The sequence below is a fragment of the Vidua chalybeata genome, chromosome 3, assembly GCF_026979565.1.
Source record: "Vidua chalybeata isolate OUT-0048 chromosome 3, bVidCha1 merged haplotype, whole genome shotgun sequence".
In the NCBI taxonomy this organism is placed as follows: Eukaryota; Metazoa; Chordata; class Aves; order Passeriformes; family Viduidae; genus Vidua; species Vidua chalybeata.
The window spans coordinates 92,680,284-93,832,001 of NC_071532.1; the positions used below are offsets into that span (position 1 = coordinate 92,680,284).

The following is a 1,151,718-nucleotide window of genomic DNA, read 5'->3' on the forward strand; positions in this document are numbered from 1 at the left end:
TTGAATGTTTCACAATAAGAATGTATTGAAAATTTTGTCTAGAAGAACATCACCCATGGAAGAGTCCCCTTGTTCTTTTCACTGAGGAGAATCAAAGACATAATTATCTTAAGTGACTGAATTGTATACATATCTTCTGGTGCCAGTTTAAGCTTGACCTGTATTGTAAAAAGTAAAATTAATGTTGCAAGTGCCATCCAGTGTCTGTGATTAACCATAATTTGCATTCTTTATTGAAAGTCGATAGTCTGCATGCTATCAGCTGTGAAATTGTGCAATAAGCAATAATTAATGAAGAAGAGTAAATAGAACTAGTTAGGCGTGATTGGAGTAGTGAGTAGCGAAGGTGACTTTTAAAGTTTTATTAGCACAAAGCAGGAAAAACAAAATACAGCCACGTGACTTATGGTTCAGTGAATAAAGAGTGGAGGTTTGTAAAAGTCTACTAAAGTCACACTATTGATAGAACAAGAGTATCACTACTAAAGCAAGATTATTCACTAAATGTACAGGACCAAGGGCTTGAAAGCCGAAAGGACCATCTTTGAATATCTATCTGACTGCAGTTCACTACCTTTACTGATGGGACATTTGTTCTCAGAGGCTTGTTGGATTGCTTGGAGTTTGGGGTTTTTTTTGCAGAGGATTGACAAGTGTGAAAATGAAAGTTTACTGTAAGTTTGTAGGTTTTTGAAACTTGCCATTTCATATGGGAACCCCTGGCAGGAATTTGTCTTTTCACTGTTTGCAAGTCTATTATATGCATTCAAAATGAGATTGTTGCAGATGTGTACAGCACCACAGCACAGCTACCTCCCTAAGCAAACTTAAAAACTTAGTTTCCCTTTGGATATTACAAATTAATTTTGTGTGGCAATAGCTCAAACACAGATTATATATTCTATTATGTTTGTCAAACATAGGGTGAAGCTTCACTTGTTACAGAATCTTCATTTGCCCTCAGGTTTGAGGACTTCTTCTGATGGTGGTATTGGCTTGGGTTTAGCAAGTTGACCAGGCTTAATTTCAGGCATTTTTTCACCATGTCTGTACACACTTACAGTGACATCCACTGTTTCCCCACCATACTTGTTCTTGACATGGATGCTGTATTTGCCTGAATCTTCTGAAGTCACCCCCTTGATGGTTAAACTGGCATATTTCCCTTGTTCCAGCGAAAACGCATAGTGCTCATCAATTTCAAAGGCCTTGTCATTCTTGAACCAAACCACTTCAGGGTCAGGATTTCCAAATACAGTACAGGTCAGATTCAGTGTCTGAGGGAGATAAACAGAAGTAATTTTGAGATCAATAGGATTTGTTTAACCTCTGTATTGTTTTTAGGCATTTTTTATTCTTAGCTAATTAAACTAAGACATGGTATCATGTTCTTGAAGACTAAAAAGTAGAGTCCCTAATATTTCTTTTTCCCTTCAGACTTTCCGCCATCTCACCAGTAACTGTGATACAGTAACAGCCTCAGGGTTTCAGTGTCTGAAGATGGTAAGTTGGACTGTCATTGCAGTCCTGCCTGCAGGAGACTCCTGACAAACCATTAGTCTGACATGAGGTTCAGGCAATGATAGTTTTAAAAACATCCTTGAAGCTTCCCTGTACACAGTAGGGAGGAGAACTGAGCAAATCTTTTCTGACCAAGGCCTCCTGAGGTTATTGCTTGAGATGATTAAAAAAAAAAAAACTTAAAATAGAATACATAACATGAATCACTGGACTTTGATTCCAGGTGTGGCTGACTGAAAAAGTGGAAATATTTTATGGAGAATAAATAATACATAAATACTGGTAAAGTGCTCTCAAAATCATAGAATGGTTTGGGTTAAAAGGGACCCTAAAGATTATCTTCTTGCCATCCCTCTGCCATGGGGAGGGACATCTTCCACAGGCAGGGACACCTTCCACTAGACTAGGTTGCTCACAGTCCTGTCCAACCTGGCCATGTGTTACATGCATGTGAAGCACATTCAGAAAATAGCTGATATTATGTAATGGACCATCCTGGCAGCTTAGCATTTCTCAATGGCTGAACTGAGATTTAAGGAGCTTGTAAAATTTTCATGAGCATTCTTCCAAATTTTTTATAGATGTACTGTTGAACCCCATTTTGACCACCCTCTAAGAGTGTGTGTGTAAACTTCATGTATTTAGGTACAGTGATCACAGAAAAAAATGAAAGAAGCATCTGAAAAGTTGCATTGCTTAGTCCGTATTTTGTTTACCTTTGCTGAAAACTCACTCTGCACAAAATTTGGCCCTAGATAAAATCACCTTAAGAATTTATCATATGCAGCATTGTGTTAGGAAAGAAAATAAAAAAGAAAACAGGAAAAAAATAAAACAAAGAAAAACCCTACTGTCAACAACCCTAAACTGACAATTTCTACCAGAATTCTTCATTATATTCCCTCCACATTCCCCTTCAGGTTTCACCAAATCCTGATCCAGAGGGAGCTGAGAAAGTCCATCTGCGTTCACACATGCACATTTTTGAGGAAAGTTTTTCTTGATTGATGATGACTGAATAGGTGTGATATAACTCAGAGTAAAAATAAAACAGGAAGAAATTTTTTGGTGATCAAAAGCAGCATGTGTTCAAAAATACAAGTGGTCTTGCACAATTAATGCATCCAAAGTCAGAATGCTGAAGGAAGATTTATATACTATGGGTGCAATCTAGTGGCAAGCTGAGTCTGTGGGTATTCCTGAAGTGATATTGTGTAGGAGGCAAAGTTAACTAATAGCATATAGGAACTAGACTTACTATAAAATATATAAAGGAATGCTGATGCAAACACAAAAATAAAATTTTGGGAAAATAACTTGTGTGTATTAGTGTGAGTTTTATTCTTTCTGTCCTTTTTGTAACATAGGCAACATTTAATTACTATTGCTTTCAAAAGTGATGTCATTTAAGAAAAATTAATAATTAAATTATAATAATTAATCAAGTCTTAGTAAGTTAATATTAAAAACTTAGCAGATATATTCCACAGTCATTTTAGATAATTTGGGTCTGTTCTACTTATGAAATTATAGATGTGAACTAAAAATAAAATTATTCTTCTTCTCCTTTCAGTTTCTATGAAACCATTTGCATTCCCTCACCCTTTGACATCAAAGCAAACCTCTCACTGCTCAGCAAGACAAAAGCTGTCCTTACCTTCCCATCCATTATAGTAACGACATCAGGCAAACCACCAATGACTTTACCACGATCTAGGAGTTAAAGAAAAATATGGTGACCATATGAAGTATGAAGTTCAGACCTCAAAATTACTAATTTCTTAATGATTTTGGAGTCATGACTCACAGCTTTTTTTTTTTTTTTGCCTTTAAAAAAACCCACAATTTTTGTGATATTTTGGGAGGTGTTTAATGTGTTGCATAATCCCTTTAGATTTTTTTGACTGAGATTGTGCCACAGCATTCTAAATTGATACAAATAACAACTGCTGAGCTTGACAGTTTATGTTTTGGGCCCAGAGCAAAGTAAGGACGGTGCTTTTAGCAACTTGGTGGTATCCAAAATCTAAAGAAAAATTTGTTCTGCCGTGGACTTTGTGGGCAGAAACATCATGTCATCACCAGGGAATTTATATCATTGCCAGTCCTCATACAGTCCCTAACTGTAACGAGCTTCCCCACAGTCTGGGTCTCAGCACGCAGTGCAGAACAGGCAGCAGCTGGCAATTTTTTACTTAATAGATAGATCCGAATATTTGGTATTCTCAGCAGCTTTCAGAGTCAACACCTCTTTGTATGACACACAATTCACACCTCACCAAATCTCTGCAGACACAAGAAGATACAGTGGAGGCTTGCAAAATATGTGAAGTGTTTAGTGTGTTTCCATTGCAATTAAAGACAACTGAATCCACAAATTACTATTGTTATTGCAACATTTTGTGCTAACAGAGGATTTCTGTAGCCACAGAATTCAGTAAGTTATGGCACTATATCATGATGAATGCTTTAAAAAGAACACTAGATCACATTGTAAAACACCTATGATAAAATGTAAAATAAACTTACTCTTCTCAGCAAAAGCAGCTGCCCTAAAGTTGTTGAGAAAGAAAGAGAAACATATAATGTTATTGATGAAATTAATAATAAAATATATTTTGACACTGCTGACACTGTTGTTATGGCATTAAAATACAAAAGATGCAGCACTTACTTGAGTCGCTGGTACTCTTCATATGCCTCATCAAAAGCTGTAACAAAACAATTGAGAGGGTTATTTTCCATGAACATGACTTGCACTGGGGCTCAATAAACATTTAAACACATAGCCATGTTTAAAGCTCTTTTAAAACTTGTACAGAGTCACACAGTAGCACAATGAGAAACCATGCAGCTGGTGCTGAAAACAGATACAAGACTAAAAAGATAATAACAGTTATAAAACTTACTTATCACTGGTTCTGATCAAAGACTATCTGTTTTTACTGTAATTCCTCTATTTCCAATAAAATCTGCATAATCTATGAAAAGGCACATTACAAATCTGATCTTATAAGTATACCTTGCCCAGAGAGATCAAGCGTGCGTTTGTAGGATTCCTTGCCACCAAAGATTTCAAATGTGTAGTTCCCCTTATCCTTTTCAGTGGGTTCACTTATCTGCAACCAGGCAACATCTTCTCCACCTCCAATCTTCATCTTTTCACCAGAAGAAATCTTAGATTCCCTGGGAAAAAAAAAATATTCATAGAGATGAGTTTGAACATTCTTTTCCTGTATGTTGTCCAGAGGAAATCATCTATAAAAGTCACAAATGATAACATAGTATTCCTAAGCTATAGATAGATTGCAACTAATGGGCTCATTTTTCCGGAATACTCTTTGCTTCCAGGAGGGAATATGAAACACTTTGAAAATATTAACTTGAGTTTTTATTTCTAAGATTCATTTGTTCACCCTTTTCTCATTCTCCTTCCCTCCTCACACAGAGCTATGCTTACATCTTTATGCACATGCATGATTCTGTGTGAAAATGCTTAGGGTTCTATGCACTTCATGCACAGTAAAATATAATACATAGGGGTTGTAAATTATAGGCAAATCACTTTTTTTGATGAAGGAAAGATATCTTTTGCATTTCATTAACTTCAAAAATCAATTAACGAAAAGTTACTCTTGCATCAAGTTAAAGTACATTTTTGTTTAAAAAAAAAAAAAAAACAAGGAAAATGTCTTAACTGTAGATAAGTAATAAAAACTCTTTAAAATGACATTAGCTTGACTTATCATCACTCCTAGTTAAGAATAAAAGAAATGCTCTGCAGATTCAGATCAGGTGGTCTTCTGGTCCACAAGTCTGTCCCGAACAGAGAAAATAGAAGAAGCTATTTAATGAGAGCATATAAACCAGACCATTTTCAGTGCCTCAAAGAGGGCACTGAAGAGAGAAAGCTTTCTTCTTTCGCTCATTAACTACAGAAATACTTCTTTCCGTTCTTCATCCCCAAGCATCTTTAGATGGATTTTTTTAGAAATTAAGTCAGTTTTAGCTTTTTCTTGATCACTCATTTTATTTGACTAGACAGAGCTGATTTGACTTCATAGCTAGAATTATTTTGATGGTGAAAAAGTATTTTTACCATTTTCCTTTCTTTAAGACAGCTTCATTGAGTTCAGCCTACCAAATTAGATTTCTGGATAGAAATGGCTGTATATTAGAAAATATTGCATATAATGTTTCCCACTGTGCCCTGAATAGATGATGAATACTAGGTCTAGAACTTGTATTTTATTTCATGCTATGCAAGACAGTGGATAATTAAATGCTAGCTAGAAATTTACATGGTGGGGAAAAAAATAAAAACATGGGTTGTGTAGCATTTCAATTTTTCCAGGAAAAAAAAAATTGCTATAACTCCATTTAAAGGAGATGGGAAGCTGGGAGAGGTTGGTCAGTTAGTTGGTTGGTTTTGGTCTTTCTTTTAACAGCTCTGATTATTGTCCTTGTATTCATATAGGAATTGAAATTTTATTCATTCAGAATCTCTGTTCTATGATCTTCAAGGCAATCAAAGTGTAAGACATTATAAAATCTGAAATATTCAGGGGGTTCTATATGTAAATGTAAATATAAATATAAATATGCATACTGATATTCCCATATTATCCATGTAGCATTCTTTACTTTTATACTTCTATGAATTGGATGGTAGAATAGACTGTCACTTTTAAAACTCAAGCAGATACAATAGAAGACAAACAGTCTTGTGTTGAATAAGATAACACAATACAGTAGATTCCTTTTTTCTGTCTGTTACAGCCCTCCTGAGTGTGTTGTATGAGCCTTCTAATATTTCTTTTACCTTATGTACTTTCTATGTTAAAAGAGAATATATTGTTCTGGAAAGAGAAATTCATTAATGTGTTCCAATTTTTAAATGAATGCCACGGAATAGTAAATATTAAATTGTAAAGACAGCATTTTTTCTCAAGTAAAACTGAAACAATATTCTCATCTACCTGTGGCACCAGCTGACTTTCATTTCTTCATTGTAGTATTTCAAAAAACACTGGAGCCTTATTCCTTCTTCAGTGCAAAGAATCTTCAGGGGAGAGGCTGACTTACCTAGATTAAATAGAGCACATGTGGATCAAATAGGAGAGATAGTGGAATGAACAGGAAATGGAGCAGTGGATTATTTGTACTGTCTGGACAAAAGAAAATTCAAGACCTGGGTCATGATTCTCAAGTATCACAGAGACAATTGTCATAGCTCTCAGGGAACATTTGCTGATTTATATCAGGCGAAAGTTCAGTATAAGTTTGTGACATTATTGTCATATACAAGCATCATGACTGGCAAGATCCATTGTGAAATAATAATCTAATCATATAATTGCCATTAAAGAGTTGTATAATGATTCTATTTGCATAAAAATTTTATTCTTTTGCAAACCCTCTTCTTTAAATGGAAAGAACAGCTTCTCACTGGGAACAGAACCTCCTTCTCTCTATATCAACATTCATTTACTAATGGCAAGTAGGAAGAAAATTATTGCTGCAATAATTTCACAGAAACTAAACCAAACAAGCCAGGTGGAATAATACTTTGTTCCCTTTTAATAGTGACAATTAGCAAGGTCAACTGCCTGTTCAGAAAATTAATAATGTCCATAATAACATAACATTGAGACTCTCAGAGATTTCCCACTTAAAATAAAAGTTTTATGTCTCAGCCTCTTGTGACTTCAAAATAAAAAATGACATGAAAATTCAAGACAGCATTTACTTACCACTCATTCCACTCAATGCCAGAATTATATCATCATAAACTGCACAGAGAAAGGAAAGAAAAAAAAGGAAGACAATGTACCATCAAAATTCAATCAGAATATAGCTTTTTTATGTTCACTTTAATTAAAGCAATATGGGAAATCTTCATATCCTTAAGCAAAGAAAACCATTAAAATTGCAACAGGTGTACAAGACAAATTGGAAACTGTCTGTGTACAGCATATGAATTCTGTGCTATGTCACTCAATATCTCAGCCTTTTGTGGAGTCAGCTGTCTGGTGCCAAATCTTTGTCTCTCTCCCTTAGGCTAGCAGAAAGAAATAAAGTCATTAAAACTGAATAGTTCACATTCAAAGGAGAGTGCAGGTGAAAAAGAAATTATCTCATTCTTGGTGAAAACAGTTTCACCTTCTAGCTGTAGGGTGGCATTTGACAGAAGTGAAGTCCTTTAACAGCAAGTGAAATAAAGCAGGTATCATATCAAGCTTTTGAAATATCACAGAGCTGATGGGTTTGTAGCAGGAGAGAACCCCAGAGACAAGGGCACAAGAGTGAGGGACCCTTTCATAGCAGAAGAATCATATTCAGTGACACCGTGTAAGATAAAAAGAAAAACAACCACCATAGTCTAAAGAATGCATAGTCAAGTCTGAAGGATGCTTATTCAACATTGATTAATTTTCATGAAAACGGAAGACAGAGAAATGCATGAAGTTCAGAAAATACTACTTATAAATTTGTTCTGTATTGATCTATTTATGCACATTTTTGTCTCAGCTAAAAATATTATGATACAGTTCCATAATTCTTTGCAATCTCCAGTATGCTTCTACTCATACCTTGACATAAAGACATTAATTGCTTATTATATCTATATCTTACATTACAGATGTCTGAGAAGGTAGGGTTGTGTTAACCATACTGTCCAAATGAGGCTGTTCAGGGTTTTATTTGTTTGTTTGTTTGGGTTTTTTTTTGTTTTGTTTTGTTTTTTGGGGTTTTTTGTATGTTTTTTTTTTTTTTTTCTGAGAGAATAATGGGCAGAATTTATGCAAAAGAAAAATGTCCGGGAGACTAGCAATTGATAATACAGCCTTCTGCAATAAACCACAGCTTAAGAATTCAGCCTGGTACTCTTCCTCTTGTTACAGATACTTCCTCCATCTGCTGAAAAGGAATGTTAAGATTTTTGTTAAACTGAATTAATTTTTTAACATGTCTTTCTCCATCTACTGGCAAAAAATATTCATTATTTGGGACAAATGTCTACATGCAGTTGAGATGAATCTAGATTCACTTTGGCCTGTTTGGTGTGATCTAAGCAAATATTTCCAGGGAAGCACTCTTCACCAAAGTTAAGTAAAATTCACTCATGTTGGCAACAGATCAGTGTTTGTTGTGCATTAAGATTGCAGAATATTCTGAGTTGGAAAGGACCTACAAGAATCATGAAGCCCAAGTCTTAAGTGAATAGCCCATACAAGGATCAAACCCAGCACCTTGGCACTGTTAGCACTATGCTTTAACCAACTGAGCTCATCTCAGGGTCAAAGTAAACAAACATTTTTTACATGAAAAATATTAAATGTAAATAGAATTGCTGTATCTCATTGTGATGTCTGATATAATATAAAACCTTTTCTAAATGTCTATCATATGTCTATTTTAGTTTATATTCTCTTATTTGCATTTGACTTCATTTGAATGTCAGTGGATACTGAGCTTGAAGTAACCTGCCCCACAGAACATGCAGTCTTCCCTGCTCCTGCTAGACTTCTCTTTTTATCCTTTATGTTTCAAGGCTAACTCCACCATTTAGGAGAGCCATTGTTTGGTATAATAGTGCAGTTTTCATGGGTTTGCTGGTTGACATTTTCAAAGCCTCCTGGAGCCACAGAATTAGATACTGTGAATTCTCTAAACAGGCATTTCACTGTACATTTCAAGCACAACACTGTTTGCCATACCTGAAGTATAGTCAGTGGAAGCCCTGACCATATGAGGGAAACCTACAGAACCTTTTACTTACTCCAGTGGTCAGGATACACATACACAAATCCACAGACTAAGGGAATGATATCTGTGTATATATCAAAGGACAGGAAGGGAGGAGGTAATTAATGAGAATGCATTGCAAAGTGTGGGACCTGAGCATGACATAAATGGTATGGAATAAGGGACAGAAATTGTACTGGTTTTGGCTGGAATAGAGTTAATTTTCTTCATAGCAGCTTTACTATGCTGTGTTTTGGATTTGTGACTAAACCAGTGTTGGTAACACAGGGAGGTTTTATCTATTCCTGAGCAGTGCTTGTACAATGTGAAAATCTTTTTCTTCTCCTCAGACTGCCTCACCAAGAGGAGGCTGGGGACGCACAAGAAGTTGGGAGGTGACACAGCCAAGACAATTGACCCCAACTGACCCAAAAGACATTTAACACCATGTGATATCATACCCAGTATATAAAGCTCAAGGAAGAAGGAGGAAGTGAGGAGCACTTTGAAGTGATGGTATTTGTCACTATTTGAAGTGATGGTGTTTGTCTTCCCAAGTCAGTGTTACATGTGATGAAACCCAGCTTTACTAGAGATGGCTGAACACCTACCTGCCCATGCGAAACAGTGAATTAATTCTTTGTTTTGCTTTGCTTGTATACACAGCTTTTGCTCTACCTATTAAATCATCTTTAGCTCAACCCAGGATTTTTTCACTTTTCCCCTTCCAATTTTCTCCCCCATCTCACTGAACGAGAGTGAGCAAGTGGCTGTGTGGGGCTGAGATGCCAGCTGATGCTAACCCACAGAACAGTTTTATGATTTAGAATCAAAAGCACTCTTGGTCCCCACTGAGAGTCCCACATGAACATAGCACTTTGTTGCTTTAGGTTTTTTTGTAGATATTAAAGCTTAACAAACCTGAGAGAGAGTGTTCTATAAAATGGAGTGTCTATCTGGTTAGAAACATATTTCATCTCCTGCCTGTCAAAATGCTAGAGATTAATCACAACAATGTGCAGTGTCACCCCTCCTAAAGTGCTGATCTGCAGTTCAGCAGATAAGAGAAATTAAATTCAAAGAATGCTAAAAATATATGCAAATTTGCCATTTGCAACGATATATCTTTAACACCTCTGGAGAACATGTGGAGATCATTATTCCACCACAGTAGATTGAATGTTACCTTTTCCTGATAATTCAAGAGAAGATACATCATGACCTCTATCATCTGATAGTGTTGCCTTATAAACTCCTTCATCTTTGCGAGACAGCTGCAAGGAAAACACAAGATGTTTACTGACAAACTTGATAGTACTACATAGTACTAGATTTGCTCAACTTCTGCACAATTTTCTAAATAAAACAACATACATTGTACTGTCTTCTGGATAAATAACCTTACCAGAGAGGAGATGGACACTATGAATGGCTGGTTCATGCTTTTTTTATGGAGATACATTTAGTTCTTAAGCCTAAAACCTATTCTGATTTCAGTTCAATTTCCTCTAGAAACCATGAGGTTTTTTTTTTTTCTTGTTCCAAAAAGACAGGATTGATCTTGGTCAGTAGAAATTACAAGCACTGGAGTAAGATGTAACAAGGCATAACTGCAACCGACACAAACTTTAGAAATCTAATTTTTCTTCAACAAAAATGATTATTTTTTGAATTATGTAAATCATAACAGCAAATCTATATCCTGTAACATCAGCTCCTTCATGCTGCTTGCATTCAAGCAGCAACTGTAGTCAAATTATATCTATTCTAAATAAATAATTAATTCATTACCCTTGGAGAGTTTATATTCTGAAATCTATCACAGTGATATTGCATTAAAGGCAGTAGGGATTTTTGGGTTTTGTGGGTTTGTTTTCATTTCTTTTAAAACCTGAAGGAAAATATACAAAAATTTATATATAGATTGGAGATGACTTAATGTTTAGACTTATACAAATCCAGAAGCACATAAACCATAGCAGAAATATAATAAAATTTAATTACTAGTAACAAGAGCAATCCAAGACAAGCAGAAACCACCCTCCCCAAAAAAAGTCTACTCCAGAAAAATGAAGCTGGTAAGTCAGTATCCTCTTTCAAGGGAAATGAAGGAAGGAAATTAGAAGAATATGAAGCCAATAAATAAACAATTTAGATGTAATGCACATTACTGAAAGCATAAAATCTCATTCTGGGAGATTTTGTCACTTCACAAAGGCAGCAACTTTGTAAGTTAAGGTTTCAGATAGAAGTTGGGTTATCCTGTTTGCATAAAGATAAATCTTAAGAAGCCATAAACTTCAAACTTATTCATTTTAGGCAATAAAACTGAAACACTGTTAAAAAATAGGTGATTGAACAAGTTGAAAAATTAAGGAGTAATAATAAAGAATGAGATACAGGTCACCCAAGGACTCTGAAGCAACTTAAGCATGAACGCTGAGCTGATTAAAAAACCAAATACTTTTTGCTAGCAATAGTTATTCACCAGCTAATTGAAGAGCAGAAAATATGTTTTTTCTTACAACTGTTCACAAAAATCAGGTAGCTGGCTTGCTGCTTTGTCTGGCAAATCTATAGTCTGTCAAGCAGAAGCTGTCATTTGTAACCGGCAGGCGATACAGTCAGTACCTTGGGAATACTGAGGTGACATTCTCCTTTCTGCAGATCAGGCAGCTCCTCAACATCAACCCCAGAACCATCCTTATACCACTTAAAATCAGTCTCCTTCTTTGTGTTTGCAACCTGTACAACGGAAAAGGCACATAAGCCTGGCTATGTCCGGAGGAAATGTATTGCACTGTGAGAAGTCACACAGGTACTTTCAACATATGAAACCATTTTTTTATAACACATGTTAAATAAAGCTAAGTGAAAAACCAATTTCAACCAAGTCCTGCTAAGCAAATCTTAGTCCTACAGTGTTTTTGTAGCACAGTATACAGGTTACAACTTCAGAGCCCTGTAAAATCCTTAAAGAAAATCCTGGCAATCTCTTCCCTTAAATCATTTTGCACCCTTGCTCTGTGCTTTTAGAGTGTCTAGAGATAGCTGTGGAAGAAGTATCTTTCAAATTAGAGCTTCTGAACTCTCCTTTATCTTTTTGTGTTTGCCCTGTGACTCCAGAGAGTTGTAACACAGAACTTAGGCCCTATCTTAGTCTTTGGCCAATTTGGAGATTTATCGCAGCTACCTAAGCAATGTCTCTCCCATGGATAAGCTGCAGCAAGCAACTGAAATCACTATTCTGAAAGCATCCGAGACTTCAAAATTGTGAGCCACACCAAAAATCCTTTTTTATTTTACCTTCTATATTGAGTCCTATGGGACATACAAAGACCTGAGGAATCCTACAAATTGCAGTCTCTTCCAACAAAAAAGGCGCTCAATACCATAGTGCATATGCTGTTTGAAAGCAAGAATTTTGCTGTAGTAGCAGCAATTCATTGAAACAACACCTAAATAGACTACAGCTGTACCTGAAGTACTGTTCTAATTTTGATATAAAAACTGTATATTGGTTACACTTGAAGTATTGCTGGATAAATTACCTCCACCTGTGAATTCAAAGAAGCTAAAAGTGCAGCTCTTTTTAGAAACCCCTTATTTTTTTATCCTCACTTTCATAAACACTATGGTTTATTTGACATCACTATCTCCATACCCTTCTAAAAGTCATAAAAGTGCAATGGTATTTTGATGTGTAGCCTGAATTCTCAGTCCTTGTGGCTTTGGTAGGAAGACAGAGCTGGCAAGATATTTCTCAGTCCCTAGGCAGTTGCTTTAAAAAGGCTCCTTAAGGAAAAGGCAAAAAATGGAGCAAATGGCTAGAGGGCAGCCAGGAACTTAATACAGATCTGCAATAATTTTCAAGTGGCTTGCTTGGAGGAAAAAACATGCACCAATTTCTAACCCTTTTACATTAGAGAAGTCATTCCATAGATGAACAGCTCTATGAAAGCTCTCCATAGAGGTGACAAATAAGAGGGTCTTCTATACTGATTCCTAGACATCTCTATCAAACATGCTCAAATTAATCACATCTATTCTTGCTTAATAACCAGCATGGTTGCTATGGATCTCTGACAGTATTTGAGATCACCACCTGGCCCAAAGCAATGACTTGCTGAAGAAAAGTGAGCAACATTTTACATTTACCAGTAACTACAAAGTGGCTGTTCCTGTAGTCCTATGACATGAGTGGCAATTTTATTTGAACAAAGCCTGAAGGAACAAGACTTTAATGCTTTTCAACAATTTTTCATCAAAGACTGTTAGCACTCAATCTGACAATAAATAGACTGAGTTTCAGACACATGCAATTTGCAGTGCTGAAGTTATTTCATGTTGGCATTTACTATGAAATGTTACATTTTTCACTGTTTAGCCACACACCAAAAATCTTGCTTTTAACAGACACAGTACAAATAAGGGCCAAAGCTGTGCAAGAGCAAGTAGCTTCTGAGTGTTCTGAAATTTAGAATTACTGGAAGCAAAATGACAGTAGTTGCTAGCATATGAAGAAAAATAAAGATAAAACAAAAAGCAAAAAGCAAACATCATCAAATTTTCATTCAAATGGACAACCATGTTCCACTGACATTGAGGGGCTACAATACCAAGAACATGGTCATCAGTCCCAGCTAATTCATAATTAAATATTAAGTCAATCAAAACTCAGTCAGGTCCAATCATGTAGAAAATAAGGGATATGTGAGGTAATATTTTATATACTCTTTTATAACACAATCCATATTTCCACATAATTTCTGATATGGGCCTGGATCATACAGTCCGTCCTTTGCCCTACACAAGCTTCCACTTGATGTGATTTCCTAGTTTCCCTGTGCCATGCAATGGCCTTTAAAAAAGTCAAGGTAAAGTACCCTCTCTTACAGATACTTCCTTCACATTATCCCAGGCTCTTAAAAGAGGCAAAAACTCCCTTGACAATTTTTTTTTGCAGAGGTGCAGTAAACAGAGCCTGGAAGAGACCTGGGTCAAGTATTATGATATGGCCTTAGATGGCAGGGATTATTCCTTGATTGCTTTTATTACCACAGAAATAGCACGAAGTGGCCACACTTCTAACTTGTTTGTCAGGTATGTGGAGTTTGAAGGACAAACCCAGGCTTTGTTTTTCAAACTCTTTCTATGTATAAATACAAGTTAAACAGACATAAACAACAGTTCCATGTGAACCTAACGGCCAGTCACATACTAACAGTAACAAACATTATAAGGTCAATAGCATAGTAAAAATGATGAGTGTGCAAGCAGCCCACATCCTAGATTTCATTTACATAAAGTGTTCTGACCTTGTGAACAAAAAACACACTGGTGAAAAGCAAATAATCAGATGCTCAGCCTTTCACAGCTTCAGTGCTATAAACAGGCTTTACAGTCAATGAAAGAAGGATAATTTCAGATTAATTTGTAGAGAATTAACAGTAGCATAACTGGTTCAGTGACATTTAATTCCCCATGTGAATGAAAGGATAAGCAGGGTTCCTGCCTGAGGCACATGCATGTGGAGATTATAAAGTATTCCAGCAAAGGTACTGTGTTAACTAATGTTGAGCCCTAAACTGTGAGCACATGGAATGGCAGCTTCAGCACCAGGTCAGGTCTGCTAGGAATAATTTGAGGTTAAAGGTGTCCTCGTTAATGAGCAGAAAAAAAAATCCCACAAATGTGCATGTAAATTGCTCATAAAGAATGATTCAAGTTAGTCTAATTATAAGCCAAAAGTTTTTCAAAAGAAGAGGAGAAAATTAATACAAAATAGTCCATATTAGAGGAAAAGAGAATGAAGAGGAGTTTGCTGCCTGAATTCAATGTACTTAGTTTTTCAGACCTCTAATTAGTCACTCTAGAAGAGCAAAACAAATGAAAATTTATCTGTTCAGAAAGGCATTTAAAGATGTTAACAGCAGAAGTTACACTGAAATCAATATACATTATCATTACTTAAGATTCAAAAGTCATTAGCCAGAAATAATTTAAAAATCATGTTTTATAATCTTAATTCTCGAAGTCTTTGTAGCACATTTGATTACAGTTGATTAAATAAGAAGACATTTTGTTAGAGAAATCAGAAAATAATAAAGAAAGATTTTGAACTCTGGCTTTTTTTAGCTATTTTTAAGGAAGAAGAAAAGGAATACATCTTAAGGGATGTATATTTCATGCAAATTATTCTTATGGCTCACAATTTTTATAAAGAATTGGACCACCTCATTATACATTTAGAAATTTCCTATAACATTTTTTTCTTTCATTAACACTACTGCTGAAAAATTTTAAGTCAGAAATTTTCATATTCAAATTTTCCAAATAATAAATAGTTTTCATATGAAACTTTGGTTTTTAAAGGTATCTAAGTATTTTTTCACATTTTTCTACTTCAATTCTTCATCAACATATTCTAAAAAATAAATTCAGTATATTTCCTTACCTTACAAGAAAGTAAAACTTCACATTCCTCTGTAACATTCCAATACAAAAACTCTGAGAAGTGAGGACCTAAGAAACAAAATAATCATAAAGCAATGTTGTAGAATGAAGAGTATCAGAAAAATCCAGTGAAAGAAAGAAAAAGGATGACAATTTCAACATCCTTACACAAGAACAAGAGGGAACTCCTGAACTACCCATGCACTAGATGGAAAATCCTGCAAGTTTTTATCATAGTTACCCAGTGTCTACATTACAGCTTAGAAACCTGACTCTTATCTCTGAATCTGTATGAATTGGATAATGTTCCAAAATAGAAAATGGTGAGAGAAATTATTTTATTGAATATCTTTGTGCCAAATTACCAACTAAGCAGAGGAAAGAAACAAAGTAGCTACAAAGAAGAGTACAAATAATGTATTTAATGTAAAAACAACAAACTCATGACAAACATTTTTTGCCCAAATAATGTAAAATCTAAAAATGTGTTAAATATTACAGGCAGAACAGAAAATATTCCTTTTCCCCATGAAGGTCCCACTCTTGCCAAGAAATACATCCTGATGAAAATTTGCTGACATACATAGCCTTTTTAAAATTATTTTTTTTTACTTATCTCAATAAATGTACGTGTCTTTGTGTTGGCAGGATCAGGGGCCTTAATTCTGATACCTAAACCTGGGAAGTTGCAAAGTCCAAGACTTTAACTTAAATCATGGAGTGTTGAAATATTTTGTCAGTTTATGCTGTAAGTGGTATAATTTCTTTCCTAAATCATTTTTAAACAGCCTTCAAAAAGAAAAAAATAGAATTACGTTACTTCTGTACAGAATCTTACCTGAACTATTTAGGAAAAAAAGTTTTTAATAATTATTGTTAGTTTCATCCTGAAAGCCATCTGCTTACAAGTGAAAATTACAAACTAGAACTCAAGGTCAGTTTTTTAAGGATTTCACAGGGATAGAATTCTGAATTAGGTATCCAATAGTAATTTTCTCATTCAGCTGCAAGCAATGTTGATAATGAGCATATAACAAACTCTACAAATGCATAGCAACTATGCAACAAATATACATTTAGTTCCTGGAATTTTGCCTCAATAGAAACCATAGGGCCAAGCTTTTAATCTTCCTTATCTGGCACTACTTGTCTTGTCCATCTACTCTTCTGTCAATTATATTGAACAGACAACTTGAATGCTTAAAACTAAATGCACTTAAATGTTTTGTTGGAACGGAGCCTACAGCAGGCACACTTCTCATGAATATTGAGCAAAGGAAACCTTTTGTGAGAACTCCTTTTTTCTCTTTTAGTGAAGGTTCTGTCACAAATTGACAAAGTTGGAAAATAAGATCCACCAAGGTTTCAAGTGTCTCCTAAGACTGAACAATATCTTCTAATAAAGAAAGGAAGCTGTAAGTGTTTAGCATTCACCAGGGATGAATCATTAGCTGTAAACTGGGCCTGAAGTCACCAATCTGCTCTGTCTTACCTTGTTTTCTGAGATATTCCTTTCGTTGGAGTTCAGACTCAGCCAATACTCCCTTGAATGCTAAATTTTAGAAGAGGTGAATGAAAAATGAGTTAGTCACAAAATTACTCAAAATTGAATAATTGAAGTTTACTTCTTCATCAGAGTCAAAGTTTCAATATTTCAATATCTCAATGTTTCAGTGAACATACCATCTCCAATGAGAACTAATGAGGACTGGTTTTTGGCCTTTCCATCCTGAATCTGTACTGTGTAGGTACCTTCATTGTCAATTGTGAATTTTTCCATCACCATTTCTATAATGCCACTTGAACGGTCACAATTTATTTTATGCCTCTGAAATAAACAAATAAGTACTTCAGTATACTGTAAATTACTTATTATTCCTATTGAATAAATTATGAGTTATATTCCTTCCCCCACAGTCAAGCTTTTTCATGTCCTTTTAATTGTAAATTAAGGGAAGAAAATGTTGTTTTATTTACTGTTGTGCAATAAGATCCCAGTGATGACAGAAACCTCTGTGTGCAGCTGCATTTGGAATCCTCAAGTCATCATAATATATCTGGTTTGTATTTGAAAAAATTGTTTATGGCACTGTGCATATTTGAAGAGCCTAACAGCCAGCCTTTAGCTGCATTACAGCTTCCAGTTCAACAAGGGCGTTTGCTAGGCAGAAGGACTATTCCTTGCAGAGTCCAGAAACAACTGGAAATATTAAATGTGGATCTTCAAATAAATTCATCATACCAAATCCAAAAAGTCATCCCTACTAAATATTTGAGACATATATAGTAGTCAATGGTGGTTCTTATTTTCTCATAAGAAAAGTATAATGATTTTCTCATTTAATGCTAGGTGTAATTTTCAAAGAGCACTTTAAGCAAACGACCATGAGAAAAGTAACTTGTGCAAATCCCACAGAGTTTCTGGGACCCAAAAGGGATTGACCAAGTCCAGCAAAAGAGAGATGTAATTCTTTCAGGATATATAGTTACCCACATAAGTGTTTGCTGAATACACAAAACACCAAATATTGACTTGAATTCAAAGTTAAATATGCTTTTCACTGTTTGTGTCCTTTATGTGTTTGCTTTTTATTAAATATTTCAGAAAGATAAATTATTGTCAAGAATCATCATGGAAACAGAAAATTACAAGCTAGTATTGGACAGTCTTTGCAGAGTATGTGTTTTGAATTTTCAGGTACTGTTATAAATATAACCATGTTTTACTAAAATAATCTTTTATTCAGTGAGTTACAACTATGAGGACAATGTGCCCCACTAACACTGATGTTTTTTGAATCTCAACTAACAAATTCCTAAAGCTAAGTAAAAATAACCCATAGAAGTTTCTTGGTGAATACTTTCAGGTAAACGATGTGGCCAAGGATATTACACACTAACTTCCAGTCACAATTGCATAGAACAGTAAATGTCACCATCTAGGAGTTATATACAGTGAATTACTATAGACCCTGTTACTTTTAAATTTACTATACATATTTTTAAAAGTAGACATGATGTCTTATAAATAGAATGCCTTGATAAACCTGTTTGTTGATCTCCAAAAGTAAAGAATGGTACTAAAGTAACAGATAGATAAAGTTTAAGGAAGGAGAAAAAGAAGAAACATTAAAAAAGCTAGTAAAAATGCCACTTATTAAGCTCTCTAGAGTCTTATTGAAATGGAAGAACCTCTAAGTTCCAAAAGTAGTAGGAATGACCCCACAGATATATCTGCTTTAGCTTTGAGGGACACCTCTTGGCCAGCCTGAAAAACAGACTCACTGTTGTATGGATAACAAGTCTGGAAGAACAGTGTCGCACAGTCAAGATATTTAGCATTCAGTACTGACATTTTCAAATTTATAAATATTTTAAGTCTTAATGGGGTAATGGAAGAATGAAGAAAAAGAAAAGATGTGGAATTGACAAAGCAGCCGGCTAACAGATTGATCGGGATAATAATGTTTTAAGGGATATGCATGTTAATTTGGAGACACAATTTCCCATATAGAGTGCAAAGAAAGATGCAATGTCAAAGAATAAGACAAGATAAAATTAATTGAGAAATTAAGTAGAAAATCTACTTGTGTAAGACTTCATTTGTAAGAGTTAAGGTGATAGGTGAGGAAGGTTAAAAAGAGCATTAATAAGCTTACCTAAACTATCAAAAAGTGAAAATTTCAATGTGCAAAAGTCATATTCTTGCTTACAGCCTCTTCCCCTGAGAGGTCAAGGACTACACTGGCATTTACTTCAAGAGTTCCCAGGGAGAACATTAAATTAAATTTTGCCAGAAGCAGAAAAGTTTTTTTAAAAAAATGCAAGAGGTATGTTTTAATCTGATTCTTTATAACACTTTAAAAAAAATCTAGTTTTATTCAACAAAATATTAAAATATTAAAATTAAATCTGAGTAAGTGGGACTCAGTTCATTCCATTTTAAGCTTATTTCGAAATCTTACCAAAAACACTCCCTGTTAGGACCTAGCAGGAAAAATTAATCACTTCAGCCAATGTCATGAATCAGGCCACAATTCACCAGCATAATGGTCTATTGAACATGTTCAGTGACTGTAGCCCAGTCTCCAGACAGGTTTTAGAGTGCAATTAGGCTTCTAAGTATTGCCATTATGCAGCAAGATGAAGTTCAATGATTTTATGGGCATCATAAATATTAGGCTTTTATGTGACTTTCCACAAAAATATCATCTGTCTCCAAACATAAATGTCACCTGTGGGTTACTAATTAAAGAGGTGAAATAATGCAGCTGCATTTCAAGACTCTTTCTGATGTCAACACTTCCAAAGCGTATGTGAACTAAAAATAGCTCATTCTGTTCCATGAACATTGCCAAGACAAAGTATTGTCATTTCAATACATCCTAGGCACGAATATTCAGGTTTTCAGTGCTATGGTTTGTTACTTCTTAAAGAAAGAAAAACAGGGAATTATTTTACTCAGAAATACTTCTACTTGTCAATATGTAATTAAAATAAATGCTCTTTGCTTTTCTATGGTATAAAAATGCTGATAAAGCTTTTCTGACCCAAACCAAGATTTGCATTCTCAAGAATAAACTGAATCCTTCAAACAGCTGCACAGGAGATGAACTCTTCACAGGAAAATATTTCCAGTGCTGTGCTTATGTCCTGTAGATGAACCATACTCTTGCCCTGCAAAGGCATGACCTTGCTTTCTTATCAGCCCAATTTTTTTTATGCCCCTTTATATGAAAGGTCTTCCTAGAGCTGTAAAAATGTGGGAAGCTGGTGGCCTATCTTTTTATCTCTGTGTAGCTGTTCAATGCACAGTTTTTAATCCAAAACTAAGGAAACAAAATAGAAAGTGCTACCATATAAAAATTTTAAGTCTATGAACACTGCTGCACTGTCAAATGCCTCCCACATTATGCATAAAACTATTAATATCAGCCTCAGAGAGTCTTTGGGAACAGCATGTTGTTGGTTTGGAATCCAAAACTGAAGCATCCATTTTCTTGAGCTATTTTTCTAAAATATTTGCTCTTAACACTGGTCTGTGTGTAAATTCTCCTTCTGAATAGACAGAGTCCAACTCTTTTCCCAGTATGAATAGGTTCACACTGCAACAGGGATTCTATACTGAAAAAAAAAATATTTGAGTTACAGATTGGCCTTCTTTTCAGGTATTATAACACCTTAATAACATGGTATTAAGAATCTATAGGATCCGGGGAACTACAGGACCACCAGCCTGACTTCAGTGCCAGGGAATATAAAGAAGTACATGCATCTTGAGAGACACCAACATGCACAGGACAACCAGGGGATAAGGCCCAGCCAGCACAGGCTTGTGAAAGGCAAGTTCTGCTTTAATGACCTGATAAACTTCAGTGACAAGGTGACCCATTTAGTGCATGAAGGAAGGGCTGTGGATTTTGTCTACTGGGAAGCCTTTGACACTGTTTCCCACAGCATTCTCCTGGACAAACTGGTTGCTCATAGCTTGGATACATGCACTAGCTCCTGGCTAGATGGCCAGGGGCAAAATAATAGTGAATGGAGTTAAATCCAGTTGGTAGATATCACAAATTATGTTCTCCAGGGCTCAGCAGTGGGGTCAGTCCTGTTTAATATTGTTTAATAATGATCTAGAGGAAAGGATAAAGTTGGGTGGGAGTGTTGATCTGCTGGAGGGTCTGGAGACCCTCCGCAGACTTTCTGCTGGAGAGGAAGACTCTGCAGAGACATCTCGACAAGTTCGATGGCTCAAGGCCAATTGCATGAGGTTCAACAAAGCCAAGTGCCAGGTCCCGCCCTTGGGTCAAAACAAGGCTTCGGGAGGAGTTGCTGGAAAGTGGCCCAGTGGGAAAGGACCTGGAGGTGCCAGTCGACAGCTGGTTGAGCATGAGCCATCAGCATGTGCCCAGGAGGTCAAGAAAGCCAATGGCATCCTGGCCTGTATCAGCAACAGTGTGGCCAGCAGCACCAGAGCAGTAATTGTACTCAGCACTGGTGACGCCACCTCTCAAATCCTGTGTTCAGTTCTGGACTCATCACTACAAGATAGACATTGAGGTGCTGGAGTGTGTTCAGAGGACAACGGAGCTGGTGAAGGGTTGGGAGCACAAGTCCTGTGAGAAGCATTTGGGGGAGGTGGGGTTGTTTAGCCTGGAGAAACAGAGGTTCAGGGGGGACCATTAGTGCTCTCTACAACTGCCTGAAGGAGGTTGTAGCCAGGTTGGGATCAGATTCTTCTCCCAAGTAACAAGCAAGAGGACAAGAAGAAATGGCCTCAAGTTACATCAAGGGAGTTTAGATTGGATATTAGGAAAAATTTCTTCACTAAAAGGGTAGTCAAGCACTGGACCAGGCTGCCCAGGGAAGTGGTTGAGTCACCATCATTGGAGGTATTTAAAAGACAAATAGATGTGGCACGTAGGGACATGGTTTAGTGGTGGACTTGGCAGTGTCATGTTAACTGTTGGATTCCATGATCTTAAAGGTCTTTTCCAACTTAAACAACTCTATGATTCTATGATAACAATAGAAACCTGCAGGTTTCTTAAACAAAATCACTTACGTATTACATATCACAGTACTTATTATATACTTACATCACTGTTTTCGACTTCTTTATCATTAATGACAAATCTGAAAGTAGAATCTGGAGATAAGCTTTCAGCCTGAATCCAGAAACGAACTTCTCCTTTATCAAGAACCTCATAAGCTAATTCTGATTTCAGTGGTATTGCTACAAAAAGAAAATAATCAAAAATCAATAGTTCATGAAACCTTGTGAGAAATAGGAATATCATAGCAAAATACTAGCAATTCCCTATTATTTATGGATTTTTGGGTATCAAATAAATTATACACAGGTAAAAGTCTTCTGACGCAGTCTTTGGCTGATTTTTAAATCAATTTCCCAAAGGGAGAAGAGAATTTACACCTTACTGTTTGTACATTGTGTAAGGATTTCACTAGTAACAATTTATAATGTATTGTCAAAGTTAAACTTCAGAGATATTTAGGAACAATTATTTTATTTGATGTCAACTAATATTCTTCTAAACAAACTAAAAGATAAGGAAGCAAGGTGTTCCATGCTAAATGAAGCTGCCATGAAAAATGAAGTTACTATTGTCTCAGGAAGAATCATTTTGGAACTCCAGTCATTAGTATGTAATTATATTACTTCTAGAAGTGTCTAATAGATTCAGATCTTCAACTTACTTGGATTCTTTATTTCATAGCTTAATGCCATCAAACGTTCAAACTCTGAAAATAAGAAAAATGTTCGTGTTTTAATTTATTCTGAAAAATAAAGATAGCAAATGGGTGTTGATGAAAATAAATATCAGCATCAGCAAAGTCATCTCCTTAAAGCTTGTATATGAATTCACAACTCTTAAAAAAATGACTGAAAAAAAAGATTTAGGAAACTTAAATTCTGATAAATGGATTCAGCAAATGTTCTTATTGCATGCATTTTAGTACACATTCTCTCATGCAAGGGAATCTAAACAAAGGCAATATAAAAGAAATATGGTAAACAATGGCTTCTAAGCAGTGCATAAAGTTCCTTTATCCCCAGACTTTCTTTCTCAGACTGTTCCTGAAAATTTTGTTTTACTGTGGCAGGAAACAAGATTGAGTGCAGGTTAGTCTGAAAACAGTACAGAAAGTTCTAGTTAATGCACCAAATCCTCATGAAGGCCGTATGAGAGTCTCGAATTTAGTTTTTTAGATTTTCATACAAATCCTATTTATCATAGTCATTACCAATAAAGATTTGGAAAATGAACATTACTGCCAATTCCAAATTTACAGATAATGTAAAGACCAGAGAAAATTAGCATGGATTTATGACATGATAGAGGATTTAGCACAATTACAGGAGAATTTATAGCATTTGAGAGAGTAAATGGGCAGTGAAATGATGCTTTTCAGTGTTAAGATGAAAACTCTGATACTTGTGCAGAGATCCAGTATAAATAAAATTGTAATTTTCAGTGATATATGATCAGGAAAGACGTAGGGGAAGAATGGAATGGGAAACACCTTCAGTGCTTTATAAAAAAAAAAATTCAAAGTTAGAGCAGATGATGACAAGCTCTACAGAAAGATTTCAGAGCGATACTACAAAACTTAGCTAAAGGGCAGTTCTCATGATAAGGGCTCAGAAATCTTCCATGTCCTGGAGAACTCTTTTTTTCCCTCCTGAACATGGATTTCTTCTCAACACCTACTTGGAAAGGGTGGTTTGACATGTTTCTCACTGTGATTCCTTAAACAGATTAGTAGGTTGAGAAGCAGAGGGATTTTAATACTTGAGGAACTGGGCAGAGCAATTACAGCCAAGAACTGGGAAAGCACCAAAGTAATTTTTATTTTACGCAAAACAGCACACTCTCCTCTTTGTTTTTTATGTCAGCATTTCTCAATGATAGAAAAAAGTGAGACTGAAGCAAATTAATTTTGAATCCAATGGAAAAAAAATAGCTACAATGAAATAAAGCAAAACTAATATATGTAAGCCAAATGATAACTTGACCCAATATATTTAGGCCTTGTTACAGCATCATTGTTTTTCTCACTAATTTCCTGCATCTTGGTTATGAGAAACTGCATCTAGAGTCTCAAGCACAACTGAAAGTGTAAGGGAAATTTACAAACATCATTACAATCCCAGCATAATGAAAACAATTCTAATTTGCCATATTTTTTATCTTTATCTAGAAAATGTTGCCTGAAGTTATCCCAGCTTTCCTTATGGTAATCAGAAAAATGAGCAATCACACAAAGCCTGTTGTGGGTTCTTTTTTGTTTTTCTTTAATGCATAGGAAATAATCTGAGAGTTGTAGGGTTCTATTCTGTTTTTCCTTAGGTAATTTTTAGTGCCCAATTTTTAGTTGAGGTGATACAGTGAAGAAAGATTTGAAATTGTAAGGCCCTTACCTTGATCATCCATAATGAAGCTGGAGGAAATCCCATCTGTGTCACTAACTGAGATAGAGTAAGTTCCCAAGTCTGATTTATCAGGATTTTTGAAGTACAGCTTAGAACTAAAATCACCAATTAAAAAGAATATAATTAGCTGCATATCACATTTTTAACACGACTTACTGATTTCCTTTAGTAGATTGGCATGACTTACTGATTTCCTTCTGTTTCAATCTTAAACTTATGAGAATCATCAATCTCCTCATAAGATTTACCCCATGCAAAATGAGATGCGTCTGTTGCTTCTTTGCACTCAAAAGCCAGGTAAATATTACCCTCATCATCCACACCTGAATAGATTTCTTTTGTTCCTGCAAAATAGGAATCAACTCAAATGTGAAGACTGCATTTTTCTGTCAAGGTGCAATTCATAAATTGCTAAAGCCCATGTCTATTTTGTCCTAAAATATGCTGATTTTATTAGCAGGTCTATGTCATGTGCTGACTCAACATCACATGCTTGTAAGTTTCTTACTCTACATGCAAGAATTTAATGATTATACTAATAAATGCTTATTGAGAAACAATGAATAAGATAGAACTGAATATGAGAAGACATGGATGTTTAAACAAACAAATTTTATTATCATTCCTGAAGCTTTAATAAATGTGTTTCACAACAAGTAGCACCTTTGTTAGAATAAAAACCAGAATAACTGATTATCAAATAACTCCAGTAATAAATAAAGAAAAATATTATAATCACTGTATCTGTATCCACATGATGTTTTCTTTAAGGCTAACAGATTCTTAATTCTTTAAATACTTATATGTGATATAGCAAATTATGTTAATTAAACTCAATTGCAACAATTTTAGTATTTAAGAAACAGAGGAGATTAAACAGTTCATTTTACCTGGCCGTTCCTCAACAAGCACTGGTTCAGATATTTCAGATGACTTGCCTACCCCAGCATCATTCACTGCACGAACTTTGAAAACATAGGTATGACCCTCATGTAAGCCAGTGACCTTAAACAAGATAAAGGGCAAAGCCAATTTAAAAAACAATCTAAACTATTTTTGTTTACTCATATGAAGATATTAGCAGAAGCTGAAGGTCAAATACATGTATTTTTTATACTCAATCAGAACTTCTAGCAGTTTTATATTAATATTAATTAATGAAAATGTTACCTTAAAATAGCGCTTTGAAGTAGGTTTTTCATTAGCAGTGATCCAGTCTTCTGTATCTACTTCTTTATAGTCCACTAAATACCCAGTAATAGGGCTTTTGCCTTCATACACAGGAGCTTTCCACAGAAGAACTAGTGATGTATTTCTAACTTCACATATCATGAGATCATAGGCAGGACCTAAAATATTTCAAATATTGGAAATTCACTTCAATATAATGAAGTTTTGCAAGCTGTTCCTCTAGAGGCTGAAATGTACCTCTATAATTTTGACTGTATCTACTTCCAAAAATCTCATCCTTTACAATACACCTCGTATATGTGGTATTTAGGTCATTTCCCCCTCATGGCTCTGTACAGCAATACCTGCCTTATACAGTGAGTGACATTAGTATTCTGAAGCATACTTGCTTAGGTAGATCTCAGTAGCTTTATTTTAAGGTTAAGCTAATCATGTGGAAAATCCATGCAGTTTAAGATTTTCCAACAAGAAAGAGAGGCTTCTTGTCTATTATTTAACCCACCAGCCTCACATCAAAGTTGCTTCACTGAGCCTGATTCAGGTTCATAATTTAACATGAGGTTTTTTATCTTTTCATTAGTATACATGAGCCATGATCTTTCAAAGTAATCCAAAATCCAGTGGCACCAAGGGACTTTGGATCAGGCTTCTTGCTCCCTGACAAAAGAATTTTTATTGTGAACTGGATAGCTGCAGCTGAGAGGAACTTCTCAGGATTAATGATATCTGTTAGGAGAAATATTTAAACCAAAAATATCCTGATATTCTACAAATAAGTGAGAGTTTATGTTTGCAACTACCAGGTTATGTTCTTCCTACTATACTTTCCTTCTCTTTCACTAACTGTTGAAGTGCCATTCAACCTAACTTATAGCAATCATTTTTTTACTATACTCTTGATATTTATTTACACTAGTAAATAAATATAAATGTAAAGGCATAATTATATAAGTTTCCTACCATGGCCAAACACCCATGACAGAATACTCATATTCAGTCAAATCATATTGCTTGCTTCTTGTGCTTTAGATGTAGAAAGCTGAAGACTTAAGGATTAATTTGAGACTTAAGGATTTCCTCAGTTTTCAAGATATTCATTTTCCCTACAACACATCTTACCATTTAAAATAATCATTAAAAAAAAAGGAGTGGAAAGCCTTATAAATAAATCTAATTGCCATTCCAGCCTACATGTTGTTAACCAATGATGAATGAACATAAAATTTGTAAAGGATGATACTCAGCAAATACACTGAGGGAAACAAAAAAAAAATTAGAAGTTTTTCTCCAAAGTGGATAAACAAATTTCAAAAAAGAAACCTATTAAATACCTGTTGCAGACCTTATAAGGATAAAGATTAGATTTGTCGTGGAAAGAATGCTATTTTCAAGGAACCTAAAGCCTTCCCTCAGGGCTCTTTAAAAATTCCAATCTGAATGTCCATATATCCACAGATAATTAAAAATACACTGTGAAATGGACCTGATAGAAATCTAGACATTACAAGGAAAAGTGTAATGAAGGATGTTCTGTTCAGAGGAGTCTGAGACCCCAGACATTTCTTTTTATTTAAAGCAATGTAAGATAATCCATTAACAATCATTGCTATCACAGAGAAACTCACAGAGACACCTAAAACTAAAGTTTTGTGGGAGGATGAAATAATTATGGACTCTGGGCAAAGAATCCATCACTTATGCTGGAAATCCTGCAAAAGGTTTTGGCCTTTCTAAGGAAACCTTCCTTCTATTTCAAAAGGTGGAAGAATATTTTGTTGACACTTGGGAGCATATTGCAGACACATTACACTAGTCCTCAGTACCTTTAGTAAGTCTGGGAAGAGGGTCAGGCTCTTTCTCCCAGTCTTAAATCTCAACTATTTCTTTTCATTATTGCTAAACCATTGTTTAAAAATGTATTTTAAAAAGGCTTGTGAAGTATTTAACAGGTCCAGAGATCTGAGGTTTTTTGCAGGGTGGGCAATGTTCTTTGCATGTAGTGGGTTTTTTTAAGCAGGAGGAAAGCAATACTGTCTATTCAACTCATATCATAAAGAGAATAACATAATCAGCCAAACACTAAAAAGGTCAGATTGTTCATTATGGTAATTTCACTCTCTCCATTTCCTGAAAACACATTTTATTTCTTTATCTGTCATTTAAAATGAAGGATAATTTTCACTTCTTTGCACATTATGTAATTTCGATGATGTTTTGAAAAAATTGTAGTGAGTATAAATTCTAGAGAATTTCTTTAAGAATAATAATTGTTCAGATGATGATGCATTTACTCTAAATATTACAAGATTATAAGAAAATGTTATTAAAGTTAAGGTCAGAGGAGTAAACGTTTTGTTATTGACAGCTTTGTCGTGTCAAATCCATATGATAAGACTTTTGAACTCTGATGAATTTAGCTAGAAAACATAAAGACAAACAGCTTTTCAGCTAAAAATATGGGCATTTAAAGGAACTAACTTGGAATTTAATAGTGTAATTTTTGTTTTAGAGGGCAAAAAGAGGGGGATTTGTAAGCAGGCAAATGACTTGCAGAAGGTAGAGTTATAGTTGCTCTACTAGCATTGAAAAAATACTTATTTGGAGTAGTGTCTCCACTTTGGGCGCTGCCACTACTACTGTGGGTTTGTTAGCACATTTGTTCTAACACCTGGCTAATAATAATCTCTCAGGTAGCACCTAGGTACAATCTAGGGGAAACACACATACATGGGCACACTGAGAGTAGAAGACTAGCTGTGCCACTTGTCTCTACATCAAGAAAAAGACCCTTCTTATATGTTATTTATGACCAAAAGCTAATGTAGTTTTGGACTCTGAAACTCCAGGAATACTCTTAATAGACTGCATTTATGGTGCAGAGATATTGTACAGGTGGTGGGTGTGATGCGGAGCTTGTAGGGCTTCAAGAGGCGATAGAGATACAAACATAGACTAAAGGCTCAACATTCTTTGGAGCTGGTGAGAGTAGTGAAAGAAAGGGACACTCAACAAGCTAAGTAAAGGTCATCTATTTCCTAAGAAATAGATGTCATCATTGGAGGTAGGGCGGTAGCTTTTAACAGATCTCAGAAGCAAGGGCAAACTCAACAGGAGCTATGGAAAAAATTATGTAAAAGACATCCTGCAGATTTTGGCTGGAACTCCGTGGCTGTGTTCTAAGGACTTTGGGATTCATTAAGAGCTAATATGCTTACCAGGTTCTGGCATAGTCCAGGCTTTACACTTAAAATGCTCGCTGGGATCTGAAGGTTGACCTATTCCAACCAGATTTGCAGCAGCGACTTTGAATTCATAGAAGGCATCTTCAATCAAATCCTTTACCTTTTTCATTTGAGAAAACAATTCAATATATCAAAAGCCATGATTTATATTCATTTAATAAATACTTGGATATAAACATTCATTAATTGATTATCAGGCCTTACTTCCATGCTGAAGGGTCTAAGAGTCTTTACTCTTAAACCAAACACACTGCAGAGCTTTATATTATATGTCCATGTTTCAGTCACATAATCCTAGGAATAACAGCACTCATATACTGGCATGAAAAGTTGTAAGAGTTTAGAGCAAAGGTTCAAGGAGCCCAATCAATGAATGACCACTATCAGATACTTACGTGTGAGTGTTCTAAAATGAAATACTTTCTTGTGTTGTTTGTGAATGGCTGTTCATAAGCCATTCACTTAAGCAACAATTAAAATTGTGTTTTGCTTAAAAAGGTCACAAAGGATTGACCTAGGAAGAAAAGTAAATTATAGGAAAATAAAAGAAAAAACAATCCAATTAGTTCCACAATATGCTGATATAATTCCAGGCAAGAGCCTCTCAGCAGTATTTTGTGGCTTGTATGAATCTTTCTCTTAATATTGCTTACCATTACAAAGTGAGAAAGTAAGCACTGGTAATGGGATGAGCAGAATCCATAATAATCCTCTCCAAACATCCCTGGTAAATGAACTCAGATTTATCTAATGAGCCCATCCCCACACCAGCACCTCAGATTTTGAGATCAAAGTAAAGGACTAGAAGGCATGAATGTCTTGAAACCCAGAACACCTCATGGCAGCAGCCCTCTTCCACCTTTCTTCTTCCAGAACACCTAAATACAAAAAACCAAGTCTTCTACACCTGATTCCTCTGAATAATTTTCCCACAGTTATATTTAATCATATGTCTCAAGAGAGACAGCTAAGAGTGGTACTCCTAGTGGAAATACCAAACAGTTTTAGATTTTCATGAATAAATAGTTGCCTTTGAGAATGTGAGATAAAAAAGGATTTTGGTGTGATTTTTTAATAATAAAAAAACGTGATGGTAACAAACATATCAGGTAGTATCAAATTCAAGACCAAAGCAAACAAGTTGACACAGAAAAGCCAGGCACTAAAATAATTTAGACATAATTTCCTGAAGACAAGGAGCTACATAGTGTGACCTACAAGACAGAAAAACAGATCAGCCTGTGAAAATGATTTTGAAATCCCAGGTTATTAAGAGAAAGAATATTTGTGGGGTTCCCATAGAATTATTTGATCAGAGAAGGTTAAACCTTCAGTGATTTCCCAGTGCTGTACTGAACATCTCGGGCATTCTCTGTTTGCAGTATGTCATAAAATATTCTGTGCTACTAAAAGCTGTCTTGGTTTTGTTTACCATCAGTATTTCAGATTCTAGCCATTCAAACTAATGTATGAGGATGCACCTTTAGGCACAAATACAGTTACTAGCAGGACTGACACTTAAATACCTAGTTAAATTCTCAATGGTAAGCCCTAATTTACATTACTTATTTGTTTACAAATGCATTAAAAATATATATTGAAAACATTGCTTAGTATTGCCCTTTCATGCTTATCCTACCTGCCCTTTTTTATTTCTCACCACCCATGGTCCATCTGCTATGTCAGAGATGCCAGTCATAGAATGCAGGCACGCACGCATGCAGGCAGAGTATTGCTGCCTGCCTTCTGTGCATGAAACATTCTTCCTCAGCTCATCTGCATCATTATCTTCTACTTCACTGTCAAATACCTGCAAGACTTAGTTCTCTCCTAAGGTTTACAGGAAATTTGCTGACTTAAGAAATAAAATTGTAAGTATTTGTGAGTAAAATCTGATTGTTTAACTTAATTTAAAAAGCATCACATTGATTACTTGCTATATGCTACCTCCCTAAATTTTCTTCATGGAAGTTCACACCCAAATTTTCCTATTTTAAGAAACATTTCATAAATTGCAAGTGCAACCAGAAGTAATTTATTTCAAAACTGTACTCTGTAAAGGCAGTGACGAGACATAATGCTGAGTTCATTAATAAACATGCTTTTCCAGCTGAAGGCAGATTTTGAGAGTAAGAACAGAGACACTTAGATTTTTTTCCAACCCATCTCCATTTCATTTGCAAGTCCTCAGTTCTACAGAGAGCAGCTTCCATCCTTTCTCTGTATGTTGTTTTAGATGTGGTGATGTATACAGTGGTGATGTATACAGTGATCATTAACGAAAATAACTTGGGGAACTTTTTATAGCTCATTCCTCTTATTCCTTGTGAAAAATGTGCTTCACACTTTTCCCTCCAAAATTTACTTATCTCAATGGTCTTATTCGTATTAGAATTTCACAGTAGAGGATGGCACTGATCTTTTAGCCCAGGTGTAACATTGCTGCACTCCGAATGGAAGTGCCTAGTTTTGTTGAAGTATTTAAAGAATTTCTCTGTTAAAAAAATCTGGAGGAATTTTCAAATTCAAATCAACTGCAAAAACATAATGAGCAAAAAATACTAACCGTATAAATCGTCCGGGTAATAAGGGAAGAATTGACTTCATGCCAGTTTTGATGGTTAGCTTCCCGTTTATCCATATAATAACCAAGGATTGGTGAACCTCCACTGTACGTTGGTGCTTTCCAACCAAGGGTCATTGAATGCCCATCACAGTTCAGAAGAGTGATACCATGAGGATAGGAAGGACAAGCTACAAAGAAATATGAAACCTGAGAGTTAGGACAGAGTCTAAAACACTGCAGTGTAGAAGTTGCTTAGCATGTTTGATAATGCTTCTGTTTTCTGCAGCATACTGCTCTCAGCTGCACAATGAGAGCAAAGTGGTTGTAAAGTTGCTAAGCAACATTCATTTTATCACCAGATATAAACATGCCTAGCGTTTTGCCCTCTCAGAAGGTAGCAAGGAAGAGTAGATGATTGCAGGGAAATAGTAATGTCAGCATCCCCAAACCAAAAATTATGCTAAAATATTTAAATGGGTCAGAAGACCTCTTCCTAGGAAGAAAAAAATAAGCTGCTCAAATACTTATGGAATACAGTAAAAATCATCCAATAAAACAAGAAAAAATATTATAAACTTGAATGAAATTAAGTCATGTGACTGACTGATCTGTGCTCACCACATTTTTCCTGTACTGTCCTGATATTATATGCTTTATTCAGACTGTGACTGCTTTTTGACCCAGAAAGAGCAGAAGATATTTAGACTTTCAGACTATGTTGAGGCAGAAAAGTAATGTCCTCCATGAGGTTCCTTGCATGGGTTTACTCCCTTCTGTAGCAAAAGCAGAATTGTCACCAAGGCACCTTCCTAAGGATGAAGAAAACCCTTTTTCTGAACTTTTTAATCCCCTCCTACTGGCAAGCACCCCTTGTAGCAAGCAGTTTTGCATTTGTCATCCATACCTGAAAGTCTGTCCAAAGATATGCCTTTCTTGGCACTGGAGTGCTTCAATCAGTACAGCTAAACACCTGTCCCTAAAGCTGATCTGATACTTACAGTTGAATTACCAGGATAACTTTAGAGAATGTAACTTACCTCATTCAGAAGAGAATACATTAGCAAAGACCTTAGTACAGTCCCTGATCTTGTAGCTGTACTAGTGATCACCATGAAAACCAATAGTAATCGGCAGAACTGCCCTTTAATACTTTTTTTTTCAGATATGGTGCTATACTCAGAGGTCACAAAATGTGGCCTTTGTGTTTACTGCCACTTCTTGATAAATAAGAATGCCAGTAGCAAATTCTTGTAAATAATCTTAAAGTAATACTACAGAAAGATTCTGGTCACACTAATGCTAGGTCATCTATAAATAGTCCTGCTAAATTCCTGTAGAGGCTACAAAAATGGATAAAAGCTGTCCACATCCCATAAGTGTGTGTAAGATCCACATGCTCTGTGTTTGATGATGTACCCCATGCAACCCTCATCTCCAAAACACACAGTGACAAATAAGGTGCAAGTGCATTTACAACATTGTGGTGATAGATGTGCAAGTGTCCATGCACCACCTACCCATATGAGACACACTTCCTCCTAAAAAAAGTCAAATAGAGTAACTTTGTCAGTAACATATTTACAAATTTACTTTCTATTGACTACACTGAATTATAAATCTTTTAGAGGATTATTTCTCACAAATATGTCTACTGGTGTTCTCCAAGAGGTGGAGGGCACTCTGCTGGGGAAAACATGTCCTATTTAAAATTTTTTACTATGGAACTGACACTGTCCCTTAATTCAAATTGAACCACTGTTCTCCCTGACCTGCAACCGCAGAGACAGAATCCGGCCGAAGGGCAACATGGAAGCCGTGACCAACCTGACCAACCTGAAAGGCATCAAGTGGGTGAATCATTGATTGATGACTCGGATGTAGACAATGCGAGTGATCACTCTGATGAGTCCTCCATGAATGGACACTGAACATTGTTCATTTTTCTTTTCCTTTTTCTTTTTTTTAAACTGAGAAGGGTGAGATGTCGCCCTGATTTTTAAGAGTTTTCTAAAGCCTTCTGAGTTTACATCCTTGTAGAGAACTTTCTCATACAACTTTCTGTAAACAACTTATTGTTTTGCATTCTTTCATAGAAGTGGAGAAATTTGATGTACAGCTAGTTTGTCCAGTGTCGTTGGAGAGGTGGTGCATTCACCCTCCAATCCACTGGCACCTTTTGAGAACTATAAATGATTGGAGTCAGAGGAAATAAATTAGTCTCTTCATCGTGACCATAGCTGTGGTGCGTCGTTTTTCCTTGTGTCATCTGGTGACAAACCACAATAGCCCAGATCTGTGTATTCTTTGTTGTAAATACTTATTCAACCCTTCACTCAACTTGTACCATTCCCACTGAAGGCTGCATGACTGACCTTACACAGAAATTTTGTTTGTGGGACAACAGAGGGGATTTTCTGATTGGATCAGTTACGCAGCAATAAAGCTTACTGAAACTCTTATAAATGGAGCAGATGTCATGCTAAAATGTTTTGCACCACTCCAAGCCACTCAAAAACTAATTGTCTAGCTTATTCAGTATTTAAATTTCTTTGATACAGCCTAGGAGCAAAAGGCAACCTGTCATTAAAGTGCATCTTACCCAATATTTCTAACAGTCATTATAAATAACTTCTTTTATGAAATGTCTTTTCTCTAGAATAGTCACATGTCAGAGAATAGACATCATTAAACAGATGTGCATGACGGCTTCAAGGTATACTATTATAGTAAATGAGACCAAAAGAGGTGATTACTGAAGATATGTCACTCATTTGGGAAAGAAGCTGAGTTGCACAGAATCACACTTACTAAGGGCTGCCTGCACTGTTACAGCCTCCGACTCCTGCGAGTTTTCACTCAATCCCACAGCATTTGCAGCTTTCACACGGAAGACATATTGCTCTCCAGTTTCCAAACCGTGAACAACAAACCTGGGTTTAAAAAGATAACATCACATATAAGTGTATATTTTACAGGACTCATTCTATGTGGTAACATGAAATTGTGTATCAATTAAAAAACTCAACTTCATGAGTGCTTCACAAAGGAAAATATTTCCAAGAGGGAAACTGCAATAAAAGGCATGATGTAATACAATATAACTGTAGCAAAAATGGCAGTACTCATTAGATTGTTAGTACTGATCTAGCAGGTGAAGTCAGATAAAATATAATATATTCCCTCTGAACTTTGTATTGCTAAATTCTAATCTATTCTGGGAAGAAACTGTATTTTTCACTGTAGTTTTATATTCATTGTCAAAAATAGTTTTCAGTTGTGATCTGAGTTTCTTACTGTACTAAATAAAATACTCAGAGCTATCCTATTGTAATATATGTTCACATATGAAGAAATGAAATGCTTTTTCTTATTTTTGTGCTTTCTCAACCCCCTTCGACCAAGAATTAGTCTCTTTTTTTTTTTTAATCAAATTTCTTGACTACTTGAAAATCGGACTCATCAGAATACAAAGTCACTCAGTAAATGACTGACATAATACACTAAACAAGATAATGTGCTTGTTATAGAAAATACAAACTAAATATCTAATCTTTGCATTTGGTGATTGATTCCAATAAAAATAAATATGATTTTTCAGAGAGAAAATTGCTTGAAGAATCTTATAATGAAGTTTGATATCTTCAGGAGGGAGTAAGAAATCATCAAAAATTGAAACAGTGCTAATGTCATGACAAAGGAATAGAAACAGGGTCTACTGTTCTTTATCCAGAGATGTAACAGATCAGGGAGCTCTGATGTTTCTGGAATGGGACACTTGGCTTTCCTGCACAATAGTATCAGCTGCCAAAGCACTTTTGCCACTATATTTATAGCAGGAATGGCTGACCTTTTGCTCTGTTATTCATGGACTATCATAAACCTTTAGAATTCCCTCTCCTTTCTCATACTCTTCCTCATCAGGTCTGTTTACCCCACAACATGTACTTAAAACAGGCATATGTTGCACTTACTCATGTCCAAGACACTCAGAATCATGTCTCTAGAATCTGCATTTAAAACTCAAAGTCATGGAATAGAAAAATATATGAAAAAAAAAAAAAAGTGAGGAGAATTGCCCTGCAATTTGGAAATCTTGGCTCTGAGAGTCTGCAGACTGTTTTTCTTTACATTCATTCAACATTCTCCTTCAATTGTAATCCTATGGCTTAGCACATAAATTGTCCTAAAAATATCCTGCAGTTTTTAAACTTCCCAAAAATACAGGAATATTATCAATACCTGTTATATTTAATAGGTTTATGGTTACTAGGTTCCCAGCGATTTGATCCCACCACTGAATACTCAATGTAGTAGCCATATAAATCCTCTTCATGTTTTGGCTTATCCCATTGAACTACAACTGATGTTTTTGTATTCCTTGTGGCCACCACCTGACCAGGTGCAGAAGGTAAAACTAAGAAAAAGAGATAAAACACATACGTATTAAAAAATACATAAAAATAAAAGTAATTTGAACTAGATTAAACATTGCATAATTTGATAATATTTGATCACTACAGCTATAACTACTCCTTCCATGTTGATATTGTTATATGATATGTATTTTAATATATTTCTTTACGTCTGGATATCTATATATATGTGTGTATGCAAATTTATTTTTCTATTTTTTTTCTCAGAATGCTCTGTGATACTTCTTACCTATATGATTATATACAGGTTTTATGATAGTCAATTATAGAAGCACATATTTTCAAATAGGAGTGTGGATAAAAGCATAGAGATATGAAAATCTTCACACTCTAATTTCTCTCTCAAATAAGAGGTTGAAGGATAGCTTATGTTCCTGTAGCATTACTGTGTCAGTAAAAATGCACATAAACTACAGAGATGTGATATCATGAGGTTTAAGAACCTCATGATAGCCTAATGACAGCCCCAATTCCAAAAATATGAGCTTTTCAGATCAACTTTAAGCATATATTTGAATGCCAAAACTTTATCTAAAAGCAGCAAAATGAATGTCATAGAAGCATAGGAACACTGGTTGGAAGGGATCTCTGGGGATCATCTAGTCCTTCCACCCTGTCACTGAGAGTGGGACCATCACCAACACTAAACTAGTGTGTCAGTCACGGATCTGTACAAGTCTTGGAACCTTCTGACAATGAAGATTTCACAGCTTACCTGCACAACCTTTTCCAGCACTGCACTCTTGCACCTTTCTCATTAAAAGACTGTCCAGAATTAACTTACTAAGCTACAATTTTTGGCTCTTGCCTCTATTTGTCATTTGACAATGCTGAGAAGTTTGACACCATCATCTTTGTAAGTCTTCAAACTAAATAAGCACCTCTCTTCATAGGTCACAATCTCTAATCCCCTGGTCATCTTGTTGCCATACAGAGGACCTCTCCACTTTACAACCATCCCTCTTGACTAAGGAAGCCAGAACTGGGAAACAGCACTCCGGGACCAATCTCAACACCACCAAGAAAAAAGAAGATAAAGCTCTCTACAGTCTGTTGACTACAGTTCTTCCAGTGTACCATAGTATGCAGTTTATTTTACATGCAAAGAAAGTTCGTTGTCAGTTTACACCGATCTGAGCAGATGAATGTGGATAAATAGAACCAGAAATATTGAGATCCAAATGGAAAAAAAAATCTTAGTAAGAATCAGCACACAGTCTGTACACTATAAAATATCTATCTGAGATTTCACAGTTCAAGAAACAAAAGCAATGTCTCAGCTTAACACAACAGGTTAAGAGAGGCACTCAGTACTCGCCCTTTGAAGGTATTTTAGTTTCCTCAGATTGGTATTGCAAAGAACTGCAAGCAGCATGAAACAAAAGAAAGGCAGCATGTTTTCCAGATAGTCTTTCAATATTAAAATAAAAATTAATACTTACATACTGCTATAATTTATGCTATAGATTTGTAAGATCAAATTCAATCTGTCTGATAAATGAACCTACATTTAGGCTTTTATACGTGTCTACAAGCACATATTCTTGAGCTGCCACTGTAGTCAAAGAGCTGGGGCTTAACTCAGTTACACAAATGTGGAAACACAGGGCACCGGGAATGTTTCTCTGTCTACTCTGGGGTGTCCTGACCCCCAGGGGAGCACTGACTTTAACCTTCATTCATGGAGAAAACTTCCAAAGCCTGAAGGTAAACTAGAAACTACAAATTGTAGAGATTGTAGATAGTAGTGCAGTATGTCACATGAGTGAGAAATTTAGGTTTTAAGATTTTTAGTATGCTATAGATGGGTTCAACATGGAGGATATAAAGTGTTGTCTTGAGTTCCTTTCTTCTTTCTTCTTCTTCCTCTTTCTTCTTGGGTTTAAGTAGTATCTTGTAATTAGGTAGAAAAATCCTCATTGCGGGTCTCTAGAGGTCAGTTATGTTAGAAAGGAAAATAATTTAGGTATCACTTCTTAATTAAGTAGCTTAGTTTTTGATTAAACTAAAAAAGCCTTGTAACAAGAGATTGCTAGCCATTTTTTTTGCTGTTTTTCCTGCACGCAGAGTCTAGTGCAGACAGTGTACTGAAGTTTTAATAAGATAACAATAAACAAAAACCAAAGACCAAAAAAAGTCCAATGTGTCTCTCGTTCCTAACACAGAACTGCTCCAAGAGGGTCTCCCCTGCCAGGGGAGCCCCAGAAAGTTGCCTAACTTGGGGCCCACAAACTCACAACAAATAAAATAATTTAGGGCCATTTCAGACCATCTGTCACTTCTTCATGGAGCTGTCAGATATGACTCAGGAGATAATACCTACAGTCCTCTGAAATGGCAAACTAAAAGCATTTCAAGAGGATGTCACTGTGGCCAGTTAAAGTGAGCCTTCCATCAGTGCTTGGTAGGGTGCTGAAAATTATTAATCTCACCCCAAAACAGACACTCTATAGCTGGGTGACATGGGGCAACTTGTGACATCAGCCAATTTATATTCCAGGCTCCAATTGCCACAGTCAGAGCAGAAGCACCTAGTGCACCTGTAGATACCATACCTGTGTATGGAAACACCTAAATTTAGATTTTAACCTCAAACTGAATACTTCTTTATCAGTCAATTAAATTGCATCACTTTCAGTGTCATTTAGGATGGCCTAGGATACCCCAGCCATTCTTTAGTTTCTGCTCATAAGGTACCAATAATCACTGTGTAAGGATTGCCATCCCCATGAAGGTTTCCCAGGCACCCTTAAGAATATCAAATGACACTAAGTGCAGGCAACTAAAACGAGTAGTGTTTCTGCTATATTTTAGTTCAGGTGGCAAACTCTGTCTCTGAAAATACTCCTGAAGTTTCTCTTTAAAACAGATTCTTCTACATTGTGCTTGATTTAAAGCTGTGAGTTATGCAGAAGGTGTTGCGTTAACCCCTAAGGGATAGCTTATTTTCTGTACTAAGTGCAATAAATACAGTGTTTTTCTTCCCTACCTTGGGGAATGTTGAATGGTTTTAACAATTTATATGCATTAATGAGACAACAAATCAAGAATATATGAAAGCGAAAGATGCTTTTCTTTGTCACATAGTTACAGACCAAGCTGAAAGTATGGAATGTATTTTTAACTATGGTATATCAGATACTGTAAATATTTTCTATATTACCAGAAAGCATACTAGTAGGATATGTGCACTTAAGGTGACAGTTATCAATACATCAAGCTGTTATGTGTGGCTTGTGTAAAACTGCAAAAACAAAACAAATATTTCAAAAACAAGATGAATAACCACTCCCTAAATTTTCATTTGTGTTTTTGAATGTGGCCCTAACATAAACATTTAATTTTCATTTGGAAAATCACCACTGAATATGTAGTTGTATTTTTCCCTGAAGTCTACTCATCTGTATGACAGAGGAATAGTGCACTAGCAGTAATTTGCAGCTCAGAATACTAAGAAAGAAATGAATGGTTACCTTATCTAGCTGAAACTGTAGGGAATTAGGTAGTATATAATTACCTGAGGCAGAAAATATAATTATTGAATTTAGTGATTAACCTATTTTTTGATGTCTCATTAATAGAACACTGAAGAATGAAAAACTAAAAATAGTTATACTGATTATTGTTTTCAGTAGCAAGGCTTGTGATCACTAGGAAAATTCAAGAAAGTCTCTAAAATTTAGCATCATTGTCTTTTTTAAATCCTTCACAGAATTGAACACAAATAAAGTCTACTACTACTATTGTAGTTATACTAATCTAATGAGAGTTCTCTAGTTCCAGTTTGTAAAATATCTATTGTTTTTAATATTAATGTCTTAAAATTAATACCTTACCAGTAGTGTCTTGTGGTTGAATAGGTTCTGTGATTTCAGATGGATCGCTGATGCCATTTTTGTTTGCTGACAACACTCGGAAAACATATGGTTTTCCTTCTGCAAGGTCAAACACTGCATAGCGAGGAGATTTTACTGCAACCTGTGCATTGACTCTTTGCCAGCTTCCACTGCCAACCATGGACTACAAAAAACAACAAAAAAAGCCATGAATAATTTCTGTGAACTGTCAAAAAGTGAACATATTGCTGTATTGCATCCTGTCATGAATTTATTTAGGAGCTATGAGAGAAGGGTCACTCTCAAATGCCTGACTTAAACATATGCAAATTCTCATTGCTGGTGCATTCCATTACTCTACAAAAAGGTCTGAGTCACTTACTGTCTCCTTGCCTGTCTCGACTTCAATGCATGCACACTTGTACATACAGCCAGCCTTCTTTTAGGGCTGTGACTGTCATCTGTGATTGGCCCCAAGGAATTACTTTCATGTCCTGCAAAACTCACATGAGCACCCAAAGTTTTGGAGTCAAGAAAACAAGCCCTAATCCAAATTCTGCAGAAAGGTAGGGAGGGAAATGTTGCTTTACTCACAACTTTATTTATTCTGTTGAGTAAGGTCATGTCCCCTAAAAGTATTTATCAAATAAAGTAATTACTTTTGTGTATTCTCAATGCAGCAGCTGAGCTTATAATCACCAAAACTGCACATGGAAGAGAGCCAGAAAATCAGTACTCCGAGAGAAATCTGCTGTCCATTAGATTTCCCACATAAACTGTTTATTCTAACCAAAAATTAGACACGGAATCTTTCAGAAATTTCAAAATTTTCAAAAACCCAAGTGCCTAATAAACAGATTGAAGAAAATTTCCTTGGTTCATAGATAGGTGCATAGAGTTTATATGTTTATAAAATTTTGGAACAGAAATTCAGGGAACAATCTGATAGACTGTGAATTTCTTAGAGGAGGAACAGTGTTTCATGGGTGCTTGGAAAATACCCTGTATATAATGATACCTACAATAGGCAAATAATAATAATGTAAACAGGTTGAGTCATATATCAATCACGTCTCATAGGTACTGAACCACCTAGTGTTCTCAACAGAAAAAAAGAAAAATAACATCAATTTTCTTCATAATAAAAAGCTGTAAAATATGAAATAAATATTATTTTGCCATATATTTTGCTTTACACCATGAAAAACATTAATTTCTTCTTTTCACAAAGAATCAGCATCACATTTTATTCTGCAGTTTGATTTGATTTATCTGTTAAAAAAGTATTTCAAGAGAACATAGAAAACTCATTTCCGTATTGTGTCTCTTGAAGGCTTTACAAATACATATTTATTCTTCAGGATTGAATCTTCTTTATTTGAAATAAAATAATTAGAAACTGTTGTAAATTAACAGATGACAGTGGAAAGCAAAAAGCAAACATTCACCTATGAACTGACTAAGCTGTTCCTATACATCAGTTATTTATGCAAAAAGATTTTAAATTCAGGTATTAATTAGTACAATGAACCTCTTTTGTCTAATAATAGCATTTTAGTCCTCATTCTTACTTTCCTTCAGTAAGTCTGGTGTTTAATTGAGATTTTTTTTTTTCATCGTTGTCACTGCTGTGTACTGTTTCTGGAGCTATAAAAATTTATTTGTATAAAACAAGCAGATAATATATATTTTCCAATTCATTCTTAGAATTAAATTCAGCTAAACAAGTGTAAGTGTCCACTCAATGGAAATCTACCTCTGAGCTTTTTATCTGGGCTATTTCTGCATATTCTGGAACTAATAAGGTGTTTCCATGACAAGAGGTGGTTCAAAATCCTTACATCGATATTCTTGAAATTTATAGATAAGCAAAGACATATGTAAGTGGGAATAAATGCAAGAAAGGCATTATATTTTATTGCATAGAAAGAAAAACTAGATATTTATTTCTAAGAAAATTTTTATTACTTCTTTTGAATCCGTAAGGCAGAGTGGGAGAATGGTCATGCTTGCTGGAAAATTTAACCAGTGAGTGGTGTTCACTTTACATCAATTTGTTCAACATCCAGCAAGTAATGGATGATGAAGAGCGTAGAAATGGCCGACGGAATTCTTTTGAAGTGGAGGGGGTTTTTGTGTGTCTGAGAGGGAAAAGACAAGCTGGGGGTCTGCAAAAAGAGGAGTGGCATGAACAAGACGGCTGGGAAATGAACTGTGGAGGAATGTGCAGAATTTTAGATGTGTGAAGAAAAAAACTTGCATAGTAAGGGCCTGAGAAAAGGCTGTTACAATATTCATGGTGCAAATTGAATGTGTGGCAGTTTTATTAAGAGGTTTAGTGTTTGTGGATTGGTAAGAGGGTGCATGTGCTAGAGGCATAATTCATAAAAACTAAGTATAGCTTGACCTGTAAGTGTTTTAGAGGTCAGGTATGAGGCCCATTTTACCTACTAGAAAAACTTTGTAACAAGTTGCTCTAATCCAATATAATTTGGAAGCATGGCTCAGGGACAGATTTATCTAAATTTTATTCACTTATGTGGATGAAGAACAAACCTCTCCTACTGTGAACACTGAAGTCTCCTTTCAATGCAAAGAGAAGAGGAAGGCAGCCATGGAGAGCACCAGTCTCAGTGAACCTGAGACAGGCATCTGCCTCTTTGCTGACCTTACAGGGGATAAATTGGAAATGTCAGTGTACAGTAGATGCTGCAAAAAGTGAGGATCAAATTATGAGTTACTGTTTATTCCTTGTTCTACCACAGAACTAACAGAAACTTCCCTTTTTTGTAGAGAGACTGAAAACTTAGAATCATGCCTGTAGGACAGTGAAAACTATAGATGTTTCTTATTTTTTTTTTTCACTGCTAAATGTTCCCATTTAGACAGCAGTAAGCAAATAGCATAAGGGGAATCCTTTTCTCTGGGCCTTGAATTTCAATGCTCATTAAAACTTATAGTAAGACATTTGATTATCCATGCTTCTCTAATATCCCACTTCCAAATCCTGCAAGACCACAGAAAGTGTTAGTTTTATTGCTCATTCTGCAGTTCTGAAAAGGGCTTGAGTGTAACTGAACACAGCAATGAAGCACCTTTCAATAGAACACCACTATACAGTGCAGTACCTTCTCAATGAAATATGTCAGTGGCTCCCTGCCACGGGGAACAGGTGGATCCCAGCTGAGTACAACATATGTTTTGCTGATTTCTGAAGCATGTACATTGGTGGGAGGGCCTGGAATCTGAACATCCCCTGTAAGATTAATAAATGTAGCAAGTGTTAAACAGCAGATTAACTCCTGGGTCAGCATTCATGCTACAGCTCATCTTTCTGATTCAACTTTCCCACCCTGCACTGCAATGCTCAGCTATTAGGGGCAGTGATATCATCTGTACAGTTCACCTGATCACTTCAATTAAATTTTGATAAATAAAACTTCAGTATTAATAGCTAGTTACTTACTCTTTCAGTAAAGGTTAAATGTTCTCCCTGAAACTCTCTGCATTTGTCAGACTTTTTCCTTTGATCATGTTTGAATTACTCCAATCTGCTAGTAAAAAGCCTCCTCACTATATGCAAACACTTTTTGATCAAAGACAGAAGTTTAAAGAGTTATTATGAGAAATTAGAATTTTAAAAAATAGCTAAAAGGGAAGTACAATCAGAAAAGAAGCTTTAAAACAAAGGGGAAAGCAGGTAAAGGAGCAGAACCTGTTAGCAATATATCCTGTAACATGATGGTATTATCAGCTGTATAGTCAGAAGCACTTCTAAAATCTAGGAATCAGAGATATAAAAATATGTCACCAGTCCTCTCATGGCTCCACCACGTAGTGTGTCCTAATCAAATCCCTCTCCCCACTCTACTGAGTTACCAGCAGTGTTAGAGACAACCTGCCTACCCTGGGCCAGGTAGGAAGAATTCAGCTCAGCCTTTCATGGTCCTGCTCACTGACTGCAACATGAGAAAAATCTGGTTCTGCTATCCAAGGAATTACAGTGGGGCAAAACAGCATTAGATGGGAGAGTGACCTGTGATGGACCTATGATGGACCTCTGCACAGGCACAGCTACACAACCCTGAAGAAGCTTCGACTTGGTAGTAGGTCAGAAATTGCAACTCAGCAGATACCTAAAAATTTTATCTTTATGGTTTGTGATAGAAAAAGAAAAAATCTTTGTTCTGTGAAGGTAAATTTTTCCACTTCTCAGGCTAAGAGCATATATCCTCTAAATGTGTGTCTTTAAAAAAGAGAAAAATATTTCAGTAATAATCTCTAAATCATGGCAATGATATTTTAAATGATTATCTGTAGAATGTTTTAAATGTTTATCTGTAGAATAAACCAGACCCAAAATATACACTGATATTATTTTATCATATATATTTGCCAAATCAAAACCAAACCTTTTTTAAAGCAAACTGACATATCCAATGAAAAATTATTTCTCACAATGCTTTCTATATTTGATTTCCTACAAATGTAATTTTTTCTTTCAGAAAGGCACATGAATCAGCTGAGTTTAAGATGAAATTGAAGACCTATAGTCAAGAAAATTACAATAATCCTTCACAGCATTAAGAAAAAAGGCTTCCAAGTGATTTCAGGTAACAAAATTTCAACATGTTTTCTTTCATTCTTGAAAAAAAAAAGCGTCCATACTTTGGGATGATATAACATGGTGATAAAGAATCATTGCCAGAATGGCTCATCAGCCTGCACTAAAAAGGAAAACCATTTGTGATCTGTGAGGTTGTTCTTTCAGAAACAGTCTTCAATCTTGCAAATGAAAGTAGAGATCTACATAAAGAGTGATATTTGAATATTCATCCTCTATTAAATATGCACATTCATGTGACAGAAATCCAAATATCATTATTTATGACTGTTCCAGAGTGGCCATTTACTGGACCTGATCATTCTAAGGCAATCCTGAGAGCAGAAGAATGATCTATGAAGCCAAACAAGACAATTACAATCTGATATTGGGGTGTGCCTCTGATCCTGTAATACCCGTATCAATTTATTTAGATTACTATTACAAAAATAGAGAAACTTTCTCTGACTTGTCCATGCACTGGGAAAGCCATTTAATGTCTGATTCTCCTTCAAACTACATTTTTTCTCAGGTGATTTCTCTTTTACTATGTTATTTTTGGAGTTACAACTTTATAACTTTTGTGGAAGAGAGCAGACAGACTTTTGTTTTTTTTTTTTTAATTTTGAGCCATTATAGTTAACAATTTTAACAGTTCAAGTGTAAAGAAGGTCATTATTCAAGTATAAAAACCCAATCATTCCATAGAGAAACAACCAAAACCTAGAAAAAAATCAAACTTTATCTCAAAATTTGTCAGGGATCTCTCCAGTTCTCCTGAGGAAAAACATTAGTCTATAACCTTAGTCTATAACCTTAACCTTAAGAATAACCTCAATTCAGGTCAATTCAACCTCAATATGTCTACCTAAATTCAGGTAGACTTATTAAAGAATTGAGATGGATTGTGTAAGTTTTTATGAGAATGGCAATAACTTGCTCAGATAGTCAAAATCAGTCTAAAATAACTATTCTTAGCTCCCAGAAAGCTAGAAAGAGGGGAAATACGGGCAATCAAATGCCCAATCAAATGGGCAATTAAATGTTCAGCCATTTCAGTCAGCTTAGCACTAGTAAAAGCAAAAGGGTAAGAAAATGCTGTCAACATATAAAAGTTTTGCTGTTGAGAGTGTGATGATCCCCATCCTTTACACCTCACTGTTCACTTGTGTTCGCTCAACCTCGCAAGTCATGTGTCTTTATTTCTTAATGGATTTCTTTTCAAGTTATGTTTCTAATTATGATGCAAAATTCCTGGAGTTTAAGCAGATGGACTGAAATTGCAGAAATGCTACATACCTTCAAGGTCATCCTTACTGATCACAATCTTTCGCCCTCCATCCACATGAACAGCTGTTAATCAAAATATTCAATTAGTTTGTCAAACTAGTTCAATATATTTGCAAATCTTGCAAATTATTGCTTGCCACGTGTTCAAAAGCCTGTATACCTCTGTTTCTATAATGTTGTTTTTAAATCTTTCCCCAGATAGAGTCAACTTGAAATCATATACTGGTTTATTCACTTTCATAGGAAAACAGGGCATGATAAGACAGTGCTATTCAAAGATGTGCTAAAAAGCAAGAGTCATAGTTTCAGTAGATGGATTTGATTTTGAGGCATTAGTAATCAATTGTACCACAAACTGTACTTTTGTTATAGGAATTAATCATAAAGCATACACACATACATAAAACACATTTAGAGGAAATTGCATATTCAGCTCAGATCTCACAGGCAACACTGGGGCAGTGCTTTAAGGTATTCATGATTACTTGAATTCCCCTCTGACCAAAAGGAAGACATGAAACAGAAGGTGTGCAAGTACATACATGATATACAGAATCTGCACAGGGGTTTAGGACAAGGCTAAATCAATAAAACTACTCCCCAGAGCAAGCTGGCTTACTCTGTTCATGGAGAAGCTCTCATAACACTACTTTGCAGTCTGTAGTGAGATATTCAATCAAAGGAAGAAATAAACTCTTCTCCTTAGGTTAACTGGGCAAACAGAATCTTAAAAAAAAAAAAAAATTAAAGCCTTGAATAGCCTACTTTGTGTTCTCTCCAGGTCAACAGGGTCAAGTGCTGCAACTGGTTCCGAGGCTCGCGAAGGCCGGCTAATGCCAGCACTGTTCACTGCTCTGACACGGAATACGTAAGACCGTCCCTCTTGAAGACCAGTCACAGGATACTTGCAGACTTTTACAGGAGCATCATTGCACTGGACCCAGTTTTCCAGACCTACTTCACATCTTGGAATAGCAGAAGACAGCATTTGTCAGTATCATCTCACAATAAATATGCCGCATGCTACCCACACCAGGTCAGAACCACAGAAGTCACCTTTGCTAGGCTGAGGAGCTAAACCATACATCTCATTAATGAAAGTCACACACTTTATACACTCTTCTCTGGTCAGAGATCCAATTCCCACTCTGTTCATATTTTTTTCATAATGCAAAGTCATTTTTCTTCCATGGTTTTTGGCCTTTTCAAATCTATCTGCTTCCCTTCTGTTTGGTTGTCTTCCTTGCCATGTAAAGAATAAATTATTCACTTTCATTTTTAATATTCATCTCCACAGAACATGATGAATTTGCAAGATTCGCCTAATCATTTTCATTTCTTCTTTGTCATATTTTCATGTAAAATTCTTTGTGCCTTTCCCTCCCAAAATGACTGGGCCACAGAGTGTAGGAGTCATCAAGAAGAAGAGTGATGTCCTCATACTGACTGCTTTGTGTATACATATATAGTTTGTGTCCTACTACTATAAAATTCTGTGTAGAAGATTCTCTTTTGCCCTGACTGTACCAGAAAAAAAGTCGTGTCATGATCAAGGGCTCCTTGGCACTGCAGTGACAAAAGCAACATGTCAAATAGCATATCTGACTAGATTATACACAATACAGGTGAAATACTCCTATAATCTATGTACTGCATAAATTGGATATAGATGGTAGAGTCCCCAGGTCCCAAGTTAATTTCCTCATACTGACTACTATTCATAAACCTCTATTTTTTCAGTTTTTCCCAGACAGTTATCATTGAATTAGACCAAATGACAGCAATGAGCTGCAAATGTTGCTTTTAAGTGCAGAGCACTATACATTATGAAATCATTTCAGTAAGGCTTTGCTGACTGACAGTTTCAGACACTAAGGATAAGATGATCTGCTCTGGCTACAAGGAGCAAGCATTTACTTCAGTGGGAGAGCAAAACATACAAAACAGTCCTTGGATCCTCTGCTTGCCAGCTGCCTGCACTGATCTGAAACCCCAGCAAAGTGCAAAGCTCATTGAAGGACAGAGGCCTGCCAATCTGATTTAAACTGCCAACTCCCAGGAGTCCAGGCCTTGAGCTCCTGTTGCACTACATTCAAGAAAGAAATAAAAAGATAATGTAATAACTCCTAGGTTTCAGCTTTTGCAGTAGAGAGATTAAAGAGACTAAATCTAATTCAAGATGCCCATGGATTCTAACTTTTATAAATTAAATACTGTCAGGGCTCATTCTCTGATGTGCCCACATCCATACTATTGAACATTTTAAGTGCATGATAAAATGTGTCTGCCTGCAAATATTACTTGGAATGGCCTCCAGCCCCTGCTAATTCCCAGACTGTGCCCAGAATTGCCTGTGAAAGTACTAAATCATCTGGGCCAAAAGTTTTCCAGGGAACAATCTCATAATTTAACACAATGTGTAACTGAGTTCCAGTGCCAAGTGTCTGTAAACATATATCCAAAGAACACACACATTGAAAGGATATAATGGTATTTTTTTCTCTTCAGTATATACATATTTCTGGCAATTAACAAAATTAAATAAATGATAATGTTTACATACTTGTCAACAAAATATCCAATAACAGGGCTCTCACTGGTTGTATTCGGTGGTTTCCAGGTTACAATAACATAGTCTCTGTTAGCATCATGGCATTTAACATCCATTGGTGCCCCTGGTGCTCCCGCGATCAATGCATCAGCATCTGGACCACAAATTAAAATAAATTGGTTTTGACCCCGACTCCTCTGATATACATCAAAAAGTCAAAGGGAATACTTTCAGTTCATTGTGCTACTTGTTTATATGAATGGAAGCCCAAACATTTTATGACGTACTAATTCACTGCAATAATGATTCAGGACCATAATGTCTATATTTTTATACAAACAAAGTGTTCAAGGATATTTTTGAGAACAGAAAGGCTTTTTAGGAACCAAACACGTCTTATTTTTTATGAGAATTAAAAGCTTAACCCACCCATGGGTTTTTGATGCTCTGTCACACTGAAAGCTGTGACTCAGTGTGTTACCAATCAGACCAAGGTACTCAATAAAAAACATGCAGATCAGGAAAAAAAATCTCTTAAAGAATGAAAAATTTGGAAACTCATGGAACATTTGTAATGCTATGTTTTATTTATAATCCTAAATACCATCTTTAAGATACCCTTTGTGGCTTCATTTTGACAGATATTAACAAGTCTGGACCCACAACTTCTAATGAAATCTCTTAACAAGTTCTCTCCCTTCAAAGGAAGATTTCCATAACAAAAAAAAAAAAAGCAAAACACCCTATAGAGAGTCTAAATTTATAGAATCTAATCCAAATCAGTTGTGAAGTAGTTTGTGTTCAGTATCAAGAGAATGGCCAACAGACAACACTAGAGACTCCAGAGGACATAGCACAAGGCCAGGGTCCTGGCCATGCAAAGGCATCAAATATAGTATAAAATGGACAAGAGAGATGCCTACAATTTACCCATCACTACAACAAAAACTTCTAAGAAAGCTTTTGTATATTAGTGGGAGTTTTTCACCTGAATAATGTCTTTCTTGGAATGTAAGAGATAACTTTAGCAAATTGTTTCTAAGGAGATCAGGATGCCAGAGTGGCTTATTCAAGATATACTTCAAAGCTGATGAAGCCCTTACACCAGTCCTGTGAGGAAGTTGAATTTCAAACCTCTGAAAAAGACATTCACTCCCTCTACCCCACACAAACTGTCTGGATGACACTCCCACAAGGCACATATGTTCCAATATGTTTCCAAGAAGAACAAGGTTTAAAATTAATGCAGCTACAGTGGCCTCAGTGGGGCTGTTCCAGTTTGCCCACATCAAGGATGTTGTCCAATGTATTTAAGAGAGTGAAAGAACTGCTTAACCAGAAATATTTTTATCTCTCAATTAAAAAAATATAAAATTGAGTACTAAGTTCTGCTCACAGGTACATGTAGAAGTTCATTTTTACTTCACTGACAGCTGTGCAAGGAAATGTGATGAAAAGTTCAGACCTTTATTCTATGTTAATGCATTTATCTCCTTTATCTATGTCTCTTGTGAAAACTGTATTTCTTCAGTTAGTTTCTTACTTTGTTTCTTTTCTCTGTTTAATGACATGACTATGACTGGTATAGTGGTATAGTGGGAATATTTCTTTTGCTTTTTCCTGCATGTATCCCTAAGAGCAGGCACAAGGTACAAGAATGCCCAACAAGGCTCATTCCAAGTCCAATCTCTAAAGCCAAAACCATTACAGTGAGAACTGATTGTATGCAAAGATGCTTATTTCCTACCAGGAAAGGAGATGAAAAAGAAAGAAAGAAGTTGTTTGTTCATAAGTATGGTTTTTCGGGTTCTCCAGGAAACAAAATGTCCTCAGAAGCATGCTCCTCTTGAAGCTCCCTATTCATGTAAGATGACTTGTTTTTAGTACAGACTACTATATACAAATCAAATGACTATGAAATTCCACAGGGCTAAATTTCTTTCATACTTCAATTACTACATGGGATTTTTTCATAAAACTAAACTGTATAATTTTTTTTTTAATTTCTCCTCAAGAACCAGATTAAAAGTTTACCTCTTACAAATAGGTATGCACTGCATTCACTGATTCCACCTCTTGAAACCATGCGCAGGGTGTATAAACCTTCATCATCTTTGTTCAGATGAGTAAAGGACAGAGCTGCCTGGCCTTCTCCAAAATACAGCTTTGTCCACTTGGAGTCCTTTAGCAGCACATCTGGAAGAGAAGACCCATCAGACATGTTACTGTGCTACTAGAACAATCTGCATCCTAGTGCAGTTCTCTGCTAACCAGGGACACAGACTAATATTTATGCCAGTTTTATTTGGAATGATAGTGCTTTGGATGCTATAAAAACTCTACAGAGAGTAAGTTGCAGCTCTCTAAAATTATTCGATCAGTGAATTTTAAAGAATATGAGGTCTGGTAATACACTATGCAGTATTAGCCACAAAATTCCTATCACTATTCTTTTTAATTCACTGAGAGACAAAAATGTTACTCACATTTAGAAATATTGACATGAAAACCTGCCATACCCTATAATGAATGCAGGGTGGGACCTTATTTCATTTTTAATAAGTTTTGCTTCCTGTTCAGGTCAAATGTCAGCTTATTCAATTTTTTCTTCCAAATTTAAAAAAATAGATTTCAGTTTAATCTGAAAACTGATATAAATATACACCAAACTTAAATCTTCAAGGCATGCCTGTTGAACATTGAATTGAATTAAATTAAATTTAAACCTCTCAAAGGTGAGAGGTGGTGACCCAAGATTAATGCACATTAATCTGATTGCCCAGTGAAACCAAAGCAAAAGAGTGAACAGGATGTTTTATGCTAGGCAAAGGGCTTTCTCATATCATCCTTTTAAATAACTGATTGGATGATTTTTGATTTTTAACTCCCTAAGGCCAATCATAGACAAATTTATTGTAATCAATGCAGCAGAACTGTATTTAAAAGATCTGAATATCTATGAATGTTCATTATTCTACTGCTTAAATAGATTTTGTAGCTGACACTCAAACATTTGCAAAGGAATCAGTGTTCTCACCTACCAGCTGAGTTTCATAAGTAGGTAGAAAACATGACACACGTTCCGATAATAAAGCATGTGGCAGACACGCACTACTAAAATCTTACAGCAGTAAATTGCATAATCAGCTAAGCATGTAGTAGTTTTATGAGACGTACACAAACTAAATTCAATCACATTCCTTCCCATGAGATCCCTAGTCATGTGATCCTTACCTAGAAAACCTGACTGTCCCCCTTCTGTCATGCCTGCCACAATGGTACTCAGACTTTGTGTAGAGAGACATGATGTACTTTAAATTAAATCAGAAAATATCTTCACTTAGAAACTTTGACCAATGCATGAGCCCTGTAGAAAATCCTAAGCATAAAAAAATTGTTTAACCAGCATCTCTGAAAAACTGGTCACTTATTTAGACTCAAAGTTTCAGTGAATTGGTAGCCGCCATAGTTTGAATATATAGAAATTGTAGGCAAGCCTGTAATGCTAATAAGGCCAGAATCACCCATTTCCATTCTTTATGTGTACCTGATAGCAGAAATTGAGGGGGCACTTGTGTTTGGTAAGAGCAGAAAAACTTCTCTTCCCCACACAAGGCCAAAGACCCACCAGAAATTAAGAGAGGTCTGCTTTTTTTTTAATGCAATCTGGATTAACAACTTTGTAGGCAAGATAATTAGAATAAAGTTTAGACATATTTAAAACATATTTAAAAGTTCTAATAGAACAAGTATTCCTAAACCTGCTGCCATAATAATATCACAATTACAAGATCTCACTGTTTAAAGTTAATTCACATGTTGTGTTCTGTTATTTTCCCCAGAATTTACTTGCAGAAGACTAATCCTCAGAAGCAGTGTGTCTCAAACCTCACATGCTGTTTATAATATATAAGATAATTTTCCTAATACATGACTCTGATTAAAATTCATACAAAGAGTGGAGAACTACTACATACTGAAATTTATTTTCATCATGTATTTTTTGTTCTGCTGAAATTTTATCTAGATTCTTCACTCCATGATTTTTCCTTCTGAAGTCAATTATTTTATTCTAGATTACAGTATAAATGGCTGTGGAATGCTGGCACATAGCACTTTATAGTGTTTATATTACATTACAGATCAATAACAGAAAATTCTTATTATTAGCTGAAGTCATGTCCAGATTAGATATACATTCCTGAAGCATTATTTTGATTTTGTTCTTTCAGCATCTTGAATGGTTCTTTCAGTATCCTAAATTGTTCTAAGTGGGCCATGAATAACAGCCATCATATTCATGTTTGTGAAATCCCAAATCAATTCAGAGGATTTCACTGAGCTGACTTATATGCCCCTAGGAGTCTACTAAATACCCTCAGTAAGGCTCACTAGTGTGAAGCCTATTTATACTAGATGAACACATACTTCTCCTGAGTATAACTATTAGAAGTAGATCGTACATATGATTTATGTATGTAACTCAGGGCTTTAGTTGCTCTTATTTGATTAACACAAACTGAAAAAATTTAGAAAGGGTACTGTTGGAATGCATGAAATAGAAGCCTCTCTCAGTCCCTCAGAGAGAAAGGAATGCAAGGATTGAATTGGAACCTTTAGAGAGTGTAAGTTTTAGTTTTAAGTAAGTAGAAATATATCTAAAGTGCCTCTTAAGAGACTGTTAGCTAGTAAGAAGCACTAAAGCCTAGTTTAAAGTTCAGTAGTGTTACCTTTCACAAAATTAACTTAGCTCCAGACATAATAAAAACATAGCAGCACATTGCTTGCATTTCTAGATAGAACAGATAGAACTATTGGCGTGAGCAGATAGAGCTATATGCGTAGATTTTGTGTAAGAACTGACACTACTTTCGCACATTAGAATTAAGCTCAGGTAGGTGTAGGAAGAATGCTTTGGAATCATGTTTTTATCTGATTGGATGATTTATTAATAAAATCCCCCTGTATTGGGGTGCAAAGGAGGTGGTAGTAACTTCTGCTAGCTACTTCTGCTGCTTCTGCTGCTTTTGCTTGGAACATCAGGATTCTATGCCAGAAAGCTTTTATCACGGACTAATACTCTCAACTCTACACCTTCGAGGCTGATTTATTCATGCAACAAACAGCTTTACAACAACCAGCAACTTCTTCTGTCTCTTCAAAGACACAAGACCCACTCATAGTTCGACCGAGTACAGTCTTAATGCAAGAGTAGAATTAAATATTATCTCATGATGTTGGACAAATTATTAACTTCTCATTGTTTATATTTATGCATTGCCTCCAGCTCTCAAGGGACTCAACACATGGAACTGTAGCACATAACATGGGTTCATAGTGCATGAATTCCTGCTGTGTTTGGGAAAACGTTCTGCCAGTTAATGTACCTGTATACCGCTTGTGGAAATATTGTGATCCACATACTTGTAATGAAGGGAAAATCCAAGCTTGTTTGTAACATCCTATTTCACGTAACATAAGTAGAATAATGGGATGAACACCTATCTGGCTCCCTAGCAAAAACTTGGCTTAAAACAGACCAAGTTTTCATCTCAGGTTTTCACAAATAAAGTCTTATTAAGTTAAATAAGGGGAGAAACAAAAAGCAAAGAATTGTTATATATCAAGAAGGAATTATCTCATCATTATGAAAGAACAAAGAGAAAGGGTCATGAGCTTTATTTCATAGGGCAACAAAATGTCATGTCCAATGAAAAGTGGAACAATACTGTGCATTCCTTGAAAATTAGAAATTCTTCTTAGCTACAGTTTCAAATTTAGAATTTGAGAGGTTTGGCACCTTGAGAAACTGTGTCCAATAAGTGACAAGGTAAAGGTACCCTTGAAAATGATGGTTCATCTGATAGTGAAGTGAGAGATTATTTTTAGTTTTTAAAAATCCTGAAGTACATAGCAAAATTCCTGTATGCTTCAGTGGGGACACAATCTGAATTAAAGGATCAGCCTTAGATTTTAGGTTATTCACCAAACAGAAAAAGCCATTTTTATTATCTCATATTTTTTACTTCAATGACATCTAATAGTTCATCACAAGGAAGTATCCACAATGATAGAGAAATAGGAAGGAAAAATTAAGTAGTAGTTTGTTCCCTGAAGAATAAGATGTGAATGTATGTAAAACTATGATCTACATGAAACAAATGGCATAACAAGCAGTAATGAAACAATTCTTTTTCTGATTTTTGTAATCTTGAATTTTCTTGACTGCCTTATTAATCTTACTGTCGTTTCTTAATTTATTCATCACATTTTGTCCCCTATGGAAATTTCTCCCAATTTTTTGGGGATGAGTCCAAACATCAGTCTTGGAAGTCCACCATTCTCAAATTTGGTCCCCTTGGGGAAAGGTCTAACCATTCAAAAATAACTAAGGCTTTCCTTAAATCCTCAGGTAGAATAATTACTTTAGAAACCTACACAGATTGTGGTTGGTGAAAAGTGATGGAATAAATATCTACAACAGGCTGCTATCCTAAGCTCTAAGTAGCTAGTTTTATGTTTCAAAACCCTTCTTTGCTGCAGTGAAAAAACACTACTCATGTAGGGTTTGTGTACCATTCATCCCAGTATATGATCAATTTAGTGATGTTATTTTGAGTGCTTCATTGTAAGACTGCTTCACCTGGCATAACATAGGTTTTCACAGACAAAAGAGGCAAGGTAAGAAACCTACTACCATGGCACATAAACAGCAGAGCAAACATATGTGTATCAGGCTTGGCTTCTATAAATATTGCCTAACTATACATTGATGTGATTTTAATATAAAATTCACAATAAATGCTGGAGCAAGATTAAAGTAGAGAGCCATACCTCAGTACTTCAAACTTTAATTTACTGCCCTGTGAATACCCTTCACCTCAGTGGTCACAGTATTCAACTATGAGTCATTGTGAAATCTAAGAACTGGCTTTGGATCTCTTCCAAGTAAATGTTCTATCTATTGTACTATCACAATATGATGTTACCTCCTGCTGCTATTACTGTGTGCTCAAGAAAATGTTGACCAAGTCACTTAATTGAGAGTGCAGGACTATAAATTCTAACTAGAGATATTTTTTTTCTCTATTCCAAATTTAATTCTGAGAATATGATGCTCTAAACCTGACCTGTATCCTCAATGTCTCCTCCAGCATTTTCCAGGTAGATTCTACTCAATGTAATAACTTACCATCTCTATACCATTCAGCACGAGGTCGTAGTCTTTTCAACTCTGGAGTGATCAACATAGAACACTTCAAGGTCAGTGTTTCACCTTCAGTTGCAAAAGTGACTCCAAACTTCTCCAGAAACTGGACATCAATGTGGGTGAAGCAAACGTCATATGACAGAGGCACTATGCATAAGAAAATGAAAGCGTTCTTGAGTACAAGTAAATTGTACTTGGCACAGATTAGTGTCTGATCTGAGTAGGAGATGGAGTTTTCTGTTATATTGTATGCTGATCTAGAAATTCAACTGGGAAAGCAAGAGCATCTGGACAGCTCCTACTGTAACTCAGTGCTTAGAAATCAAAATCAGAAGAAGCAAGTTGTGTCCAGTTTTCTTGTCTGTAAAACATTGCCCTGACAAGAGGATGTAAATTATCTAAGCAAATAGAAAAAAAAGGCTTACAGTGGAAGGGCATTACTGCAGCTGGATGAGGCTCTTCATCCTCTCTGAACCCTATGAACAAACATACAAGAAACATTCAATGACATGAGCATTATATTTATTTATTATTTTAAATATGAAGTAGGACTTACTTCGCACAATCACAGCACAATTAGTTGATGCCTGACCATGGACATTTGTTGCAACTGCTGAATAGGTTGCAGAATCATCAAAGTCAGCTCTGAAAAGGGGAAGGAGAAAAACAGATGTCTCTTTAGGCAAATAAAAATTCTCTTAGTGATTGATATGACAAGCCAAACTATGTCAACCATAAGGAAAATGTATAAAGCTCTTTACTGGTAGGGAAAATCTAGAAAGCTCTTTGCTGTCCATACAGTGCAAGACATCCATGAAAGACAATCAGAAAGCTGCTACTGTTTTTAACTGCAGTTTTATCACAGCTTAGTGTGCAGGCTTCATTAACTTGAGCAAACTGGAAATGACCTTTAGAGAATGATCAAAAGAAGATAGCTGGACAATGCCAGTCTGGCTATTCCCCTTCCGTATGTAACCTTCTTTAATCCATTTTGCCTTTCTGCCATATTTTAGAAGAGAGACATAGAATAAAATTACATGTCATTCTTGCTAAAATTGTGCCTTCTATGGGTATTCCCAGCTGACAGACACTGGTATTTTTGCCTCTCTTATATCTCAATCCAGGAAAATTACAAAAAATCAGGAACGTGGATCAAAATTGTTTAGGTGCAGACATAGTTTGGTTTGTTATATTTTTTAGTGAGAAAAATATTCATTATGCAAGGACAGTATAAACAAATATAAAGCAAAAAACAGTTACTCGGTGCAAAACACTGATAGTGTCTCACTTAATACATCCTTCCTTGAAGTTCCATGAGCACATATGTGATATAGCTACAAACGTTGATGCACCAGTTCTTTTCTTATTTAAAACTAAGTCCATCAGGAACAGTTTATTTAGTATTAAATTTAATGGAGGCCACCCAAAAATTTTCAGTTATGACATACAATATTGTGAATGCATCCATTTAGTTTCCTCTCAGAAGAGCAAATTTGTGTCTTCTTGGCAACTGCCAAGTGATGAAACTCTGATTCCACCTGTCCTCTAAGAGGTCATATATCCCAGATGTGGGAGAAGGAATATGTAAGGGTGTTTTATGGAAATTGCATAACAGGATGACAATTTTGGAGTATGTAGCAGCTGTCACAGATGCATCAGACACCTATTTTTCACTTCTTGCATATATTCTGGACAGTGCCATATCATAAAAATGATACTATCTGTACTGGGATGGCTAAAAAAGGACAAGTTGATGAAAGCCCCGTTAAATTGCAATTTATCTCTCTAAATTTACAGGTCTAACAGCTCCTCCTGGAGGCAACCCTACCACCACATATTTCACAAAATCAAGAAATCAATTACAAAGTCTATCATAAAATTAATTATCAAAGATGTAAGGGTAAGTCCTAAGACTAGACTACAGTCTTAACCAAAAAGCCTGCAGCTGGGTAGGAAACCCTAGTACAGTCTGAACAGGCACAGTGAGACTGAAAAACAATGTAAAAGAATTGAAATTGCAGAATTGATAAGGTTGGAAAAGACCTCTAAAATCATCAAGTCCAATTGTCAACCCAGCACTACCACTATGCTAAACCATTAAACCATGACTTCATGATCCAGAGCTCCAGGATTTTTTAAAACTTCCAGGAATGGTGATTCAACCACTTCCTTGGGCAGCCTGGTCCAATGCTTGACAACCCTTCCAGTGAAGAAATCTTTCCTAATATCTAAACTAAACCTCCCCTGGTGCAGTTAAAGCTATTTTCTCCTGTCTTGTCACTTGTTACCTGGGAGAAGAGCCTGGCCCCACCTGGCTACAACCTCCTTTGAGGCAGTTGTAGGAGCAATAAGGTCCCCTCTGAGCCTCTTTTTCTGCAGGCTAAACACCCCCACTTCCCTCAGCTGCTCCTCACAGGACTTGTGTCCACATCCTTCACCAGCTCCATTGCCCTCCTCTGGACATTCTGCAGCCCCTCAATGTCTTTCTTACAGCAAGGGGCCCAGAACAGGACACTGGACTCCAGGTGTGGCTTCAGCAGTGTCGACTACAGAGGGACAATCCCTGCCCTGCTCCTGCTGGCCACACTATTGCTGATACAGGCCAGGATGCCATTGGCCACCTGGGCACATGCTGGCTCACGTTCAGCTGCTGTCAACCAGCAACCCCAGCTCCTTTTCCGCTGGGCAGCTTTCCAGACAGCCTGTGCCCAACTTGTAGCCCTGCCTGAGGTTGTTTTCATCCAAGGGCAGGATTCATTTTGCCTTGTTGAACCTCACACAGTTGGCCTCAGCCCATTGATCCAGACTGTCCAGATCCCTCTGCAGACCATTCCTACCTTCCAACAGATAAGCAGTCCCACCCAACTTGGTGATATCTGCAGACTGACTGAGGCTGCACCCATTCCCCTCATCCATGTCACTGACAACAATATCAAACAGTTCTTGCTCCAGCATCGAGCACTGGAGATCACCACTTGTGACTGGCCACTAGCCGGATGTAATCTCATTCATCACCATTCTCTGGGCTGTATGTTATTTAACAGTTTGTTTTCATGAAGTATTTTAAGGAAATTACAATACCTGTTCCCAGAGCTATATAAAGCTTAACTGATTCTGGACTTGTTTGAGAGATGTCAGACTTGACAACACTTCTTTACAATGAATTTTTAAAAGCAGGACATTTTTCTTTTACTATCCCAGTTTCACACTGTTTAACACTTGTGTAATAAAATGCCAAAAGGCGATATAAGGCTGCAGTACAGGACAATTTCCTAAGGCATGTTATGCCTCTACACAGAAATGTGCATAGTTCATGCATTCATCACAGTCTGGTACAGTACCATACCATAACAAGTTAACAACAAATGAAGAAGCTCAAAAATTTCTTACAAGGGGCATTGCAGAATTAACTCTTCTGAAGTTTTAAGGCATTTTTGTCACTCTGCTATATCCCTAATTTAAGAATCTATATATAGAATATATAGTAAATAGTGTAAATATACTATGTAGTATATTTAATAACATTTAATAAATTAAACAGCATTCATCCCCAGAAACGGGATCTTGATTGCCCTAATGTCAATGCTTTAGAACACCTCTTGCCAAGCTTTGGTGTGCTCCAGCTCACCAAAAGGATTCCCACACACAGCTCAGGAAATAGTAAGGGACCTTTTCCTGAAAGGTCCAGAAAGCAGTCTGGATGTCTGGCAGCCCTCTCCTGAAGGGTGAGAAAATTAGTCTATCTCACACCAGGAGGTCACTGTGGTAGAACATGTCTATAATTTGCTGTGTCAGGCAGAGCCCAGGAGGGCATTTCCTAGGCACTGGTGGCAGGTATATGCCACAGTGTGCCCTGCAGTCCTTGTCCCCAGATACCTGCCCTATAAAGCCTTCCTGTCCTTCAAGCCACAGCCCAACCCACATTCTGCCAAAGACCTAAAGAGGTGCACAGTGTCTTCCTACCACCTGCATGCCCAGGTTCCTCCTGGATGAGCTAGACCTTCCCAAAGGATGGTGCACACTTACCCCTGGCAGGACATTGCTGGGAGAGCCATCCTGTGTCTGCTGATCAGGCCTGATCCCTCCCTGGCCTGGACATGATTTAGACAGCACACAGCACCCAGCTCATAAATGAGTGATGAACATTACACCAGCACTGCTGCACTAGGCCATTTCCTCACATAAACAAAGCATTACTTCAGGCTGCTTCACTTCTCTCAAATTCAACTTAATTGCTCTCTAACATTTTGCTGTTCCTATAGAGTGTTGACAACAAAGATAAAAAAAATCAGCATTGCTTGACTGAGGTTAACTCCAATTAAATCTCACTTTAAACCAGTCATCATCTGCTCACAGTGTTTACTTCATTTTCCTGTAGAACACCAGATAAAATTGTTAAATAGGAACCAATATCTGTAAGAATTACACAGGATTTAGGGTCTAAACAGAGATTTACTGTTAAAAAACAGTTGGCCTAAAAGTAATACAGAAAATAAAGAAACATGTATTGTGGACTAATTTGGGGTCCCAAACTGTGCAAAACCACTCAAAGTGTTGGAAATTTAAAGGTGTAAGAACTGCAAAGTTGTCTCCTGAAAGTGAAGAAGTATAATGGCAGGTACCTGATTAACTTTTCAAATGAATATATCTGTGCTCATCTCTATCCCCTCCCCATAGTTTTGCTCTCCTAAGAAACAGCAAAATACATCTTTTGATGAGCTCTTTCTGTCTGCAATGGTGTCCAATGGTAATGGTGTCCAATGGTAGAGAAAACAGAATATTATCTTAAATGTCTCTAGAACAAACAGGAGATTCACAAAAGGATCATATCTTTAGCCAAAAGAAGCTCAAAATCTGAAAGCAAATATTTCACAGAAGTTAGTGACAGTTATAATTAATTTTCTCAGGAAGAGCATAAGAAGTAACTAACCAAATAGCTGACCACATTCTTACAGCATCCTTTGTTTTTTATGAAGAGAAATGAGGCTCTTACAGTTATTATGAACACACAATTCCACAGGCCAGGCACTTCTTATTTAAGAGGTCATAACAACTCTACCCATTTTCTGTAGCTTACTGCTTTGAAAGCAATTTATATGTCTTTGCTATGATCACTCCTTTGACTCTCCAGAAGAGAAATAAGTCATCTTAGACAGCCTAGTACTCTCTGACACCCCTTTAAATCTTATATTAGAAATGTCAGGTTTTGGTGGCTAGGAGCTAGACAGCACTTTTGTTTCATATTCACTATGAAGAAAGTTGGATAGGATGGCAAGTTACATAAGGTTCTGACTTTTCTTTTGTGCCAGATAATGCTCAGATGGAGGATTATCCTGGATTTCCTTGTGTGCTAAAAAAATCTTAGACTTTCTAAATTGCACGGTAAAGTGCACTGAGTCAAGACCAACTAGAAACTACATTTGAACTACCCAGGAGGCAAGGTGTGGTCTAACAGTTATTCTTGTTTTATGATGGAGAATGTGTTTTTCAGCCTTTACAAAGGCCAGATAAAATATGCATAGAGCATAGATAGCATAAAATGTGAGTGCAGAACTGTATCTGTCCCAAGGTACTAATACTTTTCTGCAAATATTAAACTGCTCCAAATCCACATGAGGTTCTGAAGTGCTAACACTTGTGTGGGGAATATTCCCCAGCCTGATACATCTATTTAAAATGCATATATTCATCCAACTGACTAGTGTACATTAAAACACAGGAGTTAAGAGTGAAATAGCATCTCTGCCTGAATTAGAACACAATTCAGTGCATGTAAAGAACACGAGGCAGTACATAGTAAATTACACAGTTAAAAATTACTCCTTTGAATTCAAATGACAATATTTTCAGTGTTATGTGACATCAAATTGTGGAAATAGGATTGCCTTCTCCTGCCCTCATTCTCCAGTCAGAATGAATCTGACTGATTCTTTTTGTTTGGCTGGATTTCATTTTTAGGGAAAAGGGACCTCTGTTATCAGGTGGCCATTTCCTCAAGCCCCCAGCTACAGCAGCTTATAGAAGACAGTGACTGACACGTCAGAAGATCACAGATTTGGGGGCTGTTGTTTGCCTTTCAGCAAGGAAAGGAGAGCAGTACACCATCTTGCTGCCTGTACAGCCACTGATGCTGCATACTTGCAAAACCCAGGGAGCTGCAGTCTATCACCCACCCACCTCGCACAGCTCAAAGGCTCTGCGGGCTACGCCGGAGGATTGCCTTTGTCTCAACACCTCTGCTCTGCTCTGCTTCCACCTCCAGCGGAGAAAGGGCACGCCTCGCTCTCTAGCTCTCCAGATTAAATCATCTCAAGCCTTTTGTGCCTAATCAAACTAAAATAGCACTCTACTGACCGCACAGGGTCATTTGTTAAATGAGAATAGCTAGAAGAGAAGGTTCATTCAATTTTTAAGCTTTCCTTTTTGAAGCGGTGCAGGCGGAGCTGCGGGCTGGCGCGCCAGAGCAGAGCTGGCTCTGCCTGCTGCCAGCAGGAGTTACACTGCACTCTGCTGGCTCTGCCGCACGCCTCTGCTGATGCAGCTGCAAACCTTCTCCTCTGCCATGACATGCACTGCTTCGGCTCGGACTTTGTTAAACAGGAAAGGGAGAGGGCCCTAAGAAAAGAAAAAATGCTGTCAAACCTTGAGCCCTATAGATGAATCTATGTGGCCACACCACACTGACAGTCCCCTGGAATGTCAAATGTCCTTCCCTGCTCCTACCAGCCAGCTCAGCTCACCCTCCCGCTCACTGAGGGGTGGGAGTCAGGAATACCCCCAGGGAGGAGCATCCTACTGTCTCCTCTACACACCAGCCAATGTAGCTGGGCATATAACACAGTCAATCACAGCGGAATAAAACCAAGTGATCCATTTAATAAGTGTTCAGAGTAAACAAAGAAACAAAAACTCTGTTGCTAAACAAGTATTAGCAACCAAGAAGTTAAAAATGTTACAACTGTTAATTACTGAGGTAATCACTAAGATAGAAAATATTTTTCAGCTATTTCATAAAGCAACGGCCTCATCTTGACTACCACTGATACAGAAATCTTTGCTTGTACTATGTGCCTATGCATAGTTAAATTATGTGAGATAAAAAAACCACATTTTAAACAAACCCACACATTCTCAGACATGTATGACTTATTTGAACTACCAAGAGCTTTCCCTCCAAGGATTCCTCACAGTCTCCTCCTAATAACCTATGAGATGTGAGTTGAATGATGGGATGAACCACCAGTGCATATCACTTCTGCAATCATTATGAGATCTGCAAAGAACTGAATTAAACTCCAAACTCTTTTTCATTACTGCTCAAGGGAGATCTTGAGATCAAACTCCCATTTGAAGAAGTTTAAAAGGAGCAAAAAAGAGGACACTGTATGATCACGATAGCACTGAATGCACACAGAAAATGTGGTAATTGAGAACATTGCATCATAAAAAATATGAGACAGAGAAATTAAAATTATCTGGTTACTGTATAGGCTTATGGGTTCTGGAGAACAGCAAACAGTGGAGGATGAAATTGTGTCCAGTTACTACTTTAAGACAACAAGGTGACAGTAAGGTTTCGGTGCCTCAAGAATGTTTCCACTGGGATCAGGGAATACTCACAGGAATAAATATCACACTTGCATCAGAAGGAAAAAGTTCACTCCCTGGGCTTCGCTGAAGTGCTAGAAAAGTAGCCAAGAAATTCCAAGGCCGTTCTGAGCGGCTGTGGATAAGATTACATTCAGCTCAGCACTTTAGCATGAACAGCTGAGAAGAACACAGAAGTGGATAGGAAGAAACTCCTGATGGCTCCACCTCCCAGAAAAACAAATTATTCATAAAATACAAAATGCAAGTGCACAAAGATATTAGTGGAAGATACAGAATTAATCGATACGTTTGTATAAAAGAATTAATAATGACATGTATTTTAACCATTATCTATACATCTATTTCTTTTAATACAAGATACAATTAATTATGTGCTAACAAAATGGTCTTCCACTTCCTGCATGTCCATTTTCTGTGTTTTTAGGATAGAAAATATAGCTGATGATCAAGTTTTGAAATAAAATGGATTACCACTAAAGAAAAAAAAAATAGAAATTTTAATGCAATAAACTCAATAAATCTTAACCATCCCCCAGAATTATTTTAAATGTAGATGGGAAATTTGTGGAAGAGCAGCAAGGAATCTTTAGGCGGCAAAAAGACCACACTGCCAGACAGAATGAAAGAGAAATGGAGCAGGAATCTCTGAAGATGGCAGCTTGGCTGAATGTGAGGGAGTCTGCATGAGTATATACAGGTCTGGGACTAGGAGACAGGGGGTGGGGAAACCTGAGTGGGTGCCAATAAATGACTCTGTGGTATGTCTGAACTTGCCTGAAATACAGTTGGGTCTGAACACTCCCAAAGCTGGTTGTGCCTACATGACTGATAACCAGCAGAGAAAAGAGAGAAAAATCACCAAGGGGATGGAAGCCATTACTGCCCTTCAGCCTGATTGTTACAGGCACTCAGAAAGCAGCATCAGCACTGATTCTTATTTCTTCTAAAAGCTATTTACTCCCAAAATGTCACAAGGGGACCTACATACTACATAACTGGCATCTGGACTCACCAAGCAGTTCCTCAGGAGGGATAACCAAAGGAAATAAACAGTCACAGTCACTCACCATCGGGAAGTGACCAAAGTTTCATCTCCTGACTGGCACTCACACATATCCAGACAAAGGAGAGGGTTTTCCATTTCTCTGCTAAAAGGGAGAGGAGTGCAAAAGGACAAGCTGTTTTTGTATTTTAACCTCCTGTTATTGTCTTCAAAAGTAATCTTGGCAGGAAGAAACACTGGTATGAACAGATTCCATGGGTACAGAGAGCAGTTAGCAAGCATGCCCTGGGGGTAGAAGACTGAGTGCCTTTGAAGCATCTTAGGAAGCAACAACCTGGTGATTCTTGCTCCCAGGTTCTGTACAGGGATGTGTTTCTGCCATCCTGAGCTATGATAGGGTTGACAGTTGGGCTGAACTTGGCTGCAGGATGACAAAGGCAAGCAGTCCGTCCCAAAGGCGGAAGGAATGATGCACTTATTTTCTGTACTAATGCCACAAGGCTGTGCTCAGGGCTGCTTCCACTGCTGACAGATGGAGACAGAGCAGAAGATTAAATGTTTGGCCAGCCAAGTGTTAGCGACAAATATTCCAGCTGTTTCAGCACAGTTGATGCTCATATTCTGGAGAAATTAAAAGAAGAGGTTTCTGTCTTTGCTCTAGATATTAATTTTCTATTTAAATATTGCAGTAATTTCTTCATTTTTATTTGGGTTTTTATATATTTAAAAAAAAAGCATACACTAAGTCACATGTAACATTTCAATTGTTTTGGAAAGAATGGGATTAGTTTATGGGAAGCTGTTATACCCAAGCATGTTCTATATCACAAAGTTAAAATTTTGAAAAAAATAAAAATAATTAAATTAAAACCTTTTAAAAAAGTAATTTACACTTCCTTACTTTCTGGAAGAAAAAAAAAAAAAAAAAACGAGATGAAAAAGTAAGCAGGACCCAGCATACAGTAAAACAAATACAGCTGTGTATCCCTGCCCTGCCCAGCTATAATTTTGTTTACCTAAAAGAGCTTCATCATGACAAGAACATATAATTTTCCACTTCAAATGGTGAGAAGATATAATTCTAATAAAAAAGGAACTACCATTTTTTCAGCTACTTGCCTCTTCTTTTTATATCTCGTAGATTGCTGAGGTTAATGAATACAAATATCTAATTTATAATTTCATTTTCACAATCTAATATTCAGGTACTCAGTGAACCTTCTCCAGCCTAAAAGTGAGTATCATCAGAAAAGTGTGCTGAATTTAATAATTCTCTTTCAGCCTTTGTGTGAATTTTAAATTTTATTTGATATAAAATACTTTGTTTAGAGTATAAAAAACCTGTTTTATTCCCCAGAAAGATTTACCTGTTTATATGTAACACATGTACTCCATATTTGCTTTCAATTCTATACTTTGTTGGATCACTTGCAGGAGAAATCAATTCCTCATTTTTGTACCTGACAATCAAGAAAAAAATAAAACCCATAAATATCAGCAACTATTAATTCGCCTGGTAGATCTTTGGTTCAAGATATCATTTACTATCATCTGAACTCTCTCTACTTGCACAGAGTATTTTATAGTAAGTATGGATAGACACAAATTGGCCCATGAAGGTAAATCAGGACCATTATAGCAGCAAGGAAGTGGAAAGAGAAGATGCACACTCAATCTAGAAGACGAGGAAAAGAAGTAAAGAGAAGATGGCATGGGGCTTGAACTTTCAAATCCACTAACCCTGACACAAGATGGGAAGCAAACTTTATCATGTGCCACACTAAAACACTTCAGCACAATAAGGGGAGCAGCAGCAGAATTATGCCTCATGTTAGGTCTTTACAGTCCAGCCTGAGGCTTTCATATATACAGGACAGCACCTGTCCAGAGAGGAGAGCAGCTGAAAGGACCTTCATGTCCTCCTCAATGACCACAGATACAGCCCATGACAACAGTGGTGCTGTGCACATTTATCCAGGCTTAGAAAGTAGCCTGTGAGTTCTGTGTATTTTGCCACTTGCTACTTTGTGTTCAGGAAACTCAGTGGCCAGAAAGACTGGAATGCCTTCCACTGTCTGCCTTCTGAAATGCTTGAGTTTGTTTCTCACATTGCATGGGGCCACTCAGCAAGTTTTCCTCCCACTCCTTCCACTGCAGTATCAACTGCTACGATCCAGCACGTCTAGGAGGATTATAAAGGGGATTTAACAAAGCCATTATATACATGACACTTATCAGTTATGGCATAACTTTCAAATGAAAAAAGCTTAACAACATTTTTAGAGGGCTAGGAAAGGCAAGTCTCTTACCATTGTACAACAGGCATTGGAAATCCTTGTACAGTAAAGCAAAGGCTCACTGACATCTTTTCCCAGACCGTGTGAGACCTCAGGCGCACTAGAATTTCAGGGGCTCGACTTATCCTTTCTTCAATGATATGTCTTTCCAGAGCCATATTTTCTTCTACCTATTAAACATGCGAAAAGAAAAGAAGCATCTGGCACCAGACTCAAATAAGGTAGGAGATCTAACCTTAAATTCACAAAAAAGATACTTAATCACTACTCATATTTGAAGAGCAGGCTAAATTTCAGTACATCTTGTAATTATTTTTTGCATAGGAGCAAAAAGATTCAGCAGGTACCATTCTTTGCACAGCAAGTCTATCCAGATGTTCTCGAGCACGGTGCCTGGCTGTGTGAATCTCTTTTTCCAAAGCAGATAGCTCGCTGGCAAAACGGATTCTTTTCTCATCACTTACATGAGACTTTTGCTCATGACTCCTATGGGACAAGAAAAAAAAATCAGGTAACCACCACAAGGCTTTAAGTTTGTCACTCAAGTACATCAGGGAACCAAGGGCTCTGAAACCATATCAGTAGGATGTAAAATTTAGGTTAGGAATCATTCTTAGCATATATCTGCATATCCTGAGCATGTGAAATCACATGAATTTTCTTCATATTCTTTCCCCCTGTATTTGTTGGGCCATATCTCTAAGTCTTGAATTCTGCCATGGTCACATTGACATGGTTCCCCACAGTCCCCTGGTAATCGCAATCAAGAACATGCCTAGCCTCCTTCTGGCCCCTGATTTTCCTTCCCATGGACACAAGAAGGCAGAGGAGTGAAGGGAAGTTCTCTGCCTGTTCACAATCTTTTAAAAGTTGTGCCTAGCTTACATAGTACCCTTAGTTTTAGAAGCTTTAGAACCTGGGAGCCCTTGTAGCTCCATGGGCTGTTTCACCTGACCTCGCCTGAAAGATATGGACCAAGGAGTTCACAAGGATTTGATGAACAGTTGCATGCAAAAGAAGCTGTCCCTTGACAAGGATGAGGAGGAAGTATTATAGAAGCTACCAGGAAAAATAGAAAGTTTTGAAAAAGTTGTGAATTATTCCCTGAAAACCTAACTCCACAGATTTTTCAGAATTCCTAAAAACACCCCAATTTGTAAATGTTTTTAGGAGGAACTAGCTCAGTTTCCTTCATTCATGCTGATTCAGTATACAGCCTATGCTACTTTTTTACTTCTCAGGACAAAAAAAGGGTACTGAATATCAGATATTTCTAACATATCTGTCAATATAGTCAACATATGGCAAGACTCTGAAAGCATAACCCAAATAAGAAAAGTTCCATGAAATTCAGTGAATCAAGATATTATTTGTCTGATACTTTAAAAAAATTATTTGTACCTATCATCCAATGTACTTTAAATACCAGCCACGTCTTGCCATTTTTTATATTGCTGAATTTTAAAACAGTTTTAAAACCTAAATTAAACTATATAAAATCATTTAGTTTTGCTAGAGATTTCTGTTCTGAGGTTATATATTTCAAACCAATCCAAGTACCAGAACCATATGGATGTGTGTGATTTGCACAACATATTTTCTACACAAGCTAGGATTCCTTCTTGTAATATAAATCCTCCATGTCTTTGGTGCAGTAACTGTAGAGCAAAGCAGAGCAGAAACAGTGAAATTCACTGAGGGGAATATTGTCATCAGCATGGTTACTCTGGGACATCTTATCAAGGCAGTAACTGAGACATAAGAGTAAACCCTTTTGATATTCAGGAAAGAATTTAAAGCATTTAAATTGATCCAAATTAGAAATTTAGGAATAGTGGAGTTCAAAATGAGTTTTGGGTAACCAGATGGATTCTAATTTATTTTTGGTTTAAAGCTGTTTTCAAGGGTCAGAGTGGGAACCAGGGGAACAACTCTGGGTTGAAATATGAGACTGAAAGTGACACTCAGTCATTTAGTGTTCCAGCCAAAATAGATTAGTGAAGAACAGTGACAGAGAAGCCTCCAATCTTGTCAACTCAGAAAAGATCCCTGGCAAAAGAGCTGGGACCAGAGCCACTACACAGGTCAGAGTGGACCAACAGAGCTTTACCTTTTCCTGGATTCCTGCATTGCTTCATGTGCCAAGGTGCGTGCCCTCCTGGCACAGAGTCTACATGTGGTTTTGCCCAAGCCAGATGATTCATAATAAGCAGCCTGCCTGGAAGCAGCCCTTCAAATATAAAAGAGATTGTTATAACCCAGCAATTCAGGTAAAACATGAACTCACAAGCATCGAAGAAATTACATTGAGCTGAATGAGCAGAACACCATGACTGAGCACTGCTCAGTGAGAAACCTTTGTATCTTCACTGACTGCACTAAGTGCTGATTGTCACTTGTCCTTCAAGGGCTTTATGTCCATCATCTGTCAATGAGGTCATTAGGCATTTTTATTTCATTCTATTAAATGTATATTTACTTCAGTCTTCAATCTTTCAGGTGTGATGATAGCATTTCAGTGAACCCCAAGGGTACCAGACTGTCTAATACACAAATCATAATACATACAATACATAGCATTGTCTGTTTTGAAATGTTCCTGCTTTTCTATATTTCACAGGTCTTTTTGCAACTGTCCTCTTTCATAAGGGAAACTGGACCAGCTAGACAGCTAGGCAGGCATGTTAATTACCAAGTAGGGAGAACAGTGATTCTGAAGCAACCACAATACAAAGTTTAAGGCTTTGAGATACAAAGGATGTGTATTTTCTGGCTAAAACCCTGAGATTTCGAATGAGAAGCATTAAGCTTTCATTTAAGTTTAAAAAGGAAATTGAATCACAAAAACTATAATTAGTTATAGCCAACTTCAGGAGAAGGAATATCATCATGTCATACAGAAGAATGGATAAAAAGTTGCTTCTATGACTTACAATAAATTTCATGGCAATTTTTCTTAAATCAGAGTTTCAATTTTAGCCTACAAGGAAGAATTTTCAATTTAGAGGTACCAAACAGGACAGATCCTAAGCTAAAAGGCCTATGTAGGCATCTTGGAATGTTGCTAGGAGGTTTAGCCATGATGGTGGGAGACTACAGACAAGGAGCATGCCAATGGAAGGAAGTAAACTATCATTCTGTATAAATCACATTTTTGGGGGGTGGAGGGAAAGGTAAGTATCTTGATTCTAAGAACTGACTACCCAAAACAGAGACCTGCTTATGCTCAAATACACGGCACTTACTTTCTTGCTGCATATTCCTCAAGTACATATCTTGTCTGAATGTTGCGATAGGACTGATCAAAGTGCTTGTGTCTCTTCTGGTAAAATGGCACTGCTATTGAAGACATATTTCCTCTGTGACAACCAGTAATTCCTGCAGAGAGTGAAGGTAGCCATATATTTAGCCATGCACACATTTAGCCATATATTTCAGACTCTTTGGTTTGATATTTTCTGATATGTAGACATGTATGTGAATATGTCCAAGGTATAAAATCACACCAATTTGTGACAAATAGAGCCATCAGTCACACACGTGGGTACCTCAGGCTGTATCTTAGCAGTTGTGCAGTGTGAGCTACAGAATCATAGATGATGGTGTAAAAGATATTTCACTGGATCATTTTTCTCCTTCTTTGCAGATATCATTTAACGCCTCCAGAGAAATTCCCAGGGATGGAAATTTGACAGGTTTTTGGCCACTGTTAGACATTTCAGCTCCCTGCTCTTCAAACCTTTCACTTTTTCCACTTTGGCAATTTATGCTCACTATGTTTTGTTCAATTCACCATGACAACAAATAGACAGTATTTGCTCACTTTTGTAGTAGCCTGTTGAAGATTTTCTTTACTTTTCTTTCCTGCTCTCTTGTTTAAACCCATCAAAGCTGGCCCATGCAATCTTCCCTCGTGGGTTATTTTTTCTGCACTATAAATCATTCTGGTTTCCTTCTTGTGGACTTTCTCCAAAGCATGGCACAGTTTTTGATCAATATTTGGATATTTGATTCAATATTCCTAGAAGCAGTGTGGGGAACAAGAGCACATTTCCCACTGAGTTAGAGTTAAGCAGATTACCAACCACATAATTAAAAGAACATGGAGGTGCCTACATCCCTTTGTGCTCATTAGAAATGTGATGACAACTTCTTGCAAAAGTGGGAAATATCACAAGCCATGTTGTGAGTAGGTGCCAGCTTGTGTAACTGCAGTCTCAGTGGGGTATGGGGTTCTCTACTCCTGGGCTGTTAGTCCCAAACACTGTGGAGGGATCCCAACTGAACAGCCAAAACCTCCCCCACAAGGTACCTACACTTCAGTGAAAACAGAAGCAAGCTTCCAGTATAAGTCTATAAAGCAGATGAAGATTTATTCAGGTAAATTGCTGCAGTAACATCCAATACCCTACTAAAAGCTGAGGGGAGTGTCCCTGTTGTTATGCTCCCTGTAGGGTGCAGGCTGTCAGCCCCATGCCAGCACCCAGGGCACAGGCTGAGGCATGGCCTGGGATCCACCTCAGGGCACCACGGCAAGTGAAGCAGCACCAGCTCACCCAGGGAACACATTAAGTGTGTGTCAGGGTCCTGAGGACAGCAATGGATCTGACTATCCCAGCCCAGCCTCCTCCAGAGTTCCTCCTACCCTGCCCACAGCCCAGGATCCTATGTCAGTCGCCGGGGCCATCAGTTTCTGCCCTAGAAATGACAGCAGAACCAATCTCCAGCTCCCCACAGCCTGGCCCTGCCTGGATGTAGACCATGCAAGAAGAACCTGCCTCAGACCAACACCAGGAGTCCTAATTTGTAACAAAAAGTCACATAAATAAGCAGCTTCATGACGTATATCAGATGAAAGCTCAAAGGGATTTGAAAAGAAATCTTATGAGCTCATTTAGATAAAACATTTAACAAGTTAAAATGACAGTTAATATACACCATAGTTCCAGCATATAGTATTTGTCACAAAAAGGTAAAAGGTATTCATTGGTTAAGTAGAGTAAAAAACTGTAACTGTGTCTGATTATTACTTGCAGATAGTCAAAGGCAGCGTCAGATGCTCCCAAATTATGCTGTTCTTATATCAGCTACTTTTACTTTTCCAAGAAAAAGTAAGGAACAAACAGTAGGTATATTTAATAGAACTCACATCTTATTTTAAAATGTTCAGAGATCTAAAGAGACTTTTGCAATTTATCACCTCATAGCTGCAGCTTCTGCATAACTTAGAGTTACCTTTTCAGCTCTTTTTCAAGATATGAGAATGACAAGTCACAGGTTCAGTAATGAGAGCTTTAGGCAAAGCACAAGACTGCAAAACAAAAATTAATCAGGTTTACAACATTACTATGGGGCATTAAAGAAATATATCACCACATTTATAGAGAAATAAGAAACTTAGCATGACCCAAGTTATTTCAGCACCTCACAAAGATGCTGGCTCAGTAAGATGACCTCATACAATGCTGAGCTGACATGGACCCCTCACCTATTAACCCATCATATGACACAATGTCTTGGTTACACGAGCAGAGTTGCACAGACCCACAAGCAGCCTTGGCTTCTCCTAGTTTTGATATCTGTACATCATGTGACTCTACATCTGCAGACATTGAACACTGGTTTTCTTCCTGCTGTCTAACTGTGTGACTATTGTGTATATGACACTGGATTCCACATTAGTTCATATGTTAACTGGACAATTAATGGTATGATTTTCCCTTTTTTCTATTTTTAATTAGCCTTTTTGCCTAAATGAATGTTCAAAAGACAAACACAGATTAGCTCACTCCACTATAAAGCACTACTCATGTTCACATGTGACCAAGTTAAATAGTTCTGTGAATTTATCAACATGCAATGTAAATGTTGCTACATATATAATTCACACTGAGATCCACTTTATAAGGATTGCAGAGTAATGCTCATTTATCTGGATAGATCAGTCTAAGTTATTTTCATTTTTGAGAGAGAAGAAAACACGACTGTCATTTACAGTCCAACCTTTTTCACTAAATGTAAAACTTACATTTTAATTAGTGTATTTTTTTCTATTTTTCAGCACCCAGGAGTCCTCAGATTTTGGTTCATATATTTTTCACGTTTACCCAAACACCTTCAGTATATAAACAAGGGTAGCCATCCACTCATGTCCTTCATACAAGCAATAAACAGAGTTTTTTAGCAGCCAGACTCACTTTGCCTTCTGTTAACACAGAGGGGAGCTGCCTGGCAACAATAATCATCAGTTAATTACAACATTTGCAGAGTATGTATTTAATACTTAATAGTGCTGCAAAGACAAGTATCAGAAAAGCAAAATCCAAGACCCACTGTCAAAACAGCATATAGGGTATTGAGCTCCTGATAAAAGAAGTTTCTACTGTATTCCTAAGAACAGTATGTTGACTGTTTTACATGTTTTCCACTGATACACATTTATATGAGATTTTTGAAATTTATTCTAATATTTAGACAAGCTACCACTAAGACAGAGAACATGATATGCTGATGACAGCTTAACCCCAGTGAATTTATTGGTTTAGATGAACCAAAAATTTATTAATGGCAGTGTCTGGAGACCTAGATATATTGGCAAATGAATTGGTAGAACTGACTATCACTAAAAGTGAGATGAAGGAAGTGGTCTGGCAGAGAAATTGGGGGAAAAAATTCCAGTGGAAAATTGAGAGCCCAATAACAACAACAACAAAAAAGTAAAAGTCTAGAGAAAGACAAATTAATTATCTGAATGATTATAACAAATTAAAAAGCAAATCTCAAGTCTTATTTACCAAGTTCTACTGCAAGAATTTTGGAGGTATTGCTGAAATACATGGCCTGCATGTCATAAACAATCCTTGAGTTACACCCATGCACATCCTATTAACAACCATGGATTTCAAGAAAAAGACCTAGAATTACAGGAAAAAGATGATCCTAAAACATTTGGTGTCTCATCTGACCTTTACACTGTTAGTGCAATGTAGCATCAATGTACTCCTTTCTTTATATTATTATTATTATTCCCATTTGTTTCTATGACTGTAAATGCTGGGGACATCAAAGGACATAAAGTGCACTAACCTATGTGCTGTATAAACCACTCAGAAGATTATTAAACACAAAGAAAAATATTACCTCAGCCAAAATATCCTTAAGGATTAATGACATCAACCACAGGTGAATTAGACTATTCAAGTCAGTTTACATAAACATACATTTCTTCATGTTTTGTAGCATGTATGTAACAAGCCTTTTACTTGACCGTGAGTGAAAGGCTGAGCTCCCAGGTCAGGATATGTATGCATAGTTTTGTGACACAGTAATACTGATCTGAATAGAAAGCCATAATCTAGGACCACGTGACAAGGGGCCACATTCTTGAGCAGAGAAGCCAAGGGTCTGATATAAACAATGTTTGTCTGATAAGTGAGTTAATTTAAGATTTAAAGGACAAGCAGTAAATTGTAGCATGATCATTTACACTGCCTCAGAGAGCAGGCACACAACCAACTAAATTGATGGATGGCTTGACAAATGCCATGGTAAGAAGAACATGGCTGCACTCACCATAGATAGACAACTTGCATTCCCAGGTTCAGAAGGCTCGTGTCACAAGCAATGCACTGTACAGCATGTATTTTCTCAGCCTGACCTGCCAGTGCTATACCATGCAACATGCACTTCTGTGCTCAACTCTGTTCCTGGCCATCTGCTGAAGTGCCAAAAATTATTCACAAGTTCTTGCCTGTCCTCACGTAGTCAGAAATTTCTTTGACGCTTTGCACTGATTTGGGGGCTTGTCCTTTTTTTCCCATGACTTCGACATTTTTTTCTGTACCTGTCTCTTGTTCTGCTAGATGTTCTCCACATTGTTCAAAGTTAAATGTTTTCAGGAAGCTGCCAACTTATACTTTTATGGTGCATAAAAGCCCTTGATATTTAACTGATAAAATATATTTAAATCCATATCACCTACGTACTATAATGAAAGATAGAAAAAAAAAAAAAACCCACCTTCTATTAATTGCTCCTAATGACCAGTATAAAAAATTACCATATTGTCTCAAAAAAGATGTGATCCTTTCCAGATGGTTATATCCATGCTGTAGAGATTGTAGACTTAATAAAATATTATCATTTTCTCCCATAAACTGAATTTGGTGGAAATCTTGTAGAACCATCATGAGCCATTATGCAGCTCTAGACACTTTAGTCTAAACAGAATAGTTGGTAGAGGATCTGGTTAATTCATCTCCATTTTGATAAGAAATTAATTTGATAAAAAACTGATTTGACAAAATTTATAATATGTCTCTCCAGTCTTTTTTCTCTGTACACATGTGTATATTTAGATCTTCCACAGAAAATTATGTTTTGTGAATGAAAAAACCTACTCAAATATACTGTAATTTTAAGATGTTTCAGATCTTCCTTTGAAGATCTTGTTCAGTCTGCATAAGAATTCAGATTTAGCTTTTTCAACAATAGAACAAAAATAAACATCATTTTAAAAAATCATATGGAATTCTCACTTGCTTACTCTGCTTAATTCCAGACATCACTCAATGAGCTTGAACACTTTTTGTGTTCAAGGTGTTTATGTTCAAGCTGTTTGTGTTCAAGTTGTTTTTCTTTTTGATTTCTTTAGCTACATCATATTTGGTCTTATGTTTTACTAATCTCACTGCCTTTTCATGGAAATAGTATTTTCCTCAATTCACCATCTGGTTTTAAACAGATTCAAATAATCCCCTGAAATGCATGCACTACTTTTGTTATTAAACATAATAATAAAAAAAAATAGTTATCTCCTCCATTTCTACTTATCTGAATACCCAACAAAGTAACATTTTCAAGCAGCTGACAGTATCAGCTATCACAGATGTCTATCATTGTTATTAATTTCATGTTTTGAATGAGTAGACTTTCAACATTTCCCATCATCAAATGATACTGTTTTCAATGACATACATGTAGATTCAGCAGTTTAGTGCAATTATTTAGCTATAGCACGTCTATAATTAGGCAGATTGAACACCTTGACTTTGTAATAGTCCCTGAATGGCTTGCTTCACATTCTAGCCAGGACAGTTAGTGTGGAGGTAATTTGAAATATATAATGGGTGGTCATTATCCACAACCCTTGATAGGGACCTTTTCTCTGTGGAGGTGAGCAGCAGGCAGAGTCATGGGTACCCTCCCCTCCAGCAAGGTAATTGTTGTGAAGGGAAGCACCAGATCCTGTATTTTAGTGAGTCTATAAAATAATGTAATTTTGCATTTTCTGTGACTTTCATGAAGGAAAGGAGTAGAAGCTTCCAAACTGAATTTCTTTCCATATCTCTAATAGAAACTGCACAGTATATATCCCAGATAGGGTATTAATGTGGATGTTACCTTGTGAATTCATGATCATGCAAGACTGGCAATTAAATGAGGCTAAATTTGTCCACATTGACTTGGATCCTTGCCACCCTAACATTCCAAATGTAAAGAGTTCAAACACGTTCTGATAAAGTTTGAAGACTTCCCTTCACTTGGCAAGTGTATTATATACCTTCAACTGGACAGCTAAGAACATTGGACAGTGAGATGATAAAAATCATATCCCAACATTCATTATGGTACTTTTATTGGCTCATAGGCATTATCAACACACAGGCATAATTTCAAGAGCATGAACTTAATTTCCTAAGACTCTATCAGTGGTATTTAGCTGGAATTTTCATGTGGCCCAGAACACATCACTTAGTTTACAGCAATACTGAACCAGAAACACATCTTCTGGAAACATGTACATGAAAGCATGGTAGACACGAAATAAAAGATTTTTTTTTTTTTTTTTTTTTTTTTTTTTGCCTACCTACATCCTGTTCTTCAGCAGGCCAAATAGTTTTGCCAGCTATTACGGGATTTTATGCTTAATTATTTACACCCAGACTTCAGAAAAAATCATACAGTATAAGCACACAAGAAAGGGGCATTGCCAATATTTGTGCAATTGGAAAAGCATATATATGAATAGAGCTACGGATTTCTGCAATGTACTTCTTTATATGCGGAAAGAAACAGAGGGAATGTAATACACAATAAAATCAAGGTGACTATGGACAGAACAAAACAATCTTACTTCATTTTTTTTGTTTTGCTTTTCATGAATCAATTTGTGTCCTACTTATCGCTTGTTTTCCCTGAGGAAAGTAATTTTTTTTTACAGGAAAGCACCCAACCTCCTCCTACAAGCACTCTCATTTGTTCTGTGCAAGAAATACATGGATAGAAAATTGACTTACCTAGGGATATAGAAAAATTGTAAAGCAGAGAGGAAGACCAGCCTTTCCCAGCTTAGTAAACACTGCCTAAGGAAAACAAATAATTCTCCTCTCTAAAGGCTACTGCCCCTTCACTCCTATTTAAGGGCAGATGCAGTGCTATATTTAGAACTAACCAAGTGATTCTCCCAAAACTGGGGTCAGCCTAATATGCAATAAGGGAGTGACATAAAGGCAAAAGAAAAGCATTAGCCTATGTGGAGTTTAATACTGAATTTTAATAAAAGACAAACCTCATTCCTTAAAAAAGCAGTTGCTTATGTTAAAAGTGGAGTTTCTTTCCCCAGCAACACCAAGCACATGGGAAGCAATTGAATGCCTGAAAACAGTTTAAATTTTTTATTTAGAAAGGTTTGAAGTTTTAAAATAATCAGTAACTTATAAGACCAGCGAGGAGACATAAGTTTGAGAATATTATTAGTGGAGACATGAGATCCCCTTGGTGCTTCGGGCTGTAAAATGAGCGTCTCTATTGCTTCTTTAAGAGCTCTCTGGATGTGAGAATGTCTGCAACATATGAAGGCATACCAACAGTATAAAACCCATATTATTTCCATCTCTATTACATCACCAGTCAATCTGAGAGATATTTTTCTATGTCTTGTAGGTAAATTAGGAAGAATTTAATATGCATAGAGACATAAGAATGCAGAGGAAAAAATACAGCCAAAGCAGCCAGCTCTGTGAGACCTTGGTGGTCCCTGATGGCTCCCGATTATTACCAACTAAAATGGATGCTTTCTGCCTGTAAGGCTCTAAGGTTTCTGTCCAGAAGCTACAAGGCATCACTGTGGTGCTCTGACATGTCCAGATGGCAGGGGGTAGCAGCACTGGCTCTGCAGAGCTGGTAGACTTGGGATCAGTTACTCTGCCCCATTCTGGTGGTAGACAGCCACACAGGGATTGCATCCATATGGGGGAAGGGAAGGAAGACTGGGACGTCTCACAAGGATTTGTGAAAGGCATGAATAATTAATCACCTTCCTCTTATTCTGTCTGGAAATAGGACAACATGCCTGGGAAAACCTGGCTATATGGCAGACCTAATCACACCTCATGACTTAGCCCACAATGACTCAAATAATCAGTGAGTCAGCAACATACAAACAGTATTCATTGATCTTAAAATTATTTGAAAATAAAAAGTTCTATTTTCAATATACTTATACAGAAATCCAGTCATTGTCAAAGTGACTAAATGACAATCTCTTCCACTGCCTGGTATGTGACACTTGGATGCACAAACAATATTATTTTTAAGTCATATATTCTTCTTATATATACATGTAGGGAACCAGAGCAAGAGGTGGAAAAGCCTTTAAATCACTGATTCTTATCCCATCTGCAGTGTTCATCCAAGTTTCCTAAATAGCTCTGGTGAGGATCTTTCTTACTTTTTTACCATCTAGGGCTACTATTTGCTTGAAACAGACTTCTCCCTTTCTCCCATTGATCTTGAATTATAACTCAGTCTGACAGAATTAGATCTACAGAGACAGACAGAGTGGAATGACTGCATGTGCCCTGAATGTAGATGTTGCTTCAGAAGCAGCTGTCAAAGTAATTAGCATGTAATAATCCAGAGCAAACCCACTTTACTTACCCAGCTCCATCTCTTCTCTCCTATTGAATTTTCCTGTGGGAGGTAAAAGGTCATTTTTCAGGGAAACGTTAAAGTTCTCACTACGCTCTGCTTTTCATTTCTCATTCTATATTTATTATCTCTACAGAAATGGAGGCATTTACAGCCTACTCTGTCTGCCTTTACACTTGAGCACTCTTCTATTTTAAGTTTTCTTCAGGGTGTGGCTGGATGACAAAAATATGGAAGCGCATCCTAATGACTGTGGGGAAAATGCCAAAGGCAAGAACAAGCTATGCAGGAGGGCCAGTCCCAGGCTGTGTCCAGGAAAGACAATAAATAAATTCTTCTCTTCATACACAATACAAAATAAGATAGAAGGGGAAACTGCAATATTGTGTTATTCACTGCTAGTGAAATTTAGGCAGCAGAGCCCAAAAAATTATCCAGCATTTAAACTATGAAATAATTTTCTATGATATTATTATAATAATTTAATATGAAATTATATATTCCTACTTCCCCCCTAAAACAGAAGGTGCCTTCTCCTGATCCTTCTACTTCCCAAACAGATCTTCCCTAAGAACTTTTCTAAAGCAGAGATTTAACAGGGTATCAAAAGGATTACTCAAGCATTGTAAACTTAGCATGTGCTAAAATCCTTCTGTGAATTTGGAATTTTAGAATTACTTCTTTATCTTCTGCCAGTCCCTTGATGTGGGTTGCTTAACTGATACAGGCCTAAGTCTCAACTACTCCAGCAAAGGGAAGAACTGAAATGGAGCTCAGGAAAAAGAGGTGTTAGCATTTTAGCCATTGGATTAAACACCAAAACAGTAATGAAATTAAATGTAACAGTGTTAAAAGAGGTATGTTTTTAGCCTATAAGGGTGTCTTAATAGTGGCCTTGTGCTTTTATCTTTCTCCAGTTCCAAGAAAGCCTAATGCATCTTCGTATGGCAGCTTCTGAAGCCCAGGTTTGTTAATATGTTAACTACTGATTTCTTCAAATGCTTGTTGCATATTCATAGCTTCATATAAATTAAAAGACAGGTAACTAGCAATGAGGTTCCTCATCTCTGCAGCAGTCCTATTATTCACTCAGCCCTGTGGTGAGGTTTCTAAAGCCATGCTAGAACAATAGATACTGTGCACTGGTGATCTTAGAGCAGTCTCTCTTCACAGTTACCCAAGTCCCAGCATCTCCCTTGGTATTACAAATGAAAGACAAAACAGTGCATGCAAAGTCAACCACATAAAAAATAAATCATGTTCTTTCCTCTGTTGGTGCCTTTGGTCAGAAATTCAGGATTATGACTTATGGGCTCCACACACAAACCCAATAGAATGTGTCTCATTCAGAGGAGAATACCACCACCTGAAAGACTGAACTCAAAACAAGTTTTGGAGGAACTGTACCTGCTCATGAAGATGAGGGAGCAAGAGAGCAGTAACAGATGCACTTGACTGCTGACAGCACTGTAAATATGCAGTGGAGCACAAATTCCCAAGGGAAATACACCTTACTGCTTCTTTTAAGTGGGGAGAGAACAAACCCATACTGACTTCTAAGAAACCTAAGCACTTATCTCTCTACCTCCTCTTTTCTTTTCTGCTTATTTTCTTGTTTCTCTTGGTGCATTTCCCTTATTCTACTAGAACTTCCTGATTTTCTTTTTCAATGCCCAACTTGCAAGTATTTTAAGGCTGGCTTCATACAGCTGAAAATTGTCAAAACCTTTAACTACCCTTCCAAGAAATTAGACTATGCTGTGTGGAGATGAGACCAAAGAGTCCACTAATTTGGAGGAGGAGGAAAATATACTTCCAACTAAGGGAAGGGTGTACAACTCCCAGGAGAGAGGACAATGGCGGCTGAAGGAAAACAAAATAACAACAAAACCCCTGCATTAGATGCAAGATGTTTTAAAGAGCCAGACAAGGATTTTCAATCAGCAATTCTTCTGAGCTAGACTGAACTGAATCCAAAATATAAAACAATTTTGCATAAGTCTTTGAACAAACACTAAAATACCTGAGCATACAAAATGTTGGTAATTTTTCCCTGCAACATAAGGCAAAATTAATCTCTTAGTAAGTATCTTCATTTCTATCTAAGACAAACACAGCACAGAGCTACAATTCACTGAGTTGCAGCAAATCAATTATTTTTTAAGATACCTAAACAATAATGTGTCCCCCTGCTGTCCAAGAAGCCACTTTAAAGCCCATCAGAGTCAGTGCTAAGGTTTTATTGACTCAGGAAAGCTCAGATTCATATCCTTCTTGATTTAATATCTGCTCAGTGGCAGCTCTTCATTTACCTTTACAATGACACCTGTACAAAGACAAGGACTATAAAGACGTCTGTCTTACCCTGGTATATTTATTCCAGTTTCACACAAGACACTTGGCAGGTACCTGCTGCTGCAACAGTTACCTTTATCAACTAACCCCAGTATCATCAGCAGCACATTAAATCGAGAGAGAACCACGGGCTGTAAGAAGGCAGAGAAGGGACTAACACTGCAGTGGTCTGGTCCAGAGGTTTCACCATACTTGGAAATGAAGGCAAGGCAGCTGCCTTCCAAAATCCACCATTAAGCAGCACCATTCAAAGCCTGTTTTAATGTCCTCAAGCTTCAGTAGCTGGCAGCTGTGGGGTTACTTCTCGTAACAGCATTTACATTCAGGATTCATATCAGAAAAGCACAGACAACTGAGGCACAGAATCAGAGAATGTTTGAGGTAGGAAGGGACCTCTGAAGGTCATCTCATCCAGCCCATTTCTCCAACAAGGCTACTTGGGGCTGGTTGTCCAAGACCACATCCAGATTTTGAATATTTCCATAGATGAAGACTTGTGGTGGTTTTGGCTGTGGTAGAATTATTTTTCTTCCCAGTGGCTGATATAGAGCTGTGATTTGGATGTTTTTCTGAACATAGGGTTGATAATAAATGTTTTTGTTATTGCTGAGCAGGGCTTACACAGAGCCAAGGCCTTTTCTGCTTTTCATGCATCAGCTGTCATGCTGATGAGGGAGCTGGGGGTGCATGAGAGGTTGGGAGGAGACACGGCCAGGACAGGTGACCCAAATTGACCAAAGGGATATTCCAGACTGTATGACATCATGTTCAGTATATACAATGGAGGGAAGAAGGGAGAAGGAGGGGACATTTGGAGTGATGATTCTTGTCTTACCAAGTAACTGCTGTGTGTGATGAGGCCCTGCTGTCCTGGAGATGGCTGAACAGCTGCCTGCCCTTGGGAAGCAGTAAATTCCTTGGTTTGCTGTGCTTGTGTGTGCAGCTTTTGCTTTTCCCGGTAAAGTGTCTTTATCTCAACCCAGAAGTATGTTTACCCTTCCAATTCTCTCCCTGATCCTGCTGGTGGGAGTGAGCAAGCAGCTGTGTGGGGTTTGGCTGCTGGCTGGGGTTAGACCATGACAAGAATACAAAACCTCTCTGGGCAACCAGGGCCAGCTCTTGGGTGCTCTCACAGTAGGGAAAAAAACAAAAACCAAAAAACAGTTTTCTAATGTTCATAACCTCTGTGTTTGAGTTTGTGTCTCTGACTGGAACTGCCTCTGATTCTGTCTCCTTCTCCTCTTGGGCTGGCAGAAGTTAAAGGTCACTGGTGAAGGCACAGGCATGACACCCTCCAGGTTCACAAGCACCCACACATTTGCTGTCTGGTTGCCTACTCTCTGTCTGTCAGTGCTTGCTGCAAACAGATGCACACTCTCATGATGGCTGATGTTGCAGGCACCCCACAACCATGGGTGCCCCCAGATAGCTATATGTAGAGTATAAGGGCACCTAAACCCCCCAGGCTGACACCAATAGCTGGCAGCCAGTCCCCCCAGTAATTGGCAGTCAGTCCATGCAGTACTCACACACATGGATGAAGAGTGAGATAGTTAAGAAAAGTTTGAATGAAGACAGGACAGACTGTGGTGATCAGGCACAGTGCTCATTCAGATAGGCGTATTTTATATGCAATCAGCCCCTTTCACAGCCCTTTCTGGGTGATACTATCTTTGTTCCTCTGACTTCTTCCCCTAAACATTTCTTCATCATTTTATGCAGGTCTACCAATCCTCACACCTCTGGTCCAGCACTCAGGATCTTCGCTTACCCCATCTCAACATCTCCAGGTAAAATCTTCTCACGCTCCATATATCCTCACACAAATAATGTGGAAATGATCTGCTCCTGCTTCACATGGGAAAAGGAGAAGAAAAGGAATACATACAGATCACATGACTGTGCCTGCGTTGTGAGTCCAACTTGAGAGCTGACATGAAAACCTCGAATGGTATCAAGTTCAGTCATATCCTTCTGTTCAAGGTCAATGAACTTTTTATGGCATATCCAACAGTTCATGTCACTAAAAGCACATAGTTGTCATGTGATGTCCCATGCCACACAATATACTGCCTGACATATATGATCATTACTGTACTTTAGAATAATGAACTTTTACTGTATTCCTGGAAGCAGGTAACTCTCACTATAAAAATTATATGTTTTTAATTAATAACTAAATTACTTACACCCACAACAGCTCCAAGGAATGGAGATCTGACAAGATTTCACTGTAAATGGGCAAGAACTATTGCAAAGGCAGATCGGGAACAATTTTCTTAAGGAGCTATATCAGCTGGATCCCTTAATTCCTCTTCCTCACTATTGCTGGATATCTTTGATTCTGTAGTTGCTATAAGCAAAAAGAATGAGTTTACCATAGGTAGATATAACAAGTGTGCTAAGACTGATAGTCTCAGGCAGACTCCAAATTTACACTGTTTTGATAGATTTTCATATTTTTAGTAAGAACCAAGAAAGAAACCACTGTTTAGGAGTGGTTAATGGACCACACTGATTCTTCTCCAACTGCTCAGTAGTAGCTTCTCCAGGTCTTCAAGAGCAATGCCATAGTCCATAAAAAACAAAGCAGGACTTCATTATGTCTTCATACTGAAGAGATCTACTTGATTATTCCATCCCTGCAACTACTGTTTCTGTCCATGGTGCATATAATGGTGCTTCAGGTCAAGCTACCTTTGGAGATCACCAGTTCTCTCCATTGCTGCTGCTGCTCCTCCTGTACAGTGTGAGTATTCCTAATGGGGAGGTTTTGCTAAACTCTTTGTCAATGCCATTTCACTGATTATTTAATCTTCGCACTCTTTGCCAATCAGTTGTCACTAAATCAGTCATCCACTAGTGTCCTTGACTCATTTGACACAAGGACTCATTTCATTTCAAAGGGTGCTTTTACCCAAATAAAAACTGTAGGATTCGCCACACAAACACTGTTCACATTAAAACAAAACTTAGAAAAGTTATTCTTAATTTGTTCTCTTTTTTTCATCATTCATCCAGACTAGGTCTTGTTTCACATAATGACCTGCTGAGTATTCCTCTGCAACTGTATTTTAATCACAAGGTAATATTTACATCACTGATTGAAGAGCTTGCAGATATAAGTACATATATTTTGAATTCTACCTCACTGCTATCTGAATAAAACAATTTTTCTATTATTCTTAACTTTAATCTGAGATAGCTATGTGCTCCAGATACACAGATAGCTTGAGATGGCAGTAAAATTTTTGCACTACCTGTCTCTTTTACTCTGATTTTCTACTGCAATTAGGCAGCATTAGATACCACCAGCATCTGGTATCTACTGTAACATATCCTAAAAAAATGGTAGGCAGATTCAGAGAGCTGCAAGACCAAAGCAGGCTTTCATCCAGCTTAATAAATATCTTGAGGCTTACGTCATATCAGAACGGCACAGAATGTAAAGCTCTGAATGCTTAGGACAGCTGTCCTCCTTCCCTGCCTCGGTGGCCTTTCTGATTACACTTGTACCCAATCCCATCCACTGGCAGTGTTTCCCAAGTGACACAAATACTGCAGCAGCACAGGAGACGATAAAATCTTGAGCTGAGTGTAGTCGTCAAGATGTCTGGGTATTTATGACAGGACAACAACAGCAACATCACAACATCACAGAAACCATTGAGGTTGCCTAGAACCCCAATGAGTTCCGTACGTGATAGATCATTCTTCTTTACCTGACAAAGGAACTCAAATAAGCTGCCTGAAATTTCCAGTGCATAGGAACTCTTGACTGGAAACATATAGTTTGAGGCCAGAGTGTCATAGTCATCACTGTCTTATTTATACCTCAGAGTATATTCAGTTGTGTTGGCTACTTTTGTGCAGTGACACCACGGATTGATAAAACATATGGTTAAAACATCAGCTGGCTGAAGTACTTGTACTATAAAAGGAAATAGGTGTTAATTTGGATGTATCCAGGAATTAATCCTTACTTATTGCTCACGCTTTTCTCCAACTCTTAATTATGTTTACCGTATGTAGAAAAATGTGCCTTTTTTTTTCTAAAATTTTAATTTGCTTAGCATTACCTTCCACACAGTAGTCTTTTGCTGGCTTCTCAGATTCAAAAAATACAGTATTTTCTTCCTCTGAAGGTGCTCACATACTAACCCTCAAATTTCACGTTCCCCCTGCTATTTCATTGCAATTGCTAGACAGAATACTGGTTTCAGACTGTATTCTGTCATTGCAGCCTACTAGCACAAAGAAGTCAGGACTTCTGTGAACATGGTAGCAAAAAACCAAATAATTAAAACAAGTTTGGGGTTTAGATGTTTATATAATTGTAATTTTCCAGATGTACAAAAAAGGAGAATGATTCTTTGAAGATATTGCAAACAGGCAATGAAGTAACAAGGAAATTGGAACTATGTGTGACATAATAGTGGACAGTCACCTGGAGATGAGAGACAGACACAGTTCATGGTATACACTAGCAGTGGAAGAAATAGTTTGCAGTGATACCTTGCCAGTACTGTCCCTTTGTGTCTTTCTCCAACTTTTTATTGTATTTAGTGTAAAAGAATTGTGCTGTTTTTTCTAGAGTTGAAATTTATCTATCATTACCTTCCATGCAGTAATTCATATCAGAGAAGCAGTATGAACTTGCCAGCAGTGAGTCTTTCTGGCCAAGAAGGCCAATAATATCCTGGGGTGTATTAGGAAGAGCATTGCCAGCAGGTCACAGGAGGCGATCTTTCCCCTGTGCCCCTGTGAGGCCATGTCTGGAGTGCTGTGTCCAGTTCTCAGGACAAGAGAACCATGCAGGCCCTGGAGCAGGTCCAGCAGAGGGCTATGAAAATGATTAAGTGTCTGGAACATCTTGTACAAGGAAAGGGTGAGGGAGCTGGGCCTGTTCAGCCCTGAAAAGAGATGACTGAGATAGCTACAGGTATCTGAAGGGAGGGTGTCAGAGGATGTTTCCAGGCTCTGGTCAGTGGTGCCCAGCAATAGGACAAGAGGCAGAAACTAATGCACAGGAAGTTCCACATGAACATAGGATGAACTCCTTAATTGTGCAGGTGACTGAGCACTGGAACAGACTGCCCGGAGAGGTTGTGGAGTCTTCTTCACCGGAGATATTCAAGAACCATTTGGGCACAATCCTGTGCCATGTGCTCTAGGATGGCCCTGCTTGAGCAGGGAGTTTGGACCACAGGATCTACTGTGGTCCCTTCCACATGACCCATTCTCTGATTCTGTGATTCTGTTACAAAAAAAAATAATATTCCAGAAAGAGGAAGTGTGTAGGAAAAGGAATCTTACCAAAAGGACACCTTAGGATTATGATCTTTTCAGAAGTTTTCTGGGAAATTATAATTAAGCAATCTGCATTGGATTCCTAAAATGTAATATAAAAGTTTTCACTTGAGCTTTAGCTTTGTGTCTATAAAAGGACAAATATCCCTTGTAGATGTTTTATTTCCTGCTTAATCCTAGGTAGAATTAGTATAAAGACGTAAAGAGTATAAAGCTGATTGTGATAGCTGCTGGTGAAGACTGCTGGAGAGCTTGGAAGATTGTGTCTTTGCAGGAATCATGAAAGAAGCCAGTAAATAGAGGCCTGTGTAAGAGAAGGTAAGAGCTCTATTCTGGACTTGGTGAGTTCAGATGGACAATAAAATATGATGGCTGGTTTTCTGTGCACTTTTGATCAATAACACACTTTAAACTCACGTATGATACCTATGGAACAGAAATACTGCCTTCATTTTCAGCTGGAAAAAAAAATATAGCACTGAAAAGAGAACAGACGACTATATGTAATCTGTCTAATAGCAGAAAGGAATGTATGTGCAGTGTTACTCCCTTTCTAATGGAAGTATGACAGGAATTTCCTCATGTGTCACATACCCTGGCAAACAATTGTGCCTCATGACAACCACAGAGAAATAGTCCACTAAAGCTCAATCCTCAGGTAATATAGAGAAGTTGTCTCAACAGTTTGACTTCTGATTTGCTGTGCGCTTTATTCATTATTATTGTTTGCTATCCCACCTCCTCCCACCTCCCCATACCTCCCTTAATAATTCCCAAGAAGAAAGAAAAGGGAGATTTCCACATGTCCCATCATTAGTGCCAGCTCAGAGGATGAGACAATGACTAGGAAGACAATGCCACTATCTCTCACCACTCAGACACATGACAAGCAGGGTAACACATAACTTACCAACATAACTAATAATGACATCCATTAGTCTTCTGATGGGTCTCTCTACAGCCAGTCGAACTTCCTGCTGATAGAACTCACAGGCACTTGGAAACTGATGGGTTAATCCTGGTCATGAAAACAGCCCTCCACATACAGCCCTTCTGAATTCACAGCTGCAGAGGTGCTATATTCCTCCCCTAGAGCACCTAACCTAAGTTAAGGTCAGAGGATGTATACTGCTCTGGGCAGCAGCACAACACATACATTTGCTTTGCTGGTTTAATCTTTCCTAGGGACCTGCTATTTGCTGTTGACGGGGCAAGGACACCAAATGTACCTCTAGGCCCGGTATAATAAAGTCATTCTTATGTTAAGAGAAAACTTATGAAATATGCACAAGGGATGTTAAGGAGGAAATGGTCAAAAAGTTGATCTGTATTCCAGAAGCTAATGAACATTTGCTTGATTAATGTAATGTGTTGAAAGAAAAGAATAGAGAACAGCAGCCAAGTAAGGAGGAAAGATAAATCATTGTGTATGACAGAGATCTGAAGAGGAACCAAGTATGATGATATCTTTCTAGACAGATACACTATAGCTAAAGATCAACACCAAAGATCAATAACTTCCTCCAGGAAATAATTGAAATAGCAGCTATCCAAATACAGCTGCCTGTAAAAGATGTTTAAAATGAATAATATCCAGAATCACATCCGGTTTCTTTAAAACATTCAAGGAAGTTTCATGACTTGATAATTCTGGCCACCATTTACAAGACTACCAACTAGTATTTAATTTACCATATCTGGAATTATGTGCATTATTAAAATTTGCATACATAAGTGTTTACACTGACATACCATGGTGATGATTAAGGGATTAGAGCAACTGATATGCAAGGAGAGGATGAGAAATCTTGTCTGCTTATCGTGGAGAACAGAAATGTCAGGGGATTTTATGTATGTGTATAAATACCTAAAGGGAGGGTGAAAAGAAAACAGAGCCAGGGTCTTTCTAGTGATGCTCAGGAATGTGATAAACTGTAGATTGGCCTTGGGGGACTGAGATGTGGCCAAGAGCAGGGCAGGAGGAGGCCCTTATTAACTCCAAAGTTACATTTGGGAAGGAAAGTGGGTGAAAGTCTCCTCCACACCTCTGACTTTTCTTCAAACACATTTCATTGTGTTGGCCATCAGTGAAACTACTTTGATCAGGAAATGCCTACTGCCTTCCTTTTACCACACAATGTAGCATTTGGTGATTAAGAAATTCAAAATAACAAGAAAGGTTTCCATGATACAGTATTTGTCTTCAGACAACTGGTCCATTCAGATGCTGAATTTTATTTTAAAGCTTCATTTAACTTCTGCAATATATTATGACTCACGAACTCCAGTTTCAAATAGGCAAGTTTCAGTGATTTCAATATTGCAAATTATTTAAACTTTACGCTGCAATATAATGATAAATATCAAACTTCATATTAAATATCATATATATATTATATGAAATATTAGCTTATGTTCAACAGATGTGGATACTGAATTGCTAGCAAAGGCTTCTCAGGTCCAAGGAGGATTTTCAGGCCACAATGAAGGTGCATTTACACTGTTTATGAGTTCTTAGGAAATGCTTCTGTCTTCCCTTTTACATTGGGAAAGCGCAGGACAGCAGATCAGCCATGGCTGGAGGGCCCAGCCCATACCATGTAGTTTGAGGAACAGATGAGAGGACAGCCACGAGCCAGGAGAGTGTCTGGATGTGAGGCTGCTCCCACCAGCCTTGTAGCTGTTATTGCTAGTGGCTCACCAAGCCTGAGACCGAGGTCAGAATGAAGGAAGCATTAGACCATTTTCCAAAGGTCTCCTCAGAGACAGCCTGACCTCTGAGCTGGAGACAGCCACAGCCCTGGGCCATGCAGCTCGAGGTTTAGCACTCTGCCCTGCATCTGCCCATCCCCTCATCCCTGTGATGGTTAGGGGAGCCTGGGGCTCTGCTCCTCTGCTGCAACTCCTCCTCTTTGGTATTGACTTCCACATGGAATAAAAAGGGACTGAATTTTCCCTCTCCAAATGGCTATTTTTCACGCTGTGGCCAATCTCTCTAAAATTTGAATATTAAATATCAAATGGAAATAGCTTACCTAGGAGACCACCTAGGATGTGGCACTTAATAAAGGTGACAGAAGAACCTTCATTTATCATTAGTATCAGTTCAAGGACTTTTGCTGAACCTCAGAAATCAGAGTGAAAAAGCCATTTGCTATCTAGTCTAGAGTGATATATACATATATATTTTATATATATATATATATATATATATATATTTGTGATTCAAAGTTTCTCTCAAAAAATAAGATCTATTTCGTAAAAATCCAATCAGCATTCACCTCTGTCAGACCTTCGTGCCTTTCCTGGGGAGGGCAGGCCAGACTCAGCTAGGTCAATTTTTGCTCAGTGTAATGGGACTTACAGGACCATTCCAGCAGTTGTAACTTCAGCACTGTGCTTCAGATATTTATTCTGAAAGTAATTTTTTTTCCAGGATCATTTATTTTGGAAACTATTTTAGTCCCTACAAGCTGAGAAAAAAAAAAAAAAAATTGGAGCTTCTCCAGGATTTGCACAGAGATAAATTTGCACAAAGATCTTTCCCACTCTCCACATGACCCCTGAGACAGCATAAAACTAACCTAGGCTAACAAAATATGGAAATGTAAATGTGTTGTTAAAAGGATGCCATTTATAAAAGTTAAAGAACAAAAGAAAGAGGCTGAAAACCATTTAAAATTATACAAAAAATAGTATGTCAGCAATAATAAAAGGAGAAAATATTGGTCAACCACTATTTTATACTAAAACACACTCATATATTGTCTTTGAAAACTCTTCATCCTTTATAAATAGCAAACCAAAGAGACAGATTTTCAAGGCATGGAAAGCTACTTCACTTGTGTTTTCCACACACACACTAAATTTAAAAAGAAAAAAAATAGGCCAAGGAAAAATAACTAAGACAAGGAGATGTTCAAGGTCAAGAGTCAAAGTATGAAAAGGCTTCTTTGTCAAACATGGTCTTTTTATTTTAGCCAGATTCTCATTTATCTTCTGATATTTCTGCCCTGGGAATTTAATTCATAGTTTTTAAATAACCCCACTAAGCAGCTTAATAAAAATAATCAGCCTGTCCTTTATAAAATAATTTTTCTTGCAAAATAACTTTGTTACACAAATGCAGGAGTACCCAATCTCCATCCTTTATGATGCTTTCTGAAGATACAGATAGCACAGAAACACTTCAGAAAGTGTTTTTATTTGGGTTCATCTTAAATTGAAAGACTACTAGCTATATTACAGAGAATGTCTACCAAACAGCTAATTCTGTAAAATACATTTGCCAGAGAAAACAGCATTGTCCTTACCAGATAGGTTAGCTATTTCCTTCTTTCTTTTTCTTTTTATTTTTAAAAAGCAAAATATCAGACAGCTGTGGCCACATATTTTATCTAGCTACTCATCTTACTCCCTTGGGCTACTCTGAATAACTTAACTGCAATTGAAATCCAAATTTGGCTTGCTAAATTCATTTGACAGATGAACTAGAAAAATGCCATTTGTAAAAGTAACATGGAGATAGACATAAAACCTTTTTTCATTTATTAAGACATTTTCTTTTCCTAATAAATATATATAACAAACAGGTCCTGTCTGAACATGGTTACCTTTGTAACATCTGGCATATAAGCACTTCTGTCAAGACAAAATACAGATTTTAAATGTTTGGCTCTGACAGACCTTTTAGTGTGGCTGGAATTTTTTCTAACTTCAAGTTTACCTGAGAAGCCTCTTAACTTATGGATAACTTCACAGAGTAATACTCACATCCTCGTGTCACTTACCAATGACTTCAGCATACTCAGTGAAATAATACAGCCATTCCATTAATAAAATAAATGCAGGGGTACAGAGAAGAAATTTATTTCTCTTTTTTCCTTTCCTTTCCTTTCCTTTCCTTTCCTTTCCTTTCCTTTCCTTTCCTTTCCTTTCCTTTCCTTTCCTTTCCTTTCCTTTCCTTTCCTTTCCTTTCCTTTCCTTTCCTTTCCTTTCCTTTCCTTTCCTTTCCTTTCCTTTCCTTTCCTTTCCTTTCCTTTCCTTTCCTTTCCTTTCCTTTCCTTTCCTTTCCTTTCCTTTCCTTTCCTTTCCTTTCCTTTCCTTTCCTTTCCTTTCCTCTTTCCTTTCCTTTCCTTCCTTTCCTTTCCTTTCCTTTCCTTTCCTTTCCTTTCCTTTCCTTTCCTTTCCTTTTTCCTTTCCTTTCCTTTCCTTTCCTTTCCTTTCCTTTCCTTTCCTTTCTCCTTTCCTTTCCTTTCCTTTCCTTTCCTTTCCTTTCCTTTCCTTTCCTTTCCTTTCCTTTCCTTTCCTTTCCTTTCCTTTCCTTTCCTTTCCTTTCCTTTCCTTTCCTTTCCTTTCCTTTCCTTTCCTTTCCTTTCCTTTCCTTTCCTTTCCTTTCCTTTCCTTTCCTTTTCCCCCCATGATTAGGGTATGCCTCCATTATGTCATGAAAATCCTTTGGCACAAAATGCAAAGTAGCATTGTCTTTGTAGAGAGAAAGTAAAAAAATGATAGTAGGGCCAGAATGAGCAAATAATTTTTTCATTTGTGATCATTAAGCTTTGTAAGGAATTTTTGTATCAGCTCCTTTTTCTGCTTTTCATTTCTCAACAGCACAAATAAAGTTGCCCTTGCTGCTGCTCAGTAGAAGCCACTAGATGGGGCCCCAAGGCAAGAAATTCTCAGCTCACAACACCAGGTTCATTCTGAGACACTGCATTTCCAGGGGAGAATTATTATAATAAGGGCAAAAGTCAGATATATCAGAACCCCAAGTGTGTTTCAGAGTTCAAGCTGAATTTGTAATTTGGTTCAGAAGGATACTTAAATTCTAGTAGAATTTCCTATACCAGAAGGATAGCACAGACCCTCTACCATACAAATTCTACCTAATCCTTAAACCCACCATTCTTAAAAAGGGAGGGCGGGGGGAAGGTCCTTGTATTTCACCAATAAAATTCAGAAGATTTTTCACATAACTGGATCTGACTACATAGAATTATGGCTACACCTACTCACAGGGGAGGACAAGCACAAAATCACCTGTAACAAGTAGCACCATGTGTTTCCTCCCTGTTGGTCCGGACAACTGCAATGCCACCATCCCTTAGGAAAATATGTTTCCAACAAGCTACAGTTCCCAGAGACGTTTCAGCTCTATCTTGGTCTGCTGGGAGCTCAGCCTCTCACAAAAATGCATCAGCTTCCCTGCTCAGATTCTGCTTCACAGATCTACAGAAAATGTTGATCTTCGCATACTTAGTGAAAAAAGGTGTCACGAAAAAGCCTCTGCACTTCAGACCCAGAGACATAACCACTGATCCAAGACATTATTGTGATTTTATTCACTTTAATGCACAACTGTTTTGCATTTAATCCATTCAAAGTTGATTCTCATCTGACAATTTACCACCTTGTATGCAACTGTCCTATAACGTGAGTGCAGACTGCTATTATATAGCTTATCCCCACCTATAGTTGTAGCTGAACCCTTTACCATGGACTGTCTTTACTGTCAGTGGAGAAAGCCTCTCCACAAATGCAATTCATCCCATTCCAAAGTAAAATTTGTCCTCCCAGGGTAAGTAGTTCAGACATAGGTGCCAAAGTGGCAGAGGTATTAGAGGCGTGCAAAACCAGCCCCTGCATCTACTTCTCAGAGGAGACGTTGTTCTTAGCCTTGTGTTTAACAGCACATGCAGTAAGAACATGAGCTTTTCTCTCAGATTCATCAGATTTGCAAAGTAATTTTATTTTTATATATCATCACTGCACAGCAGCAAGTGCAGTGATGGGTACCAGCACCCTGCTCAGTGAAGACAACCTAGACTTGTTCATGCCAAAATGGATAACATCCAAGCCGAGGCTGGCTGAGTTGTTATCCTGTTTATGTCTGCCTGGATCAGACCCTGGAGTGGCAGCCTTCTCTAAAGGCAGCTCCTGAAGGTAGAACACACTGGCTACTCATCAAGCTTCACTGTCAGACAGATCACCACCTCTAACATTAAAAAGAAAAGAAGGGTAATCGTACTGGGTGACTCCCTTCTCAGGGGAACAGAGGGCCCCGTATGTCGACTGGACCCATCCCATAGGGAAGCCTGTTGCCTTCCTGGGGACTGGGTACAGGATATTACTGAGAGACTTCCTGGGCTGATTCGGCCCTCTGATTATTACCCACTGCTGATACTCCAGGCTGGCAGTGATGAGATTGAAAAGAGGAGCATCAGGGCACTTAAAAGGGACTTTAGGGCACTGGCTCAAGTGGTTGATGGGGCAAGAGCACAGGTAGCGTTCTGCTCAGTCCCCTTGGGTGGCAGAGACAAACAACGGAAGGAATCAGAGAGCCTACATTATCAACAAGTGGTTCAAGGATTGGTGTCATCAGCAGAATTTTGGTTCTTTGATCATGGGGCAACATTTTCAGCAGCTGGCCTGTTGGAACCAGATGGGCTCCATCTCTCTGTTAAGGGCAGAAGGATTTTAGCTCCTGAACTCACAGAACTCATTGAGAGAGCTTTAAACTAGGTTTGAAGGGGGAAAGGGATGCAGCTGGGCTGTCTGGAAGCAGGCCCAAGGGTGATAAGCCTGAGTTAGGGGTGAAATCAGCAGCCCAGCTGAGGTGCATGTACACTAATGCACGCAGCATGGGTAACAAACAGGCAGAGCTAGAGGCCATGGTGCATCAGCAGAACTATGATGTAATTGCCATCATGGAAACGTGGTGGGATGACTCACATAGCTGGAGTGCTGCACTGGATGACTACAAGCTCTTCAGAAGAGACAGAAAAGGGAGAAGAGGTGGAGGGGTGGCCCTTTATATTAAGGAGGCTTTGAACGTCATAGGTATTGAAACTAATGACAAGGAAATTGAATGCCTATGGGTAAGAATTAGGGGGAAGGACAACAAGGCTGACGTCCTACTGGTAGTCTGTTATCATCCACCCAACCAGGAAGAAGAGGTGGACAACTTATTCTACAAGCAGCTGAAGAATGTTTCAGGATCATCAACCCTTGTCCTTGTATGCGATTTTAACCTACCAGACAGCTGCTGGGAACTTAATACAGTGGAAAAGAGGAAGTCCAGGAAGTTCTTAGAGTGTGTGGAGGACAATTTTTTGTTGCAGCTGGTGAGTGAGCCCACCAGGGGAGGGACTATGTTAGACCTGTTATTTGAAAACAGAGATGGGCTGGTGGGAGATGAGGTGGTTCGAGGCCACTTGGGGCATAATGATCAAGCAATTATAGAGTTCTCGATATTTGGTGAAATCAGGAAGAACATCAGTAAGACTTTTACATTGGACTTCTGGAAGTCAGACTTTGGCCTATTTAGGAGACTTATTCAGAGACTTCCTTGGGAAGCAGCCCTTAGAAACAAAGGACTCCAGGAAAGGTAGGCATGCTTCAAAACAGAGATCTTGAGGGCGCAAGAACAGACTGTCCCTGTGTGCCAAAAGATGAGTCAATGAGGCAAACATCCAGCCTGGATGGGCAATGAGGTTTTGAAAGAACTAAGGAATAAAAAGAGGATGTATCATCTTTGGGAGGAGGGTCAGGTCTCTCAGGAAGTATTTAAGGGGGTTGCTAGGGCATGTAGGAAAAAAATTAGAGAGGCCAAAGCTCAGTTCGAAATTAATTTGGCAACCTTTGTAAAGGATAATAAAAAATGTTTTTACAAATATATTAATGGTAAAAGGAAGGGTAAGACTAACCTTTGTTCTCTACTGGATGCAAGAGGGAACTTAGTGACTGCAGATGAGGAGAAGGCAGAAGTGCTTAATGCCTTCTTTGACTCAGTCTTTGGTGGGAAGATGGCTTGTCCTCAGGACAACTGTCCTCCTACGCTGGTAGATGGTGTTAGGGAGCAGAATGGTCCCCCTGTTATTCAGGAGAAGGCAGTCAGAGAACTGCTGAGCTGCTTGGATGTTCATAAATCCGTGGGACCAGATGGGATCCATCCCCAGGGTGGTGAGGGAGCTGGCAGATGAGCTTGTGAAGCCACTCTCCATCATTTACCAACAGTCTTAACTCACTGGCGAGGTTCCAGATGACTGCAAGTTGGCCAATGTGATGCTCATTCATAAAAAAGGGTGGGAAGGAAGATCCTAGTAATTATAGACCAGTCAGCCTGACCTCACTACCCAGCAAGGCAATGGAAGAGTTTATATTGAGTGTCACCACACAGCATTTACAGGATGGCCAGGGTATCAGACCCAGCCAGCATGGGTTTACGAAGGGTAGGTCATGTCTGACCAACCTGATCTCCTTTTATGACCAGGTGACCTGCCTGGTGGATGCAGGAAAGACTGTGGATGTTGTCTATTTGGACTTCAGCAAGACCACAGCGCACTCCTGGAAAAGCTGGCAGCCCACGGCTTGGACAGGAGCAGTCTTTCCTGGATTCAGAACTGGCTGGATGGCCTGGCCCAGAGAGTGGTGGTGAACTGTGCTGCATCCAGCTGGTGGCCTGACACCAGTGGTGTCCCTCAGGGGTCTGTGCTGGGGCCTGTTCGGTTCAATATTTTCATTGATGACATGGATAGAGGGTATTGAGTCCTTCATCAGTAAATTTGCAGACAACACTAAGCTGGGAGCCTGTGTCAATCTGTTGGAAGGTAGGAGGGCTCTACAGAGAAACCTGGAATGATTGGATGGATGGGCAGAGTCCAATAAGATGACGTTTAACAAGTCCAATGCCCTGTCCTGCATTTTGGCCACAATAAGCCCCTGCAATGCTATAGGTTGGGGATTGTGAGGCTGGACAGTGCCCAAGTGGAAAGGCACCTGGAGGTACTGCTCGACAGCCGGCTGAACGTGAGCCAGCAGCGTGCCCTGGTGGCCAAGAAGGCCAGTGGCATCCTGGCCTGTATCAGAAATAGTGTGGCCAGCAGGAGCAGGAAGGTCATTCTTCCCCTGTACTCAGCACTGGTGAGGCTGCACCTTGAGTGCTGTGTCCAGTTCGGTGTCCCTCAGTTTGGGAAGGACACTGACATGCTTGAGCGCATCCAGAGGAGGGCAACAAGGCTGGTGAGGAGCTTGAAACACAAACCCTATGAGGAACGGCTGAGGGAGCTGGGGTTGTTTGGCCTGGAGAAAATGAGACTCAGGGGTGACCTTATCACTCTCTACAACTTCCTGAAAGGTGGTGGTATTCAGGTGGGGGTTGGTCTCTTTCTCCAGGCAGCAACTGACAGAATGAGAGGACACAGCCTTAAGCTGCGTCAAGGGAAATATAGGTTGGATGTTAAGAAAAAGTTTTTTACCAAAAGGGTGATAAAGTAGTGGAATGGTCTGCTTGGGGAGGTAGTGGAGTCAGAATCCCCGGATGTGGTTCTAAAGACTGGATGTGGTACTTGGTGCCATGGTTTAGTTGAAGTCTTCGAGCATAATTTGGACTTGATGATCTTGAAGGTCTCTTCCAACCTAGTCATTCTATGATTCTGTGGTTCTGTGAAGCTAACAGGAGGTTCCCAGGCATGATAATTCAGTCATCAATATTGTAACAGTATTTAAATTCCTCTCTTTTGGACTATAAGTCTGGGTGCTTTCCCAGACAATTCCTCAGTACAGGCAGGATTCAGCCTGAGCAAAGTATCATTGCCCATGGTGCTTTGGAGGCAGTCCTCCTGTACTACTAGGTAAGATAACTTCATAGTGCAGTATAAAGTAGTTCTAGGGATGCCAGTAGTTCTAGGGATCAACCATGACAGACATAACCCTGTTCATTTTAAGAGTATATACATATATAGATATATGAGTGTGTATATATATATATATATGTATGTATGTATGTATGTATGTATGTATGTATGTATGTATCTACATCTATCTATCTGATAATACCAGAATCTGGTAGACTTAAAAATGGAGCAGTTGCTGAGAATGAAAACTGCTAAACAATATTAGAGTGAGGGCAGGGGAGAGACAAGTACCACAGGAGCAGTATGGAGGTGAAGCAGCTTGGGCAGGGTCACCAACCCTCTTGAAAGTCTGTAACTGTAGCAGGGGAGAACAGCATACCATAAGAAATCTGACAAATTTCAATTGAAGAAATGGAATCATTAAAGTGTAAATTCAGGGTTTAACTGGAGTAAAGAAACTAAAACAGACAAGACTTGTCTATGTTCACAAATAGGCTGGCTCAGGAGAAGGAACATGAGGTCCAGATAAAATTGAATATTTGCAGTGACCAAAATAGGAAAGTGCTTCTGAACAGGCAGGCTTAGAAGAGCCACTCATTCCTGATGGCAACTAAGCCTTCTTCAGGAGCTGCACAGAGCAGGTCCACACTGAAGAATGCTATCTCTCTGCTTTACAGAGCTTTCAAAACAGACTCTCCTCCTATCCACTAATATAAGGAAGGGGGAAGGAGATCTATTACTTCATCCTCATGTATGTGGCAGCTTTTCTTTGCTGCCTCCTACACTTCATCTGCCACTGCTTTAAGTCTGCCCACTCTCCCCCTTTCACATGGTTCTTGTATGGCTCTGTGTCAGATATTCCTTCGTCACCTGCATGCCTCGTTTTACCAAGGTCATTTTCTCACATGCCATCATCAATTGTTCTTCTCATATCCTTTTCATGAAATATTTAATCAATCAATCAATCATTTTCCATGTTTGTTATCCTCTTCAAGGGCTTTTCATTGTCCAAGTTACTTTCCTCCTGTGCTTTATTACACTTCAGTCTGCTGAGCTTTCTCCAAAGTTCAGCATGAGATTACAAGTGTGTGGGTGAGCCCATAAGCTCTCAGACTGTGTTCTCAAGATAATTAGAAGCATATATTGTTAGAAACATGGCATCTTTGTTCAATTAATATTGAAATTACATACTAGTACTGTATGGCCTAAAGACACTTCTAGAACTTACAAAATACAGAGTAATGCATTTCAGGCATTGAGATTTTTAGTAATATACTAATATAAAAATAAGGAGGTGTTGAAACTTTAGGTAGATTAATCGGAATATTACTACCTTAACAATTTTTTCATAGTATCCAGACTGAATATTTCTAGCAGAAGAGTAAGCAAAAATTAATCTGATTTCTTTCTGTATTTCCTAAACAAACAAAGAGATCAACCATGATAGTGCTCTTTTACATAATGAAAGACTTTCCATGTTCCCCACTCAGAGTTTCCTCTCCTAAATCAAACACAGCCAGTGCTCAGAAACTTTTTTCATTTCCCAAATCTCATCTTGCTTCCCTCTGAACTCCCTCCGCTGAATCCACATTTCCAGTCAAGGACAATGCCTGAAAGTAGGTGCAATATTTCAGCCCGTCTCACCTATGCAATTAATCCTCATTTTACAAATAATGCTCCTGTTCAGACTTTTAGCTAAATGGCAGATTTCTCCTTGGTATATAACAGACTCACATGGTAACCAATATCCTTTGCTTTCCCTCACTATCCTGAGGGACTTGGGATTCTGTCACCTGGACAGCCGCACCCTATCTCCATTCCATATTTAATCTCACATCCACAAGAGAAGCATTTAATGTCATTCATTACTTTTGCTTAAGGTGTGAAGGGAATGTCTTTCTTTTTCACTCCACTTAGGAATAGCCCACAACTTTCTTGCTGTACTGCAGACCCCTTGCTTTTTGCATGTCTGCAAGACTTCATCCCCAGAAAAAGATGCATACTGAGACACTTTGTGAGATAAAGCACTTCTGGAGAGCAAACTCCTCCTTGTTCTCATGAAGCTCATTTTTATTGCTAGCAGCGGCATATGGGAGAAAAAGACACACTCAGCCTCCCTGTGGGTGACACAGACTGTAAGATCTGTGGAGGAAGCAGGAGGAAACTGATACATTTGTTACTACAAGGCAGGGAGCAACATGACACAGACCAAATGGCTAAACCAGGCATAGCGTCCAGGACCTTGTCCAGAAAGAAGAGATGAAATAGACTATATGGCATTAAAAAATAAATTTTAAAAAACCCAAACCCAGAACAAAACAAAAGCTCCCTAAAGCTTATTTCAAGCATCACATTGCCTAAACAGTCTGGGAATGGGATGGAAAGAAAACCAGCCTTTCATTAAGTCCAGGAGATTAATAACTTTGAAATTTAGTTTTCATTCCTGAGACCACCAGAACAAAAACTTTCAGAGGAATAAGATGTTCAGATCAACAGCCTGAGCTCACTCTGGGCATCTGAAAAGCCAAACAGGGTATATGAGTTACTTGCTGCCCACCTGAAACGTCATGTACCACATAAAGCAGTCTCAGGTGAGTCTCCCTGAAAACCCCATAGCTCAGTCATAGCCTGAGTTATGAAAAGCAAGATCTGCATCTACCAAAATATTCACACCATTTTTTACTGTTCTGGATATACTACACTTCCTAGTTATGAGATTTCACATCTTCTTGTTGCTGCACCTTCCAGTTCTACATTTTACTATTTGCATTCTTTGTGCGACCTCCCTTTGACAGCATAGCAGTCAGCTTCTACAACACTGTCCTGCAATTCCCTACACATTTTCAAAGCTTCTTTTCTTCTGAAAGAGGAAAAAAACATAAAGCTAAGGCATTTCATTCTGTTCTAACCTGTTGGAGCAAAGTTATCAAGAAAATACAAGTTTTTAATATATCTACAAGTCATTAAATGAGATTTTCTCCCTGTGATATTTCTCTTTCTGTGCTTGTCTGCAAATATGGCACCAGTGTGGCACAGACATATGCTTAGTTTCCACATGGAATAATCTCACTGAATCCCACAGGTGAAATTCAATTTAATTACAGGAAAAAAAGACCTGTCTCAATTGTCTCACCTGGGTACAGCATTTCAGCAGTAAGACTATGCTGGCACAAACTGTTAAGCTAAACACAAGCATCTGCTGACACAGCAGCTATTCTACTTAAGGTTCAAGGATATTTTATATGTATTTAGGAAGAAAGATAATGCATGCATATGGTAGTATACAATACTCTTTAAGCATTGGTAAAGCAATCCAAATGCAGAAAAAAAACCTCTCAGTGTTACACAGAATAATGACTTTGATGGATTGGGTAAGGTTTTAAAGACATAAAGTATTTTATGTAAGATGCAGTGACTCCTCTGAACAGCGGAGGACATTTAGTTACTGCAACTTGTCACTTGAATGGTATCCAGAGAGAACAGTGGGACCAGTGAGGAAACTCAGCCTGGGGATAGGCAAGAGAGAAAGGTTCTTTTGTGTGGCAGCAGAGGCAGAATCCCAAATGCTCATTTTCACACACAGACAAAGAAGGAAGGGCAACATTTATCTCTTCTGTTTTTTCTAATTTTTTTCAGGGTCTGCAGCACAAAATCCCTCCTAGGCAAGCTGTCAACAAGGAGGAAGCATCCTGTGTGCAGGGGCCCAGCCTGGCAGATTAGCAGTATTGCTCACCGCAAACCTGACGCAGCAAGAGAAGCTGCTGTGAGAGGACACAGCAGAGGAGAGCTCTGAGAGCTGTGGAAGAAAATAACAGATACAGCTGCCACTCTAATCATTGCACCAAGTTTCCAATGATGTCCTCATTTTGCCATGCCAGTGACCCAATGTGGGATGCTAGAGGAACTCACAGCAGTCAGTGGAGAAGATGGTAGGAATTACAGCTGAAGGAAAACTAGCATAGCAAAGCTCAATATAAGCTTAATCCTGCATACCACACTGTCTTGCTGTTGCATTTTGACTTCACTTGTTAAGCAAGACATGCACTGCAGCAACTGGGCTTCTCTGCTGAGAGGAATGCAAACTCTAGATCAGAGGGATGACAAGAGACACCATTGCCTGCAGTGACTGTGGCCCACAGCTGAGCAAGAATCAATCATGTTGGTTTTTATTCCAGATCTTGGAGCTCTTGAGCCTTTTGCATTAAAACTTTGCTGCATAAACAACTGAGAGAGGGACCAGACTCTGAATCTGTCTGCAGCAAACAGCATGGTCCAGCACAATTTTATACCCTGTCTCTCATGCCCTAAATCTCTCAACATCATCTTACTGTCATAAAAAGAGGATGAGATGCTCTTCAGTATGAAGGGTTTAGGACAATGTGATTTTAAACTTCTTCAAGTACAAAAAGCACTAGGAGATATGTTAGTGACAATACTATTAAGAAACTGTATGGCAGAACAAGTGCCACAGATTTTAAAGAAAGAGAGGTAGTATCACATTGAAAACAGTCTTTTTAGGCAGCACATACAAGGTATGAATGTGCACAGTAAATCCCAGTGAACCAGAGTACTTCCGTTCCAAATACAGACAAGATTTGTGACAAAGCCAGTATTGTGCTCACTGCACCACCCCACCCCACCCCCCCCCCCCCCCGCCCTGTAAATATATTAATCACTGTGATGATCTTAAGGGTATTTTCCAATCTTAATGATTCCATGAAACTAAATCATCATCATCAGATTTTTTCCAGGCACACAAAACTTACTCATCTCCACTGCATCACAGAATGAGTCCACATGCCCTGGGAACATAAATGCCTCCTTGGGCACAATTGAAAATGTACAAAACAGTCATACAGCTCCACATTTACATTCTCTCCAAGCTCACCAACTAGGCCTAGCACATTAACGATCTCTCATTCAGACAGACCTCTCAGAACCTCCTTTTGGGGTCAGGAACTGCACAAAATGCAGGGAGATTAATCCTGTGTATCAGAGGCAATTGTCAGTGCTTTATTGTATATGAGGGAAGAACAGCTTCATCCCTTTTCTCTGCCCAGGGAAATGTGAACTCTTACCATCACATCCTGTTGATGCAACCAGCAGTCTAGAAGTGTTTCTAAATGCCTTTCTCAGTCTTTTCTGAGCTGCATATGGCATGGAATAATGAAACATCTGATGGCCTGTATGAGGGAAATAACTCCATAGTCAATTTTGGAGAGTGGACACTGGAGTTAGGTATTAGTGACTCCTTCAGGATTTTTAAAAAATAATCTCAAGTATTGGCATATCCAAGCATTTTGGTGACTTAAACTAAGATTTTGCTCATACCATCTTTCATAGTTAGCTCTGCCATAAAGACTCCCTAACTGAACTGCCCCTTACCCTGGCAGAAAAATTGTCTCATTAGTGATCACAATCAATCACACAAACAGAGAAACTTTCTGTCAGTCTAACTCACTCCATCTATAACAGGCCATTCCCACAATCAGCTGACATATATGTGAAGGCCCTAACGCTTCACAGATGTCCGTGTTACCTCTGCATAAACCATGAGTCTGGGCAAGTTACCCAGCCATAGGGGTAGGAAGCATCAGAGTGCTCCTAGGAAGAGCACCACCATCCAGTATGGGCTTAAATAAGGGTTGTGAATTTGCCATGAAGAAATGTAGGAGAGATGAAGGTGATGGGGAGGGATTGAGGCTGTCAGGGGTTCACGGTACCGCAGGGAGCTGCAGCCTTCAGCAGAACTGGGTACTCTAGGCATGACTATAAAAACTGATCTGCTTCAAATGTAGCTCAGAGAGTGAAAACAGTGTGGAGCCATTAGGCCTGGCACCAGAAATAGGATGTAAATAGGATGTAGAGCTGTAACAAGGACCATGAGTGTCTGTTTTCCTGTGCAGGTGAACAAGCCCAAATGCTGCTGCTTCTACAACCTGCTCCCTCTCCCTGCCCACTCCCCTCAGCCTCCCCTGCCCACTGCTGCTGTGGTGGGGACAGCTGGGAGCAGCCCTCTAGGCAGTTAAATGAATCCATGAGGAAGCAGAACCGGGAAGAGCAGACCCCAGCTCCCAGCCCCTCTCCATGCTCATCACAGGCTGCTGGAGAGATGGAGCCAGGGCTATCTGACAACCCACTTCAGCTCTGGATTTAAACACATTGGATAGACTGGAGGTAGAGACAGGACAGGTTTCATGCCCTCCACCCACTCAATTTCCAACTGACTGAATGTTACTCCAACAGTGTTTTTAGATTTGTATTAACCCTGCAATGGATAATGCTCAATGCTGTTTTGCCCAGACATCCAAAATTACAAGCTCTTTCAAATTTTCAAAAGGTGAAAACCAAAGCATTTTCATTTTTTAAGCATTTACAGCTTTTCCTCCATATTCTGATCTGAAATTACGGCGTGTTTTCTTGTTTCAAGGAGGTGCAATAGGTAACAGCATGCCAAACATGTGACCCAGGGGAGGTATTTGAACAGGAGCTGAGCACAGCTCTCAAACAGACTATAAACCTTTCATCCCTCATTCTCAAGCCTCTGCTTTGTTTATGCCAAGTAGAATTTACTAGAGTAGCAGTTAGTAATGCTAGTGAAGGAAACTGCAGGCTGGGTGTGAGAACAGGCCTTATGTCAGAGCACAGTTCTTATCTTCCCTCAATGCTTATGCTCAAGTCATGTCTCATCTGTTGTGAGAGATCATTATCCTCCTGCCTGTCCTAGCACCTCTGCACTGCTACTATCACTTCATTATTTGTCATCCAACCCACCAGCTTGCATGTTTGTGCAAATTTCATCTGTCTTTTTGCTTTACTATCACCTGCTTCATTTAGGTTTATATGCCACCTACTAGCAATAAGGCAATAGTTCTGTTTCCTCCCATGTGAGAAACTGAAATCTTATGGTTAATGGCTTAAACATTTTTTATAAGGACTTTGCCCATTATGGCAAAATTGTATAAAGAAGCTGTGACCACCAAAGTCTGCTCCCTACCTGAATATGCCTCCTGACTGGAACTGGACTGTGAGTCAAACCACCTAACTTGAGAGAAGGGTGGTACTGCTGTCGAATTATCTTCTATCTAAGGAGAATGTATCCACAAGGAAAGCCAAACCCAGCAGCTGTCCTGAAAATCAGCTCTGGCTGGGCTCAGGGTGAGGGAGGCCATAGCCCACAGATTCATTTGGTGAGGCCAGGTTTGCACACACTTTCCCTAGGCCAAGGTGGGAGAAGAATTTTTGGTTGTGTGGTGTAACCCCATGTCAGATGGAATACTCACCCTCCCTTACACAAACTGGCTCAGTTGTAAAACCCCTCCACCCCAGGAAGGCCACATCCACATGTGAGAGGCAGCTGAGGAGGGATCATAAACCATCAAAGACCCCCAAAGCACCCCCAGACTCATTCCTGAGGCCTTGTACCAGAGGACTGCACATGATGCAAAGTGATGCAACCAATCCAGAGTCTATGGCAAGAGACAGTGTAAAACATCTCTGCCAGAGGAAGTACTTGGATGTTCCCAGCTAGCCTGAATACATATTAACCCTTTGAACTCTGTTTTGTGGGAACCTCACCACCAAGAAGACCACAAGAGGATCAATGGGATGCTGCTGGGATCCACAGAGTGGTGAGTTTTCCACCTAACCTATCTCTCCGTCACTCTTTTGCTCCCCCCATGCCTTTCCTATTTTTTTCTCTCTCCCTCCCTCTTTCTCCCTCCCTCACGCTTACTGTTAAATAAAATCCGTACTATTGACTTTCAGCATACAGTCTCTTCTGCACCTTAATTTGGGCAGAGGCATCTCTGTAACAATAACCAGATCTCAACATCCCATGGTAAGTAACTTACCTCTGGAAATACTTGATTTTTTTAACAGAGAAACATTCATAAAAAGACTCAAAATATTGTTTATCTTGAGATATTTTTGACTGATTTTTTCTCCTCTTTTTCCCAGTTCTGTTCCACTGATGCTTGCAATGGTCAGATAGATAACCTAATTTAAAATACTGCCACTAGTATCCAAATTCTGTCTTACATATATCTTTGAACTAGGTTAAAAAACAGTGTTCACAATCCCAGTGGTCTCTTGAAGCTTTTTAGGCTAGATATCAAACCCTGCTATCATCATCATATTTCAACTAGTGATTGTAACCATGGGATATTTTATTTTAAATTATTGTGGAGTATATGCAGTCACTGTCACCTAGGAGATGTTGAATGAGTAGGAGTTTAGCCACAGATGATTTTGAAAAGTCATATTTTCCAGCGTGAATCAGATGATCCTTTCTTTAGCTGAAAGGTGTCCCTGTGACTAGTGAAAAATAAAAATTTGATATAATCTCTTCTGAAAATACAGCTGATAACAACTGTGATCACATCTGGCATTTTAAGGAGTAGTAAAAGGAGTTGTGTATGAGCAGAAAAGAGACGAACAGTGAAAGATGGAGAAGTAGCATAAAGGCTAAGGAAATTACTGAAATCCCACTTACTTAACAACAGATGAAGTAAAATTTATGTTTCCGATATATATTTATGTAAAGTATTACCATGAGTGCTGAGCTCATAAACCCACCAGTGAAAGAAAAGAAAGAAAGAAAAGTGCAAAAACCAGAAAGAAAGTCATCTACCTAGATACAAACTCTTGAAAGTGATGGGAGGCATCCTTTAAAACAGGGGAAATTATAAGTTTTAAACAGGTCATATGAAAAGTATCTTGCTTTTCTAAACAGAATAAAAAGGTGGAGGAAAAAACAGAGCCTGTAAGCTTAGCTGTGTGCATCAACACAAATATTGGCCTGCAGACAAAGCTTTGTCTACTGCCCCTTAATCAAAGGAGCTGTCCTAGAGTTTTCTTAGATCAAACAGAGAAACAAACAAACAAACTATATGGGGAGAGAGAAAACAATAAGGTGTCTGTTTCTTTCTTGAAATTTACTAGGGCAACCACCGTTTTTACTGTGGTCACAGGCCTTTTCTATTTACAAATTCAAAGGCCAGTGCTAAACTTTAAAAGATGCTTGTGCCAGGCTCTGTTTCCAATTACCTGTACTGTGTGGTTTCCCAAATGGGGTTTCTGCTGAAACTGTAATCAGTCTAAAGCAAGTCATATCCACAAATGGCAGCTTGGATTAACAGGCTATGCTCCACGTCCCCAGCAGCCCCATCCTGTCTACAGGAAAACATTGTCTTTGCTATCATAAGAGCTCAGCTAAACTTAGATACATTTGTCTTCAATTCAGATGAAGGCCAGCTACTGAGGAGAAAATTGGCAAACAGATATGAGGGGAAACTATTAACAAGTATGCTTTCTGTAGCACCTCTTTTTGAGCTTGCCCTCTTTTCAAACTGCTTGCAGTGGTGAATGCAAGAGGCTACACAGGATGCTTGAGCACCTAGAAGACACAATTTGCTCTGTTTACTGAACCCCAGTATCTGTAAAGTATTTCCAGCACAGAGACTTGCAAGTCTCCAGTTTTGAAAGGAAGCTATATGCAGAAGGACTGCTGGAAGCAGCTCTTTCCATAAGCAGGTTGTGCCCTTGAAATGAAGCAAAGCTCTCCTGCTAGCTAGTTTGGATGAAGACAGAGTTACCACACTGCCAAAAGGAACTGCTCAGTGTTTCTTCATACTTTGTTTTGAAATTTTTAACCAGACACATTGTGGCAATCACCAGCAGCTGGCAGAGGCAAGAATTGATTGTTCAGTGAACTACACCACCAGAAATATTTAAAATGTCTTTAATGGGGACAGCTAGTATATTTTAGATATCCTCACAACCTTAGATCCTGACAACAGCACATGGAATGACACTGGCAAAAGTGTCCCAGAAACAGTTTTTCACAAAGCACAGATCAGCACTGCTCTCTTGACTTCGTGACTGGCGGCCAGTCACCAGTGGTGTCAGGGATCTGTTTTGGGACCAGTTCTGTTCAATATTTTTATTGATGACATGGATAGAGGGTATTGAGTCCTTCATCAGTAAATTTGCAGACAACACTAAGCTGGGAGTGTGTGTTGATGTGTTGGAAGGTAGGAGGGCTCTGCAGAGAGACCTGGAATGGTTGGATGGATGGGCAGAGTCTAATAAGATGAAGTTTAATAAGTCCAAGTGCCCTGTCCTGCATTTTGACCACAATAACCCCCTGCAGTGTTATAGGCTGGGGATGGTGTGGCTGAACAGTGCCCAGGCAGAAAGGCACCTGGGGGTACTGCTCAACAGCCGGCTGAACGTGAGCCAGCAGCGTGCCCTGGTGGCCAAGAAGGCCAGTGGCACCCTGGCCTGTATCAGGAATAGTGTGGCCAGCAGGAGCAGGAAGGTCATTCTTCCCCTATACTCAGCACTGGTGAGGCTGCACCTTGAGTGCTGTGTCCAGTTCTGTGTCCCTCAGTTTGGGAAGGACACTGAGATGCTTGAGCGCATCGAGAGGGCAACGAGGCTGGTGAGGAGCTTGGAACAGAAGCTCCTGCAACTGATAGAACAAGAGGACACAGTCTCAAGCTGCGTCAAGGGAAATATAGGTTAGATATCAGGAAAAAGTTCTTCACTGAAAGGGTGATAAAGTACTGGAATTGTCTGCCGGGGAGATGGTGGAGCCACCATCCCTGGATATGTTTAAAAAAAGACTGGACGTGGCACTTGGTGCCATGGTTTAGTTGAGGTGTCAGGAACAGGTTGGACTCGATGATCTTGAAGGTCTCTTCCAACCTTGTGATTCTGTGATTCTGTGTATCCAGATTTGCAGCCCTTGACAAGACCTATGAAATCTAATGAAAACACAACCCTTTCCAGGGAATGTGTTTGGTTGGTTCTTTTCTCCCTTGTATTAGGGATTTATTACATTTCTTCCTTTTTTTTTTTTTTTTTTTTCCCTTTTCTGACAGAATTCTAAATTCTCTGAAGTTTACAAAAAGAAGCACTTCAACACTGTAATGAGCTTTTACCCTTTAGGATTTGGGAAGAGAAAAAAAGGAAAGTCTTATCTGTTTTAATTCACGTAAAGGACTCTAATGGCCTTCCAGTACTTTTGATATAACTTTTGAGAGTTAAGATAAAAACATAATCTCACCTGAAATCTTAAAAAATTGAAGTGAAAAAATTGAAAATTGATTTGTAACCTTAATTATGGGCAGATGGCAAGGCACTGAACATTATTTCAGATAAAGTCTTTCAAAAAAGACTGTGAGGAAGAACATGACACTTCTCTCAAGACTACATGTCCTTCCTGATATAAAATACAGGGGCAAGAGATGAAGGTGGAGGAATAGGCACAGCAGAGGTATTACCATTTCCAATCTGTTTGTGTTTTTACTCACCTGGTTCCTCCACTGCAGGTATCTGTGCATCTACAGAAAGGCAAGCATCCCACTGCCTTTTCAGAGCCCAGGAATGATGCTACAAAAGCCCACAAATAGGGACAAAAGTAGGAACAGTTCCACTCCTTTTTTATACTGGTCAGGTTCACAGGAAGAAAATATTCTGTTCACATGGAGTAAAATGTTGCAACAGTAAAATGCACTCCACAATATTAGCCAATATTCCCAAAGTCCTTTACCGATGAAAAAAAACACAAATATATTTCCAATACCTAATGGGTTGAACTACCTTTCTCTCCCTCCCTACCCCCACTTTTCTCTTTGGAGAGAACTGAAGCTTTAACAGCTTTTCCCCAGTAATACATGGAATTTTATAGCAGAGCCAGAAATAAAACTAGGTCTTCTTGATATCTCTACTTCCTAATGCAAGAGCAGCAGGAACTAATCATTCATTGTCCATAGAATTGTCTTTTTTAAACTATGTGCAAGCATATATGAGTCAACATTAACAGGGAACTGTTTTCCTAGGTAATCTGCACCTGTGATTTCTTCTCGCTAAGAATGTTTCACTCAAGTCCCTTTTTGCTCCCATGTTCTCTCCCCACCTGCTGCCATCCGCCACAGCACAGCAGTGCAGAGAGTCCCTGTGCAGCACTGAGGAAGATGAACTGCTGCAGTCACTCAACTGGCTCCTCTGCCTTTTTAGTGCTCCCAGAGAGCTGCAAGAGTTCAAAGAAAGTGAACCTATTTCCTGAATCCCTTCACATTTAACCTGTGCATGAGGAAGCCTTGGGTCTGATGAGGAGACCTACACTCCAGCTGTTTACACAAATACAGTAGCAGCATCAAGGATAGCCGCTGCAAATCCTTGGTTTTTTACTGCCCCTTCAAAAATAACTTTTACAAGTTCTTTTTTACCACATATAAGCTGAGTTTTTTTCTTGGCTCTTGGGAATGAAGGGCAACCTTGTAATTTGAGTAAGAGGAAGCCCGGAAGTGTGCTCTCCCCAGAGACCTACAAAGGAGTAACAACTGAGCCGCTGTGACTCTCTTGTTTTTGGGAGAGGAAATATACAGCTTTGCTCCCTTGTGCAGGCACTGAGTCAGGCAGTCTGGTCGGGAAAGCAGTGCGAGCTGGAACAAATTCTGTTCCCCATGGCCTCCCAGTTGTTGCTTACAAGAGAGTATGAGGTGAGCAGAGACTTCATCTTCTACCCTTCTACATGTTATAAGCATATGTAGTGATAGGTACTCTGACACACACCTGTACACAACAACCTGCTCATAAAGTCTGATGTAGCAATGACAGCAGGTATGACGAGTTAAATGACAGGCTGGGCTCTTTCCCATTAGTGTGTCAGCTAGCTGAGTAAGAGCCAGCATGGGCTTTTTATGGACCGGGCTTGTCAAACATTCTATATGCACCACCATCATACCTTTATACTCCAACTCTGTCAAAGGCAAACCAGACTTGGACACAGACAGAATCTACATTTAAATAACACTGGATTAATTGAAAAAGCACTTAAGAAGGAGATATTAAGGAGGCTAATTAATTAGGGTGTTTCTCTCAATTTTTCTTTCAGTAAGTATTTTGAAATACACCATTTGCTTTAGAATAGGGTGATAGAGTACTGCACCTCCAAGGTGTATTAATGAATCACACAATCAGACTCACCATTTGCTTTCAGTAGATACACAGGAGCAGAGAACTTTAGTAAGAATGTAAAGCAAAGAGGTTCATCTTCTTTTAATTAGCCCATGGAAGTTCTCACACCATGCTGCTCCAAACCCAGAAACTCTCTCATGCACCTGCATGATTTTGCATTTTTCTAATAGTTTAAAATGTATTTTTAAGAAGACTCTCTGCCTGTCTAGGACTTCATTATGATCTAAAAAGAGACTGGCAATGATGGAAAAACTTTATTTGTGTTAGTTGCATTCCCTAAAGTTATTTTTAATCTCAGGTTTTATTTCTCTAGTTCTAATAAAGATTCTGCATTTTTCTTTAGCTAGAAAAACATAGGAGAGACAAATGATCCATCGAGGAGGATTGCGGCAGAGATGATAGATCTGCTTACCTGTGCAGAATAGAAAAAAAATTCCTACAAATTTTCTACTGTCAAACTCTGCAGTGATTTTTCACATGTGCAATGAACTGCAAATCAGCGGGTCAGGGAACAGAATTGGATGAGACATGGAGATGGGGATTGTGATGACACAGTATTCCATCATTTCATCTGTAATGTACTAACAAGTTGTCAGTAAATTAGTCCCTGATCACTGAGATAATGGTATCTAAATGGTGTGGGAATTAAATTTATTCTGCCAGTTTGTGCTCTTACTTTACTCTTTACTCAAAGACCTCCTAGCTGGTTGATACTTTAATCCTGCAGTTCCTTTTTCCTGTAGCTGCAGTTCTGAGGTGACTTAAAGCTCAGCTCAGCTTAACAAAAGGTGCTGAACTCTTGCCTTAAGTTTGCATAGTGACTAATTTAATTGCTCACAACTTTCTCTTTAGGAAGTGAACAGCTCATGGTTCCATTTTGCCAAAAAGCAGATGCATTAAGTCTTCCACACTTCATCTAAAAATTTAGGGCTGTATTAAGGGAAAAAATTATCAGGCTATGGAAGGAAAGTTTGCCTCCTGAGGAAAGGAGTTTCAGTGATTTACAATAGGTAATATTTCCAAATTTCCAAATTCACAGACTCCCTGTGTTACCTATTGAAATGTTTGAGTAGAGAGACAAATACGTACAACCTCTAAAGGGAAAAAAAAAAAGATAATGAGAAAGGTAAAAAAAAAGACTGCATAACAAAAGAAAAAAAAATATAAAAAAACAGGCAAAAAAATTAAAAAAAAAAAAGGAGGATAAAAAGTCATCCCCTTCAAGACTCTCCATGTATAAGCTGCTCAGCAGGGAATTTGAGAACTGGCACTGCCAGCACAGGGAGCACAGCAATGAAGGGCATGGCCCAGGACAGCCAGGTGTGTATCATTTTCTCTCTCCTTCCCAAGGACTCCACATCAGGACAGCTGTCCTTCACAGGATGCTCATTCAGCTCCTTCTGGTCACTGTTCACTGCCAGTGACCTGCCAGGCAGGTGTCACTGCTGTCAGGTACTGACATGCTCCTCTCCCTCTGCCTTAGCTTGCTCACCAGCAGCTGCTCCAGTTGGGATTTAGGAGACACAAATCCTCTTCACATTCACTTTAAGAAGAAGCCTGCAGGTACTGCCACATTTATTGCTTCCTGACCTTCTTTTAGCCACATGCTGTTATTTAGCCTAGGAGTTCCTTCCTCTCTTGACAGCTGCCTAGACAATGCAATCCTGAAACAGGAATGGGGTTTGTTTCTAGGCATAGTCCCAGCACTAACAGCTACTCAAGTTTCCTTTGTCCCCACCCATGATAGGTACATCTGTCCATAGGCTGTAAACTCATGCTTGATGACATGTTGTTCACTTGATAATTACTCAGTATGACATGGGAGTTCACAGCTATGTGTGATTTCCCTGTTTGCATAATCTAGCAACTGAAGATTTGTATTTCCAGCAAGACTTCTCTGCCTTCAGGGGAATAAAGACCAACACCATCTGCTTGCAGATGTTTTTATACAAAAACTTACTGTGAATTTTGAATATACAGACACAAGCGATGCATTATACCTGGAAATAGGTAACAACAGGGAATTTTGTGTGCCCAGATTGAGAGGTCTTTGAAACCCAAATCTTTTGTGCTACAATTGTTTGGTTTCCCATTTCAGAACTGGAAAATTAACCATGGCACAAGTTATTGGACCAAATCACATAATTTATCAGACTACACCTGAAGCTTGAGCCTCGGGCCTAAGCATCCCAAGAGATGCAGGTGCAAAATGTTCAGTGAATCAAGTAGGAGTATAGGCTTGAGATAAACTTCATTGCCATGAAACTTCCCAGTGTGTAGTTCACACACAGAGAAAAATTAAGAGTTAAAAATTTACATTCTTGTGAAGGAAAAAAAAAACAACCCAAAACCCAAAGCACATTCAAGTGACTGACTGCTTGAGTCTTATTCAATCAGAGCTTTTCTTTTTGTTTTCCAAAGGAAGTCCCCAGTGATTTTATAACAGACTCAAAACTCTGGGGCTGAATGGAAAAAAAACCCTGGTAATCTAAGCTGTTTGGTTGAGCTAGTCCAGATTTACCTTGGTTTAATCAGCAGCAGAATTTATCCCTTCTTAAGAAAATATAAGAAAGCCTGCATATTGCAACAGGTAAGGAAATAAGAGAAATTACAGCAAGTCCAATCCCATGTAGTCTATGAATACTGAAGTTTTCAAACAGGTCATATGGCCTCATGTCAAGCAAAATATGTGATGAGAAAATAAGAAAGAGACAAAGTAGGGAATTTAAATTGTATTTGATTCTGCTTTTACTTATGCTGCTGTAAATCTACACCAGCCAAAAATCTTGACATGTGGGACATAATACAGGAGAGTATCCTGGAAAAACCTACATGTAACTTCAATAAAAGAATAATGCACTTTAACATACTGACAACAAAAAAGAAAAAAAGGGAAATAAAAGTTAAGTGGAGTATATGCTAATCTGCATTTAAGAAAATGCTTATACTGCAGAATATTTTAAGTTCCAAACACCCAGGGCACTGTAAAATGAAAATTTTCTTTTTTTTTTTTTTTGGCTTAGTCTTAGAAACATTTCCTAAATATTTACCTGTCTGATAATTTGCATATTTTTGTCTTTGCTTTATAAGAAAAAATAAAATACCATTTACTGATTGGATAGATAACAAACAAAAAACAACAATTACCCAGAAATCCCTAATGGGGAGCATAAGCTTTTTTTAAAGTATTTATTTCATTACAACATAAATTGGGAGTACATAAAAAGCTTTGCCTATATATGCTTCAAAAATGAAACTATTAATACATCAGTTACACATATAATTCACCTGAACTGTGAACAGTGTCTAAAGAATTTGCATTAATCTGTTGAAAGTGGCAGCATCGACATTGTTATTTCATGATTTCACAGATTTGTCAAGGGTTTATCCACTAAGACTTGAAAACAAAGCAAGAGACTCCTGCAAAAGGTAGCTTATTAAACACCGTGGTGGTTTGAGAAGCACTGCAGGTGTAAAATGGTAATAAGTAGCAATATAACTGGTAAAAACCTAACCTGTTCAAGAAATAGTTGAAAAAAACCTGGCCCTATAGTCATAACTGTCTCAAGTACCAACTGTGGTTTCCCTTCCCTGCTAGTTGTTTCAATTGGATATACAGTAGGTACTTTTGAATCTGAATTAATCTCTTCCGTCCTATCCCTCACTCCCATTTCTTTCCTTTCAGTAATTCATGAAAGTTAGTCTCCAAAAAAGCATGCTGTTGCAGTTTAACCCCAGCCAGCAGCTCAGCCCCACACAGCCCACACTCCACACCCCACACTCACTCCTCCCAGTGATTTGGGGGAAGAGAATCAGAAGGGGGAAAGTGAGAAAACTCATGGCTTGAAATAAAGACAGTTTAATAACCAAAGCAAAAGCAGCACCTGCAAGCAAAGCAGAACAAGGAATTCATACACTGCTTCCCATGGGCAGGTAGGTGATCAGCCATCCCCAGGGAAGCACATAGAGGTGACTTAGGAAGACAAACTTCATCACTCCAAATGTCCTCCCTTCCTTCTTCTTCCCCCAACTTTATATGCTGAGCATGACAACAAATGGTCTGCAATATCCCTGTCGTCAGTTGGGGTCAGCTGTCCCAGATGTGCCCCCTCCAAAGCCCTTGTGCACCACCAGCCTCCTCGCTGGTGGGGTGGGGTGAGGAGCAGAAAAAGCCTGGGCTCTGTGTGAGCACTGCTCAGCAACAATGAAAGCATCTCTATTATAATCACTGTTTTCAGCACAAATCCAGAACTCAGCCCCATACCAGCTACTGTGAAGAAAATTAACTTGACCTCAGCCAAAACCAGCACTCCTGCTGATTCCTATTACCAGTGGGTTCATTCCAGCAGCTCTCAACATTCAGTAGGCCAAACCAAATGAAAAGTGTGTCATCACATACACTGAGCACACAATTTCACTGAGCTTGTGTATCAGCCTCTGCTTTTAGTAGCAGCAATACAAAGTCAGAATAGTTCCAGCAACGTAGTAAATGCATGGAACAAACTACATTATCTCAGAGTAGGAGCTGAGGCAGGAAAGAAGTAAAAACATACTTTGCTACAATACTACTCAGACTCATACTATTGGAAATAGCCAAACAGAGCTGTTCTGCTAAACCAGTGCCAATCCAGTTTGCAAAATAACAGCAGAAAAAAAGACAAATTAATAAAATGTTTTTTACTATGACTGTTCAACAGTACTACTGTTTCCCCTTCTTGTATTTTCTTAAGTTTCTCAGGAGCAATGCTACTGGAAAAAACAAAAAAGCCCAAAGATAGGATTCTGTCTAGGTCTGGATTAATTCCAGCAGAAAACACTACATATCAGTCCAGACACTAAGCACCAACACCACTGTTAAGCTTTGTGATAATGAAAGTTAACAGATTTATGGAGCAGTCAATGGAATACATGATGTAAATCAGGAAAAGCAATAGCCACTCATGAATAGTGGTATCTGGGATACAGCACTCTGAGAGCAACTCAAACAGCACAGGAGAGGTATGGCTTTCATGTGAGTAATTTATTCTTTTATCATTTTAAATTTTACCAGGTATTTATTTACAAAGAAACTTTCTGTGGATAGAATTTACATCAGCAACTGCACATTTTTAGCCATTACTAGAGTATGACTAACATCCTCCCCATGTTGTTTAACAGTGCCAGTTTTGATCAAACAGGATTATTCTTTTGCGAATTACTTTTTTGACTTAGTTTCAAGTGTAAACAGAATCTGTACACATGCTTTTGCTGCAATTAAGATTTCTATTTTACAGAACCAGTTAGTAGATAGAAACAGTAAAGTTTCATTTGTTAATAGCATTTCTTTATTGAAATCGGGATTTAGTTTGAGGTTCTATGAAGGCTTTAGGCATTTCATTGTTAGGTACTGTAATGCCTCTTTATGGAAGTGGCACCCCTGAGAAGAACCCAAATTACCTGTTTGGCTGCCCAGTACAGTGCATGGACGAGCTCACTTCAGACTGGTAACCCAAAACACAGAGCCTGTTTGCAAAAGCTTTCCAAAGAAAACATGTCTGATTGTAGCAATTTGTACTAAATCTATGTTGAATAGAGGTGGGGCCTGCAAGCTACTCAGAACTCAATGTACAGGAGCCTATGTGTGTAAGCTTATGGAGGATTTGCATGAAGCTCACCCCTCAGGAAGAGCCGCAGGAGGTGGTCCCAATGTACCTCTCTTGAACAGCCATCGAGATTTGAGAACACACGCACACACACACACACACACGAACTGCAAGGCCCCAGTTCAGTCCTTACTCAGCTTATGGGAATTCAAATTCTCTTATGGGAATAATCCTAAATTCTCTAGCAGATGACCTTGAAAACAGGAGTAGTCTAGGAAGGAAAAATTACTCCTTGAAAAATTAGGGCAACTATCTCCTGCATGTCCCATTAAAATGGGAGGGCTGTAAGATTCAGGGGGAAGAAAGAGAGCAGGGCAGACAGACTGTGTCTCTCTCGCTAGTCTCAGATCACTCAGTGAGGAGGACTACATTCATGACTACCTTGACTAGCCCCAATAGTTCCTTTAGCCCACTGACAACCAAAGAGAGGGAGATGTGGACTGAATGCTTGCAGGCTAAGAAAGCACACATAGGTCTCCATGTTCCTATGTAAATATGGTACACTTCAGGCTACTCTAGAGAAAATGGCTGTTTTAAAAGCAAAACACATGCAAACACAACTTGAGGGTGGCCTGGCCTTTTGTTTGTACCTAAATTAAACCCTATTACATCAGTGGTTTCTGGATATCCCACTTGGTAGGTAGATGTGGAACTGCTCTGAGCAGTTCCAAATGGGTGGAAGGGAACTGCTCAGCAGCTCCCCAATTCAAAGACACAGTTGTTGATAGATTTAAGTAAAACTGTAGGGTTCTGGAATGACAATTTCAGTCTTTAAATGCCTGAAGACTACCTAAATTATGGTTTTAGTACCCAAGTTTGGGGGCAGGAAGGGGGCTTCTTTGTGAAGATAGAACTGGGGGAGAAAACAATTCTCAGCAAACATGCCTCAGGCCTACCAGGGAGGAAACAGAGGCCACAGAGTAGGAAATCTGGCTAGAAACATGCCTCTGTTGTTAATCATCAGGCTGTGACTACGCAGTGTGCAAAGGAAACAGGTTTGATAGACAGCTACTAATGAAGCCCAGACTCTCCCCACTGACACTGTATAAACAATGAAAGCAGGTAAGCACTTGGTTCAACTTTTTTAAAATATAGGAGCTAGCAAAAACACAAACCACTGCAGGTTTTTCAAGCACTTATTACTGTAGAAATGTATTTCTTCATAGTGTACAGCAATAAATATTGGAAGAAAGGATATGGTTCATTCTATTCCTAAAGTTTGTGGATTATTGTCACATCTTAAACCATGGAAGCTTCTCAAAATTCATTTAGAAGCATTTTCATGGCATTAGCAGAATGAAAATGCTTAATTAACAGGAATGCAAAACCTGGCTTGATACCTCACTACACTGTAGTATAAGAACTATACTATGTAAGTCTTTGAACTATGAAATTGCCTTGTATTGCAAGATAAAACAGATGTTTCCTTGTGTTCCTGGTGATGCTACTATTTCAAAATCTGGCCTAGCACTTACATCTCTAGTTTAAGTATGCACCTAAGCCTTGACTTACACAGCTTGAAATACTTTCTACAGTTAACATAAAAATTATGCTGAAAGCAAACATGTAATTTTTCTTTCCTACTCAAGCTACAATACGGTAATTTAATCTAGAGTCAATATTTCCAAGGATTCTCATCTGAGAATTAAATCAAATATTCTGTGAAGGATGTTAAATTCCACTGTACCAACCTATAATGAGGCTAAGATAAATGTCACACTCCACAGGCCTACAGCTCCTGCCTGGCTGATGCTTTAATTAGCTCACTAGGGAACAGGCTCACTTGGCTAAGAACTTCTAGGACTGGGCCACTGTTTTCTACAGAATGACTAACCAGATCAGCTGCATTAAAATCCTGTGCAACAACAACGAGAAGAGAAAAATAACCCCAAACAGTAAAGAGAAGAAAAGAAGCATCTATGAAGTTCACTATTCTCTTTTGTACAGATGGTATCTCGTAGGACAGAGCCTGCTGCCTTCCTTTGGAACTAGCAATTATGTGTAAGAATGCTAAAGTCTTGTTTAACAAAAACATCTTAATAATACATAAAAAGATTTGCTTTTTTTGATGCAAGATCCCTATGTCTTTCTAAAATATGAATCTATACTAGAACTTTGAGCATAAACAATTCTCTTCCATAGTCCATGTGAGTTCCATGCTGAAAATACAGCAATGTACCAGCAAAAACACAGGTTCTTTTTTCAGAAAAGGTTTCTCAGTGATTTAACATAAAGCTAAAACATTTGCCTTGCCTACTGATTTTTTTTAAAAAATAAAATGTATAAAATAAACACATGTGCCCTTTTCAATATAGTCTGTCTGTGCAGACATTGCATGTTTTCCAGCTCTGAGTAACATGACAAAAAGTGTGCTCCAACTTTCCACAGGCAGGAAGTTTTGTATGGTTTTGCCTCTTTTGGATGCTGCCCCACAAACAGCACTCTTGGGCAGTTTAGAATCACAATGACAGCGTACACCATCAGCACGTACTGCAATTAACAAGGACTTATTGATTACAGCAATCATTAGTTCAAAATAAATAAAGCAGTCTCTCAATCAAAAGACAGAGAAGTAACATCATGCTAGTGCACAATATAATCAATATGTGTAGCACATTCCTATTTTCCATGTCCCCTTTTGATGGTCTTGCAAATAAGTGGGAAAGGCCTTTTGCCACAGGTTGGTTTAGGTTAACCTTCCTTGACCTGCAGTTAATTAAAGAGCATATAAAGTACAAACTTTTTCCCCAGCTCTAGTGCCATACATGGTCATGTCAATTGGTTGCAATCTGAACAGCTTCAGTTCATTTTTAATTCAAAATCTCTGATCAAGAAAGGTAATAAAAGAGTGTGTTTTCATAGAAAAAAACATTGCCTTTTTCAATTAAAGAATATATCTACATTTCATATCTACCATAAAATGCCACATTTTAGAAAGGTAACTTGACTTTTTTTTTTCTTTTCCTTTGCATTCCAAGTAAAACATGTGGCTCACATTTGTGTTACTTAAAACATTAAGTTTGGTATCTGTTAAATCATCTGTGGTTGAAATTCCTGGGACTAATACAGTGCCACAGCTTCCTTAAACCATCAATTGCACCAGAAATGAAAGGCTGTGATGGAGATGTTCTTCCTATACTTTTTAAACACAGGAAATAGTTGGTTTAACATGAAAACAAATGCAGCTAAACTATGTTGCCAGCAATGTTTATCCCTCAGTATCATCCCAGAGGGGAAAAAAACAACAAATAAGAGAAGTCTCCAGCCCAGATTGCAACTACGTCTAAACACACAACCAACACTAACATCCCATTATGAGACTGTTGTCAAGAATATTTTGGAAATCCAGGTTTAAAAATATTTTTCTCAGATTGGGGATTGGCACAAACATAATCCAGAGATTATCCTTTATAGCAGCTTTTACTTTTGCGTGCTTGGCTTTTCACACAAAGCTCAGCAAACATGAGAAGAGTTACAACTGAGATAAAACCAGCTCAACATCTTGAGAGCAGAGAGGCAGAAAGGGGAAGTCCCTTTTCTCTGCACACAGAACAGAAAGGGTCTCCTCTGTAGATGGGAGTTTGTGGATCTGTGACCCAACTTCCCTCTCAGGAAGCCAGAGCCAGGCTGGCCACCTTACAGTGGGAGGGAGCCCTCCTGGTCCCCGGTTTTGTCCAGCCTCTCAGGCAGGGTAAGTACAAAGGGTAGGAGGACACCCTTGGCATCCAAGGGAGCTTTAAGAAGCTCCCCATCAAAGGTGCCCTTGAGCCCACCATCTGCTTCCACCTCACCGTCCTGGGCTAGGCTGAAGCGAAGGGTGCCGGTCCGGTTGACGCAGTAGATGGTGTTGCCCAAGGGGGCACAGCGGAAGGGCTGGATGGGGCCACCGCTGGGCCGCAGGCTGGCGCACTGGCTCCAGCACTTGGCCACTGTGTTGTACCGGAAAACTTCAACGCCGCCGCTCGTCCCGCCACCTGGGCCCTGCTCCCCACCACGGCCACTGCTCACATCAAAGCGGTAGATGAAGCTCTTGAAGGCCACCATGTCAGCAGAGCGCCGACGGCTGCTGTTGTAAGGACACTCCTGCCACTCGTCACGCTTGGGGTCATATTTGAGCAGGCGGTAGAAGAGGGAGCCTCCTGACACATAGATCTCCCCGTTGCAAGTGGTGGCCTCGTGAGCCACAGCAAAGGCACCCTTGGGCAGAGGTGCCACAGGGCTCCAGCGGTCGGCCCGCGGGTCATACCTTTCCACAGTGAAGAGGCACTCACCCCCCACAGCATAGAGGTAACCATCCAGGGCCAGCAGCTTGAGCTGCGAGCGGGGCTGAGCCAGCGGCCGCACCTGGCTCCAGGTGTCAGTCAGGGGGTTGTAGCAGAAGACCTTGTCAGAAAGGCGGGCCCTGGGTTCACTGCCCAGCGGCCCCGTCACAATGCCCCCTGCAAGGAAGAGGTAGTTGTGGAGGACACACATGGCACAGCCCTTGGCATTGGCCTCCTCGGGCAGGCGTGTCAGCACCCTCCACTCACCGGTGCTCTCCTGGTAGTAGTGAATGAGGGAGCCACTCTCCTCCAGTGACACCACGGAGGAGGGACTCTGTGGCCGACTGCTCTCGCGGCTCTGTGGCCGGCTGCCACCACCCGGCCGCTCGAAGGCATCGCTGACCTCGGCCACCAGCAAGCAGGGCCGGCCGGAATCCATGCGCTGCTGCAGGATGAGGTCCCGCTCAGCGCCACTGAGGCGGCCGTAAACGCTGGGCTCCCGCAGCACCTCCAGGTAATGGTCGCTCATGAAGCGATAGGCAGCCTCCCGCAGCTCTGCCAACCGCTGCTTCTTGGCCAGGCAGAGGAGCTGGTAGCAGTTTCCGAGGCAGAGCTGGGCGCGCATGGCCTCGGCGGCACAGTGCAGGGCACAGGGCATCTGCAGGACGCGGGCACCGCTCACCACCTCAGCCAGGTTGTCGTGCCGCACCTCGCCCATGCGGGCCGTGTACACGTAGTCGATGAGCAGCCGCAGCGCACCGTAGCTCACTCCCTTCACCCGCAGGACGTCCCGTGAGGCGCGGGCACGAAAGTAGTCACTCTTGGCCGCCAGCACCGACTTGTGCGCCCGAATACGGCGGCCCGACACCTCGATCACTAGGTCGGGCTCCTCCGACGGCCGGTCCCGTGGCCCCACCACCTCCTCATCCTCCTCCTCCGGCTGGCAGGCGGCGTTGTTGATCTCCCACTGGTTCTGCACCACTCGGCCGCCGGCCGCGGGCGGCTGCGGCTCGGCAGCGGCGGCGCTGAAGCAGAGGGAGGAGCTGAAGCCGCAGGGGGCGGCCGGCGTGGGTGGCGGCGGCGGGGGGGGAGCGCCGTTCGCGGCCCCGCTCTCCTCCTCCTCCGGGGCCGCGCCGCTGCCCTCCATGGAGCCGCGCTACCTGCGCCGGCGCCGCGCCTGGTCCGTGCAGAGCGCTGCCGGCCGCCGCGGCGCGGCCATCACCTGCGGGACAGACCCAACAGCGCTCAGCATCCGCGCCTTCCTCCGCTCCCCCGCGGCTTCTTTCCCCCCCCCGCCTCCCAGGATTAGTATTCGGGGCCGCCGCTCTCGCAGGCGGGGCCGTCTCTGGTTTCCGGGGCTAAACCGCCGCTTCTCCTTTCCTTGGGGGATCCACCCTGCGGCTCGGCCGCCTCCCGCGGCTAACTGCGCTAGCTCAGTCCCTGAAAACCTCAGCTCTTTTGGTGGGACGTGGGATTGCCCCGTCTGAACAGCCTGAAAAGCAATTCTGGTTTTCCCGTTGCTCTGCAGAAATTTTAAGCAATCTGCAGGCACTGCAATCCTTTTCAAGACAACTGGTCCCTACACTGCACTGGGTGATGAGCGGCAGATACTTAGTAGTAACGGCAGATACTTAGGAGTACTATCATGATGTATTCACCTTGTGCAACTGTTTCAGTGGAAGGCTGAGGCTGCAGTCTATTCTGGAAGGCAATTCCCCACTAGCCAAATTTGACTTTGGATGACCTTCAAGAAGTTCTCTTCATATCAACGTTCCTCATATGCATTCCCCCTGTTTAAAACAAAAATATTATTTTTAAAATCGATAGGTTATCTGTTTAGTTAGAAGTCTGGGAGCATTAAAGTTATGTCTCCTTTAATAATATATCTAGAATATCTTAAAGAGACTGTAAGTATGCTAATAATCCTGAGTGTTTACAAAACACATGAAAGTATTTTTTCTGTACTTGGGACAAAAGCAATCTCACCATTTGTGTAGCAGCATATGTAGCCGTAAAGCATTAGCAAGGTGTTAATCAGACTTCATAAAGATTGCTTCATGTCTTTATTCAAAGATTCTGTTAAATAAAAGTAGAGGCAAGGAAAAAAAATCACAATAGATAATTAGAACATGAAGTGTCTTGTGGGAAAAGGCAGGATACAGGGAGGGCATAGCTGTAAGTAGGTTAGTCCCTGTCAGCACTATCACCACCCAGCTGTACCTTCATTTCACAAGTATAGTTTTTAGAATTTAATGAAGTGCCATTTCTTTGCCTCATGTTTGCTTATGAATTTCTCAGACTTGGAACCAAGCATCAAAACTTGGTTTAAGTTTTGATGAGTGACACATAAAAATTGTCTGAATGTACTTAACATAATTTAATAAGTATCTGCAGCCCTGATTCTATTTTTAAGGAGGTTATTAATTTCCATTAAAATCCCCTTTGTCAGTTTTTTCACAGTCCTCAAGGAACACTCATTTCTATGTAAAATATGCATTGTGGCTTCCTTTTCACAGACATGATTCATTTACCCTGTTAAATTAGCATTAGGGAGATCTAACTTTTTAATATTTTTTTTTTTTTACTGAAAGCATAATTGGTAAATGACATTGTCTGGAAATCCCTGACACAGACAGGAAATCTAGAAGCCCATACTTGCAATGCAAACTTTACTTAAATGGTAATATCAGTCGTCCCACATAGTGATTTATTTTGTGCACTTGCTCAGTAAGGGGCTTTCTACTACATTTGATCACATTCAGTTAGACTGAATCAATGCTAAGGCTTGATTTTTGGGTATTGGAGACCTTCAGATCACAACAACAGCATTTTAAAACTTATTAGAATTAGCAGATCTCACCAAGTTTGTATTCCTCATCTGAATGTTTAAAAATCTGGGACTTAGGAACTTTCTATGACTGTATGAACTTTGGCTAGCTTTAGTGGCAGTCTTCCTGCTGTCCAAACCCAAACACTGTAGGTCAAGCTTTACTGAGTTTTCTCAGTAATGTCTTAACTAGACAAAAAGATTTGCAGTGATCTGTGTACACTCAGTGTGTCTATAGAAAGTGTACTGGGCAGCATCCCTGTTGATGTGATTATGTTTTTCATCAAGTCTTAACAGTACACAGAGCAACTACTGCAACTAAGAATACTCTGGCCATTCCTGACACACCTCACTTCTACCACTTCTCCTAACTTCTACTTATGTATCTCCCCTACAAGAAGGATTGAGTACCTTTACATAGTTTCAAGCTCTTGGTCATGGCTTGATTTTGCAAATGAAACTATAAAGGAAGAATGAAAGAGAATGCTACCAAAAATTAGAAGTATGGGTGATTAAATGTGAAAAGTCAAAACCAGTAACTCTAATACCAGCAATATCTCTCTTCGGTGAAATGTATTTCTTCCATTATATCCCAAAGGAAAATCACCATTTAGAATATTCAGAGTACTTCAAACAATAACCGGAAAAACTTATCTTTTCAACTTTCTTAGCTAATGGGAAAAGAAAAAAAAAGGGTGATATTCTCCTCAAGCACAGTAATCATACCTTTTCCCATATTCAAATATCTGCTTGGTTTAGAAGTTTGGTTTGACATATTTGAAATGTTATTGAGAAAGAAGCTTATAACAAACGTCTGTGTTAACTCACTACAATTCCCCTGAGGAATTGCAAGGATAAGGAGGGACTGATGGCATTGCTTGCTAATGGGAAACAGCAGAATTCTGAAGAAAATTATCCTCTGGTATATCCAAAGCTAATTACCAAGGATATGCTGAATTTCATGCTGAGCATGAGAAGGACTTGAAGTACCACATACAATTAAGGCAACAAGGAATTATATGGGGAAGCTGAAGACTTAGAAAAGCTGAAAGAGAGTTTGGAGGATTTTGCCAATGACAGCAATGACCATGACAGCAATCCCAGCACCTCTGTCTAGTTGAAAACAAAATACAAGAATTACACAAAGATGAAGCTGAAAAAACAATTCAGAGAAGTAGTGGAACCTTGCCACAATTGTGCAACACGACTGATCTGAGTGAAAAGGTCATGGATTTAGTATGAAACAGAAAGATGCTGAAAGGGCCTGATGGAAATACAATACTGAACTCCTCCTCTGTTCTTTTCTTACCTACAGTGATCAAAGAGTTGTACTGCTGTTCTTGCAACACAGAATATTCAAGAAGTACAGAATTGCAGAAGATACTTGATAGCTGTGATTATTCAGAAGAATTTGACCACCCGACGATCTCATTTGGCTTAAAATAAACTTGGTTTTAACATTTTTTCAAAACTCACAGACAGGATAGGTACTGGGAAAGGAAGCAATCTATTGAGAGTACATGGTACCTATGGATTGAGGTCACCTTTTATACTGGGGACTTTTAAGTCAGAAGCTGAATTACTTGGTCTGAAAATGTTTTCATTATCATGGGTTTGGTCTAGGGATGATGTAATGCTAATGGACAGAGGAGCTGCCAACAAACATGAACTGTATTTACAGACTTGGCAATGACACACACAATACCCTGAATGTGTGGCCCCAACCTCAAATGCTGTGAGACACTGCTCAAGTAACAGCACAGATAAGAAAGCACAGTTTTTCTGACAGAGAAACTGTAATAAAGAGCTGCAGGTAAAGTTTCCTGGCATTGCATTCATTTGGCAGTCCTTCTGATAAAATCCAATTAAATGCTTGTATTGAATTGTTCTCTCTTCGTTTTTCTTGTGCAGTGCCAATAGCCTTTGATCCAAACCACCTCCTCCAGCAAGACCCACTTTCTCCGGGGAATATGTGCATGTGGGAGGAACCGGGTTACTTCTCTCCAGTTCACAAATGGAAACAGCTCTGACTCAGTCACGTGGTAAATAAAAGCAGTGCTTTCCCTACCATAAGCAACTCTACATAAACAGGCTATCCTCTCCAGCAAACTTACCAGTTCAGAAATGACAGAACACCATTCTGCTTCACCTAGTCCATAAAAAATGCTTTTATAAAAACTTGGACTGCCAAATTTTTACTTCAATAGAGAAGTCCCTTGGGATAGGGGTGTAATCTGATTGAGATGATTAAGGCTCTGTATACTGTCTAAAGAGGCAGGATCATCAAAAGAGAAATAACATCCCTTATATTTATTTTAAAAACTAAACAATGACTTGAAAGTAGAACTGGTCAGGGTGAAGTCTAGGCAGTGTCAAGTGTAGAGTGGTTTGTATACTTATAAAAATAGTCTGCAACACTCCTGGTCACTGAGTAGATATGTGAAATTTGGAGGAAAAAATGTTCTCTTTGTACATAGGGAAAATATTTGGAGCATAAAGATGACGTTTCTCTGAAAGGTCCTGCACTGTTGGATCTCATTACAAATTTAAACTCTCAATCTTAACCACTTTATTAACCTCCTATTTTTAAGAAAAGAGTACAATTGTCTTTCAATGTGCCACCTCAAGAAAAACAGCATAAAGAATAACTTTTTTCTCTCCCTCTTTTAAAGTTAGGTATGTTACAATCCTAGTGTCTTGCCCTGAGCCTCTGGATATATGGCTTTTATAGTATTGCCTTCACACTCGTGTGGATGCAAATTTTGACCTCTCAAGGTGCTCTAATTTTTTGACAATATGTAATAGAGGTATGAATTGGTCTTTATCTCATAACTACAACATTTTCATACAACCACAAAGAAAAATAAACATTTAAGAATTGCAGCTTATGACTACAGACCACACAAAAACCATGTGGAGAGCAATTTCTCGTCAGAAATTCAGGGGGAGAAATGGCTGTGTATGTTTGGGCAGGGAGGAAGAGAGAGAGGAAATAAGTCATAATAAAAATATTATCAAAAGCTTGATTAAATTGATAGTATAGCTAACAAATCTAAACCAAAAATATACAAGTTCTAAACAGACATCACGACCGGAGAAAAGGTTTCCTAACAGTGATATCCATAGAGGCAGACATTCTCTAAAAAGGAAACTATCTTTCTGAGTTCCTTCCAGTTTAGATTCTTCTGAAATAGTTAGGGAGGAGTAGTGCCTCTCAGGAGTTCTCATAACAAAAAGGAAATAACACTCCTACAAAAGCAAAGATTAAGTGCAAGTTCTCTCCAATATCCCTCAGAGTAAAGAAAGTCTGACAAAAGAACCACTCAGAAACAAATTTGAGTGATTACAATACCTTTGGGAAAAACTCCAGGGCTGATGTGGTGTCTTTATCATTAATGCACTACAGGTCAAGAGATAAGTATGGCATGACAACACTATACTGAATGTAACAAAACGTTTAATGCAGAATTGCTGCTAATTCTACACAGCTACACTTCTAAATATGAGAGCATGCGGTCACGTCTGTGATAAACTGAAGTTTGGTTGCTTCTATCATATCTAGGGACAGCTACGTTAAGTTGACAGCAGTACCAAACATACCAGCGTGGTGCTACAGATGAAAGGATGAATGCAGTCCTTCAATGTGTGTACTGGGAAATACAGAGTACCCACAGGGAAAACGTTCCCTTTCCTCTACAGCATTAGTATGTTTTCAATGGAACATGGTGGTTGAATGGATGGAAGCATGTACACTCAAGGCTTTACATTTTGGAAGTAGCATTTAAAAATCTGTGAAGACAAAGAAGAGTACCAAAATATTTCAGAGACATAAACAAACCACTTTAGTGAGAGACTCAGAACAGCACTTTGAAACCAGACAAAGGCTTACTCTGTCTCCACGCTGCACACCAGCTCCCAAGCAAAAAGGTGATACCTAGCCTAGGAACCCTCTAACAGACACATGGCTTTGGAGAAAAGGTGGCTTGTGCTAGTAGCCTGGAGAACTAGTACAGCAAGCCTTAGTCACCCTGAAAAAGGCAGAGCTGACACTTCTTCAGGGCTTGGTATGTTTGCTCTGTGACTTGATGACTGTGCACAAGTGTAGGCACATGAAAATTCTGTATGCTGAAGGCTTTCTTAGGCTGGTGAAGAAACCCTAAGCAAACCAAGTGTAAGTGAAAACAAAGCAAAAGATTTGTGCTGCTGAGGGAAAAAAAAAAAAAGACTGTTAGAGAATATTGTGGTTAATTAAAGTTTATCATAATTGATAGGGAGAGGGAAGGATGGGCTCAAGGAATTCTATAGAATGAAACCCAAAAAGTGCATTCAGCTTAGAAGGATCCTGAGTGAGAAAACTGTCAGGGTATAAATATTCAAAGACAAAGAAGTATCCCATGGAGAAATACACATTTTTATCCTACCACACACTTCTGTCAATACTGGATTATGGTTCATGTAGGACGCAGGATCTTCATGGACATTTCATGTGACATGGGAAGATCCTTTTTGTAATGTGATGAAAGGGATCTTGAGTATATGCCTTGCTGGAAGGCAGCTGGGAAGCAAGGGTAAATAAAATTAGACAGGAGCAGACTAGTTGATCTAGAAATCCTTTCTGACCTTAAATTCTGGAAATTGCCATACACAAGGAGTACTGACTTGAAGCAAAGCATCAGCTTGTGATGATTAAAAGCCTCATTTAAGCATTAGTGTGTAATGTAATGCAATGTGGTAATGTTGACTGCAGAAATGCTTTTCATTATTAAACTGTCAACAAATTGCAAACATATTCAAAGTCTCTACAAACACTTTGGCAGTGTTGGTACTAACAAAGGAGGAAGAGAATATCCACTGAGAAACCAAGTCAAGCAAACAAGCAAATTAGTTTAGACAGATTTTTGAAAATGGAAGTAGAGTCAGCCTTGGTTCTGCATTCCAGAACAGCACTTGATCTCCATAAATGTACTACACTCTGCCAACACACCTGCTCTGTACTGCATTTAATACAGAAGATGGGGTAACTTTTGGAGGAAATTAAATTCTTGCTCTAAGATAAAACTGGATTTTGCTTTTATATCATTATAGAAAGGACATAGAGATTGAAGAGCCCAAAGCACCATAAATCTGCCAAAATATGTCACCATTGTGCTTGAGAAAGACCGAACGTGAGAGGTAACAACAGATTCCAAAGGGAAGCAAACAGTCCCATTATTCTGAGACTTATACCTAGGAAAAGAAAGTAGAAGAATAGGCAATAATGAAAATGCTTTTTTCCCCCAGACAAACTCTAGATCTGGTACTTAAGAGAAAAAAAAAAGCCCCACTTTTAGCAACTGAACAGTTTCACTGGTTTATTGACAAATTAAGTAAGTGATGCTAAGAAAGGCAGAAGTCCTTTAGACACGGAATGAATGGCACCCTTCTCATTTTTGGAGCTCATATATAGTTTCTTTGTCCAGATACTTCTTCAAAATTAAGGTTTACAGTCATTCTAGCTGCAAATAAAAATTATATTACAGGCAGTTTGACTTCAAGAAAATTTCCAGGTTCCTGCAGACATTGTCTCTACACAAACTTTGGACTAGATTCAAATACAGAGAGACCTGCCACAGTGCTAAACATGGCAAAGGCTGACTTTGAGGGCAGGTTTATCTGGCAGCTGGCAATGTAGCAAAGATGTAAGAGCTAAGCCAGCCAGATCAGATAGCAGAGCAAAGCCTCCAGCATGACAGCCCTAATCTGAAAGAAGGAAAGGAATCAGCTTGCTATGGCAGAAATGCTGCTGGTACACTTTGCTGTTGGTCCTATAACTGTGACCTACTAGGTTACTCACAGAAGTTTGACTTCTTTTATTTTTTTTTCAATAAAATCAGGCCAAGGTGGATATACGTTGGGCCATATTCCCACACAGAATTAATCTGTGGGTGGGATGCACCTCCCAGTTTTCCTGCAAGAGAGACCGATGCTGTGTGTCTGAGCTGTACAGCACTGCTGATCTACCTGTAACCAGCTCCTGGAATGGAAACTGGAATATACACAGGTTCTGTACACATAGGCATGGGTGGGTACAATTAGATCCCAAATGATTTGGATCCTCAAAAATCAGCGCATGAGAGCTACCAAGGGCTAGCCAGTAGAAAAATACCAAAGACCATGGTGATGAAGTGCTTAGCTTGTGCAATCAGGGGACTTTAGTTCTTGCTTTGGGCGCCTCAGCCCAGAATCCTCTACAAAATATACCTAAATTACTTTAAAAGGTAGCAGTATTGACTTTTGCTGCTATGTTCTGTACAATGATTAGAGCTCTGACCAAGCCCCACGGGAAACTTGTCACTATCCCTTCCTTTGCCTGACAATACTGAAACCCCCAAATATCAACCAAGTGCCCAAACATCAAGTCTATGAAAGAAGGCTTACTCTCCTTCAGACTAAAGCAGTTATTACTTTTCAGAGAAACAATAAAAAATGGTTTTGAGGGTGAGGAAGAAGAATCCTGAGTTCTGCTCCCTGCCAAAAATGAAGTTTCTGTACTTCTTTCCATAGCCTTTAGTGGGTCAGGGCTCAGCTATATTGCCTGGAGATCTAAGCCATTCTGACTTGTGCTAGGATTGAAAAACACTTGCGCTGATCTCAAAGCAGAAACGCATGCTGCAGTCATAGGTACTTTTGAGGTAAGCCTTCACTATCAGGAGTACCTGTAGGCTGTCAGCCCAGATTTCACCAAACAATGGGAATGCTTTTAGCAGCAGTGATGCAGCTGAGGGCTTAACGAAGTATGAAATGACTTTATGTAATCATTGGAACTAAACAGGAAAAGAAGAGAAAGTTGAGTGTAATACATGCTGTTTACATTAGCAGAAGCTAACACTTGCTGACCATTCTGAGACAGAAATAAAATAGGTTTCTATTAAAATACTCTTTTTTTCATGGGCTGACGCTTTCTACCTTGGATGCATAGCATTTTTTACTATAATGTGAATTTCATATGCTCAGCCTGAGTGTTCAGGCAAAGGTTTTCTGGCACTAATTTCTCTGACTAAGCTCAACTTCTACAGCAAGAATTTAGAGCAGGCAATTCAGTATCTCCCACTATGTTTTTTTTTCCATTGAACAAGGCAGACAGGTATCTAAATTAAAGGGACAGAAAAGATTGCCTGGTTATCTAATCTTATTCCTGCAAGAACAGGCCAAAGAATTTCACTCCTCTACCAAGACAGTAACTTCTGGATTAATTAGGTCAAAACATTGCTCTGTTCAGATCATTCACCTCACGTCCATTTGGTTTCTCTGTTTTAGCCAAAGGCCTTGATGGAAAAGCAGGTGTCAAATAGATCATCCTGAATACCTTGAAGAAATGTACATACTGCTTTTCACTTTGGAATTCTCTTTCCCCAAAATGATCCTTGGTCTTTCTGAAGAGCCATACAGACCAGCAACACAACCATGAAGGGTGATTGTGGTCACAGGACTGTCCCATCTGCTTTTGGACTTTTTGACACAGAGTAGAAGTAAAGACTGTAGTATGTCTGACTAATCCATGACTCAAACTTCTCATTTTCAAGTGCTACAGAATAAAGGGTTGCTAATGCATACAGTTAAATATACAGCATGTTCAACAGTCATAGTTCTATCCTTGCATTTATTAGTTTGCAATCTGGACAGAGGTGTACAGCCAGGAGCCGGAATAAGAAGTAAGACTTTTACATCAGAATGCTGAACACAGAGAAATGTTTGGTTTTATGGCTATGATTTGGGAGCTGTGAGAAGAAGCTTAGATTCAGGGATCCTAGTTTGTGGTTCTGACCATTTAGAGATTTTGATGTTTCAGTTAGAAGTCTAAACTTCGGTTGCTTCTGACTAGAAAGATTTTAGATACACATCAGCAACATCTCAAAGCAGATACTGAGGCTTTTCAGCCACTGTCATGTGAAAAGATGCCTGATTTTGGGAGTACAATCCAAGTATCTATTTCCCATAAGGCTGCAAAATGTCTTGGCAGAAATACTGTCCAGGTATAGGACTAACAGATTCTTCCAACTCTCTTGCCTGTCTCAAAGGTCATTCACAGAGAATGAGTGGTATAGACCTCATCCTGAACAACAAGAAGCAGCATCAGTGAATTTTATCACATGAATGCAAATGAACAGTCTTTGCCCTCGTTTTCCTAAGATCAAAATTTAAAACTTCTTGGGACACATGGCACTGACAAACTCCAAAGCTCACACTACAGTGCACTCAAATGACATTTACTTTTGTTGTTTCTACATCTACTGTGGAAACCAAACTTCAAAACTCAATCATCAGTTGCTGTTGAAGAAGTGTGTTTGTGTACTGCTCACTTCCATGGCTTTGAAGAGAATTAGGCTTGTGATAGTAGCCTGTAACAAGAAACTGCCACCTAAGTTTCACAGAGAATTTTGATACAGCCAGAGTCTGACATCACCTTAAATCCCAACCCCACTGCAGTCAAGGAAACTTTCCATTAACTTCATGAGCATCTGGATTTCCTACACTGTTCTACTGGGTCTACATGGCAATGTTTTGGCAGTGGGAGGGCTGCAGGGGTGGCTTCTGTGAGAAGCTGCTAAAAGCTTCCCTATGTCTGACAGAGCCAGTGCTAGCCAGCTCTAGGACAGACCCTCCAGTGGCCAAGGCAGAGCCCATCAGTGATGGTGGCAGTGCCTCTGGGATCATAGAGTTAAGAAGAGGAAAAAGTTACTGTGCAAGAGCAAACTGAGAGAAGACAGGAATGAGAATATGTGAAAGAAACAGATCTGCAGGCTCCAAGGTCAGTGCAGAAGGAGAGGGAGGAGGTGCACAATGCGCTGGAGCTGAGATTTCCCTGCAGCCCATGGTGAGGCAGCTCTGCCCCTACAGCCCATGGAGGTTAATGGTGGAGAAGAAATCCACCTGCAGCCTGTGGAGGATCCCACACTGGAACAGGTGGATGCTGTGGATGCCATTGCCCTGTGGGAAGCTCACACTGGAGCAGATTTGCTGGCAGAACTTGTGACCCCCACAGAGGGCCCATGCTGGAGCAGTCTGTTCCTGAAGGACTGTACCAAATGGGAGGGACTCATGCTGAAGCAGTTTGTGAAGAACAGCAGTCCATGGGAAGGACTTATGCTGGAGAATTTTATGGAGAGCCTTCACCCATGGGAGAGACCCCTTGCTGGAGCAGGGGAAGATTGTGAGGAAGAAGGAGCAGCAGAGACAATGTGATGAACTGACCACAATGCCCAGTCTCTCTACCCCTAAACCACAGCGGAAGGGGGAAAGGTAAAGAATTCAAGTGTATAGTCAAGCCTGGGAAAAAGAGAAGTATGGTGGGAAGATGTTTTTAAAATCTGGGTTTATTTCCCATTATCCTACTCTGATTTCCCTAAGTCGACTCTGTTTTGCTTTTAACAGTAACTGGTGAGTGATAGCTCACTGTGCTTATCTTGACCCGTGAGACTTTACACTTTATTTTCTCTCCCCTGTCCAGCTGAGGAGTAATAGAGCAGCTTTAGTAGGCACGTGGCATCCAGCCAAGGTTAATCCACCACAACTGTACAGACAAATGTAAACAGTAGCTTTTTTTTTTAAATTAAAGCAATGCAGTGAGTTGCAGTAAAAAGAAAGATGAAAAAAGCTACAGGATAAGAGAAAAACTCTCCCAAGAACGGATTTGTCTTTGACTGACGGAATCAGAACATTTGTTTCACATGCCACTCCCACAGCAAAGGGCTGACTTTTAGTTCTTACTGTCTAACACCTAAAATATGGGTTGCAGAAATAATAGTTCATTTCCAGAGCTTAGGGCCTGTTTTTTCAATCTACTTACAAGAAAGGGGGAAAGAGAAAAAAGCAGAACTGCTTTCAAGAAGAAAAAAACAAAAGTATTGTAGAACTCTGACAGGTTGATAGTTTCAAATGATTCACAAGTCCAGGAGCCTGCCAGCATTTAGAGATCCAAAGCTGAGATGCAAAACTTATCTAGCTCCCTAAGTACTCCTGGAGGAGTCAGTGTCCAGAAAAACAACTAAGAGCTTGTGCTAATCTATGAATGCATAAATGTAAAATAACTTCAATTAATGCAAATTATGTTGTGACAGACAACGTAACAGCATGGAAGCTGCTTGACCAACATATGTTGATTTGTATAGAAAGATTGTGGTTTCTGGCACGCTTCCAAGTGAGTTAAAAAAGGCTGTCAATCTGTCTGTTTCAGCCAGAGGCACAGCAATGGCAGCTTGTGAAAATCACACCTGAAAAGCATTTATGTGACACATCTTTCTTCTCTCCCTGACACACGGTGCAAGATCTGTAGAACCACTGGATTTTTTCTCGTGCTTGTTTTTCATTAAATAAACTGACTTAACCAATCATGAATCCTGCTATCCCCGCTGATGAGCTATAAGAAAGAAACTGGGAACTACCAAATGTATAGCGCAGAATAAAAACACCCAACCAGCATTTTTTTGCATTAACACTCAATCAACCACATACAATACTGACCCAGTCTTGTAATCCTTCTGAAGCCAAAACTGCCAGTTAGCATCCAAGGAGCATTTTATGATGAAGAAAAGGGTGCAGCATTGCCAAACAATTGGTCCTGATCCTGCAGAGAGTTACACACAGATTTAAACACTCTGTTCACAGGACTAGCCCTACTTGTAATGCCAACATCTGCAGTGTAAACTGAGTGCTTGCTTAATTAAGTGCAGGAGGAAGGCAAAATCTCTGTCCATTTACTGTGTCCATTTACATGGTGAAGAGTTCTGGCCCAGGGAATTGGGCAGGAATATACAGCCCAGGCTAGGGAAAGAGCAGGGTCCCTTCCTGCTCAATGAGAGCTTGGTCACACATCAGGTTAAACTTGTTGTCAAATCCTGAACTGCTATAAAGTAATTCTTCTTCAATGAAAGGAACTAATCATGCCTGCTCACTGACATAACAACTCTGAGACCAAACATGAAGCAGAAACAATAGATTATGACAGTTTCACTGCAAAAATAAAACACCAAGAGTAAAAATGTCATGTCCTGAGAAGGCTAATGAGATATAATACAATGAAAATGAGCTTGTTTTTTAAATGGGTATTTTCAAAGACGTGAAGTGGCATAAAATGACTTCTCTGCTTCTGTTCAGAGGCAAGAAACAGACTCCCAACCGCAAATGCTGTGTACTGTCAGTAAGGATAAACAGAAAAATCCCTGCAAAATCCACAAATGATCCCACCAAGGAAAAAAAAGGTATTAAAAAAAAGTTTAATTCTACCTTGAAAGAAATTGCAGGATTTCCTTTCATGTTTTATTATACCCTTCTTTAGCAGTCAGCTGCCACTAATATCCTCTTGCAACAGGATACTACAGGATGCTGAAACCCCTGGTAAGTAGGATCTGGATGCAGTCATCTCACCACATTGTCATCTCTATGGTAACCTAGGCCAGCCCTAAATACTATAATCCTGCTTTACTATAGTAAAGCCAGTTAATGACTTTAATTGAATGTTCCTGCCAAATAATGGTGCTCTAATATTTACTGACATTTCAAGTCTGTCCATCTCTTTGGACTATTTGTTATATTGAAAAGTGATGCAAACACAGCATTTGTAAAAGAAAGGAAGCCTTTTGACATTATCAAGGTGCAGTCCTGCAAACTTCAGCTTCTGAGTTGCACCACTGACTTCAGTGGCTCCACTGCCAGAAGCAAGTCCTCTGCAGAGCACAGAGGAGCCGGGGCAGGCATGGGACCAGTCCTTGGCTCTTGGCAGGTTCTCATCAGACAGTGCCATTAGCAGTGGATGACCAGAGCATCCCACTGGCATGCACTGGATGTCCTAATTAAAGAGTGAATAAATGCTGTGTGATGGGCCCTGGGAAGAGGAGAACGCAGAACAAGCAGGATGGGCCAAACAATTAAACAAGGGAGGAAATACTGCTTTGTCAATACTACTGACAATTTAATTATTATTTTCCACTAATATCCCACTTAATTCCTTTTTGGGAGACAGATGGCTAAGTCCCTGGAAAACAGAGAAGCCCTTTTGCTTCTCAGATCATACAGAAAGGTTGTTCTATTTTATTCCTATTTTATTTTTTTATTGTCCTACTTTTTTCCCTAGCTTTTTGCTCCAGTTTTCTATTATTTGGTTTAATTGCTGTGGGAAAGCTTTACAAAATGTTATTGTTTCTAGAGGGTTTTATTTTTTCCTGATGGGTGAAAAAAGTTGGCTATAGGATTTAATACTATCGTTTTCTGTGTTACGTGTAAGTTTGGGTTCAGAAGTCTGCTTTTTGTTGCTTTAAATCACCAGACATAAAAATCTACCTCCTGAAATTCGGTATAAGTTTTTTTGAAGCATCTGCCACCCTGCCAAATCCTGCGTGCTTATGTTCACCCAGGGCTTGCGCGTGCTTTTAGTAAGATAGGGTAGCACGCCATGAAGAATTTATAGCGGAAAGCAATCTCCTGCTGTTACACATCCCTAAACGTTAGAGAGTCATTTAGATTTTGAACAGGTCAGCAGGATAAAAAAAAAAATATATATAATAAAATAAAATACGCAGGCATCAGGGTTGGCTCCTCTGCGACATACGGAGAAGGGATATGGAGATATGCCCGGCCTCCCCGCTGCCCAGAGAAGGTGGATTAAGGGGGCCAGAGGAAAGAGAAAAGAAACACGATTAAACCTGACAGTGCTCCAGCAGCCCCTCTCACACACACGCGGCTACCGTGGCTGCACGTCGCGGTCCTTACTGCAGATATCGGCAGATACCGGCACCAGTCCTGCCCGGAGGCTCCGCGACCCCGGCCCCGCTCCCGTCCCGCTGCCTCCCGCTCACCTCTCGGCGGCGGCCGATGAGCCCCGCGCAGCTCGGGGGCAGCTCCCGCAGCGCAGCGGCCCCGGCGCCTCGCCCCGGCAGCGGGAGCGGGAAGGCGGCTGCGAGCGGCGCCGCGATGCCAGGCGAGGCAAATGGCTGAAGCGCAGGGGCCGGGCTGGCGGAGGGGCCGGGCGGGCGCGGGGCCGCGCTCAGCCCCTTTGTTCGCCTGGCAGGCGGAGGGAGGAGCGGGCACGGACCTGTTGCTGCTGGCGGCGGCTGCCGGCGAGGGGCAGCGGCCGAGCCGGGAACGCCGCGGGCTGCCCGCGCCGCCCCGCGGGGCTGAGGCGGGGCGGGCGGCGGAGTGGCCCCACCTGCCCGCGCTGAGGAGAAACTCCCCCCGTGTGGCGCCGGGTGGGGAGCGCCGGGTCCTCCCTCACCTCCGGGCGGGGCCGGGAGCCGTGCCGGGGGTACGCGGGGCGGCGGCGCCGCCGCTCCCCTGCGTCAGGCAGGGCCGGGGGCTTTGCCGCAGGAGCTGCAGCGCAGCGCCCCGGCTGGAGCCCCGAGGGCCCGCGGCCCCCGGCACCGCCCGCCCGCCGGCACCGCCCGCTCGCTGCGGGAGGCGGCGGGGAGGCTGCCCGGACGGAGCCTCTGGGTTATTCAGGTGCCCGCCGGCGCAGAAACAACGCCGTGGAGGCCAGTTGCAAATGGCACCATGGTCCCATTTTCTCCTGCGCTTCAAAGCTGAGACTCTCATCAGGATTCCCAGAATTAGACCCGCTTTTCAGTTTTAGAAAACAATTCACGTTATGTTATTTGGACTCTGGGTCTGCTCCCGACACAGGCAGTGGTACCTAACCTAATTCAAGTCCCATCGCAGGCTGCAGTTTGATTTCTGCCAAGACAGCAGACAGGCTGCCCTAATTCCTGACCCATTTCTGGTGCTGGGATATATTGTATTTTCTTTGTAGCATATAGTTTTCCTATGATACTGCTGCCTCAAAACACTATTAATCTGCAGGTTTTCTCTTTTTCCCTTTCCACGGACTCCAGGGACCTGTCAGACTGGTTCCCCTACAGTGCCCACTGAGTGGCTCCTGGGCTTGGGAGACACTCCTGAGCAGACTTGAAAAGCAGCTACCAGTTCCTGTCTCAAATTAACCTGACAATTAATTGCTTCTGTGCTGGTAGTGTGGCCATTGCAGCTGTATGTTCTTCCAGCATCATGGTTGTGATGGCTAAGCATGGTTGGGTATCTTCTTCTTCATTTTGTCCCATTGCTTCTACTTTTTGACATCAGTTGTGCTAAAAACTCTCATGTGTTGACTTAGCACTTAATAAACTAAAGTACTTGTAAGCAGTGCTGGATAACTATAACCACTTGAAACCCTTGGCTCCAGTCATGTTGTGCTCTGACTTCAGAGCAGCTTTTAACCAGCAGGCGGGTGTTCAAGCAGAGGTCACGTCTCATCTTGACTGAGAGAGGCAGCGCTCTTCTGGGAGCTATAAAATAGATAAGCAATAATCATAAAGTGTCACCAGGGTTTTAGAAGAGACAGTAACCACAACATGTGGCTTTAGCATAATTGTAAATTTGTCACTGTCCCCTGATTTGGTTCCATTACAAGGTTAGAATGTAAGTTGTGTACATGGTTTTATTCTTGGCTAGCTGGAAGAAATTTCCATGTGATACAGTAGATCCATTAAAACCTGCCAGAAATAACTCTTCTCTCTGACATTAGGAATTAATATTCTTGCTGTTTCATGCTACTTTAAATACTATATAATTCAAGATGACACTAAAATTAGACAACTGATACAGGTATGGGAAATTATTTTCACTTTTAAAATCTCTGTTCTATTTCTCTGTGGAGTATTGTCTCTCCTTAAGGTGCCTGACTTCTCTTCATACTGATGAGAGTTATGTGGCTGTGGCAGCAGTATAATATCTGAGATCATATCATTCCGACTCATGCTTTCTGAATACATAACGATTTTAACCACTACTGGATTTTCTTAGCTTCTCTTCAGGTTTAATTGCCACATCACATTCCAGTATGAGTGCACTCTGAGTTATAGTTTGTGGAGACCATTTGAAAACCTGTAGTAGGTAGGAAGTAGCATATTGTGTTTTTATGGGCCCTGTGGATAGAGCCAGCAGAAGACCTTTACAAAATCCAATTCCATGGAGATCCTAGCCTGAGAAGTCAGGTAGCACTTGGCTGTTGCAGACTTCATCCTCTGCCCTCACTGAACGTTGCCAGAAGCAGATCAGCTAAAATGACCTTTATGAAAGTTCAGCTTTGGGCAGCAATTTCCTTACTTTGTAACTCAGTCTACTTTCTTCCCACCACGTTTCTTTAGAGTTCCCCATGCTCCTTTGTCATTAAACCCATTAGTGAAAACAAATATAAAGGAGTTGCTGACCTCTTAGCATAAATTTGCAAAATACTGCTGCTCTGTGGATCATAGGCCAGGACACTTGCCATGGAGAATAAGGCTGCTCATAAATTAGCCTCACAGTTTCTCATAGAACTGAAGGTGATGAAAAAAAACTGGGACACGCACTGTGGAAATCATCTCAGTTTTAGTCGCTTGATTTCCCTACTTAACCTGAGTTCCCAAGGCTCCATTTATAATTAATGTACACTAATAACTATGTCTGAAGGGCAATTTTTTCTCACCTATCTTTGACATCTTATCTTAGGATGAGGTGAATCACCCTTTGGTATTTCTTATTTTTCTCCATTACCTGTAAAGTCAGACTGGTACAGCTGTAGACAATTTTTAAATGCGTGATTTACATGAGATGAATCATTGTCCCAGTGTAGAAAAGACCTTATCCTAAGAAATCAGACCTTATCCTAAGACCTTATCCTAAGAAATCAGGTATCATACAGTACACCAAACTGCTATGTAGTTTGGTGCCTGAAATTCATTTCTGTAGCCCAGCTGATGTGACAAATATTCAAGGGGACTGATAGATTATTGTAATGCTGCTACTGGCCATCAAGACTTGCTGCCATCCTCTGTTCTGCAAGGGGCAGTTAGCCTGGGGCAGCAACAGTAGAGCGCTGAGTAGAGGCAGGAAGGGAAGCATTTGCTGTGCTCTGCCCCAGAAACCTCAGGTGGCCCCTGCTCAGTCACATACAGCAGACTTTCTTCTGGACATGCAGCCCATGCTCTGTGTCTCTCACGTACCAGCAGTGGTGCTCAGTAATTAAAAGGAAATACAGTTTGGAACAAAATAATTTTATCAGGTGTTTCTCTGGTTAAAAAGAAGAACAATCCAAATGAAGAAATAGTAATGGGTAGTTTTTTTGTCTCACATACCTCTTTAATCCTCATCAGGCAAAATGAAGTATTCCTTCTAGAAGGCATAATGCTGCAATGTCTCCAGTGCAGAAATAGACAATAGTGCTGAATGCCTTTCTCATGACAGGGTCACCAAACAGCATCCTGATCTAGAGCACATCTGCTCAGAGCTTATCAGGGCCATGCTCTTCCAGAGCAAGGTAATATATTTATTTTCTTTCTCCCACTGCATTGCTACCACTCCCGGCTTGTAGGCTATCTTGCAGGACTGGGTTATCATGGTAGCTGGAGCAAATGCACAGCTCCTCAGCCAAAATTAGCCAGTAGGTCACATAAAAAATTAATCATCCCAGTCTCAGGAGGTTGATTCTTGGCAGAACTTATCATTTAAGGAGTTTAGGAATAATTTAACCAAATAATTATTTTATCCAGATGAAATATTCACTCCACATCCTATGAATCAAGAAGCGTTAAGCCTTCCTAGGTAATAGGCTCAGAGTGTAGCTCACAGCATATGCAGGCTAGCTTCTGTAAGTAAGCAAAGTAGAATCCTGCAGGTAGTGTACCCATGGCAGCATGGGACTGCATATGGGTCCATGCTCAATTATTTACCTAGCTAATTAGGTGGGCTTTGCAGCCTTTGATCACTGAGTCCATCACAATGTGGGCACATGTCCCGCACATTAGGCAGGACTGGTATGTCTGCACAGACTTGCCACCAGTGCCTTTGCACATGCAAAACTGCTGGTAGGCTATTTTTAGGTTTCTGAGTTTGTTTTGTTGGTTTTGGGGTTTTTTTTTTGTGATTTGGATTGGCACGAGGATGTATTGAAAAAATAAATGTTACAGCATCAAAATTCTGGAACAGATAATAGTTGAAACTTGCTGAAATTCCTTCTGTGAATAGATTACTGGAGTGACAGATACTTAGTGGTAGTAGCTAATGTCTGTGTTCCCTACAGTGCCCAGGCTAGAAGCCAACATGTAAAACCAAAACAAAACAAATAGAAAAGAAAACCTGACTTCTTTTGCTCATCCTATGAACAGCTGAACACTCCCACGTGAAATGCTTCTTGGTGTTGTAATGCCACAGACTCAAGGATTGGTTTGATGGTATTGCTGGAACAGACCAAATAATTTTTGTATTTCTGCTGAGCAAAGATGCCTAAAATACATTCTTTATATCTGGAATACAAAACCTATACATGCTGTATACATGTTACAAATGATAAGTTGTATACATCTGATGCAGGGCCAAACTGATCTGCCTGTATTATTTTTCACACATTCCTGTAATATGCCCAGATGGTAGAATTGGAAGAAAAGTGCTGGTTGCACCATGAGGGTTATCAGCTTGTAGCAGATAGAGGCTTACAGTTGTAAGGAAAAATAAATCATAAATATTTCTTCAGTGCTGGTTTGCATGCTTCTGTGCACCAGAGACAAATGAATATTGGTTTTAATTTAAGAAAAAGCAAAAAAAAAAAAAAAAAGCATAAAAAAAAGGCCTTATTACCACAGACTTCTGCCACCCAAAAGAGTGTTCTGAATAGGTAGGGCAGTTTTTAATGAGGTTGAAAGCATCTGATAAGGTTAAAAGATGGGGAATACACAATATTTACTTAGATGAACAATTGAGAAAATGTGCATATCATTGTTAATTTGCTAAAAATAAAACCCAAGAGAATGTGAAAAAAAAAAAAGCCTACCCTTGCTCTTTACATTGCTGAATTTATCCAGTCATTTCTTCCGAGCCATAATCAGCCACAGATTGTTCCCATCACCTGTCTCATCTACATGTGTAGAGCAAAATACCTCTACCTGTGAGCAAAATACCTCATTATCTGTACATTTCTCCCCAAATGCCGTATAGAATGTTATCATGTATTGGCATAGGCTATAACCAGCTTTGCTCCCCTGAAAGGGAACGACTGGCACATGGATCACACCTGATACGGCCTCATGGTGTGTGTCTGTAACCTCTGCAGTGCTCTGCACTTCAGCAGTGCAGATGCAGCTTAAGTTAACTGATGGTGTCAGTTGCTTGTGATCAGGATTAAAAGCATCACAGGCCGCTCTGAGCAACATTGAAGAAGAGTGGTTGCTCTTACAAATCTTGGGGGTAATCCTCCTTAATAAAGCATGCAGTCTGTGCTACCCAACTCTACAGAAGAAAAGAATCTCCTTAGAAAGGGAACACTGAAAAGCATTTAGTTAGTGTAGTCTGGCAGGCGTGTTCTGCAATTTGAAATGCACACAGAGCAAACCAGAAAAGCCCACAGGAAACCATTTAAACAATTTGATTTGGAAGGCGCGAGCTAATGCAGTTTTTGTACCCGCATTAAAGGTGATCCTGATGCTCAAGTTGAAACCCACAGAGTTTCTCTCCAATGTGGAATAAGAGAACGGAAAAATGAAACTTCTGTAGCTCTGTAGCTAAGTTTTTTGAATTTAAAACCATTCTTGTTATCTGCATTTGGGCATTTAAGATACATAGGTTTCAGTGGAAATCAGGTACTTCAGTGCTTTGAGAAAACTCTGCTGGAGGCTCAGCTCAGCCTTTTGATGTCAGAATACTCCTGTAACTGTATTTCCAGTAAATTCTTACAATTTTATCTCCCCCAAGGTGTGTCATTTTAATCCTAGGTGTTCTGGCTCCTCTTGTAGGCTGGGACACACACTAATGATAATTATCATTGGAGTATAACAATATGTACAAGAGTAGAACTTGCAGTTCTGCTGTCAAGGCCTGTTTTGCTGGAGGAAAAAAATCCCTTTGAACACCTTTGAAGGTCATGCTGTGAAAGACTTAACTGCTTTATAGTGTGGTTTATGGAGCTTGGCCAAAGCACTTGAAGCGCTTTTGGTCATATATCGGCATTGTTGCATTTCAAATGGAGTTACACAGTAAATCTTAATTTGCTAGGAAATTATCTGATCCTTTTGACTGAAGTTGTTTCAGTGTTGCTTTGTTGACTCCTTGTTTTAGGAGGAAAAAAGCGTTTTTTTGCAATTTGGTAGCTGGGCTGGGCATGTCTTTAAATAAAATGCTATTAATCAAGTAAGCACAATTGCAAAACAGCAGCAACTAATTACGAAAAATCTTGAGCTAGATTTCTCAAACTGAATAGCAGATAGATCTGGCAGTGTGCATGCTGCATTTGTGAGGAAACAGGATGTAGATTCTACATACAGCTATAAAGCCCCTAAATCTTAAAAAGCATAGGAAGTAGACCAAGAATTTTGAGCTGTGGCATGGTGCAAGCAGCTGATGAACTATCCCAGATTAACAGTGGCACTCTTCATACCAGCTTGGTACCTGTATGGTACATGTCAAGTCTATGCTAGTAGGTATTTCTGTCTCCTGACAGGTCCCAAGTTCCAGACTTTTAGGCAACCATCCCACAGAAAGAAGGTTGTATGGATACATGCAAGACTGCATCAGTATCAAGAAACGAGAGGCAGAAAGCCTATTCTGCAAATGTCACCACACAATTTACATCAACATAGTTAATCAGTTCCTAAAATGTAGCAGGTAAGTGGCTTTGCCAGTGCTGTCTGACAGGAGCAGCCCAGGCCAGGCTCAACCCCAGCCAGTCAGCTACTACCTGTGATCACAGCTCAGTGCTCCAGTTGCTGCCCTAGTCCTGGCCACTTTACTCACACAGACATTTTCCACCACCACATATACAGGACACCTGCAAGGAAGAGATTGTTTAAAGGACTAATCATGGGCTTGGAGAGCAGCAATGGCTTTAATCTGTGTGCTTTTACAGACTCATCATATAGCTTCAAGTCAGGCAAATGCTTTTCAAATTATTTTCTTCCTAGCTACAGATACAAATCTGCCTTCTTAACAGGACTATTATTATGTGAAGTATTATTACTATGAAGCTATGTAAAGCAATCTAAAAATACTGTTATCAGCTCCATGGTGTCACTCATTGCAATACAAACTAGTTCATCCAGAACTCTCCATTACAGCTGCACCTTTCAAATGACTGATATTCACCTGCAAATGCATTTTACAAAAACCAATTTGTCTATATGCAGTTAGAAAATTAAACAGGACAGAAGAGAGAGGACCAGTGAAGTTTAAGTACTGAACCACAGTTCAAGAAACCCTTCTCAATATTCAGGCCTCTCTCAAAGAGGCAGTAAGCAATTTTAGCCCTCAGATTGTCATCATAGATAATGAACTGTAAATTCCCATTGGGACAGAATCTGTTTCCAGGTGTGCACAGGTATCCTGCGCTCATATGATTTGATGTTTTTCAGAACCATGCACTAAAGAGATGTATACAGCCAGGAGCAAAAAGGCAGCTTTCCTAGCAACCAACGAATTCTCAGTAAATCCTCTTGTTTGTTTATGCTAGCACAGGTACACTCGAAAAGGCTATTGCTGAGTCTGTATTTAAACGCAATCGTGGGATTATGTATGCATCCTTTAGGGGAGATTAATTAGAAAGAATTGCCTGTTAGCAACTGAAAATTAATTTCCTCTCTTAAAGCCTTTGCTCTGCAATACTCATTTTCAAAATTAATGCTTCTCATTTTTATGCAGCATGCATGCTGCCCAAGTGCTTATGTTTATTCCACACAGCATAGTAGAAATTCTACTGCTTAGACACTATTTGTGTCTATTGATACAGTAATCCAACCTTATAATAAATGACTGCATAATTTTTAGAAACTGCATTTGCTGGCATTTAAATTGCAGAAATGTAAAACTAAAAAAATTTCATCTTTGTCATCCTAACCACTTATCCTGTTTTCTCTTGCATGAGTCCACATTATTCATTAATGCATGACCCAAATTCTAACCTTCTAGTTAAAATGACAAGATGTTCTTCTGAAGTTAATTTTTATCATATCTTTTATTCAACATTTTTCTCAATTTATACTTTGAACATAAATACACAAGTTTTATGGCTCATGTTACAAAAGACACTACTATGTGTTAGAAAACATATATAGAATATATCGTAGTGGTTACATTTGCTCCCCTTTTTTCCTATTATTTTCATAACTTCTATTAATCTAGAAAAGCAGTATCAGAAAGCAAAATCCAACCTCTGAGCAGCACAGTCTACAACAGCTATAAGGACTATTTGTCAGCTGTAAGAGAAACTTTGGTTCCTGCCTGTTTTTATAGTAACATAATACCAGAAAGTTGCATGTCAAAAAGGAACATTGCCCCTTGTGCTCAGTTAGTTACTAAAATCTAGTTTATGACAATATGTATTTTTAAAGACAGAGATACAGCTTCTCTTTTGCTTTACAGCTTAGTAAGATAAATAGATAGGTATTTTCAAATTAGGGGAATTGACTGAGAGACCCATTCTTTTCTTACTGAAGTCACTGGCAAAACTCCAACGTACTTTCAGAAGAGCAGATTTGTACTTTATTCTATTGATTTGGTCTGTATATAGAACAAAGAAAAGAAAATTACATTTCAACTGACACGATAAATGTCTCTTTACAACTCTCAAGAATTACTGCTAGGGGATCCTGTAATGCATGGATTTCCAGTTAAGTGTGTGGTGGACTTTACTTACTGCTCCTAGTGATGATCAAGATCCATCAGGGAGTAGATGAGATTCTCCAGTCCTGATGGCAGGGACGTAGAATACCATGCCCAAGGAGCATGCGAAATAAAACCTGTGGTCTTTTTGCTGCAGCAGAGCCAAGGGATACTAGATTATATATGCTTTATACACAGAAGAATCTCTTAATTTGCTTTTCAGCATACATACATTAAACTGTACAATGTAGTACTTCCACACAGTGGGCAAAGAGCAGCTCCCAGGGCCATAGCTATGGAAGAGTATAGAAAATGAAACTGGCCTTGATCTCTCAAGCCAGGGGAGCCTAAGCAGTAGGTCAGGGAGGAAAAGAAGAAAAGTTTGGGAAAATGTTGCCAGCTGCCTGGCTTAGAGGCACTCTGCTTTTTTCCTTTTTTTTTTTTTTTTTTTTTTCCCCTACCAGGACTCAAGCCAACACTAAGCCTGTGCCAACACTGACAATACCCAACTGAAGTTGCAAGACACATAGCAAAAGACATGGAAGAAAAGCACAAAACAGTAATGAAGATCCTAAGCCTACAATACCACCTATAACACGTATCCTTTGTGACTCATTGAAATCCATGCTATTATGGCTCAATGGAGGATGTAGGCAAAGCCTCTGAAATCAGGATGCATACCAGATTCTGAAATGCCTATTTTGGTGCCATTTAGCAGGCAAAGACTGCCTTCACCAGCATTCCCTTTGTCCCCCTCACTGGTGTCAGGCATCAGGGAAGACCTGATGTTAGTCCAGTGCTCTGTCAAACTTGCTCAGCCAGCCTACACACCGATTTTGGGGTCACTTTGATAGAGGTTTGCTTTTTAAAGCAGACAAGACTGAAAATTTTAGACGTACACAGATCTGTTGCAAAGTTAAAAAAATAAATTTCAACATCATTTAAAAACCCCAACCCTACTACTGTATCCAACAAAAATACTTCAGTCTCTAGTACTGTTTGCCTTGAAATGGCACATGCTGGGAAACACTGCACTTATGGTTGATAGTGATTTAAACTAGGCAAATTGAAAAAAAACAATGGAATCAAGGCTTTGAATTAGAAGTAGCAAAAACCATTTCAGGGCAAATCACCCTCTTACCAGGATAATAATGGTACAAAGTAGCCAGAAGTTTTATTTGAGTCTAGTCAATGCATATATCTGACAAACGTTCTACTTCAGATGGCATTTTACTGAAATGATGGACAGTATTAGAGTTCTTCACAAAACTGAAATTTAGTCATTCTAATTTCTCTGTATTTCAGTCTACTGATGAGGGAAAAGAATGTTCCCTGCAACTCTATTCAACAAGTTACCTGCATTAAACAGATTTTGCCTGAAGGATGTGCCTCATCACCATTTCTGGCAATGTCTTTATGGTCTGAAGCCTTTGTCTTGTATTTCACATGTGCAGAGATTAGTGCAACAGGCAATTTCAGTACAAATGCTAAATTCAAAGTTTCCTTTGGAAATACATACATTCATGAATAAAACATTGATCAGGTCCCTACTTAGAATTCATCCCTTTTACAGTACCAAAGTGACAACTTGCCTATCTAAGGGAACGAAGCTGTGCACCCCACTTTCCCAATACCAATTTAGAGGGCCATGCTTTGCTGAAACTGGGTGAAAAGAAGTGCTTGCTACTCAGGTATGACCATATCTCTGCTGTTGCTGTTGCACTGTGACATTATTTGATAGATGCTTGCCTGGGGACACAGCACAACTCAGCTAATGTAGGACTTATATTGATTACCTGTACTTCCTATAGATATTCCTGTATTAGTATACATATCTTCCCAATTAATGACTTAATTAATAACTTCATTATTAATTTACTGGCTGTGCATGCCTCCTTAAAAATGTTACAATCCATGTTTAGCTTTGATACTGAGTTGAAGAGGGAGGATGTTAGCAACGCTACAATGCACAGCTGTCCTGTATCTGTATTTTCTATTTGCCCAAAGCCATTGCATCCTTGCAACTTTCTGTATAACAAAAACAAGTTGCATACACATCACACCAAGACAATGTGCTTTTTGTACTGCAACATTTCTAATAATACTGAGCATTAGAAATTAGAATTTAAAAAAATCTATGTTCTATGCTGAAATAAACAAGTACTGATTAATTAATTTAGCCAGTTTTGTTCCAACCAAACTCTGGTATGTGGAATGAAGTTTCAAGCTATTATAATTCTTGTCAAATTAATACTAGCTCACATTAGACTACTTATTATTTAAAAATATTTGTTAATTTGTTAAAATCTACTCTTCCATGCCAAAATCTACTCTTCTTTCCAAAATATGTCACTTTGAAAAAAGTAGGAACAACTGATTCATGCAAGCAGAAACCAGCATGAGACATGGCATGTCTTCCTTGCCTTCCCTAAGTGCTATAGAACATAATTAAGATATTTATAAATGTGAGTATAAATAAGGTAAGAGATTCTAAAACCATTTTAAAGTCCCTAACATTCCTTTTTTTTCTAAGTATCAAAGACAGCACCAATAGTTAAACATTTTCCAATACTCTAACACTGCAGAATGTTCTAAGTATGTGAAGACTGTCTTGCACCCTTAATCATGTGATCCAAGCCTACTGAAATTGCTCCCAGGTGTATAAAGCCTATCTGCTTGGGTCCTAAGCTGGCATTAGCCACAAAAGGATATCACATTTTTTTAATAGCAAAAACAATCTTGCATTTAGTTCAGTTAGATATTTAATAGTGGAATTTGCCAGACCATCACTGAAGACACTAGTTCATCTTGTCGCTGCTGCTTGGTCTTCTTGTTCACTCTTCTGTGTCCTTGGCCACCAGAAATTACTAATACTGAACTTGCTTTCATTTTCTTAGATTTCTGTCTTCTACTTTTAAATGAGATATTTTGATCCTTCAGAAGCTCATAAATGTTACTGTCCTCTGGTCTGTGTTCTAGGGAACTTGATCCATGAGACAAAGTAAGGGATCCAGAAGATGAAGACAAGTCACTTCTTTGTGCAATGGACCCTGCTGAATCCCCCAGCCAAACTGCAGTGTCCTGGGTGTTACTAAGGGAAGAGCCTGGTCTTTCACTGTGCAGAATGTTCTTTTGGTCATCGTCCTTAGGTTCTGAGCCAGGAGGGAGGCTGTTTCTCAATTTGTTTCTGTTCTTTTTGTTTATAGATGTAGCTGTTACAAGAAACTTGACTGGGCTATTGTGTGCATGGTATGACACCATTCCTCTTCCTGGAGCCAAAAGAAAAGACACAATTAAAGAACATTATTTCTCAGACCACAGTGTTCTACCATAATTAGTTCATGAAATTTGCTCAGAATAGCGTAACTCTTAATGCCCTATTATATGCATCCAGTCTTTTGCCTTGTGTGGACACTATTTACAGAAAAAAAAAAGTACAAAAATAATGTTCTACCACAAGTGCTTTAGCACTAACAAATCAGCTGAAATATGGCATATGAACTTTAGATTATGTACTTTTGTGCTCTGTTCTCACTATGGCATGAGCACAGAAATACTGCTGACTTTTTAGCCAGCATTAACACAAACGTTGATGCTGGCTAAAACAACAACAACAACAACACTGCATTTTCTCCAGTAATCCCCACATATTTTGTGTACCCCAAATCAATCCTGTTCTACCTCTGTACCTCTCCAGAGAAGTATAAGAACATCTGTTTCATTGCAACAGACCCATCCACACTGTAGAACAGGAACTAAAACTCATCCTTCTGGTTGTCTAGTTACCATTATAGATTCATAAGGAACTGACTGAACAATCATTTTTTCTTTTTTTTTTTAAGTATTTAATCAGTGGGATATTGGTGGTAAAAGGAAGATTTACACAGTGCAAATCATTAGAATGTATGAAAAACAACTTGCACATGGCCAAATTGAGAAGCTGTAACAGTATCAATACATATGCCTTTTACAGCAAAAAAAAAGGGAGAAAAAAATGGAATTCTACCAAGTAAGCTACATTACTAAAAAGAGCTAGGCAAGCAAGGGGAAAAGCCCACAAATCTTATAAATCACTACATCCATCCCTAACTCCCAAATGCATTTCACATTCTAAGAAAACATATTCTACTTTTACAGGAAGTACATTCATATAAAGATGAATTATCGTTATTGGAAACATAATGGGGAAAAGCTATAGTTTTTGAATTCAAAATACAGTTACCAAAGTTATCAAACAACTGAGACAAAACTAGACAAGTATCTGGATAAAATCTTGATCCTAGATAAATGCAAGAATACATGACATAAACCAAAATAATAAAAACAGAAAATGGAAGAATGAGAGATTTTTTTGATTCTGCATATATGCATATTCTTGTAATTGTATTTATTTTCACCTAAGATAGGTTCCAGATATTTACAAAGCATTTATCTTGTGTCATACCAGATTATTGCTGCGTATTTTGCTGAACACAGAGGATTTAATTTTCATTTTGTGAAGTTACATAAGCTTTTTTTTTCCCCTGGAGGAAGCTGCAAACAGCTTGCCTCATAAAATCTGCCAGCTTCCCTCTGCAACACAGAAGCTTGAGCAGAACTCTGAATCCAAAACACTGGGGAAAAGCCCCTATTAAACACACTTTTAAAACCTTGCTTCTAATAGTAGCTTAAACATTTGTAGTGTAGCAGCATTCGTGTGTTTGTATTTCAAACGGTGTAATATGAAAGTAACTCATAAATACATCTCTCCAGAATCCAAAAACCTTGATCACTTTTTAAAAAATGAAATATATACCCTCATATATTCCAAGTCTCCATTTTGGGGGAAAAGGGAACACAACCAATTTATTAAAAAACCAGTTAGACAACATGCTCATTTTTAAGTATCTGTGTCTCTAAACCTAATGTATCTATTTTCCCTAAATCTGGAAATAAGACTGTCTACATTCTCTTCTCATCCCCATATATTTGGCTGTACTCCAACAGGATTAATGCCTATTTGTTAAAGAAAAACAGTTGTCCCATCTCAAACAACTGAAACAAAACTAGACAAGTATCTAGATAATATTGTAAAGCTCGGAAAGAACAACAAGTATAATTTCATCACACAGCTCTAACTTTTGTCTCAACAATACATATAATTTGGCAGGTTCACTCAAGTTACTGGCAGAAGTGACATCTTCAGTACTCGACATGTTTGAGAAATTTCACTCACCAGTTACTTTGGGAATCCCCTGCAAGCGTGGCACTGGTAACGCTACTATAATACCCAGGTTTGTTCCAACCAGCAGTAACCCATGGCACACCAGGAGGCTGGTCACAGAGACACGCTGCTGCCCTGTGGAGGTTGGCAAGTGCTCCGTTACTGAACAGTGATGACCTTTGTCTAGATCAAAGCAACTTCAGGCAAACACAATCAGCTGTACAATCTCAATTCAGCAAAGCACTCATTGTAAGGCAAATATTTTGCTGGATTATGGAATTACACTTTACATACATGACAATTATTGAACTTCTGAAACATTCTACCCTAAATCTCTGAACTACAGCATCTAAAGGTAAACACAGACAGTCTCTACAAACATGCTTTTATGAATAGGCTATGTTTGTATATTGCCAGTAATAAAACTGAAAAGCATTTCAGTTCACAATACTCAAAACCACTCTATACTCAAGACTCAAGCCTGCTCATGATTACTTTTTTCTCCTAGTTTTTAATCTGTGAAACTCTATCAGAAGTGCTGTGTCCACCTAAGTTTGGGTCCCCACATACAAGAATGGCATTGGCATATTGGAAGAAGTCCAACCAAGATGATCAGGGGACTGGAGATATTAAAGGAAGTGCTGTCTGCACCTACGTGATGGAAGGATGCACAGAAGACAGACAGACTCTGTCCACATGTGTGCAGTGATATGGTAAGATACAACATGCTCAAATTTAGAGTATGGGAAAATTGTATTCTATGCAGGGAGAAGCTGCATCACTATAAAGGTGGTCAAAAACTGCAATGAGTTGCTCAGAGATGTGGTGGAATCTCCATCCTATCCAGAAGTATTAAAGTTTTGGCTGGACAACCAGGTCTAATCAGGCCTTCTTCATGAAGGATGAACAAGACAGCCTCCAGAGTAATTTCCAATCAAAATTACTCTATGATTCTATGGTTTTCTACAACGCCATTTAGAGGATTGCTATTTTTCTAGTGAAAACTAAGTAATTTTTGCTTGCAATGCTGACTAAAAATATGTTTGATTCCATTTAAATGGATTTTCAAAATGGCCTTGGCAAACTTCAGAAAAAATGAAACTATGATCTGCCCAAACTTTTGCCCAAGTCTATGGGGAGGAGCATTTAAACTCTGCTCAAATCTCAAAGAATTTCAAGTTCAAAACATACACTTTCTTAGGTTTGTTGTTAACTCTACATGTAAGAGAGCAGTCATTCCATCTTCATCATAGCTCTCAAACTGTGAATCACTTCATCATTAGGTCGAGAATTTGAATTCCACATTTGATTTAACTTGAGTAAACCCTCATGTTCAATACTTTGGAGAAGGATCTTAATTATGGTGTTTAATGAATGCATTTTCTGTCTTGTCCCTTGAAGCTGAGCTAATTGGCGTCCAAGAATATATGAATTACAGACTCACTGGGAAAGCAGGGAAGGAGCAGCTTGACAGTCACCCAAAGCATTTGACTGGAAAACAGGAGGCAGGCCACAAGTCTTTCCTCACAGAACTTTACAAAACCAAGTATTAACCCAGCAATTGTGTGTTTTAAGAAATTCACACAGGGTCAGATCTGGAATCCAAGGTCTGTCTACCATCCTAAAAGCACATCCTTAAACACCCTAAAGGCATAATGATTGGGTCATCCTTAAACACCCTAAAGGCATAATGATTGGGTCATCCTGATCAGGTGTAACAAGGACAAGTTTAAAAGGCTCCATCGACTTGTGCAGACCTTCAGACATTGCTACACTGAGTTCCATGAACTATACATGTTTATGCTGGTAGGATGCATCATCCCTCCTCAGCTAAATGAGCAAGGATAGTCTATGTTGTACACAAATTACAAATCTTTTGACTCTTTTTTGCCTTTTCAATGGGTTTATTGTTTAGTTGAGTTTGGTGTTAGGGTTTTTTTTTTTTTGTTTTGGCTTTTTTGAGATATTAATGGGATTAATTAGTTTCCAAAACAAAGCACACAAAGGCACTCCTTCAGCACAAAAGAAGTTCCAAAATAATGCCCAAATACCTCTGTGTTCTGGAATTTTCAAAAATCAGTATTTGAATTCTGAATGGATTTAGAGCTCGGGCTTACTCAATTTATTTATGACATCCAAGTCCTCTCCTATCACTTGTACTACAGGAAGTGCAAGCTAAGGTACAAGCTTAGCTTAACTTAGAGCTTGTTTTACAAACTACACAAATACTTGAATACAATTTTTTAACTTTTAATATTATCAAAAGCTCCAAGTGCACTGTTGCCTCTCAATCCCCTGCAGAAGCAAGATGCTCCTATTTTTAGAACTTTAGTGCTTTTTAAGCATTTAAAAGATAACATTATATTCATGATTTCACACTCCAAACCTGAAGCAACTTTTAGACAGTGATTTTTACCTGGCAAATACGTATTACTGTTTCCATACGTAAAACCAGCAAATTATCAGCCAGCATCTTAGATTCTTAAACACTGAGCACAACCTAAAGCATGAAACAGCTACAGAGAGGTCAAAACAAAAATTGCTTGCTGTGAAATCTTGAAAAAGCAGGAAACATCAGCATCTGAGAAGATACTTTAAATAACATAAAACAACTAAATATATATATAGATTTAAAAATACTAATTTAAAATAATAATTTATCTGCTAGCCAAGGTTTGAAATCATATTTATCTTTGTTATTTTCTGACTTTTTGTTTTGATATATTTCAAATTCAGAGGGAAATAGTCAATCCAATTCCCCAGAATGTATTATGCAATAAGCAGACAAATTAATAAGAAGGGAAAATGATAAACATATTCCAAAAGCAATAAAATACTCATCTTTAAATAGCAACTTTTAGATCACACTGTCCCAATGAGGAAAAAACTGTTAAAACCTGTAAAATAATCTGACCAAGATCTTGACTTTACAAGAACTGAAACCAATAATTAAGTGTATGGTCTGCTCTGTGTTCACCCTTCTCAGGTCTCCATTACAACAACCACCAGAGCTGGATAAATCCTCACAGATCTGAATTCAACCCCAATTAGGTGCAAGGACATTGCTCCATATCCTCTTACATGGTCATGCTGCTCCTACAATGTAAAAAACCAGCCCACTGTACAGATCTGCTGGGCTGACCTGAAGTTTTCTCATCTTTTTATCATTTCCCAACAGTAATCATAAAGCAACTGCATTTCATAGTCTGGCACCTGGTGGGGTTGGAAAAAAGCAAGCTGTAAAGCCTCATAGTAGAGTTATTTTTTGTAGAGAGGAAATTGCACTTTTTTTCTTTTGCTTCTGCCATCTGTTTCCAGGAAACACACATGCCATTAGAGGATATGTGGATATAAACAGAATATGTCAAGTTAAGCAGAAATCATCTCTTTGTTAAATAAGTAACCTGTCATTATCCATACGATCAATGAAATATCAAGGTCACTGTAATTACAGTAGTCTCTTTAAAAGGGCAAATTCCTTTAGAGCTGAGGGCAAAAACATGTTTAAGGATGTTCTTTAATAGAATAGTGACTGTGACTATGAAAAAACATATGTCTGTTCACGTACAGTATGATTTTTTTTGGTGTGAGCTGTGACAAAGGCTGGTGAAAAACTAACTTTCTTCATCCTTCACCTACAGATCACAAAATTTAAGCATAAACTTGCTCTACAAATGACATATGTTGCACTAGTGAAGTGTGAGTATTTGTCTTCAAATGTTAATAGATTTCTCTGCTATTCAGTATGCCCTCTGTTAAGATACCAGAGCTGTGCTTGGGCTCCTTAAAAGCGTTCCAGCTGTACTGTGAATCCACAGTGAACCAGACAGTGAAATAAACAGTTAGCTGGATCTGTAACAATGATTATGTTCTTCCTCTCAACCATTCTCTTCCTTTCTCACATGGCATTTGGTCTTTCATTACAGAACACAATCTTGTTATACATTATTAAGAAATATTTTTGATGATATATGAAGTAAAGGTAGTGCAGACCAGTCTAGGCTAAATGTCTATCCCACAGTCACCTCTGTGATCTTGGTTTCATTTCCAGTCCTGCATTCCTACACACAAACTTTCCATAGCTCCAGAAAGTGAGAGCCCTCCGATCTCCAACACTCAGAGAAGTAGACTGCCACAGATTTAAAATTACCTCCAGCAGGTAAAAGAATCTGCCAGACACAGTCTGTTTTTTTTGCATTACTAAATTTCACCAAATCATAAAGACAATGGCCTTCTGTGCCATTTCTCTCCCCTGTGATTCTGTCCTTCACCAGACAGAGAGCTGTGATATTTAAAACTGTTTTCTCCTAAGAACAAAACTGGGGAAATTTACTGCTATGAGAATTCATTCTTAATTTTATGAGACCCTCCTACTCTGCTTAGTTACTGTAGTTATATTTTAAGTACTGTAACTCACAGTAATCATTCCTAACAGTGACAGTAAATTTTTCTTTTACTTGTACAGTATAACAACAAAAAAAAATTCATTAAATTAATGAAGCAACATTCCTCTTATTTATATTTTTTTTAAGTGAAGACATCTCTAGGTAGTCTATCGGGACAGTAATACATCTTGTTACTTCTAAAATCCTGGGAAAAGAAGCCCAGCTTCTTCAAAGTTATACAGAGAAATTGCCTTTTTATATCTCTCTTCTTAAGACTCTTAGCAATACTTTTACACAAATTTCTTCTCTCATTTCAACACCACTTGAACTTTTACTCATCTGTTATTTCTGCATATTAAGGGACTTCTGTTGAATTTCAGAAAGCTAACAGAGCTGTTTCCTTTAAAACTAAACATCATCAAAATCTTTCATGAAGGCAAATACATATATTGTAAATATACACCTATTTCACCATGTTGTAATTCAGTTTCGCTTGTTCCCCTTGTTTATCTTAATATATACTATACAGAACTTGATTCTTTAGCTCCTTTTAATTCTGACACTGCTGTTTTATTATGTAAACCTCCTACTGCTCTGTCTTTTAGTTTTCATTGTTGCAGCATTTTTGAGATCATACAAACAGGCCTGAGAGCTGCTGCTAAATAATTGAAATTCAGTTCATTTTTAGAAAGGAGTCTCCCTTTGAACATTTGCTATAATAATGTCCTACTCCCGAAATAGACTTCCATTTCCATTCACTGGTGTGCTTTCTGTGAAGACACTGAGAAAAAAAAAAAAAAAAAGGTACAAAAATGGATAGGAATGACACCAAAGAGCTATAATTAGCTAAAACTCTTTTACAAAAATAATGGTATACTATATCGGCAGTTTTATTGCCATGGCAATGAACACAAAGCTAAATTTTTGAATATTTTTACATGCAGAAAATATGTATAAGGGAGGTCTTACTTCCCTTTTTCCCCCTGCTATGAACAGCAGAACATAGTAAAAGGTAATCTTTTTACAACTGGTCTTGATTTCTTTGCACAGTTCTGATGAATTCAATCAAGTGATCTATTTAAAGGCAGGTGATTTGCTGCTGTTCAGTGTTGGAGCTATGGTGAAACACCACATGTAAAAAGCAACCTGTCTAGAACATGACAAACAGACAAAATTTATAATGGAGTTTTATTGTAAAGCTAATTTCGTCAGAAAGAAAACATGGTAAGAAGACAGATACTGAAAAGGTGAAACATTTTTGATGTAAGATTTTTACCTAACTCCTGTGAGAATGTAAATATAATCTCAGTGTGGGAAGAACTGGCTTCAGCTAGAAAAACTAAGCAATAAAGCTGGCACACACATTGCCCATAAAAACTGCAGAAGCTTGTCTACTCCAGTCTACAAACAGGGAGAGACAGAAAGAATGGTTGTCCACTCATGGATACCTCATGCTCAGCCATACCAGTACTACTTTTCTGTCTCTGTCCTCCCAGCACAGCCCCAGCTCCCACCTGGTGTGCTTGCTGATTCTGAGGTCCTTGTCATCCACTTGCTAAACTGATACAAGGCATTTCAACTGCCTATTGAACAGCTTCTGTCTTAAAATACGTAAAGAGTTTTAATTTTTAAAATTTTATCCTAACAACCACAGGTTAGATTTAAAACTAATCATTCACCAAATTAGAGCTCCAGTCAGCAAAACACTGAACACACTCCAAAATGGCAGCAAGTGAATAATTCAGAGTTCCCTGGATCTACTGCAAGTGTTTTTTTTGGTCCAGATCCCAGGCAAAATGATTCCATCATGTACTTGATTCTAAGGTTCCAAAAGCAAATGCTAATCTCTGCAAAGTAAATACAATTTCATGACAGATTACATTAACCAACTGTTTCACAGTCACACAAAAAATATGACCAAAGAGAAGAGTCCACCTGCTTATCTAATTACACTGATAACCTCTAAGGAGAAGAGCTGTTACCCAACCAGCTCACTGCACACATTGTTCACCAGGGCAGGAGATGGACTGTGACTTACTAAAGCAAATAGTCAGCAGACACTTACCAGACTCAAAGTCTGAGATGAACCTTCTGATTCTGGCCTAATTGAGAACAACACTGGAGAGCAACAGTGATAAAAAAAAAATGTTACCATGTAATGCAATTCAACTACCTGGCAACATATTGTGAACAGGTGTGGCAATGTTAACATCCTGGAGGTGTTTCAGTGTCTCTGTGTGGAACAGTCGAAGAGTAGATCCAGATGTGAAGGCAATCCAGACTCCCACTCCAGCCACAGCCATGTGAGAAATTACCATCCCTTCCTCTTGATGGGCTTCAAAATGGTTCTGCAAGAAAAACAAGGGCTCTGTGGGGAAATGCAAGTCAAGGATATCACTCAACATTTCTTACCAACTTTTCAGTGTAAGTACCGTATCTTCATCCTCTTTGACACGGACAAAGCTTCTTCTGCCTTGCTCAGGATGTGTTCTTATAGCCGTGTATGATGTGTTAATTTCCCTGGGACTTTTTTTGGAAATACATCATCATCAGTATAGAAGGATTCTCAGCTCTTGAGCCAGGGTTCCACCTAACAACAGAGTAACTCAGATTTTCTGTTTTTTAAAAATATTGCATGATAGGGGCTGGCAAGCCCAAAACAGCTCAGACTTAAAAGGATTTCATATTTCTTTATTTATACTCCTTTGGGAAAACTGCTGCAGCTGTACTTTTATCTACAGCAGAACTCCTATTTCAAAAATAAAAAAATACTTTTATTTTGTTCTGCTGGGGGTCTTTTCATAGCAAGAATAACAGAATGTAATAAAAAGTCATATTTAGAAAGCAGAGTGTTTAAGAATATAAACACACAATTATTTGCTCAATTACACACATAACTATGTCAGCCTTAATACTGCAGTTTGGTTTTTGATGCTTCTGAATTTCACAAGTATTAGCCATATTGTTTTTCTGTCCTTCAAAGAATTGATGCTTCTCATTATAAAAGCCAAAATCCTCTTTCTAAATATAAGTAACATAACACTTTGAAGGTAGACCTTTTTCCAGTTACAACCTGGCTCCAGAAAGGCAGAAACCTCTCTTCTGTATGTCTCTATTAAGATGTGAGATAAAGCTGTAGTAAAGTTTCTTAATCATTAACAAAAAGGAGGGATTGTTTTCATCCCAGTTTGATCCTGTGAGAAGACTGTCTGTGAAGTTGAACACAGCCTTTTATTGTTGTGCCAGCTATTACCAGAGAGAGAGTCTGATAAACACAAAACTTACTCAGCTAAATTAATGACAAACTGTTCCTTGGATAAAAATCTCTCATTGAGGGGTGTGGAAGTAGTAAGTTCTCTAATATTCAATTAAAGTATTCTTTATTACATTTGTAGATAAAATGCAGAAGTGCCTCCTCCTTCCTTGTGAAATACACTTAAATTTTCCAGGTGTTACAAGTTACATTTTGGCTTTTTATTCATTAAAATCTAAATATAATAGGGTTATAGATATATTGTCCAAATTTTCCATCAAAATTCAACTAACAGGCTAAGATCAGAGACAAAGAACAAAAAATTTAGGATTTTGACAAAGAATAACTTTTGCTGTTATGTTAACTAAGCATTTAAGGTTTTTCATACTTTCTTACTGCATAAATTATTATTTTCACTGAGGAATTTGCTGTTTAAAGAGAATGGGAATTATTTTTTGTGTTTTTCATTTGTTAATATTATTTCCCAAATGTTCAGTTTTTAGTAAATGAACAGAATTTTCTCTTCAGCTGTCAGGCAGTGGTTCAGTTATTGAGCATTACTGTATTACCTTTTGATTCTTTGAAAAATAACACTGCAGAACCTAAGGTAAGCAACTCTGGCAGGCACATTCATATTCACTGTTTTCCTCAAGTAACCAGTATTCATTCATTACAAAATGATATACACAATTTGAAAATTGTAAGATTTATTCAACAGAAGAATTTATCCATAAAAAGCACCTTTCAAAGTCAAAAACAGCCCTTATGACTAGATTTGCTGATATTCTCATCATGCATGTTCCATTGCAAAGAAGATTCTAAACTACTTACTTTGTTTATGGACTCATACATCCCTACACTGGTGACTAATTTGCTTTTGAGAACTTCTAGGGTATAGACCATGGATGCTAAAGCAAACCTGACCAGCAACTTGCACTCTTTGAAATTAGAAGAAAAATGAAGATTGTAAAAAAAGAATTTTCTCTGGAGTGATCCAACCACAGCTGACAACTACGTTGGTGCCACTGAAAACAACTTACACATGCATTTTTGTCACATTCCATTTTTACTAGCCAACTCATTATACTCCCACTTAAGTCTGTCCTGCCATTTGTACAGCTGTCTGCTGGAACACACAGACCCACTTGAAGTAAAACTGTATACTGCAAACATGACAAGACCTGTAGAAAGAACTATTCTCATTGAAAGGGTCTTCTAAAATGGAGCAAGAACATATCCCAGAGCTGCACCTTCTTATGCATAAATTTTTGCATAAAGGATAGCTTTGACATATGTTTCAATTACACGTTCATCTGAAATTTCTAATTTTCTTTTCTTTTTATTACAAGAAAGACAGATACAAAGGAACAAAGATGTCTTATTCCTTTTGTTATCAAAAGAATTGAATTAATTTTCCTTTTTCTCTTTCTGTTTTCATACCTACATTCTTCTTGCCTGGCTTTTCCTCCTCAGGTTCTCCCATTCTAACTACAGCAGCACAGGAGCTGCAGAAGGCACTGTGGACACCACAGCCCAATGCAGCTCACCAGTGTTCCAGCAGTGTGGGACACAGCAGAGCCTTCCTTTTGAGGGAGTGCTCACTTACACCAAACAGCTGCACCAAGAGATGAACCACAATTTCTTCAGCTTCAGGTGAAGAGGCTAATGGGTGCCATTACCTTCAACATCAAACAAATGTCTTTCACTGCTTTAAAGGAATTACAACACTTGGGCAACACACATTAATGTATAGGGATTTCCATAGTTTTGTTTACTCAGCTGAACATTTCAGCGTAACCCCTGTATAGATAGCAAAGTTTTAAAAACAAGACAAAACAGACTAGGATAGAATGTCACTCAATCAGTGACTTTATTCTATTAAATACTCTGGCACTTTTTGAAGTTTTGAAACAAGCACAAGCCTTTGCAGAGTACAAGGAGCCCCAGGCCCAGAGTCAATTATCAGATGTAGGTCTGTACCCAACAGCAATACAACTGTCAGATCTAGGGTCAAAACTAAGTGACAAATTTCTTCTTCACAGAAAGAGGATCAGAGTATGTAATAAATATATAACAGCAATTGATGCATTTCTCATGTGTGCCCTGCCAAGGATCTTGAGGCATTGTGCCAGTTTGGGGCATTGTGCCAATAAAATACATTACCTAAAACATTTTATTACAGTAACATATTATTAGAACAAGTGAATTGAGAGTCTTACCCATATCAGAGAGGGGAGAAAAGCAGAAGTGAGTAATATCCAAATCCAATACACACAATGCCAACCTGCTCATTTACTAAAAATTATTAAAGAAAGAAAAAATCTCAAATAAAAATTTTAGCAAAGCAAGGAGACATGGAATGAGATTATCTTCAAGGATAACATACTTTGCACTTAGCAAATGCACAGTCAGTTAAATATGAGATACCAGTGAAGCAAAGAGTGCCTCACAAGGACAAGTTTAAAAAATAGACTTGAATATGCTCATGGACTTGCACAAACGTGGCCTTAAAATCTTGCCAGATGCCTTTACAGATAATGTACTTGATGCAGAGCACATAGTATGTGTTATGTGTGCATGACACTAGCAATGAAATAGCAAGCAGCTGCATTGCAGTATACATGGAGTATCTCCACATTAAGTATATGGAGATATAAAGGAGTTCAGTAAAGAGGGAAGAGAAACAGGTGAGTCCTGTGCAACACCTGGATTCCTGCTGATGGAGCTAAGATCACGTTTATGCAAAAGATCTTGAGTCAAATCATGACAACTAACTTTCAACAAGAGAGAGCAAAGAGGGAAAGCAAACATTTTGTTGCTGCTGCTTCCCCTCATAGCAAAGATTCAGCTCTTCACAGTAAGGAAGAGGCAGCTCAGATGTTAAAATATTTGATATACACGGAGTTTAAATTGCTTCATGTATTGTATAATATTGAAACAATATTGTCAGTGAACCTGGGAAGGACAACATAGCAGATCACTTTTAGAAACATAAACCCAGGAAATTATCAAAACAAGTCAGATCACTAAGTAGGCAGCAACACTGAAAACATTAGTGACCTGTTTAATCTGGTGAGATGATGAGAAAAAGCTCAGTATGCCTTAATACCCATAAAGAAGCAACAGAAAATCATTGCTCATTCGCAATTCTATGAGGAAAAATGACACACTATGCCATGGATATTTGTGTGAAATTAAAAAGATGACCCTCAGCCACATATACAGAAAATCATCATGTTCTTGAACAAAATTATTTATATTGAAAAAACATTACTCAACCCATATGCACCATTTCTTATATGTTGCTTGCTGCAGCACTTATTGTGTGTGCAATAGACCTATAATAACCTGAGCTCTGAATACAACAGATGGCTTAGTTGAGAAATTAGAAGAAACCTCCTGTGATGCTTTTGTAGGAAAATCTGTAGTAACAGCTGAAAAATGAAACTGCCATGTCTGAGAGATATTGGTAGAGTACTTGTTATTTTATGTCTCCAAACTTCTGTTTTCAATACTGCAGTCCATGACATTTTACTGTATTATGACAGAGTAAGCTTTAAACATTCTTTAATCCTCAAAGTTTGTTTAACTCTGTGTTTGTTCTCCTTTGCCAAAACAGCCCAGCATAGCCCAACTGCAGCCATACCACCAGACTTAGGGAGAGCTTTGTTACAGAATTAGGCCAGACTTGCCAAACCTATTTAGAGAGATCTGGCTGTACGTATCCAGCCTCACACAGGAACAACCTGGCTGTGATTTCTCACTATTTTCCTAGAGAAGTTTTCTTACTGTTTTCTGAGAGATTTTACCAAAGTCTGTAGAATAGCAACCATGTGTCCCAGAGGCTGTAAAACTAACAAAAGTCCATTACAAGCACCTATCCAAATCAATAATCCAAAAATCTTTCCCTAATCATACCATTCAAAATACTAACAAAACAAGCCTTAAAGAAAAGCAAAGTAAAAGAATATACGACCCAAGCATCTTATTCGATGAAACAAATCTCTCAGAAAACACAGAAAAGACAGAGGAAATTAGGATGTTAGCTATTTCTCTGCAAACCCATGACAGTGACTCACAGAATCAATTGTACCAAACAGACAATTGTTGGGAGAAAACATGATCATCAAAGAAAAAAATGCAGCAACAAAGCACACAAAGAAGGAGGCTGTGAGCTCATCATGACTCCTGTTTGAAAAAACTTCATGGCTGTAAACATCATGCAATTCAGTGACACTCTATTGTAGGTTGAAGGAGAGGTTGAACTCCTGATGCTTCATCAACTCTTAACTTTGGACTACTCAGATGTTCTTTTGGTGAAAGCTGTAATTTTGACAGAAATAAGGGCTTAACATTTTCTGGAAAATGTAGTCACAAATGTGAGTTTGAACACTCTTCTCTCATTCTGAGAAAGCCAGCTTTTGTGTGACTATTCATCAGAAACTGCTCTTATGGAAATAAATTTTTTGTAGTCCACCAAGAAGCAAAACTCTGAAAAATTATATTATGAAATTATCACAAGGTACAAGTAACATCTAACTATATAGAAGCAATTTCTTAGTTAAATCTTCTTCAGTAATTAACATAAAAATCCTATAGGCACCTACTTCTCTGCTGCCTTACCTCATGTTTAATTTTTAAGAAAATCTCTTGCCCCAAATACTCTATAATTTCCAAGCACCTTATGGAAACCAGTGGGTAAATGGCAGCAAGGTTTGATGAGACATCAGCAGAGAACACAACAGCAGAATTACAAACTAAGGGAGTGAGATTTAAAAGAACTGAGACCACATTCAATAAAAAGCTCCCTGAATCATGATGCTTCTTAAACACATTTTCATCTTTAAAATTTCACCCCTTATACCCAGAAGCATAATGTGAGCAATGCTTTTAAAAGCTCTTACCTCTATGGAATGCGTCACAGTGCTGATTATAAAAATTTGCCCACCACATGCAGCCCAAATGGTCTCCTCCATCACAAGCAGACTTCTAACAGGCAGAACCCCCAATTTAACTATCTTCTGAGGTTCCGTGTTCCATGTCCCATCTTCAATAAAAAAAGAAGAAAGGTTATACACAACCAAATGGTGATCGTTGCTTTAAAACAGTTCTGAAAAGTCCACTGCTTAAATTTCTGCAACTTGCTACTTCCAGCTACCCTGGTTTGTGTATGATTACTTTTAGCTTCCAGGGTAAATTTGTAAGGCTAAAACAACATTAAGGAGAAAACCCAAACCTAAGTACTCATATAACTTTCAACAGAGTAAATTTTATCTAGATTAAATGATAAATCAGGAATACTACATTGCTGTTATGATACAACTGCTTTCCTTTCCAGAGGAAATACAGCCAGAAACCCATGGCTGACACAATTGTCTCCAACTCAGAAGGAGCTCACAGCCAACTTATTTCAAGATGAATCAATTTCTAACTAGGACAGAATCATCCTTCATGTGCAAAGTCATCAGGAAGATTTTTACTGTAGGCTCTAATGAGTGCAGATCACTCTTTAAGAGCATTTTGATGAAATGGACCTTTCTGCTACTAGATGTTTCAATTAAGACGGAAATTAAAAGCAAAAAAAAGAAGAAATTAAAACTTGGTCTTGTGCCATATCTTCACTTTTCTTACTTTTTCCTCTAATTATAAAACCCACAGTGTTTTCTTTGGACTGCATTTAGCAGATCTAAATTAAATTATGCATGTGTATGTGGCACAATCAGTTATTGAGAGAGGTTCGGGTAAGAACAGCATGCTTCCACTTACTGCTATGGTCAATCTCAATTGCCATCTCTTTGAAACAAGGACTAGCAGATTATTTATCCCCAGATTTAAGAACCAGCAACATAGGTTTCTTGAAACAGTTGTGGCTTTCTCTTTTATACATACAAATGGACATGTTAAGTACATCAATAATAATTTTAATGTTTTCATATTAGTTTATATATTGTAAGTGCTCACTGAATATAGTCTCAAGGATGACATTTCTATACATTATGATTTATTAATAATATAAAAATCTGTTAAAAGTAACTGGGTTTTACACTGAGATAAAATATTTCAAAAAGCATCATTTCTTCATTGAAAAGCGTTCTTCCTGCACAAGCTGCAGAAAAGTTTGTCTACTTTTCTGACACTGGTTTCAACTCAGTAACCACTTAAATTTTGATTGATGAGACCAAAGTAAACACATCTTTGGACAAGCACTTAAGTACAATTTTTTCTTTTTCCTCCTGAAAACAAGTGCATCTTCTATTATTTGCTTAAGGAACGGGGTCACAAAATTTCCTGCTTCACCAATCACAGTAGCAACAACAATAATGAGAAGCCTCAGGTCTGGAGAACTTCTCAAAATTTCTGTCATCTGTGTGATACAACCTTCACTGAGTCATTCTCAGGATGTGGCTCTCTTCTGAAAGCATCTTTGTAGAATTGACATTTAGTTTCAGGCTGTCAAAATAATTTTCATTATTTTAGTTTGCAGTGAGAGGAGTGCTTCCAGTTATTAGCCTGCAAACTCTCCCTGTAATGTCAGAGTCACTCTGTGTTCTCTATGACTCATATGTACTATTAGTAATAAACAAACTTCTGGAAAAGTTTCCATTCTTCAGCAACCACATTACCCACAAATTAAATTATAAACTGGAGGCTGCCCATACTCTATGATTGCTGTAACCACTGCAGGCAGTGCAGAGCCTTCAGAGAGTGAAGCTGCACACGTGCGTGTCACAATTTTCACTGTGCAAGGGACGCTGACTGCAGACATTTAACAATCTCTACACAGCACCATTCTCAGGGATAAACCCAGCATAATTCTGGTACAATCTTCCTGTTTTTTCTGAAGGATAAGGACTGTGAGTTTGGGCAAGAAACAGATATGCTGAGCAAAAAGCTATCTTTTCTAGTTGTATTTTCACACTGAAAAAACTATTAATATAAAACAAAAGTTCACAGAACTTGAAAAGTCTTTCTCTTAAATACATTCAAGCTATACATTAATTTATATATAAAGCATAGCTGATACTGAAACAACAGGAAAATAAGGTTTTCAGGATCTCTGTGGACTCATTTACAATTCGCTGAAATTAAATTTCAAACATCTAATGTGTTTCTTTTTTTTTTTTAAATCTGGACCTTTATGTCCTGAAGTTCCATGTAACTCCTCAGATGACTAAGCATTAAGCAAAATTTATAATTTTGATCAATGAAAGAAGGCGATTTCAACACTATCAATGTTATAAATACCATCTGAATAATGAATATCGTATTCAACATATATGCCTTAAAAAACTCAGTTCTCACAAAACCATTTTCTGTTGGGGTGTGTGTGTTAACACAGTACTTGACAATCCAGTTAGGAGTTCTGTAGGATTGGACATATGAAGAAGGTGAGATAGAAGTCTCATGTCTTTCGTGTTATCACAATTTCTTGAAAAAAAACCCCTGAAATCTCACTTGATGCATCAGTCCAGGAAAAATCCAAAGCTATCACTCTACCTTATGACCCTAGTCATGTGATAAGGCTATTCTCTGGTGCTTTTTTATTTCCTCCTGCAAACACTGATGTCTTCTAGATCAGACAGTATCTAAGACAGATGAGGGGAAAAAAGGGTAGGGGGACACTCTCCAGTCTAGTCCAAGGATATGTCAGCTGTGTTCTGGACCCTGCCTCAGTGAATGATTCCTTAATTATACAAAAGTGGAATGGCACCGGGACGACAAATGAAGCCCTGTGCATCTCTCTCCTTTTATTTTGTGGCAGCCAGGGAAATCTCTTGAGAGTGGAAAGCATGGGTAAAAATCCACTCAAGCAAGGCAAGGGATTAAGCCTGATAATCCAACATACTTCTGTAAATGCTTTAACCACAGGCTGGCTAAGAGTAAGATCATGACTTCATTTTGCTGACCAAGAAATTTATCACCCATCTCCAAAATTAATCAGCAAGTCTATGTCTAGCTCAAAAGTGGTTTAACACCATCAAAAGCACGCTTTGAAAAAAATATAATATTCTTCCTGCTTCTCTCTCCAGATCTCAGCAGACCCTGTTCAATACCTGCACAGACTTCATGTTTGACACTGGCTATTTCATGTTATCTGTCTGATTCAATGTCCATTGCTTCTAAAATCTAAGGGAAAAGAAGCATTATCTCTATCCAACTTGTGTAAACACCTGCAGATTCAAGACATGCTTATCTAAGTAGTTTCACCAACTGGCACTACCCAGGTATTTAAAATTATTCCCAGCACTTGCAAAAAAGATAAGGAATAGCTTTGTTTGATGCCATAAAATTCTTTGCTAGTTGCTGACTAAAGTAAGTTTATTTTTTCCTGGCAAAAGAGAAAAGAAGGAAGAAAGAGAAGTCAAGATAAAACTTCTGCCAACAGAATCTCAAGGCATATCTCATGAGGATATGAATTGCAGGTACAGATGTTTGCAGGAAAGAGGTGTGTCTACAAAATCCGAGAACAGGGTCAAAGATAGAAATGAATCCAGGGGCTTCCAGAAATTAGATGTCATATATTTATGTTGTATATAAGATGTTTGATATTTGCATATTAGATAAGTATTTAAAAAAATAGAAGACAGATAATATACTAATAGATCTGTGTTATGTCACTGTGTCATGCCAATATTTTTAATACTCTTTGTAACTTATATTTCTCCAGAAGATACATGCTCTAGTTTATACACCAGTGTTGAACAGTATCTTGCAATGCATGTGTCATTTAGCTGCATCAAAGTAAGGTCTCTCATGCTTATAAAATATTTCTAAGACTTCAGTGTAAAAGGACATTATATTTCCATTAGTGCATTTTGTTATTAGTCTTGTGATTTTTATGAATTTGAAAAATTAGTTATCTTCCTATCTGATTAAATTTGAGTGACTAGAAGAAGTTTTAAAACAATATCCATTTTATAGGAAAAGTTTTAAAACAATGTTCATTTTATCCTTCTGTGGTTTGTTTCTACAAAACTCAATGAGGAAAAGTAAAATTATTTTACAATAATTTATAAGAATAGGCTTCCTATGATTAATTTATAAATATTTTAAATATTTAGTACTTTTAAAAACTGTAGTTAGTTGGTGCACTCAGGTCTTCATATGAGATAACCTATTAACATATAGTTTATTTCCTCAGAAAGTCTTTTCAAAGTTTGTAGTAGTCTTCCCTTCCTTTATGCTTTCAGTCAAGCTGAACTGAGCAAGCTCTTTTGTTGACAGCTTCCTCTCTTGCTTAGCAGCACTACTGATGATTTCAACAGAGCTGCCAACACAGCCCTGGGAACAGCAGTTCTTGGTTAATTAGTGCAGTGGAGCACAAACATTTTTTCCATCACATGGTACATAACCCAGCACTGTGGAGGAGTAAAATGGTACCTACAGAAGTCAAAAGTTTACCACATTCCTGATCACTTGGAAATAAGACGAGACACTCAGGCCTGCTCTTCTAAACAACATGTAACTAGGAGTGTCCTATACTGTGCATGCATACTCATTTTTTTCTCCCACATGCATCAAATTCTTCAAGCTAAATAGCTGACAGAGGTCTTCCTACAGTTATGCAGGGGGTGGTGCTGAGGTCCTGGCATAAGAGATATACAAATAAGACTGAAAGCATTGTCAACATATTTCTGGTGATGAGTATTATCTGGCAATGCATAGCCAACAGTATTTTATCTCTGTTTCAGTATCACTACTCTAGTCCTCTCCCTAACAGCTTAATACCACTGCTTATTTTTCATAGCAATACCTCTCACAACATCTACCTAAAGTGGCAATCACATGCCAGAAATCCACTCTTCAGACAAGCTACAGCAATACATGGATCCACTCAAGCTCTGACTTTGACATCAGTGTTTTATGTTCCACATATTCTTCCTTTCCTCAGTGTGTCAGAGAACACAAGGGTCTTACCAAATCCATCAAGGTACCTCACCAGTCAACTAACTTGCTACTCCTTCACTGTTATAACTGTTTCCCTTACTCTTGTATTTCCTTTCAGTTTTTGTCATTTTCTTCTATATTAATCCTCTGAAAATGCTCCATTGCTTAGTGTCACAAAGCCTCTTTGGACAAGTAAGTCATCAAAACTTCTGACCAACTTCAGAGTTCCTTAAGTTCTTACCAGTGAAGTCTCTTCTGTTCTGTGCATGGCCAAAAATGACCCAGCTACTATTTCATAGGACCAAACTCTTACTGTATTACTAAAATATTAATTCTTCTACTTTCTGCCACAATAATTCTAAGTTTTTATTTTCTTTTTCCTGTTTCTCTCCTGTACTCTTTACAGGACTTTATGAAAAGGAAATGTATATCAATGTCTAGAAGAAAGGAAGCTGGAACTGACTACAGTATGTCAGGAACAATACACCTATATTATATAAAGATTGTGATTTCCCTTTCCTAAGATACTTTTGTGAATGGAAGTCAAACACGCGCTGACCTTTTTTGCTATTACATCACTCAGAAAACACATCTGCTGGGCTGTCTGCAATCATCACAAAGGGGTTTTGTTATGTTTTTTAAACAAAGACAATACAACACACTTTTCCATTAACCTCTTCTAAGCATGTTTTGCATGGAAATATTAACTCAGCCTGAGGCAAACACTAAAGGCAGAATTTTCAGAATGATAACTGTGCAAAAGAGAAATTTTGCAATCTGCACCACTCCCCTTCCTATATAGAATCTCATTTAATTCACTAGCTGTCCCACAGTTCCCAAAACAAGTCTTCTCACACACATAAAATTAACTATTAGTGAGGATAATTATCAGGGGTACTGTTTTTACAATTAACATATTAGATGACCTGCACCCCAGTGTTCTGTGATATTTTCACAAATCACCATGTTAGCTCACATTTAAGAGCCAAGTAGATTTTATTACTTTTTCAACACTTTGCTTTCAGTATGTGTTCAAATATTTTTAAGTACTTAAAAATACATAAAATACCAAAAAGTACTGAAGCACTTTTTACCTCATATGTGAAAGTACATGAGGTGTCTCACTAAAATATGACTACCCTCCAGAAAGGAAGTTGTGCACCTCCTACTCTCCCATTAACATGGCATTTGCTCTTTGGTTTACTGTAAGACTTCTCAGTTTCCATTTTTTACTACTTCAAAACAAGATTTTCTGCAGCCGGAGCACTCTGGATGCTGTTTATCTGACATAGTTCTCTAGTGAAGAAAGTCAGATGTTGGTAAACAAATATCATGGATATTTATATGCACTGACCCCTCTGAGAACAACTGGAGAAATTAGAGCTATTTGGGTCCTGCAAACCAAATGACACAAATCGTGAGTCTCTGACTACACAAAGTAAGGCATTGAGCTACAGTGACTGAACTGATCCACACAGTTTCTGCCCAGGGAAGAAGACAAAAGGATCTCAACTCTATCACAGACTTGTGAGACAGATTTTCATCCTAGAAGAAAGGTTATCTTTTCTCACTCATGGAATCCTGTAACAACCATGTTTCCTGTGCATCTCACAGCATTTGTCCTTCTCAGGCTTCAAATCAAGATGTAATGCATAGATATATTTCACATTCACTTTTAAATCCTTACCTAATCTCCTTTATGATGATAGACCAAAACCCAAGCTGAAGTGGCTGAAAAGTAACCTCCTCTGCAGAACAGAAGGCAACCCTGATGAACTACACAAAGCTCCTCAGAGGGTGGATTCCTTTGTTTGGTAAATAGGTCAGTGCTTATAAAAACACCCCTCCAGGGCTGACTGCCCCACATAACCTCAGCAGCCATAAGGAAGATGGATGCTAATATGGCAGCAGCTGAATCACACAACTTCCATGGTACATGGAGAACTGAAATAAGCCACACTGAGCAAAAAATGAGAGGGACAAGATTAACTGACAAGAGTCAGAGAAATACCATTATTTCCCATATCAAAGTTCCACTGACTATGACTCAGACTTTGACAGGCTCTATGAACATCTCACTGCCCAAACCCAGTGTCTTCAGAAGAAAACAAGCAGGGGATGCTACGATCCTGGTAAATGCAACAACCTCCATCTCATAACCAGACTGTAATGCAGTCTGGTTAACAGCTCTGCCCCATCTTTAACATTCTCTGTAGTTATGCAACCCATTAATCCTTTCTTAGCTATACTGCCAAGGATAGTTGTCAGTTGTGTTTTTTAAGTGGTCTTTTCTGGAAGAAGTTGAGTGATAGTAATTGCAGTCTTAAAATAGCTTAAATACGCCAACACCTTTCAGAGAAGATGACAGATTCACTTTAATACCCCTCCCAGGTATGTAGAGAAACTGAAATACCAAAAATATTATGAATCTAGGATCAAGACCTCTCTCCTGTGCCTCAAAAGCAAAGAAAAAAAATGCTATTCAGTGGTTAAAAAAAAAAAAAAAGTTTTAAGGGGAACTAAAATCTAATGCCTGGCTTCGGATCAGAGACAACAGCTCAACAGGAAACATACTGGGTTGAAGACAACAACTGGACAAAGGAAATCTCTTTCCCAACACTTTTTACCCAGATCCTTTGCTGCTTGGGGAAAAAAAAAAGCATCCTGTACCTTTCCCAAATAAAGTCTATGATCTAACAGTGGATGTATAATTTGTCCCAAGATTACAGATACTGAGTTTGGTTCCTCAATTAGAGACTGGTAGGATTTAGTAGCCAACGTACAGTGCCACACAAATGCAGCTGAACTGTTCACAGGGCCCACCTCATTAGAGAAGCATGACAACCATCATTACTGCAGCTTACAAACAAGGCAGATCTCTGCAGGCTCTGTATTTTGCAAGGTTAGGAGTCTCTTTGCTAACATTTCACTTAAAACATTAAGGTTTCAAACCTTGAGCAAAGTCACACTGATTTTGAACTGAATCACTGGATATATATGCAATACTGCAGGTAAGTTAGTGAGATGTACTGGAAGCACCTCAATCAGCTCTGGAAAAGACAGTTGTGGTTCAGAAAAAGTGCCTGGGATTCTCCTTTATTCAAATTATTTTAGCCAATTATTTAGCTAGATATAAAACAGCCAACTGTGATACTAATAGAAAAAGGAGGCCTGCCATAAAATACATGAACTGCACACACAGGAAAGACATTCCTATGACATTTTTACTGTACATTCCATCTGTACAGTAAAAATGGGACTGTCATTTTAAATGAGAAATACAGAAATCTCTACCAATAGGGGATTTCTCTGTTTCATAAACACCAGTACTTGATAGTTGAGAGAAATAAGCACTGTGCTGTGTAAAATACTGTGTAATGCTGTTAGCACATAAATTTCTGGATTCTTGCAACACTGAAGACTTCAGGGTTTAAGGGGGGAAATCAATTGTCATATGCATGTATGCTGAAAGTGGGCACAGTATCAAAGTTCATACTATCCTTCAAAAAGAGACAACAAGTCTCTTTAGATGTACCGGAAAGAGTAGTAATCCTAGTTCAGCAGTTTTACAAAGAATTTTCAGAAAATACATTAGTGGAAAATTGCTTCTGCCAAAATACACTGACATGTGAGTTCCTCAGGATGCCATCAAATCATATCACTATGCAGCATTACCTTCTGCTTTTGTGTAGATTGAGATGTTTCCATTTACCAAGCCAGCAAACAAGTACTGAGACCTATATGTTAAGCTCATAACAGTTGATTTTTCAGGAGTGAAGAAGTGTTGAAGTCGAATTTTCTTTGAGCCTTGGCAACTTTTGTAAATAGAAATGCTATAAAAAGAAACAAGAAGAAACAGACCTGTGAAATTATGCTTTACATAGTTCTTGCTAGAATATGCAAAAGGGAAGTTTAAAATAAAATATGGGGAAAGGAGGATTTTCTCCTTCAATTCTTGACACCCCAGAATGTCTGCGCAGACAACTTGCAATTACTTAACACTGACATATGACAACACATTCATATTATCTTGTCTGCAGAAACAGTTATTCGAAAAAGAGGCATAATAAAAATTCTGCTCAAAGTCCTTATTATGAGTCTACCTAAAACTTTAATTAGTTAAAAAAATATATATTATGTGGAGAACTAGGGAGAAGAAAAGAAAAACTCACTACCAGACATCACTTACACTTAAAATTTCCACAATTCCTATTGATTATTACAATGGGTACGATAAGAATATTGTTAAATCTGGAATTAAATCACTGATTTCTAGAAATGGCATTTTCCTTGGAAAATTTTGTTTTCTTTCATTTATACTGGTTACAAACACCTTCAAAAATAACATGTAGTTTATGACCTCACTAACTATAACAAGATCTGTTTGACAACTGATCTATAAGTTTAGAATATGTAGCCTCGTTCTTCAGCACAAATCAAGGGATGGCTCAGTAGGCCATCAGTTCAAAGACAGCAAAGTAATTAATGTCAATAGTAAACAACAAAATTTTTTTTCATGTGACAAATCCTGCATAATATGACAGGGCAGAAAATTAGTGCATTCCTCTTTGCCATTCTGAAAACTGTCTAATAACTGAAGATTACCTTGTATTGTTACAAAAGTAGTATTTATATTTTTCAGATATGATGAACTAATCCTCTTTCATCAAAAAGATGCCCTGCTTTAATTTCAAATATCACACAGTGTTATTTTAAATAATGTAGAGTGCATTTTACCCTTGATTTAAGTGGAGATGATACCTTGAGATCACTAGCATAACACTTGGATACTTTTTTAAAAAGTAAACATTTTCTTGGAAATATCTCACACAGTTTTGCTATAGAACAGCAAACTTAATCAATAAATTATACACATTACACCAAAACCAAGAATCACCTTCCTTCTTCCATGCCAAGGCAAATAGTAGGCACATTAGAAGTTTTTGCAAGAACACTTTCAGAGTCTGGAGCTTTGTTTTGCTCTTTCAGCTTCTCCTCCTCTGGTATGTAGACCATGCAGAGAATCCGTGATTCCACATTGAAGCACTCAATAACCTTGGGGCTGGAGCTTTGAAATGAGACTATTGCAATCTGGCCCATCTGATTAGTACAACTGCCAATCTGAAATGAAAAAAGTAAAATTAAAAAAAAAGACACAACAAACCGTGACTGATGCCTGTCTCCAGGAAGGTCAACATGTACCAGAAGGAATGATTGGAATTTTAACTGAAGACTGCATCTCAAGTTATATGTGCCAATATGAATTTTCTTGCATTAAGACATAAGAGAATAATTCAGCACAAATACAAGATATATAAAAACATTATACATACAAACTTGAATTATACACTCAAAAAATATTGTGTTTTTAAAGCAGGAATAATATTATGGCCTATTCTGATATCTGACTCAAATGTACATACGTTACATAATGTAATTACTGTAAGTATCTGTGCAACATGCTATTTTAATAACTGGTGTTCTAATTGTCTCAGGCTCTTTTAAAACAGGTAATACGGCTGAGGCCTGTCCTTTGCACAGTAACAGGTCTACAAAGAAATGCTCTGTCCCAAAAGAAAGAGTCTTCTAAACTTGCTGAAAAGAAACCTAAATTTCTCCCTGATCCAGAACTAAGTATCATGAACATGTCCAAAAACTTGCACAATTTAGGGATCAGGGAGAAGTAAAAAAATCTACCCAAGCACAGTACATGTTTTTGTATAGTAACTCTTTCTGTTTATACGAAATAAAATAGGAAAGAGAAAAAGAATATTTTATAGCAGCAGAAAGATTTCATTTGCATGTTTTTGCAATTACTGTTTACAAATGGCAAAGACAAAAGGAAATTTTATGGGTCACCTTGAAAAACACCACTAAGGAAAGCTATTTCTAACTTTTAATGTGCAAGGGTTCCCTTAAAATTTCAGTATTGTAGTAACTAGAAAAGTTCCTGGAATCATTAGCTTGCCTTTTTTTTTTTTTTTTTTAAGAACAGCCTCTATCCACCTCATTTTTTTCTGCTGGAATATCTACATATCTGGGGTCATAGCAACATGTACAGTAAGTTTTTTCCTATGCAGATTTAAACAGATTATTTTTGGCTAAAGCATTCTTGAACCATGAAAACAGACAGTGTAAGCTCATATGGGTTTTTAGCACCAATTGTTACAAATTAGCACGTAACTCCCTTCTGAATGTGCTCAGCACTTTGGAATTCGTTCTGTGCTGCACAAATTAAACACACTTAACTGACACCCTACAGAGACCAGCAAGATCACATGGACAAATTAGTAGCTAATCTTTTATTTTTAAACAAATAAACAAAGAGAAAAAAACAACCCAACATTTCTTTCATACCTACACATTGTCGAGTCACAAAAAGCAGTGGAAAGAAACAGGAGACAACCACTTTCAGATTTTACTTTGGGTAAAGATTACACTTACCCAAAGAAAACCATGTTCCACAGCACAGGAATTTGACTCTGTTTCTCCAGCAAGGTATGGTTCAGGATTATAAGCAGCACATTCAATCTTCAAAGAGAGAAAAAGAGAGCCATTAGCACTTTAAAAAAATATGCCTGTTTATGTCTATTTTAGTTCGTAATTAACTAAAGCATTTAAGGATATCAAAGAATCTCATAAGGCAAGGAGTCAGTTTGCTTCACCCAGCTTTCCCTGGGCAGGGTCAGCTGAACAGATATTGTTCCTGACACATTCCTTATCTACCCCTACAGACCTTCATGGCCAAAGACGACAAATTCTATTTTGCTGATCTGCTCAAATGCTTTGTGACTTTTATTAAGCTTTTTCATGTCCCCAAACTGACACTATCCCTGATGGAATCATTAGCCTGTTACCTCTCATCTCAGACACCAGGTACTTACTTCTCTTTCTTTGCAGTGTCCTTTTACATGTAAGGCTGATATATGTCAAGACCCTGCCTGAGACACCTCTTCATTAGGCTAAATGAACATTATTACATATAAATTTTTTTAAACAATTACTTTTTCAAATTTTTGTTTTTAAATTTATTATTGCCACTTTTTCAAGTGACATCCCTCCAGCAGATGTATCAGCCTCATGTGTATATTTGAGAGTGCAGAGTTTTCTCGCCCAAACGCACTATTCTAGCAGAGCTGGTAGCAGCACTACACCATGGTCACCTCTTCAGAAGCCTGTTTCTACACATCTCATTCATACTGCTCTTTGTAACAATATTGCATTCCTAAGCAATCCTTACCTTGCTGGTCTATTAAAAATTACTTTAACAGACCAACTAAACCACCGCTTCAATCTGCATTTATGAAACTCCTAATTTCTCCCTGAGCATACCATGTGTCTGTCCTGCTGACTCTTATCCTTTTTATTTTTCTTTCCCCCCGCAAATTATTTCTCCAGGTGCCTTGGTCATTTTGAATGCTAATGCTATCATTCTTCAGACTTAAACTCCCTTCCAATCTCATGTCATCATGTTACTGTCAGTATATTAATAGCAATACTCATGACTTTATCATGCAGGCCATTTAAAAAAAAAAAACCTGAAAGCAGCACCAGACTCAAGATCTATATTTAAAGTCCATCCCAACTCCGAAGATGAATAAAGCATCAAGGATCTGAAAAAAAACATTTTTATAACCAGTCATGGATTTCTAATTTCCCTAATATCCATGGCAGATTGCTAAAGCTTATGTAAACACTTCAAAATATATAAAAGCAATTCATAACTGTGTAGAGAATAGAAAGTTTTCTAATGAGGTGTCATACTACATTTTTACACAAGATTCTCTAGAATTCAAACTAATGTTCACATTTTGGACATAACGTCCTTGTGATCATATTGTAGTACCAGTGAAAACTCAGTTAGTATTAACTTAGACTACTCAGTTAGTATTAACTCCCCACAGTCTAGCAACATCACCTCCCAACAGTGAACAATTAAAAACAAACAAACAAAAAAATCAAAACAAAATCAAAACAAAACAAAAAAAACACAAAACAAGTTGGCAAAATTTAAGAGTTCTAAATTCCAAGTTGACTTAATTTTCCAAAGTGCAAAGAATTTTTTACAGTCTCCTTGAAGTCAGCAGGCATTACAAAGTGATTTGCCTTAGTAGAAAAAACACTATTCAGCAAAGCAATTCACTATATACAGATAAAAATTTGAAATCAATAGATGAAAAAAAGAGAAAGAAAAAAGAGTTTCCATGCCTGTCTTAGCATGTCTCATTTAACAGATGCTGAAGCTATCTACTTGTACTGATTTACAGTAGATGTGACAATGAAATAAATCACTGGTGAAAAATAAGACAGTCTGCATGTTGGATATTTCCCAGGCTCCTTGTTACACCTTGTGTCACTTTGCATCTTAGTCAAAAGTGATGTTTTTTCCATAGTTAACCCTGGTAGTTTAGCTCTCAGTCTTGACAGAAACCTGCCCTGATGGCTCCCTACACCACTGGGTAGGCTGAGCAGCACGCAGAGAGCCAGCGAACAGGATTAGCCACGCAGAGGTTCTCTTCCCACCCTGAGCTGCGGCCTGAGAGCCAAACTGCAGCTGAGGCTGCAGTAATACTTAAGTCATATTTTCTAGTAATATCAAGGATTTGGAAGAACCAGGAATGACACCTGGGCTCACACCCACATTACTTTAGGAGCTGCAAAACTGGCAAAGTTAGCCCAGGGCTGAGGCCAATATTTTCATTTTGCATTCCTGTGACTCTTCTGGACCTTTATGGTCTTAAACCAAGGTAGCCACTCAAGAGAACTAGCAGATGTGAACTAATAGATATATTTACAATACGGTATTCTTTAGAAATTATATCACACAAGAAAACCTAATTGTAATCTCATATCAAAATTCCATTCACCTTAAACTCCTGTTGCTTGGCCATCATCACTGGCATGTGTCTAACAAGGAGAGGATGTTTTTCCTTTTTGATTTGATTCCCATCATCTTCTATGCAGAACCAACCTAACAGGTTATCCTCTGCTGTAATGGAAAGAACAAACATGAAACACTCCACAAACCTCTCACTAAATAATCATTTCCACCCTTCCACAGGAATAGAAAAGAATTCTGTCAGGACGAGTCAATACAGATCAGGCTGTTCTTATGCCATAGATGCATAAATGACAACATAAAACTATGAGCAAAAATTCCATTGAGTAGATTACATGCATACTGATAATGCAAAGAAAGAACATCTTATATTAGCAAAATGTTAAGGGTAGTCTCTTAACGATCTTGTAAATTGAATATTGAAAGAGGAAAAGACACATCAAACCTCTCCTCAAGACTCTAGGAAATCTGTTGAACAGCATTTCTCTGCCTTTTTAAGAAACATCACTACCAACTGCCAGTTATCATAATTATAAGGATCCTCATCCTGGAATGATGGAAACATCCATTCTCTCTTCTTTTTTGTGACTTTGCTTGTCTTCTGTGAGACATCACAAAAGTACTCTATTTTGACCATGTGCTGGTGAAACTTGCTTTCAAGAAAGTTAATGTTTCTCAACTTAGGCATTAAAAAGTCCAAGTATCTTTGGAAACCTATCCCTTTGTGCAAACACAAGAAACTAATAACATCACAGGACAGCATATTTTTTATTGCTCTGACTTGGAGACTATTTGTGTTGATTTAGATGCAACAATTAGTCATGAATACCAGACTTCATAAAAATACTGTTGAAAATATATTCCTTCATAATGATTGCCCTGTTTTATCTATAATGCTAATACTTTGTAGTGATACACAATCACTACTGTTTACTCTATTGCAATTTTAAACATCTACAGACAATTTTCACCAAAAAAGGAAAATCATTCTCCAAAACATAAAAATAAATATATTACACTGTACATCGAGAGCTATTTTAACTTGTTAGGAAATTTGAGTAACTAGGAATTACCAAGGGCCAGTTTAGCCATTTGTAAATTGTTGATCCAAGACTGTTTGATGGCAGGGGTAAATGTATTGAACACAGCTGTAAAGAAAGTTGGCCGCCCAGACCTGCAGTACAGGAAGAAAAAAAAAGCCACTATAAATGCGTTGGGTATGAATACAGCCATGGCTAAGAATGTTGAGCAAGATGAAATTTCATTACTTTCTAATACTTAGACAAAGACTCGGCTCTGATTTAAGTGTGCAGGCTATGACACACCATATGTCCATCTTCCTATACTTTACATGAAATATTATGAGAGGAGCTGGTGAAGGAATACAACAGTGACTGTTCCCTATTAGCTGTCACTGCCATGGTTCCTCTCTTGCTTCTTGCATCCAGAACGCTGGGCTGAGGAACAGGAGAAAAGCTACAGTGCTGCTCTGGAACATTAAAGCTGCCAGAATTATGGTGTAAGAGCAAAACTCAGGGGCTTACTATGGAGACAGAAGGGAGGGAAGAGCTACAGATTCCCAAATCCGCACTCGTACATATATACATAAACCAATTTAGAAAGTTTTGTAATCAAGATTTCTACTGACTTGTCCTGTTTTCCTGGGAGTTGCAGCTGAATTCTACAGCGATCTGCTGCTCTGATTTCATCTTCTTTTTTCAAAATCAGTTTTTGTAAACCTGAAGTCCAGTCATGGGCTACAGATGGGTTTAAGTTCTGAAAAATTAAAAAAAAACAAGATTCAACACCAGCCTACCAGCCCGTTGCATACAGGATAATAAGGTGATTCCTGCATATAGGAAACAATGACACATGGCCTTCAATTAGACCACATTTCCATCATGGATAATTTAGCCATAACTGTAAACAGAGTTTAGAAATATCTGTGTTTCTAATAAACATATTGGAAAACATTTTCTAATATATTTCATCTGAACATTTAATCTCACATTGCTCAGTTTGATGATGCATAAATGGCATTTCCAAGTGTTTGTCAAATTAAAACATGTAAATTTTTATTGAGTGTATGCACAAGCCTTTTACTTTATTCCAGCATCACAAATTCTGCTACTAAAATCTTTTGAAAACATCGAAAAATCATATGGAAAATATGCTTTTGTTCAAATCTTTGAGTCAAAATGTTTACGGAGCCATCATGAAAGATGTGTTGACTAAATGTGTTCAAGCTGCTGAAACAATAACTGCAAGGTGAGTGTTCTGTTGCAGAGACTAAAAGCTGACTGTATAAAGCATGAAGACTAACAAGTACACAGAAGTATACACACTTTCCACCATCAGAATTCTATGACAACTTGTTTTTCAAATATCAAGAAGCCAACTTCATTCCTCAACCAAATTCTTGTAATGATCTTACACACATCTACCCTGAAACAATGACTGAATTTTAAGTTTTCAAAGTGCAGCTAGCTCTGACTGTCAGTGCAGGTAGAAAGGTTTTTAATATGGTGATGGGTGAATGTCTTATGGTATATCTGTGCTATACATATTCCCAATTATGCAGATGAAATTCACCTTCTAATATTTGTGCTTTTGGAAAAAGCACTCTTTCCATAAACTTCATTCAGAGTACGTATTTTCACAAAATGCTATGTTTTATTTAACACCTTCACTCTGAAGCTAAAATATGTCAAGAGAAACTCAGCTTTCATATATTCATAAATATACACACATTTGCAACCTGAGGTGGCAGGTAGGAGTTAAAAACTACATGTAACCATGTATGAAATGTATAAAACAAACATGCAAAAAAATAATTGTCATGCAAAAAAGTCTCAAGACTTCATTTGGTGTTAAGTACAATATTTGTTTGCCAGAATATAAGCTAAATCAAAGAGATGTGAACAAAGCTAAAGCAAAATAGTTCCAAAATTCTTCTGAAAATCCTTTTATATTTTTGTGATTTATACTCGGTTTTAAATACAGTTTCCCCCAAAAAGCCAGGATTATAAGCTTGGATGGGGATCAAGAGCTTCCTCCAAACAACCATCCTCCTACTACCATGTCTAACTGCAAGAATCCAATTTCTTAACATCAAAATGTAATTCTGTTTCCATATAAGCTTATCAGCTACTGAACAAACAAAGACACATGTAGTACCCACCTACACTTAAAAACCATAAAGAAAAGCAAGATTAAAAGGACAGCTGTAATCTATTTATAACACCTAACAGTTAAAAGTAAATGCTGTTAACTAGAGGTAATACTAGAGGTAAAAATTATCCCACTTTTTCCAGAGAGAACTAAAGAATGCTTTGCACAAACCCTAGGGAGAGGCAATTATACAACTTTACAAGAACAGACTTGAAAAATAAATCCAGCTTTGTTTATTACCTGATAGTTTCCTTTAAGGCTGCTTATTAATTGGCTAATTTGACCAAGTACATTCAAGTCATGTAAAAGGTTCTGAAGATCATGGTACAGTTGCCCTGGCCCCATATAGAGCTTGTCTGAAATGAATAAAACCATAAGGTTATACATAACAAAAATACGCAATTTTCAGTTGAACAAGGAAAGCATCACAAAGACAATATAAACATATATTACATCCTAAAATCAGAGTGCTTTATTTCTTTGCACGTACAGGCGTTACCATTGGCTTTTACATCATCTTATTGCATTTTTAGCTACAAACAAGGTTCAAGTTGTTCATCTAGTTATTATGGAGAGCACTATCTGCAGTTTTAATATCCCACACTAGAATTGTAACAAATATCAAAGCTTCACCTGTCCCAAAATCTCTTGCTGCCATGGAAGTTTTGTTTAGTACCAAACATCAGACTTGCTGTAACACATTAATGCAAATATTTCCTGGAGGTTGTTTTTGGTTACATGACAAGCAAAAACATTTATCTGTAGCTTTTCCTATGATGGTTTAAAATTCAAAATTTGCTTTATTGATCGTGAGACAGTTCTGGATCATATATCTATATCCTAACTCTAACACAAGCCTGCAATTTCACTGAATCACTTGAAATTCTACTGCAATCATGCTTAAATCAGAAAAGGATCTGTTCTAAAATCAGCAGCAAATCTGAATAGCAGCAGAAATATTTTATGCTAATAATCAACAAGTAAAAGGGCTTATAAAGGAACAATAACTCAGAAAAACACACTGATTACTAGGATAAGGTGTCCATTTAAATGCATAAAGCTTGCAAACCCCTGCTAATATCCTCTGACTACCATGATGCTAGGAGTGGAATGGTTATGTAATTCCTTCGGAAACAACACTCACTGTCCCATAAAAAAACCCACCCTGACTCATACAGAGTCAGCATGTTTCCCTCTGGCTGAATGACAGGAACAGGACTGGATTATCATGCTAGGAAACTCCTGAAGATTCTTTAGCTCACACAGTGTAGTATCCAAACTAGGGATCCTTCATCCCTAGCACAGGGAAGCCAGTCTGTGGGCAGCAAACGCCCCTGGATCAGAAGGATTTCACTGCTGTGTTGGCAAGAACAGGATCTGAATACAGTGCTGGCCACTGGCTCTGCAGACAGCTGAGGAGCACGGGCACGAGCTGTGCCACCTGCTCTGGCTGCAGGGCAGAGGGTGCTGGGCACAGCTCAGCTACCACACACACCGCTGGTGCCTCTGCTCCCCCCAGCCTGTTGCAGGGCCAGGGTACAAAACTCAAACCAAACACAAAGCTGTCCAAGTAGCCTAAGTCAGAATAAATATGAAAAATAAGCATGCATGAAACAATGCTACTTAAATCATTAGTATTTTTTTAGTTAGGTATCAAAATAACTATTTTCTAAAGACATTTTCCTGTTTGGAGGCATCATACAAATAGAGGCCATCACAATGTGTTTCTTTAATGCAATTCATTATATTAAGCTGGAAGTCTGCCTTAAATCCTGAAAAGCATAACATTTCAAGGCTCAAAGAAAATATTAATGGCTACTTTATTTCTGAGTTCTCCATTTCACTGCAGGAAAATGCAACATAAACCTAAAATATTACACATTGCCATAAAATTCCAAATTATTATCTGGCCCTTAAATCTTCTGGTAAATTGGATCAATGAAATTATTTCTGTGCATTGCACTTGAGCACCAGACAGGGAATGACTGCCCTTTACTACTGTTTACCCATCCAGATAATAGATGTGATTATTATCCTCTTCTTTGCCTGCTCTGAATGCTAATTAAAAAAACAATCTAGCCTTTCTTGCCCTGAAAACCAGATTAGTCAGTAAGAAAAGATAATTACATTTATTGTACACCATGAAAAGAAACAACTCCAAAGCAGATCTAAGAAAAAGAATTTGGAAATTATGGTCAGTTGAGTATGTTTGCAGTTGTTTCAAAAAAAAAAAAATTAAACACTTTTCTTGAACTGCAGACTCCATACTTTCATTAAGCTGCATTTTCACTTTCTTCAACCCAAATACTTGAAAAATCTCTCTTCTCTCCTTGTATCTATCTTCTGATAGCTTACATCTTTTTTCTTGCTAACATCCACAATAACTGTAATTTGTTAAGTACCAGAATCACTAGTTCCTAGATGCATCAAATTGTTGATTTTTATGGGGTTACTTGCAAAGAAAGGCGCAGATCAGTATCAACAGGCAATCTGGTGAAATCTAGCTAAAAGCCATGACAGTGTGTCTGGCACTGTGAACAACACGAATTACATCATTCTTGCTCCAAGTTTCTCTAACGAAAAGATAACTTCCGCAAAAAAAAAAAAAAAATTTACACTGAACAGAAATAATTGTTTGATTAGTTGAGTTTTTGGCAGAAGTCCAGTCACCTGTCATTTACAAACTCCACTACTAAACAAACCAAACAGCTGCAGTGAAAAAATTACTTCAAGTCTTTTTGAAATTTAGCTTTGTGGGTTTGAACCAAGAGAAAACTTAGAACAATCAGGCTGTGAAAAGCTGAGTCTGTGAGGCTTCACTTGTATAGGACAGATATTTTCACCCAAGCAAATTACATTATTCTTAAATTATAAAAGCCAGGGTCACACTTTGTAGCTTGATAAAGACAGTTAGCAGACATTTTGTTCATTATTGTTTGGAGAACAGATATTAATGCAACATATAACAAGCAGCATCCAGGCAAGTCCTAGATGCTGCAGGACTTTATGCCATAGTCTTCAACTGAGGCCATAAAGCAAGCTTTAATTTCCTACACAGATGGGCTTGCCCTGGGCAGTACATACATATCCACCATGCCTGATAATCCTCTTCTTGAAACTTCAAATAATCTTACAAGTGTCTTTGTTCCAGCCTTGGAAATAAGGCATAAATCTTGAATTTCATTCAGTAATTGTCACCTAAGTCTCTTTTCTCTGCATAATGCATATTTTATAAGCTATTAATAAGTCAAGATAAAAAGGATGCAATATGAATGTCAAAGCAAATAAACTAACCTGGCATCTGAAAGGCTGTCACATAGAAAAACCAAATAAAAGTAATTTTAGGCTCATTCATTAAAAGATCACATTCTTAATACAGGAAAGCAAGCGCAAAATCAAAATAGTAAATAATTAATGAGAGCCTGCTTCCATTCTCTGATGTTCTAGAAAAGAGAAGCGGCCAAGTTAAGTATACATTTTAATAGTCAAGGATTATAGGCACCACTATTATCAGCCTTTCAGCGAGGTCCCTAATGGGCACAAACTGACACAGAAAAAATACGGCTTCAGAAATCAACAATTACGTAGATTCATCAGAAGCAAGTTCTCCAAAAAGTGATCACTTGGATTGCATCTGGATAATAGCTGCAAGTTATAGAAACTTTATCTCTGAACTGGGTCCTGCAAGGGCTACTCACAGTGTCCTTTAAAATAGAACTGGCTTCTTAGGAGTTAACCAAACACTGGCTACCAGCTGATCCTGAGAATTGTCTGATGGAGGGTTTTTCTTGAGTGGAGGAGGTGGGGGACAACACTACTCTGTTCATCAGATGTTTCTCAGTTCACAGCCACAGACTGGCTGCTTCAGCCCACACATGTTCCCTGACCATTCAACTGCTGGCTATTTTGGTGGGTGTTCACTCCTTTTATCCATAGAGAGTGCACTGAAAAACTCTTGGCTTCACTCCAAAGCAGATACATGGTCGGTTTCTTTCGTACTATGAAATGTTTCACAAATGATAAAGACATTTCCTTCTCTTTCCAAGCCACTCTTGCTAATTATCAAGCTCTCAAACAACTTATTTCTCCTATGGGGAAAAAAGCCCTTAATGGTTTTAGAGAAGGATCTCCCCTGCTCTACACATTCTACATGCTACAGAGTGTGCCTGGGCAGGAGGGAAGGCAGTATGCTGTAACCAATAACCACATATGTGGCTTCAAAGGCAACTTTTTTGCATTCCACCTACAGATCAAGGGTGAAATCTTGGCCACATGTAATCTAGCAAGAATCTTTTTCACCAACTCCTTTGTTGCTAAGATTTTGCCAGAGGAATTTGTGCCTCCCTGCAACAGGCAAGTTTACTGCCAACAACCAGTAATTCTTGCAAGATACCCAATTCCTTGCTCAGCATTAAAATTAAATACACTCAAGGTTAAAAAAGAAAACATAACCACAGCTTGGTTTAGAGGGAAGAAAGGAGGTTAAAGTTTAAATTGATTTTGCTGCTATGTAAAACTGGGGAGAAGATTTGCTTTTTATAACAATTTCTTCTTAGACCAAGATACATTTGAGTATAATACAAAACATTTACTTTACCTGCTTGTTTCCCAGTTATTATTCTCAGCACCACAGCTTCAAATTCATCAATTTTGCCTGGTATTAAGCAATTTTTATAATTGAAACAGAAGCAATTCTTGGTGATTTATACCCAGGCATTTTCAAAGCCTGCAGGAAATTCCCTGGGTGTGGTTAAAGTCAGTTTAACTTGGTTCAGGCAAAAGTAGAATTGGGAAGGCTGTGAATAAATATACACATGCTAGAGAAGTGTCCATGTGCTAGTGCCTGGGCAGAGGGGAGGATTCCCACCTCTGGCAGAGGGCTGCAATGCTGGGGATCAGCCACAGCTCTCTCCCTGCACAACAGCAGGGAGAATAGGTGCTGGTACAGCAGCTGCTCCCTTGGGACTGTCGTTCATCCGGTTTCCCTAAATTTTTAATTTCCGTGGCCACTTCAAGCATATTGGTTATCATAATCCTGAACTGATCACACCCTATTCTTCCTTTCTAAGAATTACAAAGGGACACATTTATTTTCTATGGTGATTTGTTACCTGTAAATATTTTCTACAAGCTCTTGCTGTGTGTTCTGATTCCCATTTATGAATTACTATTCTATCACAGATTTATACTGCTAAAGACAGAGTAGATGCAATCACCCATAATTTGAACATCTATTGCTGGGCAAGCAAACATAATGGCTCAGCTGGTCCCATCCCATACTAAACTCCTGTTTATTCCCAATTAGAAGGATTTTCTTCAAGTAATACTCTTATATAAATCCAAATGCCACACAAATAAAATAAAAGCCTCAGTCAATATACTTCCAATATTGCAACTATTTTTGCAAACATTTCTGTATTGTCCATCATGTTGAAATAAAATACTGTTTATAATAGACAGACTGATGGGTGTCTCTTTTACTCCAAAGTAACTAATATAGACAACATCTGCCTTGAGTATAATCATAGTAATGACCTTTTCTCCACATAGTTCAGAACCACAGTACATCAATATAAATTGCTTTTGGAAAAGCTACATTGAAATGAAGTGAAAACCACTGCATCATGAAAATTCAAGGTCCTTATAAAGATTACTTTGCTTCTGAGAGACACATAGCCCTGAAGTCAGGGTAGTGTTGCACAGAATGGAAGATCATGAATGCCCAAATGCAAAAAAAAAAACAAAACCCACAACTGAATCTGAGAAAGGCTCTTTTCCTGACTACCATTCCAGTGTTACTGAGGGGTAACACAAAATTAATGATACGCTTGAAGAACATGCCAGATCTGAAGACCACTCTGAAAGGTTGATATAGCCCAAATTTGACTTGCCATTTGCAATCTGGCCTTCCAAGCTGAGCACATTTGTATTGCTTCCTCCCACTGAGCCATCTGTGTGCATCCAGGCAGCACACTGAAACGTCAAATGTTATAAAAGGAAGAGATTTGGGAAAGTTTCAATCCTCATATAGAGCATAAAAATCACCTGGGATGGGGGAAGAAGTTACATATGTGGGAGGTAACTTTAAAAGCTGATGTGTCTGAGAAAGGCATATCAAACTGGTACTTCTATAGGATCACACACTTGGAACAAATAATAAAAAAACAGGCCCTTACACAACATTTAAACTATATTTAAACCTGAGAAGCTTGCACAGTCTTCTGGAAAGCAAAGTATCATGATACTAGATGAATTCTTGATCAGTTCATAATAAACCAGACAGATATCGTGAGACTGTTAACCTATTAATGTTAAACTATGGTGATGCAGCAGTAATATTTAAATATTTAAAACCATTTAAGTGTAGACAGAACTATTCAATTCTTTGAATTTGGCTTTGATTGTCCTAGAAAAGTTATGTTGATTTTTTTTCCTGAAGTAATAATAGGCAGACAGCATCCCACTGCTTAATTCATAATGCGCACCATTAAGAAAGGACAAGAATGAAGACTGTGAAACACAATGTTGTATCTAAAGTAAAATAGTTTCCTGTACACTGAAGACCTTGATAATTAATACAATGAAGCAAAACCAGAAACTATTAATAAGGCCCAAGATTCAATCACTGCAGTTGAGGAATTCTTCCCCTATACTTGGTCCTAAATCCTGTTCCTATAGATACACTGGTATGCAAAACACACGATTGCTTTATAGCTGCTCAGTGGAAGAGAACTTATCAAAGTGAGAAACAACATTCTCCTTTCACAGGTCTATTGGAACTACTTTTCTCAGTACAAACAGAAAAGGAAATCTTTATGTGCCATTTTATATGCAAGCTACCTATTTCAGCAACAAATAAACAGAGTTGGCAAAAAGATTGTGAATCTTGAAAATACCAGAAACACTAATTCATTTACCAGTTCATACCGATGTTATGTAAAATATTATTTCCTTTTCCTTTGCAAACTCGCTTGTCCCAGAACACCTAGCTTTCACTAGAAGGCTGGTGATGAAGGCCCCCTTCTGTACTAAAACTTTATCTTGCACAGAATGGGACAAATCCAAGCACCTTATACACCAGAGGCACATCCGTACCTCTGACATACATCATCCTCAGAAATTCTGTATGAGTGTTAAAGCCAGTAACAAAGCAGATAAGATTTTTAGATGATGAACTACCAACTTCCTGCATGCTGTGTTATGCAAGCAAAGTCCCTGACAGCACCCACATCACCACCCTCCTCATATTTGTGTCTTCACTTGCTCACTTATGCTGTTTCTGTTTCTACAGATGCATCAGAGAAGTACGTGGCAGGTTCAGTTTTCTTGTTTCTCCTTTATGAGAGTTTTTGAACAGCCAATTGGAATTTGACTAAAATAGTGATTAAATAAAAGTTGTCCAAAATCCTGGCTTATGACCTAAACAAGTCCACGGGTTAATTTAAAGTTCATCACAGGAAAGCAGACTTTCTGCCCTCCCTTGGTTTGCTTTTTCACACTAAATCCAACTCATGATATCCACAGTTGCATGCACCCAAAAAATTTGAGCCACCTCAAATCAACTGCAGATCTCCTGAGATTGTACCACACTCTCAGGTCCAAACTACACAAGTTTTTGAGTGGCATCAGACTCCAGGTTTGGAAATTTAAACAAATGGGAAGTTAGGAATGATGTCAGAGAACAAGAGTTTAGTTGGCAGCCATCAATGAAAAGCTGATACGTGCAGCTACTCACACATATCTTTGCAGTACAGCCCTTATTTAGGCTTAGTAACCTAGCATGGAAAGAAGCAGCACAAGCATACACACAGTATTAGGTGACAAGCAACAAACCCCTCGAGCTTACTAGAATGTAAACTATTCAGTTCAGACATGGTGTAAGCAAGCAGACAGAATATAGTCAGGACTCTCCAATCATCAACCATCATGAAGAGCTTTATCATAAACATGAAATTACACTGTTCAGTTTAATCATACTTTAATTATCTAAGTATCTAAACATAAATTATGTTCTTAATTATTGAAATTTATAATCTGAGTCTCTCAAACTAATGTATTAAATTAACTATTCTCACTGCCATGCAAGACGGGAGTTCTTTGGGTCCTAATCACAGAACCAAATACCATGCAATAGCCAGTACACAGAGTAGAGCTGGGAAAGAAACCTCACAAATCTCAACTCTGACAAAGTATTTTTAACATACTTTACCTCACTGTCAGTTGACGTATCTACTGGTAATTACATGAATGCTGAGACCTGTCCTTCTCATTGTACCAGATCCAACACTGAAGAAATAGGTTGCATAAAAATTACCATCTAACCACAAAACTGCTTATTCACATATCTTGAAGAATAGCAAGATAAAATCAACATCTTGCAACTGCAAGTAGTGAGTAAGGTATTGAATTCATAGTGCTATACCATTTGTGAATAAAATTATGCAAAATAATGCAAAACCACCAAGGAAATGTAAAGCCTTGGAGACAGTGAGAAGTAGTTCAAATATTGAGAGCATGGCTTCAAGATTATATTAAGCTCCAGCTAATCCTGACCGCACAGGGAATTTGAGATATAAAAGGCCATAAATATTTTTCCTTCTGACAGAAGCAGCTGTACTGTGTCAGAGATTAAAGCAGAAGAGAACATGAGGGAGAAACACTGGAGCCCTGATCTGCTCATTAGAGTGGACCCCACAGCCTGGCTCCCCAGTGTCATCCTAGCTGGGACAATGATCAGGGGTCTTCCTGGACTATGAACTGACTGCAGTTCCTGGCTCTGTTCCCATGAAGAAGAAAAATGCTGTAAACAAAGACTTAGGAGTGAAGGGAAAGAAGTGTCATGGCCCTTTCTCTCACAAGGCTCAAAGAGGAAGGCTGAGGACAGCATGGACGTGGAAGCCCCTGCCCTCCTAAGGAGGGAGAGGGGTCACTCAGGACCTCTGGGATGCACCTGCATGGACACAAAGGGCGAGGGAGAAACTGGGTGCAAAAAGACAAGCCCTGATATAAACAGGCAATGAAAGTACACGTGGGAAGGCATTTAAACAATGTAAGTACTGCAGGGGTCCCAAGACAGGTCTGCAGGCAGTCGTAAACTGGCCGAGCTGCCAGAGGTTTACACTGGAGCTCCCACCAGACTATAACAACTCACGTGGAAATGGCACTGTGAGGAGCTCACCTCCCTCTTTCATACACACCAGCTGGGTTTCTAATAATTTTACTACTCTGTGCCATGATGTGGATAAGATCCCTAGCAACACAGAACAAGGTTTATAGGAAGTGGATGACAAATCCTATAATCGCTATAAAAATACAAAAGGCAAAGGGAAGAATCTCATCCTGCATGGGTGAGACAAGCATATAACACCTAAATTTATCCTTCCCTAATCCACTAGATAGAAACTTATGTCTGCTTAACAAAGTCAACCATTTAATGTCACCCCATTTGCTCAGATGAACAGGCTTTTCGGCACTAGATTTATTTAAACTCTTTGGTCTTTTGTTTGCATATATCAGTGACAATTTACATTTATTAAATCTCATTAAATCTCATACACATTCATTAAATCTCATACACATATTAGATCTCATTTAGTGCATAGTATTGTCTTCAATAACATTAACTTTAAAATAAAGCCTTACATTATTAATCTTTATATATTTCATTGAGATCAAAGCTAGTTCAATTAGCAAGTCATGCCACATCTTTCTTTCTAAAATCTTATCACCAATGCTGGAGTTGATATGTCACTTAATATTAGTTTTGCTTACTCTGGATATTGTATTACTATTGCTGTGCCTTAGAGGGATCATAAAGCTGACTTTTTTTTCCTTCCCCAATTCTGTATCTCTCATTAGACAAACCTGCAAAAAAACCTCCAGCTTTAATGGCAATGGCTATCACAGCAGCACTATCTTCATTTTTGAAAAGAGATGCCATTCCACTGAGCAACATATTGACAGAAACAAGTACACACTAGCCCATCAAACATCTCTCCCTGTTTCCCTGGCAACACTCAGAGGCCTACACAAAGTGATTGCATCAAGCCAAAGGAAACTTGGAAGAGAGGAATCATTTCTGCACTTCAGCATCATGTCACTACTATATTTGACAGTAAACAAACCCCACAGAGATCAAGAACACAATCAAGTGGAAACAGAGTACAAATGTATCCCTGGAACTCTGAATGAGAAAGGGGACCAGCTGTGATTTAGCAGTTCTGAGCTTTGGTCTCAGTTACAAATTGTAAACTTGTGAAAGAAAAAAATTACACGAAAACGCAGCCATAAGAATACTAACCTGATTTTCGACATCATTGTTTTCTTCAATGCTCATCACTATACAGATGGGTCTGGCTCATTTCCCATTTCAGCCTTTAGACATATTGCTCAAATTGATGTTTCTTTGCTTAAGTAACTGTCTATGCTGTCTATGTCTCTTAATCAACGTGATCAGAGCAGAACACTGCTGCCAGATACTGGTTTCCCACCCAGACATGGCAGGATGCCTAGCCATGTCTGGGTGTAGAACCCTTTGGTTCTACAGAGTCTCTCTAGTCTGGTCTTCTTAAATAAAAGCCCTGTGAGAAACTTCTCACTCACCCTTTTCATTCTTGGGAACCCAAGAACAGGCAACTGGTGGTGGCTGCTGTGGCACCAAACCAGCATTTGCCTCAGCACAAACCACAATTCCCAACCCCTCGACAGTTTGCATGAAGTGCCGCAAACTCTTAACATGTGCCAGAAGTCTGAGAAAATGAAACTCTGGCCAGTATATTTGACTTCCATTCCTATATTCCCAATTAAAAGGCAGTGAAATACACATATTTGCAATGATTTTATGTACACGTGGATGAATTGCAAGGAAAGGTTATCTTCTGATTCTTCTAGAGGGGTAATACTGAATATTTTGGTAAGAAGTTACAAATTTGCCCTTTGACTATATTATTTGTATGTTTTGAAAGTATTTATAATATTTCATATCAATGACATATTAAAAACAAGTTGTATTCACTGTGCTTTCATCCATCCTTTTCTTTATTGTAAAAGTACAGGTCGTGTTGAACTTTCTTGATGCCCTCTTTCCATATATTCAACCCAATAGGGAATCTGAAGAGGTCCCAGTCAACTGGAACCTGACAATATTGTCCCAAGGCAAGAAGGATGACTGTGGTAACTACATGCCTGTAGTCTCACTTCAGTGTCTGGTAAAGTTACAAGGGTTATTCTGGAGCTAGTGAAAAACACCTGAAAGGCAACACAGTCATTGGTCCCAGCCAAAACAAGTTCATGAAGTCCTGTTTAAGAAACTTAATTTCCTTTTATGAAAAAGTAACTCAGGTAGTTGATATGAGGAAGCCAGTTGATGTGAACTGTGGATTTCAGTAAAGCTATTGATCTGAGGCTTCTCACAGGCCTCAAAATGTCCAGCACACATTGTTTGATAAACACATTATGCACACATTGTGGATAAACACATCATGTGATGGGTGAGAAACTGGGTCACGGGTCAGGCACAAAGGGTTGTTTATAGTGGTGGTAGCACCAGACTGCTGACCTGTCACTCCTGGGGTTTCCCAGGGCTTCATTTTAGGCTTAGTTCTTTTCAATGTCTTCATAAATGACTCCAAGGAAAAATAAGAACTTTACCAATGACACTAAATTGGGAGGAGCTGTCAAATCCCTTGAAGGCAGAGAGATCCTGCAGAGGAACCATGGCAAATTATAGGGCTGGGCAATCACCAACCATAGGAAGTTCAACAAAGCAAAGTGCTGGATTATGCACATGGGACAGGGCATCCCTGGATGTATGAACAGACTGAGCACAGACTGTGGAGAGCAGCCACACAGAAAGAAATCTGGGGATCCTTGTCAGTGGCAAGTTGAATATGGGTCAGCAGTGCTCTGGCAGCCAGGAGGTCCAACTGTGTCCTGAGAGGCATCAGGTACAGGATCACCGGCCAGGTGAGGGAGCTGAATTTCTTACCAATGCATGTAAATCAAAACCAAGAATATACAAATTTCTGTTCCCACTGAAAACATTCCCCTCTTCCTATATTAATTCAACTTTTCTATACTATGACTGTGTCTGTGCTTCTACACATGGACTAACTGGGGTGAAGAGAACAGCAACATCCTACCAGAAACAATACATGGATTTACCAGGGGAAAAACTCTTATCTCACATCTTACTGCCAATGGTTCTATGGAGAAAATTAACACATCACACTTTTTGGCACACATAATTTAATAACTGCTTCCACAAAAGCTGTCTGTCTGGGATGCCAGAGAGCCATACAGACTTTCAAGCAAGACTAACTCTAATACATGAAACAGGACTTTGACTAATTTGCTGAGAGAAATGCTTCTTTTCCAGAAGACTGAGATTGTGAAATGTTTACTGGTTATGATTGCAGGAAGCAAACACAAGTTGTAATTGCACTCCACTGAGAAAAAATATTAGAATCGTACAAATAAAGGACCCTGCCAAACAGCTAAGACTTCAATCCCTCTTCATGTTTGTAATTATGAGAATTTAGTCTACTGTTGGCGCTAGGGGAGAACAACAGAAACAAGGCAAGAGCACATCAAGGACAGGGCAGTATAGCAGAATACACTCAAGTAAAATATCCCTGCTTTGCCCCATACACCCTCAGGCCACACAGTTTTCCCTACCAAAATACAAATGGCTTAAAACCAAAAAACAGCCCCTAGATGTGTTCTTCTGTAGAATCCAGAGACAAAAGACTGCTGAACAAAGCTCAATGGGGTAGAAAACTGCCCACTGATGATTTTGCCAAGTGAAAACCAAGTTCACACAGCCCTTGCTTTTCATCTTAGAACAGTACTGAAGCATGTCTTTATTTAGTCATACTCATAAAATCTTTCAACCTTTCAGCAGCATATTACAGGCTGTACAAGATTAATTCAAATTTAGCTATTAATTCAGCACCCAAAGTAAAGTTTGCGTCTTTAGACTAAACTGCTTTTTCTTGCAACATCATAGAAAACTGGAAGCACCAATTGCATTAGGCAATAATAAACAGCAAGATACAATTGTGACAGCTGCCTACTCACAGAAAAGATTTCAGTGGGGAAGAAAGTACCATGATAAGGGAAATGTAACTAATAACCAGTAATCCTCGCAAGAACACAACCTGAATCTATCAAGAATCCTCACTAATCACAGCAGCAATGACAGAATACCAACCTTACAGGAGTCAAGTACTCAACCTTGCATGTGGCAGATACAAGTCAACTATTCTCAGTCTTCCAGAAATGCAAGAGGTAATCCCTCTACTACTTAATGATTTTACACAGAATCACCATTATTCTGTATCTTTTCAGTACCCACAAACTGGATACGTAAGCTGAAAATTAGGTCTGAGAAATGGTTTTATGTGTCAAGATTTTGCCTGCAGCATCCCAAACTGTTCTTGATCACTATATTTTATTAAAACCACATACTACGAGGCCACTGGGATTTCATCATATACTTTAAAAACAGAGGGAGACATAATTTTATGATGACTGCAAAGATACAGAATTACCTACAGAGTAGGTAGTATTTCTCTGTTACCACTTTGCAATTTGTAGTAAACACAGAGTAGACTTATCAATTATGTGATACTACAATATTAAAGACCATGTCATCAACTATAAAATGCAGCAACTTGGTGGGTGCGAATAAGAAGAAACACTGAACCTGTACACAGTCTCACCAGTCTGTCCCTCTGCAGGAGGGCTGTACTTTCTGAGCTTCTGTAATCTTTAGCAGCCAACTTAACTGGAACTAAGGTGACAACGCCACAGAATAACTAACAGAATTAGTGTTAGTGTGTATTCAAAATTGTCTATAAAGGGCAGTTCAAACAGTTCTGCATTCAGAGTAACAGCTAGTGCAAACACAGTAGTATACTCAAAAACAAGGCTATGATGATCCTCTTTCATGATTTTTTATATTCAATTTAGCTGAATCATTTGGCAGAAAAGTTTGATTAAACAAAAGGGAGGATTTTTTCAGTATACCCAGTAGCCTTCAAATCCTTTTTATTTCTTATCTTTTGATCTTTTTTATTAGAAGACTGAATTAATATAACAGAGCTTACCAAGAGAAAAATTAGTTCAGCTCACATTTTACCTACAGAGTACCATTTAACCTAAAGGTTGATTTACAAATGATGTACAAAGTAATTTCTTTTTTTTTGTGTGTGATTTTGTCACCAAATATGATGAAGCTGAAAAATCTCAAAAGCCAAGGAAGTTCGGTCAGGAGTTTTTGTTTCTCCCCTCACGCTTTTCTTCCCCATATGACCATGCTGACATGTAAGGATTTGGTCTTATCAGCTGTGAAACTGTGGCACAAAAATCATAGTAGGAATACTCAACAATCTGTTCCTCTCACACTCACCTAAAAAAGGGATCCCCAATTCTAAGAAATACACTTCTTTATAGAATCCTTTCAGGGTTATGCATACAGCAGCTGGTAAATTTTAAGATAAAGGCTTTAATCTCATTCTCTAAGTAGTCCATTATTGCTTAAAAGGAATTACAAGAATTAAGTCATCCTTGAAATAAAGACATAAGTGCCTGTAAAAATTTCTGTAGCTATTTACAAAAGGAGGAGCAAGAAGACCTGACAAGAACCATCCTGGAGAATACAGGAGGCAGTAAATTTTATACTGATGCTCTAGCATTTATGCCTCATTATAGCACAACTGTGAGAAAATTCATGAAGCCAAAGGTGCAATATTAAATAAATGTAGTGTGATATAATACCTAGAGCTACTAGCACTGAAATCCATGTGAATCATAATCCACAAACCGGAATCAAATCACAATCTAGAGATATTAAATGCATTTAATATTACAATATTTGGGCAATAAGCAGGATATAAAAATAACTCCTTATGTATGAAAGTCTAGCTAAAAAGTAAAGTCTTAAAATTCTTGTAGGGGGGGATTAAGGAGCAAAGAAGAATTTGTAAACTTCAGAGCTTGAAGTCATTTTTGGAGAGAGGTTAGGAGGAAATTACCTATTAACATATAGTTTCAAAAACATTCATTAAGGATTTTTTCTGAAGCACTAGCTTGAAGGGCAAGATACCATGGGCTTGAGAGAAGTGAGTAAAGTTTACCCTGCAGTAACCAGACTTTGCATCCAGATTTAATCACAGCAACAAGGTGGCTTGGTCATCTTTATTGAGAAAAACTTCTTTGCTCTAATATGGGATAAAGAACAAAAGCAGATCCAGTGACCACGAGATCACTGGCGCACCACATCAAACCCACATTTTTGCACGTCTGCACACTCTCATGCTTTACAACTCTTTACTCAATCATGCATAAAATTCTAAAGTACGACAAACACAAGTAGTTCATGTTGCAAGGCAGGAGCCTGGCTGTCACTTTATGCATTCTCAGTTTCCAAAGAAAGAGGCTTTACTACTCTTCATGTTACAGAAATCTTCATGGACAAAATGCTTTCCTTTGTTTTCAGTAGCTCATTGAATTTCAAATATGGATTTTAACAAAGTAGTCTGTAAAAGTCAGTAACTCCTGTCACTTACTTGGCTTACAGTTAATGATGACATTTTCAGCAGAGAGTTGGGGTGGGAACCTGCCGTTGTCTCCTTGGCCTTCATTGCTGCCATACTCTATGACGTCCACTTGTCCCAGCGGTACACTCCACTTCAATAAATACCTGTGGCCAGTTGTCATGGTGCCACTGCTTTCATAGGAAGAGCTGGAAGATGCACAAATTATTGCTGTGATAAGCAACTGTGTTTCAGGGCATACTATTTATTATTTTAGCTTCTAAAATCTGCTGTTTATCAGCTTGAGTACAGTGCACAACTTCAAAGAAATACATGCATCAGGCTGATTTTTGTGACTGACCTTTCTCAGCGTGCAAAGAGCAGCCATGCAGGTGCAGATAATCTTGTCTGCAAACACCACAGGACTGCCAACAACAGTCCTTACATTTCTATAGCAAAATGTAAATTACCATCTTTTAAGATCAATGTGCATTCTGAAATCCTAATACAAGTGCTTGGGATTATACTTTGCTCCACATTTTCCTGATTTTTGAAACACTTCTTTTTGGGCCCTAACTCCTATGTTTAGAGAAGTACAGATGATGGGACCTTTGAATGACTGCTGGCGACAGGAAGGACAACTGAAGGGCTGACAAGCCAACATTTCTGCCAAGCCCCACAGCCCAGACTGTTCTGTACAGCAGACCTCTGCAACTGCTGTGGCTTCCAATAGTAATCCTGCCCGAGCTGCTGCTTAAGAAGTGTGTATCACAACAGGCATTTCAGAGGAAAGAGCACATTGAGGAAGCTCATTAGGAATAGAAATGACATCAATACTAATTTTACTTTGTTTCCTTCATTCCCTTATTCCCATTCAAGAATATGTAACAAACATTTACTAAAAAGGACAAAAGAGATGTTAAAGTGAACACAAAATGTTTACTTCACAGAAAGAATGACTGAAATCCAGAAGTCAAATGCTTGAGAGAAATCAGCAAAATGCATTTATCAAGAACAGGAACTAAATGCTGAAATTCAGCTAGTCAGCTACCTATCTGCAACACAGACTTTAGTTTCAATGAGGAAGCAAGTATGAACAAAGAACACAACTGCCACAACTTAAGTAAATATTTATAAATTCTTGACCTAGCTCAGAAGAAACAAAAAAAACTAGGCAGGACACAGTTGTTCAGTCACTAGGGATAGCATCCACCCCATCCAACTGCTGTTACTTCAGAGTCAGGCCACCAGCCCCTGCTGGTCATCTACACTGTGCAAAGAAAGACCTGATAGTTGTGTCATCTGTAAAAATATCTATCTTTTGCAAACCAGGAACACTCAAATGTCCCAGGTGCCCAGGGTCCACTAGTTACAGAATTTTCTATGGCTTGCAGAAGGTACATTTACAGAGGAAAAGACCCTCAGAGAGTCAGAGACTTGGCATGATCATGAACTTTTAACATGGAAAACAAAAACAGACTGCACTTTGCTGCTTCAAGTATACACACAGAAAATCCAAGACTTTACTGGTATGACAGAACATAAAATATGAATAGTTAAAAACAATATTCAAGTGTTACTAAGAAAGTAAAGAATTTGTAAAGGCAAGGACCACAGGATAATTGACATGAGCTTGTTAAATTTCTAAAGTATAGTTATCTCATGGCACTTCTCACTCACATGGACATGAGACCAAGCAATCACACACTTAGAAATGTATGTACAGGATTCATACTTCAGTAATGAATTAAGATATCAACTCATATTATGCTTAAGAAAAGCTGTTCTTTAGATTTTAACAATCCACATTTTCATTGTCAGAATGTACCATTACATAAAACAACTTGTGATACAAGCAACATATGAATGTGAACACAACCTTGGCACACAGAGACATTTAGTAACAGCAATAATTACAGACAACAAAAGCACAGAAGGAACTATGAAAAAATGCTTTTTTCAAAGCATTTCACCTTTAATCATTCAAAGTTTGGTCTCAGAGATAACAACCCTTCCCCATCTGGGACTTTGTTAGCAAGTTCCAGCAATCTGGCAATCTGGCAATCTGCATTACCTTTATGGGTTTCGTTTATTTGTTTGTTTGAGGTTGTTTGTTTTGCAGAGGGCGGTATTTGCTTCACAAATTGTGTCAAGTTACAAATCTGTGTGTGTTACAGTCTGAATTTAAGGAAGAAGAGAAAAAAGTCTTACCCTGGCATGCCTGTATTGCACTAAGCACTAATACACAGCAATAGCAAGACACTACAGAGCGTTTGTATCTGTAATCTCCAACTGATATAATTTTCTTACAAATTTACTCTAGAACTTCCAAATATCAGCCAGCAATTTGGAGGACTATAACAAAGCTATTTATCCATTTATTATGACTTCTCCTCGAAACCATTAGCCACAGTAAATACAACAATACAAAAGCAATTCAATAAGTGTCACTTTTTCCACCTGAAGTTCAAATGATCATTTAAAAAATATAAGTTAAATCTTACCGAATATTTACTGTTGCACACATCAGCACATCATTTAACATGAAAAGTCGCCGTTCTTTGGTTTTAATAATTTCTCCTTTGTCATTATAAACTGTCTCAACCATATCATCAGTCCGTATGAGATATCTGTTTCCGCTGCTGAGTAGCTGGATTTTGAAAACAATCAGCATTGTATATTACACACAGTGCATCCAACATCCAGCACACAAAAAGCAAAAACAATGGGTTGTCACGTGCCATCCTAGCAGGTGGATTGCAGGTGGATTTGCCATGGGAATTAGGTCTCTTTATTAATCTGCTTTTGATTTAGAGAAACAGTAACTTCTGCTGTCATCCATGTGGACTTAAAGGGCTTTGCATCTTAATGTAGACCATGGCTGCTCTGGGAATCTTCCACACTGATAAAGGTTTCTTGGCAAAAAAATTATTCCTTCCACAATTTCTGTGATTTCCTTCCTTAGTCTCTTCTTTCATAGTCCACTGAAGACCTACACATGATTCCAGCTGCCCAGAGTGGGAGGCCAGAGTGTGAAGAGGAAGTGTGCTGAGCCTGCTCTGTCCCCCTGGGCTCACACAGCTGAGGAGTGCAGCTGGCAGGGTGTCACAGACTGTGTAAAGATGACATGTCCAAGAGATTCTTGGCATGTAAATTGCAAGTGACATTTGCCTTCAAGGGCTGAGGATCAGCCACTGTGTGCAAGCGTGAACCAATCCCTTACATGTCAAACACATCTCCATAGTGTCCAACAGAATAAAATGGTCCATAACTCACTAATTTGCTACTCAACCACCTCTTTCACCATCTATTTCACCCTGGCTAGCATTGTTCCAAAACTGTATATGCCAATATACAGGCCCAGGAGGGCCAACCATGTCCTGGGGTGCATCAGGCCCAGCATTACCACCCAGGCAAGGGAGGGGATTGTCCCACTCTGCTCTGCACTGGCCTCACCTGAATATTGTGTGTAGTTTTGGGTGCTGCAATGTAAGAAAGATATTGAGCTATTAGAGAGTGTCCAAAGGATGGCTTCAAGGATGCCTCAAGGAAAGGCCTTGAGGGGAAGCTGTATGAGGAGTGACTGAGGTCACTTGGTCTGTTCAGTCTGGAGAGGAGGAGACAGAGGGGAGACCTCTCTGCAGTCTACAGCTTCCTCGTGAGGGGAGGGTTCTTCACCCAAAGGGTTTTTGGGCACTGGAACAGGCTCCCCGGGGTAGTGTTCAAAGCCCCAAGCCTGACACAGTTCAAGAAGCATTTGGACAATATTCTCAAGCACTTGGTTTGACTCTCAGGACTGGTCTTGTGCAGAGGCAGGAGTTGGACTCCACGATCCACGTGGGTCCCTTCCAACTCAGCTGATTCTGTAATATCAAAAGGCCTGTGGGACCCTGCGAGATTTGGAGTGACAGCCCATGTATGAATTAATTCCCCACTGCATAACACACAAAATCTTGCAATCACCATCAACTGACAAACGGTAACCCGGCCACCTCTTCAAAAGCACATTCTGTGTCTTGGAACTATTTGCAGATGAGTAATAGCTGCTTCATGAAGCAGGATTATGACAACTAAAAAAGAAAGTAAAATGTCTGAATCCATCTTCCAATGCACTTAGAATGGAAATACTGTTCCAGTATGAAAATAATTTCAGTATTCCATTCCTGGTAAATAGCTTAAACAAGTATTTTCTGGTTGACTATTGCTTTCCTAAAAGATGTCCTTTTTTTGTATCTCCAAAAACAACCCAATTCCTTCAGCACATCCCCACTAATAACCTGAACCTTCACAAAAGCAGTAATTGAAGCATTTATGCCCCACTACATGGGAAAGAAGGAATCATTTATGTTACAAATAAAAAAGCATACATATATCCACAGTATAGATAGCTACTAATAAACCCAAATAAAAGATTGCTCCTTCCTTCTTACTGAATTTCTTCTAGAGCTGTTTTCAGACATTTCTATTATACAATGCAAATATATGAATGAAATAGATTGAGACTTTCCGTAAAAGAAGAATGTTGGAGCCATTCAATAGCACATCTTGAAATGCTTCATAGTTGGAAGCACTGCTGTAGAAGGACACAGTCCCTTTCTTTACACAGGAGTAATTCCTCACTTCTAAGATAAATGAAAAGTTGAGTTTTTCCATGCAGAACACATACATGTGATTTTACTATATATTATTATTTCCTACACTGCCACTGAACACCAATACTGCTGAGGCAAGTTCAGTGTGTTGCCTATTCCAGCACACAGTGGTGAGCCTATTCAGTCCCAGAGGCAGGTCACATCTCACATCTACCACTAGAGTGACCCCATGTGGTTACCTCTACAGAAAAAAACAACATGGCTGTCTCTTTGGTGTGTGTTGTAAAGATTGCTCAAGGCCCAGAAACTGACTCTTCCATTTCTATTATACTTTCCTACTTTCTTTACCTTGTTCAGGTAACGTTCATTCATTGCTTTTGCTATTTGTTTTATTTCACAGCGCTGATCTGCATCCCTTTTCCTTTCATTTAACTTCTCTGCCAGTGTCTCAAGTTCTGTCAGAGCCATCTGTAGAGGTAATCTGTCAGGATGTCCTTTATTAGTGTTCTTCAACATATCCTGAGGGGTAATTATAAAACAAAAAAAACTCCATCAGATTTATTTTCAAAGTCAGGTTCCAAAGATTACAGAATGCACAGTTACAACTACATTCTTGAGTACTACTAAAGAATAAGACCAATAAACACCTAATCAATATTCAGACAGCACATTGCTTAACTTCCCAAATGTCTTAGTAATTCTTTAAAAATATACTGAATGGGATCACATATATTCTTATTTAAAGATGGGAGATAATATTAAACAATCTGGCAATCAGTATTATAATATAATATGTATGTGTCTATAAACTATTTTCCTGATATTTACTGTCATAATAATATTGTATTATCTTTATTACTTTTATTACTGTTATTACTTTATTACTGTTATCACTCCTCATTAAAACATGGACAGCATACTCCTCCTAAATTAGGAGGCATTTCTTCATTAAGGTCACAACACCTCCTTCAATTCTTTCTATTTTGTAGGCATATAGTAGAGACAGTTTGAATTATACTTTGTCTCCATTCCCAGAGCACTTAAAAATCCTCCTGCCACAATAAATTTCATTGTTCCTACTATTTCAAAAACTCTCACCATGGCTTCCAATTCACATGCTTTCTCCATGACTACCTCTGCTCCTTTACCCCCAGTAACTCCCAGACTTGCAGCCCAAAGCCTGTCCTCCTCTCGGCACCTGCAAACACAGCTAATACGCAGTGCTTACTGGGGTAGATCTGCTGTGGTCTGGAAGGAGGTAAAAACAAGTAACAGGAGGTAAAAATTGTCTGGAACAGGTCTATACTGGGGAATTGTGCTCTTCCTGCAGCTTGACTGCCTGTTGACATGAGACCCAAGGACTCCTGTCAAATCCACAGTTTCCACGCGTAAAGAAACAAGATGTTGCAGGTCAGAAGAAAGCTGCAACATACTCCAGCAGGTCCTGTGAGCCAAGTAGTCAGAGACTGGATGATTGTTCTGCCTCTCACAAGTATTCTAAACTATCTAAGGTATGAATTTAATCTTCTTGCTTTTTTCTTCAATGGAAAGTAATGCCACTAAGTTCCTAGTCATGTTTTGAAGTGTTACTAGCTAACAAACAAATATAAACAAGTAGCATGTTTGAACTACACCTTTACTAGAAAACTATTTATAAGCTATATTTTACTTAGCAAGTAATCTATAGTAAATCTAGCTTACTAAGGCTTTCCTGCAGTGCCCTTACTGCCTATCCCTGCAATCAGACTATGAGATCAGCATGTTTAATGCACTGAAATTTTCTCTTTATTTGCCCATGATCTAGTGGTCACTTCCACTGCAACAAGATCTTATAGCAGAAGACAGCTACCATGTAATCCCAAGGGTAAACTACACAAGAATGAAAAAGGAGCCTCCCTTTGGTAAACATTATTTACCTGCAGTAGTAGAATGAATTGTGGAAAACGTTGGATTGGTTTCATCATTAAACCATAGAGTGTAATGCGATCAGGGCTTGACTCCTGACACTGCTGCAATGCAAGAAAGTCACATTTACTACCATGAGCACATTTCCATCAGTTACAGAACGAAAAGAAAACATTTCCTAAAAATTCTTCTATATTGCTTACATTAATTATAATAGGAACACTGTAAGAATTCCATTTACTATCAAGATTTAATTTTAAAATATTAAATCTTTTAGAAAACCCATCTGTATGAAAATGATGGCCTATCACTGAACTGAAATATCCCCCTTAAATAAATACAGCTGGGCTAAAGCCACACCAGCAATGTAGCACGTATAAATCCAAAAACCTACATATGGTTTTTAAGAGGAAATCTAAGAAAAACATCATAATCTCCATGCTATGCAAACAGAGATTTTGATCTTCTTTATTAGAAGAAACAAAGGAAAAAATATTGATTTATATTTGGAAAGAAAAATGTTAGAATCCATTATTTCAGTTATCAGGAATGGCAGATAAAATCAGACAAATTTCTTTTGCATGAGCAAAAAAGCCAGAAATGGCCAGAAATAGGAAGGTTACAGGAAATACTCAATATTAAAAACAAAGCAAATCTAAACTAGCATTTTGGTATTAAACGAGCATTGCGCTTAAATTGCTATTTATTGCTACAACTATCAGCTTCACAACAACTTATTTCCACAGTTTTCTATACAAACATCTATTTTTCAGCAGTAGTGAGGATTTTGATCTTCATTGCTGGTGGGAAAGAAAAAAAAAAAAAAAAGGGTAAAGCAGTGTCATCTGTCATCAGAGTTTGGCAGTGTTTCTGGAAGCAGAACCAGTGTGGCCCTGAACAGCAGTGATGAGAGGTGTGGATTTTGTCTCTATTGGAAAAACATGCTTTTAACAGCAGAACCTGTTTAACATGTGACTAAACACTCACTAGAGTCTGATCTTCAAGGTGCTTGAGGCTTCCAAAGTATCATCCTGCACAGAGTTGCCCACACTCCAAAAAGTTGTTAGTTAATTTAAGATCTGATGGCAAACCCCTGCAACCCTTCTCTAGGCAACCTAAGAGTTGCACTAGGCACCCAGTTTTTACTGTTTTCTGGACCACTGTAACAGACCCGACAGGGTGACCAGCTCTGAGAGGCACAACTCAATCCAGGATGCCTGGGGAATGAGACAAGCTGAGCTTTCAGACTCTCAGCAATGTCACAGACAATCCAAAAGCCTTGCAATTAATTCTGTGCACTGTCTGTAAGGTGTCAACCCTAGGGATTCACAGCACTTCTACTGTGTGTGCTAGGCTCTCCATACCTGTGTCATGACAAGCATCATATGCAACAGGGCAATATGCATTCTGAAAAAAAATCACCAATTTCAACCCCAAGCCAGAAAGATAATCTTCAAAATCCAGGGAAATTGTTGTAGAATAGAAATCCAGCTGCACTACTTCTCACAACACAATAAACAAATTAGAATTAAAATAAATTTCAAATTAAAAAGTGGCTTAATACAGTGAACTATTATTTGAAGCTCACCTGATATGGAAGAATCCTAATGTTTAGACAAATAAAGTAAAGCAAACACCAATAAACTGATTTGAATAACAATAAAACTACTGTGCACTTCAAAATACATCCCAGATCTAACAGCACGTTACTATGCCAAAAATACAATACTGGAAAGGCATCTTCTGGGGTCTGTTTGTGCCAAATCCACAAAACAGACCTTAAGTCCATAAAAACAGTGAGACAATATAAAGTATCAGCAGTCAAATTTCCTCCCAAATTATAACTCATGCTTTCTTATTTATTGCATATGCACAACTATTTTAAGAATGAACTAACCTTTAAGAAGTCTAAAAAGGCAGGTTTGGTGGCACAAGATTTCTTGAGAATCCCAACTGCGGTACTGAAGTTGTTTACATATTCACTGTATGCATCCAATACCATAGATTTAGAAAACTGAAAAGAAAAAAGGGCAAATCCTAACTAAAAATAGAAAAGACCTCTGCCAGCACAGCTATATAGACCTCTGGCTGTTAGGGACTCACTCAGAACTAAAGGCTTTGCTTGGCCTAGTGCTGGATATACAGAAATACTGGTAATACCAAAAATAATCTTTCCGCAGAAGACAGACTGGAAACAGAAAAATGTAACAGCTGTGAATGGCAAGAAATATATTTACAGAAATTGATTCATCTTGGCTAGAACACTGGAGCAGAACCTGAGGACAATCAGCAATCAAAGGGAATCCCCTGAGATTCAAATTGACAGCTGAGATCCCCTGTTCATCTCACTACCTGTCTTCCAGATTAAGAGAATCAGCAAAGTCCTAGGGCCTTCACATCCTGACTTCAGCTATTAAGGACTTAACCAAAAAAGCAGACAGATCACGTGGCCTGCAGTCATGGGAATTGTAAGATCACCATCCATTGCCTTCTTGGTAATTTCATCCCTCTCTTTTGCAGAGCTCGTCTCATTAAGACTACCTAACTTGCTTCAGTCACAACAAGGCAGGTTTTCTTTAAACAACAGATCTTTAATAACTATTTCATTTTGGGTGAACTGTGATCAGATCCCAGCTCTCTTACAGCAGGCATGAAAAGGTGGTGATTTTCAGCATCTGGGTGGCAATAAAACAAAGCATTCAAGCCAGAAGGCAGGCAGCCTCTTTGAGCCACACTTTCATGGTGAGCAACATCTTTCTATCCACCAAGGCCATTTCTTGTTTTCTCTAATTTAAAGCAGTAGCTAATTCTGTCCTTTACTGAACAGACTTCCATTAATGATGGGACAGGGTTTTACGAATACCCTTTATCAGTGCCCCACCTCAGTTTAACTCAGGAATTTAGGACATTACCTACTGTGGTTTCTTTCTACTTGCACACTCCTAGGTATGACTACCCATTTTTTACAAGATACCAAGACTCAGTCTCACCTTAATTTTGGTGGGTTTGTGAATCTCTAATTTCTCATAAAAATAAACTGTTTACTTAAATGTCTGAAAGATTAATCAAAGCCTGAAAATTTTTCTCACAATCCTTTCACATCTGCCAACCAAGCTGAAGGCATGTGTTGGTGTCAGTTTCCTCATCAGGATAGTACATGAATATTCTGACAGTTGCCACAGGCATTGGAGAACATGGGAATAAAGCAGCTAAGTTAGAAAGATGTGGAGCTGGAAAAACAAGACTAAAATAAAAACAGATTATCTGTTCTGACACATTTGCTTACGGAAGCAACAAAGACATCACCGATCATTTCAACAGAGTCCCACTCAGATACACGACTCGCCAGCGCAATCTGAAACATTGAATGGCACTGAAGGATTTCCTTAATTCGATAGAAGACCATTTTAAGTTTTCTTTCACTCAGTAATTTTGGTTCCATATCTGAAAGGGGCTTCTCATATTGCTGTGGGAAAAAAAAAAAGTGAATTGATTTAAACTAACAAAAAAAATGGACTTCTATAAGCAGAAAAACAAACTTATGCAACAGTACACAAACACAAAATCACCGAACATTTGGTATGAAGTATCTATAGCAAAATCTGTGTTAGTTATACAACAGATTCTTTAATTATCTTTAATGATTCTTTTTCAAATATTCAAATTTTTTAAATGCAAAAGATATTAAGGTACCTCCAGGATTCTTTTGAGAGCATCCACGTAATTCTTCTCACTATCAACTACAGAGGCCAAAATATACCTTCTCACAACCTGTTGAAACAACAAAGTTTTGTCCAAAGCTCTAATCAGGTAACACATTCATTATAGTTGGAAATGATGATGATAAAATTCTCACATTAATAAAACACAAGATATACAGAGCAATTTCAATACTGGAACCGCATTTAAAAAATCCTGTACCTCTTCAAAAGTAATTAAATTTACTATTACTTTAAAACTACTTATTTTAAAGAACATAGCAATTATTGTATCGATATCTATAAGTTTTTTCTGACTGTTGTAATTCCAAGCTTTACTTTTGAAAATTTTGGTTTGACTTTGGCATTTAACAATGCTCTCAGGCACCTGGTGCAATTTTTAGGGCTGTCCGGTGCAGGGCCAGGAGTTGGACTTCAATGATCCTAGTGATCTTCCAAATCAGGATATTCTATAATCCTATGCACTTTAAATGTATATATGTAGGCATTAATGGAAACAATCATAGGTATAAGATGATGTTAATTACTTCAGTGGTTTGCTACAACAAAATAGGTAACAAGTTTTCAAAAATCAGTCCTAAATTTTATTTTTAATAGATTTATAAATTTATTAGAAGCAACATGAAGGGCAAACAAGCAAATACTAACTGTCTTTTAAAGTTAAGGCCATATAAACTGTACCACTGAGAAAGTATCCAAGTCAGCATTCTCTTTTGGGCATTACCACACATAAGTGAAGACCCCCATGTTATCTATATTTATATGCATTGACAGAGTTGTAAGATCTTCAGGAAAAGCTACCATATTTCATATTAAACAGGCTATTTATTACATCTTCTCCACTTTCTGCTTCAGTTGAAATGCACTTTGTATGGACATGTGGGTGGCAGGACAGGAAGGACTGGAGAACCAATGTAGTTTAGAGCTTAAGCTTCTTGCCATCAAGTAGATTTCTTGTTGGTTATAAGGATTTGTTTTCACCCAAATCCATTTCCTAATCCAGCTCACCCTAGAGTTTCAAAAGGGGACTATGAGGGAGAAGACAGCACAGGGGTAGGATCAAAGCACTTTCCATAACTACAAGAGAAGGAGAAACTGTTCATTTTGCTATTTTAAGCTAGCCTAAACAACCATTAAACTCAAATCTCAGGCTTGCTTCTTTCTGCTGCAGAACCCCCAGCCTCCTGCCTCCTCCACCATCACTGCCTTTAAATTCTTCACACTTGTATTTTGCATTATTTAAATGCAGGTTATGTGAGAATTTTCTTTCAGGTACTGACATTTCAAAGGAGGACTTCAAAATTATCTGAGACTTTGCTTAAGATATATACAGTAAAATTAGTTGTGTCTAATCTCTGTTTAGAATGGATTTAGCAGTGTCGTATTTGGTATAGTGGATCAGTGGCCCTGGTGAAGAATACTAATCCTACTTTTAGTCACAGTTCAATCTTCTGAAAGGAATAAACATCTGTAGAAATAAAAATTTCAGGCTCTATAATACACAATAAGAATACTTAGTAGTGGCTTCAGGTTATTGCAAAAGATATGAGCCCCAGCCTCAGTACTTGAGGGCACGAGGATTTAAACAGAAGCCATCATGCCACCTGCTGTCTGAAGCCAGCATGTCCACAGAGCAGCTCTGCTGTGACAGGGCAGCTGGGCTGGAAGGGGGCCCTGGCCTGGGGCACCCAGGGCTGTGACCCCTTCCCACAGCCAGGCTATGCTGGCCCCCCTGAACTGCTTCAGTGTTTCTGTGCACCCCAGCCCACCAAGCCCTGCTGACCAACAGCCAACCTCCCCCACACAGCTGCTGCACCCTCCAGTTTGGCATCACCTCCAGATGTGCACTGCAGCTGGCATCCAGATTACTCACACAGGCTTTAAATGCCAGAGGCCCGTGCCTGCTCCTGGGGACAGCTCTAACGCTGACCACCCCCTGCACTTTGTACCATGGACTCACTGAGCGTGGTGTCCTCACCTGTTTCCCACCCACCTTTCAATCCACCCAAACAGACTATCTCACCTACAGGAGTACAGGAATACTTCAGGATACAGCTGAAAGCCCTGTTAAGGCAGAGCTAAGTGGCACACTTTGCTCCCCTCTGCCCATAAAGTCACCACAATCACCTCTCCCCTCAGTGACCTCAAAGAGGCTCCAGCTGGTCATGCACAAATGGACTCTGGTCCATCTATCCTGATTTTTCCCCACTCACCCTCTTGTCCTACTAAACGCAGACATAGATCTCAAGAGCATGTGCTCCATCACTTTTGGGACTGAGGTGAGGCCAGACTCAATTCTCCTTCTTGTGAATAAGAGTGTGACACTTTTTCCCAGTCTTCTGATCACTGTGATCTTAGATGACTGGGACAGGCCTTACCCACAGCATCCTTATATCCATCCCATCTGGTCCCACATACACCTGTATGTCCAAATGGCCTCAGCACCCCCACCTGCAGATTAGGCTTCACCCCAGCAGACCTGCCTCTGGCTCATGGGCTGAGTCCCAAGGACAAGCCTCACCAGTAAAACCCAAGGCAAAGGTGGCACAGCTTTGACCCTTTATCACTAGGTCTGTGCCCCGCCAAGCAGCGTATTCTTCTCAGCTTTCTTTTGTTGCCAGCGTACGTATTAGAACCTCTTCACTGTTCACCTCTTCTCTCACACCTCACTAGCTCCAGCTGAGCTTTGGCTTTCCTAACTCCATTCCTGCCCACCTGGACAGCTCCTCCTGGGCAGATTAGCAATATTTGTCATGACTTACACAACTATTACCAGTTTGTTCCAAACTACAAGCACTGTGGGGTTTTTTGTAAAAGAGGGTGAACTTATTTGTACAAAACTACCCCAGTGAACTCAAATTCCTATTTGGAAATAAGGAACGAGCATTCAGACTAATGCTGAAATCTCACAAGATAATAAAATCTTACAGTAATGGAACACAGTTTGATAGTTGCTTTGTTACAAGATCAGCATTTCACTGTGTTAAACATAAGAGAAAAGTAAAATTCACCCAAGTAAAAGGTAAAACAAAACAAAAAATAATCCAAAAATATATATAGCCCTTTCCTCAATTGCCCCTTAGTTTGTTTTTTTTGTTCTTTTTCTTAAGGTACTGACCAACTAACTCATGACTTGACACCACAATAAGCTAAAAACTCTCATATAGTTATTAGTTGTCATAACAATTCAGTAGCATGAACCCAAGGAATTTATTTTCAGCCAAAATTTCTTAACTGATGCTGATTTCAGTATTTTTTGAATTGATTTCCACAGTGACTATACAGTTTGAGGTAGAAAACAACAAAATGAATTCTTCTATTTTTCTTGACTTGACGTTACTGGGGATGATTTTTTAAAACCAAGAAAAACCTTTGGATTCAAAGAGCATACAGGATAGTCCCTACATTTAAAATGGAAATCCCAGAGCACCTGGAACAATGTTTTCTGGTTCAATAAAAATGCTTTAACTCTCTTCTTTTTTTCACTCAAAACCATCACATTTAGTTTAAGTGTTCAGGTAGTGAAACAATATAGTTCTTATAGATAATCTTATAATGCAAAACATTTTGCACCTCTGGGTGAATTCAGTATTGATGCAACTATCAACTAGCAACACACAAATTTTCAAAAAACTACTTATTAATTTCTGAATTTGACATCCACTTAAGTAAAATGCCAATATGTTTGAAGATCAAAAGCACCTAAGAGCCATTGGTACAGAGCAAAAGGGGAGAAAAAAAAGCAGAAGACCATATTTCCCAAAGCTTACTACCTGCTGCTGTGATAATCCTTCAGGCATAGGAGTCATAATTGCTTCTGTATGCATACAGTCCACATCAATAAATAAATTTAGCTCTTCTTCTTCCAGACAAGATGATCTATGATCTACCAATAAATAACCAAAATGTCAGCTTCTATGTGTGGATTGAAAGAAGAAAAAAGCAAAACAAAACCAAAAAAAGCAAAGACCGTATAATCCAAGCACAGAAATTGTAAATTTTCACTTACCAAACAAAAGAAATTTCTCAGCACTTCTGTATCATCTGTGAGATCACATTAATGCTACCACCAATAGGTACTCTAATACAGAACACCTTTCAAAGACATCCTAATTTCCCACAGCTGCAGGCAACCTAAGCATCCTTTGCTTGACCTCTACTCCCTCCTCTCAGACAGGAGAATGGGGCTATCCAGAGGGCAGAAAATGACAACTTGGGTTAAACCACTACAGCTCCAGGGACAGCAGTTTTAAAATAAATGATTCCTGGGAAGAAACTGAAAACCCATATTATGATCCAGCTAAAAAAATTCCATACACCCTTCTATAGCTGAACTAAAGTAGCCAAATTAACCAAAATGTTTGCTTTCATCAGAAAGGAGTGAGGGATTCTGCATTGCTCTGTGGGTAAGAATGTTACTGAAAAAGCACCACCGAAGTGCACTGATAGGTGGCAGTACATAGCCAGCCAAACAAGCAGATGTGAGGAAAGGAGACATAAAGACAGAACAGTATAAGAAACTGTCTTAGAACAAAAAGAGAAATAAGGGAAGCAGATCTGATGGATGGGAGAAATTTGTGAGTTTAGTTAACAAGCTTAACAAAATTTTCACTAGCTCTGTGCTGATTTGGAAGGTGGCTATGAGATTCAGCCATCCACAGATATGCTGTGCCTGCAACCTAATCTCTAGAAATGTAAGAAGGAATGCCAGGTCCATTGTTACACGGCCCTGCAGATCATTTTCATCTGTTTGACTGCAAGAAGTTGAGGATACACTTTTTGATCACCTCATTTTTTGTACCATTCTATATTCAATTTTTGAATTAAGTAAATTGAGAAGCAGTCAGAGGTCATGGCAGAGATGTAAGATGTGTCATGGCCCATACAGCAACTTTATTTTTCTCAAGAAAAATATTTTGTTCCAGCCTTGTGGTTTTAGCTTCCTAAAATTGTAGCTTTATAAGCTCTGAAGTTACTAACATTTAATTAGTTGGGAAGAAACTTTAGCAGAAAGATACACTATCTCTCAGACTTATCCTGAAAAATAAACTAGTTTTAATTTACCACCTGTCTCTTGAAAAAATTACCTGTGGACAGCTGCTGCCATCACTCATGACAAAGGATTGTCACTTGCTCTCAACTACAGAAAGAACACAAATACTTCTGTGGCTTTTTGATTTTACATCACTTTCTGTTTTCCCAACCCAAATTCAGCTTTCATCAAAAATCATCAACTGATTAAGTTTTCAACAGTACAGTACAGTCTTTTCCCCTACTTTCACTCTTAAGCATGGAAAGCATTACTCCTTACCAATGATGAACATTTTAAAATAGTCAACTACTTCTCCACTAAAAACCATGTCTTAACAGCACATTCTCCTGACATTCAAGAGTTATTTGATGGAGAGACATGGACAGACTTAGTAACTGTGCTGATTTTAACTGGCGTAGATTTATTTTTCTCCACAGTGGCTAGTATGAAGTTACATTTTGTATTTGTGCTGGACACAGGGTTGATAACACAGAGATGTTTTTGTTATTACTGAGCAGGGCTTGCACAGAGCCAAGGCCTTTTCTGCTTTTCATACTGCCACACTGGTGAGGGTGTTGGGGGTGCATTTGAGGTTGGGAGGAGACACAGCCAGGACAGGTCACCCAAATTGACTAAAAGGATATTTCAGACCATATGACATCCTGCTCAGTATATAAAGTGGGAGGAAAGAAGAGTAAGGGGAGGGGATATTCAGAGTGATGGCCTTTGTGTTCCAAGTAACCACTGTGTGTAATGGGGCCCTTCTCTCCTGGAGATGGATATGTACCTACCTACCCCTGGGAAGCAGTGAACTAGTTCCTTGTCTTTCTTTGCTTGTGTGTGGCTTTTATGTTCACTCTTACATAGTAATCAACCCACTCAGTCACTCAACCCACAAATTCTCACTCTTACCCTTCTAATCCTCTCCCCAGTCCTGCTGCTAGGAGAGTGAGTGAGTGCCTGTGTGGGGCTTGGCTGCTGGCTGGGGTTACACCACAACAGTAAGTTAACATCACTTCCATACTCCCATCTACCAGTACCTAGATCACACTGCTTGGTGGGACATTTTGTTATTATTCTTAAGTTGACCCTTCTCTGTGACCCTCAGGTTTCTCAGGTCACTCAGGTTCTTGCCCCAAACAGAAAAAAATGCTCAAGATGCATTGACCATACTGTCGTCTGAACTGAATATTATACCATACATTTTTGATATATATCTGATTTCATGCATCTATGCATCTAGCTCTCAGCTCCCACTACATAAATTTGCTAGGCCATTCATCTACTTTCTCAGAAATTACTAGAGAATGTAACAAAGAGAAAAACTGTAAAGAGCAGGTACCTTGAGAAATGAAAGATTTTGTCCGAATGAAGGAGCGACCCTTCTTCACAGCTGCTTTTGTCTTTTCAAGTCCATCTTTGGTACCTTCTCTAGCAGCTCTCATAAGCTTTTGCATCTGTAAGACAAAATATATAGTCTACATGTTCAGTGAATAATAGGAAAACATTTGAGCCTGCACACTTTTAGGGTATCGATATAGTCCAAAGTCAAACAAATACATAATAAGTAGAGAGAACCATGAAAGCTCAGAGCCAAGCTCCTGTATTTCAAAATAAAATAAAAACTGGAGACAAGGACTTACTTCATGGCAATACTGTATGCAAGTCTAAAAGAGCAGAAATGCTCTTTTAGACTTCTGCATTCAAACAGAAACTTTAAATAACCTCAAATGTTATCTTATGGAACAAATACCTACTATTCACAGGTCATTAACGGCCAGAGGTCTTGTCCATCTTTCAGTGTCCCAATAACTCTTCCAAAGTATTTCTGACCTAAAGATAATCCCCTAGACTCAGTTATATATTAACTATATTCTTAAACAAACACTGTTATGAAGGGAAAAGTTGCAACTAGTAACTTCATTAATTGAAGAAATACAATGATTTAATTAAGAATTCCATAATCTTACAGTGCACTACTACAGTCAAATGAAATTTCATGGAACAAAAAAAAAACACCAAAGAAATTTTGTTTTGCTGGAAAATGTTTATTAAAATATCCTGCTTTGTACTTCTTTCCCAAAATGTCACTACAACAAAAAATCCCCACTACTGTCAGACCACAAACAAAGCTGCCTTGATGCAATCAGGCAATTTCTGGGCTTGCGACTAAAGCTTTTCACAAAAACATTCTTTTCATACTGGTTCCATTCAGAATGGAGAGCAGGGAGATTCCCAATTTGATCCTCTGTGGCTACAGAGCTAGGACTAGGCTAGCCTCAAGGAGCCAAGGTCTCAGAGAGACACTAGGGTTGTGCACCTGGCTCACACTCTGGGATAAGGGCACCAGTCATTAGGGAAAGTCAATGCCCTATCTCATCTTCTGAGACTGTTAACATTAAAAGTAAGCATGACAAAAGGTCCTTGACCAAGTATTTTTAAGAGTATAGTAATATTATAGTCTTTAAGACTACATGATAAAAATTCAGCACATTCAGAATTTATTTCATACAAATTATTATTTACTTTTTCAAGCTATTAATAAAAGACAACATTGTCTGTGTTGGAAAAGCAATTATTTAAATGTAGCTAACCTTCAGCTCATGTTTTTGCTTTAGTTGCTGAATCTCTATTGCTCCCACAGTGTTTGACATCAAATCTTTCATCTTTTTTTCATAATGCTCCTTTAAACGCGTTAGTTCATGAGAAAGCTACAGTGTATAAAAAGACACAATCTTTTCAAAAAGCCATAGTGAAAACTTCATGCTAAAGCACTCACATAAATCATGCACAATGCCCCATCTATCTACTGGCACAAAGACAACTAAGGGAAAACTATCACTGAGGGAAAGCTATCACTGAGGGAAGCTGCAGTCCGAGGGAGGGACCATCGCTCCTGGGCACTGTTGAACTCCACCAGTTGCTTTTCTGTAAAGACAGGGGCAAAGCCACTTAGACTAAGGCAACTAAATTGTTATACATATTAATTGTATTTTGCCTATCTCTTAAAAACCACATGGAAACAATACATCAGCTTTAACCATAAGCATTATTCACTGGAGCACAAACCCTAGTCTGTATTTGGACTATCCTTCAAAACAGAGAATCAGAAGAAAACTCAGAGACTGAGGAACCTGTGGAGATTGCTGGCACCTGAGAATATGGAAATGGACAGGGCAGTGAGTCAGGTAAAGAGACACTAACAGGATTCACATTCTTGTGGTTTCCACATGCATCATAGCCTCATTGTATGAACTTGGGTGTAACCATCTCGTACATAAATATATTCATTTGCAAGGTAAGGAAACTATCACAGAGAAAGGAATGCTCTGGAACACTAATTACCATTTGTTAAACATTTTGACAAAGGCAGATAAAAGAGGTTAAAATGCAACCAGGAAAAAAAAAAGAGGAAAATATTTGGTGTGTCCTATAATAGAAGTCCAGTGGAAAACCCCTCAGCTTGGTATTAACAGAGTTATTTGGCAAGAGATCAAAGCCCCAGGAAAGAGAAGGCCTACTGAGTTGAAAACAAAGCAACAGGCCCAGCACATAGCTCCACTAGGCTGGGTCAGGATGCAATTACCTCTAACATCATGATTCTGGCATTACAGCAGTATAATAGAGAATAGCATCTGGTTCACAGACAAGAAGTATTTAACAGCACAAAAACCTTCCCTTCTTAAAATAAATTTGTAAATAAATAAAGTAATAAGAATTACAATGAAAAGGTGACTTTGAGGGAAGTCAGCACTTAAAATTAAAAATCCCACCTCCAACCTTGCCATACTTTTCAACTAACACTATAATTATAAGTAGGACAAGTCCCTCACAGGCTCTGAAAGGCCACAGAAGGTGATGTGCTGGGAATATACTGTAATATCCATCACAGGACCTGAGGAGAAGCGAGAGTTAGTGCAAGGAATGGATACAGAGAAAATGTACATAAAGAAGAGTAGTGTCTGCCCATGCTGAAATGCCAATGCAGGGAGGGCTGGGATTGGTTTTGGGGGCTTTTTGTTGTTGTTGTTGTCTTCTTGGTTGCTTGCAAGGTTTTTTTGTTTTTTTTTTTCTTTTCAATTCTAAAGTTTCTTTCCTCACTCTCTGCCAAAACCCTTCCCTAATTTCCTGATTTCTCCATCTCCCAGCAACCCATCCAGGTGCAGGAGCCTATCTGATTTTTCCATCCACCAGCTTCAGTGTTCCTCACCTCCTCACCCATCCTCACAAGGCAATCCCCAAAACCTTTTGTCACAGGCCTGAAAAAGCCATCCACATGACAGTACCCAAGGGCACACCACTCTTCTCTCATCACTCCTCAGTCTCTGGCTCAGGCACTCTGTGCCTGATCCTGGTGCAATCACATTCAACCACTGCCAACAGTTTTCCATGACAGATCAAAGTATACTTTTAAGAGTTCCAAAAAAATGGCTTTAAACCTTGCTTTGTTCACATATGTAAATAGATTCTTATTACTATGGCCCAAGCTGAAGCTAGGGATAACAAGAGAACATTAAAACAAAAATAAAAAGAATAAGCCAGCAGCCATGTTAAGGCTTACACACTCACATGCAAAGTATTTTCCTAGTCTCTTCCAAGGTATTTAAAAAAAAAAATAAATTCAAACTCCATTTTTTCAGTCTTGTTAGAAAAATCTCCCAAACAAACAGCTGCAACAGCTTAAGATCATTCTAGTCAGAGCAAAACCAAGACAAAAACAGAGCATGAGCACTCAGCTTACAAAGTGCAGATTTGGGTTGGCTCAAGTCTTGCAGTTAATTGCTCACTCCCTGATTTCCAAAGGACGTGCAGCAAGGATGGAAGTGAGGGGAGAGCAGCTTACATGTACTGGAGGGAAACACAGACAGCAATGCTTTTATTCTCATCAAATTAAGAAACCTGCAAAATGAAAATAAGGGTCCCATGAAATAACACCCTGTCTGCAACCCCTGCACATTCCAGCTACGGGGTGCTGAGGCAGCTCACAACACACAGTTGCCATGTGGCTCTTGGGGGTCTGTCCCCAGTCAGCACACAAGAGGGGAGCCTCTCACAAAGAGGGCATTCAAGGGCAGAAGAGAGCCAAGGCAAAGAGAAGGCAAGAGCCCAGGGCCTCTCTCCCTGTGGAATGGGAGAGGCACAGTGAGGACAGGCAGCTGGGTCACCTGCGCCTTCTTGCCTCCTGCAGAACAGATGGAGCCAAAGGTATGAGACCTGAGAAGTGTCACAGATAGATCATTTTAATCATGCCACCTCTCTTCTCTCCTAACAGGTAGAACTCTCTTTGATTACAAAAATCTTTTACTTTCAGCAGTTTTTTAAGCTCACTTTCAAACAAGCAAACTGATGCAGATCTAAGACAGACACCTAGGGAACACTGGCAAAGAGTTTTGTGACTTTGGAGCACCTAAAGATCCCAACCCATCAATTCTTGTCAGGCTTGTCCCCATTTATTTTTCACATTATTTTCCACACTTATTACGACTTACACTAATCCAGCAACTGCAAAAGAAGAAAAAGGTAAGGAACTGCCCATAAGCAAAAACAATCTCACTTTTAATTTCATTTTATCCAATTTGAGTTTTATCTTTTTGTTAAGAAGCTTCTGTTTAATATTTTCATATCTTCTTTTCCCTGTTACATTTTGGTACTGTCACTTCCACACTGATTCATATTTCCTTCAAAAAGATGCTGTTGGCATTTGAAACTGAATTGAGGAAAAAAAGAAATACAGGTGAGAAAGGCAAGTGTTAGAAACCAGGACAACCTCAATGACTGAGCAGCATTGCCAGATACATACATGTCTCTTGTGGTTGCCTCGCAAAAAGGAGCTGGGAATTCCATTTTTACACTCAGAATCACTCTGTTCTTCATAGCTTTCAAACTCACTTGAACTCCACCCATACTCCAGTGAGCTGTTTCCACCATCATCACCATTTTCAACATCATCATAAATCATTTCTTCTGCAAGAATTAAACAAAAATAAAAAAAGTTACACTGAAATGCATGCTTGTTCGAGCACCAGAAAACTTGTTCAGGATATGCTATAAAGAATTGCACAGACTTTTGTATGCACATTAAAAATTCTGAATTAAATCCAATATTCAAATAGCCAAAGTGGATTGTCTTTGTTGAAACAGAGTACTAAACAAGGACAGTGTTATGGGTACACACCATGATCCTTTTAGAAACATGTGCTACTCAAATGACACTGTTGTGTCCAAATCCCACAAAACTATTTAGAACTTCAAAGGAAGTTTAAACTCTAACTGTGAATGCACATCTGCACTGAGAAGCATCGTCCTTCCATTTTTAAGCTTGCCATTTGTACCTAGAGACATGCTAAAAAATGCTAAAACATGGCAAGAATCAAATGAAAAGGTCACTACTTCCAGCAGAACAGGTCAAACCAAAGTAGCAAGAAATGTGTTACACAATGGTGTTTTATGACTCATCACCCCCAGTCCCTGGAAGTCTCCCATACCTGGCAGCTACCTTGCTCATAATTTACTCTAAAACCTTGAAGTATTAACCTTTCCAAGACATAACCTTTTCAAATCTATATTGCAAAGGCTGACCAAAATACCTTCTGTTAAAGACACAGGTCTTTTCATTGGCACAGATGTCAAGAACATAAAACTTAGTCAAATTAAATGGAAAATTTAGAGCCAATTGCTTATCAGGAAACAGGAATGCACTCTACCTGTAGCATCATCTGTCAGTGATTGATGATTAATATTATCATATTAAGTGGAAAAGTGTGGACACTTGTCATGGTACAGCACTTCTATCAGGATTCACTATTGTCAGAGGTTATGATGCAGCATTTACAACTGTCTCCTATTAAATTCGGGAAACAGCTGTTCTTTTATTTTAAGACTGACATTTCATTTAAACAGAGAAAAACCATGTACTCAAAAGAAAAGCTGATATGTTTTACACATCCATCAAAACCCTGGATTTTAATATTAACATTTAAATCCTCTGTGTTAATTATAAAGAATTTAATTAGTCTAATTTGGAAGATTCAGATTTTTTTTTTTTTTTAATCCCCATGCATATCAAGACTGTCCTTAAAATATTGTTACTGAAGAAGACATCTTAGTGGTAATCTAGCACAATGAGTAATTTAAAAGAACCATCATAGCAAGTTAAAATAAATCAAGACTTTTGCAAGTCTAAATCCTGTGCTGTGAGCTTTGGGGCAGGATTTACCCCATGTCTGGGTGAATTTATCTTGTCCATGTGGTAATGTAGATTGTCTGACTGAAACTTTTTTTGAAATACTTGAGTCTCCCTGACAAAATATACAAATAATAAACATCAAGATCATGAATGTACGAAGATGAAACTTCCCTTCCTACCTATTTCCTCAGAATATTTCAGTGTCTTAGGGGACAATATGCAAATCAAAATTTTAATTGATGTCTTATGGGTTAAGCTAAAGATACTGACCAATATGCTCAGCAGACCTTTGCTCCATATCCCATAACCCACCTAGCTCAGCCACCTGAGCCTGGTGTATGTGTTTCCTGACTGATCAGCAACAGCACAAAGATGTCCCTGCTCAGAGCAGCACTGAGGGAACTTCCAGTAATATAAGCATTCAAGTCATGAATGTGACATGGTACTTTCCAATAATAAATGTAAAAAATACAGTAATAATTTGTAAAACACCTTGCCTGAACACCACTAAGGATAAGAAAATAAACTGTTACAGCTTGAAAGATGAATGTGGGTTTCACACAAGAAAGCTTAAATGTTTTCTTGATTCATTAAAAATTTCAGTATCAAAGACCTACACCCTCTGAGAGCCACGATGAGTAAGATGCTGAGCCCCCAATAAGCCAATTCACCCAAACACAAAATCAGTCAGTAGCAACTGATCTTTAAGCAGACTCCACTATACCCAAAAACTGCAAAACAAACGTGAGCAAGAACTCAATGAAATATGCTTCTTGAACCCTAACTCCATCATTTCCAGTAAAGGTAAAATCTTGACTCCAGCAACTATTTTGAGATCTATTCCACCCCCTCCAAACATGAGCACGATCATAAGGAGCAGATCACTTCAAAGCTGAAATAGAACATTTCTGTAGAGTCACAATCAGGATGGTGAACAGCCACCCTGGACCATCTCTTCCATCTATCAAGCTTTAATATATTGAAGGGGACTTTCAAGGAAAGAGCTTCTCTCTATAACCACGACAATGATACATTATCATACATCATTTAATTATTTAAAACACCCTATTCCTAAGTATCTTGCCTTGTTCAGGGCACTACAGCTGCAACACTCAGCACTGTAATTCTCTAATATGCAAAATACTCAAGCATCTGGAACAGTATCTATTAAACAAAGTAGAATTCAGCTTCTGAGAAGAGCAGTATAGGAGACCTGCTGAGATAGTCTTTTAAGTATTAGTATAATTCTGAACTTTCTAAGACCTACCAATTATTGACACAATGGTAAATCCATTTACATATATTTTAGGCACTTAATGAACATATCAGTTTAGTATACATGCACATAATTCCATTTTACATCACTTTCAACATTACAAAGACCTCAAACCTGGTTCAGAGTCTGAATCTTCTCTTGGCACATCATCATAAATTACCTCATCCGGGTCTAAAATCAAGACAGAAAAAAAAAAAAAAAGAGAAACTTCTTAAAATTTGAATGGGACCAAGTGTTTAAGAGGCAGAAAAAGCCCTTAACATGCCTTTAGCTTTTGGTCAGCCCTGAAATGGTCAGGCAGTTGAAATGTTGTAGGTCCTCTCCAACTGAAATATACTATTATATTTTAAAGAATTTTTGTTATATTGGCATATATGAATACAATGGAGATAGGACTCACTCTCCACTAACATTCTGCTTGCACATCTAATCATTCAAATATTGCAATAATGCACCAAGCAGTATATGATATTTGTGAAATTTCAGTTTTATCTGCATTGCTTAGAATGACCTTTGGTAGCCTGAAAACAAAAATACACTGCAAAAACCAATATTTCTCCCTCCTTCTTACAGAAGTATGGTATGTTCTGTGCCTGTTGATGGCTGTTCATTGCCTTACTAAATGGCTGTAGAAAAGCTGAAATTGACTTTTTAAAAAGAGCCAAAACTAAATAATGTAATGATTACCATTAAGAGGCAGAATGACAACGCAAATTCTTCAATCACTTCACAAAATATGTAAGATGAACTCCAGTCCAGTGGGAACAACTGAGAACAGGCAAGATGACCTGTCCTCAAACCACACAGTCTCTGTTCTGATTTAAAATGCAGCTGCCAGCCAAGAATCAACAGCACACACCAAGAGAGAGGCAATTCCTTCCCTTCCTCCTCCTCCAAGTACTTATTTGCTACTACTGCACAAGAAGAGTAATTTCAAATACAGTCGCAGATCAGACTCTGAACTGGAGCTTATTTTCAGTGCACATGCATTGATGGAGCCAAATGACTTCCATAACACATGATTCCACAGATTCCAAAAGGTGGAAAAGTGAATGTTAACTTTATTCTAAAATAAAGTTCTAACTGGTACAGCTTGGTTCTGAAATCTATCTGAAAATACACAGTAAAAGTGAACACGGACATTCCCATAAAATCTGCTTGTGCACATAGACACATACATACTGCTGATCACAACTTAAAACTGACCACCTTCCACAGCTGTACTTAAGTGATCACTGGTACTTACTTTCCATCCATGCTGTATTTGCAGGATCTGCAACCCATTTGGTCAGGGCATCATCCTCTTTCTTGGTCTGATTATCTTCACTTGAAAAAGAGGCAACAAAATGAAAGAATTAAAAGTTATACCACAACGTTTTTAAGCATACATGAAGACAAGACAATAAATATATTTCTGCCTTCTAGTTTCCACTCCAAGGCTGCTGATTAGTCAAAAATGTTGCTTCAGTATGTAGCTGGGTGATGAATAAGCTATTCTAGTCAATAGTCTGACAATTTTAGTCAGAAAATTGAAAACACTTTCTTTACAATCTTAAAAAATACTCTGCTTTTGAGTTCATCTACCACAACACAGGAAATTCTCTCAGAAACAATGAAGTGAGAACTTCTTTTTCATGGTAAATAGGACTAAAGACACTCTGGGTTACATCGGGAGCCATCAGACAAAGTTCTGTTCTCCTTCTCCACCTGGTGCTGGTGAGGCTGAACCTGTAGCAGCATGTCCAGTCTTGGCTTCCCAACACTCCCCTGCTAGAGAGCTGTGGAGAAACTGAAGCTACCTCTAGAGAGATGTACAGAAACTGAAGTCAAGGACTAAAGCACATGGTTTACAAGGAAGGAGATAAAAGACATGGAGATTATTTAGTCTGATAAAAAGGATGTTATGGGATGATCCAAGCTACAACTATCCAAAAGAGAACTACAGAGGAGATGGAATCAGGGTTATGTTTTTTGCGGGGGGTTCTTTTGGGGGTTTTGGGGCCCTTTTTTTTGTTTTTTTTTTTTGGTTTTTTTGTTTTTTTTTTTTTTTTTTTTTTTTTTTTAATGCCAGACAAAGGCGGAATGGTCAACAGACTGCCCACTGGGAGATTTGGTTTGGACATTTGGGGAGGTAGAGGTGGGGAAGGGAAGTACAGCAGGGAAGACTGCTCAGGGAAGCTGCAGCACCTCCATCCTTGGAGGGTTTGAAGGCTCAGCCAGCAAGGCCATGGTTGATCTGATGGAGTATTGGAAGTGGTCCTGCTGAAAGCAGCAGGCTATACCAAACCTCCCGCAATCTGTTGCACCTGACATTGCCATCACTCTAGAAAAATTCAACCCAGTGTCTTCAAAAATGTCATGCACATTTACACACACCAGTGCTGATTTTTGTGCACAACCAGAATACAGGAGCAAGAAAGTGAAAAAAACCAAACCAACAAACATGGAAGTATTACACAAGGAAAATAAAATACTTATCAAATGCAAGCTTTTTTAGGAATAAAGGCTTTACAAATAATTAAAACATGATGATCAGGCAATCACCTATTCTGAGGGTCCTCCAAGTTTACAGAATTATAATGACATTCTTCAGCTGCTGACTGTGTACCTGCCAAGTAGGAAAAAAAAAAGAAAGCATTTGCAATAACATGCCAGTTTGACTCAAATTGCAAATTTACTATAAGAAACTGATTTTACTAGATCATTGCTAAAGAATAATCTCTTTCCTTGCAATAGTTTTATTCTTACACATTTTTAAAAAAATTGGAAGTTTCTTCACACCATGCATTTTTGAAAGCTAAGTAATTCAAAGACACAGCCTTTTGTTAGAAGAGCTGTTAAGAGGAAATCACAACGCCTAATGCATTTAATTCTATATCTCAAACATATATTCCTCTACAGGTAAGAAGGACCACACAAACATTTGCTTTTATTTGACAGTATTCCTAATAGTGGTAAAAAGCAAAGGCTGGAATAAAGGCTGGAATTATAGAAGAACTGCTGCGTAGCTAAAGAAAAGTATATTCAAAATACAAAGAGGAAAAGGCAGGATATGGGGAGCTTTTTTTTCCTACTGTCTTGACATTAAGCTGTCAACTTTCTCAACTCTGGTTACAAAATGCATCTCTTGTTTCTGTAATAATCCATAGTTATTTCGCTTTCTAGTTTCCTCTTCTGTCTTAAAATTGTACTAGAAGTCAGAGAATTCATCAAATCCTCAAGGGAAAAATCCCATAGCAACTCTAAATCCACAAGAATTGGAAAATAAACAAACAGAAATGCATATAAAAAAGGCAAAAGGGATAGGAATTTTGCCAGGATCTAGGAAAAAAAAATAAAAGGTATGAGAAGAAGCCATTTGGCTTGAACATTGAACTCTGGATCTGGAAATTATTTAATTACATTAAAAAGGAATTAGCATTAATCATACTCACCCAGGGTGAGTGCTATACAAGAAAGCTACCTGAGGATTCCCTTTCAAATAAAGTAAGGTGTGTAAATACAGTACCTTCTTCATCTACAGAAACACTGCGTATGATGACAGGGCTGGAGTATGCTGGCAGTATCAAAGGTAAATTGGATGGCACAGCATATCCACAAGGGACAGGAACAGAATATCCACCGGACAGGTTGGGACTTGCACATTCATCTTGAGGGCTTGGTTCTGGTGATGAGGATGGATCCTTATCTTGGATTGGGGAAATATTTATGACTGAGTAGGGATTTACTTTGGCTGGAGTGCCTTCTGTGCCAGGTTCTGATGTTTGCAGCTTCTCAGTGTTTTCTACATTATCAGCTCCTTTAGTTGAAAGATTAAACAAAAATACAAAGTTTTAGTTTTCATACCTGTTCAAGCCACTCTAATAGCTCTTTGCAAATATGCTAAACATTGACCTGATCTTTACTATACAAGCTGCTTACAACCTATGACTCAAAATTCCCACACAGTAGAGCCAATCTCCCCATTTCACAGATGAGGAATGCAACAAGAGCAAAACAATGAGTTACAAAGATGCTTATGGAAAAACAGTAACTTGACTGACATAAGCACATGAGTCAAAATAGTCTTAAATCAAAAAGGTTAAAATCTGGATTCTAGATGAATTTGAATCTCTCAAACACAAACACAAGAAGTATTTTAGGGGTAGTCATGAGGACAAGGAAAGTCATGGAGGGACATTCCTCAAAGAGCAGTCCTGAAAATGCTGTGTTAAGAAAGGGAGGAAGAAAATAACTTCAAAAGCTTTCCTCTTTGAAAATGTATTGTTATCTGTTATAGAAAGTTCCCAGGATTTTTTGAGACACTGGTTCAGCTGAGATACAGCAGAACCACAGGCCACTCTGAAGGAAACTGCAGAACTGTATCCCAAGTGATCAAATGATTTTAAGCTGTAAGTACAACTTCACAATAAGGGTGAGCAAGCAACAGATGCTCAGGGAAAGATGGTGTTTAAGTTCCAGGTTGTCAAGCTGCACAGTACCTGAAAAGTTACCTATCTTTAATTGCCATAAGCACAGTGAATCTGTTTACAAAAGGAAATTAGATTAAAGTAAGCAAAATCAGCTGTTAGCAATTTGAGCAGAATACAGCAATTTCTAGACTACACCTCAGCACTGGAAACATCTGCATATGTTAAAAAAATGTTTCAATATTTAGCAAAACTTCTGTTTATGAACAAAATTCAGACATTCAAACTCCACTTAGTTTTATGCACAACATTCAACTCAGCAACCAGCAAGCTTAGCTGTGAAACAGCTTATCTCAAGCCATCAATGTGCCTTAAGACCAGCCAGGATATACAGTTTTCCTGTAGCATGACACTCAGATTATGTCCAATCCATTGGTTTGGATTTCACACTTGAATGGGAAACCTCACAGGAATTACATGTGATGGTCAACTGCCCTGTCAGATCTACCATGACTGTAACTGGCAGAAATATTCAAAACACTTGCATGGTTTTTCCATGTGTGAGAGACTGGACTATGACTCAAAAAGAATTGACCATTTTCAGAGATGCCTGGGTGCTTTGCTGAGGCCAAGTTTGCAAGCCTGCAAAGACAAGGCAATGAGTTTTTGGGTGTGTAATGACAAACCTCTGGTCTGCATAAGACAGAGGGGGTGAACTTACCACCACCAGAGGCTACAAACTATACTCTGAGGCCGGTAGGAGGCAGACAGGATCATGCCCTTCATCACACCAAACTGCCCTCCCTTACACACATGCCCTCCTCCCAGGGCAGGTCACATCCACACAAGGCTTACTGGCATTGGAGGCAGCTGCCTTAGAAGAGCTCATGAACTCTCAACTACCCCTGAAGTGCCCTCAGACCCATTTCTCATTTCCACCAGAGAACTGCACATGACCAAAAGACAGAATAAAACTTCACCCTTGCAGAGGAGGTGTTTGGGCACCCCCACCTGAACCTGAGAGCGTATTAACCCACCAGACTTTGTATTTTATGGGCTTTTTCCCCCCACCTCTGACAGATAAAGACCTTCAATCGTCACTTCAATCAAGTGTCATCACAGATCCATGGCTGGTGATTATGTATCTTTCTACTCTTATCCTTTCTTTCCCTTTCTTCCTTCCTTTTCCCTTATAGGTTTCCTTAAGCGGGTGGTATTTTATGCTTTGATATTGCCATATTACTTTACATACTAATAACCAAAATGGCTACATTTATGCTTTCCATTACAATCAAATTGTTCCAAAGTAAACCCGACATGTGTATATTTACAAACACCAATCTTTCAGTGTTTGTTTCACTCTAATCTGCTCCAAGAGATCTGTTAAGAAGAACCTGAGTTACCCTCAGGGGTGGGCCATAACACCATGGAAAACTCTTGTTAAAGCACTTTTATTGCACTGTCAAGAAAAGGCATCCTAAGACCAGTCTTGACTATTTAGCCCAGTGGAGGTACAGACCAACAGGCTGACTTACCTGCAGCACCAGCCTCTTGGTGCTCTACGTAACTTCCAGGACCAGGAAGAGGTGGCACAAGGGCTTGCCTGTCTGCTTCTGGTATCTCATCTCCACTATCAAAATCAAACTGTTCTCCCTCATCCTCCTCTTCATCATTCAGACCCATGGCTTTTGGTTCATGCCCTAGAACTGTGCAGAAAGACACACCTTTGTTTGTCTGCTCTTAATAATGATTTCATGGGACCAGTAAATGCTCCACATTACAAATTAAGCTTACACAATGAACCCTTAGATTTTTAGGTTACTGGAACAGAACAAAAGTTGATTGATGTGTTGATAACCTCATGCAGTTTTCAATAAATCCTTTAGTGCAAACAAAGAAATTACTTGGAAAGAAATAAACAAGTAATAATGGAAATACCCTTGCTTTTGTCATAACGAGCCAAAAGATTTTTAGAAAAACACCTAAACAGCCAATTTTTAAACAAAAAGACTTCACAGATTAATTTATTTGCACAGGAACTTTGCAACTTTAAAACTTCAAGTAATTTTTCCTCTCTAACTGAAACTCCTAAGTCTATTCTTTCCTAGCAGTGTCCAAATACCAGTGATAATCACTTAGTTCACACACTCCAACAGAGACCAGCAGTTGATTTTCCTCCTCCAGTCTGAGATAGTTTTAAACCATGCAGCATGCTATTAGCCCTATTGCCACACACCATGCACTCTGGTGGAGGGAGGGTATGGAACCTTTAAGTAATGGCCAAAATAATGACACCCTAATATAGATAAAAAGGGTGGGTTAGAGTTTTTTTCCCTCTTTGCCTGTGAAGATACTGTAGCACAGATTTGGCTCTGTACATGGGGCTGGGGAGAGAAGCAGGAAGAAGTACACAGCAGTTTCTCCCCAAGCTACTAGGGAAAACCCATGAAAATGTAAATCCCTTCATGTACCTACAGCATAAAACAATATCCTAAAAAAGATAAAGGTATAAATATACAAGTATGTTATAAAAATTTACCTGAAGGTGATAAGTTTCCCCCCTCCATCCTCAGGTAACAGAAAATGAAAAAATAATTCTTGCAAAGACTATTAGATCTGCTGCATCATGATGATGTTATCAGCTATCCTACCATCCAGAACACATTTTTTATCTTTATGATAAAACCCGCAACACCCCAAAGCTCTAGACTGCTTAGATTGTCATGGTAATCAGCATTCTTGCCAAGGCTTCTGTTTCTTCAAGCAGGCTGAGCCAGCATATTTTACTACAGCCACAAATAACAAGATCTTTCATGCAGCCTCTCTGCAGGAGAAAAAGTGAACTAATTGCAAAAATAGTAAGGAACAAAAAACCCAGATTATCCTGCATTTATTATCATGTGCAATAACTGAGGCAGTAGGACATTTAATTTCATTTTGATTAATTCCTTTCAAAAATTCTTCTGTATGAAGTCAGGCTTCTCATTTTTGCTTTGTCCATTAGCAATTCCTTTTTTCCTGAAAGATGCAAGAAATTCTTCAGAGCTCTTCCAAGTGATTAAAGACAAACATGGCATTCTTCCTGATTCACCATCCATCTGACTAAACTGTAATATTTGTTGCTTGACTGTGTAATGGGGAAAAGAAACAAAAGAGAGGAAGATGTCTTTCCAACATGAGTAAAAAAAAACAAAAATTGGACATACCACCTAATTTTTTTCTGTTATGGCTGTTAACACTGCCCATCTTCATTCATTTCAAAACATTTACTTTGCATCAAAGATAAACAAGGCACAGAACCTGATAAATGGGCACTACAGCCCGGAAAGATCCCATAATCGCATCACTGATGGTACAGCGGGTTAATATTACAAAAAGAGACAAAAAAGAAAGAATACATTGTCTGTCAGAAAGGGTATACGGGAGACAAACAAATATCCTCAGTTCAGAAAGTTTTAAACTGTATTTCAGCTTTGCATTACTTCTACATTTGCTTAATCCTGCAGGCATAAACTTTAGTCTTTCAAATTTACAGATACTTTCCATCACATATTTAATAAAAATATTGTCCTTTAAGCTTTTAATATCAAGGGCATACTATTTCAATTGATGGAAAAAGTATTTTAACAACAAAAATAAAATAAAAAGAGGATAGGGGCTTTTTGCTTCAACTTAAGAGCTGATCAGAACTGCAGATAAATACAGATTATGTCACACAAAAAAGACAAATTCTTGTTTTGAAAATACATGTTTTCCACAGTTCTCTTTGTTATGTCACAACAACACAGACAAAAGCTCTTTTTTAAGTGCTACAATTAGGAAGACAGACAGCAGTTAGACCCAGGCTGAATCTGGCTACTAAATACCACCACAGATCTTGCAAAATTTCATGCTCATGAAGAAATCCCCAGTTCCTCCTACCCTTTATCTGCAAATCAAAAGGATCAAGCCAAATAGTGCATGAGGCAACTGTCTTGCAGATAAAAAAAAAAAAACGGAGGGCGGAGGGGGGGAGTCTGCTGGGTGGGTGTGTGTGTGGGGTATTTTCAAAGGCAAGCTCCCTTGCAAAAAACACACAGAGGACAGCTTTTTTTTGACATAAATTTAAAATGTACATTTGTTTTCTGAAGTAATAATCACACAATGCTTAGAATGACAGAGTCTGTCTGGAATTACTTCAAATAATTAAATTAAAAATTCAATTTTCCTTTTCACCACTACTCACACTCACTTAGCTGTATGTGTGCCAACCAGTGCAATGAGAATACAAAAATGATTGAACTTGTTCATCTTATGGCTATATCACTCTGAGAGCTCTGTAAAGGCTTCAGGGAAATTCTCACATTTCTAAAACTTTCTATTTGGAGTTTTCAAAACCGAAAAAAAAATCTGATATTATGGAAACATTGTCTTCAAGTTAAGTATGAAAGTGCTAAATTAGGATCAGAAAAAGAAATACATGCTCTCATAACTGTGCACCACACACAGATTTATGACTTTTTCTGTGCCTTGTTATCCAGTGAAATGACATTTCTTAAGTTTACTTCAGAAATAAGCTCACTTAGGTTATGTTTACAGAGACCTGCTGGGGCATAAACAAATTTAAAAAACATTTGGTTGGTCTGCCAATTGCAAAGCATTCTTGGCACCCTTTGCCTTCCCATCCATTAACTAAGGAGTTAAAGGAATTACATTAATTTTAAAGCCCAGATTAAGTCAGCGAAGCTTCATTAATAGTTTTCTTAAACAGTTTCTTTTAGTGACATAGAAGTAAGATAAAATAGCTCTGCACTTATTATCAATTGCATTTTGAATACAATATTAATACACCTGAAATAAACCAAAGCACCCCAAATGTCTGTCCCCCCCCCTTGCAATCTTGTAAATCCATGACAACTCAGAAGTCGTCAACTAAAGAAGTCAACGTTCTTCCAAGAAAAATCATGATAAAGGAAGAATGAAATAGAACCCCAAGCACAAACAGTTCAGCAGTCTGGGGCATGATAACAATAAACCTGGAAGCCCTCGACTTAAACAGACATGCTGCCACCAAGAAATATGAGTACTTTATATTTTAAGGTTTGAAAAATATTTTTAGAAGTGGAAGCCTTCTGTATAATTAAGAATGTCATCTTTGCAATCAGTTGTACTTATTTTTTTTTAAAGTTCACAGGCTATTATGGAACAAAAAACAGAAATGTATCTATTATATGTAAAGAACTCAAATATTTTAGTTGCTTCTACCATATGACTGATGAAGGAAATAAGTGTACAATGCTTTAAATGGCATATATCTAGTTATTATTTAGTGAAAAAATATTAATACAATTGAACCTAAAATGCACTGGCAGGAGTTGCCTGCTCTTATTCCAATATGCAGTTTTAAAACACTTATATTTTTTATTTATTATTTTGGATTGCAACAAAACACTTAGGACTGCAAAGACCTACCTTCCTTTCAAATGAATTCCCCAAATGTTTCAACTTTCTACAAATACCTGAGTGTCTTGAAATACACAAAACTTATTAGTAAAAAAAAACATTTAAAATGTTACTATCCCAGAATATTTTGAAGTATTATAAAATATGCTAACTCACACAGGTTACAAGTCAAAATAAACTGCCAGACATAACAATCTAAATGCTTATTATTTATCCTTGATACATTCCAGACGTTTCCCTGATGCGATACCCTTCCCTTTACAGACCTGTATCTCTAGGCAATTAAAATCTGCCAAGCTCCTTATGGAAGTGTACAATAGAAATAAGTATTGAAAGCATGCAGATACCAGGAAACAACTGAATTTTTAAAGTTACCATTGTTTTTGTAAAACTAACCATTTGAGGCCAAACACACTCTGCTGACTGTGCTCCAGGATAAATGGGCTCTCAGGCTGTTCCCTTTTTATTTCAGAAGAGATTTCATAGCAGAGGCTTGGTGTTTGTCAGGATGATGAACCTTGTGCTAGGAAACACTCATGCCTGCAGAAGCTTCCAGATTTGTCCAACTTTGTAAAATAACATCTGCCTCATCTTCAGCAAGAACTTGCAGACAGGTCTCAAGAAACTTGGTCACCACTGGACAACATCTTATTTCTCCCAGCTTGAAAGCACTGCTTAGGTTGCATTCCTAATGCTAGAAAGCAACGTGGTATTTTCAACTCACTCATCTCCCACTTGTGACCACTAATTCTTGAGTTCCAGGAGAGAAAACTGCAGTGAAATAGTCTTTCACTCTGGTACTCAGCTGACACATTTCTCTTCTGCCCTTACTCAAAGGACACCTGCACCAGCATCTGTGCAGGGAGAGCGGTGAGGTGCAGGGCAGGAGGGACCCTGCAGGAGAAAGGCTGACCTGTAGGAAAAAGTGCTTCTGCCACTTCACTGACACTTCCCAGTCACACGGGACATCCATCAGCACACCACTGGCATCCACAAATCACCTCCTCACACAGTCATACAGGTGGAAAGTATCTATTTTTCTGGGGGACTATAAACATTAGGACAAACTGTGCACACAAAAACACGGGAGTGAGAGCTCCTTCCCATGGGAAGTGGGTCAGAGCCAAGGACTTTCCCTTTGCACCCATTCCCCTTGCACCCACAGCTGTGCTAAGCTGGCACTGCAGGGAACCCAGGTCCTTGTGGTACAAGCACGCTGCTAATTACACACAGCTCGCACACACATCCAAAGCGTGACCACAATGTCAGCATTACCAGCCTCTGTGGAAAACAATTACAAAAAAACTCCAACCAAACTAAAGACTATACATTCATGCAAAAAGTGTTTCCAGTGATGGAAACAAAAGCAAAACCATACGAATTAACAGGCTTTCCCTGCAAATAAATAACAAAGAAATAAGTACAAATGCCTCTTTAGTATTTTGCAAATACACACACCACATACTAATTATGTTGTTGAGCATGCACAACAGATATTGTTCTTCTGGATAGAAAAAACAAATTCAAAACCAGAGTCAGAAGAGTAATGCATCTGCCTGCTCACATTTCAGAGAGCCTGCTAACAACAGCATGCCTAATACCAAAAAAATTGCATTCCTTGAAATAAAGCCCAGGTCTATGGATGTTAGGAGATATTTACAAATAGCAAAAATGCTGAAGTTTACAAATTACTCACAGTGCTAAAAATTTAAGTCTTACTTAGCTAAAATTTAAAAGAACTGAGTTGCAAAAAATCAAAAGTCTAAAATAACAGCATTAAGACATGAATCATGCTGTCCAGAAAAAGCAGGAGCAACACCAGCAGACCTGTACTCTTTTGTAAAGCCTCAATGTGCTTTTCAGTGCTGACTACCTGATAACCAGAAAGGCAGCTACGTAAAATCAGTGGTTTGTGGCAAATTACTTTAAATACTCAGCACACTGGTGGCACTGCTATTGCCTGCCACAACTGGAAACACAGATCAAGCCCGGTCGCAAGGATGTATTTTCCACTTCAGCACCACATTAACACATTCTGACATATGAATTTCCAAGAAATACCAAGAAATTTTGCTGGTGCTGTAAGGAAAGCCTGTACAGATGTTATTTGGAATTCTGCATAAATACATGAGAGATCCCTCTCTATACTAAAAAGCACCCCTCCATATTAAAAGCTACTAGCTTTCCATCAGTATTCAAGAAAGACCAATACATTTAACCCTTAGCACCCCCAAAGTTACCCATCTGAATTGGTATAAATGCCACCAGACAGCTGAGCTGAGGTACAATGGGTCTGCTGATGGTGGCTGTGCAGCCGAGCTCAGCCTCAGCTACTGCGCACACGACCCGCTGAACTCACCTCCAATGTGCTGCCAAATGGACAATCCACACAGGGAACAGGAAAACCAGAGAGCTCTAATAAAACAGCAGACAACTACAAAGTCATTGAGAAAATGAAATATCCAGCTCTGGCATTGCAATGACAAAGCATGTTGGCTAAACATAAGGTACAAATTATATATGAAGGAAAAACAGAAACATTTCCTAGAAAATGCAGTTTTGACCATGTAGTCGACAATTTTATGAAAAAATAACCATTTTTAAGGAAACTTTCACCAGTGAGAGCAGACTGGCTTGTAATTTACTTCAATATTTCTTTTTCTATGATTAACAACTATAAATATCTAGTTTTCCACATAATTACTTTTACTTTGAAGCAATTGCTGTTTAATGGTTTGAGGTATATGCATTTCTCTAATATAGTTTGTTTAATTCTAATTAGCAATATAAAACTGCTGAATCGTTTAGTAATACCTTGGACCAAAAGCTCTTTAAAAATAATTGGGAACCCTATGAAGAAGAAGGCAGCCAGACACACACTGGAGATCTAAAACAGAGCATGAGATCCCAGCTCTACAGAAAGAAAACATACAGCTCAGGTGCATAAACTGACTATCATACTAAAGAGAAGCTGAAAGCCAACTAGAGCAAAAGCTTGAGTTTTTAGGTCTTGGATCATTCTAGCAACATCTTTCTAACAGGATGACATAGTCTGGTTAAGAAATTAGCAAAGGACTTGACTTCATTTTTGGATCTTTTTTTTCTCCACCTTACCAGCAATTGTACATACTTCCTAGACTGAATCTCCGGATTACTTAGGCAATGGGATGCCAGACCAGGTTTTGGTGGTCCAGGGGCTACAGTGGTGGCTACTGTGGTGAAAAGCTGCCAGAAGCTTCCCCCATGTCCAGCACAGCCAATGCCAGCCAGATCTGAGAGAGCTGCTGTGGGGAAAATGAACTCCATCTCAGCCAGACCCAATACAGTTAGCAAATGTTCTTCTCATGCAAATATGAATGGGTCACCATCTAATATGCATGGGAAAACAGCAATCCCACCCAAAGTTAATTTTGCTTCTATTTCCCTTTGCAACCAGAAGACTGATAAGATCCTCTGGACAAATCACACTTAACCAATTCACTGCTCCCAGGGCAGCACCTGCATTTCCCTCTGTCCCCCCTGGCAACATACAGAATGGGGAAATACAGAGACTGGGAAATCACCCATCAGTTGGCATCCCCATGGCATGGGAGCACAGGCATCTTCCTGTCCAGCCCCTAGAGAAAGTTCTACCAGCATAAGGTTATCCAGAAACTATCATGCTTTCACCTAAACAAAGTTATTTAGCTCAACAGTAAGACATATTCTTGCAACAACCTTTATTTGACCTACTAAATAATCTTCTGTATTCATTTTAATGAAAATATGATAAGGCTAGAAAGATTATTTCAATGAGGAAGAAAAAAGAAAATCTGTACAGGGGGTTGGAAGAGTCTTCCCCCAAAAATGTTTAACAAGTATGTTTTCTTCAGATTACTAGGCAAAGTTTCAGTTCCTCTATGCCAGAAAAGAAAGTAGCACCTAATAAATGACTCATTCAAAAATTCATACACTTTATTTAAGTTATTATAATACAGACAAGCTTTTGTCTGAGACAAGCTCATGCACAAGGTAAGAGAATTATAACAACTTATAAGAAATATGAATCTTTCTGTAAACTCTAGAGTAGAAACATTACAGAGGCTTCAGGCACGGTTAGTGAATATTTATTGAGTTCAGTGAAACAGAAGTAAAAAACTCCAAAAATGAAAAATTTCTCAGTTCTCTGCCAGCAATTTGTCGCAGCCAGTTAATGATAGATTCAAGTCCTAAAAAGGCAAAAGAAGTATAGGGGAAAAAAAAAAAAAAAAAAAACTTGCCCTCTTCTTACATGTGGACTCACTGAAATTAAAATTTCAGAGCTTAGTTTCAAGTCTTCTTTGAAAGAATACCCCCAAATCAGCATAAAATCCTTTACAATTTTGGAGAGGTTTTTAAGCAATCAACACTGATTACCATCAAACAATTATCAACTTTTTCTGCAATCCCCTGAAAGGTCTTTATGTCATCATCTACTACTCTTTCTGATTAACATGTCTGGGCCTTGTCTCTACACAGATCTAGCACGTAAAGTCCAGTCACCTTAAAGAGCAGCTGAGTAAACAGGAAAAAACCCAACAAAACAACTGCATCTTATTATTCAGAAAGAAAACACCAAATATTATCAAAGAAATGAAGTCACTCACCATGAAATCCAGAACAGTAACATAACATTAACATAACAGTAACATAACAGTAACATGTTCTAAACATCTAGCAAAGTTTTTACCATTTTTCTCCAAAATAAAATAAGACATAATTACATCTATGTATACAGTGCTTTCTTTGTGGGTACTAAAACTAGTAATAAGCTATTAATTAATCTATTTTCTTTCTATTTTTTTGTTTTTCCCAACATTCAAATATACTTGGCTAGAAGAAAAAATACATAATTAGGAGTGACATGTGACACCATAAATGGTTTATGCAAAGGGAATTTTCTTGTTGCTCTTCATTATACAGCTTATCTGAATTGTCACATAAAATAATTAATCTTTACCTTAAACAATGTATTTTGCTTCATTTACTGAGAGAAATGTGACCTTTAGAAATAAATAAATTGTTCTGTTACAGATGGGATGTCAGACACCAGCAAGCTATTGCCAGTGTCAAAAACAAGGAGCCATTCATAACTACAATTCATATTCTGTTCTTATTCTCCTGAAATCTTGGCTCCCTTTTTACAATCATTTGTAACTGTCTGTATGCTGAAAATAGATACCTAACAATATTGTTTAGCCCAAAGCCAACTCCCTTCATATCTGCAGCTTAATTTAAGCAATGCCTTATTTCCCCAACCACAGTAAATATATACAATCTTAGGGTTTTCAATCTTCTGTACATTCAGAAATTAAATCATAAAACATGTAAGTGCTTCTCTTGTCGATATTAAAAAGCCCAATTTAACCACCTCATTTCAGTCACAAAATTAGCTGTTTAAAACTGTTAAAACATAAATAAACAACAAAATTTTTCACTAAATAGTAGAAAAGGTACCTAAATAATCTGAAAGAGATACATATAGGATACATAATAAAAAGCTGCTCCCGTGGCAGAGAAATACAGTCGTCTCTAAGGCAAAACACAGCAGCTCACCAGCAGCTCCTTACTAAAGTAAATAAAAATTTTTAATAAGTTAGTGGGTTTTTTGTTGAGTATCAGAGATGGTGGTTTTTTTGTTGAGTTTCAGTTTTTTGGGATTGGTGGGGGCTTTTGTTTTAGGGGTTTTTTTGGGGTTTTTTTTGTTTTTGTTTTTGGTTTGGTTTTTTTTTTTTTTTTTTTTTTTTTTGTTATAATATGTAAGGTCATCCCAGTGGAAACTTTTATGACAGCACAGTTGCTTCTACTTCAATCTTACCCAAGGATTCAAGCCAGATTTCCTTCTCAGGGACAGAGGAGCAAGGACTATTTTAGTGTTTTGGCCCTGACAAGGAAACAACAAGAAATAACTGCGGAAAGACGCAATCACAGCACTCAGCTGCATACAGGATATCCAGATTTATGTCCTTGGTCTCCTTGTTCTACATGTCTCTATATCAGGAGCAAAGAAATATCCCACTCATAGGTCTAAAGAGGTGATTTTTTTTTATATAAAAAGGTGTACAAAATTGGTGTCTAGGAGATATTTTTATTTATTACCAGTTTTAGAAAAAAACAACTTCATTTCAAAGAAGAACATCTTAAATCCCAAACTTCAGCATGACAAGGCTTCTTATCTAGATTTACACAAGGAACTAGAGACAGTGGTGTGGCTGAGTGAACATGCAGCTCTCCACTATACTTGGTCCTTAAGGGCATCTCTCATACTTCTCAAGTGAAGATGATTCTCTCTCAGCTCGAGAGAGTAGTTGGCAATACTATGAAGACTATGCATTCAAATTGATTCTCACAATGTCCTTGTACAAACACTGAAATTTCAGTATTTCACTTCAAAATTTTAATGTATCATTTATGTTAATTTTCTATAAATGGGAAACAAAGAAAAGTATACTCACTATGAGGAAATACACCCAATGCTTTTTAATAGTTTTCACAGAGAAATCATATGAGGCATAGTGCCATGTACCAGAAAGGGTGAGAGACTGACATATTCAGAGAGAATAAAACTGCAAAACTAAGCCTCCTTGGCACAGAAAATAACCCCAGTTTCCTTTGGGCAAGAAACTGTTTCTCAGGTATCCATTGTGCCAGGCAAACAAACATAGGTTTCCTTTGGAAACAGGCTCTGATAAACATCTCTCAAGTCCTCACTTCAAGAAAAGGACTTCCACTTTGCAAGATCACCAGATGTTTTCCAAGTAGAGGAATGAAAAAGTGCCAGACATGACATCTCCTAATAAAGCACTAATTGCACAAATACAGTCCATCACACATAAACACCATCCTGACATTAACATCCAGCCTCCAGTCTCAGTTGTTCAGTGTGAAATTAAGTCCTGTACATTACAGATTCAATGTGATGCCACATTCTTAGAACTTCCAGCTTTGTAATTCCTCCCTCCACAGTCTGCAGTCCACAGCATATTCTCTTCTTGTCCAAATGGGTTTGGTTAAGGACACTCCATTACAGCAACCAATTAAAAGCATAATTACAAGTTACAGCCATGATAAAATCTCCCATTTTCATTTAGCTTTCAAGAAAGGATTTTTTTTGTTGACAGAACAAGAATCATCCTCTACTTTATTTCACAAGATAGACATGGAATTCTTTTATGTAAGAAATTCTAAATACCTGCACTTCACACCTAAATTCATATGTACAGACACATTAAAGAAGGGAACACAAGCTAGCACCATCATTCCAAGTATCCATTTTGGAAGTACTTTTTTGGATTTTGCTCTTAGCCAAGGAAGCTTTTGCATCTACCCCACTCCAACTGCTCCCTGGTTGCTAAAACATACAATCCCTCGACATACACAGAGAAAAATACTAGGAGATTTTTAACCATGGCTAGAAGAAGAAGCTCTTTTTAAAACAATCTAGAGGACAGAACACACAGGCAATAATTTTTCCATGCTACTCACTACTTGAATTTGCTCTGAGGTAGGAAATGTAACCAGCACAGACTTGTCACTACCTGATTAGCAATGCATGAATGGAATGTCCAAACACCTATGAACAGATAAGTTGCATAAGCAGAATAAAATAAAATAAAATAAAATAAAATAAAATAAAATAAAATAAAATAAAATAAAATAAAATAAATAAAATATGTTACATTCCATTCTTTTATCATATGTAGTTTTTCCTTATCAAGTAGTGGTAGAAGCAGCTTCAGTATTGACATTTACTGCACCTTAACTTAAACAAGGTATAGATTCAGATGGCTATGGCTAATGAAAACACATTATTTAACCCTCCATCTATTTTCTTGCAACATCCCCATGACAAAGATGAAGATTTACTACTATTCTTCCCTTTTGCATACATTAAAAATTTGATAAAAAATAAGTGTGGAGAATTTACCTGGCAAAACCATAGAAAACTTAATTGTCAAGAGTAAAGCTGAGATTTATAGTGCAAGGTATATACTTGTAGATAGAAAGGAGCCTACGTGACTTTCAGCACTACAGCTATCTTTGTTAGGACAAAAAATAAGTAAACAAAAAATTCCCACAAGATCATAAGAACCTTCTTTTTAAAAAAGCAATTGATTTCATCCATGGCCTCAAAGTGGGATTTTAGAATCATCATGACAAAAGTAAGAATTTTTTTTTTTACCGTTGTAGCAAAGGGTTCTGCACCCAACAGGAATCTCACCCCCACTATGAGCTAGGATAACCCACCCATGTGCCCACTGTCCAAAGGCTCTGACAGGTGCTGCTCACTCCTCCTGAACAGACACATGGATGGCCACTGCATATGCATGCAAAATAAACCTTCATTTGTTAGTTGTTATGTGTATTTGCTGTCATACTTGGCCCTAAAGTCCTCACTTCTTTTCCACCTGCAAAACAGGTAATGAGAATTAGCTAGATAGTGAACTAAAATGTCTTTTAGTGTCATTATTAAAATTTATCTTCACTGATAATCCCTTTAGTATGTTTTTAAGACAGCAATGGCAAACTAAAAAAATATATAAGTTCCACTTATATATTTTTTCAGATGAGAGAAAAATCACAGAACATTCTGAGCTGGAAGGGACCCTTAAGGCTCATCCAGTCCCACTCCTGCACATGGCCACCCCAGAATCATACCATGTGCCTGAGAGCATTAACCAAGCACTTTTTGAACTCTGTCAGGCTTGATGCTGGTCTCTGGGGAGCCTGTTCCAAATCCTACCCTGCCCCTTTCCCTTCCCCCTCCCCAAAAAAGTATCAATTAACATTGATGCAAGATTAGGTAGAGCAGAATCTCAATTCATGTTAAATAAATCTAATCCCAGTCTATTAAGAACTGACATGTCTGAAAATAAGGACATGATATACATAGTTCTACACGTCACAAAAACTTTTGCCAAGAAAGAACTTGAATTTTGGAATTGTACTGAACTGCTTCACCCTGAAATCTCCTCAGAGTATCCCACAAGCTGAAATGCTGCACCAAATTGGAGCTGTTGCCGCAGCTATTGGCTGTCTTTGAAAAACAGCAGCCTCTGCTCAAGTGGAAATATTGATTCCTCAGGGATGGATCTTCCCCTACAGCACTACACTGCTTTGGACATGGATTATCCCATAGAGACAGTTTCACAGTAACTGTCACTAAACGAAACGGAACTAAATTCAGGGTCCTGACCACATGGATTAGGACATGGACAGCCAAGGAACTGTTGCCAACAATAAACTCAGTGATATCTCAGAGTATAAGTGAAACTGCCAATAATGTTGGCCAGAAATTTAACCCATTAAAAGCTGATTTCACAAGTTTCTGCTTCTTTCACATTCCCAACTCCCTAGGTAGTATCTAGTAATAGACCTCTATCTGTGGCAGTGCCAAATCGAAGAGAAAGCAGTTCTGATCTAGAATGACAATTCCCAAATTCCTAAAGAGTTACAGCTGAACAAAATGAAGATTAAATCTGTTTTTATACTCAAATGGCTTCATGTAAGTTTTGTGTGAACATTAAGTGAAATGTCTTATAGGCAATAAGGTATATTACATACATAAATATATACATCTATCAATATATATAATAAAGTGCAAGTCCATAAGTAATATTGTCTTATATAAGGAACAGATAATATTTTACAGAAAAATCACTATCTATACAAACTATAATAGCAACTTAACTGAAATAAAAGAAGATTCAACCACAGATCTCCATAAATTTATTTGTTGGGATGACCAGAACAAGCACATAATACTTCTATGAAGTCTCTCAACATCCAGCTACCAAAAGCCAAATCCTGTTAAGTATTAAAATATGTACTAGCAAGCACTACACAATGATGTGCTTACAGGAAATCGAACAGGATAAAAAAAATCAGCACATGCAATGTTCTCTTTGAGCATAAACGCAAAAGGCAGTGAGACAGTGTCTTTGTAGATCCTACCTTTGTGCCCTCAGAAACCTGGGTTACACCAGAAGCCATCCAGCTACCAAGATACAACAGGCAAGGGGCACTGAGTGTTAACTTTACACAATGAGCCCCTTAGTCCAGCATCTGTAATACTCTTCCGTAAGTGTCTGCGCTCTGACTACAAAGAGTTGCTGTAGAAAACACATATTTTCAGATTTAGACTGCAAGGAACAATTGCTCCAAGGTTTCTTCCCATCATGTTCTAACTACACCAGCGAATGAAGTCCAAGAACAAGACAGGGAGGATGACAGGAGCTCATGTTTCAACAGAATACCACTGGGACCAAGCCTTAGGGTGATATGGGGAAAGGGAATGTTGCAGAGGTAAAATCACTGCTGGAAAGACAACCAAATTCTTATAGAAAAATTGGCTTTAAACTCCAAACTATTTCAATTACCTTCTGGTGGTGGTGGAGGGAAATCCTCTGTGTCCATTCTAGTATATCCACTGCACCTTTAGCGGACTGGAAAACTCTGCAAAAATGAAGGAACATGTTTTGTAGATGAACACAATTTCCAAATATTGAGCCACTCCTTTTCAATTTGGCCAAGCTCATACCTATTAGCTAATACCATTATGGAAGAGAGGAAATTTGCTTGGCTTCTTGTTTCGATATGAATACAGTCCAAATTTTTATGTACACAGCCCTCAGTATTGGACCCAATTATTTTAATGATCTCAGTAAGCCAGCTGAAGAAAGGCAAAGTTTTTTAACTATTTTGTACTCTGCAGTTCCCACTGTGACAATCACAAGGAGATTACTAAAATATGTTATTTCAATGTCTGTTTGGAGTATATATTCCATCTCAAAATATTCATGAAGGGGTAAAGGATAAAAATTGTAGGAAGCTTATGAGTTTTCATGATGCTTTTCTCTATTCAGCAATCAGAAAAAACAAGTTTTAACTATATACTTCATACACAACTTCTTTCCACTATTTTTTTTTCTGCTAATCATAAAAATTCTGCTTAAGTCCCTTTACTTCCACCTTTCCTAAGGAGAGTGAAGTACAAGGGAGCGAGTTCCTGAGGACCTTTTCTTTCAACTTTTCTCAAATGCCATTGCTCTCGTTTTAAGGAAAAGAATAACTTTACAAAGCATTCCCCTACATTGGTCCTGAATACACAACTGAAGAGAGCAAAGCCCAGAACCCATGAGAGACATCATTCCACCTTCCCCATAATGCTACTTAATAGTGACATTCCAGAATCATCTGGAAGGAAAACATATTGTACTAAGCAATGCACACACTCTGCCCCCCGTCCATTTTCACTCTAACTCAAAAGACAGCATGACAAAAAGACAGATTTCAAAATAGGGCTGAGGAGGAAAAGTTAGCTTCCAAAAGCTACAAAAGACAGTGGAAGAGCCAATGCTGAATTTTCTGTCCTACTCTTGAGTGGCCCATAGATGTTCATCTGAAGAAGTTATGTCTTCTGCTGGCAACAAAACAGCTCATGCCCTTGGAAAGTCTCCATAGCCAAATATTAAAAGATTAAGTTGAAGGAGATAGTGAAATTCAAGGTACAGTGGCAAAATATTAAATGGATCAGGATTCAAAGGTCAAATCAATTGCCACTTACAGAAAAAGTGGCAGTGAATAGAGAAAAAAAAAAGCTTCAAAAAACGATCCAACCCTAGGAGGCACCAGACAATTTACCTCCCTAACATTAGGTTTGCAAGGGTGATTATCAGGACAGATGTGCCAGGAAAGATAACAACTCTGGTAGTGCAAGATCCTAATATGATAATTTGTAACAACTTCATTTACTAAGCACACAAAATTCCCTTTTAAACTGTCTTAAGCTTTGGTAGCTCTTAATCCAGTCCTAGACAAAATCAAGTAGCTTCAGAACCAAGGCTCAGAAAGGATGCACCCAACATCTGTCTATAACACAATGAATTCCATTATGTGCTTTCACTGTACAATGTTCCTTCTAAAGCTTCTCTACAGTTTATATATACAGAGCTCCAAGGCATGTTCCTGCTTACAGATGTCTGGAATGCATCCTGCCACACCAAAACTGTCAGCCAAAACAAGAGATAGTTATGGTTTGAAGAAATGGCTATTTTCCTCTATTTTTTTTTAAGCTGATCATGACTAGAGCATAGGTTTTCAAGTGTGACATATGTAATACCAAGCAAACCTCTGAAAGTGAGTCTCAGCACCTTTTCCAAATGCATCTTTAAGAGAGCAGCTAAAAGGCTTTCAGAATTATTTTTTTTCTTTTAATATATGATGCAAGCTTTAAAACATCTATCAAAGTTAACTTCCAACAATGATTTTTTTTAAAATCAATTCCTTCCTCACCAGCAAATATTAACAAGACACAGAGCTGAGCCATGGAGCTTGATTTCCATTTTGATCTAGTTCACAGTGACATGCTTCAAATTACACAAGAATTGTGTCAAAGAAAGACACAGACCCAGTGTTAGAGTCCTACCCACTGACCTGCTTGCTCCCATGTGAACAGTGCAGTTATTCACAAGAAGAAATATACACTTTCTCACTTAAGAATGCCTCAGGGGTTGATTTATACATTACATTAACTCATTTTGAAGTTCCACATATTTTTCACAATTTTTTAGATGCTGAGAAAAACCCTGCACCAGGAAAGAGAGCTTGTGTATTACAGATTGCATTAATACCCTCCAAAAAGAAAATAATTGCCATATTATGTAGCAGACAGCACATTTATGAACAATCTCTAATAGCACCATATTTCAAAGAGAAGTTTTTCATTTTGAGAGACAGGGGAGCTAACTCAAAGATGTTTAAATCAAGATTAAGGCAGATGGTTTAATTTGACTAGCAGCGTATGGTACATTTGCATTTGTAGCTCAAGTGCTTTTCCCATTGATTCTCCTGCTAACAGAGCTACACAGCACAGCTTACAGGTGCATTTAGACAATAATCGTGAAAATCAAAGCTCAAATTAAGCTGAAAGGGACTTCTGAATGTTCTCTCATACACTCAAGACAGGTGTTTTCAAAATTAAATCAGGTTACTCAGTGCCTTTACCCCCCCAGGTTATGAAACCCCATGAAGGTGGGTGTTTCACCACCTCCCAGAGCATCCTGCTCCTGAGCTTAACCAGAAACTCCAGGAAGAGTTTTTCCTGTAAGCCCAACTGGAGCTGGCCCTGCAGCAGCTTGCAGCCATTGCATCTCATTCTCCTGCTGCACACCCCTGAACAAAGCCTGGCTCCAACTTCTTGCCAACACTGCCTTGGGAAGTAGAAGACTGCAACTCAATCCCCCTCATTCCTTTCTTCTCAAAATGACACAAACTCGATTCCCTCAGCCTCTCCTGACCTCTTCCCACTCCCAGCCGTAGCAGTGGCTTTTACTGGACTTGCTCCAGTTTGCCAATCCCTCACTTGTACTGGGGCCTCACAATGAACACCGAATTCCAGATGCAGCACTGAGACCACCGAGTAGATGTTACTGGCTTCAACATAAAATTATATTTAAAAAATTAACAGCCTTTAAGACACAAAATATTAAGATTTTGTTCCAAAGGTATTTTAAAAACTGCAAAAAGAAAAAATCCTTATTAAACATTAAACACATGTGCTATTATTATGTTCATGTGTATTTCATCATAAAATTATGAATATGAATAACTGAACAACTGTCCCGACTTATTCAAGATTTCATAGAGGTTATAAAAATATGGAGCTCTTTTCCCCCATGTAACATTGTTTTCTCAAACACAGTATAACCTCTGCTTAATGACTCAAAGTTCACCCTTCCAGACTCCACAGCAATCATAGGAGCAAAGGGACAGAAAGAAGCTCTCAGAGCTACTTTATTCCCATTGGCATCCAGATGCAAAAGGAATTTGCCTGACTTGGTGCTCATCACCTTCTTTGCTTCAGATGTGGGTAGAGATAGCAGTGACTGCTGTGGGCCACGAAGGTGGTCTACAGATTGTCTCCTTTCCCCCTCTTCCCCCATATTTCCCTTGTGTGCCCCATATACAGAAGACAGGGGGAGAGGCAAAGGAGCTCCTGGGCACTTTGATAAAAAGGCAGCTGACCTGTTCTGGTCTAAACATTGGCCCTCACTTCCAATGTCTACTTCCTGATGTCTTCATCCAGTTCTTTCCTGCCAAACTGTGAGGAGGAACAGGTAATTCTTACTCATATTTAAAGGTAGATTTCCAGTTTTTTAAGTTCCCACTTTACCTGCCCACTTATAGCTGAACCAGCTTATCTAGGCAAACCCCAACTATTCCAAGCCTACAAGCCTACTATTAAAAAAAAAACCCTACTCGTAGCACAACAGCATGCTTTTATTACAGATGTTTAGCTAGTGACTTCCTACGTTTGGCACTAAAAATCAGGAATAATCATATTAAATGTATGCATTTTGAAAGAAAAAAACCACAATAGCCCCTTATTATACTGCAATACGTTCAGCTCCTGACCAAGTTTGCAATGCTCTCTAAATTTTAAGTTGATATGTAAGGAAAAAAGAAAACAAATTAAAATACCACATTAGAATCAGATGTTCATGGGCAATGTTTCTAATGCAGACAAGTCCCCCACACTTAAAGCAGTCAGAGCTCCAATGGCACTCACACCAGAAACCAAAATCATCCAAGTGTGAAATCGTCCCTTGTCACCCTGATTTTTAAAGATTTTCTAAAGCGTTCTGAGTTTACATTCTTGTAGCAAACTTTCTCACATACTTTCTGTAAATAACTTACTGTTTTTGCATTCCTTCATAGAGGCGGAGAAATTTGATGGACTGGTAGTTTGTCCAGTGTTGTTGGAGAGGTGGCACTTTCACCCTCCAATCCACTATCACCTTTAGAAAACTATAAATGCTGGAGTCAGAAAATAAACTTCCCTTTTTTACCTTTACAATAGCAGTGGTATGTGTCGTGCTTTCTCGTGTCCTATAGTGACAATCACTAAGGACAGCTCCCAACACTTCAAATTTTCCACCAACTACACTCACCTTCGACCATGGAAGCTGGTACTGAAGGAAGTGAGAGTCTGTGATGTTCCACAGCAGACCTCACAAACTCAAAGTGCTAATGCCTGCAAAATCTGTGAGACTGAAATTCTGATTCCACAGCAAAGGGCAGTTTCAGCAAATGAAACAAAGGCAAAGACACCTTTATACTTGTCCAAAGACTACAGAAGAATGTCAACATTCCTCTTTGAGACTCAGTTTTCCTTTCTCCTAACCTCTGGTAACTCCTTTTGCCTCCAGGACTCTCGGCTGTGTCTGTGTATCTGATTTTGTTCAATGATTTCCTCTAATTGTTGGAAAAACAACAGACTCTCAGTTCTCAGCTAAAAATTACAAATACTAATCAACATCTGCATTTCCACTTCAACAAAAGTATTTTCCAACAGTCAGAAATCAGAAAGCAGAAGTCAGAATGCAACAAAAATGGGACCGGCACAAACTCTGCCAAAACTACAAGGCAGTGCATCATACAGACCTGGGGGCACTGTACTTACATGCCAAGCTCCCAAAGGGCACATGCTGCCAAGCTTTCTCAGCTCTATCACCCCAAGAACTGTAATGGCGACTTACACACCTTCTCTTACAGGTGTGTGCACTGTAACTGCAGCAACATCAGGATTCTTCATTCTTAACACTGCTGAGAGAATGAACATTTTATAATAGGAAACAGAAGCTGAATCAAGGAGACTGATTTCCAAGAAACTGTAATTTGTGGAGAAAGCTTAGTCCAAGCAGAAATACAATGTCTCTGAGAAAGCCTGAAAGCCTAAAAATTAAGCTAAAAGCCAACATCAAAACAAGAAAACTTGAGAAGGTAAAGCCCCTGAATGTCTAAAATCCCCTTGTGTCCACATCACTTAGTGAATATTGCTGTATAATGCCCAGTTGAGTCTTCTTCCACCTAGAACTACAGAACTCCCACTGGGAATTAAATTTCACTGAGATTTGATATGAAGACTCTTCCAGCAGTGCAAAGTAATTACAAGATAGAAGGCAGAGGGGGGAAGGTTAATTTACTATTTTTTTTCCTCCTGTAGCTCAAGAACACTTTCTTACAGACAGAAAAAATAAAAACTGATTGTACAATTTGTTCTCCATACACGTTATTCCTAAGAAACATAGACTGTACATTTTTTTAAGAGGTGTCTACAGTGAGTATGAATGAAGCAGCCATTTATATTTTGACAGCTTCCCATCCCACACTGTAAGCCATTAAAGAAGTCTGTATCAAGACTGGATCATTATTTCTTTTAATGTATATTTGGTTTTATTAATAGCTAAGAGTCCTGTTCTATACAGATTTTATTCTTAAATTTAGCAAAGAAAATTACTGAAATCACAAGCAATGGAATAAAAAAGGAAGTGCATAGGTTCAGGTAAAAAATTAATAGGAAGCCCAATTCATGGCTCAGATAAAGCTGGGTGACATTCTATTTCTTACAGCAATTCAAACAAGGCCAGAGATGCATATTCTTCAGAATAAATAGAGAATCCACTTCAGCAAAAGCTACTTTGCTTCTTTTTCTGCTCCCCTTTCTCACACTGAACAGTATCTTGCTCAAGACCAGAGAAAATACAGAAACAGCACACTCTGAAAAGGAAACAATCTACAGAGACACCTCAAAAAACATGGCCGAAGATTGGTTTTCTAACCTTTCTTTTTAAAGGGTAATACTTACATTTCCTCACCTAGATTCCTGCTCAGTACATCACCTAGAGGAAGGGAAAAAGGAGGAAGCAAAGATTGCATTTGTAGAGTTATTAGACAGATCCTGATCACAGCGAAATCAGTACTGTTAAATTTTTACTATTTATGTTCTTTCCCTCTACAGACTATTATTGCAAAGCAAATTACAGAATCACTGCTTGATAGATTAATTCAGGTTAGCAGGAGGTCATGTAGTGCAAACTGGTGCTCCAAGCCAGGTCCACTACCAAGTGAGACCAGGCTGCCTAATCTACTGAGATAATCTCAGTAGACAGAAATCTCTAAAGGCAGACTGAAGGACCATGTCAGGAATCCTGCCACCTTGCTTTGTTGTCCTCCTAGAAAAAAAACATTGTCCTTATGTCTAGCTAGAACTACTCTTACTTCAGTTATGACCATAGCCTGTGGTCCTGCCCCCTTCCTCATAGTCTGCCAGCTGGTGGGAGCACACTGCCAGGCCCCCATGAAACTTCTTTCTCCTCCAGGGCACTGCTGCCACTCCCTGGCATTGTAGCAGCCTTGTGCTGAACTTGCTCAGTTTTATTCACATCTCTCTTGTACTGGGGTGAGGTGTGGGCACAAAACGGGGTGCAAGTGTGCATACTGCAGGTGTGGTCTGACAAGTGCTGAGTGAGAGGACTCCTTCCCCTCCGAGGACGCATTCCTTCCCAGGTGTGTAACCTTACCCTCCTCATTACTGAATTCCACAGAGTTCTTGCCAGCCAGCTCCTCCCATCCACCCAAGTCCTTCTGAATGACAGCCTAAATCTCAAGCACATCCACTGCCCACCCCTTTCCCACAGTTTGGTGTCACTTGCAAACTCCGTGAGCTGGTGCACTTCCACTTTATGCATAACATTAAACTGGACACATCCTATGCTGGACAGCCGGGGCTCTCCACTGGTTACCAACCTCAAATTACAGCCAACGAGCCACCTCCAAAATCAACCATCCCACCAGGCTTCCACCCATCGAGCAGCACACCCACCTGGATCACAACTCCATTCTGCAAAAGACCTTCCTGAATCCAACACAAGCATATGGTTTTATTAAGCTCAGTAGCAATATATTTACTTTACAAATAGAAAAGCCATGACTTACAAATGTTTGAGGAATGAGAGGAATATGCATAAAAAGTAAACCAGGGAAAGGAAGAGGTTGCCAAACAGGCACTTAAGACACCTGACTTTTTCGTGAACGAGCCTTGCTCCTGTCTTTTGTCATGGCAACTATTTGAATACCCAAAGTAAGAAGACGGGCATCACCCCAGAATTTGCAGACCATCCTGAAGGTCAAGAGTACTGTAACAAATTGCAAGCCTCCGAAGAATTAAAAGGGAATGCTGGAATCATATGCTTTAAGTCAAGAATTATCTCTTTTTCTTCTGTGCCACTCAAACTAGAAAACTGCATCACTGGGTCAAGACAAAGATCCTTCATGTCCAACACACAAGCAAAATAAAAATATATGAAGAGCATTTTTCTTAATTTGTGCTATAATTTGACAGCAATCGAGTAACTTCATCTGGAAAAGCAACCTGGAAATTCTGCAATTTCCCTTTTTAAATTTAATTCAGATTAGTCCCTTTCAGTACTGGATATGAAGAACTACCTTAATTGGAAATATCCTCATCAAAGTTTTTATTTTTTAATCAGAGAAGATCCTCATATGTTGCAGCACACTTCAATTGTGATGTAAACCTATACAGGATTTAGTTGCATACATATTATTATAATACATGTGTAATTATTATGAAGAGAGTTTAGAAATGGTTTTTATTAAAAATGCACCAAAATATCATTTAGTATAGTAATCCTGATCAGCCTTACATGTAAAATAAAGTAATTTTATCACAGGGAGGGTTTCATTCTGCAGCAAATCAAGGTCTTAACTTGAAAAAAAAAAAAAGCCACAGAAATGTTATTTATGGATACAGTCAATAAAGCATTTTTTCCCCTCCATTCTACATTAGTCAGACGCTCATTACAAAAGCAGAATGTCTTGTTTCAACTTGAACTAAATCTGTGCATCCTGGTTTCACATGGCATAGGTTGTCTTTCAAGATACTGATGACAACTGATGAAAATTTCCACCAGAAACTGTTTCCAATGATTTAAGTGAAAGGATACACTGAAATGAATATTCAGTTACTACTGCTGCCTGCAAACCAGGTCCTGACAAGAGACACTTTACCTAAACATTTTCAGCTCTTTGAGTACTACTGTCCTTGGAAAAGTAACCATGCTGTTTCTCATCGAGGACAACTCATTCTATCGGATCATTAGAAAATCAACCAGTTGAACAAATGTATTTCATCTGATGAATAAAGTTATTAAGAATATAAATAGAGTCTTATTACTGAGTTTCAAAAATATTTGAAGTAAAATGTAGAAATACATTTCTAATAACAAAGTTAAAATGCATGCTCTAGAAAATCAATGAAAATTGATTATTTTTCTAACTCCAAAATTTTATTCAAATACATCAGAAATCAGGTAATGCAGCTGTTAAATCATTAATTACAGGAAGAAAGAAAAATAGCAATACCACATGCAAAGAACAGCCCTTGTCTTCAAAAAATGTATAATGGAAACTAGATTCCCACAGAAGTGTAGGTTCTGCATCTAGTCCAAACATCAGCAGTCTTCACTCTTTCCTTGATTTGGAAATTATCTAGTAGCCATTTTTCCTCTCAACCTTCTACAATTTGAAAGTGAAGTTTTTAAAACTCAAATTAGTCAATCCATGGTTTGCAATATTGAATAATATTGAATATTAAGTATGAAATTCTAAAAGGACACTGAGGATGAGACTGAGAATGCTTTAGAAAAGTGAAAAATATAAAAACAAGAGACATAAGCTCAAGACTCACTGTGATCCTACAAGGAAATCTAAATATTGCCATCTACTTCTCAGTAAGTTCTTATCCCATTTTACAGATGAGGAAATAACATTTACCTTCTTCCTTGGAAATTTTTGAGATGCACAGTCAGTATCTCTAAGGAAAAAAATATTCATACGATTTCTGCAATTTTTTAACGTGTTTTGAGAAACAAGGGATTACAGAAGAGAAACAAGAGTGACCTTGAGCTTGGATCCCAACAGTTCACATTCATGGTTCAGTCCCAAGTAACAAGTATTGTACAGTACAGTAAGTCACTGAAACAGATTTTCCCAAGATAATGCCCCTATTCAGCAGCACGTAAGTAGAACAATTTATTTTGCTCTGCTTAACTGCTTCACCCACGCATCTGACATTAAGCTTCAGGCTTCCTGACTGAGCAGTGAACATGTAGGACATAATCAATGTTGTGCAGTTATGCATCACTTCCCACAGTCTTGCTGTTTCAGGCATTTCAGAATAAACATGAATCAAGTTTTTGATCTAAAATCACAAGTTTGAAAACATATTTTTCAACTCTTGTTTAGCATTACCTGTCATTACTCCCTTAAAAACAAGTTCTACTTTTACATGTTCCTGGTTTCTAAATAACCTACATTATTTTGGTGCAAGTAAAACTCAAGATTCTTTACAGTAAAAAAAAGTCTAACTGATGGAAATCTCAAAAAATACTAATAATAATGAAGCAGTTTTCTTCCATGGATATGTGACAGAACTTGAGTCACAATATTCTGCCCTGCAAACCACATGCACACAAGTACAGTGACATTACTGAGAAAGATCTGAAAACAAAAATACTAAGACATAGTTGCATAGGTCCACAATGAGAATTCTGGTTTACCTTGCTCATGTGCCTCCCACCTCCCTCTAATAAAGAGCCTTTATCTCTCATGATACTCCCAAAGTCTCCCCTAAGTAATTCTCAGGCTTCAGTTTATGAACCAATCCCTGAAAATTTCCAAGTATCCAGGCTTACAGCTTTTCTACTCACTAAACTCCTTCTAGATTCAGAAATTAATTTTCCAATATTAATTTCCCACTAATAGATGTAATAAAAAGAATGACATTGTATTAAAAGGAATGGGGGGAAAGTAATAAATGCTGATTTTAACAAAATATGATCTTAGGTATGAAAAATGCTTCCCTCACATGTTGTCGAATACACACAAAACGAAAGACTAAATCATACCACTATCAATGAAACCTCATTTATAGTTTCATTATAACATACAACGTGTTCAAAAAGTAAGAACAATTGCATTCACAGTGTTTAACACTGTAACTCCAAAGGAAGTTTCTCTAAGGTACAACTGCTGCAATAGATATTCCACAAGAAACATCCAAGATAGTCCAGAAATGCACCTACAGCTCAAAAAACCATCAGGAAGCTGAACTTACACAAAGATAGTTTAAAAATACCTTTTAGAAACCGTATGACAACTCCATGGGATCCCTTCTAACATTCTAAATAAACTGTAAAATGGAAATACATAAAGAAAAAAGTGAAATAGAAGTCACTGTACATAAGTGGAAACAAAATTACTGTCTCGCATATGTAAAATTAAGAAAATAAGTACCTCACGTAGCTCATTTCTCTGTCACATACAAAACTGAGAACAGTGTACTACAGATGCACAAATAAATTGACTGTAGCTTTGCACAACATATAAAGCTCAGTCTGAAAGTCTGAATCAAAACTGGTCCTCCTTCTTCTGGACTGCAGCTTTTGCTTCCTGGCTGCGTCAGAAATAGACTGAAATGTATAATTTTTCTACATCAGATTCTAAAAATAATTTATAATTCATATAGATGCAATTAATAGACATCCTGTTTTACAAATAAGCAATGTACCATTCCCAATGGCATTTAATTCCGTTAACAATTATGAAGTTTAACAATAGCCTTTCAGGTTTGTTGTCTTCCTGCAAATGTTTATAAACTATGCAATGATTCCTAAACAGCTCAGAATCAACTTAAAAACTCCTCTGTTGTTGAGATTTCTTCACAGAATCATAGAATGGTTTTGGTTGGAAGGGACCTTAAAAATCATCCAGGTTCCAACCCCCTTGCCCTGCATGAGGCAGGGACATTTTCCACAAGACCAGGCTGCTCAGAGCCCCATCCAGCCCAGCCTGGCAAGATAAAGTTTGTTTTACAGTATTCCAGAATGGGAAAGGATTTCTGCTGTCTACTGATGAGTGAAATCATAGCCTATCTGCTAAGCATTAGCATAGCTCAGGGTCAAAGAGAGCTCCTCAGCATGGAAGGAAGGAGGTAACCCCTTTTCAGTACTTTAGTGTGCTCATAACTGGCCTTACAGAGCCAATAGCACAAGACTTGTACATTTGGCTTCCACATCTCCGAGCTGCAATGCCAGACTGCACACACCCATCACACAGCACTGGGGCTCCTCTCCATAACCTGTGGCATACCAGCTCCTGCAGCCCAAACCCACAGGATGCTGCCAGGTCCCAACATTCAGCAGGAGATGATGGACAGCCCATTGCTCAAGTGTCACTCTGCTTCCATGGTCCTTTCTCCTACCACATCCATCCGTGGGTATCAGCCACAGAAGCTCCAAACACTGGAAACCCAGTACCATTACAAGACACCTGCCGTCACTCACACAGTAAATCACATCTTATGTACAATGCCACAGGTAATCTAAGGAATCCATAGCATATATGATAAAAATCTTGAAATCTCACTGCAAAGCCTCCTGAAATACCAGATTTCAAGGTAGTTCCTAAAGAACTACTGTTCAAAACCAGATAAACACATGTAACTAGTTCATGGAATACTAAGCCTGAGGGTGAAAAGGGAAAAAAAAGACGAGATGGATTAAACAAAGCAAGTCAGACAGATTATCAAGATCAAACAGATCACCCAAGTGAAAAGAATGAAGGGTGCATTGAAGAAAACAGCTGAACAGCCAGAACCTCTGCCTGAATAATGGGCTTGAAGTTGTAGGCACCAAACATGTCCCCACATTCAGGCAATAAACCTGTGTCTCCTGAGTGCCAACAGAAAATTTTAAAAATGTTATACTTCATTTCTACTGCAGAACAGATTGCTCACTGGGGTTCACCAAGCAAAGTGAAGGCTTTAGGAAAAAAATATTTTATTTACAATAAAAATAGCCACAAACTAATACATTTTAGTAGAATCTCACTGTATTTATTTAGCATGAAACAGTTTTTAAGCAATATTTTTTACTTCCTGACTCATGAAAAAAAGACCCCAATCCTACACCTTTTTATGCTAACAGTTAAACTGCAAGACTGAAACAAAAAGATGCTTTTTATATTTCAATTAAACAACTTAAAACTTGCTAGCTCAAGGTAAAAGCCATGATCTTAGTATCTTTGGAAAATAAAGAAAAAAAAAAGAAAAAGAAGGATTGAAAAAATATGTAAATGAAAGATGACAAAATTTAGGATGGATAAAATTGTTTTGGCCAAAAATAAAACAACACCTAAAAATCTTTAAAATAAGCCTTTGCTGTGGTCAAATTATTAACAGCTGCCTTTCCGAGCATTTGGTACTGCCTACTGACACAGCTTGCTCACTCACTCGTCCAGTGCATGACTGGGCAATCTTTTAAAGCTCTTATTACTTTACCCTCTATGCGCAGGGCATCTTGCAAAAGCAACTACATGGTCTGGGATCACCACAAACAGCTATGTAACTTCTCCAATAGTTGAACCGTTAATTACAAAGAAACCAAAGAAAAAAATACATAAAAGGACAGTGTTATTGTGAATAAGTACTTTTCCCCTGTGTCAAGACAACGGATTTAATTGCAGATGCCAACTAAAAAACTGGTCGACACCAGCTTTGAAGAACGGGGAAGGAAAGGAACTCCAGCTCCCACGGGAGTTCTATTTTCCGTAGCCGTGTCCGTAGCTGATGGAGCGGGGAGGGACGCTGGAGCCGGCGGCTCCCCACACCGCGGAACACGAAGCAGCGCACACGCGAGAAAGCCCCCGCGAAAACCTCGAGGAAGAAACTTCACCATAGTTCAACAGCAAGAAGTTTGGCCAAGGCGTTTTACGGACCCCTCGCATCCTCGCTTCAGTGACCCACCTCGCACGGGCAAAACGGATTTAGTGACGATCTCACACCATGCGTCTCCCCCTCCTGCCCCTCGGCGGTGCCCAGCGGCTGCCGCTCCGGGCCCCCGCAGCCCCAGCGAGGCAGCCCCCGCCCCTGAAGGGCGTCTCCGCACCAAACATCGAGCCCACCCTCCGAGGACCAAACTTTCCGTGACAGCACCGGAGCAAGAGCCCGGCGCGAAGCGAGCACCCACCTCCTCCACCGCGGCCGGAGCCGCCGCCAAACGCTCCGAGGCGGCCGCCACCCGGCACGGCCCGCTCCGGCCCGCTCCGCCGGGGCCACGGCGGCTGCCCCGCTGCCCGGACACGTCACTCAGCCCGCCGCGGAGCTCGCACTGACCGCCGGGCGGAGCTCCTGAGCGCCGGCGGGAGCCGCCCGGCCCGGCCCGGCCCGGCCCGGCCCCGCCTCGCTGCGGCCGCCGCTGCCGTCAGCGCCTGCCCGGGGCCGCCGCTCCCGGCGCCCGCCCCGGCGAGGCCCGGTTGGATCCCAGTTGGCCCCGCCGGTCGGGCCGGTCGGGCCGGGGCGGGGCGGGCACCTCGGCTCTCCCCGGAGCCCGCCGCATTCCTGCCGCCGCACGTGACACGCCCGGGGGCGGGAGCACATCCCGCCGCTCGCCCCGGGGCCCTGCTGGTGCACGGGCGGAGAGTGGAGCTGTCCGGCTCCTGAGACCGGGAGGGCAGCCGGGCCCGGGGCTGGACAATTCGGCACACTCAGCCTCATGCTCACGAATAACCCCTGAACATGCCAGGGTACAAACTGGGCCACGGCGCTATTTTGAATTTTAATCTCATTTATAACTTGAAATCCAGTAATAGTTTTCAAGTTAAATGCTATCTAGAGATGCTGGAATCTTATGCCGAATTTTTTTTTCTTTTTGCATCTTTTTGCATCCTTCTTGCATGACAATCCTCACAGCAAGTATCTCTACAGACCAGCACTGACCAAGCCAACCACACAGCCACCCAAAGCCTGTGACACTCAAGCATGGAATGCTTGTCCTGAGAGTAACATCAACCACTTGTACACTCAGAACTGACCATGCCACTTAGTTAAAATATAGAAAACATTTACAAGATGCAATTATTCTGCAAATGTGTACATTACAATGTACACATATCCATGTACACCTGTCACACTTCAATAAAAATAAATGCTCTTAAGTACATTATAAATTCTTAAATAAATTATAAAACTTTGACTATTTAATGTTAAATATTGCCTGAAATATTTGGATCACTTTTAAGAATAAAGTATTCGAGCTAAATGCTGTTCAAATATTCATGCATCATCCAGCAGTGATCCCTGCCTATTTAAGTAAACTCATTCTACAGCAAGTAATAAAATACACTCAGTAAATAGTAAATTCATTATCATTACAGGAAATCATTACTAGAAAATAGTGGCATTTGACATTTGATTAATCTGCCTTTTCCCTACATTATCCCTTTGTCTGTAGTTTAACAACACAAATTCACAATTATCCAAGTCATTGTGTGGGTTCATACAGTCTGAATCTCATGTTTTTTAAACTATTCCTTTCAAAAAATGTTTCCATTTTCACAAAGTAATTTCTTTTTAATACAGTTCATCATGACATTGACTCCAAATAGCTTTAATATAGATCTGTAGGTTCTATATAAGAAAGCAAACAAGGCAATTGGGCCATATGTAAAAGTTAAGGCCAGGAATACCATTATGGTGTTCAGTTCATATCAGAGACCTCTCAGTTCCATCAGAGACCATTTTATCCTGTTGTTTCTGTTGTTTCGGTAATTTTTAAAATGTGTTGCATTTCACTCAAGCTATTATTTCAGGAGCTGAAATGGTGGGGAATCAATCTTGGGCAAACTATTTAATAAGTACTTACCATTAGAGGCCAGTTTAAAAAACAGACACATACCTAGACCAAGTAGAACTATCTTGATTCTGTAATTAAAAATACCATTTACTAGCAATATCCTTCTCCTTTTGACACCTATCTCACAATCTATGTGCATTAAATTCTCCCTTTCATAATTACCTTCCACAGATTCTTATCTTTCACAATTAGACAAAATTTAAATCCTTCTTTAAGACTTTTTTGTGGACCCTTTTGATCTTTGACAGCTCCTTCTTTTGATTCTGGTGACCATACATATATTCCAATCAAAGGTTGCTGTGGAAACCTTGTTGGAAAAATCCAATAGTAGCAGATCAACGTAAAAAAGAAAAACTAACTCTCAAAATAACTTCCACTTTCCTACAATTTTATAAGGCAACAGCCTTAAAAACAGCAGTAATAATTAACGTCCTAATCATTGCAATCACAAATTATTTATCCACTCATAATTAGTTGTCAATAATTAGAGTACAGATAATGGCTGTCTCCACTGTTAACATGATGCTTTTTATAACCAGATTCTAAGAAGTTGATGTTTAAATTGGTTTTATTGCTGATACTTGAATGAGACCTCACCAAAATTTACTTGCTCTCATTTCTGATTACTGAGGCTTCAGCAAAAATACTTCGCCTCCAAGCTACTGCACATAGGTCATCTACCCCACACATCTTCATCACACATCTACACCATCCACCTACTCCAGCTCATGTACTGGGCATCTTAAGGACACCATCAGCCCTGGCCAGTGTCCTGAAAACCCTGTGACACAATGCCATGAAGGTGGGTTTCTCACTCCTTGGAAACTGGCATGGTTGAATGTACACCTAAATTTATGACACCTAAAGACATCATTCCAATAGCTTGCTTTTCAAAATACTGCATGAAATTAACAAAACTAAAACTTAGGTTATCAAGTTCCCCAGCAAAGCCCAGTTTTCTCAGATTCTTCCGTTTAATATCTGATGTAGCTGGCACTTTTTCCTAGGAAGTATTCACCCACTGGAAATTCTATTGTTCCTAACTGTGTCCCCCATGAAGACAGTACATCATTTGCTTACTGTAATCCCTCAGAAACCACTCCAAGCCAGGACATCCAATGAGCTTGCTTAACTTGAGCATCAGCAGAACACACGCTGTAGCCTTGTAAAGTTACAGGTGCCCTCTACTTTCCTTACCAAACTCAGACTCAGAGTGACAGGTTTTTTTTGTTTGTTTGTTTGTTTTAATATATATATAATACATACAATATAATATATATTTTAAAAAATAAAAGCAAACCACAGTTTTCCTAAATTCAGACTATTACATCAAAAATAACATTTGAGTTTATAAAAACATTGCTTATTCATATTCTGCTTTGATGCCTACTGCTGACTCATCTTCCACCTCTTCCTGAAGCACCAGCACCACTACTGGGAGACAGTTCCTCATTTCTGAGCACACCAGTACAGGTGAACCCGACAATTGAATTTTATAATATTGTGATATTTTACCAGCGCTAGAACATCTTTCATGAATGCATTTCATTTCACTTCTTTCCTTCTTTTATGAGGAATATTTGCAAGTCAAATTCTCAGACTGCCAATTCAGACAGACTAGATATAAATTTTCCTATATTTTAATATTTCTCAGGAGCAGAGACCTTGTGTTACATCATCTCCTTGTTGTCATGGGTGGTACATAAGTGATAGTACAGCTGATGCCATAACTTATTGTGATGGGTTGACCTTGTCCAGCAACAAGACCCTCACCCAGTTGCTCTCTCATTCCCCCTCGTCAGCAGGACTTGGGGAGAAAATAATATGGAAATCTTGTAGGTCAAAACAAAGACAAGAAGATCCCTTAGTAACTACTGTCATGAGCCAAACAGGCTCAACTTGGGGAAATTTCATTTTTTGCCAATTAAAATTAAAAATGAGATGGTAAGAAACAAAGACAAAACTAAAAAGACCCTCCCCTCTCTGTTCTTCCTCCTCACCAGGCTCAACATCACTGCATTCCCAACTCCTTGGCCTCCTCCATCCCGAAGGGCACAGTAGGATGGGAACCAGGTTGTGGTCAGTCAATAACAGCTCCTCCCAGTGCTTCTCCTCCTCTCATTTCTCCTCTGTTTTAGTGTGGGTGCTTCCCACAGGCTGCAGTCTTTCAGGATAAACCTGCTCCTTCACGGCCTCCTCCATGGGCTGCAGGTGAATCTGCTCTGGTGCACTGGAGTAGCTTCTCCCCCTCCTTCTTCACTGAACTTGGTGCTCGCAGAGATATTTATTTCCCTTTGTTCTCCTCACTCCTGTGCAGCATTTTTTGCCCCTCTTTACCTACATTTTCCCGCAGTGCCCCTGCCCCAGCCGTGGCTCAGCCATGCCCTGTGGAGGGCGGTTGGATCCGGCTGGAACCAGCTGTGTCCAGCTGGAACCGGCTGTATCTGGCTGGAACCAGAACCCTGGCCTCCCCTCATGGAGCCACCGCTGCTGCCGGGGCTGGGCACCCGCACCCCAAACAGTCATATGCACAAGTTGTTTCTATAACACAACGTTCCTTCTTTCAGTTATTTCACTGTTCTCTGATAGTTCTTCTTCATCCTGAAGCTAATAAAGGGAAAAACTTAAGTGAATTTCCTCTCAGGAGCGCCAAAAAGCGCTGAGGCCCTGCAACCCTGAAAGACAAATGCAGCTTTTGGCCAAAGCAGAACTGTTCCCAGGGAAGGAAAAGAGGTATTAGTGTAATACAAGATTCTGAGAAGACTTTATATCAAATACTATGTAGAACTCTAAGCTGCCAACACATAATAAAAAGGAATTCAAGTGGGAAAAGTGACAAGCAAAGAGTATTAGGATGGCTGGGAAAACAAAAGAGCAGATTGATTTCTACTCATGAATATGCAAAGGAGTCTCCAGGGGTAAAAAATGATTATGTAAGATAAAAAGGAAATGATAATACAAGAATAAATTACTTTAAATTAGAACAGACTTTAGGCTCTTTCAGCCTAGGGCAATATATTGCTTAGCAATTTTGATGTCCTAAAAAGTTTTTAAACTTGGCCTCAACCAGTGTCGCAGTAATACTCAATATAATGCTGAGAGAAAAAAGGAAGAGTTAAAGCATCAGAAAAACTACATATTCAATATGTAACCACAACCTCATCAGCAGTATACAATGTAACAACCAGTTCCATCTACCTCACCCGAAAGCCTCCTAGCTTTTTTCTGGTTCAATTCTTAATGAGTACTTAGGAAGGCCACTGCTGTTTTCCAGGATACACTTTCTTCCTGTAAATACGACCCACAAAACAAGATGAACAAGCTCTTGTTGGATGCTATATGCCTATTCTATGCAAACCTCCATGCAAAAGTACTCTACATACTTCTGTAGTTTGTCTGCATCACTTTTGTTTTTCAAGGTATCGTAGATTTCATACCTTGATTTATGCTTTAAAGATCCTGACAGCAGAACTGCAAGGTTCAGGAACATAGGAAAGTCAGCTCTCTCTACCTTCTACAAAATTAGTCCTTTCTCAGGTATATTTTATCCCCTTCTTGTTGCAAGCCCCATGCTTAAACTTGAATGAGCAAACTTCAGTAATAAAATGCAGTGTTCACCTGGTAAACTGCTTTTAGCAGTAGAAGCAGCAAGGCAAGAAAAGGAAGTTGCAGATCTATATAGCAATATATAAATCTAAGCAAATACCTGGAGCTCCCAGAATCAATTACCAGTACTAAAACCTCACAATTCTTTACAGTGTCTGAGGACAGAGTGGTGAAAATACTGTCAGCTTTTACAGCACGCTAATGTGACACAACCAGTCAAACGAGCAGAGGCAGCTACAATCATAAGAGGAAATAAAAACTTCAGACCGGACATAATGCATCTGACAAAGCTACTATTAAATTTCTACTCTCTCTACTCAGGTCATATTCCTAAGGACTAAGAAGTGACCCTAGGTGGCTCTCAGAATATACACACAATAGCAGCAAGCAATGGCACAGCCCATTTCCTTGTTTTCTTATTTGAGGACAGGTGAGCAGGCCCCAGTCTTTCCAAGCTTGCCCTGTCTGCCATCTTAAACTATGAACAAGGTCTGCTATGGCCTTGCAGGTTTGCTGTATCATCATCTTTCCACCTCACTTGCCAGTGTGCAACTTAGGGAAAAGCAGAAGGCACAATGTGCTGCAAAATACTTGCTCCTGCTCTGTGGCACCACCACTAGGAGAACATGCTAATTAGTCAATCAGATCCAGTGCATGAAATGTCTTCTCCAACACTGGAAACCCATCTGGGGGCTGACAACTACATCAACAGGCATAGTTTACTTCATTAATACTGCTTGCATTTTTTGTTCCAATTTAAGTAACAGGCAATGACACAAGACCAAAAGACTGTAATTGCTGTGTAACATTGTCGGCCCAAGTCTGCTCCAGTATTTTTCTGAGAATATGTTTAACACTACCAAGTAAAATGTATTTACCTGTTAACTGAAACACCTGAATAGCAAAACAATAACATTTAAATTAATTTTACAGATAATTTACCAAAAAAAAAAAAAAAAAAAGAAAAAAAAAAAAGGGGAAAAAAAGAAAAAAAAAAGAAAAAAGGAAAAAAAAAGGAAAAAAGGGGGACTTTACTCATACAAACACAATCATACATTGTTCTTCTCATCCCAGTCTGTACCCACACACGTCTCACAGTCAGTGGAGCTGTACACATGAATGTCTTACTTCTGCTTCAATTAATCTCAGGAACTTTACTGCAGAGGCAGCCAACCAGTTGCTTGCACTGTGCATTCTTATAAGAATAATTAAAATACCAGTAATGATGCTGGGTTTCTTTGACTCACTAATCTAAAAAGCATCAGGAATCAATTCCTGAAAAACATCCTGAAAGAAATGCTCAGAACTGTATTTTACTATTTTGCAATGGGGCAAGTTTTTGGTCTTTATGTTCATGATTTTATTGTTTATTTAAGGTAGCTTATACCAAACTATGAAGCATCATGTGGTACCAAATTAAATGTCTTCATGGTCAGAGCATAATGCAAAAATGGACCACACACTTCAAATATCCAACGAGAAGGGTCATTCCCAAGAGATTTTTTTAAACTGTTTTTAATACACACATTTAGCACAGCTTCTAGTGTTCTAAACATGCTTGTAGGAATAACACATGAAACGCTGGTGAAGGGACACGGGTTTACAAGATTTCTATGGCTATTTACATGAATATGACATTAGCTTTGTCAAGTTAAACATTTCAAAATAAATCACTTTTTTAGTGCATGCTCTGCAAAAACTGTTTAAGCTACAAATAGCAAGTAAAAAATAACAGGCATTATTTTAATCAAGAAATGAAAATCACAATAGACAGCTATACAATAAAATACTTTTATTTATGTACAGCGTAAAGATGCTTTCCAATAAATGCTACATTGTACAAGAGCAGACTTAAGTTTGTTTAACACTTTTAAGTTCACTTTAAGGGGGAGTCTCCCTGAGGTTAAAGAAGGTTTCTTATAACTGCATATCACATCAATATTTAATCCATGTTATCAGGAAAACACAAAAACACTCTGAAAGATTTGGACATGAATATTTAGTGGAAGACGGGCCTGACAGCCTGAAAACTACTAGACAAAAATATTGCAGTGGTAATGTGACTCCAAGATCATGACCAGTACTGCAAGTAAGAATAAAAATTGAAAAATGGTGGGTTCAGGAGGGAAAACTATGACAAGTTTTGGAAAAAAAAACATATGCTATAAATGGAGGAAAACACAAACTGATTTAGGAATGTTGTATGAAGACTGTAAGAACCAGATGACTGGACAAGGATGTCTCAGATCAGACATCTTTGAAAAAAACAAAACCAAAATAACTGAACACCATTATCCCCACCACAGTTTGCTGGTTTGGGTTTTTGTTGTTTGGGGTTTAAAAAAAAAAAAAAAAGCTTCAGAAAGGTGACACAAACACCACTCCTCAAATACACTTGTTCAACAAGAAAGCAGAGCCAAGTCCCTAGCAGTCACCTTGGCAAAGAAATAATTAACCCAAAACCACGTTATGCAAGTTTTCCAAATCTCCAGCAGCATACTCTGTAGAGTATCCAACCATACCAAAGCTGACTGAATTTTTCTAAATTGTGGATTGTGGATGAAGCTGTGTAAGAAGGCCCAACAGGACTGGGATTAATTTCACTTCAACAAAATTTACAACCACATATTGCTACTCTACCTTTGGGCTGAAAAGGATCACTTAGTTTTAAGTATCAAAACCCTCAGTTCAAGAACTTTTTCAGACTTGTTTCAGAGCAATGTGACTTCCACAATAATAAACTAGAAAATCCTCCTAAAGGGAACAGTCAATAAACACTGAAGAATCTCAGAAGTCTGGGATTGGAAGAGACCTTATGGACTATCTAGTTCCAGCCCTCCTGCTGTAGGCAGGGATACCTTCCACTACACCAGGTTGTTCGAAGCCCCATTCAACCTCACCCTGAACACTTCCAGGGATGGGGTATCCACAGCTTCTCTGGACGACCCGTTCCAGTGTCTCACCACCCTCATGGGGAACAATTTCTCCCTAATATAATCTAACTCTCCCCTCCTTTAGTTTAAAGTCATTGCCCTTGTCCTATCACTACATGCCCTTATAAAAGGTCCTTTTATACTCAAGTATAAAAAAAGAGGCTCTGTGTAACAGAACTGGTAACTCCAACACTAGGCCATGAAAAGGGTGAAGAAGAAAGGTTGTCTGTATTTTTGTTGTGTTGTATTTCTAGCTGGACTGTAAAGTACTCTTAAACCAACAGAAATAAAATGAGTGCTGTCATTTGCTTTATTGCATAGCTTTCTTGTTCTAGCAGGTCTACCAGTGTTTAGGTTAAACACTGGTATGATTCATTATATAGTTAAGACATGCAAAACAGTCTTTTTGTGAAAAAACTCACACTAGGATGCAAACTAAAAAAACTGCATTATGATAATAAAAACATAATTTTAATGAAATATTTAAAATTCAATCAGTAAAGTTAGACACATTAATAATAAAAAATATTAAACTTTAGACATCCAGTGCTATGACATAAATTTCCACTTGTCTTTTTTCAGTCTCAATTCACTACTAATCCCCACCCTCCATATTCTTTTATTTTACTACATAGTAACCTCACATTCTATAAGAATTCCAGCCGCTATAAGAATTACACACACATCCCAAACTTCTTCTGATGCTTCCATTTTCTGTAAGGACTCTTCAGAATTCTGTAGCTGGGATTTTAACAGTTATTACCTTGTTTTATTGAATCCAAACCTTCAAGTTTTAAGCTTCATAGAGTATACCATCATTCTGATACCTGATGACTTATTCTCTGCCTTTCTCCCTGGATCTCCTGCAAGTGAGGTTTAGATTCTGCAAGGTATGGATTCAGATAATATTATTTGGTTCCATAGCCAAGGAATTCATCCTTCTGGTTTCTTCCAAAGTACTTTTAACATTACTCTCCCATACACAACTCCTCAAGACAGGTACACCATTTCAAACTTTTGAGAACCCTTTTTACTATAGGATGGTGGCCAGGCAGGCAACACTGCAACTTCATTCTGCCCAGCTTAGAAATAAGAAGTTAGCTCCAAATTTAGATTTTATCTATTAAAGATCAGCACAATAACAGACAGGCTTGCTGTGTAAAATTACTGTGACCCTCTCAGCCTGGTTTTGAATGGGCAATTTCAGATATTCACCACTTCATCATTATCAACAAGATCTGGCTATATATTTGTGACCTAAAGTCAGAAGTTTCCTCCCCATCACAGAACAGCAACTCTGTGCTCAGACAGAGTGAATTAGGGAACACAGCAACCTGAGCACTCCCTTCACTCAGAACAAATCAAAGACACTCCCAACAGAAATTAATAAAATGGGGCTGTTTACACCAAAGAGTGCTTCCTTCACACATTTAAAACAATATGCTCCACCACAGATCAGTTCACAAAGTCTCTAATTCATGGCTTAATGTAAAATTCTTCACAGCATGGGTTTGCCCAGTCTTAATGCTTTTGGAAATAAATTTGTGTAGCAGTAATGTCACACAGAGCTCCAATTGACCATTTTTTAAAATCTAATTTGTTCTGTGTACCAAAACTAATACCCCTGTCATTCTCCTGCCACTAGGCGTCACTGTCTTCTATCATGATCATTATCCTTCCATCCACTTCCCAACATTTCACCCAGGAACCATCAAACCAATATTTTAAGTGGGAGAACATCCATCACCATTAGACCCTATGTAAAGAGCAACCCAGTTTCTCAGGTCAAGGAAAGATTTCTGTGATGTGGCAGATAAAGTGCAAAGGATTGTTAGTGTCACTTGGTATGTTCTTTAAAGTTAAATAAAAATATTAAAACAACTGAACTCCCACAGGAGGTGATAGGGGCTTTCCTCCATAGAGGAGTCACCTCCGATTCTGAAACCATCTATAATTAAGTGCATTCCCAAAAATAAGAGGAACCATAACAGAAGCACTAGTGGAACTAATTGCTTGACCCCTCAGACAGGACCTACAAACAAAATAATTTTACTAATCAAGCAGCATTTTTTTCAAGGATGACACAGAGTCACCTTCTGGTGTTGCCACTTGTATTTCATTGATTTAAAGTCCAGAAGGGGTCACTATGATTACCTACCAAACCACTCATATGGCAAATGTGTGGATGTCCACATGCATGGTTTTGATGGATATAAACTCCTCTCATACTGAGGGCAAACTGAAAACTACAACTTTGACAGCAAACACTCAAACAATTATTTTCCTTGTTCCTTAAGAGCGCTTAAAAGAAAAAAAGAAAAAAAACAATACCCAAAAAACCCCAAACCCTCAAACCAGCCAATGACAAAACCCAAAGCTGGGCCATGACTACCACTGACCAGTTCTGTGACTTGGAATGATTCACTGGCACACAGGAATTAGGTACCCATGCATACCTAACTTGGATCATAATTGATCTTAATAAACAATTTAACGTAATTTTCAGTATCTCTACCATATGTGAAATAGGATTCAAGTTAAACTTGATTCAAGCCAAGCTTAATAGATGACTTACTGTAAAGCCACGTCGAAGCATTAGGAAAAAAAAACATGCAATTAGGGAGCACATCACTACTAAATTATGAAATACTGTCCAACCCAACCAATTGTTGGTGTAATTCTTAATGAGGGTTGAAGTTCTTGTATGTATACACATAAGAAACCCAAACAATGCTTTTCAACACTTGTGATGCACATATAGTGCTACCAGCAAGGAGTCACTGCATCAATGAGCTTCTTGCAAAATCTTCTAGTTCATATGCAAAGAATGACTTTGCATTGTATTCTTCTGTTACCCTGCTGGGAAACTGTTGTTTCAGTGCTATAGCCTCTTCTTTTCATGTGTTTCACCATTTAATTTTCCATTTTCCACTGCTTTATTTTCAAAGTTCCAGTCAGTTGGGCTGAGGAGTTGCTGAGTTTTTTTGTATGTCCAGTATGGGTTAAGTATTAGTGTAACAGCAAATAGTCCTGAGAATAAAACAATAAAGTGAAGAAGTCCCAGGTTTTCTATAATAGAATTCCAATTGAAAAGACACACCCACCACATGTGGTAGGTAAGAATCATGCGGCAGTGAAACAGATGGATCATCACCCACTGGTTTGCCTTCCAGAAAAAGGTGTTAGCACGGCCCGCCTAAAAATAAGAACACAAAGTATGCAGAAGTGAGATTGTTACTTCAAGATAAGGAACTGAGGAATCTGTAGAACTATCACAAATATCCAGCTTTCATATACACACATTCTCACGCATTTTTCCTCATACTGCAATGTTACTCCACATATATATATATATATATATGGAATCTTAAACTTGGTATGGATCTATACCATCCCACTGTACACATGCACACAGCATCACAGAAACCTACATGGAGGCCTGCACAAGTGCCATCATGACAAAAGCAGGTATGACAATAACACAGGTATCAGTTGGATAAATGCAGTTTTGATGAAAAACTATTAAAACAAACCACACAGATTATCTACGAACAAGTGAAACGCATGAAAACTGTTACAAATATAATCTGAAAATTATCACATTCTTACCTTCAGAAGCATCCAGGAAATGCATGTTGAGGGAGTACTCATCTCCAGCAACATTCCCATCAAAGGCAGATAATGTCCAGATTTCACATTAATTACTAAACCAGCCAAGCCACCAAAAGCAAGCAAATGATGAACTACTAAGAAAATATCAAATGTTCTAAAAATAATGTTGGACACATGAACTGCTACATTTTCAAGCAAGAAAAATCCTGCTGCTATTAAACAGTTAAACCAACTCCACTTTTGCTGTGAATAGACTTTGTCAGCATGAAAAACGGGATCTATGAGCAAAGCCCATAACCCAGCAACACAACTCTGAAGTCCAAAGACACCACGTGTGACTGCCATATTCCAAAACACTTTCTCCTTTGCATACAAGGCACGGTAAGTGGTACTTCTCCAAGAAGACAACCAGTGAGACAGAAGAAATACTCCCAAGTAGATTAGAAAACCAGCAGCTAAAAATGTCAAACGAATTTCCCATAAGAGATAGTCCCAGTCAAAAACGGTCCCAAACACTGGATCATCATTTGTAGGATTCATTTCTTCTCTTTTGATACTTCTCATCCCCACTACAGTCTCCTTCATGCCTATTTAGCCTCTGCTATTTTATGCAAACCAGTAAGCATGAATTCTTCCATCTGGAACAAGGATAAAAAAATTTAGTGAATTTTTAAAGTACATCCATATATATAGACTCAAAAACATAGAGCGCTCACATCCATTGCAGTTATGACTTTGGTCCTGTTGCCATTAGGCAAAGTCATCCCAAAGACAGGTAGAGAGAAAAAAAAATAAACATAAGCCATAAGATTTACAACTGGCATGTGAAGTTCTTACTAGTAAAAAGCAATGCACTGAAGAAAAAGCAGAAGAGGGTCAAATAGGAATGCAAGAAAGAGGAAGAGAAAATACAATAAGCTAACCCTGTTTTGTTACTTATGAATCTTTTATTTCAACAGCATTGCGCAGTTATTGTCCTACTCCCCTGCTTATCCTGCACTGCTTTTACAGCATTTGCTACAGCTTTGGGTGCAATTCAGAATCTCAAATACAGATCCAGGACATAAAACTACAGAAAACTAATGCAGTAAGGGGGACCACTTACACCAAAAAGGGGCTGTAATCATCATGGCTGAAAACAAGACTCTGCAATCAGTTTTTGAACATTAAGCTGCTTTCCAAAAAAAAAAAAAAAATGGAAAAAGAGTATGGAATGCAGACCAGCAACCGTATTATATATTATTAGTAACATCGGTGTAATTAGCTGAACAGCCCAGCATTAAGTGCCTTAAGTTGTCTGAAACTTCCTGAACACACCGTAGTTCAAAACCAAAGGCTTGTGGGGAGGGAAAAGTCAGATAATACTGAAATATTTGAACTCCAGCTCGTTTTATGAACCATACAGGCGATATGAGCACGACCAGCACACCCGCCGCAACCTGTGAGTGCTGAACACCACTGTGCGTTTGGGAGTCTGGTGAACGCAAGTGAAAAGGCCACAAAGACCACCGAGGGCAGAACGCCCGGTGAGAAGCTCCCGCCGTGCTTCAGCAGGCAGCAAATGTTCCGTTCCCCGTGGTGCACCTACTCGCACCCTTCGCTCGCAGGCGCCCCGCTACAAGGAGGGGGATGGGCTGGGAGCCCCGAAGGCTCTTCGCCCACCCCATGGCATCACAACTGGAGAGATCGACTCGAAGTCCCAGCAACCCAACCCACCCCCCCCCCCCCCCCCGCCATTTCCGCGGGGAAAACCAGGGCAAAACACAGCGATCCCACGGTACGACCAGACTCTAAACAGCGTGACCCACTACCGCAAGCCCTGGCTCTAGCAGGGCCGTGACAGCTCCTCCGCCCCCGCACAGACGCGGCACCGACGCTCCTCGCAAGCCTCCCGAGCCCTCGGGGCCGCCGAGCCCCTCACGCAGACCTGGGGACCGGCCCCGACGCCGACGCACAAGCCCCGCTCCTCACCCACAGCGCTGCCCGCAATGACGGGACGGCCCTTCCCGGCTCCGGGACTGCCCTGCCCGTTCCCCCAGGAGCACCCGGCCCGGCCTGGCCCGGTCCGGTCCGACCCGCCTGGGGAGGCCCTGGAGAGGCCCCGACCCGGCTCGACCCGCCGGTCCCTCAGCACCGCCCGCAGCCGCCGGCCGCCCTCTGCGCACGCGCCGCCGTCAGCAGCAACCACCGGGCGCCGCAGGATGGGGGCAGGGAGGCGCGGCTGTACCACTCGGGCAGGGGGAGCCTTGTTCCAACGGAGCCTTTCTGTGCCCGGGAGCAGCGCTGAGCACCGCCACCACTGAGAGAGCAAAAAAGAAATATCAGCGGTGGCATTGCCAGTACATTTAGCTATGATTATCCCGTTTCATTGAGGACAGCAGGTTATGGAATGGATGTCAATGGTGTTCTGCTACATGATTCTCTTCATATTTATGACAGCTGATGTTGTCATCCCAGTGACTCAGGCTGACTCTCCCGAGCTCACTGAAACTACCCCGGGAGGCTTCCTCGGCCGTGTGACAGTCCCGCACCCGCGGTGCACTTTGTCTTCAACAGGAGTGACTGGCCGGGACCCTGAATTTTGCCAGGGAAACTCTCAGTCCCACAACAAATCAGGTGATTCCCCCAAAAAGACAAAATCAAGCCACAACTTCTGTCACGTGGAAAATTGGACTAGAACAGCTGAAATCCTAACCTGAGTCTACCTATGATGAGAGACCAGAGCTGGAAAATCTGCATCGGCAGCCTGACAGATTCTTGGTTTCCAGATGGGGAAGTGCTGCCATTCCCTGTGGGAAACTGGGTCCTGACACCACGGTGGGATAACTGGTCAGCAGCAGTTTTGTGCATTTGCTTTTAATTGCTAATGTGATACCAGGGTCTGCAGCAGACCCTGAGTGAGTTCTGTGAAAAGTAAGATCGGTTCGTATGCCACCTCAGTAGTTTTCATACAGACAGCCAGCAACACCTGCTTGTTGGGAAAGTCTGGGGACAAAACCTACCTCTTTTGCCTTCTTTTAATGTGCTGGGTGTGAGGCACCTTGGCTCTGAGCTGCTCTGCAGACAGCCCAAAGGGACAGGAGGGCTCGGTGCCTACACTACCTGTGTGCCACTGAGGTGAGTCACAGGCGGAGCACACCTGCCACTTCCCTGCCAGTAACCTCAGGAGGACCAGGCTCAGCAGTAAATGCTGGGCAAGAAATTTCTGCCAAAATACTGATTTCGTACAGCATGGTCAAGTGACAGAATTCCTAATGACAAGCTCTGGTAAATTGGTCTTGTAGACTGGAGGATTCATTTTTGCACAAAAAGGAGTGTAAATTTGTTGCAAAGCCTTGGGATATTGTTAGAGCCATTTACTAACACTGAACGGGAAAAAGGACCACAGGGCCTGAAAGATATGAAGTAAAAAAAATCTGAAGAAGTTCTCACTTGAAAAGTACTTCCTAGCTGATGGTAGATATTCATTTATCAACCCCTGTTTTCTAGCAGGTGCCAGAGTTGTCCTGGCAGGTTCCCAGTTTTTCTGGGAAACCTGAAAAGGATGATAAAGCTGATCAAACAAAAGCTGGGAAGAAGTTGGAAGAAGTTGCTCTCTCAAGTAACATGATGGGACTTATGTACCAAGGGCATGTGTTTTAGCTGTCCCCAATTTTATTCTTTGCCAGAACTGTCTTTAAATAATTCCTTTAAGTTGTTAAGGAAAGAGATGTTTTAACTTTCATATAAAGAACTGTGACCATAATGTCAAAAGCCAGATCACTGGCTGTTGTCTTTCTTGTGTATTTTCTTTGTCTTTGCTGCCTTTCTTGCCTTCTCGAAGCAATATCACATCTTTTAGTTACTGGCAGCCATAGCTGTGTTGAAATAGTTCAGTGTTGCTTTCTGAATCTTCTATTGATACTACAACCATACTTAGTAACAGCTTTTTTATAGTTGTTTCATTATGATCACTTCAGTTTTTTCAAAGTAATTATTCCTGCAGTGAGGCTCATCTTCCTACATTGTGTCATATTCAACTCTCCCTTTCACAGACATTCTGTCTGGATGCTACAGCATGCCCTGTCCAAAGCTAAATTTCCTGTCTAGACTCTTCTGTTTACTTGCTTTGTGGTCACAGCATCTTCAGAATGTCATGGCTGGAAGAGCAAAGAGCACCTCCTGGCAGGGATCCCTGCCTGCAGTCTGGATGATCCACTCACTCCTTGTAGCTAAAAGCCTCTCCTTACCAATTTTGGTAGTGCTTGCCTGAAGTCAAGAACTGAGTCTTTTTACACTTTACAATACGTGTGTTTCATTGCCTCAATGTCTACATCTATACATCCTCCCCCATGTGGAGGCTGCCTTTTCCTTTGAAACAAGTGGTTCCATCCCTGCTGTGAATTGAGAATTATTTTGGTACACACTATTCCCAAAACATGTGCATAAATGTTGGCTTTAGAAGGTAATTTTGACCATACTGCTGCTTCAAATGGACCCATGCCCAATTCCCAGGAACTCTTTAGACAAGTACCAGTTAGTTCAGGTGAACCTTAGCATACCTTAGTGTCATAGCAATAATTAAATACTGCATGTGATAACAAATCAGTAGCTCCTCTGTTTTATTTACAAATACACAGATACCTAATGATAGTTAAAAATGTCTTTAGTTTTAACACTTTTGTTTTCATTATTCCCCAAGTCAAAGTGTCATGATCTCAAGTCCTTTTCTCTGCTCCCTGTGCTTCCAGAGGCAGACTAGTCCCCTCTCAGTGGTGTGAGAGCACCTAAAAGATAAGCTTAGGAGATGGGTATGGGGGACACAAGGCCAACCAGTGACACCTTCAGTGAGAGGGGAGCCTACTCTTTGTGCAGAGACTGCAGGATGACTACAGAAGGATTTTATGTGTAAGTGGTGGGAATACAGAATATGGCCAACCTGTGCTTCCATTGCTATTCACAGTGAGTTACGTGGTTTAGGACCAAGTTGAGAAAGGAGTTTCAAACCTATTATCAAATTAATCCATCCATTGCAAAAAACTGTTTGTCCTGTAAACATTTGCCTTGCACATGTATTGGCAGAAAAGTCCATAATAAGCCACTCTGAATTCTGCCTTTTGCAGTGGCAACAGAGGGGATTTTTCTCTCTGCAGGAGACATGGCGTGATGGGGCCAGAAGTTACCTGTAGCAAAAGAAAAGGGATGGAGACTGGAAGAAAACCTGAGGCTATTCCCTGATCATTTTATAGCTCTTTGTCATCCTCTAAGTAGCATATGAAGGACTCAGGTTACTGCCTAAGGTTATTTTCATTTATATTTTAATTCCAGAGTACCAAACACTTGTAGTCAGTGTATGTTGAAGTCATATGATCATGAATAAAACCTGAGCTGGTAATCTTCCTAATAGAGGATAAAAATTCTACTACTAATTTAAAAGCCAAGACCTCACTGACTTCTCAAAATGTTTTAGCCCTCTGCTCCCAAAGTTTAAGAAAAGCTAGCACACTTACAGACATTGATTTATGCATATATCCACAACTTGTGTTGACCTGTCACATAATTCTGTATTTCAGTCACATGCTTCTTGAATTCTCTTTTTAAACTGAAATTTACACCTTCTGCACCTACTAATCTACAGTCTGGGTTCAAATCTATGGGAGCTTTATAACTAATTGTGAGAGCTTTGGTTCAAGTCTGTGGGAGGCTTACTGCATGCCTGCCTCAAAGAACGTTGTGGCAATACCAAATGTGTAATCTTGGTTTTTTCAATGCTTTACACACACTCTCAAAGTTCTTCTGATTCTTATCCAACAAGTACTTATGCAGTATTCCTAGATGCAAATCACAACTGTTAAACTGAGCACTTTGAGCATGCTTGTTTAAGGCCTTTTTCCTCTCAGCTAGTAGGAAGTATACTTGACTTCTTTTAGAAAACCTGTATTACAAGGCTTTCATGTGTGCCATGGATTCAGAATGTCTTTACATTGCATAACATGTTTATCTACCTAGACTGCTATGCTTTCCTCAGTACTGGGAGATCTGCACAAACTCTTTTTGTATTTCACTTACAGTCAGTTTTAAATAAATTAGTCAACTCATGCTTCAGAACAGACAGTGAAAATAGTTGCCTTGAAACCTTGATATTCTCAAAATTTTAAACAGTTCAGATTTGCTGGTCATCCACACTTTGAGCTACCAACTATGGGGAAGATCACAGCAATGAAACTCTCAGTTTCTGCCTGCTCGAATCTTTCCAGATAATGAAAGTGATATAGAAAAACTGGAGATTCTTTACTTAGTCCCTCTCAAGGTTATCACCCATTTCCATTTGTGAACATTCCAGGAAAATGCTGGAGGTATACAACCACTGTTGAGTAGTGTTGGATAGCTCAGTTTCACTCCAAAAGCTCTGTTACATGTCAACAAAGTTCAGGATATTACTCATTCCCATGCTGAATCTGGCCATTTCTTGTCCACTGCTTTGTTGGACCACACCAAGAACAGCCTTTGGGCAATTATTCCTTCACTATTTCATCTCTTCTCATTCTTTTAATTCCATTTAAGGCAAGATACCCTCTCCTTTTTTTTTTCTAATCCTTATTTATTTGTATTTTAATACATGACACTCTCAAGGTCTCTCTTGGTTGGTCCAACCATTTGTGTAATGAATTTATCTGAATCTCCAATTCTCTCTTCTGATGGCTCTACAGTTAATCTGCAAATAATAAGTAATTGCAGCTTCACCTCTTCTTTGTCTCTTTAAGTTCATATCTCACTCCACAGACTTCTTAGTCTCTTTCTGTTTTGCAAGCTTCCCTTTCTATTCCGTGCACTGTAAGCATGTCTCTTGAGTCATTGCTTAAATATATTTAATCTTTGGGTTTTTCTCCCTCTTTTCACTACCTCTGTCTAGTCAATGCCTCTTTATGGTCCTATCTGAGGATCTTCACCTTCTAATGCCCAGACACACTGGTGTCATTAACCCCTTCTTTTACCCAATAGGAATAACAAGTAAGAATAATACCAACTGTATTCAGTCCTGGACTTAAGTTCCTCAGCTGCCTCTGGCTGGCTTCAGGTAAGTACCACGAGGTGATGATAAGATCTTGGGTTTGCAGTTGAACTTTTTTATTCCTCCCTCACCAAACAACATGTCTTAACAATGTTTGCTGGGACAAGTTATTCTGCCTTAGTATTTACACTGTTGCTTCACAGCTGTAGTCATGAAGGTTAGTCTTAACTGGTGTTTCAGGTTGACCCAGAATGTCTAGTCCTTCTTTCTCATTTCTCACAGTTACCTCCAGTGCCTCTTCAGGTATCAAAGGAAAAGACTGTATCTGTCTCCCAGAATACATGCATTCTGGGGCTTTATTTAGCTTCAAGTAATCTCACCTGAACAGAAACTAGGGGATTTACCAGCAAGTAAAATGATGTTTGTCAAATGAGAGCAGCCACTGGTGGGCTTACCAATGGGTCTCTAGCAAGGATTTGATCCCAGGTATCTCCTTAGACCATCTTTCAGTTGTCTGTGTAGACAGCTACAGTTACTGTGAAAATTATCCAAGGTGAAATTAAAGACCATACAATTACTGCGTGGCAACAGTGGGCAGAAATAAGGAATATTTCTGTGGCCTCAATGAGTAATATGACAAGTTTAATTTTGGGGATTTTAGCAAAATGATAGCAAATCCATCATAATAAGAAGATTCAGAACAGCTTAAATGGTTTCTTGGAATAAGCAGCCCATAAGAAGTAAAGAAGATGGAAGGTGATTAATTATTTTCTCATTTTCAGCCTGATCCAAGTGGAAACATTCAGTTATTTCACAAATCGCAGTACTGTGCAACAATTACAAGACTATAAAGCAAGAACTAATATTAGAAATTAAAAGGAAAATAATTTTTGTTACAATATTTTACTAGGAATAATTGGAAGAAATGTATATTTAAAGCAACAGCTGTGAACAAGCTGCTTTTATGGCAGGTTAGTCTAGACCTACAAAAGATGGATTTTTTTTTTTTAATTTAGTCTATTTAAATTTGTTTAGAATAAGAAGATTCTTACCATTTACAAAATGAATTTCTAAAAATAAATTCTATGCGTATTAATGTCAGTAAACAGCAGTTATATTGTCTCTTTTAATCCTTAATACAGATTTCATTTAACTAAGCCTGTGGTGCTGCAAAATCTTCCTAATACCTCCTTTCTCCTCAAAGCTAGGTTTATATGCAATGGTCAGGAATCAAGTATTTGATGTCTGCCACAAGTCTATTGGCGTTAAATGAGCCTAGAGCTTTCACCAGTCTGCTCTTTACTACATTGGTGTGGTGTGCTGAAACAGAAGGCATCATCCAGCACATGACCACTGAACTGATTTATACCAGTTTGTGGTCAGGCCCTGTGTGGGCTTTTCCCATTTCTTTGTATTCCATTCTTCCTGAATTTTCACTTTCAGTAAAGCGTAAACTGGCTTTTTCACTATTTTGCTAGACTCTTGCATACTGCAGTAAGTTCATCCCATAGTTTAATGTGAAAAGTAAGACTTAAAGCCTTTCATGCACAAGTCATATTCACAGAGGAAAAGTAATGTATTTCAAGGGTGAGAAGGAACATGTGTTATACAATTTTCTGCCAAGTTATCCTCTCCTCTTTCTTGCAAGCTTAATCTAAACCCCACTGAAATAAACCATAGCGGGTTATGGGTATAACCCATTGTAGTAGCCTTTAGAGTATTTTAAGGAAATTTAGAGGAAAACACACAATTAACAAATCATAAAATTTTAAAGAAATGAGGTTTTATTTAATCTTACCCTTTGCACATCAGCTCACAAGAGATTTTTATATTACGTTTTGAACTGGTTGGCTGGGTTCATTCAAAGTAAATATGATCTGAAAAGTTTCATAGAAATCAGTAGAAAGGAGCTCCCAGTTAGTACCCCATGAAAAGAAAGGCTGCACCACAAAAGAAGAGTTCTTTGTCCTGTCACATCTCTTACAGAGATAGCCCAAACTCAACATCACATCACCAGATTCATGCACAGGGGCAGCTCATTCTGCAAATTGCTAAGGACGGCAGAAGACCAGTGGGAATAACATGTTATGAGAGAAATTTCTGATGGAAAAAACACAGGAAAAGAGTTTCCTTTGCCTTGCTTCTCTCAAAACAATTTGAGTTTGTGATTCATAATGGTCATTCAGAACAAGTTTTTCAAGCTTTTTTTCTCAGAAAAGTTGACACCCAACTTTATAAATATTTCAGTGGGATTCCTCATAGTAAAAAGCACAAGTAAGTCTTTGTGGACTGAAGATGTAACCTATTAAATCTATGTGTAAATATTTTGTCAAGTTCAAAGGGTAATGCTGTGACATGACCCCGCTGGTGGGCAGTGGGCTATGGAAAGAGCCAGTTTTTAGTGGTCTGAAAGCTGAACTGGGCTCCAGTTATATACCCACCCTCCTTCCTCTGGAAATGATGATGCTACAGCACAACAGTCTATCTGTTCACTACATGTACAGTGTGTTGGAGATGATTGTTGGTTACTGTTCCATCCTTTTATTTCAGGAGGCTTAGACACTTGAAAATACAGCATAAGGAAAATGAGAATATATTCTGCATAAGTTTACAGCTTCACACTGATAGACTCCTAAATAAAGCAGCCCTCAGTGAAATGATTAACTTCTTACTAGGTACTATCATCTCACTTCCACAGAACTTGACAACTTCCCTAAATGTGAAGTCAGCTGGTTTTCTTGTTCTTGAAAAAAGAATCCTTATTTTGTGAACATTTAACTGATTCTTAGCCTTCTTATGTCTTCCAACATATCATTTTGCAATCAATTATGTTAATAAAGGAAAAGCCCCATTGAAAGTTATAGTAAAGGTTTTCACTGTAATCAGAGTACTTTTTTTTTTTTTCTATAAAAGTGACTGTCTGGACTGAACTGAACTGAAGTTGCTATATTTGTGAATTGACAGAAAAGTGATACCTGCTTACACAAGCTATAAAAAACAATGGCCCTAGTTTTTTTGCCAGTTATTTGGAAGAGAAGACCAAAACTCCCATGCATCAGGCTCATCTTTATGTATAAGCATTCCAAACGAAAATAATGTCTGAAAAAAAGAGAACAAACTGAAGGCAAAAGAAGCCAGTTAATGAGTCAACACCTTTGTTAAAAGGAGACAGTTTTTACAGTGTCAGAGGTGAAGGATCTCTGCTGTTCCAGCACCTCCAGGGGATAGGCTATTAACAGAAACTAGATTTTAGCTGCCAAGCAATTCTATTTCTGATTTGGTCTTAAGGTAATTAAAGGTTTCATTATTAGCTCAGTTGGTTAGAACATGGTGCTAATGACACCAAGGTCATGGCTTTAATCCCTATATGAGCCATTCACTTGAAAGTTTGACTCGATGATCTTTGTGAGTCCTGTCCAACTCAGAGTATTCTGTGAAATAAAATGCCCCTCTGGAAATGTTTTTCACAGAAAGGGGTTTCACAGAAATAGCTGTGCAGAATGAAACCTCCCTTAAGGTCTTTTAGCAAGAGTATCTCACTTTTCCCTATAAAATGAAATCTAAATTTACCTACACTACCAAGGATCAAACTGACAACCAAGGAGAGAGCAGGTATACTCATGAAATCATTGCAGGAGAGTTTACTGAACATTTAGCCCTTCAGCACATAGAAAAGAACTCTATATTGACAAGGCAGATTTCCATTTGCTAAGGTTAAAATTTCATTCTGCTGAAGTGACTGGATTTAAAACTGCATGCCAAAAGAATCAGATTAATTATTACCACTGCTGAAGAGGATGCAGGAAAAAAAATACTGAGTGCTTCAGAATGACAAATTTCTGAGGAAATCTGATCATCAAAACCATATTGCAACAGCAATAAGTAATAAAATACCAACTTTGCCTGAAGCCCAAACATAAGGATCCAGATACACACTTCTTATTTTACCCCATTTGATTAGTTATACATTCCCCAGTCTCCATTTTGTATTCCATACAGAGCAGGAACTGGTAGTTGGAAACAGCATGAAATAAGTGAATAGCAACAAATTGCATAAATTCAATCTGTTAAATTAAGTTTTTGTGATTTGAGTTATTGTGACTTACAAACCCATCATCTATTGCAGAAGGTGAATTTTTCACAAAGTGACCTGAAGAATGAAAATGAGCAAATACTTTCAACTTCTTCCAAAGTAACAGTCAGGATTAAGTTCAAGTACTAATTGGTACTGCTGCATAACAGAATTCACAATATGATCACAGCCACTGTCTTTAGAAGTGAGTGGGAAGTGAATAAGAACAAAGAAGGGAGCTTTTAGAGGGCTCAATGGGCAAATTAAAATCCAGCATTAAGGGGGAGGTATGCATATGAGATTGGGATAAGTAGAAGCTCCCAGAGAAAAATCCTACTTTCTATTTTGCTCCTTGTTGTAGATGAGAAATCAAGCAAAACTAAGGCTGCTGTATATGTTCACTGCAAGATCTGGCTGTGCTAGCAGAAGCTGTTGTCTTCAGCTCACCATCTCTCCCTCACCCTTCATGTTGCAGTTTACTGCGCCTTCTAATCTGTTCCTGAGCCGCTTATACTCCAGTCAAGGCGAGCTGGGCTACCTTGACTGGTAACCCTTTTCTGACCTGTTGCAGTAAGCTCCAGATAGGGAAGGAAAAATTCTGCAGATAGCTTTGGTAACAGCTGTGGTGGAACAAGGGTGTCTGGCAGCAGACCTTTCATGTCCTTTTAGCTGACACAGCCTGGAGCTGGAGAAAGAGTGTTCATTGTCTTGTTCTTCAAAATGAGTGGTGACTTCCATGATTGCCATTTGGTACAATTTGATATGCAAAAGATTTATAAGGCACCAGCCCTTAATGGTGGAAAAAATGGTGTAAGGGCTTTACAAAAGAGAAATCCTTGACCAAAGCTGTATACCACAGACCTTAAGTTAGGCCAAAGTGTTATATGATTATAACTGGCAAAAAACCAACCAAATAAAAAGTTACACCAAATGCAAAATAGTGTATAATTTGACCAGCAGCAAGTTGTAACAGCCTTCTCCCTAAATATACAGTTCTTATTGCTTATATATGTCAGATGCAAGGCCAGTAGCTGTTAGCAAATATCTAAGGAAAGAGAAATGACAAACTGTAATAAAAGGCTCAGATGAAATCACAGAATCAAATCATATTGGAAGCAACCTTAAAGATCATCTAGTTCCAACTCCCCCTGCCATGGGCAGGGACACTCTTTGCTAAACCAAGCTGTTCAGAGTCAGATCCAACCTGGCCTTTGAACACTTTCAGTGACAGGACATCCACAACTTCTCAGAGTAAACCGTTCCAGTTCTTCACCACCCTCACAATAAAAAATTTCTTCCTAGTATCTAACCTAAACCTACCCTGCTTCAGCTTAAGCCTATTCCCCCTTGTCCTATCACTACCTGTCCCTGTAGAAAGTCCCTGTCCCGCTTTCTTGCAAGCTCCTTTTAGGTACTGGAAGGCTGCAATTAAGTCACAACACCTTCCCCCATCTTCTCTTCTTCAGCTTTTATGCTGCTTGCTCCATCATCATCAATATGGATGAAAGACCAATCACTGTGCTGGTCTGGGTGACATGCTGAAATGCACCTTCAAGTTACAGCACACTACATAAAGTACCTAATGCTTGGGAGCCCCCAGAGAGCAGATTATTGTCATTTGACACGTGGTCCCAGGGAGGTGAATGAATCACTGCCAGCCAAGTGAAAAGGCAGAGCAATGATTAGGCTTTGGAATTGCCTGACTGGGAACTTAATGAGAAGCACACTTAGATGTCTCTTTCCTTGAAAAATGACCACATTGTTTCCAGGCTGCGCTGCAATGCATTTTAAAAGATGCAAATGTCATGGGACATCTCTCAGCATGGTATAGTAACAACCCCAAATAATGTCATCTTCTCTGTAATCCCTTTGAAAATGTCCCTATCTGATCCAGTGTGGCTTCTGTGAAGGCTTGCTGACAAAGGTGGCAACATGACCTAGAGGCCAGGATGTGTCCCAGTGGTCTGTTTTAGGGTTGTTGCTGGCTGTGGGAGGAAGGAAGTATCCCCTGCAAAGGGTATTCCAATACTCTGATTGGAATAAACAAATCAAAACATAAGGATTAACTCACCTGACCAAGCTATGACATTGTTATTTTCATTTGATAAATTAAAGAACACAGTGATTAATATAGGCCTTAAAATTATTTACTTCAGTCCTCTGAGTAACACAGGTCAATGGACATCCATTATTTAATTTGCTTCAAGTCCAATAGATGTTGCAGAATTAAAGCACATCTACCAAATAAAAAAAAAATGTTGATTTAATTCTTTTTAGTGATGGGTAACCCTTGATAGATTATTTCAAGAGTTTATATGTACACAGATAACTAATGAGAGCATTATTTACGGTCTGAATTGGTTTATTCCAGTCACTGAATCTCATTATAACTTCATCAGCTAGATTTGGCATTTATAAATTGTGTTCAAGGGGCCTTTAATCTTTGATCATTTAAAGAGAACAATTTTCTAGAATGATTAAGCAATCTATAAAAAGTTTTTAAGTTTTAATCTATAACTTTTTTGAATCTTTATTTGTTTGGAAGCAGTATTCTAGTAGTTGTTCTACCAGCAACCTATAGGAAAATACTATGAAAGTATTGCATCTCTTTTCTAGCCCTGTGTTTGTACAGAAAGACTACCAGAATGATCTCCATTTTTTTTTCTACACTTCTTTTCCCTAAACACTACTGTGGAGATATGTTCTTTGTGCCTGAAGTCATAGTCTTATTTATGACTACGGTAGGTGAGCACCCTTTTCTGTGATCAAACTCTTGATCTCCCACTAAATCACTGTGTGACTACTCCTGTATTCCCCTGGCATCTCCATTGGACTCATAGGTAGGTGCTAAGCCTCTTCACAGAAACACAGTTTTTAACTGATGCTGTAGCTGAGAAGTAATAGATTTTTAAAGAACTCTTTAACTGTAATTTTCTTTGTTATCTCTGCTCAGTCTATTTCCGAAGGACAAGACAGTGAACTTAAAACATTATTGAATGACCTTTGGTCTTATTTATCTACATACAAATAGACTGTAGAATGTAAGCATTAAAAAAATAGTTTTTATATATAACATATTTGAAAATAAAGTTATTCAACTACAGTTGTTAATACTTTCGTATTGTCAACACTTTTGGCCAAGAAAACATGGCATAGCTGTTCTATTGAAAAGGAGATTTGTTTTAAAAAACTTTCTCTTGTAACAGACTAACTGAAAATGTTCGGAGGTTTTTGTTGTTTTTTTTTTTTTTTTTCCATAAAAGCAGTTCATAGACAGATGTTAGGTTAATGAAGCTGAAGGAATGACAAAAATAAGTGTGATGTGATGTTGCCAGGTCCATACCAAAATATCTGAGCAGGGATGCTATATGAGCAGCTAGGGAGGGATGAAAAAATGTGAGGCAGACAACTGGTCCCAGTTCAGTATGAATCTTGTTCAGAAAGCTCTAGGCAGGAATTAGGGACATTAAGACAGAAATTACAACTAAATTGACAGTAAGACAATTAGGTGGGTCATGAGGGTCTTCGGCTGACCAACACCAGGTTTCCATAGACTCACATGGATGTCAGCCTTCTACAGTGCAGCAGCCACTCCACAGAAAACATTCATCCTGGAATGAACCAGTTTTAGCTGTGGCTGGAAAGTGATTTCCCAAGAGAAGGGACAGCTAATCTGCTACCACAAACACATCCTAATGTGCCCCTTTGCAGTGTCAGCAGCTGTTTGCTCAGGAAGAAGGTGTTGGGAGTGTACTCACATGTGCATGGGGAGAGCACTGACAACGATCAGTGTCATCAAGTCTGTCTAATAAATACTTCTGTCATGTCTACTCCAGTCTTCTATTTTGCAATACCCTTAGGCTCAATTCTCAAATCTGTCTCACCTCACTTCAGTGCCCATCTCCCTTCTCTCCTACTATTGCAAAGTATGATATCCTCAACCTCTTTTCCCTACCAAAATGATACTCCAGTCTGTACCTCTTTCTCTTCCCCATTCCCAAATCTCTCTTCTGTGAAACTACAAAGCTTTTCTCTTACAAGGCCCTTTATCCAAAATTATGGGATCTGTCTCTCAGCATCTTCCTGCCTCAGTATTTTAATCCTTCTGGCTGATATTCCTTTCCTTTAGTTTGGCTTGTTTACACCTGACAGGTCATGTTTCTGTAAGACTGCTTTAAAAGATGGAGAGAGAGTGGCTTAAAGATTGACTTCTCAGAGACAATGACAGCTCAATTAGTATCATGTTTGTTTTCCTGCTGACAGGATAACAGCTTGAGATAGTTTGAAGGGAATTATTTTCAGTTAAATCTTGTGTGTTCCAAAATTAATGCATAAAAGATCTCTTTCTTCACACAAAGAACAACATTTAAGCCAGACAACAAGGGAGGTCTTACTTATTTCTTTCTTAGTGTTTCTCAACAGTTAAGTTATGTTTCTCCAGGGACAGGCAACCCTGGAGAAACAAATGGCTTGATGCCTTAGCTGCTTTTAGCCTAGACCTCTTGCTAGGGGCACAGCAGAATGGCAAAAACCGATCAAAAGCTAATTCAGCAGAAATGCCTAAATTCAGGAAGATACATGGAATTGAGCCCATGCATGTCCATAATCATAAAAACATTTATGTGCCCAATTTTATGAGCTACTCTGCAACGGTATCATTAAGCACCATCTGAGCACTGTGAAGGCTGTGCCACAGACAATATAAATCACTGTCTAAATCACACTTTTCACAACTGCCTGACATAGTGGACAGAAAATACACCCTCTGAAATCCAAGGACATTTTGGATTGGAGAGTATATAAAATACAAGTTTATAACATACAATACAATTGGAGAGTATATAAAATAAAATACATTTCTGTGTATGAAAACCAGTGTCAGTATTTGAGGAGAGTATACTGAGAGGACAGAGGTAGTGGGCAGAACCCAGAGAATGTGGCAGGGTCAGGCAAGCATCTCTGTTCAGTACATTACAAGACACGGCAAAGGAGAAACACGGGGAAGAAAGGAGAATGTCAACAAAAGGGATTCTGGAAAAAAAAACCCATAATATGTATTTTGGGTGTGATGAATATCAATTTTAAATAGGTGAACAATATTTATTTGGGACAGCCTCACTGCAGAGATTTGTGGTATTCAATGTTTCTGTTTCTAATGGAGAAGAAATTTGCCTTATTAAACTGCCAGTTGGGAGAAAACAAGTGCAGAATTATTTTAGAACAGAAATTTTGCACCCTTAACAGTGTTGTACTTTGATGTATTGTTACTTAATCTTGCTTTCATATTATAGTTAAAAACTGAGATTATGTTCATTGATATGTCTAAAAGGAGTCTCGATTTTCAGTTTCTTTGCTGTGATTCAGTAATTGTGCAAAGTAAGATAATATTATAAAATATTTATTTATGAAGGTTGGAGGTCTGCTTAGGCTCTGTGAAAGCACTATTTGCTTGCCACTTATTTTTCTACTATGGGTTTCCCTAATACTTCTTAGCTGTTTTTTTTAGTCTATATGTTAGTTAATTTTAATAAGTATATTTTAAATTAGGCATCAGCTATATATTAGAGAGTTTCTTTGATACAAAGGTGGTTTGTCCCACCTAAATGAAAAATGCTTTCAGTTCTTTTTAACACTGCAGCATTTTTGTTGAATGTATGTATGCATTTATCAATTGACATTATAGAGTTTTCCTTAAGCTGAGCCATGGGTGTACACCTAGTCTGTGGAAGAGCAAGCAGACCTGCTTGTGATTTCTCTGATTTGAATACATCCTTCAGGCAATTTATCTATAAAATAGAGCAAAGTGCACTTTGAATTTTTACCATATTTAGGAAAATTCTGTTGGAGAAAAATGTCACAAATATTCAGAGGCTGGCTCTGCCTTTAGGCAATTGGTAAGCAGAGGAGAAAAGGAGAAAAGAAGTCCTAGAAGTCTTCAGAAAGGATGTTCGTGGTGCATAGCTCAGTCTTATACTGTATATCCCCAGTTTTCCTCTAGTCAATGGAAAATAAACATGTTTTCTAGGGAACATTTCTTGACAACTGAGCTCTGTGCGATCTGGGACCAAAAGGACATCAATGACATCATCATCTTCTAGGACCATACCTGTCCTGATGACCTGGCTGTTGGGAGCAGGGGCTCAGCAGTAAGAAGGTACTGTTGCAGTCAGGGTAGGTCAGCTTCATGCAAGGTAGGGAGCCATGCTGGCTGCAGGTCGTGCAGCCCTGCAAAGGACAAGCATGCTTTTGGAAGCAATTGGGCTCCTTGGCAATTGCACAGTTTACTGCACAAGATCTGAGGCAAAGAAGAACCAATGAGCTGTGATGACAGGACCAGGAATCCACACGTGCCTGCCAAAGCCTGGGAGCCAGCCAGCTAGGGTTGTTTGCTTCTGGGTTATCAGCCCCATGCATCCCCATGTCTCTCAGAAGCAGCCCAAGAAGGGTTCCTATCACAGAATAAATGTGATACTGGCAGGAAGGTTCAACACAGGTCACAGTATAGCAGGCACATCAGTTTGCATTGAAAATGTGCTGGCTGCTACTTCAGTGAGCTCTGTCAGTCCGCCCATTACAGAAAGAGAACAGTTGTATTTGCAGAGAGGAGAAACCTCTACATAGGTTCCCACCTACCATGGCAGATGTGATCTCTGCTTTTCCCTCACGTGTTTTCATGATCTCTGAGAGCCACACCAGACAATTATTATTCTCTACATCTGCCATTGCACCCTGTCAACCCATCTTCCTGAATGACCACTTCAGGTCTGAGGGTGCATTTCTGACCCCAGCTGCAGAATACTTAATTTCTTTTTTTTTTTTTTTTCCTCTGATCTCCACAAATAATCTGGCATCACATTAGGGGGAAAAATGACTCATCACATGGGTGTTGTAGGGGACAGAGCAACCTCTGTGTAAAGATGAAAATATCAGAGGGGTATTGAAGGCAGCACAGGAGGACCAGAACATCTGAACAAGTTTGAGGAATAGAAAGAGAGGTCCCTCTTACCATCCTCTCTCAGGACTTTGGGATTTCAGTCAATTTCTGAAACAGTTCATCTGCTTTACTAAGGCAAATTGAGAGACAGAATGAAGACAAATGTCTCCTGCATCCAGCACTCCAGATACCTGTTGACCCGTGGTGGCAGCCCACAGCCACTGAGCACCCCCAGTAGCCCACCATGGCTGCTCAGACTGGCTGGGAGTATATGAAACCACATCAGCTGCAGAGCTAATGGAGTTGGCACTGCATCAGCCGCCTAGATTTCTCCATGCTCTTGTCAAGGACAGCTTGAAGCAGCAGCTGGTTCTTAATCTACTTAGACCATTAGAGACAGAACAATGAAGCAGCACAGCATTGTACCTCTGATGTAGGAGGTAAAAAATTAGCTCATTCTCTCTCACTTTCTCTATCCACACTCCTTTCTGCCTTCAGTAAAGAGTACTTCTGTGGAGAGGGGAGCAATGGAAATGGATACCCACCATGGCTCCATCCTACTGGGCTCCAGCCTTGTGGCCATCAGGGCCCCAGAAGACCTTAACTCTGCTTGGCTTCATGGGAGATGCAGAATGTCACAGCGCACACAGATGCCTTCATAGTGCTCAGCATTTGTGCCCCACTGTGGAACAGGGTCCAACATCAGCAGTGTGCCTAAACCACAGGCTTCTGATCAGCCTTTTGTAATGTCAAGGACCCTTTATCGTCCCATAGCCCCTGTCCATATGCACCAAGACAATGTACGGAGGCAGGTACTTGCTGCTGAAGTTTTGGAATTCAGTCTTGACTGGGAAGGAAACAGACCCAGTTAATATTTCTTTTCCCATAGATCTATTTACTTTCTTTAATTAAAATAGGGGAATACTCACAAAAAACTATTGCAGCAGCTCCAAATAAAGCAAATTCAACTCTTTCAGAAATTAAGGCCTGCAGAAAGTCAACAGTCTAATTCATCACACATTCTGCATGATGACAGTCTGAACTCTTGCATAGATGTGTATTGTGCAACTACTCCAAGGGCTTTTCTAACAGAGCAAAGTGGGGGCTAGCATCCAGCTCCTGGAAGCAGTGTTCATGGGGGATTACAGGAGCTGTGCTCCCAGGGGAAGGTATGACTAGGCTGGGTTCCCATGTGCAATTTTAGTTACACAATTCTTTCTCCACTCTGTGGCTGTGTTTGGCTTTACAGACTCTTCCTGAGCAGCCAGGGCCCTAGCAGGGTATTCACGTGCCTTTTCCAGGGCTGTAGGGCCAACTGTATTGTTTGGCTGCAGCTGCCCCTCCATCTGGGGTAGGAGGTGTTCACAGGTGTTGGTCAGGGAATGCGTTTGGAGGTCTCATCCTCAGTCTTAATGTCCATGTCTGGTTTGTGGCAGGTACGAGAGATGCAGTTTTGCCTGGTAGGGAGACACAACACCAGTGAGCGGCACAGGATCTGTCGAGCCCTGGATGGCCTGGGGATGAGCAAACTTATGCCACTTAAAGGTTGATGTAATGGTACCTTGGAAAGGCTGGCCTGTAAAAAGGATTTTATGATTTCCTGCTTTAGTTCCTGGTCTTCAAATTTACAACTTTATATGGTCTAAGAGCAGCCTGTAAGAAATACTACAACAAATCCCGAAAATTACAGCCCCCCTACTATTCTTATTCACTGTCAGGTTAAACGTCTGATTTGTAATTATTACAAATAAGGTCAAGCGCAGGGTAGGACTGACATCTATAATAAAAGCTCCATGATAAAAAAAATCAGTAGCTTCATAGTAGCAGACCAGTGTTGACCCTGTAAAAGTCAGTAATTAAGATTGAAACTCTCCTAAGGACTGAATTACCAAGGAAACTCACCTGAGTTTCAGTGCTCAGAAATTTACCTCAGGGCTCAGAAAGGGTTGAGTGCTGGTTCCAACAATAATTTTACTAAAAAGACATATCTTTCCGTGTCTCACTTGCTAACGATTAAAACATCAGAGTGGCATTACAATACATCACAGCAAGACAAGCTAAAGGGTAAATAAATGAGTGAGATTTTGTCTTCTGGACAGGAACTTGGCCACAGCATTCTGTGTATAAAGATCCGATACATTTGGAACAAGCTTTCACGGAATTTGTCACTCTCTGGCAAATTCTCCTTGCCCTACATTCTCATTGCAGAAACAGCGTATGGCCGTGACTCCCCAGCCGCAGGTCCGCAGCTGAGCGAGCCTGCGAAGAGCTTGTGCACCCGCCAGCCCTGGCACCACTGAGCCCAGGTCACTTTCTGAAGAGCTCAACTGCGCTCCCAGCTTTCCCTGTTTTGCTTTTATTTATTATTGATTTGAAACCACGCAAACAAACATAACCCCGCCCACATTTTCTGCAACAAAAAAAAAAAAAAAAAAAAACCAAAAAAAACCCCTAGCCCTGCAACTTTCTCGTGCCGCTCTCGGGCGGGGCGCGGCGCTGCTCCGAGCCGCCCCCTGTCCGCCCGTCGCTGCGGCTCTGCTGCCACCTGGCGCGGGCACCGGGTCCGGGACCGGGACCGGGAGTGTCTGGCTGCGCGCCGGGGGGGACAGGCACACAGTGCTGGAACTGGGTAAGATCCGTCTCGCCCGGTCTCTGCCCGGTCTCAGCATTTTTCCAACCCGGCAGAAGGTCACGGCGGTGTCGCCAGAAACGCCTCGGTTTGAAGCTCAGGGCTCCTGAAGCCTCCGCCCGCTTTCCGCAGCGATGCTGGTGCGTATGCGAGGGGTTGCGGCTCGGCGGAGTGTGGAGATGACGCTCCCCCTGCGGGTTTGAGCGTTAATCCTGGTTACAATGGCAGGGAGTGGAGCACTCACCCCCAAAGCAGGATCAAACACCAGGCTTTTGATTACCGCTTCCGAAATGACGTCAACCCCCGATGGGGAAGCAGGGACATTATTCCTTACTGGCACACAAGGCTCACCATCACCTCTCACGGCCCTGCTGGCTCACAGTTGGATGGCCAAGTCAGAGCTCCAGACCGAGGAATTCCCAGCTGCCGCACGTCCCGCCCGTGTCTCCGCTCATGTCACCCATCTCCTCCCAGCTGCGGGACCCCTGAGCCCCGCTGGGGCAGGCGGCTGCTACCCGTGTCCTGCGCTCTGCCAGCGCCCTAAAGAGCGGTGGCTGCTCTCTTCCACCGGGTCAGCGAGAACCTGATACTGGGAAGGATGCATGGGTGTTAATTCCAGGGAAATACACAGCCGTGCTGCTGTCGTGAAATCAGAACTTACTCGAAAGCACGGTGTCACGGATATCTAGAAAGATGTTGTCAAAAAGGGGCACAGTTCCTCACCTGCAGAACGACTCCTCAGAGCAAATGGTAGCAGTGGCACTGCTTCTTTGCACCACTTCCACACTTTTCAAGTACATTACTATTAACAAATCTTTTTTTTTTTTTTTTTTTTTTTTTTTTTTTTTTTTTTTTTTTTTTTTCCATTTAAACTTAACCCGGTGCTAGAAATCATTCAAGAATGGAAGATGCAGTGGGAGCTTCCCTTGCAGAGAAACAGAGGAGAAGATACAACAGCCAGAAGGCTGGTGTGGGACAGGCATGACACAAATATACAGAATTGAAATTACTGTTTTAATTAAATAAATAAGCTTTTTAAGCAAACATCTTTAGTGTTTATTTGTTTACAGAACTGGAATGGGATCTGAAGCTCCCAAGGAGTCCCTAAAATATTGCCATTTATCCCACATGCTTGAGGCTACAGCATGCCCAGTGAGTGCATGCCATTTCTGTGGGTTTAGCAGTGATAAACATAATGGCCCCAGCTTCTTTTATATTATAATACCATATTAGTGTGAAGGGGTCATAAAGTGAATTCTGCTTCTTTTCAAGATTTAGGAGCATAAAAATAGCAAAGCAGACAGATGGGAACATGGCAATTGTCTCCCTGATTTTTGAAAAGAAACATAAAATTGAGGAGAAGAAAAAGGTGGATTTGCTGAATTCTGATCATTATGCTTGAAGCAAGTACAATGCTGTATTTACTCTGAGCGTTTAAGGAGAGATGGTATCACTAGAGCATGTAATCCAGCCTCCTGCACATCACAAGCCATTAACATTCACTCAGTCATTCCTTTATCAGGCTTCATCACTTGAGTTTGACTAATGCTTATTTTCAGAAATCCAGTTATTGTGCTTTTGAAGGCCAAAGAAATGAATTTGCTGCTTTTATTAGCTGCTTGTTCCAGTGACTAATCTCAGTCTTAAAATGCAGGCCTTCTCATGCGTTTGAAGCAGTCTAGTTTCCCCTTAGGTGCTGCCTGTTGTACCTTTCCTTGCTAGACTAAAAAACCTATTAATTCCCAGTACTTCCTCCCTGGAAAATACTGATATATTGAAATCAGATGATATTTTAGATTTTTGATGTAGGAGTAGAGTGGGCTGGATGGGGATTTTTTTAATAAACTAAATAGATTATTTTTGTGCTCCCCTCTTAGACATTTTCTGAAGTTTAATGTAATTTTCATGATTCTAATTTTGGGGGTGTCTTTGAAAGACTATATACGGACTAGAAATTCTGTGTCAAAAATGCCAAATAAGGGGATTTTAAGCATAATTAGAGCTGAACTTATTTTCTTAGTTGTTTTACATATAAATGTAACAACAACTTCTTTGAAGTTGCTTTTTCTATTCATATATTTTTTTTCATTCCATCAGAATGTTCTGATTTGTAGGTACTGAGATGACTTGCACAACTGGACTATTTTAGATAAAAATTATTAAGGGATTGGACAATTCACTGCGGAATGTATTTTAAATTTTTTTTTTTGGTTGCTCAATTTTTTTTCATTCTTTCTGGTGCAGACAGCATTTATCCAGAGAATGCAGTAGTAATATTAAGAGCAGCAGAGCAACATTAATCCAACATGGTGCAAGAGAAGTGTACTAGAAGTCAACTGTCTTCAAAATGTTACGGAAGATAACGTCTACAGATGGAGAGGAATATCCTTTGTCCTCTCTACTCTCAACTAGGATGTGACTAGTACCCTGGCTACTCCATTCTGACTCTGACTAGTTATGCCCCACCTGTTAGTGTCAGACACTGGTAAATGATCCTTAACTTTGAAAATCCATTTGTAGTTAATAGAAGTAAATTTTGAATTGATTGTGTCTTTTCTCTAGGTGGGTAAACACAGGAGATACTTAATGTTTCAAGAATAGGAACAGCAGATTTTTCCATCCCCAAATATACTACATGACGTTATTTTTCTCGGTAGAGAAAAGTTGCTGAGCATAGACTGAACCCAGCCAGGTGCAAAGTTGCCTTCAGTGAGTTTTCTGCTTGGCCATTGCCTATGGTAGTGGACAAGAGAAGGGAAGAGGGGAAATCACAGTCTTGGAGAAGGTATTGTCTCATGTTAGTTTCCACGTTGTGATAGTTCATCCGGATATTTATGATGAATTTTCATTTTCAAATTGTATTTTTCTCTTTCCATCTGAAACTAATAGGGTCCCTCCTCACCTCCATTATACATATTTATAGAAATATGTTCCAAATGCTTATGCCACAAACCCTCATGCAGTCCTTGCGTACAAATGACAATTTGTTCTCTAGAGCAAAGCAAGTGATTTCTATCGCATGACCTCGCATTAACTCAGCTTTTTCTACCAATGGTATCAGACAGTACTGGGGTCTAGATTGCTGCAGCTATTAAAAATTCCCTAAATTGCTGATTTTCAGGGTAATTTAAAGGTAAACCCATATGGGCTGGATGGAACTGTCACTTAGACACTCCTTTTAAAATCACTACTTGAACAAATGCTCAGTCAGGCAAGAATGGTCTTTCACACCATTTTTTAATTTAGAAGAAACAGAGTAATTTATTACTTTCACACAACACAATAATAATTTTATTATTTTTGTAATAAAAACATTTGTGTATCTTAAAATAGTAATATCAACCTTATAGACCAAGTCTTACATTGTTATTTTGAAATGGAAGAGACTAGGTGGTATCTAACTTAGCTTACACTTAAGATATGCCTTAAATTATTTTACTTAGAGGTATAAAAGGAGGCATTCTGTTTGCTTGATTCAATGGTCTAAATATAGGCAGAGGACAACCCAGAAAATTCCAGTTGTAGATTTAAAGTTCAAGAGCTGTTCATGAATCCGCAGGGATAAGCCCAGGCCACTAAAGTGAGGGACAAGGTTACTCAAGTATGACTACAGAGTCAACAGCAGGTACTTTTATAAGATCTGGTATACCTGTCTTATGTTCAGTGAAAATACTGCTGATCCTCCCTGGCATATGGCTGATTATGCATTATTGAAGTGAAATTGCATCTGCAATATTTTGTAGTGAGTTTGACTTGTTGATTTATTTTTAAAGCATTAACAAGATCTGAATATTACCTCCAAGTCCAATTTTTCTTTTTTTTTTTTTTCTAATTTGAATGAAAAAACAACAAATAAAATGAACAAAATGTATTATGTGATTCAGCATTCTTGATGTTTTTATTTATTCATTTATGCCTCATTGCTTGTCTTGTGTCTTGTAATGTGTCTCCTGGCCATTAATTAGAATTATTGAAGTTCTTTTATGTTCAGATGGGAACCTTGTTTAATTTAATTATGTAGTTTTCTCCTTGCTGTGTTATAAATCCCTGTGTTTACTTGTAGATTCTCACACTTGCTTGTTATGTGGCAGCACTGTCAGTGGGAAAATGGATAGAGGGTGCTGAGAAACCCTCCATGAGCCAACTGGGAGCTTGCTCATCCTGCTTCCCAGCACCTCTTTTGGCCTAATATAAGCTGTATTCAATCTGTTCTTTATAGGATGAGGGACAGGTTGGGGTTGTTTTGCACTCTGCAAGAGGCTTTTAAAATCTTCCAACCCTTCAACCCCAAACTAAAATCCAGTTTGGTATATGAAAAGACTAGACCCTTCCATCATTTTTACTGACCTCTGTGTGAACTGGTCTCCTAAGAGGGGCATAGCTGAGTTTTTTTCAGAGGCACTGACTGGGAGTAGCTCAACATTTACTGTTGAGTAGCCCTGAATTCAGTCTGGGCCAAGGAGGATAAGTTCATATTCCATTCCAGCAGCCAATCTTGGCCTCCATCAGCACCTTTTTTGCATATATTTCTTCCTGTTTCCAGAGGCATACCTTTCCTACCCCCTGGCTCTTTTCCTGTTCCTCCTCTCCAAACTGGCTGCCCACCTTCTCAGTATGAGTTAGATTTCTTCCTCAGTAACTTCTTGCTTCCTGAGCACTGGACAGGAAAAAACAAACATCCCCGGAGGTACTTCCTAGCTTTCAGCTAGCAAAATCTTCTCAGCCTATCCTCTTCAAAGCTGGAAGAAAAGGGTAGAGGGAAAAACATGGTCTCCTATCCTGTCCCTTACTGGGCTCTGCATGATTGCTGTGACATGAACCTCCCAAAATCCCTCCAGCTTGAGCTGCCATGCACAAATGGCTTCTGCTTTTTGATTTTTCCACATGACTCTTGCAGAGCTGAGCTTTGCTCTAGACATACCATGGAGTTCCCCAGTGCTATGATGATGATGAAATAAGTATCACATTTTTTAAAATACAAACAAAATTAATTTTCTTCCTAGTCCCACTTACAGAAATGCATTCTTACACTTACAAATGTTCTGCCAGATAATTTCATGAGACGCTTGAGCAATGGCATGGAAAATTTGAGACTGAAGTTCATTAAGGACAAGTACTGGTATAAAGGAATTTATCATCTATTCACATGTGCATGTGTTGGGAACACAGATGCAAACTGGTTGTGTATAGTTATAGCAGATGAAGCCAAAGGGAAGAAATGAAATTAAAATTAAAGTTTTTTGAATAGCACAAGCATGGTGCGAGGAAACATTTGTAGAACTGTATGATAACATGAAATCCCCCAAACTCTCTGAAAAAGAACGAATCATTACCATTGAAGAAAGTTCTTGAATTTGGTGCCTACACCGACTGCTGATATATTGGTTTAATGCCTTTTTTTTGTAGGCTCTGTCTGCAGAAAAACATAGATTCCGTTATTTCAGCAGCATACATTGATGACCCAGATGTACCAGCACAGTCCCAAATGTAGTTTCCTTTTCATCTCATTTTATAGGAGCCATAGTTCCCATTGCACCTGCCCTGCAGGTGCAGTTGTTTCCAATCATGTGGTGTAATATATCTTGTCAGGCAATGGATGCTCAGCCTCAGAGTTTATGAAGACCTGAATTTTTTCCCCAGCATCACTGCAACATGCTGACAGCATCTGGAACAAAACCCCTGAGGCAGAGGGACAAAGCTGGGGCCAAAGTATTCTTGGCTGAGAAGAAGCAGGCGCTGAAAATAGATCCAATGACTCCACAGTCTGATCACACTTTGCCTTTGAGAGAGCATTTCCACTCCAACCTACGCAGACACACTTCAGAAAGCATTATTCCCACATATATCTGTTTGCTGTGATGGAGAGCTGTGATTCCAGAAAGAGAAATGTGTTATTGCGAATGAAATCTGTTCAGGAGTTTGCTATCACTTTCGGGGAAGATGTGCTCAGCTACAGCAATGGGTGGCAGTATAAACTTCTGAAACACGGAGAGCTGTGCTCAGAAGTGCTGGCTGAGCTTGTTGGACATGGCAGCTGCGCTGTGCCTGCGCCAGCAGCCCCAGTCCAGCTGCGCGGCAGGGCGCGACCAGAGGGTGCGGCCATCCCGCTGCACGCTGCCTGCCTTTGGAAAGACATCGCGGGGGCAGGCTGGGAAGGAGATGTGATGTATGCCGCTCATTCCTCACGCTTTCCAGACTAGCAAAATGGGACTGTGAAAAGCTTCTTCTGTCCTGTTTGACACAGCCAAAAGGAACTGAATAATTTAGTGCCTCCCCAGACTGTCCCTCCAGACAATATTGAAAAGCATTCTCTAATTTATTTGTTTCTGCTTCCTTCTTGACAAAGAAGGGTGGGAGAACTACATTTATACCGATTTTTTATAGAGGTTATACTGGTTTATTTAGTTAAATGTAAGAAACAGTGAGGTTCCTTCCAGAATAAGGTAAAATTAAGAAGAGTCAAAGGGGTTTTGCCTTTAACCAGCACTGTACAAGAAGGGAACTCCCAGGACACTGAAAAATATCTGTTTGTTTAGAGTAAAAGCAAATAACATTATAACTTTGGAGATATCCAGAAAGGGGGGCACATCAGCAGAGAGAGCACAGTGATGTGGTGGGGGTTGAAAGCACTGTCAGCTTCTCATATGATTATGAGTTTTTATTCCAGATCTCCCTTGGGTAACGTAAGTTAGTGCAATGAGAATTACAGCAAGTTGGATACTATTTTGGTCATAATAATCTTTCATTTTTAGCTACTGAAAATAAACTTGTGACTGAAAAGCATCTATTGTTCATTCCTATCCATTTCTGACATCTCTCACGCACTTCCCCAGGAACAATTTCCCTCATATATTTTCCCTTGAAAACTACCCCCTTTCATAAATTGACTGAGAGTTTTCACTCATCTCATTCCTGAACTCACATAACATTTTTCTTCACAGGTTAAAAATACAATATTGGCTTCACTGGAAGCCATTAATCTTTGTCCAAAAAAGTCAGTAGTCCTAGTATAGCCTCTGACACTAGATAACACAACAGATCATCACAGAAGGTATTTACAGATATTTCATTTGTGACATTAAAGATAAATACTTAGCAGCTCATGGACCAGCTCTTCTGTTTTCCAGAAAAGAAAAGTTGATCCCAGAAAGAAGCCAAGGAAGGGTCACAATCTGTTACGTCTCACAAGGTAAATGCCATCAAAGTGAAACACAACACAGATGGTAAATGTGCCCCCGAGGCTTCCTACAAGTCTATCACACGGCCATGAAATGCTGCTGCCTGCTCCTCAGGTCCCCTTATGCACAAAACCCCTCCTCTCCTTGTATCATCTCCTTCTCCTGCAACACAGTGAATTCCAGGGAAGAGTTTGTAGCCCCTGACTTACAACAGCATTTTTATTACACTTACCTTACTTTGATATTTGGAGACAAGAAGCTGGGAAATGACCCACAGGGAGAACCTCCCCTCCACATGTGCTATCACAGCTGGTTTATATGTGGTCTTAAGTGACCCTTCTAATGGAATGGATAGAAATTCACATTTATCTCCAGGTATTAGGCTTTGTTCCTTCTTCATTTGCTAATTAAAGATGTAAAATCTGATGGAGGGTTACAGATTCTTGCTTGTTGTTTCAAATGAGGATGCTCTTATAAAATTTGTTTATTCTGCGTCTCATTAAATAAGATGACAATAATATGTGTTTTGGAAAGATTTGGGAAAATGAAGTGAATCTGAGTGGAGGATTAAAAGATCTTGAATTTGAATTCTTTAGACACCAATTTGTCTCAAAACAGTAAAACCACCTCCTAACTGAGGCTGAAAAGTGTCTCAATGAATTAGCTCATCTCATGCATAATCTGTTTGCTTTCTGGCACAATATGCATGTATGTATTTGATTTCAGACCTGGCTGTTGAAATTGATATTAGTGTGAATTAGCCCAAAAATACTCTTTTACAGTGAAGGAGAATTATGGTAAAGTTCTATTCCAAATCAGCTAAAGCAGTCATGTATTTATAATAAGCAAAGAATAAAGAATATAGCATTGACATTGGTTTTTCTCTGTAGGTTTGCCCTTTCCTCAGTCTTTCTTTTCTGCTTCCTTCTTCTGTGATTTAGACAAGCAAACGGTTTTATCATGAGACACAGACATGCACAGACCAAACAGAACATGATTTCTGGCCATTTAAAAATATTAAATATATATAAAATTTACAGTTGTTCCTCTTTTATTTCTGTATGGATAAATATATACATACATACTATATTTACACGTATGCATATGTATATACGTGTATATACATACACACATATAAAGCCACATAAACTCACATAAATTTATAAACAACCATAAAATTTGAAACACCAGATTTTTAAAAGATGTTGTCAATGCTTCATAAATTTATAAATCTTTTACAAAATTCACTTTGACATATTCAAACCCCAAAGCATAACATTCATCTGCTTCCCTTACTGTTCAGTCGTGATTTATTTCCTATCTGGCAAAACTGATTTATCACCTCTCTTATGATTGGGATTATGTTACTTTTTAATACACTGAATCCTTGGTTTTTACCAAAGCTAATTTCCTTTTAAGATTTGTCTGAAGCAGTCTATTATAATATAGTTCTCCAGGATCTGCATTTAAATTGATTTGTCACTATTTTCCATTCCATTGACCTAAGCCCTGTCCTCCTCAAATATTTTAGGGCCAAGCTCTGCAGTGTGATGGTGCTCAGTTGCAAGGAGGAAGCCAAGTGTGGCAATGCAGAGCCTTTCTGACAAGCAAACTCCTCCATATTTCAGATAGTCTCACCTATGCAGGTGAGTTACTGGGGGTCACAAAGGATACAAGAGCCACACAACAACCATGAAGACTTTTGAAGAGATTCTGGCTAAGCAGGTTAATAATGTCCACTCCTGACCAGGATCTGGGCTTCTCTTCAGGGGTAAAGGCTGAGATGATGTTACTCCTCAGGTAGATCAGAAATTTTCTTTAGATTTTTTTTCTTAATTGTAGCACCTCAAGCAGCCTAGTGCCTGGTACTAATAAAAAAGGATATGAACCTCATGCAGAGAAAAGAACAATGCTGACTCAGCTACTATCACCAATTTTCTGCAATTCCCTTATTTAGTATTAAGGTGTTTTATTCAAGAACAGCACATCTTTGTTCCTTTGTGAGCAGATAACCCCATAACACACAGAGAAGATGTGGAGATGCTGAGCACTCACCTCCCCAAGTGCTGAGGCCAGCAGAGGCTCTAGCCTCCTGTATCCATCTTCCTGGTCAGCTTCTCCTTCTGGGAAGAGCTGGGGAGCAGAACTGGCAGCTTTGGCAGGCAAATGCCTCTTTCACACTTGCAAATGGTCAGTTGCTTATAAATAGGATCATCTGTCAAGTGAGATGAGGGTACCAGTGATCTAGGCACATCCCTTTCAGACCACGTGTGCAGCCAGGATGCTGGATGGTGGTTCCTGTGGCTCTTCAGGGAGTTCTGACATGTGGATCACAGCTGCAAAGCCACATAGGATATTTGTGCTGCCTTGTCCTTGAGTTAAATAGTTAAAGAGTGATTCACTACCTTTATCCAAAGAAACAAAAGCTGGACGTTTCTGCTAATGATGCTAATAACCTCCTTCCAGGGAATGGGGAAGCAATTTCATTAACACCTCGTAACAACTCATTTGATTGAAACAAATCAGTTTTTTTAATTCATCTTCTGAACTCTGTTCACTTATGTCATGCTTTCTAAATATTTTGTAATCCCTGTTACTTTCTTTCAAATTTTCTCCACTGCTTTTCAATTCCTCCAAAACAGAATTTAATACTCTAACCAAAACTCAACAGTATTGAACAAAGTGGAACACGAACCTCTTAGCACAGAGGAAATGTCCCTACATCCGCAGCATCTGACTTGCCATTTTCTCAGTGGCGTCACTAAGTACTCAGCCAGTCAGTGTCACTTTCAAGCATTATGAAATATTTCTGCCTATCTCACTTGTTAACATTTTGTGTTTGACTGTTGGTTTGAGATCCAGAGGGTAATTTCTGCCATCCCAGACAGAATGTGGGTGGAAGTGGCTAAGTTGAAGATAGCAAGATAGCAAGAGTGTGTATCCCACCATTGCCCAAATATGACAGTCTGGTTCCTAAATACAGGCAGACAAGCACACAAAAAGCATCCTGCCCTGTATCCCAGACCTGCTGGGGTTCATACCTAGGACAGAGACAAATATCATCTTCACCCAAGTCTGTTAGAAGTCCTTAGACACTTGACATGGAGCAAAATTCAGTGTCTATGGAGATTTCTGCTGAGCAGCCTGGATGGGGGAGGATGAGCCATGTCTCCATACACCAGTTTGATTTTTATCGATCTGAAGACTTCTTGCTTCTTGGGTAATTTGTTTTAGCTTGGCTTGCAATGTCAAGCCCAATAATGTGTGCACGCTGCAATTTAAGATTGTGTATACATGGATGATTACACAGCACAATAATTTGTTAAGCCACACTAATTTAATGATATGCTAATACATTCACTATTAGATTTCCTCTTTTCTTAAGAGCATGTGATTTAGCGTGTGTTGATTTAGCATCAGGTTGACTCTCCTTTAGCTTGCGATCACATTTTCTTTGCTCTGCTTTTTCTCAAAAGAATATTCTGTTGTTTTTTCTTTCTTGTTTTTTTCTTCACTGAATTACATCACATTGAATTTAGAAAGCATGCCTGTTTTCTTGGGATCGCTGTGAATTTTTGGTCATATCCTCTGCAAAACCTGTAACGATTCCCAGGTCAATGAATATAATACTCCTACATCAATGATGTTTTTTTAGTAAATCATCAAAGTTGTCAATGAAATTGCTGAATAGTACTGAGAGCAGGTTAGATTTTTCTCCTTCTCACACTCCAAAAGGCCTTCAGAGCTCACAAAAGGTCAAACATATATGCATATTTAAAATAATATTTTTAGATGCATCAGTTTTAATGTTTGAAAAACTTCCTTTAGAGAATATTTTCCTAGTTTTATATGAAAATGGAACTGAATCAAAAGCCTCAGTGAAATGAAGATCTATCACAGCCTACTCTTTTTTATCTAATTCCTTAGGCCATTCATCATGTTAAAGAGGAAAATTAAATTGGCCAACATGATAAGATGTTGGCAAACCAGCATTGCCTAGTTTTTATCACTGCATTATCCTCTACCTACTTATAAATTGCTTGTTTAAAAAGTCACAGCAAAATTTGTGCAAGGTATTGTGTTAGGGCTGCAATAGGTTATGTAAGGTACTTGTCTACATTTCAAAATTTTCACACTTCAGCTGTGCTGCTACAGTTAAAACAATAGCAGCCTTCCACAAACCCACTGTCAGTGTCAGTGCAGTTCAACTGGAATAAATATGTTAATTCGAGAGCATGTGCTCTGCACCTGATTATTTGGTTCAGCAACTGAAATAAAATATGTCACATCTATGCCCCAGCTTTACTTGACCTTACTAGTTCATCAGCGATGCCTGTCCTCATTTATACGGGTATGCCTGTAATACTGAGCTGACATTCAACCATCTGTGAAGCTGTTGTACAAGAAACAGCTTGCTTGTTAGTCCTGAGATCTTTTCCAGATTGCAGGAAGGATCAGCCTATTTTAGGGAACTCATGAATGCTAAGAGAAGCTAAGAGGCTACTGGAATTTCAGCTAGAAGTGATCAAGGCCTTAGTTCTGATATAACAGTACAAAACTGCTGTAAGTGACGCTCCATGCATTAACATTCAGTGTTAGGATATAGAAAAAGCAACCACTAAGCTGCTCTAATGACCTCTCCCTAAATTTCATTCTCATTAAAACTGCTGACATATAGCTGGAAAATTTTGAGCCTTCCACAAGAGATATTAAAAATGAAAATTCCTTCATAGAAGCAATGAGCCATCAGAGTATCAAATGTTGAATTTTATTGGTCTTACTGTCAAGACCTTTCATAGCCTCTTTGAACACCACCTGTCCACAGTGTACCTAGCACCAGTCATTAAATCAGGAGATGTCATCTTTCACCTCCAGGTGGTTAAGGATGCCAAAATTCATCACTTCTGTGTTAAATTTTCAAACAAACGTTCTTTCTTGAACTCAATCCCTTCCTGGGAAGACATCCCTGAGGGTATCTTCCACTTCATTATCCCCTCTTTTTCTGACGGCTGCAAAACAAATGACAGCTGATGGGATGCCGGGATGCTGTTCTTCATTTTAATTAATAGCATCTCACTTTTTCCCACCAGTTTCTCTTCTGTGTCTTCCTATCTATTGTTTCCTATCTATTGGCTGGACTGTAAACTCTTCATGGTAAGGGAAAATTTTCAGTTTGTAAATGTACAATGTTCAAATGTACAAGTGGTCCATAGCTAGAGCTCCTAAGAATTACAGTAGTATATATAATACATGAGCAATAAAAATCTAATGATTCAAGCAACTAGGCACTTTTCTATGCCAAATAAGTTTATATTTTTCATATTATTTCTGATACCTCCTTTGTTTAGACTAATCTTTGTTTCATGCCTACCATGGGTTTTGTCTAATTAAGAAATGTGGCAAAGTATTCATCAAATTTTCTGCTGAACTGCTAAAGCCATTCCCAGAAGGAGACTTGTCTGACCTGAAAGGAGCTGAAAACCGTGAAGTTGGCTAGAAGCTCTTTTTGGTTATCCTGTTGCAAACAGTAAAAACACACAGAGATGCTTCAGGATTCACTTTGTCGAAACAAATCATTCAGTTACTTCTGCCCACTAATGACTGCTTAACAAGTAATTCAGTTTTGGGGTTTCTACAAGCAAAAGAGACTGGTATTTTTTTCTGTTATGGTACACAATGTTCTCACTCTAAATTAGTGGATGACATTCTATACCTATAGTATTAATGACTGTAAATCAAAGCACATCGATGAAATGGCATGGTTTATTCCATTATTTGTTACTTTCCATCAGATTTTATATGCATCTTCCTCTGATTTCAGCTAAAAATCCTATCAAATTTATTTTTATAATTTATTTCCTAACACTCCAAAGGCTACAAGTCTAAAGTAATAGTTTAGTGTTGTCTACAAATTGCCTAGTTGGAAATGTCAGATTTTAACAAATGTAAAATTTGAAATGTAATAAAGAATGTACTCTATTTTTTCTCAAAAAATTTAATTGCAGAATTATTTACAGGAGATGAACATAAACAATACATAAACCAATTGAAAGAGGCAGCTTCATAAAAGAGCCATGGGGCAAAATAGTGAAGCACATTTTCTTACAATCAGCTGGAGATGAGTAGAGAATCAAGAAAAAAAGAATAACTCAATAATAAAACAATTTTCAAATATGTCTTCAAAGGTAACAAATAACATTCTGGTAAAGAAGATATTACTGAGAAGCAATAAATTATTGTAGCAATGAAACAACATACTGTACATTCAGTTTAGGTATCCTGCATGCTACTAAATAGAATTTATCAAAAGAACCATAAAAGCATGAGAAAGAATTACATAAAATAGTTTAATTCTAATGAAGTGTAGCTTTATACAGATGGTGAATATTTGGCACTCAGTTCATCCTCATTGTTGATATGATTTCTTATGTATACATATATTTATATATATTTATATACTTTAAATGATAACTAAACAGCTAGTTTCCTGGTTCTAACATTCCTTTAAGTTCTATAGGAGGCATTTAATTTAGTCCTTAGGCCACACTTGATTATTTTGGCATGTCCATGGTAAATGAAAGTATGAGTTTTGTCTCTGTACAGAAAATCCTGCACAGTCATAGTGGCTTTTCTTCAGGAAAGAACAGTTTTAGAGTATATAAGCCAGGCTACTTGAAAGGGAATTTTATTTCAGTAAGGAAATTAATGTATAAATTGAACTAAATAATACATACATGCTGAGCCCTTTTAAAATGAGATGGCCATTCTATTAAACCTCCAAAGGGTAAATCAAAGCATGGATATGAGCATGTGGATTCTATGGTAATTATAAACAAAGCTGGCATGTCTTTGTGAGGACTCTCTTCAGAGACTCAAATCTACTGCTGAGCCCTCTGCATGACTCTGACCTATCTGAAAGGAAAAATGAGCTCCTACAAAGTAATGGCACACTTGCTACCTTGAACATGGAGTCCTTCCTACCTCAGACTTGCTGAGTCAGATATTGATCTGAATTATATTGATTCAGATCTGATATTTCTTTCCAGTTTCAGTTTCTGAGCATTGATTCTAATACAACTGGGATCAGAACTTAGCCCAGTGCTCTGCAATAATCCATCTCAGAAATAAGAAACTTGTATGACAGTGAAGCTTTCGGAATGGGAAATAGTGTGTTGAATGAAAGAGCGGCAAGGTAAGAAGAAGAAAATTCCTCATTAATGGACTCCGTTTGTGAATAATGACTATATATTCAAATAAGCCTCCTCCTCATTTATGCTTAGGTGAAAATATCCATGTTTTTGTACCTAGAGAAGTAAAAAATCCTGTCCAACAAAACCAATTTAGAAAAATAACAATTTGGCCTTAATAAAATATAGAATTAAATTGCCAGCTGATGAAAACTATTCTGTGTTTGCTCAGTTAAAAGCAAGCTGTGTAGACAGACTAATTTACCTTAACTATGATCTAACTTCAAAAGCCCAATTCTCTTCTGGCAATGAAGGGTAATGGGACAAAAGCTGGTGTGGAAAGGTGGATCAGTGAACGTGCAGTCTTCTTCTGCCATAATCTTTTATGAAACGCAATATGCATTTAATGAGAAAAGATCTGGAATACCATTTTTAGATACAGAATCATAGAATTGTTTATGTTGGAAAAGACATTCAGTAATGAATGCCATGGCCCCTTTCAGCTCTTGGAATTTTATTTCATTAAGAGGAGCTGAATCAGCTCACATATGCTGGCCAAATTTTCTTTTGGGCAACATTCCATTTCAATTTGGGTTTTATACTTGCTGTCCTGAACAGCCTATTATGTAGTTAAACAGCTACAGCATTATGCCATAGAGGTAGCTGCATTTCAGAGATAAATTAAGCAATTTCTGTGGATACAGAGGGCTTAATTCCTGACAGGACTCTGTATATGCATATGAGTATGCCATGTTCCTGAAAGATGGTCCCTGGAGGTGAGCATGGTGAATAGCTGCTGATGGACCATGGGGCTGCAGTAGGCAGTGAACCTGCCACAGCCATCATTGTTGAGGATGAACTGCAAGAAAGTGGCACAATCTACAGGATTGTGAGTGTTGACTGTGGTTCCTGGGTCTGGTTCTCTGGAACCTTGACAGTAAAAAATCATTATGTGTATATATTGATAAATGTATATATCCTCTTTCTGTTTTGTGCAGTATGAAATGGTGACCCCTCATCCACTGATCCTGTCCATGCAGAGAGAGGTGCTCCCATTGCTCTGCCATAAAAGAACCCTTAGGGTTGGGGCTAAGTTTCACGAAAAGAGCAGCTGCCCAAACCGAAACACAATCATCATGCCTCAGTGCTGTGCCCCATATCATCCCTTGTGTTTGCTGGGCTGGAGGGCAGACCTGGGGAGAGAACAGGGTGCCTGGGAAAGGCTGCTTGTGCAGCAAGAACCCCGGATGGATCTGTCCTGCTAAGAAGGTGGGGAAAATGCACTTGCGAAGGGGAGACTTGCCAAGATTCCTGACCAAGAGGGCTCAGCTGCCAGTGCCATCAGCTCCTGTCTGCTCCGGCACCCTCCCAGGGAGCTCCTCCACTGCCGGGACCTCATTGCCATTGTCAGGAACAGAAAAGGCAGAGATTGTGCTGGAAGATTAATTTGATGCTCATCACTCCCTGCCTACTCCCTAGGGGATGGTATTAGCACTGATTGCCCTCATCTCTGCTTTGCTCAGGTCTTCCTCTTAGTTCAGTGAGTCTTTTCTTCTCCTTCAGCACAGGCTCAGACTGTGAGGTCCCAGATGCTGGAAGTGTGCTGTGGAAGGAAACTCCCAGCAGCATGGGGACAGGTGGGAGAACCCCCAGCATCCTGCCATGCTGGGTTACCTGTCCCAGCTGCAGCCCAGCCTGGAGTTTGTGTGTTGGCTAATAAAGTGCTTGGAGATCCTTCTGGATGAAAGGCACTGTGTAAGTGTGGGTGTCAACCTGTCATACACCAGGAAGCACCTCTCTAGACATTAAGGGGTTTGCTGATATTCCTTACCTCAAGCGCAGTTGGCGCGTGGTATCCCTGCATCATAAGATGCTCAAGGAACAGTAATGGGAGTAACGTTGCTTCATGATTCATTTAAGCTCTGGTTTCACAGGTTTTCAGTGCACACAGCTTGACACATGGAGCTGCCAAACCAGCTTCAGACCTCAAATTGGCATGCACAGACCAGCGCTTGATGGGTCAGCCTCCAGTGTGCCCTTGCCACTGGTGCCAACTCTGAAATGCTGAGGAGGACATCAAACCCACCAGCTGGGCAGGGCAGGCTCAAGGCTTTGAGTGTAAAAGGCTGAGCTGGGCTGATGTGGAGGTCCACTGCTCCGGGCGAGGGGCCGGGGGGCCTCCACGGAGAGGGCCTGGGACAGAACGGTGACACTGCCCGAGGTGCCACGAGGCCAGGAACCTCTCAAGGGCACAGCTTCCACAGGACACGAGGAGGCTGCGGGCCCCATGAGACACCCCGCACCACGTGTGACACTCGTCACATAGCAGTTACTTGCAAAACCACCCAAGGACCAAACATTCCTTGAATATATACTAGATGCAGTGCTGAGGAAGTAGAGTACTAATTTACTGATACAGCAGGATGTGGGCTTATTTTAAAACAAATAATTTCCATTATATGAAATATATGTTATATCTATCTATATATATGAAATTCACACACTTTCCTATGCACACATTAATTCCTTCCTGATTGATTTCAAATCTAATATAGTGTCAAGGTTTAAGCATGAATTAAAATATCATTTTTTGGTATTAAACTGTACAGCATTGTTCATGTTTGCATTCTACCAAAGGCCATTCTAATAAGGTGGACATGAAATAATAAAACAGTTCATAATGTACTTCATCAAATTACAAAGGATTTAAAATCTAAAAAAAATATACAAAGGAAAAATAAGTATGGCAAATATCAACAATTTTACCATTCAGGCATTTTTCCTTATTTAAATTTTCTGAATTCTGTTTAGTATACTTGTGTTTTACAGGCAATGACTAAATGAACAGAGACTTCCTATAGTTTTAATGTGTTAAAATACATATTAGCCCAATTAATATTTAATTAAACACTAGACTCTTTTGCTATATTCAGCTGTTGTGAGTGGGTCTATACTATGAACTCTCAAAGGAGAGAACATTCTAGTTTCTATCTTTCTGTTTACTTTGGTTTTGCAACTGACTTTTATTTTTGTGATGTGTGGTCAGATTACAATTCATCAGGATATATATTTATTAAGATATGGTGTTTCTCATGTCAGAGAATGAAGCAATCTGACTTTGATTTATTTGCAAGACAAATATTATAAGCATAATGTTATCTTTCTAAACCAACCAGGTGTACAATATGTAAATTGAAATGGCTTATTTGCCTTAAAAGATAAAATGTTACCTGTACAACAATTTAATATATTGCATTTCAAAATGTAGTGTGAACAGACAACATTATCAAATTTGATGGTAGGCATCTAGTTTACTTTTGATTTTTTCCAATTGTTTTTGTGGGTTTTTTTTGTTTGTTTGTTTGTTTTTTGTTTGTTTGAACAAGGTGGAAAAACCAGAAATCATAGATTTATAAATCTTATACTGAGAATTTTCTTATAACAGCATGGGAAATGTAGAACACAGACTCCCCCAAGTCAGCATTATTAGGCCAGCTGGGGTCTCAGTTTATCTGTAATCTGTTTGGTTTACAATTTATCTTCATAAAGTCTGATTACTGGCAGAATCAGGTACAGCTTGTCTTAACTGAATGACCTGTTGCTGCAGGTAGGGGGGTTCAAGTGAGTAAAGTGATTCCTCCTGGAAGTGTACAGAAAATTAGATAAAATGTGTCAGCTGCCATATGCATATATGTGTACAGGTGTGTGTGTCTCTATTTTAAATTTCTTCAATCTAGGAAAAATACTGGCTTTGGTTTTGTGTGGATATTCTAATTAGCAGCTCCATTTTAACATACCAGTTTTCAAGACTAAAGATGCCAGTCTCTGCATGTACTTCTGTATTTAAAATACTACAACAAATATAGGAAGTAGCATCAATATTGTACACTGCCTAGGATCCAGCTCTTTCCTTAATAGAAAATGCCTTGAAAACATAAGTGATGGGAAATATAATGTTTTCATCTATAGAAGAATATTTCAGGGATTTATTATTTTTTATTCCTTTTTTTTTCTTTTTTTTTTTTTCTTACTTTTTTGCATTCTTGAAGGGTATACATTCGTCTTGGTTTTTGCTTCAAATATAGTTTAAGGCTATTTGGTAAAGTATATACCAGATACCAGGCTCAATTTACAGGGCTGTCTTCTCACAGGAACTTCTCAAAACTTCATCTCTAAAGATTCGTACTTTGAAGCCAAGCATGCTTTATCAGTTGTCCAAAGACAGAACTCATGCTTGATACCACACACTAGGAAAAAAGAAGGAAAAAACCAAGCAACCAAACAAAACAGATTTGAAGCAATGTCAGATCTGCATAACCTATGGTACTTCACGTTTTCACTCATCCATCAGGCTCCAGGGTGTGTGGGATTTGGATTTAAAGTGCTCAATAGGTGAAGAACCAAAGTGCTCGAGTATAATTAAAGAATTGTTCTGCCTATGGCTAAATACATTGCATTTGTTAAAGCAGGTAAACAGGGAATGTGGTAGCTGGGGCTGCCTGTCTCACTGGGTTCTCATTCTTTTCACCTAAACTTGTGTTCAATAAGACTCAAACCTTGGTATTGGGGGCTGCATGTTGCTCATTTTATTGCGTCTTCACCTGAAGACTTCTAAGTGCTGGATTGCTTGGTTGGCTCTGGAAGGTAGGTGAAGTGGAATAATTCTGTCCTAACTTGTTTTAAATTAAAGCCTCTTGACTGTGGTGGCTACCACTTATCTCTTCCTTATCTCTTCTGACAATATGAGGCTTGAAAATATATTATTTTCCTTATATTCCATGGCTGGAAATCACTTATCTCTTGAGTCAGGTTTTTTTTTTTTTTTCCCCTATGTCTGAAGCAAGCAAGAACCTTATTCTTGCCATAAATGATACTGCATAGAAAAATAGTTCTAAAAAAAAAATACAATTGTAAACCACAGTTCACCTTTACCTTAACATAACCATTTAAACTTATATATACTTACCACTCACATTCATATTTCTTAAACTGTTTACAACATCACAACTGGCATTTTAAACAAGCAAGATTTTTTTGTTCTCAAGGATACCCTGGAAACTCAATTGTTATAACAATTTGAGAGTTTGAAATAGTACATGTAGCACAGCTCTTGAAATGAAAGAGAGAAGGTTTATAAAATAAATATTAACATGTAAAAGAACGGTTAAAAATGCAATGAATGGTCCAAAGGAGCGAGTATAACTTTTTCTTTACTCATCTTACTACAGAAGATCTAACTTTTTAAGGCTTCTGTTTTCCTTTCACCCATCACTCAAGTCCTCTTGCATTACAATTTTGCTTAGGTTTCAGAGTGTCGTTATACTGCTAACAGCAAACGTTTCTTAGTGGATATTCCCACCATCACCAGACTTGTATGCTTCTTGGTTTCTGATGAACTTTGGAGTTTTAGTGGCTGGATATCCCTGTTCATCTCCAGAAACTCGAATAAGATGAGAGGCCTAATGTTATTTTGCAGTAACAAAGATGAGAAGAGTGGCAGAGCGCATGGGTAAATATGTTAGCTGGATTCTAGGAAAAGAAACTGAAGGTCAAGGAGATAAATGGGTTCTTTCTTTCCTGCTCTTTACATTTGTAGCACCTTCTACTTGGATTAGCTAATGCCTCTAGTGAATGGTGAGATGCACCCATTTATAGTTTGTTATTCTTATCCCTAATTATCACACATTTTATAAAAATATAAATAACAAAAAGTAAGCTGGGTTCCATCTCAAGAGGTGTTTCTTGTTGTCCTCTGAGAATATATTGGATAAGTCAGGTCTTGACAAGCCCTATCCATTGTAGCTGATTGTAAGTCAGACAATAAATACAAAAAGAAGTCGTTCTTGCGGTGAGCTCAGCAAATTCTGAGGAAATCAAAAGCATTCCACTGTGCTATGGCACAAAGAACACAACATCAAGGGCATATTTAGTGGAGAGAATGAGACAAAAATTACCAGGTAAGTGACAAACTGTACAAGCATTTTGTTTAAAAAAAGGAACTCTGCAGCATTCTGTCTTTAAAGCCGGGTTTGAGCCTCTGGGATATAGATCTCAATGCTGTCTGCACGCTCTGTGGCTGAATTCTGCCGGAAAGAGGCTGCTCTCTTGGCAGCCATCAGCCGTCTTCTAGCTTCTTGCCGTTGTCTGTCAGGTAGGTCCAGAGATTTTTCTCTTGTGATAGGGAATTTTCCTTTTGGGGGCTTCTTTGGTACAGGAGGAGGAATCTTTCTTTCTTCCTGCAACAGGGCATTAAAACTAAGGGTGAGCTGCATGTAAAAGGTACTTGTCAGCAGAGCATGCACATCAAAGACATGAAATGCAAAATACTGATTACATACATCAAGCATGCTCAGTTTGTGCTTGCCCATCAGCTGACTAATGGATTACATGAACAGCTATCCACACTAGGGACACTGACAAAACCCTTTTATTTGACAACCATTATGCATTCTGCAGTCCTGTGCCTGAAAAAAGACTGCCCTTCCTTCCATCGTCCTTGCAGGTATTGGCACATGCAATCTGCACACCTCACTTTCATATGGATTTGTTTGATTTAAGCTGACACATTATTACACTCATTATAAACAGAAACACACACTGTCTCTCCAATAAGAATTCAGCGCATCTGTGTGGTCTGATCAAGTGAAAAGACTCTCTAAGATTAGCAGGACAGGATTTTTGATTAAATTAATCATACTGAGTTTAGCCTCAGCTGGATATGAGATAGCAGCTGTGTATACATGTCTATTAGTTTAGTCTCCTCCAGGAATTGCTCTATGGAAACATTCAAGCGCCAACCAGAGAGAGAACATAGGGCTAATTGTTCTGCTTGCAAGCCTTGTCCATTTTAAAGAAAATTATGCTGAAGAATTATCAAATTATAAAGTGAAGTCAGTAGATTTTATTACCAAAGGAGCTGTAAATTTCTCTGCAGGTGTTAAATCAAGAATAGTTTTGACCATTTAGAGACTGTAAAATATCATATGAGGGCCTATAACCAAGGCATTGTACACTAATTTAGGTTTGAAGAGGTGGACCTCTGGAGGTGATTTCATACAGTCTCCATTAAAAGTGCACTTGAAATTAGATGCAACTTTGCAGTTAAATCAGGTTTTTTTGTTGCTGTTTTTTTTTTGTTTTTTTTTTTTTTTTTTAATTTCATTTTTAATTCTGGACTGCATAGCCCTGAAGATGAAGACTCCATAAGTTCATTTGTATAGGTAGAGTTATTATGACAGATATTATTGCTGTATAATTTGTTAAAGTAATGGTAATAGTCCAGAGTATGTATGGGCTGTTCCTTATGGAGAACACAGTTAATTTGATGTACAGAAGGATTCAAATAATACAAAAATTGAACTGATACACTTATGGTTTACAGACTCCTCATTGTTTTTTTTTTTCTTTGTTTGTTTTTTTTTTGTTTGTTTGTTTGTTTGGGTTCCTTTGGTTTTTTTTTAACTAATTCTGACTATACTATCCAAATGCAATAGCCAAGACTAAATAACTAAAATTGTTTAAGAATATAGTTCTGCATTAAACAGGAACAGTGCAAAGTGCAACAGCCTGATGCTATTCCCCATGATTGCCAGTTCTGGCGGTCTTTATTTTCTCTATCTCCTGTTTTCATAAAAGCTCCATTCCTGTCATCCTATCTTATTTTCTTTTCCACTTTTAGTTATTTCCCTCTTAGGAATATCACTGTTGCTGTCACTATAATAATTTCTTACTTCCAGTTGCCACTAGTAAGCAAGAGTTGCAAACTCACCATCCACCAACCCGTTGGCTGAAAATTAAAATCCAAGAGGAGCATGAAGAAATGAAAAAGTTGTCAAAATGCCTCCTAATTCCTCCCAAACCAAACAAATATTCACCTGAGGCTAACAGTACTCAAACCAAATGCTGTTTTCATCTGACTGAGACAATAATAAGCAAGGATAGTGGAGTAATCAAGGTAAGGGATGAAGCTCTAGAGAGGGGAAAGGCAGTTTCAGAATTGACACTGCTTTTATGGTGTGTCACCTTTGGTTTGTAAGCATCATGTGGGGCATCTCCAAGCGGTGGAGTTGCAGGGCAGGGGTGCAACGAGTTCACCAGCAGCACTTTGTCCCCCAGAAGTATGTCAGCTGAGCTTTAGTATGACCTGTGCTATGTTCTGTAACATGCTTTTCTCTCATTCTGGTTCTATTATCATTTGTGTCATGCAGGCAGGGTTAAACACTGCAGTGTTCAAGTTTGAGCTGCCCCAAATATAGCAGAGTGCTGAATTTACCTTGTGTGAATTCTTGGGCTATTGACTTCTGTCTGAATTAATAAGAACATATTTCTGTTATAGCCTTTAGAATGTGAATCAAATAATTTGAACAAAAGTGCCATGGAGTAAACCAGCTTAGCAAAATCCATTTTATTTATTATATAATTCAGCTCAATGTTGTTAAAAAAGAAAAGACTCCTCACATCTGATGAAACTTTCCATGTAAATATTGGGCCATGCCAATTAAATACTTCCCAGGGTTAGAAACCTAATGTGTTTCACTATTGTATTTAACACAAGGAGACTGCAGAACTACAAATGGGGAGTAAATGGTATTCTCCATGTTCTGCTTACCTTCCTTTCAGGTGATTCTATTATTTTCCATTCATTGAGTTTCAACTGGTGCAGTTCATCAAACTTCATGCTGACGTCTTCAATTGAGAGCTGCAGTAAGTCCCAGAAACCTGCAAGGTCCTGGGAAGTTGGTCTTGGCATGGCACTCGGGTCCTGTAGTGCACAAAGGAGAGAACGTGAGTACTCCAGGAGGCTTTCAGCAGTGTGCACTGAGGCAGGAAGGGCATGGTGCCAGATTTCATTGCTGCAGCACTGCTCAGTGCTAAGGCTCTGTGTGCTCTGCAGCTGGGAGCTGTGACTGGAAAGCTGTGCCTCCTACACAACCCAAACATGAATGAGTTGGATGTCACACGCGAGCTTTCCTGAATTTGCGGCATGGGAAGTTCCTTAGCACCATATGCTGTGCTGACCTGCATTTCTGAAAAGGAATGAGCTGACAGCCTCTGTCTGCTGATTATTAAAGGCAAGGGGAGTGTGGTTTGTATTCCAGCCAGCCGAAGTCTTCCTGCTTAAAAATTAGATTCACGATAGCTGATTAAGACAAAACAATGCCACAAAGATGTCACCTTATGCTGAACTTGATGTTTACATTGTCTTGGATTTTCAAATGTATACATGAAGTATGAAACCTTGATGGGATGCTTGGATTTTGTTCTCCAGGGAGTTGAATCACACTCAGGACCTGGGAAGACATTACCACCAGGTACTGCAATTAAGAGGCTCTATGTGCATAAGACTTAATGGAGCAAACATTGGTGGTAACAATTAGCAAGATGACCCTGTATTTGATAATTAACCTGATGCCAGTGCTGGATAAAAATTGTATTATAAGGCAGTATGCAGACTCCTAACCCTATACTCTCTGAGCATTGGTACTAGTTCAAGAAGAGAGCTTTGCCACTTTATTAATAATAGGGCTTAATTGGTAAACATGTCTGTGAAGGTAATGATGAAATGCCTTTTCCCTTCCAGGACAGGAGGAAGCCATTATGATGGTCTAAAGAATGGAGCTGGGAGAGGGGACATCAAAACCATGCCAAACAGACTCTGGATCTCTCCCTTCCTGGCCAAAACCTGTAGAGACTGGTTTGCTATGTCAGCACCACTGCTGTTATGGCAGGCTCTGTTCCCCACCGTTTTCAAATCTAGTGGTCAAAGGCATTTTGTATTTAAACACAACCCCACAGCTGTCTAGAACCTGGGAGATAAGTCAGCATTGCCATTGAATTCCTCCTCTGAATCACACATTTCTAAGGGTTTTAAACTAGGAATTGCTGCTCAAACTTGAGTTTACAGATGCTGCTGTGGGAGATTAGGTCCTAGAACTGAACATGACAACATGTAGTGTCACCCATATCTAGACCCCTACTGGAATCTGGCCAAGAACAATTTACAAGTCTTCTTCACTAGAAGAAAGTTTCCTTTTAATAGGGAGCTTCAGGGATTTAAGAGAACTGGCCATAGAGATTATAACAGACATCTGGGAAACATTACAACTCCAGATTAGTGTTTACTGAAAATGACTTCATTGGGTGGATCCAATTTGTTACAAAACAGTTTAAAATTTATGTCAGTGGGGTTACTTACTCTACAGAGGTCAATATTTCAGGTTTTAGGAACTGACTCCCTGTGTGAAATTCATGAGAAGAGTCCCACAGCAGTCTGTTTATCTTGCAATCAGTTGTTTCCTGCCTGGTCTCCTCACTCACTCTCCCCATTTTCCTCTAAACAGCCAGAAAATGATGCCACTCATTGCAAGGGCATTGCCTTCTGAATCAAGGCTAATTGCTGTTCTGTACCTTTGTGCGCCCCACTCTGCTCACAGTGTTTGCGAAGACCATGGCCTCCAGCACAACTCTTGCAGAGGGCTGTGCTGTGTGTGCTCTGTACACAAGTGGGCTGCCTCCTGCTTCTTACACATCCACAGTTCATGAATAAATGCTGGCACAAATGAGTACTATTACAGCCAACTAAGTTTTGAAAAGATTGGCTTAAACCTGCTTCTTCTCAGAAACTGCTTATTTATTTGTATCTTGGAATTCAGCTTTGCAGCCTTCTTTTTGAAGGCGGCCTAAAGCAAGCAACAAGCACCTAGATGGTGCTCAAGCTGCTCTGTTTTAGCCTGCAACCGTGACATACAAGTGGGATCTATGCTGACTGGAGAACATGGAGGAGGACACTTCAAAGAAAATAAAGGGCGTTACAAAAAGTAGTGTTAATAATGCAGAAGATACTAGTTATTAATCAGTAATGATGTTTTTCTAAGCAGTTAGTGGGAACAGTATACATGTAGGAGATAGCCAGCCAGAGTCATAAAAAAGAAAATTTCATTGAAGCTTAAATTTCTGTGAATTTACCCTAAGTGAGAGTCTTTGATAAGAACTCCTAACACGGAGCATAATCAAGCACAATAATGTGCCATTTGAAATTCCCATGATTCTTTAGAGAAGTCCATACGTGACCTTCATGGTTAAATTTCAGTCTAAGTATATTCCTCGAAAACCCTTGTTGCATTTTGAACTGGCAGAATTAAATGCTGTTGTTCTGTGACCTACATTTAAGCTTATAGATGCTGAATCCTGTCAGAGAAACTGCTGTGTGGCAGCCCTGTACATGCTGGATGTTTTGGAGAGAGGGAATGCACAAGCTGGCAGCATGCACCTGGGGCACTGAGATGCTGCCTTAGGAGCCTATGGAAACCTTGCTGTAGGTATGCACTAAGTGACTATTTTGCAACAAACTTTATCATTAGGTATAGGAAGAAAAGCCTCAAGGCATGAATGACCTATAGTCAATTTTGCAGTTGCTGCTTTCTGCAAAGCCCATTATTGATTTAATGAAAGTGAAGGATATTCAGAGCCTAAATCTTCCGAGTGGGGTAAAGCCGCTGTTACGGACTTCAGAGGTTTATTATCCAAAAGAGAAAAAGAGAAGTAAAATCTTGCCATCTTTTTGGTTGTGTTGTCTACAAAGTTGTAGATTTCTCCTTGCACTCTCTATTGCTTTTCAGTAATGAATTGTTCTCTCTCCTGAACAGCTGATGGTTGTGCTGAGCAGGAGCTGTGCTTGCTATTACAGTAATTCTCCCGAGTACAAGTGCTCGGCCCACTTAAAAATAAATGAAGTGGAGTGGAGGTTAGGCTCTCCAAATCTTAGTTTGCACAGCTTAATCAATCAGGTAATAGTGGGCATTTTTAAATTTGCAGAGAGAAAGTTTCAGACAATGATGAAGATTCCCTTCTTTTGGTATGAAACAAATTACTAGCTAGGAAGCACGCATGATATAATTGATAATACCGATGTACTCAATTCTTGCTTGTCAGACTTTGTATATTTCTTCTGTTATTTTGTAACAGCTTTTAAAATCATTGTTTTGACAGAGTTTTTGATAACCAGATTCTTTCCTAATGAGGACCATGTATCTTAATATTTTCTATCAGAAGGTATGATATTTTTTGGCATTATTTTCTCAGTACTATTTCATTGCAGGTATTCTGAATGTTTAAATTTATGGATGGAAAGTAGCAAGTAGGTCTTTCCAGAATGGATGTTCTGCCTTGGAAGTTATGTGACAAATCCCAGCTAGCAAAGAAAAGTATGTAAGCAGATGTGTAGCTTATGTCTGCTGTCATGCACACAACAAAATTCAGTACTTTCAAGATATGAGGTTTAGAGACAGTCAAAAGGAAAAGGTACACTTGATATTTGAAAGAGGCAAAGAAAGGTTTTCTACCACCAGCTGTAGCTAGAAGAATTATGTTCTTCTATTGGTTGGTATCATCTTGCCACAGCGTTTGTATCACTGATGGCTGCTGTCATATTAATGAAGATAACATTTAGAACTGAATTAGTCTCTAATGAACTTCCAGAACAATAGCAGTAACCCTCATAAGTAATATAATGTATCTGTTCCTTTAGCCCCAGGACATCTCAAATATAATTGGCAACACAAATTATCCTACTTAATTTGACGAACATTATAGATATCTCATTTCCATGATCAGTCCTATTTGGTAGGTAGAAAGTTGGATCCTGTATTCTCCACTATTCTATTTTACAATTTTCCACTGATTTTAATGTGAAAATTTCCCCCTTCCTTACGTGAAATATAGTTACTATATTAAGGTATTGCAAAAATAAGCCATAATCTTATGTCTCAATGTCTCAGAAAACTTGTATTTGTTCCCTTCTCTCTTTTTTTCTTTTTTTTTTTTTTTTGTTTAATAAAGACAGCAAAAAGAGAAAAGCAAAACATAATCAGGCTGAAATTACTGAAATTACATATATGCTTAAAAAAATCTACCAACATCATACATAAGAACTTAGTTAAAAAATGGGGGAAGTAAGTGTGGGACACGAAAATAACATTTCAGAATGCTACTACTCAGGTGCACTACAGTTGTTTTTGAAGTAAAAATATTAAATTCTAAAATTTAAAGTGACATTTTGTGGAATATTATGGATAAATAAATTTAAACTCTTCAAGAATAACCAGGCAAAGTGACTTACCAGATTTTGCTGACAAAGCCAATAAAATTGCTGGAATTTCTGAGACATGAGGAGCTGAGCACTTCCAACTGCACTTCGGATCTTACCTAGGACTAAGGATACAGATGGATTACTACCAATAAATGTTTTTTGGCAGTAAATACAATATCCAGCTCAAAAAAATGCAGGTGAAGTTCCTGGTTATTTTAAGATGGAAGTAAATATTTGATTTTGTTCTTTGTGATTATACACATAAAACATTTTTTAAAAATACTGAGGTATAGGAAAACTCAGTGGCACCTTATCTTTTGATAATAATGGATGATTAATAAATGATATATTAATAAGTCAAAACATCTTAGACTTTACTTGCTTAAGGAAGTAGAAAAAACTAAGGGACTATATTCAGCTTTCGGAAGTGGGCATCCATCAATCCATATGATTTTGAAAACACTCTTAAATTTCAGAGTAAATGACACCTCTCCCATTTACATTTGCTCATGTAAATTGAGAGCTGTTGAAATTGTCTTGCCTCAAGAACCAGTTGGATGTCTGCTCCTTTTGATGTCAAAGGCACACATACCTTAGATTATATTTCTGGTTCTGAGATTGCAAATTACTTCACTCACTATGCTTGTGTGAATGATCCTTGGGTGAGATCTGTGATATCTGTTCTGAGGATAAAGTTACTACATTCATATGTAATATAGCATATTCCTACCATAGGGATTAGATCCTCACAGGAATTACATCTCTGAGATATGTTTTGGTACACCCACTAGGAATGACAGGTTGTCTGCTCAGGAAGTCTTCAGCACAGGAGCTTCAGACAAAGTGGGACACAAACAGGTGCTCCAGGACTTTGCTAAACCAGCATCAGCCCCAGTGGATGTGTTGATATTTCCTCACTGTCCATGTACATGCCCATACAGTATGCACTGGGGAAAATCACCAAACGCATTTTACTTTGTTTCCAAATGACCAAACTCATTTCATATGTTTCCAAGAGTCATCTGTCTAAATTAAAATTTTTGATGTGTTATAATCAGTGATCTGAGTTCAGCAGCTCAGCCATGTTAGGCACTTGTTTTTAGATGAGCTGAATTTCCTCCTGGAGATGCCTCTGTCCTTCTATTGACAGTACTAAGGGTATTGGCTTATCTCTAAGAAACAACTCATCCCGACTCCCACATCTGCTGGGATAAATACCACACTTTGGTAGGTGGCACCATGCTTTTCTATACCTTCCAACATATCCTTTCCTACCATTCCTTTCCTCTACATCCATCTCTATGATGAAAAAAAAAAAATTAAAAAGTATTATAAGTTGTGGTCTCAGTGAAAAATTTATTTTACCAGGAGAATTTCCAGATCTATAAATAATGTTAAAGAGATAGAGAGGTGGGGTAAGGGTAGACAGGAATTACTCTGATATATTTTACTTCAACTTGGAGAAACCAAGTTTGATAATTCAAAAGGGATGGTAAGTGTAAGTGTGGAATAAAGCTGGTACAGCACAACTGATCTGCAGCTCCTGATATAGGAAACATTAAAATGTGGCAGGGCTTAACATTTTGTTGTTATTTATAATAAGTACAAGAGGGCATGTTAAAACAGTATTTTGGTAGTAGATTTTACATTTTAATTCTGCTTTCTTTAGATCAGTGAAACATCTGCTCACCTGCAAGTAGTAGCAAGAGATAATTTGAAAATTTTGGGCTCTAGTTAAAGTCTCAGTAGCTTTCAAAGCATGGGCTAATATGTAGAGCTGTGGTTCTCAAACTCTATTCCATTTTGACTTAGACAAACAGTGCAGCTGTGGCACAACACTGAATTAAACAGAAATATAGATAATTCATCAGTCCTGTGTGACATCCATTGTAAAAGGGTTAAGTGGTTCAGGGCTGCATGAGTAATTCACTGAGGTTTGTTTTTGTTCTATTGGCCAAATGAAATAAATAATTTTAACTGGTTTGGGGTTTTTGATCATCAAACCCCTCACTTTCCTCTACAGTGTTATTGGTATAAAGGAAGGAATATTTGAGTGTTAAAACCTGAACAAACATACAAAAACATAAATAAAAAAGAAATGTTTCATTTGACCTGACACAAATTGCTTTAATTATATTTTCAAGATTTTCAGTAAAGGCAATGACTTTAGTGACAAACAGCCTTGTATCCTCCTTTTTTCTCTCGGTGATCTGTAGCTTAGGACATTAGACAAACTCCCAGTGTGGGGTCAGAGGTCCTCCTTTTCCAGGATGAGGAATTATGTTTTAGCAGGTCCCTGACATCACTTATTCCATGCTATGCTCAATGATTCACTGGGCAAAAAAAGAGTGAGGTTGATTCCACAGGGTGATGATTGTAATGGTTGTCTCTAGTGAGTAAAGTTCAGTTTTAGTTTCCTCTGGTGAATTTTACAGTTCATAGCTCAAATACATAGCCTGAGTAAGGGACATTGTTACTCTTCTGCAGAAATAATAGATCCTGACAGAATCTATGTATGTCTGATATTTTCTAGTGAACGTCAGCTACCCCAACCCTCATATTAAATAAACATTAATTTTATCTTCATTATCATGAAGCATCATGTCAACAAGCATTAGTGATTTAAAGCCCAGTCAGACTGGTCAAGATTTAGGCACTGGCAATGTAGCATTTTGGTGGGATACACATTTGTCAGGGGTATAAGGCTGTGACGGTTACATGTGCCACTGAGTCACAGTGCTGAATACGTATGTATAATTACAGCCCTAGAATTTACTAAAGATCTAACTCTATTTCCATTTTAATAAGTAAATCAGATGTAATAAAACATAGAGGCTTGAATCTCTTATATTCATGCTACTCTGCCTTGCTGTAATTAAATTAAAGTATTAAAACACTTCAACTCATAATCTTTAGCACAATATTAATAGACATCCAAAACCTTGTTATTAATTTCATGCATTGGGGAATTATTCTGATGAGTGCAGATTGATTATCTCCATGAAAGAATGATAAATGTTAGAGACTGAAGAGATTGAGATGTTTGGTGATGACTAGAAGATTTTTCTTGTAAATAAATGATGATAAGATCTACCAATACACATAAATAGACATAATCTTCATATAGTCCATAAACCTCCTTGCATTAAGATAATTTTGTATTTGCCTAAATGTCAGGAAAGAGTCACACAACCTTAATTCTGCTCCCTGAAGCATATGAAGCACTTCATTTTTGTTGCATGGTCCTGTATGACTTTAGCTCTGAAGACATACAAAACCCTGACTATAACTTCAGTAAGCTCAGGATTTACACCCTGATTAGAGATTGTGTAAGTTGCACATTAACACAATGGTGTCTTTCCCCCTGTATGTGTGAAATTACTTGAGAAATTCTACAAAACCTTGCAACCAAAAAATATTTCATATCACAAAAGCAGAGAGGGAAAAGTTAGATCTGTATTGATGAAATAGATTATAATCTGATGCTGTAACACTGATCTTGACAGGTTAAAAGCTTTGTTAATTGTCCCACTGCTGCACCAGCAGTCAGAAACTGTTAACAATCAATCTGCTTCTGGCATTCATTACTGTCTATTTAAATGACATGTATTGATTTAAATTTTCATTCCATTTGATCTTTTCATTCTCTCCCTATACTTGTAAATAAATTACTCTACAATCTGAAATAATATGGCTGGAAAAATATTGAAACTGGCATTTAGTTCATCCTCCTAACTCTAGGAGTAGGGCATGATATTTGTCTAATCTCTAAACTTAAATTAGTAATCTTTAGAAATATCATTTTACTATCAACAGAGCATCTAGACACACAAATAAATATATAATGTTCAGATGGCAATTTAGGACAGCACAGCCCCCATCTGGCAGTGCTCTGGAGGGTAATGGGACCCTTGTTCAGCAACGAGGACTTGCTGAAAATTTGCTTTTTACCTCAACAAAGCTAAGTTCAAAAAGGAGAAAATTTCAGCAGAACAATAGAAAGGCTGGGACGAATTATTGGATACCACAATGTAGGACTTTACAGACTGTTTCAGTATAGTTAAGACATTCTTTAGTCATTCACAACACTCCAACTGGAAATTTCAATATCTCCTGAAGCATAGGTTTGTGAAAAGCATTAGAAAATGATGTCAGTAATTTCTCTTTGGTTAAAGGATAACTTATATTTGGTCAAACACCTAAGAAAGCTTTTATGGATAATTAATTCATGCATATACTAAAATCAATTGGCTGTGAGGTTTTTTTTTTGTTGATTTTTATTCACCTAAAATTATGGGAGATTTTACTCTGTGTTTTCTATTACTATTCAGTCCTATTAGTAAAGCCTTTCCAGTACTGTGGAAATATCAGCTAGAGGATTAGCAAGGAATGGTCCAGTATCAATGGAATTAAGGGGAATGGGAGAGAGAGGTGATACTTTGAGCTCCCACTCTAATATCTTTATTTTTTTCCCCACTAGAGATCACTTTACTGCTATGCCATTGGAGGTTCTAACCACTAGGCAGAAGATACCAGCAAAACAACATTTCTGCTGGTATAGTTTATCCTATAGTTAATGTTTGCACCTATCTAAGGATTTTTATGTGAGAGTGAACTCTGTAGAGCTGTTCTCCATAATGAAGTGCTCCAGTGGCCAAGCAGGTGGCACTGAGAAACCCAGGGTGTTGTGTCCTTTCCCCTGCCAAACCCTGCCTGCAAGCTGCAGGCAGGGACTGTGGTTCCCTCTCCCTGCTCTGTTTCCCTGCTCCCATCACCATGCTCATGGGATACAGAGTCCTGACCCTCTTGGTCTTCAATAGCCTTGTGACACTTGAAATTGTTTTTCTTGTCATCACCTACACACTAATAGCCAAACACAATTTTCAGGGTGTAAAACTGAAACTCCAGTCAGCACCCATGAGAAACACATATCTTTGCCTGGACGCACCCTGTGAGTGCAAGTGACCAGATGTCTAACCCTGGGAACTGTTACAGACACATATCTATATTTTTTAGATATAAATGAACACACACACACACACACATATATATATAAAAATAGTAAACAGAACACAAATAACTGCCTCCATGAACAATATAAGAACTTTGCAGAGACTTCAAAATAAAACTCATGGCAACTGACCAAATTTAAAAAATGCTCTGGAAAAAAGAGAGAAGTTATTTTTGTTGCAATGATTATATCTTTTTCTAAGACTTGATGAGTGAACTTCTTAAAACAACATTATGGAAGAAAAGGTTCAGTGAAAGAAAAAAATCAATATAGCAATCAGACAGCTTTTGGTGATGTCAGGGCTGCTGTCTGAGCACCAAAACTGAAACTGTTTTCTAAAATGCTGTTCTATTTTAACTGTTCCCATGTTTAAAATAAAATAGAAGTGGTATCATAAGGACAGCCTTCTCCTATGAGATGCAAAGCTATATTCCGTCTTCATGTACAATTAATATATCCAGAGCAAGAAGAAATGATTCAGCATTAGAGAATGACAATTTGAATGTGCAAACGTTGCTGTGAAATGTTTTGGGAAAAGTAGTCTTGCTTGAAGATGGAAAACCATATTTATTTGCTTTTGGCTCAGCCATTTCTGTTTATTTTCTTCAAGAACTGGCAAATGTTTAAACATGTCAAGATACATTTCATGCTGTGATGTTATTAAACTTAGGTTCTTGAGGATACACACCCTACAACCTCTGTAGCTCAGACTGGGATACAAAATGTTTTAAAGACTCAACAGGAAAAAAATTATTCATACAGAGTTTTTAGAATGCTGTGAAGCTCATTCCCCTGCTGAAATTAATTATTTGAAAACTTTCTTTTACTCAATATAAGTGTTATTAGATGAAAGGATGCCATTTGAAAATAATGTAATTTGGAAATTATTCCAGGAATATCTCTTGAAATTAGTTACATACAATGAAAAATCTGAACTTTAGACAGTCAGCTGAACACAAATTCTGACCTTGCAAACACTATGTAGACATATTCTATAACTTTTTTGACCTATTAGGAAGGTCAAAAAGTTCACCCAAGAACAAATAATTAACCCATTTTTGTTAGTTTAAAAAAAAATCTTCAAGGATTTCAGTTGTATTTAATCAACTCTGTTATCAGGGAATTGCTCTTTCTTTTTCTCTTCCAAATTTGAGTCCCTCTGCAAACAGGGAAACAAAATCCTGATATTATGTTTTGTTTTTTGACTGAAATATTCCAAGTTAGTGTCACTCACTCCTAATATTAATAAAAATTACTGAAGTCCATATTGTCTTCATGTCCTATGTCCAATTTATAAAAAACTACCTTATTGATTGCCATTTCACCATGTAGCACGCTGCTCCAGAGTATATCTGGAGTGCAAAAGTATAGGTTCACATGATGGGAAGGAGAATGGTTTTGCATCTGAGAACAGGGAGTCAGCTAAAGTCACGTCATCCAAGTTTTCCTCATGTAGTATCCAGTTTCATATTACAAAGAGTAACAGTTCTAACTGCCTCTCCACATCTCCGAGTGAGGGAGGGGTACAGATGCAAGCGTGTTTCCGTTGCTCATTTCACATGGCTGCAGATTTGACTGGGGCTGTGCAAAAGGAAGAGCTTACAAAGAGAGGCGGTGGAAGTCCAGCTCTTGCCTGCAGACTCCTTGCTAGGAAAGAGAGGGGCTAATGCCCTGTGTGTTTCTCCCCTTTGCTCCCTAAATAATCTTACACTTTCAAAGGAGATCAAAGTCTTGCTCTTTGAACTTCTGCTTCAGACAGAAAACACTGATGTTCCTACATCAGTAACAGGTGATCCGGGAAGCAGGTGCTTTGGGATTCTTAATGATGACATTGAAACGTCAGTATTCAGCACTGCAAAGACTTGAAGAATTGAAAAATAGAACATATGTGAAAAAAAGAAGTACTGAGGAATAACCATTATGAAAGCATGGACTGTGCAAGACAGTCCACAGGCTAATCACAGCAAAATATGTTGTTATTTAAGAGACCCTAGGAGGGTATTAAAGTCTTCACAGTATCAATGGAAGGGGAAAATTCTGAGCTCTGCTCTGCCATGATGAAAATAAGGACAAAACCCACAGTCCATAAAGCACCAGAGGCTGAAGAAGGAAAACCAGCCTTACTCACCGCCCCACCCCAAATTCTCTGTTGTTACTTGTCAGACTTGTGCACAATACAGCAGAGAAATATGACTGTAAAATAAAAAAAAAACGATGACGTAAAACATAGACATTTTTTGCTTTGAAAAGGTCAGTGCAAGAAATAGAAATTGGCCTTTTAGTCACCATGCTGGCCTGGCTCAAGACTTGAGGGTACATCATAGCAAGAACTCATTGAGGGGGAAAGAAGACGATCAGAAAACAGTAGTCAGAGGTGATGGTGAAATTTGTAAGAGTGCAGGGAAATATGCTAGTAAAAAAGTTAATATGAATTCATTTGTGGTTGGAGAAAATCTCAGCTGAGACAATAATTCAGATTGTCAGGGATTGAAATATTTATAAAACTGAGCCTGAAGAAGAAGTATAATTGACCTCAAAGGGAATCACAGGGAGCTGGCTACTGAGTCCTAGGACCACTTTGATATATTACTATCATTAGCGCTGTCTTGGATCTTGTTCCAAAATAGTCTACATTATTTTTCACTTGATCCCATCACTCCTTTCAAGGTGTCCACAGGACATGAGAGAATAATAATGATTCTTGACAAAATTGTAATAAGAAAATGCAGCTGAATTTTCTAATAATATATATGCCTGTCTAACTGCAGAAGTACTTTAACTGTTGTTCTTGCCTGCTATGCTTTCTGTATTTCCAATAGGCTGAAGTGCCTGTAAAGGAATGGAAACATTTTTTAAATGGCTGCTCACTAAGAGGCAAAATCCCAGGTTTCAGGAAAAGGGCAAAACAATGTTCATGTAAGACCACCCTGTGTGCTCTGGCAAATGGCCAAGACTGAAGCCATATAAGTGAATGGTAAGACTGTGTCAAATTTGGAGCTGTGGATGGAGCTATTGCACCATGTAAGCTCCATGTAATACCAGACTTTGATCCTGCACTGGACTCTAGAGTTGGCTCTTTAACTACTTCCACAAAACCTTACTCTGGAACGCACCATCTTGCGCAGCCAGCTGCAGGACAGTGTTCTTATGTATTATGGTTCTTTTCTCCTACAGAATGAGTGAGGACAAACCACAGCTCACTGCTTTATCCTAACATTTCATATTTTAGTAATCATCTGTATACTGAAAATATACTGAAATGTTCTTACTTTCTTCAGAAAGATCATTTTCTTCTGCTTCTCTTTCCATTTCTTTGCACCATCCTTCCATTCTCTTAGTTTCAGTGTGTAGTAACTTCATAAACCAAGATCCGTCCCGTCGACAAGGAGACATTCGACCAGTCTCTACTGTCTCAATGGCTGGCTCCAGCCAGGGTTCTGGTGGTGGAAGGTTTGAGGTGTCAACTGGGGTCCTATAATCTTCTCTGTAACTGAACAGTCCCTGTGTCCGTACAGTTCTCACTGCACTATATTGGGTGGGTGTGCTGGGCTCTGAGTGCTGCTGGAATGATGAGCCAAACTGAAGTCCCTTATCCTCCATGGTGATGTGTCCTGGAAAACCCTCCAGTTCCAGGTCAGCCTGGACAGCTGCTGTTACACTGTTCGAGCGCTTGAATCGTCCATGTCTTGGTGAAGGGGGAAGAAAGAAAAGATATTAAGACATATAAATAATGTATGTGGTGGTACAGAGGCACAGAATAATGTGTCAGTGAGATGGAATGGTTTCTATTCTTCTCATTGGGCTTTATGTTAAACATTTTTTCTTTGTGTATAACTCACTAAAATTAGATGGTGAGTAGCAACAGAGCAGAGAGGAAAAAAATGCACAGTGGAATCATTGATCTAAGCAAGGGTACAAAAGAAAATAATTTAAATTGTCTCTGGAAGCAAATATTGATTTGTTCTCATACTACAAAATAACACGTGCTGTTACTAAATAAACTGGAAATAACTAGCAAAACTAGGACTTCCTGATAGAAGTCTGTAAAGTATATGTATAAAAACTTTCCAATGTTCAGAATTTTAAGTAGGAAGATCTGAAAATCTGCTCAGTTAGGACTTTTGAGAATCCTGTAATTAAAGAAAGATAATACCAGCATGTTTAAGACTGTGGGTTGGGGTTTTTTTTGGTCTTATAGGGTGCCCATTAAAAGTTGATTTTCCACTGTTATATGACACTGAATAATGACATTTTAGAAAAGCTTTGTGTTAAAATGTTAGATAGAGAAGCAAAGATTATTTGTGAAATCTTTTGACATTGGAGTCCATTGTATCAAATTATTTGTAGTCAGTGATGGCAAAAGGCAATTAGCAGCCTGATACTCTCAGACAGCTGCTGTGAAATGAGATAATGGTCCTGGTCCAGTACTTGACAAACAGTACCTACCAGGGTTAACCTGTGGGTCAGTACATGGGCCAGCAGCTTTAAAAAACTTTAAAAGTGAACAAATCAGAAAGCTGATTCTAGTTTAGAATAAAGGTACCGTCCTAAGACTTTTGTCTCCTTTTGTGGACTGGGGAAGCCTGGATCAGCATGAGGAGTCCTATCAAAGGAAGACTGTTCCAACATGTAGCTCTTAGTATTTGTTCTGACAATAATTATATTAAGCCACTATTTCAATTTAATACTTTAATTTCCTTCCTCCAATTAAAAGCTGGAAAGTTAGATAAATGTGAAGCAACTGCTAAGTAATCTCACAAATTTTACCAAAAGATAAACATGCTTATAAGAAATTTGGCATTGGGGATTATTTAGTGGCAGCACCTGTCAGGTGTTATTTATTAAATCAGTTTACAAATGTATGTTGTGTTATGAAAGACTACAGATTTTTGAACATGCTTAAATTACCGTTTTTCATCTTCCACTTGAATTCCAACAGAGTGGTATTCCCGTAAGCCTCTGCTTTCAGTATCTGAATCAGTTGCTGTTTCCACCTAATTCAACACAAAAGATACATCTGCAGAGTGAGCATTGACAACTCAGCACAATTTTGCACACACTCATTCAAAATTAATTATGTATTTCATATCTTACTGCTAAGAAGCACCTAGCACAGTCAAATAAATGCAATAGGTATTCAGTCTGGTATTATTGTTTTGGTGCTGTACCTTATTAAAGTTTTGCACAAATTCTTCTGCTATGTAATTCTCTATTTCAAATCCAAGCCGAAGCAATTACTCAGTTTGGTGGGATCAGAGAGTAAGTATGGTCTGGAAGGGCTGTTATTAGAATGAGGAATCCACAGGGTAACTCTGTTTTATGTTATTATAAACCAGTCTCATTATAGTCCTTGATTTACAAATTAAAATAAAGTCTGAAGTATCCCCATAAGCTTGCAAGTGATAAAAAGAAATGGAGCAATGAAATTTTATTGACAACTATGTTGACAAATATAAGGCCATTAAATGATGTAAGGAATAGAGCAGAATGCCCTATCTCACCTTTTTTAAATAACACAGTCCTGAAAATGCTGTATCAAGCAGGCAATTTATGCACTTTTTATAGCATTCCCATCTGAAATACACTTACCAAAATATATTCACAATAGTTTCCTTCAAGACTGAGACTTGTGTTTGCCAGTTTCTGTGGGATTTTATATAGCACTCCCCACCACCACACCGCCCCCAAGTCTTTGACACAGACAGAGCAAGTGCTGCAGTATGCAAATTGTACTGAATCAAGGGAGAGGCAGGAAAAAAAAAAGAAAAAGAGTAGAACTGACTTTTCCTTTTGAATAATGTTTTCACTGTTAAATAAAAAAAAAACTATTATCAACCAGTTTTCCATATGCACACTCCATGTGTGAATTCAAAGATTATATCTGATGATAAAGATAAGAAAAGTTTTACCCTTGCAGCAGTCACAGGCATGTCTGGAAAGAGCCTGATGGTCTCTGCAGCTGTGCCTCAGCTGCACAGTCCCAACCCCACCTGGTTTCTGAAGGGATCCAGGGACAAGGTGGGAGGAGGGTGGGAAATAAGTGCATATGTGGACTATACTTCTTGAGGAAGAGAGTTTCTGGTAACTTCTCCTTCCATCTTTAAGCCTTAGCTCAGCATACATTCATGCATAGGTGAATGGAAGGGAGCTCCAGCCAGCAATGAGCACACGTTCATATTTACATGTGTGTATGTCTTGGAGATGTTAATCAGAACAGCAAGTGCAGGAATCCTCTAGTAAATGTTAATGGCATGCTTGAACTGCACAGTATAGCACCAGGCACCTTATAAATGTCTGCAAGTATCTGAAGAGAGGGTATCAAGAGAATATTTCCAAGCTTTTCTCAGTGGTACCAAGCAATAAGACAAGAAGCAATGGGCAGAAACTGAATACGTGGAAGAACTCCTTTGCAGTGTGAGTGACCAAGGACTGGAGCAGATTGCTCAGAGAGGCTGTGGAGTCTCCTTTCCTGGGGATGTTCAAGAACCATCTGGATACACTCCTGTGCAGTGTGCTCTGGGATGACCCTGTTTTAGCAGGGAGGTCAGACCAGATGACCCAGTGTGGTCTCTTCTAAACCGACCCACTCTGTGACTCTGTAGTGAATAAGAGCAGACACAAAATGCTTAGACTGTGGCTCCTGGTTGCACCTGTAGGAGTGCTAGTGGGAAGATGATGTCCAAGGTGGGCAAACATTTTCTGGAGGATGTTGTTTGATGTTGAAATCCATAACAACGATTGGAGTGATGAGGAAGTCTAAACTGTTTCTAAGAGCTGTGGTACTGGGGTTCATCCCAAAGCAAACAGTCAGTCTGAGTTAAATCATATAATTTAGGAACAGATTGACCAGAGAAGTTGTGGATACATTATTTCTGGAAGTGTGTTTGAGGCCAAATTGGATGGGACCCTGAGCTCCCTGGTCTAGTGAAAGGTGTTCCTGCCCATGGAAGGGGGTTGTAACTAGAAGTTCTTTAAAGTCCCTTCCAACCCAAACTATTCCATAAATCAATTGTATTTTATTTTTTTATTGGACTCGGTCCAAAGGAAAAGACCATCATAATTTCTTATTACTTCCACTTGTTGATCAAGTTCCTTGAACTTGTTCGACTGAACTGCAACTCCAGATGATGGTGTCAGTGATGTAGGCACAGGCTCTACAGGTTACAAGTCTTAAGGTTTGACAAGGGAAAAGAGGTTTTGGGTGGCTAGATTGAAGAAGTTGAGCAGATAGGAACAAAGGATTTATCAGGGCCTTCTGCTCACTCGCATGGCTCAGCATGGAAGGACAGGACATTGTGGCCAGTTCACACCTAAGACAAAGCCAGAGAGATGAAGCCAAGCTGACATCTCCTCACATGTCAGTCTTTGCCTTCAGCCCTTTCCAATGAACTGCACTCCTTGAAAGACTAATATCCTAGGGATGAACATTTTTATATAATGTGCTCCTTGCTATCTAGGGAGTGAGTCCTGAGGTATGAGGGGTAGGCCAGGTTCCTGAACACAGAAATAGGGTGAGGAGGGTCAATGGTATCATAGTTGTGGGGGCAGCATACGGCTAGTAGCACTCTGGAGGTGAGCAGTGGCCAATGGACAGAGAATAGACTTTTGATTTCCACGGAGATTGCTCAGCAGCTCAGACAGAGTGTTGTTGGAAACATGATGATGCAAAGACATAAACTAGGAAAGGCCCCTACAGAGAACATCAATCAGTCCATCAATTTTTTTCTGGAACAAAGCAGGCAGACTTGCAACACACACCCTTCTTCATTATTGCATATCAAAAACATACCTGTTTTTGCCAGCTACATTGGTTTAGTAAGAAATAGCAGGTCTTCTTTTGAACTCTGCTTCTGATATGTGGAGGCAGATTTATCTTTTACCTTTATTTGGAATGGGTTGGTATCTTTCTATTGATGCAACTCATTGAGAAAAAGTTTTTTATCTGTCTGTTTTCAAGTGTTTTCTTATTGGCATTTTACCTGGAGATATAATCCTGAGTAATTTACCTAATATGCAATTGATACCTAGAATTCACAGACAGAAATTAAGTAATATGCTCTAAAATTTTATTCCAAAAATTATCAGAAAAATGATGATCCAGGTATCAAAATAAAAATTATATCACTTATCTCTAGATATAAACTCTTGCCAAATTGTCCTTCCTCCAGCTTGCCAAGACTGACACTAACTAAATGACCTGATGATTGCCTTGATATTTTAATGCTTTCATTTTGTCACTATGCCTTGTAACAGCACAATGCCGATTTTGTGTGTGTGTGTGTGTGTGTGGGTATGCAGGCAAAATCTAGCATTGCAAATATTGTAACGACCAATAAAATGTAAAATGGAGGCAAATACCAAGACAAGTAAAAGTGGAAAATAAGACAGTAATTTGCAATCATAAAGAAAAAAAAAAATGAACAAACTGCATTGCTGTATGACAGATATTATAAAGACTCCTGCTAGAAAACAGCAGGAAACTCTGTCATCTGATTGGCCAGGTTAAACTCAAATGAGCAGAAGATAAAAAGTAATACATTTGGTTTGATTGTGTGACTATTGAAACTCAAATATGCTTTACTAAATCTGTTATTATAGTCCTTGATTCATTATTGTTTTAATATTTACACGGGTTCTAAAAGCCTTATTATTTTCAAATTAGCCTACAGTCTCAGTAAAGCAAAACAATGTGAAGAATTTTCTCTTTATATGTTTATGACGGAATCTCACACAAAAGAGGAAAGAAAAAATAGGCAGTCATATCAAAAGCAGAAGAAAGGAGTAGATCTAATATAGTAAATCAGCTTCCTCTTTCATTGCAAAAATAAAGAGCCAAAAGTTTCTTAAAATTGGCATTTTATGCTATTAAAAATGTTGTCATATGTGCTTATGTCCACTAGGCTTATAATATTAGTAGCATATGTAATGGAGCACCTTGAGATTATTTCTATCTTATCAGTGATCCTTGTGAGTCCCTTCCAACTCAAGATATTCCATGATTCTGTGATTCTATGTCTTACCTTTCACAAAGACCTAACTGTCCCCTCCACATTCCTTGCTGTCAGTACAAGGAGCTGACAATACTATCAATCCTCAGAGATCAGGAACTGCTGATCTTAATTTGAAAACTAAGTATCAGATACTAACACTGTTAGTTAGTGTTAGTGTAGTAAAGGATCCACAAGTAAATTATATGAACGCAAAATTATTTGAATAAATGCAAATCACTATGGCAAATAACTCACTTGTAATAATCAATCTTAGTATGTTTATATGCACTCATTCTAGCAAAGAATGCATGAACTAAATTATTCTTTCAAAGTATTTACTATGCTTTTTTAGATAATATTTTAACTACTCTAAAAACAATATTTATTTCTGTCTTCTAAAGTCTTACTCTGCTCTTAAACATGAGCACTGCAACTGCAATAACATTGCAGCATCTTAAAAATTCCAGTCTAAGCTTCTGTGCATACTGCCTCAAAGGTAAACTTGAAGTTAATATATTCAATGCATAAGAAAACAGATTTTAACCTGTTGGCTTTTGCTTCACTCCCATAAACATTAGCAGGAAGAGTCCTTCAGGCCACATTAGCTCTCCCCATGCGACTTCTCTGCCCTCAATGGGTTTCCACTGTTGTAACCAATTTATTCTATAATTAGAGTTTAATAAACAATCTCTCTGATGAGGTACAGGAAGGGAAATAATTCACCCTTCCTCTTTTGCATAGACTTCTCAGTGATAACAAGACTAAATAGAGTAGAAAACACTACTTTTGACACTAGATCAAGTACATGTAATTGTGAATTCAGATAACCACTCTTAGGTATGGGGAGACCTTATTTGTATGCAGTGACTTCAAAGTAGGAAAGACACTTGAAATAAAACTACAGTACTAAAGTACTAACAGCTATTGCTTTACTTAACTGATGGAAGATTTTAACCAGACAAAAACATACACTCTTTCAAAATAATTTTTAAAAACCTGGCAAAATAAACCTATACTTTAATGCTTGTGAGATTTTTGTGTCTCACCATGGAGCTACATTTTGCCACTGTGCTACTTCCCAGCTGAACATCTGGACTACTCAAATATGTGGCATGGCACAGTAACTGCTAATTATCAAAAGGAGCAGCTTGAAATCTTCTCTGATCTTCTAAGAAAGGACTTTTTACTAAAAATACAGGCCGGAATTTAGAAATGGGATTTATGTCAAGCTTATACGAGATTGTAGAAAGAAAATAATGTATACAGTAGAGGTTACTGATAATTTTTTTGGTGCATTTAATGCTAAGTGGCAAATTGCTCTGAAACAACACTGACTTCAGTGACTTCTCCAGGCAACTTCATACACTCCTCTCACAAAAACAGTCTAACAGTCATTTTAGGAGGAGAATAAACAGTACTTACTTCCATAGCTGTGGATCATTTATGATCCAAAGACCAGCGTAATCAATGCAAATATTTCTTTTGATTGCTGTGTATACACTGAAGTAGAGCACTGACAGAGATGGTATAACCTAAACTGTACAAAGAAAATGTAGGTGCCTATCTAAGTACATTTAACATATGGGTACTAAATGCTTTGTGTTAAAGGAAAATTCTAGTTTGAGAGTGCAGAATATCATTAACAACGTTTTTACTATGTGACAGGAATAATTTATATATATATATATATATATATATATATATATATGTATATATACACTCACACACACACATATATATAATTAAATTATGCAGAAGATCTCCTTTTTTTACAAAAAACTTAGGCAAGCAAGCTATTGCATTAATCTCCCTGGATACAGCCTTTAATTCATAAGAAGGATTTGTTCAATGTAGATTCTGGAGATTATAAAAAACCCAGTAGGTATTTTGAAGTGTGATCTTCTGATGATAAATGAAGATGACTGAGTCCATTCTCTACGCTACAATTAGGGTTTGTCTCCAAAAATGCAACTGTGAATCAGCCTTCACACTTAGAATATTTGCTTCCATCTCATTTGTTTCTGGGGTTTCTGTTCATTTTGAGAAGCCTTGAAGTCTTTTAAAGAGAGAAGAAACAAAGGACTGCATGTTTAGAAGACTTGAAATAAATAGGAGGAATTCCTTGACATGTTTTCTCATATATTTCACATTCCCAATGCTTTTAATATGAAATAGTTTATAACTAGAGCAGATTTGAAATGTTAATAATTAGCATATATAGCAGGATGTGCAAAAGAGCGAGGAAAATCCTGGAAAATATCTTAGCAACAACCTTGTTCTCATTTAGCCCTTATTTTACTCTTGACAATCTCTACTCTCCATTTTAATTCACATACTTTGATTAGTCTTTTGCTGTCATGATGGAAGACAGATATGAGGTTTAGAGCTACTAGTATTACAAGAGTCTCGTTCTTTTAATATCCATATATTCTTTCAATTGCTGAATAAATTTTTAATCTCAAAATCAGTATTTTTAATAAATTTGAATTTATAAGTCAGCAATTTTTTCCCAGTGCTTATTGACATGCCTGACAAAATTTGTCTTGATTTATATATGTCAATGGAAAAAATAAAACCCAACACCCCCCCCCGCCCCCCGCCGCCAAAGCCTCCAGCTATTTTCTAAAAAAGCTTAATTTCCAAAGTATTTATTTTTTTATTCAAAATTCCATCTGGGATAGGACTAACACACGGTGAGATGGATTAGTGTATGTGTGCTGTTCTCTCTCTCTACAGGCAGGTCTTAGAGATGTACAGTAACTCCAGTGCTTCTCTGGGAGCTTGGGTTCTCTGTGCATGTGAATACCAACCCTATTGGCATATGCCTAGAATGCCAGGGCTTTTCCAAAGGACTTCTATTCACTACATGTACACTACACAAATCATATATCTCAAAGACATGGAAGCCCTAGGGTGGGTCCATTGTATTTCCATTTGCAGTGTTACCACTGGTCACTCTGTACCTTTGTTGCTCTCTGCTCCTGTATGAAGCTCTCTTGGCAAACGTTCTCCCATCAATGTGTTAAAGGAGTGGAACAGTAAAAAATGCACAAATTAACCATCCTGATAGCAAATTAACTAATGCAAATAAATGCAAATTCAATGCATTACCCTGGCATGGCACACTAATGAGAAAACAAGTCATTTAGTCAATCAAGGAAATATGCAAATAAAAAACATCCTTTTCCAAGGTACTTTGACACTGAAGTCTAAAAGAAATTAAATACTGCAACTGTACTCTGAGTGCATAAATTACTATTTGTGTAGTTTGCAATAAGAACATTCTACCTGTGTTTTTATTCTGTACAAACTTGGCAATAGCAATATAACAAAATGTATTTCCTATTTAAAAATACTGCAGAAATGTATTTTTCTCACTAATGTGATGTTTGAAACTTAATGCTGAAAAGAATCCCAAACAACTAAAATGTGCTCACCGTACTGTTGAAAATTCAACTTTATCTAATGCCAAATGGTACAGCCAAGCAGTTTGCATTTTTTGAAAGATAATAAACAGCTCACCCTTCTAAGACCTGCTGTTGTAAGCAACATTTGCCTTTCTCCATGTGTGCATCTGAGGACCAGTGTTACAGTCTTGCAGCAGACAAGTTGCTTCGAAAGATCTGCTGCCCCCAAGGAAATCATTGTATAGGTGTTTTTGTGGATTATAAGCACATATGATTAAATACAGCACACATAAAGAAGGGTCATGGCCCAGTGAAAAGTACCGGTAGAACTAGTACCTGTAGTTATAAACAGGATCAAGCGATATAATCAAAGTTCCAGAATTAATTACTGGAATATGACCAGCAACTGACCAAATCAAGACACCAACATTGATAAATACCACTGTGCACAGTTGCTGTAAAGGAGAGATAAGAACAGCACTACATACTATTCCTTTCTGAATAGTAAGTTTCAGGTTAGGAGTTAAAAGGTACCAAAGATTTCTTTGCTGATCCTTTGAACTTTTCAGTGTTATCTTCCATGCTCCTTCTCTGAACAATTTAGGATACACTAATTACTTTGTAAAACATTTGAAAAGTAGGCATCTGAATATTTTGCCATGGTTGTTAAATTGAATTCTACATTTCTGCATCCAAAGAATCAGAAGGAAATACTTTTATGTCAAGGAAATGGACAAACAGCTTTCTGGCAAAGCTGATTCCTTCCCATTAGTCTAATGCATTATGGAAACTCAAAATTACAGCATGCTAAAATGTTAACCTGTAAAGTTCAATCAGCAGCTGTGACATGCTTAACCCAAACACTTTTCTATGACTACATTATAATATTAATGGAAAAGCAATTACTACTTTTTAAAGAAAATCACATTCCTTCTTTTATATTCTTGTATATTTCTAATATACAGTCACTCACTGGGCTTTTTTACACAGATGATTACCTTCTCAAGATCTATGTTGCTGTCTCCACAATACCTATGTCAAAATAAATGTCAGTTTCTCTATAGCTAATTTAAAAAAAGTAAGTGCAAAAGTGAACCCAGTGATGTAAAAGGCAATATTCAGCAGAATAAAAGTCTAAATTTTCCTCCACTCCTGTCTCAAAGGACTTCACATTCTTTGCAAGTTCATCTTTCCAATTTTTATTATGATTTGGTATTTCCTAAGGATTTGAACAAATGACCAATTCTAGCTATTTAGCAGAAGGAATAGCAATCATAATTTGCATTTGGAATTGTCTTATTTCGTTTGCCTGAAACAACAGAACTTGACTAAGCTTTCCACAGTCTGACACACATTTTGTCAGGTGAAATAAATAGTGTGGGTTTTGATGGACAAACAGAAGAATGCTCAAAGACTGTGTTTATTTTATTACTTGCCATCTCTAATTATGCTGTATCTACAGAACATTTTTTTCTCTTTTTTGATACCTTCTTCCAAGCACAACTAAAAGGGCAAGTGTCTCTTTTTAGGTAGAATACTTAAAGATTTTACTTATTTTCCAAGGTCAAAAGAGAAATAGAATGGAAAAACTACAGTAAAGCATTTTAAAGCTGGTGAAATCCTATAAAAAGTACTGTTAATTCATGGAGGGAAGGAGATGAACATGCTGTTCACCTGTAGCTCTGCAGTATAATTTTCATATCAAGTGTTAATGACAGGTAACCTCCCTAGAGATCTATTCATTCATTTTCTCCCAGGTACAGTGTATTAGCCGAAGACTTTTCTGCACAGCCATGATGTGAATTGCAATTAACGCTAAGCAGCCAGAGGTTGTTGGTTAGATTATTAGAGCAAGTGAAGCTGAATGACTCACTCAGTGCTATTTACAGAAAGACAAGACAGGTGTTTGTGATGGATTACCTGGATCCCTATAGAAGAACGACGACTCTTAAGGAACTCCTCTGCTTTTGTCACAAGGATGGCCTTGTCACTGGTTCGTATGGAGGCGCTCTGGCTCTCGGCCACGTGGCGCTGGGCAGCCGCTGTCTCCAGGGCGAGGTTCATGGCCTTGTTGCTGTCTAGGCTGTCGGTGGAGTTGTACATCCCTCGCCCATCCTGCGGCCACGGGGATATCCTCTGAGTCCGGCTGTCGTGGTACGCATCCTGGGTGGATTCTGTGCTGCTCTGTGCCGTGACCGAGATCAGTGGCTTGGAAGTGGTGCGAGGGGGTACTGGTGGTGGTGTTTTTTTGTAACTTGTATAAGTTACAGCTATGGAAAGAATTAAAGGAAAAAAAAAAGCAGAAAGAAAAAAAGAAAGAAAAAAGGAAAGAGAGAAATCAAGATTAATCTGATGGAAACTTGACAGCAGAAATCACCTTAAGATTGTGCTACTTAAAAATTATGACGGTATAGTGTAGTGCTCTTCATGAACCTTGCTATTATTTGAAAGTGTCACTCAGAGTCAGATGGCTATCCACAGAAACATTTTATTTCAACAAGGAAGAAGGAAGGGGTGGAAATGGGAGTCCCAAATTACAGTGAAGATGAAAGAGAGTTAGCGAGGATATGTGTGTTAAGACTTGTGCTGGGTAAGTACACACTGAGGCTTCTGAGATTAAGGGATAAAACTCATAAAAGAAATTCAGGAAGATTTTTTTCCCCTTGTTCTTATTGTCTGAATGGTGAGCTTTGTATGGATACAGTATACTAAGAAAATAGCATCAATATACTGGAACAAAATATTATTTAACAACTTATACTTTATGGTATGCCACACTATAACCTTTTAAAATCCTTCCAGGTACACTGGTTGGAATTAGGTAAGGTTGGCTACTTACTTGTGCAAGAAGCATATATTAATTTTTTTTTTTCAATACAGTTAATAAAAGGAAATTCAAAGCATGTTAAAAATATTGTAATATATGCAAAGCTATTAAGACTTAGCGCAGTTTTGAGCTGGTTTAACATAGATTCTGTCTTCCAGCATAAGGCTCAACAAAACATCCAAGAAAACTCTACAGATGCAGAACTGCGCCAATACTGCATCCTTAAGAAAATTTTAAAAAATTCATAGAGATTAATATTTAATCATTAATATCACAGAGCTGAATTTTCTAATTGTCTAAGCCCACTATACACTTTTTCACCTTTTTTTTTGGTACTAATAAGAGTATTTCTGCTGTGGAAGAGTATTTTCCCCAAAGCACATACAAACAGAATTCATAAAATTAGCAACTGATAAAAAAAATGCATTGTGGTATATCTATCTTTATTCCTATATGGAGAAACCAAGTCCAATTCACTTCTTGTATAGTTACAGGAGTAAGTTTGCCTTTGTCTGGTGTTACTAATGGATTAACATGGCAACAGTTAACTCAGGTAACCTTGGAAATGGGGTTACTTGAGTCCAAAAAAGGTTCTGTAAGAGTTCCTCTTCCCATTACACCAGTATAGGCTGATGAGCAATGAAGTCATCCTCTCCAGTTGTGTTTTTTTTTTTATAAAAGGCTATGCTGCAGCTATCTGTAATGAAGAGATCAGCCTAGGAATTAACACCTTGGACTGCTAAACCTGTATCACCAGGCTAGCCTATGTGAACAGTAAGACTAGAGAAAGTGACTCTTAAATGTTGACTCTGGATAATCACAAATTAAAGTCTTATCATGCATAAAAGAGAGAAAGGCTGAGCTAGGAAAGAAAGCCTTCGTTTAAAGAACATTTTGAATTACTATTGATGCAGCTTAATTCTGATAGAGATTTAGAGCCTTGCTCTGAGCTAAATTGCTCAAACAGAGTGAAACACGTGAAACATGTAAAACATGTGAAACATGCTCTTCAGAATCTGAGACTCTGCTTTTTTTGAAGTGCCATTTTGTTGTCCTATCACCAATCTTATCTCCTGTCAGTTTTGTAACCAGCAATTAAGAAGAAAGAAAAAACTCAATATTTTTCAGATGCTTTAGGGAGTACAGAAAGTTCAGAGAAGAAGGGGGAGGCTGTAAATCTTGGAAATTAAGCCAGTGTCTAATGAGCGCAAGCAGTGGGTCTGAGGAAAGTTTCCACTAAGACAGTTGCCATAATGCTGCTTCCCCACTCTGCAAATGTAGATGCAAGTGATCAACGTGCTGGGAAACTTTATAAATAGAGAAAATGGGGTGAAATAGGGTGAACAATATCGAGCACATGAAGCCAATTTTACCTGTTACATAAGACAGGTTATCACTGTGATAACTACTTTACTGTTTTTTACATCTGTCTTCATGCAAAAGAATAGCAGTGAATAATGAAACATATGGTTAATGTGATAATGAAACATCACAAGCAGGTATATCCTTACTACTTGAGCAACAGATCACTTCTCTGTCTAATGAATATAAATGTTAAACTGCTGTTGCAACCCTTCTTAGCTGACTTAATCTTCATTTACATTTCTGAAAAAGAAAAATTCTCCCCGTGGCAAAACCAAAACAGTTTCTTGCCTTTTTTTTCTTCCCCCACTTTTTTTCTCTCCCTAGGATTGAATATTTTATTCTAAAAAAGTCTGATTATTTCAGTGGAATGACATGATTTAAAGCCACCAAGTATTAGAGTAATTGCAGTGTTCTGACAAACATTTGATCATGATCACTAAACAAAAATTAAAAATCCCACAGATACTCAACAAGTAGAAGAAACTTCAGTGGACTAGAAGTTTGTGAGAAACTGGCAACATGTTTGCAGTGAAATATGGCAGGAAGAAATTCAATTAATTCCTATACAGTCACAGAGATCAAATATTGAGCAGGGAATAAAAAAAAAAAATCCATCTCCACACTGTTAATGAGTTCTATCTGAAATAACAGTTTCAGAGACAGAAATCTGGGACTAATTGGAGACCAACAAAATCAAGTAAGAGGCTAGAGACCTGCATTTGAGAGTCAAATCTTGCTACCAAATTCTATTTGCTTTAATCACTCAAGTGGCTCTAGTGAAGTAAATGGGATAACTTGGCATGTGTTGCTGACTTAAGGGACAGCTACATAACAGATTAGGGTCTTGTTAAAGGAGAAAGTAACACAGTAATCCACAGTTTACTGTTCATGCTTGGATATAGATCTCTAATAAATAACTATTGCCTTAAGGTCTGAAGCATGAAACTTTATGTCACTTGCAAATTGTTTCCATTAACAATGGCATCTGGGAATAGTCCTGGTATCAACAATAACCCTTTCTATCATGTCTAGTTCTTGGTCCTGGCAATTGTAAATGCAACACATTATATATGGGAAAAAACATTTCCTGCTCCTAATAGAAATGAGCTTTTTATTTATCATCTGCTTATGCTGATAGACAAGGACTCCTGTCACATTTGCATTTGCACCATTGTCTATTCTGTAAATTATATTTGCCTTAGTAGTTATTAATCCAAAGCAAGCATATAAAACCTCTTCATCATTGCTTCATGTCTTCCCCATTTTTAGTCATCATTCTGCAAACTCCAGAGCTGTGGAGGATTTTGCTGGCCCCACAGAGAGGGTTGGTGCTGGGCAATGCAGTCCTGGGGTGCTGAGCACTGACTGAGGACAGTACCCCATGGCTCCACAGGGCACTGGTGGTGAAAATTGAACTGGGGACAAGAAGACCAGGATGGAAAATTCTTGTCTTCAGTACAGACAAGCTGAGCATCAGAGGCAGCACAACAGCAGATGAGACCCAGCATGAGGCAGGCCTCTGAAGAGCACCAGGAGGACAGAGCTGGTGCAGGATGGCTTCAGACAGATTTAAATTGTGCACTTGAACAGATGCCAGAGACCCACTCCATGTCAGACACATAAAACATCAGTCCAGGATAATCTCCTGTTGTTTCCAGTTCTGACTAAAGATTTCTGAATTCTTTAGTTTTCTGATTTCTTTAATTTTTTAGTGATTTTAGTGTGCATATCCTGAATATTCCTGATATTTCTCTCACCAGTCCCGCTGCTGAGCAATGAGGCTCAAGCAAAGTAAAAGCAACAGGCCTCTGCAATGATGTTAATCAGTCTGCAAAATCTATAGCTGCTCTGAAATGCAAAGAAAAAGAAAGTAGCTGTCACAAGACATAAGTATGTCTTTTTGTGAATAAACTTGAAAAATAAACTAAAATTTTCTTTCCAGTTGTATTCAAAGGCTATCTTGATATAAAAAACAGAATTTATTTTTTGCCTAATTTAAAGTGGGAAAATATATTTAAAGTTCTGAACATACATTTTGCCTGCCTCTAGTAGCTTATAATAATCAATCAAAAATTACAAAAATGGAAACAAACTGCTCTAATTCTAAACCATATGGGTATTTCAGACTCCAATTTGAATCAAAGTATTAACTGTTTAGGTACTTGCCTCACTTCAACATAAATATGTGCAATTGGGTCCACTAGATTTTCTTTTAAGGAAGGACATTTAGTGAAATAGAGAGAAAAAAAATGGTTCTGTGCTGCTTCATAGTGGGCCAGATTAAACAATGATGCAAACCAGGTATAAATTGTTCAGGAGAAATGAGAAAGTAACGATGCAGCATAACATGCAGTAATTTCTCACCCAGCTAGGAAAAAGTGTAAAACGTCAAATTAGTTTTGTAAGGATTGATATCCTAAGTGCCAGACCCTCACACACACAAGATTGCCTACCAGTGCTGAATTTGGCACAGAGGTGGCTACGAAGGACCTATTCTGTAAACCACATTAATTTTTTTATTTGCTTTTTTATGTGATGCCAGACAGGCAGCATCGGTCACAACCAGAATATCAGGCACCATGGCAATACTGCAGAGTAGCTAAGAAGATGATTCCAACACTGAAGAACTGGCAATTTGGCGGTTTGGATACACACAGTAGAAACACAAGGAAGATTTCCTGATAATTCATAAGCAACAGTTTAACTGATATAGCTGGAAGCAGAATATCCCGCTTAATCTACACTGTATTTGTTTAAACTTGCTAAAAGTTACTGTTGATACAGCTATAGAAGTCAGTTATTCAGGCCATATTTCAGTGTCAGCAAAGTTTATACGAGAAATAACATTATTAAAATAAGTAAATTTAGATCTATAACTTCAGGTTAGCCATAGACCTTCACAGACACAATGCAGTAGGAGAAACGTGATTTATTTGATGAAATAGCAGTGGCTGTGGGTGACATTCAGAACACCTTTCAAAAGGCAGTCTTTCAATAAATCACCACTTTTGGTCCATTTGCAAGATAGAATCACCTGAGGGGTTTTTGCAAATCGATATAACCATTAAGCACTTAGTAAAAATAACATTATTTAGGCTGAGATCACAAAGTTAGCTGGGTGATGAATTTACATGAAAGCACCACAATTAAAGGAAATGGTTGTGGCAGGAGTAAACTGGACTTTCTGTTTTGTAAGGAGGATAATTACTCTGCAGGGAGCTTGGAGCTGCCCTGGAGGCTGAGGTCCCAGGGGCATGTTGCTGAAGGCATACAGGGCTCCTCTGAGGAGCCACAGCACCACGAGAAACACAGTGCAGATGCCCAGGCTGGAGCTAGATCTTCTGCTTTGCACAGGAAAGTCAACACCAACCCTGAAATTATTTCAGAAGAGCAAAAAGAGACCTTGTCATAATGAAAGGCGACAATCACATCTAATCATGTATCAAAAGAGTACTTAGTTTTTGGAGAAGTCTTTTGGTGTATACTGTTTTAGCCAAAGGCTTTGGAAGTCCCCACTAACATGTCCCTGAAATGCCCTGAAATCTCTTCACAGTTCTCCATCATGGCCATTAGAAATTCTGAGTTACTCCCAAAATTAAAATGTACATATGGATGCCTAACAGTTACTTCTCAAAATACAGAATGATGATCATTAAAAGAACATTAAGAAATCAAAGAAGACTTTTGAGAAAAAAAAAACAAAAAACACAGACACTAAAAGAGTTTATTTCTCACAAAAAGAATTAATTATCTGATGATTTTTCTAACAAGGCATGGATGTCAAAAATAAGAATACAAGTCTCCATTTAAAAGAGAGTGTGTTGGGACATATCTTTTTATATATGCCTCTTTTCATCTTCCATCTACACCAGCCTCTGATTCCAAACATAATTAAAAGGAGACTGTAGTGTCAAACAGGACAGTTTAATTGTACAAAATAATCTGCTTTTCTTAGTCAAATTCTGAAATGTTAGTAAGGGGTTTCCTTCTTGAATCAATTATAGCTTTAAAGTTCAGTCATGACAAAAAGATTTAAAAGTGCTTAGTTTTAACATGTGTAGCCTCTGGTATTTAATTAAGAAAAATGGATCTGTTAGAATGATGAGGAAAAGGTTGAATCAGACTGTTTGGATCCAAGTAAATTAGTAAATCAGTCTGTTTGGATCCAAGCTTGCCATTTTCAATGTGTGCCCTCAGTGACTACCTCAAAACCTACACTGATGATTGGAGTCTCTACTTTCTCCTTTCAGTGCTGAAGCAGTATGTACTCAGGCTGCACAGAAAAAGAGTGATTTGCTCCATTGTCTGACCCTAGACAGGCATCTGAATGTAAATCAAGTTCTTCAGAGTGCTCCTCTTACACACTCGCTTGTACTTAAACTGAAATATTGTCTGTATGTGAGTGTAGGGCAGGTGAGGGAAATGTCACATACAGTCCAGGATTCTCCAGCCCTTTCCTTTGCTGCTCCCTGGAAAGGTCCACACCTTTGCTTGCTGCTCTGGTGGTGAAAGATCCTGTAATTTCTGAGGGCTTTCCATGTTCAAGAGCTTCTCCATTTAGTTGAGAGTGGAGTTTTTTAATTGTAAGGATATTCAAACCTTGCAAAAGTAGTCATTAAAACTTACCACTGTCACACTGTGATTGAAATTTAAGAGATAATTTTGGTTTTAATTAAGTTAATTCCTTTAATTAAATTCTGAATAAATTTCCCTCTAACATAATCAGAGAGATGCTTTAGTTGTTAAACTATCTTTCTGCTTCTTCCCTTTTCTCATTCAGGCCTCCATGATGAATCCTAGCCAGTAAAGACCAGAGAGTTTCTCATTAGAGAGAGAGTCTCGAGTCTGGGGATCTGTGAAAAGACCCTGTTTCTTCCTTTTGAGATTAAACACTAAGAAACAGTGATATATATATATATCTCTCACTGAGATATATATAAGATATAAAAGTATCACAGTGATATTTTTATGAGATTTTTTTTTGAAAGACTGCTTACACCCACATGATTTTTATCAGCACAGTTTATAGGATGGGCTGCACTTTATTTAAACTTTAAAGCATTGTCTGGGTAGTATGCATCTATAACTTTACAACCTTATTTCCTGTTGGATCATTTTACACATCTTGTGATTAAGTCAACCTGGAAATTTGTTACACCCTAAAGTCAGATGTTAATTGGTAGTCTCATGTTGGCATAGTCTGTGGGGGCAAAATGTTGCATTTATCATGTGCCAGTATTTTAAGTAGGGTCATTTTGTAACAGTGAATTACATCAGACCTTCAAGACAGTGTTTGGGAACTATACATGGGAATCCATCTCACCTCACATCAGTCACTGAAAAAAAACCCAGGTCTAAGTTAGTTGTCCAATCACTTTTAGAATTACTGTGAGAAAAATAAGCAGTTTTGGGGGCAATTCTTGCCCATTTTAGATGCTTATTTTACCAGGAAATGAATCATCCTGTGCTTTTCTCTGTCAACCATAAAGACAATCAAGGACAACCAGCTCAAATTAGGACATTTAATTTTGACAGTTACCATCTCTGGAAGTGTTCAAGAAAGAAGTAGGTCTGGTACTTGATTAAGTTGACATGGTGGTGTTCAGTCAAAGGTTGGACTCGATGACCTTGGAGGTTTTATCCCACCTTAATGATTCTATGGCGCTGTGAAATGCCTAAAGGGATGAGAAAAACTCCAGAGAAAAGCTCTGTTCCTGTGACACACTGGTTTGCACTGGGACATAACCTCTCCTGTCTTTTGTTGCCAGTGTTCATTGGAAAGGTGGGAGCTTCATCTCCCCTGCTCCACATCCCCTGTGAGCTGTATGGTAAAGCAAATTGGAATGGAATATGCCTGCAGCAAGAACTGAAACCTAATTTCCTGAACCTTCTGCTGAAGATACTACATAGCAGACAGTACCAGCTTTGCCCAAGTTATCTTCATAACTCCAGACAGGAATGAAAACCAAACCTTCTGTATTTCTGTAATTTTTTAAAATTAAATGACCAGTTTGAGGTACTAGATTAGACCATGCTGTTAATCCCATTGAAAATGATATTGAAGTCAGTGGAACCTGTCTAATTCATATCATCTTAGGATCTGGACCATTATATTAGCATATTATTGACACAGACAAGAATTGTGCTTCCTATATACAACTTTTTAAAAAAGTTTTTCAAAATAGCTCATCACTGAGATACTGCTGCCAAACAAATTACATATTGAAACCCCTATTTTTTAAACCAGCATCTGTCTTTGACATCTCTCTGATAAACAGAATCTATTCAGCACTTTTAAAAACTACTGAAATCATTAGTATGACACATAACCTCAATTAAAATTTATTGGGGTAAGGCAATGGATGAGTTGTGTTTTTTTTTTAAAAAAAGAAAATAAATCTGTGAGTGCAACAGGTTAGCCTCAATACCCAGAGTAGATCCTTTTAATTCTGTGCATCTATCTGATTTTGTACTGGTAACTAACAATTAAGAGGAAATGTGACCACTAAATTTGGAAAAAGCTGGAGCCACTACAGTCTCCCTGGAGAAGAAATGTATAAAAGGAATTACTCTAATCAAGTAATTCAGTGCGCAAGATGTTACCTCCATATTGAGAAAACTTAGGTCTGTAGGCAGCTCCATGTTACATAAATGATAAATATGTTTTGACAGTGTAATTAATGTTAGTCTCAAAACAGAAATGCAAATCAAACAAGGCATCAAGATCAGAAACTGTAGGCCTTTGCTAAAATTAACGGAGATGTGGGCAACACAAACCTCATAGATTGCTGATGGACTGGTTACAAAGGGTTCTATTTTAGATCAGTTAATTAGCAAGAAATTATAGCCTAACCAGCATCCTGTAGATGACACGGCGAAGTGCTGACAGCTGTACTGCTCTCCTAAACAGCTCCTATGTGCCTCCAAAATACTGAAGTTGCATCAAAAACACCATCTCAGTTTTTCAATTACAGGAAGGAAAAATGTTCTGTTAACTATATTTCATTTTCAAAATGTATGTGCAGCTTTTCAGGAATACAGATTGCATTTGTCATCAACACAGTAAGAGACAAAGAGAAAAAAAAGTTCCAAACACTAAGAATCACTCTTCTTGTGCTACTCTTTTCACATTGAAATAAAACAAAAATATTGAAAATGTTTTTCAGTAAAATTTCTTCTCAAACTCCCACGTACCCTTCTCACTCAGTTAAATTAATTTCCATCAGCCTCCTAAACCCCCTCATGAATATATTATGTAGGCTTATAATTGGTTTTGCTTTTTCTATTTTCTATTCTCTTTCTTACAGTAACTTTGTGTAGCTTGCAATTTTATTTAATTTACAGTAAAGAATTTTAAGACAAGTAGGATGAGAAAAACAATTTGCTTACTTACCCTTAAGGAAATGTTGCATAATTTTATCACTATATTATGATAATAATCTGACATTAAAGAACATAAGTGATTACTAAATATTTTAAACAAATGCAATTTAGTACCTTTAAACAATTAATTTAATCCACAGAGATTACAAGTCTGGACACAAACTCAGAGTGCACTTTTTTGTCAAATCCAATAACCATTTTACCCAAAAAGCAAATGGAGTAAGTATGAGTGTCAAAACCAGTGTCAAAACCAGTCAAAACTAAGAAAGCTACTTGCAGGCTCCCATCCCTGTATTTAGGTGTAGAAAATGATGCTGCTGTGTTTTGATCTCTCAGATTTTTAAGTTCTCTCAGTTATCCTCGTTTTCAGTGGGACCCAAATTTAACCTTAGTTTTCATCCTATAATGCAATTTGAATAGCTTTAACTTTTGCCTTAGATTAATGGAAGTTAGCTAGCTATGCAATACTATCATTGTAGACTATTTTAATAGACAACAGACAGAAACAGGGAAGTCCAGAGGACCACTTCTTTCATAACAGGTACAAGTTATAAAGGACATAGATATCCATTGGCTATAATTGGATAGTAAGGTGATTGCCTTTGAAACCTACATTTTAGATATATGTATCATGTGAGATGAACTTTTATGACTGACACAGAGAGTAGAAATACATGTATTTTTCTGGACACAGGAATGCCTGAAAAGGTAAAAAAATGCATATAAAATTAATGACTCGTTGATGTGTCCTTGAAAGGCTATTCTCATTCTCAGAAAGCCAAGTGATAGGCTACTCACTTCAAACTAAGTGTCTCCCAGGACCCTAGATGTCCTCTAGTTACCCTTGAGGAGTAGTAGTGTGCTGTTGGGATTGATCTGGTATTTGTGGTTTCCAGTGTGTATATTTCAATGGACTATATACTGAGACTGAACCTTGGCCTTACAGCAAGTAAGACTTTGTCAGAACTAATCAAAGTGCTACTCACTGACAATAAAACACCTCAGTGTAGGCTGAGGTTTGTTGATTCTGTGTTGGTGCACAACAGGATCCATACACTATATTCAGTCTGAGTCAAACTGACTAAAACATAGCTACCAAAGCCTTCCTCCCTAAACAACAGCTTCTTGTCTAGAATGATGCAATTCTCTTCTAGGTCCTGTATAGATGTCTCAAATGGTACCAGTCAATTGTCTTTGAACTAATCAGAGTTGGTTGTCATAGGAACTTAGACAACTAGATTGCACAAAAGCATCTATGTTTAGTTGACTTGACCTGGAGGTTAACCCAATACAATTCAACTAACCTGCCTGGTCAAAGGCTAATTCTGTCAGGTTATGCCCTGGAATGTCACCAATTTTAGTGTCTTTATTTTCTCTGATGCTCTGGAAAAAAAAATCTTTCCAGTATGTTTTAAGTATAAGGTTTATCTGTTGTCTTTCTAGGGTAGATCTGAGTCTGAATATGTGTCTTAATGCAGAAATGGATCAAATGATATTTGTATAGCTAGCACGGCAAGGAGTGTAGTTCCAGTGCACATATCATCATTACAGCCCCTGACACACATACCTTCAACAAAAAACCAGGGCTGAATACATGCAGAGCTTCTGAGAAGACTCCTTAGCAGTTATTTTCTTTCCCAGGAGCAGAAGCAAAGACAGGGTCCTGCCTTCTTTTTCACTGCAAGGAAGCACGATGTACTGGTGCTTCCAGGGTCAGCCACCCTGTGTGCTTCCCTCAGCTGCACAGACAAAGCCCTCTGGCAAACTCAGGGTAAACAGCTGGGCTGAGATTTACATCTGCCACTGTCTGCTTCTACCACATCAGGAAGGGTTCAAACTGAGCAGTGAATCACCTTCCTTGCATGTTACATTCTTATGACAAATTCTACTTTTTTTAACCATATAATACCATAAAGAAAACATAGCTGAGAAAAGTCTTTCAACAGAACAGCTTTGAAGCCAAATTCTGCCAGGAGAGGCAGCATAGGTGTCCTTTTTAATAAGAAAAGAACCAGATGTTGGCAAATCCAGTGGGTTACGGAAGAATTTTGTCAAGCACAGAACAGCAGGAGCGAGAGAGAAACACTCATTACACATTTTTAAACTAACCATAGATGGAAGGCAGTGACTTCATTTTTTATCTTTGACTCTGAAAATAATCTGCACCAGGGAGAATGAAAATTATTAAAAGCTCCTGGCTACTGCTCCAACTGCTTTCATGCCTCATCAGCTTGAGGAGGCCAGGCAGCCCTGATTAGCACAGCCTTACTCGATCTCCAGGAATTCCAGAGCTGTGAACAGCTGTGACAGCTCCTTGGCCATCTTGTCAAACTCCTTGGACCAAAGTGTTTGTGTCACCTTCATCCTAGTGATTTCCTGGGCCATTTCTACCATGTAGAGCTGCTCTTGAGCAGCAGTGTCAGCATAGCAGCAAAACTCCAACATGTTTAAAAAATTAAAGACTAATTATGCTCTCCAGATACACCTAGAGCAATGAAAATTATGTGTCTGTATCCAAGTGTAGAAGTGGGCTCATCATTTGTTAGGATAAGATTTATTCTCACAGTATAGGAACACAAGTTGGCACAGCATCAAAGGATTAACTCAGGATGCCCAAATGCTCCCAGAGATAGACGATGTTTCCTGCAGAGAGTTAGAGTGATAATTCCATAGAGCCCAAACAGTAATTAAGGAAAGTCAACATACTAAATTATGATTGAGAACACAGCCTTCTATATCTTATTTGAACTCAATGCTTTGTGTTTTAAAACATATCTGTTGTGGATTCCACTGCTAGCTATTACTTAGCAATGGATACCAGTAAAATCCTCTCAGACTGAGCATTTATTTCTATAGAAAGAACAGAAATTGTGTAGATGTTACTTCATGCATAAGTTTTCCCCCTTTTGGCTGGGTTTTCCTAGCTGTGTGCTTCAGATTAAGAAGATCCAAACAGCCACCTGAATGAAATAGCTCATACTTGAGGAAATTAAAGAAAATCACACAACTGTTGCTCATAAATAATTTTTCTTTTAAGAACTGAAAGGAATTTTTCCCTCAATTTTTATATTTATACACATTTATAAAATTCCTTCTGAGCTTTCTCTTCCCTAAGCTCACAGTCCCGACACTCTTCTGTTTTTCTCATGGGAGGGGTGTCATATGTAGTAGCACCGTGGCTTTTTTCCACCTTTGGTATCTTCATAAGCGGCAAAAAAACTTGACAAACCAGTAAAACCTCAAAACAATAACTAATGTTATTAGAGTGTTCAGATAACAACCAGTGAATCAGTCCTTTTAGGGTTTGAAGGGGTAGCCATGCTATGGAACAGTACAATTTCTCTGTGAATTATCATATTCTCATCCATTTATTTTTGTAAGTACATGACTATGCAATCAGTTCACTGACCATGAGAGTTTTGTGGCTAAATATCAATCACAGGCTGTAAAAATTCACCTTACATAGCCCTTTATTTGGAAATGGAAAGCTGAAAATAGCTGGAAGTCAGGAGAAGGGAAACCTGCAATTCCTCAGGTATCCTGTGTAATTGTAGGAGCTCTAATTGAAAACTTCCTCATCCAATGTGACCTTGCTTCAATTAATTTGTTTTGGAAATAGTGCTGAATAGTTCAGTAAATGTGGAATTCTCTGAAGTTTACTCATTGCCAAGCAGAGTCCAGCTGACTGAGAAAAGTAAAATGTCCCAAAGACAGTTTCCAAAAAGTCAAATGACCCAAAAACTTTTCTTCTTCCTCAGTGAAGTCTTTAGCAAGCATGAGCTTAGTTGAGCTACCTACTACGAATCAGAAAAAAGGAGGTGTGTGCACAACTGAGAGAATCATTAAGGTTGGAACAATCTGACAGATTGCATTATGCTACATTTTCTAGAAGAATTAAAAAATTTTATGCAGTATACTAGCAACTTAAGGCTAGTAACTCTGTTCCTCAAATCCAGCAATGCTTTATGCTAAATTTCTCTCAAGATTAGCAGGAAATCCCTAAAGTGGGAGAAATTACTTTGGACTGACATTTAACATAGGACAGAAATCCAGGATGCCTTTATGTACCCTGACCAAGTCCCCATTGTGCTGAAGTCCATAGCTAGGTGGATTTTTTTAATCATTAATCCATTCATTTATCAATAGTCCAGTCAAAAAAATACTGTTGTAGCCAAAAAAACTGGGAATATGTGGAGTAGTTTTAAGAAACTGAAAATGATACTCTCTCTTACTCATCAGACTGAAAACCAAAGAACTTAACAGAGTCCGCTTAGGTCCTGCTTGTTGCTGGAGAAGGATTTTATGCATCTGATTGAGTCACATATTTAGTATTTCTGGCTAGCTGCTTCAATTTGTATATAAAAGCAATATACACTGAGAAGCTATTCCACCTGATGGGTAAACATCCTGAGCAGTGGTCCAGAGGAATCCAGAGGAAATGTTCCTCTCAATAAAGATGAAAGCGTTTTATACAATGTATATAATGTCATCAGGACAAAATATGTGTGCTTCCACATCTGAAGAGATGATAAGTTGGTGTTGAACTTGGCCAGAATTGCAAATAGCAAGTTACTCTCTCTCTCTCTCTCAGGGAAGGGATTTTAGCATGTTCTGCTTCACGAGAGACCATCCCAACTGCTACCTCCATTACCATTGCAATTCAGTGTTTCTGCATTCACAGTAAAACCAAACTAAAAAAAAAACCCTGTGAGGAAACATCCTGAAATAGTCTATAACATAAGGAGTGATTAATATAAAGGACTCTCTCTACATACAGAATTCGCAGCAAAAATAAGCCGACCTTCTCAGACAAAGGGGGAATGAGGGAGTGATTAATACCTTCCAGCTGTCCTTGTTGGTTATGTTTTCATAGTACAGTCTAGTGCTGTACCACAGTATCTGAACTACTTTTCAGTAAGAGAAGCCAGGTGTTGCAGGTGGGATAAGGTGTTACTGCTCCCGACCTACTGCCCTCCATTTCCCAGCAGGACTCTACAGCCAGGGCTGGCTGCAGGCTCAGCGGGTGGTGGCACAGCCCCAACACCTCCAGCAGCTTGTGCCTCCCACAGCACTGTGCCACACTCCCGGGGTGTCTGCTGAGCTGACAGCGGGACCATGTGCTTAGACAACAGGGAGCCAGGCTGGTATTACCTGGGAAGTGACCCAGTTTTTATGAACTCTTCCTGAAAAGTGAAACATTGTTTGCAGGAGTAGCAGAGCTGTAAGCCAGTAGCACTTAGGATGACTACTGCACTCAGTGACTTCCCATTCAGGAAATTACATGTTGTCTGTGATGGAGGAACGAGGTGGGAGGCAGCAGCAGCTGGAGCTGCATTTTCTCAGCTGTGCATCTGACAGCTGTGACTGGATACGGTTCAGAGACAGAAAGCACATGCTGCCATTCAGGGCTTTTAACATCAAGTATCTTTTACTGGGTTCATTATCTCCTCACAGAACGGAACGTGATGGCTAGAAATGCTCTAACCTCAATGAAAGAAGAGTCCCAGCAGGGGTCACACAGAGGCCAGGTCTAGCTCACCATAGGCCAGCAATGCTGGCTGCCTCCTTTGCACTGTCACCTGTCTCATTCTTTTACACCTGGGGCAACAGGGAGTGCTCTAGGCCTTGTCACAATCTCTCTCAGAGGTGGAGAAGACTGGTTCCACAAATAATAAACTACATGGATTCATGCAGAAGTTATGTGTTCTTTAGTACCAATGTTTCATTGAGCTTTTTTCTGTCAAGCTGTATGCAGTTAAGAAGAGCCCAATACTGCTAGTTCTTTTTCCATCTATTAGAAAATCCTTTTAGCATAATCCATTAATAATGTCCCACATAATATTCATTATAGTTGCAACCTCCTGAAAGTTGTAAATGCATCTAGGAATATTTTAGGAAAATGCATGTTGTAAATATATATTGTAATTGAATTCATAGAGAATTTTATTTTAAGTTTACATTTTTAGTTACAAGAATTAATTTTTAGCAAAGCCTGTGTGTTATGAATCAATTGCTTTATGACAATGATAAGGGGCAGTCATGATCTATATAACTAAAATTGAATGGAATAATTAAATTGAAATGACTGTTAATTTTCTAAAAAAATCCTTTAGTTTCTTTTCCAAGAAGAATTTGTTACATCAGAATCAAAAAATAAGTTAATGTAATTTTCCTAAGAAATAAAAGACTGAATTGGAAATAAAAGCTGATGTGAAAGTCTGACCTTTCTGACATTTATTTGAATGTCAAATATCTGCCAACACCATTTTCACATTTCAGGCAACTGCTTCTTTTACAATTTTCAGAAAGGGAAGAAGAAGTAAGATTTTTGTAAAAATTATAGTAAGGATAGGAAATGCAGCATCTCCCTCCAAAGTGACAAGGGCTGAAGAGAGAAAAATGGAAGCATTACACCTAGGATTCTAAAAACAAGAACTTATTTGGCAACTGAAATTTCCCTTAAAAGTGAATAATATAATTCTTCTGTCGTATACCAGATAATTATTTCTGATTTGCATATTTACCTTATATAGAAGCTGAGGACCAATTTGCTCAGTGGTACAGAGATGACATTTTAATTACAGAATCACACTCAGAACTGTATGAAGTCCATAGGCTTGGAAATTATTTTGGAACAGGAAAACACCTCAAGTAATCTTTTTTCTCCAAATTGTCAATATCACCTCACCACAACAAAGAAGAAGAATTATATTGTGGGCAAGAAAATCCATCTGATAAATCATTTCTGAGATGAGGGAGAAGTTAGGAGTGAAAGGAAGGTTAAAATTTTCAAAACCACAGTATTTAACCAGTAGACTACTAATAAATGCAAAACAGTTTTCATAAGCATGAAAACACTGTGAGGCAAACATATTTACTATCTAATCTTGTGTTTTCCCAAATATATTCTATTATTCAGCTTTTTCACACTGAGCAAAATAAAATAGCTTTTCAGTGAGAATTTTGGGCTCAGGTAGCATATAAACTCAAGAGAGTTTAGGCAAAAATCAGTCCACTTGGTAACAAGGTAATTCTGAAAATATTCCAATTCAGTAGTTGGAGCAGACTCCAAAGTAAGCATCTGTTTGTGTCTTTTGCCATGGAAGGTGTCTTCATAATGATCACACAGTAATATATGATAAAGATGAAAATCAGTGTCTGGGTAGCAATAAGATCTCATTTTATATCATGATAGCATCTCTATTAATCAAAGGACAGAAACATTCCTAGAGGGGGCACTGTAAGCAACAATTTCTAGTTTTACACAAGGTTTTATATAACAATTAGGATACTATGCTTAAGAAAAAATAACATTTTAACTACTTCTGGAATGCAAATGTATGTTATTTAACCACAGATTCCTTTCTAAGTTCCCACTGTTCTGTTATACAACAGAGGTATCAAGGAAATAATTTAAAAAGTATTTTTATATGATACATTTTGAACTCATTTTTACCTTTTGTAGATAGGTAGCCTGCACTAAAGCTTAATAGTATGTGGCAAGGACAATACCATAATTAGGAACTGGCATTAACATATTTGGAAATGTAGAAGTGAATTCAGATCAGTTTACAAAGAATACATACTTTAGATTTCATTTAGTTATTTAATGGCTCTCTGTGCAATCTTTTCTCTACCAATACTTTCTAAAATTCTAAAAGGGATAAAGCTATCGTCTTTGCTAAGCAACTAATAAGAAGAAAGAAAATTGCCAGAAGAATGCTAAAAGATCTTAACAGTGAGTGTTATAACAATGAATGCTAATGGATAATGAGTAATAGCAGATGTGTGAAGCTTGCCAAAGCATTTACAATTCAGTACACTGGTACAATTGGTTAGACCTTCCCTAAAAGAAATTCATTACCTTTTACATTAACCACCTTCGAGTATTTAGACCAAATATTTTTAATCTTACTTCTTTTTTTTTTTTTTTTTGGGGGGGGTTACTTTAACAATCCAAATTAAAATTATCACAACTAATCTCATTTAGAAGATCAATTACTTGGTATATAAACCACATAAATGTCTAACAATATTGAAATTATACCATTTGCACTTGCATTTTTATACCTGCATCTAGATAATGGTATGTATGTGATATGGAGGTCAAAAAGCCAGGTCCATCACATTATGCATGCAGGATTCTTCCCAGAAAGAGCTTATTCCAAGATGTAGCCACAATAGTACAATATTAAAAACAAAAGAATACTGGTATCAAACACTATCTCTACACAGGGAAAATGTTTCTAGTGTCAAACCTCCCTTTAGAAAGCAATCTGATATGTTTTTACATGCAGAGGAGTGAAAGGGTCAGTGGAGACTTGCTTACCTGTGGTTGACCTGATGGTGGAGGTGATGTTGGAAGATGTCAGCGCAGGTATACATTCATCATCTTGGGAATAGCCTGCCTGAATGGCACGCAAGTAACTGTGGCTTCTTGTCCGGAAACATCCAGGGAGGTCAAGGGCATCCATTGCCTGAGCTTCAACTTCACTAAACACTGATTCACACACCGATTCAAACTGTCCATTAACCTCTGCTTCACTCATCTGAATAAACAACAACAATGCATTTGATTTTTGACTTGCTTTTTTGTGATCATCACGGCCTCAACATCTCAAATGGACACCTGTACATTGATGAAGAACTGTTTTAGCAAATAGTTAAAATGTAGTAATCCCTTCTGATCACATTCACATTGTTAAACTTAGATCAGCTGTTTACACATCTATATTAAATGCATCACACATGCCATACATTAATGTTCCATTTAATATTTTTTGGCATAGTTGAGAAGGGACCCAAGCCACACTCACTCCCTGGTTAACTGGGTTAGCCATTCACTTCCATGGAAGAACCTTTTTTTCAGCAGCATTATATAAAATCTGACACTTCTACCAGCAGGTGTGCTGTGGAACCCTGCCTGGCAGAGCAGCCCAGCTGTGCCTCTTGGACCCTCTGCCATGTTGTCCTCTTAGGTTTCAGCAGCAGCCTCCAGCTCCCTGCAGTGCTTAGGCACGACCCAGCATTTACCTGCTAGCCCTGTCTTGCAGGTTGGGCATGATGCAACACTGTGCCTTTTTTTGGAGGCAATTTTCATGATAAGCATGGCTTAGGCAGAGTGGCCAGGCTTGGAGAACTTCTAGGTAGGTAAACGTGTGTCGCTGTTTTGAAGATTAGTGCCTTAATTCTACCTACAACGTTTTTCAAAGGTTCACTGAAGGCAGCCCTAATTACCTGTAAATGTACCTGAATAATTCAATATCATGTTTATCCAAAATCAGATGGGAAGTTAACACTGGACAGATAATTGCATGACTTTCCAAAAATATTTTTTTTCTAAAAAGTGAGTACTAGAAATCAGAATCAGTATGAATAATTTTGCAAGTTAAATTTATGGCATCACTAAATGGCACATCCGGTTGATATTAATGTTTCTATACAGCTACTAAGTGCTCCTAGTGCTTTATTCATTATGGAAAGAGAGTCCCATCAAATGTTACAAATGTTTTAGGGTTTTGGTTAAGTAAATGGAAATTTTATAGAGAAGTTCTGATGATTATGAATAACAGATAATTTTATGTAAGACATTTTGACTGCAGAAAATCTTCTGAAATGAATTAAATTACTCTTCATAAAATTTTCTTTTAATAAAGTTAAGTAGACTAATGCAATCTCAAAGAGATAAAAAAAATCTTACTCTGAACTATTTTGCAATATTGTTGATCAGGAAATATATGGTAATTTAGTCCATAAACTCTGTAAGTCTTAGCCACTTATTTCAATCTAAGGTTATTGATAATAGAAAATTAAAACTTTTCAAACCTAAATTAAAAATATATACCATGGAATTCAGCATTCTTCTTGAGTCTAACCTTTCTGAGATGTGAAAAAGGAAGGATCTCACAACCAAAAGGCATAATAACTCCCACAAATTTTACAAACTGCTATTATGTAGATGGAACAAGAGGAGGATGGTGTCATGGAAAAAGAACAGGAAACAGCAAATGTTCAGAACTTGATATTTTAATACATTTGCTTGGGGTAATATCTATTTAATGCATTTATTAATGGTCTGGAAACAGCTGGACTGTGAGGTAGGAAGTGTGTGGCTAACACAAAGTTGCATAGGTTAGTGAACACTGAAAAAGCAAGGAACTATTTCCAGCAGGTTTAGTTAATCTGGCCAACTGAGCAATCTACCTGCAAATGAAATCTATTGTGGACACCTTCCAGGTAATGCACACTGAAATAAAGAATTTTAACCACTACTGAAACCAATTAATCATCATGGACAGCTCAGTGGATACCTCTGTGAACAGACATGGTCAAAGAGGCAGAAGATGTTAGACTAGTTCTATGTGAGAAAATTGTTACTTGGCAGCTGACAGCATTTGCTTTGAATGCAGGATTTAATACTCATGAAATTTTCTCAAAAGCAGAGTATAATAAAAAGACAAAATGACCAATAAGCAGTGCAACAAAAAACAAGGCATCAGAATGATGGGAACAGTTTTCACAAGGGAGCTGGGAAAAAATAGTGAAAGGTCTGGAAAATGACTGACTGTTTCTAATTCTAATGTGTGCTACATAAGATTAAATTTATAATTACCTCACATAAATTAAGGAATTTGACTGAAGGGTATTAGTCAGGTGACCAGCCCCTCCCAGCTCTCTACAGTCAGTGGAGACTGACAAGCATTTCCAGAGGGCTCTCAGCCCACTCAGGATGTTCACTGTCCTGGAAGAAACTCTTTTGCTCCATTAACTACAGAGGAAGCTTTAGTTGTTGCCTCAGTTAAAAGCCTCAATTTAGATGAGTTGAATCCAGGCCTGAATAGCCATGTATTACAAATCGAATATGAATGAATATGAAATTGCTTTGAAAAGATTTTGCTTTTAACATAACCATTGAGTATGTATACTCTTAGGTGGCTCACTAAACGGTCAAAGAAATATTAAGTACCATGTCTGAGAAGTGGGCAGGGCCCATCTGTCATGAAACAGCACAAGGAAGAAAAGTCAGGACCAATAAACATTAGAAACATTGGGAATTTTATGTAAAGTCCTCTGCTACATAGAACATGTACATAATTCTTATGGCTTATTGCACTTCAGGTGTGATTCAGACCTCACTTTACCATGAATTAGTACTAACTAACAGACATAAAACCAGTAGGGAGGAAAACTGTACCTTTTCAGGAGACCCCATACATAGAGTAGTTGATGGAACTTATTGTTTCACCCAAGAAGAGGGAGGGATTTGATTTAGGATGAAACACTGGAGCATATTTTTTTTTCAATCTATATCTTAATCTGGCAATCCACATTTACTGAAATCAGAGCAGGTATTTTCAGATGATGAGTATTGTAGGAGTGTACTCCTCATGCTCAGTCTGAATCTTCTTAATATTTAAATATTTAATATGGACTGAAAATAAAACCACCAGTATTTATATTTCTAATGAAAAATAAATGGAAAATATAATGTTTGATAGTGTCTCTTTGCCTCCAGGATTCAGTCTTTTTCTTGAAATTTTGAGTTACATTCCTTAGAACTGAATTACTTCCACAGTTCACATCCTCAGTTTGATATTTAAAAAATGAAAAAAACCTAAAACATCCACTAGTTTCAAGTCTCACATCTGCAGTTAACCTATAAGAAAAATTATAACAAGAATTTCCCACCTGACTAACACAGCTGGCCTGACTGAGCGTGCTCACTGCTCTCATATAGCTCTGATTCCTTGAGCGAAACTTTGGGGAATTGTAGTTTGCAGAGGGATCCAGGTTGTGACCCCCAGGCACGTCACTTGCAGTTTGAAGGTAGCTCTGACTACAAAGGAAAAAGGAAGAAAAAAAGGAAAGGGTGTAAAACTACAGATGGTATCAATTAGGACACTAAAGGCAGTAATTTGTATGAGACACACAAACCCACTCCCCTGGGTCCAAATCTTAGTCTTTATAAAGCATCATAGATCTGTTGTAGCCAAACATCTTAGCACAAGCAGAGAATCTGTCTGTGGCTCTGCTACCTAGATGGTATAAAATTTTAAGTCTTTGCTCTATTTAAACCTCATAAATCCTCCTGGCTATTAATGTTGAACTTTACTAAAAGACAAGGTCTAGGTCAACAGGAACAAAAAACAGAGCTAAAGCACAAACCAAAGTAACTAAAAATCTTTCTTCATAGATAAAATCTGTTACTTGTAATCTGGTTTTCATTAGGATTTTAGGCATCAAGAGCCCTTTTATCTTCAAAGAATTGATATAGTTTTACAAAAGATTAGAATATCCCATGTTCAGCTAAAAAAATAAATTCATAAGGTGCTCAGAGCAACTGCATGAAGCTCTAGAAATTGTTTTATTACAACACGTTTCCCATTTTGCAGAACTGGGCCTGTAACACCACACTGAGCCCTCTTCAGTATGCTTTCACACCAAGAGTATGCTAGTCTCCACGTTTTGTTTTAAATATATTGATTAACATTCCAGAAAAATATATAAACCTGAGAAAAGTGCAGTACTTTGCCTTGAATACAAAAAATTAAACTCTGGTATACCAGAGTTCTCAGAACCTCTGTAAATCAGATTTTAGAACTTTCACCTGCACATCAGTGCAGAAATGAATTGGTGTCCCAGATGATATTTGTTTTCATGCGGTAAATAGGCAGCTTTTATATTTATTCCTTAAAGGTAGCTTGAACAAAAACAGTTTCTGGGAAAGTAGATTTGTGCTAGTTGAATGCCTAATATTGGCCATACAGCTACTTCATGCTGAGCTGGCAGAATTGGTCAGTCCAGCAGCGTCTGTGCCTGGGTTGTTGGAAATTTCCCTGTGAAGGGTGAAGTTTCCTCTCTGGAAGAACCAGACCACTCAGTGAGTGAGAAAGCCACAGTCCAACTCCTGCCAAAAGACGAAGCACAAACCAGGGTTTTGTTTCTCAGACCATATTTATCAAACATTGAGCATGACCATAGGCTGGTGCTTGAAGAAGAACCCAGCCTTCCTCATGGAGCAGACACAACCTGAGTTTGGATGCAAACCCTGAGGAACACTGTGGGAGGAATCTCAAACATTTTATCATGGCTTTGCCTAGAAAAGCAGAGTACTGAGATCCATCTCTCCCTGTGGCCATGTCCTTTGATGTCTGATGTGTGACGATCCAGTATTCCCTCACACCACCAACTGCAAGAGCAGATGGGATTTAGAGACCCTTATACTTGGGAGGTCTGTTCTCAGGCACTTCCATGTGTTCTTCTATCTCAGGGTCAACACAGACATAGCCCTGCTTCCTCAGTGCATCTGCCTTAGATTCACAGAATCATTTACTTTGGACAAGGCCCCTAAGATCATTGAATCCAGTTGTTAACTGAATGCTGCCAAGTCCACCGCAAAACCTTGTCCCTATGTACCACATCTACATGTTCTTTAAATACCCCCAGAGATGATGACTCAGACATTTCCCTGGGCAGCCTGTTCCAAGGCCTGATAATAATTTCAGTGAAGAAGTTTTTCCTAATAAATTTGCTGGAGCATATCCAAAGAAGAGCAACAGAGCTGGTGAAGCGAAAAAAAAAAAAAAAAAGGATGCAGTTGGTTTACATCTTTGTTCAAGGGAAACATTCTTTCATAATCCCAAGAAATCTCCCTGGAGAAAAAACCAATTCATTTCTTCCTGTCTATTCAGTTCCTTCTGTGGAGTGCCTCTGTAACCTCATGCCAGAGATAAACTATGTAGAAACTATGCTATAACTGCTAAAAGCAAAATTAAAATATATGAGATTATTGCAGGTATGTGCTCAGAGGTTAATTAAGTCATTACAGTCAATGTGATTCTATGATTAAGATAACAGGCTGATAGTGGGTCTAATTTGGTTCTAGATGATAAAAAGAAGAGCATTTTTCTGTTCCCATAGGTATGAAGACAAATATAATAGATTAGGTGAAGTGGTGTAAAGCCTCACCATCCACATTTAGTTGTTGGATGTAACTAAACTGCCTTTCTTCTATAGACAGGCTGATGTCTGACAGCTGCTCTGTGTCATTCTGACTTTTGTATATGCTTTACTTACTCATGGAATCACAGAATGGCTTGTGTTGGAAGGGACCTTAAAGATCTTGTAGTTCCAAACCCCTGCCAGGGGCAAGGACATCTCCCACTAGACCACATTGCTCAGAGCCCCATCCAACCTGGCCCTGGACACATCCAGGGATGTGGCATCTACAGCTTCTCTGGACAACCTGTGCCAGTGCCTCACCACCCTCACAGTCAAGATTTTCTTCCTAAGATTTAACCTAAATCTCTAAGTTCAAAAGTGATCACCCCTTGTCCTATCACTACCTGCCCAGGTAAAAAGTCACTCTCCCTCTTCTTTAAAAGCCCCATTTAGGTACAGGAAGGTTGCAAGGGAGCCTTCTCTTCTCCAGGCTGAACATCCCCAGATCTGTCAGCCTGTTTTCACAGGAGAGGTGCTCCAGCCCTCTGATCGTCTTTTGTTCTCCTGTGGACCTGATCTAAGGGGTCCACATCTTTCTTGTGCTGAGGACTCCTGTCCTGGACATACTACTCCAGCTGGGGTCTCATGAGGGCAGAGAGACTTTTAATCTGTCTGGTATTGTCAATAATCTCTTTGATGTTGTTACATTAATATTTTTCAAAACAAATAAGTCTCTCCTGGATGTTCTGCTTGTCATCATTGGGTGGCAAAATGTAGAGTCTGAGTTCGTAAAGAGTTTGTTAAAGAGATGTTTGAGATGTCATTAAAATATGGGCCACATTAAGAAAAGATAGAAGAATAGAATTAAATTAGAAATTACTGTATGAAATACTCAAAATTAATTAATTTAAACCTGATTCTAATAACTATCTCCTTTGCTAAATAACGATTAAAAACCTAGTATTTAATTAATGACATTCTGGTTCCTTCTTAGGCATTTCTATCATTAAATACCATCAATAATTTTTACAGAAATAATTTCTTATGGAAAGAAGCCCAGTATTCCATAGTACTTCTAAGCAGCTGAGTTTTGATGAATGAGTTTGGATATTACCTGATCGTTAAATAATTTTTCATTTATCAGAGGAGATTGATTCATGGAACTGTAGCAAAGTAAAAGAAATGTAACATATAAAAGCTATAAAAGGCTATAAAAGCAATTCTATGCTCATTTGATTAACACTTTGAAATTTTCCTGATAAATAGAAATTATTATTTTTTATTTGTAAGATATAATCTCAAAGTTATCCTCTAGGATAATTGTGTTGATGCATGGTGAAAATTATGATCTTACTATAAACATGATCCAGGAGGTGAAATACCAGAGTTACATGGGGAAGTTGCTCTCAAATGTCACGACCTGTTGCTCAAGGAATCTCATGCTTGTCAACAATGCTAGAAAATGCAATCAACATCTGGCCTTAGTGACTTTTTAATGACATCCATTCTACCTATAAGCTTAGGAACAAAATTATTGACCTTCATTTCCAGAACATCAAAGTTCTTTGGCTTTGAAAAAAGAAAATAATTTTCTTTTATGTTCTGCAGCAGCATAGATGATCTTATATCTCAGCTGATCACTGCAGAAGGGCATGACAAGCATGTGCAAATGAGATGTTTTAACAGATCATCTCCAAGACCACTAAAAAAATATAGATAGTAACACCAAAGAGGTGGGTGTAAATAATCAGTACTATGGAGAAGGAGGAATAGGGTGAGACTAACAGGAAAAATTAAATTAGTATGTCTGCTCTCTTCCCACTTGCTTTTCTAAATAGACTAGATTTTAGGAAGAGATGTCCTTTAAAAGCTTTTCTGCCCCCAAGGGTTACTTTCCATTTTCCATTGGCTTCAGTAGAAGTTCATGGCAGCCAGGCAGAGGTCTTAAATTTAATGAGAAATATCTTATCTGAAAGAAAGGCTCAAAGCCTAAAGAAAATTTGGGGAAAAAGCACTTCCATGTAATGACCTTGCAGCTGTTGAGAACCTCTACTCTAAAAGTGAAGGACTCCCAGTAAAGGTAGCTAAATTTGCAATAGCACATTTAGCACTCAGCAGATTGCCCGAGTGTGGTCAGGGAGGAAAAATACTGTATTATAACCAGATAAAGTGAGCTATAGCATGACATGTTTATCTGGGACAGTATAACTGATAGCATGCCTGATAGCATAGCTGGGATAGCCTGTCAGCCTGGTACAGAGTGAATGGCAGTGAGGTTAGGCTGCATATTCCAAGAAAAAATAGATCAAGAATAAGGGAAGAGACAGTAATCCAAAGGCAGTCCTAAGCAGTTTCTAAGAGTCTTGCATTACAGTCCCCATCTTCTTGCATTTCTCTAAACTGAAAAAACTCAGGTTTCGGTATCCAAACCTCACATGTCCTGTTTTGGCTACTTGAAAGCTGCTCCTTCCTCCACACTCAGAACTCACATTTGCCAGAACCTCCAAAGACAGCTCTTTTTCATTCTTGACCCACCCAGATCCTAATCCTTACTGTTTCCTCTTTAAGTCCCAGCTAACAGTTTCCTGTTCAAGATCTTCTAAGATACCCCCCAGAAGTCAGCATTGGGCCACTTATCCTTCTGTCCTCTGCAGATTTCAAAAGTACCCCTAAAACCTCTATTTGTCATCACAGTCCTGCTCAACCTGCTACAGCCACCTAATCCCACCCCATCACTTAGGAGACTACCACTACTCCAAACCTCCTTGACTTCTTGTGTAAACTAACTGTTCTATCCCACACTTCATCAAGAGTAAAGTTTAAGAGCAGAATGAGGCAAAATAATTGCAGGAAAACACCCGTTACTTCAACCTTACAACAAGTAACAAGATGTGCTAAAAAAAACCAAACCCAAAGAAACAAAAAGGATGACCTTTTAAAATTCTTTTGACTCTAACCCCCCAGTTGAAATTTGTGCTTTTCCTTGTCTTGTAGTCATCCTTAACAGAACATATATCAAAAATGTAGAAAGAAATTTGAGTTTTCTTGTACTGCAATCAAAAAGCACTACATAAGGTTTGTGAAGAGATTTCAGGAGATGGAAAATCATGTCTAGATCTCTTTATCTTTTCCCCACTTAGGCCTTTCTAACCAGCGAGTTATTTAGAACATGTTTTAATGAAAGGAATAATAATGATGGCTAATCCAATAGCTACAATAACACATTAACTAATGATAAGGGAAGGGCATTAACTAACAATCGCAGAAAGACTATTATTTCCTCATCTTCAGCAATCTAATACTCAGCCTTCTATTTCCTTTTACATTAATGGTGCATTTGTTAAAGGAGTAAGATACTTTATAAATAAGAGAGAGCTAACATGATTTCATTTTTTTTTTCCTGAATTCCATTGTTTTAGATAACTTTTGGAAAGGTTATGGGACAATGGGTAGTGTCTGAAGTAGCACAGTGACTTCACGTATGGTGATGGAGGATTGAAGGCTTTCCCACTGCAATGTGCACCACAGCACCTCACACTACTCAGCCTAAACCTTTCACTTTGTGTAGCACGCGGCCTGTCCTCTGTCATCACCAAGATCAGATGCTGATGAACACCCAGGATGGTTTGTGGAGTGTCTCCTGAAGTCTCTTGGCACTGCTGCATGATAAGTATTGCTGTGAGCTAGATTTACAACGCACAGTACTGCACCAGGACTTACACAAACATTGCATGTTTTTCTGAAGACAAATCATTTTGTCGTTTGGTGAAAAGGTATGTATGGTAACAATATTGTTTTACTTTTAGGACAGCTTGAAATGCCAGAATTAGAAAATGGCAAGGTTTAATATCTTATAGCTAGTCCAGGGTCAAAACAACAAAGAAAAATCACAAAATCACAGAATCAAGTAGGTTGGAAAAAGCCTCTGAGATCAAGGTCAACCTATGACCTAACACCACCTTGCCAACTAGACCACAGAACTGAGTGCCATGTCCAGTCTTTCCTTAAACAGGGAACGGTGACCCCCCCACCTCCCTTGGCAGCCCATTCCAATGTCCAATTACCCTTTCTGTGAAGAATTTCTTCCTAACGCCCAATGTAAAACCTCCCCTGGTGCAGCTTAAGACTGTGTCCTCTTGTCCTGTCACTTGTTGCCTGCAAGAAAGGGCTGACCGCTGCCTGGCTACAACCTCCTTTCAGGCAGCTGTAGAGAGTGATAAGGTCTCCTCTGAGCCTCCTCGTCTCCAGGCTAAACAACCCCAGCTCCCTCAGCTGCTCCTCACAGGACTTGTGTTCCAGACACTTCACCAGCCTTGCTGCCCTTGTCTGGACATGCTCCAGCACCTCAATGTCCTTCTTGAAATGAGAGGCCCAAAACTCGATATGGGAATTGAAGTGTGGCATGACCAGTGCCGATGTTGTGGTTTAACCCACTACAGCCGAGTACAGGGTAGAAGCTAGAAGCCCCCTAACTTCTTCCTACAAATTCTAATTCCTGAGCAGACATACTTGACAGCCAAGACAACCCCAGGGGAAAAATGGACTATATAACTCCTGAGAAAGAAATCTCAGGAGATCCCAGTCACACTGGTTTCATTTTGTATTTTACTGTCTGCATTTTCTAATAAGTGATAGACATCACATAACTTTATCATAAACCTAATACCATTGTTTAAAACAGTATGATTGTGATGCCAGCAATACACTTGCCAAGGTCATTCCTTGACCTACTCAATTCAAAATAGAGATCACTCCCAGAGTACCTTTTCTCTGTCAAATGTTCAGTCACCAGTGCACCCTGGGTCAAGAAGGCACCAAAAGTGAATTAATGTCTTCCGAGGCCTCTAAAAGTTGTAGCAAAAAGGTCATCTTCTCACTCTGAATGGGTTTATCAGGTTTATTCAGAGAGCATCCAATATAAAGAAAGTCCATGTTCCATCAAATTAAGTTTTGGAATTGCCATATTCTAAAATCATAACTTTTTATTTTCATGATCATGCCTGCATTTGTGTAAAAATGTGAGAATGAATGGGAACATTAAAGAAAGTACAATCAATTCTGTTCAAATCAGAATATACAATTCAGAAGTATCTTTCTGGGACAAAAAAGATAAAATTTGTAAAAGAATTCATCTTGGGTGCCTAAAAAGGAGGTGCATTAGAATTATCAAAGTAGTGGCAGTTATCAAAACCTATTTTATTAAGAGATTTGCATTTCAATGGATATTCATTTCTCTATCTGGATCTATCTTAACTATGTCTTTCAAGATACATGAAATAACTCATCGACCAGAATCTAATGATTAAGCTTAGCCAGCAGGGCTATTGTATAGCAGCTGCGAGTCACACTGCATCTCCATGGAGCCCTGCTGGAGTCAATAGAGCTCTGCAAAGGCACCCAGATGTGCCTGCATGCAGCCCATTGGAGAACTCAGAGTGTAGATATTAAGTCTGATTCTCCCTTTCAAATAGCACATTTAGTCTGGCTCTTTGGAAACCAAAAGTGCACATAAATCTCATAAATTCATCTGTAGCAAAGAATTCCTTTTCTAATATTTGCCAGTCAGAAGCTTCTCTTTGATCACTGATAGATATGAGAATTTGGGTGAAATGAAATAGTTTAGATGCCTAGATAGTTCATCATTGACCCATACCTTTTTAAAAAGTGTGCTTGAAAGATATTGAACATTATTACAGGAATATGTTAGGAAAGAGGTGGAGACTGCTGTTTCGATCCTTATGAAATGCCTACTAATCACTGGTAGGAGAGAACTCTTACTGTCAGTAAATGTTTAGGGATTTGGTACAACATGAACCAGAAGAGAATGAGAGGAAATCATCAGAATCGTTAAACAGTCTGGTGGTTTGATCACTCCTTGCAAAGATAGAGAGGATGTAGGCTCAACCAAGCCTGTATTCCAAATCACTCAAAATGTTCCTGTAATATAAAAAGTAGGCTACAAGAAATCTAAACTCTAAACTTTCAAAAAGGTGACAGATTTACACATATAGCTAATCTATAGCTAATCCTAAAAGTCTTGTTCCCATATAATATTTTGAGCTTGCCCTGGCAAGCAAGCAACAAGCTAGTCAGCATCAACAAAATTCAGGCGGATGCTAGGGCAAAAACTCAAAGGGCATTTAAAGCATAATGTAACAGTTCAGTAAATGGGTCTGTGGATCTAAGCAGAACTCAAATACTGGATATATGCTCCTAAATCCATTTGTGTAATTGAAATATTCATCAATTTCCTCAGGAAGCTATCTCACTTATTTTTTTTCTTTTTGCTTTTGGTGCATGTACACATGTAAAAAGTCGAATTCGGTAGAATAAGTGTAGACTATGGGCTATCAGGACTCATTAAAGCATCTGAACATGAGCTTAATTTAAGCACACATGTAAGTCCATTAAAACCAGTAGATCTAAAGCAAATAAGTGACCTTCATGCTGAAGCTGAAGATATTAATGAGATGTAATTTCTGGAGAAGCAATTGTATAGAATTGGGAAAAGCGAATATATATATATACACACACAAAAAAATTTTTGTTTTTTTAACCACAAGCATTTTAATTTTCAAATCCTTGCCTGAAGAACTGTTTCTGTACACATCCTTTATAGTCCTAGTTATTTTATTGAGAAAATCAGCTTTTGAGCCTTTTCAAATGAAAAGTAAAACTAATATATTTGTTAGAAGCAGAAACAAATAGGCACAAAAAAACAGAAGCATATTTTCCCTTGGATGTCACTATTTGTGTTTGTTATATTGACCTGAATCTTACTGCATTTTCACCACAATCCATCATGTAATTGCATTTTTCTGAGAAAATCCTGCTTTATTCCTGAAAATACTCTGGACTTTGGGTAGAGCCTTAGGATCCCCCTTCCATCCCTAATCTAGGGTAATACATTTCAGCTCTACAACATAAAGCTGGTATTTACTAAAATGAGGCAGGAGATCCAGGCTCAGTGACTCCCTATGTTTCACACTATGCTACTTCTCAGAGAACAAGATGCCTAACACTGCTTAAGAGCATTTGCTATTATTCTGCAAATGAAGAAAAGATGGGGATGTCTTTTGACCCCACAAAAGATGTTTCCTAGGTAGCCAGATGACTGTCTGCCCTTCATCAGCATTCCCTCTTAACCCTGCAGCCTAATCTAACCCAGATCTTACTGACTGCAGCAGAGAAGACTATCACCAGGCCAGTGGCCCTCTGATTACATTATTAGTTGATAAGGCTTTGTAATTAGCCCTCAAACTGTCCTCAGTAAATCTCCAATTTCACCCCTCAGAGACTCTGAGTAGATGCTACTACACTATAGGGCCTCAGAAAGCTACTAATGAAGTGTGTAATGAGGCTTTTTAGAGTCAGAAAATTGAGGGGAAAAAAAACCCAAAGATAAATAAAAAACATATAAAAGATGAGGGTTCCTTTTCTAGTGATTTTCTTCATCTCTTCTATTACAAATATTTCTCAGGAATGGCTTCAAAACTATTCCTAATTTAAAATGGAGAAGAGCTAATGGCAAATTGAAGCTTACCTTAAAAATTAAAAAGGGCTTGGATCAGTGGCGCACAGCAATGGATATAATGTTGAAAGAGGACACTAATTTCTCTAGCAAGGAAGGTGTGCTTTAACTCTCAAACTGTGACATTTCTGCAGCACACCCACTCCCCCACACCCACTTACCCACAGCCTTTTCTGTGTACACCTGCCAAGGGGTGTGTCTTAGGAGAAAGACCCACGAATTTGTTTGGCACTGAAGAATAGTGGAGTCTGCACTGTCATGGGCAAAGAAGGATAAAAACCCACAAGGCTGGTCTTATGCATTGCTTCCAAACTTCTCTTTTGGCTTTCACTTTCCCATGTTGTAAGCATGTAATGGTTATCACAAATGGTTGAAAATAGAAAGATTATTATTTTTTTTAATGGAGATTTCCCATGTGTCTTAGAGGAATCTGTGCTACTCCATGATTCCTGCTGAGCCAAGGGGTCTGGCAGCTAAGGGCTGTCAGATCTGGTTGATGTTTAATCCCCTTGCTGTGTGCTTTGGCAACATTTTTGTCGCCATAAAAAAGTCTGCAGAACAGAACATGGTCATGCCTGGGATAACAGTCCAGATAAGTATTAAGTTAGCGTGGCTGTGGATAGATGCAATCTCTCACTCTGAAAAGAGGGAGAGCAGCGAAAGATCATTCTTTCACTCTGGTTTACTATGAGCCCAGAAAACACGTCAACCATTTCAGGTTTTACACATATTAACTAACAATATAAATGAAGTGGTTTGTGTTGAGTGGTGACTCACCAGGCTGTGAGTAAGAGTGGCTGAAATATGGACATGCATCGTGCTCTTCAGGTGTGCTATGGGTGTAAAAAACCTACAAAATGGAGATGTTAAACATCTGAGGGAGGCACAGATGCTGTCTCTCTGTGAGTGTGATTCATAATTTAAGATACTCATTCCATACAGTGGCCAAAATCTGGCTGAGTATTAAGAGAAAAACTTAATCTTGTGTTGTCAAGACAACTTGAAGTATCACTGGTATTGTACTGTGATAGTTTGCCAAATAATTTGTACTATGGCAGACTCCCTTCCTCATTGAAGCACTACATTTTTGTACTACCTCTGTGCTCACACGTCTTTCTGTCTGCCCACCCATCAGCTTAAGGTGTCTGGGCTACCAGAAACAGAAAAGTCTGCCATTAGAGGTTTACAAAACAAGAGTACGCATTGCTGTCACTGAGTTTATTTTACTGTAGCTTAACCTATTTAATCTTCATCGTTTCCTGTGAGTCACTTCAGAGCATAATGGAAAACTTCAGCACAGCATGACTCTTCATTTGTGTGAGTGATACCAGTATGATCTTCAAATAGAGTGTATTTACTTTGGGCTAAATGCTATTGTTATTACTTTTGACTACATGGTGAGATGATTTTCAGAGTCTTTCATAACACTTCAAAAAGGAGATACTGAAAACAGGATTTGCTATTTCTATAGTATTATTCTGTTCATTTACATAATCAGTATATTAAGTACTTTTTTTCCTGAAAATGAAAAGCATCACATAACCATATTATATTCAGTTTTTCAGAATTACCCCCCTATTCCAGAGTATAAAATTTCTGTTTTATTTTCAACTTTGTGTTCTGGATCCTAGTGTCTCTGATGCTTCCATCTCAGCTTTGCTTGGTTTTGTCATAAATTAAGAAAAATGACATTTCCTAGGAAATGATGGATGAATGAAAGGATACCCTTACAAATCATGTGGGTCAATCTCTCTCCCAGGATTGCACAAAACTTATTTAGGACAGGGAACTTTGTTTCAGCTATCCATTCCATAAACTGATCAGTTGTTTTGATCTTTAATGTAAATGAAAATGCCTAGCAGTATATGGCATACCTTCTACAAACTACTGCCTTCCAACACTGTTTAACTTCATCTTCAGTAGCATCACAGCACAGCAGAAAACAATGGACTGAATAGAAGGGCTTGCTGCTCTAGCATACCAAAACTGACATCTGAACAATTTTGTATAACCACAGTGAAAAATAATTAAAAAAAAACACCAACATTTTTTTTTTCCCCAGGGCTACTGTGAGTCAACATAATTTCCACATTAAATAGGACTTCTGACACCATTCCAAGAAAATGAAAAGTTGAAAGGAAGTAGATTCAGGTATGTGTCCTGTCTCCACTACAGCAAGTCTGATTACATTATAATTTGCTCAAATGCAATTTCCTAATAATACTAATAAGTTATACTGCCTTTAACTTGATGTTATTGGACTAAGTCATGCAACATACTGTTTAGTTTTTTGAAACATAAAGAAAGAATTGAAGTTCATTTATCTTCAGTGAGTCATCTAGATATTTAGGTGCATTTAATTTTTGAAAAGTTCAGAAAAAAATTGAGCCGCTTTATGCTACAGCTATACTCAGAAATAAGCTAGGTCCATTACCTGACCCTTTGGCCAAGCTTCCCTATCCTACAGTGGGAGTGATTGCATCCAACAGATCTGGTCCCTGAACCATGTCTTGGCACTATCCGGAGGTGAGACAGGTGGCCCAGGCTGGAGGTGGGCTGAGGATGCTGCTGGCTGTGCTCTCTCTCTGACAGAGGTGGTGATCAGAAGACTATGGTTGGGTGTATGACCTGCTTCTGTCAGCTTTATAAACCAGCAGTGGCAGACTATGCACTTCTGTTTTTTTTTTACCCTCCCCCCCCACAGCTTGGAGTAAAATATACTCCTTTCCAGAAGCAACTTAAAAGATATTATTTCAGAATTTTAATACTTCTATTATATTATTTATTTATTTCTATTTATTTATTCAGATGCAAAAATGCATTTTTATTGTTTAGAAACTTTTAATGTTCAATTTGCTGGATCTTTGAACAACACAACCCAGTAAAATAAGGCTTACTTTTGTCGAAGCAGAAACAGAATTTAAATGGGAAAAAAAATCCTTGCAAAGATGCCTAATAGTACTCAGAGGAGAAATGCACACATGTCAAACGTCTGTTGAAGGTTAGGTGAAAGCTGTTCTAATTTTCATTTTATCGTATTCAGGATAGTGAAGGAAAAGTAGGTTTTTTCTTATGAAATCCATCTACTTTTGTTTTGCAGCCAATAAATGTTTTTATACTGCCAAAACCATCAATATTCAGCTTTTATTACAAGTCTACTGGTGGTCTGGCAGACCCCAGTTCTGAGCTACCCTGTCGCCCCAGCAGAGAACTAAGAGAATTAAACCCCCATTTTATTTCTGTGCACTAGCTCTCTCCATATGGGTAAACAAGGAAAAAAGCCAGCTAATGCAGCTGACATCTTGAATTATGTAATTTCTCATAACACATGCCAGAAATATTGTTCAGCCCTGCTATACATGCAGGAATGCTGCTCAAAGCCCTGGCTTCTAGTTCAGCAGCACGATCAGTGGTACAAATGGTGCTCAGCATGCAGTGGGGATTACTGAGCTATGCTGGGGGAGGAAGGAAGGCTCCATAACCATTATCCATTGCTGTATCATTCATAGACATCCACCAGACAGAAAAGGCAACCACAGGGACAGGGAGACAGAGATACTGGGAGGAGATGGCTTGTGGTGAAAACCCAAGTTTAGGATCAGCACTTTGTATTTCTGTGCAACAAGAGATTTTCTGTCTGCCTTTAGGATTGCTGAAATCTGTAGATTTTTGCAAGAAAGGCTTACAAGAACCAAAATAGTTGTCACATTTCTGCTTGAAGTCTACTGGAAAAACCTGTGAATATTAGGCTGGTAGATTCAAGGTTTTGCCCTTCAGTTTAAGGAAAAACTGAGGACTTAAAAGATACCTGTCAGCAGGGGCAACTATTCTTAGTCCAGTGCTAGTGACAGATTTTCAACAGAACCTCTAATAATATTTTACAGTATTTTACAGTATTACAAAAGTCTTCCTTCTTTTCTGACTGGTTAGTGGTAACTATGGCATGAAATCCTCTGGGGCCATGAACAAGCACAGTTGTCAAACCTAGTACATGCATCAGCAGTGCACCCGTGCTTTAATCAATTAAATTCTGAGTGGTGTATTTGCAATACATGGAAAACTGACAGAAGACACAACATTTGGTATTAGCCTACTAATAACCACCTGCCTTCATGATTTAACAAATCAGAATACTTTCTTAATTGAAATATATTCCTTATCTGAATATGTATGTTTAGTTATGTTTAATTGCTGTCTGAATGTGTTTATAAGCTGCAGTGGTCTAGGGCAGCCACCAAGACCTGTCACTCACTGGAAAATTTGTGCTGCTACTCAGATTCCCTTGTGGGAGGCCCAACCATAGCTGGATACAAAAACAGCATAGAATATATTTTATTTGATCTACGTGCTTGGAAAGTTAGAAGACTGTCTTGAAAAAGATTTCAGTTTGTGGCATGAATAAGATAAGACATCCCCTCCAAAACTGGAATGACTGCAAACAAACTGTCTCTGGGAATGATCCCTGGCCTACAACAGTGCCCAGAACTCAGCCAGGCAGTGGCTGGGCCAGTACAATATGAAGCAATGAAGTTGGAAACTCTTCTCTTCAATAATAGTGAAAATTGGTGACTTTCTTGCAGTTTGCAAGGCAAATAATTCAATTTAATTAAGCCAAAAGGATTTTTGCCTATGATTTTTGTTTTATTTTGTTTTATGAAAAGGTGAGTCACTATGGTAAGCCATATGATATTACCTACAGAACAATAAACAACACTTGGTCCAAGATTTCACTCTTAATTTCTTTAGTTTATATCCCAGGCAAAAAGATAACTTTGATAACCCATGGAAACACCCAGTCAAATTAATAGAATCTGCAGATTTTAAATCAGGCTACCACTTTGAAACTCTCCTGACAAGAATATTTACTGTTTACTTATAAAATGATATATTGAAAAGATACAAAGGAGAGGAAAATAAAGATCTATTGGAAAATATATATATCTACATACTTCCCTGTAGTTTTAAGATTTGCTTTACTTATTTAATAGGCCATATTGTAGGTAATATGAATGATAGGATGAATGAATAATAACCCGGTCAAACAAAACCCTCCACAATGTGTTTAAATGAGTATGATACAGTATAGCCGATACATAGGCATTGCACTGATAAAAAAGGAGTAAAATGCCCAATATATGGTACAATTACATATTTAATATTATATATAGTATAGAAAAGAGTATAGAGTATATCTAGTATAGAATAGAGTATATTTTCTATTTCAGAGAAAGCAATGAAATAACAAAAATTGTATTATATACCAAACCTTCTAGAGAAAAAAAACCCTGAACTTTGAACTTTTTTCATAAAATATGTATACATTTCCTTCAGTAAACATAACAAACTCATTCAGAAGTAGAAGATTTATTTCATGGATGGAAGAAGATATCAGGTTTTCATCCAGTAACCACAAGAAACTGTAACTAAGTTAAAATGAAGCCAAAAAAATTACCTTTTAAACTACAGATATTTTTTCCTATGGAAGCTGACCATTGCCCATAAGACACAAATAAAAGTTATCCAGGTCATGACAACTTCCAGAAAGGTGTAGTGAAGCTTACTTTTGATGATCTCCAAGTGGTCTTTGCCCAATGGATTTTAATAATGACTCTGGTCGAACTGATAATTTTGGTGATGTCTTGGGGCTAGTATCAGAATCTCCACTTTCTTCATCTCCCATGGCCTTAATATAGCTTCCACTTCTCATTCTTCTGCATGGGATCTCGTCATCTTTCCCACCAGCTGGGTATCCTCCCCATTCATCCTGAGGTACCTAACGGAGACCATAAAACACACACACACAGAATGTGCTTTATTCTTTTCATATGTTTAAATACTTCCTTCCATTATTAATTTTACAAAGACAAGTAACAAATTTTTCATTCTTCAGAAACAGATTGCTAAGAAAGAGAATTCTAAGAACCCTAAATGATTTTCCCATTTAACTTCAACTTCAGAGTTAGAAATTTTCAGTTTATAAATGTTAGAACCCAAGGAACAATGAAGTAATGGATTGTGAGTTGAGCTGCAATATCTATTTGTAGATACGCTCTAAACTGCAGGAAGCAGCTTAAAGTTTGCACATAGATTTTCATCTGATAACAGTAAATTAATCAGGTATCTCAGACATAAAACTCATTGAAAGCTGAGCACTTTGGGGTTTATTACCAGCAGTCCTTATAAGGGGCTTTCAGGGAGGTGAATGACATATTTCAGAAAAACTATGCCATGATCTTGGCATAAATGGATAGGAATAGGATTTAGGGCAAACTTCTGTGGAAAAAAAAAAAAAGAAAAAGTGGTAATTTTTCTTTTTTCTATTTAGAAACTGCAAAATGGTTGATAGAGACTGTAATAGATCAGAAATTCAACCAGTTAAATAATGCGTGTGGTTGAAGGATTGCAGCTGCCTTTATGAAGTTCAGGTGGATTTCCAAATGGTAAAATTGGTAGTCAGATAATCCACAGCTGGTGGATGGAAATTTCTCTGCACCACAAATTACCAAAGAATTGAGCAGGAGTGGATTCTTTAATCCAAAGTGAAATCAGCCTTGTTTCAATGCTTATGATTAAACACAGCCTGTCTCTGCCAGTATTGATTTTTTTTTTTTAAATTTTTTATTTAATCTTCCAAGGTGCGGAGTCCTCTGGCTCTAATCCAGAAACACACTTATGCATTTAATTTGTTTTAAAGATATAGGCAACTCTCTGTAATACATTATAAGGACTCATGGTTAAAAAGTAGGATATGACAGAGTTCATCAATGGACCAAGGCAGATGTCCTTGGCAGCTTCAAATCCTTTATCAACATTATGATTCCATCTATATTAAGCAGTTTAATGTCTTTATTTACTAATATACTATAAGTCTGAAATCTCAATTAAACATATATTTAGTAGTTTCTGCAAAGCAGGATGTCAAATAAAGATTTTCAAGTCAAACATATTTGAAAGCTTCTATAGACAGAGTTCACTGTGGAGCTGAAGCAAATGCTCCCATTGGTTTCAGCAGTCTTGGAGACTGGGTTTAAATAATTAACATGATCTGCTTGCCATCTACAGCCCTTTCAAGACAGATGAATTAGCCACGCACACCAGGTGAACAGACCTGGGGCTTTGAGTCCTAAAAAGGGATTAAGGGAGAAATGAAGTTTTAAAAGGGGATGAACAAGTAAAAAGAGAGATACTAAATTTAAAAGCCCAAGCTTGAGACAGAAAAAAGAAAATAAAAGACTGAAGATGAAGTCAGATAAGAAGAGATGAAATAGATTGCACATATCAGAAAAATGTTAGAGATAACTATCAGAGAAAAAAAAAAGTCATGTTCTTATACAAAGTAATAGGACAGAGCATGAATCTAAGTGAAATATGGGTTACATCATGCAAAGAAACAAACTTTTCCCTTTATTCAGCTTTGGATGGTGATTGGAAAGGAAGCATCGAAAATCTTCCCAAACTTGAAGCCTGTAAGTGTGATACATCATTCTCATTTCTTTTCTCAGACCTAACATGTATAAGATTAATGCTGCAAGATTGTTTTCTATGATTCTATGATACTTAAAAAATCATTTACATGTAGTCATAGTAGTCATAGCCAGTCGTTTAAAATACTAAATATGTATACATTAAATTCAGCATTTGAATTTTTAATCTACAGCTGACAACTCTATAAAAATCTGAATTAGAGAGCTATTTTATTACTTTATATCATACAAACACACTCTTATTTTTAAATATTCTTTATTAAATGTATGTCAGCATGGCTAAAGCCAAAATCCAAATGCCAAAAAAGCAGTTACTGACATCTACATAGGTCCACTACAAGGTGTACTGTTAAATTTTCAATACTAAAGCTGAATTAACATTTCTTAATATTATTTTCTAAAAAAATCCCCTCATAACTTTTTCATAGAATAATTATTTAGGCTTGAAACTTCTTTCCTTCATTTTACTTCAAAGATAATTAAATAGAAAGTTTAAAAAGGCATTGATCAATAACCTTTTACTTATTCAAATGCAGAAAATTATTACTTTCTCAACTTTATTTTGTCTGAAATTCCATGTTCAAATAAATAGATAAGGACTGGATTTAAATGAGTACAACACAGGCTTATTTGTTGATTGAAGTTGCAATCTTATTTTAAAAGATAGGAATGACTGATTTTGTACATTAAAGTATCTAAAAAATTAAACTTCATCACTGTGATAAGGACAAACCTTACAGTTATGTGCATTACTGTTTCTGTTGATTGCATTTCTTTTGCTGTCTGTATTCATAAGTTATATGAATTCACATAACAACTAAAGACCAAAGCTAAAAACCCAAGAAGTCCTGCTCCATTTGTGGTGTGATGTGCTCATGGTAGACAAGACAAGAAGAATCCCTTTCTAATCAGAACAACTCATTGGATATCACAGAAGCATTTCTAGTTCTTTCAGCATTATTCACAATTAAAATATCTGGGTTTTGTACGATTTTTTTTTTGCCCTTAAGCCATTTAAAGGAGCACAATACACTGAGCACAGTGAAAATGATTCTGGAACCTGGTGAGGAAGTTTGACCATGTGTTTTCTCAGAAGGTTTCATCCAGAGCTTTGGACAACAGCTGGAGTCCTTTTGCCATCTTCAAAATAAAAAGAAAAAAAAAAGAAACAACAAAAAAAAAAAAAAAAAAAAAAAAAAAAAAAAAACCAAAAAAGAAAAAAAGGAAGAAGAAAAAAAAGAAAGGGCCCTTGACATTGTTTTTCCTCGTGGACTGAGAATAGAAGCAAAATTTGAGTCCCAGTTCAGCCTAGTTCTTTGTTTATTTGATAGGTTAAATACTTGGAAAAATCTTTCCAAATCCAGGCTATCTCAAACCTCAACATAGCTTTAAAGAAAAGCAAAAGCATTACGTAAGTGCAGGAAAGCTTTTTATTTTGAGATATTAAAAAAAAAAAATTAACATCATGTATGAGGGTGATTAAATACACATCTTCCAAAATATGGAAAGGGCTTTGCAACTTGCAGAAATTTTATCTTACAATAGTTACCAGCCCCTGAAATTCCCATCTGCAGGGCTTGCAGCTGCTAATTTGGAATAATTACCCTAATTATCTACTTACATACAATGATGAGTGCTGATATTTATAATGTCTAAGAAGGCCTTCCTTCTGTTCTAGATGTTAACATGAATCCTTGTATATGTAGTTTCTATCCACAGAGGAGTTATACTGCATATTACCATATGAATTTCCTTTTGCAAGAACAACTGGCTGACAAGGTCTGGCTGCTGATCTGGTTACAACTGTTAGAGAGAATGATGAGTTTCCTTCATAAGTATCATTCACTGTTGCTGTGACCAGATTCACAAAATTTGACATCTTTCAATTGTCCATCTACTGATTCATTTTGACATCTTACATTAATCACCTAGGGTCAATTTTAATAAAGCACTTGATACCTAACACTTACTACATGGTATGAAGCTGAACTGAGAGTGAATTCCAGAACCTTAGGATGGATCCTAAATTCCCCATAAAGGCATTTAGGAGAGTTAGTTCCTTCAAAGTAACATAAAGAAGGTCCATCTAGTTAGCAATCCGAATGTAAAGCGCGAAGAAAAATCTCAAATAGTTCTCCTTTCTTGGACTTTCTGTATCTGATTACAGGCAGTAGAAAGGCCTTCTGTTATTTCCCTGTCAGATCCTAAAATCATCTTTTGAAGAAAAAAGGTGGGTTTTGTTTTGTTTTGTTTTTTCTAAGTACAGTAGCCTTATTTTTTCCTTCTGTGATGAAACAGCTGTGGAAGTGGAAGACTTTCTTGGTCACCTTCTAATCAATGATGTTTGGAGAGCTCTCCTCTTTTTGTCATTCCCAGCCTTTTCATGAAGCCTTCATAGATTGCCTGGGGAGGGCTGGTTAGGAGAGAGGCACTCCATTTACACAAAGGGTGTGATGCAGCTTTGTGATCAGGGATTTATCTGAAAAGAGAGCGCTTAGATACAGTCCCTAGGCCAAGCACTCACATGAATTTTATGTAAAAGAGTGTTTGGATAAAACTTGTGGAGCCTCTTAACAAAGAAAGAAGTACCTTTACTCCAAACTGATGTACATCCTGATGATCAGAATGCAATTCATGGAACTGAGAAGATGGTTTGACCTTCTGTAGGCTACAGAAGAAACCAAACTGTCATCTTCACAGAGGGTATTCTAGAAACTTTGTTACTATAAAACTAAGTTTCCTTGCTTTAGATAAAACGTCGCTAACTTTGTTCCTTATTAGAAGTTCATGTCTTAAAGTACCCCTTACTACTAATTTTTTGGCTAAATACCTAGAGTGTCACATGACCAGTTAATGGCCATGAAAGTTATGATTTCTGAATTTTATTCTAAATCTTACTTCTATCTCCCTTTCATAGAAACAGTACATATTTGTGTGAGTAGAGTTCATATTTTTCTTGTTTTATTATTTTATATGTTTTACACTGTGTTTTAATTTGAATTAAATGGACCAGGCTGCCCAGGTAAGTAGCTGAATCACTATGGATGTATTTAATACCCTGGATGTATTTAAAAGACAGGTAGATGCGGTGCTTAGAGACATGGTTTAGCGATGGACTTGGCAGTGCTGAATTAACAGCTGGACTCAATGACCTTAAAGGTAATTGGAAATTACGAATAAACGATTCTATGTTTCTATTCTTCCTGTTAAGTGTATTGATTGTGCTCAGACCAGATCTGACAGAAGAAAGATTTTGGACCCTTAACTGGACTTCAGTTGTATGTCTGTCCCCTGATTCTCAGGAAGAAAAAAACAGCATGTTGTCAGGGAAAATAGGGATGGATTTAACAAAACTACAGAGCAAACTAGAAATCATGGAATTTCTGAGGTTGGAATGGACTCTGGAGGTCTTTAGTCCAGCCTTCTGCTCAAAGTATGGTCAGGTACAGCAGGTTGCCCGGAACTACTACAAAGATGGTGAAGGGCCTTGAGGGGAAGCCGTGTGAGGAATGGCTGAGGGCACTTGGTCTGTTCAGCCTGGAAGAGACTGAGGGAGGACTTCATTGCTGTTACAGCTTCTTGTGAGGGGAAGAGGAGGGGCAGACCCTGATGTCTTCTCTGTGGTGACCAGTGACAGGACCTGAAGGAATGACCTGAAGCTGTGTCAGGGGAGGTTTAGTTTGGATATTAGGAAAAGGTTCTTCACCCAGAGGCTGTTTGGGCATTTGGAACAGGCTCCCCAGGGCAGTGGTCACAGCACCAGCCTGACAGAGCTCAAGAAGTGTTTGGACAATGCCCTTGGACACATGGAGTGACTCTTGGGGATTGTGCTGTGCAGGGCTAGGAGATGGACTCAATGATCCTTGTGGGTCCCTTCCAACTCAGGATATTCAGTGACAATTTGACTGCGTCCAACTGGGTTTTGAATATTTCCAAAGATGAAGAATCCACAACCTTTCTAGACAACCTGTTCCAATGTTTGACCACATTCAGGGAGAAAAAGCTTTTCCTTATACCTTGTGAGACATAGGCAACCTAGGCCCCCTAAAACTAATTCTAGGAGAGTGAACATCTAATCTTGTATCTAAGCAATACTGCTAACAAAACTGGAAGAAACAATGAAGTGTTCATTCTTCTGGACTGATAATTTGATTTTTTTTAGTTTATTTCAGTTTAGGGTTTAGCTAATACAGTCAAAATGACAACAGCCACTGACATTTCAAAACAGACCTGCTCCTGTTGTTCCATCCACTTCTATGGCATTTGCTCACAGTTCACAGAATTTTAAAAATGTTCCACAGCTAAACTGCTGATTACTTTACTATCTAAAATGAAACTCTTCTAAATAAAGGGCTTCAGCTGAGGGAGATGACTATGACTTCTTCATATTTCTCATTCCCAAAGGTTAAAGTGAGGATTACCTACCTCATAGGAGTTCTGTGAAATTTAACTAGCATGCAGGTATAAAATTAACTGAAATATTGATTTTTACCTAAATCTTATTTTAGTAATACAAATTTCACATTTTACTAGAAGCAGAAGCTGTCTACACATGAAATTAGACCATACATGATGTGAAGAAGGATAAGATATTAAATACTCTGTTGGAGACACATATTTTTTGTAATTTTATGCTTAGCCTGGTCAAGAAGATGACACAACCTGAAATGCAGGTAAGAGGTTTTCTCCTAGATCATATCTTCAAGAGCCTCAGAAAAACAGCTTTCATGCACAGCTGCAAGTAGATGAAAGTAAATGACAATCTTGGAGAGCAGAGATGTTTCTTTGCAATGGTAGAAAGTTTCCTTGATACTACAGTGGGAGATGAGAGCTGGACCTCCTGTGTTTTTGACAATTTCACTCCAGAAGGAGCACCACACAATTACAAGAATATTTTTCTGAAGTTAGTGGCACTAAGACATTTCCCTGTTTACTGGCTGTGGACTCTAGACCCTGTTGCTCAGGATTTTTACAGGAAGGAAAAGTGCAGTATCTGAAAAGACAAGTTTGTTTCCTCAGTAGCTAATCTTGTGTCTACAACTCACCACAATTTCAGTGCACATTTTTGACTAGTTTCTTCAGTGTTTTTTTTTTTTTAATGTGCTGATTCATTGTTCAAAGAACATGAATTATGCAATGAAGTAATTGAAAAATCTCTACAAAACATGCCAGGGACTCCTCCTCACCACTAATAATGTCATTATTCATAATTAGCTTTAATTTTCACATGCCACCCTCTACTCCTTGAACTTCTTGACAGCTCAGAAGCACAGAGAGTTCTTGCAGCATTCCCAAAGGTGTGTTGACACTGTCCATCAAGGCAGGAGCTAATTTGAGAAAACAAGAGTAATATTTCAAGCCATTCTCTCCAGGCTTTGCTCTGAACAGCCATAGTGTTACAGAAAGAGGAAGGAAATAATATAGATCCCAAACAATGTATGTTTTACATTGGGTTGAAAACAACTTGACTTCAGGAATTTGGGATTTGGTAATAATCTGGACATCCATGCAGATCACAGAACACAAACATACTATACCAGCTGGGAGATGTTCAAATAGGAAAATCATTGTTAGCATTATTTATTGCTTGATTTTATTCTCTCATGTGGAGTTCCAAGCAAACTGGACTAAGCAATCCTCGAATCAAAGATTTCTGTCCAATGTACTAAAATTGCTTCTGTGTTTTCTAAAGAACTGTTCTCTTTTCAGTTTAATCATGTTTTATAACTCATATCTCACAAGTGATTAAAAACAAAACCAAAACCAAAACAAAAACAAAAAAAAAAAAAAAAACCCAAAACAAAAAACAGCAACAAAAAAGAACCAGCTCTTTGTTTCCCAACTGGTTTTCCAGCAACAATGTGAATTATAATTCGAGGATGGCTTAATACTGTAATTGGTGTGAGGACTTTGTGGCTTTTTTTATACTATTTGGATGAAAATGGGCCAAATTCCTGCCCCATTACCATATGTGCTCATATTGACGGCACAGATCCTTGCAGTTCAGCCACCTGGAAATCCTCTGCTGTGTTGTTGGGTCTCTCTGGGACACTCAGGACTCTGCTGTTTTGACATAGTGGAGCAAGGTGCAGTCAGACAGCAGTCGTGGACTTGTCCACACTGTGGGTGATTTTAGCTTGCTAAGCTCACTGAGATTTTGTTCCAGAGCTTTGGTATGAGATGAACTTGGACTGAAGGGAAGGCTTGGCCTGTACTTACATGAGAACCTGTTTATAGTCTCTCAGTCTAAGAGACAAAACCAGCAGAGTTTCAACCAAGAAACCTGTGTTTCAATTGGCTGTGTATTTCCTTTGGTATGTGATCAAAGACATTGCTTTGTGGTCAACTCAAGCCACTTTAAAATTATATTACCATTAACTTCAGTGGGGTAGGTTTTCCTTAAGCAATATTCAGCTTTTCAAGCAATGCTAGTAATGGTCAAATGACCTAGAGTGCTACCTGAAAAATTACCCTAACAACAGTAATAGGGATAAGTAAAGGTAAGTGTTCAGCTGAGCTGGTGAGTTGCTCCAACTCACTGTGCTCCTGCACAACCATAATAACTTGGGAGAGAGAAGGATGCAAATAGTGTGGTCGCTGCTTAGGGCTGGGCAAACACAGGTCAGTAAAGTCCCATGGTCTTGCCTGGAGGTCGCTGCCCTGCAGCACTTCACCCCCATGCTATGGAGCAATCTTTACCTCTGAAAAAGTGTGGCTACCAGGAGCACACCCTGGCCTTCAGTACTGTGCTAAGTACTGAACCAAGAGTGCTCAGGAGGGAGTTTAGGAAAAAATTGGCTAGCTTGGATGAAAAAAATGCCTGAGACCTGCTGAGCCACGTAACAGTATTGAGGATCAGAATGCAGTGCCAAGGAAACCATCCTGACACTATGTAATTTGATAGAATAGATGTAGCATAAGGTAGCAATTTACTAAGGGAAATTCACAGAAACATTAAAGATCCCAAGTTGGAACTTTGCATGCAGGCCACAAGCAGCTTTTCTGCCAAGGAAAGGAGTGTGCACCCAGAGTTTGTTTTCCTATGTCTCTGTCTTTGGGCCAGCTCTAGTTGCATTTTCCTTTCAATCTTTTTTCTATAAATTGAATTGAATGCAAATTCTGCTAAAACCAAGCATCAAAAGTCTAAAGACCTAAACAGAATTGCAGCCTGTCTCTTACTACAGATGAAAGGGAGCCAGGAATACACCTGCCAGCTGGGCTGCCTGACTGACAGGCAGCAGATGAGGCCCACGGAACCACATCAGCAACTGAAGCTGACTACAAGTTTTTCTGAGTTGGGCAAGACCCTGGAGACCATTCAAGGTTACAGAAGTATAAAGTAAGAGAAAAAAAAAATGCCCCTTAAAAGAAGAAAAGGAGAGGTGCTCCCAACAAACTTACAAATCACAGCACCTCTGAAACCATAGAGACTAAAGAGCAAGGTCTCCAGGGTTGCAGAGCTATTATAAGGCTAGAGAGGGATGAACCTAAATGGCAGCATATGCAGGGCTGACTCAGAAAGTGGCCTGTGGTAAACAGCATCTTATTAAATTGAAGCAGGAAATTATATAACTTTTTTTTTTCAGTTTGTTACAGGTCTACTACTGAAAAAACAGTAAATGTCTTTAAAACATAAATATTTTAAAGGCTATTTAACAGCTGTATTTGCCTCTCATCATTTTTTTTCTGATTTTAGCTAAAGATTGACATAATGGTTTGAACAGTTAAGTCCAGATAACTGTAATTATCTAGCTTCCAGAGCAAAATGAGTATTTTTCTCCTGTCTATCTACTATGTAATGCTTAACTATCTGCATACTTTTCAAAAAGTGTTTCCCTACCAAAGTACCAAGAAACTTGACAATGAGCTATTTAAACACATTTGCCATTCCACTTTAAAAAACAAGCTTTAAGCACAGCATTGTAAGATGGCCAAACCCAGAAAAAACAAAAACAAAGCAACATTTGTGAATACTTCACCATTTTTACAGTCATGTCCTTGCAGGAAGAATGGCATGGACTGCTCAAGAGAGGAGTGGGGTCTGCCCTAGGCAGCAAACCTGTGGCCTAGGAGAGTGTGCAGTCATTACAGCCCCAAGTGCAGTCTCCTTTGACAGATGGCCTGAGTGTATATAACAGTAAGTTACTCCCGTATGAAAACTTCTTCAGAACCAGTGACACCTTTGAGTAACAACTGCAAAGGTCAACCTTCAGCTTCAGTGAAGTGAACATTGAGAAACAATTTGGTAACACACTTCTAACATCATAAAGAGGACAACTCCCCCTGATTAAAGGGCAGTAGGATCACAGCCTCCCTTTTCTGCTCATAGCTTTGACATTTCCACAGTAATAGGGACATGTTCTGGCAGCTTTAAGAAAATACTAACTCTGAAATCTTTCTACTCTCATTTGGAAAAAAGTTTCAGTAATTCATTTTATTCAATATGAGGATCCTAGTACATGGGCATGGAAGCAGTGCCCTGTACTACTGATTAACACAGTAATTCAAGATACCAGTGATTTAAGACAGCTGTTTGGTCAGAGCTTTTCTTTACAGTATTATTGTTTGAATGTATTTCCCTTTGGGAGGGGTATTTAGGTATTATAGGATTTGTGATACACAAACCCATCAGCATTCAGTAATACAGAGAAGTGTAAGCTTTATTACTCCTTTTTATTTAATGCTCCACGAGATGTTGCAGACTGACATCAACACTGTGAATGGACCGTAGGGCAAAAAACTGTCCCTTCATTTCCCTATTGTTTGGGCACTACCTGTTTGTCTTGCACATCTCTGCTGCTGACTGGAAGGTTATAGGGGTGGCTGGGACATGGATGTCTCAGCCTGCAGAAAACCAAATGGTACAGCATTTGTCCATGCTGATTGAGGATGCATACTGCCCTGCTACCCTGCTGTCTATACTAGCTTTTCATGCTGTGGAAACAACCCAGTTAATTCTTCAGCGGTGGCTGGTCATAAATCATTGTGAAGGCAGCGTGGGTGATAGTGATTTGGATGTGAGTATCAAAACTCTGCTAGCTCTGGCTAGCTCCACAGTGTGCACTCACTGGTAGAGGATTGGATGTAGTTTCTGTAGTTCATGCACGGGTTTTATGTCAAGCAAGCAGATACAATCTAGTTTCACAAAAATGAAGTGCTGAGAAAAGTGCATTGAGTTCAAATCCCTCCTTGCAAACTAGAGGGAGAGTACAAAGCAGTTGTGTGCCTCACAAGGGCAGTGGTTTCATTTTTGGGAATCTGTACTGTCACCAGCAGAGTTCCTGAGAAAATGTGACTGAGGACTTAAGGCCTATTTATCCATTAGCTTGTCCTCAAAGGTTTTCTCTATGTAGCCTTAACTTAAACCAGCAAAGAGCCTTGTTGAAACTGCTGCTTTTTTCTTTTTCTTTTTTAAAGAGACCAACTGTGCTTTTCTTTTATTCTGTAGCATACACAGCTGACATTATTATCCACATTCTTAGCAGTGCCTCTGCTGTAACCGATGACGCTCGTACTTAAATGCACTAGGAAGACAGGAGTGGGTTGAAGCCATTTTTAGAACAACATGCTGTTTCCTTTTTTAGTGCTGACTCATTCACTGTACCTTGTGGTATGTTTACCCCAATTGCTTGCTGCTTTGGAGGCTGTTGAATGGGTGAGGAAGGAATATTAATCAGTGACACATCGCACTGTGCTCCAGAACAACAGTCATGGTGAGTGTGAAGCCCTTGCCTATCTTTTGGCTCTATTATAAGAATTATTTTTCTTTAACTAGCATTCAAAGTTATTTCAGTTCTGGAAACCAGAAGTGATTCTTTTGTGCATATCCTTTCAGCACAGTTATCTAGTTCATATCCTTTTTTTTTTCTGTTAAAAATCTTTGCTTGTTGCTAGTACTCATATCAGAGTGGAATTAATCAAAGTCATTGCACTGTACACATGTGAACCCTTATTAGCCAAAACAACTGATGAAGACAGAGGAGATCTCACAGCTCATTTATCTTCTTCTTAACATATTTTATATTAAAATTAAAATGACTTGGAAAACAGTAGCAGCCACTATAGCTAAAACTATACAAAAGTGTGCATTATTGCATGTGTGTTCTACCTGGGCTGTTTTGCCTGCTGAGTGGGGTGGCAAAGTGTTTGGTGCCCAGAAATGCACTGAAATGCTCAATTTGTCTGCATTCAAAATAGAAATTAAAGACCCATACATAATAACTGCAGCTCAAGATATGGTCTGATAAAATATTCACAAGATATGGTCTGATATATGCGGTTAGTGTACAGTTACAAATGGTAGCCTTCTGCTCTTGAGGCAGATCAATTTTTGATCTGTTATTTTTTGATCAATAATTGATCAACTGATTGACATTACAGCCCTCCCAAATTAGCTTCTCACTCTTACCCTCTCCCTTGTTCCTGTATGTTCCCGTCACTTCCATTGTAGAAGGAGTGAAGCAAATCTGATCTAGGTTTTAAATTATAAATATAATCTATATTATAGAGCTTTATTTAGACTCATTTAGTTCTCTCAAACCATCCACTTTAGGACTAGATGACCACCCATGCTTGAAAAAGGCATGCTGACTGAATCACCTCTGACTTACAGCACCACACTCCCAATCCAAGGAGATGCCTTAGCCGCAAGGACTGTGTGCAGAAGGAAATGCGAAACCCTAAAAGAGGAGCCAGAGATTAAGCTTGGAGATTTACCAGGTTAAATAAATACTTGCTTTCAACTCTAGGACATGACTGAAGCATATAAAGAGCAGACAATTTCAAAATCCCTTATCTTCTTTTTCCAGGCATTTGTTAATTTGCTAGTAGCTTCCTTCTTAGAAAGAAAATTCCTATACTCACTCTTCAGAGTTTCAGTTTGAAGGAAAAGAAGCTCAATAATTATGACAGAAGACAAAGTGGAAGCCCAGAAACATAAGACAGTAAACAAAGTCTCAAGCACAGGCATAAGACTGCCATGGTCTTTCAGTTTGAGATTCTGCATATCAAAGTCTCAATGGAAAACAGAAGTAGAAATATTTCATGCAGATACTGAAAAAAATAATTGGAAGAAAACTAATAGATAGAAAAGTGAGTTGGCTACTGAGAAACCTCATATAACTAGGTAGTAGAACAAAAGTAGAAAAAAGGTAGTAGAACAACAACAACAAATATATATATAAATGATAATAATACATAAATATAGAAATTTATTTTTGTTATTCTGAGGTATGCTTACATATTTATGTATTCATTGAAGGACTTTAATTTCACAACTGTATTTTAAAAAGAATTAAAAATATATAGCTGACATCAGTCAGGAAAAATGTATTTAATACCACTTTTAAAACAGAGATCCTGTGAAAGGCCTTGGGGTTTTATGCTAATCTGTTCACTTGTGCACCTCAGAGAAATCTACTGCTGCACATCAACTTCATAATCCCTTGAATTCTCATTGCCATCTACTTTTGAGCAAGGCAGTAAAATCTCCTGGGTAGGGATTCTGACATGTTTCTCTACCTTTGTCAGTTTCTGAACCTAATGATTATTTTTATCCAATCATTATTCAGTGATGCTGCTTACACTGCCATAAGAAAAGTTAAATATCCCTCCTCAGTTTTGCAGATAAAGCAATTGAATAGTTCAGAGAATAACAAATTACATTTCCTGGGTCAGAGAGGAAGTTCCTGGCAGAGGTAATAATGCGACATATTTCTGATCTTAATGATTACATTGTGACAGCCCAACATCCCTCAAAGCAGAAGTTTCAAAACCAAGCATTTAGTTATGACATTTGCAGAATGGAATCCCCTCAATTTGTTTGCTGACCTTGGGCAGTGAATAAGCCAGCCACTCAATCTGAAGGCTATCTGTGCTCTGAGTGACATATTATGATATGATGAAACATATGTTTTATTTTAATATTTTATAATGAGAATATTTCTGTTATAGAATTCCTTGTATTACTGCTTTGGACACAAGTATAGATTCCTTGTGGTAGTAACTGAACACTTGAGTCATAACACATTTCCATTATAGGATCCCTGTGAATAGGGAATGGGTACTGTCCCATTTTAAAGGGTCTTAAAAACAAAGTCTCTGTGCAGCAAAAATTTGAACTCACGTCTCCTAGATTTTAAGCTGGATAAGCCTTCCTAATTACTGAATGAAAATTCCTTTCTGTAGTAATCCTAATTCACAAAAAGCATAAAAAATATCTGTAAAGAAGTGTGCTTTTCTAACCCCTAGGCCTGTCACTGGGCTTGATCTAAAGCTTAGTGATAACCAAGTTAGTTTGTGAGCTCAGTCTTTCACATTCACTTGAGGATGCTGATAAGAGTTGGGAGCAAGGAGAAGGCCAATGAAAATTAAAAATTGAAAGCTTCTAGAAAGACAAATGAGATGTAGGAGTGGGGGATGGGGAAGAAGAAACAATGAAACATGATTCAGGAAGGAAAGCACTAAGCCCAAAAGAGGTATAGAGGAACCAGAGTTTTCAGGGTAGAAGTATGTAATGGGAAAGAAAAATCTAATCATATCTAAACTTCTCTGCAATGTCACAGCTGTATGCATGGTTTTAGAACATAGACAGAATGGAAGTCTCTGCACATGACGCACTTCCAGTTCTGGCTCGTTGAGTTAGATCAAAAACTTCTAGGGAAGTGCAGTCTATTTTACATATGTGAGAATGTACTTGGATATGATAAAATACCACAGCTGTCAGTCTAGATTGGAATCAATTTGCATGGTAATGCTCCAAGGGCTGCAATTTATTTTCCTTTCTCTACAATCAGAAACTTTCCCTGTTTCAGTAGGGAAGATTGATCCTGAATGTCTGCATATGCATTTGAAAAGATCTGGCTCTTCCAGTGTGACTCATCATTATTGGACACCTATAGCTCTGAGAGGAGAGAGTTCTGCACAGAAGTATAGTCATTTCTGCAGTGCCCAGGGAAACTGAAAAGCTCTAAATACATAGATCTGGACTAGAGATTTCCCTGTGTTAATATGAGAACTGGTGAAGTTCTGGAGAAAGAGGAGTTCCTTAAAAAGAAATAGAAGAGAACGTACTCAAAACAATGTGGGCTTTGCAGGCTATACGTAGTATAAATTACTAAAGGAATATTTGTATACTACATTTTTTTCTGGTGACAAAGCTAGCTGAAGAGGTTATACTCCAAGGTACTCTCTCCTTTCTGCTCTGCATCCACTAAAGTTGTCTGTATAATCTGATGTGCTTATGTCACTTGTGATAGGACTTTGCTGGATGTCGGTCAGGTAAATTATACAAGTGTCTAAAAATAGTATTTTAGAAAGTATTCCTTAAAGCCATGTCACTTTATGATCCAGATCATTTTGCAACATGATAGTTACATTAGCATGACTTTGGGGTGGCAAATGGCATCAAGCAGGAGGTATTAAAATTTAAATGCAGGAGAAAGAGGAAGCTTCTTTGTTGCTGCAAGAGAACACACATGCAGAACACCATCAAAATCAGTCTGGGTCCCAGGCCTGAAATATCTTTCTCCCTGAGGTACTCATGTATCTTTTAATACAGATGTTGTTATAGTATGGTTTCAAAAGAGGCTCAGTTCAATATGATCCTGGGTGATCCAATCATTACCACAACAAAGCAATTTGGTACACCAGTAAATCCACTCTTCTGTTACTTACAAAGTCATGGAGAAAAGGAATAAAAGAACACAAAAATAGGATTCCCCACAGCCTGTTTTTAAAATCACTCATTCATGGATGTATTTGAAACACTTTTTCTAGCTCTCAGACTGCTGAGAGTACTGCTCCCTTTTTAGTGTAATATATATCTTTCATCAAGATATTCAGTGTGAATTCCAAAGATGAAAACACCTCTACTGACCTGAAACTAATTTATATCACACCTGTTTTATAGTTTTTAATCTGTGGTCTATAAACAAAGACAAAAGCCAGAGCTTTCTCACTTTAACGGAATATCTGATATCTGCATTAGGAGAGCCACACAGAAATTCTTTGAGAGGTACCTTTGTATATTTTTTTACAATGACTATGGCATATACTGTGATGCTCTTTTCATTAAAATCTCAAGAAAATCTTCCTCTTACCTGAAGGTAATGGCACGGCCTCAAGGAAGGTTTGATTTCCTGATGAACCAGAGGCTTATCTAAGTTCAGTGATGATTTGCGATAAGCTTCTTTAGCCTGACTTACTGTAAGCGTGGACCAAGAACTCCTTTTCATGTATTTACTATCAGGGGTCATTGGTAGCCCTTCACAAGCCGAACACTTCACATCATTGTTACTTTTGGAAGTCTTCAATGAGAGATCCCCAAAATGCCCCTGGAGTGCCTCAGGATAGCAATGGGATATATGATCTGCATGGTGCCTATTTACCACACTAGGGGTTCGGTAAGTGCTATCGCTGTCCAAATTATCATCAGAGCTCCACCAGCTACTCATTCCAGATTTATGCTTGCCTTCTGGTTTTCGCTCCTTACTTTTACTCCTTTTGCTATGCTTGGAATGGTGCCCATGATGATGATCGTCCCCTCGACTGTCTCCCTTTGTTCCATTAACATTGCCCTTGGATGATCCTTCCAGAGAATGAGATTTAGTAAAAAGTTTCTGGACAGAATGAACGAGATGGCGAATCCTTCCCGGGCTCTCACTGCGTTGTTCCGCAGCTGTTGAGGTCCGCTGGTACTGTAAAGTATGAAACCCATCCCGGTGAAGAGGAAGCTGTTTCTCAAATTGGTCCAAAAGATTTGCAGGAATACGGTTAATCTTAGGGTTACCGTGAGACATGGCGCAGTCGTCTCTTGAGTCGTAATGAGAGCTGTAGTGCATTCTGGGGAAAGTGCTACTTGACATGTGATCGCCCATTACCATGGGCATCATCATGCACTCAGAATGAATGGAGCTGCGTGGGGAGCAACGGTGGTGGTCCAGCGGGCAACTCTCCGTGGGGCTGAGAAGATACGATGGCCTTGGCTCCTGCCCATGGTGGATAAGGTCGTGGGTATGTTCACAATCTTCAGGGGATGCTAAGCCACAAGTATGAGCTGAACATAACTGTGGTTGATTGCGACTACCAGATAATCCTTTCATATTCCTCGGAGCAGGAGAGTATCTTTCTTCATTGAAGTGCTGAGAAGGCGACCATGAGTACTGCTGGTCTGTCATGAGAACACATAAAACCTGTGTTATGTGTCTGATTAAAAGATTAACTTGAAAATTCCAAGTATATTGAAAAACGAAACATTTTTTCTCTATGACCTTGGTGGAAAGTCTTACCATTCATGAAATTTCTTCCACCATTTAAAAACTGCTTAAAATTGTTCACTATGACTAAATTAGGGGGAGAATATAGCCTCCTTTCTCTTTGCAAAATTGTGTTTTAGCAATTCTAGATGTTATGAAGCTGTGTAAATTTACTCAAATTTAATGGATACATTCAAGTATTCAGTTTATTATTTAATATTTATAGCTCATATGTCAAACTTTGTGACTAATCATTTAAGTTACATGGGTCTAGTTTCTATTTTGGTGGTTTGACAGTTGGATATATTAAATGTATCCTTGCTCCATGGTCTCATTTTTGTACCATAAATTGAACTTCATTTTCTTCAATGAATCTCAGCTTCATGATCCTAAGTTCACACTTCATAAGTATGAATAATAAACAGCAAGAAGAAAAAAATATGAACATGCTGAAATGAAGCTAAATTTTTATATTGCTAAACAATATAAAAAAAGTATAAGTTTATCAATAAGCATTTCATACTATTTGAACATCTGTTATCCTTAGTCCAGAAGTATTAATGCTATTACCATACATTTGCCCTTTTTATGACCACGCTACAAAATATTTACTTATTCACTATAAGTTATTCCTGAAAAAAAGCCCAAATGTATTTAGGTACAAGCTATGGAATTTTATATACTTGATTATTTGTTCCTATGAACCATGTGCACCAAGTTGTGGTTATTATGCAAGCATGATTGCTAAATAAGAGTAGCTTGTAAGCAAAGATTTTGATACTTAAGCCTTTGATTTTTTTCTCTCATACAATTTCTTGCAGCTGTCAAATGTTACAAACAGAAAATTAAAAACAAGCCCAGAAATACTTCAATTTGATTTTCCCATTCACTTTTCCTCTTCAATTTCAGCTTATTTAAGAAACATTTCAATAGCAGACAAAGAGATAAGATGCGAGATAATCCTTCAGAGGATAAGACAGATGTGTAAGTGTTTATACAACCCACTTAGCACAGCCTTTCTGCAAATTTGTTCTAAGAATCTAAATAATCTTGCACAGGTGGTTGATGCAAGGAAGTTGTAGGTCTGAACCAGAATGGAAGCTAGAGAATATTTTTTAACTGGACACTTGAAACCAGGCTGTAGATATAACACAGTAATTGACAGCACTTGGAAGGGTTTCTAATCATATGACAAAGCTCTCCTAAATCATATTTCCACTGCTGGTGAAAACTCAAGGCCTGAATATGGTCATGAAACAGATCAATACTCATATCTCTCTTATTTAATTCAACGAATATGTGTTATATCAAGATACCTTCAATGCATACAGCAAATGGTTGCAAGTCTTTAGCATAAGCTATCTCATAACCTAAATGCTGTGTATTTCCTATTGTGGGAGATGTTTTGATAATTTTGTTACACCCTAAGTTCAACAGAGTTGCACACAACATTTTAAAATGAATGCAGCATTAAACTAACAAGCAGTGAAGTATTCTTCAGCCTGGCATAATGCCATACTGAAGTCAAAGACGGATTTAATGGTACATATGCCACCTCCATACTTTATCATGGCATCAAACTGATGGGTCTGTGCATGTATCCTTTTCTGCTTCTATTTTGTTTTCCTGTCCGTTTCTTTTACTTAATTCTTGGCTATTATTACATTAAAATAAAATCTTATTACTGCTGATTGCTCAGTCTGTTTTCCTATTTAGGTTATAATACCTATAAATGTAGTTACAGGAAGGAAATATAACTGTTTCTCTGAAATGACGTAATTTTGATTAAATACAGACGTGGCAGTAAATTATAACAGTGCTTTGGAATTCAGCCACATAAAGTAGTCCTGTAATTAGTGGTACTTTACCCAGGATATTACCAAACATTATCAGGGGAAGAATAATGGACCATGTGCTCAATTTACTTAGTCTCTGCTTCCCATAAAGGGTTCCCAAAGCACCTGACAGAGATTACTACCGTAGTCCTTACAAACCCATGAGATTAGATAGACTGAAGAAGTTTTTTTTACAATGAGGGTAGTAAAACACTGGAAGAGGTTGATCTTGTTGAAGATGGTCCCTGCCTATTACAGGGAGGTTGGATTAGATGACTTTTAAAGGTGCTTTCCAACCCAAACTATTCTATGATTCTATATGGAAGGTACTGTTCTCCTTTTACAAAAATAGGAAGTTGCAATATAGGAAATATTTTTTAAAGTGCTTATGGATTTTCTGATATTAATATTCACAGAGGTGTGAGCCAGAGGGAGGTGGAAGGAAGCTCTTCTATCACTCTAACAACACGATAAGAGTCAACCCCAAGCCATTTCATCACAATCTTGCACATCTATGAATGAATAGTGCATGGCAGAGATCCAGAATGAAAGAAAGAGAATAAGAAACTAATTTTAAATGAGTTCTCGAGCACGGAATTGCTAGTCCCTGGTGATTTCTTTAGGCCTCATGCAACATCAAACATGGCCCAGAAGGCTTCAAATATTTTCATCATGTTACATCCCCAGGAATATGAGAAGTGATGATTTGACTGCACTGCAATGGATAATCTAACAACGGCTTTTCTGTCCTTCATGGCTCCCTGTGATTCCAGCTCATTTTGCAACCATAGAAAAATACAATTTTCTGTATGTTGCTTTCACATAGCATGCTTTCATATAGCATTTTCTGTGCTACATGGAATGTCTGAATTATTTTTGTTTGAAACACATTATCTAGAAACTGCTATAGGCATTTATTAAGTGTAATCAAAATAATTAAAACATGAATTAAGAAGTAGATGTTTTCCAGAAGTAATTGCCCCTTCTTAACTCTGTCATAGAAAGTAACTAAAACTAGATAAACTCCCAAATTACTTACATGTGCATAATTTAAATTTATCACTCCAATTAGGTTTGTCAGTCTAGGATATCAAACCTGTTCTTTATCCCAGACACAGCTACTTCTTCATACAAATATTTTGAAAAATCTTCAGAATTTTGAAATACAATATATAAATTTATCAAGTAATGTGTGCTTTGTATTATTCAGTCAACTTTCTTCAGGAGACTGAAGTGCTTGAAGAAACAGTTAAGATGTGGCTGAATGAATTACTATGTGGTACCAGAGCAGTGTAATTGCCCATGCACTAGCTCTTAGTCTGCCAAGTAAAATGTCCTAGCTTAAAATTCAATTAAGCTAACATGCTTTCCTAGCATTTGCAAGGGGCTAAAAGTGTGTCTATGGTCAATGACCACAGCACAGCTAATTCATAAAAATTCATAAAATACAGCAATTTTTTTCTCAATCCTTCCAAAATAAATTTAATATTTTGGTAGCATTAAATAGTTTCATATTTGACAGATCAAATAACGACAAATTGGACTGAAGTTTTAGTCTCTAACTTGAAGTTTGACAGCAGCTCTCATGTTTGCTCTGGGCAATCACTCTAAAAACATAAAATGCCACCATCAGAACTAAAGAGCTAAAGGGAGACAGAAGAAAAAATAAACATAACCCAAAGCAGACAAAGAGATAAAGGAATAGGAACAGAGAAAATATATTATATGAGAGCATAGGAATGGCTTTTTTTAGATTTCATCAGAGCAAAATGGAATCTTCCAACTAACTTCAATGGATAGTCAGATAATATTTAAACTGGGGTTGGGGGTGGACCTAGAACAAGACATGGGCTGTCATGTCAGAGAATCCAGTAATTCCAAAACCCTGAAAATCCCTTAAAGGTCTTCTTTTTCAGAGACTACTGTGCAGATATTGCAACCTTTAACCTCAGCAGATGGAAGGATTTCTGCATCCCTTCCTATCTCTTTCAAATCTTTCCCTGTTATGCCATGTTGTGTCCTGCTTTTTTTTCCCCTCCTGTTTTCATTTCTGGGTTTTCTGAGAGTTGTTCTCTTGCTCCAAGCAAACGTTAGTGTGACTGTGTTTGGGGTCTGGCCACCAAATTTAAATCATCCAAGATTTTTCCTTGTGCTAGTCAGTATAAAAAGAAAGATAGGTTCAAGGACCAAGAATAATGTTTGAAATTATGATTTAGAATTGTTATTAATGTTCTAGGCTAGAAGGCTAAAACCCTCTAAGTAATGAAACACAAAAGCTGTGCATTTCTAGAGTTCCTGGAACACTGCTCTTGGCTAAAGAGCATCAATAGAAAAACACAGAAACTTCTCTGACATTCAAAAGAGGTTCTTGTCTCCACAAATCTTTTTGTGTGTTGCATATTAGAAGCAAGCTTTCAGGGCATGATAATACTTTCTGGAACTACTAAATGATGCCTGATTTTTTTCTTACTTTTCTTTCTATTGTGAAATTAATTTGAATTGCTTTAACTGTATAAGTCTTGCAGTAAACTGCTTTCCCATCTGAAACATCTGTGCTGTTTTCATTGGAGAAGGAACTGTTCTTCTGCCTAGTGTAACCAGGAAAATGCACTGCTGAAAAGGCATACCTAATCTAGCTTTCAAAGAGAGGTGGTAGACAAAAACAGATTGCTGTATCTTGCTGTTTCACACAGTTGAATCAGAGTTGAAATGCATTATGAAAAATATATCCTCACAGCTTAACCTATAACTAATAAAAAACGAAATATTGGGAAAATGGGCATATTAATTAAACAAGTAGATATTAAACATGAAAATGCATAATTAAAATGTTTTAGCTGGAAAAATGTCTGTCCAAGGTGTGCATTAAGTAGTATTATTGAGTATTGTTTCCTCATTAACTCGTTACAGTATTTTTTTCTGTTCTATACTAGCCTTTAAAATGAATATTTACAGGGATTGAGAAGACTGACTAATTGGCCAAATGCAAGGAAGAGGTCCTGGAAATACAAATGCCTGAAGCCTCTGCTATGGTCTCATGAGATTTCCAATCTATTTATGTAGCACAGCATCTGGCATAAAATTTACATAAAATTGCAAAGATTGAATGACCAGTTTCAGAAGATGACTTGTATTTTTGGTGATGCATGTGCTTTTCATGCACTGCATTGACCTATCCATGAATCCCTACGTAACTGCTCAGGCTGCTTAATTGAAATATTGAACATTGAGTGGCATCCCCTCAAAGACAAGTTATATTGGTTCTTGCAGCACTGTTGCAACGAGGTACTTTATGCCTCCAGTCTCTCTGCACAGCCAAAGGAAAGAAGTAGGGGGTTCTGAGGACCTAAAGCCAAACACCAAAATGCCCAAAGCTGTCAAACAGCACATGGGCTGCATGTGGCTGCTTGGTTTGTTCTGACACATAAACCTGAAAAACAAATACTTCTCTATTCAGAATCCTGGGCACTGTGTGGCAGGCATGTATCAATTAGCAGTGTAAACAGAGCTGGAGGATGTGTCTAGCCCATACAGTTAAATTGTTGCCATCACAGTTTCATACTATGGAAATAGGAACTGATAACATACAAATGATTTCAGGAACAACACCGGCCAAAGATCCTTACAAATACACAGTCTGGATATGGTTTTATTTTTGACTGAGAAACAGGCATGATTATTCTGAAGCCTGGACTGTATGTCCAAGAATGACAGATGAATACTACCCTTAATGTACATATTTGTCCCTGCTGACTATGGCAAAAACAGTGGCTGACAAGCTCCAGTGCAGAAATCTACATCAAAAATGCATAAATTTAGGTGATCTGAGGCACACAGATACATCTAAACCACAGAAAATGTTTTGACAGCCCAAGCTAATTCAGTGGAACCACATGACAAATAATGATCAAGGGTAAGATGGTTTTTATAACTCCCATGGTAGATAAAAATGGGCATTCAAATTGTATTCTTAGAACAACACCAGAGTCCAGAACATACCAAACTGGAGCAAAGTCAGAAAATCCAAAGGGAGAAGTAAGGACCATGTGGAATGCTGCAATTTATTCAGTAGTCAGTTTTGAGCATGGTTACACAGGTGTCTGCATGTGGAACAAATATATGATAGCACAAATCCTGCTGTTCAGCCCAACAATTTTCCACATCAATCCATTTTTCAAATAAAGATTAGTAGATGACTGTTCAACAAGGTATTTTTTTCCGAGATAAATAAGCATGATAAGAGAAAAGGATATATAATAAAAGGAGTGCAAAATAATAGTGGATGAGCAAGAATGGAACCTTGTAGGTGGTGAACAGGCTGGTAAGGGACTCAAAGCACAATATACTGGGAGGAAGGAAAGTACAGAATTGTGTTAACTGAGGAAAGCTGTGACCAGGGACAAGCTAAAGCCAGGTTACAACACTGTCTGCCTGGCATGGAGAAAAGGGCATGCTATATGTATAAATGGAGAAATGTGGAAATAGTATCTGAGGAATGAAGACCTCTCACATCTTCTGGGTAGAAAAATCGGCCCTTGGACTGTATGGAGAGGATGAAAGTCACAATGTTGTGCCCATGCCAAGAAAAAGGACAGGACAGAAATCCATGAGAGGCAATATGGGATTTGTATAAAGTTCCAGGATATAGAGCAGAGCAATGCAGGGACTCCTCAGGATTGTGCAAAATTAATTTCCATTGGTTTGAAGTGTGTGATGTCTTGGTACCAACGAGTATGCAGCACACAGCCTTCACAGTGCTTTTCAAGTTTGAACTATATTGCCATTATTCACCTTTCAACAGTGCTGTAACACAGGTAAGTCTACAAAATGATTTATGACTAATATTTTTTCACAGAATCTGTATGATCAGCAAAGTTTTGGAAAAAATATAAAGTAGCAGAACTAGATTGATCTAAAATAACTAACACATCAGCTTATTTTCTGGAAAAATCCAGCTGCAGGGAGTCAACTGGGGCTTCACTATGTGAATATCATTGAACAATTGGTTATAATGCTTCCAAATACAGAGCAGAAATGCTAGCGCTTCACCATTAAACTTCTTTTGTTCCTTATTGTGCCTGGCTTTATGGATTTTCTTTCCTAAAGGATAAAATTTTGCTGCTTGCAGTTATTAGGTCATGAGACAATCCATTTCCCTCGTGGTCATAAAACTGCCACTATTTTCTCAGCAATTAAAGGAAGCCAAAGTAATTGCAGAGTACAACTCAAAGGCATACACAGAAATCTATGCACAGCTCTGGAAGTACAAGGGAAATCCTTGTCATGTTGATAGCAGTAACAAATCTCCCATTAACTTCATGTGGCCAGGATTAGTTGTGAACCTTTGCTGGGAAAGTTCTTGGTCATTTTACCTATGACACTTGTGTTACTTGAGGTAGATCATCTCTAATCAGGGCTGCATTTTGCAGAATGCACAATTTGTGCTGGACTGGAATAAATGTGTTAGAAAGCTGCATGGGTTCCCAGTCAGAAAGATCATGGCATGGAAGGGTGAAACTGGTTCTTTTGAAATACTGCCTGTGATAGCATAATTGCCAAAATTTAATCCCAAGGATCCAAACACTTGGACCAACTACTCAGCTGGATGTAACCACCAAATCTCTGGGGTTTCTTTTCTATTAAGAAATATTTATCATTGATTCTTAAATAAAAATAAAACAAACAAAAAAAAGCTGACATTTATTACCTTGTTCCCTGATTTTTTTTCTCAATGTTTTTGGAATTCTTCTGAATTTGTCCACTTTTTATGATGATATATCACAGAGGAAGTTTTCCACTCCATCCAATACTAAGGGGACTGCAAGAACTAATGCTCATGTATCCAAGCAAAAGTATTTATTGTATATTCCCTCTAAATTGCCTTTTACTATTTATTTAAAACATGGATATATTTTAAAGACTTCACTTATTTTACAGAGTGCTCTTCTGGGAAAGAAATAATGTAATAATTAATCACCAAAACCATTGATTATTGCCATGGAACAATGACTGCTCAATTTAAAATACCATTGTATTTCAAAATTACCTTTATATTTCTTTTTTAAAATAATTAATTCAGCTTTTAATTTATCAGAACTGAAGAAAGTTATTTGATTTTCTGTTTGCTTCAGCATCAGTTCTTTACAGATTTTTGATTCTCAAAAAAATTTTAGTTTTAGCCAAAATTTTAGTTTGACCCAAAAGAATTATTTTCTTTTCAGAGTTCATCATTATTTGCTCAGGTGTACACCTTTGGTGCTGCCTCTTGCTGCTCTGCCATTGTATAGTGAACTTTTCTGTTGAGTTCAACCCACTGAGATGGAGGAGGACTCATCCTGATTTTCCTGTGGGGTACAGGAAGAAATAGCAGCCTGGTGACAAGATCCCTTTTAAACCTGTTGCCATAGTAACAGGCAGACAATCTTCCTCTTTACATAACCTCCAGATTGGGAATTTTTCAAATCAGGGTGCTGTCTCTTTTCTGCCTGGCTGAGCTCTGTTTTGGATCTGTGACAAACACTGCAAACATTAATTGCCTGTGCCCACAATCACTAGCACCCAGATTTTCCATGTGGCAGTGATGGGGCAAACAGTGACTCCTGTTCCTGGGACAAGGTGGTGGTTTAAATACCCCTACTCTGGGTGAGTTTGAGACAAGGTATCTCAATATGCTGCTGTCTGTTCTCTTATGAAGAGAAATGACATTATAAATAGATGGAAAAACAAATGAAGTTGCACAATGAAAGGTGGCAACTGAACTCAGCAGTGAAAGCTGGGATTGCATTAGCAATCTTTGCTGATGTTTATGTTGCTGCACTGCATTTGCCAGTGCAAATTCCCTTGGGAAGACAGTTACCTATGTGCCCGGCACTCTGACAGAGAACTGCAGTCATTTACCTCCACTCTGGAAGCATCTCCACCACCTTGGTTGTGCCAAAATTGTCCCACTCCCAGCAGAACCTAAGCAGGCAATTATGAATGTGGAGGTAGAGTATGGTAGCTTTTTTTCCTGAAGAAATTGATAGTACATGATTTAAGCTGCTCATTATAGAAATACATTTAAAAGGTTTCCAGTTTATCCTTTTGAAAAGGGAGAATCTAGTGAATACACTCTTTGAAGAAGGAAGGTGTGGCTAAGCAGTCAGTCATCTCATCTCATCTCATCTCATCTCATCTCATCTCATCTCAATCATCATCATCATCATCATCATCATCATCTCATCTCTGCCACCATCACAATCTTTATGTGAAAGTAAATGTTGCATGTCAGGTATGCATCCAGGGGTTACAGAGGTCAGCAGGCCGTGAGGGAGAGAAAAATGTCCCTTCTTTGTGAAGTAATTTAGAACAGAAATATTTGTTTATGACTGCATAACTCCCTTTTTATTCTGTAGTAGAAATGGATAAATAATTCACTACAAATATCCTATTTTATTATTGTTACATCCTTATAAATATCTTTACCTGTTTGTGAATTTACCTTGGGCCTAATGGGATTTTTGCAGTCATTTGACATTATGAGGTATTTAATTTTTAAAAATAGCTTCTAATCTGCAGATTTTTAGTAGGCATTTGTTGCCAACAACCTATAATTAAAATGCTGGACAGTTAACAGGTTTTTACATGATCAGGCCATATGATATGATTTTGTTCTATGACTGAAAGTAATGTAAAGAATAAGTTCTCAAGCATAACTAAAAGGAATTTAAAGTTCAAAATTCATTTTTTGAAAAACATTTCCTATGATTTCATTAATGTTTTCTGCAGTCTTGATTATCACATCAATAACCTTCTACATTACAGTTTTGGGTACAGAAAAACAAAGAATATGAAGTGGAATTATTTCAAGACATGGTGGAATAAGACAAATAAGAAAGGCTATTTTTTTTGCAGTATCTGTTAATCTCGTCACAATAAACAAAATATAGGGTGACACTGAATCATATTGGGGCACGTCATATTTAAAATCTCTTGTAAATTTGAAAGACTTTTATATTGTCATACCAAACCACCTGGCTATGTATTTTTTATTATATGACAGAAAGATAGCCCTGTGGTTAGAGGATTAACCTGGGAAATCTTCAGTCAAGTTTTCTGGCAGCCATGAGTTATTTGCATAGTTCAGGACAATGCCATGGGCAGGGGTGTCAATTGCCATGAGAGGCTGATCTGGATTGCAGTGATCCTTTGTGCACGTCTCTTGTAGACTCCCTACTTCAATTCCCCATAGAACTAGGATAAAACTTCTGTACCTCTGAATGTTAGTGTCACAATCCAGGGAAACATTCAGTCAGTGGCTCATCTAGGAATTAATCCCAGAATGTTACTGTGCCTGCTGATTACTGGGATGAATGTCACTGTAGTGGTTACTCTGTGTGGCCAAGCCATGTGTCTGGCTGAAGTCCCACCAGCTTCAGTCAGTCTACATATGTTGAACTATCCCTGGATGCTCTGGGGGAAGATGCACCAAGGCATAGATGTGGCACAGACGAGAGTCAAGGGCTTGTTGACAACCTCTCCTCTGTCCTTGGGAAAATTTCCTGTAATGCCTGGCACATGAAACTAAAATCCTTGAGAAGTGTTCAGACACTGACTGCACTGAGTGCATAGTAGAAGGACAGACAGACTGAAAAGTCAGGACTTTATTAATGTTTTCATTTCAAGAACAGCCATGTCCTTTCTTTTTTCCAACACATAAGGTCATAAAGGCATGATCATGCAATCAACAGTGATTGAATAACCATGAGTTACTGTCTGACACTTGAACCTTACCAATTAATCAAAAGCATCAACTGTGAAATGAAAATACATTTTTGTAACCTGCCCTTAAACTCCCTTACAGTTTACTTTGCAACTGGGGCATGTTAAGAGCATTATTAGTAACTGCAACCTGTCTTACAGGTTTCAACCTTTTCCTTAACATCAACTCAATACCCATTCCTGGAGAGAAAACAGGAATTTATTGCAGTAAAAAGCTTTAGTGCAAGTTCTCTTTCTTTGCTTGACATGAGATGCTGCTAACTATAGAACTTGTGTAAAGTAAATGTTTTCCTTACCTGTAAAAATAAGTTAAAATATTTTTTCAATAATCTATTTCTCCCTCTTTACTCTGTGCATGTACTACCTATTAAATCTTATGTTTAAATAGAAGTTCATCCCATCTTCCCAGTTCACATTTCTGTAACTATTTGAATGCTTTTCAAAGACACATTTTTCTATGTCTCTTGTTAAGATTGCACTATTTGCTTCAGACACCTAAAGCAAAATATTGCCTTACCCTTTACATGCCTAAAGTAAACAAGACTGAGAAATTTTCAGATAGCATATAAAAGAGTAGTTTCATTAAATTTTTTTTTTTTTTCCTAATACAGTAACATTGTTTAGATGATATAAACACCAGCTAGAAGAAAGCTTGGAATGATGGAACTCCAGTTTCTGTGAGACTTACAGTGATCTGCTTGACATCAAAAGTCAGATCTCTTGCTCCCATCACCACGCCCTGCTACCTTTATTTTCTTATTTGGTTAACGAGGTTTCTTATTTGAGTTATTCCTAGTGAAAAGAATAGGAATTTTTGGTGTGAGTGCAAATCTTGTAACAATAATACTTATCACCCTGAACTCTGGCAACAAAATAAATATTAATGGTAAAGCCATGAAGTAATGTTCTCAGAAACTGACTGATAATACTTGGATAAGCTTTTTTTAAAAGGAATACAATGCTCTTCTGCCTGCTTCGACTAAAGAGTTCTTTTATAGAATCAATAGTGGAAAAGAGTTGAGATCAGTCCTATCCCTTGATACCTTTTTCCAATGAGGCAGTGGAGGATTTTATTAAAAATATTATTTAATAACTATTGAGCATTTTCATTCTCATGAATACTGTGCAAACATTAATTAAACCCCACCAAAGCCACAAACCTCACTTGGAAATTCTAAACTCATTTTACAAACAAGGACCTGGAGCCAGAGATCATTCAGTACCAGAGAGATCACAACCTGAAGCTCCTCGGGACAATGAGAGTCTAGAAAAATGAATGGCCCTGCAGCTAGAGCTACCTCAAAGAACATCATCCTGACTCTGTCTTGACTTAGGGCAGTTTATTTTACTTCTCAAGGAAAGCCCTTTCTGTGTTTTCTTCAGGGATGAAGATCTCTAGCAGTCTGTCAGCAGTCTGTCTCGCTGCTCATACAAAATTATGACATAGTCATTGGGTAATGTAAATACAGAAAAGAAACAAGCCCATTTCCATAGTCCAAGGATTAGAGTATCCACCCAGAACCATATTTCTCTCTAATGAATAATTAATTTCATACGTATGCAACAACAAGAAAAAGTGAAGACTGAGAAAGATCTGTTTGCAGTTTTTTCACTCATGTTATATATAGGGTTCACTGATTTGAACACAAATCTTCATGTGATAGAGCACAACACTGGGGCAAAGACAGAAGGACAGATATGTCCTATCCATCTCTAAAGGGGTAGCACATTAGCACAGCAGTAACTGCAGAGCTTATCTACACAGAATTTAACTAACTATCACACAACTTTTCTGAAAGTCTTCCCAATTTCAGTGATTCTCTCAAGGGGAGAAGGGGATATGTTTTTACATTATGTTTTACATTATATATTTTTACAGTACTGATGCTATCCAGTCCACTTTGACCACCTCCAGTTTGGTGATTAGGTTCTGTCAGGAGACAGGATTTTATTCTGAAAATATTAAAGCCATCCACCTTTTCCCATGCATTATCTAGCAATCTTTGGTACTTGCTTTCAGACTGTAATAAGGAATTGAGGAGCAAGGACAGATTTTTCCTTGCTTTTAGAATATTTTTTTCAGTCACTTGGCCATAAATAGTTGAAATGTTGGAAAGCAGCTTAACTTTGCAGTCTAGTTGTTATTTGTTGTTCTTATTGCTGTTTTACTTTCCTGTTTCTAGTTTCTGACTAATCCCCATCTTCTTCCTAGTCAGGGTTCTGGATAATTGGTCACTTAGAATATATCTTTGACTACCTATTTCATAAGAGGGTCCTTGCTCCTATAGAAATCTGACATTTAATATTATTGACTTGTATATCATTTACTCTAGCTCCAGAAATCCTGCAGTTCTTTCTCAAACAAATGGGAAGGAGAACAATTTTGACTTACTTCTAAAGCATTACTTATCTCTCTCTTCATTAAGCTTCTAAAGTAGGCCAAACCTGCTATGTCCTAGAAAAGTCTATCATTCTTCATTGACTATAAAAGAAGTCCTGAGATCTACAGTTTAGACATCTACATCTGAAATACTTTCCAAATCTCAGATGAGATTAATTCTAACCCAGGGCATCTGAACTCCGTCCTGTGTGCCGTGAAATGGGACAGCAGGGTGAAAAAATGCCAAATGTCCAAGAAGGCCGAGATATTTGTTCATTTCATAACTCATAGGATCCACTTGTGAGATTCCTAGGAAGCCTCATGTTAAATGATATCTTCCCTTTTACATCACTTTGATTAAGGCAGAAACTGACTGAGGCCTCTTCAGTCTCTTCCTTAATACATTCTTCTGTCTAATATTTGGAATGTATCCTGTAGCTTTTCTTCACTTGTTTTGGAATGTTAAGTGAATAAACAAGTCCAGTACAGATATTTTTACGTTGAACATTTTTGACACTCCATGATTTGAGTGCAATTGAGTGGCAACACTACTTGAATCCTCTTCTAAGAGATTGGCTAAACATAAGGACACAACCTATCTGGATTCATGCTCCTTGTTCTAACTGTTGGGTAGTTTTACTTAACATGGAAATTATAATTTATCTTCCTAGCAGTGGGTAATAATACAGTCTGGGCAAGAGTTTATAATATTCTTGTCAACTACAACAACATCCAAATAACAAAAAATAAACTGTAGCAATATATTAACATGAGCATATGCACAAAAAGAAAAATTACTTTACACTGACTTCTGAAATGTAAGTAAGCTCGTGTTGAATAAAGTGAGCTTTAAGTAGCAAACACATAGAAACCACTTCCCATATTGCTTTTCTAAAAATAACCACATGAAGTAATTGCATATAAGTCAAAATTTTGACAGATTTCACATAAACTAGTGACAATCTGAGTATGAAATTCCAGGAACAGAAACTCAGTTTTTCACAATCTAAATGTATAAAACTGAAGCCAGAGGGACATTTTAGTATTAGCCTTGTAAGACAGAAGTATCAAGATTTCACTCATGGGATTTAAGAGTTTCTGATTTCTTGCTTCTGTTATTTTTTCAAATTGAAAAGGTAACATTGAACACTCTGTCTGCATTTAGGATGTTCCCTAAAGAGTAAGACAAAGAGAAAAAGACAAAAGAAAGAAGGTTGGCAATTTCCTTGAATACCTTCTTTTGAATTCTCAGTTGCCTGAGTGTTACTCAAATCTGATGATTTTCCTTTGCATTCTCTAACCTTATATAGCAGGTGAGAAATGCCCAGAAGGATTTGACTGAGAGTTTTTTGGCCACTGTCAGTGACAGTGGCAGGCTCCATGGCCGGGGCCAGGCTGTACCCCAGAGCAGCCTCCTGTGCCCCAGCCTGCGGCTGCACCCAGCCTCGGGGTGCACAAGTGGTACCAGGTATCTGAGAGATGTATCTGTACCTAGCTCCTCCTCTGGCGTCCCTGGAAAACTGAAGCTCGACTTGAGCAGATCGCCACCCTCTTCTTCTGAAAAGACAGAAACAAAGTAGCTATTTAATAACTCCGATATTTTTCTACATCCAGACATAACTCTCCACTAGTTTTTAAATCCACTCAGTGACACCTATTACCATTCAGGACTTCTCTTAAAGTGAAGCTGCTGAGTTGCTGTTGTCTGCAGTATCTATGCCTTTGCCAATTTTTCAAGTTTTCTTCTATCAGTAATATTATTAATTATTATCATTATTTAAATTTTGCTAGACATTTTCAAATCACTAATATCACATAATATTCATAAATGCCTTTTTTTGTAATGTCTTTTACATTGTTCTTTCCAATTTTTCTTAGTCACATTAAATTGTATTGAGTTTTAGCTTTCATGTAATTATTCTAGAAGAATCCTTATTGTTGGTCCTCCAGCTGCACCTCTAGCACTTACCACACATGATTGTTAGGCCACTTTTATTACCTTCTATACAGAAGCATTTCAATTCTGCCATTGTGAACTATGATAATGTTGTGATGATGACTTTTTCCTACCAATAACATTTACTTTTTTTCCAGAGATAACTTCTGAAATTCTGAAAGAGTATTTAAACTTGGATGACATGTATATGCTGCATGAATGCAGAAACCACCTGATTGGCACCAGAGTGCAGCTCTGAGCTACCCTGCTTATATCCCTTTCAGAGCTGCAGTTTGTTGCCTCTGCATCACCCTCTTGTCATGCTGGCATATAAACTAATTTTGGACCAGGCACCTAGTCTAGATATTTCTGAGATAATGGAGATGCAAATGGAAAACTGGGTCAGTAACAATTCCATGAGATGCAAGATTTGCTTCAGAATATGTACATTATGATACAAAATATGTCAGCAATATGTTTCATCTATTTACTCAATACCACATTTTTAATGTTTTGTATGTTTTTCCCTGTTCTCCGCATTTGCTGGTGTCTCAGGGTGGGAATTATTGAGTATACACAGCCTGCCACTTTCTTATCATGTACGTATGTTATAAGACACCCAAGAAGAACTGGGAAATAATGGAGTACCTCATATCCTTTCAGTATACATTCAACCAGCAGCTCTTGAAAGAAAGATAAAATCAGGTATTGCAGACTATGTTTTTCTGGTGCACAACCAAGGACCAATGACTTCCAAATAACTCATATCAGTTCATGTTATCATGCCCTCAGGCAGACAGATCTGTAAGGTCAAACCAACTCAGACTTTTCTTAGGAGTACCTCAATGAGACCAGCTGTTTTTTTTTTTTTTGTTTGTTTTTTTTTTTTTGTTTTTTTTTTTTTTTTTTTGTGTGGCTTTCAGTAGACACATAGTTTTGCCTGCTTCAATGCTCCATTTAACAAACACATGCATTTTGCATATTTCTTGGTCTTGGTTACACTTTTTATTTGTACTCAAATTTTTTCCCAATTATCTCACAGCAAGCAAAATGAGTGAATATACTCATGTGTATCTCTCAAGCAATTGTTCCAAGGTTTTGACAATTTCTGAGGTTAAGAATATCTAATTGATAACAATGAGTTGTATAGCACAGATACTGCATAGAAAATTAATTCCAAGCATGTTAAGCATGTTGGATAAGCTGAGCTGTCAAATAAACATCCTGTTTATAAAGTAAATTGTTAAATAAACTCAGTCTACTAAAATACAGCCTTACAAGAGATCTCAGTAAGTGATGGATGAAAAGTCATACACAATTTAAAAAATGACTGGCATATGAATTTAAATTAAACTTCATTTGGAGAGGTAATGGACAACTCTAATTAAATAAAAGCACAAATTAGGCAGTTTCCATGGAGACTTTGCTCACATGATCTGCCTATATTGTATAACTCATATGCTTGTCCTCTAATGTGGCTGCACAGGAATCAGTTATAAGTAATGAAAGTTATAATAAAAATATTTGGAAGGATCCTTTACATTCTTGTAAGTAAGTAGATCTAACTGCTAACTTCAAAATAAAGAAGATAGTTTTGTATTTTTGAAAAAGATATTAATTGATACTAAAATTCTGTCATGCATATATATTCAGAAACACATACAGAATGAATGGATAACATTATTTTCCCTTGCAAGAAATCAGCATCATAAAACAAATCTGCCCAAAACTAGACTAAGATGCTGGGAGTAGGCTAATTAAGACTAAACATTTGTGGGTGTGAAGTGTTTGAGGAAAAAGAAAAAAAGAAAAAAAAATATTTTCCAAAATTTAAGGGAAAGGTCATACAATGAGATCCCTAAGTCAGATTCTGACTTTGCTGTAAGCATTTCTGTGCAAATTTGGACAATACACTTAATCTCTTTCTCTCTCAATTTCCCATTAGAATTAGGATTAAAATTAATTTCTCTCTTGTAGCTGTACTACATTTGTTAATGTCAGTGAGCCTATTGTCTAGAAAAGTCTACAGAGAGCACAAAGAGATAAAATGTCCTTCCTGCAGAAAAGTTATATTCTGTTACAAATAGGGTCAATTGCAGATATTTCAAAGGAACTTAGAATTCCTTTGTCATTCCCTTAGGTTTATGAATCTGTATGAGGGGTACGAGTAGGTCTTAGCTATTAGTTTACTTCCTAATTATGAGGACTTTTTTATTTATATTTTGTTGCTATACATATTCACATCACTATTTCATTATTTCTTTTGTTTTTTTCAAAAGGCTTTTATCATTTTAGCCATTGCAAAGGTTCAATTTTTGTGTTCTGCACTTATGAAGCATAAATTAACCTAGAGTCTTGGTGGCTCTTACAATATTACACAGATAATCTTTGTATGAGATTAAACTGTACTCCAAACTCATATTATTCCTTCAGCAACAGACATATGTGGCCTTTGTTTCTTCAGTTTAAATTTTTCCTAGAAATTGCTATTTTTATTATTGACCATAAAAATGAAAAGCATGGCCTTCATTCATGAACACACAGCATTCATGAACACTTCATATCTCATAGAAAAGGAGTCAGGCAGATTATCACAGCATTCTGGCTCATGCTGAAGCGCAAGTGTCAGAGAATGAGTGCATTCATTTCATGCCATTCACCTTCCCTATCTCACAGATATAGAGGGGCTCAGCTGCTCTTTGCTACCTACTGGTAGAACATTCTACACCAGTGGACATAGAAGTCATGTTCTTAGCATGGAATACTTCAATGAGCAATGAATTGCAAACAAAGAGATTATGAAAATAGGATGATTTACAATATAAGTTTTTTAACAATGTATGGAACACAGCTCACACACGAGGGACACATAAATATACAAACTACTGCATCACAAACAGGTCCAAATAGAAAATAAGACTCTTGCTCTGAACCTGAAACTAAAATATAGCAGGAAAAGTCTTCACTTTCAACAGGGCTCAAAAACATTGACAAAAAATTAAAGGCTCTAAAAATGCAGAGAAATTTGCTTCTTTGAAAGCTCAATGTATAGTAAAATGATGCTGTGATCTGCATAAGTAGGAGAGCAAACACTATCACTTACATGTAGTATCTCATTTTCCTTTTAAAATACGTAATGTATCTGTCATTCATTCCAGTTCAACATTGCACGGATGACACTCAAAACTGTGATAGGAACTTATCACAGCTGAAGTTCTCCAGACTTAAGCTTGGAAATGTCAGGAGATATTGCTGAGCTGGAACCAGCTTGACACATCCAGACAGCTCATTCAACCCTGAAGCTACTACATGTACAGTGGGAAATGACACAGACCAGTGCCCAAGATCAAGCTGGTGTGGCATAGCTTTTGTCCCCAGTACAGGCTGGATGTCTGTCAGGAGCATGGCCTGGCTTCTGCTGTTCCATACCCTGCTAAGGAGACATTCTCTAGGGAAGCATGGCATGGGCCAAATTCTGGTCCCTTATTCATCCCTGCTGTGACAGGGATGAATAATCACTTTGCCCACCCTTCAAATTTTGTCATTTCAGCTTTAACCCCTGTCTACTCTCTGAACCTGATCTATCAGTTGAAATTCTCTTTCTTCACCTGCAAAGTCTTGCCTCTTTGTTGGACTTCATTTTTCATGCATTCATTCTACTCTTAATAACCAGGCAAGCTGTTTCCATCTCCTAAATTGTGCTTCTTTTATAAACTATCCATCCACAAAATAGGCCCCAGTGTCAGTGGACTTGTTGCTCACATACTTTAAAAGGTTCACCTCAGCAAGACTTATAATCAATTAACTGCCTTCTCCATCACAATATAAGAGTAAGACTGAACTAGAACTGATACTGAACTTCTTAGTTCAAAGGATTTTGATTTATTTATTATTGATCTGCTCTGGACCTCACATCAACTTTTTTCACTGTGTGCTTTTCTTTCAGCCTGCAAGCTCCCTGCAAGCTGAGAAAGCAAAATCACGTCTCCCAAACTAGGGAAACTTAAAGATCTAGAAGAGAAATCTCCTGTACCTCAAGTCTTGCTATGCAATCAAAGCATTTCTTGCAGGTGACCTTTCACCCTGGCCAAAGACATCCCCAGACTACTCAGTGTATGTCATGAGAGGAGAGAACTGAGAACTGATCCTAAACTCAGGGAAACTACCAAACGTCTGCATGCCTGGGAGATGTTATGGACTCTTCACCCCTCCTGACAGCTAATTGGATTGATTTGGACCTTCCCCAAGAGGCCAAAAAAACTTCTAGAAAACCTATTCCTTTCCTCACCCAATCCTCCAGAGGTTACATCCAATCTTTATCACATCTATAAAGCAAACCAGGCACAGTGAAGGCTCCTCCCCTGGCCATGAGGCCAACTGGCATGGTCTAGCCATATCTTCAAGAACAGGTTGGATCCATCCAAACTGTGATGGGGGATGATCCCTTGTCTATACTAATTTCCTAGTAAAGCCTGGGAATTACTTGGGACAGAGAAAATTAGTTGGCCAAATGTAAAACTAAGATAGGGACTTGTCTGAGCAGCTCAAGTACTCAAAATCCTATTTGTTGGGCATTGTCCTGGCACTGTTTAATTTACTACAGATGTAGCCCAGGTGGCAGCATTATCAAATACAATATTCTCAGGCATTGTTCTCATAGCATGCTGATAAGCAATAAATACACAGAAGGACAACAGGGCTGGGAAAACTCTGATTGAAATGAAAATTAAAGATGATAGTAGCACATTTAGGTTATTGAGGTTTTCCTTTGCAAGAGGCCTGCGTGAAAAGTATTAACAGTAAGAGGAAGTAATTGTTTAATTAAGTTGCTTTTGCTTTTCTCATCACAGCCTCCTTTTTCTTATTCTTATTTTTCACACACACACACACACACACACACACAAACACACACACACACAGAATTCAGCAAAGATCTTTTCATTCCAGTATGCTGGCTCAGGCACTGGCCCAAAATGATATTGCTAGAAAGAGGGCAAATATACAGATTGCCTAAAATACCTTTCCAACTTCCTGCAACCAGCACTTAAGGGACTTCCTGAGACAGAAGTTTAATTTAGACCATCATTTGTAATAGCCACCAATGGGTCTATCCTCTATGGATTTATCTAATCTTCTCTGAGCCCATTTATACTAATAGCCTCTACTGCATCCTGTGCCAATGCACCTCACAATCTAATTATGCTTTCTTTGAAAAAGAATTTGCCTTTTGTTTATTTATCAGGATGCCTGATAATTAAATTAGGTGCCTCTAGTTCTTTGGTTGTGAAAAATAATGGATCATTGAGCGCCCTACTCACTATGTCTATATAATTTATAATTGTGTAGACCCTATCCCTTCCTTAGTCCTCCATTTTCCAAACCAAAGAATCAACCTGTTTAGTATTTTATTATGGCAAAGCTATTCTAAAACTTTCATTATCCTTTTCACCGTTCTCTGTACATTTTTGTTTCTCTGACATACCATTTTCAGATGCACCAGGCAGAAATTCAAATGGCTTCACAGTATGGGTTTTTTTTTTTTTTTTTTACTGTGGTGTGGTTCTCTGCTTTTTTTCTTCTATTTTATTTTTTAATATTTTCGTCTGCCCTTTTCATAACTTAGAGAATTCATTAGTCATATTAAGTTGTGCCCAAGAGAGACAATTTGTTTGGCTTTCCAAACACAAACATACTTCTCTTATATATTACACTAATAAATATTGAAGAATCCCAGCCTTTTACTTAGCTCACATTACTGAGCAAAACCAAACCACCCTTCACACCCCCTGAAAATCAGGACTGAGGAATTCCTGTTCTCTTCCTGTTCTCTTGCTTTCATCCTGTCTTTCTGCTTTTATATAGTATAGTTCCACACAGCAGGACTATGAAATAAGGCATCAGTTTTTGGAGGCATACAGCCTAGCAAATCAGGGAGAGGAAGCTGGCTATATTTGCCAGATCTTATAATGGAAAAAGAATAAAATAAAATATATTGCAGGGGGCCACAGAAGCTGTCAGGGATCATCTTGGTCTTGGCACATTAACTCCTACCTCCCAGCTTTTGGCAGCTGAAAATCATCTACAAAACACAGGTTGCCTTAGCAATATTGTGGTAATCACCCTGAAAGGCTTTGGTTCCCTCCAGCAGCCTCTCCTGAGCCAGCCAGGGTAATTTTGCTCCTTGGAAGGCTTTCTGAGCTGCCTTATCCCTTTTACTCCAGAGATCTGCAAGTTCCTCTTCCCTTCCTCACTTAAAGCAATGAATGCAAAAATGTGCTGGATGACGCTGCGAAGTCTTAGAGTTACTTTTCAGTCATTCTAACACTTAAATGAATAATTCAGTTAAATAACTCTATCTTTTCATATCAAAATTAACAAGTGACTGCGAGCAAAAAAAGGATAACTCAGTGATAAGACATTGTGTTCAAACTCAGCTCTGTGTGACGTACTTCAAACAGTCTATGAAATTCCTAAAAGTTCTTCCTGGAATTTTCATGGCTGAACGTCAAGCCCTGAAAAAGCTATTTACCCTTTATTGTTTTTCAGGATCTGTGATAGGAATCCCAAATATTCTATAATAAAAAGTGAGAATATTAAAAAATATAGTATCTCATTATTGTGAATTATAACTCACATCCTGTGAACCCAGTAGTTCTGGAAACCCCAGAAAAATCTTTAGTTCTCCCTACAACTCTTCAGAAACCATTATGTTTCTTTACTCAGGTAAACTGCAACAATTGCCTTTGGTACACTTTCCTCTTCCACCCACTGTGCCAGCTCTTGGAAGGACTCCCAGCTACCTCACAGTGGACAATTAAGGAGGTCCAAAAAGTCTATCTTGGACCTTGGCAGAGAGGAAATATAAAAAATGCATGTCAGGAGCACAGAAGAATTTTGCACAGCTGTGAAGGCTTAACTATCCTGTCAGAGAAGTAAAATGCTCACCAAGTCTATTAAAATACATGCAGAAATTATGTGAAAACATACTTAAGAGAGTTGAAAGTGAGGAAGAATGCCAGAACAAAGTGTAGGACAGTCCAGTAGTGAGAGAGGAGTATACAAGCCAGAAAACTTGACTTACGCCTCTCCTAAGAATACATAAAAATTGTCCCTGAATTGCACTGGTTTGTGAAAAGGAAACAGGATATTTCTCTTACTGGATGAGTTTAGTTATTTAGTGATTTTTTTTTCTGCATACGCATGGAAATGAAAAGTCATTTAGAAAAAATAAACTGTAGATGAAATTAGCCATTTCGATTTATTTCAAAATCATTTTTAGAAAAGGCATTTCTTTAAGACTTTCCTTAAAAATGACTGAAATCTCTAATACTAAACTATCTTTGACAGAATATGGGTTCTGTAACCTTTCCATTGTCAGGTTAAAACTAGATATCTTACACTATATTTTGCTTTACTCTTTGGTAAAAACCACAACCAGATATACAGCAACTATTACTAGTAGGTCATGACATTCTGATTTTACAGATTCATTTTATGGTGGGGCAAAAGGTCTGAGCAATGTCCCTGTCTTTCAAATGTTCAATAAATAAGATATTTCAACATTAGAGAACAACTGCAGTTGTTCCACTGATCTACCATGGTAGGAGACATTTAGAATGGAAAACCTTTGACCCCAATGGGATGTGAGGGCAAAGTCAGCAGTTCCACTGAAAACTGAAATTAGCTATTAGTATCTGCAGCTGTGAAATCCCTCATTGAGGCTTTTGACATTAGATGATGAAGCTCTCTAGAGCTGGAGACAGGATGTGCATGTGTTTTTCTCTATGTGCAAGGTTAAAAGAGAGCAGAGGGAGGGCTCAAATATATTCATTCCTACACAAGAGAATTTTGGTGAGGATTTCTGTGAACACTTAAATGCTGGGGTGGTAAGATTGACAGCTGGTGGGGTTTTTTATTTAGCAAATATGATTGCATATTATATAATATGCAGCTTCCTTTTGGCAATTTGAGCAGATATGTAATGCTGTACCTAAAACTGAGCCCTTTTTCTTTCAAAAATAGCAATAACCAGGATAAGTTTTCTTCCTAGAAAGAATCATGGGTCTGGAGCAGCTGTAGCAAGCATAGACTGATGAATCAGGATGCCTCATTTCTTTGCACTGTGTTTTCATCATCCTGGGGGTGCTGCTGAAATTATGTTCAGTGGCTCAGATTTAATGCATTTTCCAGAGATTGGTTATTAGTTCCTCCCCCACAATCCCTATGCAATTGCAATGTGAGGCTTACTCTGCCATCTACTTCCTTTCATCTCTCTCATCTTTCCCTTGTTCTGTATCCCTCTTTTTTCCATCTCCTTCATAGATATGCTTTATTTTTGCTGTTTTTTTTCCTTTTAATTCTCCCCCATTAATCTTTCTTTTCTTTTTTAAAATTATCTTCTTCTTCCACCCACAGTCCTAATACTCCTGAGGTACAAGTAACATGGCATAGGTTGAAGGTCACCTGAAGATTTTGTGCATGATGCATGTATAGTCCCATCTAAGTGCTTTGCTGAGTTATTTTTACCACCAAGTCTTTAATGGAGCACTGCAAATACTTAGAAAAGCCAAAGAAATTTTCCCCATTCCCATAGCAATTTTCAGCTACAAATTATAAAATCACAGCTTAGAAATAACTTAAAATTAATAAAATTGTTGCATGATTATCTAAAATGAAAGAAACATCTATATTTTAAAATTAATTTCATACTGTTTTATCCTTTTTCATGAGTTAAAAGAGATGTCAGGCAGCACATCTTCAAGGTAGAAAAATGAAACTTCTAAAAAAGTCAAAATAGGGTGCTTCAACAATTGAAAATCTCTTTTTTCCCCCTGCATTTTTATTTTAAGAATGAATTTGTTCAGAACTGACTCATAAACAGTTTCAGTTTCAGGAAAGTTATGCTTTATAAAGAAAAGAGTTTTGCCAACTACCTCACCACAGAGAGCTTTCTCACTAATGCATTTGTTTAACACTGCACAGTGGGTGCAACCCTCCTTGGGTCCTCTTTAGTTGCTCTAGAAATTGTGTAATATATAGTAGATATTTCTGTGATTGTTTAGGATACACAGACACACTGACTCATTACATTTTAAAACCAATTACAATGTGCCTGAGGTGAACCTTTCTGTTTGTTGGTTGACATTCAATTACAACCTGTGCAGCTGCTGGGTTATTTGGATTTTCCCTATGACACAAACAGAAATGAAATTGAAGGAGAATCAATTCTCTGTGTGGCCAGTGAAAATGGAAAGCAAAATGATAAGCTGTCCATTGTGGGATGGGCAGAATCAATAGTTAGGATGTTGCAAAAGGTATACAGGTGCTTGGCCAGTTCCTAATTTTAAAGTTCACTGTACTGATCTCATCAAAATAAATGAATTTTTCATTTACTTTCTCAAGGATAGGCTTTTCACTGAAGCACCTGGGGAGCCCGGGCACCTTTGTCTTCCTCCCCTTGGTGGGGAGGAGTGGGAAGCTCTAGACTGATCTCTGTCCAGCCCATTTCTCCAGGGCCTAAGGACAGTGCTAGGTTGCCAGGCTCATCACCTCCAGTCCACAAATGAAGGCCTAAAGCAAAATGACATTGAGCTAGACTGTCACGATTACTTAAAAAGGAACTGAGAAACTGAACACAAATATTTGCTCTCAGCAAAAGTGCTATTTGTTCAGGTCACCTCACTAGCTGTCGTTATGTTTGTAGCTGCTACACTGGCAGAGGTACAACCTATATTTCTTCCACATTTAAGTGCTGCTAATCCTACTTGATCCACAAAGTAATATAGTTTCCAGACCTTGTTCACTACAAGGATTTGTCTTTGAGGTCTGTGTGTGTGGGCAAATACCCACACAGAGCCAAGGTCACTGATATTATGCACATGGACTCTTTCTACTCCTGTATCTGCAAGGCACTAAAGGTGCTTTGCACAGATGTTCACCTGCCCTTTTCCTGCCCTGGCAATGATACATGATCAGGAATACATCCAAATTGCTCTTTGGAACAACTCACACGACTGAAAAATTTAACAACAAAAAAAGTTTAATAATGTTAACTTAGATACTTGATCAGATTTGGTTGGTTTAATGTGCTTAAGAATATCAGCTCTGCTGAAGTAACCAACCATCTGCCTGTAAGGTAAGTCAAACAAGTTAAACCATAGCCTGTAAGGTAAAAGTACCTGGAATTAGATCAGGTCTGCCAATAGTACAGCATGAAGGAGTTCAGTTACCAAGGGTCAGCACACATATGGTGACTTAATAAACTACTGCAACACACTAGTGTGGCAGGGCCCTCACTTTGATCTGTGCATCACAGAGAGAAATACATAGGAAACTAACACATCATTCCATTTACAGTTACATTTGGGCTGTTTCAGTACCTTGAACACAGCATCTTCTAATTGCAATCCATTTTTACTACCATATTACTCCAAAAGCTGTTTGGGACACCCATAAACATTTGCTGGGATGTTACAGACAGTGGTGCAGTATTTCAGCCATGGCTGCATTTCCAAGGGAAGGAGGAGAAAGGCTTGCATCAGGGTCTTCAAGCTCACATTACAGATGGAAACCAAATGATTACTGTTAGGCTCATTTTGCTTCTCCATATCTTTGTTTATTTAAGGCCATAAACAGGGGCATCAGAAAGGCCAGAAGCCTAAAATGGAATATTGAGACTTTAATTTCTGATGCAATGCTCAAATCAAGCCCAGGCCAGTAGTGACAAACTCCTTGACTGAAAATGAATTAGTGAATTCTGTGAATTCCCACAAGAGAGGCATGCCATCATGACAAAACTTTCATCTCCTCTCTGTTGTCTCAGAAGGAAAGGGCAAGAGGAATAAAATAACCTATCAGCTTCTTACCCCATCAGAGTCAAGTCACATCAGCAAGACAATACTAGGAATTTTGCTTCCATGTACCCATTACTCACCCATGCAACTGGATGTAGTTCCTATGCTGTCATTCTGGTAGCTCTTAAGGACACTTGCAAATTTAAAGACTGCAAATATGGTTTTGTTCTATGGATATCCATGAGTAAGGCCTCCACAATTTTAGTCATTTGGTCTCTCAGTAATGAGATTTAAAATGAGTTTAAATCAGTGCTTAATTTCTGCTCTTTCAGGACAATGGCAGTGATTAGTAGTAATGTTTGACTTCCACTTCCATTTTTTTAATGCAGCTGTAATACTGTCTGCATTTGGCTGCTGCTTTAATGATTACTAATTACTTTATTTTGAAAGTAATATTACTTTTTGTATTCATTCTCCAGCCTCTGAAGAAAAAGAATTTGAATCAAATTATGCAGTCTCTTCATACAAGACCTTCCATTGTTTTAATGTTATTTGGAGTCAGTCCAAAGGAAAATGGCAAAGGCACTGAAAGCACACCATGTATTTACAGGTGGCAGAAAGAATATGACTATGTGAAAGTGGCAGCTAAAAATAAATAAGCAAAAAGATTCCATACTGACAAAAAACATATATCAATTACTTCCTAGCCATCAGTTCCAGCACTGAAAGCATTTATTGGGTTAAATGTCACTGTTGCACCCACAGTTCTTATTTGTAGAATCATCTCCCATCGCATCCATGCAGACAATCACCTATGGCAGCACTGATGGCAGCACTCTGTTCAGTCTCTTAATTAAAACATAACCTCTGTGCATGCTTTATTTATTTTTAATCCCTCCCTTTTGGATTTCCTGAGGAATTTTTCTTGATTAATTCTTTGATGGATAAATAATTTTTTGGGTGAGAGCGTTGTTGGGGGTTTTGTTCTTGTTTTTCTTTCTTTTTTCACTTATTATTCCTGTTCTTAGAAAATATCAGCTCCTTGAGGCCTAAATTTCTTTAGGCCATCAAGAATGTATCAATTTTGATGAAGGCTTCCTCTTCCAGTCAAAGAGAGAAGGAAATCTTGCAAGAACTTGCTAATTTTGACCTTGATTCAGCATAGAAGAAGCAGCTGTCAGCTGTTACTTTATCTGGGTCAGATTTGTTAGAAAACAAGTCCCTCGCTTTGATCAAGCACTCACAGTGTCTTGGTGTTATTGACTTGATATTTTCTAGGGTTTTAGTGGACCTATTTAAACTAATTTAAATGGTTAAATGTTTGTTGAGACAGAGGGAGGATGAGTCACCATGTCAAAAACCAAGTAATGTCAAGTAGAATAGAAAAAGCAGAAAAACATGTTTGAGTTTCTCATATTGCTACTAGTGGTCATACACCTCTTCAGCCATTCGTTAAAAAAAAAATAGGAGAAAGGAAAAAGCAACCATAAATGTTTCAGTTTCTGCTGGGTCTGTTTGGGATGAAGCTTGCTTTCTTCATGTCAGCCCAATGAAGTAGGAAGAGGAAGGATGTCTGTGGTTATGGTAATAACCACAATATGTGGTTATGGATTTGTCTTCCAAGTCATCGCTATGGTTGCTGAGCCCCTTGTTTCTAAGGAATGGCCACACACCTGCTTATGGGAAGTAGTGAATGAATCCTCTGTTTGGTTCCATGTACACCTCTTACTTTCTTTATTAACTGTCATTATCTTCTGCCATAAGTCTTTTCGCCTTCCTTCTATTTTCTCCCTGTCTCGTGGCAGAGGGAATGAGGAAGCAGTAGTGTGGGCATTTGGCTGTTGGCTGAGGTCAGCCCACGACCCAGTTTTGTTGTCGTCCTGAAAACTTGCAATCCTGACAAGTCCTGTGATAGTGAAAAACTGTTTTCTGTTCAATTCTCCAAATAAGGCCAGTACCTGTTTGAATATCCTCCATACTTCATTTGAAATTACTAACATTTGCACCACCCAAATGTTCACTAAGTCAACAGTTGGACTCAATGATCTTAGAAGCCCTTTCCAACATTAATTATTGTATTTTGCAGGTCATTCCATAAAAGGGAGGTAAAAGGGGTTTCCCCCCCTCCCCCCCCAGAATTTCTTTTAAAGTTTTTGGATTTATGAACAAAAAGGGAATTATCAGTAACTAAAACTTACCGCCTTTGAAAGATATAGAACATATTTTATTGAAATGCTTTCACTGATACAAAAATCCATAATGTTATGCTCAAATATGCTCTCCTCCACCATGAATTTTACTACATCATTGAAGCAGAGAGAGCAGGGCCTCCTATGCTATCCTGTGCTCACTCCAGTAGTTTTCCATCTCCTACATGCTGATGTGTGCTTATCCATCTTCAGCCCTCTGTTCTCACACCCATAAACACACTTGCTCAAGATCATATGCCTTATTAAGAATCATTACAGCGCAAGAAACTTTAATCTAGCTAGAAATCACCTGTTGCTAAGCAATAGCAGCTCAGGCCTTCGCCACCAAGAATAGACACTGGGTGCTGGTAAAAACTTCACTGAAGCCTGAGCAACGGCAGCCTTGTTGCCATCAGTGCTGGAGCTAAACACATCAGCCCATCTGCTGAACTAATTAAGGGAAATCACACTTGATGGCAGGATAAATATCTCCATGGATAATGTTGTCCAGAGCAGCATGACAGGGTTTCCTTAACAATTCATTAAGTTATACTATTCGTGTTCTGGACACATGGACTCAGCCCTGGGTAGACCCAGGGGACTCTAAAATATCCCTAGCTGTTCTCTTATGTTTAGTTTCTCAACTGGCAACAGCTTTTTTCTTCTCAAAACTCTAATCAGAAATTGCAAATAACAAGAAAAACTCCATTAAAAGAACTCCTAGACAGAGAACTAGCATGATAGCTGTAAATTGCTGCTCAATCTGTGTCATAGTGATTTCTCCTCTTATTTGTTCATCTTGAAATTAAAGATTATAAATACTATTCTCCTAAATTTACAAAATCTCATTGCTCATAGTTTCCTAATGCTACAATGTTAGATTTAACATATAAGTAATGAAATAAGTAATTAATATTAAATTAATATGGTTATTCCTAGTAATATGATAGTATTGGTATTTCTAATACTTATTAGAAGAATTGTTTTACTGAAAACAGTTCACAAAAAATGTCCACAATCTGGGACAGCAAAGCCCTCAAATGGAAGTTAGGACACCTGGAAACTCTACAGCCATAGAATTTTTCATCCTGGTCTTTTATTTTTTTTAAGAACACTAATGGCTTCAGGGATGAAAAATGCAACATAATAAAAGCAACAAAGAAACAAATTTTTGGATGCCCTAGGTAGGAGGATACAGATGTCTCTCGCTTAGATCATGATTCATACAACTGGCAAATAAATATTGTGACAATATACATGTAACACTTCTGAAAACAGACTCTCTAATCTACCACTATAGTAAATAAATAATGCTATTAATAGTAAAAAAATGGATATTCAAGTGGAGTGGCAACTTAGGACTGCACTGTCTGTATATATTGAATTTCAAAACCATCATTAATTGGCATAGATAACTATTTCCATTTACAGGAATCAGATTTCCCCTGGGGATGCATCTAAGACTATACAGAACACATGAAAATTTGAGTAAAAGTAATTTCAATGTTTTGGCCTATACTTTATGGTATAGGCTAAAAAAAAAACTCTGTAGGTTTTTTATTCTACTCTTTCAATTATGTCATGCGTTATAAACTCTGTGAAAATTTTAAAAGCAGACACTGATGCTTCCTTTGGTTGTTTCCACTCTTCTTGCCTTTTTTCTATCCATTTGGACATAATTAGGAGGAATATGATACATCTATAGAAAGGACAACATCAAGCTGAAAAATAAAATTTCCTTATATCATGATTCATCAGATAATCAGACATACATTTTATAGGTATAGTGGTAGAAACCTACTGCCTGCTTGCCAAGTGCAAACTGGAAAAATCTTTACCCAGAATGTTAAGCAGGATTTTATAAGGGATTACTAGAATCCTTCCTATCTGAAATGTTTAAGACACGTTTATCACACTGTAGGTTATATTTGACTTCCTGATCCTAACAGCTTTTTTCACAGTTAACAACATTTTTTTCTGTCTTTCCCACTACTAGTCCAAACACTTTTAGTCAACAATATATTTCTTCTAATATTTGCAAATCATACTAATAATATTTTGTTCAATTTTCTCCTTTTTCCATGGACATATAGTCAAAAATTAGAGACAGAAGATAATTGTAGAAATCCTTCAGGATCCTAACTACATGTCCAGCCTTCTTTTATTGCTGGGTTTTCACTTCATGCACAATCTCTCTAATTTCCTTTTTCAATAATTTTTAATATCTTTTATTTTTTTCTTATGGCTCCAGATTATTCTTGGTGCTTTCCTTATGAATTTGATTTTTTTCACTGTGTGCCCAAAACTCACCTCTACATGAAATAATAGGCTCTATAATAGTCTTGTGTGTCTCAAGCTTGGCTTTTATTAGTATTTCAAAGCTGTCAATTATCTGCTGAGAAAAGCAACAGGCATTCTTACTTTGTACTTGTGCTGTTCCTTAATTAATTTTCTTATTAAATTGCAAGTAATTAACATTCTCTGGCATTTAAAGCGCATTTTTTATATCAGACATTATTTATCTAAACATGTTCAAGGTTTTGTCATGCACTATCAATGCTGCATTTTTTCTTTCCATTAATCTTACAGCTATTTATTTCATTTGGAGTCTCCTATAACAAGATGTATCAATATCCCCTAAAATTCACTTTTTTATTACAACAGCTGCTTATGCATATACCATAGTTGAGAAAAATGTTAATACTTCTAATTTGTTGAAGTGGGTGAAGGCCAACATTTGTTTGAAAAGTCTTTAAAAATATAACATAAGAGGTAAAAGACAGTTCATGAGCAGATGAGAAATAAATAGTTCATACCAGTCAAGCACTTCCAAAAAGAAAAGCCTTTGTGGTAAAACTGAAAGAAATCTTGTTAACATAAATGCTGCTCAGAAAATATCCAGCATTTTTTGGCTCCTGTTCCCTGGAGTCAAGACATTTTATCAAGATATTTTGATCACAACAAGGCTTCACCATAGCTCAGCAATGGAAATAAATTCATTCTCCCTTGGAACACTTCTTCTGTTCTCTAGGAGCATGGCTGCAGCCCAGAGACCTGGCTAAGCAGCATTTTTAGCTCTGAGGCAGTCTTGTCATAGGAAGTGCCCAATATGGTAGCTAGCATTTTTCTAGCTGACGAAATCAAAATTTAGTGGGCTTTATATTGAACTAGAATTTTAAAAAATTACAATATCCTTCATGAAGTGAACTTTATTCCTAGGTGCAGTTACAGCTTTTACATCTCAAAAAAAAATGTATTCTGTTGGAAAGAAATAAAAAGGAAGGAAAAGCACCTCCTGAGGAAAAATCCCAAACAAACAAACCAGATTTTGTCTGAAATGAAACAGAAAGGTGTATAAGTGGAAAAAGAAATTAGAGAATAATGCTGAATACAAATAAGGAGGCTTTTATAAGGTACTAATACAAGTCTAGCTAATTACTGGGTTGCTAATCCACAGAATCTGATAACTGGCAACTCGGTGTTTGCATGAGATATCGGTTTACCTCTTCACTCTAAATTTCTCCATTATTTTTAAATTTCAGGTCTCTTTCAGCACCACTATTGTACCTGGTATATAAAATCCCACTTTTAGTCAAAATGAACCTGTCATTTTTTTGATTGCCAACAGCCTTTTCTTGTTGAATTAATTTAAATTTTGGTGAGTCTGTGTGGGTTCCAAAGTGCTAACATTCACTTTTTGTTTTTCTACTTTTAATAATTAGAAATAAAAATACAATTTAGTTTATTACATGGCTGGAGTCCTGAAAATTCTGTCTTCAAGTGCCAAATGTTGCGCTTTGTCTAGGCAAAGCCAACCTTGTGAGAAAAACAAAACAAAATAAAGTCCGGAAGACAGTTTTCAAAATGTAAAAATTTGCTTGTTTTCCAAGTAAAAAACCCATGGAAAAATATATGATGAAGATAATATTCTGCATTAGAAATGACTCACTAGACAAATCATAGGTATTTTCTCTTGTTGCATTCTTAGATTCCAGAGCAGTTTTCAGAGTATCCCTAAATCTGAATCGCTACTTTCTTGGAACCTGTTGTTACTATAACAAAATGCTTACATCCAACTTTATGTCACTGTGCATCAAAATTAAAATCTAAACTAGGTTAAATATGCTCAGTTTGCAAAACTTTTTTTATTCATTTCGCTTCTTCTCCTTTCCCTACTAGTCTGGCATTTTTATTGATAACTCTTCATGATTCATACAGACTGCACTTTACTAGAAAACCTGGAATTTGTCTTTTGCCTTGCTGACCAGCTTTTGACCATCTCCTTTTTTGCTTTTCTAAAGGTGGTATGTTTGCAGTACATATCATGTCCATGCTGTGCAAAAATTACCAGATGCCAGACTTGGCATGTTAGCTCTCTATGGTTAACAGTAACATGAGCAAGTCAAAGTACAAAGTCTCAGAGGAAAAATAACAATAATAAAAGAACCTCATTATAAAAATGCCTTCGTTCATGAAGAGTAGTTCCTTCATTCCTAAAAACAAATATGAGTTGACAACAATGACCAAAATGCATGGAAGGGATGGACAGGAGTCAAACACAACAAAGACTGAGTCTGAAACACATAGAAAATGTTAAGGCTCAAGTTATGCATGGCTGAGAAATTAGAAAGCTGCAAAAGATATTTCTATTTTTTTCCCAGCCCATGGGCTGTTGATTCTGCACCAGAAAGTCGCAGAAAAAATTTTAACTTTTATTAGGCAAAAATGAGGGGGAAATTCACACATTTTTTAAAAGGAAATCACCTGTTTACAAATAGTCAGAGAGTGGAAAAAGCTCCACAATTCCCTTTTCAAAGATTTTACTCTCAGGGAACTGCTGTTGAGCATGCAGAAAGAGGACATCTGAAGTGTGGAAGAATTAATGAAAGGAAAAACAATACAGAGAAATTGTGAAGCATTGCTTTTACAGGTGAATGTCAAGAGGATAAAGGGTTAAGTAGCAACAGGATGCAGTTTGCTGAATTAAATGAAGTGTCTGCATGTCAAGGTTAAGAATAAAGTAATATTTTTACCTTAGCTTTTCTCTGAAGGTCTGTGCTGTCCTTTCTGCTTTTAGACCATAATGGAAAATTTGACCTTTCAAATCCTTTTCCCTAAATTTCTTGTGATAAATATTTCATTTAATACACAAAATGGAATTCAATATCCTATTTTCAATTTTCAAGAGACAAGTCAGTACCATTGGCCATGCTTTCTAGTGCATGTTGAGGCTCTCATGCCCTGGCCTTTCAAAGGGCTTTTCAAAGATGAATTAAAATTCACAATTGCAGTTAACTTTCTGAAAAAAAAAAAAAAAAAAAAAGAAAAACTATAAAGGAATGGTGAAGTGGCAGCATCTGGGCAAATGGGAGGAAGCTGTGAATAAGGAACTTGTGGGTCCTAATTATTGGTTTTGCTGCTGGTTTGATTTGAAACCTTGGGCAAGAGGCAGTCTTTCTGCCTCAGCTATTCAATCTCCGTAATGCAAAATACAGCTGTACTCTTCAAAGACAGCTCGTGAGTTTCTATTTCTGAGTTTATTCAGGTCTTCCTTTCCAAAGTGGCTGCAATGGGCCCACTGAAAGCAGTGCTTTCAGAGAAGGAGTGGAATGGGCAACGCTCATGGAAGGGCTGTGTGTCCATCCACCTGTTCACTGCAGCTGCTTGTTGTCTGTGTGGGTCCATGGCATCAGCTGCTCCCACAGACTGAGACATTTCATTTTCCTTACACATCTCCTGGTCTCTATTTGCCCCTCTCTAGTTTGCAGTCTCATAAATATAATGATTAAAAATATTATGATTATAAACTATAATACCAAGCAAATACTAGTTCCAAACTGGCTTAATTTTTATGTCCCAGCTCCTGAAGCACACATTCTAGGCATCCCAGCATACTGTGACAGCTCATTCAAAACAACTAGGGACAGAAACATAAATCCTGTTAAATTACTTCTAATACAGAATTTTATTTCATCACTATCTTGCTATTTATAGATCAGAATAGCTGGATGCATAATTTCAAAGCAGAAAGAAATAACTGGCATTGCACAATGTAAAGACTAGATTCAGCACACAGATGCCAAAATCTGGTGGTAGGTGCAACACTTCAGCAATACTTGAGTAAAAAAGGTAATGTGCAAGGCAAAAAAAGAATGTAACAAGGAAAGCAATCTGCTTTTAATTTAAATTGAAATAGTTTCAAGTGAATGTTTAAGACAAGTATTAAAGAAAAACATTGCTATTTGCCTAATCCATATTTTACTACAAAATCTAGAGAGAGGTTTCCCTTAGGCTGGGCAATCTGCATAAGACTATTCAAGTTTCATTTTTTCTTTTATCCACTGTCATAATTTAAGTTTGCACTGAAGTCGATGATGAGAGAGATTTTCAACACACTTAGAGCTAACTGTATTATTTCTACAGTAAAAACAACGAAAAGAAATGTGACTTGTGAATGCATTTAAATACAGTACCAAAATACATCTGTTACCTCTAAAAGTTAGTAGGCATGGCACTATAGAACAAAAATCTCAGATTTCACTGTCCTCTGAGATAGATTTTTCTTTTGGGGGGTGGAAAATAACCAAACATAAATGCATTGTTATCTTCTATTTGCATGTAAGATTCACTCACATTTAGACCATATTTAACATAACCATTATACATTCCTTTGTTAGTCCTACACTGCACTACCATCCTGCTCAAGGCAGTATCTAAATTCTGTTTCCATGGCACCATTTACCTTCCCATGCCACTTTTTTGTGTGCATTACTAGAAAATCCCAGGAAATATTGCATTGCTGTACCAATAACTGAGTATCATAAGCTGTGGAAGGAAGCTGTAACAAAGCAATATGTACCTTATTTCTTGATTGCTTGGATTGGTGTTTGTGGATTTTTTCCTTCACTTGTAACCAAACTGCTATATTTTATTCACAGCACTCTTTGGTCCAGCTGGATCATGCTGGATTCAAAGGAAAAGCTTACAAGTTATATAGATGAGAAGTAGTACTTACAAGATATAAGTACACTAATAAATTAAACAATGCCCAGGAATGTTCCCAGGCTGTGGTTTGTAGTCAGATGTGGATAAATTGTTAGACCGCTCTGCATGTTTTTAGCTCGTGCCACCCAGCATAAAACCCCACAGTTTCAGCAGTGGTGTGAGGCCAGAATTTGCAGGGAGATGAAGAGACCCCTGCCATTTCCAACAGACACTTTTCACACTCACATTCATGTGCACAGGCATGTTTTGGAGGCTGACAGGTTTACTAACAAAAGGTAGTTCAGGTCATGCCACATGGTTTCATTGCCTGGCACTATTCCAGAGTGTGTTTCTACACAGATGTAACACCTACCCCATGCAGGAATGCTAACAGCAAAACAGCTTTTACAGCCATCACACCATGTTGTATCAAGGTCAAAAAATTCTAAACATCTGGCTATAATTTGTTATGCTTTTATTAAGATATTATAGGTGAGATTTAATTCACCCATCACAGCTATATATTAATGTTATGTCTACATATCTGCTAAGCATCTGAGCTGCCACATACTCTAAGATTTATTAAATATAGTCAGTGGAGACTTTATGGTGAGCTGAGGACCCACTGATGAGATCTTTAATGACTGTCATGGGAACTTAGACATCTAGCCATCTTTTTCTGTAGGTACACATATTTGATACTTTAATTCTGAACTGAGTTCTGTTCTAATACTTGCCAGCATTACCTAAGGTCATTCTAAACATAAGGACACAAGAAAAACAGAATAATTTTATTGATTTCAAAATTTTAAGTGAAGCTAAAGAACCGAATGATAAATGAAGAAACCATGTTTTTAATTTGTACACGAAATCTTATCCCTTCTTCTCTGTTCCAGCATCTTGGCTAACTTTGAGGCCTGGCAGCTTGGGATGCCTAGGTCAGCTGAGTTGTGTCTCTCATTTAACACTGGGGCTGGAGCATATTCCAGATCCTATTGATTTCCAGGAAAAGGAGCTAGGGGAAGGCAGGTCCTTCTAGCATGCAGAGAGATGGAGCATCCACAGAGAGCTGGGAAGCTCCTCTCTCCCTTTTGCTGAGGATGGAAACACCGAAATTTTTCAGCCCTTCCTTCCTGGTCACTAGGAAGGTAACTTGAGTAACACAGAACTCATTCACTGGCAAGTGGCCAAGAAGAACTTGGAGTTCTTCCCTTTCCTGTTCTCTGTTTCCACTTTCCTCCTTTTCATCCTATCCACATCTTCCCAAGACTTCCCATTTGGGAAAATTTTGTTTCTGATGCATCAATTTTTTTTAATACATGAAAATTGCATCATGGTTTTCATAAACAACCCTAAAAAAGGGAAAAGGTAGATTGGTTGACAATGTTTCAACTACCATAGTTAAAAACTATTCCTGTAGAAGATACCAAAACTCAATTTATTAATAGCATACAAGTGCTGTTTTTTAAATATCAATTATTTTCATAATAAATAATATTTTAAATTAAATGTGTGAGAGCTAGCTACCTGTACTATTAAACTAAAATTACCTTAGCCAATATTTCTTTGATGACTATCACCAGAAATATTCAAAAAAATTATATGTGAGAAGCATGTATTTCATCAGTAAAACCAGCTGACTTAATATTTTTAACAAAGGGCCAACTTATATCCACTGACTTTCATCTCCCTTGAATTACTACTTAATTTATTGCTCAAATAATTTTGCAATTTCTAAAATGATATTATTAAAAGTGTCTGACAGCAAGTGGGCACACAGTGGCATCCTGACCTATTTATAATGCTTTTTAAATATATTGTAATGTGTTATCTCTATAGGCTATGTAGCAATAAAAATGACAAAAAGAATAAAACATCCTCAGTGCACACTCTTCCAGTTATTCTACCAGTAAATGGTCTAGAGGGTTAGCATATATATATATATATATATATATATATATATATATATTTTCTGCAATTTACTGACAGGAGTGCACAATTATCATATTGACAGTTTCCTTCATAATATATTTGCCTTCAGCAATTTATGCTTTCTATAATGAGAAATCTGATCATTTTATTACATTTGGCACAAAACACTTAGATAATAGAGCCTGGAGAACAACATAAGATAAATTACCATTAATGGTGTAGCTTTTCCCCACTACACTTATAAGAACTCAGCTGTGCTACAGCTGTCGCCAACTATTGCTAAAGAAATGAAGCAGTTTACTCTCTCTTATCCCAACCTTCATTTATGAGATTTTCTTTTTTACTTTTCATCAAAAAAATGTGTTGACTTGTGAAAACCATTAACATCGTTTAGGTAAAGGCAATCTGTACTGCATCACACAATGTTCAGGAATGAATCCTCCAATTCTTTCTTCTAGTTTTCCTTCTTGCCTTTTTTTTTTTTTTTTTCTCTAATAGAAATATAAGATTGAAAACTCCCAAGAGTGAAAAGATGAAAACAGTCTCAGAAACTTTCTGTGTGATAATCTCCTTTTCTGTAGCCATTAATTACTGTCTGCAACATCTCTGTGCACAACTGTATGCACACCTGTGTGACTCTCGTGAAGTTCACATGATTGCTCATAATTGAACATGTTCTGAAAAGAAATTGTGTTCAAATCCTTGTTCTGGCACTAGTACAGATGTGACTGATGTGACATACTGAAATTTATGCAATCCTTTTGACAAAGAATTCCTATTTCAAACTTACAGAACTAATTTTCAGGGCTAGATCCTTACAAAGGAATCTAGATTCTCCATTCTGCTCTGAATACATTCAAATACAATATAAATACCACCTATCTATCTAAGCCAGGATCTAACCATATTTCTAGCTAAGTAAGAGTCCAAAGGTTTAGATCTCAGATCTGTACTATGTTACTAGCTCTAATTTCCCCTCAGAATCTAACAATTTTCAGTTATTTTGTTTATCTGAAACATACTGTCCTAGGTAGGCAGTAGAAAGCAACTAAATTCCATCAGGAGATGCAAGGTAGGAATTTTTTCACCTATCTAATCAATTCCCTCAAACTCTATTTTTCATTTTCTACACTGAGCAGCCCTCTTAAGGTATCTATAAAATTCCTGTATTAATACTTAATTGCACTAAATATTACCCATCAATTATATTTCAGTTAACCAAGAAGTAAACAATTATTATAATAATACCTCTCTCTAATATGTACTTCTCCTCATCAGTATATCTCATATATAACTAGTCTATCTAGTTAGCCAGCCTATTTTTTTCTGATGGAATAGTTGGTAGTTGTTGTCACTACTTATAATTTACGAATTGGGAAACAATCAAGTAAGGTTTTTTTGATAGAAGTCATGCCACAGGCTACGGCAATAAGTAGATCTGAATCCCTGGTTAATGCACAATTCAGATAAGCTGTGTACACAAAAGAACCATTAAAGACAGAAGCAATGAGTCAGTTGGTCTTCATAGACTGATAAACAGTCTCTAATTATTCCTCAGTTCCAACAGGCAAATCACACAAAAGGATTTACTCTTGCTCTTTTATGCCAAGTGGAAACCTGAGATTTGGGATGCTTTCTACTGAGATGAAAAGGAACCAGAGGAAAACTCAGCTAATGTAATTTGGTATTCTTTTCACATCTCATCTGAGGCACACAGTGTTCAGGCTTTTATAGGAAAACCAGAGTAAACAGTTGGGCTCAAGGACTGTCTGTGTCTCACTTTTATTTCCACCACACAATTTGGCTTATTCAATGTCTGAATAGTTATTTATAAGAAGACATGTGTTCACTTGTCCATTCTGCATAGCTTATATTTGTAAGATATGAAGAGCAATTAACATGGTGATGAGTCTGAGACAATAAGTTCTGCTAAGGGAGGATGTATTAGCTTAGGGTCAGCACCCTGGTAGCCACATCCAAGTGGCTTTCATTTGCCCTGGAGCAGGACAGAACAATCTTGTATCTGTCCAGGAAATAGTGGTTGAGACATAGAACCAATAGCTGACTGCCTTAGTTTCTCACAAGGTTTCTAATTTTATTACAGTCAGCAACAGCTCCTCCAAGTTGGTGTTTCCAGATGTTTTGCTGCTGCTGCAAAACACTGAGCACAGGATACAAATAAACAGGTGTGCTGAGTAAGCCACACATAGCTGTAGTCTGCATTGCCTGGTCTGTAACGAGTACTTACAAAACTGCTTTAAAGCTGGCTTAGGATGTGTATGTGATTTGCAGAGATGTTAGATTGGTACAGACATACAAAGAAAGTCTCTTTTTGAACACTTATTATCTGGATACAGTATCCAAATGGCTACTTTAATATGTCACTTCAAATTTTAATAAGGTGACCATTCTCGGCTGACTACTTCAAAGAGTAATCGTGCTTTGAAGTGATTTTGAGCTTTTGCACACATCTCTGAAAAACAGCCATTACAGCCATTTCCAGGAACATAGAAGCACAACACACATAAACTATGTCTTGAAGGCTCAAGTCTACCTTTGGGCATAAAAATACAGCTTTCTCTGAAGTCAGTGAATTTCATATCATCATCACACTAATAAAAGGGAAAATTTCCACACCTTGAGTCTGCTATTACACGTATTTCAAAAGCTCCACCCTAATTATGCGTTATCTATTTTCTGCTCCCCCCCCAAGAAATTGTTAGAAAAACTTTCAAGAATTATGTTATAGCACAGAGTTGTCACAGCCGGCCTGTAAAATGTACAGCCTAAACAAGTCTGAAATGGAACAACTTTCTAAAATATCTGCATTAAGGATGACATATGTACTCATTACATGTACAAAAGTACTATACAGCTATGACCTGAAACAAGGAAAATACTTGTTTGAATAGTTCTCAGTGGTAATGGGAAGGCACTCAAATGCTGCCTTCAGCTGTTTCCTCTGCTTTTCCAAGCAGGCTGCCACTTTACCTGAGTCTGCAGGAGTCCAACAAAGAAAGAGACCTTGACTGACTCTAAGTGCAGCAGATCACCTAGCACAGAGCATCTCCCACACAAGGCATGGTAGTAGAGAAATGCTGTTCAATATTTGCCAGTAGGAAATGGGCCATAGAGAATTTGCAGCTATGAGGATCTTCCTTTAAGTTGGAAAAAGACAAAATTCCAAAGCAGCTGCTGGAAAATGGCATCACTAAAGTGATATTTCTCACTACTCTCCTCATGACATCTTTTTTTCCTTTTGACCTCCCATTGTCCCAATGATACATACACATACTTATACTCCATTAACAAATTCAATTGACTAAATCCACCAAATTTTGCATATTCAATAGGAAAAAGAAAACAAACCTAAAATTGTTTCTGAAAATTAATCAGGATGTCTAGCTAGCCAGCCTATTTTTCTTCATAAATAAAATGAGGCTTGGGTCTTAATCTTCACTGGGACAAAAATACAATTAAAAAATTGTCATGAGGAAGTTGACATGTAAACACTGCTATTAGAGATGTAAGCACTGCTACTGAAGAACAGCCAAAAGACAAATGGTCAGCTGTTCTGTGTGGTGCCTATACACTGCTTGCCTTGATGCAGGGACTTGACTCTACATCTCTCAATAACAGCTAAGTACCCTTACCACAAGGCTAATGTTATTTTTTTCTCCAGTTTCAGCTGTTCCATCTTGTTTAAATAATTAAGCATTCAGTGACCCTTGAAAAGTGTGTTACTCTAATCCAGTGACTTGGCAAATTGACCTGTTCATCTAAGAAGGCATTCTACAAAGACTTTATAGTCAATTTATTTCTATCAAAAAGGAGAGATTTGGGAGGTTTTACTCATCCCTGCATTAATTCTCTCAATAGTCATGTATCCCTTGATTCAGCACTGGTTGCCATTTTTAACAGTGCTGGTAAATGAGCCATTCAAAGTGTAACAAAATTTTTGTATAACATAAAATGAGCTTAACATATATAATTTAAAAAATGGATTTATAGCAATTGCTTATGAAAATATTGTTAATATTAGGTTTGGAAAATGGATAAAGAAGAGTGCATATATAGAGATGGATGCAAAATACACACTTGATACACTTATGTATACTTGCTTGGTATACATTTATAAAGTCTGAATAGAGTGTTTCCATCTCTCATATGGTACCAAGTACAAAAAAATTAATATTGAGGGGTATGTAGACTGCTGTAGCAGAGAAAGTCCATTAGATATGGAGTTTCTTCATATAGTAGAAGGTAATGAACTTTGTTCTTTGATCCTGCATTAGGCACAATTGTATTTAATTCCATTATGAACTTTATTAAGCAGGAAGAATATCAGAAACACTGTAAGAATCCCATCTCTGCAGAGTCACAAGAAGTTTGCTAGACAACTGCCAATCTCTTCCTAGCCAAATCAGTGCATTGAATGCAAAGCAAGTCTGGCTCTTCCAGCAGATTGCTCTGCCCATCTCTGCTTGAATATCTCTGCCCTAAATGCAAAAGTAAAAAAAAAAAAGGCACAGCTTATTTATTCCATCCTCAGGTCTACTTGTTTCCAACATTTTTATCTGGAAATTTATAAAGTGGATTAGGGCAGGCATGTAAATACTGCTTCAATTTCCTCCAGGATTTGACAGGTAGCATACATGTGGGGATGGGCTGAAGCCTTCCCACCCAGGCTCCCTCCAGACATCACATGGCCATGGCCTAGGGCTCTTTCTCCAGGACTTTGGAATGATAGAAGACTGCCCTGAGAGAGGACAGTTTAGCCACTTACTGTGGCCCATTTTGCTTACCTGAATGGGTTCAGTGAAAGAGGATAAGTAAAACTGACAACTGTTACAGGGCCGGATACAGTTCAGGGACTGGGGTTACTTCTTGCCACAATCTGCTTTACTGTCTGGCTGTTGGGGCTTGGTTTCAAGTGCAGCTCCACACCTGTTTGGGAAGAATCACTGCAGTGACCCAATGCTGGTGGCTCTGGAAAGCCCTAGGGGCAGCCTGCCCTTCCTCCTGCCCTGCATCCCACCCACCAGACCTGCCAAGGGGCAAGGCTGTTGCATGAGGCCTGTGTGAGAAGAAGATTCTGCATTATCCCAGCTTTAGCTCTCCCATCAGCCACCCAGTCTTCTGCCCCCGTGCCAGAGTGAGGATAAACTGGACCCTACCACAGAAAATAAGGAAACAAAGGTAAAAAGGCAGCCCTAAACAGTCTATAGGAAGACTGTGCCTGACAGCCTGGGCAGATTTTATGTACCTGTCCCTATTGTTTTTCCCCATGCTGGCTGCTGCCTTATTTTCCTATGCGCAGTTGTTCAGGAAGCGGCACGAGGCTCAAGTGATGCAGCGGTTGCTATGGAGAGAAGCTTGAGTTTGCACTTTATTTCTTTTATTTATTTCTGAATGGCAGCATGCTGCAGTATGTAATATCTGCATGGCTTGCCAGCACACAGGATGCCACAAACCTGGGATTTTGTTCCTGTTTTTGGCAAAGCACAGGAAAAAACTGAGTCTCATTAGCAGCTGATTTTATTTCCTGTTTGGGATTGGATTTCCCTGGAGACTCGTGTCTGTATTGTCCACTGAAGCAGAATTAACACCTAGCTGAATTAAATTACTTTTTTTTTTTTTTTTTGCCTGATACAAAGACACTTGATGCCAGTGCCATAAAATATGCAATTTCAATAAGACATTCAAGAGTGAGTGTAACATGATTTTCTATTTCTTTTTATTTATTTATATAGCAACTAGAACCATGCAGAAGCCTTCCTGCTTCCATGAAAAAGGCTTAACTTGCACAGTAATATTTACAATTAATTAGCCATTGGCATTTATCCTTCAGTATTACAATAAATCTTGCCATGCAAAAGTGACATGGCAGAAGTGTCACATTCTTTTTAGATTCACTATATCTAGTGATGCCAAAGCAGTGTGCAATTATTAGGTGCAAATCATGTCCTGGATAAAGAATTTTTTTGTCTGTCATTCACTCCCTACCCCCAAGTTTTGAAGGTGTTACAATAGTCATTGTTTGGAACTAAAAACTACAAGATCTAATCTGTATTACCACTGTCATGAAATGAAAAATGTAGAAAGACAAGGTAATTTTAAAAAAAATCTATGGATTTTGAGTGAGCTAAGGACATGGTCATGGGAGGCAAGCCTTGTTCTGGCTGGACATTATAACTGTTACATTATATAGAAAACAAATACAGCTTTTCTAAATCTATTCCTTAATAAAAATAAGTTAAATTATCTACAGAAATATAGCATACTGGGTGTAATTAGAGATCCTAAAATTCTGATTATGTAATTTGACAGACTCAAGGGCTGTACCTTTTCCAGTGTTCTGTGCATTCCCTGCTGCCTGGGGAACCAGACATGCCAACCAGCCATAAAGGCTCTGCAGGATGAGCACTGTCTTACTCACATCCCATTATATACTGCCAGTTGCTTTGACAGTTCTAGCTATCTTTTAATTGGTTTGGTAGGTATTATATAGTTATTCATATGCACAGATGATTAATTAAGTCAGTTCATATCCATATTTAAATTCACATCTAAGGAGCAATATTAAATTTTGTTCTTCTCCACAAGATGAAATAGAGGGATAATCAAAGGATAAAATAAGGATAAATAGATTAAAAATAAGATTAAAATAAGGATTAAAATACCCACAGTTATAAAGGGATGGAAATTAATAGATTGGTGACTCTGCGCTATGAGAGTTTTTTAATGGTCCACACACTTGAGCAGTATTACAGAACTAATTTCAAAGTAATATCTTTCATTAGCACATTATATGTACTTTCATTATGTCAAAGAAGTAATATCAAGCCTTCATTCTCACCTAAGAAGGTCATATGGCCTGTTGTCCTTGCATGGGAGAGGAGGCCAATAATTCAGCACTAGGAAAGTTAACACTGAACTTTCCAAAAATTTGCATGGAAGACTTACAGGACTGAAGTAAGCATATGTCAGAGAAAAGTCCCTGAAAGAGCTAGTCAACAAAATGTCAGTTGTAAAAACACTGGAAACTGCAAAGGGAAAGAAAGTCATGTAACAGATATAAACAATTTGTCATACTGTGTGTTGCTTGGTGTGACCTAGATTTTAGAAGCTGGATGTGGCATTCAGGCAACCTTAAATATGGACATTGGTAAAATCAGCCGCTAAGAGAGGTCTAGAATCCAGCATCTTCTACCTTTCACTTGTGGCTCCTTTGTTGGTGAGGAAATGCCCCTTACTGCTAAACCAGGCTTCTAAATCCTTTCTAAGCACTACCACCATCTAAAAATCATAGGCCAGGCAGCTTATTTCTGTTTGAATATCCAGAGGGGCCTGATCTTTCACTGACACTCATGATAACACACATTGACAGCATGGGGTGCAGCACAGAGATCTTTCATGCCCCTGGCCAGAATCCTAACCCTCAGCGGCTGGGAGCTGCATCACACGCTCTTCCCACTCCCATCTGAGTTCCCCAACACATTTCTCCAGCTCCAGAGGCAGGCACAGAGAACTGCAAGGTGGCACCCACCAAGTGTGGAGCAGACTTGCAGATCTCCTGCCAGGGGCTGGCATTGGAGAGCCTGTCTCTAAACCGTGTAGCATTCAGGATATTGATGGTAAAAACCACCACCCCACAAAACAGCCCTAGCTTCAGTTTTCATTATTTGCTTTAACGTTTCAGGAGCAGATCCTAACATTTGATTTCTCTCTGCTATGCATACACAGCCCAGCAGTGTGTGCAACCTGCTGCAAAACAGTTAACTGGTTGAAATTGTAAACAGGAGATTTCCAGGCTTCCCCTGTGTAAGTTGACATAGCAGGTGACATGTCAGCTTAAAAAAAATCATTGCTACACTTGAAAAGATTTATTTTTTTAACATCTGGGGCCCTTTTTGTTCTTCTCCACTATACCAGAGTGACATCCTCCAGGACCTTCAGAAACAGACTGTCTTGCTGTAATCTGTGCTATTACAGACCAGCTACTTGAAAAGGGTTAACTATATCAGCCATTCTATTCAAGAAATGAACAGGAGTAAAAAATGCAACTCCTTAGAGACCAGCCTATCCTCTGGGCAAAACACTTGCATCAGTCATTAAGGAAAACATCCTTCTCAGAGGATGAAAAAACAGAAAAAAATCACAAACTCCAACTAATATTTATTTGCCAAACAAACCTGAGTGAGTTCTTTGAAAGGGTGACCAAGGAAATAGATGATAGAAAGGTGATGAAAGCAATCTGTCTGTATTTGATAAGCTGTCAGATCAAAAACTGGTGGGGAAATGATAAGACAAGAACAAGTACTATGTTGACATCAATTAAAAGCTGTCTGTCATCCCAAAGCAGACAATGCTAAGAAATTAAGTAACTAGTTAAAAGGTGGAGATGCAGAGGTCTTGGCATAACCATGTTCCAAAATCTGGGTTCATCCTGAGATTTTTTTTTTTTTTTTTACTGTTTCATATATATGATTTCTAAGGATTTTCTTCAAATGAATAAAATAAAATAGATGAAGGAGGAGGAGGAGGACTTGTCCCTGTTATGATTGCTACTGCAATTCAGAAAAGTATCTAGATTCCACATATGCATTTATGTTCTCCATGGATTTCAATTTAATAGCATTATACTTCCTTAGAAAGTGAATAGAAAGAGTCAGCAAAAAATAACAACGAGATTATTGAAAATTATTTTTGTGACTTGAGATCAGGGCCATGCTGTATATGCTGCACAAGACACTCAAAAAGATGAACAACAAACTCTTTCACAGAAGTAAATGGATAACCCACACATTGGTCTTAATCAAACACACAGATAGATGTGTGTTTAGATCTTATTCTAGGTCCCTACTCAAAAGCATGCCAAACTAAAGCCCAGGTAGTGGGAAAACTCTGGCATTTCTGAAGAACAGCTGAAATTCAAAGTGCCACACAAAAACAAATAACAAGAATCCAGGACAAACTTGGGATTTTTTGCAGCTTGAAAGAGAAAGAAATTAAGTAAAGAAGAATGAGACTTTGTTAAGATTCTATCTAAACGAGATGATTCTGCAAAATTTCACTTTTCTCTATTCGTATCTGATTCTCCATTTTACTCTATGTAATTGCAACTTTTCAGTTTTAAGAGATGTTCATAATTAAGGATCAGATCTTGTACAACCTGTCATTTTTTAATAACATATCTTCAATTTACATTCAGACTTCAAGAAAATGGGAAATTTAAAAAGATTAAAGCATTTGTGATAGTCTAAAGAAAAGAATTGCACTAAAACAAATATTCATGTTTCCCTACCTTTTTATTCATAATACATGTATAAAGCATATTAAGAACTACAAAACACAAATATGTTACACTTCTTTCTCTACTGCAGTGTTCACTCATGAATACAAACTTCAAAAGCTGTGTGAGAATACATTTCCCACTACCTCAGCAATACAACGAGCTTTAATCTCAAGATGATAGGTTTACAGGGGTATTACTTACACATAAAAGTTTCATCAATATCCTAAAAGACTTGTGTACAATGTAATTTTTTAATATACCTTTGTACAACAGAATAGACACTGGACATGAAAGTTATATATTTCATGTTCATGAAACAGAAATTTTCAAATTGGGCCTAGCTCAATATACAGAAGACATTAGACTAAAAAAAATGTGATTTTTTTTCCCCTCCTCCCTTACATTTTCACGCATGGAATATGGAATGGTTCTCTTCCAGTGTCGTGTGGAGCTACTGCAATCTAAACATATTATCAGCAGCAATAGAAGTGCTATTTCTGTTTATAAACAAAGGGAATAACTGCAACAATAGATAAACTGACAACTTTGGGCAGGTCATGGTACCAGTTATATTCCTTGGATGTTCTGCAATATTGTGGTTCAGTATGCTTTTTCTGACTGGCATCTGGGAGGAAGGATGGAGGCAGCTCCTTCTTATGGCCACAGAGTACCCTTGTCATCAGCTCATGACAGTCCTCACTGTTAGACACTGCTGCATGTACATGATCCTAAATTCCCTCAACTGGTTCATCAAACTGCACAGTTAAGAAATTACTCTTCTGATTTTTCACTTGGGTGCTTCATTGTCCTGTACAGAGAGTACCAGGAGTCTCATTACTAATGGAAATCTTTACAAAAGACAATGAAAAGTAAAAAAAGTACGAAAAAAAGCCCAAGTAAATATTAGACCTGATGAAAACTGGCAGGCACTTTAATTTTAAATAATGTGTGTCTGTTTTACAATAGGGTGGCTAAAGCATTTTATTAGCAGGGCTTTTAAAAACCATCTCTAAAATACCATCTTTGAAAACAAGAACCGTCTCTAATTCCATATTACTTGAAAACTTTCAAATTTCTAGGTGAACACATACAAGAACACATTTTTTTTTTTTTTTTAAACAATTCAGGTAACAAGGTTTTTAACAATTCTGTATGAGAGATCCTCACAGAGGACTGAAATTTGCTGTGAGCAAGTTTCCAGTTGGATGGGGAAAGGAAAAATCATTACCCAAACCAGTTAAATTAATCATAAAATTGTTGGTTTTGAATATTTTTCACCACACACCATAATTTTGTGCATGTATTTGTAATTCTTTGGTGTTTTTCACTATAATATCTCAATACTAATACAACATCTACTCTGCACTAAGAGAGTAGAGGTTTCAGAATAAGGATCTAAATCTACCGTGATACTTTTTATAATGCATATTTTAAATATTCCATGTGCTTCCAAAATCTTGCTTGGAATCCTGGCCTAAAACATTACTGCCTGACTCCCACCTGAATTTTCTATATAATGAGTAATATCATAAACAATTGTAGTGATCTCTTGTAAATATAATAAAATGTTACAGGTTGAGGTTTAAACTACAGTGATTCACACTTACGATGCTTCCTTAACACTCTTTGCTGGTCTTACCAGTGCCTCCATAATGCAAGTGCATTTATTTAACATCAACTTGGAGTTCACTGGAATGAATATAGCCATATTATAGTGCTGTTTCTAGAAAGAATCATTTACCAGCCCATCTAGAACAGAACTCAAATGCAGAATAAGATAGTATTTGTATCTGAAATACCAATTCCAAAGACTCTTTGAATTGAGGTGGAAACAGCTGCATAGCCAGAAGCATCCTAGTGTACTGACTAAATACTAATCATATACTGGAAGCATACTGTTTTCAGCAAGGGTAACACAAATGCAATGCATTAATATTCATGATTATCACATGCCTTATTAGTTTAATTAGTGTCCATTCATAAATCCATAGGCATGGGTTTGATTAGGTGGACTACCTATTCTTATGGTGAAGGCAAAATCAGCTGGACAGCTGGGTTTGCAGCATTGTGATCACTGATAAAAAGTTTGGCCAGTGGGTGGATACTAGCGGCGTCTCCACACCTTAAAACTGGGGTCAGTTATTTAACACCTTCATTACTTTCTGGAGGTGGTGACAGTCTCCTGTCAGCAGCATCAGTTCAGGGGAAAGGTCAGTACAATGTCTATTATTACTGCGAGTCACAAGAACCTGGCAGAGAAACAGGCTGACAATAAACTTGTGTGCAAAGAAATGTCAAGTCCTGCATCTGGCACATAATAGCCTCTTGCCTCAGGTGAGGCTGGTGGTCAATTGATTCCAAGGCAGCTTTGCAGAAAAGGACTTGGAATTCCTGGTGGATGGAGTTGAATATGACTTAATGGGGAACCCTTGAAGGCTTTCAAATATTGGTTTACTAGAAAGGCTGCAGATATCTCCATCCTTGGAGAGGTTCAAACTTGACTCTACAAGGTCCTGAGAAACTCCAGGTTGGCATTGATTTGAGTGCAACCCGGACCAGATGTTATGCAGAGCTCCCTTAAATTTTTTATTATTTTGTGACTTTAGATTTTAACAACCTGCTCATAAAAATATGGAATACTATGCATTTGCACTGATTGGAAAAGTATTAGCTCTGTTGCATACTACATCAACCTGTCTCCATTTTTTATGAGTGAATGGAGTCGTACTTCAGTGTTCTTGTGTAGCATCGTATCCTGTTCAATTTTTCCTTCATAAAATTGGGACAGCATATTTGTCATTCTTAAAGCAAGAAATAACTTTGCAAGTCTGACACTGCAACAATGAATGTACAGCATACTCATGAGGCAGATATTTTCTAGCTAAAAGAAAGAATGCTTGCATCTGTTTTATATGATTTAGTGACTACCTTCTGCATAGACATAGCACACCATTTGTAGCATATGCTCTTTGCTCAGTGTGTTTAATAAATAGATTGCCTTCTGTTCATTTGATAATACAAATTTACTTGCCTTAAAAAATTACTTTGTATACCCTAAGAAAATATAACCCCATAGAATTGGATTTAGCCTATAAAATGGCATTTTTTGACACTACCATGCAATTAAGGGGCACATCCCTGAGTGCACTGGAGCACATAAGTTTACTGTACTCTTTCCACTGCTAATTGACCTCTTTTTCAGTGTACCTCTCCGTGACATTCTGCTTACTATGTTTTTCTTAAAACCACTTTTTGTTATCCCATGGATTTTTATTACCTCCAGACTAAATGTCTTGCAATTCTTTAGTTAGCCTGAAGCCTTTGAAGAGACATTAAAGACTCTATCATGTTGTTTCTTGGAGGTGGTGAAGTTCTTTGCTATGAAGATGTAATGAGTGCTTGTGTTTGTGTGACAGCATCTGTAAAAATATCAAGCTTGTTCTCTGCTCTATGTTGAATTTTTCTGTCTCTGCATGGGTTTCCTCCTGTCTGTCACTATGTTCTGGCTAACATCTTTCCTGCACTTCCTGAGGTTTCCCTTTGCTTTCTTTTGTCTTTCTGACTTACAACAGAAAACGACAAATGAATGTAAGCTATTATATGACACAAAGAATGTGGCTTCGTGTTGTCTTTGATTTTATTGACATTGATGTATTTTTACTGTAACTCATTCCAATTATTCTTTATGTAATAAAATTATATTTATTTTAAAAGAGAGGGAGTGTCAGTACCTTCTAGGAAGTGATGACCCTTAAAATACCGGTATGTACTGACTCAGTACGGTAACAGCACCCAGCAATTGAATTTCAGACATTACCTGTATCTAGATAAAACCGGTAAACATAAACACCAACTCTTCTTCTAAGTCACAAGATTGAAAACAGCCACTCTGAAGTGCTGCAACTGAAGCTCTCTGCTATTGAGCTGAAGCTCTCTTCTCTGAGCTCTCCTATTTTGAATGACAGTTTTTCTGCAGTAAAATGCAATATTAAAAAGTCAAATAATGTGAACTTTAATTCAGCCACAGTGGTGCTTTTCCTTGATTCTGAGAAAGTATAACCTCTCTCCTGAAAAACAAAGTATCAATTGAGATTAAATTTCACCTAATTGTATTGATATCAATGCTTCAATGGACTTCCTTACTTCAGTAGATTTCAAAGGCACAACCTCAAGAAAGTGATGATTCTGGACATTCTCAGTTGGATATATTTCACTTTACAGATTTTTCAAGTTGATGGAACATTAGGGTTAGTTTATTTTCAATACAGAGTTCTGAATTTCTCTCTTTCCAGAGTTTATTGTTCCATACCAGTCATTCAAATACATCTCATTCACCTGCTGATAGTCTATAAGACAACACAATTTTATTGAGATCATAGATTTTCCCTCTGTGTACATGTTCAAATTCTGAGGCACATAAATACTCCAAAGACAAAAATAACTTAACACATTTGAACATTTAGTTTCTATGGAGACAAAACTAAAATTTCTAATGTGAATTTATATTCAGCCTGATGCTTTACAGGTTAGAAGCACTTCATTAAGCCTTAAAGAGAGATATTATTCCATAAACAAATGCACAAACAATAAAAGAGAACCACACAAAATCCCAAATCCTGTGCTTCTAAAATGCACTTGTGTATTCTAGTTGTGTAAGTATTGCTTCTGGCAGCCAGTTCCTGTTTTTCTATTCCCACCCTATATTAGAGACTTATTGATAGACTCAAGACATAGTTTGTGTCATTTTCAATAGAAAAATCTTTTTGTTGAAACATGAGAAAACTCAAAAGTCAGGACTTTGGGGCTTCTATCTTTCACTCCAAGTATTTAGAGAATAATAGCTATAGAGTTAACTGCTACAAATGCCTGATGCTGCTAGGTCAAAGTAATGAATGTTACTTGTCTGACCTTTTAAGCCAGGATCAGCAAAAAAAAAAAAAAAAAAAAAAAAGGCCTGAAAGGCACAGCATCATGATTAGAGCTGTAGAAGTACTTGTGAGATTTCTTTCAGGCAGTTGGATACAGAGCCCACTTTTGAAAGTGCATTTTAAGTGGCACTCTAGTCAGTCTTAAAGATCATATTTGAAGAGGTGTTGTTCACAATTATCATCTGCTTTAATGATGTTTCCTGAATCCTGTTCTTCTGCAAGCCTTATTAGTTAGCTTAATGTCTCAGCCAGTTCTTCCTTCTCACAAACTGCAGGTAAAATACAACATGAGATTATCGGTACTGAGGATTTCTGTAAAGAATTTTGCCAGGCTTTGATGATTATGTCTGAGCCAACTTCCACGTGATAACCGTGTAAGTTGTCATTAGTACAGTGCTGGGCTTCAACTCAGTACCCTGCAGGGCTTTTTTAGCTCTAAACTGTATCACATTAAATATGGTTGCAAGATTTTTTGGCTTGAAACTTGCTCACAAAAGACCAGCTCAGAGCCTGAGCAAAATGTCTGTAAGTATAGACATCTAGAAGAACCATTACAATGAATTACAATGCGGGATTCAGGCTTGGCCAACTTAAGTGGATCTAACTTGGTTTTTATACTATTAAGCCTGTTTATCCACTTGAGGATCTGCCAAGCTTCTTGTGTTAAAAGAGACCATGTATCTGCTTAGCTAAAATTTATTATGCAAAAAGATATAAAAAGCAAAGAACAGGAGCATAAAGTTGGGTTCAGTGGACAGAAGTTCCACTATCTGCTGAACTAACTCCAGTGCAGAGACAGTTGTGAGCAACATTGAAAGTGTTCCCAAGTGGAAGCTGAAAGCAGTGAGGTCCCTGGCCCTGCCCCGGGCAGGTCTGTGTCTGCTCACCTGCTGCTCGCCTGGCTGGCAGCAGTTTGGAGCCAGCACAAGCTGCTCCCCCAAGTCCCCTTTCAGCTGTGTTTCCCATGCCTGCTATCAACACCATTTTCAATTCAGCCTCCTTTACTGGCAATGAGTAACAAACTCAAACACTGGACTCTCACTTACTAAATCTGGCGTTTTTCCACCCAAATGTTTGTTATGCTGCACACCGACCCAAGGAAGTTCTGTACAGACTGACCCCATGTTTAGTTGCCTACCTATTCACTGTGTTACAAAGATTTACCACCACAAATAAATATGAATTTAAGGACTTTCACCTCCATTTCCCAGAGCATCATTAGTATTAGTGTCTGCAACTGCCATTTCGCTACATATTCTTATTTACATATGCCTTATTTATACTTTTGGCATAGAATTTTAAGAAGACCTGACTTGTGCAATCAGATTGCCCATTGACTTGGCAGTTTGCAACTAACTGTGAACTCAAGACCCAATATAAAAGGGAATAAAATCTCCTAGAGATAGTTTGTGAAAATCAGAAAACAGTAGGGAAATGCACAATAGTGACTCCACTTAGGCAGAATGAGGCCGTGACACCAGAGCTGGCAGGAGCTAAGTGCCCAGATGGCACGTGGGTATTAGCAGAGCGATGCTCACACAGTTGCAGGATAGCAACAACATTGTCACTATATGGGCTGTTATGTGGAATGAAAAGTCAGACAATGAACACAATTCATGGGAAATTAGACTTCAGTATTTCCATTTGCCTAAATAGGCACTCATTTTGTACATGTCACCATGTTTATCAGTTATCCTGGTTAATCAAGACTTGCCTGTGTACTTGATACCTTATCAATTCTTATGCAGAGTACCTGACGGAAAAAACATTCACTTATTATTCACTAAAATCCCAAAAAAGAGATTTATATTACCTGGCTAGAATTCTCCCAAAATACTTCCATGTACTTTAGAAACCCGAACATATCTTGTGTGTTTATTTGGCTCAAAAAGAGCAAAACTCAGCTGCCAAAATGAATCTTGGAAACACTCTTGAGTCCATATACAGACACTGTGGAAATAAAGTGCTATTGGGTGAATAGGCTGCTATTCATGTAATCTTAAAACAGACGTCTTACATAGGTCAGATGAATCTTATCCTGAAAATACTTCTCTCCATTTACTGTAGAGTCTGAGGTAACTTGATTTAACAGAGACACCTAGAGCGTAAATACTTAGAGCTAGGTGGAATAAATGCCACCTCTGAAAATGAAATGTAGAATCAGATACTTAATGTACAAATAAATCATGTCAAGGATTCCAGAGTGAATTTCTTTGAAAGGAAAAACAAAATGAACCAGGCAAGTCTTATTAAGTCGCAGCTGATTTTTTTTCCTCTTGAGTAAAATGCAAAAAATAAATCTGTTTCAATTCAAAAGTTCTTGTTCTGTATCTCCAATGCAGAAAAACAGTTGACTAATAGTTGACTGAACAGTTAGACTAACATGAGAGACAGACACACTTGGAAGTCACTGCCTGGAAGCAGAGGTCTTCCCTGCTGTCTCCTCTTCCAAACAAGTCTTTCTGTAAAGCCCAAATTTGGTAGTTGATGGCACAACCTCCTGCACTCGTCTGTGACATACTGCAAAGGAATACCCATAGCCCTGCCTTCCCCAGTCCCTGGCATTTCCTGCAACCAAACCTTGTCAATTTTAACTCTGTTCATTTTGCCCCAACTTAAGAAGATGAATAGTTGTCTAGGATTATTTAAAATTATCTTTTAGGAAAAAAAGCAGTGAAACTGCAAAGCAAAACAAATAAGAAAACCCAGTTCTAGAAGGTAGCTACTAACAATATTCTCTACTACCTGGGTAGACTATTTCCAATCCCAAGCCCCTCCAGGAGATGACTCATACATGTAGGGACATTTGTACATGGGGAGCCCTTATACCACAATGCGTAACAAGTCTGTGAACCCAGAATTGATTCACCATCTGACACATGCCACTGCACCCCCCTGACACCTGGCCCACAGCTCACCCAGAGCAGAAGGTGCTCAGTGTGGGCTGAGCTGCCCATATTGCTGAGCAATTGGAAGCGTGGAGAGCAGGGCACAAAAGGCAAAGGCCATTGCCCTCCACTTTCTCACACTTATGTGGGTGCAGGTTGTGGAGAGGCTCACATCCAGAACTGCAAACTCAGAACTGAGAATTTCCAGCAGCCATTGTCCTGCTGCAGGCTGTACTTCTCTACTGCCTAATTTATGGAAATCAGCTTCCAAAAGTGACCTACTTGCTGTAAGGGAAGCCCTGTCAAGTCAGGGCCCCAGCTATGCTTATACTTATTTCCATGCCAAAGTCTGGTAATAAAAACTCAAATCAGCAAGTGCAGTTCCTAGGGATGTAGAATTTAGTGTTTGAGAACAGTGTGAGTTTCATAAACAATCCAGAAGAACGTTGTACTAAATCTGGTCCAGAATGTCTATAGATTTATAAAACCTGCATTTTATATACATTTTAGAAATATTAAGAATATAAAGTCTACTATGAAAATGCTTTAATACAGTTATAGTTATATTTTTGTCTTGTTTTAACATGGCTGAAACTTATCTAGCATTCTTTGCATATCTAGCACTGATGAAAAAATAGGTTTAACTTCAGCTAAGTATGGAAAATATCTCAAACACACTAAACACTTCTATTTCAAGTAAAAATAATTTGCTGTATTGTGCAAATTGACTAAGATTTTGGTATTCACATGAGAAAGATCTTGATCACAAAATGTGCTTTGGTCTCAATAAATAAATATGATGCCTTCGAAGACATAAAAAGATTGAAACATTCATATCATCATATCTGTAATTTTTATTGCAGACATGTCTCCTCTTGCATAACAAATGTGTTGGAGAGGTTTGCAAAAGGTCATGCAAACTGTAGGCGATATTTTAAAGACTAAGCACTAAAATAGAGAGAAAGAGGTCAAGAAAACAGAAAGCTATGATCTTAAATAGCAAAATAACACACTGTGTAACTTTTTAGAGTATATGAGGAGTGAAAAGTGTAGCATCTATTCAGACCATGAAATTCACTAATATCATTAAAATGCATGACAATCAACAAACAGCTATAATCCACCTTGACAGAAGTCAGTGCACCAAGCAAATTCTTACTTGAGAGTCCTGTCACTTTCTTAATTAGAACAGCAACCTCATCTTAAATTATGCCAACAGGTAACAGAAAAATCAGAGCAGAAAGATTGCAGAAATGACTGGAAAATAAATGCAGTTAAAGACAAGTTCCTGGTGACAAAACTTGTTTAACTGAAAGGAATCAGATCATGCAAGGAAAGTTGTTTGTTCCTTCCAGGCAGGAAGGGCTGTAAACTTTTCTTTTAAGAATAAGTTAGAATATTCTGAGCTAGGACTTTAATATCGCTAGAAAGCTCCATAGATATTAGAGAGCGAGGGTGAATTGGGTCATCCTCATGGTAGACAGGGGAGGGAAATGGCAGAGAAGTGCACCCTTTTCTCAGTCAATGTAAAGTGTCATGGTTCAATTACCTTCAAAGTCATTACAATAATGCATACCAGGGGAAGAACTGCCCCCCCAGTTCTGTGTAGGCCCTAACAGGGAAAACTTGGCTATCGATGGTTACAGTAGAAACAAGTGCAATAGTCAGAACAAGATAACGTCTCTGTACCAGTGCAGACTGTTGCTCAGGATTATATCTTGTACCAGTGCAGACTGTTGCTCAGGATTATATCTGTACAGGCTCTATTTACATGTTGTGATGGTTTTGGCAAAGGTAAAGTTAATTTTTTTCACAGCAACTGGTATGGGGTTGTGTTTTGGATCTGTGCTGTGAACAGAGCTGATGATCCAGGGGTGTTTTTGTTATTGCTGAGCAGTGCTCACACAGAGCCAAGGCCTTTTTTTGCTCCTTACCTGCCCCCATGCCACCAGTGAGGAAGGTGTGGGTGCACAAGGAGCCTGGAGGGGACACGGCTGGGACAGTTGATCCCAAATGACCCAAGGAATATCTCACATCATACAGTGTCATGACATAAGGCTGGGGGAAGAAGAAAGAAGGCAGGGACATTCAAGAGTGATGCCTGTTGTCTTCACAGTGTTACACATGCTGGAGACCTTTCTTGGGGACAGCTGAATGAAGTTGTGAATTAATTCTTTGCCTTGCCTGTGTGTGCAGTTTTTGCTTTACCTATTAGCCTGTCTTTATCTCCACACATGAGTTTTCTCACTTTTACCCTTGCAATTCTCTCTCCTTGGAGAGGAGTGAGTGAGTGGCTGCGCTGGCTGGGGTTAACCCATGAGCTTGTGTAAATGAAATGGCCTGGGCTATCACACAGGCCTTGAGGCCAGCTGTCACCACACAGCTCTTGTTTGTACCACTGCAATCCTTCATCCCCTCTTCCCCTAATATTATGCCTGCACCCAAACTGTTTTTTGGGAAAGATGCATTGCCAACCTGAGTCCTTGAAACACACCCAGGCACACACACAGGGAGAGCTCTGGCACTTAACTATGTGGATGGCCACAGGCCAGTGAGGGAACTCAGATCACAGCCCACATCAGCTTATGTGGCAGATGCAGTAACAGGCACTGGGCAATGTGGCTCACGGGACTGGTGCAGCTGGGACTCAGACAAGATGTGAAAAAGAGATGACTTGGTCCTACAAGAGATGAGGCTGGATAATTATAGACATGGAGAAAAGGAAAGATTGATCAAAGAAAAATTAGAGGAAAAACCATTTTTATGACTACTTATATTTCCTTCTGTTACTGTGACAAAAATCCCAGCAATGACCCACCAAATTCTTGAAGGCACACTGTGCAAGTCTTGTGTTAGTTGCTGCCTTGTTTACCCAAGGAATGTACTTGCTTTCTGAATTTTTGAGATGAAGACACTACAGCATCACCGTATTCCTAAAGAATTGCTTTCATCTTATAATATTCAATTACCTTACTAGGATCACATGCTTAACATAAATGTAGTGTTCCAGGGAAAATTTCTTTTGCTTGGCTTGTTTCTGATCTCTTGCAGATAGATATTTCTCTGTTTATTTAGCAACTACATAATTTGCTAAAATAATGGGGAAAATATGAGTTTCAAATTCCCGTCTCTGATTTCAAGACAAATATAATGCTTTTCTATTAAGTAAGAAATAAACAGGTCCAGTGGGTGCAGCTTACACGATGTGGAAAGTGTTATGAGAATGCAAATAATTCTCTGCAGGAAGAAAACAAATTTTTGGTTATATTAGTGAGAATGTTTTATAAGATGTAACAGGAAAGGAAGTTTTGGATAAAACTTACGAGGGCTTGGGTTTTATTTCTCAATCCTGTCTTAATATTGAGGGATTTTTTGCTACATCTTGACTTAAAACAAAAGAATTATATAAAGGTGATACTGAAAGAAGGCAGGTAGAGTCTTAATTGCAACATGCAGAATAAACAATGTTTGCTTAAAATCATTTGCATTTTCCTGTAACTATGCGCATTCAAAACATCGGCAATGGATATATAAATTAGATTCAAAGGCTGATAACTTCCTGATTATATTGCAATTCAAAAATTGCCAATTATGATGAAAAATATTTCCATGGAATGGGTCGTTATTTCAGCATTTGCTCTTGGGGATTACTGCCCAATATTGTCATTAACGTAAAGCAAAAACCTGATGGTGGATGAACTATAAACCTTGTTTTTTAGATAAGATGTTGTAAGTATTGTACCTCAAGCACTTACATAAAAATTCGTGAGCTACCATTTCCATAGCAACAGGCAACATAATTTAGCTAAGATAGCTGCTTTCCATTCTGGAGACTTCATTGTCACTGCAGTTTATGAAATACAAAAGACACTAATACAGTAAACAGATAAAATGCTGGAAATGCTGAGGAAGGCATAGATTTTATTACAGATGCAGAACAATGCTTCTTTTTCTTCTCACTTGTATTTTATGGGATTCTCTACCATTTTCAACTCACTACATACAAATCTAGTTCTCCTTGCTGTGCAGGAGACCCAGTGAAAGGCATCTGTAGCTGGCCTGTCTTTCATGTTAGTCTGATTCTTTCTGGAATGTGCAGAAGGAGCTGGCAAATTCTTTCTTTCTCTCCTTCCTCCTCTCAGTTACCAAAATAAAATTTACTTCAATGCAGAGAGTCAGCACACCATATCTGGGGCACCTGTTAAATCTCATATTGAGCCTACACACAGTTACTAATTTAACACACTGCTGACACACTCCATAGTTGTAAGTCTTTTGCTTCCCCAATGGTTCCGTGAATCTTGTTATTAATCTGAATCACCTTAAAGTGCTTTTTAAAAACATCTGGCTCCATACTTTTAAATTTTTAAAAAGTCTGTGAAAAAAATTTAAAATAAGAACTTAAAAAGACAGCAGAACTAATATTCTCACTAAAGCTACTCTGAAATGTCACACTTGAGTAGCTGTGGTCTAAATGGAAAGATCACAGGGAGGACCATCAATTTCTACCTACTGGAAGTATACGATTGCAGTCTGCTATCCTTGCCTTGCAAAAAGTAATGCCTTATACTGTTTTCTCAGTGAGGGTGGAAGAATTCCTTTTGAAGGAGAAATCTGATTGATGTAAGCAAGTGAATCACCACCTGTCCATGGGAAATGGATGCTTTCGAAAGCAAGCTCTATTGGACACTGCATTTGATAGACTCTGTAATGAAGGGATGGCTCTGTCTGTGAAGTTCTCCTGAGCTGAGCCCCTGACAAGGACCCTAAGGCACTGATCTCCTCACATATTTTCCTTACTACAAAAATATGCAGAAGGTAAAAAAAAACAACGTTTCTTACTTCACCACTGAGAATTGATGATACATGATATTAGGATGCAAATAATTTATCTGGCTCCTAAGTTATTTTCTCATTTTGGCAAGTGCACTAAAGACAGAAACTGGCACAGGTAGCTGGAAAAGAAACTGTGATGCTGGAGCACAATCACTTGTCCTGTGGGTAGGTTACATGATTATTTGTCAGGAGCAATTCAGGGATCAAGAGAAAGATGCAATGTATTCTACTTATGAACTTCACATAAAGAACATATAAAATGTAAACATGGCAGTTAGCTTATTTTTTCCATCTACAATGCATAATTTCTTACAACCAAAGATCCTGACACAGGGAAATAATCCTCCATTTCTACATCCATCCAAACAAATATGTACAACCTGACTATCATTTCATTCATACAAACTAATTGCGTATGATCTAGCACTTTGATGAAGGCCTAAATGTTCAGCTGATAGAAAAAGAAAAAAGCATTACACCTACCAGAGTAATTATTAAAAGGTTATTTTTATCCTGCAGTTGAACATACGCAATAAATGAGCATTAGATTATGCTCTGAAATAGTGCATGAGCCTTCATCATCCTACAGGACAAATTCTGTAATCTCCTCTGACAGACTCATAATCACAGCAATAACCAGTTCTTGACCTGTGAGACAGGTTGAGTATTCCTGCCAAACTAACAGGAATTGTAACTTCTCTTTCTGAAAAATTGATTGTTAACCACCAGAACTGTAAAAAGCTATCTCCATATTAATTAACAGTGCCTAGTCTTGCATTAAAATCAAACACACATACACAAGTCACTGATCTTGATAGATAAGTCTTACACAACCACCTCCAAAATTTATGATTATAGGAAACACAGCGATATTTATTCAGAGGTAGAGACAACCAAGGAAAACACCAGCTCCTATTGTCTCTGATCATTATGATCACTTCCTTGGCTGAAATCTGAATAAGGAAACAGTTCTAAAGCTATGTCAAAAATAAAATCTAAATTCTATCAGCAAGTTTACTTTGAAGTAGTAAAGATTGCTTATGGCATTTTAGCTTTGAGTGTCATTTATTATTTTCATAAGAATGTGTTTATATAGCAGTATGATTTATTATTGTCAAAATCTTATAACAGCAAAGAAATACCTGACTTCTGATCTATGCAATACATAAAACTTCTGGGCAGAATCTGTTGGCTTATAGAAAATAATCTGAACATCTATTCTCCTTGGATAGTTTTTGTAATTCACAACTCCAACTACTCATTTCAAGAAAAGGTAAAACTGAAAGGTCTGAAAAAAATATATATTTCAAAACTATAACTTTAAAAAGCATTTTGAGATTATATTATTTTAGGGAAAATGATATTTGATAAATTAATACCTATAAAAATTAGAACAAAACCAGAAACAATTAAAAAAAACCCCTTATTTTTTTGCATACAGCAAACAACTAAAATTCATTAAAAAGTGCTGCTGGACCACTTAATTGGCCACAAGGATAAAAACAGTTGTGATTTATGTTGTGTCCTGTAAAGTTTATATATTTATATATATATTAGAAGAATATGTACTAATATCAACTACTTATTTTGTAAAATATTCTAAGTACAACCTTCAGCTGCTACAAGCTGGCCTAAACATATAGCCAAGGAGTAATATTGGACAGTACATAGTAACAGTAAATACAAACCCCATCAATACAGTATATTTAATATTTGTGTACTTAAGGAGATACTACATGACAAATTAAAAGCATTTTCTATGTCTAGCTGTGAAAACAATGTACATTTAATCCATGCCATCAAAATGAGGAAATTAAAGACAGCAGGTATTAGATGAGGAGTCAAAGCTTGCAAGAAGACAAGCTTTGATTACCAACATGGGTGTCCTCTTTTCAATTCAAACATTAAATTATCCTCCTTAAGGAATTGCCTTTGGCTCAAATTCCAATTTGATATCTTTCTTCATATGCGTTCTTGTGAACTATTAGTTTAAAATATCTGAATATACTTCTTTTCAGAGACTTTAACCTTTCAGTCTTCCTTTGACATGTTTCTCTTAACATTATGAAGCCCTGCAACAATCTCCTGCAGCATCACAGTCTAAAACAGAGCTCAGAATAGTTGAATGAGTTTGGAAAAATTGCTGCCTTAACTGAACACTGGGGATAACTTGACCAACCCAATATCATAAATACAGTAGCCCTTGCGGCTTTCAAATAATTACAGTTCAGATATTTCTAAAAATACATTATTAATTGAAGAAGATTCAAGCCATGACTTCATGCATTTGCAAATCAGAGATACACCATGTAACTCTGCAGGATCTGGTAGAGTCCAAATATTTTTAAAATTTATTTTAGTTCCTTTAAATTCTGTTTGGTGGTAATGAATGAGGAATATAATTACTTACTTACTTACTTGAATTACTTGAATACTTGAATTATAATATAATTCATCCTGTACCCTTAACATGAAATACCCCAGAACACTTAAAACCAATAATTAATAAAATATCAAAAAAATTAATTAAAAGCACTTTATTAACTAAATTAACTAAAAATTAATCATTAACTTCACATTAAAAAAAGATCAAGAATTGTGCAAAACTCATTAAGACTTATGTTATATAAATGGCTAAGAAATTGCTAGTAGTACCTGCAGTACCTCTATATCAACAGCTTTTTATACAGTTCTTGTTAAACAAGTATGAATCATAGCTGAGAGCCAAAGAAATGAGACCAAGTAATCCTAAAGAGTAAAATAAATTCATGTGGCAATGCATCAATACCATATGTCTCTGTGAGACTCCTAAGTTCCTTCACTTCTGAAATTGCCATATTTTCAAGAAAAGTGTATATCCCTTTCATTTTTGCTTTTTGCATATATTTAGGTGGAAACTAAACAAGTGAAATTGAGGATATAGAAATAAACACTTGAATAACAGAATGAATCACACTGTCAAGTTCCTGCATGATTAGGTACTTTCATTTTCTTTCCCATCTTTGTAACTCCATGACTGCATTGCACTCTAGAGCGAGCACACAGCTGTGCTTGCCCCAGCTCAGCTTCCCCAGAACACATCTGTATCCCCACACCAGGAAAGGTTTGCTCAGTGACATGCAATCCTCATTGCTCAACGACCCAGAAGAGGCAGGCTCCACAGCAACCCAGACTGAAAATATATGAGCTATTTTGGACCAGGAGCCTGAAGGAGCTCAGAAACAAATTTAAAAGAAAATTAAATCAATTTGAAATAATTTTTAATATCCTACACGCCCCCGCCAAGTACAAATTCCCAGAGCAGAGTTTTCATATTTTCATATATTTCATGTACAATATATTTTGAACAGCAGGACTATGCACAGTTACATCCCAACTAAGACTCTAAAGGCAAGATAGGGCGCCCACTAACTTTCTCCTCATGGTTTTTACTTGAGACAAAAAAGTCAAGGGACAAACACAGAACTGGAAGAAATGAACAGAACTACAAAAGTTATGAATTTGGATAAAATCTCTACTAGATGAATACAATAAATGCAAGATAACTTATTTTTAGTTTGTGATTCTGTCCATTCAATTTTACAGAAGCTCAAAAGGAGCTCAGCTGTGAGTGACCTTTTTAGTTTTGTTTTGTTTACCAGCTCATCATACTCCATCCTCTTAACCTTTGATGACTTTCATTTTATATTTTGGTTTACTTTTTTTCTTTACCTTTTTTTTTTTACTCAGGCTTGTCTTCAGCCTAAGCTGACATCTTACTTTTTTTGTTACTGAAATTCAGGAGAAAGATTAAAAAAAAACCCTGCAACACTTAGCAGACTCAATTAACTAGCTAAGCATTTCCCCAGATAAAATCAAAATAATAGTTAGCCCAAACCAGCTGCAAAATAGTATTTCCTCCAAATTTGTTCTTTAAAATCTGTCAGTTCTAATCAAATACCACTGAACTTTGTTGTCGATACTCTTGAACTAAATTCTACTCAGTGTTATTTGTCCTAAGCCATCCAGTCTTCATTTTCTACCCAACCTTACACATACTTTGGGCAAAGGCAGAGAAAAAGGTTAAAGATGAGACTTTCTATGCTTCTGACACAAATGCTACAGTAACTGCAATTAATATGACTGAGAAGACACTCACAGATAAACTTTTATTTCAACCACAATACCCAGTGCCGGTGTACTGAATGAAATGTCCATTTAAATTTTTGACATAGCAGATCTGTGATTAGGAAAGTGCACAGTTCAACAGGCCATTAACTGATTCATGAAATGATGCTCATTATATGGACAAAATGTTGTTTCTTCTGGAAGATGAGCAGGTCACTGACCAGTACCTTGATTGGATACACCCAGGAATGAGAAATGAGAAAGGATATTTTGAGTTCATATTTGATTAGCATTTGAGACACTCTTTCTCTAAACACTTCCCACAGGACTGCACTTGCAAAGTTCCTACCGTAGCTTGAGCTATTATTCAAAGACCTGAGAACGCTCATTCCACTTAGGGCTATCTTAGTTTTACTGACTGTGCTGGAGACAGCAGTCTGTTCCCTAGACTACTAAGGGACTTTCAGAAATTAAAGCAGAATATTGAAGTTGAAATCTAGCATTACATTGCCAACAGTGAAGAAGTCTTTGAAAAAAATAATATCTTTTTCCCTGAGGTATTTCAGAAAATCTCAAGCCTATTCAGATGAATTGCAACAAAACAGCATTCATCATTAACACAATGCAAAACAAAGTCTGTGGATCTTACTGACCAGTTGGGTATTTTGGGGTGGTAGCAGGAAAAAGAGAAAACACTGCATGCTAAAGCTGAATTAAAAGAAAAATCAACAGAGATGCAGAAGGTGCATTTGAATTACCTTCTGTAGATTCCTAGCTCAGGTGGCACCTAAATAATTTTTATGTGATCCAGAACAGGAATTCATAGGCGTGCTTCACAGCCCGTGGAAATCAAAGCAGACAACTGCTATTAACTCTCTTCACCATGGAGCTGGGCTGTGTTAAAGGTACATTCTTAATCTTCTAAGTGAGCTAATACAAGATATTAGTTATAGGGATGCAGTCTGAAGAATGCATTTAAATGGGGCTTTAAAGTCTCAAATCTTTTTTTCATCCCACTCATTAGTGACATCTTGGCTAATTATTCTTCTTTTTTGGATTAATTATCACCCAAAACTCAGTGCCCACCCAGATTTCATCAGATTGAAACTGCTAGATTTCATATGCTGCCATAAGAGCATTCCCTTCCACCTCAAATCTCATGTTAGTCACATCAAGCTAGGGAAAAAAATGCTCATTCCTCAGCTCAAATGTCAGTTACCTTTTAGGATTACCTCTTGGTTTGCTTGTTACAGACAACCACTGTAACCTGAACTGTAGCTAAATCCTTAAAAAGGGAGAATTAAGAAGGAAGTGTTATGTACAAATAAAAAAGTAATTTACTTCTATATACAGCATTTACAAAATTCTACAGGAATATATTCTCATAGTTTTTGAAAACCAGGATTTCCTAGGATAGCTATCAGAAAACCAGTCTTACAGTGTGAGCCTTAAAGAGTACAATGAATCAAATTTACTAGAACAAAGTTGAAAGGTACCTTGACTACTGTATAAAATTTTTTAGTAGTCATAGGGGTGATAAAATTGTCATAGTCTATGAAAGAGGCCAGGTTTGCAGATCAAGGCAATAAGTTCATCAGGCCAGGTAGCACAGCTTCTCTGCACAGAGACCTTTCAACAGGTCCCTGCAGTTTGTCATAGGCACTTGTTCAGAAAACATACCTGAAGAAGGGGCAATTTTCAGTGTTGCTGACAAAGGCATAGCAAAAGGAAGACTGGCAGCTGAAATTAGACAAATTCAACCTTTCCACAACAATTCCATTTCCTAGCACTAAGGGTAATTAAATATTGGAATGGCTTACCAGGGGAGCTGGTGGACTCGCCATTGCTTGGAGCTTTAGGACGAGATTAGATATCATTGTAAAAGAGATGCTTTAATCCAGCTTCTGGAAGTTCTCAACATGCCCATAACACTTGCAGCTCTGCATTAAGACAATGACTATAATCAAATCTTGTACTTTAGGGTTTCAGCTGATCAACTGCAAGGGTTATAAAGAATTTTTTTTCCCTTCACATAAAAACCAGAGAGATACTTTGGTGTGGTTTATATTCTGATCTGTCTCTGAAGTAGCAGAGATTGCAGAAATCTACAGAAAACACGATGGGGCCAGTGGTGACAGGGAAAGTACTTCCTCTTAGCCTGAAATTAACAAAGCAGTCGTATCCAAATGGGAACTCACACGAATTTAGAGTCATCTAGATGGATGCAAACCCCACCTGCCGTAGAACATGTGTGATTAGGTCAGTGCAAAGGCACGTTTGGTCTGTCTTCCCTGCTCAGGGTCTAGCATTAAGTCAGCATTTCACTGACACTGCTCCGTGACTTAAGGAGCAATTTCATACTCTGCTCCTGCAGAGCACTGGCCAGGGGTCAAGTGTAAAACTATTGGATCACCATACCCTTAGAGGTCTTGCTAATGAATCCTGCTAAATTAGCTTAAAGGGTGTGCTTTTTTCCAAGGTGAGATAAATAGAAATCTCAAATGGGTTTGTTTTGTGTTTCCTCAGCGTGAGATATAAATCACCTGTTAACACACTTATCTCAGCTAATTAGCTAATTGCTATTAAAGATGCTTAAGTAATACCTTGGTCTCTTCTATCTGCTGAAAGTTAACATACTTCAGCCTAACTAGAATAATCATGTTGACACATAGGTATCAGCATTTACTGTTCTGTGTTTTCCAGCATATATACATAAGCATCTCTTTTGGCTTTTAATTTAGCTACACCTGTAACTATACATTCTGCAGTATTTTAGCAGAATCCTATAACAACTTGATTATTAAATGTAAGTAAAGCTGAAGGCAAGAAAGAACATTCTGCTACTTTTACCCTTCTATTTGAAAAGATTATGTCTTAACTGTCAAATACAGCATAAAATGAGAGATGGATCTTCTAGTGATTTCTGTGAGCTGCACAGTAGCATGTTCATATTGTGAGTCTCCAAATAAGTATCTATTTAAGTGAAGTCCACACCAGGGTTTATGCTTATTGCCTACCTATACTATTCTCCTACATCCCTTTGACAGTTTGTTAGATTCCAAGAGATTCCTATCTGTGCTAAATAATGGGTCATTTGATTTGTGCACAGCTGCACCTGGAATGTAATGCTGGTATGTAAATCACCTGTCATGCAATTCAGGACATTTTTCATGCAGAATAAGGATGATTTATCTTTGCCATAATTCTGAAGCATAGGTATCAATATAAGGCTCTGTTGTCAGTATTGCTCGTTATGATTATGTTGTCATATTACAAAGTAAGAACGGGACACACCATGACAGCACCATCTAGTAACATAAAATATTCATGCAAAAACAAAAGCAGACTCAACCTTTAAAAAGCAGAGAGAAAAAAAAAAAAAGATACACTGATCCTGCTTATCTCAATGTCTATTTTTGTGACACATGCATATATTTGACAGCACTTAGAAGGATCAAATTTACAAGATGACCCTAATGAAGCAGTGTATTATTCCATGGGTATCTTTACTAAAACCAAACCAAAATACTCAGAATAAGAGTTTTCTCATCTGGGATGAAAATACCAAAATCTGCATTTACAGTCTTCTGACTTCTCAAACAGACCTCACTTGTTGTGCTGCTGTATTTAACTACAAATAACTCTGACAGAATCTGTACTCAGATTTGCTCCACACTGCACACAAATTTCATTATAATGAACTTCTAAACTTTTTTGTTACGTTGGTATTTTTTGATCTGTATCTTAGAGCATACCTAATGCCTACAGTGCAGGAATGCTTGGAAGACCTCAAATGAATCTACTGTCCAATATTTTTTCAAGAATTATCTTTAAGGAAAAACTGAAGGAGGAATACTATACTATGCACTAGACACTTTAGAAGCAAATGACATAATAAATAGTAATAAAATAGTAATATCATTCTAATGATAAGTATCATCCAAAATTTTGACTAAATCTCTTTGTCATACAAATATTATGCCTTAGTTTTCACAGCCTGTTCAACTGAAGGATTATCAAGAAAATTTTGAGTACAGAAAGAGTCCACATATTTGCAGCAGAAAGTTACTTTATTTCAGAAAGTGCTTATTTATATTCCTTCTGTGCCAAAATTTCTGCACGAGTAACACAGAAGTTCACATGATTACTTGGCATCAAATTCTCTGCTTTTGTATTTCTGCTAAAAAATTCACAACTCAAAATATTTCAATTGCATAGTTGTAAAGTTATAAAATTTTTAATTGAATGTACTATCTTAAAATTTAAGTTCCACACAGCAGAAAAAAATGTACATGTACAGTAGAATCCAGAGGATTAATGTAATTGTGTTATCATTCTTTTTCGATTCTCTACTGAAAGTGTTCTTACTATTCAAAACCTCTTTCCTACACACTTCTAGTAATAAAACTGGAAACTAAGTCTTGTATTTCTTGAATCTTTGCTTTCCTTAAATACTGACTAGTGGGGCTTTTTTTTGCCTGCCTTACAGAATCACATGCAAGTTTGAATAACTTAAAATCTTTTCATGAGGACTTGTTTTGGAATAATTCTTCTCTCCCCATGGATTGTTTACATTAATGATATAATAGTTAATATTTAATGCAAATTTTCAATTCTATTCTTTAAACTAGTGCATGTAATAGTTATCTTTTCGTCATTTATCTGAAATCTACAAAAACCCCAATTAATAGTACAACTTTGACACATAACAAAATGCTGTCAGATGCACACCAAATAAATTTTACAACACCCCTTTCCCCCCACCCTCCAAGAAAACTGAATAAACTGAGTATAAAACAAACAACAATCTAATCTAACTGTCCACTTTACCTGGAAATGCATGCCCTGTTAGAGAATCCAAATCTGAAATTAAAACAGTGAAAAAATAATCTTTAACACTAATTTAATATTAAAAAGCACAAAAATTCAAAAGCAAACCTGGCACCAAATATCATATTATCATCAATATAAAATTTTAATCATATATATAGAAAAGCAAAACCAGAAAACTTAACATTACATCATGATGGTTTTCTTCTCCATAGTTTTGTAAAGATATAAAATATTATCTAAAGATGAAAGCTTTAAACACTATGAGAAGTTAATTTATTTTACTGTTTAAGACAGACATACCACAATTATATAGGAATTTTACAATGCTTTGCAAACGAACCTCTGATTTCAGAAACATATATTGAGTATAAACTTTTGTTCTACCTTTGTGCATAAGAATAAATTAGGAAAGTGCAGAATGCTTTTTAGATTGTACCCTTTTAAAAAGATTTTCTTTCTTGATCACAACAAATAAGAGACCTAACTTTTTTCTATTCTACTGTCCACACTTTTTTTTTTCTTTTTTTCCCCCAATCTATCTGTTTTTAAAAAGAGAAGAGAGCTGGAATTATTCCTGCTGACACTATAAAGCATAAATGAGGGCTTCACTGGTGACTCCCATTTGAAAAGACAGCAGGAAGGCACATCAGTGATGCTGGAGGCATCAGAACGGGCCCTTCTAAATGTGCACCAAGACCAGAACTCAGAATTCCATCTTTGAAGCGCTTTGCACCTTTGGAAATTCCGTGTTCTTAACAAAGATTTATTTGGTAACTTTGAGGAGTTACACTATAGCCAGAAGAATAGTGCAGGCTGACAAAGTACAGTCAACACCAGCTGGGATTGCTATTGCTCTGCCAAAGTGAAAGGCTAGTTCTCAGACACACGTGGCCAAAGAAACCCTTCTTAGACAGTGCTCTGTCACATCATGTCAGCGATGTGAACCCACTTGGAGAACAAGTCCTGTTGCTAGGAGCACTCCCCCAGGTCCCAGTTAGCTCATGAAGGAAGTGTGAGAGCTTGAGGCCCTCCTTCCTCCCTTTGTATGACAAGTGGGATCACAGAGGGATGCAATGGTTACACTCTCTTGGAAAAACACAACAGATTGTGGCTGACCAATCCACCCTACTATGTGTTTATAAATGAGCTTTCTTGTCATTTTTAGGAATTGATTGCATTTACTAGCAATGCCTGGAAAAAAATCTTTTAGTACTCTTTATAAACTACTTCATCTTAAAAAAAAAAAAAAAAAAGTTGTTTTCTTATTGCAACAGTCAACAGATACAAGATTCTGAGTTAATGGTTTAGGCTACAGAAATTCTGATACAAGAAAAAAAAAACAGAAGAGGAAAAAATTCTTTTCTTCTAATAGCAGTGAAAAAATATCTACTCAGATACTGGGATTTTAAAAAATAAAACAAACAAAAAAACAACCAACCAACAAACCCAAACTAAAACAAAAACTCAAATCAAAACAAGAAAACCTGCAACTAATTTCTATCTGAAAAGTTCATGCATATATTGTAACTTACAGCAGAAATCACTATTAAAAATGCTATAGCTGAAAGAAATGCAGATAAGGTAATACAAATCAATTAGGCTCTTGTCCCAGCATAAAACAACACTTCTGTGTAATACTTTGTGTTAAGCTGAAGATATAAATTGTGGATGTGTCTAGTTTCTTACAAGTCAGCCTACACTACTGAAAACAAGGTAGTTTGTCACCCAAGCATGTGTCCTGTGTGAACTGTTAAAGAAAATCAGACCTACTTTGCTGGCTGAAACCACAAGATTTTATGGAATATTGAACCTACAAATCATGATCCCCATGCCCCAATTCCATCATTACATTTCACAAAGAATGATATCAGCTGACACTGCATAGGCAGGCAAGGTAAAGTTCCCCATATAAAGATAAATACCATGTGCAACATTTCCCTGCTAGAGTTCAATACATGAAATTACTGCAGTTATAATGGAATGAAACCTTTGCTGAAACAACTGGAATATTTAGTCTCTGCCATACATGGACTTCAAGGGCAGCAGAAAAATCATCATTTCATGTTATCATTAAGAGCATTTTTCAGTTTCCTTGACTGATTTTCAATTAAGTAAGCCTGAATGGGTGGAATCCAATTTTCCTCTATTCTATTTATTTAGTGAATTGTCCAGAATTGTTGCTATTCACTTTTATTTTCATACACAAGGCTTCCTAAACAACAGGAATCTGAGATGAAAGTGGAGTACACAAAAGTAACACACACTTCCATCCCCTTTTTTTAGGCAACATAGCTAACATGTCAATAGTAGCAGGGAATTATCAAAGAATTACACTCATGAAATCCAGATCTAATTCATACTAAATGTCATTGATTTAGGTAATAAAACTGATGATTTGACATCATCAAAGCTGACAAAGCTGACTTTGAGTTATAATGCAAACCATGATTTTTTAAAAGGGGAATGAGTGTGCACTTTTCAGCAAGCAGTATCTCTAATACACCACATTTTATTAGCTCAGTGCAAAACAGACATTGGAGATGGTGCAAGATTTTCATGCTAATAAACTAATTATTTCTTCCTAGAGCTGATTAGCAAAGATGTAGTCCTATCTGTATCTTGCCTCCAAGGCCTATTCTTCCTATTGTACAAACAGTGTTCGCTGCACAATGCAGTGCTCAGATTTTGACTTCCCCTCTCATGGTACTCCTTGTGCTGTGCTTACAGTAAAATACCAAAGCAGTGTATGGTTGCCACTGACACGCACTGGCAGAATGCCAACAACAATGAGTGGAAGGGGTGATTTTTACAGTGCACAGGAAAACACATTTAAGGTGCAGAGCGCATTTAAGTCATTTAACATTAAAGGTTCTCCATGGCATTGGCAGCAAGATGATGTAATACCAAACTATCTCTGGGAGCTGGTACCTGCTTAGAAAGGTTAGAAGAAGCTAATGAGTGCTAAATTGTGCTGTCTTGAAGGTACAAGATTTTGTCCTGCTTCCAAGTGTTTTAACAGTGATTGTCAGCAAGAAATAAGTGTCTCTGCTTTGCTAAATCTCCAGTTAGACTCATTTTATTACAAGCCCCTAACTGGGAACCAGAACTCAGGAACCCTTACAGATGTGCACAACACGTATACCATGAATTCTACAAAGCTCAAGTCTTCTTTAAATGAGATGAGTTGAGTGAAGTCCAGCTGCTCATAATATTAGGAATACAAAGGGCTGGTTGCAAAGAAGAACATGAGGAGTGCCATAGAGCTACAGTGGCTGAAGATGATGGATGATTTGCCTTAACTAGAAGTTACAGCTGTAGTTTTGACAATCAGATCAGTGACAGCTATTGGCATGGAACTCAGGACTGGATTGGGATTGTGAGTTTGGCTGCACCAAGATTTGAGGGTTAATTTGGTAGTATCCAAACATAAAGCCAGAGGCTACAGAAGAAGGTGAACAATTATTTGCATTAGCCTCTAGAGGGAGAGAGTTTCCTTCAGCTCCACAAATTATGTAAATTATTCACTGAAAAAAAGCTTTTTCACTGGAAGCAACTCTTGTACAGTTCTGTTGCCTCAACCTGGGTCTCCTCTATTTATTATCTGTCACTATGATCCTAACCTACTGCAATAAATTTGTTTTCAAAGTCTCTCTTATTTTCATTAGTAGGTTATTTGCATTCAGTGGCCACCAATCCTTTAAATAGCACAATTACAATTTTAATGGAAATGTAAACATTTTTGTGAGAATTTCCCTGACAAGAAAAAAAAAAGAATAAAAAAAGAACATAAAGGTTACACTCAAGAATTCATAACAATGCAGTCATCAGTCACCATCTTACAAACCCACTGCTCATTTGTGCTGGTGTTTGGAATTAATTTTTATTTTTGGAGATAATTTTTAAAAAATCCAGCTGAACAGTTAATTATGAAGAATTATCCATATGACATTCGAAAACCTATTTATTGCTCTGATTCTATTTGATAGTATTAACTTTTTGATAAAAAATTACATCATATTGAGACAGGTAGATTACATTTATGCTGCTAATCAGGGTATCATTTAACTGCATTCCTTCCTGTGATATCATTAACAGTAAATCCAAACTTTTCTTCAGTAGAGGTGTTTTGTTGTGAGATATGTGTCTGAGCTTCCATTAGCTCCAATGAAGAAATAGTTGAAATTGAGTCAATTAATTGCATTGAAAAGTAGAAATTAAACTTGTACAGAGGAATAGTTAGAACAGCTCTTTCCATTGACAAGATCTCTAATGACTACAGTGTGAGCTTAGACAGCTACATATCTACATAACCTGTAGTGTAGGCAATTGGAGATGAATCTCACCACCAGAATCTTTCAGGAAAATAATCTACATTATATGGGTGTGGATCTGAGAATAAAATGGGAATGATTTAGACATGGAAAAATTGCTGGTTTACAACTGGAAAATTTGATGGTCTCAGATGTCTAAAATGGCTTATTAAAATCAGTTCTGGACAAAAATAAACTTATTTAGTCCTGTCAGCCTCTAGTGCAAAAATTCAATGATCATTTTTTCCCCCTCTCTTAAAATCATATGATAATTATACAGGTTGATACTTGCCACTTTATATTTTGCTTTCTGATTTATGTTATCCAGGAAGAACTTGATCAATGGCTACAAACTGAAACACAAAAGGATCCATCTGGACACCAGGAAACACCTTTCTTTTCAGTCATGAGAGTGACTAAGCACTGGCATAGGTTGCCCAGGGAGATTATGGGCCACATATGGCTATTGTGTAGAGCAGGAAAAAGAAGTGAATTATTCCTGATGAGACAACTGAATTGAGGGAGACAGATTACCAAAAAAAAAAAAAAAAAAAAAAAAAAAAAAAAAAATAGATTAGGGAAGCTTTATTAAGTCTGGTTTCTGTAAAAGAAAACTTCTGTTTTTATTAATAACTGGTAATCATTCACACTGGCCACTGAAGTCTTTGCACACACAGCTCACCTGGTACTTGCACAGTCACAGTTTTCCACAGTGCATGACTGGCAGGCCAGCACAAGCTGTATGCACAGAGGGACAGGATCATAACAGCACATGGGGGCTCCCAGGTGGTTGCCCAGGAAGTCCCTCAAAGGGTCCTTCACTTCATCACGTGTACCCTGCAGCCTGGCCACATGTGGCAGCAGCACTTACCCTGGCCAGCTAAACTGGTTCATTACTTGCTTCTCTTCTGCCAAAACATGTTTTCCTCATTTCTTTACTCTGTCTCACTTTAAAAAACTGAAGAAAAACACTAACAAAAAATAAAAACTCCAGAAACAGTTTCTTCACATTTTGAAAGCCATCATTAATCCACTTTCTTCTGCTGCTGATCTCAAGAAATTGGTCTGCTTCATGCTTCATAGTATAATCATGGCCTCAGGACTGGTTTATCCAAATTCAATGCAGGATTTTAAAGAGCATCTTAAAATATGTTGTAGAACCTACAGCTACATACAGACATCTCACAATCAGAACATTAATTCTTTCCAAAGTAACTCTCCTCAGGAAACTAAAAGTACATTGTGGATGAAATCCCAGCCCTGGTTTCCTGCAGTGATGGATGCTGTACTGACAGCAGCAGCAGCGCCCACCCTGCTTGAGTGCAGAGACTTCATTGAGGCAGCATTCCCCAGCTCTTTGAGAGCAGTCATGGAGGACACGTATCATCTGAGGTAGGTATAGTGTAATTTGGACCCTGTGGAGCTTATCACAACTTTATTGCCTCATACTGAGTCAGGATTTCCCAGTGGACTACCACAGGCATGCCATCCTCACCACATGTAATAATCCAAAGACTTTCAGGAAGGCACAGAGTATCATCTACAGGCACACTGTTATGTACATATGTGCTTTTATGTAAAACAAGCATACAATGAAAACATTTTTCAGGAAGGTCAACACAAACATTATTCATGGTTTCCCAGTGACTTCAACTTGTGTAGCTGGCTTAGCCATGGAAGAAGTGAGAGCACCTCTTTTACCTCATGCACTTTAGTGTCTTAGCATGTACAAAAACCTTTTTAGGATCAAAAGCACTTTTAAAATTGCATATGCCTGATCACTTAATAACCAACCCCTTAAAAACATAGAATCATTTAGGTTGAAAAAGAGCATGAATACCATCAAATTCAACCATTAATTCAGCACTCCTAAATACACCACTAAAGCATGTCCCTAAATGCCACACATCAACACATCTTTTACCAGGGATGCTGATTCCACCACTTTCCTGGGCAGCATGTCCAAATGCTTGACATCTCTTCTGGTGAAGTTTTCCTAATATCCAATATAAACCTGTTTGCTGATGCCCTATCACTTGTTCCTTGGGAGATGAGACCAGCTTCCCCTCACTACCAGCTCCTTTCAGGACCTTGTAGAGAATAACAAGGTCCTTTCTGAACCTCTGTATCCCCAGGCTAAAAAAATCCCAGCTCCCTCAGCTGCTCCTCATCAGACTTCTGCTCCAGTACCTTCACCAGCTCCACTGCCCTTCTCTGGACATCCTATAGCCCCTCAGTGTCTTTCTTCTAGTGGTGAGCCCAGAATTGGACGCAGGACTCAAGGTGTGGCCACACCAGTGCTGAGTACAGTGACTTGATCCTGCTGGCAACACTATTGCTGATACAGGCCAGGATGCCATGGCTGCCTTGGCCAGCTGGTCTCGCCGCTGGCTCATATTCAGCTGTTGTCAACCAGCACCCCCAGCTCCTTTTCCTCTGGGCTCCTTTTCCTTTTCCAGCCACTCTGCCTGCAGCCTGTAGCACTGCAGGGGGTTGTTGTGACCGAAAGGCAGGACCTGGAAGTTGGTCTTGTTGAATCTCACTCAATGGGGCTCAGACTATGCATCCAGACTGTGCACATCCCTCTGCAAAGCCTTCCTACCCTCCAGCAGATCAACACTCCCACCCAGCTTGGTGTGATCTGTAAACTTGGTGAGGGTGTACTCGATCTCCTCGCACAAGTCACTGATAAAGATACTAAACAGGACTGGTCCCAGCACTGAGCCCTGAGGAACACCACTCAGGACCAGCTGCCAGTTGGATGTAATTCCATTCACCACAACTCTCTAGGATGGCTATCCAGACAGATTTTTACCCAGTGAACAGTGCACAATCCAAGTCATAGGCTCCATTTTCTCCAAGAGAATGCTGTGGGAATGGTGTCAAAAGCTTTTTATTTGTCCAGGTAGACAATATCCACGAAGAAGGTCAAGATGTTCAAGCACGACCTGCCTTTCATAAACTTATGCTGGCTGGACCATGGTTGTCCTAACCTCACATTTGCTACCTTCCAGTCACCTGAGACCTCTCTGCTTAGCCAGGGCTGCTGATAATTGTTGGAGTGGCTGGGTGAGCACTTCCAACAACTCCTTCACTACCCTTGGGTGAATCCCATGCAGCCCCATAGACTTGAGAGTGTGTAAGTTATGTAGCAGGTCACCAACAGTTTCCCCTTGGATCACAAGGATTTCATTCCATTCTCTGCAGCTGTATTCCAGTTCCAGAGCCTGTAACCTGGAGAACAATTGATCTTACTGTTCAAGACTGAAGTAAAGAAGGCATTAAGTACCTCAACCTTTTCCTCATCGTTTGTCACAGCAATCCATAAGGGATGGAGTTTATCCTTAACCCCCTTTTTGTTGCTGATGTACTTATTGAAACATTTTTATTGCCTTTTACATCAGTAGTCAGAGTAACTTCCAATTGGGCTTTGACCTTCTAATTTCCTCCCTTCTTAACCTCATGACATCATTATAGTATTCCTGAGTTTTCTGCCCCTTCTTCCAAAGGTCATACATTTTCCAGTTTTTCCTCAGTTCCAGGAAAGGTTCTCTCTTCTTCCCCATCAGTCCATCTTTCAACACATAGGGACAGCCTGACACCTAAAACTTTCTAGGTAGTTGTGTTTTCCTTTAAAAAAAAAGGATGTTTGTAAATTTATTCCAGTCCAGCCAGAACTGTAGCCTGGCCATACCTAGGATCTGTGGAGCTGTGGTTAATACAGTACTGTTCTTGAGCTAATAAGCCAGAGCACTAACTTTGGGCCAGAGCTGATTTCTGTTCTCAAAGAGCAAGTGTAACTCTTTCCTATTTTTCTGAATAATACCACAGAGAAAAAACACAGTTCCCAAATTCAGGAGATGGCTAGCACAGACAGCCATAAGCTTTTTATTTACTCAAAATCTAAAAAACATTATTTGTACATAGAATTTCCATATTCCATCCAGCAAATAGATGGTAGAAATTTGAGAGTCTGCTTGTATCTGATCTATGCATTCAATCACATTATCTTTCCATATGAAATGTTAAAACTTCAATTTATCAGACATTGTCATGGAGCATTTATGTTCCATGACTCAAAAAGTAAAGTAAATACATGTCATGATATGGTGATATCATGACTCTCAGAAATATCAAGGTATCAAATTTTCAAGACCAGAAAATGATAAAAATTAAAAATATGCTAAATAAAATTCAAACTGTATATGTTATGTTAAGATATTTGTGAAACAGTCTGACAAAACTCTGAATGTAGGCTTGGGCAAATCAGGTGTCTCAAACAGAGGTTCCATAATATCACACAAAAAAAGAAAGAAGAGAAAAAAAATCCCTGTTTCCTGAAAAGTGAACTTCAAGATAATATATCTGCTCAGTTTTACTGCCATTCCTTCCTAAATCTGCTTTCTTCATACGAAAGGCAAAAAATCCTGTGAAATTCAACTGTTTCACTTTTTGCCACTAATCATGTCAAATACTATGAGACGTCTTTCAGAAGCTGCTTCTTCATGTCAAATTCCTTCAGTTTATCTCATTCTTTCACTTCTGGAAATGCATCTTCTTCCCCACTTTCCCTGATTTTTAGTGACTTAATTTTTTCCTTGAAAATTATGGAAATATAAGCTGTTGAATCAGAAGGCTTTTCTAAACAAAAGATTATTTTCTCTCATTTTCAACACAGCATCAGCTTCTCTTCCTCTAAATCATGTGAGATTGCTTTCACATTTGTGTTCAGCTTGATCTGGTCTTTCATACATCATTCATTATGCTCTGCTAACCAAGAGACAGTACTTTTTCATATTCATTCTCCTGTCCTCTTTTCCCTTTATCAGATAAAACAAAGCAATCTTTCAAGCCTTTGATGCCCTGCCTGGTTTCAGAAAGAGTAAATAACTATGCTTATACATTGACATATAAAGTACCAACTCGAGCTTTATATGACAAAGCTGATTCAGTGGTTTACTAAATATTAGGACAATTCTGGTTGTACTAAATCTTCTAGCTGAATCTTCTAAGGTCTGTAGTTATGCAAAAGCTAAGGAAGAGGGGGAAAAAAAAAACAACCAAAAAAAAGCAGCATCTACTTAAGCAAATGCATGCCACACAACCACTTGCCCATAGCCCCTCACCCTGGTGGATGGAGAATCAGAAATAGACTGAAATAAAGGAAGGGAGAGGAATAAAATACCAGAAAGACAAGTGATGTAATACATAGTTGCACCTGCTGACCAATGCAGTGATTGGTCCTGCCCATCTCCCTGGTTTATATACTGAGAATGACATTGTGTTGTCTGGACTATCCCTTTGGTCAGTTTGGGTCACCTACCCTGGCCATGCTCCCTCCCAGCTTTTTGTGCACTTGTTCACTGGCAGAGTATGGGAAACTGAAATCTCCTTGATTTAGGTAAACACTATTAGCAACAACTGAAAATCAGAGTGTTATCAATATAATTCTCAAACTAAATGCAAAACACAGCACTGTACCAGCTAATAAGAAGAAAATCAACTCTATCCTAGTTGAAACCAGGGTACTATCCACCTTTGTTCCATATAATTTATGCCATGACCATGTCCTACACTTTCCAGTACATCCCAGTAAATCATCATCACTCTTCCTGTGCCTTGATATATATATTTATACACACACACATTTCACTTAGTTTATGGACCATCCCTAAAAAGGTCCATTGAGTTCATTTAGTCCATGCCTTTGGACTTCATCTGTTGTTACAGCTTTTCATCAGGGTAGGAAAAGTAGAGTATAGTGTTGAATTGTTGTATGCTGGATCCAGCCAGTTGTCCCTCTTCTCCACCTGTTTGGATGCAGAGCTCCTCTACTACTGGTAGTAGAATTCTCCACTTTTTCTAAAAATGTATCAGAATCTGCTTCCATTGGATCAGGAATATAAAGCTCTAGTAGTTACCAGTGCACAGTGTACCCTTATGCCATCAGACTAAAGGCAGAACCCATTTATATTTCTGGAGTGACAGGAGCTAACTGTCCTTGGAGGCTGAAATAAGCCCTCCAGGAACAAGCAGCCAAAGCAGCCCATGGAGATGCTGCACATCCCTGATGAGGCGTCCTCTGTGCCTCATTCACTAACAATGGCCAAGCTCTGAAGTGGTAACTTAGGAAAGTTGTCAATGCTTTCAGTGATAAACACTGAAATCAGAAATGCCTGCAAGACACCCTTTAATTTCATAGAGGTAAGAATTGCATTGAATTCAGAAGGAAAAGACTGTGAAACAGGAGAAGGGATTTTATGGAGGAAAGTTTGTAATAATGTAATTAAAATCTCTATGCACAAGGGAATGAAGTAAAAGCTGAATTGGCTCTTGCCCACAGGCATTTCCAGATTTGATTGCTTCACTTGGTTGGTTTAGCATTCTTTCAACACAGTTTTGTACTTTCAACGTTGTTCATGTGGAATATAACCAGAGGAGAAAAGTTAGTTCATGTTATAACTCACTGGAGTCAGTGGAATTATTCCAATACAGAATATGGTTCATCATCCAAAGTACTTGATTTTTTTAGATTTTAAATATTCAACTATTAGATGAGATAACAACTATTTATTGATAACCTAATTCCTAGGTATGATTCTTCTGAAGGTGATTGTAAAATACATGAATGTACAGTTAAAACAGAATGAACAAGTCAATTACCATCTCTAAATCCAGGATACATATCTGAGCTACAAGCTAATTCTGCACTCTGGCATGCAAATAGGCAAGCAGCCAAATTATTCTTGGTCTCTTTCACTTTGACCAACTTTGGCTTTGAAAACCTTTTCTAAAGAAATGGCTTTGTTCTCTGGAAAAGACTCAGTTTTGAAAAATCAGCATTTTCAAATGGAAGAAAAAAATTATCAGAAAATTTTGAAAATAACTATTTGAAGCCAAGTCTAGTCTGTGTGTACAATTTCTAAATGACAAAAATCTCCTTTCAAATTTTAGCATTTCAACATATTATATGTTCTGGAATTTACTTTAACAAAATCTGTAATAGTAGGAAGGTTGCATTAATTTACTTTTTTTTTAAAACCAGCTTTGATATGGAATTAGATCTGCCTCCAAAATTAACTCATTTAACTTTGTAGGCATTTTCCCATCTGGGTATATTATGAATATGGACCTCAATGCAACATTAATATTTATATCTGGAGAGCCATAAAAAAACCCCTTCCAAACCCCCAAGGTCCACAACCTCACAAACTCTGGACATCACTCACAAATAAAATAAAATTAAATAAAATAAAATAAAATAAAATAAATAAAATAAAATAAAATAAAATAAAATAAAATAAATCACACAACTTAAAAACTCAAAATCCCCTCCAGTAATGCATGTTTCTAATTGCAATCTTAATTTGTCTTCATAGCTTTGCTTGGTCAGCTTATTTTATGTCATGCCTGTCAGAAAATTTGGTTATGATATCTTTAAAAAAACAAAGCAAACAAAGAAAAAACCCAAGAAAAGTAGCCCAAACAATTTCTGATTCTTGTCTTGTTGCTCTACTTAGCATTTACCCTATGCCAACTGAATATTGTGAGAGGATGTTTTATAAAAATAATAAGATACATGATTTTAATACTGTTGCTTAAAAAGTAAGATTTCTGTGTCCTACAAATCTTGCAGTGATTTAGTTGTTAGAAGAACTATTTCACTGACATAAAGTGAAGAGAATAATATCTTTCATATTTCTTAGTTTAATTGTCTTACTGCAACTGAATGTGACACACAGTGTAAGAAAGTCTAATTATGAGAGAAAACTGAAGTCAGCAGCCTCAGGCAAGACCGTTTCTTAGAACTGGTTTTATAAGCTCAGTAGAGATACCATTAAACTTAATTTTTTTTTTACCTTTTTCTTTTATTTCTGAGACAGCACAACAAAGTATGTTATTGAAGTCTGTCTGTATTCTTAGCAAAAATTTATAGCTTTTTAATTCCTGAACAAATTTTAAACAAATCCAAGCAGCATTTCACCGAAATTTATTGCACAGCACCAAGAATTTGCTAACATTGAAAAGTTTCTGAATGTGATTAAATGTGTCGTTATCAAATCCACCCAAAGTGTCTTCAGTAGGTTCAGCTCTGTACTAAAATAAACAAACAAAGAATAGGTTCTAAGCAATTAAAGCAGCAAAAGTGTTGTTTGCTCCCGTCCCTAGAGGTCCCAAAGACATGAACTGTCTGCCCTCACATTTCATGTTGCTATTCTACTGCTCCTCTTCCTTATGAGATCTTGGCCTCTTCATCTTCTCCTCACACATTATATACATAAAATATACTTCTTTCCCCATCAAAGAGATACTGGACATTGAGAACCCATCATCTCTTCCAGTCTTTGCTCTGTGGGCAGCTGTCCTGAGGGAGCAGCAGGATGTTACAGCAACGTGAGTGGCAGGAGAGTTAAACCAGTGGAGCAATGGCTTCTGGTGGCCAGCGCTGTGTGCTTCGCCAGAAATTTATTCCAAGTTCTGAGTCAGCTCTCTTCTGTCCCTAGATTCAACTACAGGATATGCATGTGCCCTAATTATCTTAATCATAAGGTCTCCTAATTTTTAACAATGTCTTCAGTATTGCACAGGTACCTTTGGGTGGAAGAGACTCCATTATCTTATTGTTGTTATTTTATTTGTTGAAGGAGACTTACACCACTCTTCTGCCTCAGGACCAGCTGAATGAGTTTGAGCTCCCAGATAAATCCCGGATTCTAACCTACAAGGATGAGGCATCAACAATGAAAGCACCACTGCTGCTGATTATACACAGAGGTCAAGTATATAAATGGATCTTTGCATCTGGGTTGATGTATATTCTACATCTGATGTGCTGTCTCCTCAGAGAAGAGAAAAAATAATCAGGCATCACAAAACAGAAAGTCCTCAGCCCTTCTGATTACATGCCAGGGGATTAACTTCATTTAACTAATTATTTTATTGCAGTTTTCTTTAGACACAAGATATGAAAAATTCATATCAAAAACTTGAAAATATGGAGAAGTTGTGCAAATTTGTTCTGCCAAATTTTATTTACAACCCAGGAAACTAGACACTAAAAAAAAAAAAAAAAAAGAAACAACCGGGGAGAATAATATGCTTCACGTTTGCTTTAAATTTTCTCCCTAATAAGCTTATTCCACGTTGGCCAAAGGTAAAACAGTATGATCAGTAACATAAAATCCTTTAAAAAGCTGATATCACATCAATCTCCATGACTATCACTAATATATATCAACTCCTTACTGTGAGGGCAGTTTTCACAATGATACCTGGTAATTTGGTGCATAGTACTTAAAAGAGGTATTTGAATTAAAAATAGCTTTAAAAAATAAAATTTAAATTCTGCATTACATTCACCAATGCCCATATTGAAAGAATTCTCAGAGTCTCAGGTTAAAAGGAAATAATTTTCTGTATAAAGACATAGCCAAGCTTGTCTTTTCTATATTTTAGCTGCATGTTAAAGTTGTCTTTTGTAATACAATGTACAAAGGCAACTAGTAGAGATGCAGACAAGCTAAAGAAAGGAGTTCAGAAACATTGGCCTATTCCCAGCTTTACTACTTCTCTGCTGAGCTAGTTCAGGAAATTTCCTTGATAACCATTTCTGCATGTAGTCTATGAAAAATTAGCTATTTAGTATATGCTGTTTGTTGAGTCTCCTACTATAATCAACAGAGAAAAATACATTTCCAGGAAGTGATTTATGCCACCTGAAGACAGGTATGAAAACAAACTAATCCTAGCACAGAACTCTGGAAAACTTGCGGAACAAGCACTTATAGCATATTTATAAGTAGATGGAGGACAAAAAAAGATTTGTTAGTTACAGACCATTTTTCATTTTAGTTCAAGGTTTTTTTAATGACTTTCTGTATTTGACTTTGCACTGAGTGTGTTTATTCTGGCCTATGTGAGCAGAGCCCAGGTTAACTAGAGACAGGTACCTGGAGCAGCAGGCTCCCACATTTCTGCTATGGTAGAAAAATACTGCTCTTTGGTACATGTGGCTTGTTGGACAAGTAGGAATATTTATTTCACTAATTCTATTAAATTATCTTGATTTTACTGAGAGATTACAAAGGGAAAACAGAGCCTAAACCTTTAAAGGGAAGGGGTACAGAACAGAGGCTGACCAGGTAAAAAGTTGTAGAAATTAGAAATTCTGGGGAAAGTAAAATATTTAAAACAAATAACAATATATAAATACTTGGAAGAACACAAGCAAAGGAGTGGCAGGCCACGTTTTGTCTGTCTAGAATAGAATGATTTCTTTTTTTGTTAGAGTAGAAAATTTTATAGAGGAGGATGGGCCCTAGGTGTCCGTTAATTGACTTTCTTATGTCTTTTGACACTGGACCGCATGTCAAAGGCAGCAATGTCACAGGCAATGGCAAGTACACATTCTAGATGAAATTACTTTTAATTGAATTGATGGAAAGCCAAAAACTTGTACCCTAATCAGTCATTCACAGTTGCAGTGGCAGAATCAACAAGGCCAGAAGAGAGCTTCAAGATCACTCAGTTCAATCATCAATCTGGCACCAACATTATCACTGCTAGACCACATCCCTAAGTGCCACATCCAGACACCTCTTGAACCTTCCAGAGACAGTGACTTCACCACCTCCCTGGGAAACTTATTCCAATGTCTGACCATTTTCTGTGAATTTTTTTCTAATATTTCATCTGAACCTCCCCTGGCACAAGTTAAGGTCATTTCCTTATGTTATGTTAAATGGGGTGTCCCCACTTAATACTGATGAATAAGTAATGGCAATTTGGGTTTTTTTTGATCAGATGGGATTGCCTGACTGACTGGGTGTGTCACTGGGACAGCATGAGGGCAGGCTTACAATGATCTTGTAAAACTAAACAGTTCTCTGAAAGAAAAAATAAAATAGATTTGGATTTAGTAAGGACAAGTACAAGTTACTGAGCTCAGCAGGGAAAAAATTATTGTAAGATACCAGCTGGAGGACAAATTGTCATGTGTCTGCTCTACACAAAAAAGTGTCCACTGTTATAGTTTAGCACACTTTAGACAGACAATGTCATACTACTTGTGGAAAGAAATAAGGATCATAGTGGGACATATAAGCAAGGGCAGAAACTGTAAGACATGGAAAATTGTCGTCTTTTCGCATGCAGTACAGGTTAGGGCCTCAGCTGTCTGCAGATTTGACAGGAGATAGTATACAGAGGAGACATTGATCAGAATTCTGGAATACATGACCTGTGAGAAGACTGAGAGTATTTACTTTGAAGCCTAATAGATATAGAATCAACAGGGTACAATTTGGTCTTCAAATATGGGAAAGACTGTTGCCAAAGGGAAGGAATAATATATTTCTATTTTCATATGTGGAAAAAAAATCAGGAGCTCATTCTGAAACAGGGAAGACTTATGTAAAATATTAGGTGAAATTTCTAACAGCAAGGATAGCAAAGAAGAGGAGCAGAATTGATGGTGGTATTATGGTCTTTCCAATATTGGAAGCAATGAAAAACCAGTTAGGTCAAACATCTGTTCAACATCACAAATCCTGCAAGGGCAGGAGATATACTGGCTGTTCTGTGCAGTTCTTTTCTTGGCCTATTTTTCTGAAAGCTTATGTTTTGTTTATTACAGGGATCTACTGGTAATATTATGAATTAATATTAGATCAGTCCTTGTCAGTCAATAAACAGTAGGTCTATACATTTTCTACTCTGTCAACATCAGAAGCATCTTAATGCAATACAAATAGCTTAAAAAGTTCAAAAGATTCCTTAATGCTCACATGAAGGAATATTTCATGATACTTAATGGAATACATATTTGCACAGTTCCTGTGCCAATTTAGGTTAGACCAAAGTGAAAGAAATTGGTGTGAATAGAAAATTGAGTATTACAGCTAAGAGCAGTAAAGAATTATGGCAAGCATGATGACAAATAATAAAACCTATATTAAGTACTAACATAGTTAAAAAAAAAAAAAACCAAAACATAAAATCTTCTTTTACAGACTGCTGTGTGTCATTTCTTGAAACTCCTCATTAAAGTCAAACTAGTTGAGACTGAAAGCAGCACGAGACAGAAACCTTACTACCACCACAAAAGCAATGGACAAATAAAAGGCTTCAGATAGATGCTGGTTTACATTTTTTTTTTTGTAAATTTATACCTTTCTATACAATAGAAATCAATTTACCCCTTGCTTATAGACAGAATGTAGAAATAATGCCCTGATTTGCTCTTTGATTAGTAATAAGTGATAAGCAGATAAGCATCTACTCACATAATAATTATGTTTCTAAACATATCACTGTTGTTATTTTTATTCTGAAATTTCACTCTTCTCAAGTAATGTAACTGCCTTATCAGAAATCTCTAGTCTGAGTGAAGTGAAGCTTGGAAAAGCTACAGGTAATAGCCTTCACAAGGGTCAACAGAAAAGCAGTCATTTAGTCTTCTGTTTGGTGTACCAGAAACAAAGGAACTGCAAAGATCAGGAGTACAAATGCTGTAATAAGAACTTAGACACAAGTGTTTTTTTTGTTGTTGTTTTTTTTTTTTTTTTTTTTTTTTTGTCTGCATGGGAGTTCAGCCTGGCTAAAATTCTTTGGAACCCTTAAACTGAAATGTTTTTAAAAACCCAAACAAAAGTGTAAAGGATGGTAGCAGAACTGATGGGAGAGGGGAGGATTTTAAGAAATCAGGAGAATGTTTTTTCCCCTTCCCCCAGAATTCTGGTGCAGCCAAGGGTGAGAATATCCCCCAGCATTGAAATCAGGGATGCAAACCCACAGAAAACACTAGCTTAACATTTAATTATTTTTATTTTCTTAAAATTCATATGAGTAGTACAAAACTAAGGAGAATGAAGGACATACTTCTGAGGACTGTTTTCTGTAAATGCAACAATCCTACTTCCCTTCTTATCTCAGCTAATACCACTGAGCTATGAATTCAAATACTGATCATAAAGTTTATATTTCCAGTTAGCCATATTTTACCAACTGCTATGAAAGCATAAAAAAATTTCGATGATACTTCTGGCTGGAAAGGACTTTGAAGCTGCCTCTAGCAACAATAGAAACTGTGTGAACATCTCATACAAAACCTGTGCTCAAGTGTGTAAAAGTATAGTCATTTGATTTTTGTAGGTAAACCAGAACATTTGTAGGACACAGTAATTGTGAGGTTGTGAGGCTTTAGCTTTGTTTTGGAACCTTGCATAGGGGTGGCAGAAGCAGTAAATAAATACATTCGATTTATCATTCTTATCCATAATGGATGAAACATTGGGTGTACAGCAATTTGTGGGAGTGCTAATCAGGACACAGAAATGTTCAAAGTTAAAAACCAAATCACTTGAGTAGACATTGTTGTGGTAATCAGTTTCACTTTGGCTTTCAGACCACAGATTAAGAACTGCAGGAGAATGACACTGGAGTGAATGGCACTACTATGACAAAAAATAAGCATTCATGTAGTGCTCCAATTTGGTCCCCAGAGAAAACCAAATACTGAATGGCTCTCTAATTTACACCTAATGAATCACTGCTCTGAAAGTAAGCACCATCGTGTTAACAGGGAGGAAAAATCCTTCTGTCTTCAGTGACACAGGTTGCTCTCTTTTGCCTATATATGGCATTCAGCAACTTTGAAAAGCTAAATTTTTGTGGCAGCAGCTCTCTGGCCACAGAGAGCAGGTACAGACTTTCCCAGGCATTTTCCTGAGGAAGGCTGTGAGAAGATCAGAGAAAATAATGAGAAACAATTCTTACCTTCACTTGCACCTGCTGTTGTGCACATGTGGAATGTGTCATGGAGATTCGTTTAGCAAAGGGTGATTTCTTAATTGAACACTGGATGGTGTTTGGATTGATTGACCAGTTAGGACAAAGCTGTATCAGACTGGCTGTAAGGGTTACTGAGTTTCTTAATAAGTATAGTAATAATATATATCAGATGATATAATAAAACAAGTGATCAGCCTTCTGCAATCATGGAGTCAGTGCTAATTATTATCCAGCTGGGGGCCTGCAGCAACAAATTTGAATCAGAGGTTGGCAATATTATAATATACTCATGATAAGACAACCTAGGATTGTCCTAGAAATGTCAGTGTATGAATTACAGAAAAAGCAACATAGTATGATTTCAAATTCCAGCATCAGGTTTCCAAAATGTCCTCTGAACTTTCCTAAAAAAATAATTTGCTCAGCAGTGGCAGACAACATATATTTTATTTGTGCTATGTTCTTTCAATAGTCTGTGGTTGGATGGACCAGAAAGCCCTTGCTTGCCTTCTCCCGATGGCTGCACCTTCCACTGGGTAAAGTGTGTGGAGGAAGGTCAGGGGAGGGCAAGACTGTGTTCCAGGAGAGAGAGATCTCCAGCATGGAGCCACAGCTGGGGGGACAGGTTGGGGGAGGGCAGCAAACAGAGTCAATGGCATGGGTCAGCATGCGTGTTTCCTATTGCTAAAGAAGGGATTGAAGGCAACTTGCAGAAGTCAACAGGGAGCTTCCTGGGCTGGGACAAAGATGGGAAGAAAGGATTCCTATAAAATAAGATTCCTACATAGATAACAAAAAATGTGTGGTAACAACTCTAACAATATAAGTTTTCAAATGCTGTGTTTAGAGGCCAGGTTTGCAGACCACAAATTGTCAGAGACTTTGGAAGTCATTAAAGCTCTTATGGTAACTGGGTCCTACGCATTTATACATAAACTGTTAATTTATAAGAACACTTCAAACTCTCAAAAACTTGTGGAAGGGAAATGATACTTAAGAAATTTTGATACAAGAATTTCAAATCCATTCAAAAACACTTTCCCATGCCCCACAGTTATAAACTTCTCACATAACAAGAACTTCAATGTCCTCACACATGCAATAACTGCAGAATTGACAAAGACCAGCCCGAGGACCAACACTTGAATCCTCTAGCACCAAGAAGGGGATGTAAGGAAAAACCGAAGCAAAGTGTGGATTATCTTCTACTGCAACCAAAGCAAATATGATGAAAGCTGTGGGGCAACCAAAAGAAAGGAAAGCCTTTCCAATCAAGAATGTCAATGTCAGCAGTGCTCAAAGAATACATAGAAATGGAGGCTAAGCCAGATAAAGATTTCAAATGTGTAGAAGGCCCAGTACTGAATGAGCAATAAGAGAGAACAGAACTAGCCATATTTCTTCCAGAAATAAATCAGCCTAAGGCAGGAAGGTTCATCTGATGACATGAAGTTCCTCACAGCTAGTTTCAGGGTTTCCTGCTGATATTATTTTTAATTTAACACTTAAGTAACTTTACACTTCTTTCCCCCTAGCTAGAAACTGAATTTGAACAGTTGGGTATATCTGAAGAGCACAGAAAAATGACTGAGTTAAAATAGATAGTTATTGTAATTAAACTTGATTTTATTTCTAGTACCCTTTATCAATAATTGCAGTAAAAATATCAGTATTTTTAATGGAATTAATAATTTTAGCCTCTTAGTAAAAGTAAAAATGCTGTTTTATTAATTTTTAGCCTCTTCTTGGTACCAATAATTACAAAAGGGTTCCACCCATTTGTGGTGGAACTGTAGAAATTCAGAAATCATTCTAAGAAAACTGAGGTGTGAAATTAAAACAGAAACCACAAGAAATGTAAGCAGACACTTAAATCCCTCTTATAAATTTTAAAAGCTTATGTAGCATAGTAATAAAGATTAAAAAAAAATAGAAAATGTAGGAAACAATAGAACAACTGGATATCACTAGGCATGATATAAGCCCTCTAGGAAGGAAAAGAGCATGGAATAGAGATTTATCTAGCTGGAGTGGGAGAGACTATATTCTTCTCCATCAGGTATCTTATTCACTCCACAAGGAAACAAATTTAAAACAACTGTTGCTCTGATCAAGCAAAAAAACTCAAAGGTCCAGAAGCAACACTCCATAGATTCACCAAAAATCATCACAAACCATATCACTCTTACAGAGCAAAAATGAAATTTTTTGTCTCCTGCTGATGTTCGTGTGTTGTGAACTTGTGCTGTGAACTGGCTCTGTATTTCCAAAATCTATTTGCAAGAGAGCACAGAAAGCTGATGTAGCAGCTCTACCTGACACTGATGAAGAATACATGGCCATACAGACAATAAAAGCAGTAATGTATTTTCATTTTTGTTACCCTACTGCAGAAACTTAGAGGATTGCAACAGGTTCTGAGAAATGTATCAGAAAACTGAACCTGTCCTGCCACCCTGTCATAAAATGAAAAAGTACACAGTACCTGTCAGAAGACATGGTAAATTAAATCATCCATTAGCTTCTGCCTGATCCATCACTTGCAAAGGATCTTGCAAGCAAACACTCAAGTGCTGAATAACAAAGTAAAGAACAAGAGCAAGGTCTTCTGATGTGCATAGAATTTTTCCTACCAAATTTTAATAAAGCCTCTGACAATTTAAATTACTACAGGTAATTATTTCAGTTTAAATCAACAGTCTTCAAAGTAAATGCATATAAAGCACGAATCCGTCAGAATGAGGTTAAAGACGATAAAAGTCCTACAACTGCAATTTTAAATTACTAATTAGAACTGTTGCAGCTGTTCTTTTTGCTAACCATTAAACTATAAAGATATGAAGACAATGAGAAGAGAATGACCTTCTATAAGTCAGAGAATATTGCTGAAGGCATCTGCAGCTAATGGGCCTGTGCTTGCTTGTGCAGAAAGAGTAAATAGGTTTATTAGCTTACTCAGCTGGAAAATGCTTAACAGCTACTGGTCATCTGATAACAAATTTAATTCATAGTTCATTTATCTACAAAAGGAACTGATTTTTTATGCTGCTATTCAAATGTCCTGAAACATAATCTATACCCAGAGGGGATAAAACAGAATCATGAACTCTAGAACAAAATGTTTTCCATTCATTCTGCCCTGCTTTGCATCCTGCACCACTGCATGAGAGGTTCTTAACATTTCACCATTGATTTCTTAGAAAAAGATTGGTTCATGTAGCCAGAGATAAAAAATGGAAAAACTGAAAGCTTCTTGAAATCTGTATCAGCCTTGTTGCCACTGCATAGATTCCCTAGTTGCAAGATGTGCTTAAAAAATTACATTCAAAAAAGTACACATTGTAAAAATTTTAATGCAACAGTTTTGCTCTCAAAAACCATTTTGGGTTTGATTTGTATCAGATTCTTCAGTTATGCAGAAACTACTGCCCTTAGGTTAACAGTCTTGTATTAGATGTGAAATTGAGAAAGGGTCACACCTACAAATATTTGCCTGCAGTTGCCTCAGTGAGCCCTTCCCAGGCACTCATCTCCTGGCTTTTTCCTTAGTGAGTTTTTCCCACTCACTAAGGAAAGAACTACAGCCAACACTTGCAAGAAAGGGGAAATGAACACTCAGGTCCAGGTCACAGAATCAGTACTACAAGTTCACCTGTCTTGTTTTGCTACCCATAGAAATTTAGACAATGGCAAAGATTAAAGCAAGTGGAGAAGCTCTGGATAACACAAGATCAAATATAACCACTCTATTAAGCTGCAACAAAAATGTCTACATAAGGGAGACAACTAAAATGTATAAATAAATAGGATGATAGCAGAATCCAGCACATATTTTTCATGTCAAGAAGGAAGGGAGAGAAAAAAAGCAAGAAGATTCTGCCCTTAATGAAGTCACAATGTCTTTTTTTTCCGCCAGATTTTTTTTAAGAGATATATTTTTAAGACAGGTTTCATGTCCTCCCATGGTATTGTAATCATTCTGTTTTTATTCCAGTGATAATTTCATCTATTTTGATTTATTTCTTATATAGTCTTACTGCCAATAAAAAAAATCATAGAAAAGGTAGCAAAAAATATAATTTTTTTTTCTCAATTTCTGGAATAAAATAACTAATTCTGTGGCCTGAATTATTGCTAGTACTTGTAGTTGCCTAGTATTCTGTAAGTTGAACAATCATTCTTATACCTGTGAAACTCATCAGAAAATTTTCTGTTCTTAAAACACATAAATGAAAAGCAATTTGTTGAATGATACTGCTGTTGCTAGTGACAAGAATTTTTAGGATGTATTTATGTCTTCTTTATCACAAGTTTAACACAATTGAAGAAAAATCCTTAAATTTCTTTGCAAAACTGTGTGGAAAATGTCACATTGAAAAATTAAGCGGAGAGGCTTGATTAAAATCTGTCTTCAGCACTACATCTTCAGATACCTATGGTGTTGAAACATGGTGAAGTAGAAAAGACTATTCATTTGGCATTCTGTTCAACACAGCTTGATCTTCCAACAGTGAAAAAGAGCTGTGGTGTTTTCTGGTTTAGCTCAGAATAAGTCTAGCATCAGTCTGACAGTGTGAGCACTCCAGACAGGTGAAGAGCGTGTGAACCCAATTACCACAGCCGTATTTCCCTTGGTTAAATCAGTAAGCCACACATCACGGTCACTTCGGATGCTCTTTACTCCTCACTCAAAAAACTATCATAATGTTTTTTCATGACAGTGTTCTCTTTACACATTAAATGGATGTATGCATGGGTGTTTTCTTCATAAACTGTTGCAGCAGTAACTCTTCAGAGCAAGTTAAATGTTCAGACTACAGCAGTGTCTTCTGCGTGCTTTTAGAGGTGCGTTGTGGCTCAGAGAAGTTTTGTGTGCAAATTTAAACGCCCACATGAAAAACACAGTTTATATGTGAATCACACACTGAAGTAGAAAAAGCTCATCAGATTTCTAAAAAGGATTGTATTTTTGTAGAAAAATAGATGCATTAGTCTTAAAATATCTGCAGAGGACAGTAATAAATATATCCTATTTGCACACATTGCTCAGCTACACGACCTTAAATCAGTATATGCTCCTGCACTTGTTTTTGCTATTAACTGCCTGTAAGTAAATAGGTTCCCACCTGAGGGACCTACAGGTAAGATCAGATTCCAAATGGTAGATAAATCTTTGATTTATTGAATCAGGACTGCTGTTCTTACTGAAAAAAGGCTTTCTCCTTTATGAGAAGTTAAAGCTTTTTATAAGCAGTCTTGTGCAGGTTTAGCATAAGGAAAAGTCACTCTTACAAATAGCATTACTGTTTGTAAGACATCAGAGGTAAAACATTAGAGAAATCAAGAAGAATTAGTGATGAGTTAGAAGTTTCCATTATCTAGTGGAAACCTAGTCTCTTACAACCTCTGCTAAGGTAATGAAAAGTTCAGTGTAAAATGGGTACCAGCTCATGGAGGAGAGATGAATGATGCAGGAATTCAAGAAAGGGAAGAGGTGAGAAAAGTAAAGAGAAGGAGAAACTTCTCTGAACATGATGAAAATGGGAAAAGGAGAAGAAAAAGCAAACCAAAGAATGAAGAAAGGTCACAACAAATTCTGTTTATTTTCTTTTGGAAAAAAAATCAGCAAGGCTCTGTAAAAAGAGAGAGGTGGAAGCTTTGAGAAGTAATTCAATAGAATAAAGGTTGCTGGAACTGTGAGTATGGCATTCATTTGTTCTGAAGATGTAGAGCTACTGCCTTCACATGCATTTGATCACAGAAGTTATAAAGTAATAAAATCTTTTTCTTGCTGTACCCTGCTCTTTTATCCTACCTCAAAATGTGTTTGTATAAGTTACTCTTTTTTGCTTTTTCACCTCTTGGTTCATATATCCTGGAAAATATTTTTTGTGTTTTTCTTTTTATTTCTTTTCCTATCCCCATCATCTTGAAAGCCTGAAGAAGCAGAAAATCAAACTTATGTGGGAGTTTCCCATCTTATAAACAAGCTGAGCATCCAGTGGTCCTTTATAACTTCCCAGTATGTTCCTTAAATAAACTTTGTAGAAAGATGAATTAGACAAACAAAACAGCTGAGTATCTATGCTAGGAAAGCTAATACTGGTAACAGTTTGGTTTTCTGGAATTTTTAATAGATAAAAGATGAAACTTAGACATATTCTATGTAGCTTGCTTGTTTTAGTTCATTCCCTTCCATGGTATTAGAGTATTAATATTTTAGTCTGATATGAATATGTATTTCTGGGAATTTAATCTTTCTGTGAGGCTAAACACTGAGGAGCAATAATAACTGCTAACTAAATATTTTGCAATATTTTATTAATCAGAGGGACATATTATTGCAAAAACTGAAATCCTGTCTCCTAAAAAAAAAAAAAAAAAGGAAAAGAAAACCCTAGGTATTTTCACTTTGGCAGTGTATTTATTTACCAATACAAGAAACTGTATGATCCTAAAAATTTTAGCTCTTGTTAAAAAAACTACGGTAGAAAACAAAACTATGATATTTTAGCTTTGGCACAATGCATTTATGAGCCAATAGACTGAATTGTTCTTAGAGGTTTTCCTAAGATTTTTGTCCCATGATAACTTTATTCCTTGTGGTAAAACATTCTCCTGTCCCCACCAAAGTCTCTGAAATACAACGTATTTTGTATCTAGCAGCTGATGAGTTATAGGCCATTGTTCAAGGAACTGATCCATGAAAACAAGTAAAAAACAATATCTTAGATCTTTATATCTTGTTTATATCTTGTTTTTGGTTGAACCTTTTTTCTTTGTTAGAGTAAAAAAATGAATTTGCTGATCATGCAATAATCAGTCAGCTGGAACTAAATATCTTGAATAGTATCTCAAACAGCTTTCAAAATACCAAAAAAAAAAAAAAAAAAAAAAAAAAAAAAAAAAGGAAAAACCAAATGGCAGTGTCCTTCTGAAGACTAAGAAATTATGAAAATAAAACCACGCAACAGTACCATCAAGAAGGAAACTTTCAGAATATAACAGCCAGTCACAATTGCAAGACAAATGAACACTGAAAGGTATGAAACAGCATATTGCTTTTTTATCAACAATTAACATTTTGCTTGACTAATTTCACATGTCCTGCCAATATATGCCACCAGTTTTTGTCAAACCAAATAAATTTTAAGCTACCCCATATTTATGCATGCAGTCTATATGGTATCTTATAAATATCTAAGAAATGCAAATCTCTGAGTGTAATAAAAATATTAATAGTCAATCTAGTACGAGTTGTTATTATCATGACTACAGTGACACAGCCACATTTTAAAATAAACAATAAAACCTGCTATACCTCTGCCTGTAACTATCGATCCTAGCTATCCAAGAATTATTGATGTCTATTACCGGTTTTAAATGTAGAAAATCAGAATGGTTTTCTGTTACAATCAAAGGTAATTCCCAGTTCATGGTGCAATAACACTTCTTGAGATCGATGACAGTCTGGTTATGTATAAATAATATGAGGAATTAAGGAAATTGTCAGGCAAAAGCATCCACTGATGTTTGGAGGCTGGTTTTGGTACTTTCTCTTCATCAACAATTAATGTTAGCTCTATTATATATTTCCTTGTTTGTGTCAGACAAAAATACAGAAATGTATTTTTCCAGTAGAATTGGAATCCAGTACCTATTGTGGGTTACATCCTGATTGAGCAATCACAGGAGTATAGCAGGTGCCTTTGGGAGCTAAAGCACAAAATGATAACAAAACCTTAAAAGATAAGCACGGTGTGGTATTAGAGTGCCTGAGGGAATGAACACAAACCACAAATGGTCAGTTAATGGTCATCAAAAGAGTACAGCCCCAGGAACTGGGCTGAATCCACTATGGGGCATAGCAGAGGACAAGGAATATTGATCCAATACTGAAATAACTAAAATATATGGAAAATGCAATGGAATTGACAAGATAGGTGGACCATGACAGCATTTGCAAAAATGAAGGCAGAGAAAGTGGAGGGAAAAAGAATGTATCCAGTTGTGCTTGCCGTGGTTAGGGCTGCTGCACCTAATCAGTGCAGCAGGGAAGGCAGGGATGCCATTCACCACCTTTCACTACTCCAACTCAACAGTTGTACCTGATGTGTTATCTTTTGCTCTATAGCTGGATTAAGCACATATGAATTTGAAAGAGCAGTGTGTGTGTGTCTGAGTGTTTTCTGCTTTGATTTTCATACATGGTGAAGTGATTGATTCTGTGGATACAACAGGTGAATAATGTTAGCATGTTACTTATGGAGACTATTTATACATGGCCTTCCTACCACTCTGAATCATTATATCTGCATCATAATTATTAAATCATACCTGAATGACACCTACATCTTCAGTGAAAAGATATGGAGATGTTAATAACTGCAGTTGAGGATTAGGACAATACCTGAGCCAGAACAAATTTTTTCAAGCTTTGCAAAGGTTCCACCAATGAATAGAAGGGGATTATTTTACTTTTCAGCTAACACAACTAATTTACTTGTTTTTGTCAAATGTTAAGTTTGCAACTGGGTCTTTACAGATTATTAACAATGTTTGTCTTTAGGTATTTACACTCCCTAGACTGGTCAAGAGTAAGAAAGGGTACCTAAATTAAGCTCTTATTCCTAGCTTTGGGAGGACCATCTCTATTTCTTGATGGTATCCAAGTCAGTTAAATAAGCTGTCCAATGTAGGCACTTAGAAGATTAATGTCATGGGAATACTTCAAGCTAGAGTTGTTAATTCATTGTATACAACATAGCAGCATTTATTATAGCATATCAGTAATATTCTTTGGTGCTTATCTGTATTGTCAAATAGCTATCAGCATTTCTGGCTTTTCTGAAAACACTCGTAAGGAAAATGTGAATAGAAAAAGAGAAGTAAATTTAATGAGCAGATTTCTCTTCCATCCTTTAAAACAGAAACAGGTCAACAAAATAAATCTATCTATAACAAAGAGCAAACAAGAAGCTGTCATTCTACTTTCTATTAAAACATACAGTTTCAGGGTAATTTTTTTGTTACACAAGCAAATGCATTTTTCTGGACCATCTGGCTGAGGGCTGAGATATATGGAAGAAAAAAACAACCAGAAAACCGAGGAGAAATTATGAAGACTTTTAAGGATCTAAGTTTTAAAAGTCTTCCTTCATAAGTTTGGTTTTTTTTTTTTTTGGTTTTTTTTTTTTTTTTTTTTTTCTAATTTAAATAAAAAACATTTCAGGAACTAGCAAAACTTTCTACTTACTAGTAAAAACTTGTGCTGAAATATCCTATGTAAAAGGATGGGTGTCTGAAAAAATGAAGAATGTCGCGTCGAAAAGTGGTACTTCACATATTTTTAAAAGTAAATCACTACAAGCCACAGTTCAGCTGTGAATGATCCTCCAAATTCTACATGCATAATTTTGGTATTCCAAATGTATTCTTTCTATATTTTTACAATATTTAAAAGCTATCACAAAAATACTTAAATATTTTAAAAAAAGAAAAATCTACAGTTATGGGATGCGACAGGGACAAATAACCTTGCCAGATGATCTTAGCAATATTTGGTTACAAATTATTATGAACATAGGTTTTTTGCTTTCAGTAAGCATGTTTCACCAGTACTCTACAGAAAACCACAAGTGATTAACCTGTGTGATCACACAATAACAAATTCTGTTATATTGTCCCTTTTTAAAGCAGTACAATATAATTCCTCTAAGATACTGTATCAGGCATCAGTATCCATTTAGCTCTCTGAGAAACATCTGTTATGGCAAGTAGAGAAATGGCCCTCAGCCTTCATATTTGAGTTCCCTCTGGCCTTGTCCAGGTCACTGGTGCAGAACAGATTCTTGTTCCATGTTTTTTATGTAGGCCTCTTTTTCAAGACTTGAGGGCCTTAGACAAAGCTATGAGGATTTAGAGATCTGCTCCAGAGCGACATCAGGTTAAAGACATGAAGAGAAAGCTTCCCACCCTGATATGGGCCTCAGATTATTACCTTTTATTGATTTTCCAGGTAGGCAGCAATGATATTGCAATGTCTGAGGGCATTTGAGAGACCTTAGAGCCTTGGCATGACTTGCTATGGGATCAGGAGCACAAGAAATGTCCTCCTCTATCCTTCCAGTTGCAGGGAATAATAAAGGAAGAAACAGGAAGAGTCAGCAGATCAATACCTGGCTCAAAGCCTGGTATCACCAGAAGATTTTAGAGGTTTTTGATCAAGTGTTTACACAACACCAAACCTGCTGGCAACAGACAGGGCATACCTGTCTCAAAGGAGGAGAAGAATATTTGCACAGGAATTGCCAGGGCTCACTGAAAGAGCTTTAAAATAGACTTGAAGGGGGAAAGGAATAAAACCAAAATCACTAGAGAAAAGTCGGGGACGTCATGCCAGTGTTTGAGGGATAGTGGGCTAGCAAAGTCATTCAGGCTGCCACTTCAGGGGACATGGGGGATGGAGATACATGCAGAAGCAAAGACACAAGGTTTATTAATGTGTTAGTAATCATGGAAGTGCCTGAGAATGGTCATGTAGGAATTAGAGCTTCTGTCCCTGAAAAAGGTGTCAGAATCAAAAGCCCAGGTGAGGTGCATCTACACCAATGCATCTTGGGATTGATCCAAAGGTTCTGGGGGCATTGGTGGAAGCGTTTGTGGGAGAGTTCACTGAGCCATTTTCTGTCATATACCAGCAGTCCTAGTTACCTGGGGAGGAGAGGTCTGGAAGTTAGCAAATGTGACACCCATCTACAAGAAAGGCAGGTTTATGAAAGGCAGGCATTGCTTGATCAACCTGATATTCTTTTATGACAGAGAGACCCACTAATTTGATGAGGGAAAGGCTCTGGATGTTGCCTATCTGGGCTTCAGAAAAGCTTTGGCACCATTTCCCACAGCATTCTCTGGGAGAAACTGGCTGCTCATGGCTTGGACAGTGCACTGTTCAATGAGTAAAAACTGGCTGAATGGCTGGGCCCGGAGAGTGGTGGTGAATGGAGTCATATCCAGCTGGCAGCTGGCCATGAGTGGTGTTCCCTGTGGCTTAGTGCTGGGGACAGTTCTGTTTGATATCTTTATCAACAGTCTGGGTGAGGGGATTGAATGCAGCTTCCCAGAGTCTGCAGGTCACATCAAGTTGGGTGAGAGTGTTAAACTGCTGGAGTTTAGAAAGACCCTACAGAGGGATCTGGAACAGCTGAGTTGATGGGTCGAGGCCAGTTGTGTGAGGTTCTATAAGAGCAAGCGGTAGGTAGTGCCTTTGGGTTGCACCAACCCCAGGCAGGGCTACAAGCTGGGGACAGAGTGGTTGGAAAGCTGCCCAGTGTAAAAGGACCTGGGGGTTGACAGTGGCTGAATGTGACACAGCATGTGCCCAGGTGGCCAAGAAGGCCAAAGACACCCTGGCCTGTAGCAGCAAGTGTGGCCAACAGGACTTGGCCAGCAATCACCCGCTTGTACTCAGCACTGGTGAGGCCACACTTCATGTGCTGTGTCCAGTTCTGGGCCCCTCACTACAAAGACACTGAGCTGCTGGAGTGTGTCCAGAAAAGAGCAAGCAGTGGAGCTGGTGAAGGGTCTGGAGCACAAGTCTGGTGAGGAGCAGCTGAGGAGTAGGGGCTGGAGAAAAGGAAGTTGAGGGTAAACTCATCTCTCTACAAGTACCTGAAAGGAGACTGAAATGAGGTAGGGATCAGTCTCATCTCCAAGTAACAAGTGAGATGATGAGAGCAGACAGTGTTGTGTTGTGCCAGGAGAGGTTTAAATTGGATATTAAGGAAATTTTCCTCATGGAAAGGGTTGTCAATCACTGAAACAGTCTTCCCAGGGAAGTGGTGGAATCACCATCCCTGCAGGTATTTAAAGGAGGTGTTGATGTGGCATTTAGGGATATGATTTAATGGAGGATTTGGCAATGCTGGAATGGTTGACCTTGATGACCTTAAAGTTCTTTTCCAACCTAAATTATTCTATGATTCTATATCAGTGAATCGCTCTTTTGCAAAAACATAGCAATTTCTTGTCTTGATTATCAAATTCCATGGTGTCTAAAATTGTGCATTTACTCTAGCGGCAAATGGCACATAGAGGGATGCTTCCAGGGATTATTTTCAACTAAATGTCTGCTTTCAAGGGTTTTTTAAATTTGTAACACAGGTTCTTAGCCTACTTTCTGCAGTAACTGGGAAAGTTTTACTCTAGGTGATGACATTACAGCATTACAGTCATAATGAAGAGCATGGTATAGTTAGTTATACACCAAGCAACCAGATTTTTATGGTGAAAAAAAGTAAAATAAAATAACAACAAATTTTCATTGTTGCCCATCTGAAATACAAACATTAGTTGCCACTAGAGCTATTTTAACAATTTAATATTGCATTTTCCTTGCCAATTCCTTCTGAAAAGTTGGTTAATGGAAATGAACCATTATGAATACAGCTCGCTAGGTCTCCTCAAAAGCAGCAAGGTTAGTAATGAGGTCAAAAGAGGAGGGAAAAGCCTCAGGCAGTCTTCACCATAAACAGGAGGATAAGGAAGATTTGCTCTTTTCCCTGACCAAATATATAAAGGGCTCCTTGGGATACAGTCATGCATGTGAGAAGCCAGTAACTGGAGCTAAATGGAATTCATACACTGTAGAAGTAAAAAGATCTTTTGTATACATGAGAATTAGGGAGAAACATAGAATCCTGCCTTTGATTTTTCGATTAAACAAAAATATTACAGGAAGCCTGCTGCCATTCTATTCATTTGAGTTTATATACTTATTTATTTATGTAGCACGTGTGGTAGACAAAATGACAACTGAATGCATTGTTTCTCCTTCTTCTATTTTCTTTTCTCAAAGATCTAGGGGTAAATTTAAACATAAATTTAAACAGAACTCTAGAAGCTATTTGTCTGGAAAAGAAAACAAGTGGAAAAAATTCTTTTCAGTATAAACATTTTTTAAATTATATTAAAGATTTTTTTGTCAACATTTCTGATTTGTGTCAGTTACAGCACTTGCATCTTCAGCCGGCAGTTTATTAAATGAAGAAATCACATAGTCCATCACATCAAGTGTTTGACTGAAGGAACAAAAAATGGCAGGCTGTCATCACATCTCTTTGTTATTATTTTAATGCTAAATTATCAGCTGACAAAAAAAATTCATTGCCGATTAACATGAAGAAGCACAGCGAGAGAACAGTTTATTGAAGGAATATTTGGAGATCATTTTTGGTGCCATTTAAATTAATGGGATTTTTGCCATTGAGTTCAGTGGAAGCAAGACCAGATCCTATGCAGTGCACTCATAGCTACACTAACATAATTTAAAATTTCAATGATAGCAAAGAAAAAAGCACAGTCAAATTGGTTTAGTGTTGGGTTTGTTATGTGATGTTCCTTCTCTTGGGCTCTTAGAACTTCTGCTAATGAAATATATCTGTATCTATTCATATAACTATGCCTATATGAAAAAAAAGCAAATTTAGGTATTATATTCCAGATAATTCAAAATATTGTTTTTTTTTCTGAATGGTATCACCTGAGGTGTAACACTAGGGTGCAACACTAGATTATACACTTTATACTGAATTGTATTCATAAGCATCTGAAACTTTAGCTTTTAATATTCTGAAAAGGTCTATGGAAACATAAATTTTTCTAGAGAAATTATAAGCCTGCCTTGAGATGGAAAACACAGTGCCATTTCTTTACAAGATCTGGCTTAGTTTATCTTAAGGATTAAAATCAGAGATAAGAATTGACTCATTGACATTCCAAGGTACAGACACTGTAAAAACCATGGCATATGCAATATGCACAGGAATTTCCTAATGGTCACAACCATGTGGAAGTTAGTTACAGCATTTTACAGAAACTGTTACAATGGTCACTTAGTCATACATGTCTGTTTGACCATTGCTTTTCTGCCTCCAAAAGTTAGACCTTTCACAATCATCAATCTCTTTTTAAATATCACTCAAATGTTACCATTTAACATCTAACTCTGTCTCTCTTTTGTTCCTCCACTTATACCTTTATTTTCTCCCTCTTCATTCCTGTTCCACACTCAGTTGTTCTTGTGAATCTGTAAGACACCACAGTTACTTGATATGTTTTAAGTCCTATATATGGGTCAGTTCAGTAGCCAGCTACTGGTAAGTAATCACCAGAGAGCAGTACATGTTTCTAGGAGAAATGACTTTCTCCACAACAGGCAAAATATCAAGATAGCAAGGTAGTCATAAGCCACCTCATAAGGTTGCTGAGATAAGAGGAGTGAGCAGAAAATGCCGCCAAGTTTTGTTTCCTCTTTTTGAGTCCCATGTAGATTAGAGCACAGATAGCAAACCAATTTATTTACAACTTCAAAGATAAAAAGCAGTATGAATAAGGAGAACTACAGGGAAATGCAAAACTGATATTCAAAGCAGAACTTCATCCACTTTTTGAAATAAAATGTATATTTAGACACAAATCAAAACACTTGTACAAAATAATACCTTAGTTAAATTAACCACAGTTGTTGGTAGCTCAAACTAAGGAAAAGTTAGTTTACTTTAAATGACTGCTGGGTCCTCAAGATTTTTTAAATCTGTACTATTTTTGGTTAAATTTATTCAAGATAAACGTACATTTTTCAAGTTGGGTGGTACGAAAGGGGTTTGTTTGAATCGTAGGTTAAATTAAGGGAAGGAGGGAAATTTCTGGATGCTGGTTTAACTGATGCTTGCCAGTTTTGTATTTTTGAATTTAGCATGTTAAGTTTCACTTCCTTTCTTTCTCAATTTAATAAAATTATCATATTTTTCTTTCAGAAATATCACTGAAAGTATACTATTACCTGGACCCAGTAATTAATTTCCTCTTTTAAAAGGATCAGTTGATTCTTTTCTGGGTTATGGTTATTCTCAAAGATATTCTAAAGCCTCTTTTATGATTGTCCCACACATGGGTTGGGGCAATTCCAAGCACATATACAGGTTTGGGTGGAGGCTAGATTGACAGCAGCCCTGAGGAGAAAGACTTGGGGTGTTGGTTGACCAGAAACTTGACATGAGCCAACAGAGTGTGCTGGCAGCCCAGAAAGCTAGTTGTGTTCTGGGCTGCATCCAAAGCAGTGTGGCCAGCAGGGTGAGAGATGTGATTTTCACCCTCTATTTTGCTGTCATGATATCCCACCTGGAGTGCTGTGTCCAGCTCTGGCCACCCCCCAGGAAGAAGAATGTGGACCTCCTGGAGGGAGTCCAGAGAAGGGCCAAGAAGCTACTCAGAGGGATGGAACACCTCTCCTATGAAGCCAGGCTGAAAGAGTTGGGAATGTTCATCCTGGTGGAGAGAAGGCTCCAGAGAGACTTTAGAGCACCTTCCAGTACCTAAACGGAGCCTTCAAGAAGGGTGGAGAGGGACTTTTCACAAGGGCGTGTAGTGATAGGACAAGGAGGAATGGCTTAAAACAGTCAGAGGATATGTTTTGATACACATTGGAATAGGAATTAATTCTTTACTGTAAGCATGGTGAATGCCCAGAAATTTGTGGATGTACCATCCCTGGAAGTGTTCAAGGCCAGGCTGTATGGGAACCCAAGCAACTGGTCTAGTGGAAGGTGTCCTTCCCCATGGCAGTGGGCTCATAATTAAATGATCTTTAAGGTTGCACCCAACACAAACCTTGCTATGATTCTATGATTCTAAACAGTTTTGCCTTTTTATTACTACATCAAAAATAACAAGTTAATATGTACTTTGAAAATAAAAGTAACTATTTAATACTTGGACTTTTATTCCTTAGGTATTTCATGACATGATAATTCCACCAAAAAGAACGACATTCAATTAGAAAGAAAGCAAAACTGTATAATGTAGAGGTACATCTTAAATAATATTGATTTCCAGCTGCAAAGACCTGGTCAGTATTACTGTGCTAGGAATGGGAAGTCATAAGGCACTCATCTTTCATGAAAGAACAGTCAGATTAATGTGAGTGGAGCAGATGTCTCAGCAGATCAATAATATCCCCTTGACAGCCACTAACATATGCCAAAACATAACATCTGAAAGACAATGAGGAAGAAAAAGACAATAAGCACCTGTTACGCTATCCCAGTTTTATCGGTAAGGTGACATCAAGCAGTTCAAACTGAATACAAAACATCCAACAGAAAATGCTTACATTCTGCTTAAATATTCATTTCTAGTTTAAAGGAAGAAAATTCAAAGACCACAACTGAGATGCATGGAAAGCATGGGTTCAATAGTAAGGGGGAAAATTATAAAATATCCTACATTCATGGGTCCAAAACCATTAGTATACAGACGAATGTATTCAACTCCTTTTGATGTGAGATTCAGTCAGTTAAGTTATTCCAAGATACTGATTCTGCTGCTCTTAAATTAGTTTTTTTCTTTATTCCTCAAATATTTGTTAATATGGGAGAAATTGTAGAACCTATTGTCATGGTTTGACAGGGAAGTGAATTTTTTCAGGAAGTTGGGGTCAAACCAATCAGTGGTCAGGTTTGAATATTGGCACTTGGAGTGACCACTGAAGGCATGGACACGCCTCTGAGAACACAGGGGGTTAAAAGCAAGAACGCCCAGGGGAACCTTCTCTTTGGCTCTGGTCAGAGGTCAGAGTGCAGTGCAGACCTTCCCTGCCCGGCCACGGGCTGGGTGGGAGAGGAGAAGCCACGCGGCCTGGGAGAGAGAGAGTGAAAGAGATGGAGACTGTGCCAGCAGTATGCTGGCAGAGGAGAAGGAGAACGGGGTGGGGGGAAAGGTGCCCAGCCATGGGAGTTGGAGCTCTGGGCTGAGATTTCAGCTGTCCGACTTTTAACCCTTTCCTGGGAAATGAAAGCTTTGTGAAATATTACTCCTCGTCGATTTGAAAGAGAACGGAGACAATCTGGGACCTGAGATGTTAGAAGACGAAATCCTAGGTGGGAGGAGATGATGGAGTGGCCTTGGCTGGACTTTTCTTGTATAGCCATAGACTGAACCAATCTCTCCTGCAACACAGAGACTGCATTTTTAGGGGGATGCAATGACTTGGGCCAAGAGAGTGCAGGAGTGTGAGTGACCTGCTTCAGTGACTGAGAGCGACAAGAGTGGAGTGAACAGAGAAAAGTTGAGGAGGGTGTGGTAGTGCCCTCTGTCTCCAGGAGGAAGAAGATCTCTGTTCTTGAGACCCTCGGCCCCAGGGGAGGAGAAAATGGAGGGGACTGTTGTCCCAAAAATGAGAAACTGAACTGTTGTTCTTTGGGTCCTTGGCAAAGCATCCTTAAAGGAACCCTATGAGCAATTTAGGTCCATGCACAATGGTGAGAGCACTGTGACATGGAAAGGAGAGTGTCACACTGGCAGATTTCTCTGGGCGGTGCCATGTGTGACATGGAAACATAGGAAGTGGCAACTGTGTTTCCTGGGGGGGGTCTATGGCGCAAGAGAGACTCCTCTCTCCCTTGATGGACTGAGTGTTGATTATCTGAAGGGTGGCAACTTGATCAGCAATCCCAGGTGGTGTCTCACTGTGTTTTGGTGGAAATTGGGTGGGGGGAGGAGGAGTGTTTTGGAGGGTTTTCATTCCGAATTCCGTGTGTCTTTTATTATAGTAGTAGTAGCAGCTTAATAAAGTTCTTTCCTTTGTTTTTAAGCTTGAGCCTGCTCTGCTCTGTTCCTGATCGCATCTCACAGCACTCATCTGGGGAAGGTGCATTTCATGGGGGCGCTGGCATTGCACCAGGATCAAACCATGTCACCTATCTTTAAAGTAATATGGTCAGATGGGAGCATGTTTCTTTAAAACATAAACAATGGTCATTGATAAGAGGAATCTGTAAGAGTGACTTGATAAAGGAAGAATTCCAATTTTTCAACCACTGTCTCTCACAGATACTTCAACATCAGCAACACTGACAACTCCATCTGGATAATTATTCTAAGCTTGTCAAACCTGTCCAGCTGAAACAATAATTCTCAACATATACATATATACAGGTATAAACATGGATCACTTGCTGTCATTTCAGTCTAATCCACCCAGAGGGATCTATTATTAAGAAATTAAGAAATATTAAGCACTTATTTGGTGTATAATTGAGTTGTGATCAAACTTTGAACTTCTGCTTTAATAGTCATGGGGTAATAAAAAAAAATGGGGCTTGAAGGAGCCATGGGAGGTCATCCAGCTCCCAGATAAGAAAAATAATATCTACATTGTTTCCAAGAGCTGTTTTACCAGTTTTTAAAAACCTCCAGTGGTGGAAGTTCCATCACTCCAGTGGTGGAAGTTCCATCACTTACAAAGAGAACTATGACAGCTCTTCATTGACTTTGCCAGTTTAAAGTGTTTCTCAATAATGAAACAGGTCAAACTTTACAGAATCATAATTCATCTCATTCATTTATTCCAGACTATCTCCATTGCACCACATAGTTCTTGAATTACAATGCCCCAAACATCAGTTTTCCAGATGGCCAGTCTACCAGAGGCCACATTTCTGATTGCTTTACACATCTTTCTGGCTGTACTTTTGATTTGTGCTTGCTTTTTTTTTACAGCACAGTGGGCTCATGCTCAGCTTTTTCTGAAAATCTGCTACCAAAGCATCTGTCCTCGTTTTGTATCAGTGCAGTAAATAATTCCTGCTTTATCTTTTCACATGCATTGCTGCCTTGTCATTATCACTTTGAATTCTGATCCCATCGTCCAGCATGAGCTCTCCCAGTTTTTGATCTTTGCAAGACACAGTAAACATACTCTATTTTATCATCTAGGCTGTTAATAAAAGTACCCTAGAGAGTGTACTGCATCAAATAAAAGACATATGACAGCTAGTGCTTTGCTCCTCTACTTTATTTGACTTTTTGCTCTAGAATTTTTCTGAGGATTAATGCTAACTGTCAACAATTGCCAGATTGTTCTCTTTTTCTGTTTACAGTCACAGTGTGATTTTTTTTTCCAGTTCTCTTGATACCTTGTCTCCTTCTGCCCGATCTCAAATATAAAAGTGAAGAGTTTTGGATGCAGACATATATAGGGTAGTAGCAAAGTTCATGTCATGAAACTGCACAGAAGAGTTATACTGCTTACTCAGCACAACGCCCTGGAGCTCTCTGCTCCAATCATGAATCAAGAGATACCCTGGGCTATGCCAAAGTGACACAATGCTGTGCATTTGCTGCAAAACTAATCACCAGGGAAGATCAAAATTGTTTAAATAAAAGGAGAAAAAGCTTTACTGCAGCTGGCAGACACACAGGGCACATGCTTTGATTGGGACATCATCTACCCCAACACATATATCAAGCAATGATGATGAAGAGTCATATTTACTAAAAATGATGTTACTAGTCACTGTAAAAACCTGGACAGTGGGGAGTTAATGTGTTGCTATGCCTCAAACACCAATGGCCACTCTAGTGGGCAAGTTAGGACAGGATGTGGGTGGAAAGAGGGGCTGTAAAGAGGTAGGGCAAACTTCCCTGTGACTGCATGGTGAGTGAACAACATAAGAGCAGTGCAAGCAAAGGAATGGGGTCAAAAAGTGCTCATGAACAGTCTACTGAGAATCAGTCCAATGTTGGGTTATTGAGGTCACCAAAGACCCTCAAAACACCCAACCCAAAAATAAGGATGGACTCTTAAAATTAATTTTAAAGAAATTAAAGGAACTAAACCAGGGAATGGTGTTGTCATTTGAGATATGGGTTGTATATAGCTAACAACAAGATAACAATTAGACCTCAACACTGAGATGAGATAAATGAACTGATCAAAATGTAGCAACTCACCACACAACAGAGAATTCTGTAAGAGACTTGTTAACCACACACGAGAGCAGCTGTGCAGTTCATAAGCTCAGTAGGGACTTGGTACCGGTGTACAAAGACATACTATGTCTAGAAAAGTCAAAACAATGAACCAGGGAATTGCCACTAGATGTGATCCCTACAGTAATATTAGCATTTGCAACTGCAAGACAATTCACAAATCGGTACATATCGGAACTGGGCTCAAATCCTGACAGTAACCTAACAATAGTAAACTAAAAAGAGCTGTTAAGAGAACTATGATCAGACTTCAGAGCTTTATGAAATGCTTGAATGAAAATTGTTATTTAATGAATATATACAAATTTAATCCAGTAATGTTAATTATCTTCTAATTCTGTTTAATGATGTTATATTCAAACATACATCTAATTAAAAAAGCAAGCAGTAAAATTTGGAAATTATTCCCTGCATTCTGAATGAAAAGGTTCCTCAAGGAAAAAAGTTAGATTTTATCTGACTCACAGGATTTTGTTTAAATAATCTTTAATCTCAAATAACCTTTAAATTTTGCTTAAATATAGCTATACTGAAAATTACCTGTCATATCACATATAGTTCCCACCTATATGAATCAGAGCCATCTTTGTTAGCAGGAAAAGAACCTAGCATCAGTTAGGATACATCAGTGAAGCCCCTTCTCTCTGCCCTCAAAGTGAATGGTAGGGAGTCCTTAATCTTCTTATGACCCTGACAAAACACCTAATGACTGCACTCTAGTCAGGATTTCATAATTTAGCTCTCCTTATCAGTCTGAAATCAAAGTAGATTTCCAGCCTTACTTTTAAACTTCCTTACAAAGGTGGCCAACCAGACTTTTACTTTGTTGATACTACCAGAGGAATGATAAATGAGGCAAAAAGCAAAGATTTATGAATCAGGCACTATAATATAGCATATTCCCCTAACAATGACATCTGACTGCAATGCAAACAACACAGAAAGGTGACCTCGGTGAATAGGTCCTTAACAAATGACAGTTCTTAGCTATTCCATATATGCATAGTGTACAAACACTGCAAAACTATATCCATCTGCATTTGATTTTTTTTCAGCCTCTTTCTGAAATATTCAATTTTTTATCTGCTACTCTACAGTTCTTGGAATGTACCCCACAATACCATTTCTGGTTTATTAAAGAGTTCACATTTCATTTTAGAAACAAGCAGTAATTTTTTTCCCAACAATTTTATAAGTCCTACCATATTTCACTATCATGCCTTTTATGTTCTGCTTTATAATTGGAAATAGGAACACAAACTGAAAACTTTGAAAATATATGCCAGTGCAGGATGCTGCTGATGGAATGCTGGGATGTTTTATCAGTCTTTATAAGCATCAATTGTTTAATTTTTAGTTGATGTCTTTCTATTCTGGGCACTGCACAAGCAGAAATTACATGACTATTTATCCTTTGGAATTTATCTCCTCCTCTTGGTTGAATTGCAGTTGTGACTGTAAAACAATAACAAAGATAAGAAAAGGATGATCACAAGAGTGATTACCTAATTTAATTTTGAGCCTGCAAAGTCTGTTTTAGGTAGGATATGTGAAAAAGTTATCCCAGGCTGTAAGCAGAGTCTTTTAACAATTTATTAATGGCTCACTGATTGCATGATTTAAATGTTTCTTTCTTTTTCTTGCTTCTTTTTACCCCATTTCATTACTTCTCCAGTCTGTCATGACAAGCAAACAACAGTCAATTGCAAGAGCAATCTACAATGCACCATAAAGTGCACAGACACTTGTGGAATGCTACATTATTAAGTCAGGATCTTGATGAATGGCCAGTTCAGTGGTAAGAGCCTTGTCTAGTGTAGCACTCCTGTGCCACAAGAGGAAAAAAAAACCCCAACAATCCAGACAGACTGTTCTTGAAGCCTCTTCAAAGCAGAAAGTAATAGAATGAAATATCTGCAAAATATAAAACTGTTTGCAATGTCAGAATTTGCTATAACTGAGAATGTAAAGTAGTTTTCAATCTAGTTCCCATTTTTGCATTCTCATTTTAAAATCATTAACCCTCTAGGCTTGACATTTTATTTTGGTGATAAACATATTTGTTGATAATACAAATTTGTAAGCATACTTTCTACTGTTTTCAATCCCAAAAGAAACAATTTCAAGTTGTTCTACCAAGGGCAACAGTATAAACGTCCCAGCTATGCTGTGACATTATCAGCCTTCCTGTTGTACAACTTTGACCATTTGTGCAAACTGTAAAGCATTTTTCAAAATAGGCAGTTGAGCCAATGGCAGAAGTCCTACTGCCCTTAGCAGGACCAGCACTTCACTCAAACTTTGAAGCTCAGGAATGATACACAGGTGATCTTTAGAGAGGAGTTCACCCTTCACCGAGTTTGCAGTACAAGGGCTTATTTCAGCAAAAACTGGAAGAGGTTTGAGTGCCCTATTGGGCAGGTAAAATATAAGCTTGAAAGAAAAGGTAAGTGTGGCTCCGGCAGAGCGCATTAAACAGAACAGAGCAGGAGCCAGACAAGCCAAGGCACATCCCGTTCTTGATATTGGTACCTCCAATAGTACTTGTCTCCACAGTATTTTTTTTTATGGTCTAACCTTTAGTCTTTTAGTTATTGGTTCAAACTCTTTCCGGGATTTCTTTCTGTCTTTAAATGAGGCAGAATTAAAATGATCTAAGGCTTTGAAAGCTGCTTAAAAACCTTAACCTCTCTAAAGCCTCATACATTTTACATTATCTGAAATATTAGCCTGCCTTACATTAGTTTAAAATAAATAAATAAAAGTAACACAAATTTGTCAGCTAAGTAGCCAAGAGAGAGTTAGCATAATTTATTAATATCTTGCATTTAAGGTTATATACCAGGAGACAAGATAATAGCATGAAATCCAGACTCTGAAGAGTTTTTAAATCTGAATAAATTTTAAGACTTTTTAAGAATTAATTAATAAACATTAGAGAACGTGACAATTGCTGCATGTAAAGTGAATTGTGACCACACACACTACATAATATTCTCTGAGATCCTGATCTCTAAAGTCATACAGAACAGAGATTTGGCTAAAAACATCCTTTGGCTTATTAGTGTGTCGTAAACCTGGGTGTTCTTGCCCTGGAAACCAGGGCACCCAGAAGGATAGAAAAATAAGAGAAAGGAAGGCATGACCATAACCAAATTGAGCTTAAAAGCTTAGAATTAGCTATGGGAGACTTTTTTTTTTCTTACTGTCACTACACTTTCCTCCTTTGGAAAGTGAAGATTTGAGTTATTAGGAGGTATTTACCTTTGACAGCAATGGGGTCATTTTTCTTAAGAAAGGTAAAGAGTCACTCAATCACAGCATACTTATTTCACAGACCACAGGGTTTTTTTCTGCTTCGGCAGCTCATTTATTTTCTACAATATTTTGACAAATTTCAAATATTTTTTTAAACAGAAATGTTTCTTAAAGTTTTAAATCTGAACTGTACATTTACATTTTTTTCCTTATTGCTACAATATGTTATCATAGAATTTGACTTCTTTGTGTTGTTTTTATGGCCTATGGGGCCTTCTAGGAATCAATCATACCACTCTATGGGAAAGAAAATAGAGAATTAATAGAAGTCAGGATACAAAAATCATGGTATTGTTTCTGGCTGTTGCTTTTCTTCAAACCCTGCAACCAGAAGTGCTTCAGAGAGGAGAGGTGTAAAGTGAACAGGGAGGGATCAAACTTAGAACACCATATTCAACTTCCAGGCATGGGATTTACAAAACACAAGGAATACTGATGAATAGTTCACAACATATATGGCTATGGACAACTGTTGTTAATGTAAAGAGAAAGAGACTCAGTAACATACATGAAAAACCTGGGTGAGACACCCATAAGCAGGAGCTATTCTGTTTTCTATTTTGACAGGCTTATTACAACAATGAATGAAGTATTGATCTTTTCCTCTGTAGGTTTAAGCAGCAGACATACAAATACAAAATCCAGCTCAAATTAATCTGTTCATACTGTAAATAAAAGAGCCACTATGAACATTACTACCTCACCTCAAGTACTTTCTCTTACTCTCTTACCTTTCAGCATTTCAGCATTTTAAAAACCACAAATTCATAACAAGATTAGTTATAAGCAATTTGGAAATAAATAGCTCACATGAAAAAAAAATACTTGTAGTATCACACTTCATATTTGGAGGAGTTTTTTAGGATTTAAACACTTTCTATACTTATATGCCTTAATCTGGATTAAAAACTTGTTTACTCATTAGTGATCCTTATACCTAGTTATTTCTGATAGACTCATAGTGGCATGTTCAAAAATAATGTTATAGAAGAAGTGCTATATTTCAAAGCTCTTTTCAAAGCAGGAGAAAAAAAAGGAAGAATCAATTAAATACATGTATTTTTAATGAAAATCCATATTCTAAGGAGACTCATATGTTGCTGCTTTTAAGAGAAGGACCTAAGCAACTGATAAAATATAACTGTGCATTGGTCTTACTGCTGGAAGAGTGAACAGATGATCCAAGGATGGTAACAAGCGAACATTTGTGAACTAAACAGACATGGGCAGAAGGTTGTGCGATAACAGCAGTAACACTGCATGATTTGGAAGACCAGTTTTTGCTTCTTTTTGCATAACATCTTCATATTCTCACTAGCTTCATGATTAATGAGAATGAAATTGTACAGTTCCAATATTATTAGACTAAGAAAGGTAATTAACAAAATTAAAAAAAAAAAAAAGGCTTGCATTAGTCAGTATTTGTCAAACACAAAGACAAACCCTGTTACTAAGACATTATCTTCATACTTAAAAGGGTTTACTTGCCTTAAGCCTCTGAAAACTAAGTAACTGATCGATGAAGTTATGAAATGGTTTTTCTTTTAAATTTGTGAACAAGTAAGAGTTTGAGGCATGGAAAAAAAAATACCATCTCACCAAGTAACTTTAAAAGATGGATGAGAAATCGATAATACTGCACTTGACAATATACAGCTAAAATCTGGCAGTGATGTTGATGACAACCACTGCAATTAAAATACAGATAATTTAACCAAGTGAAATGCTAGAATAATATAAATCTTCTTTTTCTCTAAACTGATGATCTTTCGATACACCTGAGCTAAATAATGGAGAGGAACAAATTATTCCTGTGTTTGAAAGATTATTCTTCTGTGAAGAATAACAACAGAACATTCTCAAATACATAGGTTAGAAAAGAAAGGCCAAGGAGATTCTATCTCCCTGACAAATGAAAAGGGAGAACTGGACACAAGATATATGAAGAAAGCTGAGATACTCAGTGACAACTTTGCCTCAGTTGTCACTGGCAGTCAGGCTTCCCACTTCTCTCAAGTTCCTAAACCTCCAGGTGGGGGTTGAGGTGTTGAAGTCCCTCCCACTGAAAGTGAAGAGCAAGTTCAGAACCGTTCAATGAAACTGAGAAGGCCCAAGTCTGTGGGGCCTGACAGCAGACACCCCAGGGCCCTGGGAGAGCTGCTGGTGCTGTTGCCAAGCCACTCTCCCTCGTATTTGAAAGTGCAGTCAGTCCCCAGCAGCAGAAAAATGGAAACATTACTCCTGCTTTTTAAAAAGGGATGAAAGGAAGATCTAGGGAACTACAGACCAGTGAGATCACCTCTGTGCCTGGGAATACCATGGAGAAGATCCTCATGGAAGCAATTTTAAGACACATACAAGACAAGAAGGTATTATTAGAGCAGATCCTGCCTGACCAATCTGGCAGCCTTCTATAGTGGACCAACTCCAAGGGTCAACAATGGAAGACAGACAGATGTCTATCTAAACTTATTTAAGGCATTTGACACAGTCCATCACAAAATCCTTTCTTATCTTCAAATCAGAGATTAGACTTTTCTGTGATTCTATGAATTCTTATTTCTGTCCTCAGATTTTACATTGCCAAAAGCTTCCCAGTAAATACTAAACTTATTACTATAATGGCTTTATGTGAAAAAGTATTTAATAAGTCACAGATTCCATAAACACACATCATAAATATACTTCTATTTCATGGTTCACTGCAAGTGGTGAATAATCAGATATAAACTGTCAGTAATTGAATATACTTACAAACTTTCAGTTTGCCACAGTGATCTAAGATTAATCTGTTCAGAGCATTTAAGGTTTGCATGTACATTCACCCTGCCTGCTCTTTGTTAAGGCAGAGTTTTCCATTAAATTGCTCTTGTGCTTTGCTTTTTACAATTCTCACCCTGTCCAGCTTCTTACTTTCTTGTTCCTACTTACTCTAAAGATAAATTTATCACCTCTCTAGCCTCTTATTCATCATTCCCTTCGAGTACCTGAAAAACACTACATGTCTCACTAAGCAGGTTTGAGACAGACACTGCCACAGTCAGGCACTGTAACTCCACACATGTATTACTTTAGGTGGTGTAGTTGTCTGTGACAGCAGCACATGGAGCTCCACAGTCCTTTCCATTCCTTGTCCCCACATGGTGCAGGGCAGCTCACAGTGCAAGACATAGGGCAGAGGTCTGGCAAGCAAAGCCATTTCAACCCTCTCATTTCCCAGCATCTCTGCTGAAACCCAAGCTACCCACTCCAATAACACCCTAGAGAGACTATCTGTAAAAATCTTCAGCTGAACTGAGGCAGGAGGACCAGCTTTTTTCTACATTGTACTGCATCACAGTGACAGTAAAGCCACATATGCTAATAAGAAGAAAAAGTAGCAGTGTGGGTAGATAAGTGAGCAATAATTACTGCATCTGGGTTTATCAAGCACAGTCATTCCTAATTCTCCACACATTTCACTGGCACTGGTGTCACATACTCTTAAGCTGATGTGTGAGGAAAGAAATGATAGGAAAGAACAGCAGGAGGCAGATGTGATGTAGTGAAAACAGAAAACATGGAGACGGAAAGAGACAGGAAGCATCCTGCTCAAAAGACTTGGACATCTATTTTAGAAGGAAAGGTAATGAAAACTAGTGTAACCACGACAAAACTTTTTAACAGTCCATTTCAAATTCCAGTCTTTCTTAACATTCCTGTCTAATTACACATGAACAATATTCTATGTATAGGCCTTGTGCAAACTGTACACGTCGTGGGACGTGTTTCTATTCCTCTATAAGTGTTTGGTAAAGATACAGATAGATCTTCTTTTTAGTACAGTGGAGGGAGACTGAGAATCTGTATTGAGTTTCCTGATTTCTCTATGTTAGCTCAAACACATGTGAGCAAAACAAAGCAGCTGACAGAAGCCCTAGTAATTCACCTGTCTCTGTGCTCTCTGCTTAAGAAATGAAAAGGAAAATGGGAAATGGTTGTGTTGCAGATGTTTCAGCAAAGGTTCTCTTTTCATATGGGATTTGAGCCATGTATTTATGCGTAGATTATTAAAGGTTTGCTTTTCTTCCTGCCTTTTCTTTTTTTCCCTGAAGATACCAATATTGGACTGTAACATATGATTCAGTTTGGATGCAGTCCTCATCAAAGAGCTGAAATGACAAGAAAATTTCAACACCCACTCTCCTAGCTTCCTATGCTTTTTTGCCTGAGGTTATAAAGGTGAGCTGCATTAAAGAAAAGGAAAGGAATTGAGTGTCTCACTGATCAAATAGATATCTAATACAGACATTGTATCTGCCTTCATCATCTAGATTCCCTTTAAAATTAGTGATGACAAACATGTCACAATTTCATTTTATCTTAAAGCTGATGTCAGATGAGTTACACTCCTACTTCTCTGCCGTGATTACGAAGACTGCCTTGCACAATTCATTTTCATTCAGAAATCCAAATTCCAAAACTTCATATTAAGTGAGATGAATTTCTTCCACCTGCTTCCCCCCTGAATGGCAGCACACAAACCTACCCTCTCACTCAGATCAGAATTTTTAGCTTTTTTTTATTTTTTTAAATTTTCTCCCTTCATCTGTCTCATGCATGAACCTCGTAAATGTTTCCAAAGCATTGCAGAATTCATCCTTAAAAATTCAGTCTTTATATCTTTAATCTGTCATCTACCATAGTTTCCTGGACTCTGTCCCTCCCAGTTTCCCTTCCTGAGTGCTCAGAAATTGCTCATTCCTAAAACCAAAAGCTTGTTACCTCTGACTTTACTGACTTGTTGTCTATTTTATAATCACATCTAAAGATAAATCCTATCCATTTACTGTACTTGGTCTTTTTACAACCCTTTCTTTGCTGCAGATTTATGTTTTCACCATCCCATAAAAGTGATATAGGTTCACATTTTTCTATAAACTGAGTAAAATTCATCTTCATCTGCTTCAATTTATAAATCTTTGTGCTGAGCATCTTATGATAAAGTTTTCTGTGAAGGATTGTTTGTAAAGTAATGGTATTGCTTTACAGAATAGATATTCCTCTCCTTTGAAGTAAAGAAATGTTTGAGAGACACTTTGACTTTTTGCATTAGTTTATGAATCAGGTGAGAATGCTGAATACACAGGAGTATTTTTGAGTAAACATTAAAGATTTTGACAGCAGTTTGTCCATGAAATGCCCAAGTAAAACCTGCAAGCAACTAACAAATAAAACCTCTTGCTTCTCATACATGTATTAGGTTTGGATTTCAATCACAGCAGACACGAAGAATCCAATTCTACAGGGATTTGAGACAGTGTAGCACAAATATGTACTATCATTGATGTGTAACTAATAATCATGCTTCTCCCATTCTATGCTGCTGTTACTCTAACCATATTTATCTCATTGCCTCAGGAGCCACCTTTAACAGCTTGAATAGGTTAAAAAAAAGCTTTGCACCACTTCATACTTTCATACTTTGATATTTTAGTGATACAATATTTTCACATTAATAGCATATTTTGGAAAATACAAATATTCCAATATCACTGAATTTGAATATTTAAAGTATAAAAAATCCCCAGATGTGATACTCTTGAACCTGGAGCCTTTTGTTCTAACACTGTTCTCAGTAAGTGTTCCTGTTATGAAATAAAACTCATAATTGGATGCATATTGGAAATGTCTTAATGAACATCAGAATACACTTAAGAAGTAGTTTTTGTGTATGTAAGTGTTTATACTTTCATCCCAGGAGAGGTGTATTTTTTTAAGAACTAGTGAACAGAACAAGATCAAAATACTTTTTATATATGCATTTCAAATTAAATTACAGAAATGTTTAGCTTCTTCAGAATTTAGAAGGACAATTTCAGATTATCAAAATGTCTCACAAAATTTTCAAGCTTTCACCATGTTTTATATATGACTAGTGTTGTTATGGTTAGAATAGCTGCTCGGATGCCTTTTTATCTTGAATGTGATATAAACAGTTTGCTTTCCCAGATTTTCAGGATTATTCCAAATATATTTTTTCATAAGACTTTAAATACTCCAGTGAAGTTTGAATAGACCTGACTGTACTCTGCATTCCTTGAGAGTTTATGTGGACAGATTTACTGCCATTTCTTCTCCAGGTATCCCAGTCTTTCCAGTGCTCTATGCCCAACTCTGCCAAGGATGCCAACTCTCCATTGCCCTAAATCAGAGCTGAAAGGTCACTTATTTCCCCGTTGTGCTCTCAGTCTTTTTGATTGGCAGTAGATACCACAGAACTCAATGAACTAGTGCCTTGTGCAAAGGGCCTTGAAATGCCATTGCATGTTAAGGTGATACAACTTAAATACAACTTAGATTTCAAGGGTTAATCATGGACATTGAGTGAATCTGCATCATCATGGTCTTTATCAGTGATAAGGAATCAGAAATTAAGCAGAATACAATGGATTTGCATCTGAATGAAATACTAGACCATGACAGAAGGCTTCAAACCAAATGAGAAGAGTCTCTTACTCTTGATACTTCTAATAAAGTCTCAATAGCTACAACACTTCTGCAAAATCTTGTCTGTGCTAAAAAGTTAGTCTTCAGTACTAGATTTGTCTCAGTTTGAGACAAATTTAGGAGGAAAAGACGTCCTGAAATGAGCATCACCACTAAAGAAGACAGGTTTTGGCACTCCTTCCCCCACCAATACAAAAGGAATTTCTTGGAGGAAAGTGAAAAAACCTGTCTATTTAACAAGCAGATTGCCTGCAACACAGGAAAAAATAACTGTTAGTATTGAACCTTCTCACTATAGAGAAAGCTGGTGGATTTTAGAGTTCTGCTTAGCTTCTCCCAAGGTCTGGAGCCGGGATGTTGCTCTCCTGCAGCCTCCCCACCACTCACAGTGTCCAGCTCCCATCAATGACCTGGTTCTTGGACCCGAGCAAAGCTGAACGGTTCCAGAAGAAGAAGCCACACACCCGAGAAAAAACTTCTTGCCTCAGCTAACAAAAAGAAGTTAGCTAAACACAAAAATGTACTCCCTCTCTCCACTGCAGAGCTGAGAAAATGAGGGAGCATGTGAGAGCTGAACACAAACAGCTGAAGGAACTTCTCCAGCTTCTTCCCCTTGCCCCAGGCCCAGCTTGAAGCTATAGGACCCATTTCTGGGCATAAAGCAGATGATAGGGGATACAGTATTTTATAAAATCATTTTGTCAAAAGACAAGACTGTCGTAAAAATCCCAACCCAGAAGCATACTGATAACATCTTTCAGAGGAGGAAAAAACCAGAAGTTTTCCACAAATCAGGATTGTTTACTTGTTGTGGCTCAGGTGGATCTTTTTTTCCAGTGTGTTAGGTTATTGTATTTTATTAAAGGCTGATCACCACCAACACAAAAAACCCGGTTAGAACTGGAGGAGCAATGACAGGCAGAGGAACCCAAGTAAGCTAAACAGTGAAAAGTGGCTCACTAAATCAGCTGCTCCCTATGACCAGAAAGGGGACCTGTTACACCATGGTTCCTGGGTGAAAGACCCCAAGGTGAGGCAGCAAAACACACTCCTGCATGGCCACATTCCTTGCTGGAGGGGGTAATTGTCCCTAAAGGTTTGAGACTCCTTGTGTGATGAAGGGAAAGGACATTTTTGGAGACTCTGTAAAACTTTCAGAAGGAATATTTTAAAGAAATTTTGGAAATGTGTGCAATTTATTATGGGGTGTTTAGTGGAAGGACTCTAGGTGGAGAAAGGGGGGTACCTAGGTTGCTCAGACAGGAAGAGGAGTGGGAAGAGAGAGGTCAATCAGATAAATGGGGTTAATCAAGTGGAAAGAGGCAATAGTACATAATACCTTCTGACTATGCCCTGTGCTTGATCACTACATATGTATTCTATATACTTATTTAATCCTATTATATATACCTTCTGTGTGGATGCACTTCTGTTCTGAGTGAGCCAGGTGAATGCTGGTGACTACAAACCAAACAGGATGAGGTATCTCAACATCAGCAACCAGAGCCGGGCTGTGGGCTCCCAAGGCTCCTGGGTTTATGTACCAGCAACTCACGAGACCTGGGATTTAATGGCAAACTTCTAGGCAGACTGAAAGTCTAAGGCCAGCTTCTAGAGTGTTCTGAAGTTCATAGGTGTGTATGTACACACACACACATATATATATAGATAGATACATATATATACCAGCACAAGAATGTGAATACATGTATTCATGTATGTATATATATCTGAACATATGTATATATGCCTTTCACAAATAGATGCTCAGCCTTTTTGAGCCTGGGGATACAGAGCCATAAGAGCCACACTGCAGTGGGCTACCAGACTCTGCAGCCTCAGGCAGTATCAAAACTAAATAATGAATTGTTGTAAACCTAAAATGCTGCCATTCCCAAACATTAACCTATATATGTTCAGTGTCTGAGTTGGAAAAGAGAAATATATATCCAAAAATAAATTGCTTTGTAAAAGGAATCTTTTTTGTAACTGGAGAGGTCACGTGTAGTAAGCCAAAATCTGAAAGCAATAAAAGGAGCAAGCTAGACAGTGTTCAAAAATAACGGAGGACAAAAAGGCAAAAAGATTCAGAGAGAAGCAGTACTGTGTGAGGACTACTGAAGAGAAAAAAAAAAAAAAAAGAATGAGAAGAATCTAACCAATGAAGAGGTTTGTGAAACATCTGAGGAAACAGAGCTAGAAGACTAGATGCAACATATTTGATATGTTGGAGAGATAATACCTTACCTATCTAGAAAGGCCAGTGAAAAGGTGGAAATAATCAGGCATCATGAGGACAGTGTGGAATTATCTACTGAGATGAGATAGGAGGAAGTAAAAGAATATCTGAAAGGGAAAACCATCAATCATGGGAGAGAAAGGGGATTCCCTCAAGGAATCAGAGCTAATTCTTCTCAGAGTATATAACCACATGGAGTTTTCCACAATTCTTCACTTTGTATTTCAAATTATCAGTCATAAAGACAGACTATCTTAGCACCTGAAGTACTTTGCACCAAGTTTTTGATAAACTATACTTCTCCAAAGGAGTACATGCTATTCCTTGGTTCTGAAGCCACAGTTTCTAGCCTCTTTCCATTTGACATATCCTAAATATTTTAAAACATATATGAAAGTTCTTGTAAATATTTAAACACAAATATGCCAGCACGTCAGATCTGAAATACCACTAATAAATGTTAACACTTACTTAAATAAAGAATAGCCAATTTTGATGAATTGCAAAGCAAGTGGTTGACTGCTGAGATTCCAGAAAATTACTGTGCATCTATTCTGAGGGAAAGGTATAAAAGTGAAACACAATGAGAGCCTATTACTCATCCTTCCCACACAGTCCAGTAAGAAATGCATTTCAAACATGAAGTTTCATAAGAACTTGCCAACGACTCTTCACTGCTTTGTGGGAGGGAGCAGCTGGTTTCACTGGATCAAACTTCTGATCTCTATCTCAGTCTTACAGATTGTTTCCAATATGGCTGTGAGCAGAGAGATATTCAGTCTGTCAGAGGCAACAGACACAATGAACTCTGCTCTGAATTCTTTTGCTATTTTATGGGCAACTACTACTTGGGTTTAGGTTTGTACAACACATTATTGTGAGGTTGCTATAAGAATGTTTGTTTGTTCCACTATTTCATTTTGGTAGGGTTTCTGTAGTGCTCTTCTCCTACCTTTCTTTTTGATGATGGTGTGCAGGATTCCCCACAGAGAAAAAGAGGTGGCCCAGGCTCCTAACTGAAGTGGTAAAGAGAGGCTCATCTTCTCTACACAGTCCTGTGATCCAGACAGCTGCACACTGCCAGGCAAAGTTCCTAAGCTGGCACATGCACCACAACAGCTTTCTTTGGAGAGGGCAATAGAGGAAGACATGCCTTTCTGTATCCAGCATTTCCTTGGAAGAAAGTTTATATGTATTCCCAGGCCAATAAATTGTAGTATTCAGGCTGAAGTATGTGTCCACAGACTGTAGCTGGTGCTTGCAGCTCTTACTGAAATATCAGTTGTGTTGTTTCCTTTTTTTTTTCCTTTGGACAGCATCTACTGCTTACAGTGAAAGTTAGGACAAGGTGCTTGATATTCTGGAAAGGTGCTAAAAAAATACACTTCCTCATAAGAAGTAAAAGTAAAAACCCCACTATTTCCATTGAAAAATAGTAGGCAACATTACAATTAATTAGACTTTCAATGACAAGCAACCAACAGCTACAAATATGTATTATACACAGAAACAAAAAAAAATGCATTAAAGAACATTATTTTTAAAAATGAGGCTTTCAATAGTGAGAAAGTGCAAGAATTAGTTTACTGGGGTACTTAAATTTGCCACCCTAGTTTGAGTGGCCTTAATTGCATAGTTTGATTCTATTTTGCAGAGGGTTCTGGCTTCACTCAGAACTCATGATGGTGGGTGCTCTCTTAACATGCATCTCTACAATATTCTGTTGTCTCAGTGAGCAGTCAAACAATACCTGTAGATATTATTAGCCTCACAGATAATTCAACTCCAGAGATTAGCAGCATTTCACAGATTTATTTTCTTTATGCCCCATATGATGTATGAAAACTTGAGGAATATTCTGAAAATATGTCAGACAACTAACATTCAATGTCCATTCTGAACCGCCCAGGATTCAATCTTTCAGAGAATTTTGTTTTAAACATCCCATCTAATACTCAAAGCAGCCTCTGTCCCAGCTGAGGAAGATCAGAATTTCTCCATAGCAGACTCCACTGCGTCAATTTAGATATCAATAAAGAGGAAGTACTACATTTGGCACCCTTTGCAGGAAGGGTGGTAAAATGACATCATCCAAGAACTGCAGGAGTTTCTGTTTTCTCCAGTGTTTTTTCCCCCATTGATTCAGCAAACTCCTAGTGGTTAAAACAATTATTCTTCTACAAACATTGAAATCACTAAAATTATTGTCTCATGCTTTTGAAATGTAATTAGATTAAACATCTTTTCTTTGGTAAGGTTACAAGTCAACTACTCTGTGTGTGTGTGTGTGTGTGTGTGTGTCTATCTCCACACACATCTCACACAGAAGAGGTTCCTAGTATATGTAAAAGTATAGAATTAAGGCTAGCAGAATCAAGCCCTTTTGATAATTTCTTAGGAAGAAACATCTGCGTGTTATCTGCATTTTCACTTGTGAGGACAAGAGTAGATTGGCTATACAATCAGAGTAGGGATAGTCACACTTCTTGATTAGATCTCAAAAGAGTATGGAAGAATAAGAATAAATTCACACACAACACTGTAGGGTTGCTTTATGACTTTACTGCATTTTCAAACAGCATCATGATAAATGGGAAGATAATAAAAAATCTTTGGAAATCCATGTGACACCATCTGGCAAAGATTCTCAAGTGAAGTGTATTGGTGTCTGCTTCTGAATGATAATATTTTTCCTAGAGACAAGAAACTCTTTCAGCTGGCTAAAATATAACTGGTACTCACATTCTGTAGCTTTCAAATTATTTTCTGAGTCAAGCAAGTTGCTTCTTGTATTTTAAAGATCTGCTAGACTCTGGCATATAAATAATTCTACTCTGGAATTCTTCATAAAATCATTTTCTATAAAGACAGGACATTTTATCTGTCCTACTAAACAACTGAATTTACAGAAGATTGTTTCCACCATTTCTTTGTGAGATAAATCACAGAACTGCAATATTGACCTGAACGGTACAATTAATTTTTTAAGGGTAGGCATACTTCCCTAAGAAGTAATTTTCCTCTGAATTCAGAAAGAAGGAAGAGTCCAGTTTATTTAATGTCATAAAAGGAGGTCTGAGAAGAAAAAGAGAATATACAAGAATTTCCTTTTATTCATCCAGTCAGCAACTATATCAGATTTAATTTTAATTAGTCGTGAGGAATTTAATGAGAATCCAGAGGGAGAAAATTAATTGGGAAAACAGCTATTATAGTTAATATTTTAATTAATTGGAAAGTTGAGTAAAATAAATAGAGGTAATAGATTTCAAAAACCTCAAGTGTCTCTTGAAAAGTAAATCTAAGTTGGACTAAGAAAGCTAAGGTGGAGATGCTGGAGGCAGTATCTGTAGATAGATAGTTCTAGGAAGCAGGGCTAACATAGGACCAAAACCAAGCAGTGACAGCATCATCAGAGGCATCAATGAAGACATGCCCCAGCAGCTGGCTCCTACTGAATTCCAGGCTCTGCAATTGCCAAGAGCTGCTATCTTGCATTTAAAAAAATGCAATATCATAATGGGATTGACAGCATCTGTCTCCGTAAGAGACAATATTTCCTAGTTCCTGCTGAGACTTAGCCTTCAGGGGAAAAAATTGCAATCCAATTGGCTGTGTACTCTTGTACTGTCCTGACCAGAGCAACAAGGGTGGAAGAGCTGATTGTGTTTGTAAACAGCTACAGAAAAACCCAAACAACTAAGAACTTGCTAATCTAAGTGCATTGGTTTTCTGAAAGCTGAATCCTTTGCTGTTTCTGATATCATCAGTGCCACGAGATGCTTTTCATCTTTGTGTGTACATATCAAATTCTGTCTTGCCTTTTCTCAGTCTGAAAAAACAAAGCAGTACATTTAGTAACTTATTCAAAAAATACATCCTAGTAAGTACAGAAACACAGTAAGACACATTTCAACTAATCTGAACATGTAGTTTGAAAATATTCCCATTAGCAAGACTGTACTTTTTGTTACCAAATGTAAAAAGACAAATTGTACATATGTGACGAAAATAGAGGAAGGAAAGTTAGAGATATTTCTGGCTGAGCTGGGAGCTCTTTAATGATCTGAAAGCAGAAAAGGAATCATAGAAACACAAGGGAGTACTTTATGTTTATTTAAAAATAAAACAAAAAGACTACTGTGAAAAAAAACAAAAAAGTTCTTATTGGAATAAAGAAGAGAAAGCAACAGAAAAGGTCCATAACTATATTTGAACAATAAAAACAAAAGAACATAAAAGAGAACAGAGACCAAATTATAAAAAGGAAGGATAACCTATTCATTTGCCCTTTCCTTAAATCTTTACATGAATGACAAATAATGAAGATTCATTGAACAGACTTAATTTAACAAGCATCATTAAATGCACAGATAAAGAAAATATGATAAAAGAAGATGCAGACCACTCAAACATGAGCAATGGGGCAGGGATTGAAAACATTCACTTTGAAGTTTTTAAGAAATTAGCTATTGAAATTCTGAATATTACTAAGTATTTATCTAAGTATTTATCAAGGACCTGTAGGAGAAGAAAAAAAACTCAAAACAACCAATGAAAATTTCTCATGCCCAAAGAAACACCTTATTAACTAAATAACTTTAAAGACAAGTATTAACCATGATATCTGCAAGCTCCTAGAAGACAAGATAATAAAAGAATATATGTACATCTGTCAGCAAGAACTCAAGTCAGTCTACTTTCCTTATACAAGTCAACTGGATAAAAGGGAAGTTGCAGATATGATATATCCTAACTTTTAATTAAAGCTTCTGAAACTATTCCAAATAATATTCTCATAAAAAAGCTAAGGTAGGGGATCTAATCACCATGAGATAGATGGATGGAAAATCAGTTGAAAAATTTCTCTCAGCAAACAATTACTAATGATTTGCTGCCAGAGTGGGAGAGAAGTTCAAGTAGGAGTGTATCAGGGACTGGAAGGGCTGAGACTTAACAAATATTTTCACCAGTTTCAGTCATAATGGCAAAACCAAGACCAAATTGTTAGACTAAGGGCAGAAGACTTCTAAGCACACTGGAAACTGGAATAAAAATTATTTTTAGACTAAGGTTTTAAAATTTCAACCACTGGTTGGAATTTCTGGAGGGAAGCACAGTGCTTTACTTGGAAACCAGCAATCTAATAGAGGAATCGTAATAGAGGAAGTAAAAAGGTAGGCAGCAACTGAGCAGATTAAGATGCAATTATTTTGCACAATTCAGCACCAATGAGCTCCAAGTAATGCAGTATCCTCTTTACACAGCAGCACTTTAGTGGAGAAAGAAAGAAAAGAAAGAAAAGAAAGAAAAGAAAGAAAAGAAAGAAAAGAAAGAAAAGAAAGAAAAGAAAGAAAAGAAAGAAAAGAAAGAAAAGAAAGAAAGAAAAGAAAGAAAAGAAAGAAAAGAAAGAAAAGAAAGAAAAGAAAGAAAGAAAGAAAGAAAGAAAGAAAGAAAGAAAGAAAGAAAGAAAGAAAGAAAGAAAGAAAGAAAGAAAAAGAAAGAAAGAAAGAAAGAAAGAAAGAAAGAAAGAAAGAAAGAAAGAAAGAAAGAAAGAAAGAAAGAAAGAAAGAAAGAAAGAAAGAAAGAAAGAAAGAAAGAAAGAAAGAAAGAAAGAAAGAAAGAAAGAAAAGAAGAAAGAAAGAAAGAAAGAAAAAATTAGGAATATTACTGAACCATTTATTTGAAAGTTTTTAAGTACAGATATATTGCTGGTCCAGTTTGTTTAGGTGTAGTTGGTACTGACAGAGCTTAGAGAAGGAACTAAATTACTTTACTTTTCTTCTTTGATGTCACCTATTTGAATCTGTCATTTGATATTGACCATTATAGATAAATCAAGTATAAGCAAGTAATATATGCCACTTCTAATATCAGAGACTTCTAAACAAGTAATTGCTGATGAAGCCACCTCAGGCTTTTAATTTATTTGAATTGTTGGGATGAATTCATTAGAGCAGGAGATGCAAACTTAGTAGCTGTAGACTTTCATATGTATAAGTAAAAATATGTATTTAAACAAACAGAAATTTAATGACTGTGAGGAATATAATGGTACATTTGTCTTTGACAAGGGTGATACTAAAGGAACCATTACAATATGAATGGACTGTGAAACCCATTCTATCAAACTTGCAATCTTTGTAAGCAGATGTAATCTTTTACATTACTTGAATTTCTCAGATAATTGGGAAAACAATTTGATCACAAAGGAGGTATGTGCAAAGTTGAATCAAAGTTGCCCCATATGCTTCCACACTAATTCTGAATAATGTGAGTTCTGTTTTGGTGTTCAGACCGTGTGGATAAGCTGAGACATTCAGCATGATACTGATTACTCTTAAGTGTTATGTGGATAACCAGTCCAAGAATCACACTTTAAATTTTTTTCCCATAAGCACACAGTAACACTTAAAAGGGGGAAAATTCTTGTTGATCTGGAGCCATATTTAAAGCAATTATCTCAAGATAAAAAAATGGAACTCCTGTGAGTTTCACTACAGATGCAACATTTCTGCATGAAGAAATACAGTTTCATTTACCAGAAAAAAAAAAAAAAAAAAGAATCTTAAACAAAATGGAGCATACTGGTAAATACATGATGGAAAAAGAACTTTAAGGAAAAAATCCTCTAAAATAACATAAAAAGATAAAAAGTCTGAAAGTGTTCAAAGTGTTCAAATTTATATAGCAGTAGATTTAGTGGAGCTATAACCAGAAGTTCAAATCACCAAAGACATTTCTTTTAATACAAAAAAAGTGAGGTTCAATTTTTAAATTATGTCCTTCTGAAGATATATTTTGTCTCTTGGCGGAGTGTTTACATAAAGAATTTTACTCTGGTTCGAGCTTTGCATTGGTACCTGTGTTTGTGCAGATAAATAAACAAATAAACCACACACCTCTAAGTGCTCAAGAACATGTGAACACCTGTAGCTTTCAGGCAGAGCAGTTAAGCTATTACTGTACTACCCTGAAAAAGGAGCTTTGTGATTTCCAAAATGACATTTGAAATAGACACAGGTAACCAGAATGCCATTTTATGTATCTTTATCATCTTATTGTTTTCTACTGAAAAGGATTAATTTGCTCTGTTTTACTTTCTGTTATTTGCATCCTCTGTGAGCTCACTCAAAATTTGGGTGCAGATTGTGTTAGACAGTTTTGGAGTTGACCCAACAGAGAACCAAAAACCCCAGCCATTTGGGTATAGCTTCTACATCACCAGGAACTTCTACAGAAACAAATATTTGTCACATGATTGTGTTATAAAAATGTCAAAATGTCACCTAAAATAAACAATATTTTTTTTTTTATTTGCAAACTTGATTCTTTATCTTGAAATGTCAAAGTTTTTCAGGGGGAAAATACAATAGTACTAGTTTCTGTCTGATCTATTTGTTGTTTATAAACTTCAGTTTATTTTCATAAAGAGGTCAGACAGGTATAGTCTCTTACTTTACAAGACATTAAAGGTTTTCCTGTGGTTTTCCTGTATTGATATTGCAGAAAAGCTTAATTCTACCTCTATTTTCTAATTCAGGAACTCACATTTGTTATTATACCATTTTCAGATAAAATATAAACAAGAATTTGGCTACATTTGAAGTGGATATTCATATATATTTACTCGATTCTCTTTCCTGATCAGATCTAATACCTAAATAAAAATAAATAATAAAATTTGACAAAAAATTAGAGAATAAACTGAGCACCACTGCTGTAAATGAGAAAACCACTCTGCGTTTTTCTGACACTACATTAGTGCTCTTGTATTACAGAAAAAAGGGCAAAAATATTGATAACCTCCCATATTGTGCAATATGAACTATTTGTGCAATGTGAAGGAGTTATTGAATTACACAGAATAGATCTGTTTATCCAATTCAAGCTTGGAACAATTTGTTCCAGTTTAGAGAAAGGTAAAAGGACATGAAAACCCAAGTGCAATAGAAAACACAAAATACATTGCAAATATACCTTATGAAGTGAAAAAAAAAACACCTCAACAGACCTACTCAGATTAAGATGCTTAGTTTCATTTAGCCAGAGTACAGAGAAAAAAAAGTATCATATTTCTATGTTTTACCTAAAAAAATCCACCACAGTTAAAATACCTCCATAAGTACCAATTTTGCCAAGTACATGAAATTATTCTATAGCTTACCACAACATAAATACAGATGACAGTCCTAGTAAAAGGTAATTAGCATATCCAATGATCCATGAAACATATAGCTTTCAGTGTAGAGTTTAATTACCAAAGTCTCACACTAGGCTGGATATTAGTTGAAATTTATGAGACAAATAAAGGATTATGATCCTGAATGGTACAAACATATTTTCTAGACTACTCAGGTAGACTGAGGAACATAAAAGGTCTTCACAATTGTATAGAGCAAAGCAGTTCAATCATGTGTCCAGGCTGTAGAGTCAGAGGGCTTTCACTGTCACTAGCACTGCTAGTGCAGCAAGAGTTATTACCTAAGAGAGAAATTAATCTATATCAACTGACACAGTTAATCCAAACCACACTGCAGATCCTGCCTAGAAGATTTTGAGCCTTACTCATCTTCAAAGTCACATCCAGAAAGAAGACATTAAAATGAAATAACTTTGACTGATCCCATGGAGTTAAAACCAACTATATTTATGATAGCATACATTTATATAAATTATAGATTGTACACTGAGACATTATTTCAGAAGATATTCTATTTACTTAGATCAATCTATTTTTTAAGTTCTTAAAAATGTAAAGGGCTGCTGCTTATCCTTCTTGTAAAGCTAGTATAATTTTTTCTTTATTACTTTGAACAAACTTTCAACTGAATTTGCAAATGAAAAGAGAATGGACATGAGTAACTTACTGAAATGAATTGCTGTGCTTGTGTGATAAAGCCTTTGTGAAAGTAAATATAATCTAGACTGATAGAGCAAACACACAGAAGCATATGAAATACTCTGTGATTTCAATAACTCAAATGATTTTTGTTCTCTGAATTTGCTCCTGTAGTTTTGAATGTCAGAATCCACTGCTGTAGTGGAACTGGAAGCAGCTAGCGTTTATACTGGGGAGCAGATTGTTTAAGTCTGAAATGGGCAGTGCAGCTCTTGCTTTTAAAATAAATTCTTTCAATTTCTCTAGAATTACTTTCATTAATCCTTGTGCACAGATATAAAAATAATTGGAAAATATTTGAATGAAAAGTTGCTATTTTCTTTGCACAGATATCAAAATAATTGGAAAATATTTGAATAAAAAGTTGCTATTTTCTATCAGGTCAAGAGCAAATCAAGACAAAGTTTTAGAATCTCAAAAGGAAAGTATGTGCACTAAAAAGGTCGGAAATACTTCTAATGAAATTGTGCTCATTTACAACACAGTAAAACACAGAGTGCAAATAGTGTGGAATTGATGAAAAGTTGACCTTTCATGAGTCCACAATGTCTTCTACTATAAACAAACCTCCCTTGTTTGATCTAATCACAATAGCTGGATTTGTTTAGGCTATATATCACCAGGAATATATGATACACTCCAACTTATAGGAAACCAGAACTCTTCAGTCACTCATTTCCAAGGTGATTCTATCCCTCTATTCTGCTCTTGTGACACCCCAGCTAGAGGACTGTTGTCAGCTCTGGGGGCCCCAAAAGAAGGAGAACAAGGACCTGTTGGGGTGAGTCCAAAGCAGGCTGTGAAGATGATCAGCTGTGAGATGATCAGATGATCTCCTGTGAGGAGAGCTGGGGTTGCTCAGCCTGGAGAATCAGCTTCTGAGTGATCTAAATGCAGCTATTCAACCCGAAGGGGCATACAGGGGAGAGGGACAGGCAACTTTTACAAGGGCACAGAGATATAGGACAAGGGGGAATGGCTTAAAATTGAAATAGGGCAGGTTTAGATTAGATATGAGGAAAAAAATCTTCACTATGGGGGTGATGAGGCAATGGAACAGTTACCCAGAGCAGTTATGGATGCTCCTTCCTTGAAATTGTTGAAGCCCAGGCTGGATGGGGCTTTGAGCAGCCTGGTCTTGTGCAAAAGGAGGTTGGAACTAGATGATCTTTAGGGTCCTTTCCAACCCAAACCATTCTAAAGTTCCATGAATATAAATAAAAACATTACTAAATAAAAGACTACAAGAACCTTCTTAAAGGTTTCATAAAAAGTAAGATCATACTTTAAAAAATAGAAGAAATATAACACTCACTGGAAAAAATAAATTGAACCAAGCTTGTTGAGGATAACCAAATATTTTAATCATGAATTAAAGTCTTCCTAAATTAACTAAAACTAACACAATTAAACCCCTTTTAGCATTTCTTATTGGAGACCCTAGAAGCATAATCCAAAGACTTCCATGGCTAAGCAAACATTAATAAAAATGTGTATTTGTGTAGTATAGCCTTTTTTTTTTTTTCTCAACAGAGTATTATATCAGTTTTAACCACTTTTAAAGTCAGAAGAAATTTCAGTAATTTTGATTTTCTGGAGATGAAGTTAACATAAAAACAGAGAGAAAAACACAGATTTGTAATTTGAAGCTGAGAGAACAATACCTTGCTAATACTAACAACTGATAAAATATTCAAGTGAAATGCTGATTAAAGAAAAAATTAAGTATTTTACTGATATATTGACATCTCTTCGGCAGCTAACATCAGGAAAAGAAAGTTAAAAAAATGGAAACCAAAACTAAAGTTCGATTAATGAAAGAAATAGAAAAATATTTAGCCAAAAAACCCTTTTGATTTGAAAATGCAAGTGAATGAAATAAAATATTTAGCTAAAATAACCTTTTGATTTGAAAATACAAATAAGGACTTCAGATCTCTCAAGGACTTTGTTACCTGTATAATGCTTTTTGATAAATATCTTGGTTTAAATACCATAACACCCATGTTTTTGTATCACAATGGCAAAGCCAAAGGGATATTTCTCAAAAGTGGTTCTGCAGGAACAGAAACATTTTGGAAATGTACAGTTTTAGAACTTCACCAACCACAATGTGCTTCAGGAAGAAAACTGAGCAATGTAATGCATCTAGCAAACCATCATGCCCCAGGAGCAGCAGTGAACCAAATGCAGTTCCTCTGCTGTTCTTCTGCATTCCTCCCATGCACACTTTATCATACCCAAACTGCTGATTTAAGGGTCAAAGTATGCGGTGAGTACTAACCCAACTAACTCTGCTTCCAAAACCAAGTGATGACTCTCTTCACCAGCAATACACAAGCAAGAAATGTTTCCACCTCTCTAAGCACAAAAATTAGAGTTTTAGGAGTCCCTGTGTCTGTTCTGGAGGTAGAGCTAGGTACCCGGACAATATCATACCTTGACAGATTTCTGATCAAATGATTCAGGCCTTCTAAGAATGCATTTCAAAGAAAACCGGAGCAGTCAGTGAGGGTGGGATTCATCTGACCAAGAGCTCATATCTGCAGTATTCTGTGACATCTGCTTCTGTCACTGATTTTACAGTCAGAAAAGATTCATCTGACATTATAGAGGTGTTTAAAGAAAAGTCAGATGAGCAGACTTGAGGCACAATGTGGGAATACAGTGGAAGAATGGTGAGGATGATTGCAAAGACACTCAAGTGACTTACAGATGGGGTGTCACACTAATAATACTTTAGTCTTGTGTGCTTGACAAGCAGGACATCTGTGTTTAGGTAACCTAGGCCTCTGATACTCGGAGGCACCCTGTGGAAGTTGCCTGAGACTCCTGCCCTGCTGTGGGAAAGATCAAAGCCCAGTGGCTAAGAGACTTCCCACAGTGCTTGTGTGAATCCCTGGAAGCCACATGGAAACAGCAGCTCCAGCCACCCTCTGGCATGGAGCAAACTCTGTGGTGCCTGTGCCACTGCCCAAGTGCTGCTTGGGGTATCCCCCAGCTAGTGAGGTTAACAAAAATAAATTCACACTTTGCATTTCATCCGTGGCTTTGTGTTTGTTCCTGCATCCTGCCTATCCTGACACACTCCCACTGTCATTTCTCTTTGTTACTTGTAGTGGGAGGCCAGGTGAAGGATGTTAAACTATGGCTAAAGGGAGTGAAAAGAACAATTGCCACACCAAAAACTGAACTCATGAGCAATACACAGAGGAAAGAAGTAGTAAGAAAAGAGAAAGGAGTAGTAAGAAAATGGAGCAGGAAGAGAGGATGAGAATGAGCTTTGGAGAATAGAACAGGAAATACAGAGAGGAGTAAAGAAAGAAGAAGAGATGAATAAGAAATCCCTCTTGCTTAAAAAAAAAACCCCAAAAAAGAAAAAAAAACAAAACAAAACAAAACAAAACCATAAACAAAACAAGAAACAAAATCATCCAAAAGGTTAATAAATTATATATATTCAGGTTCTTTATGTTCTTTTGAAGTATTTTTTTAACAGTACTATTGATATTCTCAGCACTAAGGAATAAAGCTGAGGCTCCATATATGAGAATCTCACAACATTTTATTTTTCTTCATTTTTTTTTTTTCTTTAATATAATTACTGGCTAACTTAGGAAGATATTCTTTTCCATTTCCTAATTCTTCCCATCCAAAACTACTTGGGTAACATAGGAAAATACTGTGGTTTCTTTCAACCACAGTAAAGGAATTAGTGTTCCTATGATGAACTACCCTCCTGACACTAACACAGAAATCTTAAAAGCACCAGGAAAAAAGAATACAGAAATAAACAATGACTTTAAGGTTGACCTTCCTAACCACTGTAGTTTATTTCTTCAGTAACTGAAGTAAATTAAATTCCTGACTGGCTAAAGAAGGTAAAAATAGAGGTTTGGTAGTTAAGGCAGGATTCAAACAAAGGGTGGTTTTGAGGGAAAATTTTTACATTACTTGTTGTAATTGAAGAAAGAGGTTGTTCTAGGCTTATAGAGAAAGCAATGTGAAAATACTGCAGAAATTTAAGGTTCTCCAAGGCCTTGTAGTCAGTGGCGCCCAGAGTTCTGGATGGGTGCATTTTAATTAAATCAAAGTAAACAAGCCACAGCAGGGCCAAGTGTGAGTCAAGCTGCAGGCAAGCTTGACATACAAAATTTGAAAGTGAGTCTGAGGAAGTCTGAAGTTGCTGAAGAAGGAGGAAAGATAATGGAGAGAAGCACGGGACAATTTGCCTGGGGGAGAAAGAAGGACAGTAACTGTATCTGCAGGATGATGAATAGCCTAGAGCAGAGAGAGATGCTGGGTGTACAGGCTGGAGCAGAGATGGTATTACTTGAGAGTGTGTGGCTGACATGCATATCTCACCCCAGAGTTAGGAATGTTGCTCACTCTGCATGTTTTTCTAATCCTTATTTTTACACCATACATGCATAACAAAATACTCTTCTGAATTTTGAAGATTCCTTTGTGGGTCACTGGCCACATTTTGCATTTAAAGCAAGTTGGTCCATCAATTTTTTAATACTTTACTGGTTAATTGTGGTGCAGCTGAGTAATCAACAAATACTCTTTTTTTTTTTTTTTTTTTTTGAAACAATTTTAGGGTTAAGTTTATATCTCTAGAGATTAGTAACACAAAAAGTTCTTCAGCCTTGTTCCCCAGGAATTCTGCAGGCTGTGGACTTGCAGTGCAGAGGACAACATGATGGAAGGGTTCACAAAACATGCAAAATAGAAAACAAATTAAAAATCTTCATCCATAACTAACATTACCAATGTGATCATCCTGGACAGTGCCACTTCCAGTGCACTTGTTTTCCCACATTTTTTTTTTCCTCAGATTGACCAATGAATAAATAAAAACCTTGCTAAAAAAAATCTAGGCTAAAATAGCACTTGTGAGCAAGAGGTTGGACAGCTTGTCAAAATACTTTTCTCCAGCTATTTCACCCTCTTTTTACAGGAAAAAAGTAAATACACAGCTCCAATATTCAAATTATCTACTAGGAACAATTGTGGTGTGTTTTTTATCTAAAATGAGAATATAAGTTTTTATATTAAAACTGTTAAGTCTAAGGCCATTTATCTGATGAGTCCTTACATATATGTACCCTGATTCACAGTGAAAATCATGGACACAGCTGTAAGCAGAGAAAAATTTGCTTTATGTACAGAAAACAGGTTTTTTATCAATCACTAGAATATTCCCAGAATGGCAGGTTTCAAGACATAGTTAATTCAATTAATTGTCAAATGCTTTTAGAATTTAGTTATATAGAAGCATTTTGCAGGTCATTAACTGCTTATGTTTCTCACCAAAGGGGCGCTACATTAAATAGTAAATAAATTATATTAAACATAATGAGCTCAAAACTGATTAAAATGATAAAGGACCTCACTGAATACATATACACTTTTGCCTGAATGTCTTTTGCAAGTAAAACAGCCTTGTGTTGTTTTTGTGTCAGCAAAGATACCTGACAGGAGATTTTGTTCAACAGCAAATTAAACTTCATTCTGTGCTTACAAGGGATGAGTTAACTGCTGGAGGTATTATGGGATATCTGTATATCAAAAATGCACTAGTTTGATAAAATAGACATAAGCATCTTGACTGTCAGTTAATAACAGCAGCAATGTTCTCAAGGAAAGTTGGCTTTTAAAACATGGGTTTGCATACAGAAAGTATTCATAAACAGGTCCAATTTCAGATATTTCAGGGGTTTATAATTTTAAATCATTCTTAATTTCAGCTTTGTATTTTTGGTAACATAACTATGCAAGTACAGCACAGTAGAAATGCTTACATTCATCCTTGAAATTCTTAATATATAGCCCTTAAATCCATTTTTTTTCCATTCCATTCAACATTGCTTCACTGTAGTATTCAGATTTACATTCTTGACAATTAAGGCTGACTTGATAATTAAGAGCCAGCTGATGCTGTATTCAATGGGAATTCAATGGTAGGTGGGGCAGCCCTATTGATCCACGAAACAAATAATTTCTCTTTTCCCACAGCTGTCAAAAAATATACCTAATTCAACAAAAAATGTCAACACAGGCTTAAGCTGGTTATTGCTAACATATAATGAAATATTTAAACTTGACTGCTTAAGACAAAGCATGTGCTCAATTGAGCAGCTAAGCATTCAGCTAAACAAATAATGTATTAACCTTTCTTAGGTTGTTGATTGACCAGCAATTTCACAGCTGAATTTTATATTTAAAAGTGCATATATTGTTCTTGGTCCAAGGCCTGGCAGCTGTGTACTTCAGAATGTCCCCTGAGATGCTGTAGAAGATTTCTGTCATTGTCCTTATGGCCCAGTAGGTCAACAGAAAAATGTACAAGTGTCTTGTGGTAATGACCCTTTGTCTCACTCACAAGCCTAACTTCTATATAATACTGCATCAGCAATATTTTTGTTCCCATGGCACTTCCTCCTTCTACCCTGTTTCCTTTGTGAGTTTGTTTGTTTGTTTGTTTGTTTTTTGTTTGTTTTTTTTTTTAATAACTTCTCCAGTTCTGAATTTCCTCCAAGAACAGATTATTTTACCTTCTTCTAGTAACGGTGCCAGCAGGTAACTTGCTCAGCTTCAACTACTGAAATATGTATCTGAGAGTCTGAAGCTTTTACACATTCCAGACACAGAGCACAGCAGCTACAATTCTGAGAGAGGTTTTCTTTCCATCTTCACAGCATTGCTGTGCTTTGGGAACAGCCAAAGCTCTGACATGCCTGAATTCTATATGACTGAAAGGCTCCAGTCTCACCAGAGCTTTAGTAGGGATGCCACAACTGATCAAACAATTGCCATCCTGTTGCAGAACTTCTGAGAGCTGCAGCAGTTTTCATTGCTCATCACACAACCTCCAAGGCAATTCTATAGATCATCCTTGCTAGCACACACTTGTGCTGCATTATAAGTGCAGTCCGTGGACATTTAGGGACAAGTGGCAGTGGAAGCAGAGAATAATTTGAAGGACTTTTCAAAATATTTAATACTTTTCTATACAAGAAATAGGAATTATGTATTGGTCTTAATTTATTAGTACTCAGGTTGCAAGTTGCCTCTCTGCCTACCCATTCAGCTATCTTATATGTTAAATATGCACCTCTGGGAAAAAAAGTTAGTAATCAAAACAGTCAAAAGTGGTAGCATTCAACTGTTTGATTTATACTTTTGCAAAGACTACTTGATTGAAGTAAGACAAAATAAAGGAAACCACAGTGGGAAGAGAGGGAAATAATTTGTAGATCAGTTACAAGTTTTGTCTTGTGCATCAGTTTGAGAAACAAGACAAAGGACAGAATGGATTTGGATATCAAGCTTACCTAAGAAACTGAGATATTCTGTTTCAGGAGTATGTTTAATTCCTACTATATGCTTAATTACAAACTTTATTTCTTTGCATTAACACCTTTTCTTTATCTCATTAAAAATGAAACTGGAAAACAACGCACTCATTAAAGCTTTGATATGCACTCAGAGCAGCCCTTGAGCTTGCCTTTGTTACTTGATGTAAACATTCAAGGCTGTCTCCCTGCTCAGTGCAGTAAAATGGCAAGAGACACAGATTGACTCGAGGATAAACAAAACATTATCATAAACAGAACATTACTTCTTATTTTTATTTCTGAAATATAATAAAAATATAAAAATCGCACATTAAGTGGCCAGACTTGGATTATTGAGTCATTGAGGAAGTACTTGTTTTACAATCAGTTTGAAATCAATCCCTGGGAGCTGATTAAGGTAGGATCAAGCAAGGTCAGTGAAGTTGCTGTCCTGGAGTCAGCAATCCCCTTGCTTGATCAAGGGCTGTAACCTCAAGAACTTCAATGAATCCAAAACAGACAGACTGATGTCAGCATCCTAAACATGACCAAGAAACCTACTGGCAGCAAGCATAGCAAGCTTCTCCTTTTAGTGTTCCAAATAATTTTCAATAAAATTAATGTTGCTAAAAGTGACATTTTAAGCATAGTAATCCACTGCTTGGTCTCTCCAAAATGTGGTGTTACTACAAATGTCTCTTAAACACGTTAGAATATATACGGAGAGGCCATGCTTTAGATCTGATTATCCAAATTAACATCTTTCAAACTAAACCATAGGAAATTAACATCTTTCAAATGTAAACCATAGGAAATACCAAACAGATTGAAGTTATGTAAATGGAAATATTCACTGAACACAGCTGTTGTCTCCATGCACTTCTTTGGTTTCATTTTTATTCCTTAAAAATAGAACCAGAATAGGTGACTGAATTTTGCCTTTGGTTAATGTGTTTGTCTATTTCTCTTGTACCATTATGGATAAACAGCCATCTACTCTTTCAAAGAAAGAATGATTACATAGGCCATTGGAGATCTGTTCTACATTAGACTTTAATCCAGACCAGAGCATTCATCTGGAAAACAGACTCAGCTTCAGTGTTCCTGTTCTGAACTAAGAGGAACAGGGACTGAAGGATGTCTCACATCTGAAGAAGAGCTTGTCAATCAGCTATGGAGTACATTTATTTTATAAAACATTAGTGAGCATGTTGTCATCTTAGTCCCTACATTTCTAAGATATGTTTTCTTTACAACAGATCTGACCTTTTCTTCAAAAATGAACCTCAACCTAAACTTTTAGGTCACTCTTTTAAAGTTAATATTCATTATAGCCACTTCTCCTGAGGTGAGACACTGTATCAATGTTATTCCACGAGAAATTAGAGCCAGAAAAAAGCTTTCCAGAAGTTCAGTATAGCTAGGGAGCTTAATTCACCACTGTATGAGCAATTACTTCTTCAATAAATGATGCAGCATTTATTAATCAATTTATTACCTGTTCAAACAAGAAACAAAATTCTCTACTGTGCATATTTTAGTAGATGGAGTATGATACATGATGCTGCAAAGAAACAGAGAGAGGAATGGAGGGAGTTACAGTACTAAATTCAGGGTGAGACAGGAGAGATGTTTAAAACAGAGTGAAAAATGTTCAATAAGGAATTAGTGAGTTGAAGAGAACATCAAAGCTGTAAATATTTACAACTCATTTATCTCCCTCTAAGCCAGTCAGAGAGAAAGGCTCTGACATTTTTGGAATTGTCCTGCTGTGTCCCCACATTTTAGTTTGAAAACAATTATCATTCATTTCTACAAATTTTATTAAAATGTTTATTCTCTTAAATAGTGTCACTCTTGCTTCATAAATTCTCTTTGTCTTTACTGTACATTTGATCACTTTTTAGATCATATATCTTATTAAGAAGGTCTCTGTAGACTCAACCAAAACATACTAGATGTTATCTGAAATTTAAACTTTAGTAAACAACCAATCACTAAAAAACAGGCATAAACATTCTGACCACAGTTTATGCCTTATGTATTTACTATACTGAAAACAGAGAGATTTAGATTAGATATTAGGAAAAAATTCTTCATTATGTGGGTGGTGAGGCATTAGAACCAGTTGCCCAGAGCAGCTGCGGATGATCCTTCCCTGAAAGTGATGGGGCTCAGAGCAACCTGGTCTAGTGTAAGGTGTCCTTGCCCATGGCAGGAGCATTGGAACTGGATGGTCTAAAGTTCCCTTCCCTTCCAACCCAAACCATTCTGTGATTCTATTTAAAACTAGCTGTGTTAGGTTTGGCCTCAGAGTCTTCCGTTGCTATGGTCACTTGGATCCCTACTGAATGGCACAGCATTTTGTGATGTGATCACAGCTCATTCAGAACAGATTAAATTGGGACACTGTTCTCTCACTACAAAATTGTGCTATTCACTACTACAGGTTTTAAACCTTAAAAGTAATCCAAATGTTGATTTGTTGTTTTTTTTCTAATTCTCAGAAATTTTCCTAAATCAGAGCAAATAGCCTCTGACAAAAAAAAAAAAAAAAACAAAACAAACAAAAAAAAAAAAAAGAAACCACTGAAAATTACATAGACTGACTGTATATATATTTTTTAAATTTAGCTATAATAACATATATTGGCATATTATTTAATATGACCTAGTATTTAAAAAATGTATTTGTAGCAGTATTCTAGAATACAATATGGGACATTATTCTTTTTAATTCCAAGTACTGAATTTATATCTCCAGAGCTGGTTGTTTTTGAAGTTTCCACTGTAAATGTAATTCATCAGATGTTAATGAGTAATCTCATTTTTCAGTTGTGAGGGTAACATAGGTTTGCTACAGAATGCTAGTTCTTTGGAACCAACTTTTAGTGCAAGATCTTGCAATCAGTCAGCAGGGATAGTAGGCAACTACACAGTCAGCTAGGGCTGTATTTTGTTTCTGCTTGTGTCAATGTTCCACTTTGGATTCTCCTCCAACTCTTCCTGTTATCTCCATCATTCTTGCAGACAGTAACAAATTGCCTATTTCTTTTCACTGTGAGTTGGAATGATTGATTTGTCAATGTCTAGTTAAAATATATTGTACAAGTCTTTATATGTCTTCATATTCAGAGGCTGATTTTTCTAAAAGATAGTGTTAGGAATAGAGCACAGATGCAGGAACAAAGTATTCAATCTCATCTGTCTTGTAGAAAAAAACTTAGTGCAAAATTTCTTAAACTGTTCCATTTCAAACACATTAATAATTTCAGTTTGTGTTGCCTACTCAGTCAGATAGATCAAGTCCTGAGCTTGCTCTGTTGAAATAATTGTGGCAGAAAGGTACTATGTGGTTTAGCAGAGTACAAATGTTTTCCACAGACATATTAAAATGTTAAAATGGGGCCAAATTCACTGCAGGTGTTAAAACCAGGTGTTTAGAGGCTATGACATTGGAAAAAAAAATCCTGCATCAATGGAATAGAGGAAGAATTCCAGTTACAAAGTTGGTCTTTGTCCCTCTTCTGTTACATCTTCTATCATATCCACAGCTGATCTTTTGTGCTAGATGATGCTTCTGTATTTGGTTTTCTCAGTAAGAAAAATGGATGTGTTTCATTTCCTTCCATGGTCTCTCTCCTCTCATGTCACAAAACGATTCCTGAATTAGATATTGATTGCTGCAAAGAGTTTCTCATGGCAGAGACAGTAATAACATGTTCTTTTATGAGAGCACTTTTACAACATGAAGTAAATCATTCTAAAAAAAAAAAAAAACATCTCCCAAGTGGGTTTAAATTCTCAGAAACTGGCTAGCTAGAAAATATAACACATACATAAACCTTATGGTATCAAGAATCAGATTTAGCTTACAGAAGAAGAGGCCAGAATTTGAACTGCATGGACTTTTCTTGATGAAAAAGTGTCTAGTCTGCTAGCACAGACCAAATAGAGATTAGTTTTGGCTTGTCTTCAGGAATATCCTCCAGATCCTCCCTGTTGCTTCTGTGGTACAAGGCAAATATTGCAGTGGTTAAACAACCACTTAATTGGGTGCTTCACCACCAGAAAAGTGAAAATCATTATGTCTAGCACAAAACTATTTTTAATGTTGTTTATAAACAGTAAATACAAAGGAAAACAAAGGAAGACAGAAACCACGTATTCTTCACCAGTAAGGGAAATAATTTTCTTCTATATCTGTATGATGAACTGAAGATTATTGAGGAAAAGGAAAAAATAAAATATCCACTGTGCCATCCCGGCACTAACTTAAAGTCTTATTTCAGTTCACATAATCCATAACTTACAATAATCTACAAGACAAATGTTGTTTCATCACTAGTTTTGGATGCTCTTGGTAAGGAACAGAGACTGTTGAGATGGAATTATCTTGAAAGTTTCTTTTCAGAATGGAGTCTGATTTGCCAACACAGACATTCAGTTCTTAAGAAGGACACTGTTATTATATACTTGACAAACAAAAAACTTAATGGCATAATGAAAATTCAACACAAGCAAAAAAACCCCAACAGATTACTGTCTCTGCATACACTGAAAGATAAATTATTTCCATGTTTTAATAATTAGTCTGTCTCATAAAGAATGCTGATAATGGACATTAGTGTAACCAAGTTCAACATTTGAAGTTTCTAATTAAACAATGAGTCCATTCTAAACAGCGAACAGAATTATTATCATTTTCTTCCACATAATTTGTTGGACCATGTACAAAGCCCTATATCTGACAGAATGCATTTATCTCATTATCTTTTCATGGGCTATGTTAAATAAAATAAATAAAAAGTGAACCATGACCTTTGTGAAGTATTAATATAAGGGTTTATTCATTTTTGCCGAGGCTTTCAGTGGTAGTCCACTTGTACCACTGAGAAAAATAAGCTATGGGGAAAGAACAAACTCACCCAAGTTTCTGCTATATTGTGTGGGATCAGAGTTTGTAAAACCAGCTCTGGTGTAGGAACTGTACTGCATGTGAACAATGTGCTGCCTCTTGATGCACCTGGAAATGCATTTTTCCAGTAACTGGAACAATACTATGTCAAGATTTTTCTGAAATATTTTTGAAAGACCAGCACCGAAAACCTTGTTTAACTTTCATCTGCACATGCTAATTGTTATTAACACAGTTTCTGCCATCATACTTTTCATTTTCATGAACAGTCAGTCAGCAGATACAAAAAAAATATTTCCAACCACATACTGAAAGCTATTTCTTTCTCACATATTATAACAGAAAAACATTTCCATTATCATTTTATAAGGCGTGAGAGGATTCCAGTGACTAAAATTGTGATGAAAGCTTGTGGAAAATAATCAGCAGGTACAGAAGACTAAAACAATCTGCTTGAAGTTCTTTGCTGTGAAAGTCCTAGTTCTTTTTCTGCATAATATTTCCACTAATATCAGTTGTAGCTCTGCACTAAGTAGGAGCTCAGGATATTCATACATTGTTGAGATGAATGTTGCCAGCATTATCTAAGATTTATGCAAATATACACTCTAAGAGAAACTGGCATTCTTTCTGCATGGAAATCTCTTTTAAATTAATGCAGGTTTGTCTTCAAAACCGTGCTCATTTTGCCACCACACTATTTCTTAACCTTTTCAGATTAATGATCTCAAATCAAAGTAAGAATCATTCATGATCTGCTCAGTCAAAATGAAATGTGTACATGTGTGCAATAATAATCAAGTAATTTATTTGTGCATAGTTTTCAGAAGATGGATTGGAAATATTCAGTCTTGAAGGTCGCAGTATGTGGTGATAGGAATGGAGTTTTCCTCTGCTTTCTGTTACATCTATGCTTCTCAAACTTTACTATTGCAGTTTTTTTTAAGACTCTACCTCTACCCAGGAGAATTAAAAACTGATTGAGAAACAATAACTTAATCTTGCATGCAGAAGATCCAGTGGCACTTAGAGCATTTTGCATCTCACTCATGTTCAACTTTACATTTAGAATTAGCCTCACCTTTTCCCAGAAAAGGACAAAGATACCTACAATTCCCCAGTAGCACAAGGCTCCTGTTAGATATAAAACTGCAAGCTAAGGCAGGCCTAGGTTTCCTTTTAAGCAGGTGTCTGCAGGGGCCAGAATGACCATCTGAGCCTTCCCTGAGCCTGGGACTAAAGGACAGGCCCAGGGAGTGATATGGTGAAAATCAAATCAAATTTGCAAACTGTCCAATCTACATACTGCAGAACAACAACAACAACAACAAACTGCCTGACCCATAATATCAGCTATTTCAGCTTTACTGGGTCAAATCGATAGTAAATTAAATAAGGAATGAATGTTGAATTATGCCATCTTAAAAAAAAAAAAAAAGAATCTCTATGTTTAGGTAGAAACCAACATGGTTCTTATCCTACAAAGAGGCAGAAGTATGTTTCTAAAACAAAGTATGCTAAAAGCTGTAGGCAATATTCTGTAGACATTACTATTCAACAGAAAGAATTCTTCTAGGTATACGTAAAAAGTTTTACGGCTGAATTACAGAGCATGGAAATTAGAAGCTCAGGCAAAGCACAGAGAGCTCACACTATAAAAGTTTCCATTTATGAGACATACTTCTAAAACAACATCTTTAAGAGGAAGGTCCTTCTGCAGAAATTCACATTCAGCAGACAAGTCTGACATATAAGAACAACGACTCAAAAGAGGACATTTCATGTAATATGAAAAGGTGCCAAACAGCTAGCAAAAGAAGAAAAATGGAAGCAAGAAGTGTGCACATATACATATCTACTTCCATGCAAAGGTTAATTTAAAATATCAGCATCTTCTAGGCTGCACCGACCTTACTCACACTGGTCTCCACTCTAGCAAACACTGCAGTCCTGAGACAATTTATTCCCCTACAGGACTAAATTACATTTGCAACTTCATCCACTGTTGGCAGAGGGAATATTCACATTTCTAATGCTGCATAAAGCCTTAAGTGTGTGCTCACTACAGCCTTTGAGGCCAACTTTTCTCCCCTCATCCCCAGAAATCTAATCAGCTTTTCACTTATTCAGTCATATTGGAGCAAAAGAGATAAGATGGTCCTTGTCTTTGGGTTTGTTTGTTTGTTTAATCACAACAATGTGAAATGAATGTGCATTTGGGATTACATCCTATTTATCTAAATTAAATCAGGTTTTTTTTTCTTTTTTTTGGTTTGCAAAACTCAGGGGAGTGGATCAGTAGATGAAAAAAACAAGAATAACATTGTAGTTTTCAGAACAGCTGTTTCCTGTATATATGAGAAGTAAAAAGAGCTGAAGGATTAATTTAATTTATTTAAAATATAAATTAAGTGAAGGCATGGCACACACTTTATTAAAGAAAATAATTTCTTAAAATAAAATGAGATTTGTTTCTTTAAAGATTTCTATCTTAATAACAGCAAGATAGACTATAAAAGAACTAAAATTAGTATCACCATATCTCTCATTCAGTTTACATAGGACCTAGGCTTTTGAAAATACCATTCTCTATTTCAATTCAACTAGATGAAATGGGCATATTTATTACAGTTTTAGACAAAATTATTAATTTTAATAATGTCATATATAACTTTTAAAATTATATAAATATGAAGGTTCAAAATTGAATCTTCAAATATTTTAAGTATAATCAGAAATTGAGAACTTTTTCAGCAGCTAAATCTTTAGTAGACAACTTTTTGTGTCTGCCTAAATGCAGGCAACATGAAAATGCAGCAGCAACCTGTAGTTCAGCATTGTCTGAAGAAGAAATACTATAACTCTTTCCTAAAAATCATGACTCACATCGTGATTTCACTTTATACAAAACCCAGCACAGGTCAAGAATAATGCCCACTGTGAATATACTCTAACTTGGTATCCTAAAGAACTTAACTGGTAGAATCTCCCATACTAGCCCAGTAAGAAACAGATTGAAAAACTTTTAGGTTCATACAATCTCTAAATTCTGCAGGTTATTTTAAAAAATGTGTAGTGTAACTAACTTGCCTGTTTTTGTAAAAAAAAGTTCAGTATTTACAGACTCACAGAATTGTATTGCTGTCATTCTCCATTGGGTAAACTTGAAAAAATTTCTATAAAAACGGCAAATCAAATTACTTTGAGAGTAGTAACTAAAGTGTTAAAAAATGTTTATTAACAACACTTGGATCAGGAGGAAGTTTCATACCAGTAATTTTATTAATCATTATTTAAATGCTAGGAAGGAAGTTCCACCAGGCACACAAATGTGTCTGTTCATGAAAACCAAGGTGCTGGTGTACAAATAGGTCAAAGTAGAAAGACTGAAGATCTTGACCTTAAATTTACATAAATTTTTTCATATATGACTGAATAAACTCAGAATTATCTCAATCACTTCAGGTAATAATTATGAATTATTATTATTATGTTCATAGCAGGAACCATAATCTATTTAAGTATTTCATGATACATATACAGAACAAGAAATCTTCTCATGTGAAGAAACAATTGTGATTTTTTTTTTATAAATAGCAGGAAAAGAAGAAATATTAACATATTATTGTTTCCTTAAAAAGTCAGGATTATGTGTCGTGAAATGTACTTTGCTTCCTCAGACAACATGTATTTATTTTATTGCTGGCAATTGTTGGTCTAGTAAATACCACAGGAGTATAAAAAGTTAAGACTACAGGACTCTTGAAAGTCACTGCTAATAGTGGCAAAACTGTCAGCTCTCAGTGTAGATTACTAAATGTTAAGATTAGCAAAACGAAGATTAAGGAAATTCTCTGGAGTTATTAACATACCTGTAATAGTTTTCCATGAGATACCAAGGGAAATGTTGATATTCAGAGCCAGAACTGCACAGATGGATCACCATCAATATTAAGACTTATTGCCAAGTTTAGGGTATTTTTTTGAACTACCTACTTCCAGATTCTTTATTTAAAGAAGAAAAACAAAACCAAAACCAAACAAAAAGCCCCAACCAAACAAAATAAAACAGAGCAACAAAACAAAGCAAAAAAATAGATCTATTTCCCCCCAAACTCCAACACACTAGCATTAACCAGAGCACAAAAGGCAACAAAGCTAATAGCACCTGAAATAAATACATCTCTCTAACTCTGACATAGCTGAAAAATACATTTTTTTCATCAAGGAATATAGAGTTTTTTGTTGTTACTGTCAACTATTTATTTACATTTCTTATATTTCCCAAGTTATACTAAATATTTTATGCATCTTGTGAGCAAATAAAATTAAACAGTACAATTTGGTTTTATTTCAGAACATTCAAAACTTCTTTTACTAAATAAAAATAGAATAAAAATAAATTAAATTAATCTTCCACTATTAATCATATTAAAAATCCTCCTACAGGTAATTGATATAAACTTCTGTAAGGGTAAATCTGTGACATATGCTAGCATTTTTGTAGCTGCTAGAAATTTTGCACAGATTTATTTTTTCTCAGAGGAAGACGAAATTAGGTGGGCTTCTGATCTCGAAATTGAAATCAATAGTAAAAAAATCTTAATCTTCTGACAATTGGATTTATTATCAGAAAAAATATAATTGTGAGAAATTTCTGAATGTTTTGACACTTGGAGTCATTCAGTATCTATTCCTTGGCTGTATGAACTATTAACTGTTTGACTTAACAGAAGAACAAGTTTAGGACAAAACCCAGTGTGCAATGTGAAAACATTAAGAAATAGGTCTCCTCTAAGCTATCCTTTTGCATAGAATATTAATTTTACTAATTAAAAGACTCACTCTTTAAAGTTTGCTACCACCAAGCACAACTTGTGCAGGTACTGGCAAAAATAATGGGTGAACTTAATTCAAACTGTAGGTGTATAGCATAGCCCAAAAGAGATCTGAGACATTGAGGAAGAATCTGAACTACCTGGACAAATTATAGAAAGAGTAAGACACTACTGGAGTTAGGAAGGATATTAAAAATACCTGGAAGAAAAGCTTTCATTTGTATAGGCTTTGAGAAGAAAGAGTCATCTACTGAAACCTTAGCTGCCACCAAAAGGACTTGTTTTCTGCTTTGATAATATAGAAAATTGCATTTGACAATATCGTCCTTTCAAAACCTTCTGCGAATATTTAGAAAGAACAGAAATATCTGCTAGAGGATTTATGGGGAAAACTGTTCCTGAAACCTCTCATGACTACACCAGTGTGTGTAACAGTACTTCAGCTGTCACAAAGACTGAGCTAGACATGAGTCTATAACATGCCTTCCTCACTTTAAATCTGATCAGGAATATAGCAAAGAACAACCCAGCAATGTTTACCATGACAACATAATCTGTCAGCTGCAGATCACTTGCCCAAATGTAGCTGTTGTTACCTCTTTGAAAACATGCCATTGTTGCTCTTGCATTTCCAGAAGTTGAATCTGCTTGAAGTAGCCATGCTAATGGGATTCTGCAACTTTAGTTTCCTCCCAGTATAAAAAAAACCTAATGTTCTTCAAATATCACACACTGACAGGCTGGAACACTATCAGTAACAGAGTAAACCTATGATTTTTGAAACAGAACACAAGTCTTTGCAGCTCATACAAAAGACTTATTTTCAAACAGAGATCTCAGTTTTGTCTAATTCATTAGCTTTAGATAGGACTCAAAGGAGGACATGTGACACATTTAACTGCAGAACCACAAGTTCCCAGGTGAAACACTGAAGTGAGGAATCTGTACTCTCATAATTTATATCTCCCTTCCATATCTGATACATACACACACATTGTTTCACACCTGTGCAACAACGTGTATGCAGATAATTGCACTTGCTTCCTGCAGTGCAGCACTAACTGCTAAAAACTTGGCAAAGTGCCCCTAGCAAAGAGCCCTGTTTTACACAGTCATTTTTATGATACTTAGATAATCCAGGACAAAACTGCTGGTTTTGAAAGGGGAGTGATGGTTAGAGAAAGGATGAACTGTAATGACAAGTGAGACTACAGTTGACCAACTTGACAGTCAGAGTTTGAGGCTTGCAAAATGCTTCCATTCTGTCACCTCTGTTACAGAAGGCCAAACATGATCAGAACACACCTAGCTGCCTGCAGGTCTTTCAAGAAATGGCATAAACAGCTTCCAAGGAACCCAGAAAATATAAGATGTGAAACACTGTCTTCCTTTCACCCTAGCCCGGGAGATTTCCTCACATCTACTATTTCTCAGATGAATCTCTGCTTAACACTTTGGAAATTAGCATAGGAGCACTACACTGAAGCATGTCTGTCCTATAATTCTACAAATTCACCTTGATATAATAAAGTACTTTAAGGCACTTGATGAACTTTCTTTTTTTTTTTTTTTCTTTTATCTGAAAAGGAGGAAGAAATAAGGAACTTGGAGGCAAACAGTATCTAACTGATACTCACTGAATTATCACTTGATTTCAAAAAAACAAACTACAAGCCACAAAATATCACAAATTTCTGAAGAAGTCAACAGAGAAAAGTCAGAAATTACACTTAGAACACTGCAAAAAATTGATTTTTTAGTTCTTCCCTTCTCTTAGTGTACTACAGAACCATAGCAAAATTTAGAGAACGTTGCATAGGAAAAGGAACTTTTTTGAGGGTTTTTGTTCTTTGTTTTGGTTTATACAACAGAGATAGGAAGTTTGTCTTAGAATGGCCTTCCAAAAACTAAAGTCATATCCCTAGAGTCACTGCATCTTCACCACAAAATCACGTATCAAACTTCTGTAATGAATCTGTTAATGATAGATAAGAATTTGTGCTAATCTGATAAGGGAAAACCTTCAGATTCTAAGTCTTGTCACTAATCTAAGGTGATAGTTATATCAATATTTTTAAAATTGAGGGAGAGAATAAATAATTAGCATTCCACTAATACTGTGTTTTAGAGGAGACACTGGTGATCCAGGACACATTCACTCCTGGGAAAGTTCATTTCTGTATAGCTAAAAACTGAACATTATTTTCTTGAGGCCTGTTCCTACAGTAATACATATAGTTATCTTCTGAATGTGGGTTTTTAGTCATATAAATGTTTAAAAAATATTACCCTTTTTTTTAAATTCCCTTTTTACAAAGTCCACATATATTTATTAATATTTGCAAAGCTGAAGATGTATGAAAGAGCAGGAATGAAAAGAAAGGAAAACTATTGTTACAAAGCAGGCACAGCATATAATGAAACAGAACTAATCCAATGCATAACTTTAAAGTTGGCCAGCTTTATCAGGAGAGAAATATCTCATGAAAGGCAAACAAACACCAATCTCATTTTCCCTTTTCATGTATCTGTATTAATATAAATTTATCAAATAAAGGACAAAGAATATTTAAAAATCAACACTTGACTGCTTATTAAAGGAATGCAGTCAAAACAAATTTCTAAAAGAATTATTTTTCAGTAGATAACAAAAGAGAAGGAGATAATTATTATTTAATTTACTGAATAATTTCACTAGGTGCAAGGTCTCAAAGCTTTCCACTTCCAGGTTTCATATCCTAACAACTTGTCTCTATTAAATTTAGAAAACATTAGAAGATGAAACTTTTTTATCAGCAACTATTCAAGACATAAAGCTGAATGTCTTTGTGAAAAGCCTAGAATCTATCATTTTATTTTTTAGTTCATGTACTTTGCTCCATTATTTACACTATTTTGAACTCTGTTCCTTAGAAAGACTCCAAGGTTGATTTCAAAATAGTCAACCTTTTAACATTTTCTTTATAAGAGCACCAATGTTAATAAATAAATAAATTAGAGATATTTTCTTCAATAATGGCATATTTTAGAAACCATATTCTCATTGCTTGAGCATTCATTTAAGTAAAATGTGTGTCTCATTTTGGTATTCAATTAGTCACTTGGAAAAAACCCTAACAAAACAAACCAACAAACATTGCCATGTGGGCACATGTTTGAACTACATAGGTTTCTACTTAATTATCTTTGTTTCAGAAGCAGTATTTATTCACTTCATCTGCTAAAATGTGTTAGCCTATCTGTAAATGTAATATCTAATCTAACATCTAAAAATATTTTTCATTTCCCTCTTATGTCTAGTCTGTTTTCCATTCTCAAACTGATGTCCTTAAATGTCTCTTTACACTCTCACTGACAAATTAGTTTGAAAGACACAAAAAAGAGCAATAAAAGTAAATATTTTAATTTTTGTTTGAATGGAATATTTGTCCTTTAAGGTATTTCCTGCCTGAAGCATGTGTTCAGCTTAATTCAAATATTTTTTTGTATCTAATATAGGGTAGAATGTCTTTCATTGGTTTCCACCATCTATGTACTATTTCCAACCTATTGTACATGAGTATTATTAAAGTCAAATGTTCACCTCTAGCTGCTTTGAAAAATATTAGTAGGAAGACACACTCACCTTCAGGCTCCCCACAGAGTGTACACTGTGACTCTGCAAAGAAAAAGAGAAAATTATAATTTCTTTATTTTTAGATGTCATAATTATATCCAAATATAACAAAACTCAGATAACTCAAAGTTAGCACAAAAAAAAAAAAGCACACATTTCTTAAAAGGTGCAAAATAATTTAAAAAAAAGATTTTTGCAGGAAGAATTTTAAAATAGAATGATATAAATATTTAGTTACATTTATATAACTATCACCTTCAGACACTCCAGAGTGCATTCATGTAGCAGGACTTTTTGCTTCCACAAGACATTTTTATATTTTGATATGTACAATACTGCAGTGACAACAGTCATTCAAATAAAAAGTTTAAGTCTGCTAATATTTTACTAGTGGAGGTAGCAAACAGTAATAGTGACAGAGTTCAAATGTACACTTATACTCTGCAAAATACTCAAGTATAGCAATGAAGGAAATTAAACTCCATCATAACAAACATACAATCTCTAAATGTGCAGTTACTATTTTATCTACACACCACTATTTGTAAATTGATTGTCCTAAAATATATTTTGCATAATGTAGAAATATATGGACACATGGAGAAAATATTTTGAAGTATCTCTTGAGACCTGCTGCTTCAGGAGTCAGTATCAAGCTGTAGAACAGAGCTACTGTTTAGAATCCAAATGCCAAAATAAATTGAAATCCCAGGGAATGTAATCATGTTGGAAGATAATTCTGATATACTGGTAAAAGTCCTACTAGAACAAGAAAAAGCAGTATATTTTATATCACAAAGCTCAGAAATCTTCATTTTAACCCTCAGGTGAAAAATGGCATCTTCAACAGCAAGAAGTATGCTGAAGTAAATATATCTATATATGCAGGCACACACATACACACATGTGTGTATACATTTTAATATAAAATCAGTACAAAAAGCAGTTTAACATGCTGGGCAAATAAAAGTCCACTACAAAAGCTTCCTGAAATTATCTCCACCTTGCATAACAAATAGAAGATTTGACTTTAGCTGTGATCTTCACTCAAAAGTAAAAAATGCCAGAAAAATACAATATGAAACACGTGCACTGAGCAGATTAACCTCCACAGTGCTGCAGTGACGCTGCCAGCTATTTAGAAGAACTTTCTCCATACAGGGAAGAAGCTGTCTCACAGTAACCTGCCTTGTAATGGCATTTGACCCTACATCTTTTACATATTTTAAACATGTAAATCATTGGGGTTTTACTACTGTTAGAGACTATGGCATGCATGTGGGAAAGGAATGAGGAAAAATAAGTTTTTCCAAGCAGCTCTGCTGATGATAGGTAGATCACAACTTTTAGAACACCATAAAGTTGCCTGATAGAAAGGAATGAAATTTAAAGCAGTTCAGCACCTTGAAACATGTAGCCAAAGTTTGTATTGACAGACTCATTAGTGTCCCCAGCAGAGGTGACAAACTAGAAACAGCACCCCAACAGCAGGCTTGAGAAAATCTCCAGTGAAGAGCACGAAAAGCTTGGTCACAGGTAAGACAGGCCGGTTTCTTTCACCACACGATGAAAAATGCACTTGCCACAACATGAACTGATGCAGAAGAATCAGCTCAGAAGATATTTTTTCACATTTAATTCAAAGACTTTCTGAGGTTTTACTGAGATGGACTGCCTGCCTGTGTGTAGTTTGTTATCCCAATTGATAAGGAAGAATAATCTGACTTGGTTTCTGTACTTCTGACTTTTTTTGGTCCTCTGTGTTCTGCTAACAACTGCTTCACCAGTTTTTTACAATCCAGAGTCTGCCTGCCATATTTTGCACCTTCAAACACCATCTTCTAAAGGTCTCCACTCAACAGTACAAATTACTAGCTTCCCTCTTTTTTCCTCATAAACATAAATTAGTGCCTATATTACAAGTCTGCAGCGGGCTAGATAGTCTACCTGCAAAATAAGGCTTGCAGCTAGGACTATTGCCAGAAAGTTGTCAAAAGCTAGAGAGGTGTCAGCTCTATCCCTGCCAGACTGCTGCTTTTTTGGACTTTTTTCAGAGGTTCATTTAAGGTCCTGTATCAGTGAGCAACCCAGGTGTCCCCCTATCTCAGCAGGCCTGAGGAGATTTCATGGGGAGATTTTTTGTTATGCCTTCCAGCAGCTGGGAATCATTTCAAACTGACAGCAGCACGTCTCCCTCTACGCTGGTAAGAAGCTGACTTTGTGGATGTGCATAATTCACCAGGAAGTTTCTGGTTATGAATTTCTCTGCTGTAGTTTGCCACTGGGGTGGGGAGACTAGATACCCTTGTTGTTGTGCTGCACACATACAGGTTGAGAGACAAATAAAAACACAAACCACTTCTAGTAGGCAGGTACACAACACGACAAGGAGGTAACAGAGCCCTGCTTCCCACAGAGCCTGTGTGAGAGAGACAGAAATTATTATTTCTCTATAGAGTCTGTTTAGATCTGTACACTCTATGGCTCTTGTTGAGAGACTGCATGTCCTCAGTTTCTAAAACCACAACACATAAAACATGCACATGGCACTCAATTATTTACAGATTTACATTATATGTAAATACAGAAATCTGAAAATTTTGTTAAGAAGCTCTGATTTGACACTTATTTTAATTTCTTTTCTCTGTAGTGAAGTTGTTAGTTGGTAAAAAAGATCTTTCTGGAAGATGGCTCAATACTAAATACCTGTATAAATTTAAATTTTTCTAATTTTAATTTCAGTTCTGGAACAGATGACAACAGTGAAAGACATGACAACAGGATACCTTTCCATCAGGTGAAATTACATTGTTTAGGCTTAGGTCCATCTCACCCAAAGTTGAGTATCAACATTAATTGAGTGTATCAGCAAAATCTAAACTAGTCTTAAAAAATTAACCAATGAAAATAAAAGAGAAAGAGAAAGAAACAGCCACCTAATCTGCCTTAGAAACTTATGTAGCATGAAAACAAAATCAAGAAGTCACTTTTTTTTAAATTACTCATTCCTTTTTTCTTCTTAATGTTGTAAAAGGTCTTAGACTTCATAATAATATTCACTGCAAAAGAGGAGTGTTTATTATAAGTGACCACTGGAAATGAAGTAGTTCAGTCTCCCACTGAGAGCAGAGAAGGGCTTTTGCCAATACAAGTTTAACTCTGCTGGGGTTTAATAGTCAAGTCCTGAAAGTCACCAAGGATGGAGATTCCACGACCTCAATGAGCAGCCTGCACCAGGGCTGCATCAGTCTCATTAAGCTGTATTTGACTGTCTTGGTCTGCACTTTGTGGCCATTCTTCCTTGTTATATCACTCAGCATTGCCCAAGTGAGTTTTGCTCCATACTCTGTAACTCTCCTTCATGTAGCCCACTGTGGATCTTCATCCCAACAGACTAACTAAGCCCATCTCTTTCAACTACTCTGAGCAGAGGGCCCTCTGCTAGACTTCCTCCATTTTCTCTCTATGCTTGTAGAAGCAGGGAGCCCCAACCAGTGAACACAGTATTCCATGTGCCACACCAGCACCAGAGGGAAGTAAAAACCTTGACAATTTGCTAATCACACTCATGCTGACATAGCCCAGAACACACTTTACCTGTTTGCAATGAGAATACTGTCTGCTCACTCTTATGCAGCTTGGTATTCATGTTTATTCAGAAAAAAATAAACTAGTATATCAAGTCTCTATAAGATGAGTCCCCTGATCCAAGTCTCCCAACTATTATAGGCATGCTAATGTATGTGAAATTATGGCCTCAGACAAGTAACTTTTCTACACCCATGCTGGATAAAATGTTGAAGCGGATGAAATAGAAGTGGGGACATGACCACATTTCAGACAAAGATATTTCTTAAGCCTCTCCCTTGCAAAATTCCTAGTAATGGATTATGTCTGTACATATCTGATCCATCCAAAGTATTATAGTGATATCTCACAGGAGGTATTCTTTCTTTGTTGTGTGTTGCTAATTAATTGCACTTAACAAAGTTGCTCCTTCTTGAAAACACATACATCTGAGTAACTTTTTGTCAGAGCTCTCAATAGTAAAATGACTAATACAGGTGAGTGTTCAGAGATTTAGGACCCAATAAATCAATAGAACAAGGAAAACCTGTATTTATATTATTAATCTCACTCCGTCATTTTGAAATTGTCTAGCCAACAGAAATAATGTTCCCATATACAAGAACTTGCTGACAAAATAGGTCATAAGAAAGATCCTCTGAAGAAACAAATTTGTCATGAAGACACAATATATTTTTCCCTCCAAATATTATAAAATGTATTTCATTTTTATCATTTTTCTTGTCCAATCTCAATGATAAGAACAACTAAAAAGAATAAAACCAGACATATAAATACCAACATTATTTCTCAAAAAAAAAAAAAAAAAAAACCAAACTGAGTTCAGTTTTAAATTAGAGTGAAAATAAATTATTCTGTTAAACACATTAACATCTCATTCTTTGTATACACTTTTCTTGTATGGCTGGTGCAAGTACAATCAAATCTACTATAAAGAGGTAAAGAAAGCAATATAAGGGCCAGGTGAAATATACAAAATAGCCATTAAATATTGCAATTCAAAACATTCATGCAGGCTATATAATGGAATAGGATCAAGACACCACATACCAGTAATATTTTTAATTAAAGAAAATACTGTATGGTATTTAACTCTACATTTTACTGTACACTATGTACTAAACAGGGGTTGAGATTTTTTCTAAATTATGGAGTCAAATCTGGATTTTGACCAGGTTTTATGGAAGTGACAATATGGTGAGAAATAATATGCAAAGGTGAGAAGCAGTGCTGGGGATAACTTGTCATTTCAGCACTGCATTCAGAAAATACATGAGGTCAGCACTTCTGACTACCCTTTGAATAATATACCACATATCCTGTTCTGTATCTCCTCTTCATTTTTGTAACAGGCCTTTCTGTCTCTCTTTTCATCTGATACTTCCAGATACCCTGCACAGCTCTTCCCTGCTGCCTATATAATTTTAAATTTCAATTAGAAACATGCATGTTGTCTATTGCCCATATTTCTCTATTTGCTTTTCCTGTTTGCCCCATTATATCTATTTACTAACTGGCCAAAAAAATCAGATAGCACTGTACAATTACTGAATATCACTGCCTATTTGAATGCAGAGTTCCATGCATCAGAGGAAAACCAGAAATTATTTTTGTTTCACAGAGAAATATGGAAATATGGTTTGCCTGACAAAAAACAGGTCAGTTTACCTTTCCCCCATTCACTTAGGCAAAATAATAATAATAATAATAATAATAATAATAATAATAATAATAATAATAATAATAATAATAATAATAATATCAATTTACAAGAGGAAATTTAGCAGATAATTCATTAGATTTTTGTTCTAAAGGCAAACACAACTGCTTAATCATTTTCATCAGCACCCTACCATCAGTCTCTTTACATCATTTTACTGATGTTAATGAAACAGAACTGTGTGGCACTCAAAGAGAAATAGAGTAGCCATGCATTATATTGAGATTTAGTGCGACTGAAAAGCAAATCATAATTTAAGGCTCAACTGTGAAAACAATAATTTTAAGGAGTTTAATCCAATATTTGTATCAAAACATGGCTATAACAGCACCAATAAAAGCTCAAAGTATTATGAACTATATTTTCCATTCCCTCTCATGTGTATTTTTTCTCCTACACCTTTTGCTTTATCTATTTCAGCTCTTTCCTACTGTTGGTATTTCATCATTACACAGTATCATCTGCTGAAACATCAGTGGGACAGACCTGCAGGATAAACTGCAGGATTTTGCCCTGTCTACCAAGACTATCCGTTCACAATATCCTCTTTGTTCCACACTGATGCTAGAGCAAATCCTCTGGAGACACCCTGCTCCATGTTCAGTCATCCATTTAGGTAAGGTATTCAGAGACATCTACAAAAACCAACTAGCCTTTTCTTCTACAAAGCTCATTTTACCTACAGATTTTTTTTCTAAAATGTGCTCTAAAGCCTCCAGTGACAAGGAATAAAACCCTCCATATGCAGATGGAGAATAAAACATTTAATGCACTCAGGGGAAAAAAAATAATATCTCATTGATACTCATTTCCTTGAGTTTTTTTTTTTTTTTCTCAATTTTAATTCCTCAGTTTTTCTCTCAGTCATGGTGTGTAATACTCATCTTTGCTGTTCTCCAACTTATAAGTGCCCCACACTGAATACACTTCATGACCAAAACCCTTTGACTGCCTGGTACAGCAAAATATTTACTGTCTGACAATCTCATATTTCTAAGAATGCTATTGGCCTAAATTAAGGCAGCACTATTTTCTTGACTCAAATGATATGTCACTCATCCTTTTGGACAGAAATTTGACTAGAGGTACCTGGATCAGTTACTATCATAAGAATGAAATTAATTCAAAGATACTTTGTTGATGCACTTTTGCAGTACAAGCCCTATTAAGGTAATCCATGTAAACCAAATCCACAAAGCATTCAAGGTACTTTTTACAACTACTTCTTTGAAAGAACTACTTGTTTGAAGTGGTAAAAATAATCAAAATAACACTACACAAAAGCACTGTATTTCTTTTAGTACTGTGAGTGCTGAAAAATGGCACAATAGGAAGAGAAAGCAAGTATTTTTGCACTTAAATATTGTTTTGGACCATTTCCATGAACAGTCATAAAAGAAATAAAAATAACTTCAATCAATCTTCAATCAAAAGAAAATCACATTTGTGTACCTATAGGTAAACATATTTGTTCATCTTGAAACTTGTTTTGTTTTTCTGTGGTTCTTTTTTTACTCAGAAAAATAAGTAACTTCATCATGCAGAACATGATGAAAAATATAATCACAACAATTGTTTAGAGTTGTTGTGGATATAGCAAATAAATGTATTTGATTCCTTTGAAACTATTTCTACAAGTACTTCTTGCTGAGTCTAAGAGCCTACTTTCCTGCCTTCCTCTCACTGCTGATCATTGTATGATCATTCTCAAGATGTGATTCCCCTGCATTTGCAATTTCAGCTTTCTTGAATACTTCCTTTCAACTGTATTTATAGTTAAAACCCTTTTACTGCCTAGGACTGGGCCTTGAGGTTAGGAAAATCAAATAGCTACTAAAGTTTTGGAGAATAGGAAAAATACAATAGGAAATAACCCAGCTGCCTGTGAGAGCCTAGCAGCTGGGCTATACTGGGAAAGATAGAGCAAGGCAACTGAGTAGTCCTGAGAAGTGAAGATACTGCAAGAAGTTTAAATATAAACAGAATAGCCATTATTGAAATAGAGTGAGCCTAAAGCTGAAGAAAATCAACCAGCCTGGAAGCAAACTTTGTATATTTTTGAGCAAATGAACTGACATCCAACCAAATGCATAAAGCAACCACTAAGAGACCATTATTTTCCCCAGATAAAAATATAAAGTTCATGCTCAAAACAATGCCAGAACCTATTCACAGTATTTGTACATCAGATCCTTCTCCATATGGAGTTTACACATTACACATGCATTAGCCAAGCCAAAGGAGATCAAAAAATCAGATATTTTCAAAGGAAAACAAAAATAACTGAAGCAATAAAAAGCAAAATATTAGCCACTCAAGAAATAAAAAAGGAGCTAATGTTTCTCTTGGTGATCTGGACACAAATGCTTTCTTTTCAGAGGAGCAGCCATAAACACAGTAATAAAAAGGATGTGCTTTAGCACACTTCTGATACACATTTCAAATGCACAGTAACCAAGTGGAGAGTCTAAATATCTAAATATCCCAAACAAGTCCAAAAAGACCAGGTGATAGGTTTATAAAGTGAAAATCCATTTGTATTTCTTCTTGTTTTTTCTCATTTTCTAGTGAAGTTGAAGGTTAAAGTGAGTCATATTCCTCATAGACAAGGATAAGAAACTTGCCACCCCCTAATCACATTGTAGCATGATTTTGAAAAATGCCATGGAGGGCAAGGGTGATGATCAAAAATTGTAGGAGTGATGACCCATGAGAGTGCTGTGAAATACAAAACTGAAGACAGTTTGAACCTTGCTTGCTCCAAAAGCCCTCTGGAGCCAATGCAAGTGTCATTGGAGTTCAATTCAGAGTCAATAGTACACTAGTGCAAATCTACCCAGGCTATAGATCATAATTTCTCTATTTTGTGTCTCTTTTTTTTCTCAATCTTATTTCCTTTTGCTCATTTTAAGAGATTTCACCAATACTGTCAGAGCCTCATAAGAACAAATAAAAATGGTACAAATCCAAGCTGAGTATGATATAACAAAGAATCAAATAGGGAGATGGCAAAAAAAAATAGGATGGGACTGTACAGGTATAGAGTATATCACACAATCTGATACTCTGGTACATTGAAGGTGTAATTGATTTTTTTCACTCCTTTCTCTTTATTTACTCTCATATAGGAATCAGATTTTGAAAGCATCTAAATGGAGTGGGGATTTGACTTTAAAAGCAAATTTAAGGAAATACAAAGGGTCTACAAAAATATGTAACAATTTTAAGGGGATGTATCCATGTCAGGGCAAGACTTGAATGATGTCCTTCATATAAAGTCAGTAATGTATACCAACTCAGAACAGTAGGGATTGGAAGAGATATTCTGAGGTTGTTAAAGTTTAGCCCTCAAAGCAGAATACTGCCAAAGTAACCTCACATTTCTCAAGGCATTGCCTGCTCAAGTTTTGAAAATCCACCAGGAAGGAGAATTAACAGTCACCCTGGGCAACTGTTTCACTGTTTGACTACCCTCACAATGAAGAGTTTATACCTCAAATCTAATTGAAATTTCCCTTGCTGCAACAACTATCTGTTCCCTCCTGTCCTTACACTGTGCATGTCCATTAACAGTCTGGCTCCATCTGGCTGTAATGACCCATTAAGCAGCTGAGGACAGCAATTAGCTCTGTTCTCCTCTTAGCTTCCTTAGCCTCAGGCTGAACAAATTCAGGTCTCTTCAGTGTCTCCTTGTGCATCATATACTTCAGTACTCTGCCCATCTTGGTGGCCATCCTCTGGACATGCTCCAATTTGTGTTTCTTATACTGGGGTGGGGGTGGCTAAGGGCTAGAACTGGGCCCTGCTCCAATTGCAGCATCTGAAGTGCCAAAAGAGGGGAACAATCACTCCATTTAACCTGCTAGCTGTACTGATGCTGTCCAGTGTGCAGTCAGCCTTCATTGCTGCAGACACACTTCTAAGGTTCTTATAAAAGTACTAATTACACTTCTAGGTCCTAATTCAAGCTCAAAAGGACTGTGATATGCAACTTTAAAGCTTGACCTTATCCAGTCAGGTCAAATATGCAGTGGCCTCATATGCTAAATAACTACTTGAGGATGTTTACAGAATTTTGATGTGCCAGGCAGTGACTACCAACAGCTAGAGACCACAACTCAAGGTCTGATCAGTTGTATAAGATTTTCCACTGTCCTAAGAAAGAATCCACTATGGCTTCCTTCTTAAATACAGGTGGAGGGGAACTAAGTTCACAAGAGCTCTGAGCTGAAACTGTTGGGATGTCTGCATTGAACAGTCCTTGAGATCTGATGACATTTCTAAATACATCTTCATATCTCAGAAGGAGAGCTTCCATACAGTCTCTACTCTCCATCAGAAACATTGTCTTCTGGAGAGCAAATACAGAAAAAGCACAAATTCAGTATGAAGCACTAAAACTGATTTTAAGAAATTAAACCGAAATCTGTTTATGCTATACAGCATTTGCAGCCAAAGAAATAAGCATTAATAAAGTTAATCTGGAAAAATTTGAAAGTGAACTTACAGAAAATATCCTTACTTTTCCATCTTAAACTTTCTCAGGGAAAAAAAAAGTTTATTGTGATGATGATTTAAAACACTTTAATCTCACTGGATACATAAATGTGACCTTTATCTTAACCATTACAAAGGCACAAAGAGATAACTGTAGGACTCAGACCTAAGCTCAAAAAAAAAAGACTTCTTAATTTTAGCTTTTACAGTAGAAATTAAGGATTTATTTGGAGTTATAGAAACTTTCTAGTGAGCTAAACAGGAAAAAAAATGTTTGCTGTTTTCTGTAAAAATCATCAACTTCAATCTCCCAACTTTTCTCTGGTGAAGTATTCACTCACACTTGTACAAAGCTGCTATGCTGGAACAAAGTGTAAAACTGAGCACATCTGGAAGCTTTCTATGCATGGTTTTCTATAGTGAACATTCCTCATGAACATTCATAAACAAAACCAACCCAAAATTCCAGTTACAACTAAACGAACATTAATAATAACTAGATAAATCCTTTGACAAAAAGATGTAGAATTGCAATAAAGAAATAGGATTTGAAGGTGTAAAAGATATTTTAAGCTACATTGAGATATGGAATTCAATGACTGAAATATCTGATCTTTTTCTAGAAACACTAATTAATTCAACTTTAAATAGCCAAAAGTGAAGTTGCAACAGCAGATTTAAAAATCGCTATATCTTTTCAACTGTATGAGCCCCTTGTTTTCTTCTGTGCATCATGTACACAGCAAATGATACCTCTTTCAGCCAGCATTACCTTTTAGATTACTGCAGCAAGCTAGAATTCATTGCCAGTAATTTGACCTTCACTTCCTTTATGCCTTTGCAATGGTCTGGTGATTGCTTTAATAGCTAGCTACGAGGAAGTCCAAAACTGCAGTATTAGGAGTCTATGTACAGAGCACAACCACTGAAAGGTCAAAATACAGACTGTTAACATGCACTATGCCATTTTTGCAACTGCTAAGTATCACAGATCTCTATATATCATATAGAAACTTCAGAGAACCTGAAATGTAAACACACAAAACTGATGTGGGATGTATTTGTCTGATTTTAAAACAGCACCAAAATTAGAATCTTAGAACAAGCCATGCTAGTATTTTAGACATTGTTATCGATATATTGAAACCCTCATAAAACTCTCAAGGTTAAATTAATGTATAATATACTCAGCTAATTAAGTACAAATCACTGGCATTATCATCACTGGAGCAAACTTCCACTGACCAATCTAGCCTAAGGACAGGATACTACTAATAGTTACTGAATGGTACTGCCTTTTGGAAAATAAACATTTTTTTGAATCAAACATAAAATGGAGTTGCATAATTGCTCTTCACTTTTGAGAGAGAGACAAAAGCAGAAGACCATAAAATACACTAGTCCATATTAAATGCCCAAAATTTCTCAGATAAGTTAACTGAGTTTAAAGCAATACCAGTTTCTCCCAATTCTTCAGAACTATCTTTCTTTCCTTTCCAGATGCATTAAATGAAATATCTACTAAAACTGCCTTTTTCAATTTTAGGGTAATGATAGTCACTGCTCTCTGCTTTCTTTAACAAGATACTGGAAGCAAATTTGCATACACAAATGAAAAATTAGATTGATGGAGTAGTTTCTCTTTATGATCCAATGTTCAAAATCATGCAGAGAAACTGCCACCACCCTTGGTCTGTTTTTCTGACAGAATATTTAAAGGGAAAAAATTGTTTCAATCATGTGAAATTTGTTGTTAATGCAGCAATTTCTTTTAGATAAACATTCTAAACACTGCTGACTGACCCGTAAACAGTCACATGAGTGAGGTTATCTGCAGGACTGGCCATGAATTTAGAAATTATAAACACACACATGTGATTACCAAAATTTGACGGCCTCCATCAACTATTTGCAAGACGTAACTAAGGGGTAAATTCCTGAAAATTTAAAACTAAGGAGATTATTTTTAACAAGAAGATAATATTGAATTACTGGCCAGAGACAAGTAATGAAAAAACTATGATCCATCTTTCATAATCAAACTATAAATAATACGTAAGTTATTCATAAATAAATGTCACAAATGAGTAGTTTATAATGCTAAAGGATTTAGCATTATAAATTCTCTTAATCACAGAAACACCCCTGAATTCCTAATCAACAGAAAACGGATATACACATATGAAATTAGTTGTCATTCAGATTTAATACTTCATTCTTAAAAGAACCAAGCATGATTTATCATAGCAATTTTTCAGGACTATTTATCTAAGTTTTCTTATTTAAAACATTTTAGTTATTGGATGATATAATTAGACAATTGCTATTTGACTTCAAAAACTGTTGTACCTCAGGTGTGGTTGAAAAGCAGTAAACAAAAAAAAAAATTGGCTAAAATGGAGTTTAAACATAAACAAGCTTCCAAATATATATAATTTTCTATTAATATTTTAGGACCTTTAAACATCTATACAGACTTCATGAAGTGATTGTATGATGCACTAGTAATAACATAATTCTATCTATTAGACTTACAAATGCTTTGTCTCACACAAAGTTTTATAATATAAATTGTCTAGCCTAGCTTTATTATTTCCAAAATAATCCAGCAAAAATTTGTCTAATATCTAAACTACACAAAGACATTGAAATGCTTTGAGAATATTAATAAAAGTTTTCAACACACATTTTTAATATTTTCATATTCTGAAGGCATACATTACTTTCTCTAGGGTTGTGAGTTTAGTTCCATAAGATTAAAATAATTAATCAAACGATTTTTTACAACAATAAAATAAATTTCTGGATGGGAAATTACATGCTTTCACATAATTATTATATGTGATGCAAAACCTAGAAAAGCAAATACCTAAATATTTACACTGATTTCAGCAGAACAAAGTAATTTTTATACATTTCTCTAAAATGTGTCTGCTTTGAAATTGGCCCAGATTAGGAGATTCTTAAATACTCTTACAGTAAAGGAAAGGAAATTTAAGAATATCTATTCCCTCCTCCTCTTTACCCAATTTCCTGTCATTTTAGAGAAATTTCTCTCTCTCTCTCTCTCTCTCTCCCCACTCCCGTGATTTTTTGATTATGGTAATGCAATAATAAGTGAATAAATTAATAAAATTGTAAAAGACTAATATTTATGGGGAAAATTTAAATGGGAGAAGAAATAATCTCCTTGAAACAAAGCTTCAGTAAATGCCCAACTAGCATTGCCTCAAGTTGCAGGCACTGAATGCAGTGCTTACAATTCCCATTAAACTGATATTTCTTTTAGGTAAGCAGAAAAATGGAGATCAATAGCACCTTACTATTGAAAAAATAATTAGGAATATAAAACAACTGGTAGCCCTGAGGAAACTCGGGTGGTTTTAAAACTATCCTTCAGCTTGCTTGTCCAGCTAACTAAAAGCCCAAACTCTGCTTTTAAAAAGACCTTTGAAAAGAATACTGGTATTGCTAATGCACAAAATCAAATGTTGCAATAAACCTGTACCCTATGACTTCATATCCTTGCCACAATATTTTAGTGACACTGCTCAAACATAACAGCTTACAGGGGTTCTGTTTATATGAAACATTTTTTTCCACAGTGAAAATAAATAGTTCTGTATAGTTTGCATGGTAGATCTCCTTACTGTAATAGCTTAATAACACCAATATCTAATTCAGCTGATTTGGAAATAAGAATCTATCCTTAAAAATATTTTCCTATACAGACTCTATGAAAAAAAAATACATAAATATATAGACAGGAACAAAAGACAGGAATGGTCTTTATGAGAAAGAACTTGGTAACAATAATCTAGAACTGAAGATGGCAACTCACAAAACACCAAACTTTTCACCAAATAAGTGTATTGGGTTTGCATGGCCAGATTTTCATAGCAGGGGGTTACAGGGGTGGCAGCTGTGAGCAGCTGCCAGACACTTTATCCATGTTCAGCAAAACCAATGCCAGACAGCTCCAGGATGGATGTGCTGGGCCAGTCAGAAATGATAATATCTATGGGATAACACAGTGAAGAAGAAGAAGAAGAAGAAGAAGAAGAAGAAGAAGAAGAAGAAGAAAGAAGAAGAAGAAGAAGAAGAAGAAGAAGAAGAAGAAGAAGAAGAAGAAGAAGAAGAAGAAGAAGAAGAAGAAGAAGAAGAAAGAAGAAGAAGAAGAAGAAGAAGAAGGAGAAGGAGAAGAAGAAGAAGAAGAAGAAGAAGAAGAAGAAGAAGAAGAAGAAGAAGAAGAAGAAGAAGAAGAAGAAGAAAGAAGAAGAAGAAGAAGAAGAAGAAGAAGAAGAAGAAGAAGAAGAAGAAGAAGAGTTATTGTGCAGGTGTAATTATGACCAGACAAGAGCTGAGTGAGAATATGTGAGAGAAACAGCCCTGAAGACACCAGGGTCAGTGCAGAAGGAGGGGCAGGAGGTGCTCCAGGCACTTGAGCTGCAGCCCACGGGGCAGCCATTGGGGAGGCAGCTGTGCCCCTGCAATACATGGATGTCCAGGGGGGATGCAAAGATCCGCCTGCAGCCCATGGAGGAGCCCCACACCAGAGCAGGTGGATGCCTGAGAGGAGAATGTGACCCTGTGGGAGGCCTGTGGAGAGAGGAGTCCCCCCTGGAGCAGCCTGTCCTTGAAAACCTGTACCCTGTGTAAGAGTGATCAACACTGCAGCAGTTTGAGGGGGCCTGTTGCCCATGGGAGGAACTCATGTTGGAAAAGTTCATAGAAAACTCTCTTGTGGGAGGGATCCCAAGCTGGAGCAGGGGAAGGACTCGGTTCCCTGAGCAACAACAGAAACAACCTGTGATGAACTGACCTTAACTCCATTCCCTTTCACCCTGCACTGCTGGGGGAGGTAGAGCCGGGAAGTGGGGGAGGGAGGTGTTTTTAAGGCTTTATTTTACTTCATTATGCCACTCTGATTTTGTTAGTAATAAATTTAATTAATATCTCTAATTCTAGTCTGTTTAGCCCATGACAGATTTGGTGAGTGATCTCCCTGTGTCCTTATCTCAACTCATGAATGCTATGTTATATTTTCTCTCCACCATGCTGTGGAGGGAAGTGATAGACAGGCTTTGATGGGCACCTGACATCCAGCCAGGGTTAGCCCAGTACAGTAATGCAAAAAGTATCGGGAGGTAACAAAATCACAGAATCCAAGTGCAAGGCTTAAAAACCACCTACGCCAAAATGCCATACAGAAACACTGAGAAGCTGAAAAAAATCAGTAGATACAGAGAAAGAAGAAAAGATACATATAAGAACTTAACATGTTGTCGGTTTGGGGTTTTTTTTAATGCCATAAGCATTGATATTGCCAAACATCTGCAAATGTTCACATATGCATAATAACAAATAAATGTTCAGTTCATGTTCATTGAAACATTGAAGCTCATTGGAAGTGCCACAAACTTTATGTGAATTCCCTGAAGAGAGTACTTGCCGAGTATAGATGAATGAAATACTCATTCACAGTGAGAGCTTGGTCTAGGTGTGGGAAATGCAGCATCAATACTGTACATGAAAATTGAGAGAAGTGGGACTCAGATGTTTCTATTTTGAAAGATGGGGAGCTTTAGACACTAGGAAGTGAAAGATCAGGAGCTTGGTATGTATCAGCATAGCTCAGCCAAAATCAAAGGAATCTCAGGTTTTTTGCTAATTATTTGGCCCAAGATCTTTCAATCTGTGGGTAATAACACAACTGGAGACAGAACCAGTAATTAGGAGAATGCAATTGGATTCAAAAGGTTTTCCATTATTTTTTGACTGGATGAGCAGATGGCAAATGCAGCTTAACATAGAAAAAAAATGTGAGATAATTAGCAGGGAAACCAAACACCAAGTTAGAGAATATATACTAAATGGAAATTTCATCTAGGAAGCTAATCAGGAGAGGAATTTGGGGGTTATTATGAAAAATAATTAAAACCATCAAATCATTTCACAGCTGCTGGAAAAGAAGGCAAAGATGATAGTAGGTTGCATTAATAAATAGATATACCACAAAGTAAAGTGGTATTATTAGTGCTCCAGGCATTTATTAAAAACCATCTAGAATATTGCATCCGGCTCTGGCAAGCATGAGAGTGTGCAGCAAGGCACTGCATTACTGACAAAAATTGGTGTGCTAGTGGTACTCCCCAAGCACCAGACTCCCAGTGCTGTTGAGTAAGCCTCTCCAAGTCTAAATAATGATTTGACAAATTTCACCCAAACCTAGGTAGGATATTTTTGTTGCTCTTATGACAGTGTTACAGGAGCCTCAGTCTTGGAGGATTAAAACCATCCTACTAAACTGGAAATTACATTAATTCATGGTCAGTTTATCCTTCTGCTGGCATTATAATTTAGACTATAACACTTATCTTTATTCCTGCTGTTTACCTTGAAATATTTATAGAGAGCAATCATAGCCCTTCTTGGCCTTCCCCTTGGTTTGTAAAACTTGTCAACCCATAATATTTTCTCTTGTAAAATATGCATTCCTCTTTCTTGATCACAACAGAAGCCCTATCATCTCAATTACTCGCTTCTATTCCAGTCCAGACTTCTGCTCTGTGAACTGGTCTCTATGCTTGCAAAAATCACTGCCGACATTGACGTCTATGTTAGCAAGTGTCATGGCTTGACACTGGCCTGCCACCAGGCACCCACAGAAGTCACTTGCTCAGCCTCCCCTGCCACAGCTGGGCAGAAGAGAGAAAAACTAACGAAGGGTTCATGTGTTGAGATAGGGACCAGGAGAAAACACTCCAAGTGCAAAACAGGCTCAGCTTAGAGATACAAAGTGAATTTATTACTAACAGAGTCAGAGGAGGATAATGAGAAATTAACCCTTCAAAACCACCATTTTTCCCCCAAATTGTCCCTCCTTCCCACCAACAGCACAGGGAGACAGGGCATGGGGGTTTGGTAAGTTTGGTAAGTAAGAAAATCCTCCGAGATTTTCTTACACTGCTCAGGGAGGGGAGTCCTTCCCCTCCTGCACTGTGGAGTCCCTTTCCATGGGAGACAGTTCTCCCTGAACTTCTCCAACATGGGTCCACTCCCACAGGCAGCAGTCCTCCCAAAATCGATGCAACATGAGTCCCTCTCACGAGCACACAGTCCCAAATCTGCTGTGACGTGGGTCACTCTTCCACGGGGTGCAGTCCCCCAAGGACAGGCTGCTTCAACCTGGAATCCAGGGCCCTCTCCCTCCACTGGGTCTCCCAGAGGATCACAGCTTCCTCCAGGCATCCTCTCCAGTGTGGGCACCTCCCCCATGGGTTGAGGGTGGATCTCTGCATTCCCTGTGGATCCCCTTGGGCTGCAGGGGCACAGCTGCTTCACCACAGTCATCACCACGGCCTGCAGAGGAATTTCGCTCTGGCACCTGGAGCACCTCCTTCTTCACTGACCTTGGTGTCTTCATGTTGTTTCCCTCACATGCTCTCACCTCCTCCTCTTCTCTGGCTGGGAAAAATTTGTGCCCACATTGTTCTGATTTTCTTCTTAACTATGTCATCCCAGAGGCATTACCAACCTCTCTAATTACCAACTTTGGCCAGCAGCATGTCCATCTTCAGAGCCATCAGGGATTGGCTCTGCTGGACATGATGGAAGCTTCTCACAGAAGGCACCTCTATGATCCTCCTGCTTCCAAAAACCAGGCCCAGCAAAACCAACACAGCAAGCAAGGAGCCCAAGGGAAGGGATGTGCTTAGCTGTCAGAGTAACCAACAGCAAGATGGTCCAAGTGACTTTTGGGAATAAATCCAGAAGGTAAGGGCAATCCATTAGCTCAGACCTATCCATGTAAATCAAAGTACCTGGTCCTGGCTGAGAAAATAGGTAGATGCATATGGGGCATTGAGCTTAGGTGTGGCCCACAGGAGAAGCAGAGGTGGTAAGGGTTGGGGTTCCCAGAGGACTGGGAAGAGGCATTCTGGGGAAGAAACTAGGTCCAAGGCTGAGGGCAAGGCCTAGAGACAGTATGGTCAGTATGGGAGAGAAGATATGTGATGATGGGTCATTGGTAGGGGAAGACACCTGAGCAATCAGTGAGGGGTGTATTGTAGGTATCTCCAGAGGGTCTGGAAGGAAATTTTCTGGAGAAAATTAAGAAATACTAGGAAGGCTCTTAGGGCGATGTCAGTGCCACTAATTTGGACTCCATCTGTGCACCAGGACAAACACAGGTAAGCTGCTGCCTTCCTGCCACTTGATTCTCCTTTTAAATTTTGCTTTGATAAATATATATTACATATATTTGACTTTCTATCCCTTTGGCTGTTCTCTTACTCTTCTATGCATTATTCCCACCACCTTTGCATTTACCAGGGAGCCTGGCACCTAGAAGACAAGTTGCTAAGATATTTGAGAATGTTGGCATCTGGAAAGAGGAAACAGAAACCCAATATAAGACCCCACTGGAAAGGCCGCCATACAAGCTCAGCAACAATCAGATTTGTTCATCTCTCAATCAACACACATATTATGTTGAAATCAGCTCTTATACAAGCTGCTCCTTCCCCAGCAGCTGGGATTTAGGGAACATGGGAGAGAGCCAAGCCTACTGTGAATAGGAAAGCCTAGCAGATGTTATCAAGGAAGTAAAGATATTACTTGGGGTGGGAGGAAGCTTATTTATAAGGAGCAAGAGGAGAGGGCCAGGCTACTGCAACACAGGAACATAGGTCATGAATCTATAAGATTGTTTCTGTAGTTCCAGCATTAATCAAACAACTTGGTTGCTTTCCAGATACAATTCACCATTGAAATGTTCAGTATAAACCTAGTTTTAAACTAGTAAATTACAAATCATTAAAGCCAATATTTTAAGAAGAATTTTAATATAATGGCTGATCTATATGATGTATTAATTACAGTTCGATCAAAGAATAGAACACATAAATGTTTTCTTTTATTGTGTCCCTTAAGTTTGCAGATAGTTAGTGATGTCAAACTAATTATTAACCAGTATTGAAAAAGCACAGTAAATTTTTTAACTGAGCAGAGAATCTCTAAAGTACTATTCTTAGTACTGTTCTAAAGTTACTGTTCTTAAAGCTTGAGTGTCCTTTGGAGTGCTTTCTACCCATATCCAGAAGAAAGAATAAGATCTTTACTGTACATTTTTGTATGCAAACTATTTATTTCTTGTTCTTTTACCTGCTTCCTCTTTTCTACCTGGTAGGCGGGAAACATGCAGATTTATCTTCCTATAACAATATAACCATAAATTTAACTGTATTGAGTAAAGTGGTACTTTGCTTCTGTTATTGTCAGTCATCTGATTAGTACTTCACTGGAGCAATGGGAACAAAACTGCCTCCGACACAGATTTCATCCCCAGGATGCTTCTAGATTCATATACTCACATAGAATCATATTGCCATTTATCTTTGAGAAAAAAGATAGCATGTTTACTGTACAAATTAAGAATACTTTTAAAGTAACATTCTGATTTACTGATATGCTATATACTTACTATCACTTATAAGGTAGGTTAGTTAACACAAATGACTTCTAAACAGTGCTATATCATAGTTCCTGAGAACTACTTACTGAGCCATTTCGGCCAGTAAGTTGGCTTCATTTAGGGCACATAAGGAATTGGCTGGATGGTTATACTCAAGGAGCCAATCAATGTCTTGATGTTCAAGTGCAAACCAGTGATAAGTGATGATCTTCAGGAGTTGACATTGTGACTGGTGGCATTTAACATCTTTCTTGGGATGTGGACAGTGAAATTGAGTGCACCCTAGCAAGTCTGGATCCTGAGATTAGCTCAGTTGGTTAGAGCATGGGTCTAATACCAAAGTCGCAAGTTTGATCTGTGTGTGGACCATTCATTTAAAAGTTGAATTAAGTGATCCTTGTGGGTCCCTTCCAACTTGGAATATTCTGTGAAATCTGTGAAGTTTGTGGGTGACACTAAACACCCACACATGGGGTGTGCTGCAATTGACACAGTGCGGGGAAGGAATGTCATCCAGGGGAAGCTAGAATGTTACTTTAAAAAGACTTGAGAGTTGGGCATATGTGAACCCCATGAAGATCAACAAGGCCAAGTGCAATTTCCCACAGCTGGGTCAGGGCAATCCCAAGCATAAATGCAGGTGGGGGAGAGAATTAATTGAGACTAGCCTTGAGGAAAAGCTAGCTGGTGGACAAGAAGCTCAACATGATCTAGCAATGTCCACTTGCAGCCCCAAAAGTCAACTGTATCCTGGGCTGCATCAAAAGTATCATGGCCAGTAGGTCAGAGGAGGTGATTCTCTTCCTCTACTCCATTTTCATGAGACCCTACCTGAAGTACTGTGTCCAGCTCTGGGGCCCCCAACATAGGAAAGACAGGGACCTGTGGAGCAAGATGGGGCTACAAAGATGATCAGAGGTCTGGAGTACCTGTCCTATAAGGAGAGATATAGAGGCTGAGAGAGTTGGGATTGTTCAGCTTGGAAAAGAGACAGCTTGAAAAATCTATCCTTGAAAGAGAGTAGGTTTAGATTAGCTATTAAGAATAAATTTTTCACTATGAGATTGGTAAGGCACTGGAACAAAGAAGCTGTGGATATCCCATTCCTGGAAGTGTTCAAGGCCAGGCTGGATGGGGATCTGGGCAACATGGTTTCATGGAAGGTATCCCTGCTCATGGCAGGGCAGTTGGAACTAGATGATCTTTAAGATCCCTTCCAACACAAACCATTCTATGGTTGTCTGATAAGAACGTGTATACCATAGGAAAAAAGCCCCATTCAGGAAACCTGTTCCATAAAAGGAGCATGGACACAAGGAAGGACTCTAAAGTTATTCAAACCATACCAGTGGTGCAGTTCAGTATCTATTACAGAGAAAAGCACCCCAGCACAGCACAACTCTGAAACATGGCTGATCTATCTTGATACCAAAATCATATTCCTTTTCATTATGTAATAGTGAACAAATTCAAAATCTGATAGTCTTTTATGTTGCAGGAAATTTTTCCCCAGTCATGGAATATGTAAAATCAACTTTTAGTAAAAGTGTCTGTGACAGGCATAATGAAATCTGCAATATGTTAAATATTATTAAAGCAAATGCATGTTTTTATTATCTAGCAGGAAGGTTCCTAAATATTACTGATAATTTTATTACTGTTTCTGTTAAAAGCTTGTCCTGTTACCTTTTTAAAGAATTTTCTCAGGTAGAAATTAAGCAGCAGGAAATGGACTTGTTCCACTTTAATATAAAAAACAAACTGCAAAAGGCTGCTGCAACCTGTTATGTCTCACCCTTTGGCCTTTAGTCTGGATAATCAGTGCTGGCTATTTTTCTGCTAGTCATTCTAAGCTGTAACTCCTTCCCTCACAACATAGCATCCAGTCAGGCTGGCTTAATATAAAAGGTTCACATTAAAAAGTGGCTGCATTTTCCTTTCTCTCAGGAGCTGGAGAAAAGAGCACTGTGTGTGAAGAATTAGGTATGGTGTACAAAATTCTGGTGCATTTGAAATCTAATCATAGAACAATGACTTGTGCTCAAAGGTTCATCTAAGTGCTTCCACTGTTTTGTCTCCAGTGGGTACCATCAAGAGTTTTTATTTTTTTATGTTGACAGTTTACTGTTCAACAAGTAGTTAGAGAAAGGACTGTGATTTTTCTGAATGTGAACAAATAGCCATTTGGGGATGGAAATGTTATGTTCATGTACTTATGGGTCAGAATGCCATAACATACATTTTCATAGAGGACTAAAAAAATAGAATTCTTCAGTGATACACTTCACTGAAAGCCTATACATAAGCTAGGTAGGGTGTGACAACATCTAAAGGGGAATATGGGAAAGCAAAATTCCTCCCTTAGCTTCCTATTATCAGCTGTGGCTACTCATTTGTAAGTTTACAGACTTAATAAGGTCAAAACCACAGTCAAGATGTAAGAAAGAAATGTTCTTCTAACCCATAACTTTACCCAGGGAAACAAAGAAATAATCAATGATAATTATATTAATGATCATTATTAAAGCTGCATAAGGGCTTCTTACTGCTTGAACACAAGCTAGGTCTCACTCTACCCACCTTACCTCTGTCTTTATTGCCATGTTTACTTTTCTGAAGGGGCATGAAGAAAGCTGATATTCTGTGGTTGGGAGGATGAGTTCCAAAAAATTAGCTTCAGAATCCTATTTGCTGAAAAATTGCACTCTTCTACAAGAGTAATCTTACCAAATTTATTTTTTAATCCATTATTATGAAAGTTAAAAACATACTGGTACAAATCATCTGAGACAATTTTAACATATTAGATTTCAGTATCTGAGGAATAAAGAAGGCTTTTATAAACCAGGAATCATGATATTCAAGTTTTGTTAAAATGTCATAGGGAATGGTCATTAAATTATATTACACTTTCTAGGAAAATTAATAGGTGCTGTTGTGTAAGTTTCATAGCCCTTACCTTCGATTCCTACTAGTTACGAGAGCAATACTGGGCAAAACATCTATCCATGCAAAATGTTTCAGCTGTAATATAACTTAATCACTTTACCCTCATCTGAAGTATTCATGTAATGATGTTTAATTCACTGTTCATGCTATCTACAGTAAGAAGGTAGTTATTGAAATACATAGAGATGACACCATAGGCAAGGCAAATTTCTCTTTTTCCAGTGTTTGCACTGTGCACAAAATCACACAGTCATAGAATCACTTACATTGGAAACCATGTCTCAGATTATCAAGTCCAACCATTAACCCAGCAGTACACAATCTGTCTCTCATTCTAAGGTTCAGGACTCTTTGCCCATACACACATTGTAATTTGCTGGTAATTGAGTTTGGTGCTTGCATACAGAAATTATTCTGAGATACGCTTGCCTCCCATCACAGAATACTAGAATCATTTAGGTTGAAAATGACCTTTAAGATCATGGATTTCAACAGTTAAACTAACACTGCTAAGTCCCTAGCCATTTCCCTAAGTGCCACATATACACCTTCTAAATATCTCCAGGAATGGTGACTCCACCACTTCCCTGGGAAGCCTTTTCAAAAGCCTGAAGACCATTTAGATACAAAATTTTTTCTAATATCCTATCTAAACCTCCCCTGGTGCAACTTGAGGCCATTTCCTCTTGTCCTGTTGCTTGTCACTTGGAAGAAGAAACTGACACTCACGTCACTCCAGTCTCCTTTCAGGTAGCTGTAGAGAGCAGTAATGCTCTCCCTGAACCTCATTTTTTCCAGACTGAAGCAATCCCAGATCCCATCAGACTTCTGCTCCAGACCCTTCAATAGCTCCACTGCACTTTTCTGGATTTGCTCCAGTACCTCAGTGTCTTTCTGGTAGTGAGGGGCCCAAAACTGAACAGAGGATTCCAGGTACAGCCTCATCAGTGCTGAGTGCTGGGGGAGTTACCAGGTAGCAACTGACAGAACGAGAGGACACAGCCTTAAGCTGCACCCAGGGAAATATAGGTTGGATGCTAGGAAAAAGTTTTTCACGGAATGATAAAGTACTGGAATGGTCTGCCTGGGGAGGTAGTGGTATCACCATCCCTGGATGTGTTCAAAAGAAGATTGGATGTTGCACTTGCTGCCATGGTTTAGTTGAGGTGTTAGGGCATGGGTTAGACTCGATGATCTTAAAGGTTTCTTCCAACCTAGTGATTCTGTGAAATTCTGTGAATTCTGTGAAAATCACTGCCCTGGTCCTGCTGGCCACACTACTGCTGATCAGGCCAGGATGCCACTGGCCTTCTTGGCCACCTGGGCACATGCAAGCCCATGTTCATACACTGTCACCAGCACCTCCAGGTCCTTTTCCACTGGAAATCTTTCCAGTCACTCTATCACCAGCCAGCAGCCCCACCTCGGGTTGTTGTGACCCAAGGGCAGGACTTGGTACTTTGCCTTGTTGGTCCTCATACAACTGGCCTCGTCCCACTGATCCAGCCTGACCAGCAGAGACTCCCTACTCTCCAGGTGATCAACACCCACCTAGCCTGGTGTCATCTGCAAACTGACTGAGGGCACACTTGACCTCTCATCTAGGTCATTGGTAAATTAAACAGGACTGACCCCAATACTAAGTCCTGGGGAATAGCATTTGTGACCATTGCCAGCTAGATAGAACTCCACCACCAGTCTCTGGGTTCAGTCATCTACTTGTTTTCTTTTACCTGTCAAACAGTGCACCTGTTCCAGGTGTGAGTAGCCAGTTTCTCCACAATACCGTGGAAAGTAGGATCAAAGCTTTACTAAATTCCAGTCTCAAGATGATCTGCTCCATGACCTTATCCAGAACCAAGGTAAGACTGACAGGCCTGTAGGTTCCCAGATTCTCCTTCCAATCCTTCTATATGTTATCTATAATGGGTGTTACATCTATAAACTTCCAATCAGCTGGGGCCTCCCTGGTTTGCCAGAGCTGCTGGTAGATGATTGAAAATTGCTTTGTGAGTTGTTCTGCCAGCTCCCTCAGTACTCTGGGGTTGATCCCATCCAGCTCCATAGACTTGTGTATGTTGAGGTGATGTAGTGGCTCACCAGCCAATTCCCCTTGGAATATGGTGTATTCATTCTGCTCCCTGTGCCTGTCTTCCAGCTCAGGGGGCTGGTTCGCAGAGACCAACTGGTCTTACTGTTCAAGACCGAGGTAAAGAAAGCATTAAGTGCCTTAGCTTTTTCCTCATCCTTTGTCACAGTTTTGCCCTGCATGAAGTAAAGGATGGAAATTCTCCTTCCTTTTGTTGCTGATGTATTTATAGAGGTGGCAAGGAGCTACACAAAGCAATTAAGTCACCAAAGCTTGGAGGGCATGAAGATTGAAAGGACTATGACAGCAGCCACCACTCTCTCTCTCAGGTCACAGAGGATATAATACAACCAGCCTTCTTTAAACAAGGCATCATGCCAAACCTATCATGCCAGAGAAGTGCTTTTAACAGCTGCAATTAAAAATACACCAGTGTCTCCAGAGAAATACATTTTTTCTTCCTGCAAGTGCGTTTCTCTGCCATTCTCTCACTTTCATTCCTTCCCCATATGACAAAAGCCTAAGGTCCAAAATGTACAAATGAAGCAGTGGCAGGCCTGACATTCAATATCTGGCAATTCCCACTGAGATAGCAAATGGTACTTCATGTTACTGGGAAGTGAACATTCCTCAGAGGATCCCAGCATATGTCTCACAAACCACACTTGAAACTGAGATTTTTTTCCTGCTGCTATACAGAGTTCCAGTTTATGTATTTTTAAATCAGATCTCAGTAATTTCAGTTATAAGGTCAAAGGGATATTAAAAAAAATCCTAATAAGCTTAATCAATATGTTACAAATAATTCTAAAGCAGGAGGTTTCTTTGCATATATCATCCACAAAGAAATGTAACATAATGTTTATGGTACAAGTGTTCCAAGCAAATCTGTACTAACCTTTCCACATAAAGACTGACATAAATATTCAGATTTTTTTTGTAATATAAAATCTAATTTTTCTCATAGATTTTACCATATAACATAGGAAGTTAACAGGCAAAAATGAGATGTTAATAGAGATAGGAGAAACCAGACATGTAAAGATATCAAATCTATTTTTGTTCACTAAAAAGGCAATGGTATATGGAGCTGTTGTACTCAACTGTAGTGCACTCTGAGATAGAAAAGAAAAAGTTAAAAAATGGCTACTGTGTACTAAAAAGACAAGATAAACTATGTCATATTTTTATTTTTCTACTTCACTAATAAATTTAAGCAATTTATACTGTAACAGCAGAATTTTCTTTATCAAATTACAAAGAAAACAAGGAGAATTGCTTGAATACCTACAGTTACTTGAGCTATTATCAGTGATTTATCCATGCTGATCATTGGTTAGAGACAAACAGATAAAGCAGTCTTTAAGGGGTTCAGAGAAAAGCAACTATAGTTGTGTATGAGATGGGATGTTGAGTGTATTTTTTAAGAGCTAAAAGAGTGATTTTAAGTCAATTTAGTGTCCCCTACTGTGACAAGTTGCTTGGATGGTACATTAAGGCTTTGCTACTTCTTGTAGTCCTTCTGAACTGAGAGACACAAACTGAAAACAAATAGGCTTTTGCAGTACCTGGGGTCACAAGAGAAAAGAGATGCAGGTGAAAATGCTCCCAAGGCCAGCAGGGGCCAAGGTATCATTCATAACCGCATCATGTCAAAACCTTGCAAATTAAAGCCTCTGGCTCCTAACTCCTTATTTGTCTGGTGGAGATGGGGTACCTCAGTACTTGATCTTGTGGTACCCAGTACTTTAACTTGTGGTGGCAAGTAACTATGAAGACAAAAACTGAGATTTCCATGACAAGAAACCTCTGAATTTTAACCAAATTACCTACATTTATAAGACGATTTGAATGCTAAGTTGTACACATTTGATTAGACAAGAAAACTTTATTTAGCTAATTGTTTTTATTTTTGTGAACACAGCACACTAGAGGACAGTAGAAAGTTTCCTCTGGGATCTGCACAACAACAGCTTTAAAGCTGTGATATACACATACTAAATTCTTTGCCCAAATGAATGACACAAAGATTGCCCGTCATAAGTGAAGTCAGTGAGCATTATATGGAAAAGACATCAGAACAAAGAAGATAATTTGCAGATGATGTTAGTTCTGTGAGAATAAGAGTGTTATTTTATCAGTGCAGAGTCAGAACAATAGAAATAATTTGCAGATAAAGTTTGAAAGAAAAGCAAGGGGGAAAACGGTATTTTTATCAAAGTCTAAAGTTTGTGATGACTACTTTCCTGAAAGATTAGGATGATTCACTGCAGAAAAAGGAAGTTAAATAAATAATTCATCTTCACCCAAAAACATGTCAGAAGAAATCCATGGGGATTGAAATACATGGTTTCATAAGCAGACTACAATGCATTTTTCTTTTGTGCTTTTGATTGGTTTGTGGGTTTGTTGTTTGGCTGGTTGGTTGGTTGATTGGTTGGTTGGGGTTTTTTTGTTGCTTGTTTTCAATTATGTTCTGACTCCTGACATACCTTTTATTTTATTCTAGGTTCTCTGGGTGCACGCAGTCCCTTATGTAGTAATTCCACTTTTCTTCCATTCCTCACTTAACTACATTTCTCTAAACTCATCCCAGTCTTCCTCACAGCCTTCTTAGTAGCTTCTGCCCAGCTTTGTGTCAGGGCTGTGTACTGACTGGCTCGTGGAACTGATCCATTGCTTACACAGCTGACTTTGGAGTCAAGAGTGAAGTTTTTCTGTCAGTTTGAATTTGTGTCTCTCTCCCTGCAGTTATAAAAACCTTCAGATCTTCAGTGAGTTTACAATTGTTTTGTTAAGAAGTTCAGTCCATGCTTCTGGGAGTTCCATCACTGGTGTTACGGAGAGCATCCCAGTTCCCCAAGCTCTGAAGCCAGTCAGACACCATCACAGACACAGCTGCAACAGATATGTCATCCTGCCAGACTGCACTGATCATGAACAAGGTGCTCATCAGGTATTCCCAAAAAGCTCCAAGCAGATGATTTGCTTCATCTTATACTTCATTTTCCCCCTCTACCCAAGCTATTCCTGTTTACCATCCTCAACTCCTCCTAAATAAACTTCCCCCTCTATTTTACCTTTACCTCATTGGCTCTGGTTTTGCTGACTTTCTACCTTTACTTGGTGACTCTGACAGTCGTCCCAGTACTTCCTGCCTTGGTCCTCCATTCTCTGCAACTGTCAGTTCCCTTCCCTTACCCATGGTGTCCTGCTGTCTCTTATGTGGCCATCTTATGAGTGCCACCAAAGGACAGGGAGGCCATGTGCGCTGCTCCCATTTGTCTACAGGCACCCTGGCAGCTCCTCATGTCATTATCTTGTCTGATGTGCAGTAGCCCAGGGTCTACACACATTCCTTAACTTTTTAAAGGGAAGATTTACAGACAGACAAATGAATGTACATGCATATTAAGCTCAAAACCCAGGAACAATGGCATGGTGCCCTGGTAAAATCCAACAGCCACACAAAATCCATCTCAGTCTCAAGGGAAATGGAATTTCAGGAATTTCCATAAGAGATGAGTGATAGCACCTGATGGGAAACAGAAAGAAATTTTACTTGGAATATGTAGATGCATGAGGTTTTTCTACTACAGTAAAGTTAGAGGCTGCAAGAAGCCCACTGCTACTTTCAAAATACAGATTTAGTTATTAAATACAAATCTAGATATTGCAACAAGGCTGTGTGAGAAATAGTGAGAATAATAGACCTTTATCTGAATCTTTTGGTAAAAAACAGATATTAGAGTACTAATAAGGAAAACACAAAAGCTTCTATACACATCACAGAGACACTGTGAAAGTGCTTTTTAACAAGCATATACAAGAAGGTGTAGAATTGCATGTATTATCTAAAAGACTTACTCTGAAATTCAGAAAGATGTATAAACTTACTGGTATCTCAGGGTAGATTTAGCAAGAGAAAAGTCATTGCCAAGGAGTAGGAAAGGGTTGGGGATTATTAGCTTGTTTGGGTTTTTTTTAGGACACATCATTATTCAAACCTTTAATGCAAAAATTCAAAAGTTTCAAGAGGTGAAAAAAGCTACTAGGGAGGAGCTACTGTATGTTTGTTTTTAACTTAAATTAAGTGGCAGAGCAAAGCTAGTATGGGATCATTGTGAAATGATGAGGTTAACTATATATAAAAAAAAAGATTTTAAGTTCTTGTTCTGACTTAAAAAGAGGACTAAAAGAGGAAAAAAAGACCCACAGTAAGATCTCTCAATAAGATTAACTAAAGGATAAATGAGCACATGAGAGCTACTACCAACTGAGAGAAACTACATTGAATATAAAAAAGCAAACCCCTTTTGAAGTGTAGGTAGGAAAAATACAAAGAGACAATTGTAACTTCATCAGTAATTTTTGGTAACAATCTGAAAATGGAAAAAGAATAACTATAAAAGTGGAAACAAAAGCAGATAATTAATGACAAGCAAAATGGAGAACATAATTAATGATAAGCAAAATGGAGAACATGCCCCATATGGATAAAAATCAAAAGACTGGGGTGCAAAAGGTCTTTCAGTTAGCTAGAGACTCAAAAGACAATGAGGAGAAAGTCTACAAATGCATGAAGCAGTCACGGGAAGACAAAAGAAAGGAAGAGACAACTGTTTAATTGGATAGGAGATGTAAATATGGATGTTACACAGACATGGCTAAAATATTCCACACTGCTTCAGGTTTCACACATGGAAGAATTAATTACAATCAACCAAATCAACCAAAAAAAAAAGCATTTTAAACAATAATCCAGGAAAAGAAAAGAAGCTGAAGAATATGTAGAAAAGTGAACATAGGAAGCTTCAGAGAATGAATTACTTCAGAGAACTTTTCTAACTAGCCAAAGCACTCTCAACAGAGATCAGCTGCAAGTATACAAGGAAGTAGCAGACAAACACGTCCTCTGTGTACTGAAATAAGGAAAGGCTGAGGAAATAGAAACATATTAATGTAGCTTTGAAAGTCAAAATATTGCAAAATAACAAAAAAAGACAGCTATAAAAAGAATATAAGACAATCTATAAGCAGACAATAAGAGCTTGCCAAGCATAGTAAAGCCAATGTAATTGCCTGCCACCAGCAAAAATAAGAATGACTTTAATACAGTTAGTGGTACTGCTGCAAATTTAATAAACAATCTTGTTAATGATAATCTGAATGTAACTACTACTACAGAGAACCACAACTTTGGGGAAAAAAAATCACAACCAGTCCTAGCATTATCAATTGTCAGTTATCAAGTCTGGAGTCAAATTTGGACAACAGCTTCAGTGCTGGCCCAAATCTGGGACTACAATGTATTTTCAACAATAACTTGCACAACTGCAGTGAAAATGCATTCATATCACTGTAGGGGTAAAAAGCATTCTGCCAGACAGCACTGGAATTCAAAATGATTTTGACAAAGTTCAGTGTGTTAAAATTGAGAGGACAAAACTCAACAGAGACCAGACCCAAACTGATATTAGAAAGGAGAGATCATGTGCACTAATACAAAAAGTGACTATACATTCTGGGAAGAACTAGCTGATAGGAAGCTGGGTGTTAACAGTGATCACATAGCAATCAGCAATGCCAATGGCATTTTAGAAAAAGGTCATATTTCTTTCTGGGTTATGTTAGTAGGAGATGCCTTGTGACAGGGCATTTAACTTCCTGGGCTGGTAGAGCCCTCCAGAGATTATCATACCTTCAAAAGCCATTCCCTTTCAGAAAGCTATAAACTAGAGAAAAAAAAAATAGAAAGACCAACCCAGCACATTTTAAGTTGTTTAACCAAGATGCAAGATTGAGAGAGTTGTCTTACTGCCAGTGCACTCATATTATATGGCATGGTGTTTCATGTAAACTTTTTATGGGTAACTGCACCATGGTATATTCTGTAAAAAAATATGTAATCAGCAAACAGATTTTCATAGCAACTCCTTTAATACAATGCATTCTTTGTTTTTTCTGATACCCCAATAGGGTTATGATCTCAAACTGAAAAAAAGATGCCTTAGAAGAAAAATGTAGCACAGCTGAAACAAGGTTTGAATCAGGTTTATTTGGCAAACAAACTAGAAATTATATTACAATTTATTGTAGCATTCTGTTTATCCTTTGAATGGTTATCAACATTTATAGTTATACTGGAGACACTAAGCAGGGCATGTGTATTGTAGGGGGCTTTTCATTCCTCCATGCCTCCTGAAGTTCTTAAAAAAAAAGGTTTATTCTAAATGTTTGTATGCTTTCTCTTTGTTTTCTAGTAAAACAAACATCATGCTTCCTCATCAGAACAAAATGTGAAAATATTAATGATCACTATTGACCATACAATAAAATACTAAGGTCTAGACTGAGGTATTTGCAAAGGTGATGGACTCCACTGTTATAACAGGATTACAAGTTGGATCTTGGCAATGATGACAACAGCTGTGGTAAATAGCAGCTGGTAAACAGCAGCTCTGTAAGCAGAGTTTTGTTAGAGTAACTGCTCAGTATGGTCAGAATAAAGTCTATGCTCTAGAAGAGGTCCTTGGGTGGAAAAGTGCAGAACAATAATAGGTATATTGAAAGAACAAACTCAGTATAACAGTAAGGCCCCAGAGAATTAAGCACATGTCCTGCAAATGATCTGTTCCTGGCCACTACAGGAGTGCAACTTGGAGAGCTCAGCAGAATTTCTTTTAGAGCACAATAAAGAAAATAAAAAACACACACCAAACACATAAATCTGGATACATATAATGAAAATTCTAAGGAGAAAACAAGAAAGAAAGTAAGATCACAGCCCCTATGAGAATGAGCACGAAGGAAAAGCAGAGAGAGAATTGTCTCTGAGAGCTCCAGCAGTGTCTCCCCTGATTAAGGATGCTGTACCTGATTAACGTCCCACACTCCTTCAGTGAAGGAAAAGTGCTATTTGGTTTGATGGTCATCATATTTTCCCTCTGCAGTTTAGAAGTCATATATGAAGTATTATCTCTTACTGTATACTTATAATGACAGTTTAAAAGAGTGGCATGTGTGTGTTTTATTTAGCAGTACTCTCCTACACAGTAGCATGATTGATACTGCAATACCAAATCAGAATAAACCTCGATACAACAGTAGACCATACTTACATACTAATATACTCATACATATGTGAGCTACTTTAGCATAGATATGTTAAAATACAAAAAGATTTTTTAAAAATTACTCTATAGCATAATTAGTGCTGATAAAAAGTATTCAGTTATCCTGCCATCCTTCTTACAATTTTAGAAGTTGCAGAATGCCCATTCAGTTCCACATATGATGTACTGATATGGTCGGTCACATGCAGCAATGGCAGAGCAAGCCTCCATGGGCTAATGTCACCAAATGTCAAGAAACTTCCCCTCAAAGCAGGAAGATTCAAGAGGATACAGATCTACAGGATGGCAGATTCTTTTTCAGATTGCATTAGGACTAAATTTGTTTGCTATACAAAACTATTTTTTTTGCTATATAAAACTATTCGATAAAGAAAAGTTAAAATCATACACTGGTACAAAGTTTCTAAATTATCAGTCCACTTTTACTTGAATGACTGAGCCAAAATAAAATGCTATTTATTTTCTCTAGACTGCATATCACATCTGGAGTCTTCTCTCTAAGGTTTAGTCTGTAAGTATGCACCCACGCAGGAGAGAATGGAAGAACCCTGCAATTAGAGCCCTACGCAAACCAAATTTTAGGCCTGAGTGTGTAGGATTAAACCAGACTATTTACCTAGCTGTATCTCCTTTGAAACAGGTGAGCAGAAGGTACCTAAGGAGGAATGAGGGCAAGACTGAAGTCTTTTTCCAGCCTTGTTGGCTAGAACAGCTGTGCCACTGCAGAGAGATACTAATTTCCAGAAGTAAATTGCTATTCCCCCAGAGCAAGGAAGAAGCAGAAGAGAAAATGTGATTCAGAGGAAAATCTGAGTCACCATACTTCCCCAGGCTGGCATTACAATGATGCAGTTCACAAACCACCTCTTGCTGAAGGCTATGCCAAAAGGCACAATCTTACCCTAAATAAAGAACAGGATAGTTGTATCAGCAACTTACAGTTTCCAATAGTAAGCTTTAGATGCTGATGTTTAAGGCTTAGGGGAAGATCGAGAATCTAGGAAGCTATGAGACAGAGTACTTGCTATGTTCTCCTACTAAAATATCAGTGTCACATGCCTTGTGTCTTTTCATAGCACAGAAAGTCCCCTCTGTAGAATCAAAACCCAGATGGATCATTTTGTAATGATTAGGCATCACTGTTTAAATGTAGACACCATGAATCATTCTGCAACAGCTGTCAGCAATTTGCCTTGGAAATAAAAGCAATCATCTACCAAGTTTAAAGAGCTGCTTTATGGGAAAGGGATAGGAAGCATGTGTTCAATAAAAACAGAAAGACACAGAAATGCAGAAAAGCAAAATTATTTAGTTTTGACAAAGTATTCCGTAGTAGTTATAGACTATCATAATTTACATGGCTCTGGATTCCTGTGGTCCAACCACAGGGCCAGTGCTGAATATTGATATTCATCATCTAAATGTGATTAACACCACTGAGGCATCCATGTATTTTATTATCAGAAATAAGAGTGCATTAGTATTAACTGCTTAGGAAAAATATTGCTTTGTCTTTTAACAATAAACACTGTATAGTTAAAAAGAAGATTATTTTGTTTGAGCCTAGATTTGTATGTGTAAAGTATTTTCCTGCTATACATGACAAAATAAGAGTGATCTTACTTTACCAAATTTTCTGTTAGAAAAATGGAATAAGCATACAGGAAGAAATAAAACTGGCAGACAAAAATTGAAAAATCCTACTGTTTACATTGGTAACCATTATATTAGGAGTGCTGTAAAACTATTATGGAAAGATGTAGCTATTTCTGTTAAGAGCCCTTTTGGTACACATACTTAAAATTGCTGCCATTTTGAGTTTCTAAAACAGTGTCTCATAACCCATGTTCCCTTCAAAGGCTCAGAAGCAGAAGTACACATGGCCAGCAAGACATGATCAGAATCTACCTAAGACAGTAAAATCCTTTAACTCAGCAATGTGATCTCAGCATCAATGCCACGGATAGCACACGCTTGATGGGTAAGGAGTAAGGGGGATATTTTTATCATTTCTATACTAGCCTAGAGTTGCCTTTATCCAAGAGCTAGGAAAATAGGTCTCTTCCAAAGTCTTCTTCAGCAGAAGATATATTCCTATCACACCTCTCCTTTTCCACAAATGTGATCCAATCATTAGGTTAGAGCAAAGGCTGGACTGTAAAGAAGGAAAAAATTCACAGAGGTACATATCTAAAACACAGGAGGAAATATAATTCTGTATCTCTCTTAGCTTGACATTCAGTTGGGAATTTCAGGAACAGAAACATATAATTTTCTGCCCCTGTTGTGCCTTGTTTATGTATATTGTCCTCTGATGAAAATGCAAACACTGCTGTGAGATTTGGATACTTCATCTTACCACAGTACATAACAGGGAAAAAGGAGGGACAACATCACAGGAGTCCACTGTCCAAGATCATACGTATAGTCTGAGCACTTGCATCAGCCACTGTAGAAACAGCGATACTTGCTAAGCTATTTCACTGATCCCTGAAATGAATTGCATGAATTGTCCCAGTGTATTCCTAAAGTCATAACACGAAACATCAAGCTTACCTTTGTTCAAGGAAAGAGTAACTGTCTGAAAGTATTGACCTTCTAATAGGGCCCACCTATGGCATAGGACTGTGGTAAGGATGTATTTATCTGACTTTTGATGAAGAGAAATCACATCCATTTTTAAAACCCTGCTGTGATAATTTAGGCTCAAAATATCTGGCGCTATTATGGATACAACATTTTTCTATGGCTATATATTTTTGTGGACATTTTTATTATCTGTGAATGTGATATTTAATGTAAAAGGGAAAAAAGGAGAGGAACAATGTATTCTGCAAGACTAATGGACAGCTAAACATAATTCATTAGGTGAGACGGGCAGTGTATAGAACAAGAAGTTAAATCATGCAGCAATGACCTTGGACTGAGCAGCTTTTCTGAGCTAATGTACTGAATTTTGAATTTACTTTATGAAGGGGTCCTTTTTCATAACTCAATAAACATTATTGAGGGGAATTCGTATAACCAAATGCAGATGACTGCATTAAATTATACATAAGATAGTTGTCTCACAGCGAAGACAGAAAAACAGCCACTTTAAAGGCACAATTGAGTCACATACCTGAGAGAAGACTGACCTAAACCCACCTATTTCTCAGCATTCATTATAAAAGAAGAAAGAGATGATCAGTTCAATATGCAGACATCTCTATTATACTGGTATTGGATGAAATTAATTCCAACCAGAAGGAATAAGAAATTCTGGTCTTTTTAGTTAGCTTCAGGCATCCAGTTTAAATCTCATCCAGGGATTTAATTTTAGAACTGGGGGATGAGGAACATACCAGATATAATAACAAGGCTTACCTCCTACCTCCTTCTCTAAAAATACAGTTTGCCTCCCATTTGCAATATACCTCAAAATGAGCCGACTCCTGAATCATTTAAGGTAAATAGTTTTTCTAAGGAATTTCTTCATTTTGGGTTCTTTTCAATCATGAAGAACATTTTTATCCATCTTACAAAATCTTCCTCAAAAGAATTCAAGGAAAACCTGTGAATCTATGTAATGTTGCATTTTTCTTTCTTTTAAGGAAATACTAGAAAATATGAGGGAACACTATTTAGTCCACTTTCTCTTTTAGAGCATTATTCTCAACTTCAGTCTTATTTAGCATCTGGCTAAACTTGGTTGTCTGGCAGCAAAAAGTGTGTCTAGGGAAGCAAACATCAGGCCTGCACTGCTTGGGAATTGCTCAGTATCTCTCCATATAGACCCATAGTCTTCTAGCAGTGCTCACTTTAGTTTATATTTTAGAAACCAGCAAGACCTGAAGTAGCTGAATACTGTGTTAGTAAACACAGGTGTTCAGCTGAGACCCTGTGTTGTGGGGTTGTGTTGTTGCTACAAAACAACTTAAAATGCATGAGGCATAGTTTTTAAACAGCAAACATCAAATAAGTTCTGAAACGATGAAAAATGAAGCTTTCAGAATTTAATATATTATTCATCTGTCAAAACCATAAAAGCAGCTTCATATCCATTCTTTTCTTCTAAGAATAAAGTGCCATGCTACCCACAAAGTATAAGGCATAATGCACTATTTGCTGTAGTTCAGGTGAAACAAAAGAAAAGAACTCTGAATAACTTGAATCAAAAGCACCTTTCTGTAAATGAAGAAGAAAAATAATAACTTGGCATACTACTTTATGTCCTATTCACAGTTATTTTAATTAAGCTTATTGGCTCCTGTCTTTTCCAAGAAATATGTATTATCACTTACATGATTTTTATATTAGCTTTTATTCCACCTAATCTTTTTATGTCAATCAATATCAGTATTAAAATGTCTATGAAATGTCTGAGTCTGCTGAGAACTAGTGACAAAATGCAACACAAACCTCAAGTCTTTGCCAAGACACAATGGCATGAAAACAGTAGGCTGAAGACAAGACTGCTGAGTTCCTTTGCCAGCATCCTTGCTGGTTTCCTCTTCAGTCTCCATCAAGCTAATATTTTCTTCTGTCTTTTCTATTTTGAAGCTTTGAGATAATAATGATTAGGTCATTAGGTCATCTTAATAAAGACCACTGAGATATACAGAAAAGAAACTAAGGAAATGCAGGTCATTTTAATAAAACAGAAATAGATGCACATATCTAGAATAAGTTTCTTATTCATCATATCTGCTAAAAAAACCCTATAATGATAGAAAAGAAAAAAATCTGTAACAACTTTCACTGAAATATGAAAAGTAAGACATTTGGTGTTATAAAATCATTAAAAAACCTTCAACCTCTGGGTCCTTAATATGGATTAAACCATGTTATTAAACAATAGACTATAATGAAAACAACTTGCTTGATTTCCAGTGCCTACCAATTAAAATTCTCTTACGTATTCCAAATTTTTGTTTTCCTCATACTGTACAATTTCTTCTTCTCCATGAAGGCACCACAACTAAAATTCCACCGCTTCAGAGATAATCAGAGCACAATTAAAATTGCACATTCCCTGCAAGCAACCATTTGCAAAGACATTTAGTTGTAGTTCTAAAGTTAATAATTTACTGTCTCCATTAATTTTGAAAAGCTGAAGTTTTGCTACAAATGTCTGTCTTAAGAAGATCTAAGGAAGACAAGTTTTGGATATGTTATATAAAAGCATGTAAGAGCAGTGTTACATTATTTAAGGGAAAGCAGCCTTTAAAACTGGAATTCATCAATATTCACCCTTTTATGACATTTGACTAGTACATAAGTGACCTTGAAATATGAATCTTCTGTGTAGTATGCATAACAAGTCATGGTCAATTAATACACAACAGAGCCCATAATCATAAAGATTATTGCCTGATCTGGAGAAAACATAGTCAAGGGCATTACTGCCTAATTTAGCTTCACAGTCAAATTGATAACTTCAGGACCTCCACTACACAGAAACCATAGCAATGAGTACTCTGGAAACACACATAAATCTCTAATAAACAGTGATGCTCTAGAATGGTGTTTAAAGACCTGTGTAACTTTTATAAAATAAATATTAGAGCCATAAATGGCATTTCATAACCTTGCTAACACAAAATTACATGGTCCAGAACCTTTCCCCTACAGCTATTTCTCAACAGAGAGCTGTCACACAAGACAAAGAGTTTAACTCTGGGTTTCCATAGGGGCACTGCCTAAGAAAGGTGTCCAGGTCCTCACTGGAACAGGCCACTGCATGGCTTAGACCAGGCAACCATTAGAAATACTTTTACAGCTCTTTAGAGCTGCAGATTAAGCAAGCACCATGCATTGCATCACTCTTTGCATTGTATCCCACTTTGATCAGCTCAACCAGAGAAAAGACAATAGGGGCCCAATAAAGAGGATAACCTTAAAATAGGAAGAAAATATGGGACTGCATTTTTTCAATTTAGACTGTGTAAGAGTGCATTGATTTGAATGTTTATACTTTATTTCTGTAGAGGCCCTGAACATCATTAAAGCTCTTCTCATTAATATCCACTGTAATTTTTGTGGATGGTTTTTCACAGCAAAGACGACCTACCCTCCCTGCTCCCCCCTCCAAAAAAAAGTCAGATGAAAAACTTTGGTACTAAATTATAATTGATTGTTTTTTCTAAGTTAGAAATGAGTTTTCCATATGTCCTGAAGCAGATGAAAATAAATGAATAATAAATAAGAATGTTTTATACTTGCAGTATTTGGAGCCTTTAATCTGAAGATTTTAATAGGGCTCTGAAAAGTATTTTCTAATTAACCTTCACTTTACTATGAACAAGACAAATCCTTGTAAGTTTCCTTTTAGCTCAGATGAAAAAGAAGAGGGGAAAAAAGGAAGGAAATGGTGTGATTTTTTTCTATTTTGTGCCCCCATGCTAGCTCATAATCAATAATGCAAAATATTTCTTTAAGATATAACACCTCATTGTCATTCTTCACACGCATAAGTCACAGTGAAACAATGTTCTAAATTCTAGTTAACTGTCCCATCTGGAGGCGAGGGTCAAAGTCAAAATACTAGTGGTACTCCTGTTAGCAAAGCATGAGAAGCCAATATAAGTAGTGGGTAAAATGACTCTCCCTCTTGCACCTCAAGACTGTGAGCTACAGAAATATGAATAACGCCTCTTCAGACAACCATCCAGAAGAAAAGATGCGGAGGTCAGTATGTCCTTGTTCCCAAGGAAATCGTCACTGCTGCCATCACAGGACTGAGGGATTTGTATGGCTCAATGGCAGGTAAATTTCACATTAACACACATGAAAAGTGACCTGACCCTTTCAGGCTCAGGAGGAAATTCCCTGTCCTAAAAGAAGGACAAGTGGGTAAACCAGATTGCTGGCACCATCGTCCTCACCTTCCCCAGCAATATTAGGCATCAAGCAAAGCAAAGAAATCTACCAGCAAATACATTCCACTCAAGCTGGTGCCTTGGAATGCTGTGAAACTGCTTTTTCCAGCAAAAGGCCTATTCCAGGAAAAAACCCAAACAAAAAGCACCACAAACACCCCAACAAAAACAACCACCACCACCATCCCCATCCTCGCAGCCTGACTCAGCTCTTCTGTGCTGTTAATCCAATCCCTTTGCTGCACTTTTACTTTCCAGTGTAACTTCTCTCACTCAAGGCAGGCTGAATTGACAGAAATGAACTCAAATTCTGATGGTGCAGCATTCGTGTCAGTCACATCCAATAGATATCGATTCCTTCCTCTTCCGTTTCCATGAACTGCTGAAGTAGAATAGGGGTCAAAGAAAGAATAAAGGAATTTTGGAGATTATCTGTGATAAAGCTCTTCTTTGTCAGGGACAGAAAAGGGGAAAGTCATCTTGATCACTGAAAACGCTGACTGAAAATTTCTATATCAGGTCTCACACTGATGATAGTGAAAAGTGTCACTCTAGGTCCTTAGCTGGGTAATAATTAGCATTGCCTTTATAATTGTAGAAGGCTGATTAATTGTTTTATTATATTATTTTATACTATATTTTACTATACTTATTTAGAAACTTAGTAACCCTTACTGTCAGTCTGATATAGCTTTGACCTAATTGGTCAATTAATCTAAACACCATCCAGTGCCTAATTAAGAAATCACTCTTTCATAAACAAATTTCTATGATATATTCCACATGTGCACAACAGCAGGTGCAAGTGGAGATAAGAATTGTTTCTCATTCTTTCTTCTGATCTTCTCACAGCCTTCCCCAGGAAAATGTCTGGGAAAGTCTGTGCCTGCTCTCTGTGGTTAGAGAGCTGCTGCCACAGAAAAGTAGGAAACAACATGGGTTTTTATGTACCCTGTCATCAGAGAGTAAATCATGAAGTTAAAAGCTTGAGTTTCAAAAATTATTACAGGGAACAGTAAAGGGAATTTTGTAAAAACAATGCATAACATATATGAAAATCTGAAAAAACCTATAAGGTTTAATTCTTACAATCAAAACAGTAATCTGAACAACATGTGGCTATGTATTCAAAATTTACACGCACATGATGCTCAAAAAAGATCTTTGACTCTAAACTAAAAGTAAGATTTTATGGAAGAAGTAGTAATCATTTATTTAAAAAATTACTTAGATCACAATACTAAGCTTATTATAATTCTATATTTGTTTATCAGAAATAGTTGTGTTGAATGCTGAGAAATGAAGACTGACAGATCCAAAACCATATATTATTATATCATTCCATGTGTTACCCTACAAAACTCAAATATTTTCTGCAATTTATTTACTAATCTGTTGAATGTTTTTATTTGCTTAGAGTATTAGCTATCTGAAGAAAGATCATCTTATTACAAGATATGAAATTATATCCAAATGTTGTTTGTTTTTAAATCTGAAGCCTAAAGAATTACCTAGCTGCAAAATTTGTTCCTCAGTCTAAGGTTCAACACTGTATTTGCCAGTACATACATGCTGGTTATCAAGTTTGGTGTTTCCATATAGAAATTATTCTAACTCTGATGCCTTTGCGTTCTAACACAGAATCCTAGAATCATTTATGTTGAAAAAGACCCTGAAGACAATTGAGTCCAATTGCAAACCTACCACTGCTATTCCTAGCCATTCCCCTAAGTGCCACATATACGCATCTTTTAAATAGCTCCAGGGATAGTGACACAACCATTTCCCTGGGAAGCCTCTTCCAGTGCTTGACCACCACCTTGATGAAGAAATTTTTCCTGCTGTCCAACCTAAACCTCCCCTGGTGCAACTTGAGGCCATTTCCCCTTGTCCTACTACTTGCTGCTTGGAAGAAGAGACAGATCCCCATCTGGCTAACACCTCCTTTCAGGCAGTTGTAGAGAGCAATCAGATTCTCCCTGAGCCTCCTTTTCTCCAGGCTAAAACCCCCCAGCTGCCTCAGTCATTTCTCATCAGACTCTTTGTGCTCCAGACCCTTCACCAGCTCTGCTGCTCTTCTCTGGACTTGCTCCAGCATCTCAGTGTCTTTCTTGTAGTGAGGGGGCCAAAACTGAACAACACATGGCTCCAGGTGCAGCCTCACCAGTGCCAAGTACTGCCCCAGAACTACTGGCCACACTATTGCGATGTCATTTGCCTTCTTGGCCACCTGGGCACACTTTGGCTCATGTTCAGCTGCTGTCAACCAGCAACTCCAGGTCCTTTCCATGGGGCAGTTTTCTGCTACTTTGTCCCCAGTCTGTGGCACTGCAGGGGGTTGTTGTAACCAAAATGGAAGATCCAACACTTTGTGTAGCTGGAGTTCATACAGCTGGCCTCAGCTAATCTTGCATTTTCTCAGTCTTCACCTGCCCTTATGAGTGAGGTACTCTTCTTTTAACTTTAGCTGTGGCCCCTTAATGCTTAGGGAAGGGATTATTACACTGATCACATTAACCCAGCCCATTTAGGAAATAAGGCCACAAAAACAAGGCTACAAAACAAAACAGATAAGGAAAAACAGAACACATAGAGCTGAAGAACATAATTCAAGGCAACTGGATTATCAATATAAATGTACTCTGAAGGCAGATTCACAGCTAGCTACTATTGCACAGCATGACTGTATCAAAGGAAAATGTCATTAAGGCACCCTCATTAACAGTGCCTGCCAGGGAGAGGTAGAGTGCAACTCATCAGAACTCTGACTCCTATCACCTAGGAGCAGGAATGTAAGAGCTGGAGTGGTTCACTGCATAAAACATATTTACCAGGTAACCAGTCAGGACAGAGATGACAGGAATGTGTTAATGGAGCAGGAGGATGGCTGACTGTCTGGTACTGGCAGTGGATGAGATTTACCTCATACTTATCTCTGAGCAACAGCAGAATTTGCACTGCCTTTTTGCTACAAGTGCCTCAGCACCTGCTGTGACTCAGGAGCCCATGCAGCCCAGGAGCAGGCTGTCTCAAAAGTGTTTGGCACTTCACTGTGCTGCCTCCCACCTGATCTAGCTCGGCTTTGCTTGTGACTCATTTAGCCTGCTAATCTCAGGAGAGTCAGGCTCCATCTCATGCATTCCTGTTACTCTGGTGCTAGCTAACTTATGATGGATTCTGGTATATGAGACATTGCTGATTGGATCAGATCAGTGTATTTTTGTAACCACCTTCACATGTCAATTCTGCAGAGAAAGGTGTTTTTATGTTTCCATTATTCCACCTGTTCTACATCTTGTGTTGAAATAAGCCACTCAGCTTTGAACTGACTTTCCTCTCAGACCACTGGAAGTATGCAATTTAACAAAGAGGATTTAACCCCCCTTTAGATCTTTATCACCTCTGGATCATGCCTACATTAAGATGTTCATATAAAAACATATATAATCTCATTACATTGTCCCAGCTTTTTTCCATACTACACTTTAGAATTGCAGTGTGCTGTAGTTTTATATTAGCCAGTCTGTTTTCCTGCCTGAGGCTAAAATGAGGAGACCTTGGGACAAAAAGAATATAAGGCTTTCCATCAATACTGGATATGTTATCTGTTGCCTCTTTCCTGTCTGTAAACTTTGCTACTATTTCTGAAGTTCATGCTATTGGCACTTCTTTTTTCAGCATAATTCCCTATAAACATCTGCAATCCTGTATAGACTGTCATAGTACCCTGAAGTAACAGTGACAAATAGACATGTCTACTGGAGTAAGGTGTGATGCTACAACCCAATACATACATTCTTCTATTCAGCGTCGATTATCAAGGGTGGACACACTCACTAAAATCTGACCAGAATTACCTCACATATCAGGTTGGCTCATGATATATGGGGAGTAACCATGACAGTCTGCTCTGATCTGTGTAAGTCTTGCTAAACATCACATGCAAAACACTAAAAAAAAAAGTGTAAAATACACTTTCAAGTAATAGACTGGAAGAAACAAATAGATTCTTTTGTGGAGTGCCTTTAGTGTCAGATTTCTAAAATGTCTTAAAGCATTGTGTCTTGAATTGAAAATTAACATTTCAGTTTCTACAATATAATATTTTTGCTTTCTTTGCTAGAATTTACTTTCAAGAGTTAAACTGCATATAAGTCAGACTACATAGTTCATTGTTACAACCAGTAATAACAGATGTTGCACAAGCTGATTTTCTTCTTACTCATCACAAACATCTGGAATGGTTAATATTTGAAGTACAAGACATATGAGAACCCTTCTGAAAAAACCCTTTTTTTGAAAAAAACCAAAACATAAAACAACAACAGCAACAACAACAACAAAAGCACACACACACAAAGCCCCCAAAACCAAACCAAACCAAAACCAAAAAAAAACCCAAAACCCCCTCCAACCAACCAAAAGAAGATCTGTCCCATTTTGAAGAGGAGCTGTATCAAAATAGTATGCTTTTACTTACAAATAGGTACTTGGAGTGTGCAAACAGAAACTGGATTATTCTTCTTCAGATACACTCTTTGGACTGCTCAATAAGTGCTACACAATTATGCCTGTGCATGCCTCTTAAAACCACAAAGGCTGGTGTGATTTAAAGCTATTAATTTGTTCATACAGCTATAGTATGGAATAAATTATCAGAATAATAACACTTCAAAGAACAGGGAACAACCTTTATTATGTTGGAGCTGACTACCTCCCCCTATACAGAGCTCAGTTCAAATCAAGATATATTCATACAATATTTTTAATTTTATCTATGACTAACATTCTTCAACAAGGAATAGCACAGATATTTAGGATCTAGAATATAATCTTTTCAGAATAATGCTGTGGCAAAACATACAGCCTTCTTTGAGGTCATATTAAGGAGATTTGTCAGAATGGAGTAACTTTGGTTTTTTGTGCCATCCTGGAATATCTGTTAACAACGGAAATGAAAATTTCCAAATAGTTAAAAATACTCTTACTGTAAATGCATATTTTTTCTATGAGACATATATATCCAAACCATCTTTTCTTTCAGACTTACTTGTAAGTAGTTACAGAACACTTGCCAGAGAAAGAGCAACTAAAGCTTAAGCATTTTGAGATGTTTCCTTCCAAACTAATTACTAGCTTTCTACCTTAAAACATCAGAGGCAAACTACCATAACTACCATATTAATAGCTAAATACTTTACCAGGTGAGATTGCAACTCAACATTTTCAGAATATGCTGCCACTGTTCTTCCATTGAAACAAACTATTTTGAAAGATAAACTGTTCCCTAACCAATCAAATTCCTCTTGTTAATTAGAACTAGGGTTATAACAGATGTCCACATGTTCCTGGCAGGCACTTCACAATCTATAGTTTAAAGCATTTTGCTCAATTAATTAATTGTCTTTTTCATGTTTATAACATGAAATACAAGCTTAAAGACCACAGGGAAATTATAATTAAATGACAAACACAATTATTAGTCTCTGTTGTATTGGCTATTTGCAAGAATGCAATCTCATCCCAACAGGGTTAGATGAAATCATAAAACACTTGTCTGCACTTCTAGCCTTGATGAGATTGTGATATTTATGTTCTCTTGTAACATAAACTTCTCTTAGCTGATCATGAACAACCAACCAGGATAACATGTTTTGGATTTCCACAACAGGTATTGAAGTAATATAGCAGAAGGTTGTGTGGAAAACAAAAAAGAAACATTATTTTATTTATGATCTCCCTCATGGCTGGCCAACTTTACTCTCTTATTGGAACACCTATTATTATGTTTTCTCCTGAGGACACTTCTCTCAAATGACTCCTCTCTTAATATCTGTTCTCTCTGCTTCAAAATGTCAATTTTACATTATTTTTTTCCTTTTATGTCACATTAATTCATTCTTCAAAATAATAATAATAAAAAAGTGGTAACAGAAAGGCACTTTACTCTAAAATCTGATCTGTACTTTTGTTGAAAACAGACACTTTGTGGACTCCTAGTGCATTTTTACACAATAGATGTGTGGCCTAAAAAGCAAAGAAAATATCTGCCTTTGTTGACAGTGAAATAACAAGACCTTTCTTTTAGTTTTTATGCTTCCAGACACAGTTTTCCTCTTAGAATGGTTCAGTCTATTTCTGATTTTCCAGATCCATTGACATCCACTGTACCATCCTGGCACCACAAAAGTTTTAAAACGAGGGTGAATATAACTTAAAACAGATTTTTTTATATTGTTTAAGAATGGAAACAAGAAGCTGAACCTTGATTTCCAGTGACAGCTCCTATACTCTTCACACATGGAGAAGGTAACAAGCAGCACATCTGAACATTTTGAAACAGGTGTTAAACCTTTCTCAAGAATAACCACTGGTAAGAGTGCAACATGCCCAGAGTAAGCACTGTCAGCTTTGGGTAAATATTTTAATATTCAAGCTGGATTTTGTTTCTGTGCTTTCCCTCTACTAGTGTATCCAGTCTTACTAGCCACTTTTTTGTTCAACTTCACTTCTTCTAAATGATCTGCCATCTCTGCTGCATACGGACCAATTATTAAATCATTTATTATATATCTTTCTGTCTTACAGAGAATACTCACATTTTCAGAACTAATTAGTTTGAATCCCATCTCTGCAGTTTAAGAATACCAGTTTGCTGTTGTTTGAAATAAATGAGCAATGCATCAAACTTATTTTATAGTACTTGGAAATGTACATTTTCTGCTCCACAAAAGACTGGGAAAAGTCAAGGCCCATGCAAAAAGATTCCCAACACAATTTCTGCCACACACAACAGATGGTGGTAGCCAATGCATAGGGTGGTTGGAAAGCACAGAAATGAACACTGCAGTAATCACTCAGGTTAGAAAGCACACATTGGAAAGATATGTTGGTTCTCTTTTGTTTGGGTATTATTTCTAATTTAAATTAATATCTACATTTATGAAGTCTTTGTAGAGATATTACTAAGCATAGTTAAAGAAAAAGACCTCAAGATTTGGTCTTGATACTTGTTTTTTTTGCAACACTTACAATACAAGAAGATTAAGCCCAGGGTTTATAATTAATATATATGAATAATAATATTTTATATATAAAATAAATAATAAAATATTAAAGAAATTACGTAAAATATGTACTACTACTGAACACAAGGTTTGAATAGCCGACCTACTAGTCATGAAAATAACAGGCAACATAAAAATAATTTTTAGAATTTTATAATGCTGAAGTGTTTACAGTGTTGCACAACATATATATAATGCCACAGTGACGAAATTTGCAACAGCCAGAACTGTTGCCGCAGTACTAGCAAATGGTGAAGAACTCTGAAGAGACTCATCATGCCTGAATTACAGTTGAAAGTACAGCCAAGAAATGCCTTAAATTACTTATCCAGTGCATGGCTGGGCAAGAAGCTGTAAAACTTTTAAATGTGTGTGTGCACCTGGATAATGTGTCTAGACTTGCTCTCCAAATGTGGGAAGTCCAGTCCCTTCACACTTCCACTGACTTCCCCATGAACAGGAGGCTCTCAGCCCCTGAGGAGCTGCATTGCCATTGCCATGACTGAGCTCATGCATACAGATCAACAATGAGCATTTGGACCTGCCTAAAGTGGTTTAATTGGATTTAATGGGACACCTCATATGCATCTAAGGATCTGGGACTAAGTAAGTAAAGATTGATTTCCAAGCAAAATTATCATACTAGAAGTAAGAAACCTGCCATAGAAGAGGTTTACCTAAACCAATATGAGGTCTACAACAAAAGAGCAGTTGGCTATGAAGCACTAGGACAGCTGGTTCCTGCTCTAAAACAGGAATGTTAAGGTTGTTCTTAGGATAAAGCAATGCTTGCTCCTGTTTTTTTAACTGACAAAATAAAATATAGTATTAAGGATTTAAAAATCACTTATATTGATTAAACAATTGTGGCAATTCTGAGCTATTATTATTAATTTAGTTCATAAATTTCAGTACAATTCTGCTGAGTCACACAAATGGAAAACCTGGCCAACTGGATGGATATATGGCTCGATTAGTATATTGAGAAAAAACATCCTGTTATGTTTCTGCAACATAGCTTAGCTTATTGATTTGAATACATGGATTGTGCAATTCCGATAAAAGAAACAAAGACAGCAGTATTATTTGGCACAACACACAGGCACAAGGGGCAGTAGGTAAATGGCCTGAAATACTAATTACAAGAGAGCCCCAAACTATGCCTATGGAAAAGAACACTAATGTCACCTATAGCAGTCTGAAAAAAATCATTAGTCATTTCATACCTATTGTACCTTTATTAGACATACCGGTTTTTAAATGGGCAGTCTGGAAAAACAACATCAATACACAAATATATCTATCAATTAATTAGATTCCACTTGGATACATACAGTCATACATGGTGAACTTCATACACTATTTATGCTTTTATACAACTAACAGACTTGTTATAGTATATGATCATCCAAAAGGAGAATCTTCATCATCACTGACAATGTACATGTGCAGATAGGAAATACTGCTTCTTTCTCTCTGATCAGCCTGTGAAATTTGTCCTCATTCCTTTAAAAGGAGTGACAGTTATCTCCTAGGAGGTGGCAGAAACTGCACATTTCTTTGGGAAATCCAGCAGCCTCGTTACTGCATGCCAAAGGCAGGGAAGGGCTAAGAGAGAAAAAGAGAACACACCTACATCCTGCAGCTCAAAGAGAGCCTGAATGATTGCTAACAGCAGCAAAGGGCTGTGAGCAGAACAACAGGAGATACTGACAAGGACCAATAAGCGCAGCAGTCAGGAGGTGACTGAAAGCAAAGATCATCCTGCAAGGTCACAGGGAGAAGAAGGTGGCTGATTTATAAACCTTGTATTTCCATTCTGCTTCATCTGGCCCCTTGGAGTTTTCTATTGCTTTTATTAATTCCAGTTCATAGTCTAAGAGAATCTGGATTTTTGAACTTCAAAGCCATTTGGATCCTCTTTGGAAAGCCCTTTATAAGGAAAAGGTTCAGGCCCCAGTCCCTCAAAGCTCTGGCAGTTTTGGCTCTCTCACAGCTCTCAGTTCTCAATGAAAGCTTAATAGAAATTACACTTTTCCACAAGAAAGATAATGTCTTTTACAAACTATAGAATAGAACCATTGGCAAGCATGACATAAAGGGCTCACTTGAGTATGTACTGTATCTCCTACGGATTTGATTTACTCAGCCTTGTGATTCTCCATTCACGTAGCTACTCTTATAAAGGAAAGAGGTGCACTAATATGGATGATACAAAAAGTCCAGGCAAAGGAAGCATAGCAAATGTGTCAGCAGTAAACTAACTGTGAAGCACTGAAGCTGGAGTCCAAGCTGGGATAACTAATAACACACTACTTTTAAATACAGATACCCGTAACTGTGCCAGCAATCTGTGAAGTTGCACAGCTAGAACTGTACTTTACTGCCTTAGATGCAGCTTTCTGATATGAATTCTCATTTGCAGTATTTAGCCTTTATTCTCACACTTTTCATTTGGAGACAAGTCAAGCTGAAACCATTTGAAGTTCTCCCAATAAAAGCTACCATACCTAGCATTAATCTCCAAACATACATTTTTTTTAAAAAATCAGTTTTCTAAAGAATATTACTATGATCAAAGGGTTCAGGTTCCTCATCAGCTTTAGTATGGATTACCATAAATCTTCAGTGAATTGTATTGCTGTGATGCTTAACAACTCTTCTTACTGTCCACCAGTGTAAAATGTCCCGCAAATACAAAGCACTATCTAAGAATGCTGCACATGTGTAATTCTGTGCTCTTGGAAGCTGTCAATTTAACATTAACATACTGGCAACAATAACAGAAAGTAGAGAAGAAAAATATCCTTTCAGAGACAAATTCTCTTGATCTCAGTAAAGAAAATTTCCTGTCAGATAAATACTATAGAAAACAGAAGATTTGGTCCACTGTTTTAAAGATTACTTATTTGAAAAAAGGGAAATAAAACAATTTCCTAATACCAGGGTTTGATATTTTCAAAGCAGATATAGCTATACTTATTCTGTAAAGGAAGATGTACAGACAAGCCCCCCTGCCCAAACTTAAAAAAAGAAAACTATTTGACTAAAGAAAGATCCTCTATGAAAACTTAATATTTGTATAAATGAATATTAAAAACATTCAAACTGTGTGATACTATGAATTGGTAACTGACATATTAGCAGAAAAAATAAAATATTAGGCTGGATCAAGAGTTTTCTGACTTTGCTAATAAGAAACTTCTCATTTAAGTTCAAAACTTTGAAGAATTTTTTCCAAAAATAGTCATGATTTATTCTTCTAGAGTAGCTGTGCAATTTGGGAATAAAATTGAAGAAAATTAACTTTTAGAGATTTCTGGGATTTTCTCCAGAAACTGAACAGGTATTTAAAAGTTTTATACTGGGGGTGAACATGAATTCACTCTGCCTCTAATTGTAAAGAGTCATTTAGAGTAAGGAATGCACCAGCATTCAATTTTGTTCACCTACAAAAAAATGGATTCTTCACAGCTCTTGGTGCTACTGTTCAACAACAGGATCAGTGGTGGCAGCTACAACATCCCCAACCATATGGCAAAACTCAGCTCATGTCCATGAAAGGCCATTATTCTATACAGTCATAGGATCATAAAGAGGCAGAAAGCTCCTGTGACTAATTTTTTTTTTTTTCTTAAAGACTAAATATTGCTTCAACAGATGACAGAAAATATGGCAGAGTTTTCATTTACTGTTTGCGGTTCTGCTGGCTGTGAATGTGATCTGAATTGGTAGATTTGCAAAACGGATGAGAAGCAGTTTTCCTGAGTTGACAGTGGTTGTACAAAGCAATTGGTCTGTGAAAGCATAAAGTTAAATTACTGGAAGATCTGTGGATATTTCTTCCCACTTTTATGTAATAATCTGTCTAGTTTTCCTCATGCCAATCTACCCACACTACATCAACAACAATAAAGGTTTTGCCCCTACACGTCTTTCAATTTGCAAACCTTGAAAAATATCACATTTTATTAGGCAGAGAAACCATAAGGTGAAATGCCCTTTTTTCTCTGAATTTATAAGCTTTCAAAACAATAGACACCATAAAGCTTTAAGATTTTGACTCTATCTCCAAAATCTTACAAAGAGAACATATTCTGCTTGTTCATTACAAATCTCTAAGCACTGGAACCAATGATGTACATCACATATAAAGAATGGTGGATGTATGGTTCTTCAGGAGCTATAGATGCACATGCTTAGCAAACTTCTGAATGGAAAAGTTTAGGTATTTCTGTATAATTCAAGAGTGTCTTATTGAGAAATGCAAAGCCTTCAAGCAGATGTACAGGTACTGATTGCTACCATAAGAAAACTATATGTAAAACCACACAGTTTTTACAAAGCCCCTTTAGCAGGTTAATATATCAAAGTAATGTATAACATAATTTAAAACAATTACACATCCTTGAAGCATACCAAGAAAAAAAATACTGTACTAAAGGGATATTATTTTTGCTGGTTATTGAATTTTCCAACTCTTCAGTGAAAATCTTTGATGCAGAATTATAGGTTCAAAAATAATACAGTCCTTGACATCAGGAAGTGTCTTTAGAAATTACAGGTGGTCCTTATTTTCTATTTTGCATATACCAAGCATACACAACTGTATTATCTGGGTTCTTTTCAGTCCCATTTACAGGTAGAAGAGAATTATAGACACTAAGTCCAGTATCACACAGATCCATGGCACTTAGTATCAAACTCAGGACCTTGTATTCAAAAGCAGCAGCCCTTGATAATCAAGTGCCTGATTCTCACAAGGGCCCTTGTGTTCAGTTCAAATCAGCTCCATTTACTGGTCTGAATCCTGCAAATAACCAATGGCAAACCCATGTTTTGGCACAGAGCTGTAGATACTGGCTGAAGCCTTCTGGAGAATGATGTTTAGAGTGCAAATACAAAGGTATCCAAAACTGCGTTAAGGGTGGTTGTGTCTTCTAGACAAAATAGACAGTGCTGTGTGGTAAGTACTACTGATTATGTTATATGCCTGCAGTGGCTTGTTCTTATATGAGTAACTTAAAGAATAATAGACAGAGTGTGAACAACAGGAGTCCCAAGAAAACTTTGAAGGCAAGAGGGGATAATAAATGAACAGTTTCATACTGAGATGCTTTCTGCTTCAAGTCTTCTAAAGTGCATATTCAAAATACTTGAAACTGCATCCTCACAATATGCTGTAGTTTACACCATAACTTAAAATGCAATTCAAATCCATGTCAACATATTTGCTGAAGTCTTGCTAGCAAAAAATATTTTGTGTATCTAATACTGTTAATTGTGCTTACCATACCATTTGCCATTATATTTTAATAAATAAATAATGTAAAAAAATATTTCTAATGTTATCTGGTTTTAAATAAGCTCTATAGCACTGAAGGTGTTAGCAAGTAAGTTCAATCCCATTAAAATGAATGGAAAGGTGTGAATACTGAACTAACAGCATTTGAAGCTATTTTAAATTTTTTATTCCTTCTAGAATTGTCAATGTAATCTGAAATGCTTTTCTAGTTTCTAATGCAATCATCACTACTGTAGCAAAGAAAAGAATTCCAGAGGTGGAATTTCCTTTACTGCTTGTTATGACATCCATGCAATGGCATTTCCAAAGCAAACACAACAAGCAAAATTCAAAATAATTTATTACATCTTCAGTGTATTAGTTTTCACTTTAGTTTGGTTTTTTTTCCTCCCCAGAGTCAACACCAACTCAATGAAACTCTTGAGCTTTGCTTACTGTTTATATTAAATATACAGACTTTTGTAATGTTCTTGAAGAACTTGGTGAAAATCACAGCTAGAATAAGAGAAAAAGAAGAAATTGTCATTCCTGAAAATAGAGGTAGAAAGAGCCAGGAAAGAAGAGCCAGTATAACCAAAGTTTAGAGATAAACAATGCAAGCTGAGTGAAGAGCTTGTTTTATTGTATACTTGCTATAAAAAATAAGGGAGCAAAGGGAGAATTCTGACTGAACGGGCAATGTGTAGTCTGCTTTTTAAGCTGTTTTTTATGTCACTTATGAAGAAACTCAAAACAACCTGAATCACTGTAAAGACTAGGATTTCAAATGAAAGGCTTTCCTATGTTAAAAATTATGGAGCTAGTTATATAGTAAAGAATTTTTGCCTATCTACATCTAAAGAATAGTTATTGGAAGAGTTAAATGGGCTCTTTCAGTTCATGAACAGCTACAGGGATTGCTAGCTACCCAAAGAGTAATAAATGGAAATAACTATATAAAGGTTTTTACTGTATTGTACCCTTTTGTTTTACAATCTCCTTGATGTATTTGGTAAACTCATGCCTTCCTCAAAAAACAAATAATGAAATTCTGGTAAAAATCATAAGTTCTAATAACACAAATAATTTTTTTTTCTCTTTACTTACTAAACAAAGCAATATTTTGAAATGTAATATCTAAATACAATCTGGCAAAAAACAGCACAGACATTTTAAGAACCAAACACATTTTTGAATTAAAATATGGGAGAAGGATAGTTAGTGTTTGGAGTCCTTTCTCTAGTTAGAACAATGAAAGACCCAGGTATGTGACGCCTTAACTTTAATAAAACAAACCACTATCAAGCAGCAAGGAATAAGCTCACAAGACAAAGATCGGGTTAGGTTTCCTCCTGTTTCAAGGAACTATAGTTTTACAACTGAACTCTAAAGATATCCCTGGAAAAAATCAATGGAGGAGAAGAAAGCAACATGGACACAGAGATTTGACTTTCATTGTTTCAATGCAGGACATAGGAAGGGTAGTTGGGAAAGTGGTCTGTGTGTTATATATAACCTGAATAGAAGTCTTGAGCAAAGAACCCTGTCAGTCTGGCTTCCTCCAGGGGCATGACATTCATTTACACAGAAGATAACTCCTGAGACTGCATAATGTGCTAACATGAATAAATTTATTCCCTGACAGTGGAAGATTTTACTGTACTATTATTATCAACTAATCTTCCTCATTCATTTTACAGGTTGAAAAGACAAGTAAAGAGTGGATTTTTACAGTAAATTAAATATTTCACTGAAAAGTATTTTGACAATGCATTAACATATATATTTATTTACGTAAGCCAAACTTGTAAGAAACTTAATGAATTGCTTTTATATCATCACCAACATAACAACTGAGGTGCCTACACAGCATGGATCTTTAATAGGAAAAAAAAATACCATCCCTAAAGAATGTACAAGTCTATGAAGCTGTTTCTCAAAATATTTTAGAAAAAAAAAAAGATCTAGTTCCAACAGTTTTCCCCTGTCTGAGGGATACATGATCTGAAAGCATACAGCTGACTCAAACAGAATTCATGATTGCATATGCTCAATTTTTTGAAATGTTGAGTAAGACTGTATGAAATATACTTTTAAGCATCAGATGAAGAGTTGGTGTATTTTTGCCTTATTTTTGCAGTTTCTCTCAAACAATGTAAGAGGTCAACTCAGTGCAAGAAAAATAATAATCTGAGAAAAATTCCTCAGGTGGCAATGCCACTTCTTAACATCTGATAGATTTCTACTGGAATTATTTATCTCCTAAAATAATCAATACTTGCAATCACAGAATTATTTAGGTTGGAATAGACCTTTAAGATCATTAAGTCCAACAGTAAACCTGACACTAAAGTTCACCACTAAACCATGGAGCCTAAGTCACTTATTATGATCACCAAGTGCCACTTCTAGACATCTTTTAAATACCTCCAGGGATGTTGACACAACCACTTTCCTGGGCAGCCTGTTCCAATACTGGATGACCCTTTCAGTGAAGAAATTTTTCCTAAAATCTAAAGCTCCTATGGTGCAACTTGAGGCCATTTCCTCTTGTCCTTTTGTTTGTTATTTACAGATACTGATGCATACCTTCTTTAACAAAGCAAAGTCTAACAGTGTTATTTTGTGGAGCCTTTCAGCTGGAACCAGTGTCTGTGCTTTAATATCAGAATAAGTCTACAACTCTAAACTAACAAAAAAAGAGGATATGTGGATAATTTAGGTTTGTCTTAATTGTGCTTCCTACATAATCTAAGTACACCTTGTTTCTCTGCATAAGATGAACTACTTCAGAAGATTAGAATTCCCATTGATTTAAGTGGGAAGGGGGGAAAGAAAAATCTATACTTTGCTAAAGCTGCAGCACTCTGTTTACCAATAAAGATTGTGTTCTTAGTTTAGGAGACAGAATGTCTACTTGTCTACTGAGAAAATTTTATAAGACAACAATATCCACTTTTCACCAAAATATTAATTAGGCTTCTAGTGTCTAACTGTAATCCCACAACATAATCAATAGATTATTTCCCAAAGCTTCATCATATGCTTCAAGCATATAATAGCATATCAAGACCTACAGCCCGCTAAAGACTTGCTTACTTTTCTTTGAGATTAAACTCACCCATATCATGATAGAGCCAGTGATCATGGGGAACCAGAACATTTTTCCCATATTTAAAAAAACCCAAATCCTCTCTCTACAAACATGTTTTTTTTTTTTTTTCTTTTCAGGCTGGGAGAAGGTCTTCAGTTTAATACTGTGTCTACTAACAAAGTATGTCTTTTTTTTCATCGTCTACTTCTCCCAGATGAACATGAATGAAAAAGTCTGGCTCCATTTCCAAGCTGCACAGGATATCACTACCATTAACTCCTTTTCAATCTGCATTACAGTGCCTGTATTGGTGTAAACAGCCTACATAGAAGTGTATGAAAGAGTATCTCTATAATTACTGTGGTTTTAAGCTTTTCACTTTCCATTTTTATTTTCTTTCCTAATGCTCTACAATTCACTATTGTATATTTGTTGGTCTGGTAACAGCCTTGATGATAGAAAACTAATAGACAGTAAACATATGTAATTTTTTTTCTATGTATTGCTTTTCATTTCAAAATGTGTCCTTAAGTTGAAAATTTACTGAAAAATGCAATTCAATTATTAAAATGCAATTATTCCTAAGGCATAAAATCGTGACTATAAGTAACATACTCCCCCATTTGGGAAAAAAAATTAAAATTAAGTTCTGCAAGCCTCCAAGACTTTGAGGTGTGATATTTACAGCATTATGAAGTTAAGTTTCTTTAGTATTCTTGTTATTTTCTGGTTATTAACATTGGAAATTTTCTTCTGAATTTTAGACTCCCCTCTTTCACTCTCTGAAATTTTCTGTTTTCATTCTGTGCTTCTGTTTAAGTACATATGTGTGCTTTGCTTCCTAATGCTTTCCAATTAGCAAAGCATTTACTGAGCTTTCACAGTCAGTACTCTGTGATGGCAGAACCAGCTTCTGAAGATTTAGAAAGCTGAGACTGCCACTATTCAAATAACTCATTAGAAAGGGTAAAATATTTAATCACCAGCTAGCTTAACATTTTTAATGCGCATTGAAAACAATTTTGTTGCAACTGGCAAGAGACCGCTAAGTTAAGCTTAATTCCATTAAAGCCAGCCACTATGACCGTATAATAGGAATGTCTTGCACAGCTAAGTTGATAGAACTCTTTGAAGACAATGCTGAGAGAGTGACGTGGATGGTATGCATTTTTCAAGAAACATTTGATAAGGCTACATGTCAAAGATAATTGATTATTGTAAGGAAACCTTACACAGAATAGAACATATTTTAGAGAACTGAATAGTGCATAGTTCCATGAAGACACAACATTTTTGTCTTGATAACTGTAAACTATAAGACAAACATAAATCTGTTAGTAGCATAGACACCGCACTGGACATATGAGAACACAAAAGCATCAACCCATGCAATTTAGTACAGTGAAATTCTGCTACATTGAAAAATATGGGTGTATATATTTATATCCTAAAATTTTAGTCAAGAAATGCATCCTATTCTGGACCATTACTGTGAATAGGAAGGAATCAATCTTTTCAACTTTATGCCAGTGCTTCTATGAAAAATAGGGTACATGGAGATATTAACAATGAAGTTGTGTCTCCATTTTTTTTTAATTGGAAATAAGAGGTCACTTGTCTGCTGATATTTTTTACTTGCTTTTTTTGTTTGCTTTCCCCCTTTTGTAGTAGCTGAGTTAAGATAATTAGGCAGCTAGAACTGAGATGCATTTGATTTTAGAATAATTGCTATAGAAAATCAGAGAAGTTTTCAAATGCCTTTGAGTAAACTGTATAAAGCATTATGAAAACATACCAGGGTGACAATTCCTGAAGTGCAGTGAGAGAGATTAGATGCTTCACATGTTCTCTGAGCTATGAATTATGATATTCAGAGCAGGTCTATCTGCTTTCAAATCAAGTACTCCTACTATCTGAAGATCTAGCACTGGTTGGCTCATATATTTCATATTCTCAGCATACACTTCCTCAAAAGCTGATGAGTCTATCATTCTTTCAGAGCAAATATATGCAAACATGCAGGGTCAATTCAGTATTCAGAAATTGTCATCAATATTTGGTAATTATTACACTGCTGTTTAGGAATGATAAGTAATAAAAATGTCATTTATTCATAAGCATTAGAAAACCTAAACACAGCCTTTCTGCTTTTGATGAATATTGAAAAGTTAATAGTTATTCTTCACTTAAACTCATATGAATAGTTTGTATATCTAACCTCTGAAATTGTTTCATAATAAGCTCTCAATAATGACAGACTCCACTGATTTACTGTCTAGAATATCCATTGACTGACTGAACCCATGATGATGAAGCAATTGTATTCCCAGCAGCATCTATGCTTATACAGCATATGCAGTAATACATCTTTGGTTTGATTTTATTTAAAACCTTATTCTGAATCCTCTTGCCTACTTTCCATATGTCTCTATTTTTACAAGAAATCTGGAAGCATTAAATCTATGTGCTTAGTTTATCTACTGATCCCATTAATCAGCCTTTTGACTAGATGCTAGCAATCTCTCTCGGATACACTTGGTTTATGTCTGTCATAGACATCACCTTTATTTGGGGTTGTTTAAAGAATATTTTACAATTATATTATTTTTAAGCTATGCCCTGGTTATTCTGTAGTTGAATGCTGAAAAGGTTGGAATGACACATGACACATCTCCAGATTAAAGTAATTTACTAACCATTATATTCCAGGGATCTTCTACTTCCATTTTTGCACCAATATCGTATAAAAATTTTAAAGAGTAGACCAGCAAGGACATATTTAAACAGCAGGGAGAGCATGAAAAGAATGAAAGCTTCATCTTATGCTTATAAGTTTACTTCATACAGTCTTGATAGCTTTGACAGCTTTTACTGTTCTTTCAAGTTTCTGCCATATGACTGTTTTTGAAGCATTTGAAGCATCTGCTTTTTAGCAAAATATGCTAAAAAGCACTGGAAAGCCTCCTCCATGTTCAAGCTTCTCAGTCTTATAGATAATTCCTTTTTTTTCATGGCTAAAATGAGGTTTTTTTTTTTTCTGTTTGTTTCCATGGACCTTTTTACTTTAAACCTCCATTTATAAAGGAACCAATGGAAAATGTTCACCCAAAGAAAATCAGCTTTGCAGTTTAGGAAAAAAATGAAAGCTACTGAGGGTGTAGAGAAGCAAAACTTTTTCTACTACAGACTTCAAACATACTGTATAGCAGCTTAAAAAACCCTGTCTGGTGGTGGCAACCATAAATAAAAGGCCATATAAAGATACTCCTCAAAAAAAACCACAAGACAATATGGTCTTGTTTGTTAGTTTATCGTCTTAACTACTCACCTCACCTACTTTGGCAAAGTTCAGAAGTTTCAGTAAGATACAAGTTACCCCAATATGAACAGGAGAAATTATAGTCTAGATAAATGAACCTTATTATGATATGGCAGCCCTTGCCATCTTGCCCTTGTATCTTCAGCATGAAGTTTAACATTTGCTTAGACACAAAAACATTTACATTCCAGAACTTCAGTATTTAATTACAATCCCAGCTGGAGTCAGTACTTTCACAGTGGCATGCAATAGCTCATAGGACATATCTATCATAAACTGTTGCTCAGTGATTCCATATGACAGACTCAAAACAAATGTGTTCTCATACAAAAACATTATATTCAAAGCAATAGTTTATTAGATGTATTCATAGAATTCATTTCTGATAATTTGATCTAATTCAATCATTTTAGGTGCTTGGCTTTATAAAACAGCACAAAATTGATTTTGCTGGCGTTCCTGATTTCAATCAGGAAACAAGATTTTCAGAATGTTTGTGAATGAGTCAGAATACATCTGACATTAATACATGTACACCTGCAAAGATAAACACAAAAATATAAAAAACTTCCTTGTGATCTCATTTATATTATCTAAGTAATTAATCAGTCAGACAAGGCATACATGAAAAGAGCTTCTATTGTAATCACTGGCAGTAGCACAGTGACAGAAACATCACATTCAGGAAAACAGGATGAACACAACTATCGTAACTTGTGCAGTAAAGTGAAAGAGATAAATCCAACACAAAAATATACTTTAAAAATTAAACTAAAACAATACTTGTAGTGGAAGAGAGTACCTCAACTTCAGATCTTAAACCATTCTAGTTTCCAGAGATTTCTGTCTAATAATAGCCTTACATATTTTTGCCACTCTAAATTGCTGTCAGAGAGCAACGCTCGTTTTCCTTATACCTGAGATCAGGAGGGGATTAACATTCTGTGGATTTTTTCTTCTTTTTTTTTAACTCACATCTTACCTCTCCATTCAGAAAGTTTTGTAGAGTGCCATGATTATTTTGGTTATTGCAATTATCAAGAATATTCATCTATTAGAGAGTTTCAATTCTTTACACCTAACATTGAATATTTCCTTAAAATGGAACCTGAAAATATTCCCTCTCTCTACAGCCATTGGAGAGAGACAGAGGTAAATCTCTCCCAGAGACAGTAAAAGCAGGTATTTCCTTTGCCTCCTTAAGTAAAACTCTGAAAGTTACCTGCAATAAATATCGGCTAATCTCTATCTTCACCCTATTGTGTAAATAGGATTATCTTAAATTCTTATTTAAATAATAATAATTAAAAAATTATCTGTTGAATAAAGTCATTTACAGACAGCAATCAAACCCATTCAATTTCATACTCAAAACAGTTTAATACTCAAACCACAGTTTCATGCTCACAGATCCCCAGATTATGATATAATGGCTGAAAGCCATCCACATATGTGAAATAATATTCAGCACTACTCTGATGAAAACATTGGCAACCTCTAAATTCTCACAGAAATAAAAGAAATCATGCTGGATATCTAACCTTTGAACTATATATAGCTCTGTAGAATGATGTGAGCCTGTGAATTACAGTAACAAAACCTGTTGGCTGTTTTTCATAATAGATGGTGAAGAAAGAGGTTATTGTCATGATAACAGCTGTGATTCTGAATAGATTTCCACAACAAAATGTATTACAAGTGGGCACCAGAGGACAGTCAAAGTCTTCACTCATTTATAGATATTAAATTTTTTAAATTTATGTACTGTGGCTGCCTTAATGCTCTTCTCTAGTTATCATCTGTCCTGGCTTGTAGTAAGATAAGCATATATTCTATTTGCCATCTGTCAGAGGTGGGGCAGGTATCTTCTGTTGGGCAGTTTTCTTATCTCTTCCAAGAACAATGTCTTCCTCCGCGGAGATATCTTGTGTTAATGGGCCATTGAATGGCTCACTGCATGACTGAGAAAGTTACATCATCCCATTCCCAGAGGGAAGAGCCAAGCATCCCTACCTGCATAAAACAGCATTTTTTAGGACATCAGCACAGCCTCTTCACTGGATTCCCAGAGGAAGACCAGGCCCATCTACTCTATCACCATCCCTTCAGAGAAAACTACACCCTTCTACAGGATCATCGCTTCAGCAGCCACTCCAGGAGGAGCAGCCACCATTTAACTGGACTATCACCAACACCCTGACTCCTCAGGGTGTCAGGTTTCTGACTCTATCAGTAGTTTTATTTGTACTAATTACATTTTTTTTTAATTTAGTTGTGGTTTTTTTTTTTGTTTTTTTTTTTTCCTAGTACAGAACTGTTATTCCTATTCCCATATCTTTGCCTGAGAGCCTTTTTATTTTGAAATTGTGGTAATTCAGAGGGAGGGCCATTTTACAGGAGGCCCTTGCCTTCCTTCACAGACTCCTATCTTTTCAAACCAAGACATCATCCTGGATCATGATGGGGGTAACTTCAGGGGTCATGGGCCACACCTGAAGGTTTTTGCCCTAGATATTCATGGACATACACACATCCATACGTACTTCCAAGAGAGCATGAGCACTCCACCCCCTTGCAAGATGTATTACTGATTAAAGAATGGTGATATAGTCAATTTCTAACAAAGCTGCTGCGACTATCTCACTTCTAAATTATTCTGAAACAAAGGAGGAGAACACTGCTGAAGTACAAAATTACACAGTACTTAATTTCTTGTTAATCAGTCTTGTTATCTAGTTGGTTTAGAGTGGCATTGAATTTGAATTCAGCTGAGTGTCCTGGACCCATTGAACCTGATCAGATAGCACTTTGAAAGGGATAAATTTGACTTCTCTTTTCAAGGGTACAGAGAGGTAATCAAAGCATCAAGTTCAAACTTTTCCTCCTACATAATTTCTACTGATGCCAGTCTGGTATGTTTTTGAACGTGTATTGATCCAGATTTAAAGAATAGACTAACAACAAAATGATAATATTATTTCTTAGCTGTTCCTCTCTTTATTTTGTAAACAATGCAGTGTTCTGCAGTTTACAAATTAATAACTGTCCCTCTGTTATACTCTTCTCAGAATATCAACTGACAGTAAAGGAGACAATGGGCACAAACTGAAATAGAGGATATTCCACTCAAAATTTAGAAAAAAAGTTTTTTCAGTGGAACTCATAAAACATTGGATTAATCCCCCAGAGAGTTTGTGCAGTCCCCATTCTTGGTGACAAAACCCAACTGACATGGACAGTGTCATGGGAAACCAACTTTCAGCTGGTGGGCTCTGACTGGAAAATCTCTAGGAATGTCTTCCAAAGTCAGGTATTTCTGTTATTCTATGAAATAATTCCACCTTAAGGCATCTGCTGAAAATGCACTTTCAGCATAAAAGCTCAAATCATGACTGCATTCCCAGAAGAAAACTGAGCAACTAGGAGCTCAAAGACACCTTTGCCACTGGAGGTCAGTACAGTATTTCTTGCCTGATAATCTTAGACTTTACTCTAGGCCACAGCTGGTGTTACCGTTGCATTCCTAGGGCAAATGCTGGCATTTAAAAAAAAAATCCCATTTAGACAATCTCTTTAAATAAACATAGTAATAATATAGCAATGTGATATTGAGTGTCTATTTTCTCCTTAAGATGGTTATCAACTGAAGATTCAGTTTCCCTCTTCTCTTGCCTGATCTGTTGCTCACTGAATGTCACCTGCAGTGAGGTAAATGGCCAGTTTTTCAAACAGCCCAGTTTGGTACATACGGTTCAGAGGCCACTTCATTGTCAGAAAGCTGTCTCAGTACTGATTTATTATTGAATATATAGAATACTAAACTAACAGTGAATAAGATGTTTTTCCATCAGAATATTTTTCTGATGCTGCACTACACAGTTTACCTCTGCAGATGCAGTTTGTAGTTTTTTCTAGCCTACCTGAGAATGATTAGACACACTGAAGGGGAAGGAAACTACCCTAAAAGTCAACTCCTTAATAATTCCAGGCAACCAATACTCCCTCACTGATTCAAACCAAGAGCAGATTCCTTGATTCCACCATACTTGATAAGCTGTGTTGTAAGAGAAATAAGAAGCAGAGCTTCTTTCAGATCCATCTCTCCCTTGCCCATTAATTCAGTTTACAGTGCCAATCATTTTCCTGACCATGTATAGGTCACAAGAGCTCATGAGAGCACGAGATGTGAGGAAAATTTCCTTCCCTTAAATCTTGAATGGCCATAAAAGTCAGGATATATATCTGTCATTAGTAATTTAATATTGATTGGTAAGTTAGACTGTCCAAACCACAAAAAATAACCATACTTTTCCTCATATATGGAAGTCATTGGCGATCTAAATGCATAAACACTCTTGGATACATTCAAGCACTTATTTAAAATACTTGTCATTTCATTTGCTGAGAAATTTGGCAAAACTTGTCTCAAATTTTGTGCTAAAACAGCTTCTTCCTTGACTTCAGAAACAACTATTCTGTAAAAATAAAAACTATTAATAAAGTTTGAAGAGGTAATAAAGTTTTAAGTATTTCTTGCTTCCCCTTTTACTTTAAATTATTTCAAGGATAAAGTCCTATAACCAGGAAGCATAGAAGTCCCAAGAGTGGAACCTGAAAGGCCCGAGAACTGCCAGACAGGAAACCACCCGTGGGATTGGTTTTGAACAAGGCACAAGAATGCATCTGAATGTGCACGAATGAGAAGAAAAACCTAGTGAGGATTGGACACTTCTAATATACTTTGTTATACAGTAATATTTAAATAATATATCTGGACATGAAAATGAATGTATTACAGGGACCTAATTTTATTTACATTTACATGTGGCACTTAGGGACATGGTTTAGAGGTAGACCTGGCTGTGTTAGGTCTACAGTTGGCCTCAATGAACTTAAAGGTCATTTCCAACCTAAATGATTCTGATTCTCTTTCTGTCTGTGTTCATAGCAGTGATAAAAAATAAGAGGATGAAGCTCACATTGGAATTTTGTGCATTTCTAACAATTGCTGTGAATACATGCAGTATGATAAAAAAGGTACTACTGGGGAAAGAAGGGCCACCTCAGAAGATGAAGGCATTCCCTAGAGAAATAGGAATAATTGTAGAAGAAAAAAGACTTTTCTAGTTGGCTTTTTCTTTGTGTGGTGTTTTGCATAGAGCACGTCAGATGTAGGAACATAGTAAAAAACAAAGCCTTTCTTTATCCAATCTATTTATCATTTAACCATTTCTGCTTTAGGTGAAGTGTCATCTACTGTGCCTTCTGCATGCTGGACATGGAGAGCAACTACTGGGGCTGTCCTCTGTCAGCTTAGGTCACTTTCTAAGAGGAAAAGGGTTTGCCTTCAGTTATTTTCCACATTCTCACGCATATTTATCTATTTTTTAAAACCTAGGGACAATGGAGGAATACACACTGTGCAGAAAAAGCAAAAGCATCTAGAGATGCTTAATGCAAGGGACACTCTGCTGGGGCACAACTTGAGAGAAGGGAAAAGGATAGCATTTGGCCAAAACAGGTATTGTGCTATGATAAAGCCTTTAGTATTTACAGTTACCAGCAGAACTGTTTGGTAAAACTCAAGTCAAAGAGTCCTTAAAAAGCTGATACCATTTTGTTCCCATTCCATTTGATCCAGCTGCAGCTGGGTGAATCCTGCATTGAATGAGTTGTTGAGGTGTTACCAAGACTTCTCCTGTTTAAGTCAGAGAGCTATTCCCTATCTCAAAAGGACAATCTGAGAATATAGCAAAGCTCATGGTAGTACATGATAGAAGACTGCCTTTGTTGTTTATTGCCCCATCTTGCTATTAGTTGGCTAGATTCAACCTGTTTGGACACTTGAAGAAATCCTCAAATAAGCTGTATCAAAGGCAGCTTTTCTTCCTGAAGTGCTGCCATGCACAGCTTTATTAATGCCAGACAGAATTTCTTCATGACGCTCTTGTCTTATATCTGTTGTGAAGCGAATCTGATGGAACATACCTGGTAGATGATGTACTAATGCCAACACATCAATTCCTATGGATAGCTGCTAGTTTCTAAGTAAATGGCTCATTTTTACTTATGGTGTTTTTAGCAATCTGGATTGTTCCTCTACTCTTCTGTTGCAATAGCAATGAGCAAAGGCATCTGACTTTGAGAAAATGCCCAAACTCTATTTTCTCTATTTCTACATAGATTCTATTTTAAATATTTATTTTCCTTCTAGTCTCATACTAAACTAAACTGTATCAGCTTAAAAGGGTTCCCTTACTGTTCAAAACAGCCACAGATGAGAAAGAACAAGAGCACATGGCAGGTACTGGTAAGGATATAGTTATGATTAATTCATTGGTTGGATAATTTTGTCTGGTGATGGAGTTATGATTAAATAGCCATGTTAATTATTTATTTAAGAATTTGGCTAAAATATAGGTTATGGTTTCCAAATGTTTGAGGAAAATGGTTTCCATTAATCTATACAGAACAAAATAAAGACTGCAAGAGTCATCAGCTGACCAGTCTGTTCTAAAGCATAATTTCTGTCTTGCCTTTTATTTCTGTTGAGACACCTCAAGGCTGAAAATAGCACAGGTGCCTTGGGATGCTTTATTCCCATTTAGCCTCATAGGTGTCCAAGGCCTTTTGGAAGGTTGAAGGAATTCTGATATCAAAGTATCTGAGTAATGTAGGAGCACCCCTGCTACTTTCAGGGGTCTGCAACTGCAGCTGCTGGCTACCTGCCTGCCGGCCTGTGTTTTCATTCCACTCACTCTTCAGCTGCCAGCCAGCTCTCCCTGCCTACCCCTCACAGCTCTTGTTGCTCAGCCATCTCCATCTTCTTGTTTGCCTCAATGCCACCATCACATCCACTAAACAACTGGGTCTTTTTTTTTCCCAAGTGTCCTTTCCTACAAAAGACTGCCCTTCTTAATATTTAGCTCTATGCACAATTCAGAACAATTCTGAAAGTGATGTCAAATTCTTTTCTCTAATATGCAGAGCAGAGTTGGATTATATGAAGTCTGGTAGGAGTTTCTGGTTTAATTCACTGACTTTAGATTCAGAGCAGAATTAGGCCATTTGATGCTAAATTCTCAGGATGTGTTTGAATAAAAATAGTACAAATACTATGGCATTCAAACTCTTCATCCATAATATATTCATCTTGAAGTGCACAGCTGCCATGCATATATTTATGTAACTGTTATCTGTAGAAATAGTTAAGCATTCAGTTCAACTCTGAAAAAAATATTTAGAAAAGTTAAGGACGACTAAGTGGTGAGCACAAGCAAAAGGTATAGTCATTAGACATACATGTCTTCAGAAGGCAGCAAATCACTAACATTTTCATCTGAATCATATATATGATATACATAACAGAGCTAGAAAATGTACAGAGAGGACCAAGATTGGCCAGACATTTGGAGAAGTGAGGAATCTAAGCAGACCGCAACTTTTCTGTTAATAAGCAGACAGCTAAAAGGGGCAATGATAAGCATTCATTTTTCACAGTCAAAACACTTGAGGCAATCCATAAAATACTCAAACACAAGGCTTAAACCAAAGACAATGTAATTAATTTATAGAACCTAGTCCCATAACAATTTTGAAATCAACAGTGTAAACATGTTAAAAAACAAGACTAGATAAAACCATGAACAATTGAGACATCGGAAGCTTTAAACACAGTATGACCTCCAGCTTGAGAGGACCAGACACAACAGAAGCCGGATATGGACCAGACAGGAAGGTGGAAGCATTCTCTACAAACCCCATCTCCTGTATTGTTTTTCATTATCAACTACTGAGAACTTTTGTCTCTCCCATTTTGGCAGCTGTCTTGCACTTGCCCTACACTGTTCTCAGCCTTCACAAATAAAAATGCTGCAAGTAACCTGGTCTATGTATACTGTAGGTGCTGAGGGCTACAGGAATATCTCTGCCTTCCTGCTCTACACAGCTGGTACAGCTATGCAGAACCTCCTTACACCTGCCCCTACGTTTCCCAGATTTCTTCCTCCTTCCTTTCTAAACATAACTGTACAATGTCTTTGGTGCAGCAATACAAGCACAGTCATATTAATCACCAATATTTTGTATAGTTTATATAATATAGTTTATTCTGTTGCATCTCTGGCAGGCTCTTGGCAGTATAGCAACAAACATCCCAGTAATAAATGAGCTTTTAAGTGCACCAAGCTTTACTATTCAGCAGCTGGCATGTGGTCTCTGATCAAAACTTAATGCATACGACCCTTGCATAGGCAGCACACCAACCAGCAGTAACAGTAGCAACACTAATAAAAATGTTAGACATTGCTCTGACCTCAAGTTAAGAACACAGGTCAACTGTCTTCCTAACTATACCAAAATCTATTACTTCAGGGGCTCTTTTCCTAAGCTGCACTAACACACTACTGAATTGCAGTGAGTTAGGTAAGTAGGAGCACAATGCCCATTAAGCCTCCATAAACAATTAACTTTTGCAGCTGAGCTCTACAACAAAACAACCTGTCTGCTGCCATGGGATGTTGTTCCACTTCATGTAGGTCATTGGTGAGGTAATAGACAGTTTTACCCAGCAACAGCAGAAAAGTAGCAAAATACCAGCAGAACACATCCTTTGATAGGTTTAATAAAAATATAGATCAAGTTTATAGCAGAAGAAATTGAAAAAAAAAAAGCAATTACCTCACTTAAATGTATTTCAAATGTTTGTAAAGAATACAGAATTTTACTGCTAAAAATACCCCAACAAAACATACATTCAATGTAAAAAAATGCCTTAAACTTACCTCTTAGTTTACACTGATTTAATATATTTTTTCTTCTACTTTTCAACTTTCCTTGCATCTTGGGAATATAGTGGTTTTCTCCACCCGTTTCCTTCCTCTCACCTCCTCCCCCTCCAATCTGGCCTCCTTTCCTTCCTTGGAGGTTTTTAAGCTTTAATTTGAGAGTGTAAAGCTGAAAAATATTTGATACAATTTTTTTTTTTAATTAGAGAATTGAGCTCCTCACCATGGTTGAAGCATTTCTGGGAATAGCACCAAAAAGCTGGAAGCTACTGCACTGAGTAGCCACAGCTTATCTCTTAAAATCATCACTCATTTATTTTTTCCAGACAACTAATGTTTCAGCATTTTACTTACAGACATGACTGCACTTTAGGAAACTAGAAATGAGTCCGAGTCTCTTTGTTCAATTTTGGAACGTGAAAACTAGATTCCCAAATTCCAGCGTGGGCCCATCTCCAGCTGGAACAGGAACAAGACTCACCAAGTGGGATTTGACAATGTATGAGCTGAGGCTTAAGTTAGTCACATTTTAAATGAGCTCAGAAGGGTATTGATGATTATATGTTCCAACTGGAGGAGGTAGTTGTCAGTCTGCCTGCAGTGTGCATGTCACCACAACGGGGAAGGGGAAATATTTTAGAGCTTGTGTGGGATTGGGCTTGATGAATGGAGCACTTGGGAAGTCTCCTCTCCTATAATTTGGATATTGTTGGGGAAGAGGGGAAAAAAGTATAGGTTAGATATAATCTTCAGGAACTCTGTAATATGCATTCACAGTGAGGGGTGTTGAATAGACTTTGCATTTCTGTATGCAAGTGAGTGGAAGCCTACAGCCTGTTTTAGGTTTCCATTAATTGGCACGAAATTTGCTTTACAGACTGTATGTATATTTTTTTAATCTTCATTTGATATGGCTAGAGATTGCTTTCATCTAATAAAGAATATTTTCCTGATAAGATATCAAATCTGTGGTAATGCTAAATAAGTAATATCTTTTGTAAATGCTTACACATTTCAGGTATGTGGATAACAGTAGTCTTCCTCTCCATTCCTTTTTTGTTCATTCATTACATTTGTCTTTCCTCTTACATTACCCCTGCTTGAACAACAGCAAATTGCTCCTACAATCCACTTATTTTGTGAAACTCAGCAATTACATGTCTAGTCTTTTACACAATCTATCTGCATATTCTTTCAAAGACATTATTTCCCTTTTGGACATTATACCGACTACAAACTGGACCTTTCACAACCAAAAAATAAAACGTTTTAGTGTAATTGAATTTGTATATTTTTATGTATTTAGTTAGTATGTATTAAGCATATAAAATCAGTTCTGAAGTAGTTTATCACAGATGCATTAGCTTCTCATTTGTCTCAATCAGAATATGATACATTCATAACTCTTTCTGCTCATGTTTCTAACCTCTAAGTATCGTTTATTTTCTGTTTCCTGCTGTTTACATCATCTGCTGACTTCATTAACATGCTGTTCACTTGCTTTCTTTAATACTATTAATGAAAGTGTTAAATAAGGCTGAAACAGAGACTAATCATTACAGCAGCACATCGGACAACTGGAATGTGTCATCAGCCAAGGTTTCTGCAGCAAGATCTAAAAGGTCAATTTGTCAAAATCATTCCTTTTAATTAGTTTCACTAAGTTATTTTTTCAATTGACTGATGTTTAATTGTGGCATTACCAGAAAGCCATTTGTGAAACCTTGGTATAGAAAATCTGACTGCTTATGTATTTGCTTTTGTCTAAACCAAACCTACTGGCAAGTTTGTATTTGCTTCAGAATGGGTTTTGAACTACTTACTACAGTTCTTCTTTCTATTTACCTCTTCATACTCGCTATTTCATAACATAGTTTACCCTTTCAGATTTGAGATCCTTGAATTAACTCCATGCAATTGACAAAACAATTAGGTTGCTTTAAGGCTGTGCAGAAGGGTATGTGATAACAAACAAATAATATTAAATAGAAGATAATATTATTTACATAAATAGACACACATAGTGAGAATATATATGACTCCAACACAGACACAAACAATTCCAAATATATTTCCAACATAACTAAGGGAAGCATGAGAGGTGTCTGTTAAACATCAAAAAGCATAAACAGAGAAGGAAAAAAAACTATTTTACCTGCATAGTTACTGGTGACCTGCAAACACACTAACTGAGGATAAATTAGGCTATAAGTGAGAAGGTAAATAACAACCATCAGGAATGTGAGCCTTCAGATAAGTCCTCCAGTACATGTAGCCAAGGCAATGAAAATAATGCCTCTAATACAAAGCTGGCTTGGTTCTCAGAAGGAGTTGTCAAGTGGTTGCTTGAAAAGGCAGCCGTCCCTGATCTCAGACATGGTGGCCCTATCTGCCTTCCAGCTCTGCGAGCATGACAGTGAATACCAACAATTCTTAACCCCTAACTTTGTCTTTGAAATTACTGATTCACATTTTCTTTGTACTGAAAGTCTGGAATAAATACTGCACAGTTTTGATGAACCTCAATTGCCTCATGAAATCTAAAATAAGAAAATGCAATTATTAATCTTTATTACTAAGAACATATGAGCAGCTGAATTTTTAAGTGTCAAACTTTTGGCCTCTAAAAAATTAGTTTTCAGTAAGTATACATGAGGGAAAGTTTCACAAGCAAGGGCACTCTCAAAGACAGTGGATTCTGGCACTGACTGAGGTCTTTGTTGAAAAGCTCAAGTTTACTACTCCTGACATACAGCAACTACATCAGGGTCTGCTGCCACCCCAGTAGTATCAACACAGACCTGGGAAAAATGGATATAATCTAGCCCAAAATAACACAGCCTTGACATTTTTTCTTCTTCTGGGGACAAAAACCACAAAAATCTCTCATGGCTTTGAAAAGATTGAAAATATTTGAATTCAGGTCCCCAGAACTATTTTGAATCTGAGAAGTGACAGAGCTGACAGAAAAGGACAATCACGCATTTTTGTAATCATAGTATTTTGAGTATATAGGTCATTTCATTTTGAGGTCTTCAGAAAAGACTTGCGGACATTCAAAAATTTCAGCATATCTTTTTATACAAAAAAAACCCAGTCTCAATTAAAAAGAGTATCAAAAGATTTGCTCATGGATAATAATAATAATAATAATAATATATGTATTTGATTTCATGGAATGAAGCATTCTTGATCCTCCTAAGAGCATTCTCCTCTAAGTTTTTAACTCTTATCAGTGGAAGAAGGAGCTTTGGTGAAAGTTATTTAACCTTTATAGTGCATTATTTACATAGACTACTCCAAGAAAACTAACAGGGCTGTTACTCTAGGTACAATCTTTTTTATTTGGCTGAATAGTTCTTGGCCTTTTCAAAGCACATGACTCATTGTTTTCATCAGCCTATGATCATAATGATACAAAGAAAAGTCACAGTAATTATAGAGCAGTCTTCATAAGAGCTATATTTAATAAGCTATGTTCATCCTTGTTCCAACTTCACTAGCTTCTGTCAAAAGCAAGGATATATTTAACCGTTGTGTGCTAGATGGCATAGCTACAATTATTATCCTTGAGAAAGCAGCAATGCTTTGGACCTTTTAGAGGTTAAACCTTATTTTCTGTTTGTTAACAAAAATACTGAACAGTTGAAATAAATTGAGAGTGCAATAAATGTTCATAGACTTCAAACAAAGCATTCTTTCTGAAATCAGGTCTATAAAAGGCTTAATTATGTTTTTACCTTTTCAGTTTGACAACAAAACCAGTGATGAAAGGTGAACATACATATATTGGTATATATGCATGTATTAGCATAAATACAAACATATTGGCAAGAAATATGAGAAGTGTATCATCAAACCCCTTTATTTTTCATTGGATTATTAGGTGTTTAAGTACAATTAATGATTACCATTAACACCAGAAATCTTTAAAAAATGGAAAAAAATCCAACTCTTTATCTAGAGGAGATCACAATGAACATATGAGACAGCAGTAGGATACAGTCTGCTGAGTAGCACAAATTAAAATGAGAAAAAAGTTGCTCAGAATACATCTTAGCACACAAACTGAGCATCAGATGTAATCTGTTGCCATCACCAGGTGGTTTACATAAACATTTATCTATTATGAGGCCTTTGTAAATGCTATTTTGAATTGTTACTGGAAATTTATTTAATAATAATAATAATAATAATAATAATAATAATAATAATAATAAATAGATAGATAGATAAATAAATAAATAAATGAACTCAGGGCACCAGCCTGGTTCTATTTTACCAGTTCAATTTAACCAGTGAAAAATAATTCAGACTACCTTGAAGGAAGAATAGGCACATTATTGACTTCAAAGGTCTCACTAACAGTAGCATATGACTTCTGGCATCATTTCAGTCTCACTGGTTCTTGATAATTAAAAATACTGTTTACTTCACAGTACATTTTTAATTAATAAACAAAATAATTTACATAGCTGCTTTCTTTGTCTGTTTGCTAGCACGTGTTCTGCTACACAAGTGTTTACTTCCTGCTGCCCTGAAGAGGAATCCTTGTGTTCACAGAGGAGGAACAATATGGCTCAGAGAATCAGATCTACAGAACCATCCTGTAATAATTGGTCATTCAGGGTGGGAGGAATGAGGGGTGAAATTTCACATAAAAATTATGCTGGGGGGCCAAACGAAAATATAAGATAATAATAACAGAATTCATTAATATCAGGTAATATTAATAGAATTCAAAGAACCAAACATATTTTTTGTTCATTCCAGAACTCCACACATCCTTCCTTTTTTCAAAAGCATGAGGTATAAAATCCTTCCATCTCATCTACTGCATACAAGATATCTGTCTTCCCACACTGCCATCCAATACAGCTCAGAATTCTGGTCTTATAAGCCTCAATATAAAATGTGCTGTTCTCTAAATTAAAACTTCAAAAGCATACATTGTGTTTATAGACTGGCTCACAGTCACAGGGATCATATGTGCATGTGAATGTATATGAGAGTGCATGAGACAAGACTACTGAACTTATTGATTAATTTCTAATTAAAAGAGAAGACAGTGAAACACTGGGAAAATTCTGAAGCAACCTTGTATTGTGATATGCAGAAGAATGCAAGCTGCAGTTCATTGGTGTCTCCATAGAAACAAGACATATTGGGGGGTGTAAGACACTGTCAGAGGACTAAAAATTTCAGCTTCAGCAGAAAACAGAAAAGCACCTGAGGGATTTTTTTTTTTAAGCAGGAAAACAAAAATTAATTATTCATTTCCTATATGGGAAGCATCCATTTTGAGATGAGTTACTTAACATACATCAGGATTAATTTATGGAGTGGCTAATCCTATGATTTTCTAATCCATAAAATCTGCAGAAAACACATCGTTACACTTCTAAGTATAATGCCAAAGAGGAATATAAGTAGGCTCTCAATGAATAATTGAAAGGTCTATTCAATGTGCTGTTAATTCTTGGTAACATTTTCACACTTACTTTAGACAGTGCTTATGCATTCATATGAATATTGGCTCATAAGCAGAACCCCTTTTTGGCTTGTGCAAAAGGTGTCCCCAGGAAAATTAAAGGCAGTGGGGAGACATTACTTCAAGACACTGCTCAGCATCCCTTCTACTTCAGATGAACAGAGACTCAAAGTGTGCAGCTGCATCAACTATTTTTAAGAAGCTGAACCCACACACAGGATGGATTAAAAAAGACTCATCTCCATATGCTAAACCTGAAGCTATAGGCAGAGATTTTTTCCTATGTGACCAAGGGACCTATTCTGGCTGGTAGCTTCGTAGGCTGGGCTACTGTTCCCTGATTTTATGCCCTGAACTGGCTATTGGAGCCTCGGGAACAGACTTCCCACCTCAGAACCAACCCCAGGCCCCCTCAGCTCTTTTCCTAGAGATATTTTCTTCTGTGGAGGTCCCCAGTGCTGAAGGTACTTTTTACCTTCTTTTCTACTGAAACAAAAACGCTGTGGAAATTATCAGTTTCCTCATTGAGTCATTTCTGCTCCATTTCCTCAAAAGTGAGGGAAGCCTGTCCTACTGCCTCCATGGCCAGGGGTACAATTGAAGCACTTCTGCTACACAAGGGAACTGAAGTTGAGAATTGCCATTAACTCTTGGCTTGAGGTCCCTGCAGTATTAGGAGCCTCTCTTAGGCCTATATTAAGACAGTGCATGTTAGATATCAAAAGAGAAAAAGTCCTTCAAGAATAACCAGGCCTTTTCCTGGTGACATGGTGTACCATGATATCATGGTGATGATCCAACCCTTCAACAACAACTAACCACTTTAAGGAAGACAAGGATTAAGGAAATGGATAACTATGAGACTTCCCAGCTGCAAACAAGACTTAAGGATTCTAAAAAGATGTTTCAATGAGTGAGAAGGAAAAAAAAAGGTTAAAAGTGAAAGCAGCTATTTAGGGCTTTTTTAGTTCGCATGTCACACATAACCAACCTCTATACAAAGCACCCATGTTAGTAAAAACCAGAGGTCTCACTGAAGACTAAGTATTATGCATATTTTTCATCAGCTATGATCCTCATAATAAATATTCAGGTACTAGAGCTCTGCCAGAGGATGCAGACTCACTCTCTAGCTCTCTACAGACTTGCATCAAGATGCATCTAAGATCAGAGACAATGCTTCGATTAACAAAACATGGCATCTTGCAGTCAATTTTCAAAATTGACATAAAATAGAATGGTACTATGAGTGACTATGACATGTTTATGTCCAGCTGTGCTTTTTAGCATATGTGAAAAGATGAAAATTCAGAAAAATGTGAACTGATATGCACTAATTTACACTACAGTTTCTCCAATCTGTGCACCAGAGCTAAAAGCAGTGAACTTGCACAAAATCACTTATCTTTCACAAATGTGAAGTACTGCCTGCACAGAAAATGTTAAAATTGATGAGTACACATGGAAAAAGAAATTATTTTAAAAGAGGTACAGAAGATGATGAAAGATAGCTGATATGGCTATTTTTTTTCCAATGAGAATAATAATTTAAAAGATAGAATTATTTTTGGTCTTATGAAGACTCTTAATGGCCCTGTAATTGACTTTTGGACTTTGGATAAGCAGTAATACTACCCTATACCTTTGCTTATATGTGTCATTCTTGCCCACATCATCAGTCTTAGGTGATATTAAGGCCATTTCTCACACAAGTAAAATTTACTCTAGGAATAAGAGATACCAACAAAAACATTTTGTTCTGAAGGACATAGTATTAGGCTGCTCTTTAGGGAATCTCTTGAACTCTTCTATGTTGCACCTAAAGGAAAAGACAATTGTATAATCTCGAGTAGTCTACCTTCACATCCTTCACTGCAACCTCAACTTTGGGCCTCCTGAATCCTTATAGACACTGATGTAAAATGAGGAAAGGATACAATAGTTTGAAGTCTCTTTTCCCCTTTCCTGCACACCCTATCCATTTCCCAAAGAAGGAAATGAGAAAGGGAAATGACTGACATTTTTCACTACTGTGCTACTTATTAATAAAAGTCAGACTGAAGGGACAGTGAGAAATAACACTCCGAAAGGAAGGGTGCACAACAACACCTGTTCAGATTAAATTAGATGGAATGGTGTCAACATATCTCAGGAGAAAATTAGCTATAGCTTACACAATAAAGTCTTTATTGTCTGTCAAGCATGCTTGACACTTATTTTTACAAATTATTATACTTTATAGGAGGCTATGCAAACACTCTGACTAAATGCTTTATTTTGCCATTGTTTGTAGGCGACATTAGATCTAAAGCATATAGCAGCATCATGCAGTGACAGAACTTCAGCAAGATTTTGACATTAGTAATACATACTGAGTTTGAAGCAATAACTCTTACAAGTTGTTTGGTCCCAGGAGTATGTTAGAAATATTGCAGTGGGGTCACAGATGGATGTTCCTAACTGCAGTTCCAGGATCAAAGATCTCTGCCAGATCTTCTGTCCCCTTAGATGCACACAGACCCAAATTTTCCAGAGATTCAATTTATCTGTGTAGCCAAGGCTGTTTGAGTCAGCACAGGATATATGAAGTTTTAGGGCAATTACTAGAGAAAAACATATTGGCCATGCTAGCTGTCATAGAATTTTGTCACACACAGTTATCAGATGTGGAGAAAGAATCAAGAATAACTGTTATGAAAGACTGAAGACTACTGCAGTGTGTCCATCATTCAGGTCAGTGGTTATGGCTGTAGTGCAAGACTGGTGAGTAATGTGTTTAATTTCATACTTTGCCAAAGGCCTCTTTGGGGACATGGAGCAACTGACAGAGTCTCTGCTTAATTCTCAAAATAAGGATCTTTCCTCACTTCAGAGATGTGCTCAGATGACTGAGGCAGGTTGCTGTAGTGTGCAATAGGTTCACATTACTTTGCTTCTATATGTATGTATGCATATATGTGCATATATTGCATATATGTGCATATGTGCATATATTTTCTTCAATGAATACATCAAGGACACAGTGAATATAGATAAACATTGCAAGTTCACTCGCTTTCTTAAAATTTGCAGGTAACACATCTTACTTAGAAGGAGAAAGGATTTTGTAAATATAAAAATTTTACAATATATTTCCTGAATCCATTCAAGATAACCTAGTGCAATATTCTTCCCGTAGTTATTTTACACTTTGGCAAATACAATAGTCATTGTGAGCATATTTGAGTGAGTTTGTTTGGGGTTTTGAACATTATAGATATGTAATGCAAGTTCCTTTAAACAACTTTACTACTTTCCAGAATTAAAATAAAATAAAGCAGAAAAGGAACACATTGATTTTCCTGCCAGAGCTGCATTTATCCTTAAGCACTTTGAGCAAGGCACAGCGATGCACAATATGTTGCACAGTAATTCTGCCTGAGTAAAGCTCCTGATATTAAAGAATAACCATGCATCCAAGAGACAGTCAGCCTTAGGCACTGACAGATTGACACAGCGTGGTGCAACATTTTTGTCCAGAATCTGGAAATGCCTGCTTGTGAAACTTTGGCAAGAGTAAGTCTGCACCATATGCATCTCCTTGTAAGTTTAATTGTCTGTATGCAAGCTATTAGTCTACCTTCAGGAGTTACTTTTCCTAACATCATCTTCCTTCATTGCAGTATTATGGCTAAATGAATATTATAAAGTCAAATAAATAAAAGACAACCCATGGCTGTTTGAGGCTTTTGACCAAGCCTGAAGCCAGAGCTAATGAATAAGAGCAATCAATCAATCAGTGTTTGGTTCTAAATCAGTATTGGTATTCCACAAGCAGAATTACTTAAGGCAAAGGTTCCTTTAGTGTGCACCACAGCTCTCCAACATCTTAATCTCCTGCCATCCCTGCACCTTAGTGCAGACCTTGTTCACTTGTATTCCTCATTGCTATCTCTTCACACAATAGTAAATATTGGAGCTATGCTTAATGAAAAAGGGATATTTTTAAAAAACTACTAAAAAGCTGCACTAAGAAACAGTGGTCAGTTCCACTGAAACGGCATGACAGATCTGCAGCAAAATCCAATATTTCTTAGAATTTGAATGCTGATTACCTAGTTAGAAGCAATAATCAAAAGAGTCTTATATAAATAAATGAAGACACCTACAAAGAAAAGACATTTACTGAAAATAAGCATAATGTATTTTGCATTTCAGTGCCACAACACAATGAATCACTGCGAATAGCATGATGATGGCTTCTTTAGAAGGCACATCTCTATGCCTGCTAAAAAGGATGAGCATTCCATACTGTGTCCTGTGTGAGTCTACTCAGGTAATTTAGCTGTATTACAGACTGGACAGACTATACATATCACTTGCACGTATTTTCTACATTATTGTCATCAGGATAGTCCCAAGATAACAGAAGTACTTGGTTTTTTTGTGTGTGTCTAACTTCCTTTTTGGTATTAGAGTTTTCTTGGATATTTACTTTGGACTTGGTTTCATAAAAATCATCATTTAAATAATGTTCATTCTCATGTCTATGAGGCTACATGAAGCTACAAGTAAACTTTTGTGAACTTATACTGGTGTCACTGCCAGAAGACATCTGAAAAAAATGCAACTGCATGGTTCTACCATTGCCATGGGACCTCTTTGAAGACGTGAGCCAACATGCTCTCTGTAGATGCACTGTACAGGAAGGAATTCAGCATTGCAATCAAGTTGAAGTCAAAGTGACATGGAATGTAATCTACACCAATATGTAGAGGAGCAATCCACATTCAAGAACACAGTCAAACCTCCACTAGCAAAGGAGCCGTGCTGCCTGGTGCTCCCTTCCAGGGGAGCTCCTGGAGGATGAGATGCTGTGCAATGCAATGCCATGCAGTCACACCGGCTGTCTGCCAGTGAGGCATTTCTCCCCAGCCTGAGAGGTGCTCCCCATGAGCAACAGATGCTGGTCCCCTCTCTTAGCACTAAGGGAACAATCTCATCCCCTCCTGCTGGGCTGACATGAGGGCACAGAGACACACAGGCTGCTCTGCTGCCCATTTGCTCTGATTTCTGCTGTGCTGCATGCTGTACAACCTGTCACGGGCTGGACCATATTAAAGATGGACAAAAAGAAGGCATGAATCTTATTGCTTCTACAAATATATTCTACCCCGCATTTAAGTGGTTTTGAAGTAGCTGATCCACACTGTCAAACCTGAGGACTTTTCTCTAAAATAATATTTCAAAAAGCATTTCTATTAACTGAAACACAATGAAATTTATCAGAATATAGTTATTTTAGAATTATTATTTATCAGAATATAGTTATTTTATAGTTACTTCACAAGAAATTGAGTTTCTTCCTATGGAAATTTTCATTGACACTTTTAAACAGTGTAATACAGTGTAAGTCTAAGTGTAATACACTCTCCAAAAAAGGCAGAATAAAATACATAGGTTTTAAACAGAAGAAATTTGGGACAACTTTTAAATTTCAAATCAAGGTGCCCTACACTCCAGCCTACTTATGAGAAAAGGCATGATTCCACTGTCCAAAAGCTTATATGATTTAATTTTCTGGTGGTTCCCCTACACACCCTACCTGCACCCCATTCATATGAGCAGGGGCTTTTTAAACTGCTGCTCCATACATAATCAGATAAATTACAAACTTTCTGTTTTAAACATTCAAGGAAAAAAGCACCGCACAGGCTGCGGGTGTCCAGCCCTGGCAGCAGCAGCAGCAGCTCTGTGAGGGGAGGCCGGGGCTGCCCCAGCCAGACACAGCCGGTTCCAGCCGGACACAGCCGGTTCCAGCCAGACACAGCCGGTTCCAGCCAGCCACAGCTGGTTCTAGCCAGACACAGCCGGTTCCAGCCAGACACAGCCGCTTCCAGCCAGACACAGCTGGTTCCAGCCAGACACAGCTGGTTCTAGCCAGACACAGCCGGTTCCAGCCAGACACAGCTGGTTCCAGCCAGACACAGCCGGTTCCAGCCAGACACAGCTGGTTCCAGCCAGACACAGCCGGTTCCAGCCAGACACAGCTGGTTCTAGCCAGACACAGCCGGTTCCAGCCAGACACAGCTGGTTCTAGCCAGACACAGCCGGTTCCAGCCGGCCACAACCAGTTCCAGCCAGATCCAACTGCCCTGGGCAGGGCGTGCTTCGGGGGCAGCGTGTGTAAGGAAGGGCACAAATGGTGGTGAGGGAAAAAATTGTGAGATAAACCTTCAAAAAAAACCCCAAACCAACCCTGTGGGCATGAAGGTGAGAGCAGAGAGGAGGAGGGGCTCCAGGCACCAAAGCAGAAATTCCCCAGCAGCCCGTGGAGAGGACTGCGGTGGAGCAGCCACAATGCAGCCTCTGAAGACCCCTCACATAGGCAAGTTGGTCATGAAGGGTTACAGCCCATGGAAGGACACATCAGGAAAGATGTGTGCTGAGGAGCGGCAGAGAGGAGTTTTTATGGATGGACCCCTACCCCTATTCCCCATCGCCTTGGGTGGCAGAGGCCAAGGAGCCAGGTATAAAAGAATAAAGTTGAGCCTGGGAAGAAGGAAGGGCCAGGGGAAAGGAGTTATTTTCATTTTTTGTTGCTTCTCACTATCCAAACTTATTTTAAATCAGCAGTACATTAAGTTAATTTCCCCAGACTGAGTCTCTTTTGCCCATGATGGCAACTGGTAAGTGACCTCCCTGTTTTATCTCATTCCATAAACTATTTCCTACCTCATCCTGCTGAAGGAACAAAATGAGAGGTGGCTGGGTGGGGGTCTGGCAGCTGACCAAGGTCGACCCAGCACAAGGACTGAAATCAGAAATACACACGCTTTCCAGAAATTAAATAATCACATCAGACATTTTGTTAATGATATAAAAAGCACTGCTTTGAGTCAATACATAAATAAATCACAGTTGTAAAGGTTTGTATTTATGGCTAACATTAGAGGTTAACAGATGAATGTTTAGCAGTTTTTTTATAGCAACAATATTACAAAAAATTATTAAATATCGCAGTGCTGCTCCTTTCTCTTGCTGCAGGCTGAAAACAGGGAAAGCCTTCATCTGCTTAAGGTTATCTAGTAAAATTTTCATAGCACATAGAGAAATGGATTCCAACATTTTGCATAGACAGCTTATTTTGGTATTGGAAGAGACATGTTTAACCTCTGCTGTACATCAGTGGTAAGTGAAAGAAGGACTCCATGAGCAGAGTACATGGCAAATAGGCCATTTTCTGTGAATAAGCAATCTAGTTCAAGCTAACTCAGGGAAATCAAATCAACTCTCCAGACTAAGGTTTAGTTACAGACGTGTAAACTTGGAATTACTTAAACTAGTGCCTTAGCATTTCAAAAGATAATCTGCTTCATAGAAATGCCAAATCACTAACACCTTCAACAGACCAGATCTCATATTCTACGAGAAGATGATAAACACATTCTTACTAATCCACAGGAATCAACATTGTCTTGCTGAAAAGAAGGATCTTTGAACTCTCAGTTCAGATTTATGCTAAGTTCTTGGGCAAGGAGCTTACTCCTTTTTCCTTCCTCAAAATCATGTGCTGCTTATATCTTACTACCACATTAGATCTGTCTTTTATTCTTTTAATATAATAAGTTCTTTGTTTAATGTTGTCATTACTAGTGAAACACCACGTTTTGTCTTATTCTTGTTCTAATACAGAGAAAAGAAAGCTGTAAAAAAGTCTTCAGAAAAAGTCTCCAGCTGATGCAAGATTGCTATAATTCTGATTTGTCCTGGTTCCTTTTGATGCATAAAATATGTGAGGAAAACCAAGTCAGCTTTGGAGAATGTATTTTAAAACTTTCATTGAGCATTCACATTAATGTTGTTTGTAGCCTGGTTTTGAACTTTTGAAAAAAAGCTAACAGGTTCTCTTGGCATCTTAGTTTACCCCATAGCCTCACGAATATAATTTTTAATAGATACTTCTCACAGGTCAGTAAGAGCCAAGGTTTTAGCTTTAACTGGCAATGAGTTGAGCAGAAAAAAACACGTTTATGTCTTCTAGGTGGACATCAGGCTAAATTTACATCTAGTTTTGTCTACTACTAAGTATCTTATTGATTTGAATGAGGACCTATATACTTTTGCTAAAAACAAATGAAAATCACACAAACTTAATTTGGAAACCAACGTGTACAATACTCAATTGGATATCTGAGTCTATTGATTTTGTAGGTTTAGGAAACATTTGGTAGATCCCTACTTCCCTTTACTTGGACACATTGTTATTTTATTCCTCTCTTATCCTATACAACTTCTCTGTAAAAGTGTCCTTCATTTAAAGGTAACAGCTGCTTGCACAATAATCACAATGTCCCCTTCTGTGTTGGAAACTGTAGTTCAGAATCCTGTTCTCAATTGCTATTTTTCTGTTCATGACACATCACAGCTGTGTGAATAAGACCACTTAAATTTAAGAATAAAAACATTAATTTAAATTATTTTATATGGAGGAATCTCTATTATTCAATATACAATGCAGTCTTGATCTGTTCACAGATTTCAATGTCTCTGAAAAAATTTCAACCATATCAGTTCTGTGTGACTTCCCATGGAGTAGGGGCACAGGTGCCATACACACATGACTAGAATCTGTGCAGTCCTCCAGCCTGAAATTCTGTTAAAATCTCATCTTTTCATAACAACTGACTACCCCTAATTGGATTCTTAATGGCACACTGCCTGGAAATTCAAATGTGGCCTCTCTTGATTTCAGAGGAACCTATTTGAACACAGACAGTTAAAGTAACTTGTTAAGACCATTTAACATGAGTGAATACTCCAGAAAGCAAAAAATCATATTACTTCACCCTTAGGGGTTAGGGAGAAAAAGATTCATATTGTATTCATAAAACGGGCACCGTTAAAGGAAAAAAAGACACAGCAGTTGATCAGCTCATATTGAGCTGTTAATAGAATTCAGAACTGAAATCGGTAAAACAGAAATTATGCCATTGCATTAGCTTTAAAACAAAAATCTTCTGAAATACAGTTTTAAATATTTGAGTTAATTTCCAGGGCTGTGTGCTACTTGTGCATAGGATTTGTCCTCTTTTTGTCTCATGCAAATGTAGTATGGCACATGCAGGCTAGCTGGCTTTCTCAATGCCTCAAAACTAAAATGAAATTAAGTGTAGAATGTGTTAAAGAGTTGCACTTTCAAGAGCTTCCTTACAATAGTCTGAAGCCAAATGCCACCAGCTGCAGTGTGTGTCTTCAATATCTTTTCAATTTCAAAACCTTAAATTTTGGAAGCTAATGCAAATCTACATTCTTTATTAGGTCTTTAAGTCTGCCCACACTTGACTACTGCTGTAATTTTATGTTTTAAAGCAAAAAAAAATGGAAAATACAGTTTAAGACGAGTTTTGAAAGTGAGCATATTAGTGGCCAGGTTCCCTAAGTGCCTTCCCTGATTTCTGCACGCAGTCGTTTTCACTGGGCTTCTTCAGAGTCTCAGCATATTGACAGAAGAGACTCAATGGAAATGCCTGCCCTTCTGTGAGGATGATTTCCCCTTCCTTAGCATAGAAAGAAACATGTGTGAACACCATCAGTTGTAATTTCTATCAATTTATGTCAGTCATGCTTCCCAAATATATCAAAGGGGTAACTTCTGGACCTTTATCTCAAAGAACACAGCTTTCTGCTACATGGCAAAGTATTGCCACCCATCCTTTACAGAGGAATGACTTATAAGGAAATTATATGACTTATTAACAACCAAAAACTTTTTCAGCATAGTCACATCTTCACCCTTTACTGATGTGCCTGAAACACTTGTCCTGCTCTTTTTTTTTTTCCCAAATACCTGTGTAATTTATACTTTTATTATCACTGCTAATAGTGTGATCACATAAGGGAAATAAAAATATCTGAATCAAAGGGATCAATCTGGCAAAAAAGTCAAAATTACTGTTTTGCTACTTTTCTGAAAAAACACATATTGATCCCCCAGGAACCTGGTTTGCAAAGCAATGACATTGCATGAAACAATGAATACTGAAGTATTTATGAGCCAGCTAAATTGCAGCCCTGTGTGAGAGTTTGGGAGATGCTGCTAGTTGTTCATGTATAAATTAAGAGTGGAAATTTTAGAATTATAAGTCAACAGTTTTATTAACTTCAGAATCCCATCACTATACAATCATTATTAGTACAAAATCCATCTTTTGCTGATTTTGTTATTTAAAATGTACTCAGTCATTGAAAAGCCTTAACTGAGAATTGTGTACCTACATTTAAATGTGTTAGAACCAGAATTTGGATCAGACTATGTCTGTCACTAGAGCTCCAAGCCTGGGCACTGATTGTGGTGTATGTGTGACCATGGAGCAGGAGAGTGAGCTGAGTGAGGAAAGCACCAGGAGGTCTTTAGGGTCCTCCATAGCTCTTGTGGCCTCTGCTATCTGGCACTCAGGGGGGCACACTGCTTTTTCTGGCTCTCTTACTGGAACAGAGTGTGTGTGTATATGTCTGTGTGCACATGAATGCACTCAAATGCTTGTTCCTGCTCACACTACAGCATTCCTGCATGAGAACAGGTATAGAAGACATGAGATCTTAGGAGAACAAGAGAAATCAAAACTGAATCTCAAGATTACATTGTTATGAATATATATCTGTTCTTGCTTACTGAAGCATAAATGTATCCATAAAGCCCCATGCTCAGATCAGACATAAGGGGTTTAATTCAAAGCAGTAAGCGTCTAGATAGAAAATCTAGGGAATTCTCTCTGGGATGCATGGGACTGATAAGAAGCAGGCACCAACTGCACAACAGGCACATAAGGGATCCATCAAAGTAGTACTACAACCAGCTTCAAGGGACACCAAACACTAAAGGCTGTGTTGCCGTGCACAGTCCCAGGAAAGGGAGTTTCCCAAGTTAGAAAGCATTTCAAGTTCATACTTTTCATCTAGAATGGACTCAACATTTAGACCAGGAAAACTTAACACGATTTTTAATATTTCTTTGGATGTAGAGCTGATTTAAGATGTTCTTTTTGGAAGTTAGTCTTACTCCTTGTTCCAGATTTTTTTTTGTAGATCAACCTAGCTATCATCTGGTGTGCTTTAAAATGGAACTGCATGCACACAGAAAAAAAAAAAGAATATGATTTATAAAACGGCCTGTTTAGCTTGTCTCTGCATGTTTTGGAAAAAGAATGTCTTGTTAAAGCCATGGTTTGGAGTGTGGCCACAGAAAAAGCCAAGTCAGCACAACCAGGCACACTTCAGGCACAGAGTGGGAAGGAACAAGTGTCTGTGGCAGGATGTGAACCTCTTCAGATGAATCGGCTGAAGGAATAATGAAATGGTACCACAGCTTCAATATGTGGCAGTATGGTTAAAATATGGAGAGATAAATGCTTAGACAGCACTTCAGAGCAATAGCCCAAATTAATTGTCTAATTGTAAGGTATAATTTAAGCTTTAACTAAGTATATGAAAATGTATGCAGACTACATATTTATGAGAAAGATTCCATTGACTACATATAATCAATAAAATCAAGATTCCCTATGAGATTCAGCTATTTAGCCTGCCAATCTTTATGACACTACAGTATTATTCCTCTTAGTTTAAGATGTTTTTTCCTTTCAGCTTCTATTATGGCTGCACAAATGGGAAGAAGCCAAATGATTGCACTGAGGAAACAATGAGGCTGAATAGATACAAAATGCTGTCAAACACACAGGGTGAAGAGAAAAAATAAGTTTTTAATTTCTTTTTGTTCTTTCTTGTTACTTCTATAAGCAGTTGGAAAGAGGGAAGGGAAATAAATCAGATGCAAAAATAGCTGTCCAGATGACAACACCCCACTTAAAGAGCCATTGATAAAATTTATAGGACCAAAAATGCATGGAAAAAAAGGGGATTAAAAATTCATTTCTGCAAAAAAGTATAGAATAGCTCCTGAGTTTTGTGCCCTCTCCTACGCATGCAGGTGATATGAATGGTGAGGGCTATGCGATTTTGGGGGAGTTTAACCCAGTCATTTTCTCTAGGAGTGCCAGCACAAAGGGAAGCTTTCTAAGAATAAGTACGTCTTAGGTAGCTGATAGATTAAAAACAAGAACATCTGAACTGGGCCCACTCCTCAAAGCAATGCCAAACTCACTTCCCCCTCCAACCCCGCAGCAAAATTTCTGTAGGAGATTAAATACTTCCATTTGGGTTTCCTTGTCATCACATAGAGAGGAGCGGCCACAGTGAGGGAGTGTGACTGTGACTGTGTGCTGAACATCTGATCACCAACACCTGCTTTCCTTTCAGATCCTGGCATTTCAAGTGCAGGACTCCAAAGGGGTCCTGGCAGCAGGTGCTACATGGTGCTACATGCAGGCAGGCAGCACAGCCTGGGGCACACAGCACCTGGCTGCCCTAAGCCACATGCTCACCATGCTATCATTTGTGCTGTGATGCTGGAATATTTTATCTTGACATGCCTGGCCTGCCCTTGCTCCTCCTCTCTCTGTGGGTAAAGGACATGAAGACCGGAAGTCCTCGTCCTCTGTGTGAACTGCTGTGAGATTTCTGCCCGCAGGAACAGCACCTGGATCTGACAAGCAAAAAGCAGCCTGATATTTTCTGGCCTCTTTTATTAAATGGCGCTGCCCTTATCATGAGCCCAGTTAAGCCAGTAAGCGTTTTGCCATCAGCTTCAGCAGAAGTGTGTTCAAGCCCTAGAAACCAAGGATTTGATGATGGTAGATCACAGAAAATGAACTGAAAATTTTAAAGGATGTTGTTGGTCTTGTATCAAATGTCAGATTGGGTGCTTAGAACTGGGAGGACAGACAGCAGATTATTATACAGATCAGCTAAAACTTTAACCTAGTGATAAAGAATGTCTTTTCTCAAAGATCATGGAAACATATGATTCCTAAATAATTTTTATGCTTTCGATCCCTTTCTCTCTTTAGTTTGATGGGCAATGGTCACCTTTAAATCTTTGACTTTATTACTGCAAGTAACTATTGCTACCACAAAAACTGCAGTGGCATTTATTATTTCCCTGCCATTTCTCTGAAGATGTTAATGGCAACTAAGATGCAGTTTCACTTTCCTTCAGTAAAAGAAATCTATGAATTACTATGTGGTTTTCTCTGTATATCACTGAATGCTCTACTGTGCGGGTTGTCTGACAGTAACAGACTTGTTACCCTATTTGTACCTTGGTAATGTACTGCTAAGAGGAATTAATAGCTTGCTGCACAGAACTACTTTGCTGGCATTCATACTGTCATGTACAATTTTCAGGCTTTAAAATCAATTTTGCAAACGTATCTGTCAAAAACAATTAAATTCTACAACAGATATAATTTTTATTGCACCAATCTATGCAAATCTTTCATTGTTGCAGGTATGAATATTTTATATTATACAAGGAGAAACTAAAAGGAATTAAATTTAATTTAGCCATGGGGTCTCCAGTCAAGGATGTGTGGTTTTGTATGTACTCCAGACCTTTTCACTGTTCTGGGGCAGAATTCCTAAAGTATATATAAAAAGAAAAACTGTAATGCCTGTTGTATCCAAAGAAAATGAAGCTGGCACTTATGGACCTTGTGCTATAGTAAACGCTTATCACTGGGCAGAACTTTTTTTTTTTTAATGAGTGCAAAAAGCCAGCTAATTTCCCTTACTACTCTAGAATAATGTATTGGGATTTTATTTTTGATAGCAACGTGGATCCCATATTCTTTCCTTTGTGTTCAGATTTAGCTCCCTTTATTTTCACATTGGAGACATCTATCTGGGACACTCATGAAACTTGAATGTACAGAAGTCCAGTTATTTGTGATTTTCCTTGATGAACTCCAGCATAAACTCAAGCTTTTCTCCTTGAAACCAGAACCAAATTATTAACTACATAAATTTATTGCAATGATAAAGCCAAGAGCAAAATATTAAATATCTAAGATGAAAAATCTCAAGTATATAGATAAAAAAGTTTTCAGAAAAATATGGCCGAGATTTCTAACACGTTGACAATAGAATGCCAGAAATAATAAGCAAGATTTATGGAGCATAACTAACATGACGTAATCTATGCTACAGAGTTCTATGACACCTCCATATATAATTTAAAAACTTATTAGATAAAGCACAAGTGAAACATTGTACGCTCTGTGCTATGGTCATTTCTCTTTCTGTATATTCTTTTAATTTAAGAACTGCATATACTGTTTTAAACATAATGGATGGGTTGCTTTTATTTATGTGCCCTTCAGTGTGCTTATTGCTCCAACTATGTTGATTATATTTTCTATTATTTTTACATTATTTTATTATTTATTACAAGCAGCTGCTTTCCTTTAGTGGGAATTATAATAAATGGAAAACTGGTAGAAATTATTAATGCATTTTTGGGCTTTTGGAAAATAAAGTTTTAAAATAGCAGGTAGGCTAATAAAAGCAGTGACTACACAATTTTTTTTTATCTTTGTTCCCCAAAAGATGCACCCTGAAAACCAGTCAATATCCAAGACTTGATCAGCTAAGCTACATAACAGTTGTATGTCTGAAATACAGCGCATACAATTTGGCCTCTACTCATTATCTGCCTCTTTCCTTTAGCTTTCACTTAATGCACACAAAGGAAATCTGTGAAAATGTTTTCATTGTTCTAGATCACTTTAAGACGCCTTTACAGTAAAAACTCTTGGTGAAACATATTAAGTAAATCTCATTATGTAATTATATCAATAAAATAGTCTTGATTCTGTGTTTTTTCTTGAAAAAGCAAACAATAATATCAGGCTCAGTACTGCTGTTTAATCTGCTCATGTGTTGAAGCACCTTCACCTGCCTTCTAGTATTTTAAAATAGCATGTTTTGCTCAAAAAAATGATGCCAGTAGTCACCAACTTTGCTAAACACACAGATTTTGTATACCTAGCAAAAATATTGTCTGACTGTTTTCACATTTCAGAAGATACCTTTTGAACTGTACTGTACTGGGAACTACAGGATCATGTTGGTCACTTGTTGCTAAATAGAAAGGATGTAGTCTGTCTCAAATGACAGGGAAACATGACAGATATGGATCCATGAACTAATTGTGATCAAATGCAGGAACTGATATTAATGCATGCCTGTAAAATAATCATGTTAATAGTACAGAAATAAAACCATCAAACTTCTCCACAGCAGTGAAAAAGCAACAGAAATTGCAACTTGTGAATTGATGACAGCCAGTCTGAACATTTGTTCTTATTTTATGCAGACCTCTCTTTTTTCTCCTTTGTGGCTTTGTTCCTGCATAAACTTTTAAAGAGCAAGCTATTTTACCTGCACATCAGAAATCTATACTGGAAAATAGAAATTTATTGATTTTTTGGATAGGCATATTGAAAACTAAAAGGGCTAATAGTCATGGAAAAAGCAACACCCCAAACCTCTACTGTTGAAAAGTTTAGAGCATGAGAAGGAGAAAAATACATACAGAGAATACTTCCCATTTTGAATCATTTCAAGGCATTTGAACACTATTCACTTGCTGCAAAGTTGCCAGTTCTAAAACCAGGATTGAATGAATTTTACTGAAGACCCAGTAACCTAGTGATCCTCCAGACCTCTGCTTAAAGGTAAGATTCTCAAAAAAATTTCTTATATCAATTCTTAACCCTCACTGTACAATTAATACTAGGTTTCCAAAAGAGTGCTTACTGTGTGTGTGATCACAGCACTTTTTAAAGCTCATTAAAGAATATTTCTGTTCAATAGGATTTTTTGTTAGCAACATTTTTATAATGCAAAGGCTCTCACCACTGTGCAGCAAATATATGGGGTTTTTTGCTCTTATCTCATGTAGTGCACTTGATAAGGAGTACTACTGAAGCTTCTGCACGCTGCATTACAAAGAAAACTGTCTTCCTGTAAGGCATTTTCTCTCCACTGCTTTCACATGAAATAAGGGCTCTTGTAGCTGAATGTATCTGACTATTAATACTCAAATGAAATCTAAAACCCTTCTACTTTATCTGAAGTATAAATCCCTGAAAATATTTTTGCCTTTCCAATTGTGTTCACTGTAATAAAGGTTAATATTGAACTGAACTTATTGTAATCTAGCATCACATGTTAAGTTCCAAATCTCTGCATGTGATTTATTTTCTTCTTTACTGTTGAAATTACAAAATAGGTAAAATGATGGCAATATTATTAAAAATATCACAGCAAAAGCATTTTACTTAAAGACAGTTCAAGCCTATTGCTTTCATGAGTAGGAAAAAAAACATGGTGCAAAGTGCTCAGGAGAGGGAAGGGGCTAGCATCTGTTGAAAATTAACTACTTCAACATTAATTAACACATAATTTTCTACCTGATGAGATGGTGTTGTAGAAAGTATAAATTGATGGCACAAGAGTAAGAAATTAGTCATCTTTGACTTACCGTATCAAAGACTATTGCTGTATTGCAGTCAGCATCCAAACACAGAGCATGAAGCTTCTCACAAATCAGAAAAAATATACAATCAATGAACAAGTCAAATTCATTGTAAAAATAAAGGCCAGAGATTAGAGTATGTATCCAAGGGTCTGGTTAGTCACAGCTTTGACTAGCCTGCTACAGAGCTCTGCAAAACAAGTATACTGCAGCAGTGTGGCAAGCATAGGATTGCAATGCATGTCCCATATATTCAAGCATAATAGAAAACATGGTCTGGAGCTTATTCCATGTGGAAGTGGGGTTTGTTTTATGCAGGCAGAAAAAAGAAAGGTTCTTTTCCCACATAATAGAATTAGAAATGAAGATTTTTCTTGATTATTGTACACAATAATTCCCCAGGATATCAATTACATAAAGCAGGTGCCTCTGTCTCCTGTTTCCCAGATAAATGCCTGTAATCTCATTTCACAAATGATCCTATTTAGACAGGAGCCACCTATTGTGATGATATCATTTGCTCTAGTATCCATAAATGGGCAACTTCCTACAAAACGTCATGACTACTGACGACACAAATTTTTATAATATTGAGTGGGCAGGGTGGTTGATGGGGTCCCATCAATCTACAGCAGCTTCTTCTGATGTGATACCACAAATCCTGCATAATCACATAAAAGACTGTAAATGAAGAAGAGCATTAAACCTCTCTAGTAAAGCTCATTAAAAAAAAAAAAAAAAAAAAAAAAAAAAACAAAAAGAAAACCCAAACAAAACCCCCACATCTAAAACTGGGAAAAAAACCCTGGAGAGGTAGTAAAGGCAGATAACACATAATGACAGAGCAGTGGCACCTTTTCAAATGCCTTCGGCACTCTCAAGGATACTGGTAGATATGAACAAAATCACTCTCAGTTAAGAAGTGTAGCTGTCAGTTTCTTTTTAACAAATAATAAAAGACTGGATATCCTTTTCCCTTGCAAATTTAAAATATGCACTGACAGCAAAGAGGACCAGTGCTTCAGTGATACACAAATTAGCCCACTCTTAGTGAATATTTTTTAGAATTAGCAGCTGCTTGTCACAGGAGCTTGAAATATGAACACTGTATCAAATTACCCTTAGACTCTTTGAAATCCAGGCTGCTAGACAGAATTGCTTCATGCACTAGCTACATAGATTTAATTTCTTACATCAGTGTTTTCTTAAGAAAAACCATTCCATTAAATATATGCATTTGGGAAATATTATAATACTCACAGATAGCTGAAATTAGTCTCCATCTGCCTGCTTTAACACACAGAGATATGAGGAAAGTTAAAGGTGATACAGTGTTCACTTGCCTACCCACCCTTATCCCTAAGGAACTCAGTTGTGCCTAGAGGCTAAAGCAAATTGCCTAAGAACTTGTATTTAATATTTTTCCTGGCAGAAGTTGGTAAGAACTTCAGAAGAAGGTCCCCTGGTTAAAAAAAAAAAATTACCTCAGGGCATTTTTCAACAGGATCTCCACAAATCTTGGTTTATTTACTTCTGCTTTGAACAGACTGAGCTGCATCTAAACAGCTTCTTCTTAATACACGGGAAGAAATGCATTAGGATCCATCTGCATTCATGTTTGAACAGTGCTCACCAGAACACTAGTCAAGCTGGGGTTTCAGGGTGGAACACTTTAAAGCTTAAAAGGAAAAACCCCGAGAGGACTTTATATACACTTCCACTGATGTAGTTCTAGCAAAACAGAGTCCACTTCTTGAAATCCAGCCCCTACACTGTACATTCCCTTCTAATAATTTACCTTTATTTTATAGTTTCTTTGGACCGGGGACCGCCCTCTACTAAATTTCTGTATTACACATAGAGAGGTTCTCAAAGGCAAGGCAGTGCAAATTTTAATAATAAAAGCAACTCTTTCAGAGTTGACTCCTACCAGAGTGACTCACTTCAGGTCTAGATAGGTTAAAAGCAAAATCTGAATGCAGCATCCATGGCTACAAGACACAGTATGCTGTCAAAGCAGAGAAGTCAATGGGTTTTTTACAGGCACTCTAAAGAGAAGGAACTCCTTCCTCAGGGATTGAAAACATTGGAGAAAACAACTTCAGAGCACTGAGTAGCCATTTAGATACAAGCCAGTTCTTTCTTTCTCCCTCCCTCCCTCCTGTGCTTGTCTTCCAAGACTAGCTGATCTCCTTAAATATGCTGTTGAGGAAAAGACAGAAGCACAGCTTTGGCTCTGGATATCATAACCCCTTCATTTCAGTACTGGGTGGAAATAGAAAAGCATATACTCTGTGTATCCAGATGGCATAAATATTTTCCATGTGTTTCCATGACAAAAGACAAAGATAACACAAGAAACAGTTAGAAAGTAGAAGTGGTGTGAGTGTAACTGAGATTGATGGTCCAGAAGTTTCTCTCTTGGCTAGATAAAAGCTGATGAAATGGAAATAAGGAGAAGAAAAAAAGACAGAAAATAGCTAAAAAGAAAATTAATCACTGCTTCATCAAATTCTATCCTGCCTTGGGAAACATCAAATATCAGATTTCTTTGTTAATTTTCAAAGTCTTTCAAGGCTGTTCCCAGGATGTAGTAGGCAAGTGCATGCTTTCTTAAAACAATATCTTTCACAGCATCTGAGTCAAAGGATGCCACCACTCTTCCTTTACCTAGATTTGAGCTTACCATGAACACAGCGATGAGCTCAGAGCTCATTCCCATGCAGAGGAGAATGTTAAACATGGTCCATGGAAGATGCCTTGATGGTTCTGATCTGTGCTTAAAGGCTTCTAAGCTTTCTAAAACATAGTGTTAAAGGGAATGGACCAGCATTTCAAGCAGTTACCATTTGTTTAGGGAGATATTGTGGGAAAATACTCCAAGCATATTGTTGTCTCAGGAAAGGCCTGAAGGATTATACTGAAAGGATGAGTCACTCCAGTGAAAGCAAAGCTGCTGCACTTGATCATGGAGAGATTGTCATAAGCCACATTTAATACTAAGTAAGGAAGTACAGTGGACATCTAATAAACCTGCAGACCACACAACAGAATATTCTAGTAAGGTCTTAAGGTCTTTCATTTACATGTGGGATCTTTGAATACCCTGATAAGGGTCTTCCTTAAGGTCTTTCATTTACATGTGGGATCTTTGAAATCTCCTGATATCCTAACAAATAAGTCTAAATGTCCTTAAACCACCTTTGAAATTCCTACTGGTATTCCTTTTGTTTGGTTTCTTCTTTCTGCCATAAATGGAAACTAGATCTCTCCAGACATTATAGACAGCTGATAAATCTGAACATTTCTGGGCAAAGAATTAGAAAGGCTAGATCTTCCTTAAAATGTCTGGGCTTTCCACTAATTAGAGTTGAAACCTAAATTATAGAACACCAGAACAGTGGGTATAGAACAGTGGATTATTGAAACTCCATCCTGAAAGGCAGGAGACAGAAGGATGTTACCTTCTAAAACACCTACTGATATTTTTAGTAGATAGTCTCTAAAGCAGAGAAAAACAAATTGTTTCAGTTAAATGAATTTGTCTGCTGGTTTAAGTAACAAGAAACCCTGCCATCCCCATCTCATTGTAAGGTATATTAATTATACCAAATCAACAAAAATTATGCTAAAATATTTTAAGTGCTGTGCTTTTAAACTGCAAACAGCTAATAATCAGTACAAATAAAAAGTGAATTCTTACATGCCATCTTTTCCCAGAAGCAGAGTAGGAAAACAGCTACTGGACATTGTGATGCTTCCTTTAATTGTATTACTTAGGCCACCCCATGTGCATATCGATTAACAAGGCTCACACTAACTAAAACAAAGAAAAGCTTTATAAGAACTTGCACTTCCACTTGTTTCTGTAGCAAACAAACAGGAAAATTAAGCAAGAAACTTGGACAAGGAAATTTTAGTCTGCTATCCTTCATAATGATTGCAGCCAAGATAAAAAATGCTAAGGGCTACAAGTTTTATTCTCATTCTTTTAGTCAGATCTACTTGTGCATAAATCTCTTGAGCAGATGAACTGGACTGATGGGATCCATTGAACAGACAGCAAGCATCACATTTCTGTACCTAAACAAAGATTCTCCCTTAAATCCCTCTGAGATTCTTCACTTTTGCTTTTCAACAGCACTGTGGAAAACTCAAAGGGGAGATTTCAGCCTCATAAGGCCAAATTTAATTTGTTATAATATAGCAATGTTGATGAAGAATAATGTGCAGTTTTTAATTACTTGTCAAAATCCTATTTCCCAACAAAAAGCTAGAAATATCAATTACAGGTATCACAACTAAATAAATTCTTAAGAATGATGATAATCACTGTAAATTATTACTTAATGTCTAAAACAATCAGAAAAATGTTCTGTTCACAAGCTCAATTTTATACCACCAGCTGCAATGCTGGTGTCCCAAAGAAAATTTGAACTCACATTCCATTAGCAATACAGGTGAAAAAAAAATCTACCAAATGAAAAATTACATGTTCTGATAGAAAAAAAAAAAAAAAACAAAAACAAACAAACAAACAAAAAAACCCCAAAATTTTCATTTCCATATGAATATTAAAATAATTGAGAGCAGTAATTTCTAAACAATTTGAGGAGGACTTTGCTTTTCAAAATCTGGTTAGCACAATTGTTGATTGATAAGGGGCAATCATGGTTTGCATCTAGTGACTCATCTAAATGAAACAGAATTGTTTGGGAAAGAGGAAGAAAAGGATAAAAAGTTCTGCCTAATTTCTTTCTGTCTGTGAAAATGTGCATTTTACTAAGTCATTTCCTTTTCAAATTAACTCCCCACTTCTTTGAAAGACAGCTGCACTGAAACATTTATGGCTCTAAAGTTTTTACAAAATACTGTTTAATATAAGCAGGAACTAAATACTCTCCTTTACCATAGACCTTGATACTGTAGAATGCCTGGTAGATTTTCCAGAGGTCAGATGTTTGGTTGGGTTCATCCTCGTAATCAAAAAAATCAAATTCTTGGAGCATTTCAGGTCTGGATTCTCTATAAATTATAGCTATTGTGACAAAACACTGCCTTTGGCAGACAGGAGATCTATAGAGAGACTTTTCTTCATTGAAGATCAAAGCTATAAAATAGTACTAACACTGACCACCAAAGCTATGGTATGGCCATAACACTGACATGAAAAGGAGAGGGCACTTGCAGGTTAGGATACTATCAAAATACTATCATATTTTGATAGTATCAAAGTGCAAGATGCATCTGTGAGCAGGACAGCTTTGTGAACAATGATCCCTCACTCATCTGGAGGTAAGACTGCAAAAACATCTGGCTGCCTCTTAATGCAAGTGTTGAAGAACAGCTGTAATAACAACGAAGAGAAAGGCAATCTTGAAAGACCATAGTCAAAAAATATAGGACTAATGCCATCTTTTAAAGATAATGAGTTTGCTTCAAAAATGTCACTTTTTTCTTCTTACCAACATCTCCACAGAGCTTAAGTTAGAGGCCCTTCCTTCCTTCCTCCCTTCCTTCCTCCCTTCCTTCCTTCCTTCCTTCCTTCCTTCCTTCCTTCCTTCCTTCCTTCCTTCCTTCCTTCCTTCCTTCCTTCCTTCCTTCCTTCCTTCCTTCCTTCCTTCCTTCCTTCCTTCCTTCCTTCCTTCCTTCCTTCCTTCCTTCCTTCCTTCCTTCCTTCCTTCCTTCCTTCCTTCCTTCCTTCCTTCCTTCCTTCCTTCCTTCCTTCCTTCCTTCCTTCCTTCCTTCCTTCCTTCCTTCCTTCCTTCCTTCCTTCCTTCCTTCCTTCCTTCCTTCCTTCCTTCCTTCCTTCCTTCCTTCCTTCCTTCCTTCCTTCCTTCCTTCCTTCCTTCCTTCCTTCCTTCCTTCCTTCCTTCCTTCCTTCCTTCCTTCCTTCCTTCCTTCCTTCCTTCCTTCCTTCCTTCCTGAAAAGTAACCACCTGGTCTCCCTGTACGTTTAAGCTTAGAGCAGTTAAGAACTTTCTCAACTTTGCAATGTTTCATTTTGACAAACTTTATAACAGGTCCATTATTTTTACCAATTTTTCTCAAGTAACATTGCTTCAGAAACCACTAATCTGAGAATGTTTGCGTAGGCTTTCTGACCTGACAGGCTTTAATTTTTATATCTTTTTGTTTTCTGTTCTATGTCCTTTGTCAAACACAGTTCCTTCACTTGCAGTCTTGTGTTCTTTGCCTTTACTTCCCCTTATCCTCCTTCCCAATTTTCTAAGTTCAAATAGACAAAAAAGTGATGTGAAAATAGACAAAAAATTATCTTTTCCTATCTGATTTTACACATATCTGATGTCTTTGAAAGATGATCAGCAGACTTTATGACAAAACTGAAGATGATGTTCTAAAAAACCATTCTAGAAACCGTGGAAAAATAGACGACAGAGGAAGGAGTTGAAGATGACCAAGGTGTGATCAGGTTAAATCTCATATTAAATAATCTATTCTCCCTTGACAAATTTTTGGGAAAGGTGGAGAGAGACGTGACAGCAGCTGCAGATAGTTCAAAAGCTTTCAGAGGATCTGGAGAGCCCAAAGGAGGCACCTCACACAGTGAGGCTTCAAGCTGAAGCACTGTCTCCACATCACAGCCATGAGAAAGAGCCTACAAGGTCTCAGTAATATTTCTTGATTATTTGCTAAATATAGCAACACAGTCTAGGTCCTCTGGCACATAAATAAAATTCTGCTTCACATATTCTGTGCTTTGTTTGCCAGTATGTAAATATGGCTACTATGTCACCCCAATATTAACTGTGTCTTGTGCTGCAACAACTGAAGTACCAGAGTTTGGACCTTTGCAAGTTGAAATGTGGGTTTGACATCATGTTCATGTCCTTGTTGTGGCTGATGATAAGCTTTGTTTTGAAGGTGAAACAAAGTCAAATTCTATAACTTCACATGTTGCCAAGAGACAAAACAGTCGTCTTTTGGCCATATCTCATCAGAGGCACTGGCACTAATCCATTTCCAAGCATCACAGCTCATAAACTCAGAACTATTATGGACTCAATAAAGTCAATCGATACATTACTTAAGTGAGATGGAATGATTTAGCTCTTAGGGAAAAAAATATAGGGCTCAGTGTTATTAAATGCTGGGCTTGAGCATCCCAGAATAATGAATTATAAGAAAATCATTCAGACAGACACGCCTGTCTTGGCACATTCACTTGAAATACAACCAGGAAAACACAGTCTTTTTGTTTTGTTTAAATAAATTGAGAGGACTTCAAATCAAGGACTGCTTCTTAGTATCTGTTTCACAAAAGCTTCTTGAAGAGCTTTTTTCTGAGACCCTACTTCATACAGAATATGTGTAACAGCTCGACAAGAACCTGGATTTGTCCCTTACAAATTTGAAAATCAAACTCTAAAGTATCCACGTAGGACTGACAAGTTTTTCAAAGGTGGAGAAACCTATAGCACTTATATGACTTCCCTACTGACAAATCTGAGCTAGACAGAAAAACATAGTATAGTGACAATGGGAGGAAATGGGGTACTCTGGATATCATGATTTGCATTAAAAATACATTTTGACACAAATTCTTTTCAATCTTACATGTTAACTTAAAGTAATAAAGGTAAACAGATGCATGTATTTACACATATCCAAATAACCAATAATGTATATTGACTTATCGCAATCTTTACAAGGCCTATTTTAGAAACTAATTGAATCTGTCTTTTATTTTAGAAAGAGGAGGTTTTTTATACTTTATTTTATATAAGAGGTGTTAAATCTCTTTCCTCCTCTATCATCCTACATTTTCATTTCAGAGAACCTTGCTCACATCCCAAAGGAAAGTTCCCAAGCTGACATGTACTACAAATTCTAATTTTTTTTTTTTTTTCTTGAGGCTTCTAGCATAAGCTATGGCAGTGAAAATGTGCATTGAAATTACTGGTTAGCCTGACTACTAAAAATAGTTATTTCAGCCATAGAAAACAACACAGTAGAAATATTCTTTCTGTAGATTATTTCTCATAAGTTTTATGTTTCTTACAGAAAGACAATGTGAGCAAGACTACTCATTAACAATGGAATGCAGGAAGTAAAATCCTCCAGCAATAGTTCAAGAAAGCATACTACAGTACGTCTGTAAACCTGGTTTTCTCTAAGGGTGACTGAGGGCCAGAAAATGACATGACAAAGATGAAGATATCCCCGATAGATTATTTAACCCTGCCAGTCTGCAAAAAAACCCCATCAGTAGTAACATTAATATTCACAGTGGCACCTTTTGATGCTTCCATAATTTAGATTTGACCTCAGTGAGAAACCTGTTCCCATGTTTCTAGTCTTTTATGAAAGGACAATAACACCCCTGCATTAACCCTGCATCGCGGTTGCCCAGTAAGCACCCACAAATGTTTCATATCAAGGATTTTGCAGTCTAGAACTGAAGCACACTGGAAAAGCTGATACGTGCAGAAGTCACTATGGTTACTGCCTACACTTTCTTTGCCTCCAATAAGATCTTTCATTTCCATAAGCATTAAAATTCACCAAATGCACCAAAATTATTCAGACAAAAAAAAAATAGTCTCTTTGGTTTATAAGCCTTTTAGCTGTGTTGCTTTTATCTTTTTAAGTACAGACTCTGAGCTGAAGCATATTATTCCACATCTGAATATAAGAAAAAGTATTGCAGGAGAAACCTTGTGGTGTGAATGCTTTCTGGACCCCCAGCTTCTTCAGTGTGTGTGGAACAGCTGTCTGCTGTTGGCCAGTGCAAAGCCGAAACCCAGAAAACACTGCACAGGTTGCCAGAAAAAAGACACTAGTTGGAGATTTTGGAGATTTAGCAAGCCAGATTCAGATTGTGTTTTTTTTTTTGGTTTTTTTTTTTTTTTTTTTTTTGGTTTTTTTTTTTTTGTGTGTTTTTTGGGTTTTTTTTTGCTTTGCTTTATCTTACAGCAATCAGCATGATTCTTTCTTTCAGTATTCTTATATAAATGTCAAACTGGCTAGAGCCTGTAATATTTTCTGACCTCAGAGTTACTCAGTATACCAAGCTCTTTAAAATTGTATCCAGTGGCTGTGTCCTCAACAGTCATTTAAAACATTTCTTAGTTTTATCCTTTTACTTCAGTTAGCTTTCTACTTAAGTCCCTTCCAGCACACTGAATGATTTTATTCCCTGGTGTTGCCTGTTATTTTGAAAACTTCCCTGAACCACCATTGTCAACTCTCCTACATACAAATAGCCTGTTTTTTTCTTTTCACCTCAACTACCTCCTTACAGCTAGTTGCTTTTACTGTGGCATGTTTGACAGATCAATATATTCTTTATCAGTTCAGTTACTTCCCTTTATTTTTCCTCTATGTGATTTTGCTGATGTTCCCTTTAGGTGAAAGTTCTTAATATTACTCTTCAATACACTCAATGAGGTCTTTGCACTGAGAACCCTTTTTCAGACAGAGCAGGGTGCTCACTGCATACAGGACATGCAGGTAAAATACTTGACACCTTCAGCAGGAATTACACCAAATTCAGCTGTGGTTTATAGAGAAGCAGCACCGGCAGGGGCTTATTCCTGCTGCTGAGGAAGGAGATATAATCCCCTCAACACCCAAATATACAGCATGTCTTCCAGCATTGCCAACCCCAAGGAGTCAAACAACACCCCCAATACTCACAGATGGAACTTTCCCAAAAGCACAAATAATTTCTTAAAAAGTAGGTATGAAAATTGCCCACGACATTTCAGACCAAATGTCCAACTTGTAAGAACTCAGAAAACTGCCTATCACAACATTAGTTTCTTAAACCAGACTGGAAAATAGGCCTTTTCCCTGTAATCCCTCACTTTCATAATAACAAACTCTTGCTAATGTATTAAATGTCATACGAAACAACAAATCAGAAGTGGTCACTTTTTCATGTATCATTTCCATGTATGACACCTAGATACATTAAAGAAGGGGGAAAGTACTTTCTAGAAGTTCAAAGAATTCAGCTGTTGGCTTAAAATAGTCAGCAATTTCTATATAAGTTATAGAAAATATCAAACAATTCTCTGCTCAAAATTTTTCAATGTAAATGAGAATGTGATAAAGGTTTTACTTCTGATGAAGTCTTAGTAAATGCACATGCATCCAGATTTTGACAGAACCAGAAGCAGTTTAGTGGGAGCTTATAAAACTTATGTAAGGAGAGTACACCAAAAGGATGATAGTTATTGGTAGAATGCTACTCTGACATTTAAGCTGTTTTCTGTTATGCCTGCTTACTTACTTGTGCTCCTGTCTTATTCCCTGGGAGAAATGCCAAAAAATATAATGACCTCTGTATACTAACTATTAATTATGTCACATCATGCTGCTTAAAATATGTTACAACCTGATTGGCACAGAAACACATTTTGTTCTGTTTGGGAGCACTTATACCCAGAACAATGAAAATTCACAGTCCCAACTTCTTGGGAACCAAGAAATCAGCTCTAAATATGGCTTTATATTGGAGTTCAGCTGCAGCATTACAAGCTATGGCAGAGCATCTTAACTCACAGACAAGATAATTTATAATGGGACAGTATTTAAAACAAAAGCAGATCTTGTTCAGATTGAATTAATCCACGTCGAGGATCAAATTACCTGTAAAGATGCAAATTATTCTTTAGAAATCGTTCCAAGGTGCAAACACATAGGAGACATGCCCTGACTTTACCTAAAGCACAGACAAATACAGTGCAGATTCACAATCACAGCAAATGAGTACACAGTATAAAGAAAACACAGCCTTAGAAAAGTTACTATCTTACAGAGCACAGCTGGCTGCTAGATTTAAGGAGAAAATTAAGATGATGAGGAACAAGTGACTTCTCTAGGCCTGGAAGATGCCAAGACACAGAGTGAGCTGCAAGAGGTGAACAAGAGGAGAGACCAGAGAAAGCCCACAAGAAAACAGCCAGGGATGGGAGCAGGGATAAAGTCTGCTGTAAACAGGGAGACCTGCTTGGCTGTAGGGCTCTGCCGAGCAGCAGCGCTGCACCTTTGAGACTCTGCTTCAGCCAGCGCCGCTGTATCGCAAGTGGACGGCTCCATCTAGAGGCAAATATCCCCTGAGCTGGTGAAATGGCATCACTGCGACTGAAATACCTTTCTCCACAAGTCAGAATCTACTCAAAATAGCTCTCCGAGTTGCTGTTCTCTTGGTAGGGATGTCCAGCAGGGGGGAGCAACCTCCATCCACCTCCCCTTCTGCAAAGGCTGAGCAGTTGAAAATAAAGCCAAGCTTTCCCTGAAATCCACCTCTCAGCTTGAATGGTCTCCCACACTGTCTTGCCAGATTGATTCTGCAGCATGCATAAAATGACACAGATTGAAAGCTTACTCTCATTCTGATGGCAAGAATTCTGATGGCTCCCACAGGCAAAGGGTTCTTGCATTCCTTTACTACTTGTGTCTTGTAAGAAATACAGAGTATATCCCACAAATATCTTGATAAGCACATCTATATTCAGTATCAAACAGAGCACCAGTAGTTAATACAAAGTTAAAGAAATGTTTCAAACAATAATGAGATTATTAAAAAGAACTGTTAGAATTCTTTATGTTGCAAAGGCCTTCTCTGTTGAACAAAGATGAAGCTATTATTTTCTGTCCATCAACAAATATCTCCAACCATGTATTAATACTGATAAAGAACCTAGAAACATCAAATCACACACTTTCAAAATTATAAGCAAGTCTAACTTCATCCTCTCTATGCTAGGGTTTGGACTCTGTGCCAAGCTATTCTCATGGAAGAGTTTCCATGAGTTTCTTCTGCACTGATCAAGAAATAAGAAAAAAAAAAAAAAAAAAGCCTTTGAGTGGATGTCTCTGAAAGCCCTTTTCTCCCAGTCACAGGCTAAAACATGTATTGCAATGTAATTTTACAATCTTAACTCCACTGTAGCTTACTGTATGCCTAAAAGGTCTTTTTCAAATAAGTAGCAACCAGTTATATGAATATAATTCTTCCTGTTCACTGTTTTCAGGCTTGTTGGGTATGTATCACCAAAGCTGCACTTTTTATAAATCAGTTTGTTTAGATTCAGACAGGCTGTGTATCTGAGCAACAGCACAGCAAGGAGCAACTGTTGTCTATGCATTACATTTTCTCTGATTACTCATTTATTATACAATAGTGTCCTAAATTTTACCCATCGCTTTCTTCTGGTGTTTGTTAGTGAGGAAGAAAATTTGGATTCAGACTAGTTTACTTTTGCCATAATGATGTATTCTGCAAGTTAGGTATAAGTAGTTAAGATTAAAACTGGTGAGCTGAATAGTGTAAGCAAGATACATTAGGGAGTGAGGGGAGAGAAAAAAATATGCTGCTTTTCTTATAAAAATTAATTGCAAAAATGTCTGCTCATTTCTTAACTTATTCATTTTCTGTGTTTTACTCATTTTAGATGTGTTTTTGCAATATGAATACAAATCTAAACGAACAAATGCAAAGGCAATATATTTTACAGTTCTAGATTAGGTTTTGGGTTTCTTTTAAGGGCATATATTTCATAAAGCATTGTTTATTTTACAGTATTCATTGCTGAAAACAAAGTAGCAAACTACACAGTCATTTCTTCCCTGACTTCTTCCTAACTTTAGGAATTCAGGTCCAGTTTGCTGTTACTCAAAACAAAATTACTTGCAGGTATGACTCACATCTTTGTGGTAGCAAAGAATATAAGATGTATGCCTATTTATGTAGCACATGCATAATAGCACATTGGAAGTTTTTTAAGGTCTCTTCTAAGAGAAGTGCAAGAGCATGGCTGGAGAAAAAGCTCATTGGAGTCAAAGGAGGAGCCCAGCGGACCCTCATATATACATACACAACCAATGGCACTGATTATGTACCAACATCTATGGGAAGAGTTGAATATCAATCAAAAGAAAACATCAGAGCTAACCTCCAAGAGGCTCTAGTGACTAGCAATGACTTACACTCAAAGACATTCCCACCTTGCAAGCTCAGCTTCGTCCCTTGGCTTCAGACCCAGAACAGACCAGTCCCCAAACAAGTCCTGCCTCTTTGCAGTGTTTGGCTTTGCAGTGTCCAGCACTGATTTAAATCAATGTCTCAAAGACACTGGTGGCCAAAGAAACTGCTCAATTACTGTGCCTGTGAAACATATGCCACAGTCCCCAGCTTTACCTGGGTGGTCCAAAACTGAAGAAAATATAGGTGAGAGATGGACCTCAGACTTTCATTATTGCAATAAGTTTTTGAAAGTTTATGAAAACATTAATTAATCTAAATGGATAAAAGAGAAGAACAGCTTAGGTCAAGATGCAGTGCTCAGAAAGGTGAATAAAATATGGAGGGAAAAGTAGCATACTGAGAAAGATGGAGAAGAGGGCCTGTTATTATGTGTTAAAGACGTGGACAGGGCAGAGATAGTTCACAAAAATTTAACATAGCCCTCTCTGTGTCAGGAACACATATGACACAAAAATTCTAACTTTTTTTATATTTGGAATGGCTTAGCCCTCTCTTGCTCCATCTGAAAATGGTAAAATATATGAGCAGTGACTTCCGGTGACGGAGCTATACAAGTATCCATGGGGGTGATGCCAAAACTTCAAATGTCGAAAGCGGAACAAGATTGAGACTATTTCAGTCATTGTAGATCAATGTTCCTGGTCTAAATTAGTCAGCTGCCTGTTATGCAAGATCATCCTCCCTGCTAGTCATTCTCACAGGGTATTTACAGAACACTGTATGGGAATGGTGAGAATCTGAGTGAAGGTACTACCAGGAGGAGGCTATTTAAAAAAGAATGTACTGCATACATTTTCAGGCAGACATTTAAGTAGACATTTCTGTAAAGCATTTGCTTTTCCCCTTGGCATTATATATGCACACATACATACATGTATACACACATACATACATGTATAAACACACACACAATGTTTTCATGTCACAGCAGGTAATGTGGGAAGGAAGGCATACATAAATATGTTTTAAATCTTTCTAGAACATGAAATACTTCTGCTACTTCTGAGTAGCACAGGCTTATTTGGAAATAGCTTTCAAAATGCAGCCTTTGGAGAAAAGTATTTCACAAATCAAAGTGATTCTCTCAAAGCTTATTTGCCATGATAGCATTTACTAGAGTAGGAGGAAAAGGAAAATTTTGTTTTATATCACCCCAGTGAATTCAAATCTTCCCTTTTCTGGATGTTTGACTCAATGTCCTGAGCTAGATGTAAAACATCTTGTTAAAAAGATCCCAACCAAATGCACATAAAATATTTCACCACAATGATCTGCTGCTCTTTTTCTTTTCTATCTCACATGCTTATTTCCTTACCCTCAGTTATTGGGGTTGCAATATAGTGGCATCTGTACCAGATAATTTCTGCCTGCTTAACTAATGCTAAAAGACTCCTTTTTGGAAAAATACAGAACAAGTGAAGTGATCATAAGGTGGACTAGCTCAAAAAAAACTCATTGAATAGCCTTCTGCTGTACCGCATCATATAACAGGATTGCTCTGTGTCAGTGTTATCTCAATAACTGTTCTATGAATACAGTAATAATGAAGGCAGGAGGGAAAAAGTCAAGTAATGTTTCAATTTTTAACTATTATTTTTACTGTATATTTTCATTTTTATTTCTTATGGTGTATAGTACATGAATTAAAAGAAGCCTTATTCATTTTGTTATCACAGAATACAACATGATCTGTACTGATTCAGGGTCCATCTTATTTGCTAAAGCTGGAGATAAAGACCTGGAATTGTTGAACCAAGCCAAGAGTTAGGCTACTTTTTTTTTTTATAAATCACTTTTTTTTTTCAATAGCACTTGACCAAAAATGCAGGAGCTTCAGCAAACCCCGCCAAACTCCAAATGGACTGTCTGATGATTTGGCACAACTTGAGATAATGCTGAAAGCAAGTACAGCCAAATTAGTACTTTCATTCAGTTAAAATGAAATGGACTATAATATAAATAGATCAAAATTGGGCCCAGATCCTGCAATTCACTATGCAGGCAGACTGTCAAGTGCAGAATCAGCACTTTGGTGAGCAGAAATCTAATGAGGAAAAGCTCTAAAATGCAGAAAGAATTATTAGAAGAAAAACTATTTAAATCCTCCACATAACTAGAAATATTTGCTAAATACCACGGATACTAATAAATGTGTTGAGTACTTACTTAGAACCTGTAAATCATTCTTTAAATGTAGTAAAAATAATTTCATGCAACAATGTGTGAAGCCAGTTTGGAAAAAGCGCTAAAAAAACCTTGATGACTGTGTTTATCTACAGCAGAGCAAGTGTATAATCAGTATTAACCAGCCCAAGAAGCAATGCACTACCTGAGCACAACACAAGTGACACAGATTTTGGAAGATTAAAAATGAGAGAGAAGGAGCGAAAGGTTAAACATACAAATCCCACATAGAAAGCAGTCTTTAAATGCTGGGCTTTTTTGAGAATTTCAGCCTACAGTGCAGTTCCTCTGTTTCATGTTTGCTCCGAATTAAAAATAACTAAATAAATAAAGATAAGCAGATCAGTATTCTTAAAGAACCAGTTTTAAAGAGAATTCTATTCACATTAACACAAAAGATTGCATCATGTTATATAAATAAAACCATATACTGTGACACAAGGATCTGCTAGGAAAGTCAGAAATTCGATAGACAGAAATGCTGTGAAAAATCTACAAACCTGAACACCGAAAAGAAAAATGAAACAAAGGAAACAGAACATGTTTCTAGACATTTTATGGATAAAAATAAATATGAATAATAAAGTAACAACAACAACAACAATAGAAAGTCTTACCATGATGTTTGCACAACTGTGTGTCTGTAGCCCATGCTATAAATGTGGATACCTTCTATTTCCATCATCTCAGCCCCTCTAGTGGTCAGTACCTGAAGATCTTTCCTTCAGGAGGGACACGATCTATCCATATGTACCATTTGCTGTTGCTCTAGTATCTTGACAGATATTTTTTTCTTAATCCTGTAATTTTTTCTGGAGATATAACTTGTCACTTTTTATTAGCATCTTTGTCAGTGCTGCTGCTACGTGCATACATTTAATTGCTAAGCAACAAAGAGTAAGCTCTGCACAGCACATTCGATTACTGCATTCCCTGTGCCATGTATTGTTACTAATGCACTTATATAATAAGAAAAAAAAAAAAAAAAGGTAAAATATTTATTTCTGTTTCCATAGCATCTAGAAGCCACAATCTGAAATCAGGCTCCATCATGCTAGCCATGAGGAAGAGAGCTAAGAGCTAACAGCTGAAGGAAGATGAAGGCAAGTGGACTGATAGAAAGTGCACAAAAGTTAAAAGCAGAGGTGAGTTTCAGGGTTTCCATAGATGAATAGGCTAAGTCTAAAGCTCAGAGGTGACTAGCCACCTACAGTTTGTCATGATTCTCAGACATTAGGGAAAAATTGCTGTGGCTAAAATACTTGAAGCTTTTGCAAGTGTGGTGGCCTCAAGGTAGGAAGTATTACCAGTTTTCAGAAGTTTATCAGTTTGGAAGAGATACATCTGCATTGTATCAAGAATACTCTCTATTCCTTTTTCTCTTTAAGTTGTAGGAAAAAACAGGGCAGGCACTATTTTGTCACCAAGTGTTACACGTCACTGTCTGCTCTTCATATCAAAATGTATATTTGCCCCTCTCATTGAAGGTGCTGTCTCCAAAACCTGAGTTTGGCATTAACAAGGACTACTTGAGTCTATCACACAAGGGATTACAACTCCATCTTTCCTTTGTTGAAGTGCAGCAGTGTTCCCCAAAGAGTTCTGCTTACACCTGAGATGTACAAGGACGGTGGTCCCTCTTTTCTCTTGGTGTGATTACCAGCTATTTTGCAGTCAGCACTGCATTTCTTAGTGCCATATCTGCAATGTTCAGCAAGAAGGGCTGCTTGGAAAACTAAGCCATGATTGTACAGGTGTACAAACTTGCACAACCACATACAACCACTTTTATTTCTGCAGTTAGATTCAGGAATTGGGCCTGACTCTGTCTGTATCGCTTTGGCATATACTATTAGCCCCAAGGATCAAGAGGAGTGCTAGGAAAAGAGGTAGTTGCTTTTGAATTATGAACAGTCATGTGCACAGTCCTGCCCAATAGCATTAGTATTTCCTCTGGGTTCCAATATTTTTGCAAAGAAACAGGAAATCCCCATAGCTAATGTGTCCTGTCGTTTTGGTGGGACTGAAACAAGGGCTGTAGTTGTGTTCTGGGCACAACATCCTTTATACTCCCATGGAAAGACCAAGAAGAAGTTCTAAATGAACCACAGCAGGAGACTACAAAGATTATCAAATTTCAGAACTAATTAAGTACCTCAGTACTTAATCATACAAAGTGCTTCTGCATTAAGCTACTCAACACATTAATTACTTAACCCCTGAAATATCATTGTGAATATATGCTTTTTATTACTATTTCATAGGAGGGCAGAGGGATGCTTGGAGAGACTATATATTTCCAAGAAATACAGCGTCAAATCCTTTCACATACAAACCTTGCTGGAAAGCCTAGGTAAGAACAGCTCTGACAACTCCTGCTCCAGCAGAGCATTTTTAGTTCAGAATCATGGAATATTCTGATTTGGAAGGGACCCATAAGGATCATCAAGTCCATCTTTTAAGTGAATGGCCCACACAGGGATTGAACCCACAACCTTGGTGCTATTAGCACCAGGGTCTGACCAACTGAACTAATCCCAGTTCAAATCCCGTAGCATCTTGAACCAGAATAGATGCCAGGGAACCAGCTGCCAATTGGGAGACCCTGTTCTTGCCTCCTGGGTCACTTTGGGAGATAAATACAGAACAAAATGACAGACTTTCTAGCTACTAGAAAGAGCTCAGTGATTGTCTTATGACCCTGTGTCCTACAGTTCCTCAGACTAAGGATTCAACAGAAGGTAGCACAGAAAAGAAGTCCCACATCACTCGGCTTCTAAGATAGAAATTTTAAAAACCCATCAAATGAGGTAAATTATTGTCATATTACATTGTACTTGTGTACTGATAACAGTAAGAATTTAATCTTTTTCCTACCATATAACTTCCTAGCATTCAAAAACTACTACATGAATAGGTGTACTTCTACATTTCTCAACACATAGCTTATTTCTGGATCCTCACATTGAACATTAATAGTTTTTTCTGCTTAGCTCAGTATGACGGCCTGGTGTCCCAGGGGTCTGTCATACCCCCCTGGGGCAGCAGCCGCCGTAGGTGTCCCGGACAGCACTGTGCTGATGAGGCGCAGCCTGTCTGGGCCCCTGGGCTAGCTCCGAGCCGCTGGCTACTTTAGTGAGCACTTGTGGAGTGATTTCAGCTCTCGTGAGTTCAGCTCTCAGTGATTTCAGCTCTGTGCTCGCAAAGTGCCTCGGCAGATGCAGGGATGGAGAGAAGTGAAGACTGTGTGGAGTTCTGTGGAGATGTCTTTATTGGCAGCTTCTGCAAAGGGTTCCAGTGACAGCTCTTCCACTGAACTGGGCAAAGGTGAGGGTTTAAGTAGGGTACTGAGGGATTGGAAATTGTCCAATGGCTGGGGTCGAGGAGAATACGACCTATAGCCTTACAGAGAGATAACAGGGATCTGAGTGCGGAAGAGGGGCAGCTCTGTTCCACTCATCATGACTCTGCATTTCTTATCTTAGGCTAGTGACCGCCATGGAGGCCTTGCAGGACCTCTGACTGCTACAGCTCAGGACAGACCAGAATGACCTTGTTTGATGGGATTTTCCCTAAACATCAGTCTGAACACCAAATATATCTGGGCCACCTTCTTGAATTCATTGACAAAAACTCATTAAAATTTTCTGGATTCAACCCTTAGTGATGACTCCAGTGTGACTGTGAAGCATTAAGTACATAACACAGACTCTGAAAGTGAGCTGCAGTGACAACATGTGCAATACAGCCAACAGGTAGGGAAGAGGAAGGCTATATATGACCATCTTAATGGTCACACACTTTACAGCACAGAGATCAAATAAATGCTTTGTTATTCCTCCATATCTATAATTGCCCTTGAATGCCTCCAAAGAAGAATTGAAGTCATAATATGTTTGGCTTCAAGGAGGAAAGTATACAGCTTATGTGCATGTAAGTGCACAAGTCTCTAGTAACAAGACTATGTTTAATTTTTGGTCAGTCCTCCTTTAATTTTTGGTCAACCCTGAACTGGTCACACAGTTGGACTAGGTGATCATTGGAGGTCACTCCCATTGGAGGTCCCTTTAATTTTTTAATTAAAATTAAATTAATTATAATTCAAATTAAAATAATTTATTATTCCATTCCATTCCATTCCACAGTGTTGGGCACAACAGCCACAGACCCCAGGGCAGGCAGGGTGATGCCTTGTCTAGCTGGGGGCTGGACATCACAGCAGGTATGGACTAATGGCATTTGAAAAGGGATTTTTTTTCCCTACAGAGCCCCGTTAAAGAGCATGTCTACTTACAGTAAAAATGAAAAGGATAGTAAGCCTGCACTTTGCAGACTCTTAGCATTCTTTTATCAAAAAAGCACTCATTGCTGCAGTAACCTTTGTTCATACTTCTCAAATGATGGTTAATGGGGTCACCCTTCAATGAGGTGGCAAGACAAGCCTTACTGGACTCAGAAAACAATCTTTTTCTGAAAATAATAAAACTGGATAGATTTCTCTCTATTAGAAAGGTATTTTTCATGGACTGGATCCATCTTGCATAGACCACCAAAAACAGGATAATCTTCAGGCAGTACTAAGCTAAATATATATGTATCCCTAACTCAAAACAACTTTAAAGATGTGTCACAGAAGACTGAGTCCAAGCCAAAATAGAACTGTGGATTGAAAAGACATTTTCAAAAGGTGTATGTGTAAAAGGCTCAAAGATATTTCTCAGTTCAGGAAACAAAGCTTGCATTTTGGTTGTTTTTTTCATTTGCAGAGAGATCATTCGAAGGAAACCAAAACTAAACATTCACTGACAACATAAAGAGCACCCAATGAGGTCCTTCCTCAATTGCAGTGCTTTAGACACACTTAATATTTTCCAAGTTTTTTTCTGCATTATTATGTTCACTTCTTCCATATCTGCCATTTTTGTGAGGTTTGTCTTTTACCTAACCTGCTAATGTATTACTAGTGTGCCCACCACTGTGAGGAGAGAATTTTATCCAGCAGCCAACTGAGGAGCTGAGTAGTAGCTGTGAGCTTTATTGTTGCAATATTAATAATTTAAACCTTCTGTAAAACAGTTGGTTAGGGATGGGCATGAGGGAGCAAAACATTATAGGGCTTTCTGCAATTTAGTACCTCAGAGTGATGAACAGTAGAGCACATCTTGAAGCACTTGTCTCCAAATCAATGCTTCCTTGCTTGTAAGGCAGAGGCAGGGAATGTTTTATTCACAAGATTTCAGAAATGGCTAAATGCAGCTCAAATGACAAAACTTTTAGAATATGTACTTTACTTAAGCTTTGAACCTTATAGAATTTGTTAAGATTTACACATCTGAGAAAAAGGGATCTTCAGTTTCTAAAGCAGTGAGGTGTATTCAATCTCTACTCTAAATTTTACTCTCCTTATAGTAACTGAAAAATCCTTCTCAATTCGAAACATTTCCATCTGTTCAGAATGGGGTGGAAGTGGGGGACATCCCACAAAATCTGCATCAATAATATGGGGGTTAGGGGACACCAGTAAAATTCTAGGAATTATTCAAATCTTAGACTAATATCTCTCTGCATGGAGGCAACAAACATTTGATGTAATTTTATCATTCTGTAGAAAGAGCTTTTTGATATGTGAGAATTTTTTGTCAGTGAAAGAGGCCTTTGTCTGCTGGTTTCATTTGCTTATGGTAACAAGAACAAAATACCAAAACAGAAAAATATTAATTTTCAGTGGTCTAGGTAATCCTAGCTGTATTTGCACATCCAGGACCAAACTGAAAGGATCCAATCTACATTTCTCAGAGGAAAAAGGACGGGAAGATGAAAACACTTTCAGAATTTTGAAAGTAGAACTCTATTCTCTGTAGCTGTTGCCATATACCAGCTCTTATGCTCATCCCATACACTTGATAAGTTTGCTTATGTCTTTGTTTAGTCCAAATTAGTTCTGCGGGGGAGAAAAGACAGGAGACCTGTTGGAGAAAAAGTAATAATTTGGAACTTTCAGATGTTGAAAATCAGGCTGATTTTCTTTGGAAAGAATACTCACTAGGCTGAAGAAGGCCATCAATCATTTTCTAAAATAATGAAGGCATGGGATGAGGTGCACTTTGATTTCCTGATTATAATAAAAGTGGGAATAGCTTTTACTGTATGGAATGTGGAGAAGAAAACAGTGGTGTTCTACTGCCATGCAAAGAAAGTGTATCTGAAATAGTGTTGTATTATGTACAACAGAAAATTAGGTATAGCAGGACTATGCAATATGCTTCCCTTCACCAACACTGGTAAACATCAAATGTTTTCGTAAATGGAACAATGGCATCCATTATGTCATATCAGAATACATATGCTTCATAATTAACATTATTAGAAGAGGAAAAGTCTGTTCTGTAAAAGCAGAGCAGTTAAGTGATGCTCATAATCCCTACCATGCAGTCCATTAACCTCAGAAATTTTAAGTAGCTTCGTAGTCATCCATGGCATTTCAGATTTCTCACAGCTTCAAATCTGTGGGCAGCTTCAGAAGCTTTTTGTAAAGTTTCTCATGACTAGGACATCTGTAAAATTCCCTCCAGACCTTTCTTCAATTAATCTTGTGTTAAGCAGTCAGTAATTGACATATCTGAATAAGGATAAAGGTACATCCCTAAAAACATGCTCTACTGAACACAATATCTTTTTTTTAAAAGACTTATTGGTAATTTTACATGCTGTAAGATATTATAAGCATTCTGTTTTTTACTCTTACCTTTTTCTTCCCATTTCAATGTGAGTTTTTGATGAGCAGCATTCCCTGACAAGACTCATAGTACTGAGTCAAAATAATCAGATATAAATCTTCTGCCTTTTACAAACTCATTCACCCTTCAACATAGGTGTCCTGACTATTTATGTGAAATAAATTATTTATTTTAGAGTCACATGAAAAATTGCAGCACTGCCAAACATGTTGCTTAGAGACAACTGATGAATTTTCTTCCTGGATGTGTACTTGGGAAATATGAAAGGTAGAACCAGGATGCTAAATTTTGGCATAGTGGTTTTTTGTTAATTTCTTTACTCTACAGAAGGAGGAAATTGGTGAAGCTTTATTAATTCTGATCTCATTAAACTGGCCTTCTTTTCCTAGAAGGAATTGATTCAGGACTCAACTGCACTAGTAATAACACCTTTAAATTACCTCTCACAAATGTACTTGTAGTCCTGACTCCTTGGCAAAAATACTTTTGTACTTCCAATATGGATATATGAGATGGACCTAGCTGAAGAAACATATGAGGATTATGTTAGAGGAATTCAGAGATCTGCATGCAGAGAAGAGCATGTCATCTCTTCCTCTCTGGCTGGCAGCACTAAATAATGTTGCACTACATAGTATGAAAAACATATTTGGATACTCAGAGCATGTTAATATCTAAAACAGAAATGCAAAAATACAGTGAATATTATACCTCAAGGCATCCATTCAATTATTTTAGTATTAGGGGAGAAGAAACAATATATTCACCCTCTCAGAAGTCAAATCCTACTTATCTAACTTGCAATTCACCTTGTGTGATGAGAAATCTAGATCTAGAGCTTCCAAATGGCGCATGGGTGGACAGCTTTAGCTAATTGGGATTATCCATAAAAAGACCCATGTCTGAGCTGCTGGTCTGGGGTTTTGAGCCTAAGTCTTCAAATTACAGAATTTTTAAGGACTGTCTGTGTTTGCAGGGAAAATAAAATCAACCAGATTTGTGATCTGAATATTAGGGAAAGATAGTTGCCTTAGATCTTGTGTTGCGCTGCACTACTAAATTTGCTAAACTCAAACAAAATTTTCATTGGTATCAGAGTAGCTCTGATTTCCTAACACCTGTTGACCACAGGCAGCAATCATACTGAATGGCTTAGTGTGCTTAGTGTGCTTCAATACTGCCATGCCAAACCCTTCTACACCAGCACGAAACTCCTTTGGGCCTGACAGATTTCCTACTCTACATATTGGCCCTAGTTTAAGCCTGCTTTTTTGGCAGAGCGGTACCCTGAGTCTCCAGGGATTTCCAGAAAAGGCCCCTCTGGAAGCTGATCAAGCTGCTGCGTCCCCGGCAGTGCGCAGAGCCCGTGGAGCCCCCAGAAGGCCGGGAGAAGGCTGCGGCACCCCCCCGCTTCCTGCAGCTCCCACAGCCTCCGCTCCGCTCCACAGCCCACGGGCACGCTCTGAGTCACAGCTCACAACGTAAAAGCTCCATCTGCAAGAGGGTTCCTTCTCTGCAAGCAATGGGAGATGACACTCTGACTAGGGAAAAAAAAGGCAGAATGTGGCATTCATCTGAAGAATGATGCTGTACCAATGTCCCACATTCTCAGTCAGCTCCAGGGTTGATTCAAGCTTGTCCAAATGGGGGGTGGAAATTTGTATTTGCTCGACATGCAAGAGAAAACACTTCAAATTAAAGACAAATAACATACATAAAAACTTTTTTTTTTATGCTTACCAGTGCTGTCTATGAGTCAGTTTTTTTTTCCCCAAAGAGAACTGTAAACTAACTAAACACTGAGTATATGTTTGGTAACACAGAATATCCAAATTTGGTAGATACACTTTATAAAGGTCATGTTCTGTAATATCACACTGATCACCACCTGATTAAATTGCCTACTGCTCCAAATTTAATGAGAGACTGAAAAGTCTCAATGGTAATTGGGATAGATGATCCTTTAAAGAGAGAAAGTGAGTGGGTGGTTAGTTGAAGCACAGAAGAATGCTTATTAATGTGGAGGTGTAAGAAGTACTTCCTGAGAAAAAACAATTAAAACTATTTTATTTGGAAAATAATTGAACTTTTAATTGTGTTGCTTCACTGAAATCCTGGACACAGTATCAATACTCTAACACATGGGAAAAGAAAAATGAACAAAAAATCCACCAATAATCCACCAGTCTGTCTTCTGCCTACAATTGCATACTATATGGTAAATTTAATTATTTCAAAATTTTTAGTATAAAATTTGTCATTATTTTCAGGAACTCTCTAAATGATTTGTGTCCTGCTCTGTTTTTCTTAGTTTTTTATTCCAAACAAAGCTATTGACAGAAAATCCAAGTACACAAAAAGATATAAAGACAAAAACAGTAACAACTATCTGACAGAAAATTACAGAACTACTATTAAGAAAAAAGGAAAAAATTAATCTTAATTAATATAATGTCCCTTAAAGACACTAAGTATTCTTTATGCTCTTGTAGTAAGATTACCAAAATGTTTTACTGGGCATTTGAAATGGCACTAAAGTAAACTGCTCTTAAATGTCACTCCGATGTTCATCAGGAACACTGTGATAAAGAGGAAGTTCTTATAAAAATTACTCTATTTTTAAAATCATAATTAGATCTTTTTCTGCCTAAAAGATTGGGTCAATTTCAAACAAGTCTTATTTAAAGGAAATCACATGAACTATATTACATAAAAGATCAAGCAAGGCAATTGCAACAGATATTCTAGGGTCATAATCAACAGAATTACTGATATTTTATGTCTTTAAGTCTTCAATTCTACTCATATTTTACTCTGACTTTTAAATGCATATCAAAATTCCAGACTTCTTTTGAAGTTAAAATGTGCCATAAAGCAATATTTAAGTTTACATATATATTAATAAAAAAAGGAAGCACTTAAGACCCTGCTGTAAAAATATTATTGAAAACTGGTAATTCAACGGTTCTGAATTAAAGGGAAAAAATAACATAAGAAAAATTTTGTAACTCTGTTTTAGTTCTGTGAAATGACTATCCAGCTCTCAGGAGCTATGACAAGTCTGTATCCTCAGGTCCCAGACAGGAGGATTGTACAAGTCCTCCAGCACAAAAGCTCTTTCATAAAGAGCCTCCTCTTTCACAAAAGCCATATTTGATGTTCCTTGCCTGTTCTGTGCCAGGAGCATGTCAAAATACAGATGAATTGTGGTTCAAGACTGGGGTTAAAATCTGTCCTCAAACATATGACTGCAGTTTGTTGCTCAGTTGAAAGGTTGACTTGTTTTCTAGTTCCCAATTTTCTTTCAGAGCAGGTATTTTATTTAGAGCCATATCTGGCTGGGTGAAAAGGACAAACATAAACTACTTGGTATAAAATCTCTGACAAGATACTTGGGAGAGTGGCAAAATGTACAAAACAACAGCAAACTCATGCTATAAGAAGCAGAAGAGATTGAAGCATGAGCAACCACCAGCATGAGCAACCTGGCCTCTTCCCAAGCTGCCAGGAGAAATGAACTTCAGTAAAAACTTATTTCCCTTTCTATGAGAAGGCAACTGTTGGTTCAGGCAATTCCCACCAGGTCTATTATTATTTACAATGGAGGCAGACATCACTCTTGGCTCTTGCTCAAGGAGAACAGGGAGAGGGGGAGAGCTCCAACAACTTTCAGAAGAGAAGAGGCGTAACTCTTCACAGCACATTCTTGGGTGCAATGAGAAGGGACTTCATTGCTAATTATGGCTTATTAGTGCTATTGCAGTTTAAGTTATCACAGAAGGAGTTCAGGTTACAAAGTGCACTATCATTTTGAAAATCTTCTGACTTACCTTTCCCTGAAGAGACTGAAGTCCTTTTGCCTAATCACAAATCAAAATTGCCTCTCTCTAGCCCAGTAGTGCTAGCCTACATCCACAGGCTTAGAGAAGACACCCCAGTTCCTGGTAAGAGGTCTGCTTTACCAGTTCCTGATAAGATGTCTGCTTTACCCTCAGACTGAGAAATTTCATGCAGAAAGGCTACCCTGGCACTAGCTGTCCCTGTCATGTCCTGTGATAGGTACAAGAGACACAGCAGAACAAGATCTGGGCAGGTGAGAGGGTCACAGAGTTGGCATAACCTGCATGGGAACTGCATCCATCAATAATTCAAGTCAACCCTTCAGCTCTTCTAACTTCAGCAAGGGTCACATAGCACTTGCTCCCTGGTCAGCCTTGTGTACCCATGCACATGAGGTAAGGTAGTAAGATGGCCCCAGCTGGGGGCTTCTTCTGATGCCTGGAACATGTCATTGCCTCACTCCAACAAAAAGGAAGCACACTAGATTAAATATCCCTTTATATCACCGTATGCTCTTGCCAGCTGGGGCGTTTGAACCTGTTTGAATGTGGTTATGTAATTATGACTGAACTGATTCTGAGGTAGAGGAAGTTTGGAGAGGTGCCTCCTCCCTCTCCGTTAAGCATGGGATAGTGAAGATAGCCATGGCAGAGGCAGCTTTTTGCCTTTAAGTCTCTCCTCATTTTCAGACTTTGAGGAAAAATAAGAATCTACTAATGTTTCTGCTGTAATTGAATTTTCAAGCCTATATTTACCAGATGGCTTTCAATTCTGGGAGATAAAGGGAAGGGAAAAAATGAAAGGATAGTAAAAAGAGAGGAAGAAGAGATACTGTAAAAGCTAGCTTAAATGCTTGAGTAATAATATTTCTAGGACTGTTTTCATTGCCCAGATTCCAGTGGCATTATAGGATCACCATTTAGCAATCAAGTCTGCAAATCATTGTCTTGGAGAAAGACACTCCTGGACAAAATAGAGAGAGAGAAGAAGCAGGCAAGAGCAATTCAGTTACAATTACTAAACTAGACAGTGATTATTAATTTAATCTCTAAAGAGAAAGCATATTTTATTATTCACTCTGGCTAAACTCTGTTCTGTAAACCTGGTTCTTTTATACCTTGAAGACTGCATCACTGAAGTATGAAATGAATATAAATAACATTTACATTAAACTCATAGTTCCTATGTCACAAAGCTTAAGAATGCCAAGTAGATAAATCCAAACAAACCTAATTTCACATTTCATGATAGAGGAACTCAGGAATAATAAAGCAAGACAATATAATAGTGAAAAGGAAAAGAAAAAAAGAAATCACTGCATCATGTTTGGTTTCATTTTATTCTCTGAGAGGTACACATTGCAATTAATTGTGCAGGCTATATACTAAACATGAACATTTAATCATGGAAATCACTGTCCATTAATTGATTACTGTTAAGAATCTGCTGGTCACAGAACTTGTTTCTTCTTGATCCACCTTAACAAAACTGAATATTAATGCACAACAAAAATAGTACTCTTTGCATGCAAAACTTATGTGTTTCACTGAAGACACCCCCACTTCCTCCTACCAAACAGCTGTGTACAATTGTATATTCCAAAAAATTTTCTTTAATGCTAGAGCACCAAAGAATAGCTGAGGTAAAAGGAAGTCTTTTTGTCAAATGCCTTGTTTAGTAAAGACACTTGCATATATTTTTATTTTATTTACAAATTTAAAAGCTGGTATAATATTACATAACTTCTTCCAGGCCAGAATTACTTTACAATTAAGCTATCATCTGAATGAATCTTTAAAGAATTTATGGCACTTTCTACTCCACCTATTGGTGAAATATATAGAAGCAACAGAAGAAGTCTGACTAGGCAAGTATGCATTATGGATAGACATACAAACCTGTTATTAATCAACTATTCATGAGTACAGCCAGAGCACAGACACGTTGAGAAGTGCAGTTTCAGTCCAAAATAGGAATAGTAAATCTCCAAATTTATATATAAGCTAAGAACAATATCTAAAAGTATCTATCTTGTTGGTAGTTGGTGCACCAAAGAAAGTATGTAGTATCTTGCTATGTGCAAAGACATGCCTGAAATGCAAGGCTTCTGATAGTTTTGCTATGGAGAAAACTTACCTGACGATGATATATCTCTTGTCTCAATGTCCTAAGTTTAAGCCACAAGCTCATGTTAATGTCTTGATCCATTTCAGCCTAATGGGGATTTGTGAAAGGTGGAATTCACCAAATCAGGGTAATTTCAGTGCTACAATGGGTGATTCCAGGATGATTTATTTCAGGACAGCTTTTACATACAGCACAAATTGCAACTGCTTAGTGGTGTTCTGAAGAGCCTCCTGGCTGGGAGGACCTACAATGACCAGAAAGGCAGAACCAGCACCAATTTTCTTTCATACTGTAGGAAGTTAATGCATGATGACCAAGTGGTATTCTCAGAAGTTTGATCCATTTTTACTAATAAAGTATTCTTTGTAATCAACAGCTTCCTTTAGATTATGCACTGGGACTTCTCTTGGCTTATTTTCCTGTTTGTTATGCAGTGTCCTGAGATAATCATCATTTGTATAGAACTAAAGAAAGCAAATAGTATTTTTCAATTTCTTATTTTAAAAAGTATTTGGTTCCAAAGCTCAAGGAAAAGGTGACTGAGAGCTCTACAGTGATTGCTAAAGCCCTTGCATCACTGAGAAATGGCAGAATTGAGTAATTTCCCCTTGGACCACTAGAGTGTGGAACTCATCATGCTTCAGCAGGGGGCTCACAATGACCCAAACATCTCCATTCAATGCAGAAAGCATTCAGGCTCTCCTGGCACGCACTACCCAAGATGACACAGAAGGTAGGTCAGGCTGGGGCTTGCACCTGACATTAACACACAGCAAAAGAAGAGGTAGAGATGAGGGTAGAGAGAATCTGTATGTATTTTTTAAAGAAAAGAGTCAACAAGATTCCTATGGACTGGATGCAAATGGAAGAGTGTGCTCTGTTGTTAGCCAGCAAGCAGATAAAGTTGCATGGAGCACAAGAAAAAAGAGCCTGTTGGAGATACTTTTTCACCTGACAATTGCACAGGCAGGTGGAAAACCTCATATAAGGATTACACCTAAAAGAAATCTGTGGGTTACTCCACAAAATACTTCCCACATACTGGTGTTTCCCAGGGCTCAGTGTTGAGGCCAGCCCTGTTTAATGCCTTTATCAATGAACTGGACACAGGATTGATGCTTCCTCAGCCAGTTTGCAGATCACACCAAGTTGGGTGGGAGTGTTGATGTGCTGGAGAGTAAGAAAGCTCTGTAGAGGGACCTGGACAGGCTGGATCGATGGGCTGAGGCCATTTGTATGAGGTTCAACAATACCAAGTGCCAGGCCCTGTGCTTGGGTCACAGTGAACGCCTGCAGTGCTGCAGGCTGGGGGCAGAGTGTCTGGAAAGCTGCCCTGTGGAAAAGGACCTGGGGGTGCTGGTTGACATCAGCTGAACATGAGCCAGCTGTGCCCAGGTGGCCAAGAAGGCCAATGGCATCCTGGCCTGTATCAGCAATAGTGTGGCCAGCAGGAGCAGGGCAGGGATTGTCCCCCTGTACTCAGCACTGGTGAGGCCACACTTCAAATCCTGTGTTTACTGCATTTAGTTTTGGGTCCCTCACTACAAGAAAGACACTGAGGGCTGGAGCAAGTCCAGAGAAGGACAATGGAGCTGGTGAAGGGTCAGGAGCACAAGTCTGATGAAGAGTAGCTGAGGAAGCTGTGATTATTCAGTCTGGAGAACAGGAGGTTCAAAGAAGACCTCATTGGTCTCTACAGCTGCCTGAAAGGAGGGTGTAGCAAGGTGGGGGTCAGTCTCTTTTCCTGACTAACAAGAGGAGATGGCCTCAAATTACAACAGGGAAGGTTTATTTTGAATATTAGGAAAAATTTCTTCACCAAAAGGGTTGTCAAACATTGAAACAGGCTTCTCAGAGAAGTGGTTGAATCACTGTCCCTGAAGATATTTTAAAGATGTGTAGATATGGTGCATAGGGTTGTGGTTAATAGTGAACTTGGCAGCACTGGGTTAATGATGGGTCTTGATCAGAATTTAGAGGTCTTTTCCAACTGAAATGATTCTGTGATTCTTTTTTATAAGGGAAGAATTGCCTGAACTAGTAGGCATGAAAAATAATTTCTCCTTATTTTAGAACTAAGGTTCCCAAACATGCTCATCAAATATCATGAAGGGCACCATTTTTTCTTTCAGGAACAAGCGACAGAATAGATGTTATTAGGCAAAATATCTACATTACTGTGCTCTGGTGGGAGTGGTGGGAGAAACTGAACTACAGCTAAACATCAAATTCCCAGTTACTAAAGTTCAGGTAACAACCTGATTTTCAAGATGCTCAGTTCAATCAGTTATATATAATTTTCTGATGCTGGATGTTCAATTTACCTGAATATAGCTATGCTAATTATAACATCACTGTACCTTTGGTCTCCATGGGGCTCCTACTTTGTAATGGGCCACACTTTAATAAAGGAGAATGTTTTCTTCTGCACCACTGATACCCATACAGATCTCCTTGCAGAGGCTTCCTCCAGTCCAGCTGCATACAAATGGGTGCAAAGTGGTAAAGTAGCTACAGATCTAATACGACTGAAAGTAAAACTTCAGCCTCTCTTGCTCAGAGGCTGTCCCCTTTTTTTACTTCTACTTTCAGAGTATTGTAAGCACTGGAATAAATAATGTTTGCTGCCTCTGTTTTTTTCCTTTTTTTTAAAACCATGCTGTAATAAAATTGAGACTTCTCCAGAAATCTCCACATAAATCGGATGATAAGAGATACTTACATTAGTTGAAAATATTAAAGTAAGAATATTTAAATGCCTTTTTCTTCAGTCTTCAAGTTTTCACTAAAAAATTTGCATTTGCTATTTTCCTAACATGGCTTTTAGTCATATATCCAACAGGACAGATTAAAGTTTAATTATTTCCATTCAGCTTGCAATATTCAAAATTAAGATGCTGTCATGAAGAATGTATATGGAACCTTAATGGAAATAACAATACTATTTCTTTCTTTTTCTTCTATTCCCATGTAGCAGAAAATTAATACTACAGACAACAAGAAAAAGTTTCTTACTAACATTTAATTGGAAGATTTTTACATTTGATAGAAATTAGAAAAAAATTATTTTCTGTTGGTATCCTAATTAAAAATAATAACCTAATTTAATTTCTGTGAATTGTAATCTACATGTAAATAAACTGCAAAGAGGAAACCATTCATACACTAAAAAGCTAAAATGCTGTATGCAAGTCCTTTCTCCACACAAAAGTATCTTACTGTAACTCTATAGTTTTGTATTCGAGCCAAAAATACTGGTCATAAGTGATCTTGGAGGTATTTCAAACTGTCCTCCATGTCAAAAAGATCAGAAAGCCACAGAGCTGCTCAGTGAGAACACAAAACCAGTTCAGCTAACTCAGATGTCACTAGTCTAGGTGACATGGTTATAATCTTCCATCCTACAGCAACAAATCTATGAATGGAAAAATTACTGCCTTCTCAGTCCCTCCAAATTTTCTGTTTATATGCAATTTTGTCATTTTCCTTAAAGCACAGAAGGAGCTACACATAGCCCCAGTATAAAATGTGTATTCCTGTTTTCATTAGGTTCATTTGGCAGAAGTTGAGAACAAGCTGGCAGAATTTGGCCTCTCTGGAGGACACACAACAGCAACCACTCAGGCATGGGACACCCCTGCCTTGGCAGGACAGTGGCAGGATCTAACCTGGCCCATTCCCAGTACTGCTAGTTCATCCTCAGCTATTCTCATGATGCTGCTAGTGCATTACTAATGTGTCTTATTAACATTTAAGTAAAATTCCCCTGGGAGCAACTTGTGAGACACTGTACATGTTTTTCATCAGAATACAAGATGTGCATGATTCAGTATGTGCCCTTTTCCAATCCCGCATCCCCATCAGCCCCAGCAGAGGCACTATCACTGTGCCAAGATGCAAAGAACACAAAAAGTGGTTGACTGAAGAAAATGGCCAAGGATCAGTACAGAAAACCTGGCTTGAAAAAAGTTACGAATTGGAAAAGGCCTTTAGGGCATCTACTCTATATAGAGTAGGTCACTGTCAGCTTCATTTGCCTTTTTAAAAATTAAGTACAAAGACTGCTTTGTAAAAATGAAGATATCAGATGTGTGTGAGACCACTGAGAAGGAAAAAAATGTAGGGTATATGAGCTTCTTGGTCGTATATTAAGAATTTTCTTGAGAGACTCAAATGCCCATATATAAGCAATGTCTATCATTATTAATATTATTATTATTATTATTATTATTATTATTAGGTGTATGTAAGATTGCCAAGAGGTTGCAACCTGTTCTTCCAGGCACTAAGTTTTCTACACAGATATACAACTTTTCAAACAGCCTTACTAGTGCAAAGTGAGCATGAAGGCAAGAATATATATAATAATTTACTGCCTTGACCCAAACATTTGAAGCTAAGCTTTGCTTTGGTTGGCTCAGATTACCACTCAGAAATGTTTCTTAAAAAAAAAAAGTGTCCTCTAAGTAATAACAGTCAAGCTAAAATACTGGGTTCAAAGTACATCTTGTTTCCAGGGAATACCGGCGTTGAGTGCAATGGGAAGTTCAGAGGGAGAGACTCAAAATTTCCTCAGCAAGGAGTGAACCAGGAGTGAGGAGCCTGAGGAAGAAGGGCAGAAGAGGAAGTAAATAGCACCAAAATGGAGAACCAGAGCTGTGACAGGTTGGAAATGAGACAGAAAGGACAAACCAGATCATCATCAGGAATTTAGGATACTCAGCATTATTCTTCTACTTTCACAGCAAGAACCTCTGAATCCAGCTCATAGACAGACCTGTTGTTATTCAGCCCAGGCCCATAGGTCATTCACAACCTTCCCCAATATCCCTTTTCTGTACACAAAAGCTTGTGCCACATCAACACTGGCAAACGAAATTCACCAAGGAACATTTGCTTACTGTGAGGGTAACATGCACAACCTGTCCACTCTGGACAGCTCTTTTTCCTCTAAAATAAGAGTGGCTGCATCCAAGAAGCTGCTGGTAGGTTCTGTCCTTAGCCTCAGCTACCATTTGTCCTTGTCTAGGAATTGTCTGAGACACAGATAGTTTTGGCCCCAGGCAAAAACTACAGAGGGAAAAAACCCTCTATGTTAACAATTCAACAACATGGAAAACATTAAAATCTGTGGATTGGAAAATAACAGTATCTCTGGATCTGTTAATGATATTATGTTTGCACCACATGTTTTTGTTTGCTAGTATAGAAGTAGCCTAGGTCCTATAGCCTGATTGAAAACACACCTGTAATTTCTAATTTAAAAGGGCAAAAAAAAAAGGAAAAGAGAATGGAGAAGGAAATGGGAAAGTAAGAAAAAAGAAGGAGAAAAGAAGAGCTCAGAGAAGCAACCTGAAAAACAAATCAACACAAAATCTGTATAAAAAATGCACTAGGCAGTGGAACCTGTGTGTACTCTAAGATGAAGAGCTCCTCTCAAACTGCTGGGAGGGACACAAATATCTGGCTACTGACCTTGTAAAACCAAAAATTCCTGAAGTTTTGCAATTCTCTGTCAAACAAAATACTTCTTTCAGTGTAAACCACATTGTTATTTGGACTTAAGCCTGAGAAACATGACATGAAGAGATAAATCATGAAGTAAGTAATGTCTGAAAAGAAAGTTCTTTCTTTACTTTGAATAGATCTCTGTCAATACCTAACACTGCAGATCTCTGAGTGCTGGAAGCTGGAACCTCATGCAGTATTGCTGAGAGGCAGCTCTGCACCCCAATATCTGACCACTTGGTTCTTGTGGCGTTACAGTGGGACTTGTAGCTGTACAACTGGGAATTAATACACATTAAAAGTGAGTTTTATTCTGAATTGCTCCCCTCTTCTATGTGCTCATACAGATGTTTCCATGACCTTAACAGTGGGAGAATATAGGATCATCAGCCCAGCTCAGAACTGTCTCTTCCCATGTTGGCATTGACATAAATCACTTTGTGAGCACGTGGCCAGGCAGCCAATCCCCTCTCAACAGTGCCCTTGTGGAGGCAGCTCTGGCAGTGTCAGCCCACATTTGTGATGGTACATTTGTAAAAACATTAATAAGAGTAACCAGAAGTTCCAGAAAACCTTTGGGAGATACCACAGTACAAAGAAAAACAATACTTCAATCTCTCTCTTGCTTAATTGCTCACTTTTGGATTCTAATATCACTGCTGAAATAAGTTATTATCACAGGCCAGAATTAGTGCTATGAGAGATTAAGTTATGACTGAACAGGAGTAGTTCAAAACACATCCTGCTTTCACATTACCCCCAAAAAGGGGATTGCAGCCCCAGATTTCCTTCCTCTTGCCCCCCTCAGCCTACATATAGAGATAGCTCAGTTTGGCCCTATTCTCCAAAAGGGCAGTTTCTTACTGCTTGTAGTGCTTCTGCAGCACAGCTCACAGCTAATTACTGCACCATCAGTTTCCAAAATGATCCCAATCCATCTTACCCATTCTTTTCACCAGCTATTGTCAGGAGCTTTACATATCTGAGAGCATAATCTTTCTTTGCTTACTATTTGTTTTCATTATTATTGTACCATTATAATCTCATTATAGCCTTTTCCAGTTTCAATTATTGTATTTATTTTTTTCTGAGTCACTGTAATTGCTTTTAGTTTTTAATAATGTTTAAAATTTTCACTCTCCAAAGCACACGTTATTATTCCTATTATAAAATTAAGTTAAAAGATTGTCAATAGTCTTGGTTTGCACTAGTCTTGGATCAATGTTTTTGCCATGCATGATACAACAACCCTGCCTTGTCAATGCCTCCAGCCTACAAAGGTAGATTCACTTTTAAACAACAGGCTAATCAGAATATTAGAACTCATTGGAAAATTGGTATTCATATTTGTGTGGAAGAGAAATATTTTACAAAATCCTTAAAGCCTAGGAACGTTACAAAGTTATTCTCCAACCCATCCAAATGTGGGAATTACCAGTTTTCTACTCTGGGTGTGATTTATAAAACAACAATTTTTTGACAGGACTCTGAACTTCTGTGACAGAATTAAGCTATTGAGCTTAGAAAACATAATAATTTCAATGAAGTGCAATGAAGTAATCTACCTCTGACAGAAAATTAGAAGACATTTTCCTAATTTCCTGATAATTTCTCTCAAATGTGAGATTAAGTGTCTATCCACCAATCATGTACACATGTTCAAAGAAATTAAGTAAATAAGATCTGAAAATCAATCCTGCTATGTCTTCCTGCACAGAAATCCTGTAATCTCTCAGGAACCCACTTAAAAACAGTACAGCTTTATTTGGTTGCATGACTTGTCCATGAGACATGTTTGCAAAAGTATTGATTCAAATTCTAATGATGCAGTTTTTAAGTTATCAGAGATATCTTTTTATCACATCACATTGAGTTCATTTACACATTACTGATTTACCAGGATGAATGTTTTCATAGAAATAGAACTAAATGCAATGATACTGCAATACTTTTAAGAAATGAGCACTTACCTTTTTCAAATAGCTTTGGACCTGAATTTATCAACAACTTGGCAATAGCCTGAGCCCTTTATCTGCAAATATTATTTAAATATGTGCACAAGACCCACTGTAACAATGACAGAACTTTCATCTGCAACACTAAAAATACTGCACTCTGTCAGGAAACACTTTTCAATGCTTTTGAGAAACATGTCTCAGCATTTAGTCCCATGCAAATCACATTCATTGTACATACATCATAAGCATGTAATATTTGCATACTTTTAAAATTTGACTGAATTCAGCAGTTAGGACACAGTATATGTGTTTACTTAGATATGATCTAAGTAATCTAGTGCAGTAATCTAGTGCAAAACTAGATTATGAAATGTTTTGAATATTTTGTGATGCAGGATCACTGGAAGTAGGCAAAGATGTATCTAGAGGATGGGTGTACTTCTCAGAAAGGCACAGCTTGACAATCCTATTAATCCTCATTGCACTTCTGATTCATTCAGAATTGCTGCTATGAAATTGCTCTTCAGCTTGTTCATCTGCATAACAAGTGATCTCTGATCACTTCAGAGCCAGAAAGATCCATCTATGATAACATCAAGATAAAAGTTAAAAGCTCTGATGCCACAGACAGCTGGGAATAAGATAGTAATTTAAGTGTAAACTTCAGGAGAATATGCAAGCTACATTGCACAAGTAACAGGATGTGATGAAGAAACCATTTCAGCCTGCTCCTGAAGCCCTTAATTACCAGAAAAGCAACCTCCATACAATTCATTGTGTCCCAAAGGAAAAAAAGACATAGAAAAGATCATGAAATCTTCTCGTTTAGTCACCATTTCTCCAGTGACATCTACATTTTACACAAAAACTCCAGTCAATTTGGTTGCCTAAATCATGACCATTTACAGAGGCACACATTGGGTCTATGTTGTGATTGTATTGACAGCAGCCTCTGCACCTTGGCCACTGAAACACCAATGCCTAGAAAAAAATTTACGCAATAAGAATTAAAAAAAAAAAAACCTATAGACAAAATCAAGAGAGGGAAAAGAGAATTTGGATTTTTTTTTTAAATTTAGTGCTACAGCTAGTATCTAGTCGAATACAGAATAGAAATATTTATTGAAACTCCCTAATTTCTTTTATAATCAGTAGTGCAATTTTCCTCAACTACAATGGGCTTACTCCTCTGCTATAATTTTGTTGTTGTTTCTAAGTTGCCTAAAATCCTCCATTAAACTTTGTTCTGCCAATTTTCACCATATTTTTCACTAATGTCTTTGAAGAAAGACACTTCTAAGTGCTTTGCTGTATCAGGTACTCATAAAGAAAGGAGTCAGACCTACAGAAGCATTCTTCTCTTTTGACAGAAAGCCCAGGTGCCAGTTCCATATCATTTTAATGTACACAGCGATATTTGTAAATAATCTTTGCATTTTTTAGCCAACTTGAGATGATCTGGAGGAAAGACAAACTCATTGAACTCTAAAATATTACATTAATAGATTCCCCAGAACTATTAGTAAACATCCCAGGTGGAAGATAAAGGTACTTTTGAATTGCAAACAAATACTCAGTCATAAAATAAAAGGAGGAGAGAAGAAAAAGAGCAAATACTTCCAAATACCTCAAGAAGATAAAGTTCAGCTTTAGTTACTTCAGATGGCTTCATTTCAAAAATCTAACTAGCACACACAGCTTTTAAAAAATAGTTGATTATCATATTAAGAAATTTAAAGGAGGAAAAATACCTAGATGGAAGGCGAGTATGCAGCCTTTGCTAGATGCATACATGCCCTTTAATTCATTTGAATAAAATACTTGATGTTGGAAATCATCATTGTAGCAATATGTCTAACCACATTTCTTTATTTTGCATAACATAAGAAAACAGGCACTTAACTCCTATAGATTTACTTCCCACTGTCTAATATGAATGTGAGTATATTAAATGAAAAGCACTTAAGGATTGAAAATAGGGATTATCACTGGGATGGCAGTTGTTTCATAAACATGTTCCAAAATGAAATGCAGAAATGGTCAAGGGTCACTGTTGCCAGTTAACTCATATTTCAGTATGATTTACTTATTGGCTGTTGAACTTTAAATATTGTAAGTGCATCCCAAAGTCAATATCTATAACATCAATGAAGCTATCCTGTTAATAATTTCAAGGCTAAAATTAATGAAAATAAGCTAAATGTTTTTATTGACTTTCTGCAAAAATCATTTCTAAATTAATAGAATGAATTAGGTACTACAGTTAAGAAGATATACAGAAATGAGAATACTTTTTAAAGTGCTCATTTTAGCACAGATGGAGAGATGGGGGAAGGAAAGAATGGAGGACAAGAATATAGTTGAGAATTAAGTTATCATGCCTTAATTCCTGTTTAAATGGAAGACAATCCACAGCTGTATATATTGACTTCTTAAAACTGAGTTTTTAAATTATTACTTTCTTCTTATGCTTCCAATTCACATAGATTAATCAGGATTATTTCATTGTGGCTGCTATGTTGGTCTATGTAATTTGCTTTACAACTAATATCAGAAATAGAGGCAAATGTTTAATTTTTTTAAATTCGGTTTAAAAATAACTACAGGACAAACATTCTTGTTATCTAGGAACAGTTATCACATTTTCTTACCTCTCTAAGAAGAAATTTCAATGCAGTCACATCACACTTTTAAGAAAAAAAGAGTACAAAGCCAGATTCATTTTTCCCACAAGAAGTTTAGATAAAAAAATGGTTAAAGGGCCAAGAAACTATTTTAACATCTTTTCTTGAAACAGAGAAGGCTCAAATCAAGGGCACTAGTTCCCAGGTACATAAAATACTATTGCAAAAACAAGTAAAAATAAAATATTCTCTATGTCCATGGTGGACTGAACAATATTAAGTTTAAAGTTGCAACATGGTATATTCAATTTGAAATATTTTGCACAATATCTAATAGTAAGACTAATCCAAGGCAGACCTACTTTGCTTCAGAAAGTTGTGGAACTTGGCACAGGCTGCACAACCATGAGGAGTTACCTCCAGGCAGGCATGAAGAGAACTTGCATTGGACAAGGAGAAATCATTGTTTATAGTTCAAATCAAATCTTCCAGACCTAGATATCTTCTCTGATTATCTGAATGATTTAAAAAAACCTGTGGCCATCATATCAAATAGATATAATTAGAAAAAAAAATGCAGTTTTCTACTGGAATAAATAATATGGCTTCAGGCAGAATTCTTCCATATATCACATTCTCCAAAATGTCAAAATCGCTGTAAAATTATTTCATTAACCTACATGCAAAATTAGGTAGCAATTCCATAAGAAATTGTGTGTATAGGCAGATTGTGTCAAAAGTTAAAAGTTACCATCCATTAGGAAGACATTAAATGTAAAACATGCTTATGAAGAGACAGAGACAGTACTCAACTGTACCAGAGATCCTAAATTATGAACAACCCATATCATCACCTAAGACACCTAAGAATTTAGAGGAATACAAATTCAGAATACCTGGAAAGGAAAAATGTTTCTGAAAATCAGATCCCTGGAAACAGCAATCAATTGTGTTAGAGAAGACATGCAATTTGTGGGAGTCTGAAAATTCAGTCTAAAGAGCAATAACACAGGGCAGACTGGCCTGCCTTCCTGCCTTCACTTTGGCTGACCACAGTGCAAGTAGAAAAGACAGTGAAGTTAAAAGAATGGAATGAAAATTCCATCTTTATCACCTATCCAGAGGAAAAAAAAAAAAGAAAAAAGAAAAAAAAAAAGAACCTCAAATCAATACACAAGCAACAACACAAAAAAACAGGATCCCATATCTTCATTTCTGCTGAAAAATTTGGTCACTCTTGGCACTTCCATACCATCCTATCCACATGGCTTGAGACAAATGTGCACACATGACCAATACCAGGAGGAAGAAGGGGGGAATGAAAAACGAAAATATTTTTACTGCAAGCTAAACCTCCTAGGTTCTCCTAGAATGCTCAGTGTTAAGCCAACATCAGATTTCTTGAGTAGGGAAAGAAATATTTATGATGCAGTATTTATACCTTAGTCAAAAGCTCAAACAGGAAGGCAACAAAAATCAAGTTAAATAACGACACAGTTTTGTAGGAAGCCATATGTCTTCTATAATGCCAAACAAAGATGCCAGTAACAGTAAAAGAAACTCTGAATTCTGCAGCCAACAATTACACAACATCAAAAAGCTAAGAATCTGCTAGCTATATTAATAAAGAGGAAGTATAGTGAATAGTGTTTCTTATATGCTTACAAAAAAGACAGAAAAAAATCAGATAAGTTATAAAGAAGAAAATTAAAATATCAAATAAATGCAGCAAAACTAGAGAGACAATAACAAAAAATCCTACAGGGAACTGTAAACATTAGGCATAAGAATCGGCAAAATATCCAACAAAGTGATAAAGCTGTCAATTTTTTTTAAAAGGATGAAAATAACTACCAACAATGAAGACTTGAGTTATTGGCTATGCAGAGTTATGAAAGGTCCTAAGGAAAAGGAAAACACAGAACATCAGTGAATGTATCTGTGATGCTCTTGAATTACAACTCAGAAAAATCAAAATTATGAAACGGCATAGGATGTCTTCCACAAGGGCTTAAACAATGGAGTTTCAAAAGAAGAAAGATGACCACAACGTCCTCACATAAATTACTGGAGAAAAGAAGTCAGAGAACACCTCTAAGAGAAAACAGTGATGCAGCCCAGCAACTATCACTTGCAATGGTTTCCAAGAGAGTAACATCTTCATGCCTACAAGGATGACATTTTGAAGACGTCAACCTTAAGGCCATAATCTGCCTTCAAATATGAAGGTAAATCTCATAAAAATTGAAAGGAAAAGCAATCAAATCTATCTCAGAATTTACCCCTTTTTGAATTTTAATTCAAATAACAAGTACAACCAAAATCAAGAAAACATAGATTGATCAAATGGCTTGGGTTGGAAGGAATCTTTAAAAATCTTCTAGTCCAAAACCCCCTGCCATGGGCAGGAACATCTTTCAAGTACTTTCATCTAGTTGTACTTTCATCTTGTACAACTAGATCAAGTTGTACAAAGCCCTGTCCAGCCTAATTTTGAACACTTCCAGTGATGGGTCATCTACCACTTATCTTCTTCCAGTGCCTCACCACTTTCATTGTAAACAAATTCTTCCTTATGTCCAGCCTAAAACTACCCTCTTTCTGTTTAAAACCAATGCCCAGTGCTCACCACCTTGGTAAAAAGTGTTTCTCTGTATTTCTATAAGGCCCCTTTGTAAGTTGAATGATGTATGATGCAATCTATCTCTTTTCAAGTAAACACTAGAAATGGAAAGATAATCATAATGAAGACTTATGGCCTGCCCCCATGAAAAAAAAAAAGGCAAAATAAAATACTATTAGTACTTAAAAAAATCTCTGCCTATGCAGGCTGATGTGCCTTCATTTGCTTCTTGAGTTAATGGTTATGAAAAAGCACTGGCTCCTTCATGGAGCCAGTCTCACTGAAACAGTAAAAAGTATGTTAAGGGCTCCTGTCAAACCTGATGCCCTGCCTAAAGAGGCTTTCTTTAGGATGACACTAAGACACTTGTGTTTGCACACAAAGAAGTGGATACCTTAAGCACCTTCCAACAGCTTACTTCTTATTGAACATCAAAGTAATTCTGTGGCTTTGAGGAGCACCATTCGTCACCACTGCATCCAAAATCCAGATAGACTATCTCAGTCCCTGTCACAGTAATGAATGATATTCATAGTACTGCTAAAGAATCTGAAAAGAAAAAAACCTAAAAATTGGGGTTTTGCTGTCTACCATTACCACAAGTACATTAAGGCTTTGAGTGATGATTTGTGTTTCTCTAGATCAACAGCTTTCCTTATTAGCACACCATTCCCATCAGTTTCTCTAAAGCCTTTTTAGAAGTGACTGCCATTAAGTAAAGTTATCAACTGATTTAGTCAGATATTTAACATAGCAGGTCTTCAGTGAAACAAGCATCATAAGCTTTTCATAGAAAATAAAAAGTATTTTGCTTATGCTATGGCAGCTCTTTAAATTGTTAATGTGTATTTAACATTACAAACTGGAGCAAAGGTGACTGCCTCATTGCCACCCTGCAGCCCAGGGGAAGAGTTCAGAGTAAATTCCAATCTCTCCAGTGCATGAAAACCAAGCAGGCTTCTCCATTCCTAACCTTGGTTATTTGAGCTTTGACTTTTCACTCCCCATAAACCACTCAAAAAGTATAGCACAGGCATAGCATTTATTGACTCATTTGAACAATTTATTTAGTTTAAATCTTTGAAAACCTCCTTACCCTTTTCAGTATGGTTAGTCACCCTGAAACTGGTATCACAGAAGGAAGGTTCTAAAACAGAAGGCAAGATCAGCAATCAAGCAGGGATTTTATTGTATGGTCAGTGAGTATGAAGTTTGCCACCTCAACTCAAGCTCCTTGGGTTGGCATGTGCCTTCAAGACACATGGTCCTCAGCACTGCCTGCTTCTGCCTGCAACCTGCCAGTCCTCCCAGAGCAGCAGGGAGGAGATCAGTCTCCTCACTGTATAGCTGTGTTTGACACTCTAGAATGTGCAAAGAACTTTTTGCTGAGTAAAAATACTGAAGTAAAATACTTCAAGACTGCAATTGGGCATGGCTCAGGAAGATGACACTCAACTTTGTGAGGTGTAACTTGTTCCACAAAAGCCTAATTCTTTTACAGCAGGCCACCTGCTGACCTTTCCCTGAAAGACCATGCCACATAAGCATGTTCTAAAGAACCAAAAGCAAAAGAAGCTTTTGGTTTCTGCATTAGCTAGCAACAAGTGTACTTCTACACGTTTAGATTTTCCTATTTCTGAAGCACTGCATATAAGCACTCACTACTCCCCTCTGAGCTAAACAAATATTAGCAGTGGCAACCACTGGTACACACCAACTCACCACTGTGCTAGGAAAATTATTTAAGAGCAAGTAAAAGCCCTCAAAGCTAGAAGATAAGTCTTCAGTGAAAATTAAATAGATACTTTACTGTTTGAATGGTTAAATGAACAATACCTGTCACCAGATAAATTTGGACAGATATTAGCAAAATGAATGTCCTGCTAAAGGGGAGGCTTATGATACAGTGCATTTGTTTACTGTGTCTTATCAGTATTACAGTTTCCATAGAAACAGGAGAGAGAAAATTTTAGCACATTTGGCCAACAAATTGTAATGATCTTTGGTAAAGAATCATTATAGATATTTAGTGCAAATACAATACATCAGAAAGATTTACACTCAGGTATATGAAGCACTGATTACTAGTCCTAATGGACAGATGCTCACACTGTAGATGATTTCCAAGTCTTTATGGTAATGAAAGGAAGGACACATCTCGTAACACATGGTATTAACAGTTCATGCCATGCTGACCCTTCCTCTTAAGATTTTCAGTTTTGTGTTGCTTCCTTGAACTGCCCTCCAAATTAAAAGGGGAGCAAGAAGTATTGAAGCATTTTCAATATATACATGCCTTTCCCTGAAGCTTATCTTATCCCTTACATTTATAATCACCTGCAGCTTAACCATGATGTAATTTCTTATGCCTTGTGGGCTGATTTCTGTGAGTCACAATTTCCAAATATATTTGTGAAGGTGGTTCATGAATTAAACTTCTGTCAGCTGAAGCCTCCAGCATTGTTCTGCCCATGTTCAATATGATGGAGGCTCATGGCTCACAAGTGTTAGTGGTACAGTACAGAGGATCAGTCCTTGGTTTATAAAGGACATTCAAGAAGCCATTACATAAGGTAAGAAAAACCACAAATGCCTCCATGGCTTTTTGTCATTCCATTGCTATTCTTTGGTAAGTTTAGGTTTCCTATATATACCACTGAAAATCTGAAGATGATTCATCCCCAGGATTTGCTGTCAAATGAGAACAGTTGTGAGTTATGCTTCTCATAGTTTCCCTGATACTGTACTCTCTACCCTCACTTCTTCCCTGATTTTAAGCTGTATCCAGCTAAAACCTGAGGAATTCTGGGACAGCAGCTTTGGCCAGCAACATATTCAAACTCCCTCACTTAAGCATTTAACTACCTAAGTCCAGCAAACCAACATATTTTTATAAAATTAATACAACCTACAAGTGACAACATGCATCTAATCTTTTACAATGACTTTCACAGATATACTGAAATATCAGCCTCCTGCATGGTTAAACATCTTCACTTTCTCTGATCCTTCCCAGCCCAAATGATCTTTGTGTCAAGAAGGATAAGCTAATGTGTCCATTTTTGCTGTTTCCAAGCTCTTCCCCTGCTTTTTCCTGCCTAACAGTGTTGCTTCTCTTGGCTGGCAGACTGGAGGTTTCAACACCTTCTTGGCTGTACCTCTGGAGGTACAGCTGGTGTCTTAACCAATGCAGTCATACTGAGACAACTAAACCACATGCATGGAAACATTTGCTACCATTTAATCTCAAGTGCGGAGGGTGCAGCACTGCCTCTGGTAATATACTTCTACAATAAGCACCACTAATGGCTTTGGGGATCATATGCATTATTGATGCAGAAATGTTTGCTATTTCCCATTGTGACAGAAAGGAGACAAGTGGTTAAATTGCTTCCTGTTGTGCATGACTGTAGACATTAGCCACTGTTATTTATAGCTCCTATAGTATCCCAAAAGGCAGGAGAACACGTCATACAGCATTACTACAAATAAAATCATTCTAGCAAAGTAAACCATCTTAAACATAGAGAATACCACTGTAGAATGGAAAGCATGAACAGCTCAGATGTTTTGATAACAAAATGTATGTGTTAGTCCTCCCACCCAATCAACTAATACAAGATGATTTAGGAAGGGCAGGAAAAATTGTATATTAATAAATTCAGCTGAAAGAAAAAAGATACATTTGGAAAAAGTCCTCACCAGTACATCAGTGGAAGGGTGTCAGTGTCCTTTTCTGGAAAATGCACAACTAGAATGAAAGAGAGCTCTGATAGTTTTAATCATGGAGAAGCTTGCATGCTACATCTCTTTTAAACTGTTATTCTGTCCTAGGGAGTTAAATACTAGTCCAAAACATGAGGCAGACTATTCCAAATTAGCAAGCATGCCTTACAGCAGGCAAAGATTGTTCAGGCATCTTATGAAAATAAAAGTTATCTAACCCTGTGGGCATCTTATATACAGAATCCAATTCCCCATACTTTCCCACTCTTCTAGTAAAAAGGGGTGGGAGGAGTGGGAGGTGGGTGAAGAAGGACAAAAGAAAGCAAAGAAGAGTTTCATAAAACATATTTCTTTTAAGAAGTTAGCAATGTGATTTCTAGTCCTTATTTTTTCTAACTTACATTCTTTTTCCAAGAAAACTTTCATGATAAATTCCATTATTCCCACAAACCTGAAAAAAATGTTTTACTCTTCAAAACTTTGAAGAACTTCCACCAATTGAAGGATTGTTATACAAATGATGTAACTCTGTAATAAAAGACTGGTAGTCCCTTCCAATGCTGTTTTTATTGCTTATTCCTCTCAGGACAGGGTGTCTTCAAAGTTTAAGAACGGGTATCTTTTTAAGATATCAATCAACTTACACAGTTTAATTGCAAATTAAGAGAAAAAGGAATATAATTTAAATGTTTTAAAAATGGTAGCAAACAAAGCATGTCTATTACTTCTATACTTTGCACAACTGACTTATGTATTTAATGTATACCAGCCAAGAGGTCTATTCTTACTTCAGCAGTGCCTCAATGCAGCTGGAGAGGCAGGACACTACTGAAGCAAGGAATGCAGATACTTTTGTGCAGGCATCCCTGAGAGCTTTAAAAGGTAAGGGAATAGTTTTTTTTGGCTTACAGTCAAATTTCTCTAAGGGTAATGAAATATCAGCGTGGTCTACTGAACCCACATAAAACCAATTAATTCGAGTCCTTCAGCATTATAGCTATATTCCTCTGAGATCTATAAGAATTCCCTGTGCTCCTCACCATTAACTTATAGTTGTTCTAGAAAAACATATTAACATTTTTCCTTACTCACTGTATGAGTAGAAATGTCTGTATTTTGATTTCTCTGCTCAATTACACACTCTTTACCTCTACCCACACACTGCACTGTGTTGGCCAAGACATACCTTTTGGCAGTGAACTTCAAAACCATGTTCCTCCGCAAGAGAGTGCCTGAGTACAGTACACTCACACACTCAGAGCCCCTCAGTCCATGTGATTTACATACTGCCTGGGCAACCGTTTCACAAGTAGATGTAAGCACAAAAAAAACCAAACTCCAAACTGTGGCATAAAGAAATCAGTCATTCTACATACAGCTTTCATTTATCAAGAACTACTCACATTATTAACATGGCCAGTTATCAGAGCTGCCTGCTGTTTCTGTGTCTGAGGATGCACAGTTCTTTCTTCTTTCAGCAGCTGAGCTGTACACATTGGAATTCATTACAAAACATTTCAGAAGTAAAGGTCAAGTAAGCTTTCTTGAAAGGGATGCTGTTGTCTGGAGATAATTTCCTTCCTACACATTTTTAGCCACCAGGACTCTTGCGATGTTAGGCAAAGACTGCAAACACGCATGTCCACATCTGCTTCTAGAATTAAGCCTCACCAAGTCAGAATTCTTTCTTCAGTCCCTCTTTCCCCCCACACATAAGAGGGTGAGACTGTTGGGAAAGTGCTATTTTACAGCTAAGGATTTACACTCAGTCCTGAGATCACAGGGGTTAGATAACATTTGCCCTTCAGGGGAGTCCATTTTATCAATCTTGAAACATTTAACTTGACATCTAAACATCAGTGAAGTATTTTGTTCAGTGTTTTGGTTTTAAGACTACATAATTTTGGGTGAAGCAAAACTGTGACTTCTCATAACAGTAATAAGAGTGGAAAAACATCTCCATGGATGAGCTAGTGGTAGTAGGGGACCAGAAACTCCAAAAAGGTCTTTGTACTATGCTTGCAATCAACTAGGACACCATGCAAAGACTGAAGCACCTTCACTGTGTACACTGATCATTCTTTTTACACTACAAGCAGAATGGCACAGAGATTTGTGCCAGCTGAAGCCTTAAAACATTTTTTTGCTCACTCATATCCAGGGTCTTCTAGCCTGCCCAATTATTTTAAGTGGACTAATATGTGTTGATTAGTTTGAAAGCTGCCTTGATACTGAAGTCTGAGGTTTTATTGGTCTTGAGATAATAGACCTGGCCCCTTTGAAGTATGAGTCTAGCCCAACCTGCCTATATTTTTGCTCTCATGGAGACCAGATTTTAGTGGATCAAGATGAACAGTCCTAGGTATATACAAATCCAGTAAGACAAGGCAGTCTTCTGGCTAATTTGAGATGGAAAGTGTATAGTTCCTTATTCTAGATAGACATCTAGCAGTACTAAGTCTAAAAAGGCCACTGGCCACACATCCTTTCATCAGTTTATTCTTTCCCAGTCCAGTTCTTCCTTCTTCATCCTCTTCTGGTGATCTCCAACACCTCTACAGAGTCATGGTAACAGGTATTGCTTGTAACAGCTCTGATAATGAGTTTAATTTATTTTTGCATTTGCAGAAGTTGGCATCATATGCCTATCCAACTAAAAGCAAAACAACCTTGACACTAAGGTAAGAGTACTTCCAGATTAACTAGAAGATTAAGAAAGTACGTATTCTTCCTTTATTTTCTGCCCTCTAATTTCCATTTCCATGGAAACTGGGCTGGAAAGTACCAGCAGGCAGCCTGCAGCTGAACATCTGAATGAGAATGCTCATGTTTAACTCAGCAAGCAGACAGCAGGTGAAATCTGCAGGAACTGTCTAAAATCTATAACTACATCTTGAAAGCAAAAGGACAACTTCAGTTTCAGCAACAAACTTCTTAAGATGATGATATATCACCTAGTGAATATTCTTATGTGGGAGCAGTTGATAATCTGACTTCCTCTTTGATTAAAGAGGATATGATAGGAAAAAAATTCTTTATCACAATGGCACAAGGCAAAAATTCATCACAATTAATTTAATATTCAAAATGTTCAGACGGAATATGCTAGTGAATGTGGTAAAGATATTTTTGTAACAGGACTTTGGCTTCTGAACACTATGCTGTAACTCCTTCTGTGAAATCCAACTGGCTGCTGTACAGTTCATACATACACATTGTCAGCCCAGTCATCTGGATAGCTCTTCTTACAAATACCCGTTGCATTTCAATAAATATATATATACACACACACATATATATATAAAAATTAACTAGCAGGCAGCAACGTATTTGCTAGTTATAAAATACATTGGTTTTGAGCACTTATTCACACTACTTGTATTTTAAAATCTAATAAAGTAACACAGTTGTAGTTAAAGGGGGAAAAAAAGCTATGTTAACGTCATTATCCAATTTAGTGAATTTTAGTGCAGGAATTCTATTTAGTATCACCTTGGATTTTTCTCTAGCTCAATATTTGCTCTTCAAGCAACAGGAAGAAAAGCAAACAAGCAAAGGATGAAACATTACTGTCTTGGGCTGCACTTTACCCAATGAAGAGATTGGTTATTATTAAATTCCTGCTTTTGTATATAAAGCAATTACCATTCTCTCAAGAATATATTACTCATTCTTTGCAGTAAGCAGAACATTGGTTACACTTTTTTCAGTGCAATTTTAGGCAATGCAGTGGACAAAAGAGGATGATTATAATGAAGGATTTAACATCTTGCGCAAGTTCAATATCAGCACACAAGAGTTGACCTGAAAATGGGTTATGAAGAAACTTGAGACAGCATCAATCTTTTTTCCTTTTTTTCCTAAGAGTGTTGCTCAAAGTTTAAGAGAGCTATTTATCAGAATCAAGTCAGCAAGATAGCTGCAGATGCTCTGTATTGTACCTATGTTCTCCTTCAGGATGAGAGGGGAAATTCAAGATTAAAGCGTCAAAGAATGAATCAGCCCAAGAAGCTGCTAGTGACTATTGATTCATTCCTTCCTTTGGGATCTTCAGTGAAAAAATGAGCCCAAATTTGCAGTCCACCACATACCAAAGTCACGGCTACAATGGAAAAGAATATTGTAGAGGCTGTCTATGCGATTTCCTCACATGATAGAAAACTAACAATTGTGTATCAAGAGCACAACAGAGACAGACAGAACGCACAGCTATCAGCATCTCTGCAGTGCAAGAATGTCCATTTAACGGCTGTGGCAATGTAAAAATCACACTGAGTGCCTCCTGTTAAGGAGTTCTATTATGCTTTACTTCATCAAGTGTATTTGTGCACACCTTGAGGATCATTCATTGTGCTAAATCATGATAGAGGGAGGTCTGGGATAAACAAAAATCAAACTCCAAATAATTCATTCTTCTGCTCTAAGACTGCTTAAACACAAATACACAAAAGCATAAGCTTTCAGATATATTTTTTTTTATTTGCATTAAATTTTCTACAGCTGAACAACCCACATGTACTGCCTGAAGAGTTCTATTTCAAGCAAGACTGGAAATAAAAATAAATTTTGAAAATACATACATTTAAATAAAAAAACAACCCATAGCAGGGTACATTGACTTCTCTGTTTCAAATCAGCATTCCTACCCCTCAATTTTTTGTTTAGGAATGTTGAAACATATTGCATTTAATGGCTATCTTCATTTTGAGGGTAGAAACCAAGACCACTGCTCATACTGCATGAACAGCTCTCTTATCCATTGCCATATCCAAGTACCTTACTAAGGGAGGGAGGAAGGACAGCCTTAGCATCTGCCTAAGGCTTACAGAAGTAATTCTCCAGTAATGGAAAGGACTTCTGAATTGCCTGAAGATTGCCCAGTAACAGGGGATGTATCATTGCTGGGAAGCATTTATAAAGGGACTATGAGCTGACTGCATTTGTACACAGAGGGATGTCCATCAAAAGGGGTGGGTTATTTCTCCCAGCTGGAGCTGGAAAGTCAGAGGGCTATAATTCAAGAAACTAAGCAAGCTGCTCCCCACCAGGTCATGAGTACATTCGCTCTGTGTCCCCTTATGATCTTGTTACTAACACATGTACAGAGCATGTAGCTGCTTTTCTTCCAATTAACTTTATAACTGCTAATGCATCCCAGTTGTTGCTGTCTAGTTAGGAGATGGAAAGAAACTGAGCAGGGCCATCAATACAGTTATTACAGTATGGTTATGGCATATAAGATGGAAGTGTAGAATAAAGGTGTCTGGTCTGGGATCTTTTGCTTCTTGAGTAATAGAGTATGTGACAAATAAAGTTTCTGGATACCAGCTAACACAATAACAAGCACACATTGTGCCAGTGCATGCTATATGAACTTTTAATTAAGTAATGAAAATATCATTAATGGAAAGCCACAAATAAATTATCACTTAAGGATTGAAACATCACTGTCTGTTAGCAAGCTTAATGCAAGCAACTACTAGCTATATTCAGTGATTTATTTTAAGAATTTTATTTTGTAAAAGCTTTACATGTTTGAAAATTAATCATTCTTTAACCTTTGAAACACCTAATCTTGATAAATACGTATCTTCTTCCAAAACTGCATTGCTATGGGATGGCTGAATTACATTTTTTATGCTCCCTTTTGAAAGCCTTTGCAGGATATATTTTTATAGCTAAGTTATAAACACTGAGAATAGCAGTTCATGGTAGAAGCACTAACACACCATCACCACTGGAAGGAGATCACTGCTCTCATGTACCTATCTTTCCATGCTAAGCTCTCTTCTCCAGTTTACAAATATAGAATACCAATACTGACAAAGTGTGGCCACTTCAAACTCCTACGCAGCATAGCAAGGGACAGTGAGATGTGCAGTTTTCTTAAGTACAGGCAGTCAAGGAGATATTACATCTTAGGCTAATTGCATATATTCCCCAAGAATCAAACTTAGGTCTGAAGGGCAGCCAGACAATGGATGGCCTGGCAGCACTGGCCCCATCATTCCCAAGGGCTCATTTCTTTCCCTGAGGTGCAGCCTCAGTGCTGATAGTGTGGAAGAGTCTGGTCATGGGGGCACTCTTGAATGAGGAGCCCAAGAACACCAAGCTGCCTTCACTTGAACTGTTGAATGGCTATAAGTGAAGAAACTGCTACTGCCTCTCTCCCTTTCACTCATCCCACTCCCTCCAGCATTTTGTTTTTCCATAATGGCTTTGTCATCTCATTATATGGTTCTTCCCCTCTCTCTTCTCCCATCCCTCCACCTAGTCTATTTCTCCTTGTCATTCCTATTTATTAGGAACAACACCCAAGCTCAGTTCCTCCAAATGTCAACAGCTGAACACAAACAGACTTACAGCTCACAATCAGGTAATTTTTCTGGGCTCATTTACTGAGAGTGGGACTGGACAAGATTATGTATGATGTATACATTTGAATGCAAATAGCACATTCCACATTTACACAAATTTCCTGAATTTCTTTTTTTTAGTTTGGACTAGTTGATTTAGACCTAAAGTCTGACAAGACAAAGGTTCATTTATCTCTAGCAGTTGCAATTAATCAAACTGTAATTCAGTCACTCTTTTAATCCAGAAAGGAGGTAAAAAATCCCCCATGTCCTGTCTGAACTCTCCTTCTCTCTGCCACGTGTTTAAATACTGTAAATGGAAGAAGTGGAGGAAATGGAACACAGATTTAATTTACTTTGCACCTGCTGGCAACTCCCCACTATATAGTAGGTAAGCATAAAAAAAAAAATACAGCAGCAGTGACACAGATGCAATAGAACTTACAGATATTTTCACACATAAGTGTGCTTGAGTTGTACAGCAGCTGTTACATACCAAAGCATGATAGATTTCCTCTTCAAAGAGCTTAGTTCAAAATTTTCAAAACCAAATTTCACACTAGCAAGCTCCTCCTTTCTTTCTTATGTCCAAATTAAGGCACTATTCCAGGTGACTGAGATTTTAGATAAATGATTTCTTGATATTGGTTGTAAAGACATATTGTACCTCTCCAAATAAATGGTCAGTCTTAGTACCCAGCTCCAGACCATCACTTCATGTAACTCTGACTTTGATATCTACATGATACACTTTATATAAGTTAAGAAGAGTTTGGTTATCAATGGAATCTGGATCAAGTTCCTATATTACAAATAAAAAGAAAACAATAATTGGTACAGGATATCAGCAAAGGAGCACACAGACTGGGCTGAGGTCATTGCACCAAGCCCAATTTTCAGGAGCTCTTGAAAATGTTATGAAGGCCAAAGTCTGTCTGCAATTTGTTCGCTAATTATAAACTTCCCAATTTGTGCTGGAATGGGTGTGTTATGAACTATCTTATTAGAGTACTTCTATCACATTCACAGTCTAAAATGGAAATCAGATTTTAAATTTCATTTGAACATTGCTGGGTAACCACAAATCCCAATACAGTTCAGCAGAGTTGTCAAGTTCTCTCTGTAATCACCTTTAGTACAAACTGTGCCTGAAATACAGATAATAGCAAGCCAAGGAGCAAACTGGTTTATTTTAACGGTACCTACTGGGGAAAGGGGTATGCAGATTTAAGAGATGCCAGCAATCATGTATATTCTATTAAGAAGATACAGAAAAAAAAGCTGTATTTTTCTTCCTACTTCTCTAAAATTAGTCTGTCAAATCATATCCAGAGTTGCATATGCAGTCACTTTCACTCAATTTATAGTACTTTTTAAAGGATTTTAAAACTTATTTTAAAAGAAATTGTTTTTTCCTGTCATAAAAGAATGTAAAATTAAATCATGGCTTTCTTCTCATCCAATATAATTCTCATCAATTTATTTGTTCTTTCACAAACATATTACTCTAAGTTTCTTCTGCACAACAGTAAGGTATTATTAGTGATACCTCTTCTGATTACTCATTTAGTCTACTCCTCTACTCTGGAAAATAAGCATATGGCAAGCATTTTTCTGCAGTCAGAGCTACATGCAACTTAACGCTTAGTACTTTTGTGAATCAACAGGACCAGACTGCAGACTCCAGTATTAAACCCCTTTTTCTTGACAAAGTAATAACTTTATAATTAAAAACATATAAATGCTTCAGATGTTCATACAAATAACTTTTTAAGTGAGACCTGAGAGCAACATCTACAATGGTGCCACCTCCAGAATGTTAACAAAATACATAAAATCTTCACATGAAAGCAGGTAATTTAAACAACATATACAAGTTAACCCTCCCTGTAAGATAATTTCAATGACTATAAATAGCAAACAAGACCTCTCTATATAATCCAATTTGTGTTTGTTTCCTCTAATCATATTACAACATTGACTCATTAAGAAAAAAGTTTACCTGTGTTCCTGTCAGGTAAAATACAGCAATGCTTCTGCAGTATGCCCGGCAGAACCTACGGCAATAAAGAAACAGCTGTTAACTAATATATATATATATTTTAACATCATATGAAGAAAAGCCAGAGATTCCTGGAATGATGCATTTGCTTGATCTGCTGATGAAGGTTTGTGCTCTCCAACTGAATCCAAATTAACTATCATGTGATGTAAAGGTGAATCCTGTTCATCAGGAGCTGCAAACAGAGAAGAATCTTGCAAAATTATCTGCTTACTACCTGCCTGTAAAGTTAGTTTCACATTCTCCCATTGATTACAATATCAAAAGTTGATTCAAAGAACCTAAGACCATAATCAAACATGCTCAACTTAGAAAGACAGTATGTTATCAGTCAGTGATGCTGCTGTCCCTGATTTCACACATGTGGCCCTGGAGTTGTGGCATCCAACTTGTTGTAAATCACTCAGGTCCAAATTTCAAAGCACAGCATTTTTGCTCTCCACACAGCCAGCTCCAGTGGACAGCATAAAGCTCCAGAAGCTCGTGTAGGAAACTCAAGGGAATGGGGACAGAGAAGATCTACATTTTATAGTTCACCATATCCACCATGGTGCAATGCTTCTAGCAGCCAGTGAGAAATGCTGCAGAAGCTGAGCACCACCACTGTCAGCACAATGGGTCAGGACCTGGTAATAAGCAACACAGACTGTCAAGGGGTTCACAGAAGCCTAATTCACTTTTTTAAGAAACCCATCGCTTTTTACACCCTAGTTCACTACAGGTAGACCTGACTGGTCCTTTAATTAAAACACCATCACCATTGGCTAATTAAGAAACCACCCTTTGGTAAACATATCTCCATAATACATTCCACACGTTTACAACAACAGGTGCAGTAAGATAAAAATTATTTCTAAATATTTTCTCTGATTTTCTCACAGCCTTTTACTAGAAAAGTTGTCCATTGCTACCACACACCACTGGCCCTTTCCCATAGGCAGGACCTCATCCTTCTTCACAGATTTACATATTAAATTCACCAATTTTGGTGTAATCAGCTTTGGTACTCCTACTAGCAGCAACCTGTACTTAAAACATCCAATACTTAATTTTAATCTGGCTTTAAAATCTAGAATTTGCACCCTGGACAATGATATGAGCATCAGTAAAACTGTAGTTTAAAGTTTAATGGCTTTTCTTTTGCTTTTTTCTGAGAGAAAGCCAATTAAAAATCATGCTCTAAGACAACTTCTTCAAATTTACCCTTGAAGATCAACATGCACCCTTTAAAGTCTGAAATGTAAAAAAAAAAAAAAAAAAAACCACAAAAACAAACAAACAAACAAACAGGTAGTTTCTAAAGAAAGCAGGTCAGCACCACCACTGTCAGGAAATCCTGGGCTTCCAACCTCTAAGAAGATCCCAAGCACCACTACAGCTGGCATTAAGTTCTGAAAATCCAGGAAGTAAAATATTTCAGGGAATACAGACATTTCAATTTTTCCCAGAGATTGCTCTTGCTATTTGGCCAAGATTAGCAGCCAGGGATGAGCGTGCTCAGACCCAGCCATGCACAGCCCTGCGGCAGGGCCGCGCATCCCCATTCCTCCCTGCGGGACTTTTCCAATGCTCGATTTCAGAATGCCCAGGAGGAGCAACAGCTCAGCTTGTGTGTCCTCCAGCAAAACAATATAAAGTCTTAAGAACCTTGCTGCACCATGCTTCCTCCTGAATGCACACATGCAGAGGCAGGGCCACTGCAAAACACTGCTCCCATTGCCATTATTGCTTCACAAGTCTGGCCAGAAAGCCTCCCTGAATAAAAACAATGGGTACAACTGACAGGGATGAGAATGGTCTCCCCATCCAAATCTTCTGAATTTCACAGAAGTCACAGCATTTAAATGTAAGCTTTTACAAAAGTAATTCATTTGTTTTGGCATTATTCTAAACCTAAGCTTGTGGATAAAAGGTAAAAAAATCAGCTTGCTTTACCCCGCTTCATAGGCAGCAGGCAGCTTGTATTTTGGGAAGAATCAATGGCACAAATAACAATTTTCTGAAAACCACACTCGCCATTCTACAGTGTTTCTTACATTTTAGAATTTAAAAACAACCTGGTAGTTCTTGGAAGCACAATGTCATATGTACAAACTATAGAATTTTCCTTACAGCCATGGATAGAAATAACAGCAGTCTTACAGGCATCGAAAGCATAAAAATTAGAAGCAGAGAACAAAGAAATCCTAAAATGAGCTGAGACAGTCTTTCAAAGCAGTGTAACACAAAGACTGAATTTCAAAAACATACTGTCTTACTCAGACATAAAGTAACATTTAGTTCCTCAAGAATCTGTTACATTTTCTTCCCCACATTCATGAATGATGAAGAAGCATTATGAATTTATTATGAACTCCCAATTAATCAAATTAAGACTGAAATTAAAAGTAGAGACAAAAAAAGCAGGTCTGAAATTGTAAGACAACTTCAATGGGGAAATAAAAAAAAATCTAGAAAATAGTTTATCTAGAAAATAGATATAGATAAAAGAACAGATGTGAAAAAAAAAAAAAAAAAAGCCCACAAAAAACATTTATTTGTCCCTTTCCTTCACTCTCTTTAAGTGCTAAGCAGGCAAACAGTATGGCAAAGTCTTAAGCAATGCTTCCTGCTCCCCAGCCCTTTAACATGTTTACCCTGCACAAAGCCAGTTTCTGGCTGGTAGGAGTTTGATATCAACCTCCCACTTACTTATCTATAGTATACAGTTTTTTACACTGTACCCATCTCCATGGTATCCAAGAGCCTTTTCACACTGCTCTCCTCCCACTTTCTCCCCACTTTGTTTCTCTCCTCCCTAGGGAAACTGACAGGAGAATTCCTCAGCAAAACTGTCACCTTTCCCTCTACAAGCCTCTCCTTTCCCCTGCTGCTTTCCTTTCATTCATTTGCATGCTGTAATATCCAGTTTATTGCTTAAAATGCCTAAAATACCTTATCAGTCTCAGAGATTTTTCTCTAATTTTACAGAAGATCCTTAGATTTTTTTTTTCCTTTTGGTTGTTTGAAATTTACCCACACAGGCAATTTGAGGGAGAATCTTTACCCAAAGCAGACTTGGATTGGTTTCTGCAGTAGAAATCAAAATATGTGAGCAACTGGAGCTGGGGGGGGAGGAGGGGGAGGCAAAAGAGAAACAGGTTTCAATGATATTAACTGATGATTTAACCTTCAGTTGTTTTATAAGCTCTCAGCTGGGAGTTAAGGCATTGCAATACTAAATTAAAAATGGACTCATAGATGCAGAAACAGAATAAATAATACGGCAGGTGGTATGTCCTTCACATCAAGGTGCTTCCATAGCAGTAGGCAAATTAACTTTGGTCAATTGTATACAGCTAGACAGTCACACGTAGCAGGAACATAGTCTTTGCTTATGATGCCAAGATGAAAGCAACCTCAAATTCAGTGAAAAATACCAATTGTTGTGGTTGGATACTGATTTGGGTGTATTTACATTTGTTTTCATTATAGGTTGCTGTGCTTAGAGATGTATATATAGCTGTCATAATCAATGTTCAAATTTTAACCTGTAGCTACACATAATATAGGTATTCAGAAAGCTCCTCAGAGCAGCACAGGGTAGCAACAGAGCTGGTTTAAGTTTAATAAAGATCATCTTTTTATAAGTTTGCTTGGAAACTTTCCTTCAATTTCTTTAAAATAAGACAGATAAGTCCTTTGAGTATTCAGTACACAACTTTTTTTTTTCTTTAGAGTGATATAACAAGAACTAGAATTATTCCTAAAAAAAACAATTGAAGTTTGGAAAGTATTAACTTCAAACCCACTAAAAAATCCCCACTTTACAGACAAGCAGAAATGTGAAGCAAAATAATTCTCATGTGCAAAAAGACCTCTGTGAAATGGATAGCTACTCACTTAAAAGGATCTGCTGCACAAAGATGATCAGGCCTCTCTTTGGTATTGAATGATAAAATGTTTTGCTTTCTATTCCACTTATAACTGGACTGCTAAAATAGCCATAGAAAAATGAGTTAGATACTATTTTTCTTTCTCCATTTACATTTTTCTTCTGCTAAAAATTGAGTCAACTGAAAATTAATGTTTCACAGGTCCAAATTTGCAGAACACCCAACTCAGAAATCTGAGTGCTTGATAAGTGAAATTTAAGGCAGACCTTAACAAGGATTTATGCTGTGATTTGTAACTTGCCAGAAGGAAAGAAGCTCAATTTGAATTTCAGGTCCAAGATGGAACAATATTTTTCTGTTTTTTACATCCTAGAAATCCAGTGAACCCAAAGACTAGAAATTCAGAACATACCCTTTTAGGCATGCCAGCCACACAGGTCCTGTTTGGGGCCCTTGCGGTCAAGGACAATGGCAACCACTTCCAAGGACTGCCTCTGGGAGAGCCCCCTATGCTCCAGACCTCCCTCCCCACAAAACTATTACAATAAGCATGTGAAGCATTTTGATTGCAAGAATAGGGTAACATTAAAAAAGAAAATGTGTCAAAAATATACTGGGAACATCCACATCAATTTATAAAATTTCAGAGAAATGAGATTCCAGAATTTGAGATTTACTCCTACACTGATGGTTGCAAAGAAATGGTCCATGGGCAGAGTCAGCCACCAAGTGTGCCCTGCATCTTCTATGGAAGCAGTATGGTACTGGAGAAAATTCAAGTTAGATACTCGGGTGTGATCCACTGAGTTCCTGTCTTTTTGTCTTTCAAACCTTGTGTCACTTTTTTGTAAAAGAGAGACACCTCCTAGACCTTGCTACCTGCTGTGGTAGTCTGGTATTTTACAGTTTGTTCTTCTGTGTGTTTCGATATTCCTTGTTATAAGTTTGTAATGGTTCAGTCTCTGTACCCCATTTGGATTCCCTAATGGTTCAGTCCTGAGTTTTTTACCACAGTTTTCCCCACCAAAATGTATGTCAATCCACATGTCAATCCACCTGTATACCTCCCTTGCTCCCTTGTCTCACCCCTGTCTGTCAAAGACAGCACACTCCTTTGGTTCTGGAGTGTTCCCTGTCTTTCATCCCTTCCTCAAAGCAGAATTGGATTGTAAGGTTTGCTCCCTCCCCATGTTGGCTATAGAAGCCTATATATGGGGAACCCTTACCCTGCACCCCTCCCCTAATGCCTTCCTCTTGGTCAAAGGCTGTATCTTCCCCGTGTTCCCTCTATCCTATAAAAGTAGTCTGTTCAGGTTCAGATTTATCACTTGCTCTGCCCCGACTTCGACATTAAACGTTTAGAGATTCAGACAAGTGTCCCTCCCTTATTCCTCTGCCTCAGTTTCCTCGTGCCCTGTGCCTCTGCAGTGCTACCCACGCCGCAGCGATCACCGCCACCCGCGACAGTCTCGGCAGAGACTCGGGAGAGGCCACGCGCGTGTCTGCCCTGCGGCCACAAGCGGGACAGCGAGCCAGCGAACCTCCGTCCCGTGGCTGCCAAGAGCCAGGTGCAACCTGCACTGCTCTGTGCTAAGCACTGCTGCCTTCCTACCATCTACACAAGCCTCATGGAATTAACTTTGTCTGTTTTCATTCTAAGAATCATATCCATTCTATCTCTGTATTTGGTTTTCCTTATATTTGTTTCAGAGCTTTTGTTTTAGGAAAAAAAATCTTTGTCAGCTACTACAGAGAGGTTTTGGAATAATGTTTGTAATATATCTTAAACCACTGGAAATTCTGTGCTCATGCTTCTCTGAATATCTTTTGCTGCCTTCTGTAATTAAAGAGGTATATTATATTTTTGTTTTAATTTCTGTTATTGTTTCCATCTATTTTTGGCTTCATACCTGAGGATTTTGGATGTCTTTGTCCCATTAGCACTGTTGAAGGAGAAGGAAACTCTCTGGAAGTTATTCACTGGTGCTTCTTCAGCAGAAAAGAAGCGTTTGGGATTTGGTTGCTCACACCAGCCACTTATCTGTCAGGTCTGTAAAGTTATCTGACTTAAGACAGGGTGTTACATGTAGGCAAGGTTTCCTGTTCACAAGCTGTTGGGTGCTACAAACCACCATAAATCAAAGGCTTATCATTACAGCATAACCATAATTCTTTCAGAGCAGACAGGCTCATGCAGGATAAGGGGAAATTGTATTAAACTAAAAGTGGAGACATTTAGATTAGATAGTAGGAAGAAATTCTTTCCTCAGAGGGCAATAAGGCACTGGAACAGGCTGCCCAGAGAAGTTGTGGATGCCTTTTCCCTGAAAATATGCAAGGTCAGGTTGGATGGGATTTTGACCACCAATCTACTCTAGTGGAAGGTGTTCCTGCCTATGACATAGGAGCTGGAACTAGATGATCTTTAAGATCCCTTTTAACCCAAGTTTTCTATAACTCTATGATGATTCTATGCAACCAGGTGGTGAAGTGCTGTATCAAGGCTGCTTGACTTCAGATTTCTAACAATATGCAGTTGGTTCAACCTACCAAAGCCAAGTCTGAACTTCATAGCACTCCCACAAGCATAATTATATTTGCTTAAGCTTTTTAAGGGGTATCTAGGGAGTGCATCAACAAATACCAGTTATCATTTCCATTCCTGTAAGAACTCAAAAGATAACTTCATTACTAGTGTGCCTCTTCTATGTCTCAATTGAAGCTGATATTGATACAGCCTACACCAGCATCAGCAGCGGTTCCAAGTAACTCCTAAAATCAGTCCTTGAAATATCTAGCTCTGGCAGAAGAGAGCATCAGGACCAGTGGCACCTGCCTTCCCAAGCCTTCCTCCAAAACCACGTGTTCCCTGTCAGAGCAACACAGATCCCACTTGCAACAGCAAAGCTGGCCCAAGTAGAACATATTAAGACTTGATTTGTTTTGTTTTGTTTTTTTTCTCTGTCTGGTACTGCCAGAAGTAATAGAGATTTTTGCAAGACCTTTCAATCATTGCCTGTGAGCTGTCAATTCTTCTGCCCTCCCAAGGAAACAACCTTTCCTCTTAGCTCCTGATGAGACGTGCCCTGCTGCCAAGGCAGCCTGTGCCAAAACGTCTCCCACCCACGGCGGTGTGAGTGAGAAGCCTATCTTGTCAGTTCATTTCATTGTATTCTGATGAGGTAGCCCAGACTTGTCCAATTATATTTCCTCAAGATTTTACTAAATTGCTATTGTCCAATATCCAATTTGTCATATACACTGATGAACATCGAATATCCAATTTCACATATACATGGATGTTTTAATTCCTTTTTCCAAAAGCTAATTTAATGTCCAAACAGAACTTGATAATGATTTATTTGCTTTGTGGGGTTTTAGTAAAAGTATTTTCCTTTATCATCCTCTGCGTTTGCCACCATTCCCAATTAGTTATCAAGAACATAAATAAAACATGATGATTTTGTGGAAAGGTAAAGTTACAATGAAAATAAATATATCATATTTGCCATATATCAAACACTTTGGCATTGTATCAACATATTTATCATAGCACGCCTTATCACACTTAAATAAGTATATTGTGTCCTTTTCCTTTCAAATAAAAGGAAATGTTAAAGAGGATGAACTTCAAAAATATTCTGAAAATATTACAATATCCATACTAATACATGTTCTTTCAGATTGTATTACATCCCAAAAAATGCAACTTCTCTACAACCCTCTCCATGATTAAAGGAAGTACTGACAGCAACAACAGAAAGAACATTTCCTTAGCAGAGTTTTCAACAAAAGGTGATAGACATTTAAGTAATGAGAAAATCATTGACTGCATTATCTATTTTTTATATTTCAATCAAAACTAAGAGAAAATAACTCCAGAAGACAGGGTATAGTGCTACAATGACCCCAGATAACATAGCACTGCCATTGGCTTCATTACTCCTTCTATCCAGTTACCATGACAAGTTAAGCTGAAACACAGGCTTGATAATTTTTTGATGACCCAGGAAAGAAACCATGATAACCATTATGACGCTTTTCAGAGTAATGTTAGCATGAATCTGCATTAGAATGAACTAATTGTTATCGCCTTGCAATTAATACATACTTATAAACATTTATCTTTTAGAAGTTATCATCTGAAGTATAATCCACATTGCTTTCATAAGAATATAATATACAGACTAAATAGAGTAACTAGCCAAGCCTGAGGGAAAAAAAAAACCTATGTAGACTGGAATTAGCTCTGAAGTGATTCAAAATAATACCTTAAGACAGTCTTTTCATATTTAATACTTTCTTAATTGTAGGAAAACAAGTAGTGGTGCTGGCAACAGGCACAAACCCTATTTATTTCTAACTTCCTTTTCAGTATTTAGACACTTAGATAACAATACATCAGCAAGAGCAAAAAACTCTTTTAAATCTTTCATTTGTCAGAAATTTATGCTCTTGGCTGACAGAACAAGACTTTGCTGCAGTGATACATATACTTGTGACCTCTGAGTCCAATTACTGTAATTGGCAGCACTTACAAGAGATTCCACAAATTATTTAAGACACCTCAGACTAAACACAGCATGGTAAATGCAGGTCCATTTGGAACTCTCCACTTTGTTATTCAAATAATTGCACCATTACACCATTGTCCAAAATTATGCCTTCAAAAATCTGGAACAAAGAATGTCAAAGTTCTCTGAAGCTGAGAAACGATGATGATGCTCTCAAAGTGCTCTGAATCTGAGAGATGATGATGTGGTCCTTCCCAGACTAACATTGCTGGGAGGAAGAGGCCAAGACTTTTCAGTTGATGTCTTAATTTCTTTTTCCAAAAGTAAATTAATAGGAGGATAAACTTCAGGACAATAGCAATTGCATTTTCAACTTTCTTTCCGGTGAAGCACTCCTAAGTATCTCATCATCTAAGCAGGCTGACCATGAACCAGCAGCATACCCACATGGCCAAGAGGGCTGATGGCATCCTGGCCTGTATCAGGAATAGCATGGCCAGCAGGACTGACCATTCTTCCTCTGTAGTCTGCACTGGTGAGGCCACACCTTGAGTCCTGTGTCCATTTCTGGGCCCCCCAATTTAGGAAGCATGTTGAGGTGCTGAAGCATGTCCAGAGAAGGGCAGCTAGGCTGGTGAAAAGCCTGGAACACAAGTCCTCTGAGGATTGGCTCAGGGAACTGGGGTTGTTTAGCCTGAAGAAGAGGAGGTTCAGGGGAGACCTTATCACTCTCTACAGGTGCCTGAAAGGAGGTTGCAGCCAGGTGGGGGTTGGTCTCTTCTCCCAGGCAACAAGTGTCAACTTGTTGGTTTCTTTTCCCAGGCAACAGAGACTTAAGCTGCATCAAGGGAAGTTTAGGTTGGAAATTAGGAAGAAGTTCTCCTCAGAAAGGGTGATTTGGCATTGGAATGCCAGGGAGGTGGTGGAGTCAGAGTCCCTAGAGGTGTTTAAGAAAAGACTGGATGTGGCACTCTGTGCCATGGTCTGGTTGACAAGGTGGTGTTAGGTCATGGGTTGGATTCCGTGATCTCAGAGGTCTTTTCCAACCTATTTGATCCTGTGATTTTGTGATCAGATATACAGTCATTGCATACATTTAGCAACCAAAATAAACAAATTCACTTCCCTGAGACTGTACCCGAGAAACAAGTCTTGGTGTAAAATAGAAATTATGAACATTTCTTCTATCTCTTACCATCATGAGCAACACTGACATCTCCTACCTAATGTCAATAGCCTGGATGGAAGACATCCTGTCTCTGGCATGATAGGATCATGTGGATCATGGGCACAGAAATAACTGTGGCAGATCACTAATAGTCCAACAGTCAGCCACAACATTCCACAGGGACTCTGCAGAGGTAAGAACCCAAGCTTCATCTTGTGGTATTCACATTTTCTGAACAGAGAGAGACATGATTCTCTCTCCCAGAATTTTTCCTGGGAAGCTGTGAGACACAGTGAGAAAGCTCAGAGAAAGAAGAATACAGTTCTTATCTCTATTTGCTGCACCTGTTGTTTAGCACATATGGAATGTGTTATAAAAATTGTTTAGCAAATAGTGAGTTGTTAATCCGACACTGGTGATAGGTATTTTGATTAATTAACCAGTTGAGTAAAAACTGTGTCGCGACTGTCTAGAGAAAGTCACGGGTTTTTCTTCTAGTATCTTTTTAGTATTATATAGTTCTAGTGTAGTATAAATGTAATATAATTTAGCTTAATAAAAACAATTTATTCAGCCTTCTACAACATGGAGTCAGAGCGTGTTATTCCCCCTTCAAGGGTCACTGCTTCATCATCTTGTGGTGAAGAAGGGATGGCCAGACCAGCTATCTCAGGAGTTTGCTGCTTGCCTGGACCCCAGCTCCTGCATGTCCTACAGCACTTGCAGAGGTTCAGCCAGCCCCTGCATTACACCCCTGAGCTGCACATCCAGGAGGATCAAGGAGGGGAACACTTCAGTTAACTGGATATAGCAAATACATGGGGCTGGATAGAATACAACCAAAGGGTACAAGGGTGATGACTGTGAGTTCTCTCTGTCATGGAAAGTGGTCACCTTCTCAGGGCAAGAGGTAGGGGGATCCTGAGAAAGAGAAGAGAAGGCTAAATATATGCCAGAGATTTTTTTCCTGTGGAATCTTCATCCTTGAAGATTTTCAAAACTCAGATGAAAGAGCCCTGAGAAACCTGCTCTAACTTTGAAAGTAGCCTGCACTGAGAAGAGGCTTGGATTTGATGATCTCTAGAAGTCACTTCCAACCTAAGTTATTCCACAGTTCTAATAAATTAGATTTAATGTACCGATACAGTCTAATATCACTGTAAAATATAAAATTAAAATGCATCAGCTCCTCTATCCTCCTTCAAATATAGTTTTGACATATGCAATTTCTATTTTTACTAATGAATCTTAAATTTGAATAGTGAGTACATTTACATCCACCTGCAAAACCCAAAAGCCATATAGAATCATAGCAGCTTAAGAAGGCAGCTAAAGACAGGTGTTCCTTCAAAAGTTACTAGTCACCCCAGGCTATAATTGCTTAATTTGTGGGCGAGTAAGGTGTGGAGAATTATTTCGCCCAGGAAATTGCTTATGAAATCTTAACTGAGCTGCTATGATTTATCTTTAAGCATCTGTATTGGGTCTAACTGAGGTGAAGTTCACAGCCCTCACAGTGCTGTGCTTTGCATTGGTAGCTGGATGGGTGTTGATGACACACCAGTGTTTTGGCTACTGCCGAGCAGCACTGCCCCTCTGCCATCCCTTCCCTCATCAACGCGATGGGAGTGAGCAAGATCCTGGGAAGGGACACAGCCAGACCAGCTGACCCAAATTATCAAAGGGATATTCCATACCAGATGGCATCAGCTCAGATATAAAAGCTAAGGGAGGGAGGAGGAAGGGCATTCGTGTTTCTACAGAGTTTGCCTCCCAGAGCAACCATTACGTGTGCTGAAGTCCTGCTTCCCAGGAAGTGTCCAAACATAACCTGCTGATGGGAAGTAGAGATTGACTTTTCCCTTTGCTTACGTGCATGCAGACTCTTTCTTTCTTTCTTTCTTTCTTTCTTTCTTTCTTTCTTTCTTTCTTTCTTTCTTTTTCTTCTTTCTTTCTTTCTTTCTTTCTTTCTTTCTTTCTTTCTTTCTTTCTTTCTTTCTTTCTTTCTTTCTTTCTTTCTTTCTTTCTTTCTTTCTTTCTTTCTTTCTTTCTTTCTTTCTTTCTTTCTTTCTTTCTTTCTTCTTTCTTTCTTTCTTTCTTTCTTTCTTTCTTTCTTTCTTTCTTTCTCATTCTATCTTTTTCTTTCTTTTTTGTTCTTTCTTTCTCGTCCTTTCTTTCTTTCTTTCTCGTTCTTTCTCTTTCTTGTTCTTTCTTTCTTTCTTTCTTTCTCATTCTTTGTCATTCTTTCTTTCTCGTTCTCTTTCTTTCTTTCTTTCTTTCTTTCTCATTCTTTCTTTCTTTCGCATTCATTCTTTCTTTCTCTTTCTTTCTTTCTTGTTCTTTCTTTCTTTCTCTTTCTTTCTTTCTCGTTCTTTCTTTCTCTTTCTTTCTTTCTTTCTTTCTTTTCTTTTTTTTCTTTTTTTCTTTCTTTCTTTTTTTTTTTTTTTTTTTTTTTCTTTCTTTCTTTCTTTCTTTCTTTCTTTCTTTCTTTCTTTCTTTCTTTCTTTCTTTCTTTCTTTCTTTCTTTCTTTCTTTCTTTCTTTCTTTCTTTCTTTCTTCCTTTTTCTTTCTTTTTTCCTATTTCTTTCTGTCTCTCTCTTTTTTCTTTCTTTCTTTCTTTCTTTCTTTCTTTCTTTCTTTCTTTGTTCCTTTTTCTTTCTTTGTTTCTATTTCTCTCTGTCTCTTTCTTTCTTTCTTTTTTTCTCATTCTTTCTTTCTCATTCTTTCTTTTTTTCTCCTTTCTTTCTCATTCTCTTTCTCGTTCTTTCTTTCTTTCTTTCTTTCTTTCTTTCTTTCTTTCTTTCTTTCTTTCTTTCTTTCTTTCTTTCTTTCTTTCTTTCTTTCTTTCTTTCTTTCTTTCTTTCTTTCTTTCTTTCTTTCTTTCTTTCTCTGTAATAAAACTGGCTTATCTCACCCACTGGTTGCTCTCCATCTTATTCTCTCCCCTGTCCCACTGGGAAAGGAAGTGATAGAGCAACTTAGTAGGCATCTGGAACCCAGACAAGGTCAACTCACTACAGCATCTGATTGAATTTTGAACAAATACAAATTCTAGAGCTTGCTATACAAATATTGGAACAGAACAAACATCTTCATTTTCACTCTCTGAAATACAAAGCAAAGCAACAGCTCCTTTTCTTCCCCCTGCACTAGTCTATTAAGATACAAAGCATGTATGGGCAGGCCTTGCAATGCCTAGACTGCAAAGTCTCCTAGTTGAAGAGGATGGTATTACAGTGGCAGGACAGAGGTAGTCCTTTGGCAAAAGGACACCTTGGTGTTACTCTTGTCACTGCCATACCCTCAGGCTACACACCAAAAAGGTGCAGGTAAAAGTATAGAGCAAGGCTAAAGGAAATCACAGCAATTATTTTCAGGCTGAGGAATTTTAAGCCCTTTAGCAGATAGGTCCTGGCTACCTCCCCACACTTGTAACTCATCTGACAGACTGTCAGCACACACACACATGCTATGCACTGCAGATACCACTGCTACTGTCCCTGACAGTTTTCTCTTTTATTTCTCCTGAGTAGAAGTCATAGTCCTCCTTATTGGACATTTTGGATCCTACATGCCTACCTACTCTTTCCAAAGGGCTGAATCCCTGCCAAGCAGAGCTGAGCTGGGCTGCAATAGCCTGCAGCACACCCACAGGGTGGAAAAAAACTCTTTCTCTCAGGAATGGTCTCCAGTGAGCACACCAAAACCAGAGCTGGAGAAGTAGAGGTGCCCCACCATCAGGGATAGGGTTACGCCTGGTGGCCCCAACCTTCACCATGCCCCTGGTACCTCACAGGGCAGCATGTGGCTCCTCAAAGATTTTGTTAGAGATGTGGGATGTTTCCTTGCTTCCATCTCACCCACACACCATTAACAAAGCCAGCCATGGCTTGAGCCCTCTCAGGTTTTAGTCTGGGAGAATAGCAGGGGAATACCAGGTGGTATTTCTCCTTGCTGCTCTGGAATTGTACTTAAGATTTATGTGTGAAGCATATGGATTTTAAATATTTTGATGCCTATACTTGAACTGCAGAAACAAATCCATTAAACATGTAAAATAGAGTAATAGTCCTTCCATGCATCTTTGTTACAAAGAAACTAATTGTCATTAAAAATTAAAGTTTATGGTTTTGTGCTAGGACTTGGCAACAATGGCCTGCTTTATTCTACTGTGTAGAATGTGTAGGAGTTACATAGATACAAAGACATACAGTTCAAAAATTATGAACAAGGTAAAAGAGGATGTTTTAAGTATAAAAGTTACCACAACAAAAATAAGAAAGGAAACATCCTAGCTGTTTACTTATACCAGCATTTATGGTGCTGGTATCACAGATCTTTCCTGCTTTCCTTCTGCTCTTACCAGAAGTTGTGAGTCATTACTTCAACTATCCAGGAAGTTACTTAACGGTTTATAATTTATTAGTAGTTTGGATTTTAGAAACCACTTGATAAATCAAATTCCAAATTTATTAATAGCTAAAAATAGACATCACCTATATAAATGGGGGGAAAAAAGTCTCCACTGTGTAAGGACCAGAGTCTGCAAATATTATTTAGTATTGCATGTCAAACAAGGTTTTTATACGTTTGTCACTTTGGAGAAGTTGAGACTCTAGATGTAACTAGCACTTTATCATTGGTGGGAGACCCACTGAGATGAATCAGATGTCTGATATTTCACCTAGCCATTTTCCCTGCCCAGGCAAAAGTTGCCCTGAAAATTACCAGGCATAATTTTCCCAGCAGCTGCTTTGTTGTGATATGAAAGTCAAGTCCATTAGTCACCTTTTGGCCCAACACACAAACTAAAGCAGCAGCACACTACAGAACTCATGCATAGGCAGAACTGAGACATTTCACTCCTGATGGACATCTGCAAGTGACAGCAGAAAACCAGAGAAGGATGAATTATTTTTAGGAATACTTACTTCATAGATTTAGGGTATACAATTCTTTCATGCAAAGAGAACAAACAGAGAAGGATGCCTGTGCCTCATTCATGCCCTTGGCAATGTTTGATAGCACAGGGGGATATAGATTTCAGAACCCAAAGTGACTACCCACATCTCCTTCCTCAGTGAGCAGGCTTTCTTATGGAAATAATAGCTTTCTCTTTAAGACAGAAATATTACCTACATTTCATTCAATGTTGAACAATGCGATAGTTTATTGCAAGCCCCAGTGGTCTGGAGAGATTTTGCTGAAGGTGGGATAAAACAAGGATAGGTCTCAGTAAGCAGGTTATAATTTTTTCAGTACCAGTTAAACAGTTATGCTTCTGGTGGTGATTTTTAAGGAGGGAGATCATCATTTGTGCAGTCAGTTTTTGAGATTTCAAAACTGGAAGAGTGGTAGGGCAGTTTTAATCTGTGAGTTGATGATACCGTACTGTTCAAACTATGCTGCTTCAATGCATTGCTCTAATCTTTGATCAGTTTAGTGTGTACATACCACTAGGTGATCCAAAGCTGCACACAGAGAAAGGGTATTTTTGATGCCTGTTAGGGTGGGAAGACGGAGGTAAAACACAAACAAATGTGTATTTCTCTGCAGTTGATGCTCCTCCAGTGCAGTGGGAGGAGTGAGGGGAGCTTGGGGAATCCCCAGGAGTGTTACTAAGCTGGCTGTCATAAAATGCCTGATACACTCTTGGGGATAATCTTAACACTGAGCACTGGAGATGACAGTGCTGTCTCACCTCTTGAGAGACAGGCAATAGAGGCACAGCTTATCTACAGTACTGGAGATTGAGCTGCAAATCAAGTATCTGACAAATGGAGATGGGAGAATCTTATCTTCTAAATGGCTGCCAGGAGCAGTTATTGTGAGATAACATTCATCTTCTCTGATGAAGATTTTCTTCATTTTGCACAGTTAGAAAAATTTACTAATGTTACTCAGACCACAAAGAGCTCTAAAATTTAGCTGTCAGAGGTCTTGAAAGAAAAAAAAAATTAAAAAATAAAAAAAAGGAGAGAAGTTCCTGCGTCTTTGGTAATACCCATTTAAGTATTTTGTACAAAGCAGAATTGCTTTCATAGAAAAATGTCCCCAGTTTTAGAGGACTGGAGTGGGGAAGAACTGAAAATAATCAGAGGAGTATTTGGATCTGTGCTACTAACTACATCCCTGGACAACACACTTAGTACTCCCCTATAAAGAAATTATTAACAATTAACACTTTGCTTTATCTCTCTACATTTTGGGGGTCTTATAAGGCTTGCAAGGGGTAGTGAGGCTGTACAAATTTAAATAGTTCTTTGACTAGGACAAACTTTTTCCAGTTTGTTTTTTTTTTTTTTTTTTAATGATGCTTCTAGAGTTTTCATTTAGCATCAGAGAAATAAGCACAAGAACTGGTGCAAGTGTACAGGAGCATTGTTTTGTTGGTAAATGTACATGTGGAATGACCTTTTATGTATCGGTTTCCTTAACTACAAGCTAAAGTAAATGTAGTTTTAGAAGCTTTTATTTTCTTCCTGTCTTGACTATCCAGTTGAAAATTGATTGTTTTCAGCTTGTTTGTTTTTAATTCTTCATTTCATGTTGCTTTCAAGGAAATGTCACCTCTCAAGAACAAAAGGTTAAGTCACACAATGCTGAACTATATAATCAGTCTGCTTGACAAGTCTAGGCTGCTGAAAATATTAAAGAATGAGCACCTGACTAGTAGACAAGCCATCTCCACCGACATAATTTCCTTTTTCAGTGTTTTAATTATTCTCATGGGTCATCCCATCTTCATATACAACATCACTGATGTTACCTCATGACTGGTAAACACTATCAATTTATTTTCTTCAAACCAGAATCTACAATTAGTAATGAAATTTCCTGAGTCTGTCCCAGTTGCACTGGTGTGATGAAAGACTAAAGAGCTCTGCCACTCAGCATTTGCATTGTTTATTCTAGCCAAAACACTATTAAAAAAGCTACCAAAAATGTTTTGACACAGACAAGATTCCAAAGTATAAGTAGCCTGTTTATTTACACAAATGTTCTGTACAACTAATGCAATATCCTACTGAATTTCAGACTGCCTTAGATTGATGAGTTTTTGTTATTCAAACACACAAAAAGCCCTGAGGTAACTGCAACTAATTTGCTGTTTGGAGTGCTTGGAGAAAGTGGCAATTCATTTTGTGGCTCTCATTTAAACACCAAGAGAAGATATTGTGATCTGTGAACTAGAACAGAAACATTATTGTTATGTGACATAGTGTGGAAATTCATATCAATGCAAATGAGAGGGGAAAATTGTTAGATAAAATAAACTACTATTTCAGTACCTGTGGGTATTTTCCTTTGACCCATCTTCAGGAAAGGATGCTCCTTTAAATTCCATACTGATTTTTGAGGCAGATAAGTAAATGCTTACTACCTTTCAAAGGCAACCTGCTGTTTGCTGTCCATAGTTTTTCATATTTAAAATAACAAGACCAGGAAGAATAGCAAAATTATGTACATGATAATAGAAGGTAATATTTACACTGTGTTACTGATGAAAATATGTTTGAAGACCTTCTTTGTATTCACTTGTTTGAACTAATAATTAATTCATGCTGAAGCCTCTTCAAATGCATGGGTATGACATGGTCTACTCTTGATCACAAAGAAAATAGTACGAATGCTGGTCCCCTCTTCAGTGCTGGCTTCCTCATGACATGTACTGTGTGCTTGTCATTCTTTGTAACTATGAATTCAAACAATTGGAAATGGAAAACAGACTCTTGGCATTCTTTGCTGGAAATCAGATTTAAAACCATGGAAAACTGAAAGTCTGAATGTGATTAGGGGTGAAAAACGTAATAAGCCTTTGAGGTATCAGTAGAATAAGGGCAGAACACTGTAAGAGTCACAAAAATTTACATATAACTTGAGGAAACAAAACAAAATAGCATTAATTGGCCTCAGAATAATGAAATAAATACTCCAGGGGTCATGTATGTTTGCTCTTTGACTTGGCACACAGATGTTTATTGTAGTTCAGTATTTTGTTGTGATAAATGTCCATTCACAAGTCAAGCTCTGATTCAGCAGTATGTCCACATTTGATCTGCAAGCTATATACTTAATTATTTTGTTCGGTTGCAGCATAGACATAATCACTACTAGATCTGTTATTAAATTATAAACATTTAAATTAGTGAATCTAATAACATTTGCTATATATACATTTGGGTCATAACTTCAAAACCAATGAGTATTTCAGCTGAAAAATTTAACGTGAAAATTAACAAAATACAAAGGATAAACAATGTCCCCATTTGTTACCATTGGATTTGCATCGATAGCTATGGTGCTGTCATCAGCTCCCATGCAGTTTATATATGTGGCATTCCCTGCATCACACTCTACATCCCAGCCTGTCCTGCTGTACCCTAAACATGGTTTATTACACCTGTGACATTGTTGGAGTCTTTTGCTGAGAGAGAGATCAGACTGGACACCAGAAGATTACAACTAATTGGTTGTAGATTACAACTACTGGTTGACTTGGTCAATATCTTCTATTTTGAAAAAAGAATGAGGAAAAGTCACTAAGGCAGAAGCAGTCCCTTGAGGTTGCTCCACAACTCTGGAACTGCACCAACAGCAAGACTTCTGCTGACTCAGCTACACTGGAGCAGGTGGGTTTGGAATAAGAGTATAGGCTTTGCCAAGGGTATAAAGGAAAACAGGAATATATAGTGTATGTTCCCATACATGTGTTTATAGTTTTTACTCTGAAGTTTTTTACTAAAATAAAAAACAAGGGCCAAGAAGTTGGATTTGACTTATTTATAATTTTTAGACTAATGCTAGTTACATTTAATTATATAACTAATGCAAATGAGATTGTAATTTGGCCCTACTCTGAAGAGTTACAACACAGGAAATGCAAAACAGAAAATAAAACCTGCACATCACTCTTGGGATCTGAGAAAAAATGCTTTGTTCCCTGCTGCTTTGCCCCACACCACAAGCACAAAAAAAGAAAAAAAAAAAAAAAAACAGTTGTAAAGATCAAATAATTCAATGGTCAAACTTGGCCCTATTAAGTGATACAAAAGTCTTTACCAGAAACAACTAGAGCACTAAAATTCATCTAAATGATTCAAAGTAACACAGTAGTCTTTCACAGTATAAATACTTTACTGTTTACATTTCTTACGGTAACAGCTAGTAATAATAACCTTTTGTTCTTTGAGTTTACACAGGACATTTTGGATTTACTATGGGGAAGGATACTACAACAGACTAGTGGTGGGATTTTTTCAAGGGGAGATGATTAGGTAAACCAGAGGAGCACATAAAATGCAAATGCACAACCTAAAACACCAGAATTTTTCATGCTTTCTGATATTTCATGTGTTTTTTTCCAAACATGTAATTAGCTCATATATTTCCATATACACCTTTACATTTAACACAGTATCCTAGATATTTTATTTAATAAACCCTTAAAGTAGTAGTGTAAATAGACAGTAACTCCTTCAAAAAACAGTAACTCCTTCATCTTCCCACATTTTTTAACTGATTAGACTACATTATAGCTTTCACAGAAGCAAATACTATAATTAAGTCTATCAATTTCATTACAGCTTCACTGTTTTCACCTGCTGATCCTCCTTCTCCAGAATTATCCTTCTGTACCTCGATCCATCCAAAATAGCATTTGGAATGTGTCATTGTAACTTGTGGCTTATTTTGAATGCTGTTTTTACAAAGTCCACTAAAAACGTGTTCATCCCTGTGAATTGGTTGTACAGGATAAAAGAAAACAAAGAGGGGTCCACATGCAGCCTTGGGGATGATCTGCCTTGGGAAGGCTGCTGTGGTTCCTGCTCCTCATGACCCACAGTGTCCTTGTTGCAGAAATCACACCTGTGATCAGAGCACGCAGCAGCTGCTGCCAAGCAGGCCCTATTTGCAGCACAGAGAGCTGGAAGGTGACTAAAATCCATGAGATGATGCCATCAGAAGAGGCTGTCCACTCCTGCCCACTGCTGAGGCACCTTCTCACATGCCCATTTGGCTGCTTATCTTGCCCAATGCCCAGCCCATTCAGTTTGCTGAGCTGGCAGAAAACAAATGCAGAAATAAATGAATTTTTAAAAACTTAATTTTTGCTGGCATATTGAGCTAGATCCTAGCTTCAGACAGAGAGGAGAACTGCACACCCAGGGATGAGGGGGACATGAGGCAGAGGAGAATGCCCTCATCTTGTGCCAGCAGACGGAGGAGGTCAGTGCTCTCTTCGGAGCTCACCCCAAGTTTACCAACAGCCAATTTCAACAGTAAACAGTTTTCTTAGATGTTTAAAAGTTAAACCAAGCCCTTTAGAGAGGACAGGTCCAGAACTGAGGGGTCCATAATCTCAGTGGGAAGCTAAGAACAGCAGGCAAGCAGAAGCAGACCAGGGCAGGGACCCTCTTACCTATCTGAGCAGATAGGCATGTCTTCTTTTGAGAGAAAGTTAAGAGAGCTTAAACTTAAAACATCAAAATGTAACAGGAAGGGAAAATCTTAGTTTGTGAGAATTGGAGACTAGAGTCAGGAGAATTTTCAGCTGAACCTTTTTACTCAGTGACATGAAAAGCAGCAACTGGATCTGATGGCATCAAGCACTCCTAGGATGAATCCACGTTGGAGTCCTCACACTGTCAGCTACACTTTGATGGGTACAAAGGTCGTTTCTCAAACTACTGATATAACCAATAACAATGGTTTTTCAAAAGTTTCAAACTAAAAATCAAGTTTCCAGAGAATTACCTTTGCCCACTAGTAAGGCTGTCATTTCTCCTTAAAACACACCTAAATTTTTCAGTCCCCCAGGACAGTGAAACTATCCTGCATGAATGATTCCTTCATGTGAAAATTTCTCTTATGCTTTGTAAGCATAAATGGAGTTTGGAAGTTTTGTCTGACAAAGAGGACGTCCCTCATGAGACTGCTAGAGGAATTCATATGCAGTTTATGAAATGTGGGTGATGTTATAAAACTGTCATGCCACTAAAAGCCTTTATTTATGTGAAGTCTGCTATTTGTGATAGTGTTTCTGTCATTTAGCTCTCAGTGCAGAGATAGTGAGCAAACTGCTACATGGAGAAGATGTACCCCATAGGTGAGAAACACTGGACAGGATAAGGACTAGGCATGACTTGTTACAGCAGTTCCCTGCTTTTTAATTTAGAGAGAATTTCTGCAGCAGAGAAATTTCCCTGGATGGCTTCCAGATTTTGGTTGGTGACCATCTAAATAAAAATAACCAAGCCAGTGCTGGAATCAGGGATCAGAACTACATGCATTTTCTCCCAGAGGAGAGCCCTGAACAGACAGAAAAATCTCCTTATCTTCTCCTGGAGAGTAGCCAAATTTCAAAAGAAACACAGTGCAGAGTTTTTCTTCACTAAAATCATCCATAAAAGTTACAAGAGCTATTATGACTCATGTTTATACCTCCAGGGGCTGAAAATTAGACTTCTTCGGCTGCCAGGGACAGAAGAAACTTCAAACTAAGCTGGGGCTTAGATATACCCTCTGACTTCAGCTCTCAGAAGCAGTCACCTGACTTAAGATCCTTTTGGATCTGGACCCAAAAATCTTAACTGAATTTCCCTGGCTGCACTTGCCTAACATCTTTCCTAAGTCAGCTACTCCAAAGCTGGTCTTGTTCTTGTACCACACACGAAGATCATTCTTCTATAGGCAGTTAGTTCTTTAATTTAATATTAGATGCTGTAGTATATGGACTCATTTGCAGATAAATTCACAGTATCTTATGAAATTCTGGCAATGGAATAACATTTTGCTCTTTGTACTTTGGCATCAAGAAGTGTTATTTTTCACTAAGTATAATCACATTAAAATAAATATACTTGCTCTCTTATTCTGTCATTATAGATTATCACTATGGCCTTGCATTAATGTGCTATTTTCCACATGCCCAGGGATTTACAGGACTCCCTCATGCTTTGAAACAAGCCATTACATATACTACAAAAGCACTACTCTTAGTCTAATCATTATTGCTTTGCCTCTTTTTTCCCGAGCTGCTTTGTTTCTGGAACCTTACAATGTACTTACAAAAAATCTAATGTACCTGGTGCCTATTTCTTTAATAACAATAACACATGGTTAAAATCAGTCATCATTGAATCATAGAATATTGTGTGCTAGAAGTGACCCACCAGAGTCACTTTTAATTTTTTTTAAAGTAGATAGTTATCTGGAAGAGGAAATGAGGAACAATTCTTTAAAGCATCCTTAACAATTCTTTGTTTCAGATCCAGTCTGATCCAAAGCCCTGTGGGCAGCTGCATTTTTAATATGTGTTATCCATAGAGAACTGAGCAGAGAGAACTCTGCTTTTCTTTCTTTCTTCTTTTCTCTCAAAAATTCACTGAAATTATTACAGACATTCTGATCCCATGCTCCAGATGGGAGAGCACAGAGGAACACATGATGGCTCACTTGCTACTGATGTGTTTGTGTTTCTGTTCAACAAACACTGATAGTCTGGCCTAAGTACTCACTTGAAGGAACTGGGAAATGCTCCAAAATTCCCCAGTTCAAATGTGCCCAAAGAAGGTCTCTTGGCTATATTTACTTTTAGCATCCTTTGCAGTCCCTACTGACACACACCTCACACCGATTTCAAAGGGAAATTTTATGAATCCATAGTGATGTTTCAACAGGGACACTTTCAGCACTGACACTTTGAACACTTTGAGCTTATGCTTTTAGAAGTGTAGCATCTTTAGCCCTTCCATTCCTGCATATTGCCTGGAAATAAGTACTTTGGTTACTTCTTTTTGATAGTAGCTTCTGCATGAACTCAACAGGATAGGTAAGTTACTCATGCAAGTCATGTGGAAAGGCTGCTGAGATAAATCACTGAAAAGAAATGCATGGGGTGGATAGGAGGCTATTGTACTACAGCATTTGCAAATGCCATCAAGGAGCCTGGAGGAGATATCTGGTCTAGGCAAGTATTGGGAATAAAATGTGCTGCAAAGTAAAAAACAAAGCTGATATGCAAACAAGAGGGAGAGAAGCCACTGGGGAGATGTTCATAGTACAAATTTCTGACTGACTCCAAGCTAGCTCAGGTGCCACCACTCTGACAGTACTTTGGAGGAGAACAGCAGCAGCCAAGCTGCCTCTTCTCCTGGTGCAGCATGGGCAATCCCTGACTTTCACAGCAAGCAACAACTGGGCAAGGTGTGCCAGGAGGCATTGCACTCTGTCAGACAGCAAGAATGCCTCAGAGCTGGGTGAAAACTCGACAGGGATCTGCCTGCAGAGAACTGTAAAACAGGCAGTGGCTGCAGAAGGATGAGCAGATCGAGCAACAAAGCAAGATCTGAGGATAGACCCGGTGTCTGTGGACAGTGCAGGGAAGCAATAGCTAATTTTGGAGCCTATCAGGAGACCACAGTTCCAAAAGAGTGCTGGCTTTGCTATGTAAGCACAGCCCCAAGTCCTGATACTGGGTTTTGTCTTTCCTTAGTCTGATGTCTTACAAATAAAGAGAGAAAAGATGCTACAGGGATAGCATCTGCTGCCCTCTAAAAACCACTACCAAGAGCTGAGACAGATGGAGATGTCTCCCTGCCTGTATCGCTTGCATCAGCAGCTTTTGTACAGTGTAGCTTCAAAGTTTCTCAAGCTTCAGAGTAGCTTGTTTATGACTGCTGCAACCTTAATGAGTGCTTAACTTGTGGTGAAAATGTCCAGCTGCCTGTCTTTGTGGGGATGGACACAGAGATAACCACAATTTGCTCTAGCACAAATGGCAGAAATAGTGGGATATACAATTCTTCCAAAAGGTTGCTATTGTTGAGCCTTGCAGTAAACAGAAGGTCTTGGGAGGTGAGATCTAGCTAGAATTACCTACAGGGACTACTGTTGTCTCTGCTAAAGCAAAGTAAGTGGCAGGGAGAGAAAAGATCTGCTGGAGAACAGAAGAGAGAGAATACTGAGAAGCTGATTAATACTCTACTGGATATCCATTCAGGATAGAAACAAATCTTCAGAATTTTCAGTTTTGACCAAATAAAAGGTTGAAATTTTCATTATATGTGACACAGGTATGCCAAATGGTTTTCAAAAAATATTACTGTCATGTTTTCTTATATCTACCACAATATGACTTACACTGGCCTGTACTGGCATACTTCTAGATATAGGTATAGTGAGGGCTTGTCCATTACTAGGATAGACTACCTTGAGTTTCTTTGCTGGATGGGTATACTATGCTGCAACACCTTCAAAACCTATGAGGAACTGCTCATAACTCCTGTTTCTAAAAAAGAGATGGGATGAGGGACAGGGAAGGGGTGTCGGGGGGAAGCCTTAGGGGGATGAAGCAAGAGGTCTGATTCAAAACCTAGATGCAGTTTGTTTCCAAGGTAGATTAAAGGAAGTAGACACTTAGGTGTTTCAAAGGTAGTATTAATCATTCTCTAAAATTGTCCAGAGGTCTATCTTCTAAAGAAACTGGTATTGAAAATAAGAAGAGAAAACTAGTTTTGGAAACAATCACCAGTTTGGGATTAGGGGACTATGATAAGAAAGATATCTGTGTGAGTCAAAGGACTTAGTGCAGAGGAGCCAGCAATGAGAAAGATGAAGCCTTCCATTGGATTTAAACTGTTCATCTCAGGTTTTGTGCCTTTAACCAAGCTGCACGTGGTATTGCTTATAAGGAATGTAAGATAAATCAGATATGACATTTACCATGCTTTCATGCAACTTCCTATTACTTCTACTTAGATTACTTGCTGTAATGGTGACTTTGTATAGACACTTCCTCCTAGACAAGAGACACTTATGATTTGTAATGAGCAACAGCAAAAGGTAACAGAATTTAGAACTGACAGCTGCCTCACAGTCATATTTAAAGGGTTTGCAGATTTTGCCCTTTTGTGCTCCTCCACTAATACCCAAGTGGGATGCAGGCGATTAGCAGCTTGGAAAAGTGGTGAGGAGAACAAGCAAGATAAAAATTGGCTATTTGTCCAGTAGCCTTCTGTCTGCTTGTCGAACTTGAAACCTAGACATTGCCTGTCTGTGCCATCAAACCAAGAAACTCAGAAACCCTCTGTCTGCTGCCTTCAAACCGAGGGGGGCCACAAGCGAGACAGTCGGTTCTGGTGGCAGCAAAAGTCATTTTTTCCACAAGGACCATAGGTGTGAGAGACATGACTGGGAACAAAGTGGATATCTGGTGCACAGTTGATTCCCAAACCACTATTGGAAGGTGCCCATCAGGAGAGGATGGTGTGAGCTGCCCTAGTAAGCAGATCATGGCTTGGTCACCCCTGATCTAGGAGAATTCTTTGCCAACATTAAAGCACAAAAATGCTTGGGTGATTTTACAGTTCAAGAATGTCAGCTCATCACTACAAAGATTATCTTTGCACATAAATACCTGCATTTATACAAAAATCTTGTGGTTTTCTGTAAGTGTGGCACAGATTTTTCTGTTGCTTGAGTTATTGCCAATATGAGTTAGTTGGCCTGCTATATGCACCTCTGTTTTTCTTCCAAAGGCTGCAGGGACACAATTAATAAAGCTGGAGCCTAACACTTCTTAGTATGGAGGTGTTAAATTGTTTGAATTTAAATAAATACGGAAAATTGCTATCTCTAGTCATCTTTATTTGGTATTCCTCATTGTCTATGTAAGAATTTTCAGTCATTCAATAAGATAACAGAAAATATGGTATATCACTGCCAACTCTTTTTATATTATTTTATTTTCCCTAATTTCTTCTTGAAGATTGAGATCACTAGATCAGGATAAATGAACTTCCTTTACAAAAAAGTGTTCGTATCCAAACTTGCAAAGAAATTTAAAGCAAATATAATTTAAAGGCTCAAAAGCCAAATGAAATCCAAATAGCAAAAGTATTTTAATAGGAAAAAAGGACACAATTTTTAAACAATCCTATGATTTTCTGAGGCTGACTCATGATTCTGTAATGCTTAAAGTTGGCAATACTGATACCCTGTGATTTAGATGACTAATCACAGACTGAAAAGCTAATAATCAAAGTAAGCAGTTTGTGAAGTACCCACAGTCTAGAAAATATGTTTCTCAACTACTCAGCAAAGGCTTATGTATAAATTGACAACAAAGAGAATCAGTTTATATAACTGTTTCACAAAGAGAGAAAAGAGCTAATCAGTTAATCAGTTATTTTATTTGTATCACATAATGCTACCAGCTGCAGTACTGAGTGTGAAGAGGGAAGAGCATGAAATGGAGAGAATAACAGGGTAGCGCTTCAGCACTGCATTCACAGGGAACAGGGGAGTTCGGATGGAATTCAGCAAGCAAAATACAAGAGTAAAAACTGTCTGAAATAAGACTGCAATTACACTGCACACCAGATGAGAACATACCTAGGGAAAGGAGGGAGGCAAGCACAAAAGGAAGTCAAGAGAGAAGTGATCTTTTGGCAACAAAGAGTTAAATCTGGGTTCAAAATGCAGTCCATGGAAGATGGCTATGGGGAAGACTAAAAAGAATGAAAGCAGAAGAAACATTGTTTGCAGACAGGTGGAGGCAACAGGGGCGACTCTTGATTTCTTGGCAGGTTTTCTGATTAGATCAATTTTTTGTGCACCGTAGTTCTCAGCTGGGCTCTTTCCAGTCTTCTGTGTTATCTGATGGTAAGCAGACAGCAGAAAGAGGTATATGCAGCACATGCTTGGCACCAATTATATTTCCTAACAAGAAGATGGATTTTTTTTCTGAAACTCTGCTCATAGCAAAGTGATGTTGGCAGAAGCTAAAGCATCTACACGTATTGAAGCTGCTCAATCAGTCTAGTTCCCTTAAAGTAAAAATGACAAGGAAGGATGATTTCTAATTTTCAGAAGTTAAAGACGAACTGAAGAAATACAACTAATATGGTGGAACTTAACTTATTGGCTTGCAAAGGCAGAAAATAAAACCATTTTGAAAAGAAACACTACATGTTTCTCTGAATTAGTATTTTTTGTTGCTACTTCATTGCAAAATATAAAGAATGTGCAGCATTGGCCCACAAACTTGTATCCTTTTTTCTATAAAATTTATGTCTTCTTTATATAAAATTTATATTCTCTTTATCTAAAATTCAATAGAGCTGTTAGTAGTTTCAGAAAATTTGCCCGCAAAGGCATATTTAATTACAAGTCTGCCAAATGGGAGTTTTGCTTTCTTTTGAAGAACCTGTTTTAGGCAGGGTATTACATTGCTAGGATCTCCAATCTGATCCTACATGGATCCTTGGGAAAAGGAAAAGATGGCACACACTGTTTGAAAATGAAGGTTCAATAAAAGCAAGCAAACCCAAGAAATTGGAGTGAATGGAGAAAAATGATTCATCTGTATTAGGGCTTCTTATAGCAGCTGTCACTGAACAGCCATCATTGCAACATCTAAAGTGCTGCAAAATTGGAGTGGATCCCAAAATTCAAAGGAAGATTGCAGACTAAACTGGAAAGACAGAGCAACGTATTTCACAGCTGTCATCTAGATAGGAAAGATATTCCCTTCCTTACTCCAGATGGAGAGCAGCTCACATTTGGACACAGGGAGTGAGGGGGTGACTGAAATGTAGGGATTCATTCATGAGCTGCATGTACAATACAGCTCTTTTGAACACATTGCAGTAATGTACCGGGAAAGGCAGGGGGGCATCAGCATAATTAATCCCCCCATGCAGGAAATGTAGGGGTCACTGAAGGGAGCACTGTTGCATGCATGCCTCACATTCAGAGTGTGTCTGCTTTGCTTTTACATTTATTTTAAATAGATGCCTTAACATTAGCTATGGCACTCTGACTGCAGGAGACCCTTGTTTGGTGACAACTTTCTGCCTCTGTTGACATAATTTCTTAATTAACTGTAAGCAAGAGATTTACTCAATAATATAAATATTTTTATGGAAAGGCATTCAAGCATACAAAGGAAAAAGTATTTACATAAATATATTGGGGAGGGTGACAGAAATGGCCATGACAAAAAGTCCTAAAAATGTTTCATGCAAAAAAAGAAAAAAAATGGAGAACTGTACCTGGGGTGCATCTGGAAGAACATCATCAACCAAACAAAGGAGGAGATTGTCCCACTCTGCTCTGTACTGGGGCCGTCTCACTTTGAAAATTGTGTGCACTTTTGGGGGTCACAAAATAAGAAAGATACTAAGCTAAAGGAAAGCCACAAGAATGGTGAAGCACCTTGAGTGGAACCTGTATGAGGAGCTGCTGAAGTCACTTGGTCTGTTCAGCCTGGAGAAGAGGAGACCAAGGGGAGACCTCATTGCAGTTACAAGTTCCTCCTGAGGGGAAGAGGAGGGGCAGACCCTGATCTCTTCCCTGTGGTCACTGGTGACAGGACCCAAGGAAACAGCATGAAGTTGAGTCACAGGAGGTTTAGGCTGAATATCAGGGAGATGTTTCGCACCCAGAGAGTGGCTGGGCATTGGAACAGGCTCCCCAGAGAAGTGGTCACAGTACCAAGCCTGACAGAGCTCAAAAAGCATTTGGACAAAACTCAGGAACAGCACATGGTGTGGCTCTTGGGGTGTCTGGTGCAGGGCTTGGATTTAGACTCAAATATCCTGATGGATCCCTTCCAACTCAGCATATTCCATGATTCTTGATTCTATGAAATGTACATAAAGTGGACAAAAGTTGCTAAAAAGGTTCGTAAAGAGCAACTCACCATGCAATATGCTGACAATAATAACCTGATAAAAGAACCCTGTGTATTTTCAAGGCATGTTTTTTAATATGCAGAGCATTTCAATGCATTTATTTAACTGAAAAAAACACATAATATTAATGCAAAAGATATAAAAGTTAAAGTGAAATACATCTTGATTATTCTGCATGCATATATAGAGTTTGTAGAGCACATCCTGTATATTCTATGTGTTCTTACTATTCATACCATTTGATATGTGTTTACAAGACATGATATTGTTCCACCCAGCTCACCTCTCCCTAGATGCTTGTAAACTAACATACTGATCTAATAATAGACATTAAATATGACAGTTTGGGGATCTGTCTTGGGGAACTCAAACATTTCTATTTTATTTCATCAACACTTTGCAAGCTCATACACTTGTTTATGGTTTTTATTGCAACCTTGAATTGTTTATCTTGCTTCAAGGAAAGGAGATACTGATATATGAGGAACAGTTTGCATGTGCTTCTCTCTTCTATTTTCCCTAAGAATAAAGTCTGATTCATGCATTAAAGGCTTTGCCAGAAGCCTGCCTGTCCCTGACTGAAACTGTCACAGTCTCTGCAGAATGAAATGGCAGCATGGGGGAAATGCAAAGGGATTGTGCACAAGCTGTTATGAGACAGAGTCTTGACACAGCTCTGGAGGGAAAAAGGAACAACACTCCCGAGTTCAGCCCTCCAGAGAGACCTCAGCCTTGGCCTCTATATCCACAGGAGTCTTTGAGTGCTGCTAAAGGTCATGCCACAGCAACCAAGGGTTTGGACATAAGTCAGGGAGTTCTGGAAGATCAAGATCTCCTCAGCTCTAGAGGGATGGTTATAAGAAGAGATCAGGACAGCAGGATGCCTCCACTAGAATAACTGCAATAGAACAGCAATGGCTGATGCAGTGAGCTCTGGAGTCATCTTGTGCGGCATAGAGGAGGCTCCCAGTAGTGCACTGAAACCCTACCAGAAACTCCTTTATCTTAGGGAACTGCTCTGCTCTTCATTAGCTCATCGCAGCTGTGGAACTCTATCTGAACAATTTATTTCTTCCCTGAAAAACTGTAAAATATGGATGCATAATGACAACAAAATCCAAGAATTGGCAGTGCTTTATGCGTGAACATGAATTCTTGCATTTCAGCCTGCATGACACCCAACAAAAAGCTGCCTCATATCCACCAGCACGTCCACCTCATTTCACTCTCCATGCTCACATCTCTGCTTGCTCTGCAGCCTCTCAGATGACCACTGAAGTCTTCGTAAGTAGAATCCTTCTCTGATGACCTCTTAGCCTCCACCAGATCTGTGATTTTTGGTAAAGAAAGGGAAAATAGGCAGCTGTCTCACAGTACTGCTTGGGTACATTTGATCTCTGAGAACTGCCAGGATATAACCCACAACTCCCCCACTGATGATGATGCTGTTAGATCCCTGATGCACAGTTAACAGACTGTTTAGAAGCCAGTGACTGTGGCCCCAAGGAAAACCTGAAAGCAGACAACCAGCATGGCTGCAGTGCAGCAGCTCTGAGCCCAGGACTGTGATGGTGAGCTCGTCACACAGCAGCAGTGAGCCTGGGGACCAGAGAGGGCTGTGGGTAGGAGCCCATCAGTCAGACAGCAAGGATACTCCCAATGCCACAGAGAGCTGCCAGAGATGCTGGGAGTACCAAAAAGCCAAACCACCACAGCCATGAAGGTGGTGGTTGGGATTCACATGATTCATATTCATGCTCTCTGTAGGCAACAGAGAGAAGCAGGCACCCTAAGAGAGACATCCAGATGGGTTTCTATGGCAGACAGATGAGCCATCTCTGAAAGCCTGTTCTCTCCATTGACTGCAAAGGCTGACTACACAGGATCCACAGCAGTGTACTCTGTGGCTCAAAAAATTGAAAATTATTGCACCACAGTGAGCTTGACTCTATTTCCAAATATACACCTTATTTCCTAGATATATTCTATATATTCTGAATTTTGAAAACAAATTGTTTATTTCTGCTGGTTTAAATACTACAGTTACTCACCAGTCAGTTTTGCATTTTGCTTCTTTTATATTGTATGATAATAGGCATGAAAGATTTTTATTATAATATTTATAAGCATATTTGCACACATTTACTAGCCTACACATGAATATGTGAATGTGGATTTTTTAAAAATTTTGTTCTCAGCCTTCACTGCCAAGTATCATTGCTGTTTTTAAAAGCATTCATATGAATATTTACATTTGAAAGTGTGCTACTAGAAATTTACAGTATGCTTTCACATGCTGTATCTCAAATGCATATAATAGTATGCATCTTGCTTTAGTCAGTAGACTTGAGCATAGTCTGTTCTATATTTTGCTGGGTTCTTCTGAAGCCTTTGAAAGAGAAATCAATTACCAGTGATTTCAAGAGGCTTTGGACTGGACTTCCTATTATCTTATTAAGACAAGTGGCCCAGTTTACTTCTATTTTAAAATTCTCCCTAAGTTGGAAGGCACAGTAATAGCACTGTCACTCTGAGAAATTACATACACCTCACCTGAAAAGACATGTTTGGAGAGATAAAACACACATTTGGAAAGAAAACTCTGCTGTAAAAGTTCCAGATACTGAGAGGTTGGAAGCAAGGAGTAGCAAATGCGGTGTCTGACCTCAGGATTATTATCTGCTTCTTCCTGCTGTATCATCCACTTCTACCTAGGCTGATGTTCATATTTCAAGTTCTACATAGAGAGCTGAGGCTAAATCCCCAAGTCCCTCACCAAAACTGAAGTTAATTTAACTTAATTTTCAGCAATAGGTTCTTGCTGTGTTTTTGCCTGCAAGGTAGGAAAGCATGCTCTTGTCAGATCCTTTTACTCTGCTCTGGATTTGTGTTCAGTGGTCTGGGGACCTCCCCACCTTCCCTTCCCCAGGAACAGAAATCCCTGCTGGCATGTCCTTCACAGAGCTCTGCACCTCTTCCGCTGTGGGTTGCCCCCCAGGACCCCCCCAGCACCTGTGTGTCTGCTGGGAATGCCACCAGCACCCTGCAGCACTCGGACTGCCACCCTGCCACCAGGGACAAAGCTTCATCTCAGCTTCTGCCTCATACTTCTTGTTCATATGCCTTCAATCTTCATTCTCAATTCATTGTATTGCACTTGAATTAGCAAAGCAAAATAATGAACAGAAACTATTTAGAGAAAAATCTACATAATTTTGTAGCATCGATGTGCCTTCTGCATGCTTTACCAGCCATGTTTTCATTTAGACCACTGCCAAGGTACTGAACAGCTTTCAGTCAATAACCAGTCTCTGCAGATCCCCCCAGGAAAAGACATAGTCAAATCTTAAAATGAGACAGTTGTTTATTCCTCTTAACACAGTTGTAGGTTTTAATCAAAATACCCTGTGATACCAAGCCAAATACTTCAGAGAAATGAAACTGCTTCTGTATCCACACAGTTGTTTCCATCAACCAATCTATAGTACTGTCAAAGAAACACAACGGATTTATTTGACAAGTCTTCCTTGCTGTCAAACCATATTGACTGGCATTATTTATGTTTGTTAACCTATCCTTTCTGTTGAGTCTTCCAGGGTAACTGTTCCAGTATTACAGTGGAATCCAGATTCACGTAAGAGGGGCTGTGTATGTGTTCTAGGTCCTATTTTCTACCCTTGACAATTGAATTGTATTATAGCACTTTTTGAAGTTTCTGAAGTCTTCTTAGGATTCACACTAGTGGTTCAGAAGCAGCCTCAGCTATTTCCTCCATAGCTTTTGAGGGGGGAGCGGGGGATTACTCAACTTGGAAAAGCTTGGAAGACTTCCATCACCCAAGGCAGGGTCACACCTTTCACGGAGAGTGGGCTGCCTTTTGCCAAGACAACAAGCAGTACTCAGACACTTCACAAAAAGGGAGAGCTGGGCTGGAGAAACAGGAAGTGCCCTGAAGAGCCAAGGTTGCTGTGCCATTTGTTGCTGCTCCTGTGTACTTCTCCTCAATAGAGAATGAACACCTTTATTACCATTTTGCCATTTTATTCTGAATACAATCATAATTAGTGTAATTATTATGCAAAGAGATCCAAGAAATTGCTACAGAACATGCACACTTCCAGATGGGTTTCTCAAGGTGAAGTGCTGATGATAATACAATTGCTACTACACCTCCTAAATAACCATCAATTCAATGGGAGACAATGAGGCAATCTAACTTGAGCTCCGCTCCGGTAGGAGAAAATAAGGAGAAAGAACTCAGATTGTATCATAAGGACAGGGAGGAAATCAAAGGATAATGATTATCTTTTGTGTTTTAAATGCAGTATTTTGTCTGTCAGATTCATTCATCTGATACAAAGAAGAGCAATAGCATACACTTCCAAGATAAAATCAATTATGCATTATCTTAGAGTTGTACAATCTCATTCTCCACAGAGGCCTTAATGTGACTTACATATAGCATAATTCTTATTCCAGAACTCTGAACAAAGCTAAATTTTACTGACAGTTCATTGTACAAATTCCAATTTATGGTTTTTCCTGCATTCTCAGAGAGCATAAAATTGTAAAGACCATCTCTGCTTGAAGTAGAATATGAATTTTGAAATACCATTAAAATAAAGGAGCAAATTAAGGCTAGTTTGATTTAATTCATTACCTCAGAGCACTTCTGCCTACAATAACCTCCTATATTTTATGTCAGTTTTTTAAATAAGTGAAAAAAGGCTTTGTTCCTCAAAAACTCCTGAACTGTGGCCAAGCTAGCCACATTTTAACTAGTTTCTTAATTCATCTCCATTATGAAATAAAATAAGGAAATAGCTCTTGTTTCTGTATTCCATTAAAGTGTTTCTATAAAGTTGAAGACGATTTTGTTAACATGGCATTGCAAATTTCAAGCAATCTATTTTTGTAAAACCTAAAAATAATATATCACATTCCAGGTTATCTTCATTTGCCAGGTTCTGACAGAACTCAGAAAAGTACAGCAGAATTTGCTGGAAAATTTGCAGAGTTTACAATACTTAGCTCATTTTCAAAGGGAAAAGTTCATTTCCATTTCCAGAAAGATTGTTTCAGAAACTCCATGGTTTGTTTTGGTTTTGTTTTTTTTTTCTTTTTTGAATGCCTGAGGCATTTCAAGCAGTTGAAGTTGAGCTTTTTCTTGACTATCCGAGTTGTCATCACATTGTGTTTTAAGAGTGTTCTCACTAACAAGACAGTAGCCAGCCTATAAAACATTTCATTCGTTCCCTCTGAAAAGATCAATTCCCATTAAGTCATTCTCATGACATCTCCTAGAGCAAATGGGAATGGAAGGACATCTGCAAGCCAGTGGGACAGTGAGCCTCCATGCAGCAGAGCAGAAGGTAATGTGTGAAGAAGCACTAATAGGTAAGTTCCTAACTGGATAAAACTTTGCTTTGAGAGTATGGGCAATGAAAAGTATAGTTAGTACCTTTCATTCAGTGTGTCCAGGGTTTTACTTTTAAAAGGAGCAGAAAAAAAAAAAAATGGAACAACAACCATAATCACTTAGTCTATTGACAGAACAGCTGAGTGGTGTATACATAGATGAAAATGTAAAATCTTAGGCAGGAATGACAAAGAGGTCAAATCACCTTTGTGAACTATGCTTTCTTAAAAATTAACCTGAATTCCTAAACAATTACTATTTTCCAGAAGATCCTCAGTGATGGTATTTTATGGGGAAAATATGTGCAAAGTCTAGCACGTAAGCAATGGTCAGAAGAGCATGAATCGTAACAAACAGTATAGAATGACGGTACTCTCAAGTCTACTTGATGTGGGAGTATCTGATGAGAAGAGACATGTTCCCAGGCACCCCTGCAAGATGCAAAATAGATGATTAATGCAAAAGAATCTGGCAGAGACTGATATTCATAAAAATCACACAGCTTCTTATGAAGCCTAGACTGAAATGCTATTGTCCAAGTTGAAGAGCCAGATTATTATTGTGTACAGCTTTGAACATGGACATTAGAAAGGCATTACTGAAGGTCAATGTGCTCAAGCCCAGCTGCTTGCTGCCAGGCCTGTGGATAATAAGAAATGTTTTCTCTTCTCTCTTCCCTGGTTTGGCTTCCAGATTCCTTGTCAGAGCCCCACCATGCTTGTGTCATGCTTGCTGCCACTCTGCTCTAGTGTCTCTCAGTGAACATGGATCAAAAATATGTTTAGAATAATTTCCCTAATAAGCAACTCTATATTTTGCATAACTGTGATACTATATAGTCACATATTATAGGCACGTAGAGTGCTGTATGTTTCATTGACAGATACAGAGGCAAAATGGGACATATTTATGGGCCTAGGTGCTGCTAGATTCAACAGTCCTCTCTTTCTCCTCTGATTACCTACTGTAATCAGAACAACTCCACTAGGGAACTAGGAATGCATCTTCTCATGAAAACAGTTGCATAAAATGAGAATCCTGAGATCATCGTAGTGAACAAGGGCATAGTCTTGGCTATGGGAATAATTGAGTGAGCAATGTGACCTGAAGCACATTTCCCTTAGGTACTCATTTTCAATCTCCTGGACTTCCCCAGCTGGAATTTTCTTCCATATGTGACTGCCTATGCTCCTCACAAAATACACTGGAACATTTCAGAGATTGACAGGAGGTAAGGAAATGGGTTTTAAGTTGTTTCCATAGTTGACTAGAGTCAAGCAACTAGCATCTGTCACTGAGGTGAATGCTCATTAACTTCTTGATTCCTATTCCTACAGCTCTTCTATCTTCAATGGGCAGTTGTTGGTTTTTTTCCCTTGAGTTATCTTTTGTTTGGTATTTTTTTTACCAGAGAAGGAAAAATACATGGAATGAGATAGTTAAAAATTAGTTCTTCTTGTAGTGCATATGTAACTATTTCAGTGAATATGAAGCACTAAGCATTCAGAACACAGGCAACACCTTCCTCAGAGAAATACCCCCAACAACCAGCTTTAACGTTTTTTTTTAAATCTTGCTCCATTAAGATTTAATTGTTTTTGCAAAAGGAGAAACTCAAAAGGACTTCACCAAAAAGAATGAACTAAGACACTCAGACCAGTTTCTGGTAAACTAGAAGACAGAAGACTGAGCCTCTTTCCACAGGAGAGGGAACTGAATACCTCCATATTTAGCTGGGAGTGCTGCTGTTATTTAATTGCTAGAAATTTGGGCTACTCTCTAGCATGCTTGCTTTATGCACAGTATTAGTGGAAAAGCAGTTTCACAGAATGAACCCCACAGACAAATAATTGTATATCTTGTAAATTCTAGGATTTAGGCAGGAGATCACAGCTGCTGCAAAATAACTTCCTATTTCTATCACATCTCCTTGAAGTACAGAGCAATTTGAACTTTAATAGAAAGGAACTGTCTTGGAAGAGCACAGCTGGAGCATGGTTTGTGGGGTTTGCTGCTCACAATACAAACAGGAGAAGGAAGAGGGTAGTGCAGAAATCAAACCAAACAACCCCATTTTGATTCCTGAATCAAAACAACATAGCAGTTTTTCTCCTTTCCCCTGAGAGAGATCTCTTTTATCCCTTCAGCAAATGAATGAAGAAACTTCTGATTCCCATGAGATTTGCTCAGTGAGTTGGGGTTTTTGTATCATTGTTGGAGGGTTTTTCTAAATGCCCACGAGAGTTTTTGCTAAGGCAGGGCTCAGAATAAGGACACTCCTTGCTTGATTTCATCTAGGTTCTGATGAAATAGCCTGGTCTTATCATCTGCTGTGCCTTGCTCTGCACATGAGCTAGTGTGGTATAACACAGTACTCTATAAAGGAAGACTAAATGGAACCAATAGAAATCAAACTGTATTTTACAAATCTTTCAGCATATATAGCAAACATAACTCAGGAAAAAAAAAACAGGCTGTGAGGTATGTTTATTCATACTCTAGGTTAAATCTACCATGGAAAATCCCACTCAGAACTAATTTCCTTATTTGAAGCTTAAGAAAATAGCACATAATCCACATGATATCATACATTCACTAACTGGATAATAGGTGAGGGGAAGACATCTTGCATAGAAATAGGTAAGTAGTGGTGCAATCTGCAACAGCTATCTTGGCAAGAGGATACATACATATATATACACATTTACAAAGTCTAGTAGCAGTAGCTATTTGGACCAACTAAATTACCCTAAATCCTAAAGACTTCAGACTACCTAGGTGGAATTTAATGAGACAAAGCTAGACTCTAGGGACACAGTTTAGTGATGGACTTGGCAGTGTTAGGCTAATGGCTGAACTCAATGATCTTAAAGGTCTTTAAACAATTCTATGATTCTATCTCTGCAAACATGCTGTGTAATTCTGTTAAGTAAGCAACCAGGAACCATAACATTTGAGTTAAATTATATTATTTGAGTACAGGTTGCAGCCTGACCATTTATGACAAAATCAGCAAGTCACTTTTCTATTAAACCTTGATGGACATATATAGATATATTTTTTAAAAGGTTATGCTTATTTTAAGTATTTAAAAAGAACACACATTCGAAACCTCTGGTCTTTCAGGCATTTTGTATTTGGTATCTGTTTAAGATCCTATCTTTCATTTACACAAAAATGTGTATCACAGTGGTTTGGCATAATATAGGAGTGGTTATTGTAAAAAAAGTATGAGATTATAACAAGAGAGTTTATCAAAATTTTGGAGCATGACACAGATGGCAGAGCAGGGTCATTATCCAAGTGATGTACTGCTTTATAAAACATCAGTCAGAATCAACAAAGAATCAATTAAACTCCTATATCACTGGAGTTGCTCATTTCAATCTATTTCAACTGCATTAAAACAGTACCACTATTGGTGGGCTCTAGTTACAGCCTGTGACAAGCTTTGTTTCAGAAAGTGTTGCCACAATCAAAATGCGTGGCTCTTCAAGGCAGTTCACAGCCCATGCAGCCCTCAGACAGCACTTCACAAAATCCCCAGTAAATATAGAGCAATAACAGTAAGAGAAAATTTAAGGCTCATAAGGAGAAAGACTGGCTGTAGACAACCACCAAAGACAGATGCATTCCTGGTTTTGCAATGGAAAGTTCTGATTTGGCCACCATAAAGAGAAAACACGCTGACTGCAACACGTAAGTAACAGCAGGGCAAGTCTGAAGCAGCATTACCTTTCTGCTCTTTTGTGCCATCCATCCATAACTTCTACTCTTCCAGGGCATTTCTACTCTTCCAGGGCACAGGGCAATGGCTGATGCAGGGCAATGGCATGGAATATATCCATGCTCTCCTCCACACAACCAGCAGAAAGACAGAGAATAGCAAAGATCACAGCAAAACCCTTGTGCAGCTCTGGGAACATTTGTGCAAGCCAAAGTGCTGCATGTTAAGATCTGGGAAGTAAATTTGGGCCCATTTCCTGGCATATGATCTCATGGGAAAGGGTTGGTGTTTAGAGAGCAAGTTTGGCTTCTGTCCCTGATGGAAGGACCAGCCGCAGGATCAGTGCACAGGACTTGACTACATTTACCTCAGCTGCTGAACATGAAACACATGCTAGGCTTTCAGCAGGCTGCAGAGAACCAGAGCCATTGTCTCCTGCATTGCCCAGGTCGTTCCCACCCTTGCACTGTGTGTCCTACAGTGCTGGCAGAGAGGTCAGATCCTTGTGCTGGTTTGCCTCATGCTCACTTCTAAAAAAATGGGGTTCCCATTACCCCGTGGTGCCCTGAAGCTGCTCCTCAGGACCAGCAAAGCCAAGGGCTCTGGCCAGGGTGAGCTGTGCACCAGCAGAGCTGACTGCACTCAGCAGTGACAGCCCCTAGAATAGGCCCAGAACTGTGCTGAAATTACCATGAAAAATGGAAACAATCTGCCCTAAGCCTACAAAGCTAGTGAATCCTAAATAAAATGTTTCAAAGATTTGACACATCCTGGCAACCCAAGAGATATTTTGGAAATCAAAACCTGAAGCTTCTCCTAGTTTAGTGCTCAGACACAAAACTGAATAGCTTTGCTTGGTACGTATCATAAGGCAGCTCTCCCCTCATTTTAAGGCTGTTTACATTCTCCTCCTCTACCTGCCTCCCATGCTGCAGCAACACAAGCATTTCACCTGTCCACTGTGCAAGACACCAGCTAAGATCACCTATCACATCTCATTAGAGCTGCCTAAGCCCTGGCACTTGGCTCATGCCCTGCTGGGATACCCATGACCCGCAGGTTCCCAACACCAGGTGCCCAAAGACACCCACCAGGCCTCCAGCTCCCTTGTCTGACACAGCTCCAGCTCCACCACATATCCTGCACCAGCCCTGGGGAGATGTTATGGACACCCTCAGGCATCTTTACAGCAGCCAGAAGACATCAGCAGCTGGGATGAGCCATTTGTGTTTAAGAGCCCTTGTGTTAACCTAACCCTGCCCTGAATTCACCCACTGGAATTCTTTAAAACTCCTGCCTGGCTCCCAAAAAAATCCTGAAGCAAGAGGTATTGCAACTTGTCTATTCACCGTAGACAGAGCCCTCTCCTGGCACCTCTCCAACCTGCCACCTGCAAGTTTGAGCTGATGTTCCTTTGTTTCCTTGTTTCTATGTGAGGAGAAAGAGGTTTCCTTGCTAACCTTTTTCCTGTTACTTGTGGTTTTTAGATCTCTCCCAGCTCTTTCTTTCCCAGCCTGACCCATTCCAGGCCATGTACCTTTCAGAAGTTATTCCAGATCTTTCTCTATCCTTCTTTCCCTTTGCTGTTGTTTGCCCACTTCTGATAGCTTTTTTTTTTAAACCAGCATAAGGAAAATAAAAATATCTGCTTGGTTTGTATCAGTGATATATTAGCTGAGCCTTTACTTGAGTAACTCCAAGCTTGATTGCTATTTATTATTTTTTAAAAGGACTAATGGGTTTAGTCCTCTCTGTAATTTGGATCTGTGGTGGATTTCTGTGTGGCTTGATTAAAATACAACAGAAGTAAATATAGGGATCTGTCACTGAAGTTTATGGCATGCACACCAAAGAGAAAAAGTTCCTTGTATTGGCCATGAGGATAAATAACAACCATGTCCATAGTCCTGGAAAAAACTTGCTTTTGCCTGAAATTTAGACTGTCACAGTCCAACTGCCTAACCAAACTGAGACATATATCCATGCTCCACTTCAAATGAAAGTGGAGTTATCAAATCTTGTGGAGCTTTTCTGGAAGGTTTTACTCCTCTGGCCAGAAAAAGCTATAATATGACCTTGGAAGGTAACTAACATATAAGCTGTGTAACATGAAGCTGTGATGAAGAAAAAGCACTTTAGCTGCATCAGGTCATAAACTATGTGGGATCAACCATGCCAGAGACGTCATTTATCCTCAAGATACTTCAATTTTTGAGAAAAACCTATAGTGGATTTTCCCTACAGTGACTTTACCTCAGGATGGTTTGTGTCAATCAGTTACTCTACATCAAAACCACATTTTTCAAGGCAAAACTGCATGCAGTAGTCAAGGACAAAGAGCAGATATGAAGACAGCAATCAGCCCCTCTTTGGTGAGCAGTCAAGCCTGGCTGGCAGTCAAACACAAAGCAATTATTGATGTGCAAACAGCATTTTGCACTCAGTTCTAATATATATATTTAAATACAAAACACATATTCCACTAAATTTACTCTTGCAAAGTAAATTTATCTGATCGCAATACAAAGGTTCCATATCGTGTTTGCCAAAAGCAAATACAATGCACTGGGCCTGTCTCCAGTTTTACTTGGTACTTTTCTTTCTAAAGAAACACAACATTACTAAATTTTCCCGGGTTTCTTCTTTTTTTTTTTTTTTTTAGTTATTTCTGAGGCTGGAGTTATTCCTATAGCAGTTTATATCCCACCCCCCTTCCCCATTATCAATTTCCTTTCCTCAACCTTAGGAGTTGCAAAGGTGATAATATGCATGGAGAGATTCCCCAAAGCTTGCTCTGCCATGATATACAGAGAAGGCTCAGAACGACTGGCTTGGGTTCTTAAATGGTTTTAGGGCATGTTGAGGATGGAAGGCCTTCGAGTAGCTTAAGCTCTGCTTAAGCCTCACAAAGCACAGACTGGACTCTGAGCCTCCAAACACGCAGGCTTCTTACTTTGCATGGCTCTTGTAGTTAGCAGTGAGTTCTGGTCATCAGGATAACTGCATGCATTCATATCAGGTGCCAGATATTTTGTCAAGTAACTTACTAGATCTGTAGCTGTAAAGTATCTGATGCTGAAAATAATTACAAGCTGAAAGATAAAATAGTACAAAATACCATTCAAAGGCTCACTGGGGCCACATATTCACAAACAGTGAACTGAAAGCATGACTTTTGAGGTCATTGTATGTTTGCAGCTGGTCTACTCCAGAAAAACCACAGCATCTGGCGGTTACATGCTTAGAAAAGAACACCTAAGAAAAGAATATTGAAAATAATAATATTTTTATTCAGGTCAGCAAGAGTGGCTACAAAAGAAATATTAGAAAAAAAACCCAACAGAATAAAGGAGATGGCTTTCAAGATTACAGCTACTTTATATTCCAGTAAATATATTTAAATGGCTGGTCTTGGAAAAGGTCATGATCTTTATGAATCATTCATAATGTATTTCTTACTGGATTACTTTGCATGGGATAATGTGTATCTTCCTCCTTGTAAGGAAGGAAGATGTATTTACATCTCAGTCTCAGCCTGTGAATCCAAGGCTGTAGATAAATTTAATTTTAATCTGGTAGTTTAATTCTTTAAATCACTGCAAAGGGAAGTAGCCCACTCATGCTAATGGCAATAGTTTACTTACAAGCAGAACAGGAGTCATTAAAACTAATACTAAAACTAATGCAGTATTTCTAAGTTAGTGAATATACAATACAAAGGAAACAATAAACTTTACCTAATCTGAAGCATGTATTTGAAAAATAAGGGCTTGGATTAATTTCCTTTGGTATATTCAAGTTTCTTTCCATGAAATTCCTGTTTTGCCACCTTAATTCCTCCAGGAACACTTCTGCTATCAAAATGTATTCTAAAAGTATATGTGCTAAATAATTTAAACTGCATTTTTTTACTGCATGCATCACATTTTGACATTTGCTATTATTTTTCACTATTCTGTGGTTATTATACATAGTCAGAAAACAAAGTCAACACCTAGAAAGCAGATGGCTTAAACAGCATTTGAAAATGATGCTGTGATAACTTCTCTTCTACATTTTTAGATATAATTATATGTTCATAAACAGAGACTACATAAATATTTACTAACAAAAATGACACACAAAGAAAATGGAAAATACAGAGCTGCACTAGATCTACTGTATGCATACTACTGTATGCATACATACTGTATGAGATCTAAATTTCTTTATAGCTAATGTAGTTTATAATCCCCTCTGTCATAAAATACCATAATCCAAAATTGTGCTTCAGGTACTGCTTTCCTACTTACAGCACCATTAACTAAGTACTAAGCAGAAAAAAAAAGAAAAAAAAAAAGAAAAAAAAAAGGGAAAAAAAAGGCTTACACCTAGTTCAGTTGAAGCATTTTCTGAATTACAGTAACATATTGATTTTTTCAATGTAATAAAACTAAATCAAATCCCAACAGCAGATGAACACCTAAAATGGCCTTAGGGCTCAAAACAGCTAATTTTATTTCTTGAAATATGAGTTTGGGGAAAAAAAACAAAACCCTTACAGTCGAAAATTATTATGATTTTGTAGAATCCTTCAATCCCTTTAAAACAACCCCAAAAGCTTAAAGAAATGTAGACAACTAAACACACACCTCCCTTTACCCCCTACCCCCATACCCTGGGAAAAAATTTCCTACTAGGATGTCCTAGTTTGGGCTGGGATAAAGTTAATTTTCTTCCTGGTTGCTGGTACAGCGCTGTGTTTTGAGAATAACGTTGATACAACGCAGATGATTTAATTCCTGCTAAGAGTGCTTACCCTAAGTCAAGGCCTTTGCAGTGGCCCATGCTTTGCCAGCGAGCAGGTGCACAGAAAGTCAGGAGGAAGCGTAGCCAGGCGAGCTGACCCCAACTGGCCAAGGCCATATTCCAGAGCAGGGAACATAATCCTCGGGATCTAAACTGGGAGGGAGTTCAGTGGGAGCTGCCGACACCTGCTCAGGTGTGGGGAGGGCATCGGTCAGTGGGCGATGAGGAACTGCCTTGCAAATCACTTTTTTCTCTTGGGCTTTACTCCGCTCTCTGCTTTTAATTACAATTATCATCATTATTATCGTTATTACTATTTTTGTTACTATTATCATTATTATGATCCATATAATTTTTATATTTTATTTGGCTTCAAATATTAAACTGTTCTCATCTCAGACCCCGGGGTTTATCTTTTCCTTTCCAGATTCTCCTCCACCCGGGGTGAAGCGGCCGGGGTCCGGGGTTACACCGGGACAAGAGAAGCTGGAGCGGGCGGGGTCCGGGGTTACACCGGGACGGGGGAAGGTGGAGCGGCCGGGGTCCGGGGTTACACCGGGACAAGAGAAGCTGGAGCGGGCGGGGTCCGGGGTTACACCGGGACGGGGGAAGGTGGAGCGGGCGGGGTCCGGGGTTACACCGGGACGGGGGAAGCTGGAGCGGGCGGAGGTCCGGGGTTGCACCGGGACAAGGGAAGCTGGAGCGGGCGGGGTCCGGGGTTGCACCGGGACAAGGGAAGCTGGAGCGGGCGGGGTCCGGGGTTGCACCGGGACAAGGGAAGCTGGAGCGGGCGAGCCGGGCCGGGCCGGGCCGGGGCTGCGGTGCCGAGCCCGCTCCCGCCGCCAGGGGGCAGCACGGCGCCGCGCCGGCGGCCCCGCCCCGCCCCCCGCCGCGCGCCAGGCGCTGAAGGGCGCTCGCTGCTCGCGCGCGGCCGGGGCGGTTCGCGGAGCTGGCCGGGCAGGTGCGGGGCCGCTGTCCCGGCACAAATCAGTCCCCGGTGGCCGCCACCTCCCACCTCTGCCCAGCCGGGAGGTCTCCCCACCGCAGCCACGGCCCGGCCCGGCTCGCCCGCTCCAGCTTCCCTTGTCCCGGTGCAACCCCGGACCCCACAAACACAGGCTGCTGTCCCCGAGCCGAGAGCAGCCCTGAGCTGTCCCCACAAACACAGGCTGCTGTCCCCGAGCCGAGAGCAGCCCTGAGCTGCGCCCGTGCCTGAGCCTTGCAGAGAGCCGCACAGAGCAGCAGCAGTGGGCGGACTTGGGGCTCTCCTCCTCATGCATCAGAGGAGTAACCCTAAGGTGAGGGATGAACAGCAATGGAGGAAATGCAAAATGCAAAAGAGCACCCCTTCCCTCCCCACCCAAAAAAAGAGAAAGAGAAGGGAACAAGTTTTAAGTTCTTGCAGTGTGCACATAAATCAAAAATAAGACCATAACTCCAAGAAGCTTTTAATTTAATTAAGCATAGAAATATTGCATGTAACAAGGAACACAGAGACACACACAGCATGTTAACAACTATACTATGGAAAAGCTTTTTCATATATTCGACTTTGCCATCATAGACTGAGAATGTTTATTAACAGTCCCTTTATTCTTTACATGCAAAATACAGGAAAAAGAGACACTATAATTGAATAATCTAGTCATTCATTCATCAGGTAAGATGGACATTATTTATTGGAAAGACATAGATGGGAACAGAATGAAGAAAGATCTGAGCTTGTTTGGGAAAATCAGCATAGCAATATAGGATAATCATCACGGCAATAATGGAAATCAGAAGTCAAGTGAGTAGAAAATGCAACATATTACTATGCTGAATCCTCTATACAACCCAAGAAATAAAAATAAATAAAGGATAAAGATGCATCTTTTGGGAAGGATGTTTAACTGCAGTTGGAAATTAAACAGAAACTCACATGACAAAACTACAGATATGGTACATTCACAGAGAATCTGAGACATCTGAAATGCATCAGACCCATAGAGCTGACCCGAAATGAGTGTGCCCCACAGAGCTGACCCATGGGCATGGCAAGGCCTTACATCACACAGACAGCTGGGAAGTAGGGTGCCATTCTTTTTACATCATTCAAGGAATTCACACTTTGGCTTTATTCCACAGCGTTAAGCAATGCAGTACCTCTACTCCAAGTCATGGTCCAGACAGTCCAAATCAAAAACATCAAATATCCAGCAGTTAGGCTTCCTAAACCATGTCCAAAGAAATTTGAGATACCTAAGGGTAGGTGCCACATAAGCCAGTATATTAGAACAAACACTTGAAGATTATGGAAATGGCTGAATTTTATTCTTTTTTAATTTGTGGTTGTTTTTTTTTTTCTGGAATTCAAGAACTTTTGAGAAAACAGTATGAAGGAACTTATTTTAATTTAGGGATTGAAGCACTTATCCATGAACCCCAGACCTGCATTAGGAAATACTTTTCTTTCTTTCAAAGACTGCAAATGTCTCTTTCAAGAAATGCCCAGAGAAATTCCACTTGGTAGTGGCAAGATGTGGGTTCCAGAGAATTAATTCTCTCTGTAAATAGGGCCACTTCACTACAGGAACAGGTGGAGCCTTACCAACAGAAACTCTTTAAATTTTAAAACTTTTTGGGATTTGTACATCTGTCTCCTGCCTACAGTTCTCAGAAGATTTAACTCATTACATATATCCTTTGTAGACAGAGCTACCCAAAGGACAGAACTGCCTTGTTAATCTGTACTTCAGTTTACTGAGAGCACCTCAAAATGCTCCAAATGCAGTGCAGAGCTAAACTCAGGGTGCACCAGTACTGAATTGTCATCAGTATCTCAGCAAATCTGAAGCTCACCTTAGTCTTCTCTGCCTTGATTTTGCTGGGATAGCATTCCCTCAGCTCACAGTGCTGGCAGGATGAGTACCATGAGGTCTGGATGATGCTCAAGTATTAGTTGAACACCCTTTAAGAATGTACAGAAAAACTCATAAATTCAGGTGAGAAAGTAGTCTGAATTGTCTTCTCACCAACACAACCCCAAAGGCAAATACAACCACGGAAGATCACGAACAGTCACTCTTGAGGTAAGGGCACCCTGAGGAGTAGGAGGGATTATTATAGGTATATATATATTTATATATATAATATCTTACAATAAATGTGCATTTATGTTCATTCCTCCCAAAACAGTGCACCAGCACAGGTTTCAGGCTCCTTCAGGCAAGAACTCTGTGCAACAATGATAGCCTTGTTGTACTCTTAGGAACAGCACACAACAGTGTAGACACAGCCAAAAACACAGCCAAAACCACTCATGTTAGATATGTAGGCATTTAAATCCCAGCCAAGCTCTTGAGTTTGATTTCCAGTAGAAGTAAGGCTCTTTTGCTTTAGCAAAATGAAATGAAATCAAATCAAATCAAGTTAATTCCGATTTGGAAATTGGTAAAATACTCTTTTCCGTACCCTTTCGAAATTAAATGTTAGTTTGACTTGCCTGTCAGCACTCAACACTGAATTGCAGCTGATCTTCTCTCAGCCTAATAAGCACTGTAGATATCAGCTCAGTTTGTGTGATGTTGGAGAATTCAACACCACTTTAATCTATCCAGGGTGGTCTACATTCTTGATTAATGTGTATTTCCCCACTGCTTTGCTCTGTTGGCTCACAGAGGAAAGGCACCAGCTTACCTGAGCTGCCAGGATTAAAGGATAAACTGATAATTCAGCTTTCTCAGAATTTTGTCTCAAAGTGACAAAAATCAAAGGCACATATCAAAGGATTTGATGCCTAATAGCAATGTTCTACCCAAAGGGTAGAAAATCATAGAAGCAGCATTAACCAACTGTACTGCCACACAGACCCATGTCTACCAGCAGTGGGGAAAGAAGCCCAAGATGAGCTTAGAGGTACAGAAACTACAGCTTTGAACCTGGAAGACAATCCAGAAGTGAGGTGAGCACAGCCTGTCCCACACTTGCAACACCCAGTGCAGAGACCCAGGGACTTGAGAATAGGGTGGGTGTGACTCTTCTGCCAGGTGACAGCAACCAGCCCTCACCTAAACCCGCTCCCCACCCCCTGCCCCCGGTACTGCATAACTTCTCTGCAGGGTTGAAATACCAGATTTTAGGTCAAATCACTGCAGAAAATGCACCTAAGTGTAGAGAAAGTGGTGCTGACAGGCTGAAAGGGTGGTGGAGAGGAGGTCAGAGGCTCATTTAGCACCTGGCTGCCCCTGAGTTGCAGCATCTCATCCCTCCTCTTGTCTCATAGGCAGCATTTCACACTCTTCTCCGACTGCTTCTGTGCAAAGGAGTGAGAAAACCCAGCCCCAGGCAGCTGCAATTCCAAACCACAGCCAACCCTGCTTTTTCTGCAGTCTCCCTCAGAAAGGGAGGTGCAGGACAATAACAGCTTTTCCTGCTCCCCATGTACTGGCAGGAATGTCTCCCACCTGTGGAAGCCTTTTCTTTTACCTCTGTCCCTGCCTGTCTCTGATGGAGATATGCTTAGAGCATGAGGAGCAATGCTAGCAAAACTAACAATTCCCTGCTAAATTTTTTAATGTTCTTATTGATATTATTGTTTATATCATTATTTATTGTTTTAAATTATAAATTTGATTTATTTTGATAAAATTGCATTAACTGGGTTAGTTTACTTAAAACTGGATTTATTTTTCTAGGGCTTCCCCACTTGTCCCGACCTTCAGCACAGGAAGTAGCTGAGACCAATCACCAATTTCAGGCATGAGGGGAAAATAAAGATAAGATGATGCCTTTTGTGAATGCTTCAGTATTCAGGCCAGGACCAAGTAACACAGCAGGACTATGTTTTTTCTTCAAAATAAGACTTCAGAATAAAATAAAGAGAGAAAAGGTGTAATCATAGCATATGCGAAGTTCATATTTCAAATCCAGAGCAAAGGGAGGTCCCTGCCATATGTATCTAAATCTTGTGAAGGTCTAAAATGTAGGTCATGTCTATTTAGGACACTGAGCATCCCCTTTGGCTAGTTCTACATGGCTTCACACTGAGGTACTTGAAGAGCTGTTTGGTTCACCATGCTACTTAGCATCCAGTTCTGAAATGCTATTCTCTTGCCCCAGGTATTTGTGTAAAGTTTCTATGGGCTTCTTGTCAGGACTGGAGACTCTACTTGGAAGAGACAGACTCTACTTGTGGGAGACAGGACCAAAAAGGAGGCACTGCGGTGCTGGGGATGGGAGTGTGCATGTCTTTCACAGATATTTCCCTGAAGTCTCTCAGTACTTCATTGGTAAAGATGCCTTAAAGTGAGTGTGCTAATTTATGTTATCTGAGTAGCACACAGTTCCTTCCCATAACAGAGAATCCATCCAGTTTTACCTTGACTTTAACTTATTAATATTTGGGTCAAAAACTAGGAAAATTCAACAAGATTATAAAGAATTATTTCTCATAGACATTTGCATGGCCAGTTCTTCATCCTGAACTTTCTTATTCTTTCAATCTGCCAAGATTGCAGTGAATGCCTCCATGGAGTTTTTATATCAAAGCTTTTGAACAAACCTATGAATCAAAGAGAGCATTCAGTCCTGTGTACATTCTTTGCTTGATACTGAACCCTCTGCTGATTCAGGAAAATATAGATGTAATTTTAGAGGGTCATTTGTTTAAAGTTTTCTTTGAAGACAAAGAATATGTAGTAACTCAAATACAACCAATGCATCTAAGAACTAAACCTTAAAACATGCACCAATTTGATGTTTTTATGTTACTTTAAGCTAATACATTACTTAATTGCTTACTTTTCTTTGAAACACAAAGATGAGAAATTTTGAAAATACAGGAGATAAAAGAGAATGCAAAGCATCTCATCCTTAAACAGGGTTTTACCACCATCAGATCTAATGTAAAGATTACTGATATTTTTAAGCTCATTTTTTTTACATGGCTGTCTGGGACCTTGTTTTCAAACCAGAGAGTAATTTTCTGTCCATTTGATAATTTGCAGTAACAAAGGGGCTGAAAGGGGCCCTCACTGCGAATAGGGAAGGCAGAAGATATTTTCCAATTCTGTTTACAGAGCACTAAAGGTAGCAAAAGTTATCCAAACTAGAAAGAAATAGTATGCTGGTGTGAGAAACACGTTGGCTATAAACTGCTAATTATTGCAAAAAAAATCTTTTTCTTAAGAATACAGTGAAACTGAGTCATTACCTTCTCATTTGCTCAAGTAACCATCTTACACTTCAATTGATTTATTGATGAAAAGCTTAGAAAAAGAGCTAGTAAGCATCTTGGAAACTTTAAGGCACATTTTTATTGCTCACAATTGAGATCCCATGAGCTTGCAATACTGCTGCAGATAGGAATGCTGGACAGTCACCATTTTTTGACTGAAAATGTTTCTTTACGACAAATTTACTGCAGAGGATACTTCCATGACAATGTATAAAAGTAATAATAATAAAGCAAGTACAATGTATTTTTACATTGTCAAGTCATTGCAACCTTGCTTTTCCATTAATAGAATTAGTATTTTCATATACAATCTTTTCTGTAGATGAGATACTTAGAGAATATAAGAATTTACAAGCTTAGGCTTTCTTTGCTTATTTGAATTTCATAAATGTTCAACATATTATTGGCAACTATTTTCTTTCATTGTGAAAGATCCCTTTGCATCAGGGAAGATGCTCATCCTTGTAGCTATAAACTTGCATTTGTCGTCTCAGGACCTTTCAGGTCTGGAACAAAACTTTAAAATGTCTCTTTAGTTTAAGGTTCAGTATTAATGTATTTGATAGTACTTTGCAAGGCTTCATTAGTACTGTTTTATTCATATGTAAAACATTAAATGGAAAACTTTAATTACATATTACTGATACAGTACAACTGTTAAGTCATATCTGGGACCATTATTCAGGAAAGCAAATGAATGCAAATCTTCTAAGAAAAATAAGAGAAAGGGAGAAAGAGCAGTCTTTTTTTGTGTAGATTTCTGCCTGCAATGGGCATGGTCTCCACCACAAAACCACCACAATTCTAATACACTCTGTAAAAAATACAAAGATGGTTCCCATTTGCAATGAAAGAAAAGTGAAGATGAGGAAGAGGGTTTTGAAATATAAACTTCTTCACACCATGTTATTTTTTGTGTCAGAGAAAAAAATGAGACCAACTTTTAACTCTTAAAGCAGCTTTTAATAACCACCATAGAGTTTTTGTCTTCTGGACCATAGGGAGGCCATGCCCCTGGTATGGTTTGGAAATGCTTCATTTAAGACAATGTTTCAGTAACACTGAAATGCAAGTAGATAAGTAGTAGCATAACCTTGTATTTACATTTCAGTCTGGGTTAGATATAATGACAAGTTTTCTTACAGTAATTTTTTGACACTGTAATTAGGAAAGTAGTAAAATATTTCACATCTCCATGCAGCAAGTTCATCTGTAGAATGAATTTGGTATCTAGCAGTAGCAATGCCTCATCTCAGCTGCTGAAGACTGATGAAATGTAAGGGGTAACTGACAAAAGCCTGAATCAGTGCAGGAAGCATAAGGATGCTCTGAAAGGTTCTTGATAAACGAGAAACACTTCCAACTCCACGGCATATGTATCAGCAGATTGCAAATTTGTGTGTTGGAGGGCCTCCCAAAACAATCTTGCAAAGGCTGCTGAACACCAATGAAAGGCCAGCAGTGGCTGGTATTTGAATCTAGCCAGCCCACTTAAGTGTGGGTTTTTTCTGCCTTTCTTCTTTCTTCAAAGAGATTTGGGAAAGAAAGGACACATCTCTCTGTATCAACAGAATAAGGAGCAGTACTCTCAATTCCAGCCTGTTAATTTCCACAAGCTACCAGAAGTCGCAAGGAACAAAGAGAAAAAAAAACACCAAGGAACTTCATCTTTCTACCAGCATTTTTGCAATGCAATGGCACCCTTGAGACTTTCATATTGTTGCTGAAAGGGATTTTAAGCACTGCACTGCAGTGCCAGTTTGCTGGGAAATTGCCTTATAACATCTAGATCAGTTGAAGCTTGTCCTCCTGTACTTAGCTTGTGACTTAAGTAGCAACTGAAAGATGCCACCAGTTTCTTGCTGACTTTAAGAAACAGCCTAAAACAATCTATAAAAAAATAGCACCAGTCTTTCCTGGAATGGGGTAAAGGGACTGCAGTCCATAGTGAAATGGTAAAATTGATGTGTTTATGAATCCAAAAAATTGAAAATGGACTCTTTCAAAAGTACAGCAATGAGTTATCACTTTTCTTTGACTCAGATGGTTCCAATAATGAACTAATATTGCATTTTCCCAACCAAACAGTCAAATCTGTTGTGATAGCAGATCATTGGTGGTAAATGCAAGCATAGTCCAAGGGAGATGTTGACTCTTGCCCAAACTACAGCTTTGATAAGTTGGACTATCAGAGCGCAATAAACACTTCCGGTGAATTGTCCCACAGACACCAAGCAGCAGCCAAAAGCTTTGATATCAAACGGGTGTAGTAGGCAAACTGCTTGACCATCACCTTCTCAGTGCACTCTTGGGCCAACTGGTTGGGAACAGAGACATTTGGTACAAAATACAAGCTTTTGAATGGACCACTATCTGAACTAGGTTTAGTCACAGCTGTGCCAGGAATAAAAGTGGGAAGTAGAGTTTGCCAGGCTGGGTCTCAGAAGGGACAGGGCACTGTGGAAGAAGTGGGAGAGGTCTGGAGAGGAGTCAGGAAGGAGCAGAGCTGGACTAGCTCCAAAGGAACCCAAGCCCAGAGGTAAGAAGCAGTGAGGATACTGAGAGGAAGAGAAAGCAAAATCACTGAGAAATGCCATAAAATGTTTGGAGCTATTCACTAAAAATAATTAATGTCTTAAAATTACTTGCCTTGATCCCTCAGTAAAAGAAGTCACTGACTTATCTGCACAGGGCAGCATAAGACAATGGACAACCAGATAAACATTGAATAGTAAATTGGCTGAGGCTTTAAAATGCTTTCCTCTAATTATCTGTCTCACTGGATAAATGCTGCCTACATAGCTAAAGAACAGCAAAATGGAGAAGCTGGAGCATTCACACACACAACTTGATTAAAAGCTGAAAAACTTCAGCAAGAGCTGGAATGGCACCTAGATTCTGGTCACAATGTAGGTTAAAGGCTGAGCTTACATCCAGACACAGGACTAGGCATCAGACTTGACACCTGGAGGACTCATTCCAGGGGGACCAGAAATGGGACAGAGATACTATTAATTCCGTAACTGTGTCACCAGTCTTAAGCAAGGACTCGTGGCCAGAAACTTCATAGGACTATAAAAGCCTGGGTTTTGTTGCTACTCTTCTGTCTATATTATATATATATGTATGACTGCCTTCATCTGTTAAAAACAACAACAACAACAACAACAACAACCTTTTTCTGGTATGGTAATACAGTCCTTGAAAAACTCTCAATAGGAACAATAATAATACTAACAATTATAATAATTGTAATATGGCTGTTAGTCATGGATTACATGCCTTGTCAGTAAAGGTTCAAATGAAATAATTAAAAATTAACTATTACTATTGTTGCTATTATTATTGTAATAATGCCATGAAAGAAAGATGCTCTTAAACTTTAAATTGTTCACAAAAGATACAAAGGTTAGTATTTAATCTTTCTCCCCCACACTGGTTTCTAACAAAAAATGTGTAATAAAAACAAAGGAATCCCTTTTTTTTTTTTTTTTCTTAATACCTTCTGAGCAAAAATAAATCCCTTGAACTTGAGAGATATTTTTGACAGTGAGCTAAAGGTGTATTATGAGTGAGTAGGAGGCTCGGTGGGTGAATATAACTGCTTACCTGTAAGGGGTATATCAGAATCTGTAAGGAGAAATGTGGTTACTCTGTTTAATGGATATTAGACAGAAGAGCAGTCAAACAATTCATCTTCACTAGCAACTCTGGTGAGTGTTGTAGGGATTTTTACAGCAGACCCATACATCAGCATAAACCACAATTCTTCAATTGGTTGGTAAAATCTAGTGCAGCGCCTCTGCTTCTGTTAAATGCTCTTCTTCCCATTTTTGTAAGTACAAAAGAACCAAAAGAGAGCAAACCTTTTCACTTTTGGCATTCCACTTCAGATTTCCTATCTAGATCTTCATGTAGCTAGCTATTATTGCATTCTTGGTATTTCTTAATGTAAACCTGCAATCAAGCACTGACAGTTTGAAAATTATGCTTTTCCCTATTGAGATAATTCCTTTGAAATGCATATTTATTTTAAAATATTTTGCTAAATAACCATGTAATGTTATCATATATACTGCATTATATGCCATGCTCTCCGCTGACTGTTGACAAAAGAGCTTTAGCAGGGATAGGAACTTAGATAATGTGATCTGGTTATGTAAGATGCTGTTAAATGCTGTTTCTGTGTGGGATCTCCTCTTCTATAGGTATGTCTTAGGATATGGTGTCAGGATTTGGCTTTGACCAAACTGGGCAATACAGAGCCAAGTCAACCCCAGTTACAGCTCCCCCTTTAAAACGGGCAATTTTATCCAGATTAGAGTCATTCATATACTAACAAATTAACAATTTTAAATAATTCCAGCTGAACCTTCCTCATTCACCGGGCAATGCAACCCATGACTAACACCCATATTATGATTTTCTTCTGCTAAAGCATTCCTTACCTTCAAGACTCATCTTTGCTGAATCTTAGCATCTGATTTGCAAAGCCAGGGATGCTGTCCAAAAACATGTTCCAGTTTCCGTACAGTATGTACTCCCAACAAAGTGTTTCACTTCTACAGTTTTAGTCAGAGCTCACTATTCCACATTAAGCCTAGCTGTCAATTCCAGCATTCATAATTATATTGCTTAACCATACAAACAAAGCGGAAGTCTGTTTGGTTTTCCCTAATTTGACCAATATAATTAGCATTTCATAAGCCCTCCTATTAGCAAAATATTGGGTCAAATCATTTATTGATATAACTCAACTGAAAAACAACAGAATTGCCCCAGAGAATAATTTGGCCTATTAGGTTTTCATATAATTGTCAATACTTAACCTCTAATTATCTGCTTATGAAAACATAGCTACATAACAGAATCACAGAACAGTCTGGGTAGGAAGGGACCTTGACAGATCCTCTGTGCCAGCCCCCTGCAATGAGCAGGGACATCTTCAGATAGATCAGGTTGATGGGTCTGGGCGAAATCCAAAGGTCATCCTGATCAGTGGAAGACTATCCACTGGCCTCAGAAAGCCTTAGGCTGGGTCCAAAGTATGGCTCACTTGAGACTTCAGTTTCAGCAGAAAATTCATTATTCAGTGTCTTGGCCACCAAGCTGATGATACTGCCTTCAACTGAGACCTCCGGGTCTGACCAAACAGCCCTTTTGGAGAAGTTCAGCATCTGTCCCTCTCCAAGATCGACAGCCAAAGCAGCAGGATGAAATAGGAGAGGCACGGGAGAGAAGGTAGGACTATAAATCATATACCAATACCCTGCTTTACTGCTTCCCCACTGGAAGAAACTCTTACACAAGCACAGCCTGTCACAAGAAAACAGGCACATTTCAGAGTTTATAGCAAGAGCCCTGTGCCCTAAATTCAAAACTTCAAATAAAATGAAAGGAAACACCTGAATCTCTTCTATACCATAATGAAAATACAGTAGGTTTCTAGGTGGGAGCCAAATGCTGGGTGCAACCTCCAATACTTGGTGTGATTTGAGACCATATTACCGGAGAAATTGCATCTGCCCTGTGAAATCTTCCTGCAGTCAAGATCTGCAGGGATGTTCAATTGTGGTTTTATGGTGTAAGTGAGAAGGCTTTCTTTTGTGATGGGGGGGCTGAGTTTGGGAGTACCCTCAGGGTTTGTGAAAGCTCAGGTTTGTTAACCTTCCAAGTGTACTGTAAAACTCCTCTTATGCTGCGGTGCAAGGACAAACTAAAAGCAGTGGAAAATGTTATATTCATGAGCTGTCCTCTGGCAGCTCATGAATGTGTGTAACATATAGAAAAGTGGAACTCAGCTGTACTTGTTGCATTGCCTGTATGGTAGTTTATGCATGGAAAGGAGGATGTAGAACAGGTGATGGAAAAGAGCTGACTGGTCAGTTATTAAACCTGCCTAATCAGCACAGGCCACATGGAGCTTGGAAATTCATCTGACTATTCTGCTCATAACAGTATTGACTTCTCTGCATGAGAATAATTATTAAAATAATTATTAAAATTATCTTAATTTTGTTAGAAAAAGCAAAATATCTCTTTTATTTATCTTCTTTATTTACCCGTTTTATTTCTACTTGTATTCCTTTTCTGTCTGTAGAATAGTAACTGTTTTTTCTTTCAAGAAGAAAGAAATTATGATGATTTGAGGCAGGGATTCTTGGATGAAATTTCAGGTAGGAAACTCCTTCTTTTTGCTGACCAATGGACAGCAATTGCTGGTAACCAGTTCTGGAAAATACCTTATTTTGCTCTGTCAACCACAACTGTAGACTTCTTCATTTCAAGCTTCCATGAGCAACAATAGGCGGTTGACAAGAGTGTGGGGTGAGGTGTATTGGTTCCTCAGCAGCAACATTCAGAAATCAAGTTCAGATACTCACAGTAGCACTTTTAGCCTGAAATTCCATGAATCAGTGAAGTTGTCTATACCCCACAGTGTTGTTCCTAGACCATGGCCCATACCATAAGCACAAGAGGTCACTACACCTGCTCCACTGCAGCACTTCAAGCCAATATCTGTGCCATCCCCAAGCTTTCACAGGTGGTGGATGCAATGTGATATGCAACAGAACCACCATCCCACATGGAGTATTTATAGATAGGAGAGGATATTTCAGGTAGGAGAGAATATTTCTACAAGAAGAAGAGAGGATAAGCCAAAAGATTTTGGAAACACTGCAAGTTCCCATGACAGAACTACAAGACTACACTTCCCAATACACTACACTGAATATGTGAGGAACTAGGATTTCTTGATAGTGATACATCCTGCCCAAGAGAAACAGGAGTGTGAATTAGGCCTGTCAAATTACCAGCAAAACTGCTTGAAAAGATAGAAAGGGATGGAGGATTCTGATGTATCAGTCATGATGTCCAGGAGAGGAATTCTAATGCAAGAAAAGCCTTAAGGGAGTTAATAAAAAGGTGCTCTGTGAAGTTGAGGAAGCTGAAGCAGCATTGAGTGTGTGACACGGAACATGTCACTAACTTTAACCATGAGAGGTAACTCAATTCATTTATGTAGGCAATTTCACAAATAGAAGTGTTGGCTATATGGAATGCTATCTATCTGTGGATTCTGAGATACTCTGGAAAGGAAAAAGCAACAAATCTTATTGTATTATTAATTTCCACTATCAAATGCCTGCCATTTCCTTTGAAATGTTCTCTTTACAGTTTTCAGTAGAATTCCAACTTTAACAGATACATAAATCATGCAGGTACTTTTTGCCTTGCCTTGAAAAGAATCGTTATATTTGGAGAAGATCAATGAATGACAGCATTTCTTATCCATGTATCAGACAGCACAGGGCAATGTTGTCAGCCTGGTAATGCTCTTCAATATTTTTTTCTACTCTGTATACATTGCTTTACAATTAATATTGGCTAGGAACAACTTGATAACATAGATATTTTACGTGGAACAATTCTCAGTTGCTGAAAACACTTCTCAGGTTAAGACTGACATCCTTTTTGGAATAGGGAAAAGAGCTAATAGTCTTTTATCTTGATCAGTGATGTGGAAAAGACAAATTAAGTTAAGGCACTAAATTGATGCACAGTAAGAATTTAATATTGGTCTTCTACTTCCTAGACAAAGACTTTAAGCATCCTGAGAATATTGAGCTAGGTGAGGAAGGGGAGTGCTGACTGATACAGTAAAAAGTAAATTCTGATTGCTTTAAACCCTTGGAGTTGCAAAAATATGGAAAGCTTTCCAAAATACAAAATAAGAACACAAAATAAAAATAACTAATAATAAATAGAATTGGAACTTAAATCAATCCAATGAGATAATATATGCTCACATTATCTCACTGATCCAAGTGAGCCTTTTCAGTCCTAAACACTTTATTCCTAAGAGTAATTTTTCATTACATTCTTGTTCATGGAGCAGGTGTGTTCCATCATGTCACTACAGCAGTCACACAGCTGCCCCTGGCCATGAGGCAGCTGTGTGGCTCTGGGAAGCAGAGGAGCCCTTCCAGCTGCCAGGTGCTCTGACTGCTGCCCGCTCGCCGGGCCGTGTGCTGGAGCAGAGCTGCACAGCCTTGTCTGGCATGGTGGTGTCTCATGGAGGAGACCCTTGTTCTGTGACCTCAGATAAGACACTACACTTCTCTGTGAGGGATTTTCTTTTCGACAGTGTTACACAGATTGTGAGAAACAAAAGCAGTCAGGACCTTTCACCATATGCAGTTCTGCACTACTGCAGTAGGAATGAATAAGGATAAAAGAAATACAGCAAAACTCTGTCATACAGGTACACTGTCTCTCAAAGTCACTCAAGTATCTGTGTACAGCTACTGCTGAAGGTCCTTTCCACCATTCCCAATTATTAACCATCTTTTCCCCATGACTGGTCTAACTAGACTGGTTGGATAAATGTCATTTCTAAGCATGAGTGACAGAGGCATATGGTAGCTAATAAGTGTGCTATTAATGTAAAGTTTCTTAAAAATAAAACCATTTTCAAATCAAAGAAGGTTCTAAAATGTAAATGAAAATAAAATAATTGAGGTTGTCACGTCAGGCAATTGGAAGTCAGGAAACATGAAATGTCTTTATTTGGCACTTCTGAATATGTATTAGGATAAAACTTAAATTACACAGTGACTGACTGATGACCAGAAGGGCTCTCATTTCAGGCATTCAAATAAAAAAAAAAAACAAAAACAAACAAACAAAAAAAAACCACCACCTTGTACATAAAGTCATGTTAATGATTAAGGAAACTCCAGTGTTGCTAAGAGTAATAGGAGCCATACTTCAGGCTGCACATACACCCAAGAGGACATTAAATTACTTCAGAGAACAAGATAAATGAAACAACATGAGCACATCCAACATCTAAGATCCATCCAGAATTGTTCAGAAGAGATTCACCAAGTCCTTAGTTCAAAGTGCAAGACGGGATTGAAACTGCAAGCAAAAAACTTTCCAGTGTTTCTCAGGGGAAAGAAAAAGACATTATTTCAGTCTCTAAAATTTATCAGGGACATCAAATCTATGCTCCATAAAACCACCTGAAAAGTTAAAAGCAGAAATAACCTTTTAATCTGTAAAGGGATAGCAATATATAATTACATATTTAGACAGCAAAAGTCTGATAGCCAAAGGCTTACATGAGATACATTAATTAAAGTAGTTTTGATAATTTACCTGCCTTGCTGATGAGCAGTTTTCGAAGCTATTGACTGGGAAGATGATACTCTTTTACATAAGTCATTCCTAAAGACTAGAATTAAAATCTGTAAGCCCCTATACATAACTGATACTTTCAAAGAAATCCAAGACAGTACTACAGAAATGCAATTTATGTAAAATATTTTAATTTTTCTAATGCAAATATAAATAATTTTACTAACTTGAGATTTGGTCAAATGCGCACATCCTTAGGAGATTAAGCCAAAAATATTTGCACCAGCTCAGACCCACAGGCCATGTAACATCTACCAGTAGTGCCCTGCTTTCACCCACAGTCAGTAGGAGATATTTTAGAACAGTGAAGAAACTGAATGCCCCTCCTCTGCATACACATTCTCAGCTTTTAGCAGTCAATGGTTTCAGATCCTCCTGACTAGAAGTTGCATCTGATCACTCTGTGAAATAGCTGCTAAGAGCTGAGTTTTCTATGTTATGTTCAGGAAAGTAATTCTTTTTGATCAGCTAACACATAGAATTCAATAGAAGTGTTATATGAATGAAATCACTTGCACATCTAAAGCCTAGGCCAGTAGAATGAGCCTTTCTGAAGGTAGCCATGTCCATCACTTTCCTGGCTTCTCACTTCCTTCTCAAGTCAACTTCTGATTCCTTTCAAGTTGAGATGACAACAGCTGGTCACAAACAAATGAAATACTAGGCCTGTAGTGAGCTGTGTTTCCAGCAGTCAGGATTCTGGAAGTACACATGGGCTCTTTGAGAAGCACTGCTCACAGAGAAGTTCCCAGAGGCGGAGGCATAATTCAGCCCTGAGGGCTGATAAGCAAGGCAGTGGACATGAGAGCAGGGAAATACAAATGGATGATTAAGAACATGACTAGAGTGCGATAAAGTAAAACAAGCAAAAATGGAAAAGAGCAAAAAGAGGAACAGAGCCACAAGCCACAATGAAAGGTTTTGTAGAGAGTGGAAGATCTCATTTGATGAAGCTTAATGCTGCAAAAAGCTCTTTTAATAATCTGATCATTTTTTGAACTGCTTCTCTATCTTTCGTGTAATGTAAGGTTCTTTTGTCAACTCTTGATTTTTACAGTAGCTATTCACACTTCTAATTATTTTTTACCACACTCTTATTCATTCTGGATTTAAAAATCTGCACTTTATATTCTTATTATACTAATATAAATTTAGGGAGAAAATCTGAGTAGCAAGGGAAAGGATTTCACTGCTAGGTTACTTTTCATTCTCCATTTAGGACAGGAATGCCTTGATTCAAAAGCAATTACATAAAAGCAACTGAAACATTTAATAAGACTGATCTAAAAATATTTATTGAAGAGAGACAGCACTGCTTGACAGATTTTAAAAGATGAAAGAACAAACCACATTCATATGTGGACTATAATAAGACTCCCACTGAAATAAATATCAGGATTGTGGCTTTGAACACAACTCCTCTTTGTATTTTTGAGTACTACCATCACAGCATTATGTTACCACACTAATGGCATGAGAAACTACTGAACTGCAACAGATTGCACACAACAGACAACTCAGCTTACCCTCTGTTTAGTTATTTACTTACATCTTTTCTAATATATAATATACCATCATTCTAATATATAATATACCATCAAGGGATAAACATCAATGTGCTTATCCCTTTACCAAGTAAAAGCTTCTTCACAAACATAAGACAAAAAAATCTACCCCTGAAAAAATCAAAGAGCTTGAATTGAGAAGATAGGTTAATCAAAAAAGGCATTTGTATATGAAGTTTTAATAAGCCTCAATGATGTTACAGACACTGAAGTTTTACAAAATATTTCAGAGTGGTGCTAAATGTAACAGAAAGGCTCCTTTCTGCATGCTAAATTTGAAAAATGAGTTAATTTCCTATAGTTATCTCTTAAATGCCAGTCATGTCAGTTCTGAATATGCATGTTGAGTTACCTTTCTAAGATACATCCTGGCCAAGCCCGTATGCTCATCAACAAATGGAGCCAGAAAAATAATTAAAACTGCACATTTGTTCACAGACACAGCAAAGACTTATTAGGTTGTGCAGAGCATCACCCTCATGCAGCTTCACAGCTTTTGGATAAGAGGAGATATTCCCTTCCAGTTTGCTTTTATTTAGTTATGCTATTTACACTTGCTCCTGTTGGGGATGGTGAATATGAGGCTGCTGTGCTGCAGGTACAGGTAGAGCAAATACACTCTTGTCCATTGCTCCTCTTAGATACACACAGTTTCTTAGCATGACTCACATTGTTTCTGTAACTCCCACCATTTATAATTTCACTTTCCTGCAGAGTTGCTGACTGGCAGATTGCTAACACTCCTGGCCTTTTTTCTTGCATGGCATTTTCACTAGCAAGTGTAAGGGCAGTCAAGTCAGTACTAAATGCAGATTGAAACTAATTAACTTGTCCTTCCCAAATAACATAGCTTAAAATTGAACTTCCCTAAATTTAGGCATTAAAATTTTATTATTAGTTTTAAAATTAAGATATTAGAAATGTGCCTTGTAGCACTTGAGCAGGTTTCAGGATATCTGAGATCTGTGGCCTAAGTGGCCACACCGACTTAGGATATTTATTCCTTAGGAAAAATACCACATAAATCCCTTAATATTCTTTTGCAACTGCTATGGCTAGCCCACAATGCCCAACCTGTAGCTTCAGAGTAAACATAGGCCTTAAATATTCATTGATTTTAATTTGAATTTGCAACATATTGTTTCTTCTTCATATTTAAATAATCTAGCATTGAGTACAGAATGGAATATCAAAGAATTTCCTAGTAAATTGTGTGATCAGTATGTGAATAGCATTGTTTTAAAAAAATCTGTAAGAAATAAGGCATCAAACTACCTATTCACTTCAGTAACAATGATGCAGGTCCCATACATATTTACTAAAACATAATAAAAGACAATAGATTGTGTAGATTGTGTCTTAGTGCTTTAAGTTGCCCCTTTTTTTTTTTTTTTTTTTTTTTTTTTTTTTTTTTTTTTTGAGGGGGCTTGGAGTGTATTTTCCTTTATCTGTTTGGAAGTGGGTGATTTTTGCTGTGTTGCTTATTACTGAGACTTTGCTTAACAGTAAAAAAAACTGGCAGAGAATTACCATTGCTTATAGGATCTCATATAGATCTGCTTTCTTGCAATATGAAGCTGTTTTCAAGTCTTTTGAAAATTGTCAAAATCAACTAAGATAATTCTTGGATTAATTTGTGAGTGTCAATATCCAGTTATTGCTGTAGAATAAATATTCTATTATAGAATATTAATATATTTTCACAGTAGGGAAATCAGCCATGAGTATGAAAGAAACAGGGCAGAAAAAAACTATATATAATTAGAATGAGAACTCAGGTCAGTAAATGTGTGCAGTTCCAGTGTGGATGATGTATGCCTGCTCTGAAATCCTCAATGCAGCAAATTTTTGTCTGTAACATGATTTTCTTTTAGATAAGGGTAACTGTAAGAGATGCAAGTAAAGAGATGACAAATAAATGAAACTTGACACATGATATTCATATATCATGTCCAGTGCCATTCTGAGACACGGGTGTGCAGGTACCTGAGTCACCTCACAGTCACTGCACAGTGGCAGGTAAGACACAGAAGCTATAGAAGACCACACCTTCCTTAAACACCAGCTGGAGATAGGGATATAGGTTACATATGGTTACCAAGTATTGCATTAGATCTGTGAAATCTGAACAAGGTTCCAAGAGACCACATTAAGGAACAATGTAAAAGTCCTAGAAATGAGGAAGTCCTAGAAAAAGAAGTCCTAGAAAACTTCCTCAGTCCTCCACTATGAAACCTTATTCATTGCATTGCTTGCTGCTCCAGATGACCCACACAGATATAATGGGTGTTGCCCTTGTGTTTGTGTAAGGTGATAAATAATTATTTGGTATTTATAGTTAAAATTCTGGTATGACAATCTGTGGTAAATGCTTAAAACAGACTTATTCTGAAACACTTATACATCTGGTATGCTAACTGTGGCTCAGTAATGTTGAATGTATATTTTTAAAGGCAAAATCATAGCAGTTTTGCCCACGGAACAGGTAGGATGAGATTTAGTTCTCCTACATCTGAACCAGTCACCTCCATGCACCCTTTGCAGTCAGTCTAATCTATTCAGACACCTACTTTAGAATGAGATTAGTTACACTTTACACTGACTAGACCTCCACTGACTGTAAAGAAATGCAAGGGCAACAAGCTCAGATGGAGACATCTGCAACTCTATGACTTCCACACATTTTGATAAACGCCAGTATGAATTGTACACTGAATCCCACTGAATTCACATTATTTTGGGCTGTAAAAACACCCCTACACTTGCCATTTCAGATAGCAATACACTCAGCTAGCATCGCCCCCCAGCTCCCCACTGAATACAGCACTACTATCCATGTAAGATAATATCCATGTAAGATAGGAGATGACAATCTGAATGATTTACCCAAGGTTTCAGGAAGAGTTCATAGCTTCTTTTTAATTCCATACTTATCCTCACAGACATGGGCACAAGCTAACAATGTGAACTTCATTCTTTTGTGATGTTAATATTTGAAAAACATACTTAAAGTCTCTGATGATCCAGAATTGTGAGGTCTTATTGTGATTATTACATAGTTTGACTTCAGCCCCCAACTTCTGTTCAGGCTGCATGGATGTGATCTGGTGGGAAGACTGCTGCACACTTCAGATTCCCACACTTCAAGCATTTAAACTTCATAATCCTGAAGCAATGTTTTGTTAATAGAAGATCAATAAAGGACTTAATAAAAAGCATGTAGACATGACCTGCCAATCTTAGTCCTAGGTACACAGATACTGGTTCATGAAAATCAGTGATGACTGTTCAAAGGTAGGCACAGAAGGTGTAGCAAACAGCATATTGTTTGGATTTCAAGTCAAAGCCTTGAATAAGACTTAGAGGCCAAAGAGCAGAGAATGTTAGTTTATGGGAACAGGTCTCTTTAGATGATGGACTAGTAATTTCTTGTACATATGTGACAATGAAGCATTGAGGTACCACAGGCAAACAGCAAAGCAACAAAATTATGCTGAATTAATATCCAGGTCCTCCACAAGGCAGAATTCAGCTCACAGCTCCATGAGGCACAAATACTGGTGTTGACAGTTCCCAAAGTGCCTATGACTCTAGTACAGTCAGTGGTGCCTCTGATAATAAATACTGTGAGGCTCAATTCAGCTGCTCGCATACCAGTGCCTGGTGTCACTGCTGGTGCTCTCAGATGCAATGCCTGACCTCCAGGCATTCTTCTAAAGAACATACACCCTCTGTACATCCCACAACACACATTCTACCCCGTGCTTGAGATCTCAAGCATCTGAAATACACACACAGAGGGTGTTCAGCTTAATTTCTCAGTTGCTGTCACTGTACTGATTAATCTTTATGCACTACAGTGGGATCTTAGGCATGGAGGAATTGAGTCAGTACATAAACACAGGTGACTGTGTTTATTGTTTGTGTTGCTGTGTTTGTTGTTGTTTTAATGCCTTCCCCCCAACTTCTGGGGCTGCCTATTTACTCAGAGCTCTGCTGATGTTGGGAGATATCACACAGGACCTAAGAAGGATTGAAGTCTTTTAGTGCAGTAGCTGAGAGCAACATGGAATAATTTAAAAGTTTTTGAAAAGGCATTAGATATCTGATTGAGGCAAAAAACTACATTCAGATATCTTAATCCCAAATTGAGTATCATCTGTAGATTCTGACATAAATGCTACGCTAAGGATTGGTAGTTAGATTGTAGAGCTGATTAGAGGTCATAAGGAATGTAATTTTTAAAAGTAACCCTTTAAGCTTGCAGAGAAGTGAAAAGAAGTGTGATGGAAGCAAAGAGTGGTGCTCAAAACCCCAGGTGGCAGTGGTGTTTTATAGCTTGGTTGAAAACAGAAGCACACATTGTACATGAACTTCATAAAAATGCAGTGAAATATTTTAATGAAAGAATACACTGCCTGAATGGTGACAGTGCACACAAGATACCATTGTACAAAGGAAAAAAGTTGGTGGTCATATTCCCTACGAAGTATTATTTATCTATGCTTAAATATGATTTAGATATTGATACGATTGTGATAGATGTGTACCAGGTTTAGGTAATTTATAACTAATCTAGGTTTAGGTAATTTATAAACTAAGTATTTATCTTTTTTTATGGATAGAAAATTGTGAATGTGTAACATGTCTATACAGTATGAAAACACAACTAATAACAAGAGTGTTGATGAGAATTGGAGGGAAAATAGCCATATCTGTATTGAACAGTTATCTCCTTTTTCCTCAGTGTCCTGCAGAGCTAGGGTAAGCTAACTATTCAATAATCAAAAGCAACAGAAAACAGTTTAGAAGTCAGCTGAACATAAAAGGTATAACCTACCTATGTGGCTCAAACAGAAAGCATATGAGCTCTTTGGAGGAACATACAATGCTGAATTGCTAATAATAAAAGTATTTAAGGATCCATTGTAAAGTCTTTGGAATAAAGAACCGCAAAAAAACTATTTGATTTCATGCTAACAGGACAACAGAGAGGCTGGTTTTTTTTAATGCATGAACATGTGCCTATTTAGGATGCTGAACTCACTAGGACTACGATGGCTTACAGAAGTTTCATATGGAGCAATGACAATATCTATTAAGACTTTTTTAGGTATTAAAAGTATTAAATTTTAGAATATTATGCATATTTTTTTACTCTTACATATATAGAAATTGAAGTCTCACCCTAAATCATTACCAGCTTTCTCAGTTGAAATCTTCTAACATTGATTCAGTTTGAAAGAAACTCTGTGACTACTTCTAAAAATAGCTCTGTGTGCCGCATGGCAAAACAGAGCTTTACGAGCTTTTAAATCCCAACAATAAACTTTCATTTAATTTAAATTATTTTTTTGAACACTGAAATTTGTCAAATATATCTGCTGCTGAAAAAAGAGAATGGGTATGTGTATAATGATGTGCAGAATGTATACTGACAATTTATCCCTTTTATACTAGCAGAGTTATGGGAGTATAACTTTTGACTAAACATTCAGTTTCAATGGCAATTTTCTGTTTAACATTCAAATGGTCAGCAGAAGATTCAATTAAAAAATGTCAAAATAAGTTCAGCTGCAATAAAGTGCACAATAATTGTTCTTCTAAAAGATTATTTTATTACTTTTTATTTGTTGTGTTATTTTAACTTTAGGATAAGTTAAAGGTAGCACAGTACAGAGTTGCCACTTCAAAAAGTGACAGTAGATCAACCAAGAAAATGCAGGACACATCCATTTCAAGAACACCAGGGACGGAGCCAGCATTTCCATGTCACTGTAGAACTTTCCACTTTTTAACATTTTAAAACTAGCACCATGACTATCTAGACATGAAAAATCTTGTTACAAAGACGAACTTAGAGATCAAACTCCCTAGTTCAAACATAGCTGGTAAGGGAACACAAACACATTTCTCATGTGACTGCTAAACTTCTCTTAGCAATAGTTGAAGGAAAGGCAATATCAAGTATACCAAGCAGACACTTCTGCCTCTCCCTTATATTTCCTATCTCTCAACCCATTTGCTTTTTTTTATGCCAAAATATTTTATGCCTCTGATATTTTTATGTATTTAACTACAGGCAGCAATCAAAATGTTGGCATTTCCTGGCTACTAACATTTAAAGCTTCTATCAAAGAGAGGAGGAACATGTAATGTACTTAAAAGGAATAGATTCATTACCAACAATTGCTATTATTGGCATGTTTCAAATAGACTCCAAAACAGCCTTTTTCTATGTCTTAACCTCCTGTTGCTGAGCAAGGAATAGAATCAGAAAGCATATCAGGAGATCTGACAAAAATTTACTAACTGATAAGACGAGAGAGAGAGAGAGAGAGAGAGAGAGAGAGAGAGAAGGCAGGTACCCCAGCCCTGCTCCTGTGTGGAACTGCACTAAACCAGACTTCTTCTGCTATGAAGATTGAAAAAAAAAAAAAAAAAAAAAGTGTGCATGAGACAGGGCATACAACTCAAAGTTCATGCAGTGTTAGGACACAGTTTTTAACTTTCTGCAGAATTCAGGGCATGAGAACAGTTGATTCAATTGCAACCTCATATTAACGAGAAATCAATTATTTCTGATGTATTTATGCTTATTTTAAAAGCATCTTTAGCAACAGTGAGAAACTACAGTCATGAGATTCATTCTTTCAAGACCTGTTTAATAGTATGGCAAAATTCTCCCTAAATGTATGAAAAAAAGACTACCTGTAGATTTTCCTGACAAAACTCCCCATACTTTTATACACATCCTTTATGATAGAAATCCACCTCTGAGTCAGTCATCCCAAGCTCTGGTGTTGACACAAGCAGCACTTTCCAGGTGTGATGCAGCTAACCTGCCTTAGGGCAAGGCTACATCTCCACTTAGGGCTGCCCATCCTACTCCACTCTCCACACCAAGGGAACCAAGAAGTTCCAGTAACCACTAGTTACTGTCACAATGGAGCAGCTACAAGATGGACATTTAATCAAACTCATACCCAGCAACAAAGTCTCAAGGAAAGAACTGAATGACCACGATTTCACTTTCCTTTAAAGTCAGCATCAAAGAAGCACATAAAATACATCAAATACTGTGAGAAATAATGGATGTAAATTATGAGAAGAAACCAATATATTTCATAGAGAGTCACAGAATTTGCTAGGCAACATTTCCCAGTACTATACATAAGGGACCAGTATTATCCACAAATCAAGCAATGTTCTTATTTATTTCAGAAAATATTCAACATAACAAATGAAAGTACCAACATTACAATTATAGTGGTAAGCAAGGAGACAGTAAAAAGAGAGCATTAGGGGAAAAAAGCTAGCATGGGAGAGCTACATTAATTTTTATAAAGAACTTAAAAATGCTTTCCTATTTAGGAAACTCAGTCCACTCTGAGACCTTTGTGAGAGCAGAGGCAGAGGAATGGTGATCTCCATAAGCAAGGCAGGAGCATTACTTTACACAGCCCAACATGTGCAGAGCTCAACCATGTAGTGCTAGGACAGGGGAGTTTGTAACAGTGCAGGCAAGGAAGATGCAAACTGAGATTTTACCAGCACCTGACTTAGGGATGGGCTACACACACCAGGACTTGGAAGACTTCCGGATGCACACAAGGCAGACAGGGAGAACAAGGTCCAGGACTTTGAGGAAAGGTATCCTAGGAGAAAGGGAAGCCTGAAATAAAGGAGGCAACACCATACCTGCACCTATTACTACTCATGCCTTTGAAAGACTTCAGAGTGAGGTTTTGAAAGACTGAAGAGTGAGGTTTTGGTGGTTTCAGTAAGCTGCTCTACAGAATGGAGCTATTAATTAGCTAATAAAGGTTGTCATAGCAGGCCTAAGACATGCAATAAATACTCAGGGTCACTGGACAATTTTTTGCTTATTTAAATGACAACTTATATTTAAAACTGCTTATTGATTTCACTTAGACCAAAAATAATTTCATCTTCTGAAGCACTATTTAAAATAGATCACGCACTGTCAGCTCTTTCAAAGGAAAATTCTAAAAATTATGGAAAAGCACATGCAGCCCTGTACAGGATAAACACTAAATCTGTGCCCCTTCTCGGTCTTTACTGGAGATCAGCACAGAGGACTGCTGACTGCGCTCTTCCCAAACACTGCACCCAGGAGGGAGGTCAGTGTTCCAGTGGCAGGACGAGCTTTGGAGCTGGTAATTGTGGTTTGGCAGTGAAATGCAATATGCTGCCCAGCTTCAGTATGCCTGAAAGCATCATCTTGGATGGAGAAAGCAGAGATCTTCAGGTGCCACTTCTCTCCTAAGCCCCTCCTTCAGGGTTCTCTGATGCCAACAGAGGAATAGCCCAAAGTACTCCAGTAATTCTCATCATGCCAGTGACTGGGGCAGCTTGCAGAAAGTTCAGAGATGGACAACTCACTGACACCATAGAAGAATGGACTTCCCCACTTGCAGGAATTTTACAGTTGGCCACCAGCCCCAAAGATGGCACATTCATCAACAGTGCAGTGGCAGGGCAAGAGGCACTGTGGCATTCCATGCAGTGTGGTTCTGGTCTCAGGCATCTGGCACACCATCAGTGGTCATCGATGGAAGGGGAGGCTATCAAACAAAGGGCACTGCACAGTTTGGGTGATGCTCTCTCTTCAGCCATCAGCACATATCCCAGCTCAGTGTTTTGGGGTATTTGGTTACTTTTCTGACAGAAGCAACAACAGTAAGAAAATGCCTTTTCCCAGTTTCACATTAGAAGAAAAAATAGGAACATGGATTATTTGTTCATAAACAACATAGAGAAGACAAAATTCAGCTTTTCTTGTTCATAAGTTTTTGATCTTTATGACTTGAAAATGCTCATGCTCATCAAAATTTTCCTCAGAGTTAACATATACAAGTCACCTTTTCTGTGGAAGCCTGGAAGACTACCGTGAAAACAACTGAAGTATGACACAGCCCAATACAATACTAAAATCCAAAACCCTGCTCACAGCAAGGTGTGTGCTTAGGGATACCTCTGCAGGCTGGCACCTAAAAACCAGATCAGAGTTCAGAGGCAAAACCTTCCTTGTTCACCCGTAACTCAAATGGCTGAATTAAAACATTTCAGATACTTCAGATGGCTGGTTTTCACTGGGAAGTAGGCTGATTTGTGAAAGCTAAATACAAATAAGCTGAAGTCTGCGCAACTGACAGCTCAAATTTGCACATAGCCAGCACAGTGCTCTCCAAACATATCTGAAGAGCAATTTAGATGTGCTCATTTATTATATAAAATAAAATTTTAAAAAGTATTTAAATCTCTAGGATCCATTTGTTTTAAATTTGCCTTATGACTTTTGCCTTACTATGAAGTTTTTTCATCAAAGTCGATGGTTACAGCCAGGTACTGCCACTTAAAGAGCTCCCCTTGGTGCAATGGCAACACAGGTCTTGGGCAGGATTTAGTTATTTGCAAACAGGTATCTGATATTATTATGGAAAGTTCGAGTTACCTGAGGTGGAAAGATTTGTATCTGTTGCCATGGCTGAAGGGCAGAAGTGTGACTATCTATAGTCCCTAACATGGCCCTGAGCTCTTCACCAGTGGCAGGGAAGGGCCACCTTGAGGGCTGGTGCTCCCTGGGCAGTGCTGGATGCCCCTGACCTGGATGCAGCCAGGGCTGCACAGCAATCTTGGAGATGCTACAGGACCTAAAGTGATGCTGGGCACTAAAGGGAGCCCAGCTGCATTTAGTCCCAAGTGTAAGCCAGAGCTATCAAAATGCTGCCTCCTGTCAAAAATGAGGATGCTGTGTTCTCCTCACCCCCAACACACTCAAACACCATGGAATCAAGCACAGGTAAAGCAAATAAATTGCCATTGTGCAAGAGAAAGCCTGCAATATCCATAGTGACCAAACCACAATTGGGAACAGGAGGCTTCAGCCAACCCTTTTTACTGCATCAAGAAACTAAATGAAGGCCCAGGTTCAGCCACAAACATACATGGAAGATATTTTTACATTAATTCAGAAATACACATCACTTCAACACCAGCTGAAATTTCCAAGTTGCCTGCTGTGAAAAAAAAAAAAAAAAAAAACAAACAAACAAAAAAAAAAAAAACAGAAAAAAAACCAAAAACAACAAAAACAACAACAAAAATTGTTAATATCAAGGAAATTCTGAAAGATAGTGTTTCCTGGTGACAACAGGCAACAATCCAGGAAATTATTTTCATTCATATCTAAATAAAAATTTCAAGACACAAGTGAGGAAAAAAAAAATTATACATAACCACTAAATGACCTTATATCATATTTCGTTTTTTACAGGAATCAGTTTAACTCTGTTGTCATCTTTCAGTTCATGAGTTTTTTTCATATATTTATGAACAATTAACTGCCTCCATATGGAAAAAAATGTGGAAGTATTACTAGTTTCATTTTCATCATGACTATATGAATACTACTTTGCTATTGCACAATATCATTAATTCTATATTATCTTCTGGATTTCCACTTTTATTTGTTACACTTTTAATCACCTTTTTTTCAGTGGGAATATTTAAATTACTCTTAAAAATTCTAATCTAAGGATGCTAAAGATGTTGAAAACTTACTGTTTGGTCTGCAATTTTCCCTCTTTCTCCACTCTCCTTTGTGGAACACATATAAATGTTTGGGTATAATCACAATTTGTTGCTTATATATACAGTGATTTTTTCTAAAAGGTTTATGGCATATAGATTGAAACAGAGTTGTGTTAAAACAATACATAAAAAAATCTATCAAAAATAATATCAGAAAATCCTCTAGGTCAAACTACATGATTAATAGCTGCAGCCAAAGAAACAGTAGTACTGGACCGTTAGAGTAAATTTTCATGGATACAGTTTTTAAGAAAATGCATCAGTAAGGTTTTTTTGAACAGTATTTCAGTTTATCTATCATTCCTTCATAAAGGGGACATCTTGCATGCACATACATTGCTCTTAATTTTGGTATTTCTTGCAAATCTTTCAGATGGGATTTCACCAGTGGTAGTGATTACAAGAGCTGGACATATTTATGAAGGGAGGACAAGGCTGGAGGATTTTATGTTTTGCTCTGGAAAAATAAAGACAACTAATGATCACATTGATGTCTTTCAGAAGAGAATTCACAGGGGAACAGCCTGGCTGCCAAGAATACTTTGCTCCTTGTGCTTTCAACTCAGAAACACGGGAAAAGTTTGTTCCATTGGTCAAGAGAAGCACAACTTTCATGGCAAATTTTAGTGATAATAATAAGCAAGATATTTCTTTAGCGTACCTTGGATAAGCCTTATGAAAGATGTTGAAAAAGAGAGACAAATTTTATTCATCATTATGTAGCATTATGCAACTGAAGTTAACAGCAGAATAATGTCTTCTTTCAGTAAACATCTTCTTGGATTTTGTTGGGTTTTTTTTTAATCTAAGTTACCCTATTTTACGGGCAATCTGTTTTCCAAGTAAAGAAAAATCCAAATGTATCCTGGCAGCTACCTCATATCAGCTGAGCCTTTTCTATAATTTTTTATATATCAAAATACATTATGCAATACTGATGTCTGTTTATCTATAGTCCATGCAATTTTTTCTTATACTCATGAAAACATTAAAGTCTGTCAATGTTGCATGATACAGTTCCTAAAATGTATGTGATACCTCAGGAAAGGGATGTCATGAACTTTGTTTTTGTCCCTTACATGTAACCAGAACAAGGCAACCAAAACGGTCATCCCCTGTATTGCACTATTAGGATCTCTCCAGTGTTACATTCTGACACTTTTATCTATATTCTTGATCATTTGTCTTCTTTTCTTCTGCTGCTAAGCAGTACCACACACATCCCTAAACCCCTCCATAATAACTCTCCCGTTTTTCAACATTAACCTGGGCTTGTTCCTGTTCTGTTCACCCTCCAGCTCATAGACAGCAACATGAAGTGCAGGAAAACACAAATGTTAACGAGCTGTACCTAGAGCACTGATTGTTCTTGTAGTGAAGCAAAGTGTTAGATTTTATTTCCAGTCTGTAATCTGAATGTTCTTGTGATTCTCAGCTATCACACTACTTTGCTAAGCTTCAGTGTCCATGTTGGAGTAACAAATGCACAATTGTCAGTACATTTTAAACAAAATTCCATCCAATTAGGAAGCGTGCCACAAAGTTTTAAAAATAATGGTGTGCAATTTAAAGCAATTAACAAATGCAGAGAAAATATTCTATTAAACAAAGTTCAGAAAAGCCATTTGTATCTTTCTTTAAAAAATGAAAAGAAAAATGTATTACATTACTCAGGAGTGCAACTAAATAGAAGATTACTCACAAACATGCCAGGAAAGCTCCTTAAAGAGAATGCCATCTGAATGTGATATGCTTATATAGGAGAAACTTTTCCATTTTATTGATCAAAGCATTATTCTACAGCCCAGCACACACTGAGCTTCACAGCTTCGTATTTTGCTTTTCTGCATCATTTTTAGAATAGCAATTCATGACAATTTTGGAAAGTAAAAAGAAATAGAAAAATCCCAGGGAATTGATCAGAGACCTGGCACTGGTTAGCAAAGTAAGTGTGCTGAATAACTTATCCACAACTAAGAGTATTGGAGAAACTTCCACACTGCTCTAAATCATAAGCACAGTACATGATAAAAATAATAATATATCAGATGAGACATTTACTCAGGTATGCACAATACCAAAAAGCACCATAAAATGAAAAAGGTATTTTGAAATACAATAATTAAGGTGGGAAAAAGAAATACATGCAAAAAAAAGATAATTCAAAATGAAACAATATACATGTAAAAAAAGATAATTCAAAATGAAACAATATAAAAGAATATTAATTGCACTATAAATTACCTCAAGACTTAACACACATTACTATATGAGGTATTTTACTGGTGGACATAAAAATAATTCCACTGATTTCTGTCACCTTTAACAAGCTATTTTAGCTGTAGAGAAACATTAATAAGGAGGAAAAGAGAAGAACTCTGGGAAGCATCCAAAATTAATCTATCAGTTTTCAATTTGAAAAGTAACAACTTCAAAATATTTAATTTATCATTTAGATTTGTTTTAATACTTTGGTCCTCTATTTCCTAACTTTCAAATGTCACTATGTGCCTTTGAATTCATAAAGTAATATATAACTTTCTAAATCTTGTTGCAGCTGAAACCTTGCAGTGTAAGGTTAACTCAAATTTTTGTGAGAAAGGTCAGTGCAATATAAGAATGCATCATTTTACTAAAGGAGATGAGACTGAAAAGTATCATGGAAACAATTTCTCCCTTAGAAGTGTCATGTTAAGATTTTTAAGGAGTACATTATAAATTATCACTTAAGAAAACTGTTATCAAATTAGTTACCATCTATATTATTATAAAAGTACATTATATCATAACTAATTGCATGCCTTTTTAACTTCACAAAAAGTAATTTCTTCTGAAACACCTCACTTGCTATACTTACCTCTTGCATAATGAATAAGAGCTGACATATATTGAGAAGGGAGACACTAAGAATCCAATGCATTTCAGGACTGGCAACAAAAGTAATGCTGCATTCTGCTGTGTACTGCAGCCTTTTCTGCATATAATGCTATAAACCACAGGACCTTGTGACAAAATTACTCTGATCTACAAATTGTAGTAAACTGGATTTTCAATAAACTGTTATGAAGGAGCCATGCCTAAGGCACATGTAACATTTTGTTTTCTCAGTCTACTAAAACTCGAGGGGAAGGAAAGAGCATTCCAGTTTGTTTATTTGAATTCCAGAAAGGAAAAGAGTGTATTTAAATTTCTGTTAAGTTACTAAGAAAAAGATAATTTACATTAGTTATTTAAAAATGAATCTATTATCTATTGAAGCTATTCTCTTAAATCCAGTATTTTATCTAGCTCTGAAAACTAATTTTGGACTTTTGTGGTATGAATATAAGCTATAGTAGCTACTCCTAAGTGACAGTATGTGTAAACAGACCCTCAAATGAGTGAGATCAAAATTTCAGACTCAAATAAAAATAAATTTATCATGTATACAGTGCATAACAGGAACACTTAATCATATTTTTTCAATTCCTTACCTTTAAGTAAAACATTATGGCAAAAATAATCCCAAAATAGTCCAAAACCAGGCCACATGCTAGGTAACAAAGCCACAATTTGCCATCAAAGAAAAGATCAGTCTCATGTCCTGCTGCCAGGAAGGGCTTAAAACATCAGAGAGGCTTGAGCTCTCCTCCAGAGGGAAGGTGAAGCTTGTGTCATTCTTACCAATGGGAGCCCATCGTCTTCCCAGCTGGAGGATATTAATACTTCTCATTGATACTCAGCATCTTCTTGCTGTGATGGTCTTCATAGCCCAATTAAAAAAAAAACACATATTCTTAAGTCTATGTGTTATTTCCTCTGCATTGTGTTATCATGAGGAAGCCTGGTGAGGAATTGAGATAGATACATAGTTTTTTCAAGACGTTTGGACATACTTTTCCATTTTCTTTTCTAGCATTAAAAAAAGATTTTTTCATGTAGCTTCAAGTATTCAGGATTTGAAATGCTGCAAGACCAAGGGAAGTAAGTCAAAGGAATAAAAGCAAGCATTGTCCTCCTTTCTGCTCATCAGGGAAGATAATTGTAATCAAATTCTAAAACTAAAGAATATATTTGTTGATTTATGTGTAATCTGTTGTTGCACAGAGGATAAAGGTGGCCTTATACTGATGCTATGTGGTAAGAATTTCACTCTGCATGAATGAGGCAAAACTGTTGTCTTTTATCTTACTTGGACTCTGCTTAGACAAATTTGAGAGAATAAGAGTGTTTATGCTCTTTAGCTTTATATCCCAATGACTTATTAATCCATAAATCAACAAGGACGTGGAAGCGGAAGATCCTCAGGGGTTTTTTCCTTGCTCCCCTATTTTTAGAGTACAAGAATAAAAGGTGTAGTAACTACTTGAGATTCTTTCACTACTGTCTGCTATTCAGGGGAAAAAAAGAGGTTAAAAAGTAACCTCCCACTTGTGGCAATTGAAGCTATTTGTTCAGTGTTATTTTTATAGGCTACTTGTGAAACCAGAAGGCAGGCGTGAAAGCTGAGAAGTTCGTTCTACTCCTCATTGCCAGAAAAGCACAGAATAATACAATAGCATATTTCTGTATTCTGCAGCTGCGTGAGCTCTAAAAGCCACCACATGAGAGGGAAATGGTTTGGACAAAGTTTCCTTTAAGGGTAACTTGGTTATCTGCATCATTAATAATATTGTGTCTGTTTTCTATGAAACGTCACCAGCTTATCCAGTTGCAAAACTAGGCGAATTGCTGGAGACTTATGATATGTAATTTGCATAACATTTTTTGAGGCATTTAAAAGTTTCACAATACAAGCCATAGCATCAAGAAGCAAAGAATCACAGGAAACTTATTCAGTTGACCTCCAATGCACAAAAATAAATTTCATTAAGAAAATCAGCATTTTTTTTAAAAATGTGATGCTAAGGGAAAGTAGATTCCAGACAAGCCTAAACAATTAATTTGCATCCTCACCACACCTTAGGGATTACTGAAAATACAGTATCACCTCAGTTAAAGGAGAAAGATAATAAAAATAGTTCTGAATTGTTTTTCTCAATACTGACCTGCTGCCTCTCCAGGACAATGCAGAGAAGTTGTTTCCTCTGAAAGGCAGCATGCCAGAGGCTGAACACTGCTCAAGCAGCCTCTAAGCTTCCAAGATGAAATACGTATCAGAGACACCTTAATTGACCACCATGCTATAGAGTGGTGTTCAATTTCTCCCTAAATCTGTGTCTTAGTTTTATGTTTTCCTAACTGCTTTCAATGTCATTATCAAGATTTAACCTTTAAATTTTCTAGAATAAACTTTGAAATGCAAGAACTTTTTTGTTTAAAATGAGAACAGGTCAATCTGACAACATTAAGATGCCCTTCTTTCTTCTGACATAACAAATTTACTTTTTAAAGAGGGTATTTAAGATGGAAGATGCAAAATTGAGAGTGGTGGAAGAATTTTGCATGGAGAAGGAGAAGCTATGAAGGACCCAAAATGGGGAACTATAGATAGACAGAAAGCTCTGGAGTATACTTAAGCTTTCTACTATTTGTGCAAAGTCTGAATCTCTAAATTACTGATTTTTGTCTTGTTGGATTTATGCATTTGATCATATTTGTGAGATGTTCCACTACTGTCAGTTTATCTATGCACAGTGGTTGCAGCATCTCCTGAAGATAACAGACATTGATTCCCCTTGTGAGATAAAAGCCTTCATCTATGGTATACCTCATGTATTTCTGCTAACTGCTGGTGGATGCTACCTTTACTATCAAAAATAGAAATAAAGTCTTTTTATATCATAGGAACATATGCTTATAAAGCCACAAAAAATTTAGAGGGCTTAAGGCCAATGCCATTTTGGAAGTTATTTGCTGTTCATTTTCAAAACTGGCAAGGACAATTATGACAAATATGGAATGAAAATGCATGGAAGATAAGTACATTTTATGCACAAAAGAAGTATTTAAGAGAGTACAATGAGAAACAGATAAAAGCAAAGTGAGACCAAATATATATGCATGCATGGAAATACTGATTGAGAAATCTAACTGCAGTGATTTCTATCCTCCCATCACAACCGAGCGTGTACTAAATGAATAAACTGCTACTTGACATTTTATAAATAAGTATCATGGGAAGAGTACTTATTTTACTTTAATGAATCATTTCAGCCTCTCCAACAGAAAGTAGTTGTGATGAACTATAATCTGTTCCGGGAAATGTAGTTCTATAATGGAGATATATATGGACTGAAATATGGGAAGTTGTGTTCTCCAGCAAGTCTACTTTAAAAGAGATTCTGATTCATCCATGCCCACTTCTACTTATATTTGATCATAGCTGTTGACATACTGTATCTGCCATGCTGAGAGCTATTTCTCTACTAGAGGTAAGAGAGCCATATGGTTTGTGGATGACTATGAATTTTTGCAAGGCAAACTGAACTAATATGTGTATATTTTTTCTTTTCTGTAGCTATGTAGCTATTCAAACAAAACTACCCATTTAGCAAACAGAACATTTTCAATTCAATGGGATATTTTGGCCCATGTAATACATTTCTAAGAACTGAAAGTCTTCCTTCAATACAAGCACATTTGATGGGCTAACAGTGACTCTCTGCATTAGTGGTCCTCTCATTCACCATGCATGGTTAGACAGAAACAAATTCACTGTACTGATTAAGTGAAGCAGCAAATAAGACTTGTCTTGTTCATGGAGTAGAACCAAAACAGCTGTTTTTGTTTGACTGATGCAGATTCAAAGGGCCCCCAATGATATACCTCATAAAAAATCAGCAGGTTATTTGAGGGGTTATGTTCTTTTTATTACTAAAATTTCTCATAGGAATATCGTAGTTATACAAGGAAATTGCTTTGACTATGTGTAATTACAAACAGGGAAAAAAAGTTCTTGCCAAAGGCAGGTGTAGCATTTTACCATCCTTGTTAAGGCATAAAAAAGCCATGCCAATGATTACACCAAAGTCCACAATTTAGCCAGGCAAAGCTCACAATCAAGCTGAAATTCAGTCATCCAGACTGCATCTACAAATATTTCCTACTAGAACATCTGCTGTCAAAAAACCCTTTCATAACTGTGACATAATAAGTGGACCAGGACAGGCAATGTTCAGGGGAGCTTGCAGAGGGTACCCTCTGGGCAGAATGCTGCTTGATGTTCAGACACAGTGGAAACTGGACATGCAAGCTTTCCTCGGGATCAGGTATGAATCCTTCTATTCAGGGATATGTTTCTTATATCACATGTACCAATTACTATTGAAATAAATTGTTTCATGTATTGGAATTCATTTAGAATATTACTTTTAGTTTGCCACAATGGACCTTGAAATTTTTGTCTTGCTTTGGTAACTTTGTTACCAACAGTTTGGCATTGCCAACAGTATCACTATTAATATTTGTGGGATCCTGCCATGCACAAATGTGAAATCCCAATCCCATTAAGTCATTATGGTTATTACCATTGATTCAGCAAGTCTTGGATTTGACTGCGATTTTATGTGTTACATAGACAAAACACATTCTCCTCAATACCTCTGTCAAGAGTAGTCTATGTTTGCTGATTGTTAAATGCTTGCTTAAAGCACTTATGACTTCACTCTAAGTGTAATTTCAATTTGCACCAGGAATTTAAACTCATTTCAGAGGGACTGGAAATTCTAAAAAGTTATTAGAAGGTATGCCCTATACCATTCCAGTGCAAACTAGATATATGACTGACTAAATGCAAATAGCACTTTGTAGTACTAAAATGAAAAGCTTAAAGAAATCTAAAATAAAATCAACAAATTTATTTGACAATCCTAGATTTTAGTTCATGTGTTACTGAACAATGGCATAATAAATGCATTCTTTAACTTAAAAATATTATGTCAGATCATACAGGGTGCCTTGAGTGCCTTGAGCACTCAGAATTAAATCTCCAATGTATAACATTCTAATTCATAAAACTATTAAACATTGTCTGAGTCCATTTTAACCACATAACACACATTTTGAAAAGCATGCAAAATGATAGGGGGAAGAACCTTTGAAACATAAATTATATGATCAGCTTAGCACTGTAAAAATAACTACAGACAGTAAAATTAAAACTTGCGGTTCTGAAATGAAGGGTTTTGTGCAAACCAGCTGGAAATTACTTGAAAGTATTGCTATATTGCAGAAAGCACAGAAATATGAAACTTCTACTCTTCCTATTTTACCTGTTTTCCAGATAAAACACAAAGATGGAAATGCAACAAACCAGAGATGTGAATGGCTGATACCTCAAATACACGTGCATTATAAAATATTACTGTCCATACTCTGCTCTACCTCAAGCTGCTTTTTAAAATGTCCAGTACCACCAGTATGCCCCCTTGACACATCCCACAGTAGAAAACACTCAGTTACTAAGACTCCACATGAGATTTCTCCATCATCTGCACTTGGATCTGCACTCGGTCACATTGAGGTGACCATTGCTCCTCGCAGGATGCCCATTTGCAGTCATCTACTACCTAAATGGCTGGAGGTATCCAGTGTTTTATATTTTGTTAGTGCTTCGCTTGTGTTGCTACTGTGAAGCAGAGATATGAATAAAAAAAAAAAATAGTTACAATACACTCTAGGGCTAAGAAGGGCACTTGCGTTCACAGCCGTGATCTTGGGCTCACACCACCTAAGGTGACGGGAGCACTTCCCTTCTCGGGGCTTTAATTTGGAAGAGATTCAAGTATCACCTGCTCCCATGGCACATTAAGCCTGTGTAAGAATGTGCCGTAACGAAGCAAAATTGGAAACAAACAGTAGGTTGTCGCCGTAAATTAGAACCCTTTAAGTTTAAGGGAAGTTGAGGCCGAAGCACTTATAAATGGATTTATGGCTAAACGCCAAGCTGTACGGCACCGGCACCGATGTTAGAACTGGGACACCAGCAGCGGCAGGAATTAGGTTACGAAGGCGACAGAAAGCGGGGCGGTAAAAGAAAGCCCCTTTTCTGCACCTCCCGCCGGCTGGAAGGGTCTCCCCACTCCCTTGCCCCGGACCGATCAGTACCGGCCCCACAGCAGCAGGTCGGGTCGGGCCGGCGGGGACCGCCCGCCCCGACGGGGGCGGACGCCGGGCGGTTTGCCGGCTCCGCTCCGGGAGGCGAGGCGGGCTGGGGCGCGCTGCGCTCTCATTATGACACTGGGTAATTATTTTATTTCTCCGGCAGACGGTGTTTCAAACGGCCGCGGAGGCGCTCAGCCAACCCGCCCGCGAACGCCGGCCTCTGCGTGGCGAGAGCCACCCGTGATCGCCCGGTGACCGAGGGCAGCGCAGCAGATGCGCCGGGCACCCACCCCCGCGCTCCGGGGACGCGCCCGCGGCGTGGCAGACGCGCAGAGCCGGCGCGGGGAACGTGCGGGACTCACCTGCCGCCCGCCCCTCCTCGGCTGCCGAGCTGCCGCCCCACCGCCCCTGGGGGGTCGGGCCGTCCCTCCGGAGGACGGGGACAAGCCTGGCGGAGCAGCGCGGCCGCTCCGACGTACCCGCACCCTCCCCGGGGCGGCACGGCGGCCGGGAAGGGAAAGCGGGGAGCGGAGCAGGCGGCGGTGCGCCGCCAGCCCCGGCTGCCCGGCCCCTCCTCGCAGGGCAGCCCCAGAATCACGCGCTGCCAAAATTTAAATCGCCCCAGCACTGCGGCTCGGCGCGCAGCATCGCCCTCCTGCCGCTCCCTCCGAGCAGACCGGTCACACGGGAGGGTGCCAGACCGCGGCCGCCCCGCTCAGGCATCGGGCACTCCGCCGCGCAGCCGTCCTGCCCGGGCTGTACCGAGGCGAGACCCTCGCCACGGCGACACCGGGACGCACCGGTGATGGGGACGACACCACAACCGACGGCGCGGCTGGCGCGCCCTCGCCCCGCTGCCCAGGCGCCCGTCCCCGACGGTGCGGTCCCCGCGCGGACCCGCGGCACCGACACCCGCCCGTTCCCTCCGCTGCTTGCGCGGAGGCGCCCCGCGAGCAGCCCGGCGCGCCTGCCGCCCCGACGGCGGCCCCTTCCCTTGCCTCCCCTCCCTCCCTCCCTCCCTCCCACCCTCCCTACCTTTTTCAGCGCTGACATTCTAGTGCATTATTAACGCGGCGGGTGCGGGCTGCGGCGGGTCAGGACTAAGGAGAGCCGGGAGCGGGAGCAGCGGCGCGCGCCCAGCGTCCCCCGGCGCCGCTCACCCGCCGGGGCCGCCGCGCGCCGCTCGCCCGCCCGCCGCGCGCCGCTCCCCCCGCCCCTCGAGCCCCGCGCGCACCCCCGCCCTCGCTCCCGCGCGCGCGGCAGGGGCGCCCCCGCCGGCTCTGCGCAGCCGCGCGCCCCCTACCGGAGCCCGCGGGCATCGCGCCCGCTGGGGAGGGGCGGGAGGGGGCGGGGCCAACGCGTGGCGCGGGGACGCCCCCCCCCCGCAGCCCCCGCCAATGGCGGCGCCCAGCGCCGCGACCGACAGGCGCGGCGGCCAACGGGAAGGAGAGCGGGCGCGGGGCCGTGGGGCCGTCTCGGAGAGGCCGTGGGGCCATGGCCGGGAGCAGGAGAAACGGTGAGCCAGCGCCGTGAGGGGTGGAGGGTGGTTGATCCCGCCGCGCTGCTGCCGGGGCTGGTGACGGAGGGAGCCGAGGGGCGGCGGTGACGGCCCCGGGCGCGGCTGCCCTCAGCCGAGGTGTGTTCCGGCCCGGGCGCACCGCGCTGCCGCCGCGGGACTCGCTTGTTCCGCTGCTCGGTGCCCTTCCCGCGGGGGAAGGCGGTGAGAAGGAAGCCGGGCGAGCCCGGCCGGGGGGAGGCGGATGGACAAAAGTGGCCTCAGCGGAGCCTTACCGCCGCACAGGCGGGGCTCTCGGTGCGCGGGGCCGCGGAGGCTCCGGGGCTGAGCCCTCCCGACCTCCTGTCCGGCCCCTCTGCCTCGGAGGGCCGGACGGGTTCTATTGCCGAATATTCCTGCCTGGGGGTTGGGAGAGAGTAAATAAAATCTACTTCTCTAATCAGAAAGTATTTTAAGATGACACCTTTTTTCCCTCAATACGCACACACATGCGTGCTTACTTGTTAGTGACCTTCTATTTCAGCTTATTCAAAGTGAGTTAGCTCACTTCTGAAATAACTGTGGTACTGTGCTTGCAAAGAATAAGATATCTGCTATCCAAGCACAGCTTCAGTCTATTCCGTTTATCTAAATGTTTTCTAAGACACGGCACAAGAAGAACTCCATAATCAAAATACAAGTGTTCCATAAGTAATATATCGTTCTTAAGGGGTGTCGAGTAGAGCTGAGCTGTCAGAGAACTGAAGGCTTGCATCCTGTGCTTAGCTTTGGCGTTTACAGACAGTTCCAGCATCCTGAAACTGGAATGCTTCATGGGAGGATAACAATCTGAGAGCGAAACTGATCAGCAAGAGTTAATGTTTAAGCTCTTTACTGACAGACTGCAAGTAGAGATCGTTTGAAGGAGGTTTAAATACACAGTAGTACACTGTAGTTTAGATGCAGATTTCGTTGTGAGAAAGGGAGGAGTAACTGTTTTGCTTCTGGGGATGTGAATTACAAATTGATGTTTTCTGGAAGAAAGTGAATTAGGAAGAGTGAGTTCATGCACTTGTGAATGAATGCATGGCTCTAGAGCTGAGAATGGGGGAACTGAATTCTAAAGCTCTCAGATTGTTTAAAACGGAAGGTCAGATAAAGAGCTACTTGTTTTGGTAGGTATCAGAGAAAGCTAGAATGATCACGCTGAGTGTCTAACTTTACTATGTAAAGGTGGAAATAGTTTGTGTTTTATTCAGCCGCTCTAAGGAGCCATGACTTTAGATTGGGAAGAAAATACAGTGAGAAATACAAGGATGTCACATGCTCCCCTGGGAGGAAATAAGAAAACTGGAAGAGTTTAGAACCTCATCTGATCAGCCTCTGCAGCCCCGTAGCATATATTAAAACTGTTGACTTTCTGTTGTGAAACAATATGTATTTTTGAAAGGACAGATGTCCTATAAAAGAGCTGAGAAAGAAGGTTTAGCTGATTCTCTTTAAGGTTAGTTTTGCTGGTTTTTTGTAAGAATACCTTGAAATGCAGAAGATGGATCTTTGTCTGCATTACACTAGAACAATTAAGCTTTTTATTTTGTCTGGAACTGGGCTGTAATACAGAATAAATGGGATGGTCAACAGCTTGTAGGTCATGGGTCTAATTGTCAGTGAAGAGAATCTAAATAGTGAAAAGCCAGTAGAGCAGGTAAATGAAATGCACTTCACTCTGCCAGGAAAGGGTGCGACAGAAGTAGTTGAGAAAGTGCTTTTATTTTTTTTAGTTTTGTGGGGCTTTTTTGTTTTTCATTTTTCACTTGCTCATGTACCAGTGATTCATGACAGGGCTAGAGGTACTACCACTGTCATTCTATGTGTTATCAACAAGGTATTGATCCTGTCTGGGACAGCTGAACTCCTAATTTGTTGACGTAAACATTGACAATTGCATCTTGAAGACTTTAGTCATCATTCTTGAAAGTTTGTGCCAGCCCAAAATAACACTTTCATAAAGGGTTGTACAGAGAGTGATGTTCCAGCTGCTGAAAGGTAGAGTTAAGGTATTGATGAAGGTGTAGTGTACATTATTGATATAATTGCTAGTAAAAAGTGATAGAAAAGTTGTGCTGTACAAGGGGTGATCTACTGGGACAACAGGAGACTTCCTATTGGAGAGATTAAACTGGAAAGCAAATGTGGACACTTGATAGACATCAGTAACAAATAGTTTTAAATAGAGAATATTGCTTCAAGGAGTGCTATTTTCATCTCTCAGGTGACTTGGGGCAGGATTATAATGGTTGTTGAAATGAGATTGCAGTTCCTTAGTTTTGGGCTTTTTTTGTTTTGCTGGGTTTTTTTTTAAATGGCTATATCACATATTAAACATATTAATTCTTGCAGAAAAGCACACCATTTCTTCCCTTTTTCTAGTTTCAGAGAAGCATTGATTTTTAGAGATCTTGAGGTTATTCAAAACCTTTTCTTATTTTTGTTTTTCAAACACAACATAATTTTGGCAAATACTTTGATGCTTTCGTGGGAAAAAAGATAGAGGCCTTTTTTTTTAAAGTGGGTGTGTTTTCTTTCATCATATATGTTTATCAGTAAGGGAAATATTAATTGCAAGTGGAGTTTGATGCCTGACATTGTTTTTTCTTTTGTGAGAAGTATCTTGCTTCCCCCCCAAATGTGACCAAAGATTTATTCCAGCTTACCAAGACGTAAATTCTGTTTGGAATGTCATTGCTAAATTACAAATAACTGGTTTTTTTGTGATTAAATGTAGAACTTACACTAGACTAAGCGTACTTGACTCTGCCATTGAAACCTTTTGTGGAAGGGGGGAAAAAAAGTTTTTGTTGCTGTCCTTGGTGTTATGCCTGGATGAGAAATGCAGTCAAGGAGAAAGACCAAAAAGATAGTGAAAGTAGCAGAAATTATACACCCAATGGCACGTGCTCACAGGGAGCAGAGCCTGACATGATGTGGTCTTTGGTTCTGTGTTTTGTGTGGGTGGCTGTTTGGGATTTTGGGGTTTTTTGGGAGATGGAGTGTGTTAATGTAGGGTTGGTTTGTTCTTAGGAAGCTCGAGCAATTCTTACATACTTTGCATTGAGATAGGATGGTCCCCAAGGGAAGGTGGGACTGTTTAAGCATGCTATGCAGTGATTATATTCAGGAGCAGGTGTATGAATCTGTGTTATTTAGTAAAAGTGGTGGAGGTGGCAGTGTGTGTCATTAAGGTGTGTCTGCTTGTAGTTATTTTGCCTTTTTAAACATTCAGTGTGTAATGCCTTTCACTCAACACTAGGTTTGCTCTTGTTGTAAAATAGATTTCTGGAATCTATTACCTCAGAGCAAAGCCTCTCACATACTCACCTGCTGCTGGGAAGAGGGAAAGAATCAGAAAAGGAAAAGTGAGAAAACTCATTTGGTTGAGAAGAAGACGGTTTAATAAGTAAACCAAAATCCACACAAGCAAAGCAAAAGAAGGAATTCATTCACCACTTCCCATGGGCTGGCAGGTGTTTAGCCTTTCCCAGAAAAGCAGCGCACTTTTACTTGTAATGGTGACTTGGGAAGACAGACATCATCATTCTGAGCATTCCCCCCTTCCTTTTTTCCCCCAGCTTTATATGCTGACCATGTCAACATACAGTTTGAGTCAGCTGCTCCAGATGTGTCCCCTCTCAATTCCTTCTTCAACTTCTTCACTGGTAGGGTAGATAACAGAAAGGGCCTTAAGACTGCTCAGCAATAACGAAAACATCCTTGTTTATCAATCCAAAGTCAGAATGAGTTGTGGGTTTTTTGTGTTTTGCTTTTTGATTTTTACTGTTTTCAGCTATTCTGATGTCTGTTTTCCACATTACTGCTATCATTTACCATAACATATAACTTTAGCCAATGTGTGGCATAGTTAAGTCTTCACTTTTAGCCATATGCTCTTTGCATCCAGATTTAGGTTGAAGTAAGATCTAAACTTTATGAAACTTTACACCTGTGCTGGCCTCAGATTGGTCTCTGAGCAGTGATGTTATAAGTGCACAGCCTTCCCCCTTCCCTTCCCCAGATCTGTCCAGAAGAGAGAGTAAAAAAGTCTCGTAGAATTACAGAGTACACTGAGTTGGAAGGGAGCACAAGAATCGTTGGAGTCCAGTTCCTGTCCCTGCACAGCACCGTCTCCAAGAATTCACGCCATGTGCCCAAGCTGTCCAAATGCTTCTTGAGCTCTGTCAGGCTTGGTGCTGTGACCTCTTCCCTGGGGAGCCTGTTCCAATGCCCAAACATCCTCTGAGTGAAGAACCATTTCCTGATACCCAATGTAAACCTCCCCTGACGCAACTTCAGGCCATTCCCTTGCATCCTGTCACTGGTCACTGCAGAGAAGAGATCAGGGTCTGCCCTCCATTTCCTCTCACAGAAGCTGTAACTGCAGTGAGGTCTCCCCTCAGTCTTCTCCAGGCTGAACAGACCAAGTGCCCTCAGCCATTCCTCATGCGGCTTCCCCTCAAGGCCCTTCACCATCTTTGTAGGTCTCTTCTGGGTGCTCTCTATCCAGAGAGCTTTTTCTGTTTCTTACATTGTAGCACTGAAAATGGCACACAGGATTTGAGATGGGGCTGCAGCAGTGCAAAGCAGGACAATCCCTTCCCAGCTGTGCCTGATGCCCTCTGGAACACAGTGGGCTCTCCTGGCTGCCAGGGTGTGGCTTGCCATTGTTTCTCCCGGCTCCGGGCAGCTCTGGCACTTGGAGCAGCACCGCTTCCCTCCGGAGACCATGTTCGCTGTTTGTTCCCGGGTGTTGTGCACTCTGGGGAGGTGGGCCGGCCATGCTTTCTACTGCCATGTGCGAGGGACGTTGGTAGAGAGGCGAAGGAATGTCCAGTTCACCCACGAGGGAGGCTGAAAGGCTTCAATGGCCACGGTGAGCTGCGGCGGAGAGACTGCGACCCGCGCTCCCAGCGCCCGCTTGGGGGAAATGGCAACAGGACCGGGGAAGCGCAGGATGTGGGACAGAGAGGGCAAGGGCCCTCCTGCCCCATGGGGACAGGCGCCGTGGCGGTGACATGGACCACAGCAACCAACGGGAACGCGGCAGGGGCGGACACGGGGCTCTGGGGTGAACGGGGTCGCGGGAACGGGGAAACAGACACCAAACCATCCGGAGGGGACAGGGGGGTGGTTACAGGAGTGGCGTGGGCTAGCTCCAATAGTAAGAGACCCAGAGCCGACCACCGTGGGGGGGGGGCAGAACACAGGAGGTGCACAGGGGCATGCAGAACTCAGCTAGCTAACATACACCAGAACCCCTAATCTGAACCCAAACCCGGGATGCAACACCAGGGCACTGCTGACAGTCTTGTGCAGTTGTAGTTTACAGTTGGCTCAACTCAGTGGCCAGAATTATGATTATTAATAATAATAGTCACCAAAGTTGAACTTTGTTAAGAGTGTATGAGATATCTTTAGATGTTTTCAGTGATGTCTCTTTGATTTTGCCAAGTAAGAAAAGAATAATGATGCAGTATGAGAAACATATTTTTAAGTTTTGTAGAAGATGGATAGTATGCACAAATTGAAACTATAGTGAAGATGCTCTGTTTTCCCAGGACTGCAGTAGCAGTACACATTTTGCAGGGCTTCACTACAAGGGAGATGGGGTTCTTATGAACAGCAGAACAAAATCCTGGTGTTGTCATTATGAACTTCTTATCATCTTTGTCGTGTCAAGTTTATTAGATGTCTAGGAGCTTGTGGCTGCAATTAAGGTGGCCTGCTGACAGATCTCTAAAACCTTTGCTGAGACAGGACAGCACAATCTATTAGTCAGATTCTTGTTGAACTACAACTCATGTAGAATTGGCTGATAGATGTAAGACCAGTCTTACTGATTTGAAACTGCAATGTGACAGAGACCATGCTTGGTCTAACTGAATAAGTTTCTTTTAAGCTAGGAAGAGAAAATAAATGTTGGCTTTTTCTAGCAATAAGTTACTGTTTTGTGTCTGCAATTGCTATGAACTGCGTTGGTCTGGAGGCTCACAGTTCAATCTCTCTTTGTAATAACTCTCCCTTTGTAATAACTGCTTAATTTAGGTGAATACGTAGATATGGGGTGTTTAATCACTATATTCTTTTCCTTTCCTCCCTTTCAATTCTACTGATATGTGCCATATGCTTAAATAAGCTGCTTTGAGCTGTTCAAAAGTTGTTTCACAGACAGGAGAATTCTGTATTACTGAGTTTTAGATAACAAAGTGGGTTTCCATGTGTTGTAAAAAGTAATGCTAAGTAAAAAGATAAATGGAGACATATTTTATCAACTACTGCCTTAGAACACAAAACTGGATTTTTTTTTCCACTGTGGTTCTCGAACCTGTAATAAAGAATATGACAGGTGTAAAATTAGGGCAATTAGCATCTGATTATTTTTTTTTGTCTTATGGGATGTTGAAGACTAATAGATGCTGTTTCAGTGAGAATAATATCAGTGGTCTTGAGACAAACCTTGATATTGTGAAGTTACTATTACACACTAGATAGAAAATGATAGCATCCACATTTCTTGTGCAGCTCCCTGTGACGTTTTGGTTAACAGCCATACTGAGATGCAGCTGATACCTAGTAGTTCAAGCACAGAATTCTTGGACCTTGGATACAACTAAATCCTTCCATTATTTCATTCCCAAATAGTACATGTGGATTCTTTTCACCATTAAATATGTAATAATAGCTTTAGCTGTTAAAACCATCTGTTATGTGTAATGTCAATGAGATCAATTGTAAATTGTAAAGAGGATCATTCCCACCTTGTGTAGACATCCTGTGAAGACCTGTACAATTTTTTCCCTTCAAGATGTCACTAAAGTTTTGTAAGCATTGTAGAACTAAAAGATTGTCTAAGGAGCTAGTCAAGTTTAAAATAATCAGTTTGTGATATCAGCATTTCACCATGGTGTTTCTACTCAGTCTTAGAATTAGACTTAGAATTTTGGAATTTTGTAGTTCAAAAAACAAAGCCAGAAAAACCTCACAGCATCCAAGTAACTTATCATAGCTTGTGGGAGAAATGGGATGAACAGCCTTTGTTCAAAAAAAGTGCTCTCTTGACAAAGGCAGATAGTTAAAAGTAAGGTGTGTGAGGCTGAGAGACTGCTTTCCAGGCCAAAAGAGACTTCAGAATCAAGGTTTCTAACCTGTAGGGAAATCTCCAATAGGAAACATATTCCTATATAATGTAGAATTCCTTAACCTAGTAAGGAGAGGAAGAAAAAGAGCCAATGCTGAAAACAGTGAAGTTTTTCAAATCTGAGTAGCAAACGTAGTCTGTGTGTATGTGTCTTATGCCAAAGGCAATTAGGCACTGGAAAAAAACCTCATATGAATTACGGAGTTCCTCTAGAGTCTTGAAGTATATTAAAAGTATTGAGATACAAGTTTTTGGTCTCAGTGTAGGTAGATGTAAAAGTACTTCTCACAGTCATTTGGACAAGATCAAGTAGTACATTTTCTGGCCTTAAGATGCAAGTGAATTCTATCCTGAAATATGAAGCTGAAAAATTACTTGGTGTCTTCCTCGAGAAGGCATGTCATAAAATAGCAGTGCTGTTTGGAAGGAAGCACTATAAATTCATAGATAGATGCGATTTAGTCTGAAGTATGGAGACTGAAGATGTAGTCAATGATCTGTAGAACAGCCTCCTCTTTGACTAAACACAAAATCTTGTAAACTGTTAGCTTCTGCGTTTGTTGACAAGTGCCTGTTAAAAGAGACAGTCAGCTTCAGCCTGAATTTTCTGCTGCAGATCTTGCAGTCCTTGCTTTTTTATCCTTTTTTTATCTTTTAGCTACTGTTGTAAGAGCCTGTTACCATAGCTTCACCTGCAGGATGAGGACTGCTTGCAGACTGGGAATGCAAAGCAAAATACTGTACCCATTCCTGTGTACTTAAAACTGCACTTTGATCACAGCTAGGATTCTACATATTTCACTATTTTTCCCCCAGTTGGAAAGATCAGTTTTGCTATTCCCATGATAAATCCATGGTGAAATGGAAATACGTCACTCTTGGCAAAACTTTTGACCTTGCTGATAGCAAGAAAATCACATTTTATGTTTCTTTCTCCTGACTTTAACAAAAGCATCCCATCTTAGATGCTGGATACACTTCTTAGATGATCTGAACTGTCAAGCTGCACAGAATGTAATTGCATGTCACTGCATCATTCTTTTTCTCCTATCCCTGCATAGCTTGAATGTTTTTGGTACAAATAAGGGGGAGTGGGAAAATGATACCCTCTTCAGTTGCCATGGAATGTTTTGTCGTGGTTACAATTACTCTCTTCCTTGATTTTAATCTATTGGTAGTTTCTGAATTGGTATCCCAAATCTGGGAATCTTCTCTGCAGCTAAGTGATCTCTACTAAGAGGATTTTGACGTTAATGACTAAATAGCTATTCATTTCCCTTAGGACTAGAATATGTTGTACACGCACACAAGCTCTCTTGACTTAATTCAAGCCTTTGGTCTCTGCCACTTCTAGCAATGGTTTGGGGTCTTAGAGCTTTCAGCTGATTCCTTTTTGTTTTGCTTGTGCCATTTTGGCTATGGGGCTTGATGATTGGCGGTTTTGTTTTTTTCTGAGGTCAGTGTGTGTGTGTGTCTTTTGCTTGTATTGGGAAGTTTAGGTCAAGGTTAATAAATTTAATTATCCTTGGAGGTTCTTCGTATTCATTTCCGTTTACTCTAACAGGGACCTGTATTCAGTGCACTATCATCTCTACTGAGTACGTCTTGGGCACTCAGAGGCTCATTGGCAGAATTGGTGTCTTGTGTACATTGAGGTCTCTGGAGCGGTGTCTAATCTGCAGGCAAAACAGGATACCTTGCATGCCATCAGGCCGCATAACTTCAGACTGAATTTTGCCCTGGTGGCTAAAATACAAACTGAATGCCTTTGTCTTTGTGAGGCTTGCAGAGCCATGACCCAAAAATCACTGTGCTAGGCCAAATAAACACAGAGCAAAATAATTGTTCATCAGTTTGGCCAGCTGAGTAACTGCTTCAGAAAGAATCCAGGAGACTCAAACTATGAAACTCAAACTATCCTGTATAGTTAAAGGAAAAGTAAGCTTTGTGGGTCATGGTTTAAAGGAATGAGCATCTCCTGGCCTGAAGTTGTCATCAGTCTTCCACCTGCTAGCTGGTAAGAATAGCAATCTAGCTAATACTTTGTCTGTAACAGTCTTTTAAAATGCTTTTACACTCCATTGCTCTGGGTCCTGATAAACACAGTCATCTCTTTTTCAAGAGTCACTGTTTTTTGGGTGATTCCTTGAAGGTCTCTGGTTATGAGTGTCCAGCCATGATTAGGGAAGAGGAGATGATCCATGCAATGGGATTTTTATACCCTACTAGGCAAGGCCCTCTGCAATTTGCTCTAGTTGATCCTGTTCTGAGCTTTGGGATTAGACTGGGTGGTGTCTGGAGATCCCTTTCAGCCTTACAGTTCTGTGATTTTTATGATCATATTTTAAAGTAAATGTCCTCTTGTGCCCTTCATAGGAGATGTGGTACTTGCATGATAAAAAAGACTTCAAGGATTTAAATCCATTTGAATATTGGAGAGTAATTCTTCACTAACAGAGATGAACTGAACATTTTAATGAAGCCTTGTCCATATGTTCTGCATGAAGATTATCATTCTGTCTGCTCTTTCTGTCCTTTTCCATTCTGCTGTACTATCTTTCCTTCTGCTGTAGCAGAAATAGCATATTAGCACATCTTGCACATGGGGTGGTTTCAGAAGAAGTTCCTGATTCTTCCATTTTTGGAAAGTTTCTGTTTGTAGGAGAGACAAAGACCAAGTAGGGCAACTTGCAAGCTTCACAGAGTTCAATGCTCCCAATGCCACTTTACTTTGTTTTTACTGCCCAACTTCCACTTAAGTAGGCAGGAGGCAACCAAATGAGAAATGTGGTGGGGGTACTTGCAGTATGGATGACAAGTAGCCAAAAGTATGTGGCAAGCATTCTTCACAGAAATGTTTTTGAGGAAGCTGTTGCTGCAAAGGAACATTTCTGATGTTGTTCAGAACTTAGTTTGTTTCGTTCTTCAGCATGCTTTTGTTACAGTCTGTATTCCTAATGGAGTTTTAAGTCATGCTAAGTCCTGTTGCCAATCCCAGAATGTTCATAAATCTGCAGTGCTATTTTAGTGTGTTTGTGGATAGTCTGCTTATGTATGTAATATGAATTCAGTCATGGTGTCAATTTAATACATAGGTGTCAAAAATGCATTTATTTGAAGCAGGCTCCTTACTCGTCTTGTAAAATTAGTAGTAGAAAGGTCATGGATGTTCATGGATGTTCACAATTTGTATCAGTAGTCAGCATGTGTTCTGCATTGTATTTCTTGGGAGTTACACTTTGCTTTCCTTATGTGATGTCAAACTGTAGACACCTGGTACTTTTTCAGTTTTCTGATATATTTGTACTTCACACTTTCCAGGCATGAATTGTCAAGAATTAGTAATGGAACTTGTTTGGTACCTTTTGCAGCTTGTTCTCATGTCTGAAAATATTGACTCCTTTTTGTCACTGAGGAATTCCTGGAAAGTCAAGTGTTACGGTATTTCTTCAACTCATCGCACAGTAGGAATATTTTAATAGTGCTGCATGTTTTCAGCTGGAAAGTGATTTTTTTTTTTCTTTTAAAATTAAATGAAAAGCTTAATCAGAATCAAAAGACCACATGAACCTGTACAGTTCCTCCATCAGCTATGTTGTCAGGAAGACATTGTCAAGAAATAACCATATGGTTTTTAAGTTGACTATACTATGGCTATGGTGAGTGTAAGTCTTACTGCAGTTTGAAACTCTAATAGGTAAGATACATTTCTAGTAGTAGATATTTTTGCTTGAATTTCCTTTATTGCTAATTTTCTGTTAAGGGGTAGTTATTTTTAATGGTATGAGCAGTTCTTACCAAATGGACTGATCTCTGATGCTGAACAGTACCAGAGACATCAGATTTAGGAGAGGTTTTCAATAGGCAAGAACTGCTCTATAGCATCAGCAAGACCATTCTCCTGTGATTGAGCCAATGCTTATGGATGTCACACGATACCTTTTTTTCAAATAATTGCAGCAATAAAACCCTCTGGAAAGAGCTTCCTTTGTCATCTGAAAAATGTTTTGGTAGCTCAGTTCTGAGGCTTAATTGCAGAGCAGAGTGCTGCTTTGGAGCATGCAAAGCTGCTGAGGATAGCAGAATGGGTATTCTTCAGGGCCTAATTTCCTTGGTCACTTATACTGAGGACTACTTTGTTCAAAAGGTTTTGGGCTGCAGGTAGATTTTTATTTTATTTTTTATTCAGAATAGAATATACTTAGCATTCCAAATAGTTCAAAATAAGGCAGTCGGTTTTTTCAGCACTCTCTGGCGATTCTAGGGATACTAACCAAATCAGCAGACAATACAAAACTGGGAGGAGCTGTTGACGACCTCAACAGGGCTGAGCAGTCACCAGGAAGTTCAAGAAGTGCTGGATTCTGCACCTGGCATGGGACAATCCTGGCTGTACAGACAGACTGGGGAGTGAGATTCTAGAAAGCGCTGCCATGGAAAGGGACCTGGGGGTCCTGGTCAAGACAAGTTGAACATGAACCAGCAGTGCCCTGGCAGCCAGGAGGGCCAACCCTGTCCAGGGGGGCATCAGGCCCAGCATGGCCAGCTGGGCAAGAGGATTGTCCTGCTCTGGGGTGGCCTCATCTTGAGTGCTGGGGGCAGTTTTGGACACCACAATATAAGAAAGATATTAAGGTATTAGAGAGCATCCAAAAGAGACCTACAAAGATGGTGAAGGGCCTTGAGGGGAAGCCGCATGAGGAATGGCTGAGGGCACTTGGTCTGTTCAGCCTGGAGGAGGCTGAAGGGGGCTTCATTGCTGTTACAGCTTCTTGTGAAGGGAAGAGGAGGGGCAGACCCTGATCTCTTCTCTGTGGTGACCAGTGACAGGACCCAAGGGAATGGCCTGAAGTTGTGTCAGAGGAGGTTTAGGTTGGATATCAGTAAAAGTATATCTTCACCCCGAGGGTGGTTGGGCACTGGAACAGGCTCTCCAGGGAAGTGGTCACAGCACCAAGTCTGACAGAGCTCAAGAATCGTTTAGACAAAGCTCTTGGGCACATGATGTGACTCTTGAGGGTGGTGCTGTGCAGGGACAGCAGTTGGACTCAGTGATCCTTGTGGGTCCCTTCCAACTCACCTGATTCTGTGATTCTTCATTCACCTGAGGAAGGTGAACTTCTGGGATTCATTGCTTCCTGCTGTCTTCAGAAGGCTTGAAATATATCAGGTTTCAAATGAGGACCTTGTAATATCTAAGTCTCAACACTGCTCACTTCTATTTTGTTATGATTTTTGGAAATTACTTGTTATCTTAAGAGATGACCTGTGTCATTGCTGAGATGCTCTGATACAGATGTGAAAACTTTGCAGGCAGTAAAGAGCTCCCTCACTCCACACATTGCTGCTTCTTCCAGTGTCTGCTGAAAACTCCAGCCAAGTGGATGTTGCTTTTGTGACTCTATCACTGTTCCTGATCTAGATACTTCGTTCTGAGCAAAAGAGATTTTTATCAAAGAATAACCTCCTCAGTATTTATACCCTCCAAGGCGGGCATTCTATCAGCTTGCTTTCTCAAGCAAAGGTATTAAAGATAGGGAGAGCTCCCCATGGGAATTAGAAGGAATTAATGTATCACAGCAGGTCTCGTCTTGCTTTCTGAAGTAATGCTATTGTGTGTATGAATATAGTCCCTCAATTTTAAAAATGGAAAGGAAAACGTGATGTAATTTGGGGGGGAGACAACTAGGGATATCAGATTTCAAGGTGGGAAGCATAAAATCCAGTGTAGTTTTGAGGAGGCTGCTCTTCTCAGCAGATTTGGAGTTATATTTGCATATCTAGATTTATCAGTATGTTAATGATCATTTGCTTTGGAAGAATAGTTCCCTCAGTACATACAATAGTTCCCTCATGACAAATTATGTGATGGTAAAATGTTTTTCTGATAAGCTGCAGTGGGATGCATTCTTCTTACAACTCAGTACAAGTGCTTGAATGTTAATCTGTGTACTGGTTGTGGATGTGCTAAAGTTAATTTTCTTCAAAACATCTCCTATGGTGATGTGTTTTCTCTATTTGTGGTGAAAATAGTGTTGATGACTCAGGCATATTTTTGTTATTGTTGAGCAGTGCTTACATGGAGTCAAGGTCTTTTCTGCTCCTCACCTCACCCCACCAGCGAGGAGACTGGGAGTGCACAAGGGATTGGGAGGGGACACAGCTGGGACAACTCATCCCAGCTGACCCAAGGGGTATCCCACACCATATGGTGTCATACTCAGCATACAGGGCTGGGAGAAGAAGGAGGAAGTGGGGCACATTTGTCTTCCCAAGTCAACATTGTATGTGATGGAGCCCTGCTTTCCTGGGGATGACTGAACACTGCCTGCCCATGGGAAGTGATGAATGAATTCCATGCTTTGCTTGTGTGCGTGACTTTTGCTTTACCTATTAAACTGTCTTTACCTCAACTCATGAATGTTCTCAAGCCTATCTTTCTGATTCTTTCCCCTATTCCATGTGGGGGAAAGTGAACAAGCAGCTGGGCTGCCTATTGGCATTAAGCCATGACATTTAGTAATGGCTGTAGTTTATTAAAATGCTGTAGTGTTAGTAGCAGCACCTGGGGAAAGGATTCAGGATAAACCTCTTGGAAAACTTGCTTAAGAGTCAGAGATCTGCAAAAGGCAGTTAACTTTGTCTCATTACACTTGTTATTTCCCTCTACTTTCTTTAGCTGAGGAGAGTAATTGTGGATTTTTGTCTTTCTAGCTGTAGACCAACCCAGCAAGGGAACCTTATGAAAACACACAGTCACTTGTTCATATCTGTCTATCTGGAAACTGTAATCATAGCCCATAGCAAAGCATTCTCTCACGTAGTTAAGCATTTACATGGGAAAGCATAGCTGCCAAGGTACACTGGAGGTACAGTTTCTCTATCAAGGACTGGTGGTTCAAGGATGAAGGGGTTTTTTTTTTCAGTTGTAAAGTAATTTATTGACAAATTATGTGATGGTAAAATGTTTTTCTGATAAGCTGCAGTGGGATGCATTCTTCTTACAACAATTTAAGTTCTTTTCTCTTGGCAGAATTATTTTATTATGAATCTGCAGCAGGTTGCTTGTGCAGTGTCCACAGAATGTATATTAAATCTGAGGTTGCAGTATAGATAACATTTTTCTCCAGATGTCTTTTTTCTCACCCCCACATACTGCCATATCCCCTTGACCGCATAGAATTCATGAAACTAGAGATGTTGCTTTGCAATAGATAAAAACTTCTAGTAACAATTTATACTTTAGTATGCCTCTTTTAAGTTATTGAAGGGTACATGTATATATTAAAAAGATAATGATTTTGTTAATAAGTAGATTATTTGCATATATTTCTTTAATCAAATGATACTTGCATTTGACTAACTCATAGCAGATTGTCGGTGTCGTCAGAAATGGGCCCATAAGAAGAAGAGGCGTATAAGAATACTGATAATTCTGTAGAAATAACTGGTTACCATGTGTTTCTGCTGCTCTCTACTTCTGGTTTTTCTGTGTGATTAAATCGTTGTAGCTTACTGATTTTAATGAGTAATTCAATTGCGGTGCCTCTGTGCCAGAAGAGACCTGCATTTTGAGCAGCCTTATGACACTTGCATAGAAAGATTCTTGTTTTAAAAATTAATGTGTATTTAGTCTGTTAAAGTACTGTTAATTTATTGCCAAAATGTAGTCAAATAGAAGACTTTAAATGTACCCTTGCTAGTGAACTCTGGTGTTTTAAAGCTGTTTTTCTGATTCAAGTTTTGAACTTAAATTTGTTTATTTTCAGTTTCACCTGTGAGAGGTAGAGACTACTCAAAACAGACTTCCATGGAATATGAGGGAAACTGTCTCATATCAATTAGTTGTTGCGGTTTCTGAAGTCTTAAATTATTTTTAAAACACTGTAATTCTTCCTATTAAGAAAAGTTTTCTTACCCTGCAGTGTTCTTGGCGAAATTACTGAAGCGACTCTATGGTGAAACTTCATCATCTTCTCTTGTTCAGACCTCAAGTAGAGAAGAGGAGGTCGTTCTTGAAAATCTTGGATCAAAATCTAAAGAAAATAATTTGGATAATGTTCAGATTTCATCAGCAGATGCTAGCACATCAACTACTACACCCTGCAAATCATTTCAAGGTGAGACTGTGTTGTCATTTTTATGATGATATACTTTTAAATATAGCTGCTTTATTTCAGAACAGTATAGTATGTTGGTTTTTTTTATCTATTGATACCAACAGATGAATTTGAGTACTAGGGCTAGTGGTGCTTAATACCTGGAACACTTGAGGTCCTGTGAAAGTCAAGAAATAGTCTTGGTGTATATGCTTGGATGCGGCATTTAGCAGTAGCAAATATGAAAGTTCAGTGTAAGCTGTAACTGTCTTTGATGTAATGTCTCTTAAATACTGATAAAATGACTTCTACTGGTATAGCTCTGCTCAGCTGTTAGAGATGCAGATGAAGATTGGTGGGAATACATGAATTCCTGCCCTTGTGCTGCAGCAGAAACCCCATGGGGAACACAGATCCATCAGAAGACAAATATTAATTTAGAGACTATGTTAGTTTCTTGGAACAGAGCATTGTGTTGTGTGTGTTTATGCAGTGAACATGGCACATGAATATTTGAACAAGTGAGTAAAAGTCTTTTTTTTTTTTTTTTCAAATAAGTTGTAGAATGTGAATGGTGTGCCAAGAGGTGGAGCTGGAAAATGAGGTAGCTCACAGGGAAGAACTAGTTGTGGATGTGGTCTGGGGCAGGAGAATAATGTCCAAAAAGAAGTGAGCAGAATGATTAGTAGGGTTAGAACTGTGTGCTTCATAATAGCAGATGTTTGTCTTGTTCAGGGATCTGCTTGCTAGGATCAATGAGAGGATTGGTCTGAATTGAAAGGAGCTCTGAAGAGCTGGTTCCAGAATAATCTCTCAAAGCACAAGAATGGATTATTTTGACATGCAGAAAACGAAGCAAATGTGGTAGGATGCCTGACTGAGCTCAGATCTGTCTGGGAGAGCAGCAAAGGGAAGGTGAAGGAAGGCTAGCTGGGACAAGGTAGGCACAGGAGCTGTGTCATCACTGTAGAAGCAGTCCCACAGTGCCTGGCAAAGAGCAGCAGAATGTCTGTTCACAGTAACCAGGTTCAACCAACAGTCCAGTGACACCAGGCAAGTTAATTTTAATTTAATTAATTTAATTAAATTAATTTAATTAACCAGACAAGGCAGATCTGAGGTCAAGTCTGTGTGTCAGTGTGTGCATCACTTGGTCTGAAATATCTCTCCAGTCAGTTTGTGTCACCTGTCCCTGCTGTGTCTCTTTCCATTCACCCCCAGCTTCCTCACCAGCATGGCAGTACAAAAAGGAGGAAAGGCCTTGGCTCCGTGCAAGCCATGCTCAGCAATAACAAAAACATCTCTGTGTTATCAACCCTGTGCTCAGCACAAATCCAAAACACAGCCCCGTACCAGCTACTGGGAAGAAAATTAACACTACACCGGCCAAAACCAGCACACCTTTACCATAATACAAGGTTGCATGGAAATTTCAACTTTTGTAGTTCTATATGTTTTATACTCAATTTGGTTTTCAAGATTAGTACTTCTGGTACTTCTTTTGTGTAGTCAGTAATGAAAAGCATATTTTCAAAAGGTTGATAAAGCATTAAACTTATTCTGTACAACGATATGTGATAAAATTGGTAACTAATGGTCCTTTCAAAATAAGTAACAGGCTATTTTTCTGCTCTATGATAAAGGTCTGCTAATTATACCCAACTATGGAGTAATTTCTTAAGCTAAAACTGTCTTTGTTTGTAGTGAATCTATACCATTCCTTATAAATTAGGGCACCTCACCGCCACTGAAATGGGAGGTGAGGGGGAGAATTTATTTTACCTTGTGATTTATTGCTCCTCTGATTTGTTTATACCTGATTCCTATTGCAATATTCTTCAAAGTAATGAAGGCTTTTTATTCAGAATCCTAATACAGGGAAAATATAGTTTATGGGGTAGGAAACGTGGAGTAAAAAGAACATGTTTATATTTAGGATTTTCAAGGCAGAGCAACAAGCCTGGTTTTGAAATTAACAGCAAACTATAACTGTGTTTGTTTCCTGTTGGAGGCATGCAAATGCCACAGTAGTACAGAAAGGGTTCTGACTTTTTTCAAATTCAACATATAAAATAATCTAGTGTCAATAAAAAGTAGAGAATTTATTTTAAAATAAATTTAGTCTTAAGTATTTTCTAGCATTAAATAACAGGTTTTACTGTAAAACTCATCACAATGTTCTTATTTGCCTTTAACAGTTACTCTCAGATTGTGAAAATACCATAACCAATTTGTCTGAGCTAAACCGTCACCACCTTCCACCTGCAAGTTTCTGATCTTTATTGGAATGCAGTTTGCAGCATTGCCTTGAAATTTTATGGGCATGTCTCTGTTGTCCTTCCAGATGCAGGCTTTTAAGATCATACTTTTATATCCTGTAAATATTTGCATTTACATGACTTTTTTGAGACCAGATTGAAGTTCAGATGTTTAAGAAGATGGAACATCAGGACCTATGTTAATGATTGGTCCTCATTTAATTATGGATAATTAATAATTTGGTATCAGAAAAGATTATCCCATAAAGCTCCTTGCATAGTTCTGGAACCAAAGCTTACAATAAGACCCAGAATAACTGGAGGTGGAAGGCAAATTCTGAGGGACACTGTCGTTTGTAAATGTGGAGAGGCCTTTTGAATGGTATTTGTGTTTTCTTCAGGAAGGTGGTAGTTCTGTTAGGCATGGAGAAAATATGTGGAGGTGTCATGCTTCTTCTGGACCCCAAAGAAGAAGAGTAGTCATATCATTTTGCTTGAAGAGAGCAAATTTGGATTTTCTAAAAACAAAACAAAAAAACTACACACACAAAAAAAAAAAAACCCAAAACTACAAAAGATCCCCAAAAAAAACCCAGCCAACCAAAAGCCTACCAGCCAAACAAATAACAAATCCAAAACAAAACAAAGCACTTGCCTGTGTGCAGAATTTTAGTTCTAGAGCATAAATAGTAAGATATACCTTCCCTTTGGATTTTAGTTGTTGTAAATCAGACTTTTTTTCTCTTTTGTACCAAAATACATAGTAAGAAAATGAATGTAACCAAAGTAGGGATTCCTATCCCCCAGAACAATTAGAAATTACTTTCTAAATATTTCCCCCCTTGAGGAACTTGATTCACCCATTTTGAGAGCTATAGTTCTTAATTTCAAAAGATATAATACAAGATTTTTTTGCTACTTAAGCATAAAATTAAAGGAGGTCTAGATTACCATCTTTATTACCTTAAACCATTTAAAAGTTCCACATAGGTAATGAACCTGATTCTTATGGAAGGCAAAGCATTAAAAGAGAGCAAATGGAGAGTTGAAAGCATGTAAAATAAGAGAAATTTTCCCTAAACAAAGCATATTTTGTGACTATGCTGTCTTAAAAATGCTTTAAAACTTGCTGTATCACAAAAAAAAAAAGTATCTGGCAAAAGACTGAGCATTTCAAAATATAAATTGCTCGGGTGGTTATGGGCTTCAGCTAAATTCTGTCCCAAGAATTCGTTTTTTTAGTTTTTGACCTTTGTTAGGGCCAGATCTACTTGCAACAAGAATTAATATAATTAAAAATGTTTCTTGTGAGGTCTGCAGTTCTGTGATTTCTTTACTTTTCTCTTGATATTTTAAAACCTCAGTAATTATTTCTAATAGCTTTGTAGTATATATTCAAAAGCGACCTGCATGCTTCTAACTAGAGATTTGCTAATTGTAGAATTGACTTTTTCACAGAATGGGTCAGGTTGGAAGGGACCACAGTGGGTCATCTGGTCCAACTTCCCTGCTCAAGCAGGGTCATCCTAGAGCACATGGCACAGGATTTCGCAGCCTCTCTGGGCAATCTGTTCCAGTTCTCAGTCACCCACACAGTAAAGAAATTCTTCCTCATGTTCAGGTGGAACTTCCTGTGCATCAGTTTTTGCTCACTGCCTCTTGTCCTATTGCTGGGCACAGCCAAGAAGAGCCTGTAAATGTTCTCCTGACACCCCATGCTTTAGATACTTACACACATTGATGAGGTCGGTCCCCTCTCAGTCATCTTTTCTTGAAGCTGAACAGGCCCAGCTCCTTCAACCTTTCCTAGTACGAGGAAATGGCCTCCTTAGTCTCTGACCTTTTTCTTGGTCAGAATTATAACTACTTTTTATAAGACTTGGAATTTACTGATCAGTATTTAGCATCTTCCGTATAAAAATGAAAATTTCAGAGTTGCTGAAGAAGGATAATTTCATTCAGGTTAAATATATGTCGGTATAAATCGTGCTGTGCCACTTTTGATTTTTGCCTTTTCCCTAATTCTGAAAAAGTAATTTGAAATGCAGAGAGCCTAGCCAGAGTTTTGGATTTTGTGGAGATAACTTAAACTTTCCTTCTTCTTCATTTATTTAAGTAAGAAATAGTGAGGAATGTTACTAAGCTGTTGCTAGTAATAGGTCTTAGTTTTCTAAAAAAGCTGGAATCCATGTTATGCTATATAAATGGACAAAACACGATTTACTACTTATTCATTAAATAAAAATGTGAATGTCTTATCAAATATGACCTATCCCATCACTGTTATCCTATGTCAAAATTCAGTACAACTGTGTGGTTGTTTTGTGTTCTCCTTATTTGTCCCACTGAAGTTACTGATGCTGACAGTGTACTGCATTTAAATCATCCCTAGGACTCCAGGTCTGTGTCCTTCCTCATACAAATCCTGTCTTCCTGCAGCCATTTTACTGTAGAAAACTTAAACTAGTGACTGAAATGCCTAGAAGACAAAACTTGTCTAAAAAATATGCATGAGCTGCCCTGCCTTTTAGTTGATCAAATTGATGAAGTGCTTATGGTTGAGAAATTGAATTCTAGCAGTACTTAATGCAATAAACAAATTTAGAGACTTGTTAAACAATTCAGCTTTGCTTTAGTTAATTACTTTGAAAAGCTGTCTATTGTGAATAAGCTAAAGAGCAATGGAGATTATAATTATTATACAATAAAGTGTTGTCACACACTCTTATAGTGTTTTCTCAAGGGTTTAAAAATTTTCTCATTGCATGGTATATTACAGTGCTGTTATGCTGTGCAAATGGGACAGATGTATCCAGGAGTAGAGTATTTGACTGAAGATACCAGCCCCTAGTGGCTGTGGTAAAAATGGTCCCCAGCCAGTACAAGCCAGTATAGCTAGGTGCTTTAGGGGAATGTAGAAATCTGGGGTTGAGGGGAGAAGGGAAAAAAATTCCAAAACCCAGCCTAAAAAACCCAACCAATCCAAATCCCACAAACAAAGAAAAAACCCTTTCTTTCTGTTCAGACTGAGTAGGCTGCATGTATAATATCTGTAACTTCTGTTTGTGACAGAAACAGTTCTCTTGTTGTCTTCAGTTCCTATAGCAATGTTTTTTCTGGGTTTTGGAGTGGTTGTTTGCTACTGATTGACAGATTCCTTCCTTTTCCACTGTTCTTATGTATTTATGTTAACTCCTTCTCCTCTTCTATATGCTCATTGCAAACAGCTTAGCTGTCCTAGGGAGTGCTGGCCTCTGTGAGCTACTAACTGAGCTCCGTTAGTAGCTCATCTAACAGTTGCCTATGTAGAGGAGAAAATGCCAGCTTTAGCTCTAGGTGTTAAAAAGCTCTAAACCTAAACTGGTCAACTGCAGGAAAACAAATTATCTTGGTAAAGGAAATGGAAAAATGGCTTGTTTAAGAACTTGATAAAAAAAGCTTTGTTTCACCTAGAGATGGCTGATAGGACTAAATTGAATAGAACTGCAGCATAACAATTCTGTGTTAGCATTCCTGCTGTCTGCCTTGACTCCTTGTTTGAAATAATTTTCAATGCATTGGTGACAAAATGGGTTGTGTGAGACACCACTCCTGCTCCAGTTTACACTGGGGAGTTTATCAATTAAGCAGCTGTTGTCAAAATCATAGTTATTTAGAGTCAAATCGCATATTTTCTGCTGTTGCTTTCTACTTGTGTTTCCCATCAACTCTACCTTCTAACAATTTGAAAAGTGGAAATGTTTATAATGTGAGCTTGGTACTGAACTATGTTCTGAGCAAATACTTTTCTATAATATTTTCTGCTTTGCATTGCTTTTTATACAAATGAGAAGGGACTGTTACCAATAACTTCTAGTTATTGAATAGAAAATGTGAGTTTAGAGGGGCAAAAGCTTTAAAACCTTAAATTTTGTATGCTTTTACTCTTATGAGCACATCTATTTATTTTCTGGTCTTGTTTCAGGTACATTCCAGTAATGACATAATCACTTCATCAGTGAGGATAATTAAATAATTGCAACTTAGGCATGGTCTTTTAGATTCAATGTTGTTGCATTTTTATTTTTTTTTAAGGATTGATTAACAGGGATATATTTGGCTTTTGTGAAGTGTGTTGAACAAATAAGATCTGCAGCAGGAGAAGTAATTGAGTAGGGTACTAGCATAGCATTAAGATAGCTTTATATTCCTGTTTATACAGCTCAAAATCTTAGACATCTAATCAAAATATTGCATATACTAATATACCAGGACATATATGGGACAGATATACCATTTAGCTGTAAAATTTGTTTCATCATTACCTCCTATATTCAACTTTCAGAAAACAGCAAAATTTTAATTCCACTGTCTGCTTGTAGCCAGATTCATGTCTGAAAAGCGTTCTGTTTCTTGTTCTCCTCGATAAGTGGTTTTTCCATGCTTCAGTCTCATTTTGTTTTATGCTTAGTTTTCATTACTTTTTCCAAGGAAATGTAAATTACTTTAATGGTTCATAGGTAAAAAGCAAAAACGTCTTCCTAAATCATGAGTAAGAAGGATTTGTACTTAACCAGTTTTTTCTCTGTGACAAAAAATGTCTGCCACTCCTAATGTAGTGAAACTGAAGCTGAGTTATAATGGTAAGTGCTGTCTCCAATAAAATTAGCTATAATAGAGCCTTTCTACGTGTCTAAAAAATAACTAAATCTAAGAGTTAGAGTACATGTGGGAGGTAGTGAGGGAAATAAATGTGAGCTTGCTTGTTCCTTGTTTTTTATTAATTTCCCATCCCAAGCTTGGGCCTTGTAAAATGTCTTTATAGACCTCAGTTTCCTTTTGAAGGAAAGCTGAAGGAAAACACCATGATGAGGAAGTACTTCTGAGGATTTTCTCATTTCATTTTCTTCTTTCAGTGCTCTAGTTTAGTATCCTCTGTAATCTACACTTTCTCTTTTCAATGAACTGAAGAACTTCTGGGAATGTGAAGTATCAGAAGAAAGGTAGTTATGAACTAGCTTGAGTTTCAACATGCTGCCAGGCGCAAGTGGTATACACCCTAAGAACTGGGAGCAGTCATCTGTTGTATGGCTAGGACTCTAAAAAGTAATACCCCGGGAATGAAGTGAAAACATGTTTTGCTTGAATGTCAAAGGATAGTGGGTTTGGTTTTGCATAAACAAAACTGAATAAAGTATCAGAAATTAAGGTAAATAAAAAAAATTCAGTACTGCTGTCTGCACAATGTTGTGACCATCAGTATTATAAAAAGGAGGATTGGAATAAGTGTATTGTACTGCTTCCCCACAATGTTCTCCAATAGTTGCTGCTTAAGGATTCTCTGAGCCAGAGGACAACATGTATCTCTTTAATTAAAAGACTTTTTTCTTTTATCACTTTATTGTTTAAATGTATGTAATTGTGCAATTTAGAATAGAACTTTAACATTTTACCTGGAAAAGAGGGGAATTTGTCCTTCCATAAAGAATAGCAGACATTTTCAGAATTATAAACTTTCACAACTCTGAATTTTGCAGAAGAAAAAGCTTTTTCAGCATTCTGTTACATGTATTGGTGCTAATGAAATATATGACAGTAATAACAGTGTATTTGAGATAACTGGATATCCGAAAGTCATTCGGAAAACTATTTTTTTGTATTTAGAAAAATACGGAGAATATTTGGAAGGAATATATATCTTATCTTATGCCAAGAAGTGGCATGAGTGACTGCCCTTGTTTATTCCAATAAAGTAAGGATAATGAGGTAGAGTCTATAGTGGCTGGTAGCATCTGGTTTTTTTTTTGTTTGTTTTCCACCCAGTGTGACTTCTCTAGTATTGAGGGAGAGAATACTGTTGAAAACTGCAGTCAAGCAGTAGGAATTCCACCCTCCAAGGAACAGGACCATATTTCCAATTGCACAGAAGACTAAAAGCTTCTGTCTTTGTGTAAAGCACTCTAGGGTGTGTGAGACTGCAAGGCAAGGTTGTGCTAAGTCAGCCTGGGAACCGAGGATGTTTGTACATTATGTAGCACCCCATGTCCCTGAGGTTACTTTATTGTACCTTATAGACTGAAATAGTTTGATGTCCAGGAACTTGGATATTGTCTGAACAAAAATGAGTATACATTGAGGAATGGGTGGGTATTTAGGTTCACTGGATTTGTTCATGCTATTGAAGGACATTTTGATGTGTTCACATTGATCAACAGGAAAAGTATTTATTTTTCAGTACCACAGTTCAAGAGGATGCTCAAGGTATGTACAGATAGTCACTGATACCACCTTTGGTACACTTCAGTTTATTAAGGTTTTGAAGGAGATGACTCTTGCCCAGGATTTGTGTCCTGTCTTTATAGATGCTTGTCTTGCTAGTCAGTGAAGGGGAAAGTTATTGTGTACAGATAACGAGGTGTATACATTCCTTGGGAATTGTCAGAGTTTTGGGGTTGTAGTCTCACTTGTATGCAATAAAAATGAGGAATAGCTATAACAGGGTCATATTCCAGCCTACATACTAAGTAAAATCATACTTTAATACAAAATTTTTAAGGGAAATAACAAACCTCATTCAAGCCTTATTTTTGTCCAGTCATATCTACTGTAACACTGCACAGAAAATGCCTACTACCAATAATGACTTTTGTAGAGGGTATGACACTGAACTACTTAGACCTTGTATTTGATTCAGCATCAATTCCTCATTTCCTGTGTAGGATGGTTTAGGAATGGTACTCTCAAATTTAGTACTCCCACTAAAAAGAAAATCATCAGCTGCTCCTCTGTCCTTCTCCACTGGGAATCAAAAGGCAGAGATCACTGGTGAAGATAAAAACAGTTTACTGGAAATAGCAGTGAGATAAGAAAACAAACAGTAGCAGCAACAATGCTAATAACAATGTACAAAGAGAGGGTGATTGACATGACAAATGTTCACCCCAGCCCAGGACACTGAAAAACAATGGCAAACAGCTCTTCTGCCTGACAGGAATTCCTTGTGACAGGAAAGGAGCACCTGTCTTCTTGGAAGAAAGAGTCTCTTTTCCCCAGCCCCTGGAAGTGGCCTAAGGTAGTACTGAGTAAGGTTGGTGTCTTGGCCATGTCCTCTGGGCACTGCACAGGGCAGCCCAGAGCTCCTGGATCAGGTACTCAGGTGGGCTCAGCCTATCCAGCAGCTTGTGACTACAGGCATGTGCCACTGCACCTGGCTGCTGTAAAAAGTAATTAACTGGCCAGAACTAGGACACTGTGCTTTTCTGTAAAGACCTATTTTTGGGGATGAACTCTTTCCATCTGTTTGGAAAAGTATGGTAACTGTGTGTTTCCAAGAGGTAATTTTGTGGAAAAGGTCACAATCTTATTAAGATTTGGCTAACTTACAGTTGTTTGAGGGAGAGGGGGAGCTGCAGGATTTTCTAGCTTGACTTGGGTTCTCTGTTTGCTCTTAAGAGTTCTGCCCCGTGGGAACTTAACTTGGGTGAGTTATCAAAGCTTTCTGAGTTGCAGAGAAGCACTTCATAGGTAAGACAAAGTTTTTGTCTTGATTGAAAAACTCTGCAGTGTCCTGGGGTCCAGTCACTGGTAGTGGGACTTCTGTGATGGGAGGCCAGGGATGTCCTGTGCTGATCACGGCTAGTTCCAGCCCACCCACTGCAGGGCACAACTGAGCCCACAGCTGAGGCAGGGTCACCCTAGGGGACACTCCTTTAAGAAATGAGAAAACAATCGCAAGACAGGAAAGAACTAAAAGGAGTGGCAACAGTGGAAACCTGAGGGTCAGAGGAGGAGAAGGTACTCTGTTGTTGAGTAAATGTTCCTGAAGGATGGCAGCCCGTGGAAAACCCCTCCTGGGGGGAAAAGGAACAGCAGAGACTTCAAACATTACCCCCACCTCCTTGTACTGCTCTGTCTCTCTGAAGGAACTGGGTATACGCTGCAGTGAGAGGAAATAGAGGTGAAGCTGGGAGTGAAAAGAGCCAGTGAAGAAAGATTCTTGTAGTTGTGATGTCCTTGCTGTTGACCCATGAGCTCTCTTAGTCCTGTTCGCCCCATTGTAAGCCGCCCCACCCTCAGCCTGCTGAGGGGAGAGAGAGTGAGTATCTGGCTGGGTGTTGGGCTGTTAGCCAGGGCCGACCCAGCACAGAACCTCGAAGTGATTCAGTGTCTGTCCAGGGTTTAGTCTTACAGCAAGCAAAGAACCAACCAAGACTGTATGAACGTGTGCTCTGGTCATGTCTGTGTCTGAGGTGTGCCTAAGCATTCTTTGTGTTCAGGCAGTCTGGAAACCATGCTAGTGCTATGTGCCACTCTTCTGAGCTACAAGTAGGGGATAGTTTAAAGATGCTGAAAAATAAACTAAACAAAATACAGTGGCTACCTGAGATGACTGACTGGGCAGTTGAGAATTCTGTATGGCTGGGAGCTTTACCTTCAGCTCCTTCTAAAAAGATCTGATACTGGTTTGTAGTAAGATAGTAAGAGATAACATAGCTGGCCAAGGAACTGACATGCTTGGAGATGTAATGTTGGTAATGGCATGGTGTAGATGCTTTTCCCTAGTCTGTGCACAAACCACCACACTGAGGTATATGCTGTGGATCTCTGTGTGGGAACCATGAATAGAAGACAGTTTCAAAACATGTATTCTGTATTCTTGGTTTGCCTTAAAGAAAAATGTTTACTCTTTTTGGGGCATTGTAAATGACCTTTAGCTGTTGGAGCTTTTTTTTCCATAAAATAAAACTTCAGAAATGGGATTAATGACTTTTAACTAGTAAAAGGGGAGCATTCTTTAATATCTCTAATATCTGTTTACTTTTGTTTCTCAAAAAACCCTCTTTATGTCACAGTTTTATAAGCTCAGCTGTTTTCTTTGCAGCAGTTTGACTTTATGCTTGACCAACCCATCTCTTCTTGGCCCAAGGAGACTCTGGCCCCAGGCTGCAAAAATCCAGATGTAGATAAGGTGACAGTTTGGTTTGACATACTTGCACAAGATTAGCAAAGACTAATTCTTGATTTATGAGCTTGCAAGCTTCTGAAAGATGCAGCTGGTGTGAATAAATATGTAATTTGCAGATTCCAATTTAAAGAGGTAAAATAAAAAATATAGTCTTGAGTCATCATTCATTTCCATAGAAGGATTTGTAACTGTTCTTCCTTGTAGGATTACAAGGAAGATTACAACTGTTCTTCCTTGTTACAGATGGTTCCTCAAATTCTATTATGTGTAACTATTTTGTCTGGGAGGTTATTATCTTAGTATAATTACTTCTTATATAATTAAAAGATTTGAATTTTTCAAAGCTATTGTAAATTAAGTTTAGTGTTTTCCTGATAATCTTTGGTTAACAAAACCTAAATAAAAATGGAAAAAAGGGGAAACTTGAAATCCTTCAGAAGGGAATAACTTAAACATTTATACATCCTTATAATTTTAAACTATCACTAATTAGCACTTCATCATTAATCAACCTGGATGGGGGAGAAAAAAGTCAATGCAAGTACTGCCAGTTCAGTGATTTGGCATCATCTACATGGAAAGGATCTGCTGAAGAATTATCCCATGTTAATTTTTAATGGATTTTTCCAAAGCACATAGTTGCTCTTCATCTTTCTCTATTATTTATTTCTTTCCCTTTATTATCCCTCTAAATCAGTATTATCAATACTGGAAACTTTCTGGCTTGTTCAAGAAAAAGATTATATTATTCTAATGTGTTTTCAAAACAAATTTATTCCCTCATGATGAAAACAATGGTGGTGTTTTCAGAAATACATTGAATGTTCAGAAATGTACTTTGTTTTCAAAATAGGCTGCCTGAGAAATGTCAGTGCATAGTTAAATTCCATATTAGAAATATAGAAGTTATTCTCATTAGGGATCTATCAGATGCAACCCCATTTTAAATATTTAAGAATTAGTCCAACCGTAGTTGCACATAGCTGCGCCTCGATGATCAACTTGGATCATCTGGGATCTTCAACAAGTTTGTGGTGTAAGGAGGTTTATTGTGTCACCTGCCAGAAATGTTTTTATTGTATATCATTTTAACAGCTCACTGTGTGTTTTAAAGGGACACATTGCCCCTAAGAAGGGAAGGCTAGTGCTGTGTCTGTGCTGACTTATGGAGCTGCTTGAGTGTTTAAAACCCCAACAAAACAACAACAAGCACAACCAAAAAAGCCCAACAATCCAAAATTAAATAAACTTCACACTGAGCCATCCAAAACTACATTGCAACATCTGGAGACACCCTGAAATCCTTGCCTTCTGGAAAGGCTTTTTTCTTACTGTGGTTGATCTCTGTTGTTGTCACTACTCTGCGCAGAAATACGGTCTGACTTCATGTGAATGGAGCAGAGATGTGTCTGTCACTTCTTGTCTGCTGAACAAATGAGGTTTCTACTGCTTCTCTTGCAGGTACTTTTAAATACCATTCAAAGGGGAAAGAAATCATACAAAAACAGACTGCTGCCATCAACACAAATTGTTTCCTGTGCAATTAAATAGTTGAAAAGCTGTCCCTTGGCACTTCCCCTCCTGCCCTAGAAAGAAGTAGAGCAGGATGAGGAGATGAGTCCTCTGGGGCAGGCACTGCTGAGGCTTAGTCAAGTGTGACTTTCAAACTTCCTTTGTCTTTGCGCCCTTCAGAGGAATATAGGCTATGACTAAACAGTGTGCAAATGGTCAAACCACCATTTTGTGAGTCTTCTTCTGTTGCTTCTGTCACTTCCTAATAAGCTTGTATCCATCCATCCATCCATCCATCCATCCATCCATCCATCCATCCATCCATCTTTTGTGAAGCAGTTCTTGAAGAAATAGTCTGCTCATGCGGAATGGAGAAAAAAATGTTTAGAGTCTCTCTTAAAATATCACTGAAAGTGGAAGCTTCTTTTCAAGATAGGGGAGAAGATTTGCCTGATACAATAAAAAAAATGTTTCTGGTGTAAAGAACTAACCCATGGAGTATTTTTTTATTTATAGATGCTATGAAATTTGATACAGTTCTGTTGGTCTTAGGATAATTTCAGTGTTCCACAGCTCACCCTCTGTAAGGATTTTCGAGATCACTTATTGCTGTAGTTGGGAAAACTATTGAGAAAATCTGTAGTGAGACCAATATTGAGCCAGATACTTGTATTTTCTTGTTGTAGGTAATGATGATACAGTTATGTCTCCAAGAAGAGTTTACACAGTGGATCTTCCTCCAGAGGGTTATGTTGCAGTTACTCCAGATGCTCTTAGTAATGCAGTTTCTGAAGCCTCTGGCAGTAGTGCTGACTCAACAGGTAAGTTTGCATGGTTGTTACTGTGATTAGTTTTTCAGAAGGGAGACTTCTTAGCTGCTCTTATCAAGTAGATTCAGACTGCAACAATAAAGTATTTAAACCGTGGCTGCCAGTGGGTGTCACTGTTTTGCAACATAAGCAAAATGAGGATGTACTTCCCTGTGGGTTCATTTCCATCATTTGGGGTTTCTAGACTAGATTCAGCATTTGGTGATAGCCATGCAGTGCCACAGATCTTACTGAAGTTACATGGAACCTAAATGAGGACAAAGTCTTTAGCTCCTCCCACTCAAGTGATATGTATATTCATATTATGCCTGCTCACAGTCATATTATTTTTAAGCATAAATGTTAGATAAAACTGTTTTACTCCATCTACTCTTGATGTTCTGAGGAATCGGGTAAAGGCTTAACAACCTGTCAAATTTGCATCTCTCAGAACAGTTATTCATCATTAGAGTTGGTAGGGGGGATGTATCAATCCTTTAATGTTGAAAGGGTTTCTGATGAGAAACTGTGACCATATAACTTCAGAAACAATATTTGATTATGTTAAAGGATACAAGAGAAAAAGCACAGACTCTGTAAAGTGGATTCTAAGTTGACCTCAGTTAAATACATGGTTTTCTGAATAACGCTGCCAGAATTCAGTTGATTCTGTCTGTCTTTAGAAAGAAGTCCTAAGCTTAGATATGACAAATTAATTTAGTTTTTTCAATTGCTGTGTTCCTGTGGATGTATGTTTGTCCAGAATTGTGCATCAATGTTGTTGGCCACTAGGAATGTTCTATAGCCAAGAAGATATCCAGATAGGGCAGCTGAAGTAAAACACCTGATAAGCAGTAGTTATTAAACTACAGTATCAATTTCAGCCTGGAAATTGCCTTAAATGCAAGGAAAACCTGAGACATAACTTGCAGATATAGAAAGGCAAATTCTGCTTGTCTCTGCACACAATACCCACGGGGTGAATTTTGAGCTCGGAAATTTGGTCTACAGTCATTCTGAGCTCCAGTCAGAATCCAAATACAAGTAAAGCTACGGAAGTAGCTAAAGGGACTGAAGTAAAATACAAGGTGACTGAGAGCACATTAAGAATGTTCTTCCTTGGTGTGTAGTGGTTTAAAGACTATTTTTGAGCGACAAAGAAGTTACTTTATCAGAGTAACATAAGAGTAGATCTTGATAGGTTTTGGATTATGAATAGAAAGATGTTCTAATTTAGAGCTTCTAGGTTGTGCTCTTCTCAGTTACATAGGATTCATGTTTGGAATCCAGAAGCTGTTTCTAGGTTACCCTTAACTTTGTTTAGTTGCAGAGCTGTCTTTGGACAGTTCACTGGGTTTTTCTTTCCCAGCATGTCAGATTCAAGCTGCTTATTCTGATCTTGAAGCATCTTTTCTCTCCTTCCATGCCATATAATTTCTGTTTATTATTTCATGCACTTTCCTTTCAGATAATAGAGGAATCCTTCTTCCTCTTCTGTGTTTTGCTGATAAGACTAAGTGAAGCCTTATAATACTTTGTGGGTAAATTCAGTTTATGCAGGGACTTGATCTGTTTTAAATAAAACACTACCATGCATACTGAACACTGCTGCAACCAAGATAGATCCTTAAGACATTAGGATGGAACTTTTGTGGCAAATTACTCAGCTGCTGTTTTAAATCTATGAATAAATCAGATTATGTGTGGTGCATATTAGATGTTGCAGTGATACAGTATTATATATAATTAGACGTTCGATACATTGCAAAGCAGTTAAGCAGAGCAGAATTTAGGATTGAGTTATATTGTCTCTTTTTAGAATTATATAAATACCTGCCTGGTTTTACAGTGGATAAAGTATTGAACAATGACTTCATTGGCTCATTGTTTAGATTTAATACTTTCCTTTAGTATTTCAAAACAAATATACTCAACCATGATAGCAGTAAGTAGAGTTCTGGTGTTGCTTAGTGATAGTATTAACTGTTGGATGGAGAATGCTCTTAGCTGAACCCAGTTTCACTGTTCAGGAAGAGTAAGTTTTGGGTTTTAGCTACTTTTTAAACAGTTAACAAAGGATCGGGAATTCTGGGAGACTTATTTTTTGAATGTTTTGTTATTTGGCTTTGCACTTTGTCATAGAATCAAGAAAAAACAAATTTGAAATGAAGATTTTTTTATCTGTTGCTCCTTTTTCAAGGTAGGTTTGATGTTATACTCTAGGTGTTATTTTTACCAGGTATTTGCCGAATTATTTTTTTAAAATCTCCTTATAGGGAAATTTTTGTTACGTTCCCTTTTTTACTTGCTCTAGTGTTTCACAACCCTTTAATGATAGATCATTATTGCTGCAGTTTAGACCCTTATTTGTTTTGTCTAAATAAGAATTGCACAATTGGAGATCTGTGCTAATCGTGCAAGGGTGAGGGTATGTGGTTCACTTTACTCGTGTGTGTCATTTAAGCATACACATAAAATCTATTGAACAATGAAGTCTGTGATTTCAGGCAGTGCTCATAAAATATTAAAGGAACATCTTAAGCAATCACACTATGGGTTACTTATTGTGCTCACCTAGGTTTAGTTTATGTCCCAAATTTAGATCTTTTTTGAAGGAATAAAGGAAAGCTCTAACGAGAACCTTTGACACCAAAGGAAAAAAAAAAGGTGCATGCATGACTGTATATATGAATATTTTATATATATAAAATAAATATGTTATGTTTAGAATTGTCCCAGTTACTCCCAAAGGACCAGCTCCATAAAGTGAAGTTGAGATTTAGTGTATGCATTGTTTTAATCCTGATACTATCTATATGATATATTTTGTATGGCAAGAGGTAATCTTCCACTGTGTTTCCTAACAATGTAAGCATATTGCTTATGTACTGGGTAAGAAAAGGTTCCTGTGTTCTCCTTTTCTAGCCCAGAACTAAAGGGAATTAATGATGTGGAAATTCAACAGAAAAAAAATCTGACTCAAAAATTAATTTCATTGTTTATCAAATTTTCATTGTTGTCTCATGAAAATAATATGACTCTATTTTCGGATTATAATTTTTCAGTTATGCATCACTGTGATTTGCTGTGTCCTCTCAATAAATTAAGGAAACCAAATATGACTCTAGCTGAATTAATATAACAAGATCATCAAGAGGAATAGATGTGCCATGGCTGACAGTTCTTTTTGGTAAATTACTATATGAAACACTGAAATATTCAGTCACTAAAATATGGAATTCAACATCAACTGTTTTTGAGAAATGGTTTAAAAGTTGAAGTTAATTAAAATTATAAAATAAAATAATTTTTTGTCAGCTCTAAAATATGTTTGCATTTTTCCATTATTATTGTTGTTTAAACTACTAGTTCCACTAAGGTTGATGTTGTCAGCGTGAAATTAATGATGTCCAGAATAGATTCTGAACAAAAGGAGAGAAGAAAATTCAGGTAGTCTCTTACATGTCTGTAGCATCTTGATTCACTTAAAGGCAGCCATTTTGGGAAGACTTAATGGTGCTTAAGTGTATGTTTGTTTTTAAGAGATGCTGTTATGAATCATGTGTTGTCTAATTACATTCTTGGCAAGTTGGGAATGTGATACTTCACAGAAGCACACAAGGGAGCAATATGTTTAAAGCAGCTAAGGTCAGCAGCAAACCTTTTTCACTGATAAGTAGCACCAGTTGTGAAACTCCAACATTATGAATCTTTTTGTAGCCTTCAAACCAGAGGAATCATTAGACCATTTAACTTAATCTTCTGTACATGTTAGAGAGGTCTTACGCCATGTTGAGCTCAGCACTTTGCATTTAGAAGAAATCAAACAAAAAAAAAGCTGTTCACATTTCAAAAATCTCACAGAGACTCCACTGCTTTCTAGTGCTAACAGTTAATTGGTCTCACTCTATTGAATAAAAAAAAATAATTGAAAATTGCTTTTTCTGCCTTCCTCCATTGAAATGAAGGGCCTCTATTAACCAGTATTTTCTTCCCACAAAGAAGCACAGTAATCAAGTCACCATCAATCTTTTTGATTAAACAGGTCCACTTGTGCATTGCTCTAAGATATTTACTTCAGTCCTCAAGTCACATTTGTAGATCTTTTAGATATCACCCTTTTCACAGCATCTTTTTAAGAATATAAACTCCACTACTGCATGTAGTATTTGTGTTTCTTCACCCTCGGAGAAACTAATACTGTATCAATGTTTTAGATATGTTTCCAAATTAATCAGAGGGTGTGACAGTAGACAAAAGTTACAAGAAGTAGTTAATTTAAAAAGTCTTCTGCTTTAAATCCAAATCAGCTCATTCATATATACAGTTATCTCAGTGATACTACAATAAATATTGTTTGTGTAGGGCTTCTTAACTGTAAATCAAAATGTTTAACAGTACTCAATGTTACTTATTTCAAATAAAAGAGTTCAGGAAAGAATTCAACATGAAATGAACTCAACTTCTCTTGAAAACAAAGGCGTTTAAGAGCACTTAAAATTGCTTTTCTGAATCTAATATCTGAGAGAAAAAGCTATGAAAAAACCTCCTGCATATCAGATTGTCTTATAGTGCCTTCTGTCAGCTGCTCCTGCATTGACTGTCCAGAGTCTTGTGGCAACTTCTGTGAGAATATCCAAGGCTTATAACAAGACTAATTGAGGGAATTGTGGCAGTTTCAGAGTAAGGATTCTGCATTAGCAAACTAAAAATAATAAAATTCTTTCCAGTTTTGTTATTTTTTTAATATAATAACAAGCCTACTAAAGTATTCTTGTGAACAAAAATCCTATTTAATTCATTACTTCATTAAGTATGCCAGAATAATGAAAGATGCTACAGTACAGCTCTTAGTATAATAACCAGTGTTTTGCTACACAGGTGAACCAAATCATAGCATAAATAAGTGAATGGGATTGATACACAGATGTGTAAATTGATTTTTACAACTTGCTGAAAAAAAAGGTTTTACTTTTATAACTCTTTTATAACTCTTACTTTGAGGTTCGCTTCTCTTTTCCTTCTCTTGTTAGATTTGTTAGCATGGGTCTTTGCTTTTCCACTAAGGGTGGCATTGACTTGCGGGTTGAAAACTTACTGTGAAAGAGTTATTACTTTAAAAAGTTTGTTTCAATAATTCAGCAAGGAAGGATTATATGGTAGTTTGGGCTCTTTTGTATTTCTAATAGTTAGGCTAAGTCTTTTTAAATTTTATTATTTAAATGTTGTTTGAATTCCCTTGGTTAATTTTGGGTGTTCCAGTTTTAATTCTCTGCCGGTTTGGATATCACTGTTTAGTATTAAAACAATATATCTTTGCATGATAAAAATATATGTGATAACATTCTGTAGTTTAACTTTGTCCTTGCAGAAATCAATGTATTGCTCCCAGTTTGTGAATGGCAGATTTTTCTGAGCCATCGACAGCTTCAGGAATTCTCATGTGGTTCTCATAATCAGAAAGCAAACTAGTAACAGTGACACCTCTGATGAGGTTGTTACTATGAGCTTTTTCAAAATGTTGTGGTGTTTAGAGATTAATCAATAGCTTGGAAGGAGAGATGTCTGTGAGGTTAAGGAACTTTCTTCTCCACAGCCTGTTTTTTCTTCAGCTTAAGTGCACTGGACATTTTGGAATCAGTGAAAGATGCCACAAACAAATAGAGATGTAGGACAGCTATAACTGAAGAATTCTATACTTAGATGTCTTTTCTGTCAATTTCCTCTTCACAGACCTTGTATTTGTTGATAGATGCAATGACATTCCTTAATAGATAAAATCACCAGTTTTCTTTCTGAAATTGAATAAGATTAAATAAACATTTTTATTTTCAGAGTTCAGATAAAGTATTTAATAATTTGTTAATTCTGGCTTAATTTTTAGAAAAAAAACAGAAGTCTAGATCCAGTAATGTTTGTATGTACACTGACATATTTGTGGGTTGAATGCATCACTGGAATTATATTAAAAGTTAAGAAAGACTTAAATCAACTGCTCTAATACTGCTGTGGAAAATTTTTGATTTATTTTCTATCTGAACCAGGAGAGGATTTCCTTTTTAAAGGGACACCTGATTTAAGAATTGTCAAGAATTCTAGTTATGAGTTTAACTTTTATCATACTTAATTTTAAGGAATTAAGTGTATGCTTGAAAGAAGATGCTTGCTGATATACTTGCATTGTAAAAGCTGACTATTGTGATGCCATATTCTTGGAAATATTTCTAGTGTACTGAATGTGATACAAATTATAAACATTTAAGGTGTAACTTAGGCAGGCACTTAGGAAAACATCTCCAGACTACCAGTGTCCTGGAGCAGTGTTACAGGCAAATTCTGTGCTCTGTCAAGCAGCCAGCTAGAATGGAGTAATCACTTCTCTTAAATTCATAGTAAGCAAGTCTGAACCTCCTGAACGTGAGTGTAGAATTTACCAAGAAATTCACTGCTGTCCACTGAGGGTTTTAGACACAGGACTGGACTATCAGTTGAACTTGTAAGGATGACTCACTAATTTAGGTTTATATACAATGTAGAAACCAGTCATTTCTAACTACCACTATCTGTAATTATTTACATTTTCCAAATGCCAGTATATTCACAAGCTATGGGACTATTGCAAAACCCATGGTACAAATAATAAGTTTTTAATGTCATTGAAGCCTTCAGTATTTCTTGTGATAGTTTCTGACATTAACATGTTGGTAGACCTTATCAAAACAAACAATGCAGCAAAACAAACATTTCCCCCCACCCTACCCCAAACTCCCAAAAAACCCTCTGGAAGATGGCTTTGAAAGCTAGATGGCAAAGAATTCTGCCCCATATATTTAGCTCAAGTTTGTGTGTGGTGCTAGGAAAAGGTGTAAATGCTGAAAATGTATTAAGGAAAAAAGAGTACATGGTAATGTGATACACTGGTAATGTTTTACTTTTCCCATGGCTGCATGTTAATGATTTATTAAAGATCCTTGATTTATATTTTTAACTGTAAATAAAGTTCATGTTTAGATGCTGTATTAGTTTCTGCATGCTTATAAAAAAGCCTCAAGTATTTCAATAACAAAAATTTACCTTTGAAATAAGCTTTCATTACTATATGTTGCTGTAGTACAGAAAATAACATACCTCTAATCCTAGTGTAGTGGGTTGATGCTGGCTGGATGCCAGACACGCACCAAAGCCACTCACTCCCATCTGCAGCTGGACATGGGAGAGAAAATTTAACAAAGAGTTCATAGGTTGAGATAAGGACCAGGAAAGATCACTCATCAAATACTGTCACAGGCAAAACAGGCTTGAATTAGAGATATGAAGTTCACAAACTTCTCCAATGTGAGTCCATCTCACAAGCAACAGCTCTCTGAACTGCTGCAAAGTGAATCCATCCCATGGGCAGCAGCTTCCCTCAGACTGCTGTGGCATGGGTCACTCTTCCACAGAGTGCAGTCCTCCAAGGACAGGCTGCTCCAGCATGGGAGCAGGGCCCCTCTCTCCACTGGCCTCTCACAGGGTCACAGCCTCCTCTCAGGCATCCACCTGCTGTGGTGTGGGGCTCCTCCATGGACTGCAGGTGGACCTCCATGGGCTGCAGGGGCACAGCTGCCCCACCATGGTCCTCACTATGGGCTGCAGGGGAATCCCAGCTTTGGTGCCTCCTGCCCCTCCTTCTGCACTGACCTTGGGTCTGCAGAGCTGTTCTTCCCACATGTTCTTGTCCTGCTTTCTCTGGCCCCAGTTACACCTGTGCAACAACTTTTTTGTTTTAATTTCTTCTTAACTAGGTTATCAAAGAGGCATTACCACCATTTCTGGTTGACATCAGGATGGCTCCACATCCATCTTTGAGTCACCAGGTATTGGCTCTTCTGGACACTGAGGAAGCTCCTGGCAGCTTCTCATGGAAGCCACCCCTGTAGCCCACCCCCACCACCAAAATCATGGCCATGCAGACCCAATATACCTAGATTATGCCTTTCCATTTTAACAAAGTAAATAGAACGCTGGGCTGGATCCCAGGGGAGAGATGTGTGTTTAAGCAGAGTAAGAATTAACCAGAAAGTGCATGTTTAATGAGACATGTTGACTCAGGTAATTTCATTCACTTTCTGTGGTAGTTCCTTGACCTTCAGCTTTTCTTAGTCCTTTGTGCTACAACTGGTGTCTCAAATGGAATCTCTTCTCATTACATGTCCATAAGTCTGAAAGTAATTTGATTAAAGTAGGTTCTGAAGTCAGGTGACAGTATGCATAGTAAGGGGAGAGGGAATTAGGGCCATTATCCCTGACTTTTGTTTTCTTGCTTTTTGTTTTATTTCAAATTACAGTGACGACAAATATTTTTGTTGAGCATCTTTTCCTATAATAGAGGGTCTCAGAGAAAGAAGAGGCACTGTGGCTTTTTATTTTCTCTTCTTTCCGTAGTGAACATAATTTTTCCCTTCTTGCTCCCTACTGGCTGAGTCACTTAACCCCTTTCAGCTGGAGCATGCTCCCCCTTTTTCCTCCCTTGCAGCTGTGTTACAGGCATCTGTTGTCATAGTGACAGTAAGGCACTGATGGGCAAAGAAAATTGAGAACAGCACCAACAAGCTCTTTAGATCCCAGCAAAAAAGCCAACACTGTTATAATTGCTGCCTCACTTGAGCAGACACCCAACACTTTGGAAATCTGACACTGCTTGACTACTTTCACCTCCTTGTTTCATAATAAAAACATAATCAAGGCCTAATCTTTTGTAGTTAAATCTTCATGTAGCAGCAGGATAAAAGCAGTATGGCTAGATGAAGGAGAAAGGCAGAAGACAGCTGAGTCTGTCTGCAAGTGCTTCATGGTTCTGAATCTTAGTTCCTCACGTGTTAAAGCAGGAAATTTAATTGGTTTGTAGATCTTGGGATATTTCTGATCACATGATATTTTCATTTTGGTTATTAGTTGGTTGCCTGCAGAATTCTAACCTCCACTGCTCTGTTATTGCTGCTGTTGCCTGTGAACCTATTGGTATTGAACCACAGCAAAACATTGTTGTCCTTCTTGTTAAGAGCCAAATATCCACTGACAGACAACACACTTATTGATTATTAGGTATGAGAAGGTGACCCTGGCTCATCCTCTTGCTGTGAGGACCCATGTTACTCTTTCTAACAAGACTTGTTTCAATGCAGTATTTTCAATTTTCAAGTTGAAAATAAAATAGGGAGCAGGGGAAGAGGAAAGCCTTTTGTAAGAATAGGAACTCATATTATCCTGGTGTTTAAATACTCTGGACACTATAAAAACAGAGTAGAAAGTTTGTTTCTAGCATGAAAGGACTTAGTGTGGCTGAGTGGACAAGGAAAATTAAGACAGTAAAAAAAATGTGTATAGTATTAACCATGTCTTTTGTTTTTCTTACACAGCTTTCTGCAAGTATTTTGTATGATATACAGTAAATGCTACTGTCTCACGTTCAAAGTCAAAATCAGGCCTACCTCATGATTTCATTTTATTGTTATTCTTTTTTTATAGCAGTAGTTGTAGTTATGGTAACTTGTAGGCATAACAGCAACACATTGATATAGCTTGCAGTAGGCTGTCTCCATTCAGTCTCCACTGGGGAAATTTTTTGATCTCATATCCTTTGCCTTTGATTACTGCCCTCTGCAAAGTTTACAGGTAGCAGTTTGAAAGTACTGAACAACCCTCAATACAACTGTAACCTATGCCAAGGAAGCTTTGAAAATCATCTTCCTTCAATCTCCCTCCCATTCACAGTAGCTTTGCTAAGTAATTCTGTTAGTTTTATTCTGTTTTCATTCCGTTCTATCCCTGCAAGCAGAAATTGGCTCATAAGTAGAGTTCAAATCACTAACAGGGCATACTCCACCAGAGACTTCTGTATTGTCAAAGAGAAAGGAAGCAAGGAAGCTTCTGCCTTCATTGTAGGCTCAGGATTGTTCAGTATTACAGGCTGTGTGTTGCCCATGCCATGCATCAGCCTCACTCACCCTCTTTCCAGCCATCTGTGTAGGGCTGAAGAAAATGGATATTGCTATAGCAAAAGACAGAAATACCAGTGTACAGAAATCTATTGTCATAATCTAGCCACAATACAGTGCAGGCAATCTGAAGTGCATTCCAAGGATCCCCAGTTGCTTTGAGCAGCTTACGATTGAACGAAGCTGCTCTGTACCAATAGTTCCATTTCCCAGCTGCATCGGCCTTGTGCAGGTGTGGAGGAGGCATTAGGGCCAACAGGCAGTCTCTCCTGACAGTAGGCAAATCCCTTCCAACAACTGCACCTCTGGCTCTATCCAGCTGATAGTGCTGTATCTCACAGACTCCTGAAATCTGAATGTGCTCATCCTCTGGGCTGGTATAACCAGCACAGCTGTACTGACGTGACTGGTTCTGCTAGTTTGCAGTTAGCTGAGCACTCAGCTCTGTAGGACTGTAATGGGGAACAAGCCTTCACTGACCTGTGGGACACTACCAGCATCTGACACTTCTTTTCTTGATGCGGATACTTTAAACAGTAGCCTTGAACCTCTGGTCATAGTGTAGCTAGTCTAATGACAGGTGAAATTTTGTGTGTAGTCATACCTGTTCTGCCTGCTTCTGTACTATTCCAAAAGAACTGGGTGACCTTACTTTCTCAAAGCCCTTTGGTTTTGGGTACATGGAGGATACTTGGAAAGGACTTATTTATATCTCACCCGCCTAACTCTCCACATCTTGCTGTGGAGAGAGAAGGAGAGAATGCAGAAACAGTTTTATGCAACTGTTTTTGCTTTGTTGGGATGATGATACCAGTTTTTTACCAATCTAATTGAATGAACATGAATAAAAGGTTTCTTAAATTGCCTTTTTAAAAAAAGAATATTTAAAAGCTGAATTTATATTTGAGAAAATGCAACATAAGCTAATTTTCTGGTAGGTCCAACTTTAAGGTATGTAGAACAGGATGAAAAATGCCACATGACCTAAACTTCTGACTGCTAGAAAGGAATTCTGCCATTCAAATCTTCTTTAGTACATTACTCTCACCAGATTTTGGTGGTGGTTTTGGAACAGGTCCACCATGTGAGTGTAACACTGAACTGGATATCAGCATCCTTGCACAGCTAACCACAAAATTGAATTTATTTTGTTAATTTTCTTTTCACCGGCAAATAGCCATTGCACTATCATGATGCCAGATATTATATTGGATAAAACATTTGTTTTGGTAGCTTGAATAGTAGGTTAGCTAGATGGAAAAATCTGAAATACAATGGAACTGTAATGGTTGCCACATCTTAAGGAGAGCCTAACATACATTTAATAAAAAAGATGCATCTTTAATGCACAATGAGCTTAATTCCTTTCATGCTTCTGTCTTAAATTCAACTTAAGTACTTACCTGAATGGCTTAAGTTTGCAGTGTATTCACAAACCATTCCAATCTTTTTGCATTAGGTATGCACTCTATTTGAGTAGTATATCAGCATTTCTTGAGTACTTAGAAATGGACACGTCTTGTGTCAGTCTGGACAAGTAAAGAGCTCTATTCTATTTTTTGGTCACTGTCTGTCTGAAGATGAGAAGTGAAAAGCTAATACTGTATAGTGCTTGTCTTCTCACATATAGAATGCTTTGTTATTCCCATTATGAAACAGCATGTAAGATAAATTTCCAAAAATTACAAAGGCATACAACATTGAATTGATAAAAAATACAATCTGCTGTAAAACTTTATGGAAAGTGGCTATTAATAAATACAGGAGCTGTGTATCTAGTTACTCTGCTAGCTTTCCAGAGGAAGCAGCAAATACAGTGAAGAGATCTTAAGGAGTACTCAGTGTTCAAGTATGGCACATACTCTTTTCCAGCCTTCATTCAGTATACTAAAAACCTTAGTTTGTAACTGACAAATTTAGATCAGTTCTTTTAGACAAGGTAGCAGAATTAAATGTGCATCTTTATTAAGAGTCATTCCTCAGAGAATTTGACTTTATTGAATGCTCAGATCTAGGCACTTGTCATATCACAAGGTATATAAAATAGTAAAGATTCTGCTGTGGAAACCCAAGCATATAAAGACATGAACAAAAACCTGCATATTGTAATGTAGTTGATATTGAGCCAGTGCTATTAGATCAGCACAAAGAGGCAGCAACTGCTGCAGGCTCCAGGGCTGCTCTGCAGGTCTGTAACAGTTCATACCCTGAACTGCTGCAGTACAGCACATTTGTGCAGGGATCTGATTTTTTTTTTCCACCTCTTCACTGAAGCATATGAGAATACTCTACTAAACTGCTTGAATAATTAGAAGAGCGAGGCACCTAGTGGTATTACAATAAGTGATGATAATAAAGTCTGTCTAGGATCAAACTTTCTATTTGGAGGAGCCTGTCTCTTTTTATATGAACCCAGAAAGGGGAGTGAATATTATGGTAGCTTTTACACAGCAGTTAAATACCTTAGCTGAACTGTGGCATTTTTACTGAAAAGAACATAATGTCTATCCTTCTTGTTCATCTGCCAGAGAAAAGAAGTGATTAATTCTTTGTTCAGTACTTTATTTAGTATATAGAAGAACACTGTAGAGGAGAGAAATACTAATTTGTTAAAGCTCCTTAAAAAATAAAAATACATAGCCTTACAATAAGTGGTAAGACTTTAAGTAATAAACCAGTGATAGAGTTCTTCCATCTCAGGATATATATTTAATTTTGTCTTTTTTTGCCAGCTTTTCTTCTCCTGAGGAAAAATGCCAGCCTTTCTTGGTATCCTTCTCCTTTGTAGCACTTGCTAAAGAAAATGATGCACTTACCTCCATGCAGTGGGTTGACCCTGTCTGGATTCCAGACACCCTCCAAAGTCTCTCTCTCACTCCCCTCGGCACCTGGACAGGGGAGAGATAATATAACAAAGAGTTCACAGTTTGAGATAAGTTTCAGGAGAGATCACTCATCAAATACTGTCACGGACAAAACATCCTCAAAATACTGAGTTTATTATTTTAAAAAATCAGAGCAGGATAATGGGAAGTAAAAGCAGACCTTAAAACACCTTCTCAACTCTAGCTCCTCTCCAGAGGGGAACAGGGACAGGGGTAATGGGGATTTTGGTCAGTTCATCACATGTATCTCCTGCTGCTTAGGGACAGGAGTCCTTCCCCTGCTCCAGCATGAGGTTCCCCCCTCCCCCAGAAGATAGTTCTCCATTAACTTCTCCAATATGAGTCCATCCCATGGGTTACAGTTCTCTAGTATGGGGTGCAATCCTTCAAGGACAGGCTGCTCCAGTGTGGGCTCCTCTCTTTACAGGCCTGCAGGTCCCTGCCAGGACCCTGCTCCAGCATGGGCCTCCCACAGGGTCACAGCCTCCTCTCAGGCATCCACCTGCTCTGGTGTGGGTCTCCTCCATGGGCTGCAGGTGGATCTCTGCATCCCTGTGGATCCCCATGGGCTGCACGGGAATCTCAGCTCTGGTGCCTGGAGCATCTCCTATTCCTCTTTCTCCAATGATCCTTGTGTCTGCAGAGCTGTTCCTCTCATGTTCTCACCCCGCTATCTCTGGCTGCAATTAAATCTGTGACTATGACTTTTTTTAAAATTCTCCTTAAATATATTATCACAGAGGTGTTACTACCATTTCTGATTGGCCCAGCACATCCATCTTGGAGCTGTGTGGCATTGGCTCTGCTGGACATGGAGGAATCTTCTGGCAGCTCTGTAGCCCCCCTTCAGCCACCCCTGTAGCCCCTCCACTACCAAAACCTGGCCATGCAAATCCAATACACTCCATTACTAACTGTCTCTTGGGCTTTGCGTGTTTAATCAAATAATATTTCATTTACAATCTTGAATATGTTATTGATGGGTGGAGCCTTCAGTGCTAAAGATTGTGCAGCTTTGGATGGAGATTCTTCTTTTTCCTCTGAAAGGGAAGAAGAATATATAAAGGAAAAATGAAAGATTATCAAATATGCAGTGTTTCATTATTTAATGTTATTTTTGTGTGTGTGTTTCTAATTTCAAGTTGTAAATTGGTTTACTGAGTGCATGAAATTTAGATGTATAAATCAGTAATCTCAAGGAAAAAATCCATTGCAGTATTTTTTTTTGACATATGTCTAGAAATCATACTGGTATACAACATTCACTAATAATCAGAAATGTTAGCATTTGAAATAATCTTCACACTTTGTTTAGTATAAACATAGAGAACTTCAGCAAAAGCTTTAGAGATAGTGTTACATGTTCTTCTAGCAAAATAACTTGTACATATGCAGAAAAACATCTAAGTAAAAGTGTAATGATTAAATTACCTGAATATGTTCCCTAGTAACCTACAATGCTTTTCCTTTTTGCTCTGACTCTGACATTTTTCTTCTATTAAATATGTTTATAGTAATATGTAAATTCTATTAAATTGAAGTGCCTCTAGCAGTTATGTTACAAGCAGTATAAACTTCCATTGTGGTTATATATCTGTTCGTTCAAATGTATTTACAAGGTTTTTATATTTCCCTTTTTTTATACCTTTTCTTTTAATGGCAGTAATTTTGTACACTTTAACTTGCTTGCAGCGAAGTGCTTAAGTTAAAATCCAAGTAAATGAAAAGCCCTGAATTATTTTGAGCTGTTTGCAGCCTATTCTCTAGTGATCTTCTGCCAACTTTTTGTGTCATCATACTTGTTAGTACAGTGGAAGTTCTCTCTACCGGCTACAGTGTAATTTAATGGCAGAAGTGAATCTTGTGTGAAGTCCTAATTAGCATGTATCCCCTTGTGGGGGGTGAGGGAGTAATAAAATACCAGCTGTAGTGTCCCTTAATGCTGCCCAGCCAGAGAAGTAGCCAACACCACCATAGAGCCAGGCATCTGCTATCTCCATCCAGAGGACCCCCATTCCCAGTCCTGCATTCCCAGAGGTCAGTGCACTGGCCCTTGTGTTCAGAGAACCTAAAGCCATTCCTGAGATTTATTGATTGTTTCACTTGCTGCAAGATTTTTGTGAGCTCTTTAATATTCCAGAATGAAAAAGGTCCTGTGGACACAGGAACCGGCTACCAAAGTCAAAATCCCAGTTTTTTGAGAAGACAGAAACCTGTACTCTGTGGCCTCTTGTCCCACTTGGTGAAAGATTACTTTTATGAAGGAATCAGGAGTGGAACTGAACAACCATTCCTTGTGATTTCAAACCCAGCATTCTGTGAATCTTGAATTTGCTAATAAGATGTGCAGGTAGCTTGTAACATTACTACAGACTTCTTGGACTTCCGTTTTGGTTTGAATAAGTAGATTTGGAACAGATCTGTCCTGCTTTCTTTTTGCTATTCACTGGTATATAAGAAAATTTTTCACTTTCTCATCACTTATTTTGCATATGCTTTGGAAAAAATCAAAACAGAGCTGAGCTGGGCATAAAACCCTTGATTTTTAGGACTTCTGTAGAACACAGTGCATTGGTTTTGGTAGTGTGGTTTGGTTGGGTTTTGATTTTAGAAAAACACTTTTTCATATAGTAAATAGCCATCCAAGAGTCTTTATAAAACATAAAAATTACTTTTCAAGGAGGCAGTTTTGGTGGCCTGTACTCCACAGAAGATACTCAGGTTGATACATATGCAATAATTTGTGCTTCATGTATAGAATGTGTTACAGCCATGAGAGTAATAGTAGTATAGTGTAAAAGCAGTTGGGTAGCTTGTACAGATAGGAACAGTAGCAATCATGTAATATATATATATTTCTTACAGAAGCACACAGATCTCTTTAAATTTATGTTACCTGCTTAACTAGCCTGTGTTGTCTGTTCAGCTTTAAAAATTGGTGTGTTCTCAAAGTGGAAAAGAAAAAGCCAAATGAAGCTATAGTCCGTGACTCCAGCAGAACATTTGCATTTACAATGAGATTATTCCCCCCCTTGTGTTTGGTAATTAATTAAAATTAGGGAAATTAATTGTAACTGCTTAAGGAAATTGAAAAATTATTCTTGGTCCTATGTTCCTTGCTTCTAAATCCAGAATCTTTATGTATCTGACTTAAAATATTGGGGGCACGCTTGTGCCTGGATCGTACAAGAAGACTCTTACTTGTCCTGTACAAGTAAAATGAAGAAACTTTTATTTTACATTTTCTTGTTTAAATAAAATTATGTGTGATGCATATAATCAGGCTCTGAATATAAAAAGGTAATATTCCCCTAGTGTCAGAAAATTTTCTGTGATGTAGTAGCTGTTTTGGGGAAAAGTGAAATATGACAGTCACTTAAGAGTTGGACTTGATGATCTTTGTGGATCCTTTCCAAGTCAGGGGATTCTATGATTCTGTGATATCACTGAGCCTAGACAAGGACTTCCTAGACCCGGATTTATTCCTCGTCTCACATATTTCTTACCTGCTGCTGAGTATTTCATTCAGGAAGAGCATCCTGCCTAAAAGTCAACATAAATGGTTAAAGTTAGATGCTTGTGGCAGGATAAGCTCTCTTTGGAAGAACCTTTTTATTCCTACCCCAAAGAAATGGCATTTTACACCAACAAGGAAATTTATTTGCATCCCAACTGGATTAATATTGGTACATATCAGCCAGCTCATGAAAGCAAGTGAGAGATTCATTTAGTAATGAACATCTAAGTGCATCGAAGACAAAGGATGTATGCATATCCATAGCATATTATGGGTAGTCTGGGATTGACAGCTATTGATACCTAAGGTTCTATGATGTGGGAAAGAAAAATTAAACCAACTTTGTAGAGGTGATAGGCAGTGTACCAAGTAAAGATGAAAAGCATTCATGTCACACTAATCTGGATTGGGGGTACAGTGTGTGATGGAAAAAACTGTGTTCTGCAAGTAGATGACAGATTTTAAAATTTGTATGAAATACAAAGTCAAGTGAAGACAGATGAACACATTTCCCTTTATCGAATCAGAGTTATTTCACAGATCATGTAATATAGCTGAAGAAGAATAACAATGTCTCTCTTATATTCAAGGGATGATACTATTCTTCAATGAGCTGCAGAGCAACTCTTATTTTTCAACAACTTAAATGGGAACTAAAAATAACTTGACACTTTGCTAAGCTGAATAGACAAGTTGTTGTGATCCTGTTGCCATTTTAAGGGTTTTTTTTTTACATTTGGGAAGCAGCACAAGAAATCCTGGAAATGAGAGTGATCCATATTATCCTGGTAACATTCTACTGTGCCCAGAAATAGGTGATTTAATAGTGTAAAGATGGCGTACAATGGATTCAACACCTAGGAAAGTAGAATACACTACGTGATCTCTTGTTGAGAACATGTGACAAAATTATTTCGGTCACTTTCCAAAGATTTATTTTTGTAATGGATGCTTTCATCTGGGTTTTGTGGGGTTTTTTAAGTTTATTATTATGAATAATCAGATGTTTATGTCATATACCATATTTTAGTCTTTAAAAATCTGTAGCTGCTTAGTACAGAAATCAGGATGTAGTCCTTAGGCAATGAGGAGACACCCACTGAGAGGGAATAACTTTATAGAATGTGAGGGACACACTGGTGTAGAGGAATGATGGCCAAGGGATAAACCCTCTGTACAGCAGAGACCAGAAGTCTGCTGAGAACAATGGGAGCCCAGGCTTCAGGGGGACATTCCCTAGAGACCCAGAGAGCACTGTGCAGACTGTTCTGCAGCTCTGGTATCTGGTGTGCTGAACTGAGAACAAGCCTAAGAAGAGAGGATTGATTTATGAGGATGCAGTGGGCAAGGTGGAGGTAAAGTTATGTATGTTTAGTTTTGTTTTGACTTCCCTAATTTTGAGTTTTCTCTACCCCCAGAAAAGAAATCAGCTGTTCTAGTGTCTGTTCTAATAAAACCTAGCTTTCCTATTAAAAAGTTGGTATAAATATTCACTATGGAAAAAAAGTTTGAGCAGGTTTGTTCTTGACATGCAGTCAAGAACAAACTTGCATACCAGGGAAGACTGTGGCACTCGGTTCACGTCTATTACAGACTGACAGATTACCAAATTACAGCTGTTCTGGATTTTTCCCTGTGGTGTTGCTCCTTTTTCCAGCATACTTGCCTGCATATTTATATGTATGATTAGTTCAACATAGAGCACTTGGTCATTAAGAAATTACTTACTGCTTCAATACACAATTAATTTAGAATGTGATTAATGAAAGTAAGCTTAATCCTTGTCCTAAAACATCCCTGTTTTTACAAAGCTGCTTGGAAACTGTATAAGTAAATTTAATTGAAATCTAGTTTAAGATTCAAAGATAAATGGATGAAGGAAGTAATTAAAAATAAAACACATGGAAGTTCTGCATTCTTTCAGACTTTACTTTTCCAGATTGTTTTGAAATAGGGTTTACTGGAAGAACCATGTAATAAACTGCAGTTGTGGCAGCTCTTTCATATATGGGGTTAAATATAATTGTTTATTAGATGCTTTGTAAAAAGTTAAGAAATATTAAAAAATATGGCAAAAATAGAATTGAGGTGTAAGCTGAAATATTGAGTTGATAACTGGCATAAGTTGGACGATTGTTGCTGAGTATCTTCATTTTGCTGGGTCAGTGTGTGTGTACTTTCATGTAGCTCTTCTGTGCTAAAGATTGTACTTTAGTTTACATCTGCTCTTAGATGCTGTTCTGTCACAGGGGAAAACTACATATCTGTTTTCCAGTAGATGACCTGTTCTTCCAGTATTTCCCATTTTCCAGTCTGTATTCCTATACTCTTAATAGCGTCTAAACATTTTGTGCTGTTTTAGCTGGTATCTTTGGAAATAACATTTTAAATGCTGCACAGGATTTTAAGATTGCAGTGTTTCTTATCATTTCTGATGTTATTCTGAGCAAAGGGAGAGCTTTGGATTCTTTAAACTAACCACTGGTTGAAAACCATCTCTGGGAAAAAAGGCTTTGAAGAAAACTCTAAACATGTGTTTGTGTCCTGAAAATTAAAAGAAAGAGCAAATATTTAAGATAGAAATGTGACATCAGGTGCTTAAAATGTTTCCAGTTTTTTAATATAAATGTTACAAATCTCCCCCTCCCATTCATAGTGGTACTATCTGTTCCAATACAGAGAGGTAATCTTATTTAGCCAAAGACTAAGAAGATTTCTCTATTTAGTAGCAATTAGTCTTCGTGGCTGCTTAAGATTTTTGAGCATTTCTGATTTAGTAGCCTTCAAAACAGTTACTGGTTGTCATTGAATCTCTGTTTTTTTCTTGTATGTGAGTATGCTCAGCTTTATAACTTTACTCTGTTTTCTTCACTGAGTCAACATTCTTAGTGGGTTTGGGGACCACAACTGAGCCCATGTGGGAAGTGCTGTATGATGCCTCTAAATAATGGTGACTGAGTCTGACTGTACATCACCCCAAAATGCCAAAATGACTGAAGACAATGAATTTGAAATTTAAAACAATAAAGGATCACTGAAAGGTTAAAATACTTGCTTTTGTTTAAAAATTAAGTCATTGAACAGTACAGAATTTGTATCAGAAATACTTCTATTAAATACTATTTCTTACTAGAAATAGTATTTCTTAAATACTATTTAAGAAAGATTGGGAGCTTCATCAATTAGAGCTTTCTGTATAAAGTGACAGAAGGCCCAAAACATTACTGCTAAAATGAATTTATGCATTAAAATAGTTTTACATATCTCCTGGATGCCTTAGATCAATGTGTGTGGACTGAGCGTACATACCAAAAAGCAAAGCAAGTTCAGAGTCTGTTTCATCATGTATCCAGCTGGGATTGGGAACGCTCACTGCTGAAAGATCAGAAAAGCAGCAGAGAGCACAATGATGGGATCTTCAGTTTCTCCCTTACTGTCTCATCAGGATATTGTGAAAAGTTTCAGATTTTAGACACAGTCAATAAAATAACCAAGACATTGGTTAGTGCTGTGAGAGGAAATCACACCCTTGACTTTATCCTACGTAGAGTTTTGTTCACAAGAGGCACATCACAACAGCAACCATTGGGTTCAACATGCTGAAAAAATCAAAAGGAAACAAACAGTAATCCACAACAATTCAAGAAGGAACACTACACAAAAATAAAGGTATTTACTAAAAAGAACCTAAAAAGGTTAGCTAAGAGAAGGAAGTTGTACCAGGGGGTTTGGAAGCTACTTAAGGACACCATATGTGATATTCAAGGCCAGCGCCCACCACCTGTCATGACAGGCTTGAGAAAAAGCAAGAGAAAGACAGCAGAGCCAGACAACAGAGTAAAGGAAGTTGTTGGAAAGAAGTAGGTGTCTTTTAAAAAACTGAATTCACACCCAGATGATATATTAAACATATTTAAATGTAAGAGTGTGGTAAGACAGGCAAAGGAGTGTTTGAGCAAATGTTATATAGAATTAAAACTGAATAGGTCTTATTTGTGATGCACCAGGAGCAATGTGTCTGCCACTCTTTTGAGCCAATGATCTTGATGTAGAATGAGTATTTAGAGAGGCCTGTTTCAGAGAAGTTAAATAAATCCTTTGCATTGATGTTAGCTGTAGAAAAAATACTATGGAGAATCCCATGATGCAGCACTTGTTCCTGGCTTTTCTGAAAGGATATGTGAAATTGAAGTGATTTAATGGTCATGCAACAAATAAATTTATAAAATAAAATCAGAAGTACCAGATTTTATTCACCTAAATTTTCTAAAAGAATTTAAGGAAAAAATTGCCCATATTACTGACAGTGATGCATAGCTACATGCTTTTCAAATTGCCTTGTGGTCAGAGACTTTGAGGTAACATAGTGTGAAGCCAGTTTTTTAAAACAGTTCTTAAATCATCCAGGGGACTGCAAGCCTGTTGTCCTGTTGTTTGTTTTAGGTAGTTCGGCACAAATTATGATGCAAAATAATATTTGTGGATGCTTGATAAACTGTGATCTGAATGGGACAGATCAACAGGTTTGCAAAGAGGAGGTGTACAAACATCTTGGAATCTTTGAAGATGTAGGAAATATATGGATAAGGATCATGCTTCAGGTGATGTGGTTTCCTTGAATTTCCACCAAGCTTTTGATAAAGCCCTTCTCCAAAGGGGGCACATAGACTTAACATGAAAGGTGAAGCCCTAGAATAGATAAGTAGATGAAGAGAATGCAGCAGTTCTCAAAACAGAGGTCACAGCTGGAGGCTTGTGTTCAATAGATGGTCAGGTAAGAAGAATGAAGTGATATCAGAAGGTTTCCTGATGGCTACATGGATATCGACTGCATTAAAGGCTAGAGTTGGGTGCAGTGTAATCCCAGATTGAGTGTTTTGTCAAAAATTACAGATGAGACACATCTTAGATAGTTGTCAAGTGATGTACTTAGGAAAAAATAAACAGTCAAAATTCACCTGCAAAATGGTGAGCTCAGAACTGACTGCTACCAAGCAGGAGTAAGATTTTACAATATGATGAATAACTATGAAAACAACATTTTAGCAGCAATCAAAAAGCAAAACCATGGCAATTATTAGGGCAAAAAGTGCAAAAGAACACCCATTATTGTACCTCTCTGTAAGTCCAGAGTTCACGTTTTCTTGAATGCAGTGTATGGCTACTGTTTGATACAGGATATAGAATTAGGTAGTTGTTTGATGTGACCAAGTACAGTTTGTCCTATGGCAGGAATTTGACTTAACTTATGAGTAAGAGAAATTTATCTGTATATACAGTCAGGTGAACATTCATGATTGAAGACTTATGCAGAAAGTGGTATCTGCCTTTAACTGATTATTGTCATTAGCATGAACTGGATTTGCGTAAAATCCAGGAGGTAATACTCCTTTGTGGTAGGCAGCACTTATGCAACATTTGCCAGTTTTATGTGAATTCTTGATTTGTCAGCACACAAACATAGTATGAATGAAAAATAAAAGACAGTCCCTATCCTAAACAGCTTCCAGTCTTGTAGTTTTCTACAACATTACAATTGTTGCACATTAATAGATGTTCTGAAATTTTTAAATGGGTTTTCTTTCTCTGATTTCAAATTATTTGAAGCAGTTTCTCCAAAAAAAGAGTGAAAAAAATAGTAACATAATTTTGAGTCCCTGTGATCTTTCCAGTATTGCTTTTGTTCTAATGAACCATTCCATTTTATTGTATTCACCAGCCACAGCTTTTTACTCTTGGTCAAATTGCAGCTACAAATATATTAATTGGTACTAAAAATAACATTTGGTTTTTCCCTTACAAGATCCTAACCCAAAATTAAACTCCTCTGCTTTGACTGCATGGTACACTATGGAAGATTCATCCAGTATCAAGAAGAAGAGCTTAAACTGACTGAAAAATCAGAAGGATATATGTCCTGTTTCATCTGAAAAAAGAAACCAACCCAAAGCCAAAACACCAAAACCCAACAGAATTACAGAAATACCATGAGCAACATCCAGAGAGCCAACGGTGGGACTTGAACAGGAGAGCCAGCTGCCATGCTTGAGTAATGATGAGCGGATTATATGGATTCCTAAAGCTGAGTGGATATTCTTTGGCTCTTTTTCCTCAGTATGCTTTACATATTTTTTTCCTCTCTTTTTCCCTGTTCTAAAAGTTTGTTCTTATAATATTCAGGGACCTGATTTTAAAAAATCCCTAGCATTCAAAAATCCCAGTTTATTCTCATAGCCAAACTTCATTTTGCATACTGTGGAACTTTGTATCCCTTGGATTCGCAGACATCTAAGTAATCAGCCTCCCATATTTCATTGTCTTATAGGATGCTGTCTCACAATGTTTCCATCTGGCATTGTATGAAGGAACTGAAATAGCAAAGATAAACTCGAGAGAACTTGTATTTTCCATCATGGAGTTGCCAGCAGTGTGTTCACACTGATGGTTAGTCTGGACAGGAGGAAGTCAGCTGTTGCTCTTAGCCTGTGTTAAGCTTTGTATTTAATCTCACTGTGCTGCTCTGATGATGAATACAAAGTAACTTCCTAATAAAATAGAACTCAATAAAAGTTAGCTTATTGGGTGTCTTCCTGTCAATATTTTTTTTTCTATTTTTCATTGTTTTCTGTTTTTTGTTGAAGATAGAAACTGGCTGCACTGACTTTTCATTATCACAGTTCAGTAAGCTGTACGTATCAATGGAGTCCTCTTATTTCATTTAAAGTCTCCTTTTTTTACGTATTTCTACAACTGTTCTGTTAAAGAAACATGAGTTTGAATGGAGAAAACATTTAAATCTTTCAGACAAGATAAGATAGGCTGTTAGAAAATTAGTTTTTCTTTTAGTGCTGACTTACATTCTGAGGCTGCACATCCCTACTTCCATATCATACTGCCAGTCAGGGTAGTGTGACTGTGCACCTGCATGGTAAACTGCATCCAAAAAGGAATCTGTGCCAAAAAAAAAGAACTCTGAACAGTTCTTGAGGGAACAGTTCTTACTAAGGCTGAAAGAAATGCCTATGAAATTATGACTGTGACTGGAAATTGTATATGGGCATTCCATCTGGAAGACACTTTGCTCAGTCTGAAGGAGCACCACGTGCAGACTAAACAGGTTAGAGTCAATTGCTCCTGGATAATTGCATTATGTGATCAATTAAGCAACTTGTGGAGCAGAGATAGATCTTAGGACAAAGAGAGGTGACAGACCAATACGGAACAGGAGAACAATCATCAGCTCTTGTGGAATTAGAGCAAGCTGTAGTTATAGTTGTGGCTAGAGTTAGTGTGATTCTAAAGCTATTCCTATCATTGTTGCTTAAGTACTTACTCAGCATACTGAGATTGCTTGCATAGTATATATTCCCTGCATTTTTTTAGAATTGCTTAGCTTTGACATAACAAATCTTTTCTGTCAGTGGTAAAAGTTATTAGAACCAAATTTGTATCTACTGAACTTTTATCAAGCCTCCCTACTGGCTTGAAATGTAGAGAAAAGTTCAAAACTTGGGTCTTGTTTGGGACAGTGGATTTTGTTAATTAGTAAAAATCATGTGATGAGCAGACTCATGTAAGGAAACGCCTTCCTGTGTACCAATATTTCCTGTAAAAGAGACTGATTCTTCTCAGGTGTTGCAAGCATCTAGTCAGAGCTCATCATCTCGATTTCCTTTGTGGTTAATGGAAGGGGAGAGAGAGAGATGAAGTCCTTCAGATTGCATTTCCATCCCTGCTGGTTTAGTATGAGGTAAACTGCTTTCTGAAGAAGAAAGTGTCTTTTGGGTTATCAGAGGGAGCATAGGTCTAAGTATGCACTAAGTATTTTCAGGCAGCTAAAGATGTGGGAGGCGAATCCCACTGAATATGTCATTTGTTAAGGTCGTTGTGTAGGCTGTGACATAAACTTTATGGTGTATGTTTCTTGTATAATTTTCATTTATAGTTTAGCGTGGCTGTTGTAATCAGGTAGCCTTGCTGGTTATATGAACAAGCAGTTCTCTTGGCTCCTCTGCATGCCACGTGCATGGGGAATCTATAGCAAACTGTACCATTAGAGGAAAAAAAAAGGTTTTACTTTCTTCTATTAGCTTGTGAAACAGCTCAGATTAATTGCATGTCACCTTTTCACATGAGGAGGCAGAAATTAAGTCTATTTTATTACTCTTTCAAGTTAAACCATACAAATCTTTTTGGAGTTTCTTTCTCTTGCTAACTTCTGTGTCAGTCCTCCTTTTGCCTGCCAAAACCTTTCTGTTCTGGAATTATGCTAAGAAACACAGCATTACAAGCTTGAACAGTACAGTAGGTTTATATAATAGCTTTGGAATATTTTTCCTGTTATTTTCCAACTCTTTTCTTATGTATGCAAACAAGGTGTTAGTTGTTGTGATCACTGATACCAACTGAGCAAATGTTTTCATTGAGTTTCCATGCTGATGCACAGGTATGGCTTTTGTTTTTCCTGAGCTGATAACAGCTCACTTTACCCCTACCAGTGAGCTGTGTGAATTAATCCCTTTTGTGTGCATTGCTTTGCATTCATAAGCATCTAATTGTATTTGTTCCTGATGTTGAATCACTGGTAGCTGCCACACATGGAACAGTAGATAGCATACAGATACAAGAATACAGGGCAAAGAATGACCTAAACTGCTAAAGGACTGCCTTAAGCAGTCTAGAGGCTAGACTGCCAATAGCTCCTCAAGAGAGCTAGGCAGAGTCTTGTATTTGTTTCCTGTGTTGGAGCAAAGTCAGCATAGTTCTGGTTTCCTTTCAGTCAGGCATTTATCTTAATACCTACACATGGGAAGACTAAATTCATTTGGCCTTTTGACAGCTTCACCATGGTCTCTTCAGACCTTCTGATGTCCTGAGCTACTTAGGATAAGGAAGCTTTTGGATTGGACTCAAAGCATTGGTTATCTTAAGCCCCATCCTGGCTTCTGTTTTTTTTCAAGTCATCTCAAACCAAAGAAGGGTGCTTGGCTGCACACCATGCTGTAGTTTCACTGAGTTTTGGGGGTCTCAGATGCTTAGAGAATGAGTTAGGCTGCTTTGCTGAGTGTATAGATTAGTGTTATTAGCAAACAGTGCTGTTCAGGTCAACAGAGGGCTGAGAAATTTTGCAAAGCAATGTATATATATTTGCAGTGAAATTCACCTATTTTAACACAAATACTTCCATGAAAATCCAAACTAGATCTCAAGATGAAACACTGATGTTTTGTTTATAGCATCTTTCACCATTCATATCTGCCTTCAGTTCTGATATTTTATTCCTTCAGGGTGACACAGACATTATTTTTCCCACATCCCATATGTCCAAATCACATATAAAGATGTAGCTCAAATACCATGGGTGCAAAACATTCCACACTGTGGGTCCAGGGTGATGCTTGGTGTGTCTTTAATGTGCTGTGGTGTTCAGTTACAATACAGCACATTTATTTTTATGCAGGCTTCTTCATTGAAAGTATGGAAAATTGCTTTGCAGTGAGTCATCTGACAGCTAAAGAACTAAAAGTCTGTAGTGATATTTAAAGAGAAAGTGGATCAGAGCTGACAGAGTTCAAGACAGAAAAAGAAACAGAAATTAAAGAGAGGGCCTCCAACCATGGAGAAAATAGTGACAAAGACTGGTTAGGGGGAGGAGTGATGAGAAAGCCAAACACACTGAGAATGTCTGAGACAGTTCAGGAGATTATGCATATCATTCTGCAACAAGCATTAGGCTTCAGATGTCTCTCCTGTATCACACCAACCTTAGCCAAGTGGGGTTGCTTTGACCCTAAGAGAATGGTGTAAATCCAGAGAAACGAGTGCTAGGTTCAGGGCATTGTAAGGAATTTACAAGCATGTAAATGGGGTAGGGGTTGAGGGAAGGATTAATGTCTTAACTTTCTTGAGCAAAACATTAGAATGTGGTGTATTCACCTTGGCTGAATGCCAGGCGCCCACCAAAGCCTTTCTATTACTGTCCTCCTCAGCTGGACAGGAGATAGAAAATATTACTAAAGGTTCACAACATAAGGGCAGGGAGAGATCACTCAGTGATTACTGTCATGGGCAAAACAGACTCAGCTTGGGGAAACTAATTGAATTTATTACCAATCAAAATTAGAGCAGGATAGTAAAAAGTAAAATCAAATCTTAAAAACACCTTTCTGTTCTCCTCCCCATCACCATTCCATCTTCCCAGGCTTAACTTTATTCCCAGTTCTCTACCTCCTCCCCACCAGCAGCGCAGGGAGATGGGAGATGAAGGCTCTTCATCTCCTCAGGGAAAGGAGTCTTTCCCCTTCTCCAGCATGGGGTCCATCCCATGGAAGACAGTCCTCCAGCATGAGTCCTTCCCAAGGACTGCAGCTCTTCATTATCTGCTCCAGCATTAATTCTTTCCCACAGCATGGAGTCCTTCAGGAACAGTTTGGGTCCTCTGTGGGGTCACAAGTCCTGGCAGCAAACCTCCTCCAGTGTGGGGTCCTATCACCACAGGACCAGAGATCCTGCCAGGAGCCTGCTCCAGCATGGACTTCCAGTGAGGTTACAGCCTCCCTCAGGCTTGCACTTGCTCAAGTGGAGGGTCCTCAACAAGAGGATCTCTGCTCCACTATGAACCTCCATGGGCTGCAGGGGCACAGCTGCTTCACCATGGTCTTCACCACAGACTGCAGGGGAATCTGCTCTGGCATCTGGAGCACTTCCTTCTCCACTGACCATGGTGTCTGCAGAGTTGTTTGACTCACATATTATCACTCTGCTCTTCTCTAGTTGCAATTGTATCTGCACAGTAACTTTTTTCCCCTTCTTAACTATATGTTACAAGTTACATATATATATATATGCATGACTATGTTACGCCAGAGGCTTTATTGCCATTACTGATGACTCAGCCAGCAGCAGGTCCATCTTGGAGTTGGCTGACATTGGCTCTGCTGGACATTGGGGAAGCTTCTAGCAACTCTTCATTGAAGTCATCCCTGTAGCCCCTGTGACCAAGATCTTGGCATGCAAATTCAATACTTTCTTCAAATAGAAGAAAACTGGCATTCTGCAATCCATGATGTTTAAATGTGTGGGGATTTTGTTAGATCATGAATGAGGGAATTCCAGTTAATTAGGCAGCAATTATTATCGACAAGAATATGGACTTCATCAGCAGTGCACTTAGAGGCAAGATAGGTTTTTGCTTCTGGCCAAATCTTCCTTGGCCAGTGCTAGAGGGGCTAGAAGTGAGTGTGTGGGAGGAGCAATCAGTTCAGGGTCAGAGATTACTTTAAAACTTGGGCTTTGTGTACAGGGATAATATCTGAGTAAAGAAGTGCAAAAGCTGTCTTGAAGAGCAAGAGAGACTTACTTCTTGTGACATCTGAGGCTTTTGAAGAATTAGGTAGTAAGGAAATTATAATGTAGCAAGAGAACAATAGAACCAAGGCAGGCTGTTAAAGAGATTAGAGATTACTTACCAAGGTCACTGTTGCCTTGCATGCTTTTCCTATAAAGTTAATGTCCAAAACTGAGCTAGCAGTAAGATATCCTAATGGAGGAGAATGCTTAAGGAGGAGAAAGGAGATGAGTCAGAAATGTATGCCTGGTGTTTTTAAAGTACAGCACTGTCATGAATGCATCTCATCAATATAAACACTATCATCTTTCCTTGTAAATTATGTACATTCTTCTTGTGCTCTTGGTCAAGTCTACCAACTGGCACTGTGGGACTCTTTGGGGAGCTCTCTCATGTCATGTTGCCCAGTCTGCCCATAGTGATTTTTGCTCTGGGCATTCTTTTGACCTCACTCTGTGTAGAACCATATCATCTGCCTTAAGAAAGTAAATGAGATGTAAAGTATGTAGCATGAAGGAGAAAACAGTCTTTATTGAAAGCAGAAGGGAAAAAAGCGTGTCTTTTTAATGCGTTCAGAAAAGTTGACTTTGACATTGTAGTACTGAAAGACATTGTAAGAATAAAAGTAAGGTTCGAGCCACTCAGGTATCCCAGAATTTGAAGGGTGTCATATTTCACTGTGTGCAGTTCTAAAATGCTTATTACAGATCTTCCTATTTACAGTTCTCATGTCTCTTTTGAATCTGCAGAAGAGGAATATCAAGGGCAAACCAAGAGAAAGCGCATTCGAAGGAAGAAACAAAAGAGCAGTTCACAAATCTCTAGTAATTTCCATGGAGAACAAACAGATTTGGGAATGCAAGAGACTGTTGTTCAAGATAATTTACAGCTGCAGCAAACAGACGGTCCCAAAATAAGCAAAAACAAAAAGAGGAAAATGAAAAAGAAGCGACAGAAAGAAAAAAAGAGAGCAGCTGGCTTAGTAACAACAGCTACCAGTGTGGATTTTACATATCAGCCTGACAAAAACAGCAAAGAAGAAGCAGCAGGCTTAAAGGACATAGGTGAAAAAGCAGATAGCATTCTGGACTTCCTGCAGGCAACACAACAAATTTATTTTACTGACAGTATGTACCACTCTTTCTCCTTTCTTTTTATTAATATTAACACACAGGAGAAAATGGATATGCATTTATTACTGCTGTAAAATGGGACAAAGCTACTAAAGAAGTGTCTCTGTTGAAGAGAGGCATGTGAAAATAAGTAAGGCATGTACCTAGTATTTGTCCCACTTTTTGGTCTGTACATGACTGTGCAAGAATTCACATCAATAGAAAAAACCTGTAGAATTCCTTGCTCTTCTCTTAAACATTCTAATGCACTTGGGACAAGTGGTTAAAATTCTTTTTCCCCTCTGCAAGCAAATACCCAGAAGGATTACTTGCTTTCAGAGAACTTCAAATAAGGGCAATTGCTATCCTAGTATCTCTGAACCAATCTGCTTCTCTGAATGCTCTGAATGTCCCAGGAGATTTATTTGAATTCCATAAGGAAATCTAGACAGACAGCACGTACAGGAACAGGGAAGATACTACTGACACTAGGAAAGTATATTGGCATAAAATGCTTGTGAACAAGTTGAATGGGAACTGATGCTTAACGCACATTCCCTACTACTTTTAAAAGAATTGCATGGATTTATCCCTAATGGCCTATCCAATGTGATTTATCCCTATTGGCCTATCGGTCACTGTGAAGCTGAATGGAGAATATTAAATAGCTTACCTACCTGCATTAGTCCATCTTGAAGCAGAGCTGTCAGCTTCTAGTACCATAAAATTCATCTTTTGGTCACAGAATTACTGTAAAAACCTTAAGATGACATCAGGGATTTCATGTTAACTTTTTCAAGATTTATACATAGAATTTTCTTTGCTTAATGTTAAATTTTCCTGCTGCATCAGGTCTTCATACTAAGCCTAGCATTTGAAATCTATTCTACTTTCTGGCTAAGGTCTTTCCATCAATTAAGAATTCTACTACTTCACCATATGGCTAAGTAAATGCAAGCTAAGCTACTTGCATTTGCTGTAGTGGAACTCCACAGTGACAGAGCAAGATTGCAAATTCTTCAAGTTCTGCTGTTAATGCATGACCCAGAACAGAAACCTGATGAATTGTCCACAGCTGTGTTGCATGTTGGTTTTTAAGAAAGAGTGTTGTTGAACTTCCAGTTTTCCTGCAAGTCAAGTTTAGGTTTTGGCAGTTTTTGACAGACTGACTGGCTCTAGTTTCAAACCAGCAGATTGAGGTGTTGAGCCAGTGAGGACCTTGGAGTCCACAGAGGGGAATTCTTAGTTGAAAGGAATTTCATCTGCAAATGAGATATAACATCTATAGATCAGAGTGTGACTAACTTTCTTGTAAGGCAAATCCCAGTTTATATATAGATCTGACATTATGTTGTTTGCCTTTTCTTGTTGAATGACTTTAATACTCCCTATTTTTTTTAGATAAAATTGGAAGCCATTGCTTTTAGCTGCATTTTCAAATGGTCACATTGCATTACACTTCTAGTACATATGTTAAAAATCTGAATGGGGTAAATTCTGTACTTCTCAGTTGTCTTGCTGTTTAAAAAACAGAATTAAAGAGAGTCTGGTTAAAGGGACAGACAACACATTACTGGCATGAAAGAGTGAATTTATGGTTTAGTAGTGTAAAAAAATTATATTGGATGTGGCTGAGCTGGAGCTCATTTGTGCACAGCAGCCCTCACAGTACTTTGGAAAGGTGTTGATAACCCACCAGAGTTTTGGCTGCTGCTGGGCAGTGCTGGCATCCTATCAGTGCTGTCTCTCCAACATTCCCCTCCATCAAAGGCTGGGAATGGGCAAGGCCCTGGGAGGGACACAGCCAGGCCAGCTGACCCGAATTAGCCAAAGGGATATTCCATACCCATCCGTACAGATGACACTAGCTCAGATATAGAAGCTAAGGGAGGGAGGAAGAGCAGGGGCATTTGTTCTTTTACAATGTTTGCCTTCTAGAGCAGGCACTACATGGGCTGAAGCCGTGCTTCCCAGGAAGGGGCTGAACATCACTTGCTGGTGAAAAATAGAGAATAAACCCTTCTTCTCTTTAATTATGTGTATGCAAACATCAGCTAGTTTTGGCTGGGTTTTCTGTGGTTTTGGGTTTTTTTAGCAAACTGCCTTACCTCAACCTATGAGCTGTTTTTCATCTCATTTTCTCTGCCCTGTCCCACTGGGAAGGGGAGTGATGGAGCATCTTGACAGGCACCTGGCATCTAGCCAAGGTCAACCCATTACAACAATGTGTGTCCTTCTCTGCTGTCTTGCATGCTGTAATACTTGCTTTTTAAATAAAAACATAAAGGTGCAATACCAGAGTAGTTGTTTGCCTCCAGAAGTGCTTTGCAGTAGTTCCACAGAAATGTTCCCTTCTCCAAATGTCTGTGCAGTTCATAATATATAGTGTGTAGGTAGCAAAAACACAGTGCTTTGGCCACAGTACAGTTTCTTCTTCACACTTTCTTTCTCTGCTAACTTTGAAAATTTGATTCTTCTTGCATTCCTATCATTATGAATCCTATTGTCCTTTTTACTTACTGATTTTTGTAGTTTTCGCTTTACCATTATTTGAATATTTAACAAAAAATGTTTAACAAGTTATTTTTAGTACCTGATACTTGGTTCTAATTTGTACAAAAAAGGAAGATGCTGTCTTAGGAAAAAAAAAATTATAATTAGGAAAATTCTCTGAGTTCACTGAATATTTTTAACATAGTTTTCTAACTGTTTTTGCAGAGAAATCAGAATGCAGGGATGCTGCTGTAAATTCAGCAACTGCCCAAGAGCTCTTAAAATGTCTTGAATTTCGCACCATCTCTTCCTCCGACGTGACTCATCTGCATCGGCTGAAATCCCTTGTATTGCTACAGGATATTGAGAGATTGCAGGATGCTTTGAAACAATTCCAAGAACAATCTATGATGTCTCCTGGTAGGTACTATTCACTCATGTTCATACGCTGATATTTTCGTGTGAATTAAAATTCACACAGATTTTTTTTTTTTATTAGCTGCAAATATATGCTTATACAAGATACGAAAACATAATTCCCACCAAAAATACAGTGATATCCCTATTTCCCATTTGTTTACAATCAATATAGAAGTTTTTCTCACTTTCCAGCAACTACAGAATACAAGATGATTCAAGGGTTTAAACCAGTATTTTTAGAATCTGAAATGTTTTAAGATTTAATCATAATTAAAGCATATTTTTAATACATTCCCATGGTAGACTTTTTAAATTGCAGGAATTAACTTGTTTATCTTGGAGATTTCACTCCTCCAGCTAAGGATTAATTTTACATGCATAAAAATCAATAAAACCCATTATTTTGCTTCTTCCTGGTCACCACATGGCTTCTTTGATACATGGACTTTGCAAGCTAAACTTTGATTTACCATTTTGGTTTTGTTTAAATATAAACATCTGGTTTAAGTTTCTAAAAATACTGTTGATAATGCAAAAATTTAAATTTATTATTTATAACAAATATTATTCTCAAGTCATTCATAAAAAGAAAAATTACTGTGTTACTAAATTTTTACATGCCTGAGGCACAGGCTCCTTCTGTTCTCTTTTATAACGCCTATCATTTTAGTAGAATCTCTTCTTGTACAGTTAATAGTTCTTCAAGTGAATGTGGGATCAGCATGTAGTCCACATGAGGTATAATGATTCATTTTTCATGTAGTCTTCATGTAAACAGTCATTGCTACTAGTCATTAGAACTTGTGTTGCAGCATCAGACAAAAATCTACAAGATGTGCTGAATTTTCTTGCCTCCCAAAGAATTTAATCAGAGTTGAGAGCAGTTACCTACAGCATGAGAGAATCTCAACCATTTTAGATTGTACTCTGAGTCTTTTGAAGAGTAACAGCAGGGGTGGTAGCAGTGTGGTAGCAGTGCAATTAAGATCATAGCCATCAGAGGCTTAGCAACAGCATTCAGAGAAGTGATATCTGCTTGCAACTTCATTAAATAATTTACAGCATGATAGTGGCTAAAGATCCTCATGTAGACTGAAGCCTACTGGCTGCTGTGTGTTGGTCAGAGAGAGGAGAGAATTCCTGCCTGTGGAGTTCAGATCTGACACATTTTGAAAAGGATGCTCTTGGAGAAGTACATATGTATGCTTTTAAGGGCAGATATGCAGTATGACAACCCTTAGGGTTCTGATGGATGTGAAGTATCCACATATACATGGAATGAAATCCTTCTGTGCATTTCAAGCCTACAATCTCTGATATTAATTATAATCACATTGTCTCATTGGATGTAATACATGTGTGCAAACCACGCAGAACTCAGCAGGAATCGTGAAAATGGTATTAACCCTTTATTGAATGAACTAATTCAGATTTTCTTGATTAAATCCAAATGGAATTGAAGTGACAACATTCGGGATACTCTTTACAGGCCTTTTCTAACTTCTATACAATACAGTTGGAGTTCTGTTGGGTTTTGCAGCTTTGAGAAAATTTGCTCTGTTTACTTTTGTATAGCAGAAATGTCAAAATGAAGAGAGAAAACAGAAGCAAATTAAAACCCCTAATTTTCCAATGTATGTATTCATCACTTGAAAAAGCAAAAGACAATTTTCTGAGTGATTTTTAAAATTCAATAATGTTTCTGCTGGTACAGCCTGGAATTGTTTACACTTCCAGTTGATTTTTTTCCCTAGTAACTGCTGTCACTCTGGGCTCAATTCTAATCTCATTCCAAGTTCACAGTGGTGTAACCATAGTAGTTTATTTGATATTCATGAGGTACAACAACATAAGAAAGAGGAAAAATACATTCTTATAAATTATTAAAGAATAATTAAGCACCTGCTAGTCATTACGTTTCCTCAGCAGACTTTAAAAAATACATTCTATTTGTAATTCTGGAAATTCAGTGAATGAAAATACAGTGCTCTGAAATTTTACTTTGAATTAGACCTTTAATTTTTCCCTTTTTTTTTTTTCTTCCCATACATTTGGCTCAAAATCAGGTCATCTTGTCCAGTGTGGGTTTTTTACATTTTAGTTTTCACTTCCGATGAGCAGGTGATAAAAGTTAAGATTCATTACAAAGAACTTTGTAATATAATACCTTTCTATAATAAGAACTTGAATTTGTTAATACAGTCTTTGTTATATTAACAAATAATTAGTTAAAATGCACAGTACATAACAGTAATCTCTAATTTTTTTATTATTTTGTCTTATCTTGTCTTTTCTCTCTTTATTTTTACGATGATGCGAAGTACTAGAATGAAAGGTCATTCCATGTTAACATGATAAAAAACCCCTTGATTTTAGGAAGGTGTATTATTTTTACAAAATAAACATTTTATTCCCTGTAGCTCAAGAAACAGTATGTTGACCCTTTTTCCCATGGTTATGATTCTACTTAAGATGCCATCATCAAGGAGGTAAAGATGGGTGCTGTGTTTTGTTCAGTTTTATCTTTAATTTCAGGATGGGAAGTATACCAAAAAAAAAAAAAAGAGAGAAGTGATGCATCTCCTCATATAAGTGCACATTCTCCACTAGTAAAAGTTACAAATTATCCACAACATTATGTCTTTTATTTCCTCATATATGGATGTTACAGGTTCATCCAACTTTCCACTGGGATTTCCAAGTCCCACTTGTCAAGCTTATGCCTACTGATGATAAGTGTGCTTGAGAATAAAGCCATGGGCTGTTCCCGGTCTGCAGACTGCAAATTCAAAACCTCTAGTTCAATACCAAGATTTGGTATTTCCTTTGCATCTCTTAGCTGTTACTCAGATTGAAAATCACAGTGCATCCAAAAGAAAAAAGAAACAAGAAATGAATTTCTGTTTTATCTTAAGCTCTGAAATCCCAATTTTTGCAGTCATATTGAAGAAAGTCCTATCAAGGGTGATGGTAGGGTGTGATAAATTTTGCAGGAAAAGGAAATACTAAGGAGATTCAGACATAAAAATTATCAACATTGGCTATGATCTTTTAAACCTTCATTTAAATGAGAAAAAGTACTTAAACAAGAAAATCTCTATGGTTCAGAGGTACTGGTTGTTCTGTTTAGTTGTCATCCTCCATCAACTTACCTTGTACTTTGTGCTTCAAATACTTCATCAAATTGTCTTTGACCTTGTATGTGAATGATCAGAAAGAGCTGAGGTTGGTCAAGAGTGTTCATGTGAACATCATTATTTAGAGTGTCTGTTCTCAGTCTGTAAAAGAGAACAAAATGCCCTATTACTAGTTCCATTTATTTGGTAGTCTTTAACAAAACCTCTACCTAAAATCTTCTGTACATGCAGGGAAGACAATGTTTAGAAGTCACATTGACATGGATTTCTCATGATGGAGGCTTTGCCGATCTCTGTTAGAAAGTCTGTGGCCATTAGCAAAAGGAAGCCAGAGACCTTCATGATCCTCCACAGTGCAGTGGGCAAAGAAGAGCTTTTATAATAATGCTCCCTTTGCTGGCTGGAAACTGGCTTTGGAAATGACAGCTACTTAATTCCCATTTCACATCAATTATTAAAGCATAGGTGATCACCTAATTAAAAAAAAAAAGTCATTATCTCCTAATTTATTAACTCATTTATGAACTTCTGCTCATCAACTTCATTCTGTTATCTATTAACATTTTCCGTTTGTTGGTTGGTTTCAAATCTCAAACATACTCTTCCCTTGTTGCCTAGGAAATTATCACTCACAGCAGAGCTAGAAGCTTCTTTTAACTGTCATTTTTTGGAGAATTGTCATTTATATCAGTCTTCATTGCAGGGGGAGGTACATTTTGCAGACCAGAATTAATATAGTTACTGTGTGCCAGCAATGCAGAGGCTGGATATACAGAGGCCTTACAATGATGAAATTTACACTTCTTTTTTTTGAATGAATGAGCATTCAAAGAAAAGGAAATTTGAAAATTGTATTAGCATAATGTTATAGAATCACCTTAAATGTGATTATTATGTGATAAGTACTGCAGAAAATCCTATCATTAAAAATCGGTAAAGTCACATACGTAATCTCTGAACTCAAAGACAGAAGTCGTAGCATTTTGAGGCTTTAATGCAGCTATCTGTACAATATGACTCATTCTCAACTGGGGCTTCTAGGTACTACTTTTAAGTTAAATAATGACCTGTGAAACTACTCTCCAGACAGAAAGAAGCCTTGCCCATATGATTATGTCATTTCAATCTCATTTTTTCTGAATTACTGAATCATAACAAATAGGAAATTTCAAAGTGTACGAGCAAAATAGTGTCTCATACAAATGACTGCCATCCTAAAATAAAATGCACCTGCTTATATAGAAATTTATAGGTATTAGTTTTCAGGGTCCAGTATGTGCATTGGTTTTACTGAAATGTTAATACTGAATGGAAACAGATGTGCACACAAGTCTTTTCCTTAGTGTTCAGAAACATCATGGAGGTATTTCAGGAGGAATGTGTTTTCTTTGTTTCAGATCATGCCAAGGTAGCCACATCTCTGTTTCACTACTGGATTACAGATATACTTCCTGTGAAGAACAGGAAATAAAGCCTTACCCATGTGTCCATATGCACAGGATTAAAATTTAATATACAGACTCTTAACCAAGTAGCAATTGTTCAGGAAGAGCAGTGTCAATACACTTTCTGCACCTTCAGGTAAATGAACAAAAACTCCAGAAGACAATAAAGTTAAATGAACAAAAATTCCAAAAGACAATAAAGGTATAACTACAGTGTGAGTTTTGGGATGGGTTTGTCAAGAGTATGGCCTGAGTCTTCAGTTGTATTAATATGTACATTTCATTTTAGGATAAGGGACTTGCTGGAATGATAAAGTTCTCTGTCTGGTATTTTGTTTAAGTATAGTATTATCTTTTTTATTTGTAAGTTTATGATTCCTTTCTGGAAGTTATATTTCTTGACTTTTTTTGTATATCTGCTTGCCTGGAAAACAGAACTATATTTTTTTATATTTAAACCTAAGCAACATTATGTCTGAGGAATGTATTTTTGCTGAATAAACTGCTAAATTGTGGACATAGATACGTTTCTATATGTGGATCACGTAAGTCCTGTTTGGAATTATGCAGAAAGTTGGATGGCATTTTCAGAACTACTCCATGGCTCAGCCTGTTACAATCCAATGGGTTTCACTGACTTCAGAGTTATGGTACTGGGTTCTCTCTCCCTGATTACTGTGTAATCTGTCTACTGCTGTGTAATATTTTTGCAATTGAATTTATCCAGGTGTAGATACTACAGTAAGTAATACCCATGGTTGTAAAATGTTTTGGAATAATGAAGAAAAAAGTGCTTTGTGAGAGGCTCTTCTCTCTGCTGTATCATTCATCTGACAGGTGATACAGAGCAAACCATGTCTTATATCTAGGTGTGTTAGCTTTGTCATCAGTAAGATAGAGGCAACATATTTAACTCCTCCAACGTGTGCTTGGAGATACACTACTGATGAAACTGTACAAACATTGCATGGGTTTTTTTGCTTTGTTTTTTCTCTTTCATTATATTGCCTGATATATCACATTACAAGGCATTGGTTTAGTGATGCTCGAAATTTGTAACAAAAATAAAATCAAACTCTGTCTCATTAATTGAAGAAATTGAAAGGGGTTTGGTAATACACCAAATGATTGCAGGTGCAGAAAAACCATTCTTATGGCTAAGGGAGCTTTGTGCAGCTCTGAAGAACTTGAGTTTGGTTTGTATCTGGTAGGAAAGGTATATAAACCAGACTTTGCAGAGGAGAAACTAGTAGTGTGTTCCCCATTTTAATGTTCCTGAATTGCTAACACATAGGCGTTGAACTGTAGCTATGACTTTTCAATGAGCTCCTGTGTGCCTCAGATCCCCATCTGGAGAAAGAAGAAAACATCACTTGAATGTGAAGCACCTAGATACTCCTTCTTAACTGACTCATGGGAAATTAATCACTTCATCCTCACTTTAAGGTTTGAATGTTGCACAGTAAATGAGGCCTAGAAACTGCAAAAAAAGGATACACAGAACTCATTAGGTAAACATCATCTCTCCTAAACACTGAATATGAAAAAAATGAACAAGGTCATGTAATCAAAGACAGACTTTTGAAACACAAGTACAAAAGAGATCAAATTAGGACCACAAAAATAACTGTAGTGTCTGCATTTCCTAATACTTGAGTGACTGTGCTAGGGAGGTTATAGGGCTGCTGCCTGGAGTAGATTCCAAGACTTGGTGATTCCTCCTCTTTGTCCTCTGGATTCCAGGTTAGTGTACCTGGAGATCTGGATGTCAGTGTGGGTGACTCCAGTTTCCACATTTCTGGGTTCAGACAGTAGCAGTGCTTAAGCACATAGCTCAGGGACACACACACACAACACTCTCACATGGCTGGCTGCACAGCCCTTTGATCCCTTGAATAGCAGGACAGCCAGTGTCCTATCCCTGCCTGGATCCTGGGCCCTCGTGCCTGCTCTGTGGCTCTCCTGCACACCAGCTAGTCCAGCCTGGAACACACTACCACACGTTCACACACCCATCTCACAGGCACTCATGGACTCATGTCACAGCCTTGTTTATTGCTTTCATTTCTCTTACTTATTATTTCTCTTTCAGTGCTTGGCTATTTCTCATAATCACAGGATGGTTTGAGTTGGAAAGGACATAAAGGTCATCAAGTTCCAGCCCCACTGCCATGATCAGGGACACTTTCCACTAGACCACATTGCTCAATATTAAAGTGATTTTTAAAATTCAACTGAATTTTGAATAGTTGCATATAGATGAGCAGATTTTGATATCTTTGCCAAACAGAAATATTTTCACAGAATCACAGAATGGGTAAGATTGGAAGGGATCCCCACAGCGGGATCATTTGGTGCAGCCTCACTGCTAAAGCAGGGTAAAATTTTGTACTATTCCAGTGAGTAAAAGTTCACAGGTCAAAAAGGTACTTTGCTTGAATCAGGCAATAATGGATAAAAGACTACTTTTGGTCTCTCTTTTTTTCCCTTTGCTTTCACCACTGTAAGAGCCTTATATTCTGTGCAGAAATCAGCTGGCCCCAGCTAAGCAAGCCCAGGAGCATTTTCTGAGTGTAGCCAGTTAGTCAGTGATATCTGATGTCTTTGCAAATGACTTGTAATAGGAACTGAATCTTACACTTACCAAACCTGCCACAGTTGTACTAGCAGGGATTATGAAGAGGTTCAAGTATGCTCTGAGTTTAGAAAATTGGACCAAATTCAAGAAGATAAATTGTAGATTGTCATTGTAGATAAATGCAATTGCATAAGTGTATTTATTTCTGAAACAAATGTGCCAGACAGTGATGTGCTGAACTGCAATGTGCATGAAGAGACTTAAAAGCAATGCAAAAAACAACACAGCAGAAGGATCTAGTCTAAAAGCAAAAGAAATGGACATTACTCATAATTTAAATTAGCCAGTGTACTAAAAATGGCAGCAGGTCCATATTTGATGTTCTATTTGCAGTCAAAAATATTTCATACATCACAGTTCTAATACCTAGTCACTCTTCTGCACTGCTTCTCTAAAGAAATGGTGCTCAATCTCCTTACACTTTCTCAGGTGTATTTAAGCAGTGGTATCACAATGTGGCTGAGATATGAAAACTGAAAAATTTAAATTAATATCTACCAGTGAACACTGTTTTTCATTTCACTATACATGGCTCCTTCAACATAGCAATGAAACATTTATCCCTTTATATTTTCATGCTGAACTTATAAATGGTAAAGGAGATGGCCTTGAATTTTTGCTTCTTCAGCATCATTCAGTTTAATGAATATGCTGCATCATGTGGAATTACTGAAACATAGAAGAGTTTTTTAAGTAGATTTTGCATCAGAATACTTCTGGCTAAACTGTACATACACTATTATTAGCATATTTCAAACTTCTGTGAAGACAGAACTTCAAAATTTTGGGTTTAAATCCTACATGGACTCCAAGAGTAGGAAGAATTTAAGGATCAAGTGGAAAGTAATCCGCATGTGTCTTCAGGGGTTAACTTTCTAGTTTACATTATTGAACAGTGCATGGTAAATAAGGAACAGCAGCACAGTGGGAGAGAAATCTGCTCTGAGAGGCAGTGGTACCTTACCAGCATGTACAAGGAAGACCAGAGGGGCTGAAGTCACTTGAGACATCTGTAGTAGTGGATAAGCTGGTCAGTGCACTTGTGTATGCAAGGGTATAAGTTCAAAGCCATTATCTCTATATATAGGTACATGTTTTATTCTTAAAATTGCCTGTAAGACCTTCATTTTTCTCCTTTGTGGATATATAATATGGGAATCAAACTCCAATATTACAGATTTTTACTGCTTTGTAATTGGTGCAATATTTTAGGTAGTGCTTTACAATCATGTAGAGTTATAAATTCCTTAATATGTTTTCCATGACAGCTGGATTTTCTCTTCTGCACCACTGTAGGGAGTTACTACTCAATAGGCTGAATGTCTGAAATTATACTGGGAGAAAAAAAAATAACTTCAAAAAAACTCAAAAACAAGGAAGGAAAAAGTGGTAAATAGCATCATGAAGACAGAAGATTTTTAAGCTGTCTTTCACCAGAGAAAACTTATTTCACCTACTAATAATACCATGTATATCATAAAACCAGTCCACAGACATTGAGTGGAAAGAGGTGTGTGTTTTGCATGTACAGGATGCTACACATTGGGCATAATAATAGAAAGTGGTAGTGCAAAAGATGGCAATCTGTAGGATTGGGAAAATGTATTATATTTAATATTTAGAGAAACCTCAGGTTTTAGCTATGCAGGTTTTGTAATTAATTGCATCAGTCCTGGATTGCTCATAAGGAAGGCTGTATTGCACATGTTTATGCAGATAATTAAGCTTCACTCTTTACTGCTTTATCCTCTGCATTGCATCTGAGTAAATTTTGTTTGTTGTTTTAAACTGTTCGATGTATGCAGTCCTAAGTGGTGTGGGGGACATAGGTATTTTAGAAAAGCACAAATTTAGATGCTGTATTTGTTTACTGTCACTGAGAATCTAGGAAAAAATCTATATATTCTATGATTATTTGAAACTACATATGCACCATAGTGAAGGTCAAATATATAGCTTTAATAAGGCTATTCTCTAAGTTGACTGCTTAACTTTGTATAATTAATAGTCTGTAGTCATTTTAATGAACTCCATACTCTGGTAAAGTGTATAAGCAAGCTGTAGTTCTCTTTTGCATTATTTCTGCAAAGCTATGTCCTGTTTTAGGATACATAATGGGCAAAAAAGAAGTGTAATCTAAGATTGAAGAGGAATATCTCAGCCACATTGTGATACCACACAAAAACAGAAGGAACTTTTCTTTTGCATCAACTCTAGGCTGCTATAGGTTGCATCAAATAGGGGCTGCTTTTCTTCACTTTCAAGATCTTTGACAGTCCTCTCCATCCTTCATTCAGTGCACAGATGATTCCTCCATCCCTGCCAACCTCTGGTATTAATTTCCATCACCCATTTGCCATACTTCAGATTTACACATTTGTGCTTTTTCCCCACAGTGCTTTCCACATCTGTACAGCACAATCTTTCCATTGTCTTTCTTTCCTTCTTTAAAGCTCTCTTTTGCTGTGATCCTGCCCAAAACCTTGGCCAAAACCCCAAGCCTGGTCAGTATGGTGCTAGGACAATTGCCTGTTGTGCTGACTAATGTTGCCTTACTGCTGTATACTCCCACGTCAATCCCCCTGTTTTCTCTGCTGTTTTCTCCTTTCCTAAATCAGTAGCAGTTTGATGCAGCCAGTTCTATCACCTCTGAGATGACAGTGTGCTCAGGAAATGTAATAGACTTATCTACAATGGAGAACATGCTTGAATCTGTGGGCAAGGCTGCTGATAGTTTAAAGTGGCCTCATAATTTTACATTGCACACATGATCAGTCTGGTAAAATGGGGACCTGGTTCTCCCCAGCAGGTGCTTTGGAGACAATGTTCTTCTGCATCTTGCTAAGGAGATCTTGGAGACATGCAGTCATTCATCCCGACTTCAGATGTCTACAGTGTAGCTTTTACCATCTGAGCTGCCTATCCTAAAGAACTTCCTAATCACTGGGATTAAATAGCTGGATATAACTGACTGCTGCTAGACATCTATTTTAGAACTGGAACAATGGTACCAATGGGAGAACTTAGTGCTTTATGTTGACTGGTATGAAAGCATAAATAGGTTAGTCATGAAAACATCTGCATTGCAGGCATCTTGGTCTTGTTAAAAAAAAAAAAAAAGAAAAAAGGAATGAAAAAAAAGATCATTTACTGCACCTAAGAACCGGACAGAAACATGGGTGTTGTATGGCCAAAACATCACCTACTCCTGACACTGGTCTGGCAGTGGCAAGCTCTTTCAGCTTGGACAGGGCTGTGACCTCCTCTCCTTGATGCTTTCATGTCTTCTTGTGGGAAGCTACTGCCTGAGAATGGTAAAAAGGGAAGGGAGAAGAGTAAGAAGCTGTTGTACAGCTGTGCCTGGAGTTCACCCAACACAAGCTGAGGAGATGCTTCTCCTGTTCTTCTTGTTTCTTTTGTGCATATGATTGTGCACAAAGCCTCAACCTTTTCTCAGGTAGACTCAGTAAAAGCTCCCTGTGTGATTCATTCCTCCTCCCAGTGACAATAATCAAGTGGAAGTGACTATAAATGCTCAAAGAATAACCATTGCTAGGAATATCAAACTGATCAACCATTACCTAGATTCTGCAGAAGGAATCAATACCAAATATGGTTTCTTGAGAATCACAGGTGTAATCACTGAACTCTGTAGACATAATGATAACTGATCTCTGGCACATGGGAGCTTAAAATGAAGGTCATGTTCAAATCTGATTGGAATTCAGGGAAAGCTGCTTGGCTTATTACCATGGCTATAGTGCTGGATTCTATTTACATTAGTAAATACTTGACATGTGATTCAATTATATCTGTGATTGCAAGCTGACAGACCAAAGTTCATTGATTTTTCCAACCACATTAAACTAAGTACATGGCACAGTGTTTCATTTAGCCTGTCTACTTAACCCTTTCACCTTGATTCAATTACCCAGAATAAAATTAATGTGTAAAATATTAAATAACTCTAAATTTCTAAATTAGAAGGCATTGCAAGAATATATTCATCTTGATGGTTTCTGACATGCATTTATTACTGTATGATTTACAATTTGCTATGGATCACATTGCTATCCAGATGGCAAAAGTCACTCAGAAATTTTTTTCTCTATACTCATTCAGTAAGTTGATAGATTCGTGGAAGGTAAGACTGAAAAGGCCATGAGATTATCTTCTCTGACCCCATCTAGATCCCTGGTGATGAATTTTCCCTTTACTTCAGGGCGAAGACCAGTCTAATAAAAGCACAATTTGTGGTTTTTGCTAAAGCAAGTCATGTACAAAGACAGGCCAGCTTGATTTAAGGACATCAAGGAATGAAGACTTAGCCCCTTCTTTAGTAATTTATTCCAGTACTCAATCACTTTCATGCTTAGAATCACGTGCCTTATTTTAAATTTCAATTTGTCTATATTTAACTTTCAGCCATTAGTTCTTGGTATGATTTTCTTCACTAGATTAAGTAGTCCTTCACTAGCTACTACTTTCTGTGAAAGTTTTGTAATCAAGCTACAAGGCAACCTTCTTTTTGACACCGTAAGTATTATCTCTTTAAACTACTTGATTTAAGGCATTTTCTATAGCTTCCAAGTTGGTTTTTGTGGCTCCCTCATACATTCTCTCCATTTTTTTCTCACCATTTAGGAAACAAACCTGCTGGAACTGAGCATAGAAACTTAGTGTTCATTTAAAATCTCAGAAGTGCCAACTTTTCTACTCACTGTTTTATTGGTTTTGGATCAATCTCTTGACATAGGATTGTATAGGAAGTCCATGTTAAATTATTTTTAAGAGTAGACAAGTATTCATGAAATGTATTGCTATCCAGGTTCCATACTTCATGTTTGTAAATGTTAGTCTTTCTGTTTGGCTGTATTAACTTGAATTGTTTTTACTATGTCTAGATTAGTAAATGATGGATCATTTCGTGTGCCTGTACTGCTTTCATTAGTATGGACTATCTGCTAATCTTTGTGATATCTGCAGATTTTGCCAGAAATTATTACATTTTCTTCCATATCATCAGTAAAAATGCTAAGCATGTTCAGTCCTAGTATTAATCTTTATGGGATTCAAAGAAAATCAGTCATTATTCAGTCAGGATTCCATATCGGTACCTACTTTTTGAAAACGGAAAACTGAAATAATTTAATGGATTTCTAATGTATTTAACATGTATTTATTACATTATGTGCTTTTTGTTTTGATCAGAAAGTCATGTGGCACTAGGGGTAATAGTTTCTTCAGTTTTCTACAAAAACAAGCTTTAATGTTTTTCAGATAAGGATAAGAATCCAAACTAAAGACACTGTAAAAAAAAAAAAAACCTCTAAAGTTTTGTTTTAAAAATATGTTTAGGGGGAAGTAGAACAACTGAAAAGTATATTGTTGTGTTGCATTTCTTCCAGCTGGTAATTGAAGAAAGATCCCTGCAATGAGTTCATTAGCTGCTGATGAATAAAACAGATTTGAGATGTAGAAGTTTGCTTGCGAATTTGCATTCACAGTTTTATAGTGGGTTATGTAAATTTTCAGTTCCTTACAGAAGCAGTTCTCTGAGCTGATTTCTAGCCTGCAGCACAGGCATGTTAAATGTCAGCATCACCATTGGCTATCTAAACCTCAGGATCAGTGTAAGGATTTATCTGAAATATTAATTGAACTGTGGCTGTATAAGACCTTGCAGAAAAACAGTATAGAGCCTTCAGTTCCCAGGATCTGGCTCACTGCTAATACACAATGCCTTGCAAGATTCCAAAAGGTTCCTTAACTCTTCCCTACACAGGAAGTCTTAGAGGGGAAAAAGCAGCATTTCTGTCAAAATGTCCTGGTACTATCCTTTCTTCCATTCTTTTTTCCATAAGCAAAAAACATCAAGGTTAAATATCAAGCCAAAACCAGTTCAGGTGTCTGTCAGGCTACCTGAGGCATAAAGACTTTGCTGACTTTGTTTCTAAAAGGCCCCTCTACATCTACTTTTTCCATAATTTGCAAGGCCTTGCAAAGTGAGAAGTGATCTCAAACAACCCTGCAGGTACCACAGGGTGAGAATTTGAACATGGGCAGATCCTGTCGAGCAGCTGGCAACAGTGGCTTACTGAGGTGGTGTGAACAGGAGAGAAGGAGACACAAGTATAGCTTTTCTCTTGTAGGTTGTGATGGTGACCCACAGACCCATTGTGCTCTGTGCTTGACAGCATTCTCCTGGGTAACCTGAGACTGGGTAACCTGAGACATTGAGCAAGTATTTCCAAGAGGATCAGTAGTCTTTTGAGAAGCAACTATGGGTCCTCTCTGTCAGCCTTGGTGCAGCTCCAGTTGTGCAAGGCTGATCACCGGAATCACTGGTGTCCTGAAATCATAGTTGCTTTGTACAGCAGTCTCTTGAATAGAGGAAGCTTCACAGCTGCTCACAGGAGCCACTGCTGTAGCCCCTGCACTACCAAAATGTGGCCCCACAAACCCAATACAACTGTCAACCCTGCTTTCAGCACAAGTCCAAAACAAACCCAGAGCAGCTGTTGGGAATAAACCCTACCCCAGTGAAAAACAGAACTCTGGTTTTGCGCACCACCTGAAAAACCTACCCAACCAAAGCATTCTACTGACAGTTATTCTTTCTCTTCTTTGGCTTCAAATCTGAGTCCATGGACCTCAATATTATCGCAGTGCATGGAATGGTGTGCTGGCAATGCATTATGCCCTGAAGCATTCCTCATCCCCTTCCCAATCCAGCAGCCTGAGCATTTGAACAAGAGTCATTACAACAGGGGTGCTGTGCTCTGGGATGCCCTAAGGCAGCAGAAATGTCTACAATCCAGCTCTCAGCTCAAGAGTATTGTGCACCAGGATATTAACTGTAAAACTGGCAATATTGCTTTGGTGCAGAGGCTACCTCCAGGCACCCACAAGACAGATGGCTTTATCAGTACACAGCCATTCACCTCTGCATTGCAATTGGGAAGAAGTAGAAGCAAATTTCTAACTATCTTTCCTAAGCAATTTTGCAGCTGTCTATCTGAAATTAAAGCACCCTCTCTTGGTTGTGCTTTGCATTTTTATAGTGACTAGCAATCTTCCTTCTACAGTGCTACACTCAGCCTTCCACTGGGTTTCTGATGCTCACAAAAATATGTGACACTAGTTAATGAAGATGAGTGCTTCAGGCTGTATGGAACCAAGCAAAGGAGAAATCTGTGTAATCTGTATAATTGGACATTTCTACAGACACTGCAAAAAACAAATCATCTCTAGCAGGGAAAAGCTTTTGTGTACAAGTTCATAGGAAGGTACTGATCTGCACTTCATGGAAAGTCTTTGTAGAACCTATACAAAGGGCAGCTTCCCACCCACAGCCCATGAGTCCCATTCCTCCTGAATTGAAATGCATAGGTCTTTGAATAGCTATGATCCAAGGACTGAAGCAGTGGGCTTCTCAGTAACTGAGTGTCTGTCCCACTCAAGTGAGTGGGAATCCATGAACACATCTGTGAAGTTGGAGTGATTTTCCATCCAACTCAAAACTAGTCAGAGGTAAGTTTGAAGATGAAGCAATCAGGGTATGTACACTCCTTGGCAATTGTACCTGTGCTCCAGTTTTCAAATAAAGTTGATCCCAGCTTCCCATACATGAGAGGTAAGAGTGAAACATGCTTAAAAAGTGGTACCACCTCACCGTCAGGGAAAAGCAGAGGACTGAGATTTCTATAAGCTGTGAAGTAGAAGGAGTTTACAGTCAGCTCTGAAAGTAACTTCCAGGTGGGAGAGTCTGCCACTGCAGTTCCTAATTCATGGAGAAGCTCTGCTCTGAAAGCAAATGTCTGATAATCTGTAAAAATCTTGTTGACAAGACTTTGATGCAGGAAAGAGGTGAAAAAAAGGATTTTTTTTTTTTTTTTTTTTTTACCTTTGTATCTTAGTGCAGTGAATCCACATTAGTTTTCTGCTTTGGAGAAGGAATATGGGAAGATGGAAGAAGCCCTCCCTCTAAGACTGAGTTAGAAGAGAAAATCCCAACAGCTTATATTTTGACCCTTGATTTGTCTGGGAAGACTATGGAAATTTTGGTAACATCACAGTAAGATGAGAGGGAGAGGACTCCATCCAGATGAAGGAGGGAAGCATGGAAGAAGAGTAGAAGGACACATACAACTTGAAGAGGCCTGTTTGCAGATTCTTCATAAAGAAACTTTTCCTATTTTTCTTTGTACCTTTTTTTTGCCCTTTCATCTAACTTTTCTAAGGCTGCTTCATCCTTTCAAAGATCAGAGAACAAAAACTGCCCATGTTATTAAAACTGCTGGTTCACCACAGATTTGTTGAAGTGTGCTCTGGTTTGTTTTCTAGTCCTTTTCAAATAATTTAGTTGCTTTTTTGACCCCTCACTGGGTAATGGAGCTGACATCTTCATGGTATCATTTTATAATTTATGAACAGATCTTATCAATTTACAGAATTATGTCCACCATTTTGCGATACCCTGTGTGGAATTTTATCTCCCATTTTATCTCAAGTTGTGCATGATCATAGTGCTTTTCTGCAGCTTTGCATAGTCAGCTTTTGATTTTAATCCCTGGGATAACTGTAATGGAATCAGCAGTCTCTGTTCTCCCATTATTCATCACCTTTTCCAGGTCATTTAAGACTTTGCTGAGCAGCAAGATCCTGGCAAAAAAAGTCCCAAAGGATTGTGTTGATGATTTCCTTCCAGTGGGAAAACTGCATTCCTACTTTTTTTTCATATTTTTTAATTGTTTATTCATTTAAATTAGGATCATCTTAGCTCATGACACTTCCTTCTTAAGGGCTTTCTTTTACTGCATCTAATTGTAAAAATGTGCTTTAATACACCTTGTTTGCTTATTTTCCAATTCCTCCAAAAAAAAAGCCAGTAGACTTGTGAAGTGTGTCTTCCTTTTATGGATACTTAATGGAGTGCTTCCCAAGATATTTTTCCATGTGTCTGCTCATTCTCTTCCTTGCAGTGGCTTCTATTGATTTGCTGAACAAGGGCATCATGTTCACTCATCTGTAGTTCCTCAAATCACCCCTGGAATCCTTTGTAAAAATTAGTCATTTCCCCACCTTCCCATCCCCTGACACGGAGGATTCTCAGGGAGAGGTTAGACACTGCAGCTTGCAGTGTTGTTATTTTATCCTTCAGTTGGTTTAGAGCTCTTTGGTGAATTCTGTCTGGTTCTAGTGAGCTGTTAGGGTTGTGCCCTGGGAAATGTGATCTCTGAAGAGAGAACTCCAGGCTAAGTCCAGTGGATCCTACTTAAGTGCAAATGCTCACTGCTCTGACCCTCATTTTGTTTTCCACTCCCAGATAATTTGAATTCTGTTCTAGTAATTTCTGCTTGGCCTCACAGTCAGACATTCACAGCATCAGAATAAAAACAACCTAACAAAAAAAAAATATTATAGAAGTGGTGCTCTTTGGATTAATGTATTTGTCATGCTTCATTTCATATTTATTGCATAGATTTTTTTACCCTCTTCTGAAGTTGATGAAAGAATCTTGCAGTGTTCAGCTTGAGACTTCACAACATAAGACATTTACCTTTACCAGGATTATGCCTAAAAATAGACTACCAGTAGTGTTAAATAGCCACAACTATGCTGTACAATGCCATGCCAGAACTAATAGATGTCTGTTTAAGGGATCAGAACATTTAAACTGGACAGCAGACGGTAAGGAACGAGAACCATGTGTAATCAGCAATGTGAAGGCAATTGCAAGGAAAGCAATACCAGAAAGCATGCAAGAACAAAATTCAGCTAGCAAGGTTCCCACTAAAGCTATGTGATTTAATTTAAGGCTTTGAAAGATTTTCTGTCAAACTTGGAAAGCTCAAGTAATTTATATCTTCTTATATTTCAGTTTAAAGTCTTACAAGGGAATTTACAGACATTTTGTGGTTTTGGTGGACTTATTCACTAGCCTGTTGCATTGGAGACACACAGTGTTCTGCAAAATATATTCAGGATTAATCAAAGCATTTACAGCTTCTAAATCAGAAACCATTTTTGGATGTTACAGACCTAGATATCTCTTGCCACTAAATGCAAGAAAATTTCCTAGGAGACCACTATGGAAGACTTTTCAACCCCTGGATGTTTAGACACATTTTCTAATTCAGGAATGGTGAATGTCAGTAAAATTCTACATTTTCATAATAGCTCTACATTCATTTTAAATGTGATCATATGTAGAAAAAGTTTCAGACCCTCCAAACAGATTGTACAGGGTTGTTTAGAAGGTGGAACAGATGCTTTTGTAGAATTCATTACTCACAGTTTATAAAGCCATGTGGAATATAGTAGCTTAGACATTTTGATTGTCTGAAAATTTTGTTTGAAAGGCACAGATGAAATGACTGGCTGAAGTTGTCCTTCTGTTGTAAAACAGTGCTTTAGAATTAGAACCAAAATTGTGGTCATACTTTGAATGTATTTGCGTCTTCTTAGAATGAATCCTTCTTAGAATGAATCCTATTCCAGAGTCCTGGTACCCCAGATATCCCCACTGCAGCTGTAATTTCACACTGTGGCTGTGCTCTGAAACAAATGAAACATGTCCCTAAGTTACAGAAAAGCACAGCATGCTGTATGTTAGGGTTGTTCACATACACAAAATATGGCAGTGCTTTGCAAGCCATCCAGTCATTCACAGGCATTGAATGAAAGGCATAGCCTCCTATCCTCATTTGCCATACTCAGATACCTGGAATTATATGTCAGAAGGCTGCTTCCAAAGCTCTCTCACTTGTGTGACCCGGGGGGACTTGGCGTATGTGTGACAGGGTTGCAATGTGGGAGATACACAAGGAGAGACAACCTGTGCAATAGTTGGTTGCATATGCATCTGCTCATGGGCACAGTTTTACTCATGAGAAGATTTCCCAGCAACAGTACAGCACTTCTGGGAATGATCTGTCCAGCTTTTTACAAACAAATTCAAATTCCAAAGACCCTGGGCTGTGTGTGTATGCGCAGTGGGCAGGTTACAAGGGTTACACAGGTCAGTATCTATACACTGTGTATCAAGATGCAGAAGATATCTGGGGTTCTGTGATGAAACCTGGCATGACTTGGAACCCCCTGCAGATGGAAGGAGGGATGCCCATGAGGATATGGAGTATGACAGTCCAGCTTTTAGTCCTGTCAGCCACAGAAGCAGCAAAGGACACGACATGAAGGGTTCTCATCACAGACTGTAATAAAATTTCTCATACCAGCTCTCACAGTGAAAAACACCCACTCTGGATGGCCAGCCAGGAACACATGTTCATCCTGGCATGGGAGCCAGTATCTGGTGGGTGTCTTGATGTAGATACCCATTTTAGTGGACTCTGGGGAGTAGAGCAGGATGAGAGAACATGCCTTGCTCCTTAACAAGCTTGTCCCTCTTTGCTCCTAAGCAGATGGGAAATTGCAGGCTGTTCACAGGAAAGAGCCTAATGCCTTCTTTCTGTGCAAAATAGCAGCCACTGTATGTCATTCCTTTAGAGCAAGAAATAATCTACTGTTGTGGATTAAAAACAGCTAAGTGGTGCACACAGAGGAGTGCATGTGGTCTTAAGTAATGATGTGTCTTGCAACTCACGTATCCAGATATATCCACAGGGGTGCCATAGGCTTCCCACATCAGATCAGCAGTGCCTTGGTAGCTGAAAAATGGCTTTATGTTAAAGGATGATCCCCACCTTCTTCACAAGCTGTCAGGACTGCATTGCATGTCCTTCAGTGCACTACCTTGCTCATGGAGTGTGTGTGCTGAATCCTGGGACATGGCAGGACAGGGCATTGCACTCGTGAGGAAAAGGGAACTCTGTTACTGACTGTTTCCAGGGTTAACTGGGACTCTGGACCTGTGCTGGAATTCTGTCCAATGCCTGCCAGATATGAGCCTTCCCAGAATAATGTCTCTAGATGAATCTGTCCAGCAGTATGCACCCAGGCGATTCTCAGGTCAGTGAGCACAGCTCTCAGGCCATATCTTCCAGCTTCTCTCATAGCATGTTGTGCTGGTTGACCTCCAAACCCACCACGGAAGCAGCAAGGCATAAAGTTGTTGCTCCAAAAAGACATTTGTAATTCCGCTATGCACTTTAAACTGGACCAACTGCCCAGGAGTGTGTATTAAGTGAGACAACAGGAAGGTGCCTGTGATGCGATGTCTTGCACAGCAGAGGCAGGCAAGTTTCTCCCTGCCCATGTCTGCTAGAAGAGTTTTCTGTTGCAGTCCAACTTACAAGTTCTGCAAAACTGTTCAACGCATTAAGATGGACCCTAACATAAGAGTTGCCAGTGGTTGGCGTGAGTGTAGCAGCACCTTTTCAAAAGATGCTAGCTTCTATTAAGGTCTTCAGACCTTTAAGAAATGCCCAGTGTTTCTATTTGTGGGTTTGGGTTGAGTTGTTTTGTGTTTGGTTTGTTTATTTCATTTTGGTTTTCAGTTGTGAAAGGAATAAATTCATCTATACTAGTACACATCTGAGCTAGAGAAAAGATGACAGCAAATGTGCTCATCCAACTGATGGCTCATGGATCAGTAGGTGCCAGTTCTGTAGGGCAATGACTGTTCTGGGACATTGGAGATCATCCCCCCCAAAGATGCTGTAGTTACATATCAGGTCAATAGTAACTGTGTATGCAAAGCCTTCTATTCAGCCTTCTCATATGCTGGCTTTTCTGTGGCTACTTAATGTTACTGGTGTTGCTCTCCCTCTGTGCAGACCTCTACTGAGTGAGGGGAGATGAAGCTTCGCTACTGACCACATGCAGTAGTTGGGGAGTGAGGCAAAAATCAGTGCTCAAGGACATCCTCACTGCTTGTCAGTATCTGAGAGAAAGGGTTTCATGATCCTCCTTTTGTGAGGTTAAGCATAGCTGCTTCTTGTAATATATGCCTTTAATCTCCTTTGGTCATCTTAAAAGCCATTCTTCATAACAGCTTCATTTTGAGTTGTCCTGCTGTAATCAATGGGGTGAAGTTCGTACCAACTCACTGTACTACTGTCACTTCCTGCCCTGATCTTAACATAAAGATTTTAAATAGGTGAATGAGAATGGGAATTTAGAGCAACTAGTTCCAAGGCAGGCATCTGTGTGGGCCTTATCGAGTTAGGTGAGAGAGATCCAGCACTGCTTGACAGAACTGGGTTCCAGGTACGCTCTGGAGCAGTACCTTTGTGCTTTTCCAGCAACACTAATGCTTTACCTACCTGTGCTTAGGAAATACTTCTGGATCTTTCCCCCCTGTAGTTTCTCACACATACACATTGCAGCATCTTCTGATAAAATTTGCTTCCATTAAAGAATTCCTCCTTTCTCCATAGCTGTAATGAATTTGATTTCTTCCTATTATTTTGCTATGACATTTTTGTCAGTTTCTATTCTTTTGTCCCTCAATGGCATCAAAGCACTGTGGGCAGGCAGGCTGCAAACACAGGAGTAACTGCTTGGCAGTGGAACTGTGGGAAGTGCAGGAGTCAATGCTCAGCAGGAAATAAATGAATAGTTTAAGCTACTTCAATGGTAACTCCATAAGCCTCAGCAACAGAAATATCTTGCTGCTGTGTATCTGTAACCTTAGATGACTTTGAGGACTGAACTCTGCAGTCTATAGCTCATCTACACAGCATTGCAGTCTTCTTTTATTGATGGCGTTTCCTACTTCTGTCATCAACATATTCCAATGCATCTTCTTTATTTTGTGCTTTGTGAAGATACTACTGTGTAACTCAGCAATACAACTAACATTGTTCCTGTTCCTTGCCTCCCTTACCATCTTAAAATTCCTTTACCCGTGTTTTCTCTCCTTTACATTGTGTTTTGCTGCAATGCCTACAAAAATTTGGAAACAGTCTGACTGTAAGTGAGCTGAGAACACCGCTTTGCATGCCAAGCTATACGTTCTCTTTGTTTCTCTGTGCTCCTTCCACTGGTGGCAATCATCTGCCTCCCCATAGATTCTAGGCTCTTTGGGGCAGGACTGTCCTTTCCTTCTATAACCTAGTAGTGCCCAGTCCTGTTACCCCAACAGAGCTGGCAGTTTAGTTAACTTTGTTTAAGGCAAAACTACTTTTAGCTTAGCTCTAATTTTTGAGTAATGCACATAATTATTTGCAAGGACATGCTCTCAGATCTAATAACTGTTGAAGTCAAAAAGCCTAGCATTTTCATACAGCTGTGTGTTGAGGAAGATTTGGTGGTTTGTTTTCTTTATATGGTTTATTTTATTGATTTGCCTGCAGTGGCATCGCTTTATGTTTACTCCTATCCTGCACAAAGGGGTGTTAGTGGAAGCCATGGGTAGGTTCAGAATTCTGCTGTGTATTCCTGCAGCCTGGACCCTTTAAGGATGATGAATTTTGGAAGCTACTTCTTTAGTTAAATATCTGGATTGTTTTCAAAATTATGACTTCCAAATGTCATATTGTTCGGCAGGTATAGAATGAAAATGATATATGCTTTATGGGAAATCCTCTTTTAAAATTCTGTCCCTGTATCAGTATAGAGAGCCTTGAGTAAATCAAGCTTAATGGCCCTCAAAGCCAGCAGAGAGTCTTGCTTTAAACCAGTTTATTGTTCAGAATTGTGACTGCACGTAGGCAGTGCCCTGCAGTGTTCTGCCTGCAATCTGTACCCATCAGGTCGGAGCAGTAACGGTGAGACATCAGTCCCACCCCCCTGAGCGTGTGGTGGGTCACAAGAAACTGATGCCCGTCAACATGCACATGTGCCACCTGCCTGAGGTGCCCTGGGGCTGCCAGCAGCCTCCCCCTGTCTGCAGGTGTGCAGTGCCTTCCCCTGGCAGTGAGGGCTGCTCACTCCAGCCACCCCTGGGGCAGCACTGTCCCCTCCAGGCTGTCACATGCTTGCTCTCACGCTGTCAGTCTGGTGACCTTGCCCCAGCAAAGCCAGTAATGTGACTGTGTCAGGTTCCCTTCGGAACTGAGTGTGGCAGCAGGAGAATCCCCGGCCTTGTCCCCACTTTTCGCACTGTGTTTGGGGCCCAGGCCATACCTGTGCATGGTGTGGCAGCCGGTGCACATGGCAGCCCCAGCCAGCACGCACAGGTGGAAAAAGAAAGCAGGGTAGGTGTAGGCAATGGACTCGTGTATGGGAATCAGGGCCTGCTAGCATCCAGAGTCTCAAGTGCCATAGGCCATTTCTACTCCAGATTCCACAAGGGTCTCCAATAGCAAGAACTGATGAGCAGAAGAAAGCAGTATAGGATCCTCTCCTGAAGAGAAATTTCTGGTGCTAGAGCTGGTATAGAGGGAAATGGTGATGTAGCTGCCCTTTTCAGGATAAAAATAAATATGCTAGGAAGTATGTGGGAAAATGAGCTGGTAAATAAGAATCATTGTATGGAGCACAGGAAACAAGGAAAACTGAGAAGATGAGTCTGATTTTAAGATAAAACATTTTTAAGGATCTGAAAGAGGATTCTTATGATGCAGGAATCATAGAACAGTTTAAGCTGGGAAAGACCTCTAAGATCATAAAGTCCAGCTGTCAAGAGAATCAGCTGCCTGTGAAAGAGAACCTAACAAAGTCTGGGGCACATAGAGAAAGTGACAAGTCCATGAATGATTACTGTCTAAGTATTTGAGGTATTTGTCTGAGGGTGGTCAACAGCACAGGCTTCAAAATCTGCCAGAAGAGCAGGGGCCAGAGCCCTGTGTGCAGTGCTGACATGGGTGACACAGTTGTAAGAGTCCCTGCTCCACACTCTGGAGAGGCAGGGACATGATCACTGGCAGCATGGAAAGTTTTTTGGGGAGTGCCAGTCAAGAAGGGTCTTTTAAGAGTGAGAAAATAATTTATTTCTATTGGTTGATTCCTGCTGCATTTGGGGAAGCAGCCCTTTCAGGTCCCAAAGGCACCAGATTACAGCAAAGGAACTTGTAATTTCATTATTGATTTGTCCTCCTAATAGAAATAGAGCACAAGGTGGTGAATATTGACAGCTGAGTTCCAAGTATCCCTTGTCTTTAATACTGGGGAGGATGTCAGCATATCACTTGCATTCTTAGCTGCTTGATGCCTATTAGTAAACAGTACCTCCATCAGGCAGGGGAGACATTAGCAGACGAATGAAGAGAGAAGCCTGCACAGCACGTGCGATCCCTGTGTTTGTGCCAGAAGAGGTCTTTGTGACCCAGAAGTTCATCGCTGCGTCCTGGCAGTCAGGACTCAATTCTCAGAGGCTTTGACTTCAAAAGGAATGGAGGCAACCTCTTGTTTGATTAAAGTTCTCCTGAAACAGCCTAGGATGGTTATTTTTTCAGAGTTCTTGGGCATGTAATTCAGATTCTGGTAATGTCTGCAATTACAGAAAATATTCTGCAATTCAGCTGTGTTGCACGTGGCCAAGAGATCCTTTTAAAAAACAGCTATCTCAGCCAAAGCATATTCTTTCCTTTCCCTTTTATTTTCCACACAAAGAAGCTTGTTTGGAAAGCTCTCCCTTTCTGAATACCATGTCACTGGAATCTCACTGCCCTTCTCTGAATGGAAAGGGCAGTGAATTTCTGCCACACAAAATGGCAGAAATTTTGCAGCTCCTCTAATACTTCAGGTAAGGAGGTTTTCCTTTGAATGTAGGCAAGGCTGCAAATTTAAAGGAAAATCTCGGTGTTCTGTGTATTTCCAGAAAAAGGAATACTGTATCATTATCCTTGTCCTTCTCTGGACAGCAAGCACAGGCCCTCTCCTGACTGTTTGGGAAAGCTGGCATGGAGCATACAGTGAAAAACAAGAAAAAGGCCTTTGACTTTTCATACTATAGGTTTTCATCCCAAATGCATTTGGGCAGGTACTGATAGGCTTCCTGTTAACTTCAGTCAGCTCCCAAATTTATGTTGATTACTTCCTGCTAATGCAGTATTTCCTATAGCTAAGGGATGCAGTGCAAAAGGTTTAGCATGGGGTCACTATGAAAATTGCATATATATAAAAAAAGAACAAACAGATTGGCAGGTTCCCAGTCTCTTGCTTTTAGTGCCCAGAGAAGTTGTGGAAATACTCAAGGCCAAGTAGGATGGGGCTTGGAGCAGTCTGGTCTAGTGTAAGGTGTCCCTGTCTGGGGAGGGGAGTTGGAACTAGGTGACCTCCAAAGGTCCTTTCCAACCCAAACCATCTGTGATGATTCATTGATGATGATTTAGATTGATGCTATAGGATGAGTTCAACTCAAGTTATCTTTTTTTTTTTGAGAAACTGCTCTGTTGGTGCCACAGGGTTGGTGTGCTACAAACATGGTGCAATGAAAAGAAAATGAGAACTGCTCCACGTACTATGTAAGCCAGAGCCTTGTAATAAAACAGAAGCATTCTTTTATGTAACATTAATTAGGCATCTGCTGAAAGGAAGATGAGGAAGTGGTATCATTGTGGAATATCTGGAGTGGATAATTTCTCCAAGTACAATCATGTTCTGCTCTTTTAGAGCAGGAATATTTCTCAGAGATCTTAGAGCTTCCATAGCAGAGACTATAGGGGTGCAAGTCAGCACTGACCTCTGGAACACTTGTCATGAAAACTGGTATGGGCTCAATGTGCACATTGGTGCTCTACTGACTCAAAACACCTGAAGATTCTTACCCTGCATGTTTAGAAGTAGGACTGCAACTGGAGTCAAATTCTGCCTTGCTAGCTCTATGCAAGGTTGCATATATTGAAAATGGAAAAAAAAGAGCTTTCTTAGCATGGTCTATCAATGGACACTACTAAAAGTTGGAGAAATTAATTTTATAGATTATATTTTACCACCATTTCTTACATAGTCTGCTATATGACTGCAGGAATAGAACTGAATTCAAGCACACTACAGTGAAAAGAGATCACAGTTAACAAAAAGTGGTAATATCAGTAAGTATGAGATTAGGTATTTTTAGTTTTAAAGAACTAGCAGTAGAAAAATGCACAAGACCATGCATAATGCTAAAAGGGTATGCTATCAGAAAAGAAAGCACTTATTTTTAAATGTGCCTCCAAATAGCCCTGTTATATTAGCACAACCTTTGAACTTGGGTCGTGGTTGCATTAAGCTTCCTATCCAGTCAGGTCATCCTGTGGGTATAAATATATGCTTTAAGTTATATAAACACCATCCAATCCTATTTGCATTGTCACTCTGAGACACGAAAAGCCATCGTGACCTCCTTTTCCTATGTCCAGTGCTATCTATAAAGCAGGCTTAGGTCCTTTTCTTATTAAGGAGGTCAGCTCTCTTAATGAGCTTTAGGCATTCCCAGAGAGTTTTCCAATACTGCAAGACATACCTGGCCCCAGGCAGGACGGTTGCAGCCCTGCCAACACCTAAGCAGTGCAGACAGATGCCATGTGACAGGTTATGCAACAGAGCAGGGCTTGATATACCCCGGGCCCTAGAGCATGGAAAGGGCTCGAGGGAAAGGAGCATCAGGTGAGCAAGAAATGTTTGCACATTGTGTTTCTTGGGGTGCTTTTGGCACTGTAGCAAACTGCATTAGGCTTAATTTTATGTATCATGAAGAGGCCAACTTGTAAAGCATCCTGGGGTTTAGTAATGTTTTGTGTGCTCTAGAACTGTAGGGGCTGAAATTCTACGAAGACTCAGAAATCATGGTTATTCCTCTCCGGAGAATGACACCTGGGTATATAAGGTTGCTGCAGGTATGACTTTTTTTTTTCCTTTTAATTAAAATACCTGTATTTCTCTTGATCAGATTGATTTTATTTCAAATTGCTGTATGACCAACCCAAGAGAACACTGGTTTCTTGCGGGTTAACTCAAAATAATTAATCCTCTGCTGAAAAGCAAATGAATTACAACATTTCTTGATAATTGGTATCATGCTGGAACACCAAATGCAGAATATTTGGAAGGAGTTAATTCTTCTGCAGTGCTTAAACAGAAACTGCTTCTCCATAATTTTCTCTTGCAATGGTTTTGTGTGTTTGGGGCAGTGGGAAAATGCTAATGGAAAGAAGGATGTGACTCAGCTGACCCATCAGTGAAGCACTTCAGCCAGCTTCCTGGCCATGATAACAAAACCTCAGTCAGTACAGACCTCTGGAACACTGGGAAATCAGACTATCAATCATTATATGAAGAAAACAAATAAAAGCTTGTATAGAAAACGTTTTAAATCAGCTGAATAATTGAGACTAAAGCAGCTATAAATATATATACATATGTATACAACAAAGAATACAGAAGAATTCCTTATTGTATTCCATATTTTGGTATTTACAGAGTATCCATCCTTTCTCTGGAAAATGCCACAGCTCTTAGCACTGCGATCTGCATCCAGAATCATAGACTGTAGCAGCTGACAGGGGATAGTTGAGTGGTGGAGAGGCTGAGCTAAAGATGCTGTGTTTCAGTCCTAGCCATGAATTTCTTTCACACCTCCCTGCATATCTTTTGATATCACCTTACATAGTAATTCTGTTTGAAATTTCTTTTGTCTTCATTTATTTTGCAGCTGAAATAGCCACAGTCAGACACATTTATCAAAGTCAGAGCACTGAGCTCTAGTTTTTTAAGCTCAATAAAAACCTAGAATCTGGAAGTGAAAAAGAGGCTCCTTGGAATCTGTTGCTTCTGTCAGTGATGCAATGCTTTTCATCCATGGATTGCAAGGAAAGCATTAAAAAAAAAAAAAAAAAGAACATTATTTGAGGCCTAGTAATTATTTCACTTAAAGAAACCAAATGCAGCACCAAGAAAGACACATGTTGTATTTTAACTCAAAGTGCCAATATGTATACGAATTTTTGTTTTGCTCTTTAAGGACTCCATGCAAATGTGTTTCTGCCTCTTGATCAGTGTATCATATGGACTAGGCAAGCAACAGTAACTTAATTTCTTTTCTGACTGTTATTCAGATATAAATAAGTAATTCTTATCTTTACTTTGCTTGGCATTTTCTGCTTCTTCATCGGACTTGACAAAGTGACTATGTCAGAATTTGTCTGCTTGGTCTGGTCCTACCTGTGGAGGTCATAAAGGACGTTAGTGATCCCTTCTAGGCTTGCTTTCCTGAATTAATATCTAACATTCAAGGAAACGTCCTGTGTTAGTAGCAAATCTGTTGGAAAGAAGAGATCTTCGTTCTTTACACAATAAGGACATTCCTTCTCCTTTATGCCTAAGCCTCCACACTTGATTCAGCTCTCCCTCTCAGGTAGCCAGAGGGAACCCCATTAAAGTCACCAAAATCAATGAGCAGCAACTGAAAGGAAAATCATTATCAGACATGTGTCCTATCTTTAAGAAACTGAAAAAAAGGGAGGGTTTCCAAAACATGCAATAGATTGTGTGAAATGTTCTTCAGTGGAAAGCAGGAGCATACCCTGTTAAATGGCACGGAGAAAAAAAGACGTGCTTTGTAGGTTTCAAAGACCTTTTGTGTTGCACTGAGCGGAATCAGCTTGTAACTTGCCCTGTTTCTCCCTTAGACTCAAGCTGCAGCAAAGATCGTTATCAACCCATCAGACACAGCGCTGCAGCGGGCGGCATTGCTCCTGGGAGTGTTCGGGATCAGCATATCCAGCTACAGCACACACCAGCTAACTCAAACAAAAAGATTCCCCTTGACCACTTAGGCTGTGGTAGGATGTGTGACCCAAGAAATCCAGGCTTATGGCAATACTGCCTGACTCCCTGCTGATGAGTGGCTTTGCTGCCGCTGTTACCGTGTGGAGGTAATGAGACACTTTGCAGCTGTGATTTCTACATGCAAAGTTAAATAGATGGAAGGACTGCAGACTTCGTCAAGAAAGAAAAAAAAATAACTGCTATCAAAAGCATTGGATTTCCAAACAAGACGAACTTTCTGTAAATGTTATGGATTTCTTTTGTTATTCAGTGTATACATAGAGATCTAAAGGTATAAAATTACAGTTACGTTCAGAGTAGCTGTAAAGAGACCGGTGTGGCTGCTGGGCTCTGGGGGTGTCACTGCGTTGCAGCTTTTGCAGATGACTCCAATGCAAAGACTGTTTTTGCAAAGAAGAAGTTAGAAGCAATACATTCCTCATGACAAGGCTTAGAACAAAAGGAATTAATCTTCCATAGATTCTTTGCACTATACATTTGGGTATTACAGAATTTGTGCACTCTAGCTTTTTCTATTGAATCTTAAACATTTCTTGATGCCTTTTGAGTAGCAATGTTTGTGTATTGCAACACAAGCTGGTAGCCTTCTGTCACAGCAGAGATGGCCACAGGCTACACCAGCCATATGGTGCTGGGAAGGCCCCATGGCTCCAGACCAGATAACTTCATAGCTGGGCAGAAACTAAAAAGTATCAGTAAAGTTCTAGAAAGTATCGGTAAAAATACTGAGTTGGGTTCCATTGCAGCGTTCAATATCTGGCTGTATTTTTCTGCAAAGTCAACTCATCTCATAATATATATTCTGATTAAAATACAAATAGAGTTTGACCTTTTTACCCTACTTCTCCCTTGTTTTCTTCTCATTGGGTACAATAGCTTATTCAGGAAAGTTCTCTTACTATTGGCTTGTACTTTTCCAACTGTTTCTTATGTTTTATGTAAACATAGCTTTGTAGGCTCTTCTGTGCATATGTTAGCATTTAACATCCTTTGTTCTTGGTTACTAAATACAAATATTATTTTGGGGTCGTTTTCAGTGTTTAAAATTATTTCATCTGTCAACAGTGTTTATATTCAGCCACTAAGGGGCATCCTTCACAGCTGAATATTTTGAACTCTTCAGATTGCTCATTCCAACATGACAAATCACAAACTAAATCAGGCTGAAATTTTTACTTTTTTATTTTTTAATTGTTCTTGTCCCTGTTTGCCTTTTTCTCACCCTTTCTAAGAAATGTCTCTCCTCCTCCCACAACTTTTGTTAGAAGATGATGAGAAAATCAGTGTTTACAAAGTCATTTTTTTTCAATGTGCCAGGTCATAAATTGCTTCCATCTTATATAGACTTCTGTTTGTATTAAAAAAAAAAATCATATAATTAAATATTCCATCTTCTGCCTTCACCTACAAGAAATGAAACAAAATATTTGAAATCCTTGACAAAAGTGAGAATGACACCTCTGGAAAACATTCAGTCACAGAGACTGACATTACATAGTGTGACCCCCACCACCATGCTCAGTATGCCAGAATTATGGCTTTTTAATCTATTACAGGATTTTTGGCTGCTGCATTTTTGTTAACTGATTTCCTGCTCCCATTCAACATGAATGTAAGACCATTAACTGTTTTCAGGGTCATTACTATGCTAATGCAAGCTCTTTTGTTAGAGGAAGACTATGTGCAATAACATCATTTTAACAAGATATACTAGAATAAAATAAATTATGACTTGGCCACTGAGATGTTCCCATTGGAAATAATGCTCACGAGGAATGTGTACTTTTCCATGAAAATTGTTTTGAGTAGTTTTGAAAGCTTTACTTATTACCAGTGAAAATGACAGGAGGACAACACAGGCAATAGGCACACTAAGTGTGGAGAGATTTTATAAAGGTAGGGGCCACAGGAGCCTCAGGAACATACAGTGAAGCACCAGGGAGCTGTAATTAAAATTATTTACAAAACAGGATGTTTCAGCTTGTTTCTGATGAATTGGGCCTGGGCAGAAAATCACCTTTATGTGAAAAGATGGGACTGCATCCAGCAGAAGATGTAGGCATTGGTATCTAACCTATCTGTTCCTGTAGAAACCTACACCCAAAATGTCAGTTTTCTGAAGTGCATCTGCCACCTCATGCCAGGCACAACACACAGCCGTGTGCCCTTCTCTTTCACTGCTGTGCCTCCCTGGAAGACCTTTCAGGTTTCCCCTCAGCCAGGCGAGACTGGGGTGTGTTGAGCACCAAGGCATCAAAACCCTGTGGAGGTGGCAACAACATGCCCATCTTCTCATCCTTCCTGTGTCTGGAAGCCCAGCTGTGGACTGGAGGTTGCCCAGAATACGAGTGGAAGCTAAAATCCTGTATCCCTTTTTGTCCTGCTTTATGTTGGAGCAAGCACTCTTTGGCAGAGGAAGGAAAGGCACCTGCACAGGTGTTCCCATGGAGGAGCCTGTGGCACTGTACCTTCCCTTCTCCTCCGGAGTGACTGGCATGGTCCCAGGGCTCCTGACTCCCAAAGGAGGCTGGCTGTATGAGCCTGTCCCTGCTCTGCACCCGCTACAAACAGGCAATTAGGACAAGCTAAAACCTTTTCCTCCTAAGTGCTTATTAGCTAAGCTTTCCCACTCCCTGCACACAGTGTGCCATGGATTTGGACCTTACTTATGTTTGCCATGTTTATAGACGTCTAACAGAAGCCTGCAGGCTCCGTATGGGGCTGGGCTCCCAAAACCTGAGTAGGATACTGCTCCATGCTGCAATTCCCAAGCCTGCCTGTGAATTTTCTCTTCAAAGCTCTGAGCACACCAAACTTCAAGCATATGTTTATGTCCTATTGAAGTCAAAGGGGATTTAAGGAACATCCTTACATCCTTTGCCAGTGAGGTATTTAATATTTTCCTTGATCTCCACCAAAGAAGCATTTACATTTTAAATATATTTGTACTTTTGTTTATATGGTTTTACTTCAAAAATGTTGGCAATTCATCAACAATTGAATGCTGATGAAAGTCAGGAGCCTGGTGAGCTTGGGGAGGTTAATGCTGTATTACCTAGTTTTAAAAAACATCAGCAATGGATTTCATTTGGCATATAAATTGTTATGTTTGAGGACTTACCCTCCAGGAATTACTTTGTACCTTCCCTAGCTTCTAAGAATATTTAAATGGAAATGCTATTTAAGCTAGTAAATATTAGACTTTCTTTACAAATACACTTTAAAAGCCATTTCATAAAATTTATTGGATTGGTTTTACTTCTAATATCAGGTAAATATAGGTTAATATCTCCTGATACTGAATAATTGTAACTCAATTAATCCACTTCTAACAGAAGTAACTTTTCTAGTCTGAATTATGTCTTGATATATCAAGTTAATTATTTTATTCTTTGAGGAGGTATCACGGGAGATTTTGTAGCTGTTTGATTTGTATGCCTGAGTCCACCTCCTAAAGGCAAGAGAAATTAAAACATTAAATAATCAGAAACTCAAACATGGTTGTTAATCTTCAAATAGATGTAGCATAGACTGGAGACTTGTTTGTGATAAGTGGCATTGCTAGTGAATATCACAAAGCATTCAAGCTCTTTCACACATATGTACTCAGTTATCTAAAGCAGGATTTCTGTATCCTTCCATTGGGACAGGCAACTAAGGGCAGCCACTCAAGGTAGCACTCATCCACTAGTAAGGGAAGTATAATATAAAGGGAGTGCCTGACACATTTCATGCACCTTCTGGAAATGATGTTTCTGCAAACTGCTGCTCTAGACCATTACTTATCTCTAGAGCTGCAGATTGTGTATCTCCCAGTATGCCACAGACCCAGAAGATGAAGCTGAGTTTGCCTTACCCATCAGTGGGTGCTCCATTTCTTACAAGGTAGTGGTAATGTCCTCATGGGGCTGAGCCCCTAATTCATGTATGTGACTGAGAACAGAATGCAAACAAGATGATAAACTCTTCATTTTAGACCATGCATTTTTGCTAGTGCCAGATTCATGGAAGTCTGGCCTCAACTGAGGTTTCAGATGCTGCTGTAGTGGTAATTGACAAATTAATAAATTAATAAATAAAACTGGGGCATTGATGCTGTGTGGGAGCTTCCTTCCTGAAAACTTCTGTGTCTGCACCACCTTTTCAGTGGCAGGTTGTGCAGTGGGTTTGTCAGTGGAAAAGCTGTGTGTTAGTGTTCATTCACTTCCCTGGCTTCATTTGAATGTGGCCACTGACACTTAACTGAGAAAAGGTTTTCCCTGTGCAGTGCAATGGCACTTCCCTATGGATATATTAGTGATAAAACAAACAGAAGGAGATATTAATGCTTGTCACATCTTCTCTTACCTTGGATAAAATGCCTTTTCCCCTCCTAGTTATGAGTAGTCAATGACAACACAAAATAACACCCTCAAGCAGTCTTGCCTTTCATATGACTTTGTTGTTATTCTTCTAGAACTATCACAGTTTAATAAGGAGGCTGAAAGGTAGTTTAATCAAACAGTAGATTAATAAGGTTCCTGAGGCTACATTCACTTCAGCTTTCAACTTCGTGTGTAATCATGAGCTATGGAGTGTCACTGACTTTTAATCAGTGCCTGTGTCTGCAGTGGGTGTGTTTGTAAGCATAAAAAACAGCCCCAAAGGGCCCAGAAAGAGCTATTTCTTCCCCTCCTTAGCTTCATTCTTGCAAGTGACCTTTCTAAGAGTATAAAAACCATTAATCCACACCTTTTAAAAAGGTGTTAGGAACCTCATGTAATCCACAGCACACCACTCATGAAGTCAATCCTGCAAGGGGGACACTGGAGTCAGAGTAGTCAAAGGAGGTGTCGGATGCCAAGCAGGGTGAGGGCTTGAATTAGCTTGTAGTGGGTACTTCCATGTCTTTCCATTAAGAAACAACAGGTGAGATCCAGCTCAGCTGACATGATCAATGGAAAATTTGGCCAAATCTGCCCACACCCTTAGCTCTCAATACAGAGAGTAGATATGGGTCCTAGGGAGGCCACTACCACCTTGGCCCCTGGCAGCAGCCTGAAGGTGCTTTGTGATGAGCTGAAGAATGGGGATGGTTTTCTTACATGTCAAAGTACTTAGTATTTGAGGGTTCTCCAATTTTTCTGTAATTTTCCTGACTAGGGGAAGAGACTGTATCTCATTGCTATTATTTAAACCAGAGTAAGGAAGAAATGCCAAAGCAGATTTACCCTGCTGCTGAGAAAGATTTTTAATCTTTTTTTAAAAAGCAAATGACAAATTGGTTTGTCCTTTACTCTCTGTTCTTCAGTAATGGATTACAGGAACTTGGCCCAAAAGGAATGGGGGCACGTAAATCCAAAATTGCTGAAAGCTTAAACAGAATCATCACTGGCTAGGAATAGCTCAAACACCATGTGCCTTCCCTGTCATAGCTGAGCCATAGTTCCTTTTAAAAAGTGAGCTCTGTCTCAAGGGAAAAGGAAGCACATGAGGCTGTACTCTGCTCCACCAGGTGTTACTCAGCTGCACTGTGATAGATTCCTGAGGAGAGGAAAGCCAGTGGAATGGAACCCAAAACTTTGCTTCACTGTGACCCTCCAATGGCAGAAGAGCCCCTTGGGTGCTGCTTTGGCCAAGACAACCAGAGTATGGCTGAGCCTTCAGTGAGGGTCCACATCTCTGTCTCAACTGCTGTCTCCTGCTCCCAGAGCTGCTCTGTGGCCCCTCTGAAGCCTGTGGAGCTGTGACTGACCCAGTGTGCCTGTCTGTCTGTCTGCCTGTGCACATAAGGGAGAAGGGCAGGAGGAGGCTCTTGTGCTCAGACGCAGGTGGTGAACGCTGCAGCGGTGTGAGGAGTGATGCCTCACAGCAGCAGCTCTGTCCTGAGCCACCTGCAACCTCCCACTGGGCCTTAGCTTTCATCTGCAGCACAGCACTGGCAAAGAGCTCTTTCATCAGGTAACTCGGAGTCCCCCACTTGCCAGCTACATCCTGTTCATTAGCCCCAGAGCTCACCTGAGGGATTATTTGTCATGCTTCATCCCCAGCTGAATTCAGCTGTTTATTTGATAGCACAGAATCAAGAGGAGAAACTAAATAAACACTGTGTTTGCCCTGAGAAGGTATCTGCAATGTTTTTTGCCACTTTCCACCTTATTTTCAATTTTCCTGTAACAATTCTGCTGTTACATGTGTGTCCCTGCATCTTCCTGCTTTTCCTTGCCAAGCAAAAAGGCCCCGAGGCCTCAGCTGACCCTGTCTTGCAGAACAGCATGGGATGGGGTGAGAGGCATCACTCAGCAAAGAACAAGGGAAGCAGAAGCAGCATCCCTCCCACCGGGTGAGAGGGGCTGTAAATCTCATCCATGCAGTGAGCCTGGGACCACACTGAGCCCAGGGTGGCTATAATGAGTCAATGCTCCCACAATCACTGAGCAAACCTGGCAACTCACTCAGGCTCTGGGTAGCTGTGGTTTAGCTGTGCAATTCAGTTCAGGTTTGTGTCAAAGTGACAGGAGGATGCATGTAAAGAAACCCACTTTCACTGGGTCACTAGCAGACTTTTTGGCTGTTTCTTTTTAAATCATACAGTTTGAATTCTACTTCATAGTTGCTCTCCCATATTAATTAGTTCCTTGCTGAGCAGTGCACTAAAAAGCCCAGAGTTTGCTGTAGGATATGAACACTGGAGTATGATTCTGCACCTTTATTTCACTAAACTTTAGTCACTATATATTAAATATTCAGCCTGAGTTATTTCCATATGTTCTGTCCACAGTGAGTGAAAAAAAAATTAACACCTCCAGGAAAAATTAATCCCCTTCAGGAGGTGTCTAGAAGAGGTGAGCCAACTTCCCATCTAATGACTGCCTCTCTCTGTACTGATAATGGACTGGACATCTCAGTGTCAGAAAGCTCAAGGCAGCAGAGATAAATCATCCCTATCTCCACAAAAACATTCTGTTCCAATGATAGCAGTTTCCCATTGAAGACAGACACTGAGACAGATAGTGAATTCATAGGCACAATTTCCAGGCTCCATCTTTCAGAGGGAGTCACTGAGCTGCAGGATGCTGTTTCTGGGACTAGGAAAGCAGAGCCTGGGAACTGACCAGCCCCCCTGTGGCTCACCTCTCATATGGAGGCACCTGGAACCCTCAGAGAGCTGAAGCAGCACTGAGTAGGAGCAAGCTTGCACTGGAGAGGGGGATGTCCTGCAGCCTGCCAGGTACCAGGGCTGACTAGCATTTATGGGAGGAACAGTGAAGATGCCATGTCAGAGCATCCTTATGGGAAGTAAGAGGTCACAAAGGGCATTCCGTCTTTCCTTTGGAGATGAAGCCCTTGGCACCAAGTCATTGAGCAACAGCAGCAGCTGCTAGACAGGAGTTTGGCATGTATCTACTGACATCCTCCCTGAAAACGGCAGGATGCCTTCTGCAGAGAGAACAGCTTGCAGGCACCCAGAAAACTGCACTCAAGGATCCACCATGAAGCCCATTCACAACCCCACTAGCTCCTTCCCTCCATCTCCCCCTTACAGGAGCAGGGACCCCAGTCTGGTCACTCTTGTCCCTTCCAGGACCACCTGTCTTGATGGGCCTTTCAGGAAATGACCACAATCTGCAAATGAACTCATGAGAGATGGTTCACTTTCTGCCCCCCTGAAACAAGGGGATGGCCACTGTCTGCAGGCTACAGGCTGGAGGTGGACTGAGGGCCAGGGTGAAGCCTGGTGGCCACCAGAGCCATCTGCTGGCCCTGGGACATGAGTTGTGGCCAAATCAGAAGGTGCCCATGCACTGTAGCAATCTCATAGGGGCCACAATTAATTTCGATTGGTGTACAAATGCAATTTAACAAGTTTCCCAGTCTCTTATGTAAGCTAGGAGAAAACAGCAGAAAACTAATCATTTCTGGATGAGAACTGGAGAACTGCAAACAAACAAACAAAAAAAAACCAACAAATCTCAAACAAACAAACAAAAAGGAAAGTTCAGCTCAAAACTGTGCAGCTCTGTGTAAAACATGCTTCAAATACTGTTTTGAGTCTTATTTAGTTCATCATTATTTTGCTACCTGAGCAACTTGTACATGAAATGACATAACATAAAATATCTCAGATATTTAAAGTAGGATTGGAATTATTTCAGGTTTTTCTCACTGACACTGGAGAGAAATAAATGCTACTCAGCTCTTGGGTGAGACAGTCCACCCTCCAGAGGCACACATTTCTTTACACTGATTATGGAGGGAGCCTACTGTGTCTGTGCTCCTAATTCAGGCATCTCATTTATGTTTCCATAGCTAGCTAGGCTGAATCTGGGCCAAAATCAATCCACTTAAGTGTCAAATCTCCCACTGCCAAAGGTCAAATAACTCGCTCTTACAGCAAATGAAATCCATGGCTCTTAACACTTGCTTTTCCCAAGCAACAAAGCCACAGTCATAAACAAAATCACAGAATCACAGAATGGTTTGGGTGAGAAGGGACCTTCAGAGTTGGAGCTTCACTGTCATCCCTGATATTCGATTAAAAAGTGAGTTGTGCTGTACCTCAGTCGCCATGGTTCTTTTAAAGCTGGACTTCCTGTACTCATTGTAGTCTAACAGCCCTTGAAATGAAACATTATTTTGCCAATATCTGTAAAGTATTATTTCCCCTAACACAATGTTTAACATAGAATGTTATTGCATTCTTTAATCCCAGGGACTGCTCAGAAGTTCTCAATAAATAATAATTTTCATTTCTTTTCAACACAGGCATCTATAAGTAATTGTGTAATATCGCTGGGGCTGAATTTTCTGCAGATCTCTGTTGCACTGTAAATAAAGTATTGTATGTGCTTTGCACTCTTGGATCTGAACTGGTGCCAAGGACTTGAAATCATCCACTTCAGTGAGAGAGGATGAGAAAAGGAGAGGGTTTATGGATAAGAGAGCTCAAGTTTTACGTTAGGGACCAATGAGGACCAGCAGTTGTTTCAGTTCCTCACCTGCAACAGGCAGGTAACAGTATTTCCTTTTTCTCACTTTTCTGCTCTGCCCATGGCAGCAGGAGAGGGGCTGGTGGCTGCCCTTCCCATGCAGGCAATGTGCCTCTGGGTGCCAGACTCTGATGGACTACAGCCCTCTGTTGCCTGAGGAAATTGCCTTAGGAGTACTTTAGGATCTGGCTGAAGGAGTCACAAAGTCATTAACGGTTATAGCTGAAGTTCTTGAAGAATGGGGGAGGTCCCAGAAGACTGAAAATAGGGCAAAAATCTTTCAAATGGCAAAGCCTAGGATCACTGCTTAGTAGTGCTCAAAAACCACTCAAGAGTACTCAAAAAATAATCAGAGCTATTTGCAAACCCACAAGAAAATAAGAGGATAAAAAACAGCAAGTGTGTTTATCAGGAATAAATCGTGTGCAACCAACCCAGTTTCCTTCTCAGACAACACTGCAAGGTGAGCAAGTATCGTAATGTAGGTGGCAAATGTCATTCTCACATGCAAGCTGAGGGAAAACACTTTAAATGAACCTCAGTAATGCGATTACAGGCCTTGTTCAAAAACCTACAAAGAATGAAGAGCATTCTTTGAGTGTCTGGGAAAAAAATATAGAATGGGCTCCTGCACACTGCTGTGAACGGGGGCTGCCTGATATTTTCACTAATGACTCACGGTATGTGAGTAGGAATGCATAAAACATTACCCTCAGAAGGTCTCTGGGTGCCAAAAGACAGGAGCAGAATTCAAAATGATCTAAAATCTGCCAAGTGCTCTAAGATCAGCAGTAGGATACAGGAGGGACAAGCACAAAAACTTGACACTTTGGCAGAAGCATCATCTGTGTGAACACAGGATGAGGAGCAAGGCAAGTGTGATGGAGCGAACCACAGCACTAGGCAGCAGTGTCAAACAGCTGCAGGGGTGGGAAGCAACCCTGTGGGGCTGTCAGGAGAGGAGGTGCAGGCTGGAAGGTGTGTGAAGGAGTCTTCTTGCTTTGTCCAGCGCTGGTGAAGGCCCAGCAAAACTGCTGTTTCTCATTCTGAACCACCTTTCAAGGAACATGTGCAGCAAGCAAAGAGAGCTCAGAAGGAAGTTACAAAAGTAAGAAGCACAGAAAATGTGATCTGCACAGAAAGAGTGAACAAACTGGTAGCTTGGAAACGGGAAGACTGATACATGCCACAGACCTGACCATCTCCCAGAAGCCCTGACAGTGGACACTGTGCCTGCAGAAGGCACCTCTGCTGACCCACAAAAAGCAGGTGTTCTTTCTTGCTGGCCTTGTAAAGCTCTGTGTCACAGCATTTTGCAAAGCCAAGGCCACCCTGCTTGGCAATGCTTTTGTGGATGCATAATGCCACAAAATTATGCTAGAGACAGCTGATTTGGACAGGAAGCTCAGGGGTGCTCTGTTATCCTGGAACCTGCCAACACAGCAACCAGCACTTGATACTGCAGGATCACCAGAGGGAGCATGCCACCAAACATGTAAGTAGGGATGAGCCATCCCAGAAGTTTTCTGCCCCAGAGGTCGGCATCTAGGAACAACGACATGCGTGGCTGCACTGCCAAGTGCTTTCAAGGGTTGTCTGGAAATTGGTATTTTGTTTTCAGCTTTATTTAGTAAAAGATGTTCCCGCAAAATTGATCTCTTGCTGTTCTGTCCTCTCTCAGTGGGAGAGGGTCCATAATATTGGGGTGGGGGGGGGTGTGTGGAAAAGAAAGCTTGGCTTACATTTTTAAATGCACTGAGGCCAAAGTCATGACTTACTACTTGAGGTGCCTTTCTTCAGGTACCACAAAGCCTGACCTCATGGAAATGAGCTGTACCCTACCAGAAGAGCAACCTCTGCTCCCCACAGTGCCAGGGGGAAGAAAAGATACTGCAGAGCAGCCCAGTGGGTCTGCAAGATACTACTTTCAGCTGAGGCAGCTACTCCAAAATACCTGAGCTTCCATCAGCACTTGGACAGTCCTGATCACTCAGGACCCACAAGCCAGTGGAAACCGCTTCCTAGCACATGCATCCTTCAACAGCTGCCTCTGGATGCACAGCTGGAGAGGAGCAGGTGATGCCATTCATCCCCAAAAGTCCAGTAGTCAAAGCACCTGTCTCAGCTATTTCTCTTGGATGTGGCACCAAACTCACCACCAGGAGCACTGTATCCCCAGCCCTGGATACCTCCCAGCCCCAAGAGGCATCCCCAGAAGCAGGCCTGGGGATGAGGCAGGTCCCTGCTGTGGGACAGCTGGGTGTAAGAACACTGAGGGAGCATGAGCAGGATCAGGAGCATGGCTGTAGTGAACAGCTAGCATGAGAAAGGAGGACAAAAACTTTAAACCACAGACCTCCTAGCATCTGCCCTGCTCTTCCTGTGGCTCCTCAGCCAAATGTAATTAACCACTGAGAACAGACTGACTGAACTTCACCATAAATATTGTATCAAACGTCATCAATTCTCCTTCCCATTATAATTTCTGAGATAGAGCCATGATTTTGTCTGTACTCTGTAGAAAATAGTTTGCAAGTGGTAAACAACCTCCATTATCTCCAGTGCCATACCCTGTCACATACCCAAGCAAGTCCCACACAGCAGGATTGCTCAGCTTGGCAAGCCTGCCATCACACACACAGGTGGATGGAGGCAGAGGTCTCATGCCAACACTCACCTCCCCCTGTCCCACACGTGGGTTGCTGGACCCATGAAAAGTCTTTAGCAATGGATGTCTGGTCTCAGAGGTCACAGCTGCACATGCACACAGCAAGCCCTCTGCTGAGGCACCTCAGGTGGATCTCCATGGCATGAGCCCTGCCCTGCCTGTTGACCAAAAGGTGAAGATGGCCCAGTTTTGGTGCAGGAACCCAGCTTTGGCTACATAGGATATTCATACTTCTGACATTTAACACACCACGTGGGAGGAGGAAAGCTGTCTCTGATCCATAGCATAAGCAATGTGCCCTGAAACTTCATAAACCATGCACCCCATTATTTTTTAGATAATTTTATGCAAATATCTGTTATTTTCCGTGCTGGTTTTATTCCCATTCTGGAGTTTTCACTTTTGCCACCTTGTCCATCGTGTGCCCAGTTCTGGTGTTTATAAATACATGTGATTTCTTTTGTTATTCTCATTGTTGCACATGGTCCAATTCAGTAGCCTGATTTATTTATCTGTATCAGCTATTCAATATCATGCAACCCACATAATATTTTATATGCCTAAGGTAAAGTTAATTCAATAGCATAAAATCCAGGTTTCTTTTTAGGAGTGGAGCTTTTATTTCATATCCTATTGATCATCAAGAGACAAAATGTTAATGCAGCTTTCCTCTGAACTGTTCCTATAGCACCAGTGTGGGGGAAGCATAAAGATGAATACAGAAGAGAAACTATATTTCTTTCACAAATTTACATACAAGTAAAAAAAGGATAAGCATACTTAGTGAAAAGTTCAATTTTTCTGTTTATCTCCTGTTGAAATATAGCTCTTCTTTTGACCAGCTCTAGAAGAACTCAATGGATTGGGCAAACATCAGACCAAAACTATTTTTGATAGTGTTTTGAAAATATTGGCCAGCTTGTGCAGTTGGATGCAATGAGAGATTTAAGCAGTTGCTGTCAGAACTGGCATAATTTTATCCTACCTGCAAAATCCAGTCAATGCCCTGGCCCTGGCGAATGTAATTTCCTCTGTGCAAGCCCTCACCAAAACATAAAGTCAGTATAAATGAGCTGAGTGAGCACAACCACCCTGCAGCCAGCAGCATACTAGGAAGAAAAAAAAAAAAAAAAAAACAGTCTGGAGATCAGCATGTCCTTAGGATCTATTTTGATTCCCTGCACATAATTTTTCCATGTTGCTCCAGTGAGGCTCTTTTGAAAAATTACATTCATAGTTCATTTTAAGTAATCTCTGGTGCCTCATAACCTTGTTCTTTGAAACACCTCAATCTGAGTATCTATCACTGAAAGGTATTTGAGGGCAGATTTCCAGACAAGGTCCAAAACCATCCCTGTTACATGCATGTGTTCACAAATCCTGTGCAAATTCCTGCATTTAAAAAAACCTTATTTTTATTGCACAATTATTTTTGCCAAAACAGGAAGCTTTCCCAAGGCAAGAACAAGTGAGTATTTGGTCAATCCCTTGTATCTGTGCTTATAAGATAAAGGAAGAAGTGGAAGAGAGCAGAGTCCTGCAAATGCAAATAGATCACCTCTTAGTCCCAGCTGCTTATCCTTTTAAGTCCTATGAAAACTGTAGTGTTAGCAAATTTAACTTTTCCTTCTTTTGACAAGGGATGAGGTATATTCTTCTTTGGGAGCCTGTCTGGGTATGACTCCCATATACCAGCTGAGCACACAACGAGGCTGAGTGGTTTAGACAAATGAATCATCTTTCTATCAATGCCAAAAAACTGCCTCATCTGTGGAACAACTTCGGGGGAACAAGGTAATATTTGTCACTTTGAAACAACTCTAAATATCTTTAAAGAAGTCAGAGGCTATCAAACTGATGCAAAAGCTCCTGGATGAAGCTCCTTCTGGTGTGCTGTGGTCTCCCCCTCCAACTCCGCATGTAACACATCCTCCTGGCTAATGTGCCTGTGGAGAGCGTATGGAGGAACACGTGGAGTTCTGCAGTCCTAGGAAATGCTAGGGGACAAATGTGAGGGCCAGGCTTTCTGTGGTGCCCCAGTTTGCTCCTTTACAATATACAGAATCAGAAATTGCACCAAGGCTAGAGGTGTGGGGAGCAGCTTTGCAAATCCTGTCCATACACAAGTGCCATATACCAAAGCCTGCTCCATACAGTGGGTAGGATAGGGGATTTCTGTGGTGGATTTGCATTTGAAGTACTTCTGTGTACAAAAGGAGAGGGTGTGTGTTGGTTTATTGCTTCACTTTAGGCCTTCATTCCAATTTTGGACATTTGTATTTACTGTATCTGGCTAAGTTCTGATTTAAGTGCATATCCTTATGTCACCAATGTATTTCTTTAACTGCTTTAATATTTCTAACAGTTCAGGTATCTTCCTCTGCAACATCCCTCATGGAAGAACAAGTCTTATGAAATTTCTTTGTGTTGAAACAACCCATGAACTAAAAAGAGATTAGTTGGGATAACACAAAAAGTCTCAGATCCTGCAGTGAGACACCATATCTCCAGTAAAGTTTTCCCAACAAGGAGCCTTCCTTTGTCAGAACCTCACTGTGCACCATCCATAAGAATGACAGTCCCCAGTAAGACTCAGTGGCACCAATGTGTGCCAAACTCAAGCTGTTAAAACACCAGGTGAGAGATGCTTCCTGCTGTATTCTGGCTGGGACTGCCTGCAAATGCACACCTACCCTCCCCCAGTGTCCTGGGTGCTACAGCCCCACCACGGGGTTGACTGCATGCTCACTTGGCCGGTCCTGCTGCCACAGAAGTGTCCTCCCTTCACAGACACCCTACAACATCATTGGGAGGTTTTGGGGTGTGTTCAGGGAGAAGAGCCAGCATGGCACCCACCACCCCATAGCTGTAACAACCCTCTGAGGTGGTCCCAGAGCAGCACTGTGAGCCAAGATCCACCCTCATATAATAAACACATCTTCACACTGTCAAACCTACTGGCAACAAATGGATGGGTGGTTATTACAGGAAGGATTCAAGGTAACAAAAACACATCATCAAGTTTTTCTATATAGTTAGTGCTATAGTTAGTATACAACTCTATATATGGCCCATTAAGAAGGGCTTTTTTTTACACTTAGTGGTATACCCTTTGGGGTAGGGCAGGGGAATATATGGGAATACACTGTAATTAATCTATAAGCAGATGATAACTCTCTCTTTAGTGGCAGATTGTCAGAGAGAAACAGTAAAATGAAGTGTGACTCTATGAGATACCAGAATTTGGGGGTGGGGAGTCTGTTAATAAGATCCCTTCAAAGGAATAGCTGATTGACATCACAGAATACAAAGCAGGAGGCAGTGCATTTTGTGGGACGAACTCTACAAGGCATCTCAAAATATTCCAAACCTAAATAGCTCCAGCATTGCTCTATCAGTTTTGAAATATTCAAATGTTACTCACACTGATTCAACCCTACTGAATTTGTCAGCACCCTGCAGAGGTACCAAAGGGAATGATTGGACAAGGCAGTCCTTCAGCCTCATTATAAAATTTTTCATCACTTGCACCTCAGCACTCCACAGGCAGCAGAGAAGGTCTGCTGACCATGACTGTCCTGGTGTTGACCTTATTTGGTTTGGATTAGGGGCTTAATTCACACAAATCTGCCATGAAATCAACATTACAAACCCCATAATTTTGTGTTTAACTCTTGAATTCTCCAGATGGATTTTTTCTTATGTTGTAGAATTGTTTCTGAATATCCATAATGAAAAAATTGGACATGTTATTCAGCAGTCCACATTTTATGTGAAATTATTTCCTGGTTATTTTAAGAGTATGAACTTTAGAAATATTAAGAAGGGAAGGGAAGGGAAGGGAAGGGAAGGGAAGGGAAGGGAAGGGAAGGGAAGGGAAGGGAAGGGAAGGGAAGGGAAGGGAAGGGAAGGGAAGGGAAGGGAAGGGAAGGGAAGGGAAGGGAAGGGAAGGGAAGGGAAGGGAAGGGAAGGGAAGGGAAGGGAAGGGAAGGGAAGGGAAGGGAAGGGAAGGGAAGGGAAGGGAAGGGAAGGGAAGGGAAGGGAAGGGAAGGGAAGGGAAGGGAAGGGAAGGGAAGGGAAGGGAAGGGAAGGGAAGGGGAAAGAAAATACTCCTGCCAATTTAAATGAAGAAACTGAAAGTTCTGTCATAAATTCACCTAAAAGCAGCTCTGTGGAACAGCACAGAGGAAAATACACACCAAAATAAATAAATAAATCATAATAAAAAAAGACCAGTGCAATCAGATGAATGTTGGTGCAGTTGGAGACCGGGAAATCAATCACTGCTCTTGGCTGTCTCTACACATTTCTGCCCGTGCCCAGTTGCCCAAAGCTATTTCTCAAATTCCCATCTGAAGTCTCTGCCACTTCTACACCATCCTTTGCATAATAACTATCACTGTCTTTTTTCTAGTGAGTTCTCAATAATGTCATCCTGTAAGGGGCAACTGCAGTGATAGGTGCTATCTTAGAAGTCTGAAAGAGCACAATTGTGCAAGAAATACTTTCCAAGCACTTCAGATAATCAGCTTTCCAGATGTTTGTGTCGACGCAGCCCCACAGCTCCGAAGACGATGTGCATCGTCTTTATCCCAGGACATAAATCTCACCACTCTCTGGGAAGTCTCCTATCAGCCAGCACTTTCAGGGAAGGAGCCATATTCAGAAAACCTTTATTCAATATTTCATTTTTGTCTGAATTATTTCCTGGGAACTAAACACAATCCATAGAAAGAAAATAATAAACATCAGGGCAAATATGCCAGGCAGGGATGCCCTGCAGCAGTGAGGTAACATTAAAAGAGCTGCTACATAATGCTCTCATTGCCACCTATATATTTAGGTTGAAAATGCAATTTATGGAAAACCAGTACTAAAATGAAGAGATGCAACAGCTGGACACCACAGTGTTAATGCTCTTTTTGAAGTTTTAAATAAGGCACATTAGGGCACCTCTGCTCTCCTTGTGCCTCCTCTTCAGGAGTCATTCTGCAGTCTTTCCAGACAGTAACAAAACTGCTTGGCACTGCAAGGCACAAGCCAAATCTGACAGATCCACTCAGGTATTTCAGCTGAGGGGTTATCTATACATATAGCATTATGTCTAACAATAACAATACAAATATTGTGTTTTGTACTTACAATGCATATAATGCATATACTGTATATTATAAGCATGTTATTATGTAAAATGTATGAATATAAAATACAGTAATATAAAACATAGCAATATACTATACTATATATCTAATGTCTATTATATTACATATATATTATAAAAAATACGTTACTTATACAAACTTACATCACATATACACTGTATATATACTACAGTATATATATGTCATTACATAGCTGTTATTATATAAATGTATTATTTACATGATAAAATATATACATATATTTATGCTTCTATAATTAATATATAAAATGTGTTTGTGTATTTTTCAGATCTGATTTTGTGTTTTATATTATCAATGTATTCATATTACTTATAAACGTAGAATTCAACCGCATTTACTGTTGTTGTTATGTTATCACCGTGTATTTACGTGTTCCCGCGTGTCCTGCAGGCCGAGGTGGCAGGAGGACAGGCGACAGCTCCCGGGGCTTCGTGGCAGAGCAGCTCCTGCGCGTCCCTCGTGCCTGCCTGTGGCCGGGACTGCGGCCCCAGCGGCGCCCCGGTGCCCGCGGGAGCAGGCGGGGACCGAGCGGGGACCGAGCGGGGACCGAGCGGGGAACGAGCCAGCCCCGCACACCCGGGCCGGGCCCGGGGAGCGCAGCCGCGCCCGCGGCGGCTCGGCCCGCGGTCCGAGGGGGCGGAGAGGGCGCGGAAGCGCCTCGGGCCGCTGCTTGTCCTGCCGCCTCGCTGCCTCCTGCAGCGAGCTCTCCTCCAGCTTGGCTTTGTGCACGCTTTGGTCCCGCCAGGCCTGGTCTGATCCCCGCCGGCCCAGGCGAGAGCCAGGCCCCTCAGGGCCGCCCGGCACGGACACGGCTCCTGGCTCCGGGGACAGGCCCGGCAGCACAGCCCTGGCCTTGCTCTGGGCCAGCCAGAGCCACAGGCAGCCTGGACTACATTTTGAGGCCAAAAGCTTTCTTTCTTATTTTTATGTATTATTGTGTAAAAAAAAAAAAAAAAAAAAAAAAAAAAAAAAAAACCCAATGATTTGCAACAGATTTTGCCAAAGTGTTATACTTCAATGTCATGGTCTTCAAATGCCCATCATCAAATCATGTTGGAGGAATCTGGATCACCTATGTTTGAGGCTTTGGAAATAGTCTTTGACAAGGGACACTCACTATGTTTCACACTGTTCACCTCAGGTTAACTTTTGATTTTGGACTCGTATTATTTACTACAAAAAAATACCAATGTGGTTGGCTCAACTTAGGGTCATAAAACCAGTCAGTATTTTTTACTTCTGACCAACATGAAATCAAAAGCCATCCAAGAGCAACTTCCTCACCAGTTAGTTCATCTTACAGCACTTCTGTGCATCTTATAAGTGTAATCTACAATTACAGAGCTTCTTATAGTGTGCTTGCTTCACCTTATATAGCCTCTTCTTCACCTGACAGCACTTCTGTAAAAAGCAGCTGAAGAACTGACAGCAACTTGCAGCTTAATTTTACTCAGGACTTCATGAATAGCACATCCTTCCTCAGGGCACTGTGAGGATGGAGCCACTGAGCTGAGCCAGAAAGGTTAAATGACAGTGAGCTCAAGTGCTCCAAGGCTAAGGGTTTATGGATTCCCTTCCTAGGCACTATCCATGTGCTACTTTTCCAGAACCTCAGGACATCAAGAACAGTTCTGACATACAGCTCCTGGAAAATGTATATACATGCACACACATCCCTATATGAACAGACAATTATTTGGGGTTTTATCTATGTATCTATAGATTAAACCTCAAAATCTGAGCTTAGTTTCTTGCTAAGATTGTCACCAAAATACGAGTGAGATGCCATGTGGTGGAGACTTGGAGCTACCAATAAAACCAGAAAAGTAACCCCCTCAAAACACCATGAATCTGCCCAACATCCCAGCTGTGGTACAGCTGCAGCTCTCTTGTGCTTGAAGTAGTTTTAAGACAGAGCAAGAGTATTTCTGCCACACGAGCATCAGTATTGGGCTGGTGTGGCAGAAATGAGAGCACCCTCGGCCCAAAACACCAAGGCACAGGCAGGGCTGCCACTTGGAGGGGGAGTCAGTGAACTGCTCCTTTCCAAAGGGAAACAGGAAAAAACACCAGCACACAGAGCCTAGAGAAACTGAAGTCAAAACAGGAACTAGAGTAAGACTTGAGAGGAAGAAACAAAACAAACTTTCAGGCACAGCCCAGCAGGGAAGGAAGCTGGGAACCTTTGCTGTCTTGTCTGTTACTCCTGCTTTCAGCAGGAAAACAGTTGCATCACAGAGCCATCTGGATCCATCAGCCATTTCTTCATCTATCTGGTAAAAAAATTATTTCAAGGTATGGCTTTTCTTAAATTAATGAGTTCCTGCAAGAGAGCATGCTAACCTGACACAGCTGCAGAGATCTTCTAAACAAATACAAATGTAATTATCTTTAGGATATGTGATTCTTTAGGATAAAATTTTTAGTTGTTTATTTCCTTTGTCCACTCATCTTGGAATACTAATTAAAATTAATTGTTGGATAAGTTATTCCTATTGTTTTCTCAGGCCTTTGAGCTTGATGCTGCTCTCAGGATTATGGACCTGTAGGCACAATATCCTCTGAAGTTATTATGTGTTAGCTACAGCCCAGAAACAGATAACCTGAAAAGTTTTACTCCATGGGAAATATGAAACTGTCCAACTCTCAGCAGAGAGCAGCAACTCATCAGGAGCTACCATGTGTTTCCCATCGGTAAGAGATGTGTATTTGGGCAATTAGTGTTAAGCAGTTGAATGGAAGCAGCTTGTCGGTCCCTGGGGTGTTGATGTGCTCAGCTACATTGATGTGATTCAGGGCTGGTCCCCCTGAGGATGGTGGGTGAAATCCACCTCTCAGGAGCACAGTCTGTTCTGAAGAGAAGCACTTGTATCTTGCTGCCTTAAAGCATCCTGTTGTGTTTGCCTTGAGCTGAAGTATTCAGGCAAGCCTTGCTGTTGCCAGGATGTAATTTGGGAGCTGCTGCAGTGCTGTCCTTGTTTCCAGCAAGCAGGCACAAGAGAAGGGATGTTCACTGTCTGCATGGGGGGTCCCTTTCCTTGACTTTTGCAGTGAAGAAGGAAAAAGCAATTTAGCAGAGGACTGGCCATTACAAATCCTTATTTTTCTGATTACAGAAGGACTATACAAATGACTTCCAAATACACCCCTCTCTTCCTTGTGCTACCCCATGAGGCCATACCACCCTTGCTCTCCCAGCCTTCTTCATGCTTTTTTTTCTTCTGGCACAGTGGTGCGAACAGCTGCACTGCAATTAAATACCTGAACTCCTGCATTTGGGATTAGATCCAAATAGTACTTAAAATTAATTCCTGCTTAAGCCTTCCTATGCGGCCCAGTGGTTTGGCCTGCACTTTGCTATTTAGTTGTTGTACTTCATAAAGAAGTGTCACACTGGAGGATAATTTCAGAAAATATCTGCAGCTATAGGCCTACATACACTCCAGGAAAATTCTAAGATCAGAACATAATACAAGATATTTGGCACATTAAACCTCCCACTGAGCGGCCAAGGCTGAAATTCTCTTCCAGATTGAGCACTAAGTCACAATTCCCACCTTATAATAGATGTTTTTTTGGGTAAAATTCCTGTAGGAGTGCTTCCCTGAGCCAGCAGTGTGCTGTCTACTGGAAGATCATCAGGTCCAGATGAACACTTTGGCTCTCCTCCTGCAGCACAGTTCCTTGAAAGTGCAGGAGGGATCTTATCTAATCTTACCAATCACATTAGATCAATTGAATATAATCACAGGTTAGGTTAGACATGTGGAAGAGCTGTGTTAACCACCGTCACCTCCTCTGACAAGGCGCTACAGAGATCAGATGGGCTGCATCTCCCTGACTGCTCACATGCCTTTGGGGAAAATGTCAGTGAAAAGCTGCAGACTTCAGCTACTGGTCCCGCATGATGGGAAAGCTGCTGTAAAACATCCTGTGCTGGGACCATTTTTTGAACAAAATGGTCAACCTTGCAAATGCCCATGAATAAACTGGGTATTTCCTGCTGTAATAGATATGCTGAACCTGTGAAGTATTGGTTTGAGGATAGAGGGCTTAGGGGAACACTGAAATTGTCTGTCAGTCAGGCTGTCATTGCTGTTGATGAGTGGTAATGAGAAAACAGGCTATATGTTTCTGTCTGTAAAGTGATGTTTTTTTTAACTAGTATCAGGAGACTCTGAATAGGCTTTGCCTTCCTTGACTGCAGAGTAGACTAAAGATGTTTTTATTTGAATAGGTATCAATTCTTTTTGTTATGGAATTCCCTATAGCAACCTGGACTGCCTTGCAGTCTAATGTGATGTGTAAAAAATTAAACTTGTTGCTCAGGGCTCAAGATCAAGAATAGATGATTCTGTCAAGAATAGATGATTCTGTCCTTCTGAGACCCATTTCTTACAGCTGGAAGTCCTTGAGGAGTGCCTACTTATTTAAAAATTTGCGACTGTGGTATGAATTGGTAAGGGCAGAGAAATGCCTAATGATTGCAGGGAACTGACAAAATGTGTAAGTTCTTTTTGCCTGTTTAATTGAATACACAGCAGAGCACATGTAGATGCAGCCTGGCCAATTGGTATGTGCTCATTTGCTTGGAAGCCCTGCAGTCTATCTGACTGATTTGGTTTGATTTCTACAGATGCTGACTGAGGAGAGGTCAGCTCTAGGCTAGAAAATCAAGTTTCTATGGGTGAATGCCACTCAAAACCAGCTCATAGTGGGGCTCGCTCACAGGAGTGTAGAATGTAATTTGAGGTAAGATCTACCTTTAACCTGCACACTGTCCAGGTAAAAGTAGGATCATCTTCCCTGTGGTGCTCAGCACTCTTTGAAGATACAATATGTTATGCAGAGACACAGAAATACTCTGAGCTTGTCATAAGTAGCAGATGGGGGGGGGGGAAGTGATTTAGTTTAAAAGCTGCAAAAATAGACAGCTTTTCTGAATCTCATCTCTCTTGGAGTAAAAGGAAAAAGAGTCCCCATTTCTAATCACAGAAAGGAAATGTCATATAGTGAAGTTCCTTCTTACTTATATTATGAGTGTACCTCCCTCCCAGGCCATAGGAGGGGCAGTAAAGAGCTCTTCTGGACTCCTGTTCCTTATGCTAATATATTTTTATACTTTTTGATGCTTTGATACTTATTTTTCCTCAAACTACAATGTTTGGTTTTGGGCAGGTTTTTTGTGACTAACTTTACACATTCTCTTTTTCTCTTTTTCTTTTTGGAGAAATTGTTTCTGTTCACTGGAGTGCTGGCTACTGTATTCAACAATTAATAACTGTGGGATAACATGTTCCTTGGATATATACTAATACAATTTTTGATCAGTGAGATTGTTTTCACTTGCAGGAAAACTACTCACTTGAGGCTTGTATTACTGGTTGTTTTTTTTCCTGACACCAGGAACAGAAACATAAGTTAATGCTGAGATCTTCTCTATAGATCTTACATCTCCCATTGCAGCAGATTGTTTACATTTCATTGTCAGCAGAGCATTATGAATGCAGGGAATAATCTGTTAAGCTGATTAGGGATCTGGAGTTTAGCAAAGCAATAAACATGTGAAAGCAACTTGTAAACTTTTGTAGCTTCACTGCTGAGCTCTCCCCTTTACTACTTGTATTAATTAGAATGTGTGTAAATCAAATAAATAGAAATGTCAGCAGCAGCAGTAGTTAGAAGAAATGTAAATGTGCTTCTCTTCCCTTCTCTATTTTCTCCTTCTGATTTTGCTACAAAGGGGCAGTAAAATGAAGGACCACATTATTTCTTTCCTCTTTGTTGAAAGGAACAGTGCAAAGAAGCAGAAAGTTTTAAACAGGAATGAGAATGGTAGAGAGGAAACAGAGCAGGAACTGGGAAAAAGAAGGGTGGAAAAATAATTAGATTTGGGAGTATGAAAGAAAAAAGCTTCTGCATGCCAATACTTGTTGCAGGGATTACTACATGATTTACTGCATATTTACCACATTTAAGATTTTAAATGGATCAAAAAAGCCAAGAGTTGTGTGTCATTCCTTCTGGTGGTGAGATGGGATCTGGGCAGATGGTTCTTCACTTGTCCTTCAGATTGTGGGAGTGCTCCTGTCCCCTGCAGCTTGTAAAGTCCTACGTTACCTACATGTCCATTCCCATTAACTTTGACATGGCTAGTGCCTGGCCAGTCCTGCACAGGGGTTGGCAGGATATGTGGTAAGACAGTGAAATCATCCTATTTTCAAGTTGTCTCATCCTCGTTCCTAATGAAAGCTTTCAGTATGAACTATGGTTTCATTTCAACAAGCAAGAAATAAAAATCTCACATAGTGGCCACAGATTCTTCACGCTGCATGTCCCAGCAAAAGAAGCATTTAAAAATTTTTGCTGGATGCATGATGAGTGAGTCTGTGCCTTGGCCTGGGCCGCATTGAGGGCTGTGTCACCACTGCCAGGCTTTGGCAATGCTACAGGCAGTTTCAGCAGAACTCACAGTTTGGATAACAAAGTTTTCCAATCTCAAATTAATGGGCAACTTTGAAATACCCAAATAGAGGCCTCAAATGTATCAGATCAGATCTCATGTTTTCATTCTTTTCATCATAAGAATTTGCTTTGTGTGCAGTGATCTGTGCACCCTACTTCATAGGAGAAAATTATGACAGTTAGCTATTTCTTGGATATGACTATGTTTATTGGCAAATAATGTTCTCCTAAGCACGGAAGTCATACAGAGCCAATTTCCCTTTTCATATTTCAACCCTGGTGTTCAGCTACTATACTGTCCAAAAAAGTGGTTTTCTGGTTTTCTTTCTGATTTACAAACATGAGTTTTCCTGTCTCCATGGCTTTCTGCTGAAATTCTGCCTGTTCTATAAGTTGCACACACATATAAATCCTGAATTAATTAATTCCCAATGTTAGTGTTTATAGTCAGTCTAGTCCTTGGCAGTCACTACCATTGCTTTAGGTCTGGCTGAGCAGTGGGACACTTAATTGTTTGCTCATTTAGTCTGAAGAGAGAGCAGCCAGCATAACCATAAAACCCAGAGAGAATTTTATGTGACCAGATTGAAAAACAAAGATGTATTTGCTGGATTTCACCCAATCTCCTGCAAAACAATGCTTCAGCAGTGCATGAAGAGGAGAACTGCTATCTTCACAGGGTAAGGGGGAGGCTCGATGAGTCTCTTGGGTGGAGAGCACAGATCCCCTGCCCACCTGGGGGCTGACATTGTCCCCAGCTCTACTACTGCTGTGGCTTGCTCGTGCCACCATGTAATCCTGCCAAGGCAACCGTGTAATTAAAATAATAAATAAAATTTTAAAAACACTATTTTAAGCTCTTATTTTTTTTTTTAAAGGGAAAATCTTCTGTGTGGAAGTAGTCCAATGAGCAATCATGCAAATATACTGGAAGAGCACAGTCAGGCCAGGGGCACTGGGTAGCCTAGGCTTGGGTGATGGGCATGGGAACACATTAAGCCAAGCATTGCCATCTGCAGTGAAACTGGTACATGAAACTTAAGAAGAGGAAAAACCTGGGTCTTACTTCCCTTACCAGTTTTGTGCCTCAGGTTGCCTATCCCTATATTTCTGAAGACCACCTTAAGGCATTGCTAACATTATGAAAAGCTTTGAAGTTCCTGGACAGAAGACAATACCATTTATAACAGGAGTTTGTTTACTTCTAATACTTCAGGTTATACATCAATAGGACTGTTTCTGCCACTGCAGTCACTTTGTGAAAATACTATATAAGTGCTTCTTCTAAAAAAATGATTAGCTGAAGGAATATAATTTGCATAATTACTTAATATCTATAATTTAGCATTTTCAATGTCCATTAACTTATAATTCATAACAGCAATTTATTGCTCTGTAGCCATCCACTATTTCTCTCTCAGCTACAAATAGCAGTGGCTATTTTTGGCCAGCTCTAATGAAGAAATTAATAGACTGACTTTGTGATTATTTATTACTTGTTGGCCTTCTACCAGTAACCATGAGAGTTCCAACAGCCTGACATCTGTCTTTTGGCAGATGTAGATCTTGCCTTTTTCATCTTGAGTTCAGATTTAGAGAAAGCTCAGCCTTACCATTGTTGCTCTGTGCTATCATTTTACTCCAGACCTAAGTGTTCATAGGGTTGCTAACATCATATGCTGTAAGAGCACCTGTTTGAGAGCCACTGGTGTCTCCCTGTGAGGGCAGTGGAGAGAAAGCCTCTTCTTGAAAGCACTTCTCTCCACCTCAACTCAGGTCATCATCTCACTTGTCCTTCAAGAGACTGCTCACTGTGGAGCAAGGGTAGCTGCCCGAGTTCACAGCACCAGTGCCTTTCCTTCCATGCTTTTTGACACCTGGAATCATAGAATGATTAAGGTTGGGAAAGGCTTCTAAGGTCATTGCATCCAAGCACTAACCTTACACTGCCAAACCCACAACAAAAACATGTCCCTAAGAGCTGCATCTACGTGTTTTTTGAACACTTCCAAGGATGGTAACTCCACTACTTCCCTGGGAAGCCTGTTCCAATGTTCAACAACCCTTTCAGTGAAGATATTTCTCCTAATGTCCAATCTAAACCTGTTTTGTTATTAGAAAAGATATTAAATCAGTAGTGGTTCTTACTTAATATATTCAGCAAAAAACTGGTTAGCGCCTTCAGTCAAGCAGCATTTCTGTTCCAGTTGACATCTCACTGTGGAGCTGCACAAGGCAAGCATGGTAAACAAAGGCTATGAAGGGCCTCCTGGGCAGTGTCCTTCAGGCACAAGGGTGCAGAGCCGACTCCATCTGCTTTGCACTGCCTGGAGACTGTTACAGAAATTCGGTACATTGTTCCCAAGCATGGGGCAAGAGCTGTTCCCTGTGGTTTAAACTGGTCACATCCCTGCTGCCTTGCTGGTGAGACTGGGTCTGAGACAACACCTACCTGCTGCCTGAGTTTTTCCACCTGACAACACCTACCTGTTGGATCACACCAGAGTGGCATTTCTCTTCCTTGCCATTTTTTAATTGCCCATGAATCATCTTTAGTTAAGTTTAAGAAAATTAGTAACTCAGTGATGCAACAGAAACTACAGCTCAGAATTCAACTCTTCAGGCACCATAAGTAAAGTGTGATACCTTTGATTGATCTGTTGTCAAAATAACTTAGTTTAAAGCAGCATTTAATTTCAAAGGGTTTTCATTTATTTCTCAGGACTGTGGCATATGGATTTCTCTTTATCTGATGGGGAAAAAAACAGGTGGTAGAACATTCAGGATTCACCTCCATGTGGAAATGCACTGGAAGAGGCATTCCCCAATAGCTGTATCTGGTACAGAAATGAGAGCTGTGACTATTATTCCAGAATAATTTTTTTAATACCTATTTTCTATGCAGCCACCCAGTTTCTGAATTAGCTGTGAATAAGGATTAGAGTCAGACCAAAAAAAGCATTCCTACTCTGAAATAGGAGCATCCAGAGAAGATGTACGCCCAAATTATGTTCTGGAATAGCTATTTCAGAAACTTTCCAAACACTGAGGAGCCCTGAGGGCAGGCAGTCTGAGGTCTTCCAGCAGTACTAGGGTGGCCAAGTTTGGACTGCTGTGAAATCTTGGGTGGAGCAGGGAAAGCTGCCACTACCAGCCCTTTGTGGAGCTCCTGGAGAAGTTCAATGTGCAGGGTTTCTTGCAGAGAAACAGATCCTGTCCTTGAACACACAGCCCCAGCTCACAGATGTGAATACACATGATGCCAAACAGGCCTATGTCCATCAGTCCTGCCAGGGTATTTTAGCTTGACCTCCTCTCTTTCTCTCTCTCTCTCTCTCTCTCTCTCTTTCTCTCTCTCTCTCTCTCTCTCTCTCTTGTGTTTTGGCAGACCTGCAGTTATTTTTATAGAGTTAGTCCAAATACATACTGAATATACTGAAAATATGTATTTCAATTTCTGCTTCACATTTGCCCTACAATGTCTTACATATAAGGAACAGCCCTTTTTTGAAGGCCAAAATTCAGTTTAGGTACTCCTCCTGACTATTCAAGAAAGACTGAAATAAAACTTTCATGTGAAACAATTTTTCTTACGCTGAACAGTGAGATATTTTTTTGAGTTATATTTACCATGTAAGGAATGTATAAATGAGACTATAAAATATGTGCATATTCATTTTCCTAGTTTCTTTTATGGAAATACAATTTCCCCCTCTATTGCGTTGCAGCCTATTTACATATACAGTCATAGTCTTCCTTTTTGCTAGTGAGTCAACAGCCATGCCTTGTTCTAACTGTTCCTATTATTTTCTTACTATTACAGACAAATGTTAACAAGTAGGTATATATGTCAGTAACTTTATGTTTCTCATAGCTATGAATGCAACACAAAGTGTTTTTACATAACCCAAAGTGTATTTGCTTATTGTTTATAGTAGGTTGACCCTGGGTGGATGCCAGGTACCCATCAAATCTCTTTTCCCTTCTGCTGCTGGAAAGGAGAGAGAAAAATGTACCAAAGAGTTCATGGGTTGATTTCAGGACACAGAGATATCACTCACAGGCAAAACAGACTCAAACTGGGGATATTAATTGAATTTTAGTACTAAAAAAATCAGAGAAGGATAATGAGAAGTAAAATAAGATCTTAAAAAGCATCTTCTCCCCACTTCTCCTTTCCAGCTCTTCCTCCTCCCCCAGCAGTGCAGGGAGATGGGAATGGGGATTATGGTCATTCGATCCCAGGTTGTTTCTGCTGCTGCTCAGGGAGAGGAGTCCTTTTCCTACTCCAACGTAGGGTCCCCCCACTGGAAATAGTTCTCTGTGAACTTCTCCAACGTGAGTCCATCCCACAAGCACCAGTCCCCCCAGACTGCTGCAGTGTGGATCACTCTTGCACAGAGTGCAGTCCCTCAGGAACAGGCTGCTCCAGCGTGGGTCCCCCACAGGGTCACAAGTCCCACCAGCAAACCTGCTCCAGTGTGGGCTCCTCTTTCCACAGGTCTGCAGGTCCCTGCCAGGGCCCTGCTCCAGCACGGGCCTCCCACGGGGTCACAGCCTCCTCTCAGGCATCCACCTGCTCTGGTGTGGGTCCCCTCCATGGGCTGCAGGGGGATCTCTGCATCCCTGTGGATCCCCATGGGCTGCAGGGGCACAGCTGCCTCACCATGGGCTGCACCATGGGCTGCAGGGGAATCTCAGCTCTGGTGCTTGGAGCATCTCCTGCCTCTCCTTCTGCACTGACCTTGGTGTCTGCAGGGCTCTTCCTCTCATGTTCTCACTCCTCTCTTCTCTGGGTGCAATTGCAACTGTGCAATAACTTTTCCCTTCTCAACTGTGTTATCCCATAGGTGTTGCCATTTCTGATTGGCCCAGCACATCCATCCTGGAGCTGTCTGGCATTGGCTCTGCTGGACATGGAAGAAGCTTCTGGCAGCTGCTCCCAGAAGCCACCCCTGTAGCCCCTCTACTACTAAAACCTAGTCATGAAAACCCAACACAAATTTTTATAAAGTTTTTTTTCTGTTTTTTTTTTTTTTTTAATCTATATGATATCTACAAAGTACTTCTACACCTCCATTGAAACTTTTACTAGCTTCATGCAAAGAAGTAACCTGCCTTGTTGGTTTGTGTTGTCAAACTTACTTACTTTGGAAGTTTCAGTCCTCTCTTGGCATATGTTCACAGACACCAGAATGTCTGTTGGCTGGCACTGCAAGAGGATGGATGTCCTATTCCTGCAGGAACATCCAATATGAAGCAGCAGAAATGCCAGGGTGACCAAAGCTGCTGTTGTTTCTCAATTGCCTAAAAAAAAGGCTAAATCTGAGGCTAGAAAACACTGCTCTGGTAATATAAGCTAGGAGTGCTGTTTTGATGACTTAACACAGTTATATTAACAAAATATACTGACAGAAAACATGATATTTTTTTCCACCTTTTCATAGTTTGGGAAATTATATTAAGGTCTACCAACAAATCCCCCCAAAATGGAAAGTCTAAGCCCAAGGAGATCTGACAGGACAAGGAGGAAATATTTTATTGCTGTTTGGGATAATTCTGTGATCCTCTTGGCTTGGCTTGCTGTGGTATTTTAACCTACAACAAATACACATAATTTCCTCATTGAGTAGGCAGGAAATTAATGTATATGACATATTATTACTGCTGTCAATTCAGTCTGTAAATGGAGGTACAATGGGCTCACTTAGGTGGTGTCATCCTCTTCAATCACCAGCTATCAAACACTAGATAGAAAGTAGCAAGCACTTCACTGGCTCTTTTGTTCTCCATAGACTATTAAGCCTTGAAGGGAAGTACCAAACCTCAGACATACCTGTGAAGCAGGAGAGTATTTTCTGTTTATTGGTATATAAATCCCAGGGAGTTTCTGTTCTGATGTTTGCACTAGCTGGGTGCCTCCCATACACATGATTTTCTGAAACCTAATTTAAGCACTTCTGCCTGACCCAGCAGGGATGTGTGCCCTAGCCCAGGTGGTCCCAGCTGTGGTTAAAGGGTGGTATGGGGTCTCTTGAAGGCAGAAAATCCTCCCCTGTGCATCATTAGTCACTGAGCATCCTCACTCAGCCATACCCTGGGCAGGGCAAACAGAGACCTCATTTAGTGCCCACCCCACGCACTGGGGCTAAAGGTACCCTTTAAAGTACTTGGCAAGAAGGCAAATGGAGTCACTTGCTCTGCTCTGCTTCCAGCAGTGCTCCACAGCCCCCAGTAGTGCTTTGCTTTACGTTCAATCACTTACAACTGTGCAAAAGGGCAGAAAGCCTCCACAAGTATGTAGAAGGGAGTAAAAGGTTACTCCCACACTGCATTTCTTTCCACAAGCTACAATATTTAGAGTGTGATGAGTCTGCTGACTGCAGCTCAACATTTTTACATTGGCAGTCAGTATTTCTGCCAGAGCGTTGCCTACAGTTGATCCAAAAGAATGAGATTCAGGGAGTTATTTCTCCACACAGAAAAAAAAAAAATGTGGTTTTACTACTGTGTACGGAAAGCTGTCCCATAGATCTCCCAAGGCATAGAAAAGGCTAACTGCTACTAATAAAGGATTTGGGTGTTTCAAATATCCAGATGTTTCAGACAGCATCTTCAAAACTGAATATCTGGGATTACGTGAATCCACAGTTAAGAATCAGGCCAGTTCCTTCCTGGTGCTGAGGGATAAAAGTCCTCCCAGCACTCTTTCATGATGGTGACATCTGGAATTGTTCAGCAGCTTTCAATTCCATCTCCTTTAGGTGTCTAAACAGTGATTTTTAAAAAAACAGTATCTATCTCTGATCACACTTTTTTCCTTTCTTAAATGTGCTAAAACAGTCCTCTCTCATGCTCACATTTATGGATAAACCCAGCAAGTTTTCAGAAGAAATACAGAATTTGATTGAAGTGGATCACTGTTATTTTCATTGTGCCTAATACAAAGCTCAGAGTAATAGGAACAATACTTTATAATTTGTGCCTGTTACTCAGGAATCTCAAAAAGCATTTCTGAAACATTTAGCCAAGTAAAGAATATAACACATCTATTCATATTTGGAAGACTCCTGCTAAGTAAAAGTATGCCAGTTTTGCAAGTGAATGAACTGAAGTTTGGTAAGAATCATGTAACAAAACCAAAATTTAAACTGGAGATAAATAACTGCAGTAATAAATAAATAAACACTATGTATTTTGGTTTTGTCATCTGAAATTTTCAGTCTCTGATGTTTGTTTATTTGATTTGCTTTCTTTCCAGGATTAAGGCAAGCATTCTTCTAGGTTTGATTAGATTTAGATCTCTCTCTTGTTCCAACTTTGTAAGGAAGCAAAATGAGGTGCTTTGTAATACTGAGGATCTGATTGCACTGCTTTTCTCCAGTCTTGGTTTCAATTGCCCATTTTTTTCAGCTTCTTTTTAACTCTTCTCACTTGTCTTGCACTTGTGCTTTGCCTCTGGAAGGCTGTGTCTCCCTGTGCTGCCAGGTGCACCCATGCTAGGGGGTACAATGTGGGGAATTCTCCTGGGCCATGCTGTGGCTGTCTTACAGGCTGCAGGATTGGGGTGCTTTCTGTGGAAAGTGTGTGTCCAGTGCACAACTCTGCAATGAGCAGCTCAGGTCCACTACAAAATCTTGGAGGTCAGGAGCTCTGCTTTGCAGACCTAGATCTGCAGACCTTTAAAAAACCATATTCCCTGTCCTAGTATTTACAAGGACGAAAAACCAACCAAACAAGTAAACAAATAAAAAGACTAATGAAGTAGCTTGTATCTCCAGAAAAAAAAGTATTTTTACTAATTGAGTGATTCTACAGAAAAAATATATACAGAAGAATGGCTCATCCATGTGGGGTTTTTAGTGAGGTTTTTTTTTTCCCTGTATAATCCTGTGTCATTCCACACACAGATTGACATTTAAGGAAAAATGGGCCCACACAAAGCTTTAGGATCTACAATTTTAACATTTCCACCTTGCTCTGTTACACTGCACTTGGATCTAACACAATTTTTAGCTCATTGAGTAAAGCTGGCCACTTTGGATGTCACACTTTACACCATACACAGCAATTTTGGACTGAACATAAAATTTAACTTTTCAGTTTTTTTGCTTTCTACAGGTCATGTCATAACCTTAGTAACACATTTATTTTGTTTTACTGTGTCATAGGTTAAATTCTTAGCCACAATCTTTTCAGCAGTTCAATAAGAGCTTACTAAGCTTCAATTCAATTTTCATCCACAGTGTAGTATCTTCAAGCCACCACTTACAAACCTTGCTGAAGGACTCAAATGCTATGTTGCAGCAGCCTGGTAACACAAGCACAGGCACTGGCAGTGCTAAGTCATGAGCTTTAGATTTCTGTTCAATAGCTTACAATGAAATGTCTTATGAGACATGCCTGAGGGGGTCAGCAAGGAAGTTTTGAATACCAGTGTTTTTCTGTGATGAAGAACATCTTCGTTCTGTTACAAGCTCCATTTTTTCAGGCACTGTAAATCATTCTTCCATATCAAAGCTAAAAACTGCACTTTCTAGCAGACAAATATTACCATAAGAAGCACAATAGTATTTTCTTTGAATATTTATGCATTTTATGACATTGCTTACTCACAAATATCTTGGTTATTCACAGATGGAAAATATAAAATACCAGATAACAAAAAGGGTGATAGTAATAAGCATGACAAATTTATTATAGATTATTTTAAACTTAATAGCATACAGATTTATAGCACAATATCACACTAAGAGTCATTTTGACAAATGCATTAAAAATTAATAAATATTCCATTAAATAGAATATGCCACTTTACTTTTTTGCTGGACAATAGTTTTGTTCATTCTGTAGTTGAAATTACAGATCACTGTAATCATGGATCTCCTTTATTATCCTGCAGTTGCAGAGTTGGGATAGGAAGTGAAACTGAATTGTCTTCCCCTGGTACTGCCACTGTTGCTAGAGGTGCAGCTCATGCTGTTAACCACTGCATTGGACTACCCTGCCATGTGTCACTTTGTCAAGGTAAGCAAATTTACTGGCAAAGTCACTGGTTCTTCTCAGTTAAGCTGTTAAGAAGGACCACTTACTCTGCAATCAAGATATTTTCTGTTGCTGACCTAACTTTGTGAGCAGTGTCAGCCTGCAGAGAAAAGTCAGTATACTTGGAAAGATGCAGCTCTAAAGCAATAGTGACAAACTCCTCCATGCAAAAATGTGGGCTGTGGAACTACAAGAAACCCATATTCAATTAGGCTATGCTTTATTTCTGGAGGGCAATTGATCATAATCTGCATCTTCCTAGTAAGTATACTTAGGAATTATCTGTGGGAAGTGCAGCTGCTCCACCAGGATGTGTGGATAAGGAGTACTCACCATCTAAGTCACCCTCCAGCTGTGTTTGTAGAATTTAGACATGGTGCTTCTCATCTAAGATTATGCAACATTATTAACTTCTCCTGCTTTCAGAAAGCAATTAAAACCCCCCATAAACAAATAAAAAAATTCAAATCTCTTTTGGGCATGAGGTTTCTGTAAGCTATTCCCTGACTCATATGCACCAAAACACCTGCTTGGGATAGTACTGAAAGAAACAAAAAAAAAAAAACCAATTAGATTTTAATAGTGTTACATTAATGTTTCCACAGACCCTCAGGAAAAATGCCAGTGGCTTTTTTCATAGGAGGGGGTCAGCACTAGTATGGGTATTTTTACTGAGTAAATCAATTGATCCTTATGCTAGTGTAATTCACAACTTTTCTCAGGCATTTCCCTGCAGGCTCATTTAATAGAGAAAATCTGCATATATGTATGACCTGCAGAATTTCTTTGGACTTTTATGTAATTAGGTTAAGAAATTTCTTCCTTTCTTTTTTTTTTTTTTTTTTTTTTGCCTAGCTGTTGTTGTGCTTATTGTCAGAGAGATTGTAATGTCCAAGTCTTTAAAAATTACACAGTAAAATTATGCCTCCAGATCTCTAAAGAACACAAGGATCGAGTAGGTAAAGAAAAATATGTAACATTTTATATATTCAAGTACCTGTCACCTAAACAATTCTCATTCTTCCTTGCAGTGGTGGTGAAGAGGCACATGAACTCTGCTAGGCAGAAACCAGATGTTTATAGAAGCATCATGAAAGGAATTCCTCATTTTTGTGGGCTTAGGTCCTGCCTGTTGTGGAAATCTTCTCAGTAGCATGATGAATAGTTGTAAGATGGGCACACTGGTTACTGAAAAAACTGGGAATTGATGTACCACTCTTGGGTCTCTATGCTTAGTCACCCATCAGAGGACATCACCCTTGCTGCATCTGTGCAGACTGAAAAGACTTACTGAGGGACATACAACCAAAAGCTCTTTGAAGGAGACTAGCAAAAATGAGATCAGTTTCTTCTTATTACTAGGCTGATGAGGGGGTAAATGGCAGCTTCCCATCTCCCAGCAACCAGGCACTGTGACACCCAGGGATGCTGCAGAGCAGGGAACTTGCAGACCCTGTAGTTAGGGAGCTTGTGATTTATCTTAAACTGTGATGAAAGCACTCTTTTTGGATTGCAAACTAGGATTTAGCAGAACACCAGGTACCCAGATCCTAGCACAGGTTAATGGGATGTGCTGCCTTCCCTCTGAAATGACCTCACTATGGGTTTTCATCAGTGTACACAAGAAAGATGTGGTGCAATACTACATCAAGATGCCAAGCCTTTCTTTGCAAAGAACACAAAAGAGGATCATTAAAATTTATTATGTAAAAATAGCTTAATTTTGTAGCTGAGCTATCATGTCCCATCTGAAACAGTTCAGTACTTGCCTTTGAAGGCAGCAGCAAACTGATCAACTGCAGGCTCCTATGCTACTGAACTCATCCAGAAACCTTGCACAGGACAGCTAAACTGATGTTATTTGCTCTGAAATTCAAAGGGAATTTTACTTGCTAAGTAGTTCTTAAGCAAAATGCAGGATGACTGACTTTGTTGGCACACATAATGGCTGCTTACCTTCAAGATCAACATTGAGGTTAATGCGGAATTGCCAAATCAAAGATGAAGTTTCAGAAACAGTTTTGCAAAAGCAGAATGATGAGATTACAGAACTATACAACAGCACGACAGACACAATACAAGGCACAGCAGGCAATGCTATTTCTGAATCTAAACATTTCCCCTCATAGGAAATGTAAGTTTATTCATTTTGATATCAATCTTCACCTTTCCTGAAGCATATGAATTTCTTGGTTCCAAGTAACTGATTTTTTTTCTTTTTGTTGTTTTCAATAAATATAAATTCCTGACCAAATGGACAACTATATAAACTATTATGGTATGAAAAGCAAAAGGATTTATGTAAAGTATGTATTGAGACTACTAAAGTCAGGAGGAAGATACAGTGGAATTTCAAAGAAGTTAGTGATTTTACAGTATAACTAATAGTGGATGAAATAAAGGCAGGGAAAGCTATGGAAAAAAATTAAATTACATTATTTTAAATCTAAATAAAAGCTATCAAAATTTAAGTTACAAAATTCTTATGAAAAATAAGTACTGGTATGCAAATATATCTACAAAATATAAACTCTTCTAATTGAAGCCTTTCCTAAAATCTCTGAACTCTCTATATAAAAGTAAGCTTCTTAAAGCATAAGCAAATTCTCAGCCAGTATAAATCTCTCCAGCTTTAGCTTAAACTGAATTCCTATATTGGCATAAGCCCCTTGTGGCTAAAGCAAGCTTTATATTCCCTTACTGTCAAACATAAGGGACATAGTCTCTGGGACCTGGCCTACACTAAGCATAACACATAAAAAGCAATGTAAGCTTTCAGAAAGTAACTCTCACCTGTATCTGCTTTACAGTAGACCTCTCTGTTAAGCTGAGCATGCTATTAGTGAACAGCTGGGGAAAAATTTATTTGGATCTAAAATTTTAGGTGCTGTAAAAGTTGGAAAATCTAGATTATTGTAGATTTACATCTCACTGGGGCTACATGAAAGAAATTGTAAAGTAGCAAGCTGCCAGTTTCTTTGGGGATCCACACTGGCTTTACATGCTAGTGCCTTGAGAACAGCAAAAAGCAGCAACTGATTGGTGAAAACTTGATGATTTTGGAAGCACTTTGGTTTTTAGTTCTGCTTTTGGAATAGCCAAATGCTAAGAAAATATTGTCATTGAAGCTGAGGTTAGAGACAAGAAAACCTTAATAATTCCATGATTCTATGAAAACTGAAAAGACTCAGCCATGTAAACTGTTTTCTAAATTTCTGTAAACAGGTTTTCTAAATTTAAATCATCTACACAATCGGCTAAATAATACCAAAACAAAATTTAAGACCCTGCTCCAACACCCACTAGATTTTTATGCCTTTCATTTCAAATAATTGTTCAGTAACATTTTAGATAAGTCTCTGTCAGAAGAAATGGGGCTAGCCCAAGGTCTCCTTTTAGGTTTGGTACTGCTATGACCAAGAGGACTGAGACATGAAAAAAAAAATCACTCCTTTAACTAGGTTTTGAACCAACTGAAGTGAATCTTTCTCTTGTGAAATTTAACTGGACAGCAAAATATCTTTTTAATACTGATCTCAAAGGCATGAGAGAGAAACCAAGAACTAATCTGATAAAATACCTCTTTAGATTACATTGATATTTCTACACTGCACATATGCAGGCTTTTTCTCCTCTCTCTTCTGTATGAAGTTATTTTGAATTAAAATACACTGCTGCTAAAGTCAGGGAAAACTTTATCAATGACATCAATGAGGTCAAGGTTTCAGCCACTTGGTCTAAGCATAGGAAAAAAAAACCAAAAAAACACTCCATCTTGCATCATTAGCCTATGCATGGGAACTTTCTTTTTCATGCTAAAGAAAATTAATAGGAATGGCAAATACTCCAGGCAAATTTAGGCAAATGCCACTTACTCCTGCATACTTTATTAGAAAACTAGTTAATAATCAAAACTGAGTAATAACTTTTGTAGAAATATTTATAGCTCTCTTCCTGACTGTCATTATCCAAGACTACAGCAGTGTCCCAAACATGTCACACCAGCCTTGATTATATAGAAGCATTCAGGAAAATGATCTGAACCACCTACAGGTGTGACTTGGAAGTGTATTAGTAAAACTGCCTTTAATCCTGTGTGGACAGAGCTTCAGAATAAAAGCACCTTTACATTAATTTTGCATATATCAGAAGCAAAGTAAACAAACTGAAATCAAGGTCAAATCAACAGTAAAACTATATTTTAAAGAGTAAATATAATTTAATCCACATTTTAAAGACTTCCAAAGTAGAGTAAGCAAAATTCTTAATTGCAAAATTTTTTGTTCTGAATAAGAGATTCATGTGCAGTTTTGTTGAGATGACAATACCTCGCATTTAAATAATTTTAAATTTTCAACTTTCATGAAAAACAAGTTTTTTTCTACAGAATTCTATGGAAAATACATGGTCATAATTTCATGAGCCATAGCTCTAACTCCATCTGTTAGGCATTTGGGACAGTTTTGTTGCTTAGCTAGTATTTATACTTTTTCCAATGCCATTCCATCTTTTAATTTTCTCAGTGCCTTTGATTTCATTATCCATAGTATGCTTCTATCTGTATATAATTGTATATTTCCTTACAATAGAAATCAAGTACATTTCTCAGACTCTGGACTCCACTGGCATTCTCATAGTCACAGATTATAGATTGCCAAACGTTTAAAAGAGCAGGAGATTATGTGTCTGTATCATATAATAACAATAACACTTGGGATGTTTAATGGGCTGTTTGGACTTGACCTTTATCCTTTGCCAGCAAGAAGAAGTTAAATTACTGTAAATTCCATCATCCCCTGAAGATCTGTGCTTGAGCAAAAGCACACCTGAATGCTGGGCACCCTGGCTGTGAGCAGAGATGGGTGGAAACTAAGGGGCTGCTCACATGGGCACAGAGCTGTCCTGCAGTGACATACAGGGGGACTTTTTGAAGTGGATGGCATTGTTCCACCAATAGGAATATGATCAGGTGACCCACATAATGTTTCCCATCAAGCTATTAACATTCCTAACTTCTGCATAAAAGCAAAGTTTTCTGTGTGGTTTTCTTTCTCATTGCATTTAAAAAGAAAAAAAAAAGTAAATACATTTTGTGGAGAAAAGTTGAATCCATAGTGAAAACTCATGGAATAGAGGTCCATCAGGCTTTTTAAAACCAAAGATGCTGATATAGTCTCTAGAACAGGAAGCTGATGCTGACAGGACATGCCATGGGAAGTACCATGCTGGACTTACTCCATGCCTTGTTTCTTTTCTTAAACACCATTGTCAGAGATAGGATGCTGGGGCAAATGGACTTTTGGCCTGATTCAGCCATACTGAAATAAATATCCCTTTACTGTTCCAGAAGGATGCTTGTCTTTTAGCAATACTGCTTCTCATTCCCTGGTTTGCATCTCTTCTGTATTCCTCACAAACCTGGCTATTGCTACAGCTGCATGATAAACAGCCTTACACCTTCCCTTCTCTCCAGCATGAGGATATTCACACTTTTTCTCTGCAGACAGAAGCATAGTGTTTAGGTGTCTTCCCAAATTATGTAAGGCAATGACTCCCTGCCTGTGATTTGTGCTAGCAGTGGAGAAAATAAAAAGTCTTTCTCAGATGTGAAGTTTTCATATTACATTGATCAATGCAAAGCAATAGAAAACAAAACCACAATGGGACAATTGCTTTGAGGGAACAGGGCACTGTGGAACTGGAAAATTGTTAAGAAATATATAAATGAGGCAACATCTCTGTTTCTAGTCTTCTGTAGGCTTGATAAAAGCTTCTGTGGCTTTGGGAAGGTTGTATCACTTGGATGAGAATATTTTGAGGTTTTGATCACTTAAAAAATGTATTTGTAGATACACAATCCATGACGACTTGGTGACAGTTCTGCAACAGTGCTTGTTAGTGTAGATGTGGAATTGGCAAAGAAAGTGGGCTAGTGGATAAACAGCAAGAACATGAAATCAGGATGTTGCTGCTTGTTTAGTAAAAGATCTGACAGTGCTTGCTAGGAAATCTGTGTATTTTGGCTTCAAGCATAGATAGTGCTTTATTATTAATCATGATCTGTTGTTTTATTCCAGTAATAGCAAACTTTGTAAAAGAGGCAAAAAAAAAAAAGATAAGCTGGAGTTTTCAGCTATGAAGATTATTTTTTTCTTGACTAATATGTTGTCAGGATTAATTCACTAATATGTAAGTAAGCACTTTCAGATCATTGCACTGAAGTCATACTAAAAAAAGAAGTATGTAATTTGTTTTCTCACATCTGAAGCCCATTATTAGTACAACAAATAAAGGACATTTTAAATGTCAGGGAAGAATAGAAGTTACAAATAAACAAATTTCTGTCTTAAATCATACATGACATATAAAAAAGCAGACTAGCTCACTGCAGAACAGTATTTCATTTTTTGCCTAGATTAAAGAGTATTTATTCTTCCAACACATTTTCATTAATGACTACTTGAGATGTTTATAACACAATGGGCAATAAACACAAGACCTATTCATCAGTCTCCTCCTGGTTACAGCCCAGTGTCCTCCTGGTTACAGCCTGGTTTCACACCACCATGGTACATAAACTCAGTGAGGGTATCCTGCCAAGTGCATCATCTGCTTCCAGTCCCTCATCTTCTCATGCTGACAAAGAGAGCTCTGGTGGGCAGCAACCATGGCTTCCCTGAACACATTCCAGGACTGACTGATGTTGGGGGCTGCCTTACTCCAGTGCCCATCAATCTACTTTTGAGTCTGACACACTCACACATTTTCCTTTTAATCTTTTTTTTGTCCTCTGGAATCACTTCTCATTCTCATATTTCTTTTTTTCCTCCAGCCCCTTCTACTCAAAGGGCTTGAAGGGCTGGTTATGGTTGGGCTAGCACTGGCTCTAAAAGGAAGAAAGACAGATAACATGGTTTAAACAGGACTTAATTAAAAAAAATTTGCTCCTTTCTGCAGGGTCTAGTGAGAGCTTATGTGCTTGCTGCATCACTGAGAAATGCTTGAGGAATAATTGGTCCCAGGAGAGTCATATGCTGGTGCCTTGAGATTCCCCCTTCACACTGAGTAGTTTCCTTTGCTATCTTCCCACTGCTGATGTTAACCAGCAGAATAAGCACTGAACTGGAATGTTTCTACCATATTTTTCTTTGCCAATTTCTTTTTGCTGTCCATCTTTTTGCAGTTTTTTTTTTTGTGACTAATGGCCTCACGATGCTCTGAGTAAGAAGAGAAGTTGGAGGTGAGCCTTGAGCTCTTCAGTGTCCTTGTGCTGTAACTTTGGATCAAAACTACAGTTAAGAATTGGATCTCCAAAGAAAACTCCCAGGAGACTCCTGCAGTCCAGAGATGTCACTCAGGGTCAGAGCTGCTGCTCTGGTAGACAGCTGTGGGGGGGAGGGAAGAGAAACAGTCCCCCTTTCCCCCCAGCACACCTTGTTTTCTTCAGATAACTGTGGAACTACAAAACAAAGGCCCCACCTGGAGATCTTTGCCTGTTTGGAGTGCTGGTATATCCATGAAAATATCTCAGGCTGAGATCATCAGTTCACCAGGCAGAAAAGGCCTGAATCTGCAATCAAAGTTTTACTGTTGACTTAAATAAAATGCTGGGAAGGTTTCATTAGGTTTAGTTTTCTGCAAAACACATCACTGAGTAGTCTAGAAGATGACGCATATTTGATTACATTTGCTGTTCTTAAGTGAGTCTGGCCAAACTCATGAGAGTATGCTCATGAGTTGAACTACATACTCTGTGGCTTAAATACTCAAAAGTTAATCTACCGATTGTTCATTTTTGTTAGATTTTGGTAATTAAAGTTTTAACTGCACTAGATTTCTTGAAAAAGTTTGTGACCAACATAATATAAAATACAGCATACCTCAAAGAACAGAGAAGTTCACCCACTTTGGATTATGACATTTGTTTTCTGCAGACTATGAAATCTTGGTACTTGCAATCTTCTGAGTGCACTTCTATCCAGTGTACATATTGCAGAGAACAGCACTGTTTCAGGTCATTTTATTTTAACTTTTCTCTTTCTAAGAAAAATTTTTGAAAATACTTATAAAAAAGAAAAGGGATGTAAGATCAGAGAGGTTAGGTAGTGGTGTGCTTTATGTAATATTCTATTTCCAATAGAGATTATTGCCAATTTGATGTACATTACAGCAAGAAAGCCTGTAGTGGAAAATAACAGAATATATTTTCACTTTATTAAAATCTAGCTTGTGAAAATTAGCATAACACTTGACATCTGAGCCTTTTCCTATTAGTTTTTTGGGGCTTACTTGTGCTACCTGATGCTCTTGTTATCCTCATGAAGTTCCTGTTTCTTGAATACAACTTCAATGGCATTCTTCAGAAATGAATTTGCACAGTGTGCAATTACACGATTGAAAAACATCTATTTCCTTTTTCAGTTATAAATGCATTATCTTTTGTCTAAATGGATGCTTCCTTGTTTATATCTGATGAGAAGAAGCAATTCTATTAGTTCTATCCACCTTTTCAGTCTTTTTCTGTGTACATTTATTCCATTTCCTAGTATTTATTTCTGGTTTAAAGCACAGTGTTCATCCATCTTCATAACAGTATTTTTCCATGTATGAGTGTCTTTGTCATTCTGGCCTTCTTCTATTTTTGTATGTCATCCCTGGGGACATAAAATCTCTATAATAAATCGTAATGACAAAGTATAAATTAATTTATCATGGATTTGCACACAATCATCTGCTTCCTCTAGGACTCTTGGTATTTCTTGAACTGACTTACAGTTGATTCAAGCAGCTGTCAGTTTTTAAAATAAGTGTATTTTCCAAAAGTATTTTGCTTTTCTCTCTTACACATTTTCTTTGGACAAAGATCTACATTGACTAACTTACATGCCAAACCACCAACAGCTTTCCTATACATGTCAGTATTTCAAATCAAAGTGGGTTTGTTATCAAGGAGAATTGAGTTTGGCTAGAGACAGAATATTCCTTTCCCTTGTAGGGTCAGACCTCACCTTTCTATTGGTAGGCCCTGAGAGTTTAGAAAGGAAGGTTAGACCATCTTGGGGTGTTTTCTGGCTTCTAAACCAGCTATGTTTAGGTTTTGTTTTAAATGAGAATTATACTAAAATCCCAAAAGAGTAGAATGCAACATTTTTCAAATTGTCGAGAACAGCTTTTATGTAATAAATGTGACTTACACACCTATGTATATATAAGTGAAATGTAAGTATTGCATTTGAATGAACTTGGACTTTGTGATGACTTGCAGAACTCATGTACTGTAGTCATCCAGAAATCATATTTCTAAAAATTGTGTATTGTATCACACAATATGTATTTTCTTATACATATCACATATGTTTTAGCTTGAAGCTGGCTAGGGAACTGCTAGGAAGCATGGGGGAAAACACAAACAAGAAAGTTTTGCCCTGAACTCTGGTATTACTATTTGGTGAACCTTCCTCCCTTTCTGCAGTTCAAAAGATATAGATAGCCCTGGCATTGCTTAATTTTGTGAACTTTGATACAGTGGTAGGTAGATGTCCACAGTAAACGCTCCAGAAAGCCAAGATGAAAAAGGCAAAACAACATAGTGTTGCTCTCCACAAGTTAGAAAGGGGGAATAACTGAGATATGACATTTACGCATTTAAACTTTCATGAGATAAATTCCAGACCGGGACTCTGGTACTATCAGTGTCCAGGAGGTGAAGAGCATATGGGGATAGGAATCCAGGAGTGGATATACAGATACAGTGCCTATGCTGTATTCTGGCACAGTGCTATAAGGACAGTTTTTACCATGAAATGGCTAACAATGGGTCCCTGCAGGGGGAGAGGGGTGTCTCCCTAATGCTTGTGGTGCATGCCTAATGCTGCTGTGAGTGGCAAATCTCATCTTGCTAGTATGGGCTTCAAGAGCTTGGCTAAGGTCTGAGTACCAAGTGCAGCTGAGAAGGTTGGCAGTGGTGGCAGCAGTGGTGGATGTGTCATCTCTAGCACAACATGGGTTTGTTTTTGCATCTTGCTTGGAACAGCAGCACTGCAGCCATGTTCAGGGAGCCATAGCAAAGCTGGCAAAGGTCCTGCAGCCTGGAGTCACTGACATATGCTAAAGCCACTAAGTGTCATGGAGTTACGTGGTATGATACAGGGTTTACTTACTGCTCTTCACTTTTCTCATTTTTGTTCTCTGTCTCCTGAGAGCCTGGTTTAGGCCAGCAAAGGAACTCCATCCTTTTCTCTCATGGGTCAAAGCCTGGAGTAAAAGAGGAAAGGAGAAATATATTTTTCAGCAGCATAATGTTTTGCCAGGTCATGAAGTGGCTGCTAAAACCATGTTGTCTGGCTTTGCTTTCGAAACAGCTCAGTACTCCTTGGGAGTCAAAGGCTGCATTTTCTGTTACTTCTCTCACTTTTTTTCCCCCTGCTCAGTGCTCCCTTAAGGGAGACAGGAGCAGAGTTCAGAAGAGGAATCATCGATTTTTTTCTCATAATGATATTTATAAAGATGTTCATGGCATTTTAAACACCATGCAAGAAGTTTCTAACACAGCTTTCCCCTGAATACAACTTAGGGACACATGACAATATAGTTTCTTAGAGGAAGAAATTTTGTATTTAAGTGTTTTGCATTCTTTTTCACCCTAGGCAGATCCAGTTGGCAGATGTCAGCTTATTACTCTGGAAAAACAAATTTTATTAGTTGTATACAATTGTATACAATTAATTTTAAAAGGATATAATAAATTTATAAGCCCAAATCTGTAGAACAGATCAGCAGAAAATAATATTCTTCTCCAAAGAATATGAGATAACACTCAGCCATGCCCTGGGGTCTTGAAGATAAATAGAAAATGTGAACTGAAATTCTCACCTCTCTAAGGTCAACTGGATTGATTTTCAGTGACCAAAGTAAAGCCAAGTTTTCACACTGAAGTTCAAGATCTTAGGAGAAAACCAAAGGGGGAAAAAAGTTAAAATTAATAAAAAATGAAGACCAAAGGCATGTAGTTAATTTTGTGTCTATTGGGAATGCTGTGTGAATTTCTTAGTGAGACCAAAACTGAGCAGAATCATAAATATTTCCATGATTTAAGCCTAATGGTAGAGTTGGTGTTTCACGCACCAATAAGAAAAATAGCATAAGGATGGCACTGGATTAAAATAGTAGGGTCACATGGTGACAACTTACTTGATCTTTTCAAGATCTAAATACAGAATTCAAATCAAATAAAATGGTTGTTTTCTACTTAGAGTTACACAAATATGTACCAATATAACTTAGAAATACTTTTGTTTATAAATTTGAAAGTGTGAGAGGTTAAAGAACTAGTTATAAATTGACTTGGCCTTCTAGAGGAAATGCATGCTAAACCTGATCTGTCTTTAATAACGGAGAATGTGTTTTGTCTCCTACCCTCTTGAGATTCGGTTAATATTAATGCAAGCAAGATGTGAAAGGAAATTCTGTGCTTCACTTTTAGTAGCTTTTAGTCTCACAAGAGAAGGGATTGAAAATAAGATAAAGATGACTTTGTTTGAAAAACTTATTGCAAAACTAAAGGCTTTTAGAGTCCTTCAAACACTTGTTCACTTGCTTTATGCTCATTGATATAATTTTGTGAAGTTCATTTTCAAGATAGAGAGTTAAAACTGCACTGATGTAAATTCTGTGGTTGCAGGTCCAAGTGAAGTGAATGTATACTTTGTGGAGTCAGCTACAAATGATAGTTAGCTACCTATAGTACAGCTTTCCTAAGTCATTACAGAAATCCTGAATCAGTACAAAAGAGAATTTATAGTTAAAACTGTGATGCCTCTGAGGTTAGCTTACACAGGACATTTTATGACAGAAAAAGTCCTTTTTCTCATTGATTTGCAAATCTCGAATCTGTGGGTGTCCTTCTGCCACTGATGGGAGCTAAAGGCAGCAGGCAGCACAGGAGCCTGCCGGAGCTGCTGTCCCTGCCCCGGGGTGAAGCCTTTTCCGGTTAAGCAGGTAGGTGCACATTGCAGCCAAAGCACCCTCGGCAAAGCACTGCTGCTCCCTGATTGCTGCTGCTCGGCCCCAAGGGATCAGGCAGTCACAGCAAGACTTGCAAGTCTGTCATGAGGGATCCTTGATTGTTACAGCCTTTCACTAGTGAAATCATAGCAGCATTAAGCAAGAGAACAACCAAAAACGGTAGTTTTAGAGCAGTTTCCCAGTTCTTTGGATGTCTGACCCTAATTCACAGATCAAAATAATGGATAAAGGAGTGCTTAGGTGGGGATTTTAATGGAAAAGTATCCCAGCAAATCTGTCTGCAAACGAAGAATCAATGAAAATACCAGCTGGTACACAGGGCATTAAATCTGGATCATTCAGCCATCAAACTGGGAGCTCCTGGCACTCACTGGACTCCAGCTGGATGCACCAGGCTTTTCCACCCTGGCTGTAGGGCTCCATGGGTGAAGGGGAGCAGGCCTGTGGTCCAGGCTGGGGGCTGGCTGTGCAGCTTGTCCTTCCTCACAGGCACCCCGGTGACCCGCGGGGGTACACAGGTGGGTGCAGAGGTGGGTGCACGGGTGGGTGCACTCATGGCCACACTGGCAGGCACACAGGTGGGTACGCCGGTGAGTACACTGGCAGGCACACGGGTGGATAAGCTGGCAGGCACACGGGCAGGGTACACGCGGGGTGCGCCAGGACCATTTGCAGAGTTGTCGGGCCATCTATGGAGCTCTGCGGGTGCCGGTACTCTCGCTACCCAGACGGGTCCAGCTTCACCTCCCAGTGCCCCGCGTTACCCTCACAGACATCCTGCTGCCACCGCTGGCCCGGCAGCGCCATCCGCGCCCTCCACATCATCGGCCGGCGCTCGGCGGGTCCTTATCCTCGGGACCCCTCCCGTGCCTGCGGGAGGCTGCGGGGCGAGCGCGGGGGTGCTGCCGGCGGCTGTTGCCGCGGTGATGCCGGGCAGCCCCGTCTGCCCGTGCTCCCGCCCCGCAAACATGGCAGCGGCGGCGGCGCGGCGGCCGCGGGCGGCGGCGGCTCCGGCGGGGAGCGGCGGCAGGTGAGGAGCGGCGGGGGGCGGTGGCTCCCGGCCCGGCCCTGCCCTGCCCGGCCCGCCCCGCCGCCGCGGGCCGCCCGGCAGCACGCCCGGCTCCATCCGCAGGCCGGCGGGCGAGGCAGCGGCGGGGGGCGGGCTCCCGGCGCCGCCCGGCAGCTCCTCCCTCTCTCCCTCCCTCCCTGCCGGCCGGGAGCCCCCGGCGGGGTGACAGCCCTGTCGAGCGCAGCCGCCCCGGCCGGGGCTGCGGAGCAGCGCCCGCTCCCGCCTCGGCCCGCTCGCTGCTGGCTCGCAGCGGGGCCGCCCCGCGCCCGCCATGTGGAAGCTCAACAAGAGCAGCAAAGTTCTGCTGGACGACTCGCCCGAGGAGGAGGAGACGCGTCCCCGCGGGCCGCCGCCCGCCGCCGCCTTCGCGGCCCCCCAGGTAGGAAGGAGCCCGGTTCGGAGGGGTCGTGAGGCTCGGCCCCGCTCCCGCTGCCCTGCTCTCCGCGGCATGAGTAATCAGTTTTCCCCACCCTGATGTGCCGGTAGGCTGGCCCTAGTCGGAGCTGGGAGTGTTTGAGCGGATCGTGCGACTGTCACCCGGTTTTTGGGGTGCTGACTGGCCTATCCACTGGCCTTTCCTTCCAGCAGCCGGCCTCCGGCGTTTCTGGGACTTGCTGTCCTTCATTCCAGTGGCTTCCTACCGCAGGGTACTTTCTCTCCCAACCCTAGACAGAGGCACTGCAACCCATCTGTTAAGCACAGTACATTAAACTAGGATGTTTAAGAACATAACTTTATTTACGCATTTTTGTAGAGCTCTGATGTTTTGGCAGGATTGCTTTATACTTTGGTTTCACTAATAGTAGTTCACTATCTTTAAATAGCTGCAATCTTGTTTGAAAGCTTTTGTTGTAAAGTGTTAAATTAAATACCAACAGTGACTTTCTTAACAAATATAACCTGAAGGGAAGGGTATCAGTTGAGTATCAGGGAAAACAACTAAAAAAATGTTTGTTGACTTGCTTTGAAAAACTTGGTAGCAATTAGGTATCCATCCAGCTCAGAAGCCTGTTATGCTGCCCAATACAGCTTAGTTGCTGATCTTCTGTTGCCACAGAGTTACTTTAGATACTGAATGAGAGGTTCTGAAGTAAGCAGTTGCCCGTGGCTGCAAAACAGTGAGGTTTCTTTTCAAAAGAAGGTACTAAAGCCTTCCCAGCTTTCTACTCCATGTTTATCTTGCCTATCTTGCTGAAAGAGCTGGAGTGTGTCTGGATAAATTATCCTCACCTTGGGTTGCTGTGAGCTGTCAACCTGTGTGGCAACTGCTGAAGAGCAGCCTCTCCCAGTCACAGCTGTTATTCTCTCCATCTTCCAGTAGCCACAACCACTAGTTTAGCCTTGCTTTGCCCTTGCCCTTGCCCCTGCACAGTAAACAGTAGAGCCATAGCCCTTGCTACTTCTTTGGCAGCAGCTATGGGGAGTCATAGGGATGATTAGGATCTCCTCCTGTGGAAGAGGAATGGACACTCATTTTGGAGACTCCCTTCAGTGGAATAAGGAGGATTCTGGGGTTTGAGGTGACCTGAAGTATCTCCCCTAACCTCTCATACAACATCTGACCTCTGCTTCCTACAGTTCCTATCCTGAGGTGCTTGTAAGCTTCCATAGTTTGTGCTAAGCTACTGGCTTGTACCATCATAGCCCTTGTAGACTTGCTTACCTCCTGAAACCCTTCACGAATACCAAAGGTCACCGAAAGCTTCCGGTAAATCCCACTGACTCTTCACTGCTCCTCTTCTCTACCACTAATGATCCAAGCCCCCTTTGAGGCTCCTGACCGTAGCCTCCCAGTCAGGAGAGGATTCTTCAGACATCTGTCCACACAATTCTCCCAGCCCTCTACTTTAGCAACAAAGGCTGGAGTTTGTTTATTTTATTTTGTCCAGTCCAATTGTCTTTTACTGTCGTGGGCCTCTGTTCCATTAGTTGAAGTCTCAATTTATAATGGTGATGACAATGGTTTCTTGTGAAAAAGGTTTGCATGTGAATTTTAAGAAAAATCCTTTTCAACTCCCAGTGGAACTGGGATGCTGATTTTAGTGTTGAGGGGTGGCAGGAGAAAAATAAATGATTCCAAGTCACTAAATGAAATATTCTTGAAGATAAAGGATTCAGTAAGGTTAGCACAACTGTAGTATAGCTTGGCACAGAGCCTGGAGTGAAGATTATATGCTAATAGTTATTTTGCCTGTTAAGATCAAAATATTTTGAAAGGAATTCAGCACCCTGCCCAAAATACAGGAGTAGTCATTTTAGAATTTGTGTACACTTTAAGGAAGAACAGAGCGTATAGAAAGCCCTGACCACTTGATTGACATTGTAATTCTCATGATCAGAGCGGCTTTTAGGTCAGCCATAGGTACAGTATCTAAACCATGGCTGGGACAGGTGTCAAGGGAACCAAATGTACTTGTTCAGCTTGTTGTAGCTGATCTTGCTTTTAGTATTTGAAATTTTTGATGTTTCATCAGATCCTGTTTTTTTCTCCCAATAATATGATTGTAAGGGAGTGAAATCCCATAATGTGTAGAGGGATTTGGTAATGATCTGCACTCTCTTCTGCTGCATCCTGACCTGTGTCAGCCAACCCTCTGGCTTTAGAGGACAGCAGCACCATGAGAGCTTGGAGGAGTTATGGGGGCAGTTCTCGTGGTACCTTAGCTGTGCATGGGGATGCCTCAGTGTGTGCGCGAATTGTTATGGTACAGCCTGCTGTGAATGAAGGATTACCTCATCAAGGTGAGAAGAATCCAGGACATCCCTGATTTTTTATTGTTGGAGCCAAATCTAGATAATTAGTGTGAGTGCTTTTTAGTAAATTAAGAAGCCCAGCTTTAGATCTCATGCAGAAGTCGACTGTTAGATCTAATTTCCTTTTCTGATACATCATTTGGTAAAAGAGAAGATAAACGAGACTCATTGTGTTTTGACTTTGATTTATGACATGTTGTTTTCCCAACAACCATATTTTGTCTTTATTTTCATTTTTAATAAGCAATTGGGAAGAAAATCCTTAAGCTTCTACCATTCATGCTATAAATAAGGCTGAAGCGTTTTACTTCAAAGGCAAGAAATTGGTAGTCACATCTATGTCATTAAAGCAAACCACGTTGGAAGTATTCCAGTATAATGAAATGTTGGTGCTGTATATTGTTTCTTCAAAGCTGAGAAAGAGTGAAGGAGTTCTCACTGTGCAACCTAATAATTAGGACATTGCAGTAGACAGCAACAAAAAATTAGTCTACTATAAGTTAAAAAAAAAAAAAAGCCCAACACAAAAAAACCCTTTGTTACTTCAGAGAAATTTTAATCATCCTATTTAGATATGGAAGCCTGATTTGGGCTTAAGCAGACATTTGAAAGTGTAGACATTTGTAGTTCTTAAATAGAAAAGCCTAGTTTGATCTAAAAAAAAGTTTCGTCAGTTCTAGTTTTGTGTTATACAGAATGGATTGATTTTGTTCCAGGGGAGAACAAAAACAAATTTTAGAACATGAAAATTGCAAGGGAGGGAACTGTCAGCCTCTGGCCACTTTTTAGTAAAAGTTTCTGCATACATTCAAGTACTTTGAATTGTTTACACTTATTTAAAATAGTAAGGTGTTTCCTGAGATAAGAAAGACAAGTAAATTTTGAAACAGTACTTGTGTAAATAAATGTGTGGATTATTGTGAGGCTTTTTTAGACCAGACAGTTTTAGACTGTATCTTCATTTATGCTTTGAAGCATAAGTATTTTTAATTTATGCAATGAAGGTGCTTTATTCACTTAAGTTATAATTAGTGCATGAAGGTAACTTGACATGCATAAATAGTACACACACGAGATGAAATTAATATGTGTGTCTCTCTAAAAATATGCTAGAAATGTACAGTGGTGCATGCCAAACTTGCGTTCAGTTTGGAATATAGTCATTATGTTTCAAACTGTAGTTGTTTTTTTGGAAAGGGAAAACTGCTGGGTTTTGATTTCTGGAAGTCATTGTTTTGGCAGTTGTGCAAATTTCTTCTTGATGCAATCCTACCATCTAATAAATTCTCAGAGATGTCAATGCTGTGTCAATATCACGTGTAACTCTGACGTAAAATGGAACTCCATGTTAGAATACATCTATATGTTAGGGGAGGGGATGGGTGTCAGGCTGACCTATATTATCTAATGAAACTCTGTCTTTCATGTAAAAATATTTCAGAACCCTAGCCTTGATCTATTCTCCCCAGATTTTTTTTTTTATGTTCAAAGAGAATATGTGCAAAAACATGTTTTATGCTGAATTTTGTTTAGACTTGCTCAGAGTGTTTGAAGGTTGGCTGTACAGAATTTTAGTTATCTCTTTTAATGAAGATGTTTAAGTGTCTGGTACAATTTTAATACTGGCTTTAATCTTGAAATGAGTTGAACTCAGACAAGCCCTGCAGAAATGGGTGGAAGCGGAGCAGCTTTTCTTATGTTGTACTAATACGTTGAATAAGGGTATTTTTTAATTAAAAAAAATAAAGTAGAAAACGTTAATCCAGCTAATGCCTTTCCTTCACTTTCTAGCCATTTCTGTGTGTCTCGGGCTTTGCCTTCAGTACTCTAATAATCCCATCCTGCCTTCTCCTCTCTGCTAGCCTGGTTTTTTTCCTCTTCATTGGAGTTGTTCTTGTGACATTTCAGTGGCATTTTCCTGGCTAAAATCCATCACCTGTATTCTGTCATCATTCTTGAACATTAGATTGTGGTACTGTCAGCAAAGACTTTCCTGAGCCTTCCTTGGCCTGCCTTTCTTGCTTTTCCTCCTTCTTGTCACATAAAATCTTTCAGCAGCTTCTTGAGTGGGTCCTGTTTCTTTCTCACAGTCTTTCTGGACCTCTACTGAGTTGACAGTGTCTTTTGGGGCTTTTGGCTTTCTAAGTTTTAAATCCTTTTCATTTTTGAGGTGCTTCACTTTTTAATTTATACTGTCATTTTTTCCACAGTTGACTGGGATCAGATCTGTTTCTCACCTCTTATCCCCTCTCTGCTGGCTTATTCTGATTCTTAAAAGTCCACAAAGCACATATTGTCTGATTGGTCTCCTATTATAGACACCGTCACTATATATTTTTTTCTTTCAGCCAAGCCTCTAACCTGGAAGTTGTCGGTGGTTTTTATCTATTGTGTGAAAGAGAATTTGTGTCCTAGACTTTACTGTTGTTTCTTCCATGAATTCCAGGTCAAGTCTGCTTTCTCTCTCTCTCTCTTTCAATTATTATTTTTTCTTGCTGTCTAGACAGCTGAAATTCTTGTGCAGACCTTCACATCCCATACTGATGGTGATTACTTCCTCTGCAGCTTCTAATACCTATGTTGTGGTTTCCCATCCCCTAGTTCCTGTAAATTCCATTGCTGATATTAATGTTGTTGCTTATGGCATAAAGTTTAAGTCCTCCTCATCCTTCAGATTCCATTTCTTCAGCTGGCCTCCCTTTGTTTCAGGAAATTTGCATTTAAATCTCTGTCATTACTTTCAAGATTTTTCTTAATACATCCCCTTCCTCTCCCCCATTTGTCACCTTTATCACTTGCATCTTTCCTTGAGCTTGTTCTGCTTTAGTGGCTCTGATTGCCTGGTTTTGCCAGCAGCAGCCATGTCTGCCCTCCTCCTCTCCAGTCTGACGCAGAATTATCCACTCCCACTGATCCACAAACCCACCAGCATCTCCTCCTCTACAGCTTTGCTTGAGATCTGCTTTCCCTAAGTTATTTGTTGCATCTTCTTGGGGTTTTGTGAGGTTTCTGGAGCCATACTCTCCTGCCACTGCTGGATTTCCTACCATAAATATACAAAGTAAAATGTAAATGGTTTTGAGAACAAATTAATCATTTTAATTCTTTACTGTTAAAGTAAGTTTATAATGTTTTCATTGCTTTTATAGAAACTATTTGCCAGACTGTGTGAGGACATCCATAACATAAGTAGAGTTACTAAAAGTTGCTGAACTTTACTAGGTAGACTTTCTTTCAGCTCTGTCATTATCAAAGGTACATTTCCAACAAGTTTTGCTGCTGGTTCTCTGTGAGAAGCTCCAGGAAAATGTCTGTGTGATCACTGCACGTGTGATAAAAGCCACACATCAAAAGGAAGCTGTACGTGTGCTGCTGAACACTGTAACAAAAAATGATGCATTCAGCCTGTTTTGCAGAAACTGTACTAGGAAAATATGGCCATTACTCATCCAAGACCTTTATTGGAGACATGTAGTTTAATGGCAAATTCCGTGGTGGAATAAGAATTGTATGTCAGCTACTGTCTTTTGAATTAGCATCTATTGGTTTGTTTTCTGGTTAAGGAAACAGCAAATATGAATTTCTGCTGTGGCTAAGTTGTTAAAAATAATTGCCAGATTTTCAGCTGGAAATTTCATCAAAATGGAAAACTTCACTGTAATAGTTGATTTGTTACAGAAATTGAATTAAAATTGATTATCTGACCTTATTTGTTTCAGCTTTGACACTGATGGTTTTTTGATCTTAATACAGCTGTTTCGATTTCATGAAGGATATTTGAAATATTATAAATTACGTAAAACTAAATTCTTAATGACATATGGACTTTTAAAATATTTTAATTTTTAATATTCTTTCAAAAATATTTCAGAGAAGCAAAGTCTGAGTAAGATGTATTATAACCTCTTACTACAGAGATGCACAGTAATGTAAACACTTAACAGAGTAACCTTGTGTATTGATGTAAAAACAGAGCCTAGGAACCTGGTGTTCCAATGTTTCTCTTTGTAATGCCAATAAAATTCAGAACTACAGAAGTATTCTTGTGTAAATACTTACATTCTGAAATTAATCTTCTCTGCTACACTTGGCCATTTATATCAATTGACAGTAAAAATATGGAAATAATTTAGATATTCTGTTTTAAAATGTAATGGAATGTGAAACAATAACTGAAGTGGTTGAATGAAACAGAGTTTGAAAATGCTCAGCCAGGTCTTAACAGCTGTGGATGCTAAAGACAAGAGTATCATCTTTATTATAAATACTGAATAAATTAAAATTATTTGAAAGATGAGAACCAGTTTCCCTATGTTTTTACCTCTCAGTTGGTCTGGTGAATAGTAGGCAGTTATGAGAGACAGGAGCCTAGAAGATGGAAGAATTTTTAAATACGTTGGGTTTTCTCCTGTACCTGAAGTAGTCACACAGACTTTTTAAAGTTAGTGGAGTGAAATAAGTTCTTTTAGAAATGATCTGAAGAATTACATTTTAAAAGCATGTTTCCAAATTAGTGTTGTCAATGAACTATATGCCAAAATTAAAGTATATTCTTCAACATACTTATATTATAAATTTTCTTTTTCTTTAGCAACAGAAGTATTTTCAGGTTTGCTGAAGACTGGCAGAGGAAACTTGCAGCATAGGAGTAATTGTCCCTATTTAGATAATTTATTGTCATAATAAAGATGTTTTTTCTAAGTGTAGGGAGCAATCTGGTGTGGAAAAGTATTGTTTATAGAAAGAAAAAATTAGTTTAAAGTACCAAATTACTCTTAAGCAAGACTTTAGAAATGCCTAGGTTAATACTTTCATTGGTTACATTAAAAGGAAATTTTCAATTTACACCGCCTGCCCAGATGGCTGGTTTGATTCAGTCATTGCTTTAGGGATGTACAAATGGAAGATGGAGATCTAGCAGTAGATGAAATATGGACGAGGCTGATCACATTATCTTCATCTCAGTCTAGGATATCTCTGCCGGAAAGGTGCAGAGGCAATTTGCAGTTCAGCACTGGAGTTTTTCTGCTGAACACATAGCCTCATGTCCAAGAAGAAAGTGATGCACGATTGAGTAATGCAGCCTTTGTTTGTTAAAATTGAAAGCCTTGTTTTTCCTTAAAGGCATGTTCAGTTTTGTGTGGGTGTTCAGGTAGAGTTCAGCTTTGTTTTTCAGTTGTGTTAAAGGAATATTGAAACTAGTAGAGTTGTTTCAGTGCACATTTACATTTGATCACTGTTGCATCAATTTCCTGACTCAGAAAGCATATGTCCATGCATTGAATTTTTCCAGGTGGATATTATAGGTGCAGCAAAAAAAAAAAAATGAGGACAAATGCCACTGATCTTCTACTGTTAACTTTCTTCTTACTCAGTGTTTGAGTATATTTTGCATTGGTTTTGATTTGGTTCTAAACTTAGATAAGCAGGGTGGCTTTTGGATTAACAATCACCTTTAGTCTTGTTTGTTTTACATTATATTAAAATCCATCTCAAACCTGAAGAAATATTTTCTTTTGTTGGCTGTATTTTAAGATGATGATCTGGCTGTGTGATCTCCACTTCCCAATCTGTGTTGTTTCTGGTCAGGCTGTGTATATGTAGTTGTTCTACTGTTTGGTTTGTAATCAGTGTTTTGGGAATCTTTCCAACTTCAGAGATTGACTTTCAGGTTTGTGATTTCCTGAATGATTTTTTCAATTTTTTTTTTTTTAACCCTTCCCCTCTCCTATCACTAAATGATTTAGTAGGGTTTGTGGAGTACTGGAAATTATGTTAAATTCTTCCCTGGAGTGTATCTCTTCAGGTGCTCTTTGTTTTGGGATTTTTTTTTCCACTTAAATCACACATTTGTGGTACATAATCTTATTCACACTTACAGGCATGGCTACCTAGACTTTATATTACACTCAGTCCTTGATGAGATGTGATGATAGGCAGAGGGGATGCAATAAGTCAGTAGAAGGGTGAGAATTTGTTCCACAAGGACCTACTCTTTTAACAATAGCTTGTTTACTCTTATGTTTGCACAGCTAGTGTGTGTGTGTGTGTGTGTATGATAGGAAACTCCCACAACGGGGCAGAGAAAATCAATAATATATCATTTTACTTACTAGAGCACAAGAAGGGCATGCAAGATGAAATGATGCTATTATTTCCCTTAACTCTTTGATGTTCAGCATTCTTCATCTTGGACTGAATTATGAAAGTGAATGATCTAAAGAGACTAATTAATTACTTTACCACAAAGGAAGCTGAGGGAAGCAGATTACAATTTTGATCTCTGTACAAAAAGGTTTGTGTGCTAGTTGAATTAGTCCCTTGAGTACCTTATGGTTTGCAGTATGTCCAACAAAAGGGCACTTGTTTCCTTATGAAAACACACTGTGCATACCAACCTTCTCCTGCCAGAACTGGAGGGCTATTCAAGCTGCTGATCAGCATTTCCCACTAGTGTTAGCATTTTCACCTAGAAATATCTAAATACTGTAATGTAGTCCAGGTTTTTCTTTTAAATTGAAGTAAAACAATGAATTGTCATACCTGTAAACCAACCAGACTAAAACACACTGAAATAATTTATAAATGTTCAGCATCACTATGTGTTATGCAGCATGATAAAGAGTGAAGATGAGCTTTTTTGACATTTAGCTGCACAGTAGATTGTCCTCTAAAGAAAATTGATAAACCATAGGCTCCCTCATCTCAGAATGGTAACAAAAGCAGGGAAGTTGTATCAGGAGAAGGGTGTAATAATGTGCATCACTTAAAAATACAAATATTCTGTGGGTAACAAGGGAAGATGGTTTGTAGTGATGTCTCATCTTTCCTCCTGGTTTCTTCTCAGTTGTGGCACGGTCCCCTCCCTCCCTCCCTCCCTCCCTCCCTCCCTCAGCTCTTTTCCTCTGTATTTTTTTTTTTTTGTACAAAGCCCATCCATCCTGCAGGGTGCACAGGTCCTTCCCTGCCATGTGGGCCACAGTTGGCTCTGAACCCCTATACCTGCTCCTCTCCCACTCTCTTCTTGCTGTGTGGCATTAGTCTGCTTCTGTCTGCTTTCCCTAAGGATGGATTTTCCACGAAACATTTTCAAATCTAGTCTGTTGGAGATGACTGAATTCAAACCTACAGGCTGTTTTTGAGCAAAGCATGGGATCTATGGATCCCATCACAAGCACTCTGCCGTTATCCAAGTCTCCTTTTTCTTCAGCACTGTATTTAAAAAGATACTATGAATACTTTATTGGTCTTCTGCCCCAAAAAAATGTATTTTAGGGATTGGATTCTCACCAGTTTTTCTTGAGGGTTTAATGAATTTCAGTCTTTGGATTTAATCTCTTTAAACTTCGTGTTGTCTACTTACCATCAGCCTGGGTTGCATGACTATAGTTGCTGCACCGTGTGTCTCATTCCTTAGGAGGTACCACTTTGTATAACCATGAGTAGTAACACTATTAATACAGCAATACAGTCTTAGTTGTCCCTTTTTCAAAGAAGCAAATAAATACCCCTTTTTGTCTACTATTTATTGGTAATTACATCTTTTGTTGACAATGATATTTACATTTTATTATGCTGACTCCCTCGCTCTACATGGTCCTCTTTGCATCTTGAGGCTTTCTCCTAAAAATTTTCATTGTGAAAATGCCTTGCACTCTCACTTCCTTGTGCTCAGCCTTGCTAGAGACTCACACTCTATCTTTTTTCTCTTCTAGAACATGATGTCTCTATACACTTTCATATTTTCATTTTCCTTCCTAAGATACTTGGAGAGCTGGAAGAATTGAAATGAGAGGTGTTATTTCTTTCAAAAGTACGAACAGTGTCTTGTTTGTTCTGGAGGTAGTATTGCTCGTTGTTGAAATGATAGTTCTGCCAGCTCTGGATGTCTGAGAATTTCTTCTCTTAACATATTTCCCCTTGGAGATTTCCTAGTTCTTGTTGATTTCTTTTTGTTCTTGGGAAAAATTTGGATAAAACAGGTGATGTATTCTCTAGCTCATGCCATGTCCTAGCAGAGTCTTAAGTTTAGGATTTTGCAATCTCATCCAAAAGTTTGAGAGCTGAGAGTGTTGAGGGGAAAGAGAGAGACTTCTGAATACTGTGTGTAAGCTGTTTCCATTTAAAACATGGCCAATGTTTCTCTTAAAAGTAGAGAAATAAAAAAGCCAAAAGGAGTGGAAGTAGTTGAATTTAATTTGAGAGAACTACACAAATCTTAACGTTTTTGGTATCCTATCTACTATCCTCCTGTGTTAGACAGCTAACTGAATTCGGAAGTTAAATAGCTTGTTGCAATCCACAGGAAGCAATAGTCTCATTTTGAATGATAATATGAGTTCCTGACTTTGTGTTCTATCTAAGTAAATCTGGCTATCTACAGCTCATTCTATTCCAACATACAAATACTATTGAAGTATAGAGCAATGGTATTCCACTACTCTGTTCTAGGAATGTTCTATCCTTGTCCCTTGTATAATATAAAGTATTGCCTGTCAAGTAAGTGGAAATATTAGGATGTAAATAAATATATATAAAGAAATATAAATAAATAAATATATAAAAATTGCATGGGATTTGAAGCTGGTCTGTCAAAATGAAGCTGATACATCTGGGTCCCCCCATGACTAGAAATACATAATACTTTTGTGCTGGTTTTCTCACCTCTTTCTGATGCTGTTAGCAAAGTGAAGGAGGCCTTTGGCAATGCATAGGAGTAACGAGTAATGAGTGTTTTAGGTGTCTTGAGATAGGTGCATGTGGAGTGCATATCAACTCCTTAGCATTTACTTTAATTGAAAAAAAAGGAATTGATAAATTTGATTTTTGAAACAGTAAGTGGCTGACATAATCAAAATATGGACCAGAGTGAATATTGGAGATTTAGTGAGACTGCTGCTTCAAAGACACTTTCCACTTTTCTGTTTTAATTATTTTTATTTTGAATTATTTAAATTTTTTCCTGAAACTGGGGTTAAATATTTTTGGTCATATGTAGCTGTTCTGGCTTTGTACTTGGGACTGTTTCTATGTGTAGTCATATGAAGAGGAAAAAAAAAGGTAACATTTTTCTCATTGAAACACAGAGTGAAGAAATTGGAAATCACAGATTTCCTGAATTCTGTGTCCCACTTCCTTTATCTTTGACCTCTAAAGTACTCCCAGCAGTGATCCTACTTGCCATGTCTTGAAGAGAGCCCTGATAGTAACAGGAGGGCCTGACAATACTAACATAGCAGTTTAATTCAAAGATGGGCAGAAATGCTTCCCTACTGAATAGCCTTCACAGGCATTTAGCACTCTAGTTTTCTTCTGAAATCTACAGTTGTGCATGGAGGGAAAAGAAACGTGGAAGAAAGTTTTTATTTGAGTTAAGGAAATGTAGGGCTTTTTAATGTGAAGGAGGGAAAAAATCCTGGGACATTCCTCTCTCCCCAGCCCAGACAATGCATAAACCATCATCGAGCACAGTATTTAGAAACTCAGTGCAGATCCAAAAAAGTTAATGTACTACCATTAAGATAAAATCAAACTAATTGGACTAAATTTTTTATGATGCAAGGGTGTTTCTGGGGTTTTGGTTCTGTAAGGGTTTGATTTTTCATAATTCTAAGTGTAGATTTATATTTTAGTAGTGATGTTTACTTAGTTTTGTGTTGCAATCATGTTTTTTATGATGTGCGAAATAGAATAAAAGCATTTATGAATGGTCTAAAATGTGTCAGTGCTAATTGTCAAACCAAAACTGACTATGGGCCTTTTTTATCTTTATCCTTCTTTTGAGAATAAAGACCAGTTTCTTCATGATGAAGTTTCATCTTCTGTGTCACATCTTGCAACAAAGGTAAATACCCATTCTTTGAAAATGTAACATTTGATATCATATACATATTTCAGTCCGTGTATATTAGGAAGTTTCCAGCTTTTTATGGACAGATGATTAAGGAATTTATATAGTTCACTGATGATTTTATAATTATGTATAATCCTTGCTCATGGGCTTCTCGTTGAAGTAATATTAGTAGTGCAGGATTAGTTGGAAAGCAGCCTTATTTGCTTTCATTAATGAAAAGGGGGAAGGCATCCTGATTTTTTTTTCCTCCCGATGATGGCTATTAAAGCCCAAGATGAAAATATGAAGCCACAGGAATTGCTGAAGTCTAAAGAAGCAGTAAATTCTAGCTGCAAAAGTAGAAGAGTTTGGGGTTGTTTATTCCATTATATGTCCACTTGCTCTCTGACCACAAGAGGTTAAGGATTTTATTTTGTATCTCTTTCAGGAAAGAGAAGTAGGCATGCAAGTTAAATTTTTTTACCTTGATATGTATCCAAGAATCTTCTTTAATGTTCTTAAAATACATTAGTACAAGATGAAAGAAGTGGAAGTTATTATGATAAGCTAGAGCTTGTTTTGAAATTCCATAGGTATAAAGAGAAGTATTTTAAAATATATTCATTAGTGTAATGGGATACTTTGCATTAATATGTATAAAGTGAACATCTGTCTCTGTTACTTCTTTTTGTTCTACTTCAGATGCAGCATGATTTTCTTTGAAAATAGAAGTCAGATTGTACTATACCTTTTTCTACCCTTTTGAGGAAATATATTCTTTTTTATGAAAACATAAATTACCATATATTTTATACCAGATGATAAATGTTTAGGGAGATAATCATAAAACGAATCAATTTTCTATTGAAACTTTTTTTGCTCCTTTCTTAGTCATTCAGGAAGGCTTACTAAGTGTGTGTTCTGACTGAAAAAAACAGAAATGTCACCAGATAAACCACTGCAGTGTTTTTGTCTTTTAAAGTAAAACCCTCTTGTCTTAAAAATGTATTCTCAAGAAAGCACCTTATCCTTCTCATCTTCTCTTTCTAAAAGCAATTCTGTATTTTATTTGGTTGTTCTGTAGTCATAGAAGCTGTCACTACAGTGATATTCCAGAAGTTCTAAAATTTTAATATTTTCAGCTAATAAAAGGCTGAAGAATTGCATGTGTGGCCTTTCCAATACACACGTGTCATTAATAAAATAGTCTCCATGTTGCAACAATGTGGTGACAAGCAACAAAATTCTTGAAGAAGAAGGTAGGAGATGAATAGTGTGTGTGCTCCTTGGGGAGACAGCCTTCCTGGTCTCTTAAAGCCTGAGTTTTAAGACGGTGTTGATGCCCATTTGTGAAGGAAAGCCTTTGACCTAGGTTTGGAGGTTTAAAAGTGGGAGCTAGTCCTGAAGGCTGCAGGTGGAGCTTGGAAAATGGTCTTGGAGCCTGCTCTTACAGGAAGCTGCCCACTGAGCACTGAGGACAGGCTGATTGCAGTGCTGAATTTTTCTAGTTCTCACATCACAGCTCTTTTAAAAGGCAGGTATAGGTGGTTAAAAGACCTCATGACATCTCAAAGTGAGGAACCATGAGTGCTGCAGTGGTGGTCTGCAAAATGCAGAAATCTGGAACCTGTGTGCACACTCTGCCTGGACGTGTGAATTAGAGAGTAAGTCCTATGAGGAGTGACTGAGGGAGCTGGGAGTGTTTAGCTTGGAGAAAAGGAGGCTCAGGGGAGACCTTTACAACTACTTGAATGGAAGTTGTAGCCAGGTGGTGGTCAGCCTCTTCTCCCAGTTAGCCAGCAACAGGACAAGAGGAAATGGCCTCAAGCTGCACAGGGGAGGTTCAGGTTGGACATCAAGAGGAATTTCTTCACTGAGTGCATGGTTAGCATTGAGATGGGCTGGCCAGAGAGGTCGTGGAGTCACCACTCCTGGAGGCGTTCAAGGAACGACTGGATATGGCACTCAGTGCCATGATCTGGTTAACCACCTGATGTTTGGTCACAGGTTGGACTCGATGATCTCAGAAGTCTTTTCCAACCTAAATGATTCTATGATTTGGCCTCTGAAAAACTCAGTCTTTGGGGGTCTCACTGCCATGCTCAGCTTCTGAATTAAAAGTATAGTAGAAACTTAATCTGTAGTTGTTTTCAGGCCAGATTTTGAAAAGACAGTGTTTTGAAAAACAAAATAGATCAAGAACCTTAATGCACACAAATCCATGGAACCTGGTGAGATACATTTGTAGGTCCTAAGGGAGCTGGTGGAGAAGTGGCTAAGCCACTATCTAGCATACTTGAGAAGTTATGGTAATCTGGTGGAGCTCCTGCTGACTGGAAAATGGAAAACATGAGCCCCATTTTCAAAAAAGGTTATAAAGAAGACCAGGGAACTGCAGACCATTCAGTCTCATCTCTGTGCCAGGCACGGTCATGAAGCCAATCCTCTTGGAAACTATACTATGGCTAATGAAAAATAAAGAAGGAATTGGTGACAGCCAACACGGCTTCACTAAGGACAAATCAAGCCTGATAAATTTGATGGCCTTCTACAACAAATTCTACAATTTGATAACCAGTGTTACAGCATTGGTGAATGAGGGAAGAGCGACTGATGTCATCTGTGTGGACTTGTGCAAAGAGTTTGCACAATATCCATGTCTTTAAACTGGAGAGATGTGGATTTGACAGATGGATCATTCAGGAGATAAGAAATTGGCTGCATGGTCACATGCAAAGAATTATGATCAGTGGATTGATGTCCAAGTGGAGGCCAGGGACAAGTGACATTCCTGAGGGGTCGGGGTTGGGACCAGGCCTGTTCACCATCATTACTGGGGACATGGACAGTGGCATGGAGTGCACCCTCTGCAAGTTTGTGGATGGCACCTAAATGTGTGATACTGTCAGCAAGCTGGAGGGAAGGGATGCCATCCAGAGGGACCTTGGCATCACAGAGGTGGGCCTGTGTGAACTTCATAACTTCATAAAGTTCAACAAGGCAAAGTGCCAGATCCTGCAGCTGAGTCGTGGCAGTCCCAAGCACAAGTACAGGATGGGTGGAAAATTGAGAACAGCCCTGCTGAGAAGGATTCAAAGGTGTTGGTACACAGCAAGAACCATTAGTTTGCGCATCAGAAGCTGGCTGGCTTGAGAACATCCCCACCACCACCAATGCTTTAATATCTATCTGTAAGGCAGATTTGGAGGGGAGTTGGTTTTTAAATTTTGGTTATCTGTCTTCTCACTCATTTTAAAGAGGTTTTAATTAAAGAATGCTTCTTTAATTAAAGCTGATTGGCATTTTTTTAACAGTTAAACACTTAGTTGTAACTTTATTGAACTGTAAGGTACTTACATGGAAAATAATTATCTCTAGCTTTCTATTTTAGCTTCATTTTTTTTAGGGGAGGAGTGAGGAATCTGTGGAACAAACAATTATTTCTTCTCAGTCAAGTCAAGAGGAAAAACTGTTATTTTTGTTTATATTTATAAAAAATTTCTGCAAGTGTTTTCTGAAGTGCCTCTGCTTAACTGGAGAATTTTAATTCACCAGTTGTCAATCCTCTGTGAAAACAATTATGAAGGTCGGGTGAAACATGGTCCAAATATAAATTTCTGGAAATCTCATTTCATACATGCTGAGCAGTGCCTTTTTAGGGATTAGTTGCTTAACTACACAATGGTATTGGAAGTGCTGGTTCTCACTGCAGGTATACAGCAAGAATGCCCTGTAATTGCTCATTTTGCTTGCTAAGACTCTATCATGTGGCTTGTTCTAGCCCACAGAGAGTGATTTCTGTGCTCCAGAGCCCTGCTGGCCTGGCAGTCAGAAAGTAGAAGAGTCTAACAGGAATATTCTGAAATTACTGGTACCCACTCCTAATGCAGTCAGGGTAAATTCAAACATAATTGAATCTCTTGCTTTGTAAACTGCTTATCTTGTACCTCCAACTCTGTGACCCAAAGCTTGTTATTTTTCTTTGATTTCATTGAATTCTCTGCTTTTTTGTCTCTCCCATTATAAGATGTTAACCTGTATTAACCACATCCATCTGATGCACAAGTTTACCTGTTTACAGTTAAATATACGCCATCTTCCTCTTAGTATATATCCATCTGTATCTGCATACTTTTTTGGGTGCAATAAACTTTTGAAATTTGCTTTTAGTACTGAACTACTTTAATTTATACCCAGCTGTTGGTATTCCTGGTTTGTTGCCTTTTACGCTAATATTTAATGAACTTTCTTGCCCTCTAGCAAAGCTCCAATTATCAACTGTTTACCTTTGACAGTAAAATTAACTTAAAAGTCTTCCTAGTGATGCTTTACTGTTTCCCAGTAGACTCTGTGATTGTACATTTGCCTGTTTAGCTATTATGGGAAGATAGTCATGTAAATATCAGAGTTTGTTGATGTAGTGAAAAATGGTGTCTTTAAAGTAATTTTTGGTAATAATATCTATCAATTTTATAGGAGACCTCCAATTTAAGAGGTCCTGACCCATTCTGGGGCATTTTATAAAGTTAATTAGCAGTAGACATTTGTTCCCTGTTTTATCTAAAGAAAGAAAAATCGCAGTCAATGTATACAATTTGTATACAGTTAATTTACTTGAATCACTACAGGTAACAGCTGAAGTATTACTATGAAGGTTGAGATTGGAGTGGAGCTTAAGTGTTTGAGGGGAGCCATCATGTATGTACAAAGCTCTGATTATGGAAGAAAGCTGATAGATGACTGCAATTTTCAGAGGGTGCTTCAGATGTTACAATAGTTGCTGCTACAAAAAAGGTGCTGTTGCCCCTAAATTCCAAATACTTTATCTTTGATGAATTGATTCTTAGCACAAACCTAAAAGAATGCAAAAATGTGGGAGTTAGATTCTGCTGGCTTAAGTAGTTGAAGCAGTTTTCCACAGCATCACACAGGTACAAAACCATAGCATGAGGAAGGCAGTATCAGTGAGCAGGCAGTGGCCTGGGTTGACCCTTTTCAGCAGCAGCATCTGATAAAGCAGATCTGCCACCTTGTGATCCTCTCTCTCTGGGGATCTGTCTGACAGATGGGCACCGATACTGGAGCACTGGCAAAGCAGAGGGGAGAGGAGGGAGCAGGAGAAACAGCAGACAGCTTGACCAGGGATACAGACCACATCCTTTGCATGATGTTCTAGGAGGACTGCTTGTACTTCCACTTTCAGATGATACACTAATTAAATGGCAGCTTTCTCAGGGTGGAACAAAAGTACTTCACAAGCTAGAAAGAATTAAAGGAAAAGAATCTGTGCTCTGGTCTTGAGCTCTTAAGATACCAGCTGGAACAAACCATGATGGCTTCTCAATGGTTTGCTGGTTGATGGATTAATATGTATGTTGAATTTAATTTTTACTGATTCTTTTAGGTGATTGCACAGGACATTGCTGCACAAGTATTCCCAACCTAAAGCAGAAGATACAGGAGAAAATGTATTAATTGCTGTCATAGTCAAACAGCTATGAGACCAGCCTGTATTTCTACTTCAGAGAATACTGAAATGGCTTCTTCAGAAGTTCCTGCTTTGTTTCTCATTGACATTTTTGAAAAATAGTAAACTGCAGCATCCAATGTGGTCTTATAATTCCAACATCTGATGTTACAGTTGTAGTCAGTAATAGTGCTCTCTTCCTTAATAGTGGTCTTCCTTTTTTTTTTAGCTGTCCCATGAGCATTTCACTGATTCTTTTTTTTAATCCTGGTTTTGAGTGTACACCTGGTTCTATCAGTCAGCTTTGATTTTCAAAGATCACCTACTCCAAGCTCAAGCCCAACCCAACAGGCAGAGAAAGATGCAAAGGTGGCAGTAGGCATGAATGTGATATTCCTGAAAAACCTTAAACATTAAAGGGAGGCATTCTAGAAGTAGAAGCAGGGTCAAGTGACCTGACAGGAGTATAGATACACTCTTTGAGTATGCAGGGATGGGGTTAGAAAGGATTAAACTCACCTAGAGTGAAATCTGGTGAACAATAAGAAAGGTTTCTGCTTGTACACCAGCAGCAGAGAGAGTGTGAAGAAGATGGAGCCTGACTGTTCTCAGGGTGGTCAGTGAATAGGCAAGAGAAACTGAAATAGAAGAAATATAATTTAAAAATAGGAAAAAATGTTTTCAGCATGAGGATGTTCAAGCCAAGGAACAGTTTTCTGGGGAGGCTGTGGATTCTCCAGCTGTGGAGATACTCAAAACCTGGCTGTCCATGATCCTTAGCAATCTTCTGAGTGTGACCCTGCTTGGAGCAGTGGGGTTGGACTAGACGGTCTCCAGAGGTCCTTTCCAGTTGTAAAGGATGGAATTTCTGTGAATTCTGGATGTTTAATTATTTCTTTTTTCCAATGGCATAGGGAAAAGTAGTTTAAAGGTTTGAGAATATAATCAGGTCAGTTACATTTATAAACCTCCCAGGAAATTTTAGGAATAGTACTTTTGTGTAGAGACTTACATACTAAAAATGATATACAGAGCTTCTGCCAGTGGATTGATGCTTTAAGACCCTATCAGTACTGTGTTTTCATACTTTGCATAACTTTAGTAGTTTTACATAAAACAAGTCTCCAGTGTGATGGTGAGTCAGCTTACTGAAGTGTTATCTTTACTTACTGACCTTCCTTTGACATCCATTGCAAGGAAGCTAATTGTTCTGGGATATGGGTCTTTCTCCAGGTGCTCTGTGAGGTTGTAAGTGATTCCCAACTGATTTAGATTCTGGCAATCTGTGACTGTGGCAAAAGGAGATGGTGTTCAGGGAGAGCATAACATGGCTGGGTTCTAGGGCCTCTTCCCCTAACATCAAGAATCATTGTCTTGAGGTATTAGAGGGTGCACCCCTTGGGGATTTTCATATATGGATCTCCTGTCTGAATTGTCTAATTCTTCTTGTGCTGGTTCCCAGCACATTTTGGCTATACAGCTGCTGTGTGTCAAACTGATGGTTCGAGGGAATGGTGACTTCAAGATCTTAGTGAGCTGTACCTACCAGCTGATACAGTTGTAACTGTTCCAGCTGCACTCATCAGTTGGTTAAAAGTGTTTAAAGAACTCTGAAAAGAAACATGGAAATGCAGCGGGCTGTTCTGAGGAGTTTTGTTATTATGTGTCAGCTATATTACTGCAGAAGTCAAAAAACAAGATTGTTGCATTAAAAACAGTTCAGTGGTTACAAAAAGCTTCTGGAAGTGTGAGATGAGTATTTGACCTCCTCCTTCACTAAGGTTTAAATTCAGGAGTTTGCCACCACTGACAATCAAGTGTGAGATGTTCCCTCCAGGTCGGTGCACTGAAAAGATGCTTCAGGAGATCGGTGCCAGTGCAGGCAGGTGTAGAAAAGGAGGCTTAGGCATGGTAGGCAGAGGTTCTGGTTTTACTCTTGCACTTCCTGGTTTCTTTCAGCCGAGTCTGTTTAATATGTAGTGAGCTTTGCACAATGAGTTGTATTTACATATTGGCAAAATATGGTTTACTTGGACATTGGTGTTCTTATGCAGATTATCCTGACAGTGTTTCCTTTGGAAACCCCAAATAAGTAAGTAGTGGAAGTGTATCGTAATGTTTAGTGTACATTTCTCCTAAGGACTAGTTGAGAGAAGAATAAATCCATTACAATCTGGTTATTAGCCTTGTATATACCTACCAAATGCCATGGACATGAAAATATTGAAGGAATGGTACAATGTGTACATAGACAATGATTTATATACAGGTAGAAAGAGTGCAGAGCTTGTAAAAGTTTATCCCAAGACCTGCACATGCTATCTACTTGTCAATGAATAGAAAATTTCTGATTATTGTTCTTAAAGATATCTGTGAATCAGAACTGGACAAATGAAATAAAATATAAAAAATCTGAAGTTAAAATGTATGGAAAGCTTCTGTTTGATTTTTTTTTTTGGTTGTTGTTTGGGTTTTTGTTTGTTTTTTTGGTTGGTTGGTTTGGGTTTTTTTTTTTTTTTTTTTTTTTTTTTTTTTTTTTTTTTTTTTTTTGTTGGAGGATTGCTTGGGTATCCAGACAGTGCAGCAAAGGTTGGAATTGCATTGGCGAAATATGTATGATGTTCTAAATTAAAGAAGGTGTATGTACAGATATATCCTTTTTGTTACATTGGATGTATGTGTATAAAGACTTCTCCCCAAGCATTTCATCAATGAAATGTTGTTCTTTAAAGGCACAAATAATGTAAATTAAGCCTCTCCTATGTCTTAAATTGCTCTCTGAAAACTAGTAACAAGGTGGTTCTGTTTTTATAATCTGCAAATTTATTAGGTGGAAATGACTTGATGAAACATAATTTTTGAAATAAGACAGCTTATCTATGAATTGCATCATCCAGTTTAAAGGGTAAAAGAGTTTTTAAGTGCAGCTTGTAGCTGTGTTTCTGCTTTGGTAGCAAAGGTTCCTTCCCAAAAAGGCCTGAAACAATAGAATTTTAGTAAGATAACAGATGATAGAGTCATGGAATGGTTTGGGTTGGGCAAGACCTTAAAGATCATCTAGTTCCAACCTTCTTGCCATGGGCATGGACACCTTCCACTAGACATGATTGCTCAAAGTCTCATCCAACCTGGCCTTGAACAATTACAGGGATGAGGCATCCACAACTTTTCTGGACAACCAGTTCCAGTGCCTCACCACCCTCAAAGTAAAGAATTTCTTCCTAATATTTAATCTAAACCTACCCTCATTCATCTTAAGGCCATTCCCCCTTGTCTTATTACTACATGCCCATGCCAAAAATTCCTGCTTTTCTTGACAGCTGTGGTTTTGTTTTGATTATTATACTTCTTAATGTATCATATTTTTTAATACAGTCAAGTAACACTGACAGACTATCACTGCCATTCTTACTGGATCTTGTGAAGAAGAGCAGCAACCTTCCTATTCTGTGCAGAGCACACATGTGTGTGTTTTTGTGAGCATGCTATCAAACTAAAAATATCCTATACCTAGTTATTTTGCCTTGAGGGAGGGAGAATCAAGCCTTTAATAAAGTTAAAAAAGTAATTTATGCTGTATGCTTAATGGTCACAGTAAATTTAGAGAACACACTGTAGTGCAGCAGTGCCACATCATACATTGCACTGGTGAGCCAGTGCTCTTGCCCTTCTTGCTTGCAGGGCAGGAAGTTGTAATTTGGTGGTTACAGAGAGGGACAATATGTGTAAAGCAGGTTAAATCTAAAGAGTTTCATAATGTATGTGGCTGTCCTGTCTGTTGACTCTTTCTAGACATGACAGCTTGTTTCATTTCATGTCTACTGAAGCCCTTTAGACTGTCTTTAAAGCTGCCTAGATTCCCTTTTTACTGCGATACACTAAGATGGAGCCCAGCTGTTCTCGATGACATCACAAAACCACGGAGGGTTTGGATTGTTTTCTCAGCAAGGGAGAGCTCTCGCTGCAGTAACCAGAGCAGCTCTTTTCCCAGGCATGGCCATCCTCTGCAGCTCCATGGAGTCACTCACTGCCAGTGGCACCACGTGCAGGGGACACAGCCACTGCTGCCTGCCAGCCCCAGTGGCAGCAGTGACAGCCCCACTCTGTGCTTGTCAGTCTGTCACCCACACTGATGAGGATTTACTTCTCTCTGTAGGTTCAAGGTGCAAGTTTCCGGGGCTGGAAGGAAGTGACATCTATGTTCAATAAGGATGATGAACAGCAATTGCTAGCAGGATGCAAATCTCCAAAATCCAAAGGGTGAGTAAAGCCATTTGGTCTATCTGCTATTAAAATACACTATTAAAATACAGAAAATAGCTGTGCAAAGTAATGGAGCTGGCTGCTGAGAAACAGCATTGTCCAACTGCTGGAAGTCAAAGCAACACAGGAAGTTTTATGGGCAAAGCTATATATACATTAAGCTTACAATGAATGAGGCATGCATGCTGTATTAGGAAAGGACAGATGATGTTTTAAACATTTTTAGGTTTGTCAGGAAGTAAAAGGAATTAAGCTGCATAATAATTTTTTTTTGCTGTGGAAAAGTAGTAAGGCTTATGAGTAAAAGGTTCATTCTCACACTTTCAGTTTCCTCTTAGGGATTAATTATGGTTGAGTTTACAAGTTCCCTTTTTTACATGCCTTACTCTCTCTTTTGAAGTCTTACTACACCTAGAAAGGTTAAGTGGAGTAGCTGTACTAGGATCTGCAAGGCTTCCCTGTTGGCACTGAGCTGTGTTTTGGCACAGCTGTGTGCTGGTATGGTGAGGGCAGCTTCCTGGACAGAACACACTTCCAGGACAGACCATCTTCCTGTTACAAGTATCTGTAGGCTTTACCTACATTTGCTACCCCACTGCCTTGTTACAAACCAAATATACCAAATATTCCTGCCAAATATTAGCTTTGATAAGACTTGCTGTAGCAAGCTTTGTCTCCAGTTTACTTTGAAATAAATGTTTCAGGATGCAACATCACATATGCATATAGGGAGTGTATGTATATAAATAAACAATTTAGAATATAAATCCATCTATTTTATTTCCATTTGAGCCTCTTCCATAAAACTTCCCAAAAGTTCCTACCTACTAACCCTGTGCAATTTTATGGGTGTTATTAAGATGCTAGGCTCTTGTAACAATACTTTGCAATTGATGCTGAATATAAGAATCAAGTAATACAGTGAAGAGAGCAGAAGTATGATAACAGAGTTACCACCAATGTAGAAAGTTTTTCTAGTATTACTATGAGAACTGCCTGTTTTTTAAGTTCAGGATATTTTTCTTTAATTATATACAATGATTTTTACTTTACTTTTAAAGACCCATGCAACTTTTAAGCGTGCTGTTTACAAAATACAAGAAAAGTGTTCGGAGTCTGTGGTTGGTTTTAGCAAGATAAAAATTCTGAGGCATCATAAATTCAAAATCCAGTAAAGGAAAAGTGATTTTCAAAGGTATTGGTTGAGTTGCTTCTGGGTAAATATGATAGAGCTAAACTTTCATTAATGGAACAAAGCTTTTTATAATATAAGTATTTAAAAGAGATTCAATGGTGGGTATAGTTGTGGCTAAGGAATTGATATGCTACTATAGATAATGTTTTCAATTTGCTTTTTAGCTCATTGAATCCTAAAGGTTGTGTCTTTCAAGCCTGGTGTTCAACCTTTCCTTGTGGCCCATTATTTGATTATATACATAATCCTGCATATAAAGTTATGCATAAATATTTGACATTCTGTAATTTAAATATTTCACGCTGCAAAATTATTCGGGTTGAAGATTCTTAAGGGGATAAGAAAAGTAATAATATGAGTAGCCTTTCAAATCTCTGAGAGAGATGTTCCAGTTATGTTTTGAGTTTGGGAGGAGCATTTTGAGAGTTCTTACCAGAAATACAAAACAGCTGTTATCACGTTATTGTGTGGATCTTTATGAAAATATTAATAAAAAAGCCTGGTATCTTTAAAGTCCTAATACTGTGTACATCAACTATTCTAAGGTATAAGGTTTAACTGGTAAGGTGGTAGTAGGTATATGAAACTGAATAACATAGTGAGTGTTAAAGCTGGTGTTAGAACATTTTCATATTCCTTCTACTATTGTAGTCCTAGGTTTTTTAATTTTTTTTTTTGTTTGGGTTTTTTGGTCAAAGTTCTAAATTGTTCAAATGCATCCTAAAATACTTCGTGCATTTCCAAAGGCAGCTCTGTGGAGTTCACCCCACAGGAATGGGGTGGGGATGGTGATGTGTCAGTTCTCTTGTAATAGAAAATGACCATACTTGGTCCTCTTCTGATTTATCACTGCAAGATTCTGCTGTGTTTAGGTTTATGTGTATGTGAGGACATTTTTCCTGAAGCTGACAGCAATGGATGTGCTGCCACAGGCTGACAATGATTAGCACTCTTTACTGTGAAACATAATTTAATTGTGTTTATTAATAACTGCTACATACATTCTTAAATGAAGGAATTAATCACGATATCATTGTTATTTTCTAGAACAAACCTAAAATTAAAGGAAGAGATGAAGTCTGAAAAGAAGCCAGGGTTTTGGGACAGTTTGGTGATAAAGCAGAATGTTCCATCTAGGAAACCAGATGAGATTGAGGGATGGGAACCACCACAGATTACCACTGCTGACTCTACCAGTGATGCAGCAACTCCTTTAAGTGACTATACAGCCTGGTCAGGCTGGGAAGATGAAACCAAAGGCTCCACAAAATACACAAACCTGGCCAGCTCAGGAAACAGTTCCAGGTGGAGTATCAAATCAGCTGGCAAGCTGGTTAGTATTAGACGTCAAAGCAAAGGTAACCTTACTGACAACTGGGAAGAACTAGAATGATACTGGTAATACTGGTGAAACACTTTATACGTAAAAAGAGAACAGTTCCATGATTTACTCACATGTTTAAACCAAAATCAATTCTGCTCAATATTGCACCTTTATACAGTACTTTGTTTTATTCAGATTGTTACAAATTTTTGCTCACCTGATAGTAAATTTTCTTATTACATTGTTGATAGCTATGTTTTCCATACTGAAAAAAAGTAGAGAATCTATTTTGTGCCTATATTTCACATTCAGATTCTGCAGTATGTCAGATTGTTGGTTTTACCAAAAAAAAATGTAATTCCTTAGTGAATGTATACACTGGTTGTAAATTTGACTGCCTTATGAAGGAACTGCCACTAGCTTGAGGTCCTGCTTCTTTTCTGGTATTTGAGGGCCATTCAAAATTTTAGTTTTGATGCTGTCCCTTTTTAACTTAGAATACCAACCTGTCACTTGCAGGGAGAGTGCTTGTACTTAGTACTGTTTTCCAAATCTTCAGCCTCAGCTTATGCTTCAGTTTGTGCATACAAGATGCTTAGTGGCACATTGTGCTGTACTCTGTGTGACATGGGAAAATACTATTCTGATGTAATTCCTTCCCTTACAGGATTGTCACCAACAGTTGGGTCAAATAGGTCTTCCAGAGTTGGGGTCTTTTTGTGTTTTAGATTTTTTTTTCCCTGTGGATTTTTTGTGGGGTTTTTTTTTTGGGGTTTTTTTTTGTTTGTTTGTTTGGGTTTTTTTGTTTTGTTTTGTTTTGTTTTTATTTGGTTTGTTTGCTTTTGTTTAATATTGAACTTCTTTTGACAAAGCTAAGGTTCTCAGTTTTTAAGATGCATGTTATGCCAAAAAAAGAAATTATTGAAAATTTGGAAAACAGCATTGAGTAGAGTGTAAGATGATCTTGGTATTCTGGAGGAATATTGATTCTGGATATAGGAATAAGTTGCTTATTATGGAAGGGCATATGTTTTTATTGTTTTACAATAGCTGATCTTTGTTCTACAAAGAACTTTTTTGGTTTTGACTGTGTTTTTCCTTCCTTCCTACTGCATAAGCAATGATCGAATTATATTCCAGCATTTTCAGGGTAGCTGAGTAACTGAGCCATTGCAAGTATGTGCATGCACACAACTTCTGAAGCATTTTTGTTGAAAAGTTCCATCTTATTAGCTGCTGATACTTTAATTTTTTGATAAAAGAAGGTGAAATGTTAAACTTGAGATTTGAAATGTATATATGACTAATAAAAGTGCCTCTTTTTAGCATATTGTCTCTCACTAGTGGTGCAGCTGATGTCAAATCCAAAGTCAGTTTCTGTTTTGTTTATATGACCCACACAAAGACTACTTTAACATTCATGAATAAAAATCAAACCAAAAGTTTCATGAGAAATGAACAGTAGGCCTTTTCTCTCCAGGTTCTTAAACTGATGTAACAGAACTGAAACTTGACTGTCTAGCAATATGGCCAGTGCAGTCGGAAGATGAAGCATGTCAAAGAAAATCAGCATTTTTACAAGAAAGTATAGACCTTTATATAACAGATGTCTTGTAAACATATTTTTGCAAGAAGCTTATGCTGATGAAAAGGGATGCATGCAATTTTTTTCTGAGCTTGTTTCTGTTACTGCCACATTACTTCTCCCTTAGCTCTCTCTTTCTCCTCCTCCAATTCATGTGTAGTTTTCTGGCTTGCAGTTCCTGCACAGCTATTTTTTGGAGATTCCTTCTGAGATGTGCCAGGAGGGAAAGTGTAGCAAAATGGTTTTGGAAGGTTGGAGTTTTTTTTCCTAATATTGATAGGATGCTAAAAGACATTGTTCTTAAGTTTACCAAAAAGAACAGTGATGTGTTGTGCTACAAAACAGAATCTTACAACTGGCAAATATACTTGTAAAATTTGCATTAGATATTAAAAAGTATTAATAGGGGAGAAAATGTTAGCATTTATATTGCATTGTTTAGTCTGTGAGTAAACTCTCTGCCTTGGGCAAGTATGTATGCTGAGGTTAATTATAGGAAAGAATTAGTATTCTTGGGTAAAGTATGCTGCATTTTATAGTTTATGGAATACCCTCTAAGGCATGAGCTAGTATTTAATTTGGTTGTTGGTACTGATCTGAAAGAACAGAAAAAGATCTTTTAGCAGCCCTTAATATTCTCAAAGATGGACTGAGAACTTTTAATTTCATTTTTGAAGACACTATTTATACTGTGACCAGTAAGGGTTTTGCCTTGCACATTATACTGTCAAGTGCCTGTTTCTCACCTGTGTTTGATGCACAGCTTAACTGCAACCTTTTTCAATTTGTTTTTAGATGTATGATAAAGAATATGCTCACAAATATGAAGCCTATTATAAAACAGAAGTGGGAAATTGAGATATGTAAAATTTCAGTTTCACTCCTAGTGATGAAAGTTTTGGTGTGCTTTTTAAGTGGTATTTCCTCAGAAATAACCATTTTAAGGATCAACATTATTAAATTTAATATAATTTATTGTTATGCTTTAATAATGTGTTTGTCTGTTGAGAACTCACTGGTGTGAGCTTTCCTTCTCTCGTGTTTATAAATGTGTCTGAATTTTCAGAATGGGGTCCTTTCATCTTTTACTTTGTTAGATGCTTAACTACATTAAATGTTATGAGCTTAAGCTATACACAGCTCCATATGTGGAATAAGTGTAGAATATGTCTCTTAATATTTGTTTTGCAATTGCATTTCAATCTATGTGAAATGTTTTAGAAGGAGGTAGCATTAAGATGGTATGATAAGATTGCACAAAATAAAATATAGTTTATATTGCTTTCTCGTAGCCAATCTGCATGATTGTTGGCGTGGTTTTAACGGGAATTAAAAGCTTTGTGTGGCTGTTACTAGTCACTTAGCTCTGAGCAAAGTCCTTTCTGAGTATTTTTATTTATTAGCATCATTTGCAAAAAGAAAAGTAGTATTTTCCATATGAATAAAGATTTAGTTTGAACTGAAAGACCTTGTTCTTTGACTTTTTTTTCTGTTATTTGAATTTGTCATGTGAATATGTTTACATTTGCTTGGACAGTTTTGGCCACCACAGTATAAGAAAGATAATTAAACTATTAATGTCCAAAGGAGGGCAGCAAAGATGGTGAAGGGCCTTGAGGGGAAGCCGTACAAGGAGCAGCTGAAGTCCCTTGGTCTGTTCAGCTTGGAGGAGACTGAGGGGAGACCTCACTGCAGTTACAGCTTCTTGTGAGGGGAAGAGGAGGGGCAGACCCTGATCTCTTCTCTGTGGTCACCAGTGACAGGACCCCAGGGAATGGCCTGAAGCTGTGTCAGGGGAGGTTTAGGTTGGATGTTAGAAAAAGGTTCTTCACCCAGAGGGTGTTGGGCACTGGAACAGCTCCCCAGGGCAGTGGTCACAGCAGCAGCTGGACAGAGCTCAAGAAGTGTTTGGACAATGCCCTTGGACACATGGAGTGACTCTTGAGGATGGTGCTGTTCAGGGACAGGAGTTGGACTCCTGTGGATCCAAGGACTCGATGATCCTTGTGGGTCCCTTCTGACTCAGCTGATTCTGTGATTCTGTGACATGATTTGCATCATTATAGAGCATGGCCAAGGAAGTGATAGAAGTGTTTCCCCAACTCCGTGAATTGTGCCATCTCAAAACTTGCAGCGTCCTAGATTTAAAGTATCACACACTGCTTTTACAGTGGCAAGAATTCATAGGTTTCAACAAGCTAAATATATTTTGGTATTTTTTGGTTTAAAATGTTTAAAATGTGGGTTTTGTTGGTTTTTTTGTTTTTTTTTTTAACTGATTGGCTGTTGTGAAAGCTTGGGCAAAGCAGCATTCTTTCCCTGAAGATTTCCCAGCTACATGTAGAGTGGAGGACCTGAAATGCTTTTGCACACACTGGCCTCTAACAAGGTGACACCTGCACAGCCTGGCCTGTGACACGTGAGGAGCAGCCACTGCTTCCAGTGGAGCAGCTGCAGAAAGTTTATTGTCAGTCTCCCATTCTTCCACTCCAGTCTGCTAGCACTGGGGTTGTCTACACAGACTTAGCAGGGAACATTTAGGCAAGATGTTTCTTGTCATAATGCGTGAAGTAGCTAAACCAGAAAATTTCATTCATACAAGTTATGTTCTTAGTGGGGAGAAAAAAGGCTGTCATGAGCTGCCTCCGACTAGACACAGGTGGGCCAGATGCACAGCTGGGCAGGTGGAAGGAAGTGGAAGGACCTGTATTTCCAGACCCTGAGCAGACAAGAACCCTGTCAAATTTTAACATAGATGTTCCTATAGCCAGGTGAATTCAGCCTGGCATCTGTCTCAATTTCTGAAACTTTTCAAAATGCTTGTTATTGTATAGGAATCTTGGATGACAAAACTGCAGGTTTTGTGCAATCTGAAAACATGAATGTGCACATTATTTAGCTGTTTCTTGCATATCCAAATTGTTCATGCTCATTTGGAGGGGTTTGTTTGATTCTTTCCTCTGAGTGCCTGCTACTTGGTTTCTGATGTATCTGGGAAATAAAACCAGTACTGTGAAGAAGAAAAGTAATTTCCTAAAAGGCTTATCACCAGTGACAGTTGGCAAAGGTGTGTATCATCAGATACTGTCAGTCTCAAAAATTTCTTGTAGCATGGCTGATTTGCACCATACAAGACAGGGAATCAAACATATAGGCAAAAAAAGCCATTTTAGAAATCAAAAGGAGTGAATTACATTTATTTTAAATGCCACCAGCATCATAGCAGAAAGTTGCTGCTTCTGTAGTTACAAAGAAATAAAGAGTATGAAAATAATAAAAAATAGGAATATAAATAATAGAAATTTATATGAAATATATGACAGTAAACAAAGTGTAGGGAGTTGATGGTTTTTTGCATGGTATCTACTGACTGTTATCACTGGTAATGAAAAAAGAAATACCTACTCTGCAATTGGGAAGAAATTTTTCCTATTCTGTCTTGTAATTACTAGAAGATGCAAGCAAGTGAGAATATTCTTTTCAAGGCCATAACAATCTGGTAAAAGCTTGGCTGGCATTTAAGTTTTTATGCTCTTGAGACCCAAATAACACTACTAGAAGCTTTACGACACATTTTGAACTGTGAGTTTGCTATTGGAAAAGAAAAATTATTATTCTTTGTGAAGAAAAGTGCACAGCTGTGTTTTCTGAGATTGGTTTGTCCACTTCTGAAAATAATCTTGATATTTTGCTTTCTAGTTGCTCCAGCCCCTTGTACTGAGAAGACTGAACAATTAAAGTAATTTTTCAGAGAATTGGCTGGTCTCATTATTTGAGATTGTATAGTAAAATATATCAGATTTGATACAGAAATATTCCTATAAATTAGCAATGTCTTTTGGCCTTTTTTATCTTGTACTTTTTTCCTTGAAGCCCCCAAATGCTGTGGTCTTGACCATCTTGTTTGTCCAGGAGCCTTGGCTTCTCTACAAGGTTACACTGCTAAATTCCTCTGGTATTTGAGGGATGGATGAAACATTGTGGTGTGTGTTTGTGCTGCAGAAAGGAGGGGAGACCAATGTACCCTGACACCAAGTACTGTACTTGGCATATTATCTTTTTTTTTTTTTTTCTGCTAAAGATTTCTAGTATGCAAGATAATGAATAACTTTTCTTTGATTTGTTTTATTTTCGTGCTTGTAGTCTGTTAGCTTTTTAGGAGGGGTGTCACACATGCAAAGACACCCTGATTACATGAAGACCCACTCTTTGGGGTTTTTCTGATGACCAACACTCCCTTTTAGGCTGAAATGCCTTCAGTTTAGGTAGTGCCTGTAAACAGTTTATCTTCTGAACATTTGGACAGAAACTTGGCAACTGACATTTTGATAGGACAAAAAAAGGAAAACAAGTCAAGCATCACTTCCCATTAGGACGTAAATCATTGTCTGATGGGATGAAGCACAAGATTCCCATAAGTCACACTACAGATAGAGTAAATATGCACATAGAGTTATTTTAGACTGTTAATGAAAAAGATACATGCTCTTTTTTTTCATTTTCTAAACTAACCCTGAAGTGCAGTAACCCATCTGCAGAGCATGGCTGCCTCAGTGCTCCCTGCCCGAGGGCAGGTGTGACCTGACCAAACCATGGTGGCCAGGGTGAGCGGCAGCTGAGGCCACGGTGCAAGATCTGAGCTCCTGAGCTGTGCAGTGGGGAATGGATGCACTGGGCACAGTGCAAGACTAGGGAAGGAGCTGATGTTCTGGCATTGAGGAATGAAGCACACTATAAAGAGAAGTAAGAAGTCCAGAACATCTGGGAATGTTCCTACAGCTGTTAGAACCAATATTTATTATTAGGCCAGGGTTTTGGTCTCAGAGAATGAGAACTAACACACATCTAGTCTTTTTTCCTGGTGTTTTTTCACGGTGTTCCAGTTCAAGACCAGGACTTTTGGCTTTTGATGAGCAACTGAAAAAACCATCCCCTGTGCACAGGTAAAAACGGCAAGTTCTGTTTGTTTGTACCTTTGGGGCTCTTCAACTTGCAGCAAACACTTCTCCAGATCTATTCCACACTACTATGCCTATATATTAGACTTAGTTGATGAAAAATGTAGAAGGTGAGTGCAGGCAGCAGAAGAAACATAGGATCAGCAGAAGGCCTATGGGTAGCTTGCAGTAAGAGCTGAAGTGGTGGTAGGATTAATCTACTGAAGTGAGGGGGCTGAACTAGGCCATGGAGCAACACCCATCCTGCTTAGGGGTGGTCTCACTTCTGCCCAGTGGCTGCTTAAACATGGTCAGGCTTCAGTGTAAGAGCAGGGGAAGGGCACAGAGGGCACAGGAGCAGGCCATGCACTGCGGAGCTGCGTAAGGAAAAATAGCAGAGGTGCAGCCTGGGACATGCAACTGCAGGAGCTGCTGCATTATGGTCAAGCATATCTGGTTCTAGTGAAAATGCTGCCAAAGTACTGCTTTTATAAATTTACCAAGTTCTAAAGGGATACCACTGAGTTCAGAAGGAGAGTGCAGGTCTGCAGCTTTAAAAGTTGCCAGTAGGAATAGAGCTAAAAATAATGGCTGTGCCTAAGAGAATAATGAGAACCAAAACATTAGGAAGAGGTGCTCTCAGTATGCAGAACTTCATTCTGTATTTGAGCATTATGGGAATGAAAACTGACTTAAGCAAACAAATTACTCTTCCATTATAGTTTTGCTGTAGATACTACAAGAAAATAGCATTCAAGTGGGAAGAGCATATAAAAATCAAGTAAGTAAACTTTAGAATTAAGTGGCAGTAAACCTGTTGGTGTAAACCTTGAAAATTGTTAGAAAAACTTCGAAGGCACAATGATTATGAAGTGCAACAGATGTAAAACTGAAGGTGTTTTATTCATATTTGTAGAAGAATGCACACATAAACCTGCAGGAAATAAGCATTACCAGCATGTGTGACAGGTAGAGGGACAGGTCTGTGTGTGGCACAGATGATGGTCCATGGGAATCGAAAGAAACCCAACCTTACTCTCACCTCTCATGTTCTGATCAACTTATCTGTCATATCCTTCAATAGAGATATTTTAAGCATTAAAGGTAACCCTCATCCTACTGAACTTAGTAGGAATGTTTGCTGTGAATTACATTCCAGTGTCTTTGAGGGTTTGGACCTGAGCCTTGCAGATGAAAGTATAAAAACACTGCAAGCAAATAGCATAATTAGCTAGTGTTTCAATATTCTGAATTCTAATTTAACAACTATCTCCAAACACTTGATATTGATTTATTTAATGCAAGTACCTATTCTATCTGCCAATTCAAGCAACTCTAGTTGGATATTAAGGATCTAGCCTTCCTCTAAGTTCTTTGCCAAATGATGGAGCTGTAAATATGCTAATTTGTGCACCATGAAATCCAAAATGTTTTGCTATTGTTCCCCATCCTACCTTCTGCTTCCTGCTAGCCCTCATTGCTTCTGCCTTCTAGACTGCAAAAAGGCCACTAGTCTTTTAATGAGAGTCCTAGTAGAGAACTCTTGGTTTGAGCTTGGTGTTTTCCTGAAATTCAGCTTCTTCCTTCTCCTAAAGCAACTTAATGCATTTCTCAGGGATGGGGAACAGGGGGAAAGAGCGAGCAAGGTCCCACTCCTCTGTTTTTTCCAGGTAAGAGCCTCAGTCCTGTCTGACATCCAAAGAGAAAGGCTCACACAGTGTTCTTGGAGAAGGTCCATGGCAGAATGTCTTTTCCCAGAAATAGGTGAACAAAACTGTTGGGAGAGAATGTAATAAAAAAGGCCAGGAGTCTCTCAGAGACAGGTTTGGGAGGTGGTGACTGGGGAGTGGGAAGGGAGACCTTGTTTTTCAAATTTGTAATTTCAAGCTCCTTGTGGACTATGGCAGCGAATATCCTGATTGTTTTTGAACTGCTATTCTCAGGACTAGAATTCACTAAAAGCAAAATCACCCAGGATTGGGAAGTGATCTTGGAGGGGCCACAGTTAAAACATGATTTCCTACCACTGCCACTGAAAAATCTGTCTATAAGGAGATCCAGGTTTGGGGACAAAAGCTGTCCCCCCAAAAAAAGAAACCTCTGCTTTAGGGATTTAGAACACATTTCAAGGCACCCTTTCTGCTGAAGGGGAGAGTGCCTGCCCTTCCTCCTAGGACAGCAGCACACGTGAGGCCAAAGAGCAGAGGTTTCACATTAAGGTATAACCCTTCTCATGGTTACGGTGCTTTAGGTTACACAAGAAAGTGCTGGAGTAAAGGAAAAGAAGATTAATTTAAGCTGTCAAAATATGTTCTGTGCTTCAGGTGAGGTATTAAAGATTGGTATCCTAAAGGTGAAATCCTTTCCCCATTCTTTATGTGATTTAAATTAAAAAACTGAACAGACCGCCACAAAAACGCAAACACCACCAACCCTATTACCAAAATCACTGCCTTAGCTTTTTTGCTTAAGTAACAGAATTGAAAGCTATCTTCTTATGCATCTGATTACTTCACATCACATAGCCACTCTTAACCAAGCTATTTGCCTTAAGTCTAAGCCATGTATTCACTAATATTTAACGAGTTACAGAACTATTCCCAAAACTCAGTTTTGCCAGTGTTAAAAGCTTGTATTACTGCTCATGACAATGTGATTCCACATTCAGTGTTTAAGATTTCTTAAATAAAGAGTCTTGAACTGAAATGCTTCTCAGCACATCTGTGTATATCTCTTATCCAGAAGAAATGTTTAAAAAGCCACTATACTGACTTTGGGATCCTGGTGGGCACTAAGCTGAACATGAAAACTATTTTTTCCAAACCTGTCTTAAAATGGACTATAAGACCTTAAAGTCATTTCTCTCCCTCCTCAATTCAGTGGCTATGAGAGAGGTTTCCTCTCAGCTCTCTTAATACCTTTCCCCAGCTGTCACCTTATTTGTCTTTCCAGTGCTGGGCATCTCTCAGGTCACAGTGTAAGAGCTTTGCCCTCTGTCTGCAGGAGAGGTGGTTCTGCACAGTCCCTCAGCACGAGGGTGAAGAGCTCATGGCAGCATTAAACCAAATGCTGGCTTTAAAACCTTTCTTTCAAGCTCTCAGAGAAAGCATCCATATATTTACAGGAAGTTTTATGCAGGGTAGCAAAACTGTAACCATGATAAAGGAGTGATTAGAGGATGTCAGCCACCACCAGCCACTGTCAGGGTTACTGAGGTCACAGAGACAGGAAAGCGTCTGACCTAATACAGGAATTAAATGAATGGGGAACAAATTGCTGTTAAAGAAGGGCTGCTGGGTCCTTAACAAATCCAGTGGCTGCAGCAGTGCTTGGCTGAGAAAGCAAGGCTTGCAGCAATGCTCTGAATGAACAGGAATAAGAATGGAGGTCCTTGGATCCACACCTGAACATTACTTTTGCCACAGCCAACACCTGCAAGGAAAGAAAGAAAAAAAATCCACAAAACCCTGTATTGAAAAATCCACAAAATCAGCAATTCAATCACAAAGACCTATGTTAACATAAAACTATTCCTTGAGGACATAAATATTCTCCTCTTCTTGTGCAGCCTATCAACAGCCCAGCTCTGCTATTACAAAAAGGGAAAATACAACAAACTACTGTAAAGCAATAGCACTAGGACTGCTTGTATGCTTCTCATTCCATTACCAATTACTAGAGACAACAGGTTACAGAAAGATCTTACAAAATTCAAATGGATTCATCTCCATGCACCAGAGGCTTCTAGGAATAACAGATAAAACCATGATTTATTACACTGTACACAACTGGATTCAGAACAAGCAAGTGCAGAATATGGTACATGATTTATTTTTTCTGTACATTACATATTATTAAATTTCATTGACAAACCCAAAACTTCCACAATTTTTCCTTTACCTCCTTAAGCCAAGCAATTTATTTTGTTCTACAGGATAGAAAAAAACTGCTTCCTGGAGAATTTATCATCTGATTAACTTGGCAGAAGTTGCTCCAGCTCAGACTGACTTTCAGTGTTTCCCATAGCTTGTCAGGTTAAAACCTCAGTTGGTAGCATAGTGTTCTGCCACTGTACCAGTCTTGGAACAAGCAACTCCATCCTCATTAAATTTCAATAATGTCTTCTTCTTAGAAGATGAAATTAATGCAGTTGCACTTGTAGACATTCCAAACAGTATAAATGAAGGCTGTAGCTACCATCAGAAAGATTTCCAGTAGCCCCAGGTTGGTCTCACGAGTTCTGCAAGATGTGCTAAGACAGGTTAAATGCTTAATAAAGTCCTTAAGAAAAATAAATATTTTTGCATAATGTATGTACAAAAAATGGTTGATTTCCTTCATTCATATAGGTCCAACAGCAGATATAACCACAGTTCTATTTTACTCACTAGCTCATAATAATGAATGCCACCTTCGTAATGATGTAGTAAGAGTCCAAGAGAATATTGGCCTATTCTTTATAATAGTGCAAATTATATGGAGGTGTTTTGAAAACCATGGCTTATAGAAAGAAGGATTAACAAAACCCCCCCTCCCTTTGGTCCCTGCAAGAGTAGTTTAATTCTTCCATGAAATTTTCAAAACTCCCCTACATAATTTTAACCAACCATTAAGGCGTCAAAAGCATGGATTTAAAGTTGAGATTAAAGTGGTCTGTCTTGGACTTGAAAAAAAGTCCACTGGAGATTTCCTGACAATGAAATTTTCTTAATGTTTCTCCTTTCCTCCTTGCTATTCTGCACAAAAGCAATATGCTAAATAAACCTCTCTGATAATCTCCCCCCTATATTTTTTTAAGCTACAATAAAACATAACACTTAAATATATTGCACAAAAAGCATAACATATCCTGTCTGAATCTTCACAAAAAACGGCCACAAACACAGGAGAACAGCTACTGAGTATCTCAAAATTTGAAGAGATCAATAAAATGCTGAGGAGATACTGGCATGAGACAGGTGTTTGGATCACTGGCTGTGCAGGGGTGTCCTGTATCCTGAAAAATGAAGGAGAAAAATAAGTAAGTTCTCTTTCCATAGTCAGTCTCCTTTCACCCCCAATTTAGGGGAGAAAAAAACCCCAAAAAACCAAAAAACAAACAAAAAACCAAACAAAAACAAACAAACAAAAACCCACAAACAAACAAACAAACAAACCCAAAGCAAAATCAAATCCAAAACAATTTTCTCCTTCTACGAGAACCTGAGCTGGAGCCTTTGAAAAAGTATCATCTTTCTTATTCATTATTTTTTGATAAGCATAACAAAAAGGCAAAAAGGCATGAGCTTTATTGAACCAAAATTATCTATTTAATGAAAACCTGAAGTCATCTATTGCTTTGAGGGAAAATGAGTCCCTTGCTTTGAAAATGATGGGTAGCAGATATTTTCTCAAAAATCCTGAACAGTGTGTTTGAATTCCCAGTCTTAAAAGCTTTTCTACCTTGCTACATTTTCCCCCTAATCTTTCTTTTGTCTTTCACACCTACCTTTTCCCCAAGTGAAATGAAAGTACTGCCTTAAAAAAGAAGTTGGCACCTAGGCAAAGTAGGAATAGAGAAGACAGGGTGGAAAGGCTTTGTCCTTACAAATTCACTAAGCCTGCAGTGCTTTCTTTCTCCTCTTACAGAAATTTGACCTCAGCAGACCTGTCCAATTATTTAAGATTCAAATTCATCTTTGAACAAAAAGTTGTGTTTTGTATCTTATTAAAACCCCCTAAATGAGGGAAGTGCAGAGGTGTAATGAGAAGTTCCCAGACAGTTCAGTGGAGAAGATAAAAAACTTGTCAGTGTTGTTGTAAGGCACAGAAGTGTCCTCACCAGGCTTTAAGGAGTTTCTGTCCCTTTTCCACCCATGTTGGTGAATGCACCATGTGAGGCAAGAAAACTAGATAAATACATGACAAACAGATCATAGACTACTATGGTCTTCATTGCTTTTGTTTCCATAGGAAGTGCAATTACATGCAATTCAGATAATAGAAGGAAAGAATCTCTAAGTGATACTTTTTTTCCTCACTGCCACATTCCCACCCAAAGTCTTTGCAGCACCTAAGTGCACCAGGTGAAATACATTCTGAATACTGCTCAGCTTTTCCAGTGGAAATTGTTACTCAGTAGATTTTTTTATCTGTATTTTTCCATTAAGTCTAGGGAGGACTACAAGAATATGCCAGGTAGTATCACCTCCTCATCCTCCCACTCTTTTTAATAATTGCTTTAACATCACTTGAGAAACAGTTATTCATGACACAGAGGGAAAGACAAACACACACATAAAAAAAGAGACCCAGGGAGAACTGCCTATTGGGGGAATCTGTAGATGAGACAGATCAGATGGCAAAAACCTAAATCAGAAGTGTTAACCTTAACACCTTCATCTTGAGATGACATCTGCAAGGAAGAACTGCACCACACCAGAAAACACTCAAAGGTAGTTGCTAATGGATTATTATCTTCTCTACCCATTGCCATATCATACTTTCCTAGTTTCCAGGAGAAAACACCACCAGAATTATAATTCTGGGAAAAAATGTAGGGTTTATCCTCTTTCTTATTTGTACTCCTGAATATTTTAAACCGAGTTTGTGACATGCTTCTTTCTCTGCACATTGTTATAAAAGCGCTTTTGAAAGTTCTACCCAGTTGGGAATTACAGGTGCAAAAAATATCTCAGAGATCAGTTATTGATGTTTTTAGTTATTGAAAACAAAATAAATTTTACAGTGAAAAAAGTTATGAGAACTGAAAAGAAGAATCACAACTTTCTTGTAATTTTGAGTATTCCTCATTTCGAGAGAAATACATTTTTATGGGAATAATAAACTCAGTAACAAAATAAAAACACTTAATAAATTGTTAGAATAATTTGGTTTCAATGTTTAAAGCTAAAGCAGACTTCTTTGAAAGTAAGAAGAGAATTCTCCAGGAATGTTTACTGGCAAATGTAGTTGTTTTCACCGAAATCTAGCATAGCTAGTTATTAAGAAGATCTGTAAAAGTATATTTACCATTTCTTCATTCAGAAGACAACAATTTAATTGCTTCCCTTGACTACCTCAAGTCACATGCAGCCTGTTTTGGGGAATTTCTTTTCAGAGAAATTCTCTATAAAAGTAAATACGACTACAGCATTCCAAGTGCAATAAAATCAATTTTTGTACATTTGTATGGAAGTTAGCTGAGGTACATGTTACTCTTCAAATTTAAGTACTGAATTAAATACATCAGGGCATGCAGAAAACAGTTTATAATGACACTGAGTGCAGAGAAACCTATTTCTTAGCAACATCTGTCTGATCCCACTAACACCTATGCTTATTAGAAACTGAATTATGGCTCCTAGTTTAAATGGCATTAAGAGACATTATGGCAATAATAAAAGACAAAATGATGAAAAGCTGAGATGAGAAGTTATCACTACCCTTTATCTAAAAGGGAACAAGAAACGAACTATTCCTGCTGCTGAACTGATGTGTAGAAAGAAAAATCAAAACAGAGAGCATCAGATTAGAAAGGAACACATTATTCTCTTTGACATTATGGAACAGTCAGCAATGAAAACAGATGAGACAGAAGAAATACCTGGAGTAACAAAGCAAGGTGGTAGTCCTTTGAAATCGTGAAGAAGGAAGCAGGAAGGAGAGCCGTAAAGTAAAAGAAGCAGAGTTAAAGTTTATTTAAGCAAAGGTTCGTAAGCCATTTAGAAAAAGTCTTTTATTCTTGTGGCAAATCACAAGCAGCTTTGTAACAACCAAAATCAGCAGAAGTCACAAGAAGACTAAAACCAAGTGTTATGCAAAGTGATTACACTGTTTTCATAAAGCCCTGGAAACTGAAAGAAGAAAAGACATTTCAGCTTCTGTGGCCATGTCTGAGATAACTGAAAAGTGCTACTAAGTAAGCTCAGGAAAATAAAAGAACCTGCCACAATTCCTCTGGAACAGAGGAAATAGTATACATTAAACCACTCACAAAGGCATTGCACAATAATTAGCCATTACTTTTGCACTACTGAAATTATGTGGATTTTTCAGTTTCATCATAGACTTATTGCTAAATCCTTTAGCAATAAGTCCTTTTGAAAACAGACGTTCAGTATGAAAACTTTCCTATGACTCCCTCCTAACACAGAAGAGTACAAAAGTCACTGTACTTCCAACAAAGAACTTAGGAGACTCCTATGTGCTATATATAAATTGACTTTGGTTACAGATTTTAGACAAGTAAAGGAATACAAATACCTCTTCCTGAAAAACTCCTGAAGACTTGTTAAAACCCCATTATGGTTATTATAGTATACTGAAAAAGTTATTTACCTACTTCAACAGTTCAATAGGTAATTCAACTCAGTTGCCATCAGTCCCTTTTTTGCAAGGCCTTCTTTGAAAAGCACACAAAACAGAGGGTTCCAAGAATTTCCTGCGTGTAGCCCTCTCACGTTGTCAGCAATTACATTATATTATCCATTTCATAAATTGCCAAAAACTCTTCTCATCACTAGCTAGGGCTGTGCCTTTGGGCTATTTGAGACCCTTGTGGCTTTGGTTCTTGGAAACTCCTAACTCTCAGCACACTTACCCAAAACTACCATTTACTTGCATCAAGGATGGCCCTTAGTGTAAATACTTTCCCGAAATAGTCTCATGCTTATGCACCACTTATGTCTCCAAAAACAGTTTATGGAGAGTAGCCACGTTCCTTGTTAGCACAACTGAGTTAAGAGAAATTAATCTTTCCTAGTCTTCATGCCCTGATCGCTTTAGCACCTTTTTCTCAGCAACTATTCCAATGTTTTGCTTTGCTCTTTAATGAGGGAAGAAAAATAAAAATAGATGCCATATGAAGAAGTGTTCAGCTCTGCCTGAAGTTCTTCTGAATGACCTTGGAAACAAAAGTTCCCTGACTTCTGCATTACACCATTAAAAGAAGAAACAAAAATTTTACGTATTGTCAGCTAGCTGAAGAATACAGTGCTTCCATTTGTTTCAAGATTCAAACACTTGCTACTTCCTCTGTAGTAACTGTGATTTTTCTTTTAAAATTTGGATTTGGTGGTAGTGATTTTGTTGTTTTTCTGCTTTATTTTGGTTTTTTTTTTTGCTATGCATTACAAATATAATTGTATGTTGAGCACTCATATACATATTTAATGTAACAGTCTTTCTAATCAAGTCTGATACTGAAGCTTGAATAAATTTTCAAAGCCAGAAAAATGTTCAGATTAAGGAATATTTTCACCCAGAACAGGATTTATCTAGAATTAATAAAATACCTCCTATCCCTTTGCCCCTCACCCCTGCTTTATTTCTCACCTCTTTAGCAAGTTTGGGAAGGGATACAGACACAAGAGTCTGGGAAAAAAAAAAAGCAGCACTATTTTTCCCCCATATAACTGAATGACCAGCACTACTTGACCCACACTGCCCTGTAAAAAGAGGGACAGTATTTCAGATGAACAATTAACTTGTCCCTACCAATAAGGATGCCAATTATGCATAAATCAATTCATTTAACAATCCATTTCAGCCTGATCATCATTTATTTTAAGACAGAGACAAGGCTTAGATGCCAAGGAATACTGCAATGTAGGCTCACAGAATGATCAGGAGGTCTCTAGCCCTGCCTCCTGCTCAAAGCAGGCTAAGCTGTGAGATCAGACCAGATTGCTCTGAGCTTCAGTCAGTTCCTGATCACATCCAAGGATGGAAACTGCATCAGCTCTGTGGTCAAACTGTTCCCTTGCTTGGTTGTCCTCATGGCAGGCTCTTATGTCCCCCTGTAGCAATTTTCTCCAGCCACTCCTCATATGGCAAGTCCTCCAGACTCCCAGATTACTTCACCCAGTTCATCAGTGTCTCCCTTGTGCTGGGGGCCTCACGGCTGCAGCATCTCAGATGGTCTAATGAGTGCTGCATGAAAAGAGATAATGGCTTTCCTCAACCTGCTGACTGTGCTCTTGTTGAAACAGCAGATCCCAACACCTGCTCCAGTATTTTTGGTTGTGTGCTTCTGCACAATCTATAACTCCACTGTCACTTTAAGACCTGCCCAAATCTTTAGGATGAGGCAGCACTGGAATGGTGATCTAGGAGGTACTGCTCATCAGTCCAAAGTACCTTTAGAGCTTCCTGTGCTGCATTTCAAAGAATTTAAAAGTCCAAAATGAGCCCTATTATTCCAGCAGTAGATTGGAACAGGTGTCTTGTCACCTTGACTGCTATAACCTACTACTGGAATACTACTGCAACCTGCACAGGTTCACTGCCTCTTACTGTCCCACCATCTCCAAAGTTAAACATTTAATTCCAAACACATTCAAAGTAATTCCTAATATTAGAGACTTGTACTTTTCAATTATATTAAGATCAAAATGAGAGAAATTTAGTGTAGAAAGCATTAACCCTACACAGTGAAGGCACGCAATCCAGAGAAATCTCATACCACAAATGCCCATCTAAATGCACCTGTGTACTTACCTTTGAAATTTCCCCTTTCAGAGAGAAGCTTTACCCTACATATTGAGTTACGTGCTAAAGACTTATTCTACTGTAATGAAAGTTCTTAGTCATTCTTGACACAGATCCTTCAGAAAATGCCCAGGCTTTTAACATTAAGAGCCAATTCTGGCTACCTGCTTTCCTACTATTAATTTTGCAAAACATTACTACCTGGAAGGGCTCCCGTGATATCAAAAATACTCAACTTCAAAATCATATAATTAAGGAACATGCTATTTCTAGCAGAATTTAGCTTATCCTGCTAAACAGCCTAGGTTTTCTGAAGGAAAATTCAAAAGCCTCACACTGACATACAACTTCTCATAAATATCACAGAAAGATGACACAAGAGCAACTAATTTATGTTATTTAGAATATGAGTAATATGAGTATTTTCCAAAATTTCTCAAACATTTCTTGTTCTTTGTTGTCCACTTGACACTACCCATATCTGATATTTCAGCTGTAAAATTAAGTAAGTGTCACTAACTAGAAAGTAAGTCTTTCCACATGGCACTTTTCTTTGCAATTCTAAGTATTGAGTTATCAGATACAAAGAAATAAGAAGGCAAGATTAAGAACAACTTCAGAATTTAACACAGATTTTATATGGAAGTTTTATATATAATTTTAGAGTTAGATATTAGTTATCCAATCACCTTTCACATGAGACAGCTGATAAGATGACCTTGCAGATGATCACCAGTAGCTGTTTGAACTTATTTCTGATTATCTGTTCCAAAGCTCTTACCTTCCAAAACAGAATACTACAGTGTCGACAGAAATGCAAGGTGTCCCCGTACTGTTCCTTTATTGGGTAATATTTCTGAAGTGCAAAGTACATCAGCTTCCAGTCAATGTGACCTTTCTCTGATGGAATCAAATGCCTACAAAACTAGACATAAAATTAATATCTTCCTTTAAAATTATTGTAGTCAATTCAGGCAAAGGACAGGGGAAGGTGGGGGGAAGTTTTGTAACTAGAATTCTTTGAAGTCAATATTATGACATCATACATCTCTGCAAAGCAGTGAGAGATCTGGCCACAAAAAAGATGGAAGGCAAAGACTAAAAATAGGAGAGTGCATATTTGCCCAGAAAAACTAGGCCATACACAGCTGATCTAATTCTACTGTCTCAAAATTATTCTAATTATACTCAAGAAGCATTTAACCAAACAGTATTTAGAGTTGTAAGCAATTAATTTTATCCTTTTAAAAAAACCCAAATCACTCAGGAATGAGATTTAAAAACATGATTGTGCATTACAGGTCATCGTTTTCTGTTTAAGCATTATGGATTTAAATAAAGCTCTTCCTTTAATTTTAAAAGCATATACATGTTTCTTTTTCACATTTGGTTGTGATCTCTCTAGAAGGATAGCAATAATTTGTACACTGACATACTCCTTGAGGACCTAATCTGCATGTAAAGATTAGCTGCAGCACAACAGCTATTTCTCCCCAGCTTGAGAAACAGACAAGGTTTATTAAGTATGTATTATAAAAGACCTCTGTTCCACTCAGTATGGATTAATGCTAATACATTGAAGGCTTTCTTCATTCAGAAGACAATTCCTGAATGGGGAGAGAATAGAACTGCCTTTCTGATTTCAGCTACACTTTATTTTGTTTCATAATGGCTCTTGTTTTTTCCAAAAGTGCTCTTCAGATATCAATTATGTTTTCATGGTTGTTTCAATGGCTCAACAAACACACTGCAGGGGACAGAAAAAAACAACCTAACGTGATTCTGTGGCTTACTAAGCCAGTACACTTGTAATGAGAAGAAGCAGAATTTGATATGGTAATATCATTAGATAATAACTTAGTAAGAAATTGAATGTGAACATTCAGGAACACACTGGAAACACTGTGTACAAGAGTACTTTAAGGGGCACAGGGACAGCTAATTTCACTGAAACCCTTAAGGATCTTTTTCCCTGCATTACCCTAGTATAAGAAGTTCCTCTCTAACCAGTTTTGTCACTGTTCAGTAGAGCTTCCCTCATCTACCCTCAAAATCCACTCAACTGCTACATAAGCTTAAATTTGTTATCCTTGTAACTTTATGTTGAATTCTTCTGGGCTGCTTCTGAGGATGGGTTTTCAGTTTGCTTCTGTCTATTTTTTCCACAGTTAATTCTAAAACCTTTCATCTCACACACAAAAAAAAATCTTATTTGGGTCAATGGTGCATGAGTTAATTGAGCTTCAGTTCTGCCTTCCCCATTACAATAATACTTAATCTGGTAGTCACCAAGCATCTTCAACCTGCCAGATTTAAGAACAGGCACTTTTGGCTTCCTCCAGTACAGAATGTTTCAAAAGTTCTTCCTCCAGCTCTGATGAGGTACCTTCCACTTTCTTAGGTTTATTTTCACCTAGTCTGATTTTTTCCCAGCATTTATTAATGTCAGAAAATGAAGACAGTTCTGGAGTCATTCCTAGATTAATTCAATGCTCTTTATGAGAAAGTGATAGGAAAGTACTGCTTCTCTTTCTATTATTAATTTCAAAGCATTTGTTCTTACCTTCTTAGCAAAGATTCAAGTTGGCTTCTCCAGAATTTTCATGTAGCTTAAAAGTTTGAGAAACCTGTCTGCCTACCTTAGTTGGTAATGCAAGCTCTACTTCAGAGGAACACTACAGAGGTATCCTCTACAACACTGCTAGGCAGTTTTTTAAAAAGCCCATCTTGCAGTCATTGTGCAGTAATCATGAGTATTCTCTGTATTTGGGGCATGATTCCTCAAAATATTGCATTCAGTATGTCTGTGAGTTTAGGAGAACTACTTGGCTGTTTCCTTGCATTATTTTTAAAAGTGAATGCATTATTTCTAAAAGTGAATGCAAGGAAACAGCCCAGTAGTTATCTTAAACTCACAGACATACTGAATGCAACATTTAGGAGGAATCAAGCCCCAAATACAGAGAACACTCATGATTACTGCACAATGATACACTTTTATCTCAAAAAGGGCAAGTTCATGCTCCATTATTAGTATATGATATCAAAAAAGCTACATTTATACAAATAACAGAGTTTATTACCTGCTTTTCTGCAAAATGGTACTGGCAGAGTTTTTTCCACAATTGCCTGTCTTCACTAAGCATGTATAAAGTTGGGGTCACTTGACCCAGAGTAATAATGTCCCAGCCATCAGAGAACCTGTATAAGATGTTATTCAGCATATGGAGAGGGAGATCGCTAAGCGTAAGTCCATTGTTGACTTGCTGGAAGTAAGAGTTGAAGATTTTAGCTACAAAAATGTGACAGTATAAAGTACAAATAAGATTCTTTACCTTAGAGGCATCTTAGGTCATAGTTTAGTTTTTTCAAATCATTGAATAAAATCTATGGTTAATGCTTGCCTACAATTATTCTCTAACTGCTGTTGAAAATTTAAATGACTAATGGTACAGAAGAAGCAACAAGCTGTAAGCTTTATAATTCATAGCTTTCCTACTGTTTAAATAAACATATCTTAAATTCATTATTTAAATTTCAAATAATTTTTGAAAGACTTCTGTTCTCCCAAAATAATGTTATGCAGTCTCAAAAACTATAATCTAGTGAATTTCATCTATAGTGTGCTAAAGCCTTAACTATAAGAAAGGCATGAACCAATTATTTCTACCTTGTTGAATCACTATAGTTTCTCAATTTTTATTAGCAAACAAAACACATATCAACTTGCCTTAAGCGAACTAGAGAATAGAACAGAATATAGAATACAAGACTGAAGACCAGAGATACAAAATGAAAGCAGTTTGGAAGTTAGAAGAGAGTGGGATAATTTCTGAAGTCTAGAGAAAGTTCCCCCTCGTTTATAAAGGAGAAGATCTGCAGAGATGACAGATGAGAGTACTGAGAATGTTTTCATTAAGACTTTACACCTCTGTGAACTGTAGTGGAGTAAGCAGCAGCACAGCTCCTACACAACTAAAGCTGGAGCCCACAGGGTCAGGTGGCAGAGGCCCAGCTGGCTGGAGGCAGGGTCTCAGCTGGCAGGGAGAGCATGGGCAGCTGCCAGCCCCAGGGAGCAGAGCTGCCCTGTCAAAAGGTGGTGGCAGCACTGCAGCCCTGCACCCATGGGCTCACATTTCTGCCTGCTTCCTTCCCAGCCATTCACCTTGCTTATAGACCAGACTTCCCATAGAGTCATCTGGTACAAGCACTGCAGAGGCAGCAGCATTCCTCCTCTGAAGAAGGAGTATGTGAGCACTACAGATGCAAGGCTCCTCATGGGCTACTTCAGCCAGTGTAAAACAGCGCCAAGGGAAGTGTCACGCTGGAAGGGAACAAGTGCAGCAGTAACTGCACTCTCAGAAGTGGCTGTGCTGTGGTGGCCTGGCACATGGAAACTGCTGTGACCAGGTTTCTCATTTCTCCTTTCTATTCCAAAAGTAGTTGGTTTATTCAGATAACCAGCTCACATAGAAAGGACAATTTCAAAATTTCATAGCTGGGAGCCAATAGATAAAATACTTGTATGACTTTACAGGGAGCAATATCTTAGAGGATTTCTTCCAGGAGTAAACCATTCAAATTAAAAAAAGTTGTCTGCTTATCATCAGACATTTCCACTATAAAACCCTGGAACAGTGCATACCACATGCTTTGAACACAGTCACACGAGGAAAATCCAGATGCTGAAGTCATTATCTTTTTTCGTACAAAAGCAACTGTGCTAATGAATAAATCTGTAAAATTGCTACTTGAGTTGATACACCTCCAAAACGTCTTAGATTTTTATTTCTTCAATTGTAGAAAATTTATTTTGGAACTAAAAACTGGGGCTTTTTCCTCATGTCTATCTCACAGAGATAATTTTTTTAAAACTTGAGTGGGAAAACCAATTCTATCTATACATCTCTACCACAAAGCAGCAGTACACACACTGTAGCAGTTTTCATTAGAGAAAAGCTACTAAAACATTAGAAAATTAAGTTGATGCCAATGAGTTAATTTCACATTACTTCTTCATAAAACAAAACAAGTAAAACTTTAAAATATATATGAAACTTGGTTCACTTACAAATCCACATGCAAAATTCAACATAATTCTCCTCCCCCAAATACTAATTAACATGATTTAATAATATACCTTGTTCATCTGAAGATTTTTTAATTGTTGTTGCCACAGAAGGATAGTTTCTAATCGGCAAATCCAAATATTGATGTTGCCTACCAACACAGATTTTCCTACTCCCCTAATCAGTATACAGAGAGTAGAACTCAGATCCTGCAGAAGGTCTTTGATCAATCGTGGATTATATTGGTCTTCCATAACTGGAAAACAAGACAAACCAAATACAATTTTGGATGACAAGAGCTAACCAAGCTAACAGCTCAAGCTAATCACTACTATTTTTTAGATGAATTAATTATAAATCAATTGTTTTTGTACAAATAACTGCCCTAATTCCCACCATGGCATTCAGTGGTGCAGTTCCTTACATGCAAGATCAATAATAAACAATTTCATAGGCAAATTTGATGCAAAAATTCATGCTATGCATTTAATAAGCTTAATGCTAAACAGGTAGCTATAACCCAAATTTCTTCAGTTCAAAGCAGACAGTATAACATCTCCATTTAGTGTGGTTACCAGAAAAAAAATAGAAATCAATATAATGTAATGGCTTTTTCTTAAAATAATCAAAACTTATGTTTTTTGAGTCTCAGTACATCATGCAAACTGAAACCCAAACATTTTATTAACCTAAAAGCTTTTGCATTTTGTGAAGAGCGTAATTGAACAGTAACCAATAGTTTTTGAATAGAATCTAAATGTCACTTAATTTCACGAACCTGTTTCAATAGACTTTATTCAATAACAAAGAGAAAATAACTTACTGCAATCATGGGATGGGAAGTATGAAACCTGGCATAATTAAGTATGCTATTACTATGTCTTACAATGTAAAAATGGTAATAAAACTAACAAAAAAAAAAATCAGTTGATAGCTTAGTTACAGCAATTAAATTTGAACAGTTAGATTACAAATCCTTAGGTCTTACCCTTCTGCACAATTTTGTCCAAAATGTTAAAGTAGTTCTTCTGTGCTGCACCACTCAGCGAAGTTAACTGGGATTTTGCAATTAACTGCAAAAGCTATAGAAAAAGGTTAAAAGTCATAAGAATGACAGAAGTAAAGGATGGTTTTAAATGCACATTTAGTGCATATGCTCACCTACAACAGCCTGCATTGGCATTTTGTGAAAATATAACTACAGATTTCAGAAGACAAAGTAAGACGTGGAAAGCTTTAACCATTCCCACTAGCATTCCATGAACAATTTCTGAAGGATGCACATTTTCAAAATACTGTACAAATACTTTTCTCTGGCAAAGCACATTACATACTTTATGAGCTGTAGTGAAGCAACAGAGAGAGTCTGTTTTAGGGGCTGACAAATACAAATGTGAACTTGGATGTGGCTGGGTCCTGAAGTCCCTGACGGATTTGGTGGCCAGGAACATCACTCTGAACTGATACCAGCTACCAGAATTACAGCTTCTGAGTGAAAGTATCTTACTGGTCAAACTGAAATGTGATGGATTTAGTGCACTACTTTCTATTCATGGAGAGGAAATACCCTATTTTGCCTAAACTCGGCAAAACCAATTTCTGTATTAGACCTACATTCAGGTCCCTGGTAGAATAAACCACAGCAATCTAATAATGAGCAATGTATAAAACATATCAGTAACTTTCTCTTAAGTATTATAGTAAGAATCTCCTAGCTGTCCACACATTTGCCTCTGAAACTACTGTGAGCAAAAAAAAAGTGACAAGAACAGTGGCAATGGTTTAGGGCAAAATAATCACAACAGCTTAAGCTCTTGCCACACATGAATGCCAAGCTATAGCTACTAGAGGCAGCCCTTGCTCCATTCTGACACATTTGCTTTTACATTTCAGATTAAGTTTTATATCTGATAAGAACCATTAGCTCTTCAACAAAAAATGGTCTCTTATTATGAGAGACTTTGATGTTGTGACACCATTGCAATGTTGAGAGGTGTGGGACTGAGTTTTGCAATTTGCACTTTATAACAATGAGTTCAGAACAAGTGTTCTCAACACACTGGAAAGGGAAAGCATGGAACAGCATTCCCTACAGAGTGCTCCAGTGTAGGGTAGCACCAAGTGTTGGCACAAGAGGATGACAAAGACTAAGCTTGCCAAAAATTATATTGTATCTTCATTTCAAAAACACCAATTTGACACTTCACTCAACAATAATTTTCTTTGGGAGGAAGAAAGAATATACCCGTTCTGTCCCTGATTTTTAATAATGTTACTTCTGGCTCCTCTGCACGATCTCTCACAAAACATTATGTGCTATGAAAGAAAGAAATAATTGTCCTGATGTAGTTAAATACAATCAATTTAGTTTCAAAAACTGTATAAATAGATACCGGGATCTCTTTCTTGGCTTTTTTCAAAGCCTATTAGCTTGATTAATTGAGAACATACCTAGAAGTCTCTGGCAGTCTGCCAGTTCAAGCAAGTAGGTACATTTCTCTTGATTAATTAAAAAAAAAACACCTGTTATGTTGCTCAGTCTAAAGATCAAATTAAAGAAACAAATTCCACCTGATTGATTATAATGAAGATTCCAATTTCAGTGAAAGGTAATATGCAAGGATTAAGACAATTCTAGCAAAAGCAAAGTAGCAGAGAGGACTAGGATCTCACACACTGATATATGCAGAGCCATGGCTTAGGTTGTCTAGAGATTGTAACTTTGAATGGATGATATGTTTACTTGGAAACATTCAGCCAAAACTCACCCAGATCCAATTCAGTGTATCAGAATTTAACAGCTACAAAGTTATCAATACACTGCAGCACCAACAAATACAAAAAGTAACCGATCCTACCTTCTCCCCCTCACTGCCCGTCCTAAAAAAGTCCTGGACAGACATCAATATTAACTTTTAATAATGAATGACATATTTTTAGTTAGTTGGAGAACCATCTGGATGGTCTGGGATCAAAGAAGAGCTAGAGTAGGGTTTGGTCTTTCAAAATAGTATTCTTGAGTTATACCTTGCTATCAACAAACAGCTACCACCTCAGGGGAACTGATGTAAAGACATGATCAAAGTTTTGTATTTGTAAAACAATTCTAAATTTTCAAAATCCCAAATAAATTCTAAAACAATTAAAGGACTTTGAAAGTCTATCTACTATTTTAAATTCACTCAGATTTCTTAGGGTCTGCTATTAGCAGAATAATGGTTTGGATTGCAAAGCCAAATTTCTGAATTTTAAAGTACTACTCCTTCCTCAATGATCTTAAGCCTGGCTGACTAAACCAGCTTTTTATATTTCTTGGAGAACACAAGAAAAATTGGTCAATGTGCTTATGCTGGGCTTTGCACTTTGACTTGATCAACTGTTTTGAGCAAGCCAGTTTAGGCACTGCGGCATCTAAAACAAACACAAAATTCTAGATCTGCATTCCTTTTACCTGCTTGCTATTCAAGTGAGACACCCAAGGTTAACACCATTTATACCAAATCACCTTTTTTAAGTGCTTTGGTTTTTCTTCTTCCTACTGTTTCAAGGCAGAAAAGTCTTGTGAAAGATCAAGGCTCTTGATTCTGGTCCCAAAACAGCATTAAAAAGCAATGTTCTAAACCACAATACATACATATACCAAAAAACCCCCAAACCAGGCAAGTACCCTAACCACTAACCTGGAAGCAAATCCTTTTTGATTTGTTTCCACATCTGTTGTTTTTCTGAAAGTATAATACATTGCCTCATCTTCACAGGCATGGATAGAGTGTGTTTTCTCTACAAATAGTCCACAGGCTAGTGGTAAGAGTGTTCTCCTGGTGTGTTTATTTAATTTTTATTTGTGTTTTTTTCAAGTTCAGGATGCATTCCAAGAAATACAATATTTGTGAACAGCCTCACCACTGAACAGTCCACTCTAGTCCTGATCTGACTCAGATTTTGAGCTTCTCTAGGAGCTGGGACAAGCACTTTAGTACCTCAAGTTAGATAATAAAATAAACCTGGGGCTAGTAAGATACCAGTATCCCCAAAACAGGCATTTCCAAGTGGGCAGCTGTTGAGGCATTGAGCTGCAGTCTCAAGTTATAAGGAATGTTAACAAAGATAAATGCATAGATATCCTATCCTTGATTAAAAAAAAAAACCAAAAAAACAAACAAAACTGCAATGAATCACAGGACTGGTAAGAAGTTACAGAAGATACAAAAATAGCAAAATACTTATACATCAAATATACTTCTGGAAATTGTTATTTGAAACACATTTGAGATGCAGCAACGTATATTTAAGATTAATAACACTTTACTATTTTTGGTTGTATAGAAATTATTTTACTTTTAAAGAGCGTTCATTACCCAGACTGATGAACAACAACTGAAACTACCATGGATGTTCCCCTTTTAAATGACACAGCACACTGACTATCACCATCATCCTCAAGCTATAGGCTTTCAGACAGCCAGATAAAGAGTTTTCACCAGAGAAAATTTACTCAGTTTGAAGTTGCTACTTGCATCATAAATTACATATGATCAGGATACTTATACACTTACAAATCATCATCTGTTCAGTGCAAAAATATTCCTTTTGTACACACAGGCAGATCAGCAGGAGCATTTTTATAATATACATATAAAATAAAGAGCTTTATACATATAAAATAAAGAGCTTACTTTGACCACGTAATTGAACCTCCTGATGTCCTGAATCGCACTTGAAAAGTCCAAGCGGTTAAAGGCTTCTCCCAAGGTGCAATAGCCATGTCTCTGAGAAAGGGAAAAATATACTTTAAATGGAAGGAAACAAAGACTAAATTGAGTAAAACATTCAGAAAAGCAATCCAACATGCAGCTGATGCTAACGGATACCATGCTCCCTGGAAATAAAGTGCCTCTGGACTAGAAGAGTTGTTTGTTCTACAAGAAATTAAATGAAACAAGATACACTATTTGTAACCATCAGGTATGTAGGCAAGACCTTTCAATTCATACTAAATGTGTAATCTGGCATCACTGGTATTTGATTTCCCTGGGAATCTACTCCATTCTTGCATGGCCACAATGCTGGCACTCCTCGTGGCTATCACAGTCCCCATTTGCCATGCACAAAGAAGCACCTGATTCACACTTGAGGGTGAGAACATAGCTAGCTGCTTCTGGGATCAGATGAAAAAATGGTCTCAACATCTAGAATTTATTTTCCAGGTGCTAGAAGCTAAGGCACTTTTTTTTTTTTTTATGCACCAAGAGCAAGTGTATTTTCTCTTGGTACTTCTCCATATCCTAATGTGAAAATGGAAGTTTCAGAGGCTGTTAAGAACAATGTAAGGTGGTAGTATCAGCCCAAAATGACATAGGATTATGCAAAATCAGTACATTTAGAGCCACAAAGCCACACTGGAGCCCAGGACCAAATACACTGAAGCTAGGAAAATCTCTAACTGGTAAAAGAGAGTCTTGCAGAGCAGTGTGCTACTATGGTTTTGCCAGCCCAGGAAAGGAGAAGCATAAATAATTATTTAAAGCTCATTCCTAGAAAGACTTCCTTGGTAAATTATGTGATGTTGACAAATTTTGAGGTACAAATAATGTTCCTTTTTGCGACCCAGTGAACGCTTACCCTGCACGTATCCTAGAGGGATGGGACAGTTAAGAATTCACTGCAGAGTGGTGATAATTACTGCCTGTTGGTTAGTGACCAAATTCAGAATTGTACTGCTTGCTCGTTCAGCTGATACACCTCAGACCCAAGCACACTGCACACTTCACAATATGCATACCTTGCTTAGCTAATAGCAGTGAATTAACACATACAGTCAACTAAACTTTTGTTGAAAAAAATTAAGTATTTGTGGCTGTTCTCTGACTAAACAGTTACCATTAGGTCATGCTTAAAACATTAGCATAACACATTTCCCTGAATAGATTGCTATGAAACTACAGTTCTACCTTTCCCAGTGTACAATCATGACAAAATTATTCAAAAACATCTCCAATTTCATTCCAGCCACACAAATGCACTTGTTTTGGTTTTCTTTAATTTCAATGCTCTACCATAGCATAGTTCACATGTTTCATATCAAGACCTCCCTATCTCCTCATTTTGCCCTAAAAAACAGTATCCAGTTTGGGAAGAAATGTTTCCTAGTTGTGAGACCACTATTTCAAAATCAAGAAAGATTAGAACCTGTAAGAAAAACTAGAGCCTCTGAATAATGATTTAGATTAGCTTAAATTGTTGCTCTGAATTTTTTGGCTCATGTAGTCTTATTCCTTGCTACTTTTTCAACCTACTATTCTAAGCTTTTAAATTTATACAAAGAATTACTTGAAAGATTAGCGTTTAATTCTAACCATCCCTGGTTTGTTTTTTATACTAAAAAACCCAAATAAACCTGAAAGATAAATGGTCAAATATTAGAAGGTAACTAGAAATATTTAATCTGCTCTCTGTATGGACAAGGAACAGAAGCAAATACTTGCACATCACTAGTACAGCAACTTCTGCACAAGTAGGGGAAAAACTAATCCCTTTATATATGGGTTATGAAGGACACCAATGCATGATTTTAGGTTATTTGTATTTTGGCCTCAATGTATTTTGAAACCTTATCATTCAAAGCACCACAATGACTGGTGACAATCGGTTGTCCCCCTGCTCCTTCTCACCCTAATTTAAGACAGCAGAAAGGGAAAAAGCATACTTGAGACTTTTGCAGACCAATCTAAGTAACCTCATCTAGAAGATAAGCAGAAAGAGGGCTGTGAATCTGGTGAAAGGCTTTAAAGTACCCTTCAGATGTAGATGGGCAGTCTCTGGGTCACTGGTCTATAAGGTCTGCAAAGTCTTGAAATAGGTCCTTTTATGTAAGCTCTCCTCAACAGCATGTCCTTCCTGAGTAAAAAGCTCTGTATTGTCTCTCTCAGTTCTAAAATGCACAGCTACTTTTGCCTGCTTGACTACAGCCATCAGCCTCATCTCTTTCCCTCTCTCCTGGCTGGCATTACTATGTGCATGTAAAACCTCCTTACTGGTGTTCAAGCTCCACACATCCCAGATAGCCATGGCAATCAGCACAGGAATGAAACTCACACCTCAAGACAGTTTAATCTCTACATACAATGGATGTATTTTAACTTTCCAAGAGGTCACTCCAAGAGCTTTCATATTCCCTTTACAATTACATGATACAGTTTATATCCCAGACTGAAAGCATGTGGACTTGGTTGAAAATAAAGATGCTCTCTGTAAAGTTTGAAACTGATGTTTTACTTACTTCCATTCAAATTTACACCAAGATCCCAAAATATAAGACAGCTGCCTGCAAGCAACTTCTTTGGAGATATTTCTCTGGTTTTGCAAATACTTTCAATTTCAGTTCAAAGAGACAGTAGAAAGATAGATGGGCTTGGATAAGTAGTGAAAAACTGTATGTCTACCCTTGCAAGTTCTCACATCTCTGCCACAAAGACCTACTGAGAAGTCATTTTGCCAGCTGCCTTTGCCTCACCATGTGTACATGTCCAGTGTTGCCAATGAAGAGAGTTAAGTATAGCCCCTAAGACCACATGGCAAAAATACTTTTTTCAATATACTGTCTGTCAATTAAGAACCACAAAGATTTTAGGAATTGACCCACACCATGCAGACTTACTTCCTTGGTGCTTTCTTTATGAACATAAATCCACTTTTCACGATAAAAGCCTAAAATAAAATAAAAATATAAGCATTTTAGGCTTCCACATTTGCTAATGCCCTCCAGAAACTCTACTAAACATACAATTTTCAATAAAATGCTTCATAAAAGAGCAGAACAGTTTTAATGAAGGAACTTTACAAAGGCTGGAAAAGATAACTAAAAATTGCCACAAGATATGGACTTCATGAAAATAATAGAAAAGTTATATAAATGTGTTTTTTTAAAACCACAAGAGTTGACACACAATTGGCAGATGAATGACAACTTTTGTCAGCTGTGACCAATCACTGACATAACAGTGGTCCTACACAATTCCTGATTTTTTTTTTATACAACAGGCTCCTTAGCATTTGAAAGTACAGCAGATATAGACAATGCTTTAGTTCCTGACTACTCCACCCCTCTAATCCATTTTCTTCTGTACAGGTGCCTGTTGTTCTGCATTGACTTGGTTCCATAAGCATCCAGAAGAATTTAGTCTAAAACTAGTCCACAAAACATAACAGTGGTTAGTATCAGAAGACACCTAATACTCAGCAATTACTATTCTTAAATGAATTACCTTTGGGTATTTGAAAAAAAAAATCCAACACAATAAATGATCAATTACACAGTTTCAGTTAAGACATATCACTTTTGACACCAGAATTTGTTGCCAATACAGAAATAGGCATAATTTGGAAGGCTAATCTATAGGTGAGCATAATATAACTATTTTAACATTTCTCTGAACCTACATGAGACTTCTAAAATAAATGAAAAACCCCAGCCTTACATTGAGAATCTGTGTTATTCCTAAAATGATCTTTTTTCCTTTTCTTGGCTGCAAACTCACAGTCTTCAGTATTGTACACTTCTTCATTCTCATCATCCCCAGTTATGATACTGAAATAAAAACATCTAATTAGAATAGCAGTAATTAAATATTTAAGATGCATACATCTTACAATTTTCTGCATTAAAGTCTACCAGCTGAAAAAAAAAAAGAAATCATGTTCTTAATTAAGATCCTCTACCACATGGTCTATAGCAACACGTATCTGGAGAGCAGCTGCCTTGTTTTCTTCCCAGAGGGGTTGAATTTTTGCCAAAATAATTAATACATGATAGTATCTTCCTAAGTGGTATCCTGAAAGTCATTACTGACATTCAGGAAGGACTACTAAGGAGACATTACTAGTGGGACAACTGTACAACTCTGTAAAGTTCTGGTGTACAAAAATCCATTATTTGAAGTGGACCAAGTCTTAACTGCACACAGGTAAAAAGTCTGTGAAGAATTATTGCACATCCTTGCACAGGCAGAAAGCCAGCAATGAACAACATCTCTCTTTACTACTGCCACCTTTGGGGCAAAGAAAGTTTTTCTTTTAAGAAACTCCTGATTCACAACTCTGCACATACTACAGGTGTCATGGCACTGTTTTGCCAATGATTTGTCTGTCACTGCCAGAGAGACTCAACTCCACCTATGTCACTTCTGACAGTTAACTATGTAACCCAACACTGAGGACTACACCAAATGCTTATGTTTATTGAACATACTGGGAATACAAAAAAAAAAAATACAGATACAAATTACTGAAAACCTTTTTTAATAAGCTAGCATTTCTAAAATCTATGTGCATTTAAAAACTGTCTGTGCTACAAGAAATCTACACAGCTTCATGAAATGTTCATTCCATTTTTGCAGATAACTATAAGGACCAGCACCAAAGATAAGAATGGGTGTTCTCTTTTCTAGCACTGAGAAGGAAGATACTTCATATGAAGGCCATGGTCTTGCACAGATAAGACAGAGTAATGAAGTTGAAGTGTGGGACATTCTTATTTCTACGTTACTGCTCTTTGGCAACAAAGTTGTATATGAAACTCCTCACATCCATTAGTGTTTTTAATCTAAATTGCTTTTTATCACTACCAGTTTGAACTTCAGATTAAAACAACTGAACATTGTAAACTGAAGGACAGAAGTTTTTTCAAAAATAACCTCTATCTGGGCATTAAGTGACAAAAATAAAATTATTTCAGTCTATTGCTACTAGCTTACAGAGTTAAAATTTTCAGGTTTGAGCCATCTGTTAAACAACATTGTAAAAAATTTTTGGCTTTTGAATTGTTCTAATCAGTACGTGCTAGCTCAGCTTAAAGATACACAAGTCAAGAAGATTTAGAAAAAGAAAGTTGGTTTCATCTTAGCTTTTTTTTGAGGATTTAAACCTAACATCTGCATTCAGATAGTGCTCAATACAAGGTGATAGCATTAGTTCAGTTCTTAATATTTTTAAAGCAGAGGATAAAGACTCAACACCTTAAATATTCTATACAACAGTGCCAAATATCACATCTGGTCAAACAGCAAAAGAGCTCAGCGGGAAGAAACCAGCAAGAGACAAAAGCAAAACATCAAAACAAGTTATTTGATTATGTAACATTCCAACCTATCAGTTTGTTTTTGTGGGTTTTTTCCCCCAAAGCTATCATGCACTAAACTCACTAAAATTAATTTAATTATGATTTAACATATGGGCTGCATCACCACATGATGTGAGAAGCTATGGCAGAATATGAAGAGTTGCTACAGAACCAGAAATTGAGCCCAAAGCTCCCGGAGTTTTATCATCCCAACAACAGACCCTAACAACAGATACAAGACCAGGCAGATAGGTCCTGATACTCTGCAACATAATCCAAGCAGCACAGAAACTCTCTCATGCTCCTTGACCCAAGGCAAGCAATGGGGAGAGAGGGTGGGAGGCCACATTTCTGAAGGCCTGCTTATAAGAGGAAGGTGAATATGTAAAGATTCCTTCTTTTGCTCCTGGGTCCAAGTGTCCCTATAAAGTAATTTAGATCAGTAACATACCTGAAGTGATTTGAATCCCACTCCTGACACCCCATAAAGATACACTTCCTCAAGCATCATATAAATAACTAAGCTTAAATAGTCAATAAACATAAGGAATTGTGAAGAAGAAGATGGTTATTTCAAACACTTTTATCTAGCATTCAAATTTGCCTGTGACATTCCTGGAATTCCTTAAGTCTCTGTAGAGAAAAGACAAACTGGATGTTACCTCTGCGGATCTCTGATATGAGGCTTTATTTCCTCATGTTCTGTCCCACTTCACATAGAGTCTTTCCCTACTCATCTGTAAACAACACTACTCTTCTTGACAAACGTTTAGTCTGAAAGCAATGAATGAAAGCAAGGGTCCCACAGACATCAGAAGAATGGAATAGAAACACAGAGTTACCCAGTGACTGCTAGCATTCCTTCCAGAAATCTGCAGAGTTGCTTGACAAGTAATAAAGCTGTTCTACTGTTCCAAAAGCACCCCCTGCCCCCTCAAACACCAAGCTAAGATACAAGAAACCAAATCAAGTGCTGCACGTGCCATATGGTGCAACAGAAGCCTTAATTTAGTGTTTTTATTATAATACTGCACGTGACATCTGAGTGCACCTGGCAGGATTTAAATACATACATAATACTGTCAATTTACAGCTATTCTTACTCTTGTCTTGATGACGCACTTCATAAAAAATTCTTCTGAAGCTTTTAAAAGCACAGTACCTGGTGTCCTTAGAACTACAGTATCTTAGATCATGCAACAATTCCAGTTTTTCCAAAAAAAGTAATTTCATAGCAGTATTTAAATAACCTCTTGGGTATGACACTTAAAATGATGGAAAATATGACAGGGCTATCTGAGCTCCAACTATTTTCTCTCATCCCCTTGCTTCTTTTCACATGGCCCTCAAGTCAATTATTTGCAGAGACACACTATTTTAGAAGTGACTCTCACAGCTCGACCATGGAAAATCCTAAGTGCATGCACCAAACGATTTTGTCATTTGACAAATATATTGTAACGTTATCTGTTCATAGATTCAAATCAAAGGACTTCTATCCAGTACCAAAATCACTCTTGTGAACACTGTATCTCACAGAATAAGACAAGAGACACTGCAGACTGAAATGACTACCCTGCCAGCCCAAGTAGTTCATATGAACCTAACACAAAAAAAGTAAATACCACCATCATGAAAATCTTATTAGTCTAATTCTCTTTCTTTTACCTCAAAAAGAACACATAAGACAGCTTTACTCCGAAGTTGCAGGCTAATGAAAACACTTGCATACAGCTCTGTAAGGTAGTTCCACCCCTACCAAGCCTCTCCACCACCAAGCTTCAATGACACAGTGCTATAGCACTGGAAGTGTTTATCTTCAATTTACAGGGAGTCATGGCCAGCATTCACACCACAGAGCTTGAATGCACACAGCCCAAGCCACATTTCCAGCTACTATATACCTTGAACACAAGGCACTCTTAGGCATATAACTAAGACTGACAGAAGTGATGGTCTCTTTTTTCCTATCTTAGTTTCCATAAAAGGATCTAAAGTGCAATTATTCAAGCATTATGCCAAATAATTAAAACTGTGTTCCTGCACAAATGATAATATTTGTTCAAGCATGGTTACAATTAGGTCCACCAATGTTACTAATTCAGCATGTGGATTCACCAAGGCATTGGATGACTAATCAAGCAAAGTTTGAAGTTCTATTTTAACAAGAACCCATTCTTCAATTTAAGTAACTTATGTGTCTTTAAGGTTTATTTATGAATCTGTTTGTGATTAGATTTCTGAAGAGAAAGTATTTGCAATGCATAAAGGACAAAGTTTGGCAAGTAACTCTATCTACACTTTCACTCACAGAAGAGAATAGAAGCAAAACTAGAAAGGGTTTCATTCAACTACATAGCTTAAATTGATTTCTTTTTAAAGGAAAACTGCTATAACTGCTCCCTTAAATACAATACCAAAGTACTAACTTCAGAAGAGATTCCTACAGAATATTTTAGTGAAAAAGATTATTCCTTACAATGGATATAAATGAACAAAACCCTGCTAGAACTGCCAGATCAGCATACACCACCATCCCTATTCGCAGGGCAGCTTAAAGAGAGACAAATAGGTATTTTTGTACTGTTTACTATACCTTTCTTCTACAAAGAAGCACTTTATCAAGTCTCATTCTTTTTTTTAGTGCTACATCATGTTAACAAATCTAAACTGAGTTATATCTTCAATATACACCATAATTATTGCTAAATAGCTTAAGATGGTACAGAGATCCAGCCAGCAACACATCTTACACTGCTGTACAACAATGTGAAGCCCTGCCCATGACATAGAAGAACCCCAAGCCTGGGTATATGCTGGGTACAGACTGGATAGAAAGCAGTTTTGTAGGAAAGGAGCCAGGAGTCTTGAGGATAAGTAGCTGAAAACAGGTCAGCAGTGTGCCCTGGTGTTGTGTTAAGCCAACTGCACCCTGGATTGAGCTATCAAATGTGTATCCTGCAGACTGAAAGAAGCAAACATCCATCTTTATTTGGCATGAGTACTCATCTGGAGTACTGTGTCTAGTTTGGGTGTCCTTAGAACCTCCCAATACAGTGAAAACATTGTCATACTGGAACAACTCCAGTGGGGAGTCACCAAGCTACCAGAGCACATGGTGCACAAGGGTAGAGAACTGACCTTGCTCAGCTTTAAGAGCTGGTGGTGGAGGGAAATTTAATTGCTGTCAGTTTTTAATATGAGACTATAAATAAGATTGCGTGGGACTGTAAGGTTGGAGGAGGTGGGTAAGTCAGGTGGTAATGGGCACAACTGTGATAAGAGAAATTCTTACTAGAATGAGGAGGACAGGGAGAAATTACACAACCTAGGTCAGCAAAACAACAGAAAAATAACACTGACAGTAACAGAACTTAGAACAGGAGCCCAGAAAAGCACAAAGCTGAACTGGGCAAGGCCCTGCAGAACCCAACCTCAGCTGGCCTTGCTTTAAGTATGTGTTTCAACTAGATGATGCTCAAGAAATCATTTCCACTCTAAATTGTTCCATAATGTTGTGCAAATAGACATTAATTGCAGTTTAGTGCCAAAGCTTAACTGGAATATAAAAAGTTACAATCATAGATCCAAAGTTTAAAGTGTAGTGAAATTACTCCAAAGTAGAGAGCTACTACACCAAGACGTACCAACTTGAATTCTCTGAGTTTGAACAACATACATTTTTAATTGAAAAGACAAAAGTAAAATTAAGAATCAAAAACTAAAGCCACAGTTTTTGGCTCCAGAAGAGTTCAATTCTAGGGTCTCCCAAGACTAGGGGAAAAAAAAATAAAAAAAAAATTAATCCATTATTTTTTGCATAAAGAAGCCATAAAAATGCCTCACCTTGCTCTTTGGGGAAAAGATACATATATACATTTATACACACGCACAGTTATGAGCAGAAGTCTTAATGGTATTCACAAAGATTGATAATTTCTTTCATACTTATCAAGCAGTATTAATTAAGCAACCTACATGATATTTATTTTTGAAGCAATTTGCATGGTTGCTAAATACTTATTAGATTTCCCTTACTTTGCCAAGTATATTATTAAAGATATAAAAGAGAAAATATTTTTTTCAAAGGTATTTAAGGTAACTTTTATGTTGGAGGCTTACTGAACATTCTTCCAGACAAAGTTTTGTATCCACAGTGGCCAGACTATGTGGATAAAGAAGCCCAAATCAGATCAGTGACAGATTAACACAAAAGGAAAAAATGCATGAAGCAAACAGTAAGTTAAGATTAATAATAATGCTTCACTGCTTGATATCTCCCTTGAAGATTGTTCTACAAATTTAGAAAACACAGGTGTGTGGCTACAGCAAGTCCTAGCCTCCCAGTAAATCCCTCTCTAAACCAGATGAGTTATCTTTTACTGGACTAACAACAAAACAACAAATGTTCCCTTTCCTCATTATGAGCACATTATGCTGGAATTTATGAGCAAGAATCCTACCCCTGAGAATTACTTCTTTGTGGAGAAGTTTGTTTTGACAAAATGATTTGTATCACACCAGTCAGTGGCCATTTGCCACAAGTATTACTTTATTTACCTAATCACTTTCTCACCTGTCCTACAGGAGCACATAGTCATATTTTGTGTTAGAGAATGAGCATTAAGCTACCACTGATTGTATATTTTGAGAAAAAACATTTTATGGCTGCCACAAACTAATCCAACACCCACTCAGCAGAAAGCCTTCATTCACTTCCAGGTTCAATATGCCTGCTGTATTTGCAATTTACAAGTCTCACTTTTACCCTTAAATGCCCAGGAGGCATTGGGAGGGGCATGGTTTTTTGTTGTTTTTGTGGTTTTTTTTTTTAAGTATTTATTGCTTTATTATTTTGAAAGACATATAGGCTAAGAAGGGATCTGGTTGCCTCAAATAAGCAACTCACAAAGAAGTGACAAAAGACAGTCTCCACAGGGGTCTCCTGTCTGCCTAACTAACAAAACACATGATTGCATTTGGATACAGATGACATCAGCTACCACAAACAGTTGCAATCTGAATGGAAATTAAGTCAATTTTGCCTTCCCACCTGCTATTAATTCATGCAGAATCACTTTTTTTTTTTAAACTTACACAGTGTGGCTGATATCATTCAGCTGATTATTCCCATCCTCAAGTGCATGACTAAAGGGTTCAGATCTTTTCCATCCATCTTCTGTTTTAACCCATCTCCATCCAGGGGATCTCCAATCTTGGCCCAAAAATGGCATGGTTTCTCTATAAGCAGGAAGAAGAGATTCTTTGTCTATTATTTATTTAAAAAGTTTCAAAACTTCTTGTCATTATTTCAGTTTTCTCTTTAGCCTTAAAAAGAAAATACCTTGAGAAAAGTTCTCTGTAGAGCATCCTTTAAAGAACCTTAAACATCCTTTAAAAGAAATAGATTCAGTGGTTTAAGTAGATTCTTTTATTCTCTAACGATGTTCTTCTTGTCTTGCAGCATTTTATTAGATCAAGGTAGATTTCCTTGTTCTTTGGAGAACAAGGAAAAAAATCCTGGAAGTCCAAGAATGGAATGATACCAGGAAAAGAAAATTATATCAATTATATCATATGTAATCTGCTCTGTCATGATCAAACAGATTACTAATTTTCATATGTGACTAATAAATGGTTTAAAGAGATTGACAGCTCACAAAATCAATGTTGCTCCTTTTGTTTTTTCTAATCCTTACAAATACTGAGTTTATGGTACAATGTGTAGTGATGCTTTGGGAAAGGAATTTTAACATTCCCAAAAATCTTTTTACATTGTTTTTGAAACCACCTCCCATGCCAGCCTATTAAGCAGATACCAGGAAAAAAGGAGACTGCAACAAAGTCCATTGTGACAGGTCTCCAGAAATTCCTACAAACAGATGCAGGTCATCACAGGTATATCCCTCAGTGTTCTGCTACCATTTTTCAAAAGTGAGATTCATGTCTGACACATTAAGAGTTTGAACAAGGCAGTTTTCTACTTTGAAGACTATAACCTTGCCAGCTTTTACTCTCTTCTTCCCATTCATCACACAAATATACTGTTCCTTAGTTTAACAAGAGATTTCACATGCAAGCTATAGAGGGAAGATAGCATTATCATATTCAAAACACATGTTAATATATAAAAGGAACAGCTTTTGTCCTCACAAGCATGCATTTTCTAATATTTTTTCAACTTGAAAAAATATTAGGCCCCTTCAGTAAACATCACTAAGAATTTATTTTAAAAGTTGCACTCTTGACAAGCACTCGCCCAATATATTTACTAGAAGAGGATAAAAAGCCAGAAGAAATACAGGCTGAGTAAGACAGCTGGGTTTCTCTTTATTTAAAAATCTGCACAGCATGCAAAACAAAGTGCATTGCCTAGGCCTCAGGATTGACTAAAGTCCCCTTCCTACTAATAACTCAGGTTTCCTCTGCTCCTAACAAGAACCTTTTCCAAAATTTACATCATCCATTCCCCCAGCTGCATCAAATTTTATTCATGCCTATCTGCTTTTCCAATCCTTTTATTGCTTCCTAGGAATAATATGAACCACAAGTAGTTCTTTAGTACTCCCCTCATACTGGTGTCTCAATCACAGAATGGTTTGGGTTGGAAGGGACCTTAAAGATCACCCAGTTCCAATCTGGGTGACACCGTCCACTAAACCAGGTTGCTCAGAGCCCCATCCAGTCTGGCCTTGAACACTAAAAAGATGGGATACCCACCACTGCTCTGGGCAACCTGTGCCAGTGCCTCTTCACTCTCACAGTAAAGAACTTTTAACTAAGACCTAACCTAAACCTACCTTCTTTCAGTGTGATGCCATTCTTCCTTGTTCTGCCACTACAGGCCCTTGTAAAAGATCTTCTCCAGTTCCCTTGTAGCCCCCCTTTAAAGGACTGGAAGCCTGCTCTAATGGTCTCCCCAAAGCCCTCTCTTCACCTGGCTAAACAATCCCAATTCTCACAGCCAGTGTTCACAGGACAGGTGCTCCAACCCTCCTCTGGACTCTCTCCAACACATTCATAGCCTTCCTATGGTGAGAATCCCAGAGCTGGATGCAACACTGCAGTGGTGTACGAGGAGAGCAGAGCAGAGGGGCAGAATCACCGCCCTGGACCCACTGGCCACACTTCTTTTAGGTCAGCCCAGAACACCTCCAGCTTTCTGGGCTGCAAGTGCACATTGCTGACTCGTGCTGAGCTTCTTGTCAACCAATAGCCCTGAATCCCTCTCCTCAAAGTTGCTTTCAGTCCATTCTCCACCCATCCTGTACTTGTGCTTGGGACTGCCATGACTCAGCTGCAGGACCTAGCATTTAGCCTTGTTGAATTTCAGGAGGTTTGCACACACTCATTTCTGTCCTGCCAAGGTCCCTCTGGATGGTATCCCTTCCCTCCAGCTTGTTGACTGCACTACACAATTTGGTGCCATCCAAAAACTTGCAGAGGATACACTCAATCCCACTATCCATGTCCCCAACAAAGATGTTAAACAGGCCCAGTGCCAATCCCTACCCCTCAAGAATGTCACTTTTCACTCGTCTCCACTTGGCCACAGAGCTGCTGACTGCAACTCTTTGAGGATGACCATCCAGGCGGTTCCTTATCTACCCAGCAGTCCATCTGTCAAATTCACGTCTGTCCAGTTTAGAGACAAAGAATTTGTGTGGGACAGTGTCAAACGCTTTTCACAAGTCCAGGCAAATTACATCAGTCATGGTATGACCCCATATGACCTCATCCACCAACCTTGAAATCCCACCGCAGAAGGCCACCAGACTTGTGAGGCAGGATTTGCCCCTAGTGAAACCATGCTGGCTCCCATCCTCACACAGCTTCATGAGATCCCAACACCCCATTCGTCCGGGCAGGCTCCACACACCTCCCTCCAGACCCCTCAGTGCTACCCGTCCCGCCTTGCCCCAGCCCCATCTGCTCACCCTGACTTTTAACACCTTGTCCCACACTCCTCCAGCCCCACATGCCCTTAGGAGCCAACCCCAAACCCCTCAAGCCACGACTGCCCACGCTCAGCCCCTACCCCGCGGGCCGACGGGGCTCACACACACGGCCCCACAGGTGTCCTCCCGACCCCGCTGCCGGCCGGGCCGGGCCGCGCTCACCTCACGGTGCCCACGGTGCCGACCCCGCCGCTCCCCGCCCGGCGCTCGGCCCGGGCCCGGCGCTGTTGCCGGAAGTACCATGGGCCGCGCTGGCCACGCCCCCGCCGCGCTGATTGGCCGCCGCCCGCCGCGCTTGTTGCTACCCGGCAGCGCGCGCCGCCATTGGCGCAGCGGGGCGGGGCCGTCTCCGCCCGGCGCGAGCCGCCGCGTCACGTGACAGACGCCCGCGGGGCGCACGTGCCAATGTTTTGGTGGGCGGGGGCGGGGCGTGTGGCGCGAGCGGGGCGGGGCGGGGAACCCCCCGGTGTGACCCCCTGGGGAACCCCCCGGTGTGACCCCTCCCCCCGGTGTGACCCCCTGGGGAACCCCCCGGTGTGAGCCCCTGAGGAAGCCTCTTGGTGTGACCCCCCCGGTGTGCCTCCCTCCGTGTGACCGATGTGACCCCCTCTCTTCCATGGCCAGTGTGACTCCCGGGCATGCCCGGTGTGTCTGATAGGACTCCCCCTGCCCCGGTGTGTCCCTGTGTCCCAGGTGTGCCCTGAGTACCCTGGTGTGGTCTCCCTCCGTGTACCCCAGGGTGCTCCTCTGTGCCCCGGTGTGCCAGGGCGCCTGGAAAACCAAGTTTATGGAGGGCCTTGTTTCTTAAAACTTTAAATCATTAATATATGATTGTATAAACATTTCCGATTTCACTTCAAATCGGTTATTTTCATCTGTTTGAATATGGAGAAAAATATTAAAAAAAAAAAAAAGACAAGGTATTAAGACTAAAATTAAAGTTGTATTTTCAAACACTGTAATTGGTCCTAAATTTTGTGCTGTAGAAAAAGGCTTTATTATTTTAATTATTTGAATGCTTGGGATTGACAATACTATAATTACTGCAACTTGTCCCTTCCTGGAAGCAATCCTTAAATCTTTTTGCTAGTCTTTGCCATAAGAAAATGGACTTTATGAGCTTATAAAATAATTTCAGTGTCATAAAAGCACAGAATTCAGCAAAGACTCAGACTGGAAGGGCTGCTTTTCTGTTTTTGGTCTTGAAAAACTTATATGAGTAGTTATTTTTGGTCTGAGATTCATTGTGTTCTCAATATGTTACTTTTAATAATTAAGCTGGAGATAGGATTCCTTTCTTGAAGACAGAAAAAAAAAAAAAAGTTGAATACCCAAATATTTTTCAAGACCCCAATATCCTGGCACAAATACAGCCATGGCAAAGGTGCTGCCTTTGCACAGCCAGAGGCTGTAAGCCACTCTCTCTGCCATTGCCTGATTGAAAAGTTTCCCAGCTCCACACTGGAAAATGATGTGAGTCAATATTAAAAATTCTGCACCACTACTCTGCCAGGAATATGTCAATCTACATTTCCAGCCCATGAAAGTTTTTTGGGTTTTTTTTTTTGGTTTTTGTTTGTTTGTTTGTTTGTTTGTTTGTTTTTCTCTTTGCCACCTGGATCTACAAAATTCCTTCATAATGTGGCAATAAATCCTTTTGTCTCTAGGATCCTTCTACATTTGCTGTCTTTGAGGTGTCCTGTGATGTGTGGCCATACAATGAGTACTCAGTTAACTCAGGTGGGGTTGCTCCTTTAGGGCAGGCTGGATTTTGCTAGCAGAGCTTCATAAGTGAAACATCTAATCCAAAAGTGATGCAGTTCAGAAAATATGCTGTGGTTCTTTTGTGTTTACCTGAGGAGTAAGCAGCATTAAAACCCTGAAAGACAATAAGTAGGAGATTACTTCTTGAAAGGGTGCAGCATTTTGGGAAGGACTCACACTGGAGCAGTTTGTGAAGGACTCTGTCCAGTGAGAGGAATTCCACGCTGGAGCAGGGGAGCAGCATGAGAGGGAAGGAGTGGCACAGACAAAGTGTTATGAACGCACCCCAGCCGCAGTTTCCCATCTCCCTGTGACGCTTGCAGAGGAGAAGAGGTGGCAGAAAAGTCAAGAACAAAGAGTGGAGTTGAGAGTGTGAAAAAAGGGAGTTGACAAAAAGGTGCTTTTGTTTTTTCTTTCTGTTTCTCACAGTGCTATTTTTAAAATACTCAATTTTTAATTCACAGCAAATTAATTTAATCTTCCCCAAGTTGATTCTGGTTTACCTATGATGGAAATTGGTGGATTGGTCATTTTCTGGACCCATGAGCTTTTTCATTTTTTTTTTCCCCTGTCTTGCTGAAGAGGGGGAGTGAGAGAGCAGAGGAGTGGGCACCACACTTCCTAATATCATAGAATGATTTGGGTTGAAAAGGATATTTGAAGTTCATTTCCAATCCCTCTGCCATGGGCACAGACACCTTCCACTAGATGGAGCATAAAGCTCCATCCAGCCTGGCCTTGAACACTTCCAGGGGTGGAGGATCCACAGCTTCCCTGTGCCTGTGGCTCACCAGCCTCAGAGGGAAGAGTGGCTCCCAGGTATCTAATCTAAACCTACTCTCTCTCAGTTTAAAGCTTCTCCCATTTTTCCTATCAGTACATGCCCTTGTAAAAAGCCTCTCTCTGTTTTTTTTGTAGGACTTCTTCATTCACTGGAAGCTGTAGAAGGAGTCCCTGGAGCCTTCTCTCCAGTGAACAGCCCCAGTCTTTGTGGGAGAGGTGCTCCAGCCCTCTGAGCATCTTCGTGGCCCTTCTCTGTCCCCAGTGCTGGATGCAGCACCCCAGGATGGGCAGAATCCCCTCCTCAACTGCTGGTCACACCTGCTGGTATCAAGCCCAGCTGGGGGATGTTACCCTGGGTGAATGCCTCACACTTTAGGGAGGATACAGTAGGGAAGGAAGAAACCAAGGAAGTCTGTTCCTTCCTATATGCTTCTAGCTTTTTTCATTTTTCCTGGTATAGGTCCTAGAAGGACAAAGGACAAGTGTGTCTTCCCAGCTTAGGCGGTCACACTCTTTGACTTGTGCTTCAAATTTAATAAAATTATTAATAGCTGAGGTACATAAGTAATTGGGTTTTCCATGACAAGTCTCTTGCCTGCATATTTGCTGCTACTCATGCCCAGCTATTATAATATTTCACCTGCTGTCTTCAGCATATTTATATTAATTATAAATATTGTAGAGAGGGCTGGAAGAATGCAATTTTTAATTTATTTTTAGTAAAGAGCCACTTATTACAAGACCTTATGTATATGTGGTTTAATTCCAAGTGTCTAAAAGTCTTGTGATTATTCAACAAGCAGATGCAAAGTGGTTATTGCCCATAGTTACTACTGAGCCATCCTCTCTTGCAAGTGTAATTTTCTTACTCCGTACTTCAAATCCAAAGTCATTTTGCTATATAGTGTTTGTGAAGTAATTCTACTATTTAATGTTTATGATACCTTTCCATCTGCCTTTTTTGCAACAAAATACGGTAAATTTTCAAATGAAGAAATTTAGAGATATTTTCCATGTTAAGAATAGTTGCTATTTTGAGAGTCCATGCTCTGACCTATAAAAATTCATTGAAGGCTGAGAAATTTATTTTAAAATATTTTTTCTTATGTGTAGTCCATGTCTGTGTTAAAAGTATATGAAAGAAAGCATGCTGCTCACTTTAGGGGGGTTTCAAGATATAAAATAACTTAATGGAATGTGGAAGCTTTTAAGACTATTCTGATCAGCATGGAGCAGCTCGAGCAGTTCTTGAATAATTAAATATTAATTGACACTATTCCATTTCACATATTCCTTATAAAGTTCTATTGTAATTTTCTTATTCTGGTGTCACAGCCTTCTATCGTGTTTTATTTAATACTAAAGCAGTTTAAACCTTCTCAGTGGAAATTGAACAAACTCATCTGAAGTGTAGCTGTTAGTACTTTTGATTGTTTCAGAGAGATTTTAAAGTGAAAATTTCATTAAACCCAGATGAGTTTTGCATTTGGGATAGTTACCCTTACTGCTGATTGCAGGTCCATGTAGATGAGGTGCTAGATCATTGCTACATTAACATGAAATTAGGAGAAGAAAATGGTGAATTCCATCTTTCCGATTTTTTGCTGTTGAATTACTTAAATTAGGATTTCTTTTTAATAATCCACAGCAAAGATTAATTCTTTAAATGAGCTTGCACCGAAGGAAAGCGAAGCTATTTTACTTTAAAATTACAATTGCTTGTAAGATCTGAGACACATTATTAAAAGCAAAACGAATGTTATTTGGTGTGGCTTAGGATAACCTCACGGAGCACATAAATCATCTTGTCATCAAGATTCATATTTTCTTAACTGTTTGGTCTCAAAAGTTGCATTGTAGGAATGTTTATATGTGTTTACATTTACATATAGTATGTTTATAGGAATCACTTCCTATTTTTTTTTAGAAATCACCTGAAAATGAGGGTTGTGGTAGATGCAAATGGCCTTCTTTCCTTTGAGAGAGTAGTTTTCATTTTGCTGAGTAATCTCTATACATATTTCAAAAAATAGAATAGTTCTGACAAATAATACTGCAGCCCGATTCAGTTACTTAGCAACATTTAATGCTAACAAAAAGAAGCAGGAAAGTTATGCAGGAGCAATAAAATCATTAGAAAGCAGAAGGAAACTCATGACAATGATGAAGACAAAACTCATAAGTAAAACAAAAATGGAAAATAACACCTAATCCAAGCAGTTGGTCTTTTTCCAAGGAGTCAGTTGCATATAGTTTCATTTTCCAGGAAAAAACTACCAACCTGTAAAACAAACATCAGAACTTGGAGAAAAGCCTCATTATCCCAGATATTACTTAACGTGTGTTTTTCAGTGTATTACAGAGTTCTTCAGAAATTTATTTTGTGGCTTGCATTTTTTTTTCTTTAATACTTATCATGGATACTGCCAAAACAAGAGGTAATGCTACCGCTCTTCCTTCATTAGGTTTATTACTGTCCTCAGTGTGAGAGGATAAATAATTTAGTGTGTTAGGGAAACTGTAGATGCATAAGACAACATCTCCCTTCCTGAAGGCTTGGCTGCTGAGGACAGGTCCAGCTCAGCAGTGGTGCAGCCCAGGGCAGCCCCTTTCCTCCTGGGAATGTTGGAGAGGCTGCTGACAGTGGCAGAGGAACCTGAGTGGCCTGTCCACATAGCCTGCTGAGCTGGGCTCCTACCTAGACCTGTAGATTGGCTTCCCAGCACGACTTTGGAGCTGCCTGAACCTGTCTTACCCTTGGTCTGGACTCTTGGTTGAACCTGGGCACCATCCACTTGCTTTATGCAGAGAGGTTCTGACTTGTCACCCCAGCACCCCTCTCAACTCCTCAGTCCACAGGGATGTGATATCATCAGACAAATTGCTCCCCAAAGACCATGGGGAATGGAAAGAACTGATGAACAGAAACATCTTGTAAGAGCTTTGTGGGGAAAAAAGATTCACAGATATACAGGAGGTTATTTATGATTACACTCAGAAAAGTAATTGTCTTCGGCAGATTTGCATATCAGTGTTGGTTGCAGAATTTTAATATGGAAGATGTATCTTATAATAATTCACTGTTGAATATAAAAACAGATTTACTTTGCTTGGAACAAACACTATATAGCAGAAGGAAAAGAATTTTGAAAGCTAATAATTAGTCTGTGGAAAAAATCAGTAACACTTTGCTGGGAAAAAACATTAAGGGAGAAACTGAAGAACTTGCAGTGTGGCAGTAAAAACCATGATTTTAGATAACTCCGGAGAAACAATCTGAAAAAGTGCATGTACCATATCTTGAGACAAATCTTTAATTGAAAGCCCTGGGACACGAACAGAAATCACACCATTTGATCAATGGCAGGTTGGATACTGCAACTAACTCATTTGTGATGGGGGAAATGTGAGGTCAAAACTAAGGTTTGGAAAAGAAATCTTCATTTTTCAAGAAATATGTGCTTTGCCTATTTCAGAGAAAAATAACTAAGAAAAAAAATTAATTCGTTTGGGAATTTGCAGTATGGGATGGAATTTCATGGCGGTCCAACCTATAGAAATTGCTCATCAAAATAAGGTTTATTGCTTTTATGGTAATGAAGGATGGCAAGAGGTTTCTAACCTTCTTGAAACCTTTAATCAGAAAAAAACCACCAATTTTTAGAAGCAGACTTTCTATATTGGTAAGTTACCATCTGTTTTCACTATATTTGTATGCATCCATAGAATCTTTAAATTGGTTTGGATTAATGATTTCATATATGTTCCTAAGAGAATGTGATTTCTTCAGCAAAAGCTGGGGACATAGAACTCAAGGAAAAAATGGATCAAAACTGAGGACAATGTTGTAGTAATTAAGATAGACATACAATTAATGTGTAAATGAGAAGATATCTAACTGATGAAGGAGAGAGTTTTTTTTTCCTCTCTTGTTTCTGTTGGCTTTTCTCATAGGAAGAATTGGAACAAAGAAGTCTAATTTTACAGAGAAGTTTCATCAGTATAGGAAGGGAAGCTTAGTCAGTATATATGATATATTTGAATCTGACTGCAAGGAACTGAATGCAAACTAGTAGATGTACCTAGAAGGGTAAGAAAAGAAGTAAACTATTAGTCTGCTATTCTACAAAATGAGATGCACTGGTGTTTGCTAAAATGCTCAGCTGAAGGAGATGGCTAACAACAGAACTGCTAGTTGAAAAGGGTAGGTTTTCAAAGACAAACAGAAAAATAGGGTTTGAAAGAGAAAGATAGTTAGAATGTTTAGAGAAATTAGATGTTTATTAGTTTGGCTGGACATGATAAATTGAGTTACATAGCTAGTAAACAATCTTAAAGATACTAGCATTTGTATAGAAAACATATAGAGGATTTGAGAAGTGTGACAGAACTGCAAAAGAGCAAATACTGTGTCTATTCTTAAAAAGTGGAAAATAAAATCCATCAATTATAATTTGTAAATTTAACTTCTGGTGGAAAAATCCAATACTAATAAGACTTCTATAGTGAGGTGGAATACAGAATTAAGTGTATGCATGTTAAATTGGTAGATGGTAGGAAATTGGCAAGATCTCTAAGAATGTGGAAATATATGCTAAGAATTAAAAATGACCTTGGAGAAGTGGTCTGAAACAGAATGAAATTCCCTACAGACCTTCTTTTGTATATATACTCATAATTAAAACATCTGTCCATAGGGTGCTTCACTCCCATTTTGCTATGCCTATGATATACATGGTTTAATGAAATAGCATAAGCCCAAACATAATTACTAATGCTATCAGTAACTGTCTTTATCTCAGCAGCAGAAGCTGTATCTGATATAACAGCAATGTTGTTGTGATAAAGCAGACCAGTGAGGAAATAAAAAAGAAAGCATGTTGAAATTAAAACCCCACCCTGAAGCTTACTTGGGTTTTGCTTATACCAAATGAAACACCCATAAATAATAATTGTGTTAGTCAAATTATGTTGTGGTTTATGGAAGTAGTAGAACAGAATCATGCTTTCTGATTTATCAAAATTTTAATGGAAGCTAGCAAACACATTTAAACTTGTCCTGGTTTCAGCTAGGCTGGGGAGAAGGGAAGAGGGGGGCTGAGTGAGCGGCGGCATGGTGTTTCACCTCCAAGTGGGCTTGAAACCATGACACTATTTCATCTGCATGGGATGCAGAATCTTAACTTCAGTAATTCAAATTGCACTCAGCTACTGTGCTTTAGCTCAGTGGTATCGAAGAACTGTTGTTCTGGCTTACAAAATCTCCTGTTTCTGGTTTGTTTTTTGAAACAAACTGCAAATGCATAGTAAGGAAAAAGAAAAGTCTTGTACAATAAAAATTGTGGTTAAAGTTCCTTAAAGTCAAAGTGTCTTTCCACTGGCAATGCAGACTCCACAGAAATTTAACCAATTTCTTACTTCAACTGCTTTTATACTATACCTATGTTATTTTTCAGAACTGGAAAATCTTCCACTCTTACTGGAAGTCTTTCCCTGGTGGATTTGTACGTGTTGAACAGAACATTTAGTTTATCGAGGTTTTAGTAAGTTTCAGTTCCTATGTCCTTCATTTGAGCAATTTTCAACAGTGTAAAGGTGGGGAAAAGGCTAGAATGAGATGGGGAAACAAGGAGGAAGAGAACATGCTGAAATAAAGACAATTACCACTGTAGAGGTAGATAGTAGAATAAGGGGCTTGGGATAATCACATGATGAGCTCTGGAGCATTGTAAATTTTGCTGGCATGTGTGTTTACTCCTGTTGGATGCAGGTTTTACTCTCATGCTCACCTTTTATGGCAAATGTAGTTAGTACCATGCATTATGTTTATTACCTCATGGTGCAACTTTGTGACAAGAAGCGATGTTTTAGCAGCTTTGGGACCTTGAGCTCTTGTAGTCATTGTTGTATTAGACTGAGCTTTAATGGCTACTTTCTTTGAGGGGTGCTATGCCTGCCATCAATAGGGACTGTCAGATGGCTGCATGCACTGTATGGTTTCATCCCTTGCAGGTGTCCTGTAGGGAATTTGAAACCTCATGTTTCCACTCCCCTTTCTCAGGAGGTTCTGAATTAGGATGGTTTTCTCTTCAAAGCCCTTGGACATTCAGCTTGAGCTCAGGCTGTCCACGGCTTTGGCCAGAGGGAGCTACTGTCATATTTAAAAAGCACGGTCTCCAGCAGCTGGAAATTAGTGCTTTTAATCTAGTCTTTGTCTACATGTAAGCTTGCATATTAGACTACTTTTGAGAAATAAATTTTGGTTATAAATAACATAATGGTCTTTGTTTTCAATAGGGTAATTTACAGCACTGCTGAATGAGAGCGGCATCAATGGACTATCAATCTGACACAGAGATGAAACAGCAAGCAAGCTGTCAAAACCTTTAGTTTGTAGGGTATTGGACTGATGGGCTCAGAATAATTTTATCTTGTCTTGGAAAAATGCAACTATAGGTGAGTCTAATTAACAAAACAAAAACCTGATGGTTGAATGCTACAGAGGTTACTGTATAAGGTATGCTTCTTATATTGTATACTTACAACTAATTTAACTACTCAAAAGTCTATCAGAGATTAGTACATGGTCAGTAATTTTATACCTCATCATTAGTAGTTCTCATGATTTGTAATCCACTGTGATCTGTGGTAGTAAAGAGTTCCCTTTGGAAGCACTAAACAGAGGAAGCCTTAGAAAATAATATATTTTGTGAAATTAGAGCACAATATACTTTTATGATTATTATTCATAGCCTTGCTCACTATGTAATTACAATCCCTAAATTCACATTTCCTACTAAAGAATCCATTTGTGGGGGCAGTGGCTGGGAAGAGGTGGTGAGTTTGTCTACTAAGCTTTATGGGTTGAAATTCCTGCATTTGATCTCTGCTTACTGTGTTAATATGAGCACCACTTCATATGACAGCCTGAAGTGCCACCCAAGTCCCAGTGGAGTCAAGGAGGATTTTGACCTTTATTTCACAGGAAATGAATCAGGCTTGTTTATATGGAAGAAAAGCAACTACATAGTATACAACTACAATTCTAAACTTTACAGTTATATTCAGTGCCAGTCCAGTACAAAAAAACAGTCATGAAAAAAGCTAAGCAAATTTCAGATTTGTTTTCTTGATGCTTCGTTTATTCCCTGAAAAGGAAGAAACAAAAGCAGCATTTTATTCACTCACAGATAGATGTCTGCATAATTCTTGGGGCTGTTCTATTACACACAGCATAACAAAGTGGCAGTCCATCTAACCAGTTCTCAAAGAGATTTAGAACTATTAATTCTGAGTGTACATTTTTCATATGCTCTTTTGAAATTTTAATTATGATTTTATAGATATCTTAACCACAAAATCTATGGATGTAAATAGGAACTTTTACAAAACAATCAAAGACCTTGTGGATTGGAATTTTTTTTCCTGGTACATTTTATTAAAAAAATAGGATTGCCATTAAACTAAACGGGCATTTTCAGAAGCTCATAGGACTGGAATTCATGTATTATTTGGACACAAGCAATATGCAAAGAATGAAACCATTTTTGCAACCTATTAAGGTAAAACTGCCTCATTAACACATGTATTAGATTAGAGGAACAGCAGGAAGTGATCAATGTGCCTTTCAAGGTGGAAATTTATGCTATCAAATACCAACAAACAATGGGAATAGTCTTGCTGATAGCATTGGAAATGGTATTTAGGCTGACATTACATAACTAGGTGTACAGTTATCCCATGAGCTAGATTCAAGAATCACTTAGATGTTTTTCTCCTGCAAGCACCCTGGTTAAATGAATATAACATTTACTGCAGCAATGATTGCCTGTCCATACCAAAAGGATGACTAAATGTCTTTAAAACCCTGAGAACAAAACAGGAACCATATTTAATTGTGTCTTTCTTTCCCCCTTCCATTTATTCTGCTTCTTTCTTTCTACTTTAACTTTGTAGAGTAGAAGTAGAAGAGGAGTAGAGAAGAGGAATAGAAGATCCACGATGCTCCTTGGCAAAAACCAGAGAACTTGTGCTCCCACAGAGAGCTGTGGGCTGGGGACCCATCTCCTGTTACTTTATGGCTACTGTAGAGGCTTCTGTTCTTCACAGTTCTGATCTGACAGAAAGGGTGCCATGGACTGGTGCTGTCTCCTCACACTATGGCCATTCTCAGCTCTTCTGATGGTGTTTAACATCTAGATCATCCTGTAGGCCCTTTGAGAAAACAAATTGGTACCTGATGAGTACATGCACACTGCCATGAAATGCGGGAGGTTACCTGTCACTCCTCATTACTAGCAATAAGTCTTTGGGATAAACTGGAATTTAGACCACTCTGTAAAGTACAGTAAAGGTGTAGTCAGTCTGTTTAAAGATGCAACTAATTTGTTTAAAGACAGCCCAGTCATTTCCTTCTCACTCTCTGATTTTTATAAATGTGCAGTTCTGTGATATCACCAGTTGTGAAAAGTGCTGATGCTGAAGGGAGTTTTGTCTAGGTAATGGCAGCAGGATTGCACCCTGTAGAGTTCTGCTCCGTGGCATCAATTTCACTTGACTCAATATGCTTAAAAGAACATATTTATGATTGTATTAATGATTACTGCTGTTAACCTATATCCTTATATTATTTCTTCAACTTTGGGAGGACAGAGCAGCTGCCTATAGATTATTAAAGTTAGGACATAATTCTGATTTACCTGTCTGGAAGATATTACAATTTGTTGTTGTTAAATGAAAAACCGTTAATCGCTTTCCTGTGTTCATTTATACTGAGGAGATCATTTCCTGATTGAATTTGCTGACAGCTCTAAAATGTAAATTCATGGCATGTACTATTTTTATGTCTCTATTTTATAGCATGGTTACATTTTATTCATTTAATTAAATAAAGAATGAGAGTAATTTATAACTTTGATGCTAGATCTTTCAGCTGCATAATTGGGATCTGTACAAAATGTTTTTGGCATAGTAGAGATAAGAGGATCAGGAAAAAGTGGTTTTTTAGCCCCTAAAGCTGGACTAGGTTGAGTTACTATAGTGACAGATGAAGTTCCATCTGCATGTAACTACCACTTTGAATGCTTATTGCTTTGGTAGTCACTTCCATGCTTGTTATGGAAGCTGCCTGGTTTAGGGAGTATTAATCCCATGGCAGTAATAAAGTGGTGCTGCAGAGGTTACATCTGTGAGGGTGAACTGGGCTCAGTAACTTCAGCCAGAATTTGTCAGAGTGAAGGCTGGCCCCAAGATGCTGGTTTTTTTCAGATAAGTCTGTGCCAGTCTGGGGAATTAATTTTGTTTTAATGTCAGAAAAATTACTGAATTAAAACCAATTTACAATTATTTAACCTTACTTGAGGATATGCATTTAATTTAATGCAGTGCTAACCACTGAGCTGATTTATTTATTATTATTGTTTACAATTTTATGTAGCATGTACATGCTCTGAGCATTATGTCCTTCAGGAGATAGAGAGCAAAACCTTCACAGCTCCCAACACTACCAAGAAAGTAATGGGCCCACAAAGCAACAGTCCTGCTGGTGGGAGAAATAATCTGATGAATTCTTGTGGCAGCAGCATTAGTGGTTGTAAAACACTGAATTTAGAGCCTAAAAATGCATTAGGCAAGTGCTGTATGCTTTCAGTAATCTATCACAGCAGAATCTATCATGCATCTCCTTTTCCTTGGATGACATCGCCTTCTAGCAACATCAGCACAAATATTTGGAAGAAGATAGAGGAACATATGGCTTGCAGTACTTCACTGGCAAATTGCTTCAGCAGAAAGCATGCCTTTTCATTTACCTTCCCAGCCAATGCTTAGAGTTAATCACAGCAACCAAGTGCCACTGCTGAGCCATATGGAAGCAGAGCTAACTGCGTTAACAGAAATTTAAACACATGTGGGGAGAGTCACAGGAATTATGAGTTCTGGGAGTGTACATTTAATAGTCAGACAGGAACACTTGACAGAAAATAGAGGAAAAAGTTGCACATTTCTTGAATCTTACTCTTTCCAAGACACTCTTTTGACTTAAGCTTTCACCTCATATGCTCCTTTACAAGTTGCTGTGCTCCATAGGTCTTAGCTACTTGATAGAGTAGGCAGCAGCAATACTGAGAATACAGTCCTGATCTCAGTGAAATCAGTGGCAAGACTCCAGTGGACTAGGACAAGCCAAAATTTCTCTTTTCATGTAGGTTCAATTCTATTAAAACTGTTGCCTTAAAACAAAAATGAAAAAACACCCTGCTGTCTTTCTAAATATTACAGGAAAATATCACAACTGGATCCCCATTCTTCAGTTACTTGCCATTATGATGAATGATTGGGTTGGACTGTGCTTTGGGTTTCCAGGTCTAAAGAGATTGTCTTGGCAGCTTTGCTGTATCTTCACTTTAATCAATTGTGTAATCAAATTCTCCTTCTTTCTCCAGTGTTCTGTCGACCTCTCTTAAAATGATTAGAAGAGATTTAAAGGATACTAGCTGCCATCAGTGACAGCAAGCACATAACTTGAAAATCTCATTACAACTTGTGAGGACTATTCAAACAGGGCTATTTAAAAGACAGGCTCAAGTCCAAATTTTGACAGTTAGTAAATTCTTTCCAGACCTTATGAGAGTGAGATGAAGTGAGATTCATCTCATCCACCTTCAGCCATCTCTAGTTTAGATGTGTTCACCTGAGTTTGCTACCTGATGCTATCTATATATTTGGGGAGCACAGAGAAGTAGGGAATTTAAAAGCACATCATTAATTTGACCTGTTTTAATCTTCTGCTTTAGGATAAGATGAATTCCTCCCTGAAAGTACCAGTGTCTTTCCAATGACTGTGGAGGGAACTTTAAAGGTAAATGTGCATATTGTAAATATGTCTAGTTAGGTGAGATTCATTTCCTCTGGGATCACCTTTCATCCTCCTGTAGGATATCCCATATTCCTTGCAGCTTTTGAGAAAGACTTTCATTTCCCACCCTAGTTCCTGAGTAGTGTACCATGCCTAGGTAGCCCAACAGAATTGAAGTTAAAGCATAGATCCCTACTAGGTGACCTTGGAAAAGATATGCAGTAGACATGGTAGGAGTTTATCACAAATGGTTGATAAGGAGAAAAGAAAATCAAACTAATTTAAAGATTAGTAAAGACATACAAATATGTGTTTATTCTCCTAAAAAATGGTAAATATAATATTAAATACATTGTTGGGTTTTTGACACTAGATGGCAACAGTATACATTAGGAAATACTGCACCATTGACCAGTAAAAGTAAAATTTTACTCAAGGAATTGAATGAAGGAGAACCTCAGAAATTATTTTTAGAATAGATTTTGATAGAACAAAATAAAGCATGTTTAAAGTACCACATGTTTCTTCTATCAAGATAGAAACCCTGGAGAAACTAATTAAAATCTACTAGAAAAGCTTATATTTACTCTGAGTTAGAATCTGCCCTTCCATGAAAAAGTACTTATTAGAAGTTCATCAATCTAAACAAAGGTTTTATGTTTCTTTTACTGACTGGATGATTACAGAAAGTCTGATGGTCACAGGCCCTCTCCTTAGCTCCTCAACATATTGTTGTATGCACAGAGTTTGAGAGCAGTTTTCTTTTATCATGAAACACATCTGTAGAATATAAGAATCAAGTTCTCATTTGCAGATCTTCTACTGAGTTGTAGTGACATTATGCTACAAGATTCATTTAATTAGAAAAAAAAATACTGAAACACTATGGCAAGATTAAATTGTGGTGTTAATTTTAGAGGAGATCACAGCTGCACTTCTCCTTTTACAGTGGTCTAAATCTTTTGGTTTGGTTGGTATCATTAGTCAGTGCAGAGGAAGAGAAGGACGTGACTTTCTGGCAATTTTTTTCTTTCCTGATGTACTTGAGATATCATGTTTGGGAGATAGCAAAAATAGTCCTGTTTAGGACTTCCCAGCTGCTTAAGGAAACATCCCCAGTCCTCACTGTTTGCTGGTTTAGAGAATTTTTCTTACTATATCTTTCTCATTGCCAGATTCCCAATGGTGTTTTTTAACATCCCACAAGAGGAGTCTAGAGCTAATATTCTGTGGTACCCTAATACAAGTTCTACAGTAAATGAGAACACTAGAACAGAATAGACTCTTTAAGGGTTAAAAAACAAGAAGAAAAGTTCCTAGACTGTTCATGAATTTATCCTTTTACCATTGCTATTTTGAAAGGAAAAAAAATTTTTTTTTTTTTGGTGGAATACTCTTCTGGGCCATGGAGCTATAATTTTAATATTGCTACTATATGAAAGAAAAGACAAACTTATTTATTTTGTACAATATGTTTCTAGGCTATGGATGTAAAGCAAACTGGACATTGTTTGAATTAGCATGCTGCAGAGTTTTCTGCAGGACTAAAGCCACAGTAGTACTCATAGCTTCACAATAAAAGAATATAAAGAGATCCCTTTGTGCCTTTGTGGGTCATGGGTCAAAGTGAGAATTGCCTACCTTTCCTTTTTTTTTTTTTTTTTTTTTTGTAAAATCATACAGTAGATATTTGGAACATGGGCAACAAAGTTATCTTCCCAACTCCATCTCTACTGTATTTTAAGAGGACTCTTCCTTCCACCTTCAAGCAGAAGGTCACCAAGCATCCACATTATCTATACTCAGGCCTGTGCTATGGTCAGATAGCCCATGTATCCTGGGTTCAGGTTCTGAGTTTGCCACTAGATATTTCTGTTGAGAGAAATTATGTGGCCTCAAGCACATACAAACTTTTAACCCTGTCTCAAAGGTTCAAGATAACTTTCAGTCCTCATGTGACTTTGAGGTTAGGTATGGCCTAAGGAAAATATTTTTGGAGAAGAGAAACAATGACCTTTCTTTACTGTTAGGTGAATATGGTAACTACATATTTCACACATGTGGAGTATGAGGCAGAAAGATTAAGTGAACAGCTCAAGGCTATAAAGAAAATTTTGCATCAGAGCCCAGATCAGAAGGGAGGAACTGCTGATCCCAATGCTATGCTAAGATACCTCTCTGTGCTAAAATTGGCCTATGAATCATCTTAAAAGCCAACAGTAATTCTTTATGAGTCTCAGCACTGCAGATGCTATTAGTCCTGTTGAGGAAGAAGGCACTTCTTTATCAATGTGCAGCAATAATCATTCCTCACTCTTACAAGCATTTATAAATATGCAAACCATTCACAGTCTAAATCCAGCAATGTTACCTTCCCAGGACTAAAAAAAATCATATTATTATTATCATTACTATTATTGTTATTAGTATTGTTTTTCAAAATGTAGCTCCCAAAGCCTGTAAAAATACTTTGCAATCATATCCACTTCCTGATAATGCTTTTATTTTCCTTCCTTAAGAGGTATTTTTAAGATATTGTAAGCTCCTTGGTGGCAGCAGTGCACACAGAGAAAAAAATTGTGAGCCTTTGTATTTCAGGACATATCTTCATTTGATTCTGAATGATAGTACCTGATTATTTTCTGTCCTGTTTCAGATAGGAGCAATTTTATTGTCCCTATCTTGTGAATAAAGTGTTGAATACGGAGCTGTTGTGCTTGCAGAGAATATTCCAGTTGCCAAACCTTGCAGGCTATAACTGGCTTATATTTTATAGAATATATTCTGGGATCTAAGGATTTGGAATCACAGAATAGTTAGAGTTAGAAAGGACCTTTGGAGATCATCCAGTCCAACCCTCCTGCCAAGGCAGGTCACCTAGACCAGGATACACAGGAGCATGTCCAGGTGAGTTTTGAGTATCTCCAGAGAAGGAGATTCCACAGTCTCCCTGGGCAGCCTGTTCCAGTGCTCTGACACTCTCAGTGTAAAGAATTTCTTCCTCATGTTGAGAAGAAACTTCTTGTGTTTTATTTTATGGCTATTGCCCCTTCTCCTGTCACTGAGAACCACTGAAGGAGTCTGGCACCTGCCTTTGACATATTTGCATGCATTGATGAGATCCCCACTCAGTCTTCTCCAGACTGAGAAACGGGGGCAGCTCCTGCAGTCTCTCCTCATGAGAGAGATGGTCCAGACTCCTAATTATCTTTGTGGTCTCCTCTTCAGTAGCTCCTTGTCTTTCTTGAACTGTGTAGACCAGAATTGAACACAGTACTCCAGATGTGACCACACTAGGGTCAAGTAGAGGCTGAGGATCACCTCCCTCAATCTGTGAAATTCCTTTTGCTTCACTTGCTTTCTCATCAGTTAAGATCAGCTGGATCACCTTGGTTGACAGTCCCTAAATCAGGTGAATTTTAAACCAAAAGCCACATTTCTTTAGGTTGCTTATTGGAGTAAATCAGGACTAACTCCACTTAATGGTGCCACAATGGAGGGTGAAGAGGAAGCAGGACAGAAATGTCATGAGGGAGGTTCCCTAGGCAGTCAAAGTTACTTACTTAATTACTGAATTACTTGGTTATCTATCTCACTCTGAGCACAATAAGCTTCTTGGTGATTCTAGATTAGAAGGCAATTTTCCAATGTGTATGGGACATGATGGCAAACCCCAAGTAATCCATATCTCCATAGCTGTCAAAGCAGACAGCTCAGAGGGCATGGAGAAGTCTAAGTCTCTGGCCTAGCACAGAAAAGGCTCTGAGATTTGATATTCTCTCTGAGTCATGAAGAGGATTATTGCTATGAAGGTGCAAAGCCTGAAGCTTTATAGGTGATGGGGGAGATTTGCATATTGAGTGTGAAATGCACTAAAATTGAGGAGAGAAACAATATGATGTTGCACACAGCCTCACTCACAAGCAGGCATTAAACATAAAATGGATCTAAAAGAAATCACCGGTGAGCTCTGAAATGATGCTATTAATTGGTGTGGTGTCTTTGACATCTCGAACATCCCACCATGTTCTCTCATCTGGAAACAAAAATGAGCTTTAGTGGATTTTCACTTGACTTGCAGACATGAACTCAGGCAGATACTTAGCAAGAAAATCTGTACATACCTGCTTACGTTCAAGTAGCATAGCTCATTAACTTGATGTCCTCAGAAAATAGCTTTTAATTAATTGTGATTTTTTTTAGTTCATAAATACAGTGCCAGATTTATAACTAAAATTAAATGCTGCATTCAAGATCTATTTTCACAACTGAGAGATTTGTAAAACTGTTTTACCTTAATCAATTAGTAGAATTTAGCCACATGCATAACTAGCCATTTTGAAACTATCACTATTTACATTTATTATATATAAAACATCATATTTCCTTCTTCATTTAGCTGTTATCTCACTTGTTGTCTTTGGTTAAATTACTTAAACTTCAGTGGGCTACCATTGCATGGCTTGATTATATATAGGTATTCTGCTTTAAAGCTGCTTTTACTGTGGAATAACTTTCATCTGTCCTTTCTCAGTAATGAATCCCATAGGCATTATGAAATTTGTCCATAAAGAGGTTAGCATAAGAGCATTTAAGCATCAAGAATGTTATACCCCTTAGGAATTGTAATTTAAAAAAATTTAAATTTTAATTAAAAAATGTTTCTCAAAAGTAATATTAGTTCTTTTTTCAGTAACTTTGTTTTGTAGCTGCTACAAGTCACTTCAGACTTGTTAACAGCTCCAGTAATCAAGTTGTTTACATCTAACCAGTACACTGTGAAGAAACCAGAGTACTGTAGATAGTGCTGGTAATTGTGCAAGGCTATTCCTGCTGCCATGCAGAAGGATCAGACAAGAGTGCAGCTCCAGCAGCCATTTGTTCAGTTTTCAGGTGTAACTACTATCCAATCCAGAAGTGATTTTGTAGCCTAGAAATTCGCAATGAGTGAGAACCCCAAAATGAGAGGAAGGCTAATGTACCAGTAAAGAGGAATGTCAGATAAAAATGTGTGAAATAATCCATACCCTTTCCTGAAAGAGCAGAAATACTGTTTCGTGACAGTGGCTTGGAGCCTTGTTGTGGTATAACCTCAACCAGCAACTGAGCAACACACAGCCACTTCATCACTCCAAATGTTCCCCTCTTCCTCCTTCTTCCCCCAGCCCTTTATGTACTGAGCATGGCCCCATATGGTCTGAGAAGCCCCTTTGGCCAGTTTGGGTCACCTGTCCCTGCTGGGTCTCCTCCCAACTTCCTGCCACCAACAGCCCCCTCACCAGTGTGGCACCATGGAAAGCAGAAAAGGTGCAAGTGTTGTGCTAGTGCTGCTCAGTAACAACAAAATCATCCCTGTACTATCAAAAGTGTTTTCAGCACAAATCTAGAAGTTAGGCCTAGATCATTATGAAGAAAATTAACACTACCCCAGACAAAACCATTACAAGTCTAATTCTAAGATAATTTTATCCTGGATATGTAAACTGTTGCCCTTTTTGAATAACGTGATATTATTTCCTGACTCAGGCTGACTTGAACAGTTACCATTAATCAAATGCCAGAGGCAATTCCAGAAAACCCTTGTATCCCTAGTGAAGAATGATGAATAGTTTGTAAAATGTTTAAGGCATTCTTCACAAGAGAAAAGCACTGTTTAGGTGTTTGTATCTTGGTAGGTCTCTACAGTTTGTGTATTAAGAACAACAATAACAACAACACAGAAATTACAATGCTTAAACAGTGCTAAATCTGCTTTGATGTTATTGTGTCTAAGCAGCAAAATTTTCAGAAAGAGATTTAATCAAGTACTTATACAAATACAGTTTTACTGTCATTTCATGGAATAAATCATTCTTATTATACTAGTACTGAACTATAAATGCACAATGAATGCAAATGATACACAGCACTTCAGGTAACATTGTCATAGGAAGGAACTTCAACCTACTTTACTTAAATGAATTAATGCATGTGTTTCCTTTATAAACAAACAAACACATAATGAAACAGAAATAATGAATGACCTTATCATAGGGTGCTTTCAATTAAAAGTTATAAAACTCCTATGGCAACTTCATGAAAAGAGTTTGGAAATGCCACTTGAAAAAGACCTCAAAGAAGAAGTAGCTTAGGGAAGGACCATCAGTACTTGCTCATCTCAGTTGTTCATAGTGTTACCACTATCCAAGCTGAGACCTGGAGGCTATGTTTACGCCAGAAATCTAAACAGAGTCGGAGTCCTTGGCTGGCAGTACTAATTGCTAGCCTGAGTACTGGCATTGTTTGGTAAGCACAAACCAGGGAGACACTCAGGCTCTGGCCCTTCTGTTTTGAGATGGAAGATAATTTAGTGGTATGTCTGCAAACTGTTGTGCCACTTGGCTTCTCATGCTACGGAGCTGTGTCTGTAGTGTCTGCTTTACTAATATAGTCACAGTCCAAGTGTGGAATGGCAGCCTCCTGATTTTTTTACTAAGAATGAAATGAAAGAAAAATACAGTTTCTTTCTCAGGGCAGAACACACAGACAGCCTTATTTTTTTCTAAAAAGGTATAAAATTCTCGTGCTTTTGAGGCAGATCTTCCAAACTGGTTGGCTTGGGATGGGACAAAGGGACACAGCATTTTTGTGAAGCCTCCATCACTTAAGAAAGTGAGAAAACAATAACATAATGATAATTTGCAAAATTATCCCTCTAAGTGGGAGGCTGGCATCACACAGAGAAAAAAAAAACAAAACAAAAAAACACCGAAAAAAAAAAACCAAACAAAAAAAAACAACAACAAAAAAAAAAAAAAAAAAAAAACCAAAAAAAAAAAAAAAAACAAACCAAAAAAAACCAAAACCAGAAAACTACTGTTGGGAGGCTGGAAGCAAAAAGGATAAGCAAAAGATTCAATTGCCTTAACCTTGAGATAATTTTTTTTTTTGTTCCACTTTTTCACTAGAGACTTTCTCACTCCCTCAGGAAATGCGACTGCTACAGATAAGAGTCTTCTTCAGTATTCTGCCTTAATTTGATCCTTAGACATGTTGAAAAGAACTGTATGTGCCATGTAATTAAACATTGTACTAAAGCAGACATACAAGAGAGCTTAATCTTTTCCACATGATGTGGAAACAGATATGTCATTCTGTTGGTACTGTTTTTGTTATTCTAGGCAATATTTGCTATGACTAGCACTCTTTTCCATGAAACTCTAAGAAAAAAAATAATTTGATTATTGCAGGATTTTTATTGTACAACTCTGATAAACAGGATTCCTCCAATGTTCAGTCTATGATTTGATCTTCATGCATCCAAACTCTCCCATTTAAGAAAAATCTTGGATGTCCTTTATAAGAGCCTGTACTCCTTTCATTGCCTCAGATATGTCACAAAAGCATGGGGCCGTGTTGTTTACTTTGTGCTATTGGCAGTGCTGAACTATTGCTTACTGTAACTGTTAGCATGTAGGAGGGTGTTTTCAGTGCATTTTTCTAAATCTACCTGTGATTTATTCAAACAAAGAAGCCAAAAGAGATTACACACAACATGGTGAGATTTCCCTTGGAGCAAATTGCAAAACCCACCTGTTTGTTAAAAGGTTCTTATCACTGTAAATAAATATAAGGAAAGCAAAAATCAGGCAGTATTTCTTAGAATAAGTGATGATTCAGGAGCCAAGTTTCTGGTGAGTTTGATTTATAAAAATCACAGTGAAAGTCCATCAGCTTGTACCCTAAAAACAAATGTAAAAAAAGTAGGTCAACAAAAATAACATTGACTATGGCATATATCAATTACTAGTCTTAAATTTTCAATGTCTACTCTCACAGTCTTCATTCCATTTTCTTTTATAAACTCAGAAGATTTTTCTTGACTTATAAATGAAATTTCAAATTAACATAAATTTTTGATTTTGTTAGTATATACGTGGGAGGGTTAAGACCTGCATTTTTTTTGCCTATATCTGAGATGTTTGAACACAGGAAAGTGTTACAAGTGTTGCAAGTGTTACATTATTAGGGACAATTTTCATATTTTCCTTGTTTGTTTAGTTTTTTTTTTTAATGTGAAAGTGGTATATGAAAATGAGAAGTAAATTCATACCATATGAAGATTTTATCTAGTTGTGATAGCAGGTGTAAACAGATTATTAACCAAACTTTACACCACTACCTATCAAACCACTAAGCATTACTCACTTAATTTCTGAAATTTTAAATTCTAAAATAATAAATCCAAGAGAATAATTCCTTCTGAATATGCATGTACAAAAATTCAGGAATTGAAAACTGATACCTCCTAACTCTTTTTCAAACAATTTTATAGAAAGAGGAAAAAGAGGGAAAAGAGAAAGAGAATCCATATGAATACCTCAAAGCTGGGCATCAAAAGGATGGTGCCAGACTCTTTTCAGTGGTGCCCAAAGACAGAACGAAGAGCAATGGCCATGAAGTAAGACACTACAAGTTTCACCTCAACATGAGGGTGGCAAAACACTGGAACCATCTACCCAGGGAGGTCATGGAGTCTTCCTCTCTGGAAATGTTCCAAACCCACCTGGATGTGTTCCTGTGTAACCTGCTCTAGGTGACCCTGCTTGGCAGGGGTGTTGGACTGGTTGATCTTCAGAGGTCCTGTCCAACATAACAGTTGTGGCATTCTGTGAAGTAATACACAATGCAGGACTTTCTACCTGGTAGCAACCAGGTTAGAACAGAGGAGAGGGGAAGAGGCTATTTCTAGAAAAAAAGGCTCATTCTTACAATGTACACAGCTACATGTTATCATGTCTATCGAAGGCTGTGAAAGTAGGAAATCATTAGTTTTATCATCTTTTGGATGTTCTGATGAATGTTAGGAACTTCATTCATTACAGTAGTTCAGACCTAACAAAGGATAAAGGCATCTTCGCAACATCTTTCATCTTTACCTTTATGCTCTCTGTATTTTCTGTTTCCAAAGGTTGTCACTGAGTTCTAGATGATAAGTGTCCCTTAGTGATGCAGCAATGGAGTTACCTTTTTCAGACTCTTGTTGCTGGCTGTATATGCCATCTTCCTGGGCTGCAACTTGTTCTGTCACAGCCTTTGACAGGTAGAGCTTGGTTACACTTGACTCATATGCAGCAGCTCAGACACTGCGGAAGCGAAACATCCCTCAGCTGCCTGCCAGTTGTCAAGTTAACTCAAGCAAATAAATTCCATGTCAGGTCAGTGCTTCCTGAAAATTCATTGTTGAGAAGAGTTAATGCTTTCCTCAGAGGCAGGAAAGAATTTCACAAACCAGTTCTCCCTTTGATTGTATCAGTCACTTTTTCTTGGCCAAGCTGCTGTGAAGTGTTGAATGTGTGAATGCAGAGGCAGAATCTGGACTTTCGACTGTCCTTCGAAGGCTCTGGTTCCTAGGTCGGTATCTCACTTGACGAGTATTGTGTTGCTGACAACTGAGCTATTAAGTATTAGTTGAAAGAAGAAAAAGAATGCAAATTCTCTTTTAATTAATTGGAGAATTTGTGTCATCAATCAATGTCATAGTAGTCTTTTGTCAACATGCATATCCTTATTAATACACCCATAAAGTAAGGAAATACTATTATTTCTGTTTCACCAGTAAAATGTAACTAGAAAATATAAAGTGATTTGCTTAAAGCCACATCAAGATAGTAACAGAAGCAAGTTCAAAATTATTAATTCTTGAGTCTCAATCCAGTTCCTTCACAATGAATATTCTTTACTGGAAACAAATTTTATTCCTCTAACCTGTACTCTTCTCTCACAATTTCTGTATTTTAGACAGTTACTGAAGTTGTAACTGATATTTCTGGTTGTTACTCTTTAGCTTATAGTTTAGTTCTCAACCACAAAATCTTACAAAATATAATAATTTATAACAAGAAATTAAAATTAAAGAGGAAAACAATACTGTGATGGAAATGTCATGTTTTGCCAACATCAGATTTTTCTTTAAAGCATGTTGAGGCAGATAGATGCATATCATATTATGCATTCCTGTTTAAATAATTTAAGAGAAACTGAGTGTCTTCTTAATCTTCTACAAAAAGGTATATTCAGTATTGGTATTTTAACACTGAGTGACAGATACAATATAATCAAGCGATCATCAGACATCAGTATTCCAGGAAAAAAGTACATCAGTAGATCAATGAAAGAGATGCCGTCTGTGAAGGGCATTCAGAGGATTCTTTCAAAGACACGTTTCACTCATGACGTTCACAGAGTAGTTCCTTTTTCCTGCATAGCAGAATATAGGACTTTCCTCAATGCTCAGCTTTAGGCCCAGATGGAAGTTTCAAAATTCTGTTTAATGTTTGGTATGCTGAAGGCTTTCATTAATAACATATGCAGATGACAATTAGCTGCAAGGACCATGGAAGAGTAGAAAGCTACAACCTAGCTACATATATCACGAGTCCAGCACAGGAAAGGGATGTCCTCCACCTTTGATGAGGTTTCAATATAACATGGAAATCTCTTGAATTGACTTTTAGGATGGTTTGTCTTGAGAAACATAGACTTGACCTGCATTAAATTAATGCATCTGAGTGAAACTAATGAAAAATATGTATTTTTAAATTTTTTGACCATGGAGAATATCTTTGTCCCCAAAGCTGGAAATTGCTTTCTTAGCCATATAATCATGGATACATTCTTTATCTAGTGATTAAGGCACTGGGAATAAGTTAGTGTGACTCCTGTGTTTCAGTCCTTCATGCCAGAGCTGGTTCTCTACTGCCTGTAGGAGTATGACTGAGTAAACTCTGTCTGCTCTCTTAAAAATTGGACTCTGAGGTGCTTTTTAGACCTTTGTACTTCAGTCAGTAAGTAGACTGTATACATTGCAAGAAATACTACCTTATGTATGATATGCATTGTATATCTTCCTGCTAATGTCTCTGCCTAGTCATATGCATAAATATGAGTGAGCTGTGCTACCAGTGTCTTGTTTTTTAATTCTGCAATTTCCACAGTATCCTCTTTGCTAAATATTGGATCAGCTTCAAGAGCAAATAGTAGGTAGTTCAGTCTCCTTCCTTCAGCACTCTCTCAGAGAAGAAATTAATTCAGGTTTCCTGCTTTCTGTACCATTCCTACTTCAACCTTGTTTGTAATGAAAAGAGTGACTCCTACATAGTATTTGGAAAATAATTATGCTTGTGCTTAGGAACCAGTGCTTTTGATCTCTGGTACTATATCCTTGTGACCGCCAGTCAAGGATCCAGTGACAGGAAAAGGGATGCTTTTGTAAAGATCTACCCTGATGGAGTCCTACTGATGAGCTATAGGAAAGTGTATTTAATTTTAAATTATCTTTATAAATGTATACCTCTCTTCACAGAGATTACAGATTTAAAATGTGGATTCTCATTTTCAGAACTTGCTACCAAATGTTTAGATTCCAGCCTCCTTTAACAGGTCTAGCCCATGGGCCTTAAACTAGAGTGTGAAAGTCTGTGAACTTCTCATGTATCATGTTTCTTTTTCTGCTCCCTAAATCCAGGGAGTCAGTAAAATTGGGAAGCACGTCTACATGAAGTATGACTCACTCTTTTAATTAAAAAATTGGCAAAAAATAAAAGAGGGCATGCCTTTTTGTAGCATTCATTTTGCAAATTGTACTTGATTGCTGCCAAAATTTCTGTTATTACTGTCAGTTATTTAGTCCCTTTAGCAATATTTCTTTCAGTCTACCAGATAGTAAGGGTTTATGTTTTGAGTCACATGGGAATGATGTCTCCAGGTAACTCCCTTTGTTATGAACTAGAATAAAGGGCCTAAGCCAGGTGTGTATTCCATCAGATTTCATTTGGAGTTTTAATAATTGTGGCCAGCAAGTTGAGGGAAGTGATTCTACCTCTCTACTCTGTTTTCCTGAGATCATACCTGGAGTGCTCCATTCAGCTCTGGAGCACCCAACAGAAGGACATGGACCTGCTGGAGCAAATCCAAATGAGCATCACAAAGATCAGAGGGCTGGAGCATCTCTCCTGTTAAGATTGTCTTAGTTAGGGCTGTTCAGCCTGGAGAAGGGAAAGCTCCAGGGAGACCTTTAGGGCAGTCTTCCAGTACTTAAAGAGCAGGCTACAAAGAAAGCTGGAGAGCGACATTCTGCATGGGTCTGTAGGGATAGGACACAAGGAGGAATGGCTTCAAAATGAGAGCCTAGGTTTAGATGAGATTTTAGTAAGAAATTCTTTACTGTGAGGGTGGTGAGGCACTGGAACAGTTGCCCAGAGAAGCTGTGGATGCCCCACCCCTGGAAGGTCAGGGGTGTTCAAGGCCAGGCTGGATGGGGATTTGAGCCACATGGTTGAGTGGAAAGTTGCTGCTCATGGCAGAGGCATTGAAACTAAAGGATCTTTAAGGTCCCTTCCAACCCAACCCAATCTGTGATTCTATGATTAGCACTTTCCCAGCAAAATTGCCTACACATAGTTCTCACATAGCCAGAAGAAAACAGCCACCTTTTAAGCTCCAGTTCCACACATTTTTTAAACAAAAAATTCAGTTACAGATGTGTTTTTTTAACACAGACCTCTCTGTGTTACTTCAGTGTTGGCTTTAAAAGAGCCTCTGACAATCACATCCCTATTGAGTGTTACAATTTGTCTCACCTTTACTGGAATTTGTCCAGGGCTTTACATTGTGCTTTTCTTTCATAATTCAAATGATGGAATGCTAGAAAGACCTGAGGCTAAGATCTAATAAAAGAAAACCAACAGAAGCAACTGATTATTCTTCTATTTCTTTTACACACAGATGATACCCTCATGCCTAATACACCTCATTTAGATGAAAATGTCCAGATGACGAGAATAATTGATGAAGGGTCTGCAGAAGCAGAGGTTTCCAGTTCATGTGAGAAGAAAATGAGAATTTCAGGAAGAGATCCACAAAAAAGACCAGAGGACTGGATAACATGACCTACAAGTAAAGAATGAACAAACAAGGGTTATTTAGATGAAATAAGAAAGGATTATCAAGAGAAAAAGAGAGGGAAAGAAGTGTCAAACTTCAATTAAGTAAAGATCTTCAGTGAAGATCAAGGAATTAATTTGTTCTCTTTGTCTATGACATATGTATGCCATGGGATGCAAGGGCTTAAATTACATCAGAAAATTCAGGTTAGACACCAAGGAAGCTTTTTAACAGTTCAAGTAGTAAAGGGATGGAAAAGCCACCTAGGGAAGGTCATGGCATCTCTGTCTTTGAAGAACTTTGAAAATAGATTAGAGATATGTCTACCAGGAATAATCCAGGTATAGATGTTCCTGCTTTGTTGTACAGTGCTGAAACACAGGAAATGAAGATCTTCTGTAGTTGCTGTGACTCTGAGACTAGTAGGAATAACAATGCACTTGCTTCATTTTTGTAAACTTGTACTTTCCAGACACTCCCTGGTGCTGAAAACACAAGATTCTCCAATGGGGTAATCAGAGCTTTTTATAGTGCTGGCAAACCCTTAAATTTGATGTAGTCATCACTAAGGAGCCAGGAGAGAAACCCAGACGACTGGGTCATGTGGACATTGAGGTAACACCATTGCTTCTGTAGGGAAACAAATGAAGAATAGTTCCAGCCTTTGGCTGCAGGGGTAAGTGGCTAAACAGATGAAAGGCAGTTATCCCCTGAAAAAGGCAAGTATCCCTTTGAGGAGGAACTTGTAGAATTCAAGGAGATAAGAGTGAAGGGTGAGTCTTACACTGGCTGCTGGCCATTGGAAGCTCCAAGCACTCTTCTGTATAAATGTAGGCATCAGTATACCAGTACCACACAATGACTACTAGCTGAACTGAGAAAAAACAGTGGCCTGGAGGAAGCATGAGTGTGAAATCACTTTGTACAAGAGATCTTGATTTAAATTGACAAGAAACTTAAAAATTAAAAGCTAACTTTTAATTGCATTGCTGCAAACTTTCTTTTAGTGAATAACTTTCATGTTTATGGATTGAAAGCCCAGAAGGAAAAGCAGCAGCAGCAGCAGTGTTCCTGATGGAGAGAGGACTTCTGGCACAGTTTTAGCTGACTGCTGAGATCTATAGTGGAGTTGGAAAGTTATCAACACACTCCGGCTTGACGTGAAAGCAAAATACCTCAGACAGATGATGAATGGTCTTGTGCAGTTGTGACAGGCAGGGACTTGACCTGAAGCTCATCAGGGTCACTGACATGTGCTGTGAATACAAACTTCTCTGCTGCCCTGATCAATACTATATCTACCCTTAGGATGAAAAGTGGGTTATATGCCATACAGCTCTGTAGGGCACTAACAAAAACAGCAACAGTAATCAGGAAAGTGGAGCTCTAAATAGCTGGGAAATGACACCCTAAACTTCCTATTCACAAAAAAAAAAAAAAAAAAAAGAGATTACTTGGTTCAGTTTTTGAGCTTTGCTAAAAGAAAATGATACAAAATCTATTCCTAAATTGTCAGCAGAGACTTAAAGCAATTCTTAGCTTATTGCCCATATGCTCACCCTTCCCAGTGATAACTTTAACTCACTATGAGAAGCATTGCTTTATTTTCACAGTAAGAGTTGTGCCTAGACTCAAACTAACAAATCTTCATTTTTCAGGGCATCTGGGGAGAACACGACTCTCACTGATTTCATAATATATAGGAACTATCTCTAAAGATAGGGGTTTGGAGTTGTTCCATGAAAATTCATAGTATGCATAAATTTTGCAGGGGTGTCAATAAAATGTGAAGGTGCTTTGCATGTTTTAAGATCATGTTTAGGTTATTACTATATAATAGATCTAACTATTATTTATTATTATTAGATCATTCCAGATTATTATGAAAATCTATAAACAGTGTGAAGGGCAGGAGGAACTTCCTACATCTAAGAATGGTGTTGCTAAGATATGTGTAGGAGATACAATAAGAATCACATTCCAATAATTGCCAGAGCTGGTGCTCACATTTAATCTATTGGTATTAAATGTAGTGATTGATGGAGCATTTCCAATCTCTGGAGAAGCTTATTTAACATTGTTGAAGTTATTCTAAAATAAGTTGAGAAATCTGTGACAGCTGGTCAAAATCATTTTATGTGTACTTCACTGAAATTAATCTGGCCCAGATAGCATTTCCAATTTCTCTTGAAATGTGACCACAAGGCACAAGCTGGAATGGAGAAAAAAAAGTCAAGATGTCAATCAGTTTCTAATAATATAGTGAATAGGTATAAGCTGTGAGATACCACTCTAAAAGTAATAGGCATGATGGTAAGGAATTGTCAAAATTTGATGTAATGGCTTGATTTATTAATAAGCAATAGGAAATTTTATTTAATGGGATCACACTTTGTTATTATTTTTCTGTTGCTAAAATATATCTCACCTTTCACTGCATTGTGGAAAATGATCTTCAGAGTGATCAAGCTTTTTTTTTCTTCACATAGTTTGAGAATTACCTCTTTAGACAAGATATACCTTTAAACCCTGAATTTGGCAGGGTTCTGAGAGCACTAACAGGCTTTAATGGCCCTGACCAGAACTACCTGGAGCCTCCACCTCCACAATTGTGCTGGGGGCTTCATTTCAGCTCAGGGCTGGGCATTCAGTCCTGGCCTCAATTGTGCTGTGAATGGGCCTGTGCCAATCCATGTTTCTGGTCCTGCCTCCAGGATGGATCCTGGACCTCAGCTACAGCTTTTTCTCCAGTCCTTTCCTTAGTCACCTATTTTAGGAATTTCTCCACTGTCTCTGTCCTTAATTTCCTGATGGTCCCTGGGTGGACCAAGGACGTGATTCATGTCCTCACTGTGCCAGGGGCTGCCCTTGAGTGTTACCAGGTCTGCAGTGCAGGTGCTGTGGGGCTGTGCACGGGGTGGTGAGGGCACTGCTGGATTAGCAGTCACCCTCAGCTCCCAGCTCACCTTCCCTTAGGGAATGGCCCCATCTCTTGCTGCTGTCTGCCTGTGAATTTCCCTGCCTGTAAAACCTGAGTGTTCTGCAAAGCTTGCTGGGTATTTTTTTCTTCAGTCTTGTACTAGTTAACTTTAAGGGCTTCTGCTTTTACATCAGAAATTTTTCATTGTAGATCAGTTAACATTAGGTTATAATTATGACCAAGTTTTAGTATCTATCAAAGCCTAACTCTTTTTTCTTGAGTCACATGAAGGGTCTTATCTCTGAAGTTTTGCTGTGTGCATTGACATTCATCCTGTACCACTGGAATTGCTTTGCAAGCAAATAAACAAAGAACAGTTAGACCTGTGCCTATTTTCCTGGTAAATACTTTAAATCAGAGAATCATGGAAAAACAGTTTCAAGGGATGCTTGAAGGTTATTTACTTCAGACTTCTGCTCAAAGCAGAGCTATCTCTGAAGGCAGGTGGGGTTTGTTCAAGACTGTGTTTAGCTGAATTCTGAGTCTCCAGAGATGGAGATCAGACAATTTATCTCACAGTCTGTGTCATTAACCCTCACTGTGGATTTTTTTTTGTCATGTTTGATAGGAATTTTCCTTTTTGCAACTTGTATCCTCTCTTGTCCTTTTGCTGTCCACTCTGAGAAGTCTTGCTCCATCTTCTCTATTAACTCCCTTTCAGAAATGATAGACTGATCCTAGGTGCCCCTGGAGCCTTCTCTTCTTAAAGCTAAACAAATGCAGTTCCTTCAGCAACTCTTTTCACATCACCTGCTCCAGATCTTTAAACATTGCAGTAATCAGCTGCTGGGCTTGCTCTGATTTGTTCTTGTTGCTGTTGTGCTGGGGGCTAAAAGTGAAACCACTATGTTCCAGATGCAGCCACAGAAGTGCTGAGAGCAGGAGAACAATCACTTCTCTTGACTGGATGACTGTACTTTTGTTTGTACAGTCCAATATGTGGCTGTATTTGTATGTGCAGTGGAAGTCTGAGTGTGGCCACAGGTATGTTCAGGGTACTGCAAAACATCTTAATATTTCCCCATTCTGAGCCTTGAGACTGCACTGAACGGAACAGGGATCTCACCTATATGTGGGCAAGACTACAGCTTGCCAGCTTATCCATCCAGCTGCCTTTTTTTTCTTTTTTTTTTTTTTTTTTTTTTTTTTTTTTTTTTTTTTTTTTTTTTTTTTTTTTAATCTACAAAATGGGGAACACATAAGTGATCCTCTCTGCTTATTACTTTGAAATGCTGCCCTTCATGTTGGTCATTCTGAAGAATGTGCAGATGACGGCCATTCCATGGACTTTGCAAGCTCCATGGATTATCATCTTGCTGTGAACAGTCCTACACTTGGCTAGGGCTTTTTATAACAAGGGTTTACTTACAGTTTCCTCTGACTCCAGTGAGAACAGTTTACATATTGTTGCATATATAGGTTCTGCTGCTTCATACAACGTATGACAGTGGTGAGGGTCTGGCTAATATAAACAGAAATATTCAGGTCCTTGCACTGCCAAATATGTTAGCATCTTGTGAACTGAAAAGCTGGTCCAAAATATCCCAGAGTTTTAGCCTTCACAATTGGCATATAGAGTGGTTTGTAGAATTTTAAGGAAGAATTTGTTTTTTGTTATGGATACGTTTGTCTGCACATGATTACCTGTAAAAAAAGTATGGAGAGGAAATAATTACTGATGTGTCTCTGTGTCACGTTTTAACCCCAGCTGGCAACCAAGCCTGACACAGCTGCTTGCTCAGTCCCCTGCCAGGGGGATGGGAGACAGTCAGAAAGATAGAACTGAGATAAACACAGTCCAATAGGTAAAGCAAAAACTGCACCCACAAGCAAAGGAAAACAAGGAATTAATTCACCATTTCCCATGGGCTGGCAGATGTTCAGCCCCGGGAAAGCAGGGCTCTACCACACCAAACAGTGACTTGGGAAGACAAACATTGTCATTCCAAACAATTCACCTCTTCCTCCTTGTTCTTCCAGCTTTATATATGCTGAGCAAGACACCATATGGTGTGGGGTATCCCTTGGCTCAGTTGGGATCAGCTGTCCTGGCTGTGTCCCCTCTCAATTGCTTGTGCAATCCCACCCCCTCCTCTGGGATCAGGAGCAGAAATACCTTGACACTGTAAAAGAACTGCTCAGCAACAGTGAAAACATCCCAGTATTGTCAACACTGTTCTCAGCACAAATCCACAGTAGCCCCATACCAGCTACTGTGAATAAAATTATCTCTAGCCTAGACAAAATCAGAGTGCTAATGAATGCAGTCTTAAGCTGCACCAGGGGAGGCTTAGTCTGGGCATCAGAAAGAGGCTCTTCACAGAAGATGTGGTTGGGCATGGAATGGGATGCCCAGGGAGGTGGTGGAGCCATTGTCCCTGGAGGTGTTTAAGATAAGACCAGATGGGATGCTCATTGCAATGATCTGGTTGACAAAGTGGTGTTAGGTCGTAGGTTGGACTTGATAATCTTAAAGATCTTTTCCAACCTAATTGATTCTGTGATTCTGATTCTACTTGCAGAAGTGCTACAGTGGAGGGAAAATCTGTTTCTTTAATATGCTGATTTAAATACCAAGGAATAGAGAAAGGGAAAATGAACACACACACAAAAATATTTCATTCTGCTACAGCCTGCCATTACAGAGGTCACCAATTCCCCTGTATGTAATATTCAGCTGCAAAGCAGTGAAAATGCATGCCTGAACTGTATTTACAGTTTTCATGATATTACTGGACAAAAACGTGAAAAATTCTAAGTACCCATAAACTCCCAAGAGGTAGACAGCAGCCAAGGGAAATAATCTTCCTCTTCACCTGAAGAGAACTTAACACTTCTCTATTTACATCTCAAACAGAAAGTGAATGTGTGTTCATTTTCAGTACTTAAGCTGGCCTTTATAGAAGTATCGGCTGTTGTTGAGTGAACTTTATGACATTTCTGGAGGTTTGAAGCCACAACTATTGTGCCTGTATAAGAGCACAGTATGGTTCTGTCCCTGGTACCAATGGGTTCAGTGCAGCACGGAGAACAGAGACACCTGGTTTGAGTCAGGGCAAAGGACAGGCGCTCAGGGTCTGACACATGCTCCTTATTATAGCTGACTCTCTCTGCAGGCTGCCAAAGGTCTGCTCTACAAAAAGGAAAAATGTGGAGTTTCTTATTGTTGCCCCAGGGATCTAGAGTGCTTCAGAGCCCTGAACAGAGAAAAAAATGTGTCTCATGTCAGAAACAGGATTTGAAGGAACTATTACTATTCATTTATTACTATTTTTAACCAAAATAATATTGGAAAAAATTAAGGTGAGCTGAGAATTCAGCAGAGGAAAATAGCTTACAACCTATCAATTACTGGCTTTTCTAATGAGTTATTTTAGGATTTGGGTGTTCTGGGATAATGAAAGCAATTTTCAGATTTGCTTCCTTTTTAGCTCCAGCCTTATCCTGTTGAAGGCAGTACATTGGCTACTCAGTGAAGTCTGGAGAGGTATTTAAGACAGGGAGGAGTGTTTATATGTTCATACAACTTATCTCACTCATGAGATGCAGGGGCCAGAAGATATTACTGGTATAGCACGTGTTATTCACATTCTCTTCCGTGCAAACGTCACTGAAATTGAGTTCGTGAAAATAGTCGAATATCACACTCAAAAAGGCATCCAGTGGAGAAAATTAGTGGGTAGCTTTTATACTGTATGATTTTGTTTTGTTTTTACTGAAATGCTGCCATCCCAATTAGCTACAGTTATTCAATTGAAGTCTTACCAAAGCAGAGCAGAAGTATTACTTCCTCATGTGTTTCGAGGCATACTTCTTTTCAAAAGTGCCACTATGGCTTTCCTCCACTAGCATGGCACTTCTGATTTTTCATCTGAATATTAGCTTCCATGCTAAATCTTTTTTTGAAAGAATATGTACTCAATTATCCCCATACTTGTATTCTGGTAGATTATTATTACCTCTGAAAAATAATATTCTGCACTTGCACTTATGTTTTGAGACTACTTCTCCCATTTGTCAAATTGGTTTTGGATTATTGCTCTGTTCTGTAATAAAATTCTTCAGCTTTAAGTAGTTTGCATAAGCAGGAAGTATATTCTGTCCCTTGAAGAGAGCTAGAGCTGGGAAAATCTGCTTCAAAGTTTTACTCAATAGATCCTCTTATTTTGAAAGTGAAATACTGATTGCTACTTCCTTAGTGATTACACAGTGTTTGAAAGAAGAGTCTGTATTATATTATAATTTGCTTTACAGTAAATTAAAGAAGTGACCTTTGCAATACTGCCATTAAGCAATACAACCTTATCTCTTAATTTTGTGAATTCTCACCTGTTTTACTCTCTGTGTCAGATGATCCACTTACTCTTTCAGGATCCATTCTCAGTTTGCAATATTTATTACACATAATTTCTAAATGTATCAAGAAGAATTTCTGTTTTATATGTTAATTTTTTCCCCTTGGCTGATATAGTATGATGTATGTATACAAAAGGCTTGACCAAAAAACTGTGTATTTTTAATAATAAAATAATCAAGAAACTCAAGACTAAATTGCATCTGTCCAAACCAGAAACAATGTATACTGATTTATATTCAGAGTATATAATATTTTAAACAAATGTCAATAATCACAGTAGGAATTCCTGTATCTTGATCCTTGTCATGCCAGTATTTTAGTGTGATTATGAAAGTATTTTTAAAAATTTTTTTGACTGAATTTGGCTCTTAGATACATTTCTGCAATTCTGGAGGAATTCCCACTTAGCTAATAGTTACTGGAAATTTAACATTGCTGGAACTGCGAGCCAGTGCCTACATTTACTGAAGTATGTAGCAATCCTCCCACAGATTCCATTAGAGCTTGATTTGCAACCTCCAAGTCTTAAAGATGTTCTTTTTATATCTTAGTGTATTAAAAATATTTTATTGTGAAAGCTGTCATGTACTCTCTTTTTTTAAATGTACAAGCAAATATTTAGCTTTAAATACAAACTATATAATTTTGCTGTTGGTAATACAAAATCCTGGGTAGAGAATTCTCTATGTGCAGAAGAAAAGATTATATTCTCCATTTGTCTTGTTTTAACAGAATTAGTTCTTGATTTGATCTGTTCTGTAGAAATTGAAAATAGGGGCAATGGAAGGAATGAAGGAAGGCCTGCCTTGTGTAGTGTTTGCCTGTAGCTTGAAGTGGCAGACATATTTGGATAAAATAAATCTCTCCTGTTGCATCTATATTCATAAATTAAGCCATGTTAGAGTATACCTCTAGGTAATAGTACTCTCTATTGTTAAATTCTTAGAATTTTTTTTGCAAGACTTGACCCATGTCAAGTAGCACTTGGCAGCCCCTGGGCACTGTTCTGAGTTGGCACAGGTCATTCCAATGAGAAACTGATACTGGAATGTTGAATTTTGCTGGGTAAGAGCGTTTGGTATCATGGGCTGGAGGTACTGATGGATAGAGTACTCTTATGCTTCTCAGCATAAAAACACTTAAAACAGCAAAGCCTTGAACTTAAACTGTGAATCTACAAACACTGTCAGCCCGTGGATAAGCTAAAAATGTGGCTGCCTGAAGGTAGATACATAAACTATGTATCAGTAAATTGTGAAAGGGCTGGACACAGTCCCATGGTGACAGATCTAATGCTTTCCCAAACAGCATTTGGATATAGTTCAGAGAGCATCACAGGCCATCATCACATCCCATCACATTCCAGAATCTATGACACTGTTTTGGACTGGCAGAGTCTCCATGTGATATGAGGCTTGCTGCATGGTTCTGTCTCTGGGCTCATTTTGTTTACTAGCACAGATGCCCTCTTGTGTTTCAGGCATACTAATTCATATTTAAGTTTCTGACATAAGGCTGTAAGCTACCATGCAAGAGAAACTGGCACTGAACTTTAGATGGTGTTAGGGAAGCTTTCCTGTCTGACCATCCAGGAGCCACTCTGGCAGCCACACTCTCACCACCTGAGCTGGGACTGAGACACCTTGGTGGGGGGTGGCTCCAGTGACTGACAGGTCCCCACTTCACTCCCTGCACACTCCACTCTCACACAGACAGACCAGGTGTCCTTACTGGCTCAACCATGGGTTTCCAGAATCTGGATCCTTGAAATAATTTAATCTTTGTGCAATAGTTAAATAACAAGATAAAACTCAAACTGGCTGTCTCTAAGGAGGGAACCCAAGCAAAGGAAACCATGGGCTTTTATATCCTCACAGTCTAAGTGTGCAAAAGTCTGGGGGTTTTTGGCTCCTGCTGTGCCTCTGAGAGTCTGGTCATGCCCTTTCTTGTGCAAAAGATCAGTGCCACTTCCTGGCCTCTTGCCTCTCAATCCCACCACCCAGAGCTCAATCTGCAGCCTGCACACTGAGCTCCCTGCACTAAAGGTGTTCTTCAACATGTTGAATTAGAGCACTGGCTCATTAAACCTGTTCAGGTATCCTAATACAGTATTTGGTGCACTTTACCTATATCCTTCTGCCTCTCAAGAACATTTCAATCACTGTTCAGGGAAGTAGAATGGCAAACCTGGGGAATGACTTCACTTTGAGCAGGTTTATCTTTATGTCTGGATTAATTAAAAATTACTTCTCTGTTTGTAGAAATGAAATTTTTTCCAGTAAGACAAGCACCAAAACACCAGAGATCATCCAGAGGTGATGTAACTGCTAAAAAAATTTCATACAGTCACAGTAAAGATTTGCAGAAGGACTTAGTTATTGTTTTCCTAGTGCTTAGCTTTGGTGACTTGTGCTCTGCAGTCCTTACCTGTAGAAAAAGTGTCTTCCACACTGCATTTATGAGTACTCATTTTGATAAGGAACTTACATAGAAACGTGTTTGTGCAGTGCATTTTTGTTATGGCATCTTGGGAGTGTTGGAACCTGAATTCCTTTTGCATTTTGCACTCTAGCTCAAGTTAGCCACAGCCACAACCGGGTGTCAGAGGGAAGATCAAAGGGATAAATCCTCATGTGAGCATAGATTAACTCCTGGCATTTCAGCAAGCATTTCTGTATCTTTTTCCTATTTTAAACTCAATTTTGTGAGGGTTAAATTTACTGAGGCAGGAGACTGTAGGAAAGAGAGAGCTAATTGCAAATTGTAGAGATAAGAAATCTTTCCTTTATACATCCACATGCACTAAAGCTTTCTGAGGCATTGGATCAGCTGCACAAGAACAGATAGCTAGAAGAATGTTCTAGGTGCCAATGTGAGCAGTTGCATGAAATTTTCCTGCCCTTGTGCTGAAGTCCCTTATGTGTACCATTATCATTACAATTCCTTCAGCAATGAAACAGGATTTGACCTTGGCTAATCTGCCAAATATGTTCCAAATTCAAGGATTTTGGGATATTTTCAAGTAATATTCAAGTAATATTTTCATAAAGGTAGAGAATTTCCATAAAGGCCACTTCAGGTAAGGAAATTACTCTATTAAAAAAAAAAAAAAAAAAAGTTTTTCTTACTCAGCAAGCCACTAAAGGAATGGCTTGGAAGTTCCCCCTTGTTATCTGAATTTATCTTGGGGAAATTTTCCTGGTTTAGTGAAATGGAAGTGGTATGCTTTGGCTTAATTCCTTTTCAACATACAGAAATAATCACAAGTGAGCTGGTAGGGACTGAAATAAATTCTGGAGGTGAGTAATTTCCTACGTGAGGAACTTCCTTTCGCAGACAGGTTTGCTATCACTGGTGTGTAATTATGTGTTTTAGAGGGTGTCATGTAAAACACACAGGAAGCCAACCTGAAATTTGTCATCACTGAGTAATATCTGTCCTTAGAACAGGGGACTTAGAGTCAAGGGTCATAATCTTTGTTTTGTATTATACAAGAAGGTCCTTGATTTATGACTGATGTCTGATGCTGTGATGACTTGTGTGATACTGTTACCAAAGACTTACACCTGAAGTTGAAATGATTCTTTTATTTGTCACAGTCAGTGATCACACTGATTTTAGCTGTGGCAGATGAAAATGTCCCTTTTACTCTGAAAAATTTTGCAATTATTTCAGGCTAGTGCTATTTTTACTATAACACTGAAGCTGAATTATTTGGTTAATGACAGTTGCACATCTTGATGTGAGGGCAATGAACAACTGTAATAGTATCAATTTTCTAGGTTACTTATTTATAACCTTTTATGGTGATAGGAAAGAAAGAATCATTGTGATAACATGGTCACCAATCAGGAAAATGAAGCATGGTGTTATGTTGCCCTGGTTATCAAGAGTTTTCTAAAGCCTTCTGAGTTTACATTCTTGTAGAGAACTTTCTCACACAACTTTCTGTAAATAACCTATTGTTTTGCATTCTTTCATAGAGGCGGAGAAATTTGATGTACAGGTAGTTTGTCCAGTGTCGTTGGAGAGGTGGCACGTTCACCCTCCAATCCACTGGCATCTTTTGAGAACTATAAAAGATTGGAGTCAGAAAAAATAAATTAGTCTCTTCATCGTGACCAAGGCTGTGGTGCATCGTTTTTGCTTGTGTCATCTGGTGACAGTGTTACTTTTCTTACTGAGCAGAAAGAAAGTGGAGAGTTTGGCAAAGAATAGGAAACATTTCTTCAACCTTGCTCTTTTAAATTGATTGGAATTTTCCATTGTTTTGTTTAATATAAACCCAGTTTGTTCATTTGCTTTTAATTTAGAGGGTTTTTGGTGCATTGCAGTCACAGTGCGTCCCACTGAGATAACCTAGAAGGACATTATGTTTTCATGCACAAGGAACAAATCACGCTCTTGCAGGCTATGGCTATTTTAATTTCAATTAAGGAAAGTGACAAGAAAGAAAAGAAAATAAATACTCCATGGCAGAGTATAGGAAAAATATCTCTTTTATTCATAATGCAGAAATAAAAAATTAGCATAAAGAAAAAAGAGTAATTTGGAGGTAGAAGCATAATTGTGTTAATATTCCTTAGGTTTAAACTGTATGTAAGGACTCCCTGAAAGACAGGTTAGGAGTCCACAGCATCTTCACAATTCTTCATGGCACCGTGGAACAACTTGAGGTTTTGGTAGTCATTCATTCAGAATCATAGGATTTAGAACAGGGAGAAGATCTATCCCTTAGGATCTGCTAAAAGCTTTCAAAACAAAGAAAAAATCCTCCTCATTATTTCTATTTTAATGGTTTATCCTTAAATATACCAACTCAAGACTTGTAACCACATGATTACATGACAATAAAGTTCTTGCAGGGAGACACTTTTAACTATATGTCCCAATTATATGTCAAAATTCAGATAGGAAATATAATAAAGGCAAGAAACAAAGTGCTGAAAACACCATGATTTTAAGCTACCCACCTGATGACAGTATCATGCTTCTGAATAGCTGGGGATAAATAGCCTCAACAAGGATTTAATGCCTGTAAATTTAAAGGAGATCTATATGGATTATGTTAACATTTTTGCCAATGCAAATAGTGCACTGGTCAGCAAATGTCCTGTGGGAAAGGTCCTTCCCATTTGACAGTCCATCCCATTTGTTGGTTCCAAAAGGTCTCTGCATTGTCCAGAGCATACTCAGCTTGTCCTGGCATTCTGCACAATGCAGAGGGGAAAAATAAGTAAAAGCAAAATGAACTGATTATTATTCTAAAATGTACTTGACAAGTGCTGTATTTGCAGCAACTGTACACAAGGAGCCCCAGGTGTTTCTAGCTACTGATGCTTTGCTTAGTAAGCTCAAGGTAGTCTCTAGACCACTGTCCAAAGAGCTACTGATGGTTGTGCAGGTCTGACAGATGGGACCCAGGAATTTAAAAACCTCATAAATGCATTTGAAGGACCAGAGTATCATCTGAGATCACACTTCTACTTGTTGACACTTTTCTGTAGGAACTCCATTCAAAATCAAATGCACCTGGTTTTCTTCTAGTAAGAAAGTCTACAGTTTAAAACCACATTCCAAATATTTAGAAATGCTGATGTCCTCAGGGCAGAGTTAGCACTTGGCCAGACAAAATATTCACTTGAGGCCACATCTAGTGAGTAGATTGACACTTGTCAATAAAGAGATCACTTAGCTGTTGAGAATTAAGTGTTTATTGCAGAATGTTAAGTGATATGAACCTTAGTGCACAATCCTTTATATCATATACATCAGAAATATGTTTTATATAAACATAGAAAGAAGAATTATGAAAGGACCTTATTACCAGTTATTGACAGTCTGGAAGTGATGACAGCCAAGCAGGTTTGGACTGATGTGATGTTTGGGATGATAGCACTCTCCCAGAACTGGTTTTCAGAGAGTAGAGATACTATGACAACATGACATAAGTAAACCAGACACATAATTTTTTCCCCCTTGACAGAGTGAATTAATTAGCCACTGCTTAAATTGCCATGTTGTCATCATCATTGTCAAGAGAAAAAAAATGTGTTTATAAGGCTTTTTTTAGTAACTTTTTTAAAAACTTGTTTCATGTCTGAGAATGATGATATACTAGACAGAATGGCAAAAGGAGATGAACGGATTTTAGAAGTGCTCAAATTCACCTGAAAAACTTCAACAACGTGCTTTAAGGTATTGATTAAGAGCAACTATGGCCATTATCTATGTTTCTCTGAAGCATAGACTACATATTATCTTTATCCTTTTTCATACCTGACTCCTGTTGACATCCAGCTGTCTGGAATTTTTCTAGAAGTCTAAAATTTCTTGAAGAATACAATCCAAAAAGCCAAGACTTCTTTACACAAGTCCTCCAGGATTTTAGGTAGGAGTTAGAAAGTTTGCAAATTTTAATGGTTGTCCCTTATGGGTATCTCTAGTAGCTAAAAGAGGAGAAAGTTTTTCAGTTCCTCATGTGTACACTATCCTGCTTCTTCCCAAATCCATTATTTAAGCCTGTCATTATAGAAACCTCAAGATTTTCTTTCAAAACATGATTTTCAGGTCAACTTCTGTTATCATTTTCTGTGGGGGAGCAAAAAGTTAGATACTTGTCAGAGTGGTCCTCCAAAGTGCCTAATTCCAATCTCTATATTCTTTTTATTTGTCACAAGGAGGTCTGTAGTGAAGTTATTTAAAGTTTTTTAAATCCCTTGGGAAATAGGAACTTGCCATTTATGATTTTAGGATCTTCAGTTGCATGTGAAGTAACACTCTTATGACAGTCTGTCAGACTTGCACACTTATCAAAATTTTTGCTCTAACCTATATTTCCTTAAGGCACAATCTGACACGTCCCTGGTGTTCTTATTGATATGGTAAATACTTTACCTAAATGTGTCTTTTTAATAAATTAGTACATTGACTAATTCTGATGTTGCTTATTTCTAATTAATTTGTAATTACAAAGTATAAAGAAAAATGAGGATGGAAACCTTATTGCTGAAAGCCTCTTTTAAGCTTTTTCTCCAAACATTTCAAATTTCTGTGCAACGAATCTTTTACTTTTGACTGCAGTGTTTTCTTTAGGTTAATAACTGCTTCCAAAATTAAGTGCAACTCACAGGAACCTAGTTTATCTGTTCATTCACAGAGGTTTTAGAAGACTTAGTGCAACTTTTCTGTGCACATCTGACATGTGCTGCCCTTCTGCTCCTGCATGATTTGCAGAAGTGGCAGCAGTGGACGACAGTGGCTGTGTGCTGTGGAGCTGAAGCCTCAGTTTTCTGCTTCACACCTTGATTTCTGAGGCTAAAACTCAAGGTCTGCTTGCCATTCTGTCCTATATATGGAATCCTGAAGTGATAGAAGTTTTCTTTGTGCAGTATGTGTTTGTATACTTGACCTTAAAACAGTCCCTCAAATGACAATGGAGAAATATTTACCTGAGTGAGGCAGCAGTACATAAAGAGCTGGTATGTGAAATGAAAGCATGCCTGCACTGGCTATCAACAGTTGCATAACCACACATCCATTTTTCCACTTTTTAGGAATACATCTTGAAAAAATTTGAGCTGCTCATTTGATACCTTGTAAACCTACCAGAAAATCTTGAGTACCATGCAAGTCACGTTCCAACACTTTAATGCATTACCTTGTGGTAATGCAAAGATATATGAGTTAGATAATGCATTAAACAGCAAAAGTGAGAGCCTTTTATAATATTCAGTTGTTGCTTACTATGCATTTTTTACGTATAGATCAGCAGGATGGTGTTAGACAACATGGAATGGTAATAAATGAATCTTGGCTCATTGCAAACAGCCAGGAGGGACTGGCATATAACCTACACACTGCTAACAAGCACATGCAAAGTGTTTGTGGTTAAGACTTTGGCTTTGCTTACAATGGAACAAATCTTGAGTGAATCATGGTTCCTTTGATCAACTGATGCAAGGAAAGGAGATGAAAATGCCCAGAAGAGAATAGTCCTGCCATGGGAAGCTTTCTGCCAGGCTGATCAGGTCTGAACTCACATGTCTGGGCTCTGCTTCCCTGGGAGTATATGGTGGGCAAGGATGGGCTTCACTGGAGTGAGAAATGGCACCAGGGCTAAAGGCCCTCTTGGCCAACCCACAGCACCTGCAGCTCCTGCCCAAACAGAGACAAATGCTTTATTTTGGATTTCACTGACAAGCTGGGGCTCAGTCTTTCAGTTGGCTTCATCAGGAAAGAACTAAGGAGAGAGTTGTTAAGGTTCTGCCTGACTGTTCTATCCCAGGTGGCATTTGGAAGGGAGAGCTGGAGGAGCTCACAGGTCATCCATATTTTGGCTTTCTGAATGTACCTTAATCAGCTCCAGCAAGGACAAGGAACAAAAGCACCCTTCAGGGGAGGAGCTTGGATGTTCACAGCTGACCTACTACAACTTTTACCAGGAAGACTAGAAAATCTGACCATTTTCTGTCAGATGTTCTTTATCCACAAAATACTGTGGTTTATTTTCTTAGCATGGCTGCCTTACACAGCTGCCTTACAAATCCTTTACTTTTGGCCTGGTTCTGTGTTCCTTTTCTTAGTTTTGCAGCTAGTTTCCTAACAATAACAGCAAGAACTATTCTGCCTTCAAAATACTTCAAAACACATTACAAAAAATGAAGTAATTAAAGTTCAATTCTGCTTTTGTCCATGGCCTCACCGGTATAAGTTGTGTTAATGATGTAACTGCTTTGTCTCAAAGCTTTCCATTTAAATATATCCACTGGGGTCAGAAGTCAAAATCATTTACATTGGAGATTTATACTTGTAGGTATGTACCAATATACAGAATATCTAGTTTTTACTATAGTCAAAGGAGATCTAATTAATGCAAAGCGAAAGGATGGCTTGTCTCAAGCCTGTTCAAGTACAACTTAGTTGCCTAAGCATAAATATATTTTATGACTCAACAGAGCTACCCTTAAGCACTGTCTATCTGAGCTGGAGGCAGTAAATGTAGGCATGTATGGAGTGGGGTAGCTAAACCGGAGCTTTCAGAGGGGGTGGTGGGGTCTCGTATCATATCCTGAGGTGTGAATCCCAGAACCAGCTTACTTGGAAGGGACCCACTTCCATTCCTGGAAGGAATCCAACTCCTGTCTCTGCACAGGATCACCCCCAAGAGCCACACCATGGGCCTGGGGGTATTTTTCAAACACATCTTGAGTTCTGTCAGGCTTGGTGTTGTGACCACTTCCCTGGGGGAGCCTGTTACAGTGCACAATCACCTTCTGGGGGAAGAACCTTTTTTCTAATATCCAACCTAAACCTCCCCTGACACAGCTTCAGGCCATTCCTTCAGGTCCTGTCACTGGTCACTACAGAGATCAGTCTGCCCCTCCTCCTCCCCTCACAAGGAAGTTGCAGCTGCAGTGAGGTCTCCCCTCAGTCTCCTCCAGGCTGAACAGACCAAGTGCCCTCAACCCCTCCTTCCCCTGAAGTTCTTTCCTCATCTTTGTGGCCCCCCTTTCGACACTCCCTGAGAGTTTAATATCTTGCAGTGACTAAAAGTGCCCACAATATTCAAGGTGAGGCTGCACTGCACCTTGTCCAGCAGAGCTAGAACCACTGAAATAGTTCAGGTGTAATGATCTAGTTCTCCAAGCATTTTTGTATACTTCAGGACAAATACTGGACTGAAAAATAGAAGAGGTCTTCTTAACATTTTAATTTCATTTTCTCTGTGTATGAGTAGCTCAATTCTGTTCTTAACTAACCAGAAACCAAAGGGATCTTTGAGTAGAGCTCAGCATAAATAAAACAGAAATTCTGCTGGAATATCCTCTTTTACATAATGAGTCCTGTTTATTTGCTTGCTAGAAAGGGCTGCAGATTTGGTTTGCAGCTCTGTGAGGTACACAGATCATTGATTATGATCAACCTTAAAAATATTCCCTAAAAGATATGTCAAGAAACTATATTCTAAACTGCAGGGAAGATCCAGAGTATCTTCCCCATGCTATAGATATTTTTGTTCTGTGTATCTGTAGAGATGTGATGCAACTGGAAGCTTTAATACCACTACCCTTAAAAGAATTCCAGTTTTCCAGACAAGGAGACAAGTAAAATTGGAATATGATGTTGTGGAAATGATCTTGTAATATTAATAATATCTAATAAATAGCCAGAATGGCTTGATAGTGGATGACTGATAGATATTTTTTTTTTGGTTTTTTTTAAGGCAAATGCTGTGAAAATGAAACATTTCTTCAAGCTTGATATGAACTAATAAACAGATTGTTAAAAATCAGTGAGATTAACAAAAATGTATGATTAATTATCCCTATACACATATTAAGTATGTCTTAAAATATCACATTAAGTATAATTCTGTTATTACATTTTGTAATGGTGTGTAGTGCATGTACTATATTTGTACATGATACAGTGTGGTAATTATATAATGTAGTATACAATATATAATAATTATATAATATGTTGTATAATGTATTATATAATTATGCTATATCATTATAACATATCTAATATAGACCATTATATTAGATAATCCATAATTAGTAAATTAGATCATTAGATAATTCATAATTCAGTAAATAATGGACTAATTACGTGATATACATTGTCTCAGTGAAGTGGCGACATTGCAGTTGAGATGTGGAGCAAGAGACCAAGAAATATTTGACAAAAAGTGTTTGTTTGATTTTCTGATGGGGAATTTGAACAATGAGGAAAAATAATAACTAGAAAGGAACAAAATGTGGAAGTAAAGACCAAAGATTTGGAATTATTTATATGACAGCTGTTCTTGATACACATAACTAATGTCAGCTCCTGAAGGTCTAAGTGCATTTCAATGTCTCATGCTGGAATCTCTTGGGTTTTTTCAGTGTTTCTGAAAAAAACACTGTGTATTAAAAAAATGCACTGTGTATTATAGACTCTGCAGTTCAGGACAGAGTTCAAATGCACTCTATGAACCAGAAAAATCCCTTTTTTTCTCATGGAATACTTCAGTGTATGAACAGTAGTTTAAGCAATGTTCCAGTGAACAGGTTTTGCTTAAGCATGTGAAATCCATCATCAGGGTTTTGTACAAATAAGCAAGTTTCAGAATGTGGTTGTCCACAGATGACTCAGTACCTCAAAAGCTGGACTTTTATTAAACAGACTTTCTCAACATTAGAGATGAGAAAACAAAACCATTCTTCCTGTCTTATTTGTTTAATCTAAAGCAACTGCTAACCAGCTGTCACCAGAAGAGGGCTCAGCATAGAGTATACTGACCTAAAGACACTATGGAAAATGCTCTTGAAAGAGAAGCTTTCCTTCTCAGTGGAATGGTAAAATTGTTGGTGACAATGAAAATTATGTTATACTTTTTCTGAGCCAGTGATCCCTTTAAATCCTCTGTGAATCTATGGGGCCTGATTTTCCTCTCTCATGATGTTCAGCATTATTACAGATTTTCAGGTTGACACTACAATAAATGGGAGAAAAACAGTTTTGTTGTCACTTAAAAAATGAGCTTTCTTTTTTGTCAGTAAAAGGGCAGTCAATAAAGGGAAACTGAGAGTGGTCATTAAGTTAAAGTAGCAAGAGTAAAACAGTAAGAGAAGTGTTTTGGGTAAGATCTTACATTTTCTGCACGAGGTGGGTAGCCCCCAACTCTGCAAGGCTCCATAGAAATGGTAATTAAGCTCTGTGCAGGTTTAGCTACCAGCCTGGAAGGTTCACAGAGCAGCAGTCTCCTGCTGTTTTACTTAGTCTTGATGAAGACTCCTGGCACTGTGTTTCTGAGAGATTCTGGTGCCAGCTAGCACCTCGGCAGATGAAGACTGAAATTACTAAATGACCTTACAGAGTCCCAGGACCCGCAGGTGCTTTGCTCTGCCCCTTTAACCTTTTCTCATGCTCTCTTCCCAGTCCTGGGAAGCCAAGTGACCCAGGAGCTGTAAAGCACCTGCCTTGCCCAGGCAGGTGCTCTTCTGGCCGTGCCTTGGTGCATGGCTGAACATCCCAGTGGTCTCTGGGGATAAGTGCTCTCCACAAGATCTATCAGCACGTGCACCCAGCCCATGGCATCCTTACTTCTGAAGAGGGATGAGTCAACACAGGATGTGGATTTTGACATCTCACGTGGGTTCATTTAAAGAGTGTGAATGGAATATTTGTCAGAGGTGGCTCTAATCCTAGCAAGTGACTGGTCTCCTCTCCATGGAGACATGTTTCATAGAGCCGAGCAGCTGAAATGCTGTCTTCTGATTTTCTGCCACATGCTCTTGAAAGGGCTGCTGCTGCTATCAGCCAGTCTGCTTGATGTGACTGAGCTGTTCCAGCTTCTAGCAGAGACATTTTCCTGCAGACAAAACCCATTGTTCACAGGTAGCAGAGCTGCTAGCTTGGATCAAGTGGCTTCTTACCAAAAGAAAAAGGCTGATGAAAGAGCAGTCATTATTCAGAAACTGACTGTCCACCCAGTGTGCAATTTCTACATCCTCTTCTCATTCTCCGCTATGTTTAATTTAAATTCTCCCTGATCACACTACAGGCTTCACAGTTACATTGTTCCTTGCACTTCAGAAGATTAATGAAAACACAAATTTCCTTTGAAAAATTAAAGAAAAAAGGGACTTCCCAAACAGGATCACAACCCTACACCATTGCTACAGTCAATAACGCACACACATTGCTGTACACTGGAAAATTTCCTCATCCCTTACTTATGAGTGTCCAACAAGATCTGTGGTAGCACAGGAAAAGCCCAGTCCCCAGCGCTCCTCGTGGCTCGCTGTGTTTGACGCCTCGGCTGCCGTGAGGTCGGTGCAGAGAGAGGAGCTACTCCAGGGCAGCAGCTCCAGGCAGGGGCCATGGGCAGCACTAAGCCAGCAGAAAGGCTGGGCCCAGTGATGCTGCCACTCTGCTTCTGGGGAGAGCCTGGGCACTGGATGCACCTGGGGCTGCTGCAACAGCAAGGGCGGGATGCTGATGGCTCCTTGGAGGAAGGACCTGCCTGCAGGGTTTAGGGTCTCTCTTGCTCTAATGTCTCTGAGAGAGGTGGTGGGGTTTGCACTGTACTCAGGCACTGAGAAATGTGTCTCCACTGCCCAGGACAGGGCTCTAACTCAGAGGAGATAATGCTGAGAGTTGGAGCCAGGTGGGAGAGAAGATCAGGGAGGAGAGTCTCCATCTGTATGAGAAAGGTTTTGGCTATCAGCAAAGATAAAGGAAAAATCTGAAATGCTGGTGTTGGCAACCAGGCAGTACTGAGAAACATACATTCTGGATTGGGTTCTTGTACTGGAACAGTGGACCCAGGTTTTACAGGATTTTTTCTTTCTAACTTATCTTTTTCCTTTTTGTCCCAAAATAGAGTGTTATGTGTCTTTCACAATTCTGACATGAACTATCATGGCATTTCCCACCATATTTCTATGACTTCTTTTCCTCCAAAATGTAAGAAACACATTACTCATAAAATATTTCCTGCCTCCCCTTTTCAGTTTTCAGTGAGATAATTAAAGGCCTGTCACAACTTGTGTGCTTTAGTCCTCATCATTTCTGCCCTGTTTTCAACAGCCACTTCTATTAGGGAGTATGAAACCTCCAGATTCAACTTATAAGCCAAAGAAAACAACTGCAATTCACAGAATCCCTTAATAATTTCAGCAAAATGCTGAAGAAGGTATTTTTTAATTGAAGATTTCATGTTTTCTTACTTACTTTCTTATTTTCATTTCTTCATCATGTTCTGTTATGAGGTGGGAAGATTTTTTCTACTGATTCCATGACGCTACACTGGAGGAAAAAATGTTTGCACAACTGGCAAGTTTTTCATTGGAATAACTTTGTCATGTTGTTATATCTTAAATTCATGGAATCAGTATTTATGTGTATCCTTTTTCCAGGCAATCTTCAAATCAACATTTTCTTCATTAGATTGTTGCAACATTTAGATTAAGTGCTTTGGCAGAAGAAATTAATTCTATCCCAAGTGAGTGGGTTAGTGTTTGTCAAACTTTAATACATAACAAATCAATGGGATTTTATCAGGATTCTGTGCCATGCATCCTGTGAGCTAATACACAGAGGGTGGAGGACGGAAAGAAGCAAAACTTTTGTCATAGTAGAAGCTCTTGTGAATCTGATACCTTAAGAACTACTGCTCTTGCTCTGTCTATTATGTGTGTGGTTGTTCTTTCCACAAAACCCTGGGGCTCAGTCTGAAGGAAGTTCCTGAGTCCTATGCTCCCATTCCTGTGTTTCAGGGACATTACTGAGTTTTCTTTCACAGGATTTGAAAATGGAACTGAAGTTTGTACCATACCAAGTTCAGTAAAAATAATTTGAAAGCATACACTATATAAAAAGTCTTCCTGGCTGCCACATAGATATGGCCAGACAACATGCAGCTCACTTCTAGTGAAGCACACCCAGATGTCTCCTGTCCAATGGCTCTTCAATGACATTATTCCTTTACCTCTTCTTGATGAAGAAAATGCATTTGTTAATCTAAGCTGGAACACCTGCATATTCCTTCTTTGTGAATTTTGCACAATAATTCTTTCTTGTGCCCTAGATTAACCTCTTTTGCCCACAGAAAGTAGTGTAATGTTAAAAGATAACTTGGTCCCTCATTTTCTGAGCATTTTCTGATAATAATGTTTACTGTTGAAAGTGCTGAAAGCTCAGTCTTTGGAAAACTGACAGTTATACAAGCCTTAAGAAGTCAAACTGAAAAAAAATGAGACAATTCCTATCTCTCTATTATTAATTTGTGTGCACATGAAAAATAACAACCAATAACCACTGTCATTGATAAAGTGCATGCATAATATACAGAGGAGGTTCAATACATTATTGTAGCAGATTAATGAATGACCAAGCATAAAATTAAATAGGAAATGTAAAGACAACTTCTATATATTATAGTTTTGTCCTCTGGTCTCTCTCCTTTTATTAGAACTTGGGTTTAGTAGCCTATTTCTAAAACTCTTATTAAAATGTTGCTGTGAAGTGATATATACAGTTGCTTAATACTGAATTTCAGTACTTGCAACCTAGGCACACAGAAATCTCCTGAGTCAGCAGAATGGCAAGTGCAGAGTTTTTGCAGAGAAAGGCATCACGTCCCCTGTCACACTGCCACAGACCTGGAGCACAGAGCACCTCAAGCCAGAGGGATGGAATGTTTGAAGCACACTTAAATAAGGGGAGGAAATAGGAGAAAACATAGAAAGAGGATGTTAAAGAGGACTTTAATTTGCTTCCTTGTTATTTGGAGGGACATAAAAATTTGATCCAATGTGGAAAATTCTTTTGAGAGCCAAACTGGGATGTTTGTGGTATAAATATGGAACTTGTTGAAAAGGAAAAAGTAACAGACAGCTGTGGTGTAAACTCTACCTGAAAAAATAGTGGTCATTGAGAATACATGGGTGTATGCTGATGAAATTTGTGCCCATATCGATTACAAGAACACCATGTAGAAATTACAGCAGAAAACATGTTCAAGATGTAAAGCAGATTTTACTCGATTAGGCCAGATTTATTTGTCTATCTCCTTTCATATTTTAATTTATGTTTTTACTTGCAACTGTACCCTGTCATGTCATCCTGTGACACCAGATTATGCTCGCTTTTTAAGATTTACATTATTTCTAATGAAGGTTATACATCTCTATTCATTGTCAATATCATAGTGGCATAGGTACAAGTGTTCATACAGAATATTTTAATTTAAATTTAATTTAAAAAAATGACATGGCTTTATTTCTTATTTTACTAACTGGGAAATTAAACCAGTTAGTCTATGAGAAATGAGATATTATTCTTCCTTGGCTTTTTTTTTTCTTGCATTTTTTTCAGACGAAAATAAGAAAACTACTCTGTTCAACAGCACAATTTATAGATGCTTTAAAAGGAATGCAACAGAAATAAATGTTTAGGTTGTGGACAATCTACTCGGACAAATAATTAATGTCTGTCTCACTCTAAGAGTAGTAATTACTGATCAACCTATTTTCTTTCTTTTTTTGAAGTGTTGAAGTACTGTAACCAGCTGCATTTTAGAGGGCTGAGTGAACTTGACTTATTCACTAAGGCTCAGACACTGCAAAGTTAATGAGGCTGCTGAACTTGATGACTTCACAGGAAGTGAATATAGGACACTGAAAGATGTGCGTTTCTTCCATTCTATTAAGATACATTTTATATGTTTAATAACTGTTACAGATAGAAAGACCATTAGAGCAAGGAGTCAGAGAAGAAGCCACATTCTGTGGCTTGTCAGGGATTAATGAGTCTTCCATTGCAGAGCTGTACTGCTGTCTTGGTCACTGAAGATGCATTCTGCTAGTGTTGAGAAATTCCTTCAGTTTCCATGAAATGTAACTCTAGTCATCCTTTGACTATTTAGTCCTTTATCTTGGGATCAGTCCCTGGACAGATCAGAAGTCCTGCCTTGAAAAGGAAACAGAAAATTCCCATCTGTACCTGCCATAAATCAAATACTGTATTCAAATCAGACTGCCTTTAACATTTAAACATTAGATACCATATTCATATAGAACATCTTTGGTTTTAAGATATAAGTCTTTGGCCCTGCATTATAGGATTTCTTAAAGTCTTTGTCTTGACAATGTACATTTCCTAATATTTCTTCTTATCTGTCTCCTTTGGCAGCAGCCAGGGGACAATTTTTTTTTATTATATTATACTTCGAAGAGAAATTACAAAACTCTCCCAGTGATACTCATTTGTCCTGGTGTTTAATTCTTTGGGGTTTTCTCAAATGTTGGCATCCTTGCTGTGACTACAAGGATGACTATGAAATCCATCTGTTCAGGCTGTTAATAGAACATCAATAGGAATTATGCACAATGTTTCAATTTATAAAGAAGACTAAATACTCTCAACCTGGCAGTGTTCACTTGTCACCTGCATTTTATCTAATGGTGCTAAAATTAAGGATTTCCTTACTATCATCACCATCATTATAATTAATTTGTTGTAATAGAAATATGCAACAAGCACTTTCTGGACACTGCTTTGAAGAACTTACAGGATGGTGCAGGCTTTCTGCTCATTCCTGTGAAGCATGTTTCATGCTTCCTCTAAAAATATCATCATTGCTCTTCAGTCTTAATAAATGTCTCCGACCCTTCTCTTCAATTTTCTAATTCCACTTTCTTCCACTGGAAGAAAGCCTGCAAGAAACTGATGAAAAAAGCCAAAGTCTAGATCTATCTTGCACTCTAGCTGTGCAGAAAGTGCAGAATAAGAGTGTGTCTGCTACTATAATATCAGTGGCTTTCTTACAAAATCTATTGGTAACCTTTTTTCCTCCCTTCGATACTGAGAAAGAGAAGAGTCTCACATAATTATTCCACTTTAAACTCTAATTTTGTCTGTCCTTCTGACTTGTGCCTCATGCTTCTCAGGGTGGTGATTCACTGGTAGTGGCAATGCACCCTGGCTGACATGGCTTGTAACTCCCACGTGGCTGCTTGAGGTGCCCGTGGATCATCCCGACCACTGCTGCAGTGGATCTCCTGACTCCACACACAGCACACTGTCAGAAGCAGTACACACTTCCACCACGCTGAAGGGGATTCTCCTGCTGATATATCTTATAGTAAGGTATGGAACAGGGTAGATACAGAAATAAAACTGGAGGTGACTTCAAGTATTCATGCAGTTCAGCTGGCTACCCCTAGAGAGGATCACCCATAACTGCAGTTTTTCTCTTTTTCAAAGATTTGAGGGGATGGATATTCAACAATATCCTTGGCCAATCCCTCTAGAGCTTCATTATTCCCGCCATTAAAAATTTTGCCCTAATACCAAACCTGGGTTTTTCTCTGCCATTTAAGTTCATCATAGTGGGGTGTATTGCTCAGTAAAAGTCCCAACAAAAATGTTAGCTATTTCCCCTGGGAAACACATGTGTGAAACTTCAATGCATGTTGCAATGTCTGCCTGCGCATTCTGCATTTCTAAAGCATTTTGAAGTACATGTAAAAAGTCAAGTTGCACTTCTGCATTTAGTGTCTAAAAGCTCTTTTCATCCTGGAGGAGACTGAGGGGAGACCTCGTTGCAGCTACTGCCTCTTCATGAGAGGAAGAAGAGGGGCAGACCCTGATCTCTGTGGTGACCAATAACAGAACCTGAAGGAAGGGACTGAAATTAAGTTGGGGAGATTTAGTTTGGATATTAGAAAATGGTTCTTCACTCAGATGGTGTTTGGGCATTAGAACAGGCTCCTCAGGGAAGTGGTCACAGCACCAAGCCCAACAGAGCTCAAGAAGCATTTGGACAGTGCTCTCAGGAACATGGTGTGACTCTTGGGGATGGTGCTGCACAGGGCAGGGAGTTGGACTTGATGATCCTCGTGGGTCTCTTCCAACTCAGCTCACTCAGTGATTTTTTAATTATAATGGGCTGCATCCGAATGCAAGGTCTTGTTACCAGTACTTGAAATAAGGTTGTACATCACTATCCCTGGGTTCACTGGGATGAATCAGACATTCCAGCATCTTCTTGTACCCATCAGGGTGGATAGTGCCAGGAATCATTTAATGACTGTAAAAAGGGAAATGGGGGATTAATATCACAACAAGGGAATAAGAAAAGCTGCTTACACACTACACACCATCCCTTAAAAAATTGACCAGGGGCCAAAATCAAAACCATTAAATATTCTTTTTTAGAGGTGTAAACTAAGAATAACCTGGTTTTACTTGAGTTGTCAAACTACCTGTCAAAATTTCCCCACAGATTCTTTGCCAGAAAAGGAACTGGAATAGCAAATTGATCAACAGGACAATAGTGCAGGGTTACCTCTGTGCAGACACCTCGACTGGCTAACTGATAGCTGAGTGATAGCTGAGTGATAACTGAGTGATAACTATGTCAGCTTCCAGTCAGTTGTCGGTTAACACAGTTACTTTTCATTTGGATCTAGGAATGTTACTATGACTACAAAGATAAAATTTGTATGCATTATTACACATTTAATCTTTTAAAAGTGGATTTTGTTTTGGTTCTTATCTCATATCCAAACATGGTTCTAAAGCTGAGTGAGCATAAACTATTTTGAGATAAAATGTCAGATTTTGTCATTGGTTAAATATGGCTTATATTTGTTTCAACAGTAGGTAATGCACCTGAATAGCTGACTTAAAAACATGTTTGCATGGTACACAGAATTTTGCCCCTACTTAACAAGAGAATATTGCTGCCTAGATTGCAAAAGCTGAGCAAAACTCTACAGATAAGCATCATGCTGTGAGCTTTTATTGTCTGACTGCATCTAATAGTAAAACTGCCAAAACTAGCAGCAGGATAAGAATAAAATATGAACAAATGAAGAACTCTCTCATTCTTGTGTGATAATCCAGATTTTCTTTATCTATAAATAATGATCCCAGGGTTTGAAAATGAGAGGGACAAACATTATATGAACAAATGGTAGGAAGATTTTACAACCTTCTTAGAATTATCTTCTCTGACAAATTAAAACACCAGATGCCTAATATAAACCAGATGGAAACCCTGTAAATTAAGTGTCCATATAAGATATTAAGGCCTATATGAGATGCTTTATATTCCCAAACTTGGTGTGCATGAGTTCTTTGTAGCCTTAGTGTTTTGTATTCATGAGTATGATGACCCTATGGCTCACAGTCAGTGTTCTCTTTATAATCAAGAGGAAGAGGGTGGTTTTTGCACAACAGATTGCCCAACCTAGCAGCTTATTCATATAAACAATATCATTTAAATCAATAGGTTTCCCCATGATAATTCTCTCCAAGTAAAGAATGGCATGCTTATTTAAAACCACACATACTGACATCACTAATGCTAAATCTTCCTTGCATGGATTTGTACCAGTGTAGTTGTTTCCATGAAGAAATCACACTCAAATCAGGGAACTATCCTTATACAAATAGGACTAATAAAATGCATACTTGCACCTTGATTGTATTTGATGAGCAGAAATTAAAATGGGACATGCTTCAAGCTGAATATGATAGGGAAAGAAAGAGAAAGAGAAAAAAGTGTCAAAGAAAAGAGAGGAATAACAGACAAGAAGATAGAAAAGGTAGACAGACCTTTAGTATGTTAATTTCTTTAAGTTTTGAAATGTTCTGCCAACTTTAAATTATTATTTAACAGAATGCATCAAATGACACTTATTTTGACCATGACCTCAGGTACCTGACTTCCTCTAGTTCCTATGGTCTCTTTTTTTGTTTTTTTTTAATCTTTTATCTTGTTCTTCCTAACCTTGTTTAATCTTTTAAATCTAAACTAGCCCAGTTTTTTACCCAGTTTTACCAACAGGAAGATTCTGCTGCTGTAAAGTCCCATTGTTTCATAGGGCAAACACAATGTCGTTTTCACAGGCAAGAAGTTCCCTACTGGACTGAATTCTGTTGAATTATTTAGGCAGAATAACCAAGGTATGCTACAATATGAATTATTCTTTACATGCTTGCATCAATTTCTTGCCTTGGCCCACTGGCTGTATAGTCTGAATAAAAGTCAGTGCATTTAAGCCTTTTAACCTACATACATAAATTAGGACATTTGGCAAGAAATTGAATGTAGACCAGGAGATAAAGTATACAGATAGCATTAACACTTATAAATACAAATAATTATTTAAAAAAAAAATACAACAAACCCAAAAACCCAATGAAAGTTTCATATAGGAAAGATTGTTAGGAACAAATAGGAAGACTGATACATTTTCTAGTGCAAAATTTTTATGTCAGAAGATACCTTTAGCCACAAGTCAGTGCATGGATCTTGAATTTTGCAATTTTTTTCTTTCACTTAATGTACTAATACAGCTTGAGTTTATATACAATGTCTACAATATGTTAGATGTACTAAGCATGTAATTACTTGTGTATGATGACAAGAATCCAAATTTAGATCCTGTATAGAGGGTTCTAGAAATGAGAAGAACTTCAAATTTGTACCCTGGTTTAAATATAAAATTCTTGTCTTTGCCTGCTTCTGAAAAAAGGCCAAGAAATCAAAATTTCCTAGACCCTCTCAGCATGGAAGCTAATTGAATCAGTCTGTTTTAATAACTCTGCAAGAATTAAGGTGTTTTTAAAAAGTTACTTTATTTTTGCAAAATCAAAACTGCCTAAAAAAATGGTATGAAAAAGCTAGTTGATATGCACCATGCAACATTTACTTTTGCATTACTAGAAAACATAGAAGAAAAAGTGATTGAAAACATAGTTTGTATAGGGGCTTGATGGAGGCAAAAAAAAAAACATTAAAAAGACCAAATTAATACAGAATTGTTGTGGATTGCTTACAATTTTTATATATAAAGTGAGATTTGGGAGAGATCTGCAATACAGATTCTGCATGAGTCCCCTGGTTTCCAGTGACTACAGGATCTAAAGATTTGTCAAATCAGCATCTTCGTTTCACAGAAGGTACTCATGGGATATTTCACTTTCTGCCTAGCAAAATAATACTAATAAAAAAAACCAACTACTGTGATCTCTGCTTTGATGTTTGCAAAAAAGTGGAGTGGTCAAGAATATCTGAAAGGAGATTAACAAAATCACATATACTCAAGTGAAGACTTGCCAAGCTGCATTTACTATGCAGGATAAATTTGATTTGCAAAATGTAAAATATAGATTACTAAATTAATGAATCAAAAGAACAGACCTTGCTCTCTGTCTTTTGCTCATTTTCTGTCTCATGAGAAGAATAAATTATATTTTCTCTCTTCACTGGAATAATTAAAAATTTGAAGAGCATGCAAGTACAGTACTGAATAGTTACGTATCCATTTGCAATTTTGCTTCCCTTCTCTCTGATTTAGAGTGGGTCTAAATTGGAATTGGACTGGAATGATTCCCCCCCACCCCCCATTTCTTCCCTCATTGCAATTTTTTTCTCACTGACTTTGGATCCTGAATTGATTTTGCTTCTCTCAGTGAATATTCAGATTGCTGTCAGTGAATTCCATGGGAGGCAGGACATCTCACACAAAGGAAGAATCTGGTGAGAGGTTTTTATCCAAGGCACAGTGAAGCCTGGGAGATCCCCTCTTAAGGTTTCTATGCACACACAGGGGAGGTAGAGCTCTGCCCTACCTGCACTGCTCATCTCAGACAAGTAACTAAACTTTGAGGGGAGATAACAGTAGCAACAATCACCCTCCAGAAAACAGGTACATACTAAGGCATGTTTGATTATGTGAGAAAGAAGTAGAGCAACTAGCAAGGAAAGACAAAAGACAAGAGGCACATTGAATGTGCCTGCCACAAGAGTGTATGTGGCATGATAGTGAAAAAAAAAAAGAGAGACTTGAGGCTATGAGGCAAGCCAAAAATAGGGCTTGGTGCCAAGGAGAGACAAACTTCATTGCATTATTCAATTCCAGATAAGGGACTCCAAGGCAGATGTAGTCTTGATGGAGCGATAGGAGTAATCCTTCCTCTCCAGCTGTGTTGTTTTACTGAATGGGCTACTGCAAAGAGGACCACAAGTCTACAAGCTGCTGTGCCAAATCAATGTCATGAAGGACTCAGGAGTCCTTGCATTTTTGTCATTGCTGTTGTGAATTAATGGGATTGCATATAAAAAATACGTTACTTCTTTGTCAAATCTTCAATCAATGTCTTTATCAATTGTTTCTGGTAGAAACAACATATTGGACTGCACACCCTGGCTGATAGCCCAGTCTCTATATATAGATGCAGTGTGTACACCTATAAAATATTTCTCCTCTATGATGATCCCTCTGCAAAATGCCTCTTTCTGTCAGTTTAGATTAGCCTTTGAAACTTCAGAGCCAGCAGCTAACAGGCTTAACAGCACAGCCTAGTAAATCATCTGTCTTGCAAAGGCACTTATGTGGAAGAGCTGAGCATCTCTGAAAATCAGGCCATTTCATTTTACTGGCTATATATGGGTTCAACAACTTAAATTAGGCATACAAAGATGTTAGCAGTGGAATTTTCTAAAGACTGATTGCTATTCCATTATTAGAGCATGCTCCAAATGCTTGTTTCATGCCAGAAAATGTATGACAGCAGTACTTCACTGGCCAAATGGACATAATGGCCTTTCTGAAATGGCTCCAGCACAGGATGGGGCTGACGATGCAGTATCACTGCATGCGGGTGGGTACTCAGAAGTGCAGGGGTTCAGCTACCACAATGGGCAATTTTCATCTAAGAAGATGAACTGTAGTTTTGATAAGCTTGTGTGGCCACCCCACAGCCCTGAAGAAGCTGTCTTGGACAGGTTGGTGGGTGATGAGAGTATATGGCTGAGAGCAGGTGTCCAACAGTGACGCTGTTGAGCCAGGGACAGGCAAAATGACTCGCACAATTTCAGAAGGCAAAATTAGCATTTATTCAAAAGCACTTCTCTCTTTTATAGAGAACATTGTGAATATTAATTCTATTGGTCTTAAAGTAAAAACATTTCACCTGATTGGTACACTGGACTTAGGTCAGTGTGGTAGAACATACCTATAAACAATATGAACGGAAAGCAAGATAACAGATTGTTTACATTCCTGGGACTTCTTCCCAGGCTTAGCCTGCCAGAAATCTTTTTCTCTCTGACTGAACTGAGAATATCCACATGACAACACATGTGCTAAGCCAGTCACTGACAACCTTAAATTGATAAAACACGTATTTTTCCAGCTCCAGGATAATGTTTTCAAGGGAGCTGGGATCCTTTGCCTTTCAGAAGAAGTTCTCTCTAGCTACTGCTTTTGGAGCAGTAGTACAGCTTGTCTCATCTTTCAGATCTTGCAGCCTGGGCCAGCTCATCTGTCTGTCAAGTGAAATTTGTTTGTGCAATGGGCTGCTGGCTCTGCATGACTGTTTAAGTCATCCCCTAAAGTTGGAATTGTTGCTACCCACAGGCTCTGTCTGGCATTGACCACTGACATGATCTGCAGCATCCACACATACTTGGTCCCCTTCCCATGGACTTCTCAAGACCTCTGAAACTACCTTCTCCCAAAGGAATGATCAGGCACAGCTTGGATCACAATGTCATGGATTGTTCCTGAAAATCAACACAAGCAAGGGGGTAAGTATAGCTCAGATTGCAAGGTGTGTTCTGCCAGTTAGCTTCAGGACCCATGGTCATTGGAATATTTTACTCAGTGGTATAGACAAAGCGAGAGACTACAAAGATCTGACCTTTTTCCCCCTGAGTCTGAGAAGCAAGACCATCCTTAGGATACCTCAGATTTGGTACTTGAATGACAGAACTGCCCAGGAAATCTTGTAGCCTGAGATTTGAGAGATTTCTGTCATCATAAATGCTTAGGTTATGTGCAGTTTTATGTCAGAACTGGTTGATACCCTTTCTTCCAAAGGTTCTGCAGGAAGTCTGCACCCTTTTAAAGAGCAGAAGGGCATGCTTTGTGAGCCACAGGTAAGGCAAATGCCAGGTAAAGCAACAGCTGCTGGGAAACATGCACCCTTCCTGAGCCATACTTGCAGTCAGAGTCAGTCTGCAGTTTTGCCATAAATTACATAGCAACAAAAGTGATGAGGAATTGTTTAATAAATTGGGGAAAAAATGGCTCTGAGGCTGACTGGATTACCTTTAACACCTTTGAAAGTTAGCAGAGAGATTTTTGCCATGCTTTGAGAATTCCCAGTGGCAGGTGAACACAGCTAACGAACAGCTTTCAAACAGCCTAAACTTAGCTAAAGCCTGTTTCTTGAATCCCTTCAATATTCAAGAACAACAGCAGAAGAATGAGATTGAGAAGACAAAAATCTATAGCTTGACTTTACACTGTGTACAAATTAAGGAGATGAGCCTTTTATTTGATCTTTTAAGTAAAAAGGTAAAGTATCCCTACATTAATACTTCACTTTGCTTCTCATCACCTGACTCCTGTCAGTTCAATTCAAATGGTGTTGATTCTTGATGCCACTGCTATATACTGGACTAGCTGGACTCCACCTACATTTCCATATTGTGCTGTTGTCGTGTCCCATCTTTGAACTGAAATGTTTGCAATTCGTCTTGCTGCAGCTTCTCCCCTTGACCATGAATGCACAATCCAACAGATATTCTTCCATTCTCTTTGGTTATTGAAGAATGAAACATTTTTTGGATCTTCTCCTCAGCAAGTAAACAGTTAATGGGAGCTTGATGCCACACTGATCCCTGAGCTCCATCCTAATTTCATTGAAAACCCAGGATGGCAGCACTTTGAAAAGCTGGGCTTTACATGTGAAATAGAGATTTTTGGAGTTCACTTAAGTTAACAAAATGAATTAAGCATTTATATTTTAACTTGTAGATTTATGTATTGAATTTTAACCTTTTACTTAAGAAACCTCTGCCTGGTACAAAGGGCATAAGAAAATGCAAATTTCTGAAGCTTCTTGCATAAAGAACAATACTGGAGGAGACCAAGGATGCAAAGAACCCAGATAAAGAAGCTCCTCTGTCTCCAAGCCTATCAAGACTGACAGACGTACTCAGAAAAGCACCAAAGGACCAAAAGCGCACGCGCAAAGGAGAAAAGTTCAAAAGTTCAATCATGAGGAAGACCACAATCTTCAGCCTCAGAGACCACCAAGAGACCCCCATTAAACCACCACAGCAAACCATGCATGCCCAGAAGGGCGTGGACTTATTTAGCATGAGAGGCCAGGACAGGCGGGGCCAGGGGTTGAATATGCATGAAAAAGTTGTGTAATGTATTGCATATGGAACACCTTTGGGAATAAAGATGTGGGTCAGACCGAGGCTCAGTGCACAAGTTTTTATGAGAGCTATCTCGCTTGTGCCGGGCGCTGACATTCATACCCACTTCATACCTACCCCAGGTTGTGGAGTCTGTTTATTTATTCCATGTATCGCTTCACATGCTGGCAATACCTGCTTGCAGTGAACAGACTATAAAAAGGCTCTACCTGAAGGGAAACAAATCTCATGGGCAGGCTGTCTCTAATCTGTCTTCTTTATAGAAGGAGTTATGACTGCTTTGTTGCTGTTGCTTTGTTGTTGTTGCCTTTTTTTTTTTTTTTTTTTTAGAGAGAGAGCTGAACTACTATTGTACTGATTGATTTTTTCTTTTTGGTAAGCAGTCTAAATTTCCTTCATTGCCAGCTGCTGCCCAATGTAACTGTAATTGTGCAGATTATTTTACAGAGATTAGTGGAGTTTTGAGGTATGTTGTATGGTGCTGAATTGTTTGTCAGGGAAATGTAACTGTAAATGCAACAATATATGAACAGACTGGATGAAATTTGCAGTCATGTGCTCATGATACTACCACTTTTCTATTTTAAAGATAAACAGCTAGGTTGGATGACTACTAAACAAATGAACAGATGTTCCTTCCTCACCACTGAGCACACTGAGTGTCACACTGATATATATGACCTGGAAAGGATGTAATTATAAAATATTTTGGATCTGGAAAAGCAGAATAATTATAAGACCAGTTATTTAAAGTTTCAGCACTGAAGTACAACCCAATATTTGACTGTAAACTGATTACCTCTTCAGTCTCTTGCTAACAGGAAGACTCTTGCCTTGAGCAATTTTAGCAAGAGCAGGATAACTGCCTTAAAATGGCTGCAAGCCTGGATATGTCACTGTGGTGGTTTAGAACCAGGTGGGAATTAAACTCCAAATAAGCTCCCCTTCCCTGCCCCTCCCTCAGAGAGAGGGACAAAGGCAGAGAAGATGGGTTGAGATTACAATTTCCTGAAGGCAAACAGCAATGGGCTGAGAAAGAACCAGTAACAGCAACAATATGAGTAAGGAAAGTATACAAGAGACACAAAAGGGTGCTCACCACCTCTACTCAGTTCCATGTGGCCACCGAGACAAAGACAGATGGGGGACATTTCCACTTTCCACAACTAGCATTCCCCTTCCCCAGTGAGAAAACTTCAGGGTTTTTTTTTTTTTTTTTTATATAACTTATTTTGTAGCTAGATATTGCAGCCGAAAGGCTGTATCTGGCAATAAGCATTGAAAATTGCCACAAAAAAAAACATTTGGGCAAGTACCAGAAAACTTCCCTATGGTGTTGTAACACTTTCAGTAAATGACCTGTGCGTTAGATGAAGGACATCATCAAGTCATTCTCAGGGAGCTGTTGTGGTCAGTCACACAGCTCTGAGGTGAGACAAAACTTCACCTGCTGCAGCCATCCCCCTCTCAACTTGTTGTTTAAGCTCCCCTTGCTGTCAGTGAGGAGAAATATCTACTCTGGAAGAGCAGGCATCTCTAAAGTCAGCCAGGAAGGATAAGCACCTCCAGAAGATTATGATCTCATCTAGTGTAGGCAAGACTTTCTCTTCCAGGTGACTAAAAGAAATAGATGACTGATTAGATAATAAAAAGCATATTCAAGCATTGGTGGAATTGTGTCAATGTAGAGAGTACATTATAACTTATTTCCCTTCCAAGCATATAAGCACTTTTAACATTTAGGCTACACCCAAACAAAAAGTTGCCATGCTATTACAACTAACTTCTGAGGCTGGATATGAGGATTCTGCTCATAAATCTCTTGGGGTGAATTATGAATATGCAACTATTTAAAAAGAGAGATTATTTTCCATATAACACAGGGCCAGCAACAATGTTATAAAAGGGCATTGTGGTTTATACTATGCCTCAGATCCACAAGCAAAGGTTTTACAATGTAGTCTGCCATCCTGTCAGTCCTTCTCATTCAATGTGGGGTCTAGCTCTAGTGTTGGCTTGTGCAAGAGTCATGAGGCTTTCTCTTGGACCTGTGGCAGAAATTGGCCCAAGATGTCCCCAGCTACCCACAAGCAAAGCATATTAGGTCCGGTAGTGATGCAGTGTGCAGAGCTCCCATCTGCCAGAGGGAAGCTTGAATGGTGGATTTGGCCACCCTTGGATGAAGAACAGTGTTCTCCTTCAAAGACAGATTCAGCAACTTTGCATATATTACCAAATGGCACACCAAAAATTTTCCTAGTCCTTGTGGGATTAGCATCTTTTTGGGGTATGTCTCTCTAGTGATGAAAATCCTGGTTTTGTGTGGGTTCTTCTTTAGGTACTTTTGTAGATCTGAACCATAATCATTTACCTCTTGTGACAGTCACACATCTTAAGAGGAAGCAAAGGTATGTGATTGGCAGCCACCGGGGCAATCTATTCTTCATCTTAAAATCTGAATTTTACCCACTGGAAAGGAAGCACAAATAGAGCACTTGCAAACAATATTTGAGAAGGATCCATATTTAAAATGACAGTGAGCTGTCACCCAAAAAAAAAAACCATTCCAGAACAGGTGTTTTAAAACCAAAAAGGAAGATGTTGCAGATCTTTTGTGGTGGGTGAAAGGGAAAAGTCACTTGACATGTTATGTGATGTAGCAGCTGGATTAAATATAGAAGATACTTTCTGCTGTCTACATCTAAGTGACATAATGCTCATGTGAAACCCTGAAGTAAAAGTTTCCCCAAAAAACTGAGATTCTTAAATGACTCATTGAAAGCTTGGATTTTCTTTCAATGCATTAGAGACAGGAAAATCTAAAGACAGACCCTGCAGAATTAAAGTGTTAAACCATCCAAGTCCCTCAAATACACAGCATATCCATGTGCTAGTTTAAAATTTCACTCTTAATAGCATAGATGTGAAGCCTTCCTCTGAAGTCAGTGGAGTTGTTCTCAGTTATACTGATGGAAGAGAAAGCACATATAACTCACTGTATGGGAAAAAAAAATCAAAAACTAAACCTCAAAACTTACTATGACTAAAGCTGAGAAAGTGTTTTATTATTTTATCCAAGTAATATCTTGACATTGTATTTGATAGTTGAAAAACTTCCTGTTTCTTGAGTCTGAGATAGCACCTGCAGGGCTGACATATGCATAAGTGAAGGAGACATCTGGTCTGGAGCAAAGCTGTCTTTTAGCTCAAAATAAATGTCACTTTTTCTTCAACCACAAACAGTAGACAGCGGTAGGGATGAAAGCCAGGTGAATGTTACACAGTGCATATCAAAGTGATTATAATAGGAAGAACTTACAGGACATGCAATTTAATCACCTCTCCAGAATCCAGGGCATTTTTCTGCTTTTTTGTTTTTTTCAGAGGCCTCACTGTGGTTAACCAGGTTTGTTTTACTAGCTGAAGATGATATTGCAGACCACCCCATGAAGCTCTGTGGGACAGCATCTGCGTAAAGCCTCTTTTTTTTCTTTGCCCAGTTGCCACCATGGAGGGACTATGGGGGCAGGCTGGGAAAATGCTTTCTGGAAGGGAGAGCTTAAATGTGGTACCCACCTGGTTCCTGTGCATCCCTGTGATGCTCCTGTCCTGCTGGCATTCTGGCCTGCCTGCCCACCATGGTCAAATACATGGGACTGCAGAGTGGGGTCTCCACAGGGTCAGGGGAGCTTTAGCCTTGTGTCTGTGAAATAATGATGAGGCAATCAACAAAGGCCAGTGCAGGGTCCTACACCTGGGGAGGAACAACTCCATGCACCAGCATAGGCTGAGGGCCAATCTGCTGGGAAGCAGCTCTGTGGAGAAGAGGAAGAGGGGTCCTGGTGGACAACAAGCTGTCCATGAGCCAGCAGTGTGTTCTGGTGACCAAGAAGGCCAAAGGTCTCCTGGGGTCCATTAGGAAGAGCATTGCCAGCAGGTTCAGGGAGATGATCCTGCCTGTCTACTCAGACCTGGTGAGGCACTTTCTGGAGTGCTGTGTCCAATTCTGGGCTCCTCAGGGCAAGAGAGACATGGAAATCCTGGAGCAGGACCAGTGGAGGATGACAAAGACAAGCAGAGGACTGGAGCATCTCTGTTATGAGGAAAGGCTGAGGGAGCTGGGCTGTTCTGCCTTTAGAGGAAAAGACTGAGGGGGGACCTTATCAATGTATATAAGCATCTGAAGGGAGGGTGTCAAGAGGATGGAGTCAGTCAGTTGTTGATATTCTAGTCCTTGGCACTGTCTGCAAGGGCCCAATATGAATAAAGTGGGATGTGGCAACATCAGTTTTTAGCCCTGAGCCTGTCAGGGCTAAAATCTATAAAAGTGACAGGGTTTGAGTGTAAAAATTGGAACTAGGTTCAGTAGTTGAAAATTTTTTGGATGTTTTGCAAATTAGAAACAATTGGCAACCTGCTGGAAAAAAAAGTCCTTGCTGACTTTTGCAAACTGTCATTTCTGATAATACTGGCAAGAGAAGCTATTTTATATCCTGGAGGACTGTTCTTGAAAAAGAAAATAAAACTTCTTTCACTTTTCTTTCAGGGTGGGAACATGGAAGAAATTGTACAGCAGAGCTGAGTGTATGACAGGGAAGAGACCTCCCTTGCTATTAATGAATACCCACTGGAAGAAGGAGTGTGGTGGATCACTGAGGATGAATTTGAGTTCCATGAAGGGTATGATTTCTGGTTTCATATGCCCTAGAAAAGTATTGAAAATTTAATTAAGTTTTAGACACTGGCTCTTGGGAAGGTCACTTGGGGACCCACTGGAATAGATGGATTTTCTTGACAGAAATACTTTTGCAGGGTTCAGTGCAGTGTGTACCTCATGGGATTAATATATCTGGGGAGTAACTGTGTGTGTGCTGGTTCTGCATGGTAAGTCAGACATCAAGTGTACAGCAGAAACACAGATTGGCTATGAAATCCACACACCAAAATCAACCTCTCAATACTCCCAAAGAATCAGACTTTGGAATGGGTGCTGAAGGGTAACCTTCCTCCCCAAGGAGCGTCTCTGTGGTTTCTGGGTACTGAGCAAGCCAGAAGTCCCAGACAAAAGCAGGAAATCCTCCTGTTCTACCCAGGTGACACATTGAAACTGTAGAAGTAAGTGAAAAAAAAGAAGCCCTCTTGGAAAGAATCACTGGAGGACAGAGGCAGGAGGTATCCAAAGGAATGCCATGAGAGACTGCCTGTAGCTCTTAAGAAGAAGAAGAAGAAATTCTGTATAAGAGACCTTTTTTCATGCTATTTCAAGGTGGTCCTGATAATTTCCTGAACAAATTAGCTTGGGCAGTCTACTATTTTCAGGAATGGCAAATCCTTTGCTTTCAAAGAGCTCAGCAGATATATCCCTGCCTGCTGCAGGGACAGCATATGCACAACTGAGCAGGAGATAACAGAATTTCTGCTTGAATTTCCACTAAAAACCACAGCAGGTTTTCAGCACAAATATTTCACAAATATACTATGGTTCATTATGAAAGCAGTCTTCTCCCTTAAATTCTCCAAGTACTTATAAGATTGCCTAACATGACTAAGACATCTGTTAAAAGTAATTTAAACCTGCCTAGAACAAATGTCTTTATGAAACATCAAAAGAAGAGGGAGGAAAAGAACAAGAAATTCTTAGAACAGATTAGCATCACTAACGTGACTCTGTCCCAGAAGGTCAGTGATGCTGATGTCATGCCATTTATATTCAAATTTTACAGGATTTTATGAGAGAGTGGAAAGTCCTCCCCAGACAATCATATGCCATCATTCATTAATCTTGTTTTGCACTTGGTGATATGTTTTTGATAGCTCATGATCTTTCTTAGTACCTACTGTTGGAGGTGGCATGGCTGTAAAACACCAAAACTCCATGGTACAATGCCCATTTAAAAACTGTTTTTATTTTTTACCTTTAGATTTCTTATGAATATAGGTAGTTCTCAAAGTAGCCATAAGAAGTATTTTTCTCAAGGCATAAATCGTTTAAAACAGCTGTCAGTATACATCTCGGACTTGCTAGACACAGGTAACCTGCTAAGTTACTAATCAGCAGTGTAACACCAAGTGAAAAATTTCCTCCTCCTTTCCCATGTATGCCAGGTGCCAGAAAAAGAGAGCTCCTAAGGCTCTTTGTGAGTCACAGAGAAGTTGGTTTGGCCACAGTAAATTAAGCCTCATAATGGGCCTGTTGAAGTGTGTAGACAGTGACTGCTGGGTGATGTTAAACGTTTGAAAACTGCTGCAGGAGAGGACTAGAGAGACACAGGGAAAACGTTAAAATTTGCACATTCAAGTCAGGTAATGACTAGAGTAAAATGCAGTGCAAATGAAAAGGTTTGTAATAAACTTCTGCAGTCATACTTCTGTGTGTGGAAAAAAGATTTGAAAATGAAGGCAGAATCTCTACCAGCTAAACTGACAAAATAGAGCAGGACTAAACAGTAGCCAAAAAAACTGCACATAGCCCAGATGTGTCCCTACTGCCTCTTATATGGTCATTCTCTCCTTATTCAGGCTTCCCAGTAAAAAGAAACAGTGTTAGAAAGATATTAATGTGTTCTGTGAAAAAAGTACAAATGCATAGCAAAAATAAATGTTTTTCAAAAGTGGAAATGGTCTTAAATTGTAAAAGACCTTTGCAGGATAATAAAGAGATTTGAGCCGAAATGAAAGTGCACATTAATGTTTTGAAAACAAAGCCTAAATAAACCCAGAAATGGAACTGATTTTTAGAGTATACAAATGTAAAAGAAAATGAAACTTTAAATATTTTGGTGTATTTTTGTCCAAAGTGCAACACCTTTTCTCTTTACAAACAGTAGCAATACCAGTGTAAAAAGCATGTGACATACTTACTTATTAGTTGGCAATTAACAGAAAGAAATGTTTAATGTTTTTAGGCATAGCCCCAATTCCTTTTGAAAAGTTTCTCTAAAAATGAAAGAACACAGACATAAAAATAGGAAATATTTATGGAAATCGAAGTCTTTTTTTGGTCAGCTGGTTCATTTGGTTTGGTTGGTTTTTTTTGTTTGTTTTGTTTGGTTTTTTTTTTTGTTTTATTTCATTTGTTGTGTTTTTTGTTTTTGTTTTTGTTTTTTTTTTTTTAAGTACAAATTAGTTAAAATTAGCTTTGTTTATTTCATAGTTTGTGATGTTTGGTGTACTTATTTTCCAGCATTTCTCCACAGCAGTGATGCCTGACAAAGCTAATATTTGTTATTTCAATGAGCTGAGATTTCCACACAATCACTTAACTTGAGGATTAGCTTTTTAAACACAACATTTAATGTTATGATATAGTTTGTGTTATCAGATAAGACTGTTTCCTTCACAAAACCTACCAGGGAGCAATTGCATGCTCCAGGAAGTCAACTGAAGTTCGAGAGGGTTATATGAGAGGGTTTTAACTAGCAAAAAGAGAAATTAGCTAAGAAATGACCTGGTTTCCAATGCTTTCACAGCAGCAACACAGTGATATCTCAAGAGGAAAGGCAAACCCACTGACTAGATGATGGCCTTATCTCATTTACAGAGTGCAGCCTTGTGACTTAGAGCTTTAGTAACAGCTTTTTTCTCCAAAGAGGAAAATCTACCAATTTAATTGGCCTGCTTGTTTGATTTGAGCAAAGGCTATTCCCTCGCATGCGGTGCAGCAGCTCAGTGATTTAGATAAGAGCTGTTGCTTGTTCACTTCCTATCAGTCCTGCCCTGCTATGAGAGAAGACAGTCTGGAAACTCCTAAGGAAGTGGGGATTAATTTCATGAGAACCCTGGCACAGGACTTAAAGTCTACCAGATCCTAATGGCTGCTTGAGGAATCCTGCATTTACCTATAGAGATCTTAATTGGGTCAACACAAGAATATTCCATTTGCAGTGCAAACAAACAAATTTAAAAAGTGTTAGACATTCCCAATGGTGTCAGATTAAACCCTGATCCTAGCAAAATGCAGATGTTATCCTTCAGCTTTTTTGTGCTAGCAGGCAGCCTGCTAACTGAACAGCTTGCCTTGTCTTATGCTTGACAACAAAAAGCTACATTTTTCTTACAACAGTTCAGTCTTATAGAAACAGGATAAACAATTTGAACTCTACACTCCAGTAATGTTCACATCCACCCTGTTCTGCATCCAGTGCTTTCCTCAGAGCTACTGGAGACACAAATGGTCTTACAGCAAAGCTTTAAAAACTGTAGACCCAAAAAGGTAGGGAGAGAAGAAGCCTTTAATAGACATTCAGTTTTAAGGCAATGATCAAAGTTATTGTAACCAGTGAGAAGTCACAGAATTTAGGTTCTTTTTACATCTTCTGACAGATTATTCATCAGCATCACTACGATGGATTATGTCACGAAAGTAGAAACATCTCACTTTAGACAGCTGTCAGTTTTCAACTTTACAGATTTAACTAGGTAGCTTAATACAGAGATATTTTTCCAGTGTACTAACTAATATTACCAATATCAATCCTACTTATTCTCTGGGTGTGAATCAGCTGAGGGAGGGCTGAAGAATGGGTGTTATTATATTTGCCCAAAATAGCACCCTCCAGAAGGGTATTTACCCTCACCAGATGATTCAGTCTTTGTCATGCATGGGTACAGTTGGTCTAACCCCCATCCTGGCCTTCAAGATTGTAGCAGAATGTGAAATATGTAAAATTTTCTTAAGAAAGGATGTTTTTTAATCCTTTATCTTTGTATAATTTCAAACCAAATCAATAAGAAGGGAGATTTAAACCATTAAACAGAGAGCAGCTAACAGGGTCTAAGTGATGTCTTTGTGTTAGAAAATCTAATTACTTGTTGGCAGAATTGCCTTATTAAGGTTTAGGGCTGGACATGATCTCAGACCTAGGGGGATGTTAACAAAGCCTAGGAAGAAGGATGCCTACTCAGAGTGGGCACAAAAAATGCAGAATTTGTGGGTCACAAAAACAACTGGCAGAACTTCCAAGATAGGCAGAAATTAATAAACCCAACTCAGCAACTGTGCTGAAATCAGCTCCAACTGGGTAAAAGGTAATTCTGGCAAGAGGAGATCTGCAACCACCAAACCAAGAAACCCACTGACCCAAAAGAAGAGAAGCACTGAGCCTGGGGACTAATTTGCATGACAGGCAAGAGAATCATTAACCAATCGAAGATAGAATACTACTTAATAAGAGAACTCTGTAACTTGTATCCAATGAACACTAATTCCTTTGTTTGTTAACATGTATAAATAGTAAAAAGTTTTGATAGTTGGTGTGCTTGATTTGTGGAATTCCACCGAGCACTCATGCTTGCACAACTCTGTAATAAATAGTCAATGTCTCTCTTGAGTGTTTAATTATTGGCTTGCTGCACACCAGGTAATGAATCCAATTTTTGAGGACAGCACCCCTGCCCTATGAGAACTGCATCTGAGCAGCTGGGCTGTCAGGTAATGCCCTGAAGGAGCCACAGGATGCTTTGCAGATCACAGCCCCAGTGCACAGGGGTCACCATGTTCATATGTCTTTGCAGGATCAAACCTTTCAGTATAAATCTAACCTTTTCATCTTCCTTGCCTTTCAGTTCTGTTTCATTTGTGGCTGATTTGTTCCTGCAAGCTCTTTGGGAGGCATATTCCTCTGCACCTGGTAGGCTTCTGCTTTTCAAGGTCATTTTACCCATGGAAAGTGGTATTTCTACTCTTTTACAAAAAAAAAAAAAACATCAGTAGACTGAATTCAGACCACTGTCCAGATTTGTGATCATGGATGCTTGTTTTGACACTGTCATTTCTGAGTGAGGCTGTTATCAATCTGTAGGAGGGGAAGAGTGTTTGCTACCTTACCTCACTGTCAGCTTACTACTTCATGTATCAATGTTATGAATGCAGTTCTATTTATATTTGTGAAGCCCTGGTAAAATGTTGAGCACACTAGTAGTGCTGAAAATTAATATTATTTTGCTCTGCAGAGCACACAGCACTTTCAATAGGACAAGGCAGTTCAAACAGGTCTTGACAGAGTCTGGATAGGAAAACAACACCAAGCAACCTCTTGTTTTTTATTCTGCAAGCAAAAGGCTGAGTTGTATCTGGCTGGAGGTTTTTCTTTCTCTGTGTATTTCTCTAAAATACCCTGAGTCACCACATAACTCACAGGAAGAAAGGTAAAGAAGCTGTCTTCACTCACATTTCTTTACAGCCCTGATGCCTTTTCATGTTCACAGTAAGTGCAGAAAAACTGTACTTGCTGTGATTTCTTTTGATCTTGGACTGGCACCTGCTGGTGCAGGGAGCTGGAGTCACTGTGATGAATGATGGCTCAGCAGCAGCCAGCTACACTGAGGTTAGAGATCATGGAGTTGATGTGCAAAGGTAGGTCTGAAGCCCCACTGTGCTTTCTACCATCCTGTTCTTAATCCTTATGGCATCTGATTTGAGAGGCAACAGCTGTGAAAAATGGATAGCAGTTCCAAGACTGCCTTTTTCCCTGCCAGAAAGCCTTGTGCACTGCAACCAGCATTTCAAGAAGTGTGTGTATTGTTATCACTGAGAAGTCCTGGAGGTGCTTACACCCAGAATGCCCCACCTTATCTCACTGCTCAAATGGGGCTGTGAGGAAGCACTGGGTGCTTCCTAAACTGCAGCTCTCCCAGCGAGCCATGGGCACTTAGCCTGAATAGTGGTCTCTGAAATACAATCTAATGAGTAATACAGTCAGAAAGGATGCAAGTCATTTGGAAAATGACAGAGAGAAGGATAACAGTATTTTTTAAGCATTTACTGCTGCATTTGCACCTGCTGGGCCATATGAATCAAGTTTAATAGCCAAAGACAGAAACAATCTAGATTTTCTAGGAAGTTTTAAAGTAAACCATAATGCATTGAGGCATTTTTTTCTGTTTGATTGCTTACTTTAAAAAGTTACAAAAAATGGCTCACTGCAGCCTCACACCCTGACAGCCTTTTTTTTTTTTTTTTTCACCCATTACAAAGCATGTAGGCAGTGCAACTCATGGTGGCTTGAGTTCAATGGTGGGGTAAGAAATTTGCCCAGACTGCCAGGCCCCAACTCCATGTGCAGTCACTAGAGACAAGCAATTAGGGCATCTACTGTAAGATTTAATTCATTTGCCCTAATTAAAAGCATCTAGAATTCAGCACATGTTTAAGGATTTTTCAAAGCTGTGGTATATGCACTGCTACCTATGACAGACTTGCCTTCCAGCAGCCTTCTTCCCTACTTTGTCTATGCCCAAGGCCAATTTTGAGTCGTGCTGTGGGTACTTCTTTGAGAAGGATAGTTTAAACTTCCCCTAGCAACTTGACATTTTTAATTGCATAGCATGGTACAGAATTATTAGACTGAGCATAATACACCAAGTCAATAAGCCTTGTACTACATTTTTAACCTGAGGCTTCAGAAATCCATGTATTTATGTAGGTGTGTTTCCTGTACCTGCTTTGAAGCCCAGGACATGTATAGCTTAAGGGAGCTGTACGACCTTCTTCATTTTATACAGGCAGCTGTGTGAATGAATGGAACTTACAGCTTTGGTCCACACCTACAACAATTTTTCTTTGGTTGAGAAATGTACTTTTTTCAAGTACAGGAGAGCATTAAATACCTCAGAGTGTAATAAATAATGACTCCACTTCATGTCTCAATTCCAAAATGGAGACTTCTGACAACAGAGAATTTATAAATTTATACCCATAGAGGAGGTGCCCATATCTACTCTTTCTGTCTCAGGAGTCATTGACAATTTGTGACACTAACCCAATATGAAGTCAAGTAAATCTATTATCTCCCCAAGGAAAAGAATGGACTGTGTTTAATTCCCTTGATTATTGCATGAAAAAATTACTAACTAAACATTACATTTCCATCCTGGCAGGAAATGTGCCCCTCCCTGGGGCTCAGGCATGGAGATGGAGAAGCTGCAATCTCCAACATCCTTGGCAAGACAGAAGGCACCATCCTCCTAAACATTTTAGCTTGGCAGAGGCTCCTTGATCTCCATCATTCAAAGCAAGGCCCAGTCTGTATTTGGACCCTGGCTCACCTCACTTGGGCTGAGCAGTGCCCCACACAGGTAGTCCCAGGTGAGAACCTGCAGGTGACGTGACAGTGGATGTGCAGGCACGGAGCTTCCCAAGCCAGAGCACAGCTGGCAGGCAGACTTTGCCTAGGAGGAGGGTTGGGTGCATCGTTTGTTCAGCACCTAGGGGAATTAGCCAGTAAAAGTATCTGGGAGATCTCAGTCTAGCACAGCATTCAAGTACCTGTTAAAATTTAATCAAATCAATAGCTTGTTGGCTTTGGTGGAACTAATGATGAGCCTCATTTTCAGGTTGTGTTTCAGTGCTTGCCTGGATTCAGGTTTGAAATATTAGTTGCTACCGAGTTTTGTGTAGCCTAATGCAGGTAAGTGTGGAGAAAACAGAAGGTGATACCACCCCTAACACGAATGCTACTAAACTTGTTTTGGAAGAATCAGATAATTGCAGTTCAAGGTCGAAAGCTAACCCTCTGTTTTGCATGAAAATATGTTTTACAGTTTCTTCTCCTAGCTCCCTTTAGGACACTGCCATTACTGCATTTTATTTGCCTTGCCCACCTCCAAGTCCCTTCTACTTGTTTCCTTCCTTGTTTCACTGTTCTGGGAACTGGAGTTAAAAGGAAAGCAGAAAACCTTTGAAACTGCAGCAAGCTGGATTAACTGGGATAAGCAGCCCTCCCTCCCCTCCCCTGCTCTGCTGTTTGCAGCTGAGTGATAACATCAACCAGTCCTTGTTCCTTGCACTGTCCCATGTGTTTTCTCTTTCTGTTTTTTTTTTTTTTCTTTTTAACCTGTCACTGACTTTAATTCCACATGCACCAGTGAACAGCAGCTGTTAATGCTTGATCTAACCACCACGAAAGAAAGCTTTTACACAGCCTGCAACCTGAGCTTCTGCAAACACAATTCAAAACTCCAGCTGGTCAAGGTGCACCACTGCTCACATTTCCTTTTATCAGAGGGCTGCAGGGGACCATTCTGAGCAGATTATTTATTCTCCTCTGTAAGCAGCTTTGCATTTCATATTGGAGGTTGCCACCCAGTAACAAAACATGAGATAAATAGTCATGAGCAAAAAATACTTGTTCTTTGTAGAATTTACTTAGATCATTAGAGGATCACACACTGTTTGTTTACTCAAATGAGCAGGCAGGAGCCAAAATGTGGATGCTTGTCTGCATCAATACTCTCTCTCTATTTATTTTCAATTGTTTTTGCCAGCATAGCTCAGAATCCAATATAGGTGAAAATAAGAATGCTAGGCTCCAGCTCCCCCAAAGGACATCACAGGGTATGGTGGTAAAGCCATCATAGTTGATGTAGCTTGCTTACTGCCTGGTGGTATTTAAAAGGACTTTGAAAAGCAATCTGACCCACAGTAGAGGCTGGCACTGAAGGCTACTTCTGTATCCAGAGCAGGAAGGTAAGAAAGGCCAAACACCATGAGATGACCAAAAGCAGCAGAGGAAAACCACATGTATGTGTGCAGAAGGAGCATGAAAAGGCTGTCAGGCTTGTTTCCTTCAGGCTTTCTTCACTGCTTTTATTGGCTGGCAAGGAATGAATGAGGTGGCTGGGACTTGGGCTGTGTCTCACAGACAGGCTGGGGAGACCCTGCTTCTCCTTCTCCAGTGACTGCAGAGGAAGGCAATGAAGCTTTGTCTTGGCCTCTGAAATGAGGCATGAGTCCAAACCTCTGTCTCTTTTGTTGATACCCTCTATACTTAGCAAAGAAACAAAACTGTCCTTGAAACGTGTGGACATGATAGGCACTTGCTTGCATTGGGTGTCCCCAGGGAATTCTCAGCTAGTATACATCCTTCTGCATTGCACCACTTTGGGGAAAATGATAGAGCTCCCTCCTGCCTTGTAACTGTGCTACGTAAAGCATCTGAATATGCTACCCTCTGAGAAGTTGTGCCAACTCCAAGAATCCCATTCAGATATTTCAGATATGATAATGACCCATTTAAGGAACTAATTAAAATTGGATGAGTTTCATATCTCCCCCAGTTTTAGAAAGGAAAAATCACAGGCCAAATATAAATTTCATAAATGCTTTATAAACCCTCTGCAGGAAGAAATTTGGCATAGGACATCAAGACCAGGCCATTTTGAGGAAATGAAAGAACCTAAAACAAGACTTTGAAATCTGACCTTCAGAGTCTATAATAATACACTGGATGACAAAGGTAATAAATACCAGAGAGTGGGACAGAATGTCAAATTAAGCAGTTTAAGCCATGTTTTGGCATTCTTTTCAATTATGTTTCTCACTAGAAGGATTTTCAAACTTTCCAGTACAGTTTTGCAGCGATCTTAGTTCTGAAAACACTGCTTTTCTTCCTCTATACAAAGCAGCACATCATCAGTTATTTTATAGTCACATCCACTTCAGTGATGTCATTTCCATTACAGCAGTGGAAAGCTGTGACTGTGTCACTTCAGTGAGAACTATGGACCAAGCACATTTTTCTGAGCTTTTTGTTAAAATCAGTGGATAAGCTAATAGGATAGACACTGCCATGTGGACCAGAACACCGATTTCTTCTACTCCATATGAAGAGACTAAAATCTGTGCTTTCTTACTTATTTGTTTTGCCAGAATCACAAAACAGATGAGTTGAAAGGGACTTCTAGAGATCTCCCATCTGACCCCCACATATTCTTTACAGCTCTGTGGACTGTTTATGCACAATTGCAAGTAGAGCAGAGGGCAGGGTCACATCCTTTGATCTACTGGCAACACCACTATTAATGCAACTCAGGAGGTTCTTGACCTTTACTACAATTATTTAGTGCCGGGTCACGGTCAGTTTGTTTTCCACCAGGGTCCCCCACTCCTTCTCTGCAGATTTGCTTTTCAGCTGGTTGTCTCCCAGAGTCTATCGGTGCATGGAACTTTTCCTCCCCAGGTGCAAGACTCTGCACTTCCCCTTATTGAACTTCATGAGATTCCTGCCCATCCATTTCTCCAGCCTGTTCAGGTCATGTCCCTCTGAATGCCCACAAAACTCCCTGGTGTGTCAACCACTCATTCCAACCTTTTATTGTCTGCAGTCTTACTGAGTCTTCTCTCTGCCCCAACATCTAGATCATTAATGATGTTATGAGAGCCAGTGTTAAAAACCCTACTAAAGTCATTAGTAGATAAACATCCTTTGTTCCTCAGTTTCATTGCAGAAGACTATCAGCTCAAGCATCTTTTTCCTTTTCTCAAACCCTTGCTGACTATTCCCAGGCACTTTCTTGCTCTTGTGTTTAGAAAGGTTTTTCAGGATTGTATGTTCCATTACCTTCCCTGTGATTGAGATGACACTGCCTGGCCTATAGTTCCCCATGTCCTCTTTCTCTCCTTCCTTGAAGACAGTGATACTTTCTCTAACAGTACTCATGAACCTTTCCCAGCTGCCATGACTTTTAAAAGAGAATGGAAAGTAGCTTTCCAGTGACATTGATCAGCTCCCTCAGCACTCATGGGTACATCCAACTTGTCTTTACCCAGTGTATTCACAAGTTCCCTAAATGATTCTTCTCCAGAAAGGCATTCTTTTTTGTTCCAGTCTTTCCCACTGGTCTCAAGGCCTTGGGACTGATGAAGGACAAGACCAGTAAAGACCAAGTTGAAGGCAGCATTCAGTTTCTCAGCCCATTAACTACACTGTCCTTTGTCACCAGGTGCATCACCCCATTCAGCAGCAGACACATTTCTTCCAGTCTTCCTTTTGTTTTCAATATATCTGCTGAAGCCCTTGTTGCTCAGCATATCCCCCACACGAAAATTTAACAGTAGGTGTGCTCTGTCTATCCTAACCCCATCCTTGTATGATCAGGCAGTGTCCCTGTATTTCTCCAAGGTTACCTGTCCCATCTTCCACCTCCTGTTTTGTCCCTTTTTATGCTTGAGTTTATAAAGGAGTGGCAGTCCTCCTCCCACCTTTGCTTTTATACCTACTCATGAGGATGGACCATTCTTGTGCTCAGAGAAGATGACCTCTAAAAATAAATCTTTAGAGTCCCTCCAGAACTGTATTCCATAAAATCTGCTATATATCTGAACAGGCCAAACACTGCTCTCCTGGAGACCAGGGTTATGACGCTTCTTTTTGCCATGGTTTCTCCTCTCAGAACTGTGAAATCCCCCAGCTTGTGGTTGCCACAGTCAACTGCCCCATGATCTTTATGTTCCTGTGAAATTCTCTTTCTTTGTAAGCATGAAGTCCATCAGAGCACCTCCCTCATTGATCCTTGTCTCTGAACTGCACAGCCCTCAGTAGCTGAAGACAGTTGGGTCTCTGCTGGCAAAGCCAAGGATGGATGATGAGGAAAACCTTATAGTCACCAGTCACAGATACAGGGGCATGGCAGATGCAGGGTGGATTCCTCCACGTTCTTTGTTCCCTGCCTCTGCTCTTGGTTCACAGATCCAGAACAGCTATACAAAATGATCTTGCATAATTTGTGCTTCCAATGCACAGTATGAAACCTTTTCCCAAAAGGCACCCACAACAAGGCTGTTCTGGCAGTGGCCCCATTCCCCAGGTGTTTACTTTACAAACCGGCCCATGTAACAGAAACTTTCAAGGCTGAGAAAGAGTGAAACAAAGCTGTGTGCTTGAGTAGCTTTAGCTACAGGAACAGAAAAACCTGATAACCCAGGAGCTTTAGAGTGCTCATGTCAGTGATCAAGACTAATACATGGAAAGCACATTTGATATTCTGGAGGCTTTAACTTGTGGGATCAGCTCAGTCCTTTCATGTAGATTTGTGTGTGCTTTGGATGAGCACCTGCTGGAGGAAAAGTGGAGGGCTGCTGAACTGTAAGATGCAAAAGGCCACTCTCCACAAATAGAGTCATACTGGATTCTGGGACTGTCTGAGCAACAGGGTGCAGATTTGCATCAGGTTCACTGCCCAATCCAAAGTAAATGCATCATGCTGTGCTATTGAGAGGAACTCTCTGAGGACATTGGAGACTGAATGTTGTAGGAGGTGGACACGGAATGATCTGTTCCAAGTATGACCAACACTATCTGGATATCTATCACAAAAGTCACCATGCTTCCCTCATAATCCGAGATAGAATATGCCATGTTAAAAACTGTTAACACTAGACTTCTGCCTGGTCTTGAAGCGCACATTTTTTCCTGTTTCCACTTCTTCCAAGACCCTTTTGCCAACTGCTAACAAGTCTTCTCCTTTTCTACCTTCTCTTCATACTTGATTTTCTCATCTCATGCTATAACAGCACAGTAGTCATATTTTTCAGCCTTTGCCTAATATTATTTTTCATTGAAAACACCATCCTATGTGGGAATTAATTCCTGGTTGTGTATGGTTTGCCTAACCTAGGTTCCTGAGCTGTACATAAGTACCTGGTGCTTGGTGAAGCAATCCTGCTGAAATGAGGGCTTCATGGGGCACTGGTTCTCACTAGATTTTCACACTTCTCATAGATGCACTCAGTCGCAGCCTCATATGCCCTGTTGAATCACTCACCCTCTGGGGGATGTCCTCTGTGCCCTGGCTGAATTCATCTTTAACTCTGTGTGCCATCATAACAAGGTGACAGGCTTTCTGCAGACTGATGTGTCACTGGGGAGGTAGTGGCAGATGGACTTTCCAGTCCTCGGGCTTTGAATTATGTGAAGGAAAAAGCTTTTATTCCTCGCTGAGCTGGGTGACTCATGCTTCTTGCAGATTCACAGATATATCATAACTCACAGAATCATAGAATGGCTTGAGCTGGAAGGGACGTTAAAGACCATCTAGTTTCAACATCCCTGCAGTGGGAAGGGATGCCTGAACCAGGTTGTTCAGAGCTCCATCCAACCTGGCCTTGAAGACTTGTAGGAATGGAGCATCCACAGCCTCCCTGGTCAAGCTGTGCCAGTGCCACACCATCCTCACAGTAAAGGATTTAAAAAAATATTTTAGTATCTAATCTAAACCTACTCCTTTTCAGTTTGAAGCCATTCCTCTTGTCATGTCTCCACATGCTCCTGTAAAGAGTCCTTCACCATCTCACTTGTATTCTTCCTTTAGGTATTGGAAGGCTACAATTAGGTCACCTCAAAGCTTTCTTTTCTCCAGGCTGAACAATCCCAATTCTCCCTGCTATTCTTTTCTCACAGCAGAGGTGCTCCATCCCTCTGATCATCTTGGTGGCCTCCTCTGGACTCGCTCCAGCAGGTCCATGTCCTTCCTGTGCTGGGGACCCCAGGGCTGCATGCAGCACTGCAGGTGGGATCTCAGCAGAGCAGAGCAGAGGGGCAGAATCCCCTCCCTCATGGATACAGCCCAGGATAGAACTGGATTTCTGCACTGCAAGGGCATCTCTGTCCAACCTCTCATCCACCATGTCCACCATATCTTTGGGATTTTTCTACATGAGGACCCAAATGCAGTGTGCACTTAACCTGGTGGTCTAACAATGTGGGGTGTCTGTGTGGGGCACTCCAGTGCCATTTGTGAGAGCTAAGCTGAGAGATTGGAACTAGTGTCTAACCATGGTAACAATTTTTATATGTATCTATGCACCTTTATCCAATATATAAAAGATGATTATAGTACAATTTGTAAATAGTTTTGCACTCTATGGGTTGTTTGAGGCTTTGTCATTGTTCTCAGACTTTACAAAAATCAAAGAAACATCACTGATCTCCTTGAAATGCCTTGTGGTTTACTGCTTAATTATTTTACATGCCTCTTCTAAATTAGCCATGGTTAGTATGTACAGGTTTGTGCATGGCACTGACTGCACTGTAACATGCACATACCTGAATATTATATAGCATGATTAATGGTGAGTTCTTAAACACCAGCTTTGCTGGTAGGGATTGAGTGCAGTCATCTGTGTGACCTAAATTGCTTCATGAGCTGGGGTTGTTAAGAGAGAGTGAATAAGAGATGGGATGGCATTATGAAATCATGTCTTCTCTTGTATAGCTAAAAATGGCTGCAGTCAAATACCAGAGGGGCTAAGTTTGCTTTGGGGTGTGGTGAACTCAGATATTTGCAGTTTCACACAGAAACAGAATTCAAAACTTCCTTTGCTGAAGGGCTACTTCGCCAGACGTTAAGAAGATTGGGCAAGAACTCCATCCTCTCACTGACATTTGCTGTTTGTGTTTGCCATCTGCCAATGGACATTTTCTGAGCTCTTTAGTGCTGGAGGGTTTACAACAACCATTACAAAGCATTGCAGGTACATGCAGGCAGAGCTCACCTGCTGTGCCATGAGCAATTCCCAGCAGCTCCAACAGCCCCTGGCTTGCAGGAGCAGCACCACCAGCAGAGAAGCTGCATTGGAAAGTGCTGTGTGTTCTAAATGTTCACTGACACCATGAAGGATCAGCTTGTTTCAGGTTTTTAGGAAAGTTTTCTGTATCAAAAGGATACAACAAATAGTGATGGTTCCAGTCAGATCAGGAAAAATCACCTCTTGGAAAAGAAAGGAACCAAAAGATCACTTGTAACATAGCAAACCAGCAGAGTAGGGCTTTGCACCTAGGTTTGGCACAGCTCTTGTTTTTCCCGTTTACTATGAATATATCTATGAGGTCTGTAATTTGTTAAGTAAAGTACCTATGAGTAAAGGGAATATCCAAAGCATCATTTCACAATATTCTGGGGAAGATCCTTGAATATCCTAGGGAAAATCAAACCAAACTCCTCAAAGACATTTATATGAATTTTCTGTTGTTCCATGAAAATGATAATTTTTACTGTGATAAAGACAAATCAAACCCTAAATTCTTCCATAAGAGAAAAAAAAGAAAAATTGAAGACATGTTCTAGTTATCAGGGAAGCTGCAACTGTGGAGTGAAAAGGCCATATTCTCATTTCACATTTCCTGCCTTAAGCAAAGGCTAAAAATTGGGTAAACTGTTTATTTGCTCTAATTATGGAGCAAATGGAGGAACTAACTGAAAAGGTGCATTTATTAGTAACTATAAAAGAAGAAAAATTGGGTTTGAGGCAGCACAAAATTGTGTTGCTGCGTGTTCTTAGGATCATGGTAGCTCAATTATGGAAAAACCAGTTGTCCTCAGAACAGCAGTATTGAGTAGGTCTATGGCTTATATGACTCTAGAGAAAGCATTCACTATTTTGTTTCCAGCATCCTAGGTTATGTATATAAAGATAATTTTTCTTCATAAACTCTGAGGGAATCCTTTCAATGCCAAATCAAATATTTTGGCATCTAGCCCTAGTCATCATCTCTAAAGAGAACAGGTTTTCAATTTGTTTCTATTTCTCATGAAAAACTAAAATTGCAGTCCTAATTCTTCTTTCACTGAAATGATAGTGAGGTTAGAAATCTCTGTAGTCATAGACTGTACTGCTATTTTCAGAAGAAAGCTACCAAAACTGTCCAATGAAACCTTTCAAAATAATTGAAAACAAATTTCCAGTGGTTCCACCCTTTTGATTTTGTACAAAATGAAAACAAGATCCATTAATATTCATGATTGCATGAATATCTGTGGTAAATTTTTTTTCTAAGATGATTTTTTTTTTTTATTGTTCTAGCAGAAAAGCTTCAATTCTGTTTTTGTTAGTGTGATGTACTTCATATCAATAATCCCATGATTAGTTAGCATTTAAGTGGTATATAAATACTGTGAAGAGTTTATCAGCTCACCCTTTCTCTTGGCTTACTGCCTAATTCGGAATGTGACTTTGATCAACTTCCAGTTCAGCAGGCTTTGGTGCTTCTATTATATAAACACACATGAAAATGGCTATACATATTGCAATGATTATTAAACCATTAATGTCTGCAAACTCCAGAAATGTCTGTGTTGTGATATTCATTTTCATTGCTAACCAGATCATATATGGGGAAATCCACTATTTTGTAACTGGTATGTTGGTTCTTCTTTCACAGTGGTGAAACTCTCTTAGGAAAGACACTGAAGAATTCTGAAGAGAAATTGCTCCTAATGAGAGAATAATGCAACTGAATGGAAAGAGATATGATAAATGGATAAAATTTTCATTTAATGGTTTAGAACATAAGTCATGTTTTAAAATTATTTATGTGTCTGTCTTTCTTTTTCCTCATTCATTTATTTATTCGTACTGCTCTCCAAAAAGGGAACAGTATTTCTAATTCTGGAGAAGACAAGAGTTCATATGCAGCTCTGTTTTACGTTTCAGGTTGTTGTATTTTGAAATGTTACTAACTTTTTATTGGTTGATAGATCAGCAATTGTACGAGGGATGCACATTTACAAATAGGTCTGCCAAACCCCTCCTCCAAAATAAAAGGCAATAAAATAAGAGAAATGTTGATGTTTTTTAAAATTCTGTTGTGTACCTGTGCTTTTTAGAATCATGAGTCTTTATCAAAAAAGAGACTGAAAGGCTTTGTCATTGAGAACCGTGCTCTTACTGATTTTTTTTAAAGCTAGGTTCAAATCCATACAACCATTTTGTGGTACCTTTCCTCCAGCACTGCTGATATGGAAGTATTGAAAGAACAATGAGTCTACTCTGAAATATCAATATCCAGTGCATATTGAGTCTGTATTTTAAAATATTGTATTTATAATCAGGAATGCAAAAAAAAATTCTCAAAATTTTGTATTATGAACTGCAGGAGACATGTTGCCAATAAGGGGTGGGTTCTCATGTGGCATTTCTGCAGAGCTGACTGTCAGGCATGTTTGAAGTTGGCCTTTCTGAATCAGTTCCTGTGTTCTTAGGGAAAGCTTGGTTCTACATTGAGTTCAGGCAACAAAATGGGAGTTCTTTTCTTTCAGAAGTACAGATGTTTCTCAAATGTTAATGCCTTTAATGAAGTCTGTGATTGAGTAATTTAATTGCCCAAGTATAGATTAAGATACTAGCAGTATTTTGAAAATGTTGGCTTTGTTTTGACTTGCATCTGTTGTCTTTACTGTAGCTGTCAGACATTTCTTGACATCTCCTAGAATGTGCACTGCTTTTGTTGCAAATATATTATTGGTTTGTGGTTGTGCCTTGTCAAGCACTTGGGGATGCAGGATTTGAAGGCAACCCTGTGCTGGTGCAGAGAGCACCATCCTGCAGCTTTGGGTGGATTCTGAGCTGTGTGGGTGCATTGCCCACAGCACAAGCCTGGTGCAAAGTAGGTGGCTTCCTGGTGGATTCATACAAATGTTGAAAGTTGTCCCAGTTACATGTTTTGCCCTTCACAGCTTTTAATCTTTGCCAGTTTGTTGATTTTTCTTCCTCCGAACATGCTTGGTTTTAACAAGCCAATAAAATATAAATACCAACCCATTTAGTCCTGTATCGTAGCTTCAAAACTAACCAGTTCACAGGACTTCAGCAAAAGAGTTAAATGTATATCAAAAAGAGAAGGTTCCTTAGGTCTGAAGAGCTGATGAAAGGACCTGAAAAGCTATCAAAAAGCCACCGCCTAATTTTTATTAGATAATAATAAGAGATATTGCAGTATTTTTAAAGAATCTATTATTATTGCAAACCTTTATTTTAATAATAAAACAGACCATTATCCCTCTGTACCAATTCTCCAATTACATAATATCTCATATCTTTGATAAAATATTTTTTGCAATCCTTTGATCAGCAATTCCCTTTTAAACTGTCTCCTCTCAGCTCCTTCTTTGATCACCTTTGACAGACTATTAGAGTCAGAAGGACCAGTGCATCTAGAAGAGCAAGAAAAATCTCTGGATACAAAACATATTTATAAGAAATACATCTTAGGCACATCTCCAAAGCAGAAAGTCAGGATAAAAGACATAAGAGCTACTGCAAGGAAATGGCAGAAGCAAGAAAAATTGTCTGGTGTCTCTCTGGTGCTACAATTCATTGTTTGCCTTAGGGTTTCAGAAAACAGCAGCTGCCTGAACCTTGATGGCTAGAGATCAATAATATAGATTTCATCTGCAAACAAATGCAATCTCTGCCCCTTTATGGGAGGAGCAGCCAATACCTCAGGCAAACACAGGACATGACTTTCAGGTACACCAAGTGAATGCCCTGGGAAGTGTCGTGTAACCTTGCAAGCAGCCTTATTTTCATAGGCAGAATGAAAAATCAAAGGGCCCGATAGGAGGGGGAAGACTGCTGGGGACAAATTTAGGAGCAAAGTATAAAATAATTACTACTAAACAGATTATAAAAAGCATGTAAGCAAGATTCTAAGAAGAGTGTAATTTCTTAGGAAGGATAGCTGAGCTACAAACAGGCTTTGTTTTAAAATATTTCATTGATTTCTATTTCCTAGACACTTTTATTTCAGCCTGATATTTCCTTCCTTCCTTCCTTCCTTCCTTCCTTCCTTCCTTCCTTCCTTCCTTCCTTCCTTCCTTCCTTCCTTCCTTCCTTCCTTCCTTCCTTCCTTCCTTCCTTCCTTCCTTCCTTCCTTCCTTCCTTCCTTCCTTCCTTCCTTCCTTCCTTCCTTCCTTCCTTCCTTCCTTCCTTCCTTCCTTCCTTCCTTCCTTCCTTCCTTCCTCCTTCCTTCCTTCCTTCCTTCCTTCCTTCCTTCCTTCCTTCCTTCCTTCCTTCCTTCCTTCCTTCCTTCCTTCCTCCTTCCTTCCTTCCTTCCTTCCTTCCTTCCTTCCTTCCTTCCTTCCTTCCTTCCTTCCTTCCTTCCTTCCTTCCTTCCTTCTTCCTTCCTTCCTTCCTTCCTTCCTTCCTTCCTTCCTTCCTTCCTTCCTTCCTTCCTTCCTTCCTTCCTTCCTTCCTTCCTTCCTTCCTTCCTTCCTTCCTTCCTTCCTTCCTTCCTTCCTTCCTTCCTTCCTTCCTTCCTTCCTTCCTTCCTTCCTTCCTTCCTTCCCTTCCTTCCTTCCTTCCTTCCTTCCTTCCTTCCTTCCTTCCTTCCTTCCTTCCTTCCTTCCTTCCTTCCTTCCCTTTAAAAGATAAAAAAACCCTTTAGCATCAGCATGTATTTTCTCAATTTTTACGGAATTTTCATTTCTTTTTGCTTCAGTTTTCCACACAGGAATAAAAATATCACTGTGAAATTATCTGAAATGGGTGTTACAAGACTTCCTGGATGATTTAAGTGTGTGTTTCACAACACACTTGCTTTTCATAATATAAGGGATAAACCAATATTTAGAGAGGGTACATAGACCTTTAGAAAAAAAGAAAAAGCTAGAAGGGAAATCACCTTTAATTTTCTCTCTGACACAACTATATTTGTTATATGCAAATTATTTTATCACAACACACACAAATCACAAGTTGCTGACAGTAACATGACTGTGAAAACTGCAGAGACTCGAGGTATTGTTTCAAAGAATCTTTCAGTTAGTTACACATTAACAGCTTCAGTAGTTGCACATTCACATATTAAGATATTATCCAAGTTTAGAGTTAAAATGAAAACTTCCTTTTCAGTGCATTGCGCTTTATCTGGAAAAAAGTAATGACTATATTGCATTCTAATGGCCTGGAACATATTTTTCTGACTGGAATACTAATGAATATTACACTTTAATATTAATAGGCTTGAGAAAGTATATGTACATATTGGAATTTTAAGATGAAGGGGGTACGGTGCCTAGACCCAGTAGTGTACTAGTTAGTACAGAGTTTTGTATTAATGGTATAATGAGAGCTCTCTAAAACTCCTGTCAGTAGTTTTGGCCTTTAGCAACAACAGCAACAACAATACTGTTCAGCTGCACAATTACTAATTAATTGTATTCAACTTTTTCCATGATCCACCTCAGGACCAAAAAGAACCCAGCACCCAAAATGAGCCTATTTCTGAATACACCAGATGCTCTGAGCATACAGCTTCCTCTACTATGTATGTGATATTTTGCTTTGATCTAGCCTGTTCTTCCTGGCAAAAATATATTCATTTTCAGAGATTTCTAATTTTTTTGGTGCCTAAAATTTTATTTTTTGGCAGGGGGGACGGGGGAGGATATTCATTCAATACTTCTGGAAAAACATGAACTCCATTCATGACAAGTTCCATTATGAAATCATTTTTATTGAAAATTTTTTGATCAGCCTTACCATTTAGATATCTAGATTGATGTGCAATAATGGCTCACATCTCCCTCCTCCACTGATTTTCAGCACATTTGCTATTGTTTTGACAAACTGCTCTTTCCTCTTTTATTCTGAAAATAAAACAAAGACAGTTGTATTAATCCTTGCCTTTGATTTCCCTGCCTTTCCAGCAACTGCTTCATTGTTTTGGCTAAAGACACAGCTCTTTTCTGGAACAGGAGCACACCACGTGATTTTTCAGATTTGCCTTAGGTGTTGCTCTCTATCATAAGGATAAACCAAATCTCAGCATGTCTCAGTTGGCATCACTTTAACCTGCAGGTTGTGAGATTGAAATAGCCTTCCAAAAATGAGATTTAAGGGAGTAGACAATTGTTCTAGACAGCCACACTCCACAGAAGTTAATTAATATGCCAGACACTGTGTTTAACCTTAACTAACTTGCCTATTCCTAGATAAGTAAGGACAACTCTTACACTTCCTCTTGATGTTAGGGTACCACTGTGCTGTCACATTTGCTGAGCCCACCTAGCCTGGAGACACCCAACATTCTTTGCCCTGTTGGGACTTTCTGCCAATGACCATGTTGGCTTTGCAGCATTTCTTCCAGGGCCCCTCAGTTTTGACAAATTTGGGGTTTACCGAGCTGAAGCTTCTTCCAGACACACCTGGCTGGGGATTTTCAAAAACAGTAGGCCAAAACAGTAAACAAAATATTTTACCTCAATAAAGGACAAAAAAAAAAAAGTGACAGGCCTTCTCTAAAAATCTCAGTAGGCTTTATGACTGCAGACAAACACTTTCACAACGGTACAGTTTATGAACACCAGATGAGGGTAGGATTGCTCTTGTCTAAGTTTAACTGGCCAAAGGTTAGTAGTCTGGCCTAAATCAGTCACCATTCTCCCCCAGCAGTCAGCAGGGAACTGTAGGTAGCTGCAGAAGTGATTCTTTCCAGGTCTATCGGAAGACAGGATGACTCACTGGCTGCAGATAGGCCTGCTGGGGTTGGCAGTCAGGTGAGATGCACTGGGCTGCTGGGCACTGTTTGTTAGCCTGCCCTTAGAACAGAGCAACAGCCTCAGCTGTAAAATACCCACAGGCTGCATCACCTCCCATTTGGAGCCAGCCAGGAGCATACACCTGGACAGTCTCAGCAGCTCACAGGACAAGTGCTGGCAGGTTTGGCTGCCAGAGCTGAGTCATGTGGCTGAACCCTTAGTACCAGCATCTGTTTGTAAAACTGGCTCTGAGATACTTCTGATAAAGAGAATTATGATTTGGAAAGGCTGTGAGTTCTTTTGAAACATTACACCATTTCAAACAGCTCAAGCTATGACCCAGTATCTTAGCACTCCGTCTTCTTGGCTGCAGTATCATGTGGCTCTTTCTATCTGTAACTACTACCAGTAATTGATTATTACTCAATTAAATACTGTGAGAACCTTAAGCCTGAAAAAAAGTCATAGATTTTGGCTTTTATAAAGCCAAAATCTATGACTTCATTAAAATTATTCTCACATCAGCTTACTTTTGCCTTGGAAGCTCACCAGACTCAAACAGCAATTATTAATAAGGAAGTCAAATAGTCGACATATCTTTCACTTTATTCCCAATGAATTTTTCTTGCCTCCTCCACACAATGGAAGATGCCATTATCACAGCTACCTTTTCTTTCTACAGTCTGGGAGCTTTCTAGTTCACTTTATTCCTCATGTCTTAAGACTCCTCCTTGAAGCAATTTCATTTTCACCTCCTTTTTTAGCTACACTGGCTTTTCTCATACTTGTTATAGATTTGTTGCTATGTGGCACAATTCTTCCTATGAAACACATCCATTTATGATCGACTATTTTGTGTTTCAGTTGCACCATCCCATTTGATTTCACTCAGATCTACCCACGTTTACTTCCTGCTTGGATGGAATTTTTTGTCTTTGCTTTACATTTCATTCTTGATCATAGTGGCAAAGGTGTGATCCTGACTGTGCAGAAAACATTGTTGTGTCTCGAGCTGTGTCTTTGAGGTTTGTCACAATGAATAGAATCACTAAGAAAGGCTGGAAAGGCTGCAGGAAATGGACATTGGAGGATTCTTGATATTGGAAATGTTTGTACTGGGCAATGTTTATGCTTTGCAGCCATTCCCTGGGCACTATCATGCTACATGTATACATCTACAACAAGCACAGCACTTATCCGTGACCAGACACGCTACAGACCATACGTTCCTCGTGACTCTCCTGCCTCCTCCACTGAACTGTGAATCTGGATGAAAACCAGGCTTGTGGCAAAATGTAAAGTGTAAAATTGATGTCCTTCTGTTTCTTGTTCAAATTCAGTACCTGAAGAATCCTAAATGTTTGGATGGTTTTGATCTGGATCATAACTGTGTTTATAGAACTATGAAAAGTTTTTATTTCAAAAGAAATATACCTATATATACCTTGAAAAGATATCTCTGTAGAAGAATGTTGAGTAAAATTAACAGAGAACAAATATAGGAGTCCTTGGTCAGTGTTTGCTTTAATTTAGGAATGAGCAAAATAATTTTAAGCTGGGCTTGAACTGGAAACAAGTATTTCCAGTTAATCTGGAAATCTATTTTAGATATTTATTTAGAGAGACAAATATAGAATTTTTTGAAGTGGTAGAGCATTAATTTAGATGAAAAGAAATCCCGTTCTCTAACTTACCGGTATATATTCTGTTTACACAGTAGGCAAGGGCCCTGAAGCTGGAACAGCTATAGTTGAGAGGATGATCCCTGGAGAGCACTTTTAGTGTCCAGGTCATTCCTTTCTTCATAGCAGGCCTCCTTCCCAGCAGTCCCCACTCCTCCATCAGCTCCTGCCTGGTGGACAAAAACTTGAGAAGATGCCCAATGTGCTGCAGCACTAAAGGGGGCTGGTGGTGGCCAGGGTCTGCTTTTGTGCACCTCAGCACACCTTGGAGGCTGGACTTACAGCTGGTGGAGGGTAACTGGCTCCACAGCACTTGATAGCCAGATCTCATTCCATGGCCACATCTCAGCTAAGTGTTTCAGAGCTTCAAATCTTTTCAGCTGCTTCTGTTCAGCTCAGCCCTGTGGCAAGCTGACTTGAACTAAGCAGAGGGAGGACTGCTGAAGGACAATTGAGCACATGGGCATTTGCAACACTTTTGAATCAATTTTATTTTACAGTTAAAGTAATGCAAATAGATTCAAATCCATACTTCTAATTAAAACTACAGTTTCCTGTGCCTCCCAACTGCAGGCAGAATCTGAGTTCTATTCTGTGACAAAACATCTCTTTTGCAAATTTACTGCAACCTTCCTAAATCTTGCCAGCTCTGCTGAACCAATAGATAGCCTGTAAATGCCTTTCTTAGAATACTCTGAAGAAAGACAAAAATACATCAAATTATGTAACTTTGGGAGTTAAACATTCCTCCAAATCAGTTTTCCCTGTTTCCCTGTATTTTGCAGGGCATGATTTTTTGTTGCATAATATTCATTTTTACTGTAAAAAAATCTTCCAAATTACCCCAATGTAGTGTGATGTAATTGGCAGACTTCGGATTTTTTATGTACTCCTGCTTTTGTACAAACATTTTACACATGAGGACTGTTGTTAATATTGGTCTCAGTCCTCAGGTAAAGCAAGATGCTAACATAATACAAACCACACTGATTTATGTTGTAAATATTTGAAGATCAGGGGAATTTATTTGTGAGAGTTTGAGATCAATCATAGGTAAATGGGGATTTCAGACAAAGTGTACATGGAAGAAAATTGTCCTCTTGGATAGTGCATGATAAGACTCTCAGGCACATGGTGTGTTATTCTTGGGATTGTCCTGTGCAGGTCAGGAGTTGGATTTCCTAATCCTAGTGCGTCCCTTCCAACTCAGCATATTCTGTGATTCTATGATCAGTGGGCAGAGAAGTCCTCTTATCATCCTACCACTTTGTGTCTGAAATTGTTTTAGAGCAATATAAGATGATCTATAAATGTCTCAAACTCTGCAGGAATAAGCTGGTCTTTCTACCAGCTGTAGGGTAATAAAATTATACAATCTAAAAATCCGAAAATTTAGGAAAATTGGAGCTTCCAGACAATTAGTCTCTTTTGGAATGTTACATTGAAGGCCTGTTCTTAGAAGTTACACAACTTTCAGCCTCTTCATAGTACTGACATCAAGGAATTTAACCCTTTTTTATGATGGAATCCTATTCTCATTGTCAGAGCAGATGGAGGCAGCTCTGCAGATGCTCTTAAACTCAACAGATGCCTGGAGAGGCATCTCAGCTTGTGTTTGCAGATGAACCCAATAGACTACATCTCTGTTTGATGCTGGTTGACTCTTGCATGTGATAAAGCTCTTCTTAAATTTACTTTCCTGCAGGAAATAAATGTTGAGTGAAGACATGTTCCCAAGAAATGAGGGTTGAACTGCATCTTTCCAACAATCTCAAGCGATACCCTGCTGTCCTGGGTTCCACACAGAACCGATTCAGTCTTTCTTTCTCAGTCCTGCTACTGCAAAGCTTACCCAATTGCCTTTTACTGTCCTAATGTTCTTATTTGGCCCCACCAAACTTCCTAGAAGGTTTAAACTATAGTACACCATGAAAAGACTTGTGATTTGGGATTTGATTTTGCAATAGCTGTGCTCAGAGCTCTTTGAGGACAAAGTGTCACCATAGCTCTGAAAAACATCGTCTAGAAGACATAAACCAAGCCAAAGATGATGTTACAATCAGGTATCAAAGAAGAAAACAATGAAAAAATTATTGCTAAGCTATGTAGGAAGAGCTATATAGATGAAAAAAGACTAGAGAGTTGGTCTCAGATCTTGTTATCTCTTTTGCTTAACTACAGAGCACATTCATTTCTTGACTTTTTGCATGATTAGTTCTTAGTTTCCTTAGGGCAGAAACAGAAAGATTGAACAGAAGGGTGTAAAACCTAACTGAAAGCAATATTCAGAAAAAAAAGATTAGAGGAATGAGGACAAATAGAACAGTGCCATGTGTAATGATTGGCACATGAATGAGTTCATTGGAAATGTAAACACGGAAAAGGACTGTGAGAGGGCGTAAGATGAGCAACTCAGAGCGATGATTAACTGCGGAAGTGGTTAAGACTTCCCGGTCACCAAAGAGAAAAACAGTGATGCAAGAAGAGGTTGGGCTAAAAGGAAGGAATAGGAGCAGCACTCCCCTTCATGTGCTCAGCTGTGCCTGCTTCTTTGTGCGTGACTCTACATCTTGGTGCTTGTTGCTTCAGTGCTCTAATGATGATCAATAACCAACCAATAATCATGTAGTTTCATGTTGATGATTGCTACCCTCTGGTTCCTGTTACTGCCTATGAAAAAAACATAAAAATTGGTAGTCCTGTTGAGCTCTTGATGATTGAGGCAAACTTTGAAACCCACACAATCACAGCTCTAAGATATTTTTAATCATAAGTGCTGAGGCAACTCAAGTCCAGTACAAATGTGCAAGCTAATTTTACAGGATTTCATTTTCTTTCAGTAACTAGATTGATTTCTGGAGAAAGATATATGAAGCTGACTTCGATCTGGAAGGGGTTTTTTTCTATGATACTGTTTGTTTTTCTGCTATATCACAAATTTTATTGGCAAGTATAATTGACCAAAATTCTCAACACCTTTTGTCATAGAGACCTTGACAGACTGCTGTTACACCATTGCCTGCAAATAAGCTGAGTAGTCCTTTCTAAGTTCATTTTATATCCAAGGATGGGACATCTACCACCTCTCTCTACAACATTATACTTAAGTGAATTGACATAGTCCCTGTTCAGTACCACAGGATAAAGCCAGGATAAATACAGCCCAATCACAAAATGTCCTCAAAATTTGAAGGTATCTCTTTGCAGAGTAAAGCCAAGTCCTGTATTTGTTTATTTACTGCTGTTGACATAGCATAGCCCTTCTTTGGCAAAACCTCTTGGAGATACTAAGTACTTTTGCAGTGGTGTGTTCAGAATGCTTCAACATCTACAATACATCTGAAAAGACCTTTTTTCTGGGTTCTTTCCAACATCTATTTACTACTCAGAGATGAATCAGAAGCAAAGCAGTGGATGAGTAAGCTGTGACTTTTAAAGGTTCCTTGCACCAGATAGTCCGAGAGCAGGAGCTTGCCATACCTCACTTTTGGAAGAAATCCAGAAATTGGATTTCATAAAATATGGGATACAGGTGTTATCTGAAAAATTACTTAAGAGCAATGTTCTTAAATGCTAAGCTGGGCTGTAGCCCAAGGTCATTCTCAGACTACAATGGCTCTGTCCTCTCTAAGGCAGCAAGAGGAACAAAGGCTTGCTATGGGAGATTAACCTCCATAGAAAGGGAGATGCATGTATTTCACCCTTTCCAGACTTGCTTTATACCTTGCACTGACATAGGTCACACGGGATTTGTGAGAGGACAGTTACAGGTGATAATAACGTTGCTCTTGGGTTTTTGTGGAAGATCTCAATCTGCACAGCAAGCATCCTTTCTACCTCAAGTTGCCTTCAAATGCTGGCTGGTGAAACACTTGAGTCTGAGCAGATTAGACCATACCAAAATGATAAATATGAAACTGTAATGCACTGATTTCTAGTAAAAGCTCACTGTATGCAACCATTATTTCTGATGCTTTCTTCACAAAATAAATAAACAGAGATTTAGCATAATATACTTAATTCTTTTTATGGAAAGAACAGTTTTTTATAAAATTATGGAGATAATATATTTTCCAAGCAAAACTTCAAACTCCCTCCCACTTTGGACACTGGCTGAGATGAGTGTGGTATTGCCTGCAGCACATCGTAGCTTTTGAGAGTGAGCAAGACCAAAAACAATAGTAAATTTGGAAAAAAAAATAGTACCCTTCAGAAATAAACTCTATCTTTTCAGCCATATTCTGAAATAAAAAGTATTAGAATGTTGTAGAACAGCCTTAGCCTCATATAATTCAAATGTACTGATATTGAGAGCTATTATTTATTGTGCCACCTTCTTGTGAGATTCCGTGCCTAAGGTCTCAGCCAGGGGTCTGGGCAAGACTCAGGGATGCATTGCACTTTGAGATGTTCACAGTCCAGTATCAGACTCACTCACAGAGAAATTAATTGCCTAATGAGATTCCTGCTTTAAAATAACAGCACTTTAATGGAGACAGCAAAATAAAAGTATACTTTAAAAAAGCAAACATTACCTCTCAGAGTGGTTGTTTTATTTGTATGCATTAAACAGCATGCAGTTTTTTTCACAGGAATATAAGCACAGCAATGGTGAAACATCCATATCAGATCCGACAAGTATTCCATTTCAAAGGGTCCAAAAGCAGATGCAAGAAACTTCACAGGATGCAATGGCAGGACAACCTGCTCCAGAAGAAAGTTTCTGCTTAATCCCCACCAATGTAATGCTTGGCTGATTTCATAAAATGTGTAGACTTATACCCCTTAGAAAAGTAATATATATATAGAAAAAATCTGTATTTCTTATAGATTTCTGTACAGTAATATTTACAATATATTGCAAAGATTTCAGTCTTATCTCCATATTCCAGACCATAAACCCCAGACTTTGTACCTTTCTTCTGTTATGCCACAGCTGTGGACATTGCCCCTTGTCACAGCACTGGAGAACCATTAAACACTTGGGTGTAAGCAGCAATTTGTTCTGTACACTTGCATCCCATTTGACATTTTGTTTACATAGTTCTAGTCAAACAAAATAATACAGTTTATGACTAGCCTTTGTCATCAGCCACCGTTTTAGGCTCCCCAGACAATTGGAAAACCAGCTCCATTGCTAAAACTTCTGTTCAAACTGCAACAGCCCACTTTTCCACAGTTTAACACCAAAGCTGGAAAATTCCACCCATCCTAAATTATATCTTTTATAATCAAATAGTAAAAAAAAACAATTTTTTTTTGAGAAAAAGATAGGTAGTAGCTAACATGAGCAAGTTCTTCTCGTTTTGAAGGATATGACTGAAAGACCCAGCAGAAGAAAGAACCCTTTACATGTAACAGTAACAGGAGCAGAATGAACACCAGAGCTTTCATCATTTGGAAAAAGCACTGAATTAGCCATTCCCAAAACATATGGGGAAAAAAGGTTGTCATCTATTTTTGTTCTGACATACAGGAAATGTAAATTATTAGCTTCCCCAGAAGGTATTATTAAATAAAGGGAATCTACAGCATATCAGGCCAAGATCTTAGACAGGTCCACATCACCTCTGAAATAAATGGGAGTGCTTGGGATTCCTACAGAGTTTGAACAAGGCCAAAGAAATTTTGCCACATCAGTGTGGAAAGTCACCTGAACCCTACTGAACTATCCACGAAGACAAAAAGAGGGACTAAAAAAGTATTCAGAATGGGTCCAGTTCTGATTTCACTAACCTCTGCCATAAAATCCTCATTGATTTTCAGAAAGGCTGATGTTCATTCAGTATTTTCAAGCAAATTAAACATAGTCCTTCCTAATATTGAAAACTCATGAGTAATACATCTTTCATCTTAACTTTTAAAAGCTGCTCAACTGACAGAGGAACAACAAATAGAAGTTTGAAAATGAAACAAAAATTTTCCTTGGAAACAAAACAACTTAATTCTCTTCTCCTGTGGCAGGGCACTGGATTGTAACTCAAAAGATTTTTCCTGTACTGTGAGCTAACTACAGTCATCCATGTTTTCAAAGAAAAGCACTCCTTAGCTCTGATATATAAATATATATGTGGTACAGCATTTTGCTGGGAGCATGAACAGAACAGATACATCAGATTATGTTCCTGACTAATAAACCTAGACTGTGATCCTTAAAAACCTGCACCTTCAGTGTATAAATCTTATCATATTAGCAGCATCTTGAAGTCTTCTGAGAATCATCCTTTTATAAAAATGTAACAAATATATATGGAGATTTCATTATGTAAGAAAATATCCATGTATGCTACCTTCTCTCTAAGTTTGAAGGAGCTCACACAAACTAATTTTCTCCCAGTTGAAAAGTGGGTTCAACAATTATTTTATCTGGAATCATTATCTAGTTATCTTAAGAACTTCAGACATGTAGGCCTTAGAACCCAACACTAGAAACACAAGACATTGCATTTCCAAACTGGAGCTGTAATTGAGAACTAACCATCCAAGGACTGACAAGCACATTTAAAACCCATGGAAGTGCAACTTAGATGATATTTAGCTGATATCGATGAGCTCTTCAAGGGCGACTCTTCCACAACCATGGGAACACAAAGTAAGCTTTTAACCTCTGCAGGACCAACAGCTGAAGTCAACATTGTGCCAGTCAGGCAGCTTTCACAGATGGATATCACTGCAAATGAAAGGGAAAGTGGCTTTGGTTTTTTTTTTTTTTTTTTTTTTTAATTGTTTTGTGGTTTTCAATGTCCATATAGAAATGCTTTGATTGCCTAGCAAGCAATGACAGATTGGGGTGTTTGAGGCACAGCCAGCAAATTCCATGAATTACTGCAGAGGCCTCATTCACTACACTAATGATACAAGTATCACCTTTTAAAATAAGTTTAGCTCAAGAAGCCCAAATGAAGCATTTTACTGATGATATTGAATGAAGAGCTGTCTACACTGGGTGTCCTCAGGACATTCCCTGGCCTGGCTGTGCCCTAGCATGCCTTCTTGCCTTGCAGCGCAGCGCTGCCACCTTGCACAGCCCTGCTGCAGACCCACACTGGGGAAGTGTGGCTTAACACAGGCTGGCGTAGTTCCCTAATGCCATTCTGTAACAGCCTGCTCACTCACTGCCTAAAACTAAAGGTGTTACACCACGACTGCCAAACCTTGCAATGCTGGCCATGTCAGACTCGGGCACACACTGCAAACAAATTGTACCATTCTGCAAGGCAGAAACAATGCAAAACCTCCCTCAATACCTGTTTCCTGGAACCATGCAGCTGGAAGTATTTGGTGATATTCTTTTCCAATGTCTGAGCACGCTGTGTGACAAACTAGCAAGAGCAAACTAGATGGATACAAGGTATGCCAATTTGGCTTGCATGCTCTCAGAGAAAGAGAGGTTTGGTAGCTCACATGTTTGCCAAGTATCTCGGATAAGGCTGCCACAGTTAGTCTTCACCAGCCAAGCAAATGATAGTGAATGATGTCAGGATGAGGTCTGATCAAACAGCCCTGGTAAGGCAGAGCCTTTGGACATCCAGGTGGAGTCTGTCTGCAAGGGAACACCTGACCCAGAGGTCATTGCCACTTCATTCCCACTTTCTCCCCCCATCCCTGGACAAATTCATTGCTGGAAAGAGATGGGTGCGCAAAACAGACCTTCTGTCACAGCCTGGAATGACATCCTGAGGCAGTGAGCTGATGTTGAATATTACTGCAGATGGCAGCTGCTGCCACGCTTCAGTTTCCCAGGGGCTTTTGATTCCTGCTGTCTTGCTGGGGGGCACAGTTCACAATCTCCACTTTTCATTGCAGTCTTGGACACCCTTGGGCTTGACAAGAGTGAGGCTTCCAGGGGATGGGGGTGAAGGTAGGAAGCAATAACAAAATACTACACTTGGACAAAGTACACATAAGCCAGATGAGGGAACAGTTTCTTCCTGCGTCTGGTTTTGCTCAACTTCCAAGTCAACAATTCTGAAGAAAGAAGAAAAACAGTGTCATTTGTTATTTATCATATCAGACAAGCTTAAGGTGATACTCTAAAGCTTTTATTCAGCTGCCTGTGGCTACTGCCAACATAGTAAATTACCCTCCCTGGAGATTTCCATGTGAATAATGTCCATCCATTTAAGAATGATGAGAAACTCAAGGCTGAATAATCTTGACTCAGCTCAGGAAGGAGGATGCAGAGTGAACCCTCTTCCTAGAATCAAGAAGAACTGACAGTGACAGGAACTGAACTACAGAGGTCAACCCAAGAAGCTTTCTACCAAGAAACAGCAATGACCATCTTGCTAAGGACCTCAGTTTTCTGAAGCTCACAACCCACACTCTGCAATCATCTCTCTGATGAAACATGCTAAAGAACCTGATCCTTCAACCAGCTTTTATTTACATGGTGCTCCACCAGGTCCCAGACAGCTTATGAAAAATTAAACAGAGAACATAAAATATGAATGGAATGATCACTGGCCCATAAAAGCTCTGCAGCTCTTGAAAGGTGTTTTATATGTAACGAATGTTGGGATTTCAGAAATGAGGTTTCTGCCTCATTGTCCAAAGAAGATGCAACAATTTTCAAGCCTCTGTAGCAAACCAGGAACTTCTAAGGATGTGCCTGGGAACACCAGGAAGAGTACATTGCTCCCCAGCAGAGAATAGCAGTCCACTGCCCTTTAATAAGCAAGCTAAACAGAGCCAAATGCTTGGATATTGTGAAAACATAGAGATATCCGACTTGATGCTGTATTGTCAAAGTGTAGAACTGAATGAAAATTTAGACCAGAACTACAAGACTCATCTTGTAATCATGTGATGATAATCAACTCTCTCCTTAAATTCTGTCCAGTAAATGTAGTATTTAACTTATGGTAACTCTTGATGACCCTTGTCCTTTATTCTGGGTGCAGTGTACAGGTATTTTTAGCTGACCTTTCTGAACTTCCCACTTCTGTGGCCTAAATGATAAGTATGTTTACAGTTTTCAGAAACTACCTGACAGATGAGATCCAACAGTTGAGAGTTAGCCCTAATATTCTTAAAATTAGGTTTATAAATAAGGACCCTCTGAATTAATCTTTCCTAGGCTGTCAAAAATTTTGGTGCCAAAGGAATTGCTACCGTAGTAATTAAAGTTATTGCAGAATGAACATAGGATCACTTGAATAAACTTGATGTTTTTTTCATTGAGATCTTTTCACCACCCTGTTAGGCTGTGTACTACAATTTTCTCTTATATGGTAAAAATAAAGAGCCATTGACCAAGCTCATGTGAGGTTACACTGGTTCAGCTCCTGGTATTTCCCACCCTCCCACCCTTGCCTTTGCCCTGGTGCAGCACCTCTTCTGCAGATTGCATACTCCCAGGGGTGCCCACCACCATCTCCTGCCTAAGCTACAGCACTGGACACACTTAGCACCCTGCAAATGGATGGGAAAGGACCAGCTGCTCCCTCTGGAGCCAGCTCTGTGGTGACGACCTGGACCTTACCCCCATCAGGGGCATTCAGGAGCAAACAGGCTTTTATTTGGTTGTTTTTCTTGTGTGGTTCAATGCTTGCTGGAATCTGCCTCCCATCCTCTTGTTTAGCAAGGCTGGCAGCTGCAAGGAGCTTCACAAAACCACCACCTTCCTCATTTTATTTTGTGTAACCCCCTGGCCTTTTATCACAGAAGGATGAGGAAGGAGAAATGATTACTTCAGAAGAGCTCTTTCTTCTCTCTACAATTATTTGGGAAAGGATTTGTTACATAACAACACTTCTTTTAAGTTGTCAGCCAGATACCTGAGAATATTCTTATCAGCATGGCCTTGAAAAGTTTTTGTATAATGGCTCTCTCCCTGTCTTTCTCCTCTTGCAGGAAGAAAATAGACTTTTGAGAAAAATTCTAATTCTAAAGATGAACCGAATTTCACATCATTAAAAACAGTTTCAAGTAAATGGATTTTTGCCTTACATGGATTAAAGGAATTTAGAGTGACAGCCTCACGTCCACATAGGAATGAGGCTCTAGCACTAAAATTCTCCACATTCATAGGGCCCACATGCTCTAACAGCTGCATCTACACCAAATGATGTTCTTCTCATGCACCAATTATGAACTGTCAGAAAATATACATGTAATCCTTCATATCAAGACCTACTCATGAAATTTTTAAATACCTCTGGTAAGCTGCGGTAGTTATCCTGGGGGCTTTATGCACTGAAGAAGAAAAACTCTTATCTCATAGATTACCAACACCACAAACTCCATTAATACAGTTCTTTTTAAGAAGATCATACGCAAAATAAACACCGCTTTTATTAAACCCAGGACATTGGCTTTTACCAGAGCTAAATTTGTTATGCTTCTGTCTGTGAAGCAATTGATTTCTAAGCCTAGATCCACACTTTTATGTTAATTATCTTTAGCTTAAAACACTGGAGCACACCTCTGACCAAGGCAAACCACACAATCCATTCCCAGCTACCAGCACCAAACCACACAGCAAAACCCACTGCAGAGGAAAACTCAAACTCTGAAATGCTACGAGGTCACCTGGAACAAACTTCTAGGGTCCCAACAGAAAGCCATGGAGGAAATAAGATTGATAGCAGGGCACTGATTCAGTTTTGCTTTTCTGATACTTGGGGGTGCCTGTGTGTAAGGAGAAGGAGAGAGTGAAGTAAAGGAGAAAACTGTAGCAATGTAGTGTAAATACAGTGCACTCCTGATGAGTAATAGTTTCAGCAGTACAGTGTAAATACAGTGTACTCCTAATTAGTAGAAGACTCTTCAGTCTGTTATCCAAATAACTGTAACTAAAGGCTTTTTCCTAGCATTTAATATAGCAGAAATTAGAAGAAATAAGATATTTGCAAAGCAGTAATCTGCAAAGTGCAGGCATCCCTCACAGACACTGACTCTTTAATTTCCCGTGGCAGGTCTGATCTAAACCTGGCAAGCTGCGAACATTTACTTGTTTGTATTTTGGTTTTTGTAATAACACAGATTTCTGCTTTGAAAAAAAGCCGTACCTGGAACGTGGGAAACAAAAGACATTTTCCTTTAGCCCTTCCTTCAAAGACTAATATAAACCATGAGAAGTTAACTGCCCTCTAAAAAGGAAAGAGAAAATTTGTCAGGGCGAGGCTTTGCACACACCTTGAGTTTACCAGGCTCAAACGCATGCTGAATGAAGCCATCACGCCAGTTCCTGGATCACCTTATTGGTCTCCTTGGCTTTCTTACACGTGTACAACCATTTGATTATCCGAGCGTTGCGCTCAATCACAGAGGTGCTGCTGGGGACCTGCTCTGTGAGTTCGTCCTCCAGCAGCCCCTCATCCCCGCTGTGCCTCGTGAACTCACTCTCCGACGTTGCCACGCTGATGCTGCGGATCCTGAAGGAGACATTGTCAGACACCACGGAGAAATTCTCTCTCCCAAGATCCTCAATGACCTCCTGCTCCAGGCCACAGTACTTGAAAAATGTTTCAAACTCAGCGAAGGACTTGGAGTAGCGAGAGCTGATGTCTGACTGGGAGCGATGGAGACCTCTCCTCTTCACCTCCTTGACCTCTTCAGGAGGTGTACTCAGTTTTGAGGGTTTCTCATGCTCTTTTGTACATACCCCTGCCCCTTCAGTGCTCACAGGGATAATCTGCACCGCTCCATGGTCGTTTGGCTCATGGTCACCATCGTTTGCTGAGAGAGGCTCACTGCTCTCGGTGGCTGCGATGTCCTCCATGACTCTGGGCAACGCAGGGGAAGCCAACTGCTTCTCCTTTATGGACCCATGGAAGATCCTCCTCACCAAGTTCCCCCGTGAGCTGTCCTGGCTTTGACCTCTGCCGAGCTCACATTTCTGACGGTAGATCACCAGGGAATCCGGCCGCATCTGCCTCTTGGTGCTGCGCCTGGCGATGGGGGGGCCGTGCTGCAGGGGGGCTCGGCAGGAATTCCCCGCCTTGCCCAGCTCCAGGGGCTTCGCGTCCGTCCCTGTGCCCAGGTCCCGGCTCGCTGCTTTGCTCTCCACGGAACAGGTCTCGCTGCTGCTCTCCGAGGCTGAGCTGAGCGCGATGACGGGATCCTGCCTGGCGCCGATGACCTGCTGGCTCTTCACGTACTTGGCCTTATCGGCGGCCAGTCTCTCCACGGCACTTTTCCTGCCCGGCTTGCCGGCCTCCAGCTGCCGGCGGAGGTACTCGGGCCCCTTGTTGAGGAGCCGCAGGGGGAGGGAGGAGTGCAGGTCGGAGATAGCGTGCATTCCCACGGCCCGGGAGAGTTCAGCTGGCATAGCAATTTCAGGGACGCGGATCCTGCTTCCAGTCCCGAGAAGGAAGTGAGATAAGAAAATTAAAAAAAAAAAAATTAAAAAGAGGGAAAAAAAAGAAAATCGCGGTGTAGGACAGCCCGGGCGCGCAGGCGGCGGCTCCGCGCTCCGAGGGCCGCGCTCCCCGCACCGTCGGGGCGCCGCGCGTCCCGCCCGCCCGCCGGCAGGCACAGCCAATCCCGGCCGGCAGGAAGGGAGGGAGGGAGGCCGGCAGGGAGGGAGCGAAGGAGGCAGGAGCCGCCCTGGGGGGGGGCGGCGGGCCGGCCCTCGCCACCTCCCGCGGCGCTGGGGCGGCCGGGGCTCCGGGGGCACGGCGCTGCGGTGGGCGCGGGGCGCCTGCTCCGACGCCGGGGCTCTCGGAGGGTTTGCTCCCCTCAGACACATCCTCTCCCGGGCCGACGCTTGGGGACGGGGCGCTGCTTGAGGGCCTGACCCGGCAGACCCCGGCGCATTTTCCCCTTCGTGGGGCACCACCTTGCCCCGCTCCTTTCGCGGCCCTTACGCGGTGCGTTCCCCCCCGCCGAGTTTTGCTGCCCGGCCGTGCCGGCGCTGCGCTCCAGAGGGAAAACTTGGAACGATCGGGATAGGACGGGACGGGCTTCCAGAGCACAGCGGCAGAGCAGAGTCTGGGCACGCCGGGCGGGCAGCACAGATGTGCCTCCAGCTGTGCCCCCAGCTGTTCCTCCAGCTGTGCTGGCGGCATCCTGCCCTTCCCGGGGCAGCGGCTGCCGCAGGGACACGTTTGTCTCTGGCCCGCTGCTGTGCTGTAGCTGTGCACGCGTAAAGTGTAAAGTGCAGTGGAATGGCATCAGTCTGAACTGCGTGTCGCAAATCTTTGCCCTTCAGAAGCACAGGGCAGAATTCGCAGTTCTGAACAGGCAGGACAGGGCAATTTACTGTAATGTAAACTCCCGAAAATTAGACTTGTAAGATAATCACCTGGAGCAGTTCAACTTTAACTCATGATCTCATGTGAGATGCACTAATAACTGAATTATAGATAACTTTTATTCTAATACAGGAAACAAAAGCCAGTTTATATCTGCAGGTTTTTTATGCATATTTTTTACTGGTTTGGTTTGGTTTCAGTTTGTCTATTACTTCTGGGGGAATACTAGAATGCTTTTTTGATTATTGGTTCATACTTCATCTTTACAATCACTAAATTGTAGCTAACAATTTTAGAAAGGAAGAGATGAGCCTCCGTGTCCTCGTTACGAAGTTTCAGGGTAAACCGCTTTGCTACCAGCAAGGTTCTCACTGTGTCAAGAGTAGGTTATGATCAACTCTGGAGTCAGAGTTTGGGCTATCTCTTCAGTGAAGACCTTCTTAGAAACACACAAACCAGAAATATTCTCTTACCAGCATGTTTCTACTGCTGGTTTTCCCCTTAATTTTACATCATCTTTGTTTCTAGACATGTAGGTCTGAACTCCAGAAGCCCTATAACACATACAACTGCCTGTTCACAGCAAGAATCCCAGATATGATGGTTGCCTGAGTCATGACTGAAATTTGTAACATACCTTGAGATCACTTAGGGTGAAATTCTTGCTGATATGTAGAATGGGTGCAGTTCTTTGAGAAATAACTTTTTTTTTTCTTTTACAGGTTTGCAAGTAGAGCTGGTTCACGTAACAACTTACCTAAAATCAATATTCTTGAAAACTGAGAGAAAATAATAGAAGCTTAAGCACAGTTAATTACTAGGGAACTCTTTCCTGTTAAATTGGTTCATACACATGTGTAAGAGTGTAGTTAATGTCATCATGTATTGAAATGCTTCATGAGCATAGGGAAGGCTGATGTCTTCTGACAGTTAATCTGAGCAATAGGCTGATAGACATAATGAATTTAGTAATGAGATACTAAGGTTTAATTCCCATATTGACAAATCTGCCTTAATTTGTTTCCTTCAACATTTTCCTTGGAGTTCTATGGCACTGAATAATGTAATAACACATATTCACATTTCTCCATGCATTTTATTTCTTGTTTGTTCCAAATTCTAGTGTCTTTTAGAAGCTTTAAGAACTTGCAAAAAAAAATAATTTGTTTGCATTCATTTGAAATAATAAGAAAAATGAACACATACAAGTATCAATTAGAGGGGTCTTATTAAACAACTATAATTCCTTTATTTATGAAAGCTGTTCATTCACACGCTGCAATATTATATAGTTTTTCTCAGTGGACAATAGTTGTGTTTAGAGTTGATATACAAAACCAATTTTAAAACATTGGTTTTGATGGAAAAAAAGGTTTAAAACATTAAAAAAATTGATATATTTTTCTTTCTCTTAAAATGTCCTTGGCTTTAAATGCATGCCTGAAAGACTTTTGATGGAATATTTTCATTTTTCAGGCAGTTTCATCCTCATCTCACTGACAAAAGTAGATGTGAGTTTTGATTTTCCATGAAGTGCATGTCACAAGAAATTTCTCATGAAAAATTGCAACAGCAATTTCCAGCTGACTTTCCAGATATGTGAGATACTTGTCCCTGAGAATCCTGGGTGATGACAACAACATTCAAGGAGAGGAAGAGTCTTCCCAGGGTCAGAAAACATTTGCAAGCAACAAAATACATCAATATAGCAGCTGCACAGTTAAGTGATATTTTAAATATATTTAGGTCACATATTTTAAAACTTAAATGCATTTTAGTTTAAAATATGATTTTCTGATTTGAAATACTTATATTTGTATTTGTTGGAATTAGCTCTTAAATTTTAGATACACTCTTACAGTATTTAAAGAAGAGGGAGCCATTGCATTTCTTCCTCCTGGAAAGCAGCAAGAAAGAGAGTGTATTATGAGAGTCCCGAGCAAACCACCTTTGACCTGTCCCAGAACAGCCTTGCAGATAATGAAAAGGAAATAAAAATGGGTGCAGCAGCAACTGTCCCTCAGCCTCTCAGCTGCCATCAGTCTCCCTCTGGCACCAATGCATTAGACAAAGGTAAGAGAGGCAAGTCCTGCACACACTAAGCCTGAGCTGACACAAAGAGTTTTCCCACGGAAGGAGAGTTCAACAAAACACCTTTGAGTCAGCTGGCATTTAAAGTTATCACGAAACACAAAGCAGTTGAATTTTATGTTGGGTAGAAAAACCACTTCTCACTGAGTTTTTATTAATAAGGGATGTTTTCAGAGCACAGCTAGAGTCTGAGCCAGATGAAAGCCAGAAAAAGGACTGGTACAATGGCGCTGCAAGCAAACAGTACAATGTGTGCAAAGCTTAGGTCATTGCCGTCACTGCTCCCACCCCATTGCCAGTGTCAGTGACACTCTGATTTATAGTGGTCAAAGGGCAAAAATGAAGTGGTGGCAGTGGGAGGTAAAGGCAAGGAGGGAAGAGAAAGGGGAGCTCAAGCTCTAACAGAAATAGGATGCTCCCATTTTGGGGACCACCAGAACAACTGTGTCCCAGGACTGAGGTTTTTACCCCCGGCAGCTCTCAGTGCTGAGTGCAGGTGTTGCAGCCCACATCAGGGGGTGATTCACTTCCACTGTAACACTGAGTGGTGCCACTGAGTGTCCTGTTTGCTGCACTGGGGGGGTGTAAACCAGCCACAACACAGAAATGAACAGTTTCCAAACAGCTGTCTCCAATGGGGACATTTTAGGCCTTTCAACATGAAATCAGTGACTGTACTGATTCTCTCAGATTCACACAGCAGAAGATATAGACATGCCTGTACATCTTCAGGCAGAATTTTAAGACTCAGGGCTTGAGCACTGTATGGCAGAGGCAGACCCACATCACTTGTATGTCTTCTTTTAGCCTCTCACACCACTGCCAGATTGCTTAGCATCCTTTTCCACCATTGTGATTTTGGGTTTTTTGATTCATTAGACAGCTTGGCATCTTAATCAGAAAACATCTTCCTCCTAAAGTCAATCCAGCTTGCTCACAATTGTCATTAGTGGGCTTCATTTTTTGGAAATTCACCCAGGTAATACCACTATCCAGGCTGAACAACCATCATGGATCTCAACAGGACTGTGTAATTTACATCACAGTGATTCATGGCAATATATGGGGAGCTTTATTAGAACAAAGAGCAGAAGAAAAGTGGTGGAATATCACAGTGAAAGCAAGAGATGAAAGGGAGAACAAATGCTACATGCATTACACCAAACAGTTACAATGGGGAAAGTGCTAGCCATAGCGGCATGCTTCTTTCCCTTTTTATGCCTTCTTGTCCCTGCAGTACATCTGAACTTACACTAATTCCTTTTTTCATACACCTCTCGCATGCCTAAAATGTAAAAAATAAAAAAAAAATCCAACTCATGTTTGGTGCCTAACATATTTAAGTGTGCGTTAAAATATTGAGATTGAATATTTTGGTATGAAAGGGCTGATATGTTTATCATGCTGTCTGATCAAATTCACTGAGTAATTTGGAATGGAGTGGAAGAGCAAGAGTTTTCACAGTAAAATACAACTATGATGCTGTAAAGGAAATGAGTAATTTAACTCCCAGAACAACTCTGTTTGATCCTGAAAAGGATTCCTTGAATTTTGAATTGAGATACGTTATGAATGAATGTGTGTTACATGTTTTAAAATAAACTTTGCACTCAGGAAAAGGTTCTTGCTGTTGCTTTTGTCGTGTATGAGTTGGATAAATGTTCACAGTGTTCCCCATAGGCCTAGTCATAGCTTGCAGTTGTAAAACTGCATCTCAGTGCTTCCAACACCCTTTACCAACCAACCAGACTCATACACAGTCACTTCACCCAACACAGGGATCGGTCAGGGCACTTCTTAAATACTTTATGAATTTTATAGGCAGCATTGCTGCAATCATCAGCATATTTATCCACAGAGTTTTCCTCTGTAAAGGTCCTGCTAGCCTAGTCTCACGTATAGTTAGCTTTGATCATTAAAAAGCCCTTTCATGTAATCTAAAGCTAAAACCCATAAAGGTTTAAAGCCATCCCTGATGTTTTAGGGAACTTCCAGCATCTGTGTGTCACCTCTTTGGTGTCTGCTTGCCTGGCAGATGCCTAAAACAAGCAGGGCAAAGCTTTTGCTGCTGCTGTGCCAAGGCAGTACATGCCTATCTGTGGGCCTAAGCGGGTGAGAGAGAGTGCACACTTATGTTCTGTGAATTCCACTGTGTGCTCACACACAGGCAGATTAGTAAGTACATGAAAGGTCACTGATTATTGAACTTCTGACAGATAATTGCCTGTTGTCTGTTACATACAATTATATATCATGGTAATTGGGGTACTCACCTGGCGAAGTGTGAGAGACAATCTTCCCCTCCCAGATTTGCAGCAAACTTTCAAAACTGGATTTCTTGCTTCCCAACACGGTAGTTATAAAGTGGCTCTGTAGTTCATTGTTGTAGTTCATTCGACTCAGATTCTGTTGCTGAAAACATGCATATTTTTCTTCTCTAATTAGAAATTTTTTGAAGGTAATGGTCAGAAGATATTCATTCTATTATCTAGTGTGCATGCACCTAGGAATTTCATGGATTTTTAGTTACTCTTGCAAAGTGGAAGGATTTATTAGGGAAGGTTGAAAAAGTCTCACTTTCAATGTTGCTTAAGGTGTTCCCTGGAGATGTGCCTTCAAATCACAGAATAGTATCTGAAAACTTCATCTCTTCCACCATACTTGCTGACATGCTTCTGTAAGCTCTCCCAGTGTCATTTTCAATGATACAGCCTTGAGCATAGAAATCAAACAACTAATGTTCATATTTGAGGATCCCAGTGATGCATAGGGACCAAACAACACCCAGAGCAGTCTTCAGACTTCTGAATGTCCTACCTGCTTATGCAGGTATTGTCCCATTTAGACACTGACTGCTGGAAATCCCATTCCCTATTGGTCTTATCCATTTTCTGTAGAATGTATTAAATGTTTTACAGTATGTGGTGAGTCACTAAACTGAAAATGTTTCTATTAAGACAGAAATTTTGTCATATTTTCCTTGAGAAAATGCCCATCATTGAGGTCTTTTTAAATATAATGGAATAAATTTGTCCAACACTATGATGGATACAGCTCCTAATGTTTAAAGAAATCCATCTGTCAAACACCAAAACACTGGAAATATCACCGAAGGACCACAGTGTCAGAACTTGGAATGCATGGATATGTATAATATGTGAAGTCTGTCATCTTCTGTCTAAGGTTTTAATACCAAATAGGATGAGATCATGATGTGTCTTTCCCAAGGATTTCTTGTAGTCTCTCTAAAGATACAGCTAGCAGTTGTTCATTCTTTCTTATCAAGTGATTGCGAATTTAAGTCTCTGTCCTTATGAAATCTATGGAGAACTGACCAGTGTTTTATCTGTACTTCCTATATAATAATTTGGGGCCAGAAGAGCTCTTGCATGGTCTCTCTAGCAGAGTCATTGGCATATGAAGTCTGCATGTTACCTTTCCACAGAAGGAGCCAGTGCTTTTCATTGCTGAGATACCTTGTGATTTTCCATGATTTTTCAGGGCTTAGAATCTTTCCCAGATCCCTAAGGATGTGGGTTTGCAGTTCATTCTTGATGGACATATGATAATTAAAGGAGACTGTTGGAATACAGGCTGTCTAAGGACTCCAAATGGTGATTGGTTTATTACTGTTTAGGCACAAAAAAAATGCAAATATAGGAAAACTGATAAATGTGCTTGTATGTATTAATGCAGCTTTTTTGCTTCCCCTTCCTAAGTATTTTCAAGTCTCCTTCAGTTTGCTGATGCAAGAGCTCCTTTCAGAGTTTAGATGGGAAAATGAACTAATTTATCAAGACAGTTGCCCTGCCAAGGACAAACATTTACATTTAATAGTCATCAGTCACTATACCTCTGAAAGTGTGGTGGTTTGTCCTGTCACTTTCTAAAGGACTCTTGTACAGTTCAGACATGAAAGTTCCAAGTTCAAAAGGGAACCTGCACCCTGCCCTGTCTGTATGTACAGAGGAGATAGATAGGCTATGTATCCTTAGCCCAGCTTTGGGAATCAGCACAGGCTATTGGCTATTTCCAACTATCCTATTTGGCTAACAAGTGAGTTAAATAGTGTAGATGTTGTCAAATCATGTCTGGTTTAGTCTTGAGATCAGAGAATAAAATCTGAGCCCACAGATGCAATTCTGAATAATCACTACAAATTTAATTAATTGTCTGTTTGACCTTCTCTAGATATTCACCATTACATGCAGCAATTCTATGCATAGGCTAATTGTGAGTTTGACTGAGTCTATTGGATAATTTTCAGCTTTGGTTTAGGGAAGATGAGTAATTTTCTGTTACACTATAGAGTTGTGTTTTAACTAAGCTGGGCAACATCTGTGTTGCAAGTGGGTTCTCTGACACAGTTGTTTACGTGGTGAAATCGAGCCTTGTCTTGCCCTTTGCATTTCAGAGTCCTTCTAAATGCACCCCAGCATGACCTGAGCTCCACATAACAACAGAAGAACATTCACAGTACTCTTGCGATGACCTGACTGCAAATTCTTGATGTACATGAATTTATCTTGAAAGTCATAACAGATTTGTTCTAATCTGATTGACTCCAAAGATTAAATAACATCTTGGATAAAGAGAGTAAAATAGCTTAGCTGTTCTGTATCATTACATCAATTCCAATGCTATACAAAACAAATAAACATAAGTCCCAGTAGTCAAGCTTCATTAGGTTTATGTTGCACAGCTACATTAAACAAAATTACAGATTCAGTAAGATCTTATCATGCTGATGCAGCAGCTGCTCTGGACAGGATCACACAGTTATTCTAATTTGCAGGTTTTTCTAGGAAACAATAGTCCAGACCTCTTCCATTAACAGGTCCACCCCTGCCCTGCAAACTTTAAACCAGGTGCTAGCAAGATGCTAAATCCTGGCTGAAAAAGCAGATTCAATGAGCAGAAAAGGGCTAGAGATTTCAATCATTCATCCCATATGACTATTCAGTGTCCATCCAGTAATTTACCTGTCAGAAAATGTTTTTCTACCAATTTCTTGTCATTTTTCTTTTTAACAAGTACAGCTTGTTTCCTTTTTAACAAGTACAGACATTTATGGCACCCTCTCTATGAACTAACCTATATGTTTAAGTCTTTCTAAGACAACTTTTACAGACAAATATAAAAAAGGAAAAGCTTCATGGATTTCTGAAGAAGAAGCCATTTGGGCTTTACTAGAGCCTGAGCTGTGAGATGTTGAACTACACTAAGGGGTGGGTTGTGACCTGATCGGTGTGAGGGGTTAGGGAGGGAAGGTGAGCACTGGTTTCCACACCGGCTTTGCTTTGGAACCTCCAGTCACCCTTCTCCAGAACAGGCAGGTCCCCTAGGTGCTGCTCAGAGAGGTTCCACCCCCAGAGCCACTCCAAAGGGATACATGGAGACAGCTCCCACAGGTCTGGTTCCTCCTGCCCTCAGTCTCCTTCACCCTACGCCCTCAGGTGTGCAACATGCAGTCTCCAGTACAGATATTCATCCTGTGGAACAAGCACAGACCTCACTTTTAAGGTGTTTTGGACAAAATGACCCCTCAGCCACTCACACAGATGGCAATTACATCTCAGAAGTGACACAGGAGTCTGGAGCAGAGAGGTGTGGGGTGGGTGTAGACTGGCTCTAGGAGCAGTGTGGGTACATACATGGTACCCAGGCATGGTGTGCTTTCACTTGCCAGGGTCCCTCTCCACTGTGGGCACTGGGGTCAGCCCAGGAGCATGTCCTGAGGGATTTGACAGCGTAGGTATGGCCTACGGGCATGCTTTGGCTCCAGAGGAGCCAAGTGGAGCCAGCAGAGATCACAGGATCAGAGGGAAATTCATGTTGAATTCAGGACTTCTAGTCCGGTCTCTAGTCCAAACTCTTTCTTCAAGCAGCTGTGAGATCAGAGCAGGTTATGGCCTAGACCTAAAAATATGTTGTGGGGAAGGATTATATAAAGACCAATAAGATTTGGCAGAACGAGACAAATAAGGCAAAAACATTAATAGTTGATCATATGATATTTTTGAACACCTATTTAATTTCCATTCTTAATGTGACCCATTCATTTAGTTTTTCTATATAGATTTTAGCCCCCTGTTTTGTGTATTTAACTTTTCTGTAAATTGCCTACAACATTGTTCAGCATAAAATAAAAGAATTCTAGCAATATTAAAATCAACTGATATACAAATAAATGTGATATGCTATTTACTTAAAGTCTAAAGTACTTATTTATCCCCACTGAAAGTGAGACTTCACTGGAGAGAAAAACAACTTCTGTTTATAGTTCTTTGGCTTTGAATAGTGAGTCTCTATTATTTTAATGCCAGCTGAATTTAGAGGGAGCCTGTAACATAAGCCTAATAGAACTCATTTCTTGTTCTTAAAGAGTAACTGCAGATAGTATTTTAGATTTCTTTTAGATTAGTATTTTAGATTTTAGAATTGCAGATAGTATTTTAAATTTCTCCTAAGAAATTGCTTCCATTACCCCATCTAATAAATGCACCCAACCCCCCCCCCCTAAAAAAACACCTTTAAATATTTTAATAATTAGACTGTTGTGGATTTTTTTTCTCTTTCACATAAGATTAGCTCAGTTGGTTAGAATATGGTGCTAATAACACCAAAGTCATGGGTTCAATCCCTACATGAGTCATTCACTTAAGAGTTGGAATCAATTATTCTTCTGTGTCCATTCCAATTCAGAATATTCTGTGATTCTGTGAAAGTATTCGATTATTCTATTGTCCTGTTCGGAATCTGTGTCAAAATTTTTATTAAAGGGAGTAAAATAAGGATTAACACTCAAACTCAAGTCATGCAGTATGTTGTAGAATAAAAGTTAGTTGAAATCCTTGTTCCTTTGGTTTAAGACTGGTACTAAGTAATGAATGAACAGATAATCTGGTAATTCAGATTAGCATTCTGGATTACCAGGGAAAAAATATTTCCAAAACACCATAATTATTGTGTTTTCTGTTCTGGGGGTTTGTGCACTGTGTGTGGTTCTCCCACTAACCCCAAATACAGAAAAAATTTGATCCATCCAATTTTGTAGTATTGAGCATTCAGCCCAGACTGAACTAAAGCTATTTCCCAGGAGGTGAAAGCTGTGTGCAACCAGGCACTGGAACACAGGGTCACGCAAGAGATGAGTCTCCTCTTGGGCTTGGGTGCCCCTGTGCAAGGTGCTGGCTCTCAGCACCAGGCATAGTCAGCCCTGGCTCATGGTGAGGGATGATGGAGCAGTGTTTGGATTAGCACATCTCTTGTCCTAAGCTAAACCCATTTGAGGCTGGAAGAGCAAAGCCCAGATTTTGCAGATATTTTGTGGAATGGGGGGCAGCACTCCAGGGAAAGAGCAGGACCTTGCATCCACCAGAGTCCCTGCAATCCCAGCACTGGCTCTGGCTTCATGTGTTTCATGTGGCGCCTGGAACTGACCCTTATCTGATTTCAGCAAAGACAACATTTGCTGAACCATTTGTGAATCGCTTGACACTTGCACAGACTTGTTGAGAAACCAAAGTCATCTGCCAGACCACAATGTTCCTGGCTTTTCTTTCCTTCCTTCGTGAGACTGCTGCTTCAGCCAACTGAAATTATGTGAGCATGGCAGAGGTGAAGAGATAAGCTAAGATGGTGAAAAATAATTTTGTTCTCATAGGTTTCCATGCAAAAATGAAGGCTTTCTATGTATCAGTGAAGCTATAAACAGATCTAGTTCCCACTGGCTTCAGTCAGAGATAAGGACATGAAGCATCAGGCAAGTTTGTTTGCCCAGAGATACAATCACTGAAGAAATAAAAATAACTTGCATCCTGTCAAGTTAGTTAAAGACGTCAATGAACCCTTACAAAGGCTTTTGAAAGGAGATAAATAGTGTAAAGAGCTTAACTTATTACTTAACAAATTATATTTTATTTTTAAATAATTTAAAGTGAATGAATAAGTAAAATATAATTTAATATTTATTTAACCTTTTTAGAAGCATAAAAGTACTATAAACAAAATATGCACACATTAGTTTGCTGTGTCTTATTTGAGAGGTTTATGTTTTGTTAATAGTGTCTAGGTCCTAGCACTGAATATGTAAATGGATACAACATCAGAGTGTGAGGTTGCATCTCTGAGCTTCAATGTCAGAGCTTTGCCTTTTATGCTTCTATACAATTCTTTGAAAAGGCTGACATTATGTGTTGGTCACAAAGTTGCCTTATTATGTTTTAAAGGATTTGAGAGATCGAAAAAGGATGATTAGCAAGGCTATCATCTGGCAAAATCAACTCCATACTGCTCTAGAGGGCAAGAAAAAAAAAAGCACAAAATCTTTCCTCTTCTAGACAAGAAATAGAGATAATAGGCATTTTTTTTAATGAACTCCCAAATATTTTTAACACGTGATTTTAAATCGTGGCATTTCTAAATCCTTCTGCTAGCAGAGCTCCTACCTAGTGAGGGTCTTGTGGTTTTAGCTGGTGGGTATAAATACAGCAGTACTACAGCTCATCCCTTGGAAGGCACCTCATATGAAGGCTGTGGTCTACATCTGCCCCTCCCTCACCTTCCTAACAGGGCTCACCACCCTCCAAAGCCAGAACTGACCTCTTCAGTGAAGAATGCATTTTCCTCCATATGACTATGAACTGGAGTGCCATTTGTATGAACAATATATGTCCTGCTTCATGCTGATGGTCTAACCAACAGCCCCAGTGTACACTTCACAGGTTTGAAGCCTGGTCCCACAGCATGGAGCTCTTTGTGGCTCAGCATGAGAAAGAACAGCAAAGCACATGGGAATGGTCGGGGCTGTGTTCTGTAGTACAGCAGCAGCAAGGGTTTGCTTTCTTTGCCAGCAAGACACAGCTGAGTTGCTCAGGGGAGCTCTGTGTGGCTTGAGGTAAGGAGCATTAGATCACTGGCAAAGTCATTGGACTAAAGCTTTGCGCTAGGAAAGGCTGAAATGCATTTACCTACATAATGTAGTTGGTATTTTATCTTAGAGCACACAAGGCCTGCTGTCCATCTTTTCCACTCCCTTCTCCCTCAGCTCACCCCCTCTTATCATTCTCCCTCGCTTCCCACTGTCTCTCCCTCACTGCTGTCTTTGGCCAAGCATTCAGCAGCCTGCAGGGGAGGTGGCCTCTCTAATCACATTTGTGCTAATTGGGGCCTGATGAGAGGCATTTGCTTTCCCCTCTGTGCTGATGGCTCCCCAGCTGGGGCCCTGGCTGGCTCTGCTCTTTCCCTGTGTCTTGGCTGTTTCAGGAGGACAGCAGATGCTCCCTGCTCCCCCACAGAGAACAGCTGGCTGCTGTCCCTGTTGTGTCACAAACCAGCTTGTGCATCGTGTCACAGAGCCAGGGCACTTGGAATCCTCCACCAGCATCCTGCTCCTCAGGAAGATCCCCATGCTGTTTTTTCTCTCACACAAAAAAACATAGCAGTTGTGTTCTAGTCTCAGTGTTTAAAGCAGGAACCCTTCAAGGTCAGATAGCATCTCTATTGAAAAATGCACACACATAAGTGCAAAGATTGCTGTGAAAATGTGTTGATTTTTTTTAATAGTAGTTAACATAGAAGAGAGCCATATCTGATGGCTAAGGGCAAGGCAGGACCTCATACACATAGAACTCAGTTACAAGGGGTAACCCACTAGAGTTTCTATATCAGTTTTTATTCAATTTAGTAATGGGATTTTCTACACAGTCTCCAGATCATCTCATTTTACTGCACCTTGGTTTGTACTTCAGTATGATGTCAGATTTCCTGGATGGGATTCTATCTGATAGAAGTACCAGAGCACCCTACATCCCAGTTATTGACAGGCAGTTGATGAGAGCTGGTCCAGCCTGGGTAGCAGGTTGGTGGATGTGCTTCCCTTGGGCTGTGCTGTCTGCTGACCTCACCCGCATGTCCCCCAGAGCAGCCAGTCCTGGCATGACTTTGCCCAAGATGGTAACAAGACAGTGACCTCCAGACTCTTGTTTCTGATGGCCTGACAGAGCTTGTCTCCCTTTTTCTGGCTGTAGACACATGTTTATGTGTGTGTACTGCAGAGGGAGAACATCCTCAGGGCCTTTCCAGGCACTGCAGCAGCAGTATTCTGCTGGAAGCAGGATGCTGCCAGGGACTCCACGCTCACTACAGCTGCAAGCCAGTTCATCCTCCAGGTGGTTTCTTCACTCCTGTTGATTAGATAATTCTTTCCTGGGGCCAGATCTAGTTTAAAAACAATCTATGGGAAATGTTGACTTCATTGTAAGAAATCACTGAGGTTTTTTTTCCTTACAAGCAGAAGAATGCTAAGTTGTGGTTTTTAGTGCACTTGTAGAGCAGGTTGTGGCCATTTGGTCTGTGGCCACTGAGGACACTCACACAGAGACCCTGACAGCTCCACCTTAAATGGGGCCTGATGACAGCTTTCTTACAAGCCAGCAGAAACAACGAGTTTTTGTCAAGTACGAGTTCTCCTGAGCATGGGGGTTGGAGAAGAATAATGGTAAAAGAGAGAAAACTGTTGAGTTTTTTTAATCTTAAAATATTGCAAGTGGCTTTAATCACTATATCACTTAACTGCATCAAAGCAACTGAGGTTAGTAGAAGGCACTGAACACTCCCTCTGAACAACGTTTCCTTTGAACTGTTTATCCATGCAGTGCTCTGCTGGAATTCAACCAGCAGAAATAGCACCTAATTTTGCAAAGCCCACTTAAGGTGTATTATATTGTCAAGGGAGATCGGTAAACTAGCTTTTTCTGATCAGGAGCAGTGTGTTTCATCTTAAATCTTCAAAACCTGGCATGTTATCTGCGGGGAGAAACCATCCCTTAGTCTACTTTGTCCGCTTCTGCATTGTGCCTGCAGTAAGCCTTCCACTCAGGAGAGTTTGAAGTCCTATGATCAATACATTTTTAATAACCTACTATGTATGCATATGCACTGACTCTGTGGCTGGATTCCTTTCACCTAATGGTACCAGTGGGATTCAGCAAAGGACAACATGTTGTGTCCCCATGTAGGTGCCATGAGCCTAAACTGTGCCCATGGCCAGTGGAGGTCTAGTCAACACAATCACTCGACAATTGAGTGGGTCACCCAAAAGCCCACCTAACTTCAGATGCTTAGATGTAGACTTTGCATCATTTGAGCTGCCTGAGAGTCAAACCATGAGATGTCCAGCTGCTATCTGGAAGGAAATCGGTGCTCTACAGGATATGTGCCATGTTTGATGGACCCATTATGCCATTTTATACATCCTATTGTGACTCAAATGACACCAGATGCTTATGCATAGGGAGCTCAGTTGCCTTGGAACATCAGCATGATAGACTTCTATATTCTACCTTGTACGTCTGTGTTCCCTCTCTGTTCCCCTGTTGCTTGCTGGTGACACCTCTGTTATTTCAAGATGAAGTGTGTCTTGTAATTCTTTTTTTACTGCCTCAGGACTGCCCAGGTCATGGGCTTCTATGCTAACTGCTGCAGTTTTTCCTGGGAATATGTCTGCTCTAGGAGGGAGCAGCCTGCAGAGGATGATGGGTGGAGCTCAGGTGTTGTGTGGAAAAGGCTGTCAAGTCACAGCCTGTTCCCACACCACTGCTCCTGTCATCTGAGCACACTTTGCCCTTTGGTCAGGACTTTAGGCAGTTTTGTAATGTGTCCATGGCTGATACTGTGGCCAAGTTCACCCAGGGTGTGGCATGGGCAGGATTAGTGCACTCCTGCCTGAATTTCTAAAAAAAACAATGTTCAGAGAAGGTAAATTTCAGCAAACAACCATAATGACAGTATAATATCTGTTGTTTGGGTTTTTTGTTTTGTTTTGTTTTTTACTGGATTATCCTGAGTTTAAAACAGAAGCATTGACTACAGTCTTGCAGCCTGTGGACTATGTCAATATTAAAATAATCATCTACACTTTTCTCTGCCATATGTTTTCAGCTATGGCTGACCAGCTTGGAAATCCTTTAGAGTGTTTTTTGCTCTAAGGGTATGCCTGCATGTGAAAGGTATTCTATGGAAAATCAAGATGTGAATTTGCGTGCCAGTAGCAACATAAGGGTTTCTCCATTTGAACAGCCTTGTTCCCTTTCCTGGTCACATCTAAACTGATGGTCAATGGTACCTTGTTCTCCCTGTTCATGCTTGCTTGGGGCAGAAATTGAACTATTTCTGTTCTGGAAGTCATGTAACTATGGCTGCAGCCCTGAGCATTAACTGAGGTGCTGACCTGTGCTGACATGCTCAGTGAACTTCATGCACATTGACTTCATTAATTTCCAAAATTCACCGAGCTAAATGAGACAAAAAACTTTTTGAACAAACTGTTGACCTAAGAGTCAGCACAATGTATCATTCTGTACCATCTTCTCATAAAGAGAGGTCCTAGGAGGAATTCTCCAGACTCTGTATTTCTGGAAGACCCCTGTCACTCTGCTTAGCTGTCAGTGAGATAAAGAACTACTTGCATAAAAAAACTCCCTAGCAACTGCAGTTTGGGAATTTTAAAAGATCTCACTCTTCCTAGGAACACCAAGAAGACACTTTGTTCAGTGGCTATATCATAAAAATGAAGGGGGTTGAGGACTCCTATCTAAACTTTCTTCATAACCAATTCATCCACAGCCAGCTGTTTTGCAGATATGAAAGATGACTTGAGATACTAGTGTTTCTTTGTGAGACCCTGATGGTGGATCTAAGGGAGTAGTTTGTGCTCCTGTGCCTTGGCTTGTGGAAGGTTTAGAATCCAAATCTTGCTGTTTATTCTGGTTGTATATTTAGATAATGCCCGGGCAGTACACATGGGACTCTGTCTTCTGTCTGTCTCCACTGTCAAGACTTAAATTTCTGCCTTCTGGTGAAAGGCTTTTTTTTCCCAGCTGCTTACTCAGTTTGTTGATGAGACAAGTTGAAGAGGAGAAGCCACCTTGGATGCAGGAGGGCTGCTCATGCAGCGAGGAATGTTCTGCCTTTTTTGGTTTGCTCATATGTCTAATAGGGCTGGGCTCTAATACAAGGATAGATTGCAGTTGCCTGCTTACACCAAGTGCTCATACAGTAAATTATTATTTTACATTTGGCCTTAAGCACAGCCTTTTTTTCCCCAGCCTAATGTGGTTCTTCATACTCCCAAAACTCTTTCGGAAGTCCACATCATGCAGACTACCATATCTTACAAGTTATGTAGAATGCATTTCATCTTGCTTCCTTGAGCTACTATTTTATTTCCACCTTCACAATTTCTCTCTGTATTTTGTCCATCCTGAGAAACTGTATATTTTAACAACAAACAAATCACCAAAACTACAAAACCACAATCACAAAATTTGCTGATGCTTTATGTTTGGCTACTTGTTTAGCTGAGTTTCAAAATGAAGTGCTAATGGTCTCAAAGTGCCATCAGAATAGTGTGGGAGAGTTTTTTTCCCCATACTGTTCCTTTTTCTATTCTTCATAGTTGTCTGAATTTAGGTCTACTGGTTGAGATAATCCTGTGGAAAATGGAGGATCTTTGGATAGTAAAAAGCACAGGTAATTAATGTCTATAAGGACATCCTGAGTATACACAGGAAAGTAAAGAGTGCCAGGAGTGTCAGTTTGCTAATTATGGCCAGGGTTATTAATTACATTCTTTGGTCAGTTAATTACTCTTTTCTTTAGTTGAAGCCTAACTAGATGATAAGACCACCATGACTCCATTTATTCTTCCTCTAACATACAAAGACAATATGTGCCTTTAAACAGTGTGCAGACACATCCAAATCAGATAACAATGTCAGATATTTAAGGATATTTTCCAGTTTTTCCTAGAATATGCTGAAAAATTGATGTATAGTATTACCTATAATTAAGTTGGATGCAAACTAGGATGTTTTCTCTGCCAAATTCATAGGTGAGGTATATAATGATAGTATAAGATTCACATAAGTGACCTGCAGGAGGCTTAATTTAGTGAATACAGGAGAAGGGTGGGTTGTAGCAGCAGATGAAAACAGGTGTATTAAAATCATATGAAGGACAATACTTGGTGAGACCAAAATCCAAGTATCTCAGTATTCTCCCACTGGTAGAATCCCATAATGGATGTTTAACACACTCAGGAACCTGGCTCAGGAATTCTGCTGTGCATCTGTGTCCCTCTGGTATAAGCACACTTGTTTTCATTAAGGTATAGGCTGTCTGTATTGTTCTTCTCCTTAACTGTCTCATCCTGTGCTCATCATGCATCTTTCTTTAGACTGTCTGGAGGAATATTTTTAAATGAAATTTTCAGAAATTCTCCTGAACCACACTCATGAGCAAAACTAAAATAGAAGTGGGGGAAATCCCAGTGTAAAAGCAGATGAGAAACACATGACAACATCAAAGACAGGTTTTAGGAAAAGTCTCAAAGAATGGGCATTAAGATTGCAGAAAGCAAGGTCTTCAAGCAGTGGAACGCAGGACGGGAGGGGTTTGACATTAACATAGAATTCCACCAAAATCTGGCACTTATGATGAGATGTTTTATTCTGGGGCTTTAGTGAAACATGTATTAGTAGAGCATGAAATCTCTATGGCAGAGGTAACGTCTGTGTTTATTGGCTGTTTTCTATGGCTAACATTTGTGAGTCTGTGGTACCCTTAACTAACCCAGCACTGATTTTTGGGATGTGACTGAATAACGGATAGGGGGTTGTTGTAGAAGTTTACAAACAATTCCTACAGGAAGGGAGCAACAGAAGTAACACATGAAAATAACAATCTAGTTGCTGCTTATTTCATATAGCTACAAACAGTGCATATTAGAAAATATCAGTGTGTTACTTCTGCAGTGACATCAGGGTCATAAAAGTTGAAAGATTATATGAAACTAGAAATAACTTTGAGGATGGTAAATAGAACAATAACAGTGTCTAGCAGATATAGCAATATCAATCTTTCAATTTTTAAATTGCCTGAAATCATCAGTTTCTACACCTCTTAGATAAAAAACTAGCTTAGATGACTCAAACTATATTTTCATGACATAGAGTACATCTGGGAATCCGGGAATGTCTATGACAACAGAAGGTACCACTGCATCTTGCTTCAGTGTTTCTCAGACCCTATACAGAGTACCAAATTGTGCCAACACACAATGATGCAAAGCTTGAGGAGCCACTGTCTTCCTGCTACTGTATTTTACTTGTCACCTGTAGCACTTCTTCACTCTCCAGAAATGATACCATTACACAGGGAGAAAAAGGTGTTTTTACCCACTGAATCGAACTAACCTATTCTAAGTTATATGGGATTTTTTTAAGAGGCTACAGGAACATTTATAATCTCTGCACTCATCTGAGTGTGGAAAATGTTTCCAAATATACCTGTCTGGTTGGCAGGGTCTCCAAAGCGAATCATGCTAGAAGGAGTATGGTTCTTTTCTATTCTTTCTATCTAGTTTCTGGTTTTCTTCTACTTAGTGGTGTATAACTTTCTGACACCCATTTGGGGCTCTGAAAAATCAGACTTCAAGGTCAACTGAAAATTCTCACTGCTAAAAGGTGGGGGTTTTGCACATTGGCACACCAGATGCATTGCTCTCCCACACATAAAAAATATACTGTTGCTTAAATGAGTGTGCATGCTCCAGATGTAATAGCTGTCCCTGAAATAACAAATGCACTTAAATTATGGCTTGAGTATGGTCTCATTGACTTCAGCAGGGAAGTTCATGTGATTAAAATTAAACAGGTATAGACACTTTCACATGTTGCTGTCATCAGGACATCATTACATGCCCCCAGGAACTCCACAGCTCAGTGAGATCAGCTTTCTTTTGCATAAATAAATAAAAGTTTCAGGATTAAAAAAATGTTTTTTAAGAAGGAGAAGGGAGAGTGACATAGCAGGAAACAGATTTTCCACCTTGACTGACAGATGCTGGAGTGTGAAGAGTGCCGGCATGAGCCTGTTACAGGGGCTCAAGGTCCTGGCACGGAGCTGCTGCTCTGGTTCTGTTTCAGAGGGTCCTGCACAGCTCTGTCAGTACAGACAGCACTTCCTGGCCTGGGGATGAGGCAGCCTGCACAACTTATTGGTAACCAGGGCTGCAGTGGTCCTGGGCCTGGCTTCTGTTTTGTTGGCACCTTTACTTTTGACTAGAGGTTTCAGAAGCCTGGGATTTAGCTCTGTCCTGACGTACAAGATGTAGCATCCTTTCCTTTGATGATTTCTCTCTTCTGTATCGTGCATTCCCCAATGCACAGAGTTTTAAGAAAAAATAAAGGAAGAGTCCTCCTTCTGCTCAATTACTTTGTATCAATTGATAGCATATTCATTTAAATTTAGGGCCAAAATCATGGCCTGTGTCAGCAATTAATTTGGATCCGCATAGGGTGATGTTATGAAGCTTTTGTATAGCTTTTATATAGTGGTCGACTTGGCAGTGCAGTGTTAGTGGTTGGACTCAATCTCAAGGGTCTTTTCCTACCTAAATGTTGCTGGGATTCTACACAATCAGGCAAAATGCAGATACTCTGGCTTACAAAAATGTTATTATTTGCTGCAGCTCAGTTTGTTTGAAAATTTGTCCTAATTGTGGTAGTGCATAAAAGAGAGTGCAAAGCTTTGTGGAGATACAGGGACAAGGCCAAAACTTAAACATGGGCCAAGTAGACTTTTTAAATGATCTTTACAACGAAAAGGAGATAAAATTCAGTGGAAGCTGATTGTTCTGCTGAGGATGTCCCACATGTCTGAAAGCCTCGTATTCAAGTTTATGGGTTCCTCTACCACTACATTTTCTGTGTAGCCAAAACATTATCAGGTAATTAGTTAAAATACCGAAGTTCTATTTTTTGGATGAGTAAACAAGATTCATTTGAGCAGTGCATTGAATACAAACCTTGAAGTTTGAATAGACACGAGTATTATTGGATGTACCCTGTTCAATGCATTGTTTTGACAGCTGATCCCTTGGAGTCTGAATGAGTTGTAACTCTTTTATACAGAGGCTTCTTCCTCGGATGTTGCCATAAGGGAATGAAAGATTGTTTTGTACCAGTGGATGGGGAGCTGAAGGTCGGGAGTAAATTCTGTTTACTAAAATATATTCTGGTGCTTAATCTAATCCTGGGTGAGCTCACTCACACAGCAAAGTTTAGAGAAAGAAAGGGGAAAAACCTTGGCAACTTCATTAAAATGATTGGTGGTATGTGCAGGAAAAGAAGAGAAGGACAAAGAAAGGTCCTGCTAGTACAAGAAGGGTAAATACTGGAGAAGATGAATTTTACTTTCAAAATAATAACTGTGTTCTGGTCAAGTATGCCCATAAATCTGTAATATAGCCTAGAATTTCAGAACTAAGCCTTTTTTACTTCCTGAAATAAATTTTTGAGGATATTTCCAGAGATCTTTTTAAGAATCCAATGCAGGAGAAACAGGACTGTATAGGACAGGTATGTATAAATTTTTTCAGCAAACTGAAATGGTATTTTTCATCTCTCATTCAATTTATTTATTTGTAAAGATCTTTCTAACACCAGTATATTGTTATTCAGTACCACATGTCACATTTTTTTCAGAATTGTCCACTAACCTGAAAAGAGTATGGTCTGTTGGAGACATGATGCAAGATCTCTGCCCCTATTTCCATTGTTTAACATAGGAGGCTTTGAGTTTAGTTGATTGAGTCTTTAAAAATATGGGACAGCTTATTTCATACTTTTCTATTAACATGGTGGGTTTTTTAAATTTTATGAGCATAGTGATCACAAAGAGTTCAGTGTGGGAGGGACATGGACACCATGCTTAGAAATATCCTGTATAGAAAGTACCTGTGGAAAGGGTCTCTGCCCTCTCGCAGCAGCACACAGGCACGGTGTTTGTCTTGCATTCTCAGAGCTCCATCCAGCACGGCTGCCAGCCTGTGGCAGATTTGGTTCGTGGCTGCCCTGCCAAGCCTGTGTGCAGCCCACTACCACTGTCCTGATGTTTGCTAATTGATAGAATCAGTTACACATTGCTGAGGGGAAGTTTTTCAACTACTTTTTGGTCAAATTGTAGGTGACACAGATCCTGACACATTTAGCATGAGGGGAAATGACTGCCAGGTCTCTCAAGAGGCTGCTTTGTAATTGCTCTCACTGAAACATTGTTATTATCACTAAGAAGAGGGATGGAGCTGAGAAACAGCACTCATGTTTGGGAGCTGGATGTGCAAGGGGAAATGGAGTAAGGAGATGTCAATGGTTGTCAGCAGCCAAATTCTCCAGTGGTGATAATACAGGAGATGGAATGTTAATTGCTTTCCAGGAAGATGCCTTCTAATATGGGAATTGCTCATATGAGTATTCTGCAGTCCTACATGCTTTATTTGAAATTCAAAATGAGCTTTTCTCATCAGTGCATGCCAGCCAGAGTGACTTTTAATTTCATGTTACCCTACAGACTTCCACCAAATGTTAATAAGTGATTGTACACAGCACGGGTGTTTGAAGAAGCCACCTCAGAAAAGGTTGCAGAACCACGTTGTGCTGTAATTTGTATCAAGATAGTGTCCTGGGATCCAAAATTAATTTGTATATTTGCAGTTTGTTTTCTGTGTGCTTTGCATTTTGAACTACTTCTATATACAAATCCTTCACTGCCTCAGCAGGTCACAAATATTTAATCTCCGTGGTATGGAGGGAGAAGAGATAAAGAGTGGCTGCCCAGCTGTGTGTGCACCTGCAGGTCAGGGTGCTGGTGACTGAGATGAAACAGGAGGATGTTTGGAGCCAGTTGTCTTAGGCTCTGTGTAGATACCTGATGGCAGATAGTAAGTGAGATAAGAAATTCATAGTTTGAAAGATGAAATAAACAATGATAAAAAAGAAGAAATTAACTCCAAACGACACCAAGTGTTATGCAGTACCACTGTACACAGCAGTCAGTGCCTTTTCAGCATCACACACACAAGCCACAGCTGGTACAAGGGGTTGCCCTTTTTTGCCTCTTTGGTTTTCTGCCTGATGGTACCAGTAGCAGAGATCTACCTGTGCTACCTGTGTGAGCCCAGCGCTCACACCTGGGCTGGCAAGGCTGAACTGAGTGCAGCTAACTGTGAAAAGGAGTTTAAAAGGCACAAGTCTTCCTTGTGCTCTGCTGCCACTGGGCTTGGGTGAGCAGGAGCCCCTGGCAGCCCCCAGCTCTCCTTGCCTTCCTCACTTTATCAGCTCCTGGAGAAGCTGTTGCTGCACTGAGGATAGAGCAAGGCACCCCCCTCCCCTGCAACATCCCCACTCTTGCAACCATCCCACGCTGCTGCAGCTTTCAAATTCACGCTGCTTTGATGGATTAAAACCTAGTAATAATTTACTGATCCGTGAAGCCTGATATTTCATCCGGGAAATGAAAGAGGCATTCACAGGATTATGCACTCCCACCATCTTATATCATCAGTCTGCCCTCTGCATTTTTTCAGGTAGCAGCTATATTGGGCTTGTGTACATAGAAAACAGGAACTTGAAACCAAGGAATGCTTTCAAATGCTTAATTTGAAAACAGAAATGAGCATACAACAATATGCAATTTTCCCTGATTTTCATGTTCCAAAGTAATTAACAGGGATGAAAACAGTTCATTTTCCTCTTCAGATACTTCAAATGATGCTTGCCATCAGAAGTCACAAACATATCTTTGGCCTTTCTTTTAATACAATGATATTGCAAAGAACTATATTTTTTATCATTTAGGCTAATGTTTAGTTTGCCTAATTCATACACAGAACTCTAGAGTCTCAGGAGAAAGAAATTTTAAAAATGTAAAAATGCAGCACACGTCAAAACATCTTAAAAGAAATGGAAAGCCTTAAATGCTGTTTTTAAAATGGTTTTTATCTAGAAAATCAAGGAATTTTGAACTAAATATCCTTAGAAGATTTAAAAGTTCTACTTATTCCTTTAAAAGCATATTTTTCATGTAAATTATTGCCAGTACAATGTAGATCCTTGTTTTTCAAATAACTTTACATCAGAAATGTATTAACATCTAAATATGAGCACAAAAGAATTACGTATTTGTGGAAGTATTTTTTTACCCAAACTAAAATAGTAGACACCAGTTTATTAATTTTAATTCTACCAAAATTTGAATGCCCAAGCCTTGCTTAAACTGGAGCCTTTTACTGCTGCCAAGAATCCATAATCAGGAAAAGGAGTCTCTCACCTATCTGAGCATTTTTGCAATGGCCAAGTGTCATGTGTGATGAACGGGTGGCAGTGAGCAGGGGAGCTGAAGACTGGAGAACAGTACAACAGTCTGAGTCAAACAGATCACTGGCTGCAAGACAGACCACAAAATAAAAGTTGCCCACTAAGTAATTTATGTAATGATGGCAAAACTACCTTGATTTTTGTAATGATGGTAAAACTACCTTGGTTTTATTTCATATAATTTCTCAGGTTTTGTTGCATCTTCTTTTTATGTATATTCTATATTGGCTTTAATATATATTCTAGTCTTTTTTTTTTTTTTTTTCTGTCTGACAGAAGAGTAATCTTTCACTTTCAAAAAAGGTCAAACCAACTTTTTTGTCTGAGATCTTAAATAAGAATCTCCAGTCACTCTGCAAGCTGGTGTCTCCCCCATGCATTGCAGTAGGTTATTAACCATTAACCCCAGAACATCCTAATTTCAATATTGTAACCAGTTGCTGCACAGGTCATTTCATTTTACCACATTCCTGCTACAGGCTGTTTGAACCAGAACTCACTCTTGATGGAGAACCAGAACTTCTTCTCCTGAAGGAGAAGAATCAGATGAAAATGCCACTGCTCTCTGTCCATGGCAGTTGAGAGAGGGCAAGAAGCAGCAGGATCTTCTCTTCCTGCACATCCAGCTGGCACATGGAGAAGAGCCAGGGTGGGATTCTGGGCTGTACCCAATGTAGGAGTTTGCCCCCTTGGATGTCCATAATTATCACCAGGTATCACTGAACTGGCCAGCACATGCAAAACTCACACCAGGGCATGGCATAAACTGTCTTTTGTCACACTGGTGTCTGGGGAGATGGGGACTTCGAGGGAATGGAGGATGGGTGTGCCACACTGAGAAAGAGACATAAAAGGAGGAACTGTTCAGAATGGATTATGCTGGAAGGAAGGGAGGGGCAAGACCTTGCTCTTGGGGGCACATCAGGTAGTAGGAAACAAGGCTCTGGGAAATCACACTGGCAAAACGATTCATTTTAGTATATTTGAACTTTAACCAACTTGAAGTACTGACTAGGAGCAAGACTTTTGAAGTAGTTATTGGACAGATGCAAGAGGCAATAGAGATTTCCTAAAGAGGAAGCAGGTGAGTAGATACCCAGAGCCTTTCCTTTTGAGAGCTGCCTAGCCAGCCCCATGGTGAATGAAAGGCTGATAATAAACACAGAACTAAAGGTACTTCTCATCTCCGGGGCTTTAATTTTACCTGTACCAGGCTGTTTAAGAAGATATCACAGCCTCTGGAAGGAAGCAATAGGAAACTTTAAACTCCAACAAGGAGATCTTTCTTTTCTGTCAGAGAAAAGGGCAACTTAATTACCCTGTTCTGCTTTGCTCAGCCATCGTGGCGTTCCTGCTGAATACAAAGTGCTGAGCAGGAGTGAGGAAGAACCAGCACTGAGCTGATTCACTCTATTTTGAGAAATGACTTATTATTTATTTGCTGGTGCCATTAGCTCTAAGGAGAGAAGTAAACAATATTTTTGTGATGCACCCATCAGTCCTTCTTCAAAATGCACAGTTGCTCAGTTCTTAACTAGAGATGTTTTTATGGTGGGGTTGCAGGCATTTTAACTGCCCTGCTGCCCCTTTTCCTATGGCCAGTTTCTGATGCTGTTGAGACTTTACTGGGCCTAAAAGTTTGTATTTTAATGAACAAAGGTTTGCTGGTTATATCAGTAATCTTTTATGTACCTTCCATCCCATTTTTCTTCCCTGTCAAAAGACTCTGTAATCTCCTGCAATGATTTAAAAAATGCAAAATTGGTGATTTTCAAATAGTTGTTTCTGTAGTTAATTTTCCAAAATGTAATTTTCAAAGCTTTGTATTTTTGTTTTTTGGTTTTTTTCTTGGTCATTTTTTCTGTGATTGAGGGGGAGGGCTTGTTGTTGTTGTGGTTTGGTTTTGGGTTTTGGTTAGTGGTTTTTTGTGGTTTCTTTTTTGAAGGATTTTTAGGTAGAATTTTTTATGTCATTAAGTCCACTGCTTTATGCAGCAAATATAAACCAGATTCTTGTTGCAGCACACCCCAAATAAAGTGAATGACTGCCACAGAGATTCAGCCTTTTAAAGAGAAATTGTACAATATTATCAATGGACATGTTGGCTAAATAAATTTAAATTTAAATAAAAAAGAAGGATCTTGGTCTGCTATAATTGTTTTTCACCCCTTCATAAATAATGTTAATCTTCATAAGTTTATCTAATTCTACTATGGATATTTTGTTATCAAAGGGAAAAAAGAAAACAGAAGTCCTTTATGCATGTCAAAGAACCATTTACAGAAGACCATTTTCTTAATATCACTGAAATTTCGGACAGGGAAGTTGAGTCACTTACAAAAGGAATTCTGATGTCAGTATTGTAAAAATATTCATTTTTCTAGTGGTGAAGGCTCATAAACTTGGAAGTTCTTAAAGCTTTTCTACTATCAGATTTAAACCTGTGAAGAACTCCTGGACCGAGGCGCTTATTTTATTTATTATTCTTCACTTTTGACATTTTATGACCCCACACTGACTAGATGAGTAATTCTATCAGTGCTAATTCTAACCAGATAATCAGACAAAGTGTGAGTGAAAACATTGCCACTGTGGGACAACATCCCCTCAGAGACCGAACTTACACTTCCCTTCCTCTGAACCCTTCTGTCTCTCATCTCTGTCCTCCACATCTGTTACCACAGTAAGCATATGGCATGACAATGCTGGGGAATAATCTCTTATGAGAAGAATTTCTGTATTTGAAAGAAGCAGATAAGCTTTCAGGAAACCCAAGTCCTTCTTTGGATATAGGATTGAAGCCCTGAGCTCCAGAGCTAAAACCTAGCTACTTTGTTATTAATTAGATGTGTAAATCATTTAAGACAACTGAGAGTGGCTGGGCAGCTTGAGCCTCAGGAATAGCATGGGGAGTGCTAGATTAAGATAAGAAGGTGATTATCACTTACTGGAAGAAAAAAATAACAGGTAATGTATTGCCTAAGGAGGAGGGGAAGGTTGATGGGGTGAGGGAGAAGAGATTCCACAACATTAAAAATGTTCCCTTAGAAAGTCTGCTGACTCCCATTTTTATGGATTTGAGTTCTTACCATCATATTTTTTGTGTGTTGTTTACTATGTAAGGAACACCACAAAAGAGGAAGCAGTGAAACAGAATAAGAAAGCACTTCTGCTCTGTGGCCTCAGGGTTAGAAAGCCATGCTCCTCTAGGGCAGGACTCAAAAAGGATATGCAGTGCCTAAAAAGTAGAGACAGAACAGCACTGGAGAAGAAAAAGGAAAATAAATTTTGGCTGCGGAATGAGTCATTGTTTGAGGTGGAACCAGCTCCACAGCTGGGCAGCTGAAGGATGAGGTACAATACATTGATTTTCAGTTATGAAAATGTCTCACAGAGCTCTTTTATATGACATTGGATGCATGTACCTAAAGGAGAATTGCCAATAACAGCTAAATGGGAAAGAGAAAAATTCTTTATTAGAAAACAGATATAATAAAGATTATGAAGATGTATCTTACCAAGAAACCATTATTGTAGGCAGGCTCTAAGTGAGATAAACAGTAAGACAGCTTGTTCATTATAGCACACTGTGCATTGTATATCATAATAACTGCACTGTACTGATATTCCAGCGCTTCCAAGAAGCTTTACATTGTTGTTTCTCTTATTTTCTCAGTAGGCTCCTGATTCAGGGACGAGATCATCCTGTGCTAATAGAGATTTGAGCACGCGATCCTTGAAGTGATTTGGCTAGTTACAATGCTGTAGAATGTCTTCTCACAATAATGTCTATTCTATAGTTTATCTTATGTAAATAAAAACCATTAAAAAGCCTTATGAGTCAACACTCTGGCACAGCTCTATTTACAACACACCTCTCTATATGGAGATTGTCTGATTATGCTTTATATTCCGACATTTTAAAAAGTATCTTCTGAGCTTTATATTCTGAGCATTTAAAAAGCTCATTAAGAGCTCAAAGCACAATAGCACATAATAATTTACTGTTGTTTGAAGAAGACTTTCAAACAGCTCTCCAGATGACTCTGAAGCGAGTGTTGATTGTTTGCCTGCTGGTGTGAAAGCTGGAGGATGGTGATGCCCAGCATCACGAGACCTCCTCAGTATGTGGGATCAGCCTACTTCCATCAATCCACATGAGCCATAGGCTTGGCTTTTTCCATGCTATGTGAGTTATTTGTAACTACAAAGAGTGTCATGTTCAATGACCAGTGGAAGAGGCAATAGATAAAATTTTAGAAATTTCATCTGTACCTCACTCAAGTGCAAAAAATGCCCTAAAATAAACATAGCTTTAGAAAAAGAGAGCTGTCCTGTGATATCTCACATATGAGGAAATTTCTCCAGCTCCTCTGGAGTTTCCAAGTCCTTTATTGTCTCAGGAGTATTTCACAATAATAGGAATCTTCCAGGGAGAGTCTGAGTAGTGCCAGAGATTCAACAGAAAAGTGGACTGAAGTGGACTGAATACCAGATCCTGGACTGTACAGCTTTCTGCACTACCAAAGAATTTTAAGTCTACAGAGAAAACCTCCTTTTCCATGCCAGCAGGCCTAGGACTGAATTTCACATCTCCTGCAGCCAGTATCACCCCATCCCCTCTAAAGCTTTGCCCTGTGCTTTAGCATCTCTACCCATCAGAACGAGTAAGACCCACTGCTCGGTTGAAACTCTTCCTTGCTCCACCCATTCCAGACTGAAGGCTCTTCTCCAGAGAAAAGACTGCACTACATCAACACAGACTCACTGGGAGCAATTGTCTTCACCCAATGTGATGATGGACATGAATGTCACAGCCACCATGGGTCATTCTAGCCCAGGGACTCTTGCTTTGGGAATTTAACCTTAGCCCTAATGGGAGCTGTGCTTCTCAGCCACGCCTTGCCTGTGAGAATGGTGCACCAAAGAGTCATCAAGAGTGTGAAACTTTTACAAGTAAAAAGGGAAAAGCAGAGTTTTCTTCAACTCTGGATCAGTCCTACACAAGGTCTTCTAGTGGTGTTTGAACTGATCCAAACCGGTCTTTTATTCACAGGGTATTTGACAAAAGCTACAGCTCTTGATCCAGTCCCAGCTGGAGTCATTTGGCACTCTGCTCTCAGCTGTGGCAGGTGTATGTGCCACCTTTGGCTGGCATTATTCCCAGAAATACCCAGGGAGTACAAGTGATACTGAAGAGACACAGTATTTGTGTTAACTGTTTTTCCCCAAATGTTTTTCTTAAACTGCATCTGCTAAAGCCTCCAAAGCTGTCATGGACATTAAAGTTATTTCTCTATCACAGAAAACTCTACTGGTCGTAAACTACTTCTGAGTTTTAGTGGGGTCATTAGTCACTTTCTGGAAGAACACAGTTCAGTAAAGTGCACCAGGACATGAAAAATATTTCTGGCAGAAGACACCAGCATGAAGGGTGATTCACCCACAGGAGGATTATAGTAAATTACAAAGCAACCTGGAAAGCTGACAGCAGGCATGAACGCAGGAAAGCAAATATGATTTTATATAGTAGGAACTTGATATATGAAGGGAAATTAAGGTCAAGTTTAAAAAATGATGACTGAGCATAATCAAAGTACATCCATCTCATTAAAGCAAGTTTATTTTCAGCTTGTTACTTTGATATAACTTTCTTGTGTTTTCATGCTTTCTTATGTTTTAGTCTTTGATGAAGGAAGCTGAATAAAACTGTCCATCAAAGAAGGTTTATTTTACTCATCTTTTGAGATGTGTGAGCCATATTTACACTCTGACAGCAGGGGATCTTTCCCACAATACCATGACCTGGAGTATTTTCTAGCTTGCAGTAACTGCAGGCACATGCCGAAGGCTGCCTCCTCTGCTGCTCCTACCTCCTGTGGCTGCTGCAGGGGCAGATCAGGGCATCCTGGCAGCTCCTCCAGATGCAGAAACACAAAATGCACCATGATTGAAAAGACGAGCAGGAGCGAAAGCTGTGCCTGTGTGCATCAGGAGCGCATCAAGGAGAGTGGCTTGGGATAAGAAAGTCTCTCTTCTCCTTCATGTCATTATCTACAGATAGATTCACACTGTGGGTCACCCCATGAATCTTACCTACTTTCCCACAAAACTACTATCAAAAAGACTTTGCTCTTTGAAAGCTAAAGAAAAGAACCGGGTGCATAGACTGATAAGTCTTTGGTATGAAAGGTGTAAGAAGTGGGCTCAAGTCTCACCAGGGAGTTTGCTTACAAAGGAAACACTAAAATCTCTCTTCAGCTGAGTGGCAATACAGTAAGATGAGAGAACACTGAAACCCACATATTTTGTGGATACAAAGCAGGTATGTGTTTCCTTCAGTTGTGGGAAGTAAGTCTACACCTTTTAATAGGTACTGATGATGCTCTAAAACAGGATTTTAATAGAGATTTACACATGGCTGAAAATCTGGTCTATTTGGCCAAATACTTTTTAGCAGAACTCCTCCTGCTATTACTGAGAATGCCATTACCAAGAATAAGCAAACTTGCTTTAGCCCAGGATCAGCCATCACTCAACTTCTTTTACGACATCCAGGTGAATGGAGGAAAATTGGATGTTCTCCAATGGCTCTTGTGAATTTGGAAATCTGTTTGGCTATTAGTGCATGGATATAGCAACATCAATCACAGTATTATACCTATGCACAAGTGCTTGGAAAAAACACAGTCAGGATGTTTCTTTGTTCCTATGTATATTTAATAATAATATGTTCCCTCCTGAGCTGCCTCCTTTACATAGGAGTATCTGCCTGCAGAGCAATGTGCTGTTGGATTAAAGCTACAAAACATGCAGACATCAGCAATATATTGGTTTCTGGCAGCAAGGGTTTGTCACACCTTGTTAGTTAAGAATTTCATTTTCAGCCCAGTATATTGACTGCAGGACAGGCTGGCCTCTCAGGCTTTAAATTAACGTTTTAAATGAGACAGAAGCATTCCACAGAAAAGAAACTACCTGAAAATCACACATCTTCTGGCATATAATTCTACTCCATAATTTTGACAACTGAATTAAACCAGATTTGTATCTCTATTCCAGTTTCAGAAGGATATTTTTCCAGGTTTCTGATGTAGGAATGAAGGACCACAGGAAAGAGATATGCAAAAAAATGAGAGAGAACTTCCATATGTACATAACAAACACATTATACATACCAAAACAAAACCAAGGTTTAGTAATTATGCTAGAATAATCACCAGGACTTAGAGGCAAAAACAGAGCATAGAACACTGATCCAAATGTTTAACAAGATGAAAATTTCAAAATCTGGACTCTTTTGCATTTCAGAAATTGTGTACTGAGAAATTTGAAATGAAAATAGATGATATCTTAAACCTGCAAATTTACTGAAGATAAGGTGGAAAGTAATTGTTTAATAATCATTTCTACCCAGGTTTTCTTGTTATTCTTTCCTTGAACCAAGAAGAAACAGATAAATCAGTGCAATTGTAGGGATTTTATAATATTTGTACGCTTTATTCCTTGGGAAGACACATGACACAATGAGTAAATTTTCCATTGCCAAGGCTTTGCACAGATGATGTCCTTCCACATCAAAATAGCATGTCTGAAGATTAATGTGCAACAAAAAGAGTTCAATTACAGACAAGACTTTAATGACATTGAGCACGGGGCTTTAATGTCTTATCAACTCTGATTTTGGGACCAAAAAGGCATCTGCTGTTTTAGAAACACACAAATGACAGTGCACTTTAAAGGAAAACAGTCTCGTATGGTAAACTAAAGGATCATTTAATTTTACCGGAATTAAGGGGGGCATAAAAAGAAGATGATCTACAATCATCTAGGCCTCATGAAGACTGAAACCTAAGATATAACCCAAACAGCTTCATATTGTTTCAATCTTGGTGTAAACAAACAATTTAAGGATTTTAGATTTCCATACCATTTGAAAATTCAGAAGGCTTGTGTCAGTTCTGTATTCCACATTCACCCTTTGCTGTTATCTCATGTCTTTTTGTAGCATGAATTCTGATGTGGTTGGAGTGATGAAATGTAGCTGATGAAACAGAGAATTCTGTCCCTGACTTTCAGCCTTCCTAACATGGGGTGCTGGAGCTACGGATTTTGGGATGAACAGTGGTCACAGTGCTTGTCATGATTTTCATTCCCACTCAATATTCCTTTGGGAAATGAACAGTGACACAGTACAGGTGGGAGAGGATGTTGATTCTAGTATATGTTCACACAAAATAATTTGGCTTTGCAAAAGTTATCAATCCAAGTTCCAACTTTATAACATGACATTACAGTATAAATAAACTTTTTAATTCCACTTTGGTAAGAGCTTGCTAGTGGATTGCCTAGGACAGATCCACAGTTAGCATGAATGAATGGCCATGGGGAATTGTATTACTTTCAAAGGAATTTTATTCCTTATAATGATAAATATGGGGAGAAGTCAACCACTTTAAAGTGCTACTACACTACTAGGGTTCCTTTCTCTGCATATTCTGAATATTCAGGAGTTTAGACCAAGGAGGTGTTGAAATCACGTGTGCTCACTTGAGCATCACTTGGGAAAAATGAGGATTCACTTGGGAAAGACAGCAGCACAGGGCAGGAGAGAGAGGCCAGGACCTCAATCCAGAAAATTTGCTTTTCAGACATTTTAGCTGCAGTTGCAGGTGAACTTAATTGAAATGGTGATTGTTCACTACTTCTCGCAAGTCTCCCCACAATTTCAGGGATGTTTTTTGGAGGTTACTTCAACACAAGTAAAACATGTGGGACAATGTATTGGTGTGTCCATTAGAAAATATGAGAAGCATTGCAAAGCCTGGTTTGATTTTATGCAGTGTAAGTGTACATTTCTGTGACTGTTCCTCAAATCCTGATACAGTAATTCTTCACAAAAGTTAGAATTTATTTTCTTTCTTCTTACTTCATGTGATTAATCTTTTAGTGAAAGAAGAAAAAAAAAAAGTTTCTTTCCACACTGATTATCATCCAAAATCCTAGCTCTATGACGCAGATGAATTACCACAAGCTTTATTTGTAGATGCACAGTCTTGGCGAATACAGCAGGAAGAGAAGCTCAAGGTCAAAGAGTGCTGCCTGCACTGAAGGAGAAAACATGCCCTGCTCATCCTGATTCCTGTTCCAGCACCTCTCTGCTGGTTCGTCATCCAAATTAGTGTGGGCACAAAGAGAAGGCTTAAGAAATATGCCAAAAATCAGTGTAACTAGGCAGATGATAGAAAGCAGAGGAGACTGTACCATGTGTTTGAATGCCTTCCCCTGCCCAAAGGCAGGCTTATTTATCTCTGGCTCTGCCAGTTCTGTTGCTTTTTTGTGTAACCTGTTCTTAAAAAACAACACTGGCAATCCCCTCCCTTCATTAGGCAATCTTTCCTGGGAACTGGGCTGTATATCCCAGGTATCCAGATTTGCCTTTCATTGCAACAGTTCTGGGGAACTGCCATTCACATGCTGACTTGTTGTGGCTAGTCTTGATAGAACTCCACGAGATAAGACATTGTGTGGGCTGCTGCCATCCAGGGCATTTTGTGCCAGGGTAAGAGCTGGGACAATGAGAGAGATTTTGCATTGGCTGGTGAAGAAGGATGGCTGTAAATTGTGAGGGTGCATGCAGAGGTTTGCAGATCTACATAACATAAATTCTGGCAGCCATAGCCTTTTGGCAAGAGTTAGAAGGTGCTCTGGCCCACATAGAGAGCTGGGCTAATGGTGCTGTGGATTGGCACGAGTCAGCAAAGAGTTTCAGATGGTCTTCTGAGAGAGCAAGAGCCCCAGCAGCTTTGGAAGCAGAGGAAGGGCAGTCTCAGGAGTGAGCAGGGAATAGGAGGGAAACAGAGTATTCGAAAGTATGTAAATTTTAAGATGCTACAATACAGAAATTATAGGACTTTTTTGGACAAAACCTAATGGATGGTTTTCAACCTTACAGCTCTAAGGGCAGAGAATAAAATATTAATATATAACATTTCTTTTTCTTTTTTGAGTCTAAATGGGTGCTTATACCACCCCTTATATACCCAGTACTTATTCTGTCTAAATATCAGTACATCAGTTAATATCTGTAAATCAAGACCAGCATGTGTCTCTGGGCCCATTAGCCATTTGTAGTGACTACATCTATTGCAATGAATATTATATTTTAATAATTGATGTTTCACATGCCCTATTTTTCTCTTCTTTGCACTGGGACCTTCTCCAAATGCATGTGAAGCACTCCTGGTAAATGGAGGGTAATGATGAAGTGAATGAATGATGAAACTACAATGTGATCTTTTCCCTTTTGTTGATGGTCAGAATTTACATGTTAAATTAGAGTCAAATTTCCGCTCAGTCATTGGATTCCTGTTACAATGCTAAGGAACTGAGGTTTTGTGATACCTTCTCCAAATTCACTGGAAAGGAAATAATGAAACATTCATGTAAGTAAATTACAGCTCCACACCCTATTAGTCATAGAACTTGAAAGTAATTTGAAATCTTGAGTATATATGAATTATTGAACAATCAGTGAAAATGAAAGAAAATCGGGACTATAATTTGTGCTTCCACTTTTTTGTGTAAATTGCTACTGTGGTACCTCTGTTCAGTAATTTCAGGGCAGTGTTGAAAGAGCAGCAGAAACCTGTAATATTTAAAAACAGTAGGAGCCTTATTACATAGCAAAGCCAGAAGGCAGCAACAGATCAAAGATGAGAAAGGACATAAAAGGGAACGTGGATGGTTCCAGTTAGTCCCACCTGAGCTCGTGGATAGGTTGAGTTCTGCACCTCTTCTTGTTGCCCTCCTTCCATTTGGCTGGTGGAGAAGGACACATTAACACATTTTGTTAAAGACAACTGGGGCAAGCTGAGAACAAAGGATGTGTCCCAGCATCATCTCTGGAAGTAAACTGTCCAACAGTTGTCATCTATGGGATGAAAGGGTGAAAGGTTTTTTTGTAATACAGGGATAGGCACTGCAGAATAGCCATATGGAGGTACAGATTAATCTTTTAGAATATGTGTATGTGTAATCTTGAATTTTGTAAAATGTCTTTTTCGCCAGTATTTAGGTTTTTACATGTTCCAAATTTTTATGTGGATATTTACCTACACAATTTTAGGACTCTTCTTTAGAATTTTCTCTTTTTCTCGGTATGAAGATTTGAGTAGCACTTTTTTTATGTCCAACACCCAAGTCTCATTCAATATTCTCAACTCTTCAGCACCTGTGCCTTCACTCATTAGCTCTTCCTGTATCCTACAGACTCTTCTGGAATAATCTTTAATATGGGTTCATTTTGTTGATCCTTCTAGTTAATTTAACCCCACATGAGGCAAGACTAACTTTTGCAGCCACCACTTTCATGGTAGCATTATGTTTTAACAAGACCAGGTACAAAATTTTCTTTGCTTAGGAATGTGTTTCTCAATTGCAAATAAATTTCATGGTTATCAAACTAGATATCTGATTTTCATGTCTAATTGATGTCTGGGAACTAAAAACCTTCCATTTTCATGTGTAATATTTATCTTCCTATATTGTTCATATCTCTTCTAGTAACCTTAAGGATTTTTTTTTCTATGCCATCACCATTACTGACTAGATTACAGCACTCTGCTATTTATTTCTCTTTTCTCATTGCTATTTCAGTCTCAGAGAGCAAATCTTGATTGCTATTTGATTGTGGTTTAGTTTTCTCTACAGTACTTGTTCTTACACTCTGCACAGTAGTTCCAATTCCCAGATTTTATTTTCTGGACTTCATGAACTGCTTGTGCATTAATTTCTCTCACACCGGTATCTCACAGTTTCCTACATAGAAACTCATTAACCATACCTTCTATCTGATGACTTTTGCAAGAATCATTCTTTCTCTCAGTTCTGCTTCCTCTCTGCTCTCCCTTCCTTCTTTTTTTTTTTTTTCCTTTCTGGTCAATAGCTGGGGTCTCCAAGATCCTCTACCAATCTTCTCCCTTTAGTCCATAAATTAAATTCATAGTCATGCACAGATCTCACACACAGACTTTGATAGAGTTCAAGAGGAGTCCTTTCTCTACAAGAGCTTTCTGATATTTTCTAATGAAAAACTTTCTTCTACTATCAAACTTTGTGCTCTTTTAATATTTATTGTTTTGACATGTCACTTCATTAAATCCAGCCAAGCTTCAAATGTCTGTTCATAAATGAGTTTTCTAACCCTATCTATATTAGAACTGTCTCTTGGCTGTTTTCTCTGAGAGGATATGATCCTTCAGTTTTAAGAAAAATTTGGGCTGGCAAAAGGCAAAGCTGGAAGAGGCAGACAAATTTTGCATTTGTAGTTAATTTTAGAATGAGCTGAAGACCTTTTTGGCAAGTACAAGCTGTACTTTCATAATGGCCACACTGGCACAGCCTGTGTAGCACTGGAAGAGCCAAGTGGCAAGTTCTCTCTGCAGTCATGAAATGAGATACTGGCCCTTGTCTGCGAGGGTGCACATGAAGCTGGGTGTGCTGTTTGCTCCTTGTCACAGGAGACCTGTGTGAGAGGGCTCCAAGCAGCACTTTGGAGACAGGCCAGGCAGCTTCGTTTGCCAGTTGAAATCAACCATTCACAAACAGGTTAGTTTGTGTAAGCTATCTGGCACCTAGACAAAAGTCAGGCTGAGAGGAAACAGGAGTCCTTTGTGAATGTCTCACAAATAAGAAAGGAAACTAATTAAATCAAGCACTCTAGAAAACAGATTGTATGATCAGTTTCAGTTTTAAGCCAGAGCAGCCTTATTGAACCAGCTGTAAGAATATGAATACAGATTTACATTATGGCAACTTGCTAGCTATCTTTTGCAAAATCATTGTGCCATTTTTAGGTAGTTAATTAAGTCCTTTAGGTATCAGGGCTCCAGGAAGTGATAAGACAGCTTGTGAAAAGGCAGCTTGGGCAGTTTGGGTGCTTGCTGCTTGGTAAAATATTTATAGGATACCTTTGGTTATTCCAGGTGAGATGGACTGCACATTGCCATGCATACAGTGGCTAGGTAGGACTGGCACTTCCTTTAAGAAAGGTAGAGCTCTAAGAGTCCAGGAGAAAAGGGGGAATCTTACTTCTTCTTTTACTTGTGTGAATATAATGCATGACTTCTTGATTTGTAACATGAAATTTCTCTGCATGCACTTCCAGTGTGACTGAAAAAATAGATATAAGACTGCTGATTAAAAGTATAACCTTAAAAATAAAAGTGCACCAGAGGTTAGACTCTCCAACTCACCAAGGACATTGATCAATGCTCAGCAAAGACTCTTCATCTCACATCTCACCTCACCTCTTACTGTCACCTGTCGAGAAGTCACTTAACAGAGTAAGTATCTGGCTTCCTCCTTGTTTAGGCTTTTAACCTCATTTTGCAAGCCCAGGGAAGAAGCAGCAATGAAGTAGGTAAATTAAAGACTGAGAACACTTCTGGTCTCTGTCCCTCCTCCTTTTTTTTCCACTCTCAAATTAAGAAAGCATATACCAGGATTTTAATGAGGATCAAGGGGTTAAACCAGAACATGATTTTTAGACCTGAAATGGGACTTACCTTGCTGTTTTCTTTTCATCAGACTTTTATGGCCTGAAATGAGGCTATGGGAATTCAGTTTGCTTGCATGGGGCATGACATCTACAGCATGAATTTTTCTGTTGTTATTTAATTTAGCACTGCAAAGCACCCACCAATTCTATTTGAGGCTCCATCAGTGCTCTTAATGTTGCCACTTTGGATAGGCTGTTTATTTCGACAGATAGTCCTCAGAACCTGATAAATTTAAAATGCTGATGCTAGTGTTTGACAGTACACCACCAGTCCCAAGCCAAGATAAGATCAAGATAAGTGGAGCCATTAAAAAACATAGGATATTACTGCTGGAAAAATTCTGTTTCCTCTTTCAGCTTTTATTTAAATGACAGCATAGGCAGTTTACTGAAACGAGTAGATGGAGAGGTTTTCCTTTTTTTTCCTTTATTATTTGTTTTTTATGATCAACTTTTCACAAAGAGTGAAAATGGTAGCAAAGGCCTTTTTCACTCCTTATTTTTAATTTTCTGACACTGGACATGCCGGCACTTGTGTGTGAAGCAGTGCTTACCTCCCACCACACAATCCCAGAAAGCTGTCCAAGCTTCTACCTGCTCTCACTTACTGAATGTGCTACCCAGACACTGAACACTATTGATGGTGTGGAGTAGGGCAGGGCATTCTAGTGGTGGTACATGACTCACTGCTGAATCATCACATCAGCTGGTATTAGTTCTGACCCCTAACCCATATAAATCCTATTTAATATATGCCTATTCAAGTATATGAAAGAAGATGGGCATAGTGAAAATAATATGAAGAAAAGGAAGTATTGTGCAGACAGCAGTGCTATGGGCCCTTGCTGCGACATACACAGTGCATAGTTGGTGCTGTAGGGCTACCCTTATTTTTACCTGTGATACACCAGGAAACTTTCCCAGCTTTGTTCTGCAACCCCCCACTGCAATTCTTGGCAGCACCTTGCTTTTATTGTGGTGAAATATCTCTTTACACAAAGTGCCCAGGGACACAATGGAACATCAGTCTCTACCAGGAGACAAGTGTTAAATACCATGCACGAAGTAATAGTCAACAGTACCCAAATGGATTCCCATGGGAGACGGAAGTGTTTCCCTGTTTCTCCAGTGCAGGTGTAGGCACAGCAGTACCACCTTTCTGATTCTTTCTCCATAAAAATCCCCAAAAGCCAACCAGTTCCCTATTTTCTGGGAGAAGAACAGCCCTTTCCTCCTCTAAAAGGCTTCTGATTCTTGCTGATGGCGGAATATCCAACTCAGTCAGTGACTGAAGCTTTGAAAGCAGCCCTTTTTGCCCTGGAAGTTAATGTAAAATGAGCAGCATTTTTGATGCTGTCAGAAAGCTTGGCTGGTTAGTCCTCAAAGGTTACGAACAACAGGAGAGAAGGGAGGGTTCCTCTTGTGCTATGGCAACTGTCACAAACTCGTGTACACATTAGCAAGATCAAACGTTTGCTCAGCCTGGGAAAGAGCAGGTAAACACCACATTAATCCCTTTGGAGCTGTGAGACACACGGGCTGCCAGGATGTATGGCTTTCAAGAGATGCAAGAAGTCAGTCAGGATTCGTTTCTCTCCTTGCAGTTTATTTATTCAAGGTTTGTGCTTTGCAAGGCTGCACCACTTGTTCCTTGTCATGCAGCTGCACTGACTGAAGTACAAGGGAGTGTAGCACAAAGGGAGAAGGAAGCTTTAAGAGGTCAGCTTTGCACTAGAAAAGCAGAGACCAAGCTGATAGCAAGGTACCAGGGATCTGTAAGTCCTGGCTGCAAGCTCTGCGCTTCCTTAACCGTCAGACCTATCTGCCTCCAGCAATATGTTCCCAACAAGCTGAGCTGAACAGGATTGTTCCTAACAATCCTGGTGTTGAGGATGCATTTATAGCACACGATAAAATGCCTTTGGCCTGATGTAGAAAGTACATCCATCATCATAAGTGATTTGGTTTCTGAATCAGGGTTTCCCCATGGACACCTGATTTCCTTTGGGATCCAGGCTTTGGTATGATCCCAGAAAAGCTTAAAATTATACTGGTTAACTTGAGTGAGAAATGACCAAGGCTAGGTTAATTTTATATCCTCCTAACAGTTCTGAAAAAAGACTGTGAATCTGTACTAAAATCTGAGACAGTGCTACAGGCTGTGCAGAACACAAGCACAAAATTGTGATTAGCTTTGCATGCATAATTATTTTCAGGCCATGTGAATTAAAGGAAAAAAAAACTCTGAAACATTATTAAGTACTGAGGTGGCCATCTCAGAGGTGCCTTCACTTTGAATCAAGCCAGGTGTGTACAATGGAGGAAAAAAAAGTCCTGAAGAACTGAAAAGGCAATATGAGATTCTGATGACATGGGAAAGCTGCTTCCTTGCAGATCCATCAGCATTTAAGATGCAGTGGTTTGGCTTAGCTGCCTTGGAATATGTTAAGAGACACTTGTCTCTGTGTACATTGTTTGGTTTTCTTTTAAGTGTCTTTCCAAATTTGTTTTCCTGAAGCCTTAATCAAAACTTTATAAGTAAGGAAAGATACATTTAGCAGAGTTTATTGGGTGTTAGTGGTCAGTAGGGCCTGCTAAACCTGGAGGAAATGCTGCTTCCAGAAAATGAAGATGTTGACATGAAAAAGCGTGTGCAGGGGGAGACCTGCCCCCTCCATCCATCCTGCTGAGCCAGACAGACACACAGCCAGGGATGCAGGACAGGCAGTGGCAGTGGAGCTGTTGTCAAAGCTTAGGGGCCAGGACATTTCGATAAGGTACAGAAGAAAACCAGGCTGCATTCCTGTGTCCTGCAATGTTTACAAGTGCTTCGTGAGACAACACAGAGAAAAAATAATTTGGTTTTCTTAATCTGAAGGAGATGATACAGACATTGCTTCACTCACACAACCCAGGTGGAGATGCAAAATTACACATGCCCAGAGCTATGGGGAGCTGGGCCATTCTGCACCTTCTGCATTAAAAATGTGTCCTGAGCTGTCTGAAACTAAGGGAGTTTTGGATTGGACGTGCAGGAATGCGTCTCAATCTGTGAAATTTCTTAAACTGCATCAAAGACATTGATCAAAGCCCAAAATTTACTTTTCTTTCCTTGAATCCCATGGTCTGTTGCTTGTGTGGAAAAAAATATGAGTTTTGTGCTCTTAAGGGGAGGAGATAATGAAAAATTCAGAGGGCTCGCAGCCTGTGGTAAGGTTGATAAACTGGCTTCTAATTAACTGCCAGTTCTGAGAGCAGGGAGTGAGCCTTCATGCTGCAACCTGTGACTGCAGTGAGTCTTGCTCTGCGGTGCTACAGCCACCTCACATGGTAAGAGGATGGTAAATGACTCAAAACAAAGCAAAGAAGCTTAAAATTATTTTGGTGTATTTTTTACTTTAAAATGTGGAAGTTGCAACTGCAACTGGCAAATTTTTAACTTTGTAAGAGTCCTTTTTTTTAAATTTTTCTGGCATGTAGTAAGTAAAAGGGACCTTAGGCTACAACTCTTTACCATTATGTCTGCTACTATTTGAATCCAGAGAAACTGGTGAAGGTTTTCTGGAATAAAATGTCTGAACACCCTGAAAAATCAGTGATATATTCCTGATATGACACGTAATCAAGTTTATATTTCACTGTTTACTTTGTAAGCAGGGAAAGCTTTGCTCTTACAAGATTTTTTTCTTATAGTTTTAACAGCAAGATGAATGTATGGCACTTTGTGAATGCAATAGCTGAGTTCTGTTTCACTGCTCTTTAAAATATTCTCTGCTTTCTCTCTGTTTAAGAAAAATCAAGGAATTATCAGGGATTTGCTTTTTCACTACAAATGCAAATGCACAGGATGACAGATGAGCCTCACTGATTTAAGGCTTCACAGACCCGTCTTGTAAACATTAATGGCATTTGAGTCATCTTGTCTGCCTCCTCACAGTCACACAGAAAGTATTAAATGTTGGGGCACTGGGGGAGCCAGGGGAACCCTTTGGTTTAAGATGTTGTCCACAGCTGTCATGAAAATTCAGTCTAACTTATAAGATTTATCAAGTTTGGAGACCTTTTTTATCTGTTTCCTACCTATATAAAATGAATAAAAAAACAGACAAGAAAGCTTCCTAATAAAGCAGTCTCGATCTGAAGAGCAAATTAAGGTCAATTCCTGAACAAAATTGAAGCGTGAGCTACTTTTTCAAGTAGTTTTACTTATGTTAATAGCCACGGTTCCTTAGTTTATGAATAATTCATGTGTATGAGTATCCACAAGACTTGAGCCTGTAGGTTACAAACTTGTATTAAGCACTGAGTGGCTTAAAAATACATTGGTAAAGAAGTACAGAACAAGTTTTATTTGGTGTTAAAGGCAATTGCAATGCAACAGTTAATTATTGTGAATAAAGATGGTTAAACAAACACCATCTACATAAGCAGAATGTAGTAAATATCTTTAATATGTCCTCAGCCTGCTGTATTGCATATTATGCCTTCATTTTGTACAGGAAAATGTTAAGGACATGGCTACATTCCTCCGAAGGAAAATGCACACACATTAAGCAGTATATATTAGACAAAGGTTTTGGCACAAAGGTTTTGGCAGAAGAATGATGACTCCAATTTAAAATCTTATTTATTTTCTCTTTATATCCACCTGTATGTTCTCTACACTTCTGAGCAAGGTGAGCCACAATTCTGGGGGCTTTGTTCTGGTGATGTTTTTTCAGTGGTGGCCATTCCTGGTGATTCCCACTACCTCTGTGACAAATGGAGAGCAGTGTCAGCCTCCCTGGTTCCCACTCCCCACCACTGATGTCTGTTGGCATCATTCAGGATATTGTACAGCTTAACAAAACAGGGTCTTCAACATGCATGAGGAATCTCACCTGGAAACAGAATCCTAGGAGGTCCTGTCTTTATTTGATCCAAAGATCTCCTTAAAGTAAAAGAGGCAGCTTGCAAGACCTGATGATCTCTTCCATTTCCCTTAGCAGTCAGTCCACAGTCATTCCTCTCTGTTTGTAGGGTTTTCCCACCCATTGTTCTTCCATCTGCTACACACAGCAGGGATCATGGAAGCAGGGGCTCAGCAGGAGAGCACAGCATGGAGGCAGAGGTCTGGCAAGGAAGGGAAAAAATAATGGAGAATGAAGAATAATGAGGAGGGTTACATGTCAGGGAAGAAGAAGCAGAGACTGTCAGAAGGTGGGAAGGGAATGTCCCAGTGCTTGTGGGAAGCCTGTGAAGTTCCATGTGTCTGTACATGGACATGCTGAAAAGGAGGCTGAAATGGAATCTCCTCCATACCATGACTGCTGCAGATTTCAGTCATGACTCGGTGAGGCCCCTGCATCAAGAAATTTTTGTTCCACCTTAGCATACATTTGTTGAGTTCCTTTTGAATAACTGACATGTGACAGACTGATCACATGCTAAACCCCTCCAGGAAGAGCTGAATGAGTGTTTGTTTGGTGGTTTTTTTAATCTATATACCATATCTGTTACACACTCTGTGCCAAAAAAGTATTTAGTACTGCACAACAGGACGTGTGTTTTGGAATTAGAGTGAGTGAAAGAGGTCATCTGCACTTATCAATGACAGGTTGCAGTGGATATAATCCAGTCCTTTGCACTCAAGAGTTCGTACTTTTGAAAGGCAGCCGCACTCAGAACAGCACTGTGACATTTCCAACAAATAAAAATACCTTCAGCCCAAAGACAGGTTGTTCCTGTCAGCCTATTGAACTTGGGAGTATGAATATACATTCAAATAGCATTGCATGAAGCAATGCAGCTCCTTGGGTGAGAAGGCCATGCCATGGTGGAGGAGAAAGCAAGCTGGAAATTGTTTGTAGTCTCACCTCCACAAGCTTTTTTTTGACCCTGAGTCCTTGCCATGAGTCAGGGATTGGGGAACACTGCACCCACCAGCTGCAAAACCCCTGCCCTGGTGGCCCCAGCCAAAGGACCTCTGGTCTTTTGCTCCATAATTTCTGCTGAAAGCATTAGTTTTATCTCTTGTATTTGTCCTCTTTGTCTCAGTAGCCCAGTAACTGTATCCCATTCTGTTCATCCTACACCACAAGTTGAAATTTGTCTCCTGCCAGTTGGTGCTGTTTCAGTTGTTCACCTGGCAATGTCTAAAAGCTCCCTTTGCCCTTGTGACCTGCTCTATTAAACAGTTGTCCCTGGACAGTAAGGGAAGGCTTTAATGACATTTGGATGCTTTCTGCTCTGAGTAAAGAATAAGACATATATATATCTGACAAATGATCAGGAGGGGTAGGAGGGATCTTGATCTCATTAACAACACGAAGTGAAGAACTGAGCTCTCCTGCCTGATTACCATCAGGTTTAAAAGGTCAGGCTAGGGATGATGGCTGTGAAGGCATTCAGATACTTGAGGAGATTGTCACCAAATTGTAGGCATTGTTTTCCAGTACCCGTTGTTTAATTTGCAGAGCAGGTATTAATGTATTCTTCCCCTTTGCTGGGTGCTTTGCTGACCCTCTCCTCCCTCTGCATGTTACACAGACACACAGGGGAGATGGGGGTGTGAGTGCATGGCTCATTGGGGTGATGTTGGGAGACTGTCTCCACCACAGGTATTTTTCTGACCTCGAGTAAATTGTATAGCATTCTTCATCCAATCCTTCCCCTTTTAAACAGTACTTTATGTCTGCCCAGCATATTGCAGCAGTGTACCAAGTTACCTAAACTGCCTTTTAACCCCTGTGAGACAGAGGTTATATTAATCCAAGTGAAGTACAGCATTTAGATATCTTAGGACTTCTTGGCTAGGTCTTTGATATATGACACTGCACCGAGTCATATAAATGCTCGTTGTTACCAGTGTTTTAACATTTTTCACTTTGGAACCCCTGAAATATTTCAGAAAAGGTACAGACAGCTTCACCAATGTCCCAGATGTAGGTTGTGTGTATGTGAATGTCCTTTCCTTAGCCTCTGCTCCCTTCAGTTCACATACAGGTCAAACCCTTCTTCATTAAGTACATTATAATAGGCAGTCTCTTTCTTTTTGCTTGTGTTTTTTTTTTCCAGTGAGCAATACATGGTATTGAGGCAGTAAACAGCTGAGCACAGGCAGAGAGAGGAAAAACACCCCAGCAGTGGGGGGCTCTAGGTAGTGTTAGACTTTTGAGGAGTCCATGGTGGGCCTGTCCAGCCACCTGCCTGGGGCTGTGTGCCCACACTAAGGAGGGGAAGGCTGTGCACTCACAGTGCTGCCACACAGGCACAGATGTGGGCACAGTGCTTGTGTGCTTCTCCCCATACAAATTAGTGTCCCCAAGACACAAAATTGGATCACTGTATGAATCTTGGATTATACTATCCATCTTTCCTTTCTGGAAGCATGTTTTCACTCAAATGTCATGTAAAGATTTTTTTTTTCTTTTTATCATCTGCTTGATCTTTCTGTTGATGGGTCTGTTGCTTTTAACTCCAATGACATTCAGAGTTGTGCAAGTGCTTTGCAAACATGTGAGAAGATGAGTCTTTGCTTGAATGAGATTACAATCTTCGAAGGCAACAGCAAATACTGAGCATGTAGATAACTCCTGAAAGCACATCTGAGAAAAGCTGGCTGAAGCACAACTTTGTTAGGAGCAAAGTCTTAAAATCCCAAACATTTAAAAACAAATTAAATTCTCTGATTTGTCTTAAATTAGCTTTATTGTGTGTATTATTCTTTGTACTTGCTTGTGAAGTATTGTCATACTTTCTCAATGTTTTTTCCACCGACTTATCAGAGACTGAGATTTCAGCAGGTAAACATTTTAGTAGCTATTGTGGTAACTATGTCAAAATATTGGATGAAAAACAATTAAGCAGCTCAACCCTTTTACAAAATAAGAAAAATATTATTATTATTTTGTTGCAAGGAATTTTGTTTTGGGAAAAAGTACCTCTTGCCAAAGTAATTTATTGAGAAAAAGCCAACTGTCTTTTGTGGCTCATGTGTCTCAAAGAGAGCCTTCAGCCTGTGCAATGCAGAGCCTGGCCCTGAGGTATGAGGGCCAGTTTCCATACTTTGACTTGAGTTGCTGCCAGGCAGCTGCTTGTACATTGCTCAGTGTTGGTGAGGCAGCTCCACTCCAACATTAGAGAGACTTTTCTTATTATACTCAAATCCGGGCTTTTTTTTCCTGCTGTGTTGTCTGTGACATAGAGCACAATTTTTTCATGTGCATCACTTTATTTCCAGCAGGGAATTTACAGAGCAACTGTATACTTCCTTATTAAGATTTAAGGCTCTGCCCAGAAAATTAAAACAGGTTAGGAAACTGGTCACTGGCTTGGAGGTTGGGAAGCAGCTCAAGCACTTTACACAGCTTTATACATTCAAATAGTATTACATGAAGCAATGCTGCTCCTTGGGTGAGAAGGCCATGGCATGGTGGAGGAGAAAGCAAGTTGGAAATTGTTTGTCGTCTCACCTCCACAAGCTTTATTTGACCCTGGGTCCTTGCCAGCACTTGACCTGCATCTCCTTAGCACCTCAGCTTGGGTTCCTGTGCCATCATTATTATACTCTGGAAAGTTGGGGTTTTTTCAGCTCAAAGTGCCTGAAAAAAATGTGACAGTTTTGTCAGCTACATTTTTTCTGTGGTAGGAGGGTGGTGGCTAGTTTGCAGCACCTGCAGGGTAGTACTGGCATGTGGAGGCATTTGTGGGTTCAAATCCCAGCTTAAACTGAAGGACAGAGCAGAAGGAGCCAGCCTGATGCAATCACATCCATCCTCTCTGCTGGGAACTGGGCCTCACATGTGGCCTCTCCCAAACCTTTCTCAAGAAGGAGTTGGGAAAATTTTATCTGGCATATATCAAAACCCACCTGGAAGTGGGTTAACCATTGACTAGTCACATCCGAACACTGGATAATTGGAGGGCCACTGCTCAAACCTGACTCCTGGCCTTGTGAGCTGTTGGTGGGGATACTGTGATGCCTGTGTGAGGATCAGGATTGGACTACCCTTGGCACTAGGTGTAGACATGGATAAGGAAAAACTCAATATGTCCTTCGACTGTTATTTATCTAATTTTTTTGTTGTTGTTGATATGTTGTTATCCATTGCATCTGATGTTTGTCTTTGAAAATTCCCAGTTTTCTTCATTTTGAGAATGAGGGCTCAATTCTTTGCAAGCACCATTAGCCTGCAGCCAGCTTTTTCTCTTTGCTACTCTCTTATCTATAAGAAGATTATCAGTTGGCTAATGATTTTAATTTCTTATTCCTCTCTAGACTTTTTTTTCTGCTACTCTTCGACACTGGGAAAGTGCTGCAGGGTAAACTTTCTATCCTAACTTTGTATCACACTGGAAAATGAATGGAGACTATGAACAATGAGTACCTTTCTGATAGAGAGAGCGTGGACCTGTCTCTAATAGGCCCTTGGCAATAGCCTTTCATTCCTTTTACCTGTCCCACTGCAAGCAGGGTGCTCGTTCTGCAGGGAGTTTTCCTTGACCATGCCAGCCCCATGAATGGTCTAGCACTGCTATACCTTGCTGTGATGGATTTACATTAGCTGATGCTCTGCACTATTGCCCAGGACAGAGGCTAACCAGGCAGTGTTTCTCATGCACCATTTAGATGATTTAAACATTTACAAATTTACATTAGCCTTCTTTTGATGAATTTCTCATCTGCATTCCAAAAAAGAGCCTCATTAGCTTAGGACTGAAGAATCATTTGCCTACTCTTTATTTCTCAGTATTTTGCTATCGCCCAAGAGTACACTAATGCTTCTCACAGCATGAGCTGCCACCAGCGCTGCCCTGGTGAGCTGAAAAATCTCAGGGACCCTGCTGCAAAGGGGACACAGGCTTTGGAGGGTAAATGAGGGCAGTCTTAAGAGGATAATGTGGCATTCGGTGATGCTTAGCCATAATGCAACAGAGCAAAGGAGGCTTTTTCAAAAAAACAGATTGAATAAATAAGACATTATTAGAAGATCCTTAGCTAACACACTTCTTGTTATTATGAAACCTAAGATCAGTGTAATCCTTAAAAGGTTTTCAGTTTCTGTTTAGAAGCACCTGCCCCCTCTCATGGCACTGAAAGGTAATTTTCCCTAGAAGACAGATTCCAGTTTTCCTGTATCAGTCACAGTCTAACGCTGTATCTACATCTAGTGGATCTCCCACAGCATTGCCACTGGCTTCACTGTGGGTGCTGGGAGCAGGCAGCTTTGCCCAGGAGAGTGAGGTGCCCTGGCTATGCCTGCCTGGGAATGCCCTGGCCACACCAGCCTTTTTCCAGCCCATCAGTCAGCAGCCAAGTCTGATAAATCTGCAGCTATTCATGTTTACAAACTCTAACTCAATAAGTAACTGTGGGTGTCTCTGTGCAGAATAGCACCAAGGAGCTCACCTGCCTGAGCCTATGCAGCAGTTATGCTGGTGACATACATCTGGTTTTCTTACATGTATCAGTGTTGGTACAGTTATTAGCTCAGTATCACCTCTGTGGTGAAGTTAATATTCTCAGTGCCTTAATATGTGCATAGCAGAAAAGAGAAGAAGACAGGAGAAGACAGAGGCAGTGCAGCTCAGCTTAATTCTTCTATTTTATTTTTCAGAAAATATTACCATTAAACACCATTAGAAGATCTGTGTCCCACTCATCATATCTACCCTACCTTTAGGCAGATTACTCTGGGTATTTCTTGTTCCCCTTCTCACCTCTGTTTTCCACCCTAAGCCAGTGTAGCTTAACTACTTATTCCATGGCTTTTTAGGGCTGGTGCATCACAATGCATAGCTGGGGGGGCTTCAAACATGGACAGACAGTTGTTTCTCACGGTAAATTTTTGTTTGGATGATTGGCCCTCAATGTGAATGCGATACACAGCCACTACATGGAGTAGGTGCCACTCTGACTGTATCACACACCTAATGGAGGGGGCACAAACTCCCTTGTGCCAGCAAAGGCCAGCTCTGTCACTGCAGTGCAATGACTTTCTTTTCCTGTGTCTCCCTCCTCGCTGCCTGTGCTCCCTGCTTGACTCTCCTGCTTCACATGTCAACCAGCTGCATGCGACTGGCTTCACTCTATCTGTCTCCATGGTTCAGGAGAGGGTCCTCACCCTTGTCCCCCACACTGCTGAGTAGGGAGGGTGCTGCAGCCCTGGAGCAGCCCATCTCCCAAACACCTGCACTGCTGTTCCAGAGCCAGGGATGAGCTGCAGGTCCTGCAGCACTCTAACTGCCCTGTCCAAGATGTTCATCAGCATAGCCCAGCTGCTTGCCAGACCTGCAGTAGATGTCTTTGCCTGTTTAGATGGTGACACTCTGCAGGGTGTGAAGAAGCCCCTCTTTCTTGAGGGTCCTGCAGCAGATAGGACAGGCTTTACTAGAAGCAAAGCTGAAGGAAAAGATCCCAGGCGGACACAATCACCTGGCTGAGCAGTTTTTGCATCATTGTCAAATCCAGACAGTCAAACAGCAGCAGATAGACTCTCAAAATCATAAGGCTGGCACATCCTTGGGATTTTATTTAAAGTCCAAGTGCCCTTCTTTTTGTTCCTGTGCATGTTCAGAAGAGGTTTTCAAGGTTTTTACTGCAGCCAGCAGCCAAGATTTTGCTGTTAAATTCAGATTGCATTTAAACCGTACTTCTTTGATGAGGTAATTCTCCAAAGTTAAAAGCCAAGCTCCCTGTTTAGGTGATCAAGAAAGGAGCTGGGGCTTCTGAATGCTGCTGCAGTTGGTCCCATAAAAAAAACTACCCCTCTCCAAAATCTTGTTTTTCTTCATGTGAGGCACTAAAGAAAGACACACAAGAACTCCAAATGGGAGTCTAACTCCTTCTCTGCACTGACTATATGGAAAACCCAGGTGCTGCCTTTAGAGAAAATGGGTTTTTTTAATGTTCATCTGCTGGAATTAGGCTAGTAAGAAAATACTTGAAGATTCAGCATAAACCTGCAGAGTAAAAGAAACTAGTAGATTCAGCAGCTGCAGATAATTGCTAAAGACTTTAATAGCCAGAAAATGTAAACTACATTCCATGTTTACTTATAATTTGTGTCAGAATTATGTGACAGAAGTGCAGTGTACAAGACACCTAAATATGATATAAAATTAAAAACTAAATCTGAATAATGAAAAAAAAAAAACCTGTAAAAACCATGTATTTGAAATGAGAGAAGAAATGTGTTTCTTAGGCCTTCTTTGCTTGAGCATAAATTGACTGGGACCCAAAAAACTTTCTCCTTGGACACATGGTCATTTTATGATGGAAAATTGTTTTGTTAAATAAGACGACCAAGTGTAATTTGTACCAATAAATAAAAAATTCTACAGCTATTATGAGCCATAAACAGAAAAGACTCATTAAATACAAAATAGCTTCAATAAAAGGAACACTGAAGCAACTGCACTGATCTCCACCAAGATCTCCTTTTCCCCCTCAGAATTCCTGCAAGACAGATGTGGAGTGGATGCATTCAGACAATCAGGAAAATTATTAAGATGGTCCTTAACCAAATCCAAGGAGAACTATCACCTAGCTCATTCACTATGGACAAAATAATGTGTTTATCATAAGCCCATTTGAGTGTAAAGAATTGTGCAAGTTCTCCAAAGGAGGAGTCCCTTTCCAATTCATCCTCTAAGAGATCAAAAGCACCTTCAGCAACCAATGAAACAAGTAAGCAGCTATTCAAAACAAATGAGTCAGCCTCAAACACTGATCATAGGGGGCAAAAAAAAAAAAAAAATCAGGCATTGTTTTTTATGCACTTGTCCCCCTCTTCCTACCCACAGCTGCTCCAAACTCACATGTTCGGCTGCAAATCTGTAATTGTACACTTTTGTTGATAAGTCATGTTTGTCTGGAGTTGAGTTTTGAGGAAGTTCTTTGTCAATCAGCGTTATTAATGACATAGTTGTAAATCTCACTGTCATAGTATTGACTGAGTAAATAAGTACTTTATGACCTAAAGGAATATTTTCCCAGTGAGGAAACTGGTTTGAAAAAAATTGCCTAATCTTTTTTCCATTATACCTCAAAGTCATGCATGCAGCTGGGCACCCATTCAAAGATGAACTCAGACTGTCTGTATCTCACAGGATCAATAAGGTGCAGATTTTCTAGATGTATCGCTTAGCCTGAAGTCCAACAAATTGTTAAAAATGGATATGTTTTTTGATTGGAGTGGAAATAAAACTTTGTATTCTTCCTAGAATCCCTCTCTTTATAATTTTTATTTTGCACATCTGTGCTTCCAAGTAATTCTAGGGCTTGCTTGGAAAGAGACCAGATTCAGCCATTAATTTCCCCTTTGTAAATCAGTATTATCAGTAACCTGACTCAGTTTCCTTTTCGGTAGAGTCACCCTCCACAGCACTGCTGGTGTGACAATTTGCTCATTTAAAGGCAGCTAGAAGCCAAGCTCATGTGAAGGTGTCCCTGTCCCTGTCTAGACAGCAGCTGTGGCCCAACGGGCAGAGGCAGCAGGGGGAATTTGCACTGGCAGCCAGGTCCAGCGTACAGCAGCTTCTCCCTGAGTCTCAGAGCCAGGCTGTTCCTCGGCACAGTCAGGTCAGGATCCAGCAGGCGGGAGCCTTTGCTCTCCGCCCCGGTGAGATGATTCCCCTTTCCGCGCTGCTGCGGTGTCTCCGAGGCCTCTGCGAGCTCCCCCTGGAGCCCCGGCCGCTGCTCCGTGCCCGGTGCGGGGCCTGTCCCTCGCAACCTCCGCACGCCAAGGGCCGGGGCCGCGTGTGGAGCGGAGCCGCACTGACAGCACAGAGGCACCGCCGTGCTGACACTGGCTGGGCCCTCGGAGAAGCTTTTTGGTGGAAGCCAGGTCGCTGGTTTAAAGCTGTGGAGTCTTAAACAATTCCTGATCTAGTCCCTGACTGAGCTGAGAGCAGCGGAGCTGTTCAGTCTGCGCTTGTCAGCACAGAGCAGAGGAAAGCTGCCTCTGGGGCGATGCCTGCACGGAATCCTCAGCTGAGTGGCTCTCCCGGGCTCTCCTGCATCACTTCTTCCTCACCAACAAGCCCCACAAGCTGGAATGCTCCTGGCATCTTCGCATCCCTGTGCCATCGTGGCTGCTCAAGGGAGTGAGCAGAGTGCACCCACCTTTGCTCCTGGAGGCACCAGGCCTGCAACACGTAATGGAGGTGTCCGGCTGTGGGAGGATGGATTGTGAGAGAATAGAGATAGTGCTGAAGGCAATCTCGCCCCTGAGGACTTGCAGCTGTACTAATTACCAAAGAGTAGGAACAGCCTTGCCTTTAATAGGTCACAGCTGTGTCCAATATGGACAGTCCAATAAGGATGGGTGTTAGAAAAGAGTGGGTTAGCTGCTTGAGAAGAGGGTTGGAGTCAGTTGGCTGTGCTGCTGTGGGGAGCAAGGGTCAGGCAGTTGGGCTAGGGACAGAAAGGGTTAGGTGTTCATGATAGGAACAGGTAGAAGTCAGACAGCCATGTGGAAGAAAGAGAAAAGGAGTCAGAGTTGCGAGGAGCTGCCTGTGAGAACTCACAGAGAGAAGGTGTGAAAGTCTTACAGTAAGATAATAAACAGTGACAGTCAGTTTCCATCCACCGTCAATTGGTGCCAAGCACCGATGCTGACAATTGGTGACCCATTTGGGGATGGATCCTGACATCCAGGCACTGAACAGGGACCTGGTGACCTTGTGTTAAGATCGGCTGAAGAAATAAAGCCATCTTAGCTCTTTTACAGAATCACGCAATAATTTAAGATGCAGAAGTATCACTGGTCCAATCCTTGCAGTACTCAAGGTCAGATGCACCTCTGATATTAGATCATGTCACTCAGGGCCACACGTAGTCAAGTACTGATTATTTCCGAGGACAGAGATCCTACTAGAGATTTCAGTAGGTTTTATGGATTTTACACCTGACAAGAAACCACAAGTTAATTTGTGCTCTTGAATCTCATGTAAGCCACTCTGAGCTCTTCTTGGGTAATTTCTTGCAGTACATGTGAGAGCATGCTTTTCCTGCCTCAGGAAGACAGCTGGACCCACAAGATACAGGTTTGCTTGACTTGTTTCTCAGTTAGGCTTCCTGGTTTTCCCTCTCCCCTTAGCTCTGCCCTATTTCAGTGAACTTCAGCGAGAAGCTGTCCAGCGACAGAAGTTATTCCTTTCTGGTTTTGCAAATTGTCTGGTACATTTAAGTGCCACCAGAAGCATGATGAATATTAGCTGTACCTCTGAGAAGAGATTTTTTTTACCCATTTACCCATTTGTGCTTTACACAAGCAATGCCATGGCCCTGCTATTGCCTTAACAATAACATATATTCCTGAGGGCCAGATTCAATAAATCTGAGTTATCCTGAAATGAATTTTTTAGGTCTTTTGTGACCGTGCATGGGGCTAAAATGATTTTTGTTTATTAAATTGAAATGTACCATGTTCGCTGAAAAGTAATTACGGTATTATGCAATGTTAGTTGGTATTCCAAAACTTGCACAGGATGTTTTATAATTCAGTGTAATGAAATGACGTAATAGAGTAAATAATTTTGCTACTTTTTTTTATCCTATATATGAATAAATGACAGATACTAACAAATTGATTGCATTTATTTAAAGAAAACCCTAATCTCTTTTGTATACATGTACTATGTGTATAATTTATTTATTATTTTATTCTAGGAATATATATTAGAGTAATCTTCATATTAAAGATAGACTTTATCCTGGATAAGATTTCTCTGTGTGCCTGATGGCCTGTCATCACTTCAGAGACAATCAAGCACAACTTTAAAACAGACAGTGGAATAAGTTTTAATACAGAAAAATATCTTATAAAATAATCTATTTTGACAAAGGGTAAAAAAGTGTATTCTGCTGCTTTTTTTTAAATATAAAATTATTATTCACAATAAAGAGTTACCTGGTTTTCTTAAAATAGAACTATATTAATATCAAATTCTACTTATTTCAGTTTCTTGGAAAACTGTAAGACTGGATTGTGATGTTGACATTGACAGAAGGCAAGATCTGAAAGCTGTGTGGAACAAGAAGTCCCAGAATTGGGGGAGCAGAAGGGCATGACTTCAAACCAACAACTTACCAACAAGATAAAGAATGACATTTTGGTTTTCAAAAAATGTGCAGCACTTGCCAGACAAAATCTCTGGTTTAAAATTCTTACAGTGGAACTTTTCTCAACCAGCAGAAAAAAAAATCAGCATCTACATAGGCACAGACCTCAGGACTTGCTTCCTAGTTACTTGGGCCATCCATAGTTTTGAGCTAATTAACCACAGCTTTCTTCCAGAAGAAGATATAAGGGGAAGTTTATTACCTATCAACAATGTAGTTTCCTCCTTCTGTCTCCCACATGTTAGGCTGGCAGAAACTTCCCAGCCTCAAATTCCTAAAGTGTATTGTGAGCTGGTCTGTTATATGCTGTTTATTAAACAAATCCAGATTTTTGTTTTTACCGAAACAATTATGATTTTTTTATCAAAAGAGAGACATTGCCAGAATTATTGTGCTGTCTGACAACTACCTTATCCTAAAAACCTGCCTTAAGGGCCATGTTCACAATTCTTCATCTAACAGAAATGCACCTGAGGTCAAAACCAGGTTTTGTGGTTTAGGGGTATATGATGGGTAAAGCCCTGGAGGAAAGGAGAAAATGTTTGTATTAATTATATTGATAATGTGCAAAAGAAAATATTTTTTGTAAAAAATAATAAAAGCTCACAAACTCTAGCAATTAATCAGGACTATTTTGGAGGTGAAGTTGTATGCAGTTAAAGCAGTTTGTTGACAAAGTAAACAGAAGTAACCTCAGGCATTTATTTTTATTTCATAGCTCCCTAACTCAGTAAATCTAAAAATTACAAGGCAACAAAACTCTGGAAAGAATATACTTGTATTTCAATGGACAAAGGCATCAATATTATTTTACTCTGACAAATACTATAAAAATTCAAATTATACTTTCATTGCTCAGCTCCAAAAATCCAGTAGATTGACTATTGCACTGTTTAAGGTTTTCTGTGGGCATCATGACTTGATTTAAACATTTGAGAATTAAGCTATGAACTGTCAAAGGCAAAGCTAAAAATAAATGTTGCATATGTTTTGTCTCACAAGGGTGAGCAACTAATAGAAGAACAAAAGGTTATTGAGTAAATATAGATTTTTGGATGGAGGGAGTGGGTATAAAGGTTCAAGATATTTTAGTGCTTTTATGACAGACTGACACAAACATTAAGAAAGTTTGACCTATTGTGTATCCAAACTGCAACAAAAAGTGATTTATGGCTTATTTAAACTTGTGGTACTGAGGTGGAAGACATTCATCTCATTCTATGCATGCTTAGAATAAATCAAAACTGATTTGTGCATAGGACATTAAACTTGTTTTGTATAAAATTGAAGTTAAAAAAAATATACCTGTGTTTTCTCAGACTACTCTCCCTAGTAAAAAAATAACCAGTAGACTGTTAAAGAAAGTGAAGGTCTTCCTTTTGCTACACAGCAAACATGAACAGCTGCTTGGCTTGAAATGTTTCCCTAAATATGAATAATGGCTCTGGTTGAAGGGGTCAAAGTATGAAATAATCATCATCATAGCACAGCCAAACTTTTGGCAGTGAATTATCCAAATCCCATTTAAACACATTTTCAGATCTGATCTTCCTTTTGTAGCAACAGTGAGCAGGGTGAAACCAAGGGGAAAGAGAGCAGGGTTTAATAGAAAAATCATGGAACTGTGGTTACAAGAACTCAGCTCAGAATATAATTCACTATAATATACTTTTCTTTGATCCTGAGGAAGTATCTTATGAAAAACAATGGAAATAGCTGAAGGTGCTTCATGCACATAGCAAATAACAATTTGTAACAATCAAAATAGTGAAAAAAAGATTTTTTTTGTATTGAAATTTGATCTACTTTTCTCCAGGTTTCCAAAGTGAGCAGGACTTCACTGATATCAGAACTTCATCTGCAGTAACTCTTATCTTCATGCATTGCTGTTATATGGTTTGGAGTTTAACATAGTAAGAAGTTGAAGCCAACCCTGAAGTTACTTGTTACCAGATTTATGTGTGAAAGACTACAGGCTTTTAGATGTATGAGAGTTGAAGCACTTCCTCAAATCAGGTCATTAGGCCACAAATTTTGTGGAATTCACTAATCTTTACCATGTCCATTTTGCAGTGCCCATCCAAAAGCATTCAAGGTTTCATTTATTTTACTTTCATATATATATATATATATTAGAACAGAGTAAGACTTAGAATAGTCAAACACAGTGTTTCTATTTTGACATCCACAATTAGCACACACTTGAAGGCGTAGGATTTGGTCTTTAATTGGACTGGTTTGAAAATGATACAAAATTAAATGTTAGCATTGGCTTTAGTTCCCCAGGACTGGATTCTGAAAGTTTCCATTCTGCTTCTTTCAGGGTTTCTTTCACCTTGGTAATAGATAATGTTCAATTAAGAAGTATTTACTAAGAAAAAGGAGAGATTTTTCTTTTCATTTTATTCTCTTTGGGGATGTGAAAATTATACTGCAGTTAATTCAGAAAAGAAATCCTAAGGCTTCTAATCTCTCTCTCAGTAAATGCAATCCTGCTGAATTACTATCTCTCATATAACTTCTGCATTTGCTTAGCATGCGCAGATTTACAGGTGTTGTCCTCTGCCCAATTTCAATGTTCAGTAAAGCAGAGAAGGGATCTTGGTTTTAATCCAGCATAAATCCCTGGTTAGTTTTATGGGGCTATCTCAGGCAGGACACAAGGGGCAAATATAACTCCCGCATGTATCAGGACTCTGGAATGAACAGACCCTCAGAGGGACTCAGAGCTATTTTGAAGACTTTGGGATTGCTTTTTCTGTCGTTGTAGTATTGGCAAACTCTCAGTTTTGCTTTGACTCCTGGACTAAAACGTTTGATTTGTACTTGGCTTTGAGTTAATAAATATTTGGGATCTGACTCTTGAAGTAAAAGAAAAGTTAAAACTGTCTACCCTATAGGGACAAAAAGGATGGACGCTTCTCAGGAAAACACATGGGGTTTTTTTCAGCAGAATTATTATCAGCTCTCTCTATCAGACTTTACCTCTCTTTGCTTTGCTACAGCACCAGGGCTTTGCCTTTCTGCAGGGAGGCCAGTGGATGCAAGATGCCCCTGCTTTAGTGCCAGGGTCTTCCAAAGCACAGGAAGTGATTTAAGAGGAATGGGGGAGAGGAGGGGTTATGAGGAATACCACGATTTCAGCATCCTGGTTGTCTCTGAAAAAGCTGGAGGCAGAAAGGACAGAGGGAGACACTTCGGTCTCTAGCAAGCACAGGCTGTTTTTGATGTCTGCATACATTGTTAGCTGGGTTTTTTTTGGTTTTTTTTTTTTTGTTTGTTTGTTTGTTTTTTTGTTTTTTTTTTTTTTTAAAGTTTTTTCTACAATGTCAAATATGTATCCTATTTGGCAGTGGAGTGTGAGGAATGAGCCACTACTCTTTGACAGTAGAGGGTGTCAAACTGCTATAGTCAGAGAGGTCTTTGCACTGATGCACACAAGGGGAATACTCTGTGGAGGGCCAAAAAATTTTTCTGAATGCAAAATTGTAATGTTGAGGAAATGTCCCATCTGCCTGCAGGGATTGGAGAGTAATGTGTATAAGGTGGCACAACCTTTTAGCTTTTGTTTTCATGCAGCTTAAACCCAGAACAGATTATTCAATGTGAGAGTTTATTATGACTCATTCAATATATAAATAAACACAGATATATATATAGAGAGAGAAAAAAGGAGAGAGCTTTATGAATAAGAAAGCGTATTTCCATTCTCACAGCCTCAGAGGAACAGGAAATTAAATAAGAAACAAATAAGAAAAGTAGCCCCCAGAGATATCTGCAGTCTTGGCACTGTCAAGGAGCTGATTACAATGCTCAGATGTTGAGAGGCTTTATTGTGAGTGAGGTAAGATTGTATTTTGCTTTGATCATCTCATATCTGAGATGACAATCCGTACATTCTCTGAAACAATACTTTCTGAATTAGTCTTCCAAACTGTAGATATTCTTGTATTACCTTGCCTCTAACTGAATTAAAATGCATTTTGTGGAACTTGAAATACTTGACTCTGTAGTTTCAATTCCTATACACCAGAAATTTATTCATAGTATTTACTACCTTGCCAATTTTTTTTTTTAATTTGCAAACACACCACCAGTGATTTTGTCATCTCAGTCATGTGAACAACTTTAAATAAAGAATTGATAACCTGTTAGCAACTGTCTGACTATTGGACAGCTCCTCATCAACAGTTAATTTTCTGGGATCTGCCACTGCAGACAAAATGTCTTTTGTTTACATGATGTGTGTGCTGTAATGCAAACATTTTGGTTAAAGTACTATACTGCAATAAAATATGTGTAAAAATACTGTTCTGTAGAAGCAAATTATATTGCAAAAATTAGTGGTTTTCTCCATAGCAACATACTGTACCAAAAAAAATACAAGATCCTTTCACTGGATTTGCCTTCTGTGAATCCATGTTGGCTGTCCTGAGTTATATTTGCAGATTTAATTGTTTGCTGATAGAATCCAAAGTGATGAATTTCATTATATTACCTGCAGTGGCAATATTCCATTCTTTTTTAATATCTTCAGTTTTTCAAATTTTCTCAAATTGGGCTTCAGAGCTTCAGAGATTCTCCTGAAGATGCTGGAAGAAGCCAAGGGAACGATTTCCATAAGTTTCCAAAACTCAAATGCACAAGACCCTGAGCAACCTGATTTAACTTTGGAGTTGACTTGCTTGAACAGAGGATGGGTCAAGGTGACCTCCAGTGGTCCACTCTAACCAAGATTTTCCTATAAATCTATTTTATATTTTATATCCCAAATGTTGGTAAATAGATATCCTCCCAAGAGAGAGCATAAAGGAAATAATCATATAGCTGTATCATATTGCAAGAATTTACTCAGATTATCTTAAATATATAATCCATCAATTTTTGAGTGATTAACCTGGCATCTTGAGAATTTTTGTCTATTTTTTGTATAAGGCGTTTCTTAACTGTTCTGAGTGAGTAATGAGAATTAACGTGTTGGTATGGAAGATTTCAGAGGGAGAAGAAAATCACACAATGCTGACATCAATAAGACCTTTCATTGTTTCATCGGTTGGTGGAGCTAAAAAGGTTTCTAACCTTTTTTTTTTGACCACTTTTGCTCAAAATTAGTATGTAATTGTATGTCATGACACTAGGCAGGGAGGCAGTGAACTTAACAACTCTCCTTTGTCAGAAAGGGAAAGTGTAATAAACTGAGGGCAACTTGAATAGCTAAGTTCCTCTCAGTTGGAAGAATACATATGTACACAAAATCCATCAACAAAACACAGCACAGCTTGTTGCAGAACATCAGTGCTACAGGAATACCATTACCTTGGAGAGTAGAGAGGTGGTGATCCTGCCTTAGCGCCTTAGCTCCATTTTCCCTCAGGAATTAATTCAGAATTTCAGTTTTATATTAACTGCAATGAATCAGTTTCTCTGCAGCTGTATCTGAAAGAAGTATAGTGCCTTTTATTTTTAGATGCATTAAAATCAATTTCTTGTGATTAGTGCTTCTCATTTTCTGAACTTCCTGCTTTCTGAGCAAACGGCAATTAGTTTGCTAAGAATACCCAAGTGTTAAAGTTCGTAAAGCTCTGATGTAAAGTTCTGCTTCCATTTATCTACAGCCATTTTTTTAATCCTGATTTCAAGACTGACTCCAGTCATGCACCTGTTTGACTCAAGCTGGAGGATCTGACACAGTATTAACCTTTGAAACACTGTTTTTAAATAAAAAGTGACTGAATGGGATTTTGCATGCTCTGTAGGAACCTTCCAGCCACCAGTGACTCCTGCAGCAGAAACCCCCTCTATCCCACTGAAAGCTTCCCCAAGGAGTTATATGGGGGAGCAATTTCATTTGGTGCATATTGAAATGCCTGGTTGACTTTTCTAGGCTAACCCATGTATGAATTTTTAGTGCAACTCCATTTAAAGGAATCATAGAATCCTATGTACTGAGTTGGAAGAAACCTAAGGGAATCATCAACCCTACACCTACTCCCAGTTACTGACCGATGACTTTAATCTTTCCTGCAGTTGTTTACATGTGACCCATAAAATGGTGTACCAGAGGCACTTCAAGTCACTATTGATGGCACTGAATGGACCCCCTAGGCTCCAGAAGCTGATGATGCACTGGTGGGTGTGTGGATACCAGCCCAATCAATGGGCTCTAAGATGCAAGTGAACTCTTTGCAAAGTTGGTAATCATGCTGTGAGTTGTCAAAATAGGGCTTCCGTGCTTAAAAATATGTTGAGGGCAGAAGGTTATCCTAATAGGTCTGAGTTTATCCTGAGCACAGAGCTCCTCACTGCTTCCTTGACCACTTTGTCTCATTATCCAGGGAATTATCTGAGTCATCCTGTTGTTTTCAAGGCAAGATCAGCTTGCAAGGCAGAATCTTTCCTTTCCACCCAGGAAGATGTCTGCATGCATATTCATTTTAATGTTAGTCATCACCTCATTTTTTTAATCTAATCAAATTCATTTTTCATTGTTTTACCTGACTAGGTTTTTAATGGCTCTTACAAAATTATGTCTTGATTTGCCATCTATGTTCTCTCCAAATATCTGTGGACAGATTGTACCAGGTAACAATAATGTTACTTCAGTTATAAGCCATTTTTTTCTCCTCTTCCCTACCAGAGCAAAAACTTTACAAAATATTGTTCTGTTTTCCCAATCTCATTGGAAACATTGAAAAGTGTATTTCTTCCTAGTTATCTTTGCTGCTAAAATGAATTCTCAGCTTGAAAACTGCAGCCTTAACAGTGCTGTCTCTCACATATTCTTTGTGCCTGCTCATCTGAGTACCATCAAAGCCTTCATCGCTGCGCCCCTAACACTGTCTTCTGCCCTGAAATGTTGGTCTGGCTTCCAGACTCCACAGACCTCATTTCTTGTCATCCCCGGACTTGCTCTACAGTGTTAAGCTTTCAGACATGATTGCTATTCAGAGCAGAGCTTGGGTTGGGAGCCAAACTAGCACTTAGGCAGCTTTCAGATACCTAAATTGCAAGATGTGAATCACATCTTGTGAATTCCATGTGATTCCACATGTGAATCTTCCTTCCTTTCCCATCCTTCACCTCTGCTCAAAAGCCCTTGTTCCTGAAGACACCCAAGATGACCCTGAGCCTCCAGAGGACTCATTATTCTTCTTCAGTTCTGCAAGTGCCCTGAACTGTCCCATCTCTGCAGCACTGTGTCTATCTTTGGACCATCTCCCGGTGCAGATATTTTCCTATATAATTTCTTTGGCAGGCCCCACACCAAGAGAGTAAGGCACCTAGGCACATACTTAGATGAAGAGGAGAGGAGATGTGTCCTCTTATTATTATCATTTGGTGGCTCACAATTTTTTCTGTCATAACCTCACTTTCAGTTCCAGTTTATGACCTGGGTGCTTCTCTCAAAAACAGGACCATTAATGTTTTCCAGCACCTGAAATGGCTCACATCAGCACCCACAACTTCCCAAGCTGTGTCCCAAACACAGGTTAGGGAGACTTCTGCTAGCTCTCTCCTCTCTCCTGTGGAATTTGTGCTCCTCACTGGAAAGAGAAAAGAGCATCTTCAGCTCTGTTTTTCACTCCATAACCAGACACTTAGGGAACTCCCTCTGGAGGTCAGAGATGTGGGTTTGACCCTGCTTATTTGCCCTCCACTCCAAGCAAAAAAGGGAGGCCAGAGATTGAAACTTTTATTCATTGGCCATGGTCAAAACCATTAAACTACTAAATAAATATGGGGACCAATACTTTCCAGACTGCTGAACAGTCCCCATACTCTACATCAGTGAGAGAACCAATCCATATTCCCTTCAGGGATAAGATATCACACCACCCAACTTGCTGTCGCCTACCTACTTCCCCAAATATACGCCTCCACCCCAATTTCAGCATTGGCAATTTCTGCTTTGTTTCAACTGATGTGATTTAGGGAGTAAAAAGGATGAATGGCTTTTATTTCACATTAAACTGCCATTTCACAAAGGGATATGGCTGGATTCCATTTCCATTATCTAGTTTGACCATTATCTGACATTTCAGATGGAACTGATACGTTGAAATTATATTACCTCAGCACTCAGTGGTTACTCACTGCCTTCAATAGGAAATTGTTCAGATAATCCATTTGGGCATCATTTAAAAGTGATATGTAGAGTACTCCTGCAAGTAAGGTGAGCAGCACTGGATCAGCATGGCTAATGGCACAAAATGGGAGGCAAAGTCTGGTTGAAAAGGGTTGAAAAAGTAAAAATTTATTTGAGAGGATTATCAGAAACACGCTTCAGTGTTCTTGAAACTAATACTATTAATTCCCCTTTATTTTGATCTGTAGTATTTTTTTCTATATCAGGCAAGCTGGAGGAACAAAAATGTGGTTCAGGTTCAGTTCATCCTCATTACTTCATTTATCTGTATTCTACAGAGTCCTATGCAGAGAAGTTAATATTTTATTTATCTGAAGAATATTTCATATGTATTATCCCATAACAGCCTTTTCTACCACTGTAATAGTGAAAGTTCTATCAGCAGTACCATTATGAACAGATGAGTCTCATTTTTAAAAATGTAGTTACAAAAATATGGTTTCAGTTCAGACTTTATACTGAACTTAGCCATCAGGGGGCAATTGTTTTTTCTTAACAGTATTTTTATGAAGATATTTGAGAAAGGACTAAAACTAAAGAAAGAAAATTAATCTCTCAGGAATTACAGAAGTAGTGTTGCAAAGATGCTCTTCTACAGTGAGATAAAAACTGAGCAGAGACATCTATAAATACCAAAATTGGGAACCAGCAGAAATGGGTCAGAGCATCTTCATGCCTAGTCAGTGAAAAATGTTATTGAGCTAACTGAGAGCATCTAAATGCATCTTTGCACTTAGGAGATCCTTAAAATCACATTTTAGTCCTTTTCTATTTTCAAACTCTGTAATGAAGGTGAAACCTGCACATTCTAAAAGCTTAATATTAATGGACATACTTGCACAGGGAGTGTCTAAGCTTTGAAAGCCTTACTAAAACACATGGGCTTGCATAAACATTTCTTCATCTTTTCAGATTAAGCTTTAGAGTGTTTGTGGGACTTTTATTGTTTGGCTATTCAAATTTAAAAGAGACTGTCACGGTTTGACGCTGGCGCAATGCCAGCGTCCCCATGAAAATACACCTTCCCAAATAAGTGCTATGAGATGCAATCAGGAACAGAGCAGAGCAGGCCCAAGCTTCATAACAAAGGGAAAAAAACCACTTTATTAAACTACTACTACTATAAAAGACACACACACTATATCCAGGACGAAGACCCTCCAAAACACTCCTCCTCTCCTCCTCCCCCCCAACCAATTCCCAACAAACCACAGTGAGACAAAACCCTGGATCCCTGATCACGTTACCACCCTTCAGATAATCAGTACTCAGTCCCTCAAAGGAGAGAGGAGTCTGTCTTGTACCATAGACCCCCCCCAGTAAACACAGCTGCCACCTCCTGTGTTTCCATGTCACACATGGCACCGCCTGGAGAAAATCTGCCAGTGTGACCCTCTCCTTTCCATGTCACAGTGCTCTCACCACCGTGCATGGACAGACTGCTCATAGGGCTCCTTTAAGGATGCTTTGCCACAGACCAAAAGAAACAACAGTTCAGCTTCTCATTTTGGGACCACAGTCCCCCCCATTTTCTTCCTCCCCTGGGGCTGAGGGTCTCAAGAAGAGAGATCATCTTCTTCCTGAAGACAGAGGGCATCACCACACCCTCCTCAGCTTTCCTCTGTTCACTCCATTCCTGTGCTGGTAGTTGCTGAAGCAGGTCTCTTGGCTCACCATTGCATCCCCCTAAAAATGCAGTCTCTGCTGCAGGAGAATTTGGTTCAGTCTATGGCTAACAAGAAAAGTCCAGCCAAAAGCTACTCCATCATCTCCTCCCCACCTAAAAATTTCTTCTTCTAACATCTCAGGTCCTGGACTGTCTCTCTTCTACTTCAAATCGAGGAGGAGTAATATTTTACAAAGTTTTCATTTCCCAGGAAAGGGTAAAAAGTCTTGGACTCCCTGGACGGCTGAAATCTCTGCCCAGAACTCCAACTCCCACGGCTGGGCACCTCCCCACCCCCCTTCTCCTTCTCCTCTGCAAATTCCAGGTGCCATCAGACTCTCTGTCTCTTTCCCTCTGGGGGGGGGAACAAAGGCATCTCCGTTTCTCCACCCTTCCATCCGTAAGGAGCTGGCCCGGTTCCAGTCCCTTCACCCCTGGCCTACCTCAACCAGGCTGCATGGCTTCCCCTCCCCCACCCAGCCCATGGCTGGGCAGGGGAGGTCTGAACTCTCCAACGACCGGAACCAAAGAGAGCGTCCCCCTGGGAGTTCTTGCTTTTAACCCCCTGTGTTCTCAGAGGCGTGTCCATGCCTCCAGTGGTCAGTCCAAATGCCAATATCCAACCCTGACCACTGATTGGTTTGACTACCAACTTCCTGAGAAAATTCACTTCCATGTCAAACCGTGACAGAGACCTAACCTTTTAATGTTCATGACAGAAATTAAAAATTTGGTCACTGGTGCTAATCACAAGACTGTAAAATCAACATGTACTTTGGGTGAGATTTTTTGTCAATATCCTCTCTTTGGTATTAGTAATATTAGGTTAATAATACAATTTGAAATCCTTTATGCAACCCCTCACTTATCTTCTGTAGGCCATTTTGAAGCACATCTTACCAAGTGAGAAATGTTGCCATGGGCTGACCAAAGTGAGAAATGCCAAGTGAGAAATGTTGCCATGGGCTGACCAAAATTATTAGCTTGGGAAAAAATGGTCCATGGTATACAGGGACATCATAATGGTTCCTTTTTGGCCTTAAAATCCAAAGAAAAGTACAGTAAAAGAGTGTTTAGGGATATATAAGTAGCAAAACTCTGTATTAATCTTCAGTGAGAAAAGAGGAAAAGACAAAAAATATTTATTTTTAAAAATTGCAAATTGATGGATTTTGCCAATTACTGTTAATAACACTTTATCTGAAAGTGGATCTCAGAAGAAAAATCATGGTTTTACAAGGAATATTTATAGAGGTTTATGATTATAAATATTAAACTTGAATATTTATGAAGCAGAATTGTTTAATTGTTATAAATTAGTAAAAATAACGTAAGAAAAGTACTAAAATTAAGGCTCTTATTTTAAATGGAAAAGTTGCTCCTGATTTCATTGGTTTTCCCAGCTTCTCATTGATACTGCTGTGATGATCTGTCTCAAGACACCGTGTAACTGCTGCAGCTACAACAGCACCGAAGAGTAAATGTTCTCCAAAGCCATGTTCAGCTACCAGGGGAGGCACTGAAAAGAATTCAGACCTCTCTGAAGGTCAGCTGCACTGAAGTGGAGGGTGCCAGTGAGGAGGACTGCAGCTCACTGGTGCTGACTGCACCTGGAGGGGCTGCCAGTGGCCAAGGGCTGTGAGGCTTTCATTTTCAGCACAAAGTGATCTTAACTATCTTTCAAGCAGTTACCTGCTTCACTTTAACTGGGAGAAAAAAGTTCTGCAGTGGGGGAGTCTTTGGGGAGCAAAAGGTGGAGAAACTCTGCCAGGCAGGATGTCTAGGGCAGGTGGGAGGCAGGGCCTGGGAAGGCCAGATGTGAGCAGTGCCTGGGAAGCCATGGTTTGAAGGAATTCAGGTGTTGGGTGTTTTTGGGCTAGGAGCTTGGGATTTGGCATGAAGTTAGAGGTTTCTAACACAGTAGTGGAGAGAGCAAGGATAAAAGGTTTTAAGAGGTCACTATAAGACAAGGTACTCCTAACAAGGAATACTAGTGGTAAGCAAAGCTATAAACTACTGAAGCATTTCTCTTCCTTGCCTCTAGTCCCCATTCTCTTTTTTCTGTTCTCTGGCATATAGAAACCACATTTTTGAAAACTTAAATACACTTGGCATAAGGGATGAACTGATCCTAAACTTTCAAAATATTTTGATGATATTTGTCTTAAATGACTTTTTGACATAATAGGTTCTTACTGGCCTAGATGAAAGATCAGGTTTTGGACTAAGGATAAGAAGAAATGCTTCTGTCTGGAGAAGTCTCTGAAAATCAGTGGATTTTTTACTGTTCAACATGTTCAGAATCATCCTAGAATAACAGCGTTGTTAGAAAGGTGAAGATTTGCAGTGGATAAGAAATTATCCAGTGGGTTAAAAATGAAAATTGAATGCAGAATGCTACTGCAGAGTTCACAATATTAAATGGCAAAATCACAGATTAACTTCAATGTCATTAAATGCAAAGGAATTCACATGGGAAGAAGTAATCAAAACTGCACATGCATAGTGATGGATGCTAAATGAGCTGCTGCTCAGAAAATGAAGATTTGGAGCTGTTGTGGCTTGTTCTCCTGAGACATCAGCCCAGTTCTTAGCTTTGGTTGCAAAGGCACAAGTGCTTATTTGGCTCTATTAGAAAAGAATGAAACAGAGAATTTAATCATGTCACTCCTCAACTTGGAATTCTTTAAGCATTTCTTGTCATGCCTTCTCAGGAAGAATATTGCAGAACTAGGCTCATCCACCTCCTAGATGACATTCACCATTCATTTGTTCTGGACATAATAAATGTTCAGATACTTGGGAAACCATTGCTTCCCTTGTGCAAAAGAAATTATCTCCTCCATCACTGTCTGTGTTGGAGAAGAGGAAGCCACCCCACTTTGCCTCTTCCCTGCAAAGCTCACGAATGTTCATGTTAAGTTGAACTCGCAGTAGGTAAACCTAGAGTGAAAAGTACAGTTTGTTTGGATGTGCTGGTTAGGTAAAGCAGCAATGACCTTGAAATTAGTTCTTCCACAACTTGTTTTTTGCTCTGGTTAAAGGTGGTATATGTTATACTTCCCTTTTCACCTTTGGGATCATCAAATTTTTAGCAATGAGAGAGTTTTATTATGAAAGCATGAATCTCTTTTTCTGAGGCTGGCAGATGACTTGAAGCTGGCCACCATGATAACAGCACCTGAATTCCTTTTAAGTGATTACAAGACTATGCAGGTCTGAGGTCTTGATAGCCCAGTACTATCAGGGAAGAGGAATCTCTTCTCTTCACACCACCCTAGACCCAGCACATTCCTCCCTCCTCTGAATGTAAGATAGGCACCCCCTCCTGATAAACTCATCAAAAACAAGGAGCAGGAGAGTTTCTGATGGATCCAGGAGTTGTCTTAAAGAAAATAATTGACACAGGAACATCTGTATTAAAAGCAATCCAGATGAAAGTGACAGTATATTTTTCTAGCTTTCAGCCTTAATTTTAGGTTTAGTAGTCACCTATAAAATGTGATTCCTATTCAAGTAAATTCCTGCTTATGTGAAAGAGTATCAATAAAACTCACAAAGTATTTTTAAAGAACTTTAAAAACTAAAACCAGAAAGTGTGAAGTATATTTAAGGTTCAGAATTTTAGTGTCAGTGTGAACCGTGCAGGGAGAACAGGACAGTCTAAAATGAAAAATTTAGACTGACATGTTCATAGCTGGCTAACTCATACCCAGAAACATGTATGAAAATGTAAGACTGTGTTCTGTGTGTGAAAAAACATAGGAGTAAAGAAAAAATTCTGAATTACTTTTTCTTCTGTTCACTCCCAGGAATACAAGGATGGGCTACAAATTAACCCCATAATGAATATGGCTTTTACAGGTGATTTACCATACTAAATAATTCACCTGGAAATAAGATATGGTGACAAGTTGGAATATGGTTATAGAAGGATTGTGAAGTCAGTGTCAATGGTAAGCCTATCTCCCCATTTGTACATACAGCTAAAGAGGTAACAACTCTTGTAATTTTATCTTAGTTTTCTTGATATATAATAGCTTTTTTAAACCTCAGCTATGGAAGTCATAGGGTTATGGGAAAAAAAAAAATCAAAAACAAACCAACCCAACACTTATTAAAACCCAGAAATTTTTAAGACTCGTGCCTTAAGAGAAAAAACAGAAAATATGACCAAAACACACTCTAAAAATAGTAGAAAGCAAACAAACAAACTTCCACGACCTCCTGATTAATAAAAGTCCACTAGTTAAATTGAACATGTTATTTTTGGTGGATGGCTTGACTTGAAACTTTGGGGCTGAGAGAAATCCAAAAAGAAAACTTTTGGACAGAACCCAAGCTTACCTGACTGACTGAGAGAAGAAACTTCCACCAGATCAAAACTAACTTATATAAAACTTATTTCTTATCTCATACTGGGTACACAAAATGCATGGCAGAAAATGTATTGCACATGTCAGAACAATGGCTAGGAAAAAGCTACTGACTGAACATCAGATTTGCTAAGTACAGTTAGGCCAAAAGTAATCCAGTATCACCAGATCATGTCTGGATTATCAGAGATCCCTCCACAGTACTAGAATACATAACCTACTGCCTGCACTATATAAAATCAGGTGAATGAACACAATCCATCCTTGGTCAAAATTCTTGGAGTACCTATATAATTACTCTAGGGGAGTAGAGCTCAGCAGGAGCATTAAATGACATAAAATGTAATTACTATGCTCAGGGTATATAGTATGCAGCATATGTTTCCTATTTGATATGTGTTAAAGAAAATTTGCCTCCAAAGTGCCAGTTTTAAATGTAAACAAGACATGATGATTTCACTGTGGAAAGCTCTTGCACCGGCCACTGCAGGATGAAAAATATCTCAAGAAGGTGTGCAACAAGATGTGTCTCTGACTCCTTTCTTGGGTCTAGGTTTCTAACTCCTCTCTTGTATCTACTGAGCAGATATTTTACAGATACTTTCTGGGTGACAGGAAGACTCTCTCTAACAATTTTTGGTGTTGGGACTTCTGAATACTAAAATCAGACATGTCTTGAACAGTATAAATTCAGGGTGGGGAAACTAGTTCTTGCTGACTAGGCTTACCAAAAACATTTTTAAACCAAACAGTAACCACAAGTGTTTTTCCAATAATAGCATGAAAAAGAAATCATGTACTTACATGCCTTGCAAAATGAAATCATGGATTGAAATCAGGCCCTAAGGCCACAGGGTTTTCCACCTTTGTTACACTTCAGATTTAGCTGGCATTTTGTATCATGCATATATTTATAGCAGAGGGAGATTAGAAGTCTATGCCACTTTTGGTGTCATTTCAATAGTTATGAACCTTAGATGAGTAACTCTCTGAATTTCCTATACATGCAGGCAATAAAATTCTAGTGTGTGAATATAAAAACCTCTTTTTGTCCATATTTATATATCTGTCTCATTTGAAACTGTAGAAATATGAAACAGCCAAATGGAAGATCATTTGTTCCTTGAAGCCAGTTCTGATGAGAAAGACAGGATTTAGGTTACTGTATGGCCTTATATATTCACTAGCTAGTACTCAGTTTTAGAGGATGCTCTGGAGAAATACTGTATTTTGTTTTCTTCTAATCATGTTTTTTGTCTTAGTTTGGTTTTCTTCTTTCCTTTTATTGTTTGCAAGGCGGACTCTCTGCTGTACAGGCATGAAATGGTATGGAACAAAGATACTAGTAATTATGGGGAAGAACAAACCATTCAGTTTGCTTGCAAAGCAAAAAAAAAAAAATACACACCTTAAAAAAAAAAGAAAGGCAAAGTTTATAAGCTGGCATTTATTTTACATGTTACTGATCAAGGGTAAGTCATTGGGAATTGTCTGCCTGGCACAAGTTAAAAATAAAAAGTAAAAAAATAAAATCTGCAGGGCACAATATATATCACACAGCCACTCCAGCTGAAGCACAGTATGGAATAAAAAGAGTTGCAGGTTCTGGGCAAGTTGTAAACTCTTTGTCATCTAATGATTTGCTGCAATCAGTCTTCCATCACATGAATTCAGGGGATTGCACGTGATCGGTGTGAATGTTCTACCTATAAGGTCATAAAGACTTCAGCTGTTTTCCTCTGGAGATTTTGATGGGAACTAAGCAATTCTTAGGATGCCTCACCCCGTGAAATGTGCTAATGGGAAACTAAAACGTGTTAACAGCTCCCCAAAGCCAAAAAAAAAAAAAAAATTCAATCATTCTTGGCAATGCTCCAAGGCAATTCCTTTCGAATTAATCTGTGCCATCTTCAATCTCATTAGGAATTAAGGACTCACAGATTCTTGTCAACATTAATATCACAAAGGCAGAAGTAGCCTCTCCACAAAAAGCAGAAGAAATTACTGCAAAAGAAATATTTGAGGCCAAACTCTGCACCTAGTTACTCTTTGGTAAGTTTATTACAGATTCATGCTGATGAATGATATGTGGAAAATGGCTCATCTTGGTTAAATAACAGTGGCCTGATTTTCAAGGCTGTGCAGTGGTTTTCAGCTACAGGCATTTAATACTTCTGCAAAGGAATGCCCCAGCTCTCCACAGTATCCTTTCATTTGGAGTTGTATTTTTTCTTATATCATACATTTTCCCCCCAAATTATCTTTTCCTTTGAAGTTTGTTATATGGAAAATAAAGCTGCTTAATGAAATTTTATTATGATGCTGCCCTTTGCATGGTGAATTTGGGACTGAAAGACAAATCTAATCCATCAGTGTGGCAATCAGATGTAAAGGCACTACATTGCTGTGTCTTTGATCCCAGATCATCTGCAGTCTCACAGTGGCATGGCTGACTTTGCCTATAAAAAGGCACTTTAGATTTGAGGATTTGCAGTCCAGCCTTAAGTGCAGTGCCTCACGTGCAGTGGAGCTGCAGCACTGGCAGGGCCAGGTGGTAAAAAAGAGGAAAGGTAGCAGTTGTAAGGGATAAGGTGTGGGGGCTTGGTTGGATTTTGATTTTTTTTTTTTTTTAATTATGGACTATATATAACAGTCTAGTTTTTGCACAGTGTTTTAAAGTGATTATTTAGTAAGGCCTTAGTAATATGGATGTCAAGTTGAAAAGAAAAGCAGCCACTATAGATAGAAGTAAACTGTAGTTAAGATCAATTTCCTTTGGACTGAAATATTTTTCTCTTTAAATATAGAGGTGGTGTCAAGTTATTATGAGATTTGTAGTGAAATGTGAAAGCATTTTAAATTTACATTTATTTGACATCATTAAATTGCAGAATCATAATTACTAGACTTGCAAGAGACTGGAGGAGGTCATCTAGTCTATCCACCTCTACCCATGGATATTTCTGTCAAGCCACCTCTAATCATGCAGGCTTCACAAATCTCCACACAATCAGTCCTTCACTACTGTGATGATTTAAAAAAAGAATTCCTAATGGTAAATTTAATTTTTTCCTGCTGCCTCTTCAGCACATTATAGAATCATAAACTCATAGAATGGTTTGGGTTGGAAGGACTTTAAAGACCATCCAGCTGTAACCCCTCTGCCACAGGCAGGGACACCTTCCAGCAGACCAGGTGACTCAAAGCCCCGTCCAACCTGGCCTGGTGCACATCCAGGGATGGAGCATCCATAACTATTCTGGGCAACCTATTCAAGTTTCTCACCACCCTCACAGTAAAAAATTTCTCTCCAATATCTAGTCTAAACCTGCCTTCATTCACTTTGAAGCCATTCATTACATGTTCTTGAGAAAAGTCCCTCTCCAGCTCTCTTGTACCCTCTCTCCAGTACCATTTGATACTGGAAAGTGCTCTAAGGTCTTCCCAGAGTCTTCTTTTCTCCAGGCTGAACAACTCCAAGTATCTCAGCCTGTCTGCACAGGAGAGGTGCTCCAGCCCTGTGATCAACTTTGAGAACCTCCTCTGGTCTTTCTCCAACAGGTCTGCATTGTTCTGTGGATATTCTTAGTTCAGTCAGAGAGAAAAGAGAGAGAATTCTCCCAGGCCTAGCCTGGGAAAGTTAGGAGAAGGAATGAAAATAATTATTATCTCTCTTTCTGTTCATGCTCTTTATAGATATGTTCTACCACAGTGTGCTATTCATAGTGCACCAATGGTGTAAAAAGTTTTCACATTGAGACAAATCATATTTCACCTTAGCGATCCTGGTTATAAAAAGGAACGCTACTTCCTGTAATAAAGATTATTCTTTTGCCTTCTGAACCATTGGAGTCTTTTCATTCCATCCCTGCCTCAACAGCAACCTTGTTCTTACATCTTCTGTGTTGGGGACCCCCGAGCTGGATGCAGTGCTCCAGGTGGGGTCTCACAAGAGAAGAGTAGAGGGACAGAATTACCTCCTTTGACCTAATGATGACACTACTTGCATATAATAATTTTTGCATCTTCTTATCTCAAGTAGTGTATTTTTTTTTTTCCACAGGGCAGAAGTTTCCAGAATTTTCATCATTCTCATTGCTTTTCTCTCAACCATCTCCATGGAAGGTATATCTCCAAGTGCAACAGTCAAAATTCTAGATGGGGCCTTAATGTACATTGGATTATTTGGAGGTGAATCTTTTGTTCAAACAGGAGTTTGCTTCTCCTGCAACAGCAAGACATCAGTGTCTCAGCCTTTGAACTGCTGAAGACCCTGTTCTGCTTTTTCTGGACTGCTACACATTGCCCCACTTGTAAAGCTGGTTATTTCTGCCTCAGTTGAGGACCTGAAATTTGTCTTCAGGATTTACACAATCGCTTTTCAGATGGTATAGGTCTCCAGGATTGGATGTTTAGTTCATAGGTGGCATTATTCCCAAAGCCACAGAAATTTGGAAATTGCTTTTTGAAAAATGCTCATTGAATCTATTGGTGAAGGGCAGAAGGGCAGAATGCCAAAATGTGTAACAACACAGAGTTGTGCTTCTTTCTTTATTCAGCTGAAATGTCAAAATTCCTCCCTGAAATACTACTCATGCCTTCTTGTCCTTGGTGGGTTTTCACACATACCACAGCACAAGGTATGTGGTATTTCACCTCACTCTGAGCATGCTTAAGCGAAGTGTTTACTTTGAAGTAAGGTAGGAAACAATGTTTGTGCTAAAATAAGGCAACATAAGCAGTACTTTGGTTTGTATGGGCACCCTCTGCCATCACTTCTTTTGTTAGTAGGATGGGAAATGAGATGCCACAGGAACTCCAAAAGTCAGAGGCAGAAATAGCACAGAGCTTTCTGTGAGCAAACAGCCAGAAAACCAGTCTGTTTGCTGTATAGGTAAGAGCTATAATTTCAGCTCATTTACCTTATCATTTTCACTTACATTACATAGGCTATGATAATTTTATATTGGTGTTCAAGATAATGAAAAGTAGCTGACTTCATAGCTGTGCTCATGTGATTATTCTTATTTGTAGGTACTAAAAAACCATAAAGTTGTCTAAGTGAGACAAGGTTTTCTGTTCTAATAACACCCTATTAAAATAGGGTGTTATTTTTTTTCTTCCTTTTATGCTTCCTTTCATTAAATAACTATACAATAACTGACTGCATACATTTTTAATCAGTATATTATGTATGTTTTTAATGCCACTACTCTGCTGCATTGCTCTCTATTTTTTCATTGTACGACCTATTTAAAATATGAAATACAATTTTTTTAATGTACAACCAGGAAAACTTTTGGTACAAAATACTTAAATAATTTCATTCTGAATTATGTGCAGGAGATCAACAATATAAGACAGAATGAAAGAGCAAGGTGTGAACTTGTTCAGTGTTTCAAAATAAACACAGGTTTTTTTAGTAAGTAGAAGACTGAGGAGTTCTGGGAAGGAGAATAAACCCTCCAGCTGTGTTCAGGTGTCTGTGGCTAGCTGTTGTCAGAGAACTGGATGTAACCATGCCAGAGTGACAACTGCAAATACCCGGTGATCTTCTCAAACCACTCTCCAGGAGCTGGCAACAATCACCAGTTGGCAAGTCATCTCCGGCTTCTCACATAATCCCATTTTTAAACTGTGTACACACAAACAATTTCTAGTAATCTCCCTCATTAACATAAATTTGTGTGTTGTTTGTTGGACACATGTAAGTGTGTTGGAGACTTGAGAATTTCACTTCTCTGCTCTGGAGCCTTTCATGCCTACCCAAACTCAAAACTCATGTCTTTTCATGTCTCCTGGGAATATATAGATGTTGAAATCAGTGCAGCCCAACCCACACACTCCCCTGCATGTGCATTCCACCATCTTCTCCCTTAGTGATTGGGAACTTAGCTTCCCTATCAATCAGGCCCATAACACCGGTTTTCTTTGACTACTTTGGATCCATATATTCATACCGAGCTTGTTCCTGAATTCTTGTGAGTCTGTCTGCATCTGTTAAGGTAGATCTCTTCTGTCCATCCAGCCAGACAAGTTTTTCATTCAGGTTCCCACTGTCTCTCAGTAAACACAACATTGTTATCTCTAAGGCATAAATGAAATGTTTCCATGGCCTTCCTCACTCAACCAAAAAATTATAATCTTAATTATCTGTTCTTTGTATTTTAAACACCTTCTTTCTCCTGTGATGCCAGGAGAGCCCACCATACCAGGACTAGAAACACCCTCAAACTTTCCCTGTTGCTCATAGACACTTCCTGAGTGTTGCCCCAGGGACAAGCAGGTGACCTGCCAGTGTTACCAGCAGCAGAATATGCAGCTGTGGGGCTGACACCTTGAAGGCTTCAAAGGTTATTGGGTGAAACTGGCATTTTGTCCTCTGTTTATAGAGCACTTAAAGCACCTGGGTCCACTTTTGTGGTTGAGTTCTTAGTTCTATTACAGCACAAAATATCACTACTTTTATTAATTACAGTGTCCGAAAGAATGATGGCACAAGAGCTGTAGACCAGAGTCATGCTTTGTGTATACTCTTGCACTACTGATGTTTACAGTAAATCCACACCTATGGAAGTGAGTAGCTTTGATTTCCTATGGTTCACCCCATGCCTGCTTCTTCCCAGACATCTACTGTATTGTTATATTTCCATTTGATACATAAATAATACAAGAACTATGTTAAAATGCTCTAATTTTGTCTACCTAGTCTTAAACTTGTCAGAGAAGAACTAAAAGTTTTGCTCCAGGAGTGCTAAATAAGCACAAGCAATAATAAATAAGCAATAGCTGAATTACCAGTGAGGGATAAGGAAGACAAGTTAAAAGGGTGCCAAACTTGTGCCATTCCAGTAGACTGAACAGATCACTGAAGTAATCAAGGCAGTAACAGTTCAGGTATGATTTAATGTATTCTCCAGAAAGTTTCCAGGTTTTCTAACCTTGAAAATAAATCTTGAGATGCAGGTGTTTTTCTGGCAGAGAAGGCAGTGCTGGTGTATCAGCAACAGCAACACCTATCTGGATTTACTGGTGGAGCACGTTTCTGGTTTACAGCCTCTCTTCTGTAAGCACAAACCCTATGAGACCTTTTTTGTTGTTGCTTTTCTTTCTTACTTTAAACATAGTTTGTTCTCACTTTCCTTTAAAAATTGAACCTCTTCCATTTGGGAGGGTTTTAAAAATTTGCAAGTATTTTCATTTTCATATTCATATTTTTTCATTTTTATAAGGAAAAAGCAAGTTGACTAACACAGTCCATGCCAAAAACAGATCACTCCTTTTAGGGCTGTTTAGGGAGTCAAGGAAATACTAGACACCTATGTGTAGATGATACCAGTTTTTATATAGCACAGTTTCTAGTATTGCACTACAAAGGCAGATGATCAAAAATATGACCTGTTACATCTACCTTTGAAAATCTTCCCCACAGGCCTTCTGTTTGGCAAAGGCAGTGTTTTAGCTGAAGTTCTTGCTATGAGGCGTAGTGCTCTGCTTTCTTGTAGGCCCTCTTTAGGTACTGGTAAGTGCTTTAAGGTCTCCCTGGAGCCTTCCCTTCTCCAGGCTGCACAACCCCAGCTCTCCCAGCCAGACTTCATGGGGAATGCTGTATTATAGTGGTGATATCATCAGGCAGCCATGGCACTGGAGAGGCTGTGTTGATCTCACCTGGACTGGTTTCAGAAGATAAGAACAGACCAGCTCTCACAGTCACCACCCCAAGAAACTTAGCTGCTGGGCTGGTGGTCCTGGCTGCTGCTCCACTCTGTGCCCAGCCCTAGGGACTCTTATAGGACCAAGTGCCTTTGAGAAAGTAAAGAAGGGCATGATGTAGGCAAGTTTTAGTGGAAAAAAAATTCATACAAGAAAGAGATACATAGAATTTTTCAAAAGGACGAAAAGAACAGGAATTTTCCCTATTAGTGGAGAAGCTGCTGGATGGGCCCTAAGTCAGCTCCAAAGGGGACACCACCTGTCAGGTCTGATGGAACTCAGGAGCAAACCTAGCACTGGTGCCTGAGCAGCTCATTATGCTCCAAGTTTCCTAATTTTCAGTATGGAATACTTTCACCACTGAAATTGAAGGACTGAATGTATAAAGATTTTTTTGAAAGCCATAATTTTCTAGCTAGCAGAAATACACCGTGTCTCCAGCATGAGGACTTGCCTGCTGTAAAATGTCTTGGTTTATATTTAAACCAGCCGTGGTGTTCAGTGACATCTAGGGACTGCCTTCGAGAATTGCATTGCTTGGAAACGACATCATCTCCTTGTGTCTCCTTCAGAGTGCAGCTGAGAGTTCGAACCCTAAATCATCACTTCCAACTGCGGTGGTCATTGCTGAAGTCTGCAGACAGACATTTCCATCTTCACAGTGACTGAGAAATGCATAGTCATGACCTGTGGAAACAGAGAAATATGTCTGCTCTAGCCGTGCTGAGGCAAGACTTTATATTTTCAGTGAAACATTCTGAGCTACTTAAATATTGCACGTTTTCATCTGAATATAAAGTTTGTGTTCACGCCTCCACAAGTCCCCATGACCAGGGGGCGATTTGTTTACTCAATACATAGTAAATATAGGGGGGTGCAGGCAGTGTGTTCTTGGCCACATTTTAAAGTATCTAAGTTATGAACTATTACAGTATTATTGGTTAGGAAAAAATATTCTTGTTGATTTTTTTAGTATTTAACAACTATAAGTGAATAAACATCAGTTACTTCATTAGCAGCATTCCTCCTCTTTCAATACCACTTTTCAGAGTCAGGAAAGCTACTTTTAATTCAATTTACTTTTCAAGTTCCTGCTATTTGTATTTCTAGGCATTAGCCATGTGGGAAGCAACTGCTGACTTGGAGGAACAAGGTGCTATCTGTGCTTGGCATGAGAGTGCAGGAGCATCAGGGCATGGGCACCACAGGTTCTGGGGGCTGTCAGTGCCTTCCTGAAACAGGCAGCTGAGGGGGACAACAGGAACAGAGCACAGTATGTTCCAAACTAAAGCAACTCTACTAAAAATTCCTCCCTTTCTTCCACCAAACCTGCTTGGATTACAGAAATGAATACAAAAACAGGCAGCTACCAAAGGAGTCACACTGTTCTGCACAAAAAATACTCTGGAGATTTAGTTCTCATGACAGGATTCATTCCAACTCAGGATCACTTTGTTAAGAAGCCGGCTGGGCTGTAAAAGCAAACAAGTCCATGCTTTTTGGACTGAACAGCAGCATGAGCCATAGTGGAATCATGGGACTTCACACTGTCACTGTAATTGTGTTGCTAGCACCTGCAAACCCTGGTAACTGTACCCAAGGCTGTTCCAGCTAGGAAGCTTGCTAGTTAAATAGAGAGAAGGGCACAAAAGGACCCTGTAGTCTAAGGCCCCAGAGCAGGCTCTATATAAGAGCACTAGACCTGATCTGTCTATTCTCCTTCTCAATTTATTAAGGAATGTCAGAGTATTCCAGTGGTTCTCAGCTATCTCAGCTGTGGAAGAGTCTCCTCCAGAACATGACTTGGATGTGTTGTGGACAGCCTTTCCTCTGGTTGTCAAAGGAGCTCAGCTGAGATGAAGTGTAAGCTGGTACCTTGGTCTCCAAAAAAATGGTGGTGAACTTTGACCTACATTTCTGGTGTGGCAACCTCAACCAGCTCTGCTGACAGTTCATTTCTCAGTAAGACATTATGTACTGAGGAGTGGTGGAGTGTGACATGCTTACTTGTTTATTTGCTTTATTTTTAAACTCAGATGTGTTTTTTTGAATATTGTCTGTAACACTATGCTGCTGGGAGGGATCCCAGTGCTTTTCATTCCTTGAAGTTTTTGGATCTGTGGTTACTTTGCTGGTTGCTGGAAAGCATTTACTGCATATGCTTATGACAAGGAAACCATTTGTGCTGTTACAAACATACTGCTAATGAAATAACCCTGATGTGTTTTGAATTTGTGTTGCACGTCTTCACAGGGATTTCAGTTCATCCTGGTTTCAGTGCACGCCAGGTAGACCTGGCAATGCTGCCCACCCCTGAGCAATGCTTACAGAACAGGTCCATGTGTTGTCACCCCTTTTGTTGTCCTCCTGCTGCACAGCCTCACTGGGAGAGTGGCTCTCACACCAGCCACGTTCCACACAGTCGCGGCTCCTGCGCCTTCCTGAGTGAAGCAGCGTTTTCCTGCTTGACCTTGGATGGGAGGGGAAGGGCATGAGGCTGCAGACACCAGTCCATGTGCCCTTGTCCTGCTGTTTGGTGGTCACTTGAGGTTCCAGCTCTTCATCCTTCTACCATCTGTTTCATATAGGATTTTCTTATGTTAATTACTAACCTACTTATTTGCTTATGAATAGGATAAATTATGTTTCTCCCTGGAGAAATCAAATGCTCCCAGTCTGTAGTTCCTTCAGAGAGAAATCTGTGCCCAGGCTCAACAGAAATAATTGCCTTTGCCCCAGCATAGTGACAAAGAGATAAGCAATCTCTGTGGCCCTGCAGTTTAGTGAATCCATCTTCCCTTCCTAACATCTAGATTAGAGGCTTTGTGCTCCCAGGCTCTGCAATAGTTTCAATCTCTCAGAGAATACAAATAATTGCTAAGAACAAACCATGCTACCACAGTTGTCATATATTTCTTGGTTGAGTTATCAGCAATAACTTATCTATTATCCAGGGTTTATTGTTTTGGCACCTTTGGGAGACATACATGAAACACAATGAATATAAATCACATTGCATTTTGACAGTATCTTAAGATTTATGAAGAAACTAAAGAAAAAAAAGAATCATTTTGTATGTGGAAAAGATGGGAAAATGGTTGATTCAAAATGCAGTTAGAATGGTCTCAGTCTGGTAAGACAATGAGAGATAAGTTTACCTTCAGATCCATGGAATAATGACAGTCAGCTGAAAATAGTAAAGGATTTTTAAGCAGCTTCACTGAAGTCAATGGGGAGCAGGAATGGAAGCATTTTTTTTACCTCTGAAGTCATGGGTAGACTCACAGAGAATGCTTTTGAAAATTCTGCCCATAATTTGTACTCTTCATAACAAGTTAACAGTCATAAGGATGTCTTTTCTGTTTGATTTTTGAGGAAAAAATGTTTGCCACCATAACAGCAGGAACAGATAAAATGCAGGGAAGCCTTATTATAACCACAAACCTCTGTTAGACCCAGAAAACCTGAAGCTATAACACCACTGTCATTTTCCATGAAAAATGCTTAATCTCTGGTCTCTCTTGTACAGATTCTTTATTCCCTCCTTGGTTCTGTAAGATGCTACTAACCATTAAGGTGATTCTCAGAGCATGGAAGTGAGTGACCTAAGCTGATAAGTTCATTCAGCCTGCGTGAGTCCTAGGCAAATCTTTCATCTTCAAATCAGATGGGAAATGCCTTGTGGCAGAAGGCTCTACTTCTGTTGTCCCAACAGAAAAAGAACAAGTTGGGTGTCAGTCTTGCCCCTGGCTGCTCTCTCAAGTCCAGATGCTTGGAAAACCATCTCTGATGGAATCACAAATCTGCACCCTCAGGAAGACACATCTTGTTCTTACGTTGTTGCTCCAGTAAGATGTCACCTAGAATACCAGGTTGATGCTTTCTGATGAATTAAAATTTGATTCCCACTGAAAAAATGTCATTGTGATAAAACCTAGTTTGAAACAAATTGAATTGCTGTGAGTTGGATTAATGCCTGGTTTGATCAAAAGTGCTCTTTAAAAAAAATGAAAATATTTCCATCTCAAAATTGGTAATTTTATTAGGCTAGCCATAAACTTTCATTAACCTAAATTTTAGAGGTCAGCCACTAAACCAAGTTATTAATTATTCATGTAGACATAATTTCTAATTTCTAAAATAGTGGCAAAATAATTAGAGTTCAATGTGAAAAGCAAAATGAAGAGAGATTGATTAGGAAATTACTAAATCAACAAAATCAGTAGAAGCAAATGTCTTAAAGAGGTGATTATCACAGAAAAACACAGTGAAAAATGACAAGTCCCAAAGAAAGAAATGACACTGATAAAGTTTTAAACATATACACTTTTATTTTCTGTCCTTTTCAAGAATACTGATGATCAGCAATAGAAAAAGTAACATTAGGGATTTCTGACTGAGCACACATGGAAGCACAGGCAGTACCAAGTACAGGACACCAAGCCCCAGTATAACAAATTGCTCAGAGGTTCTTGTGCTGTGTGAAACAAGTAGTTTAGAAACACAAATGTTCCTTCAAGAAGAGATGGTGACTGATGGTTCACTTAGTGTGCTATGCAACCAGATCTTTGATCATCATTAACAGAAGGCATCTAAAGGACAGACTTGAACATCAAATATCACTTTGCCTACTCAGTGTAGGCAAAGTGAGTGACCTAAGCTGATAACTTTATTCAGCCTGCCTGAGTCCTAGGCAAATCTTTCACCATCAAATGAAATGGGAAATGCCTCGTGGCAGAAGGTTCTATTTACTGTAGGCAGTTATATTTACTAGATTATTCCCATTATTTTCACTATTTTATAATCTTACGGTGTTAGAGGAACTAAGACCTAAGCTCCCTTTTTCATGAAAGATGGGACCAGATGAACTTTCAAGGTATTTTCCAGCCTGGGCTGTTTTGTGATTCTACTGTTCTGTGAAATTTTTTTTTTCTTATATTTTAAGAGGTTCAGTTAATAGGTACTATTAAAATAATGAAATTCTTCCAAAAAGATGTAAAGATCCTGGCTGTGTGTCTGTACAGATGAAACAAATGTAGCATATGGGATAAATAACCCTTCTTTGTGTCTGAGGTAGAAGAAGCAAATGTGAAGAAAGGTCAAGAACAGACTCAGACAGGCTGAGAACAGAACAATGGCTCTGAGTTTAATTTTTTTAATGAATGAGACAATTTGAAAAAAATGAGTAGAGTGGTAAAGGATTTAGGAGAGAACAGAAATCGTTAGTCCTAGTGAAATAAAAAGAAAGACATTCGTGGAAGAGAAAGCTTAAAATAAAGTTTTTCTACTGTCTATAAAGCAAGTGGAATGCTGAATTTTAAAGTTCAGTTTTTAAAGGGGAACAAGGTTTAAAGCTCAAACTTTATGAAAAATATTCTCCCAGTGCTAACTTAATCTTTATGTATTTTAGTGAGGATGTGTTCACCTTGTTCAGTGCAGCTTGGTTAGTTGTGTCCTGATAGCACTATTCTCTCCTTGATGCCTGGATGAAGCACAGTTCATTTAGAAGAGGACCAGTGAACTTTCTGTCTTCTCTTTAGCTCTGTTGGCAAGGGACACTTACTGTGATGCCTACAGAGTAGTGTTGACTGATTTCAGCACTTAACAGGCATAATTTTGCATCTCAAAATACAGCATATTTTCCTACAGGTTTTGTCTTTCTCATATCTCCAGTCTGCTAGGGCTGTAACAATACACAAAAAACCCTGAAAAAAACAACAAAAAAAATCTCTGATTAACCAACAAAAAAAAAAAACCCAAATGGTAATAACATATTTAGTTATTATCTTAAATAATATAGTTTTATCATATTTAGTTTTATCTTAAAGACAGTAAATGCAAATATTTTCAGATACAGCCACCAGCTTCTGGTCCTTTTCTCTCAGGCATAATGAAATGTGATTTCTCCTACATATTAGACTTCTTTAGCTTCTGGCACAGTTACATGAAATTGTGAGAGTTTCCTGGCTTGCTTTACAGCTTTAAATGTGGGTACATGACCTTCTCCTCATAAATAACTTACATTTTTAGCAGCAGGAGAAGCCCAAGTGAGAAACTTGCTCTCAGAGGCTGCCACTGTGCTGGTGGTCACCAAAGCTCTCCAAGATGTTTCAGCTGTGGTACAGTGGGGTAAAAACTGCTTCTTGCCTTGTGCTGACCTTCTGAAAAAATCTTTGCTGTTTAGATCCATCTGATAGTCTTGTCTGGTGGAATCCATTGTGCACCATCTCTACTAAAGGCAAAGATAGGCATCAATGTCTGAAGAGTGCCTGTGTTTGATACCTCTCATAGTCAGCCCTTACAACTTAAACACAGGTCATTGCATATTTCAGCCCACACAGATGTAGCTCCAGCTTTATGTGCTCCCTTTTTCTCTGCCCCTCACTGCACAAAGAGCTCAGGCACATGTGGGAAAGTTGCCCTGGCTGGCAGCCACTGCTGTTACCCTGCATTGTCTCTGCAGCCCCAGTGCTGGAGGGTTTGCTGCAGGTGAGCTTCTCCAGCCATTCAATCCCTCCTGTTCTTCATCCAAGTCAGCATAGCCTTAGGCACGGAGAGAAAGAAATGGATGTCAGCCTTTGGCAGGTGTTGTCAGGATCATCAGCATCTCACTACATCATTGAGGCATTGCAAAGAGGACACAGAAAGAGCTTGGTTCTATCCTGACACATTTGTTGTTAGAGAATAAAATAATTGAAGTCATTAAAAACAAACCTTAATCTAAGACACCCACATACATTATCTCTTTTATTTTTTTTAAAGGAAAAGCATATTTGTAACCCTTTTGATCAGCAGTATTAGCTACAATGACTTCATGGCCATTTGTTAAACTCAGTGTAACCTGTGCATCCCATGGAGGCTGGACACCTGTTTAAATAACCAAATCTTTCTTATTTTCCACTACACAGCACTAAACAGGATCTGTGCAAAATTTGAGAGAAGTAGAAACCAAGATATATAAAAAAATTTAAAACTTTTCTTGTATTTTAAAAAGAAGAGTTTCTCAGAGGGCAAAAACTCAACCAAACTTAAGTAGCATGTTTTTTTCAGGGTGAGCTATGGACTGACACAAACACTGCCCACTAGTTTGTTCATCACATCAGAAAATCTTCCTTGTGGTGCAAACACCATAAATATTAAGAAGCTGATGCCTTTTATTTACCCATGACTGCACTAAAGAGACTTTTCACTTTTTTTCACACATTTACTTACATTGAACTGTGGTCTCAACTAATTCTCCTTAATTTTGGGGTATCAACTGGCTTAAGAACCTAATGGCTTGAGATGCTGTGAGGCCACTAAAACTGTTCTCTAGATATGTTAGACCCTTGTGAGGCCATGGAGGCGTCTTGGATGCCTCAGACACTGGAGAACTTTGGTTCAAAGTTGAAGCTTCCTTAGAGGAAGGGACAGGGGTTGAATGTTTTCACTTTTCTGTAATAAACTCTTCCTTTGAGACTCCTGATTAACTCAGTCATTGATAGCAGACAGTGTTTTCCTTCTTTTGCTGATTGGAACAACCAGTTTCATGTGGCCCTGGAGGAACAACCGATACGTAAATATTTGTTTTCCTTCACTACCTCTCTAAAAACCAGACTTCTCATATCTGCTGGAAAGGAACATGGAAAGGGGAGAAAGGGGGGGGGAAATTCAACTGTATGCAGTATTCTAAAGACTTGTTATGTTCCTTGTAACTTGACTCTCTTCAGATTAAATAAAAGGCTACAATCTTATGTTGAATGTGGTGCATACCAGCCTGAAAACTTGTAACCTTTATTCAGGCTATGAATCAGATTGCGAAAGCTGATGTTCACATAACTAAACATTTTCCAAGACAAATGCCATCCGTGGCTGCTGCCTGCCTCAGCTTGCTGTGCTGGAGGTGATATTCATAGCACTCACCCCAGGAGGGGCTTGGAGGAAAGATACTCCCCAGCAGCTGAGGAATAGCAATAAGAGTATTTCATGGCATGAAATGTATTGTTGGAGCCTTAGCCCTCTAAAAGGAGGCAACTGTAGGGAAATTTTGTAATATTGGGTCCCCTACCTTCTTTCTCTGTGGCCTGCATTTCCTTCCCATTATAAAAATTACCCAAGGATGGAATATCAGTGGAGCATTACCATAGTTTTCTGTCTGGTATGGGGAGGCTTGGGTCTCCTTGCCGTAGTCTTGCGTTCTGGGGGCAGGGTAAACTGTGCCCCAGGAGCTGTCAGCAAAGCCTCACCAGAAATATCTGGGATTCAGGCATGTGATACAAGATTGCAAATGCAGTCCTGATGCTTTGCTACTTCTTTGTGTCCATTGTTCCTGCCTACTCCCAAATGTTAGAATGCTCGTTGTTCACATTCCTTATTCTTGTTGAGGGGGCAGGATGCAAGTACTTGGGGTGCAGTTGACTGCCTGAACTGTGCTTTAAACAGAGGTCATTTGAGTTAGAGCTAGGTAAATAAACTGGCTGAGGCTGCTAAAATGTCCTTTAAATATTTGTTTACTTACTGCATTCCAGCGGTGTGGCGTACACACTATCACATCTACTTTTGTCAGTACAGGAGGAAAAGAAAACCATTCTTCTCTGCACTTAGAGTCTGGAAGCCAAGTATCTGTCTGGAACAATCTTGAGTGGCCAATTTATAGATATCCAGAAATACACATTTATAAAGAAGAGGCAGAAAGTCCCAACACTGCACATTAAAGTGGAGATTGCTGCAGTGCCTTAAAAAGCAGAAACATAACACAAAACAAAATCATTTAGAAGATGTTAATAAGTTTTTCATCTGTTCTCTTAGAAATAATTGTTCTCCTTAACTAAAAGAGGGTGAGGAAGATCCAGTATCTTACTAGGTATTAAGTTTGCCTGTTTGAACACTATTTTCATAATATTTGTGTTAGGGTTTACATATCCTTCCAAGTACCACTGTTTTTCTCCTAAAAGTGCAGTCTTCTGGCAGCCATCTCACACAAATTCATGAGATGGTGTATGTGAACATAAATTCTACTCTTAAAATGAAGTGGCTCATCATGTTTCAATGGGAAGTTATGGTAGAAAACAGTAAGAAAACAGTTACTTTTACTGACCTATGGATATGAAAATTACTGACTACAAGATGGCAGTCTGAAATAGTTCACCACAGTTCAGCCAGAGGCATCAGATGATCCCAGAACACTGAGAGAACTGGCACACAGAGCTAGAAGTCTGGTAGGAACCATTATAAATACACCCATCATTTGACTGTGCTAGCTTTTGACTAGAGAATAATAAACTTCCAAGCTATATTTAATGAAAGAAAAACATAAGTCAGGCATCTACTGATCCATTTGTCAGTGGTCATGATTTCTGAACAATTTTGAAGAAAAACATAAGTGGAGATGTGGAAGAAATGCAACAATACTTACCAAATATGGATTCTGCAAGGCTTCTCTGGCAACTTTTGTGTGCTAAGCTATTCCTGGGTAAGGGGGATGAACCAGACCCAAACTATTTGGACTTGTCTAAAACATGCCTTTGGTTGTGTTCTACAGGAGAACTGAACTGGGATGGAGAAGATGGGGAAAATGGAAAGCAATCATCAGGAAATAGTTCATCAGGAAAACATGAGGTGCTGCTTCAAGCAGGTATCCATGGAGCAGAAAAGTGTTTCTTTCTTTTACAGAGGCTGTTGTGAGATGGGCCTGATTTAATATTTTAGTTGATAAGCCTTCCCACACAAAATGGGTATTCACAAAAGTTGCTAACAACAGCAGGGAGTAGAGTAGAATTGTCTTCAGAAGTAACATGTTATAAGGATTAGGCACTGGGAAGTCCCCAGTTCTCTGATGGTAAAGTATATGACTTTGAAAAGTCCAAATGCATGTTTTCTTTCTTGCCAAACTGTTCTCAAAAAATGTAGTTTTGCTGAATGAGCTTGAGTTCCATGATATATTTACCTGCTGTTCTGCTTTCCTTCTTCAGCACTGATTTTTTCTCTTTCTCAGTTTCTCAGTGTTTTGAAGTGATTTTCATGACAATCATTGGAAAGGAAGACAAAAACCCACAAAAACATAAAGAAGTAAGAGGAAAAGCTCTTGTATTTCAAGATAGCAGCAAAACCAGGTAACTGGTTCACTGACCCTTTGCATTTTGGCAGGATTATGCAAACTGTTTTTAAGATTTTAGGCAGATTTATTCTGGAAAAGGTAGCTCCCATACAGGGTTTCAGACAGCTTGACAGGATAATACATTTTCACTGATGCATTGCAAAAAAAACCTCAACATGCATCATTAGCAGAGTTTTTGCAGGGTAAGGGCTCCAGTGAGCTCTGCTGCACACTTTCAGCTTGCACATGGGCTTAGCAACAGCTTGGCTTAATGGGAGCTTCTGAGGGGGGAGTGTTGCCACATCGTCCAGCTCTCATGTAACACAGTTTCTGGACCTCAGCTGTGGGAAAACCAGTTTTTGGGGGTACCCACAGGCAGTCAGGAGGATTACACTAATCAGTGCCAGTGCAGGGGACAAGATCTGAGCATGTTATTGAAGAACGTGCCCGGGAAGAATCAAGGGGGTGTGTTTCCTGACGGGGATTTTTTTAAGGGAAACTCGCCAAGCATTTCAGCAGCTAATTATATTGGGAGTTTATTTTTTGAAGTGTTTATAAGTGATCCAAAAAGAGGGAGGTTTGATTCTTCCACTTGACATGTGCCAAATATAATTGGAATGATCACACACTGGTCAGTCTGTGAACAAATTGGATTTGCAATTTTGGCAATCACCAGCTTTTGAAAAGCACTCTGGAAATCAAGATGGTTTGTTTCACACAATGCTGACAGTTTGTGCACAAAAAAAAAGAATAGAAAAATAAGCACTTTCTTGCTAAACAAATAAGATAGATCTAGGATGAAATCTGAATCTTTTGAAGTTGATGGCAAAATTCCCGTTGGCCACAATTTCACCCCAGATCTTTCAGCAGTGAACCTAGTAGTTCCTAGATCTGCAAAAAAGAAAAAAAAAAAAAAAAAAAAGCTATGAAAAGTAATCTGGTAACTTACCTCTCTCTTTGCAATGATTACCAACAGTGTATGACCAAACTGACATTGTTCTTCTATACAACCCCCCATTACAGAAATTAAGAATCGAGGGAAGTCAATATTTTCTTTAAGTCAATAACATAAAGGCAAGGGAAATGTCTAAAAGTGCTTAAAACAAAGGCTGAGGACTTTTTCTGTTCTATCTTCAATATTCTTGGCCATCTGGTCCCTTAACTTTATCAGCCTGTCATTATGAAAATCTGGTTTAAGGTCATTTTTTTCTAGCAATTTCCTTACTTTTACTGCTTGTACACTCTCCTAAATTGTCTTTGTTGTTTCTTTTTAAAGTCTGTGGAGATTGCTATGTAAAAAACTAAGAGGAGAAATGAGGAAATAAGAAATAATTTATTGTTTTGAATATGGATATTTCATTTGTTGCACTTACTTATAATTGCAATTAATATATTTTAAACTTTTTATTATTTTAAACTTGATGGTTCTTAAACTATATCAATTAGCAGTTAAAAACTACAAGACTAAAAATTGGGGGGGATTCAACTATTTACTTTGGCCTCTAATTCATCAAAGAAACCTAATTCCCCATTAAGTGAAAACTTTCATTGAAGCCCAATGTGACTTAAATCTCTTATATGTATTTATCAATAAAAATTGTATATAGCTATAGATCTTTCACCTGTAGAGCATCAAACTAAATTTTAGATTGCCACTGCCCCTATAAAATAACATTTACTTTATCAGCTCAGCTCTTTTGACTTTAGTGGCAGCAAAATAAATTGCTTTAGTTACTTCTCTCTGTGTTGGATTATTTTCTAATTCAAACTTTCAGTTTCAATGATTATAAGAGGTTTTTTTTTTCAATGTGGAAGTGGATTAAAATTGCTTTCAAAACAGTTTATTAACTCAACTGGCTAAGCAGAACCTCCATCTATCAAAAGCCCAGTTAGCTATTGCTTGGTTGCTGCCACTGACAAAGTTCAGCCCATCTGAGAGCAAGAATCCCACTGAAATGGATTGAGCCATCAGAGCTCTGCATTTTTGAATGTCAGCCAAACTATACTCAATATGTACTTCTTTCATGAATACTCTCCCTACTGTATATTATTTCCTCAGTAAATTTTATTCCATAACATGAAGTACAGATGCTCACTTAATGATCAGATAAACATAAAAATGTACAAGCAGATTAAAATCCGTGGAACTCATACTAATGTTAGCTTTTGAACATTACATAAACTTGCAGAAGGGATCACCAGGTCATGTAAATAAATGACTTGTGTTGAATTTATGTAGTTATAGAATCACCTGAGATGTCAAGATACTCTGTGCTTTGCAGAAAATCTGGGTAGCTTGGTGTGGTCCCTCTATCACAGTAGAGATGTGCATACAAATATCTCAGAACAAAAGTATCAATGAACATCTTCGTCCCTTTCTTTCCTGTATGCTGGGTTTTGTATTGAGCTAAAAAGTGTATTTTTCTTTGATTCTGCTGAGTTGATGCCCAAAAGCAAGGGGGAAAACAAACATTCCAGGACAGCGAATGAAAAGAAATAGGTTTTTACTTGCTTCTGGTGGATTTCAGAAATCACATGCATTGGGGATAGGTGTGCAGAGGCCAAAAGAACTGCTTCACTGAGTTTTGCATGGTCCATTGCTGCTCACTGCTGAATGCTTCTGACTGCTGCTGCTGCCATTCCTGCTGCAGACTCACCCTGCCCAGCACTCGGGGTGGCTCTTTACTATCCACAGGAGGGAAAGTTCTGCTATCAAAAATGACAAACAGCTTTGCCTGTGACAGCATTTTTCTTGAGAGGGCTTTCAAGCTTTAACCATATTTCTGGCTTCACAGAACACCACAGGTTTCTGTGTAACTCTTGTGTGGGGGGCCTTGCCTATTTTAGGCTTTTGGCTTTATGGGAAGAGCATAAGGAGAAATAAAAGGATGTTTAATATACTTTGGAACTCAAAAGAACAACAGACATTTATTCCATTAATCCTTAGTTTATGGGAGCAAATGGATTATTCAGTTCTTCTGCCATCTTCCTCCAAAATTGCTAAAGCTGACTTCCAAAATAAAATGAGGCTGACGTATGAACCACAAAACATTTCAATTAATTAATTGGTGGTACCAGTCTTCTGATAGAAATATTTTTTCACCCTCTATTCTACAGCTTCTTCCCAAGGTCATGCCTTCCCTTAACTTGTCTAACATCTCATTTTCTCACACGTTCCAGTGCTGTCTGGCAGTGCCACTGAAGCAGACTGATGGGACCATGTTAACTTGTTAGATATTATTAACCCTCTTTATTTATCTGGAATCACAAGATCTTATTCCATGAGTGACCTATCCCTTACTCCTTTCTCTGTGTCTGGCAAAACTTGACTCTCCCTGCTTTATGTGCATGAGAAACTGTCTGGGCAGTAATGTCTTTTATGTCTCACGTACACTTACGAAGCCTTGCTCAGCTTCTCATACTGCCCCAAGGACATTAATTTTATTTGGAACGTACAAAGTTTTAGGAAAAAAAAAAAAAAACAAACATAAGAGGATGGTAAACACAGATACTCTTGAGCTAGTAGAGAGCCCATTGATATTCTTGCTGATATGAATAACTTCTTTTAATCTGTGATTTTCTTGGGGCTGTGGCTGCTGTAACCCTATGGCTGTTGACACATTAGCCAGTAGCTCTGTAATTCAAATGCCCTTTACTTTATCCTAAACTCTTCAAATACATTCAATGAGGCAGCTAATTTCTTGAAAGAAGAATGTCCCTAGGCATTCAATATAAAGCTCTCTAAAGTTAATTCCTATTGATTTCAACAGCAATTGGATCAAACCTTTTTAGCATATAAGGTATTTTAATATAGGTTCCTTTTTGGTTTGTTTTCATTTTAGTGTTTACTAAAGGATAGCAATGGAAAAGCAGCAAAAATGAGACCTTTTTTTTATTGCCTTTTCTTTTTCTTGCCTTTTTTTTTTCTGTTGGCAAGGAGAACCTTCGATTCTGTATTTATCATTCATGTGATACTTTCCACAGATGTTTCAAATTAGATAGGATAGGATATTTGTGTGTTCTCATCAGCAAACAGGCAGCACCCAAACTTGCCAAACAAGAAAGTGCATTTGCTTGGCCTGGTCTCCTGTTGGCTTTGGACCTAGTAAGCACAAATTGGGGCCATTTTTAATGCCTCTGAGAGAGACCCATTTGCTGCCTGTTTGCTTTAGTGTAAGTCAGGCAGGTGCTTAGGCAATAGTGCCTTTCTGAAAAAAAATGGCATGAAGGCAACAGAACCTTGCACAGAGTTCTGCTCTGATGTGAGGGAGAGCTGCTGCCTTTACCACTCTTCCCCCACCATGTTCCCACAGTAAAGATGCTTATTTTTAACCTTTTTCTTTTCCACTTTCCCACGTTCTTACCGTTTTTTGATAACATATGTATAATTGTGAAAATATAAAGGGGTCAAAGGTTTGCTTTTGGAGTGGTAGATGCCCAGGACAGCTGGGGTTCATCCAAGACAGCAAGTCTTTAGGATACAGCTTCAATTATTGTGTAGGCACATACCAATATTACAAATAATTTGCTTTGACTTTCTTTAACACCATGGAGACCACAGGGAGCTCAGCTTGTCACCATGCTGTCCCTTTAAGTAAGGCACTAGCCCAATCCCACTGTTCACAAGCAGTAAACTGAGCAGGCTGCCAAGGAACCAACACAGAATCTAACAGGGGTGGTTTAGAAATAGACTTCCTTCTCTCAAGCATGCCTGTGTTCAGTTCCTTCCATTTATTAGTCCGTGCAGTGTTTTGAACACAGGGTGCTCCTCACCTTGCACATGGGGAAAAGTAAGTTGCAAGGCTGGCTCAACCAAGAAATTGCACCCAGCAAGTGGCAGACTGGGGGGCTGGATGGACACAAATGCCCAGCTTCTTTTCTCTCTGTCTGTTGTTTGCCATTTTCCCAGCCGGGCAGCCTGGACCTTGAAAACTTCTGTTTGCAAAAATGTGAGTCCAAAACTTCATCTTCTTTTTTAATGAGATGGTGCTTGATTCGATGTCACATCTCTAATGTGAAAGATGCATAAAACATCTGAATTTGGGAGCATAAAAGACAAGTACACAAATCTGGAAGTTTGTTTCATACAGGGGGACAAAATATACTTTTACAATAGAAAGCAACATTCTTTGGTTTGGTTTGGTTTTGGTCTTATGGGATAACACCGGTGAAGGAATATATAATATATACCCAGGCATATATATATATATATATATATATATATATATATATATATATAATATATACCCAGGCACCCAAGTTAAATCAGGCCTACATCATATCTGCACCCTGAGTTATATTTGGCAATGTACAAATATGTTAAAAGTCATGGGAAGTGAACAGACCTTGAAAAAATATGGACCCTCCAAATGTTGATATCATTGCTGTAAACTTTTTCATTGCTCTGGTATTTGGAGTACTCTACACTGTTTAATTTGAGCTATTAACATTCCAAATGAAAGTAGCAGGAACTCCACCATAAGTTTATCTTTCTTTGACTAATCTTAACATGCACCCAAGTCTCTGTCTCGCTTTCCAAGAACCACATGGTATGGTTATATTTCAGAAGCATGTTATCTGTGCTGTCTGCTTTAGCCATTTTACTGACACTGCCTAAGTGTCTGCCCTGGAAGCACTTACCTCTCTCCAGTGACTATGTAGGGAGTTTGCTCTTCTAATTTTTCTCTTCTCAACCAGAGCAAAATTAGATCTTACAGTAGACTAAACCAAACTATGCCTGTAAGTCCACCAGTATCAAGTTATAGTTTTGATCCTTTAAATCTTATTCATGCAAGTAAATCAGCAGTGCTGTTTGTGGAGTGGAAGAGTAGCAAAACTATTTTATTAAAGATCACAAGACCAGGGCTTCAGAACTTCTATGGCTTTTGCTCCACTCAGCCTTAAATTCCCATGCTCAGCCCCCTCCCTACGTTGTTGTATTTTAGCCAATTCTTAAGTAATATTCCCAGCACAATATAATCCTGAACTTCAAAGGCTTTTTTTTTTTTTTTTTTACAGCTGTAGTAAAAGCACAGTTATGAAAATAAATGTCAGCTAATAATATAATGATGATGGAAAGGACAAGACACAATATAATCCAATCAAAGAGGTTCACTCTGGCATTACTTCTTCACCAAAGACCACATATGGATACACACACGTGCAGAAGCACTCACTGAACCTCTACACAGAATCTACCCCTAGCTTACCCAGTCCCTCCACTTTATTACTGACTGATACAGTAAAGCCTTTTGGCATTGATCTAAAAACATGCAATATAAAAAGATACTGAAGAACAGGATTTGAAAGAATCTTCTTTCTCTGCAACCACAGTTCCAGGCAGCTTCCATGTGTTTTCCTTTAACATTCAAATCTGACATGTCAGTGCATTTTCTTAACTACAGAGAATTATTAGACTGATGTATTGTTAGTGTTAGAAAAATAATGGCGGGTGAAGAAAAAAGGGAAGTACTGTGATTATAGAGCACCTATTTACAGCTTATGGTATCTTTGATGCACAGTTATACTGCAGGGATTTCTATCCCTTTTTATTTCAATAGCTAAGTTTGTTTTCTGTGAAAGGCCATGACATGCACAAACACAAACATAAGGGAAATATGTATGAAAATTACAGATACACTGCAGGGTGAAAAACTATGGGGAACAGTAGAAGAAAAGTTTCAGGGGGCTGGAACACCTGAAAAACACTTGAAGAAAAAAATTATTTTTGTCAATCCAAACAGTTTCTATTTCAAAGACTTTTAAAAATGGGCAATTCTTGTGGAAGGGAGTGTTTTGTGGAAAATTCTGTTCTGTTGAAAAAATAACTTTTGGCAAAACCAAAATCCACAGCTGTGATTTAAAGAAGCAGTGGATACTACATATCAAGAAAAGCACATTCCCCTTTCAGCACCCAGAAACTGGGACATTGGCCTCCACACACTTCTCAGTATTATGCAAGGACAGTCCCTTGCTGTCATAATTTCATGCACAAAGGATCATGCACAAAAAAATATTTTAATTTTTTAAACTTTAATAATAAGAAAAGATCTTGGTTGTTCAGTAAAGAAGTGAAGTTCTCTAGTTTTTGAGCAGGGCACAGCACCATTATAGAAAGCAGGCAGGGACCCCTGATGAACTGTTTCCAGGAAGAAGTGTAAAAATGGTCTTGAGAAGGACCTGGAAATTTTACTGTCTTCCAGGAAATTAGTTGGAAAAATCTTCAATGATTTTGGAAATAAATTCTGTTGTGTTGCACTGTCTAAAATCATCTTTCCATTGAAGCCAATGGCAATGCTCCTATGGATTTCAGTGGCTATCAGATAAAGGTGTGACTGTTGATACAGAAGATAGCACTACATGAATAGTTTTGTGCTAAGACATGTCAGACCAGATTTGTTAAGGTGCTTTAACTGCTCAGCTGCTATTGAACTAAGTAGGGGCAGACAGTGCAGACACTCTTCTGAAATGTCTACATCAGACTGGTTGACTTAAAGCTATTATATAAATCCTGGTGATCGACTAATACTTTCGATCACTTAAACTGATCATGTTTCTATGTTTAATTGAAGCAGTAGCCTCTAACATACAATGATTTTTTCATCCAAGTTTACATGTTTGTCATCTATTAACATCTGTGATTTTTTGTTTAGTTTTTGCTACCTGCAGAAAACTTTGAAAAACAAACATGCAGAATCTGTGGAAATTATGCACTTATTTAGACATTTCAGAAATTCAAGGCTTATTATTCTGCTGACTCCATTAACCTTTACTTACCTCACAGACTACACAGTTCAGACACCTATCCTGGTTTTAATGGCAGCTTACAAGATACTTTCACTAAAATCCAGAAAGGAACTCTCCATCTATCTTGGAGGTACATAGCTTGCTTTAAAAGCAGCTTGGGATTTGCAAGGGAAGAATGACTTTTTTATCTCTGTGACAGAAATCCCAGCTGACAGCCCTGTTTATGCTACAGAAAATAATGACTGCTGACAGTCTCAAGGACCACCCGGTGGGTTATTTACATTTGAAACATTTGAAATCAACTCTGTTTAGATAATGTTTCAGTTTTGAATCAGGCTTGCCTGCACATGTTGCTTGTAGGCTTTATTAAAGCTAGTACATCTCATTGGAACTGTAATCAATAACGTCCTGGTTTCATGCTGCCAGCCAGGATCTGTTAATGGGGAACTGATGAGTTACATGTTAAACAATTTGTTCATTTGGATTTTGGAGTCCAGTTGTTAAGAGCAAACTCTTCATGTTGAAGAAAACTGGCATTTTTAAAATGTAAAAAAATTAGTATTTTTATTCTAACATCATCCTCAGGAGAAGTATATAAATTTTTTATGTTATAACATGTAAAAATAAAGATATTCCAGATTACCTGAGTTTCTTAGGCTTGGAATGTGCACTGTTGTTAGATATCATCAGCAAGTAATATTATTAAATTCAGATAACCCATTTAGCAATATATGATTTAAAAAATTTCAATAAATAACAACTTTTCATGAGATGTGTGTTTTCTTCAGTTCAGGAAGTTCTCTTTCCAGCTCTTTGTTTTGCCAAGAATATTTCAAAACTGATCAAAGAAGAATAACTTGAAGGGTGTTAAATTAATCTCACCCAGTTCTCTGAATATGAAGTTAGATAGATACATATTTTTAACCAGCATTTGTCTTAGTACCTAAAAAGGCAATGATGAAATAAGCAGATAGCTTGAGTGTGCCAAAATTATCAAATAAGATTAATACCCCATATTAATTTCTATTACCAAAGTAGATATGAATGTATATTGCTGTTAATTATATCTTTCCCTTTCTTAGATTTTTCATTCCTCATTTCCAGTGGCAGTGATCCATAGCTTCAGTTCACATTCCAGTTTGCAAACATTGGTTAATAGGATATGAAATTGTGTCTCCTTCCTTAATTTAGCAGGTCATGGAGAAAAAATTGTACTTATTTTTAAAATGCAGCTATAAAGGATTTATAAATGGAGTTCATCCTGTGGGATTCACTACAAAATGACATTAGGATGGCAGTGTCACGAAACAAGTTAATCTTCTGTGCTACAGACTTCAGAAAGCACTCTAGAAGGCACTTCATGCAACATACCTCTTTTAACTGACTGCTTTGGAAAAACAGACATCCAAGCTGGGAGGACTCCTAAACATTTATGAACAGGTATCTGGAAGTCAATGGCACAAATCTAGGTGTATGTTCAAAGAAAGAGTGCTCTTTGAATGATGTGTTGTTGGTGCTGAATATGTTTTCCTTTTACTTCAAGTCCATGTGCAAGATCTTGTACCTGGATCAGGGAAATTCCAAGCACAAGCACAGTCTGGGCAAAGAATGGCTTGAGATCAACCGCCAGGAAGAGGATTTGGAAGTGTTGGATAAAAAGCCCAGTGTGACCAAGCAATGTCACTTGCAGCCCAGGGAGACAAAGGCATCCTGAGTTGCATCAAAAACAGCATGGACAGCAATTTTTGAGAGGTGGTTCTATCCCTTTACTCTGCTCTTGTGAGACCCCACCTGCAGTCTGTGCCCAGCTCTGGGGCCCCAACATATGAAAGACATGGACCTGCTGGAGTAAGTCCAAAGGAGGGCAAATAAAATTATAAGGGCTGGAGAATCTCTCCTAGAAAGACGGGCTTTGAGAGAGTTTGGGTTGTTCAGCCTGGAGGAGGCTCCAGGGAGATCTCAGAGCACCTTCCAGTACCTCAAGGGGGCCTGCAAGAGAAGTGGAGAGGAGCTTTATACAAGGCCATGCAGTGATAGAACAAAGGGGAATGGCCTTAAGCTGAAGGAGAGTAGGTTTAAATTAGGTATTAGCAATAAATTCTTCACTGTGAGGGTGATGAGGCACTGAAACAGCTCGCCCAGAGGAGTTTGGCTGCCCCATCCCTGGATGTGTTCAAAGACAGATTGGATGGAGCTTTGAGCAACCTGGTCTAGTGGACGCTATCCCTGCCTATGACAGGGGTTGGAACTAGATGATCTTTAAGGTCCCTTCCAACCCAAGCCATTCTATAATTCCACTTTTGTTTTTTAGAATTTCTCATTCCACTTTTGTTTTATAGCATTTACAGTGTGCAATGAATGCTAGTATAGAGAAGAGTACCTCTGTCCATCAGAAGGTGAAGCCCTGCTACAAGAGGAAATTCTTCATGTCATGAAATACTCCAATTTAAGCTAAGGTAATGTTCCAAACCTTAAGAAGGCAAAACAAGGAGGTAGCTGTAGAATTTTACTTTTTATATGGTAAACTCTTTTTTTTTAATGCAATCAAAAGAGCAATTGTGACTAAAAATCTTGAAAAAGAAACTCTGTTTCCTCTGGCTACCATGATCATGACCAGACTCTAAAGGCTCTATAAGAAAAGATGCTGCCACTCTGAACAGGAAACTGCCAAGCTCAGGGCTACTTCAGAGCTTAACAGGCTTCGCTGTCAGCCTTGTATGGAGGAGAGGCGGCGTCCGAGGAGGGAATGAGGGAGTCTACTCACTGCCGGGGAAAAAGTCTCAGGTTTAATCCGAGCTCTGTGGAGCTCTGAAGGCCAGAGCATCTAACAGCCGCAAGTGCCCCCGAGGCTTTTGCAACAGCTCAAATACTGGGGCGGTAACAAGGGGGAAGGGACGCCCAGTAACCAATGGGGGAATTTGGGGGAGAGGAAGGTGGAAGGACAGACAGACACACAAACCAATGGGGAAAGTTTAAGGGAGGGACCCCTGGCCCTCATCCACTCACTCGATGCCCAAGGTGGAAGATTCTCGGAGAGTGGGATGGGGAGCCGAGTGATGGACAGGGTGCCAGGGCTGGGACAGGGGAATGACTGAGCATTTTCAGGGAGACTGGCATTGAGGGAAAGGCAGGAAAGCTCAGGGTGGAACCACCGGGAGAAAATGGGGGGTGAAGAGGCAAAACATTACAGAACTGTTACAGAGATATAAAAACACAATACAACAGTATGGCTCCTAGTAAAGCCAGGAGGGTAATGTAGATTTTAAGTAAATATAGCACCATTTAACATTTAGTATACCTCAAGCTACCAAAAGAATCCCACTGATGTAAAATCAGCTGGAACACATCCAAGTATTTTCAGCATTCCCAGAAGGAAATAAGGGGTTAGTCTGAAAAGCATGAGATCAGATATGCAGAAGGAGTGATCCAAAACACATCAAATACAGTCTTCAGCTGAAAAATCTTAAAACAGCTTGTCCTTGTTCACATTTGTAAGAATCTGATGGCTGACACGAAACTAATCACAATAAGAGACTGATGTTTTGAATTTCTGGCTTAACTGTGGCCTTAATTTTGACATCAGATATGACAGAAGGAAATTGGGAAAATTAAAATACAAGACATACTAAAGGGAATACAAGGCTGAGAGCAAGTAATAGCCTGAGACAGGTTTTAGAAGGTAACAGGCAGATCTAGTTTCTACAAAAAATGAGTGTCACAGAATGTTTAAGACAAATTAGACCCAGTATTTTAACAGACATCACCTCTGCTTCAAAACATTACATTTTGACCCAAATTTCTGCAGTTGATAAAATATTACAGAATGGCACCTATTTAAGTGACTTGATACTTTAGTAATCAAAAATGTCTCCCAACCACCTGGAACTGTCAACCTGTGACAATACTTTTGTATCCAGGTGCTTTATTTATTTCTGTCACGAGCATCATCTAAATTTATTGTGAGGCATAAACTCACATTTAGTTGGCATGAAATTAGAATCTAAAAAGATTTAAAACTCTTGGAGAAAATTATTTGATTAGGATTTGCATTTGGAAAATAAAATTAAAATGTCTGAAAGCAGAAAAGGCACTGCAATATTGTGAAAACAGAATGTTCAGAAACTCAGAAGTCTAACAATGTTTGTTGTGAGACTGTAGATCTGGTTTGACAGAACAACAATTTTGGCTGCTAAAGTCAGGTAAATAGCTTTTTTTTTTTTTTTCCCTCCTGAACTATCTGTGTGGTACCGTGGTTAGCATTACTCAGATGCTTAGAGGAAGGCCACAGTAAGGTTAGGTTTAATTGCCCTGGACACTGTCAAACAGAGTCCTCAGGCATTCAGCAGGTCAGATACCAATTGGCCACACATAGCACAGGAATAGCACAAGACTAGAGAAGGATACACAGGTGAAAAAGAAGGAAGAAGAAGAAACTCTTTGCTTCAAAATGTCTTAAACCATAAAATTACTTTAACTATGATTACTGTTTTTGTGAATGGAATAATTTTTATTCAAGTAGTCCAAGGAAACACTTCATATAGCTAGAATACCCCTCAGGCTCATATTACCACTGCAGACAGAGTCCTCAAGCTGGATGAGCAAAGCAGCTCCTCAGTCTTCAGCGAGGCAGATCCTCCATGTGGCATTTGGCTCCCCCAGGCCCTGCCCAGGCTGCTTTCTGTGCTTCTAAGAGACACTCCTGTATTAAACAAATTCTCAAACCAAAGGCTAGAAATGGGAATATGAGCATGTTAGGAGTATTTGCCTCTTTCAGAATATCAAATGGAATGTGAACCTTCTCAGGTAAAAGGCTCAAGAACCACAGGAGAGAACTCCAAAGTGGTGCTACCTATATGCTTTATAAAGGCAGATGCAAAGGCTCATCTTAGCAATGCAGATAGCAGAATTCCTCTGCAGACTGCAATTTTCAGAATTTTTATTTTTACTGTCAAAACCAGATGTAGATAAAGAATTACAGAATGGAAAGCAGATATAGAATATGTGGCTATCAATCTAGCACAAGGATTACCACGCATTAGTTTATACACTCCTGACATTTAAGGAACTATTTGCACTTAATATTAGATGAAATTAAATAATTTTTTTTCCAAAGAATGAAGCTTACTATTTCTTTTTTATTTATTTTTCTTACATTAGTTATGGCATGGGAAAAGCCCAAGAGGTTTTCTTTGTAGTATTTCTAATTAAATTAAGAGCAAGAACCAATTAAAAAGTCAAATGGTTTCCCATGAACTTTTAGACTGAAGTGTTGGATAAATTTAGATCTCCAATGAAAACTAATTTGATTTCAAAATGTTCTGGCCAAGTGTTTCAGAAATGGATGCTTATAGATTGGATGCTGTGTCTATGTTTTTAGGTAATACAGAAGAAAGGTGTAACTTTCAAAAGTTCTCTGCATCTAAGTACTCTCAATAAATCAACATGAACAGGTGACATTTAGTTCCCTTCATATCAGAGAATTCTTTTAAAGATAAATTGCAAACATGAACAACTTTTTTTGTCTTATGATCCTAGGCATAGGCTATGTATAGAACTGACAGAAATGTATGCAGAATGGATTTAAGTCTCTAAAACTTGATTTGATCTGTAAAAATCAGTCTTCAAAATTTAACACAGTTCCAAAATAACCACCCTGTGTGTGTGTGGGGGTGGGTGGGTGGGTAAGTGTGCATACAGAAAGAGTGAAACAGAGCACTTAATCACGAAAGACCGGCCTGAGAAATTTTTGTGAAAGGTTTAGTAAACAGGAGTGTTTGGCCTGATATGAGAAGGGAGATTGGGATTATATGTTTACTTGTTGCTGAAGACCTGGAGATATTAGCCATGATGGAACTTTACACCTGCACATAACAGAAATATTTTTTGGTCTGCAATGGCCTCCAAGAAAAAAAAAAAAAAAACAACAAATGGAGGTGAAAAGTTTTCCAATTATACCTATTACCAAAGTAACTTTTAAAATCATGAGTTAAAGCTAAAATATTACTAAAGGAACAGGGGAACAGGTTTTTATTTTTTTTTAATGTATTATAACACTGAACATGGTCTATGGTTTTGGCCACATATTTAAAGTATCACAAACAAACATAAATGGATAAAATTATGTAAGATGTCAAAGATATGTAAGGGATCACAGAATCACAGACTGGGTCAGGTTGGAAGGAACCACAGTGGGTCCTCTGTTCAGCCTGGTAAACAGCAGACTGAGGGGAGACCTCATTGAAGTCTATGACTTCCCCATGAGAAGAGGAGGGGCTGACCCTGATCTCTTCTCTGTGGTGACCAGTTACAGGACCCAAGGGAATGGCCTGAAGTTGTGTCAGGGGAGGTTTAGGTTGGATATTAGAAAAAAGATTCTTCACACAGAGGGTGGTTGGGCACTGGAACAGGCTCCCCAAGGAAGTGTTCACAGAACCAAGCTGACAGAGCTCAAGAAGCTTGAACACAATTTGGACAGTGCTCTTGGGCACTCTTGGGGATGGTGCTGTGCAGGGAAAGGAGTTGTACATGATGATCTTTGTGGGTCCCTTACAACTAAACTGATTCTGTGATCTGGTCCAAGTTCCCTACTCATGCAGGGTCATCCTAGAGCATACTACACAGGATTCCACAGCCTCTCTGGGCAATCTGATCCAGTGCTCAGTTACCCCCACAGTAAAGAAGTTCTTCCTGATATTCAGGTAGAACTTCCTGTGCATCAGTTTCTGCCTCTTGTCCTATTGCTGGGCACCACTGACCAGAGCCTGGAAACATCCTCTGACACCCTCCCTTCAGATACTGACAGACATTGATGAAGTCCCCTCTCAGTCATCTCTTCTGGAGGCTGAACACAGAGCACATAGTCCTAACTATGACCCTTCAGGAATCACCTTGCTCAAAATAAAGCCCATGAGGACTGACAGGAAACTGAGCTACCATATATAAATATAATCATGAAATAAATATGGAAAGTACCTGTACCGTATGTATAGAAATTACTATTGCCTGATTAACTGTTTCAACAATAAAAATAGTTGTTTTGAACCCTGACGGTAACTGCTTATAAAACTGCTTATTGAACCTGCTCAACACACAGCAGAAGTACTTCCCCTGTAAACTCTACCTTTTACTAAGTATTCCCTTGAGGGAATCCCATGGCTCCACAACTTATTTTTTCTCTTCCAGTACAGATTCCTACTGATTTGATGCTGCAGACATCTATTCTCCCAACCCCCAGTAACAGCTGGATACCAGGCACCTCATAACTCATTACATACATTGTGCCAGAGGCACCATCTTCTTCACTATCTTTCTTCTGGATCTGGTCACGCATCCTGTAGCAAAGGAACACAGCCATGGATTTTAATTGATGGAAAACCTCTCTTACCAGAACATGTGTCTCATGGGTGATTCTGTGTATCTCTAGGTTTTTGTTCCCAGACCTACTGCAGAGAACCTGAGCTACAACCACTGCTCCTTACAGAGCTCTTATTTCACAGAAATGCGCAGACTTCGTTTTAGTGTAAAGTGGTTTTACTGCAAAAGCACTTTTGGAATTAGCCTAAACCCACTGATATGAACTGATCCAGCCTGTGTCAATGACATTTGGAATGAGGCAGGAGAGTTCTGTAGTGCTTCAAGGTCTGTTTTTGACAACCACTGACTTTCCTTGCATTAGGCTAATTTGCTGAGTCTTCTCTTGCCTATATTACATTTAAATGAAGTAAGACGCATTCCAGTTATAAGATATCCTTTCCGTTTAGTATTTCCCCTTCAAAATGCAGCTTGGATTTAGTAATTAATCAGTGATATCCT

The 1,151,718-nt window shown here is 38.5% G+C and overlaps 9 protein-coding genes and 5 long non-coding RNA genes across 38 annotated transcripts; 5 read left to right on the top strand and 9 right to left on the bottom strand.

The window, feature by feature from the left end:
* Positions 1-203: 203 nt before the first annotated feature.
* Positions 204-71,810, bottom strand: MYOM2 (myomesin 2). The gene is made up of 37 exons (XM_053938014.1): positions 71,751-71,810; positions 69,761-69,893; positions 68,626-68,745; positions 66,863-67,001; positions 66,528-66,685; positions 65,586-65,678; positions 56,161-56,249; positions 56,030-56,080; positions 55,587-55,751; positions 50,429-50,590; positions 48,407-48,548; positions 46,609-46,808; positions 45,853-45,906; positions 43,079-43,206; positions 39,951-40,134; positions 35,921-36,095; positions 34,490-34,611; positions 31,682-31,869; positions 29,089-29,215; positions 25,853-26,031; positions 25,573-25,687; positions 24,870-25,026; positions 24,671-24,777; positions 22,945-22,989; positions 22,326-22,462; positions 17,410-17,554; positions 17,219-17,278; positions 15,728-15,795; positions 11,902-12,015; positions 10,457-10,544; positions 7,275-7,313; positions 6,501-6,606; positions 4,544-4,707; positions 4,196-4,232; positions 4,051-4,073; positions 3,179-3,234; positions 204-1,277 (listed from the first exon to the last, which is right to left on the bottom strand). The coding sequence occupies exons 2-37, from the start codon at positions 69,865-69,867 to the stop codon at positions 951-953; spliced, it is 4,371 nt and encodes a 1,456-aa protein (XP_053793989.1). The 5' UTR covers positions 69,868-69,893; positions 71,751-71,810; the 3' UTR covers positions 204-950.
* Positions 71,811-93,855: 22,045 nt separating this feature from the next.
* Positions 93,856-100,954, top strand: LOC128786115 (uncharacterized). The gene is made up of 3 exons (XR_008430181.1): positions 93,856-93,953; positions 94,061-94,237; positions 100,385-100,954. It is a non-coding gene; the product is annotated as an uncharacterized LOC128786115 (long non-coding RNA).
* An 11,942-nt stretch (positions 100,955-112,896) lies between these two features.
* KBTBD11 (kelch repeat and BTB domain containing 11) lies at positions 112,897-135,539 on the bottom strand. Of its 2 annotated transcripts, none has more exons than XM_053938536.1 (3): positions 135,297-135,539; positions 121,298-121,429; positions 112,897-120,861 (listed from the first exon to the last, which is right to left on the bottom strand). In XM_053938536.1, the coding sequence occupies exon 3, from the start codon at positions 120,784-120,786 to the stop codon at positions 119,014-119,016; it is 1,773 nt and encodes a 590-aa protein (XP_053794511.1). In that variant the 5' UTR covers positions 120,787-120,861; positions 121,298-121,429; positions 135,297-135,539; the 3' UTR covers positions 112,897-119,013. The 2 variants fall into 2 exon arrangements, with proteins under 2 accessions (XP_053794511.1, XP_053794512.1); XM_053938537.1 differs by lacking the exon at positions 135,297-135,539 and adding an exon at positions 121,626-121,714.
* Positions 135,540-143,445: 7,906 nt separating this feature from the next.
* On the bottom strand, positions 143,446-255,938 carry ARHGEF10 (Rho guanine nucleotide exchange factor 10). 10 transcript variants are annotated; one of them, XM_053937961.1, is made up of 29 exons: positions 255,519-255,661; positions 238,345-238,420; positions 224,041-224,211; positions 221,605-221,895; positions 220,641-220,704; positions 219,343-219,422; positions 218,211-218,267; positions 215,435-215,598; positions 212,229-212,345; positions 210,977-211,091; positions 208,376-208,488; positions 204,577-204,654; positions 204,170-204,349; positions 202,781-202,897; positions 200,895-200,987; positions 199,327-199,497; positions 196,891-197,036; positions 194,420-194,595; positions 179,091-179,206; positions 177,328-177,455; positions 176,753-176,853; positions 175,708-175,829; positions 173,285-173,371; positions 171,738-171,961; positions 170,516-170,673; positions 161,857-161,999; positions 155,873-156,047; positions 149,327-149,449; positions 143,446-147,380 (listed from the first exon to the last, which is right to left on the bottom strand). In XM_053937961.1, exons 2-29 carry the CDS (start codon positions 238,379-238,381, stop codon positions 146,866-146,868), a joined length of 4,062 nt encoding a protein of 1,353 aa, XP_053793936.1. In that variant the 5' UTR covers positions 238,382-238,420; positions 255,519-255,661; the 3' UTR covers positions 143,446-146,865. The 10 variants fall into 10 exon arrangements, 9 of the variants coding, with proteins under 9 accessions (XP_053793936.1, XP_053793928.1, XP_053793930.1 ...); XM_053937953.1 differs by lacking the exons at positions 212,229-212,345; positions 255,519-255,661 and adding an exon at positions 255,860-255,938; XM_053937955.1 differs by lacking the exons at positions 212,229-212,345; positions 255,519-255,661 and adding an exon at positions 255,856-255,869.
* Positions 255,939-260,506: 4,568 nt separating this feature from the next.
* CLN8 (CLN8 transmembrane ER and ERGIC protein) lies at positions 260,507-265,728 on the bottom strand. 2 transcript variants are annotated; one of them, XM_053938708.1, is made up of 3 exons: positions 265,641-265,728; positions 263,667-264,307; positions 260,507-263,253 (listed from the first exon to the last, which is right to left on the bottom strand). In XM_053938708.1, exons 2-3 carry the CDS (start codon positions 264,252-264,254, stop codon positions 262,939-262,941), a joined length of 903 nt encoding a protein of 300 aa, XP_053794683.1. In that variant the 5' UTR covers positions 264,255-264,307; positions 265,641-265,728; the 3' UTR covers positions 260,507-262,938. The 2 variants fall into 2 exon arrangements, with proteins under 2 accessions (XP_053794683.1, XP_053794684.1); XM_053938709.1 differs by lacking the exon at positions 265,641-265,728 and having other exon boundaries at positions 263,667-265,354.
* Positions 265,729-303,705: 37,977 nt separating this feature from the next.
* DLGAP2 (DLG associated protein 2) lies at positions 303,706-752,731 on the bottom strand. 9 transcript variants are annotated; one of them, XM_053938075.1, is made up of 18 exons: positions 672,709-672,730; positions 532,243-532,275; positions 452,637-452,669; positions 449,627-449,746; positions 449,487-449,546; positions 434,865-435,017; positions 426,555-426,696; positions 399,407-399,472; positions 383,786-384,855; positions 367,764-367,975; positions 352,419-352,566; positions 349,060-349,279; positions 331,076-331,425; positions 321,667-321,752; positions 320,028-320,443; positions 311,778-311,869; positions 307,269-307,421; positions 303,706-304,896 (listed from the first exon to the last, which is right to left on the bottom strand). In XM_053938075.1, exons 9-18 carry the CDS (start codon positions 384,785-384,787, stop codon positions 304,678-304,680), a joined length of 2,898 nt encoding a protein of 965 aa, XP_053794050.1. In that variant the 5' UTR covers positions 384,788-384,855; positions 399,407-399,472; positions 426,555-426,696; positions 434,865-435,017; positions 449,487-449,546; positions 449,627-449,746; positions 452,637-452,669; positions 532,243-532,275; positions 672,709-672,730; the 3' UTR covers positions 303,706-304,677. The 9 variants fall into 9 exon arrangements, with proteins under 9 accessions (XP_053794050.1, XP_053794049.1, XP_053794048.1 ...); XM_053938074.1 differs by lacking the exons at positions 434,865-435,017; positions 449,487-449,546; XM_053938073.1 differs by lacking the exons at positions 426,555-426,696; positions 434,865-435,017; positions 449,487-449,546; positions 449,627-449,746 and adding an exon at positions 752,623-752,731 and having other exon boundaries at positions 672,709-672,763.
* A 251-nt stretch (positions 752,732-752,982) lies between these two features.
* On the top strand, positions 752,983-829,147 carry ERICH1 (glutamate rich 1). 3 transcript variants are annotated; one of them, XM_053938659.1, is made up of 7 exons: positions 752,983-753,103; positions 768,200-768,394; positions 781,774-781,908; positions 810,372-810,749; positions 813,453-813,647; positions 816,068-816,136; positions 818,182-818,265. In XM_053938659.1, exons 1-6 carry the CDS (start codon positions 753,082-753,084, stop codon positions 816,085-816,087), a joined length of 945 nt encoding a protein of 314 aa, XP_053794634.1. In that variant the 5' UTR covers positions 752,983-753,081; the 3' UTR covers positions 816,088-816,136; positions 818,182-818,265. The 3 variants fall into 3 exon arrangements, with proteins under 3 accessions (XP_053794634.1, XP_053794635.1, XP_053794632.1); XM_053938660.1 differs by lacking the exons at positions 816,068-816,136; positions 818,182-818,265 and adding an exon at positions 828,787-829,147; XM_053938657.1 differs by lacking the exon at positions 816,068-816,136 and having other exon boundaries at positions 818,182-818,752.
* On the bottom strand, positions 816,806-858,835 carry LOC128785828 (uncharacterized). Its single transcript, XR_008430046.1, has 3 exons — positions 858,668-858,835; positions 824,074-824,172; positions 816,806-816,925 (listed from the first exon to the last, which is right to left on the bottom strand). It is a non-coding gene; the product is annotated as an uncharacterized LOC128785828 (long non-coding RNA).
* On the top strand, positions 839,448-842,515 carry LOC128785829 (uncharacterized). Its single transcript, XR_008430047.1, has 2 exons — positions 839,448-839,538; positions 841,330-842,515. It is a non-coding gene; the product is annotated as an uncharacterized LOC128785829 (long non-coding RNA).
* Positions 858,836-887,097: 28,262 nt separating the features above from the next.
* Positions 887,098-914,797, top strand: TDRP (testis development related protein). Its single transcript, XM_053939614.1, has 4 exons — positions 887,098-887,291; positions 899,451-899,510; positions 909,122-909,225; positions 911,471-914,797. The coding sequence occupies exons 1-4, from the start codon at positions 887,184-887,186 to the stop codon at positions 911,814-911,816; spliced, it is 618 nt and encodes a 205-aa protein (XP_053795589.1). The 5' UTR covers positions 887,098-887,183; the 3' UTR covers positions 911,817-914,797.
* A 7,223-nt stretch (positions 914,798-922,020) lies between these two features.
* FBXO25 (F-box protein 25) lies at positions 922,021-952,101 on the bottom strand. 4 transcript variants are annotated; one of them, XM_053938689.1, is made up of 11 exons: positions 952,046-952,101; positions 949,023-949,166; positions 942,286-942,395; positions 941,466-941,515; positions 938,485-938,577; positions 934,797-934,890; positions 933,880-934,064; positions 931,823-932,005; positions 929,521-929,664; positions 925,855-925,881; positions 922,021-923,265 (listed from the first exon to the last, which is right to left on the bottom strand). In XM_053938689.1, exons 2-11 carry the CDS (start codon positions 949,157-949,159, stop codon positions 923,176-923,178), a joined length of 1,113 nt encoding a protein of 370 aa, XP_053794664.1. In that variant the 5' UTR covers positions 949,160-949,166; positions 952,046-952,101; the 3' UTR covers positions 922,021-923,175. The 4 variants fall into 4 exon arrangements, with proteins under 4 accessions (XP_053794664.1, XP_053794665.1, XP_053794668.1 ...); XM_053938690.1 differs by lacking the exons at positions 925,855-925,881; positions 952,046-952,101 and adding an exon at positions 951,964-952,021; XM_053938691.1 differs by lacking the exons at positions 922,021-923,265; positions 925,855-925,881; positions 952,046-952,101 and adding exons at positions 927,882-928,181; positions 951,964-952,021.
* A 91,004-nt stretch (positions 952,102-1,043,105) lies between these two features.
* FAM110C (family with sequence similarity 110 member C) lies at positions 1,043,106-1,051,321 on the bottom strand. The gene is made up of 2 exons (XM_053939650.1): positions 1,050,146-1,051,321; positions 1,043,106-1,046,974 (listed from the first exon to the last, which is right to left on the bottom strand). Exon 1 carries the CDS (start codon positions 1,051,278-1,051,280, stop codon positions 1,050,186-1,050,188), a length of 1,095 nt encoding a protein of 364 aa, XP_053795625.1. The 5' UTR covers positions 1,051,281-1,051,321; the 3' UTR covers positions 1,043,106-1,046,974; positions 1,050,146-1,050,185.
* A 41,631-nt stretch (positions 1,051,322-1,092,952) lies between these two features.
* Positions 1,092,953-1,096,638, bottom strand: LOC128786428 (uncharacterized). Its single transcript, XR_008430286.1, has 2 exons — positions 1,096,530-1,096,638; positions 1,092,953-1,093,188 (listed from the first exon to the last, which is right to left on the bottom strand). It is a non-coding gene; the product is annotated as an uncharacterized LOC128786428 (long non-coding RNA).
* A 2,048-nt stretch (positions 1,096,639-1,098,686) lies between these two features.
* Positions 1,098,687-1,105,475, top strand: LOC128786427 (uncharacterized). The gene is made up of 3 exons (XR_008430285.1): positions 1,098,687-1,102,596; positions 1,103,049-1,103,106; positions 1,104,024-1,105,475. It is a non-coding gene; the product is annotated as an uncharacterized LOC128786427 (long non-coding RNA).
* Positions 1,105,476-1,151,718: the final 46,243 nt, after the last annotated feature.

Coding starts and splice junctions, on each gene's coding strand:
- FAM110C (XM_053939650.1), bottom strand. CDS start 1,051,280: ATGCCAGCTGAACTCTCCCGGGCCGTGGGAATGCACGCTATCTCCGAC.
- FBXO25 (XM_053938689.1), bottom strand. CDS start 949,159: ATGCCATTTTTGGGCCAAGATTGGAGATCCCCTGGATGGAGATGGGTT. Junction 938,578..941,465: donor ATAAAGAAAGCACCAAGGAA/GTAAGTCTGCAT, acceptor TCCCTTTCTCAG/AGACATGGCTATTGCACCTT. Junction 932,006..933,879: donor AAAATCTTCAGATGAACAAG/GTATATTATTAA, acceptor TCTTACTTCCAG/CAAGTCAACAATGGACTTAC.
- DLGAP2 (XM_053938071.1), bottom strand. Junction 349,280..352,418: donor AGGCCAGCTGTGTTAGTCAG/GTGGGAAATTCT, acceptor TTGTTTATTCAG/ATGAGTGAAGCAGAGGTTAA. Junction 304,897..307,268: donor TAGAATCACCTGAAAGGAAG/GTAAGCAGAACA, acceptor GCCCTGTTGCAG/GAAGAAAGAAAGATTCCTCC.
- CLN8 (XM_053938708.1), bottom strand. CDS start 264,254: ATGAAGGAGACTGTAGTGGGGATGAGAAGTATCAAAAGAGAAGAAATG. Junction 263,254..263,666: donor TTTCCTGGATGCTTCTGAAG/GTAAGAATGTGA, acceptor TCTTATTTTTAG/GCGGGCCGTGCTAACACCTT.
- ARHGEF10 (XM_053937961.1), bottom strand. CDS start 238,381: ATGGACACAGAGGATTTCCCTCCACCACCACCAGAAG. Junction 202,898..204,169: donor GTGATGTCTTTGTTGCTTCC/GTAAGCAAATGT, acceptor TTTTCTTTTCAG/TTTTCTAAATCTATGGTATT. Junction 156,048..161,856: donor CTGTGACGCATTCCATAGAG/GTAAGAGCTTTT, acceptor TTTTTCTTGCAG/AACCATTTTGAAGCCCATCA.
- TDRP (XM_053939614.1), top strand. CDS start 887,184: ATGTGGAAGCTCAACAAGAGCAGCAAAGTTCTGCTGGACGACTCGCCC. Junction 887,292..899,450: donor CCGCCTTCGCGGCCCCCCAG/GTAGGAAGGAGC, acceptor CCTTCTTTTGAG/AATAAAGACCAGTTTCTTCA. Junction 899,511..909,121: donor TGTCACATCTTGCAACAAAG/GTAAATACCCAT, acceptor TTCTCTCTGTAG/GTTCAAGGTGCAAGTTTCCG.
- MYOM2 (XM_053938014.1), bottom strand. CDS start 69,867: ATGTCTTCAATAGCAGTGCCATTTTACCAGAAGAGACACAAGCACTTT. Junction 24,778..24,869: donor ATTGAAACAGAAGGAAATCA/GTAAGTCATGCC, acceptor TGGTGATTTTAG/TTCTAAGCTGTACTTCAAAA. Junction 17,555..22,325: donor AAGAAGTCGAAAACAGTGAT/GTAAGTATATAA, acceptor TGTTTATTTCAG/AGGCATAAAATAAATTGTGA.
- KBTBD11 (XM_053938536.1), bottom strand. CDS start 120,786: ATGGAGGGCAGCGGCGCGGCCCCGGAGGAGGAGGAGAGCGGGGCCGCG.
- ERICH1 (XM_053938657.1), top strand. CDS start 753,082: ATGGCCGGGAGCAGGAGAAACG. Junction 753,104..768,199: donor GGCCGGGAGCAGGAGAAACG/GTGAGCCAGCGC, acceptor CTTACCCTGCAG/TGTTCTTGGCGAAATTACTG. Junction 810,750..813,452: donor ACAAATTTATTTTACTGACA/GTATGTACCACT, acceptor CTGTTTTTGCAG/AGAAATCAGAATGCAGGGAT.